Source organism: Nakaseomyces bracarensis (genome assembly GCF_045282275.1).
Source record: "Nakaseomyces bracarensis strain CBM3 chromosome Unknown Scaff8_0, whole genome shotgun sequence".
NCBI classification, from domain to species: Eukaryota; Fungi; Ascomycota; class Saccharomycetes; order Saccharomycetales; family Saccharomycetaceae; genus Nakaseomyces; species Nakaseomyces bracarensis.
The window spans coordinates 1-930,030 of NW_027263969.1; the positions used below are offsets into that span (position 1 = coordinate 1).

General features: G+C 36.2%; 410 protein-coding genes across 410 annotated transcripts; 213 read left to right on the forward strand and 197 right to left on the reverse strand.

Moving 5' to 3' along the window:
* Nucleotides 1-1,228: 1,228 nt before the first annotated feature.
* RNJ42_01850 (uncharacterized protein) lies at nt 1,229-3,994 on the reverse strand (the record flags this gene model as incomplete). The annotated part of the gene is made up of 1 exon (XM_071052015.1): nt 1,229-3,994. One exon carries the CDS (start codon nt 3,992-3,994, stop codon nt 1,229-1,231), a length of 2,766 nt encoding a protein of 921 aa, XP_070906636.1.
* Nucleotides 3,995-9,055: 5,061 nt separating this feature from the next.
* On the forward strand, nt 9,056-11,125 carry ALY1 (Aly1p; the record flags this gene model as incomplete). The annotated part of the gene is made up of 1 exon (XM_071052016.1): nt 9,056-11,125. The coding sequence occupies one exon, from the start codon at nt 9,056-9,058 to the stop codon at nt 11,123-11,125; it is 2,070 nt and encodes a 689-aa protein (XP_070906637.1).
* Nucleotides 11,126-11,189: 64 nt separating this feature from the next.
* NTR2 (Ntr2p) lies at nt 11,190-12,011 on the reverse strand (the record flags this gene model as incomplete). Its single annotated transcript, XM_071052017.1, has 1 exon — nt 11,190-12,011. One exon carries the CDS (start codon nt 12,009-12,011, stop codon nt 11,190-11,192), a length of 822 nt encoding a protein of 273 aa, XP_070906638.1.
* Nucleotides 12,012-12,598: 587 nt separating this feature from the next.
* GCN3 (translation initiation factor eIF2B subunit alpha) lies at nt 12,599-13,516 on the forward strand (the record flags this gene model as incomplete). Its single annotated transcript, XM_071052018.1, has 1 exon — nt 12,599-13,516. One exon carries the CDS (start codon nt 12,599-12,601, stop codon nt 13,514-13,516), a length of 918 nt encoding a protein of 305 aa, XP_070906639.1.
* A 232-nt stretch (nt 13,517-13,748) lies between these two features.
* Nucleotides 13,749-14,468, reverse strand: RPC37 (DNA-directed RNA polymerase III subunit C37; the record flags this gene model as incomplete). The annotated part of the gene is made up of 1 exon (XM_071052019.1): nt 13,749-14,468. One exon carries the CDS (start codon nt 14,466-14,468, stop codon nt 13,749-13,751), a length of 720 nt encoding a protein of 239 aa, XP_070906640.1.
* Nucleotides 14,469-14,940: 472 nt separating this feature from the next.
* On the forward strand, nt 14,941-17,058 carry DBP7 (putative ATP-dependent RNA helicase; the record flags this gene model as incomplete). Its single annotated transcript, XM_071052020.1, has 1 exon — nt 14,941-17,058. One exon carries the CDS (start codon nt 14,941-14,943, stop codon nt 17,056-17,058), a length of 2,118 nt encoding a protein of 705 aa, XP_070906641.1.
* Nucleotides 17,059-17,174: 116 nt separating this feature from the next.
* On the reverse strand, nt 17,175-18,734 carry RQT4 (Rqt4p; the record flags this gene model as incomplete). Its single annotated transcript, XM_071052021.1, has 1 exon — nt 17,175-18,734. The coding sequence occupies one exon, from the start codon at nt 18,732-18,734 to the stop codon at nt 17,175-17,177; it is 1,560 nt and encodes a 519-aa protein (XP_070906642.1).
* A 534-nt stretch (nt 18,735-19,268) lies between these two features.
* Nucleotides 19,269-21,752, reverse strand: SET3 (histone-binding protein SET3; the record flags this gene model as incomplete). Its single annotated transcript, XM_071052022.1, has 1 exon — nt 19,269-21,752. One exon carries the CDS (start codon nt 21,750-21,752, stop codon nt 19,269-19,271), a length of 2,484 nt encoding a protein of 827 aa, XP_070906643.1.
* A 2,469-nt stretch (nt 21,753-24,221) lies between these two features.
* On the forward strand, nt 24,222-24,986 carry GMH1 (Gmh1p; the record flags this gene model as incomplete). Its single annotated transcript, XM_071052023.1, has 1 exon — nt 24,222-24,986. The coding sequence occupies one exon, from the start codon at nt 24,222-24,224 to the stop codon at nt 24,984-24,986; it is 765 nt and encodes a 254-aa protein (XP_070906644.1).
* Nucleotides 24,987-25,273: 287 nt separating this feature from the next.
* SPO14 (phospholipase D) lies at nt 25,274-30,211 on the reverse strand (the record flags this gene model as incomplete). Its single annotated transcript, XM_071052024.1, has 1 exon — nt 25,274-30,211. The coding sequence occupies one exon, from the start codon at nt 30,209-30,211 to the stop codon at nt 25,274-25,276; it is 4,938 nt and encodes a 1,645-aa protein (XP_070906645.1).
* Nucleotides 30,212-32,390: 2,179 nt separating this feature from the next.
* Nucleotides 32,391-33,248, forward strand: DAL80 (Dal80p; the record flags this gene model as incomplete). The annotated part of the gene is made up of 1 exon (XM_071052025.1): nt 32,391-33,248. The coding sequence occupies one exon, from the start codon at nt 32,391-32,393 to the stop codon at nt 33,246-33,248; it is 858 nt and encodes a 285-aa protein (XP_070906646.1).
* A 1,346-nt stretch (nt 33,249-34,594) lies between these two features.
* DID2 (Did2p) lies at nt 34,595-35,206 on the forward strand (the record flags this gene model as incomplete). The annotated part of the gene is made up of 1 exon (XM_071052026.1): nt 34,595-35,206. One exon carries the CDS (start codon nt 34,595-34,597, stop codon nt 35,204-35,206), a length of 612 nt encoding a protein of 203 aa, XP_070906647.1.
* A 115-nt stretch (nt 35,207-35,321) lies between these two features.
* On the reverse strand, nt 35,322-37,205 carry CAF4 (Caf4p; the record flags this gene model as incomplete). The annotated part of the gene is made up of 1 exon (XM_071052027.1): nt 35,322-37,205. The coding sequence occupies one exon, from the start codon at nt 37,203-37,205 to the stop codon at nt 35,322-35,324; it is 1,884 nt and encodes a 627-aa protein (XP_070906648.1).
* Nucleotides 37,206-37,498: 293 nt separating this feature from the next.
* Nucleotides 37,499-38,422, reverse strand: SPC34 (Spc34p; the record flags this gene model as incomplete). Its single annotated transcript, XM_071052028.1, has 1 exon — nt 37,499-38,422. One exon carries the CDS (start codon nt 38,420-38,422, stop codon nt 37,499-37,501), a length of 924 nt encoding a protein of 307 aa, XP_070906649.1.
* Nucleotides 38,423-38,651: 229 nt separating this feature from the next.
* Nucleotides 38,652-39,776, reverse strand: KAE1 (tRNA N6-adenosine threonylcarbamoyltransferase; the record flags this gene model as incomplete). The annotated part of the gene is made up of 1 exon (XM_071052029.1): nt 38,652-39,776. One exon carries the CDS (start codon nt 39,774-39,776, stop codon nt 38,652-38,654), a length of 1,125 nt encoding a protein of 374 aa, XP_070906650.1.
* A 2,275-nt stretch (nt 39,777-42,051) lies between these two features.
* On the forward strand, nt 42,052-43,854 carry GAP1 (amino acid permease GAP1; the record flags this gene model as incomplete). Its single annotated transcript, XM_071052030.1, has 1 exon — nt 42,052-43,854. The coding sequence occupies one exon, from the start codon at nt 42,052-42,054 to the stop codon at nt 43,852-43,854; it is 1,803 nt and encodes a 600-aa protein (XP_070906651.1).
* A 2,048-nt stretch (nt 43,855-45,902) lies between these two features.
* On the forward strand, nt 45,903-47,012 carry UTH1 (SUN family protein UTH1; the record flags this gene model as incomplete). The annotated part of the gene is made up of 1 exon (XM_071052031.1): nt 45,903-47,012. The coding sequence occupies one exon, from the start codon at nt 45,903-45,905 to the stop codon at nt 47,010-47,012; it is 1,110 nt and encodes a 369-aa protein (XP_070906652.1).
* Nucleotides 47,013-47,742: 730 nt separating this feature from the next.
* SHB17 (sedoheptulose-bisphosphatase) lies at nt 47,743-48,582 on the reverse strand (the record flags this gene model as incomplete). Its single annotated transcript, XM_071052032.1, has 1 exon — nt 47,743-48,582. One exon carries the CDS (start codon nt 48,580-48,582, stop codon nt 47,743-47,745), a length of 840 nt encoding a protein of 279 aa, XP_070906653.1.
* Nucleotides 48,583-49,414: 832 nt separating this feature from the next.
* Nucleotides 49,415-50,785, forward strand: UIP5 (Uip5p; the record flags this gene model as incomplete). Its single annotated transcript, XM_071052033.1, has 1 exon — nt 49,415-50,785. The coding sequence occupies one exon, from the start codon at nt 49,415-49,417 to the stop codon at nt 50,783-50,785; it is 1,371 nt and encodes a 456-aa protein (XP_070906654.1).
* Nucleotides 50,786-51,011: 226 nt separating this feature from the next.
* On the reverse strand, nt 51,012-52,082 carry RNJ42_01869 (uncharacterized protein; the record flags this gene model as incomplete). Its single annotated transcript, XM_071052034.1, has 1 exon — nt 51,012-52,082. One exon carries the CDS (start codon nt 52,080-52,082, stop codon nt 51,012-51,014), a length of 1,071 nt encoding a protein of 356 aa, XP_070906655.1.
* A 726-nt stretch (nt 52,083-52,808) lies between these two features.
* PLN1 (Pln1p) lies at nt 52,809-53,741 on the reverse strand (the record flags this gene model as incomplete). The annotated part of the gene is made up of 1 exon (XM_071052035.1): nt 52,809-53,741. One exon carries the CDS (start codon nt 53,739-53,741, stop codon nt 52,809-52,811), a length of 933 nt encoding a protein of 310 aa, XP_070906656.1.
* A 1,144-nt stretch (nt 53,742-54,885) lies between these two features.
* On the reverse strand, nt 54,886-56,136 carry NAP1 (histone chaperone NAP1; the record flags this gene model as incomplete). The annotated part of the gene is made up of 1 exon (XM_071052036.1): nt 54,886-56,136. One exon carries the CDS (start codon nt 56,134-56,136, stop codon nt 54,886-54,888), a length of 1,251 nt encoding a protein of 416 aa, XP_070906657.1.
* Nucleotides 56,137-56,774: 638 nt separating this feature from the next.
* FMP46 (putative redox protein) lies at nt 56,775-57,173 on the reverse strand (the record flags this gene model as incomplete). The annotated part of the gene is made up of 1 exon (XM_071052037.1): nt 56,775-57,173. One exon carries the CDS (start codon nt 57,171-57,173, stop codon nt 56,775-56,777), a length of 399 nt encoding a protein of 132 aa, XP_070906658.1.
* A 513-nt stretch (nt 57,174-57,686) lies between these two features.
* RNJ42_01873 (uncharacterized protein) lies at nt 57,687-59,732 on the reverse strand (the record flags this gene model as incomplete). The annotated part of the gene is made up of 1 exon (XM_071052038.1): nt 57,687-59,732. The coding sequence occupies one exon, from the start codon at nt 59,730-59,732 to the stop codon at nt 57,687-57,689; it is 2,046 nt and encodes a 681-aa protein (XP_070906659.1).
* A 1,213-nt stretch (nt 59,733-60,945) lies between these two features.
* PAM17 (Pam17p) lies at nt 60,946-61,509 on the forward strand (the record flags this gene model as incomplete). The annotated part of the gene is made up of 1 exon (XM_071052039.1): nt 60,946-61,509. One exon carries the CDS (start codon nt 60,946-60,948, stop codon nt 61,507-61,509), a length of 564 nt encoding a protein of 187 aa, XP_070906660.1.
* Nucleotides 61,510-61,981: 472 nt separating this feature from the next.
* On the reverse strand, nt 61,982-64,714 carry OAF3 (Oaf3p; the record flags this gene model as incomplete). Its single annotated transcript, XM_071052040.1, has 1 exon — nt 61,982-64,714. One exon carries the CDS (start codon nt 64,712-64,714, stop codon nt 61,982-61,984), a length of 2,733 nt encoding a protein of 910 aa, XP_070906661.1.
* A 378-nt stretch (nt 64,715-65,092) lies between these two features.
* LAS1 (rRNA-processing protein LAS1) lies at nt 65,093-66,586 on the forward strand (the record flags this gene model as incomplete). The annotated part of the gene is made up of 1 exon (XM_071052041.1): nt 65,093-66,586. The coding sequence occupies one exon, from the start codon at nt 65,093-65,095 to the stop codon at nt 66,584-66,586; it is 1,494 nt and encodes a 497-aa protein (XP_070906662.1).
* Nucleotides 66,587-67,883: 1,297 nt separating this feature from the next.
* On the reverse strand, nt 67,884-68,819 carry TFA2 (transcription factor TFIIE subunit TFA2; the record flags this gene model as incomplete). The annotated part of the gene is made up of 1 exon (XM_071052042.1): nt 67,884-68,819. One exon carries the CDS (start codon nt 68,817-68,819, stop codon nt 67,884-67,886), a length of 936 nt encoding a protein of 311 aa, XP_070906663.1.
* A 1,157-nt stretch (nt 68,820-69,976) lies between these two features.
* KTR2 (mannosyltransferase KTR2) lies at nt 69,977-71,200 on the reverse strand (the record flags this gene model as incomplete). Its single annotated transcript, XM_071052043.1, has 1 exon — nt 69,977-71,200. One exon carries the CDS (start codon nt 71,198-71,200, stop codon nt 69,977-69,979), a length of 1,224 nt encoding a protein of 407 aa, XP_070906664.1.
* Nucleotides 71,201-72,330: 1,130 nt separating this feature from the next.
* On the reverse strand, nt 72,331-73,305 carry PUS2 (pseudouridine synthase PUS2; the record flags this gene model as incomplete). The annotated part of the gene is made up of 1 exon (XM_071052044.1): nt 72,331-73,305. One exon carries the CDS (start codon nt 73,303-73,305, stop codon nt 72,331-72,333), a length of 975 nt encoding a protein of 324 aa, XP_070906665.1.
* A 421-nt stretch (nt 73,306-73,726) lies between these two features.
* On the forward strand, nt 73,727-74,272 carry NIP7 (ribosome biosynthesis protein NIP7; the record flags this gene model as incomplete). Its single annotated transcript, XM_071052045.1, has 1 exon — nt 73,727-74,272. One exon carries the CDS (start codon nt 73,727-73,729, stop codon nt 74,270-74,272), a length of 546 nt encoding a protein of 181 aa, XP_070906666.1.
* Nucleotides 74,273-74,643: 371 nt separating this feature from the next.
* Nucleotides 74,644-76,293, forward strand: MRH4 (ATP-dependent RNA helicase; the record flags this gene model as incomplete). The annotated part of the gene is made up of 1 exon (XM_071052046.1): nt 74,644-76,293. The coding sequence occupies one exon, from the start codon at nt 74,644-74,646 to the stop codon at nt 76,291-76,293; it is 1,650 nt and encodes a 549-aa protein (XP_070906667.1).
* A 405-nt stretch (nt 76,294-76,698) lies between these two features.
* Nucleotides 76,699-78,075, forward strand: ALG2 (GDP-Man:Man(1)GlcNAc(2)-PP-dolichol alpha-1,3-mannosyltransferase; the record flags this gene model as incomplete). The annotated part of the gene is made up of 1 exon (XM_071052047.1): nt 76,699-78,075. One exon carries the CDS (start codon nt 76,699-76,701, stop codon nt 78,073-78,075), a length of 1,377 nt encoding a protein of 458 aa, XP_070906668.1.
* Nucleotides 78,076-78,238: 163 nt separating this feature from the next.
* SGF73 (deubiquitination module subunit SGF73) lies at nt 78,239-79,912 on the reverse strand (the record flags this gene model as incomplete). The annotated part of the gene is made up of 1 exon (XM_071052048.1): nt 78,239-79,912. One exon carries the CDS (start codon nt 79,910-79,912, stop codon nt 78,239-78,241), a length of 1,674 nt encoding a protein of 557 aa, XP_070906669.1.
* Nucleotides 79,913-80,605: 693 nt separating this feature from the next.
* NPY1 (NAD(+) diphosphatase) lies at nt 80,606-81,724 on the reverse strand (the record flags this gene model as incomplete). Its single annotated transcript, XM_071052049.1, has 1 exon — nt 80,606-81,724. The coding sequence occupies one exon, from the start codon at nt 81,722-81,724 to the stop codon at nt 80,606-80,608; it is 1,119 nt and encodes a 372-aa protein (XP_070906670.1).
* Nucleotides 81,725-82,106: 382 nt separating this feature from the next.
* On the reverse strand, nt 82,107-82,334 carry PBI2 (Pbi2p; the record flags this gene model as incomplete). Its single annotated transcript, XM_071052050.1, has 1 exon — nt 82,107-82,334. The coding sequence occupies one exon, from the start codon at nt 82,332-82,334 to the stop codon at nt 82,107-82,109; it is 228 nt and encodes a 75-aa protein (XP_070906671.1).
* A 531-nt stretch (nt 82,335-82,865) lies between these two features.
* YFH1 (ferroxidase) lies at nt 82,866-83,435 on the reverse strand (the record flags this gene model as incomplete). Its single annotated transcript, XM_071052051.1, has 1 exon — nt 82,866-83,435. One exon carries the CDS (start codon nt 83,433-83,435, stop codon nt 82,866-82,868), a length of 570 nt encoding a protein of 189 aa, XP_070906672.1.
* Nucleotides 83,436-84,637: 1,202 nt separating this feature from the next.
* PUB1 (Pub1p) lies at nt 84,638-85,831 on the forward strand (the record flags this gene model as incomplete). Its single annotated transcript, XM_071052052.1, has 1 exon — nt 84,638-85,831. The coding sequence occupies one exon, from the start codon at nt 84,638-84,640 to the stop codon at nt 85,829-85,831; it is 1,194 nt and encodes a 397-aa protein (XP_070906673.1).
* Nucleotides 85,832-87,266: 1,435 nt separating this feature from the next.
* Nucleotides 87,267-89,576, forward strand: UBP1 (ubiquitin-specific protease UBP1; the record flags this gene model as incomplete). Its single annotated transcript, XM_071052053.1, has 1 exon — nt 87,267-89,576. The coding sequence occupies one exon, from the start codon at nt 87,267-87,269 to the stop codon at nt 89,574-89,576; it is 2,310 nt and encodes a 769-aa protein (XP_070906674.1).
* A 363-nt stretch (nt 89,577-89,939) lies between these two features.
* EXP1 (Exp1p) lies at nt 89,940-90,359 on the reverse strand (the record flags this gene model as incomplete). Its single annotated transcript, XM_071052054.1, has 1 exon — nt 89,940-90,359. One exon carries the CDS (start codon nt 90,357-90,359, stop codon nt 89,940-89,942), a length of 420 nt encoding a protein of 139 aa, XP_070906675.1.
* A 615-nt stretch (nt 90,360-90,974) lies between these two features.
* Nucleotides 90,975-91,880, reverse strand: HEM25 (Hem25p; the record flags this gene model as incomplete). The annotated part of the gene is made up of 1 exon (XM_071052055.1): nt 90,975-91,880. One exon carries the CDS (start codon nt 91,878-91,880, stop codon nt 90,975-90,977), a length of 906 nt encoding a protein of 301 aa, XP_070906676.1.
* Nucleotides 91,881-92,521: 641 nt separating this feature from the next.
* CYK3 (Cyk3p) lies at nt 92,522-95,146 on the forward strand (the record flags this gene model as incomplete). Its single annotated transcript, XM_071052056.1, has 1 exon — nt 92,522-95,146. The coding sequence occupies one exon, from the start codon at nt 92,522-92,524 to the stop codon at nt 95,144-95,146; it is 2,625 nt and encodes an 874-aa protein (XP_070906677.1).
* Nucleotides 95,147-95,999: 853 nt separating this feature from the next.
* On the forward strand, nt 96,000-98,168 carry NUP84 (Nup84p; the record flags this gene model as incomplete). The annotated part of the gene is made up of 1 exon (XM_071052057.1): nt 96,000-98,168. The coding sequence occupies one exon, from the start codon at nt 96,000-96,002 to the stop codon at nt 98,166-98,168; it is 2,169 nt and encodes a 722-aa protein (XP_070906678.1).
* Nucleotides 98,169-98,431: 263 nt separating this feature from the next.
* IWR1 (Iwr1p) lies at nt 98,432-99,490 on the reverse strand (the record flags this gene model as incomplete). The annotated part of the gene is made up of 1 exon (XM_071052058.1): nt 98,432-99,490. The coding sequence occupies one exon, from the start codon at nt 99,488-99,490 to the stop codon at nt 98,432-98,434; it is 1,059 nt and encodes a 352-aa protein (XP_070906679.1).
* A 752-nt stretch (nt 99,491-100,242) lies between these two features.
* Nucleotides 100,243-101,148, forward strand: RNJ42_01894 (short-chain dehydrogenase/reductase; the record flags this gene model as incomplete). Its single annotated transcript, XM_071052059.1, has 1 exon — nt 100,243-101,148. One exon carries the CDS (start codon nt 100,243-100,245, stop codon nt 101,146-101,148), a length of 906 nt encoding a protein of 301 aa, XP_070906680.1.
* A 145-nt stretch (nt 101,149-101,293) lies between these two features.
* ATG20 (Atg20p) lies at nt 101,294-103,855 on the reverse strand (the record flags this gene model as incomplete). The annotated part of the gene is made up of 1 exon (XM_071052060.1): nt 101,294-103,855. The coding sequence occupies one exon, from the start codon at nt 103,853-103,855 to the stop codon at nt 101,294-101,296; it is 2,562 nt and encodes an 853-aa protein (XP_070906681.1).
* A 776-nt stretch (nt 103,856-104,631) lies between these two features.
* On the forward strand, nt 104,632-108,906 carry TRM3 (tRNA (guanosine(18)-2'-O)-methyltransferase; the record flags this gene model as incomplete). The annotated part of the gene is made up of 1 exon (XM_071052061.1): nt 104,632-108,906. The coding sequence occupies one exon, from the start codon at nt 104,632-104,634 to the stop codon at nt 108,904-108,906; it is 4,275 nt and encodes a 1,424-aa protein (XP_070906682.1).
* Nucleotides 108,907-109,072: 166 nt separating this feature from the next.
* On the reverse strand, nt 109,073-109,870 carry RRP42 (exosome non-catalytic core subunit RRP42; the record flags this gene model as incomplete). The annotated part of the gene is made up of 1 exon (XM_071052062.1): nt 109,073-109,870. One exon carries the CDS (start codon nt 109,868-109,870, stop codon nt 109,073-109,075), a length of 798 nt encoding a protein of 265 aa, XP_070906683.1.
* A 295-nt stretch (nt 109,871-110,165) lies between these two features.
* Nucleotides 110,166-110,606, reverse strand: TMA17 (Tma17p; the record flags this gene model as incomplete). Its single annotated transcript, XM_071052063.1, has 1 exon — nt 110,166-110,606. The coding sequence occupies one exon, from the start codon at nt 110,604-110,606 to the stop codon at nt 110,166-110,168; it is 441 nt and encodes a 146-aa protein (XP_070906684.1).
* A 504-nt stretch (nt 110,607-111,110) lies between these two features.
* On the reverse strand, nt 111,111-112,889 carry RNJ42_01899 (putative lipase; the record flags this gene model as incomplete). Its single annotated transcript, XM_071052064.1, has 1 exon — nt 111,111-112,889. The coding sequence occupies one exon, from the start codon at nt 112,887-112,889 to the stop codon at nt 111,111-111,113; it is 1,779 nt and encodes a 592-aa protein (XP_070906685.1).
* Nucleotides 112,890-113,255: 366 nt separating this feature from the next.
* KIN28 (TFIIH complex serine/threonine-protein kinase subunit KIN28) lies at nt 113,256-114,176 on the forward strand (the record flags this gene model as incomplete). The annotated part of the gene is made up of 1 exon (XM_071052065.1): nt 113,256-114,176. The coding sequence occupies one exon, from the start codon at nt 113,256-113,258 to the stop codon at nt 114,174-114,176; it is 921 nt and encodes a 306-aa protein (XP_070906686.1).
* Nucleotides 114,177-114,428: 252 nt separating this feature from the next.
* MSS2 (Mss2p) lies at nt 114,429-115,553 on the forward strand (the record flags this gene model as incomplete). Its single annotated transcript, XM_071052066.1, has 1 exon — nt 114,429-115,553. The coding sequence occupies one exon, from the start codon at nt 114,429-114,431 to the stop codon at nt 115,551-115,553; it is 1,125 nt and encodes a 374-aa protein (XP_070906687.1).
* A 687-nt stretch (nt 115,554-116,240) lies between these two features.
* On the forward strand, nt 116,241-116,549 carry RNJ42_01902 (uncharacterized protein; the record flags this gene model as incomplete). The annotated part of the gene is made up of 1 exon (XM_071052067.1): nt 116,241-116,549. The coding sequence occupies one exon, from the start codon at nt 116,241-116,243 to the stop codon at nt 116,547-116,549; it is 309 nt and encodes a 102-aa protein (XP_070906688.1).
* Nucleotides 116,550-116,862: 313 nt separating this feature from the next.
* On the forward strand, nt 116,863-117,795 carry TRM7 (tRNA methyltransferase TRM7; the record flags this gene model as incomplete). The annotated part of the gene is made up of 1 exon (XM_071052068.1): nt 116,863-117,795. One exon carries the CDS (start codon nt 116,863-116,865, stop codon nt 117,793-117,795), a length of 933 nt encoding a protein of 310 aa, XP_070906689.1.
* Nucleotides 117,796-118,149: 354 nt separating this feature from the next.
* Nucleotides 118,150-119,712, forward strand: ORC2 (origin recognition complex subunit 2; the record flags this gene model as incomplete). Its single annotated transcript, XM_071052069.1, has 1 exon — nt 118,150-119,712. One exon carries the CDS (start codon nt 118,150-118,152, stop codon nt 119,710-119,712), a length of 1,563 nt encoding a protein of 520 aa, XP_070906690.1.
* A 630-nt stretch (nt 119,713-120,342) lies between these two features.
* AKL1 (serine/threonine protein kinase AKL1) lies at nt 120,343-123,477 on the forward strand (the record flags this gene model as incomplete). Its single annotated transcript, XM_071052070.1, has 1 exon — nt 120,343-123,477. One exon carries the CDS (start codon nt 120,343-120,345, stop codon nt 123,475-123,477), a length of 3,135 nt encoding a protein of 1,044 aa, XP_070906691.1.
* Nucleotides 123,478-123,807: 330 nt separating this feature from the next.
* TSC3 (Tsc3p) lies at nt 123,808-124,056 on the forward strand (the record flags this gene model as incomplete). The annotated part of the gene is made up of 1 exon (XM_071052071.1): nt 123,808-124,056. The coding sequence occupies one exon, from the start codon at nt 123,808-123,810 to the stop codon at nt 124,054-124,056; it is 249 nt and encodes an 82-aa protein (XP_070906692.1).
* Nucleotides 124,057-124,517: 461 nt separating this feature from the next.
* Nucleotides 124,518-126,869, forward strand: UBP14 (ubiquitin-specific protease UBP14; the record flags this gene model as incomplete). Its single annotated transcript, XM_071052072.1, has 1 exon — nt 124,518-126,869. The coding sequence occupies one exon, from the start codon at nt 124,518-124,520 to the stop codon at nt 126,867-126,869; it is 2,352 nt and encodes a 783-aa protein (XP_070906693.1).
* Nucleotides 126,870-127,350: 481 nt separating this feature from the next.
* Nucleotides 127,351-128,796, forward strand: MUM2 (Mum2p; the record flags this gene model as incomplete). Its single annotated transcript, XM_071052073.1, has 1 exon — nt 127,351-128,796. One exon carries the CDS (start codon nt 127,351-127,353, stop codon nt 128,794-128,796), a length of 1,446 nt encoding a protein of 481 aa, XP_070906694.1.
* A 520-nt stretch (nt 128,797-129,316) lies between these two features.
* ARO3 (3-deoxy-7-phosphoheptulonate synthase ARO3) lies at nt 129,317-130,435 on the reverse strand (the record flags this gene model as incomplete). Its single annotated transcript, XM_071052074.1, has 1 exon — nt 129,317-130,435. One exon carries the CDS (start codon nt 130,433-130,435, stop codon nt 129,317-129,319), a length of 1,119 nt encoding a protein of 372 aa, XP_070906695.1.
* A 569-nt stretch (nt 130,436-131,004) lies between these two features.
* Nucleotides 131,005-132,480, reverse strand: MRX18 (17-beta-hydroxysteroid dehydrogenase-like protein; the record flags this gene model as incomplete). The annotated part of the gene is made up of 1 exon (XM_071052075.1): nt 131,005-132,480. The coding sequence occupies one exon, from the start codon at nt 132,478-132,480 to the stop codon at nt 131,005-131,007; it is 1,476 nt and encodes a 491-aa protein (XP_070906696.1).
* Nucleotides 132,481-133,647: 1,167 nt separating this feature from the next.
* On the forward strand, nt 133,648-136,248 carry PRP6 (U4/U6-U5 snRNP complex subunit PRP6; the record flags this gene model as incomplete). The annotated part of the gene is made up of 1 exon (XM_071052076.1): nt 133,648-136,248. The coding sequence occupies one exon, from the start codon at nt 133,648-133,650 to the stop codon at nt 136,246-136,248; it is 2,601 nt and encodes an 866-aa protein (XP_070906697.1).
* Nucleotides 136,249-137,040: 792 nt separating this feature from the next.
* On the reverse strand, nt 137,041-138,012 carry RNJ42_01912 (opsin family protein; the record flags this gene model as incomplete). The annotated part of the gene is made up of 1 exon (XM_071052077.1): nt 137,041-138,012. One exon carries the CDS (start codon nt 138,010-138,012, stop codon nt 137,041-137,043), a length of 972 nt encoding a protein of 323 aa, XP_070906698.1.
* Nucleotides 138,013-140,174: 2,162 nt separating this feature from the next.
* On the forward strand, nt 140,175-141,212 carry RNJ42_01913 (regucalcin; the record flags this gene model as incomplete). Its single annotated transcript, XM_071052078.1, has 1 exon — nt 140,175-141,212. One exon carries the CDS (start codon nt 140,175-140,177, stop codon nt 141,210-141,212), a length of 1,038 nt encoding a protein of 345 aa, XP_070906699.1.
* Nucleotides 141,213-141,984: 772 nt separating this feature from the next.
* On the forward strand, nt 141,985-142,581 carry RFS1 (flavodoxin-like fold family protein; the record flags this gene model as incomplete). The annotated part of the gene is made up of 1 exon (XM_071052079.1): nt 141,985-142,581. One exon carries the CDS (start codon nt 141,985-141,987, stop codon nt 142,579-142,581), a length of 597 nt encoding a protein of 198 aa, XP_070906700.1.
* A 1,444-nt stretch (nt 142,582-144,025) lies between these two features.
* RNJ42_01915 (uncharacterized protein) lies at nt 144,026-144,667 on the forward strand (the record flags this gene model as incomplete). Its single annotated transcript, XM_071052080.1, has 1 exon — nt 144,026-144,667. One exon carries the CDS (start codon nt 144,026-144,028, stop codon nt 144,665-144,667), a length of 642 nt encoding a protein of 213 aa, XP_070906701.1.
* Nucleotides 144,668-145,668: 1,001 nt separating this feature from the next.
* On the forward strand, nt 145,669-147,492 carry REB1 (DNA-binding protein REB1; the record flags this gene model as incomplete). Its single annotated transcript, XM_071052081.1, has 1 exon — nt 145,669-147,492. One exon carries the CDS (start codon nt 145,669-145,671, stop codon nt 147,490-147,492), a length of 1,824 nt encoding a protein of 607 aa, XP_070906702.1.
* Nucleotides 147,493-147,954: 462 nt separating this feature from the next.
* On the reverse strand, nt 147,955-148,500 carry FMP23 (Fmp23p; the record flags this gene model as incomplete). Its single annotated transcript, XM_071052082.1, has 1 exon — nt 147,955-148,500. The coding sequence occupies one exon, from the start codon at nt 148,498-148,500 to the stop codon at nt 147,955-147,957; it is 546 nt and encodes a 181-aa protein (XP_070906703.1).
* A 444-nt stretch (nt 148,501-148,944) lies between these two features.
* ZTA1 (NADPH:quinone reductase) lies at nt 148,945-150,003 on the forward strand (the record flags this gene model as incomplete). Its single annotated transcript, XM_071052083.1, has 1 exon — nt 148,945-150,003. The coding sequence occupies one exon, from the start codon at nt 148,945-148,947 to the stop codon at nt 150,001-150,003; it is 1,059 nt and encodes a 352-aa protein (XP_070906704.1).
* Nucleotides 150,004-150,546: 543 nt separating this feature from the next.
* GIP1 (protein phosphatase regulator GIP1) lies at nt 150,547-152,643 on the forward strand (the record flags this gene model as incomplete). Its single annotated transcript, XM_071052084.1, has 1 exon — nt 150,547-152,643. One exon carries the CDS (start codon nt 150,547-150,549, stop codon nt 152,641-152,643), a length of 2,097 nt encoding a protein of 698 aa, XP_070906705.1.
* A 714-nt stretch (nt 152,644-153,357) lies between these two features.
* On the reverse strand, nt 153,358-155,307 carry MAE1 (malate dehydrogenase (oxaloacetate-decarboxylating); the record flags this gene model as incomplete). Its single annotated transcript, XM_071052085.1, has 1 exon — nt 153,358-155,307. One exon carries the CDS (start codon nt 155,305-155,307, stop codon nt 153,358-153,360), a length of 1,950 nt encoding a protein of 649 aa, XP_070906706.1.
* Nucleotides 155,308-156,371: 1,064 nt separating this feature from the next.
* On the forward strand, nt 156,372-157,769 carry TFA1 (transcription factor TFIIE subunit TFA1; the record flags this gene model as incomplete). Its single annotated transcript, XM_071052086.1, has 1 exon — nt 156,372-157,769. One exon carries the CDS (start codon nt 156,372-156,374, stop codon nt 157,767-157,769), a length of 1,398 nt encoding a protein of 465 aa, XP_070906707.1.
* A 457-nt stretch (nt 157,770-158,226) lies between these two features.
* Nucleotides 158,227-159,120, forward strand: CTP1 (Ctp1p; the record flags this gene model as incomplete). The annotated part of the gene is made up of 1 exon (XM_071052087.1): nt 158,227-159,120. One exon carries the CDS (start codon nt 158,227-158,229, stop codon nt 159,118-159,120), a length of 894 nt encoding a protein of 297 aa, XP_070906708.1.
* A 521-nt stretch (nt 159,121-159,641) lies between these two features.
* On the reverse strand, nt 159,642-160,502 carry BSD2 (Bsd2p; the record flags this gene model as incomplete). The annotated part of the gene is made up of 1 exon (XM_071052088.1): nt 159,642-160,502. One exon carries the CDS (start codon nt 160,500-160,502, stop codon nt 159,642-159,644), a length of 861 nt encoding a protein of 286 aa, XP_070906709.1.
* Nucleotides 160,503-160,999: 497 nt separating this feature from the next.
* Nucleotides 161,000-164,302, reverse strand: SNF5 (Snf5p; the record flags this gene model as incomplete). Its single annotated transcript, XM_071052089.1, has 1 exon — nt 161,000-164,302. One exon carries the CDS (start codon nt 164,300-164,302, stop codon nt 161,000-161,002), a length of 3,303 nt encoding a protein of 1,100 aa, XP_070906710.1.
* A 511-nt stretch (nt 164,303-164,813) lies between these two features.
* APM3 (Apm3p) lies at nt 164,814-166,490 on the forward strand (the record flags this gene model as incomplete). The annotated part of the gene is made up of 1 exon (XM_071052090.1): nt 164,814-166,490. The coding sequence occupies one exon, from the start codon at nt 164,814-164,816 to the stop codon at nt 166,488-166,490; it is 1,677 nt and encodes a 558-aa protein (XP_070906711.1).
* Nucleotides 166,491-167,113: 623 nt separating this feature from the next.
* FOX2 (bifunctional hydroxyacyl-CoA dehydrogenase/enoyl-CoA hydratase FOX2) lies at nt 167,114-169,819 on the forward strand (the record flags this gene model as incomplete). Its single annotated transcript, XM_071052091.1, has 1 exon — nt 167,114-169,819. The coding sequence occupies one exon, from the start codon at nt 167,114-167,116 to the stop codon at nt 169,817-169,819; it is 2,706 nt and encodes a 901-aa protein (XP_070906712.1).
* Nucleotides 169,820-170,194: 375 nt separating this feature from the next.
* RSC4 (Rsc4p) lies at nt 170,195-171,877 on the reverse strand (the record flags this gene model as incomplete). The annotated part of the gene is made up of 1 exon (XM_071052092.1): nt 170,195-171,877. The coding sequence occupies one exon, from the start codon at nt 171,875-171,877 to the stop codon at nt 170,195-170,197; it is 1,683 nt and encodes a 560-aa protein (XP_070906713.1).
* A 422-nt stretch (nt 171,878-172,299) lies between these two features.
* On the reverse strand, nt 172,300-172,806 carry MEH1 (Meh1p; the record flags this gene model as incomplete). The annotated part of the gene is made up of 1 exon (XM_071052093.1): nt 172,300-172,806. The coding sequence occupies one exon, from the start codon at nt 172,804-172,806 to the stop codon at nt 172,300-172,302; it is 507 nt and encodes a 168-aa protein (XP_070906714.1).
* A 409-nt stretch (nt 172,807-173,215) lies between these two features.
* MRPL13 (mitochondrial 54S ribosomal protein mL50 MRPL13) lies at nt 173,216-173,941 on the forward strand (the record flags this gene model as incomplete). Its single annotated transcript, XM_071052094.1, has 1 exon — nt 173,216-173,941. One exon carries the CDS (start codon nt 173,216-173,218, stop codon nt 173,939-173,941), a length of 726 nt encoding a protein of 241 aa, XP_070906715.1.
* Nucleotides 173,942-174,328: 387 nt separating this feature from the next.
* ECM9 (Ecm9p) lies at nt 174,329-175,482 on the forward strand (the record flags this gene model as incomplete). Its single annotated transcript, XM_071052095.1, has 2 exons — nt 174,329-174,542; nt 174,638-175,482. 2 exons carry the CDS (start codon nt 174,329-174,331, stop codon nt 175,480-175,482), a joined length of 1,059 nt encoding a protein of 352 aa, XP_070906716.1.
* Nucleotides 175,483-175,727: 245 nt separating this feature from the next.
* PAP1 (polynucleotide adenylyltransferase PAP1) lies at nt 175,728-177,431 on the reverse strand (the record flags this gene model as incomplete). The annotated part of the gene is made up of 1 exon (XM_071052096.1): nt 175,728-177,431. The coding sequence occupies one exon, from the start codon at nt 177,429-177,431 to the stop codon at nt 175,728-175,730; it is 1,704 nt and encodes a 567-aa protein (XP_070906717.1).
* A 725-nt stretch (nt 177,432-178,156) lies between these two features.
* Nucleotides 178,157-180,280, forward strand: VPS1 (dynamin-like GTPase VPS1; the record flags this gene model as incomplete). Its single annotated transcript, XM_071052097.1, has 1 exon — nt 178,157-180,280. The coding sequence occupies one exon, from the start codon at nt 178,157-178,159 to the stop codon at nt 180,278-180,280; it is 2,124 nt and encodes a 707-aa protein (XP_070906718.1).
* A 626-nt stretch (nt 180,281-180,906) lies between these two features.
* Nucleotides 180,907-181,524, forward strand: MET14 (adenylyl-sulfate kinase; the record flags this gene model as incomplete). The annotated part of the gene is made up of 1 exon (XM_071052098.1): nt 180,907-181,524. The coding sequence occupies one exon, from the start codon at nt 180,907-180,909 to the stop codon at nt 181,522-181,524; it is 618 nt and encodes a 205-aa protein (XP_070906719.1).
* A 585-nt stretch (nt 181,525-182,109) lies between these two features.
* On the forward strand, nt 182,110-182,766 carry IRC22 (Irc22p; the record flags this gene model as incomplete). The annotated part of the gene is made up of 1 exon (XM_071052099.1): nt 182,110-182,766. One exon carries the CDS (start codon nt 182,110-182,112, stop codon nt 182,764-182,766), a length of 657 nt encoding a protein of 218 aa, XP_070906720.1.
* Nucleotides 182,767-183,335: 569 nt separating this feature from the next.
* Nucleotides 183,336-184,637, forward strand: WBP1 (dolichyl-diphosphooligosaccharide-protein glycotransferase; the record flags this gene model as incomplete). Its single annotated transcript, XM_071052100.1, has 1 exon — nt 183,336-184,637. The coding sequence occupies one exon, from the start codon at nt 183,336-183,338 to the stop codon at nt 184,635-184,637; it is 1,302 nt and encodes a 433-aa protein (XP_070906721.1).
* A 486-nt stretch (nt 184,638-185,123) lies between these two features.
* On the reverse strand, nt 185,124-185,459 carry GIM4 (tubulin-binding prefolding complex subunit GIM4; the record flags this gene model as incomplete). The annotated part of the gene is made up of 1 exon (XM_071052101.1): nt 185,124-185,459. One exon carries the CDS (start codon nt 185,457-185,459, stop codon nt 185,124-185,126), a length of 336 nt encoding a protein of 111 aa, XP_070906722.1.
* Nucleotides 185,460-185,892: 433 nt separating this feature from the next.
* VAB2 (Vab2p) lies at nt 185,893-186,939 on the forward strand (the record flags this gene model as incomplete). The annotated part of the gene is made up of 1 exon (XM_071052102.1): nt 185,893-186,939. One exon carries the CDS (start codon nt 185,893-185,895, stop codon nt 186,937-186,939), a length of 1,047 nt encoding a protein of 348 aa, XP_070906723.1.
* Nucleotides 186,940-187,072: 133 nt separating this feature from the next.
* RNJ42_01938 (ER-retained PMA1-suppressing protein 1) lies at nt 187,073-189,061 on the reverse strand (the record flags this gene model as incomplete). Its single annotated transcript, XM_071052103.1, has 1 exon — nt 187,073-189,061. The coding sequence occupies one exon, from the start codon at nt 189,059-189,061 to the stop codon at nt 187,073-187,075; it is 1,989 nt and encodes a 662-aa protein (XP_070906724.1).
* Nucleotides 189,062-190,389: 1,328 nt separating this feature from the next.
* On the reverse strand, nt 190,390-191,073 carry RNJ42_01939 (uncharacterized protein; the record flags this gene model as incomplete). Its single annotated transcript, XM_071052104.1, has 1 exon — nt 190,390-191,073. One exon carries the CDS (start codon nt 191,071-191,073, stop codon nt 190,390-190,392), a length of 684 nt encoding a protein of 227 aa, XP_070906725.1.
* A 203-nt stretch (nt 191,074-191,276) lies between these two features.
* On the reverse strand, nt 191,277-192,320 carry MIT1 (Mit1p; the record flags this gene model as incomplete). Its single annotated transcript, XM_071052105.1, has 1 exon — nt 191,277-192,320. The coding sequence occupies one exon, from the start codon at nt 192,318-192,320 to the stop codon at nt 191,277-191,279; it is 1,044 nt and encodes a 347-aa protein (XP_070906726.1).
* Nucleotides 192,321-202,194: 9,874 nt separating this feature from the next.
* Nucleotides 202,195-203,124, reverse strand: GCN4 (amino acid starvation-responsive transcription factor GCN4; the record flags this gene model as incomplete). The annotated part of the gene is made up of 1 exon (XM_071052106.1): nt 202,195-203,124. One exon carries the CDS (start codon nt 203,122-203,124, stop codon nt 202,195-202,197), a length of 930 nt encoding a protein of 309 aa, XP_070906727.1.
* Nucleotides 203,125-205,298: 2,174 nt separating this feature from the next.
* On the forward strand, nt 205,299-206,384 carry FBA1 (fructose-bisphosphate aldolase FBA1; the record flags this gene model as incomplete). Its single annotated transcript, XM_071052107.1, has 1 exon — nt 205,299-206,384. The coding sequence occupies one exon, from the start codon at nt 205,299-205,301 to the stop codon at nt 206,382-206,384; it is 1,086 nt and encodes a 361-aa protein (XP_070906728.1).
* Nucleotides 206,385-206,766: 382 nt separating this feature from the next.
* Nucleotides 206,767-206,928, forward strand: RNJ42_01943 (uncharacterized protein; the record flags this gene model as incomplete). The annotated part of the gene is made up of 1 exon (XM_071052108.1): nt 206,767-206,928. The coding sequence occupies one exon, from the start codon at nt 206,767-206,769 to the stop codon at nt 206,926-206,928; it is 162 nt and encodes a 53-aa protein (XP_070906729.1).
* A 523-nt stretch (nt 206,929-207,451) lies between these two features.
* Nucleotides 207,452-208,486, forward strand: RNJ42_01944 (SDR family oxidoreductase; the record flags this gene model as incomplete). The annotated part of the gene is made up of 1 exon (XM_071052109.1): nt 207,452-208,486. The coding sequence occupies one exon, from the start codon at nt 207,452-207,454 to the stop codon at nt 208,484-208,486; it is 1,035 nt and encodes a 344-aa protein (XP_070906730.1).
* A 628-nt stretch (nt 208,487-209,114) lies between these two features.
* Nucleotides 209,115-210,782, reverse strand: RNJ42_01945 (Major Facilitator Superfamily; the record flags this gene model as incomplete). Its single annotated transcript, XM_071052110.1, has 1 exon — nt 209,115-210,782. The coding sequence occupies one exon, from the start codon at nt 210,780-210,782 to the stop codon at nt 209,115-209,117; it is 1,668 nt and encodes a 555-aa protein (XP_070906731.1).
* Nucleotides 210,783-211,429: 647 nt separating this feature from the next.
* Nucleotides 211,430-211,909, forward strand: SMU2 (Smu2p; the record flags this gene model as incomplete). The annotated part of the gene is made up of 1 exon (XM_071052111.1): nt 211,430-211,909. The coding sequence occupies one exon, from the start codon at nt 211,430-211,432 to the stop codon at nt 211,907-211,909; it is 480 nt and encodes a 159-aa protein (XP_070906732.1).
* A 614-nt stretch (nt 211,910-212,523) lies between these two features.
* On the forward strand, nt 212,524-213,555 carry RNJ42_01947 (Suppressor of lethality of KEX2 GAS1 double null mutant protein 1; the record flags this gene model as incomplete). The annotated part of the gene is made up of 1 exon (XM_071052112.1): nt 212,524-213,555. The coding sequence occupies one exon, from the start codon at nt 212,524-212,526 to the stop codon at nt 213,553-213,555; it is 1,032 nt and encodes a 343-aa protein (XP_070906733.1).
* Nucleotides 213,556-214,039: 484 nt separating this feature from the next.
* Nucleotides 214,040-216,475, reverse strand: BAS1 (Bas1p; the record flags this gene model as incomplete). Its single annotated transcript, XM_071052113.1, has 1 exon — nt 214,040-216,475. The coding sequence occupies one exon, from the start codon at nt 216,473-216,475 to the stop codon at nt 214,040-214,042; it is 2,436 nt and encodes an 811-aa protein (XP_070906734.1).
* Nucleotides 216,476-217,114: 639 nt separating this feature from the next.
* Nucleotides 217,115-219,091, reverse strand: RNJ42_01949 (uncharacterized protein; the record flags this gene model as incomplete). The annotated part of the gene is made up of 1 exon (XM_071052114.1): nt 217,115-219,091. The coding sequence occupies one exon, from the start codon at nt 219,089-219,091 to the stop codon at nt 217,115-217,117; it is 1,977 nt and encodes a 658-aa protein (XP_070906735.1).
* A 485-nt stretch (nt 219,092-219,576) lies between these two features.
* ISA2 (Isa2p) lies at nt 219,577-220,221 on the reverse strand (the record flags this gene model as incomplete). Its single annotated transcript, XM_071052115.1, has 1 exon — nt 219,577-220,221. The coding sequence occupies one exon, from the start codon at nt 220,219-220,221 to the stop codon at nt 219,577-219,579; it is 645 nt and encodes a 214-aa protein (XP_070906736.1).
* Nucleotides 220,222-220,546: 325 nt separating this feature from the next.
* UBA3 (NEDD8-activating protein UBA3) lies at nt 220,547-221,443 on the reverse strand (the record flags this gene model as incomplete). The annotated part of the gene is made up of 1 exon (XM_071052116.1): nt 220,547-221,443. One exon carries the CDS (start codon nt 221,441-221,443, stop codon nt 220,547-220,549), a length of 897 nt encoding a protein of 298 aa, XP_070906737.1.
* A 618-nt stretch (nt 221,444-222,061) lies between these two features.
* RNJ42_01952 (uncharacterized protein) lies at nt 222,062-223,057 on the forward strand (the record flags this gene model as incomplete). Its single annotated transcript, XM_071052117.1, has 1 exon — nt 222,062-223,057. One exon carries the CDS (start codon nt 222,062-222,064, stop codon nt 223,055-223,057), a length of 996 nt encoding a protein of 331 aa, XP_070906738.1.
* Nucleotides 223,058-223,360: 303 nt separating this feature from the next.
* On the forward strand, nt 223,361-223,741 carry RNJ42_01953 (uncharacterized protein; the record flags this gene model as incomplete). The annotated part of the gene is made up of 1 exon (XM_071052118.1): nt 223,361-223,741. One exon carries the CDS (start codon nt 223,361-223,363, stop codon nt 223,739-223,741), a length of 381 nt encoding a protein of 126 aa, XP_070906739.1.
* Nucleotides 223,742-224,042: 301 nt separating this feature from the next.
* Nucleotides 224,043-224,501, reverse strand: FCY1 (cytosine deaminase; the record flags this gene model as incomplete). Its single annotated transcript, XM_071052119.1, has 1 exon — nt 224,043-224,501. The coding sequence occupies one exon, from the start codon at nt 224,499-224,501 to the stop codon at nt 224,043-224,045; it is 459 nt and encodes a 152-aa protein (XP_070906740.1).
* A 447-nt stretch (nt 224,502-224,948) lies between these two features.
* Nucleotides 224,949-225,836, forward strand: JID1 (Jid1p; the record flags this gene model as incomplete). Its single annotated transcript, XM_071052120.1, has 1 exon — nt 224,949-225,836. The coding sequence occupies one exon, from the start codon at nt 224,949-224,951 to the stop codon at nt 225,834-225,836; it is 888 nt and encodes a 295-aa protein (XP_070906741.1).
* A 321-nt stretch (nt 225,837-226,157) lies between these two features.
* YMC1 (organic acid transporter) lies at nt 226,158-227,075 on the reverse strand (the record flags this gene model as incomplete). The annotated part of the gene is made up of 1 exon (XM_071052121.1): nt 226,158-227,075. One exon carries the CDS (start codon nt 227,073-227,075, stop codon nt 226,158-226,160), a length of 918 nt encoding a protein of 305 aa, XP_070906742.1.
* Nucleotides 227,076-227,464: 389 nt separating this feature from the next.
* Nucleotides 227,465-228,628, reverse strand: BRR1 (Brr1p; the record flags this gene model as incomplete). The annotated part of the gene is made up of 1 exon (XM_071052122.1): nt 227,465-228,628. One exon carries the CDS (start codon nt 228,626-228,628, stop codon nt 227,465-227,467), a length of 1,164 nt encoding a protein of 387 aa, XP_070906743.1.
* A 729-nt stretch (nt 228,629-229,357) lies between these two features.
* TFB4 (TFIIH/NER complex subunit TFB4) lies at nt 229,358-230,359 on the reverse strand (the record flags this gene model as incomplete). Its single annotated transcript, XM_071052123.1, has 1 exon — nt 229,358-230,359. One exon carries the CDS (start codon nt 230,357-230,359, stop codon nt 229,358-229,360), a length of 1,002 nt encoding a protein of 333 aa, XP_070906744.1.
* A 409-nt stretch (nt 230,360-230,768) lies between these two features.
* On the reverse strand, nt 230,769-233,942 carry SEC8 (exocyst subunit SEC8; the record flags this gene model as incomplete). Its single annotated transcript, XM_071052124.1, has 1 exon — nt 230,769-233,942. One exon carries the CDS (start codon nt 233,940-233,942, stop codon nt 230,769-230,771), a length of 3,174 nt encoding a protein of 1,057 aa, XP_070906745.1.
* A 506-nt stretch (nt 233,943-234,448) lies between these two features.
* Nucleotides 234,449-235,729, reverse strand: SMK1 (mitogen-activated protein kinase SMK1; the record flags this gene model as incomplete). Its single annotated transcript, XM_071052125.1, has 1 exon — nt 234,449-235,729. The coding sequence occupies one exon, from the start codon at nt 235,727-235,729 to the stop codon at nt 234,449-234,451; it is 1,281 nt and encodes a 426-aa protein (XP_070906746.1).
* Nucleotides 235,730-236,565: 836 nt separating this feature from the next.
* POL30 (proliferating cell nuclear antigen) lies at nt 236,566-237,342 on the forward strand (the record flags this gene model as incomplete). Its single annotated transcript, XM_071052126.1, has 1 exon — nt 236,566-237,342. The coding sequence occupies one exon, from the start codon at nt 236,566-236,568 to the stop codon at nt 237,340-237,342; it is 777 nt and encodes a 258-aa protein (XP_070906747.1).
* A 287-nt stretch (nt 237,343-237,629) lies between these two features.
* RFC5 (replication factor C subunit 5) lies at nt 237,630-238,697 on the reverse strand (the record flags this gene model as incomplete). The annotated part of the gene is made up of 1 exon (XM_071052127.1): nt 237,630-238,697. The coding sequence occupies one exon, from the start codon at nt 238,695-238,697 to the stop codon at nt 237,630-237,632; it is 1,068 nt and encodes a 355-aa protein (XP_070906748.1).
* Nucleotides 238,698-239,356: 659 nt separating this feature from the next.
* Nucleotides 239,357-240,106, forward strand: YIP4 (Yip4p; the record flags this gene model as incomplete). Its single annotated transcript, XM_071052128.1, has 1 exon — nt 239,357-240,106. One exon carries the CDS (start codon nt 239,357-239,359, stop codon nt 240,104-240,106), a length of 750 nt encoding a protein of 249 aa, XP_070906749.1.
* Nucleotides 240,107-240,995: 889 nt separating this feature from the next.
* Nucleotides 240,996-245,765, forward strand: MDS3 (Mds3p; the record flags this gene model as incomplete). The annotated part of the gene is made up of 1 exon (XM_071052129.1): nt 240,996-245,765. One exon carries the CDS (start codon nt 240,996-240,998, stop codon nt 245,763-245,765), a length of 4,770 nt encoding a protein of 1,589 aa, XP_070906750.1.
* Nucleotides 245,766-246,198: 433 nt separating this feature from the next.
* DSD1 (D-serine ammonia-lyase DSD1) lies at nt 246,199-247,473 on the forward strand (the record flags this gene model as incomplete). Its single annotated transcript, XM_071052130.1, has 1 exon — nt 246,199-247,473. The coding sequence occupies one exon, from the start codon at nt 246,199-246,201 to the stop codon at nt 247,471-247,473; it is 1,275 nt and encodes a 424-aa protein (XP_070906751.1).
* A 319-nt stretch (nt 247,474-247,792) lies between these two features.
* On the forward strand, nt 247,793-255,787 carry GCN1 (Gcn1p; the record flags this gene model as incomplete). The annotated part of the gene is made up of 1 exon (XM_071052131.1): nt 247,793-255,787. One exon carries the CDS (start codon nt 247,793-247,795, stop codon nt 255,785-255,787), a length of 7,995 nt encoding a protein of 2,664 aa, XP_070906752.1.
* Nucleotides 255,788-256,859: 1,072 nt separating this feature from the next.
* Nucleotides 256,860-258,119, forward strand: AAT2 (aspartate transaminase AAT2; the record flags this gene model as incomplete). The annotated part of the gene is made up of 1 exon (XM_071052132.1): nt 256,860-258,119. One exon carries the CDS (start codon nt 256,860-256,862, stop codon nt 258,117-258,119), a length of 1,260 nt encoding a protein of 419 aa, XP_070906753.1.
* A 491-nt stretch (nt 258,120-258,610) lies between these two features.
* SED5 (t-SNARE syntaxin) lies at nt 258,611-259,621 on the forward strand (the record flags this gene model as incomplete). Its single annotated transcript, XM_071052133.1, has 1 exon — nt 258,611-259,621. One exon carries the CDS (start codon nt 258,611-258,613, stop codon nt 259,619-259,621), a length of 1,011 nt encoding a protein of 336 aa, XP_070906754.1.
* Nucleotides 259,622-260,384: 763 nt separating this feature from the next.
* SNF7 (ESCRT-III subunit protein SNF7) lies at nt 260,385-261,074 on the reverse strand (the record flags this gene model as incomplete). The annotated part of the gene is made up of 1 exon (XM_071052134.1): nt 260,385-261,074. One exon carries the CDS (start codon nt 261,072-261,074, stop codon nt 260,385-260,387), a length of 690 nt encoding a protein of 229 aa, XP_070906755.1.
* Nucleotides 261,075-261,872: 798 nt separating this feature from the next.
* Nucleotides 261,873-262,403, forward strand: SDH3 (succinate dehydrogenase cytochrome b subunit SDH3; the record flags this gene model as incomplete). Its single annotated transcript, XM_071052135.1, has 1 exon — nt 261,873-262,403. One exon carries the CDS (start codon nt 261,873-261,875, stop codon nt 262,401-262,403), a length of 531 nt encoding a protein of 176 aa, XP_070906756.1.
* A 331-nt stretch (nt 262,404-262,734) lies between these two features.
* TGL1 (sterol esterase) lies at nt 262,735-264,417 on the forward strand (the record flags this gene model as incomplete). Its single annotated transcript, XM_071052136.1, has 1 exon — nt 262,735-264,417. One exon carries the CDS (start codon nt 262,735-262,737, stop codon nt 264,415-264,417), a length of 1,683 nt encoding a protein of 560 aa, XP_070906757.1.
* A 660-nt stretch (nt 264,418-265,077) lies between these two features.
* Nucleotides 265,078-266,658, forward strand: CTK1 (cyclin-dependent serine/threonine protein kinase CTK1; the record flags this gene model as incomplete). Its single annotated transcript, XM_071052137.1, has 1 exon — nt 265,078-266,658. The coding sequence occupies one exon, from the start codon at nt 265,078-265,080 to the stop codon at nt 266,656-266,658; it is 1,581 nt and encodes a 526-aa protein (XP_070906758.1).
* A 256-nt stretch (nt 266,659-266,914) lies between these two features.
* On the reverse strand, nt 266,915-267,127 carry HSK3 (Hsk3p; the record flags this gene model as incomplete). The annotated part of the gene is made up of 1 exon (XM_071052138.1): nt 266,915-267,127. One exon carries the CDS (start codon nt 267,125-267,127, stop codon nt 266,915-266,917), a length of 213 nt encoding a protein of 70 aa, XP_070906759.1.
* A 326-nt stretch (nt 267,128-267,453) lies between these two features.
* Nucleotides 267,454-267,849, reverse strand: MRPL31 (mitochondrial 54S ribosomal protein mL60; the record flags this gene model as incomplete). The annotated part of the gene is made up of 1 exon (XM_071052139.1): nt 267,454-267,849. One exon carries the CDS (start codon nt 267,847-267,849, stop codon nt 267,454-267,456), a length of 396 nt encoding a protein of 131 aa, XP_070906760.1.
* A 275-nt stretch (nt 267,850-268,124) lies between these two features.
* CMC1 (Cmc1p) lies at nt 268,125-268,445 on the forward strand (the record flags this gene model as incomplete). Its single annotated transcript, XM_071052140.1, has 1 exon — nt 268,125-268,445. The coding sequence occupies one exon, from the start codon at nt 268,125-268,127 to the stop codon at nt 268,443-268,445; it is 321 nt and encodes a 106-aa protein (XP_070906761.1).
* Nucleotides 268,446-268,733: 288 nt separating this feature from the next.
* Nucleotides 268,734-270,872, reverse strand: APL2 (Apl2p; the record flags this gene model as incomplete). Its single annotated transcript, XM_071052141.1, has 1 exon — nt 268,734-270,872. One exon carries the CDS (start codon nt 270,870-270,872, stop codon nt 268,734-268,736), a length of 2,139 nt encoding a protein of 712 aa, XP_070906762.1.
* A 1,085-nt stretch (nt 270,873-271,957) lies between these two features.
* On the forward strand, nt 271,958-273,439 carry ASC1 (40S ribosomal protein RACK1; the record flags this gene model as incomplete). Its single annotated transcript, XM_071052142.1, has 2 exons — nt 271,958-272,491; nt 273,017-273,439. 2 exons carry the CDS (start codon nt 271,958-271,960, stop codon nt 273,437-273,439), a joined length of 957 nt encoding a protein of 318 aa, XP_070906763.1.
* A 394-nt stretch (nt 273,440-273,833) lies between these two features.
* On the reverse strand, nt 273,834-276,122 carry OCT1 (metalloendopeptidase; the record flags this gene model as incomplete). Its single annotated transcript, XM_071052143.1, has 1 exon — nt 273,834-276,122. One exon carries the CDS (start codon nt 276,120-276,122, stop codon nt 273,834-273,836), a length of 2,289 nt encoding a protein of 762 aa, XP_070906764.1.
* A 491-nt stretch (nt 276,123-276,613) lies between these two features.
* On the reverse strand, nt 276,614-278,029 carry RCI50 (Rci50p; the record flags this gene model as incomplete). Its single annotated transcript, XM_071052144.1, has 1 exon — nt 276,614-278,029. One exon carries the CDS (start codon nt 278,027-278,029, stop codon nt 276,614-276,616), a length of 1,416 nt encoding a protein of 471 aa, XP_070906765.1.
* A 665-nt stretch (nt 278,030-278,694) lies between these two features.
* SHE2 (She2p) lies at nt 278,695-279,429 on the reverse strand (the record flags this gene model as incomplete). Its single annotated transcript, XM_071052145.1, has 1 exon — nt 278,695-279,429. One exon carries the CDS (start codon nt 279,427-279,429, stop codon nt 278,695-278,697), a length of 735 nt encoding a protein of 244 aa, XP_070906766.1.
* Nucleotides 279,430-280,039: 610 nt separating this feature from the next.
* MYO3 (myosin 3) lies at nt 280,040-283,783 on the reverse strand (the record flags this gene model as incomplete). The annotated part of the gene is made up of 1 exon (XM_071052146.1): nt 280,040-283,783. The coding sequence occupies one exon, from the start codon at nt 283,781-283,783 to the stop codon at nt 280,040-280,042; it is 3,744 nt and encodes a 1,247-aa protein (XP_070906767.1).
* Nucleotides 283,784-284,283: 500 nt separating this feature from the next.
* On the reverse strand, nt 284,284-285,135 carry PMU1 (putative phosphomutase; the record flags this gene model as incomplete). The annotated part of the gene is made up of 1 exon (XM_071052147.1): nt 284,284-285,135. The coding sequence occupies one exon, from the start codon at nt 285,133-285,135 to the stop codon at nt 284,284-284,286; it is 852 nt and encodes a 283-aa protein (XP_070906768.1).
* Nucleotides 285,136-286,051: 916 nt separating this feature from the next.
* Nucleotides 286,052-287,752, forward strand: PGM1 (phosphoglucomutase PGM1; the record flags this gene model as incomplete). Its single annotated transcript, XM_071052148.1, has 1 exon — nt 286,052-287,752. One exon carries the CDS (start codon nt 286,052-286,054, stop codon nt 287,750-287,752), a length of 1,701 nt encoding a protein of 566 aa, XP_070906769.1.
* An 822-nt stretch (nt 287,753-288,574) lies between these two features.
* On the forward strand, nt 288,575-290,722 carry YPK1 (serine/threonine protein kinase YPK1; the record flags this gene model as incomplete). Its single annotated transcript, XM_071052149.1, has 1 exon — nt 288,575-290,722. One exon carries the CDS (start codon nt 288,575-288,577, stop codon nt 290,720-290,722), a length of 2,148 nt encoding a protein of 715 aa, XP_070906770.1.
* An 853-nt stretch (nt 290,723-291,575) lies between these two features.
* Nucleotides 291,576-293,881, forward strand: RRN3 (rDNA-binding RNA polymerase I transcriptional factor; the record flags this gene model as incomplete). Its single annotated transcript, XM_071052150.1, has 2 exons — nt 291,576-291,740; nt 292,217-293,881. 2 exons carry the CDS (start codon nt 291,576-291,578, stop codon nt 293,879-293,881), a joined length of 1,830 nt encoding a protein of 609 aa, XP_070906771.1.
* Nucleotides 293,882-294,683: 802 nt separating this feature from the next.
* Nucleotides 294,684-296,504, forward strand: SSH4 (Ssh4p; the record flags this gene model as incomplete). The annotated part of the gene is made up of 1 exon (XM_071052151.1): nt 294,684-296,504. The coding sequence occupies one exon, from the start codon at nt 294,684-294,686 to the stop codon at nt 296,502-296,504; it is 1,821 nt and encodes a 606-aa protein (XP_070906772.1).
* Nucleotides 296,505-296,632: 128 nt separating this feature from the next.
* On the reverse strand, nt 296,633-297,832 carry FAL1 (ATP-dependent RNA helicase FAL1; the record flags this gene model as incomplete). Its single annotated transcript, XM_071052152.1, has 1 exon — nt 296,633-297,832. The coding sequence occupies one exon, from the start codon at nt 297,830-297,832 to the stop codon at nt 296,633-296,635; it is 1,200 nt and encodes a 399-aa protein (XP_070906773.1).
* Nucleotides 297,833-298,264: 432 nt separating this feature from the next.
* DAS2 (putative uridine kinase DAS2) lies at nt 298,265-298,930 on the forward strand (the record flags this gene model as incomplete). Its single annotated transcript, XM_071052153.1, has 1 exon — nt 298,265-298,930. The coding sequence occupies one exon, from the start codon at nt 298,265-298,267 to the stop codon at nt 298,928-298,930; it is 666 nt and encodes a 221-aa protein (XP_070906774.1).
* A 657-nt stretch (nt 298,931-299,587) lies between these two features.
* Nucleotides 299,588-300,775, forward strand: GCV1 (glycine decarboxylase subunit T; the record flags this gene model as incomplete). The annotated part of the gene is made up of 1 exon (XM_071052154.1): nt 299,588-300,775. The coding sequence occupies one exon, from the start codon at nt 299,588-299,590 to the stop codon at nt 300,773-300,775; it is 1,188 nt and encodes a 395-aa protein (XP_070906775.1).
* Nucleotides 300,776-301,550: 775 nt separating this feature from the next.
* On the forward strand, nt 301,551-304,655 carry KCS1 (inositol polyphosphate kinase KCS1; the record flags this gene model as incomplete). The annotated part of the gene is made up of 1 exon (XM_071052155.1): nt 301,551-304,655. One exon carries the CDS (start codon nt 301,551-301,553, stop codon nt 304,653-304,655), a length of 3,105 nt encoding a protein of 1,034 aa, XP_070906776.1.
* Nucleotides 304,656-305,162: 507 nt separating this feature from the next.
* On the forward strand, nt 305,163-305,402 carry DAD1 (Dad1p; the record flags this gene model as incomplete). Its single annotated transcript, XM_071052156.1, has 1 exon — nt 305,163-305,402. The coding sequence occupies one exon, from the start codon at nt 305,163-305,165 to the stop codon at nt 305,400-305,402; it is 240 nt and encodes a 79-aa protein (XP_070906777.1).
* Nucleotides 305,403-305,523: 121 nt separating this feature from the next.
* Nucleotides 305,524-305,955, reverse strand: HED1 (Hed1p; the record flags this gene model as incomplete). The annotated part of the gene is made up of 1 exon (XM_071052157.1): nt 305,524-305,955. One exon carries the CDS (start codon nt 305,953-305,955, stop codon nt 305,524-305,526), a length of 432 nt encoding a protein of 143 aa, XP_070906778.1.
* An 826-nt stretch (nt 305,956-306,781) lies between these two features.
* On the forward strand, nt 306,782-307,933 carry RNJ42_01993 (FluC/FEX family fluoride channel; the record flags this gene model as incomplete). Its single annotated transcript, XM_071052158.1, has 1 exon — nt 306,782-307,933. The coding sequence occupies one exon, from the start codon at nt 306,782-306,784 to the stop codon at nt 307,931-307,933; it is 1,152 nt and encodes a 383-aa protein (XP_070906779.1).
* Nucleotides 307,934-308,282: 349 nt separating this feature from the next.
* RAD61 (Rad61p) lies at nt 308,283-309,968 on the reverse strand (the record flags this gene model as incomplete). Its single annotated transcript, XM_071052159.1, has 1 exon — nt 308,283-309,968. The coding sequence occupies one exon, from the start codon at nt 309,966-309,968 to the stop codon at nt 308,283-308,285; it is 1,686 nt and encodes a 561-aa protein (XP_070906780.1).
* Nucleotides 309,969-310,201: 233 nt separating this feature from the next.
* On the reverse strand, nt 310,202-310,870 carry PSF1 (DNA replication protein PSF1; the record flags this gene model as incomplete). The annotated part of the gene is made up of 1 exon (XM_071052160.1): nt 310,202-310,870. One exon carries the CDS (start codon nt 310,868-310,870, stop codon nt 310,202-310,204), a length of 669 nt encoding a protein of 222 aa, XP_070906781.1.
* A 398-nt stretch (nt 310,871-311,268) lies between these two features.
* Nucleotides 311,269-312,261, reverse strand: RNJ42_01996 (uncharacterized protein; the record flags this gene model as incomplete). Its single annotated transcript, XM_071052161.1, has 1 exon — nt 311,269-312,261. One exon carries the CDS (start codon nt 312,259-312,261, stop codon nt 311,269-311,271), a length of 993 nt encoding a protein of 330 aa, XP_070906782.1.
* A 703-nt stretch (nt 312,262-312,964) lies between these two features.
* RNJ42_01997 (60S ribosomal protein uL4) lies at nt 312,965-314,053 on the reverse strand (the record flags this gene model as incomplete). Its single annotated transcript, XM_071052162.1, has 1 exon — nt 312,965-314,053. The coding sequence occupies one exon, from the start codon at nt 314,051-314,053 to the stop codon at nt 312,965-312,967; it is 1,089 nt and encodes a 362-aa protein (XP_070906783.1).
* A 472-nt stretch (nt 314,054-314,525) lies between these two features.
* On the reverse strand, nt 314,526-316,145 carry RKM3 (protein-lysine N-methyltransferase; the record flags this gene model as incomplete). The annotated part of the gene is made up of 1 exon (XM_071052163.1): nt 314,526-316,145. One exon carries the CDS (start codon nt 316,143-316,145, stop codon nt 314,526-314,528), a length of 1,620 nt encoding a protein of 539 aa, XP_070906784.1.
* Nucleotides 316,146-317,035: 890 nt separating this feature from the next.
* On the forward strand, nt 317,036-318,667 carry YPK3 (putative protein kinase YPK3; the record flags this gene model as incomplete). The annotated part of the gene is made up of 1 exon (XM_071052164.1): nt 317,036-318,667. One exon carries the CDS (start codon nt 317,036-317,038, stop codon nt 318,665-318,667), a length of 1,632 nt encoding a protein of 543 aa, XP_070906785.1.
* Nucleotides 318,668-319,601: 934 nt separating this feature from the next.
* On the forward strand, nt 319,602-320,759 carry ETR1 (enoyl-[acyl-carrier-protein] reductase; the record flags this gene model as incomplete). Its single annotated transcript, XM_071052165.1, has 1 exon — nt 319,602-320,759. One exon carries the CDS (start codon nt 319,602-319,604, stop codon nt 320,757-320,759), a length of 1,158 nt encoding a protein of 385 aa, XP_070906786.1.
* A 395-nt stretch (nt 320,760-321,154) lies between these two features.
* OLA1 (Obg-like ATPase) lies at nt 321,155-322,336 on the forward strand (the record flags this gene model as incomplete). The annotated part of the gene is made up of 1 exon (XM_071052166.1): nt 321,155-322,336. One exon carries the CDS (start codon nt 321,155-321,157, stop codon nt 322,334-322,336), a length of 1,182 nt encoding a protein of 393 aa, XP_070906787.1.
* A 380-nt stretch (nt 322,337-322,716) lies between these two features.
* SCO2 (putative thioredoxin peroxidase SCO2) lies at nt 322,717-323,553 on the reverse strand (the record flags this gene model as incomplete). The annotated part of the gene is made up of 1 exon (XM_071052167.1): nt 322,717-323,553. The coding sequence occupies one exon, from the start codon at nt 323,551-323,553 to the stop codon at nt 322,717-322,719; it is 837 nt and encodes a 278-aa protein (XP_070906788.1).
* Nucleotides 323,554-324,304: 751 nt separating this feature from the next.
* On the forward strand, nt 324,305-327,829 carry CHS3 (chitin synthase CHS3; the record flags this gene model as incomplete). Its single annotated transcript, XM_071052168.1, has 1 exon — nt 324,305-327,829. The coding sequence occupies one exon, from the start codon at nt 324,305-324,307 to the stop codon at nt 327,827-327,829; it is 3,525 nt and encodes a 1,174-aa protein (XP_070906789.1).
* Nucleotides 327,830-327,999: 170 nt separating this feature from the next.
* On the reverse strand, nt 328,000-328,539 carry POA1 (ADP-ribose 1''-phosphate phosphatase; the record flags this gene model as incomplete). Its single annotated transcript, XM_071052169.1, has 1 exon — nt 328,000-328,539. One exon carries the CDS (start codon nt 328,537-328,539, stop codon nt 328,000-328,002), a length of 540 nt encoding a protein of 179 aa, XP_070906790.1.
* A 700-nt stretch (nt 328,540-329,239) lies between these two features.
* Nucleotides 329,240-331,201, reverse strand: FUR4 (uracil permease; the record flags this gene model as incomplete). The annotated part of the gene is made up of 1 exon (XM_071052170.1): nt 329,240-331,201. The coding sequence occupies one exon, from the start codon at nt 331,199-331,201 to the stop codon at nt 329,240-329,242; it is 1,962 nt and encodes a 653-aa protein (XP_070906791.1).
* Nucleotides 331,202-332,834: 1,633 nt separating this feature from the next.
* RNJ42_02006 (Vacuolar amino acid transporter 4) lies at nt 332,835-334,649 on the forward strand (the record flags this gene model as incomplete). Its single annotated transcript, XM_071052171.1, has 1 exon — nt 332,835-334,649. The coding sequence occupies one exon, from the start codon at nt 332,835-332,837 to the stop codon at nt 334,647-334,649; it is 1,815 nt and encodes a 604-aa protein (XP_070906792.1).
* A 208-nt stretch (nt 334,650-334,857) lies between these two features.
* Nucleotides 334,858-335,724, reverse strand: PIN2 (Pin2p; the record flags this gene model as incomplete). The annotated part of the gene is made up of 1 exon (XM_071052172.1): nt 334,858-335,724. One exon carries the CDS (start codon nt 335,722-335,724, stop codon nt 334,858-334,860), a length of 867 nt encoding a protein of 288 aa, XP_070906793.1.
* A 683-nt stretch (nt 335,725-336,407) lies between these two features.
* On the forward strand, nt 336,408-336,815 carry OST2 (dolichyl-diphosphooligosaccharide-protein glycotransferase; the record flags this gene model as incomplete). Its single annotated transcript, XM_071052173.1, has 1 exon — nt 336,408-336,815. One exon carries the CDS (start codon nt 336,408-336,410, stop codon nt 336,813-336,815), a length of 408 nt encoding a protein of 135 aa, XP_070906794.1.
* A 926-nt stretch (nt 336,816-337,741) lies between these two features.
* RNJ42_02009 (Ras family protein) lies at nt 337,742-338,812 on the reverse strand (the record flags this gene model as incomplete). The annotated part of the gene is made up of 1 exon (XM_071052174.1): nt 337,742-338,812. One exon carries the CDS (start codon nt 338,810-338,812, stop codon nt 337,742-337,744), a length of 1,071 nt encoding a protein of 356 aa, XP_070906795.1.
* Nucleotides 338,813-339,815: 1,003 nt separating this feature from the next.
* Nucleotides 339,816-340,781, forward strand: CRC1 (carnitine:acyl carnitine antiporter; the record flags this gene model as incomplete). Its single annotated transcript, XM_071052175.1, has 1 exon — nt 339,816-340,781. The coding sequence occupies one exon, from the start codon at nt 339,816-339,818 to the stop codon at nt 340,779-340,781; it is 966 nt and encodes a 321-aa protein (XP_070906796.1).
* A 397-nt stretch (nt 340,782-341,178) lies between these two features.
* Nucleotides 341,179-342,417, reverse strand: KTR1 (alpha-1,2-mannosyltransferase KTR1; the record flags this gene model as incomplete). Its single annotated transcript, XM_071052176.1, has 1 exon — nt 341,179-342,417. One exon carries the CDS (start codon nt 342,415-342,417, stop codon nt 341,179-341,181), a length of 1,239 nt encoding a protein of 412 aa, XP_070906797.1.
* A 746-nt stretch (nt 342,418-343,163) lies between these two features.
* On the reverse strand, nt 343,164-343,949 carry RNJ42_02012 (uncharacterized protein; the record flags this gene model as incomplete). Its single annotated transcript, XM_071052177.1, has 1 exon — nt 343,164-343,949. The coding sequence occupies one exon, from the start codon at nt 343,947-343,949 to the stop codon at nt 343,164-343,166; it is 786 nt and encodes a 261-aa protein (XP_070906798.1).
* A 308-nt stretch (nt 343,950-344,257) lies between these two features.
* YAF9 (YEATS domain-containing protein YAF9) lies at nt 344,258-344,944 on the forward strand (the record flags this gene model as incomplete). Its single annotated transcript, XM_071052178.1, has 1 exon — nt 344,258-344,944. The coding sequence occupies one exon, from the start codon at nt 344,258-344,260 to the stop codon at nt 344,942-344,944; it is 687 nt and encodes a 228-aa protein (XP_070906799.1).
* Nucleotides 344,945-345,156: 212 nt separating this feature from the next.
* On the reverse strand, nt 345,157-348,549 carry INP52 (phosphatidylinositol-3-/phosphoinositide 5-phosphatase INP52; the record flags this gene model as incomplete). The annotated part of the gene is made up of 1 exon (XM_071052179.1): nt 345,157-348,549. The coding sequence occupies one exon, from the start codon at nt 348,547-348,549 to the stop codon at nt 345,157-345,159; it is 3,393 nt and encodes a 1,130-aa protein (XP_070906800.1).
* A 621-nt stretch (nt 348,550-349,170) lies between these two features.
* On the reverse strand, nt 349,171-350,997 carry LEU4 (2-isopropylmalate synthase LEU4; the record flags this gene model as incomplete). The annotated part of the gene is made up of 1 exon (XM_071052180.1): nt 349,171-350,997. One exon carries the CDS (start codon nt 350,995-350,997, stop codon nt 349,171-349,173), a length of 1,827 nt encoding a protein of 608 aa, XP_070906801.1.
* Nucleotides 350,998-351,866: 869 nt separating this feature from the next.
* On the forward strand, nt 351,867-354,068 carry MET4 (Met4p; the record flags this gene model as incomplete). Its single annotated transcript, XM_071052181.1, has 1 exon — nt 351,867-354,068. The coding sequence occupies one exon, from the start codon at nt 351,867-351,869 to the stop codon at nt 354,066-354,068; it is 2,202 nt and encodes a 733-aa protein (XP_070906802.1).
* Nucleotides 354,069-354,599: 531 nt separating this feature from the next.
* Nucleotides 354,600-358,961, forward strand: POL1 (DNA-directed DNA polymerase alpha catalytic subunit POL1; the record flags this gene model as incomplete). Its single annotated transcript, XM_071052182.1, has 1 exon — nt 354,600-358,961. The coding sequence occupies one exon, from the start codon at nt 354,600-354,602 to the stop codon at nt 358,959-358,961; it is 4,362 nt and encodes a 1,453-aa protein (XP_070906803.1).
* A 778-nt stretch (nt 358,962-359,739) lies between these two features.
* On the forward strand, nt 359,740-361,932 carry AVT4 (Avt4p; the record flags this gene model as incomplete). The annotated part of the gene is made up of 1 exon (XM_071052183.1): nt 359,740-361,932. One exon carries the CDS (start codon nt 359,740-359,742, stop codon nt 361,930-361,932), a length of 2,193 nt encoding a protein of 730 aa, XP_070906804.1.
* A 426-nt stretch (nt 361,933-362,358) lies between these two features.
* MIC27 (Mic27p) lies at nt 362,359-363,075 on the forward strand (the record flags this gene model as incomplete). Its single annotated transcript, XM_071052184.1, has 1 exon — nt 362,359-363,075. The coding sequence occupies one exon, from the start codon at nt 362,359-362,361 to the stop codon at nt 363,073-363,075; it is 717 nt and encodes a 238-aa protein (XP_070906805.1).
* Nucleotides 363,076-363,391: 316 nt separating this feature from the next.
* On the reverse strand, nt 363,392-364,060 carry OCA1 (putative tyrosine protein phosphatase OCA1; the record flags this gene model as incomplete). Its single annotated transcript, XM_071052185.1, has 1 exon — nt 363,392-364,060. One exon carries the CDS (start codon nt 364,058-364,060, stop codon nt 363,392-363,394), a length of 669 nt encoding a protein of 222 aa, XP_070906806.1.
* Nucleotides 364,061-364,761: 701 nt separating this feature from the next.
* Nucleotides 364,762-365,688, reverse strand: PHO23 (Pho23p; the record flags this gene model as incomplete). The annotated part of the gene is made up of 1 exon (XM_071052186.1): nt 364,762-365,688. One exon carries the CDS (start codon nt 365,686-365,688, stop codon nt 364,762-364,764), a length of 927 nt encoding a protein of 308 aa, XP_070906807.1.
* A 3,043-nt stretch (nt 365,689-368,731) lies between these two features.
* RNJ42_02022 (uncharacterized protein) lies at nt 368,732-370,501 on the reverse strand (the record flags this gene model as incomplete). The annotated part of the gene is made up of 1 exon (XM_071052187.1): nt 368,732-370,501. The coding sequence occupies one exon, from the start codon at nt 370,499-370,501 to the stop codon at nt 368,732-368,734; it is 1,770 nt and encodes a 589-aa protein (XP_070906808.1).
* Nucleotides 370,502-371,747: 1,246 nt separating this feature from the next.
* SNX3 (Snx3p) lies at nt 371,748-372,242 on the forward strand (the record flags this gene model as incomplete). The annotated part of the gene is made up of 1 exon (XM_071052188.1): nt 371,748-372,242. The coding sequence occupies one exon, from the start codon at nt 371,748-371,750 to the stop codon at nt 372,240-372,242; it is 495 nt and encodes a 164-aa protein (XP_070906809.1).
* A 378-nt stretch (nt 372,243-372,620) lies between these two features.
* Nucleotides 372,621-374,549, reverse strand: CIR2 (electron-transferring-flavoprotein dehydrogenase; the record flags this gene model as incomplete). Its single annotated transcript, XM_071052189.1, has 1 exon — nt 372,621-374,549. The coding sequence occupies one exon, from the start codon at nt 374,547-374,549 to the stop codon at nt 372,621-372,623; it is 1,929 nt and encodes a 642-aa protein (XP_070906810.1).
* Nucleotides 374,550-375,583: 1,034 nt separating this feature from the next.
* On the reverse strand, nt 375,584-377,332 carry GDS1 (Gds1p; the record flags this gene model as incomplete). The annotated part of the gene is made up of 1 exon (XM_071052190.1): nt 375,584-377,332. The coding sequence occupies one exon, from the start codon at nt 377,330-377,332 to the stop codon at nt 375,584-375,586; it is 1,749 nt and encodes a 582-aa protein (XP_070906811.1).
* A 908-nt stretch (nt 377,333-378,240) lies between these two features.
* On the forward strand, nt 378,241-378,462 carry RNJ42_02026 (uncharacterized protein; the record flags this gene model as incomplete). Its single annotated transcript, XM_071052191.1, has 1 exon — nt 378,241-378,462. One exon carries the CDS (start codon nt 378,241-378,243, stop codon nt 378,460-378,462), a length of 222 nt encoding a protein of 73 aa, XP_070906812.1.
* A 194-nt stretch (nt 378,463-378,656) lies between these two features.
* Nucleotides 378,657-378,992, forward strand: SNC1 (SNAP receptor SNC1; the record flags this gene model as incomplete). The annotated part of the gene is made up of 1 exon (XM_071052192.1): nt 378,657-378,992. One exon carries the CDS (start codon nt 378,657-378,659, stop codon nt 378,990-378,992), a length of 336 nt encoding a protein of 111 aa, XP_070906813.1.
* A 469-nt stretch (nt 378,993-379,461) lies between these two features.
* Nucleotides 379,462-383,745, reverse strand: MYO4 (myosin 4; the record flags this gene model as incomplete). The annotated part of the gene is made up of 1 exon (XM_071052193.1): nt 379,462-383,745. The coding sequence occupies one exon, from the start codon at nt 383,743-383,745 to the stop codon at nt 379,462-379,464; it is 4,284 nt and encodes a 1,427-aa protein (XP_070906814.1).
* A 2,121-nt stretch (nt 383,746-385,866) lies between these two features.
* Nucleotides 385,867-387,885, forward strand: FRT2 (Frt2p; the record flags this gene model as incomplete). The annotated part of the gene is made up of 1 exon (XM_071052194.1): nt 385,867-387,885. One exon carries the CDS (start codon nt 385,867-385,869, stop codon nt 387,883-387,885), a length of 2,019 nt encoding a protein of 672 aa, XP_070906815.1.
* Nucleotides 387,886-388,298: 413 nt separating this feature from the next.
* Nucleotides 388,299-389,066, forward strand: SAW1 (DNA-binding protein SAW1; the record flags this gene model as incomplete). Its single annotated transcript, XM_071052195.1, has 1 exon — nt 388,299-389,066. The coding sequence occupies one exon, from the start codon at nt 388,299-388,301 to the stop codon at nt 389,064-389,066; it is 768 nt and encodes a 255-aa protein (XP_070906816.1).
* Nucleotides 389,067-389,159: 93 nt separating this feature from the next.
* DRS2 (aminophospholipid-translocating P4-type ATPase DRS2) lies at nt 389,160-393,146 on the reverse strand (the record flags this gene model as incomplete). The annotated part of the gene is made up of 1 exon (XM_071052196.1): nt 389,160-393,146. The coding sequence occupies one exon, from the start codon at nt 393,144-393,146 to the stop codon at nt 389,160-389,162; it is 3,987 nt and encodes a 1,328-aa protein (XP_070906817.1).
* A 947-nt stretch (nt 393,147-394,093) lies between these two features.
* MAK16 (ribosome biosynthesis protein MAK16) lies at nt 394,094-394,981 on the reverse strand (the record flags this gene model as incomplete). Its single annotated transcript, XM_071052197.1, has 1 exon — nt 394,094-394,981. The coding sequence occupies one exon, from the start codon at nt 394,979-394,981 to the stop codon at nt 394,094-394,096; it is 888 nt and encodes a 295-aa protein (XP_070906818.1).
* Nucleotides 394,982-395,422: 441 nt separating this feature from the next.
* On the reverse strand, nt 395,423-399,421 carry LTE1 (mitotic regulator LTE1; the record flags this gene model as incomplete). The annotated part of the gene is made up of 1 exon (XM_071052198.1): nt 395,423-399,421. One exon carries the CDS (start codon nt 399,419-399,421, stop codon nt 395,423-395,425), a length of 3,999 nt encoding a protein of 1,332 aa, XP_070906819.1.
* Nucleotides 399,422-400,172: 751 nt separating this feature from the next.
* PMT2 (dolichyl-phosphate-mannose-protein mannosyltransferase PMT2) lies at nt 400,173-402,503 on the reverse strand (the record flags this gene model as incomplete). The annotated part of the gene is made up of 1 exon (XM_071052199.1): nt 400,173-402,503. One exon carries the CDS (start codon nt 402,501-402,503, stop codon nt 400,173-400,175), a length of 2,331 nt encoding a protein of 776 aa, XP_070906820.1.
* A 472-nt stretch (nt 402,504-402,975) lies between these two features.
* On the reverse strand, nt 402,976-404,229 carry FUN26 (nucleoside transmembrane transporter FUN26; the record flags this gene model as incomplete). The annotated part of the gene is made up of 1 exon (XM_071052200.1): nt 402,976-404,229. One exon carries the CDS (start codon nt 404,227-404,229, stop codon nt 402,976-402,978), a length of 1,254 nt encoding a protein of 417 aa, XP_070906821.1.
* Nucleotides 404,230-404,913: 684 nt separating this feature from the next.
* On the reverse strand, nt 404,914-405,927 carry TMA46 (translation machinery-associated protein TMA46; the record flags this gene model as incomplete). Its single annotated transcript, XM_071052201.1, has 1 exon — nt 404,914-405,927. One exon carries the CDS (start codon nt 405,925-405,927, stop codon nt 404,914-404,916), a length of 1,014 nt encoding a protein of 337 aa, XP_070906822.1.
* Nucleotides 405,928-406,440: 513 nt separating this feature from the next.
* On the forward strand, nt 406,441-408,135 carry PTC5 (type 2C protein phosphatase PTC5; the record flags this gene model as incomplete). The annotated part of the gene is made up of 1 exon (XM_071052202.1): nt 406,441-408,135. One exon carries the CDS (start codon nt 406,441-406,443, stop codon nt 408,133-408,135), a length of 1,695 nt encoding a protein of 564 aa, XP_070906823.1.
* A 670-nt stretch (nt 408,136-408,805) lies between these two features.
* On the forward strand, nt 408,806-409,435 carry VPS21 (Rab family GTPase VPS21; the record flags this gene model as incomplete). The annotated part of the gene is made up of 1 exon (XM_071052203.1): nt 408,806-409,435. One exon carries the CDS (start codon nt 408,806-408,808, stop codon nt 409,433-409,435), a length of 630 nt encoding a protein of 209 aa, XP_070906824.1.
* Nucleotides 409,436-409,864: 429 nt separating this feature from the next.
* YVC1 (Yvc1p) lies at nt 409,865-412,006 on the reverse strand (the record flags this gene model as incomplete). The annotated part of the gene is made up of 1 exon (XM_071052204.1): nt 409,865-412,006. One exon carries the CDS (start codon nt 412,004-412,006, stop codon nt 409,865-409,867), a length of 2,142 nt encoding a protein of 713 aa, XP_070906825.1.
* A 784-nt stretch (nt 412,007-412,790) lies between these two features.
* Nucleotides 412,791-416,468, forward strand: TCB1 (tricalbin; the record flags this gene model as incomplete). Its single annotated transcript, XM_071052205.1, has 1 exon — nt 412,791-416,468. One exon carries the CDS (start codon nt 412,791-412,793, stop codon nt 416,466-416,468), a length of 3,678 nt encoding a protein of 1,225 aa, XP_070906826.1.
* Nucleotides 416,469-416,750: 282 nt separating this feature from the next.
* On the reverse strand, nt 416,751-417,788 carry OST3 (dolichyl-diphosphooligosaccharide--protein glycotransferase OST3; the record flags this gene model as incomplete). Its single annotated transcript, XM_071052206.1, has 1 exon — nt 416,751-417,788. The coding sequence occupies one exon, from the start codon at nt 417,786-417,788 to the stop codon at nt 416,751-416,753; it is 1,038 nt and encodes a 345-aa protein (XP_070906827.1).
* Nucleotides 417,789-418,245: 457 nt separating this feature from the next.
* Nucleotides 418,246-419,391, reverse strand: LPX1 (triglyceride lipase; the record flags this gene model as incomplete). Its single annotated transcript, XM_071052207.1, has 1 exon — nt 418,246-419,391. One exon carries the CDS (start codon nt 419,389-419,391, stop codon nt 418,246-418,248), a length of 1,146 nt encoding a protein of 381 aa, XP_070906828.1.
* A 454-nt stretch (nt 419,392-419,845) lies between these two features.
* Nucleotides 419,846-421,126, reverse strand: WHI5 (transcriptional repressor WHI5; the record flags this gene model as incomplete). Its single annotated transcript, XM_071052208.1, has 1 exon — nt 419,846-421,126. One exon carries the CDS (start codon nt 421,124-421,126, stop codon nt 419,846-419,848), a length of 1,281 nt encoding a protein of 426 aa, XP_070906829.1.
* Nucleotides 421,127-422,270: 1,144 nt separating this feature from the next.
* TGL5 (triacylglycerol lipase) lies at nt 422,271-424,622 on the forward strand (the record flags this gene model as incomplete). Its single annotated transcript, XM_071052209.1, has 1 exon — nt 422,271-424,622. The coding sequence occupies one exon, from the start codon at nt 422,271-422,273 to the stop codon at nt 424,620-424,622; it is 2,352 nt and encodes a 783-aa protein (XP_070906830.1).
* Nucleotides 424,623-424,861: 239 nt separating this feature from the next.
* Nucleotides 424,862-426,481, reverse strand: PCS60 (Pcs60p; the record flags this gene model as incomplete). The annotated part of the gene is made up of 1 exon (XM_071052210.1): nt 424,862-426,481. One exon carries the CDS (start codon nt 426,479-426,481, stop codon nt 424,862-424,864), a length of 1,620 nt encoding a protein of 539 aa, XP_070906831.1.
* A 344-nt stretch (nt 426,482-426,825) lies between these two features.
* TDP1 (tyrosyl-DNA phosphodiesterase 1) lies at nt 426,826-428,529 on the reverse strand (the record flags this gene model as incomplete). Its single annotated transcript, XM_071052211.1, has 1 exon — nt 426,826-428,529. One exon carries the CDS (start codon nt 428,527-428,529, stop codon nt 426,826-426,828), a length of 1,704 nt encoding a protein of 567 aa, XP_070906832.1.
* Nucleotides 428,530-428,896: 367 nt separating this feature from the next.
* Nucleotides 428,897-429,064, reverse strand: RNJ42_02047 (uncharacterized protein; the record flags this gene model as incomplete). Its single annotated transcript, XM_071052212.1, has 1 exon — nt 428,897-429,064. The coding sequence occupies one exon, from the start codon at nt 429,062-429,064 to the stop codon at nt 428,897-428,899; it is 168 nt and encodes a 55-aa protein (XP_070906833.1).
* A 213-nt stretch (nt 429,065-429,277) lies between these two features.
* RNJ42_02048 (uncharacterized protein) lies at nt 429,278-431,854 on the forward strand (the record flags this gene model as incomplete). Its single annotated transcript, XM_071052213.1, has 1 exon — nt 429,278-431,854. One exon carries the CDS (start codon nt 429,278-429,280, stop codon nt 431,852-431,854), a length of 2,577 nt encoding a protein of 858 aa, XP_070906834.1.
* Nucleotides 431,855-432,030: 176 nt separating this feature from the next.
* Nucleotides 432,031-433,656, reverse strand: MCX1 (Mcx1p; the record flags this gene model as incomplete). The annotated part of the gene is made up of 1 exon (XM_071052214.1): nt 432,031-433,656. The coding sequence occupies one exon, from the start codon at nt 433,654-433,656 to the stop codon at nt 432,031-432,033; it is 1,626 nt and encodes a 541-aa protein (XP_070906835.1).
* A 429-nt stretch (nt 433,657-434,085) lies between these two features.
* SLX1 (endonuclease) lies at nt 434,086-434,995 on the forward strand (the record flags this gene model as incomplete). Its single annotated transcript, XM_071052215.1, has 2 exons — nt 434,086-434,929; nt 434,991-434,995. The coding sequence occupies 2 exons, from the start codon at nt 434,086-434,088 to the stop codon at nt 434,993-434,995; spliced, it is 849 nt and encodes a 282-aa protein (XP_070906836.1).
* Nucleotides 434,996-435,021: 26 nt separating this feature from the next.
* On the reverse strand, nt 435,022-437,898 carry ROT2 (glucan 1,3-alpha-glucosidase ROT2; the record flags this gene model as incomplete). The annotated part of the gene is made up of 1 exon (XM_071052216.1): nt 435,022-437,898. The coding sequence occupies one exon, from the start codon at nt 437,896-437,898 to the stop codon at nt 435,022-435,024; it is 2,877 nt and encodes a 958-aa protein (XP_070906837.1).
* An 849-nt stretch (nt 437,899-438,747) lies between these two features.
* Nucleotides 438,748-440,454, forward strand: ERT1 (Ert1p; the record flags this gene model as incomplete). The annotated part of the gene is made up of 1 exon (XM_071052217.1): nt 438,748-440,454. The coding sequence occupies one exon, from the start codon at nt 438,748-438,750 to the stop codon at nt 440,452-440,454; it is 1,707 nt and encodes a 568-aa protein (XP_070906838.1).
* A 2,124-nt stretch (nt 440,455-442,578) lies between these two features.
* On the forward strand, nt 442,579-444,795 carry RNJ42_02053 (uncharacterized protein; the record flags this gene model as incomplete). Its single annotated transcript, XM_071052218.1, has 1 exon — nt 442,579-444,795. The coding sequence occupies one exon, from the start codon at nt 442,579-442,581 to the stop codon at nt 444,793-444,795; it is 2,217 nt and encodes a 738-aa protein (XP_070906839.1).
* Nucleotides 444,796-445,385: 590 nt separating this feature from the next.
* PRP5 (DEAD-box RNA helicase PRP5) lies at nt 445,386-447,872 on the reverse strand (the record flags this gene model as incomplete). The annotated part of the gene is made up of 1 exon (XM_071052219.1): nt 445,386-447,872. The coding sequence occupies one exon, from the start codon at nt 447,870-447,872 to the stop codon at nt 445,386-445,388; it is 2,487 nt and encodes an 828-aa protein (XP_070906840.1).
* Nucleotides 447,873-448,235: 363 nt separating this feature from the next.
* Nucleotides 448,236-449,486, forward strand: ABD1 (mRNA (guanine-N7)-methyltransferase; the record flags this gene model as incomplete). Its single annotated transcript, XM_071052220.1, has 1 exon — nt 448,236-449,486. The coding sequence occupies one exon, from the start codon at nt 448,236-448,238 to the stop codon at nt 449,484-449,486; it is 1,251 nt and encodes a 416-aa protein (XP_070906841.1).
* Nucleotides 449,487-449,641: 155 nt separating this feature from the next.
* VHC1 (Vhc1p) lies at nt 449,642-452,980 on the reverse strand (the record flags this gene model as incomplete). Its single annotated transcript, XM_071052221.1, has 1 exon — nt 449,642-452,980. One exon carries the CDS (start codon nt 452,978-452,980, stop codon nt 449,642-449,644), a length of 3,339 nt encoding a protein of 1,112 aa, XP_070906842.1.
* Nucleotides 452,981-453,699: 719 nt separating this feature from the next.
* On the forward strand, nt 453,700-454,821 carry ARC40 (Arc40p; the record flags this gene model as incomplete). The annotated part of the gene is made up of 1 exon (XM_071052222.1): nt 453,700-454,821. The coding sequence occupies one exon, from the start codon at nt 453,700-453,702 to the stop codon at nt 454,819-454,821; it is 1,122 nt and encodes a 373-aa protein (XP_070906843.1).
* A 286-nt stretch (nt 454,822-455,107) lies between these two features.
* On the reverse strand, nt 455,108-455,368 carry DAD3 (Dad3p; the record flags this gene model as incomplete). Its single annotated transcript, XM_071052223.1, has 1 exon — nt 455,108-455,368. The coding sequence occupies one exon, from the start codon at nt 455,366-455,368 to the stop codon at nt 455,108-455,110; it is 261 nt and encodes an 86-aa protein (XP_070906844.1).
* Nucleotides 455,369-456,035: 667 nt separating this feature from the next.
* On the reverse strand, nt 456,036-457,391 carry PBP2 (telomere maintenance protein PBP2; the record flags this gene model as incomplete). Its single annotated transcript, XM_071052224.1, has 1 exon — nt 456,036-457,391. One exon carries the CDS (start codon nt 457,389-457,391, stop codon nt 456,036-456,038), a length of 1,356 nt encoding a protein of 451 aa, XP_070906845.1.
* Nucleotides 457,392-457,819: 428 nt separating this feature from the next.
* On the forward strand, nt 457,820-458,713 carry SWC5 (Swc5p; the record flags this gene model as incomplete). Its single annotated transcript, XM_071052225.1, has 1 exon — nt 457,820-458,713. The coding sequence occupies one exon, from the start codon at nt 457,820-457,822 to the stop codon at nt 458,711-458,713; it is 894 nt and encodes a 297-aa protein (XP_070906846.1).
* Nucleotides 458,714-458,930: 217 nt separating this feature from the next.
* Nucleotides 458,931-460,064, reverse strand: RNJ42_02061 (5'-AMP-activated protein kinase subunit gamma; the record flags this gene model as incomplete). Its single annotated transcript, XM_071052226.1, has 1 exon — nt 458,931-460,064. The coding sequence occupies one exon, from the start codon at nt 460,062-460,064 to the stop codon at nt 458,931-458,933; it is 1,134 nt and encodes a 377-aa protein (XP_070906847.1).
* Nucleotides 460,065-462,054: 1,990 nt separating this feature from the next.
* On the reverse strand, nt 462,055-462,774 carry RNJ42_02062 (uncharacterized protein; the record flags this gene model as incomplete). Its single annotated transcript, XM_071052227.1, has 1 exon — nt 462,055-462,774. One exon carries the CDS (start codon nt 462,772-462,774, stop codon nt 462,055-462,057), a length of 720 nt encoding a protein of 239 aa, XP_070906848.1.
* A 5,370-nt stretch (nt 462,775-468,144) lies between these two features.
* Nucleotides 468,145-468,504, forward strand: OM14 (Om14p; the record flags this gene model as incomplete). The annotated part of the gene is made up of 1 exon (XM_071052228.1): nt 468,145-468,504. One exon carries the CDS (start codon nt 468,145-468,147, stop codon nt 468,502-468,504), a length of 360 nt encoding a protein of 119 aa, XP_070906849.1.
* A 532-nt stretch (nt 468,505-469,036) lies between these two features.
* On the reverse strand, nt 469,037-470,488 carry VVS1 (Vvs1p; the record flags this gene model as incomplete). The annotated part of the gene is made up of 1 exon (XM_071052229.1): nt 469,037-470,488. The coding sequence occupies one exon, from the start codon at nt 470,486-470,488 to the stop codon at nt 469,037-469,039; it is 1,452 nt and encodes a 483-aa protein (XP_070906850.1).
* Nucleotides 470,489-471,678: 1,190 nt separating this feature from the next.
* RNJ42_02065 (5'-deoxynucleotidase) lies at nt 471,679-472,380 on the forward strand (the record flags this gene model as incomplete). The annotated part of the gene is made up of 1 exon (XM_071052230.1): nt 471,679-472,380. One exon carries the CDS (start codon nt 471,679-471,681, stop codon nt 472,378-472,380), a length of 702 nt encoding a protein of 233 aa, XP_070906851.1.
* Nucleotides 472,381-472,724: 344 nt separating this feature from the next.
* Nucleotides 472,725-474,065, reverse strand: ALG7 (UDP-N-acetylglucosamine--dolichyl-phosphate N-acetylglucosaminephosphotransferase; the record flags this gene model as incomplete). Its single annotated transcript, XM_071052231.1, has 1 exon — nt 472,725-474,065. One exon carries the CDS (start codon nt 474,063-474,065, stop codon nt 472,725-472,727), a length of 1,341 nt encoding a protein of 446 aa, XP_070906852.1.
* Nucleotides 474,066-475,313: 1,248 nt separating this feature from the next.
* GPX2 (glutathione peroxidase GPX2) lies at nt 475,314-475,808 on the forward strand (the record flags this gene model as incomplete). The annotated part of the gene is made up of 1 exon (XM_071052232.1): nt 475,314-475,808. One exon carries the CDS (start codon nt 475,314-475,316, stop codon nt 475,806-475,808), a length of 495 nt encoding a protein of 164 aa, XP_070906853.1.
* A 296-nt stretch (nt 475,809-476,104) lies between these two features.
* Nucleotides 476,105-479,440, reverse strand: ISW1 (chromatin-remodeling ATPase ISW1; the record flags this gene model as incomplete). The annotated part of the gene is made up of 1 exon (XM_071052233.1): nt 476,105-479,440. The coding sequence occupies one exon, from the start codon at nt 479,438-479,440 to the stop codon at nt 476,105-476,107; it is 3,336 nt and encodes a 1,111-aa protein (XP_070906854.1).
* Nucleotides 479,441-480,090: 650 nt separating this feature from the next.
* RRT2 (diphthamide synthase) lies at nt 480,091-481,215 on the forward strand (the record flags this gene model as incomplete). Its single annotated transcript, XM_071052234.1, has 1 exon — nt 480,091-481,215. One exon carries the CDS (start codon nt 480,091-480,093, stop codon nt 481,213-481,215), a length of 1,125 nt encoding a protein of 374 aa, XP_070906855.1.
* Nucleotides 481,216-481,335: 120 nt separating this feature from the next.
* On the reverse strand, nt 481,336-482,748 carry ENP1 (snoRNA-binding rRNA-processing protein ENP1; the record flags this gene model as incomplete). Its single annotated transcript, XM_071052235.1, has 1 exon — nt 481,336-482,748. The coding sequence occupies one exon, from the start codon at nt 482,746-482,748 to the stop codon at nt 481,336-481,338; it is 1,413 nt and encodes a 470-aa protein (XP_070906856.1).
* A 482-nt stretch (nt 482,749-483,230) lies between these two features.
* On the reverse strand, nt 483,231-483,953 carry RNJ42_02071 (uncharacterized protein; the record flags this gene model as incomplete). The annotated part of the gene is made up of 1 exon (XM_071052236.1): nt 483,231-483,953. The coding sequence occupies one exon, from the start codon at nt 483,951-483,953 to the stop codon at nt 483,231-483,233; it is 723 nt and encodes a 240-aa protein (XP_070906857.1).
* A 640-nt stretch (nt 483,954-484,593) lies between these two features.
* Nucleotides 484,594-486,252, reverse strand: HIS7 (imidazoleglycerol-phosphate synthase; the record flags this gene model as incomplete). Its single annotated transcript, XM_071052237.1, has 1 exon — nt 484,594-486,252. The coding sequence occupies one exon, from the start codon at nt 486,250-486,252 to the stop codon at nt 484,594-484,596; it is 1,659 nt and encodes a 552-aa protein (XP_070906858.1).
* Nucleotides 486,253-486,989: 737 nt separating this feature from the next.
* Nucleotides 486,990-488,084, reverse strand: ARO4 (3-deoxy-7-phosphoheptulonate synthase ARO4; the record flags this gene model as incomplete). The annotated part of the gene is made up of 1 exon (XM_071052238.1): nt 486,990-488,084. One exon carries the CDS (start codon nt 488,082-488,084, stop codon nt 486,990-486,992), a length of 1,095 nt encoding a protein of 364 aa, XP_070906859.1.
* A 2,079-nt stretch (nt 488,085-490,163) lies between these two features.
* CUP9 (Cup9p) lies at nt 490,164-490,805 on the forward strand (the record flags this gene model as incomplete). Its single annotated transcript, XM_071052239.1, has 1 exon — nt 490,164-490,805. One exon carries the CDS (start codon nt 490,164-490,166, stop codon nt 490,803-490,805), a length of 642 nt encoding a protein of 213 aa, XP_070906860.1.
* A 577-nt stretch (nt 490,806-491,382) lies between these two features.
* On the reverse strand, nt 491,383-492,024 carry CBC2 (nuclear cap-binding protein subunit CBC2; the record flags this gene model as incomplete). The annotated part of the gene is made up of 1 exon (XM_071052240.1): nt 491,383-492,024. The coding sequence occupies one exon, from the start codon at nt 492,022-492,024 to the stop codon at nt 491,383-491,385; it is 642 nt and encodes a 213-aa protein (XP_070906861.1).
* A 990-nt stretch (nt 492,025-493,014) lies between these two features.
* Nucleotides 493,015-494,721, reverse strand: PPQ1 (protein-serine/threonine phosphatase; the record flags this gene model as incomplete). The annotated part of the gene is made up of 1 exon (XM_071052241.1): nt 493,015-494,721. One exon carries the CDS (start codon nt 494,719-494,721, stop codon nt 493,015-493,017), a length of 1,707 nt encoding a protein of 568 aa, XP_070906862.1.
* An 809-nt stretch (nt 494,722-495,530) lies between these two features.
* Nucleotides 495,531-497,291, forward strand: CTI6 (Cti6p; the record flags this gene model as incomplete). The annotated part of the gene is made up of 1 exon (XM_071052242.1): nt 495,531-497,291. One exon carries the CDS (start codon nt 495,531-495,533, stop codon nt 497,289-497,291), a length of 1,761 nt encoding a protein of 586 aa, XP_070906863.1.
* Nucleotides 497,292-497,737: 446 nt separating this feature from the next.
* On the forward strand, nt 497,738-499,813 carry TCO89 (Tco89p; the record flags this gene model as incomplete). Its single annotated transcript, XM_071052243.1, has 1 exon — nt 497,738-499,813. One exon carries the CDS (start codon nt 497,738-497,740, stop codon nt 499,811-499,813), a length of 2,076 nt encoding a protein of 691 aa, XP_070906864.1.
* A 475-nt stretch (nt 499,814-500,288) lies between these two features.
* Nucleotides 500,289-503,327, forward strand: RTT10 (tRNA (34-2'-O)-methyltransferase regulator RTT10; the record flags this gene model as incomplete). The annotated part of the gene is made up of 1 exon (XM_071052244.1): nt 500,289-503,327. The coding sequence occupies one exon, from the start codon at nt 500,289-500,291 to the stop codon at nt 503,325-503,327; it is 3,039 nt and encodes a 1,012-aa protein (XP_070906865.1).
* A 330-nt stretch (nt 503,328-503,657) lies between these two features.
* Nucleotides 503,658-503,891, reverse strand: RTC6 (mitochondrial 54S ribosomal protein bL36m; the record flags this gene model as incomplete). The annotated part of the gene is made up of 1 exon (XM_071052245.1): nt 503,658-503,891. The coding sequence occupies one exon, from the start codon at nt 503,889-503,891 to the stop codon at nt 503,658-503,660; it is 234 nt and encodes a 77-aa protein (XP_070906866.1).
* A 2,008-nt stretch (nt 503,892-505,899) lies between these two features.
* MRN1 (Mrn1p) lies at nt 505,900-507,822 on the forward strand (the record flags this gene model as incomplete). Its single annotated transcript, XM_071052246.1, has 1 exon — nt 505,900-507,822. One exon carries the CDS (start codon nt 505,900-505,902, stop codon nt 507,820-507,822), a length of 1,923 nt encoding a protein of 640 aa, XP_070906867.1.
* Nucleotides 507,823-509,023: 1,201 nt separating this feature from the next.
* PFK26 (6-phosphofructo-2-kinase) lies at nt 509,024-511,294 on the forward strand (the record flags this gene model as incomplete). The annotated part of the gene is made up of 1 exon (XM_071052247.1): nt 509,024-511,294. One exon carries the CDS (start codon nt 509,024-509,026, stop codon nt 511,292-511,294), a length of 2,271 nt encoding a protein of 756 aa, XP_070906868.1.
* A 443-nt stretch (nt 511,295-511,737) lies between these two features.
* On the reverse strand, nt 511,738-513,795 carry RNJ42_02083 (putative metalloendopeptidase; the record flags this gene model as incomplete). The annotated part of the gene is made up of 1 exon (XM_071052248.1): nt 511,738-513,795. One exon carries the CDS (start codon nt 513,793-513,795, stop codon nt 511,738-511,740), a length of 2,058 nt encoding a protein of 685 aa, XP_070906869.1.
* Nucleotides 513,796-514,909: 1,114 nt separating this feature from the next.
* Nucleotides 514,910-516,058, forward strand: HIS5 (histidinol-phosphate transaminase; the record flags this gene model as incomplete). Its single annotated transcript, XM_071052249.1, has 1 exon — nt 514,910-516,058. The coding sequence occupies one exon, from the start codon at nt 514,910-514,912 to the stop codon at nt 516,056-516,058; it is 1,149 nt and encodes a 382-aa protein (XP_070906870.1).
* A 176-nt stretch (nt 516,059-516,234) lies between these two features.
* Nucleotides 516,235-520,689, reverse strand: NUP159 (FG-nucleoporin NUP159; the record flags this gene model as incomplete). The annotated part of the gene is made up of 1 exon (XM_071052250.1): nt 516,235-520,689. The coding sequence occupies one exon, from the start codon at nt 520,687-520,689 to the stop codon at nt 516,235-516,237; it is 4,455 nt and encodes a 1,484-aa protein (XP_070906871.1).
* A 687-nt stretch (nt 520,690-521,376) lies between these two features.
* On the reverse strand, nt 521,377-522,204 carry POR2 (putative porin POR2; the record flags this gene model as incomplete). The annotated part of the gene is made up of 1 exon (XM_071052251.1): nt 521,377-522,204. One exon carries the CDS (start codon nt 522,202-522,204, stop codon nt 521,377-521,379), a length of 828 nt encoding a protein of 275 aa, XP_070906872.1.
* Nucleotides 522,205-522,621: 417 nt separating this feature from the next.
* On the forward strand, nt 522,622-526,038 carry HOS4 (Hos4p; the record flags this gene model as incomplete). The annotated part of the gene is made up of 1 exon (XM_071052252.1): nt 522,622-526,038. One exon carries the CDS (start codon nt 522,622-522,624, stop codon nt 526,036-526,038), a length of 3,417 nt encoding a protein of 1,138 aa, XP_070906873.1.
* An 887-nt stretch (nt 526,039-526,925) lies between these two features.
* On the forward strand, nt 526,926-527,294 carry COX5B (cytochrome c oxidase subunit Vb; the record flags this gene model as incomplete). The annotated part of the gene is made up of 1 exon (XM_071052253.1): nt 526,926-527,294. One exon carries the CDS (start codon nt 526,926-526,928, stop codon nt 527,292-527,294), a length of 369 nt encoding a protein of 122 aa, XP_070906874.1.
* An 865-nt stretch (nt 527,295-528,159) lies between these two features.
* On the forward strand, nt 528,160-529,281 carry HPM1 (protein-histidine N-methyltransferase; the record flags this gene model as incomplete). Its single annotated transcript, XM_071052254.1, has 1 exon — nt 528,160-529,281. The coding sequence occupies one exon, from the start codon at nt 528,160-528,162 to the stop codon at nt 529,279-529,281; it is 1,122 nt and encodes a 373-aa protein (XP_070906875.1).
* A 137-nt stretch (nt 529,282-529,418) lies between these two features.
* SEC24 (COPII subunit SEC24) lies at nt 529,419-532,067 on the reverse strand (the record flags this gene model as incomplete). The annotated part of the gene is made up of 1 exon (XM_071052255.1): nt 529,419-532,067. One exon carries the CDS (start codon nt 532,065-532,067, stop codon nt 529,419-529,421), a length of 2,649 nt encoding a protein of 882 aa, XP_070906876.1.
* A 1,168-nt stretch (nt 532,068-533,235) lies between these two features.
* On the forward strand, nt 533,236-534,789 carry AIM14 (putative metalloreductase; the record flags this gene model as incomplete). Its single annotated transcript, XM_071052256.1, has 1 exon — nt 533,236-534,789. One exon carries the CDS (start codon nt 533,236-533,238, stop codon nt 534,787-534,789), a length of 1,554 nt encoding a protein of 517 aa, XP_070906877.1.
* An 88-nt stretch (nt 534,790-534,877) lies between these two features.
* On the reverse strand, nt 534,878-539,113 carry RNJ42_02092 (transcription factor domain; the record flags this gene model as incomplete). The annotated part of the gene is made up of 1 exon (XM_071052257.1): nt 534,878-539,113. One exon carries the CDS (start codon nt 539,111-539,113, stop codon nt 534,878-534,880), a length of 4,236 nt encoding a protein of 1,411 aa, XP_070906878.1.
* A 3,376-nt stretch (nt 539,114-542,489) lies between these two features.
* On the forward strand, nt 542,490-544,061 carry RNJ42_02093 (uncharacterized protein; the record flags this gene model as incomplete). Its single annotated transcript, XM_071052258.1, has 1 exon — nt 542,490-544,061. The coding sequence occupies one exon, from the start codon at nt 542,490-542,492 to the stop codon at nt 544,059-544,061; it is 1,572 nt and encodes a 523-aa protein (XP_070906879.1).
* Nucleotides 544,062-545,451: 1,390 nt separating this feature from the next.
* AVT7 (Avt7p) lies at nt 545,452-546,861 on the reverse strand (the record flags this gene model as incomplete). Its single annotated transcript, XM_071052259.1, has 1 exon — nt 545,452-546,861. One exon carries the CDS (start codon nt 546,859-546,861, stop codon nt 545,452-545,454), a length of 1,410 nt encoding a protein of 469 aa, XP_070906880.1.
* Nucleotides 546,862-547,365: 504 nt separating this feature from the next.
* On the reverse strand, nt 547,366-547,839 carry AIM19 (Aim19p; the record flags this gene model as incomplete). Its single annotated transcript, XM_071052260.1, has 1 exon — nt 547,366-547,839. One exon carries the CDS (start codon nt 547,837-547,839, stop codon nt 547,366-547,368), a length of 474 nt encoding a protein of 157 aa, XP_070906881.1.
* A 496-nt stretch (nt 547,840-548,335) lies between these two features.
* On the reverse strand, nt 548,336-548,746 carry HHT2 (histone H3; the record flags this gene model as incomplete). Its single annotated transcript, XM_071052261.1, has 1 exon — nt 548,336-548,746. The coding sequence occupies one exon, from the start codon at nt 548,744-548,746 to the stop codon at nt 548,336-548,338; it is 411 nt and encodes a 136-aa protein (XP_070906882.1).
* Nucleotides 548,747-549,403: 657 nt separating this feature from the next.
* On the forward strand, nt 549,404-549,715 carry HHF2 (histone H4; the record flags this gene model as incomplete). Its single annotated transcript, XM_071052262.1, has 1 exon — nt 549,404-549,715. The coding sequence occupies one exon, from the start codon at nt 549,404-549,406 to the stop codon at nt 549,713-549,715; it is 312 nt and encodes a 103-aa protein (XP_070906883.1).
* Nucleotides 549,716-550,099: 384 nt separating this feature from the next.
* Nucleotides 550,100-551,176, reverse strand: SDS3 (Sds3p; the record flags this gene model as incomplete). The annotated part of the gene is made up of 1 exon (XM_071052263.1): nt 550,100-551,176. The coding sequence occupies one exon, from the start codon at nt 551,174-551,176 to the stop codon at nt 550,100-550,102; it is 1,077 nt and encodes a 358-aa protein (XP_070906884.1).
* Nucleotides 551,177-551,571: 395 nt separating this feature from the next.
* CAB2 (phosphopantothenate--cysteine ligase CAB2) lies at nt 551,572-552,666 on the reverse strand (the record flags this gene model as incomplete). The annotated part of the gene is made up of 1 exon (XM_071052264.1): nt 551,572-552,666. The coding sequence occupies one exon, from the start codon at nt 552,664-552,666 to the stop codon at nt 551,572-551,574; it is 1,095 nt and encodes a 364-aa protein (XP_070906885.1).
* A 778-nt stretch (nt 552,667-553,444) lies between these two features.
* On the forward strand, nt 553,445-554,311 carry SIW14 (putative tyrosine protein phosphatase SIW14; the record flags this gene model as incomplete). Its single annotated transcript, XM_071052265.1, has 1 exon — nt 553,445-554,311. The coding sequence occupies one exon, from the start codon at nt 553,445-553,447 to the stop codon at nt 554,309-554,311; it is 867 nt and encodes a 288-aa protein (XP_070906886.1).
* A 360-nt stretch (nt 554,312-554,671) lies between these two features.
* Nucleotides 554,672-556,264, reverse strand: RNJ42_02101 (glycosyltransferase family 15 protein; the record flags this gene model as incomplete). The annotated part of the gene is made up of 1 exon (XM_071052266.1): nt 554,672-556,264. The coding sequence occupies one exon, from the start codon at nt 556,262-556,264 to the stop codon at nt 554,672-554,674; it is 1,593 nt and encodes a 530-aa protein (XP_070906887.1).
* A 342-nt stretch (nt 556,265-556,606) lies between these two features.
* TRM12 (tRNA(Phe) (4-demethylwyosine(37)-C(7)) aminocarboxypropyltransferase) lies at nt 556,607-557,950 on the forward strand (the record flags this gene model as incomplete). The annotated part of the gene is made up of 1 exon (XM_071052267.1): nt 556,607-557,950. One exon carries the CDS (start codon nt 556,607-556,609, stop codon nt 557,948-557,950), a length of 1,344 nt encoding a protein of 447 aa, XP_070906888.1.
* Nucleotides 557,951-558,901: 951 nt separating this feature from the next.
* On the forward strand, nt 558,902-560,830 carry CRZ1 (DNA-binding transcription factor CRZ1; the record flags this gene model as incomplete). The annotated part of the gene is made up of 1 exon (XM_071052268.1): nt 558,902-560,830. One exon carries the CDS (start codon nt 558,902-558,904, stop codon nt 560,828-560,830), a length of 1,929 nt encoding a protein of 642 aa, XP_070906889.1.
* A 703-nt stretch (nt 560,831-561,533) lies between these two features.
* SAM50 (SAM complex subunit SAM50) lies at nt 561,534-562,919 on the forward strand (the record flags this gene model as incomplete). The annotated part of the gene is made up of 1 exon (XM_071052269.1): nt 561,534-562,919. One exon carries the CDS (start codon nt 561,534-561,536, stop codon nt 562,917-562,919), a length of 1,386 nt encoding a protein of 461 aa, XP_070906890.1.
* Nucleotides 562,920-563,243: 324 nt separating this feature from the next.
* Nucleotides 563,244-564,251, reverse strand: SSN8 (cyclin-dependent protein serine/threonine kinase regulator SSN8; the record flags this gene model as incomplete). Its single annotated transcript, XM_071052270.1, has 1 exon — nt 563,244-564,251. The coding sequence occupies one exon, from the start codon at nt 564,249-564,251 to the stop codon at nt 563,244-563,246; it is 1,008 nt and encodes a 335-aa protein (XP_070906891.1).
* Nucleotides 564,252-565,415: 1,164 nt separating this feature from the next.
* Nucleotides 565,416-565,634, reverse strand: KSH1 (Ksh1p; the record flags this gene model as incomplete). Its single annotated transcript, XM_071052271.1, has 1 exon — nt 565,416-565,634. One exon carries the CDS (start codon nt 565,632-565,634, stop codon nt 565,416-565,418), a length of 219 nt encoding a protein of 72 aa, XP_070906892.1.
* A 633-nt stretch (nt 565,635-566,267) lies between these two features.
* On the reverse strand, nt 566,268-567,017 carry EFM6 (putative protein-lysine N-methyltransferase; the record flags this gene model as incomplete). Its single annotated transcript, XM_071052272.1, has 1 exon — nt 566,268-567,017. The coding sequence occupies one exon, from the start codon at nt 567,015-567,017 to the stop codon at nt 566,268-566,270; it is 750 nt and encodes a 249-aa protein (XP_070906893.1).
* A 386-nt stretch (nt 567,018-567,403) lies between these two features.
* Nucleotides 567,404-570,259, reverse strand: FAP1 (Fap1p; the record flags this gene model as incomplete). Its single annotated transcript, XM_071052273.1, has 1 exon — nt 567,404-570,259. One exon carries the CDS (start codon nt 570,257-570,259, stop codon nt 567,404-567,406), a length of 2,856 nt encoding a protein of 951 aa, XP_070906894.1.
* Nucleotides 570,260-570,608: 349 nt separating this feature from the next.
* RCM1 (rRNA (cytosine-C5-)-methyltransferase RCM1) lies at nt 570,609-572,078 on the reverse strand (the record flags this gene model as incomplete). Its single annotated transcript, XM_071052274.1, has 1 exon — nt 570,609-572,078. The coding sequence occupies one exon, from the start codon at nt 572,076-572,078 to the stop codon at nt 570,609-570,611; it is 1,470 nt and encodes a 489-aa protein (XP_070906895.1).
* Nucleotides 572,079-573,107: 1,029 nt separating this feature from the next.
* SOL2 (Sol2p) lies at nt 573,108-573,902 on the forward strand (the record flags this gene model as incomplete). The annotated part of the gene is made up of 1 exon (XM_071052275.1): nt 573,108-573,902. The coding sequence occupies one exon, from the start codon at nt 573,108-573,110 to the stop codon at nt 573,900-573,902; it is 795 nt and encodes a 264-aa protein (XP_070906896.1).
* A 302-nt stretch (nt 573,903-574,204) lies between these two features.
* Nucleotides 574,205-575,005, reverse strand: ERS1 (cystinosin-like protein ERS1; the record flags this gene model as incomplete). Its single annotated transcript, XM_071052276.1, has 1 exon — nt 574,205-575,005. The coding sequence occupies one exon, from the start codon at nt 575,003-575,005 to the stop codon at nt 574,205-574,207; it is 801 nt and encodes a 266-aa protein (XP_070906897.1).
* Nucleotides 575,006-575,745: 740 nt separating this feature from the next.
* EGO2 (Ego2p) lies at nt 575,746-575,976 on the forward strand (the record flags this gene model as incomplete). Its single annotated transcript, XM_071052277.1, has 1 exon — nt 575,746-575,976. One exon carries the CDS (start codon nt 575,746-575,748, stop codon nt 575,974-575,976), a length of 231 nt encoding a protein of 76 aa, XP_070906898.1.
* A 213-nt stretch (nt 575,977-576,189) lies between these two features.
* Nucleotides 576,190-577,068, reverse strand: FUB1 (Fub1p; the record flags this gene model as incomplete). Its single annotated transcript, XM_071052278.1, has 1 exon — nt 576,190-577,068. The coding sequence occupies one exon, from the start codon at nt 577,066-577,068 to the stop codon at nt 576,190-576,192; it is 879 nt and encodes a 292-aa protein (XP_070906899.1).
* Nucleotides 577,069-577,492: 424 nt separating this feature from the next.
* Nucleotides 577,493-579,994, reverse strand: PAT1 (deadenylation-dependent mRNA-decapping factor PAT1; the record flags this gene model as incomplete). The annotated part of the gene is made up of 1 exon (XM_071052279.1): nt 577,493-579,994. One exon carries the CDS (start codon nt 579,992-579,994, stop codon nt 577,493-577,495), a length of 2,502 nt encoding a protein of 833 aa, XP_070906900.1.
* Nucleotides 579,995-580,374: 380 nt separating this feature from the next.
* Nucleotides 580,375-583,134, reverse strand: DSS1 (exoribonuclease II; the record flags this gene model as incomplete). The annotated part of the gene is made up of 1 exon (XM_071052280.1): nt 580,375-583,134. One exon carries the CDS (start codon nt 583,132-583,134, stop codon nt 580,375-580,377), a length of 2,760 nt encoding a protein of 919 aa, XP_070906901.1.
* Nucleotides 583,135-583,359: 225 nt separating this feature from the next.
* Nucleotides 583,360-583,905, forward strand: PTH1 (aminoacyl-tRNA hydrolase; the record flags this gene model as incomplete). Its single annotated transcript, XM_071052281.1, has 1 exon — nt 583,360-583,905. The coding sequence occupies one exon, from the start codon at nt 583,360-583,362 to the stop codon at nt 583,903-583,905; it is 546 nt and encodes a 181-aa protein (XP_070906902.1).
* Nucleotides 583,906-584,380: 475 nt separating this feature from the next.
* ERG9 (bifunctional farnesyl-diphosphate farnesyltransferase/squalene synthase) lies at nt 584,381-585,712 on the forward strand (the record flags this gene model as incomplete). The annotated part of the gene is made up of 1 exon (XM_071052282.1): nt 584,381-585,712. The coding sequence occupies one exon, from the start codon at nt 584,381-584,383 to the stop codon at nt 585,710-585,712; it is 1,332 nt and encodes a 443-aa protein (XP_070906903.1).
* A 334-nt stretch (nt 585,713-586,046) lies between these two features.
* CTF8 (Ctf8p) lies at nt 586,047-586,439 on the reverse strand (the record flags this gene model as incomplete). Its single annotated transcript, XM_071052283.1, has 1 exon — nt 586,047-586,439. One exon carries the CDS (start codon nt 586,437-586,439, stop codon nt 586,047-586,049), a length of 393 nt encoding a protein of 130 aa, XP_070906904.1.
* Nucleotides 586,440-586,670: 231 nt separating this feature from the next.
* LNP1 (Lnp1p) lies at nt 586,671-587,417 on the forward strand (the record flags this gene model as incomplete). The annotated part of the gene is made up of 1 exon (XM_071052284.1): nt 586,671-587,417. One exon carries the CDS (start codon nt 586,671-586,673, stop codon nt 587,415-587,417), a length of 747 nt encoding a protein of 248 aa, XP_070906905.1.
* Nucleotides 587,418-587,515: 98 nt separating this feature from the next.
* EGD2 (Egd2p) lies at nt 587,516-588,016 on the reverse strand (the record flags this gene model as incomplete). The annotated part of the gene is made up of 1 exon (XM_071052285.1): nt 587,516-588,016. One exon carries the CDS (start codon nt 588,014-588,016, stop codon nt 587,516-587,518), a length of 501 nt encoding a protein of 166 aa, XP_070906906.1.
* Nucleotides 588,017-588,653: 637 nt separating this feature from the next.
* Nucleotides 588,654-590,405, forward strand: MDM31 (Mdm31p; the record flags this gene model as incomplete). The annotated part of the gene is made up of 1 exon (XM_071052286.1): nt 588,654-590,405. The coding sequence occupies one exon, from the start codon at nt 588,654-588,656 to the stop codon at nt 590,403-590,405; it is 1,752 nt and encodes a 583-aa protein (XP_070906907.1).
* Nucleotides 590,406-590,750: 345 nt separating this feature from the next.
* Nucleotides 590,751-591,563, forward strand: NVJ1 (Nvj1p; the record flags this gene model as incomplete). The annotated part of the gene is made up of 1 exon (XM_071052287.1): nt 590,751-591,563. One exon carries the CDS (start codon nt 590,751-590,753, stop codon nt 591,561-591,563), a length of 813 nt encoding a protein of 270 aa, XP_070906908.1.
* Nucleotides 591,564-592,260: 697 nt separating this feature from the next.
* UTP9 (Utp9p) lies at nt 592,261-593,874 on the forward strand (the record flags this gene model as incomplete). The annotated part of the gene is made up of 1 exon (XM_071052288.1): nt 592,261-593,874. The coding sequence occupies one exon, from the start codon at nt 592,261-592,263 to the stop codon at nt 593,872-593,874; it is 1,614 nt and encodes a 537-aa protein (XP_070906909.1).
* A 406-nt stretch (nt 593,875-594,280) lies between these two features.
* PAN6 (pantoate--beta-alanine ligase PAN6) lies at nt 594,281-595,192 on the forward strand (the record flags this gene model as incomplete). Its single annotated transcript, XM_071052289.1, has 1 exon — nt 594,281-595,192. One exon carries the CDS (start codon nt 594,281-594,283, stop codon nt 595,190-595,192), a length of 912 nt encoding a protein of 303 aa, XP_070906910.1.
* Nucleotides 595,193-595,804: 612 nt separating this feature from the next.
* ATG32 (mitophagy protein ATG32) lies at nt 595,805-597,289 on the forward strand (the record flags this gene model as incomplete). Its single annotated transcript, XM_071052290.1, has 1 exon — nt 595,805-597,289. The coding sequence occupies one exon, from the start codon at nt 595,805-595,807 to the stop codon at nt 597,287-597,289; it is 1,485 nt and encodes a 494-aa protein (XP_070906911.1).
* A 772-nt stretch (nt 597,290-598,061) lies between these two features.
* Nucleotides 598,062-601,490, forward strand: SLN1 (histidine kinase; the record flags this gene model as incomplete). The annotated part of the gene is made up of 1 exon (XM_071052291.1): nt 598,062-601,490. One exon carries the CDS (start codon nt 598,062-598,064, stop codon nt 601,488-601,490), a length of 3,429 nt encoding a protein of 1,142 aa, XP_070906912.1.
* Nucleotides 601,491-601,914: 424 nt separating this feature from the next.
* MCM10 (Mcm10p) lies at nt 601,915-603,651 on the forward strand (the record flags this gene model as incomplete). The annotated part of the gene is made up of 1 exon (XM_071052292.1): nt 601,915-603,651. One exon carries the CDS (start codon nt 601,915-601,917, stop codon nt 603,649-603,651), a length of 1,737 nt encoding a protein of 578 aa, XP_070906913.1.
* A 172-nt stretch (nt 603,652-603,823) lies between these two features.
* Nucleotides 603,824-605,143, reverse strand: FOL3 (dihydrofolate synthase; the record flags this gene model as incomplete). The annotated part of the gene is made up of 1 exon (XM_071052293.1): nt 603,824-605,143. The coding sequence occupies one exon, from the start codon at nt 605,141-605,143 to the stop codon at nt 603,824-603,826; it is 1,320 nt and encodes a 439-aa protein (XP_070906914.1).
* Nucleotides 605,144-605,672: 529 nt separating this feature from the next.
* MED11 (Med11p) lies at nt 605,673-606,011 on the forward strand (the record flags this gene model as incomplete). Its single annotated transcript, XM_071052294.1, has 1 exon — nt 605,673-606,011. One exon carries the CDS (start codon nt 605,673-605,675, stop codon nt 606,009-606,011), a length of 339 nt encoding a protein of 112 aa, XP_070906915.1.
* A 673-nt stretch (nt 606,012-606,684) lies between these two features.
* Nucleotides 606,685-608,268, forward strand: HFD1 (hexadecenal dehydrogenase; the record flags this gene model as incomplete). The annotated part of the gene is made up of 1 exon (XM_071052295.1): nt 606,685-608,268. One exon carries the CDS (start codon nt 606,685-606,687, stop codon nt 608,266-608,268), a length of 1,584 nt encoding a protein of 527 aa, XP_070906916.1.
* A 285-nt stretch (nt 608,269-608,553) lies between these two features.
* MYO5 (myosin 5) lies at nt 608,554-612,234 on the reverse strand (the record flags this gene model as incomplete). Its single annotated transcript, XM_071052296.1, has 1 exon — nt 608,554-612,234. One exon carries the CDS (start codon nt 612,232-612,234, stop codon nt 608,554-608,556), a length of 3,681 nt encoding a protein of 1,226 aa, XP_070906917.1.
* Nucleotides 612,235-613,004: 770 nt separating this feature from the next.
* ILV2 (acetolactate synthase catalytic subunit) lies at nt 613,005-615,029 on the reverse strand (the record flags this gene model as incomplete). The annotated part of the gene is made up of 1 exon (XM_071052297.1): nt 613,005-615,029. One exon carries the CDS (start codon nt 615,027-615,029, stop codon nt 613,005-613,007), a length of 2,025 nt encoding a protein of 674 aa, XP_070906918.1.
* An 808-nt stretch (nt 615,030-615,837) lies between these two features.
* Nucleotides 615,838-616,128, reverse strand: SPG4 (Spg4p; the record flags this gene model as incomplete). Its single annotated transcript, XM_071052298.1, has 1 exon — nt 615,838-616,128. The coding sequence occupies one exon, from the start codon at nt 616,126-616,128 to the stop codon at nt 615,838-615,840; it is 291 nt and encodes a 96-aa protein (XP_070906919.1).
* Nucleotides 616,129-616,620: 492 nt separating this feature from the next.
* Nucleotides 616,621-618,555, forward strand: YKU80 (ATP-dependent DNA helicase YKU80; the record flags this gene model as incomplete). Its single annotated transcript, XM_071052299.1, has 1 exon — nt 616,621-618,555. One exon carries the CDS (start codon nt 616,621-616,623, stop codon nt 618,553-618,555), a length of 1,935 nt encoding a protein of 644 aa, XP_070906920.1.
* A 744-nt stretch (nt 618,556-619,299) lies between these two features.
* On the forward strand, nt 619,300-621,006 carry PGM2 (phosphoglucomutase PGM2; the record flags this gene model as incomplete). Its single annotated transcript, XM_071052300.1, has 1 exon — nt 619,300-621,006. The coding sequence occupies one exon, from the start codon at nt 619,300-619,302 to the stop codon at nt 621,004-621,006; it is 1,707 nt and encodes a 568-aa protein (XP_070906921.1).
* Nucleotides 621,007-622,600: 1,594 nt separating this feature from the next.
* Nucleotides 622,601-624,709, forward strand: YPK2 (putative protein kinase YPK2; the record flags this gene model as incomplete). The annotated part of the gene is made up of 1 exon (XM_071052301.1): nt 622,601-624,709. The coding sequence occupies one exon, from the start codon at nt 622,601-622,603 to the stop codon at nt 624,707-624,709; it is 2,109 nt and encodes a 702-aa protein (XP_070906922.1).
* Nucleotides 624,710-625,521: 812 nt separating this feature from the next.
* Nucleotides 625,522-628,530, forward strand: LAF1 (Laf1p; the record flags this gene model as incomplete). The annotated part of the gene is made up of 1 exon (XM_071052302.1): nt 625,522-628,530. One exon carries the CDS (start codon nt 625,522-625,524, stop codon nt 628,528-628,530), a length of 3,009 nt encoding a protein of 1,002 aa, XP_070906923.1.
* An 809-nt stretch (nt 628,531-629,339) lies between these two features.
* SRT1 (ditrans,polycis-polyprenyl diphosphate synthase) lies at nt 629,340-630,374 on the forward strand (the record flags this gene model as incomplete). Its single annotated transcript, XM_071052303.1, has 1 exon — nt 629,340-630,374. The coding sequence occupies one exon, from the start codon at nt 629,340-629,342 to the stop codon at nt 630,372-630,374; it is 1,035 nt and encodes a 344-aa protein (XP_070906924.1).
* A 409-nt stretch (nt 630,375-630,783) lies between these two features.
* MUB1 (MYND-type zinc finger protein MUB1) lies at nt 630,784-632,598 on the reverse strand (the record flags this gene model as incomplete). The annotated part of the gene is made up of 1 exon (XM_071052304.1): nt 630,784-632,598. The coding sequence occupies one exon, from the start codon at nt 632,596-632,598 to the stop codon at nt 630,784-630,786; it is 1,815 nt and encodes a 604-aa protein (XP_070906925.1).
* A 683-nt stretch (nt 632,599-633,281) lies between these two features.
* Nucleotides 633,282-634,175, reverse strand: RNJ42_02140 (glucose-6-phosphate 1-epimerase; the record flags this gene model as incomplete). Its single annotated transcript, XM_071052305.1, has 1 exon — nt 633,282-634,175. One exon carries the CDS (start codon nt 634,173-634,175, stop codon nt 633,282-633,284), a length of 894 nt encoding a protein of 297 aa, XP_070906926.1.
* A 508-nt stretch (nt 634,176-634,683) lies between these two features.
* OPI1 (transcriptional regulator OPI1) lies at nt 634,684-636,075 on the reverse strand (the record flags this gene model as incomplete). Its single annotated transcript, XM_071052306.1, has 1 exon — nt 634,684-636,075. The coding sequence occupies one exon, from the start codon at nt 636,073-636,075 to the stop codon at nt 634,684-634,686; it is 1,392 nt and encodes a 463-aa protein (XP_070906927.1).
* A 278-nt stretch (nt 636,076-636,353) lies between these two features.
* RNJ42_02142 (uncharacterized protein) lies at nt 636,354-637,751 on the forward strand (the record flags this gene model as incomplete). Its single annotated transcript, XM_071052307.1, has 1 exon — nt 636,354-637,751. The coding sequence occupies one exon, from the start codon at nt 636,354-636,356 to the stop codon at nt 637,749-637,751; it is 1,398 nt and encodes a 465-aa protein (XP_070906928.1).
* Nucleotides 637,752-637,902: 151 nt separating this feature from the next.
* APM2 (Apm2p) lies at nt 637,903-639,747 on the reverse strand (the record flags this gene model as incomplete). The annotated part of the gene is made up of 1 exon (XM_071052308.1): nt 637,903-639,747. The coding sequence occupies one exon, from the start codon at nt 639,745-639,747 to the stop codon at nt 637,903-637,905; it is 1,845 nt and encodes a 614-aa protein (XP_070906929.1).
* A 205-nt stretch (nt 639,748-639,952) lies between these two features.
* MCO14 (4a-hydroxytetrahydrobiopterin dehydratase) lies at nt 639,953-640,291 on the forward strand (the record flags this gene model as incomplete). Its single annotated transcript, XM_071052309.1, has 1 exon — nt 639,953-640,291. One exon carries the CDS (start codon nt 639,953-639,955, stop codon nt 640,289-640,291), a length of 339 nt encoding a protein of 112 aa, XP_070906930.1.
* Nucleotides 640,292-640,687: 396 nt separating this feature from the next.
* RNJ42_02145 (uncharacterized protein) lies at nt 640,688-642,397 on the forward strand (the record flags this gene model as incomplete). Its single annotated transcript, XM_071052310.1, has 1 exon — nt 640,688-642,397. The coding sequence occupies one exon, from the start codon at nt 640,688-640,690 to the stop codon at nt 642,395-642,397; it is 1,710 nt and encodes a 569-aa protein (XP_070906931.1).
* Nucleotides 642,398-642,717: 320 nt separating this feature from the next.
* DUR3 (Dur3p) lies at nt 642,718-644,910 on the reverse strand (the record flags this gene model as incomplete). The annotated part of the gene is made up of 1 exon (XM_071052311.1): nt 642,718-644,910. The coding sequence occupies one exon, from the start codon at nt 644,908-644,910 to the stop codon at nt 642,718-642,720; it is 2,193 nt and encodes a 730-aa protein (XP_070906932.1).
* Nucleotides 644,911-646,455: 1,545 nt separating this feature from the next.
* Nucleotides 646,456-646,815, forward strand: RPS20 (40S ribosomal protein uS10; the record flags this gene model as incomplete). Its single annotated transcript, XM_071052312.1, has 1 exon — nt 646,456-646,815. One exon carries the CDS (start codon nt 646,456-646,458, stop codon nt 646,813-646,815), a length of 360 nt encoding a protein of 119 aa, XP_070906933.1.
* A 553-nt stretch (nt 646,816-647,368) lies between these two features.
* On the reverse strand, nt 647,369-648,613 carry YLF2 (Ylf2p; the record flags this gene model as incomplete). The annotated part of the gene is made up of 1 exon (XM_071052313.1): nt 647,369-648,613. One exon carries the CDS (start codon nt 648,611-648,613, stop codon nt 647,369-647,371), a length of 1,245 nt encoding a protein of 414 aa, XP_070906934.1.
* A 291-nt stretch (nt 648,614-648,904) lies between these two features.
* SDD2 (Sdd2p) lies at nt 648,905-649,258 on the forward strand (the record flags this gene model as incomplete). The annotated part of the gene is made up of 1 exon (XM_071052314.1): nt 648,905-649,258. The coding sequence occupies one exon, from the start codon at nt 648,905-648,907 to the stop codon at nt 649,256-649,258; it is 354 nt and encodes a 117-aa protein (XP_070906935.1).
* A 964-nt stretch (nt 649,259-650,222) lies between these two features.
* IRC21 (Irc21p) lies at nt 650,223-650,843 on the forward strand (the record flags this gene model as incomplete). The annotated part of the gene is made up of 1 exon (XM_071052315.1): nt 650,223-650,843. One exon carries the CDS (start codon nt 650,223-650,225, stop codon nt 650,841-650,843), a length of 621 nt encoding a protein of 206 aa, XP_070906936.1.
* An 805-nt stretch (nt 650,844-651,648) lies between these two features.
* ABF2 (DNA-binding protein ABF2) lies at nt 651,649-652,254 on the reverse strand (the record flags this gene model as incomplete). The annotated part of the gene is made up of 1 exon (XM_071052316.1): nt 651,649-652,254. The coding sequence occupies one exon, from the start codon at nt 652,252-652,254 to the stop codon at nt 651,649-651,651; it is 606 nt and encodes a 201-aa protein (XP_070906937.1).
* Nucleotides 652,255-653,269: 1,015 nt separating this feature from the next.
* TVP18 (Tvp18p) lies at nt 653,270-653,773 on the forward strand (the record flags this gene model as incomplete). Its single annotated transcript, XM_071052317.1, has 1 exon — nt 653,270-653,773. The coding sequence occupies one exon, from the start codon at nt 653,270-653,272 to the stop codon at nt 653,771-653,773; it is 504 nt and encodes a 167-aa protein (XP_070906938.1).
* Nucleotides 653,774-658,794: 5,021 nt separating this feature from the next.
* On the reverse strand, nt 658,795-660,729 carry MOT3 (Mot3p; the record flags this gene model as incomplete). The annotated part of the gene is made up of 1 exon (XM_071052318.1): nt 658,795-660,729. The coding sequence occupies one exon, from the start codon at nt 660,727-660,729 to the stop codon at nt 658,795-658,797; it is 1,935 nt and encodes a 644-aa protein (XP_070906939.1).
* An 11,724-nt stretch (nt 660,730-672,453) lies between these two features.
* NAT4 (N-terminal L-serine N(alpha)-acetyltransferase NatD) lies at nt 672,454-673,296 on the reverse strand (the record flags this gene model as incomplete). Its single annotated transcript, XM_071052319.1, has 1 exon — nt 672,454-673,296. One exon carries the CDS (start codon nt 673,294-673,296, stop codon nt 672,454-672,456), a length of 843 nt encoding a protein of 280 aa, XP_070906940.1.
* A 1,125-nt stretch (nt 673,297-674,421) lies between these two features.
* Nucleotides 674,422-675,795, forward strand: NEM1 (Nem1-Spo7 phosphatase catalytic subunit NEM1; the record flags this gene model as incomplete). Its single annotated transcript, XM_071052320.1, has 1 exon — nt 674,422-675,795. The coding sequence occupies one exon, from the start codon at nt 674,422-674,424 to the stop codon at nt 675,793-675,795; it is 1,374 nt and encodes a 457-aa protein (XP_070906941.1).
* Nucleotides 675,796-676,431: 636 nt separating this feature from the next.
* TCD1 (tRNA threonylcarbamoyladenosine dehydratase) lies at nt 676,432-677,742 on the forward strand (the record flags this gene model as incomplete). Its single annotated transcript, XM_071052321.1, has 1 exon — nt 676,432-677,742. The coding sequence occupies one exon, from the start codon at nt 676,432-676,434 to the stop codon at nt 677,740-677,742; it is 1,311 nt and encodes a 436-aa protein (XP_070906942.1).
* Nucleotides 677,743-677,945: 203 nt separating this feature from the next.
* LEU5 (coenzyme A transporter) lies at nt 677,946-678,974 on the reverse strand (the record flags this gene model as incomplete). Its single annotated transcript, XM_071052322.1, has 1 exon — nt 677,946-678,974. One exon carries the CDS (start codon nt 678,972-678,974, stop codon nt 677,946-677,948), a length of 1,029 nt encoding a protein of 342 aa, XP_070906943.1.
* A 3,095-nt stretch (nt 678,975-682,069) lies between these two features.
* OSH7 (oxysterol-binding protein related protein OSH7) lies at nt 682,070-683,407 on the forward strand (the record flags this gene model as incomplete). The annotated part of the gene is made up of 1 exon (XM_071052323.1): nt 682,070-683,407. One exon carries the CDS (start codon nt 682,070-682,072, stop codon nt 683,405-683,407), a length of 1,338 nt encoding a protein of 445 aa, XP_070906944.1.
* Nucleotides 683,408-683,691: 284 nt separating this feature from the next.
* DID4 (ESCRT-III subunit protein DID4) lies at nt 683,692-684,393 on the reverse strand (the record flags this gene model as incomplete). Its single annotated transcript, XM_071052324.1, has 1 exon — nt 683,692-684,393. The coding sequence occupies one exon, from the start codon at nt 684,391-684,393 to the stop codon at nt 683,692-683,694; it is 702 nt and encodes a 233-aa protein (XP_070906945.1).
* Nucleotides 684,394-685,255: 862 nt separating this feature from the next.
* Nucleotides 685,256-686,500, reverse strand: RNJ42_02160 (phosphatase PAP2 family protein; the record flags this gene model as incomplete). The annotated part of the gene is made up of 1 exon (XM_071052325.1): nt 685,256-686,500. One exon carries the CDS (start codon nt 686,498-686,500, stop codon nt 685,256-685,258), a length of 1,245 nt encoding a protein of 414 aa, XP_070906946.1.
* Nucleotides 686,501-687,562: 1,062 nt separating this feature from the next.
* On the reverse strand, nt 687,563-688,351 carry CAP1 (Cap1p; the record flags this gene model as incomplete). The annotated part of the gene is made up of 1 exon (XM_071052326.1): nt 687,563-688,351. The coding sequence occupies one exon, from the start codon at nt 688,349-688,351 to the stop codon at nt 687,563-687,565; it is 789 nt and encodes a 262-aa protein (XP_070906947.1).
* A 397-nt stretch (nt 688,352-688,748) lies between these two features.
* Nucleotides 688,749-690,146, reverse strand: HSE1 (ESCRT-0 subunit protein HSE1; the record flags this gene model as incomplete). Its single annotated transcript, XM_071052327.1, has 1 exon — nt 688,749-690,146. The coding sequence occupies one exon, from the start codon at nt 690,144-690,146 to the stop codon at nt 688,749-688,751; it is 1,398 nt and encodes a 465-aa protein (XP_070906948.1).
* A 787-nt stretch (nt 690,147-690,933) lies between these two features.
* On the forward strand, nt 690,934-692,220 carry LAG1 (sphingosine N-acyltransferase LAG1; the record flags this gene model as incomplete). Its single annotated transcript, XM_071052328.1, has 1 exon — nt 690,934-692,220. The coding sequence occupies one exon, from the start codon at nt 690,934-690,936 to the stop codon at nt 692,218-692,220; it is 1,287 nt and encodes a 428-aa protein (XP_070906949.1).
* Nucleotides 692,221-692,884: 664 nt separating this feature from the next.
* On the reverse strand, nt 692,885-694,087 carry MRP4 (mitochondrial 37S ribosomal protein uS2m; the record flags this gene model as incomplete). Its single annotated transcript, XM_071052329.1, has 1 exon — nt 692,885-694,087. One exon carries the CDS (start codon nt 694,085-694,087, stop codon nt 692,885-692,887), a length of 1,203 nt encoding a protein of 400 aa, XP_070906950.1.
* Nucleotides 694,088-694,586: 499 nt separating this feature from the next.
* SHU1 (Shu1p) lies at nt 694,587-695,063 on the forward strand (the record flags this gene model as incomplete). The annotated part of the gene is made up of 1 exon (XM_071052330.1): nt 694,587-695,063. The coding sequence occupies one exon, from the start codon at nt 694,587-694,589 to the stop codon at nt 695,061-695,063; it is 477 nt and encodes a 158-aa protein (XP_070906951.1).
* A 1,169-nt stretch (nt 695,064-696,232) lies between these two features.
* STE20 (mitogen-activated protein kinase kinase kinase kinase STE20) lies at nt 696,233-698,965 on the forward strand (the record flags this gene model as incomplete). Its single annotated transcript, XM_071052331.1, has 1 exon — nt 696,233-698,965. The coding sequence occupies one exon, from the start codon at nt 696,233-696,235 to the stop codon at nt 698,963-698,965; it is 2,733 nt and encodes a 910-aa protein (XP_070906952.1).
* A 964-nt stretch (nt 698,966-699,929) lies between these two features.
* Nucleotides 699,930-701,780, forward strand: RNJ42_02167 (uncharacterized protein; the record flags this gene model as incomplete). Its single annotated transcript, XM_071052332.1, has 1 exon — nt 699,930-701,780. The coding sequence occupies one exon, from the start codon at nt 699,930-699,932 to the stop codon at nt 701,778-701,780; it is 1,851 nt and encodes a 616-aa protein (XP_070906953.1).
* Nucleotides 701,781-703,386: 1,606 nt separating this feature from the next.
* Nucleotides 703,387-704,484, forward strand: YAP3 (Yap3p; the record flags this gene model as incomplete). Its single annotated transcript, XM_071052333.1, has 1 exon — nt 703,387-704,484. The coding sequence occupies one exon, from the start codon at nt 703,387-703,389 to the stop codon at nt 704,482-704,484; it is 1,098 nt and encodes a 365-aa protein (XP_070906954.1).
* Nucleotides 704,485-704,828: 344 nt separating this feature from the next.
* ETP1 (Etp1p) lies at nt 704,829-706,628 on the forward strand (the record flags this gene model as incomplete). Its single annotated transcript, XM_071052334.1, has 1 exon — nt 704,829-706,628. One exon carries the CDS (start codon nt 704,829-704,831, stop codon nt 706,626-706,628), a length of 1,800 nt encoding a protein of 599 aa, XP_070906955.1.
* Nucleotides 706,629-707,149: 521 nt separating this feature from the next.
* On the forward strand, nt 707,150-708,115 carry PRS3 (ribose phosphate diphosphokinase subunit PRS3; the record flags this gene model as incomplete). Its single annotated transcript, XM_071052335.1, has 1 exon — nt 707,150-708,115. One exon carries the CDS (start codon nt 707,150-707,152, stop codon nt 708,113-708,115), a length of 966 nt encoding a protein of 321 aa, XP_070906956.1.
* Nucleotides 708,116-709,669: 1,554 nt separating this feature from the next.
* ISF1 (Isf1p) lies at nt 709,670-710,323 on the forward strand (the record flags this gene model as incomplete). Its single annotated transcript, XM_071052336.1, has 1 exon — nt 709,670-710,323. One exon carries the CDS (start codon nt 709,670-709,672, stop codon nt 710,321-710,323), a length of 654 nt encoding a protein of 217 aa, XP_070906957.1.
* A 1,140-nt stretch (nt 710,324-711,463) lies between these two features.
* Nucleotides 711,464-714,373, forward strand: NAM7 (ATP-dependent RNA helicase NAM7; the record flags this gene model as incomplete). The annotated part of the gene is made up of 1 exon (XM_071052337.1): nt 711,464-714,373. One exon carries the CDS (start codon nt 711,464-711,466, stop codon nt 714,371-714,373), a length of 2,910 nt encoding a protein of 969 aa, XP_070906958.1.
* An 834-nt stretch (nt 714,374-715,207) lies between these two features.
* Nucleotides 715,208-716,119, reverse strand: SEC14 (phosphatidylinositol/phosphatidylcholine transfer protein SEC14; the record flags this gene model as incomplete). The annotated part of the gene is made up of 1 exon (XM_071052338.1): nt 715,208-716,119. The coding sequence occupies one exon, from the start codon at nt 716,117-716,119 to the stop codon at nt 715,208-715,210; it is 912 nt and encodes a 303-aa protein (XP_070906959.1).
* Nucleotides 716,120-716,438: 319 nt separating this feature from the next.
* On the forward strand, nt 716,439-718,736 carry CTF18 (Ctf18p; the record flags this gene model as incomplete). Its single annotated transcript, XM_071052339.1, has 1 exon — nt 716,439-718,736. The coding sequence occupies one exon, from the start codon at nt 716,439-716,441 to the stop codon at nt 718,734-718,736; it is 2,298 nt and encodes a 765-aa protein (XP_070906960.1).
* A 456-nt stretch (nt 718,737-719,192) lies between these two features.
* Nucleotides 719,193-719,828, forward strand: VPS20 (ESCRT-III subunit protein VPS20; the record flags this gene model as incomplete). Its single annotated transcript, XM_071052340.1, has 1 exon — nt 719,193-719,828. The coding sequence occupies one exon, from the start codon at nt 719,193-719,195 to the stop codon at nt 719,826-719,828; it is 636 nt and encodes a 211-aa protein (XP_070906961.1).
* A 561-nt stretch (nt 719,829-720,389) lies between these two features.
* Nucleotides 720,390-721,136, reverse strand: RNJ42_02176 (HAD family hydrolase; the record flags this gene model as incomplete). Its single annotated transcript, XM_071052341.1, has 1 exon — nt 720,390-721,136. The coding sequence occupies one exon, from the start codon at nt 721,134-721,136 to the stop codon at nt 720,390-720,392; it is 747 nt and encodes a 248-aa protein (XP_070906962.1).
* A 639-nt stretch (nt 721,137-721,775) lies between these two features.
* RNJ42_02177 (alkene reductase) lies at nt 721,776-722,981 on the reverse strand (the record flags this gene model as incomplete). The annotated part of the gene is made up of 1 exon (XM_071052342.1): nt 721,776-722,981. The coding sequence occupies one exon, from the start codon at nt 722,979-722,981 to the stop codon at nt 721,776-721,778; it is 1,206 nt and encodes a 401-aa protein (XP_070906963.1).
* A 1,182-nt stretch (nt 722,982-724,163) lies between these two features.
* Nucleotides 724,164-726,311, reverse strand: MAK5 (ATP-dependent RNA helicase; the record flags this gene model as incomplete). Its single annotated transcript, XM_071052343.1, has 1 exon — nt 724,164-726,311. One exon carries the CDS (start codon nt 726,309-726,311, stop codon nt 724,164-724,166), a length of 2,148 nt encoding a protein of 715 aa, XP_070906964.1.
* Nucleotides 726,312-726,641: 330 nt separating this feature from the next.
* Nucleotides 726,642-727,673, forward strand: BMT2 (25S rRNA (adenine2142-N1)-methyltransferase; the record flags this gene model as incomplete). The annotated part of the gene is made up of 1 exon (XM_071052344.1): nt 726,642-727,673. The coding sequence occupies one exon, from the start codon at nt 726,642-726,644 to the stop codon at nt 727,671-727,673; it is 1,032 nt and encodes a 343-aa protein (XP_070906965.1).
* A 477-nt stretch (nt 727,674-728,150) lies between these two features.
* Nucleotides 728,151-729,398, forward strand: RNJ42_02180 (protein kinase subunit beta; the record flags this gene model as incomplete). Its single annotated transcript, XM_071052345.1, has 1 exon — nt 728,151-729,398. The coding sequence occupies one exon, from the start codon at nt 728,151-728,153 to the stop codon at nt 729,396-729,398; it is 1,248 nt and encodes a 415-aa protein (XP_070906966.1).
* Nucleotides 729,399-729,751: 353 nt separating this feature from the next.
* Nucleotides 729,752-734,704, reverse strand: CHC1 (clathrin heavy chain; the record flags this gene model as incomplete). The annotated part of the gene is made up of 1 exon (XM_071052346.1): nt 729,752-734,704. One exon carries the CDS (start codon nt 734,702-734,704, stop codon nt 729,752-729,754), a length of 4,953 nt encoding a protein of 1,650 aa, XP_070906967.1.
* Nucleotides 734,705-735,672: 968 nt separating this feature from the next.
* Nucleotides 735,673-737,919, forward strand: POX1 (acyl-CoA oxidase; the record flags this gene model as incomplete). Its single annotated transcript, XM_071052347.1, has 1 exon — nt 735,673-737,919. One exon carries the CDS (start codon nt 735,673-735,675, stop codon nt 737,917-737,919), a length of 2,247 nt encoding a protein of 748 aa, XP_070906968.1.
* Nucleotides 737,920-738,738: 819 nt separating this feature from the next.
* Nucleotides 738,739-739,374, reverse strand: TIM18 (Tim18p; the record flags this gene model as incomplete). The annotated part of the gene is made up of 1 exon (XM_071052348.1): nt 738,739-739,374. The coding sequence occupies one exon, from the start codon at nt 739,372-739,374 to the stop codon at nt 738,739-738,741; it is 636 nt and encodes a 211-aa protein (XP_070906969.1).
* Nucleotides 739,375-739,679: 305 nt separating this feature from the next.
* Nucleotides 739,680-741,110, forward strand: MUM3 (Mum3p; the record flags this gene model as incomplete). Its single annotated transcript, XM_071052349.1, has 1 exon — nt 739,680-741,110. One exon carries the CDS (start codon nt 739,680-739,682, stop codon nt 741,108-741,110), a length of 1,431 nt encoding a protein of 476 aa, XP_070906970.1.
* Nucleotides 741,111-741,945: 835 nt separating this feature from the next.
* Nucleotides 741,946-743,382, forward strand: RAX1 (Rax1p; the record flags this gene model as incomplete). Its single annotated transcript, XM_071052350.1, has 1 exon — nt 741,946-743,382. The coding sequence occupies one exon, from the start codon at nt 741,946-741,948 to the stop codon at nt 743,380-743,382; it is 1,437 nt and encodes a 478-aa protein (XP_070906971.1).
* A 646-nt stretch (nt 743,383-744,028) lies between these two features.
* Nucleotides 744,029-746,254, reverse strand: RNJ42_02186 (uncharacterized protein; the record flags this gene model as incomplete). The annotated part of the gene is made up of 1 exon (XM_071052351.1): nt 744,029-746,254. One exon carries the CDS (start codon nt 746,252-746,254, stop codon nt 744,029-744,031), a length of 2,226 nt encoding a protein of 741 aa, XP_070906972.1.
* A 1,053-nt stretch (nt 746,255-747,307) lies between these two features.
* YCK1 (serine/threonine protein kinase YCK1) lies at nt 747,308-748,897 on the forward strand (the record flags this gene model as incomplete). The annotated part of the gene is made up of 1 exon (XM_071052352.1): nt 747,308-748,897. The coding sequence occupies one exon, from the start codon at nt 747,308-747,310 to the stop codon at nt 748,895-748,897; it is 1,590 nt and encodes a 529-aa protein (XP_070906973.1).
* A 337-nt stretch (nt 748,898-749,234) lies between these two features.
* Nucleotides 749,235-750,089, reverse strand: WSS1 (metalloendopeptidase WSS1; the record flags this gene model as incomplete). Its single annotated transcript, XM_071052353.1, has 1 exon — nt 749,235-750,089. The coding sequence occupies one exon, from the start codon at nt 750,087-750,089 to the stop codon at nt 749,235-749,237; it is 855 nt and encodes a 284-aa protein (XP_070906974.1).
* Nucleotides 750,090-750,448: 359 nt separating this feature from the next.
* On the reverse strand, nt 750,449-750,874 carry IGO2 (phosphatase regulator; the record flags this gene model as incomplete). The annotated part of the gene is made up of 1 exon (XM_071052354.1): nt 750,449-750,874. One exon carries the CDS (start codon nt 750,872-750,874, stop codon nt 750,449-750,451), a length of 426 nt encoding a protein of 141 aa, XP_070906975.1.
* Nucleotides 750,875-751,138: 264 nt separating this feature from the next.
* ECM14 (putative metallocarboxypeptidase) lies at nt 751,139-752,470 on the forward strand (the record flags this gene model as incomplete). Its single annotated transcript, XM_071052355.1, has 1 exon — nt 751,139-752,470. The coding sequence occupies one exon, from the start codon at nt 751,139-751,141 to the stop codon at nt 752,468-752,470; it is 1,332 nt and encodes a 443-aa protein (XP_070906976.1).
* Nucleotides 752,471-752,543: 73 nt separating this feature from the next.
* RNJ42_02191 (uncharacterized protein) lies at nt 752,544-752,774 on the reverse strand (the record flags this gene model as incomplete). Its single annotated transcript, XM_071052356.1, has 1 exon — nt 752,544-752,774. The coding sequence occupies one exon, from the start codon at nt 752,772-752,774 to the stop codon at nt 752,544-752,546; it is 231 nt and encodes a 76-aa protein (XP_070906977.1).
* A 1-nt stretch (nt 752,775) lies between these two features.
* RNJ42_02192 (uncharacterized protein) lies at nt 752,776-752,952 on the forward strand (the record flags this gene model as incomplete). Its single annotated transcript, XM_071052357.1, has 1 exon — nt 752,776-752,952. One exon carries the CDS (start codon nt 752,776-752,778, stop codon nt 752,950-752,952), a length of 177 nt encoding a protein of 58 aa, XP_070906978.1.
* A 674-nt stretch (nt 752,953-753,626) lies between these two features.
* ARO9 (aromatic-amino-acid:2-oxoglutarate transaminase) lies at nt 753,627-755,138 on the forward strand (the record flags this gene model as incomplete). The annotated part of the gene is made up of 1 exon (XM_071052358.1): nt 753,627-755,138. The coding sequence occupies one exon, from the start codon at nt 753,627-753,629 to the stop codon at nt 755,136-755,138; it is 1,512 nt and encodes a 503-aa protein (XP_070906979.1).
* Nucleotides 755,139-755,246: 108 nt separating this feature from the next.
* Nucleotides 755,247-755,579, reverse strand: RNJ42_02194 (uncharacterized protein; the record flags this gene model as incomplete). Its single annotated transcript, XM_071052359.1, has 1 exon — nt 755,247-755,579. The coding sequence occupies one exon, from the start codon at nt 755,577-755,579 to the stop codon at nt 755,247-755,249; it is 333 nt and encodes a 110-aa protein (XP_070906980.1).
* Nucleotides 755,580-756,476: 897 nt separating this feature from the next.
* Nucleotides 756,477-757,658, reverse strand: SPS100 (Sps100p; the record flags this gene model as incomplete). Its single annotated transcript, XM_071052360.1, has 1 exon — nt 756,477-757,658. The coding sequence occupies one exon, from the start codon at nt 757,656-757,658 to the stop codon at nt 756,477-756,479; it is 1,182 nt and encodes a 393-aa protein (XP_070906981.1).
* Nucleotides 757,659-759,877: 2,219 nt separating this feature from the next.
* Nucleotides 759,878-760,597, forward strand: RNJ42_02196 (uncharacterized protein; the record flags this gene model as incomplete). Its single annotated transcript, XM_071052361.1, has 1 exon — nt 759,878-760,597. The coding sequence occupies one exon, from the start codon at nt 759,878-759,880 to the stop codon at nt 760,595-760,597; it is 720 nt and encodes a 239-aa protein (XP_070906982.1).
* Nucleotides 760,598-763,818: 3,221 nt separating this feature from the next.
* CHS7 (Chs7p) lies at nt 763,819-764,757 on the forward strand (the record flags this gene model as incomplete). Its single annotated transcript, XM_071052362.1, has 1 exon — nt 763,819-764,757. One exon carries the CDS (start codon nt 763,819-763,821, stop codon nt 764,755-764,757), a length of 939 nt encoding a protein of 312 aa, XP_070906983.1.
* A 1,378-nt stretch (nt 764,758-766,135) lies between these two features.
* DSE2 (Dse2p) lies at nt 766,136-767,098 on the forward strand (the record flags this gene model as incomplete). The annotated part of the gene is made up of 1 exon (XM_071052363.1): nt 766,136-767,098. The coding sequence occupies one exon, from the start codon at nt 766,136-766,138 to the stop codon at nt 767,096-767,098; it is 963 nt and encodes a 320-aa protein (XP_070906984.1).
* A 523-nt stretch (nt 767,099-767,621) lies between these two features.
* Nucleotides 767,622-767,834, forward strand: RPC10 (DNA-directed RNA polymerase core subunit RPC10; the record flags this gene model as incomplete). Its single annotated transcript, XM_071052364.1, has 1 exon — nt 767,622-767,834. One exon carries the CDS (start codon nt 767,622-767,624, stop codon nt 767,832-767,834), a length of 213 nt encoding a protein of 70 aa, XP_070906985.1.
* Nucleotides 767,835-768,409: 575 nt separating this feature from the next.
* DCD1 (deoxycytidine monophosphate deaminase) lies at nt 768,410-769,333 on the reverse strand (the record flags this gene model as incomplete). Its single annotated transcript, XM_071052365.1, has 1 exon — nt 768,410-769,333. One exon carries the CDS (start codon nt 769,331-769,333, stop codon nt 768,410-768,412), a length of 924 nt encoding a protein of 307 aa, XP_070906986.1.
* Nucleotides 769,334-770,538: 1,205 nt separating this feature from the next.
* Nucleotides 770,539-772,920, forward strand: CRP1 (Crp1p; the record flags this gene model as incomplete). The annotated part of the gene is made up of 1 exon (XM_071052366.1): nt 770,539-772,920. The coding sequence occupies one exon, from the start codon at nt 770,539-770,541 to the stop codon at nt 772,918-772,920; it is 2,382 nt and encodes a 793-aa protein (XP_070906987.1).
* Nucleotides 772,921-774,285: 1,365 nt separating this feature from the next.
* Nucleotides 774,286-776,037, forward strand: RNJ42_02202 (uncharacterized protein; the record flags this gene model as incomplete). The annotated part of the gene is made up of 1 exon (XM_071052367.1): nt 774,286-776,037. The coding sequence occupies one exon, from the start codon at nt 774,286-774,288 to the stop codon at nt 776,035-776,037; it is 1,752 nt and encodes a 583-aa protein (XP_070906988.1).
* A 517-nt stretch (nt 776,038-776,554) lies between these two features.
* On the reverse strand, nt 776,555-777,190 carry SHR3 (Shr3p; the record flags this gene model as incomplete). Its single annotated transcript, XM_071052368.1, has 1 exon — nt 776,555-777,190. The coding sequence occupies one exon, from the start codon at nt 777,188-777,190 to the stop codon at nt 776,555-776,557; it is 636 nt and encodes a 211-aa protein (XP_070906989.1).
* Nucleotides 777,191-781,936: 4,746 nt separating this feature from the next.
* RNJ42_02204 (Rho family protein) lies at nt 781,937-782,794 on the forward strand (the record flags this gene model as incomplete). Its single annotated transcript, XM_071052369.1, has 1 exon — nt 781,937-782,794. The coding sequence occupies one exon, from the start codon at nt 781,937-781,939 to the stop codon at nt 782,792-782,794; it is 858 nt and encodes a 285-aa protein (XP_070906990.1).
* A 666-nt stretch (nt 782,795-783,460) lies between these two features.
* NOP6 (Nop6p) lies at nt 783,461-784,087 on the forward strand (the record flags this gene model as incomplete). Its single annotated transcript, XM_071052370.1, has 1 exon — nt 783,461-784,087. One exon carries the CDS (start codon nt 783,461-783,463, stop codon nt 784,085-784,087), a length of 627 nt encoding a protein of 208 aa, XP_070906991.1.
* A 951-nt stretch (nt 784,088-785,038) lies between these two features.
* PRR2 (serine/threonine protein kinase PRR2) lies at nt 785,039-787,045 on the forward strand (the record flags this gene model as incomplete). Its single annotated transcript, XM_071052371.1, has 1 exon — nt 785,039-787,045. One exon carries the CDS (start codon nt 785,039-785,041, stop codon nt 787,043-787,045), a length of 2,007 nt encoding a protein of 668 aa, XP_070906992.1.
* A 975-nt stretch (nt 787,046-788,020) lies between these two features.
* On the forward strand, nt 788,021-791,329 carry GDH2 (glutamate dehydrogenase (NAD(+)); the record flags this gene model as incomplete). The annotated part of the gene is made up of 1 exon (XM_071052372.1): nt 788,021-791,329. The coding sequence occupies one exon, from the start codon at nt 788,021-788,023 to the stop codon at nt 791,327-791,329; it is 3,309 nt and encodes a 1,102-aa protein (XP_070906993.1).
* Nucleotides 791,330-792,045: 716 nt separating this feature from the next.
* RRI1 (COP9 signalosome catalytic subunit RRI1) lies at nt 792,046-793,494 on the forward strand (the record flags this gene model as incomplete). Its single annotated transcript, XM_071052373.1, has 1 exon — nt 792,046-793,494. The coding sequence occupies one exon, from the start codon at nt 792,046-792,048 to the stop codon at nt 793,492-793,494; it is 1,449 nt and encodes a 482-aa protein (XP_070906994.1).
* A 343-nt stretch (nt 793,495-793,837) lies between these two features.
* On the forward strand, nt 793,838-794,419 carry TIM22 (translocation channel protein TIM22; the record flags this gene model as incomplete). Its single annotated transcript, XM_071052374.1, has 1 exon — nt 793,838-794,419. The coding sequence occupies one exon, from the start codon at nt 793,838-793,840 to the stop codon at nt 794,417-794,419; it is 582 nt and encodes a 193-aa protein (XP_070906995.1).
* Nucleotides 794,420-794,900: 481 nt separating this feature from the next.
* On the reverse strand, nt 794,901-795,665 carry RNJ42_02210 (uncharacterized protein; the record flags this gene model as incomplete). Its single annotated transcript, XM_071052375.1, has 1 exon — nt 794,901-795,665. The coding sequence occupies one exon, from the start codon at nt 795,663-795,665 to the stop codon at nt 794,901-794,903; it is 765 nt and encodes a 254-aa protein (XP_070906996.1).
* A 1,250-nt stretch (nt 795,666-796,915) lies between these two features.
* On the reverse strand, nt 796,916-797,368 carry DTD1 (D-tyrosyl-tRNA(Tyr) deacylase; the record flags this gene model as incomplete). The annotated part of the gene is made up of 1 exon (XM_071052376.1): nt 796,916-797,368. One exon carries the CDS (start codon nt 797,366-797,368, stop codon nt 796,916-796,918), a length of 453 nt encoding a protein of 150 aa, XP_070906997.1.
* A 476-nt stretch (nt 797,369-797,844) lies between these two features.
* CDC13 (telomere-binding protein CDC13) lies at nt 797,845-800,157 on the forward strand (the record flags this gene model as incomplete). Its single annotated transcript, XM_071052377.1, has 1 exon — nt 797,845-800,157. One exon carries the CDS (start codon nt 797,845-797,847, stop codon nt 800,155-800,157), a length of 2,313 nt encoding a protein of 770 aa, XP_070906998.1.
* A 1,368-nt stretch (nt 800,158-801,525) lies between these two features.
* On the forward strand, nt 801,526-802,371 carry FMP45 (Fmp45p; the record flags this gene model as incomplete). Its single annotated transcript, XM_071052378.1, has 1 exon — nt 801,526-802,371. One exon carries the CDS (start codon nt 801,526-801,528, stop codon nt 802,369-802,371), a length of 846 nt encoding a protein of 281 aa, XP_070906999.1.
* Nucleotides 802,372-803,633: 1,262 nt separating this feature from the next.
* Nucleotides 803,634-807,473, forward strand: RNJ42_02214 (uncharacterized protein; the record flags this gene model as incomplete). The annotated part of the gene is made up of 1 exon (XM_071052379.1): nt 803,634-807,473. The coding sequence occupies one exon, from the start codon at nt 803,634-803,636 to the stop codon at nt 807,471-807,473; it is 3,840 nt and encodes a 1,279-aa protein (XP_070907000.1).
* An 854-nt stretch (nt 807,474-808,327) lies between these two features.
* WHI4 (Whi4p) lies at nt 808,328-810,346 on the forward strand (the record flags this gene model as incomplete). The annotated part of the gene is made up of 1 exon (XM_071052380.1): nt 808,328-810,346. One exon carries the CDS (start codon nt 808,328-808,330, stop codon nt 810,344-810,346), a length of 2,019 nt encoding a protein of 672 aa, XP_070907001.1.
* Nucleotides 810,347-810,967: 621 nt separating this feature from the next.
* SHS1 (septin SHS1) lies at nt 810,968-812,572 on the reverse strand (the record flags this gene model as incomplete). Its single annotated transcript, XM_071052381.1, has 1 exon — nt 810,968-812,572. One exon carries the CDS (start codon nt 812,570-812,572, stop codon nt 810,968-810,970), a length of 1,605 nt encoding a protein of 534 aa, XP_070907002.1.
* Nucleotides 812,573-813,872: 1,300 nt separating this feature from the next.
* Nucleotides 813,873-815,027, forward strand: RNJ42_02217 (uncharacterized protein; the record flags this gene model as incomplete). The annotated part of the gene is made up of 1 exon (XM_071052382.1): nt 813,873-815,027. One exon carries the CDS (start codon nt 813,873-813,875, stop codon nt 815,025-815,027), a length of 1,155 nt encoding a protein of 384 aa, XP_070907003.1.
* An 859-nt stretch (nt 815,028-815,886) lies between these two features.
* Nucleotides 815,887-816,969, forward strand: GCS1 (GTPase-activating protein GCS1; the record flags this gene model as incomplete). Its single annotated transcript, XM_071052383.1, has 1 exon — nt 815,887-816,969. The coding sequence occupies one exon, from the start codon at nt 815,887-815,889 to the stop codon at nt 816,967-816,969; it is 1,083 nt and encodes a 360-aa protein (XP_070907004.1).
* Nucleotides 816,970-818,704: 1,735 nt separating this feature from the next.
* HO (Hop) lies at nt 818,705-820,453 on the forward strand (the record flags this gene model as incomplete). Its single annotated transcript, XM_071052384.1, has 1 exon — nt 818,705-820,453. The coding sequence occupies one exon, from the start codon at nt 818,705-818,707 to the stop codon at nt 820,451-820,453; it is 1,749 nt and encodes a 582-aa protein (XP_070907005.1).
* A 165-nt stretch (nt 820,454-820,618) lies between these two features.
* On the reverse strand, nt 820,619-822,460 carry SSB1 (Hsp70 family ATPase SSB1; the record flags this gene model as incomplete). The annotated part of the gene is made up of 1 exon (XM_071052385.1): nt 820,619-822,460. One exon carries the CDS (start codon nt 822,458-822,460, stop codon nt 820,619-820,621), a length of 1,842 nt encoding a protein of 613 aa, XP_070907006.1.
* Nucleotides 822,461-823,014: 554 nt separating this feature from the next.
* On the reverse strand, nt 823,015-824,022 carry PTP1 (tyrosine protein phosphatase PTP1; the record flags this gene model as incomplete). Its single annotated transcript, XM_071052386.1, has 1 exon — nt 823,015-824,022. One exon carries the CDS (start codon nt 824,020-824,022, stop codon nt 823,015-823,017), a length of 1,008 nt encoding a protein of 335 aa, XP_070907007.1.
* Nucleotides 824,023-824,398: 376 nt separating this feature from the next.
* BRE4 (Bre4p) lies at nt 824,399-827,827 on the forward strand (the record flags this gene model as incomplete). The annotated part of the gene is made up of 1 exon (XM_071052387.1): nt 824,399-827,827. One exon carries the CDS (start codon nt 824,399-824,401, stop codon nt 827,825-827,827), a length of 3,429 nt encoding a protein of 1,142 aa, XP_070907008.1.
* Nucleotides 827,828-829,227: 1,400 nt separating this feature from the next.
* Nucleotides 829,228-831,468, forward strand: GYP7 (GTPase-activating protein GYP7; the record flags this gene model as incomplete). Its single annotated transcript, XM_071052388.1, has 1 exon — nt 829,228-831,468. The coding sequence occupies one exon, from the start codon at nt 829,228-829,230 to the stop codon at nt 831,466-831,468; it is 2,241 nt and encodes a 746-aa protein (XP_070907009.1).
* Nucleotides 831,469-831,734: 266 nt separating this feature from the next.
* Nucleotides 831,735-832,661, reverse strand: PHO13 (4-nitrophenylphosphatase; the record flags this gene model as incomplete). Its single annotated transcript, XM_071052389.1, has 1 exon — nt 831,735-832,661. The coding sequence occupies one exon, from the start codon at nt 832,659-832,661 to the stop codon at nt 831,735-831,737; it is 927 nt and encodes a 308-aa protein (XP_070907010.1).
* Nucleotides 832,662-833,005: 344 nt separating this feature from the next.
* On the reverse strand, nt 833,006-834,232 carry AIM6 (Aim6p; the record flags this gene model as incomplete). Its single annotated transcript, XM_071052390.1, has 1 exon — nt 833,006-834,232. The coding sequence occupies one exon, from the start codon at nt 834,230-834,232 to the stop codon at nt 833,006-833,008; it is 1,227 nt and encodes a 408-aa protein (XP_070907011.1).
* An 873-nt stretch (nt 834,233-835,105) lies between these two features.
* Nucleotides 835,106-836,566, forward strand: GUD1 (guanine deaminase; the record flags this gene model as incomplete). The annotated part of the gene is made up of 1 exon (XM_071052391.1): nt 835,106-836,566. One exon carries the CDS (start codon nt 835,106-835,108, stop codon nt 836,564-836,566), a length of 1,461 nt encoding a protein of 486 aa, XP_070907012.1.
* A 248-nt stretch (nt 836,567-836,814) lies between these two features.
* Nucleotides 836,815-838,044, reverse strand: PEX13 (peroxin PEX13; the record flags this gene model as incomplete). The annotated part of the gene is made up of 1 exon (XM_071052392.1): nt 836,815-838,044. The coding sequence occupies one exon, from the start codon at nt 838,042-838,044 to the stop codon at nt 836,815-836,817; it is 1,230 nt and encodes a 409-aa protein (XP_070907013.1).
* Nucleotides 838,045-838,744: 700 nt separating this feature from the next.
* On the reverse strand, nt 838,745-840,433 carry MMR1 (Mmr1p; the record flags this gene model as incomplete). Its single annotated transcript, XM_071052393.1, has 1 exon — nt 838,745-840,433. The coding sequence occupies one exon, from the start codon at nt 840,431-840,433 to the stop codon at nt 838,745-838,747; it is 1,689 nt and encodes a 562-aa protein (XP_070907014.1).
* A 924-nt stretch (nt 840,434-841,357) lies between these two features.
* Nucleotides 841,358-841,627, reverse strand: SBH2 (Arf family guanine nucleotide exchange factor SBH2; the record flags this gene model as incomplete). Its single annotated transcript, XM_071052394.1, has 1 exon — nt 841,358-841,627. The coding sequence occupies one exon, from the start codon at nt 841,625-841,627 to the stop codon at nt 841,358-841,360; it is 270 nt and encodes an 89-aa protein (XP_070907015.1).
* A 761-nt stretch (nt 841,628-842,388) lies between these two features.
* PIN4 (Pin4p) lies at nt 842,389-844,245 on the forward strand (the record flags this gene model as incomplete). The annotated part of the gene is made up of 1 exon (XM_071052395.1): nt 842,389-844,245. The coding sequence occupies one exon, from the start codon at nt 842,389-842,391 to the stop codon at nt 844,243-844,245; it is 1,857 nt and encodes a 618-aa protein (XP_070907016.1).
* Nucleotides 844,246-845,475: 1,230 nt separating this feature from the next.
* On the forward strand, nt 845,476-847,551 carry SAS3 (histone acetyltransferase; the record flags this gene model as incomplete). The annotated part of the gene is made up of 1 exon (XM_071052396.1): nt 845,476-847,551. One exon carries the CDS (start codon nt 845,476-845,478, stop codon nt 847,549-847,551), a length of 2,076 nt encoding a protein of 691 aa, XP_070907017.1.
* Nucleotides 847,552-847,819: 268 nt separating this feature from the next.
* On the reverse strand, nt 847,820-849,559 carry TOD6 (Tod6p; the record flags this gene model as incomplete). Its single annotated transcript, XM_071052397.1, has 1 exon — nt 847,820-849,559. The coding sequence occupies one exon, from the start codon at nt 849,557-849,559 to the stop codon at nt 847,820-847,822; it is 1,740 nt and encodes a 579-aa protein (XP_070907018.1).
* A 938-nt stretch (nt 849,560-850,497) lies between these two features.
* On the forward strand, nt 850,498-851,658 carry RNJ42_02233 (3'-5'-exodeoxyribonuclease; the record flags this gene model as incomplete). The annotated part of the gene is made up of 1 exon (XM_071052398.1): nt 850,498-851,658. One exon carries the CDS (start codon nt 850,498-850,500, stop codon nt 851,656-851,658), a length of 1,161 nt encoding a protein of 386 aa, XP_070907019.1.
* Nucleotides 851,659-852,013: 355 nt separating this feature from the next.
* On the reverse strand, nt 852,014-853,387 carry PTC3 (type 2C protein phosphatase PTC3; the record flags this gene model as incomplete). Its single annotated transcript, XM_071052399.1, has 1 exon — nt 852,014-853,387. One exon carries the CDS (start codon nt 853,385-853,387, stop codon nt 852,014-852,016), a length of 1,374 nt encoding a protein of 457 aa, XP_070907020.1.
* An 867-nt stretch (nt 853,388-854,254) lies between these two features.
* Nucleotides 854,255-854,896, forward strand: PTH2 (aminoacyl-tRNA hydrolase; the record flags this gene model as incomplete). Its single annotated transcript, XM_071052400.1, has 1 exon — nt 854,255-854,896. One exon carries the CDS (start codon nt 854,255-854,257, stop codon nt 854,894-854,896), a length of 642 nt encoding a protein of 213 aa, XP_070907021.1.
* A 280-nt stretch (nt 854,897-855,176) lies between these two features.
* SHP1 (protein phosphatase regulator SHP1) lies at nt 855,177-856,328 on the reverse strand (the record flags this gene model as incomplete). Its single annotated transcript, XM_071052401.1, has 1 exon — nt 855,177-856,328. One exon carries the CDS (start codon nt 856,326-856,328, stop codon nt 855,177-855,179), a length of 1,152 nt encoding a protein of 383 aa, XP_070907022.1.
* A 354-nt stretch (nt 856,329-856,682) lies between these two features.
* Nucleotides 856,683-857,087, reverse strand: IAI11 (Iai11p; the record flags this gene model as incomplete). The annotated part of the gene is made up of 1 exon (XM_071052402.1): nt 856,683-857,087. The coding sequence occupies one exon, from the start codon at nt 857,085-857,087 to the stop codon at nt 856,683-856,685; it is 405 nt and encodes a 134-aa protein (XP_070907023.1).
* A 410-nt stretch (nt 857,088-857,497) lies between these two features.
* Nucleotides 857,498-857,716, forward strand: CMC2 (Cmc2p; the record flags this gene model as incomplete). The annotated part of the gene is made up of 1 exon (XM_071052403.1): nt 857,498-857,716. The coding sequence occupies one exon, from the start codon at nt 857,498-857,500 to the stop codon at nt 857,714-857,716; it is 219 nt and encodes a 72-aa protein (XP_070907024.1).
* A 593-nt stretch (nt 857,717-858,309) lies between these two features.
* SKT5 (Skt5p) lies at nt 858,310-860,220 on the forward strand (the record flags this gene model as incomplete). The annotated part of the gene is made up of 1 exon (XM_071052404.1): nt 858,310-860,220. The coding sequence occupies one exon, from the start codon at nt 858,310-858,312 to the stop codon at nt 860,218-860,220; it is 1,911 nt and encodes a 636-aa protein (XP_070907025.1).
* Nucleotides 860,221-860,988: 768 nt separating this feature from the next.
* Nucleotides 860,989-861,765, forward strand: PRX1 (thioredoxin peroxidase PRX1; the record flags this gene model as incomplete). Its single annotated transcript, XM_071052405.1, has 1 exon — nt 860,989-861,765. One exon carries the CDS (start codon nt 860,989-860,991, stop codon nt 861,763-861,765), a length of 777 nt encoding a protein of 258 aa, XP_070907026.1.
* Nucleotides 861,766-863,560: 1,795 nt separating this feature from the next.
* SEF1 (Sef1p) lies at nt 863,561-866,857 on the forward strand (the record flags this gene model as incomplete). The annotated part of the gene is made up of 1 exon (XM_071052406.1): nt 863,561-866,857. One exon carries the CDS (start codon nt 863,561-863,563, stop codon nt 866,855-866,857), a length of 3,297 nt encoding a protein of 1,098 aa, XP_070907027.1.
* A 1,165-nt stretch (nt 866,858-868,022) lies between these two features.
* Nucleotides 868,023-870,335, forward strand: UBP13 (ubiquitin-specific protease UBP13; the record flags this gene model as incomplete). The annotated part of the gene is made up of 1 exon (XM_071052407.1): nt 868,023-870,335. The coding sequence occupies one exon, from the start codon at nt 868,023-868,025 to the stop codon at nt 870,333-870,335; it is 2,313 nt and encodes a 770-aa protein (XP_070907028.1).
* Nucleotides 870,336-870,934: 599 nt separating this feature from the next.
* Nucleotides 870,935-871,180, reverse strand: KTI11 (Kti11p; the record flags this gene model as incomplete). Its single annotated transcript, XM_071052408.1, has 1 exon — nt 870,935-871,180. One exon carries the CDS (start codon nt 871,178-871,180, stop codon nt 870,935-870,937), a length of 246 nt encoding a protein of 81 aa, XP_070907029.1.
* Nucleotides 871,181-872,882: 1,702 nt separating this feature from the next.
* Nucleotides 872,883-873,479, forward strand: RPS8A (40S ribosomal protein eS8; the record flags this gene model as incomplete). Its single annotated transcript, XM_071052409.1, has 1 exon — nt 872,883-873,479. The coding sequence occupies one exon, from the start codon at nt 872,883-872,885 to the stop codon at nt 873,477-873,479; it is 597 nt and encodes a 198-aa protein (XP_070907030.1).
* A 974-nt stretch (nt 873,480-874,453) lies between these two features.
* AAR2 (U5 snRNP complex subunit AAR2) lies at nt 874,454-875,533 on the forward strand (the record flags this gene model as incomplete). The annotated part of the gene is made up of 1 exon (XM_071052410.1): nt 874,454-875,533. One exon carries the CDS (start codon nt 874,454-874,456, stop codon nt 875,531-875,533), a length of 1,080 nt encoding a protein of 359 aa, XP_070907031.1.
* A 702-nt stretch (nt 875,534-876,235) lies between these two features.
* On the forward strand, nt 876,236-879,370 carry SWI4 (SBF complex DNA-binding subunit SWI4; the record flags this gene model as incomplete). Its single annotated transcript, XM_071052411.1, has 1 exon — nt 876,236-879,370. One exon carries the CDS (start codon nt 876,236-876,238, stop codon nt 879,368-879,370), a length of 3,135 nt encoding a protein of 1,044 aa, XP_070907032.1.
* Nucleotides 879,371-879,883: 513 nt separating this feature from the next.
* ALG3 (dolichyl-P-Man:Man(5)GlcNAc(2)-PP-dolichol alpha-1,3-mannosyltransferase) lies at nt 879,884-881,221 on the forward strand (the record flags this gene model as incomplete). The annotated part of the gene is made up of 1 exon (XM_071052412.1): nt 879,884-881,221. One exon carries the CDS (start codon nt 879,884-879,886, stop codon nt 881,219-881,221), a length of 1,338 nt encoding a protein of 445 aa, XP_070907033.1.
* A 910-nt stretch (nt 881,222-882,131) lies between these two features.
* RNJ42_02248 (uncharacterized protein) lies at nt 882,132-883,238 on the forward strand (the record flags this gene model as incomplete). Its single annotated transcript, XM_071052413.1, has 1 exon — nt 882,132-883,238. The coding sequence occupies one exon, from the start codon at nt 882,132-882,134 to the stop codon at nt 883,236-883,238; it is 1,107 nt and encodes a 368-aa protein (XP_070907034.1).
* Nucleotides 883,239-883,608: 370 nt separating this feature from the next.
* PET112 (glutamyl-tRNA(Gln) amidotransferase subunit PET112) lies at nt 883,609-885,237 on the reverse strand (the record flags this gene model as incomplete). The annotated part of the gene is made up of 1 exon (XM_071052414.1): nt 883,609-885,237. The coding sequence occupies one exon, from the start codon at nt 885,235-885,237 to the stop codon at nt 883,609-883,611; it is 1,629 nt and encodes a 542-aa protein (XP_070907035.1).
* Nucleotides 885,238-885,938: 701 nt separating this feature from the next.
* On the reverse strand, nt 885,939-886,295 carry ATG8 (ubiquitin-like protein ATG8; the record flags this gene model as incomplete). Its single annotated transcript, XM_071052415.1, has 1 exon — nt 885,939-886,295. The coding sequence occupies one exon, from the start codon at nt 886,293-886,295 to the stop codon at nt 885,939-885,941; it is 357 nt and encodes a 118-aa protein (XP_070907036.1).
* A 1,084-nt stretch (nt 886,296-887,379) lies between these two features.
* KGD4 (alpha-ketoglutarate dehydrogenase subunit KGD4) lies at nt 887,380-887,748 on the forward strand (the record flags this gene model as incomplete). The annotated part of the gene is made up of 1 exon (XM_071052416.1): nt 887,380-887,748. The coding sequence occupies one exon, from the start codon at nt 887,380-887,382 to the stop codon at nt 887,746-887,748; it is 369 nt and encodes a 122-aa protein (XP_070907037.1).
* Nucleotides 887,749-888,344: 596 nt separating this feature from the next.
* On the reverse strand, nt 888,345-889,142 carry PRE4 (proteasome core particle subunit beta 7; the record flags this gene model as incomplete). The annotated part of the gene is made up of 1 exon (XM_071052417.1): nt 888,345-889,142. One exon carries the CDS (start codon nt 889,140-889,142, stop codon nt 888,345-888,347), a length of 798 nt encoding a protein of 265 aa, XP_070907038.1.
* A 785-nt stretch (nt 889,143-889,927) lies between these two features.
* On the reverse strand, nt 889,928-891,553 carry RET2 (coatomer subunit delta; the record flags this gene model as incomplete). The annotated part of the gene is made up of 1 exon (XM_071052418.1): nt 889,928-891,553. The coding sequence occupies one exon, from the start codon at nt 891,551-891,553 to the stop codon at nt 889,928-889,930; it is 1,626 nt and encodes a 541-aa protein (XP_070907039.1).
* Nucleotides 891,554-892,662: 1,109 nt separating this feature from the next.
* RTG2 (Rtg2p) lies at nt 892,663-894,453 on the forward strand (the record flags this gene model as incomplete). The annotated part of the gene is made up of 1 exon (XM_071052419.1): nt 892,663-894,453. The coding sequence occupies one exon, from the start codon at nt 892,663-892,665 to the stop codon at nt 894,451-894,453; it is 1,791 nt and encodes a 596-aa protein (XP_070907040.1).
* A 452-nt stretch (nt 894,454-894,905) lies between these two features.
* Nucleotides 894,906-895,703, forward strand: RPN12 (proteasome regulatory particle lid subunit RPN12; the record flags this gene model as incomplete). Its single annotated transcript, XM_071052420.1, has 1 exon — nt 894,906-895,703. The coding sequence occupies one exon, from the start codon at nt 894,906-894,908 to the stop codon at nt 895,701-895,703; it is 798 nt and encodes a 265-aa protein (XP_070907041.1).
* A 325-nt stretch (nt 895,704-896,028) lies between these two features.
* Nucleotides 896,029-897,489, reverse strand: RNJ42_02256 (hexokinase; the record flags this gene model as incomplete). The annotated part of the gene is made up of 1 exon (XM_071052421.1): nt 896,029-897,489. The coding sequence occupies one exon, from the start codon at nt 897,487-897,489 to the stop codon at nt 896,029-896,031; it is 1,461 nt and encodes a 486-aa protein (XP_070907042.1).
* Nucleotides 897,490-903,365: 5,876 nt separating this feature from the next.
* Nucleotides 903,366-908,036, reverse strand: RNJ42_02257 (uncharacterized protein; the record flags this gene model as incomplete). The annotated part of the gene is made up of 1 exon (XM_071052422.1): nt 903,366-908,036. The coding sequence occupies one exon, from the start codon at nt 908,034-908,036 to the stop codon at nt 903,366-903,368; it is 4,671 nt and encodes a 1,556-aa protein (XP_070907043.1).
* A 9,838-nt stretch (nt 908,037-917,874) lies between these two features.
* On the reverse strand, nt 917,875-921,324 carry RNJ42_02258 (uncharacterized protein; the record flags this gene model as incomplete). Its single annotated transcript, XM_071052423.1, has 1 exon — nt 917,875-921,324. One exon carries the CDS (start codon nt 921,322-921,324, stop codon nt 917,875-917,877), a length of 3,450 nt encoding a protein of 1,149 aa, XP_070907044.1.
* Nucleotides 921,325-924,715: 3,391 nt separating this feature from the next.
* On the reverse strand, nt 924,716-925,618 carry RNJ42_02259 (Transcriptional activator HAC1; the record flags this gene model as incomplete). Its single annotated transcript, XM_071052424.1, has 1 exon — nt 924,716-925,618. The coding sequence occupies one exon, from the start codon at nt 925,616-925,618 to the stop codon at nt 924,716-924,718; it is 903 nt and encodes a 300-aa protein (XP_070907045.1).
* Nucleotides 925,619-930,030: the final 4,412 nt, after the last annotated feature.

Consider the following 930,030-nt stretch of genomic DNA (forward strand, 5'->3'; position numbering starts at 1 on the left):
GACCCCACAGCACCCAGACCCCACAGCACCCAGACCCCACAGCACCCAGACCCCACAGCACCCAGACCCCACAGCACCCAGACCCCACAGCACCCAGACCCCACAGCACCCAGACCCCACAGCACCCAGACCCCACAGCACCCAGACCCCACAGCACCCAGACCCCACAGCACCCAGACCCCACAGCACCCAGACCCCACAGCACCCAGACCCCACAGCACCCAGACCCCACAGCACCCAGACCCCACAGCACCCAGACCCCACAGCACCCAGACCCCACAGCACCCAGACCCCACAGCACCCAGACCCCACAGCACCCAGACCCCACAGCACCCAGACCCCACAGCACCCAGACCCCACAGCACCCAGACCTCACAGCACCCAGACCTCACAGCACCCAGACCTCACAGCACCCAGACCTCACAGCACCCAGACCTCACAGCACCCAGACCTCACAGCACCCAGACCTCACAGTATGACAAACTTTTATCTTATTTTTTTATTTCTTTGTAATTGTATCTTATTGCATTTTGTTATAATTGTTCTTTCTTATTAAGTTTTCATGATATTATTTTTTGAAATTACTTTACCAATAGTTGTAATATTTTACTATTACTTCTACACTCATTTTATTTTCTGGTATTTGGTAGTGTATGTGTTTAATAGTTAATGATCTTTTTCTCAAAATTATATAATTTCGGTTTATTTTTACGGCAGAGTTCTAAGATTTCTAGATATCTTTTAAATATTGGAACGCTCAAGTTATAATTTACACCTTTTTTATTTTATTATATAAATCAAAAGAATATCTAGGTTGTTGTTTAAATTTACATTTTTTAATATTTAGGTGATGGAGAAGAGAATAATATATGCATGGATTGAAAAAGTGGCAAGGCATTAAAATAGAAAAGATTTCTCCTACTAGCTTTAGTATATATTTTTTCTCACACATCAAAAAGAAAGTCCTAAATCAATTCATTGATTTGATAGCATAGTATACAGTTAAATAGTAATGGCAACCTAGCTTATCATTGAGATGTTATCTGACTAAAGGATATAGATATTTTGAATTAAGGTACATACAAATTGAACGTCTATATATCGAATTTTAATTGTTACTTTTTCTTTTGGGAGATAAAAGGAATTGAAAGATTTTTAACACGTTACATACATCAACAAAAATTGTTCAAGCTAGAAACTATAATAATATATTCAAACAGGATGACACTCAAATTAGTAATACCAAGGCTAATACACTAAATACGACAGCATAAATATTTTTTGGACGGCAATTTTTGGCAATATTCAATTGAATTGATACAGTTGCAGATGAAGGTCTGTGAGATTGGTATTGTGCGGTCATTGATGAAATATTTTTACTAGTGTAATTTCTTGGTTTTGTATTCGAAAAGTATATTCTCTTAGTAGAGCTGATATTTGTATCTAAATTTCCTGATGATGATCCAATGTGCATAATTCCCATTGATGTAGTATTTTGAACTACTGTATCAGATGAACTGTTGCTCCTAGTTGCATGTCCATTAATAGTTAAAGATTGAAGTGTTTCCACCACGACCACAGTCTTAGTTTTTGTCTTATTGTCTGTTTCAACATTGTAGGTGGTAATAGTGGACACAGTTCTGTTGACGCTGTCTGAGCCAGGAGTAAATATCGTGGACAATCCTACAGAGGCTGTAGGTGTTTCCACAACAAACACGATCTCAGGTGTGGTCTTGTTGTTCAAGCCGAAAGTGTGGGTGGTGATAGTGGACACAGTTCTGCTGACGCTGTCTGAGCCAGGAGTAAATATCGTGGACAATCCTACAGCGGCTGTAGGTGTTTCCACAACAAACACGATCTCAGGTGTGGTCTTGTTGTTCAAGCCGAAAGTGTGGGTGGTGATAGTGGACACAGTTCTGCTGACACTGTCTGAGCCAGGAGTAAATATCGTGGACGATCCTACAGAGGCTGTAGGTGTTTCCACAACAAACACGATCTCAGGTGTGGCCTTGTTGTTCAAGCCGAAAGTGTGGGTGGTGATAGTGGACACAGTTCTGCTGACACTGTCTGAGCCAGGGGTAAATATCGTGGACAATCCTACAGAGGCTGTAGGTGTTTCCACAACAAACACGATCTCAGGTGTGGTCTTGTTGTTCAAGCCGACAGTGTGGGTGGTGATAGTGGACACAGTTCTGCTGACACTGTCTGTACCAGGAGTGAAAGACGTTGAGCCTGTTGGGGGAACAGGTGTCTCTACCACAATGATCAGCTCAGGCGTGGTGATGCTGTCCGAGCCGACAGTGTGGGTGGTGATAGTGGACACAGTTCTGCTGACACTGTCTGTACCAGGAGTGAAAGACGTTGAGCCTGTTGGGGGAACAGGTGTCTCTACCACAATGATCAGCTCAGGCGTGGTGATGCTGTCCGAGCCGACAGTGTGGGTGGTGATAGTGGACACAGTTCTGCTGACACTGTCTGTACCAGGAGTGAAAGACGTTGAGCCTGTTGGGGGAACAGGTGTCTCTACCACAATGATCAGCTCAGGCGTGGTGATGCTGTCCGAGCCGACAGTGTGGGTGGTGATAGTGGACACAGTTCTGCTGACACTGTCTGTACCAGGAGTGAAAGACGTTGAGCCTGTTGGGGGAACAGGTGTCTCTACCACAATGATCAGCTCAGGCGTGGTGATGCTGTCCGAGCCGACAGTGTGGGTGGTGATAGTGGACACAGTTCTGCTGACACTGTCTGTACCAGGAGTGAAAGACGTTGAGCCTGTTGGGGGAACAGGTGTCTCTACCACAATGATCAGCTCAGGCGTGGTGATGCTGTCCGAGCCGACAGTGTGGGTGGTGATAGTGGACACAGTTCTGCTGACACTGTCTGTACCAGGAGTGAAAGACGTTGAGCCTGTTGGGGGAACAGGTGTCTCTACCACAATGATCAGCTCAGGCGTGGTGATGCTGTCCGAGCCGACAGTGTGGGTGGTGATAGTGGACACAGTTCTGCTGACACTGTCTGTACCAGGAGTGAAAGACGTTGAGCCTGTTGGGGGAACAGGTGTTTCAACAATGTAGAATATTTCAGGTGTAGTGAAACCGTCAGTACCTATTATACCACTAGTGGAAGTAGAAATTGTGGTTGGAAATGTATTTGTTCCTGGCCTAATTATTGTAGAAAGAACTGGAATAATAGGATGACATATAGCCTCATTATTGGAATCTGGGAATGAGTATAACCCGTCACCTAGACTGATCTTATTGCCATCGGGGGCCACCAATGAATATTGAAGTGACCCCCAACTGAGACCATTAGTGTAAACAACTTTTAATGGGTAATACTTACCTTGTACCAGTTCAAAAGTGGATGATCGTGGATTATAAGGACCGTTAAACCAAGGTTTAATACCATTTAGAGAAAAATCTTCATTAGATGTGTTAGAGGATTCTTGTGTACAGCAATCAAAGGCTATACCACCACCAATGGTTACAACAGCAGAGTCATCGACATCTGTTAAAGAGAAGTTATATGTACCACTTTGAGGTGCTCTATAATACCCTGTCAGCTCGATGGTTAGATTTGTCGTGGTTATATTCAAACCAAAGTATTCATGGGAGGCTAGAGAAGGTTTGTAGCATAAAACAGATGTATCATTGTTGCAGTAGTACAGATCTGTTCCTGCGTCAACATTGTTTGGACCAGCTGGACATGATTTAATGAATTTTCCATCCTTGTCATTACATGGCATCGGGAAGTTGATATTAATGTCACTGACATCTTTGGTAGTTGCCACTAAGATGGAGTTTCTATAACCACCAGCCATATATGATGGCTGCTGGTAATGGATACTATCGAAAAGTTTGTAAGCATAAATTCGGGCAGTAAGGCCTACGTTTGGAGCCTTAACAATACCACAACCATTTAAATAATCAGCCGAGACTGTCCTCAGTAATGTGAGAAATAACACTGCAGAAAGCATTAGAATTCTCATGAACATTATCAATTTTTTAGAATTTCTAGTTACAATTTTCAGAAGAAAGAACAAAAAAGAAGTTCAGCTAATGCCAGTATTTTTGAAAAATTTACAAGACAATTAACCACTTTTATATATATCAGAGTTCTGCAGTAAAAATCGCACTCCAGCAAAATAGGTATTGGAAGGAAGAAATTAACTTTTTTTTGTTTATTAGAACGGTAATTCTTATCCCACATAGTAACAGTGAATTTGTCCAATAGATTCCGAAAATGGGTTTAATTATATTGGTTTCAGCTACGAAATAGGTACAGTTTGTTCCTAAAGAAGATAGGTAAGGGATTGGATACATATATGCATAAATCTCGAGTTGTTGTATTTTATCTTTCAAGAGATTATCTTTAACAAACTACTGAGTGTATTCATAAAGAATGCAATGTTTGAAAAGATATAAATACATAGGTTAGAGAGCGGAATTGGAATCAGAGAGCTTCCATTTTCTGATTGAAATTAAATTTAGTTATGACCGTTTCCAAAAAAGGATCAAAGAGTACCGAGAAATTAAATATTTATGATTCAATGAAATAAATTTTTTCTTTTTTTTTTTCTGGAAAGTAGTAATTTGGTCCTTATATTGATAAGAATGAATGTATGTACTAAATTGGAACGATTGTTGTTATTTTTTACCAATATAATCAGCAGAAAATTAAATAGATATAAAAAAAGACTTGTCCTTAGGTATACGTAATATGCACTAGCGTTTCTACATTTCTTTTTTCCTTGCTTCTTTCCTCTATTGCAAGATAGTGAAGAGCAAAAAAAAGAAAGAAATTTTTGAGGGGCTAAACTTCTGTGATGTAAATACTAAAACTTATTGTTTGTAGTAAAAAAGGTGTAAGTCCTTTCATAATAGGGGATGAAAATAAGTCAGTTCTAGTGGTCTACAACTCTCCAATACTAATTCTTTTTCATTAAACACTTGCTTTTTTTTCGCTGATATTATTTACTTATAAATAAAGTGTTCGAAAATAGCAGTACGGAGATAGATAGTCAATATATAACTTTAACATCTCTAATTTAGGTACCGCGCGAAATTGTAATGCAGTAGAAAATCGATATAGTTTTTGAGTAAGAAAACTTAGTCCCCATTCTATTCCCAGAAGACAAAATCCATATCTCTTTAAAAACATAAATGATTTGCAGCCGATTTCTGTTTCCCTAGATTTGTTCGCAAATTCGTTTAATTTGTAGATAACCGGTATAATGGCACAATTTTTGATACGGGGAAGAAGGTAGCTACTAAATTAAAGGTAACTAGTCCGTCCTATCAACTTCTTACATCTGAATAGCTTTCATACAAAGAGGTACTCCACGGCGAAAGAGAAAATACCATAACTGTACTACAATGTTTCTGATCTTTTGTTTTCTTTTTGTTATTAATTTCAATTGAATGCTACCAAACAAATCTTTTAGCTAGTATTTCATTTTCTTTTAGAAAACTTTTTATATCGTTTGTTTCAAGAAGCATTCAACAATTTTTTTTTCTTAGAGTTAATCATATGTACTGTAAATTTTTTCATTTCCAATTTCAACGGATTGGCTGTACGAACAACTTCTATTTTTAAAAATATATTCAATTTTTTCGCATCGGGGTAAATCGGTACGCGAAGACAATATGTAAGTTTTGTTTTCCTTTTTTTCGCGATTTCGTAAGCAGATTAAAATTCAATACCTTATGACTGGATGACTGCTTCCTTTTTAATGTTTTTTACTTATAGGGAAATCACCACCTTGTTTTCTTTTTACTAGTCTTCCCACTTTTTCTTTTTTATTATATGTGAAAAAATGCCAATGATATGCTCCTTCTAATTACGGATTGTGAATTCAATTATTACCACTTCAATTTACAGTGGTGAATGGAGAGCATTATATATGTGTAATTATATAAATAGAACATAATATATTTATTTTGATTTTGTATTGACAGCACCAATAGAAAAATAGAGGTAATTGAAAAAGCTTTTGAATCAAAAAACATATCTAAGCGAAACTGTAGAAGAAAATTTATCTAAATATCTATTTATTTACTTTTCGTGTTTTTGGTGTATGATGGGGGGGGGGGACTAATTATGATTCTAGAACCTAAAATGTATTTACTTGTTTCAATCTGTAGCTCTGAATAGCCATGTTTTCCTATTATAATCCTACAAACTTCTAATATGTTTGGAATTTACATGACAAACCAATGCGTTTTGATTTCAATTTACCTGATATGTATTTATATCTGCTATGATAGTAATCAGTACCACTATGAAGAAACCCGGTTGCCTAGATAATAATTTTTCTCAACAACAGGTATACCATTTAATGACAGTTTTAAGATAAGCTGCAATACATCGAATAAGAGCGAACTCATTAATGATACGTATATTGTCACGAAAAAGTTTTAAACTGGTCTGTCAATTGGTTGTTATTGAGGCCAATATACAATTTGTGTCACCAAAATTTTATCTAATAAGATCACGATTTAAGACACCATTTTTCAATTTCTAGCGATTTCTAAAAAACACTACATATAGAATATTAATATATGAGATAATCATTTGCAGATCTTCGGTTACAGTGGATTTATTGCTGAATTAGTATTTAAAAGAACTTGAAAGTATAGTCAAATGAATGGTATATAATTTGTAGCTAACCTTATAGTTCCTTTCTTTAATTTACATAATAAGAGGTTTTAATTATCCTGATTTCTTTTAGATTTATTTAGTGTTTATGAATGATATTGCTATGCTACTATATCTCTAAAATGCGTCTATTAACAGTTGGTTATATGATTTTGATAGAATTTGAGAACTATACAATGAATTTCTTGAATGGATTGTTAAAGTAATATTTTTCATATCATTGACAAATTTTTCAGCAGGATCAACATATAAGTGTAATGATAGTATTGCAGAGTTTTGGATAGGTTTTCTTATATTTTTATTTGGTATCACCATTTTTATTGATAGCAACTATCCACATCGCACATACTTTCGATGATCGACGAATATGATAAGAACTGGGTATGAAACTAGTTAATTCATATGAATGAATAAGTTGTAAATATGTTTTTATTCAATAACTGAACTAACATTTCATCATTTTTATTTTGGGTAAAATCATTTCTCGGGAGAGCTTCTTCATCTACTTGTTGCAATAGTCAAAGTAGCTGGGCTATATAAGCAAAACCTAAAAACAAGGCCAAATATAATTAAAGTTCCAATAGAATTTCGGTAACAAATGAATTCACGTTGTTTACACCTCATCTAGGTACACGCTGCATTTTGATTTCACTAGAAATCCTGTATAAAGAAAGAATGAATTGCTTCTATAACACGAAACAACTATACAACCAGGCGTATGGAAAGCGTGAATGTTAGCGTTCAAAAAATAAAGTACTGAGATATTCGAACGGTATATATATGTAGGCGATTAAAGACAACACAGAGGATAGAGGCTGGAAACAGTACTATAAATGTAAATTCCAGCAAAATTTTTATCACCTACCATTATATAACATTTCCAGCTACCTTCCAGATTTCGCAATGTTGTCAGACCAATGTCATGCTTATCTCCATCATAGAAATCAGCCTGTAGCTCCTCAAGCGTTGTACTTGAGCTGAAAATTATTCGATCTTTGATCTTTATATATTTCATTTTAATTGAAAATTCATTCCTTGATAGCTGAAGAAAAACTATAGCAATGTAGTTTCTCCAATGAATGTAAACACTAAGTTCGTCCATTTTACGTTCGTTTGTCACATATATGCAGTGGCTCATTTAATTCAAGGCCATAAAATAAATCATGAAATTACCTCTTATAGAACTTAGCACTGCAAAAAGAATTCGAAGGAAAGATACTGAGGTTGTTGATCTGATACTATATTCTAGATTCAATGAAAGCTGCATAAAACCTGCACGGCACACAAAAGCTTGGTAATGGTCCATTCTGTACACTATCACGCACACTCCTTCTACAATGTGACCTGTGTGTTTCTAAAATAATTAATTCATGAAAAAATGGCTCCCCATGCTTGCATTATGTAAAATTCTTTGATTGAAGACGGACCAGAAGTAAAAATGATCATTTCAGTTGCTTTAAATTCACCATCAAGAACAAAACTGAACTTTCGTGTAAGTTCGAAATAGTAACTTAATTCCATAATTAATCTATGATCTGATGTCATATTAAATGTTTTAAAGGAATTTCCATAATTTTTTCCTGGTGGGATAATAAAAGTATAGTAGTGACACAAATCATCGGATTTATAAACACATGCATAGCTCTTGAGAAAACACTTTCTAATTTATATCTCGTATGCGTTACGAAAATTTACTACTCAATTATAAACTGTCACAATATATAGAAAGATCTATTTTTATATCACAGCTGTAGCTTACTTTGGTTTATCGAACTACCTTAGTTGCGATATTACTAACGAGGACCTAATCATTAAATAATGGGCCAAGCAGAGCATTTTGGCATTCGCAGTACATGTATTCCATTATTCAAGGTAAGTGAGTGACCTTTGAAAATTACATTTCATGACCATGCTCTAGCTACAATACATAATAGCTCTATCTAAAGGAATTATACACTGTCTGGCTATATTGCGCTTTAGTTAACAATGTTTCTTCTGTTACCCTACCTTTTCGTCATATTGTAGTATTTTTTTTTTTTGAAGCTGTGCGAACTTTCACTGCACAATCGTTACAGTATGCTAAACATTAAAGCCCGTAAAGACTCATATCAACATTAGAGAAAGACAGATTCGTGTTGTGTGGTGTTGCAAGAAAAAGATAGTCAAAGTGTAAATCATTTTCATTTCTAGTCTTTGGTAACTTTAAGCTAACATATAGCATCGAATATAATATCTGAGTATTGGTAGTTAAATGATAAAAAGAGTCTGGAACAAGAAATAGAAACTGAAAGAGAAAAATCAGGATCACATAAGGGAGGTAACTTTTTATTTAATTAATGAGAACGAAGTTAAAACTGCTAGGAAATAAATCAATAATTAAGAGGAAGTTGTTCTTGTCATGTTAAGGACTGATACTGGACAAAAGGAACTTGATTGTTCTTCACCTCCTATTGAGAAACGGTTTGATATGGTAGATCACGAATCGATACCGATAATAGAGACATCAAACTTGCAAGTTTACATCAATCTAATAGAAACAAACATATTCCTGGAGGGATTTAAATTTGAGAATGACCAGGCAACTGAACGTAGTCCTGCTTTACTTCGTGGATTCCTTATAGTAAGGATATTAAAACAATGTAAACTGAGTAAGATAATGTTAACTTTTCAGGGAGATTTGGAAATAAAATGGCCAGAAAATATAATGAAAAAGATACCTGCGTTCCAAGAGAGAAAAAGTTTAATGACACATCACTGGTTATATTTCGATAGTGAAGGCAAAAATGAAATTAACAAAAAGATACATGATTACGATATTTTAGGTAAAAGTGGAGCGTCAATTTATAGAGAACTCCATAGCAACACCAGAAAACCAAATCCTGCCATGATCGACACTAGTAATGACAATAATGATACCGATGAAGGAACAATTTCTTATGAGTTCAAACCCGGCGATTATGTATATGGTTTTGAACATCCTATTCCTAATTTTTACCCAGAAACGATAAATGTACCACATGCTACAGTAAAATACTACTTACAAGTACGACTTGAAAAGTCCCTTGGTATTCTCATAAGAAGAAAACGTATAATGCTAGCAAACCGTGAATTGAACTTATTGAGGATCCCGCCATCTGATCAGGTTGAATTAGGTGAGCCTATAGTTGTTGATAAAATATGGAACAATGTGTTAAAGTACAATTTAATCATTCCAAGTAAAGAGCTTATATTGAACGCATTTTTGCCTATACATTTTGAATTCCTTCCATTAGATAAACTAGTATTACACAGGATTAGAATATATCTAACTGAAAATATCACCTACACTTCCTCTGATAAAAAAGTGACACGATTAGATGGAGAAAAAATATTCCTATTATCAGAACTTAACGGTCCATTAAAAGAAATGAAGGACGATTCAAAAAAGAAAAAAGGGGTGAAAGAACTAGGCAATCTACTCTTGGATAAGAAAACAGGTGACATAACAAATAAGGCATTTCAGTTTAACATATATGTGCCTTCCAACTTTACTAAATGTAAATCTGACCATACCTTGATAAAGCACGTAATTCACCCAGATACGTCATATCCGCTCATAATATGTAAGCATTGGATAAAAATAGCACTTCGTATAAGTACAGGTGGTAAACACTATGAAGTTGTCATTGATTCGCCTATACATGTCCTCAATCAATATTGCTCTTATGCTAATACCCTTTTGCCAAAATATGAGAGTATCTATGATAGTGAATTCCCTACGGTTTGTAAAGATGACGAAACTGAAAGTCATGATTCTAATGTATTTTACCCAAAAGAAATCGTTAATTCTCCTATCCTTCATGATTCTGATGAAGGGCCTTTAAGTGGAGATGCTAACATCCTACTTAGTTCACCAACTCTAAAATCAAATATCTACAGACCAGAAAATATAAGAAGAGAAATGACTTCACCTCAGGCAGTACCTATGTTCACTTTAGAAACTAATACGCCACCAGAATATACTTACAGCAATACCTTAGATACTCAACCGCCAAGTTATGATCAAACGTTGAATTCAAGGAATGTGGTTGCTAATATTCCTCATTTGAACTTGAATGAAAGTCAGGAACAAAATTGTACTGTAAGTGGTGAAGAAGATATTACATCACGCGATTTTCAACCTACTATAAGATTTCGAGTACAGGATACAGATTCTAATACCTTCCTTCACCCGAACAGAAGGTTCAGTTTACCAGCAAACTCAGTAAGTATAGGAAGTTTTCGTAATAAGTTTTTCAGAAGAAGACAAATGTCATTCGATCATATTACAAATACTGAACAACCTAGAAATTTGGAAGAGATTTTAGCAAGTAACCCTGATGATATTGATGAGGATGCCTTAGAAAGTCCTCCCTTGTTGCCAACAGATTCATCGGTTGATATCGCATCACTAAGAACTCGTCATATTATAGACAATGCGAATAATTAGCCATAAATATCTTTCTATAGAATTAAATTTAGCATTAACTTTCCAACATGTCAGGAAATACTTCTTAACACAAACTTTTCGTTAGTTCATCGATCTCTAATTCAAGTTTATTTCTTTCGTTGTTCAATCTCGATAATTGAATAGAAAGTACCGTTTTACTTTTAGTTAAATTAGAGAGATAATCACTTATAGCGGTAACAGATTTCATATCAGTCAAAACGGGGCGATCTGTAACTATCTTACTCTCCTTCCCTATCTGTTGTTCAATCACTTTCTGTTCCCAGTCATCAACATCAGATTTTTGTTCATTAAGGGCACTTTCTATTTCTTTCTGCCTATTGCGTTGTTCAAGCCTTTTTTCAGCAGCTGAAATAGCTAACCGTGAGTCAGTAAATTGGTTATCCAAATTCCCTGAATTTTCAAAATCTCTCCATTCTTTTGAATCCGAAATTTTTCCACCAGTTCTTTTCATAATCTCGGTTAGTTCAAGCTTATCAGAATCATTTAAAGTTTTCAAATAATCTCTTTCCTTGATATCATTATTTTCTATTGTAATTTTTTGGTAGTCCGGCGTATCCTCATTATTGTCATCAATATCTTCCAGATTTAGAATTTTGGGTTTAGGAGTTTTAAACACCTCATTATACTCCGAGTTATAGTTTTCTGCATCACCTTCTTGATCTGATTCTGCAGAAATTATATTTAGTACTCTTTTGTTTGGAGCTGGCGAGATACTCTTAAGAACTGTGTCAGGCTTATCCTCGTCATCTATATCCTCTTCGATGCCAACATCTACTCTCGGAGTAGTAGACTGTGTTTGCTTTCTGGTATTGTTTCCGGCTATATTAAGACGATTCCTTTTTCGTACACCTGTTCTCCCTTGCATTCACAACAATGTATTCATGTATGTTCCGGTATAATATTGATATTGATTACCAAGAATAAATAATATTTTTTTTTAGGGGTATCGTAATATTAATGTAACAGTCACTTCTTGAAAGAGTTGGTTCTGACTTTACTTTTAAGTATCACTTCGGTACAAGTAAAGTATATATTATCTACCTCTTAGAAATTATAGATATAGTTCATAATTCTTAGTTAAATATACTATAAGTGAGCTCATCGCAAATCCGTAATGGTTAAAAAAATTATGGAAAAAAAAATTCTTTCAATAAAAAAATTTTTTCTGAAATTAAATAGTAAGGAACCATCAGTTATTATAAGTAGGTAAATACTGCTTCGTTACACGAGGAATAAAGTCAGATTTAGTGTTGATTCTAGAGTGTTAGAGTAATATACAGAAATACTGGGAGGAACTAAAACGAAAGCAATACAGTTTGCCGTCTTGATCTTTAAAACTGAAATACAGAAAATTGAAACCAGGAAAATACTAGCAAAAACGGATTACAATTGAGCTTAAATATACACACATTATAAAAACTACATACAAACAGAAAAAGAAACTCCCTAATTATGCCGGACTTTAGCATTACAGATACATATCTGAAGTTTTTAGAGGAAGATAGTGAGATGACCATGCCAATTGCGGCCATCGAGGCCTTGGTCCAACTTTTAAAGGTTAAGAATCCGGAAACAGCAGCTGAAATGATAAACAGGATTAAGTGTGCTGCTGAAGAACTGATTCAATCCATTCCTAATTCTATATCCTTGCGCGCAGGTTGTGATATATTTATGAGATTCGTTCTCAGAAATCTACATTTGTATGGTGATTGGGAAAGCTGTAAGCAGCATTTAATAGAAAACGGCCAACTATTTGTATCAAGAGCCAAAATGTCCAGAGATAAGATCGCTGAGATAGGTGTTGATTTCATTAGTGATGACGACATTATTTTAGTTCATGGTTTTTCAAGAGCGGTTGTTTCACTGTTAACTCATGCAGCAAATAACTTTATCAGATTCAGATGCGTAATAACAGAATCTAGGCCAACTGAACAAGGTACTCAACTTTATAACTTACTAGAAAAGAAAGGTATTGCTGTGACATTAGTTTCAGACAGTTCAGTTGGTACTGTAATCCATAAGGTCAATAAAGTATTCGTCGGTGCAGAAGGTGTGGCTGAATCAGGTGGTATAATAAATATCGTTGGTACTTATTCTGTTAGTGTTTTGGCACAAAATGCGAGAAAACCATTCTATGTTGTTACTGAAAGTCATAAGTTTGTTCGTATGTTTCCCCTTTCGTCAGATGACCTGCCAATGGAAGGTGAATATCTAGATTTCTCTCCTCGAAGAAGTGATGAAGAAAATCCTCTTCGTGGTCCTGTAATCGATTACACAGGACATGAGTACATTACTGCTTTAATTACAGACTTAGGAGTGTTAACACCAAGTGCTGTCTCCGAAGAGCTTATTAAGATGTGGTACGACTAATACTATGAAACTTTTTTTTATATATATTTATATAAATTATCTTCATAATATACCACACCTAATGCATATACTTAATTGTTAATATTTTTAAAAGGAACTTCCACATGGCTAAAAATATGAACAGTTATTGAATGTTTTCAATTTCCTGACCTAGTATTTGAAATCTATTTCTAATATAGAACCGATGTTGTGATGGTGAGCAAGTAGCTCATATAATGGATGGTACAAAATTCTATATTAATGAGGAAAAGTAGCTTTCAGAGTTTTGAGTTGGCTCTAGTATATTTTTTTGGGATTCCTCTACGACATCGTTTTTGAAGTCATCAAAAGTATTCTCAGTCCAATCATATTCAATGTATTCTTCTTCTTCTGCCACTTTATGGGCTAGCAAGGAGCCAGTGAGACGGTTTTGTGACTGATCATTTACACTTTTAACTGACATTGTAACCACTTGAGCCTTTTGGTTTGCTGGAGTTATATTTGTCTTACTTTCATCTTGTTTCTTTTTCTGAGCTATACTATCCAAGTATCTGAAAGTGGGTCTCATTTGTGCAACATCTCTAAGTTTGGTAAGGTATAGTTGGTTATCCACAGAAATGGCAGCATATTGACCGGTATTTTCTACACCTACACCTCTTAGGGTTTGTATATTAGCTTGGTCCCATTCCACATCATTTTTATTGTTGTTATAGAAAGCAGATTCATCCAGTGGTATATCGAGTTCCCAGAGAGATGATTTTTGCTTATGTCTCGCTGTCACCACAAGAGGATGCTCTGCGTGTTTCTTCCCTTGCAACTTAGGTTTACTAACGTATTGCATTAAATGTAAATCAAAGTCCTTATTAATTAAGTTCAGCGGAATTTCCTTAACTATAGGATCGTCCTCCATTTTAACTTTGTCAGCGACATCCATCATATCCTCGTCATCTTCTCGTACAAATAAGTCACTCATTATTATATGTTTACTAATTATCTATTTTGTTAAACAACCAGTTCTCTGTTACTAATTTTAAGTTGTAATTTAAAATAATATGTTTAATCAATGAAATTCGACCTTAGGTAAAATAATTGGGGAAAAGGGCCCTGAACGTATGTACATAGGATGTTTCTAGCTTAAATCAAATCGTTAAGAATACTGGGCCTTGATCCCAAACAAAAATAGAAAATTTTCTGCGATGCCCATTTTTTTTTGCGAAAATTTTCAACACTGATTTTCTTCCGTGAAAAAAAAAAAAATTAAACATGATGCGATGCGATGAGCTTTGCGATGAGCTAACGGTTATTTAGTGCCAGGACACTTGAGGAAAGATCAAGGTCGATTAATTGGTCAAAAATATAAACAAATAAGTTCAAGACATAGTTCACAATCTCTGATACTTAACTTAGAGGTACCAGATTTAGACTTTATTTGAATAAGACAAGAAATGAGTGACGATGAATCTATGGTGCTAAATTTCAGCACCGATTCTACGGATGCAACGCCTAGAGTGAGTAGTAAGATTACTGGTGGTAGATGGAAGGATAGAAGGAAAATGCAACAATCAATGGGACATTCTGAAAAGAGAGAGAAACCTGAGGATTCTAATTTTGAAAGAGGTAGTAAAAGGGCCAAAGTAGTGGATATGGGAACAGATAAAAAACCACAAGAGATGAATATCAACCAACAAATTGTGTCCTCGTTATTTACCTCAAATAGAGAGGTGGCAACAGCTGAAAACAAAAATAAGTATAACTCTAACGAAGTCATCACACCATCAAATGCGCCTCTTCTTGATGATTCGTTTAATGCTATTGGAGTTAATGATACTTTAATTACCCATCTAAATGATAAAATGAAAATCAATAAACCTACTAATATCCAGAAGTTGGTTATTCCACAAATTATGAAAAATAATAATAGAGGTGATCTTTTTATACATGCTCAAACTGGTTCAGGTAAAACATTATCATATTTGTTACCATTATTCAGTTCAATTTTGGATATGGGCGAACATGTTGATAGGAAGTCAGGATGCTTTGCACTTATAATCGCCCCTACAAGAGAATTGGCCTCCCAAATATATGATGTCGCTTCGAATTTGGCAAATTGTTGTCACTACCTTGTTCCATGTTTGTTGATTGGTGGTGAACGTAAAAAGTCAGAAAAAGCCAGGTTAAGGAAGGGTTGCAACTTTATTATCGGTACCCCTGGTAGAATACTAGACCACTTTCAAAATACGAAAGTAATTAAAGAGCAAATGCAATCTTCACTTAGATATATTGTGCTTGATGAAGGTGATAAATTAATGGAGTTGGGGTTTGATGAGACTATATCTCAAATTCTAGACATAATAAAATCGATAGACATAGATACTAGAAGATTCCCTAAACTACCGCATAATATACAACATTTATTATGTAGTGCTACTCAGAGTAGTGAGGTTGCAAAATTAGGGAAAAAGGTTCTAACCGAGTATAAAGTAATTAGTAATGGTAAAAATAAATCAGAATCCAACAATACTTTCGCACCTGATCAATTGCTACAGAAAATTGTTATTTGTCCGCCCAAATTGAGATTAGTCACTCTTGCTGGTGTTTTGGATCAAGTTCACAGCAAAGGGAAACATTTAGATACCGTTAAAAGAACAATAGTGTTTTTATCCTGTGCTGATAGTGTTGACTTTCATTATGAGGTATTCTCAGCGAGTGATGGTAAATATAGAAACCTTGTAGGTGAATCGGCTAGAAATCTTATTAAAGGGTCACAGGCTCTTCCAAGTTTTGAACAAGAAGAGTCACCAAATGTCATATGTTATAAACTGCATGGATCTCTGACTCAACAAATGAGAACTATGACACTAAAGCATTTTGCAACTGATAATGATAATACCAAAGGTAAGCATTTAATTTTGTTTTGTACCGATGTCGCCAGTAGAGGTCTCGATCTGCCAGATGTTAGTACAGTTATTGAGTTTGACCCGCCATTTGCTGTTGAAGACCATTTACATAGAATTGGACGTACTGCTCGAGCAGGTAAGAAAGGTGAATCTGTTCTATTTTTATTACCTGGTGAGGAAGAAGGTTATTTAGATCACATTCAGAAGTACCATCCTAAAGGTTGGGAACTTTTAAAAAGTGATAAGGATGTCTTAATGCCTGCCTTCAGTAAAGTAAACGTGGTAAGGAATGATAAATCAAATGAAAAGACTCAAGACAAAGAGAATTTATGGGATTCTAATGTTACTACTTGGCATTTAAATGTTGAGCGTAGAATCTTAGAAGACCAATATTTCAAGGATTTAGCTACAAAAGGTTATATCAGTCATATTAGGGCATACGCAACACATATTTCTTCCGAGAAGCAGTTTTTTAATATAAAATGCATGCATCTCGGTCATTTGGCTAAATCATTTGGTTTACGTGAAAGGCCAAAGGCTATGGGTCTCCAGAGTGGTAAAGACAATGCTGGTTCATCGAAACCAAAAAAAGAGGGCTCCAAAAATAAAATGTGGAGATTGGCTAGACTGGCAGCAAAACAAGTTTCAGAAGAATTCAACTATTAGAAACCTATATCTAAATATTGTTAAATATCCGTTTTAAGTATTCAATTCAATATCTAAGCTAAAAAAAAGACTGTTCTGTTTATAATCCCAAATCTTCTGATGCTAATTAGAGATGTTCATAGCACTGCTAGGATGTTTTGCTCTAGTGAGTCGTCGTCTTGTGGAATTTGGACTCTATTTTTCCAATTTCTATTCTCATCTTCGGCTACAGATGTCTCTTCTCCAGTATTGGAAGGAACATAGACAGGCTTTGTAAATTTCTTCATGTCCTTTTCATAGTCCCACACATTGGACAACGAATTGTCCACTTCGCTATGTCTATCCTTCCTTATATCCTGCTCAAGATTTTTAATAGCGTTAATTTCTCTCAGTTCATCCTCATCACTAACTGACTCCTCAATATCAACCTTAAATATATTATCCTTTACAACTTCCGACATTGTTACTTTTCCATTAGTATTTATATTCATGTTAAGAACATATTTTTCTCTTCGACCATTTCTTTCTTTTTCCAGTTGTTCCCATTTTTTTAGATTCCTTTGCTGTTTCTTAAGAAGTAATGCTCTCTCTTTGGCAGAACCCCAAACACCAATATCACCACTCATATTGAAATCACTGGCATTATCTATTATTTTCGTTCGTTCAGTGGAAGTTTCTTGGAAATGGAGTAATCTATCTAATCGTTCTTGAGCATCTTGAAGTTCTTGATTTTTTTCAATATTAGACGATTGAACTTCAGAACTGGAATCCTGTTCTTGTAGCACTTCCTTTCTTTTCTTTTCACGTTCTTGTTGTCTTTCAATAAAATTCATAAGCTTGTCATGTTCATCAAACATATTCTTTCCCATACCTGTTGATATCTTATAGGTATTGTTTTGTTTCTTCTTTGGGATGGTAGGGGCCACAATATCTTTTTTATTTTGTATTTCCTGTCTTTCCTTATTAAGATAATCCATGATTTCTAATCTTTCCTTTACAGGAATTAGTTCAACACCACAGAAACTACAATTATTTAAGTGCAGACCTTCCTTGACACATATTATTTTCCCACAAGATAAGCAATTCGGTACTAACTCGAATAATGGATGGCGTTTTGCTTGACAGTTGCAAATGTAATCGTTTGAGTCCTGATTTTCTTTTTCGATTTCTAATAATTTCACAACATCATCAATTTCTTCGAGTGATTGTATTTTTTTATTTTTCCTTGGGCCTGTTCTTTCTTTTCTGCTGTTTTCATTCTTTTTTGTTGACTTAGAAGCATTGTCTAAGTAATTAGAAATCAACCTTCCTTGATCATTTTTATTAGTGGTTGTTTTAGGTGTCGCTACATCACTTTCAGTAACTGTCATAGATATATTTTTCTTTTGATTCGAACTTTGTTCATCATTTGTTAGGCTTAAAGCTGATATCTTTTCATCTTCTGTAGTAGAGTTTCTGGTATTTATCTGGTTATTATTTGTGGCTGTTTCCTTTAAGAGCTCATTAAATTTAATAACGAAGTCAAATACTAATTCTTCATGACCTAAGATTTCCATAAAACTTTCTGCAATCTTATCGGGAGAATCAGAACTGCTACTTAATACTTGAACACATAGTGTTTTGATATCTTCGGCTTCTAGTGGAAGTATGCTTGGGATTTCCTTAATAGCGTATTCGATTGCTTCTTTCCTGGTCATTGCAAAAAATTTTACAGTAAGTGTTCAATTCTAGTCCTATAGAATATATTACTTCTATTATTTCATTTATAACTAATGTAGTTTAAGAGGTAAGAAAGATTGAAATAAGTACATTTATTAAAAAGCTTGAATAATAATAAACAAAAATTTGCATTGATTTTCACGTGACAATCTTTTTTTTGAAGACAGTTAAAGCTTTATTATTGTAATATTAATAAATTATGTACTAGTGCTATAAGAATAAATAAGTTAAGGACGAAAGATAGTGGGCCCATTTCATAAATTAATTGAAGGGTATGAAGCCTACTTCCTCAAACATAAAAAGAAGATTTCAACATGTAGAAAACTGAACATGGCAATAACTGACTAACCAAATAATGAAATTAGAGGTTGTTACACTATTAGTGAATATGCTTTCAAGTTAATAAGAACGATTTTGGTTTTTCAAAAAAAAAATAAAAAACTATATAAATAACCATATTTTGTATAGTAACTTTTAAGTGGTTCGTATTGTTAGAAGATAATACTAAGTTGCTATTTTTGTAGTTTTTTTCTATAATCAGCAAAACTCAACTTTTTCTTGGCATTTCCAGCAGCCAAAGCGTCATTTGCCAGTCCCAAATCAGAAGGAGTATCCACACTCCCTGGATCATAAACAGATTCAGATCCAGTATTTTCTGATACATTAGTATCGTACTTTCGGTCATTAGCTAAACTACTTGCAGTTACTAGAGTAGTTTTGATCTCTGTATCCTGTTCCGGTTTATTTATAATAGGAAGTTGGAACGGTATTGGTAAACTTGTAACATCCTGAACATTGGATTCATCATAATCGTTAAGGTTTGTTATTACAACTATCGCATCCCCTTTTTCGGGAGATTTTTCAAAATCAGAAGCCTTGTGAGAATGAATTAGCGGACTGCCAACTTTTGATGCAACACCAATTTGTCCATTGAGCACATTATATTTGTAAGGCTTTAGAGCTACTACAGTATTTATACTGGCATTGATTGTGGCAATTGACTTTTGAATTAACGCGGCCTTTTCATTATTTATAGGTATTTTGTTAGTTGAATTGGTTTTCAGCATTTGTTGTAGCTTTTTTTGTTGATGAAAAGTTCTAATTAGGAGAGGTGCGTTATGCTGTTTTTGTTGTATATCATCAATCAGCCTAGTCGAAATTGGCATCTGTCTTCTCTTCTTTCCTTGATATTGGTTGAGAATCTCATTCAGCTTATATCTGTTATTCGTTTTGATTTTAGACTTCACCGATTTATACAAATTTTGAGAGTAACGCTTGACTTTCATCAAATAACATTCCCTGCTGCTTGAACCACAACCGCAGTCACTATTATTGAGAATAGTTTCAATAGAGTGGATAATTGAGTACTTATCGGTATCATTCATGGAATCTAGTGTAGTAGTTTTGTTTATTAAATTGTTTATTGGGTGGCGTAAATCCCATCTCCATTCAATAAGAAGTTCCTCTCCTTCTTTAATTTCCTTTATCGCTTTTAGAACAAATTTGATTTCTTTTTCTGAACCATTATAGCTACATACAGTAACTAATTCCACATTCGGTTTACATCCTCTTCGAATATACCTCGTTAAATTCCCTGTTAGTCTAGAGTCTATGTAAATGGGCCAATGGGGGTGAAAGATGACTCTGTTCTTGGCAGTTCCCCAAATTCTATAATGATTTTTTGGATCTTCCAGGTAGTTTTTCAAGAAATCCACTTCTCCGTTAAATTCTTGAATCAAATCATCCTTATTACAAGATTGTTTAACAAAAACGCCAAGTTTCGTGTAGGCTGGAAAGGTCCTTGCATATGATGATTCTGAATACGATTTTACTTCTATAGGTATTGTCTTTAAAGTCTTTTTATTGTTTTGGATAACCCAGTCGTCATCACAATGTTTATCAATGAATAATTTGACATACTTATCTCTGTAAATATTATCCTCTGTTTCCACAAATGTAGCTTTGTAGGCTTCTTTTGGTGTTAGAAAGAACTCCTTTTTAAATTGGATATCGTTGTTAGATTGAAACTGGGCGACAGAGTCACCCTTTTCGGCTTCATTGCTATTGTTAGCATCATTTATATCGGTTCTACTTATCTTTCGTTCTTTCGAATTTCCATCTTCTATTATCTCCTCACCGTGTATAGTAGTTACAGCTTCCAGGTCTGTGTTTATCTCGGACGTTGTAGATTTTCGTTTAGTGGTGTCTTTTTTGGTAATGGTCTTAGTTGATTCCCTTTTCTTTTCTGGATTTGTTATTAGGCCTCTCTGTATTCTTTGTCGTATATTAGCTTCTTCGATATCAATTTCTCTAGGATGACATTTGTCACATAAAAAATCATCCGGTGCGTTATCAATATCTGTGATACCAAAACACGATGCATGCTGCCATCTATTACAGTGATCACATTGAATAGTAAAGCCGTCATCATCGTCAAAGTCACAAACACATGATATGATACCTGCATCTATATCAACTATGTAGCTATCTGGCACTGGCCATTTATCCGACTCAGATGTAATGTTTTCTTTTTCTTTTTCCTCCACTATAGCTTCTTCAACATCTTCAGTTTTGACTTTTTTAGATGGGATCTCCGTAGGTTCTATGATAGATGAGGTTGAATTTTGTCTTTGATTTTGCTTGGGGGATTCGTCATAGCTATTCGTTCTTGTCCTCTTCAATGGTAAAGGTATAGTAGCTGCGGCTGCTAGTGCGGCTGCGGCTGCATTGGCAGCTTCCAGATTTTTCGGACTGCGAAGTAGAGGATCCAGCTCTCTCCGTTTTTTCTCCTTTTCCTTTGTAGATTCATTTCCCACACTTTTATTTCTCTGTGTTTCAGTCTCAGCTAAAGGTTTTACAACACTAGTCTCCATGCTATTATTAGGGTCAGATTTACTCCTCAGTTTATCAGCAGTACCAGTACCTGTTCCCTTCGAAAACATTAATAGAGTGGAGGCATCGTCTAACAATGATTTGTTTTCATTATTTGAAGCCATGTTGTGCTTTGTTTGTTGTCGTTTTTTCCTATTTTATTAACGCTCTATAGTGGAATTTTAATATGCAGTATTAAGTAAAAATTAAAACGTAGTTCGAAAAAGCACCACCTCTTTATAGTTCTTTCAAGTAGGTATTTATTCTTGTTCTATAGTTGTTGTATTTTTGTTTATTTGTTTGTTTTTTGACTTATCGTTTTCAATTAAAAAAATTAAAAACAAAGCAACAACAATAAAATGTATTACGCTAAACTTTTTAGTTTTTTTTTTTTGTTTTTTTTGCTTTTTTTTTGGTGATTTTAATTCTAATGAGGAGAATAAAGTGTCTTAACCTATGTTACACCCACTTTTTAATGTATTTTGGTTCTTTTTTTGTCTTCAGATGTTTTTTCTTGCTTTCGCTTTAATACACACAAACTCTTAACTTTTTTTTTTTCCTTAAGTATTACTTTTTTTGCCTTGAAATGCTTTCAGAAACCTCTTCCTTTAATTAGCAAGATTATATTATAACGTAGAGTAACAGAAAGAGAAACCGTTGAGTGAAGTCGTAAAAGTCTCTATGAAGGATTTTATTGCTACTAGCAAAATAATCTTCTTTTTTTTAGTTTTTTTTTCTTGGCTATTAGAAGACCGCAAGAGAATACAGTAAGATAGTTGGAAATGGTTATTCGTTCTTTGTACCACTTGTCCCCTCTGTTTTAAACCCCGAATGTACGTTTGTCTCTTATAGCAGTTAAGATGCTTTAGAAGACCATATATTAAAAGTATAAACGATCTATTAAGTTTCGCTACAAAGAGAACGTAACAAAAGAAATGGGCTATTAAAAAAAAAGACAACTTTTTGTAAGCTATACGTTGCTAAGTGTTTTTATTAATGTATACCAACTGAGTCTGTGGTCCTTCAGTATTGGATTGTCAACAGACGTAAGTTTTAACTGTTTAATGTTGGGCTGTACTGTTTGAGCCTCTTCAGAAATGTGTACCTTAAAAAAATAAAAAAATAATGGGAACCAATATCACACACAGTGATGCCAGTACAAACCCTAAAAGTAGTAGCAATGCAACCAGAAAATGAAAGACGGAAATGGCGGAGAACTGGAAGGGCGGAGAGAGGTGAAGCCAACAGAAATAAAAAAAAATTTTTTTTTTAAGGGTCGGTTTTACGGTACTGTTTCGAAACCGGGTAAAGTTATTTCTTTCATGCAGAGAAGCCGTCGTAGTCGTTTGTATATCACTCGATAAAAAATATTATACGTACTTGGTGATGTCGTATAGGTGGTTTAGGGATTTGTTACGTGGATTGAGGGACCAGGGATGGTAGAGAGAAATGAGGGGTTGTGCCAGGGAAGTGTGCCACTACTACCACGGACATTAGAACTTAAGAGGAACAGCAATAACATATAAAGCCCTAATTACATTGAATGATATACCCTGGAAAGGTAGGTATCTATATAATTAATATATTGTTGCTCGTTTAGTTATATCCTAACTCACTAATCGGAGCTACAAACTAAATATGATGTGCGGGGCCAGGGGCGGAGGTGAAGAAGGTGGGATATTAGTGGATTACGTTGCAACGTATATGCTCGTAAATTATATATACGTCACACTAAAAATAGTAATGAGCATACAATTTTATAGCCCTGATTTTCTACGATTTGCAAAAAAAAACAAAAAAAAAAACTTATATCCTGTAGATATGCAACATTTTTGGAATGGAGTTTCATGTTAGTAAATAAAATATTATTCTCGGTAGCTTAAAAGCATTACTAAAATACAATTAGGTATCTATGTTCATTAAGACATAAAACTACAAGATAAGACAAGTTATTTTAAAACTTATATATATACCTGTTTTATACATTTTATGTAAATATTAATGGTATTGTAGTGATCATTAGTCGGGACAAAATATGGTAACCAAAACATTAAAAAAAAAAAAAAAAAAAAAGAAATAGGAAATGCAGAATGCGGTTCACTATATAGTTAATTTCATCGTAGACACAATTGTTACACAACCACAATTTGTACCTATGCACTCTTAGTAACCATTAAACTGCCAATTTGTTAATGCTAACTTCAACTTAACAACAACTTGTTCGTTCTTAACTAAGAAAAAAAGCCCGAGATTGTCCTTAAAAGGAAAAAACAAAACCGAAAGAATGAAGAAGTCCAACTATCTAAAAGTGGATTTGCTTTATTTATTGATTCTAATGCAATCTATCATATTATATTTCTTGCAATTGAGTCGCATCTGTCTATTTTATATCATTTAATCCAGAATATTCGTGCTTAATCCCCTCTTCCTGCATTCTTTAGTTATCCTTATAGAAAATTGGTCTTCTACGCTCACACTCACACTTAAATCGAAGTTTGGACTAATAAAGATTCCATTTGCTGCATATATATAATTATATTAAAATCAAAACCAAAAAAAAAAATCACCTATCATTGAAGATTAGTGCAATTGCCATGTCTCTACCTATAACCAATAATGATATTGAATCAAACAACGACTCAAATGCGGATAGAAAATATAAATTCAATTTACATGATAAAACTTTACCACCAGTGCTAAGGAGGTTATTCAAAACACCAAATAGCCTTGACTTTGAGACTGCAATATGGGAAATGGCAAACCTAATATTCAAACCCCGTAAAACATTCAGATCCATTTACTACCAAAGGCAGACAAAGAACCAATGGGCAAGAGATGACCCATCGTTTTTCATCCTCGAGATAACACTCCTTACTGTTAGTTCTATATTTTGGTCGATATTCTACTATCACCATTCTTTTTGGAAAAGCTTACAATCTATATTCAACATGATCTTTGTGGATTTCTTTCTTTTTGGATTTGTCATTGCCACATTATTCTGGGTTACTTTAAACCAATCAAAATTCAAATTCAGATCTGCAGCTAGCTCTAGTGTTGAATGGGCTTACTGTTTTGATGTACATTGTAATGCATTTTTGATAGTCCTCCTGGGGCTCTATTACGTTAGATTTCTACTTCTACCTCTTTCAGCAGTTTTCGGTGTTCTCATCCCCAACATTCTATTTTGCTCGAGTTTCACCTACTATTTTATCTTAACATTCTATGGGTATAGTCAATTGCCATTTTTGAAGAATATCAGTTTCATTTTATTTCCAACCGTTATTTTATGCTTACTATTTATAGTAGGCCTATTCGGAGTTGATATTTCTGGTTTATTTGGTTATCGTAACCATGGTTAAAACAATAATCTTGTTATTACTGCAGCTTTTCAGAACGAACGACAGCTAAAAATGAATATAAGTGGTTGTAATTCTAGCTTTTTTATATATACCTAATGTTCAAATCATTCTGGACATTTAATGACAATATATATAAGAATATTAAAATTTTCTCACGAGCTCTGTATTTAAGCAAAGAAGTCAAAAGAGCCAGAGAAATACTGTTTCATAATATATAATAATGCAATTGTAACTAATAAAAAAATGTTGGTCCTTATAAGCTTTATTATCATCGTTTTAATTGGCAACTAATCGTAAATTTCGATAGGTGGCAATCTATCCGCATGATAGAACCAGTTTTTGGATTCAACCTCTTTACACAGCCATTCAGTAGGAAATAAAACCAAATGCCCATGTATCCTTTCTAATATCCGACGAGCTGTAATTTTATCAAAAATACGTTGGTTGAATCCATTCATGGAACTAGCATAGAGTTTCATCATGAGTGTCATATTACCTCTACTAACATTTTCATTAGTCTGTATCATTTTTTGCCCTAGTTTTTTTTCTGCTCTCTCACCAATATCATCAAGCTCATCCGAAAAGTCAATATCACCGAGTCTATCTCCCTTTCTCACTGTCATACTCATAGTTCTTTGTAGCCCAGAGTCAGGAAGAACACTGTTTTCATTTACCCATTCTTCCGAGTTCTCTTTTGGGCCATCATCGCTAGGTATGACTGTTTTTTGTTTCCTCTCAAATTCATTATATAATTTTGTAAAGTCTTTATAGTCTCTCCAGGTTTGAACAACGTTATCAGGCTGGCAATGGAATACCAGCCTAAACAGCAATGTATTTCTAAGAGCAATTGTCAGCCACATATCGTCATAAAAGCTAGGAGCTAATGGATCTTCAAATGAATAAGGATCAATAAATTTATAATCAATAATGTTTTTACATGAATCAGATTGAGAAGTATTACCAAATTCTGGCAATATTTGATATAGTAAAATATCTAGGGCCTCATCATCAAGAACATCATCATCAGAACTAGCTGACCCTGTACGAATATCACTAGAAGAGGGTCTTGAATTATTTTTAATGAATTTATCCCTTTCTTTGTTATGCAGTTCAGATTTGTAGGAAATATGTTGTAAGTAGTATATTCTTTTCAGCATGTCAAATTTAGCAGACATCTCGATACCCGGATCAGAGAGATACAATTCAACAGTCTCTTTTTCAGGTAATTGATAGTTACTATCAATTTCATTTCTCTTATCAATAGTCCTAGTTTCAATAGCTTTAGTTGCCCATTCATGCAATTGCGCTGTTACTGACTTTTTATGTTCAATAAATTCATCACTTTTCCATTTGTCAGGTCCATAACCATTAACTTCGGCTTCATGCTCAGCATTATTAGCAATTCTAGGATCTGTACTGAATGTTTTTTTATCACGAATACCTTTATTTTCTTCGCCAGCTCTATAGTTGAATGAATGGTATTTATTTAATTTCGAGAGTTTACGGCCTTTTGAACTCGATTTTAGATTTATTTTACCCAGTGAATTCAGTTCAAAGGATTGATACAGGTCAGGGTCAGAATCCAGTACATCGCTATCATTGAAAAGAATTCCATTCGCTTCAACCACAGCTTTTCTATTATGCTGGAATTTTTCGAACCAAAGATCGCTATATTTCACATCAAATATTTCACGATATGCCAATTCTATCATTGCAGAGTTTAGTTTGTCGGTTGATTTTGCTTTCTTATCATTTTCATAAGTATTTAGAGTCTCATAATTTTTTTTGGCCAGATGCTCTAACCTATTAAATTTTCTTTCGACTAATTCAACTAAATCTACATCACATCCTAAATGCTCTCTCATCAATCGTTGCCTTAGTTCCCATGCGAAACGTCCTGCGTAATATTCTTTATTATTCATAGATGACTTAACTAAATCCGTATCTCTCACAACCATGGCTACCTCACTATCTCTACTACCTAATTGCGATCTTTCATTGATATTAGCACTGCCTATTATGACGTTTCTGTCATCAGTTATTAATAGTTTAGCATGAACATACAACTGTTCAGTTACTAGCTTGTCGTATGGTCCATTAGTAGACCACTTCCTTAAAGAAAAAAATTGAATATAATCTAATGGTTCGATATTTAATTTTCTCAATCGCGAAAAAATAGATGTTTGTCCTCTTGATATTGATTGATATTGACACTGCATAATCAATCTCAAACTTGAAGCTTCTGGTTGATCAACCGGTGAATCAAAACCAGGCATTAAGGGGATAACAACAAAGGCTTTCCAAGGCTTATTCTCGGTATTGGCCTTTATAATTCTGTCAACAATGGCATCACCAATCTTATTCTCAATAACGACACCATCCCAGGAAGAGGAAGTAATAAAAAATTGATTTTCAATATATATGTAATGTTCACTTGTTTCAATCAGTTTCAAATATGCATTTTGGATAGAATGTTCAGTTTCCTTCAGACCTAATGACCAATTACCAGCACTTCTTAGGACTTGTACTTCGCATGTCGAACGATCTTTAATATACTGAAAAATGGGAAGGTTCTCAAGTTCGTAAGAAGTAAAATCACTCGCTGGAGTTAATAAGGGTGTAGCCCTGCTCGGTCTTTTTTCTCTCAGTAAATAATTCCATCTTTGGACGAAGTGCCTGGATAAATCTCTTGCAGGTTCTCCACAGGTCATCATATGAACGTCATGCCAAGGCATTCTTGGAACCTCTTTTCTATCATACATTGATTCAAAGGGTTTCTCTAGTTCATAAAAATCTCTTACCCTAGCATTTGAATAGTCTTTACCAGGGAATATCTGATTTATCAAATCGGGATCGTCGTCTCTCAAAACGTGTTCAGGTGTATCATAACGCCCAAAACATATATCAATTCCACCCATGAAAGCCACAGCATTATCAATGACAGTGAATTTCTCATGATGGGCCCAAAAGTAAGTATTTTGAAGCCATTGGTTAGGAGATCTGATCAAATGGACATTTGGGTGCAAGTTCAACATAGAATGTTTCGTCCATGAACTATCTGTCCCTACAGTTGTACCGACGTTTCTATAGACAACGATAAATATCTTTACACCATATTCGGCCCTCTCTTTTAAGATCCTGTCAATACGGTATTCTTGATTTCCTTTAATTGGCCTTCTCATATACAGTTCAGGTGAAAGCCACCAATCATGAATGTAGATAACATCCTCGGCCATCTTTAAAGCTTCACTTAAAGCCCAAAAATAATCACGACCGTCTACCAGATATTTACAATATGCATTTCTTCTTACTGGCGCGTAACTGCTGAAACGATGCATCTGGGACCATATGGAGCTTCTGGCCATATGTGAGATCGAATGCACCCATTGTTTAAAATTGGATTCAGACTTACAGAACAACTTTAATTTCCGTTCGCTATTTTCTATAGTAATTAGTAAAAATTTGGAGCTAATATCTTCTTTTAAGTTCCTCTTAGTCTTCTGAGATCCTCTATATTTCAATTCATCCTCAACATCATCGATAATGTTATTCTTACTACCGGCTATTATTACTTTAAATTTTGAATCAACTAGAAAAACATCTAATGGTGTAGTGGAACCTAAATCCGAAACATAAGTGATATATGAGTGTCTTACTAAAAACCATTTAGCCGTATGCCGTTCTATCATATCTTTAAAATCATGTGCATTGAAATGAGAAACTCTCCACCCTTGGGCTTTTGCCGTTGATCGTACAATTAAAAACCCCTGTTTTCCAACGTAGCCACTTTCATAGCTTAGTAGATTACTAAGTGGAGAAAATTCAAAGAATTGAAATAGCCTGTTAGATTGCGGTCTTAGACAAAGTGCAATATTCAACAATCTTAGGTATCTTTCTATTCTTTTATGCAATGGCATTACGTTATAATCTTCTTCATTTATTAAATCTTGTAAATGCTTCATTTTTACCTTATTCAAATCAAAACTCATGGATGACCTCATCGAGTCTAATATAGTACCGTTATCATTAAATATCGAACTTGCAGGTGATAATGATGTATCTCTTTCAATGTATTTTTTTTTATGCTTTCTTTTCTTCTTAGATTTATGAATGGTATTCTTGATCGAGACCTTTTCATTATATTTTAAGTGAGGGAAATTTGGGATCCTAAATTTATGATACCTGTTTTGGTCAATGTATAGTTTGTTAATGGTATTTTGTTGAAATGCAAGGATCTTAAGCTTATGATGTAGTGAAATCAACTCTTTATAGCTCTTATAAATAACCCACTTAGGTCTGTTTTCACCCACTCCATATTCTAATTCGATTTTGAAGTACAGTAAATCATTTTTTTCATATAAGGTCTGTGCAAACACATGATTGTGTGACGAGTCATTAGATGAAGTGGTACTCGTGGATGATGTTGAAGTATTCATTATCTCTGTTTTAGATATGTTAAAGTCCGCCTCATTCATTGGAAGAACTTTAACATTTAACATTGCCAACAACAATGGCGCTCTTCTCCGTCCATGTTCATCACGTAGGAATTGAGATGATGCAAACAGCGCTGCTGGACAGCCAGACAGTAGAGAATCAAGAAGGTCCGATGCCAAGTTTTGTGTAAATTTCTCAGATTCATTAAGTGGTTCATTTTCATGCATTAAGGATTGTCTTCTCGAGAATGCAGGAGGGCTTCTAAAACCACTAAACCTTCTTGATTTAAGTTTTGAAATCACTGATATTCTTTTAAAGGTATTATTAAACTCTTGCCTCCAACCATTGAATTGTTTTTCACCATTATCTAAAGATGGTGAGGGTGGATTATTATCTCCATTTTGGACTGAAGGTATATGATGTCTAAAAAAATGAGGAGTGAAACTACCAGAATGCTTATCAATATTAGGAGACGCTGAATGTAGATGTGTTGCAGAGGCCCTCGGACTTATCTCTTCATTCACCTTTTTGATAGAATTTGGTATGCCATGGAACGATAAATTCTTCATTCTTGCCTCTATATCAGCATCTGAATCAAAATCATTGTTTCGTATCGGCCTATCCGTATTTCTTTGGACCAGATCTGGTTTGGTATTAATATTTTCATTCGAGCTTGAGCTATCTGCACCCGAAAGTCTTCTAGATAAACGAGTCCGGATAGACTGCTCTTCATCTCCAGCTTCGAGTATCCCTGGAACCGAAGTGCTATTTCTCTTTAAGTAAAACGACATACTAATGTTCTTATGAGAGTAGCTTATATTCTGGCTTCTATTCTTATTATTTTTATTTTCTATAATAGTTGTATTTCTTAAGGAATATATACAATTGCACCTAGGCAAACCAAAAACAAACCAAATAACCTCGTTAAAACGGTTGAAGTCACTTAAGGATATCTAATAAATTTTAATAGATATATTTTGGTACTTACTACTACATTAGATTTTGTTTAAAAGTATGGTAATACCCCAGCTCAGGCTCAGTTCATAAAAATATTAAATTCTAATAAACCCTTAATTGTAATCACAAAACTATTACCTGCGCAATTTCTCTACATATTTTCCTTCCTCATCCAATTTCAACAAGTTTTTTTCGCCTCGAAGAGTGAGAGAAGGAATGGGCGTTTTTACAAGAAAACAAACGGCAAGAATTAGATGAATTAATGAATTCATCACCTAGACAAATACGGCTATATTGTTTAAGTTAGAAGGGTTCGATTTGAAATCGATAATTAACGCCTGACCTTAAGTTTACTGTTAGATCAGTCATTTCGATTATAACAAAATTGCCATTGTTAATACTTTTTTTTATATCTCGCTTTAAAAAAAAAATAATAAATGGCTAATAAATTTTGATATGGCTGTAAAAAAGTATGGAGAACATGATTGCCTAATTACAGTAGGGCCTATATACACATCATATGTACGTTATGCAAAACAGAAGTTCTTGTGGGAGTGGGGAAATGGGAGTGGGTTCTTGAATAAAGGATCTCAATGTAATTTGTTCATTGAGCTAGATTTTTCTTATTTCAGCTAAATAAACGAGGAGGTGAGAAGGGTAAGACCCTTAGTCTACACAAAAGACATACATAGTATAGCCATTTTTAGGAAAGCTATCAATCCTTTAATTATGATCCGGGTAAATTATCCAGATTTTGCTTAGCGTTTTTCCGCTATCATTTGCACCGGGTAATTTGAATAATCCTTGCAAACTCCACGTGTTTTTTTTTTTTTTCACGTTCTTTTCCGGGCATTTCTCATGTCCGTTCCCACTATAAGAATCACTTTGCTCTTATCAGTACCAAATAGGGAATCGATAACGCGTCTAGAGTACATTTATTTCTTTCTATAGCTTCTTAGTTTTTCCGAAGTTGTCCGGGTCTGTAAGTAAAAATCGCAAGGGATGAATCTTATCTCCTTTGATTATATCAGCGTAGTAGACTCAACCTAATCATTTTGTCTATAAAAAGGAATGTAGAAAACGATATAATTTGTCCTGATTTCAGTCCTTTAAGATAAGATAAGTATAATTACAATATCAAGACATATCAGCGGTATACAGTTATAGAAATGTTGTATACCCTTGGCGTTAAGAGATAAGATAAGATGACTTATCTCTAGAAGATAACACTATGACTCTCATTGTTTTCATGATATCTATGTAATTTAATTTTTATATCAGCCTGATTCAATTTCCGGACATTTTTGTTTTAGTCAAACGGATCTTATCTTTAATTTCTAATTCTGAAATAGTATATAATTTTTTTTAATACCTAAATTTGCGGGCAAGCTGAACTTTTTTAGTAATTATTATAACAATTTCGTGCGTGATACAAAAATATCGATTTCAACATACCTCTCTTGCTTTCTCTCTATCTATCTACTTTAAACGTGAAAGTAGCACTGACACATTTTGGTAAGGGTCTTCTTCGAGCTCCTTGACACATTATTGTACTAAAAAAAAAATAGGGAAATCCTATAGTTCAAAACTCACACACACACACACACACACACACACACACACACACACACACACACACACACACACACACACACACACAACAACGTGTGTTAGTTATCAAAGGATATGTTGAAGGAATCGAATTCATTAAAGCAGTGGATGTAATTGCAAGACTGTTAATAGCATCATTCGAAATTGTTTTTAGAAAATATTATTCCCTAGGAAAAAAAATTGTATAAATACTAATGACCCCTCTATATACGCTTGTCTTAATCATACGTATTCCTTTTTCAATAACACCGTTTATCATTTCTATTTTATTTTATTTTATTTTTCGCTATATAAATTATTATTAACCAGTACCTTTCTGATAATTACAAAGCAAAACAAAACTATCACAATATCATATAAATAAAAAGATTTTGTAACTGCCAACATAATGCAAATTAGAAGATGTTAGTACCTAATTCAAGGCTTAAGGGCACCTATCTTGGTATGCAACCTCTACGGCGGGGTACTTTCCCCGTCGTTAGTTATAATTATACGCTGGGGAGAATCAATATAAATAGCCAGTTTCAAGCCCCATTACAGGACGAGTTGGTCCCTATAGGGGATCTAATACCTAAACAGGATCATGAGTTACCACTACCACAACTACCACCAGTTCATACACAGGTAGTACCTCAAACAGAAACTACTGGTGAAACTACAGATACCTCTACAGAAATTGAGGACCTATCAAGAAGAAATTCCATAAGTGACGAGAACCAAGTTTGTCAGAACTGCAGTACTTCTAATACCCCTCTTTGGAGACGTGACAGTGAGGGCACTGTCCTTTGCAATGCCTGTGGTCTTTTCTTAAAGTTGCATGGGAGATCACGTCCCATCTCCTTGAAAACGGACACTATCAAACATAGAAATCGTAAGAGAAAGAAACTACCCAGGAAGAAAAACGGAAAGACTGAAGAAGAAATAATCAAGACCACAACAACTGCCAATATGCCTATGCTGTCATCGTCACCAACGTTTGCCAAAATTGCTCCATTACCGAGCACGACCCAGGAATACAGCATAACACAACCAATTCGTAGAAGCTGCTCTCCGGCTGACACACTGCCCGATCCAAGACTGGAACCGAGGACCCTGCTGGACAGAGACCTCCAAAACGAAGAGTTTGTGATTAAATTAAAAACAAGAGTAAATGAGCTCGAATCGTTGACAAAACTCTACCGAGGCCACATACTACAGCTGGAGAAAAGATGTCACATGCTCGAAACTAAACTCAATGCAAAAAATCTACCAATGAATTAAGAAAATAGTTAAAATAGTGAAAATAAAGTAGGAGAGGGTGTTCTTAGTTAGAAACAGATCTCAAAATGACAATTATATTCTCATTTTCAAAAAAAATCAAAAAACAATAAAAACAAAATTAATAAAGACGGGAACTTTATAAAAAATGTAAGCAAAAAAAAATAATATATATATATTTTTATTCGTATATGGGCGTTCATATATATATCTATATTACTGAGTATTTCTATATAGACATTAATAAAAAACAACACGATCAAGGGTTATATTATTTAACGCTAAGCTTAAATCATTTAAAATTAAAAGAAAAACTCAAGGATTTTTTTTCCATCATGCGGGTAACAAAAGAAGTGACCGAAACGTCGATCACTTGCCCCCCTCCCCCTTGATGTATTAAACGTTAAGTTATAATATTGTTTTCCTACTGTAGAAATGGCGTACAAGTAAGAAAAAGAGAAAGAGGGGCAGAAGGAGAGAGTTTTTAGGTAGGAAGGGAACAAAATATACTAACGGTTCATTCTACCCGAAGTTTTCTAATCGATACGGGTGTTTCTGAGCAATAAGGGAAGAAATCTTCGGTTTAGGTTTCCTTCTATGCTTTCTATTTATATTTTTCTCTCTCTCTTTCTTTTTTTTTTTGTTGTTGGTTTCTTTTGATTCTCGTTGGGCCTAACAAGCTGCGGCTGCCGTTTGATAGAGAGCATTACAACGTTAACACAACCATTAAGCAATGAGAAGGAGTCGAATTAGTGCAGTAAAGGACTATAAAGGAAAGTAGAGCTATTATATAGATCAGTACTTGCCGTAGGTACTCTCAGAAGTTTAATGCCAGTTGGAAGGATGAATTTCAATCAACTCACATAGGAATTCATCCATAAAAAAATAAAAAAGTAAAAAAAGCAATAATAGCGCAGTGGGTACTTTTGTGAGTGTGTGTAGAGCCTAGCAAATAGCAAAAAATAAATAAATAAAAACTAAAGAATTTGAACATAAAATATCTACAAATACTTTTAATTTGAAAGTGGGGCTTTTCTTTAAAATGCTTAAATAGTATATAGATTTTTTAAGTATATAAAAGCTCAAAAGGTTATAGTTGATATTAAATTAGAGAAAGAAGAAAAAAAAGGAAGCAGATATATTTCTCTACTAAAAGAAAAAAAAGTATTCGAGAAAAGAATATTGAAATTAATACACTGTGATATATTAAAGGTTTGTTTTGTATCAAAAAGAACGGGTTCTTTTTATAAAAACAAATTTTCTAAAAGTCAGGATAGTTTTTTAATTATTTATCATAATTTTTGGTTTTTAAAACTTTTATAAAGAATAAAATAAATAAAAGGGGAATCATGTCGAGAAATCCAGCTGCAGGGCTTGAAAATACTTTATTCCAGTTAAAATTTACCTCTAAGCAGCTACAGAAACAAGCAGCTCGTGCAGCTAAAGAAGAGAAACAGGAAACGAACAAGCTGAAGAAGGCACTTAATGAGAATGAAGAAATTGCAAGGATATATGCCTCAAACGCTATACGGAAGAAAAATGAAAGGTTGCAACTATTAAAATTGGCTTCTCGGGTGGACTCTGTAGCCTCAAGGGTACAAACTGCCGTGACGATGAGACAAGTATCCGGATCTATGGCACAGGTATGTCGTGGTATGGATAAAGCTCTTCAGAATATGAATCTACAACAAATAACGATGATAATGGACAAATTCGAAACACAATTCGAAGACTTGGACACTAGCGTTAATGTTTATGAAGAAATGGGAATGTCTTCCGATGCTGTCATTATTGATAATGATAAAGTCGATGAACTAATGGGTAAGGTTGCAGATGAAAACGGTATGGAACTAAAGCAAAGTGCGAGACTGGAGAATGTTCCTGACATTAAAGAAAGAGAACCAGTTGATGATGAAAAAGAAGATAAATTGGCCGAGAGACTAAGAGCTCTAAGAAGCTGATTGTGTACGTGGCATTGTATTATAATATCAGAGTAAAAATGCATGGAAATCTAATTTTTTATAAATTTATGTAAAGAGATTTAGAGAAATACACTCCGATGTTTAATGTGATCTATTAACATGACCAAGACTCAATACTACCGCTTGTAGTCCCTAAGACCAAATAGTTTTTATCTACTTGAAATGTACTGACAGGGTATGTCATTCCCAATATATCACCACTACGAGTTGATCTGTCAAAAGTATTTATGCCTTCATTATGGACAGCATTTATAATTTTAGTCTGATCAAAATCAGAACATAAAACGCTTCCTGAATAAGTGAACAACTCTACCAGCGAGCCCATTCTTAAATCCCAGAGTCTAGATGTCTTATCTTCTGAGCCTGATATCAACTCATTTGATTTAAACCGTAGCGTATTTATAGGATCCGTATGACCTTTGAGCTCTCCTATAGCTCTGCCGACCCTTAAATCCCATAATCTAATAATGCCATCTTTTGTACCGGTAACTAAAGCATTATCATGACAGAAAACATCTCCAATCAAGGGAACAGATGATAATAACCTATTATCTAAGCTAATGCCCTCAGTAGCTTTATTTTTCATTGCCATAGTTATATCAATAGTTTGAATACATTTTCCAGATAGTAAATCCCAATGCCTTAAAGTCTTATCATTCGAAGCACTGACAACAGCAGTTCCATCAATCGTGAGAGCGGTAATTGCGTCATTGTGCCCTTCAAGAGTCGTCAGGCAGGAGGAGAGACCTCTTTCTGAAAATGGAGATGCACTGTTATTGATTTCTAAAGATAAATCAATATTCCAAACCTTAAGCGTAGCGTCTTTACTTGCACTGATCAAAAGTGAGTGATTCTTCATGAATTGTACACAATTTACTGTTGCCAAATGCTCACTCAAAGTCGCTACATGTTTGTTCGTCTTCAGATCCCACAATTTTATTTCATTGTCTAAATCAGCCGTACTTGATAATAGGCCAAAAGGATGATCAAAACTCAGGTTTAATATATTATCGCTATGCGCGTGATCGATGAAGGATAACTTTCCCGGAAGTGCCAATTTCTGCTTCAGGGCCAAGGGGATGTATCTAGACCGCTTATTTTTCGGCTCAAATTTCTCAAAATACTCATTTAAATTATCTGTTAACAGTCTATCATGCGGTATCACATTTTCATCTATAACTGGAGTACTCAAATCCTTATTCGATATAGAGATATGTTCATGGTTATAGGACTTGAGGTGCAATGTTTCAGAGTCTTGTTTAATGGGATCATATTCTTGTTTAATGGGATCATATTCTTGTTTAATGGGATCATATTCTTGTAAGAAATATTTCCTTTCCTCTACCAAGGCAACATTCCTTTCCAAAACCAATCTATAATCAGTTAAGTGCTCAATTTCCCGTCGTACCTTAGTTCTTTTCTGCTTTAATCTTTCAAATTCTTCTTCTATTGTGTTTAACTCTAATTCCAATCCACGTGTTAGTATATTGGCATTAGATACTTGCTCTTTCATTATGCTTGCATGGTTATTAGAATCTTTTACAGAAAATATTTTTTTTACCTCTATTCCTATATCACTACTATCGTTTAATTGGTAGCACAACAAAAACTTGTTGTTAAGTCCAGCAATGAAACCTTGAAAAAGGGAGTGATAGGTTTCGTTCGTTGAGTTATCATCCAAAGATCGCTGCGGCAGATTTTGAAGTTGTACATCCTCTAAATAAGTCAATACACGAAACGAAGTCTGAATATCTGCAAATAAATTTCTGAAATATAACCTGTCTGTTAGCAGCGAAGAAGTATACTGGTTCTTAAAACTTGTTGTGAGTTGATTTTTCTTCATTAGAATGTTAAATAATACTGAGTTGTAGATTTTTCGATAGAGTAAATCAATAAATTTATTTTTGAACAGGTATATATTAGAGAGCCATTGATCCGTCAATACAAAGGTATTTGCCGGTACATTTTTATCAGTCATTTGCACCTGTGCCTATCGACTAATTGGACTGTATACAGATGATTTTTTACTTTATTTCAGTTTAGTTTTAACGCAGTTATAGACATCCATTAAACTGATTATCTAATTACGAACTTCTCAGATCTTTTGATTTTAGCTGCTTCGTCCTGAACACCCGTTTAACAAGGAAAAAAATAAAAGAAACAAATATAATTAATTAAACAATTCAAATAAATTATTGAGTTTTACTAATAATACAACATTATATAATGAATATAAATGTAAAAATTCCCATAGTTGCCATCTTAAGTCAGTTAATGAAGATTTGAAAGCTGACTCTCCAAAAATTCAATCTTTTGTCGCTCTTTTTCGATCAATTTTTGTACACCACTAGATGATGAGTTAGCTGAGGATGGTTTTGATCTGCTAACCAATTCTTCATTCTGTTTTTGTATTTCGTCCTGTAATCTCTCTGCTTCTTCTTCAAGCTCTTTTGCTACGTCATGAAATTCTATTGATCCTTTCCTGTAGTCATCAGTGGGGCACATTTCTAGAACTTCATCTAATAGAGTCAATATTGTTTTCATGGAAAAGTCTTCAACAAACAGAGTTTTTCTTCTATTCTTTTTATCGGTCTGAGGTAGATCGTCCAGTATAACGCTTCCGTTTTGAAGTGCAGTAAGTAAATGTTTTATATCCTCATTGCCCTCAAATTTTCTGGACAATGTTGCCATCAAACCAATATTTTTATGCGAAAGATCAGCTAGTAGCGTATTAGTATTGCTATTCATGGTGTCATTATTATTCAGGAGAGAACCGCGCATAGTTTTCAGCCTTTTAGAACGCTGGGCATCTAGGAGCAATTCTTCATTATGCTCTCTGATATAGAACTCATTCGGAACATGTATAACTGGTACCTTCTCAGGGTACCCAAGTCTTCTATTCCTTTTCAAATTACGATCTCTTTGTTCTAAGTACTGAAATAGTGCCTGTCTACCGTCTTTTCTTCTAAGAGTGTGATTTTTCTTTTCCAATTGAAATAAAGTAGATTCCTCCTTGGGATCACAACCTTTTATAAGATTTTTGATTTTATCGTTAAGAGAATTAGATGATTGAGAATCATCAGATATTCGTATCATAGCATTGTGGAATATTCCCGGAGGCTTGAAATAAAGAGATGAAATGGACTCCAATGAGCCCTTAATTTCATCTAAGCAGGTGTTCATTGATTCACCCATGTTGAGTATAATAGGCTAATGTTATATTTTATTATCGTTCCCATGTTATTGAATTAACAAATTACATAGTATTAGCTTGAATATTTACGTGATTCTATCCAAATACCTTAAAATAGAAAAATTAACAGCGAAGACAATTAGATACTTTTACACGAAAGTCATGTGTTAATACGTACAAAATAATATTATATCGAAATCAAATGTAGTGATGCTTAATTTGCATATATTCTTATTCTCTCCAAGAAACAAAGACCTCATCAGTTCTAAACTTTTGAGTAACCACTGTCTCTTTGAAGTCCTTGACATGGTCACCCATTCTATACTGTAGTAATCCAGCTTGTGCTATCATGACACCATTATCTATACAGAAACGCTCATCGGTAGCGTAAACATGTCCATTAGCGCGATCTTTGCACATTTGTTCCATCATTTCTTGGAGCCTTAGGTTACAACCAACTCCACCGACAATCAAGACGTGTCCAGAATTGACATGGGCCATAGCTCTTTCAGTAATTTCAACTAACATAGAGAATAGCGTTTCTTGTAGAGCATAACATAGATCTTCAACTGTAACTAATTGTTCCTTAGTTTCTTTATTGAACAGTATTTTATTATTATAGTTCTTTTTAAAAAGATCCTTTGCAAGAGAGTCAATGTATGCCAAAATACCACTGAGAGATAGATCCATACCCTTAACAGTGTAAGGAAGTTCTACTAGTTTACTCTTGTCCTTGCATTGTAGTGCCATCTGCTCAATATTATATCCTGGTGAAGGGTCATTTGGAATTTTTAAGGTACGGGCAAATCTATCAAGACAATTCCCGATGGCGATGTCTAGTGTCTCTCCGAATATTCTATATTTTTGATTACTATAGGCAATAACTTGAGTATTACCACCACTAACGTATAAAACCACTGGATTCTGAGCACCAGTAATTTCTCTTCCCATCTCAATATGTCCTACACAATGGTTGACAGGAACCAAAGGTACATCCCATAATAAAGAAACCGTCCTTGCCACAATGACCACAGAATGTAGTGGAGCCCCCATACCTGGGCCCTTAGTGAAACAAATTGCGTCCAAATCTTTTACCGGGTCTATATTTGCTTCCTCTAAAGCACGTTTTATCAATCTCACACACCAATTCTTGTGATGCCTAGCTGTATCTCTTGGTAAAAAACCTTCACCCGGGGGAGTGATATATGTATCTCTGATATTACTTAGGATTTCAGTGGGACCATTGTCAAAAGGTTGTCTGATAACGCCAACACCAAGTTTGTTAGCGGACCCTTCAAGCCCTAAGGCTATATAACCTCCTTCTCTCTTCGGTACAATTCCATTTAAATCCACCATTATATCTTTTTTAGATTAGTTCTATCTATTTCTATTATTCCACTTCTTTGTAGTAAGTTATGAATAAGTATACTGTAGTATTAGTCTACTCATTTCACCTCATCGATTCAAGTTTGATCGACATTATAACTAACAGTATTATTAATTTTTTATTTTTCCCAAAGTTTCCTTACCCGGAATATCGAACATCAAATCCAGTCTGATAAAAGTTCGTGACGGAAACGTACAATACGATACAATTCCTAATATAATGGAATTTGAAATAAGAAGTTTTTACTGTATTTGGCAGAAATTGATAGCGGAAACGGCTTGGAAGGAGAGAATGCGGAGTAAAAGCATACCTTTCTCGAGCCACGCCGATTCAGGCAACCAGACAAATATATATAGTGTATTGTCTTTTGCATATAGTCTTTAGGATATATACCGTTATTGATTTATTGCTAATAGCTGGTATGATAGAGCAATTATTTCTATCCGGCGGCCCGAGGACCATTATTCTGAAATATGTTAGCGTTGTAATGTCCAAACCCCTCTCATCGTCTCATTGATCATTCACAATTTTTTTTTTTTAGAGGTCCCTAGAGTAGAATTGATTTCCACAGTTTTTTCCTTAGTACTGAGTAAGTTCTTTACAAAATTTCTATATATTCTATAGCCCCACTCAGTTACTGATCACTGATCTCACCAATGGGTTTTTTCTTCTTTCTTCTACCTACCCCTCTCAGCCTTTTTTTTTCTCTCTCTATGTCTCTCTAACCCCACTCCCCGCTTCCTTGTACAGGTTCTTTTGAACATCTTGGACATTGCATCTAGATCTTTATTTTTTTTTTAAAAAAGAAGAGAGTTAATTATCCCATCTTGTGCTGATAAAAAGGAGACAATGAAACAGCCTTCCTTCTTTTTCTATCCACCGGAGAAAGGACAGCATATGTAAGGAATACAATACAAATAAAAAAACTCATACTTACCTCACAGAGTTCGTAATCAGCGAGTGATGGATATTCTTATACAAAACTACTACGATGATATCCTGTAGGATGTGTACAAAACTTTTTTTTATTGGACTCATTTTCTTATAATCTCCGGGTGTTATAGGAAAAAAAAACATAATAAAAGTAAAGGGTGCCTGCAAAGATAATGTAGTCATTAATAATTTTTTTTCCATCGAGTATTTGTCCCTATCTTATCTTTCCACTCCATATCTTTCTTATCTCCATTTTGTAATTCGGGGTTCAAATCCCCGCGTTATCGTACATCTTATCGTCATCTCTCTGCTCTCTCTGTACTACATTTTTTTTTCTTCTTATCTCTTCCCGCGACACACAGATAATCACACTCTCCTACCCTTCCCTGCAGAGATAACGTGCCCCTAGACAAACAACCACCCTTCCCAACTCCCTCCCCACGAGGTTTTCTGTGTTTGTCCATTGAAGACTACCACCAAGATATACAGAGAAGAAAAAGATTGGCAGAGAACACCCTGTACTAAATGGTGGACAATTACTACTTACCTGCTAGAGATAAGATTAAAATATAAGACAATATAGGACTTTTTTTAGGACTTTGGGACTAGTCATCATTGTATCACAGACTTTACATTTAGTACGATAGCTTCTGTGGGTGGAACAACCCAGTATTTGTACAACGCATCTTCTTTACCCAGAAAAACACCATGAAGAAATAATAATAATTAAAGAAAAAAAAAAGATTTGCTTTCTAGTTACAACGAATCATTATAACAAATTTAGACTTGTTGTATTGTTTTAGTATTGAGATTAGTGCGATGTGTATACCGACACCGGTCTTGTAAGAACAAGCCTTCATTTCTTTTTTATTATCTTTCAATCCAATTGTAATATGAAGTTTGGGGTTTTCCTGTTCGATATCCTTCAATTATAAAAGAAGCAACTGAAATTAGTTTTTCGAGAAGTTTGAGATTTATGATAACTTTTCCTTTCTCTCTTATGTATAAAAATTTTGTTGACACAGTTAATACTAAACAATAGTAAACCAAAACTAACCAAAAAAAACCCAATAATATTATCTCTCCATTTATAATTTATTTTCTCAGAAAGAAAAATTATAATAAGATAATAAAAAATTTAAAATAAAATAAATAAAAGTAAAATAAAATAAACTGAAAAGGTTTCTTTTTTTTTCTTTTTTTTTTGTTTTTTGATTACTTTCAAAATAGTTTTTTTTTGATTTTTTGATTTTACCTTTCAATTATCAAGTCAGAGTACACATTTGAATATCACAGATTACCCATAAAACAATGAGTTCTTTAGAAAAGAAATTACCTAAGCAGGAGTTGCAGGTGGAGTCCGAGTTCATCACCGAGGAGCCCCTGGATAACTTCAACATGGGGTCCTCCTCTTCTGAGGACACCACACAGACTGGCGCCCACAAGAGATCTCGCTGGACCGAGTTCAAGGACTCCTTTAGAGAGGTGGAGCGTGTTAAAGTCACAGATGATATGACAGATATCGAAAAAATTGCTGCTCGTACAGCTGGTGCGCCATTGAAACACCACCTAAAAAACAGACATTTACAGATGATTGCCATCGGTGGTGCCATTGGTACTGGTCTATTCGTTGGTTCTGGTAGCGCCTTGAGAACTGCTGGTCCAGCTGGTATTCTGATAGGATGGGGTCTTACCGGTACTATGATCTATTGTATGGTTATGGCGATGGGTGAATTGGCCGTCGTCTTCCCCATTTCCGGTGGTTTCACAACCTACGCAACAAGATTTATCGACGAATCCTTCGGTTTTGCTAATAATTTCAACTATATGTTGCAATGGCTATGTGTGTTACCTTTGGAAATTGTTGCCGCTTCGATTACAGTCAACTATTGGGGAACAAATACTAGATACAGAGATGGTTTCGTAGCTCTATTTTGGACCGTTATCTTCGTCATTAATATGTTTGGTGTGAAAGGTTATGGTGAAGCCGAGTTCGTCTTCTCCATCATTAAAGTTCTAACTGTTATCGGTTTTATTATCATGGGTCTGGTGTTGGATGTTGGTGGTGGTCCAGAAGGTGGTTATATTGGCGGTAGATATTGGAGCGATCCAGGAGCTTTCGTTGGTGATTCTGCTGGTGAAAGATTCAAGGGTGTCTGCTCTGTTTTCGTTACTGCTGCCTTCTCTTTTGCTGGTAGTGAATTAGTTGGTCTGGCTGCTGCTGAATCTGCAGAGCCAAGAAAATCGGTACCAAAGGCCGCTAAGCAAGTTTTCTGGAGAATAACTCTATTCTACATGCTTTCATTGACATTCGTGGGTTTATTGGTTCCATACACAGATCAAAGATTGATTGGTAAATCCAATGTCGACGCTGCTGCTTCTCCTTTTGTTATTGCCATCACGAGTCATGGTATCCATGGCCTTCCAAGTGTCGTCAACGTTGTCATTTTGATTGCCGTTCTATCTGTTGGTAACTCTGCCATTTATGCTTCTTCCAGAACCCTGGCAGCTCTGTCCGAGCAAGGTTTCCTACCTCGTATTTTCGGTTATATCGACAGAGCTGGTAGACCAATGTTCAGTATCTTATTCACATCCGCCTTCGGTCTGATCGCCTTTGTTGCCCAAAGTTCAAAAGAAGGTGAAATCTTCAATTGGTTATTGGCTCTTTCTGGTCTATCTTCCCTATTCACATGGGCTGGTATCTGTGTTTGTCATATTAGATTCAGGGCAGCTCTAGTAGTTCAAGGAAGAAGCACAGATGAATTACCATTCAAATCTCCTGCAGGTGTTTGGGGTTCCGTTTGGGGTATTTTTATGATCATCCTGATGTTTGCAGCCCAATTTTTCGTGGCAGCATTCCCAGCTGGCGATGTACCTAATAGAGCTGAATATTTCTTCCAAAGTTATTTATCGTTCCCTATTGTCCTAACTTTCTATTTTGGTCACAAAATATACAAGCGTAACTGGAAGATATTTATTCCTCTAAAGGATATGGATCTAGATACCGGTAGAAGAGATTTCGACTTGGACCTAATTCGTCAAGAAATTGTAGAAGAGAAAGCCCAAATGGCAAAGAAGCCACTATGGTACAGAGTCTACAACTTCTGGTGTTGAGTATTTCGCCATTCAGTTTGCAATAGCAAATCAACAATATAGAAATTTCTAATACTAAAACAAAACATACTATACTAATACAAGAAAAATAAAAAAGAATTAAAAAAAATAAATAAATAAGGTAATATTAACTTATCCTGTAATAAACTATGTACTACTACAACACTTCCGTTTCTATTAGTTCCTTTCTTTTTCCACTCTATACTTAAATGCCATAACAAAATTTTCATCACATCATCGTGAATTTGCAAGGCTTTAACTGTTCAAGGCTTTTCCTGAAATAAGTTCCAAAAATAGAACGGGTATTTAAGTTCGTTTATATGATCTTTGATCTGATCCGATTATGGTTTCCTTGATCAATTTTTTTGATCTAGTAATAATATGATCCTATATTTTGATCCAATCAATAACAAAAGTGTTTTTGACGTTTCGATGACCTAAAATTTCTTTACCTAATACGGCAAAGTAATTGGGATCCGATTATATTAGCAATTCATTTTCTTTCTTTTTTTATTTGGTTTTTTTAGTTTCCGATAGAGAGCTCATCTCATCACCTCGGTAGGAATAATGAGGTGTACTGATGTCTTCATTTTTGCTATTGCAAAATTTTTAAACTCGGAAGAACTTCATCATAACCACAAGATATTCGAGAATGGTTTCCAGTAAAACTTGGTAAATCTGTGCTGTTTACTAGTATTTTCCGATTTAATTTGGTATGAGTTTTTCCTTCTTTCTTTTTATTTTTTTATTTTTGCTAATACCTCGATTACCTCAAACTTGTTACAGCTTGGTAACCGGGCAGACGGATAATTCTCATAACCTCAATCTCTAGAACTATCCCTGCAGAAGAAAAAAAAAGTAGGAACTTTCAATATCTGTAGGAATATCAGAAAAGTAATAACTTTACCGAATTAGGAAAACATATGGAATAATTCCAAAACGAATGGGCTTCACCGAGAGCAGTACCAGTAGTAGCGTTGAGATGAAGAAATTAATTTATAGTCATCGCAAACGACGTTTCACAAGAAAGTTTTTCAGTTATTTTTGCCACTTTGATCTGTTTACATATTTCCAGAATGAGTTAATTAAATTTCTAATTGCAACAAAAGAAAGAAATTCAGTAAATAGAAATAGGCATTTACCATTCCTAATTAGGAAATCCGTATGCTTTGTCAACCACAGAAAACATCGTTCAAACTAGTCCCCATATTATTTTTTTTACTTTTCCTTACTACAGCTCTTTCTTAGTCTCTTCTCTCGAGAATTTCTAGTTTTAGTGTATATATAGTAAATCTTCCACGAAAACTCCTAGAATCAGCCGTAGATACAAATGGGCCGCACACCCTTCCGTCTTTCTTCCCCTCCTTTCATTGAAAAAACTGAAAGTTCAAGTGGATTATCCGTGCATCGAGTTCTAAGTATATCGAAAATAAATAGGAGTTTCTCATATTTTTTTCTTCCTCGGGCCTCAACAAAGAGCTTCCTACGTCATTTTTTCCTACTCCCCTTTTGTCGCTGCATTTGTTAGTGAGTTACATATTTTCTTTCTTTTTCTAGAAACTTCTTCTCATTTCTTTTTTTCTTTCTCAATATTCTATCAATTTTAGGAAATTCGTTATCACAAATTGAGTTTCAGTTTTCTTTTGATATATAAAGAAGATCAAAGGAATGACAAAATCTTAAAAATTTTTAGCTTCCTCTTTCTTTATTCCGTTATTATAGCCTTTCTATTACCTTTACACTTAAATTTTTTTTTCTATTTCTTATTCTTGATCTTAGTATAGTTCAGATTTATAACATTATAAACCACTACCAAAAAACAGCCTACCCTCAAAACTTTTGAGACTATTATTCCCACAGAACTCCTTAGTTCAATTACATTCCTTTTATAATAATTTACAATAAAAAAAATAAACCTTGTTTTATTTTTTATTTCCAACTTATTACATTCCTTAAACAAAAATTAATTTTCTATCTTTTGATATTTAATTAAACAAAACTTTTTCCGCTCCTTTTTTAAAGATTAGTCAAAACAATTAAAAAAAAAAATGAAGTTCTCAACTGTTTTATTCGCTGCTACTGCTGCTCTAGCTGCTCCAGCCCAACATCAAGACAAGCACGCTCAAGAAAAGAGAGCTCTTGTCGTTGTCACTGAATATGTTGACCAAAACGGTAACGTTTTCACCCCAACTGACATTGAAGCTGTTGCTGAGGCTGCTCCAACTACCACTGCTGCTGCTGCTACCACTGCTGCTGCTCAAGCTCCAGCTGTTACCACTGCTGATGCTCCAGCTACCAAGGACACCACTACTTTGGCTCCTGCCTCTACTGCTGCTGCTCAACAAACTTCCTCCTCTTCTTCCTCATCCTCTTACTCTGGTTCTTTCCAAGATGGTACTATTCCATGCTCTGAATTCCCATCCGGTAACGGTGTTGTCTCCGTTGACTGGATGAACATGGGCGGTTGGACTTCCATCATGGACATGAACGGTAACACTGCTACCTCTTGTCAAGAGGGTTTCTACTGTTCTTACGCTTGTGACTCTGGTATGTCTAAGACCCAATGGCCAGCTGACCAACCAGCTGACGGTAGATCTGTTGGTGGTCTATACTGTAAGGGTGGTTTCTTGTACCGTTCTAACACCAACACCGATGCTCTTTGTGAAGATGGTGCTGGTTCTGCTTTCGCTGAAAACCAAGTCGGTCAATCCATTGCTATCTGTAGAACTGACTACCCAGGTTCTGAAAACATGGTTATTCCAACTCTTGTCGGTGCTGGCTCTACTCAACCTATCTCTGTCGTAAAGGAAGACTCTTACTACCAATGGAAGGGTATGAAGACCTCCGCCCAATTTTATGTTAACAACGCAGGTGTCTCTGTTGAAGATGGTTGTATCTGGGGTACTGAAGGTTCCGGTGTCGGTAACTGGGCTCCAGTTGTCCTAGGTGCTGGTGAAACCAACGGTATCACTTACCTATCTATCATTCCAAACCCAAACAACAGAACTCCACCAAACTTCAACGTTAAGATTGTTGCTACTGAAGGTTCTTCTATCAACGGTGACTGTAAGTACGAGAACGGTGTCTACAGCGGTTCTGGTTCTGACGGTTGTACCGTTACTGTTACCTCTGGTTCTGCTAAGTTTGTTTTCTACTAGACGAGAAAAATTTGCATTTTCTTTCTTAGTTGTTAAAATACAAACCTTTATCAAAAAAAAAAAGTTAACTTTTCTATCATTTTCAAGCATGATTTTTTGACACTTCTTATTCAGGTTGAATTATATTATTATTACCATTATTTCATGACCCACAACTGTATTATAATTAACCCCGAAGTCATTTATGACACAAGGGTATTGTAACTCCTATTTTCGTTCTTAAATTTATGACAAAGCAAATAGTACCGGTATGATTATTTGCCTGCTTTAAGGTTAATACGGTAACTTGCTATCTGTCTAGCTGTATTTGACATATTTGTCCAGTTTTTTCTTTGTTTATTTGATCACACAGTTTTTTATTATTATTATGTAGTTTTTTCTTATTTCCTTACGGAATATTAATAATACCCAACAAAATTAAAAAAAGAAAATTTACTATTTATCTAAAAATTTCATATTGTTTTTTGTTATTAAATTTTATTTCATGCTGAACTTAGTTCAGCCCGAATGTCTCTATAAAATTCTGCAGGACTTCTTGAATCAAAACTGAGGATAATATTAAGTTTATCTCGTTTATCCATTACATATTGAAATTATGTTAATCTTCTCTATAGTAATATAAATCTAAATGTTATTGATAAGCAAATACCAGCTTTAAATTAACTGAATTTTCAAAAATAGAGAATTCAAGGTTATTGCGTTATAGAAGCTTTTACCATCATATCTATTCTTAGTAGTTGTTCTTTGGAACTGGAGCATGTTGAGATTCTTCCTCTGGTGGAGAAATGAAAGCTCCTGCCAAGTCTAAAGCTGGTTCATCAATGTTGTGGTGAGCATAAGACAAAACACCAATACCACCAGCATCTAGCAAAAAGTATGGGTTGTCAACCAAATGTCTATACTTGGTAATTTCAACGTATGGGACTTCAGACTCATCAGCGTCGTAGGATTTAACCTTTTCCTTAGAGAACCCGGTAATACATGGAAGTTGTTCACCTAAACCCATCCATAAAGCTGAAAAGTAACGTAATGTGTGGCCGTGAGCGAAAACCATAATATCGGAAGCTCTACCCTCTTCTTGGTGCTTTCTGTGCAGGTTTTGAATACGAGCAATGACTCTGCTTAGTCTCAAACCAACTTCTTCAGTAGTCTCACCATTTTCACAACCATCTCTCCAGATATTCCAAGGACGAGCCTGGTCAAGACCACGAGATTTACGCAATTTAATAATTTCTGGAGTAAGTAAACCTTCATAGTCACCATATTCCCATTCCCTTAGATCATTATCAACCACAACTCTAATTTTACTACGTTGTTCATCGGTCAATGGCTTCAAGACTAGGTCAATAGTCTCTTTAGCACGAGTACGTGGGGAAGTGAAAACATAAGTGATGTGGTCTGGGTTGATAAATCTATTATTGCTGAAGATAGACTCACCAGTTCTGATCATCTGCCCTCTACCATACTCAGTCAATGGCAAGTCGGTCAAACCAGTATACTGACCTGACTTAGACCACTCAGTTTGACCGTGTCTAACAATAATACATCTTGGAGTTGGACTATGACCCATTTTTTTTATTTATTTATTTATTTATTAATCGGTTCTTTATTTCTTGTATTATTTATAATAAATTAAATGATTAATAGTGTAAGGTCTAAATAAGCAATATACTATATACAAGAAGAGCTACTTTCTTGTTTTAAACAACGTTCACTAGCTAATGTTGAGCTTCATACGGCCTTTTCTAAACATTCATCAACCATAAAATTTTTTTCTTGTTTAGCCGAGGAACCCTATTTTACAAACCCTAGTATTGAAACGAGTTAAATCTCAAAAAACCCTAATTTTCTTAATTTTTTTATGGTGGTCTATTCAGGAATCGCTCGGGTGACTTAAATTGAGTTATTTTTTTATTTTTTATAATTTTTTTTCTTTACAAAATTTAATAATCCCAGTGAGATTCGATCTGTACCAATTTGTATACTCGAGTTCATCGACGATTCTTTATACTTTTTATGGCTAGTACGGCAATTTTACTGGTTAATGGTGATTTAAATAGTGATTTGCAAAGAGACCAGCTAAATATTAAAGAAGGCGCGACGTGGCACTGACAACTTTTTTTTTTCAATTTCTCTAATGATTTCCATATTTTCGCGTCTATACGGTTGTTTCTTTGTATTGCGAGTTGAATTTGGGATAGAGAACCCTTCCTACCACCAATACTGCTATTAATGCCATTTCAAATGCATTATAACCATAGCATCAACTATATCGTTAAATATATAATAAAGGCTATTTTTTTTTTTGATCTCCATGTCAAAACACTATTCAAAACTTTTAACCTTATATAATTATACTGATTTTTACTCGCAGTCTCTGGATTTGAATTGTTTTGTTGGTGATGAAGGACCGAGGGTTTAATTTATTATTAGGAGGTCTGATATGTGGGTTATTCCTGATATTCCAGCTTCTAACGAGGCAGTTTTCTAGCGACGGTTCTCTCCATGACAAGTATAAAGACAATATGCTGATGGAAGATGTTGTGAGCTCATCTGCACCACTCTCGAAGGTGAGGCGAGTCTTCAATCCGGATAGCAGTCTATCTGTGCCGTTTTTGGACAAAATTAGCAGATTCTGGCACATAGGTGGTACTGCGGAAGTACGAAACATGCGGTCCATTACGTTAACTACTGCTGGTCAGTCAGGTAAGCACGGGCTAGTGCTGTCAAATGGGATCGGTGATAATATCATTACCGATTTTGAAATTATTGTTGATTTCAAGATATACGGAAGAGGTAGGGACCCATATATAGGACGTGACCCAAAGGCTAGAATTGGTGATGGTATGGCAGTGGTGATCACCCCAGAAAATGGTTTCTTGATGCAAGACTTAGTTTCTTCATTTTCCCAAAGACAATATGAGATAAACTCAGGTGGGGTCAACTCTAGAAATTCGGAAATGATGGGCCTCCCAAACAATCTTCCGGGTCTTGCAGTTATTTTAGATACTTACATTAACAGCTATAAAACAGATGTAGGAGCCCCATTTTTGGATGTTATAATAAACAGAGATCCTGCCAAGAATTCCTATTCTGTCTCTTCTGATAATGCTGATAGTACTTCTGAGAAGTTAAACAATGAGCATATCAAACTAAAAAGATCCTCGGTAACAGGAGATAAATCTAGGTTAAGGATTATTTATTCAGAAACCATCGGATTTTTGAAAGTTGACATTCAATATGAAGAAGAAGGCGCATATTGGATCGAGTTATTCCAGAAAAAAGGTGTTTTGCTGCCCAAAAATAGTGAAAACGGCCAAAGATATGTCGGGATCTCAGCTATGACTGGTGACGCTTCTGAGACTGTTGAGATTTTCAAAGTTGAAACCAATGAATTCCATTGGGATAAACAACCCGATAATGAAGATGTTACTTCTGATGACAATAATCCTACTGAGAATACATATGACTATGCCATTGAACTACAAAACTTTTTATCCAATGAACTTGGTCAAAGAATTGCTTTGGAGAAAGATGACTTCACAAGATGGAAAATGAAAATATCCCAACCAAATTTTCAAGTTGATTTACCGGAAGATGATATCAAGAACAACCGTGGTAAAACACACGAAAGTAATAGCAAAATGAAATATATTGTTGCTGTACTCTTTTTTGTCTTGATATATTTCTGTTCAGTTTACATTAGAGTAACAACAAAACATCTTAGGAGACGAAGAAGAAAATCAAGGTCTGATGGATTATTACCAACATGAACAATATTTTCATGACCAAATATAAAACACCAAACAAAGTACGATTTGTGACAATATAATTATAGAATTGCCGACTTTTTTTTTCTTACCTTTTTGATAAATTAATGAATATTTTCTAACGTTAAATCTTAATTATTTATAGAAGGCTGTAAATACATACAAATAGAATGCATATAAAGCACTCCATACATACATATGTCTTTATTAGGTAGTTAATTATACCACACTATGTTGACTTTATCGTTACCGCAGAGTTCAAGGTATGATTACTTCCTCTTCTTGGAACTGATCTTTGGGTTGTTCTTGTAGACAATGGAGGTTGCGGTGGTAGAGCGCTATTGTAAAAGGCGTTCTGTTGGGAAGTATAATTATTGATATAGTTATTGGTACTAGCAATAGAACTTACTGTAGTAACACCCGAAGGATGTGGTGAAGTCATAGTTAATGTAGATTGTCTGCCACGATCTAGTATACTAGCAGGTGGGATTGCCATTGTACTGGAATTGGTTTCCTGTGTTCTTGACGATATCACAGTGGTTCGAGTTGATTGGATAGAGTGTATATCTGAGAATGTAGAGGATTTTGCAGAAGAGGATGAAACTGAAAGTAACGGCGCCATACTCGATATATCAAGTTCTTGATCAGATGTCACATTTTCCAGATTAGTTTCAGGGGACATAGCACCGAGTTTACTTCTTGGTTTGGCCGAAGCGCTAATGCTCTCTTCATCGGAGTCGGTATCATTAGCAAATAGCGGCCTTAGCGAAGAACTCATAGTAACTCTATCTGAGTCGCAAGACATTGACGGGGAAAGCGGCGCTAGATAATTCGATATCGAACGTGCTGCTGGTAAGCTGTCTGGTGCAGAATCAGATCTAAGTCTTCCTGAGCGCTTTTTGGAAGGCGACTTTTTTAATGATCTATGGTATGTATTATTATTAGTTTTGATTGTCACTGACTTCTGATCGGTACTTTTAATACTTGGATAAATATCTTTTTTCTTCTTTAATGAAGAACTCACCTGAGTAGTAGGTTTACCATTACTATTAACTCGACCATCCACATCATGGCGTGATGTATGTTTATGATTAAAGTGTTCCGGTGTGGAATTGTTGTTACTAACAGCCCTACCTTTATTATTTGTAGTCGTTGGATCCTGGTGAAGAGCTGTAACAGCGGTAACCTCTCTTCCGGGCTGTATAATACGTTTCACCCAGCCTGATAATTTTTTTGTTCTTCCTTGAAACGAGTTGTCGTTACTGCCAGTATGGTTCTCTTGTAAATTCCTACTTGACATCCAGATCAACAAATATAATATGAGCACTAATGTAACGTATAATAATATGACCTCTTCTTTTTACTATAACTAAATCAAAATGAAAACAAAAAGAAACACAGAACGGTTTAATCCAGCAGAATAAGATATAAATGGATTCAAATCCGTCGGATATAATACTCCTAGTACGAAAAGATTCTTAATCACTAACGGTACAACAGACTCTTCAAGAACCTTTTGGTGTCTTATCTGTACCTGAACGACCATGGCTGATTCAACTGTATTATTAATTTCCAAACCGGCTTATAGGGCCAAAAAAAAAGAAAGAAAGAAAGAAAATAGTATTAATCAGCCCATTTATAACACGTGACTAATCAGATATTATCATAAAATGCATATTGATAGCTATAATTTCTCATTAGAGGTTGGTTGCTGGATAATAATGTATAATTATAGAACAATTGCCATGCTAGGACGTATATTGGTTGGAGATGTACGTGTCTTAAAAGAATAAAAAAAGGATATAAATTATTACTAACAGTTGGGTACTTTTTTATGTACGATATGTAGATAGTTAAAGTTTAAAAGATTGCTAATTTAGGACTAGTGAGAAAGTATTTTGTATAACATCAATATGGGGAATAAAATATTTGAATAGAATATAATTAATTAAAAGTTTGTGGAAAAAACAAAGTATTTATATAGATTGACCACAATAATTTAAAGCAATATTTTTTTGTTTCTGTTTTAGTTAACTTCAGTGCTTTGTGGGGTGGATGTCTCTTTAGGAGTATTAACTCTTAATCTACCCAAAGTGATGGATCCAACTTCATAGCCAGTGTCGACAATGGCCCTTGGGATACTCTCAGTCTTGTTTAGCTTTTTCTCATAAGTGTCACTGATAGTCTTGTAGGTTTCCTTAGCGGTGTCATACTTTGGTTTTACGTAGGTCTCGTAACTAGGCTTAACGTAGGTGTCGATCTTCTCCTTAGCGTTACCGACATAGACGCTCTGTAGTTTATCAGCAGTAGGTTTGATGTAAGTGTCGTACTTCTGCTTGGCAGTGTCTTTGGTTGGCTTTATGTAAGTTTCGGATACTTTAGATTGGATATCCTTAGAGAGCCTGGTAGTAGTGGTAGACAACTCTGCGACGTGAGGTAGTTCTTTGAAGCTAGTCTTCGTGGTCTCACCATCTTTTTCCTTTAGGACAACATTGCCCAACTTAAAAGGCTTTAGAATTAGTTGGTTCAAGATGATGTTGAAGATATTGGCGGTGTAGTCGATTAGGAACCATAGGACCCAGAAACCTGGCTTGTTACCGTGTTCTTTCAAAGCCACAAGGAAGGCATCAACACCCTCAGTGAAGACCACTAGGTTAACGAAAGCATCGAACTTTCTCAATAAGCCGAAGACACCATGCGACAACTTGGATAGGACAGGTGGGTATTTCCCAGAGCTCTTGACCTTCTGTTGCAAACTATTGAAGCCCAACCAAGCAGCAGCAATGAATTTAGCAACCACTGGCAAACTAGTAACGAGATCGATAGCTTTGTTCACTGGGCTGTATTGGTGTAAGTGTTGATAACTTGGAGAGACGTACTCTAGAACAGCTCTGACTTCATCATGGGCCTCCTTCTTCTCATGGCCTTCTATGGCAGCATCGGCATAGTTTTTCGTCATTGTTATGTATTTATTATATGGTTTGTTGGTTGGTATTCTTCTACAATAAAGACAAGAACAATAGCAAGGAAGAAACTGAAAAGAAATAAATAAATAAAAAAGAGTAAATTGTTTTATATATTGTTTATGATGGTTTTGACCATAAAAAGTACTCTCCTTCAATACTAGAATAAAACTTATCCCGTGGTGATGCCCATCACTAATATAAATATTGGGAAGGGGCAGTCCACACACAAAAAAAGAAAGAAAATAAGACAGCACTAAGAGTAAAAAAGAAAGAAAAAGAGTCATTTTCGGGCGTAAGAATTATTTCCAGCCTAGGCAAAATAGGGTTGCTTCTCTAGCTACAGAGGCCCTTTTATTGATATCACGGCGTATCGATAGTGAGTGAGCAACAAACAAAGAGAGGAACAAAGAGGTATATGAGAAACCAAATAAGAGAGATGGAGTGTGTATATGGCGTATTATGTGCCACACACACACTGACCCTTTTTTGTTCTCAATGATGCAACCCATTCAGAAATAAAAGAAAGGATCCAGTAACTAATAATAAAAAAAAAGGAGTTTTCTTTTGCAGCCCTGTTTTGTGGATATGGTATCTGTGCCCTTAAACAGCGAAAAACCTTACGTTCCAAGACTCTTTCTTCATTGATGGCATTGTACCACTGTTATAGTAATAATATCAATATCTATACAACAAGTAAAAACAACATATACTAAACATGTAAAGAACTTATACAACACAACTGTGTTTACGAAAAAAAAAAAAATACTAAACAAATCAAGTAAGTTTTACATCATAAATATAACCACTTTCCTGAATATATGGCAATTTGAGGTCTTTCCGTAGATAACTGTAAGAAAATAATAAGGAATTTTCTTATCTTTTCTTTCTACCTCGGAGATTATTTTTATTGTAAAGATTAAATATACGAAGAAGTATATTTTGATAAGTTCTAGTTATCTTATGTAGCTTTTAAATTATATTACGTAGTATAGCTTTATGAAAGAATGAACCTTCTTTCTAAAATGGGAGTGAATCTATTATGTGTATCATATTTGCACAGCTCATATTTAAAAAAAAAATAGGAAAAAAAAAAAGAAAACAAATCTAAAAATAGGATTTTTTATGTAGATCTAAAATCTATGATTGTTTACACTCTGGTGGTTCTTCCTTCTTACCAGCGAAGTCATCTTCATCTTCGTCGTCTTCTTCCTCATCGTCTTCGTCGTCTTCTTCGTCAAATTCACCAAACTCTTCGTCACCTTCAGCTTCATTGAATTCAAATTCTAAGGCAGCTCCGGTAAACCAGTCGACGGCACGAGGTATCAACTTGTCTTTGATCTGCTCACCGATGGAGTAGTCTAGTGCTAGTCTCTCTTCTAGATCTTCATATTCTTCTTCGTCTTCTTCAGAAACTTCATTTGGATTCATCTTTGGTGGGTCAAAGAAGTTGAAGAATGATTCGATAGGTGTGATCTTCTCGATAGTACGAACTTGTTTGGTGGTCTTATTTCTCTGTTTTCTCATTTCTACGGCAATAGTTGCGTTAGATTCGTTATCTGTCCATTCAATCTCACAACCATCAGCGTGATCGTAGATGAAATCTCCTGAGTAACCTAGCTCACTTTGATAATAGTAAGTCTTAGTCAAAACTTTATTCTTGAAGTATGGGTTCTCCTCACTAAACTTGAAATGCAACAAGAAACCAGGCTTACCCTCAGTCAAATATTCTAATGTGACGTCCTCCAAGAATTCTAGTACTTCGGCATCGCGGTCGGTGATGGTGTCAGACACGATTGGCAAGTTTTCAAGAGCTGTCAACCAGAAGGATGGAATGCCTTTAATGTCCTCTGCTGTTAGTTTAATGTCTGATGGTTTTTCACCTTGTTCCTCGCTAAAGTCTTGGCCTTCTTCTTTCTCCTGTATCTCTTTACCTTTAGAAACTTCTTCTTCATTTGGTTCTTCCTTACCACTGATTATTTCAGAACGACGGCTATGCAGAGGAGCATACTTTTGCAAGTACTTGTGCTCCAACTCGAACATCTCCACTTGGAAGTCCTTCTCCAAGCTGAACAAGTCAGATTGCAGCTTCTTCAATGCAAATATACGGTTCTTCACCACTTGGGGTAAAGAATCAATATAACCACTATCTTGACCCACAAGAGTTCCTAGCTTCTGTTGTATAGACTCCAATAGCAAAGGTTGGGAACCCGAAAGAGCAGTCTGGATATCCTCCTCAGAAATAGTTGGTGGCAACTTGTCCTTAGTAACCGGATTACCGTTCTTCAAGTAACTGCCAGCTAAGACACTAGATGGTGTGTTGTGAGGAGTTGGGGCATTGTCTATCTTCATAGAAGACTTTGGTTTATTAGTCTTAATAGGAGCTGACATGTATATAACTTATTTCTAATATTATTACTAGTATTATAATTCTTATCTCAGCTTTTATTGATCTCACACGTTCAAACAAATAACTCTCTATCGTTAACTTATCAGATTATAAGCGAGCTTAGGTTTTTGTTGGTATGTTATTCTACTTTATGGCCTTCGGAGCTTGAAATATAAAGAAGTATCTAATAATATTAGATAATGTACAAGATGTTAAACACGTCAAAGGCTGTGCTTGTGAGTGGTTTTTATTTCAAAAGAATTTCACAAATTGTAAATTTGGTAGGATTGCAAAAAATTTTGCAGGTTAATGCCCTATCACGTATATCATGTGATCTTTCCAAATAATATTGGATATAATAGGGTGTGAAGGGTATGGACCAATGATGACCCAGTAAAGCCCAAAATGTGTTGTATTTTTATTTAAATAAATATTATATAGAATCATTACAGGATTATTGGAATATATAATTTATCTAGCGCTAGAAAGGTAAGCCCTTAAGCACTATATTTGTTTCAAGGTTATTACTATATGATAAAATGATTATAATGTGTAGAGAGGTATCTGTTATCTGGATCTTATAATTGTTCATAAATGTTCATCTATGATAAAGTGAAAAATACTCTTTAATTTTCAATAATCAATCGTTTTTCTCCTTTTCAAGGAGTTCTTGTATACTCTCAACGTTGTTTCCCATAGAGTTCTTCTCCCAGTCTACCCATAACGGTCTGTCTTTATTCCAGTTGCCTTTCTGTACACAATCTAGTAGTTTTGAGCCAAATAATGGGTCATACGACTTCAATTTCAGAACTTTACTGAGGTGTGGGATTTGGGTGCGGAGTAATGTGGGGTTTATGGCATTCATGTAGTGCACTTGATCTAATGTTGGGAATTGGCAGCTGAGCTCGAGATCAAATTTGTTGGAGGTGTGACTCTTCAAATACTCGAGGATTCTTAGACATGGTCGATTGTTCTCCAAGTCATGGGTGAATACTGAAATTGTTCTTGGTTGCCTTTGGAGAGTTCTAAACATAGACATTTTCGTTGTTCCTTTATTAATAATACCAAAATTGAGATTCTAAAAAATATGAATAGTTTTTTATAAACATAAAAAATGAGTGGGATACTGTGTGATAACGAGGTTCCCCTTCTTTTTATACATCACTTTTATTGTCTTTATCGCTAAGATCATTCCTTGGTCCCATTGTCCGGCTCGTGAAATATTATTTAATTTTTGAAATAAAACTTGAGATTGTTTAGAAACCAATATAACTGCTAATATAGTCTTATTAAAAGTAAAATCCCAAAAAGTTTTCAAACATTTGTTTTAAGTTACTTATTACAGAACATAGAGTGAATTGTCTATGGTAATTATTTAGCATATATGTATTATTTTTTAAAAAAGCAGTCCAAGTTTGTGATTAAATAAAGAACTAAACTGGTGACTACCTTCAAGGTATTTCGAAAATTTCCATATTCATATCTTTTAAAGCAAGAACTTCTTTTTAATTGATGAAATATTATAGCAGCCTAGTTATAACTGATTTTCTGATCAATTTTGGCAGGTTATTGGAACAGGTTTGATATCAACAGTATTCTTACAGTGATTTCCGGAAATTAAAACCATAGGTACAGCTGAATTGTTCTCAATATAACAGGTACTAGAGGTCAAATATTCATAGTCTGGAACACACAAACCTTTACTATTTTGAGTGAACTGTGGAGCACATATGTAGTCCAAAATGGTACATCTCTCACACTCAGTAATATTCCAGTTAGTAGTCGAAACGTCTAGGGAACACTGTGATGAAGTATTTTTAGCGTAAGAGAAATAGCGTGCTCCATTGACACACCCTCCATTATTTAGCGAGAACTTTACCAAGTCTTTTGTAGCATTACACTTTTTACCATCATAAAGCTGAGAAAAGTTAAAATTGAAAAGGTAAAAATAGTCTTGGTTGGGATCGTCGTCAGAAAATTGATTAACGTTAGTGACTTTAGTTCCATGCAAAAAGAAGTTGTCACTAACGTTTGCTTTGGATGTTTGAACTATTTTTGCTGTTTTCAGATACGGAGATAGCTGAAAGTTTTCCCAAGTAATACCTTGATCCATAGTGTAGTTTAATTCTTTTACAATATATAAGTCATCATCGTCGAAGGCATTTACTATTACATTACCATAGTTGAGAGATAAATACAAAGTTTCTTTGTTATTAAATAATTTCCTCCAGGAAACACCACCATCGTTTGAAATAGCAATAAAATCTGAAAGCCATTTATCTTTCACATAATTCATCTCCGATGTAGTTAAGTCACTGATACTCTTACTAGGAAAGAAGCTGCTTGAAAACTCTGATAGATCAACCACACTAGCATCGACATAACTTTCGTGACCGGTTGCGAGAATAGTACCAGTAATATAGTTTTCTAATATCCCTGTAACTACAAATGAGCAATTTGGGTTCTTTATGTTACAGGAATAATTATTAGGTTTGATATTGTCAATAAACTTTAAATTCTTCCACGATATACCATTATCGGTAGAGACATTTGATGACCCAGAACCAACCAAGCGTTCGGTTCTAAAGATAGTGCCAGGCAAAGCCTCAGCAGTATATAAAGATCCTTTAGAGGTGGCGTTTGAAGCATTTCTGATTACATGGAACTTTAAACCGGTGGAATCAGACATGAAGAATAGTGGAGGGTTAATAACATTTGAAGGAGCAGAGTTTTCAACAGAAAATAGCAGTCTATTGCCTAAAATTTCAACAAATTTCTCGTTAGTATAATAGTTTGTTATATTCAGGTTCATTTTATCAAAGGAAACATCATCAGTTGAAGCATAGTACGAAGAGTTTCTAGTAGAGCCAAAAGAGATATCATTATTCACTTTCAATATAGAGTAACTTGGGGATCTTTGAAAAATCCGGACATAGCTTGCTGTCTCATCAGGATACAGATAGAAACCTTCAAAATCGTCGCCTAGGTCATCAGAGGTCTGTCCGTAGTATGTTTGATCCATACTATATTCATAGGGACATTCTAGCAGTACAGTATCATTTGGGTACGTCCTGAAGAAACATAGATTTGAACTACCGGGATAAATATCGAGCTCGATACGTTTAAAAGTCTTCCCAAGGTCCATTGAGATAAAATTGTCGCCGACCTCTGTGTTGTTATAGTCCCCTTTCCCACCAACTAATAGTATGCTAGAGTTTTGTGGATGTGACTGGATATTGAAGATATTATAGTGGTCTAAATTCGATGGTATTTCCAACTTTTCCCAAGACTTTCCTGCGTCAAACGTAGCGTAAACAGTCGTATTAGAAGCATAGTATGCTCTATTGTCGTACACCTTATCAGCACCTACAAAATTAGTAGTAGCATAATAGTTATTAGTTGGAGGGAAGGTGGCCACGCTGCTCCAGTGGCTACCCAAGTCAGTGCTTGCTAGCACATTGGTAGTGTTGTAGAACAGCACAGAAGTATTACCGAAAATAAGCACATCGAAAGCACCAGATTTCAATGCTAGAGAGTTGTTAGTAAAACTCGGTTGAAAAGCGTATACCGAGCACAGTAAGAAAAATAGAAAAAACATTTTTTTCATTGTTATTCAGAGTGTATTTTCTCCAAATGAAAAATTCAAATAAACGGTTCTGTATGTATCGTCATAGAGTCATATAGCTTTATCTTATATAATAATATTTTATTTATTTGTTTATTTATTATTTAATAATGTTTTAACCCAACACTACCTCTTAAACTAGAAGTGGCTCGATACTAGAAGTGGTATGATTTTGTTATAAATAACATAATATAACGGTACGATTCTTTAGACATGCAGTATTACTACAGGTTACCATTTATTTACCTTCATAGAACTAATAAAATTACGTTAATCCTTCTAATTTTAGAAGCTAATATAAATTAGGTTCACCGATTTATTAAAGGTTCTGCGAAGTTTTGTCTCTTATTGTTCTTTTGTTCGAGATATGCGAACGTTATTTGGGCAACGGCTTTACTCCCTATCACTTCCACTGGCCCCGCTACTTCTGTTACTAGTGCCTACTCGGTGATATTTACCAATTATATGGAGTGGGGGACGCGAAAAAAGTGCTGTGCCCAAAGAGGAATCTCTGTAGCGGTGAGAATTAAAGTGGGCTGTTTCATGAGCTGTGACAGTGCAGAGTGCCTTAAGAAAGACTGTAGGGAACACAGATATGAAGAAGAAAAAGGTATTTAGGTTTTTTTGTGGTAACAAATAGTCGTACAATTCACAAAACAATAAATAGGAAAGGATTTACGTTTACGTTTATATTTGGCAACCGGGTTTCTTTTTCTGTACGTCTATTTTCAGGGGGGCCTATAAGTTTAACTGTGTAATACCAACAGGTTATTAGCGCCATACTACGACTGTCTATTCATAATTAATCAGCAACTACAGCTATGGGGAAACTGGTGCACTAATTATACCAATTTCAGCGCTGTAGTTGTTTATTTAATCTTGTACTTGTACTTGTATGGTAAGTGTTTCACGTGACTTGGTTATTGAGTGATGATTCGGGAGGGAGGCCTTCAATTTTTTTTCTTTCTAATTTTTTTTCTTCTGTCTTCGTTGTAAGCAGAGCTTGGGAGTGAAAGCTCTAGGATAAGGGTGCTCTATATCCATTGTGAATTATTGTTGTTTTTTTTTGGAAAGTTAAGTGAGGTAAGGTAATGGATAGAGTTGTATAATTTGATTCATAATTATTCAATATATAGATTAATATATACTAAGAAAGTATAAGGGGAAAAAAAAAGTATAAAGAAGAATGCTTAAGGTTGGTCTTTTAAGGAATGGTATTGCCAGGCGTTCTGTGTTAGGACCTGTAATGAGACCTGTCTCTGGTGTGAGGTATTCTAGTGACTCTACCCAGGAAAAGGCATTGACGTGGACGGATTTCTTTAAACTGAGGAAACAGCAGCGCAGAATAAACGTCGGTTCTTCGGTATTCACTGCACTATTGGGTGCTAACACTTCTTGGGCTTACTTGTCTACTATGGAGATTGATCCTACCCAGATGATTTTTGGTTTTGATCCCTTAGTTGTGGTCACAGCGGGACTAATGGCATCCGGTGCACTAGGTTACCTTTTGGGGCCTGCTGTGGGCTCTCAAGTGTTCAAGTTAAGTAAAGGTAAAGTTCTTCCTGAGTTCAATGAAAAGAACAAGGACTTTTTGAAACACGTTATCCACAACAGAGTTGATGCATCTTCGCAGAGTTTTAGTAACCCAGTTCCAGATTATTACGGTGAGAAGATTGGTTCTGTTAAAGAATACAGACAATGGCTACGGGATTGTCATGCATACGCAAAGAAGGCAAAGGAATTTTTGTGAGGAATAGAACACAGAAAAGGGGATAAAGAATGAAAAAATTGCTACCATATTTGTATCCTTTGCTACTTGACCTTTTTTTATTCATTCCATGCCTATAATAAAATTTATTAAACCGTAATCTTTAATAAATGTTACTTAATTGAATACTACCAATAAGTTGTTTGGACTTCCTCCATGACAAATTTGTCATATTTGTAAGTTATGTAAATAAAAATAAGTACAATATGGTGTATCAATCAAAAACTATAACAATCGAATAGGAACAATTTCACGATGATACATTTAAGCTAAACACCATTTAAACCATGGTTATGTAAAGATAATTGATATTGTTGAGAAGGTTTGTGTGAATATATTGTTGTTCTATCTAAGGAATATATATGTTTGTAGCAATTAGTTGGTTGATCTTAAAATCAAAATAAAAAATAAAATATTAAAAAAAAAAAAAAAAAAAAAAAGAAAATGAATCATTTTAAAGAAATGGGATGAAGTCTTTTGGTTCAAATATATCCTGTATCAATTCATAATTGTACCTGAGTTCATCAGAAGGAGGTGTGTTGCCCTGATTGGACTCTCTATTTCCCCATTTTTCATAATCCAACTTTTCCCAATTTTGAACCAGTTCTTCTGAAGTCATATTAGCATTAGTATCTTTTTCCATAGTAGAGACACCATTAACTTCGTTTACCAAATATTTCAATGAATCTTTATAAAAAGATTCAAATAGATTAGACTGTAACTTATTGGAATATTTGTTGTTAATGTTCTCTAATTCTGGCAGATTCAAATCCAAATTATAATGTTCGTCATATCGACATATTGGGAAAATATTTCTTTTCCAGACATCTAGCACAACTTCCTCATTCCTAAAAGTTAATGGAACGGAACTGAGTTGATCGTATAATGCTGAAATCAGAGGTAAACGCTCTCTAACAGAATCTTGGAAACCATCATCGTTATTATACATCATTTCATGTAAAATGAATGTTAACATAGTGCCCCATGGATCCTTTCTTCCAACAGAGGACAAGATTTTAAAGTCCACCTTCATATTAAATAAATTCTTGAAACATCTGTAGTATTCCTTACCAAAATGGGAGACATAGAATGAACAAAATAGATAAAGAAATTTTACTAGTTCTTGCTTAGCCTCAGTATCAATATTGGGAAATCTATGCACCCGAAGAATGACTGATTTGATAAAGTGTACTATTTTATTAGAGGCTAGCTCAACTATTCTATTGCTGTAGAATCCGCTTAAGCTACCTAAAAACATATCACCTCTTTGATTCCAATATTCAAAACAGTTTACACATAGTCTTAGTAAATGATCCCAAAATTTCTGGAACGTATGATGAAAACGAACAAAATCGCATTCCCTTTCATAAGAGATCAGTTCTGCATGGAATTTGCAGAGTTTTGCTATAGCTATCATCCAATCATATTCGAATACTCTGGGATCATCATTTGTTTCCATAATATCACTAGCAGCAAACATTTTTTTTATGTTGTTATACTCATTTTCAAGAGTGTCTAGATGTTTAGATAAACTAACGATGTCTACCTTATTTGGAAAACTGGAAATCTCTTCATAGATACGTCTCAAGATAGGGTCTAAATGAAGTAAGTAAAAATAAAAGTCACTACCATCAGTTTTGTCAAACTTTTGGTTTACATGCAAATAATTTATTTCTAAAGCTTTTTCAATTTGGCATTCCTGTCCATTTATTAGTAGCATTTTTCTATCCCAATAGACAATGTAGCTCCAAATTTTTTGATACAAAATATGATAGTCATTGGGTTTCATAATATTGGCATCTGGTCTTGCCCCTTCACTAATTTTGTAAAAATGGAATATATCATTAGAAAATACGCTCCAATCGATACCTATCTCTCTAGCACTAGCAATTATCATACCCATCAAAATACTGTTTTGCTGTGCCTGTTGGCCATCACCATCATCTGGTGCAATCCAATTATAAAGTCGATACAGAAGAAGACATTGAAGTTTTAGTAATGTGCACTTTTTAGTAGTTTTAGCATCAAAAAGATAATATGACACAATTGGTATATACCTCGTCGTATCTATTCGAACTATTGGACTGACATTATCATTAGGAATATTTGAAAAAGTAATTGATATCCTCGAAATTTTAGTTAAAAGTAAAACGATACAATAAACAAGGTGGTCATTATTTTTTGTTGATATTTCACCATTTTGTTCTATTGTATCATATAGCCTCTCTGTTTCAGCCACTAGTGTGTCATAATTAAAAATTGGGATGATGTTCATTAAATGGACGCGATAGAAATTAAAAACGTATCGCATAGTGACAAACTTGGATGGGATGTCCATAGGGTCAAGGATATGATTTTTTGGTAAATGCTTAAGTGTTATTTTTTCTCTATAATGCGCAAATTTTCTAAATATATCGCTATGGTCTATTGAATTAGGGTCATTTGATTCTCTATCGACGTTATCAAACGTGGTAAATAAAGAGAACGAATTAGGTAAGTTTTTCAAACTCATGGCTTTTTTCATATGATGCACAGTACCATTTACCGCACGTTTCCGAAATGCGGCTAGAACAGTCAAATATGGGTCTCTATATTCTATTGAGGCACATGTCCATATGGCGAATTTGGTTATTGAAGACCTCTTGATTTCTACCAAATGGCCATTTGGGATCATATTAATGAAATGCTTCGATCTTATCTCAGGAGGTATATGCCCGTATATCTGCCGTGGATCACACTTAATAGTAGTGTCTGAAGTGCATCTTTTTGGAATACTGAATTCCATGTCTTCAGGCGAGACAATACTAGCTGGCGTCCAACCCGTACTCCCAGGTGAGTATATTTTGCCAGTAAAGTTGGGTGTTTTCCCAAGTCTGAAGTCTACCATATTAGAGGAAGTCATATTTTGTTGAGGAATTGGGTATGCTGTTTGTACATTTACAGGTGAAGTATTACTCAGTGTATTATTGAAGCTATTTGTCTCTATTTTTTTGGTTTGAGTGTCATTACTGTTCAGGATATCCGAGACATACACACATGTGGCAGCATCACCCAGGCTACGACACCGTCCACAAGGTTGCTCCCTATCACACTTAGTCTTCCGCTTCCGGCAGTTCGTACAGACAACGGTTAGTCGACGTCTACCTTTGGTTACCTTTTTGGTGGAATCGCTATCTGTTCCGGACATTTCAGTCGATAATAAAAAAAAAAACTAGTAACGGTTATATTATTACCGTATAATCCAATAGAGCTATCAAATGATTATTACTAGACTCTATTGAGATTCTTATAGAGATCTTAAAGGTTTAGTTAAGTTGCAGTTGGTATAGTAACTATATTTATTGATTTCTTAAAGGTGAGGGGCAGCTCTTTTAGATTGATCTACTCGGGCAAAGAAAAATTATTGAAAAAAATTAAACTGGTAAGGCACTAAATTGTGAGAATTTAAAAAAGAACCATAAAAATTTTGCGATGAGCTTAGTGATTGCGCTAGTACGCTTTTTGTGATTTCTACTATATCGATAGACTATTTGTTGCTATATCAAGTTATTGGAAACGACAATTGATGACACACGGAAGAGTAATTCCTTGGAAGGACAAATCGGAACTAGAAGAGCTGAAGTCATGGTTTTATCCTAAGGACTCTGAAAAGGGTACAGAAGGTGATCGTAGAAAAGAGGCTATATTGAGGGTGAAAGGGTACAAGCTGAAAGGGTCGCAGTATCTGCCGCATGTAATTGATTCTACAGCTCAATTAACTAGTGCGATGGTTGCTGATGAGGAGGCTAAAGGGACTTCGGATGAGCTGTATAACTTAATCAATATGCGGATGACATATACTATGATACTAATAAGGTTTGTTAATGGTCTTTTGGATCCATCCCAACAGACCCAATTTGCCATTCCGTTACATACAATTGCTCGCAGAGTGGGGCTTCCTTCATGGTTTGTGGATTTACGTCATTGGGGTACTCATGAAAGAGATCTGCCAAGTATTGATATGCTGAGGATGGCTGCTAAGGAAGCTATGGTTTGGCTCTGGGACAACTATTGGGATAATGATGAGTTAGATGAAGAAGATGACGATGACGATGATGAGGACACTAGTGTTAGTGAACGAAGTATAGAAGAACAGAGAATCAATGATCTAAGAAAGTTAATTAGGAATTGGAGAAATAAAGAAGACGAACTAGAGGAATATAGTTATATGTGGAAGCAAGAAGGATCTGCTGTTATTACTAGTACCAATTTTACAGTTTCTGATAGGGATAAGAAAAATTCCCTGGAATCAAACTCTATACCTGACCTAATAGAAAAATATACTGCTCTCTTCAAACAGATCTGGAGAGGATTAAAGAACCGTTCTTCATTTATTAAAGTTATCATTGAGTCCTATAATAAAATGTTGCTTGGATTTCTACTTCAAAAACTACCGAACTTTGATATTGAACTTATTACGTGGATATTGGATACCACAGATCAGATATATTTAAATGAGAACAAAGTGCAAGAAGATCATTCCCTTTTGCTTACTACAAAATTTCCTAAATGGAAAAAACTAGAGGCCACTCTTCTTCATACTATAGTGAAGGAACTGAACATAAAAAAGAGACTAGATGATATCAAGCACTGTTTGGATAGACATACTTTAATTACCTACCCTAGGAGCCGTTTATACTACTTACTCTCAGAGAACATCGAAGTAGAGCTCAATAATAATAACTGGAGAAAGAAGAAAAGACGGAAAGATGTTAACGATAGTAGTAAGGCATTACTTGAACTTTCAGAAGAATGGAAGACACTGAATAAAGATTTTATATTGAGCCATGATACTTTGGAGGAAGAGAAGAAATATAACTCTTGGAGGAAGATACCAACAAAAGCAAATAAAGTACAAAAGAAGACGTCTGATAATGACATAAATAATGATTTACAGACTCTAAGAGAAAGACTTCAGAAATTAAAACAGAAGAAACAGGAAACTGACGTGATGAAGTTGAAAGCTTTTAATTGGGAACAGCATGATGAGTGGGAGCCTAAACCTATTGGTATTTTATAGATATAATTGTTGTGTAGACCTAGAACTAAAAATAAAAGTATTGGGACTACTTACATTTAATGCCCATTTATTATTAAGGGTAGCTTTCAAGATATTGTATTACAGGCAAGAACTGAAATAGAGAAAATAAATGTTTATACTAATTGAATCACTCAGACATCCTAGGAAGGTCTCAATAAATGAGCGGTCACCGAATAGCACTTAAGATGGGTTCTTATTAGGCGTGCTCCTACCGTGGAAACTGCGAATGTAAGGAACCGAGTTTTCATCACCGTGATTCAAATATATAGCAAGACATTTTCTATGTTCAACATATTTGTAGACATTGTCTTTTGTCTGGGGAAAATAAACAATTGGATAAACAGAAAAATAATAATTCTCTTTATTTTCTCAGACATATATTTCCTTAAATTTAAACATATAATGACACTTCATTGAATAGGATCAAATTTTAGAAATTATAAGTCTTTAAAAAAAAAGAAGGCTCAGGATCTTTGTTGTGTATTCGTGATACACTGGCAAGAAAAGTCCTCACAAATTCCAGGAAAAAGAGAAAGGAAGTAAAACAGATCGAAACCCATAATACCTCCCCGTATACTCAATTTCTGAGAATAAGATGGACATGGTAGATACCCTGTTCGTCATGGTCGAATCGGACTGGGAAAGAAGATTACCGTTATCATCAAAGCCAATAGAAAGAGAAAAAATAATTCTCCTCTCTTCCTAGAATGTATTGTTATTTTTTTAGTTTCTGTTTAGAGAATTGAAGTTCCCTAGACCCTTTTCATCCTTGAAAAGATAAAAGAACAATGTTATGTTGAAATAAAAAAAGTTAGTAAAGAAAAAATGACAGAGCATGCAAAACCAATAAAGGCTCTTAAGCTTATCAACTCTTCCTTGTCTTTTGTATAATATTATATTATATTATATTGATGAGAATATTTAGATATAATAGAGTATAAAGTAATTGAGAACATTTAAATGAAAGCAATACACCACCTATTTATACTTTTTTTTTCTTAATGCCCAGAAACGCTATTCAGTACACATTAATTTTGGAATATCCACAGAATCCCCGCAGAGACCCATAGAAAGAAAGAAAAAAATTGAAAGCGAAAAAAAAAATTTTTCATGTTTACGTATGTAGTGATACATATACATTAGGGTTTGTAGTGATAGTAAAGATAATATATTTAGGGTATTTCATTGAAGAACAGCGGTGATCATTGATAATATCTTATTTATTTCGTATCCAAAAAGAAGGATTTTATACATTATGTATTTGGCACCTATATCTTCATGCTTTGTGGGAGTAGTCCTTCAAGATACCAGCCATATGTGTATTAGTGATTTTACCTCTTCTGTTTCTCTTCTTCTTGACCTCTACTCTTGTGGTCTGTCTCTTGATAGATGCTGGATCCACACTTGCTGGTTTTAGACCTAATTCTTGTAGCTTACGAGGAAGCTCTGCGAATTGTGGTAGTTGCACATTCTCCCATATTTTAACGAATTCTTCATCTATGCAGTTTAGGTTACCACCGCGGTTGTACCAGACATACCTCGGGGTTTTATCCTTTTTTGTCCGTAGCACTAGTATCTTACTTTCTTCCTCCAGGTCGTTTATCGTCTCTTCGCATTGTGGCCACCCATCCTTCAGGTCTTTAAATGAGATACCCTTGAAAGTAACTTGTGAACGAAGTAGGTTAAGTAGTTCCTGCGCGGAATGTACATCATAAGTCGATAAGTATTTGAATGCACCTTTCTTTTCATCGAACTCAATTCTTTCCAGCTTCTTAAGCAGTTCTATAACTTTATCGTCCTTCTTCATTGATAAGTAATCCATCAGCTCCGTCAACGGTACCGGTTTTCCCTTCTTTTGAATGTATTCAGTGGCCCAAAGTAGCTTAGAGGAGTCATGACTCTTGGATATATCAGATTGACTAGCCTGTAAAGCAGCAGCAGCAATAGAACCAGGTTTGACCCTCTTAGAAGGAGAACTATCATAGTCACTGTCATCAAGATCAATCTCTTCCTCTGGCCTATTCCTCTTTTTCTGCGGAGTTGACTCTAAATCATCATCTTCTTCGTCTTTAATTTCAATCGGCTTAGCATCGCTGTTGTTACTATTAGCTCGACTGTTACTCCCAGGCCTTGGAACTCCCAGCACAGGAGCAGACTTAACTTTGCTCTTGAAAGCCTTCAGATTAGCTAACAAAGGGTTACTTTTACTCATTGTATTGTTCTTGGACCCTCTATTATTATCTTATAGGGAGGTTATCGTTGATATTTAAGTTAAAGGCTCCGCTATTTACACTGTACACTGTTGTATTACATTAATAATATGAAAGGGATTTTGATTGAGAGCCCTCTTTTTAGTAGATTGATCTGTCACTAACTACGTCATTACAGGAACTGGAAAAAAAAAATTTTTTCAACGGCTTACTATATAAGCAACTTCCTTCTATGATAATATATATTTTTCATTTGTTTAAAATTGTTTATCTTATCTTCTGATTGTTGAAATCAGTGTGATAGAGCTGGAGCTCTGTTTGGATATACAATTGCTATTTCTTTACTTCTCTTTTTCACACGTGGTTTGTTTTCTTTGGGTGTGGGAACGCATTTGGTTGATACTATTGGGGCACTGACGAATGAGTTTTAAAACTATATTTATTTTATCCACTTTTCAAGGATTCCTTATGTTACGTTAACTTCCTTATTTACATGTTTCACTTTCTCTACTCGAAAAGCACCCTCCTGGAAATGTTTTGGCTTTTGACGTTATTTTCCTATATGTCAATGTGTCTTTAGTTTCTTAAATATCACAGAAACATGGAAATTTGGGTCTATGGTTAATGTTAATGTAAGGTTTTGCTTAAAAGAGGTGTGAGATACCGTGTATTTTTATGATTTTTCATTTGTAGGTGCTGTTAACCATGGTATTTTATCAATGACTTTTTCTAGCTTCTAAGATTCTGACTTGTGTTGAATGGTGAAATTAAGTATAGTGATTAATTCATTTATTCTCCTTCTCATTAGTTATAGTGAGGGAAGTTTTCGAAGATTGAACACGTCTGAAGTGAAAGGCAGTCATCAACTGGATTTTTACTTCAGCTCCAACTTTAAAACCATTGCTATTCGAGGTTACTTCTGAGTTCGTCTTGGTTAAGCGACCCATGAAATGGTGATGACCTGAGGTTTGGTACATTTTGTATTTTCATTTTATTTACTACATTTTTTTGGTACTTGTTGGCATTGTAAAAAAACCCTTATTTTCGTAGAATATATTGATAAGCTTGCTGTAATTAACGTAAATGGATTCCAGCTACCATAGGTAGCTGCTCATTATATCCGGTATATTCTTATAAATGCTATATAATTTCTATCAACCTATAAATGCTCTTGAGGTTTTATGAATTTTTTACCTCCACCATGTCTCCACCACCTTGGAAGGCAACTTAATACAGATGGATCTATATTCTTTTTAGAATTAACGTCACAGATGCATCTCTGTTGCAACCTGATACCAAATGATTTTGGACATGCAAAATATGGTTTGTGTTCGTATGCAATTTCATCAAAATGTATTATTTCATCACTCCTCAATAATAGCGAGGCAGCGATGGTATGTACAGGGGCATCGCCCCATCTTTCATAGTAGAAACCACCTTTGGAATCTAAAAAATCAAAAAAATCGTTGTATTCTTTGCTTCTAAAAAAATTGAGATCACCGACTTCAAAATTGGACCAAAAATGGCAAAGATTATAATCGCTACTAGAATCATAAATCCCAACAGTGTTAGGGCTGAAATATTCCTGATCTATAAGAAAGTTATAGGAGTTTGTCTTCATATTCAATATGTTTTCTCTTGTCTCGATATATTCTTCTACGTTTTCCCATAGAGAGGGGATGGTATTTTCATATTCATATAATGATAAAATGAAACCGTATTTATACTGATTTGTTCTCATTACCTTAAACGGGTCATAGGGGAAATCGCAGTAGTAATCGACGTTGGGTTCTACTCTCAAATAATAATCATAATTTTCTAAAAGTTTCTGTTTATAGAAAAAGCCTGAATTGAATCTGCACATATTACGATACATGCGATTGCCACCATATATCACTCCTGTACTTTGCATAGTCTCCAGTCGCTCTTGGAAGAGAGTTTCATTGATCCAATCAGGGCGGTTCCAGTCTTCTGGAGGAATCAATCCGTAGAAAGTCATCCCACTAGCCATAGCTGAAGTGGCGATTATGAAATCGTCTGTGAATGGTACATCATTGAGGAAAACCCAATCATATTGGTACCTGTGGTTGAACCTATCTTCTAAGGCTCTCATGGACTTGAGTGCACCTTCTAATTCCCAATTACGAACCAGCATCATCAGGGTGGCATTTTCTTTACCCCCAGTATACTGCAATTTTTCAAAGAAGGCATTGTCATTGTATGTGTTACTTGCCAGTTTCAACGGCAGTAGTAAATCTCGTCTTCTACAAACATTAAACTTCTTTAAAACTTCAGAGCTCTTTTGTTGGTAATCACCACTTGGATCAATTAAGAAACCCAATTGATAATACAGCCAAAAGAATAGTTGTATTAAATTAACCATATTGTCAAGTAGATGGGCTGTGTAAATGTAGAGTTGAGCAATTCACCAACCAAAAAAAACTTAAAAGAATGAAATAAATAAAGAAAAAACTATGCAAAGAAAGATAATTAATAGAATATCAATATAGCAGTACTGGCATAGTTTTGTAGTTATCTATTTATTCCCTATTGTCATTAGAATCGCTATTAATCCTGTAATTTTTTTATTTATTATCTTTTTAGCTATTGAGACACTACATTATTGAATCATTACAATCTATAAATATGTTAATATCAATAAACTTGTTTAAACAAAAATGAAATAAAAAAAAGCAAGAAAAACTTTGACAAAAATGTTAAATAGGAGGATGTAAATAGTCTTGCATGGTATGATCCAGAATTCCAATAAGTAGAAATTTCAATATATAAAAAAAAATTGCGCCTACTTCTGAGTACCTTACGAACTATAAAATAGTGCAAAAAAAATAAAATAAATAAAGGGTTCTTATGTTGTAAGTTTGACCATCATCCGATTGAATATAAATTTTTAAATTCTCAAATCTATCAAGGGTCCTTTACCTTTATTCTATTTTGAGTTACTTCTATGCAGGCAGCGTAGAAAATTTTCTCTGCATCAAACTCTTTTCCTCCGAATATTTCTACGCAGAAAGAGCATTTTCCTTCTGTATTCTTTTATGCCGAGACGTACGGAAAAAAAAAAGAATATGAAGAATATCATGAATAATATGAGATCCCACATGGTGTACAGAAAACATCGGAGAAGGTAGTATAATGAAATTTACACAAAAAAGCAGAGAAAAGGTGCGGAAACAACAGGAAAACAAAAAGAAAATAAAAAAGCAATTCTTAAAACACAACATTAATATCTTATGATAGACAGAAGGAGCCGTACCCTTACTTCTAGGTGCGGGGCACAAAAAATATAGGATAAAAGTATAAAAATAACATACGTGGTTTTCTCAGAGTACAGGGATCTTACGGAGATTTACTGGGCAGAATAAAAATAGAAGAAGCAGGGAAACATGTATACACGAAAATAATAAAGAAGAGGATAACTATTTCTATGGCCTAAAAGGGTAAAGACAGGAACAATCTTTAAAATATCAGCTTTTCTTTTTCTTCTTCAGTTGTTTAATTAGGGCCATTTAATTCTTCTAGGAATGTTTGATAGGGAGTGAAGTCAGTATGTGCCATGACTGACTGTATGGATTCTTCGAATGGCTTCAAGTCCAGAGAATCAAAGTTGAGTTCTGGAACCTTGAGGCCCAGAGAGTTTATTTGGGCATTGTAACCTTCAAATGTTGGGTATTTCAAGTACAGGTTAGTTGCTGGAGCCAGAGGTATATGTATCTTGTTATCTGACGTTGCCTGTTCAAAGAGGAGTTGTGAGGCACTATTTGCGGTACGCATGGTTTGTACAGTGAAATGCACCATTTTCCTTATCTGGTGTAATAAGAATGACTGTCCGTGGAATGAAATTGTGATCCATTGTGTATTATTGAGGAAGTAAGGAGAGGAGATATCTATCGACTTAATAAAGCGCGAACTGCTGCCATGAATACTAGATTTTCCTATAGTGAAGTTGTGGAAGTTATGTGTTCCCTCAAAGAGTTTCCATAGTCGTGCGTATCTTTCCTGATGTTCCCTGTCATAAATAAAATTCCGGTCTAGAGATAATAGCTGTGTCGGAAGCATGTACCTGTAGTGCCTTGTGCTTGTCATGATCCTTGAAGTGAATTTTTTCTTTACTGGTAGAAATCTCCAGATCCTAATTTGATCAGGCAGCTGTCGATTGACTTCGCGAGTTAGAGATTCTAAGTCTTCATTGTATCTCTGCATTTTCAATGTCAGAAGGTTGGCTAATGCATGTACACCTTTGTCAGTTCTTGTTGCTCTAGATAATGAGTTCTTACCAATGTCATCAGAATTGCTGGGCGATATACAACCAGAAGCACATAAAGCTCTAAACACTTCCCCTTCTATGGTTCTCACACCTTCATTGTATTGCATACCATGGTAAGCAGTTCCGATATAACCGAGTATAATACCCATTCGCCTCTTAGGAAGTCGGCCCATACAATACATTCTTACTGAAATACTAATCATGTGGATTTATTATTTCGAAGTGATCGGGACAATGTGAAGCACAGAGAAAAAGAGAATACCTTAATATAAATAAAATCTCAAAAAGTAATGCAATGCATATAGAATTATCAAAATGTGTGGGAGCTCAATACATCTTAGAAGATGTCTCATCAGTTACTCTCATTTATAATAGTGCATTTTGACTTTCTTCTAAGTAAATAACGTGATCTCATTTGTTACGATCCTGGAAAATTTTTTTTGACAAAAAATTTCGAAAATTATCGATGAGCTGCGATGAGCTGCGATGAGCTCGTAAGGTAAAATTGTAGTAGAGAGAGATGTACATATTTATGTATCAAGCATATAGTTCTTTGGTAATTAATAATTGATTGCTGATCTGTTTGGTAAGATACATAAACAGGATAGAAATAATTGGACAGAAATGAGACAACTAACAGAAGAAGAAACAAAAGTGGTTTTTGAAAAACTAGCCGGATATATTGGTAGAAATATTTCTTATCTAGTGGATAACAAAGAAGTTCCTCATGTTTTTAGATTACAGAAGGATAGGGTGTATTATGTCCCTGAATATATTGCAAAACTAGCTACCAGTGTTGCTAGACAGAATTTGATGTCTATTGGTATCTGCCTTGGTAAGTTCACCAAGACTGGAAAATTCAGATTACACGTCACATCGCTCTCTATCCTAGCCAAACATGCTAAATATAAGATATGGATTAAGCCAAATGGTGAAATGCCGTTCTTATATGGTAATCATGTCCTAAAAGCACATGTCGGTAAAATGTCAGACGATATTCCAGAACATGCTGGTGTTATAGTGTTCGCCATGAACGATATGCCATTGGGTTTCGGTGTAAGTGCAAAGAGTACGTTAGAATCTAAGAATTTACAGCCTACCGCTATTGTTGCCTTCAGACAAGCAGATATCGGAGAGTACCTGAGAGATGAAGATACGCTATTTACTTAAGGTAGCGGAACTTGGTCGTTGTTATTTAAAAAAAAAAAAGGTAAAGAAGGAGCAAATCCAAGTCAAAATATAAGTTTAGTGAGCACAGGTTCCTGTTGTCAAAATAAAATTTTATTAATAATATTATATATATAATTTGCATGGTCATTTTTTTTTCATTTATAAACTTATATATGTACATTATTTCACATTTAAAAAAATTTGTTAAATTTGACCTTCAATCAAAGCGAGTCCGTCTTATTTAGAAACAAAGAAAGAACCAGAATTTTGGAAGTAATAAGTATAAATATTTGTTTGATTTTCATCTAAGAGACAATACGCAGCTGTATAGGTCAAAGCCATATATTCTCAACCATAAGACGACTAAATATATGATACTCGCATTGAGAAGACCCTTAGTCTTCAGAGCCTTATGGACAAGGCATATAACTATACATAAGGGACCAAAGAGGGATATTAACAAGGCTAAGTCACCAAGTAGGACGAGTCTCAAATTATCATCAAGGTTTGATAAGCGAAAGGCGAAACAAGCCCAGAAACATAAGTCGAAAGATCAGTTCAAATATGGGGAGTTTGGTGGACTGAAAGAAAATAAGAATGAAAATCTAACTTCGAATTCTAATCTTATTGAGAAAATAAAAAGCTTCGAAGAGTTAAAATTGTTACCTGAGGTAAGAACACATATTATAGATTTAATTAAGAAGGATTCTCTAAGTACGGATGTTAGTGAAATCACTCCGTCACCTATACAAGTTGTCGCTATCAAGAGGCTATCGAAAAACTTAATGGACAATAAACTACAAGTTCACGCAATTGCAGCGGAGACAGGATCTGGTAAAACTATGGCATATGCGGCCCCGTTATTTGACTATTTGAAAAGACAGGAGATGGAGACACCAGAATTCTGGGAAACGATAAAGGATAAAGCTATTGTACGCTCTGTTATTCTTGTACCTACTATAGAACTAATTGATCAAGTGCATGCTACTCTCAGTTCTTCGAATGATGATGTATTTGGGTTGAACGTGAAGAAATGGAATAACGATGTGAGCTACCAAGAACTATTAGAAGCATTGAAGAACAGGATTGATATACTAATTACCACACCATCAAAATTACTAGCTATTCAAAAAATTAGGATGATTTCTAGGCCTGATTTGGTACTTCAGAGGGTTAACTTTGCTGTTTTTGATGAAGCTGATACTCTTTTAGACCGCTCATGGTTGGAAGATACTCACCGCGCGCTGAAAGCCATCCCTAATGTTAATCATTTAATATTATGCTCAGCAACTATTCCAAATGAATTTAATAAGACTTTGACCAAAATGTTTCCTAATATTGTACCATTGACGACGCCTAGATTACATAAACTACCGAAGGGACTAAACTTTAAAATTGTCAATGCAGCCATCAGCCCATATAAAGGCTCAAAAATTAAGGCCCTTGCTCAGACTTTGTATGCCATAGCGCATGATGGAACTGATGTGGGTTACGAAAAAAGGTCTATCGTATTTGTTAATGAAAAGAAGGATGTAGAGCCGGTTGTGAACAAATTAAGGGATCAGTACGGTCACAATGTTGTTGGGTTAACTGGATCCATGGATGCCACAGCTAGACAAACGGTCATAAAACCATTTATATCCCCACCCGAACCAATTACACAATCGCAATCAATAAAACAAGAAAACCTGCGGGATCAAGAAACACTGAAGCTAGCAGAATCCAATATAACTATCGGAGATATCAATAGTATTGTTGAACCAATCAGAGATGGAAACGATGCAAGTCCTCTCAGGGTTTTAGTGACTACGGATGTGATGGCTAGAGGTATCAATTTCAAAGGTGTGAGGAATGTTGTGCTATATGATGTCCCATCTACTACTATTGATTTAGTACATAGATCCGGCAGAACTGCTAGAATGAGACAAACGGGAAGAGTGTTCATGATTATCGATAGGAAGACAAAATCGTGGGCTAAAGCTATACCCTCGGTTCTGAAAAACAATAAGGCATTGACATGAAGATTGTATAGCTATCTGTAAATAGAGTTGTAATTATAGTATCACGAGTAAATACAATGACTTGAAATATCATAAATATGTATTCTTTCATGGTGAAGATTGTATAGCTATCTGTAAATAGAGTTGTAATTATAGTATCACGAGTAAATACAATGACTTGAAATATCATAAATATGTATTCTTTCATGGTGTTTATGCCAGCATTACATGCATCATATATACACTAATATCCGGGTAATGAAGGCTCTAAGTTATCGGTTGCATTTTCCGTGGATTTACTGGAAATATTTAGTTTAGGTCCATAGCAAGACAAGATATTTGTATAGTAAAGTCAAAAATGTAATACTGTAGCTTCTCTAATTTGTTAAGATATTGAAAAGAACACTATAATTGACTAATCTTATTATGGCTAAGGAACCGAAGTTGAGAGTAGCCTTTGTACATCCAGACTTGGGGATTGGTGGTGCCGAGAGACTAGTGGTAGATGCAGCTCTAGGGTTGCAAGAAGAGGGACATGAGGTCATAATATATACTAGTCATTGTGACAAGACACATTGTTTTGAAGAAGTGAAAAATGGTACATTAGAAGTCGAAGTAATGGGTGATTTCTTTCCTACTGATTTCCGGAAACGATTTTTCATTATTTTTGCTAATTTGAGGCAACTATACTTGATTGGCAAAGTTATTTTGACTGGTAGAAATAAAGAGCATGACATATTCATAGTTGATCAGTTATCTACCTGCATACCCTTGTTGAAACTGGTGAATAACCATGTTTTATTTTACTGTCATTTCCCTGATCAATTACTTGCAAAAAGAACAAACGTACTAAAAAAGATGTACCGTATTCCATTTGATTTATTAGAGCAGTTTACAACCTATTGTTCCGACGAAGTTGTTGTTAATTCAAATTTCACTAAATCTATGTATAAGAAAACTTTCAATTATCTGAATAAAGAACCAGGTGTCATATATCCATGTGTTGATACTGAACCTGTTCCTATTCCAGAATTGGATAAAGGAATTGGCAATGCCTTAATTGGACCTGGTAGGAAATATTATTTGAGTATAAACAGGTTTGAGAAGAAAAAGAACATAGAATTGGCTATAGAATCATATGCACAATCGTTATCAAAGGTGGATGACCAATATAAACTTCTCATAGTCGGCGGATATGATCCTAGGGTCCATGAGAATGTAGAATACTTGAAAGAATTGACGGATATAAGTAAAAAATTGAAAATTGAACATTCTGTACTACATTACAGTGATATAAGTAAAGAATGTGATCCAAAAGTAATAAGCAGTACTACTTCTCAAGCAAAAATAATATTTATTACTTCAATTTCTTCCACCCTCAAGGATTTTTTGATACAAAATATGGAGCTATTATTATATACCCCTTCATTTGAGCATTTTGGTATTGTACCTTTAGAGGCCATGAAGTATGGTAAACCAGTATTGGCTACGAATACTGGTGGTCCACTAGAAACAATTGAATCGTATATACCTAATAAGAATGAAACATCAGCCACAGGTTGGTTAAGGAGCCCCAATGTTGACGAATGGGCACAAGCACTATTAGAAAGCAAGGATGTCATCTCAAAGACGAGAGTTTCATTTGACGTCAATGGTCCTGAAAGAGTACGTGCCATCTTTTCAAGAAAAGCAATGACTTCCCAATTTACTAAGAATATTATTCTGGCTTTACAACATGGGTATAGTCCTGTTATGTCCTCTCTTTTGGTGTTTTTAATTGCAATTATCTATGCTATATTTTAATCACATCGAGTTTATATACTGTTATAGTATTATACTCAATGGAAATTGTTACTAATTTAGTTCATAACGGAAGACTGCGCAGATATGCGAGTTCCAGTTTTGTTTATTGTTAGCGGTCCATATATAATACAAATTTTGTAAAGATGCATAAGTGAAAATATAATTAGTTGACTCTACCCCCGACTTGTTGAGCAGCACTATACTCATCTCTGCCACCCACTGAGTTACCAATATTCATTGCACCTGCACCGGGAGACTGTACGTTATTGACTGGGCTTCCAATAGCAACGCTATTCATTAAGTTGGTACTGCCTGGTGATCCTGCATCAGTTCCATTTTGAGGGTGAGTCGTGTTATTCATATTGGGAGATAGAGGATCTCCCAGTTGATGTTGTTGCGGTTGTTGCGATTGTTGTTGTTGTTGTTGTTGTTGTTGTTGTTGTTGTTGAATCTGTTGTCGTAGATGTTGCTGTTGTAACTCCTGGGGAGTAGATGTATTCTCATTCATATTAGATTGATTTTGCATATTAGTAGGGTTATTCGTAAGATTATTAGGAATTGCTCCTTGCATTTGCTTCTGTTGCATCATTTGTGCCTGCATTAGTCTTTGTTGTTGTAATTTTTGAACTTGTTGTGGTGTCAGGTTCTGGCTGTTCGCTTGATTGATAGGTTGAGGTGTCCTCGTCCTGTATTTGTAGTCTGTAGTTCTGTCAATGTCTACACAGCCAACACGAGAATGTATAGAACCGTAACCCGGTGATGAGTATCCTGGTTTTACTGAGAATGCAGAAGCGAACATTTCTCTCATTCTAACATATTTGGTTCTATATCTTACTGATGATAAAATGCGGGATTCTAATGGTAAAGGGAAGGACCTCGATACACCATTTAAAACCTGAGTAGTCTCTTCCTCGGGTGTTAAAGTAGGAAAATTAACATTAGTACTTTGGGAAGCTCCCGATTTACCTCTAGCATTGCCTGCTCCTCTATTACCTTTTGGTCCACCTGTAGTGGTTTTCTTTCTCTTATCGGTTTTAGTTTCTCTCTGCGCAAGTTTTTTCTGTTCCCTTTGTTCTCTTTGTATCTGCTTCTGTATTTTTTGTAGTTCTTGCTGTTTGGCTCTTTTCTCAGCAGCAGCGCCAATTTTTGTTTGGTGTTTGCGATGATATTCTGCCAATAAATTGTCGAATGGCTCAGTACGTCCTTCAACAGACCTTTTATCACCCATAGAATGCGATTTACAGGTGAGTGACCTAGCACAATAACCTCCCTCGGGTAGTTTTACACCACATTGCTTGTCGAAGTCTATTAAATGTTTATCGGTCGGGTTTCTTTGTTTAACCTTTCTTTGTCTCTTTGAACTTCCAGGTGTTTCACTCTTGAATTTCTTTCCACTATTCTTGCCTGGAGAGCTATCTATTGAATCACCATTCTCACTTTCTAGAGCTCTCTTTAAACTCTCTTTAGTCTGTATATCATTAGCACTATTATTAGGTGAATTAGTCACAGAATCCGAGTAGTTGTCCATGTTCTGAGTTGAACTGTCCAAATTATTATTAGCCCCAGAACAATGGTTTTGTATGTGATCTAATACGGAATCTGTTAATATAGGTTTCCCACAACTATCACAAATTCTAAAATTTCCTGTGTTCTCTAATGCGTTCTCTAAAATGGCGGCGTTTGGCTCAAAATATTTAGAACGTATGTCTGGGTTGATATGTGTGTATTGAACGGGATTGTTCTTCGCTACACTAATAAGATTCCTCCAAGACGAATTATGATCCGAATTATGATTTAATTTATTCTTTATACCAGTGATCTGGGCCTGAGCATTCATATTCTGAACGAGAAACCCGTTGTTAGTTGTGCTTTTTTATATCCGCTATTCCAAATAGTTCTAATCTCTATCGTCTTAACTATCTGCTTTTGATTGTTATTCAAACCTCTGTTTAACCCGTTATCTGAATTGATAATTATACCAAAAACCAAAATATATTAAAAAAATTATAATTAATTAAAAAAGCTGTTCTAAACGGTTTTGGTAGAAAGTCTCCATAAAACAAGTGGTTCTTCCTAAGCAACGTTAATGTTAAGCGTATAATCTAGAAACAATAAAAAAAAAATTGCAAATGTTTTATACCGAAGAGCAGCAAAGACGACTATACTAGTTAAAGAAGTATCCTTAAATGAGGTAATCCCGCTTACCTATCAAATGTACTTGTATAAGATATTTGAACCATCGGTTTATCTTCCATTGTAATGGGAGCCTATACCGGGAATGGTGCCATCAACGATAGCTTTCGTCAAAAGCCGTGAAGTTGATCATTCTCGTTACCAGTTATGTCACGTGGGCCTTTATATATACAATATTTGCGACTAGTGGATATTATTCATGATATTTAAATTTAATTAAGTTCTATAGTTATGAAGGTTTAATAATTGCTCTTATAGGTTCGTCTCTTTTGGTTTACCAAGGTTTTTCTATTGCTTCTTTTCTATTTGTAGAATTGATAACTTTAAGCCTTATTGTTTAGAGCTTTTGTTGTCTCCTTTTATGCTGCTTACAAACGTGATCAATAAGATGGTGAGCAATTGCTGTGTTACCTGGAAAGTTTATATCATCTCTGAAGGAAACCAGCAGATCACCGTTATAAGCTTCCATTGCGTTTCTAATTTCTTCGGTATCAAACCATTGGGCGTCCATCAATTCGGGGTCGTGGCCTAAATCTATAAGTTCGTCCTTACCATTAAACTTAACGACACCAAGACAGCCAATCATTAAGTTGGCAGGGTATGGCCAAGGTTGTGATGAGATCAATTGAACGTTTTCAACGTCACACTGTACACCAGTTTCTTCCCAAATCTCTCTAGCGCAGGCATTCTCGATTGATTCACCGGGTTCCATGAAACCAGCAATAGTGGAGTACATTACAAAGTCACCATGTTTACGGAAGGATCTTGCCAGACATATTTTGGAGTAATCTTCATTAGTCATTGCGATGATTATAACTGGATCACTTCTAGGGAAACATACATTGTTAACTCTTGCGTTTCTAACACTACAATCTTTGTCTTCAGTAGAGGAGCATTGTAACTTAGTACCTCCATGGACTGGGTATATCATCGACCCGCACCCAGGACAGTATTTATACTTGCCAAGCCAATCTAAGTACATCTTTGCATGTGAGTATAAAGTAGCCCAGTAGTTATCTATGCTAAAGAGTGTGTTCCTATCAATTCTCTCTAGGGAATCTAAAAAAGAGATATCTTCCTGTTTTATCAGAGTGTTTTCATTGACTTTGAAGTCAAATGCAAAGTAAGGAATGCCATGATACTTTTCCTTGTAAGAGAACCCCGGTGTCTTATCGTCCAACCCCAAAAATGTAACACTAGCACCTGAATTGTCGATGCGTAACTTTTCAGTCTCCAAGTGTGGTGATAACTTGGAGACCACATGACCTACCTTTTGACTGTCTCCCACATATAGAGTGATTTTATCCTTAACCGACGTATCAATATATGATTCGCCTTGCTGGAACACTAGGAATTTCGCCACAGGAGAGTTGAATGCAAGGTTTATAAACCGTGCATCCTCACGTAGAAATGAAACTCTATTAAGACCAACAGCACCAAAGAAGTTTGCAGACATCTTATTTTATCTTTTCCTTAACTCAATCACCTGTACCCGCCCATTTAATAAGCTAGGTGTACTAATACTGAAAACGTAAATCCATCTCATCGATTTTTAAATGAGTCCCCAATGGAATATTTTTTTTTTTCAGTTCAGTTTCTTTTTTTTTTAGTGATGAGCCAAGAAAAAAAAGAAAGAAATAAAAAATACTGCTAATATATTGAATGATATTAATAGTGTATTGATATTAATATTATATTGTTATAGATTAATAGTGTTATATGAAATTGTTTTGAATTTTATTATTTTTGATCTATACATAGAGTGAGAAGAGATAAAGAATAGATGCTAGAAACATGGTTATAAGCAACAAAAAAAAGAATAGCGCATTAAAAAATTATCAGTTGGCGTGGACCTCCTTGTCCTCTTCAACAGTTTCGATGACATTGTTGTGTTCACTCTTGAAACTACTCATGGACAACTTCTCTGGCATCTTGATGGTGTAACCCTTGATCAAAGAGAACTCGTGCACAATTTGCCCACCGACACCGTTAACAGAGTCAATGAACTCCTTCACCTCGTTCTCTGGAACAGATTTCTTCAAAGTAACAATAAATGATTTTCCCATTTTTTTTTTTTATTCTTTTTGTATAATCCTAATACTATATACGATTAGCTTAGTCTACCTTAGTATTCGTTATACAAAGCAATGCCATGACAATACGAAAAATGCTTATCATCAATAAAAATACAATATCTTATATACATTACAACAATAGCAATTCCAGCCACTTCGTCTCCCTTTTTTTCTGTCTAATGTGTTATGATTATCATTCCACAGAATATGCCGTACAACCAGTACACCTTTTTTTGGTAGAATAAGGACTTCTTTTGTGCGTAGTTATCTAAGCGAGATGAAGTCGAAGGAGAAGAGGGGGTGGGCTCAATTTGAATTTAGAATCGGACTCATTTAATCGTGGTGTATGATATTATATCGCTATCACGTGAATATCCTATTTCATAATCAATTGTATATGTTCTTATGGTGTTTATTCAATGCCAGTTATATATTCCCAATAATACATAGCTAAGGGAAAGAAAGAAGAAAATGTGTGTTTTGTATCTGTTTTAGCTATTATTTACAAGAGTTCCGGACCATCTATCTCACGATATTAAATTCTGCATCCTTTGGGAGAGCTTCGTGTAGTTCTTCGTTTAGTGTTTCTAGCAGATTGGCGTTGTCTCTTAGGGAGATCCACGTACCTTGGTAGAGATCGAACCTATTAGGACCTGATTTTGGTGATGCCAACCATATCTGTTTGTTTGGCGGTTGTTTGTTGATGACGTAGGTACCTAGTCCGTCGACGGTCAAGGTGATCACACCTTGGTTATACTCTAGTTCGGGTATCTGTTTAGCGTATATTTGACTGAGTTCTTCCAGGTCGTCGTACAAGTCTTCTAAAAACAAGTCTGATTCCTCGTGGTATTTCTGCAAAGGCAGCTCTAGGATCTCCTTTGGAATACCCGTACCATGGGTAGTGGCCTTGCCACCGAGGTTATCATTGTGTCTTACAGCTGTAGTGGCAATGGTACGGGCGGTGTAAGGGGCAGACGCCAGAGTTGATGTAGAAACAGGGACAGAGTTTCGGGCCGCAGACAGCACCCAAGCTGTCTGTGAGCGAAGCGTTGTAAAGCCAAGTCTCCTTGCTAGAACAGTTCTCACCAACATGGTCAAAAATATGTTTTTATGGTTATTAATCCTCACTTTTGTCTTGCCTCTTTTGTAATATAGTCGCAGAACGTTAATTTATAAGCAGCAAGAGAAGCCTTATTTTTTTTATCCACGCGCACAGGGCGGATGTGTCACCATAGTAAACCGTGTATTGAGATATACATATTAGTGAATCACTGCATCAGTGAGTGCACTGTATCACTGCATTAAAAGCAATGTATACAGTGGTATTAATATAGATATAGAGCAATGATACAGTGATATTAATATAGATATAGAACATATCACGGATTATACGTTTCTAACACCGATATGCATAAGCCTTCTGAGTATTATCTATATCCAAAACATAAAAAAAACCACCTCACAATGACTGAGTACTATATATCATACAATTACTATATATCATGTTAATACCATATAATATCATATTAGTATATGATACTATATTAGTTGTATTTCTATATTCCCTGGTTGTTACCGAGACCACGTCTATCGATATCACTATAACGTCTATCTATATCACTATAACCTCTCAATATAGAGATGTGTTACCCTGCTATAAAATTGTTTGGGGGTGTGGGTAGTGTCTGGGAATAGTGTTACTCGTGCGGGTGTTTCTAGGGGTATTTCCGTTCTACTGCACGTTCAGAGGAAGATCTATGGCATTGTAATGGTAGAGGCCCAAGTGAGGACCACTGTGTCTACTGAGGTTTCTGTTTAAGTATACCATGGGTTTTTTTTGAAGATAACGCAGAGACGTGCGTAGAGGAGAGGCAGGCCACAGAGAACGCCAAATAAATTTTTTCACTGCAAAAAGTTTATCAGCTCTGTATTGGTATTGCAGTGTAGCTTGTAGTACTGTAGTACTGTATTGTAGTACTGTAATGTTGTAGTACTGATGTAGCGTTGCAGTACTGAAGTAGCATTGTAGTGTAGTGTAGCAGTGTACTGTAGTGTTCTACTCTAACCTAGTACAATACAATGTTTTTGAACAGGGCAGGGTCTGGCAAAGAAAAAATTTATGTGGAAGGAGGAAATTTTATTGGAAGAATAGAGATGAGTTCTTTGATTTCTTTCACTAACTTCTTCCTTTTGTTATTTTAATTATTAGTATCTTTTTTTCTATATTAGCTATTCAATATATTTAACTAAGAAGTAATATATAACAAAAGAATAGAAAACAAAGAAAAAAAAAAATGTCTGAGGAGAAGGTTGAAGTTACTGAACGCGAGGAAGTTGAGAAGGTTGAGGATGTAGAGGAAGAGGAGAAGAGCAATGTTGTTCCTGCCTCTGCCACCAAGGGTGGCAGAGAGACCTCTGACAAAGTTTTGTACGTTGGTAACTTGGACAAGTCTATCACTGAGGATTTGTTGAAGCAGTACTTCCAAGCTGGTGGTCCAATTCAGAACGTTAAGATCATTGTTGACAACAAGAACAACTACGTTAACTATGCGTTTGTTGAGTACGTCAGGGCACACGATGCCAATGTTGCTCTACAGACTTTGAACGGTGTTCAATTGGAGAACAAGACTTTGAAGATCAACAGGGCTTTCCAAACCCAACAAGCTGGCGAGAACGACGAGAACTTCAACTTGTTCGTTGGTGACTTGAACATTGACGTCGACGACGAGACTTTGGCTTCCCAGTTCAGAGATTTCCCAAGCTTCATCCAGGCCCACGTCATGTGGGACATGCAGACCGGTAGATCCAGAGGTTACGGTTTCGTCTCGTTCTCCTCTGAGGAAGAGGCCCAAAGAGCCATGGAGACCATGCAAGGCAAGGAATTGAGTGGCAGACAGGTTAGAATTAACTGGGCTACAAAGAGAGAGAGAAACTCTGGTTTCAACAACAACAACAACAACTACCGTGGTGGTCACAACGGTTTCCGTCCATACGGTAACAACAGAAACAACAGAAACATGATGCCACCAGCCATGGGTATGCCAATGGACGGTATGATGCCAATGCAACAAGCTCAACAAAACGGCCAACAGGTTAACAACCAACAACAACAGCCAATGGTCCCACCTCCAGTGAACCCACAAGCCATTGAAGACATGATCAGAAGAGCTCCAGCCAGAATCACTACTGCTTACATCGGTAACATTCAACACTTCGCTACCGAAGCTGACTTGATCCCACTACTGCAAAACTTCGGTTTCATCCTTGATTTCACTTACTACCCAGAAAAGGGTCACTGTTTCATCAAATATGACACCCATGAACAAGCTGCCGTCTGTATCGTTGCTCTTGCCAACTTCCCATTCCAAGGTAGAAACTTGAAGACTGGTTGGGGTAAGGAGAGAACCAACTTCATGCCTCCTCAAGGTGGTCCAGGTCAACAAATGCCAGTTATGATGGACCCATCTCAAGGCCCAGGTCCACAATAGATAAAATTTTAGGAATGGCCAATTCAATTCAATTAATTTCGTTTTGATTTTTTTTTATTTTTTCTATTAATTTTTTTTTATCTTTCTATACACTTTATTATGAAATGGTTTTAAAAATATCACAGCCCCACTATTCTATTAATGTTCACTCATAAAAACATTTAAAATAATTTTTTTTTTTATTATCCAATAAGGAAGTTCTAAAAAAGGAAAGGAACATATGTGAAACCTTAATGGAACTTTTAAATGAATACCATGTATTTTGAAATAAGGGTTCCCTAATATCTTTTCTCGTTTGTTTGGATCTAAATTATGGCACTTTCTTACATTTATTATTTTTTTTATCTTTTTTTATTAAGTATACAGCACATGTTTGCAAAAAGGAAATTTTATTACATCTACCAAGACAATAGAGGAGGGATTACTTCTTTGTATTCCTATTCTTTTTTTTTTATCTTTTTTTTTATTTTATTAATTGTTTATTATCGAAGGGAAAGTATTCGATTAATTATAAAATCGTTATTATCTATCGACTGAAAACTAAAGAGAAATCAGTAAATTTGGAAAATCAAAACATATTCACAACCACAAAACGTTTGCATTAGTTTTTTCTCCATCCATTATTGTAATTTATTTTTTTCCTCTTTTTTTTTTTCTGTTCCTGTTTTTTTTACGTTCATCACTAGCAGTATAACGTACATGTGTTCTATCGACTTGTATTATATCACCCAACCTGAAAATATTCCCTTAATATTGTAACGTTAAACCAAATTATCTCTTATCTATTATCACCAATTCGAATTCCTAACATATCTCGATTGGGCATACTTGTAAATTACTAGAATAGTATAAATAAAATTTTACCTGTTAAAAGAATGATAAAATTGTAAATATAAGAACTTTGTACCTGATATATCAGGCATCCAGATGATATTCATGTAATAATTCAAACAACTAATATGCAATTAAATCCACTATAAACTTCTCTCGTATGACATTACCTCATCTTAATATCCGAAGATAAATTTCTTTTTTTTCTCTGATCTTCTCTTTTTGTCGCTGCACACAAGACCTAATTTTAATGCTAAATTTCAATATAAGATGCATGTTATATCTTTTATGTGAAGACTAGGGATCATTAGAAGAAACAGACCACTTAACTGAGATTGAGCTTTAATATATTGCCTTATAAAGAATTATTCTAGTGATATAATAACTTTATTGACATAGGGAAGGTAAAAAGGCACAAAAAAAAAGAAATATTGAAGGGTAGGAAACTAAAAAAAAATTTTTTTTAATAAGTGTTTCAATATCCATCTAAAATAGAATAAATTAGAGTTTCAATTGACCAAAGAAAAAAAAATAGTATTTTAAAATTATAAACTATTTTTTTTTTGCTTTTTAGAAACCAATTTCTTATTTTCTCTTTGTTTTTATGCTTACTGGTGATAAATCATTAGAAAATTCATCAACTGTCCAAAACCTGCTTAGTTCTAAGTTAGTTGCAATTGCTCTTGTTTTTGCTACGTATTATCTTTTTGTTGATTCTAGTACACGTTACGGTATTTGGTTAAGAATGGGTGACTTCTTGAGAAATTCCCGAGATGGTATAGTCCGTCGGTTTGCCCCCAACAGTGGTTATTATTCAATTGACGATCAAGTGCTAAAAAGAGGTGGTTACGTTGCCGGTTTGCTTAATGATGGTAACTTCTGTTTTATGAACTCTGTAATTCAATCACTGGCTTCTTCTAAGGAATTACTACAGTTCTTAGAAGATGAGATTATCGCTAGGTATGATGCTTTGGAATCGGAAAATAATGAAACAGAGGAGAAAGAAATAGAAGAAGAAGATTCAACAAAGAAACAGAAAACAAGTGGTAAAACATATGGAAAAAGTAAGAAGAAAACGAACAGAAAGATCGAGGATGAGAAACACAATAATGAACCAAATGTTGAATTTTCTGTAGCATTTAAGGCATTGCTTGATAAATTGAATCAAAAACACTACAAGGACAAACCATACTTTAAAACTAATTCCATGTTGAGGACTATGTCTAATTCACCACAGAAAAATATGCTTCAAGCTTACGACCAGGAGGATGCACAAGAATTTTTTCAAACTATCTTATCCGAGTTGGAAAAGAACGTGAAATCTCTAGATGGAGAAAAGAATGAACAAAAACCAGTCTCTGAAGAAGACCTTCCTGAAGAACCTATGATTGGGCAAGCCCACCTAGGTAAAATGGGTACTGTTTACATTCCAACTGAACAAATCGATCCAAACTCTCTGCTGGACAAACCCAGCTCTAAATACTTTACACCATTCAAGCTTGTTACCCCACTTGATGGTCTTACAGCCGAAAGAATTGGTTGCTTAAATTGCGGTGAAAATGGTGGTATCAGATACTCTATATTCTCAAGTTTAAGTTTAAACCTTCCTAGTGAAAATATCGGCGCAAACCTTAAATTATCCTCTTTATTCAATGAATGGATTAAACCTGAAATTATTGAAGGTGTGGACTGTAACCGTTGCGCATTGGAAGCTGTTAAGGAGCATCTATTAAGCCAACTAAAGAGCTTAGAAAGCAAGGAAAATACTCCAGATAAATTACTGGAGGCTGTGAAGTCACGTCTATCTGAGCTAGAAAAGACATTGCAAAAATCAGTTATTGATGATGAAGATTATAAGAAACTACATACTGAAAATATGGTAAGAAAATGCTCGAAGTCTAAACAAGTAGTAATCTCTCGACCACCTCCCTTATTGTCAATCCATATAAACAGATCTGTTTTTGACCCTAGAACTTATATGATCAGAAAAAACAACTCCAGGGTCCTATTCAAGTCCAGAATGAACTTAGAGCCATGGTGCTGTGATATTGATGAAATTAACCTTGATGCACGTCTGCCAATGTCAAAAAAGCAAAAACAAGTTGAGTCTAGTGAGGATGAAAATATTGGTGGGGAATACTACACCAAATTACATCAAAAATTTGAGAAAGCATTTGATGATTCGGATGAAGATATGGAAGAGGATGATTCTGATGATTATGAATACAGAAACAGAAATGTAGCAGAGTACGATCCTTTGAATGGTGAGTTGGGTTCTGATATCTCCAGCGAAGAGAGTGAATCAGAGGAAGAGGTGGATGCATTGGGTAATTCTATCCCCAAGGAGAAAACAGTTGTTGTGAAGGAGGACAAGCCAGATCCAGAAGATGATGATGAAGAAGATGACGAAGAAGAAGATGCAGACTACAAAGAAGAATTAGAACCTATTGCTGATTCAGAAGAGGACAGTGAAAGGGAAGAATCTGTACAAGCACCTCCAATCAATCTGGCCCCTCGTTACTCTACAGTTAACCCTAGCCCTCTAACTTATGCTTTACGTTCTGTTATTGTTCACTATGGTACTCACAATTATGGTCACTATATTGCTTATAGAAAATACAGGGGAGTATGGTGGAGAATTTCTGATGAGAGTGTGTATGTAGTAGATGAAGCTGAAGTGTTATCAACCCCTGGTGTCTTCATGCTGTTCTATGAATATGATTATGATGAAAAAACAGGTCGTATGAAGGATGATTTGGAATATGAATTTCAAACTCAGACTTATATGAACGAAGAAGAACAAAAAGAAGATAAGAACTTAGAACAAGAAGATATTAATAGTAGCACAAATAACGACAGGGAAGCTACTGAAAACAAGGAAAATAATAATGTAGCTTCAGAAAGTACAGCTTAAATATAAAAAAAGTGAATGACTTATTAATAATAAAAATAATCTACTATTTTTTTTTTTTAATTTATAAACATATAAGAGCAATTGTAAACTTTCTATATCAGGTACTTGATTGAAATGTGACTTCTGTATTGATTTACCGCAAAAGAAGTATTGATTATTGCAAATATATAACAATAAAGCAATATAACACAACATCTATAATTTATACAATACAGATTTCAAGTTTTTCAATCAATAGACACTATAGCAGTAACATAAAAAATAAAATCGTAGCTAAATTAATCACTTAGATAATATACACACGTTGAGCAATTATTTGTCGTAATATCGTTAAAATTTCTTCTTTATCAAAGGCAGTGAGATCTAGACAAACTCCTGGTAGTCCTTAGAATTCTTTCCGGCAAGGTTTTTTGTCCTCTTTTTCAATTCCGATTCCTGCTGCCTTTGATCTTCTTCAATCAAGTCACTAATATCAAAGTCAAAACTGTTAGGATCATGATCGTACTTTCCTATCACTCTTTTCTTCAATCCAGTCTTAGAGTCTATATCAAAGTGCGATGGGCGAACGGAGTGAGTCTCATCGTCGTCCTCTTTTTTCAACGAAAACTTCAAAACGTTGGCCTTATCTAATTGCTGTTTGAGTTTCTCTCTCCTAGATGAAGTTTCTTTCTTATCGTTCTTAGACTTCTGTAACCCAAATGATCCAACACCAGATAATAATGGTAATATCATAATGAACATAATAACCAAAAAGATCACTACAAGAAATGCAAAAAAGTCCATTTTGTTCAATGATATTTTTATTTTTTAGTTTCTTTGCTGTTCAATCAACTATAACAGTAGTACAATATAATGAAGTCTAGGTAATAATTAAATACACCTTTTTGTATATGCTAATATAGCAAAAGCTCATCGATTTTTAATGTTTTTTTTTCAATATTCGGCCAAATTTTTCACCCCAGCAACACGTCCTGCGGGATTACTGTGTATTTTGAACTGAAAAATTAAAAAAAGAAATATCTCAATTTAATTAAAAAGCTCATCGCAGGTTAATAAAACCAATATTATGATATGAAAATGCTGATAAAACTTGGAATGCATATTATCTATGGTTGTAAATTCTTCATTCTTTTGTTATGTTGTTATTTAGCAACCTCTTTGACAATATAGTACCATATTCTAGGAAGTAAAAGTATAGTACAAAATAGTAATAAATGTAAAATAAAGGCACTGTAGTAATAAAATATAATTAAGTTTTAAAATGTAAAGATCAAAATAAAAACGTAAGAAAAATTAAAGTAATTAATAGTAGAGAGAGAAAATAGAAATAAGGGGTTAACGATTTATTTGACGGCGGGTATATGCTTAATCTTCTTTATCTCGTGAGGGTCCTCATATTTACATGAAATACTTCACTAACTCTTCATAAATACCCCAGGCTATACCTGCACTCATAGCCTTTCTACTTAATCTCATACTTAGTCCAGAGAAAAGTTTCAAAGGATGTTCATGAGAGGTGATAGCAACTAGAGTTGAGAAGAAAGTTTTGAAGCGTGCGGGTTCTAATTGCATTCTGGTTTTGATAGTATCAAATGGTGCTGTTATTGTAGTCGCCAGACTCGCAGAGAGCATTGCACTGCTAGAATTGACTATAGTAGATGTAGAGGTAGTAAAACTGCCGTCAACATCCCTGCCTATAAACGATTTAGGCAGTAGGGAGGGCATGGCCTGTTTCATCTGTTCATATAATAGTACATACAGACCCGAATAAGGAGCATCTCTGAGACAGGTAGGTCCAAATCCGCGGAAGAACCCTCGAACACCTTCCTGTGAGGCAATTGATCTCGCAGCCTCTGCTAGACTCTTGTAATTGTATAATGTTGACTCGTATCTCACCTTCAGCACAGTAATTGGCATCGTAATGTAACCCACCAACCCACGGGCCAGAGCTCCCGTCGCCAGGTTCTCATGCATACTTAGTTTCGGCAGGTTACTACTGTTTGATATATCCCCACCTGCACTTGTATTGGAAGGTTCGTGCTTCCTCCTTGCTAGTGCGGTCCTCATAACATTAAGACTTGACAAATACAATGCACTTCCAACTGATGTACGTATAGCACTCGGCAGCGTACCACGCCATAGTTCCTTTACCGACCCTGCTTGTACAACGGCCTGCCATATAGTAGTGCCTTTAGTCTGCTGCACTCTAGTCTTAAGAAGGTCTAGCGGTTGCAAAGCAACCGCAGAGGCCAACCCACCAGCAAATCCACCGATCAAATGTGTAGTAGTCCTCGTCTCCTTCATACAAATGTTATTATCAGTGTACTCTGCCAACCGACGGTCACTATAACACAGAACCAAAGTTTTAGAGGGCTACTTCATAAGCTAGTTTTTCTAAATTAGAAGCTCACTTTTTTGATGCCCTCGTTCTTCATCCTGCAGTGTCAAAAAAGGCCCTTTACTCCCTAAAAGACTAATTTTTGTCACGTCTAGAAATATTAAACATTATTACATTTTCAAATACCTATATACCTTTACATACTCTATACAACTTCCCGTGAATCCTGAGATGTTCGAATCAGAGGAGAGTTTTGTTGCAGTGCAGCCTAGATATCAACACGCTAACAAACCCACCCCGCCTTCAAAATCAATTCCTAATAATGTAAATATGATAAGATTATATAAAGTAATAGTTGATCAAGTTCGATCCTGGGTATCCTTTTTACGTTTCGCTGGGTTTGCTTCTCTCAGCTTTGGGCTCATTAAATGAAATTGCGATGGCTGGGCGAATAGCGGGACGTAGCGAAGATCAAAAAAAATTACTTAAAACTCGATTTGGATATTTAAGAGCAGAACCTAGTGGATTGAAAGCTATAAGCAGAGTAATAGTATAAGTAGAGTGATACGAAAGGAGCTTGAAGAGAGAGAGAGAGAGAGAGAGAAAAATGGCTACATCGATGCGTCCGTTTAAGGTAAAGGCTAAATACGGCTGGGCGGGCCAGGCGGAGGAGGATCTTGGGTTTCTGGAGGGCGATGTGATGGAGGTGACTAGGGTTGCTGGTGATTGGTATTATGGGCGGCTGCTACGGAATAAGAAGTGTGCGGGGTATTTTCCGAACAACTTTGTGAGTGTAGTGGAGGAGCGGATCAATAGCTCGCAATCTCTGGACAAGCAGCGTGAACGTTCGAGGGAACAATCTATAAGAGAGCAGTCTCAGGGCTCAAAGGTTAGTCTGCCGCCTATCCCTGGGCGTGGGGTAATTTCAATTGCCGAGGGTGCCAAGCATAGGTCTGCTATGGGCGATGATTCTAGGTACAGGTCGAGGCAGGCGTACCACTCCACACCAGAGCTAGCGGCTGCCGCAGACGACCGAGCCTACAGAATTGGCTATAATGAACAATTGAGTATGCGGAAACGTATGTTGCATAATGATAGTCTTACCAAGAAGCCCCGGGCGGGCGGCCCAGTAGATGCCATGCCATCTCTGCCACCGCTTCCAGGTTCCAATGGTATGAGCCATATGAAATCCCATCATAAACAACCAATTAAATCATACTCATCGAATGACATTTCTCTGGGCAACCGTGACTCAGCAGCTTATTATAAAGAAAACCAGAATTTCTATGATGGTTATTCACCTAGCAAGAGATCATCCGTGGATACTATTTCTGAATCATCTGGTGGTATTTTCTCGAATTCGCAATATCTGGACAACTCCTTAACAAGTAGTGAAAATAGCTTTGCAATCATGAGTGATTTTAGTGCCACAAGTGCTGGCTCCTTTGCACGTCATCGCAAGGCACAGTCCTTTACAGACTCTATGGAGAGATCCGAAAATGGTCATAGTACTTTTAGCAACTACAGTGGTGACAAGAGACCTCAATTAGAATCCAAATCTAGCGGTGGATTTTGGAACAGGTTGATGAACAAAGGAGAAAAACCCCAACAGAACAGCGGGGGCAATTCGCCAAAAACAAACGGAGACATGCCTAAGCTTCCCGATCTTCAAAACCTGAACATATCATCTTCTCAAAATGAAACGCACGATTGGATAACTGTTCAAACACATGTAAACCGATCTAGGTCGCTAACCAAATATGAGAAACATCCAAGATATATGAGAGCATTGGAGGAAAATAGAGACTTAGTTTTGCATCCACAGGATGCAATTTATAATGGCCTGAACACTAATGAAGTTCGAGGCAATGGAAGGCCTGGTGCTGTGGATATTGAATTAGCAGGATTAAATACCGAATATATCGATTCAATGACCTGGAAGAGATGTAAAACAAACAATCCTATGAGAATTGAGAATTGGGCTAGAACCACTTTTTCTGCACGTTATGGTACAGAAATTGAAAAATTAAGAGGTGTCTATATATTTTGCACAGAAATGTTTAGTTTAATCGATGATCATGGACAATCCGATTTCTCAAGGGAACCAAAAAACTTGGATAAGATTTTGAACCAAAAATACTGTACACCATACGAACTTACTTGTTTATTTAAAAAACTAGCGACATCATTAGGTATTAAATGTGAAATTGTGATTGGCTTTTTGAAGACCCCTTTCTCTAATACACATGAATTTGAATACAACCATTGTTGGCTGCGAGTACTTGTAAGCAATGAGTGGAGATTCATAGATGTCATTCTAGGTAATGTAACAAACCCTATACATGAATTTGTCAACGGCAAACCTGCTAAAAGAACAGATGATAGCTATTTCCTGGTTGAACCATTGGAATTTATCTATACACATGTCCCACCTAAAGAATATGAACAGCACATAGTTCCAAGTCTAGATCAACTATCCGTACTCTACTTACCATTAGTCTTCCCATCCTTTTTTAGAAACGGTTTGATGCTATATAAATTTAGCACAGCACTAGCTAGTTTGGAAGATAATGAAATATACGAATGCTCATTAGAAGTACCAAATGATATCGAGATATTTTCTTCTGTTGTGGTATCAACTGCTGATCCTAAAAAGTCGAAAATATATAAGAATATGGAACTATCTTTGGTTCAAGTAAAGAAGCATAGAACTGAGAGTGGAAAACGTGTAGTAGTCGTCAAAGCTGTTCTACCACCAGGAACCAGTGAAGGTGCACTGTACATACATTCTGGAATTCGTGGTACACAAACTACGATTGCAAACGTCCATCCACTATCGATGATTATTCCACTAACCCACAAGGGGAAACAAACTAAATATGAGTTTGTCACTCGAATTCCTAATGAAAATGTTCAAAAGGTTGAAACATATATCATGGAACCTCAAAACAAATATTTACTTTCCGGTAATGAATATACTTTTGAAATTCTTCAGAATCCGTTCGATGGTATTATGTATAACACTACATCAACTAATCATAATGTAAAACAGCCCATTGCAGTAAAATCTCCTTCAGGTAAAATTCACCACCTCGAAAAGAGTGATCCAAACTTTCCGTTCGGGACTTGGAGGAAAAATGTAAAGATCAAAGAATCGGGGATCTGGTGTGGACTTGTTATGGCAGATTCAGGTCTCGGATGGACAGTTTTTGCAGAATGGGTATGCATTTAATTACATTTTAAATTATATCAACGAACACCGCGGCATTGGTTTTTTCTATTTTTTTTTATTTTATTTTTTTTTTTGCAGTAACAGCTCTAATTCAAAGAAATAAAAACAACCTAAATGTAAAGCATATATCAACTATGGCACTAACCGTAAAATGTCAGAATAAGAACTTACTATTTTTGTTTTGTTATTTTTTTCGAAAAATATAAAAAAACTTTGCATTAATATTTTATTTTTTCCATATTTTTGTAGGAAAAATATGGACATCAAAAAATAATCAAGAAGACACGCATAAATAATGACAAGTATTATACACTTGCATGCACACACACAAACACGCATATATTGGATTATATTACAGTAAAATACTAAACAGTACTGAATTAATGACGGAAATAAATTTATCCCAATCTCCAAAGGCACTACAATTATAATTCATTTTTATATAACGCATATCTGCATCCAATGACAAATATATAATACATAGTAGCTAGACTATCTAATAATTACTACAGGTAGTTGATGCACTAATAAATCCATTACTCAGCATCTCTTAGATTGATATTGGTATGCAGTCCGCTTATCCTAGTAATTATATACGATTTGAATTTTTTCAAGGTTCAAAAGCGATGAGCACTGGCAACCAAAAAATTAATTGACAGAACAAGTTTTGGGTTTGTTAGATGGGAAAGCAATTCACTAATAAACCGTTAGGTTCAATTGCCTGAATGTATAAAAATTCATTCCGACTCTAAAAACGTCTTTATATTACTAGGAAATAATTGGGGTTTAATTGGGAATTTAAATCAACAACGAATACAAAAAGAAGGGAGGATAAAGATATCAATAAAAAAAAATGCAGACTGCTTTTACGAATATTGTTGGAGATGAAAATGGTAATCATAATGTCCGCTTTGCAGATGCCTTGAAGAACTATCAAATTGAAGAATTAGATCAAAAATTAGATGCCGATCCACTTGATGTCTGTAGAGAATTCCGGAGTATAGCTGGCGAATACGCTTTACACGAATCTCAAAAAGGAAACGTAAAGACCAGTAAAGATTGGGAATTAGAAGCCTCTTATTGGAACTTATTTAATTTGATGACCACATTCAGAAGTTCGACCATAGAAAAAAGACACCAACTGAATTCTTATAATAGCAGGGCCGCATACGAAAAAGAACTATTACAGAACAACAAGGGTTTATATGAGCTTTGGATTACGTTAGTCTGGCTTCAAGATAACCTATTACCTCTTGAGAGGCCAAATGATTTGCCAACAACTAAATGGACTAACACAATACTGAATCAAGGATTAAAGAGTCAGGACGTTGATTATCCATTACGTGAAAAATCAGTAAGTATAGATCCAAAAGATAAAGAGCAAGACCATGTCTTTTTTAAATATATTTTTGGACTGTTATTAAGAGGCCAATTAGAAGAGGCATTGAAGGAGTGCTCTTTGTCTGGAAATATAGCTTTGGGTATGATTATTTGTGGTTTACAAGAATACGTGAATCCTAATATCGATGTTCATTTAAAAAATGAATTTGAAAAACAACAGGGAATAAAAAAACATTCACTCTGGAGGAGAACTGTTTACACTATGTCGCAGAATATGAGTCTAGATTTATATGAACGTGCAATCTATAGCTTCTTATCTGGTACTTTACCAGACGATACCCTCCTCCGTGAGAGCCAATGGGAGGAATTGTTACTAATTTACATAAACCAAAAGTTACAGACTGAAATTGAAAATCATATGATCAAGGGTGGCTTTGTAAATGCTGATGAGTTGGAAGTTTTCATCCCGGCCTCGGTTTTATCACTACAGACAATTTTAGATTTAATATCTGAAATGAGACCTACAGAAAGTGCAAATCCATTACGGTCACTAATTGCTTCCATTATTTTAGGAACTACAAACTCTATAATCCATTCATCTGTAGAATTGTTACTTGATGCTATCAAAGGTAAAACTAACGAAATGGTTGAGGAACCATTTCTGTTAAGAGTGGTTACTTTAACTACTATACTACTTCAACTCACTGAAAGTGGTGAAGTAGATGAATACGATAAATCAAAATTGATCACATCATATGTCAGTGTATTAAAATTGCATCAACTGTTTGATTCTATTCCTGTTTTTATGACATTCCTGTCACATGAAGATATGTTAGAAGCATACTCCTTTGTATTGTCGACTATTGATAACAGCTTGCAAAAAAGAAGTCAGATAGAAATAATGAACCTACTTCAACTTCCAAGTTCTAATATAATTAAAAGGCTAACACAAAGGGTCTTTGATGAAACTGAACAAGAATATAAGCCATCTGAATATACAGCCATTACCTTTGAAACCAATGAAATAGATTTACATCTAATAAATTCTGTAGAATGGCTAATAGAAGGTAAAATATATTTTGATTCTATGACTTCCATTGTTGCTCTATCTAGGAGGTTTTTATTGAATGGGAGAATAAAATCGTTGGAGCTGTTTTTCAATAGAAACGATCTAACTGGCATAATAAATCATTTTGAGTTAGTTAAGGTTATTACTGATGAAAACGATTCTCAGATTAAATTTTTAAGAAAAGAATTATCACAATACGAAAATCTTGTTCAAGGATTTATCGAATACGAAAACTGGCAGAAATCAGTAAATTTGTTAAACTCTGAATCAAACATTCCTTCCTTAATCGAGAAATTCCAAAGTTTCTCTAATGATATTGATGTTCTTATAAGGAGTTTCCTGGTAGAGCTAGGTGAAGATGAATCATTCAATGAGCGTGATTTAATATATGAAATCAGAGTTCTATACATTCCATACTTAATTATGGAATTACATAAAAAGTTAGTTGAAGCTAGTAAGCTTTTGAAAATCCCTAAATTCATTTCTCAGGCACTTGAGATGACTAATTTTGTGGCCAATGAGTCAGGAAAGATATACCATCTTTTCCAAGAAGGTGGCCAATTAAAAGATTATTTGGAATTAGTTGCTCAGACAGCCATTTTACTTGAGTAGATTTATATTTATCCAGTATATTAATGAAAATTACAACTATGTCAATATTGATAAAAAACATTAAGTATATAGTAAATATTACCATACTCTACGGCAAGGCCGTTCAGATTAGTCCTAAATTTATTAAACATTAACACATTAAGTCCAGCTAGCAATTTTGCCAATACAACTAAAAAAAAACACAAAAAAACAAATAAATAAAAAAGAAAGAAAGGAAAGTTTTATCTTACCCTTAAATGCAGACACAAAATTCATTACCGTCATTATTTCCTATCAATCATCTTTTGCAATTGATGAAAAATTTTATCTCTATGAATTGCTAAAGGATCGTCCTTGTCTGTAGGAAAGAATTCATTTCGTGGTATCTCGTCATCTTCGAAGTATTCAAACTCTCCATCACTTCCTTCATCTTGTTCTTCATAAGGTTGATCCAAATCAATAAAATTGGTATTATTCAGTGAGCGTAAAATGTTGCTACTCCCCTGTAACTTTGAAAATACCTCATCATAGGAATCCGATGTGTCGGTATTGGCCATTTTAGGTTTTATGATGTCTGCAGAATCAGTAATCTCAGGTCTTTCATACTCATCATTATCTCTATGTTCAAAAAACTCCTCTTCCAATTCTGCTATTTCTTCACCCTCACTCCCAAATAGTATCGACCTGTCGTCATCCTCATCTTCTGGATAATCGTTTCTGTAGTAGTTTTCGTCGTTCGAGTCTTCCTCATCGGATAGAAATTGCTTATCTGAATCTGAGTCTTCATCCGGTAATAAATCTCCATGGCTATCAATTATCTTGATAAAGCCCACATTAGAATCTTTGTATTGTCGGTATTCATCTTCTGGGATTTCTTCTAGGTGGTACACATCGTAAACAAAATCGAGACTAGGGAGCGGTATAATTTCTGCAGACTTCCCCTGATAGTGTTTCCTACTTCTTTTCCGCTTCTTTGTCGTAGATTCATCTTCATCTCCATGTATCTTAAGATAACTATTTACCATTTCTGAAATTTCAGGTGGTAATTCCCCGGTAGCAGTTGGTGTTCCGCCCCTTTTAGTCTTCTTTGGTTCAGTATCATCGCGAGCTCTCTTCCTAGGCTGTTCTAGCACAAAATGCCTATGGTCTTCTGCTACCTTTAACAGCGGTGTAATACTTTCTTCTTTATTCAGTTCATCATTAGAACCCACAGTCTTGGATAATTTGAAGATGTATCTGGCTTTCTTCGACTTCTTCAACTGTTCCTCATCAAGTAACAATGTTTGGACAGAATCCTCGTCTCTCCTTCTCTTCAGTCTAATATATTCCGGACGCTTAGACATCTTCAAGTAATATATATACCTTATGCTATTATATGGCTATCAAGGAGTTTTTGGACACAAGTTCTCTTCATTTCCCCCTTCAAATCATGATATATCATCTGACTATAACACAAAATTAATTAACTGTACATAGAGTGATAGATCACGTGATTTCTAATTATGATTGCTATATAAAAATATAGCAATAGTAAGAGATATTTTTATATAGTTATATTTAATGTTCCTGTTATATAACGGATTATATGAAGAGGTGTGATTGTTAACTGGTTGGATTACTCCTATTCTTAATCAGCATTCTTTGTGCCTGGCACAAGCTTTTGAACTTAGAAATGAGCAATGGTTAACTACAAAATATAAAAAAAAGTAGTATCTGAAATATAGCAGGTCTCTAAAGACAGGAGCAATAGAGTCCCATATCTTGTGTCCAAGAACCAGGACCATTAGGGTCTAATGCAAGTCCATCAAAATTAGCGATATACTGTCAAAAAGTTGGCAGTTCTAACGTTGTTAAAGTTACACTAACCACTCTATTCATCTTATTAAATATCTTCTATTAAGGTAAACTTGAAGATATTTCTCCTCCAAAACAACAACCATCTATAATAATTATATATATTTTTGTGTCACTAACTATAACGATCAAAAAAAAAAGACCTTGCTTACTATCTAATACTTACCATCGTAGTTCTTTTCTGAGTATATTAGTGTCATATAATTCTTACTGAGTATTTGCAACTCCATATAATAACAAAATGGAGGATATTAGCGAACTATGGCAACAAAATATATCCAGATTACTAAAAGCCTGGGATTTAAATTATAATACTGATATTTGTAATACGAGGTTCATGAATGGTCAACATGTAATTGCGCTCATTACTGGTGGTTGCCGAGGTCTAGGACTTGAGATCGCACTTGCATTAAATAGAAGATTCAAAAATATTGTGATAATACTAGTGGATATAGTTGATCCTCCTCCATCTATATCTAAGAGTTATAATAATCTCATTTTTCATCGATGTGATATTACAGACACTTTCCAAATATTTCTCTTGAGAAAGAAAATATTACTCGATTTTGGACGCATCCATATATTGGTAAATAATGCAGCAGTTACAAGCATCAAACCGCTGTTAAAAATGAGTGAATCAGAAATTCAGAATTTATTAACAGTTAACTTGATTGCCGCTCATCACATGATAGTAATATTTCTTCCTGATATGAAATATAATTATCAGGGATGTATTGTAAACATAGCATCTGTTCTTGGAGAACTGACCCCATCTAGGTTAATTGTGTATGGGGCATCGAAAGCTGGGCTGATTCAGATGCATAATAGTCTGGGTCATAAAATCAAGGAGTTCAACAGTAGTTATGCTGTTAAAGGAAATACTGGTCTGAAAGCTATTCTTGTGTGTCCAGGGAAAATCTCAACTACAATGTTCGAAGATGTACAAACTCCTTCAAAAATTTTAGCTCCTGATTTAAATCCGGAGGTACTAGCCGAATGTATAGTCAAGAACATTTGTCACAATCTGACAATCTGTATAAGAGAGCCGTATTACAGTAAACTAATACCCCTTTTCAAAGAATTAGACCAATTCTTTGTAAACACTCTAAAGATTTGGAGTGGTATGAATGATGTCACACATATTTGATAGTATTGGATTTCTTGGATATTATGTGATATAATATTAATAGCTGTTAAATACTACCAGATTATATTCATCTGCTTATAAAGGTCTGCAAGAAAATTTCATAATTTACCAAGCTGTCTTACTTTTAAACTAGTAGATTGACAGTTCAATCTCTATTATCTTTTATCTTTTTCCAATATTCCAGATTTTTCTCTGCATATGCTCTCATATATGAGGAATAGTTTGATAAAATATCTGCAACTTCCTTTTCTCTATCGGTTGAAAATCTCGGAAGTTCGACTCCAATTACCGCTGTATTTATTGCCTTCATATCTTTAGCTGCAACATCTAGAGCTTCCTTTAGGTGTTTTATCTCCTTAGTTAAAGATGCAGATGCTACTTCCGGGTCAACTTCCTGATAGTTAACTGTTTCCTTTACTTTATTAGCCAAATCTGAGACTTTACCAAATAACATGGCACCATAACCTTGAGAAGTTCGTGGAGGTTTCTGAGGTTTTTTTCTTTGCGATGGATTATCCTCTTGATGCTTGTCAAATTTAATTTTACTTAGACTATATTCCTTTGACTCCAAAGAGTTTTGCAACTTTTGAAGTTGCAGGACTTTCAACTTCCTAAAATTTAACAGCTCTGTTACTGAGTTAGCATTATAGATAGCTTCATTTATTGGCTCATTAATATTGTAGTATAAGTTGCTAACTAGTGTTTCATTTGCACTAGAGGTGCCATCAAAAGCGTCGCTAATTTTTGACATTTCTGATGCAATGTCCGGTATTGACTGCTGTGTACTGGCAAATTCTGCGAATGCTTCAGCCAACTCCTGGTAGTCATGCTTCAACTCATTAAAGTTCTTTGTGACTCTCCTATTATATTTATAACTACCAGTAATAATATTTTCATAGCGTTTATGCTCCTTTTCATGGGACAGAAACTCATCAACTTTGTCTTCATCTTTGTTGTTATTATCAATAACTAAATTGCTCAACTCCTTTTTACCTAGACTTAAAGCACTAGGTATTGGTAAACAAGCATGAATTCTTGTGGTTTCCATAGGATCCAAAGGGTTAGATTGGAGTGGATTTCTGGGTAGTGTTGAGAAAGTTGGTGAGCTATTAACAAAATCCAACCAGTTCACATTATTGGAGTTCAAAAAATCATCAATTAGAGACGTTTGCGTTATAGCCTCATTGTCTAATAATTTATTCAAAAATTTAGTTAGCATCCTAATTCTATGACGTATCATTACCTCATCATTATTGCTTACCGAATTATCAATTACTGAAAGTGATAGATCCACAGAATCTACGTGTTCCGATGGTAACAGATATTTTGAAGTAGTACCAGTTATTGATTTGCTGTAAGTTTTTATGCTCTGTTTTTCTGGAATAGGTGGAATAATTAAGAGAGGAAACAGTTTTATAAGAATTGATCTTAGTGATTCAAAATCACTGTATCTCCTGCGAACAATGGTATCGTTATATTTTATAAAATAAGCAATAAATGTACGTCCTTGTCCTTCAGAAACCTTTTTTGCTTCTAAAATTCTAACATGACCTTTACCATACCTCTTCATATCATTTGCAATCGTCTCCGGGCTTATAGTTTTTGAAATCTTTTCCTTATCATTGCCATTTCCATCCGAAGAAGAAATTGCTCTTGTGCTAAGTGATTTTTCTCCAGGCGTCGAGGCTAAAATTTCATCCTGATCATGGTCGTAATCTAAGTTAGGATTATGCAGACTTTCACTCCTTCGTACTGCTGAATCTTTGATGCTATCCTTTTTTTCTAATGGTGGTTTATTTGCCAACCGAGAGGAAACATCATTTGATTCCGAGTTGTTTGTGTCTAAAAATGGATTATCTTTTTCCAGCATAGCAGTATGAACCATCTCTTGGGATGCTTTCAAAACATCCGCATCACTAATCTCTCTACTCAAGGGTTTCCGCAGCTGTGATGTATCTATATTATCACATGATTTGTTCATGTCCTTACTGCCTAGTAATTCTTCCTTACTCAACTGTCGTACCATCCCAGACGGTAGTTCTGGTTTTACTTCGCCAACTTTTGTGCTAGCCGAGGCTACTGTAGAATCGTCCTTCTTATCTTCTGGTATCAGTAAAGAACCAGATCCGTTTTTCACCGGAAGAGATTCTTCATCATCACTTTTTATCTCAGGTATATCATCTGTACCACTGTTTTCTGTATCATTCAAACTATGACTAACGTTGTTAATTGTATTATCTTTATCAGACGAACTTGTTCCTTCATCATCACCACTTGTCGAACTTGGACTCCTCAATACATGACTCTCATCTTTTTCGGAGGCAGCATCGCTTTTGTCAGTTAAATGTTCCATATTTTTACTTGTTTCTTTACTATCGTCCCGAACATCGGCTTTCTCATTCTTTAATTCATTTTTCTTAGTGTCGCTAGTTTCTTCACCCACATGGCCTTCAGATTCATTTCCTAAGACCTGTACTTCAGCGTTATTTTCATCCACTTTACTGAAATCAAGGGCTTCTTCAAATTTCTCGATTGATCCTTCGATATCACTTTGCCCAGGGCTATCACTGTGGCCAGGACTAGCAGCTTCAGTAACATCGGTGGAATACCCACCAATATTCGGAGGATCGCCATCGACTGTATCCTTATCAGGGCACAGCTTTGCTGTAGTTTTCTTAGTCATTTTAGCCTTATTTTTACGTCCCATAAGGCAAAAACCAATATATGATAAATTCTATTCTCTTCCTTTTGAAATTTGTTATTATACCACCCTCTGTTTTTAGTTTAATAGTAATGAATAATTTTATTGATGTGATATCCTGCTATTACACTGAAGTAAGCACCCTTTAATTTATAAGCGTTTGCTTTTACTCCTGCACTCAAATAATAGAAAAAAGCTTCACTGATTCAATCTACACATAAAACAAAATAGTTCAGTTAAGTTGTCATAGAGACTAGTGAACTCAATCCTTTCCCAAAACAATCGCTGTTACAAGAACCTGTAACAAAGGAATAAAGGTCTAACTCACCCCCACCTTAAAACCTTGCCTAAGATAGAAAAAAAGACCGGTAAACCGTTAGTCAGTTGCCCTATTTTATCACAGAAACACCCGTAGCAACCTGCTCTTACCTTCTGTGAATTAACCAAGAAAATAATATCCAAATCACATGATCATAGTGTAGTAATATATATCACATGATGCATCGTACAAAATGTCTGAATAATTAATAATAATATTTTTTTTTTTTTTTTTGCGATGAGCTCATCGGATTTTGATGATCTCTACCGCAGTATGAACGTGTATTACGTAGTTGAGAGTTAATTTATCTTAATACTGTATATATCTTGTTATTGTGTGTTTATTTAGTATTAATAGCTGTTATATTAAATTACAATTCGTGGACTTGCTACTTTCCCTGGCACTTCCTCTTATAATTTTTTATTTATTATTCATTTTCATCAGCTTTTTAAGGAACACGAAGATGGATAAAAGTTCTGTATTAGTGCAGTACTTATCTGTGGATCAGCAAAAGTCGTTGATTAATGATCTTATTCAGAAGGATTTGGGCGAGCTAGTTCATGTATTGGATTCAATTGAAGGTTCCCTAGACGCTGAGAACCGGGACTTGTTGTTCAGTAGAATTGTGGAACGGGTAGAACATGAAGTGGTATTGATTGATCAGAGAAATGAACACAATGATATCGGTTGCGATGACTTGTCTCCAGACATGGGTACATATGCTCACATCCTGTTCAAAGTACCAGCACTGTGGGAGAGGTTTGAACATTATGTGAGGAATATCTTTGTATCCTATGTTATCAACAACAATTATACATGTCTTTCTAAGGAAACTCAAAAACTTTTCAAGAGCAATATAAACTGTGAAATTGATACGACAGTCCCTGTAGAAACTCTGAATGTTGTTACATATCTTGCCTTTTTAGAGAGGGTTTTCTTGGAAGAAACAGAATCCAAACACTTAAATGTTGTTGTATTGGACAAAGTCTTGCTGTTTTTGCAAGCTTGTAATGCTGAAAACATAGCAGTCACCAGTTCTAAATTAATGAGATGGGCGCACAAGGAAATTGTGCGTAAGACCATCGAGAGCACGGAATACGATAGTTTCTTATGGGAATTGCTATCTTTAATGATAACTGAAAGTTCTGACAGAGAATGGAAGCAAAGAATTTGTCTTTCTTTTCTTCTAAGAGTTTTATCGAATGATGCTTCTAATCAATGTCTACGGTTTATTCAAAGCAACGCCTTCTGGCAGTTAATCCATACCGCTCTCAATCATTCTGTTCATGAATATAGAAAGTTGGGCCTTTCCATCATGAAGTTGGCTATTCGCAAATTAGATGCACAAGTGATGACAACTTTCCATGAGGAATTATTCTACTGGTATCCAGAAAAGAAAAATGATATTATCGAATCTTGGAAGAGATATACAACTATATATGAATTAGTTGCACTAGATACCGCACTAAATCAAATCCAAGACGCAAGACTTGATATTATTGATTTGTTTAACGATGAAAATTTACCTCCATCTTGGGGTTTAATATTACTTTCCACAGGTCTTATGGCATCTATGGAGAGTGTGAGGAAATATATTGTTACGATTATGCTCGATATAAAGAATCCTTCAGTATTCTCATCAAACTTAACTGTTTTAAGAACTGCATTTTTACCTGCATTGATGTTTGCACATTTTTTCAATACCGAAGGCCGTGAGTGTCCTCATGGAGACAAACTAGCCCAATTTGTTAGTCAAATTATAGAATCTTCCAACGTCAGATCTGATACTATATCCACAATCCTTCAGTTACTGATAGACCAAGGGACAGCATTTGATCCAGCTAGAATTTATGTAGCACACGGTCTTTTGAGTTGTTTGTCAAGAAATTTCCCTAGATCTCTAAACTTAAATCATTTAAATTATCTAAGAAAATTATTTGAATTTGAATGCGAGGAGGAGATTTTTGAAACGACTCTTCAAACGATATACTTGAAGTTACTATTGCACATGAAACCAGCAACAGGTATTTTTGAACTACTAAGTACCTTAGTTACATATGTGAAGTGCCAAGGAGGAAACTACAAGTATTTAAGACCAATGATCGAAGATTTTAGGGACTATTGCACTATAAACTTTGAATCGAAAAGCACTGTCTCCGAATTAAAGACGAACACTAAGATCGACTCTATTTTCGACGCTATTGCATCCACCCTATTTGACGATTTAGACTGTCGTTCGGAATTTAAAGTTTTAATTCAACTTATTAAAATGGATGAAATCCAAAGCACTGATAACGAATCTATTGTTAAACAATTATCAAAACTACTAGAGGGTATAGATGATGACGATGTATATCTGGATTCATATCTACTTACTGATGCACACACTCTAGCCACTACTACATGGAATGCCATCAACATCGAAAATCTTTATCTGTCTTTGAGGAATAATTTTGGTCCTGAGAAATTCAAGTTCTTTGTTTCTATCTACACAAAAGTATTTAAGTTTAGTCATATTAATATTGGAATTGCTTTCAATGACATTGGGGATATTTACGAGGTAATTAATGAACATTTGAATAACAAAAATGCAGGAAAGGATTTCAAATACAAAGATTCTCTTTACCAATCCTATTTTGCGTTGCTTCTTGAATATATGAAATGCGCACCAGTTGGATATGATGATTATGATACTGGTTCTTCAGAATTAAACTTAATAACCAATATATTAAAGAGGAATATTTTTCAGGATAATGGATACTATAAGGGTAATTTGGGCGTAACTGATATTTGTCAAGAAATTATAAACTCATACTTAATCCCTGTAAGCACTACATTTAAATACGATATACTAAGAGATGACCTCTTGTCAGTCTTGACAACAATATGGGACAATATTAGTGGAGAAAGGTTAATATTAAAGGAAAAAAAACTTCATCTAAGGTTAATATCAACTTTATTTAACCCATACCTGATATTAGCCTGTACCGGTAATACTAACTGTGTCGAGACTCTAAAAACATATGGTATTGACATTGTCAGTAAATCTTATTCAAGACGCTCATTGCTTCCAACTATGGCCAAGCGTATTGCCGAGTTCTTTCAAATGTACTACAAAAAGCTGGATTCTACGACTGATAGTACTTGGATGATTAGTATTTTGGTTTCGATATTCACGAATATCCAAATGAACGAGAATGTGTTCAAATTGAAACCAGTTATATCTCAGTTCTATGACCGTTCTTTATCAACTTTCATGGGCTCTAATTCAAGCCTGTATAAAGAAGTTTATGGTGATGAAGAATTCTCCGCTAGAATATATGTGATCTACTCTATTTTATCAAGCTCTGATAAGATAAAAGAACATCTGGTTACTTTTATTATCAACGATACTAAAGCATTAAAGCCTATAAAGAGAACCGATGGTGTAGAAGGGTTAGAAAGGCTATTATTATGGCAATTAATATTAATTTCTATCGTATCAAGTAATGGCAGAATTATTTCAACTGGTTTATTCACACTAATATTAAAGAGTATAGAGGATGAGAGTTCTCCTCTTGTTCGAATTTGCAAAGAGTGGTCTATTGCACAATTGATAACCGAAACCGATGATGAAAATCAAATACAAGAGAGTTTTGATTATCTTTTCAGTAATTTCTACGATCATAGTCAACCAGTTTTAGCTGTTAGTGTAGAAAAAATTGTGTTCATAACATTAAAGACGCTTACCTTCAACAAGAAACATACATACGCCGCTAAATTATTAGAAAGGTTCGTTTCAGCTTTAGTAGCAAATTGTACATCTAACAAGCCTTTAGTTAGGCATTTTTCAAATTCTTTAGTCTTAACTTTCTGGCCACTTTACGAAAAAGTATTGAAAGATGAGACTGTTAAATCCATACTGAAGAAATTATATGACAACGCTGAAGAATCTCAAGTAGTTGGTAAGTACAGGGCTGGTGATGCCAATGTTTGGGACCTTGTAGAAGATTGTAATTTAACTGCATTATTTGGTGGTGTACTAAAGAAGACAATTGATCACGATATTCCATATTTGTCAGCTGAGGCCTTTAGTCATTATTTGCTGGGCGAGGTTGAACTACCGATTGGGAATGACGAGTACGATAAATGGCTGGATAAAAGAGCTAATAAAAATGCAACTGATCCAAATATCCTGTCACAAAATGCAATTTCTGATTCTTTGCAGACTAAAAGTGGTGCCTGGGAGACTGTATTAGACATCGATCAAAAAAGATCCAATGAGATGATTAAGAGGTCTGATTTAATAGTTGTTTCCTCTTTGGTTGATAAGCCACCTAATCTAGGCGGTATTTGTAGGTTATGCGATGTGCTTGGTGTCGGATTGTTAACTGTTCAAGACTTACGTGTAAGAAATCACCCCCAGTTCAAAAATGTCGCTGTCACAGCTGATAAATGGATGCCAATGGCCGAAGTCCCTGTTGATGGCATCAGCGAATTCATGAGGGAAAAGAAAAAGGAAGGGTACACATTAATTGGTCTGGAACAGACAGATAAGTCTGTCCAGCTCGATAATGATTTCAGATTCCCAAAAAAATCCTTAATTCTATTAGGTACTGAAGCACACGGTATTCCAGGTCATCTTTTGAATGAACTGGATTTATGCTTGGAAATTAAACAACATGGTGTAATCAGGTCAATGAACATCCAGACCGCAACCGCTGTTATCGTACATTCATACACCGTGCAAATACTATAATATGCTCACATGCAAGATGCATACCACACGTAATTCATTCATGAAACTAATAACTGTAACAATTACAAGATTAACCACTTTAAGGATAAAAAGTTAAAGCGAAGGAAACTCATATTTAATAATTATATTAAACATTGTATATTACATAGAATATCTATAAAGTTATCTATTCATTTTCTAATGCTTGCACGATCTCTGGGGCATACTTAAGTATCATTTCGTAAGCTTTCTTTAGTACCACAGGGTCAAAACCTCTAATATAATTATCATTTAATGCAATAGTACGTACTGGTGCAACAATCTTTCCATCAGACCAGGTCAGTATCAAACCATTATTGGCAACTTCACACTCGTTAGAAGCGGGATCCAAAATAATATTATTTCCGACCACAGCTATTAGGAACACTAATGGTGGTTTGATATCCAGCTTTACGAGGTCATAATCATGAAATGTAGGTAGTTCTTCCACTTGTAAGTCGTCAAAACTAGAGACCAATTTCGGTAGGTACGTTGACCGCAGTGCAGAATATATGGCAAATGATATGAGAGAAACCGGGTTTGAATATGAAGAGATGACTAAGACATCAATGAACAACTTAAAACTATACTTTTTAGTTAGCTGTAAAGATTTAGGATCAACTGTAGACCCGACTTTTAGTACTTTCCTCAGGAGAGACGATGTAGACTCCACTAGCAAAGAATCATCACGTTGCCCAACAATATCCACGTCGACTTCTACTAACTCATCTTCTATTGTGTGATCTACCACCTTAGATTTGATACTGACAATACATTCACTACCATCACTAGCAATAATACGTGTTGATCCATTAGAACTAGGCAGAAAATTTACAAATAGCTCGATAGGCCTGCTCTGATATGGTGCCCTCCCATCGGGCCTAATAGCAGGCTGACTTCTTAACGAATCGGCCAAATACGACTTCTCTGTAATCGAAAGAACCATCTTCTTTTAGTTAGTTTGTTTAGGCTCTATTGTGGTCTTCTAATCTATAATTTTTAAAACACTGGGACCTTTATACTATACTTCTATATTAGGCCTAAAGGGTTAGCTCATCGCAAATTTTTTTTTCATCCAAAATTTTTGTAAAAACCAAAAAAAAAAAAAATAAAATTTTTAATGAATTACAAGTTCGTACTGATATTTCTAAGCGACCAGGTAAAGATTTATTAAAAATACACTATTAAAAGAGCAATATTCAGTATTATTAAATTAGTTTTAAATATATAATGCATACTTATTATAAGTATATACTATTTGGAGCTGCCACGTCTACCTTGGAGTTGTCCATGTCGATTGCGGAAGGTTTGCGTTCACCCAGGCTGTCATAGGTGGCCTCCTTTGTGGTGGGTTGTGACCTATATGACAGTTCGTCTTCTAATGCTTCGAGCCTCTCTTGGGAGTTCTCCAAGACCAGCTCGTTCTCCCTGATGGAATCCTGGAACAATTCGATGTCGTCTGATCCTAGACCTTCGTCCATCTCTTCCCCGTCGATTTCGACGTCTTCACCTTTCAACTTCTTGATATAGTTGTGTAGTCTTTCGTTAGACCTGGACAGGTGTCTAATACTGTTCTCTAGTTCATGTTTTATCCTATTGAGTTCATCACTACCCATGTCGCTAATTGCAACCTTGAAACTGGCCACATCAACAGGTCTCTTCATTCCACTAGCAGTAGCCATTATTATTCCTGATCTTTTGTGCTTTTTCACTATCAGCTATATCAGCCGTGCAATTAATGTTACAGGGGGAAAGCAAAGCAAATTTTGCAAAAACAATAGTATTTATACTAAATGTTTGAGGAACAACTGATATTTACCTACGGCTGAAATCTTTATCCGTCTTCAAGGTCCCCCCTCTTCTCGTTTCCCTTAATTTACATTACCCCTCCAACCAATTCTAATTTTAAAAAACACAGCATTAACAGAAAGAATCACTTAACACTAAACAACATCGCACAAAAGACATTTCTTTCTCAGAACAAGGCAATACAAATACTCGTTGATCTTAAGATTTAAGCAAGGGTATTTACGAATTATTTCCGGATAGGCAATAATGACTGGAGAGAAGGGGGGATACTTGGCTTAGTTAAGAAAAGAAAGGAAGGGGAAAACACAAAAAAAAAAGTTAATTAAAGCAATGATATGATATCATCACGTGCAATGAATTTCTATTCCCCCCGCTCCTCAGATCCATCTACCTAGTGGGTTGATAGTCTTCGATGTCTTGGTGATGAATCCCATATGAGTTTTTTCCTCTTTCATCAGCCAAGCAAACTCTATATTTGGCTCTTGTTGAGGGTCTGCCGTAGATTGTAATATGGGCTGCGGCTCGGATTGATCAGTAGAAGTGAAATGGTTGTCGATAAGATGTTTTACTACTTTCCAACCATATGCATTGCCATACCGACGCCTTACGTTTATGCTATTGTGAGCATCACCTCCTAGGTTTACCAACACTTTTCTCCAGGATTTGCCGGCGTGCCATCTCCTAGCAATTAGCTCTTGTAATTGATATTTATCAAATGTATACTTTCCTTTGTAGAGCATTAAGCTAAAGTCATCTGGAGCTGCAATGTCAACCGAACTGTAGAGCTCGTCATGGACAATAACTTCTGAACTGTCCAATAGCGTGAAATCCTTGGGAGCCTCCGGAGTAACGAGGTTGCCCACTGTACTATTAAAGGACACTCTTCGAAATATCCTAGATTTAGGGTACATCTTTTTATATTCGTAATATCTGGCAGATGTTTTGAAATCTCTCCAATTTGTGATATTATCGACGTCGTTCTCAGAGACATCGCCGCCCAGTTTCAAGTCAAATAAAATCTTCTCATATTTGAGAAACAATAATGAAGAACTCACCAATGGTACAACTCCATCATTCACTGTATTCGCATATATAGTTCTTCTAAGAAACCTCTTGAGTATCGAATGTGCTGGTTCACCAGATAGCAAGAACAAGATTTGGAGATTCTTCTCCTTTAGATGTTTGTGAAATCTTAAGTCCTCTCCAGTCTGTCCCAATGCGCCAGATGAGAGTAATTTCTTAACGTAGTTACCAACATCTGTATATAAGCCCAGAAATGGTGTTGCCAACGATATATAGTTGATGGGTCGTACTTTCTCAAAAAACCATGGGTGCAACAATGATATATAGGCAATGGCGAAGGTCTGAATTAAACCTCCTAATGAATGTCCAATAAAGGATATTTTAACCACAGATGTATCGTATTTTTCGTCAACTATATATTTTGCAAGTCGTATTCCCAACGCTTTGATGCCTAACTCGGTTTTACACACATTTTCCCGGTAACCGTCAACTACTAGCTCTTCCTCTAAATTATTCGATGCTTCATGCAAACTTTCCATTATGTACATCATATCGTTAGGTACATTAGAGTACAAACCATGGGTAATGATAACCAGATGCTTCGGTTTAGAAGATATCTTTTCATTAATTAAACGTTTTTTACCGCCCAACTTGAGAAATTCACAAATATTGTCATTTCGTACCTTCTCTATATTAAAGCCATCTATAATATAATTTTCCGAGTATTTTATCCTCGAGATTTGACGTTGATCAGTACCCAAAATCAGCTCATATTCCACTTTAGACTCCGTACTAAACAATATTTCCGAAACAACATCTATAATCCAATAACTCTTACCATCATCACTGACTCGACCCTCATTTGCCTTGAGGACAACATTAAATTTATTCTGGGGCTCAATATTAGTTTTGAATTGAGGTTTACAGTTCTCTGCTGGATATAAGGGTCTTGCGTCACAATATAGTACAAAGGGTCCCAAAAGATACGCTACTTTGCCAGATAACTTCGTGCGGTTTTTAACCCTAATATATAGCTCCTGAGCCGGATATAGACTCCAATCAATTCCAATCAAATACCTATCAGTTTGACCAACTGCCAGACCGTCTCGAAAGTGACATATAAGAGACTCCATATATTATCCCAAGCTCTCTATTTGAATACTACTATTTCAACCAGATATTAAATCCATTTGATAACGTTAAACCTAAAAACACCTAAATATAAATAAAGCTGTCTATTGGAGTACACCTTTTTAATTATTATTATATACTAGTTAAGCTGCCTCGAAGAAAGCTCATCGGGTTATATTAGGTCTATAAGGCCTAAAAGCCGTTTTGTGAACAAAAAAAGAGTTTCACAGTAATGGAACAGCTAAGTTACATATAAAAGACTCCATTAAAGGAAACAACTATCTATAGCTAAACAGAACTGGACACTAAGGTACAGGAAATTCGATTGTAACAATATATTATAACTGAAACATTTCCAATCCTCAAATATGGAGCAGACTGAATACACAAAGGAGAAGAAGGTCGGTGAAGGTACTTATGCTGTTGTGTACTTGGGTAGTAAGCAGAGTACTGGGAGACAGATTGCTGTGAAGGAGATCAAGACATCTGAATTTAAAGATGGGTTAGATATGTCGGCTATTCGTGAGGTGAAGTACCTTCAGGAGATGCAGCATATTAATGTCATCGAGTTAGTTGACATCTTCATGTCGTATGGTAATCTGAATCTAGTGCTGGAGTTCTTGCCCACTGATCTGGAAGTAGTTATTAAGGACCGGTCGATTCTTTTTACACCTGCTGATATAAAATCCTGGATGCTGATGAGTATTCGTGGTGTGAACCATTGCCATAGAAATTTCATCCTACATAGAGATTTGAAGCCCAATAACTTGCTAATAGCCCCAGATGGGCAAATAAAAGTAGCAGATTTTGGTCTTGCTAGAGCTGTGCCGTCCCCCCACGAGGTTCTTACATCTAATGTTGTTACACGGTGGTACCGAGCTCCGGAGCTACTATTTGGAGCTAAACATTACACCTCCGCTATCGATGTGTGGTCTCTCGGTGTAATATTCGCAGAACTTATGTTGAGAATACCGTACTTACCGGGACAGAACGATATAGAACAAATGGAAGTCACATTTAGAGCGTTGGGGACCCCGACGGATAAGGACTGGCCTGAGGTATCAACTTTTAACTCATATAACAGGTTACAAATATATCCACCACCTTCTAGAGATGAGCTTCGTAAAAGATTTATAGCTGCCACTGAGAGTGCACTAGACTTTATGAATGGTATGCTATGTCTAAACCCTACAAAGAGATGGGACACCGTTCAATGTCTAGAGAGTGACTACTTCAAAGAACTCCCACGTCCTACTGATCCTGCCAATATCGAAATTTTCAAGAAATGAACCTCTCTCCCCCCATGAGCCAACCTCAATTACTATCTAATGCATTTAACTTTATAAATAGACACTATATAAACAATAGTCTCTTTAAAAATCCCGAATCATTTATACCATCGATTATGACTTGCTCAACTATGGGAAAATCGTAGAAAAGGAAAAAAAGGTATTTATACTAAGTATTAAATTAGTTAATAATTAACCAATTAAACAATAGAGATAACAAATACGATTAACAGAGCAAGCAACAGATTTGTCATGTCATTTCTTAGGAGTTTATGGAGTAAACAGGCAGGTAGTGAAGCACTGAAAACGCTTGAAATTTCAAAATCATTCAATGATCACTTCCCTAGAAAAAAGACCTTAAACAAGCTCCTCTTTGATCTAAATAGTCGATTAGCATATAAGAAGCTATATCCAGTATGTGTTGCGTTATACCATGATGCTGAGGATAGTACCGTGAAACAAGTGCTGCAAGGAGTTCGAGGTTCTGATTTAATGATAATGAGAAATGCTCTTGAGAAGGTACGAAATAGAACCAGATATATACGTCAGGATATACTATCATTAGAGAGCAAATTGTTAGATAAGGCTGCTGAACTGGGGGACAATGATGCCATATCTTTACTATCATTCAATACTTTGAAAGAGGAACTAAAGGGCAACGAAACAGAGGATGACGGTGATGAGGTTGAAATAGCAAGAAAGCTTTTTAAAGAGCTTTATAACATAGAACATCCGCTAACAATCAAGCTTCTGGGAGATCTCTCCCTAGACAATGGTAATTCAGTAGAGGCTTTAAAGTTTTATAGAAAATTTATCGATATTGCCGTAAGAGATCATGGTAAGCTGTTATATGGTAATGATGAGTTAATTGGTGAAGTATACGGCAAAATTGGAGAGATTGAGTTTACCTATAACTCTAATATATTAAAGGCAGAAGAGAATTGGATTAGGTGCCTCCAACTAACATCTGTTGAGACATCCGTTCGTTGGTACTACCTTCTTTCGCAAGTGTATATGAACTCCGAGCCTATGAAAGCACGGATTCTTCTCGAGAAATGTGCTGCGCAAGGATTTAAAGAATCATTCACCTCATTAGGATTCATAGAAATGAACCTTTTCGACAACATTGACAGAGCCAAAGAATGGTTTAAACTCGGCATGGAGGTATTTGAACTTCAAAGTTTCATAGGGTTCTTTGATTGCTGTGTAAATAGAGAGGATTGGATATCTGCATTGAAATGTTTCAGGTCAATTGAGAAAATATCCAAGATGGAATCTTTTGGAAATGATTCAAATCACAAACCAGTGACTCAAAGTTTTCTAAATACTAGGGCTCAATCAATTGAAAAAGTTCTGCTAAAGGCTGGTTTCCAATAAACTACTGTAACCATAGACTCTCTGTAAATAGAAACACAAGTAATACAATTAATAAATATTCTATTCATTAATATAATCTAAATTGGTCAGTAAGTTTGCTATAACATCAAGAAAACACGTGATCAACATTCTTTGGTACTATGGTGTCTGTAAAGGGAAAGCGAGCGTACTTAATCAAAGGCGTTTAACTACTACCAATTCATGCAAATGCACTGAATTTTATAAGGGTACCCCAAGTGTTGACTCATATACAAGTTATCAATTAGTTTTAAAGATGTCAAATTACGAGGGTATGTTACTTATCTCGAGGAAACCTCACAAAGTGCAGCATTATTTATCTGTGCTTATTTTTGCCACAATGTTAAATATATAAAGAACTGCTTACTAACTAATATTCTGCAAATAAAAATATAAGATAAATATATGAAATTATCCTGGGACAAGATCAAGGTAGTGATTATATACATATTTTCAAGGTAAATATCATTAGAAGAACACAATATTAATGAATCGAATACGAATGAGTCTGAGTCAAGACAAGAAATAAGAGATCAATTTAGAACACTATACCAAGCCTTTTATGGCGTACATTCTACTGGCGGCCAGCAAGGCGAGGTAAGCACGACTTTACTCCAGCTACTCTCACAGTTGATCCCAGAAAATTTACAAGAGGAATGGTTGCAATCCATGGACTCTACCAATTCAGACCGGTGTTCGGACACCTTCATCGACTCACTACCTAGAGTTCAACCAAAGACCCTCAAAAATGAAGACGCATGTCCTATCTGTTGCTCCAATTTCAAAGAGGACGAATATCCTCTAGTCATCAGACTTCCACATTGTGGACATATGTTTGATTTCGAGTGTATATCCATGTGGCTGTCAAAGAATACTACTTGTCCAATGTGTAGAGACAACGTGACGGAAAAGAAGAACTTACCAGAAGTAGATGTATCGAAAGCAGAGCTAGAGGAGGATTGGGGTATGTATGGTTAAGATTACCACATTTCACCTTTTTATTCTGTTCTGTTTGTAAATATATCCTCCATGTGATTTTTCTTCAGTAAAAGCTGAAAGCTCATCGCTTTGAGCCTAATGAAAATTTTGAAAAAAAAAAATTAGAAATGTAGCTATTGAAGATGTTGATATTATTAAATCAGTATTGTGTTTTAAGTATTTGTTTTTTTATTCACTTCATCTGATAGTGTCATTTTCATAGGTAATAATTTTTAAAATAAATATCCTATTTTAACGATACCTTTTTGTGGCATACAGTCGCTGACATAAGACTAACAGAAGCAATATAGCAATGGGTAAAAGCAGTAAAGACAAGAGAGATTTGTACTACAGAAAGGCCAAAGAGGAAGGTTATAGAGCACGTTCTGCGTTCAAACTTCTACAATTAAATGAAGAGTTCCATTTTCTGGATGATCCCGAGTTGAAGCGTGTGGTGGACTTGTGTGCAGCACCTGGGTCCTGGTCGCAAGTGTTATCCAGGAAACTATTCGAAGATAGAAAATGTGAGTTGAAGTCCGCTGAGGAAGACGATAGAAAAATTGTGGCTGTTGATCTTCAACCCATGTCTCCAATTGACAACGTGACTACATTACAAGCTGATATAACACATCCTAGGACCCTCGAGAGGATTTACGAAATATTTGGTAATAAGAAGGCAGATTTTGTATGTAGTGATGGTGCACCAGATGTAACAGGTCTACATGATTTGGATGAATATATACAACATCAGCTAATTATGAGCGCGTTACAACTGACAACATGTATTTTGAAGCGTGGAGGAACATTTGTTGCAAAGATATTTAGAGGCAGAGACATAGACGTATTATATTCACAACTAGGATTTCTTTTTGAAAAAGTTGTGTGTGCCAAACCTCGTTCATCCAGAGGCACATCCCTAGAAGCCTTTATAGTATGCATTGGCTATAATCCACCCGATAATTGGACTCCAAAACTAGATGTAAATACCTCTGTGGTGGAATTCTTCAAAGGTTGTGATTTAGGAAGTCTATCTATCGAAAATAAACCAGTATACTGGAAGGATCAACCCCGCGAAATAGCGGAGTTTATGGCCTGCGGTTCTCTGTCCAGCTACGATTCAGACGCTACATACCATAACATCCCAAGCTCTGGAGCCTCTCTAGATCCTGTTCAGGCACCAACCAATCCACCTTACAAACGTGCCCTCGAGCTAAAGAGAGGCGGTCACCTTACAAGGGCTATATAGTCATATACAACAATAAATACCATATATATACATATATACTGCTTTTATTTTGCTCGGAGTACATTAATATCCATCGCGATGAGCATCAATGCCTTTTTCATTATTTTTTTTTGTTATTTTTTATTTTTTTTATTTTTAATCTTTGTGCGCAACAAGCGATCGTTATAATTTAACATAGAATCTAAGAAATGTATATTTGACATTAATTCAATGCTGATATTATTAGTAATTACAGCCCATTGATAGGTATCTTTATTGAAATTAGTTTACGCATACAGCCCTAATCTGGAATATATTGAATTGCTCTCACTTAAATTTTTATATATCCCAATTATAGCTTGCTGAATTAAAACAATGGTAGATGCTGAAGTTCCTGGTACACCACGTAGATCAAAGCGTATAAGAGTAACTAAGAGGTTAAAGTTCTCTGATGAGGAGTCTGGAGCAGAGGACAGTGATGAAAAGGATAATAAGTCGGATGTAAAGGTAGAATCAGATAGTGAATTTGAAGATGACGATAAACAAGAGGAAGATAAAGTTGAGGAGCTAGTCCAGCTTCAAACGCCACAGAAGAAACGTAAAACAAACTTGTCTAAGGAACATGACTTTACTTCTCCACTCAAGAAAGTTATAATGGAAAATCTGCAGGAATATACAAATAGTAAAAATGTATCAGATACTCTGAAACTAAGCCGTAACTTCAAGCCTACGCAAGTACCGAGACCCGAAGATGTAGAGAAGTTGAAAGCCAACAGAGCTTTAGGAACCTTTTCGGATACATTTGAAGGTTTCTTTGACCAGAGAAGGCCGATGAGATCAGGTAAGTTGTCTACAAATTCGATATCAGCGGCTCCACATGTTACACGTGAAGAATTTGGTACTGTTAGTAACCTTTTCCATAAAAATATGCATAACAATATGAGAGAGAACTTATATGAATTACAGAGAAAACTATATCCACAGTACTGGTTTGAGATCACACAGGGGTTTTCATTACTGTTTTATGGTATTGGCTCTAAACGTCTTTTCCTAGAAAATTTCATCTTTGAATATCTATCTCCCACTTTGGCAATCTCACAACAGGTTGATGAGTCTGACGGAGAGGTCTTCGAAGGTGTCCCTGTGGTTGTGGTGAACGGTTACAACCCTACTCTCAATTATAGAGATATTTTCAAGGACATTCTAAACATTTTATCTCCAGCAGAGCTAGCCCAGAGCGAATCGAAGTTCTGGGGTAATCATGTGATTCTCAATATCCAGAAACTAATAGACTACTATAAAGACAAACCACACGATGTCAAACTTATAGTTTTAATCCACAATATCGACGGCCCCAGTATTAGAAGAGGTGATTCACCTACCATTTGGAGTTACTTGGCGCTTATACGACAAGTTGCAATTGTAGCATCTGCAGATCACATATATGCTCCTTTCCTGTGGGATAATCTCCGAGCTCAGCATTACAACTTTGTATTCCACGACGTAACGAACTATGCTCCCTATGAAGTGGAGTCAACTTTCCAGGACGTCATGAAGATAGGGAAGTCAGAAAATAGCACTGGTGCGGAAGGTGCTAAATACGTCCTTCAATCCCTAACGAAAAACTCGAAGAAAATGTACAGGTTGCTCATAGAAACGCAATTAGTTAACATGCAGAAACTAGCTTCAAAATCAGGCCGTGTAGCGCCATCAAGACGTGGAACAATGAACGTGGGAGTAGAATTCAAGAAATTGGCGAGCCTTTGTGCTGCCGATTTCATTGCCTCAAACGAAATGGCTCTACGCTCTATGCTTACAGAATTTATAGAACACAAAATGGCATCTGTGTCTAAAAACAATATCGGTACAGAAATTGTTTGGGTACCATACTCATTTGGTGAAACTAATAAGCTTCTTGAAATTCTACAAGATGTGTGAACTATTGAGAGAAATTGGTTGTAAGACGTGCATTAATATTGATGTATGATAATGCACTTGTTGAGACTCACACAGTTGTGTTGGTATAAATAATCAACTTCATAAAGAATACCGTTATTTATAAACTTTCTTGTTAAAGGCTAGTTTTATAGGTTTTTGCTTTAATATTATTTTTTTTTTTTTTGATTTTGGGCTAAGACAGGCCGAAAAGGCGCGATGAGGGAAACCCAAAGCCCCCCCTTTCTCCATCTTTAGTAAGAGTCAATGGCTTATTGGGCTTTTAAATATTGTGCTATAGCTAGACTGTATATTATTTTTATAAAGGCAATTGAGACATTAAATCAATTGGCTACCATTTTGACTCGGAAGCATTGGCTTGTTTTCGCTCCTTAGATTTTTGGAATACCATTGAACAGGACAGGAAGAAAGCTGTTGAAACGTTATAACTATAGAAGGAAAAAATCAGGCACGGTAGAATTTAATAATACACGTATTTCGTTGATAGACAAATTTTGTACAATATTATTTGGGATAATAATTGAGCTAGAATCGCAAACCAGAGTTGGGATAAAAAAACCTAAAACAGATAAAGCCTAGTGTAACTATAGTAAGAATAAAAAGTAGGATAGTATGGACCAAGTTGCTACGAAGAGTCTGACATCTATGAATCATCCAACAGCGGAGAAGTATGCTGTTGGGAAAGAGATAGCTGTTGGTGCACATAAGGTACAGATTATGAGTTATCTAGCTGAGGGTGGATTTGCACAAATATATGTTGTAAAATTCATGGAACTTCTAAACGAATTTGAGTCTTTAGGGACAGGGTCATGTCTTAAAGTTGGAGATGTTGCGTGTCTAAAGAGAGTAACGGTTAATGACGAGGACGGATTGAATGAAATGAGAAATGAGGTGGAAGTGATGAAAAAATTAAAGGGTGCACATAACGTTGTGGAGTACTATGACTCGAATGCATCTAGACGTCATGATGGTACTAATGGATTTGAGGTGCTCTTACTAATGGAACTATGTCCCAATAAATCATTATTGGATTATATGAATCAGCGACTCAAAACAAAACTTAATGAGGGCGAAATTTTGAAAATCATGTATGATATATCTTGGGCTCTGTCACATATGCATTATCTACAGGAGCCTTTAATTCACAGGGATGTGAAAATTGAGAATGTGTTAGTGGATGCCCATAATAACTTTAAGCTATGTGATTTTGGATCTACATCTCAATGTTCCCCGGTAATGGTAAGTCATCAAGACATAGCAATGTTAACACAAAATATTTATGTTCACACAACCCCTCAATATCGTGCACCAGAGATGATCGATTTGTATCGCTATATCCCGATTAATGAGAAGTCTGATATTTGGGCTTTGGGAATATTTTTGTATAAGTTATTGTTTTATCGTACGCCCTTTGAGACCACTGGACAGTTTGCAATATTGCATTCAAAGTATGAATTTCCACCGAATAACTACTCTTCAAAGCTTATTAACTTAATCATAATAATGCTTTCAGAAAATCCAAATTTGCGTCCCAATATATACCAAGTATTGTCACATATTTGTTCAATAATGAATATTCCTGTTCCAATAGATGACATTTATGGATTAGGACCATACAATTTTGAGCTTTACACCGATTTTCAAGGGAAAGTACAGAAGATGCAAAATCAAATCAACAGTTTGCAACAAAGAACTGTCAAAAGACAGACACCCTGCACCCAAGATGAGAATATGCAGATTAATGATTTGTTTGTTAGTGCATTTGAAATGATTCCCAAAATTCCAATCCCTAATTTAGCCCCTAGAAGTCAAACACAATCAAGGCTGCATCTTTCCACACAAACCTCGAATGACGATAATACTGAGAAAAGAAAATCTATACAAGAGGATAGAATTTCCAGGCAGACCTCAAATACAATATCACACAAAAGTATTCCAACATCTGGAAATGTTATAGAAAGAACAATATCTGACCACTCAAAAAATGAGACTAGACATACATCAAATGATGTTGGCGGTCAATCAGGCGAATCTTACTTCCCTAGCGTTACCGAATTAAATACACTCTTAGACAATGAGTATCAAACACAGAAAATGGTTGGCCAATCCACCCAACAACAGATTCACTCCAACATGGCTGATGGTCATTTGAATATTAAATCAAACCCTCAAAGGCAAAAAAGTATAACCTCCTTCTCTACTGGGGGTAAATCAGTTAGAAGTAGCTCCCACGGTGCTCAACCAGAAAATGTTGTACATGAAGAAGGACAACAAGAGAAGAGTAATATGCAGAACTATATGAAATCAGCTAACCATAAATCAAACAATCCATTCCCGATGATGAAACCGGATCATTTGAAGAGTAATGACTCTTTAAGAAATAATCCTTACTATAATGAGATAGGCTCTAATAACAACCTTGTCAATAATACAAACGTATTTGATACAAAAAATGGTGTGGAGGATAAGATTTATCCAAATAACATTCATCAAAATCCACAGAATATACCTCAAACTACGAATCCACCTATAATGAATTTCGTTCCTGGTACGAGCATGAATATCAATTATGACACACACCAACAGATCAATTATAATGCACAACCTAATATGAATTTAAATAAACAAATGACGCAGCCAAAGGCACTTCAGTCACAACAAACACAACCCCATTCTCATCAAGCGCAACATAAACCACAATCGCAAACGCAACCTCAGCAACGGCCATTTGATACGCCAGATAGACTATCTCAAAACTTTATACCATTTCCACCAAGACCTCAAGTATCTCAACAGCAAATACCACAATTAGGACAAAATATGGGGTATGGGCCTATAGGTCAACCTGAAGCAAAACAGTCTAATCAGTCAAGGCCTATAGCTGGATGGAACTACAATGAAAATACAGAACCTCATGCTCACAATCCAACCCAGGAAAAGAGTTTAATCGATCTAACACCAGAAAAGAAGAATACTTCTCCATTTAAAAATGAGTATATTAAGAAGGATATTAATGGCAAATATATCCAGCAAAGATTTGATCTAGGCATGAAAGAGGTTAATATGTCAGACACTTCTTTGAATAGTGCCAGTGTAACAGGAGAAATGGATAATAGTCTTCTATCAAGTGAGAGTATTGATATCGACATGAGTAAAAACAAAACCAGGCACTATCCTGGGGTACAAGAAAATAAAACTGATAAGGAGCGTGCCGAAGCGTTTATCAGGAAGCACTCTCAAAACAGAAATGATGCCACAAAAGCACGTAAGTCACTTGATCTGAAATTACAAGAGGTCCATTTCGCATCACCAGAACCATCAACTACAAGACGCGAGTCGAGAAATAATGATGATAGACACGCATATCTCCAAGGAATTCAAAGTCATGATTCTTTAGATGACACTTTAAGTTCATTGCCGAAGAAGAAGCCCATGCCCCGAAGTCAAAGCTCGAAGGTGATTTCCGACTCAATTGATAGAAGGGCCTCGCTAGAGGCCCACAGTAAACACCACTCCGACTCGAAGGATAACAGAGCTAGACATGAACTGAAACACTACGCCTCCAGTAATGGAAGTAACAGTAGTATAAACATAAGTACTACTAATAAAACAGAGATGAGGAAGTCCTTCGCCAAAGCCAGACAATCACTAGATTTAGAGAGGGCGAGAAGAGACGCGCTGCTCCGTAGCAACAGCAATTCTCACGGCGAAGGAAAGAGAAGGTCTCTGTTCTCCATGTTTAAGTAAAGCATATAGAATCCTTAACAATTAAATATAGAAAATATAGAAAATATAATATCGTATCACACCTCATCCATTTGTCAGTAATATACTAAGAGATTAAAAAAATAATAAAAAAAGAAAGAAAAACATTCAAATTTTCGCATCTTTTTTTTTTTTATTTTAAGCGATTTTTTTAGGAGGAACCTGTTCATAGCTAAACGGGCAATAAATTGGTCTATGCAATTTTTAATATATATCAACAATATATTATTCAGTCTATAGATATTGTGTTTTATAGTACATGGAAGGTCCTCAGTAAGAAAACAAAAGAAAGAAAAAATAATTTGAACCAAGATGTCGACACATGAGAAGAAGAGTACTATGAGATATGTGCTGACGACCAAGGAGAGGAGAGTACAGGAGGGCAATGGCACTACCCTCATGCACTATGTTGAGGATATTTGTGATAAGGTATACTGGATGTACTATATTCACATGCCTTACTACCTGATGACTTCGTTTGACGCGTTTTGTTTACATACTTTCTTTCTGATTATCTTCAGTCTTTCGATATTTGGTGTGGTGAAATACTGTTTCTTGTAAGATAAATACAAGAATCAAAGGAGTAGATGTGTCCACCACATTTTATTATGATAGAAATCAAGAAAAAAACTAAAGGAAAGAGGGATATGGTTGTTTTTTTATCCCCGAGGCTAGAGCAAGGCTTTTAGCTTATATATAATCTGTATAATAGTTTCACAATGGGTGAAGTAAGAATTAAACACAATTTATACCAATGATACATAGACTATAATTAAAGTTACTAATATGAATATCATCTGTGTTTACTGATATTGGGCGATGCGATGGCCTAAAATTTCGTTTATTATGGGAAAACATGAGTTGGCCGCGTTTAGGGTAATAAGATATATAACTGAAAAAAAAAAATTAGCCATCCTTAATATTATTAAGGATTAGGTATTATTCCCATTTCTGTTGGATTTCAATGAAAAAAATTGCTTCAATATCATTAGGAGAAAGCACTACGTTTGTAAGAATAAAGGATGGCTGCTGTAGTATTGAAAAACTTGCAAGTACCAAGTGCTATTGCTAAGGATGAGTGTATTTATTGCTATGAGACCCCTTATAATCCAGACAAGCCTGAATCAGAATCGTCGATTATAAGTGATTCCTTAGCTGCTGAGCACTCGCTGAATGTGTGTCTGGTATGTTTTCAGGCTGTTTGTCCTAGACATACTAGTTTACACATAGAGGTTGCCGGGCATAATGGTTCTGAGCACAAGAACTACCTGAATTTTGCTAAAGTTAGGAAATTTGAGGAGATTGATGACGGGAACAGTGATGACTGTAGCTCTAACAAAAAGATTAAATTACAAGTTGTTGAGAAATCTCATGATGCTGACTATATGAATACCTGGACGTTGGTGCATTTTGAAAATCCTGGAGGAAATGCAGAAACTCTACTGGAGTCTGGTGGCGAGATGGCTGACCCTGAACAGGAGAAAGTTAATGCTATTCTAAATGCCAAGTCCCAGGATCTTGTGGACCAGACTAATGTGTGGCAATTAGATGTTCAAACATGTACACATGTCGAAAATTTTGTGGTTCCCGATATAGAACAAAAACAGTTAGGGACACATTGTTCGGACTGTGATTTGGAGCAGAACCTTTGGATATGTCTACATTGTGGTAATTTAGGATGTGGTCGTGAACAGATTGGTATTGAAGGTCACTCCCATGCACTTGCTCACTACAAGACATATCCTGATCATCCTCTGGCTGTTAAGTTGGGTTCCTTGAGTAGCTCTTCGTTCGATATATATTGTTACTCATGCGACGATGAAGTTAAATTTAGAGATACGCAGGTATTAAAAGATACTTTGTTTAAGTATGGAATTGATATTGAAAACAAAGTTGCAGACGAAAAAACTTTGGTAGAATTGCAAGTTGAACAAAATATGAATTGGGACTTCCAAATGGTTGATGAAAAGGGCCAAGAACTAAAGCATTTGGAGGCTTCTTCAAACCTAGGATGTGGGTTAATCAACTTAGGGAATTCATGTTACTTAAACTCTGTTATTCAATGTTTGATGAATGGAGGTGTTCAAGACTGGAATGCTGACATAATGGGTGATAAATTTTCTAAAGATGTCATGTATCCTGCTAATAATTTGAGGGAACAGTTACTAAAAATAAAAATTGCAATGAAGGAAGAGCCTGAAAGATACCAAAATGGTATAAGACCAAAATCTTTTAAGAAATGTATTGGTCAAGGTCATGAGGAATTTAGTTCAGGTAGACAACAAGATGCTTTGGAATTTTTTTCGTTTTTAGTTGAGGAGCTCGATAAGAAATTGTTTGATAAATTTGAAGCTAATCCAAATGATCTGATCAAATTTATGATGGAAGATCGTTTACAATGTAAAAGATGTGACGGAGTAAAATACTCGACTCAATCAACCGAAACAATACAGTTACCTCTGAATGACAATAATGATCCACAAAGTTTAGAAGAACGGCTAACTGCCTACTTCTCAGGTGAAATCATAGAGTTTAAATGTCCAAACTGTAATGAGATGGTTATGGCCAGTAAAAAGCCAGCTTTACAAACATACCCGGATACATTAGTTATCAATCCTATCCGTATCAGAATCGAGAACTGGGCGCCAGTAAAGACCAGTAATCTATTAGAGATACCTGGTCTAAAGGATCCGGAAGAAACTCTTGATCTGGGTTTTGCTAAAGGTTTAGGCTTCCAAGAGGGCTATGAGCAGTTACTAAAGGACAATGATGACAGTGATGACGTATTCAAAGCAAACGAGACCTTCATCTCTCAACTAGAAGAAATGGGATTTTCAAGAAATGCCAGCATAAGAGCTTTGTTTAACACTGGGAACAGTAATCCCGAATTAGCCATGAACTGGTTATTCGAACATATTGAGGACGAAGATGTTAATTCAGAGTTTGTAGCTCCAAAAATGGTACCTAAAAATGAAGTTGATCCTGAGCTTATTGCCTCTATGGTATCTATGGGACTGGATCCTAAACTATGTCGTAAAGCTCTGATCTTAAATAACAGTGATGTAAACCGCAGTGTTGATTGGGTGTTCAACAATATGGACGATGACGGTGAATTGCCAGCAGCTGAAGAAAAACCACAAGTGGCAGGTAAAGTTCACGGACACAAGGACCCAAGCAACTACCGTTTGTCGGGTATCATATGTCACAAGGGTAACTCTGTCCAATCAGGCCATTACGTTGCCTTCATCCGCAAAACAATTGATGGGAAGCCCCAATGGGTCCTCTACAATGACGAAAAGATAGTAATTAGTGAGAATTACGAAGAAATGCAAAAGAACGGGTACATCCTGTTTTACTCTCGGATCTCAAACTAGATAAAGTAGCCTCTACATAAAAAGGTTATATAGAACTGTTTATACCTTTCATTTGTAATGAAATTATTAAGTTAAAACTATACAATTTTAATAGAAAAACAAATAAAAACAGGCAGCTAATATACCATATGAAACTCTCGGCGACAAACTATCACATTATACGTATTTGTGAAACAAGGTCAGAAGGCGCTTAATTTCTGCAACAAGGCTGAGCCGTGATATCTTCCAGGATTGGAGAAGTATAAATAGCAGTATCTATGAGGTCTATCTTTTGATTTAACTCTAATTTCCCTCTCTTAAGTTCTAATTTATTTTATTCCTCTATATGTTCAGGCCAAATACATTTGCTCGATAAGGTATATGCACTATCAGTAATTAGTGGTTATTGTACAGGTATTAAGCTGAGATCTGAATATTCCATTTCTCACCAGCGGACAAAATTCAAAAGTTTATTCCTTTCATATTTTCCCTGTCATAGCAAATGAACTTTCAAACAAAACAGGGAACAGTCGAACAGGATCCTCAGGCAATAGCTCAAAATGGGCAGAACCAGAACTTGAATAGTGCAATAGTTGGTGCACAGGGTATATATTTAGAAAACTACGAAATGGGTAATAAACCAACTGAAACTACAAACTATGCGAAATACTTTCAACCTTTACAAGGGAACTTTGATCAACAGAATATGGTACAAACCTATAGAAATCAAGCAACCGGCAATGCTAACCTAAATACCGCTTATATTTCTGGTAACAGCTTTGGTCATAACTCAAACAACATTGGTATCAATGCAGTATATGGGGTACACAACGATAATAACAGTTATCAAAACACGAATGAACTTTCTCAATTTTCGACTCACAATAGATTTCAAAGCAGTTACAATAATTTCAGCAACAATAACAACAACACTAATAATAATAATAGTAATAGTAATAATAATATTGTTAATAATAATCATAATACCAGCACGAATATTGGGATAAGCCATATTAATGATGGTAACACCACTCAGAAAATAATAGAAGACCAAGTATTTGATATTAGGTACAATAGTGTAGGCACATTGGCAAGTAATTCAAATATGAGCTCCTTAATGGCAGCTACGGAGACTTCGAGTGTTTCACATACAGCATTTAATAATGCTGCTGCAACTAAAAATTATCTACCAAATAATAGTAAGCATTTTACTTATTTTGATAGTGAAAATAACATGAACTTTTACTCGAAAGGTGTCGGTAATGCAGGTAGACAAGTATTTGGTCACAGCAGTAAAAATTCCGGATCCTATGTGAGTCCCGCTGATGATATAACACCAAAAAGTGGCATGACACAATACCCTTCGTATCAGACACCTGTTACAGACTATAGCCACAACAATCCTTTCACTAGCACGAACACAGAGGAAAACCTAGCAACATTGAAGGATAAATTACAGAAAAAAGATGCACAGATTGAAACTTTAGAAATAGAAGTTCAAAAACTGAAAGATATATTGAATGCAGGAATTGAGTTTGCAACAGAAAGACAGCCACTGACCGATCAAGATGATCATATCACAGTTAAGGAAATTGAAGTCTCCAATAGTCTAGATATAATCTTTAGGAAATTATCAACAGCCTTACAAAATCGTGAGAAAGAATTAGAAGAGGCAAATAATAATCTGGAATGCATTTTAACCGCACTAGCTATGAACCCATCCAATTCCTCAACTAAATTTGGACGGTATGATACGGAAGAACTGGCACATAAGACAGTTGTCCGACTAGAAACTTTAACGAAAGAAAACCAAGAAATGGCAAAGTTGCTCTCCTTTGGTAGGGCAAAGGAAAAACAGATTGCACTAGAAATTCTTAAGAAAGAAAACAAAGAGTTAAAGGACCAAATTAAACGTTTAAATGAAAAGTTACCGAAAGAAAAGGTTTAAATTTTATCTCCTAAGCATTCCTTTTTAATCTCTACAATTTCATTTTTATTTTTATTTTTTTAGAAGTTTATTTTTAACTTCTTCTTTTTTGTTTTAGTTATTGTTATCATATTTTTTTACTATTAGCTTTATCATCAAAGCCTGATCGATAATAGTACATTTGACGATACCATGGACCATATCTAGATATAAAAAGACTGATATGGTGAATTTTAAAGTTTTATATCATTTTTATGTAAGTTTTTAGTAAATCCAAAAAAATAAAAAAAAAATAAAGGGCTATAAAGTTATATCTAAAGAAAAAACTAGTGTGTTTCATCTACAATACAAATGATGTACCGCAATAAAGAAACAAATGAGAAAATGTACTACAAGGAGGATGCACTATACAAAATATTAAATAAGGAAAAAGTAGGTTAAATAAATATGTTTTCTCAGATTATCTGATACCTATATTGTGGCTTAAGAAATTTTTCTTTGAGTTAAATTCTATTATTATTCGTTTATTATTCTAATATAATTACTTTTTTAGAAGATTTCTTCTGTTTCTTACACCCTCGGCGAGTAACTGAAGGACAGTCTCAGTTGTATCCCACCCGATACAAGCATCGGTTATCGAACAACCGTATTTCAGACCTTCACGGCCACCTTCAGCTGGAACATCTTGTCTACCTTCTACCAAATTAGATTCAATCATTACACCACATAGACCATTTTCACCGGCACTTAGTTGATCATGGATCTCCTTGGCAACCTTTGGTTGGTTTCTGAAATCTTTATTACTGTTACCATGAGAACAATCAATCATAATTCTTCTAGTACTGTCGGTTTCATCAATCAGTTTGGCCTTCAGTAGTTGTTCTTTCGTAGCTTTAACATTTTCGGCATCATAATTAGTACCGTGCTTACCACCTCTTAGGATAATGAAAGTGTCTGCGTTACCTTCAGTACCGACAATGGCAGTAACACCAGGCTTCGTAACTGATAGGAAGTAATGTTCGTGAGCAGCAGCTCTCATAGCGTCAATGGCAACCTGTAGACCACCATCAGTACCGTTCTTGAAACCGATTGGGAAAGAAAGACCAGAGGCCAACTCTCTGTGTAGTTGGGACTCGGTAGTTCTGGCACCAATGGCACCTAGAGAGAAACAATCACTCAAAAATTGTGGGGAAATGGTATCCAGCATTTCACCGGCAATTGGAAGCTTTTCAACAAGCTTAGTGAACATTTCCCTTGAGATTCTCAAACCTTTGTTGATTTGGAAAGAGTTATCGATATCAGGGTCATTGATCAAACCTTTCCAGCCAACGGTGGTTCTTGGCTTCTCAAGGTAAGCTCTCATAATGATGAGAAGATCCTGAGATAGTGTCTCAGCAAGTTTTGCCAGTCTATCAGCATATTCGTAAGCAGCTTTAGGATCATGGATGGAACATGGACCAATAACTATGACTAGACGGTCATCTTTGCCGTTCAAAATATCACAAACAGCATCTCTAGCCTTGACAATATTCTCAGCACCCTTTTCACTGATTGGGTACTCGTGCTGCAACAGATCAGGAGGAGTTAGTGGATCATAACCCTTAATTCTCCAGTCTTCAAGACGGCTTCTGTCACCTCTGTAATCGTTTTTGATAAACATGTTGCAGTATGTTTGTTCGTTTGTTTGTTTTTTATTGTTTAGTTATATTAAAAAGGAAATATAAATAAATTGGGTCTAAATAAAGATTCTAATTAAGAAGTAAAAAGAAAATTTTCTTTATTGAATATATAGTAAAATTCAATACCATTGAAAGTAATAAATTTTTTTTTTTTTTTCAATATTGTTGTTCTATGAGTAATTTAGAATTCACACAGAAACACCCGCACATACACTCAATGCAATTTTTTTTTTCAATTTTATTAATCTTCCATTTGGAAAAAAGAAGGCTGGCCGAACTTCTTAGTCATCGAAGCATTTCAAGCTGAAAAAACGGCTTCGAAAGGCCTGCATCGCTGTTGGAATATAGAGAGAGGGCTCTGTTTGCCAAACATGTGACTCTTAACCTCGTGAGTGGGTAAATACTGGTTAAAAAAGTCGCAGGTATAGTTACGAAATAGGGTATGGTACTAATATTGTTATTTGTTATTCTTATTATATGATATTAAGGCCAATATAAAAAAAGGGTACTATATATATATATATATATACATTATATTGCTATAAATACTCTAATACCTGTTGAAATCTTGGATTGCTCTGTCGAAGCCTTGGTCCCATTCCCACATGTACTGGCTGTCGCCTTTCTGGGCGATGTAGAGGTTTCTTCTTAGGGTTTTCCAGGAGTGCCATCTGCCGATTCTGGAGTTTCCGAAACGAGCAAAGGCGGCGATATCATTGATGGCACCGCGTAATCCGTCTTCGTAGCGCCAGTGTTCAAATTTGTCTCCACCTTTGTCCTTCCAGTAGTTGATGTGGTCTTGGATGAGCTGGTTTACACGGTTCTCATCGATATTGAAGTTGTTGTTTGCTGGTCTTTTCTTTAAGCCACCGCGCTCAAACATGGGGACTAACCCCCACTCACCACCATCACCCCATTGAAATTGTAAAGTCCAGAAAAACCAACCGTAGGAACTTGTGTTCTCAAACACCTCTAGTTGTTTATTTAGGAATCTCTTGACGTATTCATTCCTGTCGCCAGGGGATTTCTGCCAGGTTTGTTCGTCCAGGACTCCGGAAAACTCACCAACCATAAAATCGGCATCATTCTTGTTGAAGTTCACGGAACCTGGCAACTCATCGATAATCTGATCAGCATTTTTACTCTTGTCTGAGTCTGAGAATGTACGGTACACATGGCTGTCGATAACGGTCATTAAGTCAAATTTCTCACTCTTGACCCAATCAGAGAACTGCTGAGGCCACCAACCATCAGAAATTATCACTGGTAGACCAGACTGAATTTTAGCAACTGTTTGGATGGCTTTCTTGTAGTATTTCTTTTGACCTTGTGCATTGTTGTCAAACACAGATTCATTTACTACTTGTAACCCGATAGCATTCATATGCGTCTTGCACATATCGTTGACAATTGCAGGGATAATTTCGTTACACATTTTATCAACGTAGCCACTATTTCCAAAGAAGTTAGCACCGCCATTGTTAAACCCGCTGTGAGAGTCCCCATTAGCACCACCAGGTAAACCATGTATATCGATTAATATACCGATCCCACGTTCATTGGCCTTATTAAATAAATCATTCAGAAAGTCCATGGGCTTAGCGAGCTGGTAAACTTTCTGATGGGGTTCAAAAGGTAAACCACTCAACAAGTCACCATTACGCACATGCCAGTATCCAATTGGGACTCGAAAGGCAGTGATACCAGCATCATTCTGCAAGAAATCCCATGGTATTTTGTTGATATAGCTATTGTAGTGATCCTTTAGCTTTTGAGCAACTTGATCTGGGCTGTTCCCATTATTCAAATAATTTTGAATTGCATCAAACTCACTGTCACCCCCGTGTTCAAAGACATCCTCATATATCCACTTTTCTAGAACAAACAACGCACCCAAATTGACACCATGGTTGTACCTGTACTTGTATACAAGATCCCAAGACATCTCGCCTCCAATGTCAATGGTTCCAACAGGTGGCTCGTTATCCGTTAGTTTCTCAAACTTCTGCTTCAACTTATCAAACATTCCAAATTCTTACCTTTTCGTTACTCAAGTTATAGACACTGTTTTTAGGATATACGTACTGGTAATCTCACTTCTTTGTGTCAGAAAAATTAACTTCTTAAATACAAATGGTCCTCAATATTCCCCTCTTTCTTCTAATTAATTAGCACAGGTTCTTGGCCGAGACATAGAGGAATATAAAAGAAGGGTTTTTCCCCCAAAATATCATTAAAAAAGGGTCTACAGTCATTTCTGAAGAAATGCATTAAATTTTTAATTTAATATTAAATTAATTTTGGGATTATCTGCTTTAAGAAACCGTCGTATAACTATACTTTCTCTGCAATTCTTTCTGTGTGAGTTATTATTATTTCCATTGTTCCCCCCAGCTACGAAGAAAACACCGCACATTAAAAAACACAAAGAGAGAATGTTGGAAACTCCGAGATTTTCACTGTCAAAACATCTATTAAATTATTTCTGGGAAATGGTAACTTGGTCGCATTTATTAAAAACAGGCACGGCTTGAATTTAAAGTTTTCTTATTTATCTGTATTACTGTACACTGTATTACTGTTTTAGGAAATTTAGTGTCTTATTCATCGAAAATAAGGCACTAATACGTAAAATAACAAGATCTCTTATGCAGTGACTTACAATTATTATCCACTACAAGTTACATTCAATAAAATATTATGTAAAAAAAGTCCTGATATATATATTATGGCTCTACTGTGTATTAAAATAAGCTTTACTTCGTTACTATGTGTATTTGTAAAAGAGCTGCAGATAGATAAATGTTGGTTGGATTAAAGGAATTTATTGCTTTAATATATATAGCTGGATTATTGTATAAATATAATAAAAAAATAGTATTTTTTAACTACAATGAACTTTAATTGGTGAAAGATATTGCTCAGTAATCACGTGATGTTGAAGTTAGGTATCAGGTTTGCTGGAGGAAAAAAAGAAAGAAAATAAAACTATATAGCAATTCGAATTTAGCGATGTCTGCTCATAAAAGAGTTCTATTGAGATTAGATAAAACGCAATCTTTACAAAATCTTTATTCTGTTTATCCTAAAAGAAGATTCTTTGGGAAATTGGTTTCTTATTTTATTATTTTTTTTTTAATTTCAAGGTTTAAATAGCAAAGACATACAGAGTTCGTGATTAAGAAACAAACAAATGAGTAGGCCGTCATTTCTAGATCAAGAAGCACCACCTGGTTATATTGCTGGTGTTGGTAGAGGTGCGACTGGGTTTTCGACCAGGGGTCAAAAACAAGGTGATATATCTAGAGTACCGAAAAGGTATTTGGAAAAAGAACAGAATACGGGAAGCCATGAGAGTGATGACGAAGATGTTTTTGCAGCGTTGGATGAGAGAATAAATAATAAGAGGAAAAGGAAAGGTAATGATAGAAATTCCAAAGCTCATATTAAAATTGAGGATTTAAAACCAAAAATTAATTCTATCTCAGAGGAACAATGGTTGAATCTCCCTGAAGCAGTTGATATAACACGGGCTAACAGACGGGCAAGAATGGAGGAGCAGCTAAATAGGAGGACATATGCTGCTCCAGATAGCCTTATTAAAAGTAAAGGTGTAGACCTCAGTAAACTCACTGAAGAAAGGGAACGAATACTTGCTAGACAACTAGACACAGATTTTTTTGACGATACCAAAAATGAAGATATTACTTCGAAATATTTGAGCGAACTCGAGAACGACAAGTCTCAATTAAATATCGAGGATAACGAGGAAGTACAGAAACGGAGATTAATTTTACAGTCCTATAGGAGAACAGAGCCAAAGGACGCCACCAGTTGGATATCATCTGCCAGATTAGAGGAGCATTGTGGTAATTATAGCGCTGCTAGATCCTTAATACAACAGGGATGTATAGAATGTCCCAGAGATGAGGAAATATGGTTAGAAAACATTAGAATGAATGAAAGCGATATTGTTACAAGAAAAGTTCTTACAGCTAATGCTCTTAGATTTATCCCTAAGTCCACAAACTTATGGTTACGAGCAATAGAGTTTGAGTCTGAGAGATCAAATAAATATAGAGTTGTAAGGAGGGCTTTAAAAGAAATACCGTATAGCCTAGAATTTTGGAAACTAGCTGTAAAATTTGAACGAGACAGATCAGAAGTTATTCGCATTTTAAAGAAGGCATTGGAGTTTCTACCTGATAGCGAAGATTTCTGGATCGCATTATTTGATCTTACTCCCTACTCTGATGTGAAAACCTTACTACTAGAATTCATGAAATCTCAGCCGTCAGACAAGAATCTGTTCTTATTTAGGGCCATGTTGGAAGAAAAAAATAGAAATACCATTAGTTTGTCTGAAATTAAGGAAATCCTTAGACCTGCATTCTCAGAAATTAATATGGAAATCAGAGATGTCCTACAATGGGTAGAAAGAGCTGGGTCTCTGGCTACAAGTGGCAATTTTGAGCTTTCTTCATTTATACTTACGGATATGATATTGGGCTCACTTAATAGCAAGGTTTTAGATACGGTTAATACGGAGATAATGAGTAAATCTCAGTCATCTCTTATAAGAATTGCTCTAACTAAAAACTTATTGAGATTTCAGCCTGAAAAGCTGAAGTTATGGACAGAATTGCGGAGTGAATGTATGGCATCAGGGCATTCTACGATTTTTTTCGAAATTTTTGACGAACTACTATTCGAAGATACAGATAAAAAAACGTTAATAACGAAGCATCCAAATCTTTCCATTTTATATGCTAAAGAACTATGGAAGCACTACAAATCCCCAAAGAAAGTATTGGATTTATTAGATAAAATATTATTGAATTTGCCTCACTTTCTAGAAGGTTGGTTTGCAAAATTGAAGATTGTGATGCAATTGCATGATATTAGTAGTGCAGAAAGCATATTTAAAAATCTACTTGGATTTGTTAATGACTCCACTCTCACTTTAAGGGAAGAAGAGCGTATTGCCTATAAGTACATTGACTTCCTGAGGTATTGTGACAATAATAAGGCAGCTATTAACCTAGTTCGAAATCAATTTCTGCCTAAATATTCTTCGTGTTATAAAATACATCTGCAATTAGCACAGATGAATGAGTATTTAAATCTGTATGATGACACTATCCGAGTTTATGAACATGCCATTGAAGTTGTACCAAAATCACCCACTTTATGGATTGAATATTCTAAATTCATGGAAATTCGAATGAAAAACTTAATGAAAGCAAGATCAATACTTGATATAGGTATGCTCCAATTACCAGATAATCCAAAGTTACTCTCTGCAAGGATTGAGTTGGAGATGCGACAGGATAATATAGACCAAGCAGATTTACTAATATCCCAAGGTATTCAGAAGTTCAGAAAAGATGAATGGATGTGGGTGTTATGTATGCGGAGAGCAAAAGAAAAGAAATCTGTTTACAAAAAGACTTTGTTCCAGGACGCCCTAAAATCTACTGATAATTCCTCCCTAGTTCTCTTTGAGATTGGGAAATCCTTTTTTAGGGAAAATCAGTTTATTATTGCGTTAAAATGGATCGATAGGGCGCTGAGTAAAAATAAGAAATATGGTGACCTATGGTTGTACAAAGCTTTCTGCTTAGAGAGTCTTAAAAAGGATATTCAAGTTTGTAAAGATGCTGTGTTAGAAGAAGAACCTAAATATGGTGAGGAATGGGTTAGAATCTCAAAAGATATAAAGAGCATTTACTTAACGGCGTCGGAAGTGTTCGACATATTACTCTCCAAAAACCAAAATGGTACATATAATTAAAAAATGGTATAACAGTAAGTTTATAGACTTTTTGATATCGATTAAACTTGATAATATTATTTATTAATTTTTAGTAAGCATTATTATGGCATATAAATTGCTTGATTGAATAGTGATTTGATTGTAAATTTAGCATAAAGATTATCTTTTTTGTTCAATTTTTAAAATGAGTGTTATTTTTTTTTTGTTTGTATTAATAATTATATATATATCTTATTTGTAAATACAAACAGAGGATACTTTTGAAATAATAAAATAAATGTGGTATATTTAAGAATTTAAAGAAAATTATGATTTCCCGCAAATTAAATATTGAAATTTAAAAAGCTGGGTTCACACGTGTTTCTCAGTTAACAAGAAGGATATGAATGCAGAGGTATATTTGTAGCACCAAATACCAATCATAGCTTTTCTATTCTCTTGAAATGAAAAAAATGAAAGTATAATAAAGTTTGTTGGGTATAATTAAGGGACCTAAATGCTTGAGAACAAACAAGTAGATTGATTAATTATTAAAGTGTATTAGTGTATTGTAAAGATAAAAAAACAAAAAATAAAGGGCACTGTTTTTATTTCTCCCTTTGAATTTAGAATAATCGACAATCCTGTAACTCTTTGTAAACTACAGAGGAAACGGGGAGAATAATAATCAGAGAATAACCGATTTTAACATTGGAAATGAAATATTAATAACATAAATTGGATGTAATAAAATTTTTGGATATCAGAAAAACTATCATTTTATTTTGATAAAATAATTCTTTTTTTTTAGGAAAGATGTTTACAGGAAACTTAGTTCTTGTTCTTCTTCATTAGCTTTGGCTTCTTGATGCTAGCCTTTGGCTTTGGAGTAACTGGAGTTGGAGAGGAAGCTGGAGACTTTTCCATATCAGTGTAAGATGGGGACTTAGCCATACCAGCAGCGGCAGCGTTAGCGTTTTCGCTGAAGACTTCGATAGTGAAGTTGTCGGTACCGACGTGGCTAGCCAAAGGAACGAACAAAGCTGGGAAGAAACCCAAGATGATCAAGTCGATGATACCGTAGAAGATAGCCTCAGAGTCTGGTTGCAAAACGTTACCACCATCACTGATACCGAAACAGACTGGCCAAGCGACCAACCATAGAGCAAGGATTGGGCAGAAGTAGACGTAGAAAGTCTTTTCTCTTTCTTGGTCACCAATCTTTCTAATCAAGTTCAAGGTGGTGGTCATGATAGAGACAACAGTAACTATGGCAAAACCGCAACCAATGGTGAAGTAACCCCATTTGTAAGTGGAGTGGACGACGGAAGCGACCAAGAAACAAACGGTGAAAGCACAAGCCATGGCACAGTTGAAAGCGGTGTGTAGGATTGGGGTGTTACCAAACATAGAAGCTTGGATAACAGGCCATGGCAAAGCCATGAACCAACCGACGTATCTGGCGTAGAAAATTTGTCTGGTACCTGGGTGTTGAGTTTGGGTATCAGTACGGACGTGGTTGTACTTGGCGCGGACAGGAGCCCAACCCAAGTTAGAAGCGATGGTGAAGTAAGCGATGGCCATGAAGACGTTTGGAGCGATAGCAGTGATGTATACCAATCTTTGGTGGACTGGCTTTCTGAACATTAGGAAGATGAACACAATGGAAAACAAGGCGAAGATACAGAAGGCAGCGAACAACCAATCTGAACCACGCTTGGTGATGTGGAAATCAACACCGTTAGGTGGGTTAATCTTGACGGCCTCATTACCGCCTCTCTTAAATAATTCGATAGTAGACATATCGCTTATATTATTTATTAAAAATATGTTGTTGTTTGTTTTTTTTTTTATCCTTAGAGTGAAGGAATAAAAATAAAAATAAAGAAAATTTAGGTAGAGAGATAAGAAATGAAAGAACTTAGTTTCGCTAAAAATCTTACTTTTTATAAGTGCTATCAAATGAATTGTATTTATATTACAAAAGGAAAACCAATAATATCCATTGGATGGAAAAAAAAATTTTTTATTTTTTTTTTTTTCTACTTTTACTTAATTACTTCATTCTCGTTGGGTTTCTCCTTAATCCCTTGAGGGAATTGAGTTTTTTTTTTTTGTTATAACTGTAAAATCAATTGAATTTCCCTCCATTGGATTGTTTATTGAAAAGTATTACCTAGCTTATACAAAGAAGAGAGTAGACAAGGGTGTGCCATCTCCTACTAAATGGGCAAATCCTTTTAAGGACTCAACGGATATCAAAACAAAAAAAAAAAAACCACGGAGCTAAGTGTTCGGAACTGGTCTTCCTTACCTTCTCTCTAGGGCTTCTATACAGTATAAGGTTTATCCTTTTTTTCTCTCTTTGTTCGGGGAGTTGTACGTCCATTTCTTGCTTATGAGATAATTATCATCCATAATAAACAATGTGTTGCAGGTCTTGTTAGTAATTACATCTGTTTCATAACCATACCAGATAGAAGAGAAAAAAGAGACAACCAATGTGCTGCTTGTAAGTGTTTCTGTAGTGTCAATGTGTGGGATAAACAACCACCCATGTTAAAAAGGAGTAAATAAGAGAAAGACGGAAGAGGGAATATAGAGAGAGGGCAAATTACCATTTAAGGAAACGTAAGTAAAAAAATGCTTACTAGGAAGCAGTGGGAAGAAGTTGTACAAACTTTCCTTAATAGGTAAATATAGAGAAAAACAAGAATAGAACAAACAAGTAAATAAATACTAAGGAATTTTGTAGGGGTGTTTCTATGTTGAAGTAGTTTTAATTCACGCAAACATCGCACCAATGAAAGGCGGGAAGAGAATAACGGAATGACGTGATATGGAAATAAAAAAAAAGGGGAGGAAACATCGCATGTCCATGTTAGGAAAAGATAAACAAATAACATACTATCAAAACAATTGAGGAAAAAACAAACAAAAGAAAAATAACCATTTTTTATAAAAAAAATACTAAAAGAAATGGCTCGGATATAGAGAGAGAGAGAGAGAAGAAAAAGTTAGTGGTAACTCCTTGTCTTTTTCGATATTCTTCTAATAGGGATCTGCATCCGAACACCCGTAAGCTTTACTCCATTAATTTTTTTACCGAATCTAGCCACACCCAATGAGAAACAACAGAATAAAATTGAGCTTACATAACCAGCTGACATACGTATCTTTGGATATTTCACGCAACACCCTAGGAGTCGATATCCTGGGGCACATGCATCTACGTATGGCAGTACCTGCAATTTCGTAGAATATTATATACACAGGGTAATCCTTAGTTGTACCACCTGATATATACGTATATAGTTATACGTGGTTTTTTTTTAAATAGGAGCTTAACGTAATTACTGGGAAGAAAATAAAGGGCTAGTAGAGATCGCTAGTGGAGGTGGGGGGCATTGAGAAGTCATATAGGGTTGGGATTGGAGAAGGAGGAAGAGAAAAAAGAGCAGCAAGAGGGAGTGGAGGGGTAGTATAACTTGGAGACATTGCGCAGACCGTGAGATGGTAGTAGCTCTCTCCTTTTTGTTGGGTTCTCTATTGACAGCTCCCTTGCACTAAACACTGTGGGGGGGGGAAAAAAAAAAGAAGGGATAGCTTGTATAGGGTAGAAATCTAAACTCACCGCTATAGAAAATCATCGCTGCTTTTATCTAAAAAAAAAAAAAAGGGCCCATACTCATCAAAATGTATAGAACGAGGGGAGGACAGAGAGATGGTATAATGGGGCAGGGGAATGATAAAATAGAAGATAAAGGGTAAAAAAGGGAAGAAGCAAGCCAGCTTCTCTATTATAGAAACTAAAATACGTAAATCATTTCCATTCTTATATAAGTTGGACTTATTCCTCGATCTATTTCACTATTTAATTACAGTTGAAATAGTGCGTTTTTATTTTCTTGATAGTTTAAAAACTTTATTCCTATAGAAAGAAAGAAGGAAAAAAAAAAGATACAATGCAAAACGTTGAAACCATTAAATACGACCATTTAGAGCCATTTTATCACGTTCCAGATGCTAGATTGAGTGAAGGGTTGACCTACATTAAGGAAAGCGATACTCTGCTTTGGGTTGATATCTTCAAGGGGGAGATCCATAGATTGGACGATGTCACCACTAAGGGGACTTCGCAACACGACCAATTTGTGGCTACCAAGAGCAATTATCTAAAAGATGCCGAGATAAAGTATCCTGACAGTGATCTACATGAGAGTGTCGGATGCATTTTCCCTGTTTTGGGTAAAGACGGTAAGATTGATTCTGTGTTGTTCGGTGGTAAGCACGGTGTTGGCCACTGCAAGTTCTCTACCAAGAAATGGGAGTACATTGCTCTGTACTCATCATGTCCAGAATTAAAGGATCATGCCATTGACCTTAGATCTAATGACGGTAATGTAGGACCTGACGGTACCAAGCTATATGTCGGTGTTATGCCAGATTTCCATGTCAAGATGGCTCCAATTGGTGCCTACGTCACTGTTGACCTAATGCATAAGCCACACAAGGTTGAGATGTTCGTCAACCACATCAACATCCCAAATGCCATCCACTGGGACAAGACTAATACGAAAATACACTGGACTGATTCATTGAACCATGCCATTGTTAAAATTGAGAACGGCCAGAGCAGCAAGTTCATCAATATCAAGAACGAAACGAACGCCCAGTACCCATCCCCAGAACCAGACGGATCCTGTATCGACCTAACTAACAACACAATCTACATATGTGTTTGGTCCGCACGCAAGATCCAGAAATACTCCTTGACAGACGGCAGACTCTTGACACAGTACCTGATCCCTGAAGGCACACCAAGACCATCCTCGTGCTGTTTCGTAGGTCGTGATCTCATCGTCACCACCGCGAATGAGGACATTGAGCACGGTAAGGCCGGTGACCACACCGGTGGTTGTCTGTACAGGATCCCAGACATCCTACCAGAAGGTGTCGATGTCGGCAGTGCTAAGAGACAACCAATTGTTACCAATTTATAATGTCTATATCGATTTTATAATATAATAAATAAGTATAAAAGAGATGTTGTTTCTTTCTTTCTTTTTTTTTTTCTTTCTAACAAGGTTTAAAGAATAACGCTTCCCAAATAATTAATAATTTTTTAGTTATATCATTTATTATAGCAACTTCCCTATTTTTATTAATAACGTAATAATTATGATAAAATAAGTTTTCTGTCCCTCTCCCGGGCCACGGCTGCTGCGTTCTTGCAGCCATCCTATTCTTGTCTACGACGTTACTGAAGTCTTTCCTCTCACAAGAGTTTTTCTTGTGGATGCGTTGCGCGTGAAGAAACGAAGCCATACGCAACTTTCTACGATGTGGTCCTTTGTTTTGCTTCTACGGTTTGGGTTCTTTGATGTTGTATGGGTAATAATATTCCTCGATGTTACACGTCCCGTTTTGCTTGGTACGCAGCATTGTCTGTGTTGTGTTAACGAAGTTTGTTTATATAATATGGACAAGCCATTTTTTTATCTGATTCCTTGTCCCTCCCCCCCGCATGTTAACTGTACATCGAGAGATATCTTTCAATTGAGAAAAAGTGTGAAGGGGCAAAGGGGAATTAGAGAAGATGAAGGAATTGGAGGGGAGGGAGAGATTGTTTTCTTTTGCAAATCATATAAAAGGCACGGTATTGCAGATCTGTCCAATTTCTCTCTTCTAAAAGACAAAAGGGAACGTTTACTTTCATTAGCAATTGATAAAGAAGAAACCTTGATATAAATAACAAATAAATATAAAAAAAAGATGGCTAGAATTGCAATTATTATCTATTCCATGTATGGACACACCGTCCAATTGGCTGAGGCTGAGAAGAAGGGTATTGATGCTGCTGGTGGTAAGGCTGACATCTACCAAGTTCCAGAGACTTTGAGTCAGGAGATTCTAGAGCAGAGTTATGCTGCTCCAAAGAGCAACTACCCAATTGCTACCAGAGACACATTGGTTGAATACGACGCTTACTTGTTCGGTATCCCAACCAGATACGGTAACTTCCCAGAACAATGGAAGTCCTTCTGGGATGCTACTGGTGGTCTATGGGCCCAAGGTTCTCTTCACGGTAAGGCTGCCGGTTTCTTCGTCTCCACCGGTACCGGTGGTGGTAACGAATCCACTATTATCAACGCTATCTCTACTCTAGCCCACCACGGTATCACTTATGTGCCATTGGGTTACAAGAACGTCTTCGCTGAGATCACCAACTTGCAAGAGGTCCACGGTGGTAGTGCTTGGGGTGCTGGTGCCATCGCTGGTGCCGATGGTTCCAGAAACCCATCTGCTTTGGAACTTCAAATTCACGAAATCCAAGGTAAGTGTTTCCACGAAACTTGTAAGAGACTATAAGAAATTTCCATTTGTTTAATAAAATGTTAAGAAAAAATCTATTAAATTTTAGTTTTTTTTTTTTTGTTATTACCAACTTAACCAATTAGATAACAAAAAATTAAACTCTCATTCCTCCCATACACTTTAGATAATGAAAAAAAAAGCAAGGTTACTATTCAGCTTACTGCTTTTTTGTATAAAATTGTTACTTTTAATATAAGTAAAAAGCCAAATATAATACTATATATACACATTTTCTTTTTTTTTTAATTACTGTTTGAAGCTCATATAATAGTAAACGAATATCACATGCTGTAAACCGTATGCAGACACATGTTGTCACATGATGTGCGTGAGTATTAGATGAGAATTACATAACGAATAGATGGCGAGATCCCATCTATCCGATAAGCCGGCCGAGTGGGGTAGGTTTATGTGTTTCTTTTTTTTTTTTTGTTTATGTTATTATAATTAAGGGGAAGAAAAAGGCAAGATATGGAAAAGTACAAATTACGACATGCGAAACGTGGGTTGGGGGTGAGGGATGGACGGGAAAACGGGAGTCGGGGATGGAAGGGAACAATAAAAATAGGGCACAGAGCAACTAAAAGGAGGGTAAATGGGACAGGAAGGCGGAGGGGGAGGGAGGTCGGAGGGAATAAAGCTACGGATGTTTCTTACCCCTCTCATTAAATTACCTAAGTTCTCTCACCTCCATTTGTCCATCACTTTCAGCGAACCCAAGAAAAAAAAAAAAAAGAAATATATGCACACCCCTCGTGTGGCTGTAGCAACATACATAAGAAAAAACTATACGTAGATCGAGCTGCAGAAGTAGATAAAAATTGTGGTTAGCAAAACTGAGATAAGATAATAAAAAATGTGTCTCCCGATGTCCTGTTAGGAAATTAAATGGATCTTAGAACGATACCCATAATAAATAGAGAAGAACAGAAAAACGAGTCAGATGGTATTTGGAAAACTACCCCGAGAGGTTCTAAGGTGATTCTACTTCTGGGTAAAGGGAAGTTCTAGATAAATGTTTCGAATGTAGAGAAACTTGCGTACAATTAAGAATTAAAATAACAATGGGATAAGGGAAAGGAAAGGACAAGGTGAAAAGAACGCGTTATCGGCGGCTTTATCTCCTCTCCCTGCCTCCCCTCCTCCTCTAAACAAGTGCTATATAGGTACATCAAAAATAGAGAAGAGAATGTTTTATTTAAGAGAGATACTAGTACATTAGCCCATAGATTGTTCCGGATATGTTAACTCCCCTTTTTATTAAGTTATTTTCTTTATATATAAGAGTATAGATTTGGTTGGTTACCCCATAGCAGTACATCAGTAAAGATCGAGTAAGAAGTGACAATTTGAACCAGAGGAATAATAACAATAGAATAATAATAAAATACAATACGGTCACTTAGGAAAAGATAGAAAAAATATATATAATTAGCTGATGAGGAAGGGTGCGTATACAGAGAAGAGGGTGCGTAAGGTTAGATTTAACGAGAGTGTAGCACAATGTGTTCTAGTTGAGGGTGGGGTACGGGTGTTATCTGATACGCGTTTACATGAAGATGAGCCGGTAATCGGGTTTGGGCCCAGGAGACGGCGGTGGGAGTATAACAGGGTTGTGACGGCAGAGGATATAGAGGCATTTCTGCCGGTGGAGACCCAGCAGGTGGTGAATGGGCTTATAGTTGGGGGGAATGAGGTAGTGGATGTGCCAGGCGAGACACTTGTGTTACTGGAGGATACGACGAACTATGTGCTGAGTGCAGATAGTCTCAGTAAGACAGTGGCTTCCCAACATAACAGCGATGGTGAGTCCTCGGATAACGACACTTCGAGCAGGCATAAGTCGCTGTATAATCCGACATTTATATTTGAGAGCGATGAGGAAGATAGCGATACGGAGACAGAGGAGGACGATAAAGATAATAACGACAGGTCTAGTAAGGCTCTATATAATGAAGAAAGAGAAGCTCGTAAGATCAGACTCTATAGACATACATCTGATGACTCAACACGAGTGAACTCGATAGCACCTTCACCACAACTTTCTCATTCCCCAATTTTTGAGCATACAGATAAATGAATGAATATAAAAAATATATTATAAAACAATAAAAAAAAAATGAAAGAAATCCAAAGAACGTTCTTTATAATAAGAGAGGTATATCTTATTATTATTTTTTTTTTGGTTATTTCTAATATTTTTATACTTGGGTTTCGTTTTTCTCTTCATTATTTTAATTTTTTTTTCTTAAAAAAAATATATACATGCATAATCATTTCATACTTTTATTACATTTTAATAAAAACACAGTTTAATCAATATATATTTATATTTATAAGTGTATGTTTGTGATGTATGCGATAACTTATCATCTAATACGTAAATGGTATCCCTTTATACGTATATCATATGATGATACGTTTATTGTGACCGGCGATTTGTTTATCGTCTCACAACTCATTCATGTTGGTGTTTTTCTGCGGGCTACTCTGTGGCAAGATAAAAAAAATGCCCGAGAGAAAATGCGAAGAGAAGCTAAAAATGAAAGAAAAAAAAAAAAAAAGGAGGAGGCGTTTTGAACCCAAAAAAATAATCCAAATCCAAAATAAATAAACAAAGGAAATTTAAAACAACCCGGACGTATATATATATCTTTTAAAAGTTACCCATAAAAAGTTACCCATACTTAATAACTATTCCAAACACTGAATCTTGAATTCAAATAGTGATTATCTAATAAAAAGGTATAATAGTACAATATTATTTATAAACCTTTGTTGTTGCAATACCTAACAATAAAAAAACAAGGAATATCTTATAAAACAACTAAGAAAGAAAGCAAAAAAAAAGGAGTTTTCTCGAAATAACTCCTTATCAAAATCCATTAGTTTCAGGAATAAATATTCTAATTGACAATTATTATTAACAAGAAGTGATCACGAAATTACCCAAAATTATTAATAAGAATTAAAAATTGTTTTTCTATAAAGGTTAACATATAAGGGTAAAAACATTAGAAATACGGGAAAAAGCCGGACGAAAACAAAAACAAACTTGAAAAAACAAAACTAAACAACGAGATGGGTAAAGAAGATAATGAGTCTGTTGAAGAGGCTGTTATGAAGTATGTTGGTTCTATATCTGATGACAAGAAGGATAAGGAGTTAGATGATATGGAGGTGACGCTGGCTGCTGTGGAGGCAGCTGGTAGGAAGAAACATCGGAGTAAGAAGAAGAGGTCTCGTGATGAAGGTAAACGCGAAAAGCATAGTAAGAAGTCTAAATACAAGGCTCAAGAAGAAGTTGATGAGGCTGCTGGGTTTATGGTTGATCCGGAGTTGACCTCCCTTGAAGATCCTTCTGTTATGATGGACGAAGCTAAGAATAACGAAGCTAGTGGTAATGGTCATCATCAGGATACTGGCAAGACATCAGACTATGAAAACTTCTCAGATGGTTCTGAAGGTAAAGGTAATCAAGAAGAAAGATTAAAGGAACTACAGAAGTATGTCGACGAGCACAATAGAAACAGAGAGGCTGAATCTGAATCTGCTCATAATGAAGATGATCAATCTGATGAAAAATTGGCGTATGACTCTCAAGAGCAGGAATTGAATATCCACCTACATGACCCATCGAGGCACTACGATACGCCTGTTACAAAATCTCTGGAGAAGAAGAGTTATCAGGACGTTTTGCCAAAGGTTACTAACTCTAAAGGGTCTGACGATGAGGAATACGAGGGTAAAACAGAATTACATGATGGTGAGTTTGATAAGAATAAAACCGATGAAATTCAAGAGATGCTGAAAGCTGCAGTTAAGAATGCTGCCAAGTCTGTTGACCGTGAAGTTATTGAATCTGTAAAAGCGGCTTCTAAGATGGGTCGTAGTGCTAATACTATTGGAGGTGGTAGCTCATCAACTAGTAAAGCCTTCACAAAAGAGGAAGATGCTGCTCTAGAAACGTTTGTCACTGAGTATCAGAGCATTGAAGGGCTGACAAGAAGACAAGTTTGTGAAAGAATTTGGAGCTCTGAACGTCCAAAAGATAATTTCTGGAACAGTATCTATCAGATTCTACCCTACCGTACAAGCTCGTCTATTTATAAGCATATGAGAAGAAAGTATCATATTTTTGAACAACGTGGTAAGTGGACTAAGGAAGAAGATGACCTACTTGCGCGTATCTGTCAAGAAAAAGAGGGCCAATGGGCTGAAGTTGGTAAAGCACTTGGTAGAATGCCTGAAGATTGTAGAGATCGTTGGAGAAACTATGTTAAATGTGGTGGAAACAGATCTGCCAATAGATGGTCCGCAGAGGAGGAGGAACTTCTAAAACGCGTTATTCACGAAATGATTGAGGAAGCCAACCGTCAATATGAACCAATGATGGATGACAACAGTCAAATACCAGATTTGGAGAACAATGAGAACAGTGAAAAGAATACATCTCAATCTGGTTCAGAAGGACTTCTGCCACGTATGAAACAAGGCAGTGTTAGTTTTAAAGACGCAATTAATTGGACACAAGTAAGTGAAAGAATGAATGGAGCAAGATCTCGTATCCAGTGTAGATACAAATGGAACAAATTAATTAGAAGAGAAGCTCTAGAAAAGATTGATATGAGAGATCCTCAAGAGTTTAGGTGGGTTTTCGAAAGGTTGAAAATTTTAGGTTATAACGATGAATCTATGGTTGATTGGGAAGACATCTCTATGTCTAACCCAATTGCTAATCTATCTCCTCTAGAGGTGGAAGTATGTTACGAAAAAATGAAAAAGATGGCGAAGCAGTCAAAGAATAAGAATCCATCTGAAGTCAGTGTTAAGGTACTTACCCAGCTAGGATATCACCCTATGGATGAGGATGATGTTGATGTCGAAGTGGAAGTTGAAGCCTAAACCATTAAATCATTTTTCTTCATTTTTTTTCCTTCTCTGCTAATGGAAGTGTAATATTTCCCGCTGAGCTTTAAGGCTGTATTTTTGTTAATTTCACATCCTCTTGGAGTCATTGTATTCTTTTATCTTTATTTTAAATCATTCAATTTTATTGACTCTCGATGGTAAAAGCCCTCTTTTTATGTCTTTTATTTAAACTGAGAGCTGAACTATAACATTTGTATTATTATATTTGTGTATTATTAAAACTAAACTATTTGTATCATAATCAAGTTTTTACTTTACAGAATATTTATGTGTATTTATGTTTTCCTCCTAACAAAGCACTTCATTTGTACCTTTGGAATATATTGACAACATCAGTTATTTGTGCGTAAAATAATTTTAGTAACCATTATAATAATTTTCCCTATCTATCATAAGCTGGATTGTAAGAATAGGTATTATGAATATTAACTATAGTTATGACTTGTTTTTCTTTGCATCCAGTTTATCAAAGACTCTTTTAGCCTGAAGCATGACATCAAATATAAATGTGTGACCCCCATTGAGCCTCAGTGTTAACTTGACACCATTTGAGAATGCAAGAAATCTGTCTATAACAACTTTCTCGCTTGGCTTATTGTGATTGTATCGTGGTACAACACGGAGTTCAATGTATTTTTCCAATTGAAAAACCAGCTCTGCAGGTTCTTTCTCAAAGTCTACGTATGTCTTACCAAGCTCTTTCTTTAAATAGTCATCCAGGAACAATTGGAGTTCATTATAATAGGCTTCGATGTAATTTGAATCCTCTGGTAATTGTCTATATTCATGGGTTATTCTGTTACCTTTCCTATCTATGTCATTGTCACGGATCTCTGTGCCTCCAATACGGCTATTCCGCAAATGACTGGCAGGAGGAACAAGTATACGAGAAGAGACTTCTTTGGAGTAATGCAGTTGTAGCCGCACCAACCTCACAGAATTACGTAAGAGCGATCTTCTAAAATACCTCGCAGAGTACATAAACATATGAAGCAAATATCAAAAGAACCTAAATTAGAAGAATGTAATGGACCTTCACAGTTTGGGAGGAGTAGTTTCTAATCTAAAGTAGAAGAACTGTCTATGCAGCTGAGCTAACTTTTATTATATTAAAGGCAATGCTCATTACAAACGTTCTTCCTTAAAACTATAAAATTTAAGGTTACAATATGACGTCATATTTGGGAAGAAATATGGTACGGTGTGTTCTATTGAGAGTCTACCTAATAACGTAAAAGTTAACTTTAAGTAACTTGGTTGCAACTTAGAAAGGTCATTAGCTAATACATTTTTTGATACTAAGTATTTAAAGGGAATCATTCGCTCTTATTAAATTTGATATATATATAAGGGATTATATTTCGTGGTTAAAACTTTCTATCTATATTCAATTTCATATAAAACTACTTTTATCTCCTATATTTGATGCTGCGCAGTGGATTAGCAAACGGAGCTAAGCTATCACTTAGAAATTTTAGTAAGATGAGTATCCCAACAACCCAGAAAGTCATTTTGATTGATGGTAAAAGTGATTCCTATGATGTTATCAAGTATCAGGATGTACCAGTACCTAAAATTGATGAGAATGATATTTTAGTGAAGAATAAATATGCTGGTGTTAATTTCATTGAGACATATTTCCGTAAAGGGTACTATCCATGCGAGGTACCATATATTTTGGGTAGAGAAGCTGCTGGTGAGGTTGTTCAGGTTGGAAGTAAAGTAAAGAACTACAATGTTGGTGATAAGGTTGCATATATGGCTGGTTCCACATTTGCTCAGTACACTAAAAAACCAGCTGATAACCATATCATGAACCTAGGACCAGACGGGAAAGATGAAGAGTTGAAACTGTATGGATCTACATTTATCCAGTGTTTGACCGCCTTATCGTTTGTCGATGAAGCTTATAAGGTAGTAAAGGGTGATTACATATTGGTGTACGCTCCATCTGGCGGTGTTGGTTCCATATTATGCCAATTGATTTCAAAGAGAGGAGCTCATGTAATTGCTGTTTCTTCATCTGACGAAAAACTGCAACTCGCTAAAGGGTATGGTGCCGAGTTCCTAGTAAATTACAATAAGGATGATATTTTGGAGAGAATCATGGAAATCACTGATGGAAAAGGTGTTCATGCGGCATTTGATTCAATTGGTAAAGATACCTTTGAAATTGATTTGAGTGCGCTAAGAAGAAAAGGTACTTTGGTTTCGTACGGTAACGCATCTGGTGTGGTCCCCCCTCTATCCATTAACAGACTAACTCCAAAGAATTTGAAGATTGTCAGACCTTCCTTGTTTGGTTACTTAACCGATCCAGAGGAATGGCAGCATTACACGTCCGTTTATAAGCAGCTCATTGACAATAACCAATTAAAGGTCAATATTACACAGACTTTCCCATTATCCGAGTATGCTGAAGTTGCAAAACTTATGGAAAACAAGCAAACTACAGGTAAGATTTGCTTGGAAATTCCCCAATAAGCTAAACCAATAGTTAAATAGGCTACTTACTACTATTAAAAACTATTAATTAAACAAATTTATGTTGTCTTGTTAAGTAACAATTGTGCTCAGTTGGCCATGCTATTTCGTGTATGATTATATAGACGCTGTTGTTGCTGCTTGGTATAGAGGTTCATAAAAGATTTATTATTAGGCTATAAATATAATCTAGCCAACTGATTGAATATTAAGTTTGAGTACTTATTATAAAGCAGGAGAACACTTTTAATATGTAAGAACATAAAATCATTGAAAAAAGTGTTCGAAATTATTTTTTGTGGCAAGAAACACTAATGATAATTGTAGTACTTTTTTTTATTATAGTACATGGTATAAACTTAGCTTCAAAAAGCTGAATATAATGTTTTGTTTTTTTGTGTTAATTGGTCTTATGTAGCTTTAAGAGGAAGTGGAATTAAATTTGACTTGGTCTTGATATAAATATACTCAAAGCAAAATTTACCTTTATATAAACCTCTAAAAAGAGTGCGATTATCATTGATTACATCTTTTCAATTACACATGGCAAACAGTAATTCAACAACTCGGAGCTACTTGGCGGATACTTTACGGAATAAGTCAAAGGGTATACAGAGACTTTGGAAATTAGTTTTTCGGAAGCGTGAAGCATATTATTATCCAAACGATGATCCAGAGGCAGTTATTGGAACTGGTACAACAGGACTTGGTAGCAAGCTTTATAGTTCTTCTAAATCTTTTGCAACTACAGTTAGAGATAAATGTGCATCTGTTAAGCAGATCAATGGCGGTCTCTTGAGTGATTCGATGAGAACATATTTCAGAAAGAGACATGTTAAAGGTGCTTCAGCCTCCCATGGAGAAAATATAATCTGTAGTAAGTCCTTAGGCCTACCAGAAAATACTTCAAAAAATATAAATAGTGACTTCGACATTAGTTACTTAGATACAACTGCTAGTGTGTTGCTACCAGACTTGGAACGTCAGGGCCCCCCATTTAGCGATAATTATGACTCAGATAGGTCATTGATAGACTTCTCGTTTAATACCCGCGATGATACTACATCACTAAAAGCAATCTATAACAGTGCGAAAGAAACTGAAAACTATTTAGTATCGGGTGATATCTATCCAATTTTCACAAATAATGGTATTAGACAATATCAAAAAGATGACATATATGAAAATGGTGAACCTAATATTATGCAAAAGAAACCCTTAACAAAGAAAAATGATTCGATCTCAGTTTTGAGACCGATTACTACAAATTCACAAGACAGAAATGCAAATTTGATTGACAACAATGCAATAAAAGTACAAAAACTAAAACAAATTTTAGATCGGAAAACAGATCAAGGATGTTTAAGAACTACTAGCACACAAGACATGGCGCTGAGGTACATACAAAAAGACAAAAACGTAAGTACTACGGAGTCTGTAATCCCTCGTGAGGTATTTACATACAGTAACCTAAATTTCAATTTTAATGGTTCATTAATCGATTATCATAATTTGGAGACTATACTTGCCACGAACTGTTTGAGTACTCCAATATCCATAAGTTCATCTAACAATCTTATTTATAATGGACAAAATGAAACGAAACACTGCCTTGTAGATAGTCTCTATGTCTCTGAAAATGAACAAGATCAACACGTACAAATTAGTGATGGTCTTGATATGCCCTTTCACTACAGCATTAATAGTAAATGTACTGACCTGAAGGACCTAGACATTGGAATATCTTCGAAGTCTGGTAACAATTCTATTCATTCTGGGGATAGTATAGTATGCCAAAGTACATTAAAAGACAAATTTAAGGCAAATACCATCCGAGAGAAATATAAGAAAGAATTAAAATCTGCAAAAGAAAATAAACACGTAAAGAGAGAAGATTTAACAGCTAAGAATAGTATATTAGATAGGACTCCTTTTGGAAGTGAGATAAAGAAGCAAAATTTCACTCTAAACAGTGTATCTAATGAAAAGCTGGAATATTATGAAGTCCCAACCTTCCGAGGAACAAGAAATAAGAAAGTTACAATAAAAAAATTTATAGACAAACAAAAGATGCTGAATCCAAAAATAGGTACAGCAAAAATAGGTAAGACATTTAATTATTTTAGAGCACCTTTGACATTCAAGAATAGAAAGTTCTTTGAATCCGAAATTAATGAAGATGAAGATGAATCCGATAATCTTGATACTAGACATTTTCTTTATTCATCCATTAATGAATCAAGAAACTCTAAGGGAAGTTTAAAATTCAGCGATAACTCTTATGTTTGTTTCTTTGATAAGCAGGAAGCCATTGGAACAAGTCCTTCTAGTAATGACAAAATAGAAGCCTGTGCATTGTCCAGCGGCTGTTCGTCTTTAATGAGCAATTCAAACAGTAGTATATGTTCGTCTGGGAGTAAATCAATATTGAAATCAAAAGTAAATCCTAGAGCAGATATAGAGTTAGGAAGAGCTGAGGAGTGTGACTCTATAGATGTGGAACAGTTTATCTATTATTTTGAGCAAAATGATAAAAGACGATTGGACGAGAGCGAGAAGATAGCCAAAATGAGAGAACGCCAAGTACAATTCTACTATTCTGAAAATAGCAACAAATATAAAGAAGTGGGTACAGTATAACTTTTCTATATAACTAATGTAACTGTATTTATCGGATAATTTTTTTTTTTTTCTTAGCATCAAATCGTAATAACAAAAAAAATTATTGTTATTAGTAAAGTGAGAGACACAACAGTTAGCTACATAAGATCAAGAGAACCAAAACCAACCAATAGAATATAAATATTTTTGAAGGATGGTGGATAACAGAAATAATTCGTGAGGGATCTATCGTTTTTTTTTTTTAATTTTTGCTCTCTCGCACCCTAATGATTTTACAATTTCTTTCGCCAAAACATAAAAATAATTCCAAGGTACAAATCATTTCGTGAATATAAAATTCTACCCCACTCTCTATTTAGCTCTACAATATTTAGATATGATATACTTAAAACTTATTTGAAAACCATCCACATATTTTGAGCGTCATTAATTAGGTAGATATGAGAAATTGAAACTGTAATTGCTATATTTTGTATTCATTGCTACTGTCATCTAAACTAGATGGCACCTAGTAAGAGCACGTTATTGCATTATGCTTAAAATATTTAAATTTTGTTAATTAGTTAATTGGTAATAGAATGTAATATTTGATAAAGTACCGCTTTCCATATGTACTAAAGTTCGTTATATGGGAAATTTAGATTAGAATAGGATAAAATGTTGCAGGTTATTAATTAAATATAAAAAATATAAAAAATGTCTTGATATCATAAAATTTGTGTACATTTCTTTTCATATCTGGTTGGTATGAACTTCGGGGTCATAATCAACCTTAACCATAGGTCTATATTCTGGTTCCCACATCTGGGATTTCACCCATTCTAGACATTTATCGAAATCTCTAGGAACTTCGACCTTTTGACCAGGATAACCTGGAACCTCTTCTTCCTCAATTCTAGCGGAACCTTCTTCCAATGCTTGCAATATCACTGCAGTCGCAAGTTTCGCAGATGTATTCGTAATATCTTCAAGTGGTGGTAGCAAGCCCGGTCTAGAATCACCCTCCTTTAAAGGAGATAAAGCAGCTAGTTGATCGACAGCAGCGGAAATCATAGTATCAGTAATTGCGGTGGCACGAGAAAGCACAGCACCAAGACCAATACCTGGGAAGGAGAAACAGTTATTATTTTCAGAGATACGGTAACCGTTTACAGGAGCAAATGGGGAACCAGTAGCAACTAAGGCGTCATTGTTTGTCCATTCCATCAAATCCTGTGGGAAGGCTTCATGAAGTCTAGTTGGATTTGAAAGTGGAAAAATAATAGGTCTTGGGTTATGTTTATACATTTCTTGCACAATTTCCTTGGTGAATGCGCCTGCTTGAGTGGAGCAACCAACCAAGCATGTAGGTCTCATTTTAGAAACAACATTAAATAGTTTAGTTGTATCAATTCCATCCCAATCTTCATCCAGTTTTGCATACTTGTGTTGCGCTGGTGTAGAGTTTTCTTCCATAGAGTCTAAGATCAAACCACGTCTATCCATTAAATAAATATTTTCGCGGGCTTTTTCTGGAGACAAACCATGAGTGACCATATGGTTTGTAATTTGGTCAGCGATACCCAGACCTGCAGAACCTGCACCAAAAACTAGAACTTTGGTGTCTTTTAGTTCTCTATCTGTATGTTTCAATGCAGCCAATAAAGAGGCCGTGACAACGGCACCGGTTCCTTGAATATCATCATTGAAACATGGCAGATCATAACGATATCTATCCAGGATTCTTCTAGCATTTTTAACACCAAAATCTTCAAAGTGGAGCACGGCATTTGGATACAACTTCTTAACACCATTTATGAACTTTTCAATGAAATCGTCGTACTGCTTTCCTCTTATTCTAGAGAATTTGTTACCCATATATAGTTCATCTCTTGCTAGTTTTTTGTTATTGGTACCTACATCGAGGCAGACTGGAATAACTCTACCGGGATGGATACCACCACACAAGGTCATCAGGGCTAGTTTTGAGATGGCGATACGAACACCACCAACACCTTGATCACCTATCCCCAGAATACCCTCCGAGTCTGATACGACGATGTAGTCGACATCCTTGTCTTCGCCGTATACAGCCAGTCTCTTTTCAACGGAATCAGGTTCTGTAATATCTAGAAACACACCTTCTGGTTTTCTAAACCTATGCGAGTATGCTGCAATTGCGTCACCTTCCGTAGGTGTGTAGATGATAGGGACCAATTCCCTGATATGTTTTCTGACAAGTGCGAAGTACAGCACTTTATTCTGGACTCTTAGCGAGGTCATGAAATCGTTCTTGGCCAGAGGTGTTTTCAAATAACACAGCTGCTTGTAAGCACGTTCCAATTGTTCATCTAGTGTGTTGACCTGAGGAGGAAGCAAAGCATCCAGGTTAAACGCCTCACGTTCTTCCTGAGTGAAGGCAGAACCCTTATTAAAGAGTGGAGAGTTCAGCAATTGGAAGGATTCCAAGGGACACTCTATAACACCTTCTACTGTGAGTCTAGTAGACTTCGGAGCCGTGGTCCGCTCCCTCTTCTTCCGCATGTATTCCTTAGCAGCATCACCGACTGGTGTCTTATGAGCTACAGACCTGTCCGCATGAGGAGGATACAAACTGTTCTCCCGTGTTGTCGTGGCATAAGTCCTCGAGAGACATCTCGAATAACGCCAAAGTTGAAACCCAGTATTCCTATACAATAGCATAATTTATTGGGAGGGGCTTTTTGCGTGAGGGGTGAAGAATGAATAAAGAAAATGATAGTTTCCCTTTATTATATTTATATAGCAAAAAAACAACAACACGCAATTGTAGTATTTCTTATATTACTATAAAACAGAATATTTAGCTGGGTGGTTTATTTAATATAAATTTAAATTGCGAAGGACATCGCAATTTAAAAACTATTCAGTGACAGCACCTCTTCTTGTGACTTCTACGGCGATTTCTGTGCAAATTTGAAAATTTTTGAAAAAAAAATTGAAAAATCGCTAAAAACTGAAAAAAAAAATTTAACGAAAAATCCGTCAAAATGACTCAAAATCAAAAGAAAAAGCCCAATTGGGAATCGTGTGGGTATTAGGGCTTTAGTATAAAGTATGGTAAAACTAGTATAGATGTGATAGTACTTCAAACATGGGGATATATATAAAACTATTTAAGAGGCCAAGTGTTATGGCTGCTAGAAAGAAATGGGTTCTTTATTTAACATATTTACGGAGTTTTCGATGTAGTTTGATAACCCATTTTGAGAAGGGGGAGAGAGAACTGTCCTCCCAACAAAGAACCCTTTAAATTATACTTTTTCTATCTTGAATAAAGTACAATAATAAAAATCAACATAACTTCTTACTATATATATATGAAATGTTCTAATACCGACAACTCTTCCCCCCCACGGCATACCAGCGGACCCGTGGGATGATTTACATACATTTGTACGGGAGGGGTGGTGTGACCACCGTTAAACAGTACGGCTAAACCGTATAATAATATATTATCAGCTGACTTTTGAATCGTATAATAGTATGATTTAAATTGAAGAAAAAAAAAAAAATAGCAGCTAATAAGGGCCATAATGGTTATTACATGCATTAACTATTATAAGATCAAAAGACTTTGATCTTCATTGAAGTTGGTTTTCGTTGGGAGCAAATCTAGTTAAGGGGTTATTTACAAAAAATAACTATTTAAAGACATTATTTTTGTGAGGAAACAGGGAAAAAAGTACTGTACAAAAGGGTAAAGGAACGGAAATAATACCTGGAATATGGATGTGCCTATTGATGAGATTGTGAAGAACTTGTTGAAGTTTGTGGTGAGGGGTTTCTATGGTGGATCCTATGTGTTAGTGCTTGATGCGATTATATTTCACTCCGTGTTGGCAGAAGAGGATTTGAAGCAACTTCTAAGTATAAATAAGACAGAGTTGGGTCCACTTATCGCGCGTCTGAGGTCTGATCGACTGGTATCCACACACAAGCAGCGTGAGTATCCACCGAATTCGAAGAGTGTAGAACGTTGTTATTACTATATTAAGTATCCACACGCAGTGGACTCTATTAAATGGAAAGTGCATCAATTGGTCCAGAGGATGAAGGAGGACCTGGATAAGAACTCAGAACCAAATGGTTATATGTGTCCTATCTGTCTAACGAAATATACACAATTAGAAGCAATTCAGTTGCTGAACTATGACAGAACGGAATTCCTCTGCTCCCTATGCGATGAGCCACTTATAGAAGACGACTCAGGCAAAATCAACAAGGAGAAACAGGATAAGCTAAACAGACTGATGGATGAAATCCAACCTATTATTGATTACTTAAAGAAAATTGATGATTCCAGAATTGAAGAGAACACATTCGAACTAGCGTTGGCAAAGCTGATCCCACCACAGAACCAATCAAGTGCTGCATATACATTCAACCCAAAGAAGGGCTCCATCATGTTCAAACCTGGAGAGACCACTTTGGATGCCAATTCAATTATGGGCAATGGTCTTGGAAACGACAGCAGTAGGCGTGCTGGTGCCAATTCTCAAGCTACTTTGCATATAAATATTACTACAGCTAGCGATGAATTAGCCCAAAGTCAATTACAAGAACGTCAAGCCGAAGAGAAGAGAAAGCAGAATGCTGTTCCTGAATGGCATCAACAGAGTACTATTGGTAAAACTGCTCTGGGTAGACTGGATTCTGATGAAGAATTTGATCCACAGACCACACAACAGGCTCTGTTGTCTACCATGAATGGTAATGAGACCACTGGCAGCGGTGGTGAAGAAAATATGGCACCATACAATAGTGGGTTATCAGCAAACCAAAGAGAAGAGAAAGAAAACGAAAGAACTCTTAACGAATACTATGCTGCCTTGGCTAGAAAGCAGGCACAGGCTAGAAAAGAAGAAGAAGAAGAAGAAGAAGAAATTGAAGAGGAGATCGTGGAAGTTGAAGAAGAAGATGATAACGATGATGCATTTGAGGACATTGATACTAAGGGAACTAAGAAAGAAGAAGATGATGACGAAAGTGATGAAAATGAAGATATTGCTGCATTTGAAGATGAGTTTGAGGATGTTATAGACAATGTTGATCAAGATGATAAACAATACGACATCGACAAGAAAGAAGATGATGACATGGATATTGAATTCGAAGATGTTTAAAGTACTAATCCTGCTTTAATTTTTGCATATATACTTTACATAATGCCATAGGACACAATAAGATGGATATAGTATATTCACTTCATATTTCACCAATTTACCATCAAACAAACAGAGCTCAGATGCATTATGCCAGATATAAACATTATTAATATCAAGCTAGATGCTTATAGTGTAGCTTTTCATTTTGACTGTGTAAAAAAAAATCCGACGGAATTTCAGTGTGGTGAAAAAAGTAGCAAAATTCCCGATGGGATCATAGGAAGAGTCATCTAGAATTAGGATGTTGCATTATATAAACAGTCAATGTTCGAGCACACAATGCTCCTCTGTTTATGATTCTTTCACCTTCACCTGTAAAGATAAACATCTGTAATTTTTTATTAGAAGCGGTATAGAATATTCCTAATTAGAGTGGGACTAATAATTGGTAAATAGTTAATAAAAAGAGTATACAATGTCTAAAGATTCCAAAAAGGTTGATCCTACCAAATCTTTTATTGCTGGTGCTATTGCTGGTGCAGTAGAAGCCTCTATTACATATCCTTTCGAATTTGCGAAGACAAGGCTTCAATTGGTTGACAAAAATTCCAAAACTTCGAGGAATCCATTAGTTTTAATTTACAACACTGCGAAGACACAAGGTGTCAGTGCCATTTACGTCGGTTGTCCAGCTTTCATTGTTGGTAACACAGCTAAGGCTGCTACCAGATTTCTTGGTTATGATACAATCAGAAATCTATTGAAAGATAAAAAGACAGGTGAGCTCAGTGGTCCTCGAGGCGTTTTAGCCGGTTTAGGTGCGGGTTTGCTGGAAAGTGTTGTTGCAGTGACACCATTTGAGGCCATCAAAACAGTATTAATCGATGATAAACAATCAGTACGACCAAAATACCAAAACAATGGATATAGTATGGCCCGGAATTATATCAGTCTGATAAGAGATGAAGGTTTCCGAGGTTTATATGGTGGTGTTGTTCCAGTATCCATGAGACAAGCGGCCAACCAAGCTGTTAGACTGGGTTGTTACAATAAAATCAAAGTCATGGTTCAAGATTATACTGGTGCTCCAAAGGATAAGCCATTGACATCGGGGTTGACCTTTATCGTCGGTGCTTTCAGTGGTGTTGTAACAGTGTATGCAACAATGCCTATCGATACTGTTAAGACTAGAATGCAAAGTTTGACCGCAAGCAAATACACATCAACTCTAAACTGTTTCACAACAATTTATAAAGAGGAAGGTTTAAAGACCTTCTGGAAAGGTGCGACCCCTCGTTTAGGTAGATTGATATTAAGTGGTGGTATAGTCTTCACCATTTACGAAAATGTTTTGCTGTACTTAAGTTGAGATGCGCTTTGCAACGATATGAATTGCTAACACTCATTTACAAGGGCTTAATAACTTTAAATATTAATCATTTTATAGACTGTTATATTTAACTCGAATTGCTGCTATAGTACTATTTTTTTTTTTTTTTTTTTTGTTTTGTTTTAATTTCTATTTCATTAATTACAAAAGTTAAAGGTATATGTCATAAAAATAAAAGGCGAGTATAGAATTGAATTATTTTAGGAAAAGTGAGTAATAGTAAATGGAGACCATCTTCACTAGGTGTATTTATAGTTCTAATGATCTTTGTATTGCTATCTTTCTTTACGTACTTTAATTGTAGGAATTAAAGCCCAACCCTAAAAATTGGTAAAGAAAAGTGTAAATATACTAATGGAATGAAAGAAAATATGTGAAATGAAGAAAAGATAGATTGCTATCAATGGGATAAAAATATGCCGGCAGGAAAAATTAAAACAGAAACAAATGAGAATAAAAAGAGTGAGAATATCTTAATAGGAATCGATAGAGTAATATGCTTAAACTTGTTGTTGTGGGTGATCATCCTGTGATAGATACTTCTTTTCCATTCTTTTAACTTTAACGTAATCGTATATACTCTTTACTGCAATGAAGAACCCCAGAAGTCCCGAAAAGATAGCCAGAAACGATAGTGATTGTTTCTTTTCCTCTAGACCATGGCTTAGCTTCGATTCGAAATCATCTGTGGGTACGTTATCCTGAGGAAGTTGCAGATCATCGAAATCATTAGGGTTTTCCACTTTCACTCTACTAGCAGTCTTATCCTTACCGACTTTAGTGTCAACATTACGTGGCAGCATAGAGTACGCGTAGCCGATAAATGTCAAACCGAGCCCGAATCTGGAACCCTGCTTCGCAGCGTGTGATGTATGTAGAAGATAAGTAACCAAAAACCCAACAAACTGGAAACTAGTACTGACGATAATATTCCAGAGCAAGTTTGCAATATTCCCGACAGGCAAACCCTCGATACATATCTCATCGTAATACATATCAGTGCTGCTCAAATCCATACCGTAGTAAGATGGAGACATATCGGCGGCAGCCTCATCATAAGTAGGTGGGTGGTCTTGTTGTGTAATCTCCTGGTTGCTGTTCGCATCGGGCTTCGCACTCAAGTTAGAGAAAACACCATCAAACCCAGCACCGCCATCATTGTTATTACTCCGCCTCTTAAACAACCTGTCCAAGACATTGAAATGCCTACCAATAGTATCAATATGCCTAGCTGCCCGCTCTCTCACACCCGGAAGTAACCTATCAGAGCTACCTTCCTCTACTTCAGTGGGTTCAGCCTCCACGTGTCCAACATCAGCAACCATCTCTAACTCCTCCCTATCTCCTTCTCTTTCAGACATTTCTTGTAATTTCAGTAATTACTAGTATACGTATATCAGTTATCAACAGTGGATACAATGTTAAAAGCTTATCCCAGGACACAAAGCGAATCCTTATATAATAAATACTCTTTCTCTTTCATATTGCCATCTGATATGCCTTCCCATATATTTTTTATGCTTCGCTCACTTCAACGGGCCCGCCTCGTTCCCCTTCACCGAACCCGGGAATCCCTATTCTAAGAAAACACCGTACATAATTTATTAATAAAGCAAGAAACTGCCTACTTAGAAAATGCCCTAGGACTGTTTAAAAAATCAACAAGAACCATTGTATTACCCGGCCATCAAATAGCTTTCCACGGGAGTTTCTGTGCTACCAAGAGTGATCTACGTTTTCTGCATCTAATAATGGCACACTATACCATCTCATATTATATTATATTATATTATATTATATTAAGTTATATTATATTATATTATATTATACTTTATTGTATATATTATTATGGTTACAATTATGGTTGTGTAGGAGTGGATTCTGCAGGCATTGTAGAAGGCGCTGGTGTATGGGATGACTGTGCAATATCTAGTGCTGTGTGCATGCTCTGGCTCTCGTCTTCTATGCTGTCGGCAGTTTGGTCTGGTACCTGACTCGTTTGTGATGGCTTTGAAGCCTCGTTAGTGACACCACCAAATACTGTAGTACCCAGGTCCTCCTCAGTACTTCGAGCTCCTTGGTTAGGAACATCAACTTTTGGAGCATCAGCGTTTGCTACAAATTCCGGATCCTCAGATTCAGGTGCCTTCGCACCATCTGGGACATTGCTATCTGTAGTATCTAAACCCTTATCACTCGAACTGATAGTAGCTGACTCCTCACTAGGAGCATCTGTGGACTTTGTATTTTCGGAAACTTGCAAAGTGGCAGGCAACGGTAGATAGACTGTCGGTGGGTGGTATGGCATACTTGGTTGCATAGGAGCAGCTTGTGTAGCATTTTGAAGAGCTGGATCAATAGCGGAAACAGGTGCTGGCATTTCTGGAATTGTTGAAGGTATTGATGTCGGTGTTGGCTCAGATGTAGGGATAACATCTTCGTGATTTGGCTCAATGACTGCATCTTTATTCTCTCCAATAGCGGAAGAGGATATCGAAGACGAGCTTTGAAAGACATGTGGAACAGTAGTTGGTGCTGGTATTGGAGCTGGTGGTTTACTACTATTGGTAAAGGCATCAGGAACATCTGGGTTTGTCTGCACCATTCCAGCAGGCCTTTTACCCGAAACAGTTCCATTGAAAGGCGGAATTCCACTTTCTGACTTCATAACTGGTTCAAAACCAACACTATTTTCCATATTGACATCCTCCATAGACTGTCTTTGTTCTCGGTCTTGATCCGGAGCAGAAAGTTTGATTGAAACCAACATTGATTTACCAGGTATGTGATCTACAACATAGCATGGTGGCAGGACTGGTTTAGGTCTCTCTGGTCTTGGACGAAACTCCACAGATGTTTTAAGGTCATAAGAATACACAGAGGGTCCAAGATCGACTCCACCAGGAAGAATAGAGCTGGGGACTGGTGTTCTGAACGTTCTAGGTACGTCAGCAATATCAGGTAGGGTGACTTCCCCACTACCTGAAGCATTATTGGCAATTCCTGAAACATTAGCAGAAGATAGTGAAGCACTGCTAATATTGACATTACCACGTCTGCTGAATCTACCTTGTCTCCTCTTTCTTCTCGTATCCCTTTCTTTGTCTTTATCTAGTCTCTCTAACTCAGCAGGCGAAATCTGTAGAATGTTTGGAGTAAATACTTTAGTATCAGCTGGTATTCTATAAACATCATCTACTGTTACAACCGGTAAAATTCTACTCCTCACGTCATCATCTTCAACCACACCACCATCGAAATTATAACCTAATATCATCAGAGATTTGTGATACATATGAACCTGTTCTCTAATACTATGTGCAATGGCAGAGATGAATTCACCTGGTAACTCTAATTCCCTACACATATTTTCTGCGAATTCCTCGGGACAATTATCTGGGTTTGAAATATCCCATTCAAACTGATCTATTAGTTGTGACTGACCTACAACAATATCCAATCTAATAGTAATTCTCATATCATCTCCACCTATACGAGGTTGTTGCTCTATTTTGAAAGGATCCGGTTGATATTCTTGAATCTGTTCCTTCATGGATTGTGAAACAACCTCAATAACATGCTTTTGAAGATCATTTGGAAATTGGTAGTCTTTTACCATGTCTTCCACAAAATCATCAATATCTATAACGGACTCATTTCTATTCCAAAGGAAGGTATCTCTTAAAAAGAATTTATCACGTTCTAAGTCAAACTCAAGCCTAATTGGAACTAAATCTTCGCTTTCTTCGTGCATTGCTTGTTTATAGACTTTAATTTTATCTGGAGAGTAAAATTCTCTACCATTTACCGGAATATATGGAATTACTTTAGTAGTTGTATTTGTGTTACCATTACCATATCCAGAATAACCATTACCCCATATACTAGCAGACGGTATATTTTGAGATGTATTAGTAATAGACTTCATTCTGGTAGTTTTCAAATCCTGATAATATTTTAGTGCATGCCAAAGTTTGCTAACATATTCCTTATTGCTAAAACCATATATACTGAAGGGATCATAGCCGTTCATTTCTCTTATCTGAGCCGTTGCATTAGCCTTATCTCTCTGTATAATCTGTTCATAAAGTAAGACATCAGTATTTAATTCTTTAGAAGACCAGTACGTAGGATTTGGAATCTTGGTCTCAGGTGGATCATATATGACTGATTGAAAACTTGGTAATTGATATTTACTCATATCAATCTGTGGTGGGGGGATGTCCTGAGGAAGTGGAAGTTGCGGCATCTTTGGTGTAGCAATTGCTGGAGGCGGAACCTTTGCTTGTTGAGGAGGCATTTGTGATTTATTTTTAACTTGTTGTGTTCCTTTAGATTGAGACTTATTTCCAGAACTCTGTTGACCTTGTTCCTCTAACAATTGTTTTACGTGATTTTCGGCTGCAGTGATGGCTGCCACAACGGCAGGATTGTTTTTAGCTATAGCTTGTTGTTTTAAAGTCTGGAGTACCTGCTGTTGAGTAGTTAATGGCAACTGTGCAATTTGGGGAGGAAGAATTGGAGCCATTCCAGCAGATGGAGCATTGTTTAGAGGCATGTTTTGTTGCAGATTTTGCATATTAGGTGGAGGTACGTGCGAATTCTGCTGGGGTTGTGACATGTTAGGCTTTCCTACACTTTGCCTACTAGGCATTTCTTGAGTTATCCGTTGACGTCCCTGGTTAGGTGGTTGATTCATTGGAGAACCACCCTGCATGTTGTTTTGTTGATGTTGATGTTGATGTTGTTGATGTTGTTGTTGATTTTGATGTTGTTGATGTTGATGTTGCTGTTGTTGCTGTTGTTGCTGTTGCTGTTGATTTTGTTGCAATGGTACATTAGAAGTATTTGGAGTTGAGTTCTGCGATGAGTTATTATTCCCTTGTTGCATATTTTGTTGTTGGGATTGCATTTGCTGTTGTTGTTGCATTCTGGAGTATAAAAGCTGTTGGTGTCTTTGTTGAATCATTTGTAGTTGTGCAGGTGTTAGATTCTGTAAATATTGTTGTGGAATTTGTGACAACCTAAAAGATGGAGTACCTATATTCCGGAATATGGTTTGCATAATTGACGCGCTTTGCGCTTTGGTATTATTGTTATTGCTATTATGTTCATTAGGGTTGCCTGGATTGTTCCCCATCGGGCTATTCACGTTACTCATATCTAATCGATTCTAAAGCTTAGTAAAAAGAACACTCAAGATATCTGCTCTGTAATTACTGCACTACTTCCTTCTTTTTCTTGTTTTTATATCTAGGATTCCCTGAAATATTGTCTATCTTATTTGACTCGTCTTTATTATTGAAGCAGATGCGAATTCAAAAAAGAAACACTATAACACCGAAATATAAGAGAGATAAACTCTATGAAACAAGAGGATTATTTTATATTGATGGAGCTGTTATGTGTGAGAGCTATTCTCAATGTTTATTGCTAAAAGTTTGTTTTGTTTTTTGGTTTGGGCCATTGCTGTAATAAAAATTCGTTCGCGCAGTGTTCGAACGAGAAAAAAAAAAATATCACACAGTTAAGATAATACTAGCAATATTAGGTAAAATTAAGGAATATTTGATCAGGGAACTGACCTTTGGAAAACTTTGGGGCGTGGCTGAAAACTACTAATACTGGATAATACCTCAATTGAATATAGAAAGCATAGAGAATTATAATCGATGTACTACCAGGCTGTGTATATAAGTGATAGTGAACACCGGCTGGTGTTCCAGCACTTCCTGAACTCTACAGCTCCCACTTACGACAAAATATGGGGCCGACTAAGTTCAATGTGTCCGTGGCTGGTTAATGAAGCAGTGGGAAATGATCAGAGCCGTGACGGTGGTGTTCAGGATCTGAATGCGGGAGATATTGGTAGAGAGTACAGGGTGTACAAGCGCACGGTCAAGTCAGAAAATGGTAAGTTAAACTATTGGGCCCTGTGCAGCAAAGATACAGACGATATAGCTATCGGTGAGCCATACTTTGTGTTGGAACAGTTCCACGAGAAGCTCCTGGAGTATTTTGACAAGGATTCGTTGAGTGTCTCTAAGATCACTAATAACGCAGACAGGGTTTCAGTGATATGCAACTATCTTATGAATGGTGGGTATTATAATGTGAGTGGTATGTATGACAGCCGAATCAAACAGATTATACCAGAAAGGTCTGATTTTTCAAAGATTATTAGCAGCACTGCTCACCATCTACAGAGTGTGGTGCAGAAACAGCGTCCTGTAACTGGAACCTCGACCAGGAATGGAAGTGGCTTCGGTTATAGCCCAGGTCAAGGCCAAGTCCAAGGTCCAGGTCCAGGTGCTGTGTCAGGGTTTGGGAACGGGAATAGGAGTGGTTCTAGCGGTAGCTCAAGCCATGGACAAGGACAGGCACACAGTGAAGGCATAGTTCCGTGGCGTAGTGGCAAGAACCCGCAGAACGAGCTCAATGACCTATACGTCGATATCAAGGAAACCTTACACGTGATATACCAGAAGAGTCCCAACAGAACACGTAGATCTACGTTCCAGAAGTCTTCGTCAACGGGAGTTGCACCTACCCGCTGCATCACTGGCCAAGTAGAAGGCTCTGTCGACGTCCGGTGTTTTCTCCGTGGGAACCCACTAGTCGAGATCAACTTCAAGAACGAAGAACTCGGCACGCCGAGCCTGCACGATTGCGTGGACAAGCGCGCCCTACTGGGCCCAGACGGAGACGAAGATGTGGGCAAAGATGAAACCGAGAGCCAGCCCAAAGCACTGCGACAACTCCGCTTCATCCCACCAGAGGGCCGTTTTACACTGATGAAATACAAACTGGACCATGGGCCCAAAACCCATAGAGCACACTTGGTAGAGGCAGATATAGAGGACCACCTGGGCATCCGCAGCGACGAGTTCCAGGTCACGCTGAACATCAGCAGCTCCACTACGACGAAACACATCGAGGATCTCCACGTGACTATCCACTTCACCGGAACGGAGAACTACAAAGTGAAGCCCCTGCAGATCACACACGGCCGTCTAGAGAACCTCTCTCCGCACACCAGCCGCTGGATCTTTGACCGCGAACTCTCCACGGGCACGCTACCAGTGCTCCGCGGCTGCATCGAGACCACGCACGACGACTCGGAAACCAATACACAGGACTCTCCTACCGGTTCCTTGGACACGAGTACGCACCCGGGTAACGCTACTGAGCACAAACCGTCGGTACAGTCACTGAGCCTGACGTACCACCACACGGGCCACACTCTCTTGCAGGTGCAATCCATCAACGTAGACGGCCCGACTCAACACGACCTCTTCAAGGGCGTCAAATACCACACCGTCGCTGCCGACTACCAGATCCGCGTCTAAGGCTTTTTTATGAAAACTACATATCGTATATAGAGACCAAATAAACTCCGAGAATTAATTACGCGAGAGAAAAGATAAACTCCGAAGTCCCAGAGCAAAAAAACAACCCTGGGGTAGTTCTTTTTGTGGAGACGTACACCCCCCCACTGGCCCGGCTTTTTTTTTTCTCAATTACCGCCATGCTGTACGCCCGCCGTGCTGTACGCCTACAGTACTAGGCCCACCGTACTGGGTCCACCGTACTGGGCCAGGGTACTGTACGCCCAGAGTACCCTTTTTTTCTAGCAAGAGCAAAAAGCTGTCACACATATACACACACACACACACACACAGAGAGAGACACAGAGAGAGAGAGACAGAGAGAGAGAGAGACAGAGAGAGAGTCAGTGCTGTTCGCGGTAGACGGGCCTCCCCCCATCGCGGTCATCCATTTTTAAAGGGTTTCTTTGAAAGGGTCGGTGATTATTCGAGATGACCCGAATGGGGAGAGGCAAGCATATGTGTGGGGATGGGTTTCATAAGCGGGGTATTGGGTTGTATATAAAGAGCTAGTTAAGCTGTTTTTTTGAATTACATATGGGAGAATCAAAGCTACATAACAAAAGAAACAGAATAATAAAAAGATGTCTCTTAACTATGAAGGAAGAGTTGTTGTGATTACGGGTGCCGGTGGTGGGCTCGGGAGAGTGTATGCGTTGGAGTTCGCCAAGCGTGGTGCCAAGGTCGTAGTGAATGATCTAGGTGGTACTCTTGGGGGATCTGGCTCTAACAGTAAAGCTGCGGATGTTGTTGTCAATGAGATTGTTAAGGCTGGTGGTAGTGCTGTTGCTAACTATGATTCAGTCAATGATAACGGGGAGAAGGTCATTGAGACTGCGATTAAGGCGTTTGGGCGTGTCGATATCCTGATTAACAATGCGGGTATCCTGAGAGATGTTTCCTTTGCGAAGATGACCGAGAAGGAGTTCAGTGCGGTGCTAGATGTGCACTTGACTGGTGCTTATAGGCTGACGAAGGCTGCTTGGCCATATATGCGTCAGCAGAAGTACGGTAGGATCATCAATACCGCCTCTCCTGCTGGCTTGTTCGGTAACTTCGGCCAAGCCAACTACTCCGCTGCCAAATTGGGTCTAGTCGGTTTCGCCGAGACACTGGCTAAGGAGGGTTACAAGTACAATATCTACGTTAACTCGATCGCACCTTTGGCTAGGTCTCGTATGACCGAAAATGTCTTGCCTGCTCATATCTTGAAGCAATTGGGCCCAGAAAAGATTGCACCATTGGTGTTGTATTTGACACACGAGTCATCAAAGGTCACGAACTCTATCTTTGAACTCGCTGCCGGGTTTTACGGTCAAATTAGATGGGAGAGATCTGCAGGTCAGATCTTTAATCCCAACCCTGAGAGCCTGACTCCAGAGGCTATCTTGAACAAATGGACCGACATCACAGATTTTAAGGACAAACCTTTCAATAAGGTTTCTCATCCAATTATGCTTTCAGATTACAACGACTTGATCACAAAGGCCAAAAAACTACCAGCCCAAAATGATCAAGGTTCTGTAAAGATCAATTCCGTTAAGGACAAAGTTGTCGTCATCACTGGGGCCGGTGGTGGACTTGGTAGATCTCATGCCCTATGGTTTGCTAAATATGGTGCTAGAGTAGTAGTCAATGATATCAAGGACCCAAATACTGTTGTTAATGAAATTAACCAGAAATATGGTGCTGGTAGAGCTGTGGCTGACCAACATAATGTGGTCACGGAAGCCAATCAAGTTATCGAAACTGCAATGAAGGCCTATGGAAGGGTTGATGTACTGGTAAACAACGCTGGTATTCTTCGTGACAGGTCTTTCTTGAAGTTAACTGATGAAGAATGGTTCTCTGTTATCCAAGTACATTTGTACTCTACTTTTTTCTTGTCCAAAGCTGTCTGGCCTATTTTCTTAAAGCAAAAATCTGGTCATATCATCAATACCACTTCCACATCTGGTATCTACGGTAACTTCGGTCAAGCTAACTATGCTGCAGCTAAAGCAGCTATTCTTGGTTTCTCCAAAACTATTGCGCAAGAGGGTTTCAAGAGAGGCATCAGAGTCAACATCATTGCCCCACATGCTGAAACTGCTATGACCAAGACTATCTTCAGTGAAAAGGAATTGGCAAATCACTTTGATGCATCACAAGTATCACCACTAGTAGTTTTACTTGCCTCAGATGAATTACAAAAGGTAAGTAAACGTGGTGTAAGCGGCCAACTATTTGAAGTTGGTGGTGGTTGGGTTGGCCAAACCAGATGGCAAAGAGCCACTGGTTTTGTCAGTCTGGAAGACAATATTACCCCTGAGATTTTGAAAGAGAATTGGAAGGAGGTTGTAAACTTTTCTGGTCACACTACCAATCCATCTACTGCTGAAGAATCCTCTATGGGTATTTTACAATCTGTTCAAAAGGCCCAAGTCAGTGCATCTGCTGGTTCAAAGGGTACTTACGATTATAATCACAAAGATGTTATCCTTTACAACTTGGGTCTCGGCGCCAAAGCAACTGAATTGAAGTATACCTATGAAAATAACCCTGATTTCCAAGTTTTACCAACGTTTGCTGTTATGCCAGTTATCAATTCCTCTTCTGGTTTGAAGATGGATAATTTAGTAGATAATTTCAACTATGCTATGTTATTGCATGGTGAACAGTACTTCAAGATTGGCCAGAATCCAATCCCTACGAAGGGTTCCTTGAAAACTGAAGTGAAACCATTGCAAGTTATTGATAAAGGTGGTAAGGCTGCACTAATTGTCGGAGGATTCAAAACTGTTGATACTAAGACAAATAAATTGATTGCTTACAATGAAGGCTCTTTCTTTGTTCGTGGTGCTCGTGTTCCTTCTGATAAGCCTAAGGTAAACGAAGCCAGAGCCCCATTCGCAACACAAAGGTTCCAACCACCAACTGGCAAGAATCCTGACTTTGAAATTGAAGTTAACACAAATGAAGATCAAGCTGCTATCTATAGGTTGTCAGGTGATTTCAATCCACTTCATATCGATCCTTCGTTAGCCAAGCAAGTTGGGTTCCCTGCACCAATTCTTCACGGTTTATGTACCCTGGGTGTTACTGGTAAAGCTCTGCTTGAGAAGTTCGGTGCATACGAAGAGTTGAAGGTAAGATTTAGTAGTTTTGTCTTCCCTGGTGATAAATTAAAGATTAGAGCATGGAAACAACCTAACAATATTGTCATCTTCCAAACTGTGGATCTAAACACCAATAAGGTTGTTTTGGACAGTGCAGCTATCAAATTAGCTGGCAGTTCCTCAAAATTATAAGAAGTTTAACATCTTATTATTATGATATGGCAGCTTACATTCCTCGTTTACTGATAGTTATCTCATTTTCAAATTTCTATAACTACCATTGATAATATTCAAACAAAAAATAAATTCTTATAACAATTGTTGAAGAAACCTTTCAAATAAAAGTTCTTAACCACTGTATATTATTATTCTATATAATGTTATAATGTGAATATGACTTACTGTAAAATAAACATAAACAAAGTTGGAAATAAGTTTCCAGGCTTTCATAAAGTAAGTTTGTCGAAGATGAACAACGTTAGACAGCTTTAAAGATTAATTTAAATACGTTGTTTAAATTAGTATTACAAATTTAAAAATCTAGTTAAAATAAGCACATTAGGTAGATCAGGCAAAGATATTAATCCAGATTTTCAGGACCTCATCTACATTATTGGTGCTATCAGAACATTTAACCTCTAGGCAGTTTAGCCCTTCAACAAGCTTCATGTCAAATTCTTCTTTTACTTTAACATCCGAACCCAATAAGTTTGGTTTTTCATCCATTTGAAGGGTAAGCAATTTCCTTTCATCAGTAATAACTTTTCTCGATTTCACCATTTCCTTATTCACAAATAATGTAAACTGTAAATTTGGTTTTGTTGGTTCTGTTACCATTGTCAATCTGGTGTGGATTGGTTGTAATGAGATAGTGTACATGTTTTCATTTTGACTCATGTTTTTGCCTTTAAAGACATACTCTACCCAATGTGGTGTTGTTGGGGGTGCTAAACCAGGTAATGGATCAACCGATTGTTTAAACTGACCAGCAGATGAGAAGATTTCCACTTGCTCTATAAGCTCAAAAGGCTTCTTTTTCATAGTATGTTCTTCAGAAAACGTAACTTTGTTAATAGACTGTAAAATATTATATTTAAGCTTTTTGGCCTCTTCTTCTTCCAGATCTTCTTCGTTTTTTGTGTTGATATCGTCTTTATTACCTAGCGGCCCAAGTAAAAAGTCTTCTGACATGATACCCCTGTTGTATCCATTCCCAAGACCTTCCAAGTTATAGTCAGTCTCTGGTATATCATCATTTTCTAAAAATTTTGCAGGACTGGGTTCTGGGACATCCTGTAATAAATGTTCTAGTGCATTATCTTCTAATTCAAGGTTCAATTCACCTCTCTCATTCGCATCTATCAACTCTGGGAAGAATTTCTTATTCATTAGTAAACTGAAGTAATCCAATAGTTTTGTTGCATCCTGGTAGATAAGTGTGTTTACATCGTTGAATACTAGAGCATTCAAGAAGACCTGTTGCACATCAATAACGAAATCATATACTTTCCTGTATTGATTACCTATTAGATTTGTCTTAACCACATCCAGTGAGATTGGTCTGTGAATGATTTCATAATATTCTGGTAGTATTTCACCATCAACCATTTCCACAAACGGTTCACATATCTTCATTTTATTATCGACACCCTTTGTGTTTCTACCGAATGCCTCCTCTATATCTTTATCCGTACATTCCATAAGAATTTTGAAGTACTTATCAATTCTAATTTTAAGTTCGTCATTGACCAAATAGTTACGTCTTGCGTTCTTTGCTTTGAGCACCTCAGCTTTAATCAAATCTACTGCTTGTTCTGAGTTCTTCACGATTAGAGTATCATCCTCATTGTACGATACACAATTTTTGGTAATCAGCTCTACATCTAATAGAAAGAGACGGTTCCCGTCTGGTATTTCGTAATTCCGCGACTTAATCTCATTAATTGAGATTGGTTTTTCAATCTTATAGTAGTACTGTGGATGAAATTTCCTACTGGGCAACTTAATGAAATCCTTAAATATATTTTTGTGCGAATCAAGCAAATTGTCAAGAGTGTAGCTAATAAATAAATTAAGCTTGGGTATACTCCAATCATCTGTAAATAATTCTGAATCAGGGTCTAATGGAGCATCGTAATCAACACGGGGTAGTGATGCTTGCGTTCTGGGATGTTTACCAGGCGTGTATTTAGGTGTAGGTGTAGAATCCTGTTCCTCCTCTTCAGCAAGCTTTCTTTTCTTAAAAACCATTTAGTTGTATTTCTTCAATGTTTTATTTTTTTTACTTCTCTCTCCCTCTGTCCCTTAACACTAGATGGGTTCCCTATCTATCAGAAGTGATTACAATCTTTAATTTCCTATAGCAAATCAAAACACAAAAAGAAACGTAGATAAAACAAACTAAAGAGTCAGTAATGGAAAGCACATGACATGGACATGCTGATATCATCAAAAAACTCTAAATTAAGGTCATTTTGCTTTCAATGCAATCGCCAAAAAAAAAAAATAACTGAAAAAAATTTAGGCGAAAACCAAATAAGTTGACGTTAATAGTGACACTTCACGTGTAATGAATCATTATAATATAACACCATAATATCCTCTACTGTAGCTCAAAGCTTTGTATTTATATAGGAACAGCCTTTTGTTTTTATTGTTTTTTTAGATCAGTATCACAACGATACGACGAGATCGCCTGTGGGTTTGACTTCCAGTTCTGTCTGCAGCTGGTCAAATAGTAGTTTGTGGGCTGCTTTCAGCTCTTTCAGTGAATATTTAGAGTCTGATTTGGTTAGGACCGTACATGGTTCTGATACATGCGACTCTGCTGAGACAGGTTCTGCACTGACGTCTTCGTTACTCTCCTCTACTCCATTTGCTCCTTCTTTTGTGGTGGTACCATTGGTGGCACCATTGGCGTCACTGATGTCACGACCGTGGGCCACAATACCACTGTTGTTGATCATAGATATGTCTATCAGTTTGTCGTTCGTGTCGCTCACGATATCCCTTAGCTGCTGTTCCCGCGCTAGGACACGCATCTCTTCCTCCCGCTTCTGCCTCTGCACCTCAGACTGCTCATCGAGATCCCTGTTTTCCGTACCATACCCTTGTTGCTGGCTCAATAGCGGCTCGTCCTCATCCTCACGTTCCCTACAACAACTCAATATAACACCCATATTATTTATAAATGATACCCTTTTTTTTCCGTTTTAACCTTTATATACCGTGCTCAACCTCAATATACCAATAAAGTCTAGGCAGTTGTAATGTGCAAATAAAGTAATAACAATTACAAAAGTAAAGCTTTTTATAACTATTACTACAGCTACCTCTATATGCTTATATATATAGACTATCATAGCTTTCTGCCCTATAAATAAAAAAAAATTTTTTGGGCGACGACCCGCTTGCCGGTATAAAGACACAGTCAAAAGGGAACTTAACTGTAAAAGGCATTATCTAGCAGGGTGAAAGGGAGAGGAACAAGAAACAATAGCCTATCTGAGCCTCTGTAGTTGAATTAGTTAACGTTCGGATTTTGATTGACTCAAATTGGCTTAAATTTGCGAGTATAGGTTGAAGATAATGATTAGGGTTACTGGTAGACGGTATTTGCATGCATCAGCGGTGAGACAGGACTTCTTTTCGTGGTTCTCGAAGAAGAAGAAGGAGCCTGTTCATGTGCAGGACCAGGCACTTGTGAGGCCTACGAAAGAGATTATCTCTGAGGTAGAGAGGGGTGAAGTTGCGAAGGATAATCTAGTATCTAGTAAGATCAAGTTAGATCTTTCTCCTGAGAAATTCATTGGTGTTACGAAGTTGGAGCTAAAGAAGAAGAGAGAGCAGGAGTTATTCGATACCATAGAGTTGAAAAGGTGGTTGAGTGAGAAGTGTGTTGAGACTCCCGAGGCCCTTGAGAAGATTATAGATAGTGCAGCCCGGGAGGCTGGTGTGGAGATTGGGGCTCCCTTCCCTGATATCAAGAGCAGATTTATGTTCTCCAAAAGTTTAGAAAGTCAATCTGGGTACGTGGTGCCGGACCATGTGCTAACTGGCCTGAAGACCGGTGCTGATATTAAGAAATACTTTAACGAAGAGATATTCTCAGGTAAACTTGCCAGATATAAGCCTAGCGAACCTAACGCCATCCACCTGACTGATGAAACATACAAAGCACCAAATATTAGAGTGGTGGATAACTCGGTACCTATAAAAGAACGCAAACTGAGATTGAAGAAACTAATCTCTACAGCAAACGAATTAGAAGCAGAAAAGACAAGAAGACTAATGGAAGAAGCAAAGACTCGCTGAGAAATTTCCAGGGCTGAGTATAATATATTTTGGGTTTTTGAAAGATAAAAAGAACCTGCTTGTATATAACTTTTTTTTCCTCAATAAAAGACCACAATATGAATATATATCAAAAATGCTATGTATATAAGTTAACATATTCCATTTTCTCAAAGTCTGCAAAACCCTATAATTAATACAAATTAAATATAGGATATGTTGCTAGATGAATATATGTACTTCTATCAATTCTTAATACTTAATAGCGTCATCATTAGCAAAGGAATCAAAAAAAAAAATACTATCAACAATAAAATGAAAAAGTGAGGAAGATTATGGTTGAGTCTTTTCAGCTAGGGAAAACTGGAGCTGCACAATCGTCTGATAGAGGAATATATACCATAATTGATGGGAACTGAATTACCTCTCTGCCAGGAATTATTCGATCATGTTACGAGTTCCCCAGGAAATCCATTTTTAAGGTTAAGCTTTGCACCTAATCAACCATCCATTGAGTCTAGATACTACATTGATGATGATAAGGAGTTAATCTGTTTCAAAAAGACCTTTTTGATGGTCTTTAAGGAAGCTCATCAGTACTTTAATAGGTACAACGATAAATGTATGTGATATATGTCTTTCAGTTTTATTCGTTCCAGTGAGTTATTCATAATATACTAACAAGACTAATAATATTACGAATATATATGTAACCAGATATCTCTGATTATCCAATTGATAGGAGTACTTATTTGGCTTCCCTGGCTCTACTATTTACGACGTCAGAAAATAAAACTATAATCAACGTCCATGAACAATGTTTAGAGGCTTTAATATATTGTTCCATGGATGAACTTCGACGCGAAATAGTGTTCATTCAACGACTACTAAGTTGTACTAATAACAAGCTAAACAAATCATCTTCATTATGGGTACTGTACAAGAAGATTTATGATCGGTTTCATAGCAAAGTAACAATTGATGTTTGCACTACTGTTATCAATTCGGCTACTAATCATTTCTCAAACTATTACGCTTGGAACTCTGCTCGTTGGTTCTATATAAATGGTGAGACAGAACTGCATAACGATCTGCTGGATGAAACTAAGACATTTTGTTTGAAAAACTTTAAGGATTCAGCTGCATGGTCGGCGTTCCTGTTTATGCTACTCCCAAACATTGCCGCTGAACATGAAGTAATTCAACCAAAATATTCTTCTCCAAACAAATTTTCTTTGATTAACAATCAGCATCAGGTTGATAGTGAGATGGTTGATTCAGTTGCAACAGATGTAGCAGATCTACTGGATTCCTTAATGATAGTGGAATGGTCACCATTTTGCTTTATACTATCAATTGTCCAATTACATCATAGTAAGGCTAGCCAAGCCATCATGTTGAAATGGAATAAGCAAATCACAGATTTTGAATTAAATTATAAAGAAATCACGTTTGTCCATAAACAACCTTACGTCGACCAAGATGAATCAAATTTCACAATAAGACAAAGAATACTACATTTTGGTTATAAGAAAAGGGTATTGTTATCAATGGTTATATGATACTCTATGTTGGTCCAAACAGAGAAGGTACTATGAGGAGGTAAGAAAAATTATTTATATTGCTGTAAATTAATGATGATTTATTAAAAGTATGCTGTGAATCCGAATTTCTCTATAGATGCTATTAAATGAATTTTGTATAAATAATAAAAGGAAACATTTTGGTTGAATAAAAACAAAAAAGAATAGATAGTAGATGACAGGAAATTAAAAGGAGAGAATAGATATTACCTTACTTTGCTTCTTTATGCAGTTGGGACAGCTGCCACATCAGGAACTGCAGACGTTGCTAAAGATTTGGATCTTTTCGTTGCTTCATCATTAACCTTATCCCCCTTCCTTCTTTTGTTAACTTTCTTTGCTGGTCTCTTCTCATTTTCACCGAATACATCATCTGGCAGTTCATAAGACTTTAGATATCTTATTACTAATGAATAGACGTCTGGGTTTTGATACGCCTCATTGAAATTTCTGCATAAGTTGAAAAATTCGCCGCAAGGAACATGCATATCTATTTTCTCCTTTTTGTTTTCAACAAAAACATCCAGTCCAACGTACATTGTAGTTATATGAACCTTTTTCTTTTCTTTGATATCGTCATCTTCTTTGTTATCGTCATCGACTTTTGTGAATTTCTGTAAAGCGCTCTCTGTAGCATGAGATCCATAACTGTTCAAAATAGTCTTAGCATCCTCTTCTTCGTCATAAAAGTAACTAACTTCGAACGGTTTGAAAAATGGATGAGCCAATTTTATTCCTGGGATCGTTTCTAACTTTAGTGTCAATAATCTCAATTTACTCTCAACCAAACCACTCCATTTCAGGTGTTCTTCATCATCGCCCCTGGTTGCTGCAGTAATTGTTAGATAGTATTTATATTGAAAGAAAAATTCATGTTTCTTGAAAAGATCTGACCAAGATTTCTTATCTGAGAAGATTTCATTTGTAACCTGAATACCTCTTTCCAGTTCCTTTAAGATGACCTTCTTAGTCGATTCAGTTATATTATGTGTGGCACACATTGATGGATAAGCAGGAGTAATAACAGGCATACGATGTGATCTGTCCTGAGCATATATCTTGGGGTTCCATACACGTACTTGTAGAGGACCATCTTCAATCGGTTTCAGAATAACCGGTTGAGGCCATTTCCAATCTGTCAGAATTTTAAAGAACCTGTTCAATATAACAGCACTACAAGCATTAGGATATAACTGACATATTCTTGCTACTAACATTGCCCATGCCACACCACCCGGGAAACCAAATACATTAGCATAGATGGCTCTTCTTTGGGCCCAAATCTTAATAGCTCTTAGAGCAATTCTGAAAACGCTAGGTTTTGGAACTAATTCTAAGATCTCATCTGTTACTCTAGTACCATTCAAAGCTCTTAGGTCCTTTTCGTCCAAATTCCGCAGCAGAGACTTGTCATCTAGTGTTAGTGACTGCGGTACCTGTGCAATATCCAGCCTTGCACAAATTAAATCGATCGATATACCACTAAATTTTAGCTTAATGATCGGCACAAAAGCGTCAGGCACAGGAGCAATTTCCTCAAGCTCTTTCCTCTCTCTCAACAGTGCATCGAAGACTTCAAAGAAATCATCTCTTGTAACATGTTTTGGAACCACAACTAAAGTATCAATATCACTGCCGGGACCATGGACACCTAGTCTATAAGAACCATACGTGAAGATCTTACCACCAGCGTCACGAGCCATACCATCAGACATGTTCTTACGCTTCGACACCTGGTACACAAACTTCTCTGTCAGCTCTTGCAACGTCTTCAACACTTTAACCCTGTTCGCGGTCTCTTGTTCACTCTCAAACGAGTTCTCTTTCTTCAGTTCCTGAATCAGCTGCTCATTCAGCTTATTCTCTGCAGCAGTCGGCCCCGCAATAGAAACAGGACCAGTAATACCATATACTTTTTGGTAATTCATCTTTTTAAAATATATATATATTTTTTACTTTTTCTTCCTATGATCTTCTACCACTTCACTCTTTACTCTCTCGGTTATATCTCTTCTTTTATTTTAAAAAACAGAAAATTACTTTACTGTATAATGTTATAAATTAGAAGAAATAAGTACAGACGTAAAAAATAGTGAAAGCACACTCAAGTTTCCTTTAACATAGTATAACTATAAAAAAAAGAATTTAAAATAAAACCTTTAAAAAAGTATAAAACTTCTAACGCGGGTGTGTCCCAAAAAAAAAAAAAAATAAAATATCCGGAAGAGATTTTAAAGAATGTCACGTGCTCAGTTCGTTAATTGTGTTATCCAGTCATGTGATTTGGTCATGTGACTGTGTGATCATGTGACTGTAATCACCTGACTAATCCGTATATTGTAATAATGGGGCGGAATAGACACAGAGAGACAGAGAGAGAGAGTGGGTGGTGGATCCCGAAAGCTTACACGTCAAAGAAGGGAAATATAGGCTTAATAGTTCATTAAAGGAAGCAAAAGGAAGGTGTTTAGTGTATAATTTTTATATTAAGACTATTTCTTTTTTTCACTATTGTTTGTCTTTTGCAATTAGATATTGAGATCTATTTATTTTTATCTTTGTTAAGCTTGCTTTCATAAACAAACTAATAAGGGAGCTTTCTTAAAAGAAGCATACGAATTAAGAAAGAAATAAAAGAAGAAGAAGAGAAAAAATGGATGAACATTTGATTGCTACAATTAATAAGTTACAGGATGCATTGGCTCCATTAGGTGGTGGTTCTCAGTCTCCTATTGACTTGCCTCAGATCACTGTTGTGGGTTCACAATCGTCTGGTAAGTCCTCCGTTCTGGAAAACATTGTTGGTAGGGATTTCCTGCCAAGAGGTACTGGTATTGTCACTAGAAGGCCGCTAGTGCTACAATTGATCAATAGAAGGGCTAAGAAGTTTGATATGGATAAAGGTAGTGATGTCACTGATCAATTGTTGGACTTAAACATGGATGATGGGAAGAAGGAGGATAAGAAACCAGACCAGCCAAAGCCTCATGGTGGTAACGGTCAATCGGAAGATAACAAGGAGGAATGGGGTGAGTTCTTGCATTTGCCAGGTAAAAAATTCTACAATTTCGATGAGATCAGACAAGAGATTGTCAGGGAGACTGATAAGGTCACCGGTACCAATCTAGGTATCTCCCCTGTTCCTATAAACTTGAGAATCTACTCCCCACACGTCCTGACATTGACTTTGGTCGATTTACCAGGTTTGACGAAGGTCCCAGTTGGTGACCAACCTCCTGATATCGAAAAACAAATTAAGGATATGTTGTTGAAATATATCTCCAAGCCAAATGCCATCATCTTGTCCGTTAATGCAGCTAACACAGATTTAGCTAACAGTGATGGTCTAAAGCTAGCTAGAGAAGTTGATCCAGAAGGTACTAGAACCATTGGTGTGCTAACTAAGGTTGATTTGATGGACAAAGGTACTGATGTTATCGATATTCTAGCAGGTAGAGTTATTCCATTGAGATATGGTTACATTCCAGTTATCAACAGAGGTCAAAAGGATATTGAACACAAGAAGACTATTAGAGCTGCTTTGCAGGATGAAAAGAGATACTTTGAAGAGCATCCATCTTACAGTTCGAAGGCTCACTACTGTGGTACACCATATTTGGCTAAGAAATTGAACTCAATTCTTCTACACCACATTAGACAAACCCTTCCTGATATTAAGAATAAGATCGAAACCACACTAAAGAAGTATTTGAACGAGCTAGAAAGCCTGGGTCCAGAAACTATGGATTCTGCAAGTTCTATTGTTTTGAGTATGATTACAGACTTTGCCAATGAATACACCGGAATACTGGATGGTGAGGCTAAGGAATTAACAAGTCAAGAGTTGTCTGGTGGTGCCAGAGTTTCTTTTGTCTTCCACGAGATCTTCAAGAACGGTGTTGACTCTCTTGATCCATTTGATCAAATCAAGGATTCTGATATCAGAACCATCATGTACAATAGTTCCGGTTCTGCGCCATCTTTGTTTGTTGGTACTGAAGCCTTTGAAGTTTTGGTCAAGCAACAGATCAGAAGATTCGAGGAACCATCACTTCGTCTAGTCACCTTGGTTTTTGATGAATTGGTTCGTATGTTAAAGCAAATCATTTCTCAAACCAAGTATTCAAGATACCCAGCACTAAGAGAAGCCATCTCCACTCAGTTTATTGAGTACATGAAGGAAGCCATTGTGCCAACTAACGAGTTTGTCGTTGATATTATCAAGTCTGAGCAAACTTACATCAACACCGCACATCCAGACTTGTTGAAGGGTTCGCAAGCTATGGCCATGGTCGAAGAAAAACTACATCCTCGCCCACCTACTGTGGATCCCAAGACTGGTAAGCCTCTACCAACCCAGCCACAAGCTAAACCAATGCCAGCTGTGGAGGAGAAATCTGGGTTCTTTGGTGGCTTCTTCTCGACTAAGAATAAGAAGAAGCTAGCAGCCTTAGAGTCTCCTCCTCCAGTGTTGAAGGCTACCGGACAAATGACCGAGAGAGAGACCATGGAAACTGAGGTTATCAAGCTATTGATCAACAGTTACTTCAACATCGTCAAGAGAACCATAGCAGACTTGATCCCTAAGGCTCTAATGCTCAAATTGATCGTCAAGAGTAAGAACGACATGCAAAAAGTGCTGCTACAAAAGCTGTATGGTAACCAAGATATAGAAGAACTAACCAAGGAGAACGACGTAACAATCCAAAGAAGAAAAGAATGTAAGAGAATGATCGAAATCCTAAAGAACGCCAGTCAAATCGTCTCCACCGTCTAAGTATATTTGTTTATTCTTTAGTAATTAATATTGTTTTGTATTTTATCCTTCTTTAGTCAAATAGAAAAGTAAATTGAGGTATATTAGCGATATTTTACAGGTTGTAGCCCCGATTGCACAATATAATACCAGATCAACATCACAATATACTACATTTCCACATGATGTTAGTTCGAAATATAAAAATCACACGTGATTTATTGTGGGGATCGTTATGTTCCTTCTGGCTCACTGTTTTATGGCCATGGGCAATGAGTTATGAGCTATGGGCTATGGCTAATTTTTTTTTGAACTCATCAAGAAAAATCACATAGCCACAGTTCCTAAAATGAAGGAGACTGTATGAAGAGAAGAGAGGGCATTCTTAGTAGAGCTTCTATTATAAACTAACTGTGGGAACTTCGATGTTGATTATGCCAGGGCCAAACCACCGTATTAGAGACAAACAATTTATATATATAATGTGGGTATATTTATTTGATCATCTTGTTCTATATCCGTTTGTAAGCTTTTATGTCTTTTTTTTATTTGTTCTCTGAACATCAGGCAATTCTTCAACAAACAATAGCCAAAACACACACAATAACGTAATTTTCAACAAATTAAAAATAATTGGAAAAAGGAAGATGACTGTTACTAAGGCTACAAATATTACATGGCACCACAATCTGAGCTACGATGAGCGTAAGACTCTAAGGAAGCAGGACGGGTGTACTGTTTGGTTGACTGGGTTGAGTGCCTCTGGTAAGAGTACCATTGCGTGTGCTTTGGAGCAATTGTTGTTACAGAAGGGTTTGGCAGCCTACAGACTTGATGGTGACAACATCAGGTTTGGTTTGAACAAGGACCTTGGGTTTTCTGAGGAGGACCGTAACGAGAACATCCGTAGAATCAGTGAGGTATCCAAATTGTTTGCTGACTCATGCACCATCTCCATTACGTCCTTCATCTCACCATACCGTGTTGACAGAGACAAAGCTAGAGAACTGCACAAAGAGGCTGGCCTCAAGTTCATCGAGGTCTATGTTGATGTCCCCATCGAGGTTGCCGAACAGAGAGACCCTAAGGGCCTATACAAGAAGGCTCGTGAAGGTGTGATCAAGGAGTTCACTGGTATCTCTGCTCCATACGAGGAACCAACATCCCCAGAACTGCACTTGAGAACAGACGAGAAATCCATCGAAGAATGCGCTGCTATCATATACGACTACTTAACCAAGGAAAAGGTTATCCCTGACGTCTAAACAACATAACTATTTAACTACAATATTAATTTCAAATTATAATATATAAAACTGTAATACTCACTCGCTAATATAGAGTTCTTTTTTTTTCTGTTGTTCTGATATGGTTATTGTACAACACATTGCCACAAACACATTGGGTACAACACATCGTCAACAAAACAACACTTTGGTACAGCACATCGACAGCACATTGAGTACAACGAATATGTCGAGTTTGCTGCGTGTGTACAACCCACCAACAACGGCATCTAAATTGCAAGTTGCTTCCAGAAGCACCCCCATTGTACGCTTTTGAAGCATAGAACAGTTGTGGACGTAAATCCCTCAGACGAGCTCGTAGAGCCTGTGAAGGAACGATATAAAAAATTTAATGAAAGGAAATTTTGTTCGTGACGTAGCCAGTAAGGGATAAATTTCAATTGCAAAGAGACAAGGTTATTTTTGAATATATTTATCAATTTAACTTATATATGTAGACCTTTTTTTATTTCTTTAATTTGATTGTCTCTCTATTTAATCAATTGATAATCAATCAATCGAAGAAAGAAAGAAAAAGATCGTTATAAATACAGAAACGAAACGATGAAGTTTATGAGATTTGGGTTTGCCTTGATGGCGTTGGGTAAGCTAGCGTTTTCCCAAGGAGCTGAAGAAGAGGAGGAAGCCGCTCCACAGCCTCAGAGTGTTAATTTGAAGGTTGAATATGAGATTCTAGAGAGACCTGGTCCTATTAGTGTCGAGAAGTTCTTGGAGGCTACTGCCCCTGAGACTTTTACCTTGGACTATAAGATTGAGAACATTGACGAGGAGAGGATCTACAACATCGTTGGTGTCTCTGGTGCCATCATGAATGCATTTGACCGTAGTGAAGCCGGTGCATTGAGCCCACAAAACTTTGAAAGTGTGGACTTGTTGCCAGGTAAGTCCGCTCCATTGCGTCAAGAGGTACAATTGACCTTGAAGGCCGGTAGATACTATGTGCTACCATACGTGCACATCCAGGAAGACGGTGAGGTCAAGAGAGTTATGGTCACCCCATTCGCCATCGAAATGTTGGACCCAGCCATGTCTACGTTCGACCTCTCTTTCTTGTCCGTCCTTGCCATGATTGCAGCATTGGCCGGTGGTGCTTACTACTTCTACTCAAGCACTATTGCCCCACCTCCAAAGCTAAAGAAGAAGAACGCCGTCCCAGTCAAGGTCGACGAATCCTGGTTGCCAGACGTCCACAAGAAATAAAAAGAAAAATAACTTTGTATTATTAAGAAAAGACCTAGGCAACATTGCCTTCGTTTCACTATATAATTGTATATATAAAAAATAGTAATTGTGCAAAAAGGCAAGGCTAATTTAAACTAAATATACAACTGTATTTCAATTATATGTCATTTATGAATATATAATAAAAAATAGTGCACGTGTGATATAATAGTTAACGAGGTGTAATATGCGTATATAATGACAGATAAGGGTATGGGCTGGCTTCTTATTTTTTTTTTTTTGCTTTTGGGCCCGTCGATCACCACCGGTGTAAAAGTTTGGTCTTTTAATGAATAATTCAAGGTTCAATTAAGGAAAAGGCTTCTCTATCTCTAGGTTGAAGAGGGGATTGGATATATTCTTTGGATTGTCATACTTTACCTAGACATAGAATCACGTTGGGGTGTTGTTGTTTTTGTTATAAGGAATAAGAGACAAAAGTTAGAGACGATAGAAAGAAAAAAAAGAAGGGACTTATTTGAAGGCAACACACTTAAAGATATAATAGACATTGAAACACATAGAAATAAAATAAAGAAAAAGACGATATGATGAAACTTTATATCATTAACTTTATTCTAGCATTAGTTGCTTTTGTAAATGGTATTAGTGTAACTGGTAACAGGACGCTTGTGGTCTATGATGATCGTTATGCTAAACTGGATGACTATTCTAACTACTTCGACTCATTGAAGGAGCGTTTTGAGGTTGACTTTGTAGAGGTCAGTGACAAAGGTACCCAGGTTGAATTGACCGATGGTCTAGAGAGAAGTTACGATAACTTGCTTGTCTTCCCAGTCAAGACCAAGGCTTTGAACAAGCGTGTCTCTGCTCAGAAGCTATTGGATTTCATGGAACAAGGCGGTAATGTTATGACCGTTCACTCTCCAGAGACGGCTACTGAGTCTGTACGTGTATTCTGGACTCAATTGGGTGTTCATCCTGCTACCAAGGGTTACGAACTTGTTAACGACTTTACTAAGGGTGAACTAGACACTCCTCTAGAGTCTCTGAACAACGATGTCTTCCCAAAAAACTCTGCTGGAAAGAAACTTGTTATCGGAAAGGCTGCCACTGCTCTATTAGGTGCTAATGAATTCATTGTTCCTGTGCTACAAGCTGAAAGAGTCAGCCAATGTGTCAAGGCTGACCGTAAGAGATGGTCTGCTGGTCCAGAAGGTTACTTGGCTGTTGGTTTCCAAAACGCCATAAATGCGCGTGCTCTATGGATTGGTAGTGCCGATGCGTTTTTGAACTCCAACTACGAAAGCAATAAGGAATTCTTGAATGAAATCTCTAAGTGGGTCTTTAATGAGAAGGCTGTCATCAAGGTTGTGAACGTTGCTCACCAACACATTGATGGTACTACTTACGAAGAAAGACCATATAAGGTTACTGATAACATTTCTTATGAAATTGCTCTATCTGAGTGGAATGGTAAGCAATGGGTTCCATTTGAAAGAAACGACGTTCAGTTCGAACTAAGACAAATTGACCCTTACTACAGAATAACCATGAAAGCTGTAAGGGGTGGAGACAAAGCAGTCATTTACTCTACCGGTGATTTTAAGTTACCAGATCGTCATGGTATGTTCACATTCTTGACTGACTATAAGAGACCTGGTCTATCTTACATTCATGAATCTGATGTTAGAGCTATCCGCCACTTGGCCAATGACGAATACCCAAGAAGTTGGACTATCACAAACTCTTGGGTTTACCTAAGTGCTATTTACGGTGTCATTTGTGTTTGGATTGTCTTCGTTATTCTTTTCGTTGTTACCGGTAAAAAACAGGCAGCTGTAACTACCAAGAAACAGGCAGCCGCTACTGAAAAGAAGAATGAATAAGCTTCGAAACAAGAAGAAAAAGCTGATTTCAAAATGACCTGTATATAGTAAGCTAGCTCTTACTAAGAACTTGCAAAAAGGTATTAAAATAAAACGCAAAATATTTCGATAATAAGAAAGGGGCTTTAGTTGTATCAATTATTAATATTTTTATAAATTCAAAACTCTTTATTTCTTATTATTTATTCATCATGTCAAAGCTTAAGTAATTTGTATAACAGATACATTTGAATTTCATATACAAAGTAAAGGTGTAACAAATATATTTAATCAATTTATTATCTGCATCTATAGTACATAAGAAATTACTGCAATATATTTTTGTTTGATTTCCATAAGTAAAGATAGTAACCAATTCCAAAGAGTCTCCTGGATAAATCATTGCTGTTGGGTTCTAAGTAAGAAAAACAAAGTCATATCTAGACATTCTTTTCTTTGATTTTATCGATCTATTATACATATATTCGGCTGTAATCAAGTATTTACTTACTGCTTAACAACTTGAATCTTGTTGTCTTTCTTCCATTTCTCAAACTCCTGTGCCGTTTTTATTAGTTCAGCTTTCATTTTAGAGATGGCCTCGTCTAGGTTCTTTCTCTTTGTATCAAGAACAGGAACAGTACTCTTGACGTCAGTCTCCACAAGAGCACCACCAACCATTCTGTAACACTTCCTGCTATCTTCCACATCTCGCAAAGTTGTCAGCACAACGTCATGCTCATCTTTGTCATGCCCCAGTTCGATTATCTTAGCTTGTAGTTCCTCAAGCGTTTGCTTGTAGTCATTGTACTTAAGCTGGAATGCATTCGTTCTTTGATCCATTATATATTCAGTTTATTGCTCTGTTTTTTGGTTGATTTCTAATAATCTAATGGTTTCTACATTCAATTTTATACAAGCTACAATTGTTCATGATATTTACATATAATTCATTATTATAATTTTTTTTCATTTTCGCTTTAAAGGCAAAATCGCCAAAAATGGCTTGAATACTCAATTAATTAATTGCTGTCAATAAAATAGAAAATTCTTAATTAAATTACAATGAGACTTTATATATTGAACATCATTCAGGCAGCCTGTTTATTTAATTGGTATAGGTAGTTGTATCGGAAGCTGTACCCAATTGACTTCAATTTACTCAATTTTAGGGAAAAAGAAGCGTGTAAAATATTGAACACTTCACATAAACTGCAAAGCAACCATTTTAGGAAAAATAATTAGCATTTACAAAGAATATAACTATAATATTTAAATGAACATTTTGATCGGATCAAAGTCCAGGCAGAATTTAATCTCGGAGTGTGATGATTATAAGGAACTCCTTAACCTACCCAATATTGGCAATTCTCAGGAACTAACTTATAAATCCATATTTAGAGCAGTTTCAGGTGAAATAACTCAGGTTCGTGCTGATATTGTTAAAGTTAATGAACATATCTTAAGGGATATTGATGAGGAGCTGCGACAAACGGAGAAAATTGAAAAAAAGTTGAAAAATTCATTCAAATCTATTAATCAACATTATTTAAAATTAGTGAAGCATAGAGATCATTTTGGAACGGAGAATTCATCAGTGTTGCTAAGAAGATTCGAAGAACAGGTGAACAGACTGGAATCAAATACAAAGTCTGCAGAAAATAACTTAGATATGGTTTTAAAGAATATGGTAGCCTTTGATATAACATTACCGGAGGATGAAAGGCTATTCGGATCTAGCACTATGACGAAAAGACACTATCCTTTGCTTTATGATTTGATGCAAGAAAAATATGGTGGAATGTATAATAATGACCCGGAAAGTATACCGAAAGGTACGACCACACCAACTAATGACAAAAAGAAAAGCTCATCTATTAAGACAGATACTTCATTAATAGACACTATTAACCTAACTCATCATAATAATGATGATACAAATGATGAAATATTAGATGAAATATTAGATGAAAATCCGGTTAAAAAGCTGGATAGAACAAACTCAGATGGATCATTTGCTGTTAACGTTTCAGGAACTACAAGTAATAATGAGAGCCCTATAGATAATAAAACTATCCAACCTCAATTACAGGAGCATGATAAAAATACAATAGAAGATACTAAAAATAACGATGATATCCATTCCTCGGAAATCACTACCCAGAATAGCGCCTCTATCAGTTCCAAATCATCAGCTAGAAATCCTACTAGGATTCTGAGACGGCTTTCAAAACCAGCTCTGGCCTCAACTACTATACAAACTGTAAATGTGTTTGCTAAAGACTCCTATAAACCGGAAAGAAATGGAGAGCTGCATATATAATTTTTTTGCTATTCACCAACTGATCAGATGAAATATGACTTGACAATTCCCTAACATGTATCTCTGAGTACGTATTTTTTTATAAGTAATTCTTTTGAATTGATGTAGTTGTAAGTATATGTAATTAGAGATACTAATATTCTTTGTTTTCTTTTAATGGTGAGTATGAGCCGTTCTTACCCTTTTCCAAATTACGTTGACCAAAAAGGCTTGCTACATAAAACAAAAAGGTGATTATAATCACAATGGAAATGTATCCGATGAAACCATGTTGGTGAACTCTGTCCATGAATCTAAGGAAATCAGGATAAGGAGAACTCATTAATCTCCCTTCAAGAAGCATATCGTTTTCAAAAGTTTGCAACAATAAGGCATTGGATAGTGGAGAAGAGTTCTGGATGTTTAGCTTATCTCCATTTTTGAAGGCATCAAAAAACAATCCAGATTTCCGATCAATTATAATTAGGTCTCCAATATTATAGTTACTATTCGATTTAAAAAGTCCATTCTTTCTTAGGAAGCTTTTTGCTTCTTGTAATTCCAAGAATGTACCAATTATACCAATTTGACTGTTATCTCTTTTATGTGAAATGGAGTTCTCATCAGAGCCAAGACTTTCAAGCAGCTTATTTTTTCTGCCATATAATTCCAATGCTTGTAGTGTATAAGTTTGAAGGAAGTTGTTGAGCTTAGTCAGTAAAGATGTTGTTTGTTTTCTATTTGAAGCGGTGAACGTGTCAACAATCTGGATTAGGATATATCTATTGAAGCTGGTATCATAATTTAGCAGTTTGTTGAATTTCCATGAGGACGCTTCAGTAACTGAAACAATATTGGAGGTTGTAACCCATTTCTCTACCTTCTCAGAAAATTTTTTAACATCCATAGCTTTGTCGACTGGGTATATGCGAGGTCTGATGTCACCTCTTTGAATGAAATAAAGACTTGGGCCATTTTTCAATGATAAAATATTAATAGCTTTGTCGATATCTTCGTTATCAGTTAATTTCGCCGCTACCTTAGCCAACGTACTCTTCAGAGCAGGTAGAAATGTTTTAGCATTAGCTCTATAAAGGCTTGTTCCTTCTGTATTACTGGCGATATCAATCAATGCATCCAAATACTCTTCATCCTTTGCATCATCTACCTCGTTAACATATACTAGATATGAGTCTATATTTTCTGGAAATGGTTTCAGATATTCGTTAGGATCAATCTCATATAAGTTTGTTAGTTTTTCACTTGGGAATTCATCGACTAAACTGTTTTGTAATGAGCGTATGGTAAAATCTTCAATTTCTCTGTAATCTGTGAAGTATTTCTTGTCATAGACAACAAGTCTATTACCCTTTCCATGATTCATGTTAGAAGGAATTACAAGAGCAACCCTGGTTAGTCTATCAGCTCTGTGGTTTTTTATAGTTCCTAAATCATCGAATCCGAGGTTATTACACAAGGATACACTGTTCTTACAGTTAATGTGTGCGGTTTTAATATTTTGATTGACTAAATTTTTAGTCAAGATATTCCAAGTTCTTTGGAATGGGAAACATTCAAGACAGTTCTCGAACTCAATGTCATCATCCGTGCTTGACAATAGTTTTGAAGGCCAGAAAGAAACTAAGTACGGAGTCTCCAATGCTTCATTGTTCATAATTTCTTTGAAGGCCTCACCTGTGAGTCCTAAACTTTTGTCATTGGGGCCCTTTTCTTCATAGTTAGTTAAATCTAGAGAGGCAGATCTTACGAACTTAATAAATTCTTCCACGGTTTTCTTTCTGTCGTCAGGATAGTACTTGATAAACCCTGAAGGCCCGTACAACCTAAAACTTGGGAAATAGTCAATCTTCTCATCGTAGCACAAATCACCACTTTCAACACAGTTAACCCTTTCCAAAGTGAAGTTGAAGTTATTTAGGATATCGAGGTCTTGTCCTCTTTCCCATGTTTTCTTCCAAGTTGGAGCCAAATGGCTACAATAAGAGCAGAAAGGACTATAAAACTCAACTAAGTGTAATTTACCATCTTCCAGTAATTTATTGAATTGTTTAGCATTTAAGGGTTCTGGAAACTCTTTACTAAGAACCACTCCAAGTAATATTATAAATGGTAACCAAATCATTCTATAACTATATGATAGTCTTGGGGGGGAGGAGAGAGATCTAATATTAGTATAACTTCAAATATACCACTTCTATAATCAAGAATACAGTTCTCTGGATAGAAAATCCTAATATCTATATATAAGAAAGAAAATATATCTATCCATCACTGTACGGGTTTTTCTTCCTTCCCTTATATATTTATCATTTTGATAGTGTTGCACATGTTTTTTTGTTTTTACACTGTGCAAAAACAGAAACGTGTCTTATAATATTGCTCCAAATAAGAATTGAACGAATGATCATTTAACTGATTTTCATCGAAAATTTAAAATAAAAAAAAAGGGGAGATGATAAATAAAAAGAAAAGTTACCCGAATTTTATATATTATATAATATATATATGTATATATATATAAATTTTTTATGGGGTGGGGATTAACGGAGAAAATAAAAAGAAGATTGCAGGGAGAAGGAACAATAAAATAACCGTAGAAAGAAGTTGTAGAAAAAATGACGTAATACAAATCATATGCTACGCAAAAATGTTACTGAACTAACAGAACAATGAGAGACGGGAGAAATTTTCTTCTTTACCGAAGGAAAAAACCTGGAAATTTCCTGTGGCGATGACAATCATGAGGAAAAAAAAAAAGAAGAGGCAAATCTGAGATTTTTTTTTAAGGCGCTACTCAGAAATTGTTGTAGGAGATAATCCGAGGTATCAGTTTGTGCCTACATTCTGAATTTTTAATAATTATTTTTTTTTTTATTTTATGTTATTTTCTGGGATATTTAAATCATTACACTAATTAATTAGTTGTGTTAGGTAATACGGTGAAATTATATCAGTTTTTAATTAACTATAAATTATAGTAATTCCTATCGAAAATGATAATACTGAAAATATGAAATAAAAATAGGGATATATAATTGATAGAATAGCAAGTAAACAATTCCTATGAAATTACAAAACATTTAAGAATTGATCTTATTCCGTATTTCTTCAATAATAATTATTTTTTTTTATTTTTTATGTGGATTTATTTATTAATCTTTTTAATTTTATAATTATCCATGTAGTTAAGTACCTTTCTATCTTACATATAATGACAATTGGGTAAAAAATATTTAAAGATTAGAAAGGGTGAAGAAAGAAAAGCTTAATTTTTTATATCATTATAGTGTCTTTAGTAGTTGTTATTTTTTATTCTTGTCTTCACCGTAGGTTGTTTTTTTTATACCATAACTAAGGAAAAAAAAAATAAGATTAAAAAATGGAAAGATAAAAAAAAAATTCAAAAAAAAAAATTCTAAAAAAAAAAAAAAGAAGAAATAGAACTATTGATCATTGGTTATAACGGTTAGGATCTAACGCGTTACCAGATTGGGGATTGGGATTAGGATTTTGGTATTGATATGTTCGATCAATGGACATTAGTGGAAATTGGTTTAAACCACTGGTAGAAGGAGTCTTGACAGCATTCATTACAGCTGGAGTTGAAGCTGCGGTGCTTGGGACTGGTACTATTGATGAAGAATGATTACTACCTGTGGCTGAAATAAATGGCAGTACACTAGGAGTTTGGGATGTCGGTGTAACTGTTGCTCCACTATTTAATCCCTGAGATGTATTCTGAGACGGTACTTGCGGGGTATTTGCTGAACTTCCTATTTTATGATATCCTTTTTCTATTCCTGTATTATATGCTTTTGGATTTGTGGAATAATATTGCTGGTACATGCTTGGTGTCTGTGTAAAAGACTGCGAATATGAGTGTGATGCTTGTGGTGTTTGATGCTGTTGGGTGACATTATTACTGCTTCGTCTTGTCAGAGGTTTCCCACTGTTATTACTATTCATAATGCTAGTATTGGTTGGTCCAACCGGTTGATAGTTGTTATAGTTATTCATATTGGATGGTCCTTCCGAAGGTATGTAATTCCTCGGTGTTGTTGTATATACCTGGGAGCTATTGGCATTAGAACCACTCTGATAGAACGGATATGGGTTTGGTGTTTGATTCTGCATTCCGGGAATTGTATTACCTCCCACATTTTCGTGAAATTGGTGATTAGGTATACCTCCTGGATATCCTCCCGGATATCCTCCTGTATTGGTTCTCGTACTACCTGTATTGGACTGCTGTTGATAATAGTAAGATGTATTAATAGGTGGTATAGGATTTAAATTACCACTACTTGATATGCTGTTACCTGTATTGTGAGTGCTTGTTATCTTACCCCGCTGTTTGTTTGCTGAATATGGTCTATGACGGTATTATTATTATTGATAGGACCTGACGTTTTGACCATTATTGGTTGTGGAGATGAAGAAGCACTTTGATTATGCTGGACATTCGTAGGTGCGTATGCATAATAGTAGCTGTTGCCCATATTAGATGTTGCAGGCACATTATGATCTGTAGGTATGGCGGTATTCGGGCCAATATTACTATTTCTCACACTAAAATTGTTTTTTTCGTTACTATTGTTACAATTGATATTAGTATTATTACATTGCGAAGGATTCGTTATCACAGTCTGGTACGGGCTGTTACCCGCCCCGTATGTTTGTAGACTATTGGCAGCCATGTAATAATGTGAACCAAGATTGCTAATAGGTGCATTCATAGGTAAAGGATTTCCTATTGTTTGCATTTGCTGAATATTTAACATTGGGGCCGTTGTCAATGTCTCATTAACAGATTGGGGCGTCAATTTTTGACTAGATGAAGTGCCTGATGTCGAAGTCTTCACATTTCCGAGTGTGGTATTTTCCATCGCCTGTATCAAGTCTGGCGAAGGTACAACGTCATTAAAGAAGACTAAGTTTTTGGGACTCATGATCCTTTTCTCTTTAACGTCTTCGATTGTGTAATATGAAACAATATGGAAATTCTCCAATAGGTGAAAAGGTGCTCTCTTCAGTTTCACTGATATGGTCTTCTTTATCAGGCCCGAATATCTCATATTCGTGGCACTGATTTCCAGATCATTGGAGTGGCCGTGTCCACTACCCTTATCCAGTTCTCTATAAAGTAGAAACTTTCCTGTGATCCGCGATGGAGACCAAGATATACCATCTGTCCACCTCTTTATGCCCGAGATTTCCTCGACGAACACAAAAATGCTACCCGAAATTATTAGGTAAGGTCTTTCAATCTCGTATGGTCTCCTCGGAATATGTTGTAATTTTCCGTCAAGCGTTGCCTGTAATATCAGCAAAGCATCATTCTCATCCTCGATATACCCTTTAAACGTCGGTGATATATCCATTTCACTTTTTTTCTATAAAGTACCCGACTTCGAAAAATAATCCCCAGTATTTTGGATAGTATTGTTTGTTTAGATTTGTCTCTTGGTTTCCGTTTTCTAATGTTCAATTAAAAGAAAAAAATAATAATAATAAGCTAAAGATCAATTGTAAGATAATTTTTAGTATGATTATTATTATAATTTAGTTTTTTAATTGGTTTTTTATTTTTTTCAAGTTATTTTCAGATCTTTAAAATAAATTGAAAATTCGTTATTTGATTAATAGAACAATGATTAAAACAATTTAGGGTTAGTCTGATAATAATATTCTTCCCGTCTTTATTTCAAATAATAAAAAAATAATAATAATAATTGTGAAATAATTATATCCTTTTAACTTTCAGAACTTAATGTTACTTTGTTTTCACGATATTATATTTCGTGCTTTTTTTAGTTTCAAAAGTATACTTCTTTTGCTTGCCTTTAGATTTTTTTTTGGATTTTCGAATTTTTTTTATCTATTGTTTCAAAGGAAAGGAATGAAAGAAAAAAAATTAAAAGTAAGTTTTAAAAGATTAAAAAATAAAATTTCTTTTATTCCGATTTAAAATATTCCAGGCAATTTTTTTATTTTTTTTTTTAATATTTTTTTTTTCCTATCTTCCTTTTTTTTTTTAATTTAAACAAAAATTAAAAGGATTATGAAATAACAAAAACAAAAAAAACTTAGCTCTTTAATTAAAATTGCATAAAATTGGGAATAATTTCTTTTTTTTTTCTTTCTTTCAATTCTGTGTTATAATTTAATTGTGTTTAATTTCCAAATAGAAAGAAATATGGACAAACCAAATTAAACAATTTAAGAAAAAAAAAACTATTAAGAAATCAAAGTAGGAAAATAAAAGAGTCGCCGCACAAACGCACAAAAATAATAAAAATAACCGATGGGAATTTAGAATATGTCTTTTCTCGTAATGGTTTTAACAGTTTGTAGTTCAAAGAAATATTTTAAAAAAAAAAAACCAAAATAAAAGCTTCTTTTTCTTTCTTTTCTATCCGCAGTACTTTATAAAAATAAAGGTGTGTAGTGTTTGATATGATAGTTACGTTACGCCCTTTATTTTTATGTTTTTGTTTGTTGTTATTTTTTTTAGTTTTTCGTTTATTACAGAAAAGGGTGGATACTCTGTTTTAAGGAATACTGTTCTTGTTCTGTCCCGATGGGTCCTGTCTACTTTCTTTTTTTCTATTTTATTTTTTTTTTATGGGTTTGTATTTCTTTTGATTTGTGTGTTTGTTGTATAATTATCGTGTTTTCCTTGTCTTTTTTCCTTTTCCGGTTTCTTCACGCGTAGTTCTTCTGTATTGATCTCGATGATCTATAATAGAAGTAAATATATTAAAGAAAGAAAAACTAAAAGTTATTATTTGTCGGTACTTCCAAAAACTGAGAAATCCCTGTAGCACAAAAGAAAGCCCGTAGTAATCTTTATTAAAAAAATATATCGATTTTGAAAGTGATTCCTTTATTATATTTTTTTTTTTTCCTGATTTATTTTTCCTTCTCTTCGATTAACTTATCGGGGGGCTACGCAGTTATCTGTTAGTAGGAGCACGGAATAAAAATGTGCAGAATGCAGAGTAAGCCGGAGGAAGAGGGAAAAAAAGATATTAGAAGAAAAATGAAACTGAGTGATTGAAGTACTCAGTACAGTATACCACCGTGGGAAAGACGGTTTTTTATTCCTTCCCGTATCTTCCGCTTTGGAGTGTTAAAGAATTGCGTATATTAAAAGAAAGGAAAGTGTGAAGGTAAGAAATTGTTGTTCTTATTCTTCTTCTTCTTCTTTTCTTTATTTGGTTATAAATCCAACTTAGCTAAGGTTTGGTATCGATTCCAGATCGAAAACCTCTTCTGAGTGGAATCTAGTAGGAAAGAAAGTAGGGAAAACAAAAAAAAAACAAAAGCAAGAAAAATAATTAGCTAATGGAGTGTTTTGTTAAGGGTGACTGGAAAAAAAAAGAGTAGGGAAGAGAGAGAGGTGGATGATGGGGGGGATGAGTTTGTGCTTCCTTTCTTGTTGTAAATTTGAATTTTCTATTTTTTTCTTAATTTCTTTATTTCGGTTTTTTCTATCTTAGGTAAAATCGAATAAGGAGAAGAAAACCCAAATTAAAAAGAAAAAAGGATAAATTTCAAGAAAATAAAAAAAAAAAAAATAACAACTAAAATAACACACTTAACCTGTACCTTTCGCTAGGTGAACAATATCTCTTTTTTTTTTTCGAAGAAAACTGAAATAAAGTTCAGATCCAAACCCGTTAAAAAGGGTTTCTATTTCTTTGTTTTTTTTATATTTTAGAAGGTTCCTTTTCCTTTCCTTTATACCTTAAAATAAATTGGAAAAATAAAATGTATGGAAGTCGATAACAACAACAACAAAAGTAACTATGTGGTTATGAATTCCCCTTTTTATTTTATTTTTCTTATTTCGTTCTTACGTCAATTTATACTTTCTCTCACCTTTCCTATTTAAAATTCAGTTCTGAAAGGAGAATAAAATAAAATTACCTCAGTAGAATAAATAAAAGAAAGAAACAGAAACTTAAAACAAAGACAAAAGTCTAGCTCTTATAATCTCAAAAAGGATTACGTTAGGATGAGTATGATAAAGGAAGGTGATTAAAAAAAATAAAAATTAAGATACAGGTAAACAAGCAAAAAATATAATAGATCTCTAACTAAGAAAGAACTATTTTTTTTTTCTTTCCTGGTTGACAATATGAAACCACGCAATAGGGGAAATTAGAAATACCTTTTAAAAATTCTTGCCTTCTTATTTTCCTGTAGCTAGATTTATCAAAAATGGTAGAGATGACGGAAGGGGTGGAATATTTTGTTTTTTTAATTTCTTCTATCTCAGCAACACTCAAACTATCCTTCTGAAATAATACTATATTTTGAACAGTATTGGGAATAATTCACAGAGTAGTTAAAGAAATTTCTGTTAGTAGATTAATAACAACAATCAAGAGAGAAATAATAATATGCTGCTTTAAAAGAGCAAAAATCTTTAATGTAGTCTTCTATAAGCGCTTGTAGTGCTTTACTCAAGGATTCTTTTCTTAAACAATATTTTATTTTTAGGAATAAAGAGCGGAACTAGTATCTGACAGGTTGTTAGTGTTACAGATATTTCTTGTGTAAGCTTCTCAATGGGCCAAATAATTAATTTTTTAAACAAAGAGAAAAGTTGTTATTGAATAATCACCAGGATAATATTTCAACACTTCGTAGAATCCAATTATTTGAATGAAGGATATATTTTATCTTAATTTTTTGTCAATACCTAAATAATGGCTGGAGAATATATTCCTTATCTCAACTATTTAAAACAAATCTTAATTAAAATTGAAGAATAGGAGCACAAAGAAATTAAGTCGGAGGTACTTTGACAAACCTGAAAAATGAAAGAGAAGGAGAGTAGGAGCTGAGGAGTAAGAAAGAAAAGAAACTAAAAGATATTAGTAGTTAGTAGTTATGGATCCTTATCTTTTTTTTTTAAAGCTAAGCTGCCTAGCTGAAGATGGAAAAGTCCTAAAATTTTCTTTAATAAATATATGTATTATGACGATATCTATAACCACTATATCTTACTTTCTTAGGATTATGAGAAATATAAAAATTTTAGTTCGGTTCAAAAAAACAAATAAGAGAGTTAAATAATATTTTAGAATTTGAAAAACAGCTGATAACAGAAAGAAAGGAAAAAGAACTTAAAAAATAAGGGAAAGAAGAAAATAGAAGCCCTTTTTTTTAATCATTCCAAAGAAAAAGAATGCATAACTGAAAGGAAAAGAGAATATCTAGAAAAAATCAGTTGTAAACAGGAGACCACCCCACTCGTTAATATAACACAACCTCTCTAGAATTACTTAGAGAAGAAGGGTTATATATCTGTATATATACTATTTTTTTTATGATCAGCAGTCGAAGCAATTTTTTTTAATTGATATTTTGGCCTTGATTTTTTTTTTTCTATAACTGTTGTTGTTTCTGTCGTTTTGATTCCCCTACGTCTTCGTTCTTTGAGCTTCTAGCCCCAGGAGAAGTATAAATAAAAATTTCTTAAAAAGGAACACAGATAGGGTTGTAAGCAGCGATGATTGAAAATAAAATTAAAGGAAAGAAGGGAGGAACCATAATTTTTGAATACATCATCTAGTTGATCAGCATTTCTCACAGAATAAAATAAAGACAAAAAAATACCTCTTTACAATACTGTAGCGGAGCGTCTTCATTTTTTGAAGAGGCTATTCATTACCGTAGCCATAGGAATATCCCATATCTTGAAGATGAGGTAGAAGGGGGTAGGTTGAAGTCGGAGAAGCAACGCTGTCCCTTTACGTAACCATCTAATAACAGTTTATCTAATTATTATTTATTTTTTTTGGTTGTTTTTTTTTTGTATCTTTTAACAGCAATCTCTCTCTCTCCATAGTGTGGATTCTCCGAGAACTCTTCAATATTATTACTGAAAACCATCATATAAACAAAATAAAGGGAATCTAGTATTTAGTAGATAAAAAGTGATAAATAATAAGACATGAGAAAAAAAGTGAGAAGCTAGCTAACCATCCAGGGGAAATTGCCGCAGTTGTAATAAGTTGCTGCTAAGTTTCTTGGGGAAAGGTGCTTCAGCTTACTGTGCGATATCACAGATATTCACAACAACCATCCGCTGCCATCAATTGTATTTCGTAACATAACTTATTTTTTATGTCTATATCTTCATTTCTTTTTTATTGTTTTATCGTAAACCACTAGGATGTAAAAGGGGAACTTATGCTACAGTTCGTTCTTGCATAGTAACTAATACCGTTTTGGCAGGACATAAATATATATATATAGATATATATCTTACCGATCGGTAATATATCAGTAATCAGCACACTAACATTTGAGATATTCAATAGAGGAAACCTAGTAGAAATAGAAGATAAACCTACGATATTGTTTTGCTAATTGAAATTAACGGGGGAAAAAGGTGCTAGGAAATCTAAAAATAAATGCCTGTTATTAAAGAAGCCCCCATAGGCAAATATGGTAATCGGGGACTTTGTTTATGATTGGCAGGAAATGTTTAGATAATACATTTCTACACTTGCTTGAAAAAGGGCGTAGGAAAATATAAGTAATCTCGCGTAGAGAACAAAAAGAAGAAAAACAAGTTTTTTTTCTTCAGCCTCTCCTAAAGTTTGTTACCACAAATCATTTTCTAATTTTTTTTTATTTCCATGTCTTAGATGAAGCGAAGGATTCATCTCTCGATGTGTTTCTCAGCAGTTCTCTTTCATTATGATATGGAGACGGGTTTTACATAATTGTTGAAGAAGCGAGGGAGCCAAGTATATGGCATCCCCAAAATTGTGGATTCGAAGTTCTTGACAAAAAAATATCTCTATCCCGGGGCAGAAGATTTATAGGTTCCTTCATCAATTTTGTATCAGGGACAAAATTATATTTTTGACTATAATTTTTAGCTAGGGTGATTTCTAAGAGGTAAGGGAACGTTTACCTTTAGTGAGCACCATATACTAGTGCATCAGCTTCTATTTCGTTTGTTTGCAGGGGCTATACATTGGTTTCGGAATTGTTTTTTTTGTTTTCTATTTCGTTCGGCTGTTATTCTTCATTTGTCAATGAGTGTGTAAACGCAATTAGAACGCAAAAATAAAAATAAAATACAAATAAAGGTATCAATGTTTATTGGAAGACCGAATAATATTATGAAATAAAATATTAAGAAGGAATTACATACTGCAAACAGTAACGGTTGGATTATTTTCATTACAGTTTAACATAATAAAATGAAAATGAAATCCTTCTAAAGAAGAGTTTTTCCAGATTACTATTATTTCTTTGTAACGGTACACTCACAGCATGGCCGTAACAAGTTAAAGAAAGAAGAAGAAAAAAAGGGGATGCAGTGTATTTGTTGATTTATCTCTCCCCTCCTCTTTAAAAGTCCACGAATATCTGATCATTTGTCCACATTGGTATTAGCTGGTAGGTAGTTAAAGATAAAAAAATGTAAGAGAAGGATGTAAAAATTATAGAAGGTCTCTACGTTTCGGTCTGTTCTGAATTATGAACCTACACAACTTAAATAAGAAAAGAAAATCAACAAATAGAAGAAAAAAAGTTTAATTCATAGGGAACGAATCCTTCTTTTGGTCATCTGTACAGATTTTTTTAGCAGATGGTAATTCAACAAACGGGTTTAGTAGCCGCTATCCGAAACATTACAAAAAAGAAAAAACGGTGCTCTTAGCAGAAACAAAACTGGGAGAACAATCGGTAGGTACATAATGCTAGATCAAAAAAAAAAAAAAAAAAGGGAAAAGGAATAGAGACAAATTATAGAAAAAGAAAAGAGTCGATATAAATTCAAAGAGAAGAAAACTGTGACCTATATTCTTCCAATGAATTTACTGATGTTAGTACAGCTTTTTCAGTTAATCTTATTTTCCTTGCTAGTGAAAGAAAAAATCTAGGGAAATTTTATGATCTAAAAGAGTTGTATTTTAATACAGCGTTTCTCCTGTACTGATACAGCTTCATGCTGAAAGAAGGATACCATTTTGTACCAGAAGATAAGCTGATAAAAAGGAAGCTTAGATTATGTGTATGAGTGATACGTAGGAGCAGTAATCAGTAGGTTTTAGATATGGACTATTTTGATGTGGAAATGTTGACGTTGTCAACGTTGTTGTTGTCGTCGTCGTTGTTTTCTACATTCGTAATATTTTGACGTCATATGTTGTTAATATTATAGTAACAAGAGTAATAGCGATAATAAAATATCTATCAACTGAAGTCTATCTTATGATTTTTAAAGACATATAAAAAAACATAAGTTGGATAAAACGGGTATTCTCACCGGACATTTTCATAGTTGTTTGCAATGACAATCTGTACTGTATCTACAAATTAATGTTAGTTTTCTTTTTCCTTCTGTTAGATTTTATTCGATCTCAATGTGGTTATGTCCAAACGAAAAATAGTAAGGACCCATACGACACAATTTTTTGAAAATAGTAAAAAAAATCTACAAATACTGCACCACTTTTGTTATTTTTGGTTTTATCGAAAAAATAAATTACAATTATGGGGAAAAAAGAAAGAAAATTTGGTATAAGGAAGCTTGAAATAATATAATAAAAAATCCATTAGTAAAGTTAGTTAGTGTTTTGTTAATTACTCTTTCTGAACTTCAATTTTCTGAACTTCAAGTATATTTCTTTTCGTTCGGAAGGCATTTTTTTTTTGTTTTCTAGGTTAGCATTTAATTATATAACACGTTTTGGTGGTACCTATTCCCCTAAGAGCCATCGGAAACAAAACCTTAATTCTCTCGGAAATGTACCCCAAGAATTACCCGTTGCGGGACCGACGTCGGAAATGTCTCTAAAATCGACTATTAGTGCGAGCTTTTTCTTCCTTAATTAATTCCCTATCGGAACACTAAGAGATCTGTTATATTTACCCTAAATGTACAAACGGAAAAAATTATCTTATTAATAATTAACATATGAAAAAATCTTGCCTTCCTTTCTTTGTAATTCTTTACTTTCTGTAAAATTTTTGTTATTTACGTGTAAATCAGGCAGGCTCAAAGTAAAAGGACAAATAAAGTAGTGCGATAATTTATTTACTTTTCTTTCCTGTAATTTTCCTAAGAAATTTCCGTGGCCCTCACACTTTTCTTTTCTAACAAACTTTATTTGATTTACTAAAAAGGAAAAAGACGAACATGAAAAAGGGGAAACCGTATGGACGACTAAGAAAATTAGCAGTATAGGGGGGAGCGCGTGCAAATATAACTAGAGTGCTTCAATAAATTGAAGGCAGAGAGAGAATCGGTAAAAGCACGCTATGTAATAGTGACAACGGCGTTTTATTACACCATCTTATCAAATCATTAGTAAAAAAAAATTAAATAAGTACTCGAGACGGTTATGTACAAAATAAAAAAATAAAAAAAAAGAAAATTAAGCAAAGACATTTTTTTATCTTAAATTACTACTAACGTAGCGATGAAAAGCAAAACATTAGACTGAGACAAAAGCTCGTTTTATTTATTGTTTACTTCGCAATTGGTAATTTGTAGTTTAGATATTAGATAAAAAAAGAAAAGAAGAAAAACACAGGGAATACTCGATTTGAGAATGTGGAATATTAGAAGGTAAAAAAATTGTAAGACAAGAAATTGAAGACCCACGTTTTTCACTCGTTTGGAAATATTGGAAAACTTTCAGTAAGAATAACAACTACCAGCTATTTAGTTCCTTCTTTATTGATCTTTCCTTAAATTTTGTTTGGTTCTTTACAACAGTCTTGAAAAAGTTAGCCCCTCTTCATTGCCTTCTTTTCAGACAACTCGAATTTGTCGGAACGATAAATGTAAAAATATACTTGGTTTTTTCTTTCTTTCAAAGTGACCTATAATTCTTGTTCATAGGATTGCTATAATTTGTATGCCGTGAGCAACTTCAACTTTGAAATTTTAGATTGTGTACATGTGCCAAAGTCTAGTTCAAAACTTAAGATGAACTAGGACTAGTAATTGTATGTTTAATCAATTCATTAAGTGCCATCTGCTGATTGGAAAATGTCTTTATTAACCTCAAAATCAATATGCCAGATGAGGGTCGTGTGGATACTAAGAAGGTTGTTGTGTTTTAGTGTTTTGGATAACGTTCTGGCCATGATGAATATAATGGCATTACGTCCATTTCTTTTAAACATTTGTAGGTAACTTTATTATACACCCTATAAAAAATGGGGAACAGAGAGGCAATTATATTTAATAGTAGGCAATTTGTGGGCTTTTAAAAATAAACCTCAAATAGTTATTCAGCAGGCAACCAATAAGTGTCATATAATAGGTACAAAAAAAAATGGTTGGAGACATTATGAGAAAAATAATTTTCCTATTAAAGAATATAGGCAAGCAGGTAAATGTTAGTGGTAAATTGTAATACCGTAAACCAAAACAGGTAAAAATACCACTTACGTAAATAGTCCTCGGAAATATAGACATCATAAGTATGAGGTTTTGCTTTCAGTGACTTAAATTGTTGAAGAGAATAAGCTTTTTTGTTTGTGAGTCATTGTATGACACATTCATTGAACGATAAATGGTAATCACTGCTATAGTTTGTTTTTTAATAGATGTGATAAAAAATAGGTACAGTGAGTAACTATATTCCTGTGCTCCACATAGTAAATTCCGGTTAATAAAGGCACTTTTTCGACAAATAGCCTGTAAAAGGAAAAAGGTCCGATTTTGTAATATTTGGCTCTCTACTATTTGCAATAGAGCACTAATGATGTTCAACAAACTTTAATGTATGAAGAGTATGAGGATAAATTCTTTATTTTCTATATATTAGTTTTTTATAATTTCTATATGGACTAGTATTGTTATCTATAAAGTTTAGCTTTCGATATAAGGGTAGAACTATTTTGTGAAAAGAAAAATTTTCTGTACTAGGATAGACTTTAGTGTGTTAATTTGGGACCAATTCCGATTAAAAAAAGAAATCATGTCCTAAACATTAATTATCCCTGTAGTACTAAATAATTTAAGTACCTTATATGCTGTCTTCTTTTAATTTAATGGATTATTTTTTTCTTTATTTGTATATTTATATATAAATGAACTACACAAGGAAGTATATTATCCTATTTTAAGGATGTAAACATCCACGTTGGAACATTGACTTGAAATAACAAAATACTAATTATAATTCCTACAGATAACACTTAAGGAACATGAAACAGCAATACAATTGAATATGAATACATTTGGATAATGAGAACTATCAACTAAGCAGACTCACCTAGTAAACTCTTCAATCTTCTTACTTCATTTTCTAGGTCACTGTTCTTTTTTAAGAGTTCTTCGACCTTATCTTCCAGTTGGTTCATTCTCTGAAGCTTTCTAGCACGAGATCTTCTAGCAGCCTCGGTATTCTTAGCACGCTTCATAGCGACAGGATCGTCACTTTCTGGAATGATTGGAGTCAAAGGTTGAGATCTCTTCTTGCGATGGTAAGTAACAACACCCATGTGATCAACCTTCTCTTCTCTAGCAGAAGACAAGCTAGTCGTAGATAAAGCTGGCGAACTCGTGGCAGAAGGCAAAGAAAAGCTTGTCTTCTTAGTAACACGGTTGGCTTTCTTAGCGACGGTGTTGTTTAATTTACCCTCTTCAATGACAGGTGTTGGCAAATAGGTCTCTGCTGGCACCACAAGGTTGTGGGCCATTGAGCGTTCTTCCTGTTTGATGGCAATTACAGGACCAGGTTTAGATTCTTCTACCTGGCTCACTAGGTTGTTTCCTGGGAATTCAGCAATTGCAGCATCAGCAGTGAAGACATCTTCTGCCTTGATTTCAACATCGTCATCGAACAAAGAGGCCCAGTTTTCTGGTTGTTCATCCTTATTACCGAACATTTGTTCATCAGCGTAGTCAAACATCGGAGTAGAATCAGTGCTGGATGCAAAAAAGGCATCGACGACATTAGAATCCAATTCCTCATTTGTACTGTCCTTGCTAGTGAATTGATGTTCAAGGTTGGCATCAAAGAAATCAGTAGGGATAGAATTAGTGTAATCCATTAAACCATCATTGTTGTTGTTGGTATTGTCTTGGTTAAACTTACCAAAGACTAATTCGCCAACAACGACCTTCTTCGTAGAGGCGTCATTGGCAAACATTTCATTTTCGTTAGACTTAGCAGCGTACATTTTCATAATTTTTTCTTTGCTTAGTAATTGACTCAAAACTTTCTTTTTCTTTTCTTTTCTTTTAAATAATAATGATTAATAAAAATAAAAAAAATCTCTTTCTCTAATATGATTGATAGGTTATCATTGTTTGGGTTTGATGATTCATTTCATTTCTTCAATTGTAGATATGATAATAAAAAAATATGGTGAATAAAAAGAACCTAAGTGGGTAATTTTTAAATCTATTTGGATTTGGGGACAAAAAAATTTAATTTCTTTATTTCAACATTTTTTTCAATAGTTTAAAAATAAAAAAAAAACTTTAATAAATTAATAAAAAGAATTTAATATAATAAATTTTCTTTCTTTACTGGTACATTTTCTGTTTTTTCTTTATAAGGGAAAAAATAATATTTAACTGGTTTAAAATGTTAATATTATCTGGTTAATTCTCTAGTTTTCTTGGAATTTAATTTAGCAAGACATTTTTTAATTAAAACTTTTATTCAATAAAACGTCTACCTAATACTTCAAAAAAAATCTAATAATAAAATGCTGAATTGTCCCTATTTAATGTATTTTATTATCGCTGGTTCTCTTTTAATAAATACAAATTAAATAATATATATAAAATAAAAAGAAGAAGAGCTTTTTATGAATTAAAAGATATTACGCAGAAAAAAAAATAAAAAAAGCTTTTATTAATAAGTTACAGTCCCTTCTCAAAACGCACACGGATACGAAAGACGGGAAAGCCAGGAAAACTATTCATAGAAATTTCAGTCCTATTTATACTTTCCCAATCCAACCCAAAAAAACCACTTTTTTTTTCTTTACTTGGTCATTTTCAAAAAAAACACAAAAAAAAACGAAGATTAAGCGATAAACAACTATTTGTTTGTGATGTGTACAGTGTTTTCTGTGTGGTTTTCTCCCTTGTTCTTATCATAACACATGATCCAACAATAACTGTGTTATGTGTCATACACAACAACAGTCGTACAAAATTAACACAACTAACGTATACGTATCTCTCTATCACGCACTTTTTTTTCACCGGTACCGGTCCGCAAATTATAAATACTTTTATATTATTCTATACGGTCATATGCATATGTAATAATGTTAGTATTTACGGAAGTTACCCAGATGTGTACTATTTGTAAGTTTACCCTGATATTGTAATCTTTGTTATTTTAGATATAATGCAAAACACCTTAACACCACATGCATTTAATGTGGATTCCACTAAAAAATAACGAATATATGGGGGGGGGGTTATGTTAGAAGACCCACAACCAGGTAAAAAAAAGAAAGAATTGAGATACTTTAGAAACTCTGGTTCTATTAGCAATTCAAAAAAATAGATAAGCTCCGGTTTGTCTTTTGTACGGAGGCTTATTGTAGAACAACAAGAAGGTAATTACACGCATCCAAGAGTAATTTTCTTAGTGGAATCCCACCAAAAAAAAAAGAGAAGACAATGAAATAAAAAACTTGGTACATCTCCCCTACCTTAAAAAATTACGTATTGTGATGCTACTCTTCCTAGCCCGCGTGGAGAATACACAGGATCATCACAAGGGTGTGTGCGCGTAAGAAAAGAATGGTGAATATTCATAGTAATTGAAGAGAGAGAAAGAGAGAGAGAGAAGCCTTGGATTATTCTGGGTACTGCCTTTATCCCACCAAAACATCACAGGTTGTTATTTGCAATTGTTCTATACTAAATGAAAGAGGGATAGCATGTATTGTCTAACAAGACAAACACATACAAAACAACACACAAACTCACTCACACACACACACTCAATCAAGTCTTACAGGTATACTATTCGCGCACACAGACATATAGACAAATAAATAAAATATTATCGCATGAATGGAAGAGGCAACAAGGTATAGTTCAAAGAGAGAGAGAGAGAGATATTTTAGTTATAGTAATAATACTAATAATAAAAAAAAGAAATAATAAGATTCCAATTCGATCCTTTTTTTTTTACTTGAATAACTGAAAAAAATTTTTTTCCCTTTCAATCCTTTAATATATAAGAAGCTAAAATGTTTTCTTCAATTAGCAATTTAGGGATTTGAACTTGTAGTATTTAACTTCAATTCAATTTTGTTTGTAGTTTTTTCTTTAATTCTTATTTTGAAATATAAAACCACATACACAAATATATTATAAATAATTAACAATGGGTGTCCAAGAAGTTTTGAAGAGAAAGTCTGGTGTTATCGTCGGTGACGACGTTAGAGCTTTGTTCGACTACGCTAAGGAGCACAAGTTCGCTATCCCAGCTATCAACGTTACCTCCTCCTCTACTGTTGTTGCTGCTTTGGAAGCTGCTAGAGATGCTAAGTCTCCAATCATCTTGCAAACCTCCAACGGTGGTGCTGCTTTCTTCGCCGGTAAGGGTGTTTCCAACGACGGCCAAAAGGCTTCCATCCAAGGTTCCGTCGCTGCTGCTCACTACATCAGAGCCATTGCCCCAGCTTACGGTATCCCAGTCGTTATGCACTCTGACCACTGTGCCAAGAAGTTGTTGCCATGGTACGACGGTATGTTGGAAGCTGACGAAGCTTACTTCAAGGAACACGGTGAACCATTGTTCTCCTCCCACATGTTGGACTTGTCTGAAGAAACTGATGACGAAAACATTGCCACTTGTGTCAAGTACTTCAAGAGAATGGCTGCCATGAACCAATGGTTGGAAATGGAAATCGGTATCACCGGTGGTGAAGAAGATGGTGTCAACAACGAACACGTTGACAAGGAATCTTTGTACACCAAGCCAGAAACCGTCTACGCTGTCCACGAAGCTTTGGCTCCAATCTCTCCAAACTTCTCCATCGCTGCCGCTTTCGGTAACGTCCACGGTGTCTACCAAGCCGGTAACGTCGTCCTATCCCCACAAATCTTGGCTGACCACCAAAAGTACGCCGAAGAGAAGGAAGGTAAGGCCGCTGGTTCCAAGCCATTGTACTTGGTCTTCCACGGTGGTTCCGGTTCTTCCCAACAAGAATTCAACACTGCTATTGAAAACGGTGTCGTCAAGGTTAACTTGGACACTGACTGTCAATACGCTTACTTGAAGGGTATCAGAGACTACGTCTTGAACAAGAAGGACTACATCATGTCTATGGTCGGTAACCCAGACGGTGCTGACAAGCCAAACAAGAAGTTCTTCGACCCAAGAGTCTGGGTTAGAGAGGGTGAAAAGACCATGACCGCCAGAATCGACGAAGCTTTGGACGTCTTCCACACCAAGAACGTTTTGTAAATTTCTTCAAACTAAAAAAAATTATTAAAATCACTTTTTTATTTAAAGAAATCTTATTTATAAAACTTACATAAATGACCCCCCACACATATCAATAACGTTTTTACGACTGGTATTAAAAGATAAAAAAATATTATAAAAAATTCAATCTTTTTTTCAAATTAAATTTATGATCATGTAATAATGTATAGCATTAGTAGTTGAAGCTGTCTGAACCTCTAGATGGTTATAAAGTCAACAACAGTATATGATTTTTAAATGCTACCCCATTGAACATAAACCTTTACATTTGATAATTTCGATATACAATAAAGTTACCCTGAAGACTACATTTGGGTAGAATGAAAGTAGAGAATTTGGAGAAAAGTAAAGAAATAATTCTATGCTAACGGAACCGGAATATCTATGCTTTTTTTCCGGAAAAACAGATCAAATCGAGAAAAAGTTTCTTTCTTTCTTTTTTTTTATTTTTAATTTTAATTTTTCCTTCCTTTTCAAATTCTTTCTTTTTGTTTCTTCCGTTCAACGTCGATTCCCATTATGAATCCTTTGAAGATTTGTGAACTGGAGAAACATATGACGTAGTATTGTCTATTTTAATATCTCGTTTCTTTTATTTTTTTCTCCTCTTAACGATTTCTTATAAAACCTTTGCCCGGCTGATATTATTAACGGAGAGATAGCATAGATCCTATCAGAATTGTCATTAGCTAATGACTTTCTTTGTTTGCTTTGTTTTTTTTAAATTCATGTACCCTTTGACACTATAATTCTTTGATTGTCCCCCTTTACTTTTTCTTTTACCGCACCGATTTATTAATTGTGTTAGTGTAACTTAATTGTTCTTCATTATTCTTAGATGTATCACTAATAGAATAACTGTGTATAGTGTAATTGATACATGGCAAGTAACAATTAACAATCCTTTGATAAACGTATATAAAGTGCTGGTATAATTTCTTGTTGGTTAACATCCTGCTAAATTATATTTCTATTCTTCATTTGTACTATAAAATAACTAATAGTGTAAACTAATATAAACAATCAAATAAGCTAATTAATTAAAAATGACTGTTCAATCTACTGTTTTCGTTTCCGGTGGTACTGGTTACATTGCCTCCCACATCATCGACCAATTGTTGAAGGAAAACTACAAAGTCATTAGTACTGCTAGAACTCAAGAAAAGGCCGACAAAGTCTTGGCTAACTTCAAGAATGAAAACTTGAGTTTCGAGCTAGTTTCTGATATCGCTGACCTACAGGCTTTCGACCATGTTTTTGCTAAGCACGGTAAGGACATTGAATATGTTTTGCACACTGCCTCTCCAGTTACCTTCAATGTCAAGGACTACGAGAAGGATATCATGATCCCTGCCGTTAACGGTACCAAGAGTATTCTTGAGTCCATTAAGAAGTACGCTGCTGATAACGTTAAGAGAGTTGTACTAACCTCTTCTTTTGCTGCTCAAATCCACACCGCTAAAGCTGGTGACCCAAGCATCACTGTTAATGAGGATAGCTGGAATGACAGTAACTGGGAGGACGGTTACACTGACCCAATGAGTGCTTACTTTGTTTCCAAGAAGGTTGCTGAAACCACAGCCTGGGCTTTCTTGAAGGAGAACAGAGACGCCGTAAAGTTCCAATTGAGCACAATCATGCCTGGTTTTGTTTTTGGTCCACAAGCAACTTTGGAGAAGGGTACCACTACTTTGAACCTTTCTGCTGATATGGTTAACCAAGTTGTTCGTTTCAAGAAGGGAGACAAGCTTCCAGACTTCATGTGTGCTCCATTCATCGATGTCCGTGATGTCGCTAGATCTCACATCTTGGCTTTCCAAAAGGAAGAACTTGCCGGTCAAAGATTACAACTACAAAACACTATGTTCTCTACACCTCTAATCATCAAGAGTGTCACCGAACAGTTCCCAGAGTTGAAGGAGAACTTCCCAGAAATCGACGCCAATGCTCACGATGAACTAGTAGCTCACACCTGTAAGATTGATTCTTCTAAGACTAAGAAGCTACTAGGTTTCCCATTCATTGACTTTGATACCTCTATAAGAGATGCCGCTCAACAAATTCTAGACGTCTCTAAATAAGTATTCCCCTAATATGTATTTAACACTTAAACTTATAGAAATAATAGATATAATTCATGAAATTTACAACCAACTTTTTTTGTATTATGTAGAGAGAATTTTGAATGCATTTTTATGGTCTACGCCATCAGACCACTCTTTAGAAAAGGTTTTGGCAGGCATTTATTCTCTAGTCGTTCAGCCCATGAGACATAAAAATTATTTATTATATATGACTCATGGAATATAAATTAAATACCTAGAAATTTTTATACAAATTGAAATAAAATAGTGAAGTAAAAGTAACACTGTAATATGCTAGAATCAACTAGTATGTGCTAGATGTGTAATTATTAGTTTATTTGTAGTAGCATATTTTTGGGCCATCTTTATCATGGTAATTTGTTATTGTCGTAAAATTGACATCATCGTTTCTATTTTAGAATAAAAATAGTAATAAACTCTTATTAGATACTTCTTCAGCAAAGATAACGTCTGCGTTATTTTATTTTTTTCCTGTTAGAGATTCTATCAATAAATTCTGATATGCAAAACAAAAGAAAGGGGGGGAAAAAACGAAATTGGTCATGTTATTACTATTCAATAATAAAACATTAAAAAGAGCAATAGTAACTTATAATGTTCGGTGTTATATGTCAGAACTTTCATACTTCTGTTGATCACTAGATTCGGAAGATGGATCTAAAATATTTTCTGAAATGTTTTCATCAGTTACCACAGGTTGGGCCTTTGGGGTGTCTTTCTGAGGGTTTGGAATATCACCACAGTGCTTCTTAGTAAAACGCCAATCAACCAGACCAGCTACTATAGCAATCAGGAGACCGATACCACTAAAAACTATACCACCATAGAAATTGACATGCATACTATGTGTTAGGTCACCAGGTCCTCTTGCTTTACCTGGGGGGGCCGTGTAAAACATAACCATCGCCGTATAACTTGGACCGATAGAAATGGCGAAACTAATAATTGTAGTAATTAACGCGGCACCCACACCTTGTGCCTCTTTCTTCACTGAGGCTGATAGTAACAAAGTTGCAGTTGGCACCGTTACATCAACACCGAAGGGAGCTATAATAGTAGAGACAAAAGGTTGAGCCCAATAGGAAGTATGAGGGGTGATTGTAGACATCAGAATGTTTGGTACTAGGAAACAGACCATGGCGATCACCATCATAGTTGGTGCTTTGACCTTCATCTTGATAAGGGTAATTGTGAACAGCGCCGCTGGAATACTTCCGACAGCCAACGGAACTAATTTTGCTGCAACCTCTAGGGGTGTGTCATTTCTTACAAGTTGGAAATACTGCCAGAAAAAATTTGCCCAGATAACGAAACTCAAGAAACCAAAATTAACACATAAAACAATAATCAGCACGTCCCATCTCAAACTCTTAATGGGGACTAATGGGTCGTCTACCCTTGTATCGATCAATAGTGCCAGCACGACCAGGACACAACCGACAGCGAGCAAGATATAAGTGTGTGGTGGGGACCAGCCTAAAGCCGAAGCTTGTGTGAACGCAACATCATAGAGGACCATGCCTGCGATACCCGTTAGCGCGCCCAAATAGTCAAACCGCTTGTATATAGGTTTTGCCCCTGGCTTCTCGACGATGTTATCAGGAGGAATAAACAGGTAAGCCGCCAAGGCGTAGCCGGCGGTAACCATAGCCAGGACCCAGTAGTTCCAAGCGAAGATGGTAAGCTGAGCGAACAGACTCGAGAAAGTCGTACCGACCACGAACCCGAGACTGGTCATCATACCGAACAAGGAGAACACTATAGTCTTCTTCAAGCACGGGCGGAAGTACGTTCTCCCCATGATGGCCAGCGTGTTAGGGATGATCATACCGGTGCCTACTCCTTGCAGTGTCCGCGCTGTGAAGTAGAAACTCACGTTCCCGCGGTCGTAGTAAGAGAACCCAGTGATCAGCGACCACACCGAGTACCACGTCCACCCAATAACTATCATCCGCTTGTGTCCGTTCAAATCACCCAGCTTACCAGACATCAGAATCATCACTGCGGACCCCAACATAAAACTCGCGTTAGCCCACCCGGCAAGCCCCGCCTTCTCCGGCGCAATGTGGAAATGCCTATCGATATACCCAGATATGGGAACACCCTGCACAGCACCTATCAGCGTCAACAGCTGCGAAGATATCAGCACTATATTGAAAAAAATCTCCCGTATAAACGTCTTGGGCAAGTTGATATGCCCACTCATCAGAGTTACTTTCTCCGTGAGCGCAAGCTCACTATCCGTATCAGTACTCATATTAGACTTTGACATTTTTTCTTGCCTTTCTTACTCCTTCACCCATAAAAGAATCTTATATCAAGTATCATATATCAAGTATCAAATAAGCAAAATCAAGTATCAAACATCAACAAGTATTAAATATCAGAATTACTATATAAGAAATCGTAAATCCGTTTACCCTATATAAGATATTGATGTACGAAGAAAGGAGGAACAAAAAATTTTTCTTGACCTCCTTTTTTAAATCCCATCCCCCTCCGTACGGACATTTCTACAGTCTTAATTAAAGTATAGCCGTGTTGCCAGTGCTGTGCACTACGCCTGTGTGTCTACGCCACTGTCTACGCCTAGTCCCTGTTTTCTACCATAATTTCAACAACGGGGGTATCACGGCTTTTGTATCACAACACGGTATTGTACTGTATTGTACTGTAGTGTATAGTATAGTATAGTACTGTATTGTACTGTGTTGTATAGTATAGTATAGTACTGTATTGTACTGTGTTGTACTATCAATACTATCAATACTATCATATCAATAACTATTAGCAGCTATAGATATCATCCCGTACAACGGTAATTGGGCTTAAGTTTAATCTAAGAAAATTCTTACGTTATATTTATGTTATCTGTTTAGTGAGAGTTGTAATAAAGAAAAACTAGGGCGAGCAGCAATAATGGATGAGAGTAAGAGGAAAGGTAGATATAAGAAGTATAAGAGGAAGGGTAAGAAGAATGAGAAAGGGAGTGTTGGTGTAAATGCAAATGCAAATGTAAATGTAGTGAGGGATGAGCAAGTAGCGGAGTGTGTACATGTACTGAAATCGTATAACTTCAAGTTGTTCAAGGCTGGAGACTATGTCAACAGTTATAATCTGAGTGTCAGGGAGCCTCGGGCCGCTAGACATACCAAGTTCCAAGTCCTGGTGCCGCATAACTACCCGCAAAGTGCGCTGAAGGTGTCGTTGCCACAGGAGAGGGTGAACCGCGACACGGTCGCTAGGAACTTCAACCTGGTGTCGCGGAGGTGGACTAAAGATGGTGTGCCGATGGTGTCACAGCTCAACCTGTTGGTATCCACACTAGACGAACTCTCCTCAGAGAACTACCCGAAGTTGCTAGAGATGAAACAACAGTTGTTCAGCAAACTACAGTGATTTTTTTTAAATACACAGACACACAGACACAGACACAGACACAGACACAGACACATGCATTATTAAATAGTTATTATTAGTTTAACAAAAAACAATAGGATAGTTAATAGCAATTTTAACACAGCTGGTATACCTATTTCAATGATCACGTGAATCACCTGACTATACGTATGAAATCACCTGAGGAGAGTTGGGAGGATAATAATTTCTTTTTTTTTTCTGTTTTCGGTGTGAAAAGGCCCTAGAGATAAAATATATCGCATTTTTGCGTAGAAAGTACCGTAGAAAGGACCTGGGATCAGGAATTTTTTTTATTTTAAATTTTTTTTTTTTAATAGTGGTCTCTGCCACCCCTCACTCATTTAACAAATACAAGAAAAATTAAAAAAAAAAATTTAAAAATAACAACAAAAAACTTTTTAGCTTGAATTGGATTGATCCATATCCCCATGGACCTATAGCACTTGTAATTTGAGTGAAAGACCTTAACACGGAACAAGGAAGGAAAGTCTAGAGAAAAGAATAGAACCAAAACGTTGGGAAGGCGGGGAGAAGAGTTTATCATAAAATAAATAAATAATCAATTGTAATATATTAAGAAAATAAAAATAGAGATGACTGGTGCAGTTTCGACGGCGGTTGGGTGTGCGGTTGGTATACCGGTTGGTATAGGTGTGGTAGTGGCGTGTTTATTTTGGATACGGATGCAAAGGAGGCTGAAACAGGAGGATGTACTTGATCAGGAGCTGAATAGGGCTGTTTACGATGAGAGCGGGTTTGTGAGCTTTGATAACCTGGATACGATGAAGATAAAGAATGACGAGGCTGTAGAGGGTTCTGACGAGGTTGCGCAAAGTACTGATCTCGAGGAGAGCGGGTCGCGACCAGATCAACCTCAGAAACGGAACAGTAAATACTATGTTCCTGCGTATAAGAGGAAGATGAACCAGCATAATAGCATGATACAGCGAGAGCAAAGAGGTAGATCATTGGGGTTAAGCACAGACTCTTTGTCTACTGATGGGCCAATGAACAGTAAATCGAGACAGGTAAGTGTCTACGATCAAATGATACCTGTTCTAAATGATGGTAGCACCACTAATGTTTCGGCCACACCACTCCCTATGAACACAGGCACAAAGGATGCCAACGAGTCGCGAACCTCTTTTTTCCATGCTCACGACGCAAGCACAAATAATTCTTTCTTAGATACACGCAGTCATGATAATCTCATAAAAAATCTCAATAGTCACGATTTCGGTTCGTACTACCCAAGGAGGCCGTCAACACCAAATGTGACTAACGTCTCACAAAGCTCATTTCATACACGAAATTCTTCAATGTTATCATTTAGTAAAGTTGAGAACGCAGAAAATATTTTTGCTACACCTAAAAGTGAAGACATACTGAAAAATGCTAACATTCTTCCATCTGAAAAAATGAACTCTTCTGTCGAAGAAGACAACACCATGTCTACAGGCGAGGACGGCTCTGCTAATAGAAGTAGTGATGTTTATATGTTAAAAAATAACTACGACATGAAGAATGCCGAAGAAATAACAGAAGAAGATCAATATGAAAACGAGTTCACAAATTATTCCGAAAACAAAAGAGAGTTTATAGACAGTTTGAGGCCCAAGATGTAAAATAAAATAACTCACAACCAACAAATAGAACAAACGACGAATCGCTAGTTCACCTTTCTATTCAAAACATTAAATATATGTATCTACAGATATATCTATATTATCATTTAGCATAAATTTATCGTCCAACAGTACCCATTAGTACTTGTATTAACTCTATATTCAGCAACAACCTAAAAGAGACATTAACAAAACATTATGAAGTTAAAGCTATAAAGAAAAACTATTTCAAACACTATGAAAAAAACAAATAATAATAAATAGTCCTACTTGTGATTTAATAATACAATGCATTTTTTTTTTCCGTTGCACTTTTTATTTCTCAATAAAAGTAAATAAATATTCCTTAATTGTATCATGCTCTTGATCAATATTAAGCGGGTATTAGATGGTTGTATCAAGGAACAAAAATAAAATTGCAAAAAAATTGCAAAAACGTTAATTATAAGAAAACAACAACAACAACAACATGGGCGTTTAATTTTCAGCTTGGGTTTAGAGGTAAGAAAAAGGATTCACTATCTTCAGAAACTGTACTTGGCGATATACCCCGATTGTTTCCAATAAATTGATCTATATAGTTTATTGGTTCCGACGAGGTTGCAATTGGATAATTATCTTTCATTTCACTATAACTAATATCCGGATGGTTGTTTCCTGCTATCTCGGGGTCTATATCCATTTCTGTCAAGTTAGCACCGGCAGCATTGTGGTTAGGTGATACAGGATTATTAGCCAAGGATCTTAATGACTCCCAAAAATCAACCTCGTCCTCATCGTCGTTAATAGAATTTGACTCCATATGATCAATATGCTCCTCTTCTGTAACAGCTGCTTTCGAGACTGAGTTTGAACTTTCTTCTCCAGGATGTGCATTAGAGTTGAATATTGATGGGGTATGTGGCCGAGACTTGTCATGCGAATTTGTTCCTCTCCTACGCTTCTTTTTGGTTCTTTGTTGAGAATCATTTAATAAATTCTGTAAATCGGTGTGTCTGGTTGAATCAGAGGACCCTAATTGTGGTCTTACAGCAGCTGATAGGAAAGTAAAGTGAGTCATTCGGTTTGGTCCCACGTCATGTAAATCGCTACCAGGGGTAGAAAATGAACCTGAAGAACTTCCGGTATTTGTTCCTGGACAGTCTTGGGTACTGGCTGTTTTCTCTCGCTGAGGAGATTCGGTATCATCGTTATTTGATTTAGCGTAAAAGTCATTGGAAGCCGGAGTATCAACGTCAAGACCAAACGGATTAGAGTTTGGAGAATTCATAAAGGTATTATCTCCAATATCAAAATTCATCTTAAAATCATTAGGAGAATCAAATACTGGACTCTGGCCAATATTAGATAGGGGAAAACCCTTCACATCGTTAACGGACTTATTATGTACATTAGTCCTAGAAGCAGGTTCATTAATATTTGGAGATGCAAAGTTCTGAATGTTGGCCCCACCATAATGGTGATGGATGTGCTGATGTATTGATATTTTCACAGAATATTTCTTAGCCTGGGCAATTAATTCTTTTACCAATTCAGAATTACTGATATTACCATTCGATATTGAAAAACCTTGCTCATCTTTTAATGTGAATTTCCATTGTGTATGACTGCTAGAATGTTTCTTGGCTCTTTCACTTATTTTTGTTTCTGAGAACTGTTGTTCCAGTGACGGTGTATCATCTCTTGAATGCTCCAAGAGTGACTTTGGAGATGTAAAATTTTTAGAGGAAGTTACAGAAGAATCTATCTTTGCATCTTTGTCCTCTGCTATGTTATGTTCAAATAGGCTTTTCGTGTTTATCGGTGACATGCTTCTATTTGATCTCTTGTCATGCTTCAGTTCAAACAAGCTCATCGCGCCAGAATCACGGTTCGTTCTTTCACTGATAGTTAGTGATGATTCTGTGTTATCTTTATTAATATCTGAATAGGATTCCGAGAATGGATACCCTTCCTCATTTGATGTTTCTATCCCATTCAAGCCTTGTACCTCACTTTCCGCAGTTGCAGCAGCACCACTGTCTGATTTATGTCCTTCCTTGAGCGCAGCAGATCTTAGAGACACTTCATAAGTTGTTGGATATGTAAATGCTTCATTGGTGGATTCCTTATCTAGCTCTGGAACTGAGGATTTGCTTTTTACGCCATCATTATCAGTAGGTTCATTTTCACTGTTATCATTCTTTTTTTCTTGCATAGCGAGTATATTAGCAAGATCGATATTCTTATTTTCTTTAACAGCGTCCATTATCTTTGGTGGTGCCTGACCCCTAACAACTAACGTAATTATTCTTCTCCATCTATTTCTACAAGTCAAACTTGGTCTATTAACCATTTCTGAAGAGATTGTCCTCCATTTAGTACCGTATTTCTTTACCTTACTAATCAAACTTAATTCCTCTTCCAATGTCCACTCACGTAGTCTCTCCTTACTGCTAGGGCCTAATATTTCAATATATCTTTTTGAGCATTGATCCTCAGTTCTACCTAAAATTTCCGATGAGATATCCAACCATTTAGGTCCTAACTTTTCATAAGCCTTGACTAGTTTTTCATCTTCTTCCGGTGTCCATTTCCCTCTCTTGATATTTGGGTCAAGAGCACTGATCCAACGTTTTCTTAACAATTTTGGTGTTCGGTATTTATTTTTAAAAGCAAATAAGATATTGTCCCATCTAATTTTTCTTGAATAGTGTAAGGAATCATGAATATTTTTTAAATCACTGATCCCGTTCGCTAGACCCAGTCTTACTAACTCCTCATTTACCAATTGTCCTAGTTTAGTATCGTCTTCTTTGCTCCAATAGTTCTTACTTGCTTTCCTATTCGTTCTGTATCCAAGAGACTCTGTAACCGACAACAAGTCAAAATTCTCCCCCTTTTTCCCATATCTCTTCCTGGTTTTACCATTTTGGGCCATTATTTATAGTATGTTTCAGCAATTTAAAATGCGTTTCCGTGATCTCAGCTAATAACACCCAGGTTTTTGTTTTTTTTCAAGCAACTCTTTAATTCTTACCTACCTTTCCTTCACTAATCTTCGTTTTTGGAACTTGATATCGCTATTTGGCAGAGTTTAATATGTATAAAATCCATATAAGATACCTATTTTCCAAAAGGTTCAAAAAAAAAAAAAAGTTTAGCACTAAAGAGTACAAAAAATTAAAAGAATTCTTTATTCTCTTCGTTATAATACCGTTTATTTAATAGCAAAAAGAGCAACAAAAAAAAGCGATAATTCACCACTATTATTAGCAATATGTCAAAATGAATATTAATACCTCTAGTAATATACCTTGTACCTTGATATTTAACATTTGATTTTGCGATGAGCTCTTTTCTGGTAATTTGATTACATTTTTTTTTTTTTAAATTTTCCGGGAATTTTTCTTCTTCCTCGATTTGCTCATCGGAAGCTTCGAAAGGAAAAAAAAGAAAGAAAGAATGGAAAGCCGAAACGGCCTTTATCTTCGTCCGGGTAACAGGACCTTTAACGTTATTTGAAGTTAAGTGTTTATATATCAGCTATTTCTGGGTATATTTATATTAGGTTGATCCTTTAATCAGTTGCTAATGTTTTCAGAGAAGCCTTCTTTTTTGGTACAGGTGGAGGTGGTTTACCTCTCAATGATTCTTTCTTCTTTGGGATAACAGGAGGCAGCTTCTTAGCTGGAATTGTAGGTTTTGGTGCTGGTTTTGGTGCTACCGTTGTACCATTGATCTCTCTTTCAAAGTTATTCCCTACTTTCTTGAGTCGTAGATTCTGTAGTTCGCTACTTATATCACCCATCCCAAATTGTGGTTGGGACTGTGGATGAGATGGAGACAGCTGTTCTACTGGCTCTGCTTGATGAGATTGTACTGTACTTTGTACAGTTTCGAAGGTCTGTTGGCTAGTTCTTTTGGGAACTTGTGGGAGATCACGTCTTGGAAGATGAGGAACACTGGTTTCAGCATTCTCAGCCGGGGCTGTCGGACTTCTTATAGGAGCATTTGTAGTAGAAGATCCTAAAAGACTATTATTCCTTCCAATAGCGTCTCTCATAGGTGGAGTTTGAGGGGGGACAGGGCTCGATCCTTGATTATTCATACTTACCTCACTTGTTGAGGTATTACGCCTAGGTGGTGGTGGAGGAACTGCTCTTCCTTGTTGTGGAGCTGGGGTAGAGTTCATTGGAACTGATTGTGTCGGAGTTTGTGGAGAGCGAACCGACGTTTGTGTAGGTTGGCGTTGAGGTGTTGGTGGAATACTTGCCCTATCTTCTGTCATTGAGTTTTGCTGCGGTACTCCCTCAGTTTCAGCATCACCACTGCTTAGCTTCACAGTATTACGGTCTCTATGTGTAGGTGGCGGGGGCAATTTGGTTACATCAACCGCTGGTATTTGTATAGGTGGAGCAGCGGGTGGTTGAACTTGCTCCTCATTATAGCCTTGTCCCTGTGGTTGATAAGGTGGGTTTTGTGATTGAAATTGACTCTGTTGCAGAGGCGGTTGGTTGTTATACAAAGATGTGCCCCCAGGTGAAGCAGCAGGTATAGCCGGAGCTTGTAGTTGTTGGCCATTTTGATAAGAATTTTGAGGGGCCTGGGGTGCTGCAGGTTGTGGTGGTTGGGTAGTACTATTCTGATAGTACGAATTTGAATATTGTGGTTTTTGTGCATATTGTGTTTGAGCTGCATTAGCATTTCCTTGGAAAGCGGGAGAACTTTGGTTCAATGGAGGAGGTTGTGACTGCTGTTGGTATGGCTGACCTAGTCCAGGGCCTTGATTATACCCAATCGGTAGCTGAGGCGTATTACTCTGTGCAGGCTGTCCAGGAACATATCTTTGTGGTTGAGATGGTGGAGGTAAAGGCGCATTATTATTTAACTGAGCAGGCTGACCTGGTGTATATCTTTGCTGCTGCGGTGGGGTTACATTATTCATCTGCTGTGTTTGACCAGGTGTATAAGGTTGTTGTTGTTGCGGTTGATTATTATTCAATGGTGCCGGTTGACCAGGTATATAAGGCTGTTGCTGCTGCTGTGGAGGAGGAATTGAGTTATTATTCAAAGGTGCTGGCTGGCCAGGTGTATAAGGCTGTTGTGGTTGTTGCTGTTGTGGATTATTATTCAATGGTGCTGGTTGACCAGGAGTATATGGTTGTTGTGGTGGTGCAGTATTTTGATATTGGTTATTCTGGTATTGATTATTCTGGTATTGGTTATTCTGGTAAGGCTGATTCTGATACTGATTATTCTGATAACCTCCAGTTGCGCCAGTACTACCATAAGAAGCAGTAGTGTTTGTTCTAGTAGGACCTCCTCTAGTTGGTGGCGCGGGAAAGGACGAAGGATCTCTCAAAGAACTTGAAGGTCTCACAGAACTTCTCATCTCATCATCGTCGTCTACTTCTCCATGGTGATGTGAACCATCCTGTCCTTTATTCTTATTCATATGCTTTTTACTCGTATTATATCCAGCCTTCGCTACTGTTTTAGTGCCCTTGTAGGTAAACTTACCAGCAGATACCAGCCCCGATTTAAGAGAATCCATGTCGATGTTCGAGTTCAATCCCTGTTTTATTTTTTATTTTTGGCCCTCTACTATGAAACAAATTTATAGTAATGGAGGATGCTCAATGATAAATGTAATGCTATAGTCCTATTTGAAAATATTAAACCTCTTGATATAGGGATCGTCGTTTTAAATCCCTTTAAAATGGATCATCGCTGGCTACATTTTTCATGTAGTCTGTTTCTAAGATTCCCATTATGTGTTCTTCTCTGCGGCATTTTCTCTAGGCTACTAATAGGAACAGACACCTCTCAGGAACCTGATTTACAGTTTTATAAATTTATTATTAATTAATTTAGTTATTGATTAATACGATTTTAAAAAAAATTTATATCTTGCATATTAAAGGTGTGTTTTTATTCTTTTAAAAAGGAATATTGGTGTGTTAATAAATACATGTATAACCGATTTTATATATAACTTTCAGGTCAGGAAAAGAATGCAATGAAGGCTTTTTTATCTGTTCATTTGTCGTCTTCGATATCGAAACTACTACCACATCCACAGCTGCTCTTTAAGTTACCGTCTGTGATTTTGAAAGTAGAACCGATCAGTTCTGTAGTGTACTTTAACGTTGTGTTGTTTAGGATTCCTAGGGATGTCTCATCTATCACCACTTTACCACCATTTTCTGACACGACGAATATTACATCCTTAGCTGTACCTGCACCGTCTTCATCAAACTCATCAGCTTCTGTTGTCTCTTGGCCAGCATCCTTCGTAGCTCCCTCACTCAAATTAATGCATGATTCAGGAACGAGCTTCATGTTATATTGGAACCCATGACAACCTCCGCTCTCCACCAATATCCGCAAGACCTCTTTACTGTCGCTGTATATGTCATTTAATCGCTGAGCTGCACGTTCATCTATCTTCAACTGCTTACCTTCCGGTTTATTCAGCACTTTTACAGGCTCAATTATTGTCACTTCATTTGTTGATTGTTCTACCTTAATAGCGTAACGTCTATAAGATATAGATATCATATTTGTTACTAATGCATGTTTCTGTTGGTTGAACAAACTTCTGCCCCCATATGTTAATACCCTAGTCGCTGGCCTTGACATAGGCAACGCCCTAAAACCATGCCTTGCAACACTTCCTAGCATATCTCTTTTGATACTTCCTTGAACACTTTATAATCCTTTGTTACCGAAAAGCATGTGCCATACAATATACCCCAGTTCATATAAATTTACTAACACTATTGATTATTTTTATATAATTATATCTTTGAAATATACCATCTTCACCTTTCTGGTATTAGTAAGAAATACGGGATTGTAGGTTATCGCTTGTTAGTACGGAAGTTTCTAAGGAAAATGCGGGCATTCCCGAAATTCGGCGATGACGTATTCTAGATATCGAGAACATGTTAGTCAGTCAACACATAAAATCATCTATTTTATTCATTACATCTATTACGTTTAAAAGCTATATAGAACATACGGTGCACTTTGGGTTACGATCGTACTGAAAACTGTAGATGTAGAAGCCAGAGGATCCGTTAACGGTGGAGAAGTTTGACGAGGATTCAGGATCCCAGAGGTCCTCGTATATGCACATGAGTTGATTACAACACATTGATGCTATTATGGCGTTTGTAGTTGAAACACTCGGTATAACTTTTTTAGCAATGGCTGCCATGCTCTTGATATCTAACGTAGAGCTATCTATATTGTACTCTATGGCACGCTGTTGGCATTCACGTAAGAGGTTCTCACATACTTGGTAATCATCTAGATCTGCGTCTGGGTTGGAAATCATGAGAACATATTCTACAATATGCTCTATAGACCTGGGGTTGTTTGCTACTGTACACATGGGGTGGTTAGAGGCCTCTTCCGATGGTAATGTATCTATAGAGCATTCCCAGCATGCTGTAAAACCTGGAACTATGGTTTTGACGTGACCTTTTAAACCTTCCACTCCTCCATCAATAAATGGTATGCATATTTCGTAATTCGATTGTAGTGTTAAGTTTACTAGTATTTGGTTTGTATATCGTCTTGGAGCAATTGCATCTAACCCAGATATCACAAATTGAAATTGTGAAAAAAACTGGGCATCTAATGTTGTAAGATCACAAACATAGGGTACCACTTTCTTTTGTTGTCCGACTATCATTTCAAGAATGGCCTTTGCTGCAATGTCTGCTTTATATTTCCCTATATCATTCTCCCTGAATAAAAACTGCCTATTCAGATTACTTAGCTGTATAGTATCCATATCGATGACATGGATCTCATTAATGAACTCATAATGTATTAAGCTTGATAAAATCTCACAGCCTAATCCTCCCGCACCTAATACAAGCACCTTACAACTCATCTCGATCAAAGAGCTACGTTTATAATAAATTATGTACAAACACTATTCTTCAGTTATAATGATCGTTTTTTATTTTGCTAGTTGTTATTTTTTTCCCTTTTTCTTTACCTTCTGATTGATCATTCAAAGCAACAGTTGTCTCTTGCTTTCATATTAAATACTATACATTGTAAACTTAGTCAAAACCAGCTTGTAGAGCAGATAGGTCGTTTCACATTGAATTTCTGAATGATTGGGTTAATAGGGTGTGTCAATATTGGATTGTAGACAAAAAAAGAAAAAAATAATAATGGGGTACCAATAGATGACTAGTAACATGATCAGATTACATTGAATCAGCTTATTTGTACATACTTTTAGGTATTCTGAACGGTGTGTAATTCTGAGTAATCAATTACCCTTAGCCATCTGTTGAGCATGGGGATGTGACTCTTTATAAGTGGATTGCGCACAAAAAGAGATTAGCTCAAGTGTACAAAATATTCCACTTAACATAGTCAAAAATATATCACACATTAACTACTCATAAAATATCCTATTTGATGCTATTTTTAATGTGTATTATCAGATATGTGTAAATATCCCCTTATAAGTTAAGTACAAAAAGTAAAATAACCAATGCCCAGTGAGGAATCAATAATCCATCTCACGGAGGAGTTCCAGGACCTTGGATTTGAATATATTAATAGCTCCGATATAGAACCTTCTGATGCAATATCCGAGGAGTTGTTAAGGAATTTATTACAGATGCCTAAACTATATGGAACAATTATCGAAAATATCTCAGCGCCTTACGATAATTACTATTTCCTTAGTTTGGATGAAATAAATAAAAAGAACGATGGAGCAGAAGAAGATGAAGATAATGACGATGACGATGAAATAAATCTTCAGTCTAGAAATCGAATGTCATATGTACCTGTAACTAAAAGATACACACCAACTTTCTTCAAACCAGGTAGGTTATTTAGTGGATTTCAAGAATGTGCTGACAAAAAATATCCCTCGAGGATGGAAATATTGAGTGTAGATATATTTATAACAAATGAACGGACAACTGTTCTGACTCCACATTTCACTGGCACATTAACAATTGAAAACCTTGGTCCAGACGTAAAAGAAATAAAGACTTATTTCGAAGGGTACATTATTAACTATAAGCAATTTGGACTATTTTCTTCAGAATGGGCCGACGAACCATACCTGAGAGATTACATATGTGGCGATCACATTGACTTGATCCATTGGGGTTTATTCCCACCATTTTCATATTTGTTCAGGGACTGTTTTGTTAAAGAAGACGCAATTACAACTCCATTGTTAAATATTGCAACAATAAAGGAAAATATAGTCGAAAAGTGTAAGCGGATCAAAGAAATAAGTGAGCAACGATATCTTTTCATGAAACTCAAAGAGAAATTTTTCATCCCAGAAGAAGTTGTTGTGAAAAATATCTCACATGATGGACTGTATTACTTGTGCCATGACCAGCAAGAAGGCAATATATTTGGCTTCTATCATAGTAACAGAGGTGAGGTATACCAAAGATTGGATATAAACCCTATCATCAAACCTTTAGTTGAAGAAGGGAATAGTTCCTTCGAATTTAATTAACATAACATAACATATTTTATCATCACAGGATTCATTTATTTTTAATTAATAATTAAATATTAATAATATATTAACTTATATATTATTCGATATAACTATATACGATATATAGCTACTCGGGATGTCTTTGTAGATTAAGCAGCGAGAATGAGAGTGAGTGAGTGTGTCAGTGTGTAAGCGAGAGTGTATTCATAGTGTCTAATGATTCACCTTGTATTTAAGGATAAAATATCTGTTTTATAGAGGAAACTTCAATAATTGAACAACAATTAATAAAAACCATTGAAAATAATACAACTCCAAATGACTCTAGTTAACGTTAGAAGGAATGACCTCTGTGTAAAGTACCAAAAAGTGGAACCTCCAGTAGGTCTCTACAGTAACAGTCCATCTTTGACGGGTATGGTTAACCAGACTATGCCAATGGCTGCAATTTTTTTGAGGAATAAGTTTGTAGCTTGGTTATCTCTACTACAAAGTGTTCATTACTACTTAAATACCGATAAGGAAACTCTAGAAATGAACAAGAGTCGTTCTGGTAACTCTGCCTTAGACCAACCACCATTAGTGAAGATTGCTATGAGTGTTATTGGTTTAGTGGTTTGTTATATGGGTTTGGTCTTCCCTGCTCCAGATGCTCCTCCAATTTCCAAAAAGAAGGATACTGAAGCTAAGAAGGACTAAATCAAGTCAAATAAGTGGACTTCTGCTAGGGCGTACAAAAATAAAATACAGAACTCTCTGAAGTTTATGTAAATTATTATCGAAGTCTTTGTTTTTTATTAGATCCTACATTTCGTCACTTAGTAGCCATAACGAACCATATATTTTATAATTGTATATAAATATTTTCAAAACTGCAATAAAATATGAATAAGTATGATATGTGATAAGTTTTTATTATTCGTATGCTCTTTATTTATAAAGTTTTCATAATACTTTTTCTATAAATTATATTATTCAAGTATGCAAAAAAAATTTTTTTTTACTCCCCAATATCTTCGTTCCAATCCTGTGGTCTCTCATCAATAAACTTCTTCATGATAGCCTTGCACTTATCGTCGTTCATCTGTACAACTTCAATGCCTCTGCTCTTCATATATTCTTCACCAGGACTCTTGAAGTTATCGCTCTCACCAATGACACACCTTGGAATACCGTACATGATAATGGCACCTGTACACATATCACAAGGAGATAGAGTAGTGTAAATTGTAGTATCCTTGTAGACTTTACCTGGAAGTCTACCACAGTTTTCTAGAGTGGAAATTTCACCGTGCAATGTAGCAGATTCCTTTTGGAATCTCATGTTGTGACCACGACCTAGAACACTGCCGTCCTTGTTGTTAATCAAACAACCACCAATAGGAACACCGCCTTCTTCATACCCCTTAGCAGCCTCCTCGTAGGCAATTTGCATACCAATCTTATCCCATTGAGACATCTTTCGTAATAATATGTTGTGGTTTCGTTCTATTTACAATTATATTCAACTCTAATTTAATTAAATCGAATAATAACTATAATTTTATCTGTTTTTTTTTTTATATAAGCTCATCGCACAAAAATTTTTTTTTCATTTTTTTCATAATATAATCCAATATTTTTTTTTTTTAAAGTTTAACCAACTTTTCCTTTCTTTTTGACTTCTCCTTATTAACGTCATCTCACCGCCCCCACATTCAAATTAACGAAAACTTTTGTAATAAACACACACACACCCAGGCCATTAAAAAAATACTTTAAAATTAATAACGCGGGAGGGCTAAGCCGAAACATCCGAAGGTTGATGCGGTCTATGAAATAAACTGATATAATATCTGGCTAAGTTATCAAGACTCCTTAGCTATCACATACATACAACCAAGCCAAAACGGTGTTAAGAAAAAAGATGATTCTCGGTGCTCGAAGCTTACCTGTACAGGTTGTAGGGAAAACGTCTGGTCTCAGGCACTATGCTAACCACTTAGTGCCATCATCTGGGAGAGGTGAGGAAGTTAGTGACACATCTTGGCCTAAGAAGCAGGATCCCACGCCATATGAGATATTTGGTTTGAGTCATGGTAACTATGTGGACATAAGGAAGCTGAAGAAAGAGTATCACAAGTATGTCAAACTATATCATCCGGACTTGAGTACCCATGTACAGATCAGGAAAGCCGGTCTATTAAATTCACATCATGCTATGGAGTTATCTTCTACAGGTGCTCAGTTTTTAACTAATGAAGAGAAGATACAACGGTTTAAGCTAGTGTCGCAAGCTTATGAAATTTTGAAGGATCCGGTTAAGAAGAGTCTATATGACAGTATGAGGACTGGATGGGGAGCTACTGGAAGACCATATGGACCTGGTGGCGCACAGTCTGCGTACTATGCTTCTAGCGCTGCGTATAATAATTTTTCAGATCAATCTTATGCATATTGGAATGCAGGGACGTGGGAGGATGTGCACAAGTATCAGAACAATTCAGGACAGAAACTAGATCCCTGGACGCTTTTAATATGGTTTGGTGGTCTTTTGATATGCATGGAAGGTAGTTCACTGCTATCCAGAGTTGAAGATACCTTAACAGAGAAGAGCATCACAGAAGACAATATTGAGGTTGATCTAGGACAGTGCTACATCAACTACGGTTTAGATACCGATAAGTGGTCCCGGTTACGGAGATTTTTATGGTTTAGAACATTTAATATGTATCGCTCAAAGGATGATTTGGATAGGGAAGCTGTTAAGAACGAAAACTTGATCAAGGAATTGCAGGCCAAGGAGAGTAAGTAAACTCGAAGTTAATACGATGATGAAATAATTTTAATGACTATTTTAATATGCCCGGATACAGTTATAAAATACAGTTGCTGCTGTCTAATAAAGCATAAACTAATCTACCAATTTTAAGTTTAATATATTCCAATACATCTAATATTCATAAATATTGTTTCTTATGACATGAATAAAAGTTTAGTTAATAATTTTAACATATTTTATGTAGAGATTTTTATAATCAAGAAATAAAATAATTGATAACAAGAAACATAAAATTTATAGTCCGAATGGTAAGTAACTATATACATAAACTTTATTAATGATACATGCAAGTACTCATCCTAGCATTCTCATAGCTAACTCGAAAGTAGCAAAAGTAGCTCCATTAGCCGGTGCCGCCCTTAACATTGTAGGACCGAAACCTTTGAAAAATGCACCTAGACCTTGTTTCTTATACAGAGTTTTGGCAACCTGGATGAAATTCTTTCCAAATTGTGGTTCGCCGAGTTTGTCTGTTTGCATCACAGATTTTATGACATCTATAGGATAAACTGTCAACCATAAGGCTGTACCAGAGAAAGCACCGAAGAGGCATAGTTTCCATGGAGGTATATCAGTTCTTTGAATACCACTATTAATTTGCCTTGCAACCAAGGCTTCATATGCTAGGAAATAAGTACCGCAACCATGGCCTTCCCTTAACAAGGTGGGGACAAATCCTCTCATTAAGCTTTTCTGATTCCTTAGTTTCTTGATAGTATCAATTGGACCCTTGAATTCAGCGTTGGGTCCAGATGTTGTTTGAGTCTGTAGCCTTATTCTGACATGTTCAATAGGAGAAGCAAGAACAGAATTGGCAAAACCACCGGTAACACCACACATATAGTATTGTGGAAGAGAAAGGGTAGCAGAATGATCCGAATTCCTTGAGTGGAAAAACCTTTTCATAGCCTCGTTAACACCAAATTGAATCGATACACAGGCACCAACACCCACCAATGGGGTTAATGTACCCTTATAGAAACCCTTAGGTCCTTCCTTCTTCAGTAGATTCTTCACCACTTCCATGGCAGTTGTGGGCACCTTAGAAGTCTGAAGCCTTACTTTAGTGGTATCAAAAGGTTGGCCCACCAGGACCTGCGCAATACCACCAGCGGTACCAGCTAACAAATCCTTAATTACTCTGGAATTGTCCTTTGATGGGTGATCCTCCAAATCATCAATCAGTTGTGGGGCAGGAAACTCTTCGGACATATTTTTCCGTTATTAGTTTCTATTTATTCCAATGTATATAATTAAGAAGAAAAAATAAAGGGACTTATTATAATTAATTATTCCGATTATCTGCCTTATAAAAGCTCTAGATTGTAACAATTACATGTCTGTTAATTATAACTCCGAAATACCAATATCGATATTAATTACTAATATATGGCTTTCTCATCGCAATAAAAGAAAAATATATAAGGTGGGAAATATTTTTTTCAGGCCGCTCTCTACGGGAGTTTCTCAGCACTGCAGGGATTATTAAATAGTAATGGCGTTCAATTCCTGCGATGAGCATCAAGAATTAATTGCACACAGAGATAATATTTAATTGGTTTATTAAATAAAAATAACTATCCAAAAATATAGCTAGGGCATCACTGAAGTTCTAAAAGATCTCTCTGGCCGTATTCGTTGGCCACAACCATAAGTACCAAGGAGACCATATCTAGGTTTTTCGGAGGATTTAGTGGGCTGAGTTCCTTTAACTCATCAGTAAGGACTATGCTATCTTCAGCACCAAAGATATTCGTATTTTTCCTGTTATCCAGTATTTTTTTGCCTCTCTTACCTAAATCTCTAATTTTACTTGTCCTTTCTGCGGTTAGTTGAGTAGGTATATGTAGTAGTAAATATAGGAGCCATTTGGACATTTGATTTCTCTTCTGGGTCCCCAATTGAGCTTTATTTATATCCTTCAACCATTCCTGCGTCATATAGTCCACTAACGTCCAAAGACTACTTTGATCAATCATGTTAACAAAATTACTATGAGTAGGATCATTGTTCATAATATATTTATACCATTCTATAATACCCTTGGGTGCAACTTTATGAGACTTTTGAATGAACCCCTTTATATCTTCAATGTTTCGTAGCTTCTCAGATTTCATCTTCTTAATAGCTCCTTGCAACCATTCTACATCTATCGATAAAGAGGCGTTTTCTGGAACTTCATCATCAGATGAGTATTGATCCCGAAGTATATTTAATAGATGACGCTCAAAACCCGTAATCTTATTATCGTTTGATTTCTCACTCAAATACATCTTGATAAGATGAAGAAGCTGGTTCATAGTTGTATCGTCATATCCTTCAAAAACATAACAATCTTCCCATATTTTTTTGTAGATATCGTTATACCACTTCAGCCAGATATCAATTGAGTATTGATACTGAGCCAACAGCTCATTATCTGTTTTAGTACTTTGATCTGGAGATAATCTTTTATTACTGACACTTAATTCTTTTTCTTTGTTATCTTTTTCAGTACCTACTTCCTCAATAGTGTCATCATCATATATGCTGGCACCATAGTTTATTTTTTTATTTGGAATGGCGTTGATACTAATAGCATTTGTTTTTAATGCCTCCCATCTTACATCTTGCAAATATTCGACAACCAATGGGTTTACTAGAGGATCCTTGACATTAAATGCCCTTGCCTGGCCAAAAACTGGGTCTATGTGATTTGAGTTGTCTTCATTTCCATCTATTTTATTGCTATTATTACTACTATTTTTTTTTGATGATCTTCCCATTTTCTAAACAGAATTGAACTGACTTACTAATTATAACTATACTACGAAATTAGCAGTTGATTGAATTAAAAATTGATAGTCGAAGGTCTTGTTAGTTATAATTATCGATTTTCATGTTAATTAATACTCATCACGTTTTTGTCAATTTCCCTTTGTTTTTTATAAATTAGCGATGAGAGCATACTTTATTTAAAATAAGTGTATATATAGAATACATACTGTGCTCAAAATACACCTGGTTTTTGTTAAATAATTATTTAAGATCCTAATGTTCACAAGAACACTACTATTTAATCATATGCTGTCCTTTAAAATGATTGAGATATGCCTATTTATGTGAGAAGATGTTTTGACCTTTACTTGAAAAGATGTGATTTTCGAGAGTCATTAATACTAATACCACTTGGATTTACTTGAATGTAAAAACACTTTTCGTTACTGTTATGTAAATATGTAAGGTATTTATTTCTTAAATGCATTAGTAGTTATATGAGGGGAGTGTTTTAACATGCACTAAAACAGAACCTAATATAAAGAGTTCCATCCATGTAGTAATGTAAAAATGCAAAGGATTAAAATGTCTTTTCGTTGATAATTCAACATCCTAATCATATCCAATTCAAAATATTATAGGATGGCAGACTGCTCGGGAGTTTTGTATAAAAGTAACCATGATGCTGGTTCCTATCTCTCAATGCTGTCATTAAAAAACTTACAGGAAAAATAGGCTTAATTTGTTGGTTTCTTCTTAATAACTTTCTTAATTACTCTTGGAACAACAGGTTTTTTCTTCAATTTTGAAATAACTCTCTCATTGAATTCTGAATCGCAGGCAGGGCACTTATTGCCCGGTGGGATAATAGACAGCACACATAAGCAAACAGAGCATATAAAACCAATAGCAACAACTTTACCAGTTAAATAACAGGATGTTCTAAAATCAACAGAACCCTGTGTCGGTCTCACAATAATATGCCTCAATGATGGATCAATAGACATAGCTGTCGATAAATATTGTATGATACCGGCTGTAGAGTCCAAATGAATATAGACACCATTTGTTGCGTCTGTAGTTTGCTGTAGAAATGTACTTTCTTTATTACCACCAATTTTAACAACATCAATTGGGCATTTAAGTTTACTCGCCGAAAATATACAATTCATGATGGGTATGTATTGAAAAATTTCGTCCTTTTCTCGACTACTACCACAAGTTATTACTAGAAGTCTCGATTTTATACTGAGACTTTCAAATTCTTTAGATATCCTGTTGGTGTATGCTAGACCAGCAGACATAGCACCAGATAGAGTACTCTTTTGGACTTTTTGATCAACTAACACTTCTTCCTTTTTGAATAGTTCTAAGAAATCTTCCACAAGAGCCTCATCAACATTCCTAAATCTTCGGTACATATTTGGGTTGATGATGGAGTAATCTTTAGATGTAGAATTTGTAGAAACGTTTCGAGGATAAAGGTACTGGATCCCTTGGGAGTATGCAGCTATAACGGCAACTTGATTTGCACCATTAAATGCAAGATGGCCATTTAGAAAGACAACAAGTGATTTTAACACTGAAATGATACTGGTCTTCTCCCCCTTTACGTGATCAAACTCCGCCCAAAGTCTAGGTGAGATATCTAATATAACAGTAAGCAGAGAAGGAACATCTTCCGCAGCTGTAGCTCTGCTCTTCGTTTGTTGAAAATTAGGATCAGCGATAGCATCCATTTCTCCGTTTTATTTCTCAGTTTATGAGAGACTAGATTATCAATATCTTATATACTTGCAACCAAATGCCTAATATTTTCATACCAACCTTTAATTTATATTCTTATTAGTATGACATTTTTTTTTTCCACAGCCATTGTTTCCCATAGTTCGGAAAAATTAGTTCTTGAATTAACAGCAAAAATATTAATCAATCAATATATATGACAAACAATATATAAAACAATGAAGTATTATATCATCTAAATTAACAAATTGCTGCCTCTTGATAAAGTAGAATAAAATTTTGTAAGGTCGCTATATATAAATTAAAGACATTAAATTTTATATCCAGATTAATATATAATACTAGAACTTGCTTAGAAGTACATATAATATTTGAATGTATAGGAAGCTAAGTATGTTATTTTCAGTTTTCAGTGCTATCACTAGCAAGCATTTGTTTTATTTTTGATGTCGCAGAAGCTTTCGTTGGGCTGGCACTAATTGCTTGCTCTTGTTCTGAATTGCCTACGTCAAGGGGTACTTTTGTTTGGGCAGAAACATCTCCCTTATTTGAAGCTAATGAGTTTAGTTTTTCCATAGCGTCCTGATATCTCTTATTAGTGGGTTTTGAGTGCATTTTAGTAGACATTTTACTGGTACGCTTCATTTGACGAGCTATTTCTTCACTAAATTGTAATCTCAAGATGTTCTTCAAATTATCTAAAGAATAGTTAGAAAGAACTCCTGAACTAATTTGATCGAAAAGAGCACCCTCATCTGCACCACATAGAGCATAGTAGTTCAATGTATCAGACATATTAACCTTTTCAGGTTCAGAGGAAAGATTTCTAAAGGTGTGTTGGAGAACATTAATATTTCTTGAAATCTTTTTAATACCATTGCGGTTCAAAATTTCGATGGTTTTCGAACCATCAATAAAAGCGTGATTACACATTATATCAACTCCACTGAATATAGTTTTTATCTCTATATCTGATATGTGTTGTCTGAGCTTGTTTTCGGATACCCTCAATTTAGAGATCAAAGACGATATGCTCTGATCTATCTCATTGCTGCTGTCTTCTGGATTCCATAACCTAGTATGTTGAAATAATTCACCAATTTGAAGAACACATACGGAACGGACATCAAATCTCAGTAGTGATACTAATTTGCTCTTAATATTCATAAATCCATAAATGGCTTCATCAAACTTTTCTTCGAACTCACTGTCTAAAGAGAATTTCAGAGATCCAAATTGGTTTAACTCCATATCAATCGTCTCAAAAAACGACCATTGATGTCTTAGGCTATCGACTTCTTGCTTATTCTTTTCACAATTATCATCACCCACTTTTTTTTTCAACAAGGGTAGCCAATCCAGAATCCATATTACAGTAGCCAGAAAATGAATAACAATATCCATCGTAGCAGGTCCAAAAACATCGTGGTTAGTCAGACCTCTACCTCTCTCGCAGAAGCGAGGAATATACTTAAGTAATTCTTCTGTTTCTTGTTCAATCACTGTTTCATCTCCGTTATAAATTTTATCCTCTATATGTAGTAGCTTCTGATCATCTAACCAAGTCATTAATATATTACCATTGATGTCGTTGGAGCTATTCGATAATACTGAATTGAAAAGATCCGCATAATATACCTGGAATCTGATAATTATCTCTAAAATAGAAGCCGATATATTTCTTCTGAAGCTATTTGTTGTGTTCATAATATTCATTATTTTATAAAGCATGGACTGGAAATCAACAGCTGCTTTAAAAATTAATTTTCCATCTTCTAGGGTTTCCAAAGCATACGGATTAGTCTTATCGATATATGTCTCAAATAGTGAGTTAAAGGTGAGCTCTATGTTAGGAGAAAATTGATTAGTCAGGTAACTTTCAAAAAATTCCAATGGCTTTTGAATTTTGGGGCCGACGAAATCGGGTATAATTGCTTCCGCAGAGTTTGTGTACAAAAGAAATGGTTCTAATAATACCTTAATATTGAAAATAGATGGAGGAATCAAAGCATCATCTCTTTTGAATGATTCATCCTTAATATAAATTGATCCCAGGTCCATATTTGCTGACACAGTAAATCCAGGAAAAATATCTTTTAGCAGTGTCTTTAATTCTACCGCATGATCTTTAGCGTTGGATTCATCTTCTATGTTACTTTCAAGTAAAAACACTTCATTGTTTTTTGCCAAGATTGATGAAGTTCTTGATCCTCTAGTTCTTGAGTTCTTACTGCTATTGAGTAATTTTTCGTTTTTTAAGTATTTTGACATTAAAACATCTATTTCATCCAATATTTTTGCCCATATTTTTTCAAAAGGATAGATTACCTTACTACCTGCTACTTGAAGAAAATTAACAGCCTCAGATACCACCCTGTGACCCTGAGTAGCAATCACAAACTTTATAGATATTTCCCAAAAGCACTCCCTCATTATCATAGATAACAAATCTTTGATTGATAATCCGTAAGAGATCTCTTTATCGAATCCTTTTGTCATTTTTAATAAAGAAGGGTGTTTAGCCCGTACTTTTTCAGTAGCCTTTAGTATAATATTATGAAATTCCTCTTTACTTCTATCGGCAATGATATTGATGGCAGTAGGTAATTTTTTCATATCCTTAAGGATACTCAGATAGATGAATAACTCATCAAATGCAGTCTTGCTGTTTCGTATCATGACATTTTCAGAGTATGCGTTAGGTTCTTTGATATCCTGTAAAAACAATTCTAACTTCTCATTCATATATTTTGACTGTCTCTTAATGTCTATATTAACTACATTGTACACGTAATTTTCTAGTGTAGACATCTGGTTTTGTGAGATACCGACAATTTTATAGATTTGATTGTTTATAATGGCATCATCTTTTTTGCTATAAATGATATTATGGATTTCTTCAATCAGAGTACTAAATAGTACGTGTTCTTGTAGTTCTAACTGTTGATTCAAAGGCTGAATGCTAGGGATGGCTTTGAGATTAGGAGTATTTATTAATTGTAGACCATGATCAAGTAATCTTTGTGCATTCTTATAATCTTTATCTCTAATACTTTCCTCGATCTTTTCAGGAAGCTGAATTAGTTTTTCAATGGAGTTCAAATCCTCTATCATTTCATTATATTTTAAGCTTTGCTCGTTTAGATCTCCCAGATCACCTTTTTTACCGGTAATCTTTCCATTTGCAACTTTAACAGACTCTCTTAACTCTAACGACTTGTCTTGTGCCTTTGTTATAGCGTTTACAGCCTGACTATATGAAGCAACATTTGCATTAAAAGCTTGACTGTGTTCGTTAACAACCTCCTGTAGATGACGGCCAATTTGGTCTTTTAATTGATTAAACTCTGTATACCTATGTCCCAGGCCAACAGATGTGTCATCCAAAAAGGAAAGAGCAAGTTCAAGGGGAATTGATTCATTTGTCAGCACTCTACTCCATTGACTCTTAACTAAGCTTAAATCACTCTTCAAATTGTCTAGAGCATTGTCCATAGCATTCTGTTGGTCTTCGGAATAACTGTTGACAGAAAGAGCTCTACGGCGACCTTTAGTGCTAACCCCCAAGTGATCCATTATATTAAGATTTGTATTATCTGAAACAGTATTCTTCCTAAATAATATTTCGTGTAGCCTCCTTATTTGAAATTTTATCTGTATACAACTGTAAAAGTAAGCCTCAACTTAATATTGTTCAATGTGCTGCCTAACCTGCTTTGAGTTGCTCAATTGATAGTGAGAACAAGTTAGATATCTTGGAATATTATCTTGTATTGTAACTTATATCTTCGTGTTACCCAACTTTGCCTTCCTACTTATTTCAGCTTTGAATATTTCTGTTTCCTCAGGTCCCTTTTTTTTTTTCTTGCTCGAGTTGAATAAGTCACGTGATAGAATGTATGTAAAAGAACTTGACAATCAATAATCAGAAGTTTTAGAATCACTTGTTGGATAAATAAACATGAAAAATTATAACTAATATTAGCTTGCAAACAGGTATATAACACTAACACCTTTATATAATTTTGTCTTGGTTATTTCTTGAATTCTCATGAGGTAAAAATGGCTGTGTTTTTTTGCTATTATGCACAATAATTCTCTATAGAATTAGTCTCTCTGATAGTTTTTTCGAGATTAAATTGCTTTATCTCATTAAATAAGCAGTTTCGAAGATTTTCCATCGAATTGAGACTTCTTTCGTAAGAGAAATCGAACGGACCAAGTGTGCATATTGGCTCGTCATTAGCCTTACGTACAACTTGTAGGAAAGGATGTTCTATGGCTTGCGTCACTGTTAATCGTTCCTGATTATCCCATTGTAATAGTTTATCAATTAGATCGAGGGCCTCTTCTGACGCCATAGGATACACAGTAGACCATGGAACGCCCAATTTCGATGATTGCATATTATGTGTACCGCCCTCAACGTTATCACCAAAAAGATTCCAGGCTTTAATGGTTCCAAACTTGATTAGTAGTTTTTTGGGAGGTGTTCCTAATATTTTAACAATTTGATAAACCTGATTCATGGAATCTTTCCCCATAAATATCGGCTTTCTACCATAAAATTCAGCTAATATACAACCGACCGCCCACATATCTATTGACTTGTCGTATTCCTGGTTGGAAAGTATAAGCTCTGGTGCTCTATACCATCTAGTTGCCACATAATTAGTGATATCACTTGGTTTACTATTCGAGCTAAGGTATCTTTTTGATATTCCCCTCGCAAGACCAAAATCACATATCTTCAGGCAACCATTTACAGTGCATAGAATATTCCCTGGTTTCAAGTCACGGTGTATTACATCGGCACTATGTATGTATTTTAATCCACATAATATTTGATAAGTGAAGTTCTGAATGTGGAAATCAGAAAGTTGAACTGATGAATGAATGACTTTACCCAAATCATAGTCTACGAGCTCTTGGTAGCAATATAATCCATCATATGGTTTCTCTACAACAATCTCCAAGTCCAGCAAATTTACAATATTTTTATGGCCCTTAAAATAACTCAAAAATTTTATCTCCCGAATAGCCCTTTTCAAAAGTATCTCTCTGTAGAAAATATTTATGATCTTTTTAACGGCAACATTGAACTCTCTGTCCTGATACATAGGATTCTTAAGTCTTGCCGCACATACAACACCATATGATCCCTTACCCAATATTTGAACTATTTCATATTTGCCAGGAACAGAGAAATTAGCATTTTTGTATAAGGTTCTTGGGAAGTTATCACATTTAATGCTCCCATGAGTAATGGTTACTTTCCTAGTCACTGATCCCTTCCCACTAGAAATATCCTTGTTCAATATATTATCATTTGTCCCTAATATTCTACCCAATCCTCCAATCATATTTCTTTTATTAATCTATTTCAATCTCTTCTTATATTAAATGTTTCTGTTTTAAATAACCTTGCTTTCATTGATATATGTGAGAAAGAGAGAAATAATAGAATAACAAATATTATAGAATTTACCTAATATGGAGTATAATACTTCAAGTAAATTCCATTTATACATTATGTAATATGCAATACTATTTATGAGCGGCTGTTCCATGGCGCATCGTTTTGTGACAGCTGACATGAGAATATCATATTATACTATATACACGTGAAGAACGACTATCCTTCTTCTCATCACTTCACATGATCATAATATAATTATTAATAAGCCTTCGTGTGATTATAATGTATGTGTGTTTCATTGGATTGTAGGGTATCATGTATCTTATTGTACTACACCCCATCGATTTTTCGTTAAGTGGATGTGGTGTTAACTGATACTAAAGAATTTGAAGTAATAGTTTGTATAACCACTAACATTCAATAAAGTCAATGATCAGTAGTGCAGGCTGGACATGTTAGAACTCAATAACGTTTCCTAATTAGGCTATTAAATGACGCGTATTTTTTGTTGTCATTTCTTGTTACGTGAACGTAGCAGGGAAAATGAGGATAATGCGACGCGTGAAAAAAAAAATTGGCTTTTGGTGTTTCTCTGTAAGTAATATATTTTGGTGTCTCTTTTCTTTCATAAGGTTATATAAATATTAGACTTGCCAATTTATCATTATTTTCGTAATTTTTATTTTTATGTGAATTTTCAGTAAGGTTTTTGAGTTAACAGGATTTCAATCAATTAACTAGAAATTACATTACATATCACAAAACAGAAATCAATTAACAATGTTGGAAGCTAAATTTGAAGAGGCATCTCTATTTAAGAGAATTATTGACGGTTTCAAGGACTGTGTGCAATTGGTTAACTTCCAATGTAAAGAAGATGGTATTATTGCTCAAGCCGTCGATGATTCCCGTGTTTTGTTGGTCTCCCTTGAGATTGGTATCGAGGCTTTCCAAGAATACAGATGTGACCACCCTGTCACTTTAGGTATCGATTTGACCTCTCTAAGTAAAATTTTGAGATGCGGTAACAACTCTGACACATTGACTTTGATTGCAGATGATACCCCAGACTCTGTCCTATTGTTATTCGAGGACACTAAGAGGGAGAGAATTGCAGAATACTCTTTGAAGCTGATGGATATCGATGCCGATTTCTTGAAGATCGAAGAGTTGCAATACGACACTACTTTGATGATGCCATCATATGAATTCTCCAAGGTTGTTCGTGACTTGAGTCAATTGAGTGATTCTCTGAATATAATGGTGACAAAGGAAACTATTAAATTTGTTGCTGATGGTGACATTGGGTCTGGTTCTGTTATCTTGAAGCCTTTTGTTGACATGGAAAAGCCAGAAGAATCCGTCAAGCTAGAAATGGAACAACCAGTCGATTTGACCTTCGGTTCCAAGTACCTATTAGATATCGTCAAGGGTTCTGCTCTATCAGAAAAAATTGGTATAAGGTTGTCTAGCGAAGCTCCAGCTCTATTCCAATTTGACTTAAAGAGTGGTTTCCTACAATTCTTTTTGGCTCCAAAATTCAATGACGAAGAATAAACGAATCCACAACACACCCTGTAATTTTATAAGATTTATCAGTTTTTTCTGAGGAAAAGCTACTATATAATCACATATATATAATTTTTATGTACATTAATGCCATACGATAAAGGTTGATTTTTAATTGAAGTTATTTCAGAATTATGTGAAAATAAATGCAGCTTTTTTTCTGTCCATTTTCTTCTTAATGTTCTATTTTATTAGCTGTTTTGGAAGTACTATTACATCGTACAATGCTCATATATAGCGTATATATTAGTAAGTATATATCATTAAATGTGGAATTATTTATCCAAAGTGCACATAACTTTGGCGATATAGCCCTCCAAGTGGAAGATAGCCTTGTTACCCAAACATAGTCTTTCATCAAAAACACTAGCGTGGTCAACGATTTCCATCTTTGAGCTTTCTGGGGTATTATGATCGGCAATCAATGCAAATGTAAGTTCTTGTAGAATTATCTTAGCAGGTATACAGTGTGCTAGTAGATCATATAGGACTGCACGACATTCTATCAGGGATCCAACAGATCTCTCTTTTCTGATCTTATTAGCAAGTTTTACAATTACAACCATCCAATCTGGTTTTATTACTGGGGTAGATTCTTTCAACTGCATCTCGTTGCTTAAACTCATCGATTCTAACATCAGCAGTGCTATTCTCATATTACCGTTCGATTCACTGGCTATTTTATCAAAGATGGTGTCTGACTGTATTGATACATTCTCTTTCATGGCCACCTCTTTCAAAGTGGATAAAATATCTTCTGTGGTTGGAGCAGGGGAACGGATCATCAGACAACGAGACCTGATAGGTGATATGATGGAGGACATGGAATCACAAAGAAGGATTAGTCTGATATTTTTGGAGTATTTTTCCATAGTACGTCTCAATGCAGCCTGTGCATCTCTGGTCAACGAGTTAGCTTCATTAATTATAACACATTTGAATCTGTTAGCTATACCAGATGAACCATCCTGGAAATCAACTTGTTCCATCTGAGCAACCTCCTTTAACAGCTCCTGGATGACAATTCTATCGTTGTTCCCCATATCACTAGGGGTAATCTCCAAATGGTATGGTGAACTGATCACATTCAATTCTAGTTTCCTGTTAGAAGGCGTCACAAATCTCCTCACATCAATCTTTAATCTATAGACCTGGCTACCAAATATAGAATCCAACAGAGCCATGCACCTCGTCTTCTTTCCTGAACCATTGGGACCATATAATAACAGATGTGGCAGGTCCTTCGAATTCACTGCAAGGGAAGACAAAAAATCAGTCAGTTTATCATTGTAACTTAATGTCTTCAGATTTTTAGGTCTATATTTATCCACCCATAACGACATATTCGCGTACTATATTTATTGAATCGTTTAGCTGTAATATAATGTTTTACTTGTATAGATTGACTCAATTGAAGAGAGAAAAATAGTAAAAGATCTACTAACATTCATCCATATGTACAAATCATCGAACCTAACTATATACCTATAAACCGTCAAGCACTACTAGCCAATTTTTGATCTCAACGCGGTCTTCAAGAAAAAATTCAGTACGTATATACGTTACTAGCAGGTGATTAATTCGTGTTTTATTATTAGTTCACTGGATACGAAAAATGAAGCGCTCTTTTTATTTTTCCTGCTGCTTGACGTTCTGTGGAAATTCTTCTTTTTCTGTGCGGGTTGATCTGTTCTTGTTGTCGTCAGTATAGTAGAAAACACCCTTTCTCAAAAGCAGGGTAAGGAGTGTTGATAGAGGATTGAACACCTTGGTGTCTTTAGGAGAGAGCATAGTAAGGAAATAAGTGTTAACTGAAGTAAGTGTTTTAAGGGTATATGTAACGTAGTGATTTGTATGTATGTCATATAAAGAATCAAGAAAGTATAATTGATCTACGGAAAGAAGGGAAATTGTGCTGTTTTGTTGTATTTTTATTTTATTTGTTTTTTATCTCAAAACCGTTTGATACACTATATTATAATTCATTGAAAGAAAGAAAAAAATGTCTACAGATGATCAATTTATTGAACCAGATTTCATTGAGCCTGATGTTCCAGTATCTGGCGGAGGGAACAGTAATGTAAGTAATGGGAACGACAATGCTGTATCGGGGCTAAGTGGTACTATGGATGTCGCTGGAGGACTGAACAGAGGAACTTTGGATGAGTCCGTGGCTGAGACTCTCAAACGTGACGTATATGACATCAATTCAAAACTGAAACAAGTGGTGTATCCTCACCTGCCTTCCAGCAGGTACATGGCAGCAGGGACAGAGGATAGCAATAGCAACAACAGCAGTAGCGACGAGTTATTCAACAGTTCAGACTTCTGGGCACCATTAGCCTTCATCATACTGTATTCCGTGTGTGTGTCGCACGCCAAGACGCTATTCTCCTCGATATTCGTCTCCAGTTGGTTCGTATTGTTAGTCATGGCCCTACATCTGAAACTAACCAAACCATACCAGAACGCAAGCCTGTTGTCCTACATCTCACTGTCCGGGTACTGTCTGTTTCCCTTGGTACTCAACGCCCTCATGGTACAGATAGTGCTCCCGGCCATCTTCCACGCAATGGGGGAGTCACACTGGAAGGTAAGAGTACACACAGTGATAAACCTCGTCTGCTTCGCATTCTGCTTCATCTGGTCCTTCTCTTGCTCAGCTATCGTAACAAGATCAAAGGGATTTGTACAATTGTACCCATTAGCACTATGCCTCTTCGGCCTAGGCTGGTTATCAGTCATTCTATAATTACAAATATATTAATTTTTAGTAATATATATATATATATATATATATATATATATATATATATATATATGCACGTGCCTATACGTATACTATTATATATCATCACACTCTCACTCCCTCTGTCTCTCTGTCTTTCTTCTAAGTTGGGTACGACTGTTTCACTACGGAGATATGGTTGTCTAGGAATAGCCGGTTCCTCAGTGTGTGAGTGTATGTCTGTGGGGAGAGATTATAGTACGCACAGAGAGACATAGACTGAAAGCTCAAGACAGCGCAGAAGAAGATACAGCGACGGGGAAGTGCCATTTTGGAGGAGGGGGGCCAGGGGAAGCCAGCAGAATGCAAGAGCAAGATGTGTTATGCTTTCTCAAAAAACTGTTATCAAGGGGTTTTATTCCCGCTGGTGGGCTTTTTCTTGCTTTCTAGGGGAGTTTTTGCTTTACAGACGGCACCGCACAAGAACAGCATTAAGGGTGTGGGGTTGAATTTCAGTACTTAGCACTGTACCAGGAGACATTTCACTTTTGAAGACGGGCAATAAAATATTCTGAAGTGATGTCTTAGTTGTTGGAAGGCAGCGACGGATAGGCAACTTTCGTACTTTTAAAGAAGTTAAAGGAAGTAATGAAACTTCTTTTCGAAGGGGGGTTAAAAATATTGGATACAAAAAATAAGTTGTAGATCATACTGTCAAAAACAACTGAAAGGGTTTTTTTTAGGATCATAATAAAGTTACTCATTACAATAATACAATAATACAGTAACAATAAAATAATACAATAACATAATACAATAATACAATAACAATACCATTACCATAATACAATAATACAATAATACAATAATACAATAATACAATAATACAATAATACAATAATACAACATAATAATGTCATTATTACAACCATTTACTTGTACATGTTATCAGTTGAAGCTGCCGCAGCCACCTCCGCCTGTTAACAAATCAGATGAGTTGGATGAGTATGCTATGCGTAAAGTCACATTAGATTGTCGGACTGGGGCCGCGGTTACGTTGACGAGGTCTAATATATTTGTGCATGGAGGCTTGACTATTCCGTTAAACCTTGAGAAAGTGACATCTGCGGAGATACAGAACCAGTTTGTGCTGTACTTCGCCAAGGAGAGAGATAGTAGTGCTGCATTTAAGGATCTGAAACAGTGGATGAGCCCCGAGATATTTTTCCTGGATTTGATCTCGAGGACATGGAACCATGTGGAGACTAAGGTACATAGTGCAATGGATGGTGAGACACGTAAGCTAGAGGATTTTTCGTCGTCATCGGCTCAGGCCTATTCTTCTTCTGCTGCTGCTAATGGCCATGAGGTTTTCAGAGAAAGGCTGTTCCATTCCATGTGTTATGTGGACGGTTATATATTCGTGTTTGGTGGCCTTGTGATGTCCCCACATAGTGGTTATGAGTTCACGGCCTCAAACGAGCTGTGGAAACTGGACCTGAGAACTAAGGTATGGTCACTGGTTAGCAAAAATCCACAAATACCGAGAAGATTCAACCACACGATGCATGTAAAGAATGAGCACAACGATACACGAGATACAAAGATAGTTATAGTGGGCGGGTTAAATAATATGGATCAACCCGTCACTAAAATAGACGTATACAACTTAACAAGGGGATATTGGCAATCGTTACCAGATGCTGAGTACCCTATTGATTTGGAGACTAATATTGATGGGAAACCTGTAGATATTACCACAGATGCTAATTTCTCCATCCTAGTGGAAAATAATGAAGCCAAAATCCCTGCTCTGGCATTCTACAAACCAGAGAACTGCAAATTTGCCAGTTCGTTGGGTAGACGATCTGCAAACAATAGTAACAGCATATCAAATAGCAGTAGGGCTTCTACACCTATGAGTGTAATGACAGACGATAATTCTACTGATGAGGATAACAAAAAGGATAAGAGAGAAAAGGAAAAATTGTCCCCTATAGTGGCACTTCCGATATTGTCTGGATCTAAGGGTCTCAGGATGGCATCACATCCATTCCAACCGTCCGATATTCTTGAGGCGCCCTTGAACTTGATAAATGTTACAGGTGATTATTTTGGATACAATATAGTAATTGGTGGTTTCTGTCCTACATTGATGCCATCAGATTTCCACTGCTATATTTACGATATTCCATCTGGGAAATGGACGAGAATAGGTATTACTTGTCCTGACTGTGAAATACATAGTCATAGATTCTGGAAATTATGTGTATGGAAATCCCATCATCAAACCTTATTGCTTGGAACTAAAAATGATGACGGTTATTTGCCAAGTGTACAAAAATTTGACTATCTCCTATCATTTGGATTACCTATTATTAATATTTTTAATAAAGGTATTCATACAATTCCTGCAAATAAGGAAGTTGTTATGCCTACATCTAGCTCAAAATTAGGCTCTGCTACAAGCACCGAACTGGAAAGCGATTTCAATAGATTAAGTTTTTCCTCTTCTCAAACTTCTCAATTTGAAAGCTACATTAGATATATTGCTCCGCCTTATGAAATGTCTTCTATTAGATCTGTTTTTCCGGCGTATGCCATGGTTCTTGGTAAAGATGCATTGGAAATTTATGGTAAGCCTTTATCTGATTTTGAATTCATTACAAGTGAAGGAGAATCTATTGGTGTGCCATTATTCTTATTGAGAAAGAGATGGGGCAGATTTTTTGACATGTTATTATCACAGGGATATGCGAAAGTATGTACCGAGTATGAAGTTTCGGGAAACCAGTCCACTCTAATTAAATTGTCCCCTTATCCTTCTCGAGCTGGCTCGAGAGATATAAGGGCATCTAGACTGTCTTCTTCAGCTTCTCTAGAGAATTATTTTGGTAAGGGCCTTGGTTCCCATCCTCATCATTTTTCAGTGTCAGCAGCTACCGTCAGAAAGCCGGGCTTATCTGAGCTAAACCCATTTAGGGAGGGGAGGTCTCTAAATCCTTTTGAGAAATCCAATAAATCTTCTATTGATGAACATAACACAGGAACTTCAACAGCTAATAGTAATGATATGAGCTCTGGTTCTAATGATGATCCTTACGATGATATAGGACCTACTGCACATGCAAAGGGTGCACCAAAAATGAAGGGAATATCAAGAACTGTAACCTCTTCGACAACTAGCTCATCTGGTGGTATGGTCTTTAGAGTGCCATTTTTAGAAAAGAAAACATCTCCAACCACGCAAGAAATACCGCCAGATGCTAAACTAGGACCAGAAATTGATGGAAGACGGAGATCTTCTTTGATGGCCCCACAAGTTGCTGTACCGAAGTCCGCAAAATCTGATAATACTAGAAGAGCGTCTCACCCTATCATTTCTAGTATAATGGATCAATCACAATATCAGCCTCGTGGTTATGGCAATAGCGCCAGAAGTTCTATCTCATTCGTAAGTTCTTCTTCGGATAGAATGGGGAAAATGCATGTGAGTAATAGTAGAAACGATAGTATTACAGAAAACCCAATGGTGACACTAAATGTATCTTTGCCTCCACAAACACAGACACCAACTGAACCCGTTCCACCTCCACCAACAGTTAGACATACAAGTACATCTTCTAAATCTAGAACAAATTCCATATCTGATTATTTGCACTCCACAAAAGGTAGTCCATTTTCATCTAGGAGACCATCCTACATTGTTAACACTACGACAGCAGAGGCTAAGACATCATTAGATAGGCAGTTAATGGAAGAACGATTTAATGAAGCTGATTTAGCGTATGATAAGAAACAAGGAACTACCAAATCTCAGCCTAATTTGAAGCAACCTGAAAATATGACTACAGCCCGGGGTTCTTTAGCTAACGACTGGAGTAGGGGGTCATTTATATCAACTACAGATAGCTGTGAGAGCGGTCCAGTAAATAGCAATCTGGAGATGGAACCTATGTTAATTCCAAGGTCGTTATATATGCCTTGGTCAACTGCAACAGTGCGTGCGTTTGCTGAGTTTTTCTATACAGGACAAGTCAATGGCAAATTGCTTTTAGCGCCAGTGGTATTGGATTTATTAGTTATGTCAAAGCTTTATGAGATACCTCTACTTTTCAATTTGATTTCAGAGGTTTTGTATTCTATCGTAGGTAAGAAAGAAGAAGGGATGTACGTTACATGTAAATCACTAGTTGATTGGTTTTCCAATAAGGCATTAACAATACTTGGTGGTGACACTAAAAAGTTGGAAACCTTTCTTGATGACTGTGAGCCTTACAAGATTTTGAAGAAAATAAAGTTATGCTTGGAAAACATTGATAATGGCTTTTTCGATCTAGATTTGATGAGGAGACATTCAGTAAGCAGATCATCTGCACACGAAAGTAGTGGAGGTGATTCTCATGATAGAAATTTATCTGCTGATATGTCACCACAATCTCCTAATTTTGTTCCTACATTATTTGCTGGTGGACCAAGAGATAGCCATAATTCTATTGGATCTATAGGTTATCCTGGACATCTTAATTTATCAAACTCTAGACGTTCTACGACAACATTTGCCCATAGAACAACGAAAAAATCTAGTTTAAGCAAAGAAATAGAACCATCATCGTTTTACGATAATGAAACTACATCAACTTTATCTGGAAATCCTGATATTACCAAGCAAACAAATCCTGTAGAGGACAAGACGATAAGTACCGAGAAGCAGGATATCTTTCAAGCATTTAATAGTAGCAGTAGTAGTAGTAGCTGTGACTTGGAGGATGAAATTGACCAAGCCAAACTGAGAGATCTTTCTGAGTCCGATTATGCAATGATATTGGATGCCAGGGATGGAAAGCATGATATAGCAGATGAAAATAGAGAGGATATTGATCATTTTGATTTTAGTCTTGGATTGTTAGGATCAGGTAAGCATAAAAATAAAGGGCATGAAGAAGATGAAGCAGTTGATCCTTTAGCTAAGATAGGTGGTGTTGAATCCCCACATAAACCTTATTCTAAGTATAGCATGGGATTTGGCAAGCATCCTAAAAATGAAAACCAAACTAACAACACAGCTGCTCTGACTTTAGAAAGTTTGGCATCCAAAAATGCTTTACCACCCAGTGATGTTGTTATCAAATCTATACATCAAAGCTCTGTCCTAGTTAATGAGGTTCGTTTAATGATAAGATGTAATGACTGTTTACAAATATCGAAAGATCTGAGAAGATGTAGGAAGATATTAACATCTGAAATTTCTAACCTTGAGAAAAATCAACAAATGAATGTGTCTGAATCGCAGAACAGTTTATCATCGATGAATTTTGTGGAAGCAAAAGGTGAAGACATCCTGAAATTCGAGGAAACGGAAACGAAAACACCAAGTGCTAGCAGTTCATACATTTCAATGGATCCGTTAGTTAAACAGAAACTAAAGTCTAATTCTATTGGACAAGATATACATCCTGGCACTCACTTTATTGAACAACTACATTCGCCAGATTCGTCGAGGGCATCCCTATCAAAAGATGGCTGCTCGAAATCTGATTCCACACCACAGTTAACAAAGCATTCTAGAAATCTCCATAGATTAGGGAAAACTTCTACAACTGGCAGTTTTGGAGGTGATCGTCAAAAGAAGGATCATACCGCCTCGATTGGTCCTTTATCTTTTTTCAGTAAAAGAAAGTAACCTGTAGAGGAACCATTCAAAGATAAAAAATATTGTTTACCTTATATTACTGTGAGTAAATGAGCATTTACACGCTAACTCTTCTTTGATTAACAGAAGTATGTTCTGATAGTTTTCTATTTGATTGTTCTTTTATTTAACATTTTCTATCTTAATAGTACATATATAATTTTCATACCAAAAGTTAATAATATTCGATTTTCTATAATGCTCTTTTTCTAGGCCATACTACTATATAATACATATCCGCTTTTGATTAATGTTTTGTGTGGTGATTTTCACCGAAGGGCGGGATTTGTATATTCTAGAAGACAAAATTATAATGCCAATATTAGAAACATAGAGACAAATCCTACTCAATCGAAGTATTATAGATATAAGACATATCTATATTTATTCCAGCTGGGAAATTCACAATAAAACACAAAACAAAATGGAAACGTTACCAGAGATGTACCTAGGAAAACATGTCAGAGAATTACCAACTCCATCATTGGTTATTGATGAGGAGAAATTCAATTCCAACTGTGCCAAAATGCTAGAAAATGTGCTTCATCTAGCTGAACAAACTGCTCACCCAATTCTTTTCAGGGCACACATAAAGACGCATAAGACTACCGAAGGAACTTTACGCCAATTGGGGTTCGAAGGAACTGGAGGGAAATTGAGATCAAAAGCCGTTTTAGTTTCTACCATAAAAGAAGCCAATGGCATTTTAGATTTCCAGGAATTTTTGAATAAAACATTTGTAGATGATATTGCATTCAGCCTACCTTCAATTATTCCAGAGACCCTAGAATCATTATCTGCATTGAGTAGCCGTGTAGCTAACTTAAGGATTTTTATTGACAACATCGAGCATTTAGATATCCTTAAGAAGTTTGGCAAGCCAGCTAACGGAAAGAAATGGTCAATCTTCATAAAACTAGACATGGGTTCTCACAGAGCTGGCCTGGATATTGACTCCCAAGAGTTTTTCGATATCCTAGATAAAATGAAGGAGAAAGATATACAAGATGTGGCCATACTATATGGTTTCTATGCACACGCAGGACATAGTTATGGATCCAAGAGCATTCAAGAGGCCAATGGATATCTATTAGATGAAGTTAAAGCTGTTAATACAGCCGCAGAAATTGCCTCCTCTTTCATCAATCCAAAAGCTCTAGTACTTTCAGTCGGAGCTACTCCAACGTCTAATGCATTGGCTTTGACCGAGAACAAAAAGCTCATTAAATACATCAAAGAAGAAATGGTGGCACCATTAGAGATTCACTGCGGTAATTATGCTTGTTACGATCTTCAGCAGTACTCCACTGGCTGTATTAAATTAGAAGAAATATCTTGTTTCGTTTTAGGTAGTATTATATCTAAGTATCCAAAGAGAAACGAAGCTTTGACAAATACAGGCGTATTAGCTTTGGCGAGGGAGACATCCTCAACCAAAGGGCTAGGATTATCTATTCAGCTTGAAAATTATTTATCTAGTCGTAACCATATTGAAGTAACATCATATGTTGACAGAGTTTCCCAAGAACACGGTATTTTGAAACCTTGGAAGGGTAAAGAAGGGAATTGGAATATTGGGGAGAAGATTGCTATCTTACCTCAGCATGCCTGCATTACAATGGCCCAATTTCCATACTATTTTGTCATCAACAACAAAGGAATTGTTGTAGATTTATGGAAACCACATCAAAAATGGTAAAAGGAAACGAGTAGTCACCAATACTTTTGGGAAAAACTGCTATTAACAACCTAAAATAGTAGCTGTGAATTAGATTTATATGAATGTTATTTAATACTGCATTATATAGATATAAACTATATTAAATATTACACTAACTATTACTAAATCACACGTGAAAAATTCGTATCATTATACAGAGGATTTTTACTAGATTTATGCCGAGTGAAAAAATTTGAAAAAAAACAGGCATCTTTAAATACATTATATGGTTTAAACATACACTAGTTTTCAATTGTATCTCACGGATAAATAATAACTCAATCAAGTCCGGTAAGAAATGACAAGTTACAAGTCATGGGACGACTTGGCTCCTGTATTGGAGATATTGAGCCATGATTCGATGTTATCGAAAAGGATTCCATTTTTGACAAATGCTAAGAACTTAGTTGAAAATGGATCATTGAGCTCAGATCAATTAGAATTGCTGTCAAAAACTTTGTTAGAGACTTATACATTGTATAATGACTCGAAATCTAGAAAATCTATCCGTGATCTTTTCAATTCAGTATTGAAGGTTGACAGTAACTTAATCGAGTACTTTCTTGCATTTATCGAAGAGAATGTTACAAAGAAAATTGGTACTAAGGCTTTAGTGGATTATATGAATTTATTGGATTTATCTAATTTATTGCTAGAAATGATTTTCCTAGAAGAAGATCTTTTCAAGAAGCATTGTACTAAAATTATTGTGTGCCATACTTTTATAACTGCTTCAGTTGAAGTTTTACTTGATACCTCTGAAAAAGAACAAAGAGTAAGTTCTGACAAACAAAACCAGCATAGAAAAAGAATTCGTCAAACAGTTGTTCAGAAAACTACAAAGAGTTTGACCACAATTCTAATTTCCGATTTGGATAACAATACAAAACTAGAAACGATCAAAGATCTTCTTCTAACTCAGTATGCTAAATTGAAAATACCAACTGCAGGTACTTTGGTCTTTGTTGCAGCGCTAACTAGATCTTCTTTGCAATTACATTCTAAGAAACCATCTATTTTTGAGTTTATGGGGTCATCATTCTCTGAGCCATTTTTAGTGTATTTTGGTAAGGAAGTATTACTAGGAAAAAACTTGCCTTCAATATACTGTCTTCAAACTACAATGGATAGCTTTCTAACCGAATTTGTAACCGGAGATAATATACAGAAGCATCTGATTCCTGACGTCGAAAAATCCAACCTGAGATCGCCTGAAGTCAGCTTTCAAATGGCTGCTGAGATATTTTCACACATTGATAATAAAAAGGTAGACATTTTGAATATGTTCATTTCTACTAAATTGATGACCCAAACGTTTTCTTCATTCAAGAGTTCAAAAGAAGGAACTAGACTTGCAGCACTATCATACATTGTTAATTTACTGAAAACGTTACAAAAAGAATATACTTCTGAAGCTGACTTGGTGAAGGTAATTGAGAATATTTTCACAAATCTGAAATCCAATCTCAATGTTGACTACAAAATTTCAATCTCACACATTCTAAGGGAATTTCCAAGATTCTACGAAACACCATCTGTTTCTATTTCTCACAAATTGATACCATATGTTACCAAAGAAAGTAATGAAGCTGCATTGAGCCAACTTTTGAATGCATTCTTCTTGCACTATTTTTCTACCAAACAATCTACGGATGAGTTAAACAAGGTAATTTCATCAGGCTTAAACGATAAGAAATTGAATATCAAAAAATGTTGGTTTAATGAATTCTTCAAGAATTCTGACTTACTGTCACCAGAAATTAGCTCCCTTTTCCAAGAAGTTTGTCTAGAATATTTTAAAGACTCTCTTACTCATGCGGAAAAGTCTGAAAATTACAACCCTTATTATGCTTTATGTTACTTTAACCATTTAATAACACAAAATACTGAAAATTCAAATATAACGGATATTATTAGCAACCCAATGCTCGGTTTCAGTTATCTCAAATCATGTACCTCTATGGAACTGGAGGCTGCTTTCCGTATCAACTCCGTTGAGATGCTAAAAATTGCTTATCAAAAATACCCTGAAGTTATCGGTTTAAATGTTATAAATTCCGTTGCTCAAGCATTGAAGGCTAAAGATCTTAACTTGCCAGACGGTTGCTCAATTCGTTATATCGTTCCAGTATTTAATGCGCTATGCACCAAAATCGCTGATCCTATCTCTCAGGCTAGTATTTTAAGGCACCTGCTGATATTATCTCAATATGAAGGATTTAAGATCAGAAATGGTTGGGCAGGTTTGGTTATCAATGTGAAGATGGACCCAGCTCTTGTTATCGCTGAAGCTGCTAAGGATATTATAGAGCTTTTGGTTAATGAGTCTTCTGATAAAGAGTTACTGGATACTATCTACGGGCGCTGTGTAATAAAAGCAGCTGCTTACACCTCATTCATTAATCCTCAAGCAATTGTACCACTTCTTTCTGAACAGCTCAAATTGGATCTTGACTTAACAGAAATCTGTAAGCTGACCGAAGATGATTTTAAAATTTGGGAAGGAGTTGATGGTGAAATGGTCTTCAATGTATTAGAAAAGAAAAACGACAAAAAGTTATCTGATAAAAACAGTAAAGACTATGAAACTTTAAAGTGGGAAGAAAGCATCAGAAAGGAACAGGCTAAAAAATTTAATCAAAAACTTTCAAAGGAAGATCAACAACTAGTCAAGGAACAGATTCAAAAAGAATCCGAAATTAGAGCGAGGGTTAACCAATACTACCTAAGGCTAAGCAGGAGTTTGAAAATAATAAAAGAGCTATCTACCAATGCTAAACTAGTAGAAAACGGTATTAACCAGTGGTTCCCACTCGCTACCAATATGCTACTCGAGCTTTTCAAGGTAAATAATGCTTCGAAACTCGCAGGTTACCTAGCTGTTACTGTTTTCTTGCAATTATCAGAAAATACCTGTGACAAACTTGAAAACTATAGACTTTTCTGTGGCCTGGCAACACTTAGAGTTTATAAAGCTAGTAACATACCAGACAACTATACTGAAGAAGATATATCTGAACTTGTTTCTAGAGTTCTTTTTAGACTGAAAATTGTTACAAGTAACACTGTTCTAGACTCTATTACCTTAACTTATTTACTTCCTCTACTTACCCATGTTCTAGAAGAAGGTAAGAAGGCTGCTATCAAGAATGCTGATAGACCTGTTAATAGAACTGAGTTCATAGAGGAAGATGTGGAAGAAGAAAATTTACTTTTGGTTATGGATATTATATCCGCGCAATCTTCATTGTTCGAAGATCCTTCCATACCAAGGTCTGCTATAATAAAGGTCTTACTATCTTTATTAGCTTTGCCTTCTAAGGCTAAAGTGGCAAAGGATTGCTTTAATACACTATGCCAAAGTATTTCTGTTGAACCTACGAAAGAAGATCTTGAAATAATTCTGTCACATCTATTATCTCCTCATTCATTTGTTCGTACTACTATATTAGAAGCTTTGGACAATGAATACGAACTGGAGTCATTCATGAAATTTTCACCAGCTATTTTTATCTGTAGATTTGACTCCGATGACAATAACAGAGAGCTCGCAAACTTCATATGGGAATTTAACAAATTTGAAATTCTACCAGAACTTCTCGATGGTCTCCTAGCACTATTCAATCAAGAAGATAGCGGGTTACGTCTATTCTTAGCCAGAGCTTTTGCCTATGCTACATATAATATTACTACAGGTAACGGACTTTCGATAGCTCTAGATATGTTAATGAGGTTCTATGATGAAAAATCTAAACCATTAACTGCCATCCTTGATGAATTTGGGCTTGTTGTAGTACCAGCATCACAGCGTAAGGATGTTTGGGAGGAAAGAAGTACCACTGCCATTGCTTTCAAAGAGCTCTCCCCTGGTCTACCAGAAGAAGATAGTACCATCATTGATATCATTAAATTTTTAGTAAACGGTCCATTGGGTGATAGAGAACCTATCGTGCGTCAAGAAATGAAAGAAGCAGGTATTGAAATAATCAATGAACACGGTTCCAAAAAATCGGCAGAGTTGGTTCCTGTCTTGGAATCAGCATTGGATCAAACTAAAGATATTAATATCAAAGAAAATGTCATTATTTTGTATGGTACTTTGGCTCGTCATTTAGAACAGAATGATCCTAGAATCGATTCAATTATCAAGCAGCTATTAACTACATTAGATACCCCTTCTTCAGATGTACAACAAGCTGTTTCTGCTTGTATTGCTCCTTTAGTGTTTCAGTTTAGAAATAATGCCGGAACTTATCTAAATCAACTGATGTCAAAACTGTTGGATTCATCTGTTCCAAAGGCTGCCAGAAAAGGTGCTGCTTGGGGTATTGCTGGTATTGTTAAAGGATATGGTATATCTGCACTATCTGAATTTGATATTATCCGGAACTTGATGGAAGCTTCCGAAGATAAGAAAGACTCAATTAAGAGAGAATCTGTGGCTTACGCTTTCCAAAATATCTCGAAATCTCTAGGAAAGTTCTTCGAGCCGTATGTGATAGAAGTCCTACCAAACATTTTGAAGAATCTTGGTGATTCTGTCCCAGAGGTAAGAGATGCTACCGCTGGTGCCACTAAAGCTATTATGGCTAACACTACTGGTTATGGTGTAAAGAAAATGATTCCAGTTGCTGTTTCAAACCTGGATGAAATTGCATGGAGAACCAAAAGAGGTTCTGTCGAGTTGTTAGGTAATATGGCCTATTTGGATCCAACTCAATTATCCAACTCTCTTTCGACAATTGTTCCTGAAATTGTCGGTGTGTTGAATGATTCCCATAAAGAGGTCCGTAAAGCAGCCGATGAATCATTGAAAAGATTTGGTGAAGTTATTAGAAACCCAGAAATTCAAAAGCTCGTTCCAATACTTCTACAAGCTATTGGTGATCCTACAAAACATACCGAAGAGGCACTTGATGCTCTGATTAAGACCCAATTTGTGCATTATATCGATGGTCCTTCATTAGCTTTAATTATTCATATTATTCATCGTGGTATGCATGATAGATCAGCCAATACAAAGAGGAAGGCATGCAAAATTGTTGGTAACATGGCAATTCTTGTAGAAACGAAGGACTTAATTCCATATCTACAACAATTGATCGATGAAGTAGAAATCGCCATGGTTGACCCTGTTCCTAATACTAGGGCTACAGCCGCTAGAGCTTTAGGTGCTCTAGTTGAAAGATTGGGTGAAGAACAATTCCCAGACCTAATTCCAAGACTTCTAGATACATTGAATGACGAGAGTAAGGCAGGTGACCGTCTAGGTTCCGCTCAAGCTTTAGCCGAAGTAATTAGTGGTTTAGGTCTTTCTAAGTTGGATGAACTATTGCCAACAATTCTTTCAGGGGCTACAAACTATAGGTCATTTATCAGAGAAGGGTTCATGCCACTACTTTTATTTATACCTATTTGTTTTGGTGCTCAATTTGCTCCCTACATCAATCAAATCATTCAGCCAATCTTGGCCGGTTTAGCTGACGTTGATGAAAATATTAGAGATACCTCTTTAAAAGCTGGTAAATTGATTGTTAAGAATTATGCTACTAAGGCTATTGACTTGTTGTTGCCAGAATTAGAGAGAGGTGTTTTCGATGAAAACGAACGTATTCGTCTATCTTCTGTCCAACTTTCTGGAGAATTATTATTCCAAGTTACTGGTATCTCTTCAAGAAACGAATTCACTGAGGAGAGTGAGGGTATGTCTGAGTTATCTGGAAAGATGGTTGATGTATTAGGACAGGAGCGTCGTGATAGAGTATTATCATCTCTCTTTGTTTGCAGAAACGATACTTCAGGAATTGTTCGCGCCAGTACTGTTGACATTTGGAAGGCTCTTGTTCCAAACACCCCTCGTACTGTCAAAGAGATTCTTCCTGTATTAACAGATATGATTGTAACTAATCTTGCCTCGCCATCAAATGTTCTCAGAAACATTGCTGCTCAGACCTTAGGTGATGTGGTTCGTCGTGTTGGTGGTAATGCAATGGCTCAACTTCTCGAAGCTCTTGAGGTTAGTCTGGAAAAGGCATCCAATCCTGATTCCAGAGAAGGTGTCTGTATTGCTTTGCACGAACTAATTCAATCAGCCAATATGGATATCTTGGTTGAATATCAGGAAACTATAGTAAATATCTTAAGAAAAACTTTAGTTGATTCTGACGAATCCGTTAGACAAGCTGCAGCATCTGCATTCGACTCTTATCAAGAAATAGTAGGCAAGGTTGCTGTCGATGAAGTTATTCCATATCTATTAACAGCTTTGAAATCTTCTGAAGGGTCTGAATATGCATTACTTGGTCTACAAGACATTATGACAACTAAGTCAGAAGTTATCTTCCCAATTTTGATGCCTACTTTATTAGCTTCACCAATAGACTCGTTTAGGGCTTCCGCTCTTGGTTCATTAACCGAAGTTGCAGGTCCAGCCCTGTACAAAAGATTATCTGTTATTATTAACTCATTGGTCAATACTTTAATATCTTCCTCTATTGACGAACAAACTAAGGAAGCCGTCAAATCTGCACTAGATCGTGTATTCCTTTCTGTTAAAGATGATGAAGGTTTACATCCTCTATTGCAACAGATTTTGGCTCTGGTTAAAAATGAAAATATTGAAAAACGTATTATAACATTAGAAACTCTACCTAATTTCTTTGAAAGGACGACATTGGACATCGATGTTTATGTCCCAGATTTTGTTTCACATTCAATTATGAGCCTCGACGATTCCAATGAAAGAGTTGTTAAGGCTACTTTTGAAGCCCTAGCTACATTAATCAAGAAGCAAGACAAATCCATGTTGGAGAAATTGGTTCAACCAGCTAAACAAGCTCTTCAAAGAACTGGTAAACAAGGCGAGGATCTTGCAGCATTTGCTCTGCCAAGAGGCCCAAGCTGTGTCTTACCTATTTTCCTACATGGTTTAATGTATGGTTCAGCAGAGGAGAGAGAGGTCTCCGCCATCGCTATTGCCGATGTTGTCTCTAAAACTCCAGCTGCCAACTTGAAACCTTTTGTTAGCTCAATTACTGGTCCATTGATCCGTGTTGTTGGTGAAAGATTCAAGAGTGATGTCAAGGCCGCCATTCTATTGGCATTAAATATTTTATTCAAGAAGATTCCACAATTCTTGAAGCCATTTATCCCTCAATTACAAAGAACCTTTGTCAAGTCACTTTCTGACCCAACAAATGAAACATTACGTTTACGTGCTGCTAAAGCCATAGGTACATTGATTGAGCATCAACCTAGAGTTGACCCTCTAGTTATCGAATTGGTTACTAATGCTAAACAAACTACCGAAGAAGGTGTCAAGACGGCTATGTTAAATGCCTTATTAGAAGTCGTAGGTAAGGCTGGTAACAAGTTGAATGAATCTTCTAAGAAGAACATTGTAAAATTGGTCGAAGAAGAAATGCTTTCAAGTAACGAAAAGTTAGCTGTTGCCTATGCCAAACTGATAGGTTCATTGTCAGAAATTCTTTCTGAAAGTGAGGCTGCCAATATTCTCAGAGAGAAGGTGTTAGATGTAGAATTGGAGGGTAGTGCAGGTAAGTTTGCGGTATTGATTTTAAACTCTTTCTTAAAGGATGCTCCAAAACACATCTTCAAATCTGGAGAGGTATCTGAATATGTCAGCTTCATCATCAATGCATTGACATCAACCAATATTTACTTTGCTGAGAATGCTACTGTGGCGGCGGGTAAAATATTGCTTCTTGTCAACGAAACGAAATCACCATATACCAATATGACCAATGACGAAGTCTTCTCTCTTCCAGAAGAGGATATCAGGAGACTTGTAGATGAGTTAGCCAGAGTAATTGTTACACCACCAAGCAACTCTGCCGATCAAAGAAGACTAGCACTTGTAGTTATCAGGACTATTGCCAGACTGAAAAACACGGAGACGGTCAAACCGAACATTGATGCTCTTGCTACATCTGTATTTTCATGTGTCAGAGATATCGTTATCCCTATTAAGCTTGCTGCTGAAAAGGCTTATCTTGCTTTATTTGAACTAATTGAAAATGAAGACATGTCCACGTTCAATGCCTGGTTTGAAAAGGTTAGTGCCAACGGTGATACTGTCACCAATATTGCTGGCACTGCCATCCAATTAAGATCAATTGGTGACTACACCAAGAGAGTCGCTAAGAGACTGGCCTCTGTTGAGAGAGAAAGGATCACAGCAGGTGGTGATGCCGAGGCTATGTTCAGTGATAGATACGAAGACGAAAGAGAAATATGGGCCGTTGGTGGTGTTGAATTACCTTCTACGATTTAAATTCTTTTTTTTGATCAAGCATCAGACATTTAATGTTAGCAACTCAATTATAAATCATATATATATATATATATACTTGTGTACACTTAAAAAAAACTGAAATATAAAATAAAAAACCTATCATAATATATCATATAATTAATCCATTGTATATCTACTTACCTATATCTTTCCATATATAATGTGTATCCTCTATCCTATTCTAATCTATCAGCTATAGCCCAAACTATACGTTCCAGGTAAGGCATCCGTTGCCACCAGCAAAGAGAGTCACATTCACTATATACCATCTGTAGAATAGCATCAGCGCCACATCGTTGAACCACCCGCACACATAAGTTGACAATTAGAGTACAGAGTAGTAGGTATGTAAGAAACTTGAGTTTCTGCATAAGAAAAAGAACTACAAGTGGTATTTTCCCTAATGTAAGTAATCGAATATAAAAGAACAGTAGAACCGGTAATTATTATACTACGTTCGAGGATATACTTGACCTCTTCGTTATTGCTTGTTCTAATATAAACAAACAGAAAAGTCCACTATGGTGAAAAAATATTTCATTACCCGGATAATGATCTTTATTTTAAAGATAAAAAAAATATAATGGTTGCTAAGAGATTCGAACTCTTGCATCTTACGATACCTGAGTGCTCCTACATTGTAATGTAGTAAGTGATTAAAACTTGAATCAGGCGCCTTAGACCGCTCGGCCAAACAACCATATTAAATTGTATGAGATCATGATAACTTCAAGTGGCTTTGTATCAAAAAGCTACTATTTTCTTTAAATAAACCCCGAAGGTCCGGGTTTTCGCTCTTTGTGAAGAAAAAACGACGAAGTGGATGAGCAAATGAACTCAGCGCGGGAAAGGGCCCTCTTTTTGAACCATTGGAGAGTGTAACTTTCATAAGAGAAAAAATTTTTGGTAGTTCATTTAATTGAAGACGGAGTATTTCTGACTCATCTCCTTTAGATATCAGTATTCTTTTCAGTTCTACCCCATTTTCGCTCTAGTATTAGAAAACAGAAACGACAGGAAACAACAGAAGCTACAAATAACAACTACCAAAATGTCAGCTACTATATTTAACAATATTGAAGAACTTCCTGCAGACGCTTTGTTCGGTGTTAAGCAAAGATATGGGCAAGACTCTAGAAGTCCAAAGGTTGATCTAGGTATTGGTGCTTACCGTGATGACACCGGTAAACCTTGGGTTCTTCCATCTGTTAGAAAGGCCGAGAAGTTGATCCAAGAGGACCCTACTTACAACCACGAATACTTGGGTATTAACGGTCTCCCTGAACTTACATCTGCTGCAGCCAAGGTTATCTTTGGTGACGACTCCCCAGCACTAAAGGAGAACAGAGTTATCTCTGTTCAGTCTTTGTCCGGTACTGGTGCTCTACACATTGCCGCTAAGTTTTTGTCCAAGTTTGTCTCTGGTAGAAAAGTGTACGTATCTCAACCAACCTGGGCTAATCACAATGCGATCTTCAAGGCTCAAAATGTCGAGACCGCTACTTACCCATACTGGAAGAGCTCCACCAAGTCTCTAGACCTTGAAGGTTTCTTGAAGGCTATCGAACAAGCTCCAAAGGGTTCTGTGTTTCTATTACATGCTTGTGCTCACAATCCTACCGGTTTGGACCCAAGTGAATTGCAATGGCCTTTGATCCTAGATGCTATTGCCAAGGGGGACCACATCGCACTATTTGATTCCGCATACCAAGGTTTTGCCTCTGGTGACTTGAACAAGGATGCCTTTGCTCTACGTCTAGGTGTTGAAAAACTAGCCAAAGTTTCTCCAATCCTAGTCTGTCAATCCTTCGCCAAGAATGTCGGTATGTACGGTGAAAGAACCGGTTGCTTCCATTTGATCCTACCTCAACAGAACTTGGACATTGCTCCAATTAGATCCGCCATCTCTTCTCAACTCTCTAGCATCATCAGAGCCGAAGTTTCTAACTCTCCAGCTTATGGTGCCAAGATTGTGGCCAAGATTTTAAATACCCCAGAGCTTACTGCTCAATGGCACGAGGATATGGTTACCATGTCTTCTAGAATCAAGGAGATGAGAGTAGCACTAAGAGACCATCTAGTCAAGCTAGGTACCCCAGGTACCTGGGATCATATTGTCGAACAATGTGGTATGTTCTCCTTCACTGGTCTAACCGCCGAAATGGTCCAAAGATTGGAAGTCCAACACGCAGTCTACCTTGTTTCTAGTGGTAGAGCCTCCATCGCCGGCCTGAACACCGGCAACGTCGAATACGTCGCTAAAGCCATCGACGAAGTCGTTCGTCACTACTCCGGCAGCTCTAAATTGTAAGACAGTTACTCAGAGATTAACAAATTATGATTACGTTTCTATTTTTTCTTTTTATTTTTTTTTTTAAAAACTCAATAAGTGCTCCATTAGAAGCTTACCGTTTTATTGTAATGTAAATACATAAAAAACAAAACGAAATGATGTAAAACTTAGTTGTTATCACTGCTTCCTCTCAAACCAGTTTTTTCTATATTCCAAAATTTTAATATATATCAAATATCAAATATTTAGATCACTATGTAATAGTTGGTGGCTGGGCCAGAAACACTGAAAAAGAAAGAAAAAAATTAATTTAAATAAAAATTGAAAACAAGCCAACAAATCACGAAATATTGGAAATAGAGAAGAACGTAAAAGTATAGTTTCGACATCGACACTAGCATCACTATCGGAGTATTATAATTACTGTAACCACCAATTCATAACGGTTTGAAAGAATATAATTTTAGGTACAATTAAAAGTTATAAAGGAAATATAAGTTTTATAAAGTATGAACATTAAGAACAGGACATTTGAGTTTCAACAGAGTGTTGCGACATATAGGAAGAGGAACAGGCAGGCCCAGCATAATGAGAAAGAAGATAACCGTAATGTATCGGAGTTTCAGAAGAGAGCTTCTGCTATAGCGCGTGAAATATCGAGTAGTGCTCAGTTATTATCGAAGCTAGCTCTATTAGCTAAAAGGAAACCGATGCTTAATGATAATCCAGTTGAAATTGCAGAGCTTTCTTTCCTAATCAAACGTAAGATCTATGCTATTGAACAGAGTCTTGTGGATTTGAGTAAGTTGCAAAGACAACAAAAGAATGGACTCGGTGCTGGTGCCGACTCTAGTCCTGAGGTGGCTACACAGCACTCTAAAAACGTTGTTAATTTATTAAATACCAAAATGAGAAATATTTCTGGTGGCTTTAAGGATGTCTTAGAGGAAAGACAAAAGATGGAGATGGCAAATAGAGACAGATGGGAGAAGATTAGTTCAAATACTGGTAGAAGTGCGAGTAATGGTGTGACGGCAACAAACTCAAATGCCAACGAAGGTGATGCAAATACCAACCTATTAGCAGCAGAAACTGCCACATACAATAACTCTAATCCATTTATGAGCTCTTCAGTGGTTGAAGATGAGATAAATGCAAGTTCTGCCAACAAAGGGTCCGAGTTGGCTCTCCCACAAAGTGATTCACAGATGCTGCTAATGATGGAGGAAGGACAAGCTAATAATGTATACTTACAAGAACGTAATAATGCCGTTGAAATGATAGATTCGACTATTCAAGAAGTTGGGAACTTATTCCAGCAACTGGCATCTATGGTTCAAGAGCAAGGAGAAGTAATCCAAAGAATAGATGCCAATGTTGATGAAGTAGATATAAACATTACAGGTGCCCAAAGAGAGCTACTAAAATATTTTGATAGAGTAAAAAGTAATCGTTGGCTGGTAGCAAAGGTATTTTTCATTATATTCTGTTTCTTTTTGGTCTGGGTTCTCGTAAACTAGATAAACTCTAATGATGATACAATTCTTTTTATAGGTTCTTAAAGTACATTAGTTTGAGATTTATAGACCATCTGTCAATATTTATATTAGGCTATCTGATACACCCATGACACATAAGCATCACCATTTATTAATCCTAAAATGTCACGGCGTTATTACACGAGTCAGGTTGTAGTCATCTTCATATCAGTCAACTATTTAGTACAAATTTGCTTATCCAGCAGTTGTTAGACATTTCCTGTTTACAAAACTAACTTAAGTTCAAAACTTTTCATTTTAATGCAATATTTAATTAATAGTAGTTTATTTGGACCCTACTATATATTTAAATAGGTAGAAGGCACAACAATTTAGCTGAACAAAGAGCAGGTATAGAAAATACAAACCTTAAGTATGCCCAATTTTTGTTGTTTCTTTACAAAAAAAATCTAACTATCATATGGTCCAGATTTCCATATTAAAAAATTCTTTTTTTCGTGAGATTATTATACAACAACAACAAAATAGGTGAGGATGAATATATTTATCTTTTTATTCACTTGTATCGTGCTGATGTGGTCGTTGATCATTGCTTTTTCGTTTATTCCTCTGTTCTATAGAATAGAGAATAACATTAAGAAAAAAAATTATTCCAATTGAGAATAATTATAACAAAAAAAGATATAAGGTGTATTTCTCTCCTTACTTTTTTTCTTTATTTTTATAGTTACTATTACTGCTTTTTTTTTATTAATGTTTTCTTAGGTTTTTATCGAGTATACATTCACAGACCCATTTCTTCTTGAAGTTCCCTTAATGCACGTTCGTCTTCATCCTCTTCTTCATCTTCTATTTTATCCTTAGATTCATTTATCTTAGTATTAGGAATGTTGGGCATAGATATCTTCTTTTCTTGCGTCCTTGATTCTTTTGAGACGATCTGAGGTTCTGCAGCGGCGGATTCCTCTGCCAGCATCTCCAATTCTTCGTCCAGTTCTTCCTCGTCTATCTCGTTTGCACCGGTGTATACTGGTTTCGAGATAGCATCGCTGATCTCTTCTCCCAGCTCCATCTGCTCTCTTATCTCGTCCATAGTTTCGTCTACCTTGTCTATATCCATGCCAGAGTGGATAGCCTTCATGGCCCTCGAAACTTGCTTCATAGCCTTCATAGTCTCCAAGTTCAAGTTTGCAGACTCGATAGAGTACAGCTGCTGCTCCACAAACTCTATTTGCGAGTCCATACGCTCTGCTTGTGCCTCGTACGTCTTCTTCTTCTTCAACGCATTCTTCGCCATCGTCTTGTTCCCCTTAGCCAAAAACTTTCTAGCTTCGTTCTCCTGTGACTGAATCTGTGTCAGCAAATGCGCATGTTTCTTCGCAAGTAAGTTCTTATGCTCTCTAAGCTGTATTATAGTCTCCTTAGGAGAATCCTTCTCTTTACTACCCCCACCAAATATAGACATCCAAGCCATCTTTCAAAAATTCCCTGTTTCTTTGTTCTTGTTTTTACTTCTAGCTTCCAGTTGCTATATAATACTCTCTAGAGAGAAATACTATTTTAGATCTATTTGAGTATTCTATTCCAATATACTATATTAAATAGTAATCTTTCAAAGGGGAATATAATAGAATCCTCCCTCTAGCTCTCTATCTCACACACACACACACACACACAGTTGTGAGTAGGCTTTTAGTTCGTCTCTATAGCTATATACGTACATACAACGTGATATACTCGTACAGGTGGATGTACCATGTGCACCTCTCGTACGTGTGTATATTTGATGATACGATATTACCACATGACAAAGCCGTATAACTGTATGTATGTTTACCAAAAATAAAAGTTGAAGAGGAGGTAGAATTTTTCCATCTATCCGACCTTTTTTGTCTTGTTGTTTTTTTTTTTTAATTGGTGTGTACGGGTAGTTCTGTGTACCTTCGGAGTGTTCCGGTGTGAAGAAAAGGCCGTGAGAGTGTCTGTGTCTGTGTGCGTGTATGACAGAGCTTAGAAGACGATGGAGAGGCACAGCTTTTTATGGTGATTGGTTGTTTTTTTCATTTGCTTTGTGTTCTCGCTCTCTGTGTGTGTGTGTCTGCGGTCTAAAAGAACTGATTCAATTTCTTAACCCTTCCTTATTATATATATAATTGCAATTGTATATATACTAATTTGTGTTATAACTTGTAACCTTGTAACTGTAACTGTATTCTATTGTATACAATAAAAGAAGAGATATAAGATAATTAAGATAAACGGAAAGAGAAATATGTTTAGGTTGGGTTTAAATAAGGGTATTCAACTAGGTGCCAAGAGAGGTGTGGTTCAGGCCATCACCGGTAAGAGACTATTGAGCTCTACTGTGAAGAGACTAAACGGTGTGATGACCAGAGAGGAGGAAGCTCTCCTAAACAAACAGAGAAGCGCCAGACCTATCTCCCCTCACTTGACCATATACCAACCACAGATCACGTGGTACATGTCATCTGTCCATAGAATCACCCATCTAATCCTGGGTGGTACTTTCTACGTGCTAACGATCCTGTTCGGTCTTGGGTTCTTCGTCTCCGGTATCAACACCGAGAGCATATCCCAATGGTACCACAAGCATATCTCCCCATTGACCCAGCAGGTGGTCAAGGCCGGGTTCGCATTCACGTTCGCCTTCCACTACTTCAGCACCATCAGACACTACATCTGGGACTTCGCTAAGGAACTTACCCTCAAGGGTGTCTACAGAACCGGTTACTCCGTCCTAGCATTGACTGCCATCGCCGGTACTTACATCTGGAACATGTAATAACTGTACAATTTAAACCCCTTTTATTTATTTATTTTGCTTATTTATTTATTTAAACTATGTTTATATAATACTACGTTATATTAATATACCAAATACTATAATTCACGTGACTTATTTAACCTCGTTTAGCCCAAAAAAAAAAAAGGGCTAAAGCGGAAACCCGCATTTTTTTTTATTAGGTAAAGCTTATTGTGTAAATTCTATCAAATTATATAATGTTGCTGGCACACATGGTAAATCTCCCTCCCTTCCTTTATATAGGATCTCAAGCTTCACAACTAATAGTAATTAATAGGTAAGATAACTAGATAAGACAAAAAAAAAGAGGATGATTTTCAATAGGTTTACTATCACGGATTATGTGATAGTGGTGCTGGTATATGTGGAGACGGTTTTTGCGTTCTTTCTGAAGCTTATACCACAGCCACTAATATCGCTGCTGGAGTGGCTCATTAACTATTCGTTTAGTGCTGATAATACGTCGTTTGAGGAGCGGTTGCGGACCGCGGAGACTATACACGACATATGTGGGATGTTTGGTATTGAGGTAGAGGACCACTTGGTACGGACCGAGGATGACTATATTCTGACTTTGCACCGTATTCCACCTAGACCCGGCACTGCTAACGGCAAGACTGTTTACTTACACCACGGGTTGCTGATGTGTTCTGATGTTTGGGTGTGTAACATGGAAAGGCATAGGAACTTACCCTTTGTTCTGCACGACCTTGGGTTTGATGTGTGGATGGGTAATAACAGGGGTAACAAGTACTCCACTGCTCATTTGTACAAGCAACCTAGATCTAAGGCTTTCTGGGACTTCTCTATAGATGAATTTGCATTCTTCGACATTCCGAACTCTATCCAGTTCGTGCTAGACAGATGTAAAGTTGACCAACTTATCTGTATCGGTTTTTCCCAAGGTTCAGCTCAGATGTTTGCAGCTCTAAGTATCAGTGAGGAACTGAACAAGAAGGTGTCTCATTTCATTGCAATTGCTCCAGCCATGACTCCTCGTGGTCTACATAACAGAATCGTTGATACATTAGCCAAGTCCTCTCCAATGTTGATGTACTTGTTCTTCGGTCGTAATATCATCCTGCCTTCGGCTGTGGTCTGGCAAAGAACTATACACCCTAAACTATTTAACTTCTTCATCGATTTTGGTAACAAGATCCTGTTCAACTGGAAAGCGCTAAATATCACTCCTAAACAGAAAATGGCTTCTTATTCGAAATTATATTCCACTACAAGTGTCAAGTCTATTGTTCATTGGTTCCAAATCCTAAGGGCACAGAAATTTCAAATGTTTGAAGAGCAAGACGACATGTTCAACTCTCTAACGAGGCCTTACAAGATTCCAAGATTCCCAACTAAGACTAATATCAAAACGCCTATCTTGTTGATCTATGGAGGTGTAGACTCTTTAGTTGATATTAATGTTATGAGAAGCAACTTACCTATGACTAATGTATTTGATGTTAAGGTTGATTTACACGAGCATCTAGATTTGTTATGGGGCAAAGATACCGATACTCTGGTCATTGCTAAGGTATTAAGGTTTATTGAGTTCTTCAGCAATGGTGAACTTTTGCAGCCCGCCATCACTATGGCCGAACCTGGTAGAATAATGCAAGTATCCGCAGCATCTCAGGAGAAGTCTCCATATGATGAATCACCATCAAGACGTAATAGTGTGAACTCAAGTAACGTAACTGCTACCCCAATCAACCAGAATAAAAATAATTCATCCCGTATCTACGAACCAAGTGTGAGCCCCACTGCACAATACGGACTAGAGAAGATCAATTCCATATATTCTGCCATTGGCAGGAGCCTAGAAGATATCTCTGAGGCAGAACCATTCCTAGAAGAAGCAAGAAAGGAAAAAGAGGTAGAAGAAATACATAACACCATGAAACAGAGAAGACTGAGCGAATACCTGGAGTCTTCAACAGAACTAAAACATATCGATAGTAACACAACGACGAACGTTAACACACCAAATTGATATAAAGGTTTTTGTTATTCCTGTTTTTTTATTTCCTATTCCCTTTTTCCAGTTGTTTTCCGGTTATTATAATATATATTTTTATCTGCTCTTTTTTCTATTAATTTTTCAGCCTCTAGAACCTTTCTTAATACTATCATGCCCATTAAGTTTTGAATTATATGATGTAATATCCTTTTTAAAACATATAATTATATAAATAAGAATCAATATCCCATTAAATTGTAAATTTAATATAGCTTTTGTACTGCTCATCGTGGCCTAATTCTTAACATTTTAAATTTTTTTTTCAGTTTTTCCGAATTGTGCGCTTTGGAAATTTTATTTAAAAAAATTGAAAGAAAAAAATATATATTGCATTTAATAGGTATTAAATTTAACTGTAAAATTGGGTATCGTTAGCATTAATTAACTAGTTCAGTGTATTAAAGGCCAGTATCGTTAGAAATCAATACCAATAATTTTGTTTGTGGGTCTTTTTGGGTTTGAAGTAAGCGTTAGGTCAAAAAAAAAAAAACTTGCTAACAACAAGATACAAAAGTAATACTCAAGGAAGCTAATAATTCATTAAGCTAGGATCATATAAGATATAATTTGTGAAATATAAAACAAGTAAGGATAAAGAGAAAATTGAATTAATACATATATTTTTTCTTCCAAATGTCATATAACGGGTATCAAGAGAATGGTGCTTCGAAACACTTCAAGAGGAGAGCTCCGTCAAAACCGGGATCTAATAACAATACTAAGAGGGCAAGATTAGGAGGGAAGGATGAGAGTAAGAGTCGAGAGTATAACACTAGGTATCAGGGGGGGTCGTGGTATAATAAAAGGAATAATGAGAAGAATAAATTTAGTTCTGGAAACGATACAAAACCACCTGGGAGGTCAAGATTTGAAGGACGGTTTAATGCCAATGACAGTGGTACGAGTAGTAGGCGATCTGGACCCAGTGATAGCAGGTATATTGACAATAGAGTACAAAATAACAGATTTAGTGATATTCCATCAAGGCCGAAGTCCCCAGGAGTACTTACACAAAATAAGGAGATAATAAGCCCGGTATCGAAACCACGTCCAAATGATAATGATAAGCTGGATAGGTTGCTCTCTGCTCTACCCAAGGGTCCTAAATCTACTATTTCTAGGTACAATAATGGACAAACTTATACTGGCACAAATCAACCTATAGCTACCCAGCATAAAACACTCCCTGTAACATTTATATCAAAAGACAGAACTGAGTCAATCTATGAAAGAGTTCTGCAGGTTGGGGAAGGTACATATGGTAAAGTTTACAAAGCCAGAAATACTATTACGAATAAACTAGTTGCATTAAAGAAACTGAGATTACAAGGTGAAAGAGAAGGTTTTCCAATTACTTCTATACGAGAAATTAAACTACTACAAAGCTTTAATCATCCTAACGTATCGACAATAAAGGAGATCATGGTAGAAAGTCAGAAGATAATATATATGATCTTTGAATACGCTGACAATGATTTAAGTGGTCTTTTGCTTAATAAACAAATTGAAATCACATCTGCACAATCTAAACACATTTTTAAACAAATATTGCAAGGTATTGAATATTTACATGATAATAGCATCTTACACCGGGACATCAAGGGTTCGAATATTTTAATAGATAATAAGGGATCCTTAAAGATAACAGATTTTGGGTTAGCAAGAAAAATTGATACTAATGTCAACTCGATTAGGGATTATACAAACAGAGTGATTACAATATGGTACAGACCTCCTGAACTTCTACTAGGTACAACTAATTATGGGCCTGAGGTTGACATGTGGGGGTGTGGTTGTCTATTGGTTGAACTCTACAATAAATCGGCATTGTTCCAAGGTACAAATGAACTTGAACAATTAGAGGCAATATTCAAAATAATGGGATCACCTACATTAGAGCAATGGCCTAATATATTTGATATGCCGTGGTTCTTCATGGTAATGCCTCAACAGGTGAATAAGTACCCTTCAGTCTTTGAAAGAGACTATAAGAAGATCTTGGAAACAGAAAAATGTTTTGACCTGGCTCAAGGTTTATTGAAGTATGACCAAAATGCAAGACTAACAGCAACGCAAGCACTAGAGTGCCCATATTTCAAAGAAGATCCACAACCGGAACCATTGATTCTAGATGAGGCGATTAGTTGTCACGAGTTTGAAGTAAAACTAGCGAGGAAACAAAAACGTAAAGAACAACAAAAACCCAAGTCATAATATATCTAACTTTGGAGGCCTCTGTTAATAACAAATTCTCATAACTGTTTTTTCAAATATATATAGCATTCTTTTACAATTTCTTTTTCTTAAATATTATAGACTCATTTTTTTTTAGAATAAGAAAGAAACCAAAGTATATTGAAAATATATTACATTAGATAACTTTTTTTTCTTTTTAATTAATAGCACAATTTGGTGAATATTTCATATTACAGATACAGTACATAGAAATGAATTAAGAACTATGAAAGTATTATTTTTGACCACCAAGCATTTGCTCTTCAAAACATCGACTGCTCCCTATGAGCCAGCTCGCATGCACTTTGCCCAATTGACCGACTATATTCTCATTACACTGTTTCGACGTAACTTCTAAATGTTTTGTCGTCACTTTCAGATTTTGATCTAGTTCCTTTAGCTGTTCTGCCAAGTGTGCATACTGCCTCTGCTTTGTAGTATTCATCATGTGTACCAAAACTTATTACAGTATTAAAGTTCTTATTTTAATGGCTGTTGTCTTAATTAACAGGGTACGTTGTAGCTCTTATAGTCCTTCCTTCCAATCGTTTGATCATCGATTTTAACGTGCCTTGTTTATAAAAGCTTTTGGTTGAAAATTATTCACTATATGCTAAAGAAATGCCCGTACAGATGGTATTTATAATTGAAAATTGCCAAATGGTCAATCCATAACATATTCGATGGGAAATAAAAGTATGGATATAGTGTACTTGTTTATTTTATTTATATGATTATATACATGAGGTGTTTATTTAGTGACTTCTCGTCTTTCTAGAAGAACAGTGGGTTCTTTCTCAGGGAAAGCTTAGTCCATTTAGGTACTTTATGAACACCCTTCCTATAACCCTGGGATTTCTTGTCGAAGATAGTGTACTTATCCTTAGAGGACATTTGGAACTCCTTTGGGAAGTACTTAGACCTGTTCAGTAGTCTCATTACTTCGCTTCTTGGCTTATACTTCTTCTTCACCTCCAATGCGGCCTCGTAGTTCAACCCCTTCTGTTGACACCTTTGCACATGTAGACCTAGAGTTAGATTCTCAACTACATCATCAACAGCCTTCAGTCTCTGTCTTTGGCGGAACTTCTGTGGTGAGGACATCCTCCAAGGAACTTTCCACAACAGACCACCTTGCAAAACTTGCGAACCACGGAAAGCACCAAACATTTACTTTCTTTCGTGAGTATTCTTGACTATTTCTAACAAAAGCACTTGCTAACTGAATCAAGTTAGAAAATAATCTTACGCTGTGGTTTGCTTCTTCGTTTATATGATCACCAATCCCTCTCTCGGTTAGAATTTTGGGAGTCGTCCTTTGTGGATTGGAAAAAAAAAATTCTATTTAAGAATATTATCGATTGAAGGGTAGCAAGGCCCGGATTAAACTATCTTTATATTTCTACAAATACCACTAATTATAACTAGAATTAATAACTAATAATATGAGTGAAGTGGATCGTGAAGGGCGCAGAGTGCCATTATGGGTTTTGAATGCAAAGGAGGAGAAGGAGGCCAGGGTGAATTTGAAGAATATGGCCTATGAACAATGTGGGGAGTTTGTTAAGGCAATGGCTGATTGTGCTAAGCAGAATGGGCTAAGGGTTTTCCCTGCTTGTGATAAACAGAAAGAGAAAATGGGGGAGTGTTTGTTGTTCTATCAAACTGACCCTAAGTACCTGGATCATGAGAGGGATATGATTGTTCAAAAGAGAATTGCTAGGCTCGAGGAACAAGTGAAGAAACAGCAACAGTCAAGTCATTAAAATGTATATAAATATCCCTTACTTGGCTGAACCTACTACCCCACATGTAAATAGTTTATTAACGAAGTATAAAAGAAGCATGAGATGAACAAGAGATAATATTAAGGATAAAAATTAAAAAAAAAAAAAAATGAAGAACAGCAAAAAATTTCTCATTGAATATGTCGGTTTTACAGTTATGTTAGTATCAAATATGTTATGAAATGAAAACAATAGATATTTAATTTGTGATTAAGATTAGAACAAGCCATATTTTTGTAATACATATGTAATCAAAATATTAAGTTGTTAAAATAGGTCAAGAAGGTCTTGGGTATTAGAAGACTTCTTATCTACATTTAACGATTCAACACCTTCTGTAATCTTATTTACATTGTTATTAGAAGAACTGAAACCGAAGAGATCGTCAAGATCATTTAAAGCACTTGGTTTCTGTGTAGGCGAAGATGGTGCACCTGAATTTGAATTGACCATGCCATCGTCTTCATCATCACCAAAATCTAATAGGACATCATCATTGACCTTATTAGCCAACTCATTCTTAGCTATATCTTGAAGTTCCTCGATCTGTTTACCTTTAACAACATTTTGAACAAAGTTCTTTTTTCTATGAGTATCGTTTTCAGGTTTGAATGAAATAGAGCTGATATTACCCAGTTGCTTTAATAACTTTTCCAACAGTTCAGGTGAAAAGGTATCTAATGTTGTGTTAATTTTTGGTAGTTGGCTAGAACACAAAGAATTGATCAGTTCATCTGCATTTGATAAGGAAAGACATCTCCAGTACATCATAGCCATATCTCTAATATCCAACTCTCGTGTCTCTTTAGTTGAAATCTCTAGCACTTGTTGTAACATATTACCAGGTAGAATTGAGTGGAGTCTTACAGTAGTCATAAGTATCGACATTTGAGTAGATGTCTCTTCCTGAACAAAACTTTCAACGAATCCACTTAATTTCTCTTCCAATGTGCTGAAGTATTGTGGGTATTTTCCAAGTAGCCAAACAAATTTACACTTCGCTGTATCCGTTTCTAGTTCGGTTTCAGGTGCAGACCAAGTATTTAAAACGGCACATACTTGTTTAGCCATGACTTCATTATTTGGACAATGTCTTAGCAAATCTGTAGCTGCACAACAACAGTCATCTTTGAGCTTTTCTTGTCTCTCAATGAGTTCTAGAAGAATATCGATAACTTTTTGAATGAAGCTCTCCTCTGAGTACTTGATAGCTAATTGTGATAAGGCTTGGATAACACGGCTAACGAATTCTGGTTCGAAATCCATTGAGTACTCCTTTAGTTCTGAAAGTAATAAGTTACATTGCTTTAAATTCGATGGGTCAACCAATCTTACTAAAATATCAATTTTCTCAACTTTAACATATAATGGGTCGTTGAATTTAATATAGAATATTCTCAACTCCTTCTTTAACAACTCTGGATATCTCTCTAGGATGATTCGTATATTTTTCAATGCAACGTATTGCATTTCTGGTGGGGTTGACATTAATGAAACCAATGCCGTGGATAATTTCTTCATAGTAATTGTCCGTTTGGAATTATTGTCAGCTAGGATATGTGGTAAGTTTTGTATAATAACTTTTACTGTTGCTAAAATCACAGCTGGATTCACGTGTTGCAAATGTGCGCTAACTCTATCAATTATATCCTGTGCTTCAATACCATCTCGGGCTGGATATTCTGCGAGGGCAGTGAGGATTGTTATTCTAGCCCATTCAGTACATTCATTTAGTGCTAATAGAAATTGTGATTGATGTGATAGAATTAGTTTTGGTAAGTCCACAACCTTGGGGTCCATGTTATTTATTTCAACCAAACTAGCTGTGGCGTTTGCTACAACCATAGGGTTAGAATCATCAAGTGCATTTCTCAGCTCCTCTAGTACTCCTAACTCAATACAAAGCTCTTTGTTTAACTGGAATAATTTAGCAACACAGATGACAGCTGTTTTTCTAACATATGGATTATCATCTTGCAGAGTTTTCCTTAATGGAGTTTCAATATACTCTAAAATCTTTTCAACCCTTATCATGGACATAGTTCTGATTGCCATACAACGCACCAATGGGTTCGGATCCTGTGCATCCTGAATAAAAGTATTCACCGCAAGAATACATAGCTCAGGGTGTGTGTCTGCATAATTCATAACGTAAAGATAGACTAGTTTCTTCTGTTCAACATCATTCGTAGCCATGTTCTTCAACACGTCAGGAAACAGAGAAGATACATCTTTACCTGAGGTCATCTGCTGAATAGTTTTCCTAATAGCATCCTTCCTTGTTTGTGAATATGGAGACACTAGTCCTGTCCTCAATTCGGAAAGCTCACCTTTACTGGAGATCTTAGGAGCTATCCTCACTGAATCCTTCAAAAACTTCTTGATTCTCTTATCCAACGGCGGCATACTGGGCTTTTCTCTTTCTTTATTTTCTGGGGTGACTTGAAAATCAAGTATCGAATACAGAATTGTCGTTTTCTATCTATTAATATCTCTATTTGAATCAAATATTGTCTAGCTCACTCTCTCTCTCTCACTGCGTCTTACCCTCGCTTTCCTTTACCTTCGTCCTTAAACGCGGCGTTGATGTTTTTTCTTCATTTTTTTACCTGGCCTTCATAAGCAAGTTTTCTATGTTCGCTATAAATAATTATATATGCTACTATATGGCATGTTAACTTACCATGTAATGTTAAGCCATTATGTGAATGTACATGATACTACAATGGTTCTATGTCCATGGATAACAAGACCATTGAAGTATCATTGTAAAGATTTACGCCATGCCTGTGACATAACAATGCAATAATGCTGCCATAACATTGAATATCATATCCATTGATTACTATAATCATTTAATTATTATGCTTTTATATCATTGATCCATAGCTTTCACATCGTATCCCCATTCTATTCACAATATTGTATGTATTACACAAGTTGCCTTAGGGTTATAATGAAATTTTACATATTTGCCAAAAGTTAACCCTAAAACATTAACCCTTAGCCCTAAATATATCACGTGGTTACTGTTCTATAACTCTCATACGAAATATCACGTGAATAAAGTATTTTTACCCGGATTGAAAATCTTTAAAAAAATTGTTAGGACCAGTTTCTACGCGGACAAATGGCATGTCGTCGTAGTAAACCTCAGCACGTTTGGTGAAGAAACGCAAAAATCCAAAAAAAAAATTTTTTGAAGGCCATAGACCTTTTAATGCTATTGTGTTCATGCGATGAGGTTGGAAAGAGCGAGAGTACTACGAGGGTTTCACTGGTAAAAAGTTGTTTTTTTCCAATTCGTAGCTTGTCCTACATAAAAAAAAATTTTCATTTCAAATTTTTTTTCTCGTTTCTTAAATTATATATAAATGTAAGACTTCTTAATATTTTACAGTTCTCAATTGTTTCTCTAATTTTATCTTAATTTAAATTTTTCTTTTACTAAAGGAAAGTACACACCACAATATATTAAATCGAGTATAATAATGTCTTCTAACGAAGTTCTAGTTTTGAGAGGTACCTTGGAAGGTCACAACGGTTGGGTTACATCTTTGGCCACTTCTGCTGGTCAACCAAACTTGTTGCTATCTGCTTCCCGTGATAAGACTTTGATCTCCTGGAAGTTGACTGGTGACGACCAGAAATTCGGTGTCCCAGTTAGATCTTTCAAGGGTCACTCTCACATCGTTCAAGACTGTACCTTGACCGAAAACGGTGCTTACGCTTTGTCCGGTTCTTGGGATAAGACTTTGAGATTGTGGGATGTCGCTACCGGTGAAACTTTCCAAACTTTCGTCGGTCACAAGGGTGATGTCATGTCCGTTGCCATCGACAAGAAGGCTTCCATGATCATCTCCGGTTCCCGTGACAAGTCTATCAAGGCTTGGTCTATCAAGGGTGACTGTTTGGCCACTTTGATCGGTCACAACGACTGGGTTTCCCAAGTCAGAATCGCTCCATCTGCTGAAGACTCTGACAAGGTTACTGTCATCTCTGCCGGTAACGACAAGATGGTTAAGGTATGTTCAATAATATAATATAATGAAAACACAATAATAATGACCTATGAATGAAAACATTTCTAATACTAGTACCAAAATAATAAGAACTAATTGTGGGGGAAAATAGATATTCGGAAAAAGTAACAATAAAAGAATAATAAAACGATTGGGAATTAAAAGATATTTCAAATGATGTATTAACTATATTTGCTACTTCGGACGTTGCCCATGAGGCTTCGAATGAGACATACTAATTATCACCAAGATCTCTGATGAATGCATATCTTTGAAACCTAACTTTTTCATTATTCTATTTATTATAGTTTCGGTATTTTTTCTAACAATAGTTCTGCCATGTAGACAATTGGTAAAGGTTTGGAGAAGTGCATTTGGGTCTTCCACTCCAATGATATGAATACAATTACTAACTGCTATCTTTTTACTTTAATTTCACCAAGTTTTATTTTCATTATTTTGTGCCTGTTTTGGGTGACAGGATATTGGAAACTAAAGATGAATGAAGTAAAATACATTTATGTATAGTCCTGGAACTTGAACCAATTCAAGATTGAAGCTGACTTCATCGGTCACAACTCTAACGTTAACACTGTTACTGCCTCCCCAGATGGTTCTTTGATTGCCTCTGCTGGTAAGGACGGTGAAATCATGTTGTGGAACTCTGCTGCTAAGGTCCCAATGTACACCTTGTCTGCTGGTGACGAAGTCTTCGCTTTGTCTTTCTCTCCAAACAGATACTGGTTGTGTGCTGCCACTGCCTCTGGTATCAAGATCTTCTCTTTGGACCCACAATGTTTGTTGGAAGACTTGAAGCCAGAATTCGCTGGTTACACCAAGTCTGCTGAGCCACACGCTGTCTCCTTGACCTGGTCTTCTGACGGTCAAACTTTGTTCGCTGGTTACACTGACAACGTCATCAGAGTTTGGCAAGTCATGACCACCAACTAAGTTTGAATAGAAGAAGAAATTTTTAATTTCATCTTTTTATTTATATATTTAGTTACAGGTCAATTTTAATTAGAATATATTTCTAAGTTTTTAACGCATTTATTTAGAGTAGGGTTTAAAAAATACTCACGGTTGTATAATACATAATATTCAAGAGAAAAAAAATATAAAGTTTTATTTCAAATTAGAATAATAAACAGTAATCTAAATAGTTGCTAAATTATTCTATAGTAGTTCGCAACTAGAATAGATAAATCATTAAAGGAAGTATGGCTAAATGTTATCATGGAATATATTATGTGATCCTTTTATGAGCAGTATAGGTTTTTCATATGTACATGATTTATTTTTTGTGTATGGTATATTACAATTTTACTTGCAGATATTATGTCAATTATAGGTCATCGGCTTCGCCAATATATGCCATGGCTTCTGCGCCGCCTTTGGAAAGTTCAGGTTTTTCAAAAACTTCTGCGATACATGACCAAGGGTTCCTTAACCCGCCCCATTTTAGAACACTTTCTTTGAATTTCTCACCCCCCGTCCGACTATAGGGGTCTTCTTTAAATAAACTGTTCCAAACCTTTGCAGCTATTGCTCTATCAAATAAGTAGCTGTAATATGTAGCACCATATCCAAAAAGATGTCCAAATCGACCACACCAGTTACTCTCATCGTCTACTAAAACCTGTAATTCCTTTTCTAAGTTTTGATAAATAGTTACACAGTCAATTTTTTCGATATCAGCCACATCAAAAGTACCGTGTAATTTCTGGTCTAACATGGCCATTTTGGCTTGTGAATAAGTTTCACAATGCTGTAGGAATTTGGTTTTCTGTAGATATTCTTTTAACAAAGCTTTAGGAGCTGCTTCGCGAGACTCGTAGTGTTTACTAATTTTCTCTAAAACTCTGATATCTCTTGCAAAATGCTCCATTAAAATACTTGGTAACTCAACAAAGTCGGTGGCACATCGAGTCCCGCTTATATTTTGTAAACGAGTTCTACCTAACATTGAATGCATAGCATGACCCATCTCGTGAAACAATGTCTCTATCTCACTTATATGTAGGAGACAAACACGTTTGCTATTTGGTAAAAGAACAGGAGAGAAGTTACATACCAACGATATTACAGGTAGTTGGAAAGTGCTACCATCTGAATTTTGCCCAATTTGAATTGTCGATAGATCATTTTCATTTGGGTATATTTGCCTTGAACAGCAAACAGTAAAATGAGCTGGATTCGATATTTTACCTGCCCTCTCGAATAGGTCACAATATATTACACCAATAATACCCTCCTTTTCACTGATCACATCTAATCTTCTTACATCTGGCGACCATGTTTCACCTGGTTGTGCAGCTGCCGGTTGCAGCCTTATTCCATATATAGAATTGAATAGATCAGAGAGACCATTTATGACATTTCCTAAAGTGAAAAATGATCTGAGTTGTTCGTCACGTAACAGAGCCTCTTCGTTTTCCGTTCCGTACTTATACGTAAAGAAATTTTTATCCCAAGGTCTGACTAACGATAAAATTTCCAGATCAGACATTTTTCTAGTATCTGGTGCATTCAATTTATCCCTAGCGATGAATTCCAATTCCTTTGCAGCTAATGGTTTCGTAACATTCATGAGAGTGTTAATAAAGTTATTCACATTCTCCGGTGAACCAGCCATTTTATTGTCTAGTTGGTATTCAGAGTAACTCTGTCTGCCCAGTAGTTTAGATAGGACAGTCCTTAGTTTTATTAGTTGGTTTAATCTCATGGTTTGGCTTGATGGGCAATTATGTAAAGCAGTCCAAATTACCTTCCTAATATCTTCATCAGGACAAGATCTTAATATTTGAATTGGAGCATAACCATATGCTGGTATCTTGTAATATTTACCGGTAATATCACGGTTAAGACCGTTTATAATCAACTTACTCATTCCACTTTTGTCAAGCTCTTCACATTTAATTTTAATAATATCCTTCGCTACAAAATCTGTGTTGTTGATAAAGTCCTGACCCACAACACTGATTTGCTGTGATAAGTCAATAAATTTATCTCTAATACCAGCTTTCATATAAATTCCAGATTTTTCAAAATCATCAAGTAAGATTTCGCCAACTTTGCGCTCTTCATCGCTTAGTTTAGATGTAATATTAGTATCTTCTAATACAGCTTTCAATTTGTTGCACAGTATAACATCTGTATTTAGGACGTTCATAAATTCGAACATCTCCTCATGACACGCTTGCGCAGTTTCAACAAACTCCTGGTCTGGGTGCGTAGATCTCAAAAACTCACATAAATCTATTACTCGGCATAATGTATCGCTAAGTCTATCGAGGTTCATAATATAGCTTAACTTCTCTGTTTCCGACTCACTATTCCTTAAGATATCCACTAATCCATGGGCTTTTTGAAGTGAGTCCCGACTAAACTGTCTAAGTCCCTCAGTAGATGCGAGATAAGGATTCTTAAACAAACCTGTTGACTTGGAATCATCACTCTTTTGATTTGCACTCAAGTTCTTCCAATAAATAGAATCATCAAATAAACGTTCTAGTTCTCTCTCCTCGCTAGCAACTTTTGAATATGACCTCTGAGCTGCATTTCCTGAAAGAAGGATTCTCGGTATTCTCACAAAGCTTCTTTGAATACTTTTAATATTTCGAAATAGTAGCATTTTTTATTGTTAATTTTAGAGCTGGATTGTCTAAAAGGATACGGGACAATATTTTTAAACCAACTAGTTTTATAGCTACGTTAATAGTTTTTGGTGTTTCTCAGATAGTAATTTTATACCTTTCTATTGTCATCAATGATTCTGGACCTCCTTATATATCTTTTATCAGATTACTAATATGAACTTTAACATAAAAAATGCCCTTTACTGTTGCAAGATCGCTTCGACATATTTTTAAAAAATTACGTCATATGAACACCAAAATATTAAAAAGAATAAGTTATAGCTACTATATCATATGAAAAAGGAAAATGAACTTTATAAGAATATTATTAAAATGAATATGTAAATACAGTATTTATAAGGCCAACTATGACAGTTATTGATAAAATGCAAGAAGAGAAACGTTGTGAAAAAAAGTTCTCTGTACTTATTCACAGTTATGATAAAATACAATAACTTCTTTTTTTTATGTTATTTTTGTTTTCCAGCTAAGAAATCTCCTGTTCCTTTAAAGGTGGAGCTACTTTCTTAGTCTTTATCATTTTCCGTACCTTAATTAGTTCCTTATCAGCTTCTTTTTGTAGAGATTCGAAAGAGGTTTCCTTGGAAAATTTGACCGCCTCCTTTAGTAACCTCCTTGCCTTTTTTAGATTTCCCTCATGGATATTCCAGACCCCTATCCCATAAACCGACAGTGCTGCAGCTTTCAATGTCAAAGGATCAATAACTTCTTCAAAATTATCCGTTCTCTCTGCATTGTTAACCACTTCCTCAAAGCATTGCAAGGATAAGTTTACATATCTATTATGATTATATTCCAAAAGTTTAATATAGTAACTATTATCCTCGTTTATAACAGTATTCGCTGGTTCATTTTCCAGAGTGTAAACATCATCATTGACATCAGCATGTTGTTTCTCCGCATTTTCTTTTCTCAATTTATACAAGACGCCTTCGATCTTTTCTGCCTGCAAATACAATATCGAACCCAAATTAGCCTGAGAGAAGAGAATCTGAGATTTTTTCACTTTAGCCAAAACCATGAACTGGACAGTCATCAATTGGTTCCTCAATGCAGCTGCGATGTCATTAGATTTGAGACAGTACTCGGTAAATAAATCAAGCGCAGTAAATAACTCATCCTGGAATGGAGCAACTACTTCATCTAGGCTAACACCACTTAAGATGTGTTCTTTATTACTCTCGAATTGCTTAGAGTTTTCAAATAGATGCAGTGAACCAAAAGGGATTTGTCCATCCGGTGTTTTTCTTACCACAGTATCTAGTATCCTTTGTTGTTCACTGAGGAAGTCTGCAATCTCCGGATACCGAGTGAAAATAACCTTTTGCACAGTTCCTAAATGGTGTAGAAGGATATTTTTGCCGACATACTTATCATCTCGATGCTTCAGATATTTGATCATAACCCTGAGGTCCCGCTTAATATAGTTTGTAACTCTGCGCATATCATAACTGTCATTGGCCAGTAGGAAGCTCTGATACCGCTGCATGATCTCATCGTAAACGTCACATGCAGAGTCAAGATCATCGAGATTTTCATACATCTCAGCAACTTTGATCTCTATACCAGTGTACTCATCAGAAAGAGTATCCACTCCGACACGCTTACATTCCTCCAGGGCCTCTAGATAGAACTTGAGCCCCCGTTTATAGTTCTTACCATACTTACTTGTCTCAGACCACAGTCCATTCCGCAAAATCGCTGCTACACTACTAGGAAACGTGTGATGAGGCCAGTAATACCACCATAACCCAAACCCTAACGCGGAAACTCCAACTACCCGCAGCAACCCACGCTTAGCCTTCTCCCTCACGGGTTCTGATCTCAATATAGAGGTTGTACTGAAAAACCGTGGCAGCCTCCGTAGTCCTCTATAAATCATCTCAACTGTTTTTGCTTTTTTTGATTAACTTTTGTGTTTTGTCTAGCAATTTAGATACTAAAAATTTACTTCTCTATTCCCACTACAAGATACTAAATTTTGCTTCTCTATTCTCACAAGTATACCCAAAGCTTATATAGCAAAAACCCCAATTAGTCATTCACAAAGAGTCATTCTAAAAGAAAATACAATGGAGATCTGAAAAATAAAAGAATCTTTGTGAATTTATTGGGTTTAATTTGGTCTTTATCAATAACCCTTTGTCTCTCTCACTACTCTCCACATTCAAAGATACCCTTAACTCCACATATAATCCAGACAAACCCTAAAACACTAGACAAAATCTATAAAATACCCGCAGAACCAGATCCTTTACGTCTTTTCCTTTTCAGTGTCTTCCACGGTACGTTCTATGCGCCTTTTATTTTCAATGTTAAATCTCCACAAAAAAAATTAATTAATAAACCCTAAGAAGCTCGATGCCCTAGGGTTAGAAAAAAAACACCCTTCTCAATTACGTCATTTTTAAATTCCCTTGGTATTTAGATAGCTCCGTAGAAGCCGCATCTCTAATATTAACAACAAGATCTACTACATATAATACATATATACCACCTTTGTAGTATCATTATTAATAGTTCTAATGCGATGTATTGGACCGACTTTCAGTTCTTAGTCTTATTATATAGTTTATGCCATTGGTCGGTGATGAGTTCGTATTCTGCATTAAGGATGTCGAGTTTCTCAGCCAAAACGTCTGCCCATTGTGCTGCGACTTGTTCGTACTCCTCTGAGGACTGGACCGGTATGATCTCCTGCAAGAAGATGTTATCTGTGTCTCCCAAACCATCTTGATCCTCCTCCGCGCAACGTAGTGTAAACTCAACAACTTCTATCGCCAGGAAAGGGTTGTCTATTGATAGAGACTCTGCGGACCACTGCGTAAACTTGACGAAATAGTTGTAAGTGTCTTCCATTATGGGGACTACCGTGCCAGGGAACGCTAGATCGACATTCAATGTTTTCGCTATGATCTCCTTTTGTAATGGCTGTGTCAAGAAATAGTTTACCAGATCTATTGTCTCCACTACTTTCACCAAGTATCCAATGAAGGTCTCTATGTTTCCAGCTAGGTCTGGTGCTTCGCCCGCATAGTTTGCTTGCAACATGCGCATATCTGTACTTAGCAATGTATCGTTGTAAAATCGTAGCTTCTTCACATACTTGATCATAACAGCCCTCTCGTTTCTTAAACTAGTTACTCTCCTCAAATTGTTGATGTACTTATTCAATACATGGATATATGACGACAAATAAGCAGAGAATATTTTGGCTACTTTATCCATAGACTCAACCACACCGTCAGTGGCTTCAATAAAATTTCCTTCTTCTTCAGACATGTCTTGTTATACCAAGTTCTTTTCTTAATTTTTGAATATTGTTATTGTCTATTAAGATGCAATAAATGATACTAGAGCTCCCTTTTAATTCAAATTTGGGATGGGGACTCTTCTCTTTTATATTAAAGGTAAAAATAAAAAATTCTAACAAACAACAACTCAGTGAAGTGGAATGATGTCAGAACAAACCTCAATTGCCAATAAAATACAACTGCAAAGAACAAATATGTACAAATAGGAACAATAAATACTCGATGAAAAATTAATGCACTGAAAAAAAAAAAAATCAAAAATCAAAAATGTAAACAAAGTTGAAATTTCGCGGATACGGCGCGAGATGGTCTCTGTAAACAATTAATAAAGTTTAGGTACAGGGTGTTCTAAGGTTCATGAAGACATATGGACCTTAGCATACATATTCTATCATGAGAAACCCTATATCAATATTTATTAATTATAGGTTTTAGTACTTTGTAGCAGGATTCAAACTATAACATTAATTGGTAATGTAATGCTATCGAATTGGGTAATTTCGTGGAAGTAACTTACAAAATTAATTGTACAAGTAAAACTTATGTATTAAAACTTACATACTACTATACATCGTTAATTACCAATCATCATCATCATCATCATTTCCTGCATCTGCCTCCTCGTCACTTTCTGACCGAAGCTTATTAGCTCTAGCAGCTAAAACAGAAGCCAAGTTCTCACCCAGGTTCACCTGCGTATTTGCTTGTTCTGTACTATTAGCAATAGATGTGAATTGCTGATCATGGTTCTGTTGAACCTGTGAGGGTGCTGATGGAGCAGGAGGAGCTGTTGCTTGAGCGCCTGAATATTTCACAATATATGAGGTTGGCACCCATCCTTCACGGCTGCCATCAAGTGTCTTAGCAAGAGACCAACCACTGGGTTCATTTTTGGTGATATGCACGATATCTCCCTTTTTCACTGGTAACTCTGAAGGATTACCAGATCCAGGGAAGTCATATGCAGCTTCATATCGGTCATCAGGTGGCGTATCCAGTGAAGAAGGCATTGGTGGCGCAGGTGGGGCAGACGGTGCTATTGTTGCAGTTGCACTGGCATTAGAATTTATTGTAGCTACTGTTGGACCAGCTGGTGCTTGAGATGTCTTTTGTTCAAACTTAAAATTGGAGCTAGTAGGTCTATTATTAGAGATAGGAACCGCAGGTATAGCTGTTGCATGAGTTGCAGAGACTTTTTTTACGGTTTTCACTGGTGACCTTTTAACTGGAGCTGCAGGTTTTTTAGTAGATTGTGTTCTTGCAGGAGGTTTGAAGCCGTTTGGATGATATGCTGCTTGCGCGGCAACAGCTGCCAAAGAGGCACCAGGAAGCGCCTGTGGGGTTCTTTTCGTGGCAACCTTTGTCTTGCTCTTTTTCACCTTCATATCAATTTCTACCAGGTTACCAGAAGCAAAGTCAGGTCTATTACTTGCGGTAGAATCTGGAGGATTACCTCGACGAACCAAGATAGTACCCGATCTATACAGATCGCCATGCTTTGGAGCAGATTCATTAATCTGAGCTTTGACAGCAAACATTTTCTTAGGCATTTTTTGATATTCGATAACATTTCCTACACAAATAGTTATTTTTGGATTCAATTGTTTAATGTGGGTAATCAACTCAGTTTTAAACTTGAGGTTAATTAATGGATCAGGTTTTGGAGAGCTGGCCAAGTTAATGGCCAGCCAATCATCTTGTAGATTAGTGACACTAATGGAGCGAATATTATGAACATCAATTCTATAGTCCGTAATATATTTCATGGCATTACGGGTTTTAGTATGCCCTACAATCCAAAGGGAAGTAGGTGTTAAAATAAATGTTTTTCTTAGTCGTTTACCCGATATAGAATGAAGGGAGCTACCGTGGAAAGAAAATATAACATGTTCCGTGATACCTGCTTGTCTCTTAATAAAAGAGCCTCTGGTTTTTGGCTCATTACAAGATAAATAATCACCATAGTATCCTCTGAAACCAAGCAATGACATATTTCTTCTTTCTTTTTTACCTCCATAAACTTTATCTCCGGCGTTACGTAGTTCGTCATTCCTGAAACTCCCTACGCCACTCTTACCTCTAAACGCATTCTGGATTTTGATGGCGGCGTCTATTCTCTTTTGGAGATATCTCCTACAAGCCCTCTGTATCCTTGCTGCCATATTATACCAATATCTGTCTCTCATGTTCTCAAGTGCGAATAAGGTTTCTGGCTGTTTTATGAAAACTTGTGTTACACCAACTTGGTATTCGCTTTGTGGAATAGAGGCATCTTGAAGGATAAGTTTGACAGCATCCAATGTCTCACCGTCCCATATATAATCACCAGCATAAGAACACTGTGGTGATAGCAAATAAAATCTTTCTACAAACTTCTCAAAGGTTTGTCTGTAGGCAAAACCAGCACGTCTAATTCTTACGTTTTCCTTTAAACCCAAATATTTGATTTGATGTAGAACTTGGTGATCGTCATAATCCTTAGGTGATTTTGTTTGATTGGGCTTAATAGTTCTTATATAAGATGGTTGGGCTTTCGAAAGAGTTTCCACAAGTTCATTAGCACTTTTAATGATTTTATCACCTGATGTTGGCGGCCTCTTTCTCGAATCCTTATCAACTTGGTTTGGGAATATGGTCTGTACAAAATCATTACTTGTAGTAGACAATAGTTCCACCAAATCCTTTTGCAGTTGATCCTTATTTTTATCTGTGATTCCTAAAACGTCATAAGTAACATCTCCTGCATAATGCTTAATCACAAATTTATTTTGCCTTAGTTCAAAGTGTGGATTGGTGCTGAACAAATTCAGTCTCTGGGAGAAAGCTTGATCAGCTGCATTTGAATCAGCATGAGCTGTAGCAATTGCATCATTCATAGCCGCGAATATACCAGGAGGTCTTCTTGCCTCGATCAAATCACACACAACCTTGTTATCAAAATACTTAATGGGGGTCCACTGAATTTGTTCCTTTTGATAAGTTTCTTGTTCACTCTTAAGTGTTAATTGAATAAAAATCTGTTGAAGTTTCTCGTTAACATAATTGATACAAATTTGCTCAAAAGAATTATGCTCGAAAATCTCAAAACCGTAGATATCCAAAATTCCGATTGATTTATCCGCACCAGGAAATGCTTGCAAAGAAACATTTACTCTTTCCACAATCCAATCAAATAAGTTATTATATATACCTTTTGCTAGGGCGTCTCTTACTGCAGTAGCTTGGACAATGTTCAATGGCGAATGGTATGTCGACCCACGTTTAGCACCATGACCTGTTTCAATAATCCTCTCAATTAAAGACTTGATCAACAATTCTTCTTGCACCTGTAGGAGATATGCAACAAATGCAGTAACTGAAGTGTCCCTTATTTGGGCATTACCTTCTTCATTTTCAATAAACGATATATTACCGATCCATAAAATGACTGCAAGCATTCTAAATATTTGATCTTGTTCTTCCTTTGATAATCCAATGATTTCCATAGCTTTCAGTGTTTCTTGAAATTCTTTTACATCGTCCATATTATCAACCTTAGTACATTGTGATGCAGATGTATAAATGTACTGCTCTGGTTGTTGCACACCAAAGAGTTGCCTATATTCATCAGAAGCACCTTTTGTAAACTGATAGAAAATATGGAAGTTCCTCTCATTTTTAATTTGTCCCACGACCCTCTGTTTTTCTAGCAGATAATTTGTAATGTTACCTGCACAAGGTTCAAATTGTGCGTTAAATTTAATTTCCAGATATTTACCATGTCTCGACGAATTATTATTCCTCAGTGTTTTAGCACACCCAAAGGCCTCAAGAAGAGGATTGGTAGCCAAAACCATATTTTTGATCTGACCTATAGATTCAGAGTGTGTAGATGAAGTGGCGGCTATATATTGCATGATTCTTTTGGCTGCTTCGGTTTTACCGGCACCTGACTCACCAGAAATAATTACACATTGGTTCTCATTATAAGATTTAAGATTATAGTACATGGATTCAGCAATAGCAAAAACATGTGGTGGTACTTCTAGTCTATTCTTTCCTTGATACGACTCCATCACATCATCGGTATAAATACCCAAGTCCCTGAAAGGATTGACACTAATCAGCACATATCCAATGTAAGTATATATTATACCATGTTCAAATCTCCTCTTCAAGTTATCATTGATCGATTCATCAGAGATTTTCGATAGAAGCGTCAAATCAGATACACCGATCTCCTTTTTCTTCGATGAATCATAAGTAGCCTTCCTAATTTTCGTTGTCCTTTTAGCCGGTGCTTGACCAGCTTTCGATCTAGCTACTTTCTTAATAATAGCCATGTCAATATATCGTTATTAAACGTTTCTAAACTTCTAAAACCCTTCTGGTCTGTTTATTTCTTCAAACACCTAAATTCCAAGCTTTCTCTGTAAAATTCTAATTAAATAACCAATGATCTTCCTAACTTATAAACACTAGTATTAATGGTTCTAGAGCTAATAATCCAATGTGTTCTAATTGACATAAAAAGTATTTAATACTATTTTACAATATTAAGAAATAGGGATTTTTTATTATAAAGGGACTTTGGGCTTAAGGAACAGGAATTAATAAAGGGAAATGGGCCCTTCAACGGCTCCGAGGATTGGGGGTGCTATGTTTTTATAGAAAACCCCGTAGAAAAATGAAATACAATGAAATGAATTTAACGCAAAAAAAAAGAAAGAAAATGAAAAATAAAAAATTGAGATGCAAGATATTACGTCATAATGATTTACACTAAAAAAAAATTCGATTGTAATTATATATAAATATATGTGTGTATCTAGAAATATATGGATTAGGCAGTTTTCTCGATTTCGACTACGGTGTATACTAGTTTACCTGTTTGTAAGTTTTTAATAGCTGGATGATCCAGGTTTCTAAGCACGCTGGCGATGACACCAGAGTGACAAGTCAACGAGAGGAACCTTTGGTTAGGTTGTACTTGTTTAAACAACTCCTGAAGGCCGTTTCCTATACGTTCATCGATCTCGTTATCTGTTTCTCTGTGGTCTGCAGTCCACAGTTGGTCTTCCTCTGGATAATCTTCTGGATAAAGCCAGGATATCGTAGTATCGAGATCATTGTATTTGTAGTTCTGATATTCAGCCACAGTTTCAGAGTGTGCAACACGTCTATCACAAGGGTGTTCTCCCAGTGTCTCTCTCAAGTTCTCAATGATTCTCACCTCAACGGTTTCCCGTTTATCTCTCGAGAAAGCTGGTTTCCACGATTCAGCGAATGTCTCTAGACACCTTCTCATTGGGGAGCTGAAGAACAAGTCCGGCAAGCCCCCAAGTTTTTTGGTCAAGGGTTCCAAATGTAGCGCACCTGTCTCCCCAACTTGCTTCTTACCCAGTGGAGTCAGCCTCGAGTCCACCCAGTCACCGTACTCATCACCGTCCAACTTAGCCCAATAAGCGTCCCACTCTTCTTGCCCATACCTCTCGATAGCAGCATTGTGATAGCCTTGACCATGTCTCCCAATAACAAACAATTTGTAACTCCGCGTCTCCGTGTCTCTAGGTAAGACCAAGTCCCTGATTATCTTCAAATGGTCCACTTCTAACGAATCAACAGGCCCAGCACCTTCCTTCTCATACCCACCGAAGTACCCAGGCACAGCACGAAAACTAATTCCAACAGTCATTTATTAGTTTTGAGTTTATATTACAAGTACGTTACATTGTGTAGATATATACATATACACATATATATACCAATATATATATATATATATGTATATGTATATATTCACATGTACACATGTACACATGTACACATGGTACATTTTCGCTTATGTATCGTCACCTGATTCATCCGTCAATTATTACTATAAATCATGTAGTACATGATCCATAAATAACATTATACGGATGTCTCCATTTATATTCTTTGATACGAGAGAAAAAAAGGGAGCCTCTCACAAAGGCTTTTTGTTTATTTTTAAGGGGATGGTTTGTTTAGTTGAACCCCTCCACACCAACAATGGGGAGTACATTGTTTTCTGAGCAAGGAGATAGTGAGAGAAGGGGGCAATAGCAGAATCTAACCCCCACGTCTAGTTTGCCCTTATTTATTAACTACTTCTGTCTAAACTGACTGTGTACAGTTCTATCTACATAACTGTATCTACATAATAACAAGTATTTTCCTTTATGGACTATATACTTGTGTTCTTGTAAACTAAACTGGCCCCCCTTACTTCCTTCATGGCCCCGCATTGATTAGACAACTTTTTTCTATACAAATCCAAATCCAACCACTTTTCATATTAAATAACTACAAACTCAAAGATATTATTTTTGATATTAAGAAGCAGCACTTGCCAATTTGAAATAACCCCACCTTTGATCTACGTTTATTAAGGGGGGAGAGAGAGAAAGTCAAGTATTTTTAAATAAAATTTCTTGTGTATAAATTTTCATATTTAAAGAGAAGGGTAAAAGAAAGAAAAAAACTATTGTAATCAATTTCTTCTTTAAAAAATAAAAATACAATAAAAGAAAGGAAATTACAGAGAAATATTCATCAATCTCTTTTGTGATTATATAAATAAGGAAACAATGTTAGAAGAAGTTGCTACGAAACCATACCAGGACCAGAAGCCAGGTACTTCTGGTCTTAGGAAGAAGACTAGGGTGTTTATGGATGAGCCTAACTATACTGAGAACTTCATCCAAGCCATAATGGATTCCATTCCTGAGGGGTCTAAGGATGCTGTTCTAGTTGTTGGTGGTGATGGTCGTTTCTACAACGATGTTATCATGCAAAAGATTGCTGCAATTGGTGCTGCTAATGGTGTGCGTAAGTTGATTATTGGTCAGAACGGTCTCTTGTCCACTCCTGCTGCGTCTCACATCATTAGAACCTATGAGGACAAGTGTACCGGTGGTATTATCTTGACCGCTTCCCACAACCCTGGTGGTCCAGAGAATGACTTGGGTATTAAGTACAACTTGGCCAACGGTGGTCCAGCTCCTGAGTCAGTCACGAACAAGATGTGGGAAGTGTCGAAGCAATTGACACACTACAAGATCATCAAGGACTTCCCTCAAGTTGACTTCGGAAAGATTGGTAAGGACCAGAAGTACGGTCCATTGCTAGTGGACATCATCGATGTCACTGACGCATATGTCAAGTTCATGAAGGAAATCTTCGATTTTGATTTGATTAAGCAATTTATCCACAAACAAAGAGAGACAAAGAACTGGAAGGTATTGTTCGACTCATTGAACGGTATCACTGGTCCATACGGTAAGGCTATATTCGTAGATGAATTTGATCTACCAGCCGATGAGGTCCTACAGAACTGGCATCCAAAACCAGATTTCGGCGGTTTGCACCCAGACCCTAATTTGACTTACGCTCACACTTTGGTTGAAAGAGTGGATCGTGAAAAGATCGAGTTCGGTGCTGCATCTGATGGTGATGGTGACAGAAACATGATCTACGGTGCAGGTCCAGCCTTCGTTTCCCCAGGTGACTCCGTCGCCATCATTGCTGAATACGCTAAGGAGATTCCATACTTTGCTAAGCAAGGTATCTATGGTCTGGCCCGTTCTTTCCCAACTTCAGGTGCTATCGACCGTGTTGCCAAGGCCCAAGGTCTAAACTGCTATGAAGTGCCAACTGGCTGGAAGTTCTTCTGCGCTTTGTTTGATGCTAAGAAGTTGTCCATCTGTGGTGAAGAGAGTTTCGGTACCGGTTCTAACCACATTAGAGAGAAGGATGGTATGTGGGCCATCTGTGCTTGGTTAAACATCCTTGCCCTTTACAACAAGCACAACCCAGAAAAGGAAGCCTCCATCAAGACCATTCAAGAAGAGTTCTGGAACAAGTATGGCCGTACTTTCTTCACACGTTACGACTACGAAGGTATCACCACTGAAAAGGCTAACAAAGTTGTCGCTCTACTAGAGAAGTTTGCTACAGACCCTGCTTCCAAGGGCGCAGAATTCCCAGGGGACAAGTCCCTAACAGTGACAGACTGTGGTGACTTCTCCTACACCGACTTGGACGGCTCAGTTTCCGCCCACCAGGGTCTATTTGTCAAGCTATCTAACGGTGCCAGATTCATCCTAAGACTTTCAGGTACTGGCTCCGCCGGTGCAACCATAAGACTCTACATTGAACAATACACCGATGATAAATCAAAGTACCAATTGAGCGCAGACGAATACTTGAAGGATATCATCAAGTCAGTAACATCCTTCCTACAGTTCAAAGAACTAATCGGCACCGACGAACCAACTGTCCGTACCTAATACCACTTTCTCCAAATAAATTTTCTCAACGAATAATATTTAAATAATAACCCTTTATACATATAAATAGAAATATGATATGAACTAATTACATTAACACAATCATGTGATGCCCTGTTTAGTGCAACGTTAGCCATCATATGCTTCAATCACATTACCCGGACCTATGGTTTCTAATTTGTAATCTCCCTCCCCCCCTCTACCCGCCTCATAGTAAATGTTGAGTGCCCCTACTCTACCCAAGGACTCTTCCGTCCATCCCCTCTACGACGGGGAAGAGCTTTGTTTAGTAGGGCCTTAGGGACAGTCCCTGGGTTTCCTAATAGGGAGCACGGTTTTCTAAGCATTCAATTAAGAAAGTCCCTTTATTTCGTAATTTTTTTTCTATCGCCTGTAATGTTCTGTCTGAAAGTCTGAAAGGGGGTGAGCAGAGTTTTTTACAAATTTTAAAGGAAACCTACGTCTTTTCCCCTTCTCGATCAACTCGTGGGCTCGCATGCAACTATAGCCTCTATTTTTTATTTATCATTAATAAATAAATATAACAAATATAGGGATATCTATCAAGACCTACTAAATAACTGATTTACTTCATAGGAAAAGAATTACGACAAGCAAAAAAAAAGAAATTGAACTCCTTTATTCCAGGTACAATATTTGGGGGATTATTTTGAAATAAACAATAAACAAAATAATAATACCGAATAAAAATAAAAGAACCCAAAAAAAACAAAGACCTTTTAAAATTAATTACTCTCTTACCGGTATAATAATAACATCATAACAAAATAATAGGAAAAAAAAAAATAAAGACAACGGATAATGCATGGTTGGAAACATAAATTTAAATTTGGTAGGAATAAAGATGACAAGAAGATGATAATGAGTTCTTCTCATAGTTCTCTGACCAGTAATGAGACTAATGTTGCTGATTCGATATTTAGTAGGCCTTCTACCGAACGTAGGGATACTGTGACTGCAGCTAATGGGTCTGCATCTGTAGCTCCGGTGAGAGTTTCTCAGGACTCTTCATTCTCGTCGACATTTGGGAGGGAGTCCAGCTCAGACACCACTGGTAAATTTGATGTAACGTCATGGATTAAAACACATAAGGATACTTTAATTCCTCCATTCTTAGGTGTCGGTAGTGAAATTACCAAGAATAACTCTCCTACTGACTCTGATATGAGCTTCGGTAGAGACTGCAGCAACGGTTCGGAACTGACCGAGACCACTAGAAGCCGCCTATTTAGCAGACCTGCCACAATCGAGGAAACGGAAACTAGCTCTGGTGTACTCACAGTAAAAGTCTACTCTGGTAGTGAGTTCACGATGCCCGTCCCCATTACAGCCGACCAAAATATTCTAAATAAGCTATTATACACCTCTCTACCTCCTCAGACGGACAGTCATGTCAATGTCCGTGAAGAAATGGAGCAGTTGATCACTCAGTTATCACAGGTTCATCTGGCCAACCAACTGAACTCGGACGAGAGGCTTATTTCAAATGCATTGTCCTCTACTTTTATTCCCTCTGTTATTAGGGTGCCGGGACACGAGGACTATCCTCTCATATACATGACCGTAGAGTTTGATAACACTATTGCAACAATACTACCAGATACAGGTACCATATCGAAACCCATTTTCAATAAGATTTCTAGTTTTGATGTAACGAGAAAGCTACCGTATCTAAAATTTGACATCTTCTTGCGCATTCCACCGGTTCTTCTACCATCTGCCACATGGCAACAGGAAGTTATTCTGAGAGATCCTAGTATGAAACCTTTGCTAGATAAAATACTCTCTGGAAGCGACATCTATTTGGATTCCTTCAAGCTTCCTGTTCACCTGGATATCAACTCTGCTGCAAACTTTAGACTTTATAATCACCAATGGATTAACCTAGAAAACGGTTTAGGTAGGGTGAATCTAACTGTTGATTTCAAGCCTACATACTCCAAACCAGTTAACATTGACGATTTTGAACTTCTTAAAGTTTTAGGTAAAGGATCTTACGGAAAAGTTATGCAAGTGAAAAAGAAAGATACACAGAAAATATATGCATTAAAGGCAATTAGAAAATCTTACATTATATCTAAGTCAGAGGTTATCCATACTTTAGCTGAAAGGACTATTCTAGCTAGAGTTGATTGTCCATTCATTGTACCAATGAAATTCACTTTCCAATCTTCTGAAAAACTATACTTAGTGCTGACCTGCATCAATGGAGGTGAGCTATTCCATCACCTACAGAATGAAGGGTTATTTGGTCTATCTAGGGCTCGGTTTTACATTGCCGAGTTGTTAATTGCGTTAGAAACTTTACACAACATGGATGTCATTTATCGAGACTTGAAACCAGAAAATATCCTCCTGGATTCTCAAGGTCACATTGCTTTATGTGATTTTGGCTTATGTAAATTAAACATGAAAGATGACGAAAAGACACAAACATTTTGCGGAACTCCAGAATACCTCGCTCCTGAGGTATTACTAGGCCAAGGCTACACCAAGGCTATCGATTGGTGGACACTTGGTGTACTCTTGTATGAAATGCTTACAGGTCTACCACCTTACTACGATGAAAATGTAAAGACAATGTACAAGAAAATTCTTCAGAGTCCATTGGTATTTCCAGATGGATTCGATCCAGAGGCCAAAGATCTTCTGAAAAGATTACTAAATCGTGATCCGAAAAGAAGACTTGGTGCTAATGGAGCTCACGATATTAAGAAACACTCATTTTTCAATGATCTATGTTGGGAAAGTGTGTGGAATAAAGAATATATACCACCATTCAGACCAACTGTTAATGGCTCTCACGACACTAGTAATTTTGATAATGAATTTACAGAAGAAAAACCAATAGACAGTGTCATCGAGGAATACCTAAGTGAAAGTATGCAAAATCAATTTAAAGGCTGGACCTACGTCGGTACGGAACAATTAGGTAGTTCGATGGTATAACTGAGTATTATGATTTCTTTTTATTTTATTTTTTAACGAGCATTATCCTTTTTTTTTTTTTTTTGGCCTACTCATTTAATTATTATTTTCTTTAATTATTTTTTTCGTTAGTTTTACATTAGGCTATTAAAGTTATCACGACCCTTACCATAACAATTTTCAATTTTTTTCAGTTTGTTTTATTCTATTATATTGAACTTTGTCATTTAAACCATTCTTATTTCCATTTATTTAAATCCTTTTTTCTATTCCATAATAACGAAATTAAATTTGCAACGAGACATACAAACTTGCATACGCTTATGTACACTACTTTCATATTTTTAAATAATTAATTTCTAATGATTTCACTTTATGTTATCTATATTAAAAGAATATTACTTTTTTTGTTGGGAGGGGTTTGAGATGAGATGCTCATCGCTTTCTTTGTATTGGGCCTTTGTTTTCCAATTTCCCTAAAAAAAAAAAAATAGAGCCATTCCACGGTGGTTTCTGAGAGATTGAAAAGAAAAAGTTACCTAAATGGAAAAAAATGTAAAAATGAAGCAAAAAATGAAAATTTGGAAAATTTTCAAAAGTGATGAGCTTTTCTTAAATCAGAGGGATAATTGAAAAGTATTTAAATTTTTATTTATTTTAATATCTTTGTAAATACTACAGGAAGATAACTAAGAAATCTAAGAATTACTATATAAGCAATTAATCTTGTGATAATTCCTTAATAAGAAGCAGGAGAAAAAAGTCAAAAATACATAAAATAAAAGTTAGGAGAAATTTATTTGCAAAAGTTAAAGAAATACACTGGGAAATAAATAAGATAAAACTACAACAAACTATTAAACAGAGGGATAGGATGATGGCGTTTGAAATCAATAACAAAAGACCTGCTACTGAGGAGATACCGATACTGGATCCAAAGAAACAACGGCTCGATGATTCTTTTGATAATGAAGACGGTGATTTTTCTTCTACGATGTATTCCAAATTCATTAAGAATGCCTTAGATGAATTGGAAAAGGTATGTGTTATAAGATAATGGTCACTGAATTAAAGATATCACATCATGGTACTTTTAATTTGCTGAGATATCTGATCAATGTGTAGGTTGAGTAAATTCGTTTTTCTTTTTACTCAACCTAACAGCAAAACCTTCCTGGAAATAAAGTTTTTGTCTTACTAACAAAATCCTTAATCGAACCTCTCTTTTTCTCTAATTTCTGTCTTTTTTTTTCCTTTTATTAATTATTATATTTTCTGTTATTTGAGTTTTATAAACCAAGGCTGATTACACATCGCAAAATATTTAATGGACAACAAGTAAATTGTTCGAAATTGAATTTCAGGATACGATAATAATAGAAATTATAAAATTATAACAATTAAGAAAATCGTTACAAAAGTCAAATGCATGCAGCACACATGCAATAAAAGGAAAAAAAAAACTAAGACTAATGGGAATAATATTGTTTAATCATAAAATATTATTATAAACAGAATGAAACTATGCAAATAAATGCTATTGCAAGCCAAATATCCCTATCATCAAATAATCCCGATAGGATAAGCCCTCGAAATTTCAGTATACTCTTAGATGTTATCTCCAATAATATTAATAAGGTAGATTCATCAAAGGGTACGTCCCTGATACAATGTATCATTAACTTTGAGAAGTGGTGGGAACTCCCCACTCAAACTCTAAGTAAATATATATTCTTCATTAAAGTACTATGCTCAAGCATACCGAAATGGTGGCAAGATGTTTCAATGATCATGATATCTGGTTTCATATTACCAGAAGATAGAACTTCTTTCCACCATGATATTCTAAGATATTTCTTACGCATGATCCCATCATCTATGGGGTTCATTGATTCTTACCTGGTAAAATTCTTTCCAAATAAGAATGATTCCAAGAAGAACCTTGTCAACTACATTACTAACGTTCTACGGCTAACTAATTATTGCCAAGAGCTCAAGTTCCAAGTCTGGTCCTTAGTTATGGAGAGGATAATTTCCATTGATGTTGAGTTACAAAACGAATTAGATGAACTGGATGATGATATAGATGATGACATAGATGATGACATCGACGATAACGATGACAGTGACAGCGATAGTGACAACGAAGATGAGAAAAGTAAGAAGACCGAGGACATAGACATGAATGGTACATTGAAAGAGGATGAGGATGAAGATCTTGCGGGTATTGAAGGCGAGGAAGAATATAATGTCGAAATTACTCAAGGTATTAAAGAACTGTCTACAAAATTAGATGCTATACTGTCATTGGTTAGCGCCGAAATAATCAAAGATATGACTCCAGAAAAAATCGAGTCAGGAGAGGGTATTACAACTTTCAACACCTTGACTACTCTTTTTAAGACTCATATTTTGCCAACATACTATACCAGATCGATTCAATATATTATATTTCATTTGTCTCAACAGCAACTGGAACTTATGGACTCATTCTTGGTCACTCTCATAGACATCTCATTTTCAACAAGCGAAACATCTGAAAAGAGAATTAAATCCTTGCAATACTTGGGTTCTTACATTGCCAGAGCTAAGAAACTTTCAAGAACACAAATCATATTTGTTGCCAGTTATCTTACTTCATGGTTAAATCGTTATGTTATAGAAAGAGAGGAGGAAGTTGATCAACCTGGTGGTATGGACAGGTTCAAACATTTCTATGCTGCATTCCAATCTCTCTGCTATATATTCTGTTTCAGATATAAATTATTTAGGGACGTTGACGGCAACTGGGAGTGCGAGCTAGATAAATTCTTCACAAGAATGGTTATCTCAAAATTTAATCCTTTGAAGTACTGTAATGAAAATGTCATACTAATGTTTGCTCGTATTGCCCAGGAAGAAGATGTCGCATACTGTTTTAGTATCATTGAAAAGAATAACAATGAATTGTTAAGAGGTATTATTGGTAAATCAGATACAACAAGTAGAGGGACAACTCCTCAACCTATAGGTCCCACAACAACATGGTCCTTAGCAACTAGACAGCAATTCATCGATCTACAAAGCTATTTCCCTTATGATCCATTGTTTTTAAAAAATTACAAGAATATGATGAAAGACTATTATATTGAATGGAGTGAAGCTGGAGGTGAGTATGAAAGTGATGGTTCTGAAGAATGATTTTTGTTTTTCTCCTACACTATCAATTAACAACCATACGTTTTTCATTGTTTTTTTTTTTATTGTTATAACCTTCTTTTATTGTTAAAATAGCCTTTTGAACTTCATTTATCCCCACCATACGATTGCACAATCATCAAACAATAACTTATGATACCATTACGCCTATATCAAAAGTATAGCGTTTCTTATTCATATTGATGATTAAATTATTTAATTTTTTTTTTAGTACATATAAATTATTACAACATTATAGAAATCATTTTACACATCCATTCAGTGTACAACTCTCTTAAGATATTGACCCGAATATAGTATAAAGTCTTGAAATTCTTTAATATGCTCTATAATATACTCTATAGTATACTCTATAAATATTTTATCAATATCCCATTATATAATGACGTATTTTGCGGTATATCCATTTGTCTCAGAACAATTCGTGCAACCAAAAATTTTAGAGACGATGATGAGAGAGCTTTTCGGTGGAGGAGGCGTTCTGTGCGAAGAAGCGATGGGGAGGGCGTAAAACAATGGGAATGGCAAATTTTAATCTGAAATGAGACATTTCAATATTTATATTTATACAATGAGTTATAGATCACGGAAACAAGTTAAGCATAGGAAGATTATATTACTCATAGGTCTTTTTAAGAAAGGAATATTTATAGCGATATTACCTACTAATCAGCAAAATAAATAAAAACAAAGTATATTAAATTTCTGGATTACAAAATACTGTATACTATAAAGGAGAAGCAGATAAAAACAAGCAAAAACTTATTAATATCAAATATCAAATATGGTGGCTATACCAATATCTGAAAGTCCAGGTTATTTCGGATTAGGTGATTTTGATTTGCCTAATCCTATGCCAGATCCAGGTGACTCTGATTCAGAAGTAGCTTTTGCCTTTTTTGTTGGTTTATCTATTGTATTTTCTCTTATGATGCTAATACTGGTTGGTGTGGCTACATATCTACTATGTAATGGTAATTTTGAGAATGAGTATGATGAAGAAGTGGCTGCAGGTTCAGCTACAGGCCGTAGAGGTATAATAAACTTTCAACCTTTGTTCGGTAAAAAGGTTGGTAATGGTTTACTTCTTGATTCAAGTTTTACCACCCCTGGAGAATTCGATGATAATGAGGAGTTTAGGGAAAGAGAAGCTGCTGCGTTGAGCAAGATGTCACCGTTTGAGATAGATTTATATCAGAGGGCGAAGGAATTTCAAGCTATGTCGCCCCCCTTAGTTAAAGAATTTGGCACATATCTTGACTCCAAGGACTTACAATTTATTAAAGATCGTGGTGTCCAAAGTTACTTCTTCATACCAAGTATAAACGATAATGTTGATAAGTCTGGAAACTTCCTACCCAGTTTTATTGTTCAAGATAAATTAGAAGTCGAATTTACGAGATGGAACAAAAGCTCATCTGCTCTATTGAACTATCCACTCCCTTACAACAAGAGAGATGCTGTTTATTTCGAAGTTAAGGTATTTAGATTTAAACCTAACTCTAACTCTATATTTAGTATAGGGTTATCTACAGTTCCTTATCCTTATTTTAGAATGCCCGGTATGGACAAATTTTCAATGGCTTACGAATCAACAGGGAAATTAAGAATCAATGATCCTTTTTTACCCAGTACACTACTCCCAAAATTAATTGAAGGTGATGTCGTTGGTTTTGGTTATAGATACAAGACAGGTACAATATTCATTACACACAATGGTAAAAAGGTCATGGATGTTACACAAAATGTTGGTGTCGATTTGTTCATAGCCTTAGGAGCCATGAATGCATCTTACACAAGAACTTATACAAAGGATGGACTTATCGAAGACCCAGATAATGTCGATTTAAGGCAAGCACTCTCGGAAGGAAGAGAAATCAAACTAAGTAAAGATCTGCAGAAGCCTCATAATCCACTGGATAAGAACAAATGGGATATTATAGACTCCGATGAAATTGAACTTCATGTAAATTTAGGACAAGTAGGTTTTGTTTTCATTGAGGCAAATGTAAAAAAATATGGATTTGGAAGTGTATTCGGAGAGATTGGCATTCCACCTGCCTATAATGAAAGTACAATTGAAAATGATACGCTAATTCAAAAGGGAGAGGAAATGCCTCCAAAATATCCTGAAAACATGGAAAACTTCGGTCTTTTTGGTAATCTAAAGATCAAAAGTCATGTAAAGAATAAAATACAAGAATTGGGAAGAAGTGAATCAACCGCAGAACTAGTGCAAAAAAAGCTCAAATCTCCGATAGGAAAAGTTCCGGAAATAGGAATATATGAATTTACAACACCTCTAGAAATTAAAAGAGAACCAAACATGATTCCTTCATCACAACCTCCAAGGTATGAGAATGTTGAAGGTCAATCTTCTAGTACCGAGACAAGAAATGATTCTGCAGTATCAAATAATGATACCTCTAACAATGTTGTAATAGATATAGCTAATAATGATAACATCCTTGCTGAAGACGATTTCAATGGTTCTGCTAGTGAACCTCTAGTATCTTCCAGCAATACCCAAAATGAAACAAAGTCGAAGAAAAACAATAAAAAAAATAATAAGAAGAAGAAAAAGAAGAGGAATGGAAAAAAATAAAGAAATGAATATCATGCTTTAGTGATACCCAAACCAGTCTACAATATATTCATACACCAATGTCTCATTTAATATTTATAATTAGCATTATTGATTTTATAACTTTATGTCCTATATTTTCTAAATAATCAGGATAGTTCAGATAAGTTTGCAGGCATTGCCTTGATTTTGATCTTATAGTATTTTTCGATCTCCTTCATCCTTCCTAAGTCGCTCTTTGTAATAAAATTTATAGCAACACCTTTCCTTCCGAATCTACCACTTCTACCAATTCTGTGGATATAGTTTTCCATGATTTCCGGTAAATCATAGTTTATCACCAAAGAAACTTGTTGAACATCGATACCTCTAGCCCAAACATCAGTAGAAATCAAGACACGAGAGTGTCCAGTTCTAAAATCATTCATTACTTTATCCCTCTCTTCTTGTTTCATATCTCCATGCATCGATATTACAGCAAAGTTGGATTGAGTTAGCTTATGAGCAAGCCAATCAACTTTCTTCTTACTATTACAGAAAATGACGCATTGAGTGATTGTCAGCGAGTCATAAATATCACACAATGTATCAAATTTCCAATCCTCCTTGTCGACATTTACATGATACTGTTTGATACCTTCAAGAGATATCTCATCTCTTTTCACTAAAATTTTCACTGGATCACTCATAAATTTTTTCGTTACTTCTAATATATCTTTACTCATAGTAGCACTCACAACTATAACTTGGCATGTCCGAGGCAATTTCGTGAATATATCGTAGATCTGATGCTTGAAACCCAGGGACTCACTCAGTAACTCGTCTGCTTCATCTAATACCAACATTTGGACATGTCTTGTTTCAAGTAACCTTCTTTTTACCATATCTAAGACTCTACCAGGAGTTCCACTCACAACATGACAGCCATGCTTTTGTATCTTTTTCAAATCATCTTTCATGGTTTTACCACCGGTCATTGCATATGTCCGTACATTCATGTAGTCTCCCAGGTTAGAAACAACTTTACCTATTTGTGTGGCAAGTTCTCTAGTTGGTGATAATATAAGGGCTTGCAAATCCTTTTTCTTTAAGTCAATGGCCTGCAGCATACCAATAGTGAAAGTGGCTGTTTTACCAGTACCAGATTGAGCTTGTGCAATAACATCTTTACCTGAAATAATTTGAGTGATAGCTCTAGACTGAATAGCAGAAGGTGCTTCGAATCCGTATGAATAAATACCACGTAACAAATCATCTTTTAGTCTCATCGACTCAAAAGTTGGAGACACTTGTAATTTCTTAGAGGTCTTGAATTTAAGCTTAACATCGTCTTCTCTATTAAAGGACATCTTGATTCAGTTCTATGTGTTTCTTGTTTCTCAATTAAAATAAGGGTTGTTTTATAGGCTCCTTAATTCTAAAGCGATAGATTGTCATAACTAATTATGACAAGGTAGGATTATTTCGTTAAATTGCAGGACCACTAATCTTCAGCTCATCGCAAACTGTTTGCTCATCGCATCGCATCGGTTGCGAAATAAAAAGCGTCAAAAATTTTCAGGCTGCGTATTTCGTCCTGCGTACTTTTTCTCCGAATGGCAAAAATGGATGCGATGAGCTTATACCATGGTTGGACATAGGAGATGCATTAGAGTACTTGTAGATAAATGTTGATCTAAATCAGTAGTCAACACTTAGTATCCTTAATTCATTATTCAATTCGTCTAAATACGCGAACAAGAGTATACTTATACCACTGTATATATTGGAGAGATAAAAGGATGCTGTTGCTTATTGCTGGTGGACACTATACTGGCGTTCAATCTGTGAGTGAGAGGCTAAGGGATTCATTTGCTGTTTTGTTTCCGAAGTCCAATATCAAGATAATTAATTTGGATCACAATAAGGAATATCTTTGTCCGGCATCTAGGGTTCAAAAAAAGTACAATAACGAGGATTATGATTTCGAAGCTGTATACCAGGAGATAACACATGGGAAGCAAGCCGATAACAGCAGTAGTACAATTGATATCACAATTGTTTGCGGGTGTTATGCCCTTTACGACTCTCAAATAAACAAACTTGCCAGTCTTAAAGTTTTCATTGACAGTGATGGTGACGTGAGATTGATAAGAACCATTAGGAAGGAGAACGTTAATTCACCAGAACAACTGGCCTCAACACTAAATGAGTATCTAGAGAATCTGCGACCAGAAATGGAAGAATACATTGTACCTACTAGAAATAAGGCTGACTTGATCATTCCTTGCTCCAATGAGGAATCCGGTACCGCAATTATTGTCGATGGTATCATGAAATTAGTAGATCAAGGAAACAATGGCCCTGAATCAAAGGAAAGCATCAAAGCTAAAGCAAGACAACAACTATATAACTTCCAAGGTGAAACCATGGACTTACAAAGAGACAGATACTACGATCTATCATAGTATTCTGCTGCTTATTCTTCTCATCTCACTACGCACTATTCTTATTTCGTTTTCGTTTTTCTTTAATTACATATGATATAAACATACTGTTAACATCTAATAGCATTGTCCTTATTTACCAGCGTATTAATACAAAATTACAGATAAACAGGGAATTCAATGATCAAATTACACATATTGATATCACTATATCAGATTTATGTCACATTATATATTCAAATCAACGGGCGAAAGGGCATGGAATACAAAACAGAGTCACTGTGTTATCAGTAAAAGAAGTCACCCTATGACTCCTCTGGATTAAACGATCCCCCCTACCAACTAACTACCCATAGTATTGACATCAAAGTAGATAATATCTTGCTGTGTTCCCTCTTTTCACATATCTGTGTTATTTATATGTTTACTGCGGTTGAAAATTATTGCTAACGTGATTGGATAAAGTTATATGCAAACATCCTTGTACCGAAGAGCAGAATCATATATATACACACATAAATATAAAGATAGATATATATCAGCATAATTATCTCATATATAAAAAACTACTTTTAGATAGTGACTCTTCAACCTAGTCTTAAAGCATTAAAAAACTTTAAAACAGAGGTAAGTGCTCTATTGGAAAAGATATATTGGAACATATTAAAAACAACAAATATGTCGTCTACTGTTTTCAAGAGATTGAATTCTACAAGTGCTCTCAAAAAGACTGCCCTCTATGATCTACATGTTTCATTAGGGGCCACGATGGTGCCCTTTGCTGGCTACTCGATGCCCGTACTGTACAAGGGACAATCTCACATTGAGTCACATCTGTGGACAAGGAACAATGCCGGTCTTTTCGATGTGTCACACATGTTACAAAGCAGGCTGACAGGCCCATACGCCACCAAACTACTTCACAATGTGACTCCTACCGATTTTGTAAACTTGCCTACAGGGACCGGTTCTTTAACGGTTTTATTGAATGAGAGTGGTGGTGTGGTAGATGACACTATTGTTACTAAGGAGTCAGACACACAGTACTACATTGTCACTAACGCCGGGTGCATTGACCGTGACACTGAGTTCATCACCAATGAAGTATCCAAGCTTGGCAAGGACTGTCAATGGGAAGTTATTCCAGATAGAGCGCTATTAGCTCTTCAGGGTCCTAAGGCGCAACAAGTACTCCAGGGGCTAGTTGTCAAGAACGATAACCTAAATGAGCTTTATTTTGGCCAGAGACGTGAATTTACACTGGATGACTCAGTAGGCACGAAGATAGGAGTCGCTAGAGGTGGGTACACTGGAGAAGATGGCTTTGAGATTAGTATCGAGAACCCCAAAGCCACTGAGTTTGCTGAGAAATTGTTAGACAATGGAATTACTAAGCCTATCGGCCTAGCCGCTAGAGACTCACTAAGACTAGAGGCTGGCATGTGTCTCTATGGTCATGAGCTGAACGAGTCCATTACTCCCGTGGAGGCCGGTCTGTCCTGGGTCATCTCAAAGAGCAGACGTGATATAGAGACTGTAGACGATAGATTCAATGGCTACGGAAAGATCATTGATCAACTGAAGAACAAGACCCATGAGTTCATAAGAATTGCGTTCAAGTATAAGGAAAAGGGACCTGCAGCAAGACACGGTGCCAAGATATTCCTAGAAGACGGCGAGACCGAAGTAGGTGAAGTTACCTCCGGTAGTGCAGCACCTTCCTTGAACAATATCAACATTGGTCAAGGCTACATAAACCGTAAATTCAACAAGAAGGGCAAAACAGTCATGGTCCAAGTAAGAAAGAGACTGTACCCTGTAGAACTAGTAAAAATGCCTCTAGTTCCTACCCATTACCATAGATAGTTTTTATAAACAAATGTATAGTATATTCCATACTGTAAGCCGTTCTTACTTTGGAAAAAAAAGAAAGAAAGAGATATAAAGCACGTTTTCCTATTAAATATCAATCAGCACTATTACCCCCCACCTCCTCAGTCTCTATCTCTCAAAGTGAATACTATCAGCACCCTTTTCAAGTATTTTTACTAATCTTTTTACTCCGAGTTTGGGTATAAGATGACAGAAACCCAAGACACGTTTTTTCTCTTTTCGATGTATATGTAGTAAGGTGTGTTTGGTGTTAATGTCTACAATAATATTGTATACGTTACTTGGTTTTATCAATTTGATTAAGCTTCTTAATGATCATACAATATTCAAATTTTTTTTTATTTAAAGGCAAAACTTAAGAAAAACATAAAAAAGCATAAAAATCATAAAAAAATTATAAGAAAAATTTTTTTAAGAAGAGAAACCGAGATTTAGCAGATCTTTGATTAAAGGAAGGGGAAATACAGACCGTTACTGATCTTGCTTGTTTGAAATATTTGTTATTGTATTGGCAACAAAGGATAGAATATTATCAAGTACAGAAGGAGACAAACGAGCATCAATATCAACAAAAAAACAAAAGGACAACAAGGACAATACCTTGGGTTTGAAGTACTAAACAAAGAGAGGAATATATAAGGAGGGAGAGTTGAAAATACTAGTATAATCTCTTTTTTTTTTGGCTCGAATAACAAACACAAATAAAAACCTATATTAAAGGCGGGGGCGGGGAAATCAAAAACTTAACATGCCCGCTAACAAGGATGGGAGATCTCATTCATCACATGCACGGATCAATGATGCCATCAAGTCGTTGAAGGATCTCAATATCTCCAACAAGAAAAAGTTGGCGCCTGTCTTACATGGACGTAAAGCGAGTACGTATCTGAGGATTTTCCAGGATGATGATGATGGAATTATAAACAGTGAACATCGAGAGGAAAGATGGAAAAAATCTATGAAAAGCATCGAGGATAAAATCAATGAGAAACCAAGTATACGGCGAAACCATGACCTGCGGCAGAGACGACCATCAAGGAACTCTGTTGGCCATATTCCAATGGGTAGGAGAAATTCAGCTTATAACCAGCAGAGACAACCTAATAAAGAAGCTCTGCAGAGCATTTACAATCTCTCATCTACGGGAGTACCCTCATCTCCACCAGCGACAAATCCTATATTCAAGAGGACTGTTGATCCCAATAGATCTCCGCGATACCAGTACAGGAAATTATCTCCACATAGAGGCGAAAAGGACCTGGATGGACTACCACCTCACGAAGTTAATAGAGAATGGAATAATTTTGGTGAAAGTTTTAATACTCCAAAAGTAGGCAACTTGCATAATTACAGCTTATTGGACTCTTCTCCAAAACATAAGGCCAATGTTGTGTCTGCACTAACACCACTACACGGGAAGGAGGAATCGGCTGAAGACCTGAGCTTGAAACCAGTTTCATCTGCTACCTATTACCCACACAAATCCAAGGAGAAGAGGGTTAGCAATGGCTCTATAGTTGATAATAATACAAATTTAGTAGATACTACTTGTCGTATTGGTAGGGGTAGTAACAGTCGGTCACTAGATCAGAAACGTCCTGAGTTTACCATTTCTCCTAGCTCAGATATTATAGATGTAGTTACGGAATCACCTAAAGGCGGGGATATTAATAAGGATATTGATCAGAAATTACTCGAAGAAGTTCCTAAAGTCAAGAGAAGTTTTGATGAAAATGCCATTGATGATTCTTCAGAGGTAAGTGAAACAGATGAAGATGAAGAAAATAGGAAAGAGTATCCATTAGCAGTCGAATTGAAACCATTTACTAATAATGTCGGTGGACATACTGCAATCTTCAGATTTTCAAAAAGAGCTGTTTGTAAAGCGTTAGTCAATAGAGAAAATAAATTTTATGAAAATATTGAACTTAATCATCAAGAATTGTTACCCTTTATGCCCAGATACATTGGTGTTTTAAATGTGAGACAACATTTCTACTCTAATGATGATGTGATCAACGAGCTTGCCTCCAAACACAAGAAACAAAATATCGAGGATCTACAAAGTAATTTTTCTAATACAAGAGAAAATTCAAACCTAGAAAACTTAGAAATTGGAACTGCTTTAACACATATCCACTCTTTTCCAATTGAGAAACAACACAGGTCTGTCAGTTGCAAAGATCATTCAACTAATCAACAGCTCCCTGAAGTTGTTCTCAATGATAATAGACATATTATTCCAGATTCCCTGTGGGGTAGATATTCTCATTCTCCAAGTTCTTTACCAGGAAATTCACCAAATTCATATTTATCATCAAGGTCCTATGATGAGCAAAGAATGGTGCATCCGGGTATCAGTGTCGATAATATGGAAGAATACAGAAATCATAATGGCGATTCGGGGTTCACAATGGTCAATACTGAGTTAAAGGATGCTGTATTAGAAGAAGTATTTGCACCAATATACAGTCGTAGGCATCATAAACAGAGAAGTCATAATAATATCCACATCAATACTGAAGAAAATCCTATTCCTAATTCTGTAAAGAGATCAATGATATATGATAGCATTAGAAGAGACTCTGATACCGTCGTAAACACCTCGACACCAGCAAGGAATGATTCTCCATTATTGAATCAGAACGTGAAGGATAGTATAGGTAATGCTTTAGATACTTCCCACTCCGTTATGGATCTGAAACAATTCAAGAAAACTGAAGAGATTAAGGAAGAAATAAGGAATAAAGCTAATGATAATGCACCTAAGTTTTTAAGTTCATCAAAAATGGCAATTTCTACCTCTATTTCATCAGTTGAAACTTCTAGAAGCAAACAAGAATGTGAAGACGACAATGGGGTATTTATGATGGATGATGAGAATGCTGGTTTTGAACACACTAAGTCTAAGAACAATGAAATGAGATCATTTTCTCGAGAATCGAATCCAATTGATGAGCAGGAGCATACTATCGTCTCCAAATTTATACTATTGGAAGACCTTACGAGGAACTTAAAAAAACCATGTGCATTGGATTTAAAAATGGGTACAAGGCAATACGGTGTAGATGCGAAAGAGTCGAAACAAAGATCACAAAGAGCAAAGTGTCATAAAACAACTTCAAGAAGACTAGGTGTTAGAATTTGTGGTTTGAAAGTCTGGGATCAAGATTACTATATCAAGAGAGATAAATATTTTGGCAGGAGAGTAAGAACTGGTTGGCAGTTTGCTAGAGTGATTGCAAGGTTTTTATATGATGGTAAACATAAAGGAAGTATCATTAAACAAATTCCTTATCTAATCCACCAGTTAGAAACCTTAAATAGTCATATTCATAAGCTGCAAGGTTATAGATTATATGGTGCATCCCTTCTTCTTATGTATGATGGATCTGCGAAATCGAACGGGAAAGATCTAGATCCAGATAATGACTATTTGATGAACCATGTTGGCAAAGCAAAGGTTAACTTAATTGATTTTGCTAGATGCGTGACTAAAGAGGATGTTAAGACCGGCTTATCAACTTTTAAAATACCACCAAAAACTCCCGATATAGAAGATAAAGGGTTTTTGAGGGGCGTCAAAAGTCTAAAATTCTATCTGTATCTAATTTGGAATTACTTGACTAACGATAAAAAATTACCTGATACCGAATCTGAATTACGCGACTGGATGAGTGCTAATAAAGAGACTGTACTTGACAAGTGGGACTGGATTGATTCATTCGACATGGAAGACGAAAATGAATTCAATAATTCAGATAGTGAATTACGGAAAAAGTGGAGAAAGTATGAGCTTATTTTTGATGCGGAACCTAGGTATAATAACTTTGATCCAGATATTAGTGATTAAAGTATACATTAGTAGGTCGATTTGCATAAACAACTAAAAAAAAATTTTTTTTCATTTATTTTGCTGGGCATTTAACATTTTTAATTATTGATTTTTCCTTTTTCATCATCTATTAATTTATCAGATATATTTATATTCATATCTATTCTTAATAATGCATTAATCACATCTATTAATTTTTACTGTAGAATTCAAATGATGTTGAATTCATTCAAAATGCCCTTGACGTTATATATATCTTTTCCTCACCTTACATATTTACATATAATCCCTAACAAATTTTATCACATATTACGTATCGTAACATTCGGGAATGCAACCGACTCTCAGTAAACATGAATAATTTTACTATGTTTGGGGCATCTGATTTGGGTTCCTATAATTTTTATTCATTTTTTGATTGAAAGCTAGGCTAGGAAGATAAAGCCTAGCTTATATTAACACTCAGCAATTCTAACCTGTTGGTATAATAGTACACCATTACATGCAGAAACGCGAAAATATACAATGAATAAAGTTGAAATCAGTGATGCTGATAAGGTATTTATTGAACAAAGGGATGTACTACTACAAGAAGTAAATGAACTAGTCGCTTCTATATTGAACGGTCTGAACGATCTGAATATATCATTGGAAAGCAGTATATCTGTAGGCAAAGAGTTCGAGAAAGTCAGCACCCTATGGAAGACGTTTTATGATGGAATGGAGACCCTAGATGACGAGAACAACGAAGAAACAGAAAAGTAAATAAGTATGGAAAAAAAATAGTATATTGAGATATAACAGCTAAAGCAAAGATACATATTGTGGTAGGTGGGTCTTTCAGCGAGAAACATTTAAATAAACATTTATGTTAATCGTTTTATTATTATGAAAACGTCTTTTTTGATTTATACCTCTTTGATAAGCCGGCCTTTAATTTAACCTTATTTGAGTCGACGTTATAAATTGTTTTATTTGTTCTGAAGATCAGATCTTTCAAATTTTGCGAGTTCCCTTTCATTATTGAATTTTGTTCAGTATTAGAGGCCGGAAGAGTCTGGCTTGGCAGTAGTGGAACCCATCTCCTCTCCTTCTGTTGACACCGATATTTAGACACCCATCCTAAATAAATCTGGCTCTTGATATTCTCCAATTTCAATTTCTTTTGCCGGTTAGTTACCCATTGCAAAAAAGCGTCAGAGAGATCCAGTGAAATATCTCCATGTGTGACACTCCTCCTAGCTGTCTTGTGTCTGAAACACCACACCTTCCCAGAAACAGGTGTATTGGTAACCACCGTATAACTTCTCCCAACCATTATCAAATTAATTATCTTTTTAACCTAAAAAGAAACTATATAAATTAATATATATATATTATGGGCCTTTTGTAGTATTATTATTATGGTATGTATCGATAATGACATAACACAAAAAAAAACAACCAGCGGCTAATATGTATTGTAAAATATTAATGTGTAATGGCCCATCACTTCCTCAAATTAAAATCGTAATAAACGGGTCACATGCAACATCACAGCTGACTAAATCACATGACTTCACATTTAATGTTCCAATAATAATAAAACAAAATATTGTGTTTCTGTTCCGGGAACATTTTTGCTGACCCCAAGCAACGTAAGATATAGAACTTCTCATTTTACTCTGAATGTTTTGTATGGTTGTATTTTTATTCCTATTGTACGTGAAATTTATCCTGTTGTACGGCTAATAACTTGCCTGCTTGCCTGTGGGGGGGTTTGGATATTTCCCTTTTCGGGTAATATTTAATATAAGGTGGGATGATTATGTAATTAGTAATTATTCTGTTAGCTGCATGGAATAGCCCAATAAAAGGAAGAAAAAAAGCAATTTAAGTTATTTTGTTGTTTTTTTGAAATATTGAGCATTGATCAAATTATACATATTGTGCAACTAGATATTGAATATTTGAATAGGAGGCATATATATTACATTGATAATCAGAAACTGTTTTGAATATACTACCCTTTCTTTTTTATATATAAGGGTCTTAGTACAAGACTAAATAAAAAAATTCAAATAATAGAACATAAAACATTGGTAAAACATTGAATATACCAAACCAAAAAACAAAAAACAAAGAACAAAAAAAGAATAAGATTAATGCTTTCTTCACCCTGGCAGAAAATTCAGGGAAATAAATATTTGAGGAAAGATGGACTGGCACATTTTGTGTGCTGTTACATATTGTGTACCATTTTGGGAAACTATGCAAGACAGGGTATTGAATCTCTAACCACTTACACCCCGTCTTATATCACTCCTACTACGGTACTGTGGGCTAATTGTGGTGCCTGTGTCATTATGGGTATTCTTCAGGATTTGAAGGAGCCCGTGTTCAATGCTGGTGGGTACCAGACATTGTTTCTGAGTTTGACTACTGGGTTTTGTGGTTCTTTCTCGTCATTTTCCACTATGATGCTCGAGATATTCACTTACTCTACTAGTTTAACTTCGGGTGATATCAAACTGAAACTCCATTTGCCCAATAGAGCCTATGGTATGATGGAGTTTTTGTCTGTGTTGATTACCCACTTGGGTATCTCTATGACTAGTTTGTTGTTCGGAAGACAACTTGCGAGGGACGTCATGGTTCCTTATATTGTGATGGAGACAACGGATGTCTCCAATGCGTCGAGTTCAAATATTGATACGGAGAACTCGGACGAAGACAACAGTGCCGAAAAGAACGGATCTTTTGAAGAGCCTGTTAAGTTTATTCGTCCTTGGTGTGAAAAGGTATTGTTTGTAATGGATATCTCTCTGACTGTTATGAGTATCCCCATCATGGCAATGATCATAGTCCTTGCTGGTTACTACGAAAATTACTCTAGAGCAAGATGGACTTTGCCCTGTCTCTTCGGTATTCCAGGTTCATTCCTGAGATATTATCTGGCCCTATGGTTCAATAATAAGAAATATATCAATAATTATCCATTGGGAACTTATATTGCCAACTGTTTTGCTTCTTTGATGCTCGCAGTTTTCATTTTAATTCAAAGGGGACAGAAGAACTCATTCACCCATCTGAGAATAATTGAGAACGTTAACACTTGCCATGTCGTCGGGGCTTTGGCTAATGGGTTCTGTGGTAGTTTAAGTACTATCTCGACCTTTATCAATGAAGTTTACGGAAAAAACATCATTTTCACTTTGAAATACTATTTCAGTACTATTTTTACGGCGTACTGTTTATATGTCATTATATTAGGTTCATATGCGTGGAGTAAAGGATTAACGGAACCGGTCTGTTAAACCTATTATACATCCTATTTTGACCTTTTTTTTTAATTAATATTTTTATGAAAACTTTGATATATCTATCTATATAGAGATATTTTTTGTATTTTCATCTTGGTTATGATCGTTATGATCGTGCTTGGGTTAAGTTTATCCATTCCTCAGAGTGTGGAAATTTTAAGAATATATATCTATAATTACTTCTTCACGAGTATTTGCAGATTTTTAATGATGGGAAGATAATATATTATAACCCTATTAACTAATCCACATGATTGCTAAAATTTGAATATTATTACTTTAATTATAAATGGTATTCATATTTGTTGTCGCCTAACATACCAAAACAAAATTAAGACGTCAATTATGAAATATGTGTGAATTTAGAAGCACATAATATTACATTATTCTGTATTACTTCATTGACACCATTTATAGAATAGAGTATTTGCAAAATCTTAGTTTCAATAACCTTTTTTTTATCTTCAGTAATATCAGTTTTAAGGATATATCGTTCTTCGCACATATTGAGGTAACACAATAACAAAAACTGCAATGATATGGAATTACTTTGATCTTCAGATTCTAAAGTACCAAGTAATTGAGTTAGTGTATCTCTAAGATAGTCAATAATTTCTGGTTTATAATTGATTGGGAAGCAAAGTAATGTATTGAGACATAGTGCAATGCTTAATATACATTTCTCGTCCTTAATGCTATGGGTTTTTATAGTTTGAAGGGAATTATGCAACAATTGGTGAAATAGATTCTCCACTTCTTTTGAGTGTTTGAATATTCTTGGTAAGTTGTTAGTTAATAATATAAGCGCTTTGAAGAACTCTTCCTCTATCAATTTATGCTGCTTTTGAAGTTTCTTATTAAACACCTGTGTTATGAGAAGTATTATGTTTAGTGTATCATTTTGTGATAATGTTTCAATTGACTTAGGATAGTCAATTATTAGTTCCAGGCCTACTTGAAATATAGACTTTGAATTGGACTGAGATAGCTTCAAATATTCTCTATAGTGTTTATATGAGTGATAGTCGTAGTTTGCAATATCTTTATCTCCCTGAGATAATAGACAGGTATATATGCTGCTTACCATAGTATTTAACGAATCGTTAACATGTCTTTTATTCGGTAGAAGTAACAATATATCTGAGAGAAGTAAGCTTACAAAGGGATTAGAAATCTGAAGGAAACGATTCCGAAAAATAATATTCGAGAATTCTTTGAAGTTTGACTTTGTAATGTATTCCAGAAGTTCGAGGTCATTATTTATGTTGATAATGAATTCTAGTAAGGCCGCTATACTATCTTCATGGGATTTGGTATTGTTAAACTCTTGAAATAATTCAGTTACCTCGTCTTCGTATTGTAATTTCGACCCCATACTAGTCAATGCACGGTAGTGCTGAGTTGTAGAGGACTCAAGAGCATCATTAGCATTATTAGACTCAACCGGTTCCTTTTCATTCTTTTGTTCTCCGTTATCTGCAGTATTGTCTACCAAATAGGTTCTTTTAATACCATAGGCCTTTTCAATACTTTCATGGTGTGTCATTGGCTCTTTTTTGTCATCATCTGTTTCAGCTACTTTGTTCAAAATAATTGATCTAGCCTCGCAATCCTGTTTCTGAATCTGGTCTAAGTAGTCTGAAATATCCCTTATTGATGTCTCGTGATCGGTAGACCTATTGAATTCTTCTTCATCAGATTCTACATTACTTTCAGAAGTTATTGATATTTGTTTCCTATAGGTTTTCCGTTTCTTCAATTTAGAAGTGCCAACCAGAACGGTATCGCTAAACAATTCATCGAATCCATCAGATCTAGGCGCATTTTTTAAATCGTCAACCGATCTATCGTCCTTATTATCTATATCTTCCTTACTTACAAGATTTTCCTCAGTTTGGTCACTAGGACTAGTTTCTTTACTGTATTCAAGTCCACTGTCATTGCTTATGATCTCAGTTTCTTCATCACTGAAATCGATAATCTCTGCCGGACGTTTGATGGGCTTGGAACGCCGTCCGTAAACCTTCATACTAGTTGAGATTTTATATTGTACGATTTGCTAGATCATTTAAATCAGTTTGTAACTATGACTTTATTAACGTTTTTACATTCACGTAATTTTTTTTTCACTAATAGCATGTTGAGCGAAGTTAACGTGTTAATGTGAAATGCTAGAATTTTTTGAACCTATATGACATATAACTGAATGAGAATTATTTATTAATCTATGAAGAGGTAGTTGTATGCGCTTTATTTTTGGTACTATATTTTCTGCAGGTATCCTTGTTGTATTAACCTTTCAACATCACTTTGTCGAACGAAGAACTGTGAGTCTTTGATCAGATTGAAAACACCATACTCGGTTTGAATTTCACCTGCATCTTTCAATACACGTACATCGATAAAGACATCACTTGGAGGTTCTAGACTACCTGATAGATCTATATCTGTCAAGTCTCCACTTTTAAGTTCAGTAATCAACTCACTATACTCTTTCAAATACTCTTGTTCGAATTGCGACAGTGCATTGTTGTCATCATCTGTATTTCCGGGATGTAAATCAACACCCGTACCATTATTACACCATGCTACATTATCTAAAATATCAGCCCTCAGTTTCTGGTATGCTAGTAAACATCTCTTATTTCTCTCCATACATAACAATGTAACAAAATACTGGCATTTAACAATTTTTTCATCCAGATGAGCTAGTTCCTCATTATGTCCATTGTTTCGAAGGAATTCAGCATTCCTTCGAAGCTGGTCAACTTCTGTTAGCACATTTCGTACTAACTCATCATGATACACCGGCAGTCTTTCTAGTATCTGGTTACCTCCTCCACTCTGTAAGTCATCGTTAATTCTTCTTTGGTTAAGTTGTTGCGTTCTCTTCGCTTCCAGCACAAGCTTGTTGGCTAAATCACCATACATTATATTCTTCTTCAAACTTACTTTGCTAAGAGATATAGCCTAATATAACAGATTTGAAAATTGATGTTCTGAACCTAAGAATAGGCCTCATCACTTTTTATATATAGAATTCTTTTCTTTAAACGTTTACCCATTTTCGTGTCTCGTGCGATTTACGCGTTGAGTGAACAGCACTTATATTTTATATTATTAAGAATACATAAATATTATTTATTATACCATTATAAATTGAATATTTTTTAAAATTATAAAGGAGTATATAAGTTTGTAGTAGATAAAGTAGGTTATACGCTATATCAATTTAGTAGTTAGCGGCAGATTTTAGAACCGGTGTACACCCGGCATGCTCCTTTGTTTTTATCCATATATTAAATATAGATTAAGTGTATAGGATTTCTTTAAATCCATTTACCCAATGTTGTCTTTATTGCATCAAGATAGATAATGTAGAAGATAACATTGGCCTTGATAGTGTAAGCCACAAGACCAAATGCACAAGATGGTGCGTAGATAGAGACACAGAAGACCGTTAAGGCAACGGCTTTGATCAATAAAGACACAGTAGCTCTCAAGTAGATCACTTGCCAAGTGTGCTCGGCTTCAATTTCGCTTTGTCTTTGTTCATCACATTCGGGACATATCTGGCTGCCTAATTGTTTAACGACCAAAGTCTGTTCGCTATTAATTTTGACAGCTGAAAGAGCTTTGTTTATCAAGTTATTAACCCATTCTGTTGACCCAGAGCTCAAGACTTTATAGGTTTTGATAGCGGAAATGAATGCACTCTTGGATTCTTCCATTATTATAGAAAGTTCATTAATCAAATCTGAGAAACTTTCGTCACTTTGCTGGGCCTTAAACCTGATGAAATCCATGCGCATCGATAAGTACTCAACAAGAGATGTGGTTGTGGTCTTGATTGAATTAACAAATGTTTTCTGTTCAGTCCATGTTGAGTCTTTAAAAATGTTAGCTAAAGTAGTAGCATTCTCTTTAATACTAGCAATATAATGCTGAAAGGAAAGAATCAAATCTTTATCCTCTTCCGTATACTCCGGGCGGAGAACCAATAACGTTTTCTCATATTTGTTTATTAATTCTTTAATTAAATACTCAAAGTATGAGTTTTCAAGGTTAGTAGAGGTCTGTAATTTGGGGTAACTGAAGCCCTGTCCGTTGAGAACCAAAAGCTTCATCTGTACCTGATCTTCCCATTTGTTAGTAATGGATTTCTCAATTCTATAGATAGTCCTGAGTTTTGAAGTCCTATCTTCGAATTGAAAGGAACACGCGATGTTAAAATAACAAATGAAAATAGCTAAGGCAGTAAAATTAAACTTCATTAAATGGTTTGACAATGCTGTGGTCCAATAATACTGTAATAAAATCATAATTGGAAAGATGTGTTTAGTTTCAAAATATTTCTGAACCTCATGGTCCTTTTATACCTTTTTTTTTTAAGAAATACAAAACTATTTGAAGATTGAAATGAATATACACTATAGCAACAATTAAATATCTTTTATAAGGTCTCTGTTGCAGTTTTATATGATATTAGCTATTGTATGTTTTAATTAATTCTTTAGCAATTATCACGAATTATCAAACTTCCTAAGAAAACCCCGTAGAGAAATGAAAACTCTTTGGAAGACCCGCGGTACAACGAAGAAAATATTGACATTTTAGCTACATTTTGCTAAATATCTTTTATATTTGATCCTATTTGAGTGAAAGAAATTACTTTACTTTTGCTATATTCACCTGCCATCTAACAATTGCTGCAGAAATCTTTCAAATGCACATAGAGCTATGCTTCTTCTAACTACCTCTGAAACATTGTTATTCATTTTTTGAACTATTTTTTTTGACGAGAATATCATATTCTAGTAATTCTACAGAATGTATACATACTTTAGAGAGATAAGCTCTAATATATATAACAAATACATAGGGGGAAAGAAGACTGTTGGTAGCTAATTTAGCCAATGTTACCATAGAATATCAAAGTCCAGAAAAATCAACTTCTCATCACTGTAAAACTAATAGAAAAATTAAAAATTGATAAATTTTAGCAATCTAGGAGTTTTACAAAGCTTAGTCGTGCTTCAAAGTTTCAGTGAAGACAGCAGCTGGCTTGGTGGAAGACTTTGGAGCCTTCTTGGAACCCAACTTTTCAGCAGCGAAGACCTTAGCGTATGGGTTCAATCTCAACAAGACTTGCTTGTTCTTCAATGGGTTCTTCTTCAAAACGTGAGTACGCTTTTGAGATGGTTGACCAGCTGGTCTAACAGCAGCTTGGATCTCAGAAGAGTTGATGATTCTGGTAACATCGGTGGTGGAGACGATGTTGCATGGTAGGGAGTAACCGGACTTGGAAGAAGCGACGGTTTCGGAACCCCAGACTTGGTCCAACTTGGCGAAAGCAGATTCAGTCCAGATGACGAATCTACCCAAGTGAGCACCTGGAGCCAATTGCAACAAGTTCAAAGCGGTAACTGGAGCAGTTTCAACACCTGGAACGTTTCTCAAGGCCTTGACGATACCGTTGTCTTCAGCGTAGACAACCAATGGACCTCTTCTTTGAGTCCATCTTCTGTTTCTGTACTTACCCTTACCGGCTCTCATCTTCTTGGACTTGACGACCTTCAACAAGTCAGCACCAGCACCAACGGCCTTCAAAGCAGCAACAGCTTCCTTGGTCTTTTGGACGGATTCCAAGTCCTTGGAGACAACCAATGGGATTTCTGGAATCTTTTCGACTCTGTGACCTCTGGCCAAGACCAAAGAAGCAACAGCAGAAGCGGCAATAGCAGAAGCGGTAGCGTAACGCTTTTCGTTTTGGTTAACCTTAACGTTCCACTTTCTCCAGGTCTTGGTTGGAGCGAACATACGACCACCACGACACATGTTACCGAAAGCAGCTTGACCGGATCTGTGGGTACCACCACCACCAACTCTTGGAATACGGGCGACAGCACGACCGGTACCCCAGGATTCGGCAGAGGTTTGGTGACCAGCCTTTTCGGAAACAGCGTAAGCTTGTCTCTTGTTCTTGTTAACAGAGACGAAGACAGTGTGAACCAAGTCTGGTCTGATTGGAGCAGAGAAGACAGCTGGCAATGGAACAGATGAAGAGGTAGCTTCACCAGTCAAAGATTGAACGGTAACTTGTGGACGAGACATCGTATATCAATTTGTATTGCTTAGATAGGCACAGAAGTTAAAAAAATGAAACAATTAAAAATAAAAAGACAGTAAATAGTTAATTAATATAATGAATGGTAAATAAAAAGTAAGAAACAAATACAGGAAGGAATTGAAAATATTTGTTGGTTTATATATTTCATGGAAAATTTTTTTTCAAATTGGGCTCATCGCTGAAATGAAAAAATTTTTTCCTGCTTTTTTTTCTCTGCGTGCTATTCGTTCGATGTTATATTCACGTTTCGTAATTCATGATATTAGGTATATTAGAATCTGTAATGAACATAAAGACGAATATGGTTTCTTATACTAGTTTTATAATATACATTGAGAACATCAAGACCAGCTGATGTTAGCCTTTAGTAGTTATATATATATATATATATATATATATATATATATTCCTCTACTTTTTTTTTGTGGTAATTTTATTTTAATTATTTTTAAATTTCTATTTGTAATTTTCTAAGCACTTTTCCAAGATTCTACATTCATTATGTACTAGGATAGATGCTGCTTCATACTTTAATTTATGGATAGGGTCTATTTTATTACTGTTTTTAGGTTTTTTAAGTAACCTCAGTTTTTCTGTTATCAAAGCCTTAAGGATTGAGCGGGCATCCTTAGTATTTTCTTTCGCTAGTCTCGTGAATTTCTTGTCATCTGGGTACTCACTAAAATTTTTCCATTCTATATTGTCCAGTGCGAGTAGTTTACACAATGCTATTAGTATTTGGGTTGGTTCAGCATCGTAGTTTATAGACATTTCTGATAACCAGAGAGATTGAGCCGCTTCCGCTTCGTCGCTATCGTATTCATCATCATCTTCTTCTTCTTCTCCTTCCTCTTCATCTTCATCTTCTTCCTGTTCTGAGATTATCCATTGTCTTAGCAGTTGGAAACCAGTCTCTTTGAACCATTCGATTTTATCTTGATGTTCTTTATTCTTCCTGATGAATTGTATAATTGAGGGGCCTAAATGCACTATATCGTGTGGATTCTTTTCAACACAGAAACCGTACCTTGCTATTAGTAGTGAATTCGATAGGTCACCGTATGTATTGAAGATTTCCTCACCCTTTTTAACCTCACCCATAAGCCTCATCTCTATACATTCATCATCATCCAGCTCCTCATCCTTAATTCTGCCTTTTTGTTCTGTATCTTCATGTAGTATTTCCAGTTCTTTAACCAATTCTAGTGACAATGAGTTGACTTTCTCTTTATTACTCTGAGATGACTCATCGATATGTGCTTCGTTGTCGCTTACTTCGGTACCTGAACTCATGTCATCCTCATCTTCACTTTCTTCCTCGTCCTCTGATTCGTTATGAGCACAACCAAAAAACTCACCGCATTTATCGCAGACATCATATAATGTTCTAAACTGCAAATGTGGAGACTCACAATGATGATTGAATAGGTCTGCTATAGGTACTAGAGCAGTTTCATGATAAGAATCGATTTCAAAACCACGGGAGGAAATTGCATATGCAATTGCAACAAACTTTTTGAGTTTCTCCTCGATCTCGAGGTCATCGTTATCGTTTACATCAAGGAATCCCTTCGGTATCTCTAGTCCGAATTCCTTATTCCACTTACGCGCCAACTCTACAGCAATTTCAAACCCTTCATTAATTTCATCTTGTGGTTCTAATGCGCAAAACAAACTATCGAGTGTAGTACCCTTCAACATCGCCTTCAAGTTGTGATTCCAGTAACATGGCGGTAAGTTATTTGTATCTATCTTGATAGTCTTCAGATACTTGTACCAGTGACTAGTGTCCTTAAATACAGTAGTCTCGTATATAAATGCAATATTCAGTGCCAGCACCCCATCGATTTGCTCATCCAAGAGCAAGTTAGCAATAGAACTGTTGGATGCACTAAATATGGCAGTCTTGTGTAACTTCAACAACGCCCTGGATTCCGTTATATCCTCCTTCGCAAACACACCTACCCCACCAACATCAGAAAGCTTAACTTCACATCTCTCTTGATCAAAAAACCCTCGAGAACCCCGTACAAAATCCAATATATCCTCTATATCTTCAGCCTTAGTAATTGACATCTTCACCTCTTTTGTTTTGCTTTATTGGAATTCTTTATCTTAATTTTTAATAACCGTAGTCAATACAACCTTTATAATAAAATAATAAAACAAAAATGCAATATCATAACATACAATTATGATTCATTATACTGTTATAGCACTATTACCAATTGCAATGAGCTAGCTCATCGCAAATTTTCAAAACGTGAAATTTTTCACGGCGCGGCGCGCAATCAGATAAAAAAAGAAAGAAAAGAAAGTTAAGATTCAAATATGACGTCATTATGATTAAAAAAAGGTGTCAAGAAGGGAAATGTTTAAGTCAAAAAAAAATATCGTTGCGAATATCATCTAAGGGTTAATAGTTGCCTTATAGAGGTATATAGATATTCTGGGGATCATGGGTGTGTAAGGTGTATGTGTACAACGTAAACTGCCTTTGCAGATGCCAGGCTTATCTAGCTTAAAGTATGTAATTATAATAAATGTTTGTAACTTGTAATTATACTACAAGATTGTGTCTTGTAATGATATCTGTGTTGTATGTCCCGCAATTATAATTTATATTTGTGTAGGTAATGGTATGATATTGTATATATGTGTTATGTTGTTGTATGTTGTGCTTATAAAATTATGAAGATAACACATGTGAATAGAAAAACTTTCCTTAGAAAACCATGTAGAGATAGGTGTTGCCTTGAAAAATTTCATGTAAAAATAAAAAATAAAAAAAAAAAAGCTCATCGCACATTTATCGCCTATAAGATAATTAGTAAACATAAGTTTTCATTCTTTTTAAGAGAAACACTGAAACTAGATATTAATGACATTTAATTAAGTCCTTGAAATAAGATAGTAAAAAAAAACAGATTACGAAGGACAAAGATATTAAACAAAAAGCTTGAAAAATGGTGTTTGCTTTTGATGAAGAAATTGAAAATAGTGTCGAGGATATAACTTTACCCCGTACAATAGTTTCTTCTCCCAAGGGGCATACGAATGGGTTCTTACCACTTGTTAAAAATGATGCACCAAGCTATAGACACTATTTGAATGTTGATCCAGAACCTATCCCGAAACAGAAGACCCGAAGAACAAGTAGTTCCTCGCATCAAATACGTGGTCGTAGAAGGAGGTCATCTGTTCTTGACAAATGGTCTGTTCAAGAACCTGAATTCACTAGACGAGTTTCCATTGCTGGAGCAGGCTCCTTACCGAAGGAAACACCCTTTTTAGATGGAAATTCGTACAAAGATTGTGCAGTTTTTGAAGAGGACGATGAAGAACATGACGGCGGTGCTATAGTAGGTGGGGATGTGAGGACTGGTATTTCCAGAGAAATTCGTGACTTTAACCCAATTAGGGTATTGGGCCAAGGTGCCTATGGTAAGGTTATACTAGTTAAGGACAAACAAACCAACAAACTCTATGCAATGAAGCAACTGAAAAAAGCGGAGATTCTCATTGCTTCTACTGAGACTAACTCGGAAGCTGTGGATAAGATACCTGAAACTGATGTTGAAGACAGTGAAGAAACGAAGAGAGCCAAGAGAATCGAACGTACTTTTGCAGAAAGGACTATTTTATCCCAACTTGAGCATCCAAATATTGTGAAGCTGTTTTACTCCTTTCATGATACTTCCAAATTGTACCTACTTTTGCAGTATATTCCAGGTGGTGAATTATTTTATCACTTAAAAGAATATGGCACGTTAGAGGAGGACACAGTGGCCTTTTATGCAGCAGAGATCAGTTGTGCTCTGAAATTCTTACATGAAAGAGGTGTGGTCTATAGGGACTTGAAACCCGAAAACTGTCTATTGAACCAAAATGGACACCTGGTCTTGACCGATTTTGGACTAAGTAAAAGCAGTACATCAACGTCTGGCGAAGATGATGATCATAATGCAGGAGAAGATGTTAATACTTTGCATTCGATCATTGGTACTCCAGAATACTGTGCACCAGAAATTCTACAAGGTGTTTCTTATACGGCTAATTGCGATTGGTATTCTCTAGGGTGTTTACTTTATGATATGTTAACAGGAAAACCGCCTTACACTGGTGCCAATCATAAGGTTATTGCAAACAAGATCAAGAATGATAAACAAGGTCCAAAGATCCCTTACTATCTGAGTGAGGGGATGAAGGACATTCTGGGTGCTTTATTAAAGAAAGATCAATCTAAGAGATGGGATGTAGATAAATACTGGAGAGAGGAAAGGAATGATAATAAAAAGAAGGAGAAAGGAAAGAAGAAGAAGACTAAAGAGAGAACATCTGCTTTCCAGTCTCATTTTATTTTCAGGAAGATAGATTGGAAGTCACTCGAGAGTGGAGAGATTCAAAATACAACTTTTGGTCCTATAGTGCCAATTATCACTGATTGGGAACTAGCCGAAAATTTTGACTCTGAATTCACCTCGATGTCTTACGAAGAAGAGGACTTCTTGCATTCCTTAAACTTTGATAAATCCCCCGATGTTTTTCAAGGTTTTAGCTTTAAGGCCAGTGGAAGTTACTTAAAGAAGTATTTCTGAACTTACAATCACCCCTACATTTTACACGGAGTCGAGGTGTATATCTTTATCGTTTGTTCGCTTCCTTGATTCAATTCTCTTTCCCGTTTGGTTTGGTTTGGTAATATTTTAAAACCATATCTTATATTATTCTTGTTTGTTTGTTGTTGTTTTTGTTATTGATACTACTTTTTTTTTTGTTACTATTAATATAGGTTTTTTCTTACTATACAAAAAATTTTCAGGATATTTATAAGAACAGAGGGCATGTACTATAGTTTTCTTATATCAGTTGGGACAATTCAATTCAAGATAGGCTTATAAAAACTTCTTTTTTAATATTTGTTATATATTTTACAATTTTCAATTTTTCAAGTATACCTTTGCCGCAGTTTATTTTGGATAGTAAATAATAAATTAAGCTGGTTGAAGTTTATCTAATAATAACTTGGGCACTATAAAAGACTATTCGTATGTTTGGTTTCGTATAATTTAATTGATATTATAAATGTTAAAAGGTTATTCAGGTAACTGTCACGTTATCTGATACGTATTTGGTTAGGTAGTGAGGGGAGTGTCGGAGTTTCCTGGAAAGGGTCACGCAATCCGTCGTCGCTTCCTTATAATGGAACGCTCTACCCGAAGGTCTTGAGTTTTCTTTGTAGCCAATAAAGGTCTACAAGTAAACGATACTATCAAAATATACAAATTAAGGTACAGACAGACACAGGGAGCGGGTGAAATGATCTCTACGGCTAGGGAGTAGAGGAATTATAATTATCAAAAAATAAAAATATAAAAAAATATTGGAGTCTATTAACTGAGGTGCATACATTAGTAATGATTTTTGACCTATTATAAACTTGATAAGTATAAATAAAACCAAGTAGTTTTAAATATCCTTTACGAAGTAACCTTTTCTCAATAATTTTTAGGATTGAACTAATATTCAACAATGTTATCTACTCCAATTCGTTCAGGTTTATTCTCCCCTGTTTTGAAAAGAATGGCATCTTCAGTTCCTAATCAGTTTAAATCTGTTATATACAACTCTCACTCGGTAGAGGATTGTGCTGGTATACTATCAGTTCATAACTACACTCCTAAACAAGATTTGAAAAAATCTGTCGTGCTACGTACGCTAGCATTTCCTATAAACCCATCGGATATCAACCAACTTCAAGGAGTGTATCCATCTCTGCCAGACAAGACATTAGATTATTCCACAGAAAAACCTTCTGCTATAGCAGGTAATGAGGGTTTGTTTGAAGTTGTATCTTTACCTGAAGGTTCGAGCTCAGATTTGCAACCTGGGGATTGGGTAATTCCTGTACAAGCTAACCAAGGTACTTGGTCTAATTATAGAGTTTTCGACAAGACCTCTGATTTGATAAAAGTGAATGGGTTAGACCTCCACACAGCTGCTACGGTTTCAGTGAATGGCTGCACTGCTTATCAACTTGTAAATAACTACGTTGATTGGAATGCCGGGGGAAATGAATGGCTTATTCAAAATGCTGGTACTTCTGGAGTATCTAAGTTTGTTACCCAAATTGCTAAGGCTAAGGGTGTGAAGACACTGAGTGTTATTCGTGACAGAGATAACTTCGAAGAAGTTGCCAGTGTTCTGGAAGAGAAGTTTGGCGCCACAAAGGTTATCTCAGAATCTCAGAACAATGATAAAGTCTTTGGAAAGTCTGAACTACCTAAGGTCCTTGGAGAGAAACCACGGATTAGACTCGCTTTGAACTCAGTCGGGGGTAAGTCTAGTTCTTCGATCGCTAGAAAGTTGGAACGCGATGCCTTGATGTTAACCTATGGTGGTATGTCAAAACAGCCAGTCACCATCCCAACATCTCTACATATTTTTAAGGGTCTGACCTCAAAGGGTTATTGGGTAACAGAAAACAACAAACGTGATCCTACTGATAAAGTCAACACCATTAATGGCTTTGTCGAACTGTATAAACAAGGTAAGATTATCTCTCCAGAAGAAGAAATTGAAACTTTGGAATGGGACCCTTATAACGGCACCGATGAACAATTGTTAAACCTCGTAAAGGAAGGAATCAACGGTAAAGGTAAAAAGAAGATGGTTCTATTAAAATGGTAGAGCGTTCTCGATCTTTTTAAAGCGAGTAATTCAGGAGGAAGGGCAATAACAACCCCAGCAAAAGCTTTATAATGAACTATCACATAATATATACATATTCTTCGCTTGGTATACCTTTCAAAATTTATATTCAACTTTATAATATACTAATTTGCTTGGTATATAATGCAATACAATTTTCACGTGCTCATATCCGTAGATACTGTATGAAAATTTTTTTCACACCGTCCACGGTGGAGTTTTTGACGAGAGATGAGCTTTTTGAACTTTTGCAATTGTTACCAAACTTATAATGGGATATTAACAGAGTTAAGTTATTTCATTCTTGTTCAATTGAGGCAAACTAGTTCATTTGTACTAACACACATAACTGGAAAAAATAAAATATAGTGAAAATGCCACCAAAGAAGCAAGTCGAGGAAAAGAAGGTTCTATTGGGTCGTCCAGGTAACAACTTGAAGGCCGGTATTGTTGGTTTGGCCAATGTTGGTAAGTCCACTTTCTTCCAAGCCATTACCAGATCTCCATTGGGTAACCCAGCTAACTATCCATTTGCCACCATTGACCCTGAAGAGGCCCGTGTTATTGTTCCATCTCCAAGATTCGATGAATTGGTTCAAATTTACAAGCCAGCTTCTGAAGTTCCAGCCCATTTGACTGTTTACGATATTGCTGGTTTGACCAAGGGTGCTTCTGCTGGTGAAGGTTTGGGTAACGCTTTCTTGTCCCATATCAGAGCTGTTGACTCCATTTACCAAGTTGTCCGTTGTTTTGACGATGCTGAAATTATCCACATTGAAGGTGATGTCGATCCAGTTCGTGACTTGGAAATTATCTCCACTGAGTTGAGATTGAAGGATATTGAATTCTCTCAAAAGTCTTTGGAAGCTGCCGAGAAGATTGCTAAGAGAGGTGGTCAATCTTTGGAAGTTAAGCAGAAGAAGGAAGAAATGGCTTTGATCGAAAGAATCATCAAGCTTTTGGAAGACGGTCAAAGAGTTTACAACCAAAACTGGACTCCAAAGGAAGTCGAAATTATCAACTCCATGTACTTGTTGACTGCTAAGCCAACTATCTACCTAATTAACTTGTCTGAAAGGGACTACATCAGAAAGAAGAACAAGCACTTGCTAAGAATCAAGGAATGGGTAGACAAGTACTCTCCAGGTGACATGATTATTCCATTCTCTGTTTCTCTAGAAGAAAAGCTATCTCATATGTCTGAAGAAGAAGCTGAAGAAGAACTTAAAACCTTGGGTGCTACTTCCGCTTTGCCAAAGATCATTACCACCATGAGACAAAAGTTGGACTTGATTTCTTTCTTTACTTCTGGTCCAGATGAAGTCCGTGAATGGACTATCAGAAAGGGTACCAAGGCTCCACAAGCTGCTGGTGTTATCCACAACGATTTGATGAACACCTTTATCTTGGCTCAAGTTATGAAGTACGAAGATGTTATTGAATACAAAGATGATGCCGCTATCAAGGCTGCTGGTAAGTTGCAACAGAAGGGTAAGGATTACGTTGTCGAAGATGGTGACGTTATCTACTTCAGAGCTGGTGCCGGTAAGAACTAATGAGACAAAGAAAAAGAACAAACATAATCAATATCATTCAATCCTTGTTGAAAAGCCAAGGGACAATAATCTACTTAATTTTAAACGATATATGGAAATTTTTGTGAAAGCATGTAATTTTCTCTGTAAGCCTATATACTAATTGTATAACCTATCATAATAAAATTTTAACATCCTCCTATAGATTCATTTTAAAGATAGTGATGAAGGTTAATTGCTGCTCGGTTATAAACGAGTTCCCTTAAGAGTTAATCATTATATGAGTTAATCATTATATAAAGAATTTTCGTTTATAAAAATTCATATCTATATACAGGTCTTTTCGTAAAAAAAAAAATATATATAATGAAACTTCGTAATTACAATGAATTCTTCAAGCATCATTTGAATAAGAACGAATACCATTTTGAATTTCTGCGTTCTCTCTCTTCTTTAGGAACATAAGCCTTAATATTCTGTATAATCTTATCAAGCCCCGATTTTTCATCGTAAATTCTTCCTAGCGCGTCAATGAAGTTACCTTCTGGGTCAATCAAGTAAAAGAAAATGGAATGGTCTACCAAATAATCACTTTTTGGATCTGCATTTTTTGGTGTGGAAAAGTAAACCTTGTATTTCTTGCAAATATCTTTGATTTGTTCATACGTCCCAGTTAGCCCAACTGTAAGCGGGTTAAAGTCCTTCAAATACTCCTTAACAACTTCAGGTGTATCACGCACAGGGTCACAAGTGATAAAAATTGGTTGTATCTGAATACCTTGACTCTCCAGTCCAATAACCCAGTCATTCATTTTGTCCAGTTCCTCAGGACAAATGTCGGGACAGTGAGTAAATCCAAAATATATGAGCGAAAATTTGCCCTTTAGATTTTCATCAGTGAATTTCTGCCCGTTAGTATCGACTAGTTCAAAGGACCCACCGACAAATTGAGCTCCGTAAGCACGGTTAGCCTCTTGTTCCTTCTCTGTCTGTATAAGCTTCCTCTCTTTGTCAACGTAGTAGTAAGTTGCACCAGCTACACCGGCGAGACCAAGACCATAGAGCCACGTAGATCGTCTCAATCCAGACCCCGTTTCAGGCCTTAGATGCACTTTCTCAACGATAGGGCTCTTATTAACAGAGAGTCTCCCCAGTGACTTCTTGTTCGCAAGCTTCTGGAACTGGCTAAACCTTCTTATAATTGGCAGCCTCCTCGAGATCAGTTTGTTCAATATCATCGCCGTTCTGATAGCCAATACTTCTTATCTCTCAATGAATTTATATATATTTACCTACTGTAAATGAATGTCTAAAATATCGCAGCAATAAAAAATAGCTTCTTTAGCTCCTTATGTTAAGCTAGTCATACCAAACGACTCTACCGTCCAAACCAATATAGTAGCTTGTAATAAACAAATACAAAAGAGAGATTACAGACTAAAGAGAAAAGATACTTCTAATATCGATCACATTGTTTTAGCAAGCATACGGCAATATACCGAATATCTTTAATTAGACACTAAATTAATCATTGTATTTCAATTATAAAAAGTTGGTCTTACTTAGAAAGGTCCGCAGACCGTGGACTTCCAAAACAAAACAAAAATTCGAGATTTTTCCGTTTTAGGAAATTGGCACTTGTGGGAGGCTTTAAAGTGCGAAGAGGGAAAAATTTTTGATCTCGAGCTCTAATTTTATATTTAAACTTAAACTTTTGCAATATTTGGATATAGCTAGGAAAAGTGTATTCATCATTAATCATATTAGTTGATTTCTATTTCTTTTGGTTTATCTTTCAATAATTTTCTTCATTATCTGAGGGCTTATCTATTAAGTTAGGCAACTATACAGAAAAAGAAAAAAAAATTGCTAAAAATAGAATTCAAAACCGTCTACTATAAAAATACTGAAATAATTAGACGTTTTGGGGTGATATACTACTATAGCAAGCAATTGGAAGAGCTAATACTGTAGTACAATAATAAAAAAATGTCTGGAGGTAATGAGGACGATTATTATGTTGGCTTTGGTAAGGATGAAGAATCTCTGCTTCGGTCGCGTAATGGTAATCTGAGTATGAAGCGGACATCTATGCCGCACAGGCAAGGTTCATTGGTGAGACCTGAGAGGAATAGGTTTGATGATCCCAACAATCCTCATTATTATTATATGAAGACAACGCAGGAACAGAGAGATCACCTCACTGTTCAACCTTCTTCAACTGGTGTAGCTCCTGGTATTAGCAGGAACTCTAGATCGCTTAGATCTAATAGATCCCACAATAGTCGGTTAGCTAGGAATTATAATGACGGTGAAGAAGACTTTTACTATCCAATGCAGGACCTTGGTGTTAGTCGTGGAGGCAGCTCACGCCGTGAAAATACTGTCAAACAAGAAGATCGTACTGTGGTTAATGATATTGAATTATCTGACAAAAGTGAAAATGATGCGTATGATGCTGCTAGAAATAACAGCAATGATTTCGATGATAGCGCTGATTATGACAATTTTTTGGCCTCAAACCCAAAGAAGAATTTGAGACCTATTTCGAAAGAAAAAAATTCAACTTCTATATGGATGATTTACTGTTATATTATCACCTTTTGGGCTCCTCCTGCGATACTATCAATGTGTGGTATGCCGGATAGAGCAAGGCAAAGAGCCTGGAGAGAGAAAATAGGGTTAGTCTCAGTCATAGCGTACCTTGGAGCAATGATAGCATATCTAACTTTTGGTTTTACTAAAACTGTATGTAAGTCGGAGAAGCTAAGGCTAAAAAATAACGACGTCAACGGTGCTTATTCCATTATCAATGGTAAGGCATATAAGTTGGATTCTGGATCACACCCAGACCTTAAAGGCATTGAAATTGATTCTGACGGTTTATATGGACCTTGGTCAGCCGGCGGAAAAGATGCTTCGTTTTTGTTTCAAAATGTAAATGGTAATTGTCATGGATTAATTACACCTAAGGAAGACTGTGATATTCCTCATGATGACGATGGTAATCTAGCTTGGTATTTCCCTTGTAAACTATTTAACCAAGATGGTTCTTCTAAGCCAAACTTCACTATTGAATATTATGCTGGTTGGAACTGTCATACTTCTGACTCGGAGAGAGACGATTACTACAATTTGAAAAGTGCGGCTGATGTATACTTTACGTGGGATGGTATCAAAAATAGCTCTAGAAATTTAGTCGTCTTCAATGGACATGTCCTAGATCTCGATCTTTTAAACTGGCTTGAAACTGATCAATTGGATTACCCACAAATGTTTGACGATCTTAAAGACTCCAATCTTCAGGGTTATGATTTATCATTAATATTCTCGACTAATCATGAGAAAAAGGTTGCTAGATGTTTAACTGAAATTATTCGTGTAGGCGAAGTTGATTCAAAATCGATAGGTTGTATAGCCTCTGATATTGTTTTGTATGTTTCTCTGGTCTTCATTTTATCAGTTGTTATTCTGAAATTTTTAATTGCCTGTTATTTCAGATGGTTCGTTGCTAGAAAACAAGGTGCATACGAAGTGGATAATAGAACAATGGATCAACATTTTAAGGATGTTGAAGGTTGGTCTGAAAATATTTACTCCCAAGGCCCACTAAAAACTGTTGAGCCAAACCTGAGGGCCAAGAAAAAGACACATAGAAGACAATCTACATTGGATTTGATTAGGACTAAGAGCAAAAATATGCTTCATTTGAATGAATCTGTTATAGACTTTGGAGGTGATGATTCTTCGGATGGGCCATCTATCAATGGAATGACAACTATGACTCTTCAAAATAAATTCAATAGTAGCAATTCCAAATATGATAGTGCCCAAAATTCACAATCTATGTATGATTTTGGTGGAAGTCGTAAAATTGAGCACCTGGACCCATCAATCATACACCCAGATATTGTTGAACAACCGCCAGCCGACTTTATGCCTTTTGGTTATCCTCTTGCACATACGGTTTGTTTTGTTACCTGTTATTCAGAGGATGAAATTGGTCTAAGAACTACTTTAGACTCCCTTTCTACTACTGATTACCCAAATTCGCACAAATTATTAATGGTCGTTTGTGATGGTCTTATCAAAGGTTCTGGTAATGATTTAACAACCCCAGAAATTGCCTTGGGCATGATGGAAGATTTCGTCACAATGCCAGAAGATGTGCTACCTTATTCTTATGTTGCTGTTGCTTCTGGTACAAAAAGACACAATATGGCTAAGGTTTATGCGGGTTTTTATAAGTATGATGACTCTACTGTTCCAGTGGAAAAGCAGCAACGTGTTCCCATGATTACAATTGTGAAATGTGGTACACCTGAGGAACAAGGTTCAGCAAAGCCTGGTAACAGAGGTAAGCGTGATTCACAAGTTATATTGATGTCTTTCTTACAAAAGATTACTTTCGATGAGAGAATGACTGAATTGGAATATCAAATCTTGGAAAATATATGGCAAATTACAGGTTTAATGGCAGATTTCTATGAAACAGTTTTAATGGTTGATGCAGATACTAAGGTGTATCCGGATTCATTAACTCATATGATGGCTGAAATGGTTAAGGATCCTCTAGTTATGGGGTTATGTGGTGAAACTAAAATTGCAAATAAAGGTCAATCTTGGGTCACAGCTATTCAAGTTTTCGAGTACTATATTTCACACCATCAAGCTAAAGCTTTTGAATCTGTGTTCGGTTCTGTTACATGTTTACCAGGTTGTTTTTCTATTTATCGTATCAAGTCTCCAAAAGGATCTGATGGATATTGGGTTCCAGTCTTAGCAAATCCTGATATCGTTGAAAGATACTCAGATAACGTCACTGAAACTCTACATAAGAAAAATTTACTGTTATTAGGTGAAGATAGATATTTATCCTCTCTGATGTTGAGAACTTTCCCTAATAGAAAACAAATATTTGTACCAAAAGCGGCTTGTAAAACTATTGCACCCGATGAGTTTAAGGTTTTACTATCTCAACGTCGTAGATGGATTAACTCTACTGTTCATAATCTTTTTGAACTAGTGTTAATTAAGGACTTATGTGGTACCTTCTGTTTTTCTATGCAATTTGTCATTATGATCGAATTAATCGGTACTTTAGTTTTACCGCTTGCTATTTGTTTTACAATTTATGTTATCATTTTTTCTATTGTATCTCGTCCAACTCCTATCATTACATTGGTTTTGTTGGCTATTATCCTGGGTTTACCAGGTCTCATTGTTGTTGTTACTGCTACTTCTTGGTCTTACCTTGGTTGGATGTTATGTTATCTATGTGGTTTGCCTATTTGGAATTTTGTTCTTCCCTCATACGCTTATTGGAAATTCGATGATTTTTCATGGGGTGACACAAGAACCATAGCAGGTGGTAACAAAGCTGGTGGTCATGACGATAGCGAAGGTGAATTTGACCATAGTAAGGTCAAAATGAGAACATGGAGAGAATTTGCACGTGAAACACCTATCTTGGAACGTGTTGATTTAGATTACGAAGAAACTACAGAATTTTAAGATACCCAAAATTATTCAAGAAATTGATATTGCATTTGGTCTTTTCGTTTCAATATTTATGTCATATTCATAGTAATGTATTATGAATGTTTTTTTTAATTGTATAGGTGGGAGTTTCTTTTCCAATATATATCCTGTTATTAATGGGAGTATTTATTATAGAAATCAATTCATAGTTCATATACAGTGAAATCTATGATTCCATCAAACTTTTTTAGGATGCTTTCTGTTTGAGGCCAAGGTACTCCAAATATTCCGCTATTGATTTTAGGCATTTCCAGAGTAAAATCATTAATATTTCCATCAATCATTTTCTTTAATTTACTAATTTCTTTATCCAAATTTGCATTATCGGTTGAAACGAATTCTGAATTTAATAGATCATTTAAATGGTTTAATGATTTTTCAGTATAATCTAAAATACTATTGCCTGAACCATGACTACCACCCCCGAATGATGATGTAAAAAGACAACCTATAATAATGTTCTTGTCCTTGAAACTTGGTATCAGAACACACTTACCTAATAATTTATTACCGAATCTTTCACATAGATCAATGTATACTTCTTCAGCTTGAGGAAATTTGACTGCTAGCTGATAAGCAATACCTCCACCCCAGGCACCATTAGCGTTGCATGAATGGATGATAACTCTTTTATAATTTTCTGTGGACAGAATATTTCCTTTTAAGTACCGAATATTTGACATTAGTTAAGGTTTAATCTAATTAATATATAATGTATTAATGTTCTATGGATATAACCCCAGTAGTTTAGAACTCATTTACCTTGTTTTTCTTTCAATTCTTCATCTTTTATTAATTTTTTAGAACGAAATCATACAAATTCACAAGTAATATTTCAAAAATTAATGTTTTGGTAAGAAATATATAGTTAAAGTCACATGAATATATATTTAATGACGGTTAATGTTACTTAACTAAATGTATCGATTATACAAATTATACTATTAAAAATTTATATAAAAGCATTCACAGATACTTTGAACATGGTATACCAGCTCCGGATACGGTTTTTATTTTAAAAATATAACTAAATTTATTGATAAACCATAAAAAGTTAAACTCAAGCAAATAAAAAAAAATGGAATATATTATCTTTATGGCAATAATTATTAAAATATTCTGATTTGCCGTTTGAATCTTTATTTATAAACATAAGAGTAAAAACAATTAATTAACAAATAATAAATGGATGTATAAAAATTTTTTGAAGTAAAAGATATGCAAAATGGTTGCTTTTTGAAAAAACGATCGTTTGTCTCAAATAATCGAATATTAAAAGATGTTTTCTTTAAAGTTGAGTAAAAGATCAAATAATGTTTAGAATGTAAATAACAAAGGCCTTCATGTTAAAAAATTAAAACAAATAAAATGAAAAGTGATTAATCAGAAAAACTTCTCCTCGTCATCGTGACTATAGATACTAACTTCATCATCATGAAGATCTTCTTTTTCAAGCATTTGCCTCCATTCAGTTTCAAAATTTTCAACATTTGCCCATCTCTGGTACCAACCCTTATCTCTCAGGATATTCTTTACTGGACTACCGGGAACTGGGAACAAATAGCATAGCAATGTATAAGAGATGAAACTCAAGAAATAACCAACCCAATAACTTAAGTAATATAACTTCATAGCACCCATTGAGATTTTGATATTAGGACCTCCAACAGAAGCAATAAAACCAGGTAAATTTGGAGCAACACCACAGAAATATCCTACTAGTGCTCTCCAGTTAATTCCAAATCTATTACCATACATATAAAAGGAACCCTTACGGTGGGAATATATGTGGGTGAGTTTGATGTAACCTCTTCTAACCACAAAATAATCGGAACAGACAACACCAGCAATACTTGACAAGAAAATAGCGTAAGCAGATAAGGCCATAGTGAACTTACTTGATGTAGCCAGCAGATTCCATGGACATATACAAAGAGCCATCATAGCACAAAATATAGATCCACGTCTAATATTGATATATTTTGGAAGTAATGCTGTCATATCAGTACCACATGACAAAGAGTTTGCAGAAATATTAGTACCTAGTTGAGCAATAGCAAATACAAAAGAAATTAGGAAGACACCGGCCCTAGTACCTCTAGTAAATGTAGTATCCAGAAATTTTTGAAGGACATCAAGAGGGGACCAGTAATTAATACCATATAACTCGTAACCTGCAGCTGTAACAAGAATACCAACCAAACAAGTAATGGAAAATAAAAAGGGAATACAAATCAATTGTGACCACATAGCAGAGTTTTTATGCTTTGAAAACCTGGAAAAATCTGGTGCATTAATAACCATAGTTGAAAAATTGGCCATACAGCCAATAATGGATCTCAAAAATACCCATGAAAATTCTGATCCATGTGGTTGGTAATCGTTTAAGGTACCAAGAGCAATTTTACCTCCAGCTTTCCTAATAGCCCAAATCAGGAAACCAAACGCAGCAAATGGAACTAAAATAGCCTTTACTGTAAACAAATGTCTAATTTTATGCGGTGGAACCCATAGAAAAGGCAGACTAGCTGCCCAGAAGATGAAGAAGCACATAAACTCGTATGTAGTAGCATTCTTAGACCCGAAATGGTCTGGTATTCTTTGAGGTAGATCTTTACCAAATATTGATTGCAGCATTAATGATACAGGAACTGCAGCAATATATGCTTGAACCGAATACCAAACCACAGCCATGACAACACGGTTAATAATAGGCCATAATGAGAAGAAAATACCAAACGAAGCTCTAGATGAGATTGGAAATGATAAATGATAAGCTGAACCAACTCTGGATGCCAAAACGACGAAAATACCAACGAAGGAATAACCAATCCAAATGGTAATCCAACATTGCCACCAATTCAGACCCATTTGTAACCCTGTAGCGGCAATTTGCCATGTGTTGATGTTAAAGGATTCAGCTAACCAAAAGTATACGAAATTAAACCAAGACCATAAACGTCTACCTTCTTCAACCGGTTTTAAATCATCATTGTACATAAATGAGTCCAGCATAGATGTACCTATTGTCGATTTATCCACTATAATATACTCATAATATATTTCTTGCCATCTCGACTTATATTTTGGTTTATTCAACTTCTCATCTTCATCATCTGCAGATGAATCAGCTTCAAAACTAGCAACCTCAAGAAGATTTGTGATAACATCATCGGTGTCTTTCTTAGTAGAGTCCTTCTCTACGTCTACAGCATCCAATCTTCTCTGTAAGGATGCCTCAGCTTCGATATTAACATCACTATTCTCATCATCTGAATTAACATAGTGCGCTATGCTCCTACGACGAGCAGAATTTTCAAAGAATACCGAATCACTACTTGACATTATATTTTCCTTTTTTTTTTTTATAAATAAAGTAATCCTTGTTCCAAAAGTACAGTTTATTTTTCTGCACCCCCCTAGGATTATGTATTATAGATGAGTTACTTAAACTACACAGAAGAAAGAAAGTAATAAAAAAAGATAGTTTCTACATCTTCCTTTTTTTTAAAAGAAGAATATAGCCATATATTTATCTATATTCAATAAAGTTTCTGATAATTCAATATCTTTATATATTAAACTCATCGAAGATCAAATATTTAATCATTAGTTGATGAGATTGAAAAAAATTTTTTTTTATCTTTACAAACTCTTAATTAGTTTCTCTGGGGCCTACGTACCATTCTCCATAGAATATACCGATTGTACCTGCTCATCTCTGTAGTGATGGTAGAATACAGAAATAAAAAAGAAGGGACGTATTTTGTTGCTATATAACCCCTGCAGCATTGAGTACAACCACGGTAATTTCTACGTCGCCAGCTAAATAATTGCTTTTTGTTTTTTTAGTTTCTTTGACATATTTTTTTTTTTCTTTGCAGTTTTCTGTATTCTCTACAGTTATTTCTCTGCTTACATGCAGCTTAGTCATATTTCGCATTTACCCGTTATTATCTTATTTTTTTTAAAGATACGTTTTTCTTTCTTTTTTATATAATTGGAAGAAGAGTTCCCCCCGGTTCTACTAAAAAAAAAGTATAACAGATATGGATATATCCATGATGTACACATTTTTCTGTGCGAGATTTTCAAATTCCCTCCCAATATGGAAAACGGCAATAAAATGAGATATATGAAAAAAAAATTCGGCGATTGCCGAGATTTTTATAGTTTTTCTACGTAGCGTTCTTAAAGTTATTTGTTAGAAATTCTTTCTGGGGTAGTCTATGGACAAGAGATGAACCTTCTACAGAAACAAAGCGAGAGCTGCATAGCATCAAAATAATGTCAAATTACAAAAGCTGTATATCTTTATTTTTGTGTCAAACAATCCGATTTATACTTTTATGTTTCTGTGTAGATAAAACACAATACTTGTGACAAGCTCCGATTAGTTGAATTGCAACTTCTTTTTTCTTATTAATTGCTATTAAAACTCTTAGAATTAACATTTTTGCTTGCGCTTATGACGCTGTTACACACATTCTGATAGTAAGTAAAACGTAAGCATATTATTATAATTGCTCTTAAGATAAAAAAATAAAAAAGGGGTTATCACGGCATTCACCTCACGGTATTATTTTATGTATTAATTGCTATAAACGTATGAAGTGAGTATAATTATTTTGCTAGCGCTTACTGAAAGATGTAATAAAAATTTTTTTTTACCAAACGTAAGAATTTAATTAACATGCTGTTAAAATACTTTTCTTGACTAGTAAAAAACTCTTATTTGATTTCATTAAACACGTATTCAGCAATACCAGAGTTGCACTTGCTATAAGCATTTAATATTCTTAATATGTTTTTCTAACTTATATGCATTTTCCATTAAAAATAAAATTGTATAAAAAAGGCTATGTAATATCATAAATTTTAAAATTGAAAGTATATAACAATACTGGTAAATAATATGTTTAATAGTATAGTAATAGTATAGTAATATATTTATTTTCTAAGAGTATATAATTAAAAAATGTTAACTTCAACTGCTATAAAAATGGAACCGACGCTTTATCCAGCTAAATATAAGTCAGGCAGAATTTTTATTGGTACCTGGAGCGAAATCGATGATGAAAAGTTATCCACATTAGAAGAAACAATAATCCAAGATGATAATACAACTGCCGATTCGTTTGACTCATCTACCATTAACCAAACACCTGGACTTTTCTCTAATTTCTCAAGAACATTTAATTACTTATTTACCAAAGGCCGTTCAATGGACTTACTGCCATCTACCTGTAAAAGGTATTTTGGCTATGTTCTGAAGAGCGGCGAAAAAGTATTCACCAGCACTATTGAAGACGACGGTAATGTAAATCCCATAGGGTTTGATTTGATATACATGTACTCACATTTTGCTGGACAAAAAATGCCTGAAATTAATATAAATCACCAAAAAAGCGATGAATCACAGAAGTTTGATGAAAATGAAGGTATTTCTAATTTGAAAGCATATCTACTTCTATTAAAATCATTTGTTGGAACTGGTGTTTTATTACTTCCAAGTGCTTTCCATAGCGGTGGGCTTCTCTTCTCAACTATTTTGTTTTTGTTCATCGGTATCTACTCATTTTGGTGCTACTATCTTCTAGCTGTGGTTAAAAAGAAGACTAATGTGTCTTGCTTCGGCGAAATTGGTAATGTAGTGTACGGTTCTGTAATGAAAGCCACTATTGTACTCTCTCTTGTTTTAAGTCAATTGGGATTTTCTAGCGCTGGTATTATCTTTGTTGCTAATAATATGAAAGATGGTTTAGAAAAACTATTTCATTTCAAAAATATTAAATATATATATTTGATGTTATTCCAGTTGGTATTATATCTACCTTTTGGTCTTATCACTGATATTACCAAGTTTTCACTAGCAACTATGATTTCTAACGTTTTAATCCTCAGTGGACTGGGTATAGTTTTTACATTATGCTGTATTACACTATCCAATAAAAATCCCACTGAAATCTTCAGACATATAAATTTAGGATTTAACCCAAATGGTTGGTCGTTCTTTGTGGGTACAGCTATTTTTGCGTTTGAGGGAATTGGATTGATAATACCAGTTCAAGATTCTATGAGAACTCCCGAAAAATTCCCTTTAATTTTAGCTTTAGTTATTCTTTCTTCTGGATTATTATTCATATCAATTGCAATCATTGGATATCTGGCATTTGGTGATGAAGTTGAGACTATAATTCTGCAAAGCCTAACTACTGGAGGGTGTATGGTCTCATTATTACAATTAATATATTCCATCGCAATAATGATAGCCACGCCACTTCAAAATTTGCCAATAGTTAACCTATTGGAAGATCTTTTATTTACCAATAGTTGTCACTCACAAGGTCAACCTCATGAGGATACAAATAATGAATTAATCGATAAACCCGAAGTTTTACCGGTTGTTTATCTACTCGGTTCTATTTCAGGTTCAGTTCACTGCTTTATTGTCATAATTCAAAATAAGTTCGAACAGATATTTTCGATACCAAAGTTAAACAAGAATATGATTTTAACACTAAAAATTAGTCTTAGAATTTCAATAACTTTATTTGTTGTTTTTCTAGCTTACTTTGGTGCAGAACATTTACAGAAATTTGTTGCATTGATTGGATCATTATTTTGTATCCCGTTAGTTTATATGATCCCTCCAGCACTACATCTGAGAATGTGCAGTATACCAAAGGATCAAGAGTCACTGTTGAAACCTAACGTCATTGTTGATTGTGCATTAATAATTTTAGGTGGAGTTAGTATGGTATTCACAACCTATCTAAGTATCGTTAGTTAGATATCCTTTTAGTATCTTTTTACAACCGATTTAGTGCTTTTCATATTCTTAAAATTCATTAGGTTTAAATCCAAAAGCCATATATAATAAAGCCATATATAATAGAATTTGTACTATGTATGTATAACAAAGTTTTTTGCTATTAAGGGAAAAAGAGAAATGAAACGAGAAACATCCGAGTATTAGTTTATATAATAAGTATCTATTATTAATATTTATTTCTATAATTAGCATTCTCCTCGTAGTAATCAATTTCATCATCAGGATATGGTACTCTATTATTTTGTCGAGTTGGGAACGCCTCAAATGTGGATTCATCACCATTAAAAGAGTAGCTAGTTTCTGGATATTGTTGTCTGTGCGGACTAGGTTGCTTTCTATGCGGACTTGGGTTCCTATTCTGATAAGCGTTCATTGGGTAACTCAAGTGCGAAACGCCACTATTTCTATTACTATATCCGTCTTGTATAGATAAATTATCGGAACTACCAAAATTTTCGAGCTCATAAGTCAGTGGAATTCTTTGAGGAGAAAGGTTTACTCGGCTATCCCTCTTTTTATTATCATATTTATTGTTGTTCCTCTTCCATTTTTGTTTCTCTAAATCGAAGTCCTGCTCCAATTCAATGCTTTCATCGTAAACAGTTGTATTAGTATTATCCTTTCGAGGATCATAATCAGAATATCCAGAGGGATTAAACTTATCATATGCCCTCTCTGGCATATTAATGGGTTGATAGACAACATTTGGTGGCCCATTAATATTATCAACACGGCTGAAGCCTTGATTTATCGGTTCATTCCCTAGTCTATTGGGATTACTATTATAACAGTTGCAACACCAACAACAGAACTCTCCTATCCCAGTTACACCTTGTCTAAAACAAGTCAAAAGTGCACCTATTAGCCATATCCCTACTATACCAGCTAGTACGATACCGACAATGGCAATAATCTTACAGGCCTTATTATCCATACATGTATCCCAACTTCTAAAACTCTTACCAGTTGTAATCACACCATCTGTAAATTTTGACCTTCGCACAAGCGAATTCACTTGACATGCACCAATCATCGACTCTAAAAACAGAATAGAAATACTTTTAATGGTTTTATTTAATAGATTGAAGAAGTTAACAGTACCAAAAAACCACCGAAATGAAGCAGGATAAAAGACTATTAGAGAAGATGGTACAGTAAACCACTAAATATCTGATAATTAACCTTAAATTATAAAAAGCACCTCTACTATAAACTAAAAATACATTTATCCATATGCATTAGCCATCGCATAGTTTATATATATATATCGGATCAACTACTTCTTTGCTTCTTTCTTTTTTTTCTCTCTCAAATTAATCAAGCACGTGACACAAGGTCACGTGCAATGCAATAACACAGGGTAACAACACATGATAAAAACGTAACAAATGATTCAATACCCAAGAGTGCTGTCGAAAGTGAAAATTACAGCACTGTTGTTTCGCCCTGGAAGAGAAAATAGGTGGATTGTACAGCAAACTAATATTCGATTGCGTGCAGAGCTGAGAGAGAGAGAGAGAGAGAGAGAGAGAGAGAGAGCTGTGTGTGATAGAGAGAGAGAAGGCCAATCTGTTTTATTTTTATTTTTAAAGGTTTTCATTTTATAGTAAAGATTTACGAATTCGTTTTGAAATTCTTCTTAATATATTTCTATTGCATGAAGAACTTATCCAACAAAGCAATTGAATTTAAGGAAAAAAACATCAACAACTAATCATGGCTGGTCCCAAGAGTAAAAAAATTACTACCAAGAAGAGCAAGGAGTCTTCCACATTACTTGTATTCCAAGATTTCAAAGATGCTTTTGCTACTTCTTTTCAATCATATAACAAGCAAGTTGAGCATAACCCTAAGTTAAAGTTGATAGATGTGTTCTGTGTGTTTTTAGTTCTAGTTGGTGTTATCCAATTCCTATTTGCTCTTCTAGTAAGAGACAGTTTCCCATTTAACGCATTTTTGGCTGGTTTCATTATGTGTGTTGGTCAATTTGTTCTTCTAGTTTCTTTGAGGTTGCAAATTCTAAACACTGTTGAATTCCCTGGTATTTCTTCCAATAGGTCCTTTGCTGAATTTGTCCTTGCCAGTTTGACATTGCACTTCATTTGCTTACACTTCATCAATTGAGAAGAAGAACAAGAGATAGAGAGAGAGGAGTCAAGAAAAGCATTAGAAAGTTTCTGTTGGTGGTTTTTGAAGGATACGAACCTTTCGTCTCTATCCCACCTTCTTCCTATGATAGTCCAGGAGTCCTCTTATATTCTACTTTAGATTTTTTCCCAATTCAAACTAGAAACAAAAATTAAAACTCAATAATAACATACAATTGTATATATATTTAAAAACAAACTTTAAATGAAATATAAATCTAACTATATTATAACTTATATGCAGTTCGAAGTTTTTCGAATTCTAGAGGCACGGAGCAAGTTAAAATATATATAGATTATTATGTAGAAATATTAGTTATCAAGAATTGGTCAATAAAACATACAAGATTTTGAAGAATATGGGGTATTACACGATACGCTAATATTACTAGTAAATTTTCATTCTTCTTGATTATTATCATATTCTAATTAATGGTTGATGATTAACGATTTTTATTATGAATTTTAATATTATTATTTTATTAATATAATATTTGTTATTGAGTAATTAAATAGAATGTTATTCCTGTAATAGAACAAAAATTAATAGAAGGAAAGAAAAGAACGGAAGGAAAAAAAATATTATCATAATTATTAATTACATTTATTTCTTAAAACATCAGCATTTTTATCGAAAAAAGAGAATTACCAGATTAGACATCAACACAAAGATATTCTGTAGGAAGGGAAAAAGAACATCAAGTATACAATATAAGGACTTTGGGATACTGTATTCAGTAGAAATATATGATTGTTTGTAAAGAGGCCAGCAAAGTTTTTAATAAAATACTGTATAATTTGCATTTTTCCCATGACTTTTTCTTACCACCCTTTGTCATTAGTAGGTAGGGGGAGAAAGTGTTGCCACTAAACTAGAGATCTCATATTGCTAATTAGTTTCCTTTAACAAATGACACAACATCCACCCGAGCTTTCTTTAGTCTTATTTTCGGTGATCTTACCCGATTCACTTTGGTTGGCTCTGGCTTTTCTACCTTCCGTTTGGGCAGCCTTGCTTGGGCGTTGGTTTGCTTGGTTCGCCTGGTTTCTCCCTTGAGCCTGGTTTCCAGCGTTATTGTTACCCATAGCATTATTGTTTGTATTAGTAGCGTTCATATTGTCCATGTTATTGCTTGTCATTCTACTATTCATGTTGTTCGACATCATACCATTATCAGCGTCTTCCATGGCGTTGTGGCGGTTCTGATAAGAATTACCAGACATATCTGTGTTACCTGTATTATGCATGTTTGTACCTTGACGGAAATTCGAGTTGTTATTATTGTTCATAGTGTTATTATTCATCTGGTTATTGTTGCTATTGCTATTATTGTTCATTGATGTATTCATATTAGCACGACTGTTTAGCGGACTAACCTCTGAGTCTGTAGTCATGTTATTATTATTGTTGTTGAAGTTGCTAGTGCTGGTTTCCAGATACTTGTTGTATTGTCCACCGTCATCTCTCACTAGCCTCACCAGTGTATAGAAGGCGTCTTCTACGTTGATTGCCTGTTTAGCAGAAGTCTCCAGGAAAGGAGCATTGAGCTGTTTAGCCAGACTGACACCTTCGTCGAATGAAACCTGTCTCTCTGTCTCCAGATCAGACTTGTTCCCCACCACTACGACAGGGATGTACTCCACGTCTTTCACACGCTGGATCTGCTGGTAGTAAGTGATCAATTCCTCAAAGGAGTTACGGGACGTGACTGAGTAAACCAACAAGAACCCTTCCCCAGTCCGCATATACTGCTCCCTCATCGCAGAGTACTCCTCTTGCCCAGCAGTATCCAAGATATCTAAAATAGTAACCCTGTCATCTATAACAACTTGCTTACGGTAAGAATCCTCAATTGTAGGATCATACTCATCAACAAAATGAGAATGTACCAACTGTATAGTCAACGCAGACTTACCAACACCACCACCACCAACAACAACTAACTTATACTCTCTAATATTAGGCTTATTCATTTTTTTTCTTTTGTCTTTCTTTTTTTTCTTTTGTCTTTCTTTTCTTTCTTTACTGGTTTTAGTCTTTAGCAAATTTAGAAAGTTTCTCTTTTTTATGATCTTTAGTTATCTATTCTTTATACAATTTCTATATACCAAAAACCCCGCTTCCTCATAAAACACCCCCCTTCTTAATAGTTATAACTCCTTGCAATTTTTTTGTTGTTGTTGTTTTTTACGTTTTTACGTTTTTTTTTTTTTGCTTTAATTCCACGGCTAAATTTTTTCTTCTGTTTCTTTTGAGATTTTTCATTAATTTTTTTTTTCAATTTTCAATTTTTTCATTAATTCTTTTAAAATTTTTTTTTAGTTCCTTCTCTACAGCTATTTCTAGGAGGGAATATAGGTTTAACGGTGTGAAGTTGTGATCCTTTATATTTATAGGTTTTGTACGGATGGTTCTCTGTTCTCTATCTTCCTCTTCTTTGCTTTGTACAGCGTTTTCTCAAGACTGCATCGCCATGCAGTGTGTGTGATGGGGGGGGGGGAGATAATACACAGCACGGCCCTGCACACACAGTGCACACACAGCACTGCATCCGTTATTGGCCCGTTCAACTTGACGGAAGAGTACATCCCTTATTTCGTGTTGGTGTACCTCGAACAACGTGGTCACGTTCACAATGCTCTTACATCGGAGCGCGAAATTAAGGGCGAAAATAATGTGTTTGTTCTATATTGTTAGCGGTGTCGGGTTTTTGGTAGAAAGTTGGGTTTTTTTGGAGAGTTCGCTAGTACGAGAAATGACTTGGGTCATCATCTATTTTACCTTTTTTTTCCCTTTGTCTTTTTTAGCTTCATAAGTCTTTCGGAGATTAAATTAGTCTCCATTAATCCGTATTAACAAATAGAAATTAGATATAACATATATATAGTAGAGATAAGAGAGTAATGTAATTTGTACAACAAAAGGGTTTATTTTCTTAATTTTGAAACAGATATAAAACCAACAATAGCTACTAAAATGTCTGATACATCGGTGGAGTCCAATATAATTGAGGAACAGGTTGTTGGGAGTGCGAATGCGAGTGCGCTACGAGATAATCTGAAGGCATTGGCTGGTGGAGGTGTTGGTGGTGTATGCGCTGTGCTGACAGGACACCCCTTCGATCTGATCAAAGTGCGGTGTCAGAACGGACAGGCCAAATCTACAGTAGACGCGATCGGGATTATCCTAAGGGAGGCCCGTAGGCTCTCGGGGTCTCGAGCCGGTATCACGCTCTTGAAGAACTCCGTACGCGGGTTCTACAAAGGTGTGATCCCGCCGCTCGTCGGTGTTACTCCGATCTTCGCGGTCTCGTTTTGGGGCTACGATCTCGGCAAACGGCTAGTCAGCTTCAACGACAAATCACCAGGGACACAGCTGTCTACGGCGCAGATGGCCGCTGCGGGGTTCATCAGTGCGATTCCGACCACGCTGGTGACGGCGCCTACGGAGCGGATCAAAGTGGTGCTGCAGACGAACGGGGAGTTCAAGGGCTCTTTTTTCAAAGCAGCGCGGCACATCGTGGGCACAGGTGGTGTGAAGTCCCTGTTCAACGGGTCTCTCGCGACGTTGGCAAGGGACGGGCCTGGGTCAGCTCTGTACTTCGCGTCGTATGAAGTTTCGAAGGCTTTCTTGAACAAAACCGGGAATGAAAAGGGTGACGGGGAAGTGAACCTGGCGAATGTGTGTCTTGCCGGTGGTATTGCCGGTATGTCTATGTGGCTCGTGGTGTTCCCTATCGACACCATCAAGACTAGACTGCAGGCAGCCTCGACATCGACATCAATGGTGCAGGCAACGAAGGAGATTTATAGACAGAGAGGTGGTATCAAGGGATTCTTCCCTGGTCTTGGCCCAGCACTGTTGAGATCATTCCCTGCTAACGCAGCTACTTTCCTCGGTGTCGAATTGACGCACTCTTTATTCAAGAGATATAATATTTAATTGAAGTAACACAACGAGTAAACACAAAGAAGAAAAAATAACAGCATTTTGTATATATTTTAGTTACATTTATTTATTTTTTTTTCCACATATAAAAAAACAGCCCAATAATATATATATCTAATAGTTACAAATTAGTGTTTTAGTATAGTGACTTGAAATTATCAGAGAGAGAAAAAAGTTTGCTAAAAGAAAAATTGATAACTTTATTTTCTCTTAACTTTCGTAACACTTTATTTCCTTTTATTTCATTAATTATATCGATTAAAAAGATATCAAATCTGTACAAGGTTGTTCTTTTATTTTTCTTATATTTTTTTCTCTGTAAAAGTAAAAACTGAAAAATGGATAGAAAATTTATATTCTTTAAGGGGTGATAACACTTAGAAAGACGTTTCTAAGTGTGTCCTTGCCAACCACGAGGCTTAGTCAACTTGTTGACGTTGTAGTACTTGTTGGTACAAGAGTAACCCTGCCATGTGAAGTCATCCTTTGGATCACATTCGCATCTGTTTTGAGTTCTAATGGTTTCATCAATTGGACAGGAGTTGAAAGGAACGTGGTAGTAACCTAGATCACCGAAGTGGTGAATCTCGTCTCTGTCCAAGAACAAAGCGGCAGCGATGGAGTGGACTGGAGCATCACCCCATCTCTCGTAGAAGAAACCACCAGCCTTGTCCAAGTAATCGAAGTAGGACATGTAAGCATCACCTCTCAAGAAGTTCAAGTCACCGACCTCAAAGTTAGACCAGAAGTGACACAAGTTGTAAGAAGCACCTTCGTCATCAGAGATGAAGTCAAGCATATTGTTTGGATGCAATGTTTGAGGGTTCTTCTTCAAGAATTCAGCAGTGGTCTTCCATAGAGTTGGGATGGTAGACTCGTATTCGTGGATAGAGATAGTGAAACCGTACTTCTTACCGTTGTCTCTCATGAACTTGAAGATATCGTAGTCAACTTCACAGTGCATCTTGGTACCTGGCTCAACACGCCAGTAGAAGTCGTAGTCATCCATCAATGGATGTTGGAAGAAGAAACCAGACTCGAAACGACACATGTGTCTGTAAGACTCTGAACCACCGTAGATGATCTTCTTCTTTTGCATTTCAGCTCTGGCTTCGGCAGCCTTAGCTTGGTCGATGAAGTCTGGGTAACCCCAGTGTTTCTGTGGAATCAAACCGAACTTGACTTTACCAGAGACAGCCTTCTCGACACTACGACGGAAGTCATCAGTGAATGGTTCGTCGTTCAAGAAAACCCAGTCGTAGTGGAACTTCTTGTTGAACTTGTCCTCGTACATGTGAATAGTTGGCAACAACTCAAACAAATCACGGTTACGGACCAAAGTAACGAAGGTAGCCTTTGGCTTGTTCTTCTGGGACCCAACACCATTTCTGTCGACGTAAGAGTACTTGTAACCAGTCTTACCTGGAATAGCAGTAGATTTACCTCTAATTAACGCACTGTTACCATTGGAAGAAACAACATCGCCACCTGGGTTAATGACATTTCTCCATAGAAAGAAAGTGGATATAAATAATAGAGCACCAATGAAGACTTTTCTAGCAAGACGTTCCTTACCAGGAGGAACTCTCAATTTAGAGTAAACAGCCTTCTCGTCAAATTTCAATCTCATTAATTTTTTTTTTTTTATTTCCCTCTTTTGCTCTTGTTTGCTCTTAATTTATCTTTTCATAAATCCAGTCCAAAGGAGCTTAAAGAAAGGTTGTTATTTTTTAATCCTTATCTATTAAGAAAGAGAATTATATAATAGAAGATAAAGAGAATGAAAGAAAAAGGATCTACACTTCTTTTATGTTCCCATTTAAGACGGCTCTTTTTTAATTATTTCACAATATTTTTTTATTTTTTTTTTTCAGTTGTCTTTCCAGTGTCTATCAATGCTATAAACTTTTGTCTTTTGCTGTCTTTCTCTATAAGAAAGCCGACGTGTCCCCTTTCCAAATCACAGGCTGAGTTTTCTCTTTCTCTTTGTTGTATAACGAAATTCGTTTCCATGTTAATGGTCGAGTTTGTTGTACGGCGAAGAAAAGAACTTCTTCTGTTGACTTAACGCGTTTTTTCTTTTAAGGCAACCCAACTTACTGTCCTTAAGCCCTGCTGAATTTTCTTAGTTGTTTTACAAAAAAGACATATCACACCCACCCTTGCCCACACATCTGCCCCCGCTACGCCAGTTCTTCTTCTTCTTCTTCATGACTATGTAATACGTAACGAGTGATATTTCTTATGAAACACACCTGTTACAAGTGCTTATTATCGTAACCTATGATATGGGATTAAATGGTCTTTCTACTTACGTATTCTATAAGAGGTTTCATTTATGATTCTATTTATATATGTTAAGGGTTTGGTGGGGACTTAGTTGATTTCTCCGCGTAGTCTTCTGGCTTTGATATCTGCATCGGACCCAGCCTCAAAACCGAACATGAAGTTCCAGTCCATCTCTGCGCCATTTGTCAGGAAGTCGGTGTTACCGTTCATCTTCAACTCCCACAGCGCTCCATCGAGGCGGTCGTATCTGTCAATGGAACAACTGGCGTTGTGTAACACCGTCCCGGCATCGTCAATGGGACTCCTGACATCCTTGTAGCCCATCAGTTTCATACCGATGCACTGTTTCGTCGCAGCGTGTGTCACTAACAGTACACGTTCCACATCGGGGTATTCCCGGTTCATACGCTCAACAAACCCCCGCAGAAACTCTCCGCTACGTTCGAAGATCTCTAGCTCAGTCTCCCCTCGTGGGCTCGGCACAGTGACAGGGCGGCTGGACCACTCGCCAATAGTGATCTCGGGGAACAACTCGGCCAGGTGCTCCACACTGGCGGGTTCCGGAACCACCGCACGGTCGGGCTTATACCACTCACCAATGCCGCGCTCCACCGCAAAGGGAACCCCGATCCGCTTCACCACGGGCTCACTGGTCTGTATACACCTGTAGAACGGGGAAGAGAGGATCATCTGCGGCTGTTCCTCCTGCGGCCACCCGCCAATGTACTCAGCTAGCTCCTTAGCTTGTTCAACACCATGCGCCGCTAGCGGAACGTCACTGTCCACTCCCGTCGGTGGGGCTGGGTAGGGCCCTTCAGGCAACCAATTTGATCTGTACCCATGTCTAGCAACGTATATCGTCTTCAAAGTCATTTCTTGGCTTATACTATTTGTTTTATTATTATCAACTTGCCTTAACGTGCCTTTGTGAGATAAACTTTTTTTTATGTAATCAAATATCAAAAACAACTTTTAAGCTTTTATATATGAGTTTTCTTTTCTTTCTTTTTTTTATCCTAATTTTAAAAAAAAAAAAAATGACGTTTTTTGATTTCTTTTTTTTTTTTTTGATTTCTTTGTTTTTATGGATATTTTAGATGTATATACGATAAGTGATATATTTATATTAGATGTATTAGAGGTTTAAGTATTCAATTGATTACAAACAAAGATATAATGAAATGGCTGCTCCTGTTAGTAAAAGGATAAAGACGTTGTCTGTGAGTAGGGCAGTTATCTATGGTAACACTGCTAAGAAGATGGGAGACAATAAACCTCCCAACGCTCCACCTGAACACACACATCTATGGACAATATTCGTGAGGAGCCCGACTGGTGAAGACATATCGTACTTTGTGAAGAAAGTGGTGTTTAAATTGCACGAGACGTACCCTAACCCGATAAGAACTATAGAGGCTCCCCCATTTGAACTCACGGAGACCGGGTGGGGTGAGTTCGATATAAACATAAAGATATTCTTCGCGGACGAGAGCAACGAGAAACTTCTAAATTTCTACCACAGACTGCGATTGCATCCGTACAATAACCTAGATCAACCTGGTGGGGCCCCAGAGGTAAAGACAGAAGAGAGTGATAAGAAGGATGCGATACCGAATACGAACGAGGAGATAAGTTCCATTTTCTACGATGAAATAGTGTTTAATGAACCACACGAAGAGTTCTTTAAGATCCTCATGAAGACACCAGGGAATTTGTTGCCCTCGAATAAAACCGACGCTTGTCTATTTTCAAGACAGTTGGAACAAGACCAGATAACTAGAATCAATATGGCAACAAGCAAGATTGATAAAGAAATCGAAGAGTATAAAAATAAGCTTCAACAAAGTTTAAGCTCTCCTACAAAGTGATCAAAATACGAACTATTTAAATAAAGATACCCCTAACTCCCACAGTAGTAGATTAACTGTGTATTATATATACTTATAAAAAAAAAAAAAGAAAAATAAAAAATGCCATTGATATGTTAATAGTGGTAAATAAAAATAGATATATAGATGTAATAATGTAAATAAATCTATCAACTTAGTGAAGTTGTCCTTTCTTAATGACAGTCATAAATCTATTTAGGAGTTAATGGTTTCCAAGTGTCCATTGTTAACCCCTCTAACTCAGGTTTCTTAGCTGGCTTAGCTGGAGGTATCTTTTTCGCAGTTTCCTTCTCCTGGTTGTCTGCATTTGGTGTATTCTCCATTGTGGAGTTTACAGCCTGTTGTGTTGTAGCCGATTTTGGTGATAGCACTACTGGGGGCGGAGTTTTCACCTTCTTCTCTAAACTAGTTTGGCTGGAGTTCTTGGGTGTAAGGACCATTGAATCATTAAATCCAGGAGGAAGAACTTTCCTTTTAGGTGGTACCTGAGGTGTTGATATTGGACTCTTTTGAGATTCAGCGTCATTGCTGTGGGAGATAGGAGTACTCGTTCTGGGTGTACTTGGTACTGATGTCTTCTGTCCGGTTGTAGTGTTGCCATTGGAGTCGGTTAGTTTTCCAGTTGGAGCATTCGACAGAGCTCTAGAAGCTGGAGGTGGAGGTGCAGGGAGTTTAGGTCTGTTAGATTTCTCAATTACGCTGGTAGTGTTTAGGGTAGTACCAGATCCAGATCTTACCGGACTCCCTAATTGAGATGACTTAGGTTTAGGAGTCAATGATGCGAATGATGAAGATGAAGATCCCTGAGAGTTGGTCATCGTGTCATCTAGATGCAGTGAAGATGCTTTTGAAGCAATGTTTTGGTCATTCTGAGTAGATGAATTTGTTTCTAAATCTAGAAGTATATCATTACCAAAAGATTTACCATTAGGATGGTCCACTAGGAATTCTTGGTGAAGAGACTCGATAATTTTACTCTTCTTATCTTCATCAATAAATGTAACTTTAGCTCTGTAGGCAGCATATACAGGTCTATGATCACTCAAAAGAAGCTGGGCATCAGAATATGCTAAGGGATGCAAATTATCCCCCTTGTAAATGATTCTATCAGTCCATGATGGCGTCCTGGCCTTTTCTGACGAATCATATGTGTCCGTGCCAAAATCGTACTTGTAAGTTGGACGGAATTTTAATGTCGGCTCTTTAAATTCTTTGAAAACCACACCAGCGTTAATCTCTTGAGTAAGTTGATCATATGTCAAAAGGCGATCGATATAACCTTCTGGTTGAGTAGCCAGATTCTTTCTGACTTCTTCATTAGTTAATTGAATTCTATAATTCAAGTCACCCAACCAGAAAATAGAATCATGATGAGATATCACCTTCGACCTTGTAAATTGGGTACCATTGGTGATACTTTCAAAATCATTTCTTCTTTCATCAATATTCGTAGCGCCTGCTGCAAGATGTGCATTAACAAAACAGAATGAGGTTGAACCATAATCAAATCGGATTGAAACAGCACCCTTATTACCTGTCATACCACCAAACCCAGTTTTTTTTGAAGCCCCTTCTACTTGCTTTACATTATTAGCCTTATCAGACTTTACAAAAAATAGAATTAAAAGCGATGACATTTGTTCAACTCTAAGTAGAAGGTATTTCTCATCAAATTGATTTAAACAATCACTAACCATAGTTTCCCAAAAAGACCCCTTGGAATAATCGGCATTCAAGATAGATCCTGCAGTTAACTCAATAACTTCCTGTAACCCCAAGACAACAATATCTGGTTTGAATTTATCGCCAATTGGAAACAACCATTTTGATAGATCAGCTCTTCTCGAGTTACCGTTGACATTAAATGTACCTACAAATATATTAATATTTGAACTATCTGTAAACTCAGCAGTGCGGTGGCTTAGTTTGGCAGTCATATATTCATTAAATGGATCGTATAATTCGACTGGTTTCTGGTTTGGCAGTCTCCCTAAGAGGCAGTCAATGTTCTGTTGTTTCCCTTTATCCATAAAGTTATTAATGTACATTCTACTAACCGATTTAGTAGCATCTGAAATAACACCAGCTAATGACATTTTACCTTTTCTAGAGAAAGAAGATTTTAATGCATTTGTACCAGTGTACATCTGAGATACTTGGTCACCATGATCAGCCCACAAGGTATTATGTTTCAGAACAAAATCTTCTTCATCTACATAAGCTTTAGAACTTATAATATGGAAATCTTCCAAAAACGTACGAAAAACATTTAATGATATCGTCTGTTGAACCAAGTTAGTTCTATCCAAACAGTCCAAACAATTTACCCTAAAGATACCATGCTGTTCTGATAAGACCTTTTTCTCTCTGACATCGTATGAGAAATAACCAGACTCTAATATTGAATCAAGAAGAAGAGGAATAACTTTTTTAACAGCTGAAAACCCTTCTTGCGCAGTCTCTTTGTGGAAATCAAAATGGGTATAGAAAATTTCATCGTTAACTTTTAGTTTTTTGGAGTTCCTGACGTGTTGTTTGTACCTTTGAGATAATTCAATCTCTGAAGACTTAGTCGACAATAGGTTAACGATATGTACAGGGCCATATTTTGTAATCAATCTATGAAAATGTTCGTCAAAAACAGGTTGGGTCGCTTCTAAAGATCTGGTTATTTGAACTTTAGGGTTTATTAATGATGTATCCTGTTCCCAGAAAATAGGTATACTACCTCTGATTTCGGTGAAAGAATAACAATATTCACTAGAATACATAATGAATTCGGTTTCTACAAAATTTGCAACATTTGAGTCGTCATCGACACCACGGGCATTGAATCTTGTACCGGCTCTTTTCCAACTTTGTTTAGAAATAACAGTTACACCAACTTTCAGTTTCTTAACATAGGTCACAAATGTTTCCGCAAAACCTCTTATAACAGTAGTTAAAAACCCTTCATCATCTAAAATTTGCTTGCTATGCATGTCTAATCTATCTCTATATGTAACAATCTCGTTCATTAGGAAAGAATTCCACATATACTCTTCTTCAAAATTATCCACACTTAATGAATGATCACTAAACTTTCTCTTCTGTAAAGTTGATGTTAAGTCGAAATCAGAACTGTAGTAAAATGATCCATCGGAAAGTAGTTTCCTGATTTCATAACATGGATGTCTGGGTAGAGTCTCCTTTAGATCGGTACTGTCTTTATTTGGTAAGTTTGGGTAACCAGATGAATCGATTTCAACAAAGTCCCATCTAGAGTCGTTCAAACAGAAAAAGTCCACAGCAAAGATTTTATTAACTGTTTCACCAGGAGTTGGTTGAGCAACCTTGGATCTACCAGTAATTGCACCTAGGAAAATATAACCTTGGATTTCTATCAAACCAATAAATCCATGGACTTCATTATGAGTGAGTTTCCTAAACCCCTGATCCTTCAGCTCTCCCTTTCGGACAAGATCAATAGCGCATAGTGGTGTATGTGTGTCCTTGTTATGACCCACAGATTTAAATATCAACGAATAAGTATCAGAAACAATGGCAATACGCCTTTCTGGTTGTTGTGAAAGCAATAATAACATCAATCAATCAAATATCTAGTTTTTATTAGATTCAATTAATCAATTATTTGGTATATTTTGACTCAACTTTTCGCAAGCTATTATAGCAACTGCGTTATATTCGTACTAGTGTTCTTTTTTTCTCTCTCCCCTCGTTGAAATATAGGAATGAAAGGAGGTATCAAATTGGTATGTCTTTAGATACTTTCTAAAAACAATTTATTCTATAATATAAAAAAACTCTCTTCGTAAAGTTAAAGAAACGAATTAAAAAGGAGGGGTTCGTAGTATTTCAGATCTCTTTATGTATGGCAAAGGTTAATCAATCCTTTATATTCGGGGTCCTGCCTAATTTTTTAATTTGATTTTTTTTTTTTTCCCAAATATACACCGTCGTTCGGCTTTCATAGCAGGCTTTTCAAAATGTGTGTTAATTGTAAGCTCATATTGATCTAATACAATATATAAATTGTTATTTTTATTAAGTTGATAGAAATAAATATGTTTTATTGTTTATTTGACTCGAATTAAAACACGATGTATTCAAAGATAGGAGTCATATGGTGATTAAGAATATACATAAAATACTGTTCCGAGAGTTTTATTAACTAATTTTTTTTCTTATATTTTTTTTTGCTTTGCTTATGCAGAACCAGAAGCAGCCTTCTTAGACTTTGGAATAGCGATGTCACCACTGTGGATAACAGCGTTCAAAGTGGAGAAGATAGCTCTGACGGAGGCATCGCCAACATCCTCAGCGATACCAACACCCCATTGGTAAGCCTTTTCATTGTCTTCATCACGTCTGTAAGCGAGGTTGATGTAGGAGGCAGCTTGAGTAGATGAGCCAGAACCTAGGGAGTGTTCACTGTAGTTGCCGACACCAAGTTTAACGTTCATCAAGTTAGATAGAGCATCGACTAAGGAAGAGATTGGACCGTTACCAGTACCCTTGATATCGATGATTTCACCGTTAATTTCGACTTGACCTGTTAGGATTCTACGCTCGGTACCGAACTTCTCGACGTTGTAGTCAACCAAGGAAATGTAGTTGTAACATTCGCTGTTATAATTGTATGACTCCTTGAACAATGTTGTGATTTCGTCAGCCTTCATTTCTCTGCCGAGTTTGTCAGCGTTCTCCTGCACACTGCTCGAGAATTCGATTTGCATTAGTCTTGGAAGGTCTAGGCCTAGGGATCTTAAGACAACCCAAGCGGCACCACCCTTACCAGATTGAGAGTTGACTCTGATGACAGCTTCGTAGTCACGGCCAATATCCTTTGGATCCAAAGGCAAGTATGGGATTCTCCATTGGGTGTCGCCTTGGTCACGCTTCTTCTGTTGCACAGAGAAACCTTTCTTGATGGCATCCTGGTGAGAACCAGAGAAAGCGCAGACGACTAGATCACCGCCGTATGGTGCTCTTGGGGCCACAGGGATCTTGTTACAACGCTCAACGACCTCGATGACTGATTTAATATCGGAGAAGTCCAAATTTGGAGCGACACCTTGGGTGTACATGTTCAATGCAACAGTAACCAAGTCCACGTTACCTGTACGTTCACCGTTACCGAAGACACAACCCTCTACACGGTCTGCACCTGCCATGATACCCAATTCGGTAGCGGCCACACCGCAGCCGCGGTCGTTATGGGTATGGGTAGAGATGCAAACTTTCTCACGTTCGCTGATATGGGTAGAGAAGTACTCGATCTGGTCTGCGTAAATGTTTGGACTGGCTACTTCTACTGTTGCAGGTAGGTTGAAGATAATTGGGTTCTCGACAGTTGGTTCCCATGCAGCTTTAACGGCCTCGCAGATCTCAACAGCAAACTCAACTGGTGTGTCGCTGAAACACTCTGGGGAAAACTCATAAGACCAATGAGTAGCCTGTTGGTTAGGGTCATCCTTAGTCAAACTTCTCACCAACTTCGTAGCCTCTACAGCCTTGGCAATGGCTTCTTCCTGGGACATGTTAAACACAATTTCCCTAAACATGTCACTAGTAGCCAGGTAAGTGTGGATCGTGGCACGTTTGGCCCCTGTTAGGGACTCCACGGTTCTCTTGATCAAATGTTCTCTGGACTGCACTAGACACTGGATGGTAACATCATCGGGGGCATTCTCAACAGCATACCTCGTGAAATCGAAATCTGTCTGCGACGCAGATGGGAAAGAAACCTCAATCTCCTTGAACCCAATCTCCACAAGCTTATGGAAGTACTCCTTCTTCTGCTCGATCGACATAGGGTCCGGGAGAGATTGGTTACCGTCTCGAAGATCCGTAGACAACCAACGTGGCGCCTTAGTAATCGCATTGTCAGGCCACTTACGACTCTCCATCTTAGGCCCAATTGTAAACGGCTTATACTTGATCGAAGGATCCTTCAACATATTCTTATACGCGAGTTTCACCGGTGGTATAGACCTAGCGGCCCTAGAAAGACAAACAAACCCTTGTCTCATTTCTGCTGTCTTTTTTTTCTTCCTTTAGTTATTTTTAATGTTCTCTTTTAGTCTATAAAAAGATAATAGCAAAGATAAAGCCCTTTTAAACACTTTATACACTTTATATACTTAACACACTTTATATACTTGATATTTCAATTCCCCCTCTCTCTCACACACAGTGTCTCGACTGAAAAAAAAATGACCGGTCTCGGCCAAAAGAGAATTGAGTCATTAAAAAAAAATTTGTGAGTAAGTCCTTTTTTTTTAGTGGAAGGACTTTCTTCTCCGCGTTTTATTTTATTTTAATTAAAGATCTCCTCGTTGTTCCCGTAGCTGTCTGTTATACTCTACGCTCGACTGTTGTACTATATGCTACATGCTATACCCTACTACTACTCTCCCCCAACGTTTTACAATATTAAGACAATGTTGGAGTAAATAAGTTCATCATTTGTTTTCAATATACAACTATTTGCTACAATACCACACCACAATATAATAAACTATATACTTCAATTGCAAAAAAAATTAGTCATTCTTGTTTTGTTATACGATACTATCACTTGATGTTACGTTAGTGATGATCATATTATTCTTATCCGGGTAATGACGTGTTTATTTTTTTTTCTTTTTTTTTTTTTAGCCTTTTTTTTTTATTTTTCTGAAAAACTATCTTAAGTCATTTACCACAGTGTGTAAATTTGATATTGTATTGATGTATTGTTGTATTGTTGTATTATTGTATTATTGTATTGTTGTATTGTTTTAAATCAAAATTAATACATCAAAGTAATTCATAACAATTTAAAAACTATTTGTTTTAAATTTTTTTTTTAGTTATTTTTTTTTTCTCGATATTCAATAAAAAAAAAAAAATAATAATAATGATATCTCCTAGTACTGATTATGAGAGTTTCTTCGGGAAGGATGATGAGAAGAAACCTGATGAGTCGTCTACCGCTGCAGATATTCATACAATGACTACACTTGACATGAATAATAGTAATAACAGTAGCACTAACAACAACAACAACAATAACAATACTAATAGTGCTGATGATGTCACTGATACTACAAATATGAACATGAGTTTAAATATGAGTGATCCTCAAGTAGATGTTACTCCTAGTATACTGTTAGAACAACTAGCCTATGTTGATAACTTCTTCCCTTCTTTAGACCATGACTTCGCCTCAGTTGACTCTTGGATGCTCGGTGCTTCGCCAAGTAATGTGTCAACATCCAACAATAACAACAGTAACAATGCCAACTTTAATAATAACAATGATCCTAACACTTCTACATCGTTATTCGAACCTCCAGTAGGGCTGGATGAGCAACTGAGCGTGGAACTGAGTGTGTTCGCTGATGATGCGTTTATTTTCCCAGATGAGGACAAATCGAGAAACAACAACAACGATAACGATAACGACGATAATAGGGAAAACAAAGATAACGACGGTGATGAGGATCTCGGAGGCTTAGATCTGGATAACAATAGTACAAGACAGAGGAATCCGCATTTCTTGACTCAAAGGAGAAGTAACTTTTTGATGTCCCAATATGATCATTCCAGGGCAAGGTTCTCTTCAAACAGAAGACGTCTAGCCAATAGCGATAGTAATAACAACGGCACCGATAATGGCATAAACGATGGTTCAAGCAATGGCTCGCCTAGAAGAGTGTCAGACGACCATGGTGAATTCACCAATGTCAATATTGGAACACCTACCAATACTACTCCTCCTAGCATGGACACGTTTAACAGTCCTACCACGGGTGGACCCCTGGACTCTAATACTGGTAATGGAGAAGATACCACTCTAAGCCCGCCTGCATCACAAATTGGGGCGCAAAACGATCTAAACGAAGTACCGAAAGATCCAGTACAGGCAGTGAAAAGACACAGACCTAGTGTGTCGTCTCCGTTAAATAATGTCATTGCTAACTCTTCACAATGGAATAGCCAATACCCAATCAATGGTAGTACTTCAAATAATACAACAACTAATAACATAACCAATAATAATAACAATAATAATAACAATAATAATCCATCCAGTCACAATGATATTGAGCTTCCTAATTACTCTAGTATTCCAACTTCAACATTAGTATCATTACTACCGCGTGTGAAGGTGCCGTCTGGTGCTTATAACACATTGGTTAGTTTAGGATTCTCCTCTGACCAAATTGATGCCATGTCAGCACTAATAGCTTATAATGAGCAACAAAAGAACAGGAATGGAGAGTTGATTAACCATAATAACATATCAAATGAGGACAGTTTAAAGACATTATTGGACTTGTTTAATACTGCACCAAGTAGGCACCATAGTCAGCAACAACAAGTTCTTATACCGAATCATCATATACCCCCACAACAGCATCACCCTCAGGTACAGCAACAGACACTGCCACAACAGAACTTGGGTTCACAGCCATCACCAATACAAACTGCTGTGTCCCCTATTGAGAATGGCAATAACCAAATCCAGCCTAATGGCATCTCCAACAGCGATTCGGAATTCTTAGAAAGTATATTGAAGATGCAGGCACCTTCAAGAACTAGAGATACTGTTCAAACGAAGGAAGAAGTGAAATCAGCTGATGGAAATTTGGAACCCATAGTTAGAACCAAGTCAGAGACTCAAGTCAAGGATTCTAATCAAAAAAGATCACAGAAAAGCAATAATCTCACTAGATCACATAGTGTAGATACAAATATGGATGAAGAGCCATCTAGAAAAAGGGAAAGGTCAGTATCCTTTGATGATGATGAAGAAGACGACGAAGACGATCCATACTCTTCTTCGAAAAGAAACTCAATAGACTCAACTGGCCGTTCGCAAAAAGCAGCAGAGGGAAGTAAGAGGAAGATTAAAGAGAAAGAACTCGAAACATCTATACAAGAACTGAGTGAACTGGCAGTGTCGCTCCAGCAGAAGATACATACATTAGAAATGGAAAACAAACTATTAAAGAACCTCGTTTTAAGCAGTGGAGATTTAAATATGGTAGGTCTAGATGCTACAGCTAGTAAATCCGTTGGGAAAAAGGCACCTGCTAGCGAAATCAAAAGATAACTTACTGTTGCCTCATCTACAATTTTTTATAGAGATTGAATTCATCATTTCATCTTATTTGCCTTCCTGTTGTTGATTTTAAAACACATTTACTTGCTTTAATTTTACTTGTTTTATTATTACATTTTTTTTTTTCGTTTTATTTTACTCACTGAAAATACTATCTATAGCCCATTAGATATTAGTTGTAATTAATAATATAAAATAATTGTTTTATTAAGGTAGACATATTAAACTTGTTCGCAATATAAGCTCTGAAACAACCAATATAATTTGTTGCCTTGGTAACCTACATACCTACGTAATGATGTCACCTAACCAACTGACGCGTATTTTTTTTTTTTATTCTTACGCGTCATGTAACTTTCATAATTTTTCTTTCGATGACCATACTAATAATATCCAATATAATATATTTAAAAGAGACTAAGCAATTTCTGTTATTTCAAACAATTTAAATAGATATCTAAGGATTAAAGCTATCTAAGGTACTAAGATACATATACAACCGCTGAGGTTTATCTAGGCGCAATGAGTAGTGACAAATTAGAAAAGCTTAAGAAGTTACAAGCGCTGCGTAAAGGTAAGACAGTCGAAGATAGTGATAGCGATGGTGACTATGACAAGATTTATGATGAAATAGATGAAAAGGAGTACAGGAATAGAAAGAGGCAGGAACTATTGAGGGATGACTTTGTGGTAGATGATGACGGTGTTGGTTATGTTGACCGTGGTGTAGAGGAAGATTGGGGCAATAGAAGTGAATATTCTAGTGATGAGGAGATGGAGAACAAAGCAGGCAGAAAGAAAGGTAACAATGTACAGCCCGCAAAGAATCAGATTGGAGATATGTTAAAGGCTCATCATTCCAAAGTCATTCTGTCCGGTAAGCAATTGAACAATCAGAAAAAGCAAATTAAAATAGATGATTTCGATGATATTCTTGATGAATTTGATGTCACTGAAGATGTCAAGCCGATAGTAACCCGTAAACGAGCTCCTATGGGCCTCTCTTCTTCACCAACTGTGAAAACTGCTATGAAAAGAGCTGTAGATGGATCGAGCTCTCCAGATCAAGGTTTCAAGAAACAAAAGTTCGATAGAATGAGTATGAATTCGTCTCCACTAAAGAACCAGATTAAACAGCATAATGAATTACATAATGATGAAATTAATGATGATCTACCTACTTCTCCAACTAAGGACTCGAACTATATCCCTCAAGATAGCTCCCTTTTGAATGCTCTGAAAACAGAAAAGGATGATGATAAATCATTGGACATGGATGGTGAAAGTGAAGATGATGATGACATTGTTGTAACTAAAAGAAAGATGAGAACTGCTACTACATCACGTAAAATCAACTTAGATTCGAAAAGTAGCGCTTCCTCAACGCCATTTGTTACTGCACCAGGAACACCAATAGTTGAAAAGAAATTGGTCGGAACATCATCACAGGCAACCAGTTCTGGACCACTATCTTTCTCCCAACAAAAGGTAACAAAAGAACAAATTGTAGATCCGACCACGGGCACTTTCAAAATGTATTGGCTTGATTTTGCAGAAGTGAACAATACACTTGTATTATTTGGTAAAATAAGGCTGCTGGATGGCAACAATGTATCAGCTATGCTTCAGATAGATGGTATGTATAGGGAATTATTTTTTTTACCTCGTGAAGGTAAAACTCCGACCGAGATTCATGAAGAAATAATACCTTTATTGATGGAAAAATATGGTCTGGATAATATAAGAGCTAAACCTGAGCATATGAAGTATGCATTCGAGCTGCCTGGCATTCCACATGAAGCTGATTATTTAAAGATACTTCTACCATATAATACACCTAAAAATAGCAGAGACCTCATCCCTCCTGATTTATCAAGTGAAACTTTTCATCATGTATTTGGCGGTAATGCTAATATTTTTGAAAGTTTTGTTGTTCAGAATAAAATAATGGGTCCTTGTTGGCTCGAGATAAAAGATGGTGATTTTAATGCCTTACAAAACGCGTCACATTGTGCCGTTGAGGTTGCAGTTAACCGACCACAAAATGTGAAACCTATTGATATGAAAGATATGCCAGAGCTAAATTGTACATCTATTGCTATTCAAACCGTCATGAATCCAAAACAGAACAAACAGGAAATAGTTTCAATAACCTTGGGAACTTACAAGGGCCTAAACCTGGATTCACCAATACCTGAAGACTTGCAACCTAACGATATAGTTACTTTAGTTAGACCACCACAAGGAACTAGCTTTCCACCTGGACTATCAACTCTAGCTAAACAAAAAATGGGTGGTCAAGTACGATTATTCAATAATGAGAAGACATTGTTAGCTTGTTTGTGTGCTATGATAAAAGTGATAGACCCTGATGTTCTAATTGGGCATAGACTCGAAGGTGTCTATTTAGATGTTCTAGTTCATCGTTTACACGAATTTAATATTCCGACGTTTAGTACCATTGGTCGCAGAGTAAGGAAGTCGTGGCCAGATAAATTTGGTAAAACAAATTCCGGTCTAACGCACCTTTTTATCAAAGATATTATGTCTGGGCGTTTGATATGTGATATTGGTAACGAAATGGGTCAATCGCTCACACCAAAGTGCCAGAACTGGGATTTGGCCGAAATGTATCAAGTTACATGCCAAAGAGACCATAAACCTTTAGAAATAAACTACCAAAATCCACAATACCAGGAGGATGTTAATCTAATGACTATGGCGCTGCAAGAAAATGCCACTAACTGTAAAATTGCAGCAGAAGTTTCTTTTAGAATTCAGATGTTATCTCTAACAAAACAGCTAACTAATTTAGCAGGAAATGCATGGTCTCAGACTCTTGGTGGTACAAGAGCAGGTAGAAATGAATACATTTTGCTGCATGAATTTTCCAGAAATGGATATATTGTTCCTGATAAGGAAACTCAGAAAATGCGTATTCAAAGGATGAAGAACAATGATGGTAATGATGAGAATGAGACTAATAGTTCCTCGAAAAAATCCAAATATCAAGGTGGTCTTGTTTTTGAACCTGAAAAGGGGCTGCATACTAATTACGTCTTAGTTATGGATTTCAACTCCTTATATCCTTCCATTATTCAAGAGTTCAATATTTGTTTTACCACGGTCGAGAGAGATGTGGAAAATAGTGATGAACTACCAGAAGTCCCTTCTTCAGACATGGCTCAAGGTGTTTTACCAAGATTGCTAGCTAACTTAGTTGAACGTCGTCGGGAAGTCAAAAAGATCATGAAGACTGAGAGCGATCCACACAAACGTATCCAATGTGATATTAGACAGCAGGCTTTAAAGCTTACTGCCAATTCTATGTACGGTTGTCTGGGTTATGTCAATAGTAGATTTTATGCAAGACCTTTAGCAATGTTAGTTACCAATAAAGGTAGAGAAATTTTGATGAATACTAGACAATTAGCAGAAAGCATGAATTTAGTTGTTGTTTACGGTGATACAGACTCTGTTATGATAGACACAGGCTGTGATAACTATCACGATGCTATTAAGATTGGACAAAATTTTAAAACATTGGTTAATGAGCGTTACAAGCTGCTAGAAATTGACATTGATAATGTTTTCAAAAAGCTGTTATTGCATGCAAAGAAGAAATACGCTGCCCTAAATGTCTCTCTAAACAAAGAAGGACGAGAGGAAACTGTATTGGAAGTGAAAGGTCTAGATATGAAACGTCGTGAGTTCTGTCCGTTGTCAAGAGATATTTCTATTCATGTTTTAAATACCATCCTATCCGACAAAGATCCGGAAACTGCTTTACAGGAGGTCTACTATTATCTTGAGGATATGAGAGAGAAGATAGAGAAAAACGAAATTAGAATTGATAAGTACAAGATTAATACCAAATTGTCCAAGGATCCAAGTGCTTATCCTGGTGGTAAGAACATGCCGGCTGTCCAAGTAGCGCTAAGAATGCGGAAAACAGGCCGTATGGTAAAGGCTGGTACTGTTATTACTTTTGTCATCACTAAACAGGAAGAAAATGAAGATGGCGAAACTACAGGAGCTCCGTCTGTGGCTGAAAGAGCATATGCGCTACATGAGGTGATGATGAAAGGTAACAATTTGAAACCAGACCCCGAGTATTATTTGGAGAAACAGATATTTGCACCAGTGGAGAGACTTTTAGAGAGAATTGACAGTTTTGATACTGTTCGGTTGATTAGTGCTCTTGGATTGGACTCTAAGAAGTATCTGAGACATGGTGGACCTGATGGTCACGGTAATATGATTGAAGGTCTGCAACCCCTAGAGACCACAATATCTGATATGGAGAGATTCAAGGACAGCTCCTCCCTGGTATTTAACTGTCCAAACTGTAGTCAGAAGTTCCCATATGGTGGTATTGTGGCCTCGAACTATTACCAGCACTGTTTCAACGGATTGCAATGTAAGATGTGCCAACACATCTTCACCCCGTTAGCAATGACCTGTCAAGTGGAGAGAGCGATCAGGTCGCATATCTCGCTCTATTATGCAGGCTGGTTGCAATGTGACGATGCCACCTGTGGAAACGTCACAAGACAATTGTCCGTGTTCGGTAAACGTTGCTTGAATGAGGGCTGTACTGGTGTCATGCACTACAAGTACACCGACAAACAGCTATACAATCAACTACTGTTCTTTGATTCTCTATTCAACTGCGAAAAGATCAAGAAACAAGAACTGAAACCTTTGTATCTAGAAGGCGACAAAGACTTCCCTGCCGAGAGATTGTCAGAGACGTCTATTAACGCTCTAACCGAACAGAACCGCGAATTACTAGAGATGAATAGAGCTATCGTCCAGAAATACCTGAGCGATTGTGGTAGACGTTACGTAGACATGGCAACAATATTCGAATTCATGAATTAAGTAAAAATATACATACATATAGAATAAATTAAAAAATGACGTAATTACGTTTTACTAACAAATACTAACAAAAGTCGTAGATCTGTGTTTCCGCGTTTTCTGTCATCGTGCCTCTTTAAGAAAATTGGAAGCGCGTAATACTTAATAATTTCCTAATTAGGTATGTCAACATAGAAGAAACGTACACAGTACCGTGCGCACAGAGACAAAGAGGTCGTATTTTTTTTTTGAAAAACATTAATTTCCTACGAATCTTTTTTAGACAATATAAAAAAGACGCGTCCTATACCTCTTTTCTTTTCTAAGAGCTGATAACAACTCAGATAGAAAACGCCGTAGGTAGCAATAACTTGTTCCCTTTTTCTTTTTAGCGCACCAACAGATAAGGCTGTTTTCCTTAGAACACCCAGCAGTGGTGGTGTACCCAAAGTTGGATACCACTACAACGACGCAGGGAAATGGTGATGGATGTTAAAGCTACAGCAATCAAGAAGAGCTGTGATTGCTACGGGTGCTTCTTTGGTTGGATGGTAAGCTGGGCGGGGGGGCACAGCTTGAGGGAAGGGGATAGTCATGGCTATTTATATATTTATATTGGAAGGCACTATATATATCAACCATCTGTATATAATCCATATATTAGATATGTTACGGGATGGAGCAGTATACGATATTAAAGACTTGTATGAAGCCAAAGCTAAAGCTAATCGATGGTTATATAGTAAGAGGACAATAAGTGGAAACGCAAAGAGTTAAACAAAAAAAAAAAATATTAACTATGGGGAGAGGTAAAGAGGAGCATAAAAGTTTATTGACGGGGTCAGCGCCACGAGATATTACTGGTTCTGATAGGAGGTATTCTAATGCGAAACTGATGGGGAGTGTTGGGAGTGGTTATAGGCGTGGGTCTATGGTGCAGAGTTCTAGCGATGTGCTTGGGAGTTCGGCGGATGCTTCACATGTGTTTGTTGATATAAACTCACCGAATTTCAAGACTACTCAGCCTCAGAAAGAGGAGCAGATCATAAATTCTCTTAGGAAGAACTATCTGAACACTTATATGGGCGAACATACGCCCAGTGTTGGCAGTTACTCTGAGTCTCGTAAGATGTCGGTAGGTATGAGGCCAAACTCTTTAGCGCAGACGCAGAACGATACGTTTAGGAAAGACGACAGTGCTATTGAGGAGGAAGGAGATGTGGAGAGTGTCAAGCCGCAGACACCTGATCTAGATAACGATCCGAACTTATCCACCGCGGGCGGTGATATTACTAGAGATATATACAAGACAGCTCACAAACAACTGCCTACCATGGTTAAAAGGATGCAGTCTACAGATGACGCGTCTCTATTCTCAGGTGGAAGGCGACAATCTACGGCGAGTGCGCTAAATGTTCCTGGTGGCTTCAGAAGAGAGTTTATTGTTAATAAGAAGAGAAAGGAGAAAGTTGCACATACATCATCTGCTGCATCAGAGGTTGAATCTGCTGCGTCACATACGGATCCATTTTCCGACCCAAATGAAGATGATAAAGTTCCATTTCTGACTAAAAATTTCCTGGAGTTTTTATATATGTATGGTCATTTCGCAGGTGAGTCATTTGAAGATGATTTCTACTCTGTTGATGGTTCTCCATATGCTATAGATGAAACAAGGAATCTTTTAGAGACAACTAGATCTAGATTACAGCCCCAGGGACAGGCTAGAGGTACCACATCGACTAGAAAGGTTTTTTTCTTGCTCTTGAAGTCCTTTGTCGGTACCGGTGTATTATTTTTACCTAATGCATTCAATAATGGTGGCTTAATGTTTTCAATAGGAATGCTCGCGTTTTTTGGTGCATATTCTTACTTGTGCTATTATTTGTTGATATCGTCGAAAATTGCGACGAATGTTAGATCATTCGGTCAGATTGGTCTTAAATTATATGGACCTTATATGAAATACCTGATTCTTTTCTCATTAGTCATCACGCAATTGGGGTTTTCTAGTGCATATGTCATTTTTACTGCAAAAAATTTGAAAGCTATTGCAGAACATGTATTTAATTTACCAAATGTTTCTATGACTTTCTTTATGGTCATACAGTTGGTGTTATTCATTCCGCTCTCATTTGTAAGGAAAATATCAAAATTATCGTTGCCATCCCTATTTGCTAACGTATTCATCTTGATTGGTTTAATAATTGTGTTATTCTTTACAATGAAGCATTTGTTTATTGATTTGGGTGGACATGCTGCTGAAGGAGTGATTTTAGGGCTAAATACCAACAGGTGGACCCTGTTTATTGGTACAGCCATTTTTTCCTTTGAGGGTATTGGTTTGGTTATACCTGTTCAAGAATCAATGCGTAAACCAGAAAAGTTCCCCATGGTTCTTGGGTTAGTTATTGTAACATCTACATTAATATTTATTACTGTGGCAACGATAGGTTATCTTGCATATGGATCTGCAATTGAAACAGTTATATTACTCAATTTACCTCAAAAAAATATATTAGTGAGCGTTATTCAATTGTTATATTCATTTGCCATCATGCTATCCACCCCTCTTCAAATGTTTCCAGCCATCAAAATTATAGAAAATGGTTTATTTAGACAATATAAAAGGTTGATGAATAAACCATTAACTGAAGATGGGGCGCAAAACAGCGAAGATATCACTGGTAAATCTTCAATGAAAGTAAAATGGATAAAGAACGTGGTTCGTACTCTGGTGGTTGTGTTTGTTGTTTTACTAGCTTGTTTGGGGGCAGATAATCTAGACAAATTTGTTTCTATTATCGGCTCTTTTGCATGTATCCCTCTTGTCTACATGTATCCACCAATGTTACATCTCAAGAGTATTAGTCTTCCGATGTCTAACGGTAGTATGACATCGAAAAGGTCAATATTTGACTTCGTTCTAATTATATTTGGTGGCATTAGTATGATATACACTTCTTATCAAAGTTTATTTGCAACAGAATAGCTTTCTACTCTCATGCAAACATTTTTCATATAATAGATATTCAGAGTATGTATATATTCTCTTTTTTTTTAAAAAGTTAAGAACAAAACCATAAGCATTATAGTTACTTTATTTAACTCACAATTGATGTGTAAAAGTATATATTCTTACTCATTTCAATAACGTCTTAATACACTAATGATTTAGTCATGTGACTCTAATAATCGATGTCTCTTTGGACCAATCACGTTTTCCCGAGATGACCCGAGGTTTCCAGCTATGAGCAAGCCCATCCGGGGGATATGATTAAATAAAGGATACTGATTATGTTGATATAATGTAAGTTTCCTTAGGCCGTAGAGGTCTGATACTAATTGTAGTGAACGAATATTGTCTAACTAGTTACCATCAAAAAGGAAAGAACAAAATACTGAAGCATAATTTATGATGGTGAACTACTATGGGGACACGATTGGTGAGAGGAAGGAGAATGCTGATGCGGTAGAGAATACGAAGGTTTTTGAGAAATCTAAAGAGATTCCTACCATTCAGGTGAGTGATTTACCAAATGGGAATAAAATATTGCAAGTACCTCAGGTTACTGAGTTTGTAAATAAGTATCGTCAGAAATTTTTAGAGCAATATGGTAAAGCATATCAAAAATTTACTGCTCGAAAAGAGTTACAAAAGGAAAAGTTGGAAGCCAGAGTTGATTATGTGAAGAAGAATATACTTGTAGATGACTATGAGACGAAGGAATTACTTGTTCCTGTAAGTATCCTTTCTTTGGGAGCATTTTTGACTGGACGTATTATAACAAACCCTTCTAACTGGGGACGTAAGAATTTAGTTCTGCCTTCAAGAAATTCGTTATTAGGAGTGTTGAGCACAAACTTTGCAGTACGTTTGACTTTACCCTTAATATTATCTGGATATACTTTCTCGAAGTTATTACCAGTTACCTGGGACCGCATAGTGAAGATCTCAGAACATGATTTGTTCCCAAAGCCATACGTTCAACAGATTAAAGACATACGCCAATTTTACTATGAAGACGGCGTTAAGCGCATAAAGAAAGAGACATGTGAAAACGTATACAGAGGTTGTGAAAGAGGAGTACATCATGTGAGAAAGTTTATAATAGATCAAATTGATAAGCTGTGATTAGCCTTTATCCATATTCATTATTATTAAATATTCATATATCCACCCAAGTAAGGTATTCCATGCATTAGAATTGTATAGTTCTACATATATCTTTCAAGCCAATATTTAAGTCAAAGGGCAATTGATACACATAAGAGTAAACGAAAAAAGTTGTCTAATATACAGCCATCATGTATTGGTATGAGCCTTCATGCAGTAATCATGAGATTGTCCGATAAGGAAGATGTTACATCCCAAAAAAAAAAGAGATTAAGTTCTATTATACGCTGAAAGAGCATAAAAGGACTTAAATCTATTTTTTTTATTATTATTATTATTCTAAAGCAGTTAGTAACCAATCAGGAGCCTTGTTTTTATCTATCTGTACAAGATTTGTATCAAAAGCCTCAATCAAAAGCTCGACCAATATTCTACCACCTCTGCTACCAGTAAATCTTCTATATTCTTCTGAAACACTAGCCAAATTCCATCCCATTATCCTCCTTAGGCAGCCAATAACTGTACCAGTTCTGTGTCTACCCATACCGCAACAAACAAGCAACGGATAGTTTTCTTTTGTGACAATCGTTTGCAGAACATTTATGATTGAATGTTCCGTTAGTCCATCCCATGGATTGTCATCTTCACCAGCATCTGGATTTATTGCAGCAAATTGTAATATGATACCATGTGAATCACAGAATTCTAATAGAGAATCCTGAGGCTCCTCGTTAGCAAGCCATACTATTGTCTTCAAATTTAGATTTAACAGAAAAGGGAAGTTTACAGGAGATGGCTGTCCCGACCTATACAGATATCTCTCTACTGGACAAAAGTTCAAAGGAGGAACTATTCTCTCCTGAGGTGCATGCGTAACCAGTACTTTCTCATGACCCTCTTCAGTTTCTTCATTTATATATAGGATATCATCGTCTTCATCACACTCTTCTGAGCCATTGTCATCTCTATCTTCTAATGATGCTAAGGATTTCACAGATGACATTGTTTTCGTCTTCTGAGCGCTATTTTTCTATCTCTAATTGATATACAGTATTCTGTTTCTGTCACAGGCCTCTGGTTTTAAGTGCTAATGGGATATATCTTCAATGAACTTGTTGTTTGATGACATATCCCCTAGTTAAACGTACATAAAGAGGAAACTAGAATCAAAACCATGATGGTGGTGATGACATATTTCGGATTTATTCTTCAATGTCGCTTTGTCACTATGGACTTTACAGAATGAAGCTATGAAACCCGGGTAATGATGAAGAATATATAGTCTGGAATAACTCCGAGAGCAGTTAATGTATTTCAGGTTAATGAAGTGTCTTGAAAAGTTATTATAATGATATTCCTCTTAGTAGTCACTGCTTTAGTTTATATATTGTATTTCTGTATCTTTCATTATCTTTCTTTTTTTTTGTTTTGGTACAGAAATTATACATTAAATACTTGATAAACTATGCGAAATTCTAAAACGATCGAAATTAGATATAGTACAGAGAGTAGTTCTTGGATATGTCAATTGAGATTGAATTAAAATTATTATTATATATATCTGCTTGCATTCAAGAGTTCCAGCTTTTTGAATGCAGAAAGCTGCTCATATATTGACAGCTCACCAATCCGAAATATAATTAATAGTATCGTTAACGATATTATATTATGATTAGATGCACAATATAATAAACTGTTTATATTTTAGTTTTGTAATTTTTTTTTGCAATCTTCACAGTACCATTTGCCCTTTGGAATAGTTTCAAAACCAATACATGGCAGGTGGAACCATTCGAGCTCACAATCTTCGCCATCACACCCAACCATTTCACCATATGCTATTTGATTACAATAGCAATACAATGGTTCGCCGTAGTCGTTCGTTTTCGGCCTCTGTACCTTTGCATTCTTGGTTGTAGTAGTTGGAGTAGCCGGTGTAGTGGCCACCCTTCTTTTCCTCTTCTTATTCTCATTTCCATTACTTCCAACATTATTATTAGAAGCCTTGTCTGGGTTGCCTCTTTTTCTTGTATTTCCTTGTTCATTTACAGTACTTGAATATGAATTCTTTTCACTACCAACCTGAGGAGAGTTTGTTCCTGAATAACCTTGAGTTTGTTGAGGATCAGTTTTCTTCGCAGCCATGGCTTCCCTCCTTAATTCACTCTTCTGCGCTTGCGTAGATTTTGAATTGGATTTATGGTCTACCTTTTGCATTAGTTCGTGATGCAGATGCATAGCGGGATGGTTGTCAACGCCCAATCGAAGACTTGAAGGGATTTCTTCATTCTTAATCGCCACTTCATACGCTAACTCCATTCTCGTAGTAAGTCTTTGTAAGCTCTCTAACATGATAGAGGAGACATGCATTTTCTCCTCAAATGATGGCATTAGTTCTTCAAGATATTGGTTAATGGTTTTCAATGATTCTAGTTTATCATCCTCCAGTGACTCTTTGTTGTCTTCTGCTAAAAACTTTTCTATCTTCTGTGTAAGTATAGGATTAGTCAACACACATTTTGCATCAATTTCATGGAGTAAAGTCAAATATCTCGACGTTTCCAATGGAAATTCTTCAAGAACATCGGCTATATCGTTCAGCCCTGGATATAAATTAGCTGGTGAACTCATGTGAAAAAGTTTTAATATATAGTCAAAGATGTGTAAGGAAAACTAATAAAGCTCAACAGTTGTATATAGTGGGTTCGGAGTTCATTTACTTAATGTCCTTACCATCTATAAGTTGTTTTTGGGATCATTTGTGCCAAAAAAAAAAAAATGAAATATAAATAGACATCGCAAGGATTTTATCATTTATGCCGAATAATGACATATTCAATGAAGTGATGTCTTTTTACTCAAAAACAAGTACTCTAACAATTTAATATGGTTGTTTGGCCGAGCGGTCTAAGGCGCCTGATTCAAGTTTAAATCACTTACTACATTACAATGTAGGAGCACTCAGGTATCGTAAGATGCAAGAGTTCGAATCTCTTAGCAACCATTTTTTTTCATATTACAATCCAGTAATATTTTAGTATTATATTTACAGCAATTCTATGGCATGATATTACTACAACATATGGCACAGTGCATTACACTTGCTTATATAGTCTATATTGTTAAGGTTGCCATTGGAGTAGTTAACTTAATTATATAAATTACTACTTTTTAATCAGTAATTGTTATGTATTAACATAGGTCGATCAGCCCAACCATATAAATGAAATAAAATAAAAAATAGTTAACAAATGGTTACAACAGATACTGTGTAAGTGTGTTAATTAAATATTTTTTTTCTAGATTCTTTAAAAGGGATTCTTTTTATTTTTAAATGAAATATTCTATTAAACTAAATTAAAAGAAAAAATGTGAGGGAGATAAAAGATATTTTTTATTTTTTGAGAATTACATCATGAAGATTTAGTGAGTTTCTGGGATTTCGAAAACAATTTGCTTACCAGTCAACTTGTTGTAAACAGCTTGGAAAGATTCCAACTTGTAGTCGATTTGTTGAATGTCCTTAGAGTCCAACAAGACCTTTTGGATCTTGTTACCACCAACCAAGTATCTAACTCTCTTACCAACAATTTCAGTTGGGAAAACCAAGTCTTCCAAGATCTTGTCGTGGACAGCAGACAAAGTTCTGGATCTTGGTCTCTTTTGGGTTTGTCTAGACTTTCTGGATGGCTTTGGCAAGATTCTTCTTTCAGCCAAGAAGATGACGTGACGGTCTGGGAACTTCTTTTCCAATTCACGGGTCAACTTGGTTTGAACCTTGTGGTAGCTGGCCAAAGATGGAACTGGGACGAAGATAGCCAAAGCCTTCTTACCGGCAGCGACATCGATCTGCATTCATATTGGTATTTTCTTCGTTAGAAAATTGTACTGAACAATTAGAAATACCTTTACATATCCATCTTTCCTAAAGTGTCAATGATAATATATTAACTTAGATATAATCATATCTGCAGAGGAAATTAGGATTTAGTAAGTGCTTTCAATGTTCCATTTGTTCACAAATAAGAGGAAGAAAAAAACATTATGTTAGTAAAATTTTCTCATACATTGCTGGTTTTTCTTTATACTGAGCCCTTTTCTATAAGTTGAGATGATCTGGATTTTGGTGCTTCTTTGATGATTATTTAATTTTTTTCATTTTTTTTCTAATCTTTTCATCTTTCTAATCTGTACCAATACTATGTTATTTCTTAAATAGCGAATTTTTTATCAAATTTTTTTAATTTCATCACTTATACTCAAATTCAATCGGAAATCTTTACATTCATCAATAGTAACTAATTCATCAATGTTGTCTCCTTATATGACGGCTTTTAATTTTCGCATATTCCACGTTCTAATATTGGTTTTTTTTTTCATATCTTCATCTTATCTTTCTGGGGCCCATATATATCACATTCTTTATTTGCTTATTTTAACATACTTCTCTGACGGATCTGAATTGCAATGGTCTCAATTCAGCCTTCAACTCTGGAGAAGAGTTTTCCAAGTCAATGAAGGCTTGAGCGAATTGTAGTTCCAATTCAGTTGGAGCTTGAGACAAAATCTTGGCTTGAGCGGACATTCTCACTGTATTATCTCTATTGGTTCCTATGGGTATTATGGCCTTTTTTAAAAATTCGAGATATACACAACTTATATTCAATATATATTTTCAATATAGTCAGGCTAGAATATTTTTTGCCAAACTTTCGCCCGTATTCGGGTCCACTGTTAGGACAGAAACCGAGAGCAAGCGTAGAAACTGACCTAACTCTCCTGCTCCAAGCTTACTTGCTTACTGCCTGCCCATCACGGTAAGAGAACCCAGGATCCGTTCCAAACCTGCTCCTAGTGATTTCCACCCCCAATCAGAGATAGGTGAGGCTACACTACAGAAGGGAGCACCAGCCTACAGCATCAGACACTGAACTCGGTCTACACTGGAGTTGAGTGTTGGGACTGGTAAGGATACGATCAACAATCCTGAGTAAAGACCCTCTCTCCCTCACTACAGAACTTGCCAGGATTGCCCTTTTCCTGCTAGATTGGGCAGAGGCTCCTTCTACCAGCAACACTCGAAAGGCATGGCTGCAGACATTGAAACTAAATCGCTTACCAAGGCCATCCCATCACCCACTAAATTTTTCCTCTCCGAATTAGTAACGAAAGCACGGACAAACTCTACATAATCTTCTCTTTCACGTGATTATGAAAATTCCCGAAATTATGGAAATATTTTTGGAAATTGGAAATAAGAATGGTGTATGGTGTATGGATGTTAGGTGTATGGATGTTAGTCACAAAGAATGTTAAGCTGAATATAATCAAGAACCATATTCTAAGTGATGACTATATGAATATATTATGGAATCTGATCTTAAAAGATATTTCTATTTAGGAGTACTATGTTTAAAAAGGGGGGAGGGAACTATGCTTAACGAATATATATTATTTATATTAAATTTACGGTTAAATGATATTATGAGGAAGGTCAGCTAAAGAGAGGGGTAGAGAGGCCTGCTCATTTCTACGATAGTCTCCCGCATGGAATTGGGATCCATTTAAGAAACAAATAAAAAAATAAAACTTATTTTACACCTTGCTTTATTCAAAGGAATTATCATGCAATAAATAAGGTATGTGCCTTTATTTTCTGGTAGTGTTGAAAGATTCAGACCTTTATCTGTACCTTTAAGAAATAGGTCACTAGGAAAGGCAAACTCACTACTAACAATGGGTATTGGATCATTAAGAAAAATGAGACACATTCCATTTGTATGGGATCTGCACAATCTATAGGGGTATAACTTGCAGTGAAATAGATCAGTGTTGTCATGGTAGGTAACGCCCAATCTATTGCGATTACAAATAACAGCATCCTATCCGATTCCCAGTTTAGCCATCCCGCCTTCACCAAACGGTCACACCATAACACACCAAAAATTGGCATCACACATTGTCTTAGTACAACTAATGTTACAGCGGCTTTCCAAAAGCCAGGATATAGTTTACCGATCTTCAATCTTCCCAATGTGGCACCTAACAGCATTAAACCAAAGGGGACAGCTGCTGACCCGACATAGCTGGTGAAGTCTATCATGAAGTTCAAAATTGGTTGACCATCAGGCGCTTGTCTGATTTTTGGAGTATGTTTTGTAGTTACGAATAATGCTTTAACCCATGGAATAAATGCAATGATTAAGGAAATAATCACAGCCATTGATGCAGGTCTCAAACAATTCTTTAAAAAAAATGCCAATGCAGGCATGATTGGGATTTTCTTAATCTTATTAGGTAGAAAATTGGCTGCATTCTTGATATCTTTTGTAGTAACAGTAGCATCAGATGTCAATATTCTAGAAAGACCGGTATTAGTCTCGGTTCTTTCTCGAATTGTTTCCGGCACATCTGGTGAGCTGAAATAAGGATTTTCTCTAATATGTCCAAATTGGTCAACATTAGAGTATTCTTTGATTAGGTCATTCATATTTTCAGCTGGCATTTCCCTTAGGTCAATAGAACGAATTCTTTCAACACCATTCACACCTCTATGTCTTAAAGAACTGTTATTAGTATCAGTCCTGCTGAAAACCTGGATAGAATGATTGATAGGATTGTGTTGTGATTCACGTAGTGAGTCATTTATAGACATCGAATAAGTACTAGGTATTGAAGCCATATCTGATCTAGTATAATTTGTATCAACTCTATTAAGTACTTCCCCTTCTTCTACCGAAGAACTACCACCTGTCAGAATGTTATTGACTGTGGTATCTGTGCTCTGTTTCTTTGCGCCCTTTTGTAGTTCTGTAACACTTTCATTCTTGCCACTGTGTTCATCGTTAGCATTGTCCCCTAGTTCTTTACTAGTTTCTTTTTCCAGTTCATGACCATCTGTACTCTCCTGATCGGCATTCTCGATATCATTATATCGGAAATCCATCTCTATCAATCTAAAACCACCCAGGTTGAAGACACATAACATAAACATAGTCATGAATATAATTACTGACGCAACACCTTTATCACCTTCTTCCTTGGTAAAAATTAGACCGTTATCCATGGATTGCAAGTATGCGATAGGCAAGTCACTGATGTTTGGAAACATTCCACCGGCTAATATACCACCTCTCCATCTCTTTGGAACAGGCAGAACGGACCTAACCATAAAAGCCATGAATAACCCTGTACCGAATATTAATACAGCTGACAAGCAAATAATACCAACCTGTTTAATATCTTGGTCCTCGATGTTGCTGACAATCTTACTGAAAGCTAGACATGGAATTAGAACTGTCAAAACAATATCTGATATAATCCTGGTAGCTTCTACACCAAGAATCCCATACCTTGCCAACATGAAACCTACACCAATAATTAGGTAAATTTTAAATATTGGCTTCACGGAGGCAAAGATTACTTCTCCTAATGTTGCACCCATCTTAGCTTGTATAAAACGTGCTTGTTTTAACTTAGGAAAAACAAAGATATATTATTTTCTATTATTACTAGCTCTAAGCTTTATGCCATTAAGGCTTTGTGAAGATAGAATATAATTGATAAAAGAGTAGATCAACTTGATTGCACCCTTCTTTTCTGATTTTTTATCCTTTGTCTTTCTTATGATTAAGAGTGGAAAACACAAGTTTTATCTTTTTAGTAGTTTAAGTCTTTATTCTAATAAGAATTTTATAAAACAAAGAAAGAAAAAACAATGTAGACTGTAATAGACAACTTCTTCTTTTTTTTATTAAACAGTAATTTATTATTTTTTAAATTATTATTATTTTATTTTACTCCAACTGATTGACTGTTGTGGTAGTATTTTTTTTTTTACACTATTCCCAGAGGAAAAAAGGAGTTTTAAAGTAACTGCATAATAGACGTATTATATAACAGAGCTTTAACCAGAAATTTTATTATAGTGGGGGGGCGGGAGGTAACAGTAGAGGCTGACAAGAAGGTAAAGGAGGTACAAAATGCCCGACCGGGAAGCTCGGGTATTCGTATCTTCGGTTCTATCTTCAATTTCTCACTCTCTCGGTCATCTTCTATCGTTTCAACAAAAAAAAAGTAATTGTTTCTTTTTCCTTATCATCAGTTGATGTATTTTTGCTTTTTTGTTGTGTTGCAAAGACAAGAATAAAGTATAGTTATATAATTGTAAACAACAAGGTAACAAAAAAACAACAGATTCACTTGATATAATTGTCATTATATTACCATGACGAGAGAGTAATATAATGATTGGGCTTCAATATTTTTATTGGAATAAAATAGGATACAAAGCACATTATATACGACGTCATCACAAATAAAAAAAAAAAAATAACCTTGCTTAAAAAGAAAAGTGCTATGTTGTCCCTCGAGAATGTTTGGTTGCTGCATAGCAACGGGACCGTTTTTGTTGAAATCTCGAAGAAAAACCGTAAATCAGTATTCACGTGACTTTACCCGGACATGATAATAATGTTTTTCCCATTTCTGTGTGTCTCTAGGGGAAAGGGCTTGGATTTAATGTTTAAAGTGTACTCATACCTAGGCTCTGTGATTTGTAAAATAAATGTCAAATCTCTCACCCGCCCCCTGGTTTGTTAAATAAAATATCTACTAAATATCGTCAAATTAACTGATAGCAACGGTAATAGTAACAAAGAAAAGAAAAGAAAAAAAAGGAAATAGAAGTCATGTCTGAGAGGCGGGAGTTTAAATCATTTGGAAGTACGGAACAGTCTATGTTTTCACAACATCATAAATTACCGAGCACGCAAGAGATGTATGCTGAACCTGAAGATTTTCTAGAGATTGAAGTGCGTAATGCGAGGACCCATGTGCCTAACGGTGTTGATCAGCGTGGTATGTACACAGACTATGAAATCATATGTAGAACTAACCTTCCTAACTTCCATAAGCGGGTATCAAAGGTGCGTAGACGGTATAGTGACTTTGAATTTTTCAGGAAATGTCTGCTTAAGGAGATAACTATGTTGAATAACCCCAAGGTTGTTGTGCCTCATTTGCCTGGAAAGATCTATCTGAGTAACAGGTTTAATGATGATGTTATTGAAGAGCGTAGACAAGGGTTGAACAAGTGGATGCAAGCTGTTGCGGGACACCCACTACTACAATCGGGTTCAAAAACTTTAATTAGATTTATTGAAAATGAAAAGTTTGTTGGTTAGCTTTCTTCCATATGAAACTTTTATAGTTATTTTTACTATGAAAACAATTAATGATTATGAATAATGATGCTGGCGATAGAAAATCAATGAAGTTACATTTCACCAACATGAAAGTTTCTATTTTTCTTGTACTTTTTACTGTTTTTCGAATGTACCTTTGAAGGTTATTTTTTGTTGCATTTGTGTATAGATGTATAATGAATAAAAAATAACACTTATGTTTACAAAGATATATGTGTAATAATATACAATGGTTTTTTAAGTGGAATAAATATCAAAATTATTGGTGAATAAATAAAAAAATAAATAATACATAAATAAAATTTAACGGTTGAGCCTTATTGGGAACTCGAATTGTATCATAATAAATATAACATATCACGTCATAGTGTATTTTGGACCGTCACCTCCTTCTGGGACAACCCAGTTTATCTCCTCAGTTGGAGCTTTAATGTCACATGTTTTACAGTGAATACAGTTCTGTGAATTAATTTGGAACTTAACACCTATTGGGGAGGTTGAATCTTCAACGAATTCATAGACACCGGCGGGACAAAATCTCTCTTCTACACCTTTATATTTTGGATAGGTTTTCAAAGCATATGCAGCTAAATCTTGATTTGGAACTCTTAGATGGCATTTTTCGTCCTCGTCGTGGTAGGTACCGGTCCTTGACACTGAGGTCATAATGTCAAAAGATAGCTTACCATCCGGTTTTGGGTAGTTAATAGGCTTAAAATTTCTAGCGTCTCCTGTCACACTGGCATCAGATTTGTGGAAGGAAAATGTCCATGGAGTATGACCTCTCAAAATATAGGAGTCTAAACTTGAATAGACCATACCAGCATAGCCACCCAACTTTGAGGTAAAAGATGGTCTTATATTACGCACTTTGTGTAGTTCTTCATAGATCCACGAATTCTTAACACTTTCATTGTAGTTCTTCAAATCTATAACTTCTTCAGATGATAGATCTTCAACTTCCTCAATAGGAGTTCTCTCTTTAATTGCGTCAAAAATATTTTCCGCTGCTAACATTCCTGATTTCATAGCAGTATGGGTACCTTTAATCTTAGGAACATTCATAAAACCGGCAGAAGCTCCTACTAATGCCCCACCAGGGAAGTTCAGTTTTGGAATTGCTTGTAAACCACCCTCGTTCAGAGCTCTAGCAGCATAAGATATACATTTACCGCCTTCGAGAACGTTAGCATAGTATGGATGGTGTTTCATTTTCTGGAACTCTTTATAAGGTGAAACATATGGATTTTTGTAGTCAAGGCCCACCACGAGACCTACTGCTACTAACCCATCGCCAAAATGGTACATGAAACCACCGCCATATACGTCGTTAGGAAGTGGGTAACCCATGGTATGGCTGGCATAACCCTTCTTAAAGTTTTCAGGCTTTACTTCCCAAACTTCCTTAATACCCAGGCCATAGGTTTGGTTTTGTCTCCCATTACGTAGATTGTATTTATCAATGATCTCTTTTGTTAAAGAGCCACGGCAACCTTCGGCAAACACTGTTTGTCTAGCATGGAACTCCATACCTCTTTCAAAGGTAGCCTTAGGTTTACCCTTTTTCGATATTCCCAGATCCTTTGAAGCTACACCGATAACATTCTCCCCGGAGGTATCGTAAATAACATCAGACACGGCTATACCTGGATAGATTTCGACACCAATTTCCTCAGCCTTTTCAGCAAGGTGCTGTACAACTCTATTGAGTGACACGATGTAATTGCCTTCATTTACCATAGCAGGTGGTTCAGGTACTGGAACAGACAATTTTCCATTGAGAAGGTACTTCAGTTGGCCATGAGTCACCTTCGTGGCAATATCCTTTGGTAATGGTATTCCGGAGCCGTCTTCTTCGTAGAATTCACTTTCTGGAAACAACTCCCTCCATATTTTGGGCTCTAAGATGGCACCAGAGACAATATGTAATCCCATATCACTAGCTTTCTCCAATACAACAACTCTCAAAGACCCGTTACCTTTTTCATTATCCAATTGCTTCAATTTGATAGCAGTCGCTAATCCAGCAGGACCACCACCAACGATACAGACGTCCACATTGTCTACAGCTCTTTCTTCTGTCAATATAGCTTGGTCTTCCTTTGGTAGGTTCTTGAAGGATGTCTCCTCCGAAGCATAATTCTGCACATTGGAGGTACTAATCCCTCTTGTAGCGAAAACCAATGAAGGTACACTGGTGTTTTTATACAGTACACGGTTATGAGCTCTATAAACACTCAAAAGCCGTGGCAATGGCCTCCTTAGAACACTGACTCTTCTAAGCATTTTGGATATATAATTCTTTATAACGTTGTGTTTAGTCTAAAAGACAAGAGAAAGGTTAGTATCAATAATTATAAAGTAAGAAAACTACTCTCAGTTCAGTTTTATATATATTAAGATTGTAAAACATAGATTTCGCCCATTGTTGTGTATTGTCTATTTTTTTTTTTTGGTAAATATCTAATATCATAATACAAATGAATCCTTTGACAATTTACAGGAACTTGTATAGAATGCCCCCCTCTCTCATTTAATTTAACTGATCTGCTACGAGTCTACTTAGGGGTGAAAAGGGAAAACCGGTTATAGTAATTTATTATTTGAAGGGAGATCAATCTAAGAATATCCCATGACCCTTCGGGATAAATCCAATTGCTGATTGAAATTTGAATCGTGTAGAACCCTCCGCAATAAGGACGAGAAGAACTAAATGACCAAAAAGAAGTAGGTCACACAACAAAAACACGGTTGTCAATGAGGGTCGGAATCATTTGGCCTGTTCCGCTGGAATTTTCGCCCTTCTTGAACTAAGCTTGAGATCACGTGAGTGTACTGTGCTAACAAATACGATAGTGGCATACTTAGTACAGAATGGTTGACAGAAGCATTGTTTGATGCCATTAGTGCCCCTGATACTACTTAAAAACATTATCATTTAGTTCCTTTTCAAAAATAGGAAATTGTGAATTAATACAATATCTAGAAGTACTAGCATAGCGCAATAGGAAAATGAAAAAGTAAAAATATGGATGAAAAAAGATGACTACAACAGAATAAATAGGTTAAAAACTCTTAGTAGGACTAAAACATGAGTTGGGAAGAAGTGTTATTAATTTTTACCATGAACTATGATGTGCATAATATGATGGGAGAATGTAATAAATTCAAATAAATAAATTTGTAGTAATTATCAAAAAAAAAATAAAAAAAAAAAAAAAAAAAATAATGAAGAAAATTAAACAGACATAAAGAAAAAACGATTAACAGAAAAAAATTTTTTTAAATGAAAAAAAAAAACTATAACTGATTGTGGGTCTTCAACTCATTATATTTTCCAAGTCTTCTAAAGAAAGAGACTCAGGTGGATCAATATCGCTAGTTAAAAAACCTTCTCTAACGATTTTGAACCACATCGCGTTTGCTGGGTTTTCATAACTAAAACTACTTGTAGAGAATAAGGATTTTGATTCATCAACAGATGAAGGGGTGGTTATATTTGAGTCATTAGGCAATGACTCGGTGAAGGATGAAGGAGATCTATTACTAACAATTGATGCAGACCTAGATAAGGATGGTCTTCTTGTAGAGGTAACTTCAATTGGTAGCTGAGTAGTAATCACCTTTTGAATTGCAGCCAAAGCACTGGCAGAGGCCTGTGAAGACGACTTAAATGAACTCTTAGATGAAGATCTTGATAATCTTGGTGCAGCTGCTGCTGCGGTAATATAATTGGTAGAAGTAGTCGTCGAGTTTAGACCACTATTCCTGATAGTAGCCGCAGCTTGCATATTGGTGGATGATTCGGATTTTGTACCTTCATTCCAAGTATTTTCATTAATATTTTTGTCTTCTAAGGTCTTTAACTTCTGCTTCTTATTTGCAGGTCCCTTTGAAATTGGTTTATCAGTAGGAGTTTGAGAACCACTTTTACTGCTTGGAGTGAGAGGAATCTTCATACTATCGGTATTAGATGAAGGTCTCTTTTTGTCATTCAATTTAGATGGAGTAGAAGTTGGGCTCAAGCTTTCTGACTCTTCAACAGCTGGACTTAAGTTGACCGAGACTGGAGAAGTAGAGTAAGGGATATTGAAGTCAGGACTGAAAGTAAAACCAGATGAGACACCTTTAGAGAACTGCATAGCTGCAGGATTAGCAGAGGTAGCGATTCCTGGTGGGAGAGCACCATTGATGCTTGTGTTTTCACTACCAGAGCTCATGTCAGTTAGTGGAGAGTCCGCACTCAAATCTATGGATCCAGCCTTTTTTTTGCCTGCGGTTTGCTCCGACAATTCTTGTTGTTTTCTCAGTTGTTCTGAGGCCGCCTGAGCGTGTTTTTTATAATCAGCGGATAAGATACCCCTGTAAATGTAGAGCATTCTCCTTGGTGAGGAGTTAGACCACTCCCTTGACAAGGCGTAGGTCATTGTTTTCTCACCCTTTTCAATCTTCTTGACATAAGCATTCAATTTAGCGGAGATCAAGTTAGAAAGCTTTGTTGACAAGTTAGACATATCAGGATGCCTTACCAAGAGATGATCGCAAATCTGTTTCACGGTCATCCCTTGTTGATCGGCATCCAATTCCCATAAAATCAAGAATACTGCATGCAGCACGTCATCATCTAGAGGTTCTGTTCTCTCTGTAGGTTTAGGTCTTTCACCGGTAACTGGTATCATCTTTGATAACTCAATCATTATGTTGTTTGGACCAGCATTGGAGGAAGAACCTTCCTTAACAGATTCCTTTTTAACACTAGTGCTTTCTTTCCTTTGTTTCTTACCACTATTATTATTATTGTTGTTGTTGTTGCTGTTGTTATTATTAGGGATATTAGGGATGGTGGTAGAGATGGTGTTATTGTTAGCCATAGTATTATCCAAATCTGCTGAAATAGGAGATAACAGAGCATTCTCCATACCCATCGTCATATTCATACTCAAATCAGCATTACCCATCATAGGACTAAACCCCAGAGAAGTAGGTTGAAAAACAGGAGAAGTAGTATTATGCAATAGATCAGCCTCTAGATGAGGAATCTGCATAGGTCTTGAATTAGCCAAAGCCATGTCTTTTTTTGCGGGTTTTATTATATAATATTTTTTCTTTGGCAGTTTGGAAAGTTAATTAAAACCTCCAAAAAAAAAAAAAGATTCTTAGTTATTTTTTTTAGCTTCAATTTTTTTTTTATGTCTTTTTAAACTTCCCCCTTATTCAGTCTATTCTTTTTAAGGTTAATTATCCAAAAGAATACAAAAGGGAAGGTTTAAAGAGTATTTGTTGTTGTTGTTGTTTTTGCTTTCAAAACAAAAAAAAATTGAAAAAAAAAAAGCTTAATAAAAAAAAAGGGTAAAGAATTAGCTCTTTAATAAATAAGTGGAATTCTTCTTTCTTTATGGTATAAAAGAAAACTCCGTTAAAAACAAATATAACAAGTAAATTACAATGTAATAAGAATAACAATACAATAACAAAAAACAAGAGTACCTACACAATAAAGGAAGGTAAAGAAGGAGGGAGGGAAGACTCAAAATAAAACAAAGAGTGATTTCTCAATTTCTGGAAAAAAAGTGAAAAAAAAAAAATAATTTGAAAAATTTGGAAAAACTGAAAAATTTGGAAAAAATTTAATCTTTTTGGGATTTGCCATGTGAAAGAAAAATTATATGATATACGTTTGCCAGTAAAAAAAAAAATTGCGTCATCTTACCATGAGACGCAAATAAGCGACAAAAAAAAAAATAGAGACGCAGTTGATTTTTAATAACGTACACAATAAATACGCAGGGAAGTTTTTTATAGTCATCTGCATGTACTAACAAATACCACAGGAAAAAAAAAAAAAAGAGATTTACGCTTCACTCTCCCCCACTTTATTACCCCTTAAAATTAAAAATAAATAAGATACCTTTACTTGTTTTGGTAACACTGGACCGTACTAGGTAGAAAAATCAAATTTTTTGAATCACCTACATGTATGGGTGTTGCACAGCAACACCCATACATATTTATTTTACCAGAAGTCACAAAATGTTATATCATTTATTACGTTATTGTGTTCGACTATTTCGTACATGGCTACACGATCCGGGTAATTGAGTTTACGCGTCTAACTTTTTTTCTTTTCTTTTCTTTCTTTTTTTTTTTTGGTGAAGAAGAATTCTTTTTTTTTTTTTTAAGAAACCCGGCTTTTATTTAAAGGAACCCAAAAAAAAAAATACCAACGCCTCCTCTTTTTTTTTTATAGTACCCTATATATATAGACACATATATAAGGGAAGTTCAAGAAAGAGAGAGAGAGAGAGAGAGAAGCTTCAAATAGAATAACAAGAAGATAACGAAAATTCTAAGCTAATAAATAAAACAACAAACTAAGAAATCAAAAAAAAAAAAATGTCATCTTCAGTACCATATGATCCATATGTAACTCCTGAGCAAGAGGATCCACAATCGCAATCTAAGGCTGCTGCTTTGAAGGCGGAGATCGATGATACTGTTGGTATTATGCGAGATAACATTAATAAAGTTGCTGAGAGAGGTGAGAGGTTGACGTCTATTGAAGATAAGGCTGATAACCTCGCGATCTCCGCACAAGGGTTTAAGAGAGGTGCCAATAGGGTGAGGAAACAGATGTGGTACAAAGATTTGAAGATGAAGTTCTGTTTGTTCATAGTGATTATATGTCTACTAGTGGCCATTGTGGTGCCTATTGCAGTACATTTCAGTTAAACACCGATAAACTAGAAATAGAAATAGAAAAGAATAAAGGAATACCAAAAATAAAAATAAGAGAATGCTCGAAAGCCTCCTTATAAAATAACACTTTTGCCCATGCTCAGATAATAATAAAAATTGCTGATGGCTTCGTTTTTTCTTTTTCAACAGGATCATTTCTACTTTATCACAATTAATTGATCCGGACTAGATTTGAAATTTTATTTTTTTTTATAAAAAAAAAAGAAAAAGAAAAATTAAGCTAATAATAAAAATAATAACTTAAATATATATACATAAATTCCATACTATATATTTTATTCACTGTATAATAGTACTAATATTAATAATGATTTCCTTAATATCAATTTTAAAAGAAACAAGCGAGTAAATTGAATTTGGACGATCTCATTTAAAACCAGTAATATGATAAAATTATGTAAAAGGCGAAACTGCATATTAGGAATGTATATTTATTTATATTTTATTGAGATAATGCAAACACTTCCTTGATTAAGGTCATTTCATCAGGAATTTGAATTTCTTCTGGAGTGAATGTGAAATGTGAATCAATTGAACATTTCACTAGATTTTCTTCAAGTCTGAATAACATAGATCCCTTGAAGTTTGGCTTCTTCTTCAGTTCTTGAGACCAATGGGAAATATTTTTAATGACGATATATGGAATTGGTTTTTCTTCTGAACTGCTGACCTTATATTTGGCTAATATAGAATGGATCTGAATGAGATTCAATGCGAAACAATATTCACAAACGACCCTCAATTCTTCTACGCTTTCAACCTTTATTTGCAGTAGTTTACTCATCTGGCTCATCTCTCTAGTGCTATTTCTGCAGTTTGATAGTTTTAGTTCTTCACAATATTCTAAGAGAGTATCAACATTTTTATCAAGAGTAACGCCATGTTCAAAGCCCACGGTAGGAGTTTTTATTAGTAAATGATTCACAACATTGAAGTTGACATACAATATCAGGTTCTCGATTAGCTTACCAAATATAGCCCTTTCTGTTTGGGAGTTGGACATTTTACTCTGTATGTATTTGATTTTCTGCTGCAGAATTTTGAAGCTCAAAACGTTGGATATATCGGCTGTGGAAAAATCATTGTAGATCTTGTCATTTTCACGGAATAAGTCATTTAAAATATTCAATATCCATGACTTGAACATTTTAGAAACACCAGAATGTAACTCTTCAATTAATTTTGGTAATATCCTCATGTCGACAGAATTTAAATCCAGGGTCAAATTGTCAAGGTAGGATAGCGTATCAAAGAGACTAGTAAACCAGAATAGACCATTTGAAATGCACTTCTCGAAACTTGGTTCGTCTATAATAATAATATGAAGATTTTCGAGTAATAAAGAAATGAACTGCTTTGTGGATAAAAATTGCCTTAATGTTAGCATTTTGTATATTACATATGAGATGAGAGCGCTTGTGGTTTTACTAGAATCTGAAACATCCTTCAAAATTTCCTTAACAAGTAGGTTGTAGTTGTTGAATAGTTGTAATAGGTTGTAATCATTTGGTTTAGATTTAGAATCAATCTCAGTACTATTTCTAAACAATGACGACTGGTCGATGCCTAAACCAATGTTAATGGAATCATTAGTAGCTATTAACTGATCAGAGGAAAGAAGTGTTTCGAATGTTTTTATTTCGTGTTCAATCTCCTGCATTTTTTTCAATGTTGGGTTTTCCATCACCTGTGATTCTCTAATCCTTTTAATTGATTTTTTATGTGTCTCAAGTTTATTGCCAAATGATTTTCTCTTTTCTTTCATCGACATTATTTTACTTGCAATTGCTGAACATTCATTTTTCTTGTCAAGTTCTTCGCTGAATTTGGATAACTTTATCGTATTTTCTCTTGCCTCCTTCAAGTTGCTGTGGGTATTCTCTACAAAAGCATTCAATTTGTTAACAGTAATGCCATTTATGCCTTGTTGATCTTGCACAGCTCTCAGCGCTATAACATGTTTTATAGCCAATCTTCGTCTCACTAACGATTGTATAGTAATTGAGTATTGTTTATATCCCTTAAAGTTATTTCTTGGTCCAAAAGATCTAAAATACTTCTGAATGACAACCGATGACCTAATCATTCTTAGGGACTCGACATACCTCTTAGCGGCAATAACTCTAAATTTACATTGGATAACTATAATACTCTCGGTTTCTATTACAATACGGTCACGAATGGATTGTGCTCTAACCAAAGCCTGTATTGATAATGCAAGACGTGTTTTTAGTCTCAACTCAATATCTAATCTAATCAACTTACCACGAGAATAGCTTTGGGTATTTTTGACAGCAGCGATAACTTCAAGATACTGTTTCCTGAATTGATATGCTCTAACGTGTTTTTGTATCTCTATGGCAATACTAGACATTCTTCTTAGACGTAATGATTCTAAGTGAGCAAGTACGCCCGCTTTGAAGAATAACTTAGTCATACCTATTTGACATTTCTCTTCAGACAGATTCAGTTCCTTTAGAATGTTAACACATAGCCCAACAGATGCTGCGTTCTGAACCTCTTCCGGAATAGTCACTTTTGACCACTCCTCAAATGGTACAAGCATGTAATATCTATCTATAAACTCCTGAAATGTCCATCTGGAGGGGAAACCAGCACATGATATTTTGATTGTTTCTAAAATACCACATGCCCTCAGTTGAGACAATACCATCAAATTGTCAAATTCCCATGCCTTCTTTTCCGCGTTGGGTTTAACACATCTAATATAATGCACATTTGTGTTATTAATTATTTCCATAAGCTCTCCTAGAGATTTCTTAAACATGGAGCCAAGTGTAGGTTTTTTATTGATAGTTCTTACTGAAGGTTTGTTGAGGGCCTCTTGGACTTTCTTATTCTCTATTTCAAGCTCAGTTTCCTCAGTGAATTTCAGAATTGATTGTAAAGTAGAATTTCTAGTGTTCTTCAATACATTCAATAGAGATTCAGAAACTGTGTCTCTATTCTTATCGATGAAACCTTCTACATGATATTCAACATTGTCAGCATAATGGCTAACAACAAATTTGGTTTGTCCAAATTTAGGTTTCATAAAAACTTGATTAGTAGGGGGCTTGTCTAAAGTCTGGTAGAGTTTTTCAGTCCAAGATTCATCAGAACCCGCGGGCAACCTACTTTCTTCATCTAGCAAGGATAGAATACCAAGTTTATTTTCAATTAGATCAATACAAGGCTGATTATCGTTAAATTCGATAAATGACCATTCTATTTGCTCACGGACATACTCCTCTTGTTCTAATTTAAAGACATGTTGATTAAATTCTTGTTGCAATTTCTCATTGGCATAGTTAATACAAAATTGTTCGAATGAGTTCTTCTCAAAATGTTCGAAACCATAAATATCTAACACACCAATAAAAGACTTTATTTTATCGGAGACTTCAACATTATGTAACGTACCATTAATATGACCAACAAGCCAATCAAATAAGATAGAGTAGATAAACTTTGTCACAGAATCTCTAACATTCAGAGCTTGATTTAGTTTCAAGTTTGTTACAATTTTTTCAGATCTGGTGTTAATTTCCTTTTTAGTTAACCATTTCGAAAATTCATAACTATCTATACCAAGAAGGTTACATGCAATTTTTAAGTTGGGCTCGTCTGGTGAAACAGAGGCAGTAGTGCTGGTGCTTTTTATGTCAACGTTACCAATATGCAGTAAAGCAGCTAAAATCTTAAAGATTTGAATCTGAAGTGATTCATCTATACCAATTAAGCTCAGTGCAGTAGTTGTTTCTTTAAACTCTTTTGCATCATCTATTCCAGGAATTAGCGGATCATTACCTTGCCTCAAGTAGTAAAAACTGGAAGCATCGGAAAGGCAGTATTCTTGTTTTACAGAATCTGGAAGACCAGCTAAAAGTTGATAGAAAATGTGATAATTTCTTTCGGATTCCTGTTGATAAACTAATCTAGATTTTTCCAACAGATAGGTCCTAATTTGTGCCCCGATGATAGATTTACTATCATCAAACATGATTTGTAAGTATTTCCCGAATCTAGAGGAGTTATCGTTTCTTACTGTCTTTGCATTACCGAAGGCTTCCATGATGGGATTTGTTGCTAGGATCCTCTCCTCGATTTCAGACATTTCCGATACTACAGCATTATCGTTTTCATCTAATGAAGCAAAGTATCTCATAATATATTTAGCTGATACGGTTTTACCAGCACCAGACTCACCACTGACCACAATAGTTTGATTTTTTTCTTGCATTGTCATAAGTTTATATGCGTCGTGTGCAATGGCGAATAAATGAGGTTCCAACTCCTCTCTTGATATAGACTTAGAGTATTTTTTAATCATTTCGTTGCTGTACAACTCCGGAAGATCAGCAAACGGATTAGTGGCAACTAGAACTATACCAGAGTAGGTATAGATATTTTTTTCCGAATATCGAAGCTTAATAGCATGTAGAACAGCAGGTTCGTTTAGGTATGATAGTGTGGTTAAATCGTGAGTTGATTCCATTGAAGGAGGATTACGCAACACCGGAAGGTTGCTCCTAGACGAATCATCAAGTAGTAAGTTATCGTTGTATTCCAGATTGTCAGTATCGATGTCTATCACTTGGCCATCTTCCAGAACAAATTCTAAATAATATTTACCGTCACGAGCTTCATTTTTTGTTACTTCACAAGGAATCCATCCGTGCTCTTCGCTAGGATACCAACACCTTGTACCTACTTCGAAAGCCATAATATTAAGTAATCGTTAACTTATCTTTATTTGTCCTGTTTAGACCTCTACTGCTGAATTTTCCCTAATATTATTTTAAAGGTGATGATTTACTATTATTAATCCTGTATGACTCTATATATATATAGGATCTATCCGGATCAATAAGTAACAGGAAATTTGTTTTTTTTTTCTAGTTTTTTTATTTTCTTTACTAGGTTAAAAAAAACCAGTATTTTGTTCGTCTAAATCTAAACGGAGATCAAGTACAAAAATGCGGGTGGGATATTATCTCCTAATTCAAGTACACAAATCTCCTTGCTGTTTCCTTAAGAAGTTACAATTCGATGAGTAAAGATAGTCCCGCTGTTGTTGCTTGTTTTTGTTTTGTTATTGTTGTTGTTTTTAGTTATATTCTGTCCCCTTTAGCTATTAGTGTTGTTATTGTTTTCCAAATTTTTTTTGTTTACATTTTTTTGGCAATGATATCTGCTCAATAAGAAACGTGTAGAACGAAATTTCAGAAGATAAAAAATCAAAAAAAAAAATTTTTTTCCAAAAGAAAATTAGAGATCAAACGCGAAGCTGTGCCCTTGTGGAGGATCAAATGCGTAAGATTCAAAGAGCGGTCACATAAATAACTCTAACCATGGAATTTTGAAAAAAGCCAAGTGAAACATTTGCAGTAAACCTGAAATTTCGTGGGGGGGAGAAAGTAATGAAAAGATTCGATCGTGTTTACTCCTTCAGGGAGACTAAGACTAAATAAATGATTGATTGATTATGCTAATATATTATTCATTGTTATTAGAACCCTTTGTACTGGATAAGGCAATAAGTGGTTAAAATTTTTTTTATTTATTTTTTTTTGCTACCTCATTTTTACTTTCATTAAAATTTCTTGTGGAGAAAGAATCAGAATTGGAAAGGTGCTCGCACTCCTCCTTTAATTCTTGTGTTCTATTCCCAACTCCTCCCCCCGCAGAATATATAGTACGCGATCAATCTAGATCTTTTCATTATGTGTATCTGTTCGCATTTTCTTTAATCTTTTTTTCTTTTACAGTTTTTATTTTCCTTTCATTGTTTGCTCTTCTTGATGCCTATACAACTGATCTCCTCAGCTGATGGTTGGTGCATTCTGCATTGCAGCAGTGTGTTTTGCTACAAAAAAAAAAATAGCAAATTGCTAGTGATATTGTGGTTGTTTTTTTCAACCGTAAACAATTCTCGTAGTCAACATTTTATTACTACCCCATTCCTAGCACAAGTAATCAAGCAGGCTCTCTGCTATGATAAAATAAATCTGTGTTCTCAACTCTCTCTAACCTCTTCTAAAAATCAACATTCTCATAAGGAAGTAGTATTTAAATAGCAATAAGCATATCTAAACCGAAAAATACCAAATACTAGAACCATTATTGATTAGCCGCCTAGAGTTAGAGATCTCTCTCTCTCTCTCTCTCTCTCTCTCTCTCTCTCTCTCTCTCTCTCTCTCTCTCTCTCTCTCTCTCATTTATAAATCAAGGAAATAACCGCCAATGCCTCATTCTCCTAATAAATAAATAAAAACAGGTCGAGTTACCCGGAACAAAGTAAATATTTTTATAAAAATATGAAGGAAAAATAAAATTGCGATTTCTGTGGATCGAACACAGGACCTCCAGATAACAAATTCGACCGAAGTTACAATTCTTCAGTCTGGCGCTCTCCCAACTGAGCTAAAACCGCATATTAAACTTGTTGGAGGTCTGGTGTGAACTGGTGAGTACATCACTTCCTAGCCACAGGGACAGAAAAAGAAAGAAATTGGAGGGAAGAGGCGGCCAGTGCACGGCCTTTTCTGTGCATAATACGGACATTGATAATAAAAATGCAGAATACAAGTCTATAATGGCGATAGGAGGATAATAGATTAATAACCAAGGTTTCAATTAGAAAGGTCGTTATGAGTTGTAATCATAAGATCTGGATATATATTTTTGGAAGAAGATAGTTGATACCACAATAAGAATAACAATAACAAAAAAAAGTTTATAACAAACACAGGAGGCTGTGTGATAAATACATTATTTTAGGAATACAGAAAATAAGAGCATCGGGAGGGAAGAGGAAGAGCTGAAAATATAATAGATTGAAATTATGGATATATTGATAAAACGGATGGAGGATCCTAACATGGCTCCCCCCAATATTAATAATCGGATACATAGGGCTAAAAGTGGGGAAGGGAATGAGGAAAGCAATAAGAAAGAAGGACTATTTGAACGGAGATTTGGGACTATAGGTAGGGCGAAGACGCTAGGGAATAGTCTCCCGAGAAATACTGATCTGAATGCTCTTGTTAAGCGTGCACGTGAGATGGAGGAGAAGCAGAGGAATGCTGCTAGTGAGGCTGAGCAGCTGAATATACATAGGCCACGTAGGGGTACACTTATACTGGAAACTGAAGACGACGATGAAGATGGTGTAAGCATGCAGACACATTCGAGTGTCAATTTAAGTGGCTCACAAAAGACCATTGACTATAGCAAAGTAAATACGGGCTCGCGGCGTATGGAATCAAAGTTTGATACCCAGAAAATATTTGAACCATATGTCAGAAGGTCTCTTTCTGATCCTAAGAAAAGCTGGGACGGAAAAGTAATTAGTGATGATGCAATTGATCCAACTGCTGGTCTTGATTGGAAACCTGATCTATCATCTTTAACAGTGAATAGTAAGCCAATATTACCTAGACAAATCACAGCTAGCAACTTAGCATCTCTAACTGATGGTAAAAACAAATTTCCTGAAAGGAGGATGTCAAAGCGTCCTGCTATACCTGATTATACTTCTGTTACTACTGGTGCTTTCAGTGATTGTATGTTCAATAATGATTTCGATAAAGCTCAAAACAGCGCTTTGAAACCTAACAAAAATGAACGGAATGATTCTTTAAAGCCCAAAACTGATTTAAATGAACAAAGGGAGAGGAGGCCGTCAAAAGCAGTTTATGATGAGTCCGAGAAACTGGCTGCATCTAAAGATAAGGTGGTGCCAAATTCCTTAGAAGATAAGACATCTTCAAAACCACAATTAGGTACACACCCTTCCCAATACCATAACACTCATAAAAAACATAGACACCAAAAGACACCCTCCCAGAATTTTGGTTCTACTGATCAAAAAAGGCTAGTAAATCAATTTTTACAATCAATTGAAAAACCCTTGAATAACTCCACCTTAAACACTAGTAATACTTCAGCCTTTGTTTCTAGTCTTTCAGTTGGTAAATATGGAGGCGTGTTCAATATACCACAGAGAGAAGATCCTCCTGAGTTTATCGATTATTCCTCCAGTCTTTCCTTACAAAGTTTGTTGTATCATGATTTGGCGGATGGGAATGGCCAAAGGAAAAAGAATTTGCGACTACTTTCAGCTGCAAATTTAAGACCTGGTTCCATGACACCTTCTTCATATTCTTCTGCGTCTCTGTCATCGTCAATAGAAGCTTCTACAAATCCAGGAAATTCTTATTCTATGATTTCAATGAATACTGGTTCTGAAGTAGCGCTTCCGATGGCTGCACAAAGAGGAGGCAGATCGAAGGCTAAGAATTCTGATGCAGGTTTCACAGAAAGTAATATGCAATTAAACACTAATGAATCTGATTATTATCAACAGCATATTACCTCCCAACTTGCTAAATTAGAGCATCAAATAAAGCATGACTTGAAAGCAATCGTTTTGAAGGATGAAATAGAATTACAAAACAGTCTGACATCTTTTGATGCATTAACTGATGACCTTCAAAATTTAAAGTCGCAGATTGTCAAGCTAAAGAACACTGTTGAAAATGACTACTTGATTGTTTTGAAAGCTGATTTTGATGAGAAAAATCCTGACTCATTTCAATCACAGTTACGTCACACAGTCGATGAGAATGTTAAGCAGCTTGAACAACTTGAACAGAGAATGGCAACATGCCAAAAACAATTGCTAGAACAAAAAGAAACAATGAGGAAAATGGAGAGTTTACTTTACCTTGAAAATTCCTTAATGGTGTCGAATCAAAACACTAGGCTGGCCTACAAATATAGATATGTGGTTTATGACATAATGACCTTAACAGTTCTTTTCATTATTGCTTATTATATTAAAAAATGGTTATGGAATTAATGTTGATCGTGCTACAAGTTTTTTACAGCTAAATACTTATAAATTACGCCTATAAGGTACATCTATATATTTAATTAGTACCATATTAATGCTTTTAGCCCAATAGATGGATATGACTTATCACAAAAATATATATATATTCTTAGTATCAAAGTAATCCATTAAATTAATGGTTAATAACAGGATCTCGTCTATGTCTTTTCTTAATATAAAAGATTTAAATTTTGTCTATTAATAGTTTATCTCTTGAAGTTAAATTTTTACATTTTGGTCTCATATGAATACATACGATGAAGTTAAGATTTGAAAATAAAACAATAAAATGAATGGAAAGGATACTAAATAGAGTTTGATGATATATAGATTATTACAGATAACAGCAAAAGTCATAACAGTATAGTAATAAGAATAATATGGTACAAAACCTAGCATTCATTAAAATATCAAATGACTGCGTTCTACCCATAAGGGTTCATATTAATAGGAAACAAATATTGACAACAACTAGTAATGATACAACAGTTCAGGCCCCACTACTATCAAATAACACTATAGTTTGCTTGAAGTCTCCCCTAACAAAACTTTATCTATCAAACACTGACCTGAAAAATCTCTCTGAAGATGTCAAGGAAGACTTGCTTATAATATTGTATGATTTGACATCGCCTTCCATGAAGGAGCATATTTTGAATAAACTAAGGGTTGGACACTCTATAGATTTTAAAGAAAATGTAATTGAAAAACTCAATGATAGTCTGCACTCGAACCTATCTTCAAGTTCTTTGACCTCAATTAAGAGAGTAGGGAGATTTAGATACAAGCTGACATTTCGTAAAAATTGGGATGCTGATATCTACATATCTAACATCAAAAAATTGGAAACTATTCGCACTTATCTAATATTCAAAGACCAGTATCCGCAATGGACTGAATATCCCTGTATAGAAAAGAGAAAATCATTAATGCTCATGGAACAATCTGTAGATTCGCAACATAACGACCCGTCGATTTTAGTGGAAGAAGATGATGCTATGACCAATACTGATGAAGCTTCCAACCAAAAACCATCAATAACTTTCAAGTACACATCAATACTTTCTCTCATTCAATGTATAGATCTATATGTATTGAAGAGACCGAAGAGAAAAAGAAATGCTCAGACAACAACAGCAAGCAATTAAAATACTGTGTTTCAATTAAGATTATATTCAGACATGCACCTATAAATAATTTCTATTATACAGTTTTATAATGACTACTTATCATTATCCCATTCATCCAAATAGACTATCTACCAAAGAATCCGCATCCCCATTTACGTGATTTTCATCTGCAAATGGATTAACTTCCGCAACTGATATAGAACTGGCTTCATTTACATCATTAAACGGGTTCGCAGATGCATCTTGAAGTTCACCATATTGTCCTCTTTTCTGTGTGGTATCATACATCCTAACTATCTTTTCCTGACCCTCTTCAGCCTGTGAGAAAGCAAAACCTCTTTGCTTCTTCATACGTTGCACTTGTCTAACCTTTCTAATGGCATTTTGGAAGTGTTGGACATGAGGTCTATAGTCACTTATATTATACTTTTGCATTTCTTGAACCAAATGATAACTTTCAGGTATGTACATCCTCTTATAGTACTTCCATGCAAAATCTCTAATTAGTGCGAATGTTGGTAAAACAATCAATGTCAGCCAAAAAGTGGCAGATCCATATGTATGGTCAACAACACCGAAGTATTCTCTGGAAATTTTAGCGTAGGGAAAAATCGAAGCATAAATAGGAAAGAAAATCAACCAAAAAAATAAAGATCCTGGTATGGCAAAAAGTGTAAATTTCGTCCATTGATTGGTAACCAATGCAGCCTTACCAAGAACGATTATAATACTTGTAGTATAAATAGATACACCCCATGACCAATGGTCTGTGGTTTCCCCATGTCTTCTGATTGAAAACCCATACCTGTTAAATAATATAGTACCAATGAATACTACCGCAGAATGGTAAAAACCATTAACAATCCATCCCCAAAAGATACTTACCGAGAAAAATTGACTTTTTTGTCCCAGTTTATACAGTTGTGGATACCTTTCTAATAATCTACTATTGACAAATTGATCAAACACACCTATAACAAATGGCGGTAATACAGTGAAGAACACATTATACAAACTCATAGTCCATGATTCCATAATCGATTGACCAGAAAATGCATTAGCAAAGACGTACCAAAACTGGGTCATGAATAAAACAGTGTTTTTGTAGAAAGAATACAAAATTGCTACCGAAATACGTTGGTAGGACCATGCACCATGAACTAGAAGGAGTTTCTTCAAAAATCTGAATTGTCCAACTGAAATATCTGCTGAACGTGCTGCTTGCATACCTTCCATACCACTAATACCAACACCAACATGTGCAGCCTGAATCATACTAACATCGTTCGCACCATCACCAATGGCAAGCAACAATGACGAGGTCTTTCTTTTAACCATTTTTACAACCAAAGCTTTTTGTAAAGGTGACACACGACAACATATCACAGCTTTACAGAGCTTACCTATGGCGAGGAAGTAATCTTCCAGATCTGGATCTAAAGCAAAACTCAAAGACTTACCGTCAATAACCAGAGCTAAAGTATTCATATCGTGTTCAGAGAGTTTATTCTCATACAACGCGGCTAATTTTTCTTCCATATTCTTTCTGGTTGCCTCTTTAGACTCTTCACTAATAATAAGAAGATTCATGTCTTCACTTAATAGCCTACAACTCATACCAATATTTATTGCTGTTTCTTGTTTATCCCCAGTTAAGACCCAAATTCTGATTCCCGCTTCTTGTAAAGTTCTGATAGTATCAGGAACACCTTCTTGTAGTTTATCTTCAATAGCAGTAGCACCAATCAAAAATAAATCCTTTTCAATCTCTTCCGCAACTTGATCGAGCTTTTCTGCCCTATTATCCAGCGTTGTAGCGGCAGTATCGTATTTTTTCTTCCAAATTTGGTATTCTTCCTCAGGAATATCTCTATAGGCTAGACATAAAGTTCTTAAACCATCAGATGCGTAATCCTCTAAATGCCTAGTAGTGGCGTCAACATAAAAATTACCTTCTTCTGAAAGTCTTTCAAGTATCACTGAATCCGCACCTTTGCAAAATAATTTAATTGAGCCATCAGGAAATCTAAATATAGCACTCATTCTTTTTCTAGAAGAGTTAAATTCGCAAATATTCAACAATTGGTACTCACGTTCTTCTTCATCATTAACTAGAATTGTAACAGAGTTTGGCTTTCTAATTAAAAATTTGTAGCCCAAATGGGCACCACCATCAACTAATGCACCTTCATCAGGAGAAGCTGCTTGATACTTAATGGAGCCATCCGCCTGAAATTCAGGGATGACAGTATGACAAGTAGCCAAAAGAGTTAGAAATTCATCAATTATCTTGGATTCATCTGTACCTTCGTTCAATACTTTTTTCATATCATCAAAACTTCTGTAACCAATTTCAATACCATCTTCAAATGTTGCAACCTTATCTTCTGGTATTTGCTCAGCATAGCAACGACCAGCAATAGAGCAAGATTTGAATTCCATAATGTTTCTCGTTAATGTACCAGTTTTATCACTAAATATATATTCTATCTGTCCAAGTTCTTCAACTAAGGATGAAGTCTTCACTACAGTAGGTGTGTCAGTTTCTTCATAATACAAATCCAGATCAGAACCAATCATGAATGCCTGATAATATTTAATCAATTCCACTGTGACAAAAAGGGAAATAGGTACCAAATTTGAAAATAAAATCCAAAAAGTTAGGAAATCCTTGAAAAATAAACCAGCCTTATTAGTTCCTTCTAAGTAGAGATATGTCAAATGTTTTGCATCAGCTGTAGTCATAATTACATTTCCGATCGATGAAATTAAAATTAATACAACTAAAACTGTAAAAAGAGCAATAATTTGCATATTGATAACCCTTTCTACAGCAGTTCTTTTAATAGGAGTAGCCGTAGCGTTACGCATCAATTTTGTTTCATGACCAGTAAATATAACAACACCAAAAATCCAACCTGTGTTTCTTAATGTTGCTCCTCTTAAAATCATCTGTTCTGGAGATAGGGGAATTTTCCTATTGTTAATCTCTAATGTACCCTCATAGGTATACAGACTAGAATTTGGCTGTTCGGAGGTAATTGTACCCTTTAGATTTACTAGAGATCTCGAATCAATATATTTCGCAGTTTCAGTTCTTGATTGCTTGATTTTTAAGTTAGTTTCACCATCAAGATTTGCTGTTTCAATGTAACAAAGACCTTCTGGTTCAGATGTCGAAAGGACTATGATATCAGCAGGAATTGGTTCTTCAGATTTCACACGTATTATATCTCCAACTTTTATATCTATCCATCTTTTCTCAACAAAATCGCCATTAGCCTCATAGAATATTTCTGCCACAGAATTATTCAGTTCGCTGTCAGAATGTCCTCTTTTTAGGTCCTCAACACACTCCTTAATGGCAGATACAATAAGAACTACCATTAATGTTCCGATTGTCGTGAACCTATTTGTGGGTGACACATGTGGAACTTGTTGGATAGCTGATGTGCATAAGAAAAACAGATTAGCGTATTTGGAAAACTCTTGAAACAAAAATTTTGGGACAAATGTAGCTGCATTATATTTTGTGGTAGATATATGATTATCAATATAGGCAAATTTGCTGTTTTGTTCCCTGTCACTCAAGTGAATTTCACGTGGTTCAGTAAGGTCCATGCCATTACTCACATTCTTCCGCAGAATATATCTATTAAACAGAATTTTGATGTTAAATTTATTATGAGATTTCTCAAAGTTATCCTCGGCTTCACCAGTAGAAACGGTATTATAATTACTCATCTCAAATGACTGTGGTTCATCGTTTCTCTGGAAAGTAAATATATTTTTGACACCCCTCCCAAACCTGGTAAATACATTCCCACGGTTACCTATTCTCGTAAGTCTAGGTTGTGCATCTAAACCATCAAATCTATTAGCATTCCAATCAGCGCTATGCTCATCATCCGAGAACGGATTTGCATGCATATCATTTTCAATGCTATCTCCATCAAGGTCAATTGTCTCTTCCGGAAAAGAGTGTCCAGGAGGAACATAATCACTTCCAGCAGTGCCGTTGGATTCTTCATTGAAATCAATATCAAATAAGGTATCGTTGGTCGGTATTCTACCGCTTTTAACTCTTTTCCCACTCATCTCTTTTTTATATTACTTTTTATATCCGCAAAGATGAAAAATGTGGTTTTCTGGAATCCAAATGAGTCCCAATAAATCGGAATCACTACCTTTTCTATTTAGTTTTTTTATCTGGTTTTCTGATTGCAGTTGTACTATTATGGCTTAAACTATACAGCTCTTCAAAAGTCAGTCTTATATTTTTGCCTGGCCCAATTATTGAGGGGGAAAAGGAAAATTTTATATAATTACGAGCCTCTTAATTCACTATTCTTAACCCTTCTTGAACGATTCTTCCCAATTGAAAGTGCATAGAATTACAATACTGTACACCAAATCCTAAATTTTCTATTTTGTGTGCTTCGAAAAAAAAGGCCTTAATATTTTCTTGCGCCCTGTTTCTAAAGAAAAACCTGAACAACCTAACAAAACTATGAATATATAGTTTTCGGTGTTTAGAGATCAAATAACTCTGCAATTTTTAAGATATATTGCATCATTAATTTATACTAACAATTGAACCAAGACATTTACTATATTAAGGTAATAGCCTTCTTTGTCCTTTTTTTTTTATGTAATAAATATTTATGAATTTTTAAACTAATATACAAAAGAGGGTTTAAAGGGAAAGTGACAGAAAAAAATGAAATAAAAATAATGAAATCCTAGAATTGACACGACAACGTATATTATATGCTCAATCTCTGCTCAATAATTCCTTAACCCGGTATTTTTTTTCTTGTAAAATAAATAAAATAATGAGCATTGATATAATGGTTGTTCTACTTTTTGGATAAGAAAAACAACAACGCAATGCATGACTTTATATCATAGTTACAGTAATTTTGAGAATTATTTCTAAATATTCCCAAATGCCATGTGATAGTTAATAAATAAGCAAAAAAAAAAGAAAATAAAAAGAATAGGTTTTTAGCAGTTTTTTTGAGTCCATTTTTATATTAATGTTTTCATTGAGCAATTTCTTGAGGTTGTTCTTGGTGTTCTCTTTCTTCTTCATATTCGATTTCAATCTTTGGACGCTTGGCCAGCTTAGCCTTCTTACGTTTTCTGGCGCTCTCTTCATCACTTTCCTCATCACTGTCGCTGTCATCACTGTCACCATCAGACTTTTCATCACCAAGCCATTGTTCCAAGTCTTCCATGTCGACAAACTCACCTTCACCGTCGTCTTCGATATATTCAACTTCACCTTCATCACTCTCTTCCTCTTCTTCTTCCTCCCAATCTTCCTCTTCTTCCTCATTTTCATCCTCAAGATGTCCCATAACCTTCTTCCATATCTTCTCGTCAACGTTCATTGGCTTATCACCATAAGCACCACTCTTTAATCTTTCCAGCAGTTCCTTTTCAATGGATTTCTCAATCTTGGCAGCTGCTAAGGCTTTTCTTTCCCTATTTTCTTCCCTTCTCTTAACCTTTGGCGCTACACCAACGTAGTGTCTCTCCATCTCTCTCATAGCCAATCTTCTCTCAGTGATAGCAACTTGGGTAAGCTTGGTAAATCTCTGTTTACACTTGTGGATAGAGAATTTATTCCAGTAAAGCAAGTGCTCGTCAATTTGTTTTAGCGCCTTAGCATAGTTCTTGCTCAACTTGATTCTCTCCCACCATTTAGCAGGTGTGTGTGCTCTCTCAACAGTCCTCATATACAGATATAATCTGCCGTTGTCATTCTTCACTGTAGCATACTTAGAATTAGCAAGTGGACACGATTGCCTTGAACATAGACCAGTAACATTGAATTCATTTCTACAGAAGGTCTGACCTTTATCAGTCTTAACCTTGTAAGCACAGAATTGCTGGTTAATTACCTGCCATACAATTTCGTCACTCATATCTTGCAATATATTTGGCCAACACCTGATTTACTTGATTCACGAAATAAATAAAAAGCTAATAGGTTGAAAAAGTGTTTAAGAATAAAATTATTACTAAAAATGCTGCTAAATATCTTAATCGTTAACATCTATAAACTAGAACAAATAACAAAAATAAAATATTCCAATGCGATGAGCTCATCGCAAAAATTTTCAGAATTTTTCAGGCTCAATAAAAAAAGAAAAGATGTAAATATGTCGGGAAAATATCGTTACCCTGTGTAGGCATGTGCAAAGGTCTCTAAATTCAGAGCGTTACCAGATGGGTAGTATTTATATGGGAAGCCATATGTATGATGATATTATATGCATATGCGTTTATGATTAATTATGGGAAAGATAACTCTCTGTATATATTAAATAAAATTATAACGGTAATAGAAAAATGCGATGCGGGTTTTATCTGGCAAACTCGGAGGTTAGGAATTTAATTTCGTCCTGCGACAGAGAGCTGATATAAACACATTTGCTCAATAGTTCTTGATCTGATTCTATTTTATAGTATTTCGACCATTGGACCTTCTGTATGAAGTTCTTTACAATTTGGACATTGGTGTTGAATTTGCTGTAGTTCACTACTTTCTTCTCAGTAATCCATGTTCTCTTCTCGGCATTTATAGAAAGATCAGAAAGATATACCACAATGAATGGAATACAGCCCTTTAAAGGATCTATACATTTCATCATTGATCTGATTGTATGGTAGTTCCAATCTAAGGCAGTAATACCTCGAAGCTCTTCCCACAGGAGCATATCACCCGGTTCTATGAGACGCCAGGCCTCAGTAAACTTCTGGACAATAACTGAGTTCAGGGCCAAGATTATTTGCATCATGGAGTTAAAATTCTGAATTTTTCTACAATGTTCTGCAACGTGTATAAATCGCTCTATAGTGTTTCTCTTCATCTTCACATCTGTTGTTAAGACAATTTCTGATATTGCCCAATCAACAGTTAGGTTAAATCTAGCTACTGCTAAATCGACACCAGTAAGTTCTTCATTTTGAACTAGCAACTGGAGCCAACTTGTTAGAGTTGGTCCTTTATATAGAATTTTCATATCTAATAAATCCTTCCAATCGATCTCATTAAATAATTCCACTTCAATCAAGGTCAATTGATAAGCAATCTGCTTCGACTCGTACATCAAAATAAAAGGAATGTGGTTAGTGTGGTTTTTTATCAAGAGACTCTCATCCTCGATATGATATTGTGATATCAGGTCTTTTATGTTCTTTTCGGATAGTTGGTCACTTTCCATAACTCTACCGAATACGCTGGAACGACTTGGTGTGTGCGGAATCTCATACATAGTTTGTCTTCTCCTCTCAATTAACAGCGATTTTCTCTTCTCCACAGGACTATTTCCTAAATCTGGGAGATCAGCAATATTCAGATTCTCTACTTCCTTCTCTAGATCAGTATCCGACTCACCATTATTTTTGTTTCTCTTAAAAGTTCCTTCGAGCTTCATAAGGGCCAGTTCCACCGGATCCTTACTCAGTTTCTCTTCTGAGGCAGTCAGTATATTCTTGAGTCCATTCTTATCAAGTTTTGAACCAAAAATATTATCAGCTTTAGATGCATCAGTTATATCAGTAACAATTGACTCGGCAACTTGAGAGGAAGTTTCAGACTGGTCTCCGGTTTTCAAGAACTTTGATTTCAGATCGTCGACATTTTTAACAGGTGAAGCAACATCAATGCTCTCAGTGTCCGGAGAAAAAAGATATTTGTTATTGAAGTTATTTCTGTCAACCTCAGATTCAGCATTTGAATCGTAGAATTTAAGACTGTCCATTTGAGAATGATTGAGAGACTTTTGAGGTGATCCAAGAGATTTCCAGTACTGAGTTCGTAGATCTTGTTCAGATTGAATACTGATCGAGCCCCCAGAACTACTAGTTGTCATATTAAAATCACTTTCATCCTGCATAGATTTAATTTCTGGTTTGCTATCAATGTTTACCTCCTCCTGTTCAGGTGCTACAATGGACATTTCTTCACTGTTATCCTTTTCCTCGTCGTTAGCTTGCGCTTCTTCATCATGAGCTTCTGATCTTTGAACTTTCGATTGACGTATTGTTCTTTCCAATTCCAATAGTTTCTCCTCAGCCTGTACTAACGGTCCATCAGTGTCCTTGAACTCAACAACTTTCTTCAATGTTGGGCTTGGGGAGTTACTTGCACCTCTTACAATGCTGATCCTTCCACTTGCTGGTCTAACTAAACTCTTCTTTGAAGAAGCTGATGACTTTATGTTATCCGTAGTTATAGGCGATAGTGGTATCCGCTTCTCAATGGAAGTCACAGGACTATTAATGATATCGATGAAACTGCCACTCTCTGAGCCTACGTTTTCTTTAGTGTTCTCAAAAGTGAACTCTCTTAAGTTATTAAAGGCCGTTTTTTTCTTTATCGCAGGTTCTGGTAAACTTGGTGTCCTCATTCTACTAACCATTCTATGAGGTGTAATATTTTGTGTAAACTGTGAGTCGTATGTTATAAATGAACTTGCATCACCAGTATTTACTGTATCCGTTGAATAATTCTCTAGAAGATTAGGAAGAACATTTTTAAGAGGTGATGATGTGCTAACATTTGCGCCATTTGCCATCTTTGGAGACATATTTTTACTACCTTCCATGTTATTATCCAAAAATACAAGTCTTTCTGGCTTATCATCTTCATAGCTAACATCATTTACTTCGTCACTAGCGTCATAAAATTTTAAACTTGTGTAACTTCCTAGCCCTGATAAGGACGCTGCTCTATCATAGAGTTGTGGCATCGAACTCTTTACCTTCCTGCGATCGAAGGATCCATGTGAAAATGTTGGATTACTTTTGTTTATATTATTAATAGTATTCGTTAGTGAAATTACCGATCTTGCAATAGTATTTACTGTTTTGTAAAGGTCTAGATTATCCATTGCAGAGAATTCTAAATTGTTGGGTGAATTGTCCTGGTCAACAGTGCCAAAATGAGTATCATGCCCTTGAAGTTGTGATTCCAATTCTTTCAGTTTCATAAACAAATCATTTTCCAATTGAACAATATATTCAACTTCATCAATTGTTCTAGCACTTAATATATCAAATTTAGAATCTAGGTTTTCATTTAATTTCTTTATATCTTCTAGTTTGTTTTCGTTTAAGGAACTTATGGAAATAACGTACTTGACAAAATTGTCCATATCGGTCTCTCTTTTGTGAATTTTGTTCAATGAGCTTAAGTTTTCTTTAGCATTATTCTTATGGTTTTTCTTCCATTTAGCTAATAATGAGATAATTCCTTTATGAAAATTACCAGTTAATTGAGACGTATCAGTATCATATAACTTGGTGTTTTTAGTACTTCTCTGTGCTTCTAGTGCTTCAGGTGAATATATGGTGTTTAAGATAAGCTCGACACTCTTAGCAGGAGTTGAAGGTAAAATCCTATTTACATCGGATGATCGAAGGGTTTTTGCATCTTGCAGGATGTTTGACATACGAGTTAATCTAGAGACTGTATTTCTATGTGTATTTTGCCTCTCAAAAGTACCCATACCATAACGTGAGATTTTACTGACTTTATGTCTTTCGGTTAATGTGCTAGTAACATATGAATTCGACGTATCGCGTTGCTGCAAAAGCATAGATGGCGTTCGTCGATTTGGAAGCGTAACAGGTCTGGCATTTTGTAAATCAGGAATGTCCATTGCCTTATAAATTGATAGTATACTGCGATTACGTGCCTCTGGATTTGTTATACTTTGGATACCATGTGCACTAATTCGACTACGTCTTTTCTGAACCATATCCAGTTGAGAAACATCCTTAATATTATAATCAATCCAATCTGCGAATGTGTTCATTAGTGGTTCATTAAACATTACATTCTCCCAATGTAGTTTAGCTGAATACATCCATACTTTCTTCAAACTAACCATACAACTAATTATAATTTTGAATTCTGTTGTACTGCGATCATTCAAAAAGCTTACTATTCTTAGCCTCAGATTCTCATCTTGTAGAAAGTCATCACCGAAATGGTTCAACATACCGTGTCTGAGCAAAACAAACGTCCTAATTAATGCCACTTTTGCTATATTTAGGGCTGCTGCATTCTTTTCATCATACGAATTGCTTTCAATTTCACGGATACACCATTTGAACCGCAATATTAAGTAATCATACAGTTCACCAGCAGACAAAAAGTTCCTATAGAACAGGAAGAAATCAGAAAAACTGCTGTAATCTACCGTGTCATTAGGCGATGACAAGTGAACTATTATTGCTGGTATATCAGCTTTCAATATCTCTTTCTTGGAGCCCTTTTTATGAGCGTGTCGCTTATATTTTATAACCTCATTAGAAGGTACCGGATAATAATCCTTCTGACCAAATATATCCATCTGAATATCACCCTATGTTCAATCTCTTATCCTCAAATTAAAATCAATATAATGTAATGTATACTGTCAGTCAGTCCAATTTCTAACACCTGCTCTCCCTTCGCTACCAATTTGATCTATTTGTTTATATAGATGATATTGATCCGTATTGTTTATTTTCCACTATAATTTTACGATGTCAGAAGTATTATTTGAGTCCAATAAAATTGATGATAATATCAGCTTAGCAGTATTTATTACTAAAGAGATGAATAAGTTAGCTTCCTTGATATAAAACACTGAACTATTATATTGTATATATTTTTTTCAATATTATCACTAGTAACAATAATATTTAATTTTTTTTAAAGTGTTGGGCTTGGTTTAAATCGGGCAGGCTACGCGATTTCATTGAAAAGACAAACAAACGCGAAACTCGGAATGTGACGCGATAAATTTTAGCGTGTCTGTTTGCCCTTATGAAGGTATAAGTTCGTTCGAGACACTTATAATCATTAAACTTGTGATCTCTATTTTGATTATTAGAGTTAATAGATGTCTAAAGGATAAATAAAAGGTAAATTTGTATATAATTACTGTATATAGTTTTTTATGAGTAAAAAGAAATTAATTATATATGGGTAAGATAAAAAAAATAAATGTAACAACAAATAATAATCAGCTTTTTTTTTTAATATCATTTTTCTTCTTAAATTTACAGTATTTGTTATTAATCAAAATACGAATAAATGAAAAATGCATATCATCTAGATTAATAAATGTCCCAGGTGCTAATCCACTTCAAGTAATCATATCTTCTTGCCGGGCCTTCCATACCGAAACTGATAGGAGAGAAGTATGCGAAACAGGCAATTACACTGCCTGTGAAGACAACAAAGGTCAAAATTCTCATGACCCTACCACATTTCGATTTCACCCATCTCTTAGTAATAGCTTCAACACAGTATGTTAGGATAATGAATGCGAAATATAGGGCTGGCAAATAGTGGTGAACATAGGTAACTCTAGCCATGATGACGAAAGGCACAAAATGTAAACCCCAACCTAGAATTGGGTAGAACCCTGCCATCAAGAATAAATTGAAATCATCAGAATTTGAGAAATCGTTGTACTGTCTTTGCCATCTGATAAGCAAAACCACGAACCATACCATGAAACCTAAAACAGCAACAGTAGAGGCCCATGTAGATACTGGTGTACCTAATAAGAAATACTTAGGGTTTTCATCACCCCAACCGCACAGTCTTAAACCAGTGTGAAGAGTTGGCCATTCCCAGGCGGAGGAGGCCAAGTAATCAAACTTGTCTTCTTCTGGAACCAAGGCGTTATTGGTGGCCATCATAGCTAAGTTCAAGTGAATAAAATCCTTTAAGAAACCAGAGCCCGGGTAGTGGAAATCTTCTGCGTCGGGTAGCTTTTCGTTTACGTGTGATTCAATATTCCACCAGGTTCTCTTATCTCTTCTAAAAGGATCCTTGACACAAGTTATTTCATGTTGCCTGAAACCCCATTCAGGTAGACTGTTACCAGATTGGGCTAAATAGCATCCTAACTCGGCATTTCTTAGACGGAATGAGGTTGTCAATGGATGGATCATAGTCTTATTCTCAGAACCCTTTTGATCAACAACTTCAACGACCCAGTAGTCCTTGTTATCACCAACAAGATCATCACCATAACCAGAAACTTCCCAATTCTTTTTGTCAACTGCAGATGGAATTTTATGCGTATGCAGATTTCTTTTAGTCATCTGATGAACTAGTCTGTAAGTGGCACCGTCGACAATGTATTCAATGTCGGTTTCGTTAGCATTCCACAATTCCTCTTCTCTCACCCTATAGAAAACCCAATTATTGTTAGTGTCTTTGTAACTGTAGGCGGTAACCTGTTGTTGGTTAGAACCTTCTGGATATGTTTGAATGTGGGAATGAAGTAAAGCACCGCCTAAAGCTTGGTTCTTCAGGGTAGTAATCGATCCAATGGCAACATCACGAGGACCTTCACCGACGTCAGAACCGACTAAACCAGCTTGGAACAACGAAGGCATGTTAGCATCACCAGTACCACTATGCCACAGGAGATCAAAATGCATCTTAAAGCAAATCATGAAAACAGACATTGGAATGACTATTAAACCAAGGATTCTAGCGAGCCAATGGCCAGTGTAAGCCTTCCAAGAAACCTTCTTGTTACCAAGTAGGGTTAATAAATCGATCACGGTGTATATACCAACTAAGGTAATGACAAATAATCCGACCATTTTAACGGATATAGTACAACCTAAAGCCATACCAGTAAGTAACAGCCATTTCCACCATTTTCTTGAGAATGGGCGCGTTCTCTGGTTGTGGAACATAACGAAACAGAAAACTGATGCAACTGTGAAGAATAAAAGCATGGAGTCCAACAAGATAAATCTACCTAAAGTACTATAAGTGTTTTCAAATAAGACCATACACGTGAACATCCACACAGCCAGGATAGAAAAGCCCATAGCCTTAGCAGTGAAGTAGGCCAAAGGAACACATAACACAGAAAATGCGGCATTGAACATTCTCATCTTTACAAAGTCAACATGGTCAGGGTATTTACCACCAGATTCAAAATCAAAGGAGCCGTTGTAGCCAGCTAGGTATCCAGACAAACCGACCAACATCTTCCCTAGAGGTGGATGCACATCATGGTAAAACTCGTGTCTCAAGTAGTATGAACCAAACTTACCGAAATGCGCTTCATCCCAGACAACATGGTCGTTTATACCAATCTTGTACATTCTAACAAAGATAGCAAGAGCTGTAAACAGAATTGGCATAATAATACGCTCAATCTGCATGTATGGACTCTCATCAACATTTAACACCTTCTCCTTTGAAAGATCACCGCTCTTGCTCTCCTTGTCCTTCTCATTCTCCTTCTCGCTATCCTTCTCGTTATACTTCTCGTTATCCTTCTCAAGTAAAAGTTCCTTCTCAACTACAACTTTCTTAACAACTTTTTTCTCTACTATAACATCGTTATTCTGCCCTACTTTGCTCCTAGACTTCAATTGGCCCTCCTTAGAATTGAAACCAGTAGAAGACATCTTTCAAAGAGATTCTTAAAAACAATTTAATGTTACTTTATATTCTCTATCTCTCTCTCTATGTTATTATAAGGGTGTCCTCTCCTTATCCTTTCCTGTTCTTTTTACAAGAGACTGTATTAATTCTTCTTGTTGTTATCTTTCTTTCTTCTTAGTTATTTAATAATAAATAATATCTCTAATTGATCCCAATGAATATAATAACAAACTTTCCCACTTCCCAATTTCATCAAAGAAAAGAAATTCTTGTACCCTTCATCCTCCCCATTGTAATTCGTGTTTTCAGTTCGTTCCAACCACCCAAACGGGCCCATGCCATTGAAACCCAAAATGAATGAAAAACGCTCTTCGTGGCACCAAAACGGCAAAATTTTTTTTTTCCACCAGTAGGAAGATCACGGTTTATTACGTATATAACTATATCTACATAATCTATTATTATAATCTATCAATATTATCTATAATTTCATCTTTATGTATGGGTTATGCTTGATATTATGAATACAAAGAGGTAGCTTAGGAGACTTCCGCAGGCCAGGCCTACTGAGACGAAGATGTTTGTGAAGCCGCCGGCTGCCTCCTTTTCTACGTCTGACTTCAGCACATGTGGTACCTTCATGAAGCTTAGGGATATGGTGTGGCCGTTGGTCACGCCAAAGATGAATTGGAGGAGCATGTAGCCGAGGTCCAAGAGTATTGAGTGACCGTTTTGGGTTTTGACGAAGTAGAGGAACAGCGGGATATGTAGTAATCTTAACGCCGAGTATACAAATGTCTTCAATGGGGTGAAGCTTTCATCTTGGAAGTAAGGCAAATCAGCAAGGACCCGGCCATAGAGATCTCCCAAGTTCCACAATGTAAATATCAGTGGCATGTAATGGCTGTCATCAATCTTGAACCCAACAGACTTGATCGTAGAGGCGAATACTGGGAATATTAACGTCACGACAAAAGTGAGGAATATAGATAGTACTAAGTACCTTAGCTTTTCAAACAGCACCCCGAACGGTACCTTTTCGTCGTCTCTATCGATGTCAATGCCCTCTTCAGTCATTATGGCTGTGAACTTCTCCCCGATACCGGTCTGTCTGAACAAAAAGATACATGCACCGCATACCATCGCTGTGGTCATGATGTAGAAGAGTATCCCGAGCTTGCTTTGATCCCTGCCTGTTTCTGCATGATTGTTGCCAAATGACAACAATAATAGCACCACGGAAGGTAGGACGCCAGCCACCGCTTGTCCCAACATTACGGCTTGACTGTACTCTGACCCGAACACATTGGCTATGGCCAATATACCATTTTGCGTCAAAGCAGTAGAAACAGCACTCATTAGTACCAAAATCATAATGAATATGAAGGAAAACCACATCGGAAGCACCTCATGAATCAAACATATCAACGTAAGCACTACAAATGCCAGCACTTGCCATACGAGACCTCTCACTACTCTTTGAGGATAACTGCTTTGACGACTCGCTAACCAAACATTAAAAGCTAGTGAGGCTATAGTAGACACAGCCATCATTGTACTGGCAAATATTTTGGCCCATGTGGTAACATCCTGGAACATGTCATGTCTGAAGTAAAGTACTGCACTAAGAATACAGTTCCAGGGCCATAACAAACCAACGCCAATCATACAGAATGTCAAGTACTCAACATTCCTCAATTTGTGCACAAGACTAGTGTTCTCTAGCTCATCAATAGCGTCATGATTCATTATTATTTTTAGTGCTTCTTATGTGTATAGTTAACCAGAAGCCACGACTGTGTCCTTATGAACATACAGACCCGAATAAAATTTATAGTATTTAGAATTAAATAGAAATGCTTGACTAATAATCAATAAAAAAAAAACTGAGTAAAACAATTATTGTATATAGTGAAATGACTCCATTGCAAGTCTCTCATATCAAAAGTCCGTAGCCGATTCTCTTCAATTTGGGTGATTGCACTACTTTAAACCGTCTTCTATGACTGGATTAAGAGTGGGGAAGGATAGTAATAAATCGTATGTTAACAATATTCTTTCAACAGGTTGATTTGATAGCCGTTTAAAAAATAATAAGTTTAGTTAAATTATAAAGAAATATATGCATCTATTATATATAGTTTTTTAGTACTACACATTATGACTGGGGTTGTAGTGAACAAGAAAACGTATAAAAACCAAAAACAACGTAACAAAGAACCAACACATTTACCTATTTGCGGGAAATCAACTGGTATTACTAAAAGAAGTAACTCCAGCAATGAAAATACCTTGATAAAACCAAAACAAGAAAAATATATTGATTTCATCTATATCAAATCTCACAATGGAAGCTATATTTTTATTTGCATCCTCATATCATGATAAGAAATCACATAGATATATTCGTCGTTATCTGACTTTAAATTATTCTCATGCTTCTACCTTTTTTGGGATTTCAAAAGTTGGATTACTACCGTCACCATAGTCTTTGATATTGGCATCGTCAGCATGATCAGCTTTCTTAAGAGCAGCAGTAAACTCTGACAAATCCCAGGCGTTACCTTCACTGTCACCGTTTGTGGTACTGTCGTCGAATACCTTATTATCAGCCAACAACTTCTGGACGACCTCACGACCTGATGGTTTCTTCTTGCTGTTGAGTTCTTGCTCGGCGTTGTTCCTCTCTATGACATGTTTCTTCTTCCATTCAGCAAAGTTCTCCATAGTGATTGGCGTCAGTTTAGCCTTATCGAGTCTCTCTCTTTCTGTTTCAATGAATTCTTCCAATGTGATTTTAGGTTGGCTGTCAAGAGCTTCTCTCTCTAGTCTCTTTTGCTCCTTGGTCTTCAGCACGAAACCTGGAGGCAAGGAATGCTTGTACATACATTTATCACCTCCATTCGGACATACCCAGAACCAACCATATTTACCGTTTTCGACAGCCTCGATAAAGTACTTACAAACCTTATCAGTGGTGGTCTTAGGATTACCGTGCTTTGACATGATGACACTTCTCAGTTTTTCTTCATCCCAGTTATCCATTGTGTCCTGCTCCTTCTCTGACCTACTGTCCTGGTACAGATCCTTCTTCTCCACTTTTCTACCGACGTTAAGGTCATGCGAGAACTTACACTTGGCACCTTTGTTACAGTTACCCATCTTAAACAATGCACACACAACGGTCTTTGGATCCACGCCTGCACGTATCCTCTGATCAGCAACGTTACCAAACAATGCCCTTCTCTCAGCCTCAGCGGCTTCCTTCATCTTCTTCTCCTCAAGCTTCTTCCTCTTCATCTCTTCCTTCGCAGGGTCAGCCTGCGATTGAACTTGCTTGATGAACCGCTGCACCTTAGTGGAACGGTTCTTATTCTTCATACCAAACGTCTTATCGACATTGTCCTTCTTCTTGGCCGGCTGTTGTTGATTCCTCTTTGGTGGCATTATAGTTTATTATTTCTCTAAGTCAAAACTTTTGTAAAAAAACTATCTATTCCTATATCTTCTATCTTTCTCTCCTTTATCACTGGGATGTCCTCACTCTCTCTCAATATATTTGTCAACTCTAGAGTCACGTAGTATCAATAAGCAGTCAAACACCTTCGATTGAATTTCAGTTACTATTCAAGAATAATAACTAAATAAAATAATAATCCAATGCTCATCGCAATTTTTTTTTCATCCAAAAATTTTTCAGTCACAAGCCACGAATATGCATGTGGGAAATCGCAACAGGCAAAAAAAAGGGAATATTAACCTAACAGTTGTATTTGGTTTAGTCTTCAAAATGATAAATTATATAACAAACTATATTTGCATTTGTTGATCACATCAGGAGTAGGAAGTTTTGGTTTTGAATATCATTTGAAGAAAGGACAAGAAGGAGGATATATTGTTTTGGGGATTAGCTCAAAAAACAACAAACTAACAAGAAGTCATAAAGGTAACATAAACCAAATGTCTCCATTGGTTAGGATAAATGCGTTAAGACGTAATGCTAGGGCTATAAAGGGTAATAATGCTGTTAATCAAATGATCAGGAGTTTCCATATACGGTCCTCTGCGAGATATGGGTTAAATCTTGTGTCTTCCTCGTCATTGATTCGTGAGTTGAACCTTGCTTTGCTCGGTGGTGGAGTTATGATGTTTTTAACCTATTCGTACTTTTCTGATAGGATTCCATCACCGCTGAGATATATGAGGGAGTATTCTACGATTCATAACGATGAGGGCAAATTGATCCAGTCATCGGGTGGTTATGCAAAGGGTGAAGAATCCTTTGCTATACTCACCGATAAGGAAGTAGATAATAGGTTACGTTCCCGAGAGATGAGTTTTTTTGTAAAAAGATCTAAGGGTATTACCCGCTATGATGTTGCACAACTTCCCTCCAACAATCCTATAGAGGATAGCCATGTGGAGAAGCTTATCACATTCCCATCCCCAAATGCTAGTTCAAAGACGCTAGCTGAACGTGAAGATGAGGAATTTGACAACGACCTGTACTTCTTTGGGATATTCGATGGACACAGCGGAACTTTCACCTCTGCAAAACTATCTGTAGATTTAGTTCCTTATGTGGCCCATCAAATCGCCAACGTGTATCAGCAAAACAACAAAGCGCTTGGCTCTAAGTCTTCTCAAGGCCTAAGCTTCGATTCTGCTTTAGAGAATGGATTTGTACAGCTAGATAATGACATCATATATGGTTCTCTCGGTAAATTGCTGAAGGAGCCCAATAACGATACTATGCTCTCTGCATTACCTGCCATATCAGGATCTTGTGCTCTTCTGGCAATATATAATTCTCATGACTCAAACTTGAAAGTAGCAGTGACAGGTGACTCAAGAGCGTTGATCGGTAGTGTTAATAGTAACGGAGAGTGGACAGTGGAATCTCTTTCAACAGATCAAACTGGGGATAATGAAGAGGAAGTTGCACGAATCAGAAGTGAACATCCAGGTGAACCTAACGTTGTACGTAATGGCCGTGTTCTAGGTTCCTTACAACCTTCCAGAGCTTTCGGTGATTATCGCTATAAAGTAAAGGAGATCGAGGGCAAAAGATTATCAGACTTACCAGATCATCTAAAGCTCTATTTCAGAAAGGAGCCAAAGGATTTCAAAACCCCGCCTTATGTTACTGCAAAGCCAGTTATCACCACCACAAAGATATCTCCAGAGACAAAATTCATGGTTCTAGGATCTGATGGTCTATTTGAGCTTTTGAGTAACGCCGAGATTGCTGGGCTTGTTATCAGATGGATGGAAAACAATAATGTAAATGATAAAAACATAATTGCTAACGGCAAAAAGGGAAAACTCCCTTTTGTCAAGGACGTAAGCACGGATACCGAATCTCAGAGATCAGCTTTTAGATACAGAAAAGATGGCAAGCTAGAGGACACCTCTTATTTGATGGAAGACAACAACGTAGCAACGCACTTAATCAGAAACGCACTCAGTGCTGGAGGGCAAAAGGAATACGTATCGACCTTAGTAAGCATACCAGCACCAACTAGTAGGAAGTATAGAGATGATCTTACCGTAACAGTGGCATTCTTTGGTGAGATCAAGAAGGATTCTGTATCAGATGATAACTCCATAGTACTGAACCATGATGCCACTACACCTCCAAAATCAAAGTTGTAAGAAGAAAGTACCAGTGTAACTATTTAATTTATTTTTTGTTTTTGTGAAACGATTATTTAATACTACATGCAATAACTTATTTACTATGCCCAAAAAGCGTTAAAACAATATATATAATACTATATTATAAGACATACAATAAATTTGGGTGTACATGTCACATGCTCCCACATAAATGGATCACTACGGACGTGAAAGATAAGGAGGCCTAGTCTATTTAGCGAGAAGCGTAAGGAGCAAAGGAAGAAGGCTAAACGGGAGCCAAGCCTATTTCAGGTAGAGCTTTCTTTTGAACTCAATAGATTTAAACGGTTTGACCATCTTTATTGCCAGGTTTGAGAATTTATAAAAGTTAGAAACTAAACAAGAGTAAGCCTAGCATTAGGACTTTTTTTTTTTTTGAATTTGAGATTATTTTCGATTTGGTACGTTACGTCAATAATTGGAATCGAGCAGTGTTAGTTTTTCAAGTCAAGAAACATATATCACAGAAACAGGTCTTATTTTTTGTTGTTATTTGTTTAATTTCTCTAATAAAAAATAATCAAAACAATATTAAGAAAATAAATTAACTGGTTGGTTCACACTGAGCGAATAGTAAGCTTATCATAGATATTAAGGGTTAGAAAATATTTTTTGAGAAAAGTAATAATATAAACAAACTACAAAAATGAATACTAATATGACATCATTGAAGTTAGTTCTCCTCGGAGAAGCTGCAGTTGGTAAATCTTCGATTGTTTTAAGATTTGTCTCTAATGATTTCTCCGAGAATAAGGAGCCCACTATTGGGGCTGCTTTTCTAACGCAAAGGGTTACTATCAATGAGCACACTGTTAAGTTTGAAATCTGGGATACTGCCGGGCAGGAAAGATTTGCTTCGCTAGCTCCGATGTACTATAGAAATGCTCAAGCTGCTCTGGTAGTGTATGATATAACGAAACCACAGTCATTCATAAAAGCTCGTCACTGGGTCAAAGAGCTACAGGAACAGGCCAGCAAAGATATTATAATTGCTTTAGTAGGGAACAAAGTTGATGTTTTGGAAAATGGCACAGAGAGAAGTGTCTCTCGTGAAGAGGCGGAAAAATTAGCTGAAGAAGAAAATCTATTATTCTTTGAGACAAGTGCTAAGACTGGTGAAAATATAACGGACGTTTTTCTAGCAATCGGGGAAAAGGTCCCAATAAAGTCAGCTAACCAGGGCAACAGCAATCTCGGTGGTAACAATGAGAATCAAAGAGTAGATTTGACCTCAGTAGTGAATAATCCCGCTGCAAACTCAAGTTGTAGCTGTTAAAACTGCCTCTTATGATATTAATTATTATTGAAAAAATAAGTTATGTGTTTTTTAATGTTTTTTTTTTATTTTTTTTTGAAGATTCTATTCATATGTTATAGTCCCACCAAATCAACTCTAACATTGGTTCTGCCGAAACCTTTCCTAGATGCCGACTAGCAACCTCTGTTATATAAAAACAGTTGTAATACTTCATAGAATATCTGCCAATCTCGATATCTCGAATATATCAAGACTCCAATAGAATATACTTCTTTAATTTGCTATTAATGTTATTATGAAAATTTTAAATTTTGTAAATAGATATATAGTATTGGGCGACAGGTTAGTAAGTCGGCTAACCAAGTAGGTAGCAATAGATTCTGGAAAAAGATAAAATAAAAATAAAAACGTTCTTAAACAAAAAGTCTTGGCTGAGTTAAATAAATCTCATTTTTTAGCGAGCTCTTTCAAAATGTCTTTCATCTCGGCAATGTCTCTAATTTCCTTACCTAATACACTGATATCTTTGACTAGTTCATTCAAATCTGATATCTCATCCAGTTTATCTTTTATATGTTCTAAATTATCACCAGAATGGACAAGATTTGAACTAAGCAATTTTTTTAAGTTCTTGTTAAGTTCAGCTAGTGAATTAGAAATTTCAACGCTCCCAGAGTTTGTTAGATCAATCATTTTCTCATCTGCCTTGTTTTCTTCAGAATGACTTAATTTTTTGACAGAACTATACCAAGTTTTATCCACTGAGAATTTAGGATCCTTTGCTTCAGCATCTCTTTGAACCTGAAGAGAGAACTTATTTCTTCTTACAGTAGCTTGGGCCCCATTAGAGTGGCTACCTGACAATAACCGGTCCTCTTCTTCAATGTACCCATCTGTTAAATCCCATGGGGTATCTATTTCGTTGGCATCATCAGCTAATTTTTTCATTCTGTTATATTTAATCCTTTTAGCAGTCCTTGTTTCTGTAATTGCAATAACGAAAAGAGTAGGGCTGTACATAATGAGCATAACATAGTAAGAGAATTTATTTCTTTGTTTCTTGGGCAAAACCTTAATAATTGGGCATAGCAATATTTCGATTAAATTCAGTGGAGCGACGAAAACATCCTCATCTGGTGCTCTAATAAACCTCAGGCATTTTTGTGCCATTAAGGCCATATACTCATCAGCGGCATTATCTACAACCTTTTGATATGCATTTGTGAATAAAGCAATTAGGATGTTTAATAAAACAACAGAGACGATAAAATAGTAACTGTAGTATAATATTTCTGCGTAAGGTGGTGCAAATCTTTTAAACTTATCGAAACTTCCCAGACCCAACACAGCAATAGTTAGATTCTCCATGATCATACCAGTAACGTCTCTATGTCCATCCGAGGAATCCAAACCTAGGAAACCTTGACAGAAACCAATCATTATCAACACCAATAAAACAAAAAATACCGCCGACTCTTTCATCATATGTTTCAATACAACTAGCATCACACCCACAAATCTTTCTGATTCCAAGAAGAGTAGCATTCGTGACCAAACAAAAGGCGCTGCGCATGATAATATTCTATAGGAGATCTTATCCCAGTACTCTTGTTTCTTATCTGATCTCAAGGTAGTTACTGAGAATAACCTCATGACGAAAGACAAAGTGATTATGGCATACATGGTTAAATTAAAGCTACTCCAGAATGAGAGGAATGCTGTGCCAATATAATACAATTTTGTCAGTTCATCAAGGATGTTACCCAAGGTGAAAAGATAAAAGATAGCCTCAGTAAAGTCAACTGGTGCAACAACGGACGATGATTTCCCATTGACTACCATTGTGTAAAGTATTAAGAATAAAATGGAGAAGAAAATATTCAAGATATTTTGGTACTTAGGGGTTTTAATTCTCTCAGGTTCAAAATGGTCAAGAAAATATGGGGAGGAAATGGACTCGTCCCTTATAAAAGTGCTTGGGTCCTTACGGTTTTGAATGATCCAGCCTCTCCACAGCCAGGTAAGGCATCTCTGGAATCCACCTGAGGCGATGACAATAGTACAATGCATATCAGACGCCAATTCAATTGCGTTGGCAGGCTCAGAGTCCTCGTCATTCTCAGAGATTGTATATCTACGCAGCAACATCTGCATAAACATGAAACATAGATCATTTCTTTCTTCACGGTCAATAATTAGCTTACATATTTGTTGTGCTGCGACACCTCTAACTGCGTACAACTCCGCGTTATGTAACTCAGCATCTGCAAGTTTTGTATACCAGGAGTATACTTTCAACAGTGAATATATGACCACAGACCTATATTTGTCTAGTGATTTCTGGTCATTGGGATCACCCCCACATGCTTTAATGGCCAATTCAACTACCTCGTCAGTAACCACAGTGGAGTGGTCGCTTTCAATCTCAGCGACATCGTAGGTCACATGAACAGCAGTATCAATTAAGTACTTGAGATTGAGTGCAATTCTTAGTATTTGTCTTGAACTGGGTGCTTCCAGAGAGATAGACCCGCAATTCTCCGGCTGACAGTCCTGTGAGTCTATTGGTAACCTATCAATAGCCTCCATTCTTTAATTTTGTATTTTTTTTACAATTTGGGTTGGGAAATAGAATACAAAAAAAGAAAACAAAACAACAACGATATATACTACTTTTGAATCATTAATTATAGATCACATCAAATCGATTGCAAAATTTATAATTTTTTATTTAATTTAGAGTAGAAGTAAAGTTTAATTGGACCCTTAAAAAAAAATCCTCGAGGCTGTAATTATCCCCCGTAGAATTAGTCGTGGACTAATGATTAAGAGGTTAGAACCTTACGTAGCATTTGAATAATCATAGAATACCGGTGCCTACAACAAAAAAGGCGTAGAAATAAAAAAACTAATAAAAACAAATAAAATTAGATCTTTCTAACAATACCCGTACCCTCTAAATAGCTATTAAAAAAGAAAAGTGTATTTGCAATTTTTAAAATAAATGAAAAATTAAATAAAAAAATGAACCGCCCACGAGAATTGAACCCAGAGTAATCAAGAAATAATCAAGTACGACAGAGACCTCGTGACAAGGGGGTTTTCGTTTAATTTTTTTTTGTTTTAGCTTTAACCAAAAGAAAATTAACTGTTTGATTGGGAATGAGGGAAAAATTAAGGGTTTTTTTTTATATTTATTTCAGCTTTTGTTCTTTTTTTATATTAATTAATGGGTAATAAGAAAAAAGGGATTCTATTTATGTGTTTCAATTGATATGTATTGTTATCTTATTAGATTATTATTCTAATAAACAAAAGATAAAAATAAAAAGGAAAATAATAAGAGAAACAAAGCAAAAACAAGTACATTATAATGTCGAAAGAAGAGGCTAGTACCTCTGGGTTCCAGTCTACTGGATCTGAAGGTATAATGTTTAAAGGTATAGGTGAGGTTACTATGGGTAGTAGTGATTTAGGGAGTCATAAGAGTTCTGGAAGTCACAAGAGTTCTGGAAGTCACAAGAGTTCTGGAAGTAAGCCTTCCGCGATACGGATTGAGGCTAACGAGAAGTCTTCTGAAGGTAAAATCAAAGAGATCGGTTCTGGTTCTGCTGTTAAGACAAGTAAGAATATTATTGTTGAGACGGATGATCTCGGTGAGGAAACTGAAAGACAGAGGAAGAATGCTTCATATGTTGGATGGAAGCAGATTGGTGGTTGGGAAGAGAAGGATGAATTGACCTATGAGGACGAGCTACTGGATGCCGACAGTGATACTCTGATTAACAATCTTCTGCCCGAACAATTGTATGGTGATTGGTACCATACTGTGGCTATCTATTTCATTGCAGGTGTGTTGTCATTTGGTTTTGGATGGTTTAAGTTCTCCTTGGCTCCTGTGTTCTTCGTAACATTGTTCTGTGCAATCTACTACAGAGCCTCCATTAAGAAGAATCGTGCTTCGATCAGAGAACTGGTTCAAAAGGAATTCACCGTGCAGAAAATCGAAGATGACTACGAATCTCTCGAATGGTTAAACACATTCCTAGACAAGTATTGGCCTATTATTGAACCTTCTGTTGCACAGATGGTATGTGAACAGGTTAATGAGATTTTGGCCACAAACGACTCAATACCCGGGTTTATCAAAGCCTTGTGGATTTCTGAATTTACACTTGGTGTTAAACCTCCTAGAGTCGATTTTGCCAAGACATTCCAGAATACTGACTCTGATGTGGTAGTCATGGATTGGGGTTTATCTTTTACTCCACATGACTTTTCTGACTTGAATGCTAAGCAAATGAAAAACTATGTCAATCAAAAGGTTGCTGTTAAAGCCAAAATGTTTGGTTTAACCATACCAGTAGCTGTCTCCAATGTTGCCTTCAAGGTGGGTGCTAGAGTTCGTTTCAAGTTGATGACTCCTTTCCCTCATGTTGAAACAATTAATGTCCAATTACTTGATATTCCTGATGTTGATTTTGTATCATCAGTTTTTACCAATTCTATATTTGGATGGGAGATCCTTGCAATTCCAGGTTTAATGCCATTGGCAAGGGCTATGGCTAAGAAATATGCTGGTCCAATTATCCTGCCTCCTTTTTCTCTACAGTTAAATGTTCCACAATTAGTCTCCCAAAATCCACTCTCAGTTGGTGTCTTAGAAGTTACCATAAAGAATGCCTCAGATTTGAGACGTTCCAACAACATTGTAGATACTAGTATCGATCCATATTTGACTTTTGAACTACAAGGTAAAATTGTAGGTCATACTAGAACCGTTAGAGATACTTTGAATCCTGTATGGGATGAAACACTGTATGTGCTAATGCCTTCCTTCACTGATCCAATGACAATTAGTGTTTATGATAAGAGAGAAAAGTTCAAGGATAAAATTATGGGTAGAATCGAGTATAATTTTAGTAGTTTACATGATAAACCTGTCCAACAAAATATCTCCACCGATTTCCTAAGAAACTCCAAGCCTGTGGGTAAATTGAATATGGACCTGAGGTTCTTCCCAACATTGTCAGCAAAGAAACTACCTGATGGTACTGTTGAAGATGCCCCAGATTTGAATACAGGTTTGGCAAAGATTATCATTGATGAGGGTTCAGGATTGGTTGATAAGAACAATTCTGCAAATGTTGAGCTTTATTTTAATGGTAAGCTTGTCACCACAACTGCTAAAGGAGGTCCTAAGAAAGATGTCATTGCTTGGGGTGACTTTTACGAAGCAATTATTACCGATCGCCGTAAGGCTCGGTTTAGATTTATTGTAAAGGACAAGAATGGAGAACAAGTTAGCTCTACCATTCAAAGTCTAAATGAATTAATTGACAGAACACAAATCGGACAGAAAAATATTAAGATGTCTCATGGTAAAGGTAAATTGTCAATAACAACATATTGGAAACCTGTAAGATTGGACGTCGGTAACAAATCAATCGCCTACACTCCACCAATTGGTGCCTTGAGAGTATTCATCAGTAAGGCTACTAGTCTGAAGAATCTTGAGAAAATTGGTAAGATTGATCCATATGTCAAAGTTTTGGTTAATGGAAATCAAAAGGGTAGAACTGACTTTGACCCTCAAACTACCAATCCAGTATGGAATAAGGGTGTTTATGTTGCGTTGACCTCTCCAAATCAAAGGATTACTTTGGAATGTATGGATGTCGAATCCATGAATAAAGATCGTACATTGGGTCAATTCGATATTAAGTTAAATGACTTCTTTTCGAAAAACGATATGAATAGATATAAACAAAATATTGATGATAATGCCAGACAAAGTAAATTAGTGGCAAAGAAGTTCAGCAAAGGTGTCGTCACTTATAAAGTGGCATTCTATCCAACTATGCCAATTCTAACTTTAGAAGAATTACAAGATGTTGAAAATATTGACAAGAAGAAGGCAAAAGTTGAAGAAAGGAAACAGAAATTTAAAGACAAAACACCTTCTCAGGAAGAAAAGGAAAGATTGGCTCAGGATGAATTCGAAATTGCTGAATTGGAAGAAATTCATGGCCACAAGAAAAAGATGTCTTTGGATGAACTTCTGGAACATAAAAAGGGTATCCTTGCTATTTCAATTTTGAGTGGTGACTTACCAGAAGTTGGTGTTTTCGTACAAACCTTTTTCGATGGTGAGAGCAACGCTCGTTTCTTAAGTCCCAAACAAACTAGTAGAGTTGTTAACAATGGTTGGACTGGTGATGCCATGATCAAGGAATTAGATTACTCTACAGTTACATTCAAAGTAACAAATGACAAATTTTCAAACAGAGGTTCAGATAACCTGTCCTCTGTCACATTATCAACTTTAGATTTATTGAGGGAAAGTTATTACAAACCATCTATTTTGACACTTTCTGGTATACATAGTTCTAAACTAATGCTTCAAGCACAATGGTTCCCTATGGTATTTGATGAATTACCACCAGAAGATCTAATGAGTAATAGTGGTGATCTAACGATTGTCGCTAAGAATGCCGAGAATCTATTATCTGCAGATATGAATGGTTATTCGGATCCTTATTTGAAATTTTATTATAATAACGAGAGTGATGCTGTTTATAAAACAAAGGTTGTGAAAAAGACATTGAATCCTACTTGGAATGAAGAAGGTGTTATTCAAGTGCACAACCGTATTTATGATGTTCTGCATATGAAGGTTATGGACTGGGACGCAGCTTCAGCCGACGATGTTATTGGTAGAGCCACAATACCATTATCGAAGATTAACCCACACGATCTCACTGTAATGGATGTTCCAGTAGTTGACGATGAAGGTAGAGACGGTGGTATTATCCACTTAGAATTTAAATTTTCGCCAAGATACACAAGTAATTTTGCTAATGAAGACAAAACAATTGCCGAAATTACATCAAAGGGAATTGGAGGAGGTCTAAGAGCTGGTTCATCAGCTGTGGGTTCCGGTCTAGGAAATGTAGGTCATGTTGGGAAAGGCATAGGTAAAGGTATTGGGAAAGGAATTGGCAAGGGTTTTGGTATTAGAAGGAACAAAAAGTCTGATAATGACAAATAACCGAAGCCTTTGTAATCCTGTATCAAGTTCGCGACAAAAAAAACAACATATTGTATACCAATAACCGGTTAGGTTGAAGCTGTTCTATAACTATACGTCAAGTGTTTATGTAAGAAAGAATTTTTAAAATAATAAAAAATTATAATTTATATTTGTTGTCATTTTTATATGTATTGATTTATTTCTTTTTTCTTTTATATTGTATCATGTTTACATCACTAATAATACAAACAATCATGATATTTACATCCCATTTAGAGTAATGCATGGCATTTCAATTCTCTACTTGAAAATTTTAAAAATTTTAATCAAGGTGAATGGATACATAGGGTTCTTAATGCTAAACATGTTTGTATAAGCGGTAAAGAACATGTAAACCAATAAAGCAGCACCAATTCCAACAGCAATCTGAATGGTTTCTTTAGCCTTTTCTGGGCCATTTAGCTTGGACTTAATTCTTGGAATTAGCATAACCAACGAGACTACAAGAACCGATTGAATGATATACACCAAACCGACAATTTGGGATTCAATAGCGTATTGATTACTAAAGATATTTGGCATGAAGTAAACAATGTCTTGGTTACCGTCAACACCAGCATGTCTGGTGGCTCTAATTCTGTTAAACATGGAACCACTAATCATAGAGACAATAAAGAAGGTGGTGGCAAAACCCCAAACGTATCTGTTAGTAAAGATCTTCAGAGCTAGAGACCTTTGCTTCTTCAAGAACAACACGGTACCAAAAGTGGCCAAACCAGTGACGACAACAGAACTCCAGTTAATATCTTGATGCAAAACGAAATCATGAATGTTAGTCTCCCTCTTGATGTTGTCAATGATAGTTTGCTCCTCAACATCTTGAATAGCATCCAATATCTTGTAAGAGGGCTCCTTGGAAGTACCAGGCTCGAAAATAATGATCGTAGGAACTTGCTCAATACGGAAGGTCTTGAACAACTCTGGAAGATTAGCGTCAATTGCATCGACCTTCATAAAGAACATAGATTTGTCAGCGTTAGCCTTGGAGAATCCATCAGGATGGTCCTTATACCACGACTTAACCAAGTTCTCGTACTTTGGTTCAAGGTCAATACAGGCATTACAACCGTACCCAGCACCTGTAGCAGTGAAAAGAGCAACTAGGTAAGACTTCTTTGGATTGGCTAGCAACCTGCCCCAGTTCCTGTCGTTCAACGCAATCACCTCATTAGAATATTTACTCTTCTCCTTCAAAAACTGCTTAGGACTTAAAGCATGTGCTGTATGTATAACAACCGAAAACAGGGCTATCACCCAGGAAAGCTGTGAAAGTTTCATTATTTTTTAGTCTCTATTGAACAGAATACACAATTGAGTCTATCTGATATATGATTTACAGTTTACCAGCAAGTTAAATCTCCCTTTTCGTAATATCAAAATCGACAACTTACGATATAAATTGGGTCCCCTTCCTTATAACTGAAAAAAAAAAAAACCTTGAAAACTGCCAAAAACAAAAAAAGCAGTGGGAAATGCCAGCGAGCGTGTAAATCCATAACGTTGATAGTGATATAACTGATTAAATGATAATAAAGCTAATTTAATTGGATTCATTCTCATCTATTTAAATCCATCCATCAATTCAATTGGTTTAGTACAAAAGCGGAATACATAATGTGTATGCGGTGAAGAATATTTGCTTGTTACTTTTTTAGCGGAATAATAAAAAAATAAGTTATAACAGGTATGAATATATAAGTAAAATTAGAGGTCCAATAAAAAAAAAAAAATCATATTATAGTTTCGCTTGTCTACCGGCGTCTATCGCTTGAGTTAGGTCCTTGAAGTTGTGGTTTAGGAACAAGGCTCTTTCTGTTTGGGTAGCTGGGTGAGTCAGGTGTTGTGGGTTTGTCGTGGTTTCTTCGTTTTCAATGAACTCAGTTATTTTGCTTGTAATGTGTGAGATTACGATATTTGGCATCTCCAAGTTCACCATATGTCCACCCTTGGGGATGACAATCTTTGAGCAATTGGGAACGCCGTTTAGCACCGTTTCGTTGTTGATAGGAGGTGTCCATCTAGAGTCACCACCAACCAGCATCACGACGGGGCATGGCACGAATTTCATCAAGGCCACCATACGACGACCGCTGAAGTTCTTAGTCGCATAACACATTACATTATGCACCATCTTCATCTTAGTGGAAATGGTGCCATCTGGGTTCTCCAGCTTCTCAAACTGTCTCATCCTTTCCCGGATATCCGGGTGTACATCGGTATACAGACTACCTTTTGTGATGAATGTATTGTACTCTAGTTCATTGGCAAATGTATCCAGCATCTTACGCTTTAAAGCGGTGTAAAATCTAGCCGGAAATATCGTGTAGTGTGCATCTGGCGCCAACTGAGCCTCAGACTTAATGATTACTGGCTCTATGACAATCCCGAACTGAAACATAGTCGGAGAATGTGCAATCGCCGCTAGGGCTTGGAATCCTCCCATAGAATGTCCTACAATAACGTTTACATCGTGATAATCAGCGGTAAACTCCTCCTCAGCCACCCGCACGATATCCCGCGCACCATCAAACCAATCGAACTCCATCCCCAGCTTTCCCTGATTCGCAACCCACGAGTCACCATGGTTGGCCTGGTCAACCAGCACAACTTTGTTAACCACCCAATTAGCATGTGCCGACGCCAATTTGTCCGCATGGTACTCCCAGATCGCACGGTTCATCCCAGACCCATGGCAGAACAACAGGTTCACACGCCGCTTGCCCCTGCCGTCTCCTCGATACACCGCCGTGAAAACCTCATATACCACCGATAACCTGTCCCGTTGTGGATCCAACACGCTGTTGCGTGCCCGCGGCCACGCAGCATCCACCCGCTTCACCTCCCGCCTATACTTCTCATTCAATCTCTCATCCAACCTCATTGTTTAGCTACGTTCTGAGCCCTTCTCTCACGAAATAAGACAACGATGAATAAACTAAAGATCAGTTAATAGTGTCTATATATATATATACTAAAATTGAGAGGTGTCAATCACCAAAGCCTTTGTACGGATGTTTCTAAGAAATGAAAACTTGGAGTCACAGGGAACTCCGATTCTTCAGCCAATTCATAGCGGATCGGGGTTAAACGTTGCGGTTCCGAGGAGCGAGTTGACCCGGTTCGTACATTATGACCATTCATTATAGTTGGTATAAGCTCATCACCAGTTCATATAGTTTTTAATATTTAAATATTCTTTGCTAATATATGTGATCTGTAATGTATTATTACACCTGTATTACTAAATTATTCCTTAATTATAGTTAAAAAAAAAACAAAAAAAAACAAAAAAAATAAGTATATATATTAATCTATTACAAAAAAAAAACAAAGTTTCATTCTTCTTCATCTATCTCAGTTTCTACGTCGGAATGGTCGTCCTTTGCTTCTTTGTTAGCTGAGCTTCTCAGGTACGTTGGTGTGGTTCTGTCGCCACGTTTTGAGACTAAAGCTTCGTCTAGAGTTCCGACTGATTTCTTTGGAGAGGCCAGGGACATCAGTGTCTCTATGGCCTCTACTTCTGAAGGAGGACCACTCGTATCTGGAGCGTCCTTTGATTTGTCCTCGGGGTCACTGTTCCTGGAAGTAGTGGAGGTATCTAGACTTTGCAATTTCAATGGAAGAGGTTTCGGTTTGTTGTTAGTCCATCGCAGAGGGGACACCGGAAGAGTATGCTGGTTAGCAGATGGGGTTTTCTTAGTGGGGCTAGAGAGTGCCTTCAGAAAAGCAGAGTGTGCAGAGTTCATTTCATCGTCCTTCCCATCACTCCCGTCGCTGCCGTCCTCCATACTTGCGTCGTCAGTTTCTCTCTCTTCTTGCTTAACTGCTGTACCGGAACCAGCCCTTGTACCGCCGCGAGCTCTAGGAGATCTCTTATTTATATTCTTTAGACTGAAAGTCATGTCAGAAGTGTCGTTAGCAAACTGGTTAACATATGTCGACCTTCTCCTGGGACTCATGCCGAGGTTCATCTGATCAAACACCGATCGGTGGTCTTTGTTGTTATTCTGCAGTCTGACATCGTACATCATCATATTCTCCTTCTCATAACCTACATCTGATGTCGCTGTTGTTGGTGTAGAGGTAGAGGGTGTAGTGGTCAAGGCGTGCTCCAGTTCCGGTAGAGTCTTATCCACCCACCCGTTCTGTAACTTCATCAGTGCGTAATTTAGCCGTGTTTTCAACTCATTTGAGATCTCCTTGATCGGTTTCTTCTCAGAATCCTTCGATACATGCGGTGATTTCAACTTCGGCGACGGCGACATGAATACTTCATTGTTACGAGACTTCGGCGTCGTGGGTGGCAACAACCTCGTCCTATCATTCACATCCTGGCTAATACTATTTTTTCTCCCGTGCCCGTGCCCATGGTGTGGTCGATGGTGGTTCTGATTATGCGTTGGAGAAGGAGCATCTACAAACCGATGACCTAGAGGTGAAATCATTGTAGAAGACGACCTCCTACCACTATTTCTCGGAGGCGACGGTGTCTCCGGCATCCCTTGGAACATCCTCCTGGGAACATCCTCACTTATCTCCTCACTACCCCGTCTACTATCATCCGTTATCCGTGGACTATGGCGCCCTATCCGTGGCGTCTTAGTCACTGTATCCATTTAGTGTATATTTCAAAAAAAAAATTAATTCTTTTTAATCCCTTTTATTATTGATTATTTGATTTTCTTTTTATATCTTCTATCTCTTTTTTTTTTTATATCTCAAGTTTTTTGTTTCCTGTAGTTTAAATAAGTTCGTTCTGATTATATATAAAGCTCCTTTTTAAAAAGATAAGTTCTTGGTATAATAAATTAATTTTTTTTTTTTTGCTTTATTTTGATTTTTTTCCTTATGGAACGGGAAAACCTTAAAAGATAGCCTTTAAGGGGAAAATCCTTTACTCCGTGTTAAGTAACATTAAATTGCTAATCAAATTGAATTCCCAATTTAATAACTGCCAAATATTATAATTGCTCTACATTATATTAGTTCATACATAAGTTGATAAATTGGGTATATCCTTTTTTTGTAACAATACCATATAAGGTAATATTACTTTTTACCTAAAACGTGTTATATATACAATAGAGTTATCGTATTGATATAGATATAGTTATCGTATTGATATAGATATAGTTATCGTGGTATTGAATCGTTGTATCTAGGCATTGTATCAAGGCATTGTATCTAGGCATTGTATCAAGGCATTGTATCTAGGCATTGTATCGAAATATAAATGAACACGGCGGCATTTTTTTTTAATGAACAGCACATACCCCCCCAAACAATACAATCTAGAAGCTATACAACACACACACACACACACACACACACCCTCTACTCATTTAAAATAAAAAGAAAAGCTGCAAGGAAAAACAAACAACAAACAACAACATAGAAGCCGGGTAAATATATATACAATTATACGATACACATGTGATGTATCGTATAATAGTATAACATATAACATATCACGAAAATACGTCGTGTACATTACTCACTGTACACGAATAACCTCAATAGTATGGGCCTCATTTTCTTTCTTTTTTTTTTTTTCTTAGGAAGGAGAGACAAAGAGAGATGTTTTGGGAAATGGGCGGTTAAATTTTTTTTGGTAATATATAATAATTTGGACTGTTGGAGTGTTTGGTCTATTTATTAGGATGTTTCTTTCTAGCACTAGTAGTCATATAGAAATTTAGAACAAGCAAAAAACGTTAGGCAGTAGATATACAAGAAAAAAAAGCTGTGTTGAGGTAATAAATGGTCTTGACTAAGAGGACTTTACCGGTTACTGAGTATCTAATAGGGAAATACTATGAGGTAGAGAAGTATGGTGCTGTGTTAGAAGATAAGAGTAATGACGATGGTGAAAAATTAGAGTTTGAGACTACTGAGGCTGTCCGAGACTCGGATGTAGAGGTATCGCCGGAACCGAAGTACGAGGAGATAGTTGCTGAACTGCGGGCACAGAGTAATAGAGGCTTATGCGGTGAGATGGACAATGACAATCGAAATGCTACGTCTAATGAGAGTTATATAGCGGGTTGGTCTCGGGCCCTGCTGACTACGATGAACCAAGGGGTGAAATATGTGACTGGTAAGGACCTTGGGACATGGAGAGTAGAATATCAATTGAAGAAGAAAAGACAACTGGCGCGATCGTATGACGATTGGAAGGATATCAGCTTGCAACTGGATGAACTTACCGGGAAGACCAAGTGGAAGACAGAAGAGGAGAGCGACTTATACGATTATAAAGCGGTGAAAGAATTGACATTGAAGATGAGACAATTGAGAGAAGCTGAGGCCTACCCAGAACTTCTATACTACATACGGACGAAATGGACGCGTAATTTCGGGAATATGGGCAATGTCAACCTTTATAGACACACAAATCATGGTACAAAGAAGCTAATCGAGGAATACCTTGCTGAGTCAAAGCTTTGCATCGAGACACTAGTGTCGAAATCAGGCTTCGAAAACGACTACCTATTAGGTATCTTACAGCAGACGAGAAGAAACATTGGTAAATCGGCACTCGTGCTTAGTGGTGGTGCCACATTTGGCCTCTTCCACATAGGTGTATTAGCGGCATTATTTGAAGCTGATCTAATACCACGAGTTATAAGTGGAACAAGTGCGGGCGCTATTGTTGCCAGTATATTCTGTACTCACACAACAGATGAAATTCCTGGGCTATTGGAAAATGTGCTGCATATGAAATTTAATATATTCTGGGGAGACGATGACGATGAAGAATCTCAAAAAGAGAATGCTCTTGTACAGATTGCAAGATTTTTCAAACACGGAACTTGGTTTGATAACAAACACTTAGTTGATACAATGATACGATTCTTAGGCGATTTAACTTTTCGCGAGGCGTATAACAGGACTGGTAAAATCCTAAATATTTCTGTTTCTACAGCTAGTATCTTTGAACAACCCAGACTGCTGAATAATCTAACTGCACCAAATGTTTTAATTTGGTCTGCAGTATGCGCATCATGCGCAGTACCAGGAATTTTCCCTACATGTCCACTATACGAAAAGGATCCTACCACCGGAGAGAAAGTGATATGGGGTGGTAGTAAGTCCGTTAGATTTATGGATGGTTCAGTGGATAATGATTTGCCTATTTCAAGACTGTCAGAAATGTTTAACGTGGACCATATTATTGCATGCCAAGTAAACCTACACGTTTATCCATTCCTGAAACTATCTGTGTCATGTGTTGGAGGTGAATTGCAGAATGAATCAAGTGCAAGGATAAAACAGCATATTACTAAACTCTGTGGTTATATATCCGACGAAATGGTCCATTATTTGGAAATACTCTCAGAGATGGGTGTTGCAGTGACCCTGTGTAATAAAATTCGGTCTGTTTTATCTCAACAATATTCAGGTAATGTTACAATACTTCCAAAATTGAATATGGCATCAAACATTGATGAATTATTAAAAAACCCTACACAACATTTCCTATTAAAGGAGACAACATTAGGCGCGAGAGCAACATGGCCAAATATCCCTTTTATTAGAAGTAACTGTACACAAGAATTTATTTTGGATAAGGCAATTGCCTATTTGAAAGAGCAAATAATTGTCTCCTCCTCTACAGATATCCCTAAACAGATATCCTATGGTGCGTTAGAGTTAGTTAAGCTATCTAATGACCCAAAGAAACAGAATCAAGAGAAGAAGAAAACCGATGATAGCTTTGAAGATCACTACGTTCTGGATGATAATTTGATAGAAAATGAGCCCACAAATTCAACATTATTGTTGCGAGAAAACGCTTATACCACAGTGCATCATCCTCTGTCTGCTAATGATAATTACTTGGCTCCAGTTGCTAAAAAGAGACGAAATCATAGAAAATCGGAGGCTTCAACCAGGCATAGATCCCGTTACGCAGTTGGCTCTTGTTCGTTTTCTGCTGGCTCTACAATGAAGAATAACAATACAGTACATTTTAAAGGTTCAAATTCGGTATCACCACAGAAAATACCATATCGTTTTGTAAAGCCAGTCAGCAAGAACTCTGATGGTATTGTCCCTAGAATGAGGCCATCATTTGAGTATTTCGAAGAGATTGGTAAGCAAGCAACTTAGTAAGCGACGTTCCTTTATTGCACTACAACAAATTTTTTACAATAATGAGTATATACTTTAACGACTGTAACGACTTGATAAAGAAATTTGTTCTCTTTAGGACAAACTAATGATAATATTATAGATACTAATATTAAAAATATTACTTTATATATATTTGAAAAATAAAATTCAAACGACCAAATTTGCGTAGAGTAACATATATTGATGAAACAATAACCCAAAACTATTTTAGAACTCTACAACTTACTGTCTGGTTTAGCGAATTTCTCAGCAATAATTCTCCTTTGAATTTTACCGGTGGCAGTCTTAGGCAGTTGTTCAACAAAATAAATCTTTGTTGGAATCTTGAACTTTGCGACCTTGTCAGCCATATATTTCGTAAGTTCATCATATGTCATTTTTTGTCCTTTCTTTAAAACAACAGCCGCGTGTACCACTTGACCATACATATCATCTGGCACACCGAAGCATACCGCTTCGTCAACTTTACTGTTAGATAGCATTATCCCATCAAGTTCAATTGGAGATATTTTCTCACCACCTCTGTTGATCAGCTCTTTGATTCTTCCAGTTAGCACCAAAAATCCCTCAGCATCAAAATAACCCTGGTCACCGGTTCTGAAATAGTTCTCTCTTTTTGTAAAGTTTTCTTCGTTGGCTTTTGGATTATTAGCATAACCTGGAGTTACATTTTCACCACGAATACATACTTCACCGATCTCACCTTGTGGTAAGATATTATCCTTATCATCTAGAATCTTAACCTCTACACCTTGAGGTTGACCTACAGTTCCTGGTTTGCGCTTGCCAGGTGGCAAGTTGTTTGATGTCATTTGATGAGAAGCCTCAGTCATAGCATATGCTTCTAAAACAGGAGCCTTGAATTCTTCTTCCATTTTATGGAAGGTAGCAGGTGCTAAAGCAGATGAACATGATCTAATAAACCTTATTGGAGGGATACCACCAGAAGGTTTTGGTGTATTTAACATGATCATACTGATTGTTGGTACACAACTGAACCAGTTACACTTGTATTTGATGAAGTCATTCCAGAATTGTTTAGCACTAAATCTAGGCGGAATGACTACAGAACCCTGGGTTCTGAATGTTGACAATAGCACCCCAATCAAACCATGAACATGGAATAATGGCATAACGACATAGGACCTGTCATTTTCTGTTAGTTTGTAAGTTCTAGAAATATTCAAAGTACTTCTAACAATATTCAAGTGCATCAATGGTACAGTCTTAGGTCTGGAAGTGGTACCACTAGTGTGTAAAATCAATGAAATGTCACTGGAACGGGCATGTCCTGGAAATCTCACAGAATCATTGTTAATGAATTTTGAGTTATTCAAGGAGTTGTAAATAGCACTCTTATAATTGTCCTTGGGAGAGTACACCTGGTATTCAACTCTGAATCTTTTCAAGTCAAGTTCTAGTTCTACAATAAAGCAATTGAAGGTTCTAGCAGATTTTAATACTTCTTGTGGTTTCCCAGAAGTTGTAGTACCCTTAGGTACGCAGATCAACTGAGACTTCAGATCACCCAAGTAGAAATCAAACTCCTTCTCTTTATAGTTAGGATTTAAGGGAGCAGCAATTTTACTATCCATGGTAGTACCTAGAAATGCGACAGTAAATTCAAGACCATTAGGCATTGACATAGCAACTGTGCTTTGTCTCTGTATAACATTATACAAAGGAGAATTTGGGTCCTTGAAAATAGTTTGGAAATGACCTACCATGTGTGAAAGCTCACGATAAGTGACCTCTATACCAGTTTGAGGAATTATAACCGCAACATTATCAGATACTTTAAATGTATCGTTAAAGGTTGCTGTGTTTGTAGTCATCTCGTTCTTTACTAATTGCCTATTTTAAATATTCTTGGATATCTTATAACAAACTGTTCGTGCCAGTAGCAATGACAGTCTTATTATTAACCAAGATCCTTATATATATAGATCGTTTGATACAGTTTTGTTTTTAAGGTTTCCATTCATCCATAGATATTTGAGTAATTTTTCCCTCCCCCAAATATGCCAGACTCACATCGGAATTTATGCTGAAAAAATAACCCAAAAAAAAAAAAAAGAAATCCCTCGGCGTTCTGTAGGATGAAATTCTAAGGTAATAAAACCAGGAAGAAAATCTATCATGATCCAGCTGGAAGATTAAAAAACAGCCACAGTATTATCTAATGCTGATAAAACGATTCATCAGTGGAAGAGTACGGTGATAAATGCAATGGGAAAGGTACTCCTATAGTTTTTGTTAAATCTGTTCTTGCAGTAGATTTTTGTCTGTATATTAGATATTGTAGCGATTCTAGATGCAAATCTGACTTTTCAATAGGTTGCGACAGAAAGGCATTCTTATAGAGCACACCGACTTCGTAGTTTCTCGGTTTGGCTCCCAAGGTACCCCAAGCATTGGTGCTCAAATTAGCTGAGGTAAACAAACACCAATCCAATTGATTTGGCAGCAGTACATCCTTACGATGGTTAATGTCTTGAAAAGGTATCCTTGTCCTGAAGTAGAATTTTGAGTGAGAAGGCGTTGTTACTCTTTGTTTTGACAGATAAGATCTATTATATCCGTAAAACACATTAAGTTCGTTACGCAACATATCGTATTGGCGTTGTTGTATATCGTTCTTCGTGTAGTTAAAATTAAACCAGCCAGCAGAATTAATCCCAACTGAGGCATCTCTGATTTCATTCATACAAGGGTATATTATCATGGGCAAGGTATTGTTATCTATATATTTTTGTTTCAAAATATCGGTGGTGCAATTTCTCAACTCTTTATCATTAAGAAATCCCTTGGCAAACGGTACAATTATATGTGTGAATAAGTTACTTGGACACTCCTTTTTTCGACTGACTGGGCCTCCAATTGTAGAACTCTGGCATACAAAGAGGTTCGTAACGTCCTTACTGAGTGGTATTTGTTTTTCAGTCTCTTCCAAAGCATCTAGCAACATGGAGACCCCAGTTCTCAATTCCTGTTCCCTACGTTCCGGCACGGAGAAGATGAATTCGATTCCATCTAGTGGACGAAAATCTATCTTTGCGATAACTTGCTGAATCAGGTCATTGAGTTCCTTGAGTTTATAAAATTTTAAGTATCTCACCAAGTTTTGTTGAAATATATTTTGAGAATCATTCGGTGCCTTATTCAAGGGTTGTAATACTCCACTAGACCAACATACTTGTTGGGGCCAGTTAGTCTCTGCCCAGGTAAAATTATTGGACGGCAGGAATATCTTCATAGTCCCATTTCGATAAAGGTTTAATATCATTTTGGAGTGATGGCAACTGTATGGCGGCATGTATATCTCTTTCACCACCAACTTATGGAAAACATTAGAAAATGTGGGATCAGAGGTTATATCAGAAGAGGCTACAGGTACAATGGTACCTTCTTGGGCAATAATTGTAATTCTCTCCACTGAGGAGGAGAACTGTCTCACCAGAAACCCGAGATCATACTGGAAACTAAACAGGAAACAGTGTTTCAATTCAGGGTCTCCAAATATCGATTCAAGACCATCTAACATATACGGTGATTCATCAGTATTCTCATCATAAACTTCTGACCTCATTAACCGAAACCCAACATCTTGTGCTCTCTCTGTTTTTGTTTTTGTCATTGTCATTGTCTTTGTCTTTAACTCTGTCTTTGCACTTGCACTTGCATTTGCACTCGCATTTACATCTTCATTTACCTTGACACTTGGGTTTGTGATAGTTTTATGATCTTCTATATCTGTTTCTTCCTCATCTGAGTCATCTATCACCACGGTATCTAGAATAACCACATCCTCAGGCTTGTTATAATCTGTTTTTCTCCACTTTGCAGCAACTCTCTCAGCAGCTTCAGATCTCTCCCTTTTCATTTAACGATAAAACTAATAATAGAAACAAAATAGACGACGTGTAATATTTGCTATAATTGCTATTAGTATGTAATACAATATAAAAATTTAGCCGCCGAAGGTATAGATCTACAAGCAAAGAAAAAAAAAAGGGAAGAGCAAAATTGCCTAATATATACGTTTGGCTGTTGAGATGAGCAGATCTGAAAAAAAAAAAAAAAAAAAAATAAAGAGAAATAATACGGCAAACGAGACTCGAACGGATGTCATGAAAATAGTTAATTTAGAATAAATACTACTCCAATCAAGAATTGAACGGATGTATATTTATTTGAAAAAATTAATAAAAAAGAATAATGCTCTAATTAAGATTCGAACATCCTCCGTTTCAGGAAAAAAAAAATTTTTTTGAAGAAAAAAAAAAAAATAAAAAAAATTTCCAAATTTTTTTTATTTGGTGAAAAAGTTTAATAGAAAGAATGCCAATAATCAGGGTATTTCCAAATTTGAACATGAAAAAAAGTAAGGAACACCAGACACACACACACAAAGGCATATTGAAAAGGGGGGGGGGGGTGTTCTGTGGAGATGGATCATTGAAATTAAGAAGAGAAACTACTAAAAGAGATAACTAGATAAGAGATCTAAAAAGAGAGCGAAAGATATATAACTTGTATAAACTAACACTGAAACATTTGTTATAACTTGATAGACTGGAAGAACCATTGAAAAAAAAAAAACCAACAAAAAACAACATAACAAAAATTGAATGGAACTTCCTTCTGCTATGGTTGAGAAGAAGGAAGAGTCTATGCCAAAATATAATACATGTCAATATGAGCATCCTGATGAGATGGGTGATAGCATAACTAAGGAGATACCGAAGCAACTAGTTGAGAAAATGGAAGGGAAAGTTAGGGACGACGTAAGCGAAGATACTACTTCTGGGCCTGTGACTGCTGTAATAGCCACACCCGTATCACCTAACATGAGCGCTAAATCTATGGCTATCTCGGACACAGTTTCTAGTACAGTTGGCAAACCTTTAAACGACGGGAACAAACGCATTCATACTCCACTTTCGTCACCATCGTTACCACCCAGTACTGGTCTCACTTCAATTACCTCAAATAATAATACTAATAATACCCGTAATAATAACATTAATAATAACAATAGTAATAGTAGCAACACCAGTAATCATAATAATGCTAGTTTGAAGAATGAAAACTCTGAACCGATTAGTGGAGGTGAATTTTTAAGATTAATCGACACAGCTACGAATTCTGAAGAATCAAGTATATTACCGTTAAGCCGGCATGTGATACAACATTGGAACTGGGATTGGAATACACTACCGAAAGTTGGTGTTTCTATACTGAAGAAAGGACCAAACTACAATAAAATACTTGTAGAAATTGACGGTAAGAATAAGGAACTACACTACGACCCATCACTCAATGAGCACCTTTCAGAAATGGACATGTTTCTAGCTTTTAACTCCCAGACAAAACCATCGGATTCACTACGAAACTCCAAGAGGAGGTTAACCGAGTATATACATTTTGTCTCTGAGTACTTAAAGGTCAGGAAGTATGCCTTTGAGTGTTATCCATTCAATGTAACAGTAGCGTCTATTATAGAAACTGAACTAAAAGAATATGTCACATATAATAACACAAACGACTATAACGAGATATCAATGATCATTCAGCTGTGGTATTATCAGGCCCAAAAATTCTTACTCCAATCTAACTCGCTTTTATTTTCCCCTGACGTGGTCCAACATTTACTGAAGAGAAAAGTATCATCCAGAAAACATCAACAGCAACTACTCAACCAAGGTTTGAAAGAGGAACTGAATAATATCTCAGGGTCTAAATCAGAAAATACCAATACCAAAAATCATAAGTCTTGCCCACACTTCCTTACCAGTGATATTGACATACTGGTTCTTCGACCGCAGTTAGTTTTACAAATAGGATGGCAATTGGCTTGTGATGAACCAAGTCTAAATATTGGTGATTTTCCTTTGGATCTATCACCATGGATGCATGATGAAGAAGATAGGAAAGTCATTAGCCAGACAGCTGCTACAATGCCGAAAGAAAGCTCATATAAACTGGTAACTAGTGAAGATGAACTAGAGGTTCTTGATAATGATAACGCATTCGAAGTATTAGTTGATTGCATGGACAGAAGCTATAATTTATTGCAGGATCAAAAAAAGATCAATCAAAATGATGAGGTAGAAAAATCAACGACGACATTAAACACTGAGGCCGAAAAAACTATTGAGGAGCTTCCTAAGCTAAAAAAGTCTCAAACGAAACCAACAAAAAAATCAGGCTTTGTTAACTTTTTTAAACGCAAACATCTACACGACGAAAATGCCGATCATTTGAGTCCTCATTTAAATGCCACAACGCCCAATATCAGTGGCAAGGTAAAACCTAAGGATATAACATTGGGCGAACCTTCAATAAGTACCCCACAGAAAACTCCGAGCTCTACTTCTGCTAGCTCTGTTACAGAATCTGGAAAAATTGAGAATAATAGTTCGCTATTACGGAAAACTACTTGGTTGATAGACTATTATTCCAATTTAATGAATAACTACAAAAAGGTTAACTTACCAACTCAGTTCATAATTCCTAATGAAGTAAAACAATCTGTAGAAGACGCAACAACAGAAATGTTGCCACATCAATTCATGCAAAGAAAACCAAGTAATGCATTATTATACGGAAAGGAATATTTACAGTTACGTCTACCATTTAAGTCAGATTCATTGCCAGCAATTTACTGCCCCTGGGTATGGACTGAACTACCACATGGAAAATGGAAAGCATTACTAAGAGAAATTTACAGAGTTGTTGTTCCTGGTGGCCACGTTATCGCAGTTGCTGGTGATATAAGCATGTCAAACACTTTTTCAATAGACGATAATGAGATTTCAGAATCGATATACCCTACTACTACTGAAAGGGATAAGACTTATGATGCGTTATCTCTGGAAGCAATAAATAAAGGATTGCATATTCATACAACAAAGCACCTCTCGAAGGCCTTTAAAGAAACAGGCTTCACAAGCATAAAGTCGACAATATTGTCACTTAAAACCGGTGATCTAAATACTGAAATGGGCTTTTTGAATGAATTGATAGCTATTGTGCATTGGGATCATTTAATGAGGAAGGTTTTTCCCGATGCAAGCAACCCACCAAAGGATACTGACCCTCCAACCTTACCTTCACGTTACTTTGAAGAGCACTTTGATAGTGTTGATGACAAAGCTGGGTGTTACAGGTTAGTCTACTTAGCTGCACAAAAACCTAAGAAATAAATAAAACCTAAATCACGAAATTAATGACAGTATCTTTTCAATAATTTTATTCCTTCATTTATCAATTCGTATTATAGTTATATGTTTTTTATAAATGTCTATAGTCATGAAATACCATTCCATTTAGTTTTATCATTATTGGATATCGTAACAATTCACCATATTTATAAAATTAACTAACTACAAGATCTCTTGGAGATAGTAGATGATCTTCCCAGTTCTTTATCTAGTTCTTTACCTAGATTTTCATCTTCACTGTAGGCCTGTGCTATCAACTCATCTGCTTGTCCTCTAGAGTAATATTTTGCGTCAACATGTGTAGCTAACGAATATTCAGTCTGTTGTAAAGATTCCACAGTTTGCTCGTTTACTAGCACGTAGCTAATGCCCGATTGTGGACATTCATAATTAACATTCAGTAACAACCTTTCCATAATACCTCTTAATCCTCTGGCCCCCGTTCTCTCCTTTAGAGCTAATTGAGCAACCTTCTTCAGCGCCTTTTCAGTCATGCATAAACGAACGCCAAACTGCTTAAATATATAAGTATACTGATCTAGAAGTGCGTTTTTTGGCTCCTTTAATATATGGAACAGATCATCACCTTGTAATGGCTCTAATGCAGAGATAATCGGAACACGTCCAATTAATTCGGGGATCATTCCATATGCAACTAAGTCTGTTGGCGTTGCTAAGTTTAAAGCCGATACTTTCTGTCCATTTTCTAGTTCTATATGTTCAATACTATTACTATATTCAGGAGCAGTTTTATCTTTGTTTGTTTCACTTTCTTCTTCAGTTTTATTTTGTATCTCTTTGATTCGTTTGGCAACAATTTTATCAAGGTTCACAAAGGCACCCATAATCATAAATAATATATTAGATGTGTTAACAACAAATGTTTCTTCTTTCTTGGCCATTGTTTGGTTATTACTTTTGTCCTTTCCTGATTTAACAGGCTTTTTGACAGTTATTTCAACATTATGGCCCTCGATGATTTTTAGTAAGGATTGTTGAACTCCTTCTCCAGAAACATCTTTTGTACCTTGATTAGATGATGATTTAGCTAATTTATCTATTTCATCAAGAACAATTATACCTCTTTCAGCTTTAGCAACATCATAGTCTGCATTTACCAGCAATCTTTCTATGCAAACTTCAACGTCTTCTCCAATATAACCTGCTTGTGTTAGCTGTGTACAATCGGAAATTGCAATAGGGACATCAAGAACTCTAGCTAGAGTTTGAGCTAGCAATGTTTTACCTGATCCTGATGGTCCTATAACTAAGACATTACTTTTACTTAATTCTAAATCTTCATCTTCTTGTTCCATTTGCTGTTCAACTTGTTTCTGAAGATTACGCAGCCCTGCTTCGGCTTCACTTAAAGTCGATCTTTTCTTTGGTTTTGAGTCTTCAGGTTCCGCACTCATTTTCTCTTCAGCCTTCTCCTTCATCTTCAGCTCTTCTTCAGCTTTAGCCCTCTGAGCATCCTCGAGTTTCCTACGATTTCCTTCAGCTACCAAATCCTTCTGTCTCTGTAATTCAGCTCTCTTCAATTTATCATTGATTCGGAGGTAGTGATTATATACCACAACACTCATCACTTTTTTACCAATCTCTTGACCGATCACATATTCATCGAGATATGCCTTCAATTGTTTAGGAGAAGGTATTCCTGAACGTCTATTTTTGCCAGATAGTAGCTCCGATGCACTAGATCCAGCAGACGTAGGTATATGAGATGAAATGCGTCTCATTTGCTGTATAAAAGAGCCCTTGCCCAACCGAAGAAACAGCATTTTTCAAATCCTCAAACTTTACCCGTTTTTGAACAAATAAGACGACTCCCTTAACCTTCAGGATCAAGAAAGAATTGCGCAAAATGCAGAAATAAAGAATCTTAAATAAGTGTTTCCATATAAATTACACTGCTCTAGTTCGGTTAGTCATCATTTTTTTTTAATAATATTATTTTTTTTAATTTTTCAAATTATTTTTCCAGCTCATCGCATGTATTTTTCAATATTTTGACAAAATTTCACACGGATCAAGTCTCCACTGCAGCCTTTTCTATGTGATTACGTCAGCAGATTGAAATTTAGGCATCGAGACTAAATTTACCATTATAATGCGATTGTAGTAGCTAAGTATAGACCAAGGTCTTCAGAGGAATTAACATATGAAGTAGTAGTTTTCTGAGTGATATAGTTGTAACCAATAAACATTTTATGTCTGGAGAAAACTTTGAATGCTTTCCTGATTTTTACTGTTGTTACTTGCTGCAGTCGATCAACAAAAGACAGTCTTTTTATATTGGTTCTACACCTAATCCTGTGCGAAGACTGAGGCAACATAATGGTTCTCTTACCAGAGGCGGCGCTTACCGGACTAAAAGAGATGGTACTAGGCCCTGGGAAATGATACTGATAGTGTATGGATTTCCAAGTCGTATTGCAGCTCTACAATTTGAACATGCCTGGCAACATGGTTATCAAACACGGTTCATTCCTAATGAACAAAGAGTGGTCAAGAACAAGAAAAGTGGGAGGTCAATACATCATAAGCTGGCCATGATCAGATCTTTGCTGAATAATGAGTATTTTCAATATATGAGTCTAACTTTGCATTTCTTCAATGGCAAAGCGAAAGAACTATGGGAGGCGGATAAGTTTTGTATATCTCAATCACAACAAAGTCTATTCTCCCAGGATAAATATGAAATATCAATTTCTGATGATGCTCCAAAGGATCCTAAGAACGAAACTGTCGATGATACGTTAGAGTACAGCGAAGAGAACTTGAAAATGGTCGAGAATTTATTCAAATCAAATATCAAGTACAAAAAGGATTTATTTGACGTATACACCAAGAAACTAACTCAAGGTGAATATTGTTGTTTTTTATGTAATGCAAGATTTGACTACACAACCGCTGATGACGCTTCGGATCCTCTGATACATTTTTGTTCCAACAGTGATTGCGAATATACTGCTCACTTGAATTGTACCTATAAAGCTTTTTTAAAAAAGGAACAACAGTTTTACGACAGGAAATTGCTATTACCTACAAAAGGTAATTGCCCAGCCTGTAACGTTAAGGTATCTTGGGTTACAATAGTTTATTATTCTTTAAGATTAAAAAGGTTCTATAAAAAGGTTAAAGAATTAGAATAATTTTTTTAAATACGTATCAAGTTTTGGAAATAAAGCATCATTCCCTTTTTTCACTTTCATATCAGACTTTAAATCCAAGCTCCACCCCTTTTTCATATCAAGATTAATATCTAAAGTGAACACATTAGGTTCCTCTTTGTTCTGATTTAACGAAAAGGAAGCATCATTAGCTGGATTGGTGAAGACAAGGGCATCAAGAGATTTTAACTTAGGGTCTTGGATGATACTAATTTTATTGATTATAGTACTACCGAGATATTCATTTTCCTTAGGTAATATTTCAGGCATCATCGAGATATTATAGTTTTCCATCTTGATAATGAATTTGTACATTTGCCCATCTTGATGTTTTAAAGTGGTACCGTCATCTATATATAATGTACCATATGCATTACCATTTTCATCAGGAGCAATTAAAATACTGTAAGGGTCATTCTTCATCAAAGAACTAGATCTTCTATAAAGCTCCTTTTGGAAAATTACATGACCACCTTCCAAAAACATAGGGATTTTTTCTAGAGGAGCTGCAACCGTCTTTGTTGTAAATTCATGAAGATTATCATTCACAATTTCATACGTGTTCAGATCATAATAGATTTTTGGCGGGAATACCACATCAGTCTCAAAAACATTCTTTGCGGTGATTGGTTTCACAAGGATACCAGAGTTACCGATGAAGAACTGGTCATCCAAACTACTAACTAAATCTTCTCCGAAATAGTCAAAAAACATTGGTTTCATAATAGGTGTCCCATTAACACTGGATTCATAAAAGCTAGTATAAAACGTTGGCAAAAATCTGTATCTTAGACTGACAGCATTCTTTACTATGGAACGAATTGGATCTTTAAAAAGATATGGTTCCCTTCTCTTTGTGTCCAAGTGTGCATGTGCTCTAAAAAATGGATACCACAGACCTGCCTGGTACCATCTTGCCACCAATTGTTCTTCTGGATCCCCGGAGAATCCTGCAACATCAGCACCTATGAAAGGGAAACCAGCAATGTTGTTAGTCAGACACATAGGGATAGAAATTCTTAAATAATCCCAAGTAGCTTTGTTATCACCAGTCCATGTAGCTGCAGTTCTCTGGGATCCAGCAAAAAAGGCTCTTGTTAAAATGAATGGTCTCCATTTGTCTTCTTTGTAAAATTCAGTTCGTGCCTCAAATGTAGACTGATGAACTGTCAAACCATATACGTTATGAATTGATCTTTCTTCGTAGCCATCAGCATGGATTAAATCCTTTGGAGCTGTAGTCTCAGGACCATTAAAAATGGAGGGTTCGTTCATATCATTCCAGATTTGTAAGTTATTCAAACCTTTATAGAAGAAATTGTCAAAGAAAGACCTCCATACTTTACGGCCAATTTTTCCCATCGTATCTATCCATATAGATTCTCCCGGCCAACATTGGCCTATATAAATCTTACCGGAATTGTCAGTAACTGCAGCCTTTTCCTTCACAATAGTATCACTGATATTATTACCCTTCGATCTTAAATGTGGATCAATTAGGACTACTAACTGTCTTCCAAGAGGTGCTAGTTTCTCCAATAATCTCTTTGGGTTTGGAAAGGAGGAGGGCTTCCAAGTGAAGTATTTTCTGCCCTCGGTATATTCCAAGTCCAACCAAATGACATCAAATGGAATATGTGCTTTATCCATCTCATCTTGTACTGTCAGTACATCGTCTTCAGAATTATAATTCCATCTACATTGGTGGTAACCAATTGTAGATTCTAATGGCAGAAAAGGTTTACCTGTTAAGTCAGTATATTGATCAAGCACATCTGATGGACTATCACCAACAAAAACAATAACATCAAGTATGCCACTTTCAGATATCCAATGCGACCTAATATCATCATAGTTATAGTTAATATCAACCCAAGTGTCTGCTGCATTAACCCAGAAAACACCAGCAGAGTAATTATTATTAGTTCCAAACATGAATGGGATGGAACCATATGTTGGAGTTGGACTATCTAAACTATATTCAAAAACGTCAACGTTGAAAAGTCTATATGGTTCCTGGGTTCTCGTGTCTTTTAACTTTAAGGAATCAGCATGTTCTGGAATACCGTATACAGCTTTTGAACTCTTAAATTCTAGATCAATGGCAATAGATTCCGGTCCGAAAGGTATTTTATCATTTTTACTATATTCAAAGTTGTCATGGAACATGTTAAAATCTGATTCCTCTGGAAGCAATTGCTTTTCAGAGTCAGATTCTCTTCTATAATGTTCAATATTTAAGAATTGATCTTCATTTGCAGTGAGAACCAAATTATCCTCCCTGAACACTTCAATTCTAAAAGGTTCCAGATGCAGATTCACTCTCAGATTATCGTCATTATTGCCAGTGGTAATCGTGTAAAAGGGGGAACGTTTAATTTGTGAGGATTTAAAATTCTTGCTATCTCCTTTCTCGATGGATATTTTACCATTTTCCCACTTTTTCATTGGATCAAAAGCCCATGTAGAAGTTAAGTTGTACCTGTTAGATTTCAAAAGTCTGGAGCCTGCAGACTTTGGTCTAATTTCATCAATAGTAAGTCTAAAGTACGTTTGGTTTTTCTTAGCATTTTGGCTTTTTATAAAACCTAGCTTTAATGGCAGAACAACGTTAGAGTAAGAGTCCGGTAGACTTTTGATTATATTAGCCCTTATCTCATTAGAGCCCTCGTCATATTCAATTGAGTTATCCTCAACTTTGTAGTACCAGTTCTTGGTCTCTTGAATATTCTTAGCATATTCCCTGTTCCTATGACAAAAGCCTGATTTAGCACAGTCTTTAAGAAGGTAGTCTTCAAACCCTAGTGCGAAATTGAATATCGCAAGGACTAGAAGTAACTGTACTTTCATTATCCTTTCGTTGTTATTATAATTTTTCAGTTGTTCTCTTCCTTAATTTATTTATAGTAAATAGGCAATTGTCCTATATTAGATTAGAATCTCTTTGACTGATTATTGTTTAATACGTATTTTTAATAGACCTTTCTGCGCCTTGCCTTTATATACCTATTTTTTTTTTTTCCAAAGCCCTCGTTCTCTCTTCTTTTAAGAAGTTTTACCATCAACTCAAACATAAAATGGTATTTATCAACTTTAATTAATTTTACAGCGTAAGGTACATTCTTATATATGATTTTCTTAATACACATCAATCCTTTATATATCCTTCTCAGATGACATTTCCCAGCACCTAGAACTAGATTCTCTTAATATATTATTCTTAGTATTGATATTTCTTGTAGTGAAAATATTAACTATAAATTCGAATACTTATTTGGTATTGATATTATATAACACTACTTGTAATACGGTTAGACTACCCTATATAATAGTTAAGTTACCATAGTTATAACATGCTAAAACTATAAATCAAATCAGACATCTGCACAGAATACACTGTAGGAAATATTACTACCTATATATTTTTCTTGCTCATTAGGGCCCTATCTCGAGAGAGCTATTTCTACTTCTACCACTTATAGCAATATTGAAATAAGAACTAGCTTGTGATGGCATTTGATTTGATGTTTTAATAGCTAATACGAAGTAAATCATTATTATAAAAAAGTAGGAAGTGTGGTGGGTATACCCAAGTATTGTTCAAGAAGCTATAATCACCAGCAAAAACGAACGGATAAACATACAATTTGATATAATAAAGGTAAGATTTTATATGGCTGTATTATTCACACAAGCGATATGTTTAGGCGGAATGGGAGTTCGGAATCCCTTGGAGAGGAGAATGGGACGCCGTTTCAGACTGATGAAAGAGCAACTCCGGTAGTTGCCGCACAAGAGAGTACTAATACTGATAAAAATAGCCAACAGTCAAGGAAAAGAACGCATAAGAAGAACACTAATGTGGCCTGTGTAAACTGCTCGAGAAACCACGCTTCTTGTGAGTCGAAACGGCCTTGTACAAGATGTATAAAGAAAGGAATAGCAAATACATGTATTGATGCTCCGAGAAAGAAGAGAAAGTATCTCGAAGGTGTAGAGTCTGCATTAATTACAAGAGATCCATCCAGCGGGAATTTATCGAATCTTAATTACAATGGGGGGATAGGGATACATGCCGGTATACCGAACGGAATGCTACAGGCCCCATACACTCCACAATACCAGGACTACAACAATGGAAACCATAGATCGAAGTTTTTGTCAAATGCCGCAGACTCTGAATACTCGATTTTATCGAATATAATACGACAAGATTCTACAAATAAGAGAAATGATCGGGACTTTGGTCAGCAAAACTACGGAAATGGTCGATATGCAACCTATACTGGTCCAAACTCCGAAGTCAACACCCCATCAAGCGCCTCACATACACCTAATGCTATGAACGGTCCACAATCGTTGAGTCCAGGAAATAATAAAGTCTTTAATGTTGATATCACACAGCAGAACACATTTGCTCACAAGCCCCCGCAACCTTATCCCTCTTCTAATATGAATATCTACTCAATTTTACTTGGCCCCTATGGCTCAGATATTGTTTCTTCTCATGTTAATTTATACGCCAACCACTTCCCGCTTGTACCATATCCTACGGCGGATGGGACTATAAATTTTAAAAGGATATATGCCCATGATCCATTGAGTAAGACTGAGAAGACGGATTCATTTTATAACTCGAAAATCAATCAGTATTACCTGAATAATGACTGTATGACTTTACCGGAACTACAATACAAACTTGATAATAACAAAATAGAGAAAAGAGAAAACAACCCAGACTATGCTATGTCGGTATCGCTGGAATGTGTTCCCCCCGATATAGCACGACCTTACAATAATGTTGAGTGGGATCACTCATTAAAATATGCCACCCCAGTCGAAATATACAAACTAATAAATGAACCCTTTTCACACACACCTGGTTTTAGACATCTTCTAATATATTTAAGAAAACGATTCAATCAAAGAGACTTGGTCTCCATGTGTCAAAGCATGGCTTATTTTAGGCCTATCTTTATTGCATGCTCTATAGCGCTAACAGAAGAGGATATGATATTCATGGAGCAGTGTTATCAAAGAACCTTGCTACAGTATGTGAAGTTTATTCACGAAATTGGTACGCCTACATGTGTCTGGAGACGAAATGGACAGATCTCGTATATAAATGATGAGTTTGAGATCTTAACTGGTTGGAAACGAGATGAGCTTCTAAATAAGATGACTTTTATTGTTGAGATTATGGACGATGAGAGTGTGAGGGAATATTTTAAGACTTTCTCTAGAGTGGCATATAATAATATCAAAGGGTCAGAGCAAATGGATATCTGCAGGTTGTTAAGTCCAATAAAAGGTCAAGTAATTGAGTGTAAATGTATGTGGACATTGAAAAGAGATATGTCAGGACTCCCATTAATGATCCTGGGAAACTTCATGCCAATTTTGTAGACTATAGATAGAACATATACATATCATATAACTTTAATGAATTTTTTTTTTAAATAGACAACAGCCGTTGCGCTCTACACTTTTAAGTTTTCGAAAAGTTGAGTTAAGTGTACGGTTTTGGTCTGTAGGAGGATATCTGCTTTTGAAATAGCATAAAAAGGAAAAATAAAAAAAAAAGGTTCCATTTTGTTAAGAAATATGTTAATCTCTCAAAAAGAAGTTACAGAATAAATTTACACAAACGAAAGTATAGCCAATCATAGATCTTGTAAGATCGTTCCTGGTACATGGAATAACCTGATGCATCACGGTGATTTCCAAAACTGGAAACTTTGGGGGGGGAGTATTCTTATTCTTATTCTTCTTTTTTTTTTTCGTTCTTGGGATGAGGTGTTATATTTCAACTTACACCTTTAGTCTAACATGCCGCACAATGCTTAGTGAGCATTGCAAATCCAATAGTACTAGATAAATAAAATGCAAAAGAAAAAGAAAGAAAAAAAGTAGTTTTGGTAGAACAATGCAGGTACATAAAAAAAGCTTTAATTTTAGTTTTTTCTATGGTGTCTGGTTTTTTTTTATAGTGGACCCTTAGGTTCAAACCTAAACGCGTGTGTAAGGGTAGATAAGATGGGTGGGATACAAAGGGTGGGGGATTAGTTTATATGTATCGCAAACACCCTTTGCATCTCTTGCATTGGTAGTTTTCCCATTAAAATAACGAAGCAATAGCATCACAAAAAAGACAGCCGTCTGTTGACCATTATCTATCGTCGGAAAAACTGTTTTAAGTAGCTAGAGAAGTCGCCAACATTTTAGAGAGACAATGGGCAACAACGGAGAAACGAATAGAGATGAGGACATGGAAAGAATCTCTCACAGAAACAGAAGCAGGATCACACCGGAAAAATTGTCGCCAAAAACCTTAAGGAGAAAAAAAGAAAGGAATTTTGATCGCTGTTTCCGTTAAAAAATATAACTACTAACAGAGAAATCCCGCAGGTGCATGCTGAATCTCGAGTTTATTGTCTGTTTATTCTGTACATGATGGACTTTCCCTCCTTTTTTTTTAATATTTTTTCCTCTCTGATTGTTTATCTTCCATTATGGAAAAATACAGTTGAAGCAGAGAAAACCAGAAGAAGGTATAAAAAAAAAAAGGAACGGGTTCAACGCGCTGATATCTACGTAAAGGATCGGAATCTTCCATTGTTTCAATTTGTTCCGGTGGTCAAGGAAAAACTTTTTTTTTGTTTCTTTGCTATTTTTCGGTGCTGCTTCATCGATTCACATTCAAGGGTTTCCTACCAATCAATCTCTTTTCTTTCTTTTTTTGAGCCCTAATCTTGAAGGCTCTCTACGGTTGTTTCACTGAATCTGACGGCGAAATAAAGCTGAAAACAATTTAAAAAAAAAAAGTTGCTAATTCTGGATCGGAAAAATTTTTAGTAACAAAGAAAAATAAAAAAAAGCAATGAAAAAAAAAATTTCATATTGCTATAGATCATCACCAAAGGAAGATAATACCATAGTGAATCTATAGGCCAACAAGTGGTAGAAAGAACTTACTTTTGAGTAAAAAAAATAAAAAAGAAAGAAAAAAGAAAAGAAAGTCTCTTATAGATAAAAAGGGAAGCATAACAAAGAAAGAAAAAAAATTTAAACAAAAACCAACAAAACTGATAGAACAAGTATTATTAACTCAGATATTATAAAACAGCAACTCTTTTATTTTTTTTTAGTAATATTTAATATTCTTTCTTTATAAAAGAAGAAGCCCTTAATTACTAGAAACTTTCTGAAATTTCTAAGAGACCCATACTAAGGATAAAAAAATATATATATCATCGATACTAAAATATTCTTCTTTTTAAATTGAACTGTTTTCCTTCCTCTGTGCTAATACTTTCATATTCCTATTATTATTAAAAATAAAAAAAAAAAACATTTTTTGATTGAAGGAAATTTTTGCTAGATTAAAAACAAAAATAAAAATAAAAAACATACAGTTTTAATAACAATTAAAAGTGCTAACCAAAACTATTTTCTTCCCAGAATATACTAAATTAAGGTTACCACTTGTTTAAGAGAAAAAACTTGCATTCTTTTTCTAGAAAAATCTACATGTTTAGATTTGCTCAGCCTGCTAACGTATTAAAGGGTAAAGCACCAGGACAAATTATACCACCACATCCAAAAGGAAATACTTTTACACACCCAAGTGCCCATCCTATTAAACTAAGCTCTAACTCTCCAATGACTGTTGATATCCCACCGCATGCTCCTACTCCACCAGGGACTCATTTCAATAACAACAGACCTCATTATAAATCACACTTTAACTCCCGTAACAGTTCTTTTACAAACGTTATGAACTATGGAAGAAACAACAATAACAATACTATGTCTCCAGACTCACCATGGTTTAATGAAGTAGTAGCGTTCGAAGATTGTGTTTCACAAACTTTGTACATGTCTCAAACTCCAAGAAGATCAAATTTAAGGAACAATGACAACAACTACGGTAATAAACATAATAATAATAGAGGTTCTGAACATCCAAACGCTCAAGCAAATCCCAAATTCTGGGATTCTATTGGCAGAGCAATGGGTTTATATCATGATCTTATCAATACACCTGAGTTGAATTCTGACCGTGTTTCTAAACTTGTTCACCTATTGCACAACGGGTTAAGAGCCAATAGAAACCAACTAACTAGAATGAACAAGAAGCCTGATTATGATTCTCAGTCATTCCATAAGGAAATGACAAATTACCTATGTAAGTCCTTGAGAGAAATTTCAGAAGATGTGCTAAACGGTAAGGTAGAATTGAATGAATATGGTGCCATGCATTTGATTACTGCATTCAAAGAATTATTGCTGTTTCAAGAAGCTGTTAATATTTGGAAGGTTGCTATTAATGGTACCAATACTTACACGTCAAATATTTTCTTGAACCCAAGAGTCGTTGGTGTCATTCTTCCAATATTATATGAGAATGGTGTTTCTTACCCAGAAATTCAATCTCTATATGAGAAATCCTCTTCAATGATAAATTATTTCCATCCAAACTTATCAGTTGGTATGATTAGAGCCTCTCTATCGGCAAATGAAAACCAAATGGCTTTGAAATTGTTTCAAAAGCTCTGTGAAGAATCTACTGAAATGAAGTATGGTTACTTGATCGAGACACATTTATCATTTATTGGTGAATGTAAAGACTTGAACGTTGCTCAAGCATTCTTTGACAAAGCATTGAATGATGAAATGCCATATAAAATTGATTTACAAGTCTCTTACGTTAAGTCGTTCTTGAAAAATATTTGGACTCAGACAGGTGATTTCAACCACATTTACCAAATCTGGTATAAATCATCATTACACTATGGTAGACATGTTAACCATGGTATCTCATCATCTTTGAATGATACTTTCTTCGATATTTTCTTTGAAAATTACGCTACTGATAAAGTGCAAGGATTTCAAATGCTTCAAAATATAATCCAAAATTACCATAATATGAAGAACATTGATGAGCCATTCTTCAATATTATTTTAGCTAAGTGTACTGTTTGGCACGATAGATCTATTTTGGAATATATCGACAAGAGCTACGATGTCTTCAACATTCCCAAAACAATAGTGGCTTATAGAATATTGTTGAAGTCCATGGGCTCAATCGATGATGTTTCTACTCAAGAGATTCTAAAAAGATGGATTGATTTGATTTGCAAGTCTGATGAGATCGGCCAGAGATTTATCGCCAATGCGGACTGGGCTGCTTTGAGAGACGCCACTGTTACTTGGACTCAACGTAACAGAGGATCGATTACTTCATCGCCTATTAGTACCATCAATAGCTTAGCTCCAAGCAAAACCAACACTCCTTCACCATCAATGTCTCCAGTAACTGATCGTGATGCATTGTCAAGTGCTAGAAACACTCCAAGTAATATCTGGAGTACTGCACCATCTAATACACAAACAGCACCTACTGAAATGGATTTTTATTCTCATCCTGCTTTTCAAGCTGCTAATGCATCCGGTGCTTTTGATGATATGGCCAGCGCTACTGCCAATCCAACCCCAAGAAGACAGTTTCAAAATGGTATTGTTTCAAACAGTCCAACTCCAATAGATGACAGAATGGTTCTATATTTGAAGATTGTTAAACGCTATTCTCCATTTTGTCGTGATTCTAGACAATTGGCTAGATTGACTACTGGTACTGCTGTTAAATACTCTGTTCTTCAGGAAGTTTTGAACCAATTTCAAACTTTGAACGTTTCAGATATCCCAGTCCCAGAATTGAGGAACTTGAAACCAACTTGTGTTTAGATACAATCTCTAAACAAGGAACGACCAATCTTCATCAAATTATTGATGAAGATAATTGCAATTTTTATGACCTCCAAAACATTATAGAATTATAACATCCCCCACAATTTACGAAAAAGAAATTTTAAAAAAAGCATTTTAGAATTTAATATTCATTTCTTTTCCTCAAAATTTCAGTTTTTTTGGCTAATATTTAATTGTTTCTTTTTATTTTATTTTATTTACTACTCAATTCCGATGATTCTTATTGAGTACCATTCACATTTTTCTGTTTTTTCTATTCATCCTCAAATCTCATTATTCCAGATAATTATATTCTTCAAAGTTGAAATATAAACAAACATGCACATTTTCTTTGTTATAGATAGTCCCTTTGAGGATTTGCATTTTACTACTAATTCAACTTTCCAGTGAATCCAGTGATATTAATATCTAATTTTTTTACTTTCAACAAGTATAGATACTATCACTGTCGTATGTATACATATTAGGTTTATATACTATATCACATTTTTCGATGTATAATAATAATATATTATTTTATTAAAATAGTCCAAATTAACTAACCATTGTATGGCAGTGATAAATAATTAATACTTGGTAGATTTTAGTGTATTTAGAGTGGCCTTCTTCAGACCTATTTTAATATTTTCTTCGAGGAGTTGAATACATTGCCTCACATCTTTTTCGTTTGAAGCCTCAATCAACAAATAAAGTTTAGGTTCATCGCTCTCTTTATCAGGAGATGTACCCTCAGCATAAAATTTACCTCTAAGTGTGATACTACATCCAGTTTCACCAATAATAGATGCCAGGGTGGTGTTCTTTGTCATTTCCCACCTGATTATTTGAGGTAAGTCATTAATTATAATGATCGCTCTGAAAGCCATAGTGGAAAGATTATCGCCTTCAATTCTCTCGATACTTATATCTTTCAGATTGGGGAGGTTTATATCTAAATCACTTCCATAATGTGGATTGGATTCTCCATGGGAGGTTTCATCTTGAACTTCACCTGGAGTAAACGCATCCATCCTCTGTTTATCTAGATGATCTAATCCTTTACCGCCTAACCCTGTTGATAATTTATATTTGCCACTCTTTAGGCCATCATTAAATTTCGAAGCCATATTTTGCAGCTTTCCGATGTCATCTTTTTTCATTGCTTTGAGGTTATCTGCAGAGATAGCTTTGGACAGAATATAAGCTGAACTCAATTCGTTGGGTAAAATCAACGTTATTGCATTTCCTGATTTGGTACCACGAGCAGTTCTACCTGTCGAATGCACGTATTGTGCAAAGGTTTTGGCGGCATTATAGAGAATAACTTTTGAGACCTCAGGGACATTTAATCCTCTCGATAAAACCTCTGTGCATAATAATACTGAGTTAGGGACTATTTTAAACTGCGTTAAGTTCTGCATTCTCTCATGATACGGTTTGCCAGCATGAATGGAGTAGACATGTATATTGTAGGAATTCAATCTTTTCTCTAGTACATCACAAATTTGTTGACTAGAGACAAAAACTATGACCTTCTCATCTTGATCATCTGAGCTGTTCTGTTTATGTTCGCTTAAGATATTTATTAGATCCTGGAATTTACTTGCCTCGTCAGAACACACCTTAAATGCTTGGGTAATCCGATCGTTAACTAAACCCTCAGAATTGATAGTAATCTTTAAAGCATGTTTAAGGAAACGCATGGCGAACATACTTAACTTGGAAGGAAATGTAGCACTAAATAGAACACATTGTTTATCTGGTCGTACTGTTCTCAAAACGCTACTGATTTGTGGCTCGAAACCAAAATCAAACAATCTATCAGCTTCATCCATAACAACAAATGATATTCTTTGACTTGAGACTAAGTTTCCACCATTTAACGTCAACAAATCAATAAAGCGGCCAGGGGTTGCAACAATTATTTCAGTCCCTCTTTTGAGAGTATTTATTTGACTTCTCATTTCAGATCCTCCAGTGCAGCATAATGTTTTTATAGATGTGTCGTTTTTAAGTAATGTTTCCAAGACATCATTAATTTGTAGTGCAAGTTCCCTCGTTGGAGCAAAAACAAGAGCAATTGGACCAGATTCATCTTTGTTCAGCCGCCTTTGCGCTTTTACATGCCTGATTAAAGGTAACAAATATGAAATTGTTTTTCCAGAACCAGTTTTAGAAATACCTATAACATCAGAACCCATCATGATAGCCGGAATAGTTTGACATTGTATCGGTGTTAAGCTGTCATAATTCAAATCATTTCGAATAATATTAATAATAGATTCTGGTAGACCAAGCTGTGACCATTTAGTGACAGGTCTAGGGCAGTGATTGCCTTCTATTTTGATATTATCAAGGTTGAGACGAAGGTCGGCGATCTCTTCCTCAGAATACTTTTTTATCTCTTCTGGTTCAATATATAGCATCTTTTTTATAGATTCCATTTTATTAAGGTCATATTTTATAGGCACCAAATTTTTTTTAGATTTTAACCTTTTAATTTTGGCCAATTTTTCCTTTTCCTCGTTTATACCACTATTAACTTTGGCAACAGTGTCTTCACCATATGTATCTTCATCAATACCGTTAGCGGTATCAAGTATCTCCTGGTCACCCATGGCTCCATAATCTTCCTTCTCGATAACATTCATGAAATCATCCAAAGCATCACCATTTCCATCAGAATCTCCTTGATCACCATCTACATTAATCGGATCCTCTATGTATTTCTCATTCTCATTTGGTAGGTTCTCTTTCTTAGAGGCTACTACAAAGATATTACCGGTCTTAGCCTTTTTTTTACTAGTTTTCAGTTTAACCAATGGCTTTTTATCAGAAATTGGAGGTATTGCAACTACTTTTTCAACATTATCATTACCACCAACTTCCAACTTCCTCTTCTTCCATTTCTCTAGCTTAGCTAGCCGCACAGCAGCCTTATAGTCATTAGTTCTGGTGGTTTTGTTAGTATCAGGTTCATGTTGCGTAGGTACGGCCTCTTGTTGTTTCTTTTGTTTCCAACGTGCCAGCTTCGCCAGCCTAGCCTGCCGTTTCTGTTCTTCGTTATCTACCATACCAATATCGTTAATTCTATGCTATTGCTCTATTTTAGATTCAGCTTAATATATAAGTTTTGCAAGCGATGAGCTATGTCTGCTAATATGTTAAGAAAAGACATTTTAAATTAAGTATTGAAATTATTTTGAAAATATTTCGGTTTTTTTGTACGCAACTTTCTAAGAAGGTGCTCTCACAGCATTAACCTCGAATTTATATCCAAGTTACCCAATATTCGTCGACGTATTTAAATATTATTGATTGGAACCCACCAGGGCTAACTGTACGCTAAGCGGTAGGTGAAGATATATTACCCTTTAATTCTTTTGAACTGCCTCGAGTTAAGCTTGTTAACACGAATTATATTGGAGTGTAAAGCAATGGTGGTAAAGCCAGAGAGACCTGTGTGGATGTCCCAGGAGGACTACGATCTTCAATATGGGCATTTAGATGATCAAGATAATATTGTTCCTAACAATGATAAGTCTGATGTTGCAGCTGCTACTGATGCCAAACCCAAAGTCTCTAATGAGCAGGAAGTGAAGAAAACTGATGAGACTAAGATACAGAAGAAGAGGAGGCATGATCGCTATGACGCTGATGAGAAACGGAAACAAGAGCAAATGAAGAAGTGGCGGGAGTCTCAGTTGAAACAGCATGAGATTGAGTTGACTGCACATAAAGTGGTTAAGGTAGATAATTTAGTTAGAGAGCATTATAATGAGAGAACATTTATTGCGAACAGGTCGAGAAGACACCAATCGCCTATCATCAAACTGCGAAACTTTAACAATGCCATCAAGTTTATGCTGATCGACAAATATACAAAGCAAGGCGATGTTGTGCTGGAACTAGGATGTGGTAAAGGTGGTGACCTTAGAAAATATGGTGCTGCTGGGATATCACAATTTATTGGTATTGACATTTCGAATGCATCGATTCAGGAAGCTCATAAAAGATATCAGTCTATGAAAAATCTGGATTTTCAAGCAATTCTTATTACTGGTGATTGTTTTGGTGAATCTCTGGGTGTAGCTGTGGAGCCTTTCCCAGAATGTAGATTTCCGTGTGACGTAGTATCAACACAATTTTGTCTACATTACGCATTTGAATCAGAAGATAAAGCTAGAAGAGCATTACTTAACGTCACTAAGTCTTTAAAGGTGGGTGGTCATTTCTTTGGTACATTACCGGATTCTGAATTTTTGCGTTACAAATTGAATAAATTCAAGCCTGAAGTGGAAAAGCCAAGTTGGGGGAACTCTATCTATAAAATAACTTTCGCAAACAACGAATATCAAAAAAATGGGAATGAATTTCCATCTCCGTATGGACAGATGTACACCTTTTGGTTAGAAGATGCTATTGATAACGTGCCAGAATATGTTGTGCCATTCGAAACTTTGAGAAGTCTTGCAGATGAGTACGGTATGGAACTTGTCTTACAGATGCCTTTTAATCAATTTTTCGTTCAGGAGATTCCTAAATGGATTACAAGATTCTCTCCTAGAATGAAAGAAGGTCTAATGAGATCAGACGGCAAGTTTGGAGTCGAGGGAGTTGAGAAAGAACCAGCCGCATATTTATACACAATATTTGCTTTTAAAAAAGTGAGAGAATATATAGACTGAAAATAGTGTTGATAGCATCATCAAAAAATTATAGCAGTAATAAAAAATGTATGCGTATTATATTAAAACTTATATTCGTGGGAATGTTGTATGTGTATATTAGTCATTAAAAATAAGAAATTTATTTGCCAAAAAAAACTTAACCTGTTAGTGGACTATAATGCAGTGGTAACTGTCATAGTTTGAGAGTTGATTAACATTGTAGGTGGTAAGTCATTTAGCCATATATCCATGTTCTCGATGTAAACCATAGTAGCATCTTCATCTTTATGAGTTCCTAAAGGTGGTAAAGGCAGGGTTGAGAAAATAAGACTCGAATGTTTTGACATTTCAGTCATCATGTCATTCAAGATTAGGTGCTGAGCCCGACTAGGAAGATCGTCAAATGTTAAATCTTCCATTGCTTCCAATAAATTTTCAGTCGAATGGAGGGGTGATACCTCCCTAACATCAAGTCTAGAAGCTGAGATATCTCGTTTGTATTGGTCGTCTATTACCGGAACTAATGTCGGTTTATCACCGGAACCATCTTCTATTACTTTTGTCTTTGGAAGTTTTCCTGTCGAAAACACTGGGTTCGATAGTTTACTTTGCTTGATATCTGTACTTTGAGAGTTGATTCTCCTTTCTAAATTCCTCTTTGATTGGTTACTAATGTTACGATAAATGGTGTTCATAGCTAAATTACTCCTAGATGTAGGTTTCGAATATATTGTCGATTCTGTATCGGATACATCACTTTCAAAAGGCGAATTTATACCCTCACTTGGCATGCTGGAGCTTAGCTTTAAGCTAATACCCATTTTTTGAAGACCAGCAACTTTATATCTTTCAGTTTTTATTGGAGCATCTGCCTTAGGTGCAGAACTGGAAAATCTTCTTGTCGGATTCAATGTACGTCTGGCTTCGACTAAGTCATTCCACCATTCATCATCTCCAAGTGCCTTGTCTACATATTCAAAATTTGAATTATCACCTTTAACAATAGTATTATAAACCTTGAATTGATCTAAAGTAACAGCTATTACTTCGGCTTTGATTCTCAACACGTCCAATAATTTCTGCATTCTAGCAATATCATCGGAAATAGTATTCACACTTTCTGCAAACAAGATTACTCGTAAAATATGGGTCTTTTTCCAATCAGGAACGGTAACAAGAATTGCTCCCAATTGAAGAATTAGCGTATATGTGTCTAAATTTGTTGTGACCATAGATGGTCGATTACCTTGTGCTTCAAGTCTTCCGCATATCTGAATTGGGTACAAATCAATTATCCTTTTATAACCTCTAGAAGAGTCTGTCAGATTAGGTATTTGTAAATCTCTGAATCCATGAGCTACGGCAATATTAGATTGCATAAGTGAAAGATCCTCTAACATTTGAACCCATTGTGTTGGCGCCACTTTTATTTTGTTTTCATAAGCATCAGTAGGGAGAGCAGATGGCATTTGCATTCTAATATCCGATAATTTCTGACTCTTTATTGCTCTTAATGAACTTGTCGAAAATCTAGACTGATCTAAGCTGGCACTTCCAGAACCATTACAACCTTTTTTGTAATTTTTTAAGTAAAATGCGCCAATAACGGTTATATTTGGTTTCATACCACCAAGACCCGATCCTAGATACACGTTACGCACCCCCCAATTCAATGAAGGTCCAGTTCCAATTTGAACAAAGGCTTTAATTTTGGTTAGATCTCTAATCTTCGTCCAGGCTTTTTGTTGTAACTTGATATTTTCATATTGGTTTTGGAAATTGTCAACTACTGTAACATGACCCAAAATATATAAACCACCTTTCTTTAGATGATTACAAAACAAAATTAAATTCCAACTGCTCCTGGGATCATCAACAAATAATAGAATCTGGGGTCTCCAATATTTTATATTATCTTGTCTCAATCTTAGAAGGTATTTCCTAACTTGATGATAAATTAAGCTTTGGGAAACATCACCCCAGGGTTTAGGGGGACAAAAATAATGGATGGTGACAAATAAGATGACCATTGCAAGAATCAGTTCAGAGGCGGCAAGGCCATCTACAATAAGCATTGAGATAACAGAAGTTAGAGTACCAGTAAGTGCAGTATATCTATTGAAGTATTTGAAGGAGGGTCTAAAGTTAGGTGCAGATGATATACCCAATAAGAAACAGGCCAAATTCATAACAGCAAAAGTTAAAAGGAAAGTCATTGTAATGAAATTAGCAATTTTATTCACATCTGAAAACAAACACAACTGAGTCAAGAACCAAGTAGCAACTAGACATAATAAAGGTTTCTTATGGAATCGTTCTAGTCCTGGAATAATGGAATCTTCTGACATAGCTTCTAACAGGTAAGCTGCACCAACCATACCTACAATAATAGAGAACAATGAGGTTGACAGTTCACCGGCAAAAACTAACCACTGTAGGGTATTTACTGACTGAATGATTTGTAATTCCTTGTGCATAGCCTCTCTCGGTATGGAACAACCCATAGAAATAACGACAACAGCATAACATGCTACAGTAAATACTAAGCCCCATAGGGTTCCTTTCGGTATTGATTTGGAAGGCTTTCTTAACTCACTTGACATACCTGCGCCAGCGAATATACCTGCAGTGGCAGGAAAGAAGACACCAAACAAATCGCTGAAATTCTCCTTACCTTTTAAAAGTGATCCTGCTGCACCCTTGGTGAAGTGGGGGAATAAATTATGCCTGAAGGTCTGCCAAGAAGGTCCAGTATAACTTATGGAGTCTTCAATGAATGGTTGCTTAAAAATTGTTGATACAGGAATTGAAATGATGGATGCGAATAATATAATAAATAATATATTACCGGCTTTGGAGACAGTCTGAGAGCCTATTACAGCTACCATCAAACAGATAAACAGGATAATCGTTGCATATAAGAATGTGTAACCTTCACCTTCTGGAAATAATGGCCAAATAACACCAGAGGCACCTGTGCTTGGGTTTTTCTTGCCTAAATTGTAAAGTAGTGGTTCTACTAAACCAACTGCATTCATACCACTATTAAAAACCTGTCCCAGAAAAAATACTAACCCTATAGAACCGCCAAATTCAGGACCTAAACTTCTTGAGATCATATAGTAAGCACCACCTCCCCTGACTGTACCATTCGTTGAAATTGCAGATATACTCAGTGTAGTTAATAGATTAACTGTATAACTTAGAACCAGTAAACCCAAAGTACATATCACCCCTAATTGGCCTAGGATAAACCCAAATCTTAAAAACATAAGGATAGAAAGCACATTCAATGCCGTAGGCACAAACACACCATCATAGGTCCCTAATTTATCCTTGTTCGGATTCTCAGGGTCATATTTGGAAGATATTCTGTTGTTTTTGCCTTTAGCTGTAGCGTAGTAATTATAGGAAACATTTGAATTCCTTCTCTGGAACTCGACCAGTGAACTGTTCTCTCCTACAGGCTGTTGATGTGCACCAGGCAGATCATAAAAATGAGACTTCCTCATCTCACAAAGCCAATGAAACGGGAAAAGACAAACAGCGTTTTAATTGTGCAATATGTGTATATCTTGATTATAGATGAGTCGATTCTAACGTTGCGGTAATTACCACTTTTTGAGTATCCTTGCTTCTAAATTGCATAAGCTCATCTTATTCTGAATCCCCAGTTCGCGATCTGCTGCTTACCGTGTAAGAGAACTGGCAGCCGCAGGTAAGAAACTAAATGTTTTTTTTTTTAAAGACCAAGCAATGGTTACAACATAGCAAGTTTACAATTACAAACTATTTGCGGTGCGTTACTGCGTTCCATATGCTTTTATGGAGTTACTACCCCTCCATCTTAAAATACGTAACCACGTGAAATCTGAATGAAATGCCAATATGCATTCCTATAGCAAGTGGTAGATATGAAAAGTTCAATAGTACTTTATTATAACATTACAACAGTAATCACTAATATGAGTATGCTTGAACGTAGATGAGATGATATCATATCTAATGTGATTTCATTCATTACACCACTTCACTATAGACGAAAAGGCCCTTTTAAAGGCGAGCTTTGGCTAATGTGTGTATGGTACTGGCAAATGGCTATGGGAAATCCCTAATCCTGCCCCTTTTAAGAGGAATACTATAATATTCTATTTCGTTATATCATAAATGAGCTAAACAGTTAAAAATAAATAACACAACTAAGTGATAAACGTTAGTCGAGAGTCTCCTAATGTCTGATAACTCTGTTTTAGCTACCTATAAATTGGTGAAGGCACCAATATATTCACACTGTTACTCTGCCGATAGATCAATTCTTGCCATTACATGTGAAAGTCAATGTTTGATCTATCGTGTTAATGGTTCATCGCCACAATTGGTGGCTACTTTGGCTAACCATGACAAATTGGTTACTGCTGTTGACATTTCCCCACATGGACGTATTGTCACTTGTTCCCAGGATCGTAATGCGTATGTCTGGGAACCATTGAGTGATGGTTCTTATAAGCCAACGCTGGTTCTTTTGCGTATTAATAGGGCTGCTACTGCTGTCTCTTGGGCTCCAAGTGGTTATAAGTTTGCAGTGGGCTCCAGTGCTCGTATCATCGCAGTTTGTTACTATGAGCATGAAAATAATTGGTGGGTATCAAAGCATATTAAGAAGCCTATTAAGTCGACAATTAACTGTTTATCCTGGCATTCAAACGGTGTTTTGTTGGCTACCGGTGGTACTGATGGTTACATGCGTGTTTTCTCGGGTTACGTCAAGGGTTTGGACTCTAAGGAATCCGTTGCTGGTTCTCCTTGGGGTGACAAATTCCCATTCGGATCATTAGTCAAGGAATGGTACCAAGGTGCTTATATCCACGATGTCCAATGGCGTAGTAACCAAGAGCGTATTGCTTATGTTTCACATGATGCTAAGTTGAATATTGTTGATTCAAAGGGTACCTACCAATTTGTAGACGCCCCAGATGGTTTACCATTCGACGCAGTACTATGGATTAATGATAATGAAATTGTTTGCGCCGGTTATTCTTGTCACCCTGTCTTGTTCTCTGAATCTTCACAAGGTTGGAAGTTCTCAAAGAACATTGATAAGATCGGTGCTCAGAAACAACCAGTCGCTCCATCATCAAACGGAGATGATGAGGATGAAAACCCTACTTTTGGTATGTCTGCCTTGAAGAAGTTCAAGGAATTGGATTTGAAAGGTAAAGTTACCATGGAAGTACAGGAATCTGCTCATGAGAATACTATTACTGAGCTCGCTCCCTATGCCGAGTCCAATGGCCAAGTCACTCAAGTATCTTCTTGTGGTCTAGATGGTAAGATTGTTATCTATAAGATCTGAATACAGTTTTTCGTAGACATAGATTTAATGGTATTTAAAGTGTAATATATATCTCAGTAAATACGAATTTCAATTGAAAATTATTTGAAGAAAATGGTCATTATCAAAGTTGTTCGTTAAAAGTAGAAAATATAGGAATATTATATAAGTGAAGATTATGCAAAATTAATAGTACAACTGATATACTAATATAAGTTCTCATCTCAAGGCAGAGGACATCAGTAAAACAAAATATATTTTGTTTTTTTTTCTTTATATCATGGAAAACAAAAATACGTATTCCTCTTCATTGTTTCTCTTCTTGTTGTTTCTGAAGGATCAAAGAGTATACACTTCCCTTTAGAAGGGTACCAATAAGACCTATTTTCACCTCAATCTCACGCATCTCCTTTAAAATCTCATCAGGACTAACATTATCTGACTCTTTGTCCTTTTTCTGCTGTATATTTAGCTCTTTTATGGAATGATCTAAATCCTTTAAACAGGAAGCCAAATCCTTGTATCTGCCTAATACTTTTTGCTGAAGTGGCGTCAATTGCTGTTCCATTATGAAATAATACGTAACACCTTAGTATTTTTGACTTACAGAATTCGGAATTCAAATACTGTTGCCATTGTTGATCTATTTATTTTTATATGATCTATGTCAATTAAAGGTCTCTCTCTCTCTCTTAACAAAAACAAAAGAACACGCGCTTCGCGCAGAATGATCGACTAAGATAAAACTTAATATGGAATTTATGGTAATTACATAATTGAATTGATACCTAGAAGAATTCGGAACTGTAGTAACTTGATCTTTTTTCTAATTAATGTCTATTAAATTGTCATTTTATAGCACATGCAATGTGCACCAAGCCATGAATTGGTCTAATCTATTAATATATTGTTTCGATATAACTCACAATATCTAATGATATTTTAAATACTTTTAATGGTTTTATATTAACCTTGTATATATTCTAATTATTAACAAGTTAACTAATAGAAAAATAGTAATCGTTTAGTGGTTTCAGTGGTGGTCTTTTGTATTACAAATAGGAAAGATTTTTACTTTCCATTTCAGACATTAATATGGAGCTATTCTTTACAACTGGCACTCTATCAACATGCCCTTTTTTATCACGTACGAGAGATAGAATTCAAATGTACATTAACTTGTATGTATATTCTTGGTCAATATTACTTTTCGGTTTTGTTTGACTATATAATTACTAGTTATTGAAATTTCTTTCTGTGCTAGCTCTGTCCATTTCAATCTTGTTACTGATCAACATTATTGCTGCTTGGGATGCCATATATGTACCTCTAATGACCAGTTTTCTTTCGGATGAACCCTCAACTTTATTATCAATGAAAATTGTACACCCAGTACTTTCCTTTACAGAGTTAATGTGTTTACCTTCTTTCCCAATAATGTTACCGACAAAATTCTCATCAATATAAATCTCTTGTTTGACAAGCGATATTGGAGCATTGTATCGAGTTGCTTGTTCAGAACTTTCAACGATCCTGACATTGGGGATCATTGCAGTAGGAGTGAAAGAAGTTGCATTAGCCACATTGGCGGGGGTATACAGAACAGGTACGTTATCCATATGTAACCCTTTATATCCAGCTGCGTCATTCATCACAAACGGACCCTCTATTGAGACACGTTTGGGCATATTATTCTGATTTCTTGGAAACCTAAGAGGCTTATTGTATCTATAAACGTTGTACTTGTCCATTGGATGATATTGGTGATGTGTTTGATGGGAGAAATTCTTATTATAGGGTACATTACTAAAGTTGTTCGGTAGAGCAGAGTACCCTTGTGATGGCTGATAGTGAATGGCTTTTCTTGCTTTCAGCTCTTTTCTGCAATTCAATAGCGACTGACTTACGTAATAGGTTGCAATATGAATGGCGTCTGGTACACCGGTTATGTTTAATATTCTATCATTAGACATCATCAATTGGTTTGGAGATGCAAACAGCTTTGCAGCACTTAGCTCCTCGATTTCTCTCAGCTGACTGCCACTTTTCCCTATCACACTACCCATTAACGAATGCGATATTAGCAGGTTCAAAGTTAGTGGTGTCGTTTCAACTCTTTCTTTCTCATCTTGGCTGATACTATCGTCGGACACGGCTAAGTTAGGCTCCTCTGCTTTACTCAGAGTTCTAGATATCTCGCCAAACGCCTTGGCGACATTTTCACAATTCCCCTTCACATAAATAACTCTTTCCGGGACACCTCTTAAATTAGCCGATACGTTCACTCGAGTCAAGGTGTTGTCTCTTAAGCGTGATATAGATTCGCCCTTTGGGCCCACTACCAGAGATGCTTGTTTCACAAGACACAGCATCCTCAACATTATTTCTTGCTCAGCCTGCTCAATGACCTCTTCCTCTTGTGACTCACCTTGAATTTCCTCTCCATTCGTGACTTCAGCCTCTCCATCAATATCTTCAACATCATCTAAAGCGACGCGTTTAATCTCAGCTTCCAAATCAGTACAATCTTCATTCTTCCTTTTCAAAGTATTGGGAGAATATGCCATCTTCACTTCACCAGTAGTCATCATTTAGGAACCCTTATTTTAACTTTTTTTTTTTGAACTTGCCTTATTCAAATTTACTTTAGGACAACTTGGTACTCTTCTACACTATAATATAATCAATATATGGGCAATTGAGCGTCTAATATACCCTTTGCGGTTTGATAGATAACCAGAAATTCGCGTTCCCCTATGAGAGAGTATTAGAAGAACTTCTAGAAAACGTGTCAATTTCACCAACAAAATAAAAGAAGGAACCAGAACTAAGCAATTAAGGATTGAAGGTTCTACTTTGGGTCTTCTGAAGAGTTATTAAGTCCTTATATGGTGTGATTGTTTAAAAAGCCTTTATTTTTGTCCAGTTTTATAGGTTTTTTCTATTTCCGGGTGTATCCCTGCCAGGCGTTATAAAAAAAAAAAAGAGTGGACTATATAAGAAGGCATCTAAACGGTTTATGACTACGTCAAGTTTAGGACTAAGAAGAGAGGGAAAACTACAGATGGATACTAAGGATATAGAGGAAGATTATAATGAGGAGGAGGATTTGGACTTTGATCCTTCCAAGAGGGTAGATGTTGACAATGATTCCGATGGTGAAGCTGTTGTGGACGATGACGAGCAAGGTGTTCGTGTTAACTATTCTAATATAGAGAGTGAGTCTGGTGGGTTAGTTAAGACGAGACGAGCTCGAGAATTGGAGGAGATTAATAATAGGAAGAATAAGTATGAGGGTTTGGCGAGTAGTGTATCTCAGCGAGCAAATGAGCTCTGGGCTCAGTTGAAGCTGGAAGCAGACGGTAGGCTTGCGACTAATAGTAATGGATCAGTGCTAGCGGAGAGTAAACCTGAAGAAATCGTCACTGGGGAAGAAATGATTACTATAGAGAGGACATATAAATTTGCTGGAGAGACTATCAGGGAAAAGAAAACCGTGCCAATATCTAGTGCTGAGGCTGTTGAGTATCTAAATAACTTGAAGTTTCAAACTGAGAGCAAGAAGGAAACTGCACCATCGCAAGAACAACAAGCTATTAAGGAACAAAATCGTACGAAAAATGATACAGAAGTGGACCGAACTAAACTGCGAAGACCCTTAAAGAGACCACCTATTTTAGAACAGATTATTTCTGGGTCTCTGAAACCTAAGCTTTCTACGCTAGAGAAGTCCAAGCTAGATTGGGCTACATATGTCGATAAAGAAGGTATAAATGATGAACTTAACGCTCACAATAAGGACGGTTACCTTGCTAAACAAGATTTCTTGAACAAGGTGGACTCTGTGAAAGAGCAAGAATATAGAGATATGAGACGTAAGGAAATGGCGATGAGATTGGAAGCTCAGAAATAAAAATCAACAACTATAATGTTTTTATAGATTTTGCATTTGGTTTTCGTATTTTGTATTTGGTACATTATTTAATTTGGGTTGTTTTATAGAATGTTAAATATTAATATAATGGGCAATAGTTATTTACTTATAAGCAAGAAAAGTAGAGTTATTTAATTCTATTGGTCTATATATATCATATCTATAAGCTTATGCATATTATCTATCTTTATTTAAATCAACCCTCGATGATATACCGTAGGATGTCACCAAGAGTTAAAATTCCTTGAAGTTTTCCCTCTTTGTCAACGATAAAAAATCTATGAATCCTGGATTTCCTTATAATGTCTAGAATAGAGGAAAATTTATCATCTACAGTACATGTGTAAATACCTTCATGATCATCACTTCTTCTCATAAGAGCTTCTCCAACACAGAGGGATAAGTCATTGTATATCCCACCTTTGATGAGACCGAGGATATCGGAAGACTCATAAGCGTTCAGTAGCACGTTATTATTGTCTACGATGGGTATTGAGGAGATCTCATTGGTTGTCATCATTTGGATAGTGTCTATCAAAGGCGTCTCCATTTTACAAGTTTTCAAATTAGTTGTAGTGCTTATATTGAGACTACTCAATGGCATATGCATTAGCTGAGCGTCCTTGTAGTTCATAGCCAAGAATTTCAAAATTCTATATTGTGTCAGCACACCGACTACTAGTTCTCGATCTGTGACTTCATCTTTGTCAAGTAGCGGAATCTTTCTAGTACGAGACTCCAACATCATCTGGCAGGCCTCAAACAGAGAGCGTTCGGGCTGGATAGAACACTCCTCTAGAGGTTCATGTATACCAACAGAGTTCTCAATCTCCTTCAAATTCCCTAGTCGTAACTTATCCACAACATCTATCTTATCAGGATTCGAGAAAAAATATTGTACCAGCCCAATGAAATCCATCAATGTCAATAACCCAGCAAAACGAGACTTTTCCGAGTCCCATAGCGGAGCACTAAGTATCTTATTCTGAATCAATACATTCAACGCTCTTTTCACAGGTAGCCCAGTCTCCAGCACAACCATCCTATATGACACAGGGAGAATATCATACAGCGACTTACCTTTCAAAAACCCACGACATGACTCCAGAGCAATTCTTTGTTCCTCAATAGCATCCATCGTTATTTGTTTTATTAATATAATCGCTAAGCACAGAGTAGTAACCTTTCTTCTTATTCCTAATAATTCAAATAGATAAATAGATAAATACTCACCATAGGCGTTTATTATATCATCATCATCAGCTCTCTCTCTCTCCCTCATCCATTTAAAGATTATAATAAATTCTCGAGGGCAGAAAAAGGTCAACATTGAATTTTTAATTTCTTTCTTTTTTTTGTTGCCTTCAAAAAAAAAATATAAAATTTTTTTTTTCTTCAAAGTGGCGATGCCCTTGGAAAAAAAAAGTATATAAGGGTCCTGTTTTTTGTTGTTGTTTTGTTACAGATGAGTATTAAGTTATTTTATTTTACTTTATTTTCAAGTTTCTCTTTTTTAAAGAGGCCGAAAATCTCTTTGCCTTTTGGCTTAGATCAAGTGTAGTATCTGTTCTTTTCAGTGTAACAACTGAAATGACCTCAATGAGGATCATTACCTTTAATAATGTTACAAACACGATTTTTTGGCTATCTAACAAGACAGGGTATGGAAAATAGAAGCTTCTTTTGTTTTTCATGTTTTGTTTTTTCTTTGATCAACTACCAACTATTTTTGTTTGCTTTATTTCTTTCTTTTAGGAAGGAGTAAGCGAAAGAAATGGAGGAGTTGATCAAGGTAAGAAGAGGTTACTTTGGGAAACGGTTTCAACTTGAAAAAAAAGTTGTTCTTGATAAAAGGACGGATTTTTTTTTTCGAAAAGGGAATTCTTTTTTTTACTTTGAGACTGTCGTTCACTTATATTGGTGAAGTTTGAGGACTGTACGGAGATTTCTATTTTATTATTTTTTAATTTCTTAGGTTTCTTTTTTCTTTTTTTTCTGTGGTTTAGACATTTATTTTGTCATTTATGCTTCTTATTATTTGCAAATGGTTGCTATGCTTTTGTGGATGCGGTGGAATGAAATTATGGTCTTATATGTTGTTTTTATTGGAGAAGGTATTTTGCATGTTTGTTTTTATTTTCCTTTCCATACATGGTTGCTATGTTTCCCTTATGTTTTATTTTTTATGCTTTCTAGCTGATTCATAGTATTATTTTTATTCTCGGTTTAATTCGTACGGTTGGCAGTTTTTTAAAGCTGATGTAATAGACCTAGCTTGCTAGGTCCCCATATGAGCTTTAACTTTCGAGAATTTAAATGGTATCTTATCAGCTATGTAGGTGGGAAAAAGAAACGTTCTGGGAGGCGAGGTTACTTTGGTTTGGAAAATGTTGAATATGTCCATCTTCTTTAGTTTTCAATATGTGAGATGATTTTTTTATTTCTTTTTTCTCATTCACAGAAGTAACTGTGTGCATAGATATGGGCGTAGTGATAGATGCTGTCTAGTTTTTTCTCATAGAATTCAGAAGAATTGAGTTTTTTTCTAAGAAATGAAGAGTCATATTATGGAATCTTCCTTCGATAAGGCTGAATATTCTAGTGCAATTTTATTGCGTTAGTTGTTTCAGTCTTTGTACTACCATGAACTTTTCGATTTAGGTACCAAGATTTTATTTTGGTTCGACTTGGTCTCTTAGAAAAGAAGAGAAATCCTGGAAATGTCGTCCCGAATGTGATTAGAAGCGTCATGGCCCATTCACCTGGGAATACCTACGGATGAAAAATGAGAATGAGGATCGGGAATTACTTTATTAACCTCGGTTAACTTTGTCTTTCCTTGTTCGATTTTTCTTTTTAGCATCTGTGGGTTTGTTTCCAATCCCCGGTCATTTGATGCATCTCATTGTCTTCTTATTTCTCCCCTAATTTGTTTGCTGAATGAGGCCATTCAGTCAAAGTAGGAGAAAATTAAGGCCTTAAATAATAAGTTTTTTTATATATTTTACACTATATACTATGTAATACACTATAAGGCTGAAATTAATGAGATGAAATAATAATTTTAATATTTTGGTAGTCGAATTACCGGAAATCCTGAAATACAAAAAATTAGTTCAATGAAGTTTACTTCTACAATAAGGAAGGGTTTTGTTTAAATGCAGTTTAGGAATATATTGTATTACTAGATATGGACTCTATTTGTTATTATATATATAGTAAAAAGATAATGCGATGGTAGGAAAACTAAAATACAAAAAACTCATTGTAGTTAATTAACTACTATCAAAAATAAAGGAAAACGTATAACTGTTTTAACCTCAAATAGGAATGTTTAGTCTTTGCCTTCTCTTCGTAAGGAAATCCTTAAATTTGGGATCTTCGGTGATAGCTTGGTCCATTGAATAGTCAAGTAATTTTTCCTTTGATGATTGGAAAATATTGAGTTCTATTAGTAAATATTCCTTGAATCCCGAGGAAGTCATTATAATTTTATTTTTGAGCGAAAGATTATTCTGATTGTAGCGTTTAATATCCATTAGAAGTTGGTCGTTAATATAAAATAGCTCATCGTCCGAGTTCCCAGTTGTGGATGCATGATAAAATAAACTGTTAACAATATGATCGAGCATATTAAAAGTGTCAAAAATCAATGAGAATTGTGCGAAAATTGTAGATACAGGTTTCTGAAACTCTTTAGCGACGGAAATTTTACTGATTTGATCGGAAAGATGTCCTACCATGGATACCATGTTCTTATGCAGTTGAGTGATGAGTCTCATCATTTTTTCGAAGTTGTCCTGAGGATCTAACCCTTGAGCAATCCTGTTAGTCTTTTCATGCAGGGACCACAGTTTCAAGATTGTATGACTCCTCAATGTGAATACAGGCTTTGAAGATTCTTCAGAGCGTATAAGTATAAGAGACTCCATTGTATTCATTAAAAATTCAAGCAATGGCTCTGATATCGACTTAAATAGCTTGGAGATGATAGAACCAAGTAATTCTTGGTTTTTCGGCGATATCATATCCTTCTGCATAACATATAATTTTTGTTAATTATATTTTAATATAATACTTTTTTTCTTATTTTATTTTTATAATTTATTTTTATAACGATAGTTGATATTTTTATTTCAATATCATAAGAAAAAAAAAATAAATATTATAACTACAATAATAATAGAGTAAAGATATCTGAATAAGAAATAAAATACGAAAAGTGTTATTGATGATATTCCTGTATGATTTATAATATTGAATACTTTGATGTACTTTTTATATATTTTAATTTCTATCAACCGTTCATCTTTTTTTTCACCCACTATTACAACGGCATAAATGAGCCATAACTTTCTTTTCACCAAGAATTTCAGTTCCATCTCTTCATAGCATTCTGTAGATGTTGAGAAGATTTCCGCACAAAAGATCCACTTTTCTATTAAATTCTAAATTATTTTCTTCATTATGAAGAAATGGATCCGGGCACAGAAACAGGTGTAGCGCGGAATAAAAATAGATTATTGACACATTCCTACAAGCACTTTGAAAAAAAAAACCCTGTCGTTTTTCTTACTGCAGCGTAAAAAAGAAGAAACGCAAAGAAGAAAAGCAGAAAGTATTGAATATGAGTAATAAGTGAAGAACAACTAGTGAGTAATAATTCTACTGTTTTTACAGATAGGGTATTAGTAGTTTTTTCTTTTCTTTAAGAGAACGTGTCTATAGTTCATTTACAATATAGGTTTGTATTTAGAAACTGCAAAAATTTTTTTTTATTGGAGGTATTTATGGAGATTTCCCTAATATCATGCTCCAAATTAAAAAAAAAAAGAACTATATAGAAGTTTCAACCACATAAGACAGCTAATATGCATAATAATGTGAAATACATGTGGCTGTTATCTTGAAAGCGATTGTTTTGTTAGTATCTGATTTTCAATACAATCATACAACTCTATCCCTTTTACGAAGATACCCATTCTTCCTCTCAACTTACAGTTTTATTTTTCTTCTTCTTCTACGGTAAGTTTTTTTTGTATTATAAGATAAAGAAAACATTGATTTCCATGTGTGGAGGGGTTATACAAGTCAAGTACATATTAAGGAACCCCGGTACTGTCCCTTATAAACATAAAATAAATATCTCATGAACGAAAAGAAAAGAACAATAGGGATTGCACTGCATCCAATCATGTAACGTTACAAATAAACCCATCCAGTGTCCCGTGGATAATAAAAATAAAAAAAGTTAAAATAAAACATAACTGTGTGGCTTTTTTAGTTTTTATTTTTATTTTTATATTTTTGATTCCCCTTCTTGTTCCCTGTTCAATAGAACCTATTTAAAAAATGACGTATTTATTAAATGAAGGTTTCTTTTTTATATAAGTTCTTTAATGCCATTCACACAAAAAAAAAAAACATCTCCTTATTTCCATAACCCTCCTAAAATGTCGTCATAGTTGGTATTTCCTCCGGTCCTTTCCCGTTCTATTCCGTTTGTTTGGTATATTACCCCACATTAACCCCATCTTGCACCCCCGCTTCTACTACTTTTTTTTCTATAACTTTAATAATACGTCAGAAAAAAAAAAAACAATTATTTATAAATTCCTATATAGCCCTATTAGTTCAGTTATTCAACTCTTTTAATCACAAGAAATAGATGAAGCGGTGGCTCAATGGTAGAGCTTTCGACTCCAGTTAAATCTCTGGGATTTCTCGGAATCACAACAATTGCAATCGAAGGGTTGCAGGTTCAATTCCTGTCCGTTTCATTCTATAATTTTTTTTCCTGACAACTCAAATGCACCTCGTTACCCTGAACTCTCCATTTCAATTTTTGAACAGTGGCTTGAACAAAATGTTGGGTGTCCGGGTCCTTTTTGGAGCCATAGCAATTAAGCCATAGCCTTTGAAACGATTGTTCAAGCCATAAAACTTATACGAACAACGTATATAGTAACTAACAATATGATATTCTAGAAACTAAAACATGTATATTAATTAAGATCGTAGAGAAAAAATAGTACTTAAAATCTATTAGCCTTGAATAAGCCAAAATAAAAACCATAAAAAAAAAAAAAATTAAAAATATAACACATCAAACCATTTTTAGGGTGGGAAATTAACATCAGTAAACCACACAAACTCTCTTATATTGAAAAACAAACGATATCTCACTAATAAGCGTTGTACAAATATAACCGCAGAGTAATAATAAAACAAAAGAATTTATCGAAGCCACATAACTTTACCAAAAATCACATTCAACAATTGATGTTAGTTTAAACTAATAGCGTTACTCTTATTCCAATAAGTATTATATTGTAAACCATTTTAATTACATACACCGTAGCATTTCAACTCAACTCAACAACATGAAATAGAATAGAAGGCTCTATTAAAAAGATAAAATATATCATCATTTCAGGAAAGGTCACAACTCAAAATGTATAAAAGGTAATATAAACCAACATTCACAATCTTATCATTAATATATTCTCTAAACAATCCAAAACCCTACTCCCCAAAATGGGAGGTTAAGGTGGTGATTGTTCTAAGTCAATTACATTTTTTGTCAATAACAAAATCCTACACCAAATAGATGAGGTAAACAATTCCAAAAATTAATTATTAACTATAATATCGTTTTTTATTTCATTTTATTTTTGTACCTCCACAATTATTTTTTAAACCTTGCAATTTCTATCCACTTTCATTTTTTTATTAAACATATATTAGCAATATTGGTTAACTATTGTCGTCAAAACCTCGAATGAACTATTGTCATCAAAACCTCGAATGAACAATTATAAACTCATAACTCAAAAATAAATCGATATCATAAAACATAATAAAACATAATAATATTGAAAAAAAAAGGGAAAAATATTAAAAATCCAAAAAACATTTTTTTAAAATTACAACATATCGATATAGGCCAGGAAAACTTTATTACAATTAATTGTTTAACAATCTCACCGAATTCAAAATGATACGCAGTTAAAAAAAAAAAAAAAAAAATTAAATTGTGATCAACACATTCATTAAAACCGTTTAGACAAATTAGATCTATCATATTATTGGAATGAAATAAAATTTATGGGCTAATAAAACAAAATATGAAGTATACACAAATAAGGATGCTACCAATAGTTACCACTATAAAAAATGAAATGACCACTAATTAAATATAAATGTGAAAAAAAAAAGCTTGCAAAAATTTTTAGTATAAATTAGATGGTACCAACAATTTCATCTTATCCAACACACCTTCACAATACATTGACAAATAAACTGAAATATAAGTAATATTAACACGAAAAGTAAAATAAAAATCGGAATGACTATTGAACAAAAATAAAATATCATAAAACATAAATCAATATTTTTTAACAACAGAAAATTACTAGTCATAAAAAGCCTAAATTGTTCAAAGGAAACATCCATACCAAAATTAATAAATGAAGAAAAAAAATAGAAAACATTAAAAAAAAAAAAAAATAAAATAAAATAATTTGAAGATCATTTATCTTATATATTTAACCAAGGATAAGGAGAGAAAAATCTTCATGTGAAAGAAGTGACAATACGACAATACGGGGGAATTTATCAGTTATATCTTCAAGAACAAAAAAACTAAAAAAGGATAATATTGTTCAAAAAAAGAATACACAAATAATATTTAACCCGTCAAATCGTATTGTAAAGTTGCGTTGGGACAAAAACAAAATTAGTTAGTACAAATAATCACCCATAAAAATCAGATCATTTCAATAAAAAGATAAGCCCAAAAGTAAAAAAAAAAACAACTAAAAAAACAAAAAAAAAGGATAAAATAATAAAATTAAAAAAAAAAGTAATAATCTATCATCAAATCATTTCCACATAACCACTATAATAAAACCACATTTTTAGTACATATATCAACTAAAACTTCATTTTCAAATAAAGAATCCTATAACCATAACCAAATAAAAATATTAGTTACCTTCATGTTCTGTATTTAACACTTCAAAGATGGGGAAACCAATGATCTATTCTCAACAAGTTCCAGCCTTTATATACTTTTTTTTTTAGTGTCAATCAAATAAAATAATAACCCACTCTGTTCCGCATTCTATTTTTAGGAGTAAAAGATTGTTCCGTGTCATTCTAGCAAAATATAATAAGGACTCAATATTGAGAGCATCGCCCATATGACCCAGTACACCGGAATGTAGAACTACGCAGAAACTATCTCACCATCTCACTTTTTTTTTGTGCGATGCGATGAGGGTTTTTTTTAATAGATTTCTAACCATTAATATGGCCTTTTGATCTTTATAGAGAGGGATTTACGTAATGATTTATAGTGTTAATAAATAAGGGGAGACTCTCTTAATTTTGGGTGGGGAGTTACGGCTGTAGCATCAAATGTCTCATAATAAAAAACGGAAGGGTAACTTCATACAGAAAGAAGGCTGTAGCAGGGTATTTTTTGAAGAAATTCCCGGGGGAGTTACTAAAAGTGTTTTAGACCACTCTCCGGAAAATAGAGATATTCTGATTTCACTTCACTTTAAGGGAGGGAGGGGGAATTTAAAAGTGGGTGTATGGGTGTAAGATATTAACAGTAGCGTGACTTTTTACGTAGAACATGAGAGTATTTTTACATAATGTATCACGGTTTTGTAAACGTGACCTCACATACAATTCCATGCGTACAGATTAGTATACATATAATGAAGAATAAATGAACCATATTTTATAAATCTAACAAGATTGTTTTGTTATCCATGTATTTTTTTTTTTATCTGTGTCCTCCTTAATATTTTTACTACATAGCGCTGTTTTTATGACTTTCTTGACGAGTCCGTTATCGGTGCATCATCATCTTGATGGTAGACAAAACCCGCGGGGCACGGTGTTACTGTAGGACAAACCAATACAAAAATTTAAAATAAAAAAGCTATAGAATTAAACAAGAGCTTATTGGTGGGTAACAATGGACGAGTCCTCTTAGTTTTTCTAACTTTATCCATTTCTTCCACCAGGATTTGAATCATCCAATTAGGTGCGATGGATCGGGTCTTCGATATATATCCCCTTTGCCCTTCTTTGTGTCTTATACTCTATTTTTTTTCTTACTTGCTTGCAATTTGCATTGGATTTAGCTTATTGCATTGTTTTTTTTTTGGAAAATGCACTAAGGTAATAACGAAGCAACCTAATTTCTATTCTAATGAAAATTTCTATTTAAGAACAAAGGGTTTTTCTTCTTTCCCTTTCCTTGCATAAAGTTTTTTTTTTGATATTATAAGAACTTAGTATTATTATTATTTTTTATTTCTTTATATATCAACAAGTATATATATTACTACATCAATCTCTGAAAAAAATCTAAAAAAAAACAACAAAGAATCATGTCTGAACACCACGAACACCACGAAGAAGAAAAGAAATGTCTAAAGAAGACCTGTTGTCAAGCACTTGGTAACTTGAAGGCTTGTGTCACCGAAAAGGCCTGCTGTCTAGTCTCATCTACCAAGGCTCTAGCTTGCAGAGTCTACAGAGAATTACAAAACCCTGTTGTTTTGGTAAACGTTATCCTTGGTTCTTCCGTTCTGGTAACTTTATTACAGTCTTATGCCAAATACGAACACAGATTTTTGCAAGGTAAGTCTGATGGTAAGATCTTAGCCTGTGCTGGTACTGCCGTTGCATTGTTGACTTTGGATGGTTTCGTATCTTCAAAGTACTACAAGCAATTCGATAAGAAATAGGATACAATTAATGAAAGAAAACGAAACGAATAAAAAGAAAATAATCAATAATAAAATCAATATAGTCTCTGCTCCCTCAGAATTATATTATTCAAAAGAACTTTTTTACCTCTAATATTCAAGACTTTAATACTATTCTTACATTTTTTTTTTTTTTTTTTAAAGCAATATTTATTTACGATATTATATATTCATTTGAGAAAGGGAAAAACTTTCTTAAGTCACTTATAAAAATGTTTCGTCATATTTTATCTTAAGTTTTTTTTATTGATTCCACCATCAGTAATGATTCACTTATCTTGTGGATATACATTTTTATTTAATTTTTCTTATCGATAAATTCTTAGCAGTTGCATTTAAACCTACATTATATAATATAAATTTAAAATACATTTTTTTTTTGTTAACTGTTTTAGACAAATAATATTTAAGAATATATATATGATACTTTTTTTGATCGTAAGCAGATTTTTAATGAAAACAAAATACATGTTAAGATAATGTACAATTTGATGATCGTGCAGTTACCGATCTAATAATTCCTCCAGACATCATTGAAGCTGGCTTTGTTTTTAGTCTCAGGTACTTTGTTCTTAACATATATTGCAAAAGCAACAGCGACAACTGAAAATATAATGTAGACTTTTCCACCCAGCATTTCATGTACAACAGGGAACGAAAACCCAATTGCAAATGTAGCTAACCAGTTACAAATAGTACCGAAACTCTGTGCTCTTGCCGCTTCATCAGGTGCTGATAGTTCACCGATAATGAGGAATGGAATGGGACCTAACCCAATAGCAAATGCTGCAATGTAGGCAAATACGGATAGTACTAATAATATTGATTTGTCCTTAGTTATTCCGACACTAATCAATAGCGAAGTAAATCCCATCAAACTAGATGAACTTAGGAGTAAAGGTTTACGACCAACATGATCAATAATAATAGATGCTATTAATGTTACTATGACGTTCAAAATAGAAATACCAAAGTTGATTTTAACGGCTTGATCAGGTAGAGACTCACTAATAACTTTAACACCATAGAAGATAATTGAATTAATACCACAGAATTGTTGGGCACATAATATGATCATGATGACATTACGAGATTTCCTGTAGTTTAGCTTAGTCACATACTCCCACATAGTAGGTCCCTCCTTTCTGGTAGATTCTGCATCTGAAGGAGAAGACAAATCTTTTTGCCATTTTTGTACAGTCTCCCTGGCATCTTGGTAGGTTCCACCATGTAGTCTGTAGGTTACTATTTCAGCCTCAGATGGTTTACCAGCCTTTAGAAGCCATTTTGGAGACTCATCAATCTGGAACCAGAAAAATAAATTCAACAGTGCCAGTCCAGCAGCAAAGAACAGAATCCATCTCCAGTAGTAAGAATCAGTGAAAACGAGTGCAAGTGATTGTGTAACTAAAATACCGATATTGATACACAATTGGTTCATGGTCCCCATAGCACCCCTGTATTGAACAGGGGTTATCTCGTTAATGAACAAAGGTGTTACAACAATCGAAATACCAGCAGCAATACCAACAAGAATTCGCGCAAATACCATCATCCAGAATCCATTAGCACTAGCTAACATTAAAGAACCAATAAATGCTAGAACACAAGTCCCCTCACTAATTAATCTTCTTCCATATTTGACAGATAATTGTCCAGCAATATAAGAGCCAAATAAACCACCAACACTGAATACCGACGTAACTATACCAAATTGTTCTGTTGTCATTGGAATACACTGTTTCAGACCTATATTTCCGAAGACACTGTCATCATAGCTAAATGTTGGGTCACCATTAGGATATTTGGTGTCATTACAAGTCATGACCTGTTGTGGTGCATTCAATTCCGCAATATGATAACCATATTGAATAGACCCCATACAAGCTACAAAGACAGCAAGAATCAGAGGGCTTGTGATTTCATGTTTTTTAATTCTACTTACTAAACCTTCTGATGACATCTTACTTGTTGTAGCAGTAATTTTGATCGATATACTATCCCCCCCTTTTTTATTTCTTTTAGTTGCGATATGTTTATCCAACGGTATATAACAATCCACAATATTACTCTTATTTTTTCTTTAAAGGTAATAAGGAAAGGAAAGAGTTATTATTTGAAATTATATAGTGAACTAACACTTATCTAAACTATTGCCAAGCAAATAATCAATAAATATGAACACATAACTTTTAATGCCATAGTCTCACGGACTTGTTGGAGGAAATAGAGTTTTTTTTAAAACATCCAAAATTAGTTCGACGCTCCCTTAATTTTTCAATAATCGTATGCAACGCTGGATAGGCACCATATATCAGGCACCAAGCCAGTTCCTTACCTGTGCTAGAACGCAGTCATTCCTAATGAACTGTGAAAAAAGTAGTATACTATTCATAGCTATTACTGTGATATACAATGAACTGAGCTGTTGTTTGCCCATTGATGTAAACGCAGAGAGAATTTTAACAACTCAATATCACGTGTACAATTAAGACATTCTCTGGACTTATATTTACGATGAAATTAGGAATAGTTATCGACTCAGAACCCTTACATTTACATACAAATGATAATAAATAAACCATTGCCGTATGTCTATGAAATCTGTCATTTATTTTTTAGTGCCATTATAATGAAAATGTGTCATTATTTCCTTGAAGAATCGTTTAAACAAAAGAAATATTAGTTAGTCAATAGAACATTAACACCGTTCTACTAATGACTAATGTAGCAATAGGTATGCTGACTGTTCCAGTGTTACTAAGCGTTAATATTGGTTTCATTATTTCTTTTTTTATTTATCATTCTTTTACAGAATTCGAGATTTTTCCATTTCCGGTAATTCTACAACAAACAAATGAAAAAAAAAATTTCAAAATAAAAAAAAAAGAAATTCCGAATAGTTATAACAAATATAGTTAATAGCTCATCGCCTGCATTAGAAATATTTCGGTCTAGAAGTGTAGTAGGGAGGCCTCCTGGGTATGGGAGAAAATATATAAATAATATCAATCTTAGAAGAGCGCTGTCATACTCTAATATTCATTATTGTTTTCTTTTTTAATTATTAGTTTTTTTTTTGTCCAAAATGATACATACTTAGTAAATAAAGTAAGATAATTGAAATATAGTGAAGTTCAACTAAGAGATACAATGTCTAATACCAAAACTGTTAGATCTGAAATAGCCAATGGCGATATTAAATTAAGCACCAAAGTGTGGGCTCCAGAGGATTATATTCCACAAGATGTCAAGGACCTTCTTGCCGAAGAAAATCCAAGTTATATGCTTTCATTTATGAAAGTGTTAGAACAATTAAAGGTTCAAAAGAGGACTGGTTGGTTAGACTATGGTTTGACCAAATGCGAGAGTATCTCAGACCACATGTATCGTATGGGCATAATATCTATGCTAATCAAAAACAAGGAAGTAAACAGAGACCAATGTGTTAAGATTGCTCTTATACACGATATGGCCGAGTCTCTAGTAGGTGATATTACCCCTGTTGATCCTATTGGTAAGGAAGAAAAGCACCGCAGAGAATGGGAAACTATAAAATATATTTCAGAGACACTAATCAAACCATTTAATGAAGAGGCAGCAGAAGAAATTAAATCATTGTGGCTTTCATATGAACACATATCCACTCTAGAGGCCCGTTATGTTAAGGATATAGACAAGTACGAACTATTGGTCCAGTGCTTCGAATATGAGAAAAACCACAACGGTAAGGTTAACTTTCAATCCTTTTTCCAAGCAGTTGACTGGGTTAAGACAGAAGAAGTAAAAGGTTGGGTAAATGACCTTGTAGTTAGAAGAGAAAAATACTTCCAATCTCTAGAAGACAATGAATAATAATATTAAAAAGAATCTCCAGTTAAGACGAAAAAAAGGCTTAGAGATAGTTAATATTCGATGTGGAAAAGAAAACATACCTGGTTCTTAATCGAACTGTATTCATACAGATTGTGTGTGGGAAAACAAGCTCCCAAATTCTATTTTGTTCGGTGACCAAATTGTTCTTGTAGTGTTAATCACTAGAGTAGCTCGTATTGTTATTCAACTAAAAATCATTACTATTCATCCCTGAAAATAATAATGTCATATAATTTAATCGATACCCATGATATGATGATTCAATCCTAAAATTTCAGATGTTTAGAACTTCAATTAATTAATTTATTTTGTATTATATATAATTACAGGCGAATACTAGTCAAATTATCATTACCGAATAGAAGAGTACCAACAAAATGTCTTGCAAACAGAGCGAAAAGACCAATTGAGAATTGTATCAGCAAAATTTTATTACATAGCTTGTCTTCTCTCATTGGGCCAAACCATACCAAAATGAGGTTAATCATTGTCATATTTGAACAGCTTACAATGTTATCTTTCTCGTCCAGTTCCAAGTCAATAAGCTTGAATAAGGAAAGCACCCTTAAAACAGGATTGAAGAATGCTTTTGGAGGATTGTCTTTTAAATTGGCTCTTGATGGGTATAACAAACCTTCCTTCTCTTCGAATCTTGGCAGTCTGTGTCTTGGACAGAATACTAAGTTAAAAAGCTGTGGACACGAATAGATAAAGTTAACAATTTGTGGTAAAAACAGCAACAACATCGTCTTAGAGAAATGCCCTAGGATACCCACAACAGCAAATACCATACCAGCAAAATAACAGTATGTGTCTCCAACAAATACCTTTGCTGGCCAACGGTTCCACTTGTAGAGTGCCAAAGAAACAGCTAAGAATGGGATAATTAGTACACAAGAAAATCTATGAGCTTCCTTCGATGTCTCCGCGCCAACAGTCAAATAAACAGTGTCATTGATTAAAGTAAGTATAGCCAAAACAATACTCTGACCAACTTCCAGACCATTAATACCGGCAAGGATATTGATAGAGTTTGGGCAGAAAATACCCATAGCTGACATATACATATAGTAAAGAGCTCCAAGGTTGATGCTGGTGAAATGAACATACTTCTGTAAAAATTGAGGTACTAATACGTAAGTGACACCGAAATCAACATAATAGACAATTAGTAGCGGGATGGAAGCCACTGCAGGAAGGAAAAACTTATGTCTCCAACGTAAGTCAAACAAATCATCGGCAATACCTAGAATTATCTGGGATTCTAGACATAAGATAGCACTTAGATACTCTGACAATTTGTTATGTGGGAAAAATGTTTCCTTAGAAGGATATTCAGGAGCAGTAACATCTCTATGACCACCACCAGAGGTACCAATAACCATATACCTGTAAAAAATGAACGGAATGTAAAATAACATCACTAATAAGTATACGGCAGCAGCGACAGCACCAATAGTTTCAGGTATCACTGGCTTTCCTGGCTTACTCATATCCTTACCAAAAAGACCAATCTTTATAAAGGAATCCCCTACCCTCGGTATTAGCCAGTCAGTACATATATAACCTATTATACCGAAGGCAATTGCTGCAATTATAGCAGAGTACTGTCTTGAGCAGTACAAAAGCACTAAAGCACTAACAAAAAGTACTTTGTTTAGCATTGTATTTCTTAGGTGCTATTCGAACGTTATCCAAGTGTTGCAATCAATGCAAAACGTTTCAAGAATAATTTACATAAATATTTAATTCTTTTAAAAAGATAAACATGTTATGATATTGAAGAAGCCAGCAGTGGAGTTGACACCAAAGTGGCATTTTCGAAGGAAATGCAGATAATAACGCCTGGTAAACCCTAGGGTTGCGCTTTTCAAAAAAAATATCAGCCCTCGCAATTTTAAACAATAGACAGCTTCGACCATGTGTAAGAACAAAAAGCTGAACAAGAACAGTACAAAACACTCGCACAAATGTTCCTTTAGGGCTGAGATGATGCACGCTTTACTTGCTTTTAACAGCTTTGATGATGACTGAGAAACCCTTACAAGTAATAACGAACTGTTGATCAGGCCCGCTCTCCGGCACGTGATATATAATAGGTCAAGAATGTAATACAATTGACTGAGTTTTAGCTTAAAGGCAATAAGAAAACGGATCCGTTTAGTTATTTTCTTTTGGGTATTCCGCCACACCTCCTATTTTAGTTTGATTCTGTTATGTAAGTGGCAATTTATAGGCATGCTTAATTTCATACAATTTATCTACTACCTCTACAAAAAGAGGTAAAATGCAAGCTAAGTATCGTCGACTTACCGCTAACATCTCAGACCAGCGAAGCCTTGGTTAGTTATATCCGTGTGTCGGAGCAACTGTAACCTGCACCATCTGTTAGAGAGGCGCACCCTACACCTTCCACGTCCGATATGATAATTCCCGGTTCAGTTATACTTAACTCCGGTTTCATAACTATTCATATTGAAACTGTGAAGTAAGTGAGGATATTTACTGCAAAGTTCAAATACTGCAAAGTCTCATTTACAACATTGCTATACTATCAGTAGGGCCCAGACCAATTTGCATTAGGCTAAGTTAGTGTTATTATCTAATATTCCAATTGAACTTATTTTTCTTTCTTTTTTTTATTAATTGTTCCACGGAGATAGTTAAGAGTAATTTTGGTCTTGAGTAATAGTCCATGACAACCCTTAGGTAGGAACCCTTGTTTTTATAAGAGCATCGGAGCCGTGTATACGTTCTTATTAGTCTTGATTATCATAGACTCAAGTTATATAAGAGATCGTTATTTTACTTACTTTTTCTCTTTTTTTTTATTTTGCATTATTTCAGATTGCTAGGAACAAGAGTCTATACTATACAATAAGTACAAGTTAAATAATACAAACAAAGAAAAAATGGTTGCCAAGAGTTTTTATGATCTACAATGTACTGATAAGAAGGGTGAAACCTTCAAGTTTGACACATTGAAGGGTAAAGTTGTGTTGATTATCAATGTTGCATCCAAATGTGGTTTCACACCACAATACAAGGACCTTGAGACTCTTTACAAAAGATATGAAGACCAAGATCTAGTCATCATTGGGTTCCCTTGTAACCAATTTGGTCACCAAGAACCAGGTTCTGAGGAAGAGATCACTAGTTTCTGTCAATTGAACTATGGTGTTACCTTCCCAATAATGAGAAAGATCGAAGTAAATGGTGACAACACCGATCCAGTTTACGAGTTCCTAAAAAGTCAAAAGAGCGGTCTAATGGGTTTAACTAGAATTAAATGGAACTTTGAAAAGTTCTTGGTTGATAGACAAGGTAACGTTCACCAAAGATATTCTTCTTTGACTAAGCCTTTCTCTATTGAGGATGACATCAAGCAACTTCTAGCTAAAAAATAATAGATTTAATAGTAGGAAACAATTTATTAGTTCTTAAGGCTAAGAAAGAAAAACTTTATATAAACTAAATCAATTCTTAATATATATGAACTCATATTTTAATATTTCTTCAATAGTTATATGAAAAAGTTATACTATAATACGTTTACTAGACTTGAATTCAACACAGGATGTGAGAATCAAATTTTGATGATGTTTCAAATTTCAACTCTATATACATATACAATTTTACATCTTTCTAGTAAATACTCTAATAAAAAGAATCAAAACAAAAAACAAATTGCTTCGTAACGAGATTATGATTGTTCAGATTTTACTTCATCATTGGCTTCATCCTTTTTTGCTTCACCTCCTATAGTTTCTTCGTTTTTCACTTCTTCTTCCATATCAACTTCAGCATCAGCTACTTCATTTTCCTTTTCCTCTTTCACACTCTTCATTACGATATCTTTAGCTTCTTCAGCAACTTCATCTATATTCTTAGCATCTAAATTCTCTTCTAACTTCATTGCTTTGTTTGCGTTTTCTTCTACCAGCTCTTTTTCTTTCTCAAATTCTTCTCTAGTTCTCTTCCCTTCTTTATCTTCAGCTTGCATCCTTGACTTGGTTTCTTCATTTAGCTCAATGCCGGAATTGAATTCCTTTTCCACACATCCTAATAGAGTATTACCTCTTCTAGACAGTTCCATTGGTGTTCTACTCTTGAAATAAAAGTCCAGCTCGAACAATGGACTGTCCCTAATTTCATCTCTAATCATCTCGTACACATTTTCTCTATCCAAGCCATATTTGAACAACATCAACAGTATAAATCTATCTTCTTCATCCGAAAATGTTCTCTTATTATTTGTCGAAGGAGGATGGTTCAATTTCAAATCAAAGAATGGATTCTTATATTGCGCCAGTTTCCTACGTAGAGCTTCTTGTTGTAGCTTAATACGCTTAACTTTTTCTTCTTCATTTTCAATCATCTTTAGGTATTTTTCATAGTCTTCAATACGCTCTAGATTGCTCCAGAAGGCAGTAGCATATTTTCTAACTTCTTCCAAGGTTTTGCTTGGGGCTAATTCCATAGCAATAGATTGTATGGAATTGCGCCCGTACTTACCACATGCTGTTATAAACTTTCTAAAGTCAGTCTTGTTCCAGTTAGTGAAACCTTCTGATTCCCATTGCAATTTCATTTTTTCTTCTTCTTCTGATAGTGGTTCAGCATTGTTGACAGAAACCTTAAGTAGCTCTAACTTTTGCTTCTTTTCATCTTCGTCCGAAATTTCTCCATAAGTAGTTTTAACATCATCCATTGTTGGTACATATCCTGTTCTTTTTGCGGTCCACATTCTCTCCTTTTCATATATAACTTTTAATTGGGGAGGTTGCAGTTGATGTGAGTAAAAGACCTTAGGTTTCGGCATTCTAGGTTGCAAGGGCGCAGTGTGCTTACCAGTATTTAAGACATCTTTATAGTAACCATCAATAGAATAATTCTCCTTTCTTTCACGTTTTGTCGGATTAATCCACATAGGGCTGATAATATCTTTTTGAATCTTCTTCTTGAAATCAGTACCATTCCATTCATAAGCAGAGTCTTGATTGAATTTTTGAAGGTCATCCAAACCTAGTGTGTCATACTTTTCATTTAGAGATTTGGTTTTGTTTTCAGATTGAGCCAACAGTTCATCCAAATCAACGTCTTCTCCACGGTCATCTTCTGGTTGCGGGGTATTTCTTGTACTTGTTGAATTGCTCTTGAAAACATCAGCTGCACCGTGCTGGATCATTGACAATAGAGCATCTTTTGAATCATTCTTATTTTCTTTTTTCTTTGTTTGCGTTCTATTTTGTTGAATAACCAATTGATCCAACCTCAATTTTTGAGTTGCACGTTCCAGGATTTTTTCCTCAACAGAATTATCAGTCACAAATCTGAAAACCTTCACTTGCTTCTTTTGTCCAATACGATGTGCTCTATCCATAGCTTGCAGATCTGCTTGTGGATTCCAATCAGAATCAAACAACACTACCACATCAGCAGAGGTTAAGTTAATACCAAGACCACCCGCACGAGTCGTCAACAAAAACAAAAATTTCTTTGAATCTGGAGCATTATACTCATCAATTGCTTCGATTCTATCTTCATGAGCCGTGGAACCATCAATACGACAATATTCATACTCTCTAAAATAACAGTAATCTTCAAGAATATCTAGAACACGAGACATTTGACTGAAAATCAAAACACGGGAACCTGCTTCTTTCATTTTTCTTAGAAGTTTGTCTAACACCTTAAGCTTTTCAGAATTATACACTAGATGTTCATCAGTAGTATAAGGTGGACCAGGCTCAGCACCATCAAAAAGGTATGGGTGATTACAACACTTACGCAGCTGCATTACAATGTTTAGTAATCTGGTTTTAGATTCCTTGGTACCACTTTCAGCATTGACAGCATCTAGATCCTTTTCAAGAATTTGTCTATACCATTTCTTTTGCATTGGTGACATACCAACATAAACATTTAATTCTTTTTTAGGCAATAAAGAGGTTTCAACATCATTTTTGATACGACGTAACAGGAACGGTTGTAAGACAGTATGCAGTTGTTTCACAATCTTTTCCTGGTCCTCTTCGTTTGCTTCTCTTGAAAACCAGTCATCAAAATCCTGAGAGTCAGAAAAGATGTCAGGAAGCAAGAAATTCAATAAGGCCCATAGTTCATGTAAGTTGTTTTGAAGTGGTGTACCAGTGATTAATAGACGGTTCTTAGAATGGAATTCCCTTAAAACTTGCGAAAGCATAGATTCTTCATTTTTGATTCTATGAGCCTCATCAATAACAATGTATTCCCAGTTCAATTTACGGAAAGCTGCCTTTTCTCTTATGATAATTTCATATGATGCCACGACAATATCGAAATCACAAGTGACTAGCTTATCTTGAATAAGTTTTGCCCTTTCTTCCTTATCACCTTGGAGGATGAATGCGTTAACTTCTGGTGTCCATTTGTTTATCTCTCTTAACCAATTATTTAAAGTAGATTTTGGTGCAATAACCAAGAAAGGTCCCGGTATTTTCTTAATGTATCTTAAGTACCCTAAGAAAGAAATTGTCTGTAAAGTCTTACCCAGACCCATTTCATCTGCCAATATACCTGCAATTCTATTTTTATCTAGAGAAACCAACCAATTCAAACCCTGAACCTGGTAGCTTCTCAATTGACCATTAATATACACAGGTGACTCTCTAAAGTGGTATTCAACGTCATCAGCATCATCCTCTATGTCCTCTTCCTCCTTCAAAAGCTCAGCATCCTCTTCTCTCTCTGTCTTACGCCTTCTAGCATCCTGATGGCCACCATTCTTCTTCCCTTTCTTTCCATTTCCGTTGTCCAAAATATCCAAAACCTGCTTGAACTTCGGATCCTTGTTAGCTTTACCCTCAATGAAATGCCTAAACAATCCACTCAAAGATAATAGATGCTCAAATCTCTTGGTAGTAGCCTCAACATCAAAACGTGGCTTACCACTATCTTTAACAAGATATCTATCCTTCCTAGATTCTAGATCAGATGGAGGCATATCATCTTGTAAAGGCTTCAAGTGCTCCCAATACTCTGCATCAGCACCAGACATTCTCAATATATTTGATTTTTGACTGTATAAGGCAAAATAAAACTGAATTAAGATATCTATAATTGAGTACAAGCTAGATCATTCAGTCTCATGTGATAACGAATAGAGAGAGTATAGTAAATAAAATACTAAATCAAATGTTAACTAATGAATGGCCTATGTGTTGCCAAGCAAGGTGGTGATGATCAGCTGCCATCAAACCAAATTTTCCAATTGGTTAAATTATCATATTTAACGGTAAACGTGTAAGAAGACGCGTCGTACTTTTAGGGTTGTTATAGTACCCTAGTCTATTATCCAATTTAGTTTAGGGTTTATAGCTCGTGGTACTAGGGCTTCAAAAAAAAACTTACACTCCGGGTAACAAATTAGGGGTGGTCTTTTTTCAAAAAAAAAAGAAAGAAATAAATTTAATGGAAAAATGAAAAAAAAAAAAATGAAATGCGATGGGCAATGAGTGAGCGATGAGGTAATACTATTGATTGAGTATTTAGACAATTTGTGGAGTAACTTAAATAGCATTATATATACCAGGTTTTGGCATTCACTTTTTCTATCAATCTTGTCTTTAACTATGTAAAATATATTAATTATTTATGATAAAAAAGTACCATAACTTTACCAAGCTTGCAAAATTCTATGTATAGAAAATGGAGGAGTCTAAGGTTCTGAAAGCCGTTAAAACTGAGTATCCACCTTGTTGTCTACAAATCTATAATGAGAGATTTGTAATTGTAGGAACATACGAGCTTATTAAAGAAACTGGCCATCGTGTGGGGTCAGTTGATGTGTTTGATTCAGAGTTGAAATTGCTCAATAGGTACTATACTTACGGTGCTATTTTGGATCTAAAGTTGTCTCCAATTGACGATACTTTAGTTGCCACTGCTCATTCCACTGGTAATGTGCAATTATGGAAGGTAATAGTTGAAAATGAGATACTTTCCTTAGAGGAAGTGACTAATATTCAAGTGTTTGACCCAGAAACTTTAATTGCATCATTACACTTCTCACCGATAAACCCTTCTGCTCTCTTATTAACAGCTACTACTGGGGAAACTGTCCTAATAGATATAGAATATGGCGATGTTGGATTTTGTACCAATAATGTTTTATCCGCATATAAATCAAAGCCTAAAATTGACATACAGGTCCAAGCACAACAGAAACAAGGTGTCGAAGCCATCGTTGAAACATTTGAAGGTGTCCACTCTTTAGAATGCTGGACAGCAGAATTTGGTAAAATGCATCCTTTTGATGATGTTATCTTTACCGGCGGTGATGATGCTACTATAATGGCTCATGACATTAGGTCCAAAGAAGTGATATGGTCTAACAACAGAATTCATGAAGCTGGTGTAGTAGCATTAAAAACAAGTTCACCAACATTTCGCTTTGATAAACCTACATCATTGGTAACTGGATCTTATGATGATCACATACGTACTTTTGATATGCGTATGCTAGAGGATAGTATATATCCAGGTAAGAATCTTCCTGTTCTAAACACTCAGAAGATTAATCTTGGTGGAGGTGTTTGGAGATTCAGCGAGAAACCTGAGAAAGAAGGGTTACCAACAGATAAGTTACTTGTGTGTTGTATGTATGATGGCGCTAAAATAGTAGAAGTAAACGACGACCATAATGATTATTTTGCAGTAACGAACTTTTTAAAGTCTGGTCATGATTCCATGTGTTACGGTGGTCAATGGAGCAGAGACTTCTTAGCCACCTGTTCATTTTATGATAAATCTTTACAAACTTGGAATCCATAAAGGTTAAGGAAAAAAAACAGTCTATATTAATGAGTAAAAAATAATGTACAAAATTACTGTTATTGAATGTAAAAGAATTAGCCTTCTATATAAACCTTGAAATGTAAATATTATTCTTGCTTAACGAACGTCAATCATCATATCATCCTTAGGAGCTTCTGAAACAAATTCTCTACTAGAACCAGCTAGAAGTTCACGTCTAATTTCTGGACCAATCTCCTTGTGACCTCTTTGACGCACAGTTTCCAGTAAGAAATCTCTTTGATCTTCAGTGATATCATTCTTGTAACGTTGGGCAAAGGCCAAGAATGCTTTATGCCATACTACAGGCAGTATTCTAGAGGAGTCATCTCCATTGCTACCATCATCAAGTATTCTGAATCTCATGAAGTAGAAAACACAATCATCAACCGTTTGATAAGGCAGAGCATACTTCTTATCTAATAGAATTTTGATGAAAACTGTTGTAGCAGGGGTAAATGGTAATCTCAAAAGATAACTTAAAGCAGCCGAAGAGTGTAAAACAGGAACGGAAACCTTTGCCAGAACACTACCAGCAATAGTGGCTTCTCTTACATTACAACCAGATTCAACTAATGGAAATAGGAAACCCTTGAAGAAGGCACTCGGTTTATATAGAGATTTCTTTATAGCACGATAAATGTGGTAGTTAAGAGAGTGATCAGGAGAGGTCTCAATATTATCTCTAAATCTATCCAACAACACCATATTTATGAATTTTTGAGCCTCTTTAGCTTGCAAATTAGAAACGAAAAGTTTAGTAGCTTCATAGACAATATGAGGGGACCATTCTTCTGGGTTTGTAACATATAACACATCTTGCCAGTTTTTTAGAGATGGAATAACTTTAAATAATTTTGGCAACTTACCGTGAGTCCAAGTTTTTAAGATAGAGCCAACAGTTGTGTATGCTCTAATGACCTTTTCAGGCAATGCAACACCATCTTGACTTCTAAGTGCTGATGGGTGGTTACCTTCTACAACATCTTCATCTTGAGCCATTTTCGTATTTTCCAATTCCATCTCTTTCTCTCTAATAGAAGCCATAATTTTGTCAGCCAAATTATAACTACCGTTCAGAGAATTGAAATCATCTGCCTTCTTGAAATATTGCTCAAACATCTTGGCATCCTCCTCATCAATTTCGACTATCTCTTCCTCTTCCTCTGCAAATTCCCCATCTTCAGGTTCAAAATCAGAGATATCTTCACCAACAAAATCATCGTCATCATCTTCTTCATCATCATCATATGTTATAACCTTAAATCTAGCTTGTTCAAGTTCTTCGTTCTTAGATTTTTGTTCATCTTCATTTTCAATCTCCTCTTGTTGTTCTTTGGCTAATTGAAGAATCTTTCTGGAGGCCTTTGCATCAACAAAATCTTCTGCTTCATCTTCCTCGTTATCACCACCTTTTTTAACCCTTTTCAAAATACCTTCCGCATCTTTCAGATCCTTAACCAATGGATCATGTCTTTGCTTCTTAGCTCTTGAACTACTAATTTTACCCATCTTGTTGTCTATAAAGTGATTCCCGTTTTATTCTTGGTAAATATCAGATATATAACGACTTAAAACAACAAAATAGCTGTGAATGAATAATATTTGCTGTTATATTACTAAATCAATTTATTGATGCTCATCGCAAAAGCTCATCGCATTTTTTTTTAAAAAATTTTTTTTTCCAATTATTTTTTTCCAGTGCCCGCACAAACCTAAGCTATAGGAAATGCAGAATTAAAAGTACACAGCAGAAACGATGTGGTAAAATGATACCAAATTAAAAGTAGAATCAACACTTTAACCTAATGAGTATTGAGTACAAAAACAACTCATTTCGAATTTTATTAATAGATATTATTATTGACACTATATATATATATATATATATAAATAAGACCATACTTGTGAGTTATAACTAAAAGTATAGATAAAATTAAAAAAAATAAAATAAGTAGGGTATTTAAACTTAGTATAACTAACTAAGCTTGGATTTAATTCTCTAGTTTGCAAAGGATGAAATACTTGACAATTTCAATTATCCAAACGCCTCCAATTATGCTTGCAGCTGTTAATGCAAAACCACACAATGGTACAAAACCACCCATGCAAGCATCAACGGCACCATTCATTACACCGATGAAAAGGACACCGTCAGTTAATAGTGAGATCAATTGTGGGTAACTAACATTCACAGATAGTGGTGGAGGACATTCCGGAAAATCTTCGGCGAAAGCACTGATTATATCATTATGGCTTCTGCTCATAATTTCTACCGAAGCTTTAGTGACCCAGTTCTTATTTTCACCTATTTTTCTTTGTAGTTCAGAAGGAGTATAAATTGGTAACTTGTGTAGTGTTTGAATTGCAAATTTCAATGTATGTTTGATACGGTAGATTCTGTTCTTAATGTAATTTTCTGTGATTATATCCTTGTCAGATAACTGCATTTTAAATAGCACAGCAACTGCGTTCATAGCTAGATCCTTTTGTGCTGTTGGCAACTGAGTATACAGACCATCAGCAGTTTGGATAATATCATATAAATCCTCACTGAAGTTGTTCAAAGTAGTAAAATTTGTTCCTTTATCGCCCAATAAATGGATACTATCATTCAATCTTTTGATAATACCATTCATAGCTGAATTGTTTGGCAAAGTAGCAAACACATAGGAAGTTAAAATAGTTAAACAGAAAATAATATACTTGAAATTCATTTGTAAAAGGTTGATATTTTCTTAAGTTTTGATGATAATAATTAAAATTATAAAAAATAAAAAAATAAAAAATATATTTGAAACTAAAAATACAGTTATAATTCAAAAATTACAAACGAACTAGTTGAAATGCATTTGATATAATGTAATGGAAAAGAAAAATGAAAAAAAATGAGAACTTTTGGGAAGTTGGCCGTCCTTTTATATGTTTTCAGAATATGTAAAATGGATTAACTAAACCAAAATCACATTGAAAACATATCTCTGGTATTTAAGCAAAGTCATTATTCTTGTCTGTCCTTATATATGTTATGCGCCATATATTCTTGCAGTTTGTTATAGTCTACTATTCCAAATATGAGTTTTATCGATAATACACATAGATTATAGAGTATTTGCTATCGGCGTCTAACTCCAGTACATATTAAGCAAAAGAAAAAACTCACTCAGAAAACTGCGGAGAACATAAATATCATGTATCACGAAAGTTTAAATTTAGTTAATACACTTATTTTTATTTAGCAAACCAACTCTTTCTAATTGTTAAAATAGGTATTGGAAAGGAAAAAAATAAAAAATAAGACAAATAAGTTATAAATTATGAGTACAAAAATATATAAATATCTATATGGTGGGAAATTTATGTGCTATCCACTCTTACCTTGAGACCTTGCTTTAATAGGTAATCTTTCACCTCTTTAACAGTATATTCACCCCTGTGAAACATACCAGCACCTAGACAAGCATCAGCTCCGGACATTTTGAAACCCTCTTCAAAGTGTTGAGGGTTACCAGCACCTGATGAAGCAATAACGGGTATTTTGACAGCTTCTTTAACATGGTTTATCAGTTCCAGATCATAACCAGAATTGGATCCGTCTTTGTCAATGCAGTTTAATAGGATTTCTCCAGCTCCGAGTGCCTCACAAGCTTTCGTTAGTTCCCAAACACCTATATCTCTAGACTCTCTTCCACCCTTAATCGTACATTGATACCAGCAAATATCTTCGTTCTTATCATTTGGATATTTAGTTTTTATAGTTTTGTTTTTAGTGTCGGTATGATTCTTTACGTATACTCTCTTCGGATCTACTGATATAACAACAGCTTGGGCACCATAAGCTTTTGATATAGTCTCAATAGGTGAAGTTCCGTCACCTTGACTCCCATTAGAATAATATTTTTCTGCTGCATACACTGCATCGGTACCAATAGACACTTTATCAGCACCAGATCTGAAGTATAATGTTGCAACCTCAAGTGCGCTAATTTTGGTTCCATCAGGATCAGTGATATCTTTAATACCTCCACCGACAGTAAGCGGTACAAAAACATTTTTTGCAGTCTGTCTTAAAACTTCCAACATTGGTGTATCCTTGACAGGACAATCTCTAAAGGACGTGATATTTAGGAAGGTTACCTCATCAGCGCCTTGCTCGTAGTATTTTTGTGCCATTTGAACAGGTTTACCAAGATTTCTTACATCATTACCATCTGATTTCTCTCTTACATCATATTGATCACCTTTGGTAACTACCAAGTCACCCTTATCATTTGTACGAACATCAAGACATGCTATAATTCTTCTAGTCAAACCATAGTTAGAGTAGTCGTTCATCAACAACGTCTTTTCAGTATCTGCGTACTTTGGTAATGTTGGGTTATCTTGTTTCAAGAAGTTGTTAATCACTTGCAAACCGGCAACCCCAGATTTTTCTGGATGAAATTGCGTCGCAAATATATTATCCTTGTGGATTGCTGCAATAAATTCTTCAGAACCGTATTTGGCCTTTGCGATACTCCAACCAGCAGACTTCAATTCTGTTTCTTTATCACCACTTATAATACCAGCAAAAGAGTGCACAAAATAATACCTTTTATATGGGTCTAGTCCAAAAAACAGATCCTCAGAAGGAATTACACTATTCCAACCAATCTCAGGAACAGGTTTTTCAGCGTCATTAAACCTGGAAAGGGTATGATTTACAAATTTTAATCCACCGCTGGTTGGACTTTCAGTAGATCCATTAAATAATACTTGCAGACCAACACAAATACCCATTAAGGGCTTACCTGAAGCAATATATTTTCTAATGGGCGTTTCAAAACCTCTAGATAGAATATTGTCAAGTACATGTCCATAGTTCCCTACACCAGGTAGTATTAGCCTTTCCGCCTTGTTAAGCTCAGGATCATTGGCATCTTTAACTAGCTGTACTTCGTAACCCAAATGTTCAATTGCATTTGTTAGTGACTGCAAATTACCACTCTCAACGTCAATGACGTGAACAACAGACATGATGATTATTTGATTTTTCCCTTAATTTCGTAAGGCAATCTATATCTTGTCAATTTTTAGTCTACAGTTCTATAAAACATAAAACAAGATATAATCAGATTTAAGCTTGTAAAACAAAATCAAATCATTGAAATATATACCCTACATGCACTCTAGCTATATCAAGTTAACTTTATAATACACAATTCCGAAGGAATATTTTGACTTCTCTTCAACGAAAATGACTCAATGCAGGATTACCCGGATAGCGTTATGTGTCATCATAATAAATATAAGATATTCTAAGTTTGTTAAAATAACTTCTTATATATTATCCCATTGGTGTTTTTGAGTATACATTTTAAAATTCACTCCTATATTTAATACATATAGTTTAGCGAATTACTATTATTACCACTATAATAAAAATCAGTAAAGTTTTTTGTTTATGTATTATGTCATTATAAGTATTAAATAATTATTTGATAAACTCTATTGCATTGAATTGTATATTTTATTAGAGTTTTTCTTTTCCTTTTTTTTTTTTTATAGGTTTATTATAATTTCGTTATGCCTATATATCTATTCCTCAGCGAAATAAATGATGCAAAAAAATAATATTGGATATATGATTGTATTACAAGAATCTTAGGGCAAGTTAAATGAAAAAAAAAAAAGAATCAACAATAAAAAAATTTTAAATCATTAATAATTGAAGAAACAACAACAAGTAAGTGTGATGTTATAGTAACTTAGATTTAACATTTCTCTCTTCTTTGTCTAACGGCACCAGCCAACTTTCTTAGTACATCAACAGTAGTTTCCCAAGAGATACAAGCATCAGTGATGGAAACACCGTACTTTAGACCTGCTTTACCTTCAGCTGGAATGCATTGGTTGCCTTCGTTAATGTTTGATTCAATCATAACACCGACAATAGCCTTATCACCATTAGCGATTTGTTCACAGACAGCATCGTTGACCTTTGGTTGGTTTCTGAAGTCCTTGTTGGAGTTACCATGAGAGTAATCAATCATCAAACCGTTAGAGCCTTCTGGCAATTGAGCCTTAGCCTCAGCAACAGACTTGGCATCGTAATTAGTACCCTTCTTACCACCTCTCAGGATGACGAAACAGTTCTCATTACCTTTCGTAGTAGTGATAGCAGCGACACCGTGCTTGGTAACACCCATGAAGTGATGAGAATGAGAAGCAGCTTGACAAGCATCGACTGCTACACCTAAGGTACCATCAGTACCGTTCTTGAAACCAACTGGGAAAGACAAACCGGAAGCCAGCTCTCTATGCAGTTGGGACTCAGTGGTTCTAGCACCAATGGCACCGAAAGACAGCAAGTCTGCCAAGTATTGTGGAGAGATAGTGTCTAGCATTTCAGAACCAATTGGGACACCAGCGTTAGTCAAGTTAACGAACAACTGTCTAGCACTTTGCAGACCCTTGTTAATGTTGAAAGTGTTGTTGACATCTGGGTCATTAATCAAACCCTTCCACCCAACAGTGGTTCTTGGCTTTTCCAGGTACGCTCTCATAATAATACAAAGATCATCTTGCAACTCATCAGATAACTTCTTCAATCTTTGAGCATACTCTTGGGCAGCATCTAAATCATGGATGGAACATGGTCCAACGACAACTAGTACACGGTCATCCTTACCAGAAATGATATCCACAGCTTCTTTTCTACCTCTACGAGCAGTTTGAATAGACACCTCAGTGGCGGGTATTTGAACTTGTAGCAAAGCTGGAGAGGCCAATGGGTCGTAACCCAAAATTCTCACATCTTCATTGACACTAGCAGCAGCATCAGCACCGAACATTGGATTCTCAGACATTTTTTCTTTTGTTAATACTTTTATTTTATTTTATTTTTTAAGTAATGTTACTTTTATTTACCTTTTTTTTTTTAGTATCTTATTATTATATAATAAAAAGATCAATTGGTTCTACTCTTATAATAAAATACAACTTTTATATTTTTTTTTAAGCAAGTGCAAGTTAGTTTCTTTCAATATGTTGACAAATCACATAGTGTTACTCATCGCTTCTTCGAGAAAGCAAAAATTTTCAATTTTTTTCAACTTTTAATTTCTAAAAATTTCTTTCTTTTTATTTTCTGTGCTTTCTGTGCTTACTTTGTCATCGTTACAATGATTTCTAAGGGACCCTTTAAAAAAGAACATTCTTTTCATTATCAATAAAAGCAGAGAAGTATCTCACATGTTCTCTAGAAGGTTTTCTTACCCTCTTTTGCATCAACTTTGTTGTTCTGTTATATTTTTTTTTTTTTTTAAATCTTCTGTTACTACGCCTATTAGTCTGTTTTGCTTGCCCTACCTATATTTTTCTGAGTCACATGCAGTTTAATTATTTTTTATTGTTTCCTCGACGTTACATACACCCCCACATCACCCACATACAAGGGAATAAACCCGGGTAATATTATTACCCTGAACAAGAAAAAATTACAAATAACGTAATGACAATCTAGACCACATGTTGTGGCCGGGTAACGGTGTTCACTTGCTGAAGGGACGAGGTTCTTAATTGGAGGTGCTTATTCTTTTTTTTTTATTTATTTATTTCGGTATAGGAGATGGCCGGGACCGGCCTTCTCCAATATTTGCCATCTGTTGGCTTTTTTTTTTTGTTTGGGTCATAGGGACAAAATGTGAGGCACTATTTTGGTTCCCTCCGTTTGTCCCACCCCTACTCATTTTTCTTATCAAGGCATAATCACTTGGAAAACTGTGTACGAACATTTCTATCTGTGTGTTTTTTTGTAAAAGGTGGGCAAGAAAAAAACAAACGAAAAAAGGGTGGGAGGAGTGTGACTCCGCCTACCAGCACGTGTACGGTTAGTCCCCGTTAAAGAGAGAGGGTGGTTTAGAAAAAATATTTGGGTTATGGAAAATCCGCAGGTAATTTTGTTATATATGAAAAAAAGGGATTTTTTTTAATTATAATTGGAACCAAAAAAACTATAATAAAAAAAAAAATTATCAACAATAAAATGCTACAGGAATATACACGAAGAAGAAAAAAGAGAGAGAGAGAGAGAGAGAGAAGGGTAGGGACAGAGGGAATCTGATCTCCGAAGTCCCGTTTTGCCACATAAATCAAGTACAAATTGAAGTTTGGTGCTACGTTAATCTCTCCTCTATCCTCATTGTTGAAATGATCCCACTGCATTGACACATTTTTTATTTTTTGTATTTTTCGTTCCACCTTTAATTTCTCAAATTGCTTATCTGCATAATAAACTCCATTTTTTTTTTTTTTTGGTTATTTTTTTTTTAATATGTTCATTCCTTTGTGAAGTCCCGCAGAGACGTCATCCAAGTAAATCTATCTCTAACTCATATCACACCCTTCTTTATATTTCCACCAGGCTTTTCCCTGCCTTCTTATAACAGAATAAAAAAAACATTTCTTTTTTTCTGTCTTGTCCCAGCGGGAATTTGATTGAGAAACCAATTAACATGGCTATCGCCTAACGATACCCTTTCCCTGCGTTCTTTTTTCCACTAAAAAGAAGTTAAAAACATATACTAAACTATGTACTGTGCAACACTCAAGTAAGAAATTTAGAAATATACAATTGTCCCTAAGAAGAAGACATCACATCGATTATCGAACCCCACCATAAAGATTAGCAGGAAAAGGGAATAGGGAAGAGAGCAATAAAAATATAAAAATAAATGTGTCTAAAATATATATAAACGTAATTCTTAATATAAAATAAAATAATAGTCAATCTACTAGTTTATTTGGAAAATAAAAAATATTATTATTTTTATTTGAAAAGATTTAAGAAAAAAAAAATAATATAAACGAAATTCTAACTAGTATTGTTTTTTTTTATACTAATAAATTCAACATTCCAACAAAAACAATAATATAACAAAATAAATATGAGTGAAAGTGTTAGGTTGCCGTCTATACAGTCCCTATTGAACGATGAACCTTATACATTGAATTCCACGGAACGTCCACTCGCACAGTTCCATCCGCACTCACATTCACATTCACATTCACACCCAAACCCACAACCACAACCTCAACTAAAACTAAAACTGGAAATGGATGTGGGAATGGAACGTGAGACTCCACGTTCTGCGGGATTACAAGACACGTCGTCAAATGCGATGGCGAAGAAAAACAAGCGTAGATCCAATCTGCCAAAGGAAACGATACAGATTCTGAACCAGTGGTTGCTGGACCATTTGCATAACCCATACCCCACACAACAAGAGAAGCGTGAATTGCTGATTAAGACAGGTCTAACTAAAATACAGTTATCCAACTGGTTCATTAATGTCCGTAGAAGGAAAATATTTAATGACTATTACACACTTGCTAGCAACTTGCCTGACAACAACACTCAATCCCCGCAAGAGTCTAATAACAATAACAATAACAACGGACCTCCAGTTACTATTATGTCTGATAATGAATTTAGTCAGAGATTCGTACAGGCTCCTTTGACTAGAAGGAAAAAACTGATCGATAGATTAGAGGAGCTAAAGAATTTAACCAATGATGCTAATCATTAAAAAGACATAATAACAAAAATAAAAAAAAAAATATTAGAGGAACTAACTAAATCCGCTGTATATATGCACACTTTCACAAAAGAACAAGATCTTCACAATACAACAAACACAATTAAGTATTTCAAAAATACAAAAAAAACCAAAACTATTCACAAACAAAACTTTAATGACAGTTATGACCTGGGATTTCCAACCATAAGAAAATGAAAAAAATAAAAAAATTAATCTTTTCTCTAACATTTAGTATACATCTATGCCTCTCCTTTATTTTTTTATCTATTTTTTACCCTTTCCTTTCTTATTTATATTGCTGCATTTATTATGACAAAGGTTGTCATTGAATAAATTATCATTTTTTCTTTATATTACTATTATTACCTTTCTTTACACAGATTTGTTTTAATTTACTTCTTTATTTTACGGGCTTAAATTTTTATATATTAGCTTTATTTATTTTTTACAGTTTTACATCTAGTTTTATTATTTTACCTATCTCATTTAACATTACAAATATTTGTGTACTAATTGCCAATTGTTTACACTTTTCTATCTTATCGAATTACATTATATTAGATATTTATTGTGGTATGTAGTTATCCTCCTCTTCCTCTGTTGGTTGGAAAGAGTGTACTTCGCCGAAATTACTTCTGATTTCATGTGTTTGTGCTTGACCTTGATTGAAACGAGAACCCTGGAATCTACCACCAACTGGTGCAGCTGTAGTAGTACCAACTCTTTGAGCAAATGGCACACCAAAGCCACCTCTAGCAGCATCAAATTCAAATCTTAATTCATCACTGACTTGACCACCGCTCTTACCTCTACCGAATTGTCTACCGTCCTCAAATCCGGGATCCAAATCAATCGTTATGTTCTTGTCATCTAGTTTAGTGTCTCCTAGGTATTTTACTGCATTTAGTGCTTCCTGAGGTGTATTATATATAATGAAACAAAACCCACATGGTGTAAACTTGAATCTATCCAGACCCATAATTATCCTCTTTATAGCACCACATTTACTGAAAAGTTCATATATCTGTTCTTCTGAGGTATAGAATGATAAATTACCAACGTAGATGGTAGCCGATTTCAAAGATTGACGCAAATCATTCAAACCATTTGGGTTTCTTCTGGCTTTTCTTTTCAAATATCTGGATGGTGTGTCGAGTCTTGCGACACTATGGTCAAATTTAATCTCGTCAAATTCCGCAAGAGACATTATTATAGTTGTTTGTATTGTTATCTCTTTTAGAGATGAAATTGGATAAGTATATATGGCGATTGATTACGTTGTTAATAGTTGTCACATAAAGCTAGCCATTGATTATCAAGGTTAAAAAATTAATAATGCAGACTAACGAAATTTCTAAGAAAATATCACGTATGATATGATATAATAATAAGAAACATTACAATCCTAAATATATTATTTATTGGATCTTAATATATACATTAACTAAGAAGTCAACCAGTTAGGTAATTACCTTTTAGTGAAAATGTATCCTTTTTGTATATTGCATAAACTATAGAAAAATAAAATAGGAGAGATAGATAATAAAATAACTTGCTATGAGAAAAATTATGATGAAGAGTAAAATATTTTGGTTCTGCGATTAAACTATTTCAATGGAAGTCAACAACGTCAAAAAGCTATGTTGACTTTAACATAGAATGAAAATTAAGAAAATAATACATGAGAACGACTATTATGTTTAATTTTCATAAATGCATCAACTAGCATGTCTTCATAACTTCAATGTTTGAATTGTTTTTATTTAATAATATTCTTCTCTTCAATATAATTTTAAGGATATCTGCAATGATTTTAATAGTGAATTAGAATGTAAAACATAATTGTAGAACATAAAAAAAAAAAGGAAGATAAGATAATGTGAAAAACTTGGAAGTAAAACGAAAAAGTAATTGTAAATAAAAATAAAAATAGAAAATAATGGGAAAGTAAAGATAAAAAAAAATGATAGAAAAGAGAGGATTGATCGATGATAAAACTACCTAGAATTTTTCATTGACAAATTTAAAATAAAGAAATAGAAATAAAAAAAATGATGCAGAAAAGCAAACAAAAATGATGATCATAATCGCCCACAGAGTGAGAGTATTTATTTTAATTGTCAGTTTCATTTGAATATCAAACCGAAAATGAAATATTTTCTGACATTTCTTTATTAATATTTTATTTGTCCTTTGATTATTTTTTTGATTTTCTAGTTTTTTTGTTTTTTAAAGAATGAGGTTTCAGTAGCTCGAAACTACACATCAAACCTGTTGTCACACTCATCACAGCACCCCAGTTCTGGAACTCTCCACAATAATTTGGCGCGGAGAACACAGTAACCAGTTTCTTTCTAGCGAAGAATTCGTAACCGTCTTCCACCACCATATGACCACGGATAACTAAGTCAAATTTAAACTTAGAGCAAAAGTCATACACGTTCTTCTTAGAGAAAGTATAGGAGACACCTCTGTCATTCAGCGCCCAATCTTGAATCTGTGGATCAGGGTCACTCCACAACAAATCAGTTAGTAGACCTTGATCTGGGATATCCGTTGGTCTCATAATGTGGTTTATTTGGTTAAGGTCATCCATATCTGGAGAAATACCGCCGTGAACACAGAAAATTCTGTCCTGGATAGTGGCTGCAATAGGTAATGTGTTGAAGACATCAACAAAGTATCTCCAAGATTTGGAACCCATACGTCTCTTACATTCGTCATAAAACCCGTAAATCTTAGTAACATTAGCAGATTCGTGGTTTCCTCGAAGCATGAAGAAGTTTCCTCTGTATTTCAATTTGTAGCACAGCAGTAGGAGGATGGTCTCTAGAGATTGTTTACCACGGTCCACATAGTCTCCCAGGAACAAATAGCTAGTGTCTGGGGGAGAGCCACTTAACTTCAAAATTCTGAGCAAGTCATTGAATTGACCATGAACATCACCTACCACCTTAACTGGAGCTTGCAGTCTCAAAAGACTTGGCTCCTGTAAGAACACTTCACGAGCGTGGCTACATATAAGTTGAATTTCCCAGGATCTGAAGGGGAAGTCCTTCTTGGCCTTTGAGGAAGTAGTCTGTACACCCATCTTCAAAAGTTTCTCGATCGTGGCATCCACATCAAGGACATCAGTTGAGGAAGGGTCAGTAGGATATCTCTTGATCAACATGTGAGGAGTCTGAGTTGGTATCCTTGCACCGACAGAGCTAGCTCCAAGTCTCGAGCGAGAAGCGGTGGCGTTAGGGCTTGGAATGCCCTTTGAACCGGCCTTCTCAGCACCGAGGCTGGAAGATAGCCTAGAGGTCTTAGCATACGTGGTACCCATAGCATTAGTGGTAGATACGTTGTAACTAGCACTAGTGTGTTTCCGCATCAACGACACAAGCGAAGCGGGAGAACCCGAACTGACACCAGTGTTGGTATTGGTGTTGGTGTTGTTGTTACCAGTACTATTTGGTTTCAACACATACGATGAAGCAGGAGAGCTGAAATAAGAGAGTGGTGAAGCTGAGGAAGGATAAGAACCATTCGAAGAGGACGAGGAAGAGTATGAAGAAGAGGAAGAAGATGAAGGAGAGTTCATATTCTTGACTCTTCTCTGGTGTAGCGATTTGGAGTGTGGGAACGGTGTTGTTGAGAAGGCTCGAGCCATAGATATATCGATGTCCAGGGCATTAGAGTAAGAATAGTTAATTGTGTTATCATTGTTATTGTTATTGTTATCGTGTATATTTATAGTAGTCGCGTAGCGACTACTATCATCAGGGTCATTAGGCTCATTACTGTTCTCCTCGGAGGGAGTCTCTAGTGTATTGTTATTGGAAGAAGAACCTTGGAGGTTCGGTACTTCGAAGTTCTGATTATGAGTATTATTGGACGGGCTTCTCTTTCTCCTTCCCATTTAATTTCAAAAGACTATTGGTATTTTTATTTTTTTGTTTTTTTTTTTTGTATTATATATAGTGTTGTTGTAATGGTTGTGTTTTTTTTTTGTGTTTTTTTTTTATATTATATTGTGCTAGGATTCGGTATAGTCTTAGTTTTAATCCAGTATTTCAGTTCCCTTATTTTATATTATACTAATACTATGTTATATTATAATTATATTGTTGAGTAAAGAAAGTTTTTCTAAAGACACACCGTAAATGGGAATTAATAAAAAAATGCTTATCACGAACGACCCAAAGCCCTTTTTCTCGGTGTTTCTTCCATCTCTTCGTCTCTTCATCTCGCTGCTTGGAGAAATAGCTGTAGGTCCACAGAGAGAGAGAGAGAGAGAGAGAAAAAATTTTCCCTGGTTTAAAACAGCAAGAATGCACCGCACAACACACACCCTTGCTATAAGAGAGAAACACGTTTGTTTTTGGATCCGTCTCTTGCTATAGTGTCACACACACACACTACACACACACACACGCACTTAACGACACCAACAGTAATTCCCCTGGGGGGTTTATACGATTAGCACTTAAGCTTTGCAAAAGTCGATTATATAAGCAATACATATACATATTATACGGTTTTGGCATGTGTGTAAACCGTTAATAGAGACATACTCTTCGGGATATCGTTTGATAGCTATCCTATGCTATGCTATGTTAATGCTATATTTACAATACCTATTGTATTGTAATATTACAACTACGTACTTACAAATGTTTTATGTAGGATAAAGTTGTAAAAAAAGTAAGACAAGACACGACTAACTAAATGAAGAGAGATAAGGAAGTTGAAGAAGTGGAGGAAGAAGAGGAAGGGGAGACTAGATGCATATGTGGGGAGATGGAGCCTCCCGATGATTCTGGGTTCTTTATACAGTGTGAGCAATGTAATGTGTGGCAGCACGGTGTTTGTGTTGGGATATCCAACACTGCGGACTCAAAACCGCCTGATAAGTACTGGTGTGAGCAGTGTAGGCCAGAGTTGCATCGTCTCTACTATACCTCTGACACTGGGGAGTTGAGGTCGGCTTATAAACCTGTCTTGGAGAATAAGAGGAAGAACAGGAGGGCTGGGCGTGGTGGAGCAAGTGGTCCCACGACGAGTGGTTCTTCTTCTTCTAATCGTAGGCGTGGGAGTTCTGCTGGGATGGATCATTCTGATGAGGCTGACTCGGAGAGTTCTTCAATGACAACGACGTCCACGTCTAATGGGAGGAAGAGGCGGAAGACGAGTAATGGTGGCAGAAATAGGAAAAAGAGAGAAGATGACCATGGACAACTAGGAACTGATCATGATGCCAGTTCTGTTACTGATAACACCCTTGATAATGAGGACAAGAGTCTTGTTGATGATAGCACTCATGGTGTCGATGACACAGAAGAGACAGTTGACGATGATAAACAAAAAAAAGAAAAAGAACAAATAGTAGAAGGTAAAGATGGAGAACAACAGGTAAATGAGGTGGAAGAAGCACAAGCGCAACATATTGATGATCAACATGGTGTTAAAAAGGAAAATGACTCAGATGGTAACAATAAAGAGGTGAACAATGAACTTGATGGTGAAAGTATTGCTGACAGCTCAATTGATAGAAAGGAATCAACAAACCATGGTAAGAATAACGAAAATACTGAAACCACTGATATCGATAAGAATGTCGAGGGTGAACAAACAATTGACGAGGATGGAGATGCTGACGCTGAAAACTCAGTTGACCAAACAGAAATAGATGACATCAAACATGCAGAAAAAATAGAAGATTCTAAGAAGCTTAATGATAGAAAACGTGCTACATTGTTAGCAAGAGAAGAAAAACAATATCAATGGATGTTGGAAAAAGCCTTAAAGGAGAGTAGGAAAACGTCCAATAGACAAGACGATATAAATAACGAAGGAGAAAGTACTCATGAAGATCCAAAAAAAGAGGCACAACCCACCAATGAATCTGAAGATGCTTTAATCAAGGACGCCGAAGTACGAAACAGCAGTAATATCTCTATTAATAGTCAACACCAAGAGACGGAGGATATAGTGAATACAACTTCTGATGACACATCTAAGGCAAAGGAAGGAACGCCGGCATCCTCAAGTGAAGACCATACAAAAAAGAAAACCCAAAGGAGATCTCAAAGAGGACCTGCAAGAACAAGCTCGAGGAATAAAAACCCTAGAAAGCAACAGAACAAGAATGAGCAGGACACCAATGATGCTAAAGGCAAGACTGTTGAAATTGGTATTAATAAGCCCGTAAAACCTAGACTACCCCCTCCTCGTACTACACTTAACGAGATGAGAAGGAGAATTGCTGCTTTGATGGAATATTTGTCAAGAACACAATGGGAATTAGAAGAAGAGAATAGAATGCAGGATGAACTAACTAAATTTGTAGAAAATGAAGACTTTACACAAAAAGTAAAACAATTATTTGAAACTAATAATGAAAATCTGAAACTCATGGATGATTTAACAAAACAAATAATACAATGGGACTCTAGGTATTCCAATAACTTGTCTATTGATAACCAGTGATATAATTGTTGGTACATGGTGGTTGTATATTAATGTTTCTGCATATTCTTCAATTTATTATCTAATTTGTATGCCATTTAAACGCTACGATATTATATTCAAGTATATTTCCATATCTATAGATTGAGATGTTACAATGTAATAGTTGCATATAGATCACGACTTAATTTAATAAATAATTTATTGTTTTATAGACTATCTTTTTATGTATTTTTTATAATACCAGATGAGTTATAAAGCGAAAGGGAAAAAATATCATGCAGTGAGCAGGAAAGGGAATGTATTAGTTAAAGTTAGCGACAAAAGGAGCTGAACAACGCTTTAAAATCCAGATATATCAATAACATTATACCAATTACTCTTCACTGATAGATATTCTAAGGTTAAAACGATTTTTTTTCAGTTTATGATTACATTACACTAATATTACAAAAAAAAAAAATAATATGGGCAGCAGGAATAGAATTCGGAGTTTGGAGATTGATAACACTCATTCAAATTCATTAGGTCATAACCATGGAAGACAGCAAATGAGACAGTTTAGTACCAAGTCAAAAGCCAAGAGCTCTGCGAGTTTCAAGGGTCTCCGAAGAGTGTTGACCCATGATGGCACATTTGAGTCAGATATACCTAATCCAAGACATACCAATTTTAAGAAGAGTAAAAGCACTGATACATTGTCAAGAAAACGTGCTATCAGTGGTTTAAATATGACTTCATTGATGAAAGAAAAACCTACTCATAGAGTATCAAGGAGTCAAGGAAGTTCAATACACAGCCCAACTCATAGCCTGTCTAGAAGTACCAGCAGTGGGAACGTTGCACATAACTTATCATCAGCACTAGGTGGTGGTTTAAGGCCGCGTAGGACCAGAAGTACACATTCTGTTCTTAACTTAAGGGCAGCTCAAGAGTTTGAGGACAACGAATCAACTACAGATGATGAAGTTGACCATTTTACTGATGAGGAGGAACAGAATATAAGATACATTGAGGATTCTAGATCACGTAGGAATAAAGATGAAGGAAACCAGAAGATGCAAAATGGACAACTCTCTGTTATTCAGTCTAGTCCTGAGGATATATCAACTGTGCAACCTAGTAAGGTTGGCTCTCTAAATGTCTCAAAATCAACATTAAAGGAATATAGTATTGATAGGGAAGACAGTGACCTAATAAACCCTATAAGTCGAACGGACAGTCTCCCGCAGGATATCGATACTAAATTTGCAAGCCTTAGAATGAATGATGAAACTCCAAAAAAGATTAATGATAACGAAGACCATATCGGAGAAGTCGATCCTAACACTTTAAGTATTGATTCACATTCGCTTGTTAGACAAGAAAGAAAACCTAGGATGCTAAAGGAAGAAACAGAATTTTCGAACAATGAGGATGATCAAATCCCCAAGGTAAACGAAGATGCCATTACAGAAAATAAGAAAGTCGTATATGACGTTGATCAAAATTCTGATTCTGAGGAAGAAAAATATGTTCCAGATATGATTCTTTCACAATCTACAGGAATGGAGCGAAGATTTGACAATCCACCATCTATCCAGAACTCTTTAGCTAAAGTTCTACAAAATAATGGTACACACTCTAGCCAAGAAAAAAACATAGAACCTATTAATAATATTAAAGGTTTCAAAAATGGGGAAATGCCACTACCTAATCTTAAAGAGACAGATTTAGAAAAGAATTCTGACAGTATTCAAGAAAACGCCGAACAAAGAAATAATTTGCAAAATAATTCAGACGATAAACATCAGAAGAGTTTAATGAATGGAATATTTCAAAGAGATAAAATTTCACTACGTAATAAAAAGGATTCTAATGATAACTCTCCTTCATCCTTAAGAAAAAACCTTTCTCATACAACACCTAGCAAAATAAATAATTTCTCTCAATTCCTAAAATCGGAAAATATTGATGCTAATTCACGTACACAACGGAAAATGTGGTTACAAAGAGAAAATTCTATTCTGGATCTGAACACACAAAATGATAGTATTGAATCTATTTTTATGACAGGACATATTGATTTGAAACGAGAATATGAGCGAATCACTCATGAATATACAACTATAAGGAGGTTTGCAAACCCTCTGGATGAAGCGTTAATTAGACTAAATAGTCAAAAGAAAAATAATAATTCTAAATCTGCTACTGGAACTTCGCAGATGGATTCTTCTATAATGTCGAATTATAATCAACCTAAGGATCTAGAAGATATTCTACCTCCTAATCAACAAGCTAAGCTACATGCTATTTTAGCTTCCATTTGGAGAGTAGAAAGTCAATCATTCAATAAAGATGTCAATCCCATTAATAAGAACAAAAATAAACAAGAAGAGCAGAATATTCAACATTCGTCAATAAAGCATTCTTTGAAAAATACGTTGGGTGGGTCTGGTACAGCCCTACATCACCAGAGAATACCAAAAGTACAACCGACCACAAGAGCTGTACATAGAAGAATGGAAAATAGTAACTCTAATCTTGCCAATCACTTTAGGTAAATGGTTCAACTAAAGTATAGTAAATGAAATCACAAAGGAGATATTTCCATCCACTAAAATGGGTTATAGATTGTAACTTTAAGTATTGAAAATAAATTAAATATTATGGTAACTGGTTGTTTTTCACTGGTTTGGAAGAGTATTTCATATTTATTAAGGTAGAATTAGAACTAAAATTGTCTTGTAATTAATGATGGCTGTAAGCGGTAAGTGTTTTTCTGTGGTGTTCTATTACGTCATTATATTCACTAATATTTTTTTTATTATTATTAATTTGTTAAGATCCCGAACTTTGTGCGGATATCTTTAACATCTGGAATTGTTGACACAAAAAATGGAAAAAAAAAAATTCCAGCTCATCGATTTATTTCAATATGTATATCATAAAGTTATAAGACAGCTTTCTTATTATATTTCTCAATTGCATATAATAAATATTTATATTTCTTGTCTAAATCTCAACAACAGCGAGAAGATGTCAGTTCAAGAATATACACATGTCGGTCCGGCATTAAGTGTTAAATTTCATAACGAATATTTGTTCACTTGTTATGGCCCATATTTGCATGTGTATGATTATAGACATGATGAATTGATGATTAAATGCAAGATATTTCACAAAAACAAGATTCATGGTATAGCTATTAATGAAAAGGATAATAAGATATGTGCCTTTGGTGGGAAGTCTGTTTCCATATTTACTATTGAAGATATTCTTCAAAAACAAGAAATTCTTGATAATGAACTAATTTTGAATGATTGGATTATTTCTTCTGAGTTCAGTTTTGATGGAGATTATATTTATCATCTAACTTCTTATAATAAAGTTTTGATCTCAGATTTGTCTGGTAAAATTATTGATGAGAAGGCGTTAAGCAATGAAAGATCACTACTTTATTCTGGTACATTAAAAGTTCTATCCTCGGAATATGTTTTAGTGAATGCTGGTACTGTTATGGGAGGCGTTATTATCTGGGATATGTTTAAAGAAGAAATGAAACATAACCTAACGGGTCATGAAGGTTCTATTTTTTACGTTAGCGCAAGTAATAACGGTAAATTAATAGCGTCATGTTCAGACGACAGATCTATTAGATTATGGGATAATGAAACTGGAAATGAGCTTTCGGTTGGATGGAGTCATACTGCCAGAATCTGGAACTTGAAATTTTTCAACGATGACAAGAATTTAATTAGCGTCTCTGAAGATTGTACCTGCAGAGTTTGGAATATTATTGAGGCAGAAAATGGAACTCGTACATTAGAAATTTCGAATGTTACAGAAGGGCATCTCACAAAAAATGTTTGGGGTGTTGATGTTAGTGAAAGGAATCAACTAATTGCTACCTCAGGGAATGATGGGAGAATTAGATTGATAGATTTAAAAAGCGAATTCAATTCTGACGAAAACCTTACAGACTTTAGCATTTCAGATATTGAAGAGAATCTCGGCACCAAATTTGACGATGGAGAAATTATAAAAGGTTTCTTTTGGTTCAGTTTTGGTTTGGTTGCTATTACATCAATTGGTAGAATTTTGGGATATAACAAGAATCTCAAAACCTGGAGTCAATACTGTATTGATAATAGGTTGACCTCTTATTCTTTAACTCAGGGTATTTATGAGTCCAATATTGTCCTCTTTTCGAATAATAAATGTTCACTTCTTGTTATGAAGTTCTCAAGTGATGGGGGTGAAATTGTCGCCAAGAAAGCCTATCATGAAACCTCACTGTCAAAATTAAGTAACTGCATTATGTTAAGTGCAGGTTATCATGTGATTTTGATGGAATCTCCAAATCCTAAAGATAAACTTATTTTCTGGAATCTAGATGACAATCTAGATATTAAAGCTATCTATCATTTTAACAAGCCAGAAAATTTTGTTACAACTTGTCTAGAGGTATATGATAATTTCTATTTGGTTGGTTCTAGATTTAGTTCGATTGGTATTTTCAACATTAAAGATATTGATTCAAAGCCTACTGTTATCAGGAAGATAAACAATGGTGATTCTGTTACTACCATCAAACTATCTGATTTAGGCCCTAATTTTGAACCAATTTTCGCTGTTACTAACAGAGATGGCTTCTATGATTTTATTAAAATTAGCTTCAAAGATATTAAGAACGATAAATTCTATACTATTTTGCACTCAAATAAGTTACCAAAAGGATTTTTGGAAGGTTCTTACTTAAACTCTGATTTGAATTTTATTACATACGGTTTTAAATCATCATTGTTTTATATTTATAATGAAACAAGTTGCTATGAAATAGGTAGTCAGAACTGTGGTGGTGCTCATAGACAGTGGCATTTCAGTAAAGAAGATCCAAACTGCTTGATTTTAGCATACATTAAAGCCTCCAATTTGTATATTAGAAAATTCCCTAAGTCCGGTTTCCCACTTGTTCTTGATGGTGGTCTCCATGGGAGAGAAATAAGAGACGTTGCTATTATGAAAGACAATGATAACTTTAATGGTTATTTCTTCTGTACTGGATCTGAGGATACTACAATCAAATTGTCATATTTTGAACCTACCACGAGAGCTATTAAAAACTACTGGACTGAAAGAAAACATGTATCCGGTTTGCAGAGATTAAAAGCAATAAAAAATGATATGTTAATATCATCTAGTGCTAGAGAAGAGCTATTTTTATGGAAGTTAACATACAATAGATTGCGTCCTTATATCACATGTGTTCAAAGCTTACCAACATCCAGTAAAAACCCTGATTTAAGAATCATGGACTTTTCTACAGTCTTTCTATTAGATAACAAGGGTGACACTACAGGCGATTTCCTACTTTCAACAGTTTACTCTGATTCTATGATCAAAGTATGGCTTTACAACTCGGAGAAGAACTCGTTCTTTCCAGTTATTGAAGGGGTATACAAAACTTGCTGTATTTTGAACACTGATTTGAGGGTTTTTAATGACCAAATGATCTTATCTGCTTCAGCAACAGATGGTCATTTATTTGGTTACGATATTACCAACCAGTTAAAATCGCTGGGTTTCAAGATGTCGAAGGGCGGCATCAAGGCACCATTGAAGGTTGAAGAATTAAAGTCTTCGTCATTACCTGAAACGCCATCATTTGATAAAGCTGTTCACCAATCAGGTATCAAGTCTTTCTCGATTATGAAAAAATCGAAAAAGAAAATGTGTATTATAACTGGTGGGGATGATAATGCATTAGCTCTATCAACCGTTACTATTGATAAAGGTACAGATACTGAGATTGAGTTGAACTTCTCTGTTAAGGATGCTTCTTCATCGACAATTACTTCTGTTAACATATTCAAGAAAAGTAAAAAAACAAGAGTATTGACTACTTCTGTTGATCAGGTTATCAAGATTTGGTCTGTTGAAGGTGACAAATTAACTTTACTGAAAGACAAATATACGACAGTGGCCGACACTGGTTGCGCTGATTTGATCAAGGATAAAGAAAATAAGATTAATATCGTTGTGGGTGGTGTTGGTCTTTCCGTCTTTGCGTACTAAAAACATCTTAGGTGTTCTAATTTGTTTAGCATACATTGTTATAAACTTTAAGTTTAATTCAATTTAAGCACTGATTTTAAATGAATGATTTCATACGTAGAATTGTTCGTTATAATTTTCTAAAATTTAATGCTATTTTATATTATTATTGATAGATATGTACATGTTTAATAATTATACCGTAACTATTTCTCTGTGAACAAAAGAAAGTTGGAATCTTTCTGAACAGATAGTTTTAGGTTGCTAGAATATTTACAACTCATGATCTGGTTTTGTTTCTGTTTAATAAGCTGAAAAGTTACCCACCGAATGATTTTTTAAAAAAGGATATTAACCTTGACGTTGCTTATGTTTTTTATTGGCTTTGCAGTAGACATATACCCTCCCTTTCCTTCTTACAATATAACAATCACTGCACATCTTTTTCACAGATGTTCTAACTTTAAATCCTCTGGACTGTAACAAAAGCAATTGTGGTTTCCTGGGATAGAAAGGTATTAGACGCATTGGAATAGTTGGTCTCAATAGAGAAAAACTCCTCTGGAAAACCCTAAGAGAAAACATTCGTATCTATGTTTTATTTTCTTTTCTATCAAAGGTCGTAAAGTCGGTCCAATATGATGAGCTATTAAGAATTAAATAATAAGCAACTTTCAACTAAATATCCTACATTTCAAACATAGTCCTAAGCAACCTATATAGACTAAACATAGGCTTTGTATAATCTCTTAGGTTGCCGGAAAAAGTATCTCGAAATTGGCTACTTCAAGACCTTTCCGGGTAACGAGATATTGATCAAGTGGAATTCAATAGTATTCTTATAGAATAACAGCTATGCTCCGATAACATGGAAGTAACGTCTAGATATGTACTAATCTTATATATATATATATATGTGTATATTATTTCTTGAAAATATACTAAAGCTCTTTATAGTTGCTGTATAATAAAAGATATAAAAAAAAAGTTGTTTTCTAAAGAAACAAGGATAATATTAATAATATTTAAACTTCCGTTCATTTTGTTACAAGAGATAAATTCTATAGTTATTGTAAATAGAACATATATTTGGGTGAGGGGGATGACATTTAGATGGGTATACTACCATATAAAATTAGCATTTAGTACGAGAGTCTTTTTTACTTTCTTTTTTTGTTCTTCCGAAAACAGGGTAATAGTTTTTTCTTCTTTAAGGAAGAGAAGCGGAATAGGAAAAAAAAAAATTTTTTTTTAGTAGCGAAAAATAAACATCGAAATTCTTGAATTTTTTTTTTGGTTTCTTGCGTTTTTTTTAATTAGAAGAAGCTCATCTCTTTTATAGTACTCCTTAGTTAAGATTTGTTATTAAAAGGAAGTATTTACTATTAGATCAAAGTACACTATACAAATTATCTCACTTTTCAAATATAATAATTAAAAAAAAAAAGGACTAGTTTGTTTGGAAAGAAGCAAGAAAAATAAAAAGATATTTTTGTGGGATCAAAGATCATCAAACTATAACAACTTTAAAAATTTTTATATAAAAAGTTTTATTGTTCTTTTTTCTTCATTTAATTCTATTAACACTGAAATAGTATTAAGAAAGATTTACCTTTCCTAACCATTTCGTTATTGAAAACAAGATAAACAAATAGGTAATATACGAACATACCTTGATTTTGTGTTCCTGATATCTCTCTATTATAAAGAAAAACTTTTACAAAAAAAAGATACTCTTTTAATAGTTATCAAAAATAAGGGATTAATCTTAGAAATTTTAAAAAAAAAAATTAATAATAACAGAAGAAGCTTTTAAAAACTACGAAATAAGAAGTATTGTTTTGTGATTTTTTGTCTTTTTTTAATTCATTTCTTTTCGATTTTGTTATAATATTGCATAACTCTTTTACTTCGCTTACATTTATTTTAATTTTGGTTTTCTTCATTTCTGGATTTCATTTCTATTATCCTTTGTTTTAATCACATTTGAATTATTTTTTTTATTGTTTTTGGTACTATTCTTCTTAATATATTGATCTATTCTATATTCTAGAAAAAAAAAAAATAATATTAAGATAAAAATAAAAAGAAACTATACTGTTCACAGAGATATAATCGTTATTATTTTTATTTTTATTTTCACTTTAAATTGAGGGGAATTTCATACTTATTCTAATTCATTTCTGAGCAATAATATTATTACTACTTTTAAAAAAAAAATATAAAAATCCTAACTCTTTCTCTTTTGGATCATTAATTCTTTATTAATCTAAAAATAAGTTAAAGTATTTTAAAGTGGAATCAACATTTCAACTTTACTATTTGTGATAGCGCAATAAAAAGATTAGAGAAAAGTTCTACAGGTAACTAATCCAAAAAAAACAAAAAAACATTATATCAGAACAAAACCAACTTATTAATCGATATAAAAATAAGATAAGAGTTTGTCCTATATCAAAATTTCCTATTCTTTGCACATTATTTATTCTGTACGATTAAAGTTGAAGAGATACAACCAACTTAATAAAGAAAAAAAAAACATTAAACAGCAAATTGTTTGACCTACGGTGAATACTTAGTTTTTTAATACATCATGGCATCATCATTTTTGAATAATCAACCACAGGGCTTTCCCCAGAAAAACCAGTTTATGGCCCAGGAGAACAACATGGCTAATGAGATGTACTATGATATGGCAAAGCAACCTATGAGTAATGGTATGGTTTCTAATGCTCCTCAGTTGACAAACAACAATATTCTATTGAATAACAGTATGATTCAAGCTCAAAGAGATGAGTTACTTTACAATGAACAACATATGTTCGCTAATGGGAATACTATGAACCCTGTCTGGCAGAGAGACAATACCCAGAAATTTGTCCAACCACAAAAGCAGAGGTCAAACTTCTCTAATGAAAACCCTATGCAAGCTACACCAGGTATGAATGGATCTAGGTACAATATGTTAAACCCTTTACTGCAACAGAAATTTCCTTCAAGCTTAAACGGCATGATCACGACTGAATCTGAGGACTATTCTTTGAGTCAAGTTTCTTCTTTGTCTTCATTATCGGCTCCAACTGAACAAATGATGCTCCAAAATAACGGAACACATTCTAATATGAGTACTGCGGTACCTATCGGTGTTTCTCCAAGTAATACTTTAGCTGCTGCTAGTGCTGTCACTCAAGCCAATACCCCTGGTACAATGTTAATGAGCAATCAAAATGCTAGTAATCCACTTGATTTTACCAGTGCACCAAGTAGAACGGTTTATTTGGGAAATGTTCCGCCAACATTGACTATCAAAGAGTTATTGGATCATGTGCGCAGTGGTGTTGTTGAAGAAGCTAAGATTCTTCCTGAAAAAATGTGTGCTTTTGTTTCATTTGTTGATGAGAGCTCAGCTTTATTATTTCATTCCGACGCCATTTTGAAGAGACTAAATATCGAGAACAGAGATATTAAGGTTGGTTGGGGTAAACCTACCACCTTAGATCCATCATTGGCCTCTCATATTATAAATGACGGTGCAACAAGAAATGTTTATATCGGCCAAGGCAGTCATGATAAAACAGAACAAGACAACAATGAACCATTGACGGAGGAGAAACTATTGGATGATCTAAGAGAATACGGCGATATTGACTCCATCAAAATCATACCGGAAAAGAACATTGCATTTGTTCATTTTGCATCTATTTCTAATGCAATTAAGGTCGTTTCCACTTTGGCACAAAGAAATCCATATTACCAAGACAAGAAAATCTTTTACGGTAAGGATAGATGTGCTTTCATTACTAAGACACAACAACATAATGCTGCACAATTTCTAGGTGTCCAACCTGAGATGGAACATCTAATGCGTTACACCGATCGTGGATTTATTTCCAATGCATTATTACAACAATCTGCTGCTGCTGCTGCTATCGCTACCTCTGCTGGTGGCCCTAACAACTTAGGAAACAGAACTGTCTATCTAGGTAATCTTCCAAAGGGTGTCAAGATTGAAGAAATCTGTAACGCTGTCCGTGGAGGTCTTTTGCAATCTATTAAGCTATTAGAGGACAGACATGTTTGTTTTGTGTCATTCATCGATCCTACTGCAGCCGCCCAATTCTATGCCATGAGCTCGCTATACGGTTTTACTATTCAGAGACAACGTTGCAAAGTCGGTTGGGGTAAACATTCTGGTCCACTTCCAAATGCATTAGCCCTAGCCGTCAGTAACGGGGCCTCAAGAAATGTATACCTAGGAAACATCGATTTCGAAAGAGATGCTAAATCTCAAAAGCCTATATTCAATGAACAAACCCTAAGAGAGATATTCCAAGAATATGGAGAAGTGGAACAGATTAACTTCTTAATTGAAAAGAAATGTTGTTTCATTAATTTTACTAATATCAATAATGCTATCTTTGCAATGGATAAGATTAAGTCTAATCCACATTTCAAGGATTTGAAAATCAATTTCGGTAAAGATAGATGTGGTAATGTACCTCATCAAATCCGTTAGGAGAAAGAAAAAAAAGTAAAAAGAGGAAGTATTGCAAATAGTTTAGAAGCTATTTCTTTAAATTATTTTCTTCCTTATTTTTTCTTTTACTACAAATATTATTAATATTATTATGGTTTGATTATCATTATTTTTTTCTTCTTTATTTTTGTTATTGTTTTTTTTTTTATCCCATAATTCGTATCTTCGTCTTCCTTTTTTTTTGTGTTTGTTAGTTTATTTCTTACCAAATCCATTTTTTCGACTGTTATATTTTTTTCCTTACTGTTTTCATTAAGTTTACTTTTTTTTTATTTCCTAATTCTATTCTTTTATCTTCATTTCATCTCATGATAAAAAAGAGTATTCATTTATTAAAACATCATAATACGTTTTTTTATTATTATTATTATATACTCTTATATTATCTAATTAATCTCATCTCTTCTTATGTATGGTCCTAGGGTTAATAAAAGGCTAATACCCGCGCTCATCACTTTAGTATTACTCTCGCCCTTATTCCCTACAGTGTTTTATTACCCAGGCACCTCATTTTTACTGAAAATAGCGCAGTGACTGGCGGGGGTCTGTTTTTTCTACTTAATTATATAAATCCTCAGAAAACGATGCAGTTGCTGTCTTTAATTTTACGACCACCCTCCCCTCTTCTCCTGCTTTATCCACGTACATTTCTAAACGTATGAGTCACTTAATTAATATCAACGTATATCTTAAAATAAGAGGGCAGCTGCGGCTTCTTTCTGTTTCAATTTTCTTTCTTTTCTCAAGTATCTGGGGTACCCCACCAACGTAGTCATTAAGAGACGAATTGCGTAGAAACGGTTTTAAGAGACGAATTGCGTAGATACGCACGAATTACCTGGAAATGGTGTTAAGAGAATATTTAGTACAATACAAATAAATAAATAAAAAAGGGATCTGTATGAGGTGTTCTGTGTAAGTGCTCTTCATAGGGTTTTTTATTTTGTCAAGCTATAAAGATGACGTAGGAGGGGTCATCTGATTATAGGAAACCCATTCTGGTAGAGGGGTAATGCAAAAAATTTTTCAATGAAATTGTTTATTACAAATTAATATTTAAGTAACGATAAATAAAAAATACACAACCCATAAACGACATTATTATCTCAATAACACGAACCTCTCCCTCCACAAAAATAAAACTTTGAAAAAAATAAAAAATAAAAAAAAATAAAAGGGTATGTTTAAGCCTGTGAATTATTCAGATAATAAGGCTGCTCAGAGTGATTCTGATGTGGAGCCGACTGATTTACAGACTAAGCATGTGACTATACATCCTGAGGTTAAGGAGTTTTTGAAGACTGATATGCCTTTTCAGAGGAGGCCACTTAGTGACACGCCGATCACTAGTGCTTGGAATTCTCCTGGGTTATCGGAAGACAGCACACCTACTGAATCTCCAGATAGGAGTACTCTGGATTTGACTAGTATCAAAGATCTTGCGTTGCAGAGTGCTGATGAGGATAGTGGCGGGAATGACGGTGAAGGGGAAGGGGAAGATGATGATGATGATGATGAAGGTGGTGTGAAGTTGTCGAAAAAGAAGAGTCGGTCATTTAAGGATCTGATGGCTGAACAATCCTTAGAATATCCTACAAAGAAATCCTCGACCATAGACGTGCCGGGACTCACTAAGTCTAAGACCTCCCCAGACGGTATGATCTCTAGCAAGGATCCTGGTTCGAAATTGATTATAGTTATGGTTGGTTTGCCAGCGACTGGTAAATCGTTTATTACGAATAAGCTATCACGGTATTTGAATTATTTGATGTACTACTGCAAAGTATTCAATGTTGGTAACACCAGAAGACAGTATTCTAAGGAACATGCACTGCATGAACAGGACTCTAGCTTCTTTGATCCTAATAATGAAGAGTATAAGAAGCTCAGAGATAAATGGGCCTTAGATACGCTGGATGAGTTGCTAGACTACCTGTTGGAAGGAACGGGTTCTGTTGCCATCTTTGACGCCACTAACTCAACAAAGTTGAGACGTAAGGCTGTGATGGATAAAATCAAAACCAGAAATCCTCAATTGAAAGTTCTTTTCTTGGAATCTATTTGCACTAACAGGGCTTTGGTAGAACGCAATGTGAGATTAAAGATTTTCGGTCCTGATTATAAGGGTAAAGACCCTGAGAAATCTCTCAGAGATTTCAAAGACAGATTGGCTAACTATTTAACGGCATATGAACCTATTGCTGACGATGAAGATCTGTGTTATATCAAAATGATAGACGTAGGGAAGAAAATTATCGCTGCAAATATCGAGGGGTTTCTCGCATCTCAAACAGTTTATTATCTGCTAAACTTCAACCTTAGAGAGAGGCAAATTTGGATCACCAGAGGTGGTGAAAGTGAGGATAATGTCAAAGGAAGAATTGGCGGTGATTCTGCTCTTACTGAGCGTGGTAAAAAATACGCTAGAGCTCTTGCGGATTTCATTAACGAGCGTAGAGTTCTATATTACCAACAGGAAATGGAGAACTCTAAAAGAGAAATGGAACAATACGAAAAGGAAAAAGAGAGGATTAAACTTCTTGCGGAGAGCAAAGGTTACTCGGGTACTTCTACTGATGTGGGTGCCTTTGAACCAGCTCCATACCAGTGTAACGATTTCTTTGTTTGGACTAGTATGAGGGAGAGAACCATTGAAACAGCTCAATGGATAAATGATGAAGATTATCCAAAGAAAGAAATGAGAATGCTTGATGAGTTAGGAGTTGGTGATTTCGATGGAATGACCTACACTGAAATTCAAGAGAAATTCCCTCTAGAATACGAAAAAAGGCGTATGGACAAGTTGAGGTATAGATATCCTGGTATCGGTGGAGAATCGTATATGGATGTGATTAATAGAGTAAGACCTGTTATCACTGAACTGGAAAGAATTGAAGATAATGTACTAATTATTACTCACAGAGTAGTTGCACGTGTTTTACTAGGCTATTACATGAATTTACGTACCGATATCATAGCCAATTTAGATGTCCCCCTACATTGTGTATATTGTTTAGAGCCAAAACCATATGGTATGGTATGGTCCTTATGGGAGTATAATGAGGAGCAAGATTCATTCTTTAAGGTACCAGAATCAGACCTAAATACAACAAAAGTTAGGGAAATTGGACTTGTACACAAGGAGAGAAGATACTCAGAGGTTCCAACTGCTCCACCCAGCGCCAATTCGAACTGCGATGACTTCCTATTACGTAGAAATTCTATTGATATTGCATCCCCACCTCCTATTGAGCTTCCAGGATTAAAAACCACAGTTTCTGAACCTTCTGATGCTAATAAGTTGGATAAACAAAAAGCAAAGGCTACACTCAGCTCAGAATTCCCAATAACATTAGGAAATTCAACTTTAGTAGGGCCTTCTGGAAGACATGATCCTCGTTTGCAGAATAAATCTAAAAATAAGGGATCAATACTAATGAATAATGACTAAATGATTGATATACATTTTTTTTTTCTGTTTATATAATTTTAATGCTGTTTTTTTTTCTAAATACTTAATAATGAATATATTAACTATTGGTAAGATATGAAAACCTATATATATTTTATCAAATTGTATATGACTGTAAATAAAGAAAGTATTTTGTGTTTTATGACATTGCAGTACATGAATTTTATATATTATATTATTTCCTCCTAAGTCCCTTATTACCTGTATTTGTAAAGACTGCATTTTGTCTTTCTCTAGCTTCTGTAGTTTTAAGCATAATGATACCAATCTATGAAAGATTATAGAGGGTATTTCTTCAAGTAAAAACAATGAACACAGTATGTTATGTGGACTCTTATCAGGACTAAAATCAATCAGATGAGTAGAAATTCTACACTTGTAATTTCCTATCCCACTTATAATGTTTTTTATAAAAGATTTATTTACGCGGATCCATACAATATTCCTAGCGCATCTATCCAAGCGCCCACAGATCCATATAGACCCATTATATATTGGCCACTTGGAGGACTTAGTTCAGCCAAACCACCACCACCTTTACCGTAAGAAGGAGTTGTACGCCCAGTGTTCATCACAAACTGTATAGAGTCAATCCACCAACCGCATTTAAGGTTGAAGCCAGTGATAATTTCATTAGGTTGTAATGTTATATCAGCATAGCTTCCTGCCTCTTTTCCAAATATTACAGTCTTTGTTTTCCTAGAGCTACCATTAGAAAAGGATTTCTGATCACCCTTTTCATACGTTCTTGGTGGTACCGCAGGAGTCTTTATAGGGTCAGTACAGGTAAACTTGAGACCATTAACAGCATGTGAATAATATACTCTGACAGAGGTTACAGTACGGAAGTCAATAGGAACTATACCTGTAGGTTCACTTCTTTCAGGTCTACCTAAAGTAGGGGATTTGATGGCGACAACATTATCGCCAAACCCGAACTTACTCATATTAACAGTTTCACTCTTCATCATTTGGGGGAAGTTCTCAATGTACTGATCGTCAGTATTAACAGCAAGAATTCGGATGTGAAAAGAATTCCCGTGTTCAGGTATATCATTAGGAGGAATTCTAGAACGCAAATCCTCCATTGAAATTGTAATCTCTTTTTGAGGGCCTACACCTCCTAGTGAAAGTGGAAGATATTCTAAGTAAGCTTTAGCTAAGTCGCCACATACAATTTCGATAGCATATATACCAGTTTTCGATTTGAATGTGAAAACCCCATTACCTTGGTTGTAAACAGCTGGTTTGGGATAATCAAAGTTTCCAATTCGCCCAGGTCTCATAAAAGAAGGATCGTAGTAATCTTGAGGGACTGTGCATGTTGGATGATATAAGTACCTGAGAAGGTCTAATCTGTGCCAAGTACATTCCTCCTTAGGGTAAATAGGAGATTTTGCACCATAAGAGTTTGTTCTCACACTGTAAGCCTCCTTAGTTAAGAATGATCTATTAAGTGTAATATAATCTCTGAGCATAACACCGTTCACTTGATGAGGAGAACCAAGAGAATGACCAATTTCGTGCATAAATGCACCTAGAGTGACATTCAAACATTCCCAGTGGGTACCACATTGGTTTGCATCATTTGCAACTTCTTTTGTGGAAACCTTGGTACTATCAAGGAAATATGGTATGACTTGCTCCATCGATGTTGGCCAGGAGTACATTCCGTGTGAACCGAATATAGCCAGACGGAATTGGTCATCACCACCACCGAGTGCTGCATGACCTCTAATCAACTTACCATCCCAATGAGCATCTAGAAATACACAGGCAGCCATGACAGGTTTCTCGCCCTGAGTAAATGGACCGCCATATTTTCTTAGAGCATCCATTGCCATACCAAATAAATCACCGCTTCTCTTGGCATTTGGATTTTGTTGGGCAACATCTATATCCCTTATCTCGTTAGTTGTTTTATCAGAACGAACGATGTGAACTTTGATGGTGTTTCTCATAGCAATTCTCTGTTCGAACTGTGTATCCCATGTGTATTCCTCAACAAATTTGATAGTTCTATGACCAAAACCATTCCTTAGCATTTGCTCATTAGTGAATGCTTGCATTAAACGAGCACCAATTCTCATCTTCTTAACGGCTAGATCTAAACCATTACCACCTTCTTTTTGGATTTGGCTTGCAGGTGAGTCAAATTGTAGGGGTGAATCCTTAGCTACAACTAAACATAAATGGATTGGTAAATTTTGGTCTAGTGGACTATAAAAACAATCTACAGTCTTTGAAATATTAGTATCTGTGATAAAGGAAAGCCTGTTGGCACCAGGAGTCAGGATAATAGTAGCTTTGAAAAATCCATCATTTACTGGAAAAGTCAAAGGAGGTAGTTGAGGATGTTGAACTTGTATGTTGTTAGCAGACTTACTATTCAACTTACCATGTACCACAACACATGGCGAGAACAGTTCCTCGTTAGCACGAAGATTGAAAAGTTCAATATTATCTTTACTCTCACCCATCTCGTTTGAAAACTCCCCTTAATTTTTTTTATCCTTTGGTTTAAGAAGAGCAATTACTATAATGAAGTATTGAAAAGTTACTTAACAACAGTAAAAGAGGTAAAAAGGTATTACGAGCTTTAAATTTATATATACAGGAATGTTTACGTCTTATCTCAAAATATATACATTCTTAGAAGTGGCCAGCAAAGCCTTCGATTTTGAATAATCCCCTTAGTATATTGTGATTTTCCTTTTTTTTTTTTTTTCAGCTTCTATAGTAGTAAATGACGTATCTAATGGACAGATCAGGATTAGCAAGCTCTCACACCCTATGGCACTTTAAAATACATGGAGCATTATATTTCAGTGAAATTTTGTTCAATATATCTCCTTCAAAGATATAGTTCGCTAACACCTCTAGCTTACAAAAATTATATTGCAAATATTACTATAATGATATAAAAATATTTTTAATACCATCGCTTATGTTCAACTTGCAACTACCATATCAACACATAACTATATACACCCTTATAGCTACATAAAAACTACCAAAATGGACATCAACCCTGAGCCTTTGTATACACAAAACATTAAATAGTTGTAACTAAACCACTACTATATCCAGTACTTATTTGAATTTTGAATAATGCCAAAGATTACATAATCGAATAGAACTGTCCACCAAGTACTACGACCAGTTCTGTGGAGTTTTTCCGAGAGGTGCTATAATTGCTGACAATACACGCAGACCAGTGAAAACCGCTTACAAAAACCTTAGATTTAAGACCCTAGGGCAGAGGTATTTCTCTACAGCTGTTTCTGTGTAAAAATACTCTCCCTGCGTCGTTGTCTTCGAGCAATACTGGTTTCTCGAGTTATTCCGGAGCATTTAAAATTAAATTGTTCATTAATTAATGAGCCAATGGACAGAGTCACTAGTAATTCCAATTAGTCATTTGCTATTGCTTTAGAGGTAGTCACTAGATGACACATCCTGTGTGTGTGTGAAGTTTTTTTTTTTAAGGGAAGTGTACATATAAGCTACAAAAATTGCAATTGATTTCGAACGTAATCAATTTATTACTCTGAAGGCCAAAATAGGACAGTTTAATTTCTATAACAATACATAATGACATTTGATTTAGAGAGGATAGTTAGACCAAAGATTTTCAACTTGGTGCCATATCGCTGTGCTCGTGATGATTTCACTGAGGGTATTCTACTAGATGCTAATGAAAATCCCCACGGGCCACGGGTTGTAGGTCATCAGGATGCCAATCTTCACAGATACCCTGACCCACACCAAATTGAGTTTAAGAAAGCGATGGCTCAGTACCGGAACAAGACATCAGCTTTTAAAGACATCTGCTCCGAGCCATTGTCCGAGGAGAACCTATGTCTAGGTGTTGGTTCAGACGAGAGTATCGATGCAGTAATCAGGGCTTGTTGTGTACCTGGAAAGGAAAAAATTATGATCATGCCTCCCACTTATTCCATGTACTCGGTGTGTGCTAATATTAACGACGTTGATGTTGTCCAATGTCCTCTAACATACCAGAACAATTCCTTTCAGCCAGACACTGAAGCTGTCTTGAAATTATTAGACAGTGACCCCTTGATAAAGTTGGTGTTCTTGACATCGCCTGGTAACCCAACTGGTGCTAAGATTGATCCTAAACATATCATAAAGATTTTAGAAAATTGGGAAAATGGGTTTGTTGTTGTCGATGAAGCATATATCGACTTTTGTGGAGGGTCTACTGCTCCGCTAGTAACCAAGTACCCTAACCTGATCACTTTACAGACACTTTCAAAATCTTTCGGTTTAGCTGGTATTAGGTTGGGTATAACCTTTGCAACAGTTGATTTTGCTAGAATTTTAAATGCTATGAAAGCCCCATACAATATTTCTTCTATAACATCTGAATTTGCTGTAAAAGCTCTAAAAGAAGAAAACATTAAACTAATGGAAGAAACATCGAACGAAATTAATAGAGAGAAGGCTAGATTACTAAAAGAACTAACAGCATTGCCTTTGGTAGATAAAAATCATGTGGGTGGTCTCGATGCTAATTTTATCATGGTTAGGATTCATGGAGGTGATAATAAAATGGCTCAAGAGCTCTACTATAAACTTGCTACTCAATCAGGCGTTGTTGTTAGATTTAGGGGTAATGAATTGGGTTGTCAAGGTTGTCTAAGAATAACTGTGGGAACTGCAGAAGAAAACAGCACTTTGATAGAGGAATTTAAGAAAAACCTTCCATCCATTAACTAATCTATCTTTTCAAGTATTAAAAAGTCATTCAATCATTTATTATAGAAATTTATAATGTGATATGGGCAATTATATTATATTATATCTATTAAATACATCAAATACATCAAATAGATATGATAATAAGAAAATAGTATATTATCTTAAACAGAGATTTCATTACGACTATTAAACCATCAGCGGTTATGTTGCTTGAAGAACTGACCAATTTGTTTTTTTGTATCCAATTCTAGACTTATTTCAGCAATATTAGTATTAATGCCATTAAACTCGTGATCATTTTTATGAGGATCAGACAATATTTCAGTTTGTATATCTTTTTTTTCCAAAAAGGTCATTTGATTTTTCATGTTTTCTATCACTGCAAGAAGATCTACATGGCTCCTATATTTTGAGGTGAGATCTCTTAATAATGGTCCAATTGAAACATCATTAGCCTGTTCAATGGCAATTTTAATTACATTAAGGACATTTTGTAGCGACTCAAGTTTATTGTATGTGTTTGCCATTTTATCCCTTGTGGACTCTCTAAGTGTGTATTGACTACGGGTTAATGGGGAACTCATGGTATTGTTGTCCTTAGGACTCTCTATAAAAGTAACATCTGCTAAAACACTCTCCTTTTTCTCCATATGTTCCTTCATATCTCTTTCTAGCTGCGATAAAGAACTTTGTTCCTGAGTAATTTCTCTGAATAAATCATTATATATATCCAATTCATCTTCCAAAATGGTAGATACGTCTTCCATTTCACCCAATCTCCAAACCTGGGGAAGAGAAAACGATTTTGCGGTTTTTTCATTCACCAATGTTGATTGGTCCTTAAATACTTTATCAAGGTTATTAATGTTCATGAAAAGAACGTCAATTTCAGCCGATATTGTTTGAACTGTTTTCTCCATATGTTGCAGTACCCTTCCCTCTGTAGCAAATTTATCTACAATAATAGATGCACCAGCCATAAATTCAGGAACAACTTCCGGTTTGTTCAGAGAACTTAGGTAGAGCTCATCTTCTTCAAATGCTTGAACCTCAAAGTCACAATAATCTACTTGATTAGTAGATGTTGTACTATCTATATTTTTTGAAACCGAATGGCCAAAGGGAGGAATTTTTTCTTCCTTAATATTAGCAGAAGTATCCTGAGATTTTATATTATTTCCAAGATTTTCGTCTGCAACATTATCTGAAATTTCTTTATCCTCTTGAGCTTTAGCATTTTGTTTTTCATTAACAATTTCTATTTCCTTTTTACTACTGTAGACATCATTACCAGAAATATTGCTTCCACTATGTTCAGCAGCGATTTTGTCATCTGACAAATGCAACTCTTTAGTTTTGGGAGGAACAAAAGTTATTTTTTCATCTTCTTTACTATCTCTCAGGGGAACTTTAGCTTCCTCTAGATCTCTATCATTAGTAGTTTCATCTTTTTCATCAATAGCTTCCGGTAGCTCTGGCTTCTCTATTTCATTTTCAGTATCGTTTTCGGCTGAAGATGAAAAATGCGATTTATTATCTGATCCGTTCATTGTTTGAGTCTCGCCATTCTTATTCTGGTTTGCATCTTTTTCATTCAAACTAGACTTTGTTCCGAAAGCTGTCTTACCGAAGGTAAACATAGGTGTTTCCGATGTAGGCTGATTTATCTTATTTGCAAAGGATGAAAAGGGAGATTTTCTATTCAATTCAGTAGCATTTTTTGAAGCAGAGAATGTTGGAGAACTCAATTGATTAGGAGCTAATTGGGCGCTTTGTTTGATTTTTTCTGTGAGTGAAGAAATAGTAGATTTATTATCTTTATCAGACTTACTGTCACCATTAATATTCAAGTCCATAAAAGGTGTTTGCTCTACAGTGGAATCAGAAAGTTCGGAAATATTAGTAGTAGAAGGCATTTCTGAGTTGTCCCCGCTTCCATATACTTCTTCGTCGATTTCATTATTAGAACTTTCACGTTCCGATGAGTCCTGTTCTTCTTCACTATGTATATCTGTAACATCCTCTATTTTGTTGCTAATCAAAGGATTATATTCTGACTTAGCAACCTTTTCAGTTTCATTTTTATTTTGCAACTGTGCAAATGGAGATACATTGACATCTACGTTTGAGAATGGAGAACTATCAAATTTGAGCGGTTTCTTTAGTCCAAAGGCATCATTACTATCTGAAGATAACTTTGCCAGTGTATCTGAAGTGTCATAAGTATTTTTCTCAGATGCAAACGAAGTTTTACCAATCTTTGCAAATGGAGACTCTGTAGATTTGTTAGAACCGATATTGAACCCCGTGCTACCAAACGCAGATTTACCAAATGGTGATTCTGCAGGTTTCTCAGCACTGGTATTGAACCCGGTACTACCAAACGCAGGTTTACCAAATGGTGATGCTGCAGGTTTCTCAGCACTGGTATTGAACCCGGTACTACCAAACGCAGGTTTACCAAATGGTGATTCTGCAGGTTTCTCAGTACTGGTATTGAACCCGGCACTACCAAACGCAGGTTTACCAAATGGTGATTCTGCAGGTTTCTCAGCACTGGTATTGAACCCGGTACTACCAAACGCAGGTTTACCAAATGGTGATTCTGCAGGTTTCTCAGTACTGGTATTGAACCCGGCACTACCAAACGCAGGTTTACCAAATGGTGATTCTGCAGGTTTCTCAGCACTGGTATTGAACCCGGTACTACCAAACGCAGGTTTACCAAATGGTGATTCTGCAGGTTTCTCAGTACTGGTATTGAACCCGGCACTACCAAATGCAGGTTTACCAAATGGTGATTCTGCAGGTTTCTCAGCACTGGTATTGAACCCGGCACTACCAAACGCAGGTTTACCAAATGGTGATTCTGCAGGTTTGTCTGCACTGGTACCGCCAAATGCTGATTTTCCAAAAATAGAGTCGCTGTTATTCGTTGGTGCATCAGTCAAAGGTTTCCCAAATGCTGGAGTTCCAAATGCTGGAGTATTTTGGTTAGATACATTTGCTGGTTGGGATTTCATAACTTTATTATCTGTTTCATCAGCAGACAAGTCTTGATTTTTCTTATCATCGACTTTGTCATTGTTTAACGTAGAGCTTCCAAATGAGGTAGCACCAAATGTACTTGAACCTGATGAAAAGGATCCAAATGATGGGGCACCAAAAGTATTCTGTCCGGAAGATGTAGAGCCAAAAGATGGTGCACCGAATTGAGTTTTAGCCGGGGCTATGTTAGCAGAGTCTGCATCTTCGGTCTTATTGTTGTTTAATTTCATTTGGCTGAAACTAGGTAATTCATTATTATTTGATAAGGTTAAAAACGACGACTGAGTTTTAGCGGCCTCTTCATTATTTGTCTGTAGATCAGAAGAAGAGACGTTTGACTTAACTTCCTCTTCATTAGTTTCCACTGTATCATCTTTCTCTGAGCCCTTAACAGCTTCTTTGATGAATGCAAGATCAAATTTTCCAGTTTTTATCATAGTTACATGAAAAAACCCAGACATTTGTAATAAACCTTCATTAGTTAACGAGTATATAAGGGGAAGTGCATCAATTTTGTCTACACCCGAACATGGTTGATTAATTTCACCTTTAGAAGAAACGTCAAGCGCAATTCCCACAGGTGTTGTATCTTGGTCAGTATCCTTACTTATGGGAAAGACTGCACGATCACTATCTTGGGCAGGTTGTAGAACTTCAATCGAATCCCAGACTGATAACTCACTTGATGTAGCAGAACCGATAATATTTACTGTCATTCCTCGTTGAAGCAAGTCTTGTATTTTGATATTATAATAACAAGGAATACGGGAAACCGACGAAAAGGCAGGTGCTATATCAAATGACTCTCTGTAACTTATATCCTCTTCTCCTATAGTTAGTACATACATTTTATGGTCATGCATAGGTTCGTCATCATTGGGATCTATTTGGTTACCGAACACTATAAGAAATTCGTTGCTGGATAGGATATTAATGGATATTGGAATCTGTTCCTCAGATAAGTCTTCTTGTAGTTCTGCAGGTATAGCAATCGATTTTTGTTCTTCTAAATTTTGCCGCTTTAATATAGAAACACTTTTGGTGTTTGTTACTAGAGCAACTACATCTTCGGAAATATCAAACGCTAAAACATCATTTTTTACTAATTTTGAATTACTGCCAATATTGTTATTCCATTTTAGGGTTTCATTGCCATCCAAATAGTAAACATGGTTCCTTATAAATTTCACGTCTAATATATAATCTGTGTCCCATTTACCAGTAGAGGGTGTGTTGTCTATGTCATCTATTTTCAGCTTTCGATAAGACCCATCTTGTGATATAATACATAGTTCATGTTCCGTAAATTGAACCCGTATAACGTTTTGTACATTCCATTCCTTATCAGCAATAAATTCTGAATCCTCTTCATCACTTAATATGTAATCACGTAGCTTCTGCACTTCACCAAATATTACTTTGTTGCTTGTGCTGGCAGCATATTTCCCATGCAAATTGCTAATAGAGAAGTTGTATAACGCTGACAATGGTAATTTTCCATCATACGCAGGAAGAATCCTTTTCATACCTAGCTGCTTAAAACCGACATCTTCAGAGATTGTGGTTTCAAGTTCAGGTCCTAATTTAGCAATTGAGCTCATTGCTTATTAAAAATTACTTATGACAGCAACTAATTTACTCCGAATTGAAATGATCCTCTTTATGAGCAATACAGTAACCCCACAATAACAAACAAAAAAAGAAAACAACGTGTATAAAATAACGTTTTTGTCGGACTCTAGTATAATTCTGTATATCAACTGACCTCAACGCTGATATAAGAAGAGTAAATGTTAGGTCCCTTCAAAAATATGCTTCACATCTACATGTTGGGATCATCCAGCTCATTGCACTTAAAAAAAAAAATGAAATGGTTTTTCTTATTTACGTATAAAATGACTTTAAATTATATTATATTGTAAGAGTTCTATATAGTTTTGTTATTTTACTAAAGTTATACTGATTAACATCTACACACACATATATATATTCATAAATCAATACAATTTTTGTTACCTTTGGTAATCGAAATAAATGATTACAATAAAAATAAAAAGGAATCGTTAGTTGTATATCAAACAATAAAAGAGCAGAACAATAAAAAGTAATATGCAATAAGTCATGATAATGCTATTCGAGTTATTTGTTTTTATAAGTACAGTGGCTGGTATTAGTTTAAACAATGGTGTATCGTAACATCTATAATTTTCCTGTTTTTCTTTTTTTCTTTTTTGCTTTTATTCCCCACAAAGTGTATCTATAAGAGAAGAAATGTTATTATTTCAAATTTACTTTGAGATAGCTAGAGACCAACCAAATTTCTTGAAAGAGTCACTTGGGTTTAATGTGTCAAGGGAAACTCCTAGACCTAGCGATATGCCTTGCCTTAGTGGCATCTTATATGAGAGACAGGCCAAACCGATATCGTTAATCTTAGCCTTATATTGTGCATCATTCTGGCGAATTGCAGCGGCGATTTCAATACTATTCTGGGATGGTTTATCCAGCTTAATAGTGCTCTTAGCGCCAACCTCTAGCTGTGATGTGACCTTCTGGTACAGTGTCATGGACAGCAGTTGCGCATCCGTGATCATGAAAGTGACATGGTATTTAGAAGGATAATAACCCATGGCCAACGCATATTTGGAAAGCACATTATTCGCCATGTCATAGTGTATTTGGGAGCCACTAACAAATTTGCCATGTCCCAAGGTGAGCAAGCTAACCACCTTCGCAGGATTCATTAGGTCAAAAGCCCATTTTGAGTTTAACAATGCATTAGTGTAGTTAACAGTGATCTTTCCGCTCTTCACACTCCCAAAACTATCCCACATAGCCGTCACATCGCTTCTTAAGCCGGGCTTGTTCAACTCAACCTTGGTGTTCATTTGGTTCTTATCAGATATACTCTGTGTCACACTAACTCCACTAGCCTTGTCCGTACACCGACCACTCACATTCATAGAAAGCTTTCCGTCATTAGCAGCACTCCTAGCATTGAAGTTGATACCAGGAGCACTGGTAGATACTTGTACAACTCCGCCATTATGGAAGAAATCCCTGCCTAGAACACCAGAGGCCCGCTGAGAAATGTCATTAAACCCAATTGGAGACATTCTTCGAGTAGTTAGAGCTCTGGGAATAAAGCTTGTTATGAAACAGATGCTTTAAAAACAATTCATCCATCGATGCCCCCATCTCATCGAAATATACAAAATTTCAATAGGAAATGGTCTTGTAACGTATTTTTTATGGTAGCTATTGGTGTGGTGTATGGGCGTTTTATGTTTTTTTCTTGTATAACACGAGAGAGGTGTTGGGTTTTCGAAAGGATCTCTAAATGAAGACGTCAAGAAACGCAAAAACCTATAAACGGTATTGCACCCAAGTCCAGTACTTTATTGCTATTTGTTATCATTCAACTATCTCATTACTGTACTTTTATAAATTTTTTTTTTGAAATCTCCTTGGATTTTGTTATTATTGAAGCTTTTACAAGTATCTCTTTTGTGGTAGGAAGGGTTTAATAGGCAATGGAGGAAGAGAAACCTGTTAAGAAGAGGTCATTGAGTAGTTATCTATCGAATGTTAGTTCGCGTAGAGAGGAGTTGGAGAGGATAGCTAAGAAGAAAGCAGAGGATGAGGCTCGTAGGAAGCGGGAAGCTGAGGAGCAAGCTAGGCGGGAGCAAGAAGAGAGGGAGAGACTTGAGAAGGAGAGAGTTCTGAAAGAGGAGCAGGAGAAGATGCGTATTGAAGAAGAGAAGAAGAAGAAGGCTGAGGAGCTTGCAAGACTTAAGCGCAATTACGAGGAACAGCTAAAGAGGTTAGAAGAGGAACGTTCCAAACGGGAACAAGAGGAAGCAAAAGCTAAGCGGGAACAAGAGGAAGCAAAAGCTAAGCGGGAAGAAGAACTGCTGAAGACTAAGCGTGAAGAAGAACTACAGAAGGTAAAACGTGAGGAAGAAATAAAAAGTGCAAAACGTGAGGAAGAAATACATAAGATTAAACATGATGAAGATATAAATGCAGCCAAGCTTGAGGAACAAAGCGTTAAACAAAGAGATGGGGTATCTAATGTGAATCGAGAAGTGCAGGAAGCTATTGAACCCCAAACTGTTAACGAGAAATCAACTGTAGATATAGAGCCCGCTTCTGTGAAGGCTGAATCCAGTAACGATGATTTTAAGAAGGACGATGTTCCTACGAATGAGAATGAAAAACTAAATAAACCTCCAAATCTGACGCATCCCGATATTAGTACTGATTCAAGTCAATTTAGTAATGAACCTCTTTCGAGACACCTGCTGAAATCCATATTAAGGGAGAAAAAGGCTCCCACTTTTGAAGATGGTGCAAAGGATGATGATGAAGAACTAAGTGATACACCCACTGAACCAGCATCTCCTCCCAGAGCCAAAAGAGGTAGATTAGTAAGAGGCGATCAGATCGAGAAAACACTGATAAGAAACGATCACTTAAACGCTGCTTCGGATTCTGAGCTGTCCGATATCGAGGATATAAAAAGTACTGTTATATCTAGTAGTGTATTCCAGGAAGGTGGCCTTTCTCCTATTAGAAACAATTCTGTAACGAAGCATAGTATGCCTTCATCTCCAGTCAGAAGGAATAGCGACGATATAATCAATAATGATGGAGCAGAGAAAAGAACAAGAGAAAAGAAATCACATATTGCTGTGCCTAAGGTACCCAAACAAAAGAAAAGTATTTATAGAGATTCTGGGGGTAGAACAAGATTACAAATTGCATGTGACAAAGGTAAATATGATGTTGCTAAGAAAATGATTGAAGAGGAAGATTACGATGTCAACGACCAAGATAACGCTGGTAACTCACCACTTCATGAAGCCGCACTTAACGGATATCTCTCCATCGTCAAGTTATTAGTAAGTCATGGTGCAAATGTCAATATTCAATCATATGAAATGTTTAAAGATACGCCATTAGTCGATGCCTCAGCGAATGGCCATTTGGATGTGGTCAAGTACTTGTTAAAGCATGGAGCAGATCCTACTATTACTAATGCTAAGGGATTAACAGCATATGAATCTATCGAGGAAGACTCCGATTTGGATGAAAATGAAATCAAAGTGGTAGAAGAGATTAAAAGAAGTCTAACAGAAGCTACAAGAAGATGGAAATCAAAACATGGAATTCAGGACTCGGCTAATACATCTGATACTAGCAGGCCTTCATCTCCTGTAATAAAACATGCTGAGGAACCTGTTACATCTTTTTCGGATGAGTTCTATTGGACAGACATTTCTTCTTCAGGTGGTAAAAAGAAGTTATTCAGAGCTTCCAAAGAAGGTTATTTACCCTATGTGGGTTCCTATCTAGAGAACGGCGGTAGACCTGACTTCAATGCCTTCTTAGAAGCAGTTAAGTATGGTCATGAAGATATTGCCAGCATATTTTTGGCATTCGGAGCGAAAATTAATAAACAAAATAAGGAAGGGTTAACTCCACTAATGATTGCAGTAGGTAGAAATCATTTGGGAACTGTACGACTTTTACTAGAAGCAGGTGCGCATCCACTAAAAAAGGATAATAAGGGTAGAACTGCTTTCTATTACGCAAAGCACAATATATTTGAGTCTGTTGATGATAATGAAATTAAGTTATTGAATGATGCAGTTACGAAATGGAATGAAAAATACGGCACTAGCGGTACGTCTATTAATGAGGATACGGTATCGATGAAGAAGCATAAAAATAAAGAAGCCAAGAGACCCAGGGATGAACTTTCGGATGAAGATACAGAAGAGGTGGAAAAGGAACGGAAAAGACATCAATCAATTTCAAAAAGGTCCTCTTCGGTTTCCAGAAGTGGAAGCCATCAAGAGCTGTCCAAATTACAAAGATCAGAATCACCTCATGTATCGCCAAGCCCGATCCTTAATAAGGACGAAAAACATAGTAATGAACCTGAAAAGAACTATAAATTGAAACAAAAATCCTCAAGCCACACTGATATTGTGAAAAGTTACAATACTGAAATTGATCACGCAACAAAGAATGACGAGTTAGAAAGTATCCACAAAAGACCTAGACTTCAATCACATGTAAGCGAGTCTAGTCTGATAAAGGAGGAAGAGGCTGTCAAGCAAGAAACGCCAGAGGAAAGAGAAGTCAGGTTGAAAGCTGAGGAGGAGTATATTCAAAAGCGTCTACAACAGAAGAAGAAGAAAGAATTGGAACTGTTACAAAAGATGGAGATTGATCAACAAAAAAGAGAACAAGAACGAGAAAAACAGAGAATTGAGGAAGAGAAAAGGCAAGAAGAACTTCGCAAACAGAAGGAGATTGAGCTAGAGAAGATGAAAGAGGCACAAGAATTGGAAAGAAGAAAATCCATCCGGTCTTTGTATCCATTAGGCTTGAAACTGATAAGCTTTGCCAAGAAAGACGACTACGCTAGGTTTTTGCCGTTGTATTATTATACTGATAAATCCACTGGATCCAAGTACGTACTTGACATCCAGATGACTGTAATATTAAAAGATGACTCACTCAATAACCGTGGACACCCGGATAGCCACGAGGTAAAACACCACGAACTCCGCAAATTGTGGAATTTGCTCAAGTTTATATACCTGTATGGAGGTAACTACGTTTCAGACAACAAACCACAGTACGTGGTTAACTTCAACGGCGTTGACATGGAAACCAGATTAGGATTTGAAACACTGGAGTTCACGAAGTTTTCCAGCCTGCCAATGCACTGGGTGAACTTCGACCTACTAGAAATAGACCCAGCCATCAAACCAACAATAGTGGAAAACATGGTCGAAATCGACGTCTCCCTTAACCAAGAACCGCCATCTTCGACTCCGATACGATCCAGAACGAAACCCCTACAGGAAAGACACGTACCATTGAAGTTCAGACGCCAATACGTGACCAAGATAACCCAACAACCTTTATGGTAGCACAGTTTTTTGTATATGTGCTCTTTTTAAAATATTTTATAAATATATATGGCATAATTCACGAACATCTAGATGACCCTATCGTATAGTCGTATATGTTGTCTTTTTTTTTTAGCTTTTCCCTCTGACTGTCGGTGTGTGCGGGGGGGTTGGTGCAGGTGAAGGTTTTCGCGGATTTTGTGTCCTTACTTTTGTCGTCCCCTGTTAGAAGTAAACGTCCTCGTAGCTGATTGGCTGCACACGCACTTTTCGGTCATTAGAATGAGTTGCGCAAAACTTGTGCGGGAGTGTTTGTGTTTAGTGTTAGGAAGAAAACCCAATGCTTCTACCTTGAACTTTCTTTGGGAATCCCAATCAGAATATGGTCTAGGTTTTCTTGGGTAAACCTTTCAGAAAGCACAGGGTTTTGTAATGGGTCCTTTTTCACTTGTATCGGGGGAACAATGCAAAGCTATTGGTTGTTTTTCCCTCTGTCTGTAAATTTCTTTTAACGTTGAAGAGGGATGGGTTATATATTTAAAAGTAAAAAGTTATAAGCAAGATAAATAAATACTTCTCAATATATTGCTCTTAATATTCTCTTTTCAATATATATTTTTAGCTCATTCTTTTGATAGAAGGAAAAGGACGGTTTTATAATTTTAAACAACGAAACTAATAATAAAATAAAAGTATGTTACTTGAATTAATGGATAAAATTATGAATATAGAGAGAATTTATTACTAACATTATTTACTCGAGGATTTAAAAAAAAATATGAAATCTATTTAAAAAAAAAAAAAAACTTCTCGAGATATTAATTACAGTGTTGCGTACCTTAACAAGAGTTTCTCGTGTGACACCAATTAGATGTGCACAAACTGCAGCCATTTCAAAGGCTTCTATAATGGATTTGCCAACCAGATGGGAGAACATGCCAAATACTGAACAACAGGATATTGTGGCTAAGTTAGCTGAACGTCAAAAGTTGCCATGGAAGGATCTATCAGAAACTGAAAAGCAGGCTGCTTGGTATATCTCATATGGTGCTTGGGGTCCAAGACGACCTGTGCATGGCAAAGGTGATGTCTCTTACATTACCAAGGGTGTTGTTGTCGGTCTAGGTGTCGCCATTGGTCTATTCGCTTTGGTGAGACAATTCAGTGGTGAATTACCTCCATCTTTCAACAAGGAATGGCAATTGAAGTCTGATGAATACCTAAAGTCTAAGAACGCTAACCCATGGGGTGGTTACTCTCAAGTCCAATCCAAGTGAAGAAAAATTATAAAAGAAGAAAAAAAACACAATCAAAATGTTGTTTTTTTTATGTGTTAAGAAATTACTGGAAGAAAATAAATAATTTTTTACTGTTGTGAAGATTTTATTCTTTTTTTCCATCTCTATTTCTTTATTAATATTACAATTCCCATTTTACACTTTATTTATTCTTGGAAAGAAAAAAGAGTTCTTCTCATCAATAGGTCAGAATAAAATGAAAGAAGAATCCTCTTTTTTTTTATTAAATTTAGAAAATAAAACAAATCATACATTCTCGTACCCTTATATTATCTTTTTACTTTATTATATTTTATTTAATATTATTTTTTATTCATTTCACTAAAACTTAAAAGAACAAATAACAAAAAAACAACTTATAGTCTTATTTCAATTGCCTTTCTCTATTTACTTTATAAATCCATTTTAATTTTAATATTGGATACAATGAAATTCTAATTTTAAAATGACGTTATCATACAGTAACCTATAATTGCTATGACATCAATTCTGTAAATGTTAAGACGTTACAGACCATCGCAAAGACTAGTATAAGCTTAGTCATCAAATATATGATTGATTGAGTTTTAATACCCGTATTAAAAGCACTTATAATTTGATCTAATCTTGTCACGTGGTTATTACAGTTACCTGCTATATATTTTTATCAGATTGTTTTCTTTCTTTTTTCTCATTAATTTTTTTTATTATCGAATAATGCGATGAGCTCCATCGCATTAGTATCTTTATAAGTGAGGTTTTGGTTGTATAACAATATGTATAGAAGCTATTATCTCTTGGAAATTATTATTTAGTATTAAGTCATTGTGAGTTTAGAGTTTCCACAAACACGAAGAGTACAGATATGTCATTTTCCTTTGGCTTTACCTCAGAGAATTTCAGTGATGATGAATTACAGGATGATAGTATTACTGGTATAGGAGAAGTTGTCACTGCTTCTCCAATCCCGTTTGTAAACCCGCTAGATGAGGAGAGGCTTCTTGCGAGTGACGTTTTCCAACCGCAACTGCTAGGTTTTGAAGACGTGGTTAAGTCGTTGAAAGATGTTAGGTTGACATTTGAAACGGTTCCAGTCCTAGAAGGACATGTGCAAGTTTATAGAAGAGAACTGTTTGATGTTAAACATCAATTGATGAGTGAGTCGGATGTTAATGGGAATGTGGCTACGAAAAATGATGATATGTTAGAGATACTGTTGGGTGACACTGCCGAAGATGTGAGGAAAAATGTCTATGAAGGTGGTTTGAAATCTTGGGAATGCTCACTAGATTTAATTGAATTGATTACTAAGTTTGAAAATGAATATAGCACTAGCCAGATCTTTGATATGGGTTGTGGGACAGCACTACCATCTTCTTTCGTATTTGGTAAATATTTAGAATCAGGTTCAACCGACGGTTTAAACATGATATTAAGTGACTACAACAGTAGTGTACTACAACTTGTAACAGTTCCTAACCTAATAATCACATGGGCTAAGAAAGTCTTATCAGAAGCTGAATGGGAACAATTACAAAGAGCAACGGATGAGAATATACAAGTTACAGATGATGAGCTACAATTGAGTACTGCTTTGTTGGAGGCATTTGTTACTGATATATCTAGAAGAAATATAAAAATTAACTTGATATCTGGTTCTTGGGGTAGGAAATTCTCTAATTTGATTGAGACTTTGATTCAACCAGGATTCCCATTACTCGCTCTTTCATCTGAGACTATTTATCAACCTGAAAATTTGCCTGTCGTAGCAGAAACCATTTTGGCTCTTTATGAGTCCCAAAACGGAAGAAACACCAAAGTTTTAGTGGCAGCAAAAGATATATATTTCGGGGTTGGTGGAAGTATTATAGAATTTGAGAATTATCTCCAAAAGAGAATTCAAGAGTTAAAATCCCGAATTTCTTATAATACATTTAAAGTCAATAGTAACTTAAAGAGATCTATTATATCAGTTAAAACTGATTGAATTCTGTAATAAAAAATGCATACCAACTTCGATATACTATATCATTTTAATTCCTCACTAAAACTTATATATTAATCGTTTTTGTTTTATTATTAGGTATATCATGAGATTTTACGTCTTATACATTTCAATCTATTCTATTTAATAATGTCCTTCTTCATTTTCTCCAGGAACTCACGATAACTTAGAGTTTTCAGGATATTGTCTTCTACTAAATTACTACTTGCCCACATTCTCAAGGAACCAAGTTCCCTAGCACCTGGTTGGTTGAATGATTCATTGGCGGTTGCTCCTCTGACTATATACAGTGTCTTGTACTTGATGATATCATCTCTGTTCCTGATAAAATCAATAATGTTAGTGATTCTTTCATTAAATTGAGAACCAGCAATTTGTGGCAAATCGTGCTTTCCTATTTGAACTTGGAAAATATTCTCTACACCAAAAACGTCAGCTGTTAGTTCAGGAACAGCATCTCCACCAACCCATAAGAATAATTCTGAGCTGTTATCTATTAAATACAATCCGTACCTTTCCAGAAGGACAGATGTATCATTAACACAATTTGGAAGGATGACATTTCCAAATTCATCAGCATATCCAGACTCATCTGGCATATCATGTAGAGAGTAAATAGAAGGATAAATACTTCTTATAACATCTTTTAATGGTGCTGACTCCAGGAAGTTCAAAGCATTAGCCCTGTGATCACTTGGGACTACGCCTGCTCTAAATGCCATATGCTTGCTTAGGGCGTGTATTAGCAAAGGTAACATCCTTAGGTTAGTAGAAAGTTTTAGAGGTACGACACCACCTGTATTTGAAACAACTAGTTCCTTTTTGTAAGTACTTAATATGTCTTGAGTAGATTTTAGAATTAAGTCTCTAGCATCATCAATACTGGATGAGAATGCTTTTTGAACAGCTCTTTGAGCAAATTGAATAGCAACGGCCTGTTGATCAACACCGGCGTACACTTCTGAAATAGATTGTGTAGTTGGAAGACCGAGGGTGATAACTCTGATCCTTCTTTGTCCATTGTTTAGAGAAAGAAGTACTGCTACCTGGAAGAAACAGTAATCTGCTGTCATTGTGTCCTCTATGGATATATCAAAGACATAAGATTGGTCTCTAGGCATTGTAGCAAATGCACAAAGATCTGAAGATCTGTTGAAGAAATGACCATAGAACCCACTTGTCTTAAGACCTATGGATCCACGTGCTCTCATAACAGTCTCCATTGAAATATCCATGGTGATGTGTTTTGAAAATTCTGTGGTGAATTTAGCAAAATCTGACTCGTTGGCAGCATTGTAACCAGGATAGAAATGCGTCTGACCTGCTGTGAAACGACTCAAGTTGGATAAAGTGGCTACATCGATGTAATCATCAGAAGCTAAGAACAAATCAACAGTAATTTGGGTTTTGCTACAATCAACTGTGAAAGTTTTGTAAAAGGAGTCTTGGCAGGACAATAACAAGCTCGATTCCTTGGAAGTGCCTGAAACACCGTTTTCTTTCCTTTTCTTTAGCGCACCTACACCAATATCAGGTAAAGTAGCAGCAACGGTTATGATCTTGCCACCGATACCACCGATCATTTTATGGGCAGATTTCAAAGCTGGTCCAAGTGCAAATCTTACCGACAGATTTTCTTGGAAGATAGCCTTCATCTTTTCCAAAGCTTCAGCAATGTTACGTTTACATTTCGAAATAGGAACGACCAATGAGTTAGGCAGTGGTAAAAATGGTTCATCTAGGTCAGAAACATCCATAATTCTAACTTTTTCAGAGGAATCATCCTGAGGAATAGAGACGAAATGTAATCCATGGTCCACACAAATGAAGGATACTCTGGTTCTATCGTCTCTGTTAGGGATCAGTTCTAACTGTTGTTGTATGGAAGAAATAGTGCTAACAAATAGACCATTCTTGATAGCATTTTGAGAGACATCTAGCACAAAAGTGTAGATCGATGGTGGAGGTTGTCTAACGGTGTATTCCTTTGGAGCGATGTACTCCATGATTGCATGTTTTACTTCGTTCCTTTCGTATCTGCCAACAACGTTGTTCTCTATCATGGTTTGGTCGAATTGCATTGGAAGGTCATTTGCAAGCTTACAGAAGTTACATCTCCATCTTCTACCTTGTTCAATAAAAGAGGCAAATGGGTTCATATAAGAACGACAACGACGACATCTGACGATCAATCCATCCTCATTAATTGCCGGTGGGTTAATATCATCGTTCAAGTGATGGTAGGGTCTGATGATCAAGGAGAACGGAAGCTTTGAACGTTTCAATAGGGAGTTAGTTTTAGGAACCGCATTAAGTGTGCTTCTAATATAGTCACTGGAGGCATTGCTGGATTCGGAAGGAACAATCATCTTCTCTGGGGCCACAATGATGGGTGGGGGTGGCAAGTTCAAGTCACTAATTGGTGGTGGTAGCTCTGATAATAGGTCCACTGGATACAATTGGTTAGACTTGATATTTGCAGTCTGTGGAGAAGGAGACCCGTATGCACCGTAAGCATTGTTCGCTTGGTAATCCATTGAAGGCTGATTATACATCTGTTGCTGATTCACCACAGGGACATTATGCAATTGCATATTGGCAATTCCGTCAGCAGCTGCACCAATTTGATTGTTTAACACTTCCTGTGCGGGGGTAAACAATGGTGCAGAGGGGTCTAGAACAGGAGTATCCACAGAATAACCATTGGCATTATTAGCTTGAGATAATCCAAACTGAGCTTGTGGATAAACTCTTTTCTTATGAGACATTTTTTTTTATTTGATTATGTTGTCCTGATTACTTGTGTTTTTTGCACAAATATGTTACCTAATATTCAATTTAGTTAAAAAAAACAACAATATTTACTATTACTTCTATTTGATTTTTTTTTTTATCTAATAAATAAAATGTCTTGACAACAATTTATAATGAAGAAAAAAAAAAAGGGAAGTTGGATACGTATATATTATCAGAAGCAAAAAAATATCCAAATCAATATGAATTTGAATGTTGAGAGAGAGAGAGACACACACACACAAAGCGTGATAGTAATAGTAAGAGAGTAAGAGAGTGAGAGAGTGAGAGAACGAGTTCTTTTTACGAGGTCTAAACCTAGAAACCTGTATTTCTTACAGAAAAAAATTTTTTTCAAATTTTTTCTACTGGTAGTTATGGGGAAATTGATCAAAATGGGCTTTTTTTTTTATTTATTTATTTTTTTTCCAGTTCTCGAGAAAGAAAGTAGGCAAATAAAAAAAATCATTGTAGAAAAGTCTGTACAGTGATTTGTATAGAACGACCCGTAGGCACTTCAAGTTAAAAAAGTATAGAATAATGAGAAATAAGTAGAGAAGTAAATCCTAAAAAAAAGAATAATGCATAGAAGCAGCCGCGGCGTTGATAAAACTATTGTATCGGTGTTACCCTTCTACCAAACTTGCCACCCCCGCTAAGAAAGAAGGAAGAGACATAGAGAGAGAGAGAAGAGAGAAGAACCTATAGAGAGAGGACGGTATAGGCGGGACAGAATTGAGAGACACCTCTTTCTTGTGACGATTCGTACGACAGTAGAAGGGTGAACAAAAAAATATATGGGTTCACAGTGGGAACTGTGGGGAAAAAAATTAGCGTCACAGACAGGATTCGAACCTGCGAAGGTAAAACCCAATGCCTAAATGCTGTTCTATTGTGGAATAGCAGGGCATCGCCTTAACCACTCGGCCACTGGGACACTTGTGTTTTGTTTAGGTACAGATTTTTCCTGCTGATCCCCCCGTAATCATTTCTTTATCGGGCTTTTGGCTTCTGTGATATTATGAACTTGGGTTATGCTACAGTTACAAAACTTTTATAAAAACTGTTATCTATTGTTCCTTTTTCAATTGATCAGATTCCTAAAGCTAGAGAATTGATTTATAGGACAAGCAAATTGGAATAATGGATTACAATGGATGGAAAAGGCATTCTGAAACGCATTTCGCTAATATAGGGTACGGGTTTCTGGTGTTTTTAATATCGGTATTATACGTGGTATTTCTATTGCTATTGCGAAGAGTGGTTAAAGTGAGGCCCTCGAATAAACAGAGGTCAATTCCTGTGAAGATTGGAACTAAGCTGTACTCTTTAGACCCCTCTATACATCTTTTGGTGCTTTTCATACCCATCCTGATACCCTTTTACTATAAATACTCATTGGTGAATCAGACAGCTGTTTATATTAAGCGTATTGGAAGATTGAGCTATGTCCTGGTGACACTGAACTTGTTTCTTTCGCTGAGACCCAATATTTTCCTTAGGGACAGATATGTTTACACAGAATTCATACCGTTGCATAAATGGCTCTCGAGGCTGATCGTCTCCTTGGGAGTTATTCATGGGGCTATGTTCATCGTGAGGTGGTCAATTGATCCTAACGTTTCTGTAACAAGCAAGATCACGAAAAAATACAACTTGGTTGGAGTCGTTTTAGCAGGAATGGTGGTTGTAATGGTCATAACATCGATTGGTGCTTTCAGAAGAGCAGCATATAGAGTATTTTTCGTGTTACACCATTTAGTGATGTTATCCTTTATTATATTGACCCCAGTACATGCAAGACCTGGTGTTCAGACCCCATTTTTGTTCATAAACATTTTCCTGTTATGCTTGCAACTCTATAACAAAACTATGCTGAGCACAAGATCGAGTGCATTGAAGAAAATAGATGACTACGCTAATACAAATATGGTGGTGGTACAGTTTCCTAGAAAGGGATTACCTGATTTTTTTAATCCCGGTTCCCATGTAAGAGTCAGTCAGTACAGGAAATTAAACCCACTTTATTGGATGCTTCCAACACATCCTTATACAATCTCCTCACTTCCATCCGATGAAGTAGTTGAATTGATAGTTGCTGAAAATTCAGTACCCCCAGGAGGTGGTTCGTCATTCCAAATTGATATGGGTTACACTTACACTATTCAATATCCACATAACCCAACTGTGCCAGAAGTATGTCTTCATAATGGAAATAGAATCACAATTGTGGTAGGTGGTTCTGGTATTTCCTTTGGATTACCAATTTTCCGCTTTTTCAAAGCCATGAAACAAATGGAATATATAAGATTGATTTGGTTGACTAGAAATGTAACTAATTTAAATTTAATTTCCAAATCCTCGTCATTCCAATCACTAATTGAGGAGTCTGGAGAGGTGGGGAATTTCGATGTTTTTATCACAAATGCACCTCAAGCACATGATGAAGGTGAAGATGAAACTTTCGAGATGACAAACTTAAATGAACAATCGAATGGACCTGTAGATCTTAATAGTATTGCTAATATACATAAAGGTCGCCGACTTGATTGGGCAGTGGACTTGTCTCATTTGGTTCAAGAAGACAATTCGAGCACATGGTTACTATGCTGTGGTCCGACTACTTTGGTCGATGATGCAAAGCATTATGCAGATGCTAATGGGATAAATTTTGCATCGGAAATATATTCCTTATAAGGTTACTAACTATTCAGATAAATGAAAATATATACTAACGTATTATTAGAAAAATTTATATAGATTGATCAGACCATGTTATAGACAATTATTGAAAAGATTGCTTGTACATTTCTTCATTGGATTCGAAATTTACTACGCCGTTTTCAAGACTGAATATATTGCCTAATTCAGCATCATAATCAAATGCCATATTATCGATTGGCAAGAAATCCATGTTAGCCAAGCCGAAATTAGGATCAGATTTATTAATACCGATAGCTTCAGCCATACTCGATGGATTGATACCTGCGAAGTTAGTGTTGGCCATCAAAAGATTTTCAATTTCATTTGGAGTACCAACACCTACTGTACTTGGAGTACCAATAGGGTTATTTGATGGCATAGGTACAGGAGATCCGGTCATATTTACCCCAGGTAGCCGGCCAAATTGATCAGTATTTGAATTGTTGAAATTAAACAAAACATTAGTGTTACCCATACTGAAATTTGAATCTGGGTATTGTTGGAATTGTGGTGTGTTGGCCTGCATCTTCAGTCTCTTAACCGGTGGTCCTTCTGACTGTGTAGATTGTGGATACTGTGGAGATGAAACAGCCGAGTTACCCCTGCTGGTACCTCTAGAAGAACCGCCTCTAACATCACTACTGGTGTACGTAATGGGCTTGTATGATCTTAAAGGTGGTAACTGTGTACCGAACCTACTAATAGAGGATTTATTTGATAATAATTGATTTGTATTTTTGGCGGTATCAAATCCAATCGTGTCTTGATATACCGGACAACGCTTCAGTTGGCTTACATCAGCATTCAAGAATGCAGTTCCGTCATTTCTCAATAAACTGGCAATACTTGGGATTTTTGGATGCTTTGGAGGTAAGAAAGAATTCATATTTGATTTTGAACCCGGATCACTTAATAATGTCATGAAAAAGCCTGTGGATTTCATTATACGGACCGCTATTGGATAACTCTTTGATAACTTTTGAGTCAATACATAAAAGTTTGAGATATAAGAAATCAATGTTTTTTGGAGGAAATCTGGATTATCTAAATCTAGGTCCATCGAGTTGTTTTCACTGTTTGGATTCAAGTTTGAACTACCTATATCCTTGTTACCATTTTCATTCTCAGATTCATTTTCGGAGTCATTTTTTACAGTAAAGAATGGACATTGACCACCACCACTACCGGTAACGTTTCCACATTTAATTCTTAATATTAAGCAAATGAAAAATTGCAGGGATCTGTGGCAAACATCTAAACATTGTGGTAGCAATAATACGCTAGCAGTTTTGAACATAGGCTTATTCACATTTTCGAAGAATAACATGGAATGTTTGAAACATCTTATTGAATGATCAAGGGTTTCCTGTGCATAAAACTTAGTAATCATAATAGTGTCAGGATCAGATTCCCCTAAGGGCTCGTATCTGGTAAAGAGGATGTAATTCATGATGTATAATAGAGTCATTAATGTTAAATGTTTGGAATATAGTAGTGGATTTCTTGACGAGTCATTATTCTCAAACTTACGGGTTGAATTATTATTATTCAAGGAATTGTTATTTGTTCCCATTAATGTAGGATCTTTTGGAGTAATATTATTGGTAATGTATAGTTCTTGCATTGTTGGTAAACCGTACAGAACTGTATCTTTACCATCATCATTTTTATTTTTCTGTAGATGATCAAAGAGAAGATTTTCTTGCATATTCATAGACACAATCTCAGAAGCTGATAATAAATGCTGATCAATTAAATCATTAAGAACCTCATTGATATTTCTTTCACCATTCACTAGAGTGGATAATGAGTTAATTAGACTGTCTAGATCTTTCTTTTTCAAACTCCTTGCGATTGATAAATTCAAGATATGATTCAACACAGCCATAATACATAAATCGACTTTGAACACTAATGTGAAATTTTTTACTATAACAAGTTCTTTGATATCATTTTTGTAATCAATTTTAGAGGCAGCTGGTAGTTTGGTATCACTGAAGTCTTTTAGGTTTCTCAAAAGTCTAGGAGTACCTAAGGAAAATGATTGTTGAATATCGAGCGATATGATATAGTACCAAAGTTTTCTCCAAGTATGTTTGTAACGTTCAATGACGGCTTCTTTTCCTTTTTTTTGATTGTTTTTAGCATCATTTTTAGACTTCTTTGAATTTAATTTTGTTGGTTTCGTTTCGGGTGTAGTTGACATGGATTCATTCATTTGAGTTGGAAATACAGTAGCAAGCTGGGGGAAATTATCAGGATCACGATGTAAACCACAACTAAATGACATTTGTACTATACTAGATAGCAACCCTTGGTGTGTTTCATTGTCGTTATTCATGGAAATATTAGTTGTAGACATGTTGGCACTAGAGGTGTTGGATAATAAAATCATTCTATAAAATATGGCGAATTGAATGGTGTTTAGTGTTACATTAGTATTAGATATACTAGAAATTTCATCGAATTCGATTAAGTGCGTTTTTACCAAGTCAATGATATCTGTCGGTATTTCGAAATCAACAAGGTACCTCTCATCATTGGTCAGCTTAACCTTAACATCTGAACTGGTGGAGAAAATAGCCGTATTTGGAGGTAATTGAAGCCATATCAACCTCATCATTATAATAAGTATACCAACTGTACAGTAATCAGATGCTTTATGAATGTTTATGACAGAGAGTTTAGAATGATCAAATGGGCACCTTGATGATTTGTCCTTTGATTTAAATCCTTCGTAGAGTTTTAATTGAGGAAAAATAGTATTCAATTGGGTTTTGAAACTCACTTCATCGACAATCGGAATTAATTGGTAAAGTACCTCAAAGAATTTATTAATAAATATTACAGTAACACCTCGAGGAGGTAGTGCACCACGCAACATTTCTGTGACCTCCTTCTTTGTATAGTGTTTTAGTTCAGGTTCTAATGTAGGTGACACTGATCTGCTTCTAGCAGACTTTCCACCATGATTAACTGGACATTGGGAAGTATCCATGTTATTGGTCCCCCTTTCATCTTTATTGATGTTATCAATAGTCGGTATAGCAGCGCTGTGATTTACAGGGCATTTAGATATATCATTCTTATTATTCAGTATTCCTTGTGGCATTCCAGTAGTACTGTTCATAGCGTTTTGAATACCAGACCCATGATTAACAGGACATTTTGTCATCGAATTGTTAACTGGCTGTGACATTGGAATGTTTTGGTTCATTAAGACATTATGATTCATAATATTTTGTTGGTACCCATTGGGTATTTGCATTTGTCCATGGTCTACTGGACATTTTCCTGTTGTTTGGTTTATAGGCATTTTATGGTCTGTACTGCTAATTCCAGATGATTGGCCCAATAACGCTTTGTGATCTACTGGACATTTTCCAGTTGGTGGCTGGTTTAACATATTTGTAATTCCTGTATTTCCATTTTGTAACATTTGTTGGTGCATATGCACAGTCGATTTATCTAGTTTCATTTTCGAATGATCGACAGGGCATTTTGATAGTTGTCCAGCTTTTTTCTGCTTACTCCATTCTAACAGTTTTTCTCTCATTGTGAAAATATGCTTCCATAGAAGTTTCAAATAGGGATCACCTTTCATAATAGCTAGCCAATGTGTAGGCCCCAAGTGGATTAATCCAGAATCCTTTTTCAAATGGAGCATATCAAACTCACGGGTCAAATCCAACTCGTCTCCATCATATTTCTTAAAAATGCTTCTGAAATAAGCATCTTCCATTGATTCGTTTTCTAACTTAACGTCCATAACAGTGGGTTCATTTTTCACCTGAATACCACTCAAAGCTGGGCTATTTTCCGTAATTGTGTTTCTACTGCTGTTATTATTTGTTGAGGGTGCAGTTGTTGGATATGTGCTGGAGGCTCTACTTCTTTGAAAGGGTGAATTCCCGCTATTCATCCCCGACGATTCTCCTACTTGGTTGTTTACCGACACCGCCGTCATAGAGTCATACCTTGATAACGTCTCTTCCAACTGCTTCACCTTTGACCGCAGCTGTTTTAACTCCATATCCCGTGATATCTCTTTCTCGGCTTCTTCAGCCCAAGCCTGTTCCATATAATGACACAGATGAGCCACACCGGTCTTGACACATTGATCACAATTTGGTCTGGATTTATCGCACTTAACTTTTCTCCTCCTACAAATAGTACAACTCAGCGGCACTCTATTTCTCTTTCTTTTCACTTTCTTACTGTCCCCAGGAGTAGACACATTACTGTTATTATTACTATCCATTTCACTTCTAGGTGCAATAGGCATCTCCATCGGTGAAGCAACAAACCTATTATCCATTGTAGATTTTGGTATTTCTAGTCTAGTAAGTTAATAATAGCTCTATAGTGGCAATGATGATCACTTTTTAGCTTTAAAACTAAAGAATCAATAATAGAAGTCTGTTATTTTTTGTTGGGCTTTTAAAAAAAATGCTTTTAAGCCGTTATATGCCTGTTGTTGTTTTTCTGTCCTCAGGATTTCAAACTTTCTCTTTCTTTTTATTTTTTTTTTTTTTTGCGTCTAGATTTAGACACTAGAAATTTCTTTTTTGATGTCTCTTCTAATGATAGTTATATAGTTTTTAAGAATTAAAAAGGATTAATTATAAAATGTGAAGGAGTGAGAGAGAGAGGGAAGTTTGTTAGACTTTATGTTTGTTTTCTTTGACAGAGATTTAAAAAAAAAAAAACAGGGTGGACACTTCATTTACTTCTGTTTCTTGCATCATTAGTGGCGAGATAAGGCATTGTTCTAAGTAATGATAATTTTTGCATATTAAAAATGGACAATCGACGCATTGTGCGATTTTGTGAAAAATCACGTAATACCCGAGAAACCCGTACAATGAGCAGGGGAGATACCCAAATGTAATTAATAAAAAAGAAAGAAAAAAAACTAACAACGACTCGAAGGAACGCCTGCGTGCATTGACAGGGAGTCCTCTTTCACGGTAATCATATGGTCTCTATATAATTTGTTGTTGATTTTTAACGGGTTCAATCTTGTTAATGCAGATCACCCGTATCTAATTACTAGTAGTTCATTAATAATGTCAGGTTGTAGCATACGATATTAGTCTCATGATTATTCGTATGTGAATAGGTTATGTGGTTCTGCACGATTGCGTGTGAAATGATTTAAGCGCTGTGTGTTCCCTCTTTTCTTTTTTATTTTCTTCGCAATTTTCTTTACGATATATCTGATTTAATATGCAGGGAGAAGTAATCGATGCAGCTGACAAAATAATAAGAAATCTTTTGCAGCTTTTACAATGATGATCAAATGAGAAATAAAAAAAACTGTGGTTTGCAGGCTAAAATATTACCGTCCTCTTCGTCATCCCCCTCCCCACTCCAAAAGAAAATACCAGACATAGAAAGTTATGACGTTCATCTTTAATTTTTTTTTTGGGTTCTCTACATCTCACAGATATGAACTGCGTACACTCTTTTCTGTTTAAGATTTGAGGGTTATCCCTCTATCACCCTCAAATCGGGTAATGAATACCATTTTGGAGTACCTACATGTAAAGAAAAAAAAATACCGAAAAGGAAGAGCAAGAAAAAAGGAAAAGGGAGATTTCGTAGGAAGTAGAGAAAGATATACGTACACAAGAAAAAGAACACTGTACTCCGTTTTATTTTATTTCGTTTTTTATTACTCCGTTTTTTTCTCTTAAAATAGTGTTACTAAATTGTTTATAGTACCGGTGTACTAAATCGAAGTAGGGTATAGGGAACAACGAGTCTGTAGAACTCGTACGTGGGTAATAGTGACTAGAAAAAGCTGGGAAGAAGCGGGTTCTTTATCGTCCTTATCCTGTGCGGTATTTTTAGTCAGATACTTATAAACTTTGGAAGCGAAAAAAAAAAAACTGTGACTCTTTTTTAGGGTATGGGTAAAGATTGATATACGTCAAAAGAAAGAATGCTGTTTACTACGTCCTTTTCATCGAACCCTCGAGATTGAAGTTCAAATTGATCTTTTTTTTGACATTGCTAGATACAATGGCTGCACTGGTTTTTACTGGTAATCATCTTTGATAAAAAGATATTAAAATATACAACACTATTGTCGTAGTAAGTACAATTGTTTTGGTTTTTCTCTTTAGAGTTTTTTTTTTGCCGTACATCTATCTCCTTTTGTTATCGTTTTTTTTTTGTACGTTTTTTCGTTCAAAAGATCCTCACAAAATTGCGTGTCGCAATTTTGTGCTATATCCATTCTACCCGTTGATGTCTATGTAGAAGTGTGTGGTAAAAAAGAAATAATAAAGGGCTGGGAAGGGGGCTGAATATGACAGGGAGGAACGGATACACGGGTCATTTTAAGTGGTTTACAAGAAAGTGTTGATGATATGTTCCGCACAGAGAGAGTCCGAGGTTATTTTTATTTCCTTTGAGAACAATGTGGAGAGAGGTCAATGGATTTCTTTGAATTGGGAGGAGGGGGGGGGGGTTAAATATAAAGACACTGTGGGTTTCCTTCTTTTTTTTAGTTGGCCACAGAAAAGACGTAAGAACTTCAATCACCAATGAAAAATTTTAATTTTGTCACGGGAAACCCCGTTCCAATTCAGTTATTTTCTTTCATGATAGGTAACAGAGAATACAATGCAGCGGCAGATAAATTTTTCTACATCGAAAGGAATTAGAATCTTCCCCATTCATCTCTGGTTGTTTTTTTTGGTTTTTTGGTTTCGAAGCTTCGAAAATTTGCCAGTTTAGAGTAAAAGTACGCAGGCATTAAAAACGTTTTGGAAGGTCCCTTGCTTTCTTCTAGAACTTCACAACCTCTCTCCCTTTATTCCGATTTTTTAGGCCATGGCAGAATGACGCCATTTAATTGTACATAGAAATTCATGCAGGACTTCCTATCCCGCACGACCTCTTCGAAATTTTTTTTTACCTTTTATTACTTTGTATCTGTGCTATTACTCGTCACCCCCGCCCCACTAAAAGAATATATTGGCCCAAAAAATAATAAAAAAAAGCTATTTGGGGGGGAACTTACAACTGCCGTAGGAAAAATCAGAGTGATAAAATTAATGATGTCTCGAGTAATTTAATCCACTTAATTCTCGGTATCCATAACGCTACATCCCTCATTTTGGTGGGAAACCCCAGTTTCCTCGTCTTTTTTTGGCAAAATTAAACAAAAGGCGTGGCAATTGTGTCTGCATAGGGTTGTTGTAAAGATCCCAATAAATTAAAGAAAAAAATTCTTGTAATAATGTAGAAAATCCGGAAGGGCATCGATTTTTATTTCAAAAAATCAATATTTTTTTCTTAATTGACATTGACCTAACATAAAGGTAAACTTAGAGAATGATGTAAAAAAAAAAAAACACCCTCATTCTATATTGTGGGGATCCGATTCTCCAGAAGTTTTTATTATTGCCATGTTCTTACATTATACTTTGTATTGATTAACCATTTGTGGGTTCGATAATGATTACACACTTTGTTCTTTAATTCCAACGTAATATAAATATAAGCGACCTTTATCCCCAGATCGATATTAGATTCTTCTTTCTTAAATCATCCAACTAAGTATCTCTTATAGTATTATATTATATTTATATATCACCAAGGATAATACATATACCCAAGATTTAACTAAACAATTTATTAAAAAGCGTTTAACAATTTAACAACCAATACAAAAATTCTAAATGTCGCTATATTCATATACAACGGTGTCATCCACATCGTTTGATGACGGCTTCGACTCTCTCGAAAACATACTACATTCCGATCAGACTACTCTGTTTAAGGATGGTGATTTATTCAAAGAACAACTAGACTTAAACACAGGGAGCTTACAATGCGGCGAAGTCTACCCTGAACAAGACGGTTTAAACAACTACAAACTTATAAAGAAGATCGGTGAGGGTGCCTTCTCGAGAGTCTTTAAAGCTGTACCTTTGCATCATATGCCCGGTGAAACCAGGGAGTTTGTTGCTATCAAGGTGGTTCCAAAGGAAGACTTCCTTGACCACAAATTAAAGAAAACTACTAAACTACAAACTTTAAATGAATTAAACATTCACTTAAACTTGACCAAAAATAAGGTCCAAAATATTGTAAACCTTTTGGAATTCCAAATATCTGATAAGTACTACTATTTTGTCCAAGAGTACATTGAAGGCGGTGAAATTTTTAACCAAATTGTCAAATATACATACCTAAGTGAGGATTTAACTAGACATATTATCAAACAGGTAGCTCTGGCTGTTAAAGGTTTACATGAAAATAATGTCATCCACAGAGACATTAAGCCAGAAAATTTAATTTTCGAACCAATCCCCATTGCCCACACAATTAACAGATACCAAAAATTGAGAAAATCAGACGATCCTAAAACCAAAGTAGATGAAGGCAAATTTAATCCAGGTTTTGGTGGTGGTGGCATCGGTAAAGTGAGGTTGACTGATTTTGGTCTATCTAGGTTGATGGATCCGGAGGAAACTGGCGCTAAGACCCCTTGCGGCACATTCGGTTATATCGCACCTGAAGTATTACATCAATATCAAATTGATCCTTATCGTTCTGATAGCTCGTATTCCTATAAGGTAGACATATGGGCGATAGGTTGCATACTCTACACTATGTTGTGTGGTTTCCCTCCATTTTACGAAGATGAATATTCTAGAGAATCTCTAGGTGAAAAAATCGCAAAAGGCCATTACAAGTTTTTAGCCCCATGGTGGGACGAAATTAGCGAGGAAGCCAAGGATTTGGTCATGCATTTGCTAAAGGTTGATCCAAATGAAAGATATGACATAAATCAGTTGTTGGCCCATCCTTGGTTAAATCACTACGATTGCGAGGATCCAATAGAACCTCCACTTGAAGTCGTGCCTAAAGAATTCATTGATACTAGTTGTAACTACGTATTGGCATCACAGAATCCTAAGAAGGTTGATGCACATCGTGATAGAAGCATATTACTATTTGATCTAGACGACGTTAGCGGATATAAGCACTCGGTGAAAAATCAGATATCAAATCAAAATATTGCCGTACCACGTCAAAACCAAAAGGAAGAACTACGAAAGTTTTTCAACGTGGCAAATTCAATAAATAGAGAGAAAAACAGGGAGAAAACGACTGAGGCAACTACATTCAAAAACAATGTATCCGGACTCTTCAAAAATCATTTTAACCTAAAACTGAGCTCAGCCACGATAATAAACAGAAGAAAGAAAATGAAGGTCCAAAATGGTATTGTACAACAAGTATGATATTAAATAAAAAAATTCTACACATTCAATTCATCTGCAAGAGAAAGTATGCCTAATGCATTTCATTTTTTATCCAGAGGCATACAGATAATTCTGTTTCCAAGTTTTGTTTAATTATTTTTCTGCATTTCAAATTGTCCCTTATTTTTAATATTAAATTTTCGCATTTATAAACTTAATAATTTAATCCCCTTAATACATATTCTTTTCTAAGTTAATAGTCATCGCCGTATTTACTAAAGATCGCCGTCCTATGTTATCGACACAGATGCGGAGTTTCGGAGAAATTTTATCGACTAGTCATCCAAAGACTACATTAATAAAATAAAATACAATAAAAGAAAGTTAACAACCGACTTAAAAATAGATATCAATTAAAAGAAAGAAAAATAAGGGGTACTGCTCCCGGAGAAACTTTAATTGCATTTTTTGCCTTTTATGATCTGTACGGCATTGAATTTTATAAAAAAACAGAGGTTATATAGATCATAGTTAACGATATGGTCAGAAATTAAAGATAAAAAATAGAAGATGATTTCGCCCAGGATCGAACTGGGGACGTTCTGCGTGTTAAGCAGATGCCATAACCAACTAGACCACGAAACCATACAATTCTTGTGTTTTGTTAAATAATAAGATTGTCATCACTGATAAGAGAATAGGTAATTCACAGGACTCCTTGATGAAATTTAAAGTTTTTTTGTCAAATTCTTTTTTGGCAGCTCTCCGATGCATATTAATTTATGCTGATGATAATAGTTTTATAAGTAGCTGAAAAACAATATAGAAGATTTATATTCAGTATGAATAGCTTAAGTCAAAATAGTGTTGTAAACTGGTTATTGCATTGTGAGGCATTTGTAATTTATCTATTTTTTTTTTTTATTTATATTTTGCTGTTGTAATATCATTTCTATCAATTATGCCTGTAAATCTTAAACTGGGACATATGTATATTTTCAATATTAGTAAGATCAAATGATTAGTTTTAACCGAACTATGTAATCACATATTATTACAAAACCATTTATAAAGCTGCATAAATTACTTCTGATTTCAACAAGTTAACTATCCGATGTAGTGTAACGGCTATCACATCACGCTCTCACCGTGGAAACCGGGGTTCGACTCCCCGCTTCGGAGTTTCTTTTTCTCATTTTTTCATAAACTTTGGTTAGCAATCTAAAGTTAAATTATGTTTTGGAAGTGGTTTCTCAGCCTTTTTTTGCAACTGTAAATTTAATATAAGAATAATGTAAGGTAGTATGAAAATAGCTAAAATGAATTTAGTAAGGATATAAAAATAAAATATTAAGTAGCAAATATAAATAATTGAAGATCAAAACCCTTTGTAGCAGCAGTGTATGTAATAAAAATTGTACAGTATTTCTTAAAACTTCAGCGTCACATACAATGAAAGTATCATGACTGCAAAGCCAAAATAAATAAGAAGTACACTCACTTTCCTATAGAACCTGTCCTCTGTTGTCAAAACATGTCCAACAGCTAGAACATCGGTACCAATCAATTTATAACCAAATAATCCTGGTAAGATGAATGATATTGCTGTTGAACCAGTAGACCCAACTAAAGCCAATACTAATGCAAATGACTCAACCCTTAAAGCAAGAGTATACATAGCCAACAATAGCAAGAAACTAATAATATAAAATCTAGTTTCTGGAAATGATATATCATGATCAACACCATTTAATCCACCTCTATGTGTATTATGATGCGCTTGTTCGACCTCAATATCAGAACCTAACAAAGGATCAGATTCTGCTTCTTCAATTTCTTCATCATCTATAATCAAATCAATAGGACTAGCATTAGTAACTTCGTTCTGTGATCGTGTAGATTCCCTTTCCTTAATCCCATTAAACGTCAATATAGACCATTCGACTATGTTGTTTACTGCTGTTCTTAATGGATGAAATAATAGCGGGAAGGTCAAAATTAACATACCACCAAGGCAGAATTTTCCTACAGTCACAGACTTAAATTCTGGATTATAATTCAGAAGTATATTACCCATAGTTTTACTTCCAAAGGTGAAATAACCAAATAGACCAACAAATACAAATAATATACTGGACAATGCTAAGGATCTATTCACAACAATCCTAATATTATTCATAGAGTTGTCTTTTAGTTCATTTACGATAGTGAACATATTCATTGCGCCCACATAAGCAAAAATAATTATACTGAAAGTTGAAAGTAGACCTTTCAAATCATATACGTGGTACCATGATATTTCACCTCTATCAAAGTTTATCTCTGGAGCTATGACCACATCTTTAACAAATCTGAACCCAATTAGTAATGATAAATAAAACAATGCTAGCATCCCTATAATACTGGAATACTTTAAGCTGTCCAGTTTCTTTAATGAGCAAAGTGGTACTACAATAGCAGCCGAACCAACGATCCAGGCATTTCTATCCCCACCAAATAAACCAGGAAATAGATCACCTACTAGAACAAGGTAGCTCAAACCTACACCAAAACACTGAACAACCATTGCAAGATCAAATAAAGGCGCTAAAGAGGGATAAGTCAGCATACAGATGGTAAAAAATGAAGAATTTCTAGGGTTTATCAAAGTCTTAGAGCACTTTGCTAAGATTAATAGCCCCAATCCGGATGTTACAGCAGCGAGGGATGTCAGAAGTAAACCAACTAACACACCATCATTCTTATATGCATATGGAATAGCGAAGAGACCTGCACCCACTATTGTTTTTACCAGATTTACTACAGATGATCCAACTGTAGCTGTAGGTTCATATAGCATTTCTATGTTGTTATAGTCAGCCTTCCACTTATATCAAGGATATGAAAAACAAAATACTCTCTTATGTGTATGCAAAAAGTAAAAAAGGAGATATGATCTTCACTCTGACTTTTTAGTTAAAAGCGAAAAGATGCTCCCTTTATGTTTCCTATTATATTTTTTATTCTACTTTTACTAATGATACATGAACGTCTTCATCAAACTGTGTTATCAAACCATCTCTAAGAGAAATTGTTTATTCTGTTAATAAATATGAATATTTATTTTTGTTGGCATCGCCTTTTTCTTTTAAGGTCAATAAGCCACAATGCGTAATAATATGCATATATCGCAATAAAAATTATTAAGTGAAAGTAGAATGGAACCTGATTGATTTATAACACAGAATTCTAGTTATCATAAGTTATATGTAATGTATATATGTTATGCTACAACAGGTTTTCGATTGATTTTTTCGCATATAAGAATATGTATTAGGGTTTGTTGTACGTAGAGATAATTTGTTTATTTGTTGAAGTCACTTGTTAGGAACCTCTTACCATACAAGGCAGTGTTCCCAATAGCCATCGTAGATAGTACAAAAGGCCAGATTTTTCCGTATTTAAGAGCTGATATAGAGCCCTTCCCGCTAACAATCAAATAAAGTGCCGACCATGCAGTAATGAAACCGGCACCGTTTTCTAGGTCACCATCATTAATCATATAAGCACCAAGAAGCTGTGCACCACCAAATAACCATGCAGCTTTAGCAGAGGGACCAACTGCTTTAGTTGTATTCTTCGAAGAAGTAAGTATGTTCTTAACTATTCCCTTCGCTGAGGAAGCTGGCGAAGTCATTTGCGCATTGCCGCTGATCTGAGGGGAAACAGCAGGTGTGGTTAATAATGCTAACCCATTCACTATTGCAGGGATAGGAGTTGCAGTTAAATCATAAGCTTTGGAAATAGATGAATCTTTGTTTCCTCCAACACTGGCCATTATTATTCTCTTTATTCTTTATATTTTTGTTGTCTGGTATATATTTAAGACTTGTATATTTGGTAATTTACGTTGATAAAAATCTTAATTTCACAAAAAATACTGGAAATTCTAACTATATTTTACGGAGGAATGACAATTACTTATCTATTAATACTTCTTTTAAGGTAATACTAATTTTAATTAAACTTAAAAAAGTAGGACCCCTAAATTACCCGGATTCTTGAACGCACAACTTGCAGGCCGTTGCCAATGGCAACGACATAAGGCTTATTATAAAATTGCGCCATTGGTTAATAATATATAATTTGAATAGTATTAAATAGTTATGGTAGTAAAAAAAAAAAATATCGATTCCATTGAATTAAATCATTAATATTTAATATACAGTAGTATTACACTATGTGTCTTTAATTTTTTTTTTTTCAGTACGTTAATATCTTGTTATCGTGAAGTTATAATATAAATATTTTTATTTTAGAATGAAATATTACAATTAAGATCTTTCACCTCTCAATCTTCTGGCCAACTTGATGTCCTTCTTTTGGATGGTAACACGCTTGGCATGGATAGCTGCCAAGTTAGTGTCTTCGAACAAGGAGACCAAGTAAGCTTCGACGGATTCTTGTAGAGCACCAATGGCAGAAGATTGGAATCTCAAGTCGGTCTTGAAGTCTTGGGCGATTTCTCTGACCAATCTTTGGAAAGGCAACTTTCTGATCAAAAGTTCAGTAGACTTTTGGAACCTTCTGATTTCTCTCAAGGCAACGGTACCTGGCTTATATCTGTGAGGCTTCTTAACACCACCGGTAGATGGAGCGGACTTTCTAGCGGCCTTGGAAGCCAATTGCTTTCTTGGTGCCTTACCACCAGTAGACTTTCTAGCTGTTTGCTTGGTTCTAGCCATTGTTTATACTATTATATTTTTATCTCTTAACTATTTATTTTTTTACATAACATTTAAAAAAGTGAAAGGTAAATTTTATGTACTACTTTCCAAGTTAGTCCTTTATATATGACAGTAATTTCTTGACAGTACAACACAAGTTAGCAATATACATAGGAAAACGCGACGCCCTTATTTATGGACCGTGTTTCCCTTATTTAATTTTACTTTTACGTGTTTGTGATAATGTGCAATTACAGCAAGTTGCTTATTCCTTGACAGCAAAGGGTGAGAACACCATAATCCGCATAACTAAAGGGAAATTAGCAAAAATTCCTCGAGGACCCTTGTCATCGCCCTTCGTTCCTCTCATTTTCGCGTCTGATTTACGAAAAATTACAGAGAAATTCTCGTACAACCTCGAGAAAAAAAAGCTTAGATAAAATTCCTGTTCATTAATTGATTTTTTTAAAAATAGGGAAACGCCTAATACGGTCAATAGTTTAATCTCGATAATTTCGCGTTGGTGTATATACTATTAAATTTCATCGAACATTCATAGAATAGTAATATTATATAAAGGGACCAATTTGGTAACTTCTGATTGAAATTTACAACATTTCTTATATTCTGCTAATAAAACACTAAAGTACATAACAAAAATAAAATAATATCGAAATGTCTGGTAGAGGTAAAGGTGGTAAAGGTTTGGGTAAAGGTGGTGCCAAGCGTCACAGAAAGATTCTAAGAGATAACATTCAAGGTATAACTAAGCCAGCTATCAGAAGATTGGCCAGAAGAGGTGGTGTTAAGCGTATTTCTGGTTTAATTTACGAAGAAGTCAGAGCCGTGCTAAAGACCTTCTTGGAGTCTGTTATCAGAGATGCTGTTACTTACACTGAGCACGCCAAGAGAAAGACTGTTACCTCTTTGGATGTTGTTTACGCCTTGAAGAGACAAGGTAGAACCTTGTATGGTTTCGGTGGTTAATTACGCTACAACTAATAAACAAAAAATTACACGAATTAAACAATACCAATTATTATCATAAGGAAAGGTCAAGAAGTTGTAAATTTACGTATCACATTCTATTTTTAATCTCCTCACTTCATATATTTTTTCTTGTACCTACTAGGATTAATATTATTTTTATATAAAAATTCCATATTTAATCAATTAATGAAAATAAATTAAATCAAAAAAAATCTAAAAAATATCTTTTCTATAGAGACATTGCGGTATTTTCTGAATGGACTAATTAAATATGATATGATTTATTTTATTATTATTACAAACAAGTTTTGAGACAGAAAAAACTGAAGCAAAAAAAAAAACCTTATATATGCTGAGATATCATTCCTTATTACCCTTTAACTATTTATCTACTCGAAATGGAGCTGGCGGTTGACCAGTTAATTCTCTAATAAGGGCTATATCTTCTGTGACTTCCTCTGTTTTCAACGATTGCAGAGGAGGTGCTGTTTTCATTGAGTAACGTTGCGCACCTCTAGGCTTCTTTTTGTCCGATTTACCTTCTTTACCGTCCTTTTTCCCTGTATTCTTATCACCAAATAACAAGTTATACAGTTCAGCGCCATCTCCTATACTCTGTAAGAATTCGGAGTCTGAATTTAGATCCGTCTTGTAACCACTGCTGTTCTGATTTCCTTTACCCGTTCTCCCTGAGGTAGAAGCATACCCATTTGTATACCTACCGCCATCCGAGTCTTCAGTATTGTAGCTTTTACCGTAATTATAGCCGTCTCCGTTAAGACCACCACTAGTATACCCGCTAGTAGCATTACCGCCATTCATACCGTCTACCGCTCCTGAACCTTCTCTACCTAGAACAACTCTTCTCCGCAGCGATCGCCTTTCATTACCGAACCCAGACAAACCAGTGTCTGTGGCACTTTCATTAGCTGTTTCCTTACCGAAATCATTGGAAGAGGACTCCCACCCATTAGCAGTATGACTTCTTGTATTCTTCTGATAATGCGGCCTATCGTAATCCATCGAATAAGTGTGAATGTTGGCAACATCCATCAAGAGTCTCTCCTCTTGTAGTCTCTTGATCTTCATCTCAACATTCTGATACAGCCTCTCCTTACATATCTTGACCATTCTCTCATGATCCTCCTTTGTCTTCTCTATCTCCTCCTGAAATTCAATTCCAGACCTGTACACCCTGTACTCCTCATATAACCGCAGTCTCACAAGTTCCAAATCCCGCATCTCTTCCAAGTCCCGAAGTCTCCTGAGAAACAGCTCATTATTTCCTTGGTGTAACGACGTCAGATCAGTTTGCAACGAGGTAAGCCTGTCCCTATAGTACGAATCCCGCTCAGCAACAAACCCGTGCTGGATCTTGCTCACCTTATTCTCAAGATTAACTCGACGTTTATCCTTTCTGGGTACATCATTTGCAAGTCGAGTCTCCACATCATCCATCCTTTTTAGTTCTATTTATTGCTTTTCTGGTTTTGTTTTTTTTAGCCTTGTTTTACACCTCTATATTCAAGAAATCAAGCCACTCAACAAGTTTAAATACACTGATTATCCCAGGAAAGGTCACAATTCAATAAATAAATAATGTCAAAGGCAGGTCTAGGATTTCTTTATGTAAATTTTTTTTCTTCCTTTCCCTCTTTTCGAACTCCTAGAAAAATCCAAAAAACCACTTACTGCGCATGTTTCTGTGCAAAAGGTATCAATAATGGCAATAGATATACAAAATACCCAATGTAATATTATTTATAATGATATATATTTAAAAACTCATTGGTAAAACAATAAATAAATATACTCAAAACTTGTAGAAAACTTATGAGCGTGTTCTGCGGAGGTTACTTCTGTGTATCAATCCAGCTGTTGTGACGTTTTATGACTTCGGGGACGATGAGTTCCTCGATTGCGTGCATTTCTTTACCTTGCAATCTGACCCAGTCTCCCTCTTTGTTCTGTGGGGAGACGAATACCACTTCTTTGTTTCTTGTCTGTAGTAGGTTACCGATCACAAGTTGGTGGTTGTAACGGTCTAAAGCGGTTACGGCCTTCTGAATCAGTATTGACTCATCTGTTTCCAGTTTGAAAGAGACGATCATGGCCTGGGAAGCCCAGGATTCGACTAACCGCCTCAAAAACTTGGGTACTGGGTCTAGATTCACAATCAGCTTTCCGTCTGTAGTCGTTGTTGTGGTTTCTGCCTCGGCTTCACTCTCAGATGACGTGCCGTTATCGAGCTTGTAGTCCCGCGACTGGATTTTATGTTGAGGCAACCTCGAGTAAGGAACGAAGAAATCACTCACGGCTGCAGCCAGGTAGAACAGACAACCCTTAGAGTCGAGCTGTTTTGCGATGCTTTTGAGAGACCAAAGGTACTGGTTCACCGTGGTGAAAGGCAGCAACAACAGTTTCTTCTCGTCCACCACGTACTTATCATACAGACGTTTGTTCTCTAGGATGCTGTCCCTAAACTCCGGTTTCACTTGCCCATCCTTGTCTATGAAGTCCAGGAACGAGTTCTTCATGTTATGAGTGAATTTCCTGTTGTACGGAGTCAATGAAAACTCTCTGTGAAGGAAGATGACGCTGTACCCATTCTTCAAGAACTGTTCGGCACTAGCAGCACCACGAGTACCCGCAGAGAAGTTATCAATGAACCTCACAGTGTTGTTCTCCAGCGGCACGGTGGTACCTCCAGAAGTAACCAACACTATCTTATCGCGGCCGTGTTCATGCTGGTACTCTATAAACTCACGGGTGTCCTTCACCAACTCATCCATATATGGTGGACGTGGGTTATTGCAGAAAAATTTCTGCTCTTCTGTGGTCTGAGCAACAGGGAACACATTCTCACTGATACTACGATCAATAGCATGTGAAATCTCTGTAATAGAAGTATGAATGGGTGGTCTCCCATTACTATATACTGGTGGCATTCTTTCTAATTGTTTTACTTTTTATTGTTCTTATTGTTCTGAATAGTTTCGTAACAAATAAATAAAAGAGAAACCAAGATTTATACATATCATATTTATATATTTAAGCTAACTTATTTTTTGTCACTTTTATCCCAGTTCATTTCACCGATGTGATGTCCCTTTGTTCTCACTCTCTCGCTCTCTCTCTTACCAATAGCCAGTACAACAACAATAGCAAGAACAATAGCACTACGGTTCTTCTCGGAGTGTCAAAACCCTGGAGAAAGTCGTTGAACATTCACAGCAGTGTCAGATATATTTTTTTTTACTATAAACACTACTATCGACCACTGCATTCATCCGAGAGACCTTCTTTTCTTTTTTCTTAAGACGTTGATGACGCATTTGTATTCGATTTATTGAAAAAAAATATATATTTAATATATTAAAAAAAATTAAATGGTCTCTAGCGGGATCGAACCGCTGATCCCCGCGTTATTAGCACGGTGCCTTAACCAACTGGGCCAAGAGACCATTCCAATTGTTGAGATGGTTTATTGCTGTGTATTGTTAAGAGTAGTCGTAGAGTACAAATACCAAAAGTAAAGAAAAAGCGCAATAAATTTTATGCTTTACAAAGGAAGGTCCCATCATAGCAAGTTATATCAAGAATTGACTGAGGCTTTGGGGGGAGGAGTGTGATAGTAAGGAGAAGGAAAGGGTAAGGTAAAGAGGAGTGGAATTAAAACGTTTCTCTGAGAAGCATTGTTATTATATAAAGTAGAAGAAAAACTTGATGATGAGCGGTGCGTCAAGTCCGTTACGGGATGGGACGAAGTCTCCTAGTAATTTGAAGATCGATGATCTGATAAAGAATGAGTCTGAGATAATTAGGATACTGAATCAGCAGGAGGATCTTTTGACTGATAGTGGGAAAGTTCGGAATGTACGGAACTTTGTGGATGAGGACTCATTACTTCGGTATGAGTATGATAAAGTGTTGAAACAGTTTCATGGACAGTTGGCTGTAGAGGATGCTCATTTACATGGGGGTGATGAAGTACATGATGAGGAGCAGGAAGAGGACAAGGACGATAAATTTGATATCGAGGAGCATAAACAGAAGAGCACGGCCGTAATGACTACTGCGAGTGTGGCCTCTGAGGTTACACCTCCAGAGAACTTTAGTCATGTGGTAGGACAGATATATAGGAGTAGTTTCCCGAGACCCGAGAACTTCACTTTCTTACAAAAAAGGCTCCAATTGAAGTCTGTTCTCGTATTGATACCCGAAGACTACCCACAGGAGAACCTTGATTTCTTCAAGAGTGCCAATATTCAGTTGTTCCAAGTAGGAATGAGCGGTAATAAGGAGCCCTTTGTTAATATACCGTCGGATCTACTCACAAAGGCACTAGAAGTAGTGTTGAATCCTGAGAACCAACCTGTACTTATACATTGCAACCGTGGGAAACACAGAACTGGATGCTTGGTGGGGTGTATTAGAAAATTGCAAAGCTGGTCATTGACGATGATTTTTGATGAATATCGTAGGTTTGCCTTCCCAAAAGCCAGAGCACTCGACCAGCAGTTTATCGAAATGTACGATGACGAGAAGATAAAACAACTCGCTAAAGAAAATAACTGGCTACCTTCTTGGTAGACTTCTTTTTTCATTAAGGACCCATTCTTGAAATTCTTCATGAACTGAATATCATAGACATCTTTATCCACTCGCAACTATATATACTTTATACCGGTTAAAGTAGCAACATATTTCTATGCGTTTAATATTACACAAACTAAAGTCCACCTTTAGCTTTATTAAGATAATATATATGTATCCCAGTTAAGATAAAACGGGCCTTTACAATACAGTTTAGTATACATGAATGTATATTTGCAAAATGAAAATCGTTAAAATGTCTGTTAGGAGTTATAAGAAAGTTATAAGAAAGGAAAAATGATATGCTTATTTTTAGGATTTCATGAAAATGAAAAAGGGACGTCTAATTAATAGGTATCATGCATTAAGATGTTCTAAGAAATCTTGCTTTACTTGTGATTCCTGTTCCTCTAAATTGAAAAGTTTCTGTAATTCTTCCCGTCCTTTCTCCGCATGAGTAAGGTCCATCCATTTTTCGAAACAAAATGTAATTGTATCTTCTACTTCTACTGGTCTGTTTGGACAGCGACACCTGCAACCAGAACCACCTTCTATTGGTGTATCATATTTCGTCCAGAATCGTCTTTTATATCGCTTGTCTGCCTCTACATACGGGAATTCATCCATATCAGGTGAGTTCTTCGGACAATGCCTTAGAATAGAATGCATGTAGCCAATATCTCTAAAATAGTGAACATCATCGACATCTAATGTCAGTCCGAGACCAATTGTATGAACAGGAGCGTCACCCCATCTTTCTTTCCAAAACCCACCTGTATCCTCCAGGAATTGGAAATAATTATTATAGACTTCATTATCGAACACATCAAGCCTGGCAATCTCAAAATTTGACCAGAAATGGCATAGATTATATTCTTCTCCTTCAAATTCATCCTCTATTACCGGTGGTTTAGCGCGTGCTCTATTCACCAAGAACATTAAACCGAGATCATCTTCCTCATCTCCACTTTCGAGGAAGTGATCTATAGTTACCTTTTCTGATAGCTTTGGGTCCACATCGTCTTCAAATTTAACCCACTGATGCAAATCATCTCTTACCATATTTTCATATTTGGAAAATTTGCTTCTATCCTTTTCATCTGTTTTTAAAATATCATAATTTGTAGAAAATAGTTTCCACAAGGATCCAACCTTAATGTTGTTTTTTCTTATGAATGCCTTAGTATATCTGAATAGATTCGGAACTGTCCAATAAATTTCTGGAATCACAATAGTGAATGCATATTTTTTGTTGTTTCTATGCATTTCCAGGAATGGATCATAAGTCAGGTCACAGAAGAATTGTACATCAGGCTCTAGTCTCCAATACCATTTATATTTCTGCATCAAGGGGTGTTTGTAAAATATCCCAGAATAGAACCTACACATTTTATGATAGGACTCCATATTACCATAAAGAATTCCTCTATCTCCTTGATCTTCGATGGCATTCTTTAGCATATCAGTATTTCTAACATCTTCAGGGAATTCCCACAGTGCTTCATCAAGAGTACCGAATTCGACTTTAGCATTAGTAGCCGACGATACTGCGGACTTAAATTCCTCTGTGAATGGTTTATCATTCAGAAGAACGTACGGGTAATTAAACCACTGATTGAAGTGTTCTTCTATACTTTTGAGAGAAGCTAATACGTCCTTTAGCTCTTCGTTTCTTGTAAGCATCACAAATGTGGCATTCATCTTTTCATAATCCGGATGTTGTAGATAATTTTGGGTATTTACACACCCGTAAAAAAATGGAGCATCTCTATCAGTTCCCAAGTCCTGTTGAGAATAGAATTTAACATTACTGGGTTTAGGAAGAGTCAGATAGATAAATGTACCACCTATTATTATAGTCACATACAGATATAAACTCACCGTTGACGTTAATATATCCAACAAAGAGTCATATACATCTACAATCCTCCTTTTTATTCGTATTCTCATAGTTCTAATATACTAGATCAATAATATAACGTCCTACTAATGAAAATTCTATTGTTGCTTCCGATATTATTATTAATAATCTCAAATAAAACCTATATCTCTTCTTCCCAATTAAATTAGTATTAGAAACACTAGCTTTAGTTATTAATTATATCTAAGATCAAATATATGCGTTACTAGTCTAACCATAAAGTCTTATGAAAAAAATTATCGACTGTAAACAACTGTAATTTAATTCTTGTTAAACAAGCTCATCGCGTTATTTAATTAAAGAAGTGAAAAAAGTCAAATTAGAAAAAAAAAAAAATTAAGCTAAAAAAAATAACCTCAAGATGTTTTTAAATGTCCGGCAGAGTTGAAGCAATACAAATAACTAATAAAGGCTCAATCGGATCTTGGACATTTATAAACATGGTGGTTGAGATACTGGTAGATGACACTAGCAAGGTAAAAGCTCTTAAGACCGAATTAGAGCAGAGCGGGTTATTTTCGAAGCCCATTTACAATGAGGACCAATACAAAGTGATTCGGACAACTGTTGAGGATATTAATGACCCTAGACTGGAAAGCTTTGTTGATTTCAAGTTCAGGATAAGTGATAAAGAGACCGTTGAGGCCAATAAGGGTATAGTCGGGTTTACAACTGATTTTCTACGAAGGCACGGGGTCGACTCAGGCACCGTTACGGATCTGGTATTGCACCTACCTCAAAAGTATACCGTGTTTACGCCGTTATTATTGTTCAATTACTCTAAGGAGAAATCGTTTCTACATGGACCATGGAGCAAACTGTCACAGGAAGTACGCACGCAATACTTCGCCGAATTGATCGATACGTTGTTCAGATCTCAACGGATAACTCATGTGGCTACAAACATGCCAATCATAGAGTCAGATATAATGAGACGGCCATTCAACCTAGTGCCGCTATATGGAGAGAAATTTAGGACAATGGAGCAAGACAGAGACAATGACTCACTCTGGGACTCACCAACCACTGAGGACTTTCTGAATGCTTTGTGGTGTCACGTGACACAAAATGGAATTGAACAGAGCTGGGCGCCTCTATTCACTATGTTTAGTAGGGGAAACATCAAGGAGAAGAAGAGAATCCTGGACAGCTTTCAGGACATTGAGGGCAATGACGTTATAGACATGTACAGCGGTATTGGTTATTTTACTTTAAGCTATTTGAAGAGAGGTGCGCGCAACGTATTTGCATTTGAGTTAAACCCTTGGAGCACAGAGGGGCTGCGCAGGGGTCTGGTAGCTAACAAGTTCTCTAAAAATAGATGTCATATATACAATGAAAGCAATGAAATGTGCTTGGCAAGGTTACGTCAGTTTATCGGACTGGAAGATTCACCTACTTTGCGGATTAGGCATATTAACCTGGGCTTACTACCCTCGAGCACTGCCAGCTGGCCGTTAGCACTACAATGCTGTGAGTACCAACGGTCTTTGCTACCAGATTGGGAAAAGACAACTTTACACATCCATGAGAACGTACACATCGATCTACTAGATAGCAAAGAGTTTATACACAGCACCGTACACACCTTGAATAAGTTAAACCCCAGCTTCCACTACTCACCAACCCACCTCGAAAAGATAAAGACATTCGCACCTGATATCTGGCATATATGTTTAGACGTAGACGTATTATATCAAAAGGGCTTAGTATAATAGCCTCCAATTGGGGACTGAAAAAGAAATATTTACAATTTAGAAGTTAATCCAAGAAATCTGTGTACAAATAGATTCATGCATGATCTCATCGTCCAGTGTTATTGTTTTCATAGGCAGATGTTGTTTTTGGTTGTATAGCAAGAGCTAACAAAATCGGGTAGAAAAGACGAAAAAATAAAAAGTAGGCTGATTATGGTAACTCTAAGAAAGGGTGGGTGAGCAAAAGAGAGAGAGAAAGAGAGAGAGAGAGACGGGTGATACCATTACTGGGCTTATTTAATTTCATTACCGCTCTCTCTTCTTCAGTTTGTAAATAAAATAAAAAAAAAAGAGCAATTTCTACTATCTGAACGGACAAAGGCAGTTTATTAGCAAAACTCCAACTCAAGAAACTGCGCCGATATATTGTAACTCAGGGTATCTTAATAGATTCCTGAACAGGAAAAGTCTATAATATTTCACATTAGAAGAAAAAGAAGAACAAGAACAAGAACAAGAACAAGAAGATAATATAACAATAAAGTAGTGAATTTGTTTATAAACAAAAAAAGAAAGAAAATAGATACTGTAAAACGGAAGAAAAAAAATATTTCGTCAAAGGAGTTTAATTTTTAACATAGGGAAACTTTGGAAAGTGTGAAATAAAGTAGATTAGCAATAGCTCTTTGTGGGACGAAAGTAACAAGGAAGGAATAACGAAAACAGCTTGGCATATTGCTAATAAATTGAACGACTGAAAGTAAGATACGTGAAAGCCAGATTAGAAAGAAAAAATCAAGACAAAAGGACAAGACAAGCAAAAAAAAGAAATAAGAGAAAATCCAAAGATATTAATAAAAGGAAAGGATAAAAAAAAATTACTTATAAATAAAAAGTAATAAAGCACTTGATATTCCTTTTTTGAAAACTTACTCCCTGTTTGATTAAATAAAGAGAATTTAAAAAAAAATGAATAACGATAACCGGGATAAGCAACAAAAGCTAACTGGGTTACAACTCAAACCAGACCTGGATATAATGTTTTTGGATCAGTATTTGGACCAGGCTGCGAATTTACAGAAACACTTGCATAGTAACAATAACAACAATAATAACACTAACCAATATGATGAACGGATAGAACAATCACTTGATTTATCTAATAATATGAGTAACACATTTGAGGGGATTTCAGAAGCTAACATGGCACAGACAATGTTCGGAAACTCCGAGTCTCCATTTTCTCCTTCAAGTGATTTGTCTAGTAAGACTGGAAATCTTTTCAGTTCTAAGACTGTAAATACAGAATCATTCGATGGTGCACAGATGTTGAATATGGGGTTAGCCAACGATGAAGATAATACTGGGGCAAATGAAGATCATGACGGCAAAGAGAACAACCTAATGAGTACTCCAACATTAAAAATTGAATGCTTTGATGACCAAGGAGGCTATGCTCCAGAGAGGGACATGCCTAATCAGCAGAACGGAAGTAGTTTTACGAATTTACAAAGTATTAACTATGCCTCAAACAGAATTAGGGATGATTATCTTGATACGTTTGATAATGATTTAAGAAATGCTAGTACGGAAAGACTGGCTCCTACAAGAAACTTGAGCATTGGTAATACCTCTGATGGTTATACTTCAATGAATTCATCGACTTTAAATACACCTTTCATGCACCCACATGATATGGCAGTATCTCCGGGACTAACGCCACCTGTGATGTATCTCGGCGAACCCTCCCAAACCGATGATAATGATGATGTAGCAAGTATATTCTCTAATAGTTCCAATATAATACTGCCGACTGATTCCAATGGCTATAAACATGTCACAGAATTTGATCAGATTGGTCAATTAATAGGAAGTAATCCATTCGATCTTGGTTTTGATTTCAACCAGACAGACACTCCTGAAGAATTTAAATCAAATTTCTCTGAGAATAACGGCAACACTACCCATTTACAAACTCAGCATGTTGATAATATAGTTGTGCCTTCACCTTCAACCTCAAATCAGTTACCGACAACGCCTATAATATCCATTGAAGAATGTAACGATGTTGATAATAGAAACGACTACGCTATAGATATTGATAATAACGACAATAGTAGACCAAATTATTCTCAAACCTATGGTTTCAAACCAGACTTAAGTTCGGATAACAAAAACTCGCTTGGTATTTCACTTCTACATCCTTCTGAAGATGCGGAATTAACACATGAAGAGATGCTTCTTGGAAGAAAGCAAAAATTAAAGCAGAGAAGGACATCTCAAACAAGTTCACGAAGGTCATCTAGGTCAAGCATGAGAAGTCTCACACCAGAAGAAAAGGCCCGGTCCTTGAGTTCTAATAGAGATAAATTATTGGAAATGGCCGACTTACTTCCCAAGTCTCCTTCATCAAATAATGAGTCTAATAGTAATTCTAGGAGATCATCGTTCTTGGGTAATGAAGAGATTGTAATTGATGACAATTTTTCTGAAACGGGAAGTAAGGATAAATCTGAATATATCTGTGATGTTTGTGGAAAGACTTTTTCAAGACCATATAATCTTAAATCCCATCTCAGAACTCATACAAATGAGAAACCTTATCAATGTACAGTTTGTGGCAAAGCCTTTGCTAGACAACATGATAAGAAAAGACACGAAGATCTCCATACAGGGAAAAAACGCTATGTATGTGGGGGTAAACTGAAAGACGGTACAACCTGGGGCTGCGGTAAGAAGTTTGCTAGAAGCGATGCATTAGGCCGTCATTTCAAGACCGGTAATGGGAGAAAATGTATTACCCCATTGTATGAAGAAACTGCTAGAGAGCGCAATTTACCTCATATAGACGAATCGAATATTGTTGGGATCACCGAAAAGGGTATATCCTTTCAGTAAGTCAATATCCCAAGAAAAATCCAAGTACTACAGAGCTTCTAAGGACTTTATTATCATCATTGTTTTTTTTTTTTTAAATTTTATTATTTTACTTCTTTTCTATGTTTCAGTTCAAATATGTTACTTCTGAGTATCCTTATCATTCTTCAGATTTAAAACAAGGTTATATTATTACAATTATCTTGAGTTCAGGAAGAAATCCCTTGAATTTAACAGAAAAATAATCATATTTTCTCTCATTTATTATACTTATTTTTTATTCTATTTTAGTTGGTCCTGCGATCACTTTTTTTTTTTTTTTTTTTTAGATTATATTTTAGCATTATTCGAACATGTTGTATTATTTGTAAACCCATTACCTCTCATTAGTATCACTTATAAAACTATTTTAAAGAATATTAATTTGATATAATTAATTCCATGCTATCGTAGAAGGTAATTAATTTTTCTTAGTTAATTTTTTTTTCACTTGCAGAAAACAGCCGTTGCCAAAAAAATTAAGGGAATGCTTTGATAAAATTCTTCTGTCGACGAGGGTTCTTAAGGGAGATTGAATCATCTTAGTCTCTAAACTATTGAAGTTGATATTTAGGTGCAAATCTTTCTCATATTTTAGAAATTAGATACTAAGTTTTTTTTTAGAATCAGTTTTAGGATACACGGAACGATAACTACATACAGCTCTATCATATATCACACTAAAATGGATGCTACTTCAGAAGAATTGGAAGCCCAGATTCAAAAGTTTCAAGATTTCCAAAACGGTTTGCTAAATAAAAATTTAGACACACCTATCAGTGTTGTTGGTGTTGTTTCTAATGGTACAGAGACGATCAAGAGTCATACATTACAAAAATACCTGGATGATACAATTTTACAAGCTACTACTCTCAAGCAACTTGTGAAGAATGCAGACCTATTGAGTACAAAGTTGGTACAGCATGGCTTGGCTCAAGATGTTTATCAAAACTTCAGCAGTTATGCTCAGTTGGAGGCGCCTAGCAGTGATAATCCAATACCAGTTATTGATGTCGTATCGCAGCTAAATATCTTACCTGTTAAAAAGCTAATTGCTAAAACAGGTACAAATGTTGGTAATAATGAGGGTGAAGGTTACTTAGAGTTTCAATTGAAGAATATATTTGGCAATGGTGAATCCCTGAAATTGGATATTTTGAAGGGTACAGCTAAGAACTCTTCTATTTTAGCATCATTCGTGAAACCTGTCAACCCATTTCATGTAGTTGATATGAACATCTACAAGAACTCAAGAAATTTAGGGGATTTATGCCCGCTAGATTTAAGTTTTAATGGTGGGAGAATGAGTGTTAAAAGTGAACTTGGTAACAACGCCCAAAGGATTAACCAAGAATGGTTCTATGAAGCAGTTACAAGGACAACTAAGGTAACTTCTGATACTGCTTCTGATTCCCTACTGTATCAGGCTGGCACTGATTTTAAAAGTTCTATTGGCCATTCTTTTGCAATCGATAACAGGGACAGCATTATGGCCCCAAATAGGGGTAATTTATTGAAACTAAATAACGAAGTTGCGTTAGGTAAATATTGGAAGAGCCAATTTGAACTGAACAAAGTTTCAAGTTGGTTCAAACATGATTTCATTACCCTTTCTACTACTTTAAAAGGTGGTTATATTGGCAATTTTCATCCTGGAGAAAAAGACCTTCACATAAATGATAAATATATGAATGGAGGCCCAAATGATATTAGAAGTTTCCAAAGCTTTGGTGTAGGTCCTAAGGATTTGCATGATGCTATTGGTGGTGATACATTCTTGAGTTATGGAATAAGTTTGTTTAGCAGACTTCCAATCAAAAAAATCTCAGACTCACATTTCAGATTACATTGGTTTTTCAATGGCGGTAAATTAATCAATCACCAAAACAAAAGCGCAATGGACACATTCAATGCATTATGTCAAGAACACTCCACGTCAGTTGGGATGGGGATAGTTCTACGGCATCCTGTTGCTCGCTTCGAACTGAACTTTTCTTTACCTGTAACAGCATCGACGAACGACTCCCTCAGGAAAGGTTTTCAGTTTGGCTTGGGAATGACATTCCTGTAAATTGCGAGGCAAACCATTATAATATCTTCCCATCTTATTTTAGCAACACATCAATTACAATGTATCATGTAAATTTACTCAAATGCTCTTAGATAATAATATTATTAAATTTTATATACCAAAACACAGACAGTAGATTCTCTTTTTCTCTAAACACGATAATTCTGTCTAGTTACAGAACTAACAATGAATTTATTAACTAGATATGCCTCTATCTAAATGCTCTACTTAAGTTCCACAGTTACGGTGGAGTCCATTAAGTATAATAAAAACAACATTATATTGTTTTGTATTGATAGACAACTCTACCCCATATTTACAATTCTAAGTAGATGCAGGTCGTAAATATAGAGTATGCAAAAGATATTTTATCCATGGCTCATGATAACGATCCCAATGATCATATAGAATTATTTGCTGTTGAATAGTATCCATCACTTCTTCTAAGTCAATATGAGACTCAGCCAAAAACCTAAAGAAGGTTTCCTGTTGCGGCGTCAGTGCTGCATCTGATTTAAGCACTTCTGATACAGCTGATGTCATAGAAAGATCTTTAGTATTGGAGCCTTGAATTGAAATGGTAATGAATAAGCAAGCAATCGCTATCACATGAGGAGCATATGTTAAGTGAACGTCATTAATGTAGCTGTCGTTAATTAACGACCAACAGTTTTGTAAATCATCTGAGCTTAGATTCAATTTATATGGGGCATCCTTTAGGGCCTCGACAATTTGTTCCATTGATTTATATGGGTGATGAACTATCAGATAGCTCTGCAATTCTTCTATGAGGTAAAATTCAAACTCAGTTACTTTAGTAGGATCAGGTGGTATAAATTCTGGCCATAATGACCTCGATTCACTTACCAATGTTCTAATATATTGCGGGCATTCTTCCACTTTACAAGCCAGATACACACATGTAGTCACCAGTAAATAAAGGTTAACCTCGCGAATTGATGCTTTGAGAAGAAACCTCGACAGGTAAATGTGAGCAGTAGCCAGAGCATACTGTCTTATGTTAAGTCTTCTGCCCAATTTCATAATCAAAAAATAACAGTATATCCTTAGATTGTAATCTTTATCGTAGTGTAAATCTCTATGAGTTATCGGTATATTTTTAGTGGTAGCCACTAGGTGAGACCTGCTCCCGTTACCGTTATTAGCATTACTTCCATCTGCTGAATTAGGTTTCGAATCAACAATGATGTTTAAACCCTGCGGAAACAATTGACATTCCATCATCCACAATTTCTGCCGATCTCGTGCAAGACTTGCTTTTGTATGCTGCCATTTCTGCCTCTGCATTGACGTCCAATAACTCCCAGACATGTTCAGATTCGGGTGACTGTTCTCTGTCTTGTGAGTCGCCTAGCACAATAACTAGTTAAGAAAAGGAAGAAACTAAAACCGCAGATCAAAGTACTTGTTCCTTTGTTTCATGAACATAAGTCTGTTGCATTTAGACTCAATCATTGCATTGTTAATCATTTGATTTACTGTTCCTTCAATATGTACTAGTAGTATCTACCCAGGTAAAGGGCTTCCCTACTTCCCTCACCCGAAAACCCTAATAGTCATTGTGAACGATAATTAGGTCTTCTGAAAAATAATTAAAAATTTTTTTTTGGTTGTTGGCTATATAAATAGCGATGATCTTTAATATCAATAAAGTAATTTTTATTTATACTTTTCAGAAATACTTTCTTTTCTTCTTCTTTTTTCTCTTTTTATGTTATATATTAGTTTTCTTTTATGTAACCCAATCCATGGTCGAAGAATCGTCTGTCATCGAAGCTTGCATAAGGAGGAAGAACATTCTTACTCTCTGATGCTTCGGGTCGAAAGTCTCCCACCTGGTCGTATGCGGAAAACGTAATGAGATTTAAAAATTTATTTAAAATGTTTAAATCAACTCATTGGTAAAGCGGATTCATCCACTTTATCTACAGTCCCGCGGGTCTTCGTACTCACGGTTGTATCTTTTCGGTACTGAAATCCCCAAATGGGTTTCAAACCATAGTTATGACGATTGCGTTTTACTACAAGAATTCGATGTGCAAACTTTGAATTCTCAGTTAACGTAACCCAATGGAGCTTACTCTCTCGACTAATGGATTCACCCCCCTTTTTTTTCTAACAGTTTGAAAATTCTGGTTTATGTTAAACTGGGAATTTTGCATAGTCAAATATGCCAAACTGCAAACCATTTACTAACTTATTTTAGATCTTACTCAGATGAGAAGATATAGAATAAGTTGCTTCTTTTTTTTTTTTAATTTAATTTGAAATGATGAAACACTAATGCAACATAGAGTCAAGCTCTGAGCTATACAAATAGATAGAATAGCATGGAAGAGACTTGCTAATACTTTAACTGATATACTCAAATTAAATCTCTTAGTAAAAATATTACCTTAACGATATGAACTTAAAATATCTTTAGCGTAAAAAAAAGCAAAACAACTATATTATTAATTTCTACATATATGTATTCTAACTCTTGAATTGGTTGATGGCCATCGCTATACAGGCAATGCTAACGTAAGGACTTGCTCTTTCACCAATACGAGCCATTTTCCAAAACATCCCCAGTATGTCATGATTCTTATATCTATCGAGTAGAGATGGCCATTGTGTATGAATATATGTACATGAACACACTAGTAAAAGTAGAACTTGTAACAGAGAAGCAAAATTAAATAACGCAGACATTATGAAATTAGAAAGTTCCGTTTGTTGTTTTTCCTTATTTTTATCTTGTAATACTTATATTCAGAAAAGAACAAAGATATTGAAGCTCAAAAAGTGGGGCAAAATATTGTAGTAAATCTTTACTTGAGTAAAGTTCTTGTCCTTAGAAGAAGATAAAACAATCTACCCTTTAATTATACAAATTACTTAAACTCCTAACTGTAATAATATGTATTAATTATTTTCGGTTATTTTTTTTCCTGTCATTTTTTATGTTTTTTTTTTTATAATTTCGTGATTTAGTTTCGAAATCACGTGAGCAGTGTTTAAACAGAGATAACCTTTAAATGGACTAAATATTTAATGGTTGTTTTTAATGGTTGAAATATATATAAAGATCAGAAGATAATCTATACAAATGCTATAATGTTAAACAAAGATATGTCGTTACAGGTCATGTTAAGTCAAGTTCAAAAAAATTAATGGTCGAATGCAAGCTCAATAGGAATGCAATGAGGGCCTCATATCACATAAATACCTTACAAAAAAAAAATAGCAGAGACGATTGTTACCTTACATAATGTAGGGAATAGTTAAGAGCAAATGATTATCAAGTGAGTTTCCTTTTCGTTAGAGAAACAAAAAACAAAAACATTAATTGATATGACGAACTAGTTGAAACAAGTGTGTACGTTGTTTCAAATAACTATCATATTTTTCGAAATCACTCACTGTAACAACATCAAAGTTTTTCTTGATTTTCTGAAAGAAATGCTTATCAGCTTTTCTTCTTTTTTTATAACTCATCAGAATCATAGGTGGGTTGTTCCCTTCCGTCAGATCCAATAATGTCTTCTCCAACAGTGGGAAAGATCTTTCCAAATACACACAGTCAGCAGCCAAGATTAAGTCAAGATGTTGTGTTAAAGTTGGTGTATCTCTGGAAGGCTCAAACTCGATTGGAAGAGGCTCGCCCCACCACAATTCTTTTGCGATCACATCCTTTCCAACAATGTTTTGATCGATATTTTTCTCCATTAAAGGGACCAATTGGTCTATATCTGTGATATAGGTCTTAATATTCTTGTCAAACATGTTTTTGGATAATAATCCGACACATAAACCGACAAGACCAGTACCACTACCTAGCTCCAACACATTCTGGAATTGAGATGATTGCGGAACCCATTTATTCAGCAACCCACTCTTATTTGACTTCTCAAGAATAAACTCACATAATAACTCACCAGCAATCCAGACTTTCCCACCACAACCAGTTTCACCTCCATCTTCATGAATCTTAAGCCCCGGTTCCAACAGCCCATCGAAACTGAGATCAGAATCACCGAGATGCTCTACAGGCCTACTCTCTACCAAATCACCAAAACCAAATATATCCTCCATGACTTTCTCTGTTTGTATACTGGTCTGAATAGAGAGACTGACTTGGATTAAAAAGCTAGAATAAAAATTAATTAGAACACCACACACATTCCTTTTAAATATTAAATGATTTACGCTTGCAGGAAATTTTTTCCAACAATGCGAGATCCAAAATGACTTCCACCTCTTCGACGAATTCTAAGCGAGTACGAAGAAAACCCCGCGGGATTGAAATATATTGGTGGGGAGGGGCCTGATGTGATGAGCTAAGCAAATCCATCGATCATTTTAGTTGTTATACATAATATAATAAAATAAGGAATAGTTGAGATTGTCTTAGTTTTGATAATTGACAATTATGTGTTTTGTGAAATAAAATAAAAGATTCAAATGTGTGGCATTACTTTTCAAACTCCATCTATACGGGTTAGTTCGATGGAGTCCGCCAGGAAACTTTCCTTCAAAAGAACATCGAAATGGCCTACTAGTGTCTCTAGATCCCGTTCTACGTTAACAGATATAGTTTGATAATTTTCAGGATATATGATAGCTTCTTTCTTGCCCTTATCCAGCTTGTATTGAGGGTTGACAATTAAAGTTGGCTTCAAGTAGTTGTTGAATAAATTCTGGAGGTCCTCTATTGTGGTGAACTCAGAGACATTCTTAATCAAGAATCCGTTGTGTTTAACTAAGGACATGGGTTCGGGGGTCAAATCAGGCGTGATATTAATTAGCTTTGTTGTAGCTCTAGCTTCAAATGTAGCTTGTTTCTTTTCCTTTTGTAGGAGCTTGAAAGATTCGTAAATCGGAACAGCATCTGCGATACTTATCGGTGGCTTATAGCTGCTATTGTCCAATTGTTTTTTCACAAATACAGAACGATTTGGATCTCTATCCTGTGATTCAGAATACAAGTTATACGCCTTGGCCAACTCCCTAATGAAATATCTTTGAGGAGGTTTCATTGGTTTGAAATGCAAGCTAGATCTGCTTTCATCATCTATTAACTTATTCAGCGTGTCTTCTATGTCACCACACCAAGTTTCATGTCTCATATATGTGGCGATCACCGGTTCAGTAAATGGCAATTCCAATTCCGTAAATGCAGTGGCCGTATCAATAACATTTTTCAACCTTTCAATCTCATCGTCATGTGAATTAATAGGTTTGTCAACTATTCCAAATGCCTCCTTTAATTGCATAGCTCTTTTCAGGACTGCACACTCTTCATCACATGGTATAATGGTGGTGTCAAATGCACATTTATTCTGAGAATTGGCGCCACAAACGACTTCCTTTTCTATACGACCACATGAACAGCTTACCTTCATTAACCCAGTACAAGGTAGATCAGGGCACTCGCTGAATCCATGGCATGGTTTCGGACATGTATGATTACAGTAGTTTCTTGGCCTTCTGCAAATTTGTTTGCAAGTAGTCTGACATTCGCCAGGTACATGGCATTTCTTTTGGCATTTATGGTGACATCTGTCTAGTTTTTTACCACATATTTTTCCACAAGAGACATCTTTCATGAAACAAACTGTTCGAACTTTTTGTTCTTTTCCACATTTACATGGCTTATAAACCGTCTCAGTACAATCTGGACAAGGTATATCGAGCGGATGACAGTCATGTGGCATAGGCTTATGACCACATTCAGTTTCACCTCTAACAACTTTAATGCATGGATGTGGACATGGAGGAAGCTTTGTACCACACCTTACAGGTGCTTCGATAACAGTCTTTCCACATGGACACACTAAATCATTAGAATCACTTTCAATGCATGGCGGACATTTACCTGGGTGACATTTTCTTTTACATTTATGTATACCACAGGCCAACATTAAATTGCACTCTTTTAGACAAATATGCTCTGCTTCAACTAAGGATTCGTCAGCCAAATCTCTGGATCCGAATGTTGTTTCTTTACGTCTTTTTTCGGCATTAGGCCTACCTGGACAACACCTTTCCAAACAACGATGTCTCCTGCATGACATTAATGATTCACACTTCAGATTACAATTTGGATGGTCTTTAAAGCCACATGGTGTAAGGAATGTACGTTGTTCACATGCACACTTCTTCTTTCCAGCTATAGTACACGGATCCATACAGTCTCCAGTATGACATTCAAAAGGACATTTATGTTTTCCACATTTCAGCATCTTCCCACAAACTTGTCCACAAGTCGGAATAGGATCAGTACATTTAGTTCTCGGTGCCGATAATTCCTCTAAACCAGACTTCCCACATGGACATGTTTTTAATACCTTGGGAGAAAATTCACACATACGTTTACCAGGTATGGATGGTGGTGCAATACATTTTTCGAGATATTTATGTTCATTACAATTATATGGAATACTTCTGATTTTATTACAGGCAAATAATCCGACCCACTTAGTACCGTCTACATGTTTAGAATAGGCGCCTGATTTTGGGAACTTTAGATCTTTACAAACCATTTCTTTCTTTTCCGTTTCTCCACAATAGCATAGTAACTTCTGTTTAGCATTATTGCTTTTTATCTTTTCAGGACAGCCACCGCAGAAGTCCGAATGGCATTTACGCCTACACCTATGTATGCCGCAAGGAAGCAGCTTATTACAGACACTTTCACAACTGTATCCTTTTTTAAAGTTCTTTCGTTGAAAGCAGGTTATTAATTCCTGGGACTTACCACAGTGACAATCAATAGTCAGCATTCTCGTACAATCAGGATGAGGACCCAAATGGCATATTTTGGAACATCCATGGGGGCAAATTTTTGCATTACAAGTTTGACCACAGGAATTAGGATTTAACTCATTAGGTTCGGGATTCACAGTCTTTCCACACCAACAAGTGGCACGGTTTGCTTTAGGAATTTGTTTCTTAGTAAAAAAACAATTTGGACACTTCCATACTCTGTCGGCACGCTTCGATGTCGATTTAACGGCCCACTCTCTAATACAGTCATAGTCATAGATTCTGTAACATTTCTCACAAGCGTACATTTTACATGTGTAGTCCATCTCAACAGTACAGATCAAACATGTGTATGTATCACCTTTTGCTATTTCTTGCACAGCCTTTTCATAGTATGCTATATCTTCTAATTCATTGTTATCTATGTCATTATCGTACACTTCTTCGTGTTCATCCACCGCATCAGATTCATCTTCATCTGATAACCCTATAACAAGAGAGCTATTATCCGGATGATCTTCATAATGACGATATTCAGGCCCCTCACTCTCAGACTGTCCATTAACCATCAAGTCAAAATTTGAATTAAGGTAGCAAATATATTGATTTGAGGAGCTATTCGAAAGCAATATAGAGTTATATTAAATATGAAGGTTCAATAATTCTGTCACTTTCATTTCAATAATATACTTTAAATGAAGCTCATCGCTATAGCTGCAAAAAAAAAAAAAGAATTAAAAAATAGAAAAAATCAAATTCATAGCGTACAAAAAAAAAAAAAAAAAAAAAGAAAGAAACAAGCTTTCAAATAGAATTTTGACATAACCAGTTTTATTTATAATGAAGATAGAATAAAGAGTACAAATATATGCACTATGTTTAAGTAGAGGTTTTTAGCATATTATATATAGAATGATATTAACGTTCAAAACAAACAGCAAAGAATCCGATACCACCGTCTTCTTTTGGTAAGGCTCTTATACAGCCATCTGCTAAAGCTTGGCACTCTTCATCAGTTTTATCAGTAAATACTTCCTTAAATTCATCCTTAAACCCTCTTCTGGACCAAGTTGGTATGCTTTTTTCCCTTGGGGCAACACGCCAGCCCCATTCTTTAACTTTTTTGTCTAACAATAGATCAATAACAACCTTTTCATTTTCCTCACTATGGATTGAACAAGTACTGTATACTATTTTATTAGCGTCCGGGAAACTCATAGCGTGTTTCACAATTTGAAATTGGAAAGATGCTAATTTATTTAACCTTTCTTGCAGTTGCTCATCCTTTACTTCGTCGGTATTATCATCCTCCTCTGGTACTTCCTCGGTGTTAGAATCCTTTTGATTATTGAGGGCATCAATTGTCTTTCTACCAAATATACCACTTCCAGAACAACTTGGATCTAAAATAAATCCTGTGACATTCTTAAATTGTTCAGGCTTAGCTAGAGTAGTAAAATCACCGACATTGATTTCAATATTCCTACTACACCCTGCTGTCTTGATCATTTTTTGTAATATTTTAGCTCTCTCTGGATCCTTCTCAAAGGCATATATTTGAACAGTATCGCTTCTACTGTCTGGAGTAGATCCGTATATGTGAGCAGCGACATGGGTGGTTTTGTTACCTGGAGCGGAACATGCATCTATAACTATATCGTCCGAGCTTGGGTTCAAAATATGAGCTGGGAAACATGACGCCCTGTCTTGGATAATGATTTTGCCTTGTTTATATAGCTCATGGGAAGTGATTTTATCGCTAGGATGGATTCCGTACAGATTTGGAATAAACTCATCAAAGTAAATTGATCCAGGTATAACATCCTTCCAAGAGTTAACCTTATTTGGGAATTTTTTCAGTAGTTCCTTTAAGACAATTGAAGTATCATTGTTATGGATCCTTAGAGGGTTAATTCTGATCCATCGTACTGGAGTGATATCGTCACCAGATTCCGTGGTGTCAACAAGTTGAGAGAGATCAGAGACTTTCATCTTGACCTTCAGTTTGACTAGTTCACCTTTCAAGGTTGTTCTATACTTCAAAACGTATTCCTTGATGGGATGTTTCCCCATCTGTATCCTTTTACTCTTAGAAAGTAACAAATCATGACATAGTAACAACAGTGTTAACCTTGAATATGCAGGCTTACCTTTTTTGTTTGGAATTGCCGTTAAAATCCCGGACTTCTTCATGATTTTCTCCAAATACGGTTTGTACTTCCAGCATGAGGAAACGATGGCATATATATGTTTAGGGTTGGTCTGGATCTTATACCGCTTACAACATGACAAAACAATGGTCTGTAATGATCCGGAAACTCTACCTTTCTTCTCAACCTCAGATTCTAGGAACTCTAACACCCATGTACTATCCCTATAGAAATTCATTATATGCTTATGATTTTCAATTTTGTTATATACCCCTAATTAAAGACTATATACTATGACTATTTTTTTTTTTACTGACAAGTCTTATCTCAGCTCATCTCATTTCACTTCATCTCAGCGATTTTTATTTTCTTTGTTACTTGAACAGAATGAAAAAAAAAAAATTTTTTTTCGAAGTGAAATTCCACGTAGTGAAATTCTACGTAGTTGCAGTGACAATTTCCTTTCCTACTCTGCTAGAATGTGAACCATTTGGTACTATCACAAATGATAAGAAAAATATAGTTACGACCGTGGTTGTTCTTCTTGACCCGTTTCTCTCATATTCCCAGCTAACTTTTAGTTGTGGTGTGTTTCTGACACATCTCAACATGTAGAATTTCATCTATACGTCATTTTCTAGAAAAAAAAAGTATAGAAGAAGATCCAAGATTTTCTATGCTTTTCTGGTTCTCTGGGCTTCTCTGTGGCCCCACCCTGGGGATACGGCAATTACACCTTTTCTTATTTCTTCCTTTGAGATACAATGGGGGGTGAGAGTTTGTGCGATGGTTTCTAAGAATTGAGATAATTGATTTTAGAAATGACGTAAGCGGGCATATGAAAGAGATATTATAAGATAATCATACTCCGTAAAATAGTGTAAGTATAAACTATAGTGAAAGAAATGAAAACGGTTCTAGAAAACTGTATTTCTTTTTCTATTTCTTTGTAATAGAGAACTCGGGAAAGTGGAGTAGAACGGATAACTGTACGGGACAAGGCCCTTAGGGAGCTTATTGAACCCATTTTCGTATCTCAATCTATTGGTAATCAGGAGGTTGATATCTTCATAACCCTTTTTTCTTTAGTTTCCGTAACATACTCATATTAATAAACAAATAATATTTAATACTGAGATCAAATATCTTTATAATATATTAATATATATAAATAAAAAATCGGGATATAATATTACAAGAAGAGAAGTATAGAAGGGGAAAAAAAAAAAATAGTACAAATAAATTCAAAATAAAAAAACTTTAAAAAATGACTACAGCACCTAAATTAATCACTTTCGAAAGTGGTGATCATGTAGCAGCAGCTACTGTACAAGAGATAATTAAAAGTCAAAATGCAAAGCTGAAACCGGAGCTAAAGAAGAAAAAATCTAAAAGACTTAAGAAGTTTCGTATTGCATTGTCGAGTGGACAATTGCTCAATAGTATCCCAGAGGCGCTTCTTGAAAGAAGAGATGAGATAGATTGGTTAAATTGGGATGTCTTCTTAGTGGATGAATGTCTAGTTCCGTTCCATTCATCTTATAGTAATTATGGAAGATTAAAAGAGAGGCTTATCGATCCTCTGATTGCCGTCAATTCACCCTTGCCACAGATATACCACATTGAAGAAGCGGTAATAAATAATCCACAAGCTGTTGCTGATAATTATGAAAAGAAATTAATACAAAATTTTGCATCTAGGGACTCCGTACGTTTACCGACTTTCGATATTATACTTCTCGGATGCGAACCAGACGGACATATTGCCTCACTATTCCCTCAATTTCAAGACCATTTGAGGGAAGATATGGCATGGGTTATTCCAGTTACTAATGCTCCTCATGGGCCTGCAAATAGAATCTCTATGACCATACCTGTAATTTGTAATGCAAGTTGCATAATATTTGCAGTCACAGGTAAAGAAAATGCTTCGATCATGAAAAAAATAGTAGAAGCACCTACTTGTGGGTTGCCTAGCACTGTTGTTAGTGAGAGTGCTACAGGTAGGGTGTCCTGGTTTGTCGAAAGTGATGCTCTGAAAGGTGTTATGATAATGGATTAATATTATAGAGAAATTCAATGTCGCCTTGCCAATACGATTATTAAGGAATGTTTGTACGCAGTGTTAAAAAATTGGAAATTTATAAATTATTTTTGTATTGTTCATTTGTTCTGTTTGTTTGTTAGTTTTTTAGAATTTAGACTCATTTTAAATGTTCTCTGTGTTTGTTTTTTTTAATTCCTATCTGTCCTTTGTTAAGAAACATTGTCCATAATGGTAGAGTTATCCTAGAATTCAGGTTATAGATAGTGTTGTTGGTTATATTTTTATTTTATTCTGTGTAATATGTAATTCTGATCCTATTATGTCATTTGTTTCTCTTTGTTTCCTAGAGATTCGTGCTCATTACCCTTCGATGTCTTTTCGTATATTAACCATTGAGAAATAAAAATAAAATTGAACATTAATGTTACTAGAGCAAGACCAACTTTACCGAAATTCGAGACAATAACGTCAAGATTTATATTGGTGTCCTTCAGTACTTGACAGATAAGCTGTATAATGGACGCAATACCACTAGTAATATCCAAGAACACACCAGATATGGCGAAACCCTTCATCGATTTTCTCTCATAGTTATGCAGTACTTGTGGAATATATTTTATTAGGGACATGGTAATTTTTAGAAAGAACAGTTTGTTGCAGTAAATTAGTGTCCGGGAATTATCCCACCCAAGAACACGATTGTCGTATACAAATTGCAATGTCACTAAGCAGAAGGTGAAGATCGATATCATCAGAACTCTCTTGTATATTTTCTTCATTCTGCCACGGTACTCATCCGTAAAACCCCAAAGCTCACGACCGTAAAAAAGCTGGGTAGTCATAATAGCCGTTAGACAAAACCCATGTAAGCAATAACAGTAGTCAAACCCACTAAGCTTGGGTCTCTCTACTGTATCGTCTGGCTTCTCTGGAAGCCATTTGTAAAGCTGGAGGGTCAGCGAACAAACCAGATAAAAATACCCTGTCAGATTCAACAAAACAAAATCTGTAGACATTGCTCTGGCTGACTTATGTCTCCAATTGGTAATCAGGGGTGAATACATAGATACAGACCATGCTGACACATATATGAAACCCAGTATATTGTCTATCTCCATGTGTATAATAATTGATCTTAATCGAAATGAACTATTGCCCCATATAATAACAATAGATAATGTATGGTTTGCTATAAAGAGGTTTATAAAATGTTATAATAAATAAACCCCTTCTTATAATAGAAACAGTCTTAACCACTGTCGTGTACATTTAATTGGTTTTCTAAAATAGCAAAAACAGTGGAAATACGTCATTTTCCTAGAAAATGTTGCACGGAGTTTGAAATATTGTATTAAAACTGAATCATTGGGTGAACTTCCGGGAGGAGTGCCAACTAGTTTTTATACAGAGTGATTATTTAAAAGTTTATCATATTATATAATGCATTGTGGGAAGTAGTAAATTGATCTTTTATTGCATATATCTCTATTATTCAGAGGTAATCTCTATATGATTTTTATCTTTTCTGTGTTGTAAACCAATCGATGACCAAAACATAAATTTCATTTTTACAGCAGTGATTGATAAAATCTTTAGTAAACTGTAGGTTTGAATGTAAGAGCTTATATGGTTTTTACTATTGCTTGATATTAACAACAAGTACTATAATAATAAGTATCTTAAATAAAGTATCTTTATAATATGTACTTGGTCTCTTCACTCCAATAGCTGGGATAGCACTAATTTTTCAATTTTTTCATTGCTTTTAGAAGGTGAAAAAAAAGGAACATAGACAGTAACTAAAGCACAGTTTAGACACTTAGGCATGGAAAGTAATTAGAACCGAAAGATAGTGATAATGGCAAAACTTTCGGACACCCTGCCTGGCGCTGTCGGGTTGATGACATTCGATGACCAAAACAACTTGATAGTATCAGACGGACTAGCTAAAGATAAGACATCGGATATCCCTTATTTGGCAAAGACTGCAGTTAATGAAGATGGATTAGCGGTTCTTGAGCAGGGCTCATTGCTGGTACATCTCTATAAAAAGGATGGCAACACGCTGGTAGTGTATACCAATAAGTAAAAACAATTGAAAGTGAACGGGAGTATTCAAAATAGGCCAAGAATCATATGTCGGAATTGGTATTTTTCGACAGAAAAAAACAATAGAAACCATATACATGGGTTAACATATATAACATTCTGCACTTTTTAAATATAGTAAATGCGCTTTGTCTCAAACTTTATTATAAAATTTAGTTAAACATTTTCAAAATAATATGTATTATACCTTTCTCTAAATAAAACCACCAGAACCAAAGCCACCAGAACCGGAACCAAAGCCGCTTCCTTGACCAAATCCAGAACCTGGGAAACTTGGAGGTGGTCTTCCATATGGATCATCAAATTTAGCACCAGGCATCCAGCCTGGAGGTTTTACGGCTGGTTCACGACCTTGCTGATTTCTTCCACTGAAAGGGTCAAAGATCATACCACCTGAAGTATCAGGCAAACCTGGCATCTGTCCTGGATTGTTTAGATCAGGATACCTGTTTCCAGTAGGATATAAATCTCTATCACCATAGTTCCCCAGGTCACTACCTCCAGGTCTTAAATCCTCATTTCTCTGCCTTTGTATTTCGTATTCGTCATCAAATCCAGGCCTGTCATCCATCAGTCTCCTTTCTGATCCAGCAGTAGGCAATCTCAGTGGATCATCACGTATTGGATCCCTAAGATATCCTTCCATTTGAGACTGATCAGTCGCTTTCAAATCCTGTTGAAATTGGCGAGCAATGGCCTTTACCTCTATCTTCGTGGATATGTTATCCATTATTTTCCTGAACTCTTCAGGATTCTTATCAATGTACTCCTCATAATCTAATGGGTATTTAGTTGCTTCATTTATTAGCAAGTCGATCTTATAATTCAGCATGAACTGTGCTAAACTATCATCTTTAGTCAAAAAACTAATCAGACATTGCTGCTTTGGAATGGTCTCTACTCCAACTATGTTTAGGTGCCCATATTTTGCGTTAGATGACCTACACCTAATAGAAACTCTTTGCACCTCACTCTTAGTCCAATTTTCCACTTCCACGTCTAGATTAACCACCTTATTTAAATATTCTACCACATGGCTAATCGCAAACTCTATATTATTCTGAAGTGTCATATTTATATCAATAGAGTAATTTGGGCTTTTGAAATGGTATTGTGGCAAATCAATAAATATGTTGTGTAATTTAAGGGCATCTCATTTTAAGCCGTTAGGAAAAATGTAATCACTACTCACGCAAGTCATGCAATTTAGACTTATCATTTATCGTAACAGAGAGCTGATAGCTTGAATTACGTCTAACTTGTATGTTAACTTTATGGTTGTTGTATATTCTATGTGTTAAAAAAAATGTTAAAAACTATCTAACGGATTATAAAAGTAAAAGATTATATGACAAGTTTCCTTAATGTGCTAAGTAACACTATGACATTCAAATGAAGTGATATATTTTAATTTTTTTAAATGATTTTTTATATTTTTTTTTGTTTTTTTAGTAATTAATTATAATAAAAAGTTCGTGATATAGTTACAAGATTGTTCACTTCAACTCCATAATCTCACCATCACGAGAAACTAATCCCATGACATTCAAGAATAAATTCAAGTCTTGATATAGTTTCTCCCGCCTGTACAAGGAGCTACTTTGATCTTCTGAAGTTAGCTTACCTAGCTGCTCTGCAGTATTTATGGTACCAAAGATTTCGTCTCTAACCTCATCAATTATGATACGTTGGTGATTTAGCTTACCACTTAGGGCCAAAGAAGCCAAGAACTGCCATATATAAGCTTGATCATAAAACTTATTACCAGCGGGATGAGCACCGAGGGATATGCTAGAAGACTTTGTTTGTATATCAATAACCTTTTCACAGTATTCATTTGGTGGGAAAACAGCTGATAGCTTACTCTCAAGAGCAGTGAATAACTTATCATAAATCTCATTCCAAGTGGATATTTCAGGAGATGATAATACGTTACTTCTGTTAGAGTCTTGTCTGATTAGAGCAGCTCTCGAAATCAATACAGTAATCAAATTTAGACCGATCTTGGAAGTCGAAATGAATGACACATTGTTATTCTTGATCAAGTAAAGCAAGAGACCCATAATTTCAATGAAGTTAGAGCTAGATGATAGGAAGGAAACAATGATTTTCAAGAAGACGGTTTGGAATAAGTCCATCTTCTTCAATTGCGACACACTTGGATCTGGATTGGTCTTGTAGGAACTTAAAATGATGATATTCAAGTGAGATAATTCACTGAAGAACTTTTGTAGCAACTTTAACTTTTGCTCCTTACTTAGGAAATTGAAGATACGTGGCATAATTTTAACTCCCTTATCAAAAGACAACATAGAAATAAATGGACAAACTTCGTAGACCTCATCATCAATATGTAGAGCATCCCATAAGGCAGTGCTATCAGTTCCTTTATCATTTCTCAAGTTAGCCTCCAAATCTAGGACTTCTTCGTAGACTGTCTCAATCAATGCAAGAACAAATTTTCTACCACCAGAACGGCTCAACACAGAGTTGTGGTCGACAGAGGAAAATGCATAAGAAGATCTTCTTCTAGCTCTAGCTTGAGTCCCAATTTCAACGTTATCAAGGTTTCTTGTGACTTCCTCCAAGGCTGGAGTAGAATCACGGGACAACCTACCATCCTCATTGGAAGATATGTCTTCACTTGATTTATGTGAAGGAATAGCTAATTGCCTCCTTGGTGCCTTACTATTCATTGTAGTTGAGATCTTACCCAAGACACCTTCACGGACGCTATCACCATGCTCTTTATTCTTTTGAGGTCTCTCCTTGGCAACAGTTACTGCCTTTTCCACTTGACTCTGCATTCTCTGCAAGGCAATATCGGCACGCTTATATCTACCACCTAGTCTGTGACCAGAATGCTCTAAATAAGCTCTAGCGATCAAACCCTTGTTGCTCTCACCAGCTACACCACCACGTTGAATAATCTTGTAAACTTGGAAGTAGAAATCTTCATTGTATGGATCTTCAGTAACAATCTGAGATAGTTGGTAACGAGTGATAAAATCCTTATCTCTTGGGGTCATCAAACCAGCGTGTTTCAAAATCTTTTCAACCTTTGCATGACGAATTTGTAGTCTCATCTTTTCTTCTGGAGTCAATGGTTCCCTTCTTTGATTAGCATTTCTCTGGTTGTTGTATCTATTTCTTTGATAGTACTGTTGCTGCTGTTGCTGCTGTTGCTGCTGCTGATGATCAAGTTGTTGTGGAGGCATACCAACTTGTCCTTGAACTGGAACTGGAACTGGAATCTGAACTGGTTCTTGGCTCATTTGCTGGTGCATCTTTACAGGGGAAGCAGAACTAGAAACCACAGACTGTTGGGGGGTGGACATACCAGACGCTTGCTGAGGTTGAGATTGAGGTTGAGGTTGAGATTGTGGTGGCTGTTGCTGATGCTGAGGTGGTACAGACTGCTGTTGCACCGGTGGCATTTGTCCTTGCATTGGAGACATACCCATTGGTTGTTGTGCCTGGCCTTGTTGCATTGGTGGCATAGCCATATTAGGTGGGAACATAGGGTTCATGTTCACCGGATACTGATACCCAGGCATTGGATAGTGTGGCGGTGGCATCATGTTAGGTGGTGGCATGTTAGGTGGCATCATAGGCATAGACTGTGGAGCCTGCTGCATTTGACGTTGCTGCCTCTCAATCTCCTCCATAGATAGAACATGCTCTTCCGGCTTGCTCTCCTGTCCCCACAAGGACTCCATAGGCTTCAAATCCATAGAAGCATCCATTTGTCCTGGCTTGTTAATACCACTGGAAGCCGCAGTAACATAGGACCTTTGCGGCATAGCAGCAGGCTGCTGCTGCTGCTGCTGCTGTGGCGCACGCTTAGGATGCCCAAAATCAAAATCAGTACCTAAGTCAATATCAGCACCAAAAGTCTCATCGTTCAAATAGTCGTTCTCTTCTAAATCGTGCTCTCCAAACCCATTATAGGTGTCCTCAAAATCAAGAGCAGAGTCCTCTCTTCTTCCGTGACTCATTTCTCCAAATTTCTTCTACCAAGTCTTAAAGTGAGTTACCAATTGAACAATAACAAACAGCTATACATATAACTAGAATCCAAGACACAGAATACCAACCCCTTCGTAAACTTATATTTTGATATACAATCCTTTTGCCATACACCTTACAATCCCGTCAACAAAAAATTTTGGACGAAAAAAAAAAATTTTTTTTTCAATTCATTCGTTACCCGGATATATAACAGAAACATCCGTAGAGACCAGCAATTCCACAGAGGAAAACGTAGCAAATCATGAGATACCAGCGTTGAACGTGATATTATTAATATTATTAAATATTAAATATTAATTTAATGCGATTATATATGCTTCATTTATTTACAAGGGTTCTACCCGTTTCATGTCTCTGGTGTCACTAATGTTAGAATACCATCCAGTGGGTATATAGTATCTATCTTGCAAGCACGGACGGTATCACCTATTTTAGGGGCTGTCTCTAGTTGTCTTGGTGTCAGTAACAATGTTCCTCTAGCCATGGAGTACTTTGGAAGGACACAACGCACAGTGCCATCCTGGGGTACCGATGTCACAATTACGGTGTGTGGCTGGTCTGCTTCATTTGCCTCGAGGTGTTTCAATGTCCAGTAGACCGCACTGCGTTGACTGATGTCCTTGATTATGTCTGCACGCGACTGAATTGGCCAGACCATCGCGTCGATTTGGTCCTGGTTGAAACATAGCGGTAGTTTCTTGAGGTACCTGTGCAGCTGTAAATGGTTTATTAGATCGGGTCCACGTCTCATAGGCGATGTTACTTGCATATAGAACTTTGCACCGATCATGTCGTGTGGGTAGGGACGCGACGAATAGAAACTAGAATTGAGTAGCGCGGAAATTTTGGTGATGTCCTTCAGTTCCGGAAGTTTACCATTCTTTGCTTGCTTTTGTAGCTGCATATACTGGTTTAAGGCTACGGGACCTAAATTCAACTCCCGATAGCATCTGTATATTCCTGGTATCTTATTCTTTTTGAAAAATCGTCCGGTTTGAGAATTTGCTAATAACATGAACTCTGACACAAGAATAGTCGAATCAGTTTGGTTTTGGTCATAAAAAGTAGGCCTAGTCAAATTCCCATGTTCATCAGGTTGTAGTTGTACCATACCACGATTGAAACCCTCTCCAAAGATCACTGCATTGTCTTCCAAAGCCCTACAATATTGCAACCTCTTTGATATATCACTCAACGCCAGCAAGTTATCATAATCTATTGGATCTACTCCTTCTTCTTCTCTTCTGAGTATTCTGTCCACTCTCTCATATGTCATAGAGGGAAATCTTGAGACTTGCCCCAATTGTACTTTAAAGGATTTTTTATCAATATTCACCTTTCTCTTGCCGTAAATATCAAGTTCAAGTGAAAAGGTAATAGTATTAGTCTTCTTACCCTCATTTCCCAGGTCTGTAGCCCTACAATAAGATTCAGGAAGCATAGGATGAACCAACTCAGGTAGGTAACTAGTAAATCCTCTTCGCAATGAGATTTTCAATATATCATCCATAATACCTGTTTTTAGGTAGTTTGATGATTCAGGGAACAAACTTGCAGGGTCAGCAACATGAACATATATTCTGTATTTATCCTCGGATAGTTTCTCAATCGAGATACCATCATCAATTTCATGAGCAACTTCTGAATCTATACAATACACTGGCAAGTCTCCGAAATCATATCTCGCTGTGTCATTAATTTTAGACACAGCGGTCATTTCGTACAGCCGTTGTTCATTGGTTGCTCTAATCGAAGAATCCGGAAGCTCTAAATCTACATTGTTCAGAATTAAGTTCTTGTTTTTAATATCAGGAGAAATCTGGTATAATAGTTCATCACATAGCTCTCTAGTGATATCTCTATTCATGTATTTGTTGGTTAACCTAAAGAGCTTGCTGATTAGTGTAGAAACGTTCACATTCGTATCAAAATTTCCTGCGGCATAATTTTTTAGTAAGTTGATCACATCTTTGTATTCCGCATTAATTGTCTTATAGTCATGAGTGTTTATACATTTAGCCAAACGGTGTATCTCAGCAAAGTTTTTAGCTTTGAGCTTGCATATCACCTCCTCATAGTAAATATGCGAGGACTGTAGTGGCAGAACAGCCACTGAGGTAGGGAAGCAGAGGGCAGAGTTTCTATTTATAGAGCCCCATAGATTTTGCTGTTGTTGTTCCTTAATAGCAAGGTAGGTAGACAATAAGTTCGAAGGGTCAATACGCTCGATGGTGTTTTCCATGTATGTTGCTATCAGTTCTTGCATGTACTTATCACCACCAATAGCATCTGTTGCTTTCGCGACATTCATGGATTTTATAAGCTGTGTCAATGATATAAATGTAATATGCCAGGCCCCTAATGGATCTTGCAAGTACCTATGGAGTAATTCCAGTTTTTTCAAAACTATAGGTAATTGATCAGTAGCAAATTTCGTTATGAAAGATGGGGTATAGCTCACCACTAATTGACGCGCCACCGTAGGTAGCAATTCCAACTCACTAATGGAATTCTTAACAGTACCTATCTTTTCATATTTGTGATTATGTTCTGGTAAAATTAGCTGATCAACACCCGGCGGAAGTTGGCCTGGGATTCGCAGTAATACTGAAGATCGTAGTGCATATATTATAGTCCCATCAATCTTGGCAAAGGTATAGCGCGGATCTGCCGTCGAAACAGGCAAATTAACACACATCGCTAGTTCTCTCGGCGCCTGTTTCAAAAGGACAATATCTCCTTTATCCAGCGAATTCTTCATCAAATCAGCAGGATTAAACGAAAACTTTTTCATCTTCTCATATTGCTTGACCTTCTCAGAGAGTATCTTGGAGTTAATGATCGATTCACTGAACACCTGGGGCCTATCACTGAATACAGGCCCTGTACCCTCGCCATCCTTCCACTTCTTCTCAAGCCACTGCTTGCTTGGCACTAAATACCTCTCCTTATACCGTTTGGTAAAGCCAGCCTTGATCTTCGGCAGCGACTTGATCTTCAAATCAGGTTCCAATGACTTCGTCCTCTCGACATACTTCGCCGCTATATCAGCAACCACTCTTTCGGCACTGTCAGCACTATGCAAGTACCTTCGCAGAATCAACATAGTTGTACTTTTTCTTGCTTATACTCTATCAAAGTCTCCTTTTCACCTCTTTATCCTCTCTCTCTTTCTCTTTGAGATGATAAATCATTTGTTTTACTAAAAAATAAGGCATCTCGGTTTCCTTTCAGGATTGTCTATATAAGAATAATATGAGCTCATAGAGAGGCAGGTATCATATAAGAAAGTGCCGAAGAGTCTGATATTAGATAATAAGAAGGACTATACATGAGGTTTACTGCTACTCTACGGAAGCATTGGTGTCTTACAGGTATTGGCAACCCTGAGCCTCAGTACCGCGGCAGTCGGCACAATGTGGGGCTCTACGTGCTGGACCAATTGAAGGAGTTGCTGGTTCCGGGAGAGACATATTCAAGAGCAAAAGGCGTACACATACTCACCAAGGGATGCCTGACTTTCATTAGGTCTGATATGAACTACATTAACTTGAGCGGTTCCAGCGTGCGCGCCAGTTGGAACAAACTGCACAACACAGATTTCACCGTGATCCACGACGAGTTGAGTCTGCAACCAGGTAAGTTACAACTTCGCAACACCGGGGCAAGCCATAGGGGCCACAATGGTCTCAAGAGTATCCAGAAACTGGGGATACCCTTCCAAAAACTGGCTATAGGTATCGGCAGACCCGAGTCCCGGGACCCGCAAGATGTAGCCAACTACGTCCTGGGCCAGCTCACCCGAGAGGAACTAGATATAATAAACAACACTGTAATACCAAGAGCACTACAATTGATCAAGGACAAGCTCCAATAATATCAAGTGTGACTTTATTTTATCAATGATCATCACCATACAAAACATCATAAAATCAAACCCTAAATAATTAGGGCTTTATAAAATCTTGTTGCACTGGAAAATAAAGAAAATTTTTTTCGGCCAAGGCTGATTTATGGAAACCCTAATTATTATGCCTATTGCTCTTAGAAACTACCGTGGCAGGTCATTTAACGAATGTAACGGGATTCTGGTGTTGGCTTAAAGAACCCTAATTTGATTAAAATTATCTTGGGAAATAACGTAAACGAAGTAGGAAGAGGACATCTGTAGAAGGGAAACGACAATTGAGGAAGTTTTTATTAGTCCCAAAAAAAAAAAAAATAGATAAAAATTATAATCCAATTGATTGTTCAAAACTTGTTATTAAAAAAATCGCGAAGTAGAACAAGAGACGTTAATTGACTTGATTATAAAACAGTTAATCACAAAAATCAAATTCAAAGAAAAAGTTATGAGTAAAGTCTTGGAATTATTAGCCCATCCATTGGAGTTGAAAGCTGCTTTGAAGCTGAAGTATATCAGACAGCCATTGTTTACTACTAATGACACCAAGGAGACTCCTGGTTTGGTTAGATGTTACGAATTGTTGGGATTGACTTCTAGGTCTTTTGCTGCTGTGATCATGGAGTTGCACCCTGAGTTACGTAACGTCATTATGATTTTCTATTTGGTCTTGCGTGCTTTGGATACTGTGGAGGACGACATGACAATTCAACCCCAATTGAAGGTGAAAACTCTCCGTGAGTTTGATTCTAAACTGGACACTAGGGATTGGTCCTTTGATGGTAATGATTTGAAAGAGAAGGACCGTGTTGTACTCACAGAATTCCCTGTCATCCTTGCTGAATATCACAGGTTGAAACCTGAATACCAGAAGGTGATTAAGAGAATTACCGGTCTAATGGGTAACGGTATGGCTGATTATATCCAAGATGAGAACTTCAACTTGAATGGTGTACAAACTGTGAAGGACTACGATAAGTACTGTCACTATGTTGCCGGTTTAGTCGGTGACGGTTTATCTAATATGATTGTCTTGGCAGGTTTCGGTTCTGATGATCTATACCACGGTGAGCACAGCTTCCAATTGTACGAAAGCATGGGTTTGTTCTTGCAAAAGACTAACATTATCAGAGACTATGCCGAGGATTTAAACGACGGTCGTTCTTTCTGGCCAAAGGAGATATGGTCTCAATACGCTGATAAGTTGACCGACTTCAGAAACCCACAAAACACAAAGAAGGGTGTTGAGTGTATCAATCACTTAGTTCTTAACGCCTTGACTCATGCTATTGATGTCTTAACATACTTGAGCTCCGTTCATGAACAATCTTCTTTCCAATTTTGTGCTATTCCACAAGTTATGGCCATTGCCACCTTAGCTAAGGTTTTTAACAACCCAGTTGTTTTGCAAAAGAACGTTAAGATCAGAAAGGGAACCACTTGTGATCTGATCCTAAAATCCAGAACTTTGAAGGGTTGTGTCCAAATTTTCCAATATTACTTACGTGATATGAAACAACATCTACCAGTTGAGGACCCTAACTACTTGAAGTTTAACATCCAAGTTGCCAAGATTGAGCAATTTATCGAAGAGATGTATCAAGACAATTTGCCAACTGGCGTCAAGCCAAGAGAAACTCTGGCTTACTTGAAAACTGTCGAGAGGACCAAGTGGGATGAACAAGTTGCCCCAAGAGCCCAAGAAGAAGATTACAAGTTTAACATGTCTCTAAGTGTAGTCTTCTGTCTATTATTGAGTTTCTACTTCTTTACTCACTAGAACCTCTAATGGAACGAATACTTTTATCCTTTTTTTTTAAACACAATATCTTGAAATGACCTTTGTTTTCCTATTCACTAACAGATATTTATAACGAGTTCTATTCTATTTTTATTTCTACCATCCATTTTTTATTTTGGTTTATTATCACTATTATCTTTTGATAACAAATTGCACTATTGCACCCAAGCGCCCCAAGGGTCAATTACACCTTATATATATAGATTCTCTTACCAACAAATACATATAAACGAAAATAACAAAAACAAAAACTTATGAATCCAGTTCTTTAGTATTTAAATTATACATGATCTTATCATGCTATTTCTATATATTACATTATTGGCAGAGGTCTATCCGAGAAAAGAACTTTATATTCGATTATATCAAGAAGTTCCACATTCTGTCCATTATCATTAAACTTCAACAACCCTACTGGAGGATTGAGTTTGACCACTTTCCCAAGCAGCCGTTGCTTCTTCCCAACAAACAATATGGCCTTGTTGTTATCTTCTAGTGTCAAGTTCCCGAATTGCACCGTATCATGCCCATCAACACTCTTGTATAACTCGCTACTGGAGTCAATATCAGACGGCAGCTCCAATGAACCTTGTATTTCAACAATCATCCGACCCAATGGCGTCTCTATCGTACGTTCTTGCTCATCCACCTCATCTCCACATTGCGCAAGCCGCAACGTATCATAACTTATGGGTACCGATGGCATCTGATAAGCTTATTAATAAACACAGTACCTGTTCGATATAAACCGCTATATCTTCTATCAGTCCGCTGTAGTGAATACCCACCCAAATACGTCAATATCGAATTTCAACAATATAGGTGGCATTTTTTTTTTCCACCTCCATATTTAAGGATATAGGGACTGGACTATATACAATTACTTAGGGAACATAGCTTATTAGGAACCAAAATCAAAGTATAGAGCGGTTTGACGATGTTGTGGTTCTCGAAGAAGTCTCTAGTGCAGAGATATACTGCTGACCTGTCGCAGATCACTCAGCAGATACATGAATTGGACAAATCGATAAAGAATAGGCAGGCCAAGGTCGACAGGTTGCAAGGCCAGATCACGTATTTGGGGATTATGGCCACTATGGTTGTGATGGCATATGTACATTTGGAGTACGGAAATATGTTGCTCTCCTGTGGGAGTGGTGTGGGCTCCATTTTTGTTCTCGTACTTTTCAAGTGGTTTATGTACCGGTTATATGCAAAATACCACCAGTATAAGCTGAGGCGATTGGCACGCCTACGTGGAGAACACCAGAAGAAACTAGACAAATTGAAAGAGGAGACCAACTTTAATGCTACACACTCAATTATCCAGCGGTTCTCCTCTGGTGAGACACAGTCCGAGGATGCCGTGATACTTATGGATGAAGAGATAAGCAAGAAATATGGGGAATTGAACGAGCTACAGAAGCAATTGACGGAATTGAAACAGAATGAGGCCAAGTTGAAGGATCCCAAGGAACGTGATGTGTGGTTTGACAAAGTTCTCGGTGTTTTATCCGGCGGTGACGAGATGGCTCCAAGACCTATTATATGTCCGCAGTGTAGCGAACATACGGGTGCGTATAGACTTGTCAACAGACCATTGAGATATGTATGCCCCAATTGTTCTTTCAAAATAGAAGAAAAAGTAGAAGAAGAAGTTGTAGAAGAAAAAGAGATGAAATAGTTATACAAAATGAGATATTATACACAAAATAATAATAATAATAAAAAAAAAAGATATATTTTTATAATAATAATCTTATATAACTATATCAATTTGGTTTATTTAGATAGGGACATGATGGCGTTAACGATATCACCGTCGTGTTCCTTTAGAGCCTTGATAGCATGAGCCTTGGAAGCGTTAGTCTGTTGAACAACCAACTCAACGTCGTCCTCGTTCAAGTCACCGACCTCAACGTTCTCATCAGCAGCCTCAGTCTTAGCTTCACCGGACTCGTTAGCATCAGCAGCAGCTTGCAAGTCAGCTTGGATGTCCTCTGGGGTCTTGGTAGCTGGTTGTTGAGCAGCTTGTTGCTGGGCAGCAGCTAGTCTTTGAGTGAAGTTGTCAACCTTGGCTTCACCGAAGACAACATAGTTACCACCGACGGAACGGAAAACTTCTGGCTTCTCAATGGCGTAGATTTGGTTGTCCTTCTTTCTGAAGGTAACTCTGATGATACCTGGAACCTTCTTTAGGCCCAACTTAGAGATCATCTCTCTAGCCTTCTTCTCGTTTCTGTTCAAGATAGTAATGTTAGCGTTTTCTGGAATTTCAGCCATTGTTTGTTGTATTTTTAGATGTGTGTTTTTCTTTTGTAATTGGTAGAGTGTAAGTGAATTTAGAAGTTAAATTGCATTACAACATACATATTAATCCTAATTAAATATTTATTATAACAATTTCATTAACAAGCAATCAATGCCAAAAGGAACGTCGACGGCCCCAACGAACAACAAAAAAAAAAAAAAAAGGTGAAAAAAAAAAAAACTTGAGAAATATACTAGTCACTGTATACGTACCAGTCATGTGAAAATATGATATATAACGACTAACACACGTGTAATATGTGAATACACGAATATCATGTGATATTTCCACGTGACCACGGTTTTGCTTTTTGCTTTGCACTGGGGGGGGGGGAGGAAGGGCATTGCTACGGGGAGTTGTCTGTGTCTGTGTCTGTGTCTGTGTGATTTGTGTAGTGGTAGTAAAATATCTAAATCTGTTCATCTTTGTTGTATAGTGTGTGGGGTGGAAGAAGCATTGCTACTGGAGTTTCTGTAGAGAGTTATATGTAATAGAGACATGGTGTAAGTAATGTGTCAAAAGCAAGGATGTATTCCTTAATTATATTGGGTATTGAAATGCTTGTGTGTGGAATATAATATTGTTTAAAGGAAAGAAGAGAAACATAGAATGTTCACACCACTGACAAGGAAATGTTTGTCCAGAGTGGTGCCGAGAGTGGTGCCGAGAGTGGTACCGAGAGTGGTGCCGAGTGCTAATGTTAGTGTGAGATGGATGGGGATGGGAATGGGGACGGGAATAGGTCGATATGTTCAACAACCTCAATATAAGAGGTTTAATTCGAATCTTGTGGATGAGAAGAATAGCAAAAAACCCGATAAAAACAACATTTCGTTGAAGTTTATAACTGAGAGGGACAGGATACTGGCACAGACGTCTGGTGTGTTTGCGAAGCTGAGGATCAATCTCCGGTGGTTGTTGAAACGGTCTGTGAACAGACCGTTCAATACCGATGATATTGGTGCATTCATCTCGTGGATCGTGGTAAGCAATTTTATCATATTCATGGTGTGGACCACGTCGTTTGTCTCCGTGATCATATACTTGCTAAACACAGTGTATGCGCAGGAATACGTTGCTGAGAAGGTTGGTAACTACTTGACCAAGAACAGTGCATTGTCCGTGGTCTTTGAGAGTGCTGTGGTGCCGTACTGGTCCTCGGGTAAGATCACTTTCAAGAATGTGTTTATATCGAGGAGACCTAAGATATCGCACGGTTTCACGAAGGGTTCACAGACAGAGGCCGCACAACGGGCTAAATTGGCGCTCAGTGAGAGCATACTTGTAAATAGAGAAGACTTCGAGAACGGGAACTACACTCAATTCGACTTGACTATCGATCAGGTTGAGATTTCATTGAATTTCAGGAAATGGCTGAACGGGCGAGGCTTTATAGACGAGGTTTCGATTCAAGGTTTAAGAGGTATCGTAGATAGAACACATGTGGTGTGGAAACCGAATGATGATCCGCGTAGCTATAAGAACGTGTCACAGCCGGGAGATTTTGAAATATCGAACTTCAAGATGAATGACGTTCTGTTCACTTTGTACCAGCCCGATGGGTTCCGACCATTTCAAGTGAGCATTTTCAATTGCGACTTACCGCAACTTCGCAAACACTGGCTGTTTTATGACATATTGAACGCCAATAGCATGAACGGTGCATATGATAACTCAATGTTCACTATACACAGGAAATACAAAGTGCCGAATAACGGAGAAGAGAACTCACCTATATCCCCTTGGAGAAAAGTCACCAGGTTCAGAGTAGACAACCTAGACATAGATCATCTCAATGCAGGCATTGAGGGTCCGTTCGGATGGATCACCGAGGGTAAAGTTAACATGATCGGGGATGTACTGCTTCCAAATAAGGACGCCTTACAAGTCACAGAGATTCTAACTGAGATAAGTAACCGATTACTAAAGGAGGCCAAACGTTATAACATAATACCCGCCAAACCTGATAAACAAGATCAACTGGACATCGAGCCAGACGATTATTTCATCATGGATTTCTTCCTAAGACTGAGCCATGTGAAAGCAAGAGTGCCTCTCTTCGCCCCGGGCCTAACATACATGAACAACGCTCTTATAAGACCGATAGTCGGCTACATTAACTCCCACAGGACATACATCCCAATAAGATGTCGTGTGGTGAAGAAAATGCAAGATTTCGAGGGATCCTGGACAGTGTACGACTCATACCTCATGCAGGACCTCAGTGCCGAAGTCTACGATGCATTCGCTGACTATGTAGCTGACGACCAGCGCAGATCACATCGCATAAAGAAAGTAGGATTCTGGTCCTTACAGATACTACTACAACTAATCCTCATGAGCCTCGGCTCCATTGCATAAATAATATTCTTAAGTATAATTAATCAATATAATCAATATAACTTAATCATATGATTATTTTACTTAGAAACACCCGTACAACCCACATTTTTAATTAATTTAAATGATAAAAAAAAAGGTCGGCCGTGCCGAACTGGGAGCTAAAAGGGTTTTCCCAATTCATTTAATTTAATTTATTACTATTAAATAATAATCGAAGGAGGAAGGGGTAGTGAAAGACAGTTGCTTTAAGAGTTAAGCATAGAAGTGATATCTTGTTATAGGGGTTATAAACTACAAGGTAAAGTTGGTATTATATTTCATGGAATTAGCATACTAATTAGTAGAAAAACAAACAAAAAAAAAATGACTAGACCTCCAGTTTTACGTTATGGTGTGCCTATTGGTGTTACAGTTGGTATGTGGAAGGGTTTGAGGAAGTATTTGGCGAAGCGTCTACCATATAGTGTGTTTGAGGAACCCTCTCAGTTTGAGCAATGGACTGATGAATATTTGGTACCGGAAATCGGGATACCGGAGGTGGTGAAGGAGATAATACCTGAGGAGGTGAAGACCAGTCATGTGGGTGTTTGGATGCAGGATATATATAACAAGTTCTGGGATATGGACCCCCGGTTGTCGATTCTAATACTAGCTCTGTTGGTTCTGAGTCCACTGTTGACGAGAACTTCAGAGGAAAAGATAGAGAGTCATAAAGAAACGTTAACAGAAGAGAGGCTTGCGGATCCTCCAAAAATTTCTGCATTAGAACAAGATGAAGAGGTAGATGTAGTAGTAGTAGAAGAAGAAGATGTTGAAGAAGAAGAGGAAGAAGAGGAAGAGGAGGATGAAGAGGAGGAGGAAGAGGAGGATGAAGAAGAAGAAGAAGAAGTAGTTGAAATCAAACCGTCCGTAGTAGCTGTTAAGGATATCAATATAAGTCCGGTAGTAATAAAGGATGAGATTGCCAATGTTCCTACTTTGGCTCACGACGACTTCAAAACAGAGAATGAAACGAGACAGACACCTTCCGCCTCCACGAGTAGCCTAGAATCTCACGGATCTGGCATTAATGATTCTAGTCCACACTTGCCTTTGCAGGTGTCCCCAGCAAAAACCAGCAATTCGAATGCACAGATCAATAATTTCCAGGCATACTCACAACCTTTCACCTACTAAATTAACAGAAGAAGTAAAAACTCTAACTTTTTAACCAAAATGGAAGTTGATCTTTCAATTTTGTTTGACAGGAAAAGGGAATATTAGTTAAACAAAACCTTGTTATGAACAATATGATAAAAAAAAGCAAACAGTGTCAAAAAAATTACATTTCCTTACATAAATGATTTTTTCCCCTTCTTGTTCCATTACGAATTTATTATATCTATTTTTATAAATACAGAAAATGATCTAGTATAAGTAATGTTCCTTTTTGACCAATAGGACACGTTTTGAATATATATTCGTTATTATTTATATCCACTATTATATTTCATTATACTATTTGACCATAATAACAACCTCACATGCTCAATTCGTAACATGGCACAGTATTCCTCTGCCAAAAATTTTTCTTTCTGAAAAAAAATAAAAAATAAAAAATTATGCGATGAGCTTGACCGTTATAGCGATGAGACAAAGTTAAGAATATTTATATTATCCAAATATAAGATAGCTTTTCCGTACTTATATTGTTCAATTAATTATTTTATTAACAGAGTGCAGAACTGAAAGATATACAGGAAGAAGAGGTGGTACCAGAAAATATTATACTCAACCAGACCGTACCGAACCAAATACATTTTGTAGAAGCACTTTGATACAGGAGCAAGCTTAGTTGATTCTTTTTTTGAAGGAAATAAGTAATAAAAAAATAATGTTGACTGACATTTCGAGTTTTTCCGAAGATGGGATGAAATTTGCCTATCAAGGTGGTGTATCGAAGAAGAATATAATTAATATCTATCCACTTGATCCAGAGAACAATTATCAAATAAATAGTTCATTGGTTGACCAAATTGACTGTGAATCAAATGATCTAAACCTAAGTGAATTGCAATTCTACGGTTGGTGTTACAACGAGAGCAGTGCTAAAACGAAGAGAAGTAACAGCAATGAAGTAGTCAAGAACACCTCAAGGGACTATGAAAACTATTTTGTTAACGTCTTCGATCCTACCAAGGTCGTTGTATACACAGAAACAGGTAAAGATATAGTAAACATCTTGAAAAGTAAGGATAAGGTTATTGGTATGGGTATTGAAGGGCCATACATCTGGCTTCTGGACGAGAATATGGTCACTAAAAAGTATCACTACCAACAAAATAAACAGCTGAAATCCTTCACTTTCTCTGAAGCTAAAAATGAGAATATTATAAATTTCCAAGTCCTCCAAGCTGATGAAAAGACTATATTTATTGTTATCTGCTCTGAAGAAAAAGTATACATTGTTGATCCAAGTAAGAGAAGGGCGTCTACGAAATTGACAATAGACTTGAACTCATGTACTAAAGCAGTCTTACTGGACAATAATAAGTTCATTGCCCTAAGATCATTCGATGGTATTACAGTATATGACTTTTCGACTGGGAAAGAAGTATACCGTTGGGAAATTAATGACGTTCCAAAACTGGCTTCTCTGGGAGGTTATATTGTGGCCTTATCATCTGATAGAGAATCCATCGATATTCTCAAAATTGGAGAAAGCGATGCTGTGGGCACAATAATAGCTGGTTCAGCAAAGATTATAGATTTCACCACTAGCAGTGGTACAAGTCTACTAATATCATGGTTGAACGTTAATGAACCTAATTTCAAGAACCTGACCAGAAAGCAAATCGTTGGTGGTGGTATAACTAACATAAATGAAAACGTTGAAAAAGATACTGAGGAAGCTGTGAATGAAGAAGAACATGCAGGCACAGAAGTTGTGGATAAGAAAAATGAGCAAACTCAAAAAATTAGCAAAGCTGGTCAAGACAAAATTAGCCAAAGTCTGATTACTGCTTTAATAGAAGGTGAAGACGGCGAGATCTTAGCTAACCTAGAGTTGGAAACATGGACACCTGACAGAATTTCTATATTTGTTAATAATAAGCTTGAAGACCAGGATCAATCCATTAGACTATATTCCCTAGTAGCCAAGCATGTAGAGGAAAACGTATGGAATACCAATCCAATACTATCCAATTGGTTAAAGTGGTTAATGCTTTACAAAGGCACAGAACTAGACTCCACAACTGACAAGAAGGTAAGAAAACAGACCAAACACCTTAAATCTGCATTGAAAACATCCACATCGACACTCCCAATATTGTTAGGTATCCAAGGTAGACTTGAAATGTTGAAGACCCAAGCTCAATTAAGAAGAGAACTTGCAGAACTTACTCTGGAGCAAGATGACACTGAGTTTACGGAGAATAATATCACATATGTCGATGGTGAGGGCGACAACTTTGTCGATGCACCAGAGTACCTAGAGGCAAAATAGCAGTTTTAAAAGAACTGCACAACGTTGTTACCCAAAACAATATTTAGCATTTTTCATAGGCCATAAACTATGTAATATTTTACAATTAAAAGCAATAGAAAAGAAAAAAAACGAACAAACATAATAATCTGTAATAATTGTTGTTTCAAATAAACAATATGTCATTGCTATTTGATAGGAGGATTGAATTTAAATTCAACTTCGAAATAGGCTACTTTTTATTTATTCGGACTTCGGCCGAAATTGCTCGTTAAAGTTTTTGGCTCCAAGGGCTCAGCCAACAATGGTTACTTGAATTTGGACCAATACTATATATGCAGAGTCCTCGAGAACTGTACTTCGATTATAATATATAATATAAATATTAAAATAGATTTGTTATAACTGTAGTTAAAGAAGACTGACAATGAAAGTTTTCCATACTGTTAAAGAATTAGTGCAATGGCGTACCAATGACATTGGTGACAGAAGGAACGTTAATGTTGGATTTGTTCCCACAATGGGTGCATTGCATGCTGGACACGCTTCCCTGATTGCTCAATCCGTGAAAGATAACGATTACACGGTGGCAAGTATATTCGTTAACCCATCCCAGTTTGCACCTGGCGAGGATTTGGATCAATACCCAAGAACGTTACCAGAAGACATCAAGCTCTTGGAATCTTTTAAATGTGACGTCTTGTTTGCCCCAAATGCTAGTGAGATGTATCCACAGGGTATTCCACTAGATGTTCACGAGCAAAAGGGACCATTCGTGAGCGTCCTAGGCGTAAGTGAGATGCTGGAAGGCAAGACCAGACCAAACTTCTTCCGTGGTGTGGCTACTGTGGTAACCAAGCTACTAAACATAGTCTCACCTGACGTCGCATATTTTGGCCAAAAGGATATTCAACAATTCATTGTCCTGGAAACAATGGTCAAAGAATTGTTTGTCAATACAAGGCTCGTAAGGATGCCCATTGCAAGAGCCGAATCCGGCTTGGCTCTGAGTAGCAGAAACAAGTACCTGTGTCCAGAATCCATAGAGATCTCCGCAACATTGTACAAAGGTATTAGCAAGGCTGCTCAACTGATTAAATCAGGGACCACTGCCAGAAATGAACTGATCAACAATATTAACGCAGTTTGGCAACCTTGCATCGACTCCGGAGATTTCAAAGTGGACTACATATCTATAGCAGACTACGGGACATTGCACGAACTTGAAACCGTCCATTGTTCAGGAACTGCAGATGAGATAGTCATCAGCTGCGCAATCTACGTGACAGACAGACAGACCAAAACCGTTGTAAGGTTGATAGATAATATAGTCATGTGAAAAATAATAATATAGCCAGTATATAAAAAAGAAATTTAAAGCTAAAGGGATAAGGAGGGGAAAACGTCTCACATAACGTAAACCCGCACCCATAAACCTTTATTTTTAGGCTTGGCCCTTACCCCTCCTGTCGCTCTCATAAACATTGGTATCTAAATGATTACGTTCCTAATTACTACCCTTAAAAATGATTAACAGTTATATGTATTCTTGTAACTAAGTCTTATGGTTTTAAAGACCTTCAAACATTGAGCAATTTTGAAGGTGGAGATATACCAACAACAAACAGTGAAGGTATTGCATACTCAACAGAAAACGGGAAATTCCCTATTTTATCTAAGATTTATATATATACATCGTTTAGACTCACTCTCAATAAACTGGGATGGACAACAAAAGGGTAAACTGATAAAGTCAATAAGTTAATTAATAGGTAACTTACATAACTTGTTTCCACTTAAAATACTACTCTTTAAAAGGATTCTGTTTTTGAGTCATCCTATAAAATAGATTATATCAAAAAAATAGGATACTCCCATCAAAGACATAAATACTACAACGAAAAGACGAGGAATAAGCTATATATTTTATCTTCAAGGATTATATTTTTATATGCTTAGGTTTCAAAGGACAAAAATACAAGAACATAGCAAATTGTCGCCGATGAGCACTAGAGAAAGTGGGAATAGTGTGTTAGATCCACACAATTCGGTGATGCAGCTACTACAAGCTACTGAAGAAGAGACAGGGGTCGCTATTCAAGATACGTCTCTAAGTGAGTCGCTGGGGGAGTCCTGGCAACCTGTTAGCAGTATAGATATCACAGAGGAAGACAATGGCGAAATCAGCAGGCATGTTACCAACAACTCTACCAGTATTCTGTCATCGTCAGACACCTCTGAGGAAGAGGAGGCCACACAGGAAAGGGAACCTTACAAAAATTTCCATATGACTACAAATGAGGGTTACATGATGAATTCTGATGATAAGAATGGAGCTGAAGGTGAGAAGCTTTTGAACCAGGCGGATGACTCAACTTCCCGATCGGCCACAGAAAATGGCGCAGAGAAGGGTGGAGAGCTGTCGAACCCTGTATCGTTATATGAAGATATTGAGCTATCAGGGACTGGAAGTGTTGCCAGAAGTACTGGTTCGTCGTCTACCTCATTTGTGATGCCCAAATTATCCCTAACATACAAGACGTCACAACTCAAGACGTTGTTGGTCATTGGTAGACCAGGAAGGTTGTTCTATGACAAAATACCGGAGAGTTATAAGGAAATCTTCGAGTTACCGATGACCACTAGTCCTCATGAATTCAATAATCATTTGGGAATAGTTATTGTCTTTCAAGAGATGAAGGAACTTATAGCACTGCTGAATAGAGTTATCCAGTATACAGACAAAATGCCAATAATTCCAATTTGTGAATCTGAACAGAGAACCAAGGTAAAGAACATCTTAAAGACTTTCCTAAAGAATCAGATGATAGTACTGATGTATCCCCCAGTAACAATATCAAATGATTACGATATGGGGAAAATGTTCCAGTACACAAAGAAATTGGTCGCAAAGATAAAAAGGAAAGAAGTAACTGGATGTGAAGAGATTGCATTTGCTAATAATACTGGCGGTGGTTATGATTCACTTGAGAAACGCACCAAGTACAAGAAAAATCCAAAGAAGAGAAGAAAATATAGAAAACCTCCAAATTATCCGTACGGGAAATGGCTAACATGGGGAATTTCTTTAACTATTGGTGTCAGCCTAGGATATTGTGCAACCTACATTATAACAACTACGCTATTCTATAGTGTTCCAAATGATACTCCACAAATCAAGAGTGCAGGCAGTCACAAGGGTTTTTCTGTAATTACCTCGGGATCCTCTGCTAAACCACCTATCAGCCACTCACACGATTACGGAAATGAATCTCATCATCAGGGTTTTATCAAGCACACAATCTCGATTATCAAGAAAACATTTTTGAAGATCAATGGTACTATGGGTACCGTGATCGCCTCTATTACTCAAATAATAAAACAAAATACAATACCAGATGACCAGGTCTTTGCACTGGGATATATGTTGACATAACAATAACAACAGAGTACCTATGTTTTCACATTCACTTTTAAATTTTTGTTTCTTTCTTTAATTTTTCTTAAATGTTTGGTGCAGTTATAGATAAAAAAAAACTATTAGTTTTTATATTTTATTCTTCAAAATAAAAGTTATTTTGTTATTTCTTATAGCTTCTCTCTCTCATCTTTGCAAGGATATTCATGCCATTATAAAAAACTTATACAAGAATTATATTCAAATTTCACTTATATACAAAAGATAGATAAATACACACAACTCCTTATTACCTATAAATAAAACACTAATAAACTAGCTATAAATTTCAAAGTCCATAGAATATTTATTTATAATAAGCTAAGACTTATTTTTTTAATAAATTAATACTATAATAGTGTATTGATCAAAAATGACGTCATTTCATAACGCGCGCGAAAGGCGGAGCATTTTTTTTTAGTGATAATTTTAGAAGACGTCGAATCCAAAAAAAAAAAAAAAAAAATATTACATATGATATTGTGATTTTGCTAAGCTAAAGGACTGTTAACATTAATAAATCACCAAGATATATTAGTATTAGTAGGAGTATTCGAATCTTTAATCCTAAAGAGAAATTAGACCGAAAACGGAGCAGAAAAAGGTCAAAGAACCACGGAGGATATAAATATATTTATCTTTAAGACTGGATCAAGATAAGCGTAATAGGAGGTATAATATTAAAAGAATTTGATTTGTTTGTCTATTGTTTTGTTTTCTTTAATTAATAATATCTGTTTCCCATAAATAAATGGACTTTATAGAGGCCGGAAAACGGAAACGTGCTATCTTTAGACCGCCGTTCAGAATTGGTATCCGGGCACAACTGACTGCGTTAGTCAGTATTGTGGCGTGTTTATCACTGATTATCCTTGCAGTTACCACAGGTGTTTATTTCACATCTAATTACAAGAATCTGCGGTCTGATAGGTTATATATTGCAGCACAACTAAAGTCATCTCAATTAGACCAAACACTAAGTTATCTGTATTACCAGTGCTACTGGGTGGCCTCAAGAGATACTTTACAGAACGCATTAGCAAACTATGTTGCAGGTAACAAAACAGAGGAGAACTGGGCTGACTCGATCAGTGTTATTCAAAAATTTTTAAGTTCCTCGAATTTATTTTACTTGAGCAGAGTCTATGATTACGATTTCAAGACTGTGCTCAATACAACTAACAATGGGACCGGTGACCTAGTACCTAAATATGTGCAGGACCAGCTGTTCCCACTATCTTCTAATTTACCACTGCCATCTTCTTTGATGACGAACGGTATATTAACAGACCCAGTGTTGAACGGCACAGACTATCTAATGTCAATGTCTTTGCCGATCTTTGCCAACCCATCCATTATCTTTTCGGAGTTGAGGGTATATGGGTACATTACAGTGGTAATGTCTGCGGAGGGACTCCGAAGTGTTTTCAACGACACTACAGCATTGGAGAAATCCAATGTAGCTATTGTCTCTGCCCGATATTCAAACTACAGTCGTTTAGATTCCTATCATTTTGTCTTTCCACCTTATGGAGTATCGCCTACAATATTAAATCAAACGTTTCCACTCCGAAATAGTTCTTTCTTAAATGGTGCATTCAAACAAGCTAAAGGTGGATCTCTAAAAAAGACAAAATTTTTCTATACTAAGGATGTAGCTATTGGCTACTATCCATGTTCGTTTAACTTTGTTAATTGGGTAGCGGTTGTTTCGCAAGCAGAATCTGTGTTTTTATCTCCTTCAACAAAATTAACTAAGATTATTAGCGGTACAGTAGTAGGTATTGCTGTGTTCATGTCATTATTAACTCTTCCACTGGCACATTGGGCTGTCAAACCGATTGTGAGATTGCAAAAGGCCACTGAACTTATTGCTGAAGGCAGAGGCCTCCGAACGGCTAATAATGGTTCAAGCAGTCGCGCTGGAAGTAGAACTAGCTCCTTAAAAAAAGACATAAGCGAATTAAATTTTGTTAATAGATTACCACTTGGTGAGAAGAATCGAAACATCGACGATTCTGCTAGTGACAGCAACTACGCAACCGATGGTTCGCTTTCACATGACATGCAATCACAAACATCTCGTCGACATAGTGATACCGATCGATCCTCATCCAGATCACGTTATTTGACTACATCTACCAATCTGACAGAGGCGAGATTACCTGACTATCGAATATTATTTTCTGATGAGTTATCGGATCTAACTAACACGTTCAATGCCATGACCGATGCTTTAGATCAACATTATGCATTACTTGAAGATAGAGTCAGAGCAAGAACCAAACAATTAGAAGCTGCAAAAATCGAAGCTGAAGCTGCTAATGAAGCGAAGACTGTCTTTATTGCAAATATTTCCCATGAATTAAGAACACCATTGAATGGTATATTGGGTATGACAGCTATTTCTATGGAAGAAACTGACATTAGCAAAATAAGAAACAGTTTAAAGTTAATATTCAGATCAGGTGAATTACTACTACATATTTTAACAGAATTACTAACGTTTTCAAAGAATGTTCTGAAAAGAACTTCATTAGAAAAAAGGAATTTTTGTATTACAGATGTCGCCTTGCAAATTAAATCCATCTTTGGGAAAGTTGCAAAGGATCAGCATGTAAGATTATCCATTATACTGTCTCCTAATATTATGAGAACCATGGTATTATGGGGTGACTCCAATAGAATCATTCAAATTGTTATGAACTTGGTCTCAAATGCTCTGAAGTTTACCCCTATAGATGGAAAAGTTGACGTTAGAATTAAGCTTTTAGGAGAGTATGATGAAGAAGCCACTAAAGCTGCTGATTACAAGGAAATACATATCAAAGAAGGTCCACCATTATTAAGCCCTAGTAATGAGGATGTGTCAAAAATACCATTTTCAAGTTCAGAAACGAATTCAACTGCTAGCTCCAAACTAAATGAAAAAGTACTTGATGATGAAGATGATGAAGATGATAATGAACCAGAAGAACATATCGATGATCTATCTTCAGTAGTATCTTCGAGTACAAGTTCATATGACAATGCACTGTTCAATACGCAATTTAAGAAGACACCTGGGTTATATGAGGAGAATAATGATGCTTTAGGAACAGAACTAAAGGAACAAAAAACTTGGGTCTTTGCCATTGAAGTACAAGATACAGGGCCTGGTATTGATCCTAAGCTTCATGAATCTGTTTTTGAACCCTTTGTTCAGGGTGATCAAACTCTATCTCGTCAATACGGTGGTACTGGTTTGGGTCTTTCCATTTGTAGACAGCTGGCTACTATGATGCACGGAACCATGAAATTAGAGTCAGAGGTAGATGTAGGTAGTAAATTTACTTTCACAGTTCCTCTAACACAGACAAGAGTAATTAATTTTGATGATGTTGAAGAACCTTTTGATGATGAATTCAATCCTCAGAGTAAGAAGAACAGACGTGTGAAGTTTAAAGATACTACTCGTAGTTTACGTAGTCGGAAATCAAGAACCAGTGTGGAGAGATTAAACAGTAATTCAACTGAAAAGAAGCTCCCAGAATGCAGCACTCCTTCATTGAAGATTGAAGAAATTAAATCTGAGGAAGAGGAGCCACAGGAAAATGATGATAAGAAAAAGGAGAAGGACAACAGTAGTCCAGAAATTGCGGTAAAGAGTGAATCACAAAAGGAAGATAAGGTCCATCTAGATAGACCCTTCCTGCAAAGCACTGGTACTGCTACTTCTAGTAGAAATGTGCCAACTATGGCTGCTGTCGTTGACAAACACTTCAAGATTCTTGTTGCTGAAGATAACCACGTTAACCAAGAGGTAATCAAACGTATGTTGAACCTCGAAGGTATAGATAATATCGACCTGGCCTGTGATGGCCAAGACGCATTTGATAAGGTAAAAAGTCTTGTTGAGAAAAATGATGCCTATGATCTCATTTTCATGGATGTTCAGATGCCTAAAGTCGATGGTCTGCTATCTACAAAGATGATCCGTAACGACCTTAAATACACAGGCTCTATTGTTGCTCTTACTGCTTTCGCAGATGACAGTAATATCAAAGAGTGCTTAGAAGCTGGTATGAATGGATTCCTATCAAAACCTATTAAGAGACCTAAACTCAAGATGATACTAGAAGAGTATTGCCCTAATTGGAAGGAACTAAAGAAAGAACAGAAGAAAGTAGAAAGTAAATAGGCACCACTCGCATTATTTTTTCTTTCTATGATGCATATCAAACAGACTATATAAAACAGACACATATATTTTGCATTTATATATAACATTTTTTTATTTTTTTTTTTTGACCTTTAATTGTGTTTGATTTACATTTCATACTATATAAATCCGCTTTTAGCACCGACATTTCCAAGGCATCGGTATAATGACACGGCTTCGAGCAAGAAAGCTAACTAAAGCTGGGTTCCATCCGTTTGTCTAGCAAAGCTATTCTTAAGTAAAAACACATATCAAATTAATTAGTATATTTTACTATTGTAACATAGCTCATACCAGATTGTGGAAGGTATCTAATCTGCAGTACTATTTTACTGTCCAGTCTATAAAAAGGTATAAGAGATCAACAATATAGAGTGTTAAGAAAGTTAAAAGAAATAGAGATATGCTAGGGATTGATGGAGATCCACGGGAGGTGAAGAAGGCTGATCCTTTTGACCATATATCATCAGATGAGGGAGAGGTGCCTGATATTCAGAAGGAGCTAGAAATGATTGAGAGGAAGAGGCAGGATCTAATGGATAGATTGAAGGAAAAGAGGAGACGTGAACAGAATAAATTCGTTGACCCAAATCTGAAGGGTATTAATACACGGGGAGATATAGAGGTGCCCCAATCGCCTAAGAAACAAACTGCAAAACCTATGGTAGAGATCGAAATGCCACTAAAGGCCCTAAACTCACAGCACAAACAACAAAAAGAAGTTAATCCGAACGAACTCAAAGTTCAACAAGATGGAACTACTAGTGGTACGACATCCTATTTCCTGAATAAATTTCAAAACTCAAAAATACATGAAAATAAGAAAATCACCAACTACCAAGACATGATGAGTACAAGAATACACACTTTTGGCGGAGCGGATCTCTCATCCTCAAAACCAATTGCTGTTGATGAACTTGAAGAATACTCTAATGTTTGGATTAAGAAGAGATATCTACAAAAGGAAGAACTGAATGAAATTTTACGTGGAATAAAGATTCTTAGGTTAAATAAACTATTTGCCAAAGTGAAACCTCCAAAGTTTTCAGAACCACAGTACTCAAATTGGGCTGTAGTAGGAATAATCAGTGCGAAAGAGGACGTTAAACTAACTAATGCAGCCAAACCGGTAAAATATTTTAAATTTACATTGACAAACTTTCAACACAATCTTGACATTTACCTGTTCGGAAAGAAACCTGTTGAACGGTATTATAACCTTAGAGTCGGTGATGTAATTGCTATATTAAACCCTGAAATACTTCCTTGGAGACCTTCAGGATGTGTTAATGGCATAAAATCTTTCAACTTAAGAATCGGTCATGAATTTCACTGTATACTTGAAATTGCATCCAGTAGAGACATTGGGTGGTGTCCGGTTGTGAACCATGGGCAGAACAAAAAATGTGGTGCTCCAATAAACATCAAGACTGATCGTTGTTGTGAATTTCACCGGGAGATTCAAATGAGAAGTACAGCCTCAAAAAGAATCGAACTTAGTGGCTCCTATGCGCTCGGTGCTCCTACAAAAGTGGGTGTCCAACCTTCTCTATACAAAAATAACGAACATTCAAATAATACAAGAAGAACATCTAGCAATAATCGATTTGTAATTAACAACCAAGGAAAAGCAGAAAAAGAAGTTAGAAAATCAGATCAAGAAGCTCACCATTTTCGAAGTAAGAAAGCTGCAAAGGCTTTCTTTGATGAGAATTTTCAGGATCCTGATATGCTAAATAATCTAGATAGCAAGAGGCGTAAAATAAATGATAACAAACTGGATAAAAGATTAATCAAAGCTTTGGATAGTCGAGATCAGTCGCAATTGAAGGATAAGAAAGAAGTTAAAGATGTGACTGAAAAAACACTACAAACAGGCATTATTCAGAGACTTGGGTTCGATCCTACAAGAGGTCAAATAGCAAAGGTTTTGGACATAACAAGGAACACCGAAACTAATGAAAGAGCGAAACAAAAAGCTGGTCTTATCAGTAACTTAATTAAATATAAGAAGGACAAAATTACTCTTGTGCCTTCTAGAGAAGTCCGATTAGAGCGTAAAGAGAGAAGAGAAAATATATGGAAAAAGCATTTTGGCAAAAATGATAACAGTGACGATAGTGATTTGGAAATTGTTTAAGAGGAGGTTTGAGAGAACAACACCGAGGTAGTAACTATTAGCTGTAAAAGTAACAATTGCATCAAATAATTAATACATTATTAAATATTAAATTATGTAGATAATACTACTAAAAAAATGAAACAAACAATTTTATGAGTAGTTGTGCGTTTAAATAATATTGGCTTTTAAACTACTTTGACCGACAATTCAAGTTGTGAATACGCAATAATTCTCCACAGAGATATAAAGAGCCACAAACTACAAGAGGTCTTTTATTATCAGCACTATCACTATCCAATATTTCTGAAAGCTCTTGAAAAACATCATATAATGAGTTCTTTGCAATGCAGTGGTCAGTCATTTTTGACTTTATGTACTTGCATAGATCATTCGGATCAGTTGGTTGTATCCATGGCATCCCATCAACAGAAGAAAACTTTGTTGTGTATACGTGATCATGGGGTCTCAATAGAGGTGCTAATAACGGATTCAAATTCTTACCCGCTGTCACTGCAATTATAAATGTCAATGGCTTATCACCATAGGTTTTACGCAAATGTTTCGATAGTTCTACAGCAGCACTACCATTGTGAGCACCATCAATAAGAACAGGAAACATTTTTTTATTTCTTTCATCACCTTTAGACTGTATAAAACAAAATTCAAGATCATGTAATCTTCCTGGCCATTGAACAGTATTTAAACCTTTCATTAATTCCTCATTAGTAACATTAATATATCTTGACCTTTGTAATTGGTCTAGAATAGATAGGGCAACCCTTAAATTAAAAATTTGATATTCACCATTCAAAGGAAGTTTACCGTTAAATTCCAGGATTCCCCATGCAACAGTGCGAACTTCGTGAGTATCCATAGATCCATCGGTTATCAATAACTTACAACTCATAGTTGTGCAGTGTTCCCGCACTGTGTCAATAACAATTTTATCATTAGAGCCGTCGACCACAGCGCATTCTACACCTTCAGTTACAATCCCAACCTTCTCTCTAGCAATTTCTTCCAAAGTGTTCCCCAAAAAACTTTCATGATCCAGACCAATCTTAGTTATACCGCAACACAGCTTCCTAGCTCCGGGAATAACATTTGTAGCATCCTCTCTTCCACCTAGCCCAACTTCTATAACGCACCAATGACATTCCATCTCTTTGAAATACTGAACCGCAGCACATGTCAATAATTCAAACTCAGTGCAACTCAATTGATGTTCTTGATTCACTTTATCGAGCTTTTCTCTGATAGATAGGTAACGTGAGTTAGGTATTGGTACATTGTCCACTGAAATCGACTCTGTAACATGAACTAAATGCGGCGTTGTGAACTTCCCAACTCTGTTTTGCGTTTTCTGTTGTGCTAACACTGATGATAGGTACGTGCATACTGATCCTTTACCATTTGTGCCCGCGATATGAAGCACCTTGAGGTACTGTTGTGGATTTCCTATATGCGAAAGCAGACTACTAACCCTTCCAAGACCCAACCTAATTGACATACTTCTTTTTTATTTTACCATTGGCAGATTTCCCTACTTTAATGAAGCATTAAACTTATTTATACCCTATATAAATATGTGATTTAAAGCTTATATAAGTACTAATAATTGTGCTAAAGAATTGAAGTGAAGAAAGGAAAAAAAATAGAATAAGAATCACATGGAGCCCACCACAATCTCAGTGTGAGAGTTAAGGTTCTAGGATTTTTTTTCTTTTTTCTAGTTTTCATTCCTCATGGTACTTCAATCTCGAACTAACCTAGAATCGTATTAGTATTATATGGGTATTCGGTGGGATACATCAATTAATACCATATATACACATCTAAATAACATCTCGAATGACGGTGATGTCTCGTGTAGGTTTTTCTTCGATGAGGCCACACTCATAATTTTTTTTTCACCAGTTCCGAGCCGTATTCTTCAATAAGTAAATAGTATATAAATATAAGGTAATATCAATATATAGAACAAACAGAAAAACAACAACAGCCTGTTCAATTGGCTTAAGTTAGATATATAAAAAAAAATGGAACAGCCTCAATATGTAAAGGAGAGACTGGACAGTCTTGCCGAGATAGATAACAAACTATGTTCTATGTTACAAGAAGCATCACAGGTGGTGTTTACTTATAACGAGGTTCTACACGGGAACGACACTCTCAAACAGCAGTTCCAGGACCACGTCTCGACTTTCTACTCTACATTGGATAATACCACTGCCCAGTTGAAACAAGAGATACAATTACTAGACGAAAATATCGGGACCCGTTTACTCCCGATCAACGTCAACAAAAAGGCTCTCGGCCAAGATGATGACAAGTTAAAGGAACAAATGGAAACATTGAAAGAGAAATTAGACCAATGAAACCCTTCTCCCCCTCTCCCCTCTACCAACAATCAAAGCATACCACCTCATATTAGATAAGCCCTTTTTCACAAACATCTTAAATACTTAGTGCTTTTGTATATAGTAATGATATAATGCTTTTGTTCCCCGAATTCTAGAATTTCGAGAAAAATGCATAGAAGCAAATCATCTCTTTTCTTTTTCTTCTCTTTTTATTCCTTCCCTTTCCACGGAACCGTCCAATGCCCTATTGTTTCCATAGCAACCAGTTTTGCCTACAACCATTTTGCTATGGCTGCCCTCACGATACAAACAAACACTCACGATAGAACAAACACCCCCCCCCACCACCTTGATAAAAAGAAAGAAAGAAAAGTAGAGAAGCCAATCGTGAATGCATCAGGTTCCACGGAAACATTTGTTGAATAGCAACATCCAGGGCTTGAACGGAGACTTCAGAGGTATCAACACTTATTTTGAAATACCTGTTCTTTATTGTAAACATATCATAAATAATAAAAAAGAAAGAAAGAAATAGAGTGGGAAGACTAAGGATAAGGAAAAAAAAAAATTAAACTTGGAGAAGTTTTAAATTAATATAAATATAGACAACTATTTCTTATTCTCTAGGATAAGAGTATCATTGTAAAACCAAACTTAAACACGATACAAACAAACAAACAAAAAAACTATGTTGAGGTATACACCATTAGATGAAATTGAGGCCAAATTGGAGTTATCCAAGGATTACTTCCTTACGAAGCAACGCGAATTGAGTAAGCACAGAAATGTAAGGAAAGAAGATGTGAGACAACGTACAATGTGGCTTAAGAAACTGTATTGGAGTGTAAAGGACCACGAAGAGCAATTTGTGGATGCTCTGTATCAGGATTTCCACAGGTCTCCGCTTGAAAGTGTTTCTTTTGAGTATATGAAATTGCTAGGTGATATTCTACACCTAATAGAAGGGGTGCCAAAATGGATTAAACCTAGAAAGGTGAAGGATAACTCACCAGCCTTCATGTTTGGTAAGATTCGCGTAGAGAAGATTGCTAGAGGTAGTGTTCTCGTGGTTGCTCCTTTCAACTTCCCTATTATGTTAGCTCTTACTCCAGTTGCCATTGCGCTGGCTTCTGGTAACAGTGTCATCTTGAAACCCAGCGAACAGACTCCTAACTGTGCTTTGTTTATGGAGGAAATTATTAGGGCTTGTGAGTTCCCAGAAGGTTTGGTACAAGTTGTACAAGGTGCTGTTGAAGAGACTCAAAAATTAGTTAGATCTCCTACATTGGATATGATATTTTATACTGGTTCACCAAGGGTCGGATCTCTTATTGCACAGGATGCTGCGAAGAACTTGACTCCTTGCGTGCTAGAACTTGGTGGTAAGTCGCCTACTTTCGTGACTGAACATCTAAACAGAAAGAATTTGAGGACCGCTTTGAAACGTATTTTCTTTGGTGCATTTGGTAATTCTGGACAGATATGTGTCTCTCCAGATTATGTCTTGATGCATGAGTCTCTATATGAAGAAGCTGTACAGGAGGCCAGGATTTTGATGAAGGAATTATTCCCACAGCTTGACGAACATACGGAGTATACACACATGATTCACGAGGCAGCTTACAATAGGACTGTTAAGAAATTAGAGAATAGCCAAGGTAGGAAAATATCTGCTGTTGACTGTTCAATGATTGATAAAATGGGTAAGTTGTTGATTCCACCTACGATTGTCTTTGATGTAGAATGGGATGATCCACTAATGCAAGAAGAAAACTTTGCCCCTGTCTTGCCTATCATAAAGTACAGCAATTTAGATAGTGCATTGGATAAGATCTTGGCTACCCACGATACCCCTCTTGTTCAGTACATTTTCTCTGAAAATGATCACGAAATTGAACAAATTCTAACTAGACTAAGATCTGGTGACTGTATTATTGGAGACACAATGATACATGTAGGTATCAAGGATATCCCATTTGGTGGTATTGGTCAATCTGGTTACGGTAATTATGGTGGTATTTATGGTTTCGATGCATTCACACACGACAGAGTTATACTAAAACAACCATATTGGGTTGATATATTACTACAGATGAGATATCCACCTTTCAACAAGAAGAAATTGGGAATGATGAAACTTGCTCTGGGCAAAAGACCTTGGTTTGACAGAGACGGTAAGGATCATATGTCTTTACAGACTATTGCATTGATGGCTGCCAGTGTTACAGGTTTGGCTGTTCTGTATAAGATAATTACCGATTCCTCCCAGTAGTTTTTTATTATAAATACGAAGAAGAGAAATTATGGTACCTTATAAATTAAATCGAAGCAAATTCTATCAATACACAAATTCTTTATAATTTTATTTCTATTCTTTTTGCTAAAATGTTATAAATGCTGTCACGATTCTGTCATGTTAAGTAATTTCAGTCTAAAAAATATGTCATAGCTACTAAGGCTATAGAATGTTTGTACTGTATAATCTCTTTTTTTTTTAAAGCTTACAAATTTAGTTTACATATCTTTTAATTATATGATGTTCACAAAATTTTAAGAACTACCAATCGTCATCATTATCGCTTGTAGCATCACCTTCATCATCACTTTCAACTCTCATTTTATTAGCTCTAGCAGCCAGCGCAGAAGCTAAACCTTCACCAAAGGAAGCGGCAACAGGGGTTGGGCTTGGTTCATTTTGAGTGGCAGTATTTGCTTGGATACTAGGTTGAGTATTTGTTGTAAATGATTGTGAAGCAGCTGGAGCTGGTGGTGCAGGAGTTGCAGACCCTTTGTGCTCAGTCATATAGGAGGTTGGTACCCAACCAGATTTTGAACCGTCTAGTGTTTTAGCGAGAGACCAACCACTCGGTTCTTGTTGGGTGATATAGACGACATCACCCTTTTTCAAAGGTAGCTCGCTAGGATTACCAGAGCCTGGGAAGTCATAGGCAGCCTCAAATTTTGGTTCGGAAGATTGCATTGGTGGAGGTGGTGGAGGTGGTGGGATAGAAGAGCCACCATTGGTTGTCTGGGCAGAAGGTTGAGCAGCTGGTTGTGGAGTGGTTTGAACTGCTGGTTGAGAAACAGCTGCTGGTTGAGGCACAGGTTTTCTATTTGCAGGCGGAGCGGGTTGTTTTTTAGCGCCTGGTGGAGGTGGGGCAGGTTTCTTTCCACCTCTAGATACAGGAGCAGAGGGTTTTGAACCATTGGCAATTTGTGGTGGAACTGGGGCGGGTTTTTTGGTTGTAGTAGTACTAGTTCTAGCAGGAGCTAGAGTCCTGTGTGTAGTTGCCGTGTTAGCGGTAGCAGATCCTAATGTGCTCTTCTTTTGAGGTTTCTTCTTTGATTTTGAGTTTGCTGGGTTACCTCTGCGAACAAAAATAGTACTCGATTTATATAAATCACTATATTTTGGAGCTGTATCGCTTATTTGACATTTCACTGAATGCATCTTCGACGGTTTCTTTTGGTAATCAAGAGTTGGTCCAACCTTAATTTGGATTTTATCATTCAACATTTTCAAATGTGTTATCAATTCAGTCTTAAAGGATAGATTGATTAATGGGTCTGGCAGTGAGGAGTTGGCTAATACTACACCTACCCAGTCATCTTGTAAATTAGTTAAGCTTAACTGAATAATGGAATTGATATTAATTTTATATTCAGCAGTGTACTGCATAGCATTTTGTACTCTAACTTGACCAATAATGTAGAATGCGGTAGGAGATAGTATGAATGTTTTTTTGAGACGTTGCGCAGATCTACCAAATTTGGAATGTAGGGCTTCACCATGGAAAGAAAAAATAACCTTTTCTTGGATTCCAGCTTGTCTCTTGATATATGCACCCTTTGATTTAGATTCATTGCATGACAAATAATCACCCATAAATGCACGATAACCGAGAAGGGACATAGACCTTCTTTCCTTTCTGCCACCCAATAATTTAGTACCGTAATCACGTACTTGCTCAAATTTATTACCTTCTTTACGCTCCTTTATAGTACGCTGTATTTTAATAGCAGCATCAATTCTTCTCTGCAAGTATCTTCTCCAAGCACGTTGGATTCTAGCAGCCATATTATGCCAGAATTTATCTCTCATGTTTTCCAATGCAAATAATGTCTCTGGTGTCTTGATAAATACCTGCGTTACACCCAATTGGTATTCTTTATCTGGAATCATTGCATCCTGTAAAATTAGTTTAACAGCTTCAAGTGTTTCACCCGTCCATGTATAATCACCAGCATAAGAACAACGTGGAGATAATAGATAGAATCTTTCAACAAACTTATCAAAGCCTTGTCTATAGGCAAAACCTGCTCTTCTAATACGGACATTTTCTTGTAAACCGAGATATTTAACTTGATGTAGAACTTGATGGTCATCATAATCATTTGGTGATTTGGTTTGATTTGGTTTGATCGTTCTGATATATGAAGGTTGTGCTTTTGACAACGTCTCGACTAATTCATTAGCACTTTTAATAATCTTATCACCAGCAGTTGGTGGTCTCTTTTTGTTATCTCTATCGACTTGGTTTGGGAAAAGAGTTGTCAAGAATGGATTAGTAGTTGTACCAACTAATTCGACTAAATCCTTTTGTAATTGGTCCTTATTCTTGTCTGTGATCCCCAAGACATCATAAGTTACATCACCGGCATAATGCTTAATCACGAACTTGTTCTGTCTTAATTCGAAATGAGGGTTAGAGCTAAATAGGTTTAGTCTTTGAGCAAAAGCTTGGTCTGCTGCTGAAGAGTCAGCATGGGCTGTAGCGACAGAATCGTTCATGGCCGCAAAAATACCTGGTGGTCTCCTTGCTTCAATCAAATCGCACACAACTTTGTTATCAAAGTATTTAATTGGAGTCCATTGAATTTGTTCCTTTTCATATGTTTCTTGCTCACTCTTCAGAGTCAATTGAATAAAAATTTGCTGTAGTTTCTCATTAACGTAATTAATACAAATTTGTTCGAAAGAATTATGCTCAAAAATTTCAAAACCGTAAATATCAAGAATACCAATAGATTTATCAGCACCAGGGAAGGCTTGCAATGAAATATTAACTCTATCCACAATCCAATCGAAAAGGTTGTTATAGATAGCTTTGGCCAATGCGTCCCTGACTGCAGTTGCTTGCACAATATTTAAAGGAACATGATACACAGACCCTCTTTTCATACCGTGGTTCGTCTCAACAATTCTTTCTACTAGAGATTTCGTTAGAGAAGGAGAATCGATTTGTAATAAGTAAGCGACAAAGTCAGTAACTGAGGTATCTCTTACTTGAGCATTACCTTCTTCATTCTCAATAAAAGATATGTTACCGATCCATAAGATCGCAGCTAGCATTCTGAAAATCTGGTCTTGTTCGTCTTGTGATAGACCGATAATTTGCATTGCCTTTAGGGTTTCTTGAAAATCTTTCACATCATCAATTGTGTCTACACTAGTACATTTAGAAGCCGATGTATAAACGTATTGCTCTGGTAATTGAACACCAAATGACTGTCTATAGCTTTCAGGTGCACCTTTAGTAAATTGGTAGAAAATATGGAAATTTCTCTCGTTGGTAATCTGACTTACTACTCTCTGCTTTTCCAATAGATAATTAGTAATATTACCGGCACAAGGTTCGAATTGAGAGTTGAATTTAATTTCCAGGTACTTACCATGTCTGGACGAGTTATTATTTCTCAGTGTCTTAGCACAACCAAAAGATTCTAAAAGTGGATTTGTTGCAAGCACCATATCTTTGATTTTTCCAATAGACTCCGAATGTGTAGAAGATGTAGCTGCGATATACTCCATAATCTTCTTGGCAGCCTCGGTTTTACCTGCACCGGATTCACCAGAAATAATAACACACTGATTCTCGTTATATGCCTTCAGGTTATAGTACATGGACTCGGCAATTGCATACACATGTGGTGGCACTTCCAATCTGTTCTTACCTTGGTATGATTGCATAATCGCTTCTGTGTAAATCCCTAAATCACGGAACGGGTTGACACTGATCAGCACATGACCAATGTAAGTATAGATAGAACCATTCAAAAATCTCTTCTTCAAATTGTCATTAATAGATTCATCAGATATCGTTGTCAGTAAAGTTAAATCCGATACACCTACTTCTTTTTTCTTCGAGGATTCAAAAGTGGCTTTCTTAATCTTCCCACCCTTTTTAGGAGGCTCCTGTTGGGTCTTATTACGGGCACCACGTTTCAGTAAAGCCATAGTCAAGTTTAAATATAATTATACCGTATACCTTGCCCCGTTAATTGTTTCCTTCCTTTAGCAAAAAACACACTTCTTTTGTATGAATAAAAAACAATTCTGGATTCCTGGAAAGTAATGGGAAATCCTTTTAGTTAGCGTCTTTGTTTAGCTTTCCCTTATTGATTTAATTGAACAGAAAACCGCTGTAAGCTTAACAGTTATGATAATGTGATAATGCCAATAGGGGCTATTGCTATAGGATCCTATAATTATATTTAAGTTTTAAATTTTTTGGGAAAAACCCAGCTTCCTTTTTTATGGTCGCCCACCGAAGACTGAAAAAGTAAAAAAAAAGTTACAGCTCACGATGTTAGCATATTGAACAATTAAAGGATTCAATATTATATTTTACATGAACTATAGATGATAATAGGATTATAATTTAACATAATGCTGATATATTTTTATTAAAGGAATTTTTTTGGGTTATAAATATGTATTCTGTTTCACTATTTTCATGGAGAAAATGTAAGTAAAGAGTAACAAAAGTCTGAGTTATTCTTTTTTCGAAAGGAAAAAAAAAAATTATTATAAAAGGGGGATGATCAATTGATATTTGTACATGTTTTTGAGTCTATTCCTTTAGACTAATTCACCTCCAATACAACTTGAATATAGGGAGGAGTTTGAAAGAAGAAAAAAAATGGAGATACTTTTTTTTATAAAAAAAAAAGATAAGTTAAAATGAATAATAAAGATGGTGGGAGGGGAGATCAAAGCCTATTTTATTAATGCTTACCACCAGTACGTTTGAAACGTAGTTCGTTTTGTTCCTTTTCCATTTCAGGATCATAGTTTATGAATTCATGTAGACCCTTACCAGCTGGGACCATAGGTAAGACTGGAACCTTCTTTTCAACTTCGACTTCTAGCAACACTGGACCGTCGTAGTTAACAAATTCGTGTAGAGTTTTATCCAAGTCAGCTTGTTTGCTGACTCTCATACCTTTCATACCCATTGCCTCCGCAAGTTTTACGAAATCTGGGTTCAATTGATGTGTGTGAGAGTAACGGTGTTCGTAGAATAATGATTGCCACTGTGTAACCATACCTTGTTCCTCGTTATTTAGAATGAAGATTTTAACTGGAGTACCAGCTTGAACAGCGGAACTCAATTCTTGTAAGGACATGTTGAAAGATGCATCACCATCGATGTCGATGACCAAAGCGTCTGGCTTAGCAACCTGAGCTCCGATGGCAGATGGTAGACCGAAACCCATGGTACCTAGACCACCAGAGGTGACGAAAGTACGAGGGTGCTTCCAGGTCCAGTGTTGAGCGGCCCACATTTGATGTTGACCAACACCAGTGGTGACAATAACCTCCTTACCAGTGGCATTGGCTATCTTGGACAACTTGTTAATGGCTGTCTGTGGTTTTATCTTGGAGCCTTCGCTCTCACGCATATAATCGTATGGGTACTCTTGCTTCCACTTATTGATCATGTTGAACCATTCAGCTCTCTCTTTAACTGGGAATACCAATGGGATCATCTTGGATAGGTTAGTAGCAGCATCACCTTCCACCGCTATTTGAGCCTCAACAACCTTGTTTATGTTCTTTGGGGTGATCTCGAAGTGGACGATACCACCTCTGCCTTCAAGGGCAGCCTTTCTAGCCTCTGGGGCGAACTTGGTGATGTTACCGGTGACACGGTCATCGAATCTAGCACCAATTGCTATAATAAGGTCGGCGTTTTGAATAGCTAAGTTGGCGGTTGCGCTACCGTGCATACCCAACATGTCTAGAGATTTTGGGTCTTCTTGGTCGAAAGCACCAAGACCTTGTAGAGAGGTTGTTACTGGGATTTGAGCACGTTCACTTAGTTCCTTTAGCAATCTTGGGCCGTCGACGTTGTTTAGGATACCACCACCTACGTAGAGCACTGGTTTCTTAGCGATGTTTAACAAGTCAGCAGACTTCTTGATGTTTTCAACAACGTATTGGTCCTGTACACCAGCGGTCAATTGTTGTAGTGCGTTTGATGGTAGAGTGGTTTTAACTGGGATAGGGTCTCTTAGGATAGCTGCGGTGACATCCTTAGGCAAGTCTACTAAGACTGGGCCTGGTCTTCCGCTCATCGCTATTTGGAAGGCCTCGTTAATACGTAGAGGCAACTCGGCGACGTTCTTCACCATGACGTTCCACTTGGTACATGACCTGGAGATACCGACGACATCAGCCTCTTGGAAAGCATCTGTACCGATAGCAGATGTGGGCACCTGACCAGTGAAGACGACCATTGGGATACCATCCGCTAGCGCATCGGCCATTGGGGTCACGACGTTAGTAGCACCTGGACCGGAGGTCACCAGGACCACACCAGGCTTACCAGAGGCCCTAGAGTAACCTTCAGCCATATGGCCAGCACCTTGTTCGTGTCTAGGCAAGACAAACTTGAACTTATCAGAGTTGTAGATGGCGTCGTATACTGGCAAGATCGCACCACCTGGGTACCCAAACACAGTGTCCACATTATTTCTGGCCATCATCTCGTTGAAGATCTGTCCACCGGTCAACCCTACAAACGAGTTATCCATCTTCTGCGCTACGTTCTTCAACTGGTGAGATATCTTCGCATTGACACCACGACGTGACACATCCTCCATATCGAAACTTGGTGCAGGCTCTGGCCTAGGCACCGCCTTGGCGGTGCTAGCGGCATGAGCCGAAGCCGCAGCAGCAGCACCCGCATAACACCTTATATATGGAACATTCCTCCGTACAGCCTGCTTCAACCCAGCTCTAATCATCCTTTTTGCTTTATTAATTATTTTATCTTTAATAACTTCAAAGTTATTTCTTATAGATTCTGGAAAAGATTAATAATTGTTTCAGAAAGTGAGTTAGGTAACTACTTTTTATAAGAAGTGTGTAAAAAAAAAAAAATTAATTGAAAATTGGAAAAATTGGAAAAATTGGAAAAATACACCACTATGAGATGAGTCAGGTCGATCTTTTCTCAAGCAGAGAGACACACAGAGAGACAGAGACAGAGCTTTGCGTCTTTAAACCGACTTCACGCTGCACACCGCCAACGAAAAACAATTAAAAATTAAAAAAAAAATTTTCTTTCTCCTCTGCCTCTGCGTGCTTCTCTGTGAGAAATCACAGAAACTCTCTAGAATTGCTAATACTGAGCGACCAAAGAAAGAAAGTCCCTCCCGGTACCGGTCTGTATATCTCTGTGTACGATGCTTCGAAGGGGAAAAAAAAAAAGGAACCTAAAAGGAATCGGTGATTATACTCCGATACACGCCGTTAAAGACGATGTACCATGCTACGAGCCATGTGAGTGTGCTCGTATATTAAGATTAGGACAAAAGAAAAAGAAAGAGTGAGAAAAAGAAACGGTTGTTGTAATTTAAAAAAACTCCGAAATTTTTATCCGTATTAAAGTATATGGCTATTTAAATAAATGTGCTAGATAGTTTGATATTTTTTTTTAGTAATATTTTTTTTTTGTAACTAGGCAAAGAAATGAATATATAAATAGTAATAATAAAAAAAAAAGGGGGTTGTGCAAAAGTTGGGGTAATGGTTTTTTGTTTGTTTGTTTTTTTAGATGTTGACACGGTTATTTGGTTCACCCTTCCGCATTGTCTTATAAAGCTTTTCAAACTCTTGCTGTGTCATGTTTGAGACATCGACCATTTGAGGTCCGGAGGGCGTTTCGATCTTCGCTTCTACGGTACCGTCATCCTTCTTCTTGATGTCGTAGTGTTCTGAGGCGTGCATGTACATAGTCTGGCCCGTACCGGTGTTCATGTGATTACCTCCGTGCATGTCAGCACCGCCCTTGGCGTGCTTGTTTCTGTTATAGACTGCAAATGAATCCCAAAAGCTAGGCATTAGTGTTAGTGTTGGTGTTAAGTGTACTTGTTAGTTGTAAAGTGTACTTGTTATAGTTATTTAGTTACATTAATAGTAATAGCAATAGTTACTGGGTAATTGATTTTCAAGTAAAATGTTCTAACCTTTTTATATTTATTTAATTACAAATGTGAGAGTTAATTAATAATCATACCCCAACCCTTATTTTTTGGTTAATTATTTGGAGTTGCTAACCGTACGTCATCTATTTTTCTCTTCTATTCTCTTTCTAATCTCTCCTACGGCCGTTTCTCCAACAGGTAAAGAGCGAAAGTAAGAAAAAAAACAGTGATTATAAAAAAAAATAATTATATATCAGCTTTCCCTAATTTTTGTAACTATATCTATCTTTTTTTTTAAGGGTTATTTATTTTTGATGGGTGGAAGAAATAGAAAAAAAAAAAATGGAGATATATTGTAATTAAGAGAGAAAGAGAGAGATAAAGTGCGGGGTATTTATTTGCTAACAAAATGTCCGAAACTACTTCCATTCTCATAGATGTGGCTGTGGATGACCTTGTGATAGCCAAAACACTGGCATACCTTGAATTTGTGGTGCTGGAGAAAGCCAGACGCGCCCGTAAGACTGACTACCTCTCCGTATACCTGGTTAACTGTCCCCACACTGAAAACTCGCAAGAGGTTGACAACGTGTACCACCTCTGTCCCTTTGAAGCTCCGATTACTGTGGATGTGGCCATCGACCTGGTGAGAAAGCTCGCACACAGCGTGCACGCTATGAAGCGCGGGTATCAGGGGAACAACAACATCCTGCAGGCGCTGTTAGTCGCCTCGCTGGACCTGAAGTCCGTTTTCAAGAAGCGCAAGATGCTCAAGCAGATCATGGTGTTCACTGATAAAGTCGGGGAACTGGACCTCACCGCTGATGAAATCTCGATGATGCACGAGGAGCTCGACTCGCGTATCATCCTGATAAATTGCGCAAAGGCCGTGGCCGATATTGAAGATAAGAGTAATAAGGGTGAAACCGGAGATGGCGATGACGGAGAAGGCGATGACGGAGAAGGCGGGGGCGAGGCTGACGAAGCCGCTGCTAACAACAAAAGCGGAGTTAAAGGGTATGCGGGCGGTTATGAGGGATCTACGTGGCAGACGCTAGTGAACAGTATCGGTGGATCCCTGGTGTTTCACGTAGACGAGCTGCTTCTCAGGATCACCCAACCGGTGCCTAGAGTCGTCAAGCCGGTGTCTGTCTTCCAAGGGCAGCTGAGACTGGGTGCTGACCTGGAGGGCATCGTTGATTTGAGGCAGGAAGAGAAGCCAGCAGAGGGGAAGAAACGTAAATTTACTTACATGTATGAGGCCGAGCAAGTTAATGTCGATGATCCATTGTGTCTGTGCATCGGTGTGCGAGGCTTCCCGGCTACTAAGAAAGTGACTAGTATACATAGGGTGCGTGCGATCAAGGACCCCAAGAATGACTCGTATACCCCTGTGAAATCTGTAATTCAATATGAGGTGGAGGGAACCAAGCAGGACACCACTTTTACAGTGGCCAATGATTCGCTTACGAAAGCTTATCGCTACGGGTCTGACTACGTTGTCTTGCCATCCTCTATTGAAGACGAACTCACCTATCAAACCTACGCGGGACTGGATATTCGTGGGTTCATGGACAGCAGCAAGCTTGACAGACAACTGCTGACCTCTGAGAGCGTTTTCATTATCCCTAACGAGCTCGTGGAGAACCAGACTTCATTCAGTGCGCTGGTAGATGCTATGCGCAAGATTGACAAAGTGGCCATAGCCAGGTACGTCGCCAAGAATAACTCTGGTGTTCACATGGTCATGTTGTGTCCGATGATATTAGCGGATAACGAAGGTAAGAATGTCAGAGTGCTGATACTGAATCCACTACCCTTCGCGGAAGAAGACATGACTACTCTCTACCCTCGGCTACACTCAGAAGAGAAAGATGAAAAGGTTGATAGCATGATGGAGGCATTCGTCAACTCCAGGGACTGGGACCCACTACCTGAGGTGCCAGAGAACGAATACTACCAGTTCTTCGAAGGAACAGAGCGTGATACCTCACTGCCCTTGCCCTTGTATGACCATGACCAGTCCAGACAAAAGGATCCGCTTTTAGTACCAGCTGTCGTCATCCACAGACAACTACAAGTGATGCTAGAATACATCCACCAAGTACTCATCAACGAATCGGATACATTCTGTGTACCTGACCTGTCGTACAACCTGAAGGAGAAGATGACTCCACATGGACCCTATGATTACCCGCACATAGAAGAGCTAGTGAATTTACTGAATATCAAGAAAGTAGAGCCCAAGAGCACCTCGACAAAAGAAGAATCCGCAGAACCAGTGCCCTCTTTAGAAGCACTTCTTCACCGTGGAGAAACTGAACGTATGAAACAAGAGAAGTGAGTGTATACACTATAATAATAAGATAATAAGATAAAGTACTCTCTACCACTATCCTTCCTTAATTATAGATCAACATATATAGAGAGGGTTACCCGGACCATCCCTTAATTTTTATTTTCTTCACTCCTCTTCTAAGAATTCCCTGCAGGTTCACCGCTGCTCTGTGAAAACACAAAATGTACGCAATGTTTACTGCGCTAACTCCTCTAATGCGCTAACTACTCTCCGTCTCTCTTTCTCTTCCTGCCCCACACACAGACACGGACACCAAGAGAAAAACAGAAAACCCCTGCCCCCATTGTCGAGAGTCGCAGTTCTTCAATTGCAGCTCAGCGCAGAGAGAACGGAGGAAGTGGAAGTCAGCCCTCAGTATCTCTGTGGGGGAGAGGAGAAGCAGGACCCTGGGTTATACTAGATTGTGTCAATTGTTAACTATGCATTGTATGTATGTATAGTATGGTTTATTTTTATATAAAAGTATCGCAATTCATATGTTGGCAATCTCGTGACTTAGAGTACGTCATAAAAACATTATCTTCATATAAGGGGGGGCCATTCTCGAGTCGAGGGATTTTGGGTTTAGTTCCAATTGACTAAGGGAAAAAGGGAGTTCTACTTGTATATAAATGTAGAATAGTCTATGGTATATAATCTTATATTGCCATTATTAAATTTCTCTTGTCCTCAAAATTATTATATTACATCATTCAATAATAGATAAATTTATATAATAAAACATTTAGTATGTCTGATATCGTATCAATTCCTACCAAACCATACCAGGACCAGAAGCCAGGTACATCTGGTCTTAGAAAGAAGACTAGAGTCTTCAAAGACCAGCCTAATTATGTTGAAAACTTCGTTCAATCCATAATGGAGGCTATCCCAGAAGGTTCTAAAGGCGCTGTCCTCGTGGTCGGTGGTGACGGTCGTTACTACAACGATGTTATATTACAGAAGATTGCTGCCATTGGGGCTGCCAATGGTGTTCGTAAGCTGGTTATCGGACACAATGGGCTCTTATCCACCCCAGCTGCCTCACACATCATGAGAACATATGAGGAAAAATGTACTGGTGGTATTATTTTGACTGCTTCGCATAACCCTGGTGGGTTGGAAAATGATATGGGTGTCAAATATAACTTGTCTAATGGTGGTCCAGCTCCAGAACCAGTTACCAACAAGATTTGGGAGATTTCCAAGCAATTGACATCATATAAGATAGTCAAGGATTTCCCCGAATTAGACTTGACTAAGATTGCAAAGAACCAGAAGTACGGCCCCTTGCTGGTGGATGTCATCGACACCACAACGGCGTATGTGCAGCTCCTCAAGGAGATTTTTGATTTCCCACTTATTCACAAATTCATTCTAGAGCAAAAGAAATCATCTAATTGGAAATTATTGGTTGACTCAATGAACGGTGTCACGGGGCCATACGCTAAAGCAATTTTCGTTGATGAGTTTGGCTTGGACGCTGATGAGGTCCTACAGAACTGGCACCCACAACCAGACTTTGGAGGAATTCATCCTGATCCTAACTTGACATACGCTCATCAACTGGTTGAGAGAGTTGACAAAGAAAAGATCGAGTTCGGTGCCGCGTCTGACGGTGATGGTGATAGAAACATGATATATGGTGCTGGTCCAGCATTTGTGTCTCCTGGCGATTCTGTTGCTATCATAGCCGAATATGCCAATGAGATACCATACTTTAAGAAGCAAGGTATATATGGATTGGCTCGTTCTTTCCCAACATCAAGCGCAATTGACCGTGTTGCCAAGAAACACGGTTTGAACTGTTATGAAGTCCCAACTGGTTGGAAGTTCTTCTGTGCATTGTTTGATGCTAAGAAACTTTCTATTTGTGGTGAAGAAAGTTTCGGAACTGGGTCGAACCATGTCAGAGAGAAAGATGGTATTTGGGCAATCATGGCTTGGTTAAACATACTGGCTATCTACAACAAACATAACCCAGACAAGGAAGCCTCTATCAAGACCATTCAGAACGAGTTTTGGAACACTTACGGTCGTACATTCTTTACACGTTATGATTACGAGAAGGTCGAGTCCGAAAAGGCTAATGTTATTATTGACAACTTGAGAAAATATGTTAGTGATTCTGCCACTAAAGGATCCAAGTTCCCTACTGATGAAGCCCTAACTGTGACAGATTGCGGTGATTTCTCCTATACTGATCTAGATGGGACTGTTTCATCGCACCAGGGTCTGTTTGTCAAATTATCTAATGGTGCTAGATTTGTAGTGAGATTGTCGGGTACAGGTTCTACTGGTGCAACAATCAGATTGTACATCGAACAATACACTGACGACAAATCCACTTACCAAAATGATGCACAGGACTACTTGAAAGACATTATTAAGTCAGTTGTTCAATTTTTGGATTTCAAGGAAATTTTGGGTACCGAAGAACCTACTGTAAAAACCTAGATGAAAAGATAATATTCACAGTCCTTTTTTTACTTTACTTGTTAGTTAGCATTAGCTATACATACATATATAATGCTCTGCTACAATACTTAAAATATTCTGAAGATATCGATATTATGTTACTTATAAAAAAAATAATCTCTATAAGATTGTTCTTTGAAGCTTAGCAATATTTAATACTTTCTATACTAAACAATTATCAACATCATTGTGGACGACAGTCTTATTATCATAGTATTTACATAGTTGCGGAGGCATCACGAGTTAGGCGGCTAAAGATGAAACATATTCTTATCAATTTGTAATACCAATATTGTAGCTATAGAAAATAAGTTAATTATAAAAGTATTCAAATATTTTCTGATTCTGTGTCAAATTTAATAATCAGGTTGCCAAACAATTGACAAAGATTAAGAAAGATCTACATTTAGGTTCAAACTATTGATAGAAGTAAGTATTTACTAACATTACGTATTCAAAGGTTAAAAGGAGCATAGTTCAAGCATACCATTGTACTCGTTTTAATTTTGATAGTTGAACATTTCCTCAATATATCAGTAATAGAGTGAGGGGTTAGAAAAAGGAGTGATTGCTGAGTTAGCGAGTTTATCAACAGATCTCCCTTTTATGACGGAAACTAAACTTCAACATCAATTATTAATTTTTTTTGTGATAAAATAAGGTACTTAGGGATATTGCGAGAATTAAGAAACATTACAACGGTTGTAAGAGAAGAAAACAAGGGAAGCACAAAAAGAAATAAAGAAAAGAAACAACTTAAGTCAGTGGCGAAGGGGCGAAGAGTACAGAAACAGATCTAGTCGTTGTTTTTTTTTTTGTAGCCCTCTCTCTCAACACTTACATACACTCACAGAAGACTTACAGGATATTTCAACCTTCTCTCATAGTATTACCGCAGTCCATAGGAAGGTAGTTCAGTTTTTTTTGATATTTTTTGAAGTCAAGAAGCAAAAGTGAAGAGCCCTTTTGAACCGATTAACAGGAAATAGGAGACGGAAGGGGAAGACGGATAAATTTTGTAAACTTTAGGAAAGAAAAAAAAAATAGGCTGTTGATCCGCAATACAGAGGAATTGCGTAAACAGTAGCAGGCGTGTTGTGTTCACGAAGATTACCGAAGGCTTATATTTTTCCCAAATAAGAAAAGGTATTTGCCATCAGTTCGTAAAAAGCGTTCTTATATCACAAGCAATTTGGGACCTAAAAAATAACATAAATAAAAATAGTAACATTTTGCTTAACCAGAAAAGTTTTGTTCTTGATTTTATTTTGCCAAACCACTTTAACCATTAGTATCTTTGAAAATTACAGCATCTCATATATCTATTACAGCAACTGGTTTTGTATTTATTTGATCTGTTACACTGAAATCACGCCTTGCACTAGATTTTGGCGTTTTTATTACACAATAAGCAATTTGAGAAAACCATTTCGGTTTAATAATTTCGAAAGGATAAAGAAATACTGAACATATAAAAGTGTCTATTTACTGTTTTTTGCCACAAGTTATAGATAGTAAAAGCAAGGAAAGCTATAAAAATTAAGGGTTATAAACACTAAAAAAGGATTAAGTCATGTATTCGTGGAAGAAATTCAAATTTGGGAAATCCAAAGATGAAAAGGAAGTAAAGAAAGATAAATTATTTCATTTCCATCATAAACACACTGGTTCCGATTCATCTGTGGGTATGGATGGTTTTGGTAAGGAGAAATCAGTTGATTCTTATCCTTCCAGTGCCGAAATTACGCCCTATCCGAGTGAAATCCCTAGTCGCAACTCCAGCAATAACTTAAGTGGGACTACTAGAAACGACACCATGGTGAAGTCAAACTCTTCAAATCATATTAGTTTACATTCCGGTAACAAAAAACCAGGTTCCTCATCTTCAACTGTGAAAGATATGCCTCTACAAGGTATGAATACGGAATTGGGTGATCAGGAAAAATTAGTATCTGAGCAACAAGCTCCGAAGAAGGCAAATTCTTCCTCTAGTGGGATTATGACCATTAAAGTTTATAATGGTGATGGTTTTCACTTACCATTCCCAATCACTTCAAACAAGAAGATATTAGGAAGACTTCTAGAATCAGGTATTCCTTCCGACAACAGGGATGTCAATGCAGATGTAGATATGATTTTACAACAGATTTCAAGGCTAGAACTTGCAAATGGTAATAACAAAGATAACTTACTGCCAGGTGATATAGCTACAAAGTCTATTCCATCTACTATAAAGTTACCTAACTCTACTCCATTAAATCCACTTCTTTATTTTACCATTGAATTCGATAATACAGTGGCCACTATTGAACCTGAGAGTGGTACCATGGCACAACCTATTTTCAACAAAATATCTACATTCGATGTTACTAGAAAGCTGCCTCAATTGAATATTGATGTTTTTGTACGCATTCCATCTATTTTGTTACCGCCAAAGACATGGCAACAGGAAATGGGGGCTCAAGATGAAAAACTGCAATCAATTCTAGATAAGATAAATTCGAACCAGGATGTTCATCTAGATTCATTTCAGCTACCGATTAATCTATTCATTGATTCTGCAGCAAGTATAAGATTATATAACCACCACTGGGTTGAACTACGGAATGGTTTGGGTAAAATCAATATTAGTGTCGATTATAAACCTTCTAGAAATAAGCCACTATCTATAGATGACTTCGATTTGTTAAAGGTTATTGGTAAAGGTTCTTTTGGTAAAGTTATGCAAGTACGGAAGAAGGATACTAAAAAGGTGTATGCTTTGAAGGCAATTAGGAAGTCATACATTGTCTCGAAATCAGAAGTTACGCATACTTTGGCTGAAAGAACTGTTCTTGCACGTATTGATTGTCCCTTCATTGTTCCGCTAAAATTCTCATTCCAATCACCAGAAAAGCTTTATCTAGTGTTAGCATGTATCAACGGTGGTGAATTGTTCTACCATTTACAAAGAGAAGGAAGGTTTGACCTATCGAGATCGCGATTTTATGCAGCTGAGCTATTGTGTGCGCTGGAAACCTTACACAAGATGGACGTCATTTACCGTGACTTGAAGCCAGAAAACATTTTGTTGGATTACCAAGGCCATATTGCTTTATGTGATTTCGGTCTATGTAAATTGAATATGAAGGATGACGACAAGACTGACACGTTTTGTGGTACGCCCGAGTATTTGGCTCCAGAATTGCTGATGGGTCAGGGCTACACCAAAGTGGTTGATTGGTGGACTCTTGGTGTCTTACTGTATGAGATGTTAACAGGTCTTCCACCATACTACGACGAAAACGTTCCCAAGATGTATAAAAAGATCTTGCAAGACCCGTTGGTCTTTCCTGATGGGTTTGATAGAGACGCCAAAGACCTGCTGATCGGCTTATTAAGCCGTGACCCACAAAGAAGACTCGGATTCAACGGGGCAGAAGAGATAAAGAGCCACCCATTCTTTGCACAGTTGTCATGGAAACGTCTCCTAATGAAGGGATATATACCTCCATACAAACCACCAGTAACTAGTGCTACAGACACAAGCAACTTCGACCAGGAATTCACTAGAGAAAAACCAATAGATAGTGTGGTCGATGAGTACCTCAGCGAAAGTGTTCAGAAACAATTCGGTGGCTGGACATATGTAGGCTCTGAACAATTAGGTTCATCCTTAGCCCAAGGTGGTAGCATTAGATAGTTTTTTTATTCTATATAAATATATCACGTTGGTTTTTCTTTCTTTTAATGATTAAAACTAAAACTTTTTGAAAATTATATTATTTATATTTTTTTTTTCCATCATCATCTCAAAAAGTATATCTCTTAGCGAGTTTTTCATTTTTTTCATTTTTTATTTTTTTTTTCTTGGGCTGTTTAAATTAGAGTTTGTTTTTTTGTGGGTTGTGTTACTTTTTTGCCTTTCTTCTTCTTCTTTATTCTCTAGTTCATTATGAAGTATCCTTTGTTCACCTTCTTTTCTTTCTTTTTTCTGGGTTCCCAATTGTTTAAAAATACTCTTATAATACGGAGATTACGTCTTGCTACAGATACATATCCGAGAAAATACAATAAGAATATAACGGCTCCGTTTTAGTATTGCAACTTAGCTTTCATATCTATTATTTAGAAATTGATTATAATCGATATATTATTATAATATTTATTTTCTTTAAATATAAAAAAAGGGCTTATAAAAAAATATTCAAAGGAAATTCTTTTAAAGCTTCTTTATAAAAAAAAAAAAATAAAATAAGGACATAAGGAAAAACCCATAAAGGAAAGAGGAAAAAAAAAAAGGAAACTTAAACGAATCTGGCCCCCGATTCTTTTGAAGAGCTAGAATTGATTATAGAAAGACGCTACATTATATAAAAATATAAAGTTGAAAGATATAAGATATAACTACGGTAAGATTAAAGACCACACGAAGAAGACTTCATCTATAATAGAGCAAAAAGAGCCCGGTTTTATTTCTTATAAATACCGATTATCGAAAACAGTTTAGATTAGATGACCAGGTTTAACTTCACACGTGGAGATGGGCAAGAGGTGACGAAGACGAAGACGAATGATACGCATATATCGCAAGTGGCGACGAACACTACATCGAGTACGGATTCTGGACAGTATGGAGATGATGAAGAGCGGAGTACTAGGGCGCGGGCGACGAGTAGTGTAGATGGGAAGAGTAGTATGAGTATGTCTAGTGACGAGAAGCCCAAAAACCCGCTTAGTGAGGAGTATTCGGCGGATATGCAGCCGTTGCAGTTCAAGATGTCTCGTCGCAGGACCACGCCACTGAACAGAATACCTTCAGCTAGTCCTAATGTGCACCAGGTGCATAGTCAGACGCATATATTTGGTGCTGTGCCACAGCCGCCACTGAATATTAGGGCTGATAGTAATCCGAGTCCGCGGACGACCCCTAGGGCTGATCCTATTAAATCTCTACGGTTCGATGAAGGTAATCTGTCCTCTACCACTGCAGGAACGGGTAGCGACACTGACACGACACGGGTGGAGTCACAGAGAGACGCATTTGCGAAGGTTAGAGAGCATATCCAGAGAGGCAGCGCGACAAACTCAACTGGGTTTTTCAAATCCGAATTTAACCCATTTGCATTCATCGATAGTGAGCAATTCGAAACGTATCTAAAGGAACCAAGGTATATCAAGATTTTCAAGAAACGGTCTAGGTCTGCAAAGCAGTTTAGAAGACTATTTCTAGCACAGGAGCTCAAAACCGCAGCAGAACCTAGTGATATAGATAATGCAATTGCCAATGGACTTATAGCACCAGGAGTAGCAGAAGGACTGCAGCCTAATGTTTCTATTGGTAACGCTACGCTGAATGGTAATAATTTCCGTGATAACATAGCTGAAAGCTCCCCTGATAATCAGTCTGACAGCACTCTGTGTGGTGGTATGCCCAATTTAAGCATCGGTGGTGGAGCAGCAGCCTCGGCTAGTAATGACGTATCAAACACGAAGGCCATATGGAGTACAAAATTTAGTCTTGATGGTAAGTATATGGCCACAGGCAGTAGAGATGGAACGATAAGGGTTTGGAAGGTTCTAAGTTCCCCAGTAGAGCGATGGGGTATTGACTCCAGCATAGAGTCAGTCCATCTTACATCTGCGAAGTCTTTAAGATTACAACAAAATCATCACCAATCAAATCTTGGATACGGAATGTCCGGAGCATCCCCATCTATTCGTAGAGATACATTTGAATCAGTTGACTCTAAAGAGAACTCGTCGAATCTTTATGCTCCTGTGTTTCATCCGTCACCAATCAAGACCTTTAGAGAACACGAACAAGATGTTTTAGTGGTAGATTGGTCAAAAAACAGTTTTTTACTGTCAGGGTCTATGGATAAAACAGTAAAACTCTGGCATCCTTTGAAAAAAAAATCATTGAAGACCTTTGTACATCCTGATTTTGTTACTTGTGTTAAGTTCCATCCAACGGATGACAGGTTTTTCATTAGTGGTTGTTTAGATCAAAAATGTCGGCTGTGGTCTATTCTTGATAATGATGTCAGCTTTGAATTTAATTGTAAAGACTTGGTTACATCGTTAGCAGTTTCACCTGGGGATGGTATCTATACTATAGTTGGTACATTCAATGGTTACATTCATGTGCTTCAAACTAAAGGTCTAGAACATATTACATCTTTCCATGTAACAGCTAAAAAGACACATGAAAATACACATGGGGTTCTGAATCCAAACAACGATACGAAGGTACGTCATGGTCCTAGGGTCATGGGATTACAATGTTTTAACTCACTTATTGATGGGTCTTTAAGGTTGGTTGTTACCAGCAGTGATTCTCGCATAAGAATTTTTGATTTGACTAGAAGGAAGTTGCTTGAAATACTAAAGGGCTTCCAATGTGGCTCATCGCAACATAAGGCGCAGTTATCAGTGTTTAACAATCAGCCAGTAGTGATCAGTAGTAGTGATGACCACTGGGTTTACGGTTGGAGGTTGAAATCATCTGATCCTGTTGAGATTAATAAAAAGGCGAAGAAAAAGTCAAATATGACTAGATCTGGTTCAATTAGGAGTTTGTTTTCGAAATCGATAAGCAGATCATCTAGTCAAGGGAGTGAGGAAAAACAAGGGCTAAGAAATACGCTAAAACTGACGTCATTGCTTCCAATGCCGCATACTCACCACCATGGGGATGGTGTTGTGAAGAACAGTGAGTACTTTTCTTTTCATGCACATAATGCTCCTGTAACTACAGTTGCCATTGCTCCTGAAGAAACGTCTAAGACTTTGTCATTGTCTAATGACCCTATTTGTGAGCTCTCTCTTGAGTTTTTTGAACCTACAGATGAAGTTGATATTATTAAATTGAAAAATCGTCACTCAATAGATGGAACTGAAGGACGTTCATCGGTGGCCTCTTCTACGGGAACGTCACTGCCGAAGCCTACTCCTGTAGAAGCCATTGGCACGATTTTGATATCAACAGATAACAATGGTCTGATAAGAGTTTTCAGGGCGGATATGTCCAAGAGTATAAGAACTAGAGTTTTAGAAAAATTACATGCGTATAACAACGAACTGGATAAACAATATGGAAGTACAGATTCGCTTGTGTCTGAACACGAAAAGCCTAGGCCCAGTATGAGTACTACAACGAACAGTGGTATTGGCTTGCATGTACCGCCAACAAATGGGAACTCATCAAACAATCTATCTGCAACCCCGAACAATAAATGTGGGATTGTCAGAAACCACAGTTTTAGATCATTGAAGGCCTTTAAATCGCCAACTACAAGCCTTTCTAATACAGCATTGGCCTCCAATAGGTCTCCAAGGGATAGTATATCATCATCGCGTTCAGAAGCCCTGCCTAATATAGCCTCAGTAGGAGTAACATTCCCGGGACTAAAATGCCACATTTGTGACTGCACACGATTTGAACCCATCTCTAGGAATGGATCACAGGACAAGAGTTACTATTGCGTTGACTGTAAAACTCTACTAAACAGTTTCCGATAATTATACCGAGACCAAGAAACAATAGATTTTTAAAAAAAAAGACTTACAGATATATATAGATGTTGCATCCCGTATGCAAGAATAATTTTTTCATAATACCTATTCCAACATTATTCAATTCATTCAGCATTAAACATACTAATAATACTAATATAATAATTATCATATCACAACTAAAAAAAAGAAGGAGAGAAAACATCTAAACGATCTTCATGAACATAAAATTACCTATATGAAATATATATGCATAATATTTACGATATTTGTAGGGATTTAAATAGAATAAAGAACATAATTATGATCATAGACGAGAGTTGATGCTAATCCATTCAAGTTAACTAAGATATCTCAAGATCTAATAGTAAATAATACTATTTAATAAGGCAATTCCAACACTGGCAAATTAACTTTTTGGCTATATGATTCCTGTTTATGTTGCTATAACAACGTTTCGAAATCGTTTCACATCACGTTTTGCTAATAGTACGACCTATACAGTAAGTCCTCCTGACCACTTGTATTTATTGGTCTCTAAATAAGATATAATACTCTCCAAGTAAATAGATTGAGATAGCCAACCTATATAACAAAAGGTTCTCTTCCTGTTGGTAATTCCGGCGGCTAAAGTTGCATCATACGACAAAACAGATCTGTGACATTTCAGATTTTCCAATCCGCGAAGTATATAAGCCAAACGGTTTGAGATACTCTTCTTTTTTTTTTCTTTGCAATATAATGTTCAGTATTGTTATTGTTTATCCTATTCACTTCAGTAACCATCCATACTTGATTTATATATCTGGAGAAACATGTTACATTGGGTCAGAAGAGGCGCTATATGGCTGATAACCTTTATTAGCTTGATGGTAGGACGGGTATCAGATTATATAGAGGAGTATAGTTTCGTTATCTTACAGTTGGCAGGCGATAACGTCTATGTGGATGCTATTATCTTCAGGATTAAACGACTGTTGATAGATATGCTCCGCACAGGACCACTCCCAACACATGTCTCGTTTATCATGGATGGTAATAGGAGGTATGCGAGAGGGAGGAAGCTCTCTATTAAGAATGGCCATGAAGCTGGCGGTGAAACATTACTAACTTTGGTTTATATCTGTAAGAGTTTGGGGATAAAGTGTGTCTCGGCGTATGCATTTTCTATAGAGAATTTCAGTAGACCAAAAGAGGAGGTTGATTCTTTGATGGGATTATTTTCTAAGAAGATGGATGAGTTTGCTGAGCGAGCTAATGACTTTAAAGACCCCTTGTACGGTTGTTCTTTTCGAGTTGTGGGAGATATGAGTTTGTTAGATGAAGAACTAAAGAGTAAAATCAGTAATGTTGAGAGCAAAACGGAGGGAGGAAACTTCATATTATATCTCTGTTTCCCATACACCTCCAGAAATGATATTGCACATGCTGTAACAGAAACCGTGTCAATTTATACGGAAGGTCCTGGAAAGGATGAAAGTGAATTGACAATCAGGGAATTAACTAACCAAATGTATTTCGGACCATTTTCTAATAAAGTTGATCTCTTGATTAGAACAAGTGGGCATATGAGACTGTCGGATTACATGTTATGGCAGATTAATGAACATTCAACGATCGAATTTAGTGACACACTATGGCCTCAATTTTCTTTTTTGCAAATGTATTTGATATTATTAAAGTGGTCAATGTTTAGGGTTATTCAGAATTACAATAACAGTAACATTGATAATAACTCAAAAGTGGCAGAGAAAATTTATAAGCCGTACAAACGGTTTTTAAATCTAACCTCATTAAGTAGTTTACCCGAACCGCCTATCGCGGTATCTATAGTAGGAGGTAAGGATTAAGGCCATGTTTCTTGTTTATCTCCATTATTTTATTTTCAAATCAAACTTTACCTCTATTTCTCTCCTCTGATATCAATTCCCCTATCAGATTGATATTTATGATTTTTATGTTTTGGGTCATTTTTTGTCACGACAAAAATTAGGAAACTAATGTCTAGAATTTCTAGATTAAAACTCGATAAGCCCTGAAATCATAGTAATATAGAAAATAAGATTTTATTCATAAAGAATCAAAATCTAAGCTGCTTTTCGTAAAATTCATCAAGATAAATATATACATAGATGTAAAAAAAGAAAAAAGAAAAACAAATTTGTATATTCGTTAAATTCCCAAAATAATGAGTGAATAAATGCATATAATCTATAAAATCCACGCTTTTATAATGCATATTTTTTTTAATATTTCATTTTAGCTAATATTATCAATATTATTACCATCTTCGAGAACATCATTATTAATGGCATCTGTGTCTGTGATTTCAGGACTGTCCTGATGCAATAGTAGCCCGCCTGCTTCTCCGGTGGGAAAAATTGTAGTTGTACGGTTCGTGTGACCAATAACCAAAGATGTGTCATGTCCTGAACTAGCGGGTGTATCTGCTTCTGTTGCGACTGTACCTGTTTTATTCGAGGACCCAACCTCATGACACCAATACCTATGATGTTTCCATGCTTGCAACTGACATTCCCTAGAACAGTATTTGGTTCGCTTACACCTCCTACACTTTGCGAACTCTCTAGGATATTGCTCCCATTTCCCACAGCTAAAGTTAGCACATTGGCGAACACCAGTAGCTTCATTTTTTCTGCATGAATTTCTCATTATCACAGAGCTCCAATATATTATGTCATGGGGATTTCTGTCAGAAACAGTATATTTCTCAACCAATGGAAACGAGTTTACAAGTTTTTTCGATACTAAACTAACCCAAGTTTTTTCATCCAGTTTTTTTGACATTTTTGCATATTTCCAACGTTTGTCAAAATGGTGATTGATCTGCTTACTCTTTGTCTGCAGACAAGACCGCAGGTTGACGATGATATTCCTACAACAAGGTTTATTTGTATTCTTTTTCTCCTCCTCCTCTTTACACTTTTTGCTCGCACTATAAATTTCTTGAACAACTGGATTTGTGAATGATGTTTCAATAGATGGTACATCTGTATCATTTTCTGAGCTACTCCCTTCTTCTTCACTGTTGCTTTCCGGATCTGATTTGGAAATTGTCAGAGGAGCTAAATTATTGCTGTAAGTCGCAGCTCTTCTCTTTTTATATCTATCAATAATACCTCTAAATGACAGCGAATCCACTAACTCAACGTTCTGAAGTTTTTGTTTCATGTAAGTGTATTTAGTAATAAATGCTAGGAGTTGTAAAGACCAGATAACATCATCCTGTTTCGGTATAATTTTACCAATAAAGAAATTTCTAGGAGCTGATACCAGATACTTATCTTCATCTTCTTCAAAGAAGCAATTGTCTTTATTGTTCCCACTAACGCCAAGCTCTTTGGCTAATTCAGAGTCATCGAATTTTTTCCAAATGTCTCGAAAATCGGTAGCCAGAGTCATCACGGGCGCTGTTAACTCTTCAACATCAAATTTCTTGAATTCTGTAGGTTTTAGTTTGTCATGTCCCATGATATAAGCCAAATACTCTTCAAAGCTTTCCTCTGGGTTTTTCCTTAACAATCGATAGGAGTTCCACGATAAAATCTCATTTATATCAATACCCACAGGCTCATCCTTTATGAAATCATAATCCTGATGGAACAACAGATAGTTATCTAATACTGTGGCCAGCACAGGAATAACACCAGCTAAAACTACCTTTTTCCTAATCTGTTCCGTCCCTCTAGTACCGGTCAACACGAGACACTGAAACGCTAGCGTCCATTTCCAGGAACACAAAGCTAACCTTTTCCTCTTATATATGTTTTGCCCTCTCTCATGCTTACTCACATGCTCTAAATCTTTATTCAAAATCTCATACAGCGATAAATGACAGTTGTGTAAAATGGCAACCAGCCTCTCCAAAGCTCCATCATTAGCTACCGTCTCTCGTATCTTCCCAGAATTAGAAGTCAGGTAGGTTAAATGATTCAGTGAGTTGATTAATGGAATAGTAGACTCTATATCTAATGCACGTCGATCATATACAGTAGATGTAATAGTAATAACAGGTCTATTATTAGATATCGAGCGATGCTCAGAATCTCTCATTATTATTAATAAATAATTTTATTAAATCACCTTACGCATAAATAAACCACCACCCCTCCTTTTAGGACTTAAAGAATATTATATTTTTAATAGTAATTGGCGTCTGTTTTAAACCTCTATAACAGGTATATGGTCGTGTGGGGGTGTTAGGAATGCTTTTGTTCCTGAATTAGAAATTTTGAATTTCTTCAATAAGTATCTTAGTTTAATGTCCCGGTAGTTTTTGGGGAAGAATATGAAAAAAGGGCTATTCCAAATATCTTCAATTATAATTGAATATATCGTTCTTTCGAGATGTCTCTATTGATGATTTACTTTATTACCTTTGCCACTGTTCACATGTTGCTTTTTACAAACCGGTTTTTGACTGTTTTTCCTTTCTTTCTTTTTTTCCCACTCATACTTTTAAAATTTTGCTGGTTATGGTACTAGCTGACTTCATCCTTCTCATACAATCAAATATGGGCGTGTGGCGTAGTTGGTAGCGCGCTCCCTTAGCATGGGAGAGGTCTTCGGTTCGATTCCGGACTCGTCCAATTAATTTTTTTTCTTTTCAAAACTCACTGTTATACATGCAATTATATATAAAAGCCAAATAATCTTATTTTCTTCTAGTTATTATTGTCTATATTTTTCTTTTAACTATCTTAATTTAATTTTATATTATTAACTATATACCCTACTTATGGTTCGATGGCTTGGTACTTCAATTCATCCTTGTATAGCAATTGAGAAGCAGACCATTTTTCACCGGCAGGCAAGGAGACGAAGTCACTGACGTGACCAGGTTCAACACAGACCATGTTTTTGAAACCGTCCTTAGGTTCGAAATCACCCATACCGGCAGACTTCTCAACCCATGGGTTCCAGACAACGGCATCTGGCAAGTTGTTTCTCTTGATGGAGTGTAATTGGACACCTTTACCTACGACTTGGATCAGCCTGTCACTGTCAACATTCTGGTATATAGAGTCAGTCTCCTGGTGGAAAGTGACAACTGGGTGCTTGTCGATGAAGCTTTCCTTCAACAATTGGTCGTAGACCTTCATTCCTACTAGGTTTGAGACCATAGTGTCCTCAATGTCGTCGATCTTCAAGTATGTGTGGAATAACCAGTTGAACTTCATGGTGTCATTAGAAACGTTCTCAACCTCGATACCGGTCTTCAAGTAGTCCTCACCCAACTCAACACTCAAGATCAGGTTGAACTCAACAGGCCACAACTTGGTCAATTCAGCATTGGCAACCTTGTGGTTCAGACCGAACTGAACAGTAGGTGGGTTACTCTTGGTCTGGCCCAAAAACTCCCAGTTAGAGTTTCTAGCTAACCCGTGCTGTGGTAACTTGCTCAACAACTCATCGGTGTTGTTCTTACCGAAAACAGGGAACACAAGAGGAATACCACCTCTCACTGGTTTACTACCATCTAATTTAGCAGCACTAGACAACCACAATTGCTCCTCACCTTTCAACTTCCATGAGATAACAGTAGCACCGTACTTCAAGATAGTAACGCTGGTACTGGCGTCACTTGGATGGCTAACAACAACCTGGGTAGCAGTCTCTTCAACAGTCATTTTTTTATTTATCAATAGTGTCGAGTGGTTTGGTCTCGTATCAATTACATAACATAAAAGTTCCAATATCCTCTGTACCTTTTCGTGAATATGATGATCCCTTATATACCAAAAATAAAATTGAAATCATCCCAACAATTGAAGTATTTCAATTTTAAGGGACCACCACAGAAAGTCCCGCACAACCGGTGGCCCCGTCATACAACCAAACAGAAAAAAATAGGAGATTCGTAAATGATGTTATTTCATGTGATATTTCGTGTAAAATATTATCTTTATTATATTTATTATATTTATTATATTTATTAACATCAAAGTTATTATCATTAACGTATGTAAGAATAAATGAGAATAAAAAAACGTATAAAAATTTATGTAAAGCTTTAGTTATCTTTTTTTTCTGATTCTTAATTAACAAACAAAGAATCTAGATTTTTATTATTTTTATTGTGATAATACAATTTTTTTTATATTATTATTATTTTTGTTCTTTTTTTTTTTGGCATGGTTATGTTATTATATCTTTTTCCACTTTAATTGATCTCTCTTCTTCTGGATCATGTTTTATTGTTTGTGTTTCTTCGAGTTCTCTTCTGTTCTGTTGCTCTAGGAACTTCTGCCTTATCATCTCCTTGAGTTCCTGTTTCTGTTTAACCCATTCTTCTGCTTTCCCCAGAGTCGAGTCCACAACATCTATTACACTTTGCACCATATTTAGGGATTCCTTGGCAAGAATCAAATATTTGCCATTGCTAGATACAGGAATGATGCTTGGGTATGATGTTGTCGACACTACTGAACTGTCTGACGTGTTGCTGGTAGTAGCAGAGAGTGTGCCGTGGCCATTGTATGTAATACCGTTGTGTATACTCGTATTCCAATTAGTGGGCAGGTTGAGTAGAGACTCACGGACCTGCGACCGGGCTGGTTCTGGTAAAGAGTTACCTGTATATTTTGATATCAGTGAGTATACTTTCTTCACAGTGCCCACTATTTCCAGCCCCAATTCGCCGGATCGTTCATCTACCGATTCCGCAGCATCGTAGAACTCTTGATCCTCATCGTGCCCATGTTCTTCGGATTTTATGCCCGAGGCTCCGGGGTTAGTCATCTCCTCTTGTTCTTTCTCTACCACATCCTGCAGTGAGGCCACTTTCTCAGCTAGCTGATTATTCGCAAGCTTCAGCAGATGTAGACATGTAATAAGTCGTTTCTTAGACTCAATGGACATGTTAAGCTTGTATTCCTTCAAATTATCAGCACCTTTAGCGATAGCTTCAGATAAAATCTGCCTCTTAGAGTAGTACTGCCCATTACCAGAATAGGACCTCGTACCCCAAGTCCGAGACCTTATACTATCATCATCTTCTCTCTTTATTTCATCTAACTCATGATCCTGTGACAGAGCATTGCCCAGAACACCAGGATATTTCCTCTTCTTCTTGCTGTATTCGTCATCTTGGTCTGCATCCTCTTCCTCGCCTTCATCATCAGTAAATTCGTTGTTATTCATCTCCTCAAAGAAAGATCCCATGTTCGTTAGGATCTGGTTGGAGTTCCTACACACCCTGTCAAACAAAGATTCCTCCGTCGTAGCGGTAATATTCGCACCACCACTGTCCTGAGACATCTTCGAATCCGCACGCTCACGTACACTAGCCTTCCGCCTCCTCCGCGTATACGTAGTCTCCTTGTCCTCACTCTGCACTACCTCATCGTTCTCCGACCCATCATCATCATCCTGCCTGTTCCTCTTCCTATGCAAGTCCCGGTCCCTATCCAGTCTAGAAAACACAGCAGAGTTCCGTAACACATCTAGTGCTTCAGCTGCCTCCACATCCTCTTGTGACAACCCACTAAATGATATATAGTTATGAATCCATCCGCGCCTTGGCTCCATTTTCTTCCTTTGTACTTTGCCTTTCTTATATTATTCAATCCAACTTTCCAACTGCCTTCCCTTGATGGTTCTTCTCTCTACGTTCTCAGCTTCAAACCTTATATATTATGCAATTATATGGATCAAGTCCCAGAGTTTGATAAATTGTTATTCCAATATGGCTTTTTTGTTGTTTTTTTAGAGTTTGGGCTTTTATATGGGATTTTTCCGGTTCGAGGGATGAGCATGTGAAAAAAAAAATTTTTTAATGTTCAACAATACAATAATCACAACGAGTCATGGAGAGCTGTAATGGAAGGTTCATTAGAACTGCGATGAACGGCCTGCGACTTATGAGCTCATGGAGCCGTCTTGCGAAGTTATACCCTCGCGGAGTTGTCGGGGACAAGATTAGGTTAATCGAAGGGTATCGTGGGGACCAAGTCATTAGATGTGGTGTTTTAGGGTCTAGTAAGTTTATTGGTACTTTCACTGTGGATCATATTGAGGCCCGGAATAGTTGGGCTAAGAGGTATGTCGATTCGATATTGGAGCCTGCGGGGTTACGGAATAAGCTGGTTAGTTATGGGGAGGAGTTCAGCCAGGGTCGGGATAGTTATATGGTGCCATCGATTTTTTTAAAGAACAATAAGGTGGAATTTTTAACTGTAGATGAGGTTGGTGTGAGTGACGGTTGTCATTTCTACTTGCGTATTGATAAGAAGGAGAGATCGCTTACGTGTGATGTATCCTGGCCTGTTATCGAACTGGAAGATGTGAAATACGATGGTTCGTTTCTGTTAGGGAACCAGATTGACACTAACAAGTCACTCCAAGCGACTCTAGACCTTGGAGAATCTAAGCTCTCTATGACCGAATACTTAAGAGCGCAAGAGGAGTCTAATTTTGATCATGTAAATAATAGACTGATCGCCAAGTTACAGTCCAGAGACACGATAATCGAAGATTTAAAGGCTGCGGTGATAAAACATATCAGAAGTAGTGACCCTGACATAGAGTCTATTGAAAAAGAGGACCAAAAACTGGATAGCGCTTACTTAGCCGTTGATCAATGGGCAGAAGACGCACATAGACAGCTCCAGGAACAAATTATTCCATCATTCATTCATTTCGCTAAGACTCAACTTTCTCTGTGGAAATTATATACACACTCGGAATCAAAACTGAAATTGAGGTTTATGGAATGCTGCATGCTACCCTTGTATAACGTTCAAGTAATCGAAGGAAAATCTGAAGTATTAGAGACGAATATTAGAAATGAGTTCGGTCAAGTGGGTCACAACGAACCGCTGTCACCATTGGTGCCAGTTAACGATATACAAAAGATTGGTAAAATCCAGAAAGATATCAATAAGGCGATATATCACGAATTTTTTTCATTACAGCTACCGATGATGCTTGTTGCGCTCCTAGGTGTAGTTTCTGAACAGTTCTCCGGTTTCTATATGGGTTCTGTAGCTGCTCTGGGTATAGTACTAGGATTCTCTAGAACAATGACGAAATGGAAGAAGATACTAAATACTTACACTGACCATATTACTAGGATTATTAGAGATCGTGTAGAAATGAGGCGCATTGAACTAAAGCGAAGGGCTCAAAGATTTCACGATCAAAAGAATTCCACATTAATTAATAAGAGGGATGCATATAGATCGGTCATTGGTCGTCAATATTGAAAACAACAGCAGTAAATATTTAACATTCATATATTCTAATGATAATTTATTAATTAATACTGGTTTAATGATTATGAACAGGGAAACCAAGAAAACATCGGACATAAAAAAAATGATTTCATTAATTGTATATATTATATCTATAATTCTTTTAAACAATATATGCATATTCATCATCATTGATAGTTTTATATCTAACCCAAGGGAATGATTGGTATTGTAGTTGATCCTCCTCTATTTTTAGGTATTCTACTTTCAGCCCACTAGCGGTACAATATGGTACCTCGAAATTCATAGTCAATAGATTTAGAGGTTGTTTAGACTTTTTGCCTATGGTATTATACCCTTCCAAGTTTTCATCATGAGTTTCTTTATAAATTTCTTCTAATTTAGGCCCCTCTCTCAACGGTGGTGGGTTCATTGAAGTCTCCCGCTCCTTTTTGAGCTGTTCGTATTCTTCTTCATTAAACAACGCAAACTCTGTGATCATTGTGGCTATATTCTCAAATTTTGCGATATCCTCCGCCTTTGCATGTACTTTACCACCTTTTAGAACACCCACTTCCCATAATAGAAAGTCGTCACTAATGTTATATGAAACATGTCCATTATTCGTTTTGAATCGTAGGTTTTTACTTAAATCTATCTTATAATCCTCGAAAATTTTAGCAAGTGGTATTTTGATATCTAGTCTAGTGGTTGTATTTGTAGGTTTGAAATGTGTCTCTATTGTCGCTGTTATTTTCAGTTTGAATTTTTTCCATTTTGGTTTCACTTCGAATTCACGTAGAATAATCATTGGAGGATCCTTTATATGGCGCTTTAGATCGTATGTACATAGTACGAAATCACCATCTGGAGGTATGAACTCAATTTCTTTCTCAGCACTATGCTCAACACTTCTAGATTTAGAGGATTCATCTGGATGCTCTTCGGCGTATTTCAATACCTTCTCGAGAGATTCTAGTGAAACACATTGGTGAAATTGAATCTGATTTATAAACTGCTGGTCATTTTGTAGTAGTTTATTCAAACTTATCTTTAGGTTGGGCATACCAGACAGGTAGGACCTACACACTATTTGACCATGTATAAGGTTTCTTCTCACAACTCCCAGCTTAAAATCTACCAGGTACTGTACCTTTTCTATAACATCTAAGAAAAATTCATTCTTTGAGTAGTGAAGACCCTTTGCTCTCCACGATACCGCCATAGTTGTCGTCTTGGCTATATAACTATTGATAAATGTCTCATTTGCATTCGCATCATCGTCATTAAACTCATCCTCCTGTCTAAACTTCCCAAGCTTCTCCAATTCGTTCATATTTTCCTTAATTTTTTTATAGACTTTGTCTTTACTTGTCTTCAACACTTTATCCAGTTCCTGTTTGGATTTCGGCACTTTTGATATGATATCATCTTTACCCTTCTCCTGGGATTTCTGGTTGTGATGGTTGCTCTTGCTTTTGCTTTTGTTCTTGTGTTTATGCTTACGGTGCTTCTTGTCATCGTCAGAGTCCGAGTCTGAATCCTGATCCCATATGTCCTCGAGCAACAGCCGCTCATCCGGCAGATTAACTTTCACTCGAATGTAGTCCTTCATGATACTGGGCTCTGTGATCTGTACTATCCCATAATCCAACGTCTCATCGATCAATTCCATCACTAGAAGAGTGTTATCCAGGATCAAAGTCCTATCTAGCGTCTTCAACCCAGCATACTCCAATATCAGTCTATAAAACTGGTCCAGGTACGTCATGATAGACATGTAATTCGCCAGGTTATCATCGACCGAATCCACTACCGCTACAAAATATAGAGAGTCCCGTTGCATATATACAAACCTCCAATGAGAAACACTGACTATGGGACTCTCAGCATTTCTGACATGGTTACAAAAGAGCTCCAACAATCCGGCAACATTCGGTAGTCCCTTCACATTCTTCGATACAAGCGGCTCCAACGTCTCATCAAATATAGCTATGCAAGAAGACATTTTTATTCTATTAAATATCTTCCTTACTGAACTTCTTCAACCTCAGAGAATCCCTCGATATTCATACATATTAGCATTAAAAGTGTCTTATAATTCAAGCTTTGTATTTTTTTTTTTGGGTGAGATTTTATAAAATCCCCTTATTAACGAGGCTAGTTTAGATAATACAGAGAATAAGATATTGGTAAAGGAATAAAGATAGCACATGTTTAATAGGATCGTGAAGGCAGAGGCAGAGCGTGTCTCTCTTCCAGAATTACAGAAGTTGTTGCAGGGCCAGCTAGCCCACTGGACACAGAGAGACGACAGACTCATCCGGGAAGTGAAGTTCAATGATTACCAGGCTACATGGGCGTTTCTCACCCAGGTCTCAATGCGTGCCCACCTCTGGGGCCACCATCCTACCATAACAACTACATATACCTCAGTAAAACTTGAGCTACAGACCCACGACCTGCTCCGCGACAACGTCCCGGCTCCCGGCGTGAGCAACATAGATATCAAACTAGCTAAACAGATAGAAAAGTATATAACCAAGACATAGTCACCTTTTTCCTCCCCTACCCAGCACCAGAAGCTTATAATTGTTTGTCCTATATTACCTTTTTCAATGCTAGAATAAGCCTTTCGACGTGTTGAAAAAAAATATATATATTTAATTATAAAAAATCGCTGAAATTGTATATTTATCATTCAATATAGTGATAGATAAAAAGCAATTGGACACTATAAGTAAGATCCTGGAGGCGATTAGGTTTATAGATTTTCTTAGGAGAACGTGGGAGAGCATTAAGCTAAGGAAAATACTAAATACATAAGATCCAAACAATAGGGAACAGGACCAAAAATTCAAAAACGTAAGCAATAAAACCTGCAATTGTCTCTTTCTATTACAATAAAAGAAACAGGAAACAAACAGATCGTATACAAAAGTTGAATTATGAATCGAAATTGGCCATGGACGTATTGGTTTCTATTATTTATCGGGGTTTTAACTGTTGTACGATCTCCGTTCGTGATGGCAAATGAGAAGCGAGTGAACGATAGGATGCGGGATGTGTGTGCTGGTATGTACTCTCGAGATGACCGTGGTGGTAAAGTAGACCCACATATTGCATTTGATCTCCAGAAGTTGTACCCTACTCAGCATGACTATGAGCCCGGTGTTATCGTGGTGATTTTCGACTTCGAGGACTACCAACACATTGGTGTCGAGCTTCCGGATGGTTCTACCCAGTATATTTGCGATGAGTACTCTATCTCGAAGGGCTTGTGTAAAGAACACCAACTGAACCATTTCATCATTCAGGATGTGATCTACGATCCATTCTCGGACTCTACCAAAGGTTTGGCGAATGAGGTACTTACCTTCTCGCACAACTATCTAGGTTCGCATGATTCTGTATACCCTGTTATGAAGACCGGCTACTATTGTGTTCGAACTGCCACAGTTTCCTCTTCTATCAGATTTGACGCAGCCATTAACTTCAGGAACGCGTTCGGACGGATCGACGCTGCTGAGGTTGATAATATTAGGCTATACGGCTGGCTATCCCTGGGATACATGGTCACCATGGCTATGTATTTCTATCCGCTGTGGAAAAATAGAGATGACTTGCTACCATTGCATAGGTACATTATGATTTTCTTCGCTTTCCTTACAATCGAGACTATTTCGATCTGGATTTACTACCTTTTGAAGAATGAAAAGGGAAACACTATACCGATTAAAGTGTACATGGTCTTCATCTCTCTGATGAGTGCTGGTAAGGCTACCTTCACATACTTTTTCCTGTTGATTATTGCACTTGGTTACGGAATTGTCTACGCAAGGTTGAATAGAACGTTGGTAAACCGTTGTAGAGCTTTCTCTATCGTGAATTTTTTCCTATATTCCGCTTACTTAATACAGAGCTATGCCCAAAACCCCGAATCTACCTCTACTTCGATCTTAATAACAGCTGTACCAACTGTTCTATTGATGTTTGTGTTCTTCTTTTTGATCTTGAGAGCTATAACAAATACTACAGCCTATTTGAAGAGCCAGAAACAGACCTATAAGCTGGCAGTTTATAATAGACTACTTATTGTGATTTATGCGACATTGACTTGCATTTTCATTGGATTGATTCTATGTGCCTTTGCATATTTGGGTATGAACGCAATTGAAATTATAGAAAAACACTGGATGGTTAGATTTTACCTAACTGATTTCTGGCCATCCTTGGTGTATTTCTTTGCATTCATTTCCTTCGCATATATTTGGAGACCAACTGGTACAACATTTATGTTAACAACAGCTCAACAGCTGCCTGAAGAATTAGAGAATGTGATTGACGTGGAAATGGACGACCTGGATGTTTTGAGTGAAGAATTTAACATGGATGACTATGTTAATGCTGATGAGGTTGATACAGAACACCAAGGACCTCATAGTAATGATAGAGAAAGAGCAGATATTGATGACATTTTTGCAGATGATAATATTAATTACGAAAGTGATGTATTTTCAGATTCTAACGCCGTACAGGAAAACGATACCTTCTCACTAAATTCAGTTACTGAAGATGCCAATGAAGAGAGCAGATTAAATGGAAGTAGGGAATCGGTATCTCCTGATACCGTTATCAACACAAAAACTAGAAGCTGAAAGACTTCCTCGTAGCATCATTATGTCATCACCTCTCACATGTATTTATTCTTAAACTAAAACATTTAATTCATAATCAACTTTATTTTTACGATACATATTTAATAATTTATTTAGAATACATTTTTTCATGTATTGAATGTGGATGTCAATCTATGTCTTATCGATTTCTATATGTAAAATGCTCAGGACTCGCCAAAAGAAAAGTTATAGAATAGTATTTGATTGAGGATTTTAAATATAAGAATAAAGTAAATAACAAAAGATGATTAGAATATAAGAACTGAAGCAAGTTTATCTATGTTTTATAATGATTTTTTTTAGTCGCTGTAAATGACATCGTCTATTCTACTTTGGTGAACAGCAACACTTCTTTGACTTTGGACCACATGTAATTCTTCTGGATGGTCTGTTTGCCATTCTGTTAGCTTATATGATTGACCAGTTAGATCCCAATAGATACCACGTAGTGTTGTGTATATACCGTGCCTTCCTTCCCAAACTGGGAAAACACAAACACAAAATGCACTACAGAAAATCCATATTATCATGACTACCACCCAACCTGTGAAAAATTTCTTACTGAAGATGTATCTACTACCATACATTGGCATTGGCCAGACAACCAAGAATGCTAGTGCAAAGAATATACATAAGAAGTATGCCCAACTCAATGCTCTCTTTAGCTTTCTTTGTTCCTCAAGATCTTCATCTGATATGTCAAGAGAGTTTGACTTTTCATAGTCATGTCCCTTCTCTCTGGTAGTTACTTGAGTTATTTGATCCTTTTCTCTGCCTAAAACATACTCAGCTTCAGAGTCATTATCGTTTAGGGAGCTGTCATCAGCGTTGATGATCTGACCGCTGATAACAGGTTCAATGGCAGGATAAGCTTCCAGGATTTCTTTGGTTTCATCAACTCTAGAAATTTCCTTATACTTTTCCATATCATAGTTCTGTGGCTTAAATACGTAGGTCAGAATAGGAATGAAGATGGCTGGAGATAAAAGAGCTACCACATTACCTGTCAGCATTGGGTAGTCTTCGAATGTAGTTTCCAAAGTGATTTCCCCATATAGAGACTTTGTACAAACTAACCAAGACATAATGGCTAGGGAGGTACCCAAAATAGGGGAAACAACAGCAGCAATTAAATTTTGACCAGTCCAACATAGAGTTAAAACAACAGGTAAAACAGCACTACTGATAATAATACCCATAAGTTCGTATAAGTAGCCTAAATTGACGCCTGCGTAATATAGACCAATCGAGAAACCACTCATTGCAAAACCGAATACTACACAAGCTGCATGTGACGAGTAAATCAATTCTTTACCGGTAGCTTTAGGGTGGACATAAATTCTGTAGATATCGTAGGTGAACACTGAAGATACAGCAATTAATTCAGCTGACATAGCTGATGTCACAGCCATGAAAACCATCAAACAAGTAGCTACTGCACCACCTTTCCCCATTACAGCCACAGCAGCGGCAGGTAAAACTAGACCAGCACTGACCTGATCAGGAGTAAGAGGGTCCGGATAAGTTGGGAAAGAAGGTAGTAATTCGGTTGCGATACAGGCGAAACCCATAGTAACAGATAGAAGAGCAGGAACAGCGAACCAAGCTAAACCACCCATGACATAACCTGGTAGAGCGGCAGCTGGGGAAGCACTGATGGCTTTGTTCCAGTAACCGTTGTCTAGGAACACGGTACCGAAGTTACCTACTAGGTTAATGACCAAGAAAATACCAGCTGATCTTGACGTCATTGTCATATATTCACCCTGTTCGTTATGTGGGACAGGATGTCTCTTGGCGGCAGCTCTAACCAAATCATACACTTTACCTGGAGAACCCAATACATCACTAGTTGCATAAACTTTGAAGGCAAACACCATGATGATAATGATGATAACACAGGTGTGAATGAAATCGGTCAAAAAAGTGGCTTTAATACCGCCGAATAAAGTGTAAATCATAACACCGACGGGTAGTAGTAAGCATGAAGCGACACTATTCATGCCGGTCATACTTTTGAAGACAGCAGCACCAGATGTCAACAGCATGGCAGTAACTAGGATATTTGTAGCGAAGGCGTAGAACAAATAACAACAATGGCCAATTGTGCCATACCTCTTTCTTACAAGTTCCAAGTATGTGTGTGCATTGGGGGCTTTCTGTTTCGTCTTAATGGCTAGGATAGCGAAAGCTACAATTTGGAAACAAGCACCAGCCGAGTAGGAGTAACCACCGAGCATACCATCTAGTTGTTTAGAAGCAGAAGTCAGCAAAGTAGAACACCAAATCCAACTGGAGACCACAGCGGCCGCGACAAGACCAGTCTTAACGGTTCTACCGGCAGTGGTAAACTCTTCAGCTGTTATAATTTCCCTTTGGTAACGTCTTAGGACGTATGTAGTTAGAATCATACCAATGGCAAATACTGATCCTAACCCTAGAACAATAGCGTAACCAGCACCTTGTGGTAGTGGAGCATGAAATTCACCCATTTTTTTCTTTTTTTACTTCAAGTTATTTTTATATTGTTAATATATTTTCTTGTTATTAGTTGTCTTTAATATTTTAATATTTTAGAGTATGTGGTTTTTTTTTCAATATTATTTAGCTTTATAACTGCTATTGATATTAATGTTATTTTTAGTATTGTTATTATTATTATTATTATTATTATTATATATTTATAATTATAATAATATTTACAAGGAAAAGGATTATTCTTATTCTAATTAGCCTTACTTTATATATCAATTTGATATGAAGTAATATATATTATAAGCTTCTTTTTTTTATCTACTATCTGCTGTATAATGAAAAAACGCAAATTTGGTAGTGAGCCTGAAATCAGTTTATAAGAATCTTAAAAATAAAAGATAATCGATGAATATTAGTAGAAATGTGCGCAATATATAATTCAAATCGTGTCAAGTCTAAATAATTAATAATAAAGCTACTTGGCTGTTTTTATTACTATTATTAAGATATGTTAGTTTAGGGTTGCGCGGCTGCACTTATTTTTGAAATTTTTATTCTCGTAGGTCTTTTTGAATCCTCGCTATCTATATCACTTAAGGAGTAGATAAGATAAGATAAGCAATGAAAAATGTGAATGTATCCTCCCTCCTACAGATCTATGCTATCTCGATCTCTCTGTCTATCTGCCTTACCCTTATCTCTAATCTTTAATCATTTTGTAGTTCCCTAAGTAATAGTCGCAGTGTTTGCTTTGTTAGTCGTGTCTGGGAGAAAATGCCGATCTACCTGCAGCGATAACGTGAAAACAAAGGAACTTGGTTAATATATATACAAGAGAATAATACGCTGCGATTTTTTACTGTCTTAGCGACAAAAAGACCTCTATCTTTTTTAAAGTTTTTTTCAACAAAAGCTTTTTCCCGAAGGAAAAATGTTAGACTGCTTAAGCGTTTAGACACACTACACGGAGTTCTTAATCTTACCCTGATTGACTACCAGATAAGACAAAAAATTCCATCGTTAACAAAAACGCACAAGATAAGATAATATCAGATATTAACTGGAAATGCAAAATAATACCGTTTTTTTGCAAATTTTTAATAATATAATACAATAAATCGGGGGAAATAAATAAATCACAACGCTACAAGGACGCTTCTCATAACGGAGAAAGCACAAAAACGCACAGATTAAATCCAACTACGTGTAAAATGATAGGAAATTAGATATTAAAATATTTGAGTTGATTACAGCCGTATTAAGGTATACTATAGCGTATTTTCGTACAACATTATCTCCATCGTGTATAGGTATTATTATACATATGATTAATTACGTGAATGATTATACTTTCGTACAATATGACAGACGCACAAAAATTTTTTTTTTTCGTTTTTGCAAAAAAATTTTTTTTTTCAATGATTTTTTCAATTTTTTTCTTTCATCAAGCTTATTATAAAAAGAGATGCTATATTAAAACTTGTTTTGCTACGTTTTATTTTTTCTAGCTTCTATTATAAAGGAAGAAAACCAAGAACTATAAAAAGGTATATTTTATAATAATGTCTGACGTTCAAAAGGATAAGGTTCAAGAGCAAGAAGCTCCACAAATCATCAAGATCAGAATGACCTTGACTTCTACCAAGGTCAAGCAATTGGAAAACGTTTCTGCTAACATTATCAGAAACGCTGAACAAAACAGCTTGGTCAAGAAGGGTCCTGTCAGATTGCCAACCAAGGTTCTAAGAATCTCCACCAGAAAGACTCCAAACGGTGAAGGTTCCAAGACTTGGGAAACTTACGAAATGAGAATTCACAAGAGATACATTGACTTCGAAGCTCCAGTCAGTATCGTCAAGAGAATCACTCAAATCACCATCGAACCAGGTGTAGATGTTGAAGTTGTTGTCGCCAGCAACTAAACCCCCTAATCAAAATATAAAATATTTTTTTCTATAATATACTGTCAATTTTTAAAAATTTTAGACATTATATTTTGAGAAAATAGGGATATTCGATGTGTGTGTTTCGTAAATTTTACCAAATGAAAAGGTTAACTATATGAATCCAAAAAAGGCTTAAATTTAAGTTTATTTTATTAGTTGTACTTTGATGTTTTACTTTGAAGTCAACCACTCTAGGTAAACACAGTTCCTTAATATACCTCTGTCTTACTATCAGTGGATCCTTATTGAAAACAAAAAATGACTTGAAGAAACCATCATTTAGTACATCTCGAACTTTAATTTCTTATTTTGAAACTCTTCGGTTACCTTTTCTTTTTATGAATGCATATATATTAATATTTTTCTTTCTGTCTATTTCATTATAGATATTTCATTTAGATCTCATTATATATTGCTATTTTTTTTTAATTGAAAATTTTGATTAACCCAAATAAACAGGATTTGTTAATACATCCATTGATTTTATTTTTATATACACGTTATTTTTATTTACAATTTGTTTTTGTTATTATCTTGTTTTGCCACTAGATGCTTTGAATAACGCAATGTCACTTTCTTCCATAATATAACCCTTACCGGCACGTTTAATTAGACTAGCCTTCTTCAAATTAGATTCACTAATAGGTGGTATCATATCCTTGATGCTGTCGTACTTAATAATATCCGCGCTAATAAAAGTCTCTTCTAAATCTGAATGGATAACACCAGCCGCCTCTGGTGCAGTGCTACCTTTACGTACATTCCACTGTCTTACTTCTAATGGTCCACAAGTAAAATAACTTATTAGCCCTAACAATGTCTTCATTCTCAAAATTATACCAGGTAAAGAGCTCTCAAGAATTGAATCTGTAACAGTGGTAGTGGTGAATTTTTCACAGTATTTTATGAGTCCACTTCGGTCGTTATTCTTCATGTGCTCCAAATAGTTCTTCTCAAACTCGGCACTAAATAACATCAGGTCATCATTCGGAGAATATTCCTTAAGCCAATCTTTAATTTCTTTGACTTGATTTATGGAGTCTATATCGCGTGATTGATTAAAATTGATGAACTCCTCGGGACTGATATTCAGCAATGTGAGAGATGGTTTGGCAGTTAAGAAGTTATTCCTCCGAAGCACTTTAATATCATCAACTGTCCAGTCTTCGTTATTGCTTTTAAAATGCCTTATTTTCTTACCATCGTATAAATGCTCTTCCAATTGGTTCAATAGTTCTATCTCGAAGGAGAGTTCTTTGTGTGCTTTCGTATTTTTAGGTACCATTCTGATCCTCCTCGAGGACTTCTCTCTTATGGTCTCTATAAATTCCAGATCCTTTAATATCAACTCGTCCTGTACCACCGAAAGGTCTCTAACGGGGTCAACGTTACCTTCGATATGAGTGATGTTATCATCTTTAAATCCTCGTACCAGGTTGAATATACCATCCACGTGTCTAATATCATTCAAAAACTTGTTGCCCAACCCTTGTCCCTGAGATGCACCTCTAGTCAAACCAGCAATATCATAAATGGTCAACGCGGCAGGAACACATTTCTCACTCTGGTACAGGCGTTGTAATACTGGGAGCTCGGGAGCAGGGATAGGAACCTTTGAGACCTCGGGATCAATTGTTGCAAAGGGATAATTGGCAGCAGTGCCAAGATGAGAGTTGGTTATCGTCTGGAAAAACGTCGATTTGCCTACATTAGCTAGTCCTACAATACCCGACGTCGGGTTATTCGTAACCTTAAGACTCCCAAGTACCTTCATTTAGAGCTCGCTTTCCAGAACCCGAACCCTATTAATATATAAATATATATACGTATTTTAATAAAGTATTATATCAATACATTTATGAACCTCGATCCATATTACTATTGCGGGCACAGACAAGCACGCAGCGAGAGAGGGTGGAAAAAAAAATTCAACTAAAAAAACAAAAAGTTAGACAATGGGGTTGGTAATATATAAAAAGAAGGTAATAATTGAAGTTTTTTTTTTGAAGAGGTAATATCTTTCTTCTACTTTGAATAGAAATACTAGAAAAGAGAAAAAAAAGAAATGGATGCAGAATTACAAGCACTAAGAGAGGCCCGTCTAGCGGAACTAAAGCGTGGTACGAATGGGAGTTCCGATTCGGAGAAGCAAGAACGAGTAGGGTCGTCGATATCCCATTTCCTTGAACCCCAAGCACTAGAGAGGTTATCCCGTGTGTCTCTCGTGAGACCAGACCGTGCTCAGGCAGTGGAGAAGTATCTGGCCCAGTTAGCCTCAACTGGTCAGCTAAGAGCTAAAGTCACAGAGAAAGATATCGTACAGATACTGGATGGGATAGCCAAGGAACAGAACAAGAAGAACGATACCAAGATTATCTTCAACAGAAGAGAAGTAGAAGAAGATGATTTCTTTGACTAACCCTTAATTTTATTTATTTTTTTTTTATTCACTTGTAAAGCAATAGAAATGTATAACATATAGAGATATTAACATATCGTATAACAGAATAACACCCAAATGAATTTGAGGAAATATAGATATAGTAAAAACTAGTGCAGCATTTTTTTTACTGTAGAAACTCGTGGCAGAAAGAAAAATATTAAGAATAGAGAGAGAAGGCATTATATCGGCCCTGTAGAAGATGATGTAGTGTATGTATCATCGTAGTGCAATTATGATGTCACATTGACAGTTTTCCTCTTTTCTACGGGTCTATCTAACCCCCGTCTTTTTGACAAACATTCTTCTTCTTCTTTCAGTCCTTCTCTTTTCCTTTTTTTCTTTCCTACGACACCTTTTCTGTATGGTGCAAGAACAAGGTGCAGGCACCCTTAAAAAATAAAAGAGGGTTTCCGTACTGAACAATCTTGCTTTTTTCGTTATGCTGAAATTCAAAAGGAAATATAATGTTCAAGAATCTGTAAATCCGTCTCCGAGCCCCGAGAAATAGCAGAAAGGCTACATTTTAAAAAAAAAGATGTTATGTCAGTATTAAGAAAACACCTATAATACAACATCGATGGATATCTACTACAGAAGGGATTTCTTTTTTTTTGGTTGTAATAAATAAATTAAATTGAGAATTTAGCTTTCTTTTTTTTTTATCAACAAAAAAAGATATTCAGATGAATAGAAAAAAATAAATAAAAAAAAAAAAAATAGGATAATATAACAAGAATACAAAATAAAACTAGAATTATACAACTGTAGTTTTAAAAATAAGTAAATAAAAACATTTATAGAATATTCTTCTATAAACCTCTCATATAATATAACGTAAGGAAAGGCGAATTACCGAAAATCAAATATAGAAAAAAAAAAAAATTAAAAGATCAAACTTAAAAGATCATTAACGTATATTTTTTTTAATAAAATTTGTGAAATGCATAGTGCTAGTAAAGTAATGTTTGAACAAATGGAGAGGAATAATATGGATTTTAAAGCGCCTATGAGTACTAAACCCCGTATTAGGATTGATACACCTATGCAAGCGAGTTGTTCTACTTTGGGGGTACCGCAGGGAGTCTCATCTAATAATAAGATAAATGGTGGTGGATACAGAAACAAAGTAAGGTTAGCGCCTGGGCATAGTCCGCTGGATTGGCATGAATTAGTTAGTACTAAGGGGAAAGCCGGTAAACTGGTTACAGGGTTGGATAAGATAAGGAACGATTCAGAATCGTTAGAGAATTTCAAGAAGTTAAATTCGCCTCAGAGCTTGATTTTACTAGAGCGTGGTGTACCGACATTTGCGATACGCCCGCCATTACGCGTTGATGAGGAGGAACTGGCAAGACACAATACTCCTGAGGATTGCTGGACTGTGATCAATGGGAAAGTCTTTAGTATCTCGAGCTACATGGATTTCCATCCAGGTGGTGCCAAAATTTTGTTAGATAAATCTGCAGGTCAGGACTCTACTATGTTATTCAATAGGTACCACAGATGGATCAGTGTCGAGAAGATGTTAGAGACTTGTTTCGTCGGTGTTTATGTTGGCTAAAAAGGTTCCCAAAAAAAAAAAAAAAAAAAAAAGGAAAGGAAAACTGTCAATGACTGTATCGATTCATTCTTTTTTTTCAAATACTTGAAACAAAAGCGACTAATGGATGACCGTCATACTATATTTATTCTTAATAATACATTAATATCTCTTTCTTGTTGAGATGATAGCCACTACCATTAATCACTTTAGTGAATTTAATTGCATCACATAATAATAGCTTTTATGTGCTTTGATATCTTTATTTCTAGTTATAACCTACATTCTAAAGTCTTCATTTGATAAGGGATTTCCTGGGAGCAACCCATTTTTGTATGGCTATATTGTCTATAAAGTATTTCAATTTTAAATGTTTTATTTTTTTAAAAAAAAAAAAAGAATGTATTATAAAGTTAAGGTATAATTTGGATTTCCTTTCCTCTATAATACTAAGGTGTGTATGATTTAGTGTTACGCCGTTTTTTTGGGTCTTTTACTTCCAAATGTGGGTCATTGTATGCAGAAATACCTTATACTTTAATGCTATTATCCTAGAAAATGGCTTGGAATGAGCACAATTAAATGGTCCTGATATATGTACTGGTGTAAAACACATTGACTGAGTAGTACTTCTCCTATGATACTTTAGTATATTTAATATTGTTAGAAACTTTAGATATATAAACTACCTGCACACCCTAGCAGTTTGTATAAAGATATAAAAAAAAGTGACAAAAGTGAATATTTACAGGCTGAAATATTCTTTTGTCTTATTGATTTATGTATATAAAATTAATCACAGGAGGGAAGAATAAAGTAGGAGCAATTAAAGTTTGAAGTTTTGAAGCTTTTGTTCTTTTTCTTGCAACCATTTTTCCTTGTTCTCTTGGAATTTTTGCTTGTAGTGGTTCTTCTCCTCATTTGAAAGAGCCTTCCATCTCTCACCGATCAAGGAGGCCATTTCACCAAAACTCAAGTCAGGTTGCTCATCCTTCAACTGCATACGGACCTCTTCGGCAAACAAGAAGAAAGGAACCAGCGGTTTCTTTGGAGGGAGGCTCTTTTCGAACTCTGCCTTTTCCTCTAGGTACTTCTCTCTAGCTTTCTGGTATTGCTCAATGTAAGGTTGCTTCTCGTAGTCACTTAGAGACCTCCAAGCTTCACCCAATTTAGATGCAATGACTGTGGTAGGAGCTTCTGGGTTTTGAGCGATATAGTTGGCTCTGTGTTCAGCACAGTAACTAAAGAAAGCAGATAATGGTCTCTTTGGGCCAAATTCCTTAGATAGAGCTTTCCTGCTTTGACCAGCATTCTTAGTCTCCTTGGGCTTCTCAGTAGTACTGCTCCAGACGATTGGAGAGGTCTGGAGAGATCTAAAGATAGTCAATGGAGCACTCTTAGCAGTTTTTGATACCAGTCTAAATGACAACATGTTTTGTATTTGATTTATATTTGTTTGTTTTTTTGTGATTTGTAAGTTAGATGAAAAATATATATAAAAAAGATTATGCAACTGTTAATATATAAAAGAAATTCAATAAAAGGTAAAAACCGATGAGTTTATAAATTTATTTGTTTACCTTAAAATAAGGAAAAGAACTAGGTTTCATCACACGAGAGACACCCATTTAAAAAAAAGAACAGGTCTATCTCATATGTTGAAAAAATAGCTAAAATTAAATTTAAAATCGCGTCTTACGCGTCCACTTCATTTTCAATTAATTACTTAGAATTGGAAATACATATTTCGCCTCTGAGACACTTCATCTAAGATAACAGAACAAATACACACATAAATACATATTCTGATATTGCTTGAAGAACTTGTGAATACACAAATAAAATATATACATATACATTTGTAGTTATATATACATACTGGTATTCTTTTACGAATACGTATGACAGTATAAGAATATCATATTTTACCCGGTTTTGGCCCATTGTCTCGCGTTGGCAACGGGAGTGGTGCGGGGTGGGGGTAGAGACAAGGTTGTAGAAGCACGGTATATATATAACCCCTTCTAAGTCTCATGTGACATAGTTTTGTACGTGCAAGAAATTCGCTTCCAAGCTCTTTTTTATCTTTCTTCTCACAAGCGAGCAAACATCTTTTTATACGAAGGGCGGGGCGTAGAAACAAAACAAAATAAAGAATGAAAAACGTAGATTGCTTCGGTGCATATGTTATTTTTTTTGATGTTCAGCGTATTGTGTGGATTTTTTTTATTCTTTTTTTTTTTTAAAGGGAAGGAGGAATAGAGAGAGAGAGAGAGACAATCGTATAGTTAATTCTTTTTATTCATCCTTTGTATGAAGAAGAAATAGAGATCAAAGCACTATAGAAATAAAAACTCAGGATATACAGTTAAAATTGCAAAGGAGAATTTGTAATATAGATAAGAAAACATAACAAATAAGGACAAGAGAAATTAAAATAAATCACGATGGCTTTAAATATTATGCAATTCGTCAATATTGCGGGGATTCTAAAAGATCTAAAGAGTTTTAACTTCAGTGTGTATGGGAAGTGGTTTGGGTATGTTAACATATTTCTATGTATTGCCCTTGGGATTGCTAATTTGTTCCATGTGAATGCAGTTATAGCGTTTGGTATAGTAGGTATAGTACAAGGTTTGATTATCCTGTTTATTGAGATCCCATTTCTGTTGAAGATCTGTCCATTGAGTGATCGGTTTATAGAATTCATTAAGAGATTCGAGACCAATGGCTACAGGTGCATATTTTACCTCGCCATGGCTATTGTACAATACTGTTCTCTAATTCTAAAGACCACAAGTCTCCTCGTATTAGGAATAACATTGACCGTCTCTGCTGTTAGTTATGGTATTGCCTTTACAAAACACCAGGAATTCGCAAACACTAGTGTCATTAAGAGCCCCACCGATGAGGATTTCCCACATGACGCCGTTGTAAGAGAGATGCTATGAAATACCTCCTAATATACAAATATAACACCATATACTAATTAATTCAGTGGAGGGAGAAAACTATAACTGAATTATTTTAATAATATTACTTAAAAATCCTTTCTTTTTATTATATTTCATAACAGTAATATTTAATATTAGTTACGTTTAATGAATATTTTGTTTTCAGAATATACTCACTTTGAACGTGTATCACGAGATTTCATTTAGGTGGGAGCGTTTTATTTCTTTTTTTCTTTATTTTTCATTGGCAGTGAGTTTAGAAAAAGACCGAGCCAAGCAATTGATTTTTTTTAACGTGTCTTAGAGAGAATGGTTTTATTTTTAATTTTATCGGTGGGAAGGGGGCGCTTTTTAGGCGAATGCTGATCGACGGGTTTGTTAAGTTGGGCTTTTTTTTTCTTTATCACCGCCATGTACCGTGATCTCTCTGAATAGAATAATATTTTTTTTTCTTGGATATGCGGGTAAAATGAGATACGGATTTGTATTCACGCAAGTATTACGTAAACAAGATCTTTAACCTTATCCTAGCTAGTTTTCGTAGTTTAATTCTTTTCTTTGTTATATATTTTTTGTAGCCGCGCATTTTTTTTTTTATCTGAATAACATGTTTGATAAAAACAATCAGCTGATTTAGTATCATGATTAAATAAAAAATAAAAAAACAATCTGATGAAAAATTACGTTTGTGGAACACCTCGAGGTGTAGTTTTTTGTACCTTAAAAGCACGCTCTTTCTAGGCAAGGAAGGAAAATAAAAAAGAAAGAAAATCATATTCGAGGGAATTTACAGAAAAGCAACAAAGGGAAAACATCTGATGATAGTAGAGATCGGTGGTATACTGATGTCCGTTAGTTCGTGCTTTTTTTTCCTACAAGAAAATATATTGAGGCGATTTACGATTTTTTTGTATTAATTCAATTTCTTTGAAAACAATGTTACAATTAAGAAAGGAAAAAAATGGTGTGAGATATGAAAATGGTAAGAGACATTATTCTTTTTTTAATTCTATTTTCGGAATAAAAAAAAATAAATAATAAATATCCTGAGGGTGAGAGAGAGCTTGGAAGGAGGAGAGTAGAAAAAAAGAAAGTCGATGTTGAAAAATAGACTCGCTTCTTTTCTAATACCAAGAAAAAATACACCACAACAAATAGGTAAAAAAAATAGTCTTACGAGAATGAGAAGAAATTCGGACTAATTCGAATTAATGCTGTGAGGATAGGAGGTATATGCTGCACGAATTGAGGTCAAAGTTTTTTCTTTGATATTTTTTTTTTTTTTTCGTTTTGTTTGCCTTTAATTTGTCTTCCATTAATTTGATGTCGTATTTTCTATTAGTTTCTTTATCAACATATTATGTCATCCTAATAAGTTAAAGTGTGTAGGCAAAATGTAAAACTGTAAAACATAAAAAAAAAGCCCACATATATGCAAGCGAATGAAGATAAAGCAGAAAAGAGAAGATCCTACATCCCTATCTTGACCCTCTTGGTGTAAAAAAAAAAATTCTTTGTTGCTAAATTCCTCGCCATGGATTGACAAATATGTTAGGTAAAAGCTTTTTTTTTCCCACTAAAAATTCGATTTCTATTTTGTTTATGATCTTCTACTGCTTTATACAGTAGGTTCAGTTATCTTTCTTAATTTTTTTTTGCTTTATTCTTCCTTTTTTTGGTTTCTCTGTTTTTCCCGTTCTTTTCTTGCCTCCACTAAGTGCCTACAAGAAGGCACCAAATAAAGAATATTAAAAAAACAACAATGATCTTCTGCATCAATCCTTAAAGAAGTATATAGATGTTTTCGTTGAAGCAATACATGACGCTCTATTTTAACAAAATGGACAGTATGATTGGGAAGGAGGGGGGAGGATGCGGAGACTTACGAAGAGTTGAACAAACAAAAATAAAAATGCGAAAGACGCATAAATAATTAAAAAAAATTTATCGATCAATTTCAATTTACATTCAAAACCACATGCTTTGGAATAATAGGGATTCCTTCTTTCTAAAAAAAATTAAAAAAATAAACATAATCCCTATTAGCACCCGCTATAATACCTTGGTAGTGTACTTCAATCAACAAAGAGGAAAGAAATAAAAGAAAAGAAGAAAAAAATTAAAATAAAATAAAAAATTAAAAATAAAAATAAAAATGAAAAATAAAAAGAGCAACAGTAATCATTTATATTTGCTATAGTTTTAAATCTTTTTCTTCAACTTTTTTATTATTTTTTTTTTTTTTTGGAATGCTGCAATTAGATATATAACTATTGCCTTCTGTATTAAAGTTAGAAGAATAAAATTGTATTAACCAAAAAGAGAGGTGGAAAAAATGGTAGAAAAATAATACCGAGAAATAATGATGGAATTATTAATTTTACCATATCTTTCTTATTTAGGCCCAACCTATTTCCAGATTATAACGTGGACATTTAACTTTTAAATTATGATAGCATGGCATAAAACAACATTGAGAAAACAAATTAACATTTTATATCAAAATTGTTTGCATTGAAAGAGCATTACCACCGTGCTCTATTTGTAAACCAAAAAAAAAAAAACAATGATAGAACTGTGCTTCGGTAGATACCGTAATTTCAGTTTTTATTTGAACGTTGTTTTTTTCAACTTGATATTCTAAAGCGGCAGGGTTGAGTTGACATAATTCCCCCATCAAAAACCCTTCACCTTTTGAAACTGTCTTCTGTTAATCAACTGCCGTATATTTAATTGTATTTGAAATTTATGAACTGGCGGGTAGGTATGTGTTCATCACCAACTCCAAAAAGATTTGAATAGAGGACGTAAGTAGAACCTCCTAATGCTGTAAGCAATTTTGTTTTTTTTTTGTTTTTTTTCTTTAATAATCAAATACTGCTCATTATTGCGATGGTATATCAAAAATGGATTATAATTTGAAAATATATATTCTGAATAGGAGTGAAGTTAGAGTAATTTTTATTTTTATTGTTTTCTAACTAAAAAAAAAAAAAAAATTGTATTTTCCCGAATGGTAAGTTAAGACAGCAAATCTATTTTATAAAAAGAAAAAAGGGACCCATATCTGAAAGGAAGGGAAAACTTGTTTTACAGCACAATTACTCTTTGCCCATCATTTCCTAACAATGTCAAATTATAATACGTTTATCCTTATGAATGATAAATAATCAAAAATAATAAATTAGGAAATTAAAAAAAAAAAAAAAAATATGCCACCCAGTAAAGGAAAATGTTTTACTTCATTTAACCCCAATCTTATCTATCCACCAACGTATGCAGTAAAGTTCATCATATTGATCTTGGAATATTCTAATAATAACATCTCATTTGGAAACTTGAAACAAAGATATAAGTAACCTATGTTTACTCTTTCAAGCTATAAGAGAATTCACTGAGTTGAAATTAATTGAAAAATGAAGTGATAAACATTAAAATATGGATAAGAATGAACTAATGCTAGGTCACTGTAAGTGAGTTACTTTCCTGTTGCCATCTGAAATAAACTTATTTTTGTTTTATATTATTTGTGAAACTACTGCAATTGTTAGCTCTTAAGATAAATTATTAATCCTATAGCAGTGAAAAAGGAAATGAAATAAAAAATATGTCCTTTAAGCAAAGCACCTACCATATAACAGATTAGAAGACTACCATTCATTACAAAGTCAATTAGGTTAGTCTCAACTTGAGGTTAGCGGGAAAAAAAATATTTTTTTTTATACATATGTGAAACTAGTGGGAAAGTATGAAAGTCAATCTCCTAAACCTATATCCATCCTTCACTACAGATAAATGGCAATTAACTTCATTAATGAAGCCAAAAATTTACACAGTACAATGAATTCGTGATACTTCTAAAAATTGCTAGCACAATACTTTAGAGCAAAGAGCATTTTCGGACAAATCACCGATTCTAGTACTGTGCTCAATTATTATTCCATGGTGATAAAATACTGAATTCATACGATAATGTAATGCTTGGCGTTTAATAGCGATGGTGCTAGAGAATCTAGCAAAATAAACAGCGGACAAGAAAAAGTTTACTGGGTTTGCTTGTCAATATCGAGACTGTTGACAAGGAATCATTAATAGTTTAGTTTCTAGACTAGAGTAGAATTTGTGTTATCTATCAATCTTCTCAAAAACCGAGAGGAAAGCAGGAAATAAAACAATATAAGGATGGTATTGAAAATGACAATAGTATCCTAAGCTGTTTGCTACCACACTGTTCTAAAGAAATGTGATAAGGAGAAGTGATTCTACATGGCTTAGAGGATGCAATTCGTCAAGATTATCGGTATTATAATAATAATATTTGATATTCACCACTTATGTACTCATGAGGTGGCGTTATTCATAAATAATAACTTGTGGATAATGTCGATAAACAAAGAAGAAAAAATTAGGAATAGAAATATCAAAAAACATGCATGAGCTTAATATTTGCTTCGATGACGATTAATCATTGATTAAATTAAAACATAAAAATAATAATACAATATTTTATTACAACTAAAACCAAATGGTGTGTGGACATTGTAATATAAGTATATCAAAGATATTACATATATCCTATTCTTTACCTTCAAGGAGTAAGAGAGGATATTCCAATATAACTTGAATTTAATTATTAACTATTAGGTTTTCAGTCAAATACTTTGATTTCTATTCAAAAGAAATTGACACGTGATAAATGCTGCCGGAGCATCAACATTCAGTTGCTAACTAATGAACACTTAGTGTAAAAAAAATAATTACCTGTTTCTTTTAAGGAAAACCTGCTATAATTATCACAGTTCTACTCCAGATTATTTTTGGCGACATTATTTTATTAATTAACTGCGAACAATAACGTGATCCGCCAAATTAAATGATACGAATCTTTGTTCTTTACAGTCAGATATATTAAACGACCTGTGGATGATATTTCAAATTTACATTAACATCAGTTATGTTAAATTTATTTCAAAACTTCAATTTTCTATTGTGGTAAGGTATTCATGGTGACTACAATGCTAATTATGCTCATCAATAACAGCATTAAGGATGTTCTTGATTTCCTCTTTGTTCAGTAAGCCCTCATGAATTAATGTTTTAGTATCTGGGTACTCTAAAATACCATCAATTTGTCTAACAAACCTTTCCAGGTATTGCCAATTAAAACTTATATTTCTGGAGTTTATTTCTTGAAGAAGGTTTGTGACATGTTTTAGTTTCATATGCTGCAGAAGATTATCTCTTCTTTTATGACGACTGTGACACCATGGGCAAAGAAAATGTCTTTGCTGAGAATGAGACAATAGGTGTCTCTTCAACCACGACCTTCTCTTGAATAATTTTGGGCAAAGATGACATCTATGAGGATATTCCATACTTGCATCTACGTATCCATGTGCTCCGCTAAAGGTAATTTCTGAAGCGATCAAGTTTGTATTTTCAATGGGATAACCCGCACGAAAAGGTACACGATTTGGAGATTGGCCTAAATTTACATCAGAGCGGAAATTGCCTCCGATTGTACTCATATTTGATCTCTCCACCATGTATGGACTATTTGGATTGTGTACTACAGTTTGTTGTGAAACTAAAGGATATGCATCTTGATTAGATGAGTTTACCATTGATGAAGGCTTTGCATGAAATATTCTTTGACTCTCATTAGACACTCCACCAGAGATAGTATTAATTGATCGATTCCTTTGTACACTATTTAGTGTTCTTTTGGTCTGAGGAAGATGTGTAATATTTTTACCACTCTCGACAATATTCGCTTCGTAGGTACCATACTGTGTGTTTGGATTATTGATAGGTAGATAAGTAGAAGATGGTAGAGAGTATGCCATCGATTGACTACTAGGAGCCACGATATTGTTAGTAGGCAGAGAGAGTCTGGGGGCAGAATCGACTTTACTATTTCCTGTACTAACTGATGTCGATCTCACATACATTGATCTTGATGAATTAGAAGATAAGTTATTATATGAGTATTTCTCATGTTTTGGTAATTCTCCAAAAATTGGTGGATATTGACTCCTCCACGTACCAGCGACATTACTTTGTACAGAAGTTTGGTTTGAATAAGAATTTACCTCAGGAGTCGAGACTAAAGAGTTTGAATGTTGTTGAGAAACGTTGCTGACACCCTCACGATATTCTTTTGGATCATTCTGAGATTCTACAATACTGTTATTGACAATAGTTATATTACTAGGAGAATAATTTCGAACCGTCGATCCTAACGGAATATTAGAATTTGTAATGTAGCTTCTATTCAAATTGGGATTGTATGTTTGAATTACTGGCGCCTGCGCCTGTCCTTGAAATTTACTGTGTACCTCAAAGTGGGTTGGATAAGGTTGCGGTGGTCTTTGCTGCGGTGAACTGAATGAGCTCTCATTCTGCGCACCAATCATTGGTTGTAGATGGGGCGCCAGTTGATATCTATTTACATTTGTTCGAGCTTTTGATTCGTGCTGATTTGATTTCCTATCCATAATACTAGCTCCACTCTCCTGTGAATGAGTTACATCTTGATTGCTAGTCGTCAGAAATGTGCCTTGATATCCATTACTAGCGCTCAATATAACATTATTAGTAGTATGCAGATGCTCTTGATTTCCATACTGGGACGGCAGCATTTGAACAGCTATTGTATGTTGTTGATTGATTGTTTTATCTGTTTGTAAGTTGTTGGAGTTTGATGTTACATGTTCTTTTTTAAACTGTGAACGCGCATGTATCGGTTCACTTACATCAACTGTTATTGTATCCTCAACCTTTGCCTTAGGTGATATAGTATCGTTCAGAGACTCCTGGGGATCGGAACGCAATATTTTTGTTGTCGAACTACTCCGTGGTTCAGTTTTGGGTGTAACCTCAGCCCTAATAACATTATCGCCTTCTGATTTACCGTATTGTGGCTCAGAATCCCGCGGCACGTCTTGTACCATAATTAAGGAGAAAGGCAATCCCTTTTCTTTGGAACCTAGAGTTATACCTTCTTCTTATTTTATAATTTGTTTGAGGACAGTTGCTTAGAAATAAAAAAAGAAACTTTTTTCTTTTTCTCTTGTGTCCTCCTTTTTATTTTTATCTGCTTTCTCACTTTTTATTCAAAACAAAGGGCTTTCTCACCTCTCTTTGTGTGAGTGTAGAGTGAAAAAAAAAAATTAAAAAAATAAAAAAAAAAGCAAGAAAAATTTTTATTTGTTTAAAGACTTTTGAAGAAATAATCAAAAATCAGAACTCTAATTTTTTTTCTTACTCTGGATTTGAGATGGAGAATTATTTTTTTTTGTTATATCCTTTCAGCTCTAAAAATCAAAATATCACCTCGATTCTATCCCTTTATTCTATTCTGGCGTTTCAAATAAATTAAGAATTGAATTGAATTCAACAATTATTTTTTAACCTTTTGATAGTAAAAAAACCCCTCCAATCAATAATACTTTAATAAACAATAACGGGGTTTAAGGATTGTTTATTAAAATAGCTTAAGGAGTAGAATTTTTGAATCTTTATTAGCTAATAAAAAGAAAACAGAAAACAAAAAAAAAAAAAATTTACCTAGATGGAAATTTATTGATAATGATACAACTCTGATAGAGTGATAAACTTCAAAACAAATGGATTGTCAATTTATAATATTTTATTGTCTTGAATGAAAGAAGTCAATTGATTAATTATTCTTCTTTTTATCTGACTTTCTCCAACGAGTATGATGAATACTGCAAATATTTTTTTCAACCCTGTAATTAATCACAAAAAAAATGATAAGAGAGCGTCCTCCTCTTATATGTATTACTTTACAGGTCGATCTCTAAAGCTGGGAATTATCACTTTATTGTTGATATATGCTATATGTGCTTAAATTGGATAAAATAATATTAGATCTAAGGCTCTCTTTATAACCATGTAATGGATGGCGCCTCTAAAAATTATAATGAAAACAGCACTATTTTTGTGGACTCTTAATGAAAGAAAAAAAATACAAAAAAAAACAATAACTCGAATTAATTAGAATTGGTTGTAACCACGAATATTTGTTTTGTTTTGTTCAAACTCTTACTTTCAACTGATGAAAAATAAAAGCTAAATTGTTTTTATCAAAATTGGGAATGAAAGTCCAGAAATCCCGTGTAGTTGTTTACTTTTCTGTTTATGATCTTAAATTTTTTTGATGTCTTCTAAAGTTTAACGTTTGAGATTCTTATCAAAGATTTAATAAAACACAACCGGCAAAATAAAAAGAAAAATAAGAAGAAAAAAGAAAAAATTAGAAAGTCTCCCCTCTTAATTAAAAATTGGATCTAAATTAATATGCTGTAAGTGTCTGTCCGTGCCACTTCTAAACTTATAGTCTATCCAAATGGCGAAAACCAAAGCAAAAGGCGATTGTAATTTAATATATACCTTTAGAGGAGCAACAAGATAAAAATAAAATAAAAGAAGAAATCAGATTAATACTTCTTATTATTTGTTTTTTTCTTGTATAAAAAAAGTTTATATCAGTCCTGTTTTATTTTTTTTTACTTAGAACCTTAATTTTTGTACTTGAGAATGGAAAAAAATAAGTAGGTTCTAGTAGTGATGATTTTTACAATAAAACTTAAGATATTATTTTCTATTCTAACAAAACCTCACTATGATATCTAAAGAATATTCCCTGAACACTGGATTTTTTTATGTGTTCCTTGACTGGTAAGTAGTATTAGGTCTTTTTTTTTGTGGAGTAGAAAAAAAACAATGGATTTTAATTAATAATGGTCGAAACCAATTATCGATTCTATTGGTTTGTTGGGATTAGGGATGTTTGTGATTCTAATATGAATGGCCACCTATTAACAAAGTTAGTTTGGAATTATGTTGTTGTTTTTGTCGTCGCTGTGTTTAGAATCTCCTGGGTCTTAATAATGTGATAAATTAATCCGTTATATAACCTTTTTTTAATGATGAATAGGAAAATGGTTTTTTTCTTGTTTGTTTTAAAAGGATTTAAAGTGTTGTTATTTTAGAGACGGATAAAAAGTAGAAATAAAAACTAACTTTTCTTAAGTTTGAATAATAAAGAAAAAAAATTCTTCAAAATCAAGAAAATAAAATAAGAAAAAAAAAGGATGCTTGGTTTAAAATCTTTAATTGATATATAATGCTTCGGATTAAGACGAAGCAAAAAAAAAAATTAGATTTAATATGGAATGGACTATAACTAGGGACCAACGGTAGAAAAATTGTTTAAAAATTGTTGTATATTTAATGTTTGTTTCCCCTTTTGTTCCTTTCTTTTAGAGGGAATTAATTAAACGGTATCCTGGTAAAAGCATATGAGATAAAGTAGAGATTTGTAAGTTTATTTTTTTTTTTTTATTTTTTTTTAAAGTAAATGGCACCGTGAGGAAAACAAAATAAATAAAAGAAAAAAATAAAAAGAATACTGATCGACGCTATTGTTGTTTGCTTTTTTGTATATGTATCTCTTTTCTCTAATAAATTGTAGGAGAGAGAAAGGTTTTTCTTCAAGTATTGGCTTTTTTTTTTGGTATAGTTCAATATTATACACTCTTTATGTGTATTTTTATTTTATTACTACTATGTCTCTGTTGAATAGTGGAAGTACAAATTTTGGATTTAGTGGGTAAGTGTATATCCTCTTTCTCATTAAAATTGATGTAGGAAGCTTAAAGAATAAAAAAATTGACAATTATATGTAAGAAAAGAACGCTATAAGATAATTGGTAGGGGAATCTGTTAGTTGGGATAATAATCAAGTACGCAACAATCAAATATCACCATTCCTACCTTTATTTTTCTGCGTACTATTCAAAATTGTGTTAAATTGCGAATATTCCCAAAATTAGAATAAAATCAATCGAAGAAGAAAGAAAGTTAATCAAAAAAAAAGACACAAAACTACAAATAAGACAGCAATCAATGAAGCCTACCAAAATTTGCCAGAAAAAAAGTAAAAAAAAAGTAAAAAAAAAAAAGCAAAAAATTAAATTTTTAAAAAAGGAAACATGTATTTACCCTTCAAAGACAGATCAACTTTGTTGTTAAAGTACGTAGGATCTCGAACAAAAAGATCATTGATAACTCCTCCTCCGAGAAGTACATAGAAAACAGACTAAAGAGGGAAATTTTTGAATTTAAAAAAAGCAAATCCTATTAAGCAAGACCAAGACATTATGATGTACCTATTAATCAAGGGAAAGCTATCCTTTTTTATTTATTTTTTTGTTGTTGTTGTTTAGCGAGGAGGGGTGATGGAATAAGCTACAGATTAGTACTTGCACCAAAGTAGTGAAGAAAAAGAAAAAGTGGGGAAAATGACGATTATAGAGAGAGGGATATTAACTAAAATAAAGATAAAAAACAAAACCAAAAAAAGAAAAAACCAATAGAACAAGTAGATTAAGGGGGGTGGCTAAGAGGCGGAGGCTTGCAGAAACCAAATCGAAAAGCGAACAAGAATTATTACTGTATTTTTAGCTCATGATAACTATTTCTCTGTAGGGAATTAGCCGCGTCCATATAATGGAAAGTTGAAGTGTAGGCCGAGTAGTACGATATTGAAGGTAAAGAATAGGATGAACAGAACTTTCATTTTTTTTTCTTTTTTTTTCTTTCTTCGATTATTTTTGAATCTTCCCATTACGCAATTTTAGTTTTCTTCCTGATACTATTTCTTTTTTTCTCAGTGTGTGTGTTCGTATGGACGTGTTCATCTTGCTTGCTTTCTTTTATTTCCTCTTTGAACAACATTTTTTCTCTAACTGGTAATGTGGGTTAGTACAAATCAAAAAAAAAATAAAAAATAAAAAATAAAAAAAAAAGCTTTTTTTTAATTCTCCCCACGAGCAACTTACAGGAGTCAAGGACTTTCCACTCAGAAGGAGGGATATTAAGAAAAGGAACTACCTCCGCCACGATTTTATATCATACGATGTATTTTGAATCAATAACCTTCTTTTATTGTTGTTTTCCTGTTAAAATGTCCCTATAGTATGTGTGTTTTTCAATTATTATTTTTAAGCTTCAATGTTTCTGTTTATGCAAAGAAAACCGTTTGATTGAAAATATTGCCTTTTCTCTATCGTCTATCATAAACTCCTTGACTTTTTTTTTGTTCTCTTTCGTTTTTTACTCTTTTGGACGGTCCAGAATTCTCCTCTTTTGCCTGGACAAATGTCACCTGCTCTTTTTACCTTAATACAGTCATAATGTAAAGACGTGGCAAGTAAAAAGTTTGTTTTTATGTCCCTTTTCAGCTTACCTTCAATAAATTTAAGTTTAATTTCTTACTTTATCATTTTTTTTGCTGAAAATCTCAAGCAAACAAAGATAAAATAAAAAGAATCTTTCTAGGGTGAGCGGAAAGAGTTCTTTCAATAAAGAAAGAGTATATAAAAAGAAATTTATCTCACGGAAATATGCGCAACTACGTAATGCTAAATTCCGAGAATCCGTATAGGATTTTGTGAAACTGAAAAAAAGGATTTTCCTTACTATGATGTAGTATGTGTCTTATTTCCTTTCCTATACTAGTTTTAAACAGTGACTCGAACAATTAGGGTAAAAAAACTCTTGTCTGGACCACTTAATCAGTATTGTATCTACTAAGATATATAGATAGAACCAGAAAGAAAACAAGTAATAAACAAACATATTTGAGGGGAGATACGATTGGCAGGGCTTTTTTTTTAATATCTTTTGAGCAAAGCTGGTACGCAATTTCTCATAATAAAGTATAAAATCATATTGCTAAATGTAGAAGCATCATTAAGGGAGAGAAGATAAAAAAGTTAGCCAAGAGTTTCCAATATCGTTTATTTTTCCTTGATGCTCATAGGTTCTATCAATTTTCTTACTTTTTTTTTTTACAAAAATAAAACCGCTCAATCTCCTTTTTCTTATGTATGGATTTCCATATAGTTCACAATTTTACGATAGAAAAGGTCCTTTAGTCTTCTAATTTGTTCGATTTATCTGTCGTAAATTATTTAGTTGAGTTGCTACGGTTAGAATCACAAGATTGTAACATCGTTACTGAGAATAAAACACTAAACTGTAATAAGCATGGTCACTTTAGTCCATTTTAGTATTATGTTTTTTTAACTATGTGACGGATTTAAACAAGAGCCGATGTTCCCTTTGTTCAATTTAATGGGAAAAAATATGCTTTGTCAGACGTTAAATAGGAATTTGAATTAAGTCATTATGAGCTACAATGGCAGGGAGAAAAAAATTCTGGTCTATATGCACGTTTTTCTTAGTGCAAGAAAATTAAGCTCCTTTATCATATCAATGCACTTATTATGACTTTGTACGTTGTTTCTTCTCTTGAAAATGATTTGCATTTCTATTCACTGAAAGTGAAGAAGGAAGATAAAATTTTTGCTTATACAGAAAAAAGAAAAAGCAAATTAAAGCTATATTTTCATTGAATTCATTAGAAAATGTTATGTCGTTTAAAGAAAGCTAGTACAAAAAAAAAAATTCCTTGGGGAGATAAAGAAAAGGAGTCGTAGGTTAAGTCTCAGTTGACGAAGTAAATTCTTTAATACAAATGAAATGTCCATATTGCCTGTGATATGTCCATTATCCTTCTCCTTTTTTTACCGGTCTTGTCAATATAAACCATTGTCAACCGATATTGGTAATAATTATTCTAAGGAATAATGGTAGCATATAAGGACAACAATGGGCATTTACATGGAAGGGAGGCTGAAAAATGTGGATTAAAAGATACGTAGTCAGGAAGTGAGAAGAATAATGGAGCTTATTTAAGAAAAAATGGTTAAGACAAAAAAAAAGAGGGGCAACAAAAAAGATACTATAAAATATAAGAAATTCAAGAGGACATCATTTATGACCATAATGAACGAAATTTCGGCTTTAGTGCAGTTTCTTTTTTATTTTCATTGTTCTCCATTATTTCCAAAAACACCAAAAACCAATGAGGAACAATGCCTGAGGTTATTACGGTTATTTCAGAGCATTTATAGACACTTGGAGTAAATTTTAGACAATGTACTTTTTTTTGGCGATGGGTATTGGAGTTAGTCTATATTAGAATTTGTTTACTAATTTCTTTCTCGCTATTAAACCCAAAGTTTATTAGTAGTATACGCATTTCTGAACCAAATCTTATAGACAGCATAAGCTATTTTTTTGTATATTTCGTATTATTGATTGCTCTTCGATATGATTATTAAGAATGTAAATAATAAAAATACTTGTTAGCAGCAAACTGAGAATAATGAATTAGTAATGGGAATTATTCAAATAGAAAAGATATAAAAAAATAGACAAAAAAGAAAAAGATATTAGTGAATTGTTTTTCTTTTACTATAACTGGACAAAAAGCATCGATTATTATAGCATTAATTGAAATCTGAAACAAAATGTAAAATCCGAAAGAATGTAATTTAAATAAAGAAAAGTCTTTTTATATCGCGCTGACTGCTCTACGCTTGCAGTAGAAACCTTATAAACATGGTTGTTCTTAATATGTTCTCGACTAATTTTATCCATATCTCTTCTATCCAACGAGGACGCTCCCTACGGGATATTACAGCATCCTACTCGACCCTTAATCTTTAATTTTTTTTGGTTGAGCGCTGCCCGGCGTCTGTGCCCTGTTTCTCCTTACCATTTACAGAGAATTCCTGATCTCTTTTTTGAGTAAACAAAGCTAATCTGGACGAAGTGGGTTATTTTCCTTCTGAAGCATGTAGCCGTAAATTTTTTCACTAGAAAGCTTCCCAAAAGCCGAAAAAAATACATACCTCTTTCTTTTTCTCTCCCATGTATTTACCGGTTTTCTTCTTTCCCCTTGTATTTGTCTTTACCCTTGAACCTTATTATTAAATCTCTTCTCCCAGAAAGCACTGTAAAAAACAAATCTAGCTATCAAAATTCGTGGGAGATATTGAATTGAGGGTGGGAGATATTGAAGAAGATAAAGAAAAAAAAAAAGGGGGGAGGGAAAGGTCCTACATATGTTTGTTGGACTTATTTAAGAAAAAAAAAAAACAGTCAAGAAAAAAATAAAAAAAAGAAAAACTGTAATGCCACCTACAGTGGCGAAATCTTAACTTTTTTCTTTAATTGAATAAATTTTTAGTGTTTTGTTTTTGTTCGATTAAATTCTACAATAAACTTCCGTAGGAAGAATGTTGGATAATAATCCAACATTCTTTACACAATTTTTGTTACTAAGATATTATTGATTAATTTGTTTCAGTTTTTAGTTCATACGAGTCTTTTCTTTTTTGCTTTTTTTTTAACCATTTCTCAACTGCTTCTACCGTAAAATACAGGCTAAGAGATACATGAAAGAGAGTAAGGGGAATAGAATGAAGAACTGTGATGCTAGTACATATTGGTGTTTTTTTGTTGTTTTTTGCTTTTTATAAGCTCGGAAAAGTGGATCCGTAAATCCACTATTCCCCGTGCACAGTTCTTTTGCGGTTTATATTTCAATTGATTTTAACGGCACCGTCTGTGTACATATATATTTTTTAAACTAAAGTGAAAACTATTTTACCCGAATAAAATCGAAAGTGGGGGAAATCGAAAGTTGACGAATAATTACTTCTTTCACACAAAATATAGACGACATACATACAAAAAAGAAAGTAAGAAAACCAGGCTTTCTTTTTCCACTATTTCTTTTCCCATTGTTCCCTCATCCGAGCAATATCACTAATTAAGATACAGGTACATTTCAGTGAGTTCCATTTTTTATCCCACGCTGCCGCGGTTGTATTTTTTGATTTCTATGGATTTTCTTTTTCCTAACTGGAATATGATGAATATTTTTTCTTTGCTTACACATATGATGATAGCAAAAAGCTAAATCTCATCTTTTTTTTTTAAAGAAAAGACATTTTCAAATTAAATCTAACACTACGGATGAAAAAACTGTCCACTTATGCATACTAAATGAAGTTAGTACATAATGTTGTTCTAGCGCGAATTTGTAGATTTTTGTAAATGTTTGCATCTATATTTTTTTTCCTTTGAATAGTATAATTTTGTACTGAGATTTTCATCTGACGAATATTGTAGACAACTATCCCTAGATGATGTAATGAAAATCTTGTATCCTCGGAAAGCATCAAGCCCAAAGTTAACAATGAAATTATGAGTTAAGATGTTAAGGCAGGAAACTAAGTTTATAATTATCTCCGTGGTACAAAATTTCAGGTATTCATAAATAAGAAAAGATCAATAACTAGTTGACATATTCTTAATAATTGTTTTGATATTCTTGATATTATATGACGCAATTTTGACTTTCATAGCAAAACTAACTTAACTGCGGAAAAATAAAAATACTACTGCAAGAAGGAAAAACAATAGGGCTTATGAATATGTGTACATAAATTTACATACAAATTCTATAGTGTTGGGCGTCTTTTCACTTTCTTTTTTTTTTGTATTGTTATTAACTATATAAGCTAGTATAACCGGAATTAAATAGAGGAGATAACAGTAAAGAAATTGCACAAAATTAGTAAAAGATCGTGTAATTTTTTTTTCTTTATTGAATTCCCGACTTAGTCCTATTAGCTTTCCTGGAGAAGTAAGATGTATTTCCTACATGATAGGTCCAAGATATAGGAATAAAAACTTAATTAGAAATTATAGAAAAAAAAGTGTAACTTTTTTCAGATTATCATAATGGTAAATAAGGAGTGTAGATTCCTACATGATATATTTGAGAATATAGTAATATTTCAATGTCATAGGAAATTGTAAAAATTATAACAAAAAGTTGTGGAATATTGTTGAAGTAATGCCTATCGAGTCTTGATGTAATAGCCAATTAAAAAAGGATGTAGATCTCATTTATTAGAATGAACTTGCTGTTTACATAGTTTTGTTGAGGTGATCGATAATAATTCTATCAAATCGATTGAAAAATATCAAGATCTGCTTGGAACACTAAGCTTTCTTAGGTCAGTAAAAAGGATAGCATATAAATAGAAATTGAACTGCAGTACTAAGTGGTGACGTCAGCTTGTTTGCTGACTTTTTCAGGTAACATTTAGTAGTCAAAGGGGGTCAAATTCTTAAAGCAATACAAGAATGAGTGTTCTAATAGCGATTATATTCATCTACAGAAAGGTGCCTTAAGCCATACCTACCAATGAAACCCATATTTAAGTTTCAGTTTAGGGATTGGATAGGAGAGACAAGGGATCTAGAACCCAAGTTAATATTTGTTTTAGGTACAGAATTTCTAAAACTTTTGATTGAAGGAAAACCCCGATAATCTGGATATTTTTTTAGGTGCGCATTTGGGCTTTATTTAAAAAACTAGAGGACACATTAGACTATTCAGAAATAAAAGCTAACAGTTAGGAGGCCGATAATCCTACTCTAAAGAAAAATCTATCAAAAAAAAAAGTCTTGAAAGATACAAAAAAGCATATTTTAGTAAAGATCGCAAAACACACAAATATATGCAACTGATAACCTTGCACACTCATAGAACATGCTGTCTCACTGAAGCAAGCTGTCTCCCTATTTGAGTTTTGAGTATAATAAGAAATAAAGATTTACATGTCCTTATGCTTGTTTCGTTTTTGTTGTGTTTTGTCTACGTTTGATTTTTAACTAGTGTTAAATTACCTCAGCTTAAGAACTCGGTGCATCTGTGCGGGGCTCTTCCGAGAGAAGAAAAATAACGCTGAAAAGATTGGAGGGGTATAGAGTAAAATCGAATAAGCTTATTTTGGAATTGTCTAAAATAAAATTTAGAAACTTAAATTTAGGGACAAAACTTTTTAGATTATCTTTTTGTTCCAGACCCTCGAAGGCTTTCGGTCTTAAATGAATACCCTGTACAAATTAATCTGCCTGACTGAGACAAGAGGAAAATGAATTTTAATAGAATGTGAATTAATTTAAGGGTGGATAGGTTCTGGACTTATACATTTACCTGTACCTATCTAAAATTGTAAAGAAAGGATAAAAAGCTTTACTTTTTGGTTAAATAATGTTAAAAAATGTTTTTGTCGGTTTTATGTGTGAGTCTTAAACTCAGTTTGTATAGGTTATACATCAAGTAGTTGAAATGTTCGTACTTTTAGATCTCTAGTTCTCGGTTTTATGGAAGCTTAGGTCTTGTTCCTGTCTAAATAGTAATAGAGTAGTAAGAATACTCGAAAGTTGACAGTTTCTCTTCCATCGACAAAAAAAGATATATATAGCTAAATTTCATAGTGTGTTTCTAGGAATTATCATATCTGAACTATAGGAGTACAAATTGGAAGTTTCAAGTAAATGCACAAATAATAGATAAACCCTTGACATCAGTTATCTGCTAGTTCATGAAATACTGAAAGTTCATTAACATTAATGATATTCTGATCATCCCTTGATATGTAATAACTCAAATTCGAATGATAAAGCTTGTTTGCGAGATAGTACAGTAAAAAAGATAACTTTTACATACAATCAGCTAGGGTATTTTTTCTGTTAAATAGCTCACTTAAGATAGGTGAACAGACGCTACCATAACTCTAAGAATGGTGCAGGATATAGTAAGTTCTTTAACTTGTCCTTATGAGTAATTTATGATGTCACTTTATTATTAGTGGAATGTAATTTAGGGAAAAAGACGGCGTCAAAGTTACAGTTAAATAGCTGAATTTACTTCTTGAAATGGTTTACTCCGTGAATTCAAGAGGACACATTATAAATAATTGGCTCGCGAAATTCAATCTATTCTATAAATATTCAATCTAAGTAAATTATCACATGATTAAGGTTTCTACTTTAGTACTTTGATAAAATTGAGCGTAAAAAAAGAAAATGCTTACTTTGATCATTATTATTTATTACATCAGTATACGTAAGATTAGGTATTTTTTTTCTTTTCAAAAATTTGAAAGTATTCATAATATTGACTAATAACTAACTATTTCTTTTCCTTCCAAGATTATTGACGTATTCCAACGGTTTCCTACTATGATCGTTCTCACAGAGGCGGCCTAAGCGTAGCTATGAATGGCGAGACTTCAATAGAATAATACTAAAAAAGTATCTGATGATAAAGTAGCAATTGTAAATATTAGACCGGAATTTGTTTACAAGCTAGAGTAATATATATATTTCAAGTAATACTTCCCTTGCTTACTGTTATACGTAATATTAGCTTCTTTTGTAAAGTCATTCTGAGTAGAACTGTACTGGTAAAAAATTGCAGCAATACCATAGTAATGAACATTGATATTTAAATTACCTATCATTCTAGACAGTGACCTTAACGCTAGTGGCGGGTTGAGAATTTTTCTATATGTCAGATTTTTAAGTGAGTGTTTAAAAGAAAGTTCACAGATACAAGAACTATGATAGGCACTCTATGGAATTAAAGTAATATTCATACAATAGTTCAGGGTTATATTAATTTAAAAGAGATAGAAGAAAGACTGGTTAGAAAATTGGTCAGAAAATTCTTCTACTATATATATATATAGTAGAAGTTTTTTTTTTTGGAATATGAAATTAGTCCTTCTTTAGACACATTCGTTTATTTAATTACAATTGTTTCATTGTGTTGGTTAACAGAAAAATATATCTGTTTTTAATGATAATTTTAGCTGTAAATTATAGGATTTGTTTACGATACCTATATATGCTAGATACTACAAATATATCTGTTACGTAGACTCTTTATTCATATTAGGATTGAAATCATCAATTCTCATCAAATATAAGTAATAAAGCGGTTTCTTAATCATCGTTCTTTTAATTTGGCCTTCTGTGGGACTTCTATTCAGTCTATTTGCAGAGGTTCGTGTAATCGTTCTGGGACGTAAGTTTAAAGATTTATCTACAGGTGAATTAGGAGTCTTTTCCATGCCTAATGAATGATATAGAGCTAGAGCAGCAGAATTATCACTAAACACTGTGAGTTCTATCCCAACAAATGGATGTTCTAATTCAGAACCATGGCTATAGGCAAAGTATGAACAACATTCTTTTAGGTAATCTCCGATCAGACGTTTCCCTAAACCTCTTCTTCTAACTGGTTCCAATAACTGGATTTCATAGAGGAATACAACGCTGGACATAGAATCCGCATTATCAATGCACAATCCTTCTTCCTCTGTTAACATAAATGACAGATACACCAATGGCTGATTGTCATCCCAATAACTAACATAGACCAATCCCTCAGAGTTCATTTCCTCCATTTTATTCTCAGTCCAGGGACGGTTATTTTCGTACATCTCTTTTGAGGCCCTTTCATATTTTTTGCCCAAATTGTCAGCTAGTATGTCTAAAAATAAATTTAGCATATTTTCAATTCCTTTGGGATCAACAGTTTTAAGGAAGATATGGTCAAGAAATTTCGAATCATAAGACACCGCATTGTCACACCCATCGATAACTAGTACTCTTCTCTGCAGAAGCAAGTCAGATGAATCCGAATTACCTCTGTTAATAGTTATTTCTCTCGGGAAGTGACTTATAACTGAATTCAGAAATTTTTCAAACATTGTCAACTTCTGTACCCAATCAGTCTATTTTCCTCATAATCATCTACTATAAAATTCATGAAACTGTATTTCGAATATCTTTATTAACATGAATCTACCATTTTGTACTGGATAACTTTAAATTTTAATACTGGAAAACTTGATGAAGCTTTAATTTTTCATGTAATTTTTTTTTATTCATTTTGTTTTCATTTTTTTTTAACGTTTAGCAAATCAATTCGAGTTATATAAGCTTCCTGTACTTAATTATTTTAGAATCTTATTCCAACAATTTATATAAGCTTTTAATTTGGGAAATAGTAGTGGTAAGATTACTATAAGATATCGAAAAGAATACAGTTATAAGTAGTTGCACTATCGTTTTTGCATTACAAAAACAAGGAACTTTCAATTACAGCTCATTTCATTTTCCACTTACACAACGGCTTTTTAAGATATTAGTAATTACTTGGCTAAATTCCTCTAGATAATATATATATATTGTTTATAAAAACCGTCTCTAAGAGTCAGCCAAAACCAACACGTTTAACAAGGTCTCGTATTTTTATTAATCTCTTTCAACAGCATGTGATAATAAACCGATTTTTTGAGATACACTCGGTTTTCCTTTGGAGGAACCGAAGGACAAAAAAAAGCCCAAATTTTGGCACCAAATTTTTATCAATAGTACTTAAGTAAATGATCTAGATGTTTATTGTACCATCATCTGCACCAGAAAGTTATTCATCAAGCACTCGCAGTGATTTATAATCTGGGTGTTAGGTTTATTTTGGCAAAAGATATAAGTTAACAGTGGCTTAATCCCCAGAGAAGGAGATCAAAAGTAACTTATAAAATATACCCTTTTTTTTCATTTTAAATAAAGATTTTGTACTCGGTGAAATATTTTTAAGAATTGATTGATATTTGTCAAACTAGTTTAATTAGAACTATAGAAATTTGACTGACCCAGAAAGTTTTTTTTTCTAGTCCGCATAGGTACGATTTAATTACTGATCTTTCACTCGTTTAGGGTTCTTTTGGAATAATTCTGTGTTACACAATAGACTGTAAGGAAAGTTTTTTCATTTTATTAGCTAGTTTGCACTACAATTTTTTAAGACTCTATCAACATATTGAACATTCATGAATGCGCTGTCATATACGTATGAATACCTGTGTGGTCCCTTCGACAGAATCAAGTCGAAGAAAGCCCAAAAGAAGATTAGCCGTGAAGAAAAAGCTATAAAACTGGATAATGTTGATATAGCTGTTAATACTAAACTTCCACTTGAGGAAACTTCTGAAGAGTCCAGTGATACCGATTCTAAATCTGTAAATAGTGCACCAGGCATCCATGAAAGTCCATGTGAAGATTCCTCTAATTCTGAGAAGGAAGAACATACAATAGTTACGTCTACAAAGACAGATGGTATTGATAAACAAAATTCTGAAAGCGCAATATCAGGCGAGATGACTAGGGGTTTGAAATTTTTTATTGTTGTTTGGTCGATAATAACATTCTTTCCAAACTATCTTCTAATAAAACCGATAATATTTATATGGTTTGTCCTGACCTTTCCATTAAGTTTAATAGAACATAGTGTTAGAAGGCGTGTAGCGAAGCATCATGATGTTGATAAAGGACAAACATCCTCGAAAGAAATTCAAATAACAAAGAATGGCGTAGGAAGCTTGAACGTTATTGATGAGAGTATAGAGGATGATTTATCTAGTGGAGAAGTTATGGAACTACAGAAAGACACTGTGAAGGGTTCATTACTCACAGCTAAACAAACTACCCCTAATAAAAATAAAAATTCAAAAGTTGGCAGCAGTCCGTCACACATGTCAAATACTTTAGGAACAAAGAGCATGGGACGTTTTCAATTTCCGAAGAAGCTTATTCCACGATCTATCCTGTATTCTAACAAAAAGAAGACTCTGGTCATTGATCTTGATGAGACTTTAATACATTCTATTTCACGTGGAACTACCCACAGTAATTCATCACAAGCTCATATAATCGAAGTTCGATTTGCAATAAGCGGTGTTTCCACTCTCTATTATGTCCATAAGAGGCCATACTGCGACTTGTTTCTGTCTAAGGTTTGTAAATGGTATAATCTTATCATTTTTACAGCCTCTATGAAAGAATATGCCGATCCTGTTATTGATTGGTTAGAGAGCTCTTTTACTGGTAGATTCTCACAAAGAATGTACAGAAATAACTGCATAATGAGAGATGGAGTAGGGTACATAAAGGACCTTGGAAATATAAAAGACTCAGAATCTAAAGATGGAAATATTCCTCTGACTGATGTTATAATAATCGATAATAGCCCCATCAGTTACGCTATGCACGTGGATAATGCAATACAAGTTGAGGGGTGGATAAGTGATCCAACAGATACCGAATTACTAAATCTCTTACCATTTTTAGAAGCTCTGCGAAATACTACTGATGTAAGGAATGTTCTATCACTAAAGAATGCTGAAAAAGCGTTTCAATTAGGATAAATCCTCTACCAAAAAGAGACATTTAATAGCTGTGAAGGTCGGAAAATTACGGAAGGCTAGTCCTTTTCCATTCGTTTATCTGGTGACTTAATAATTGTTAACGTGGTTGATGGATGTGTTTATTCATATATGTATGATTAATGGCTTTTTCCTGCAATAAACTACAACCCAAAACTAAGTTTATATGTTAAAGCAGTAGAAAATCCTCTATAAATTGTTAACAAAGCTCTTCAAGATGCAATTAAGAAAACAGTAATAATGTATATTGCACTACTCTGATGACTACAATGAAACGCATAAAATACAAATACATGAAAGAATCATTAGGTATTTTTAATATCGGTGCCTGATCCATTAGCTACTGCGGAACCTCTGCCCGGGGTATTCTAAGCAAAACTGCTTTCCTGTTGAAAAATTATCATTTGCTTTTCATCTGTTTTCATTTAATTTTTTCTTTCTTTTTCCTTCTTTTTTTTTCAATTTTTTTTCAAATGCGAAAGTCGATGAGCTGAAGTGTCAACAACATAAGAACATCATTATAACATTTGATAAATCAATATTATAATATATTTTAAGGATATTATTTGGTTAACGTTGATTGACAAAACAGAATAATCAAAAAAATAGAATAAAATCATGACAAGAGATAGTTGGAAAATTATTGCTACCACAGCTTTCCTGTCCGTTGCAGCAGTGAAGGGCCTCGAAATCGTATGGAACACATATTCCCGGAGCAAAAATTATGAAAATGTTCCAACTAAAAGAAAGCTAAAGGGAGCATATGATGATAATCTGTTTCGCGAACAGCTTGCTAGAAATTATGCTTTTTTAGGTGAAGATGGTATGGAAAAGATCAAAGATCAATACATCGTGGTTGTTGGAGCTGGTGGAGTTGGGTCATGGGTTGTTACTATGTTAACCAGATCCGGTTGCAAGAAGATTAGAGTAATAGATTTTGACCAAGTTTCCTTAAGTTCTTTAAATAGACATAGTTGTGCTAATCTTGATGATGTTGGTGTTTCGAAGGTTGATTGCTTGAAGTCTCATATGGCAAATATTGCACCATGGTGTGAAATTGAGGCCATTAATGAATTATGGAATAAAGAAAACGGTGAACGTTTGATATTAGGCGGCGGTAGACCTACTATAGTCGTTGATTGTATCGACAATATTGATACTAAGGTTGACCTTCTTGAATTTGTCTACAAACAAGACATTGATGTCATCTCATCTATGGGTGCTTCAACAAAGAGTGACCCTACTAGAATCAATGTTGGTGATTTAACAACTACCGAAGAAGATCCTCTAGCTAGGTCGGTTAGGAGAAGATTAAAAATGAGAGGCATTACGAAAGGTATCACTACTGTTTTCAGTGCTGAAAAGCCTGATCCTAGAAAGGCAAAGCTTCTTCCCCTACCAGATGAAGAATACAACAAGGGTAAAGTGGATGAGTTAAGTGCTTTGAAAGATTTTAGAGTAAGAATTTTACCAGTTCTTGGTACTATGCCAGGTATCTTTGGCCTCACAATAGCTACCTGGATCTTGACGAAGGTTTCTGGTTATCCAATGAACCCGATTGAGGGTAAGAATAGAATAAAGATATATGATGGTATCTATCAATCACTTGCAGGTCAGATGACTAGAATAGGCATGCCAGATCAAAGGGTTCCAATTGCATTAAAAGAGGTAGGTTATATTGTCGAAGAAGTCTTTAGGGGAAAATCTCCTGTAAGTGGTTTCTCTACTAGACTAACATTATCTAAATGGGATCCTTCGAAACCTGTATCTTTGCAAAACGTCGTTCTTTTGACAAAGGAAGAACAAAAAGAACACGAAGAGAAGGTTTTGAATGGTGGTAGAGAATTATCAGAGGTTTATTCAAAGGATGTGTTAGATCTTGTTGACAAACGATTTGAAGAAGAAAGATACTATTCACAATTTAGATAAAAATAATCTCTCGAGATTTCCGTTGTATTATGTAAGGACAGAATATTGACAATTGTTTAGACTATTTAATATATAAATAGAAATTAAAAATGCATTTGAATAATGATACTGTACAAGTAAAAATTTAGAGATCAAAGCCGTGTTACATCACGACGACTCAAGCTACATCAAAAAAAGTAATGTAGTTTTAGAAGGAAATCTCTTTAAATGCCTAGATGCCATTTCATTCTTTCGTAAACAAAGAAACTACATGCAACCATTGGAGTAACCTTTATGTAGCCAATACTTAACCCCACAAAAAATCCTCTCCATCCTCTTTCTTTGTATATTATCGAGGCTATACTTGAAATAGATTGAAATTTGTGATCATATAATTTCCTAGGACTCAATGTGCTTACTTGTAGTCGTCTTCTGATAATCTCGAATGGATAAGCTGCCGTCTGAGACAAAATACCGGCAAGACCACCAGAGACCAATTCTGCCCAAGTATTCAAAGGTCTTTTCTGATTAAGCCTTTTTCGATTTTTTTCTTCATTATTGGATAGTTTTTTCACAGCATACGGTGTAATTAACGAATGTTTCATGATATCATGAATAAGGTCGTGGGCAAAAAATGATACACCGGCATAGGGAATCATTCCAAGAACAGTAGGTACATAGCCTCGATAAAAGTTACACCAATGAGCAAACCAATTTGGTATATAAAGCTTAGAAGTCAAGCTCTCTGACGCTGGTTCTTGGTATATTTTTCTTATTACTTCTCTTAATTTCACTTTTTTATGTTCAGTAACATATGCCAACCTAACTCTAGTTAAGTCAAGTGGATATGTTATAAAGACACTACAAAGACCTGCAAGAGATCCACTAGCAAGTCTTCTCCAATGGGTTTCGTATTCTTTTGAAGGAATTAAAATGCTTCTAATTTGCTCATAGGCCACAAATTTTACAGCTGCATAAGGGAAAATTCTTATTAGTGTAACAGAGTGCCCTTGGAAAAATCCTCGTATGCCATCATTAATCCAGATATGTCTGGCAGCTTCAAATAAACCACGTAACGATCCAGCATACTTGGTGTAGTGGGGATTTGAAGTCTGGAACAGAATTTTAATTCTATCCAGGGGCGCAATTAAAGTCTTAGCGCATGAGCCTGATATACCTCCTGCTATCCCAGACCTTATTACGTAGTCAACAGAATTCCTTTCTATTGGTTTATGTTTGTTATCACCTTTCATTTTAGTATTATAGTATTTTTCTTTATCGGAAGTTTCATCTTCCTTAGTCATCAGCTCCTTTCTCTGGATTCCCCCACAAAATTTTGTCAGCTCCTCTCAAGAATACAATACTATATCTACACTCTGGTTCTTTTTAAACAGTCTTTAATACCGGTATCCCAGAGTCCTTTAAGGGAATAATATTTGATATAAATCACTGGTATTAACTTAGTCAGACGTTTTTTTAAAAAAAAATTTGGAATATATTAAAAAAAATTAATCTTGGTAGTCCTTCTTATTAAAATATTTATAGGAATAACATATATTCAAACTCTATTTTGATCTCAAATGTACAGTTATAATTAATCCACCATCTTTTGTGATATCTCCCTACAAAAGAGAAGATCCACCCTCACCCTTCTCCCTCATCACAGCCTTTCCAAGTCCAATATTTTTCCTTCGAGAGGCAGATCTTCGTAGTATTTTTCACGCAGGAGAGAGTCAAATCTTTTAACTGGGAGATATTTCATAGGGAAACGCTTCTCGAAGTGGTGCGTAATATGAGTATATGCAAATTGTAGAAGTATTCAACAGACTGTGGTTATACTATAAATGCATTAAATCTGTACGGTTGAATTTAGTCATATCTGTAGTTTGTACAATGTACTGCGGTATAAGGAATGTAAATTTCCGGTTAAAGATAAATATATTTAAAGACTATAGAATAAATAAAAATAATAGTTGAATTTTGGATTATACAAGAGTAGTCGTGAGAGCAAATTTGGCTATCATCATTTAAAACTGGAAATGGGTAAATGAAGAAAAGATTAGATAGAGTAAGTTTCAAAACAGACAATCTATGAGGCAAGGAAATTAAGGATTGAGTAGTACAAGTGTTTTCCTGCATCCAAAAATCATCTCTATTCAGGATCCATAAAGAACCTAATAATAGTATATCACATGTAATACCACTACATGTAAGATTTGCTTTGCAAATTCAACTCTTATATGTTTAATCATTTCTTCTTGTTAGTATGAGGAATATATGCAAATAAAATAAAATAAGAAATATGGGCAGCATGTGGTGAGCGCTATATAACGTGTGACCTCACTTTCATATTACTATTTTTTCTAATGTGTTCTATCCTCAGGTGGAATTTCGTGAACCCAGTGGGAACCAAAGATAGGAATTTTTTGGAAAATTGTTTGTTGGAATAGAGGCCAGCCTTCAACAAAGACCATAATTCCGACCAGAGAGGTACCACCCCATAGCATTAGGTTTGGGGTATAGGTTAGAAGGTTTTTAACGGATAGTTTACCAAAGTGGAAACCTGGAGCAGCAGCTAGTTTAGAGATGTACTGGTTTTAAATAATTCAACGGTATTCACCACTACATATTAACTTACATTACACATTTTATCGGCAAATCAAACTGTTTTTGCCTTTAATGAGATAAATTAGTAACGTAAGTCTATAGTTCGTGATATTCATCATAAAAACGATGGTTAGTAATAATGTTCGATCATAGTGACAAATTGGGTACTTGGTGATGATTACGATCTACCTGCTATACATACTGAAACCATTATGGATTAGTAAATAGTTGTTGTCTTTTATATTATCTGAAAAGTATGATCAGAAAACAGTAAGTTGATATATATATAATAAGAACTAGTGTTTATTAAACCAAAATACAATTAATTGTACTATGGATATCTCCGATAGAATAATAAGATCCCTTCCTAGCTATTTTCTTCGTATTATATGATTTTTCATTCTTTCTCTCTTCGTACTCTTAATTCATTGGTTAATATCATACACAAGTAGCTTAAATAATTTGAACACCTATAATAGCCCAATAACTCTACATTAGTAAAAGATATGAAACTCTAAATAGATTTCTATCGTGTCTACTCTTGACCAAGGCAAGTTAAATAAGAAAGTACCAATCCCATCTTAGAACATTGTGCTAGTAATAACTTGAAGAAGAAAGAAAGTAATGGAGGACTTTAACTTCAAACAAATGATGTAAATATCTATTAAAATAAGACATTATTGCCAATGTATAACGAAAATAAAATTAGGCTATATATGCATATACTATATACCTAAAACAGCACTTACGGAAGAATAAACTACCTAAATGTGATTACTATCATTATAATAATCCTCGTTTTTAATTTTGTTCTAAATTCAGTAGAGCCCAGTAAAATGTAGCTCGGATAAATATACGGCGAATTCATGTTTAGAAAAAATAAATTCTGTAGTGCTCGGGAAAAAAAAATTGAAGAAATCGTTTTCCTAAATGTTATTTTCATTTCGGAATACATGACCAATATTAATTATCTTTATTTTTTAAAATCAATAACCATATAATTTATATTTATATTAAAATGATAAATTAATTTGTGTCACATGTATTTCTGCAAATATTCATATTATAACATAAATGCTTTTAATGTGTTAATTTTCTATGTTCATGTTTTATTATTACAGATTATGCGAACATAAATAGTGCTAGTCCTCTTAACAGTAATTATTGATTACGTTATCAGAGTAACAAAAACAAATGATAATGATATATATGTACATGATGTTTATATAGATATTTACATCTACCAATTAGGTGGGGTATTAAAAACTAGTTTAACAGTATTTATTAAATAATTTGATGAGATATTGCATTAACTAAGTTATGAGAAATTTTTAAACGCTATTTAATGTAGAGAATTATTCACAGTGAATGATTAATTTCAATAACTAATAAGGTTCGTTACCCTATGTTTAGGCGAGGTTATCACACTTTGAAAGAGTTAAGGCGAACTTTAATAAAAGGGGTCTGGCGATTCCGAAGTGTCAAGGGATAAAGATCTTCTTAAGAAAGGGTAAATTTTATTATAATCATAGAGAAAGTCAAAATAATTTGTAAAAAGTACAGTCAAGGGGGGGCAATAAAAATTCCATTATTTATAGTTAGCATCGTTAACATAATCCTAATAAACTTTTTCTTGATCAATAGCATTTGATATCGCAGAAGTCATATTATTTTTTAGTTTGACAAAGTACGAGAGTCCTGCACTAATCTCATCGAGGTTTTTAACTGATAAAGCTATAAAATGTTAAAAGGAAAAGTACACTCAGCCCATTCATCAAGTTCTTTGGTTGATAGCATGTCCAAGACTTCTTTGAACTCGAAAACTAATGAAGTCATTGATACTGATGATATTGATGAGAATGATGAATCTGGTCAAAATATTCTACTGAGCATCATCTCACAACTGAAGCCTGGATGTGATTTAAGTAAGATCACACTTCCTACTTTTATTTTGGAAAAGAAATCAATGCTTGAAAGAATTACTAATCAACTTCAATTCCCTGAAATTGTCTTGGATGCAAACTTAGAAAAGGATGAACTACAGAGATTTGTGAAGATTGTCAAGTGGTACCTCGCTGGTTGGCATATAGCGCCAAAGGCTGTTAAGAAGCCATTAAATCCTGTTTTAGGAGAACATTTTACTTGCTACTGGGATTTGCCGAACAAGCAGCAGGCATTTTACATAGCTGAGCAAACATGTCATCACCCTCCTGAATCAGCTTACTTTTATATGATTCCTGAATCTGGTATCAGAGTCGATGGTGTTGTTATTCCGAAGTCCAGATTTTTAGGTAATTCTTCAGCAGCTATTATGGCAGGTGTAACTGTACTCAGATTATTAAATATTAAAGGAGCTGATGGTAAACCAGAGAAGTATACATTAACACAACCTAATATCTATGCTAGAGGTATCTTGTTCGGGAAAATGAGAATGGAAGTTGGTGACCATATGATAATTAAGGGACCAACTTATGAAGTGGATGTAGAGTTTAAAACTAAGGGTTTTATTTCAGGTACCTATGATGCTATTGAAGGTACAATAAAGGATAAAAAGGGTAAGGACTATTATCAAATATCTGGTAAATGGAATGATATTATGTATATTAAGGATTTGAGGGACAAGCATGCAAAGAAGACAGTTCTTTTTGATACACACAAGAATAAGCCTTTGAAACCTAAGGTGCGCCCAATAGAGGAACAAGGTGAGTATGAATCCCGTAGATTGTGGAAAAAGGTTACTGATGCGCTTTCTGTTCGTGATCATGAAGTTGCGACTGAAGAGAAGTTTAAAATTGAAGATTATCAAAGGCAGCTGGCGAAGAAAAGGATTGAAGATGGCGTCGAATTTCATCCAAAGCTATTCAGAGAAGCCAAACCAGGTGACGATGTTGATCATTATATCTATAAGCACATTCCAGAAGGTGATGATCATGAGGCCCAAATAAAAAGTATTCTAGAGATCGCACCTATCCTTCCTGGTCAAGAATTTACTGAGAAATTTGGTATCCCAGCATTTAAAAAGCACGAAATTCAGGAAAAATCGCTTTCTCAATTATCTTTGCAATCTTCTAAACCTTAATCCAAGGGTCGTTAACTAATGTTATATGGACAACTTCCCCATTTTGTATCAATGTACTAGGGGCATCATAATAGAGGATTAGTCTGATATCTGTATATGTACTTTTTTTTGTAAGAAATAGAATTTTTTAAGAAATTTTGTTAAGTAGGAACTCACTTATAAACTCATTTTCGGTACTGTATTCAATTATTACAGTTTGCACTGACTACTCATAAGGAAACTATAGCACATTATTTTTAGTTTTATTATTTATATCTATAGATAAGATACAACTTTGTAATTTTTTATTGACGTTTCAAGCTATCTAATCTTGCCTGCAGTTCATCATCTGGACTATTATGACCTCCAAAACCTCCAGATGCGCCAACAGTTTCAGCAACTTTTTGTTGACTTTCAGTATTCGCATCAGCCTTGACATCATGCTGTGGTGTATTTTGTAGTTTTGTATTAAGATCCACTCCAATTTCGTCCAGAACTTGATTGACTATATCATCAGCCTCGTCATTTTCATCTAACTCATCACCCATAACATTATCAATAGCTTCATCCATAAATTCTTGTCTTTGATCCATTAAGTCGCTTTGCTTTTCAAACTCCATAGATATCTTTTGCAATTGCGGCAGGTTCATAGACCTGTTCATACCAGCTAATAAACCGGTAGCTTCTCTCATAGACCTTGTCATCTGGTCACTACTCCGAACAGCCTGGATCCTTAACGAAATAGCTTGTAATTGCGCCTTCATATTATCAAATTTCTGAATATAGTTCCTTGTCCGTACTAAATCCTTCGCCTGGATTTTAGCAGCATCGATTTGACCGTTCTTAGCCGATTTCTTAACTTCCATAATCAGCTTCTTCTCTTGCGCTTCCAGTTTCCTTTTCTCTCTATCTAACTCCCTCTGTGTTCTCTCTAAGGCTCTTTGGTTCCTCTTCAGCCTCTCCTGTGGCGTAAGAGTCTTTCCAAACACCCAATCAGTCAATCCCATAATGAATAGACTCCTATTAAGAAGAATAGCAACAGAATGAGTTTAATGTTAAGGAAAAATTGTTTTGCTTGGATACTATTCAGAGAAATAGTTTCAAAGTAATTGGTGATTTATTATTATTTATATTGTTTTTGAAAACTCAGGTTGAGTATTTCAGTTGAGTTAATATAGATGGTTTATAGAAATACTTTATATAGAAATAGATTGATTCATAAATGTTATTTGTATTTTTGGAAAAGGGAGGCTACCTGCCCCGCACTTCGTTGAAGTAAATTTTAATGTTTTGGTAATGGCGAGCTTCCAACAAAAGAGGCCTTCAACTTCTAAAAGAAACATAAAATGGTATCATTACTGGATAGTCACCATCATAGATAGCTATTTGTCAACTGTGTAATGATAACTATACCATAAAAAAAAAGATCATATTCCTAATTACTAGCCTTTATATATAGTTTTATATATGACAAATCTACATATATATGACTATCATAAAATCAGGGAGTTTAAATACTAATTAGGAAGAAGAAAGTGTGGGATTTAGATTAGCCCTATAACTCTTTCTCTGAACAAAACAAAATTAGAAATCAGTAGTTTACAATCTATTCGTAATACTCATAATTTTAAAGAAGGAATTCTTTATAAAAATTGTCAATGCCATCTGCAAAATATAAGACTACCTTTTTTTTGAACAGCCATTAAACTTTCTAAAAATATCGGTGGCGATATGATAATGACATCAAATATGCAAATACAGGCTCATGAATTTCTTGAGCTAATTCACGATATCCTTTTCAAATATATAACTGCCTCTATATCAAGCACCTTTATCTTTTTATAATACAATATTATAGAAGATGTCAGTTTAAAATACTCTCTGCTTATTCAAACGTGTTTTTGATTTAACAGAGGAATTCTGATACATTGGATATGAATTCAATCCATTAGAAACCGATTCCCCATTGGCGTGAATTGGCGAATCTACTCTTTCAGTATCCAAATCAAATACCTCTAAAGAATTATTGTCCATAGTTTGTAACGGAATATTTTCAATATCGTTGGCATTTACAGATAAAGGATCATTTTTCTTGACATCATATCTCTCTATAGTCGAATATGACCATCTAAATAGTAGGTTAGTATCAACGACTGGTAGTTGAGTATACTTGGTATATTGGAAAATAAAATATGCCAATACTGAGCCAGCGGTAAGGTCAACAAAATAATGATGCGTGAGGTACATTGTAGACCACCATAGCCACCAGACATAAAATATAAACAAGGGGGTAAGACTAGGGAAACAATAGGAGAAAAACAATGCTTCCATAGTGGCTGTACCAGAATGTAAAGATGGAAATGCTCCAAACACCACTGCAGAGTTCTTGAAACCACTAGTGTATATGTTGATACCTAATAAGGTATCAATCCTAGATAACCCACCTGGAAGTCCCTGTATAGAATAATCAGCCATCTGTAGACCATAATGTATTTTATACCAAGGTGGGGCAGCTGGAAATATATTCTGGAATATAACACCAAACAAATTTACATATCCAAATGCGAAAGCATATCCTCTCAATACAGTAGGTGGGCCAAAAATGAACAGTACTAGTGCTACCACAAAAGGCGCACCAAAATGGAATATACCATACGGTAGCCACGCAAGGACATCCAGAAGTGTATTCTGCCATGCAGCAATAATCTCACTTAAATTATCTCCATATAAAATAGTTTCAATAGCTGGCAATACCTCAACAGTTATGGGTGGACGATGGGTATTGGGTATATGCGATGAAGTGAAATATAACAATAACCAAGTCAAGATCGGTAGTGCATTGAAAAAGAATTGCGAAGTGGCTGGAATGACGAAAAGGGTCATTAAGCCTGAGAAAATTAATGTTTTTATTAGGAATGGCAATGGGTTAGCATAATATGCGTAGAACCATATTGAAAATAAAAAAGTATAATGGAAGAAATCTCCTATAGTGGGTTTAAAGTTCCTTAGTTTCCTAATACTTTTCCTAGGATCCCAGCTAGTCTCCAACTCTGTCACCTCTGACTGAGAACTCAGCCGAGTTCCTAGCATAAGGAGGAATCTTTTAAGACCCATTGATATATTTTGTATTTTGAAGTTATAATTATAATGAATGATCAATAAAAATTAATGATACTCACAACTAATAAGACCAGTGCTTATGGTTATTTTTTTCTTTTTTTGATTTATTGTTTTAACTTAACTTCAAGTACTGCTAACAGAGACAGTTCTTGTTATCTGTATTGTCTTCTTTTTTATTACACCAGTATATGAATAAAAAAGCTCCTTTTGTCATATGACTATAACCTTCCTCCTATGTTTCGGTAATAAAACAGAAAGAACCTTCGGCAGTATTTTTAATATTATTTCTTTATCCTGATATCCTAGTCAATAAGAATACTGATTCTTAATAATTGTGGGTGAATGTCTATAATATAGTGATTTTTCTAAACTATGCTCAATAAAATCTCGCAATTAAACTGTAGGCATTTAAATTAAATGGCCGTATAATTAATAAGCTATTTTGCAGTTTACTTTAGACTGTAAATACTATGTGCAACCAATAAATGCAACTCAACAAAGAATGTTCTTTCAGATGACTACCCTTTTGACTTTTAACTTGTGAAATAAATATATTTTCACCCGTTAAGCCTTGAAGCTAACGAGAGGGCAAAAAAAAAGAATTAGAACTATTTTCGTACACCAATTTCTTGCTATAAACGTTATTATAGAGGTGAATAGAAATCAATGATAGTCAATGATATGAATATTCTTATATTATGATTTTTGGCTTTTAAATGAGATGTCTATTTTAATCAGGTCATATCCTGGATCCGCTTAGTGTAGCTTACACATAAATTGTAAAAACAGCCAAAAAATATTTAATAGCACTTATATATAGAGAGGGTGTATTAGAGATATCTCTGGAATCAACAATCTGAGAACTTCACAATTATCTATATTTTAGGAAACTTCCACGCTTCAACAACTTTGCATATCAGAATACGTAATTGTTTTTATTTATCTTTCTTTTACCTTCCTTAATATAAATACAGCTTACTTGACAAAAAAATATTATGTTTTTTTTTTATATCTATATACAATATACAAAATATCGCAATTCTATGACAATGTTCATTACATTCCTTGTGCAGCATCTCTTCCAAGTCTGTAGTTACCAATCGCTTTACCCCAATTAACTTTGGATCTAGTAATAGGTAATCTCCGCCTTAGGGATTTGAATTGTTTTTCGTTAAGATCAGAAAATGTCACCTGTAACTCCTCTTCAAATGTATTTTCCACTTTAGTGATTGTATTGATTGGGTTAGATACATCGGTTTCATTTATCTCTTTGGATGATTTGAAGCTAACATTACCATCTTCATAATAATGAACATTGACATCAATAGTCCCAGACAATGATTTGTCGCTCGAGTCATAAATATATTCAGACTTCCAAAGGCCGTTCCAAAAATTTGCTGGATTGTATTTGGTGCTCACGATAATTATGGCAGTCTTGCTATCCTCATTAGGAACTGGATAAACAGCACAGGTAGCCTTCCCAGGGAAATTATCCCCAAGGTATAGCCTCAATTCCTTAGCATATTGTTCTTGATCAGCATCCAAACCTTTCTCATAGCTAGCTACATCGATACCTTTGCGATGTAGATGATCAACAGAGAATTGAACCTTGTTTAATGGATCAACAAACTTAGTACCCTCCTTATTAAATTTTGAGACAATAACATCTTTACCATCTACATCCACAGGTACTGTGTTCACAACATTGTATTCAGAAATGGCATCTATAATTGTGTCCTTTGAAGCCTCGCCTGCAATGGTAACCAAATCCTTATATACCTCTTCTATCTCGCCCGCTGGAGAGTCTTTAATAATTTGATTTATTATTGTACCAAAATCACTCATAACTGTCAAAATTGAGTCCCTTATTAATATGTTAGCCAACTATTGTATAGGTAGGTAATAATACTAAAGATTTAACTCTCTAGTCTCCATCCTTTGTATGCATTATACTCCTTCAACTGACTTTGAAATCCCTTTATTTTACTTTCTCTCCGTCTGAACAGTGAACGTGATATCTTCGTAATATATTACTATACATTATCTATTATAATAAGTGGTTCTGAGTCTACTATATACTCAGACAATAATAAAATCTTTATCCAGAACGAAATGTTATGCTTATCTGTAGTAACGAAGGTCAATGTTTACTATAAATGCGGAATAGTCTAAAAAAATTACAAAAGAAGAGTGGTAAACAAAAACGACAGGTTCACTAACATATAAAATAAAATGTATAGTATCAGTAGTTTGGTCGGCTGTTATATTGACCATCTAAATTAGTGTTCAGTCCAGGGTGTTGGTAGTTAGCCTGAGTATATTGTGGTGGTTGCTGATGATATTGCTCAGGTATCTGCGTTTGATTTGAACTAACAGGATGTGCTATACTAGGATATGCATTAGAATATAAATGGTTCTGCTCCTGCTGCTGCTGAGGTTGCATACCATAATTAGTTGTTGGTGTGTATTGAGGAGTCGTCTGAGGAGTCGTCTGAGGTGGAGCAGGAGCAGGAGCCGAGTATGATCTTGCGGCTTTGTCTAGCAGTTGATTGTAAGTTGATTCGGCATTTACTAGGACTTGGCGCAGTGCAAGGGCGTCATCTTTTTCCTTTGAGTATTTACCTATTAATTTTGTTATCTGTGGACGTAGTGGAGTAACTGATCCATATAGTTCATTGAAAACCGGATCTTGATTTAGTCCCGCTAGGCCTTCCCTCTGAGCAATCTTCATTCGGGCATTCAAAGTGTTGACGTTATCCACTTGGGAAAATACCTGGTTTTCCCTCTCTATATCCTTTTCTATTTCCTGTGTGGAAGGTTCAGCAATTGGAGTGACATAATTTAAAGGGAAGATACCAATCTGGCCCCTAAGAGAGCCTCTCCACCAATCTCTATAAACTTGTTCCAACACAATAATGACATCCCCTTTCTTGAACGACAACTCATCAGCTTCACTAGTATTAAGATCATATAACGCCCGTACACGCTTCATTGTTGAAGCTTGCTGCTGCTGCTGCTGTAATTGTTGTTGCGAAGGTTGTTGCGAAGGTTGTTGCTGTTGTTGCTGTTGCTGTTGTTCTGATATTTCTTTTTGCTTTTCGTATTCTTGTAAAGACATCTTGAGTGCCTGCTGTAGTTCCTCATCCTCTTGAGTAGTATCCTGTGTAGCCATAACTCTTTGTTTGCTTGGTTTCTCCGGTTGCTCCAGAAGGTGTGGCCATTTCCTGCGGATCCTCGAGTTCAGATCAGCCATCGCCTTCAAGGACGGATCTGACTCGAACGAGTCCGCCAACTGCTTGACAACTTTAGCGATCTCTTTCTTTACCGTGATATGCACATTAGAGTCATCAATAAGCCCATACAGAACCCCAGTGAAATGCTTAGAACTCACGCTCTGCTTCAACCGAGACCCACAGTTCTCCGCCAGCGCCACAACGAGGGACAACGACCGTAGTATCACATTGGCATCCGCCTGTACCAGCCTCTTCTCTATCAGCTCCATCACCACGACAGAGGCATCCTCCGGATCTACTTTAACCAAGTCACACACATCTATAATGTACTGCCAATTGTCACTCCTCAACTTCGCATCTGTAGCTGCCAACACCGCCTTACGCAGTTTAACCTCTAAAGAACCCATTTCCTATTAGTTGTTGTAGTTATATATATAGCTATTTGGAGGTTTATCTACTAAACTCCACATATAATTTCATATTACAACTCCACAATATATGAATTATCAGATATAGGCTTAGAATATACACCTTCCTCTTCCATTCGGCCCCCCCCAACTCCCAGACCATTGCAAGAAGTACTAAAACAATTAGGGCTTCTAGAGACAAAACAAACCCTTAAAAGAATAGAACTCAAAACCCTAAACCACCCAAACCCTAATATTATCACAACAAACGACAAACGCACTAACACAATACGTCAACAACGATACAATAATCTTTAGTAGTTAGTTCAGCTACGTCTTGCTCTGTGTGGCTGTATAAAAAACAGCGTAGAAAGAGTGATAGTTAGGGGTGGGACAAGGATAAGGTTACCCTCCTCGTAATGTACCGCTATCTTGCTATTTCATTTTAGTTACTATCTTAATTCAATTGTGGTTGTTTTATGATGTATATTCAGATGTATCTGTTTTATGTTTGACATATTATATAGTGTAGATATATATTATTAAAATGTAGATATATATTATTTATTTGATTAGGGTTGTGCTTTAGCAAACTGTTGAGTTAACGGGCAGAAAAAAGAAAAAATTTGAATTGAATAAGGCGACGCGTATTTTTTTTCTTTAGAGAGACAGAAAAACTACTAAACAAAGATTAAATAAAAGTCTATTAAGTTTTTTTTTATATATTATTTTTAATTGGCTGTATGGATTATATTGTAAGGATATACTAATAACAACGGGAATAACAATGAAACGCGATGAGTCTATAACTAATAGGTTGAATGTCAAGACTAGAGAGAGGCGTACTTCTTCTGTTGGCAGGATTGATCTAGGAGATACCGTGCCTGCGTTTTCCACGATGCATGAGTCGAGAGACTCGAAGAAAGAGGCCAAGAGGAGGTTAGAAGTTCTCAGTGGTGCAGGGAAGGACGATATGGATCTGTTGCGCAAGCTGTGGTATACGTACAGGGAGGTGAACTACCGCCACACATGGGTTACACCACTGATACTGATGTGTATCGTGTACTGTGCGTACTTCACCTCTGGTAATAGAACCGAGACCAATCCTCTGCACATGTTCGTTGCAATCTCCTATCAGGTTGGCGACACCAACCAGTACGGGAAGGGTATCAAGGACTTGGCATTTGTGTTCTTCCACATGATCTCCTTCACTTTCTTGCGTGAGTTCCTGATGGACGTCGTTATTAGACCTATCACGCGCGCATTAAATGTCACCTCGAAACATAAGGTCAAGAGAATGCTGGAACAGATGTACGCCGCTTTCTACTGCGGTTGTTCCGGCCCTTTTGGGCTCTACATTATGTACCACTCCGACCTTTGGTTGTTCAAGACTAAAGAAATGTACAACACCTACCCTGACTTCACAAATCCGTTCTTGTACAAAGTTTTTTACTTAGGTCAGGCCGCATTCTGGTCTCAACAGGCCTGTGTGCTGGTTTTGCAGCTGGAAAAACCTAGAAAGGATTACAAGGAATTGGTCTTCCACCACATTGTTACTCTGCTGTTGATCTGGTCTTCTTACGTCTTCCACTTCACCAAGATGGGTTTATCCATCTACATCACTATGGACGTCTCAGATTTCTTCTTGTCTTTGTCCAAGATACTGAATTATTTGGATTCCGTATTTACACCAGTTGTCTTCATCTTATTCGTATCCAGTTGGATTTACTTACGTCATGTGGTCAACTTGAGAATTCTGTGGTCTGTCTTGACTGAATTCAAGACAGAGGGCCCATATCTGCTGAACTTCGCAACTTCTCAATATAAATGTTGGATTTCCCAACCAATTGTCTTCGGATTGATCTTCGCTTTACAACTAGTCAACTTGTACTGGCTGTTTTTGATTTTCAAAATTTTGTATAGATTGGTTTGCCAAGGTGTCCAAAAGGATGAAAGAAGTGATAGCGATTCTGATTCCGATGAGACTGAACAAGTCCCAAATACGCCAATTGCAGCTGATAGTAGTGAGGTTTTGATTAAGATTAACGAGTCTCTAAAAGAGAAAGGGGAGTAGAATAATAATAATTTCCTAACTTATCATATCCCTATCTTCTCCATTTAATATCTAATCTGCTTTTTTATAAAAGAAAAAGATTGGTGTAACTTTAGTATAAAGTAGTTGTTCCGATACCATATAAAAGTCCCATAAAAAAAACAACTATTTTTTTGATCACGAAAATGCATAACTTATGCAAACACTTCAAAAATCAAATCAATAAAAATAAGAAAAATGAAAAAAATACAATATCTTCAATTCATAGAATTTCAAGAACTCACAAATAACTATTCCCAACATTAATCTGCATTCGCAACAAAAATAACTATGATACATATATTTTTGTTTACTTATTATATTCAATAGGTATATATAAACCGTTCCCACAGGTATTGGCAAATCTGCTTCTACCAAGTTAGAAAAAATCATATAATTAAGTCTATAATTCACTTTAAACAACGTATGGTTTATTATACTTCAAAGACTCTCTTAACCAGTTTACAGATTGATGCTCTGTTGATAGAATATTACATGAAAAATATTTATATATAAGTAAATTAATTTATGATTAAATTGAACATCGCCCTTTTTATATACAAGTTTTAGAGGCGGTACTCACAAGCGGCTCCTTAGTTAGAGGTTTTGGTGCCACAACCTATTTCCTTGTTCTTCTAATTCGTTCTTATTTTTTACTAGATTTTCTTATACGATTCTTCAGTCCTCTTTCACCGGCCTTAACCAATACACCTAATAGTAAGTTGACAGACCTCAATGAATCGTCATTACCAGGGATAGGATAAGTTAAGAATGATGGCTCAGAATCAGTATCTACAATACCTATAGTTGGAACTCTAGTCTTCATTGCCTCGTTTAGAGCGTTTCTGTTTTCAGTTGGATTTAGCACAACCAGTAGATCTGGTTTCACAATCTTAGAGTTTTCATCAGCATGTAGTTGTCTACCAGTGGGCAAGTCACCGAAATCAACCTCATGTTTTTCCCAGACACCAGAGATTTCAGTAGAGTTTGTCAAAGTACCTGGTATCCACCTCGTAGAGACATAGTAACCATGTGTCTTTTTAGCAGCTTCTTCAAGTGCCATTTTCTGTCCTGGTCTCGTTCCCAAGAATAGTATTACACCACCTCTTTCAGCAACACCTTCTACAACCTGAGCAGCTCTCTTCAGATACGACATGGTTTGCTTCAAATCAATAATATGTATACCTTTGTATTCACCGTAGATGTAAGCTTGGGTTGATGATCTCCACAATGAAGTAGATTGGCCTAAATGAACTCCAGCAGCCATTAGCTTTTCCATAGAAATCTTTTCAGGTGTAGGTGGTGTATATATATCTCTGTATGGAGAGAAGACTTTCTCCACTCTAGCGCCTAACTTAGCTGTATGGGATGCATGATGTAGTTGACGCAAGTACAACTCTTGCTGCGTATACGGTTTATCGTTAGACGAAGGTACTAAGAACGGGTATCTCTTAGTTTGCAGAATTTCCTCGACAGCCCTGGAGGAACCTTCATTATCAGTAATATCACTCAACAATTGATTATCCTGGGAATATTTCTTCAAGAATGCTGTCAATTCTTCATCCAACTTCTTCTCCTTCTCGCTCATCTCAGCTTTATTAGCATTACTTAAAAACTTCTCAAAATCCTCTAGTGGTGTGTTCGAGAATTGCTTCAACCCTTGAACGATTTCATCATTTAGTTCTTTCTGTCTCATGAGGTATAATTCATCACCGTTTTCAACAGCTCCAGTACCGTCAGTACCACTCTTTGGTGTCTCTGAGGCCACAGTAACCTGGTTTCTACTTAGCTGTAATACAGGATTACTCAACCTCAATGTAGTACCCCTAACAAGTGATCTTAACATCATCTTTAAATGGCCAAAACAATGAGTGCGAGCCCTACTAAAGAAATCTAATGACGTATGCTTCTTCGTACCTTATATATAGATCAAATACAACCCTTTCACCCTTCCAGGGTCGATTACTTATATTCTTTTTCCATAATTTTTTTTTCCAGCTTTAATTTTTTTTTTTTCACGGTAGCGAGAAATTATCAATGTAGCATTAGGGATCTACATATATAAAATAAGAGTACAGTATTCAAGTAACAATAATATCATAACAATTGAACAGTTAGAGGTCTATGGATACACACCAACGTAACAACTTAAATAAAGTAACTCTCTTTTAATAACCTGGAAACTCTCTCCTTTCTTTGCTCACCGTCATATAATAATTAAAAGAGATCTGTATTTTTAATAAACAATTTGGACAGAAACGCAATTCTCTTTGCATTTAAAACATTCTGTAGTTTCCTATCTATCATTGCTTTTTCATAAAATTGTACAGAAAGCCAGAATAATGGAAATGACTATTAAGGAACTAATAGAGTCATTGTTGCTAGAAGATTTCGATGACACTCGAAAGCGCAAGACTTTAATACTGGTGCTTGGAGACGAGGCACGATTACAATTTGAATCTCAAAGGTATACTACGTCTACAATTGGGTCGCTGTTAAGAGGCAAGAATGATATCGGTGTACTATTCCTTAACAGTTTACAATATTTGTTCATGTACCTGATGAAATTGGAAGTCTCACCAGACGCTTACAACCACCTAGTGATCTACGGTTTAGACAGCCTAGTGTGTAATCTGCCATCAAAAGCTGGTTCAAAAGAGGCTCACGAGGAGATGTCATTAGAACAAGTCCGTGCTGCTAATTTAATTTACCAAGCCGCCTTCAAAGTTCAGAGGACTCATCAATTCAATGTTACTAATTTCATTAACTATCGTGAAAATGAACCACTAGAAAGAATTGAATTGTACTGGAAGGTAATATGCTAATCACCCAAAACAATAAAAAAAGAAGGTAAAATAAACAACAAAATGATATATTTGTTATTAGGAAAATGAAAAAACAACAAAACAAATTGAGCTGATTAATGGGGCGCGCCCACCCCACCTCTATACACGTTCCTTCAAAGGTGCTCAGAAAATGTTTAGGGCTACGAGTCAAGAATGAAATTAAGAGATCTTAAAAAAAAAGTACCGCTTGCTCATCTGGACAGGCCTTAAAGATATTCCCATTTTGTTTTAACTGTTGACAGTCGTTCTTTATTATTTTGGCCTCTTGGCTACTAGAGTTTCTGAGATGTCTTTCAGTTATTTTTGCTCATTTCTTTTTTATTTGGGCATTGGGTGATATAAATAAACAAACAACCCTTACCTTGCACCTGTGGAACAAGGTCAAGGTTCGAGAACTCATTGAAGGTAGAGGACAAAGACAAGACAAGCTAGACGTCGGGCAGATACTGACAAAAAAGGACGCAGAGAAGGTGTTTTTTTTTTTTTTTAGTGAAAGGAACAGGACGCAAATTAAAAGGAAAATATCATAAAAAGAAAGAATAAAAATAGGGTAAATGAATTATCGGTACGAGTTATTTAGTAAGGGCCCAGCATTTTAGAATATATTAGAACAAACATGAACCTAAGAAAGACAGGAAAACAAACAGTAAAAAATTAATTCAACGGGGAAAAGACGAAGAGGAAAAAAACCAAAAAATTAAAAATAAACAAATAAACAATCAAACAATATACAACTCATTCAATAAAAAGATAGTGAAAGAAATCTTTAGGCATCAAATAAAACATTAAAATACTTGAAATTAAGTCAGCTTGAGGTAATCGGAAGAGAGAAAAAAAAAATTGTTCATTTTCCTAAATTTTTGCTTTTGTCAGAAAAACAACAAGAAACGAGAGAAATAACTAAAAATAACAATAGCAATAACAATTTCCTTTTTTTTTAAACAATAATTGAAAGTTTCTTCTATTATAACAAATTATACCAAAGTCACTACATTAGACTTTTAATTTCTTTTTCATATTGATTTCTCACAATTAATTATATTCCTTGCATATAGATAAAAAAACCAACAGCTGCAACAAAAAAAAAAAAAGAGAGAGCAGAACAAACATAATTGATAATATAAAGAAATTAAGAAACAGTAACGATCATGAGTGATAGTTCCAATATAAATGAAAAGAATGTTCTGTCTTTGGGTCTTCCCAAGTCTCATGGCACTTTAAATGTAAATGCATTGAAAGCTACGGATATTTTGAGGCATAAAGGGAAACTGAATGAGCAAAACACCGACACTACAGATACCATGGAGGAAGATAGTAACAAAGAAAATAAGATTGAACAAGGGGAAGAGCCAATATTTCTCGATGATCCAGTTCAGTTTACTAGAGTATCGTCATCATCAGAGCTTAGTGCTGCGCTGTCTACAAACACGCTCGATAAAGGAGAAGAAGATGTAGCACCGAGTAATCAAATGGCAGAAGAAGATGGTGGCGAGGTAGACACTCTTAGAAATAATGGTGACAAAACTTATTCTACCATCCAGGAATCTGCTTCAGATTTCGAGATAACGAATAATACTCTAATGGAAATATCAAAAAACTCATCCACCTTCTCAAGTACAGATGCTTTAGCCACTAACAGAAATTCGAATATAAGTAATAGTAGAAGAAACACCGTTGATGTAGAGAACAAACTGAAAATAAACAAATTAAGAGAAAATGGCACCAGCAACAGTGAGGGTCAAGAAATTACCAGTCCTACTACAACTACAAATATAAACAACAACATAAAGACACCTACTGTACAAAAGAGTGTGTCAAGTGCAAGCAATACATTAACAAAAAATACAAATACCAGTGCTTCTAGGTTAAATAAGGAGGCGAGGTCATCGCCGAGACATAAAAGTACATCAACACAGCCAAGAAAGAAGGCCATTGACTCGCCAAAACCACAAAAGATTCCTCATTCCTCCCTTATACGATCTCAGAGAAGCTCAAGCTCATCTGATACTAAAGATCCACCTAAAAGGAAAAGTAGTACTAGTAAGATGAAAGGAATGTTTACTTCCCTAGTTCAAAACATGAAGAGGAATTCTAGTGATGATAGAAAATCTGCCTCCAGTTTAAGTAGTGTCTCGTCAGCATCTTCGGCTAGTTTGAAAATATCAACGCCTTATAACCCTAAACATATTTACCATGTAGGTGTTGATTCGAAAACAGGTGAATATACGGGTTTACCTGAGGAATGGGAAAGACTGTTAGCGTCAAGTGGTATATCAAAGAAGGAACAACAACAAAACATGCAGGCAGTTATTGATATTGTAAACTTCTACCAAGATGTGACCGATCATAATGGTGAAGAAAAAGTTATCAAAACTTTTGACCCCAAACAACAAAGTAAGACCACAAGAGAGTCAGTAACTAAATATGACCTTGGCTATGACAGCTCTACAACACCAAATTTAGAACAAGGTGGATTTGGCAACGCTGGAACACCTATTTCTAGAACTAGTCTGGTTTCACCAGCTACTAGTGGTAGTTTTGCATCTACTCCACCATCCTTAGGGGCTCAAGAAAAGTTTATCCCAACAAGACCTGCTCCAAAACCTCCGGGACAACAAGGATCTCCAGCAAGTGCAGGACTTGGTACGCCTAAACAGCAACCTGGCGCTATGTCGCCAATTAAGGAATATGTACCACCGACACCAATAAAGGAAGAATCTAAAGTCCCAGAAAAACCAAGCAATTTATCACCTCAAATCCCTCCCAGTGCCCCCCCTATGGTCCCACCAGCTGCTCCGGTAACGGATACATCATCTGTTAGTTCAGAGCAGACTACTGAAGATTCAAGTAAAGAAGAAGCCAAACCAAATATGCCACCAATTCCTAAAGCCACACCACCATTGCCTAATAAGGTCTCTAGAAAATCCAATGAAAAGAAAAAAGAAGAAAGAGAAAGGAACAAGAAGATACTTTATGCCAGATTAACCGAGATCTGTAGTCCTGGTGATCCGAAGACTACTTATAGAGACCTCATCAAAATTGGGCAAGGTGCCTCTGGTGGTGTTTATACAGCACATGATATGAGTTCAGAAGCCGCAGTTGCTATTAAGCAGATGAATCTAGAGAAACAACCCAAGAAGGAACTCATTCTGAATGAAATTTTAGTAATGAAAGAGAGTAAACATCGTAACATTGTCAACTTTATCGATTCTTACCTGGTAAAAGGCGATCTATGGATTGTCATGGAATACATGGAAGGTGGCTCGCTAACAGATGTTGTAACACATTGTCTTTTGTCTGAGGGCCAAATCGGTGCAGTCTGTAGAGAGACATTAAAGGGTTTACAATTTCTACATTCAAAGGGTGTGCTACATAGAGATATCAAGTCAGATAATATATTACTATCGCTAACAGGTGATATAAAATTGACTGATTTCGGGTTTTGTGCCCAGATCAACGAAAATAACCTAAAAAGAACCACTATGGTGGGTACACCTTACTGGATGGCACCTGAAGTGGTTTCGCGTAAGGAGTATGGGCCTAAGGTGGACATATGGTCGCTAGGTATCATGATCATCGAAATGATAGAAGGTGAACCTCCATACTTGAACGAAACACCCTTAAGAGCACTGTACCTAATTGCCACAAACGGAACTCCTAAATTGAAAGAACCAGAAAATCTAAGTGAAACACTGACAAAATTCTTAGATTGGTCCCTCAAAGTTGATCCCGCAGAAAGAGCAACTGCCACAGAGCTACTGGCAGATCCGTTCATCACTGAGATCGCCGATGAGAACATTTCTTTATCTCCACTAGTCAAACTCGCTCGTATCAAAAAACAAGAAGAACAGGAAGAAGAAGAAGAAACATCCTCACAATAGTACATAGAACAGTTTAATTTTTTTTCGTAAGCATTTTTTTTTTTTTTTAAAAAAAAACCAAAACATTTATTCGCATCTAACAAAAATTATATAGCTATCACATGTTGAAATAAAATAGTTACTATCAAAATAGAACATTTTTGCTTTTCTTCGCATCAAAACAAAATGACGTCATAAGTATTTTAAGCGTATATCAAAGAAACCAACGTAGTAAATTAGTGAAACATTATAATTCTCTCGGATCGCTATCCAATTACGGAAACTTAGCCGTGCCTTTTAACTCAACTCAACATAGTGCAGCCCCCGCACAGAACATATCGGACCCACTAAAAAAGACCGCATCACCCGATCCACAGCAAGAAAAGAGTTTTTAAAGGAAGCGAGCCGCAGAAAACCCTGCAGCGTCGTGTTGTGTTTTTCGTTGTTTTTGTTTTTCTCTGGTTCGTCCGTTTTTCCGTACGGGTTGCGGTTCTTCGATGGAGGGAGAAACTTCATTGGCTCGAAGAGGGAGTACAAAGATGTTTGACATGGACAATCGTAATTAGAAGTTATTTTTTGATCGTGCAATTTCTTTCATGCAATGAATTACGATTTATATTTCAAGAACTTATAGATGAACGAATCTATGTGAAGAGAAGTATCTTCTTGAATTAGTAATAGATCTAACATGCCAGATCTTTCATTTTAGAAAGCATTTTCTTGAAATATATAAATATATGAAAAAAATACAATACAACTAACTATAAGAACTTTAACATCTATAGATTAGTTTTTGATCTTGATTTACGGTATAAGGGTAAAGAAAAAAAATTTCAGGTTCATTATAAGGGAAAAAAAGAAAGAAATTAAATTAATTTAAAATTAAAAGACCCTTTTCATTGGTTTAAAGGAAAGAACTATACCAATACCTACAAACAATAATAAAGCTAATAAAAAATATAACGAAAAAGAAGTTAATGGTATTATGGTCGATGATACCTACTATATTACCCCGCATGAAGCGGCGCTTGCCCTTGTTGCTACTGCGATGAAGAAAGCTAGACTTACGTTAGATGCGCTAGCTTTAAATTGTATATTAGGTGGTGTGGTATTCAGTGCGGGACCACTAATGTTCCTCGCTGTACATAGTGAGAGTCCTGAGCTATGGGATCAAAATCCTGGGGTACTAGTGGTGCTCGGGTCCATGGTGATCAGTATTGGTTTATTTTATGTTGTTATACTTGGTGCTGACCTTTTTAACTCTAATGTTCTGTTCTTTTCTGTGGCATTTTTTAGAGGAGCTGTATCCATATGGGACGTGTTATTATCATGGTTTTTCAGTTGGATAGGTAACATAGCAGGGTCATTATTTGTTTGCTATGTCATCGTGTTTTTATCTGGCATAGGAAGGTCACCAGAATGGAAAGCATCCTCGATTGCATTATCAGAACAGAAGGCGAAGGCAGCTTTTATGGAAACATTTCTGAAATCTATTGGTGGGAATTTCTTTGTTGCAATGGCTATATACTTACAGTTGTTATCCAAGCCCTTCCACGTGAAATTTTTGGCCATCCTGATGTCCATTTTCACCCTGGCTTGTATTGGTTTCACACATGTGGTTGCAGATGAAACTATTTTGTTCATAGGTATGTTAAATGGCGCTGACGTTAGCGTTGGAAAGTACATTTGGAAACTGTTGATCCCAGCCTCTGTGGGGAATATGATTGGTGGTGTAGCATTCGGGCTATACATACCATTCTATTTGCATTTGACGGTGGTTGAACGTGACCAAAAGAAGTTATTACTTCCAGAATATGAAGAAAGAGATGAGCAGCCCGAACTTAACGTTGATTCTAGAGTTGTCCGTGTCCCAAGGGAAGAAGCCGAAGAAGACGACGACGACGACGAGGATAGTTCAGATAGAGAGAACTACTTATCTGAAAAACTGGGCCAAGGTGACTCCAGTGAAACGACAGACACAGATGTCCATCCATATTTGGAGCCAGTTAGGACCACAGCATCTCGCCCCGTTTCTGATATTAGTTTGAACACCAGTGATGGCAGTATTCCACTAAGCACAATATCTGATAACAGATTTAGATCTACTTCGCATCCAAATATGAGTGTTAATAGAACCATGTCGTCTTCACACGCCCTAAGGTATACCAAAACATCTCCAGTTTTAAGAAGAAGGAAGAATGTAATGAGATCACCACCAGGTGTGTTTCCTGTCAGGGGTATGGGTCAACCACTAACGAAAGAAAGGACTATTCAGAATCCTTACTATACAGAAAGAAACAAAGATAAGATCATGAGATCAGCAACTAGGATTTCGGACCAAATTACCAGAGACGAACTACGGCAAGACAATTCAGACGAACATGATCATGAGAATTATTTGCGACTGGTGAAGACCATAGAAGCAGAAGAAGCAAAGAAATACAAACACTCAGGAGGCTACAATGTTCTCGAAAATAAACCGGGCGCCAGGTTAGAAAAAGTCGTAACAGGATTTGTAAGGAGGTCTAGAAGCCGTGCCTCAAATGATATTGAAGCTGATGGGATAGACCCCAGAAAAAATGGCGGAAGTCAAGATCTATTTCCACATAATAGTATCTCAGCTGCGAAGAATTATGGCCAGGAAGAAGCTCGCAGCGTATCACACAATATAGAAAGCATGTTCAAAAATATGCCAAAAGCATTTGAGAGGTCAGAACGGCCTACAAATTCATCTGATATCGAAAAAGAACTCTCTAAAGCCGGAATATCTCGAAAGGCTGCTAATGCAGCAAATACTGTAGCTGGCATGGAAAACTATAGTGATTTAGAAGACTAATAATTATTTTATTTTGTTTCACTTAATTATGAATAAAATATTCAATGAATATTTTATCGAAAAAAAAAGATCAAAAGAGAAAGCACTATCTTTTTTTTAAAATTGTAATAATACTCATTTTTTGTTATTTTTTTTTTTGTTATTTCTGTTTTCATAATTTTATCTCCTTATACATGAGGGATAACATCATTTTGGTCATGACTACTGGATACATGTTCTACATTATTTCACTCTAGTTTAATAGCATTATTTACATACATAATAAAATAATTTTTTTTCTATTAGTTTACAGCAAATATTATTTACTAAGCTTGTAATAATAGGATAGAGTTTGAGTATAAAGACAAGCCAATACAGAAAGTACTGATACCTCTTATACATCAGAAACCGATTACATCAATTTAATATGGTTTCGTGGTCTAGTTGGTTATGGCATCTGCTTAACACGCAGAACGTCCCCAGTTCGATCCTGGGCGAAATCATTTAATTGTTTTTTTTAAAATTCTTCTTTTTTGAAGGCCCCCTTGTTCTCATTTCCATACAAATGCGAAAGTGCCGTCGGGTGACTACGCCTCTTACTCCCTGCTTTGCTCTACGGCCGTTTCTCCACAGTACTCCCCCCACACAACCATCTTTTTTTTTTCATTGGATCCTCAAATACTTTTTGTTCCGCCTAGTTTCTCAACTACCACCATCGTAGATATTTGGCCCCCATTGTGTGTTCGTATTTACTTCCCACTACTTTTTCTGTGCGTTGCTCGTGCTTTCCAAAAATGTTGCCCACTTATTTTTTCCGTTGTATCTAAGATAGGCAATGAACACGGAATCAGGGTCCTGTAGGTGGTGTTATCTATAACACAGATGCGCACGGAGAAATGTTGTATAAGATATATTTTTATAGAGGTGGCCTTATGTGCCGAGCCCTCTAACAAATGTGGGCAGGAACTGTATCTAAAAAGAAAAGTGACAAAAAACAAATCAAGGGTCCAGAAATGTGCTTTTTATTTTTATTAAATTGGCAGCTTTAATAAACGTGAAGGGGAATTCAAAAGAAGACAGCAAGTTCAGAAAAAATCGTTGTACGGGTGGAATAGTGGCGATAGAACAAACGATTCTGATAGAAATTAGATTTGCCGTGAAGTGTATCGAATCTTTTTCATGAAAAAATAGAAAAAAAAAAGAAAGAAAAAAAATGACTTTTGTGAACAAAAGAAAGTAACGAAGAATATCTATAAGAAAACTTTAATTCCTGTTTAAGAAGATATAATATATCGAAGGATAAGCTAACAGGAAAAAAAAAAAAATAACTTTATATAAAATCAGCTAACGTTATATAAAGTTATCAGTGGGTTCCATAAAAAAATTCTTTATTTGGGACGGCTGATAAGAAATATCGCAAGGAAGAGTATCAATAGGATTCAGGAACAATTAAAATACTATATATAAATAATAATAATATTATTTATTATCTATCACAATAAAATTCAGAAGATTTTTTTCTGTTGTATTGATTAATTCGATATTAAATAATAAGAAGAAAACAACAACAAAAACGCAACTTACAAGATTACTAATACAATAGAGAGCCCAAATATATAAATTGATAATGACTGGTGCCAAACTCCGAAATAGTAAATCTAAGAAAATATGTAAACCTCAAAAGAATGATTTAATGGAACGTAAAGAGACAATGTTAACGCAGATGGGGAATGGGTCAATGTTTCCACCCAATATAACTCCAGAGTATTTCCATTTTTTGGCTAATAATAACCTATCTTTGGGTGTACAGACACCCTGGAGAGAGAGTAGTAATAGCACAAACCATTCTGGTATAAGTTATCCACCATTTCCCTCTACTGACTATGCCGATGGTACTAACACAGGAAACGATATGTCGAATTTGTACAATGGTCCTTTTCCTGTAAATAATTCACCAGCACAAGCGGCGTCCCTAATGCCTCCACAATTCGCAATGGCGGATTCTATGGTAAAGAAGGAGGACAATAACGAGTACAGGTTATCAAGTATACCGAGTGTTGACAAATCCGTTTCGCAAAGTAGCAGTAACAGTCCGAATCATCTGGGTGTTACAGATAATCGCAAGAAAGAGTTAACTGTATCGGCAGAGATTGACAAACTACCGGACGAAAGTCTAACTGAAGAACAACTGAAGGCTAGAAAGAAGGCACAGAATCGAGCCGCACAGAAGGCTTTCAGAGAGAGGAAAGAAGCACGACTCAAAGAATTAGAGACGAAACTGAACGAAATAGAGTTGAATAGGAATGCACTGGTGCATGAACTGGACGATTTACGGAAGCTGAACATGGAGATTAATGCTCAAAATAGACTTTTGCTCCGTAAAGGTGATACTGTTTACAAGATCGACTCAACTAATATAGACGACAACGGAACTTTTTCTTTTCCTTCAGAAGACGAGTTTTTTGCACAGGTGGTATTGGGGAAGTATGGGACTGATGGACGAAAACATCCAGTTGTCCTTGATGACCTACATAACCTGCTAATAACTGTTCCCAAAACCTGGGAGTATCTATACAAGCTTTCCGAAGAGAAACAATTTGATGTATTGACAGTAATGAAAAAACTTAAAGGGAAAGAGGTGTGTCATGTTCATGGACCTGCCTACTTCAAAAGCACTGTTGATTCAATTGTTAGTGAAGCATGTAATGACCCTAGGAAAACTTAGTATTCACACGATTTTTCCTACATATATCTGATGACACATTTTTTTTTTTTTTTGCTTCTATCAATGATAATACAACATAGAATATATAAATCTTTAATATATTATGCTGTTTGTGATTACATCTTTTTATAATTAATAACATTTTAAGTAATAGTACTCATCTATACTACAATAGGATTGTATATAATGAGTCGTACAATATAAAAGGCGGAACAAAAAAAAAGGAACTAAATTGACGATATAAGTGCCAATTATGAAAAGATAGACATAAAACTTCTAGAAGGAATGTTGGTAAAAACTCCAAACAGTATATGAGTTAATTTTTCTTTTAAAAATTATATTGGATGGACTCTGAGAACAAAACATCAGAGCAATTTGAATATAAAATTGTGATAGAGTTTGACAGTTCAGAAAAACAGAAGCAGGCTTACGCAATTTATTCTGGACTAAAAGCGCAACAGATAAACGACGAGACAGTTGAATTAGATACTAATAGTTATCAAGATTGGAGAGGAACTGATATAATTATAGAAAGGTTATTGAAAAGGAAGTTAGGTATGGGAGGCTTACCTAAAATAGCGGATGATGAGTTGGTCACATCAGAATATCTAGGTCATGGAATTATAAAATTGTTCAAGAGTGGTTCTGATTTTGACCAAGAGAAGGAAAAAGGGAACTCTGATATAATAACTGCACCTGCTGATGATACAATGGTAAGTATTCTTTTCCCAACTTATTTTACTGTTCACGATTTATTGCATAACTACATCGGAGACAGCATTGTTTATAATCAAGTTTCTGATTTCCGTATACTAAGAAATAAACAAAAAGGTATAGGCTTTAATTTTATGGTTTTGATGAAGTTTAGAGAAGCATCCGCAGCAAAGAAATTCAAAGATGAATTCAACGGTAAGAGGTTTAGTAAAATGGATCCTGAAACATGTAACGTTGTTTTCATAAAGGAGGTAATATTTGCAAAGAAACTATTTCCTCGAAACGAGAAAAAACAGTTTCCATATCTATTAAATGATCCATTTACTACTGTTCGAGACAGTGAAAAGAATAGTGTTGATATAGAACTCCCTACCTGTCCTGTTTGTCTTGAAAGAATGGATTCCGAAACTACTGGTCTGATAACAATACCTTGCCAACATACATTTCATTGCCAGTGTTTAGATAAATGGAAAAACTCAAAATGCCCAGTATGTCGACTATCAAGTGTACGGCTGTCCAGAGATACACTAAAAACACAAAGTAAACATGAGAAATGCTACGAATGTGGCTCTTCTGAAAATTTATGGATATGTCTAATATGTGGTCACGTAGGTTGTGGCAGATACAGCTCTAGACATGCTATCAAACATTTTGAAGAAACAGCTCATTGCTTTGCGATGGATTATAAAACCGATCGTGTATGGGATTACGCAGGCGATAACTACGTACATAGATTGGTAGAGAATGAAGTGGATGGAAAACTGGTAGAGCTGGGTGAATCAAGTGAAGATAGATCCAATAGTAGGGGTTCTAATGCTGTTGTGAAGAAAATGGGTTCAAAAAGTGAGGAAGATGAGAAAGATCTAAGGGTAAATTTTATGAGAAATAGAGAATACCATCTAGAATATGTTCAAGTACTTATTTCACAATTAGAGTCACAAAGTGAATACTACGAAATGAAAATGCAAGATACGTCAAAATTGCAAAGTGAGATAGAAAAATTGACTGAAGAGCTGAAGGAAAGCCATCTACAGAACCAAATTCTAAACGATAATAATAAGAAAGTAAAAACGGAAGTTAAGATTTCGAATGACAAACAAAAACAATTACAAGCTGATCTAGAGGAAAGTCAGCTTTTAATTAGGGGCCTTCAAGAAAATTTATCGCACAAAGATGAAAAGATTGAAGAATTGGAAATAAGAATGAAAAAACAAGAAGAATCGAATAAGGACCTACAAGACCAAATACGAGATTTAATGTTCTATTTAGAGAGTAGAGATAAATTTGATAATGCACCAGATGATGTGAAAGAAGGTACAATACTAGTTCAATCGGGAGAGAGTAAAGGAAAGAAAAAGAAAAAACCAAAGAAGAAGGTTCCAAAAATCCCAAAATTAGTCCTGAGACCTGATAATGAGAGCGAACAATAATAATATAAAAAGGTTAATGGTTTCTTAGATATAATCCCAATAAACTAACAGATTTCAATATAAAAGTTTAATGTTTTTAATTATTAAATAACTTATGATAGTCCTCTATCGGTACCCCATGACCCTTCGTAATATTATATATTTTTATATATAGTCATATCTCACGATTTTGGTAAAATTTTTTTTTGAATTTTTTTTTTAACTGCCGAATAGGATGGATTGAGATGCGATGAGATGCCCTTGGGTCAAGAATGGCGAAGTAATCATTGGGTGTAATGTAATTAAATGAATTATAGAAGTCCGTTTTGTTAAACGGAAGGTATTCAATTTATTTTATAATATTTCTGGCGTAATCATTTGTATTATTTTATTTTATATTTCTTTTTTTTGTAGATGTATTGTCTATCTTATTTGTCTCAAACCAGAGCTTTAGGAGGAACCAACCTTGGTCATTGACAACCGTTGAAATACAAAACCTAAGTTTAAAAACACACACATACACACAATAAAATCAAAGAAGGATGCCTACTAATTCTATTAAACTATTAGCACCAGATGTCCACAGAGGTCTAGCAGAGCTAGTAGCCAAGAGATTAGGAATCGAGCTAACGGAGAGTAAAATCAAGCGTGATCCAAGCAATGAGGTGTCATTTTCCATCGGTGAGAGTGTTCGTGATCAAGACATATTTATCATCACTCAGATCGGCTCTGGTACTGTCAATGACAGAGTCATCGAACTACTGATCATGATCAACGCCTCCAAGACCGCGTCCGCCAGACGCATCACTGCCATCATTCCTAACTTCCCTTACGCCAGACAGGACAGAAAGGACAAGTCCAGGGCTCCCATCACCGCAAAGCTGATGGCAGACATGTTGACCACCGCCGGTTGTGACCACGTGATCACCATGGACTTGCATGCCTCCCAGATCCAGGGTTTCTTCGATGTCCCAGTGGACAACCTGTATGCCGAGCCAAGTGTGGTACGCTACATCAAGGAGAACGTCAAGTACGAGGACGCCATCATCATCTCCCCGGACGCCGGTGGTGCCAAGCGTGCCGCTACGCTGGCCGACAGACTGGACCTGAACTTCGCGCTGATCCACAAGGAGAGAGCCCGCGCTAACGAAGTCAGCAGAATGGTTCTCGTCGGTGACGTCACCGATAAGATCTGTATCATCGTCGACGATATGGCCGACACGTGCGGTACGCTGGCCAAAGCCGCCGAGGTGTTGTTGGACAACGGCCACGCGAAGTCCGTCATCGCCATTGTCACGCACGGTGTTCTCTCGGGGAACGCGATCAAGAACATCAACGAGTCCCGTTTGGACAGAGTCGTGTGCACCAACACAGTGCCCTTCGAGGAGAAGATGCCTCTATGTCCAAAACTAGACGTCATCGACATCAGTAGTGTTCTGGCTGAGAGTATCCGTCGTCTACATAACGGTGAAAGTATATCCTACTTGTTCAAGAACTATCCACTCTGAAAGTAATTTCCTCTCCCCTTTTTTTTATGTTGCACCTCCATTTCCAACCCTCCCGTTTTTGTTTATTTATTTATTTCTACATACACCCCGCACAAATTACATAAAATTAAACGAATATAGAAAAGAACTAAATATATAGAAAAGAACTAATATAGAAAAGAACTAAAATATAAAAAAACCCAAACACCTCTTAGCATGAAGCAAGTATTTATTTTAGGTTGTGCGATTTAAAGTTTTAGAAAGAACAATGGAAGCGGCATTGTGCCAAAGAGGGTTTTGTTTTAAAAGTCCTCTAGTATCTGTATCTCTATTTTGGTTTCTTTAAACCCTTTGTCTCTATAATTACAATTAATTTATACTACACTTTCGTCCTCGTCCTTCCCCCCTCTCCCTCTCTCTCTCTTGTTTACGTAAGCTTATTGTTATTGATATCAATGGGCTACTCCCCTTTCCCCTTCCCATTCTACTTTTTAAACCCTTTTTATTATTTGGATTTGGATTTGGACTTGTCTCACTCTCTTTTTTCTTTTAGAGAGTGGAGACAATATCTTTTTATCCGAGTCCATGGAAATCCTCTCTCTCTCTCTTTCTCTCTAACCCCGCACTTTGTCTTTCTTTTTTTTTTCCATCCTTATGGAGGTGTATGGGTGTTTATCTTCTCTTCTCTTCTCTTGCTTCCCCCCCGGGAATTACAGTTCTATGACGTACAAAGGTACGGAACTATAAATCCACAGTCAAAGTTTTCCTTCTTATGCAGATGCAAGAACGTCACTGGGTAGGGCAAAATAAAGTACACAAGAGTATTTGTTAGGAGAGAGGACGGTTGTAGGTGTAATGTAGAGGTACGCGTACGGTACCCTTAATTTCAAAGTTTCTGAAGGCTAAGGGGGAGGCCTCTTCACTTTTTTAAATTAGTTTTTAGAGATACGCGGGTGTCTGTGCCAAGTGGCTGTTACCGAAAGGAACAACCAATACAAACCTTCGAAGGGAGGAAATTTCGAACATACTTTAATGAGAGAGGCAAGAAGACACATAGAAAGAAACCAGAATATGGAAGCAACAGTTAGAAGTGGGCGTAGAGAACTCTGATGAGAGAAGACACATGATGGAAACAACACAGAAAGGCAAGTGGGAAAACAAAAAATTCGAAGAATTAAAATAAAACAAAAAAAAAAAAGAATTTAAAGTTTTCAATATTTAACAAATCCACAGAAATGGATGTAGAAAGAAGGAAACCTCAGATGGTACCGCGAATAATAAATAACTTAAAGAGAGAGAGAGAGAGATAGAGAAGATAACCAAACCAAAAAAAAAGGTATATCATGCCACACACTGCCCTGTAAGTCTTACGATAGGGTATCACTATATATGAAAAAAACTATATATAAACTTGATTTCATTGGTAAGTGGACTCTTCGAAAGTCTTTTTATACTTGTTTGAAATAAACTATAAACAAATAAGATAAAACAAAAACTGATCTTTTTTTTTTTTTAAATAAAGAACACTATAAAGATAAAGAAAACCAGACATAAATAACAACAATAATAATAATAATGGGTTTAGATAATATATTTGAAAGATCTGTTCAGGATCCATGTTGTCTTTTTGAAGATGATATTCCGTACTACGATACGTTTAAGGATGAGGAAGAGGAAGAGGATAGTCTTAAGGACATGACTGGTGTTGATCTGTATGAGTTGAGGAAGTACAACTCTGTTCCGGTAATACCTATGATGCAGCAGTCTTCTCAGATATCACTACAGCAGTCTCAGTTGCAACTGCAGCAGCAGAGCCGCCGCAATAGTAGGTATGGGTTGGACTGGTATGCCAATTGCCATGGCTGTGATAATAACACCCATTGCAACAGAAGTTCTACTAACAACAGTAACAGCAACAACAGTAGCTGCGAGCATGCGCGTAGTAGGTCGGCCAAAAACTCTATATGCTACACTTACAGTGGTAGATCTCTTGACCAGTCGCGGTCAAGGTCTCAGTCGGTGGTTGCTATACCGTCTCACCTGCTAAGTATAGAGAAGTACATAACCTCTGAGCTAGATACAAATATAGTGCCTAAATTGCAAGGTAAAAAACCTCTACTGGCCTCTGGCTCATCTTCAGGTTCATCTTCCAGTGAGTTCGCTAGACCACCTCCAAAGAGAAGGACTTCTTCTTTTAAACTATCGTTAGCAAGCTCTTTCTCTCCATAACAAAAAAAGAAAAAAAAAATCTACTATCTTCACTCAACACTTCCTGCTTTTCTTTCTCACCTCTTTTTAAACAGTTGGTATTAATTTTTTTCACTTTAACTTAACTCGGAACATATTTGATTAACTTCGTTTCCACCATAATATTCTAATTTTCATTCATATTATTATTAATGCTTTAAAAAAAAAACGCATGTGGAGAACGTTTTATTTCTCCCATCTTATTTATATTCTATCCTAATTTAAATCAATAATCAATGCATCGTCGTTTTCTTTTCTCTAACATGAGATAACAATAAAATAACAACAACTACAAATTTACTCTTCTATTATCGCCAATTGAATATGGCACACTTATTAATAAAAATTTTTTATCTGTTTCCTCTCTATTCCTACTCAGAATTTTTTTGTAACAAATAAAACTTGCTATTCTACTTGAAATTATTATTCAATATTAGCATTTAATCTCTTATATATAGGTATATATGTATTTTCTAACTTTATTTAATATATTATACTATCAGTCTTGGTGGGTCTCACAGCAATTGTTCACGTAATGTCATGACGAAATGTGTACCTAAATCGATATTGCTCTCATCATACAGTTACAGTTAGCTAAGCTAGCATTTTGAATATGTTTAAAATACTTAAAACTGCTAATTGTGCCAGCACACGGTTTAGCTTTTCCTTTCTTTTTTCTTTACTTAGTCGATGCCTTTGCTCGTGATTGCTTCTTGAAAAAAAAAAAAATAAAAAAAAAATTAATGGAAATTGTAAATTTCAAGCCAAATTTATACATTGTAATCAATGTTTTAGCTAAAAAATACACCATTAGCACATCTTAGAGAGCTGCTGATGCCTTTAATTCTGAGATAATAAAAGCACTTCAAATTTAAATAGTTATTTCTGAGCATAAAATACTAAAATACTTTTTTCAGCGAAGCAAGAACTAAGAATATAAATTTATTTTATTTGATTCGGATGAAATATTTGACAGACTGTGTGCGTTAATAAGGAAGTTAGACAGGAAATATAATTTAATTAAACAAAGTTTTGCCTTTCATAGACTTTTGCATAATTGTTACACTCTAACGAACGAGAACAAGAATAATTTTTACGTATTAATAAGAAGATATTTATTGAATGGGCGAACAAATTGAACTAAATGAAGCTGAATTAGCTATATTGGCAGACCTGGAAGATGCTGAGGAGATGGAATTACAATTTCACCAGGAAGGTGATGAGATTATGAAGATAGACCATGATAAGGACTTACCTCTTGCTCCAGAGCATGCCTGTGCCTACTGTGGTATTGACTCACCTATTAGTGTTATCAAATGTAACTCATGCAGTAAATGGTTTTGCAATTCCAAGCATGGTACAGTTAACTCGCACATAATAAATCATCTAATCTTATCGCATCATAACTCTGTGTCTTTACATCCAGATTCAGATTTGGGTGATACTGTTCTGGAATGCTACAACTGTGGATGTAAGAACGTATTTGTGTTGGGTTTTGTCTCTGCCAAGACAGAGGCTGTTGTCGTTCTGCTCTGTAGAATACCATGTGCACAAACAAAGAATGCAAACTGGGATACTGATCAGTGGCAGCCACTGATTGAAGATAAACAGTTTTTGTCCTGGGTTGCTGAACCTGCCTCGGAAGAAGAAGTTAAACTAAAGGCGAAACTAATCACTCCAAGTCAGATCAATAAATTAGAGGCTAAATGGCGTTCCAACAAGTATGCTACTATGAATGATATCTATGCTGAAGGAAAGAAAACATCTGATGATATTCTTGGCGGACTCGGCGAAGAGGAGGAAGCAATCCCTCCATTATTACTGAGGTATCAGGATGCATACGAGTACCAAAGATCATACGGTCCTTTGATCAAGTTAGAAGCTGATTATGATAAGCAGCTGAAGGAATCACAGGCATTAGAACATATTAGTGTTGAGTGGTCACTGGCTCTTAATAATAGACATTTAGCTTCATTTGCATTGTCAACTTTTGAGTCCAGCGAGTTGAAGGTAGCTGTTGGTGATGAAATGGTTCTAAGATATTCTGGTATTCAACACGATGATTGGGAGGGTAGTGGTTTCATTGTGAGACTACCTAATAGTTTTAAAGACATGTTTACTCTTGAATTAAGACCAAACAAGATCCCTCCTCCTACAAATCTCACAACAGGCTTTACAGCTGAGTTTATATGGAAGGGAACATCCTATGACAGGATGCAGGATGCCCTGAAAAAATTTGCTGTTGACAAAAAATCAATTTCGGGTTACTTGTATTATAAAATCTTGGGTCACCAAGTTGTTGATGTTCATTTCGACGTTCCAATGCCCAGTGAGCTTTCTCTACCAGGATATACAAAGCTAAATAGCTCACAATCGAAGGCTGTTGAGCATGTCCTACAAAGACCGTTATCTTTAATTCAAGGTCCACCAGGTACAGGTAAAACGGTGACATCTGCTTCGATTGTGTATCACTTGTCAAAGATTCGTAAGGATAGAATTTTGGTTTGTGCACCTTCAAATATTGCCGTTGATCATTTAGCCGCAAAGTTAAGAGACCTAGGTCTAAAGGTAGTTAGGCTAACTGCTAAGAGTAGAGAAGATGTCGAAAGTTCTGTATCTAACCTGGCTCTTCATAACTTAGTTGCTAGAGGCGCCAAGGGTGAGCTAAAGAAGTTATTGAAACTAAAGGAAGAAGCAGGTGAGCTGTCAGCAAAAGATACTAGGAAGTTTATAGATTTAGTCAGAAAAACGGAGAGAAATATTCTTGAACAAGCTGATGTTGTTTGTTGTACTTGTGTTGGTGCTGGTGATAGAAGACTAGAAATGAAATTTAGAACTGTGCTAATCGATGAAAGTACCCAGGCATCTGAACCAGAATGTTTGATTCCTATTGTTAAAGGTGCAAAACAGGTTGTTCTTGTTGGTGATCATCAACAATTAGGTCCAGTCATCCTAGAAAGAAAGGCTAGTGATGCTGGCCTAAAGCAATCTTTATTCGAACGTTTGATTTCTTTGGGTCATGTTCCAATTCGATTAGAGGTTCAATACCGTATGAATCCATTCTTAAGTGAATTCCCAAGTAATATGTTTTATGAAGGTAGTTTGCAAAATGGTGTTACAGAGGAACAAAGAACTCTTGCTAATAGCACATTCCCTTGGCCTATTAGTGGAATACCGATGATGTTTTGGGCGAACTATGGTACTGAAGAGATGTCGGCGAATGGTACATCATACTTGAATAGAACTGAAGCCATGAACTGTGAAAGGATTATCACAAGATTATTCCGTGATGGTATTAAACCTGAACAGATTGGTGTCATTACCCCCTATGAGGGTCAACGTGCCTATGTATTGCAATATATGCAGATGAACGGTGCTATGGATAAAGAGTTATATTCCAATGTTGAAGTGGCTTCTGTTGATGCCTTCCAAGGTCGTGAAAAAGATTTCATTATTTTGTCCTGCGTACGTGCCAATGAACAACAGGTTATTGGGTTTTTGAGGGACCCACGTCGTCTAAATGTGGGTTTAACTCGTGCTAGATACGGTTTGATTATTTTAGGTAATCCTAGATCCTTGGCGAGAAACACGCTATGGAACCACTTGCTTCTTCATTTCAGACAAAAGGGTTGTTTGGTAGAAGGTGTCTTGGAAAACCTCCAAGTTTGTACTGTTCCACTGACTAGACCACAGCAAAAGAAGCACCGTACTAATGACTTCAACTACAACTTTGGTGTAGATATGGAAAATATTCCTAATAATGATGGTGACACTCAAAGTCTGTTATCTTTTGGTGGACAAACAGGAAACTTCAATAATTTGTTTAACAATGACTCTGAATTTAATAGTTACTTGAACAATGAGTATTGGAACTATAGTAAAGCTGGAAACATGGCAAATCCTTCTACCGATCATGCTCAAGAAGATAACATGTTTTCCCAAAATCACCAATTTTTGAATTCCAACTTTGCTCAAGAACTGGAAAGAGAACATGAGAGTGTTACTGCAACTCTAAAATCACTAGAATTCTAGTAGTGTTTTATGTAATGGTGTCTAATATAATAACTCATAAAGTTTAAAAAATTGTACTTAATAGTATATCACTGACATGCATAAGAAGTGCGATTAAAAATGTAGTTTTTTAATAATAATATCTATACGTTCACATGCTGGCAAATAAATACAGATCATATATATAGGGTATGGGGAAGAGAATAAAGACTCTATTCTCCACATTCTTTACTCTCTATTTTTTAGTAGCTTGCGGTAAAAAGGAATGACTTTATTTATTAATCAAGATCACTAGAAAACAAAAAAAAAGGCATTTAAATATGTACCTCTTTAATTTTACTAACAAATAAAAGTAAATCCTAAATTGCTCTAGTTTTATTTTTCTGCTGTCATAATAAATCATAATAAATGAGTGGAGTGAGAATTTATCAAAACCAATTAATTTAAACAAGTATTTTATTTTTAATTTTTTAAAAAAAAAGATATAACATGGCAACCAAAGTTCAAACCGCCCTAAATACCATCGCCATAAAAAGAGCTAAATGTTATAGGGAAACATTTTACTTAGTTAGAGTTTCTCAGAAGCATTGTAGTTCCTCTGCACATTTTTACGACTGAACATTATAGTAAACAGTTTTGTTTGGTTTTTATAGATATCTCTTTTTTTTTTTATCTCTATCTATTTTTAGTTTTGGTATTTTATTTTTAATAATTTAGTTTACGTTTTTGTATTTTATCTTAATTTATTTTTTTTTGATTTACATTTTTTATTTTTGTATGGTTTAAACACTCTATGTTCAGTTTTCTTATTTCTATAGTAATTGAAAAATATTAAAATATCTTTTCAAAAATCAGTTATTTCATTGAGAACATCTCTGGAGCCTCACCTTCTGGGCCGATGTACTTGGAGTCTCTCCATGGGCCAATGTCAGACAAGTACAACCCACCAGTGGCTTCGTCAACTTCAGACTTACCACCGAACTTAACCGGCAAGTTTTCAGCAGGGATTTGTTTTAGAAGTTCACTTTGGTAAGAGGAACCAAGGATAAAGATCTTGGAAACGGTGACAGGGTCCAAGAAAGGCTTGAACAGTCTGAAAGCAGTAGAGAACCCGAAAGGAGCATTGATCAAGTAAAACTTACCCATACGTTCTGGGTAGTAGTTCTGACTGATGTAGGAGGCCTCTCTAACGTAACCTAGAACACTGTATGCACTGGAGATGGAGATACCCTTAAGGTCCATAACAGTACAGGAGGTTTCGACCAAGTATCCCGCAGCCCTGGAGCAAGCTGGCAATCTGTAATTCACAACAGACTCGTACTCCCAGACCAAGTTCTTCAACATACGTTCCTGGCTCGTGATCTTCTCCATCTCAGTCAAATTGACTGCACCTAACTCTTCAAAGTACACAGGACGACCCTCCTTGTCAGTCTTGTGGTAGTACTGTGGGTAGTACTTCGCAACCAGAGGCTTCTCGTCATAGTGGAAATCCTTCATGATAGTGTTAGCACCGTACTCTTTCCTCCACTTCTCACAGTTAACAAACATCTCCTTAGCCAACGCAACATCAAACTTACGCGCACGCAAAAACCTCAACAGAGTGCTGTCGTCCAACCTCTCACTAAATCCAGCTCCTTCAAGCTCCTTACGCAACTCCGCCAAAGCAGCCTCTTGCTCAGCAGTAGTGTTGCCTGGAGTACCGGCCAGTCCAGCAGGACACTTCTGTGGATACGATTCCAACAATTCCTTCTCCTGTGCAGTAACCATTATATATCTCTCAATTTCGGTGGTTCCCTTATCCTCCTGAAGTCCCTCGAAACCAAATAGATCAACAAAAGAAGTTAAATGGGCTTTTCAATTGATTTTTCATTGATTTTTTTTTTCATCCACGAAAAAAAAAGAAAGAAAAGAAATAAACCGATGAGATCATTCTATACGTAAATTTCGCGTTCTCTTCTTGCGGTTTCACGAAATTTGCGTTTTATAGCGATTTAAAGAGATCTTACAGAGGTTTGATAATTTATATTTGGGCGGCTAGCTTCAGTTATGGAAGTGGGGGAAGTCACAGCGAAGAGATCTTAAAACCATGGCTATGAACTTTGATTTTGGTGGTGGTAGTCTGTTGTTTGGTGATGTGGGTGTGGAGCAAAGTGTTGGGCAAGGTGTTGGGCAAGGCGATGGCCAGGGCCAAGGCCCTGGCCTCGGTCCTGGCCCTGATGCCAGTGCTAAGACAAGCGCTAATGCCAGTATTAGCTATAGCTATGACGGTTTGAGGTTTGTGAGTAGTGATGGTAACTCTGTGGTGCTGGAGAAGAAGGATAGAGGTGTGGAGGAACCTGGTCTTGGGTATTCCACCGCGCATAAGAAGGCGAGTCTTTGGGCTAGTGACGAAGGGTATGGGATGAACATTTCCGCGATGATGGATAGGATCGAGTCAACGTCGAGCTCTAGAGAATCTGATACTAGTAATGTTGCCGATGATGCACGGTCTCCAGCCCATGGTAGAACAGGACAGTCGCAATCACAACTATGGGTAGAAAAATGGAGGCCGTCAAAGTTTCTCGATTTGGTTGGAAACGAGAAGAATAACCGCCGAATCCTGAGGTGGCTGCGGCAGTGGTCTCCTGCTGTATTCAAAGAAGAGGTAGACTCTGAAGCCGAGAACGGTGGTGCCGAGAATGAGAATTATGACCCGCTCCATAGACCTTTCAAGAGGATCTTAATGCTGAATGGGCCTCCTGGTATTGGTAAGACCTCAGTGGCTCATGTAGTAGCAAAGCAGGCTGGGTATCGAGTTGCAGAGATTAACGCGAGTGATGAAAGGGCAGGTTCCCTTGTACGCGACAAAGTTCACAATACTCTTTTTAACCACAGCTTTCTCGGTGGTGCGGTTTGCCTGGTCGCAGATGAAATTGATGGTAGTGTGGAGAGTGGCTTCATTAAGGTATTGATCGATATAATTAATAATGACAAGAGAGCAACTGAACAATATATGTTCAGGAGGAACGACAAGTCTAATAGAAAATCTGCTAATAAGAAAAACAGAGCTCGCTTATTGCTACGGCCAATTATTGTTATCTGTAATAATCTATATGCACCAGCATTGGAAAAATTGAGGCCGCTATGTGAGATTGTTACTTTGAGAAAACCCAGCGATAATTCGATCAGAGAAAGGTTATTGCATATTTCCTCGAAGGAAGATATAAATCTCAGTATAAAGTCTATCAATGAACTTATAGATCTTTCAGAAGGTGATATCCGTAATTGTATAAATAATCTTCAGTTCCAATCAAGAGAAACAAAATCGAAAGGTGCTAAGGATAAAGACTTAAATGATGTCAGTGGCCTGAAAGATATGTCTTTATCGTGGTTTAAAATCGTTAATGAAATATTTAGGAAAGACCCACATAAAAATAATAAGGAGCAATTCTTGCAGTTGGCGAAAAAAATTGAGAAAGTCGATAATTATGATAGAGTTGTCAGTGGTTGTCACACGTTATTCCCATACGTCAAGTACTCCGATATTGGTTTGAATAAACCGTCGGCAATAGCAGACTGGTTGTTTTTCCACGAGCAGATGTTCAAATCAATGTTTGAACATAATGGTGAATTACTTAGATATTCAGCTATAGTTCCCATGGTATTCCATCAGAAATTTGGTGACATTAGTAATAAGGACGACCAAAGAATCAAAAATTCTGACTTTGAGCAGAGAGAGGCCAAAAAGGTGACAGAGAGCATAGCTGATCTCATTATGAAAAAGATTTCTACACATGCACCAATTTTAGCTAGTAATATCAAGAAAAAACACTTGGTGTTTGAGGTTTTACCATACCTTGACAACATGATCTCATCAGATATCTCTAAAGTTAAAGACATTAAAAGGAAACAGACTATGCTTAAAACAATGCTGGATTTGATGGATGTATTTCAACTTGAGTTCTTAGAGACCAGAAATGAAGTATATGGCTCCAAGAATATTTTGATTGTAGAACCACCTATTTCAAAAGTCGTACTGTTGGAAGAGAAGAGAATTAATGAAGTTTTGACAAAGAGACCTCCTAATTTGAACCTGCTACTTGCTAAAAAAGAGGAAATCAAAGTTAAAAAGAGACATTTTGAACAAATCGAAAAGAACAAAAATGTCTCCTCTAATGAAGGCCCCCAAAATAAGAAGCAGAAAGTAACAATCGAAAGTATGTCAACTCCAAAAGAGCACTCTGTCGACGTTCTGAAATCTCAATACGGTGTTATTAAGAGTAACCTAGATAATGAAAAGACAAGTGTAAATAACCAAACTGAGGTCAAAATATGGGTGAAATATAAAGAAGGTTTCTCCAATGCTGTACGAAAGAAGGTTACTTGGGAAACTTTATGGACATAAGTTTGAAAAACGAAACTTCTATTGCATATCTAATTATAGAGCTGAGGTAAAATAAAATAAAACCTAGTTTACATTGATTATAGATTTATCATTAAGTATTTTTATAGAGAATAAGATCATAACTATCATTTAGTATTTTTATAGAGAATAGGATCATAACTATCATTTAGTATATTCATAGAGAATAGGATCGTAACTATCATTCGTAACTATCATAAACGTATTCTGACTTGATATTTTCATTCCATGATATTTCATCATAATTTCGCTTCTTCAGGCTTGTTTTTTTCGCAGATTACCGCAATGAAGAAGACCTTTAAGAAGCTTTGATGATTTAGAGGGGGGTCATATTCAATAGCTTTGACATCAACCTTAAACAGTTCATATAAAGGATCAGACTTATTTTTCACTCGCTAACTATAAACTGTCACAATTATACATTATTATAAGAGTAGTATGGGTCAAAAGGCTAGCAAGGTTCATATAACTGAGACTGATAGAGCGATACTACAAATAAAACGTTCAAAGGATGAAATACATAGGTATACGAAAAGGACGAACAATTTGATTGATACTGAAAGGTCCAGGTTAAAACTGCTCATAAAAGAAAATCCAAAGACATATAAGAAGGATGTCAGAGTACGATTACTCCTGAAAAAGATCCATTATCAAGAACACCTTCTTCAGCAGGCTTCTGATCAACTCATAAATCTAGAGAATATGGTCTCTACTTTAGAGTTTAAGATGGTCGAGAGTCAGTTTATGGAAGGTCTAAAAAATGGTAACGATTTACTGAAAAAGCTAAACGCCGAATTCAAAGATGTTGATAAAGTAATAGATGATGTACATGAGCAAATAGCGTACCAAAATGAGATAGACGAGGCTCTAAGCAACAGTGTTGTTGGAACAAGCAATTTTGAAGATGAAATCGATAAAGAACTGGAAAGTCTCGACAAGGAAATCAACCCAAGCCCAGAACTTCCATCTACAAATGGTCTACCATCTCTCAAAGACAAGGAAGGTGAAGTGGCAGATGAGGCTCATAAAGAGAAAGAGCAGAACCGTGTGGAGGAACCGTTATTAGCATCATAATCATTTGTATATTCTATCATTCATTTCTTATTTAACAATTTCTAATATCCATAGACTTACACTCATTATTATTCGGTTAATCAATCTTAATTTCGTCACATATACTAAATCATACATCGAAATTTTAACTAACTAACCTTTTTTAATGTTGTTGTGAGTGTATTATTTAGTATGTTACTATATTGGAGTCAACATCCCAACAAATTAGTATGGTTTCGTGGTCTAGTTGGTTATGGCATCTGCTTAACACGCAGAACGTCCCCAGTTCGATCCTGGGCGAAATCATTTATTTGTTTTTTTCATATTTTTTGCTACACGTCTTTCTGTGGCATTACAATCACAATATAATATTTATGATCAATTTGACTATTGAGTCTTGAATTTCATTCAGATAATTGTGAGTCTAAGTCTCAATAGACTATTGGATAGAAAAAATTAAGGTAAAGAATTTTTAGAGTTTATTAAATTTTTAAAATGAAATCTATAATAAGTACATGTCTATAAAAAGGAAAGATAAATATGTTTTGGTTGTGAGAGATCGTAACAATGTGATAGCTAAGTTTACCACTTCAACAAGTCATCCTTAGCGTACAAGTAGTCATCAAAGATGAATTCTACCTCGTCAGTTTCTGGGTTGTAACCACCGACTCTGATAGATTCGTGGTTCTTGACAATGATATCACAGCCCTTTTCCTTTAGGAAATCAGCGTCAAAAGTTGTGGCGATACCAATGATCTTACAACCAGCAGCCTTACCGGCAGCAATACCAGCTGGAGCATCTTCGAAAACGACAACCTTGGACTTAGATGGTTCTTCCTTGTTGATTGGGAAACCTAGACCTTCTCTACCCTTGATGTATGGCTCTGGGAATGGTTTACCTTGCTTGACATCGTTAGCTGTAATGAAGTATTCAGGTCTTTCAATGTTCAAGATCTTGAACCACTTTTGGGCCATATCTCTAGTACCGGAAGTAGCGACAGCCCATTTTTCCTTTGGCAACTTGTTCAAGTCTGTACATAGCTTAACGGCACCTGGGACCTCGATAGAATGTTCACCATACTTTTCTGGAATTTCACCTTCTAGTTTGTTAACGTATTCTTCATCAGCGAAGTCTGGAGCAAACTTAGCGATAGCATCGAAAGTTCTCCATCCGTGAGAAGTGTGGATAACATGTTCAGCATCGAAGTATGGCTTGTCCTTACCGAAATCTCTCCAGAAAGCAGCAATTGCTGGTTGAGAAATTATGATAGTACCATCAACATCGAACAAAGCGGCATTGACTTTCAAAGAAACTGGAGATTGAGACATTATTGTTTATTTAGTTTTTGTAGTGTTTGTTTGTTATAGGAATAATATTTGTCTTGAATACAGATACTATTGTTTGATGGTTTTTTTATTTATTCTTTAATATAAGAAAATTAGAAACAAGGTGAATACTAAAATATTGAATTGTATCATCCTTTATATACCTTTTCAACTTCATTAATCAAAACTATGATTCAGGTATTGATTGACTATAATAAACACCCCAAAAAAAAGAAAGAAACGAATAACGTCATTAAGCATTGTGGGTTAAAAAAATTAATTGCTTTTTCAACGTTCCCTACAGTATTTTCTGAAAGATCTACGTTTTTTTCTAGAAAAAGAAAGAAAAAAAGAAATTATTTGTGCCATTGTTTACAAATGAGAATTGCTTTTTTTCATAATTCATATCTTAAAAATAAAGAAAAAAAGCAATATTGTATAATATTAATGCTAGGTAGTGGGGAAGTATGGTGAGTTAATCATTGCTTTTTTTTAATGTATAGAATAGTAAAAAGAAATTAATTTGTATAATAAAAAAGAAATGTTTATTTTGTTTTCTTTGATTGACACCCCCACAGCGAGTTGGAATGTTCATCTGAATTCTATAGAGTTATGTAAGTTTTTATTTTTGGTTTAATATAGTTAAGCTGCTGCTTTAACAGTTTCTGAGTAATTTTGATAATCAGTGTAACCCTTAGCGTCTTGAGTATAGAATGTGCTTCTATCATAGCTGTTTAGCTTCAAACCCTTCTCCAGACGGTCAACCAAGTCAGGAGTGGAGATAAAGAATCTACCGTAGGAGATCAATGTTCTCTTGTCACTTACAACATCCTTAGTGACTTCTGGGTGGATAGCGTAGTTACCGGATTTGATGATGATACCCTTCCAGATGGAGTAGAAGAAGTCATTAGTGACGGTGTTATCTTCACTACCTTCTTCGTCCTCAACCTTACCTGGGTCCATGAATCTAGGTTCGATCAGGTGAATGTAAGCAATTCTCTTACCTTCCTTAGCACGTTTCTCTAGCTCACCAGCTAGGTAAGCAAATTGGGCAATTTGGTTAGGGTTAGAACTACCAGCTAGATTACCGAACACCATAAATGGAGCAAATCTAATAGCAACACGCTCAGCACCGATAGCGTCGATTAAAGCATCGACCACCTCTAGAGTAAAACGAGCTCTGTTTTCAATGCTGCCACCGTATTTATCAGTTCTCTTGTTAGCATTCACATCTAAGAATTGAGATAATAGGAAACCACTACCAGAATGGATTTCAACACCATCAGCACCAGCGTCAACAGCATTCTTGGCAGCCTTAACATAGTCATCGACGTATTGCTTGATGTCTTCTTGGCTTAAACCAACAAGTGGGTTCTTTGCCTTTTCAGCTACCTCCTTAGTGCCTTCGTCAGTGTAATCATCAGTTGTTGGACCCTCGAACTTCAAACCATCTCTTGCTAGATCAACAGGGTTTGCTAGTCTACCCAAGGCCCATAATTGGACAAAGACATACGATTTCTTTTCATGGATACCTTCAAAGATCTTCTTCCAGGACTTGATTTGTTCATCGGACCAAATACCTGGAGCATAGTCGTAACCACCAGCTCTAGCAGAAATGAAGGTACTCTCAGTAACAATCAAAGTACCAGGTCTTTGGGCTCTCTGCTTATAATAATCATAAGTCAGATCAGCATTTGGAACATTACCAGGTGCCTTAGCTCTGAAACGAGTCAGAGGACCCATAACTGCACGATGTTTAAGTTCCATGTTACCAACCTTAATAGGTTTCAACAGGTTAGTGTCCTTGAAAGACACTGGTTCAAATTTGTTATTCTCATATAAAGCCATTTTGTAGTTTGTTAGTGTATTTTTGTTAATTGAACTTTGTTAATATATAATTATATTTGGTTCTTGTTCTTTTATGTATATTTAGTATTGAGAAGAAAGAAAGTTTGTTGTAAACCTTATGAATTGTTCACTCTTTTATAAGTTTAAGATTGGAGTTTATAATAGTCGATGCTTTGTTATGTAATTGATATCTCCATTGTGTGAGTTTCAAATGATAGCTTTCATTAACATTGATTTTTGATTTCACTTTCTATAGTTTTAGATGTTAGCAAGCCAACAAAGAATATTTTTATCTTTACATAAAACATAATTCAAATATAAATTAGAGATTGATAGATCCTATTGATAGATCTCAAACTCAATTGACAGAATTCTTAAGAACCGTACAAAAAAATATTAATTTATCTCCTGAGTTCTTCCCAGGAAGCCACAGTATTGAATTATACGTAAGCATTTCAGTTACGAAATGGAAATAGAGATCAATATATACAAAGATTAATGATTTCAGCCCGTAAAGAAAGGAGCTTCTATGACGACCGGAGAGCTGGTCTACTCAGTTGCCCTATTTTGATGTTGTCTCTTTTTTGCAACATATGAGATGTAAAGATTTAGATACGAAATAATAAAAAAACACCGATATTTTGAAGTACCGATTTAGTACAAGACCTTCATTTTCATAAACATTTTTTTTGATTTCAGCCCATAGTAACAATACATCATTAATATTTTGATAGGACCCTTTTCACCTCGAGGCAAGTTAATCTCGAGGACCAAAAATTTTCACGCCGCACGGTGTTTTCCAAGCCCAAAGATAATTAATTAAAATATGACGTCATTTTTAAATAAAGATAGGGACAAGTCTATTTAGCATTGTTCTAGGGAAGAGCGATCTTCATCTTATTTGGCTTGTTGGAAACTGTTTTAGGAAACACTTACCTAATGAGTTTGATGATTCTATTTTTCTTTTTTTGCTATTTTACTAAGTTGAACGTGTATTGACACATGCTGATGCTATTCCATGAGTATTGACTATTTAGTATACTTTGTAGAAGGGAAAATATATATGAAAAAATATTCAACGAGACGTGTTAAAATATACTTTATTCTAGGGGAGGGTTTTCTTATTCTATTTTAAAGTAGTATTATTTCTATTTTTTATGTTTAAAGAAATGCGGTTTTTAACTATTTAGTCTTCTGTTTTTTGTTCTTCTTCCCGTTTTTCAGAACATCCAACGCGTCCTTCATCTCATAACCGATTATGTTGTTGTGACCTCTTTTCTTCACCAGACTATCAGCTAAGTTTACTAGGCCACCGGTCAGATAGCTTCTTCTCAAATCTTTTCTGATTGGCATACGCAGGAGATTGTTTAATTCAGCTCTAATGGCCTTAGCTTCATCTTTACCCATCGCTTTATTTAGTTTTTTGTTCTTGTTCTTGGCCAATATTATATCCTTTTCCTCGTCTTCTGAATCGATATCAATCCCGAGTTCGTCAGCTGCGTTTCTTAGCCAGTTGTCGTCCTTCTTTAGCGACTTGGATGCGATTTCGTGGTCAGCTAACTCACTAGCAAGCGTGCTCCTATCTTTCAATTGTTGTAGAATATCCATTTCAATAGGTAGAAGGGGAACTGTTTGCTGCCACTTCTTCTTGTAACCCCGATTTGATTGCTCTGATTTAGATGCTAGAATCCGTCTTAATTTACGTAAGGGACCCATAGACTCCTGGGGAGAACATATCATTACGGCAACACCTTCATTTTCACCTCTTGCTGTTCTACCTGATCTGTGGATATACATGTCGGCGGAACGTGGTAGATGGTAATGTATAACGTGTTTGATGCCCTTGATATCTAGACCTCTGGCAGCAACATCACTAGCAATTAGTACAGTAGGCTTACCAATGTGGTTGTTTTTTTGAGCCATTGCTTCGAACTTCTCCAGGTTTTTTAGACGGTTCTTCTGAGTCATAGACGAATGGATTTGAAAACTGTTGATTCCCAGGTTGATCAAAAATACATTCAACTTCTTAACAGAATCAATAGCGTTACAGAATATTAATGTTGTACCAGGGTACATTGTCACGAAATAATAACAGTACAAATCACGCTCTAGTGGAGCACATTCGATTAGAGACTCCTTAATTTGGGAACTTATCTTGTCATTAGGGTTAGCATCAAGTAACAATGGCTTTGATTTGAAATGCACCTTTTTCATCAGATGTTTTAATACAGCCTCCATTTCCGACTCATCCTCGTTACCCTTTTTCTTCCAGGAACCGCTTGCTAATTTATCAAATAGTTCTGTTGAGAAAGTAGCTGAGAAGATCATGGTTTGCCAATGTGTCTTGATATGTTGAGCTCTACGTTGGACACTCAAGTGTTTCAGAATCTTTTCAAATTCATCGAAATGTCCGTCCTGTAATAATCTATCAGCTTCATCTAAAACGAGGATATCTGTCTTGGCAAAACGTTTGACTAAGGGAGGATTTTTCTCCAGCAATTCCAAGAAACGACCAGGTGTAGCCACCACGATTCTACCACCACCATCATACTTCAACAATCTTTCTTGTTTTTGAATAGAAAGACCACCTGTGAGAGATAAAATCATATAAGGATTCTTCTTCATTAGCAGTTCACACACTAACGTCAGATGCTTGGTAACCTGCTGGGCAAGCTCTCTCGTTGGTGTGAATATGATACCGTTGGTCTGACTTTTGTCCTTACAAGCCACCATTTTCTCGATGATAGGTATACCATACGCTAGTGTTTTACCCGAACCAGTAGAGGCCTTACCCATGATATCTTCACCTTTCAAGGCTGGCGGTATAGCCATTCTCTGAATATTCGTCATATTCTGAAACCCTAAACGAGATAGACCATTGACTGTAGTCATTGACAAATCAACCGTCTCTGTCCACCCAGGCAAATCCACAGACACATCCTCCAAATCCATATCCATAGCACTGAACACATTAGCCTTCAAATCATCATCGTCTCCTTGTTCTTCCTCTTGTTCTTCAGCAGCGTCTTCTTTACGCTCTTGGTCTTTACTCACAGCACTATCATCATCGTTAGCTTTGTCCTCATCACTGTCACTACCTTCGTCACTGCCATCTTCCATAGCATCAAAATCCGGGAAATCATCACTCTCTTCCTCACCTTCCTCTCTAACATTGTCCTCATTCGCAATGAACTGAACTTGTCCGTCAACCACTCTAACTCCAACACCATCAATCTCCTCCAGCCCATAGAACCCTCCAAAATCATCCAGAGTATCCGGAATATCAACCTTCTTCCACCTCAAATCCTTATCAGTAACTATCTTCCCCATTTTTTTACCAGTGCCCGTTATTAACAGTTATTCTGAATCCGGTATGTATTACTGTACAACGAAATGTACTTGTAATATATAAGAACAATTATAAACATAATATTTTATAACTATATAGCAGCTCATCGCATCGCATCGCATAATAAAATTTTTCAAAAATTTTTCAATTTCTTCAATTTGCACAGAAACAGCCGTAGCAAAGACTGAAATTTATAGCCAAAATGCGATGAGCATCGCATATTTCAAAAGGTTTAGAGTTCTTTAGTCTCAATAGTTCTTCTTGGGTTTGCTGTTTGAAAGGATGGCTGACTGTTGGTGCATTTGGTGAGCATGTTGTCTAGGAGGAGTAGGAGCATTACCGGGAGCCAGAAAGTTGTGCCGAAGATCAAGCCGTCGAAGGCCCGCAAAGTGATCAGACGGTTCCATTTCTTGATCAATAAGCGGGCTCTGTTGAACCGGCTGCTTGCGATCGGTGAGAAGTTCCGGGACAACGATGAGGAGTTCAATGGACGGTTAATTGACGGGTACCTTTCTTCTCGAGGGCTGCGCGGTGCGTATAGGCAAGGGTATGGGATGGAAGGAGCCAGTGAGAAGAAAGCGGTGGAGGAGCAACTACTGAGGCTGAACTCTGCGGAGCATGGACCTGTGGCAGGTGAGCAACTTATGGTTTGCCTTGGTTATATACAGCGCGAGATCACGGAAGGCGGGTTACAGAACTACCAGCTGGCGAGTACAGTTGGCCAGGACAAGTCCCGGGGTGGGGACTCGTCGAAGCTGCTGGTTAAGTGGTTGGGGGAGTTGGGTTACGAGCAGAAGAAACCGTTGCGGGCGCTGGAGATCGGTAGTCTCAGTGAGACCAATTACATATCCACGAGCAAGATATTCGACCACGTCGAGCGCATTGACCTGAACAGCAACGCACGAGGGATAATACGACAGGATTTCATGAAGAGGCCGCTGCCACAGGGAGATGCCGACAGGTTTAACCTCATCAGTTGCTCCTTGGTGCTGAACTTCGTAAATACACCGCAGGAAAGAGGCCAGATGTGCCAGTTGTTCTCGAAGTTCCTCCTACACTCTAGTGACGTCCCATCATACGTCTTCATCGTCCTCCCACTGCCGTGCGTCTCGAACTCCCGTTATACCACCACAGACCACTTCAACAAGCTCATGAACTTCCTCGGGTACACAACCGTGCGCGACCACAGCTCTCACAAACTGTTCTACTGCCTGTTAGAGTTCACTGGGAAGCCCACCGACAAGGCCAAGGGCCAGCCCACAGGCCAGCCCGGTAAGAAATTCGCAAAGAAAAAGGAGATAAACCCTGGCCCAGGTAGAAACAACTTTGCAATACTACTGTGATTGCGATAAATACTACCAGAGTACTATATATAAACTCGATAATAACAATACTTTAATAATACCATATGTTGCACGTGTATTATCGTATAACACTATGTTAGTGATACTTTTAATTTTTTTTTTGGGAGGGCGCTCTTCGAACTTTGAAATGAATTTCAAGACGTAGGAAAGGTAATAAATAAGGTATTCGAAGGACTGGAGGGGATGAGCATAACTCAGAATAAGGCTTAATAAGCACGAGTTATATTGCAGTAATTCTACTTAAGAAGGGGGAATTTGTAAAATAGTTTGGGAGAAGAAAGCAGGGGAAAGAAAAAAACGAATTTTTTAGCTTTATTTTTGGGTTGGTGTTTTATTTTGGTATTGACTTTTTGAAGCAGAAAGGATACGGTACTGATATATCCTACCATTGATAGATCTTGATAACTAGGACCTAATTTTTTTTTTTTTTTCGTTTCGTTTTCTTGATACAAAGCGATGTCTGATAATACAAATAATAACAATAATAGTAATAGAGATGCGTCTATGATAGATGTTTCGGATGTGAATGCTGGGATTACTAAGGCTAATGATCCTTTGAGTTATAGTTTCTCACAGATGAATGTTGATAGTGCGAATGAGCTCGAACCGCAGTTGACCACTAGACATAGGTCTCGTTCCACTTTAATCTTTGATGACGACGATGAGATTCCGCCTTACTCTAAGCACGAGGAACATTACTCCGGGACGTTATCCGATTTTGATGGAGAGGAGAATAGTAGTGTTACGAGTAGTATAGATAGTGGAGATAACGGTTCTGACGCCAATATGATGTTTGATAATACAGATGCTACTACGGAGAGTACTATGGAGAACAAGAGCCAAGCGGACTCAAATTCTAGCCAGGTACAAGACCAGGGACAAGGAATCGATCCACAACCAAGAGATGGTAGGGCTAGTAACATGGTCCCTGTGGATATCACATGGCAACAAGGAGGTAGCAAAGTTTACGTTACGGGGTCCTTCACTGGATGGAGGAAAATGATAGGTCTCGTCCCAATGCCAGACCAGCCGGATATCCTGCACGTGAAGTTACAATTACCACCTGGTACACATAGATTTAGATTCATTGTTGATAATGAACTAAGGTTTAGTGACTTCCTTCCAACTGCTACGGATCAGATGGGTAATTTCGTGAATTATCTGGAAGTAGCACCACCTGACCAACCAGAAGATATTGCTAAGACTAGGAGAGGATCTGATTCTGGTGAACAAGCACAAGGCGATGATAGAAAACAGCCAATGAGTGCAAGATCTAGAATTGCATTGGAAATTGAAAGGGAGCCAGATGACTTGGGTAACGGATACAGCAGATTCCACGATACTACGCCATTAAAACCTAATTTAGAATATACTCAGGATATTCCTGCTGTTTTCACGGATCCAAATGTTATGGAACAATACTACTTGACTTTAGATCAACAGAAGAATAACCATCAAAATATGGCCTGGTTAACACCACCACAGTTACCACCACATCTTGAGAATGTTATTCTGAATAGTTACTCTAGTACCCAAGGTGAATCTTCGAATGAGAATAACTCTGGTGCACTCCCTATTCCAAATCATGTGATTCTGAATCACTTGGCAACCAGTAGTATTAAACATAATACTCTATGTGTAGCTTCTATTGTCAGATATAAGAGGAAATATGTTACGCAAATATTGTACGCACCATTACAATAGATCTCACAGCCTCTTCTTAACCACCATTCTGATGTTTCTTCGCTTCGACTCTAATCTATGATATATATATATTTTTTTTTCTTTATTCCTAACACTTTTCTTATAGAGTAAGTATTTTAATGTTTCATTTATGATGTCTTTTGGAGACTTATGTCTCCTCTTGTATACCCCCGCTAAAAAATTTCATAGAGCGTTTTATAAATAATTTTAAACTATTTAAATATATGGTAAAAGATATATAAAAAAAATCGGAAATAAAATACAAAGTTCTTAATAGGACATTTTTCCATTTTTGAAAGAAAAGTGGTATAAATTACGAGGGGTCACTTATCTTTATCGTTATTGGGTCTCGCTTAAAAACCGTTAGATTGCATAGCAGTGTTCATCAACATCAATGGTTCTCCATCTCTATTCTCGGATGTCTTCGCCTTACCAGCAAACTCTTCAGTTAGCTTTTCGATAGCTTGGGTTTGCTCCTTCTTAATAGAGATCTCATAAGGCTTGATATAGTCTTCCAAGGAATTCAACCAGGCAACTTCAAGGACGTAGTCGTACTTCAACAAGTTGTATGCGGTGTATAATAGAGCAACAAAGGCTTCTTTGTTACCGGTATCAACGAAGTAAGATAAAAGATCATGGACAACCTTAGTATCTTGAGAAATAGCAGCAGTTTCGATAGTCTCCTTCCATAATCTTTGTTCCTTTAGAATGTCCAGAGCCTTTGCCCATTTCTTGTTTCTACGGTACAACAAAGCAGCAATCTTCTTGAAAAAGATTAGTTCATGTTTCTCAAGTCTAGAGGCCAATTCTAATTGGTCAAACTTGTCGTAAGAGTCAACAGCACTTTGTAGGGCCTTGTAGTCCTCCTCTTCGATCATTAAATCGTGGTAAGCCTTGTTAACAACGGAGTTGTTCTTTGGCAAAACGTTAATCAAGAATGGCTTGATCAATGGTAGATTATCAGATTGAGCAAATATCTTCACAGTTCTTGGGATATCCAATCTTGGAGTTAGTACCGATAGCAAATCGATTAATAGAGATGGGTGCTCCTTAACATAAAAGTTAATAGCCTTGTAGTAAATTTCCAAGTTAGCGACCTTAACAATTATATCCTTGAAGTAAGCGTGGTCAAAGTTCTCAGTTGATTTTTCGATCATAGTCAATGCAGCATTATCCCATTCATCGTAGTGAGCATATAAGAACACCAATTCATTCCAAAGATGAGCATCTTCAGCAGCCTTGATCACCTTAGGAATATTAATTCTAGACCAGAACAATTTGATATGGTCATAAGTCTTGGAAGTATCATATTTAGCATAGAGGATAGCTAACTCAGTAAACATACCCATGTGAGCTCTTTCCAAACCTAAACCAGCTTCAAATAATGAAATCAATTCATCGAAGTAACCATTAGATTCATACTTCTCAACTAGCTCATCTAATTCTTCAGCATGGACAATCAAATTCAAACCACAGATTTGAGCAAGTCTAAATTCCTTCTTGTCAATACAAGCGTTATTGACAAGCTTCCAGACCTTAATGTTTGAAGCCTTTCTAGCGGTATCGACAGCGGTTTGGTAATCGTCAAGGTAAACTAAGGTGGAGGCAAGTTTAGAGTAGTTGGAAATACTGGAGTAACATAGCTTAGCAGCTTTGTAGTTCTTACTTTCTAACAATTTGTCACCAACATCTTCTAAGTTGGCAGAGTTGGAGCCACTCAACAAGTTTTCGATTTCGTGTATCTTATCCAACTGAGCGTAAGCCAAGACCAAAGAGCCGTCAATCTTAGAAGCCTTCAATGTTTCTCTAGCCATTAACAAGTAAGGAATTAGCTCCTCGAATTTGCCAGCTTGTTCGGCTAAGTCGATAACATTCTCATAGTTGGATGGATCGTTAGCTTTGATGTAAGACTCGATAGCATCTGGAATACGCAAACCATCTAGTTGAGCAGTACCTAACTGAGACCATAACTCTGAAGTGTTGATCTTATCAGCATAAGTCATACCTCTATCCAAAGACATGACGTCTTCGATCAAAACCTTCAATGCCTTTGAGTGCATTTCGTGTTTGTCGTAGATTTCAAAGGCTTCCTCGTTTAGACCATGCTCGACACATAATGGTGCAATTTCATCTGCATCATAGTTTTCTAGCTTTTCGATGTAACCAGAAACCTTAGTTGGTTCATACTTGATAGCAGACAATAGAAGCAAACCTTGCAAAGCAGTGTTGTCGTTGAAAGGGGATGGTTCCAAGATGATCTTTTCTAATAGTTCGATCAACTCTAGCTTCAAGCCGTTTGTCATGAAAGCTTGGACTGTCAAAGAAACTGGTTCAGGGTCCTTTAATTCAGGGATACCGACAGAAATAACGGAGTCGATTAATTGGCGTCTGTGTATGTTTTCAGAGTCCAATACTTGATTCCATAATTCTGGGTCAGAACGTTTTAGCAAATATCTGGCTTGGTATTTGTACATGGTGTTCTCATTGGTGATTCTGATCAAGTCAGCATCATTAGAACCCTTATCGTAAGCAATATAAGCCAGGTATGGGTCTCTCTTTTCACAGTAACGACCGACATCTAAAGTGTCATACTTATCGTTTTCCTTCAAGAATTTCTCAGGAGAGTTATTGGAATCGATGTAGATTTTAGCCAAAGCGTTATAAACAGCTTGTTCTTGAGAACCTTGTTGCAATGTTTGCTCTAAGTATGGCAATAGCAATTTTAGTCTGTTTCTCTTTTCAACTTCTTCAGTCAATTCGTTAATTGGAACCTGACCCAAAACAGACTGCAATAAGTCCTGGATAAACTTCTCGTCACAGTCCATATCTAGCAAAGCACCAACTACTTGAGGAGTCTTACTTGGGTTAACTTGAGTGACATATGTTTCAACATACTTCAAGTTTTGAGATTTGTAGAGGTACAAAATCAGTTCATGAACGAAGTTGTAACGGTCACAAACAATAACCAAAGGTAGTTGGTCTTCCAAATTAGCCTCCTTCAAAAAGTTCTTGACTCTTTCTGGGTCATAAACATTGTTGTCTCTAACGATTCTCTCAATTTCTTTGTATTGATTCATCTTGGCAGCAGCTTCAATGTACTTGTAAACAACATCCTTGTCTTCAGTTAGGTTGACCAAAGAAGCTAGGTAGTAGTAAAGACCTTCAGTGGCTCTGTATTCTTCGAAAAGTTTGATCAATGTGTTGGAACCAATCAAATCAGAGTACTTGGTAGCAACCTGGACAACGATCTGTATATTTCCTTGTAGGTTATCATCCATCAACGCTCTTAGACAAGCTAAAGATTGTTCTACATTCAACTTACCAAAGTAACTGATCAACCAATCAACTGGTAGACTGCTTGTGTGAACAATACATCTCTTGGTATCCTTTAGGTCAGTATAGTTCTCCAAAGCTCTTTGGTACAAGCCAGCTTTCTCAGCTAGAGAAGCAATAGTTGGCTTATCATAGTGAGAGAAAATGTTGTTACCCAAGATAGCATCAGCGACTTGTGGAGCATTCAATAAATTGACTTCAAGGACACGAGTCTGCAAATGACCTTGATCTGGGGTATCACCTTTCAAGGCATCCAATAGTAGAGAAGTACCTTGTTGAATGTGGTTTTGAGAGAAGAATAGATCAGCCAATTTTTCGATATCAACTTGACCGGCAGTCTCTGGATTCTGTAATAGGTTGATGGCGAACTCGGAGGCTCTATCAGGAGAAGTTCTTATCAATTGAGACAGCAAGACCAAGAAATTTGGTTGGTAGCTGACCTTTTGACAGTATGGGATGATCTTTTCGAACTGTTGTAGTTCAGCCAGAGTAGAGATAACCTTAGCATGGGCATTGGCTCTCAAGTAACAGGCTAGAGCTAGAGTGTTATCGAATGGCTTAACGATATCACCTAATTCTTCAGAGCATTCCAGCTTGTCTTCTTTCAACCATTTCTCGAATAGTTGCTTTCTGTCTTGTTGTAGGACTGGTCTAGCCAATTCGATAGTTTCCTCCTTATTTAGCTTACCCTTGTCCAGCAAAGTGGAGAAGTACAACAAGATTGGAGAGATTGCACCAGGAGCGGCTTGCAAGTTCTTTAGTCTATTGATAGTGTTTTGGTTTCTCAACGAAGTGGAAGAAGCGGCGACCTTGGCAGCGTTTTGGTAGTCACCAGAGTTCAAGAGGGACTCGAATTGTTTGGTAAATAGGTCATCAGCGCCTGGTAAACCACCTCTGGTGGCCACTGTCAATGCTAGGGAGACATTAGCCAACTTGTTCAAGATATATGGGACGATTTGGGTAGTGTCCACTTCGACTGCAAGTACTTGACCCTTCTTGTTTATACAAGCAATACCGTTCTTGTTATTGTAGGAAGTGGAAGTGAAGACTGACTCGGCGGTGATTCTGTTAACGAACAAGTTGGTACCGGTTTCCAATTCATATAGGTGGATGAAACCGTATTTTGTTAGGATGTAGACGATACCGTACTTCTCTGAGACCTGTACGGACAATGGGAAGTCATTAGTTGCATCAGGAGGGAAGAAGATGTCAGCTGTCTTCTTTTGGTATTGAATTGGTAAGGAGCTGTCATGGTCGATCTCGATGATTCTCAATTCACCGTTACCTGTCTGGACGTTTCTGTTACCTGTAACAAAGACCTGTACTGGAGAGGCACCGTTGCCCTCGAGTAAAATCTTGGTGAAGACGGCGACGTGACCGTCGATAGCCTGGGAGATGTTACGTTGTTTCGAGTACAATTGGATCTTACCAGCGATTCTGCCGTTCTCCTGCAGGATACCCACCACGGCGAACCAGTCCTCTTTCTCGTTGGAGATGAAGTTAATGATCTGGGTGTTGTTCAAGGAGGCGTGTCTCTGAGTCAATTGCTGTGGTTTGGCGGTGACGTTACCGTCGAACACGGAACAAGTGAGCACGGAGCGCGCGGTGACGAAACCCAAGGTCTGTTCAGTAAGCCACTTCCAGAAGATAACTGGCTCGTCCAAAGTAAAAGACTTCAGCTTCGCCTTCGTCTCCAGGTTGAAGATCTGCACGATGGTACCATTGGCTCTCACGGATATCACGTTCTGGGAAGGGTGCATAATAGCGGAGTCACCGCCCATATTCTTACGTGTCACTTGGTTACCACCAGCTAGGTCTACGATGGCAACAGAGTTGTTGCCATCAATGGTCTCTCTTACGGTAACGTAGTGATCACTTTCAAAAGTAGTAGATCTGAAGTCCAGGGACTGCGGCGAAATCCCGAGCGCCGTCAGATCTGTCAGTTCAGTGAACTCAATAGGCAGATCACTCATTTATTCTTTTTTTTTATTTATTTCTGTTCTTTTTGTTGGTTCGTTTCCTTTTACTATATTACAGATCAAATATCCAATTGGGTGGGAAATACTCGAAAGGTTCTTAAAACAGGTCTGTGTCCTCCCTCTCTCTCTCTCTCCCTTTTTTGCGATCCAAAGCCAAAAGCAAAAAAAAAAAAAATATAGAAAAGGACGCGTGTTACCCGGATGTTGTACTGTACGTACATTGCATGTGAGTATTACGTACACTGATATGTACGTATATACGTGTACATCATCTGACGTACACGTATATATGTATATCATGTGATGTATTCGTATAGTGTATTAACGATAGGGCGGGGGGGCAGGCGGGGGTTGGGGGGAGAAGAATTTTATTTCGTGGCTGTGTGTGTCTGTGTGTGTGTGTGACGCGAGAAAGAAAGGGATTAACTCCGATTGTTCGAAGAGGGGAAAACAATGGAGTTTTTTGTTTGTTGGAGGTGCGGGAGTCACGTCGAAGGGAGAAAAGGTGTGTGTTCAAATGAAAAAGAGACAGATCCCTTAATAACTCGGTAAGTTGCACAATCACCGAGAATCACTCAGAGACGCACGTAGAAAAAAAGTAAATGGCTGTAAAGCAATGCGGGCGGGCGGGATACATCGCGGCCGAACATGTACCACGCTCACAGAGAGAAACACTCTCACAGAAACAATAATCAACATGTACCACACACACAAACACACACACACATACATACAATGGGCAACGAGTGCTCACCAGCGCTCAAACTGGGCCGATCGGTGATCGGTGATCGGTGATCGATGGAGTAAAGAACTTTAAACTGATACCCTGTCCGGGGTGAGGTATAAACGCCGAGTACCTTTCTTTGGCCGACACATATATAAAGAGAGGGTTCTTAAAGCAATGACAATGACATAACGTTAATAATTCTTTATGATACAGATATAACTAAGTAAAAAAAAAAATGACTAGATTAAGTACTGTTAATCCGGATGCTACGGTGCTAGACCCACAGAGGTTTATTAAGAGGGAGAGAGATGGGTCTGCGTTGGATATTGACCAGATCAATACGTTTTTGGAGTCTGATCCGCATGCCAGGGATCTTACGCACCAGCTGGTAGACCAGCTGGCGCATGATCCTGTCATCAAGACGGATACGTCCACATATGATCTAACCAAGACTGAACAGAGAGAAGTGACAGTGAAGAAAATTGCTAGGATGGCGTTGTACATGGAGCAAGACGTGAAGACGGTGCGGAAGCACTTCAGGGACACGGATCTGTTGAAGTCGATGCAGGACCTGAACGACAACACCACGCCTCCATTGACGAACAAGGATCTGTCCATCTTCGACAAGCGTTTGTCCCTGGTGGCTAACATGGACCCACAGTTGTCCACGAGAATTGGTGTCCACCTAGGGTTGTTCGGTAACTGTATCAAGGGTAACGGTACTGACGAACAGATCAAGTACTGGCTGCAGACCAGAGGTGCGCTTTTGATTAAGGGGATCTACGGGTGTTTCGCTATGACGGAGCTCGGACACGGTTCCAACGTGGCTCAGTTGCAGACCACGGCTACCTACGACCAGGAGTCTGACACTTTTGTAATTAACACACCAGACTTGGCAGCCACGAAATGGTGGATCGGTGGTGCTGCTCACTCAGCCACACACACTGCTTGCTACGCCAGATTGAAGGTCGGCGGTAAGGATTACGGTGTTAAAACGTTTGTCGTGCCTTTGAGAGACCCTTCAACTTTGCAACTGATGCCTGGTGTTACCATTGGTGATATCGGTGCTAAGATGGGTCGTGACGGTATTGACAACGGTTGGATCCAGTTCAGAAACGTGGTCATCCCAAGAGAATTCATGTTGTCCAGATTCACTAAGGTCCAGAGAAACCTGGGAGGCCAACCAACTGTCCAGATTGACCCTCAAATGGACCAGATCTCTGGTTACAGTGCTCTATTAAGTGGTAGAGTCAACATGGTAATGGACTCCTTTAGGTTCGGCTCCAAGTTTGCTACCATTGCTACACGTTACGCGGTCGGTAGACAGCAGTTCTCTGAGAAGCCAGGTGAGCCTGAAAAGCAATTGATCGACTACCCACTACACCAATACCGTGTCTTGCCTCAAATTGTGATCCCATACATTATTTCACCAGCCGCATTCAGCTTGTTGAATTACTACTACAGTACTCTAGATGAATTGTACGCTGCCTCTTCCAAGAATGACAAGAGAGCACTCTTAGTTGTCGGACAGAAATTAAAGAACTTGTTCATTGACAGTGCCAGTTTAAAGGCTACCAACACATGGTTAGTTGCTCAGTTGATTGATGAATTGAGACAAACTTGTGGTGGTCACGGTTACTCAGGCTACAATGCTTTCGGTAAAGGTTACAACGATTGGGTTGTTCAATGTACTTGGGAAGGTGACAACAATATCCTATCTCTAACCTCTGCGAAGTCTATCTTAAAGAAATTTGTTGACTCCGCTACAAAGGGTAAATATAACAAGGAATTGGATGGAAGATCTTTCAGATACTTGGACCCTCAATTTATTCGTAAGGTATTCACTACTTCTTCTGAAAATAAGTTGGACAGCTTATACGACTACACTAATATCTGGGCTGTGGCATTGTTGAAATTGTTAAGACACATTGCTAAGCAAGTCGAAAAGACAAAGGATTTGGATGGTGCTTCGAAGCTGCTTGTTTTGGTTTCCAAGTTCCATGCATTGTATGTTATGTTAAATACATACTATGAGAAACTGAACTCTCCAACTGATTCCTATGTGACTTGTCCAAAAACCAAGGAAGAATTATGGAAGGTTTATAAGCTATTCTCCTTGTACTTTATTGATAAGCATGCTGGTGAATTCCAACAATTCAAGATTTTGAGTCCAGACCAGATTTCGCAAGTTGTCCAACCAAGATTGTTACAACTGCTACCAGAGATCAGAAAGGAATGTATTGCTTTGACAGATGCATTCAAGTGGCCAGATGGAATGTTGAACGCTCCTATCGGTTACTACGATGGTGATATCTACCATAACTACTTCAATGAAGTCCTCAAGAATAACCCTGTTGAAAAGGATGGAGCTGGTATTCCTCCTTATCACAAATTATTGGCTGATATGTTGACAAGAGGTGACGAATTTGAGAGATTGGGAGGCGCCAACAATGCAGAGATCTTAACTAAACTGGCAAAGTAATTACAATTTTAAAGAAATCAGTGAACTTTTTTTGAACAAGCTTCTTTTTTTTCCATCTCATATTCTGTCTATATCTATTGAAAAGCAGGCTTCGATTCCTTTGTTGCTATAGCCTCTTTCTTAAACCATTTTATTTTATTTTTATATATATATAAATATTCCATATATTCTTATTGAAGTGACCTTTCTATTCATATTGGTCCACATATTTTGTAATGATAACATTCAGATGACAAAGTAAATAAAAGAGCATCAAATATGCAAAAATTTAAAAAAATAAACTATTTAGATATTATTCATTTATATTTCAACGGATGCCATGGTGAATAGAAGTTCCATTATTATATTGTAATTATTAGATACTGTTAAATATATACTACAAAACGTTAAAAAGTATACTCTCCTTTATACCTATGTACGAAATTTATATTTAAGATAAAATAAAAAAAGAAATGCCATTTCCTAGAATCGAACCAGGGTTTCATCGGCCACAACGATGTGTACTAACCACTATACTAAAATGGCATTGAATTTACATATTTTCTGGTTAGAACTAGGATAGAAGTTACATCTGTGAATCAATGCATTCAATAAAACTAGCGGTAGTTGGACGTGTTGAAGGTCCAGACTAATTAATAATTTAACAACGTATTTAATATTATATTATATTTTATATACAAAAGGTATTGAAGACTTTATACATGATTGTTACATTGACAACGCTATTTAAAGTCAACTCATAAAAAAAAAAAGAAAAATAATGCAGATATACAAGATATGACAGTTAATTATGAGGTTTCTTTTCATTTGCTTTGTAAATCACTTTCTGAAAAACAATTGGGAGTCATCTTCTGACCACAACCTTCTCAACAAATCCACAAAGCCGTTACCTTCAGTCTCCATTTCGTAAATACCGAAGAGACCAAAACCGGTGGCACTATATAGTAAGTAAAGTGCAAGTTTATGCAATTTCTTAAACTTCTCCTTCGGTATAAAATCAAGTATGCAACTGGTAAAGTGGTAATGTGTCGACACCAAAAATAGAGTGCTTAGCGTTGTGTCTAATAGTGGATGGACAACTCCTGTGTATACCACAGATCCGTATGTTACTAATGTCAAAGGAACAAGAGTATAGTTGACGTACTTGTGATAGTCATTCTGAAAAGAATTCTCAGGCTCGCTAGGTTGAATCACCCGATATCTTACAATTCCATCTTTACCCACCACTACTGGACTCTTATCATCAGCGTCCTTCTTCTCAACAGTATCCTTCTTTTCATCAGTCTTATTCAGTTCATTACTACCCTCACTCTTCTTTACCTCATCCTTTATATCCACCTTGGGGATCACCTTCGGTATATCAACAGTCTGAGAGTAAAGTCTTAGTCTTAACCTCTGTGTGCTAATGAGAGATCTGTTCAGCCTAGAAATCCCTACAATATTAAACCTAAACATAATGATAGTACAGCAATATTGCAGTATATTCTACCCTTAGCTTCTAATACACACCAGTTACAGTCGGACGTCCAGGTTTTGCATGTTTGCCAATATATAAGCTATCTCTTTTCTGCTTCTTCGCTCGCAGATGAAAAAACCCATCTACAAAAAAATCTTAGTTAGAAGTTCTCTGGTGCAAAAATAGGGCATCGGCGGTTAATGAAGAGAATATATCCATAACTAAACGTACACATCTACTTAAAACACTAATAATATTTAATTTAATCTATCTTCTTCCTCAGATAAAACCTTTAAGGGAAAAAATGGGGTTTGTAGCGTTTGTAGAAAACTGTTTGATTGGTCCTTCTAAGGATATTGAAGGGTGGGAGATTTGGGATTGGGTAGTTGTGTGTTACAAATGCATAATAATTGTGGGATATCTGCTATTACATACCACTATGCTTTTGGCGCGGTTATTTTTGCAGTATATTACGTTAACTTCTTTTTTCCTACGAAGTTACGCCTTGTATAGAAGATTTTGGTGGCATATACCACTGTTAGGAACGTATTTCATACAGATTGCGTCATACCTAGTGACTAGTATACCCAGGGTAGTACTTCCTACCTTGGCGGTATGGTGTGAATTGGTAGAGCTAGTGTTTCAAATCCATATAGTAGAGTTGATATTCGGTCATGACAAGAAGACTTTAAATGTAATCTTAAAGTCTGGAAGTGCGGATCTTAATCTGTACGATGACGAGTTTAATTTCATGACGACTTTACTTATCTCAAACCACAGGTCCTTGGTCGATTACGTAGTACTACAGTATCTAATAAAAAATAGTATGGGGAACAGTCATTCTCGATGGGGCAAATTTGAGATAATATCCAAATATTATAGGAGTAAAAAGCTAGAAGGAATGAGGCTACAATATCTAAGCTGGGGCCAAATTGTGAAGTTTCCAAACCTTCTTTTCGGCATACACCTTTTATCTACAGATGAAAATAACCCAGTGAATACCGAGGATATAGAATATCTTTTGAAAAATAGCTACAACCAGACCATCATCCTTTTTCCAGAGGTAAATATAATGACGACAGAGTTATCCATCGTCCAAAGGACCCTGAACAGCAACAAATCCTTTACCACACAGTTCCGCAATGTACTCAACCCCCGGTTTAAGGCTTTTGTGAACACCATTGACTGTTTTGCTAGGTTTCGAGAAGTCCCACGGCTTCCCCATTTACCAGTAATTACTGAAACGAAGCACTATCTGAATCAGAAAATGGAGTCCCTCTTTCTAAGTCTGAATGAAGGAAATGATGTGCAGGATGACGCAGTAATTACCCATATATTGGACCACTCAGGAGGCAATTTCAAACCACAGAAGAGAATTAATGAGAAAATGAAACATAGGAGGGAGAAGATTCGAATCAACCCCTACCTCTACGACGTTACTATTCTATACTACAGGATTAGATACGTAACCGATGCCCACAATCATGAAGAAGGAAGTATAGTTCCAGAGTGTGGCTACCAATTAGAACAAATATCACCCTCACTTCTAGAATTTTTACGACCTGACTCAAATAATACAAGAGATCCTATCATAACTATGATATCCGTGCAGAAACATGAGACAGACCCTTTACTTTGCCTGAAGGACAGGCACTTAGAGAAGTGGCTCGAAGACCGATGGAAAGAGAAAGATGCAGCAATTAAAGAAATGGTCTCATCGGTGAAACTTACGTAAACGGCAAAGTAATTAGTATTTCCGAAAAGAAAAATAAACTAAAAAAGGATCTAATTATAAAAGAAAAGAAAAGAAAAGATCCAAAAGAATAAAGAACTAGTACCAAAAAGCTACTAGCTCTCTCTCACACTATTAAACCCAATATTTCAGAAATTGTAAATCAATTATTTTAAAAAGTCACGTTATAATCGATGGGAAATAGATTTACCAATGTTTTTTTTCTTTTTACCAACTAATTCAGTTTCATTATGGATGAGTTTATCTTTTTATATCATAACCAACGTTACAATCACCCTTTCACTCGAGAACAAATTATTATTCTTTTCTTTCTTTTTTATTTAATTTTTGGGTCCGCGATGGGTTCTGGGCCCTTACCGTAATAGGAAATGAGGTAAACAAATCAGAAGGTAACAAAACAAAGAAGAGTGCAATCAAAATCCTAATGAGTTTCTGAAACAATATGGTGAACCCTGCTTGGTGCATAGTCAATATTTCATAGAAACTAGTGTTTTTCTTTCTTCATCATTTAGCACCGTTTCTTTATCTCCAAATTATTCTTTCAAAGGTGGATTGTAAGAATTCATTATTGCTTTTTTTATATATTGATATACTGATAAACAAAAATAATAGAAAAGAGGATCACGAACCTAGTATTGAAAGATAGAAACCAAAAAAAGAAGAGGGATAAATCTATTGAGTAACGAAAGGATTAGCCCAATAAATATAAAAACAACAACAACTTTTATTGGACACGTTATAGGAAATTAAAGGAAAAATTATACAAACAACTCAAAAGAACTTGAATAAAAGAAACAACAAAACAGTTTTTGAATAGATGGTGGAGAATCAAATTGATTTTGATCAAATCCAAAGGGAGCGGTTGCCCACTCTCTATGAGGTGCTTATAATGAAAACGGCAGCACCAGTTGACCTGTGGTCTTTTTACACTTACTTATCACAATTCCCATATGCAATAAATTATTTAGACTTCTGGATCGATTTGATGGCACATATACGGCTTTGTAAAGACTATGTGAACAATGTGAGGAGATCCATTGCTATGACATCTGCCTTTGACGAATACAAGAACTTGGATGACCAGCATCCAAATCAAGCCACAAATGTTAGTGACCCAGGCTCCGTTTCCACTTCAATTGTAATGAATGCATTAGTTTCCGAAGGATATTTAGACTTTGATAATCCAGACAGAGTATCTGATTTTTTACAAGGGAATACACATACATCACCATTAGTTACAAGGATGATACAGAATTGGAAAAATCGTAACGAAAGATCATCAGGAATGAGCTCTCAAAATGGAAATGCTACAAATGACGTAATAGATATTTCAAAGCATGAAAGTGTGCAAAGTATATCCGTGATTGTAGATAGTTTCCTCAAAGCTCAAGCTAAAAATGGGGAGAAAGGTAACATTACAACGAAGCAGTTATACACCAATGCAGTACAGATTTGCAACACATATCTCCAATCTCCTCACGTTAGTGAACGTTACTTAACTAATATACCAGAGGTAATCAAACATGAAATATTGACGAACATCAAAATGAACAAAAGACACGACCCAGACGTCTTTCAGGAGCTCAAAGAAATGACTTATCATTTCCTAGAAGCTGACTGTTTTCCAAAATTTTTAAAAGAAGTAGCACTGCATAATATACATGATGAGATATCAGATTGGAGATTTCACCCCAGCAAACCCACTAATAGTCCTCCAAATACATTACTAGAAAAGGATGACTCTTCTTCAATATTGAAAAAAAATTCTATACATGCACAACATATCTCATGGTCTCCATTTTCGACATTCACAGCACTCAGTCGAGTATTATTTGGTTGCCTTTGGCTGGGAATAGGATTTTGGATAGGTTATACTTTAATATTCATCCACTATAGTCGAGCGATCAGAGTTACTACAGTAGTACCCTTTGGTATAGGAAGTTACTTCATCATATGCGGTATTTACCAATTTGATATAATATATTCATGGTTTGGTCTCACTCAAAAACTAATATATACTCACAAAAAGGGGAAAGATAAAGATGTACATAGGGCAACCTACGATAACTCTTATAATACCAATATCCCATCTATATTTCTGCTCCTAGGAGGTAGATCGAGACTAATAAAAATCGAACATCCATTCATAAGAAGGTTGCTTTATAAAAGAGGTTTATGGTGCTTAATATTAGTTGTCTTGATGACAGCTATTTTTACCGTTATATTTAGCTGTGTACCTGGTCGTAGATTGTAATTGTATTAATAGAAAAAAACTTGCTAATGCTTTTAATGATAACTAATATAATATAATATAATACAATATAATATAATTTATTGCCTCAAAATACTCAGATCAAATTACTCAGATCAAAATGAAGAATAACAATAAAAAGATAAATATGGTATATTTTAAATTGTAAAAAAGTATCTCCGCGACGGGGAATTGAACCCCGATCTGGCACGCGACAAGCGCCCATTCTGACCATTAAACTATCACGGAAATTATTAGCACTCACGATGGGGGTCGAACCCATAATCTTCTGATTAGAAGTCAGACGCGTTGCCATTACGCCACGCGAGCTTACTAATTTGTTGGAGATTGTAAAAAGAGGCAAAGCTATACAAAAGTAGATTCTTTATGCTGATTCCATAACTAGACACTTATCTTTTACCCATGCCTTTGTTAAAGTACTGATTGTTATAATTCAACTAATACAGCTATGGATGCTATGGTAACAATTTGAAATAGCCCATTTTAGATATTGTCGTTTAATGCAATTTGGTTAAGTTAAATTGTAGTTTATAAATTGATATATACTTTTCAGTCATAAGAAAACATCGTGCTTTTGAGTTTATAATTTAGATCTATTGGAGGTTATGCTATGTTTATTAGATTTCCTTTAGCAAAGAATAGTTTTGGGCTTCTTCATTTTCTTCATTGCTTCCTCAGGAGCAATTTCAACGTATCCATTTGAGGTAATCATATAACGTTTTAGATGATGGTTTTTCAATTTCCAGTATTCATTATCATTAGAATGTGATGCAAATGTTCTAAACCTGCTATTCCCAACAGTTTTTTCTTCGCATTTGATATTCACTGAATTTGATGTTTTAAATGGAGGTGATTCTACAGGACAACAAACAATTTTACCCATCCAGCTAGAATGTTCAACAAAAGATTTTATACATCTTAAATTGTCTTTAATATATCTTTTACGAGACAAAATCTTCTGAGGTGGCATCCATTTTACATCTTCAGTATCACTGTAAAATCCTCTGTTCGCACTTACAGTCGAAGCAGCTCTACTTCTCGCAATTCTTCTTTGTTCGTAATAATAATCGTCTTCATTTACATGCAATAAACCCTCTTCTGCATAAATAGAAGTGATTGGTTCGGGGTCCGTAGCCTCATCATCTTCATCATCATCTTCAGGAATAAACTCCTCTCCATCTTCTACCTCATCATCATCATCGTCATCATCATCATCAATGTTATTGTCATTACTATCATTATTTTCGTCGTTATTTTCGTCATTATTTTCATCGTTATTTTCATCATCATTATTAATATTTTCATGACTATGGGAGTTTTCCAGTTGTTCTCCCTCTAGTTGCGAATATATTTGGTGATTATAACCATTTGTAGTACCAGGGCTGCCTGGTCTATCTGATCCTTCATCAAGAATGGACAAATCATGAAAGCTTCTCATCTCTCGTTGAAGAATACTTACATGTCTCTTTACCATTTCTTCACACCTTTCGGATGGAAAATCCTGTGATAGCACAGGTTTCTCAGATAGACACTCATCTTCATGCTGTATGTTGTATACTGGGGTCTGTTCTTTTTCTGGTGATGCAATAACTGATTTTTTATTATTTTTATTGCTATTTTTGAAAAAGCTAAAGAACTTTTGTAGACCATTTTTCTTTGTATCGCTGGTTGAATTCTTGGATTCAGTTGTAAATGTCCTAGCAAGCGAACGAGTTTTTGAGTTTTTCACTAGCTCTGTAGTAGTTCGACTTCTTAGTCTTGCTGAACCCTTTGATGGGCTGTTTGAACTTGAACTTGAACTTGAATTAGAGTTATATCCCTTTGGTGGTACCAGAAATAATTCTTTGTTAAAAATCGCTGCTGTTGATCTTACATTTGAAGAGACGTGACCTCCGTGATGCCTTCTACCTCTATGACGGCCACTATGCCTGCGCCGCCTTCTTGGCACAACTCTATAATCAGGCACTTGACGTTCATCAAGGTCTAAAGCAACGTTCATACCCATATTAAGGTACATTGACCAGTTCATAAGCTCGTCGATGTTGGCAAATCGTAACAAAAACTGCTCTGTCTCGCACCTCAGCCTCAGAGCATTGGAAGTCTTCTTATAGTCCACTGGTATACCCATCCGGGCATATTGCAACGTGTAAGTCTTGTAGAGCCTTGTTGCTGAGCAGTAGTTAGTTCTATTTTTCTCCAGTTTCATGGTTAGCGACTCGAATGACTGCTGATCAGCGGTGCTAGTGTTCGTTTTAGCCGCCACGGAAGCAGAAGTCGAAGCAGAAGCGGAAGCGTACGCAGTAGCCGCTGACGCCGAGCGTTTCCCGTGGCTGCTCGCCAGTGCAGCTAAGAACCCCTTGGTCTTAGTAGTCGTATTCTGTTTACCCTCGGTTCTGCACCGGGAGTCCTGGTACTGCCTCACGTCCTTCATGTAGCTGGGCTCTAGAGAGTACAAATTCAGCTGTGTGTTATTCAGTTCCACTATGTACGTCTTCCAACTTCTCTGAGGGGATGGATCGAAGGGGGAGAGCCACTCGAGCTTCACGGAGGCCACTGTGGTCTTGTACACCGTGGGAGTGTAACTTGGCGGCACTGCATTAGGGTTACAAGGCTGTGAGTCCTCCCATATAGGAAAGGAGACGTGTCTGTTATAGTTCACTTCGTTATAGTCTGGTGGGTGAGCTGGACTAGCGTCAATGTACTCGAACAAGTGAGGTCTTGTGAACTCATTCTTTTTCCTCGTACACTTCGAAGTACTTGGAGACAACGACACATCATAAGTAGTGGCAGAACTAGTAGTCAGATCATCCATCGACAGTCCTGAAACAGAACTGGTCTCATCCAAATCCATCATATCGAAAAACTCCTATTCCAAAAAAAGCTTTTTCTAGGTATTGTGCTGTATTGTGATATTTTGTCGTGGATGTATTATGGGTAGTGTTAGCTTGTCTTTACCAGATATTAAATAAACATATAAATAAGCCTATATATATATAGATGTATATACCAAGATGTACATATTGTTTATACAATATGTACATCTCCTATAAGCTATATGAGATGAGATAATAAAAACCCTCAATTAGAGAGAGACCCCCCTCATCCCAGAAACACCCGCACCGCTCCTCCCTCCCCCACACACACAAAGAGATAAAGCTTTATAGAGAGATAGGTGAGTGAGACAGTAACAACACACAGCATAACACAGCATAACACAGCAATAGCAATAGCAATAGCAATAGCAATAGCATAACACACAGCAACAGCATAAACGGATAACAGCCAGACTGGGCCTAATGGGAAATCAAAAAAAAAATTTACAACTGAGAAAATGACGTCATTGATAAAGATATCGTTATACGTCGTGATCACATTACAATTACGTACTATGATATATACGTACATACGTAATATCACATTACGAACTCGTACACTAATATATACTTCAGGACGTATCCATCATATGACTTCATCGTATGAATTAACTGATTTACTCTTTTTTTTTGCTTTTTTTTACTTTTTTTTTTGTTTAATGACACAGAATGAAGAAGATAGGAAGCGTAGAAAGCCACGTACAAGAGAGAGAAAGACAGAGAGAGAGAGGGGTTTTTTTTTTTGGAAAGCCTCGCTAAATTTTTTTTCTTCGTTAATTTTGTTTTGGGATTTCTTTACTTGTTATTTATTAGAGAGAGAGAGCAATATAAGCATGTTTCCTTATATAAGAGAGGTTTATAGTTTGTAAGAGATAGATAGATAGAGAAGAGAGAGAGAGAGAGAGAGAGAGACACAGGGTATTGGGCAATTTAGATTGAAACGTAGGGATTTGTTTAGAAGATAAGAAGAAAGATAGGATTTTTTTTAATTCCTCCCTGCCCCCCACAATAAATCAATAATAATAAAAGAAAAAATGTCGCGTTTCCAGAACTCTCCTGCGGTTACGGCAGCTAATACTGCGATGAATGTGAATATGTCTTATGTTAATGGGTCTAGTTCTACTGTGGCTAATGGAGACGACTCTACCATTGTTGGGTTGCACTATAAGATAGGTAAGAAGATCGGTGAAGGGTCGTTTGGTGTCTTGTTTGAAGGTACGAACATGATTAATGGGATGCCTGTTGCGATTAAGTTTGAGCCCAGGAAGACGGAGGCTCCCCAGCTGAAGGACGAGTACAGGACGTATAAGATCATGACGGGGACGCCTAATGTTCCACAGGCGTATTACTTCGGACAGGAAGGGTTACACAACATTCTAGTGATTGACCTGCTGGGGCCTTCTCTCGAGGACCTGTTTGACTGGTGTGGTAGGAAGTTCTCTGTCAAGACAGTGGTGCAGGTTGCTGTCCAGATGGTCACGCTGATCGAGGACCTGCACGCTCACGACTTGATCTACAGAGATATCAAGCCGGATAACTTCTTGATCGGGAGACCTGGTCAGCCCGACGAGAACAAGATCCATCTCATCGATTTCGGTATGGCCAAGCAGTACAGAGACCCCAAGACAAAACAACATATCCCATACAGAGAGAGGAAATCTCTCAGTGGTACCGCGAGATACATGTCTATTAACACACATCTGGGCAGAGAGCAGTCCAGAAGAGACGATATGGAGGCATTAGGACATGTGTTCTTCTACTTTTTAAGGGGCCAATTGCCATGGCAAGGGTTGAAGGCTCCTAACAACAAACAGAAGTACGAGAAGATTGGGGAGAAGAAGCGGACCACTAACGTTTACGACTTGGCTAGCGGTCTACCTGTACAGTTCGGAAGATATCTAGAAATTGTCAGAAATCTTTCCTTCGAGGAAACACCTGATTACCAAGGATACCGTAAGCTTTTGCTATCCGCCCTTGATGACATTAACGAGACTGCTGATGGTCAATATGATTGGATGAAGTTGAACGGTGGCCGTGGCTGGGACCTTTCGATAAATAAGAAGCCAAACTTGCATGGGTATGGTCATCCAAACCCACCAAATGATAAATCAAGAAGACACAAGAACAAGATGACTAATCCTCTGCATCAACTATCGGCACAACAGCAGATGCAATATCAAGAACAAGGACCCCAAGCTCAACCTAACAACCATCAAGCAGGTATTGGTGGTAACGGGGATAACTACAACCAAATGGCAAACAGACCTAATGGTAAGAACTTAGACCCTACATCATACGAAGCTTACCAACAACAGCTACAACAGAAATACAACCAACAATCACAGAGGCCCCAACGTCAACAACAGATGCCTTTGCAAAACCAGAGGACTGCTGATAACGTTGCTGCAGGAAGAAACTACAACAACCCTGCCCAAGGTCAAGATATGGCAGGAAACAGGTACAGAGCACAACAGGAACCAAACACAGCCCAACAAGCCCAACAACCACAGGCGCCAGCTCCACAAACCCAAAATAACTTCCACCAACACACAGAACAAATGGACAACGAATACCATTCTACCAACACAGAAAAGGGGTTCTTCCAAAAATTGGGTTGTTGTTAGATTATTACCCTTTTCAAGATTCACCCAATATCATTAACAATTGTGATGAAATATATCATCATGATTAACCAAAACAAGATTATACAGAACATCGAAGCCTAAATTCAATTTCTATTGATAGAAACGCTAAAACATTCCGTGTAATATATAATTTTTTAACTTTAATTTTACTTTTAGAACATTGTATATTATGTACAGATAGATTTTTATTCCAACACATATCAAAATATCTCATAATTTTCATATAATTCCTATAAAATACATAATTACCTATATTTATAATTCTATGAAAACTATGATATAATTGCATTTTCATGTACACATAGTTCTTTTTGTTTTAGATATCTGATGTGAGGTCTATAATCTCTACACTATCATTGTCTTCATCAGTCTTGTTCGTAACCACATCATTATATCGAGAGGTCTGGCCATCATTAGTCGTTTCATCTTCTATTATAATAGGTGCGGAATGTACCCTTGGGATATCATGTGTATCAGGCTGGTCGTCATCCAAGACTACAATGTCCAAAGTATCATCATCTGGAATATTTGCATCCTTGTTATCTTCAACACACCACTTCTTATCCGCCTCATTCCTTTGTTCAGCGGCCATGGCAGCTAACTGAGAAGGTTTCAGACGCCGTATGGTGTTTCGCAGCACGTTATCATCTCCAAGCAGAGTACCTAGACGAGTTCCTTTCCCAGGTCTTTTATTAACCTTACCTCCACGTTGAACCGTAGATGGATTGCCGCGGCGTGTATTTGGTGCGCTTCCGAGCTTGACACCTTCCCCTAAGAAGTTATCCTTAAGACCCAGTTGGTCAATACACCACTGTCTAGCTGACAAGTCGTCTAGTTTACTGTAGAACCGTTGATCGTGCGGTCCAAATACATTATGTGTCAACTCGTGAAGCATAGTACCCATAAGTGACTCCCAGGGCAGAAATCTGAACTCGTCGAGCGGATCCCTAAGCCGTAGCATGATCTTCTGGCCGTGGTTCACGTTCATCCCCAAGAGACTCCTATCACGAGGGTAGAACTCGACCAAAGTAGTCACTTTAAACCCATTCTCCCGCATCAACAGGCTCACTCTATGGGCGATATCCTTCAACAGCTTCAAAGCATCTTCTTTCCCTGGTTTCCGCTGTAGTACAGCTATCTTCCTGATATGCGGGTGCGGCAGTTCTACCATTAGTTATTGTGCTGTGTATAGTTGTGGGCTTATTGGCATAGCTCATCGCATCGAATTTTTTTTTTCAACTTACATAGCATTTATATGGATTATACATTAGAGCCTTCTATAAGTAAGAACAGCGATATATTAGAGTATCTATTGTTATATAGAGAACAGTTCTAACAAGAAAGCATTATAATAGTATAAGTTATATAAAACTACTTATAGACATCAATACTTGTATAATATTTTAATAGCCTTTATATATTTGTACATGGTTAAGGGAGGGGGGGTATTGAGGGGTCGTAGGGGTGCTAACATATATGGAGTACATCATATATTATAACAATACAATGACATATATTGCAAAGTCAAAGTTATTTGTTCGGTGAGCGTGGTGGTGGCCCGCTAGAGATACTATCCTGTCTTGTCATATGGTCACCTGCACTGCTGCTCATCCTACGGCGGATGATAGACTCTCTTAGCCCGCTAGGGTTTGTCACAGGCAGGTTGTTACTAGAAGTGTTAGGGTCAATCACATCTTCGGGGCTCTTCACACCTGCTTTCTTCAAGGCATAGTCACCACTATCGAAATACTTCCTCCCTTGCATCCTGTGCTGAAAGATGTCCTTCCGCGAGGGCAACTTACCATACATCTTATACAACTTCAACTCCTGCTCGTTCAACTTGGATACATCAACCCCGTTCTTGTCAACTCCATCCGTAAGGTCAAGATGACTGTTCGTAGGTGAGATACTCTCATCAGCTCCTCGTTCCTTCATCTGTCCGCCTAAATACGACATTGTTCACTCTTTTTAGTTCCTAAGCAATATGAATATCAAATAACTGATACCTCTTCTCCTGGATGGTACTCTAATAAGGCTTAAATACGAATTAAAGCCCCCCCTTTGACTTTTTAACCCATTTAATTTTTTTCTGTGTGAGAAGCCCTTCCCCGGAGGCCTTTAAATTTATAAAGAGGCTATATAAGAAGAGGAACCTAAATTCAATCGATGGAGCTGAAGAGCAAACCAACGCAATAAAGAATAAGCTATAAAGGACATCAGATGGTATTAATGGTAACGCTAACGCTAACGCTGGCGGTGTGGGCCCTGGTGATGGGTTCTAGTCATCAAGAACTTGACTTTGACCGGTATAAAGTAGTTAGGGTATGGTTGAACGGTACTGGGTATCAGGATACGCATGAGATGCTACGCGAGGTGGTTAGTACGCGGGATTTGGATGTGTGGACGCATTCTAGTAAGTTTGTTGATGTAAGGGTGCCCCGAGATGCTGTTATCAGTGTGGAACATGAAGTTATGATCGATGACATAAACAGTGCTATTCGGGACACGATGCCAACAACAGAAGGGAAGTTTATGCTTGATCAAATTGTTTTTGGTCAAGACGAAGGTTTTGGTGCTGATGGGCTAGTTGGGGCGGAGTCACTTTTCTTTGACTCCTTCCGCACTCTTGATGAGATATACAACTGGATGGACAGATTACAGGAGTCCTTCTCTGATATTGTTACTGTTGAAGTTGTTGGGAAGACGTATGAGGGCCGTGAGTTGCGTGCTCTACATCTTTGTGCTAATAAACAGGACACCAATCCGGAGAAGAAGACTATCGTGATCACTGGTGGGCTGCACGCGCGTGAGTGGATTAGTGTGTCGAGTGCATGCTGGGCCGTAGCGCAGCTCGTAGGTCGCTATGCACTTGGCGACTCGAAGGAGACCAAGTATCTAGAAGGGCTGGATTTCTTAGTGATCCCTGTGTTTAATCCGGACGGCTATGAGTACACTTTCACGAACAACCGTCTATGGCGGAAAAACAGACAGCAGACGTATCTGCCTGTGTGTCAAGGTATAGACATAGACCACTCGTTCGGGTACCAATGGGAAGCCAACCATGTATACCCATGCAGCGAGGAGTACAGCGGCGAAGCGCCATTCGAAGCCATGGAGGCGAGGTCCTGGAACGAGTACCTGAGCAACGTGAAGGGCGAGTATAAGATATACGGCTACCTCGACCTGCACTCTTACTCCCAGGAGATCCTGTACCCTTACGCCTACTCGTGCGACGCCGTGCCCAGGGACCTGGAGAACCTGCTGGAGCTCGCCTACGGGCTGAACAAGGCGGTACGCACGCAGTCCGGCCACAACTACGACGTGGTGGCTGCGTGTAAGGACCGAGGCGCGGACCTGATGCCTGAGCTCGGCGCTGGCAGCGCGCTGGACTTCATGTACCACCAGCGTGCCCACTGGGCGTTCCAGTTCAAGCTCAGAGACACAGGAAACCACGGGTTCTTACTCCCACCACGGTTCATCCGGCCCGTCGGCAAAGAAACGTACGCAGCACTAAACTACTTCTGCGACTTCCTCCTCGACCCAGAAATATAAGGCATAAAATATAAATAAAGAAATATAAATATAGTATTATGTTTTGATTAATTATATATTGTTTTATTTACACTTAGTACGACTCCTCATCGCTCGACGACTCAAAAGCCGATGTATTGATAGACGAAAGCGTCCTAGCATCATCCACGAACCATCCGTTCTTAGCGACAATAGCCGGCAGCCCAGGTTTCTCCGTGGAGATCTTCGTGTCCGTTGCCACGGGTTCGTATGTCGTATCTGAGCTCATCCTCCGCAGCACCTCGCGGCACCTCTCAGCAAACGACTTCTTACGTTGTTTCTCCATTATGTATATGTGTATGTGTATGTGTAAGTATGTGGTGTTACGGTGTTTCGTAATATACCAATATACAAGACTACAATCAATAGTAAAACACACACACATATATATACACACACACATATATATATATATTCATACATATATATATATGTGGATGTATTATATTATATATTGCATTTGAATCATGGCACACGTGCTACCCTACATGGCTGTAGCTCCTCAATTAGGAGCCTAGACCACGCCGCACGGAGCACTAAAGAAAAATCAAAAACTCCGGGGGGGGGGGGGCCTCAAAAGAAACACGTGGGGGACATATCCCACGTGTAGACCACGTGGTGAGTCACTCTTCCAAGCACTATACATCTACATATACATATATAAATAGATAAATATATAAAGGAGACGTTTATGTAATAAGAGACGTTTATATAAAGACGACTCTATGAAGAGACGTTGGAGTCTTCTGTCCTGTGATGTAAAGACGAAGGGTAACTTAGCTTCTCTACGTAATCAGTGATATCCATAATATATAGATATATATAACATATATAACATATATGTACAATATATACAATATATATATATATATATATATATGTGTGTGTGTAGATGGTATAGTGTTTTTTTTTCTATAATAATGTTGGGTGCAGTTTGGGTATACCGGGAGTAGTAGTCCGAAAGTTGGAGTCTGCTTTGGATAACAAACTATTATAAAAAGAGACGAAACATTGAAAATTTCCCATATCGAGAAGAAAAAAAATATATAATGAACCAGGTGTAAACAGTTAAACCTTAAGACTTATATACTAGAGGGCTTAAAAATACACGTAATAAGAACAGAAGTAGGAACACAGAATGTTGGCTGATTTAGAGAAGAAATATGCTTCGTTTTTGTCGAAGAGGATGGAACACCGTCGTATGGTGAAGTTCTGGGATGACGAAGTTTTGGGAGACGATGTCATTGAGTTGACTGCAGGTATGCCCAATGAGCAATTCTTCCCTATCAAGGCAATTGACATGACTATTGTGAACAAGCCCTTCGAGTCCGATCACGACACTTCGAAGCACATGCACGCCAGGATGTCGACTTACGAGCCCAAATCGTTGCCAATTGCGAGGTCATTCCAGTATAACGAAGTAGAAGGTTTGCCCCAATTGAGGTCATTTATCAGATACCTAGTTAACAAGATCAACAAACCTGCATATTCAGAAGAAGATTGGGAAGTGTTGTTGTCCTCAGGGTCGTGTGATTCGATGTTCAAGTTCTTCGAGTGTTTCTGCGATGAATCATCCACAGTGTTGATGGAAGAATTCACTTTCAGCCCAGTGATCTCCCACGTTAGAGCCACCGGTGCTGAGTGTATCCCACTGAAGATGAACTTGACTAAAGACCCTAAGACACAAGGTATCGATGTAGACTATTTGACAGACCTCTTGGAAAACTGGGAAACCGGGCCTTACAAGAAGCACAACAAGCCTAGGGTCTTGTACACCATCTGTACAGGTCAGAACCCAACTGGTGTTACTATCCCGGTTGAAAACAGAAAGAAAATTTATGCATTGGCCCAGAAGCACGATTTCTTGATCCTTGAGGACGATCCATACGGTTACTTGTCCTTCCCTGCTTATAATTCAGAGAACCCTATGAAGAATGACTACTTGGAAGAAAACTTCACCATTGAAAAGTATGTCAATGACTTCCTTGTCGACTCATTCTTGACCATTGACACCGATGCTCGTGTTGTCCGCATGGAAACTTTCTCCAAGGTCTTCTCCCCAGGTCTAAGATTGGGTTTCCTAGTCGGAAACAAGTTTATCATCAACAACTTGCTAGAATACGCAGAGATCACCACCAGAGCCCCAAGTGGTGTCTCACAGGCCGTGCTATACAGCACTCTAGAGACTCTGGCTGAGTACCAAGAAGGAGACAACCGTGAGGACAAGGCCGTAGTTCACGAAGCACTATTCAAAGGTTGGATGCATTGGATCATGAAGGTCGCCTCTGAGTACACACACAGGAGAAACATCACGTTGAAGGCCATGTATGAAACCGAAGCTTACAAGAAGGGTTATTTCACAGTGGTGGAGCCATCCGCCGGTATGTTCGTCGGTGTTAAAGTTAAATGGGACCACGCCCCAAAGAAACCAGAAAACATTCCAGAAGAGATGAAGAAACTTGACAGATACTTGGTCAAGAACGGTATCAAGACCGTCTTGGGCTACAGAATGGGTGTCTGCACCGAGTTCTCCCACGACAACTCAGATTTCTTAAGAGTCACCATCGCCTACGCTAGAGATGACAACCAATTGGTCGAAGCCTCACACAGAATAGGTACTGGTATTGAAGAATTCTTCAAGAACATGTAATTATTAAAGTTAATTAAATAAATGAAGAAAAAAAAAAAAATTAAAGATAAATTTAATTTAACATCACTTTCATTTCAATTCTATTTGTATAAAGAAATAGGTAAAATTCTACATAAAATGGCCTTTAGCCGCTTGAACAAGCTTATCTTCCTCGAGATGTGCCTTCACGCCGTACTTGTTCTCTAACACGTCAATCACATGGTCCACATGCTCCTTGACGTCATCCCCAAGCTCCAAGCTGAACCCGCGGAACAGGGAGTACTCGTGTGTAATCCTACCACCGAGGTCTCCTATCGTTTGTTTTACCTCGTTCCATGCGCCCGCGGGCACCTGCTTAACGGACTCATCGAACGACAAAATGTAGGAGCGGTCGTGTGCAAGCACAGGAACCATGAGACATAGCAACGTGACACCGATTAGCAAGTATTGTATAATCCTCATTGTATAGCAAGAATAGAGAGGCAGTATTGTGTACTATAAAGGAAATATTGTGATGTGTGCGGGGGGAAAAAGGTCTCTCACTCTCTCAACTCTCTCTTTTATATAAAAAAATTCGATTCTGAAGGGAACGATAACTCCCAATCTATACAGATTATAATCATTTGTGGGATAGCGGAAAGTCACGCAACTCAATAGAGCATCAAGCTTCACTAAGTGGAATTAGAAATTTTAAGGGAAAATTAAAAAAAAAAAAATGAAAAAGAGGGCGTTTGCATTGTGTGCAGGTTAAAACCAGCCGATACACATTCACTGCGATGATTTCTTAGAGAGAACAAAAAATACAACCTTAAATTTTAAAGGGTCCTTATTTTTTTGTTGAGAAGAGAAAACACCGCGTAGAAAACCATGTAGCAACAGATAAACCAAGTAATTAATAAAAAAGAAGAGGCCCATGACTCAAAAAATACGGGTAACAGCATACAGTAATAAGCAACAACAGCACATGATACAAGTAACTACATAAGCAGCCAGAAGCATAAGCAGCCAGAAGCCTAAACGAGCGATTAAAGGATATTAGGGGATCACGTTGTTGGAAAGGGAATAAAATGATATGATATTTATACCATTATAGTACATATTAAATATATTGTATTATAATATTATATTATTATCCACTCGAAATGATAAATAAAGAATTCGAATATTTATTATAATAATATTTTTGGGGTATTTAATTTTAAGTATGTTAGAAAACGAATTAGATATCAGATACTCTTGATTATATAAGAAAAGGAAAAAAATAATAATAATCATAAAAATAAAGTTACCAGCACTTATCTTTATTTTATTTCTATTCTAACTTAAAAAAAAAGAACTTTTTTTTTTTTTTTTTTTTATTCAGTACAAGAGCTGTTGTGCCAACATATTAATGTAGACTGCTGGGTTGACGGCTTGGTTCAAGACAGCGATAGACAATAGCGTTTGAGCTTGGGTGGGACTCAACCAGCCACCTGGAATTACGCCAGTTGGGACGTCGTACTCACCGACAAACTTCAACTGGTCTTGTTCACTGACGAAAATGATAGGGTAGTTCACTGCCTGCAAGGTTGTGACGTCTATCTGGACACCGTTAGTAACGACAACCAGACCTTGCAATGGTACAGCTGATGATTGTAAGAATTGTGGAGTAACACCGGATTGGTAAATAATAGGAACAGTAGGAATAGTGTATGTGGTGTTATAAGCAGCTGGGTTGGTAAAGTTAGAGAACTCTGTTCTTAGAACGGAACCTCTGTCGAAGAATTTTGGTGGAGTGTTACGGTAGAAATACTGGGCAGTACCATTGACATCTAGGATACCGATAGGTACCTTCTTGGCTGGTAATCCACCTGAGTAGACTAAGTTGTCGTTACCAACAACAACTGGCCCACGGTTTACCGAGGCAGTTTGGTTAGCAACAGGCAGACCTTCTTCAAAGTCTTCTGTGATAACAATAGTTTTGTTGGTATTGAAGAGTACAGAAGAGAAGAAACCTAAGTTATCCAAGGTATCTTTGTTACCAACAATCAAAACAGATCTATAAGCGCCATCATCTAAAGTCTTATTTACAACATCGGCAACTTGGTAAAGTTCGGTGATGTTCAAAGCGCCTTGGGTGACGTTAAAAACGTTAGTTACAGTAACATTTTCGTTCTGATAGTTTTCTGGCATCTTACCACCAGTAAAGAAAACTCCAATTTGGTGTCCAGAAGTGACTAGATCACCTGGATAACTACCTTCTACTGGATAGCAGTAAGAACCACCAGGTAAAACAATTGGAACACTACCGGAACCACCTTGTCCACCTTGTCCACCTTGACCGCCTTGGCCACCTTGACCACCTTGACCACCTTGACCGCCCTGTCCACCTTGGCCGCCCTGTCCGCCTTGACCGCCTTGACCGCCTTCACCACCACCACCAGTGTTATTGGTGTAGTTAGTTGGGATGGTGCCGTTTGGGTAGATTTGCTTTCCATAAGGGAAGGCATGAGCGAATGGGAGTGCTGTCAAAGCAGCAGTCAATAATAATTCAAGCTTCATGTGTATAAAAATTATTCAGTTAATGTATTAGTAGTATACGCAAACTAATAGTATTATTATAGTATAGTACCAACTTTGAAACTCAAATTTCGAAAAAGGTTTTAGTGAAGAATATAATTCATATGACACTCATATATATATCTTTTTTTTCTGAGCCATATTTATGGGCTCTAATAATGATTCACAATTTGTTCTTCTATACCCCTTACTATAATTAGAAACATCTCAAAGTGTTTAATAATAAAGTTGTGAAATACTAAACTCTAAGAATACCTCTAAAACAGCGATATGAAGTGCGAAGTATATACAGCATCTAAGCATTAATTTTCGATGGTTGAATTGCTTTTTTAAAAGAATCTCCAATGATGAACAGTGACTAAATCCACTAAATAGACGGACTCCCTACATTCATCTCCCGCATGTTCTATGAACAATATCTAGAAAAGCTTCCAGAAGGTGATTCTTAGCTTGCAAAGTCATCTGTAGCTTACCTTAGGTTTATTGCCTATTTTTTTCTTCAACCAAATCACTCAATTGTGGAAATCAAAGGCATTCTAATAAATACGGGGATGTACTAGAAAATAAAGAAGTCATTGTGATGAGTTCTTGAAGTATAAGTTCAAGTTTCTCCTGTATTTTGGAGTAATCATAAAGAAAACTTTATTTTGAGTGAAAGAAAGACAAGTATAAAAAGTATTAAGGGTGCGGGGGCCCCTGCTAATCCCTCCCCTTCAATTCTATTCGGATATGCGCATCATTAGTAATTCTTAGTGTAATTTTAGGAATTAAACAACAACTTCATGAATATTTTCTGGGAGTTTCCTAAAAAAGAGCCTCAATCATTTACAGAAGAAATTAAATATCCCAAAATAAATTAAAAAAAAAGCCTCGCGGTTCTTAAATAGCAATTGTAGTGTTTTTTTTGGCGCCCTAATAAATAAACCCACCTTAACTACTTACTAAAGGTAATAAGGATTTGGTTGATCCCTTTTCCCACAATTGATTTTTATACTACAGTATAAATTTGTAAGCCCCAGTACGTATGAGAGAAGGCCCCCACACAGTATCCATATAGCTCCCCACACCCGAATCCATAGATATTCGATTCTTTTGTGGGTATTTAGTTGCATTGTCTTCCTTTAATCTCATCAATATTTAGCTTCTATTAGGGAAATGAACCCTTTTTTACCTTAAACGATAGATAATAAAGTAGACTCTACAAAGGGCATGGTCATCCCCTTAACATAACATAACTGTCATACAAGGAGACAATTTAAAAGCCAAATGGAAAAAGAAAAATAGGAACTCACAATTGTTAAATTTTTTTTTTTTTTAGGGATAATTTATCAGTGCATGGTTATACAAATAAAGGGTCTCAGCGTTTAGCAATAGGGAGTTGCTCCGAAATCGAGGTTATTTACAATACAAGTACATGCTAGCATCTTCCGTATTGTCACGAGAAGGTATCTCTCTACATCTGTAGCGCTTCTAGAGTTTGCAAGAAATATAATCCCGCGCTAATATTTGATCAGTAAGAGAGTGCAAGAGAAGATAATACGAGTACATAGAGTTTACTAGAGTTCTCAATACCACTTATTAACAATCAAGGTATTCCCATTATAATTACAATACCTAAATAGGTAAAAACCGCAAGGGGATGCAATCAGATGCACATGAACCAAAAAAATATAATATAATGATTTACACGTGATGTAGATCATTTCAGGGTAACTCCTGCCCCCCCTAAAAACAAGTATATGTTATATATATAAAATATATCATGCAGGTTAACATTCTCTTTTGACGCTGCAACTGCGTGTTCCACGGAACGGATCGGGTGGGAAATTTTTCTGTCTATCTCCGTTTCTCGAAGGGTAGGCTCTACGAAGCTGGTAGACCCTTTTTTTTGTGTGTGTGTGTGTGTGTGTGTGCGCGTATAACATAATCAAATCACGTTCAATAGCCGGAAGGAGTAGAATAAATACCGATGATTTAGGAGATGTCCTTTTTGAAAAGATAGGGATATTTGTAAATCGTTGCTATTGTAAATCTTTTCTATTTATAAAGGCTGTCAAGTTGTAGATATAGTAATCGCTATCGATATCGAATTTAAGTAACCAAGTCAAAATAGGTATTATAAAACGAAGCAAATAGGTATTATAAAACGGGAACTGATAATAGTAATACAACAATAACTATAACAATAACAAAAAAAAAAAATGTCAGGTAATTTTTCATTTGTAATCAATGTGGCATGTTTGACCACTTCTACTTATGGTTATATCACTGGTACTAATCTTCCTTTGCCTCCAGTGTTGAAGAAGGCAGGGCACAAGCAGTTTTTCACTAATATCTCTCTGGTGGTGACAATGATCAACAATGTAGCTAACATATTGAACTATTTGATTCAGAAGAGTGTTGGTATTGATAAAAAAAGGAAAAACAAACCTTTTATAGCTAATCTGTCGGAGATTGTCAGTAGACATCTAACATTACCGTTAGCTTTGGTTCTAGAAACTGTGGTTCCATTGGTATATTGGCCATTGAGGATATTTTTTGCAAACCTGATTCTCACTCTAGATACAGATCAACCAGACAGACCTCTGATACCACTAAGTATTGATTTGGCTATCCATTTCTTCCCATTTGTATTTTTGATTACTGATCACTACTACTCAGGATCAGGCCTTAAATTCAGACTGTCGAACAAAACCGTATGGTTTATCGTGGTTGCTATAGCTGTTGGTTACTATAAATTCTTGCAGGCCTTGATTGATCCAAATGAAGGCCAAGCTTACCCATACCCATTCTTGGATGTGCCTGAACCTTACAAGACTATAATATTCGTTATTACTGGTACTGTCGCCTGGTGGTTTTACACTGTTTACCAAAGATTCCCACCAAAATCTTTGATTGATGAAACTTTCAAGCTAGACTAAGTCTTTATGAACTTGGATGTCTCGACATTGTCATTTTTTTTTTTTCAAATTTAAAACTAACTGTCAGATATATACAATTATAAACCATACATCCCTTAAGTCGTTTATATAAATTTTTATTCTTTAATATTTAATGAATATTTATCATAACAAAGTTCATATCGCTATTACTCTTTTATTTTAGCTACAAATATTGATCTATGCGATGACCTAATTTCCAAATTATATTAGTGTTACCCGACAATGAGCTTTTTAATTTTTTCGTGGGACTTTTCAATGGTTGAAAAAAAAAAGTATTTAAGAGAGGTGCATGCTCGTTCACTCTCTATTTTAATTCTATTGTTATGTTTTTTTTATTAATTTTTATTTCTTTTAAAATCCCCAACATCATATAATATCGCGAGTGGTAGTGCTATATTGGGAAGTTTAGGCATGTTCTTCGGAATAGTCTTTATTTCTCGGTGTGAGAAGGTTTTTTCCACTTTTCATATTCCATTTTTTGGTACTACTCGAAGCGTAGAAAATATTAAAGAACGTTGCTGGGCGCCTGGTATTGATCTACATGAGATACTGGGAATCAGCTGTATCTACATTTAATTATTATTTTAGTATTATCGTATTTTTAAACTTATGTATCATCTTTTTACATGGTATTGTAGCATACAGAGGTATTATTCATTCAAGTAATGAAATCAAAGAGTTATCAACTAGTAGCATAATGCCCAAGTTCTTTTGAATATTTGTCATATTCAAAGTATCAAAAATGTTAATTATCTGGGAGAAAAAATATCGAGTTATATGATGATTTTTAAATTTTTGTATTAGAAGTAGATATACCTACAAAGTTTTAAATGTGTTTTATTGAGTGAAAATAATAAATGAAAAAAGTATTTAAAGTAATTAAAATTGTATTCCCGTTTATCTTTACGCTCAGAATTGCAAAGCTTGACCCTTTTGCTTCTTTTCACCACCCAATTCGAAGTGCTTACATCTCTTCAAGGTCAATTGAGCCTTGGTCTTACAGGCAACACATTCCAATCTCAAAACAACCTTCTTGGTAGTCTTAGCTTTCTTGTGGAAAACAGGCTTGGTTTGACCACCGAAACCAGATTGCTTACGGTCATAACGTCTCTTACCTTGAGCGAACAAGGAAGCCTTACCAGCCTTGTATTGGGTAACCTTGTGTTGAGTGTGCTTACGACAGGTCTTACCCTTGCAGTAGGTCTTTCTAGTCTTTGGAACGTTAACTATTCAAATTTATTTCAGTATCAAAAACTTTAAATCAAGAAAACCTATGTTCCTTTATTCTTATATTGTTATTGTTTGTAGTACAGTTTCTTCATTATTCCATTCAGCCCATAGTACTTCAATATTTTTCCACCAGATTCCTACTACCAACACATTCAATAGTACAAATAATATATTCCAACAAAATAAAAATAAAGGACAGTTATTCGATTGATAAATTAATGATCAGTTTTTTTTTTGTTAGTAAACAATGATTCCTTAAATTCTCAATATTTTCTTAAGACTTCATTCAAATGTGTGAGAGAACTAATACGCCACTTTAACATATTTCCTATGATATATATTCTTCCTCCGACTGAGTCTTTTATTACCTCCACATTACACCTAGTTCACATATCGTATTCCTTTTTATTCAAATAAATGGTACTGAATGCCCACACTCATATTGGTATTTTGCTTCTCAGAGTTAAGCTATTTCTTGTCATTTTGGTATTTATTCCTGTCTCAATTAAAGTCTTATCATTACTCTATAGTTCATTATAACATACCCATTGTGTTTGGATTCTTGCAGCTTGGTGAATTATCGAAAATATGGCAAAAGCACGCCCAAACTCAAATATCACTACTTTTATAAAAAGCCTAATGCTTAACCTGAATTTTTTAATAATATCCAGTGGAAAAGTCAAGTTTACTCAGTCGCTCTCCTGTTCCCACACTACCACTATCTTGGTAGTCTGCCCTCTACGTCTTACCATCACCCTAACCTCTGTGCTAATGGCCCATTGCCAATTTTCCCTCTCAGCACACACACACACTCTCTCTCTCTGCCTGAAACCTCTACTGTTTCGCACCGTTCGAAGAGGTTTCTACCAACTAGGCTCAGTTCACCTCCCCCCTCCCCCATTGGAAAAGAGAGCCCAGCCTAGGCTGGGCTCACCAGAATCCAGGCTCGCGTCTCTTCAAAATCTTCCTTCACTCCCACTCCCACTCTCCACCCCAGTATACGACAGTAGGCGTGCTGGAATTCTGTTCTGAGTATCCTACTGTCGAAGACCGGTTAGAGCATTATTGAACTGAAAAAAAATACTCCATTTGTTCTAGTCGTCCCAGTCCATCTAAGGCACCCACCATCCCAGCCCAATAGACATTTTCATATATGCCTACGGTAATTTCTAGGTGTGTGGTAATTGATAAAACCGTAGTATTCTACTTTTTTTCAATACAACTTTTTACCCGGCTATAATATATATTTTTCATCACCACCTGTAATTTTCCAAAACCGGTAATACTCTACGTAAGCCATTAATTACGACAAAAAAACTGTCTTGAATACAAAAATATACTGGTGTCTGGATGTTGGAATGAAAGTCTTTGCCAGTCACAAAAATATAATTTTTTCTTTTACTTCCATGTATTCATTACCCGGAGAATACGAAAATAAAACCATTTTGAACGCCATCTGGTCAGGGTAATAACACTATTGGCATGTGTTGATCTGAGATGGTACAATTTAATATGTAGATAGGTTAATAGAGAGTAATACAACCATAACTATTAATATAAAGTTACTACATAGTACAATGTTTTTTGTTCCTCATATTTCGATGCTATTAATCAAATCTTAGATTTACTATTATTTAGAGCCCTTTTTTCGTTAATTAAACGTTTATCCTAATTAGGAAATGTCACTACAAAAGCTCGGAGAACGCGGGACCGCTGGAAGGGAAGTAATTTTAAAAAAAAATTAATTATAGAAATTTTAGTGTGTAGACGTGAGGGAGAATGATTTCATGCAAGTAGAAGTGGGGGTGGGTAGAATAGTGTAAAAATAGAAGTTCTTTATATTTATATATTTTGATATATAAATACCAGTTAGTCTTAAAAATACAAAAAAACTATAACTGGGAAAGGTGATAAAAATATCATCAATAATATAAGACAAGAATTTTTTTGTGTAACGAAGTACATTTCAGATGGGGATCAGCAATTTTGCTTCGATATGTTCGAAGACTCCACTTCCGTTGTGTTCGGTGGTGAAATCTACCACGCATCTAGTTTTGTCTAACTCGACAAAGATACATGATTTTGATCCACAGCATCTGAATATAGGTATTCTTCCGAAATGCTACGCTAGGTCAATAGATGTTGCCAACACAGTTATCTTTGGGATCGCCAACGCATTCATCAATATAGGCGCTCTTGGAGTGATATTGATCATTCTCTATAATATAAGACAGAAATACACAGCTATAGGCAGATCAGAGTACCTGTATTTCTACCAGTTAGCGTTACTTCTCATCTTATTCACATTAATAGTTAATTGTGGTGTATCACCGCCGGGATCAGACTCTTATCCATATTTTGTAGCCGTTCAGATCGGTTTCGCAGGGGCCTGTTGTTGGACATTATTAATTAATGGATTTCTAGGCTTCAACTTGTGGGAAGACGGTACTAGGAAATCTATGTTGCTTGTGAGAGGTGCTTCGATTTGTGGGTTCTCTGCGAACTTCCTAGCTGCTATCCTAACTTTCAGAACATGGATAGAAAATCACGAAATCCCTAACACTAATACCACCGGGTTATTTGTGGTTGTGTACCTCATAAATCTGATAAATCTTTTCATATTTGTAATTTGTCAGTTGCTGGTATCAATTGTTGTGGTACGAAATCTGTGGGTGACAGGAGCAGTTTTACTTGGTGTTTTCTTCTTTGTCGTTGGGCAAATTCTAACGTATGCCCTATCTTCTCAGATATGTGAAGGTGTGAAACATTACCTCGATGGTTTGTTCTTTGGAAGCATATGTAATATATTTACATTAATGATGGTCTACAAAACATGGGATATTACAACAGACGACGACCTCGAATTCAGCGTTAGCGTTGACAAGAATGGTGATGTGATTTACCACTGATTGTTTTTACCAATCAAACTTGCTATGTTTTGACCTGCTATATAAAGTTATTCACTACAAAATTGGTAAAATCGTTGACTGCAATTGAGGTAAATAAAAAAAAATTTTCAATCGAAAAGCCTTATAATATTCAAAAGGCATCAAAATATTTTGCTAAGCACATTCGTATTGTGATCGAAAAATGGATTGAGATCTACCTACAACAAAAAAAGTAAAGTTAAGTTGTATCAGCTCTAATTATTTACTGGATCTTGAAAATTCACTATAAGTTTCCATGCCATCGCCAACTATCTTCGAATTGGCTTACGGTTTTTTTTATGTTATTATTAATTAATTATATTTACTATTATTATTCATATAGATAGAGCAATAGAGCAATTGCGGTTTAATATATACCCGAGCTTTTTTACTTAATTAGGGAATGGCATGATAATCCGATTAATCAAAAAAAGAAAATATTATGTCTCTTTAGATCTTCAACGGCTCTATTATCAGCCATTGACCTCTTTGCTATTGTTCCAATACCAGTAACACCTAATATTATTAAGCACTCAACTAGGTATATTTGGTCCTTGCGCCTTATAATGCTATCATTTTCAACGGAGCCCAGCAACAAAGTGCTTTATTACCCGGATTACTAGCATAATTTTACCAAAATGCTGGTTGGTACGTATATAATGATATAGTTCAGCCCAAAAAAAATATTTATGTTGGTTTATTACCGCCAGCCCAGCGTAAAAGTAGCATATTGGCCGTTATAGTTAAACATTATTTGTTTATTATTTTTTTGTTTATTTGTTTATATATTTCAATATTGTTGGTAAATAAAAGAGACAGGAATGTAAATATAAACAAACCCGCATCCTTCCTCGAAGGGATCTTCAAGGGGAGCGATCATAAATATTAACTAATAGTAATGAAAGCTAATAATGGTAAGCAACCCCCGCAGCATCAAAAACAGGTGAGGTCGTTAGTCAAAAATGGAATTAAATATTAATATATAAAGATAACCATCCTTGAGGAAAGAGAACACTTTTTCCAATTTAACACGTCAAATATTTCTACCATTTATTAAATTTATTATAGTAGTTTCCAATAGAATTATCCAATAATTATTATTTAAACCGAACAGATAATACCGAATTTTATCAATTTCCAAGATATCAAATACCATTCATTAAAAATACTTTTTTTTTTCTCCATTCTTTATTTTAAAAACAAATCCAACTATTTTACACTCTTTTTTAAACAAGGTTAAAACTAATACTTTCTTTTAATATCCTAACCAAGTCGTTCATTTTATTAGTTATAACTTTTAAATTGTCATTCCTTTAAATTACTAAACTATTTTTATTTCATTATTAATTATTCAATCAACATGAAATTTCAATTTGCCGCTTCTCTATTTTTCTTTACCCAAATATTCTCTATTTTTACTGCCGCTGCTGAGCTGAATAAGAGGGACAATGATGATAATGTCAGGTACATTACATCGGATGGTGTTGTGTACCGATATGCTGTTAGAACCAGTACAATTGCTCCTGCCTCTGTTGTCCTTCATACTAGATACTACACCACTACTATTGTGAAAGAAATCACACTTGATAACAACCAAATTACTACAACCACAGAGGAGGTTACATCTGCTAGCGTTTCTTCTCAGAGCATTACTAGTTCAGTTAGTACTACTGATAGCACTTCTGCCACTGATAATGCGAAAGAGAATCAGTCCTCATCAACACTCCAATCCTCTGATAATGAAGACGAACATTCTAGTTTGTCTTCTTACATATCCTCGATATCTACTTCTGTTGACCCAACCGAAAACACTAAACACTCACAATCTATGACATCCTCCACATCCCAACTTACTTCTTTGGTTCCAGAAGATGAGGATGAGTTCTTGGGAAACAAGCAATCTGAGAGTGCTTCATCGAACACTGTTAGTAAGTCGTCATTGTTTTCGGAATCTCCAAGATCCAGTTCGGTTCAATCTTCTACTCCTGCTTCTTCAAATTCTGTTCTTTCTTCCAGTAAGGTATCCTCCTCTAGCGCTACTACCAGTTCTAGTACGACACCTACTTCTAGTACGACACCTTCTAGTGACACTCCTACCTCTAGCTCCATTGAAACTTCCAGCTCTGTCCCAACTACCAGTTCTTTTGACTTTGACAACAAGTCCTACTCGATTTCTAAGTCTGACGGTACTTGTTATGTGTACTACGAAGATGATGATTACTACAGTACTGTATACCTAACCGAATCAGGCCAATCAGTAGATGCTGCTACAACAATTACCAGTACTAAAACTTTCTATAAGACTATCACATCCCAATCTTAGAGATTATCAACTTAAGACCAACGCTTCATACTTAAGCTGAAAATTATTTTGAAAACCTCCAATGATTTTTTCTTTATTTACCCACACTCTAGGAGCTAGCTACTGTACTATTTTATCATTATTTTCTTTTATGTATATTTCCTTTCCGTTCTAATTCTTAACCTTAACGAAAAATTAACTTTGAAAAATATTTACTCTACTAAATTAGTTCTTTTAATAGGTTAACATTTCTACACAACCAAATATTTACATATATAATATTATTATTTGACTAATTTTTAATATAATAAATATAATATTTCCAATAGTATTATCGTAATTATCTTTATGATGGTAGCGTATATTATCGTTTTAAACGAAACTTTTTGAGAAAAAAAAATTGAAAAATAAAAAAAAAAATAAATTAGAAATCGATGAGCTTGCTATAGTATTTATAATAAAGTGTCGAAGAACAGAACTAGTAGTTTTCATTATAAAGGTGAACCATAAGTTACACATCCCAGCTTTACAATAATAATAAACAATGTCTCGTGAAGGTTTCCAAATTCCAAGCAATCTAGATGTTGCTGCTGCCGGTACTTCTCATTCCAAGACCGCCACTTTGAAGTATATCTGTGCCGAGTGTTCCAGTAAGCTTTCTCTTTCTAGAACTGATCCTGTTCGTTGTAAGGATTGTGGTCACAGAATTTTATTGAAGGCCAGAACTAGAAGAATGGTGCAATTCGAAGCAAGGTGATTCAGGTAAATTACATGCAGGGACAAATTTTTTTTCTTTCTAAATAAATTTTACTTTATTCATTTTCTCAGCAAGACGAGCATTGTTATTGATAAAAAAGATTATAATATTGTTTGCTAATGTTATAGCAATTATAGGCAAGCGGTAAAACCATACGGTTTTCAGTGCTGAATCGTATTTTAAAATACACACACATACAAACACACACACACACACACTCACTCACAGATTTCTCATTTACTTCGTGAGAGTTATTTTGTATATTAAAGAAGTTTGTGCAAGGATATGGCACATAAGATTTTACGAATCAAAAATTAATGTAGAGCAGGTAGTATGGAAAAAGAAATAATAAAAAAATAAACATGGTTAAATCAACTATTGGAAGTATATCTGAATTACTCCAGAAAAAAAGTTCTCAGGAGTTATATTTGTCAGTCCTAATGTGATCTGATTAATGTAGATCTCTGAAAAAATCTGCTCTGTGGTTATCAATATGCTCTCGGTGTTATTGATTTTGTCATTGTTATGGATTTCAAATACAAATATTTAATATATCTATCTAAACTTACATACATTCAAATGAATACCAACATGGGCTCCTCTCTAAAACTGAACTGTCTGACGTGTATACCGGCTTCCCTCAAAACTTTAAAACTGGCATCATCCATTCTATAACTTTGACTGTAAACCACTTCAGTGATACCAGTTTGGACGATTTTCACAGAACAAGTTAGGCAAGGGCATGTATCACAATATAATGTAGCATTGGTACCTATTCTATCTCTTCCAGCCTCTAAAAGAGCGTTTTCCTCAGCGTGCAGACATAGACAAGTATGTAAGTTCTTGGAATCACCATCATTGCAACGTGGGCATCCGCCATGAAAACAATTAGTTAAATGACGTGGAGTTCCGTTGTATCCGGTCGCTATGACCCTGCATTCCCGTACTATAACGCATCCTACTCTTCTCTTCATACAGTTGGATCTGGAAGCCGCCAGCGTGGCTAGTTTCATGAAGTAGGTATCCCAATCGGGTCTCAGAGGTGGATTTGTCAGAGTTAGAGAGTCCTGGCTCTGCAAGACCCGTAATTGGTTTTCAATGTTGTCCTTCAATCTCTTCGTTAGCGTCGTCACGTCGTCGTTAATAATCTTGAATTTGAAATGTGACCTTTCCATAAGTTGAATCTTCTCATCCTTGAACTCCTCATTATCTACTTCCTTGATAAACTCATCCATATTGAGACCTGAATTCCGTAACCGCAGGCCTAATGACCCATCTAAGGACAAATGGATTAAAAACGGTCTTTTCTCCAGTTTCAAATACAGCTCTAGCGAGTTACATCCGAGCACGAGGTTCCGCGTGTAGTTCTTAGTACAGTAATCCAGTAATAGGTCGTGATTGTCTATCTGACTCAAACTCTCGAACCCGAAGTCATCCACAAATATATCAACAACGCGTTCAACACCACTATACTTAGTGCCACTTATCACCACCAACATATTTATATCTTTTATTGCATGAAAAAATAAAAACGAAGAGCTGCTTCCAGAATATTAGCGCTTGATTTTACTACTCAATTGAGGAATTACTTCAAATTATATCATTAAAAGAATAGATATACACCTCTACCTCATCACGTCATAGGTACACGCCAGAGTTCTTTTTGATCATTGTCACGTGAATTTTCACACATAATCTACGAGGAAGTCACATGAGCTTACGTATATGGAGATAGTGATCGTGATGATATTCCGTTCAACATTACTTATTGTTAATTCTGTTACTGTGTACGTGTATTTCTCTTTTTTTTTTGCGTGCTATCAAAAAATAATATGCCTTAATATTCGTAGAAATGGCAAAGGGGAGACATTAAGTAATGAAGAATTAAAAGAAAAAGGCAGGGTCTAACAGTATCCATGAAGGAAAGTTATTTTTTCCTCCGTCCTTGTCTATCTCACGCACTCATATACTCACACTCACTCACTCACACACTCCCTCTCTCTCTTTTGTTATGGTTGCAGTTTTCTCTATGCCAGCCCTTGTTATCTCTTGACTTAACTGTCAGTTTTTAAGGTCTTCTTCCTTGATATAAGGGGCCAGCCATTTAGTTTCTTTTTCTGCTAAAATCTATCGTGTAACTATTTTGCCACCCTAAAACTGTTATTCTTTCATCTCTTTGGCAATCAATACTTCCCTTACTATTTCCCTTCTTTTTGATAGTGTTTAGCACTGTATTCACACTGGGCTTGCTTTGTGAAAGCTCACTGGTGCTACCTTCTGATACCCTTTTTTTATGCTTTTTTGAACTCCTTCTGGGACTACGTTGATACCAATGCAAAAGAGTTTCCTTTAATTAAGAAAAGTTTTTTTAACCCTCTGCCTGTTGGGCTCCGTCCTTAATAATTCATTGAAGGGGTTTATCATTATTTTCAAAACCCCTTATTAGGGCATCTCTACTATTTTACTAAAAACCAAGTAATGTTATTAACAATTTTATAAAATATTTTCATCTTCAATTAAAATATAAGTTGTTTAAAATTCAAAGAAAAGGACTTTAAAATAAGGGTTTTCTTTTTCTTATATACTTAAATGCCCTCTTAACTCTTACCCTTTTTAAATAATTCAAAGAAGAAGTATAATTGTGTATCTCTAACTAAATACTTGTTTTTTAGAAGAAGCATAAAGGGATAACAGAATATAAATAATGCAGGAAATTGCCAGTTTTACATTTGACTGGCCTAAAGGTCCATCTGAAGTGCTCATTACTGGTTCGTTTGACGGATGGCAGAACAAAGTTCCATTGGTTAGGCAGGCCGATGGGTCTCATACCATCACTGTGCCATTGAAATTCGACAAGGACCACCAAAAAGTGTTCTTCAAGTTCATTGTGGATGGTGAATGGCTTATCTCCAACGAATATAAGAAGGAATTCGACAACAATGGGTTTGAGAATAACTTCGTCGAAGTTGCCGATGTTAGAGACTTGTTGAAGGACCAGACCAAGGGCATGGGGTCCAGAATTCCGGAGTCCGGTGGTCTAATGGCCCTAAGCTCAATGGGTAACAAGGAGATGGGCAAGGAGATGGATAATAATAAAATGTCTAAGGACAATAGTAATAAGAACAATCATAATGATATGAACAATATGATGAGTGCTGGTCACGAAGATGATAAGGTAAACACAATGCCTGTGAAGACCGAGGAAGCTGAAACTAATGTATTCAAGAACCCAGGTTACGCTATGGCAGGTCCTGGCCCGGTTATTCCAGGTAGTATGCCGGAAATTGAAGACGAGAGTGAGAAAAATTGCACCAAGGATGCAGCTGTCAACACTAAGGATGTTAAAGTGAACGTGCCAGGTCAATTCAATATCTTGCCGGTAGAAACTGACCCAGCTTCAACCAATGCTTTTGCTAATAATTCGCCATTGGCTGGACCAGGACCAGTGATCCCATCTGGTGATCAAATGGAGGCTTTCACCAAATTCAGAAACGAAAGGGGTGAATATGTCACTAAAGAACAGATGGAACACGAGAAGGGTCTGAAAGTTGGTGACAACAATACTTTGACTCCAACAGCTGGTGTATCTGTCACTAATGCTGCTGCAATTGCTACAGGTGCGGCTTTCTCGAAAAGACTCGGTGCTAAGCATATCAACTTGAACGCTAAATCGACAACATCTGACATGCCAATGAAGAAATCTAGCGGTGGAATGTCTTCTACAGCTGCCGTTGCTGTTACTACTGCTGCTTCTATCGCTAGTGGTGCTGCATTCTCCAAAAAAATTGGCGCTAAGCACATAGATTTCAACGCTTCACCATCAATGTCGGATATCTCGATGAAGAAGCCTAACAGTGGTGTATCTTCGACAGCTGCTGTTGCTGTTACCAATGCTGCTGCTATTGCAAGTGGTGCCGCTTTCTCTAAAAAGATTGGTGCTAAGCACATTGATTTGAACACTTTCTCTCCCCCAATGGGTAATATGGAAAATAAGATGACAAAGCCATCCGGCAGTAGCGTATCATCCACAGCAGCAGTTGCTGTTACCAATGCCGCTGTTATCGCCATTGGTGCTGCTTATTCCAGAAGGCTGGGTGTAAGGAAGGTCGACTTGAATGCTCCTTCTAATATGATGACTGAGGAATCCAATATGATGAAGACAGAACCTAAGATGATGAAGGCAGAACCAAAGATGATGAAAACAGATCCTAAGATGATGAAAACAGATCCTAAGATGATGAAAACAGATCCTAAGATGATGAAAACAGATCCTAAGATGATGAAAACAGAACCTCAGATGAAGAAGTCAGCATCTCTCACAGATAAGATGAAGGAAAATGAAAAGAAGATGGAGGAAAGGAGAGAATCTCTCACTGAGAAGATGAAGGAAACTGAAAAGAAGATGGAAGAAAGGAGAGAATCTACTAGAGAGCGTATTGAGAGTAAGATTATGGAAACCAACAACAAGCTGGACCAAAGAATGAACAAGGCAAAGAGCGAAGTCCAAGGCAATGCTATGCATATTAAGGAAAAAGTTAACGAAATGATTCATCCTGAAGATAAGGATACTAATCTAAAGAAAGAACCTACACCAATGGCAGTAGAAGCTCCAATGAACTCTACCGCTATGCACGGTGCAGCCACTGATGCAGAAGTATTTATGCCTCTTGCTAATAAAGCCCAAAGCAAAGCACCTCAAGTCAAAAGCAGTATTCCAGCGGTAAAGAATAATATGGAGAAGGCCACTAGTAGTAGAGTCCCAGATTCTCAGGATCCTGCTATACATGCAGCCCACCCACCAAAATCAGCACCTGTAATGAACGTTGAGTCCGATATGAAACATGCTGATCAAAGTGACCCTAGATTATATGCTGCACACGGTACACCAGACAACTCAAAGGAAAAACTACCGCAAAGCAATAGGACAAGCAGAACTGCTACACCAAGTAAGAAGACTCCTTCTAAAACTCCTACTTCTAATAAAGCTATGAAGAACAACGCATCTTCCTCGACGCCAGCTAGAGAAGAGAAGAAGAAGAAGGGTTTATTCACCAAGATAAAGAAGTTCCTTAAGAACAATACTTGATTTTTTTTGCCTACTCTTTTGTACTTTTAATTTTTTTTTCCAAAAAAAAAAAAACCAATCTCCCAGGGAAATAAAGAAGGAATAAATACTTTTCTTACTTTATTCTTTTAATAGTAATAATAATAATAGTCTCTCGTTGTTTTTCTCTCATCTATTTTTTTTTTATTTTCTAAAACAAAAATTCCTTATCTTATAACTTATTATATTTATTTGTTTGTGTGCCTATATTATAATAATATCAAGAGACTATATTCTCTATTGTAACAAGAAAAAATAAAATACGACTATATATACTTTAGACCATTGTTTTTATGGTTGTTTTTTTTTTATTCATATTATATTATATAATAAGAAACAATATATTCTAAAGAGTTATAAGTCATTGTAATATACTATATAAGAATATATTTTCTAAAAAGTCGTTGTAATATTATAAATTATATCTAGCTTTAATATATCCCTGCCTTTATCACGTATCCAACAACCTTTCATACGCCCAAAACATTAATATTCAATAAACTCCCATTGTGAAATTCATATGGACGTAAATAATCACGTTAAAGATCATAATATACGTCAATATTTTCCACACATCCCAACCTCTCAGAATTCCCCGCTACGGGGAAGAGGGTCCTTGTATGAAGTAGATGATTAACACCGCCCATAAAACCGTTCTCACCTTTTTTTTTTTTTCACCCCGCGCCGCTTCTTCGTATTCTGTGTGAGATAGCAGTACGGTATATGGAAGAAAAAACGGATGCGCCGTTGCGCCGGGTTGCCGTTAACCTTTTCTTTTTCCCCCCTTGCCTATTTGTTTATGTCCAAATGACTTCCCCCATTTCATTAGCATTTTAATTTTTATTTTTGCTGCTTCGAGTTTCTCCGTAGACAAATACCCGTAGAAACGCGAAAAGTTTTCCTCTCAACAATAAAACATAAACAAAAAAATATTGTGACAAGTTGAAACAATCTGAAGCGTCGCCCCCCCACCATATTTCAAGAGAAAAGGAACATTCTTACGACGGAAAAAAAATATGGCCCCACTTTCCTGTTTGGGGCAGTGCGAAAGTCCCAATGGATTAAAAAGGAAAAAAAAAGAAATTTTTATGAGTTCATCAATTGAAGCGGACACACACAAAGCAAAAATAGATGACAAAGTCGTTATCATCTAGAAAGGCCAGCAGAGCCCCAACTCACGGTCTTGGAGCTAAAAAAGTTGAAATAAATAAAATAGACGTGAGAGCTACTCTCCACTCATCATAAACAACAAAGACAACAAAGACAAAAAAAAAAACTTGATAACGAGAAGCTATTACAAAAGATCAAAGGGAATCAAATAAGATATAAGGATCAAAATAAAAAGAGATGGTCCAGAATAATGGCACTAACCTTGAAAACAGCTATGCTAGTATGACTACTGATGAATTGAATCTGCAAACAAGAGATAATAGTAATATATCCTCGAATAATCTAGGCAACACACCTAATTCAGGCAAAACGATATCCACAATAAATAATCCAGGCAACACGATATCCACAACTGATAATCTAGGAATCAAGATATCCACAACAGATAATCTAGGCAACACGATATCCACAACAACTAATCTAGGAAACACGATACCCACAATAGCACCTGGAAATGGGACAGAAGGACCCACTAGTGTGTACAATTCGTACTCAAATACCAATACCATGGATAATGGTAACACTACTATAGGTAATGACATCTCATCTAATCCATATGCATCATCGACACCACAACAAATGAATAGTACTTCTACGAATACATGGCCTAGCTCCACGTCAGTTAATTTGCCTGTGGCTAATAATATGACTCAAGCAACAAGTTACAGCTCAACGTCTCTAGATGCTGGTGTAAACAATAGAACATTGGGTACAGTCTCTTCTACCCAGAAATCATCTATCTTCTCAACCAGTTCCATCGTGCTGCCACTGCAAACATCCATTATGACAAAATATAATAGCAGTATATCACAAGCTGTCTCCTTACAGAACAACACTACTACGAGTCTCATACCAAAGGCTTCCACTATTACTAGCACGACTGCTGCTTCGTCAAGGAGTTCCTCAAAAAGACAGTTTTCATCTTCATTAACTACCATAACGTCTCTATCACCCATTGAAAGTACTACTGTATCGTCCTCTTCAATTACCTCTATGCCATCCGAAACCACGTCATCTACAAGCTCTTCAAAAGCTCCTTATATCTCTAGTTTTGCGAGTAAAAATTATATGGTGTACATCTATGACCAGCGATATGAATTTACGGATGCAACTACCACTTTCGACGCAGATATACCAACCAAGACAAAAATACCTAGAGGAAAGGACATAACTGCTTCCTTCGCAGCACCGACATCAGTGATTACAACAGACGCTGCTTACTATAAGGCTGCTTTAGCAGGAACTCTTGATTTCAACTCAAAACAGCAAGATGCAAGGGTACGTAATGGTAAGATAATTGGTGGTGTCGTAGGAAGTATAGGTGGGTTAATAATATGTCTCTCTATATGTTGGTTCGTATTCTACACAAGAAAGAGGAGAAACAGATCTAACTCATGTTATGATGATGATTTAACTAGTATTAAGGATGAAAAGGCCAGTTATTATGGTTTCACCGCGGACAGCACTCCACGCAAACCTACAGCTTCCGTCTTAGATCTTGGATTCTCCAATCAAAAGATTAAGGGGATATTCAAGAAAAGATACGATACCCCAGAGCAGACACACAGAAGGCGCAAATCTCTAGCGAATACGAATCCCTTTCAAGATGAATTTGACTTTGATAAGAGACTTCCATCTCCTCCTATGAAATCTAAACCAACACTTACCGGTGATCAGGTGTCCGTTCACCAAGATGAAGAAGAATATCCCTCTATACCTCATTTATTGCTCCCCGACAGTGATGTGGATTCGAATCCTGGTGATTTTGGGACTCCGGAAAGCGCAGAGCAGTTTTCATATGTCTCCTCTTTAAATAGCTATGCTGGGAGCTCGATAATACATTCATCTGTCGGTGACTACTCCACGCTATCACCAACATCTATTCATATTAGTGATAGTGGCTCTTTGGAACGAGAATTGCCATTTTGATCATATATTGATCGTAACATCTGGTGAAATTGGAAATGCTGAAAAATTCGAATGTAATTCATTTCCATAAACCTCATCGAATATAATTGTAATAATAAAAAACTAATACTTTAAAATGCTGGCCATCTGAGAAGAAAATAAAAACTTTACCTTGCGAAAAGGAAAAGAAAATACCCCCCCCCCCCCACTCCTTTGCGAGTTTCAAATAATTTGTGAAGAAGTTGTATTGTCCTTACGATAGATTGTAGACTTATATCTATATAAAATATTCAATTTGATAGTTATGTCTAACCTCATATATAATGTTACAAACTAGATAAAATCGTGCTCATCAAATAAATATCAAGGAATTTGACTACACAAAAAGAAACTTTAGCAAAAACATAACAAAACAAAATAAAACAAAAATATTATTGTTGCGATAAAAGTCCATTTTATTTCCAATTGAAAGTAAACAAAAAAGTTCAAGGAGTTAAATATTACCTAAATTGCATAATTAATGTACTGTAAACCTTTTTCAATCTTGCTTCTTTGCACCCTCTCCCTTCATAGCCTTCTTTTGTTGTTTCTTAGATAGTTTACTGAACTCCTCTTGCTTCTTCTTGCTCTTAACAGCCTCTTCTTTTCTCTCTTCTTCATAAAATTGGTTCAATCTCTTTTGGTAATCATTGTTAGTGTACCACAAACCAATCTGTAGTAGGATAACACCGAACAACATAACAAGAAGAATGATATTGGAGGAGGCAATGACAGCCAGACCTTGATTTTGGGAAACTTCACCCCAGTTACCAGTAACGGAGCACTCAATACCAGTCTTGATGTTCGTGATGAAGACACAGACCGCAAGTACGAACAAACCTAGAGAAGCGTATTCGAACATAGAAAGCTCTGGGTTAGGCTTATAGATCCTGATGGTGTTACCGAGGACACCAATCGCTACAACAAAACCCAAGAGGTAGATAATAGGCATTGGGGTGGTGCTTAGCACTTGGTAGTGCTTCAAAGCAAGGTCGAAGTGTTCCTGGGTAGCCTTTGGATCAAACAACAAGTGGAAGTCGTATGGCTGACAGGCAAAGAAGACACCCATTAAAAAGGTAGTGGATGTAAGGATCATAGCTGACCCAATGGTACAGAATTCAGCGTAACTTAGCATACCGTTGTACTATTTTTATTTGTTTTTCTAATAATGGTTGTATTTAATGAAACAAAAAAGAAATAAGCAGTAATTTAAAGAGACCACAGAAAACAACAATATTGAAAATATCGAAGATGTCTTATCAGTAGTAGAAAAAAAGGAATCATCCAGTTTACAGTATTACCTTTATTGAATTGGGTTGGGACTTCTCTCTCTCTCTCTCGACCACCATCGGGCCTAACACAGGCAAAAACGGCCCGTTCAGAGAATTTTTTTTCAAATCATATCACTTCACACAACTATCTCACCTGATACATATATCAACAAATATTGGATGGGCTATCACATGTATTACATATATCAAAAGTATTGTGGGTTTGAACAAAGGAAGATAAAAGAAGATTTCAAGATTGTGAAGATTATAAGATCGAAATATAAAAATAAACTCTAACATCCGTTTTTTTTTTTTTATGTAATACGTCATTACGTCATTTGCAGCCAGATAAACTGTAAATCCTGAACTCCGAGATTTGCTTGTTGTTTGTTCTTAGAATGTTCTAGAGAATATTTACAAATCCAATGCTTATTACGTTATTTTCTGCAAACATTATGTAAATCAGGTATCACACACACGTATAAGGATGGTATATTACTCAACCAGCTTATACAGATATTACTAAAAAAAAATTTTAAAGTTTATTTAATGATTTCCTTTTTGATTATGGGTAGAATTGACAGCATAAGAACGTCACTTCTGAGTAATGACTATTCAATTGGTCGCAAACGTAACGTAAGAGATTATAAGAGAGGAAACCATTAAAAAAAAAAAGGAGAACAAAGAAACAAATGACATCACTTATATATCAACGCGAACTGAGAAGAGAAAAGAGCAAAAAAACGTGAAAAAAAGTAACAAGAAAATATAAAAAAATTGACAGCAAAATTTGTTCTTACAATGGAAAATTCCGGTTTATCTTATAAGACTAAAAAGAATGTTGGATTTCGTAATCCAATTAGTTTATTAATTTATTGTAATATAACTTATTTCAATAATTGCGCAAGAGGCATTATTACTTTACTCTTACAAGCGAACAACGAAATCGACCAACAAAAAAAAAGAAAATAAAAATTAATCGGATTTTCTATTAATATTCCGGTTTTTTGGCGAAAAAAACAGAGTACTTGGCAAATAAAAGCCAGTAGAAAAAAGAAACCTCCTAGATACAAGTGTAGAAAGACACCTTATAATTGATTCCGATTTAGTTTCTAAATACTATAACAAGAAAAATCCGATTTATATCTTTCCATTATAAGAAAATAGCCGTAAACCTGCCATGTGAGCATTATGAACATGGGGGGAGAGGCAAATAGCCCCGATATAAGTGTGAGAACAAATACAAATTTATGCAGGGTGCGAAGAAGGGGAAGGCAAAGGTGAAATAAAGGAAAAATAGCTATAACCGGAGCAGAAACTATGCCCCATGAGTATCTCTACCATTACAACCTGGAGCTTGGATCAACTCATATATAATGTCTAAAATGACTGATGAGAAACTGAAAAAAAAAGGTGCATGACGTAATAAATTGGGACATAGAGGGATTGTACCGATAGTTTGCCTGCATGTATGTACAATCCTGTGTAGAAACGCGCCGTGTGGCTTAAAAAATACCTAATAGATTGATTTCATACAAAAAAATCTTATTCGGTAATTCTAATAGGAGGGATATTTATTTCTTGGGCTTTGAAAAAGTTTTTATTTTATACACTATAGTTACTGGGAGTATCGGGTGTGAGAGAGGATATGTTTCTTTAATGAGACACTGAGCCATCGAAATGTTAAAGGATAAATATATCCCACTTTTTTGGTTTTCTCATATAGAGATTTGCATGTGCATTTTACGGGTGGGATAAGACAGAAGAGTTTGTATGTAAAGAGCTGTACTAATGGTAGGACAAAAAAAAACAACAACAAAAAAGACAGAGAGAGAAGAATGTTACAAAATTTATTTTTAACTTTTTTTGGTTTTTTTTTGACAGCCGTTAAAGGTATACTTACAGCACAATTAACTTTGGAAGTATAAACAATAATGTACGTGGTCTATATTCAAATTATTGTATATGTTTGTTACTATTCTGTATATATGTCCATGGACATATAATTCTTGACGTTCTGCCAAAAGGGAATACCAAAAAAAAAATCAAGTAGGGGTCTCAACATGTTAAATGGTAAATTAAATGAAAAAAAAATCTGGAAACGAATGGATAAGAATAGAAACTAAAAAAAGAAAATGATCGTTTCTCCTCTAGTATATATCTTACGTAGATAGGAGCCTAGTCTCACGAAACAGCAACATGTAACTCACAGTAATAAACGTCTTAATATAAAAAAAGAAATGATCAACATCCAATGGGAGCTTTAGACCATTCTAAAATCGAAATCTCTGAATTTTCATTTCTTCCTGTTAGAGAATAAGGTCTGAAAAAAAAAATGCGGGTTAACAGAAATTACTGTAGGTTAAGAAAAAAGAAACGTAATTAGGAGAAAAAGAAAGGAAAGCAATACAACAATACCGAACGCTCTTATTTCCCTCAATCAGTACTGATCTTTTACTTTTACAATATTGTTCCTGGGGGAAAGATACTTAGCGGGATAAACTTTTGGACTAAGATCAATTGCGCAGAGTAAGAAGAGATTCAATAGGATATAATGCTAACTGTTCAAATTTTTTTTTACTTAGAGAGGAAAAAAACAACAGATTTTAGTCTCCCCTCATCGACATCTATACTTTCTTCTACTTTCTTTTCTATTATAATGGCTACTTTATTTAGTTTCGTTCTTTATAAAGAAGATTTCTTAGATTTTTCTTTATTGTATGACTTCAATAGCCAATAAGCCATACTGTTTCAACACCTGATACTGACGCATCAGTGGTACCACGGTGCTTTCTTTTATTGTATCTATCTCCCCTTCTTTCTTATATCTCTTTAGCTCTTGAACAATGAGTCCTTTGTAATTACACAGAGAAAACACAGGGTAAATAACAATTGACCGACATTATGGAAAAAAATTGCCTATCCCGCTCAAAAATTTCTTGATCATTGGCTTTACATTTGTACTTCTTTCGTCATAACTATTCTATCTACAGCGTATTGTAAGATTATTTCTTTCTTTTTTTTTTTTTTTTGGGAATATCGTGTAATCACTCTTTTCGAAATCCTCGAGGTTCGATTTCGATAATAGAGAGAGAGAGAGAAAAAACCGGTGCACGGAAATAATAGTCACACTGGTTTATTTCATAGAGAAAGAAAAAGAAAAGAAACAAGGAAGAGAAAATTTAAAAAGAAAAGAAAAACATTAGTAGAAAAGCAGGAGAAGATATAGGGACCCTTTTTGCATAGAAAACCTCGTTTGAATATACTTTTTTTAACTCTCGTAGTTCTCTTCTTCCACTTTCTTAGCCTTCTAAAGTATTATCTCATCGAGTCGAGTCCAAAATACCGGGAAAACTCTTTTAGATGTCCCGTGTGATGTTCTTCTGCGAGAGTTTGTTTGACATGGCTACATCGAATCGCATCTAGTACAATCATTTTTTCTTGCTTCTTCGATCGTTTTACAAGAAAGGAAAACTGTAATACTTGGTTAAAACTGTATAATCTCTGTCACCCTCCATTAACGTTTTTAACTTGCTTATATCCTACATGATATTCTATATGGATATACAGGTTGATATTCCTGTTTAAAAAAAAAATATAAAAATATACCTTTCTTCGTATTTGAAATAAGGAAAATGACAACAAACTAGTAGCGCCATTTTTTTTCCCCCTCTCTCTCTCTCTCTCTCTCTCTCTCTCTTTCTCTCTCTTTGGCTATCTTACTATTTTCTATCCTCTCCAATCCCTCTCTTTATCTCTTCTCTTCTTCTCTTATAATTATATAATTCCAGTTTTCCCTGCATGCCTACGATGGTTCACAGGGCAACTCTTGGCGTTAAACATGTAGGAATAGAATTTTTTTTTTTAGTTGAAAAGAAAAATACAATAGAAATAAGTTAAGAGTTCCTATTTTCTGCTTCCTCTCTCTCTCACCCTTTATCAATAAACTTTCCCATCATATTAGGACATTTTCTGTTTTTGCCCACCTCCCCTATCGATCGAAGAATTTCAAGGTACTATATCTCATTAATATATATAAGTACACACCTTCTGATATTATAAGGCACTTCTCTTCTTTCACAAATGATAATTGAATAGAATAAAAAATCTTTATACACTCTTCGAAACGTTAACTAAGGTTACTTCCTCGCTGGTCTTTCTGTTATTTTTATTATTTATCGGTGTTTATCGCTATTAGTAAGTTCAATTTCTCAGACCATTCCTGCTATACATGGTTAATTGCTCATAGTTATCACCTCTAGAAACGAAAACATTAACAAAATAATAAAATTTAATAATCAAGACTATTTAAATATTAGGCTAGAGAGATAAAAACAGAAATTGATTGCTCTTTTGTTTTGTGTTGTTTAAACGGTAAAGAATCTTATTAAATATTCTTTGAACTTCAGTATTTCTGTCAATTCTATGGTTGTTTTTTAGAGTACATAGTTTTAGAAACGCATTACTAATTGACTCTTGAAACTGTAATCCATTAAGAAGAAAACAGTTTTATCTAATTGAAGAAAAGAAACAAATTTATTTTACTAAACATAGATATTAAAAAGAAGAGGAAGAACACCAACAAACCGCAACATCATCTTGTTTGAATAATGAAATCTCATAAATGTGTGGTGGTGGGTGAAAGTAACACCGGTAAAACTTCCTTATTGATGTCGTACACTACTAATACTTTTACAAGTGAGTATAATCCTACTCTTTTCGATGAGTACTTGACAACAGTCCAGAACAAAGAGACAATGGATACTTACCAGGTTAATCTGTGGGATACTCCTGGAGATGATCAACATGGCCATCTAAGGCCTTTAACATACCCACAAACAGATGTATTTCTAGCATGCTTCCCTGCCAACGATTTGAGGGCTTTTAACAATATCAAGTTTCAATGGATTCCAGAGCTCAGGAACTACATAAAAAATGTCGAAACTCTCGAAACTATACCTATTCTATTAGTGGCAACAAAATCTGATCAATCTTATGAAATAACAGGAAACGGCTACGAAAGCGATGACGATAGCATGGTTCTAGACACACTAACAAAAGAGCTGGTCGCCTCTCAAAGATTGATGGGATTTGTACGTTGCTCGGCTAAAACCAATGATGGAGTAAAAGACGTTTTTAATGAAGTAGCAAAGTACTTTAGTAGTAAGGAAACCGAAATCTCTAAGAATAATTCTAGGGAACAATATTCCTTTTACGAAAAGAGTTCTAATGATATGGTAAGCAATCAAAATGTTGTTCATGTTAGAAGTGAACCACTGGACTCAAAAGAAGATGTACCAGAAAGGATAGAGAAGGTTAAGGCGTCAACACCAGTTAAATCTGTGCGTTCAAAAGCGTCAAGACCTAATTCTTCTAACAGACAGTATTCGAAAGAATTATCTGAGAAGAAACTCGCTAAGATAAAAAAGTGGGAGCGTAAGAAGGGTTGTATCTGTGTTATTTTATAATGAAAACAGCAAGAAATCCCACCAATATATGTTCTTTATCACAATAAAAGGACTATAAAATTGTAATATTATGACGACAAATAATCCCTGTTTATGACGAATAACATCAATGTCAGTGTACTAAATGCATATTAACTTCTAACCTTTTGAATAGGTACCAAAATGCCAAAATTGTACTACTGACATTAATAAAAAAAAAAACAAAAAAAAAATGATATTGAGGATAAAAAATCACTCAAATTCTTGGATATTATCAAGAAAGCTTTATAGACTCTTATAAATTATTTATTCTTTCCGTATGGCAAATTTTTTGGGAGATAGCTCCCATTAAATTTCTATAATTTTCTTTTACGCACCTTTATTTATTATATAATACGTTCTTAAGTTAATTACTTAATCTAATATTCTAGTTTTATTTATTAATAGTAAAGCTATTATCCTCATATCCTAAAAAACATATGTAACTATATACGATAGGTGAGGATGTCATGGAAAAAAATTAAAAAAATTAAAATCGATGGCCGATGCCGATGCTCATCGCAAAATTTCAAAACCGTCATTAATCATTATTGACTATATAAAGAACAATCTTTATTCTCAACTGATATTAAGGTATTCTTGATCTTGGAACAGAAAATCAATATCACACACAAAAAAAAGTATATAATGGTTGAACAAGACGAGAAAAAGTTAACCAAGAAGCAATTGAAAGCCCTACAGTTTCGTAAATCCAAAGAGGAAAAAGAAGTAGCTGAGAAGAGGAAGCTAGAAGAACCAGAAAATCCTGTTCAAGAAGGCGAAGCTCCAAAGAAGAAGAGAAAAACAAGAAGAGGTCGTGGTGGTAAAGGTAAGAAGAATGGTGGTGGTAACAGATTCCTAGTGTTTGTGGGTGGTCTACCTAAGGATGTCACAGCTTCTGAGCTCCAAGTACACTTTAAGAGTAGTGGTCCTGACCAAATCAGAGTAAGAGGAGATAAAGGTATTGCTTTTCTAGAATTTGATGGTGACAAAGATCAGAAAACTATTCAGAGACGTATGGATATAGCGTTGCTTCAGAATAAAACTCTACTGAGAGACAAACGTATCAACGTTGAGCTCACGGTTGGTGGTGGTGGTAATAGTCAAGATAGATTGGAAAAGTTGAAGAAGAAAAATGAAAAATTCGAGGCTGAAAGACAAGAGAGAATGCAAAAGCTGATGAGCAAGCCAACCAAACCTGCAACCTCAGCAAATGGAGAAGAAGCCCCTGTTGCTGCTGGTATCCACCCTGATCGTGCAAGAATGATCAAATAATGAATTGAACTGAGAAAGGTTACAAAAAGAACATACCAAGTAAAAAAGTAACAATGGGAGAGCTTCTATTTATTGTATATTATTTATCTACGTCTCTACACACTGGGTTTTTCAAGGAATGCTTGTAAAAGTTTTATTTTTTTTTAATATTGTTTGCTATTATTTTTTCACTTTTTTGTGTAACTAATACATAAAACCGGACAAATACAAAACCAACCCACATATTTTTCAACCCCACTCTAAAGAAATAACAATCTAAGCAATTATATTGCTGATGTCTTCCATTGTAGAAATAGGCTTATTCCTTCTACAAAAAACATGCTCTCCATTCATACAAAACAATGCTATCTGTATAAATGACGTAGTTTTTATTCTCATCAAGAAATGTAAAATTACACTTGCATCATCGCTTTTCTTTTATTTGTAGTTGGAACGTAAATGACAAAAACCCCGCTCGTAACAATAGGGAACAAGTTCCATTTTTCGATGGTACAGAAATAGTAGCAACCATAAACAGCTAGTCCATTACACCATTCTTTTCCATTTCTTTATTATTTTGCAGACAAATAAATGAAGTTATTCTCTTAATTCTTTTTTTTTTTTTTTTTTTTTTTTTTTTTCATTCACTTCATTAACATTTAATACTTATTTACTTTTCCTTTGGGGGCCCTTAATTATCCTATTATGGCGACAACGACAAGGAAAATCGGTATTACTCGCTCATAAGTTATTAGTCCGCAAATATTCTGTATTTGGGATTATTTTAGTTTCGTTATGATCAACACAATGGACCCTAGTATAGTATTTAAGGAATGTTATTGTTTAAATTTATCTTGATCATTCTCTTTCCTCACAATATTGCTTCCGATATATATTCTTAAAATGGAGTACATATTTTCTATGGCTGATAGTTATATAACTCGTATTGAAATAAAGATTTGCTAAAATAGTATGGAAAGTATCATAAACAGAAACCAACAGGAATCGATGTTACATGGAAATCAAAGGACTAGTTATGGAACTAGTCTACAGGAATTACTTAGTGAAGACCAAAGTTTTTACCAAATAGCAGGTTTAGCGGAATTTACCATACACGAGCAAGTACTATCCAGATCAACATTAGGTACTGGTATCTCAACTAGTATCCCTAACGAACTCATACGTAATCAAGCCTATACTTGGACAGGCCCTGTAATCGACAGGAAAGATGGTAATACCTTGTCAGGTAGTGCCTCACATGCGAGAGAGGACTCTCATTCGACAAACATATCATTCCAACCCCCAGTTGTTAGCAAGAATAGTGATGAAATACTTTTTCAATCAGAACAGGATTCCGATGGCCCTTACAAAGCCGACTTGTCTTATCTAATGCCGCCCAATGTTACCGTCATAAATACTGAACTACTATGGTCTCCTGTAAGATGTCGGATTGATGAAAGATTCATCTTGAAGAAAGAAGATTACGATGAGAAGAAAAAAAACCACGAAATAATAATATATCGTAAAGTTTACAAAATACCTAATATTTTCCGTAAAAACAGACAGAGTGTATTCACTTCCAAGAATAACCAACCTAATAGGAATTTTATAAGTCGGAACTCCAATTCTAGTAGTCAAATGAAATTTGAGAAGGACCAGGATATTTTGTCCATATTTTTGAGCAACACATGGGAGATGAAAAAATTGTGGAAAAAGTATCAATTGATAGATATACCTCTTAATTCTGAAATAATTAAGAATCAAAACAATCCCGGTGTATTAGGGTTTGGAGCTAGTGGTGAGGTTAAACTTGCAAAAAGGATAGGCGCTAAGGATAAGAAACTATATGCTATTAAGATTTTTCATGATATTCCCTTAGATGAGTTAGCAAAGCTTTCTGACTCTAGTGAAGATGAAGACGAAGACGATTATGACACCGACACGCTTTCTGAAAGTGAGGTAACTGAAAGATCAAGCAGATCCTTCAAAAGGAAAATTGAAAATAGACGCCTAGCGAGGCTCCGAGGAATAAAGCGAATACATAAAGAATATACCATGTGCAGTATTTTAGACAACGAAAACATTATAGAGACCTACGAGCTCTTCTACGAGAAGGGTTGCCTATACACTGTGATGGAGTACTGTGATTTTGATTTATATGCTCTTGTGGCCAGCAATGAATTGTCTTACGTCGAGGTCTGTTGTTATTTCAAACAGATTCTCTACGGCGTGAAGTACTTGCATGATATCGGCATAGGACATCGCGACCTAAAACTCGACAACTGTGTTGTCAATAAACACGGCACACTGAAAATCATTGATTTTGGCAGCAGCACAGTATTCAGCTCTCCATACATTGAGCATCGTGAAATCATCAGAAGCCACGGGGTCCACGGCAGCAGTCCGTACCTGGCCCCCGAGGTGCTATATTTCTGGAATTACGACCCGCGACCAGCCGATATATGGTCTATAGCTGTGATATTTCTGTGCATGGTCACTAAACGGTTCCCCTGGCGGGAACCCCGCTGCTCAGACCTGCAGTTCACACAGTTCATCAAGTTCCGGGAACCCCACCTGCGCATCACCAGCAGATACCTGAAACGCCACGTGCTACTGGCGCTACTGGAACGAACCCCGCTCGACAACACCCAGCCCGACCTACGCTCTCTAGAAGAAGAAATCTTCTACGAAAGCGAAGTCGCGCGCTACGAAAATTACGTCAACAGGAACCGCGGCATGATGGACCCGCTCGCAACAGTCCCCGAGGAGACACACCCAGTGCTCTCCCGCATGCTAGATATATCCCCAGCATGTAGAGCCACCATCGGAAACGTCCTGGCAGACAACTGGGTAAGCTACATAGAGGTATGTTCTCATAGGAACAAGCTCTCCGACCCACATCACCGAATGTTTCGTACTACACACACCCATACAACTCTACCACCATCAGGTGCACACATGTCCCAAATACAGTATTAACTAGTTTGTTTATTTTTTCGCGTTTGCCTTTTTTGCGTTTATAATTTAATAAATAGTACTTTTTATGTTCCATGATCTTTTCTTTCTTTTTTCTCCCCCCTCCCAGCTACCAGCTACCGGCGCAAATATACTTCCGTTTCCATTGCCCCCAATCTGCCATGGCGCTGTTCTTTTATTCAGCCCACATTGCCACATTGCCCAATTTGTTTATCATTTCCAACTACTCCACCAGTCCGGGATTCGACCTCCGAGGTTTTCATTTGACACATTTTTTTCTCTTCCCAATGATCTAATTAAAGCACTCCCTCCAAAACTTATTACACACTCCGGGTAGTGCGGGGTAATGTAAGGCACTAAACAATAAAAAAAAAAAAAGCATTATGATTTACTAAGATCCTTTTGGGTTTATTGGCACAGAAACTGTCGCATCTTATAATTCGTAGGGCTGTATACACAAACACGCGGAGAAAAAAAAATTGATAAAAATGTATGAATAGAATTTGTTAACACAATCCAGTCCGGGTAATTTTATAAGTTCAACACACACGTTGTACGGGTGTTTGTTTCTACAAGCGTATTTTTTGAGTGACTAAGAAGTTGGAGTAGGAAGTAAGCATGTTGAAGATTTCTATAGAAATACGTGTAGAAGGATGAATTGCAAGAAGAAAACGGGCGGGAAGAAGAAGGAATTGCGGGGTAACGGGGGGTCCAAGAGACGGGGAAGCTGAAGGGGAAGCTGAAGGGGAAGGGTTGAGGGGTTCTCATCCAGGAGGGATGACCTCGGCGGGAATTTTCAAAAAGTATATAAGGTAAGCGCTTTTTCGTTCAATTGCCCAAATTTTTTTATTTCTTGGTCTTTCTTTTAAAATAGCCGCCTACTCTTTAAATATTATAATATTTTTGTTATAATTTTATTTAGGAGAAGTAAAATTTAAAACTAACCCCTCAACAAAAAAAAAAAAAAGCTAACCCCTAATGTTTAAACAAAGGTTAGGAAATCCTGAAGTGCCAGAGATTTCTGCGCTTTCTATATCTTCAATTTCTGATTATCATGCATTTGAGTTTCCTGGTAAGGAGCAACAAAGGGAGCAAGTTCTTGATCTTTTAGATCAGCAAGGTTTCATCCCTGATGACTTGATCGAACAGGAAGTTGACTGGTTCTACAACTCCCTTGGAATTGATGACTTGTTCTTCTCTAGGGAGACTCCTCAGTTGTTGGCAAATATTATCCATAGTCTGTATGCTTCTAAGTTGGAATCATTTGCCAAGTCTAACTTTGTTGGTGTGCAACCACAACAGTTTAACATCAAGAACAGAATTGTCACTGCTGGTAACCATGCCATCTTCATGGAGTCTAATTCTGTGGCTCCTGAGTTTCTAGAGAAAGGAGAGAAACATCCAGCTGATTTGGGTGGTATTGACCAACAATTGGAAGGTAAGAAGAGATCCGAAGAGGACCTTGAAAACAAGCTTGTTGAAAACCCACCATATGAGTTGGATGAGGAGATCGATGAACTGTTCCTGGATTGCAAGGAAAAGGGCAATTGCAGATTAGTATCCTTCACCGCCCCAGAAAGTGAACTGAAGCTAACTTTTGTCTACGAGAGTCAATATGAGGACTCGGACTTCAAGATTGACAGCACTGATTTGCTAAAGGGTAACATTGATTCAATCAGTGATACCACGATGGCTCAGGTCACCTCTGTGGAGAACAAGAAATTGTACGGTTTGTTGATCAAACTGGTACAAGAACGTGAGGGTCCAGTAATCAGAACTACTCAATCCGTAGAGGATAGTGATGAAATAAGAATGCTAGTCGCTTACAAAAGATTCACCACCAAAAGTTACTTCTCCGCTATCAATTCTTTGTTTCATTACTACAAATTGAAACCAGCTAAGATCTACTCGGAGTCTTTCAGAGTCAACCATAATGGATCATCTTTGAAGACTAATGATAAGCCATACGACGATATTATTATTTTCTCTATTTACTTAAAGAGGTCGCAACAAGCCGAACAAGTTTTGAAGAATGACTTGGAACTTTCCATCAAACAAGTTGAAAGAGAAGCCTCTTTACTTTATGCCATTCCTAACCACTCTTTTACTAGAGTTAGCGCAAAGAGACGGTTCTCTCCTCAAGAGGCAGTTTATGCGCACGTGGCTGCAATCTTTATCAACCACTTCATCAATAGATTGGGGAGTGATTACCAATCTTTGTTATCACTAATCACCATCAAGGACAGTGATACAACACTTCTAGAAGTGATCAGCAACTTGAAGAGGAAATTGAGAAACGAGACATTGTCTCAAGAGTCTATCATTGAGGCTTTACAGAAACACTATAAAGTTGTCTCAAAGCTTTACAAAAACTTTGCCAATGTACATTATGCTCCTAAGGATACCAAGAATTTAGAAAAGACACTTTCTTACCAAAGATTGGAACAAATTGAACCTTTCAAGAATGATCAAGAGTTCGAAAGTTTCTTGAATAAGTTTATTCCAAATGATTCACCTGACTACCTAATTCTTCAAACTTTGAACCTATTCAATAAAAGTATCCTGAAGACAAACTTCTTTATCACAAGAAAAGTAGCTATCTCTTTCAGATTAAAACCTGAACTCGTCATGCCTAAGATTGAGTACCCAGAGACTCCATACGGTTTATTCTTTGTTGTTGGTAACACGTTCAAGGGTTTCCATATTAGATTTAGAGATGTGGCTCGTGGTGGTATTAGAATTGTTTGTTCAAGAAGTCAAGATATCTATGAAAGTAATTCTAAAACCGTTATTGATGAGAACTACCAATTGGCATCCACACAACAAAAAAAGAATAAGGATATCCCAGAAGGTGGTTCCAAGGGTGTCATCTTGTTGAACCCAGGGTTAGTCGAACATGATCAAACCTTCATTGCATTCTCACAATATGTTGATGCCATGATCGATATTCTCATTAGGGATCCATTGAAGGAAAAATATGTCGATCTACTAGAAAAGGAAGAAATTTTATTCTTTGGCCCAGATGAAGGCTCTGCTGGTTTTGTAGATTGGGCAACAAATCACGCCCGCTCCAGAAATTGCCCATGGTGGAAGTCTTTCTTGACTGGTAAGTCTCCAGATTTGGGTGGTATTCCTCATGATGAATACGGTATGACTTCATTAGGTGTTCGTTCTTACGTTAATGAACTATATGAAACTCTTGGCTTGCAGGACACCAAAGTTGCCAAGTTCCAAACCGGTGGTCCTGATGGTGACTTGGGTTCTAACGAAATTCTTTTGTCTACACCAAATGAGACTTATGTAGGTTTACTAGATGGATCAGGTGTTTTATGCGACCCTGAAGGTATCGATAAACCTGAATTGGTTAGATTGGCTCATGAAAGAAAGATGATCAAGGACTTTGATAAGTCGAAGTTAAGTGCCTCTGGTTTCTTTGTTTCCGTTGATGATATGGATGTCATGCTGCCAAATGGATCCATTGTCGCTAATGGTACCACTTTCAGAAATACATTCCATACCCAGATTTTCAACTATGTTGATCATGTTGATGTATTTGTCCCTTGTGGTGGTAGACCAAACTCAATTAATTTGAACAACTTGCATTATTTTGTTGACGAGAAAACTGATAAATGTAAAATTCCTTACATTGTTGAAGGTGCAAACTTATTCATTGCCCAGCCGGCTAAGTTGGCTCTAGAAGCTCATGGTTGTGTACTTTTCAAGGATGCCTCCGCAAATAAGGGTGGTGTTACTTCATCCTCTTTAGAGGTTCTAGCTTCTCTGGCTTTGAGTGACGATGATTTTGTCAACAAGTTCGTTGCAACCAGAGAAAAGACTGCCAATGGTGTTAAATTTATTAAATCTCCACTATATGAGGCATATGTCAATGAAGCCCAAAAGAGAATTGGCTATAATGCTCGTCAAGAGTTCGGACAATTGTGGAAGATCAACCAGGAAACAGGGACACCTATTTCTGAGCTTTCCAACGTCCTCTCTCAAACTATCAACAAATTGAATGATGATTTGGTGGAGTCTGAGGAACTTTGGTTAAACGATCTCACGCTTCGTAATTATTTGTTGTTGGAAAAGATTATTCCTCAGCTTTTGATTGACGTGGCTGGTAAGGACGACATTTTGAAGAACATACCTGAGAACTATTTGAAGGTTCTTTTGTCTAGTTATCTCTCAAGTTCTTATGTCTACAAATTTGGTATTGATGTCAATATTGGTAAGTTCCTTGAATTTATCGGTGAATTGAAAAGAGATGCGGAGAAGTTCTACCAGTAATTGCGCAGATAATGGTATAGAACTTATTTCCCTGGTACAATTTTTTTCCCTATGCTATTGGTAAGGTGAAAAAATGTACATACCAAGAATACCGAAATAACAAAATAAAAAAAAAAACCATTAAAATCGGGACCAACACAATGAACTATAAGGTTCTATAAGCTACACAAGAATCTACTTCCCTTTCCACTAGACTTTTAAGTATAATAATATCTTCTATTAATGATTGACATGACAACTCATATTAATGATTTATGATGGAAACGATTAAAAAAAAAGAAAAAAAGATTCAGTACAACAACCTCTTCATTTTTATATATATATTCGTAGTGTAGAAACAGGATGTGTTTGCACCAAAGGGCAGATGAACTCTTTTTAGAAAATAAAATAAAGTTAAAATACAAATAATTTATATCAAAAAGGAAAAGATAGCCAAAATATCCAATTATAAGTTGTACCATACAGACATTGTTTTATAATCTTTTATTCTCTTAAACTGTATATATATATTCTATTTAATGGTTAATAAACGCATTTTCAGTACTATCTAACAAGAAGTTACTCTTTAACATATCTCTTCTTATAGTAGTAACTCAAAAAAAAAGGGCGCGGGGGACCTGTGAAGAAAAAGTCTCTAACCAAGTGATATGAAGATATAAGATATTCTTGTTAAAGTCCAATAGCCATATGATCAGGTGTAGACTACAGTGTATAATATGATTGAGATCACAAATTTAGATACCACCGAACTACGTCAACTACTACTCAGTAATGACAGACAAAGTTTTGACTATGACTCTAGGCCTGGGAGTTATTACACTGAGATAGGTGATGACTTACCAAATCAAAAGGAACTAATAAGTACTATTCGAAACTTGAAGAATAGACAGCATATAACGAAGCCCAAAACCCCTAAATATTATCAGTTTGTTATGATATCAAGGTTAGCTTCATGTAAAATTTTGGAACATAGTGTTAAAGGAGGTAACATTGAAGTAATGGGGATGTTGCTGGGTAATATTATTGGGGATACTTTTATTATATTTGATTGTTTTGAGTTACCGGTGGAAGGGACAGAAACTACGGTGAATGCCCATCTGGAGTCATACGAATTTATGGTGCAATACTACAATGAAATGGTAGAGAAATCCGATACTATGAATGAGGAGAAATTGAATATCATAGGATGGTATCATTCCCACCCAGGTTATGATTGCTGGCTTAGTTCGATTGATATGCAGACCCAAAGTCTAAACCAATTGCACCAGGACCCATATTTGGCTATAGTCATTGATCCTCACAAGAGTGTACAGAACCAAAAGATAAGACTGGAGTCCTTCAGAACCTACCAAAATGGTAATGGAAATACTGAGTTTTACCAACTGAATACGGCAATGTTTGATTCTTCCTTAAATAACTTTAAACCACCATATAAATTAGAGATTAACCCTATTAGCGAAGAGAGTAGGAAACAGGAAAGAAAACTGCTTCACAAGCTCTCAGAAACTATTACCGAGTTCCATAATCTGAAGGATGTCGAACTTCTTAATGAAAACCTAGGCACTGAATCTAAGGTTGCGGAACAGGTTGGTGGTGAATTAACTGCACCAGCCACTATTATGGGTAGTAGTCACACTTTCGAATTAAGTACGAGAGGAATTGAAACACCTAATAGAGAAGATCAAAATGTAACCAGAAGCACTAACGCCATGCCATTTTTGAGCTCCTCTGATCCAATTCGCTCAAATAGTGTATCCTCCATAGGTACCAGCAGCGATATAGATATGGAAGACAGAAATTTCAGTGCATTAGACAGTATTGCAAGCAGTGTACATACAGCAACCGAAAACCATGGGTTTTCTGTACAGAATAGAAACTTTGAACCTACGCATGAGACGCTTCCCCGACGCCCAGAGCTCATGCCAAGAATTGAGTCCTCAAGGTACGGTCTCATATTCCAGAACAAAGAAAGGCCTCTGCGAAGTAATCTCGGCCTTCCACCTGATAATATACAGGACTCATTAGATAATAAACATATGGATGATCATCACGAAACACTGGAACAAGAATACGAAAGCTATAAACAGAAGCTATTACAACATAAGGTACGACAGTACTACCGTCTGAGAATGTACAAGGAACTTTTCTCTCTACCTAAAAATTGACGTGCATAATATATTTCATCAGATAAATTTATAGAAACCATAATAAAAACTATAACGTATTTAGTTCGATAGGATTATGATATTTTAAATTGGGCATTAATTGTTAATTATACATCACAAAGAACGACAAATCAGGCGACTGCTATGAAGTAAAATCAAGTCGACAAAAGGCGAGGGTTTCTTTCAGCACATCCTAAAACTATCGATGAGTATAGCCCTTAAGTACCCACCGGATTCCTTTACAAGAAACGCTACGTGATAGAATTTGTCTAATTTTCTAAAATCAAGCTTTTGCAAAGATCCCCAGGAAGGACAATAAAACAATTTTCATTATAGAAGAGAAATGGTGTACCAAGGCTTCGGACTGGAATATTTGTCACCTCCGGACAAAAAACCATACAATGAGCTAACACCTGAGGAGCAAGGTGAGAGAGGAGCTGAGATGGTTGTGAATTTCATGTCTTCGTGTCCTGGGAAGTCAGTAATTAGTGGTGCGACCGGTTTCGCACTTGGTGGTGTGCTTGGTCTCTTCATGGCTTCGATGGCCTACGATACACCATTACACACGCCCGTACCCGGTGGTGGGCCTAGTCCTGTACAACAGATGGCTGACCTGCCGCTAAGACAACAAGTGAAGCTACAATTTGCCGACATGGGTAAGAGGGCTTACTCCAGTGCCAAGAATTTCGGTTACATCGGTATGATTTACGCTGGTGTGGAGTGTTCAGTGGAGAGTCTGCGGGCTAAGAACGATATATATAACGGTATAACTGCAGGTTGCATAACAGGAGGTGGTCTTGCCTACAAGAGTGGGCCTCAGGCTGCACTAATCGGCTGTGCTGGTTTTGCAGCATTCTCGGCAGCTATCGACATGTACATGAAGAGTGAAGATGGGAAACCACCAGCAAATGATTTCAAACAATAAAGACCAGTATCATCAATAATATAACCACGACAGCAAAATTAGCATTACCATAAAGTTTCCCTTGTAAATATAACCTACATATAAAAAGTTGGATATTAACTAAAATGCATTAAAAATCATCAAATACGACGGATCAATCATCAAAAGCCTAATAGAGTAAAATTTATAGATTTTTATTTTATTGCTTTGTTTTATTAAAATTAAACAAATTATTAATTAGAAGTTAAAAAATCAAATATGTAAGGAGAATATCGAAGTGAAAAACTTCGAAAGACCGGGAAAACCAACTTTCTAGTTCACATAATATTCTTTCCTCATTTAAAAAAAATTAGTATATTATTATTAGGGTTTAGAAAAAAAAAGATAAAATTATTAGTTTGTGATGTGAAGTGAACAATTCTTTTCTGTGAATATAGATTATAGTAATAAATTTAAAAAAAATGATCTAGTTTATACCTAGAACAGTAATTTTTTTTTAAATTTAAGCTTGAACAGCAGTGTCACCAGAGGCACGTGGCTGTTCGTTCAACTTCTCTTGGTTGTATTCTTGAGAGGAGGCAGAGTCGTGAGCGGCTTGTTGTTCGGCATCGTATTGAGCGAAGTCAGTACCGTCCAATGGTTGGTCCAAGGTCAAACCGTGCAATCTGTTCAACTTGTTGTTCATGGAAGTACCGGACATGAACATACCGGACATACCGTACTTTCTGTAGATTGGAGTCAAGACACGGGCACCTAGAACAGAGGTAGAGATCAAGAACAAAACGAAGGATAGACCAGCGAAGGCAATGGAGGCCTTACCGACTCTACATGGGTGCTTGAAAAGGTTGTCAGTGTACTTACCAGTGTATGGGTTGTACTCACCACCGTATCTTTGGTAGTCTTCCATAGAACCTCTCTTACTCTCGTAAGTAGCGGTGTGTTTGTTGTGGCCACAGGAGAAGTCACCGTGAACCTTAGCGTCAACAATGAAGGCAGCAACCCACATTAGCAACATGATCAACTCCCAAGACCAGTATAGACCGATTAGAATCAATTGTGGGGCTATTAGAGTCAATAGACAAGTACACAAAGTGTAGAAAGTAGAGATAGCGGCTTGAGCCAAAACGAAGTTAGATCTCTTGGAACCATGGAAATGGTACCCGGTCTCAACGTAACCCAAAGTACCCAATACAATGACCGCAGAGGCCAATTGGAAAAATCTCAAAGAAAACAAACTAATATCACCGAAAGTACCAGCAGCTCCCATTATTTGTTATTTTATTTTTTAGTATATTTTAATTACTTTTATATTTCTTTTCTTGTTTAGTTATAAGAAAGTATTATATTGTTCTTTTTATCGCAATTACAAGAGAGAAAGAGAAAGAGGAATTTCGGATCTGTAGAGGCAAGAAAGGTGGGCCCTTTATATACTTTTTACTTTCATAGAATGATGAAGATCCCCTTTTTTTTTTTTTCCAGCTTAGATGTCTCTCTATACACAATAAACCCAATTCGATATGGCGCTTAACCCCCTTTTTTCCCGTTTTTACACTTAACGCTCTGGGTGTATTGTATTGTACTATTGCATTGCTGTATTACGTTGTATTGTATTTGTATTTGTATTGCTGTTATTCTATTGTAGTGGTGTGGTATATTGTGGTATTGGTGTCTTACAAATGGGCACTGCAATCACAATCACTGTTACTACTCCGCAGGGACGATGGTCTAGTTTTTTTTAACGGTGTTACGTGATGCAAAGACCGAGGTTTTTATTTTTGGAGAAAGGAGATTTGTACGGGCTGGTCTAAGGATTTCCGGTCTTTTTTTTGAATTGTAGTTCTGTTTTTCGGACAATCCCTATTTTTTTTTATTTTTTTTCTACCCCTGGGATGTTTCTGTACGGGATGATCTAGCTTTTTTCTATTCCATGATTTGTAATTCCGAAGCAGATCACTCTTTTCTTCTTTGTTTATTGGTCCTCCCCTTTTTCTATAGCCGTTCCTTAGAGGAGCGTGTTTTTTTTTGCTTAGAAGAGGAATTCAGGGATCACCCCTTTTTTATGTCTTCTTCTTCTCTTCTCTTGCATTTGTAATCACAACAGAAAGTACCGCACTATAATACTGAGAGAGACACCTTTTTTTTTTTATGTGCTGCTCCTATCATCGGAGAGAAAGCCATTGTATCGTTTCTTTTTAAAGACGTGTTCTTACTGCATATGTGGTGTACTGGTGCATACCCGGGATTTACTGTTTCATGGGATGAGATGCCGGGCATTCCCTCCCCTTTGAAGGGGAAGATGGACCCTTGATTTTCAAATTGGGAAATTCGACTTCCTAATAGGGTAATCAAATTGTGTCAAAAAAAAAACCATTAAAAAAAAAAAAAGGTATTTCTTTTTTTCATACGTACATTATGTAACAGAACAGAAAGATCTGCTAAAATTTTAAAAATCGAAATGTATAGAACAATAAGGAACTAACAAAAAAAAAAAAATCGCTCAAGTGCGGTGTAGAGGTGTTATGTCTCCTTGGAATCCACGATGATTGTCACTGGGCCCTCATTCGTCAGGGAACAGCTCATCATTGCTCCGAATTGGCCGTCCTGGACCTTTTCGGGGCCGAGTTCTGCACGGAGCTTAGAGAGGAACTGGTCGTAGAGCTCCTTGGCGTGCTCGCCTTTCTGTGCGCGGTGGAAGTCAGGCTTGTTTCCTTTCTTCGTGCGGGCCATCAGCGTGAACTGCGACACGCTCAGGATCTCGCCGCCGACGTCTCGGATGCTCTTCTTCCAGAACTGTGTGTCGTCTTCGAAGAGGCGCAGGTTCAGCACTTTGTTCGAACACCTATCGATGTCCTCGACGGTGTCCTCTGTTCCAACTCCAACAAGGAGCATATACCCGCGTGATATTTTGGAGATCACCTCATTGTCAACACGGACCATCGCCTCACTAACTTTTTGTATCACAACACGCATTTTGGCTAACTGTCCAATAAACACTTTTTAACTATATTTCTACCAATTCAAAAATAAAAAAGGGATCTCTCTTTACTGAACAAAACGGACGAATGGGAGGGTACCCTTTATTAATATAGTGTATTGCCCTGAAAACTGCTGTTCTTATATCCCTCAACCATCAAAAAAGCAAACGAAGTGTATTGACTCATGTTTTTTTTTTTGCCATCTCTTGGTTCCTTTTTTTTCTATCACTGCGTTGGTCATGTGATCTCCGTGAAAACACGAAAAAAAATTATCTCGTAAAATAAAAAAAGAGGAAACGCGAAAAATAAATTTGCTCTTGTCACGTGATACTTTTTATTTTAGCCCATCACCAATTAGAAAAAAAAAAATGTATTCAAATGATTCAAAACTAAACTGTTCAATACACTCTTAATGTTCTTGCTTGATAAACAGGACACTCTTGCTTGATAAACAGGACACGGCGTTTTTAAATGTTGCGGTATGATGGCGATGAGCTAGGGTTTCTGGAGTCATGGAAGGCAGATCAGGATATAGTGATATCTGTTTCTGATCTCAATGGTAAAAGTTGGCAGTATGTGACTGGAGAACCACAATTGAAAGAGATTGGTGAGTATTTGAAGATTGATGTTGTTAAGACACGGGTACTCGAAAATGTTCATGAAAAGATGTTGTTGTTAGTGGCACCTTCATCAGAGAGAGCTGAGAGTGAGTCTGCCCCAACGAAAACCCTAGAAGTCCTGCCCTTGGATGATCTCATTGATGAATGGCAGGAACTCCCTAGCAGATCCAAGGCTCGAGTCACAACTCTTTTAAAGAATGTGAAGAGACTGGATGAAGATGTTAAGTCAGAATTCAAGCTAGAAAATTTAAAGAAATTGCAACCAAGCCTACCAAATCTCATAGAAGCTAAGTTGAATCCAAGGCAGACAAAACTTACAAATTTCTTCACTAGGAGAGATTTCAATTTCGACTCACAAAATGACTTTAACTCGCAATTGTTGAATACTCAGTATTCCGAGAGGAACTCGTTCCAGGATTCTGATAGTGCCTCTATACCAATTGATCTTGAAAATGGTCTTGAAATGCCCTCCCAGTTCTTTGATTCTGCTGAACAAATAGAAGAGTCTTCATCCTCCGCCGACGAGGTAGAAGAAAGTGCTAATATAGGACTAAATAATAAACGGTCTGTGTCTGATAACAATTCATCCCCTCAGAAGGTACGAAAGCTTCAAAAGTCTAATACTATTACTACTGATAAATGGGATAAGTCACTGTTTTTACTAGAAATGGACCAGAATAAGCGCTTTACCTTACAGCCTTGTCAGCTACTAAATATATCACCTGCTTTTTACAGGAATTACGCAGAATTTGGAGATAAAGAATTGAGGCTTTATTTCCAGCGAGCAACATCTGGTGACACTCTAAATATACCTAACATAAACTGCCTTGAAGTGATAATAAGAAATGAAGAAGAATATCTTGAATATTTCGGGAAACTGTTGAATAATTCATCTAAACTGAGACATTTCTTGAAGGGCCAACTATCATTAACCATTAAAAGACAAACATATATATGTCATGGCTACAAGTTGTTATCATGGAAGCTTGAGAACATTGAATTCGTTTACGAGAAACCTGCAGCTGAAAGACATGTTATACGTGGTGGTCTTTCAAATAGTGATAATTCCTTGAATATTTCTCACATAAACTTTGTCGATGAAGTTAGCAGAGACCAGGTTATACAGTTTAAAGATATGATCTTCGAGGAAGAAAATAAACCAAAATTTTACATTATGTATGGATACCTACTCTCTTGTTCCACAGATAATAGCAACTATGCTAACCTTGTCTTTACAGATTTCAGCAAGAACTCGAGATATGAACAGAAATATACATTTGATAGATATATTCACGAATACAGCAACAAGCTAGAACACGATGAAGGGTTTCGCGTGATTTCATACTATAATCACTACAATCAATTCAATGACCGGATAAAAGATCAATATGGCAAGGATTTGAGCGAAATGATGCAAGAGAACAATAATCTGGGCGATAAGAATGTCAGCAAGTATGGTGTTCTCTGTCGACTGGTGGTGAAGACGAAGCTATACCAATCGGTTCTTAACATTGTCGAGAGAGACATCCAACTAGTCAGTAATATAACTGAACTCACTGAGACGGAAAGACCTGTGTTGGAGCGCGTTATCGACAAAATTCACAAAGCCAGAAAAATTATTACAGGGGATGGCCTACCAGCTTCTTCAATGCAGAAACGGGACATAACTATTCCTAATAGAGCTTTTAATGCAGATGCAGATGCAAATTCTGATGCGGATATAGATATCAGTGACTACAACATCGAGAACGTCTCTGACATATCGCAACTACATACGAACACAATGGAAAAGACCATCTACGTGATCATGCTCACATTGATCCACGCAGAACTAGTCAACAACACACACATTCGCCTACGCTTAACAGCCCCTTCAACAGCCTCTTCCGCAGCCTCTGGAACTAGCACGACAGACACCATTCGGCCAGACCGCATCCTGGACGCAGACATCGTGGGCCACAACGAAGTAATCAGCTTTTTGGCGGGTGATCCGATGAGCCCAACGATGTTCCAGCCGTTGCTACGTGAGGAGCTCCGGTTCAAATTGAGAAGACGCCGCACCGCTACAAACATTGTACAATGGTCCCCAGTCGAATGCACAATACAGGAACTCAAACTGCAAAGAATGCTCAAATTGCACCAAATAATCAAACAGGAGACATGAAAGTGATATAAAAAAAGAGACTTTCTTTTCTTCGGAGTTTTCAGTAGAATAAAAAAAAAATTGTCAAAAAAAAAATGACGACATTACTACTTCATTTTTAGGGAGGGGTGGGCTTTCATCTTTGCTATTTATGTCCTCTTTCCCTTTGTCTTTCTACTGCAGTTTCTACAGGAAGAAGCAAGACTCCCCTATTTCCGTTGTTTTCTTTTTCTCTATCTTCCCTTTAAATCAGTACTTCGGAAGACACAGAAAAAGGCGAAGAAATACAAAAAGGCGATTAAAAAAAAAAAATTAAAAGGGCCTAGACCAAATCTATACTGCTAAAGAGAGAAAAGAGAGCACTGATAAAAAAACTAAACAACGCCTCTCCCTCATCCACGTCCATATTGGGAAATAGTATAAACACTCCCCTAAAAATAAACCGTAGGATTGAAAGTACGTAGAAACCACGAACTCTCCCTTAACTCCTATTATCCTTTCCCATCTCCCCTAAAGAAACCCACGTACGAAATTCAACCCTTTTATTTATTTCAGTCTTTTCGGTGTGTAAAGGAAAGGAGAAGAGAGAGAGAGAAAATCCCTGCATTACCCGAATTGGTAATGCCATATCTGTAAGCAGTAAACAGATGTTTACAATAGAAGACAAAAAAACAAAAGTCCCCTCAGAAATAACCGCGATGGACACACCGGGGTTTGTTTATGTTAGTGGGATGCCTGGGCTATACTATTGTATTGTATTGTATTGTATTGTTTTCGTTCTGGTGAAAAGGGCATCGCTCTAAAGAAGTACTAACTATGAAAATGTTATATGCTACAAGGACTTGTGTCTAGAAGAAGGAAGAGAAGTAGTAAAGTTAAAGGATGGACAGACAACAAACAAATAAAAAGGCTATTACAACTACACAAGGGGAAAGTCATCTTAAACAAACAAACAGAGATGGAATTAAAAATAGGGAAAAGGGTAGAAGTGAAAAAAAAAAATAACAAAAAAAAAATGATATAAGTAATAGATGCTTTTGGAAGAGAAAAGTGCCATTATCATCTTTCCTCACCCCCCATCCCTTGTAATTGCAAAAAATATTAATTAATTAATTAATTAATTAATTTCAATCTAATTTATTTTAAAACTCCCCTTCATCTTTTTAATCCTATAAAAAGTGACCAATTTTAAAATATTCTCTCTCTCTCTCAATACTCTTGAAAAGAAATACAATAATCAAACATATATTTTTTTAGTGGAATAATTGAAAACAAATAACCCCATAACAAGGAAAAAATATTTTTATCCCAATAATAATAATAACCATAATAATAATAATATTAATATAAAAAAAGAAAACCAAAAAAAACTAAAACACACTTGAAAAGATGCAATACAAAAAGTTTGTAAACGCAATTGTAACCCTGTTTATAATGGGTGCAGGTGTGATGTCATTCTTCCTGATTTTGTCTGGTGCTCGCGATGGTGGTACTCTAAAGAATTTCTACTGGTTCGAAGCTAACACTGATGGTTTCAACGATGCTCCAACTGTGACTAGATGGTACAATTACATGTACTGTGGATACCAAGACGGCCATACCTATGACTGCAGTAGTAGAGGTGCTGACAAGCCTTTCTCTCCAAAGGATAACTTTGGTGAGTCTGATAACATGCCAAGAACTTTCATCGACAAGAGAAAGACATACTACTACTTGTCTAAGGTCGGCTGGGCTATGCTACTAATATCTCTGTTCTTCACTGTCATTGCTATTATCCCTGTATTCATGAGTGTCTTCTTACAAAAGAAGGCTATGTCAGTGGTATCATGCACATTCTGCTGGATTTCGTGGTTCTTCATTACCTTGGCTGCTTGTCTGTACACCGGTTGTTACGCTAAAGCTAAGAAGGCGTTCCACCACGACAATAGACACGCTAAGATGGGTGTTAAGTGCTTCGCTTTGTTATGGACCACAGTCTTCCTAATGATGATCTGCTCCATCTGGACTTTGGTCGATGCTATCACTCATAAGAAATACGAACAAAAATACAGAACCAACGAAGTATACACTGAAACTGAGGTAGTTAGCCCAGTTGTTCCAGAAGTTGAACCACAACACACTCGTCGTACATTCTTCACCAAGTTGAGAACCAAAAAGAAGGTTTACCCAGCTCCTGCCGCTGACGTAGCTGATTTCGAGTCCAATGAAAAGACCGATGTTGATCAGTCGTCTTAAGCCACAATGAGCAAAGGTATCTAAGAAATTGACCCACAAAACGGTCAAATATTCTTCTATCTTCTATTCTAGCTTTAGATCATAGATCGAACCACCTTCTAATTTTTTATATTCCAAATTGTAACTTTATCTTCGTTAGATAATGGAGAGAACTACACAATATCAAGAGAGGAGAGAATTGGTTAATACTTAATAATAAGCCGCTGCTAACTTCTTTACATTCTATTACATTTTATTAACATCTGTTTCGCCATTTTATTTTATTTTGTTTTATTTTTAATTGCTTTTGTTTAATTCAATTGGTGTAACTTTGTCATTGCATCTAAAAACATCATATTCATTCTATTCACGGAAAATTTCATTTTCATTTTTTATTTTTTTCAGTTCTTATACCATTTTTAATAATACCCCCCCAAATATTGGCCTTATTTCAAAGGAAATTAGACCTGCAATGAACTATTGCAACTATAGGAATATTTCAATAAATGCATGTCATTTGATTATTCTTAGTTGCTGATATATTTATGATGACAAAGTTATTCCAGATGCAATAAAAAATAAAAAAAAAATAAGTTATATGGTGGAAATAGAAAATAAAATTCAATTAACATGACATGTTTCGCAACATTTTGTCAGTTAATTTCTAATTTTTTTTTTCTAAATCTATTTCTGCTATAATGTTGTTTACCACTTCTTTTTTGATAATTACTAATATAATAATTTTAATTCAAAAACAAAAATAATAAAAATTATTTTTATTAATCTTCTTCCTCTTCTCTTTTTATCTAACGCTTATAAATTTCAAAACTTCGTTATGTCTGGCTGTTGAACGTACTTCTTCTGGATATGTCGAAAAATGTCCTGAACGTCAGTACAAAATCAGAATGAACAAAACCCCTGAAACTCAATTATAAATGGTTTTTCCCTTTATTTTAGATATAAGTTTACTAACAGTTAATATTAAAAACTACAACAAAAAGGACTTGAATCAAGAAAACCAATGAGGAATATAAAGCCCATTTTAATTTTTTTTTACTACATTCTATTTTAATTAGATAATTCGCAAATTTCCTGACTTTAAAAACTCGTTTGCATTTGGTGTTTAGTACTACTCGCCACAGAACCGTTGTTTTCTACAGTCAATAAAGGAAATAGAGAATCTTCATTTAAAACTAGGATGGAAAAAGATTAAATAGGGCATGTAACATCTTGGATTCTATAATTCTCAATGGTTCACCCTTGTTTCTATTCTTTTTTGAAATATGTATGTATATGTTTTTTTGTATAGTTTGATGAGTTTCAAGAAACCCACCGCAGATGCCTCTGATAAAGGAGAGAAAAATGCGCAGGAAGACCCGTTGACGATGGGAAATAAGCCATTTGATAACGTAGATGCAACTGATATGGCAAACGACTCCAAGTATGTCGACTTCTTCGACCATCAGAGACAGAAATCAAAGGCATTTTCCCATAGCACCACCAAACCGGTCACTTACAACACAGCCGTGTCTAATGATGACAGTAATGTAGTCTCTAGAGATGGTCGTGCTGATCCAGATGTTGCTCAGAGGAAGAAACGCAGCAAGAGTATCAGTTTAGGCACTATTACCAATCCATTTAGAAAACTCAGCATCTCTTCCACTAGCAAGGCAAAGGACCGTGAGATCAACAGAGAGTTTCAAACTGGCGATGCTACTCTAACGGCACAACCTAATCCAACTCCTGCAGGTACGGGAGCTCCAGTTGTGAACCCCAAGAATGAAACTGTCTTCTTTGGTAAATTTGTTGATCGTGGCCGTCCAGCTCCAGCTGCAGCTGCAGCTCCATCTCAAGTTTCCCCAGAAAAGAGGAAAAACAGTAGAGTTGCATATGCTGGTACCGTCGATCCTTTGGATATCACCTTAAACAGACCATTGGCTAATACACACCTGGATAAGAACATAGCTATCAGTAATGATTCCGATACTAGTGGTCCAGCCATTGGTACTACAGGTACTACTTCTAATGGAGCTGCGGATTCTAGACAATCTAAGAAGGTCTCTATTCCTAAGGATGTTTCTCCAATGGAAGATCGTGGTCGCAAACACTCTAATACACGCTCAACTAGTAATGATGTTTCTCCAAGATCTACTAATAGTAGTAGTAAGACTCAAAAACGAGTATCATTTAGCGACACTTCTAACACGATTCAACCAGATAAAAACCAGGCCAATATTGATGTTAACAATCTTGATAAAGAGAAGGTTGAAAACTCATATGAAGCGGAAATGAAGAGAAGAAAAAGTTCTTCCATCGAAGAGGTTTATAATACTACCGTTGCATACGATGAGTACAACAGAAACGATAATATTCCGCTAGGTACAATTGCAGGAACTGTAGGCAATGACAAATCGTTGATCGATGAGTTCAATAAGACTGTATCTGAGACAGATAGTCCTATCATTAATACTGCTAAGGCCTACAATAATGCATCGTCAAGATCAAGTAATAGCCATTCTAAGAGTTTTGACCCAGGAATGGAGCGTAAAGATAACTCCAATGTCACTAATATGTTAAGAGAAAACGAAAGAGATCAAAAGAAGAAAGGAAATGAAAACAAGCAAATTTACAAGAGAAAACAAGTAACCATCCACTCACCAAAGAAAAATAGCTATGTTGAAAAACACGATATTAATAGAAGTCCTGATTACAAAGATTCCTCTTTGGACAAAAAGGTCGATAAGATGGATATTAGGAATATTGGAACTCCAACTTCCGGCAAATATGTAATTACGCCCAACCAAAAAACTTTTGTAAACGATATGACTCCAAGTTCCACAAAAAAAACAGTACTAGGCACCGAAGGAAGCAATGATATAAAATCATCCACTTTAAAGAATACGGTTCCTAAAAAGAAAATCCTGCAAGATGAACCACCTACTCGTTCAAAAGAGCGTGCTTCAAATAAAAAAGCCACTGTCAATGAATTACCACAAGGTACTAATTTAATGGACAGCAGTGCTAGCCAGCCTAAGACCAAGGACATGGTTAACGAGTTGCCACAAGGTACTAATTTAATGGACAGTAGTGCTACTAAGCCTAAGGGCAAGGTTATGATTGAGGATCTACCTCGCATGGACGAGTATGATTCTCATCACCGCAGTGTGGGTACTAGCCAGCCTAAGACCAAAGCCAGTGTCAATGAATTACCACAAGGTACTAATTTAATGGACAGTAGTGCTACTAAGCCTAAGGGCAAGGTTATGATTGAGGATCTACCTCGCATGGACGAGTATGATTCTCATCACCGCAGTGTGGGTGCTAGCCAGCCTAAGACCAAGGACATGGTTAACGAGTTACCACAAGGTACTAATTTAATGGACAGTAGTGCTACTAAGCCTAAGGGCAAGGTTATGATTGAGGATCTACCTCGCATGGACGAGTATGATTCTCATCACCGCAGTGTGGGTGCTAACCAGCCTAAGACCAAAGCCAGTGTCAATGAATTACCACAAGGTACTAATTTAATGGACAGTAGTGCTACTAAGCCTAAGGGCAAGGTTATGATTGAGGATCTACCTCGCATGGACGAGTATGATTCTCATCACCGCAGTGTGGGTGCTAGCCAGCCTAAGACCAAGGACATGGTTAACGAGTTGCCACAAGGTACTAATTTAATGGACAGTAGTGCTACTAAGCCTAAGGGCAAGGTTATGATTGAGGATCTACCTCGCATGGACGAGTATGATTCTCATCACCGCAGTGTGGGTACTAGCCAGCCTAAGACCAAAGCCAGTGTCAATGAATTACCACAAGGTACTAATTTAATGGACAGTAGTGCTACTAAGCCTAAGGGCAAGGTTATGATTGAGGATCTACCTCGCATGGACGAGTATGATTCTCATCACCGCAGTGTGGGTGCTAACCAGCCTAAGACCAAAGCCAGTGTCAATGAATTACCACAAGGTACTAATTTAATGGACAGTAGTGCTACTAAGCCTAAGGGCAAGGTTATGATTGAGGATCTACCTCGCATGGACGAGTATGATTCTCATCACCGCAGTGTGGGTGCTAACCAGCCTAAGACCAAAGCCAGTGTCAATGAATTACCACAAGGTACTAATTTAATGGACAGTAGTGCTACTAAGCCTAAGGGCAAGGTTATGCTAGACGAATTGCCTCGTAGTCCTATGATCAATCACTATACGAAAGAACGAAAAACCGATAGTTTGGATCCTAAGGTTCATACTTTATCTGGCGATTTTTCTACTAAAGAACCAGTGTTATCTCCTGAGATTAGAGACATAGAACATATTGGGGCTGTTGGACAGTCCAATGGAGGTTCCTATCAAATGCATGGGATTACTGGATCTACTCGCCCTCACGAAAAGTACCAACAGAAATCTGTAAACGCAACCAAAGATATGAATATTACTGAACCAAATGATAAGGCTGATAAGAGATTTGTAGATCATGAAATGGGCAGGAATTCGATGGGTCATGATTCAGGTAACATGAATCCTATTACTTCCTTGAACATTTCCGAACCAAAGTCTAAAGATTCTGAAAGATATGTAAAACAAGAAATGGAACGTAGTAAACAAGGGAACACGAAACCATCTAACCATCATGCTGTTGGATCCATGAATATAGTGGAACCAGAGCATTATCCAGAAAAGCAGTCTGCAGGCAAGGACCATAGCTCTAAGAAGCAGACCCCAATTTCGTTCCTGGCTGGTTCCTCTGATTTTACTGCTGACCCATCTGTTAGTTCACGCCGTAGTCTCAAGAGCGAAGATATTGATGACTTAGACTACATTAAGACTTCTCGCCATGGTAACAAGCATGGCCAATATGACAATGATAACAATGATGTGGACGATTTGAAATATCATAACAGTCTCGTTGACCCAAGTGTTCCAACTTACGGAGCCGTGAAGGATGAAAACAAACCAGAAGATCACTTGATCCACGGAACACCAATGAACTACAGCTACAAATCCAAGAAGAAAACCAAACGTTCTAACCTACAACAATCCACACCAAGAGCCGCAAGATCAACTAAACCTGCCAAAAATGTTACGAAATCTAGAACTAATGATCCTTCTATTATCAAAACATGATCTAATCTCTTATTTTATTTTTTAATTTTTAATTTTATTTGTTAAGCATAAGAAAAAATCAAAAAAAAAAAAGCTAGTTTAATTTTAATGTATGTGATTTGTAAAGTTTGTTCGCATTATTCTTCGATATTTTAATAACAATTAATATAATCAATATAATAAATGAATATTTTTAATCAATGACCAGATAATGTATATCCAGAAATATAATATTACCCGGTATAGATAAGAATACCTCTATTTTTTAATTAAGCTTACCACGAGAATCGAACTGATGATGGTTTTTCTTCAAAATTCCAATTTTTGATTATTTTTCAAAATAAACAAAGATAACAGAAAGGTAAGAACCAAAAAACGGGAGACAGTGGGGGTTAAAGGGAGTAAAAGGTTAAAAATCATCCAAGTTGGCGTTTCTGTTGATCATTAAAACAACTTTCGACTGCATACCCGTATCAAGACTACTTTTTATAACCGAATCCTAAAGGTAAAAAGAACTATAAGAAATACGCTATACCGGATTTGAATAAGCAACAATAAAATAACCGAACAGGAGTGAGACGTGAGAAACTACTGTAATTGTAAAGACAAGATTGGTGTTTCTGAAGAGCAAATCGTAGAAGATAAACTAAAAACAAATACAAGAAATTATAACAAACAAAAAACCCCAAAAATAAATTATAAGAGTCGCGTGAGTTTCTAAAAATAACTCCTTTTATTGATTATAATACACCCTGACAACCAGATACTTTATCAACACTGAATAACAACAGAAAAACACCACCTGGCACATTAATACCACTATATCCTAAATAAAAACAAAATATAAGAAAGAAGAAGAAGCAAAATTAGCAGAGATGACGGAATCTGATTATTTTATACCATTAGGTTCGCAGAATGTGAATGCAAATGCAAATGTGCATCATCCTGTATCACCTACGAATAGAACTATTTCGTCGCTGAACACTATTCAGGATATGTCTGCTGATATAGATTCAGCTATAATGCCTCCCAAATCGAGTTATATTGGGAACTATGGGAGTCCACTTCCTCTTGGCAGGGCCGTAAGGACAAACACTTCTTCCTCCATATCTACTGCGGATAATAATGGAAACTCTCCACTACAATCTTTACATTTACTTAATGGACTTAAAGCCTATGGCCTGGAGAATTCTGAGGATGTATCATTGCTCCTTAGAAATATTCCGCATGAGGTGACTCTAAGAGAGGTTTACTGTATTTTTGCATTCGCCACTGGCGTAAAATCTATTGAACTATTAACTGAAATCGAACTAGCAGAACTAATACGAGATGATGCTAATATGTCAGATGGTAGGGGTAAATTAGCTAAAATCAAATTCGACGACCTACAGCTTCTGCTCGAATGTGCCATTCTTCTCATGCTAAAACCAAACCTATTCGAAATGCAAATGAACAGCAATCCAAATGTGGTTATTAAGATTCTGGACAATTCCCGTTCTAAAATTGTTAGCTTGGATGAGATAATACACCAGTCAACATCTACTTACACAGCTAAGGATACTGCTCAACAAAATTATCAGTTAACTAATATTACTACATCGATAGGCGCGGATCAGTCCTCACCTTTACAATCGGTGCCTAAAAGACCTAGTCTTATTATGCAAAAATCACGGTTCTCATTTGGTGACCCATTCGTTACGGAAAATACAGACCAAAGCCAATACCAAATGTCCGCAACTGATACATCAATTAATCCACCTATACATGAAAGTAACACTGCTCCTCATCCACACTCGAGAGATACTGGTAAGGCACTATTGTTGATGGAAAGTGATGAGATAAACGACAGCATCTGGGGAACGAGTAAGTTACCAAGTACTGTGGACGAGCTTCCGATCACAGGAATGGGTACCCAACAATTGCATCCTGCTCAGTGGGGAAACACAGCATTACCTTCTTCGAATGAGTATTTTATTCCGCCAGCCAGTACATCAAGCAACATCAGAACTAGCTCTGTTCCCCATCAATCATCAACTGACCAATATTCACAGCAATCTTTAACAGGGATGGATAATATGAATATTGCTAATAATATGAATATTACTAGTGCTAATCACAATATGATGGCGTCTAATATTGCGATGCCTATAAACCAAACCTCGTCCTTTAGTAGTTTAACACAGCTGACCCAAAATCAAGGTAATAACGGTATTAATAACAGCCATGTTAATTATAGAAACGACCTCTTGATGCATGATAATACTTCAGGTATGAGTACAGGACCGGGAAATGGTATCTCCTCTCAAAATAATGTAATTAATAATCAATCCGTACAGAAACAAGTGAATACTAGGAGTATGAGTTCAAATCGTGGCTTTTCCAATAATGCACCCCCTCAAAGAAGGTCATCTTCTTTAGCCCCAAATTCTTCTACTAATAGTTCACATACCAATATTGCCAATTCAAATACAATATCCCAGGCGGATTTGTCTTTACTGGCAAAGGTGCCACCACCAGCTAACCCAGCTGATCAAAACCCTCCATGTAACACATTATATGTTGGTAACTTACCACCAGATGCTGCAGAACAAGAACTCCGCCAGCTATTTTCCTCACAAGCTGGTTTTAGGAGGTTATCTTTCAGAAATAAAAATACCAATGGACACGGCCACGGCCCTATGTGTTTTGTTGAGTTTGATGATGTCAGTTTTGCTACAAGGGCGTTAGCTGAGTTATATGGTAGTCAACTTCCACGTGCAAATGTTAGTAATAAAGGTGGTATTCGTCTAAGTTTTTCTAAAAATCCATTGGGAGTCAGGAGCTCAAATAATAGAAAAAATTCATCAAATGTCGGAACCTCTTATAACTATCCATCTAGCTATGTAAAGAATTAGCAGGATATCCACTCATTTGAGTTTTCTATATTTTGAAATTAGAAGGAATTGTTAATTCTATCACATCAGAGTCCTTTGGTAACCACGTGCTAGTTAAGGCTAAATGTATCAAAGAGCTTTGGGAACTACAGTCTTCCTTAGTTGCTACTATTTTGCAATATTGTATTGCATACCTAATTATTATCTAGCCACGCCAATTTTCAAGTTGCTATGAAATAGTTGTGCCTGTCGATATTTGATATATGTTGGCCATTATTTCTTTAATTGCATAAAGCTTTTGACTTGGTTAGATAAATATTTTTTTCTAATATTCCTTTTGATTGCTAAATCCTTCAATTTAGCAGATCAAGTTATACCAGTATAATAAAGTCTAAATATAATTATATTTGACTTATCTTAACTGAAACATTGAACGGCAGTTAAACTTACTTTCTCTTTCCCTCGTAAAGTAACTATATGACATTTAAACGATAGATACAGCTATATAGATAATTGTAATAATACTTGCATTTTATTTTTATTTTGAGGTAATGTCTTATTACATTAGTTCTGATAAAAAATCATAATCCAAATAAAAATGTATATATTTGTTATATCTACAAATGAGGATAAAGCTGTTTATTAACGACCGGATGCAATAGATGCAAGATCATTATACGTATCTCCTTTCTTTATACTTATTTGAGGCGAACTTGTCATATCTGTAGATAACATACGCCTTTCTCTTAACTTCAGTTCATGAGCTTTTCTCTCTAACTCCTGTATCCTCTTTTGTAATTCTTTAGCCGACTGGGCCTCTAATTCTTCCAATTTCTGCTGTTTAGCTAAAAGTCTCTCGTGTCTTAAGACATACGGCACAGTTTCTGATATATTCCTTAATTGACTTCTTTCAGGAACAGCGCCAAATGTTGAGGCTGAATTACCTGAATGAATACTAGCGTTACTATCATGTGTGATATCAGCAGCCCCTACTGTCGATGTATTACCTTGGGAAGGAGATGGTGATATAGGTAAATTTTGGTAAGATTTGATCTGACCAGTTTTGATAAGGGATTGAAAGTTACTCAAACTTGGAACAGCAGACTGTCTCTTGAATACATTCTCAGAATCCAACGAGATATCACCTTCTTGATACTTACCATTAGTCACTGATGACAATTTATCAGCACGGTAGTTTTCATAGAGTACATTTTGTGTTGTATCCTTGAACTCTTGTAAGTGCGAACCGAATAGTACATTTTTTAGGATTTTCAAGTCAGAGATATTATCATCATCGATTAACAGAGACCCCCATGGGTATTCTCTTATAAATCTACCCTGTTGGTCCTTTTGATCTGAACAGATAGTAGCAAATGGTTGTAGAGATGCTAAGAATTCATTTTCCTCGATAGTTTGCTGGTCCAGGTCAAAATCTTGAGCTGAAGGGTCGGTGAGATCCAGGTCAAACCTGTATACTGGAATGTTGTATCTGTCAATATCGTTTCTGATCTGTTGTTTAAATTCCTTCAACTCCTCTGGCGAGAAAGAGTCCGCCTTTGAGATGATTGGTAACACATTTGTATATTTTGTTAGAGTTTTCATGAGCTCCACATCAAGTTCTCTGAGGCCATGTCCTGTATTTTCGATAAAGTAAAGAGCAATGTGGACTCTGGTGTCCTCAAACCTAGGGTTTCTCCTAATCTTCGTCTCTTCAGCTAGGACAGTATCGAACTGTTGTTTCAGAAACAGATCAATCTCGCTGGAGCAAATAGAGTTATCTAAATTTTCACTAATCCCGAGCGTCATGATCAGGTTCAGTAATATGGTGTCGATCTCACTGTCCCCATTAGATTCAGGCTTGTTAGAGCGTATCTCAAAAGAAGTAGAAGTGATAGCAATACCAGAGTCCTGGATCTGGGTAGCCGGGTTGAAAACTTGGTCAAAGTCGCTCTCCTTGGTCAAATCTAGCAGATTTTCCATAGACTGCGATGGTAACCCATTGTTAGAGTTGTATGATATAATCTTCGTAGGCTTAGTGATTGCCAAGTACTCATTGGTGTTTCTGTTAAATTCTTGTAATCCACCGTTATATTTGTGCTTGAACAGGTTAGACTGTAATAGATTGTTCGCAAATGTAGTCTTACCAGTACCAGAAGGCCCGCATAGCATAATAGAATACACAGTACCACGTTTATGGTGTTTATCCTTCCTGCGGAATAAGTTCGCTGGCATAGAAGGTGAATCCATTCTTATATCTTTTTTTTGGTTTTTTTGGTGTGAGGGCTGCTTTAGTCACTCTAATCTTTTAGAATCTGCTAATATAGACGGTTTAATTGATATTGGATCAATCTTAAACTATTAATATAGATTAAATGGAACAGTGGACGCGTCACTATCTTGCTAACATACGCAGAAAGAAAGAAAAAAGCCCTAACAGAAAGAAATCCAGCAACCCTAAAAATGTCCTAGGGCTGGTCAACAGGATTAATTTTTTTGTTTACGTGGATCTGCCCACAGAAACACCCGTACAAATAGCCATAATTCAAAAAAACATATCCAGAAAAATTAATTTGCAATCATGTGATATTACGTGGAGTGTTATGTTCATTCGTTAAATGTTATAGATGTGACTATACGTATAACATGCTTAATCCAAAGATAGTTCGTATAAAACAACATATCCCGTGTGTCTACGTATAAGAATATAGATATTCATGTGACGAGTATTCCGTATAATCGTATATAATTTATACTAAGAACTTAATAATAACCATTATATTTACTTTTATATGTATCAACCTACTAAGAACTCTAGGTAAGTTAATGCATTACAGATACTGTATTCATGTTTTGGTTTTATTACTTGTTGGTTCTGGATATTTTTACATTTTGGGACCCGATTTTGAATCCTTGTGGAGGCTTCAAAGCATTTAATTATTATTTTTATCTGTGTGGTCTACGCAGTTGAGTAGGGAAAAAAAAAATTTTTTTTTTTTCTTTAATAAGTTTTTCTTATTTTTTTTTAATTTAAATTTTTTTTTTATCCAACTTTTTATGATATTCAAAGTATTGATTTACGTTTGATTAACTTTATTTACTTTCATATGTTTTCTTGGATTGTTATCATCTTCTCCTGTGTTCCTGTTATAATTGCTAAGAGATACTAATTCAATTGGGTTTTGAAGAAGTTACTTGAAAAAAGGGATTTTCCAAACTTGCTTAATCCTACAGTTACAAAAGCTAAACAAATATATATTAAATGAGGGTAGTGTGAATTTAGAAATAGGATCTAGCTTATTAAAATATAGAGGGAAAACAAAGAAGAATTAAAAAATAAAAAAGGCTTTTTATCTGAATAGTTGTGTAAGCGTTAAAGAATTAATCAGTAAAAATACTTGGTTTTTGAATCTTTAAAGAAGAAATAAAAGAGAGAGAAAGAGACTGACTCAATTGTATTATAATTTTATTTTTGCACATTATACTTCTACACAACAAAAGATCGACAACATAACACAAATTAACAAAAAAAAAAAAAATAGAAATAAAAATGGATGAGTTTCACCTTGATTTGTTTCTAATCTGTGCTTTCCATTTGATTATTAGTACTGCACATGCAGGAAACTCAAATATGGGCCAATACCTACTTCCAGACAACTCACCAAACTCAATTAATTCCAATTTTACCAATATTACTACGCCGTTATTCAATGGTGAAAACTCTGGAAAGTTTGATGACTTATTCCTGCGATCAGTTTTTACTAAAGTATACAACATACTTACCAACACTAGCCCTTCTTCAAACCTATTGAAAGTGTTCCTCTCTTTTCCAGGTCAAGGTCTCGATGGAGATAACCCCAGTATCTTATACCACAGGTTTTTAACAGTACGAAAGGACCTACAGGATAACTATGTCATGTCTAGATTTAGCCAATTCTTCACACCGATGGGTGAATTGAAAGATTTTCAGATCTTGAATAAGAATAAATTATGGTCTGCCATGCAAAACTATATTCTTACCATATACGATCCCGTAAACGATAGATTACTGCCATCTAAATCATGGACAACAAATAACTCACCTAGGAGACAACAATCTAATCAGAGCTTTGCGAATTTAAACCAACTTTGTGCAGGAACCTTCTACAACAACACGAATAGCGGAAGTAATAGGGACCTTGGGAATTACGCACTTCATATGAATAACAATAAGTCACTTAATGGCTACTATACTCAGCCAACGAGTCCCACTCCAAATGATTTCTCCATAAATTTCAATATTCCGAATAGTACCAATATTAACAATCAAAATAATAACAACAATAATAATAACGAAAATGATAACAATAATAATAATAATAATAATAGTAATAACTCAACCACTGAGGATTTTGAAACAGCAATGGCCGACATATTACAATTCCCTGTCAATTCTCCAAATGAAAACAAGATAAAACGAGCGTCTAGCATATTGCGGTTTGTCTCAGGAAGCAATATACCTCTTGGTGTGGAAGATCTTCAAGGAAACGTACTAGAAGAAATGAAAACTCAGTATAGTAAACAGATAGCTGAAAGTGACGAAAGGATTTATTCCCTTGAAAAAGAATTAGAACAGCAAAGGCAAGAAACACTATGGCTAAGAAAACTTTTACTTGAATCTATGGGTGACATACGATCAACGTTAAATGATATGAGACGCCAATAAGAAATTGTATCAACAAAATTAGTCATTACTCATTATATCTTCATCATCAGAACTAACAAATGATCTCGTTATCATCAATATTCTTTTCACAAAAAATTATTTTCATATTCCTTTCTGCAGTAAGCATTTTAAGCATTTATTATTGAAACAATTACCAATAACAAACAGTTCCACAACAATGTTATTTTCCCTTTTGACAGCATTCTATTCATGTTCTTTTTTGCATAACAAATTTACCTATTCTTTAGTGCATTCATTTTTTTTTTTTTTTTTTTATTAGTTATTTAATTTCCTTTATTGTTATTGTCATTGTTCTCTAAATTGATATACATAATGGATAAACATAAAGACTGCTGATACAGATAAAGACCGACTTCTTTCCCTTTAGGGTTTGTGAAAGTCAAATTATTTCATATAAGCTCCTGTCTCATTAAACTTTTCGCTAATGAAGAACAGAAAGACAATTGTAATATTTATAAACATTATATTATCTATACTATAAATAATTTAAACCAATTACATTATCAAGAAATAAATTCAGAACAATTATGCGATAAAATATATAACAAATATGATAATCTGTTAATATTATTCTATATTTAATAATCTTCATCACAATGTACTAGGCTCTGGCTCACCCAAAAAAATTTAGCAAAACCACCTTTGAAAAAAATTTTTTCTTCAATTTCTATTTGGATGTAAATAATAGTATGTCTATCTGCCTAAATCCAGCAGCTTATATACCGAAAAGCATTTTGAATCTTACTGGTTTTAGCATTGGATTCTTAAGTTTATCTCAATTCTAGCTTTTATCGGTTGAAACAGTATAAGCAGGACCAAAAAAAAATCATTATTAAGGATGTCTGAGTGGAAAGTTGATCCAGATAACCGTAGAAGGTTGCTTCAGTTGCAAAAGATTGGTTCTAACAAGAGGTGTGTTGACTGTAATGCTCCAAATCCTCAATGGGCGTCTCCAAAGTTTGGTATTTTCATTTGTCTGGAGTGTGCTGGTACACACAGAAGTCTAGGTGTCCATATCTCTTTTGTTCGTTCTATTACTATGGATCAGTTTAAACAAGAAGAGTTGGTTAGAATGGAGAAAGGTGGTAACGAGCCATTTGTGGAGTATATGACTAGTCATGGGATTGACATGACTCTTCCACACAAATTCAAATACGATAACCCTATTGCTCAAGATTACAAGGAAAAGTTGACATGTGAGGTGGAAGGAAAAGAGTTCGTTGAACCGGAGCACCCTGATTTTGATCCTAAGAGTCTGGGGAAGGAAACCACCCCTGTGCCAGCAGCTGCCAGTATTACATCAGGTTCTAGTCGACAAAACACTCCTATTGAATCACGCAGAACCGGTATCCCTCAACAAAAGGAGAAGAATGAGCAATATTTCGCAGAACTAGGTAAGAAGAACCAGGAAAAACCAGCTGATCTTCCACCATCTAAAGGTGGTAAATACCAAGGTTTCGGAAACACCCCAGTTGCCTCGAATCAGAGTAGCGGTGCAAACTCCAACACTATGAGCCTAGAAAATATACAAACCGATCCTGTCGGTACATTGTCAAGAGGTTGGGGCTTGTTTTCTTCTGCGGTTCAGAAGTCTTTTGAGGACGTGAATGAGACTTATATCAAGCCTAGTGTCCAACAATGGAATACAGGCGAATTATCTGAAGAAACTAAAAGAGCTGCAGCTCAATTTGGCCAAAAATTTCAAGAAACTAGCACTTATGGCATGCAGGCATTCAGCTCTTTTACGAAAAACATCCAAAAGCAATATATTACTGGTGAAGAAGACTCCTATAGCCAAGCTAACTATAGCAAGGTACCATCAAACAATGGCACCTCTTCCTTGAACAATTCCAAAGAAAACCTACTTGGAAAGGAAAAGAAAGCTCCTCAGGCGGGTGAGGATGAATGGGAAGAATTCTGAGTAATTTGATATAATTGAAACTTGAATGGCTTCACGACCTTTTTTCTTACACGAATAAACTCGACTTTTTGAACTTATAATTTTACAAAATGTCTTCATTTTTATAGATAGTATACCTCAAATGCGAACAGTATAACGGTTTTATCATCAAGTTGCAGAATACATTTCCTCCAAATAAAACTAAATTAGAATTAATACTAACGTGCTTACAGGCTGATCCATCGATGCATAACCCAGTTCATAATAATCAATAATATATGTCTTCCGTCAATTTCTCCTTTTGACCATCTGTGCTTCGAGTTGTGCCTACATTCGAATTGTGCCATGCAAATTTACAGCTACATTTTTGAAAATTCGATTACGTACTGTTACATGCCCATATATCAGTAAATAACCAATAAATAGGACATGTCTTCTAAAATCTCCAGTGCAAATAAGAGCAAAATGAATATTTTCTAAAAAACACGGAGTACAATACGTTATGAAACCTTGGGAAGGCAAAGATCAAAATGCGTTCTAGACAACGCTTATGAAATGTTCTCTACAATTTTACATTATTTCTATGTTGGGAAATATATTCCCAACACGCAGAATTAAGTAATGATATATGCTATTAGAGTACCGAATCAGATCGATCAATTAACTCTTAGTGCTAAATTGGCTAAAATACACTTAATTTGAGGTCGATGCAGCTCTGTATTCACAACATAATCGAATATCCCATTGTGTGGTCTAAATATTTTCTTATTTAGGCCTTTTCGCGTTCTACTAAGAAATCATTAAAAAAACCGATGTGGTGCCTTAGAATGACCCCATGATGATTCATACGAAGACTCATTGAGACATATCGCCATCGCTACTTCTTAGCATAGTGGTATAATCTGCACGTAATCAGTATATGTCAATCTCTCCATCACATTTCTTTTAAAATAAAAATCTTTATGTTAATGAGCAACAGTCATGGGTTCATTACTCGTAGTTCTTAACTTCTGAATTAAACGTGAAGAATGCACATTTTTCTTTTTTAAAATACGACAATTTCAACAATCAATCTGTTCATGGCCCATTCATTATACTGCCCACTTTTTAGCAGATAGTATATTAGGCTTATAGCTTCATCTCCCTTTATCTCCTATTAATATCAATATGGCTCCTAGACTGTCGATACCATGTTCAAACGCCATAAATATGTTTTCATTCAGAAACCTATTAGGTTATTATGGTTCTATTAACTGAACTACACTTATAAGGTCCAGGCACGGTTAAAAGGTTGTCAAAATTCTATGTTTTTGGGTTGACTGCTATAAAATTTACCGTTGAAGCTATCAATTCGAGGCATTATTACGCCAATATTGCTACCCCTACTATTTCGATTTGGCGTTGGCGTCTATAGGAAATAAACCACGAAATACCATGAATGTACATTAATTAGACGCCAATTATACCAGTACTTTAGATTCACGAAAACAATACGTGTCGATATTCTACGCTAGTTAATTAACTGCCATAAAGCTCCGCTTCAAAATTACAAAGCAATATGCCTACCTAGCATTATACACTTAGGTATAAAAAGGATCAATTATGTTCCTATCGACAACGGAATATTCATAAAGTCTTAAGGGGTATTTTCTTAAATCAGTTCTATCTACTTTTTTCAGAAACATTGGATATAAAAAGTTATAACTTGATATAAGAAGATATTACCTAAAGAGACCATCCTAGATTTCACAAAAAAATGTTTGAAAAAAATACTACTGTTATAATGAGTAGTGGTGAAGTTCAAAAAGTTTCTGAGCTCAGGGTTAATTCACTAATAATGTGCGAAGATGGCACTTCTGCCAGAATCACTGGCCTGAGTAAAGCTCGTCATACTGTTTATGAAATAGTGCAAAAAACAAAGCATCGAGCAAATGAAGGGGAACCCGGTAGGTTGGATCCTTTAAGGAAAACCGTATACCAACGTCTTGGATTCTGTTGCACTGGCTCACATGTAATTGTTCTAAGAGCACCCACTATACCTTGCCTCGAAAACAGCAATAAAAAGTCTAATTTGACTGTTAAATGGAGATGTTTAGAAGAAGTTTTGACACACGACGGAAGACCTATTTCAATTCCAAAAAATCATCATAAAGTATTCCCCAAAACAGAACTAGGTTATATACAGGCTCAAAGCTTTATTAATGAAAAGCGCTCAATAAATGGTGATTATCTAACGTATGAAATCCAGGTTAGAGATTTAGACTATCTCGATGCCTCCATGCGGGTGACATCAACTATGAAATGTAATCCTATTTTAGTTGGTAATGGAATACTATCTCATCATCTAAGTGGTCAAAGACATCTAATCACTCCTGCAATAACAGCAATGGCTTGGTTACTAGGGTTATGGATTGGTGATGGTACAACAAAGGAACCCGAAATTACAGTTGATAGTCAAGATATAGATTTAATGAATAGTCTGACTGTATTGGGAAGGAAATGGGGTATTTATCCAACGTATAAAGATGAGAAGATTCCTCTGCGTGCAAAGCACGTAAGATTGTATTATGGAAATGAAATAGAAGAGAAGCGGAAGACTAGAAATCTTAGGAAGAACAATCCCTTTTGGAATACACTATTAACTTTAGGCTTCAAGAAAGAAACTAGCGGTGAAAAGCAAGTACCTTCTTTTATGTGGACTGAAGATATTGAGGTCAGAGAGGCCTTTTTGGCTGGTCTTATAGATTCAGATGGATATGTCGTGAAACGTAAGGAAAATCCTAATACATATAAGGTATCTATCCAAACCGTTTATTCTTCAATAATGGATGCTATAGTACACATAGCAAGATCTCTAGGAATATCTGCAACGGTTACTACACGATCAGCACGTCCTGAAGTTATAGAAGGACGGTTAGTCAGTTGCCAATTTACTTATGATTGTAACATATCTGGGGCGTCTGCTTTACAGAATATATTGTCATATTGTAGAAGTGGTCATAAGAGACAAGACCCCCCAGAAGTCGTTTTACGAGACCCTCAATTTGTAGGATTTATCGATCAGAAAATATCAGAGTTAGAAGTTGTTGGTATCCATCTACAAACCCCAAAGAATATATTACTTGCAAATAAAATAGTAGCTCGCTCTTGTGGTAAAGAATGTTTAATAGAAGGTAATCGTCATATGGATATTAGAAATTTGAAATATTGTATATCTTGTCCACGTACAGGTGTAAGATATTTTTACAGGGATTGGACAGGTAAGAACCGTATTTGCAGTCGTTGTTATGGACGCTATAAATTTAGTGGTTATAGATGCTTGAATTGCAAGTATATTCCCGAAGCAAGAGAGGTAAAAAAAGCGATGTTGAAGGGTGAACAACTAGGAATCGATTCCACCGGCTTTCCAGTACGCGGATGTTGTTGTCCTCGTTGTAGCGGCATAATGAAGTATGACGAAGTCAGAGGTCCTTGTACAATTACAAGACACGCTATGCTTAATTAAAGTGTTTCTCTGCCTGTATTTAAGTATTTGCACTTGCAACTTTTATGAAAACATGTAATATTTTATTTCCCTTTAGCTATAAATAAGATACAAAAGTTCCGAAAGGATAAGTAAACAAAATGATAAAAAGAAATTACCTAAAAATTAATTTTTTTATTCTAAGTTTTAACGGGAAGACATAGCCTTGGTGACAACTCTCTTCAAACCAACTTCAGCCTTTCTGTAGTCTTCGGTGGCACCGTCTTCGATTTGCAAAGCAGCCAAAGCGTCAGCCAAAGCAGCTTCGATCTTGGTCTTGGAACCTCTCTTCAACTTAGAAGACAAGACTGGGTCAGTAACGGTTTGCTCGATAGAAGCAACGTAGGATTCCAATCTTTGCTTAGCTTCGTGTCTCTTGGCGAAAGCTTCGTCAGCAGCCTTGAATTCTTCAGCTTGGTTAACCATCTTTTCGATATCTTCAGAAGACAATCTACCGACAGCGTTGGAGATGGTAATGTTGGCGGACTTACCAGTAGACTTTTCGACAGCAGTAACCTTCAAGATACCGTTAGCATCAACTTCGAAGATAGCTTCCAAGACTGGTTCACCAGCTTGCATTGGTGGGATGTTCTTCAAGTCGAATTCACCCAACAAAGTGTTTTCCTTACAGTTAACACGTTCACCTTGGTAGACTGGGAACTGAACGGTGGTTTGGTTGTCACCGACAGTGGTGAAAGTTCTTCTCTTGATGGTTGGGACAGTGGTGTTTCTTGGGACGACAACACCGAAGATGTCACCTTGCATACCGACACCCAAAGACAATGGGGCAACATCCAACAACAACAAGTCCTTGGTTTCGTCAGAGGTAGATTGACCGGTCAAGATAGCACCTTGAACAGCAGCACCGTAAGCAACAGCTTCATCTGGGTTAATAGACTTTTCCAATTGCTTACCATCAAAGTAGTCAGACAACAACTTTTGGACCTTTGGAATTCTGGTGGAACCACCAACCAAGACAACTTCGTCAATTTGAGACTTGGAGATCTTAGCATCCTTCAAGACTTGTTCAACTGGTTCCAAAGTGGACTTGAACAAAGCAGCGTTCAAGTCTTCAAATCTAGCTCTGGTCAAAGAGGATTCAAAGTCTTCACCTTCGAACAAGGAGTCGACTTCGACGGTAGTTTGAGTGACAGAAGACAAAGTTCTCTTAGCTCTTTCAGCAGCAGTTCTCAATCTTCTCAAAGCTCTGGCGTCGTTGGAGATGTCCAAACCGGTCTTCTTCTTGAATTCACCCTTGAAGTGTTCCAACAAGTTGGTGTCGAAATCTTGACCACCCAAGTGAGTGTTACCGGAGGTAGACTTAACAGTGTAGACACCACCAGCGATGTGTAGCAAGGAAACATCGAAAGTACCACCACCCAAATCGAAAATCAAGACGTGTCTTTCCTTGTCAGACTTACCAGCACCTAGACCGTAAGCAATGGCAGCAGCAGTAGGTTCGTTAATAATACGTAGAACGTTCAAACCAGAAATGGCACCAGCATCCTTGGTAGCTTGTCTTTGAGCATCGTTAAAGTAAGCTGGGACAGTGATAACAGCCTTCTCGACCTTCTTACCGATCTTAGCTTCGGCAATTTCCTTCATCTTGGTCAAGACCATGGAGGAAATTTCTTGTGGGGAGAATTGCTTGGTTTCACCCAAGTATTCAACCTCGATGACTGGAGCACCTTCGACATCAATGATCTTGAATGGCCAGGTCTTCATGTCATTTTGGACAGATTCTTCGTCGAAACGACGACCAATCAATCTCTTAGCGTCGAAGACAGTGTTCTTTGGGTTCAAAGCAGCTTGGTTCTTAGCAGCATCACCAATCAATCTCTCTTCTGGAGTGAAAGCAACAAAAGATGGGGTAACTCTGTTACCTTGCTCGTTAGCAATAATTTCAACAGAGGACTCATATGTAGCAACACAAGAGTAAGTAGTACCCAAATCGATACCGATAGCACCTTGGAAAACACCGTCAGCCATTGTTATTTTCTGTATTAGTTTCCTTGAAGAGGTCTTTTTTGCACCTTAACAATTCAAAAACTTCCAATTCCAAATTATTAACCAATTGATATTATTAAGTTTAATAAATAAAACCCAATACTACCAAGAAACCATCAAAGTTACTAAGAAAAAAAAAATTTTTTTGGTTTTTTGTTTGGGCAATGCTCATCGCAAAAAAATATTTCAACATCCCACAGAAAACACCGCACGATACTCACTGAAAAAAATTTTTTTGTTTGCTCACCAAATCCGTAGCTGGTGATATAGTGCAATGTGATAGACGTATGTTATGATATCAGTATAACACGATGTGAAATGGCTACTATTCAACCAAAAGTAAATATATTACAGCTTTGTGGGAATGAGAATCAGGCTATGTTGCATTTGTGAATCAGGCTATGTTGTATTTGTGAATCAGGCTCAGTTGTATTTGTGACTCAGGCTCTGTTGTATTTGTGATTTTTTTTTTCGACTGTTCGTATATCAAGTTCATTATGGGGCTTCAAATTATATTTCTAATATACTAAATTCTTCTATTCCATGTTCTCGTAGAGGTACCTGGCAGCATGATATATAAATGTATATTGGTCCTTCATTTGGACCATTTTCATTCTTTGAGACCGGAGTTGTAGTACTATTTGTTCTATAAGGTCTCTCTTATAGTGCTTGTCAGGAGTTCTCAATTCTTGTAAAGCTGGGAATTCTGACAAGTTTTTGAAATCCTTAGTCTCGTGCACCAAGTGGTCCAAAGCAATAAACGTCCCTGACCTACCAACACCCGCAGAGCAGTGAACAATGATTGGATTGCCCTTGGAGTTCAGCCCATGCGAATGCTCAGACAATTTCACAATGGGCACAATTTCTTCGGGCTTGCTCATGTCCCTCCATTGGTCAAAGTAGAAGTGGTGCACGGTCTTCTTTGTGGATGATCCCTTGACTGTAAGCCTGGTATATGTGTATAGCTCATCCACTCGTTCACTATCCTCGTAGCACACCGTCAATTCTTCCCGAAACTCCGACACATCCATGGGTAGTTCACTTGGAGATTGCAGCTTTGGCGAGACGAATGGCTGATCGTTCTTAGACGGCCAATACTTAAAACATTTCTCCCTATGATGCTCCACTAGCGGAGTAACCATAACCACTACTATGTCCCCGTGTGGACATTCGTTATAACACATTTGCCAGAACTGTTGCCACGTGCGTTCCGTAGGACCCTGCGTCGCAATATAGTATCCTGGGTGTATACTCTGTTCAGGCACATCAACCTTCACATACGACGCATTTATATAATCATTCTGCCGCTTGTAGTCCCGAACCGCCAGTTTCACCCTATTCCGCTCATACGGCATGATATTCACATACCGGTTCCTATAATCGTTCATTTCAAGAATACTAACACCCAATGACCACCGAGACCCTTCATCATTGACAATTGTCGCCTCCCGCAAGCGCTCATCCTCCTGATTCTGTATAAACTTGAACTTCTGCAACAACTCCTTGTCAGTCTGCCTTATATACCACGGAATATTCCCATCCATAACCTAATATCTTTTACTTCACCAGAACAGCCTGTTAATAGAGTGTATATCGAATTGAGACGTTATAACTGTTATTAACTCGATTATATTCACTATGTCTAACTAGCCCTTTAAAGCTTCTTACTAGAGGACTCGCACGCACAAAAAAATTTAAAAGCTTTAAAAGCTCCCTTATGGAGAGGGACTCGGACTATCTTTTAGTCAAGGCATCTTAATAACACTATAATTGTTAATCATTACTGTATATTGTTACTGTCTATAAAGTGTTATTGTTGTTGTTGAAAGGGACAGAGAAGGTGCTCTGCTGCAGAAAAGTTTTATTTATTTACTACATCAAAAACAAAAACTTGAAAATAAACAGGCGACCACTATATCTATGTTGCCAAGGCAAAGAGATAAATCGAGCTTTCTTCATTTGGATGACTTATCCCGTGCACCTCAGTTTTACCAGAGCTCTACAGCTTCCTTAAAAGAGCTTGCTAACAGGTCAGCTGCTGTTGGAGGAGCAACTTTAGGGTCTCCATTAGGGTCTCCATTAGGATCTCCGTTAGGAAATTCACCTTTGGGACACTCACCTTTGGGGAGCCCACTTGGCAGTCCACTTGGCAGCGCACTTGGTACCCCTCTCGGTGGTCCGTCGTTGGCCCCATCTCCACAGAGATCATTCACGTCCTTTTCACATGTACGACTGGATAACTTAGTAAAGGAGAAACAATGGGACGAGATAGAAGATTATATGCTTGAAGAGCTGCGGGACGGTTACTTCGATGCCCTGTTTTCACAACCGGAGAAGGAATTTAGGACTAAATCATCCGGTGAAGATGTACATGAAAATAATACAAATTTGTTGAAAAGACTATCAAAACAGGTCATACATACGTCTAATAATGACTTAACGGTGATTAGAACCAAGTTTCTGAATGATTTGTGGACTAACTTAATCCCAGTTACCAAGTTTTCTTTATGTTATTTCTGTGCTTTTGTTATTGTAGCTATCCACCCATCTGGGTCCTGGATTGGCCATAGATACAGATATTTTCTTCCTATAGCAGCAATAGTACACCATCCAGTAAGAAATGTAGGTGTGCAATTGGAGATCTCTATTGCAGCCATTGCTGGAGCTGCTTTTGGGCTCGGTTGGTCAGCGCTGGCTTGGTATATATCTACGGCAACAGCCCCAACAGCATCTCACCAAGGTGGTATTCTATTCCAAAGTCTATTTATGGCTATTCTTTTTGCTACCTTTATGAAAGAAATATATAGAAGATTGAGTTATTTTTTCAACTCTTTCAGCTTGGCAATCATATTCACACATACCGTTGATTTGGTATCTTCTAAACACGATTTAAGGTGGAAGTTATATTGGGACTTTGGTATTTCCTATCTATTTGGCGTATTATTATCTGGTCTTATTTGCATAGCATTTTTCCCGCAAAGTGGGAACACTAGACTGATGGAAGAATATCGGATCTCTATGTTATCATGTAGAGATTTCCTTGTGTCACTAATAGACAAAGATAATATCTCAGATACAAATAATAAAGATAGAAAACAGAAAAATATGATAACAAATTTAAATGTGAATTTAGCTCAGGAATATAGAGAATTTTCAAATCAAATAACTTTCTCAAGATATGACAGAAATAAGCTACGTAATTTAAGAAATGCTTTGACAGCTCTGGTAAGTCCCCTAAGAGTTATACCTGTTCGAAGCATTCTTCTTGATGAAGCTCATGTTTCACATTTAACTGATCTCTTAATAAAATCTAAAGAAAAAGGTCAAACGTCATTATCCAATACCGCTGCACAAACCGGTGCAACTACTCCGTTTGGTAATTTTCACGGTAGTTCATATTTTGCCCAGAAAGGTGGGTTGAGTAATGAATTTACTCAGAAGGATATTCATCTATCCATTCTTAGATCAACATTTTCCAAAGATATTTTTTCCCTATTAACTGAAATGATATATATTCTAGAATGTCTAGCTGATGTTATTTCAGAGGCTGAAAAGGATAAATCCGCCTCTTTTGACGATAAATTTGCGTTATGGAATTCAAAGTTAAAGCGTCGTATCTACAAACTGGATATATGCTACAAGAATTTTACCGCTTCAAATTATTTTGCACCCGAAATTCTGAGGGATACAGATTGTGTTGATAGTTTTCTCTTTCTAAGATATATCAGAAATTCTGCTAAGAGTATGGTGGCCGTAATAGAAGCCTTGCAAGGTCTGACTGAAGATATTCATTGGCGATTACTAATGCCCAATTATCCACTCAATAGAGCATTAGAAAGATTGCCTAGGCAGTGTGTCCTTGATGAAGGTGCAGGTAATGTTTTGCATTATTTTGAAACTAAAAAGGATGTTGATGAAATATTTGAAAGACTATATAATGCATACACTTCAAGACATCAGTATAATAAGGATGAATCCAAGGAGAAAGTGGGTGTATCTTTAAGAGCTGTTGATCACAGTGACTTTAATTTCCATACTACTAAGAACAAATGGCGCTATAACCTGTGGAAATTTACTACAGTCATCTCAGGTAAGGAGATGAAATGGTCATTGAAAATTCTCTTTGTTGTTATTTTTTTAAGTTTACCGACTTGGCTACCTGAATCTGCACATTGGTATCAGGAATTTCAATGTTGGTGGGCACCTTTGATATTTTACATGTTGGCTCATAGGAGATACTCAGGGACATGGAGTTCTCCTGTTCGTAGAATTGGCTATGCTATAATAGGTATATTTTGGGGTTGGGCCGCTAATCAAGCGAGACACTTTAGTAGTCCTTACGTACTTTGTGCATTTGCAGGCATATTAGTAGTACCTACATCATTGAACTTTTTGGTCTACCTTAATTCCAAGTCGAGTATGACCTCTCTATTATGTTTTACAGTGATAGCTTTAGAACCATATAGTAAGGGTGAAGATAACCACAATACTTCCAAAATCTGGAAGAATACTTGGATAACAGGATTATCTTTATTAATTGGGATAGCTATTTCTATTCCAATCAATTGGGTTGTGTGGTCATTTAAGGCGAGAGTTGAATTAAGATATTCAATGGCATCATTGCTTGCACATTTAAGTCAATCTTATCAAACAGTGTCCGATAGATATCTATACAGAGATTTAAACGATGAGCCAACTGATTTGGCTCTTGCATTGGCGCATATTAGAGAGGTTCGTCTTACGCAAAGTATTCATGCCATTAGGGAGCTTTTGAATAAAGCGTCTGTAGAACCAAAATTTATTTCCAACTTTTCTCCCGCAGAATATAAGAAACTGATAGATTCTTGTGCTTTTCTACTTGAAAAAATCATTGAAGCAAGAATATCAGGCACCTATTTTGAAATATGGGAACAAGACAATGATACCGATGTTAGTAGGGCTCTGTTATCAGTGAGAAGGGATAGTGTTGCTTCCGTCATTTTCGTATTCTATATCCTTTCCAATTGTTTTAGATCCAGTAACAAAATTCCAAGATATCTTCCAAATCCTATATTGTCAAGGAAGAAGTTATATGATTTGATATCTAAGTTTGAAAATATGGGCAAAATGAGAACTGTAACATCTGCATCTCCAATAAATAAAGGCGGTCAAACAATTGATGAATCCTTGGAAAAATCCCTTTTCAAGAAACAAGTTCCTATTGAAAAAGAGGAGGAATTCGACTACGAGCAGTACCATTGGACAGAAGTTCATGGTATAGCTTTTGCAAGAGCATATACTGATGTGGCTGAAGCTGTACATGAAGTCATCAAATGTTGTAAAGACATATTAGGAGAGGAGTTTTTCTAAACAGCTCCGTAACTAACTATTTTTTATTTTTGCCATATACATATCTTTAGGTGTTTATACCATGATATTTTTTATTACTTAACGACTATTTAAATAAATAATTTCAAATTTATTTTTACTTATTCATGATATAATTATTATTATTATTATTATTATTATTATTATTACTTATATATATATATTTATTAAGCTTTTTATTTAGTAGAAAATAGAACTATAAAGTCAAAGGACAATATACAGGTTGCTATGAAATAATTAACAGATTTTATAAGGTAAAAACATTGTTTTAAACCAAATAACCATTTTTAGCTGATATACCATATAACATTCATACCAGATGATTTTTCATTACAAGTATATCTAACTCTAGATATATTCCTTGTCACAGCAAATAACCATATCTTAGTTATCAAATAATATCAAAATCTTTTACGATCTATTCTTCTTTCTCGTTCATTGTGGAAGCGACAGCATGGTAAACCACAATGAGAGTCATCATAGCTAAACCAAAACCGGTAACCATAGTCTGCAATTGATCAGAGTTAATCATTTCTTCGTGTTCTTTTATAATTTATTTCGATCCTTATTTGTTATTAACTAGAAAACTCTATTAATCCCCCAAAACCCATTCAATTAATATGAAATAGTTGTCCCTTTGCAATAATCAAAATTGGCACTATGGGCCCTCCAAGAACACCAAAAAAGAAAATCACAGAAATAGTTTACCATACCGTCTAAAATGATAGGCACATGATTAAATATAATGATTTACGTATAGCGTCGCTCTAGTAAATAGGGAACTGCAACACTAATTGGTTAAACAACAGCTGTACATTATTGTAATGTTCTGTTTTTTTATATATACTATATAATGGACTAGCATAGCTTTCATTCCTTTTCAACGTCACATGGTCGGAAGCGCTGTAAATACTAAAATACTAGAAGACAAAGTACTATATAAGTGGCAAAAGAGTGTATGCCACATTGTTCACAAAAACAAATTATACACACAATAGTCTACCCCTACATATATAATATTAGAGATGTGTGTTCAAATTAAGATTCATTTCTATGTGTGGCACGTGATTAGGGTTATAATAGGGCAAATTCAAAACTACCAGGGTCCGATTTCAAGATTTCTTTGAACCCTAATTTATAAATTAATTTTTTAACTTGCTGCGGGGATTTCTAAGGGGCAATAGCTTTTGAGTCTTACAAGGAATCGGGACATTCATGGAAAGGCGATGAGCCTCCCCTTTGGACTATATTAGTATATCATTAGACATATTGATATTTCAGGGCCAAGGCTCTTTTAATATCTGATAGCCTCAGCAATAAAAATTTTATCTGAACTATTGGTGTAATTTTTCGATTTTCACCTTTTGTTCTGGGTTTCTAAGATGACTTTGAAGCTATTATTTTGCAAATCACAGGTCTACACTCACCCTACGAAGAATGTACAGGATAATGTTGCTGGTTTCCTTCTGATAACGAGGATTGATGGTTCAGATTCGACTGAGGCAACTGTGTCCTGGATCCCGGAGTCTAATATCGATTCTGAAGATGCAGCGTTCTTACGGAAGGCTGAAATGAAGAATATAGATATTAAACTGCTTGATCTCACTGTGAGCACTCACAAGTTAACTATGCTGCTTTCAAATGGTTCATTCTTTAGCTCTGATTGGCAGTTTAGTATTCAAATATCTTCACTGTACTCTATACAGTTTAAGTTACCGAATACATGGTGGTATGGGTCTGCTGTGTTATACTCCAAGAGTGCTCGGGAAACTGATTCGATTCCGATCCTCTACTTCCATGATGATATGTGTCCATCTACTAAATCTAAACAGAAAGAACTAAATAAATCATTCGATCCTTTTAACAGCTCTAACGAAATGTATTGGGGTGGACAGGATTTCAAAGATTCATTAGGAGCGATTGTGGATTTACAAAGGGCAGTTTCAGAACCTACTTTCTGGCTCATTAATGCTAGTCTCGAAGATCTACGCAACTTTTCCTCAGAAAACTTAAAGAGAGAAGATAATAAACCGAAATCAGATGTGAAGGCTAGTAATGACCCAGTAGAAAATTTAAAACAAACTGCATGGGACAAATGGGAGTCTACTAAATGGAGTGTAATGTCTCAATTTGCAGATTTAACCGCAAAGACTGGTACATATATGGGTAACTTAATCAAGAGACACCCTGTGGTTCAACTTGTGGAAAAGAATAAAGATAACTACTATGTGAAGAAAATGCTTCAAAATCCTAAAGTTGTGGAGATACAAGACGATTTTGACTCTGCAAAAATATATCTCGCAAAATGGGCCTTATGTGTCAAACAAGAAGCTGAAAAATACCAAGATATTGAAGCTACGAATTCATACCGTAAGATATTGCTGAGTGAATTTGGCCTAAATGGAAATGAAGATGTCAAGTTTACGGAAGAAGAAATGAATAGAGCTTTAGAAAGAAACCACCCACTAACAAACTTAAAATGGAAATCCTTATTTGATAGTCAAGGACGTCTGACCTTGACTGTAAGCGAATTAAAGGATTTCATATTTCATGGGGGTTTAGAGGACCAAACTCTACGAAAAGAGGTCTGGCCATTTCTTTTAAATGTATTTCCTTGGGATTCATCGAAAGATGAAAGAGATCAGATGAAAACCGCTTTGAATCTTGAATATGATGAACTAAAGAGTAGGTGGAGTAATGAGGACTCTCTAAAGGATATCGTTGAGGAAGAATATTGGAAAGATCAATTATTTAGGATTGAAAAAGATGTGAAAAGGAACGATAGAAATGTTGACATATATATGTATAATACAGTAGATGGAAAACAATCCACGGCAAAAGTACAAGAAAATGAAGGTGATGACCATTGGACAATACACAACCCACATCTACAAATTCTCTCTAACATTCTTAAAACTTACAACATTTTTAATCCTAATTTAGGCTATGTACAGGGTATGACAGACTTACTTTCACCTTTATACTATATTGTTAGAGATGAATCTTTAACATTTTGGTGCTTCGTCAATTTTATGGAACGTATGGAAAGGAATTTCTTAAGGGATCAATCAGGTATTCGCGATCAAATGCTCGCTTTAACGGATTTATGTCAGTTGATGTTACCGCAGTTAAGTGCACACTTAACCAAGTGTGATTCTTCTGATTTATTCTTCTGCTTCAGGATGATATTAGTTTGGTTTAAGAGGGAATTCAACTATGACGATATTTTTGGTATCTGGGAAGTATTTTTCACCGATTACTATTCTTCTCAATATCAATTATTCTTTATGTTAGCCATATTACAAACAAATAGTCAACCAATTATAAAAAACTTAGAGAGTTTTGATCAGGTGATAAAGTATTTCAACGAATTGCACACGTCATTAGATGCTAAAGATCTAATGATTAGAAGTGAATTACTATTTATTCAATTCGAAAAAACTGCTGACTTGCTGGCAAGGAAAAAAACAGCTATAGAAGATAAAGAATTTATTGAAAAGGACTCCGAAGCAGTTGTGGATGCTGAGAAGGAAAAAATATTTAGTCCTCATTTACAACTACTTCTCTCTAAAAAAATAGTAATACAAAAGGAAGGAGAAAGAACTGTTGATTCAGTTAAATAGCATGTATTTCTCTGGGAATTAATTTTTATAGTTAAAATGTTATTGCTTAAAACTTTAAAACTTTATATATCTACTCCATTAATTACTAGTTTAAGTGGATACTATATGATATAAAAATGTCTATTTATATTTATTTTTATTTATTTTGAGTCATAGATATAAAATCAAACAACCATTAAAAAAATTTCTATAAAATCATTAGGTTATTATTGCACTGATAAAAAAACAAACAGATAATTTCACTTCCAATATAGTCATTAGATAATTCAGTTTTTCAATAGATCGTACATATCACCTAGCTTTTCAATGTAGAATTTTGGTCTTGGGTGTTCCTCGGATACTTCAAACGCTCTTTCTTCAGTTTCAATACCACTCAAAACTAATAACGTACCACCTAGTTCACCCTCCACACCAAATCTCATATCAGTGTTCAAACGATCACCAACCATGCAGCACCTCTTCTTATCAAGCTTGGTAGCTGAGACAATAGAGTTCAACATGTTCATGTTTGGTTTACCACAATAGGCGGGTCTTCTGCCGGAAGATACTGCCAATGATTCAACCATAGAGCCAGCACCAGGTAGAATGTGTCCCTTTTGAGGGAAAGTTGAGTCATAATTAGTACCAACAAAGTGAACGTCTTCTCTTTGCAAGTACTGCAAACTCATAGCCAAACGGTGGTAGTTCACCTTAGTATCCAGACCAGCAACAACACATTTCACCTTCTCATCAAGACCGTTAACAAGGAATGGGGAAGTCTCAGCATTGAATGGTTCTTCTAATCTTGGATCTTCTCCACCGAGGTATTCATAACCCATGTCAGCTAGTTCACCACCAATACCAGACTCACCAAAAACCCAAATCTTATCCTGGCCGGGCTTCAATTGCAAAAAGTCTCTCACGTAAACGGCAGCAGCATAACCCGAATTAAAGATCTGCTCCTCCGTCACTTCAATACCAAACCCAGCAAACTTCTTCGTGTATTGCTTACGAGACTTAGTAGAGTTGTTGGTCACGAAAACCAATTGTTTACCAGCATCTGTCAAAAACTGCAGGATCTCCTTGGTGTTTGGCAACAAATGCGTACCTAACCATAGAACACCATCACAATCAAATAAGAAAGTATCAAAACTATCTAGAAACTCTTGAGCTTGTTCCTTAGTAGTTATCTTAATAGGATCAGCACTTGACATCTTTCTAACTTCCTTTCTTTTCCAAAATACGTAATTGCCAACCAAAAAAAGGTTAATAAACTCAAATACAATAGATACATTGACTATATAACTGTTATAACCTTATGTACCAACCTTTCAATACTATTCGAGTAAACCCCTTCCCTGCCTCCATACAACGCTGTACGTGCAAGAAAAAAAGGAGCCGACGCACACAGGTTGTTCCGATCGGATGATTTACGCATTCTGTTACTAGCAAATATATTGATTAACAATATTAGAAGTAGGTCACATAAAGCTATACCGAGACCTAGAATTGTTTCTATATAGCTTGAAAATATTTGTATATATGTGATAGTATCAGCCTACATTTGCGAAGCGCCTTTTAGGTCATCCACGTTTAAGAGGTCTGAATGTAGGTCGTTTATCTGTTGTCTCCAGAGCGTGTGCATCATGTTTCTAGGCCAGCTTGGGATGCCCCATATCCGGGTCTTTAGGTTCATCTTATGGGCTTTATCTATGTAACTCTTAATTGTTTTTAGTTCATCTTCGTTCAGATGTCCTCTAAGGATAACTTTCATATTACTAGAATTAGCAATGGCAAGGAGCTGGGAGAGTGATGCTGTAGCAGTCACGGCTATGTCACTACTAGCCTCAGATAATTCAAGTAGATGAGAATCTATGAACATGTATCTCTTGTGATCGTTGTAATAACCATCACCGTTTCCATTATCCAAAATGTGGGTATCCGTAGGATAATTACCAGTCATAATTACAGTCAGAGGTCCTTCAACTAACTTTTTGGTCTGAAGATCATAATATGTCAAGTATCCTCTCTCGATTAATCTCTTGAAATACCTCTCCATCAACAGCTTATATGTTAGTACGTTGTCATCAGATTTGAAATCAATGTATACGTAGAGAGGTAGATGGTTATCGGTGAAGAAAACACCATTTTTGCGATGGGACTTATCAGACTTATGGCAATTGACACTCTCCAACAATTTAAATAGCGGCTCCGAATATAGTTTGTCCATGGTCCTCGCGATAGGGTCGATGTAATCTTCATCATGGCCCACCACAAGCACATAATCTTCCAGATCATCCGCGTTCTCATTATAACTTGTATCCTTATGAGGAGATAACCACACATCAGCCTCTGTACTCATCGCACCATAAGCGAGTCCCTTCAGTAACGGTACATCTCTCCAGTAATCATTATGAGAGTGTAGCGGCAAAGGTGCCACATCTCTTGTCAACCTCGCTACTGCACTATTCCCAGCAGAGCATTGTTCCTCTGGCTCGGTATGGAAAATATAGTCATAAAAAGAATCATATAGTGACGATATATTCCTCGAGGAAGTTGACTTTACTCCACTTCCAACGTTCTTCTCGAAGAATTCATACAATTTCTCACCACTTATACCAAGGTCCTTGGAAGGGTCCAGGTTTCTTATAGATATCCCACTTCCTCCTCTCCTAATCTGTAAGCTTGATAATAGCTTGTCGTAGATATTACTCTCCAGAAGAATGGCTCCCAATAGGATCAAATAACCCATCATGAGCACTAACTGTACTCCAAATGTCATCATTTTTTGCGGTTCTTGGATTATATAAGTTATATGCTAGTTTATGCTATTGTTATAGCAGACGTTATCTCTCTATATAGTCTTACAAACATAAAAAAGTGTTAGACATTTCATATTTCACATGCCAAAACAGTTTGATATAGACCCACAATTTTTCACTGCAGTTTGATTATATCATCCCTATAACATGTGAAAGCTATATCGTCAACTATCATAAGATCATTAAAAACCTAAAGACTTGGCAATAAGTTATTTTATACATTTGCATTGGCTCAATTTAACATGTTAATATAGGGAAATGTAGACAATATCATTAATAAAAACTGTATTTAATATAGTCATTTTATAAATAAATATAGAGCAGTATCCATCATATCTCATTCCGTGGACAAGCTCTCTTTTGCTTATCTTATCGTCTATTACCTAAAAGAGTAATAGATTATCTTTGCTATCTCTCTTTATCAGTCCGAAAATAGTAAGCCGATAATCATAGAACGGCTGTCCCAAACAAACCCCCAGACGAGAAATGGAAGGATATAGCGATATTACTATATTAGTAGCAGGTAATAGCTTAAAGAGGACTACTTGTTTCTTAATAATAGCTGGCAGTAATTGCTTCTATAACTTCAAGTTAGACTGTAAGTAATAATGGCAAATGACTTAATCTTTGATCACTTGCTTTATTAACTACTCCCCATCCGCGGATGTAAATATTATTTTCATTTCTTGCTGTCTCGAGAGGTGACTCTATATTGAATGAACTTGACTCAATAAAAGCACAATTCGTTAATATATAAAGAGATTACCTTTAAACCATTTATTATTATTCATAAGTTTTAGACTGTAAGAATAAGGTATATAAGAAAAAAGGTTATAATGGTGGAGTTGAAAGAACAGGTGTATAAGATTGTTGTGTATTATGGTAACTTTATTGATACGCCGAAGTTGGGAGCATTGAGAGTACGTGAGAGTTGTGCTCTCGGTGTTAGTTTTGCCAGTGACAAGGACTCCGGTACCATCGTCTTTATCAAGGAGGGCTCCAAGGACCCCCTCAAGGATGCTCTCGAATATGACCCAAGTGTGACTCTGCGGGATATTAAGGTATTTGACCTCACAGACCCCACAGGGCAGAGGTTCATGTTCCCTGGTTTCATTGATACTCACATCCATTCGTCACAGTACCCTAACTGTGGGATTTTTGGGAATTCGACTTTGCTGGATTGGCTAGAGACTTACACGTTCCCACTCGAGGCCTCTTTAAATGACCTTGAGATAGCCAATACAGTATACTCAAAGGTCATAGAACGGACACTGAAATGTGGGACTACTACTGCAGTATATTACACTACCATAGACACGGAGTCGGCCAAACTTATGGGAACTCTATGTTCTAAATTAGGACAGAGAGCACTTGTGGGTAAAGTGTGTATGGACCAGAACGGTCCCGAATATTATGTAGAGAGTACAAAGGATTCATTGGATGGTTGTAAAGATATGGTTTCGTTCTTCGAAAACGACTTAAATGACGATAAAGTGCTGCCAATATTAACCCCACGGTTTGCACCAACTTGTTCTAGAGAACTATTACATGACTTGGGAACATTGGCATCGCAAAAAGACCTTCATGTCCAAACACACCTATCTGAAAATACGGCTGAAATATCCTGGGTGAAATCTTTGTTCCCAGAATGTTCCAGTTACACTGACGTTTACAATCAGGCTGGACTCCTATCAAGAAAGACAGTATTGGCACATTGTATTCACCTCTCCGAAGATGAGGAAGATTTAATAAAGACTACAGGCTCAGGTATATCCCATTGCCCAGTGTCAAACTCATCTCTAACTTCTGGCGAATGTAGAGTTAGACATTTGTTAGAGAAGGACATATCGATCGGTTTAGGGAGTGATGTATCTGGTGGATATTCTCCCAGCATTTTGGTTGCTGCCAGACATGCTCATTTGACATCTAGACATCTAGCAATGAAGTGCTCCAATGAAAAGGAGAAGGATAACACCAAGCTTTCAGTGGCAGAATGTTTATACTTAGGAACTATGGGTGGTGCATCGGTTATCGACTTGCAGGATAGGATTGGTAGCTTTGAAGTAGGAAAACAGTTTGACGCCCAGTTAATAAACCTTTCAACTGCAGATTCTAATGTTGATATTTTTGAATGGCAAAGACTAGGGGATTTAAGAAAGTTTAACAACATAACGCAACCACCAAAGATCAATATTGATGGTATTATCTCCAAATGGTTTTTCAATGGTGATGATAGAAACGTGCAATGTACATGGGTAGCTGGACATATGGTAAATTCAAGACAAGAACTGTTTTAGAGTTCAAATTATCGCGCTGGGACAGACTTTTTCTAGGATTTATTGGTAGGAAGTATCGTAAGGTTAATATCCACCAAATAATTTACTGAAATAATTAATTGTTAGTTATAAGCGCTGAATATCAACTTTTTCCCTGATTCCAGTTGATCCATAAACTGAAGATACAAACTAGCTTTATAGACAGTATGTACCCGACCTTACAAAAAAAAAATGCAATGATAACTTGTGTATATGTACATGGTATATATTTAGTTAGTAGATACTTCTTCATCGGGTGATTTTTTTGCCTTTTTAGTTCTTTTGATGATCTCTAGATAATTATATGGGGCATATCCAGACTGGCCCTCTCTATTTCGTACTTTCCACCAATCAGAAGAGCGGCCCAAAGGATCTGTTTTGGATAAAATTGCTACTAAGTCCCCCTTCTTCAATGTAATCTCCACTTGTGGATTCTCCGGAGTAAAATTATATAAAGCTCTGGCAAACTCTAGCTTTGAAGGGTCAATAGGACCATTGTTACTGCCATCTATTGCAACACCGTTTTTCCTCTGTACTTCTTGTAATTTGGCAATAAACTTATTGAGTAGATATGGGAATCCAAAAACAGCAGCTAAAAAGAAAACTAGAGGCTTCCATGTTATCCGTCTTGTAGGTTTTTTGTTATCACCAGTGATTGAAAACCTACTAAACTCTTCGATCATAGGAGAAGCGCCTGCAGTACCCTTTGAGGAGCTATTAATTCTTTTTGAAGGGGGTGTCCCCATTTTACCCTGTGTTATATAATATAAAACTCTCTTGAGGAATTTCATTAGAGCAAAAATACCAAAAGCAGAGCCTAATACTTCTTTTAAGTAATTAAATTGTTCAGCAACAGATATCATCGTAAAGAAGGAGTTGTGAGTAGCCATATATGTTGATTCTAACATTTGAGCAAAACCTGTTACAGCTCCGATTAGACTCTCTATAAGCTGAAATGTTGCTCTGGTGGATTCACTTATTTGTTCAAGACCATTCATATTATTTTCTCCGTAGCCTCCACCATACATACCATTACCATAATACGAGCCGTAGTTCCCAAAACTGCCACCATACATTCCACCGCCGTATCTGTTAAGAGCACCGCCATACATCGAGCCAAACATTCCTCCGCTATTCCCGTACATTCCTCCACTATTACCATACATACCACCACTATACATGCCTCCATCATATCCATAGCCCGCATTATTTCTATACATATCACTTCCATATGTGTTCCCGCTATTCGTCAACCCAGGCGGCCTTGGTACAACCTCCGGTGGCTCTGATTCCTCCCTGTTTAACTGCTCATCTGCACTCCCACTCCCATTACCATTACCATTACCATTACCATTAATAGGCCTTGCCATAAGAGTATTAGCATCACTGTCAAATTCAGCACCGTTTGCAATATTCTGACCTGTCTCCCACGGTTTAGGCCGTGTCTCTGCAACCGTCATTTATTCTTAAGCTCTTGTAGTGTATCCGTTATTATCACGCAGTTATAGTTCTTTTATTATCGCACTACTTTCCTACTACTGATGCACAGCTTAAGACACCTTTATATACTCTAGTAGGTCTTACAACAAATCAAGTCTGGTTCACTTCTGCCCCGCACTTGAATTTAGTTAAGATTGCTTTCCCTCTGAGCTTTTATAAAGGGAAGCCTTTTTACCCTGTGCTTATTTTGTTGTTGTTTTTCATCAAAGTCCCAGCTCGGAGTTTATTACCGATGAGCCGTAATTATTATATTATATTATATTATTGTATTATTATATTATATTATATTATATTATTGATGTATATAAATTAAAATTAAAATATTAGTAAAACAAACAAAAGTATTATAAAAACATAAAAAATGGTGTTTTGAACGTTCCGGTCCTTGTATGTGTATCAATTTGGTAAACGAAAAAAAAAGAGAAAGAGAAATAAATTAAAAAGTGTTTTAGTTGTATCCTGGGGGGAGTTTAATAGTTTTAAGAAGTTTCTTCTTATGCCTCGACTCAATTATGCTAAGGAAATAAGATATGGAAAAAACAAAATTAGAAACAAAGATTTGCAGAATTAAGAATAAATAATTAATAGAAAACAAAACAAAAAATACAAAATACGAAACTCCTTGGTTTGTATTTTACTTTGATTTTATCTCATTAATTCTTATGGCTCTTGCTTCTCTGGCTCGTCTACTTGTACTTGGAAATTCAAATGAAATCCCTTTTTAGAACTAGTGGTACTGGCAGTAGAAGAAGTAGCATCTTGTCTTTTCTTAACCACAATTTTATCATCTGGAATGGCTTCTTCCAGGTCAATTTCGTCAATTTCATCGTCTCCCAAGAATGATTCGCTTGATTCAAATTCAGAGAAAGATGAAGGAGATGCTGACGAATCCTGTTGTTCATCTATTTTTCTTAGTTCAGTGCTGGAAATTCTTAAAATACGACCCCTGTTGTCAGTTAATTGAATATTATCATTTTTTTTGTGGTGCTCATTAGTTTTTTTATTGTTATGTTTGTGCTTGCCTTTTAGAAGAGGTGGAGAGTCATTAATCACCTTCAATCTTTTCAACACTTTCTTGTAGCTGTCAAATTTTTTCTCCAATTGCTTGACCTTCTTCTCCATGTCTTTGCTCTGTGTTGGTTTAAGGCTGTTGTGTGACTCGTGGCTCCCGCCAATCAAATCTATAAGTAATCTGTCCTCGATGATTCGGTTAGTATTGATTGAATGTACAAGCTTTTCATTCTGCAATTTTAGTTCACTGATTTCCAATTCAAGTTGCTTTATTTTCAAGTCCAGTTTCGTCGCTTCTAATGACGTAGAACTGTTACTGGCTTGATGCTCAACATTTTGATTGGTAATGTCCTCTCTAATGACAGAGGAGACTCTGTTCATAGGACCAGGACGGGGGTTGGTATTCTTCGTTAACATATTTGGGTTTTCATACCATTCCAAATCGTAATCAGTAGAAGTTGCAGAAATGAAACTATACCTGTTTGTGTTGACATTTTTGTTTTCAATCTGAACAAAACCGTTTCTGTCGGTGGGTAGCATGTCAACATTAATCCCATTGGTGACCTCTGGTTCCTCGGATTCAACCGATACATTTGTTTCGTTCGATAGAATACGTGGAGTAAGCGTTTGATGGGATGCTCTCTCCCTTAGGTATTGCTGCTCATCAACATTATCAATGTCAGTCTTTGTATGTGACTCATTAGGGTTATCAAACACAGTCTCTTCGCTGTTGGCTTCAGAGACATTTCTTGCTCCCTGGGGTTCAGTTGGATTTAATTGTGATTCGGAAATTTCTGGAGTTTTTGCTTTATTTCTGGTCTTTGGTACCACCTCTTGCCGTAGCAGATCCAATGTTTCTTTTATCTTTGTCACGTCATCAAAATTTGCTGCTGTGGTACTACTGTTCACTGATGGTGCCCCATTGTTATTTGCTTTGGTGTGGTTACCTTTCATCATGAGGGCCGACAGCAATGGTAATGAAGTAGTAGAGTGCTTTTTCAAGTATTCTGGTTTCAACATCTTTGGTGCATTCATATTCGCGAAATTACAACCTTGGCTACCATTACCAGTATTTTGAAACTGAAGTCTGATAGGTGAGACGGACCTTAATGTATCGGAATCTCTCCTCATTCGTTGTTGTGATCTACCAGTTCTCGATAACTCACTAAGCTTGGATAAAGAGGTAGGATACAGTAAAGAGTTCATCGACCCTGCGTTGTGTCCACCAGAATCCAGCTTCAATTTCGTAGGAGAGCTCAGCAAACTCTTGTCATCCAAGCCAAAGGCTATGGGTGACATTGTAGGTGAAAGTTCTGATTTAAATGTTGGTGAGTTCATTTTTTTTTATTATTATTATTTTACCAATATATTGAGTGTTCAATTTTTATATGTCTATCTCTTGGATCAAAATGAAACAAAAAAAACCCTTTCGCCTAAACCGTATACCTTTTAATTATTCTAGATTGTTTATGATTATTACCTCTAATGTTCTCCTTACTTTTATCGTATTCAAGTGGATGGTTTATCTATCAGATATTTATCCTTTCTTCAAAATTAGAGTGAAAGTTAATAAATAACTTAATAAATGAAAGGAGGTATAAGGAATCCAGAAATCTGAAAAAAAGTTTTATAAATTAAATATTATGAAGAAGGAAAACAGAATTAAACAAAAAAAAAAAAACTTTCTCTATATTTGATCTAGGATGTGGGGTGGACAGAAAAGGAACAAAGAAAAGATCCAATTAGAACTACCAAGACAGAAAATAGTTAAAATAGAACTAGTAAAATCATGAAAACCACTCAACCTCATACCTCTCAATGGGTTTTACACTTTTGATTCGTTGAGCTCATCGGTCCGTCTTGTTTATTTTCCCATTGAAGTTTGTTTGTTTTTTTGTGTACATATTTCCGGATTAGGAATTAAAAGAGCGAAATACGGTAAGTCAAGTGGGATTTCCTAAAATGGAACCTACGAAACGCAAATGTGTGTATGGTGGAGTTGAACAACACTTACAGAAGACAATGGCAAACGATCAGAACTTGATTATGCAAATCAAATAAAGGGATATGGTCTATTATAATATCTATGCATCTACACTATTATATAGTTCTTCATTTAACTCGAGATTAAAAGATTAAAAAACAGCGAATGAAAAAAGTTAACTATATCTTATTATTATTAGATTAAAATCTGTTTGTGTTTTTTTTTATTTTATTTATAATCGTAAATTATTTATCTTATTTTAGTTGTTGTTTTTCTTCTTAGAAAACGTAACCAGTCATCTTTGCAATTAAATGCAATGACATGACTGAAAAGATAAAACCAACAGCTAGGAAGAGCACCACCAGTGGGTCAACACGTAGCCCATCAGCTTCATCAGTGAAAATCTTAAGTATGGTGTTACTAGAACCACCGAAACCAGCTTGTCTAGTAGATGTCGGTGTTTGGCTCTGTTGCTTTTCCTTAATAGCTTGAGCTTGTCTTCTCTTTTGTAGAGTACGGTGACCACCTGGAGGAGGAGGAGTTGACATTATTTTTGTATGTGTGAGTTTTTGTTGAAAATTGGGGTAGTTATGTTATCCTCTAAAGTAAATGAAAAAAAAAAAATTGAAAAAATAGATAGCAAACCCTTAAACAATATATAATAAAGTGACTACCGACTACAAACTACCTATTATTGACCATCCTATTGTCCTCTCTCAATCTATTTCCCTTCCCAAAGCAAAAAAAAAAAATTAATGAAAGAAAATTCGATAAGTCGGGTAACGTAATATAATTCCGGGTAACAACTTTATAATTCCGGGTAATGTTTTTTTCACATATCCGGGTAACTAGTTGTAAAAAATTTTTTTATTTTTTTTTTTTTTTGGCGAAGCTCCGACCGCGGTGCTCATTCTCATCTCAGCCGGGCGTCTAAATATATTACTTGAAAGTATTGATGAAGTGCTAATGTTTGGTAATCGAGTATCTTAGTTAACTCTTAACTAGCAAGCTGAACTACAAAGTAACTCTTCTTCAATTTGTCGTTGTAAAGAGAGAAAAAAAAAAGCTATTAAAAGGGAATACAGAAACAAAAAAGAGAAGAGAAAAGCTTTGGATAGACAGACAAAAAAGGGTTTTGTTTTATAAAGAGAATACCATTTAGAAGTTTGATTTAGACTTAGAAATTTATTAAAAAAGAACTATTTCATTAAGGTTTGGGGTTGTTGTTTTTTTTGATCTAAGATAGAGACAGAAGACAAGGCAAAGAGAAAAGGAAAAGGAAAAAAAATTTCTTATCTTTATCAAAAAAATGCAAACAATGGAGGTGATGGAGACACCTACGGTTGAGAAAGAGGCTAACATGGACCCTGAGAATGGTTCTAATGATGAGGATGTTATTCCTAATGCCATTGTTATCAAGAATATTCCATTTGCTATTAAGAAGGAACAACTCTTGGATATTATACAGGATATGGGTCTGCCATTGCCGTATGCTTTCAACTACCATTTCGATAATGGTATCTTTAGAGGGTTGGCATTTGCCAACTTCTCCACTCCAGACGATACTAGTAAAGTCATTTCTCAATTGAATGGAAGAGAGATAAATGGCCGTAAATTGAAGGTGGAGTACAAGAAGATGTTGCCACAGGCAGAGAGAGAACGTATCGAGAGGGAGAAAAGAGAGAAAAGAGGTCAGTTGGAGGAACAACATAGATCAGTATCTAACCTATCTTTGTCATCCATGGATAAGACTACTAATGCTACACCCGGTAGCACTGCTAGCCTTTTGAATAACCAAGTATTTTCTCCATCCTTGAGCTCCTTATCTGCATTTCAAAATAATAATGTAGGTAACAACTCAATGCAGCAACCAATCGTGAATCAAAATACTGCTGGTTCTATTTATAGCGCTCAAAGTGCTTACCAAGCAGCTGGGTCGACTATGAATGCATCAAACAACATGATGCAGCAATCTCATCAACCAGCCGTTACGGAGAGATTTTATGCACCATTACCAGCAGCATCATCCATTCCTTTACCTCCACAACAACTGGATTTGAATGACCCTGACACGTTAGAAATATACTCACAATTACTGTTATTCAAGGATAGGGAGAAGCAATACTATGAGTTGGCATATCCAGTTGGAATTTCTGCCAACCATAAGCGTATTATAAATGTGCTATGCTCTTTTTTAAACTTGGTTGAAGTTTATGACCCAAGGTTTATAATTATTAGAAGAAAAGTCTTAAACCAAAACGACTTGCAATCTCATATTATGCAGAATCAACAACAATCAATGCAACAAAGTACTGGTGTTGGTAACCAGGAGAATACTTCCTCTATCATGCACCCATTACAAGCCAGCTCTACCGGTGGCTCTATGAATAGGTCTCATTCTTACACCAACTTGTTGCAGGCTCATGCCGCCACTGCTGCTGCTGCTGCTGCATCAAACAATGGCTTTGGTTCTGGTTCTGGAAATGCGCTTTCCAATAATTCTACACCAAAGATTACTCAATTAGCTCAGCAAATTGTGGCTAATCAACAGCAGGTTTCAACACCACAAGCCCAAATGGCTTCGTCCTCTCCTGTAATTAATATGCAGTCTGGATCTTTGTATACTAATGAACAACAACAACAATCCTTGTTAAGACAAACTAGTAACTTAACTCCTTCTTCTAGAATTCCATCGGGTTACTCTTCCAACCAAATGTACAATAACGTTAACCCATTATTAAGGAACAATGGTATTTCTCCACCAACTGGACAAGTTTCTATGAATATGACCAATTCACACTCAACTCAGAGAATACCACAAGCTTTCCCATCATCTGCTTCTCAACTACAGCAGCAACAAGCATTCAACCAAATGTCAAACCAACCCATGGTCCAACAACACACTAATGAATCTATTCACTCTAATTATTCTTTGCAATCTCTACATGATGATCTAGTTAACCAGCAGTCTAATGCCTCCGTACTTGGAAATAGTGCTACTGGTAACAATTCCACTAATGCAGCTGACATGATTTATAGAACACTAAGTCAATCGAGATTTGATGATGGCTTAGAGCAAGGTTTGAATAGATCACTGAGTGCTCTGGACTTGACTGGTAAGGAACAAGAAAGTCAGGCTAATGAAAAGGGAACAGGATGGTCTTGATATATTGGTAAATTGTAATTGATAAAACTGTACAATATATCTTTTAAGGGAAAAATGATTGTAAAGGAACAACTTTTTTTTCTATTAATGGTAACTTACTAAAAAACAGAAAAAGGACCCTCTAATATACAATTATTGAACATTACCGAAGAAATAGCAATTGAATTTGATAGAATATCAATTGATTAGCTTCTTTGTTGTAATATTTAAATATTCTTTCTTTTTTCCCCTTCTTTTCACTTTATTTTACTTTACAATTCTCTCAACAAGAGATTTGATATGAAACGATATTATATCTATTTTCTCACAAGCTTCCCAATCTGTTGTCAGACACTACTTTTTGAATTTTTATTTTTTTTTTCTTTCTATTTTTTGGTATACTATTTGTTCCCTGCTCGATCTTTCATAACAGCTTTTATTATGAGTTATGATTGTAATCTGAATCAAGAATAATGACACGACGCTAATGATAACGACTCTATTTTTTTTAACGCTTTCACGCTGTTTTATGAATTAAAAAAATTGAAAGAGAAAAGAATCTTTATATGTAATAAATGAACCTAAAAAACAATTTTATCTAAAAAAAAAAATATAAAAACCATTTAACCACCTACTAAAAAAAATAACTTTGAAATGAACCTACATTGATCTCAAACTAATTATGAATAGAATAACATTCACTCACATTGAAATTATTAAAGAATTCATTTTTGGTAAATCTTTTGATCCAACAATACCTTAAATTACTACGGGCTGTTGTGTTTTTATTTACCGAAATGTTTGTTCTAATTCCTATATAAACTGTATAACATATGTTTAAAAATTCCAACCTGATTTGATCAAATTGACAATATTAACACTATAAATATTTTTTAGAGCTTTATCCCGATGGATTTCCCCCGATGTGAGCCATCTTGAAAAATTTCAAAAAAAAAAGGTAAACAAAGGAATTTCATGCTTAAAAGGGCAGGTACTGGAAAACTAATCGTTCAGTAAATAGATATAACCTGGATAATTAATTAATTATATTTTTAGTGCATCAAACAATTACTGCTCTTGCATTACTTTAGTCATATTTTTTAATTCAATAGACCAGGATTACGATAAGAAAGATAAGAAAACAAACAATTGGTTGTACATTAGCAAGTATCATTCAATTGAAGTTACGTACTTTTATGAAACGAGAGGGGAAGATTGTAAATTTAGTTAAATAAAGTATATGATCAGCAAATGGTACGAAATACGAGATATACTTCAATAAGAAAAGCAAATGCTGATGTTAATGTTGATGATGATGGTGATGTTGAGGATGAAACAATTGTAACATCTGAGATGGAAACTACACCACCAGTTTCCACAAACCCAAACGTACAATTTATAGTCGATGGAGTACGACATCGGATAAGTGCAGTGAAAATTAAATATGATGCTATGAGGTTTCTGAATTTTGAAAGGCTTCTCGAGGCAAGATCAGAGAGTATCATTAGCCAAACGCAAAAAGAGCTCGTTGATTTTGAAGCCAGGGAAAACTCTACTGAAATTAGAATACCAGATGTAGACGATGATATACCATTTCGAGGTGTTGTCTCTGGATATAAGAGATATGCAACTAATAGGACAGTACCGAATCTACAGGATCGAGAATTCTTCAGACAGTTACTACTTGATGCGGCAACTGCAGCTTTTTACAATGGAAATATGCTACTTGGTAGTCATGATAAACCTGATTTGAAACAGCCTAATACTAAGATGAGTAATACTAAAAAACCTGTCATACAAACACAATCAATTGAATATATTTACATCCGGAGAAACGAGGTGAAAACTTGGTATACTGCTCCTTATCCCGAAGAATTTAATCGAAACAGAGTGTTGTACATTTGTGAGTACTGCTTAAAGTATATGAACTCAAGATATGTATTTCATCGGCATATGAGTAAATGTAGAATTCATAGGCCTCCTGGGAACGAAATATATCGCGACGATAAATTATCTGTGTGGGAGGTTGACGGTAGGGAGAATGTTGTTTACTGTCAGAATCTATGTTTGCTCGCAAAACTATTCCTTAACTCTAAGACCCTCTATTACGATGTAGAGCCGTTTGTTTTTTACATTTTAACTGAGAGAGATGGCGAAACTTCCAACGACAATCATTTCGTTGGTTATTTCTCAAAAGAAAAACTGAATTCATCGGACTATAATCTCAGTTGTATAATAACCTTGCCAATTTACCAAAGAAAGGGCTATGGCCATTTTTTAATGGATTTTTCATATCTTTTATCAAGAAGGGAATTCAGCCAAGGTACGCCTGAGAAGCCATTGTCTGACTTAGGGTTACTAACATATCGGAACTTCTGGAAACTGAAATGCGCAAAGACATTATTAGATTTGAAGAATGCCCTTCTTAATCAAAATGACTCGTTGGACAAGCTTACTACAGTATCCATAGATGACTTAGCCAATCTCACTGGCATGCTTCCTACCGATGTGATCTTAGGTCTGGAAGAACTAAAGGTATTTTATAGGTGTACGGATCCGAATAATAATACCCGCTATGCGATAAAAATCAAAAACTGGAGTCGAATTGAAGCAATATGGAATAAATGGTCACAGAAGGGCTATCAGGCAGTTGACCCAAAGAAACTAGTTTGGAAACCTTTAATATTTGGGCCTTCTGGTGGTGTGAATGCGATGGGCATGGTAGAACCTCCAGCCCTTCCTCCAGAGGCTGGACGTAGATTAAGCGAAATTCAACAGGATACTAATGCCGTAGCAGATGTCTTTGGTAGTCACATATCAATGATAAAAAACTTTATGAGAGATGATATTGAAGATCCTGAAGACCTCGAAATTGCAACTATGAAGAAGATTCTACAGAGAGAAAAAGTTGAGGATAAAGACGTTGTAAATGGAGTAGATTGGACTTTATGTTATACAGATCCTGCCGAGGAGCTCGCCAATAATCACATACCATTAGAAAGTATTAAAAGTCAAAAACCGTCTTCTTTACCTGTGAATGACATATTTGTAGAAGATACTATAATTGCAGAAGATGTGGAGGAATCTTCTATAGTTGACTCGGAATACTCCGAAGATGAAGATTATCAATCAGATTTGGAACCAGATGCAGTTTCAGAAGAAGATGAAACTGATAACAGTGCAAAAGAGTTACCAAAATGGTCGAGTAGAACCAGTGATGTTTACAATAGCAGCTCTGGAAGTAGTGCTTACTTGTCACTTTCAGAGAGTGAATCAAATGGAGAAATGGTTCAAACTACTAGAATGAGAAGGAGGAATCACAGGTAACAGAGAATTGGTTCTAGTATACTATAGAAATAGAACTGAAAGAAGAACTGGGATTTGGAAATAAATAAAATGTAATATTTGCTATACGTACTGGAATTTTGACTTTTTAAAAAAGGATATATGAGTAAAATAAAACTATTTAAGAAAGTTTTGAAAACAATTATTATTCGTATTATGTTATGCGCTTATATATCATACTTTATAATTTTGAAATATGCAAATTATTAAGTTATTAGGAAATATTGATGTTACCAAAGCGATTAGTTTGTCAGAGAACATTCCTGGAGAAAGAATCTAAACGCCACTTGATTTCATTTTCTGACCTATTTGGCAGTAAAATTGAAAGCTCGGTCAATGATAAGTTCCTCAATCTGTTCTCGGTAAGCAGTTGGTCCTCTTCAAATGACCATGGCAGCTGTTTGTAATGAACAGCAGCAGATGGGGTTACTGACTTTGGTTCCATGTTCTCATGGGATTGACTAACTCTCTCTGGATTCTCTTGTTGGAATGCAGAGGAGAACTCTGGGTGATTAGTATATTGATCCTTGAATGCACTGGCTGTGAATGGATTAACAGGGGATTCTGTGAAGTTCGAGTTGGTATTAGGAGAGCCTGAGATAGTCGGTTGTAGTGGGATGCTATCTCTCTTGTTTGGGCTTTTCTTTTGGCCTTTAGGAGTTGCAGGGTGTAATATATTTGCTGAGTTTGTATGGTTTAAAACGAAACTGTTCTGCATTGAATTCGGAGCCGATATAATAGATGGACGTCTAGATGTCGTATTACTAGATATATTGAAAGAAGACCTTCTAGAATTAATTGAGAACGAGCTTTTCCTGGACTTGGATGTCACTAAAGTTGTATTGAGTGCGTTCGCTAAGTTAGACGAGAAAGAACCGTTTTGTAGGTAATGGCCACCGTTCATTGAATTACTTAAGGAAGAGTTGGATGGAGGTGAGATGGACAATCCAGAACCAGCAGGAATAGTGTTTAGGTTTGTTGAGCTGTTGCCATTATTAATAGGTACAGGTGGATGAGTAAAAGAGCTTCTTCTAGATTTAACTATGATCTTTGGAATGAAGCCAACATTTTCTGATTCATTTTCATCATTTATCGCGCTCCCGTTGACATCTTTGAATCTCGGTTCTTTGAACTTCATACTTTTTAAAGCTTGTAGCTGTTGTGCTGAAGGGCCAACACTATGCGAGAAAGACCTTACTTTTGGAAACTTATTTTTGGCTAGCGAGGTATGGCTACGTTGGTTGGACACGGTAGCTGCTGCTGAAGACACGGAGGAGCCTGCACTATTGATCACTGATCCAGAGATAGAGGCTATAGACGTCCTCCTGGATAATGGAATGATAGGGAAATGTAGACCAGCTGTCTTTCCATTAGTACCTGCAAATGAACTGTTATTCCCAGCTGTATTTGACCCGACATTGTTATTGTTGTTGTGTTGTCCTGGTGTCTTTTTGTTAGTCGTGTTCCCGTTACCGTTCCCGTTACCGTTGACGTTACCGTTGACGTTACCGCTAGTGCTAGTGTTAGTGTTAGTGTTAGGATTATTGCTCTTATTTTTAGATGTGTTACTGTTACCCGTGATTTCTTCTTCGGTTAGTTTCTTAACCACCACGGGATAATCCGAGACATCGACAGTTGCAGTTCTGTTAGACTTTAAGTTACCTGATTTCAACCGTCTCCACCGAAACTGACATGCATTAGGGGTACGGTTCTCAAAGTATAAGGCTATCTCTTTCCACCCGAGGTTCTTGATCTCCTTCAAGTGTCTCAGCAGAATATCATCCTCGGGATCCCACGAAGACGGGTTCTTAGCCCCACTACCACCTTCAGTCTGAGAAATATCACTCTCCGAAGAACCATCGCTCTGTTCCTGCTTCTCTTGTTGTGGTTGTTCGTGCTCTCCGTGTTCTTGCCCTGGTGGAGCACTCTCACTCTTCACCGAGGATTTCAACATCGCAACATCCACAGGTACAGGCATCATGGTAGTCATGAGAGTTTTTTTTTTTTTTCTTTTCTATTTATTTGGTTCTTTTTTTTATATTCTCCTGTTCCCTATTTCTAAAAGATTAGTTTTCGGTTTAATATATAGTGTATTTATGATATAGTATATCTAAATAATATTTGATAAATGATTAACCTCATCGCATCGCAAAAGAGGGCATCGCATTTTTTTTTTTTTTCAATTTTTTTTTTTCCAACTGCGTCTCCTCTTGTGCGTCACTTTTCCCAGTCCCAAATATTACACTATGACAATATGACAGTGTTGCACTATTGAAGTGTTGCAGTATTGAAGTACAGTGTTCTAGCACGTTAGTACAGTGTAATAAAATAGTACACTACACTACAAATACACTACAAATACACTATACTATCACTATATCAATACTCCATGTATTGACATATCTCAACGTCAAGTTTCTGTACGGATGTCTCTGTATGGTTCAATTTCCAGCTAACGTGGCTTCTGTCGATGTTAAAGGCGCACACAGAGACAGCACACAGAGACAGCACACAGAGACAGAGACCAGAGAACCCGGTGGGAAAAATAGGAGTTACAAAAGAGTAACTCCGGGTAATATATTCAATGAAATACAAACAACAACACGGACAGAAACACAGACGCAGAACACAGACGCAGAACACAGATACAGACACACGAAAACCTTTTCAGATATATGTCCGGGTAATTTCTGTACTACAACGTAAGGGAAGTTGTGTCCGGGTAATGCACAGTACAAATCAGGGTAACAATTATATCCGGGTAAGGTATGTGTGTTTCAACCCTGGGCGTTACTTGTCACTAGGCGTAATAGAGAGGCATCTTTTCTGTATATTTACATCACAATCAGTTTATTGATATCTACTTCGTAGCAGTATTAGATCCTTTTGGTTATATCGGGAATTAAAAAATTGAATTTTGTTTATTTTATGAGTTTGGGTATACGGAAGGCTATGGCGATGAAGTTCTATGATATTGCGTTGAATTTGACAGACCCGATGTTCTTCGGGGTATACCACGGGAAGAAACAACATGATCCAGACACTGTGGCCGTGATTAAGAGAGCCTACAACGCTGGTGTGGCCGCTTCGATGATTACTGGGTCCTCGATGAAGGAGTCCAGACAGGCAATTGACTTGGCCTCTTCTTTCAATAAGGAATCTGTAGGTATGAAACTTACTTATACCGTCGGTGTGCATCCTTGTTGTGTTAATGAGTTCATGGAGCATAAGGAGGACTCAGTCACTATCGATAACCCCTCAGATGACCACGATTACAACAATACCATATATAGAGAGACTCTGGAGCATCCGGAAAGAGCTATACCGAAACTGAGAGAGCTATATGAACTAGTCAAGTCAAGGCTGGACGATCCTTTGTTCCGCGCTCTGGGAGAGATGGGACTCGACTACGATAGGCTCAACTACTCCTCTAAAGAAATGCAACTTCTGTTCTTTGAAGAGCAACTGAAACTGTCATGCATAGTTGCTAGCCATAAACCATTCTTTCTCCACATGCGTAACTGCGCTACCGATTTCATGGCAATCCTGAATAAATTCATTAATGGGTTCAAAGACGAAAAGGATTTGTTTCAATGGAAAGAGTTGACACCAAAAGAGAAATTGGTGGATGGTGTACCGTTCTATAAGCTGAATCCTGACGTTAAGTTTGTAGTACACTCCTTTACTGACTCTCTGGAAGACATGAAAGCATTGTTAGCTTCTACCCCTAACTGTTACATTGGTATGAATGGTTGCTCCCTTAGAGATGAAGCTAATATAGATACTGTACGTCAAATTCCTTTGGATAGGCTCTTGCTGGAAACTGACGCTCCATGGTGTGAAATAAGGCGGACCCATGCATCTCATAAATATCTAGAAGGCTACGACGCCTCTAAATACACGCACGTCAAGAAAGAAAAGCTTAAAGGTTATTATGCAGACCAGCTAGATACGGTAATGGTGAAATCGAGAAACGAGCCATGCAATATGGAACAGGTTGCTATAGTTGTTGCAAATATTAAAGAAATACCTTTAGATGAAGTTGCAGATCAAGTGTGGAAAACCTCATGCGAGGTATATGGAGATTAAAACACATAGTATATAGTCTCCAGGAGACCAATTGAAAAGAAGGAATTGATTACAAAATAAGCATAAAAAGTCTGATTAAATTACTAAAATATAGATATGAATTATATGTAAAGAGAAAAAAAATTAGAATATTAGAGGTACCGTGTACTCTTCAAGTTTGGATAGGCTGTTTGAAAATGAATTACAAGCTATGATTTATTAGAGCAGTAGTATTAGCCAATCCTGTAATTACGGAATGTACAAATTTCGGGTAAATAAAGAAAATAACATTGGGTTTTATGATATATCTTCAGGAACACAAGGTAAAATGAAATGGGAAATTCATTTACCATGTGCAATAATTAGGGCCTAAGTGTTACTTTGAAATTTCTTTTAGCTGGCCCTTGGAAATATCTTCAGTGAACTCATTATCTTCGATTTTTTCTTGGGGACCAGTTTCACCTGCGGCAGCCTCACTTAAAGATGCCAACATATCAACTAAAGCCGATCCTTGAAAATGTTGGGCACCTCCATTCGGCCTTTGGCTAATCTTTATTCCTGCCTCTAGAAGTGATTCCAAAGAAGTGAAATCGATAACACCACCAGTACTGGATGTACTTCTTTTGTTGTCAACAGGATCTTTAGCAGTAACTCCAGTTTCTATGGACTTCTTTTTCTCTGCATGTAGTTTACTTGGCGATGTAACAGCAAATACACCGCTTGGATCATTTTCACTATCTCCTTTATCCTTTGAGAAATCGTAAAAACTGAAAACCTCCCTTCTCTTATTTTCAAAAGTGTCTCTACCTGTATAGTTTTTTGCTCTTATACGTGTAAACCACTGTTCCAAGGTCTCTGAGCCCTTCAGAAGTGCCACAATTACAAGACTCATATTATCACATCCGATACCAGGACCTTCTGTGCTAGGTGCGCAACACACATCAACTACCCTCGAGGCAATCTGTTCAAGTGACATGTTGGTCTCATGAATACCATAATGAATGATGTCTATACATTCCTGAGAGGAAAGACAATCCCAAATACCATCGCACGCGAGAACTACAAACTCGTCATCTTCGTAGTTGATCTTGTGTTCTATAATGTCGGGTACACATGTAACAATTTGTTCATGTGGAAGCAGCCTAGGGTTAGACTTATATTCGAAATCACCAATAGCACGTGAAAGCGCAAGATTACCGTTAACTCTATCCATCTGGACAAAGCCATTGGCAGCGTTAATACGCGCAGTCTCGCCAGGTAAAGTTGGCTTATGGTCAAATGACAGTGCTTTCGCAGTACCGGCAGATGATAAAACAGTTCTACTATCTCCAGAATTACCACATATTATTACACCTTTCTGTCTAGAGATTAGAATAGATGTTGCAGTACACCCACTCCTATCATCACTCATGCTAGATTGCCCAAGAAGCTCCTCATCTGCTGCCAAATACGCATCTGTTATGGTCTGGGCTAAATCGCCCGTCTGGAAAGTCTTCTGCTCCCTAACTATGTTCTCAATCCTCTCCCCACAGAAGTTCGCCACAGAAGCCCCTCCATGACCATCAAACACACAGTATAGAGCAATATGGTCCGCGTCAGAGTCCTTGTCATTTAGATTCAGCCTAGTAACATGAGTATCCTCCATAGACATCCTCCATCCTTGCATCGCACACACAGCGAACGCAGTCAAATCATCGTTCCCAAACTCTATCTCCTTATCAATCACAGGATTAGACAGAATCTGACCCATTATCTACAAGTATGTTTGAAGCGGGCGTAGGATATTCGTTCTTAAACTTATAAAGAAATATTTTCAGTACAAAAGACCCCGTTTGGCTATTGTTAGTCTGATAATTTAAATAGCTAATTCACGAATGGTTTCGGTCAATATATAATAGACTCTCCGACTTCTCAGCTCAAAATTTATGGCCTTTTTATAAAATAAAATTCTAATCTCCGATACGTGTTTTGTCCACTCCCTTCCCTAACCTCTCGAAACACCACTCGTGCTCCCCTCTCATTCCATATCTAAACCTTTTCACAGTTTCGTTGGTTTTATGCAGATCCTCTCGTTGCTCGAGAGTCATTCTTGCTTCTCTCTCTCTTTCTCTCTCTCTCCCTCTTGCTCTCTCCTTTAACTACGGAATACACTTGGTTGCTACGCCCATTTCTGCGTTATAACCACTTTTTTCTTTTTATATTCCACGGTAACATATCTATAACTATGTAATTTAGGTTGATATACGTTGAGATCATTCAACCCCACTATACACTAGAAACTGTTTATTAACTATATCAAAGTTATTTGGTGTCTGTTATCAGCATAATCATCTGACTTATCATTCCCCCCCTGCTTCACTTGTCCCCTCCCATACCCCAAGTTAACATTATAATATCAACTGATACTCTCTACATAAGGTTTGCCCTATTTATCATCCCGCTTTTATATTTATTAATTATAAGGAAACTGCTATTTTAGCTATTTAGACTACTTCTTATAATGTAACAACGCTTTGCGATGCCCTTGATTGAAAAAAAAAATTAGAAAAGTATTTGTAGCTGTAATGAAAATTTTTAACTCGCAGCAAGCTCGGCTGGAAAGTGAGCAAAACATCCAATGACTAACGCGATACCGTCCTTCTTTGGTGTGGCTATTACCTCTCTGGCTGCTGGTTACTACTTGGGTACGTTGAGCAATGTCGAAAGCCCTCGTAAGTCTAAAAAGGCCCAACAACAAGAGGTCATCAAGAAGTGTAAAGAGGAAGCAGAGGCCCTCGAACAACAGCAACAACATGCTGATGAGGAAGATGAGGAGGATGACGATGAGGAGGACTACTCTGATGATAGTGATGAGGAGATTGAATCGCTGACTTTGAATGATGTGCCCGGAGAAGTCCGGATGGCGCTCGTTATCCGTCAGGATCTTGGAATGCAGAAGGGTAAAATTGCAGCGCAATGTGCACATGCGGCGTTGGCCTGTTTCCGTCACATTGCCACGGACCCAAACAAGAGGTCTTACAACCCAGTTATGACTCAGAGATGGCTAAGGTGTGGACAAGCAAAGATTACTTTGAAATGTCCTGATAAAGAGAAGATGGACGAGCTATACGCTATGGCCATCTCCCTCGGTGTCAATGCAGCAGTTATCCACGACGCTGGTAGAACTCAGATTGCTGCCGGAAGTGCTACTGTTCTAGGTATCGGCCCAGCTCCAAAAGCAGTTCTGGATCAAATCACTGGTGATCTAAAACTCTACTGAATTGCGCTTTTTGTATAAACATCTATTAGTAGATGTACTTATAGATATAAATGAACAATATTTATACCTGGTTTATACTAATTGTTATATACTCTCCTTGTTTTTATTGAACACAACTGCTATACAGCAAATTATATTAAGATTAAAATAATTTCACAACAGAATGAATTGCTTTAATGAAAATTTTTGACATTAAGTTAGGTGAATAAAACAAAATATAGAAATATCTATCCTTGTATTATAAAAAATCGAGTCATTAGAACATTTGATGAAAATCCCATTAAATCCACCTTTGTACAACCACAGAGTTCGCAAGACCAGCTTCCTTTACAGAAATTTGAGATTTCTCGATTGGTTGGATGGGGAATGCATGATTTAGGTTGAACTGTCTAGATTTATCATCAGTGTGTTCAGCGACATGATCGTATAAGAAGCTAATAGTATCAGAACCATCACAGTGCAAGACCTCTCTCTTACCGCTAGCATATCTAATCTGGATGGATGTATCTCCCTTAGGTTTTTCGTGAATGTCAGGCTTAGTTTCTTCTTTAGCAACAGGTGCTGTAGCTGGCTCAGTAGAAATTTCAACATCGCCGGGGATTGGAGAGCCCAATCTCTGACCCTTGCCTTGGAAACCTTCTATTTTCCTCTTAGGAGGTTGGTAAGATTCTTCTAGCTTTTTATGGACATTAACATCCACTTCCTGACCAAACTCTACGTTCAGCAGCTTCAGGGGAGCTCTACCTTGATTCAATTCATTCAGGTAGAAACTATTTGCTGGGTCATCATATCTATATAGCTCACCATCACCCACCTGGAAACCTTCTTTCCAAAAGGTAATTTCCCTAGTAACCTTCTCAGGAGCTCTTCTCTGGTCAGTTCCGTTGTCCTCTACGACATGGCTTGCAGCATCAACAGATGATCCAAGTCTATAGCCTTTACCCGAGAATTGGTGCTCAGGTTGATCTCCTTCTTCGTTAGGTAATTGTTGACCTCCTCTCTTTGCCTTTTCTAGTAAGTCCTTGATAATATTATTCGAATCGTTAGGATCTGTAACTTCAAGTCCAGAGGCTTCACCACCAGCAAAAGTATTCCTGTTGGCATCATCGTCATCTTCGTCATCTTCGCCACCATTGTCCTTAACCATCTGCGAAAAACTCATAAACTTATTATCCTTCTTTCTATCATACTTGACAGGCTCCGAAGACCCAATTGGCTCAGCAGCCTGTTCTACTGGTCTGGGAGATTCTCTAGAAGACCCCCATCTCTCTCCATCAGCTTCATCATCCTGAGGATCCATCTGAGAGGCATAGTACGCATTTAATGCTCCACCTAAATCGTTATCATACTGCTCCAAATACTCCCTAGCTACATCAACAGATGTATTAGTCAACGACATGAACTGTTGAATCACTTCATCACCTTCACTCATGTTGTTATTATATTTTATTTTTATCTAATGATCTACTGAATCGTTTTCTTTGTGCTTTTAATCTAACAACTTCCAAAGGAATAATGTAATACCGAAAGCTGATTCTATCATAATGATACAATTGGTCTGTTGATAGTAATGTTATGTATTATTTCGTTCGGTGTATACGCATACAGTGTGTGTGTGTGTGTGTGTGCAAAGTTGGTATCCCTTCCACTGCCACTGCCACTGCCAATGCTCCCTCCCCACACACAAATCATATTCACATTTCGTCCTATATGATATCATTGGTATTCTACTATTAATGCTGATGAATTACTTATTTACATGTCCATGTATAACTACCGTTATAATCTATTTATCAAACCGAATCCATTCGCGGAACTCACTTGCTGACACTATATCGTTATTCCAGCAAGTTCCAAACAGCCCCATTGCAATCAGCCCAGAGGTGATACCTGTAGTGTATGCGAGCCCCGCAGCTATATCCTTACCGTTCTGTGGTTTAACCCCTGCGCGCAGCGCAGGGTTAGTCATAAAGCTAATGGGCCTCAACACTAACTTGTTCACCGACGGAGGTACCATTTTCATCATCAGTAGCCGGCAACTCACCAACGTCACACCTGCGGCCGCAAAGAATCGCACCATCTCAGTCCTCCTCCGTTCTCTATAAAGATCCAACTCTTGCATTCTATCTTGTGTTGTTCTAGTTTGGTTTCTGCTTAATATAATAAGACGTGTAGGTGCTTTATTAGCCATTCGTTTGTGATAAACAGCAGAAGTTAGCAAAAGGTTCCGTTCCACGGAAATAGCGCAGAGAACGATCCGGAACAACAAAAAAGCGTCTGTGAGGACTATATGAGAAGAGGGAGGTTGAATGTATTTTTAATATATTGGATAGTCATAATCAAACACACCAAGGTATCGACATATACAAGACATCTATATTAAGAATGCATCCACAACTAGAGGCCCAGAGATTTCATTGTATGTTTTATGTTTACTCCATGTCTTCCATGTCTTTTGAATAAGTAATACTAACAAGGGAAATAACAATGCATCATTTATGATTCATAAAATGTTGCATTGTTATTTGACGATAAATAATAGCTTGCCTGGATTATATTGAAGCGCTAGATAAATGTCACCAGAAGGAGTACTACAAGCGTATGTTAGGTCTCTGTAACAATGAGAAGGAGGCCCTGACACAGTGTTTGAAACAGGCCAGTGCCGACACTAAGAAGCGTGCCATCGAGGCTAACAAAGAGAAGAGAGATAGACTCGAGACCAAGTGGAAAAAGATCGAAGAGGAAGAGTACGGCGAGGATGCCATCTTGAAGATGATCCTCGATAGAGAGTTGAAGAAACGTGAAAGCGCAACAAAATAAATTACTGTTTACTAAAAAAAACACCCTTGTATATACACACAAAAAAACTAATCAATAATACTGACATAATATTAACTGTACACATACCCCAGTATATTTTATATATATATATACCTATACACGTAGATCACACGATGATAGAATCGTACACCATTATACTCTATTCCCCGGACACTACTATTACCCGCCTTTGTGATTCAAAAATTAGTTCTGCTGAGGAAGAAAATAAAAAGAAAGAAAGAAAGAAAAAAGAAAAAGGCGCGAATGCCGCAAAAAAAAAAATTTAAAATATTTTATTTTTGGGATGACGCGTTTCTGTGTGGGTTAAACCATAATCGAAATTCATTATAGGCTATAAACTAGATCTATAATTATATTGAACCTAATTCAAAGCCCCCCCTTGGTACTCTGGATCCTTGGTAAGATTAGAAATTGAACAAAAAGTAAAAAAGTAAATAATAAGAAATAAGAAATAAGATAATAAAAATAAACTTACGGCAACTATTACTAAAAATAGAAGATACTCAGACAAGGGGGAAAATATAAGTTCTATAGATTAGCTTAATATAAAAAGGTGAAAGGGTAAATAGAAAATGAGCCATCCGTATAGGCAGCAATTGGTTTCTACTGAGGTTGATAGTGTTATCAAGGATAATACTGATACTATAAGCGCGTCGTCGTCACTTCCCAGGAGACCCGAGATGCCAGAAGATATAAGTATAAGTGGTCCTGAATTTGACTCTACAACCAGTTTTAATAATGTTTCTGCTACATCTTTAGTGTCTGAAACTCCTGTCACGAACTCCAACAATAACACTGCGAGTGCTATAAGTGTTGCCAAAAGTGGGCATAAGAAGAACAACAGCAGTACGAATCTAAGGAGTCTGCGGTCCCGTTCCGTGGATCTTTCTCACATGTACCTTTTGAACGGGAGTCATGATACGCAGCTGACTTCAACAAATGAATCAGTGGCAGATCTTTCACATAGAGTTGTCAGTCAGTACTTGAATAGTGGTGAAAACGATAACAGTCACTCGAACCCCTTGGTTCCAAGACTGAAGACAATTGAGATGTATAGGGAGAACGTTAAGAAGTCTAAGGATCCGAATTTGTTGTTTCAGTATGCTCAATACATGCTACAGACAGCATTGACTATCGAATCATCGAATATTCTAGACCAGAGCAAAGACGAAGAAGAATCCTTGAAACTCAAAAAACAGTTCTTAAAAGAAGCCCAAAGTTACCTGAAAAAACTGAGTGCGAAGGGATATGCAGATGCACAATATTTGCTTGGTGACGCTTACTCCTCAGGGGTCTTCGGAAAAGTTGATAACAAAGAGGCCTTCATTCTTTTTCAGGCAGCTGCAAAACATGGACACGTAGAGAGTGCTTACCGTACTGCACATTGTTTTGAAGAAGGTCTAGGTACCACGAGAGATGCTCGGAAAGCTCTTAATTTCTTGAAATTTGCCGCTAGCAGAAATCATCCATCTGCTATGTATAAACTAGGTCTATACTCCTACCATGGTCGGATGGGACTACCTAATGACGTTAACACAAAACAGAATGGTATTAAGTGGTTATCTAGAGCAGCGGCTAGAGCAAATGAGCTTACATGCGCAGCACCTTACGAATTAGCTAAGATCTACGAAACAGGATACATAGACATTATCATTCCAGATGAAAAATACGCTCTGGAGCTTTACGTACAGGCAGCAACTTTAGGTCATACGCCCTCTTGTACATTGCTGGGTCAAAGATACGAAACTGGTGATGACTTCTTACCACAGGACACCAGTTTATCCGTTCATTACTACACGCAGGCTGCTTTGAAAGGTGATCCTGTAGCGATGTTAGGATTGTGTGCATGGTACCTAGTTGGAGCCGAACCAGCATTTGAGAAGGACGAAAATGAAGCATTCCAATGGGCTCTGAGAGCTGCAACTCTGAAATATCCTAAGGCTCAATTCACATTAGGCTATTTCTACGAGCACGGAAAAGGTTGTGAGGTAAATCTCGATAATGCATGGAAATGGTATGCTAGGGCTGCGGAGAATAATGATAGCAGAGCTATCAATAAGATGAATAATAAGCCTAAATCATTGAATGAGACCAAGCCAGCCAACACAAGAAAACACAAGAAATCAAATAGTGTCAATACACTAAATCTTTTTACACGAATCGATAAGGGCGTTGACGAATGGGAGGATTCCAGTAAGGACAACAATCCGTATAAATCTGGAGATAATAATATCAATAACAGCAAGGCATCTGTACCCAGTTTCCAAGTCTCTCCACCTACAGTAACTTATTTTTCACAACCTAGCAGTACTGCTCAGTCACCTGATCCACCTGCACCAAGCAAGATACACCGCTCAATACCTCAGAGTGATGTAAGAGTCATAAAGAATACCCAATTTAAAAGTGAACAGCCCAATCTGCCAACAACAAATAGGGAGGGAAAGGAAAAGAAGAAGAAGAAAAACGACTGCATCGTAATGTAGCTCCCTCTTTTTCCTCATTTCCATGTCTTACTTTTAATCATTAATGTTACCAAATATGCATTGAAAAGAAAAAAAAACAACTTTTTAAAAAAAAGAACAGATTACGATAGATTTAGCATTATTTTTTATTTATTTTATTTTATTAAATTATTTATTTCTATTAGATACATTATATAGAAATAATAATATTTTTCAAAAGTAATATCAAAGAGTCACCTGACTCAATATGTGACGAGAGCCATTCTAGTTTGTCACTTTTTCGTTTTCTCGCTTTTTTTTTTTATTTTTCCAGTTTGTCGCATCGCCAGCTTTTCGGGTTAGTTCAGTTTATTTGTGGGTGCCAGAATAAGGTCTTAGGGCCTTCTCTTGGGCCTTAAACGGTGCTTTTCCAGAACCTCGGCTATTTCTCACTGTGGGCTGGAACGTCGGAGATGTCATTGCGTAATTGTCGGGCTAAAGGGTCTTGAATGATATCCCCTTAGTTGCTTCTTTATCCTCTCTAATAGAAGCTCTCAATTCAACAATTGCTTTCCCTTGGACATTTGGCCCACTTGATTTGAGGGGTGGGCTGTGAGTAGAAGCAGACATTACTTCCATCAAGAGTAAAGGACTTACGAAATATAAAAGAGATTGACAAATTTGCAATGGAACTCAATCGAGAGAGATGCTTTTTTTTTTTTTTTAGAAGAATAATTTCTTGTTACTTGTTTTTACCATAAAAGAGTGTATAAAGGTTCTTTTTGATATAGATAGAAGAAATATTAAATAATGTCTGCAGTTTTACGTTTATGTTCAAGAAGTGTTTTGAGATCTAACCCATTAGGTGTTAGAAACCCAGCATTGGCTTCCCAAAGCTATAGATTTTACTCTGAAAAGACTAATTACAAGCAAGCTGAGCAGCCAAGACTAAGAATTAACTCCAAGGCCCCAAACTTCGATGCTGATACTTCTCACGGCAGTATCAACCTATATGACTACTTGGGCAACTCCTGGGGTATCCTGTTCTCCCACCCAGCCGATTTCACCCCTGTCTGCACCACAGAGATGGGTGCCTTCGCCAAATTGAAACCAGAATTCGATAAGCGTAACGTGAAATTGTTAGGTCTATCCGTGGAGGATGCTGAATCTCACCGCAAGTGGATCAAGGACATTGAGGAAGTGAACGGGATCGACAAGTTCGGATTCCCAATCATCGCAGACACCAAACGTAACGTCGCATTCCTGTACGACATGTGTGACGAGGAAGGGTTCGGTAACATCAACGACGGCTCCCTAGTCACCGTGAGATCCGTGTTCGTCATTGACCCAGAGAAGAAGATCAGAGTTATCTTCACCTACCCATCCCAGGTCGGAAGAAACACCAGCGAAGTACTAAGAGTGGTCGATGCCTTACAGGCCGCTGACAAGAACGGTGTAGTCACAGGTGCCAACTGGACCCCACAGGATGACGTCATTATCCCTCCAAAGATCTCGGATGAAGACGCCAAGCAGAAGTTCGGAGACTTCAAGACTGTTAAGTCTTATCTACGTTACACGAAGTTATAAAAAATAAAAATAAAAACCGGTGGTAGACGAAAATAGAAGAGAATAAGAGTAGTATGAAGTCTGTTTTTGAGATACTTTTTAATATCTTTTTTCTTTTCTTTCTTTTTTAAATTCCTACTATAAATAAAATTAACAAATAATGAAACAACGCTTTCATCCCACAGTTTAAGTTTAAATTAGATTCAAAAAAAAAAATAATAAAAAGTTAAGCAAAAGAAATATTCAAATATCATACAAAAAAGAAAATCCTATCAACTCCATTCACTGTATAAAACATATTCAACAAATTAATATATTGAACTAGTGAATTAACAGAACAGACAATACATGAATATGCGGCACGTGACACTCATCATTAACGGGTCATCGACCCATTAATTTTTTTCCAAAAAAAAAAAGAAAGAAAAAAAGGCTGTCGTGCCCCACCACGAAAATGCGCATTCGAATATGGTGGGGGTGTGACATTTAATTGTTTTCTAAAAATATTTCTGTGCAACCTCTATCCTGGGTAAGAAATAGCAGGACAAGTCATATATTATCCTGTTATCATAATGGCTCACTTATTTTTATTTTTAGGGGAGTGTATCCTGGATTTTTCTCTACGGATATTCTCTCTCTCTAGGGGGTGCGTGTTGTGATGTGCTGTCTGAATAAAAAGAAATAAAAATCTTCTCCCTACCCCGCAATACAACTACAAACATTTACTAAAAAACCTCTGTGCGTGATATATTTTGAACGGTGTTATAGAGTCACCTCTACGACATTCTCTGTGCAATGCTTAACTTACGACCTGGCAATGTAATGAAGTCGATCGACGGCAGTGAGGAGGGGGCACTACCAAGCTTAACGGTGTGGTCTAAGCTTGTAAGGGGTGGCAAGATGAGACAGAAAGAAATTACTGAAAAATAAAAATTCTGCCAGATGGATCCGCGTAGAACCCGAGGAAACCCTTGCTAGAAGAAAAAGAAGAGAGAGACACTAGCTGAGAGACGAGAGACAGACAGAGACGAGAGCCAGAAAGAGACCGCGACAGAAAGAGACAGAGAGACAAGGAGACGGAGACAGAGAAATAACTGTACTAATGGCAATGCTACTTGAGGCTAGCGGTGCTAGGGGATAGAGGCAGTCATTACTCGCTGAAGAGACAGAAGGCCTCACAGAAGGAGACAGGGATTTGTGTACTGGCTACTGGCCACAGGCTACTGGCTACTGGCTACAACGTGTAGGTGGGCTGGTGCTTCTGGTACTGGCAGTATTTGGGCCTGGCAGTACTGGGACTGGCAACTGGCGATTGGAACTCTTGGGCCTTTTTGTACTGGGGAGGGACCTTTCTTTTGGATGGAGGGAGGGAAAGCTGGGTTGTAGCTATACTTGTTGTTCAAATACTCTCTAAATGGGAAGAGTGAGAGAGTGTGAGAGTGTGAGTTAGAGTGAGAACCCTTTTCGCTAAAAGGGAGGTAAGGTTTTAGCATCTTCACGAATAGAAATCGATATATCCATTTAGATAATGAAGAACTAAAAAAAAAAAAATTATCAAAAACACAAGTAGAATATACTAAAGTAAAAGTTGAAAGATAAGACTATTACTCCTTCAGAAAAAAAGAGGGAAGAACACTAACTAACTTAACAAGACAGCAATAGAAAGTATATTCCCAGAAGATAAAAATATTAAGGACGATACTTTTTGTCGGTAGAAACCACTAAGAAGGAAAATTAAGAAGCTTTGCCTATATTCGTATATCATTTTGGAGACTCAAGCCCAAAAATTAAAATCTATTAAAATAATAAAAGAAAAATGGATCAACCCAATGGGAATGGGAAAAGTGGTCCGAAGAAATCTAAGAGGAGTTTGTCAGAGGAAGGTGGCCCTAAGAAGAAGATTAAAAAGGAGAACACTAGTAAAATAAGTTCTCCAGATGATGGTTCTGCTGGAAATGGTGCTATACATCCTATTACTCACCGTCCGGTGACCTCGTGTACGCACTGCAGACAACACAAGATCAAGTGCGATGCGAGTCAGAATTTCCCTGCTCCTTGTACAAGATGCGAGAAAAATGGTTTCCATTGCGAGATCAATCCTCAGTTCAGGCCGAAGAAGGGTTCCATGATGCAGATGTTGGCACATGAAGTTGATGATCTCAAGTATAAGGTTAGCTACTTGATCCGTAACGAGGGTATTGTGGCAAGAGCACTATCTCAGTACCACGAAGGTAGAGAAATCATGGATATTTTGAGTCATAACCCTCCTGGCTATTATCAAGAGGGCAAGAATCCGAACCATCACAATAAGAATAGTTCTACTAACAGTCACTCCTCCCCTGCATCTAATACAACAGGAACACCAAATCATGATCATCATTTCTCATCTCCCAACAATGCCAAAATTTCTGTGCAAACTTACTTGGCTGGGGAACATCCTCTAGTTAGACAAAATACAAACTCTCCTATCTTATCAGTGCCTAATTCTGTTGGTGCAGCACCAATAAGCGGAACAAGAAACAGCTTGGTTAATGGGAAATATACGAACTCTGTAAATAAGCCAATATTACCTCCCATTTTAAACGACTCAACACCTACTAATAATGCAGGTAAAAGCCAACTAAATTCGAGTTTATTGCAAATGACTTTTCATAAGGGTACTCCATTGGCTTCTAGTCCTTCGGTTAGCCGTGCTAGATCTCCCTCCTTACAACAGTCGACTACGCCACATAGTATAATTGAGAATGATTATGGTTTACAACAAGTAGGACAGATTAGCGCCAAAAGGTCCCCTATTGTGGCTACCACGACTACAATGGATCCATTGCCCTCCCCTCATGCAAATATAGATGAGTTTGTGCTAGGAGATATTAGACTTCCTATAACTAAAGCTGATGAGCTACACGAAACTTTTGTAACAAAATATCTGCCATATTTCCCAATCTTGACTTCAAGTTCAGCCACCGAACTTTACGGACAATCACAATTACTATTTTGGACAGTAATATTAACGGCATCCTTGTCTGATCCGGAGCCCACTCTTTATACACAATTGGCATCTTTGATCAAACAATTGGCTATTGAAACATGTTGGATTAGAACACCACGTTCAACTCATATTTCTCAGGCTTTGTTAATCTTATGTATTTGGCCATTGCCAAATCAAAAAGTTCTCGATGACTGTTCATATAGGTTCGTAGGATTAGCTAGAACATTGTCATATCAGCTTGGTCTCCACAGAGGTGAATTTATATATGAATTTACGAGAACTCAGACATCAATGCCAGATGCCGAAAAATGGAGGACAAGGACATGGTTAGGGATTTTTTTCGCCGATCTTTGTTGGTCAAGTATACTTGGTCTTCCACCAACTTCCCAACCAGATTATTTGACAGAAAAGGCTAAGGTTGCTGTTACTGTAGAGGATGAGTTGATCTCCAATAAAAATGGTGGTAACAGAAATCATGATAACACCTATTCTATGAAAGAATCTGCACAAAATATAAATAATAGTAACACCAGCGGTCATGATAGATCAATCGATCTTCCAAGTAGATTTAAATCCTTAATTTTGTTAGCAGACTTTCAATGTAAACTCTGTAAAATTATGGGATCTAGTGTAACAACTCCAGATGGTATGATGGAACCGGCTTATAGAGCTGATGCACTTGCAATTTTAGAGAAAGAACTTGAGGAACTGGATATGAGGAATGAATTTCATACTGATGATGTCATAAATATTTATTACCTCTACGTCAAGTTGACAATTTATTGTTTCGCATTTCTTCCAGGGACTCCTATTCAAGATCAATTAAAATATGTTAATGATGCATACGTTGCCGCAACAAAAATTGTAACCTTACTCACAAAATTATTGAAACATCAACAACTAGTTGAGTTGCCTATTTATATAAGACAAAGTGCAACATATGCAGCATTGATCTTATTCAAATTACAGCTAAGCCCTGCTCTTTCTGACAAATGTTTTGAATCGGCTAGACAATCTATCGTAACTGTCCATAGACTTTACAGAAATCAATTATCAGCATGGGCAACAGCTGTTGAAAATGATATCTCTAGAACAGCTAGTATGCTGGAGAAGTTGAATTTCGTTTTAATTACTCATCCTGAGGTTTTGGTTGAAGAAGAAGGTATAATCTCCAGAATGAGGTCACATTTGACTGGCTCTCTATTTTATGATTTAGTATGGTGTGTGCATGAAGCTCGGAGAAGGGAAGTTGACCTAGAATATAACAAACAAGCGCTAGCCAGCGCGAAGGCAAAACGGAAGGAAAGGGGTGGTGACTCTCCTGGCAACATCTTGGAAAGTAAACTGTATCCGTTACCGTTGTATAACCAGATATCAAAAGAAGATTTCAAAACTGTTACCAAAACCACACCAAATGGTACTACTGTTACTACTCTTGTCCCAACAAGAAGCGCATTACAACAGGCTGAAAATAATAGGTCTGGTAATGGTAATGCAGTTTCAATCAACGGAATTCCTTTAGCAATGCTTGATGAGAATGGTAGTTTGGATACGGACAATCTCTTAGGCTTGCAAAATATGGCTGTTGGTTCAAATACCAACACTAATGGGCAGAATGGCAATGGATATCCAAGAATGATTGATTCGATAATCCGATCAGAGTCAAATGGTATAGAGAGGCCAAGCAGTGCTATGGCTACCATTGGTACCAACGATCAAACAACGTCCAATTTAGAGGCCTCTATACTCCCTAGACCTTCTAAGGACGACTTGAATACATATTCTAATGATCTTTCGATGGAGAGACAAACTAGTTTCCCCCCTACTCAGCATCCTCGTACTGCGGCCTCTAGCATTATGTCCGTCCCAGAAATACCAAAGAACGGCAAGAGCTTTAAGGATTTAGCAGGGTTCCAAAACTGGAATCCAATTGCCGGAAATTCCAATGCAAACAACCCAGACGGTAAACAGAAATCGGAAGAATTGTTACCTACAAATAGTAGATTACAATTAAACCAATTATCAGATTTCTTCCAACAACAAAGTGCTGGTTGGATTGAAGGAAACCTGGGTAATGACGATTTCTTTGGGTGGCTTGATATGAATATGGAACCAAAATTTTAACGACAAACGAACTATGATAATAATTGTTTTTATTATTATTATTATTTTCTATTCTTTTTTCTCCTTTAAATTTTGCATGACCTTGTAATTAATTGTTTTTTCCCTTATTTAAGAACGAGAAATAGAAGTAAATTATTATGGTTATTTTTTTTATGTTTTTCCCTTAAAGATTACAATAAAAAAAATAAAACATTATTCTATTGATATAATATTCGTGAGCATATCACTATAATTTGTTATTATTCTTCACTAAATTATTTATTCCCATTACCTATTTTAATATCTTTTTTTTTTTGTTATCAAATAGTAATACCTAAAATGTACAATACGTTTGTATTTCCTTATTATAATGTAATACATTTGATTAATATACGTTATCGTAGATTGATCTACAAAATAATTTTTTTTTTCAATGTGGCTATCGACCAAATGACGTCAGTATTTTTCTTTTTCTAATGGTCGCTACTGTCACAGAGACCCCCGCACAAGTGTCAGTTAAAGTAACAAAATTCTTTGAATTTTAAGCAATACAAGGATAACACAGGGCTCTTTGGTGCTCGTGAGAGCCCATACAATTACTTTCTAATTTATTATCCTCACAAAAGTTAAGAAACTGCGGGGAGAGTTAGTGGTGGGGGTAGGCGTAGCGTAGGGAAGTTCAATAAGAGTGGGAATTACAGAGATACCTTAGGGTTTTCAGCTTCTAGATATTATTAGTATTAGAGTTGGACAATTTTCTCGAGATCAAATTCAACTCTGAATCCATTGTCCTTAGCTCTTTGTATTAACTATCACTGCTTTTGCTTGAATAGTGCTTCCACCCCCATCTGATTTACGTTTGAACAATAAAGAAAAGCGAAAGGGAGGCGAAGCGTATAAGGTTTTCAATTTCATTGAAGAGAGAAGGGGAAATATACAAGGTATTAATCTGAAAGAACTGTTTCAGTACGTTAGACCCTTCAAAAGAAAAGCATTATTTGTTTTGGTTAGAATCACTATTCCTATCTTTCGTTTCTGATTAACATACGAACTAGGGCAAAAGCTAATTCATTATTGCGATAAGAGGAAAATAATCTAATCTAGCTCAGAACTATTCATATTTGCTAATAACTAATTTTTGAGAAAAAACTGATAAAATATACGAGAAAAAAACTAAGGAAACATTATGTTGAAGAAGTGGTTACCTTCTTCTAAAAAGAAGCAGAACAGTAATAACGGTAAGTCAGCACCGGTGACGCCGATAAAGGATGATCTGTTGAGACCGGCTAATGGTAGGAGTAATTCGACTATTTCAAAATCTGTGCCAAATAATAACAACAATAGTAATAGTAATGGTATAGGGAACGGGCCATTTAGGACCTCGAGTAATACTAATGAGTACAGGAAGGACTCCTTTGGAAACATTCAGTCGAACAATATCAAACTGGGTGTAGTAGAACCACCAGTTATGGAACTGTCAAAGAGCAATTTAAGTAACAATTATGCTGTCCTGAACTCATCCGAAGAAAGTCTCCCTCACGAACTACAAGAGCATGCAACAAATCTAGACACCGAGAAGAACGAACTGATTCCATATGGAGATGGCTCAAATAAAGTGTTCGGTTACGAAAACTTCGGTAACACTTGTTATTGTAACTCTGTATTACAATGTCTGTATAACCTACCGGAGTTCAGACTCAATATACTTGCATACCCCGAGAATCCCAATAATGAAGGAAGGAAAAGAAAAACGGAGATGTTGGGACTGCGGCCTAAGTACTACACAGAAGAACAATTTGAAAATAGGCCTGGCTTTGAATCTAATAGGAACCAGACTTTTATAAGGCCATCTAACTCCGCTGTCAGCGTTGTGCCGTCAGTAGCATCAAATAATGCAGCAAATAATAAACCGATATTTTCTTTAAACTCTTCAGATAGATCAAAAAGTAACTTGCCAACCGCCAATAATAAAGTTCTTTCTGGTCAAAGTACAGAAAGGTTGCAGCAATATCCTGAGCACTCAAAATCCCAAGATAATATCATTGGTGTCAGCCAAGGAGTTGTCAATCCTTCAGACGATAACTTGGTCAAGAGAGTAAGATCAAATGAAAGAGGTAATCCAAATTCTATACTACAAGGCGCTGAATCCTGTTCTAAAGAAAAAGTAGAAAGAATTCATACTAAAAAGGTCATCGTTGGTAGAAATTATCCTACCACTTTTGCCATTGAAAAGAGCCAACAGATCTTGGAAAATAGTATACATTTAAAATCTGAACATCTCAGCAACGAACAAAGAAAAAAATCGGCCTTAATAAATGGACCAATTATAAATATAGACCACAAGATTGATGAATCTACAGAAGAGCATCTATATAATGGCTTAAAAGATATATTTGAATGTATTACGGAGCATTCACAGCTAACTGGTATTGTATCCCCTACTGCATTTATAGAAATGCTTAAAAGAGAAAATGTACTATTCAGTTCTATGATGCATCAAGATGCTCACGAGTTTCTTAATTTTCTTCTAAATGAATTGAGTGATTATTTAGATAAATGCACAAATCATGACATCAAATCGTTGGCTACTAATTCTGATTCTAAAAGAAGAAACAGTAAAACAACAAAGAATTTCGTTAATGATCTTTTTCAAGGTACATTAACTAATAGAATCAAGTGTTTGACTTGTGATAACGTCACAGCACGTGATGAACCTTTCTTAGACTTTCCAATTGAGGTGCAGGATGATGAAGAAATTGATATACAGTCAATCCTGCAGAGCTTTCATCAAAAAGAAATGTTACAAGGACCTAATAAATTCTACTGTGACGAATGTTGTGGTTTACAGGAGGCAGAAAGAGTTGTTGGTCTCAAACAATTACCAAAAACACTTGCGTTGCACTTAAAACGGTTTAAATACTCTGAACAACAAAATTCTAACATTAAACTTTTCAACAAAATATACTATCCTTTGGAGCTTAATGTATGTTCGACTTTCAACCCTTCAATTTCGAAAAGATACGAACTGGCTGGTATAGTTGTCCATATGGGAGGTGGTCCTCAACATGGACATTACATATCATTATGCAAACATGATAAGTTTGGTTGGTTGCTTTTTGATGATGAAACTATTGAAGCAATAAATGAAAGTTCTGTTTTGCAATTCACTGGTGATGCAACGACAATGTCGACAGCATATGTCCTGTTTTATAAGGAAATCGGTGAAACCGCTGATAAGGCTGATTACGAAAAGAATATTAATAGTCTAATAGAGTATGATGATTGGTTGAGAACCAAGTCACCAAAAATAATCAAGGAAGAAGAAGACGAAGATGAGGAGCCGTCGCCAAATGAGGTTAATATACCAAATAATGTGGCAACAAGTGAACCCCCGATAAAAATTAAACCAGAGATCATTGTACAATCAGAACCCGATAAAGAGAAAAAATCTAAATCAACAAGAAGAAAATCAAGGCTATTTAGCTTCATGAGAAGTTGATTGTTACTCTGCTAAATTATAATAATTGGTCCTTATTTCAATTCAGTATTGTTGGTGCAAATGGCCTTCCTTTCTTTAATAAAAATAAAACAGGTTTGATAATTTTTTATGTTTTTATAAAAAGAAAAACTATTATAGATAATGATTCATGAACAGTTTCTATTTTATTTAATGCAATAACAAGTAATTTACGTATTTTTTAGTAATTTTATTAACGTAATATCTTAATATAACATTCCTTATTTTTAGTAACTCTTTTCTGATACCTTTTTTTTTGTTTTGGAACTGCTTTTTGACGACAGATACTAAAAGGCTTAAGTTATGAACTGGTATTATTTCTATAATGAATATTAATTTAATGGGCAATATTTAAAACCTAATTATTTAAATAATAATGGCAATCTCTTTTGTCACACATTAGTATTGCACTCTTTTTCTTAATTTTAAACTATATATAAGCTTTTTGTTCAAGAGATCTTAAGGAATGATCATAAATTCCTGTCGCAGCAACATGGAGAATCCGCATCTTGTTTTAAGCCAGGTAGATTAACTCCCAAAGGCTATATTTTTTTACTATTCTGATAAATGTTTTTCTTGCGTTAAGCCGCAGCAATAGGTTCAGGAGGAGCAATACCAGCTTCTTTGTAGTACTCGTCCAAGTCTTCCTTTTCAAACACAACATCGATCATAAGCGAACAACTGGGGCAAACAGCTATAGCTTCCCCATCAAACATATCGTCCAGTAATATTTCAAATCTGTCACCGCAGGGACATGGGTATGTAAATAGCTGAGACTCCGGGTGGAAAGTCATATCCTCTATTTCAATCTGATCATATGTAGCCATCTGTAATCCCACCAACTCTATGGTCTATCTTTAAGTGTTTTTGATACTAAATATAATTATTAACCCAAGATAAGGAGCTCTTGTGACGTTTTATATGACTATTATGCTGATTAGTCAGCCCATTTCAACTATCCCATATGCGATAGCTCATCGCAAGATGGAGATTGCCATTCTTGACACCTCTGAAAAATAAAAAAGAACTGGAAAAAATAAAAAAATAAAAAAAAAGAAAGAATGAAAATTGTAAGAAATCACATGTCAATTTCCGGGTAAATGTAATTTTTTGTTTTTTCTTTCTTGAGATAAATAATTTATGACTGTTTCGTAAGATTTGATGAATTAAACATCCGTGCATTTTATTATGGAGTAAAGTTACATTTTTTTCGAGAACAATTTTCCTATTTTAGACATCTGTTTGTTCTGTTTTGGCTTTATTTTGCTTTTGTCCCGAGGGGATGAATCTTTGAGGGGCGTATGGGCCCTTTGCAGTTCATCTCATCCCAACAAGAGGCATTCCACCCCGTTTCTGTACCAGACGAACATAGACTGGAGGGGAACTTGGTGGTACTACCAACCAATTCCCAATTAGTGACAGTTGTTACTCAATAGATGACCTAGTCTAGGGTGGATGGGAGCGAGAGAGAGAGAGGCATCACCCTTCTAGCTAGGGAGTAGGATGCCAGTTGTGCACAGTAACTAACAGCTTCATCCTACCAGCCTAGTGGACTCTCGGCTCACTCTCCAGCCGAGAGTGAATCTGGGCATTGGCGTAGCACGCACTCGCTTTTCGCTCTGGAGTGGGGAGGAGGGCTTGGATCCCGAGCCTAAGACGCAAAGATAGGCTGTTTACTCTGTAGTCCTCAGTAGCACCCGTAGTGGTAATCAGAGGCTCGTAAGCTGTCCCCAAGGATAGACCTACCGGAAAGATGCTTACCTCTCTAAACCTACCAATTCTCACAACACTCCATTAGTTGCGAAAAAAAAAAAAATTATCAAAGACCATTACAATTACTGTAATTTGATATTTGTATAATTATAAGAATTTTAGTTTCTATTATTCCTCATAACAAGATCGATACAGACCAAGAAAACACCAGAACAATAATGTATGTTAATTGATATATGAATATTAAGCAAGATAAGTGGTGCGCATCTAGAGAACAAGGAATTCATCCAGAATAATAATATCCAAGATATATAATTGGAAAACAGGTTAAAGATGTGTTTTATACAACCAAAGTAACAACATGAACATGAAAGAAATAAAACAGAACAAAAGAATACGCCAAGGGAATATCCTAAACTACTATACGATAGTTTGAATAAAAGTTCACAGTGGATTATACATAAAGTAACCATAAAGTTCTACAGATGAGATAAATGTACACTGCTACAATATACCTAATACCAGTTTGTTCTTGCATTTTGAACCTAGAAAGTGGAATTTATTTTACTAACATTTTATTATTGTTATTAATTATCATAATTTCTTTTTCCTACTAAAATAATATGAAACGAAGTGTCCCAACTCTGAACTTCAGATAATGGATTGATAGAATATTCTAGCGTCTTAAAATTAATGTTTGACACAAATAGAATAACTAACATCTAGAGTTGTGAGGCGACTATTTCATTATTTTAATATGAGGAAAAAAGGTCTTAATAAATTATACTACAATAAACTTTTATTACAGTCATCAAAATGGGTATTTCTCGTGATTCTCGTCATAAGAGAGCCGCCACCGGTGCTAAGCGTGCTCAATTCAGAAAGAAGAGAAAGTTCGAATTGGGTAGACAACCAGCTAACACCAAGATTGGTGCTAAGAGAATTCACTCTGTCAGAACTAGAGGTGGTAACAAGAAGTTCAGAGCTTTGAGAATTGAAACTGGTAACTTCTCCTGGGCTTCCGAAGGTGTTGCCAAGAAGACCAGAATCGCTGGTGTCGTTTACCATCCATCTAACAACGAATTGGTCAGAACCAACACTTTGACTAAGGCCGCTATTGTCCAAATTGATGCTACCCCATTCAAGCAATGGTACGAAGCTCACTACGGTCAATCTCTAGGTAAGAAGAAGAAGGAAGAAGAAATTGCCAAGCCATCTAAGAGTGCTGAAAGAAAGTGGGCCGCCAGAGCTGCTAACGCTAAGGTTGAAGCTGCTGTTGACTCTCAATTCACTGCTGGTAGATTGTACGCTTGTATCTCTTCTAGACCAGGTCAATCCGGTAGATGTGATGGTTACATCTTGGAAGGTGAAGAATTGGCCTTCTACTTGAGAAGATTGACTGCTAAGAAATAAGTAAATCGTCACGCTTAATTGCATTCTGATTTATCTTTATTTTCTTTCTAAACTTCTATATTTCTTAGACTGTTTTATTACGCACGTTATATCTTTTCATCGTTTTCACCATATCTATATAATAAACCACAAAATAAAAAATTATATTAAAAACTAAATTATTCTCCGCATATACTTTGTACTAATTATAAGAATACGGTTTCTTTTAAAAGGTAATATAAAGCAACTACTAGCCATTCAATTGTTGTTTTTTGTCCGAAAAGCACTCTATGCTTATACTTGATCTTTACTGATCCTTAAGAGGTGAAAAGTTATTGAATGTTTACATGACAAGGTAGAAGAGAGCTCTATCAAGTACATCTTAAGCTAAAGTAATATATATATTTTTTGTATGTGGTCAGAAAAAAAGGCAATAATATAGTTATCTGCATGGCTCATAAATGAGATCTCAGTACAGGTCTGTGTAAATATTTTTTCTCATCATATAAGAAACAAAAAATTATGTTTAAGGCTACAAAAACAAATAACAGCTGTCCGTAACAAATCAGAAACGTGGACTCACGTTAGAGTATATGTTAGCACCCGCTATCATGTCCATACGGCATATCGGGAAGTAGTCCCTTATACGACTTTTCTTCTCTTACATTTAATACAAATCAAAATAGGGTCTAATAGAAAATCCATGAGAATATCGAGTTTGTGATGCCCTTTATATACTTTTTTTTTTTCAGTAAATGCGTACAAAAAATTTTTCCATTTTTTTCAAAAAAAATTTCATTGAAATTTCATTGAACTTTAGAATACTGCTTAGATACTGCCGTACAACAGAGGTGGAATTAAGAGAAGCGATGCCCTTTAGACCTTAAAAGACGATATATTAAAAAGATTTAGGGTTTTGATTACTTTTGGACTGAAATAAGGAGTAGTTGAGAGACTAAGTGCTATTCTGTATAGGATGGAAGTCTATCAGGAGGATGTACCATGTTTTATTTAATGCTATTGAGTGTGAAGTAGATATTGGGATCAATCATTTTTCGTTTCATGTGAAAGCTGGCCAGCCCTTTGGAGGTATACATAGCATTAACAGTGGGTCGAAGGATGTGGATATTATACATTTCCAGCATGGAGAAGGTGTGCGATACGGGTACTGGCTGAATCCAGGTCAATTGTACTACTGTACGTACAACACGGAGACGGAACAATATGAGTTATTTGAGGATACCGATGAGGAACGGTACGATGCTAGGTTCCATGAGTTGCAGAAAAGAGGATTGCTCGTACAGTATCCGCGTATTGATGAAAATAACATATGGGATGAGCTAACAAACTATGTGAAGTGGGACACTATCTCACGGATATATGATGTTCCCAAGGGGACCCATTTCGCACATATGGATTCATCAATGAGCACGGTAGAGGAGTCTGAGAGGCTCAGGACACATATAGACGGGACCACAGAGAATGAAAATCCGCTCAACTACACTCTGGTTAACTTCAAAAGCAATGAAGCTCTCAGACCCGAGCATCGCATGCATGACTTCTACGATAAGTCTTACTACCTCTACGAAGTGGTATTACAGCGTGCATCTATGCTTGGATCCCTTAATAATTATCTAAGCGAATTGCAAGTGAGCTTCTTGAACTGTATCATGTTTGCCAACTATGGTTCGAGTATGCAGTGGCACAACCTCGTTGAGTTGCTCCTGTCAAGCGACAGGTTCGATAGGTTCGAAGAACTGGATGAACTCCTGACCACTGAGTTCCAGAACTTCCCACAGGACTATGTGGATATGCTTGTCAACACAGAGTGCTGGACCCGTATGATGTCTACTCACCAGAGCCACCTGCCGAAGCTATCTACACTATTCAAAACTCACCCTACTTTCAAGCAACTATTTCCCAAGGACGTTGTGGAGAACAGAGCCCGCCAGGAAAGCGAAGGTGACAGCGACAGCGATGTAGACCCCTACCAATCAGATACAACTATAGAAATGAACGCAACCTCGGAAGACGAAGACGAACCCACGCTAGCATCGGGCATCTTTCATCAATGAGATATAATTTATATATGTGCGTATATAAATGTATATGTATATGTGCTTTTGTACGTCACCACGTGATCCATTAATACCTCTATATTAAATTTTGTCGCCTAATTTGGTTTCCTAATTAGGAAATTTCTCAGTATAAATTGACGCGTCACCCAGCTCGTATATTGTCCGGGTAAACCAATTTTTTTAAATTTTAAAATGTGTGGGCATAACTCCCTAAGAAACAGCCGTGGAAGAGAAGGAAAAGATTTGCTGTGCGTATTGCTTTTTTCCCTTTCCACTTTGACGAAAGGAAACACAGTTGCTGTTAAGCTTTCGATGGTAGGCCCAGATATAACGATATGTGGTATTTTTGGGATAAGGATGTCAATTCTTTAAGGGCAATACGTTTCGGTTTGAATTGTAGAGAGGGGGATCTGCAAGAGGTATAGCAATACGATAGTAGTACACTTATTAGCTTTATTTGAAGTGACTCACGAAAAGAAAAAAAAAAAGAAGGGTTTTGTTGGCAGTAACCGTGGTATAGTGATTGAACTCTAATTATTGATTTGACATTTGAGCTTTATTCAGTTCAATTACAAATAGTGAGAGGGTAGAGAAGTGATAAAATATACTCTATCTACAGAGACTTATACGCGAAGTCTAAGATAATTGAATTAAGGGAGGAGAAAAGAAAATTGTAGGACGGAAGTAAGAAGAAGGAACATGTCTGATCCCAATTATCTGATGATAGGAGCCCATCCGATGACTACAATACCGACAGCGTTGGCTGCTGCCGCGGACACTACGTCGGGTCTTACGCCGGTGATAGAAGTTGCTACGTATGCGGACACTGATGTGTATGAGTGCTATATCCGAGGGCAAGAGTCTAATATTGTCATGCGGAGGACGAATGACGACTGGATAAACGTAACACAAGTGTTTAAGATTGCTCAATTTTCAAAGACTCAAAGAACAAAGATACTGGAGAAGGAATCGACGAACATGAAACACGAAAAGGTTCAAGGTGGGTACGGTAGGTTTCAAGGTACATGGGTACCGATTGAAGCGGCTAGGTTTATGACAGAGAAATACAAGATAGACAACCCAGTAGTGAATACCATCCTCTCGTTTCGCTTAGATCCAAACAATCCACCACCGAAGAGACATAAGAACTCTGTATTAAGAAAGACATCTCCTGGTACAAAGATTACATCGCCATCAAGTTACAAGAAGACCCCTAAGAAACCAAATGCGAATTCGGCTAGTAAACTCTCAACTTCCTACTCGAAAAGAAATAAGAAGAGCACCACACAGCCTAATCCTAGTCCCTTGCAAAATATGATCTTCAGAACCCCACAGCAATCTCATCTGACTTCAATTCCTACTAGTGAATTCGATATGAATCACCTAGGAGATACGGATGCTACTATTAATGCGTCATATTCTGCCATCTCTCAAATGAAAAGTAATGAGACGCCATTAGCGCAAGGTTATTCGGCGACTCAGAAGCCCTTGCAATTTTACCCAGTGCCAACTAATGTCTCATCACAAAACGAAAAAGGGCAGAATAAAAGAGGATTTACATCATTTGTTCCATTCGTACCTGAAGGTCAAGACCTTAATCAAAATGGGAACATGAAATCTAATGTGCCTTCCATTACTGTAAATGATATGTCAAAGGTACAGAAAGCTACAAGGAAAAGAAGTAAAAGTAAAAAAGTTAAAGATCTAAATGAGGTGGAGTTTCTGGACAACATACCCGAAGATGATAGAGAACAAGTGCATGTCAATGGCCAATTTGCTCAAGAGCCTGTTAAGAGACAGTATCGGAAGAGGAAAGTAAAATCGGAGGAGTCAAGCACGCCATACAAAATACCAAAAGATCATAATGCAATGCAACAACGGCAAGGCTATCAAATGGTAAATGAGAACTTCAATTACAATTCTGCAAATATGCCTGAACATTACGGTTTTAATGAGAACAACGCATTACAATATAATATGAGTATTCAAGAACATGATGATGATTACGCTCAAATTGAAAAATACAAAGATATGCTCCTGAAAGTCCTATCTTCAGAAGAGAATTCAATGAGGCCAGGCTATGCATTACCATCTGGATTATACCATCCGCCAGCTCATTTAAATATCAACTTTCAAATTGATGACCAAGGACATACACCTTTGCATTGGACTTCAGCCATGGCAAATATACCATTAGTTAAGTTGTTGATTGGTTTGAACGCAAATGCACTTCTATGCAATACCCAAGGCTTCAACTGTATTACAAAAGCAGTCTTCTATAATAACTGCTACAAAAATGGAGCCTTTCCAGAATTAATATCTTTGCTAAAAATTTGCTTAATAACTCCAGACAAGAATGGCAGGCTCCCGCTCCATTATTTAGTAGAGTTAAGCGTTAATAAAACGAAAGATCCAAAGGTGATTTTAAGTTATTTAGATGATATTGTTCACAATCTTGCTCAAGGTGACGAAAACCTACTTCGTATGTGCTTAAATTATCAGGATAATATGGGCAATACGCCTCTGCATTTAGCAGCTTTGAATTTGAATCTGCAGCTGTGTAATAAACTGTGCCAACTAGGAGCTTCCATGACCATCAGTAATTTTAATAATGAGACACCAGCGCTCATCCTAACAAGATTCAATCTGGTTCCTCCAACAACGGCTGCCACCACTGCATTACCTACAGCACCATCCAGTGGGGTTACAGATGGAAATAGTAAATACTATTTCGATGGGGAAAACCAAGAACCAATGAAGATGATGAACCATACTCTAGGTGGACCTGTGAGTGTACCGAAAACGAATACAGAACATCCTTATTTTCAATCCAAAGAGAAAGCAAGGAAAAGAGACAAAAAAATATATAACGATGATGGATATCCTGGCATTGATTCAGGAACACCGCAGGAAAGGAACACCCATGAAAAAAATGGAGAATACTCAACACCAAAAGTCAACAGCATGCACGATCCTAATATCCTGGACACGCAAGATACCACTGGTCTACATACTATTATGGATGACTTGTCCCAAATGGAATCTTTGGTCACATCGTCAGTAATAAAGAATACAAAGGCCACACCAATTAAAATACTAGGTGACTCACCAATTTCTCCGAGGAAACAGCAACTGCAACCTGCCAATGGGACTTATGTTTCATCCAACCTAAAAAATCCAATACCTATTATGGATATTATGGCATCACCCTCGGGTGCAATGTTCAACGATGATGTGAAAGGGTCCCCCGTTACATCTGAATATGATGTTTGTACAGTGGCAGAAAAAATTGGAGTAACTGCCGCGACTTTGGTAGATGGCTTAAAATCTCAATTCTTGAAATATCAAAGTGAACTTGAAATTTCGGAGAAAGCTTTAGAAGAAATCCAGGAGCATTTGGAGTCAACTTCAAAACAAAAACAAGCTGTGATTCATAACTTGAAGGAAAGTGATGGTGTTGAGTCTCATGTTGAACTAATACAAAGTACTGATCATTTACGTAATATAGTTCAAAAGACTAATGAGATGTTCACTCAAGGAATGGAAAATTCTCAAGCCTTGAGATTGGCTATGTTAATACAAACTGAGGAATCTAAGGTTAATTCTGACCATCCCAATGGAATTAAAGATATTGACGCCTCCTTAAGCTATGCTATTGAGTTGTCGATATTGCAGTTCAAAAGAAGATTGATGATGCATAAAATTAGAGACGAAAGATGTAGGTCCACATCATCAACTAATATAAATAAGTACAAGAGGCTTATTGGTTTAAATGTTACTGATATTGACTCTAAATTAGATGAGATTGAGAGGGAACTTACTTCCAAGGTTTAAAACTCTCAATTGAGTCAGATGCCCTGAGTTATTGGTGTTCAGGAACCAATTTCTGCATAATTAGTCCTGTCATCAGAATTCGTCATTTTTTAGAAATTGATGACTCCTAGTAATTTTTGCATTTAGGGAATTAATTATAAACCCTTTGTAATGGACTTTTCATAGAAATTATATACATCACAGAGTAGTCACTCTCGTGTACTCCAAATTAACACTTGATATTCTTTTCATATCTAATTTGCTATAGGTAATTGATTACAAGTAAATTTAGTCACATGGCTTAAAGGGCGACCTCTCTGAAAAATTCATCTCATCATAAAAATGAAGGGAAAACATTTAATTACTTTTCCGATAATTGATCTCAATTCCATCTTTTGTTTGAGGAGTTTATTAGAAATTGCTAAGATCTTGCTCAATTCATTCTTAGGTTCTCTATTGTTTATTATCTGTCCTGCATTTGTTGGTCAATAAGATTTAGAAAAGGAAGAAGTTTTCCATTGCAAAGTAATATAAATGACTAATAAAACAGAGTCGGTACCACCGGCTAGAATTACTGAGGAGAAAGAGTTTGTCAGACCTCCATTTACTCCTTTACAGGACATCAAGAATGGGCTTCTATACATAATTTATTCTCCAGATGGAAACATTATTTTGATGCCGATATTAGTTCTGCTTGAGTCAGTTCTCTTAAAATTGATTATTTCAAGTACTAGTTATACAGAAATTGACTACAAGGCCTATATGGAACAGATCGCAATGATCTACCAGGAAGGTAATTATAACTATTTGGAAATCAGAGGAGGTACAGGACCATTGGTTTATCCTGCAGGCCATGTTTTGATTTACCGTGTAATGAACTATTTTACAAATGATATGAATAATATAGAGAAAGGTCAACATATTTTCAGATTTCTATATCTATTAACTTTGATAGTTCAATACATCTGTTATTATACTCTTGAGTTACCACCATGGTGTGTAGTACTGGCCTCACTATCTAAGAGACTACATTCCATTTATGTACTAAGGTTGTTCAATGACTGCTTCACTACTCTTTTTATGGTAATCACGGTAACTTTATTTTCCTTAAGGTCAAAGAGAGTATTTGGCTACTCTAAAATTGTGACATTTCTTGTATCCTTGACGTACAGTATTGCAGTCTCAATTAAAATGAATGCCTTGCTATTTTTGCCTGGCTTTTTAGTTAGTATTTACCTGATCTCGGAAGGATGTTTACTAGATTGTTTTATTTCAATTATAACATTGGTGGCTTGGCAGGTTATTGTTGCTCTACCATTTTTGAAGGAGTATCCTAATGAATACTTTAAGGGTGCCTTCGATTTCAATAGACAATTTATGCATAAATGGAGTATTAATTGGCAATTCCTAGATGAGGATGCATTCCAAGATAGAGTCTTTCATACAGTTTTGCTTGCCTCTCATTTCATAGCTATAGTTGCTACCATACTATTCCTATATCCAAGGTTGCCTCTTGATTCTATGAAATCTTTAAAATCACCGTTTAAGCGTATATTGGTAAGTGATAATAAATTCGTGGTACCTTTTCTATTAATAATCTCTAACTTCATCGGCATTATCTTTTCCCGCTCATTACACTACCAATTCCTTTCCTGGTACCATTGGACTTTACCTTGTTTGCTATTCTGGTCAAAACTACCAATGCCTCTTGGAGTAATGTGGTACTTGGCTCATGAATATTGTTGGAATTCTTATCCTCCAAATTGCAAAGCCAGTGTTATACTAATCGGTTTAAATGCTACTTTATTACTTTTGCTTGCAGTAAACCAAATGAGGCCTAGAATAACCATTACAAAACCAAAGACTAATTAGAGTTAATCCTGTAATTTGAGTAGATGGTATTTTAGATATCTCAAAGCGGCTTATAGGGCCTTCCTATAAAAAATATTTTTTTTATTTTATTATTGAAAAGCTAATTAAGAATTAATAGTATACTGTAAGTCCATGGTAAAAGAGTGATCATCTACTACAAGGTTTCAGCTGTCCAATAAAGATGAAAGCAATGCCAGAAGTGCGCGATCTATTATACTTTATTATATTACTTAAAATAGAAGAATTTGGACATAGCTCAATGCAAATGGCTTTAGAAGGATATCCATTCCCACTGTTACTGTGGTTCGACTTTTTTGCGTGAAATTAAACTACGATAAGACATGGTTGGAGACAATCCATGGTTGTACAACTAGAACCACTCTACTAAATGAGATAACCGTATGTGCTACTTGAAGTCACTAATAACAGTTATTGATTCGCGTTACGTAAAGAGCATCGGATTTTTTCGGTGTGAAATTTTTTTATCGTCCACGCTTCGAGTTTGAAAAAAAAAATTTCATGAAATAAAAAATAACGATGAGATGAGTACAGTAATTTGATTATACATTGTTTGATTTGCGGGATAAGTTCACAGAATCTTTAATTAGCTCAATCATATTTGCAGGAAATCGAAGGAGCACTTTTCAAATTTCAAGTTAATCTCAATTAGTTGAAGAGCTCTTAAAATTGCTAGTATCATCGACTAGGAATTCCTAATAAAAAACTCTATTTCATTTATTTGAACCCCTCAAGGAAGTAGTACTCATATTAGTTTATTATAAGTTTGATGAGGCATAAATTAATAATATTTTATTTTTGAAAAATAGTAATTTAAACATATAATATAATTTGCTTAAAAGGATAAGTGGAATTAGAAGCAAGGATATCATCACATAAAACTCATAAGAACATGCCTGGTAAAATTATAAGTGTACCTTTTTTGTCTCAAAACGAAGACATGGATAGATACCTGATAGATTATCAGCGTAATAAGAATAACTATAAGGGCAAACTACGCGCCTCTAACTCCATGTCTGTTCAACAGAGGCCTGATGGTAACAAAAATATCCAAAGCCAAACTTCTGTTGACAATATGAATTTATATAAGAATAGGGGAATGAATAATAATAGCAATTATAGTAGTGGAGCTAATAGTAATATTAACATAGGAAATTTGAACAGAAATAATCCGAGTGCAAATTTTGGACATAATTTGAAGAATGGAGGGTTAGTACCATCTCAAAACTCCAATAATCAACAAAAGGGTCGATTCGCTCAACAACAGACAAACCAACCTATCGCAGCAGCACAATTGAAACAGGTTTACTCGCAATTTTACTACAGCTTGAACAACAAAATTGATAACTCTATACCTCTGTCAAACATTAAAAACGGGCCTCCTGGCTCCTTTCAAAACGACATTGGTAACGGATTTCAAGCATTTGGTAGTGGTGGTGTTTCACAAAATGAGTATACCGAACTATTCAATTCATTTCAAAACAATCCGAGCTCATCAGCTCCTAATGCAGTTCTAAATCAGATTAATTCTAAATATGACTATTCCTCAAATGATGGTATTAACGGTCATCACCAATCTATGACCCAAAAATCTACATCAACTTATTTGGATGATTATTTGATGCCAAAATCTGATTATGATACCAATGGAAATGTTAATGATATCTCACTAGAACTATCGAAGGATATTAGCAACCTATCTTTAGGGGTTGACTCAAATGTTGGTTTTTCTTCCTTTCCATTCACTGATGAACAGCGTCCTCTTGTTTCCTCTTCATTAGCTTTTGATTTGGAAGGTAAATCTACGTTAAACTCTAATATGGGCCAAAATTCAGAGTCGCCATTTAATATGCAATCAACTAGAGGTTCTTTGGTGAACTCCATGTCGCCCATGCAAGGCTCTTCCTCTATAAATTGGGAAAATAATGACTTACCATCTTCGTCTACTTCTAGTAATCGTCTTGGAATTTGGAATAATGGTATGAGCGTCTGGAGTTGATAAAACGGTTATTTTTATTAATACTAATACTATGGGATTTTCTTTTTTTAATTTTCATTGGGGTGTATTTTATTTGGGACAAACATTGTTTGATTTTTTTTGTTATAATCTCTATCGTTGGATTTGTTTTAATATTTGTTAGTTGCACTGGTATTTCGCATGCTATGTCGTTTGTTTGGTTTTTGCATAAGACAGATATGGCACCTTTATCGTAATATTGTATTCTGTATTTTTTAGTCATTCAAGAGAATTGTATTTTGTAATTTATTGTTTTTATTTGTTTAATTAATATAAATATCTATGAATGTGTATTATGAATATGATATAATTAATTACATGATTTGTATGCTATTTAATGTCTGATTATTCGTTACCATTTTATATCCAGGATCTTCTTAAAGGTGTCCTCTAGATTTTGTGGATTCAATCGCCCTTGGCTCAATCTCATACCTTGACCAACTAAATATTTTAGTGAGCTTTTCTTCTTTCCTGAAATCAAGTTGGAAAGAAAACTTTTATCAGTTAATTCCGCTAAAATGCTTTGGCATATCGCTTCTAGTTCATCATTGCCAATTGTTTGCACAGCTTCTAGTTCATGTTCTGTTACTAACTTTTCAAGATTAAGTTTTTGTGTTGACATAATAGTACCATTCTTAATACTGTCGATGATGTAAAATAATAGTAGCTTACCACTAGAGCCAGTAATTTTCCTCTCTTTAATTAAAACCACTAATTCATTAAAGATTTGAGGTGTGAGTATTTTCGAAACTGTAGATAGTCGCACTTGTAATTTGTTTAGATTTCCCAAAAACTCATGAATTATCCAGTTGGAGGGTAGCTTTAAGCCTTCCGATGCATATTGTGCAGAAAATCTATTACACACATCCTTATAAAATTGTCTTAATTCTTCATGATCATACATTTCGTTTTGGTTTCCACTTATGCATAAAATTTTAGCATTCTTTAACGATAGATTATACGGTTTGCTCATCAACTCTTGCAACAATTCATCAGAGAATTTTGGTAAAGAATCAGAAACTTTAGATATTACCTCGGATGAGAGAGTTATATGTGGAAGTTCAGGATCAGGCATATATCTATAGTCTATGGTAGTTTCTTTGCTTCTCAACTTGACAGTCTCTGAACCTGTCCATCCTCTAGTCTCCGAATTTCTTAACTCTATTTTCTCAAGCCCCTTTTCTATTATGTTAACTTGTCTCATATATTCATATTTTACTGCGTTCATTATGGATGATGTGTTCGGCAGGTTTTTCAGTTCAATTCTTGCATTATCATTCACTGATATATTTACATCTACTCTCATTGATCCTGATTCAAGGTTCCCTGTGGAAATTTCAAGTCTACGGACTAAGTCTTGATACTTCTTTATAAAAGCTCTGATCTGAAGTAAATCATTAAAGTCAGGTTTGGTCACTAGCTCAATCAGAGGAACATTTGACCTATTGAGATCAATTAGACTGTGATTTTCTTCTGAAGATCCACTATAGTGAGATTTCCCTGTATCCTGCTCAATTTGAATCTGTTCTATATTAATAATTTTCTCCTTATCTTTGATGTCTTCGTAATTACCAAATAATCTCAGGTACCCATTCTTTGCAAATGGTTGGTAATGTTGAGTCACTTGGTATCCTTGCGGCTGGTCTCCATAAAAATAATGCTTTCTATCAAATTGAGAAACCAAATTTATATCTGAATTGAGGGCAGTGGCCAGTTTAGCTGCATACAATACTGCTTCGTAATTGAGTCTAGGCTGCGTGCCTGGTAGGGCCAAATCATAATGACTCGTAGCCTTATTTGGCGGGGTTGCCAGGTCTTCTGCTCTGTTTTCAGAAAATGAAAAGAGTTTGTGCTTAGTGTTCAACTGCGTATGAATCTCGAGCCCACATTTCAGCTTATACCGGTCATCGAGTGCAAATTTATTCTTCGAAAGGGTAGATGCATTCCTCCACTGGGACCGACTGAGAACCGCACGGTACATTGTTTGTCTACCTATCCGATATATGTATCCAGAAGTGCTAGAGTTATTGCAGGTTCAATTTGAGGTTGTAGCATAACTCATATTGCATTAGCTGATAAACAGAGCACCAAGCTGAGAATTTCAGGTTTGGCTGGTGGGCAGGAAAAAGGAAAAGGCTAGCTTTGAAGTGAAGGGAGCTGCGGTACTTTCTGAGAGTAAATATACAATAAAATGGTTATAATAGGTTAATACATAATGTATTAATAGGGCTCTACAGAGTATATATCTAGGTTAGCATTTGTAATTTATATACTTCATATTCATATTACGGGTTAACCCCACATTTCTCAGAGCAGTGAAAAGCTTACTAACGGGCACGCCTTTTAATCTGATATAGTAAACGTCGGAGATATCTCTGCAAACTAATAGAACCCTGTCTTCAGTCTTTTCCATTTTTTATTTCTTGGTCTGATATATTTTAAAAGGATACCAAAAACAATCAATCTTCCATGAACTTATTAAAGAATTGTTGGATATTATACTGTCCAGCAGTAAAAAAGAACAAAAGGACAAGGAAAGCAGATATCTGAGAACAGGAATGTCTCAATAGTATTGTCATGACAAATACCATTAAGTCAGAACTAATACAAATATGTCATCTCTTTCTATTGTTCACACGAAAACTCCTTAGTATTGTATTGTGTTTTGTGTTGTTTTGTTTTTTATAGAGTTCCAAAAGTATTCTCGCCTGAATACGTAACATACAAGAACCCATCTTTATCCTTATGTTCTTGGTACACCTGCGACATAAGTGATGCGGTAGGAGGCAACGTATCATTCACAAAAATGAAGATGGCCTTCTCTGGAGGCAGCATTATCCTCTTCCGAATCACGTACACGAACTGACCAACCGTCAGGTCTGCAGGCACTAGATACTTCCTCTTGTCCACCTCTGGTATGTCAGACTTCTCCGCCTTCTCACATATCACCGGGATCCTATTCTGAAACTTCTCACTAATCCTTTCGGACTCCGCTTTCCTCTTCTCAAAGGGATACTCACTCTTAAACGACGACTTCATAACGGTTATTGTAAATCTTTAGTATTGTGTTATTGTAAATCTTTAGTATTGTGTTATCCGAAACGTAGAATATCTTATAGATAACGCTATATCAATATCCATAGCCCTTTACAGAGTCTATATAGTACCTATATTTATATACAAATACAATACCCGCCTTAAAATAAAAGGTTCCCCTCCACCTTTAGTAAAATCCCCTCCCCACGCCTCTCTTTTGCGCCTTCTTCTAAGCATTTTGAACTGACTAATACGATCAATAGATAATAAAATACCGTACACAGAAACACACGCACGAAATACATTGCACACTCTTTCTTTTTGCTGCCAAAGGGACACACTATTACTTACCCGGCACCCCAAAACCCAGTACATTTGTACGTAGTTGCACGTGATATATTACCCGGCCTTACCCAATATATGTTACTACACGTATATGGTGGTGTGATGGATACGTACACTGTTACTATGTATTTATGTGTTACGTTTAGGTTGGACGGGTAATGCGGGCAGGGTTCAGTTGTTAACAGGCAAGTACCACAACCTAAACATTAAACAAAATAAAGGACTGTTTTATTATAGTATAATATTTTATTGAAGAGCCTGCTGGGGAACGCAGGTAAATTACTATTCTATGTTTATAGTATTAACATATAATACTACATTAATCTCCTAATATAATAGTACTTAAACTCATATATAATATATAGACACCATACTATTGTTTTAAAAATAAAAATACTCCGATATGATTGGATCTTAGAGCGTTTTGTTCTTCGGATAAGTCTTACAATACCACCCTGGGTAAATAGTGCTTTGCAGTGAAGTTGCAGTAGAGAGGGCAACTTTAAAATAAGGGCCCATTTTCAATTTAGTTCTTCAATATAGATTAAAGCACACACACACACACACTCTCTCTCTATTGCTAAAACATCTTGAATACGAAAAGGACTGTGCTGTTAAGTAGAATCGCACATAAAAACCTTTTTTATAACTAGCAAAAGTGACGTTCATTAAAGGATTAAAGCAGTCTGTGACTCAAATTGTGGATACTTTTTCCAAGACTCAAAAGCCAGTGATACCAGATATGAACCCCTCAGCAGTAAGACTAGCAAAGGCGTATGAGCCCATGATTAAATTTGTCGGTACGAGACATCCAGTGTTAAAACATGATAAAGTCTTGCCTCACCCATGCACAGTGGAAGGGTTGATGCCAGGTTCTGCACAAGCCACTCCCGTGGCTGACTTCCTCAAGAACTATAAACCTTTCCAGATCTTCCCTTACAAGAATCCTAATGCCAGCTCAGCTGTTGGATCAGGAAGCAAGTATCAGTACACTGAAAGACCGCTGAAGGAAAACGAAGTGGCCTCCACCGCTGAACTACCCGCTAGATTCCAATACAAACCTATAGACGAGGCTGAACTAGAATCAATTAACTCTGGAGGTGCTTATTGATCACAAGATACAGAGAAGTACACCACAACAGTAAACAACGCGATACAGAATCAACAAACAATGGTCAATACCGAACTGTTAAGTACATCTAATTTCATTACACAACCGCAAGAATAAAAGCACTACAGTCAAATAACAAAGTTAACATATAACGAGAATGGTTTTTATATGGAAATGGTCAATAAAAAAGGAGTAGTTACTCTTTTCACAGTTAAACTGATACTATGTCGTTATCTCGTTCTTAATCCATATTCGTTTTAAAATAATATATTTTATATATCCAACTTCGGCGAAACCTCTACTGCTCGAATGTAAATATCAAGGTCTTACTACTACTCTAAAGTTATATTTTTTATATATAGTACATATTCCATCACAGTAATCCACTTCAATAAGAATGCAATTGGCTTTAAAGACTATCAGAAAGAAACCATATTATATAATTTGACATCAATAGTGAAAAGTGTGGTTATAGTACTTATTTATTTTGTATACATATTGCCCTAAATGGTGTAAAGCAATTACAGATAGGCCCTCCGTTTTTTCCTGTAGAACTTCGTATCTCACCAAAGAGATATTAGTCAGTTGCATTTAATTTAGACCTTTTGAGTACCGTAACCCTTGATATCCTTGGCAAAACTCCATGACATGTTTTCGACTTCCTGACCTTGCTTGAAAATCAGGCCCTTATCCTTATCTATTATAGCCAAAGAATACTTCTTAGAAGAACGAGCATCTCTGTAGAAAAGAACTTTCATAGATTCCCTTATAGTACTCTCAGCGGTTTCTAAGTCTGTCTTCTCTATGTCAGTTTCCCTGTCTATCACTCGCCTTAATAGTGGAAGAGCCAAATGAGCACCAAAACCAGTGGCTAATGTTGGCGAAGAGTAAGTAACACCCAACAGGTTCACGTATCTCAAGAATGGAGAACCATCCTTCTCTATACCTGCAACGATAAGGGCATTCCATAGTGGATCCATCTTTGATCTACGACTATACATGACAGCAGCCAAATACTCGAAAACGTAACTAGGTTGAAGAGCTTCTTCATCGTCGGCATAAGCGTTGTCATAGTTGTTATCAACCTTCATCTCATCTAGCAAGTACTCAATGTGCTGCATATCTGATATATCACCCGAAATACCTACAACTGTATTCTCACCCACTGGAATTAACCTTTCAATGCCATTAAATCTCAATAATGAACCATATGAGGCCAAATTATCGGCAGCAATAATAACACCGTTATTATATTTCATAGAAATGACTGAGGTACCAGTAACAATAGGATCTTGGGTGTTCATTTTTGGGAAACCAGCCTCTGCAATGGCATGGTCATATTTACCATACACCTCATCAGAGGGTCTACCCCAGCTAAATGGATCGTGATTCATTTCTTCTTCTTATTATTTTAATATTTCTTTCTATTATTTTTAGCTTTTAGAATCCTTAATACCAGAATATCTATATACTACTTCTTAACTAGATTAACTTCTTTTATACCTTTCTTCTCTGTTTGACCTTAATCAAGTTCTTGCCTCCCTAAAATTCGTTACTATCTGTGAAAACGATTCTAAATTAGAAGAAAAATAATATTATTGAACTAAACTCGACCAATTGGTGCAAATACCGAAATTTTAAATATAGTATTGCCAGCTTTAAAGTATATGAAAACCCCTTCAAACCTGAACAACTCATTCCATAGCTCTTGCATTGTACAGCTGAAGTGGCAAAACGCTTCAACTGGGGGACGGGCTTCATGGCTTTCCAATTCTTTGGTCTGTCTTACCCTGCTTCTAATAATAGGTTACCCGGATTGTAGAATATGATCTTTGGATCACTGACCTATATTAATGAGGCATTAAGAGTCGTACTTGATCACCATGTGTGTTAACAATGCATTGAATGACATTGCTGCTCGATAGATGTTTGTTTGTTTTCCCTATTTCTTCAATTCCTACAGGTATATTCAATACACTTTGTTATGTAAAAAAAAAAATTTTTACTCTCTTTATTATTTTAAAAGTCTAATATATAACTACAGAGTTTAATTCAATGAGCGCCTCTTATCACGCACCGTGTGAACTCCTGTAAACATCAATTATATTTCTGGCCATATACGTCGCTATCTATATGTTATTACCTTTTTATTTTTATTTTTATTGTCTTTACATATTTTCTAGACTACCACGTATTGCTCTGGTTTAACAACAGAAAGCTTATCAAATGGAAGCTCTTCATCAGTTTCTGTACTGACAATGGTGTCAATGTCAACACCTACCATGCTATCAGCACCAGGAGCGTTATGAGTGAATCCCACAGCCAGTGGGAATAGTGCATCTTCAAACTCTGCTTCAACCAACAAACTAACAACTCCAGAGTTTCCGGCCGCACAGCTACCAACCTTAATAGTTATACCTTCCTCATCATCAATACCGATTATTTCAGCATTGCTATCGTTCATATCCTCATTTATGCTTACGTTCTCAGTGTAAACTGGGATTTTGAATAGTATATCCTCCATATCTTTTTTACTTTCATACTCAATGGTAACTTCGAACATACCGTCATTATCACTAGATGGAGAAACCCATGTAGAAACATCTAGCGGAATCAATGCTTTGTCATCTGGAGCACCAACTTTACGCCATCTTAGTACCCCTATACTATTGTCGTTAGATGGGAATGACTTCTTACTGTCTCTTAAACCGATAACTTTAGAGCTTGTGAAAGCGTTTTTATCAATGTTAGGATGCGTCTTGAACTGATAGGAGTGATCCTTAACAGCAACAGAGTCTGCTAGCTTTATTTGAGCTTGTGCTAGTTCTGGGTTATTAATACGTAGCTCCATGACACCCTTCAACTCAGAAGAAGAAACGACACCATCTCTAGTGATCTCAGCATTTATGGTTTCCTTGAAAGTAATTAAAATACCATTGTTATGAGGCTTTGTTTCTTCAGGTTCACCAGCTGTACTACGTGATGGTCTTGATGGTGTCATCAATTTACGTTGTTGTGTGTGAGAAGCTTGACCGCCCAATTTCATACCTCTACCACCACGTGCTGCAGATAGAGAGCCTCCAGAAGGAGCGTCGTGTTCCAAATCCTGAATAGTACCTTGTTGTTGTTGTTTGCTGTAAGATTGTTGGGCAGCAGGGGAGGCATGACTGTAATAACTGTTCAATGCATTAGTAACGTTAGGATCGTTGCTGGCCATGAATCTATTTTGGCCATTAGCAACCAAGTTTGCGGTATCGAAATCTGAGCCATAGATACCCATTTTTCTCTCCTGTTCTCTTCTGGAAATCTCCTTAGCACGACGCTTTCTCTCTTCATTAGCTTCAATCTCCTTGTTACGTTCAATGATCTCCTGGATTCTTTCCTCGTGGGACTCCATGGCCAAGTATGTCTCTACTTGAGAGATACTCAAATTCTCCTTGTACCCCATAGTGACAATCTCGTCGAAGGAACTCAAGATCTCGAAACTGTTTTCGAATATCTCCAACTCATCGTAACTGGTCAGGTATGAGTTGACGGTGGAAGAGAACAAGTTCAACGTTGACAAGTCCTGGATAATGTTCGATTGACGGTTGGTGATCAAGATGATGTAGTAGTTATCAAAGGGTCTGTAGACGTACCTGACGTGCTCGTCCTCCAAGAACGTGTGATCAGAGGAGATATTAGAGACCAGCCCTTGGAAGTTAGATAACAACTCCATGGTTCTCTCCTTGGTCAATTCCCTGAATTGACGCGACAACAAGGGCTTACCTTGTCTAGTAGTAATAGAAGCTGCCAAAACAACCATCTTTAGTTTCTTTCCTCTTTTATTATTACTATTATTATTTGCTATTTTTAGCAATTGTACCTAAGTTCTCAATAAGGGTGAGATCAAAGCAAATAATCTTCCTTTTTGCAAATAGATAAACAAAAAAATATCCACAGAATGAAACACGAATTCTAATTCTCTTTCAAGGTAGACTTATTGTTTACACTTAATCTCAATTGATGAATCTATTAAGAACAGTACTTAAGATTTTATATTTGGTGTCTTTTTGCACAACCTCTCGCCTGTCTCGTCAGTCTCTATCTCTATCTCTTGCTATGTCTCTCTCTCACTCTCTACCTTACACTAAGCCAATTCCCAATGCCCAAACTACACTCTCCTACACCCTCTCTCTCTCTCTCTCTCTCTCTCTCTCTCTCTCTCTCTCTCTCTCTCCCTTTCTTACCACGCAATGCCTTTTTCTCACCACGCCCTTTGAAAAAAAAAAAAAAAAATTTGGGAGAATATTGTAGTTGTATACGAATTGATATAGTGATATACGAACATTATCCGGATATACGGGAACTGCACATGTGTATATCGACGCACGGAGCAGAGAGAGAGAGGCCAGTCTCCGTATATATGTTCTATCCGGGTTATACCCCCCACCAATTCCAGTAACTCACTACTATTGACCACATCAAGTCTACGGTACAAAAGCATGTGATTACAACCAATGCATAATATTCGAGAAGATATTTCACGCAAGATAAGTGTGTGCATGTACGTATGTATACCTACGCTATGTTATGTATTATATGATAATGCTTTTGATATGTTATGTATGATATGGCTACTGCTTTGGTATGTTATGTGTCCTATGCTTCACTATGTAAATGTCTGTCGGCTTGTCTCTTTGTAAAAATGTGTGACATTTCTCTCTGAAAGGAGCTAAAAAAACGACTGTGTCTAGACATTCGAGAGTCAATGTGTATTGTAGTGTAGAGTAGTATATATTATATTGCATTGTAATACTAATTGTAGTAGATACTCCACATCATTGAAGTTAGTATTTATTGCTGAAAATATTGGGAAAATACCACAGATAAAAGGTATAGAAATAATAGAGAGGAAACGAAAAGAAGTAAGAGATGTCGGTATTGTCGGATAGTGATACCGAGGCTGAAGTTGTGTCCAGGAATCTGTGTGCAGTGGTAGATATCGGCTCCAATGGTATTAGATTTAGTATATCGTCAAAGGCACAGCACCATGCCAGGATTATGCCTTGTGTCTTCAAGGATAGACTCGGCATATCGCTGTATGAAATACAATACGATAGCGAGACCGGAGAGCAGATCCCCATTCCAGAGGACATTATAGAGGAAATTGTATCTGCTATGAAGCGGTTTCAGATGATATGTGAGGACTTCGGTGTCGCAGAGTCAGGTGTCCGAGTGATCGCTACAGAGGCAACGAGACTCGCTATTAACTGTGATGAGTTCATCCATGCCATTGAGTCTAGCACTGGTTGGGATGTTGAACTGCTCTCAAGACCAGAAGAAGAAAGAATTGATGCATACGGTGTGGTCTCCTCTTTCTACACTGTGAGTGGACTGTACCTTGACCTAGGAGGTGGTACTGTCAACTTGTCATGGTTGAAAGCTGTAGACGGTGAGATAACTCTGTCCCCAACCTCAGTAGCTTTGCCATACGGTTCTAGTGCCTTGACAAGAAGAAGCAAGACAGAAGACAGGAAAGCTCTATTCGTGGAAATCAGAGAGGCCTTCAGAAAAGCTGTAGACGAGATAGGTATTCCTAACGATATGATCCAGGAAGCAAAGAAAAATGGCGGGTTCACCTTAATGGCAAGAGGTGGTGGACTAAGAGGTATGGGCCATTTGCTTATCTCACAGGATCCGGATTACCCAGTACAAACAATTATTAACGGTTACTCTTGTTCTTCAGACGACTTTGATTCCTTAACTGATTATCTTTTCCTGAAGAAACGCTTACCAGGTAATAATAGGGTATTTAAGGTTTCCGAAAAGAGAAGATCTCAATTACCAGCCGTTGCCCTTTTAATGAGTGCAGCTTTCGAGGTCCTGCCAAGAATTACAACCATCTACTTCAGTGAAGGTGGTGTGAGAGAAGGTACGTTGTATTCAATTCTACCAAGGGATATAAGGGCACAGGATCCTCTTGTTATATCAACAAGGCCATACGCACCTCTTTTAGCAGATAAATATTTACAACTTTTGAAAACAGCCCTACCAGAAGATCAAATTCCAGAGGTGGTATATAAGCGTGTAGCCCCCGCTCTCTGCAACTTGGCCTTCATACATGCGTCATATCCCAAAGAACTTCAACCAACAGCAGCCCTACATGTTGCCACAAGAGGTATTATATCAGGTTGTCATGGTCTATCACACAAAATACGAGCACTGATAGGGATTGCTCTATGTAATAGATGGGGTGGAAATATTCCTGAGCCTGAAGAGAAATATATGCGTTCTTTAGAAGACGTATTGTATAATGATCACAGCAGAGTTGAAGCCAAAAGGATAGTTTGGTGGACAAAATATATCGGTACTATTATGTATGTTATATGTGGTGTTCACCCAGGTGGTAACATTCGTGACAACGTTTTTGATTTCGTTGTCACGAAGAAGAGAGTGCAAACAAACCAGACTGGTGACCACAACACACCAAAGAGAAGCAACAGTAGAACAATTGACGAAGCACTTGAAAACCAAATGGATAACTTATCTCTCCAAACTGGAGCACACAGAGAATTTGAAGTTATAGTAAGGATAAGCAAAGATGACTTAAAGACTAGTGCCTCAGTACGTTCGAGAATTATCACACTCCAAAAGAAAATTAGAAAACTTTCCAGAGGTAGCCCAGAGAAGGTCAGAATTTCTGTGCAATTTTCAGATAACTAAATAAAATGATGATAAGGCTCATAAAATGTACGCAATTTCATTTTGCCTGTATTCAATTTCCCATAGGTATATCAAAATGAAACTATTTATTCCGTCGGGTGCTATTAATAGTTACACATATAATATTAGCATACAATAACCAAATATAATTAACTTGCGTTAATGTGAACTATCCACTAAATATTGTATAACCAGTAATTATATGATTATTTTATATATATTTATTAAATATATAACTGAGCACGAAACTTGGCAGATGATAGCCGAAGGGTGAAAAAAGGGAATGTGAGATAACTGTTTGCCACCAATTTGATTAAATAGTGAAGAATTACATCAATATCCAGACACCAATTAAGACCCCTTTGATAGTTTTTGAAATAGCTGTTAACTAAAGAATACTATTTCATTACTAGAATACAAGTCATAACGTAACTAAGGGAAATACTACGAAAATGGCACCCAACCTTTCAGAATTATCAGCTAAATTGTATCAATCATACACATCCAAGGATTATGAAGTATGCAAGAAACTCCTGCCTGCCATAAAGATCGAGCTTATTAAAAATGGTATTTTAATTCCTGATTTAAATAAAGATAGCCCAGAATATATAAAGGACTTAACGCTGACAAGGAAAATACTAGAGCTTGGAGCCTTGGTCAGTATCCACGTACTAGATTTTGAATCCTTTTACAGTTTCTTTACCCAATTGAGGATGTTTTACTTCTCTTCTTCAAATGTTCTAAATAACTCTGAAGAGAGGTCAAAAATTGTTAGTTTATATCTACTGACTTTGCTGTCAGATGGTGACGTAACGAAATTCCATAGCGAATTAGAATTCTTTGACAAGCATATCCAGAATATTGAAGAAGATCAGTTACTTTCATACCCAATTAAAGTCGATAGGTGGCTAATGGAGGGCTCATACCAAAAGGCATGGGACTTATTAGAAGCGGGTTCAAAAGTTCCTGAATTTGATGTATTTACTAAAACTCTTATGAAAGCAGTAAGAGAAGAAATTGCTAGAAACACCGAGCTTGCTTATGATAAGTTACCATTGTCTAGCATAAAAGCTTTGCTTTTCTTCAATAATGAAAAGGAAACAGAGTCTTTTGCTAAAGAAAGAGACTGGAAAATTAGTCGTGGTTATATTATATTCGAAGAGGAAGCAACCGCTGAAACCCCAGTAGAAGCCTTAGATATTGTTGATAAAACTCTTGATTATTCAATTAACATAGAAAGTATAGTTTAATAGTTCAATATGTATTATATTTGCAATGAATACAATCTTTGTGTAAAGATATGGACTAACCTTTAATGACGAATTGTTATATTAGCGCCTCTTCAATTTCCTTTCTTACTTCTTCTATATGAGGAAATCTACTTAAAAAATCAATTTTAAAATAAAAATCTTTTTACAAGTCATGTAAATATAAAATTACACTAATATAATATATAATATATTTATCTTGATATAATATCGTTTCAATGGAATAAAAAAATTTAAATCGTAATGTCATCGAGATGGAATTTTGCATAAGAAATCATATGCAATTTTCTATATCATTACAGTGTCATTAAGCACCAAGCAAACCAAGAGACTTACCTTCAGCAATTCTCTTTTCAGAAAGGGCGGCGATGATAGCAGCACCGACACCAGAACCATCCTCAGCTTGGCAAATAGAGATAGGACAATCTTCTGGCTTCATACCCTTCCAGCCATAGATATCCATTAGACCTTGAGCAGCTCTTTCCTTGAAACCTGGGTACATGTTGTAGACAGAACCATCTGCAGCAATGTGACCAGATTCGTAACCTCTCTTTTGACAGATAGCAGCAATACCACAGACAGAAATTCTGGCAGATCTGGTACCAATCAATTCACAAACACGTCTGATCAACTTACGTTCTTGAACAGTGGTTTGGATACCTAGATCCTTTTGCAACAAGTCATCAGTGTCTTCCAAGTTCTCAAATGGATCATCTTCGATCTTAGATGGGTAAGAAGTGTCCATGATGTATGCTTGCTTCAACTTTGAAACATCTTGACCCTTCAAGATCAAACCATGCTCATACATATCAATCATAGCTAGACGCAGCATCTCACCCAAGTAGTAACCAGAAGACATCTTTTCAAAAGTCTGTTGACCTGGTCTTGGAGACTCCTTGTCGATGATTAGATCGTACTTGTTTCTTGGCATGATAACATGCTCATTATCGAAGGAACCGTATTCACAGTTGATAGCCATCAAAGAATCACCTGGAATGTCATCAGCAAGCTTACCTTCTAGCTTTGGAATCTTGTTGACGACATCGAAGTAGGCACCGTTGACACCGGTACCGAAAATAACACCCATCTTGGTCTCAGAGTCGGTGTAAGCAGAGGCAACCAAAGTACCAGTGGTGTCGTTAATCAAAGCAACAATTTCAATTGGCAAGTTTCTCTTATCCAATTGAGCCTTCAAGAATGGAACAACATCATGACCTTCAACACCTGGAATGTCGAAACCCTTGGTCCATCTTTGTAGAACACCCATGTTGATTCTGTCTTGAGAAGCTGGGTAGGAGAAAGTGAAACCTAGAGGCAACTTTTCCTTGACACCTTCTGGGAATTGTTCTTCCAAGAAAGCTTGCAAAGAGTCAGCGATGAAACTCCACAATTCTTCGTGGTTTTGAGTTGTTCTCATAGAGGCTGGAAGTTTATACTTGGATTGAGTAATGTCAAAAGTACGGTCACCACCCAACTTGACCAAAACAACTCTCAAGTTAGTACCACCCATGTCAATGGCTAGATAGTCACCAGACTCCTTACCAGTTGGGAATTCCATGACCCAACCTGGAATCATAGGAATGTTACCACCTTCTTTGGACAAACCCTTGTCCAATTCAGTGATAAAGTGCTTAACAATCTTTCTTAGAGTGTCAGCATCAACAGTGTACATTTCTTCGAACAGCTTGATTTGATCCATGAATTGTTGAGGCATGTCAACCATGGAACCCTTTCTGGCAGGTGGCTTCTTTGGACCTAGATGAACCATTTTTTTAAATTATATGTAGTTTTCGATTATGTGAGTTTAGATAGAAACAAATATATGCTAATTGTCCTTGATCTATTGTTTTTATTAACTTTGATAAAAAAAAATAATTAAAATAAATAGAGAGATACAAGAAAGTTTTGAAATTAATTTGAAATAATTGTTCCCTTTTATACCTTTTTTTTTCCTTTCAATCTACTAGCATCCTAAAAATAATTTATTTAATAAACGGAAAAACAGTAAATTATTCATAAATAGAATTGCCCCTCCTTTTTTGATATTTTCTATTCAAGACTCGTTTTACCCCAGGTTATTTCTAGAATTGAGCTAACTTTTCGACACGGATGAGGGAAATTCGATAAATAAACAGGGAGTGTAAGAGAGGGAATAAATGTATTTACTATGGAAAAAGAGAAGGGTGGAGAGGAGGGGCACATATAGAAGTTGTATCAAGGGGAAGTAGTAGAAGAAGGGAGGGAAGGGATGAAGAGCGCATGTTTTAGTTAATTAACTAAAACAAAGCAATTGAGATATATGGTAGAGGTTGTAGACCAGGATTGTAAGACAAAACAACAAACAAGAACGCCAATTGTATATTTATCATTGCACAAATTTACGGTTCCGAGCAGACCCTTTCTTTTTCCCTCCTTTGAGTGTAGAATATTTTTTCCTTCTGAATTATAATAATGGACTTGTTTTTCCGAAAAAAGTACTAATGAATGGAGGGAGCACACGTCAACAGTTATTTATTTTCTTGAGAGGTTGTGTGATAACAAAAGTACGAAATATTTATCTATGTGGGGATCCAAAGTGAGAAGCAGAGAAAACTTCAGCAGTATTTCCTATCCCTTTGTGCAACCAAAGGATGCCCCCCATATTATTTACAACTTAATTTTTTTTGCACCTGTCCCCCACATGAAATGGTTGGAATACTCCTTTTGTTTTACTAGAAATACACATTTAGGCAGTCGCAGAAGCCCTCGTATTATTCAGTACGCATGTTGTACCACGCTTAGTCAGTAGTATCTCCTTCAGTATATCAGTGTAGTAGCTATATCTAGTTTAAAGGGATTTTTTTCCTTGTTACTTTTTTGACCTCCTGGAATTTTTTAATTATACGTCATGAAGGTAAGACAGGGATCCCAATTGGCAACATTATATTCTACGCTATTTGTCCTCATCCCTTAATTTGAAGTAGAACATCTACAACTAGTATCACTGAAAATTATGTAGATAAATGGTCCTTTGACCATTGTTCAACGGGATTACTTTTCTTATATTTTCCATCATGTAATAAGGTGGGGCAATGAATTGGGCCCTTTGTATGGCTTGCCCCCCTTAATTTCTCTGTCAATAATAGCGCAACTCATTGTACGCCCTTAATGTTAAATCCCGGAAAAACTTTCTGTCCCCCTTAAAGATCCAAAGGGCCAATACCATTGTGCTTTCCAAGTTTTTCCACTTTGTATTCAAATTTGATCACTTCCTACAGCTTTTTAAGTACAATATAAAAATATTTCCTTTTTTCCGTTCCGTCGGGTTTTTCCGGTTTTGCTAGTTCTTAGTTTTTCCGTTAAAAAAGGCATTTCATTCGTGAAGTTTTTCCGCAATAAGCAACCGTGACCTCGATAGAATTTTGCCCCACCATCAAAAAAGTAAAATACGTTACAATAGAAAGTATATGTTAATCATTAGATCTGGAGGCAGTATAATCCATTTTTAAGGAAACAATGCGGGGTAAGGATATTCTGCTATTCAATTTTTGTTAAAGTTTGTGCTCTTTAAGTTGCAGACACTTTCCCCCATAAATTCCTTCAACTTTCATTGATATTTCGATTTACTACTAAACAGACACATCTGTTATTTTAATGGAAAAAAAAGAATACAAAGTTCATTCGTACTCAGTAATTTAGTTTCATGACAACATCACTTGTACATTTTTTTAACTATATGTACCTATAAAGAGAAGATGTTCAATCGTTCGGTAAATCTAGAATAATATTATTTATTTTTTGTTGCTCTCATAATTAATTCTTTCATGGGCAAATGTGAATTTTTTACCATAGAATATTAATACTGACTATCTGTGAAAAAAAATTCTGTATCAATATTAAAAGATATATCCTGAGCACAGAATAAGAATCGAAGCTCTAATATGTATTCATTCATTTTTCTTTGATGCTAGTTTTCATAATTAAAAAGGGCTATCAAGTTTTACTTTGTTAGTTAGCCAAAAATTAACAACATAGGAATTTGATTTTTATTTTTTACTTTGTTCTTTCTTCTTGTCTGTCATATATAATTATTGCTTCACGGATATTTATAATATAATAGAGAATATCTCCTCACCTATAAAGAGGTTAATATAATAGCTAATTAATATTTTTAGCATACTAAACTCATTTCTCGAACCTAAAATCTTTCTTGTGTAAAACAAATGCAATACCAAATAAGCTAATATCCTAATTATTTTGTATTTTTGATACGATAATAAAGGCTTGAATGGTCATAGAAAAGTAGTCATAAGAAATTTACGATGGTATATATACTTGATTTCACTGATCATTGACAGTAACCGCTAAATGCTCGAGTCCCTAACAAAATTCTAAAAAATAGAAATATACTCAATATCAATACGGATACATTATTATTGTTATAGGAAATTTATAGCTAATTATTATACTGCTCCAAGAAATGGTTAATGTTAACATTGTCGACATATCAATAAGAACAAAAAGACAAATTTTTACAAACGAAATCAAGTCAAAAAATAATTCAAGAAAAAAAAGGTAAATTAGCAGTTTTAATTATAACAGAAAATCTAAAAAAGATGCTATTAAAGATAAGGCAAGCCTTCAGATCAAAGGATATCGCCCCTAGATCAAAGGAAAACGGATTTTCTCTTAGAACGCAAATATCACTTCAATGCAGAAGTAAACAACTGTTTATCTTTAAACAGTTAGTTGATTGCATAAAAAAGAATCCTTTGCTTGAAAGCATATCATTGAATAAAGAAGTGATCGTAAACATTTCTTTATTTTAAATAATGTATTAATTTTTCTTCGTATATTACGTTTGTAGAACAGAGTCTAAAGTCAATAGTTTCTAACCAACGATTTTTGTAAATCGAGCAAATCAATTACAATATACAGTTATTTTACTAGTTTAAAGTCTAGGAGAAAAACATAGTATAGAAACTTTTAGAGTTTTAATTATGTCTATTTTATTATATTGTGAACAGGGGTATTTTTCTTCAGGAGCCACTATTGAATCATATCCTAGTGACAAAAAATCAATTATTATCTACAATATTGAAGAACTGTAAACGAGGCATACAATTATTACATCAAATTTTCCTATAATTTTGTTCCTCAACCTGTAATAACATTAAATCCATAGATTTTATTACTGTATGTTTTACAATTAGTTATAACTGTTTAATATATTATCTGTCTTCACCAATAACGCACTTGTCGGTTTAGATTTATAGACTATGAAAGTAAGAGTTACTCGTACATCACAATAAGTACCTTACTATGTTTTTTTTTTTTTTTTTTTTTTTTTTTTTTATCTTAGCTATTGTGATATACTTATGTAGACAAATATTTCTATTAATTTTTATCATTTGAATAGTAATAACTATCATAATTTCTTTTTGATCAAATAATCCAAACACGTGTTTCCCTAAGCATAAAATAGGAACATCCTAAGATATCTATATTTTTTATATCATAACATATGCCCTTTAATTGTTGGTAGTTTTTTTAATCCGATATTGATAGTAGCACAGACTAAATGATTGTAATAAATGTGTTAAGACAGGCCATATCTGTTTCCCGGTGAAACAATCAAAGTGAGCTATCCATTCTACCTACAGGTACGCCAATCGAAAAGAAAAACATGCTCTTAACAATAGCCCAAACTATTTATTAAGGTCGATATATTATTTGGATATTCACACCCTTTCGGTTGCGGCCATATCCACAAGAAAGCACCGTTTCCCGTCCGATCAACTGTAGTTAAGCTTGTGAGAGCCTGACCGAGTAGTGTAGTGGGTGACCATACGCGAAACTCAGGTGCTGCAATCTCTTTTTTTTTTAAAAAAAATAAAGAAAAATTAAAAAGTACTGTAGGGGTTGCGAAAAACGTGAGATATGGCTTTTGACGATGGATCCATGTAATACGGCATTCACAATAACGTGTAGTGTGATATTTCATTTTACTAGTCATAGTTCCATTTATTCTTAATTCATTCAATGACTAATTGAATTACATGCAAAAATCTTACGCAGCTTAAACAATGAGTGTAGAATCTTCTTCTATCCCGAGCAATGCATATTTTATTAACTGGATGTTAGTTTTCAGAGCTCTATTCTCCGAGCTAAAACTATAGCATGTTTAATAAAGGAATCATCTCATCGACTAAAAAGAATTCTACTGTTATGCAGGAGCAAAATCTAGGCAAGAAGTAGTGAAAAATTTCAACATCCTCTTTGGGAGATGGTATCACTGATTGTTTCTTCTATAAAATTGTCTAGCAATGGATCCCAAGATTTCATAGAATTTTATCCTGTATATTTCTGCAGTGTTTGGAAATCAGCTTTGAAATCACAGGACCATTGATGTCTAAAATGAGATTGTTAACATCAGTCAGAATTTCAAAAGAATTGTGGGTAACTTCGAAAGGTGAGAGACTTGGGCAGATGATTAACTGGGCGATTCTTGACAATTAGTAATCTGCGAGCTTTTAGTGTTTGATTCTAGTTATACCTATTGCAGTCGTTCAATTTTGATCGTGAGACAAAACAGATTCATTAAATAATTGGTCGTAGTAGCATGAATACATATCATGTTCGTTATTTACATAAAACCACAAAGATAAACAATTCCATCTTCTTATATCATACAACAAAATGTTTTGCGTGAAGTTAGACCTAGCATGAAGGTCTATATTTGTCACTTATTGATAACAGTAAATACCTCATTAAACTAAATATGCTCTAAAAATAAAAAATATCAGATACGTACGGGTTCTATATCTCTGCTGAGATCATTATTACCCTAAATACAAAAAGAGAACAAATATTATAAATATATATATGATTATTATTTACCATAATTTACTACTCTCTAAAGTTGTCAAAAATATGAACAACGAACTTAAAAATAAGAATAATAAAAGCAATTACACTTTAGGTAATGATACAACCCCCAAAGCTTTGCTTCGTCGCTAGGCAAGGCTATCGCAATCCTAGCAGAAGAATGAAAAAAGATGTAACTAACATGTTACCAGATAGTTTTGTTTCAGTTATACTACTTCTCCTTCAAATAAAGCTATATTTTGACTCAGTTGACTGTTCTCATTCAACTATTAACACGTAGAATCAAGTTTCCTGTAAGCGAGTATGATGTAAATAGATTATTGTGGTTTTTAAGAATATTCAATTTTTCTTGAATATACTACCATATTCCGGTGGATAATTACGAACGATAACATCTATTAATGAACTGATTTCAGGCATATTCAAATATCGATATGATGAACAAAAGTTAGTTTCCCCTCATTATACTCGACTATAGGGGTGCTAGCTGTACTTATATTATATTTTCAGCAAAGAATGTTAGTGACAATAATTGCCAAGATGCGTGCTTTTTTTTTTTTTGTATCTATTATTTGAATTTGAAAAAACTAGAATAGATATTAATTATATATAGACTACTATATATATTATTTAAATAAAGAACGGCAAATTTTGTCATATTTGACATCGGAATATAGAACCTGAAGACAAGCTATACAGAAAAAATATAATACTAGATTATTTCTCTTAGTCAAGAATTCTTTAAGGTTACTACTAATAGAAAATAAAAAATACTCATCAGATAACAAGTAACAACATGAAACAAATAGCGGCTATCGAACTGCAAAACTGAATGTGTAACTGCGATCCGGAGCCTAAATACGTTTCCAGTATGGTATGCTCTAACGTGTAAGTATCATTTAGTGTAGTGGTTACAAACTCTTGAACACTATTTGTAGCACTAAAAGCCTGAGCAGCAAGTGAGTGTCTTAGAGATTGGTTCAATCCAGAACTACCACCTGTTCCTGATCCCCCAGTTCCTGTTACAGATGTTTGTAAGACAACTACAGCTTCAGATATAGGGCTTCTATTTGTACCAATAGCGATAATAGATAATGTATCATTAATTGCACCTGTGCCTTGGACCGGATTGGTGTTTGGACCTACTGATGGCGGCGTCTCGACAACGATGATGACCTCAGGAGTGGTGACGCCGTCAGTGCCGACAGTGAAGGTGCTGATAGTCGACACGGTGTGTGGGACGGTGTCAGTACCTGGGATGTTGCTGGTGCCAGTTAGCGGGTCGGTGTTTGGACCTACTGGTGGCGGCGTCTCGACAACGATGATGACCTCAGGAGTGGTGACGCCGTCAGTGCCGACAGTGAAGGTGCTGATAGTCGACACGGTGTGTGGGACGGTGTCAGTACCTGGGATGTTGCTGGTGCCAGTTAGCGGGTCGGTGTTTGGACCTACTGGTGGCGGCGTCTCGACAACGATGATGACCTCAGGAGTGGTGACGCCGTCAGTGCCGACAGTGAAGGTGCTGATAGTCGACACGGTGTGTGGGACGGTGTCAGTACCTGGGATGTTGCTGGTGCCAGTTAGCGGGTCGGTGTTTGGACCTACTGGTGGCGGCGTCTCGACAACGATGATGACCTCAGGAGTGGTGACGCCGTCAGTGCCGACAGTGAAGGTGCTGATAGTCGACACGGTGTGTGGGACGGTGTCAGTACCTGGGATGTTGCTGGTGCCAGTTAGCGGGTCGGTGTTTGGACCTACTGGTGGCGGCGTCTCGACAACGATGATGACCTCAGGAGTGGTGACGCCGTCAGTGCCGACAGTGAAGGTGCTGATAGTCGACACGGTGTGTGGGACGGTGTCAGTACCTGGGATGTTGCTGGTGCCAGTTAGCGGGTCGGTGTTTGGACCTACTGGTGGCGGCGTCTCGACAACGATGATGACCTCAGGAGTGGTGACGCCGTCAGTGCCGACAGTGAAGGTGCTGATAGTCGACACGGTGTGTGGGACGGTGTCAGTACCTGGGATGTTGCTGGTGCCAGTTAGCGGGTCGGTGTTTGGACCTACTGGTGGCGGCGTCTCGACAACGATGATGACCTCAGGAGTGGTGACGCCGTCAGTGCCGACAGTGAAGGTGCTGATAGTCGACACGGTGTGTGGGACGGTGTCAGTACCTGGGATGTTGCTGGTGCCAGTTAGCGGGTCGGTGTTTGGACCTACTGGTGGCGGCGTCTCGACAACGATGATGACCTCAGGAGTGGTGACGCCGTCAGTGCCGACAGTGAAGGTGCTGATAGTCGACACGGTGTGTGGGACGGTGTCAGTACCTGGGATGTTGCTGGTGCCAGTTAGCGGGTCGGTGTTTGGACCTACTGGTGGCGGCGTCTCGACAACGATGATGACCTCAGGAGTGGTGACGCCGTCAGTGCCAACTGTGAAGGTGGTCTGCGTGGAGACGGTGGTAGGAACACTGTCCGTACCAGGTGTGTAGGATGTCGTCGTGACAGGTTCTGGAGTAGGCGTCTCTACGATCACTATTATCTCTGGAGTGGTGACGCCGTCAGTGCCAACTGTGAAGGTGGTCTGCGTGGAGACGGTGGTAGGAACACTGTCCGTACCAGGTGTGTAGGATGTCGTCGTGACAGGTTCTGGAGTAGGCGTCTCTACGATCACTATTATCTCTGGAGTGGTGACGCCGTCAGTGCCAACTGTGAAGGTGGTCTGCGTGGAGACGGTGGTAGGAACACTGTCCGTACCAGGTGTGTAGGATGTCGTCGTGACAGGTTCTGGAGTAGGCGTCTCTACGATCACTATTATCTCTGGAGTGGTGACGCCGTCAGTGCCAACTGTGAAGGTGGTCTGCGTGGAGACGGTGGTAGGAACACTGTCCGTACCAGGTGTGTAGGATGTCGTCGTGACAGGTTCTGGAGTAGGCGTCTCTACGATCACTATTATCTCTGGAGTGGTGACGCCGTCAGTGCCAACTGTGAAGGTGGTCTGCGTGGAGACGGTGGTAGGAACACTGTCCGTACCAGGTGTGTAGGATGTCGTCGTGACAGGTTCTGGAGTAGGCGTCTCTACGATCACTATTATCTCTGGAGTGGTGACGCCGTCAGTGCCAACTGTGAAGGTGGTCTGCGTGGAGACGGTGGTAGGAACACTGTCCGTACCAGGTGTGTAGGATGTCGTCGTGACAGGTTCTGGAGTAGGCGTCTCTACGATCACTATTATCTCTGGAGTGGTGACGCCGTCAGTGCCAACTGTGAAGGTGGTCTGCGTGGAGACGGTGGTAGGAACACTGTCCGTACCAGGTGTGTAGGATGTCGTCGTGACAGGTTCTGGAGTAGGCGTCTCTACGATCACTATTATCTCTGGAGTGGTGACGCCGTCAGTGCCAACTGTGAAGGTGGTCTGCGTGGAGACGGTGGTAGGAACACTGTCCGTACCAGGTGTGTAGGATGTCGTCGTGACAGGTTCTGGAGTAGGCGTCTCTACGATCACTATTATCTCTGGAGTGGTGACGCCGTCAGTGCCAACTGTGAAGGTGGTCTGCGTGGAGACGGTGGTAGGAACACTGTCCGTACCAGGTGTGTAGGATGTCGTCGTGACAGGTTCTGGAGTAGGCGTCTCTACGATCACTATTATCTCTGGAGTGGTGACGCCGTCAGTGCCAACTGTGAAGGTGGTCTGCGTGGAGACGGTGGTAGGAACACTGTCCGTACCAGGTGTGTAGGATGTCGTCGTGACAGGTTCTGGAGTAGGCGTCTCTACGATCACTATTATCTCTGGAGTGGTGACGCCGTCAGTGCCAACTGTGAAGGTGGTCTGCGTGGAGACGGTGGTAGGAACACTGTCCGTACCAGGTGTGTAGGATGTCGTCGTGACAGGTTCTGGAGTAGGCGTCTCTACGATCACTATTATCTCTGGAGTGGTGACGCCGTCAGTGCCAACTGTGAAGGTGGTCTGCGTGGAGACGGTGGTAGGAACACTGTCCGTACCAGGTGTGTAGGATGTCGTCGTGACAGGTTCTGGAGTAGGCGTCTCTACGATCACTATTATCTCTGGAGTGGTGACGCCGTCAGTGCCAACTGTGAAGGTGGTCTGCGTGGAGACGGTGGTAGGAACACTGTCCGTACCAGGTGTGTAGGATGTCGTCGTGACAGGTTCTGGAGTAGGCGTCTCTACGATCACTATTATCTCTGGAGTGGTGACGCCGTCAGTGCCAACTGTGAAGGTGGTCTGCGTGGAGACGGTGGTAGGAACACTGTCCGTACCAGGTGTGTAGGATGTAGTCGTGACAGGTTCTTGGGTTGGTGTTTCAACTATGAATATTATTTCTGGAGTTGTTAAACTGTTTGTTCCAACTCTATATGTTGTTTGGGTACTTACTGTTGTAGGAAAGCTATTACTTCCTGGCCTTGTAGTTGTAGTATTAAATCCGTCTGGTGGATATATATTTGCATTTGGCACACAAGTTGTACCCAGAGGATTATAGAAAAAACCTGACGAGCATAGTGGAGAAGAAGTTGCGCATGGTACTTCTATGAAGTAGGTCGTTTTTGTAACTGGTGGTTGAGAAGGAGGAGTAGTTGTATCATACTTGGTACTGGTAGTTCTAGTGGTACCTCCAGTGACACAACTAGTAACATAATCTACATTCCCTGGACAACCACCTTCACTATCTTGCACAAAAAACAAATAGGGGGATAAATCATTTATAACTGTCTCGGTACTTTCTGGTGTCGTCAAAGAAATTCTAAGCGTTGATTGATAGTCACGATTATTAAAAAACATTCTGATTGGATAGTATATGTTTGCGTCAAGATTCACAGTCAATGAGTTTACGCTGGTGTTTGAACCCCAGACTGAGTATATTTGATAATCACCGAAATTATCTGCCGTACTATCTTGTTGACAACAATCGAATGCATTGGAAGCACCGAAATTCAGGAATAATAAATCATCGGCGTATACGTTAAATGTATGACTACCAGATACCCGTGGTTTAAAATAACCGTATAAGATCATGGTAAAGTTAGTCATATCAAGTTGCTCAGCATAATTGTAAGCAGATGGAAGTGTAGATGCAACCGCTCTACAACCGTAGGTAGGTCTGAAATCGAAATTAAGTGAACCAGACACACCTTCCACCTTTGCAATACGATGATTTTCCTGGTAGCCATAACGTGGATAATTAACATCCAAATAGGCAGAATCCCAACAGTATGGTTGTGGATTTTGTCCCGGTGGATAAACCCTGCATTCATAACTGTCATTATCAGGACATTTAATATATGGGTTTATGTAGTCATATTCATAAATTTCCATGTTTAAACCATTAGATATTGGTGCGGTATTGGGCGAACAACCTAGAGGATAAGGATTTTGCACACCTAATGCCACAAAAGCATTTAAAAAAATTATTAAAAACCACGAAACTGTTAGTTTCATGACTATATTTATATTAGTTATTGAGTTAGTTGTTTTGTTGATTGTTTGAAGTCGCAATAAAAATATTTTCCCAAATTATTTCAAATTGTTGACCATTTTATATGATTTTGTGATATCGTATTTTCCATTCCGAAAGCAACACTTTGATTTTTTTCCTAGAAATTGTTTAACTCCCTAAAAGTAAAATATGTGGAATTACACTATAGCTATCAGATGGCTTATCATGATAACTAAAATTAACCTGCACAACTTATTACATGTTGATAAAACATCCAAATTTAGGGTGGAGCACATATCGTCTTCTGAAAGGATATTAAGTAGACGATCCTTATTTTTTCATACACCTTTTGTAATTATATCCTATGACTTTCCATTTTGTTTAAATTACCATGTAACAGCCGTTATATTAGCTTTGTCTTAAACCAAAAATTTTAGGCTAGATAAGGAAGGAGATGTTGTACAGATTTCAAAATATCCTTCTTTGCTTCGAGATTTGCTTGATTAAAATGAAAATACTAGAAACTATGAATACAAACGTGTTAGTGACGTAGCTCTATCTTCTAATATAATTTATGCCTAAACAAAGTTTATATGCACCAAACTTAAAAATCGATTCGAGAATTTTCTACCTATCTTCGTTTGATAACAAGAAAAGAATTTGTAGAACAAAAATTTATCACATTTTCTCATTTCCCTGCTTTTCCAACAGTGTTTTTTATTCAAATTAGATTAAGAACTGTCAAACTTTTAGTCTTACCTTCCAGTATCTTAATTAACCCCTTCCCGCAATATAGTATGGTCGAGAATATCTGAATTTCATAAACTTATCTGAAATATGTTAGCCCTTTTCCTAAAAAAGGTCTCCGTGTATTCATTACTTTAAAAACCAGTGAAAAGAATTTAAGATATGTCTAGAAAACTTGATAACAGGGTTCATTTGAAATTCGTAGAAGTTATTTTCTTCTTTTCCCCTAATAAATATAAAACCAGATAACCTATATCTTATTGCAGAAAAAAACATAGCTTTTAATGCTTATCATTTTTTGCCCTTAAATTAATTAAGGATAGTATCTGCGCAGCAACGGGAGTAAAAGCATGCGTAAATTAAAAGTTTGAATTCTCACGTTGTCTGACCCGCTTCACTTTTGTTTTTCTTCCTGGCTCGAATGCTTACGACCTTCTTTAATTTGTCATGAGGGTTGGTGCCAATCCCCGATTAAAATTTTTTCTTTCTTTTGCTATCTGCTACCCCAACACGACGAAAATCTTTTGTTAATCATGATTTACGACTAAATTATGCAGTAGAACAAACTATTTAGCTCCTTGATAAAAGCTTTTAAAAAACAAAAGCGTAGAATAAAAAAAAAATATCAAATATCCAACCCGGAAAAAATAAACAAAGGATTTACCTGATGACTACGTTTTTCTTTTTAGCTTAAGGCACCGTATCCAGCTCCAAGAAAATCTAGTATGACGTCTATCTATATGATAATAATATTGAGGAAACCATAATCATTGGTAATTCTATCCTCATCAACTTGTTTAGTGTAGTCCGCACAACGCGAAGAATTTTCGTATTCTCCCTAAAAAGGGGATAAATATTGAAACGTATTTAAACTATTTCTAACTACACCGTTCTTAACAAACTCCTCCATTTTCCTAGGATAGAAACTAAAATCTGGAATCATATTAATCTGTCTAAATCGGTCCTAAAAGATTTGGACTCATCTCATTTCCTATTTAGAGGAACAACAACGCGAATTATAGGCAATTGAAGGTTTGACGGGAGCGCTAGAACGTCATATTACATTTCGCTTCTTGCATCTAAATCCCTGTCAATATAGATTAAAAGGTAAAGAACTTATACTAAGAATAAACAAATCTTCACATTATAACTGCCTTATTAAAAAAGGAAAAGTTTTCCTAAACGGCTGATAAAATATAACTTAATATAATGAAGATCGGAGTAAATGAAGGAAAACTGTAGTCAAGAATCATATAATGTTATCTAAAAATGGAACTAAACAATATAATTAAATTAATTTTGAACAAAATAACGAGAGATGGCATATTCAAACCAATTTATAGAATTTAGTTCTTTTTTAGCATAAGAAAATAGAGAATCTTAATAAGTTTATTATTAAACGGCGAGTAGATTTTTGTTCATATTGTAAAAAAGTAAGAAAAAAAAGTTACTATTAACTGATGATGCAGCTAAAATCTGACAGAGAGACGATTTAAGATATCAAGAAGGAAAAAAAAAATCACAAGTTTTTTCTATGTATTTTTTTTTGTTTTCTTTTCCTTTATTTTTATTTTTCTTCTTTGCGGCTGACAATATTTCAACTCCCCCTTGTTTTAGGGAGGTTTTTTAAAAGGCAATTCAGAGAAGGTATACGTCCTAAGAGAAAGTTGATTGATTATATCTCCTTTGCATAACGCCTTTTTTTTATTCAATGGTATTTCTAATTTAACGTAATACGATAATAGAATGTATGCTTGCCTACATTTGCCCATATGGAAATATATCTCTGCTTCTAAGGATACCAAAACATAAAGTTTTTATTTCCTATAACGTCACAACCAAATATGATACCTACTAAAGATATATTTACCTTTCTTATTTTTGCACTCCAAGTGTTGTTATGTTCTCCAAACTAGTAAATAAAGAGTTTTGTTCGGCTCTTAATGCTAAAAAGAGCTCCAGTAAATAATAAAATCCTACACTATGTGAATAAATCCTTCAATATATTTTACAAGATGCCACTAGTGCTAGTATACTTCCTAAAAATTAGGAGTTTTAATTAGCAAAAAGATCTTGAAGAAGAGAGTTAAGAATACGGCATGTTCATCTCCAGTAACAACGAGGTCTTAATTTCTATATTTGTTCGAAATAACATCGAGACGACAAAAAACGTTCGTAGCCGTACCGCAAAAAATAAATATCTAATTAATAAGTTGCCTTGCTGCAGAACATTCTATTAACCCTCACTAACTATTGAATTACGAAAATGTTGATGTTATTTCACTGAATTATTTCTGGGGAATTGATGTGTTTATTATATATCAGAGCTGGTACATCTTTTTATACTGATAGCATTCTAGGTTCCTTCATTAAAGAACAAATGCACCTAGCCGTCAACTAATCTATTTATACATAGTTGCCTTCCCATAGAAAATGTTAAAAGCCAATAGTCTAAAATCAAACAATTTACTAAATCAAGTGGTACTACTGCACTATCGTAGTATTAATTTGACTAGCAATAACGGTACAAAATTTTAGTTAACGTTAAATACTATCTCTAAAATTTTGTATACATTACCCTAAACTCTAATACCAAGTAAAGTAAATGAAAAGAAGAGAATAAAAACCAAGAATTTTGTAACCTCATTAATCAACGACTTTAAAAAGGGTACTGGCTTGAGAATTTTCCTCAAACAAGACTTTATATCAAAAAAATAACACCTATAACAATTAGTTGTTTTTATTTTTTTTGTTAGTTCATAATAGATATATATATTCATATTGAACTAGAATACGATGCTACTTAATTTATTACACATTTTCTAGACAATGTTAAATAGTTACAATGTTAAAAATATGTAATAGGAAAAACAAATATTAATCAATAAATAAAAATCATCCTTAACAAAAAAAAATTAGTAGTTACGGTACTGTAAATACTAAAAAGGGATACCTTAATACTCCCTAACTTTAAAAACTGAAAAACAGCAAACAATATAAACTTAGTATATCAAACCTATCTTCATTTCTTGGTCAATAAGATTTTAGTGTTTGATTTCAAGCTAAGGTAAACAAACAAATAACTTTTAGGGTCAAATTGTTTTATCCCCTAATATTGTTTAATAGCTTATCCATTGAACTACTTAATTAATGGAGTTGATAAGGAATGCTATTTCTGTAAATTTCATAATAAAACGATAAAAAGAGCTGTTAAAAATGTTGGCAGTGAATATCATAAACTCTACAAAGTAAAAAGATATCAATCAGTTCATCCTTCTACGAAGCACTGCTAGTTGATTAGTAAGTTATTTCCTTTCCTACCAATAAAATCAGTTAAAAGTGTACAGTTAATCCTGTATTGCTGAAACAAGAAAGAATCTAGAATACTGTTTTAAAAATAATTAAAACCAATAAGAATATTCTTCTATAAAACTGTATATCTAAAAAAAAAATGGTTTACTAAATAATATGTATGAATTTATGAAGTGTTCATAATAACAGAAAACAGTTCTTTTATTGCATAAAATAGTTATTTTGGTAGACACTAAAAGAGTAAAAAGATAAGCCATAATAATATAATCTCTATTATCTTACATGTAATACAATAGAGATAAGATATGATACCCATATCAACAATTTTATGTTACTCATTAAATATGTCATAAATGCATTAATGAACATTTTTATATTACTGTTTTACAAAACACTGTAAATTAAAGAAACAATAAATATAAATGCGAAAAATTTAGCACCGCATAGCAGTATCAGCCTTTCAATATTTTAATTTGTGAGTACAAGATACAAACTACCGATTGTCAAGCTTTCAAGCAGTTTTCATTGATTGATAATATTTTCAGCAATAGAAACAGTGAAAACAACGTTTTTTTCACGACACTTTTGGAGTTAACTAATTTCTTCAATCGTGAAAAAGATCGTAGATGATCAGTAAGGGTTAGCTCACAATTCCGACAACTCAAAAAGCCAATTTTCCAGCGCCAAAACGATCGTTTTTTTATCGAGAAAGCACTTCAATTTCAGATCAACAATATCAGAGTTTCCTAGAAGAGGTAATAAAACTGGTTGTATTTCAATACCTTGACTCTTCAGTCCAATTACACCAGTCTTTAATCTTATCAAATTCCACAGGACAGAGATGTTAGGACTTTGAGTATTCCAGAGCACCCGCCTAATCTAATTGGGGTACCAAATATATGTCGAAAATTTGCTGGTTCTATTTCATCATTGATCTTCTGCCCGTTAGCGTCAACGGATCCACAGACAAATTGAGCCCCATGAGCACGGTCGGCCCTGTTCCTGTACTGTCAGCTTGTGGTAACAATTCATAGCGCGATATTTCCTTCTGGAAGACTTTTTTTTTTATCTTTAGACCTACATTTTCCTTATTACACTCCTGAAATACCCACAAGATTAGGATAATTAATCTTACGATATCCCTTCTTGACAGGTCCGAGGCGAATAGTGTGTTTCAGCAACAGCAATTATCATATCCATTTCTATGTTTAATTGGGATCCTTCAAGTAAGTAATAGTTCAAAGCACATTATGCAAGTAGACATTTTAACTCTATGCAACGATCCAATATTTATCCAAAAAAAAAAGACAATCATAGGACTGAAGAAATGTAACCCAATGGTCACATGCCCTTTTGGTTCCTAATTTTTATAAATGCTTCATTAGATAATAAGTAAATACTTCTACTTTTCTTCTTCCTTAGTTATTATATTTGCAAATCTGTTCATAAAAAGCTAATATTGATTGACCATGACTTTTCTTTATCCTTCAATAAGCGAGTGGCGGAAATTTTTTTAAGTTTCCTCGCTTTTTTATTCGGCACCCTCAGCAAGAGCGAAAAACGAAGAAAAAATGACAAAATGAATTCTTATCGCAAGAGAGTATTCGATCGGAAACTTCTAACTTTGATATTTTTAAATGTTAACACAAAGACAAGAGATCTTCGAGATCTTTCCAAATGGATTTGCTAAATTTTATCTATTACAAATAACATTGACCATTTACCAATCGAGTTAAAGTAATTGCGGAAAAGCTAACAGTTATGACGAAAGACTATAAACGGAGAGATGAATTTTGTGCATAAAATCAGATATGATGAGCATTATGATGAAACTATAAAGAATACCACCAAAACGCTAGTAATGAAAAAGGCTTGGGTTGAGATCTGCGCTATCTGCTACATCTGCTGTATGTAGGCTATAATAACAAAACAATGAATGCAATACAAATCAGAAAAGCTTCCTGTTTAAATAATGAAAGAGATATACTTAATCAGCTTTCAGCGAATGTTCGTTACCTTAAGCAAAAACAGTAAGGTGACCAGATAGAGTATGCGATTGATGTATGGTGTTATTTCATATTGAACTTAGATGAAAGTTTGATAGTAAACAGCAAATTATCCGTATGAATTATGGAAAGATTTTTAAAAGCTGTGATCAGTCCGACATAATCTACTGTATGACAGGAATTTTGAGGTGGAAGAAACAAAAACCAACCAAAAAAATACGTAAAAACCTAGGGGGTAAGTTCTATTGCTAATAGGAATATTTTTGTATCAAATACTAGGTCAAAGTTTTTGTCAAATCGAAAAGAAACAAAAATCATCTACTCGGCATACTCAAAGGGTAAAATTTAAACTCTTCCATACAAGAAAAGAAGTTCAATTCTGGACTACAAACTTAATCACAACAAATAAGTAAAAACTAAATCAGATAGCCGTTTACTATAAATTGCTATACTCTTTTTTAATAGTTTATAATAACTGATATGTGCTTATTGCTAAAAAAGCTGAAAAAAGTTCATTTATTTATAATACCTGCAGATTTACCTAGTCAGTAACATGTTAAACTACAGTGAATTCGACTTTCAGTTATAGATATTCATTGTCTACATTTGCAGTGAAATCAACAAACAAATGGTAAATACCTTTTGGGCTAGCGTTGAACGTAAATGATATCCAATTTGAGTACATAGAAGTGAATCCTTCAATATTAGCATGGATGGTAACTTCAAAATCATGGTTAAAATTGGCTTCACGAATAAAATGTGATAAGTTTTTCTGCAACTGGTGGAATTATACTGATGAATGATATGGACCGCTATATATGTGAAGTGCAACATATAACTTATAGTGAAATATCTTTTTTTATGAGTCCGATTGACATCATATCGAAAATATGATTAAGAGACATTTAATAGTGTGTCTATCTTAAAATGATATCAATCGACTTCATCGAAGTGTAGACTTGGATCTTTCTAGATTAGAAGGATTGCTATTACACTCTAGTAGCTTCCCAATATTCCCGATATACAATATTATCTTATATCGCTCCTCTTTTTGTTGTTCTGTAAATGGAATATACGGCTATATAACAAGTAGAAATATAACGCTAGTAAGTTATTGGAAAATATGATGTTAATTGTATCTGTTATCGGAGAACACATTATTGAGGTTCTTAGGTTAGCTGACGATAAATAATACGTGTTTTCTCTGCTTTCAAATAATGTTGGTTGAGAAATGGTTATAATGCAGGTGTTTCCCTCCGGAATATTTTAAATAAATATAAATAAAGTTTGATGAATGGGAATAACAGACAATTTAATATGTCTATGTTTATGACAAACATTATCTTTAAGCATAATGACTGGTTATTGGTCTAGTAATATAATACTCCAAACACCGGCACTTTATTATTGATTATTAAAATATATTTATGTTCTTACTTTTTACTTCCTAGCAATTATATCGAATATGGACTTTAACTGAACGTTCATGTTGTAAAGATGTAAAACAAAGGAGTATGTTCTTTTTTTATCCCTATCCCTAATGGTTTTTATTTTTGAATAGCGAAAAAGAGTTTTTATGTTGAGCATCGAGTGTTTCCTAAACACGCAATTCTATATAAAAGCCGTCGTTTTGCTTATACGTTTTTTATAATTCAGCTAACAAATGATGATGAGGTACAACTCATTTTTCATATGGTTATCAACCCTATCATTAACTATCGCCGTACATAATGTTCAACGAGAAAAATAGTAGATTACCCGTGAATAAATAAACTAATCATTCTTTAGGATATAAGATAGCGAGAAAATACCCTTAAAAAATGATTTCATGTGGGTACATATGTGATTCGCGTTTTTAAACGCAGATATATATGAAAAACTACGGGGTTAGCATGTTACAGGAATTATGAATGGCTGAATAAATATATCAGGAAAATTTAGGCAATGAAATATCAAGGAAGAATATAAATGACAACTTTCAAATAAGAAAATGAAAAGTATTGTAGTTTAGTATTTTTATCAATTATTAACTGTAAAGAGCAACTTCATCTATGGTTATATATTAATCGACCACTATCTTTGAACAAAGTCAAGAAGACTTCTAGATATTCATGAAATTAAACAAAAAAATTGATTTCGTATTAAATACGATGGTAAGTAAGAAAATATAGAACTTTTGTTTATTTCGATAAGAATAATATTGTGACAATCCAAAAAAGTGTAAGGAATAATACAATACAATTGAAGTTGATATAATACGAAGTACAGCAATATACGTTATATAATTCTTTAATAGAAAAATTGTAATAAAATAATAAATTCAGAATTTAATATCGTTTTTCGGAAACTATAGAAATCTCAATGTTATGAGAAAGTTGCAATAAATTTGATATTAAATTTTTATTTAATGATTGTGATCTATATTACTTAAATGTTTTTCTTCACCAGGAGGCGCCTTATCTTCGAGTAATTTTATTTTGTAAAGTTTAACACATTTTTTTCAATAATGCGCTAGAGGAAGAATAATAGATTACATTTTGGTACATTAATTTTACTACCACAGTAGCCAGGAACGGGAAAAACTAAAAGGTAAACTAAATAAACATGAAAGCAATAGAGTTTGCCATTAAACGCAAGTGGTTGAATTTTAAAAAACAGTGCCAGAATTTTAGAAGTCTGAAAACCTAATTACCTATAACATTTGCATTGACAGAAGCAAAAAAAGATCAATATATATCCTTTTAAGTTTTCAATGAGATAAAGTCTGATATATAGAGGTAATTATAAACGTGTAAATGTACATTTAAATATAAATGTGTAGGAAGGTAGCATAGTAAAATATCTCTATGAGAATTCTATGTTTTCTACAACTCATTTAGCTCATTTTTACTTGACAAATTTAAAAAGATGAGATATATGTTTGGCATTGGCAATAATAGCTAAACTCCTATTTTTTATAAAAAATTGACATTTATGATTGTGCCTCCTTACTTTTCATTTTTTTTCTCAGCCATGCATTTAATAAGACAATGGAGTGGCATTAGTGGTATTGTTAACAACAAATAAAATCAGGTGCTGATAACTAAAAAAAAATGCATGATAGTTAAAGTAGTTATATGATACAGTTCGAATACAATAAGAATAATTCACCTGATTAAGAAGCAACTTAAGATGACCTACTTAAGTTGTCACTTTGGAAATACCCAGTCACATCAGTAAATATCCTCATGTGAATTATATTATTTAACACTAATACTAAAATAGGATTATATATGAAAAAATATGGCCCGGATAAACTACGAAAAAATATGTAGTCTATAAAAGCAAATACACAAGGAAACTAGAAGATTTAGTAAGGTACCGCTTTTCATTACATAGACTTTACTGGCTTTTTCCTGCTATATAATTCCTTATTAATTTGCATTATATATATCACCAGTGATTGATAAGATTTATTAGTTTCTTTAACAAATCTAGCATTCATAAAAAATTTAAAAGCATTACTTTCTGTTCAACTATATATATAAGATCATTTATTAATACTGGATATTTATTAGTATATAAAATATTAACTTGCATTATATATATATACTTTATATGCCATGAAATTTGAGAGTATCATGTTGATTACACGAAAGCACATAGAAAAACGAACAAAATATCTTAATAAGCTACTGAATAGGATTTCGGCGTTGAGATTATTACTTTTATTTAAGCTTTCTTAATTTTAAGGGAAATTTTCAAGAAATATTGAATGAAGAGAAGAATGCCAATATTAATAGATCAATAATAAGATGAAAATTCCAGCAAAAACACAGATATTATTGGAAACCTTAGCACCAGCAGCCTGATATTGAATACTTTCCATAGAATTACGGTTTTCAGATAGCTCAGAGAAGGTGTCGGTGTTGGCCAGGGTGTAGGTGGTGGAACCGGTGTGGGTCTTGCCGTCAGAGCCCACTGTTGGGAAGTAGGAGATCACGTCAGTCTCTGTGGAGGAGCCGGAGGTGATGACGGTGGTGGAGGCGCTAGGCTCAGAGAAGGTGTCGGTGTTGGCCAGGGTGTAGGTGGTGGAACCGGTGTGGGTCTTGCCGTCAGAGCCCACTGTTGGGAAGTAGGAGATCACGTCAGTCTCTGTGGAGGAGCCGGAGGTGATGACGGTGGTGGAGGCGCTAGGCTCAGAGAAGGTGTCGGTGTTGGCCAGGGTGTAGGTGGTGGAACCGGTGTGGGTCTTGCCGTCAGAGCCCACTGTTGGGAAGTAGGAGATCACGTCAGTCTCTGTGGAGGAGCCGGAGGTGATGACGGTGGTGGAGGCGCTAGGCTCAGAGAAGGTGTCGGTGTTGGCCAGGGTGTAGGTGGTGGAACCGGTGTGGGTCTTGCCGTCAGAGCCCACTGTTGGGAAGTAGGAGATCACGTCAGTCTCTGTGGAGGAGCCGGAGGTGATGACGGTGGTGGAGGCGCTAGGCTCAGAGAAGGTGTCGGTGTTGGCCAGGGTGTAGGTGGTGGAACCGGTGTGGGTCTTGCCGTCAGAGCCCACTGTTGGGAAGTAGGAGATCACGTCAGTCTCTGTGGAGGAGCCGGAGGTGATGACGGTGGTGGAGGCGCTAGGCTCAGAGAAGGTGTCGGTGTTGGCCAGGGTGTAGGTGGTGGAACCGGTGTGGGTCTTGCCGTCAGAGCCCACTGTTGGGAAGTAGGAGATCACGTCAGTCTCTGTGGAGGAGCCGGAGGTGATGACGGTGATGGAGGCGCTAGGCTCAGAGAAGGTGTCGGTGTTGGCCAGGGTGTAGGTGGTGGAACCGGTGTGGGTCTTGCCGTCAGAGCCCACTGTTGGGAAGTAGGAGATCACGTCAGTCTCTGTGGAGGAGCCGGAGGTGATGACGGTGGTGGAGGCGCTAGGCTCAGAGAAGGTGTCGGTGTTGGCCAGGGTGTAGGTGGTGGAACCGGTGTGGGTCTTGCCGTCAGAGCCCACTGTTGGGAAGTAGGAGATCACGTCAGTCTCTGTGGAGGAGCCGGAGGTGATGACGGTGATGGAGGCGCTAGGCTCAGAGAAGGTGTCGGTGTTGGCCAGGGTGTAGGTGGTGGAACCGGTGTGGGTCTTGCCGTCAGAGCCCACTGTTGGGAAGTAGGAGATCACGTCAGTCTCTGTGGAGGAGCCGGAGGTGATGACGGTGGTGGAGGCGCTAGGCTCAGAGAAGGTGTCGGTGTTGGCCAGGGTGTAGGTGGTGGAACCGGTGTGGGTCTTGCCGTCAGAGCCCACTGTTGGGAAGTAGGAGATCACGTCAGTCTCTGTGGAGGAGCCGGAGGTGATGACGGTGGTGGAGGCGCTAGGCTCAGAGAAGGTGTCGGTGTTGGCCAGGGTGTAGGTGGTGGAACCGGTGTGGGTCTTGCCGTCAGAGCCCACTGTTGGGAAGTAGGAGATCACGTCAGTCTCTGTGGAGGAGCCGGAGGTGATGACGGTGGTGGAGGCGCTAGGCTCAGAGAAGGTGTCGGTGTTGGCCAGGGTGTAGGTGGTGGAACCGGTGTGGGTCTTGCCGTCAGAGCCCACTGTTGGGAAGTAGGAGATCACGTCAGTCTCTGTGGAGGAGCCGGAGGTGATGACGGTGGTGGAGGCGCTAGGCTCAGAGAAGGTGTCGGTGTTGGCCAGGGTGTAGGTGGTGGAACCGGTGTGGGTCTTGCCGTCAGAGCCCACTGTTGGGAAGTAGGAGATCACGTCAGTCTCGGTGGTGTCGCTGTAATCAATAGTGGTAGTTCTTTCTGGTGGTTGAGAGTAGGTGTCTGTGTCGAGCAGTGTGTACATGGTGGAACCTGTTCGGGTCTTGCCGTCGGGGCCAACTGTTGGGAAGAAGGAGATGATATCTGTCTCGGTGGTGCCGATGTAGTCAATAGTAGTAGTGCTCTCTGGTGGTTGAGAGTAGGTGCTCTCTGGTGTTGCAACTACAATGATAACTTCTGGTGTTGTTTTACCGTCTGTTCCCACTGTATATGTGGATATTGTTGTGTAAGTAGTTTCGATAGTATTTGTACCTAACGTTTGTGACGTTATAGTAATAGGTTTTGTTGTAGGTGTTTCAATGACTATAATGGTCTCGGGTATTGGTAATAAACCTGCCTGTTCATATGATGTATATGTTGCAGTTGCTATTGTTTCAACTGTAGTTGTTAAACTTCCAATACCTGGCCTCGTTGTAGTCGTGTAGAAACCTGTTCCGGTAAATACTTCACTAGCAGGTACACATGGTGTGCCAAATTTCTGCTCACCCCATGGGTTAAAAATTTCAGGATAGCAAGGCATATCAGAGTTAGCGCACGGATATATCATGTAATATGTAGTCATTGTCGTTAGTGAATTTACAGTAGCATATTTTGTTTTAGTAGTGGCAGTCCCACCTGTTCCTACATAACACCCTCCTAAAAATTGCATGGTATTTGGGCAACCTGCCTTGGTATCTTCAAGAGAAAATAAATAGGGTGATAAGTCTTTGACTTCAGTGTTACCTATTCTGAAAGAAAATTTAAATTGTGCTCGTTTGTCAGTATTCAAGTAAAATATTCTTATGGGATAATATACACCTTCTGTTAAATGAGCGGTATAATTTCCAGTACTGCCGTCAATCGAATTCAAGAAATAATTTTCAAAATCATTAGCCGTTTTGTTGTATGAACAGCACTTAAAGGCATTGGGTTCACCAATATTCATCAGAGTCTCAGTGTCCCCAGCAGCAGTGAACACGTAATCGCCAGTTATTTTAGGTTTAAAGTAGCCATATAATAACATAGAAAAGTTCGTCGTGTAAAATTCATTTTTATAGTTGTAAGCTATAGGCAAACTATTGAGCTGAGGAACACAGCTTTGGTTGGCATTTATATCAAAATCAAGTATTCCAGCTTCTCCAGGTTGGCTACCAACTCCTTCTACTTTTGCGATAAGGTTCTCTCTCCTAAAGCCGTAACGTGGATAATTAGCTAACTTAAATTTTTCATTTATGCAAGCTTCAGTTCCTAAAGAACTTGTATCATATTCACGACAATTTAAAGTTCCATCTTGGCATTTAACTATTGGGTTTAAATACGGATATTCATAAAGCTCCATAGTCAACCCTTTAGATTTAGGATTTCCCATGCATCCATTTAGATAATAATATGGATATATTCCTGTTCCTGCAGAAACGAATTGATTGTTCATAACAAGAACATATACCCAAAAATATAATTGAAGTATTAACATGATAATAATTCCTTACAATTCCTTTATCCTTCTTCTTTATTCTTTTCAGTATATTATTTTCATAAAGTACTTTCATGATTTCAACTATTTTAATATCAAACATTAGCATTTTTTATAGTTTTCCTTTCAATAGAAAATTTTTTTCTCAAGTCCTGCCTAGCATAATTGCTGTCAGTTTGGATTAGAAAGGAAATAATTCATAATAGAACATAAATTGTGATTGAAGTACGGTTCTGTTGACTCGGTTTTTATAAATATTACCGATAAAAAAAAGAAAACATACATAATTCAGATTGAAACGAGAAAATACATCAACTTTTTGGTTCAGTTATGACCAATTTTGATTATTATGTATATTATTCCTTTATTTTTATTTCCTTTTCCTATGTATAGTTGTCATCTTCTAAATACTTATTTAACGTTGATAAGGGTCAACATTTTCCCTGGATTTGTTAGTGAATGTAATTGTAGGCAAACATTATACAGATACTAAAAAAAGCATTAAATTCTACTCTCTAAAAAATTTTGTATGTTGAACGTCATTCGAAATTTGGTAATGCGAGTACACTACCAATATTATCTTTTTTTTCTTTTTTTTTTTTGCGCCTTTTCCTCCCCCAACTCCCAATGCATCGCGTTGATAGGAAAGCGGGGCAACTGTGAAGTCGTTTCTATCTATTTCGCCACTTGACTTCAATAAAAAGAAATGGGATCATTAAGTACCTTAATACGACTAGTAAATATAGTAGTTTAACGAAAGATTTGAGAGAAACTTTGATTTCCGATAAAATCATTTGAGTAGAATATGAGTGTACTGAAAAAGAAAAAAGGGGCAAATTTGATAAATTCAATCGACCAAGCTTATTATTCTTTCTTTCTTCTTTCTTCTATTGATTTTAAAATCCGTTAATAGATACAGATGTTAACAATTTAAGCAATATTAGAGATTAATTCTCATTGTATTTATTATATGGGTGAAGCTTTGTATGATTTTCTTAACGTTCCTCAGAATATGCCGAGTCTGCAGTTTTTTTCATAGAATAAATGATTTGAGGGTGTATTACATCACTCATCATATGATGCTAAAAAGGGATCAATTCCAATATTTATGGAGCTATTAATTTAGCATTTCTTTTTGCTCTCAAAATATTATGTAAATTGCCACCAGATTTTACTAAATAATTATGTGCTATTATTGAAGACAAATAACAACGAGAAGTACAAGAGAGTGGAAAGTAAAAAGTAAAAAGTAAAAAGTAAAATACTATAACTCTCGACATTTCGACACTTTATTGGCTCTGAAATATATACAGTAAATTAATATCATTACGTATGTTGATGTCATCTTATATTATATAAAATATAAGTGTTACAATAACATCTGTCCATATCAAGTAATTATTGTAATTCGTGAAGCTGAATAATCGTATGTAGAAATATACTCGTCGCTAATTACTACTGAGATTACTAAAGAATATTGAACAATCAACGATCTGTTGCTAGCACGAAAAGGCGATATTATTGACTACCAAAGAAATTCATTTTTAAATTACTTTGGGAAGAATATATTTCTCAACTGATTGAGATTAAATAACGCAGAAATTTTCATATACTAATTTTTTTAATAAATATGTAGAACATGACATGTGTTAACATAACTGTCAAAAATTTCTGTTTAAATTGGAATACATAATAAATGAGTAATGTTCCATAGACAAATTCTAATTTAAATCCTATCAATTAAATAGAAAAACTAGTTCTGGACTTGTTATATTGTATATTGTTCTTAAAAATATATGAGAAGAATGACGCGGAAGCGCAGACGTTTTTTAAATTATAAGAATAAAGCGACCTCTTACGTTTTTTTTTTAAATATAATTTGGCCTAAAGTTTCGCTACCAATATATCCATTCCCAGCTTATCTATGGGGTTTTTAATAGCTCAGGTAAGTATAGTTACTGACTTCATGAGTACAATTTCGTTTCCAATCATTAATGTTAATGAAAAGTATCTACGTTGCATTAAGAAGTCGAATATGTAACAATTCTGGACATGTTTTAAAGGCACTTGTAATAACATTATTATACTACGTGTACATTAGATTTATATTCACCAAAAAGGTTGATCGATAATAAATTACTGAGGAAGAAATGTCATGAACTCCAATTTCATTTTCAGTAATAGTAATATGATAATTAAATATTCATAAATACGTGGGAAATTTATCAATATATTACGGAATATTAATAAATTCAATTGATTGCTCTATTCCTTTTTCTATTTGAGGCATTATTTACTTAATCTAATAACATGATAGACGTGTCTGTTTCGAATGTATGTACCTGGAAAATATCTATCACGATACTTATCTACGGCACTTCTCTTTGTTTCTTATCAGTAGTAGATCGACATTGTTCTCAATAGCGACAACACAATCGAGTTTTGTGACAGATCCTCACGATTGAACATTTACTTATAAGTGAAATTGCTTCAGATAAATATTGGACTCCGCTAATGTCCATAAATGTTCAATAATTAACAGAACGAAAACTTGCCCGTTTTAGTTATAGATGCCGGAGTGGAACTAGATGCCAGTAGCGTAGGTAGGAATAGCAAAGTGGCAACTCAACCAACAGCCCATATATTCCAAAAGTCCTGGAGAATTCAATGCCAAAAGTACCTAAAATGTAGTTTTTTGAACTGTATACGAAGTAATAGTGGTTACACTTCATAGCTTCACAATAGGTACGTTCCTTTGATTACAGAAAATGCAAGGGATTAAGAAGCATTTTATTTGATGTTTGTAGTATCATTATATAGAAGAAGTTTATTTCAATACCACCAGAATATGGTTGTTTTTGTGTTTATTCAAATTAACAATTTTTATTGATATGAAAATTCAATGAATACCAAAAGGCTTCTAACACATGGTGTAGCCTATATAAAAAAGCATTGATACACTTTCTGTATTTAACATTTAGGTAGCGATTGACGGTATGTACAAGTGAATTACTATCAGTCCTTACTTGAAGTGTATCTCCAACATTACAATATTGCATTAGAAGATTTATTAAAATAAATTTTATTATAACCTACGGGATGTATCATTGTATACAGTTCTATTAACGTTCAAAAGTCTGTACAACTACATTGTCCATTCAAATTTATAAGTGAAAATCAACTATGGCTATAGGTCGTACAGAAACGTAGTCCATAAAAACCAAAAAGAAGGTAACAATTAAAAGATTACATACACTATTTATCAACATCAGTATTGATTTTTTTTGTTTATTGAAAAGATCACAATTCTTCATAATTTGTGTACAAGACCACCAGTCTGTAGGTTGTGCAGGTTTATGTTCCAATTCTCACAAACAGATTTCACTGCAACTTAGCTATGAAAACCATTTAAAAAGTCATTATGGTGATCAATACTGAATTGATCGCTAATTTCCATGCTGTCATTACTTGACTCAGCACTAATAATCGTAGGTGGAATAGAAGATTGGTGGCCACTATTCAAATGGGTGAATTGAAACTCAGTAGGATTGAACCATTGTATTGGAGTTCGGGAGACAGAACCAAGTCGAGTTGTTTCATTATCGATTTTATCTGATGTTGATACTAACAAAGATATAGGAGTATATTCAATTATGGAATTGGAGCTTCCACCAGTTTTACAATCCGAGAGATTGATATGTGGTGCAATAGATTGAGTTGTATTGTCGGTAGTCAACGGCGTTAACTGCCCAATATCTCTTACAACAATGGATTGAGATATACTATTTTCAGATTTGGTACCTATTTGTGTTTTTCCTCCTAAGGATGCTTTTAGAAGACTTTTATCGCTCTCACCTGTAGTATAACAATCATGGAGTTCTTTCCCCCAATATACAGCTAATAAAGGTTCAGAACTCGGGTAAGTGTTCATGACAGATGGGGTAGATGTAACTAGATCTGTTTGCCATTCTAATTGACGGTATACTTTCCACATATCTTTGTCAGAAAGAAGAGATTCGACGTTAATTTTGTCTTGAAGTTCATCAATGATTTGTCTCATAACACTGCAATTTTTTTCTAGAGTCTCGACATGCTTACGTTTTCTGTCTCTGGACTTTCGAGCAGCTCTTCTATTTCTCAAGATCTTCTGGATTTTTCTGATCTCTCTTTCCTTATCAGTTTTGGCTCTTTTTCTTGGCGTCATCCATGTCTCGAAAGCGACATCGTTTTCTGGATTTAAAATGTTTTCTAGCTTGAAGGCAGTATTCTGTTTCGATTCCATAGCATCAGACATCTTTGATGTGCGTCTATACTAATAACAGTAAGATGTCTGCTTATTATAATAAGATAATAAAGTAAGTGGTTTATATATGGACAAGATCAGAAACATTAACAAATGGGCAAGAGGTTAAATAAAAAACCTATTTTCCAGAGTTAAACTTGAAATAGATAAACTCGTTGAAGAGCAATAATTTGAAATAATTTTGGGTTTACTTTTCTATTTTTGTATTATTATATGTGGAGGGGAGCGATAGTTCACGAAGAGGAGTACGCAAATCAAGAACTGAAAAGGCAAATTGTTATGGCGATTAATTGGAATAGAAGGAATCTAGATGTTCCATTATTGCATTATTATAATTTGTGAAAGAAACATGTAAGCACAAAGGAATACTCCATTGCCAATTAATTCATTTATAGTAGAATTCGAAAATTATGGGAATTTACAAATAATAAGGTAAGCAATGTATAATGTGCATTTCTGGCCATTTTTTACGTTATATTGAACTTGGGAATAGTAAATGCTGATTATTATATGAGGCAAGCAGTGAGGTTGATATCATATAATTCTAATATCCGAATAATACTACATAGATGCACAATAATTTCCTGCCAAGGCTACAACATTTAGGTGCTTTACAAAATATCAAGATAAAAGAAACATTAATTATACCTAGTGTGTTGAGTTATGCGCTGGCATAAAAAAAATCAGGACAAATTTGAGAATTACCGGAATTTGAAGAATAAATAAAAACCAGATTATTATCTCTGACATCATAATGATAAATATATTTTAGAGATACAAACGCACATATATGTTAAACTGAATTTTGGGGGGAAACTCGATAAATTGTAATTTCCGATTTGCAGGTGAAGTAGTAAATTGAAGTAATTTAAATATCAACTAGCAACACTGCGACTGTCTGAACCACGGCAAAATAAAATCCTCGATGATTTAAACCATTTTTATCTTCTAATTTTTTTACTTTACTTTTTTGTAGAAATTTTATTGGAACTAATTCTTTATATTAAAGAAAAGTTTTAAAAAGAAAAGGTTAATAAGGAAAGAAGATCAAATCATTATTTCTTCTATATACATTTAAGATTTAGTGAGGCTCTTTCAAGTAGCAGTTTATCTACGTATGAAGAAAACAAAAAATATGAAAAATGCCGTGCTTCTGAACCAGGTTTTGATCTCGAAAAAGCAATCAATGCCCAGAGGTCAATTATTATTCCCCCACGCTTTCAAGACCCCTGTCTTTGTTCTCTGTTTAACTGTCAGCCCCACAGACTAATTAAAGACATTCCAGTTAATCTATATATCGTCAAAGAGGGTTTTATTAGATTTACCAAAATAGTCTAGAATTCTTACCAAAACGTATATTTACCATTTTTTTTCTTTTCGACATTTTAAAAAGATATCGAACGACCAACCGTAACACTGCAATAATAGGACTCTACGATATATTGTTCGAAATTGAATTAAAATTCTAAGTAGTACGTTTTGTCGGAAGTAAGATGTTAGAAGGTTGGGGGTGTGTGAAATGGGGTGTATGAAATGGGGTGTATGAAATGGGGTGTATGAAATGGGGTGTGTGAAATGGGGTGTGTGAAATGGGGTGTGTGAAATGGGGTGTGTGAAAAATGGGGTGTGTGAAATGGGGTGTGTGAAAAAGAGCAAAAAAAGAAAGAAAGAAGTTAAACACCGAAACCGTACAGGGTTCTATCTTGTCTCTTCAAGGCGTAGACGACGTCCAAGGAGGTCTTTCTTTTGACGTATTCAGTGTAAGTGACGGCGTCTCTGATGACGGACTCCAAGAAGGTCTTTAGCACGGCTCTGAGTTCTGGGGTGTGTGTGAAGAATGGGGTGTGTATGAAGAATGGGGTGTGTGAAGAATGGGGTATGTGGGAAGGGAACTCATTTAGGAACTCTACTTGTTAATCTTATAGGCTTTTCATTGTGCCTTTCAAAATATCAATAGACTGAATGTTATCAACTCAACAAAGTTGGACGATAAGATATTACATCGTAAAATCTGTTTACAGAATTTTACGTTCAATTTTTTTGCAATATAATTTCAGTAACTTCTTAACTACACTAACAGAGTAGAGTACATTTTTCTTGAAGGGAAATTCCAAAACCAAAGGACACAAAAAACCACAACCTTCAAACATTTCCTATATATATACTTATGACACTTTCTTGTTCGGTAAAAATTTAAAGGAACAAAATAACAGGTATACAGTACACATATATATTTACAAGACCAAAAATATTACTAATCAACAATACGTTTTGTATGTGTAAGAAAAACTGTTTTGGTGAAAAGGCAAAATATTTTAGCTATGAGGGAAATTTTTATTTACCTTTGATGCAAGTGATAATAACTAAAAAAAACAACTGAAACCTGAGTTATTGGTATACAGTACATGTGAATATACCGGGACTCCATCAAATCCCCTAGTTTATCATCTTTATTTGGCTTTACAGATGTACACACAATTAAAGCAGTTCTCTGTTTTTCAAATCTACTTCGAGAGCTTGAACAAGTTCTACAAGATATCTAATTGACAGTTTAGTGAAACAGTTCAACTGTCATAACGGTAAAAGAAAGAATCCAGTGATTTAGTGGAATTTCAAATTATCAGTAGTTGTGCTTCAGGAATAGTATCTGTAGTATTATGAATAATAGTCACCCAGCACTAGATGTCATCATGCCATCCATAAACTCTTATATGGAAGTATTCTCTACACCAGCTGAACAAATAATGACAATTAGAACCATTGCTTTTAAAATAGAGGAAATATAAATTCATAATCTTCTAGCTGTATATTGAATGATGATTGAGGTAGTTAGAAGTTCCAAACACAAATCTGTCAAATATTGATATTTTAGATCTAGCGTTAAGAACAATTAACCCCATCTGCATTATGAATTACAACTCTGAAATTATATCGACAAATCAACAGTACTTATAGAAGGTCTGTGTCTATCAGTTATTTAACGTTGCATCTTCAAAAGAAGGGTGGCGGGAAAATTACACTGGCAGTTCCATTTTTAACATTTATTGTCGCTGAATCCGCTAAAAAATAACTTTTACAGGATTTAGTGTATTTGTTATTTATAACTGTTATTTATAATTGTTGTTTTTCAGACACTTTTTGGATGCTTCACCATGAAGCTGAAAAACTACTTCCAAAATATTAAATACTTGTTTCTCATCTGGAATTAAGAAGCAAAGATTTTTCAGATGTCATTACCCGTCTAAAGGCTTTCAAGGATCTGTAAAGGATCAATATTATCTATTAATACGACAACCATAGCATGTGATGTAAAAAAGTTAACGTTAGTATTAATAATGAATAAATTTTCGGTTCCTTTACATTATCATATACAATCGAATAAAAAGATGTACTCTAAGATATTCTTAATACAAGCTATCACATTAATAAAATTAATGTGGCCATATACTACAAAAAAGTACAATATCGAACCCAATGTGACACTAACTCCTAATAGGTTAATTCCACCAGATATTCATAAAATGTAAATAGTTGAAGCAATAGAATATAGTGTTACTGTACATTGAACAATAATAATAAATCTATTTATTTAGATAATAAATTAGAGGCACATCAAACTATTATGAAAACAGAAGTTGATACCAGGAAACTTAAACAAAATAAAATAAAGTGGGTTAAGATAATCAATGAAAGAAAGAAGAATATAGAAAGCAAGGTTAGAAAAACCATATATGAATACATATAAATGCTTATGCAGTTGTAAGTATTAGATTATGACTACAATTTCGGTGCTGTGTAGTCTGGGTGCTGTGTAGTCTGGGTGCTGTGTAGTCTGGGTGCTGTGTAGTCTGGGTGCTGTGTAGTCTGGGTGCTGTGTAGTCTGGGTGCTGTGTAGTCTGGGTGCTGTGTAGTCTGGGTGCTGTGTAGTCTGGGTGCTGTGTAGTCTGGGTGCTGTGTAGTCTGGGTGCTGTGGGGTCTGGGTGCTGTGGGGTCTGGGTGCTGTGGGGTCTGGGTGCTGTGGGGTCTGGGTGCTGTGGGGTCTGGGTGCTGTGGGGTCTGGGTGCTGTGGGGTCTGGGTGCTGTGGGGTCTGGGTGCTGTGGGGTCTGGGTGCTGTGGGGTCTGGGTGCTGTGGGGTCTGGGTGCTGTGGGGTCTGGGTGCTGTGGGGTCTGGGTGCTGTGGGGTCTGGGTGCTGTGGGGTCTGGGTGCTGTGGGGTCTGGGTGCTGTGGGGTCTGGGTGCTGTGGGGTCTGGGTGCTGTGGGGTCTGGGTGCTGTGGGGTCTGGGTGCTGTGGGGTCTGGGTGCTGTGGGGTCTGGGTGCTGTGGGGTCTGGGTGCTGTGGGGTCTGGGTGCTGTGGGGTCTGGGTGCTGTGGGGTCTGGGTGCTGTGGGGTCTGGGTGCTGT